The following is a 929,645-nucleotide window of genomic DNA, read 5'->3' on the forward strand; positions in this document are numbered from 1 at the left end:
GGAGATGGCCTCAGTCAAAACAACCGTTGCATCAGTCCAGATCTATTTCCCACTGTGGAGATAAAACAGGAGTTTGGAAGGCAATGAAGAGCCACCGAGTGAAAGAATGATAAACAATCTTCATAGGAGAAAACCTTCTGCAGAATTTTAATTCAGTAAGTTAAAAGCACAGTCCAGGTGCACAGCTAAATGTTCCTGCTGCTATGAGGGCATCACGCGGTGGGTAACTGAACCATAATTAACCTTGTATTGCTAGTGCATCCCTAAGGAAAATAAGCAGCTACATGATGATTATGGTTTTCCTCCCCTTAGCCAGGTTGTTATGCAGTCTTCCTCATTCATGTACAAGCTTCAAACCTTGAGCAGAGCTTGCACAGACCCCAGGGCTCAGATGAAGCGATGCAATGCAAAGATTCTGTTGCTCTGTTGCACAGACCTTTTTTACGGGGTCATTGTCACAACTGCTGCCTTGTCTGCATTTGTGCATGGAATCTTTGTAAGATGCCAGGTTTGGTAAAAACATGAGAGTAAATAGTGTTAATTTCTTGTTGACATAGTAGTGTATTATATGGACCAAAGGGCAATGGATTTTCAGACAAGACTTGTGAGTTTCAGACAGTTGTTAAGATAAATACTGTAGTAGAGAGCACCAGTCATCTTTTAAGATTATTTTAGGTATGTGTTTGTGAAGCAATTAGGATAAAAGTGCCACTCCTGTTATGCACAGTGCATATTGATTTAAAGCTATGTTTATTCAATATTTATCTGTCTTGCTCCTACATGAAAGATTTAAGGTCATTAGAAAAATGGGTCCAAGTGTCCATCCTGAGGTAGTTCAGAGGTGAAAATCATACTGCTGGTACCTGAGCCAGCAGCAGTCTTTAACAGAACTCCATACCGTCAGTTCATCACCTTTACACTGAAACTTCAGATGCAATCTCGGATATAAACACAAATAAACCAGCCTTTGCTCTGCTTTCTGCTCTTTACGGCCTATGGGCTTGTGCAGTTAATCTGGTTCTGCTAATACGTCAAGAGCTGGAGGTTTCTTCTGCCTAAACCGGTTCATATCCTGATCAAATATTTTATCTGATGAATTATTTCAGTTTCTGGTTTTATGTTTATATTTGTGTATTGGCAAGTTTGGTTTCAGCAGCTTCACTGTAAAAATTGAGCCTGAGATATACTTGTTATTAGTAGTCAGTACTAGTAGTCAAAGTATTACTTTGGCTGTTCCAAAAGATGCCCTTTTTGGAGAAAAGAAGCGGCACAACTGAAGGTGCTGGAAGTGGCTTTTCACTGGCGTGCTCTCAGTTATTACCTTTTGCACCAAATTATTCTTCAGTAGGAGCCTGAAATAGAAGACTTGTGATCAGCCTCAGCTGTTTTGGTTTCAAAATGAACAGATAAAAAATTCTGAGGCTGTTAAAATGTAGAAATCGAGGTTTCCTCAAATCAAATACAGGTGGGCTGCAAAATTTTCTACTAGCTAGGATATTCTACTCTACTCCCATCCCTTCCCTGCAATGCCCCCCCCCCCCCCCCCACCTTTATATTCTTATTTTGTTTTGGACTGTTCCTGCTGAGAATTGCCAGGTTTTGCTTTTTGCTTTGAAGGCGCCATTCCTGTAGGAGTAAGCTCTGGGGAAGTGATTCAGTTCACTCTGATGGTCCAGCAGACCAGCCTGATGTGTCCCTCTGGTAATTGGTACAACATTGGTTCTAAAAATAAATACTGAAAGCTTGACAAAAAACGTCACTGACCCATAGTAAGTCAGTAAGAGCTTTTAGTGACCTGCTTCATTAAACGGATAGGCTGCTATGTTCTATACTAATTGTAGTTTAAGATCAGTAGTTTCATATTTACGTATGCAGTGTCCTACTCAAATGCACATAGTAATGTGCAGACTTGCTGTGTTGAAAGGTGGAAGAGATGTGGCATGTTGCCACATGTGGATTTAGTTATAAAAACACTTTCTGTAGGCTGCATGTATTGTGCTTATAACTATATGAGTAAAAAGAAAGACGGTGGGTTGGTTTATCTGGCAGTAAAACATGAATTGAAACAAGCAATGTGAAAGTTATTAGAGAAGCAGAAACTCGGGAGGTGAACATCAGTCAGAGCAGACAGGAATTTGGGTGATGCAGAGGAAAAGATCTAGAAGATAGAAAGAGATGATAACTCACGGTGTCTATTTTATGTACCTCAAAAAATAACTTCGCACCTTGTTCCAGAAAGCGATGGGCTGTCTTTGGTGCCAAGAAATGGAGTGGTTAGGCCTAGCAGGACTGCAGATCCTTGGCTTTAATTCCCTGTTTCAGTGCCCTCCATCACCTGACTCATTTTTTTCCAGATCCATAAAAATATTTAAGAATTCCTGCTCCCATTAAAGCAGATTTTGTTTAATTTGCTGAGATCTTAAAGATTAAATTTGGTTTAGCTTTCCATCTGCAAAATATGAATAATAGTAGTATATTATCCTACTTGAGCTTCTAAAAAGTGAAAACAGCACAAAAGTGAGAGATGTTTCAAATCATGTGAGTTCTAGAAACTGAAAGACGGATGTGAGAAAAGAATATAGCCTCGGTATGAATCACTCCTTTGAAGATGTTGCTTGTTGCTTTTGCATAGAAACACATCCTTTAAGATACTTTTATTTTGATTATATGTCTATTGAATAGTTGGATGGCTCTTACGCTTTCCTTGTAACACCAAAGCAAAAGTTATAGGAAAGCAATTTAGAGAAATTCATCCTCGTAAGAGAAGCAAACCTTTCACCTTTCCTAATTGCAGCACTCTGACAAATCATTGTAGTTGTAGATTCTTTGATTGCTATTGCAAAAAACCCATCCCACCCCTGCATGTTTTCAAAATATTTTTTATATGTGCCCTTTCAGCTTTAATTGGGTCTCTTGGGAAACAGTCACATCGATTAAAACAGGTACGAGACGATTGTTGAACATTTGTGTTTTGGTCTTCTGCCCCAAAAGTGAGTGTGCCTTCACAAGTAAACATACAAAGGATCTTGCATGGTCTTTGCTGGCATGAGCTGGGTTGTCTGGCCAGAGATAATTTACTCAAGGGAGGGCATATGCCTGGATTATCAGGACACTGTAGCACACCAATTATCAGCACACTGACTCCTGACATTCTCTACCAGTGGCTGCCCAGCATGGCCTGAAGCCAGGGTACCAGCTTGGCGTTCGTGCATCTGTGGTGTAAATTCTCCTTGATGATGTGGGAGTGAACTGAATCCATATGGACTCTGTGGTGTTGATAGACCAGATCTCCTTTATGATTTCTGGTGAAGAAAAAAGGAGAGCATCCAGGGCAGTGCAACAGGTTTGGATAGTGTGGCACTATAATTTTTCAAGTATGCTGAAGGAGAACATGGACAAGAAAAAAGAAATGTGAGCCACAAAAGAGGAAAAAGAATGTTATCTTGAGAATTTAGTCAGGATGATGGCTTTTGGTAACAATCATTTCTAGGACCTTGAAAGCAGTCACCAGACAAGCCCATTCTCTAGGGAGAAACGAACCCCGTGAAATGAGAGAGGTTTATTACACAGGAGTACACTGACAGAAAGACACTGTCAATGAAATTGATTTTTATTTATTTTTGGTCACTCTTCCCAGAGAAAGGGGTGGACCCCATCTTCCTGTAGTAGTAGAATTTAGTGGTTTCTATTTGTCCTGGTTCTTTCCTCCATGGCAGTAAAATACTTCCATGCTGAGTATGGCTGATTGTTAATAGTTACATAGACTTTTTCTGCAATAACAAGTGGCAGATGCAAAAGATGTTTGTGTTTTGTTTTTTTTTTTTAATGGCATTTAAGATCTATGGAATTGTCTTGAGGGAGGAATCAAATGTCTGAAAGCAACTATGAAAGTAGATATCTTCCTGTTTTTTTTATGTTCTTATTTACATTTTTTGTAAATATGAACAAATTATGCTCCTTGATCTAAGTATAAAAAAGGCCAAGTTTAAAATCCAAATAGTGGTAAAAGAAAAAGATACTTTCCAAACAATTCTACATTTGCAGACAGTCTGATACTTAAAGTCAATTAGGGTATCTCTGTAATAGTATTTTTGTTGGGATTGAAATTTTTGATACAAATTTTCCAGATCTTTTCAGATCTTTTCCAGATCTTTGCATCCAGGTCCTCTCCCAAATTAATTCTGCTGTGGGTTCTTCCTGAAATCAGAGATGTGTCCAAAGATCTCACTATATACGGAAAATTGGAAGATAAAGCTGAGAGAAGCCCTTATTCTTTTGAAGCCCTTATTCTCTTTTCAGTCTAAAATTATCCTCGGATTGCAACTTGCATCATGTTACTTTTGTGTTAAGTAAAAAGAATTCTTAAACAAGATTTTTTAACAGCTCTGTAGCTGTGTATGTTAAAAAAAAAAAAAAGTATTGTATGTCTAAATGTTTACATCAATACACTGTATCACTTTCATTTAATATCCACTCAAATTCAAAGAAAAAGTAGAATTAACCATATATATCATTCCTTTGAAGCACCTAACAAAGTCTGTTTAATGAAAAAAAAAAAAATCTAGCTGGAATGGAAATATAGGGAGTGTATGCCTGGCTGAAGATGGGAGATAGATGTATTTTTATGAATGAACAGGATTCATAGTGCTTTGGTATGAACTACATTCTGCCTATTTTTTAAACAATATGCTGTTGCATACCACTCTTGGATAATTATCAGTAAATTTATGCTTCACATGGAGTTTTAAGAAAACATGAAATTCATTTTGCATTTGCAGGAGTTCTGAAGTTATATAAAAATAGCTAGTTTATTATGACATCTCATGTTTTAATATGCTAACATTTCTCTCAACTGTTTAGAAATATTTTGAATGTTATGGAAGGAGCACATTCTTCTTTGCATCTGACTTTAGCTTGCTAGCACGCATTTGAAAAAAGAAATAAAAACATCAAAAAAACCCTCAAATCCTGGCATAATAATATTAAAATACTTTAAAGGCTATGGTAATGGATTAAACAGTCTGTTCCTATAAGTTGCTTTGGAAATTCAAACCAAATGCAAGGGTAGTAAAAGTGATCAGAGACATGCAGCTGTGGTAGGTAGGCATAGCATGCGAGACAGGTTGGTCCTAGTATTCATTCAGTCATGGACTGTCCAGGAGGCCTGGAAAGGTTTTCTCAGTTAACTGTGTCTGCCCTTGCCCTCCCACCCTTTTTTTTCACAGTACCTTGATGCAGAATCCTGACCTCAGTCTAAGGGCAACAGAGGTACAAAAGCTATAATTCAGATGGGCATGGCACATGGGTGTCCTTAGTGTCTCATGCTCACCTTTCCCTTTTCTTGTAATATTCATCTCACAGATGACTTTGAAACCATGTCATTTTTTTCTTTAAGTTACTGTAATAAATTTAATGTTCACAGAGAAGGCTAGATTGACAGCCCCAGAGAATAAAATTATTCACCAGGCAGGTAGTTATATAGGCAGGGATCAATCTTGTAATTATCATACTCTTGACTTTGAGGACTTTGGTTAGTGGAACTTCTGACCCTGAATGGCACAACTGGAAACCGATCTGATTCCTCATATTTGTCCATAAATGAAAAAATCAGTACGAGACTTGAAGATGCATTGAAGACAAAATACCAGTCTGTCACCTGCAAGCGGAGCACATGGCACAGCCGCTGCTGAAGTGGGAGGCCAGTTGTAGCTATGTGGAGCTAATGCCCTTGGCCTGGAAAAAAGCAGCCCAAAAGCTGTTCTACCTCAAAATGGGCTAAAATGCCTACAAAGAGCTGAAATTGGGGCTTGAATATTGGAGGCACCAGCGAATCCTGGATGTGCTAAACCTTCGCACAGCTGCACTCATCTTTTTACTCCGCTGACAGCAAGGTGAAGGAGTGCTACAAGATCACCTGACCTCTCTCTTCACCTTTGCCAGGGCATTTTTAACAAAATTATTCTTTTCCTGGCTGGTTAAGCTTTTTTTAAGGAACAGCACAGTAGGCTCTCGCAGTGGCTGCACCTCACCAGAAAAAAATGGCCCAAGGTGACCCAACCCGATGTCAGCCAGCCACCTTGATGCTGAAGGAGACTGAAAGACGAGCTCACGCTTCTCTTCTGCCTTTGTTGCCCTTGTTTTCACTTGAGCTGCTAATAAGAATTTGTGATGTTGCAAACTAAAATTATTTCTGGAAGTGCTACTTCTCTGAGAGAGAGTTTCTGGTGTGTCTGTCTATGTTTTTTTTTATTTTTTTTTTATTTTCTTTTAAGCCATTCGGACTTTTCTGGTTTCAGTTATGTAAGCATAAGGTCAAAATAACTTCCCAGTAAATTAATACATTGAATTGAAAAGTGTCTTTGCATAACATGATGCAGTGTAGCTCGTGCCTTTGTTTTGTTTATGGACAAATCTGGAGAGTGTAGAATGAAAAATTAAATTAGAACTTGAGTCACAGTTTCCATCACACAGCCTGAGCTTGGTCTTCTTCAGCACATAATTTTGCAAAAGTGTTTGTTCAGTGGTACATCAAGAGGCATATCTGTGCATTACCCACTTATGGTATGCAGCTTGCAACAGCCATCTGCTCAAATCCCCTTTCTTTTTCAGTGTAGCCAATCTGAGTCTAAAATATTGATAAACAATCTCTGCTGCTAAATTAAGACTAAAAGAGTAAACAGGCAAATGAATGTAAGCAATAAATTTCCCAGACATTCATGCTATGTGTTCTCCTGTTAATATCACAGTGATAGGGAACATTAAAAATCTGACATGTGTAATCATTGTTTTCAAGTGATATGAAGGATAAAAATTTTAGGTAGGCTAGCATAGAGATGATGAAAAGATACTCCCAAACAACTCACCTATATCCACAGATGGCTTGGTCTCCATGTGTTGTAGTCACTTGTGCAGCTGTAAATAAAACATCCTGCATTGTGTTAGTCACCTCCAATTGTGCTGCAGAAAACATTTCCAGAGGTAAAGTGGAAATTGTTTTGCTGATTTTTGTAGTCAAAGAACCACTTCTAAATAGCTACCATCCAATGTTCCAATGTTTAGAACCTCCCCTCTTTGGCAATAATGGAGAAGGGTTAAGAAAATGTATTTGTTTTCTGTCTGCTCTTTGTTATCATCTCTCTAGTCCACCTAACAAAAAGGTAGAGCTCTGTGACCTGCAGTGGCTTACAGAAGAGGTACTTTCCTGGCAATTGTTTTGTGAACTGATGTCCGGGCCAACTCAGTTGTCTATACAGAAACTGGAAGAGCACATCCAGCCCTTCACCCTGCTCAAGGGCCAGTCTGCCAGGCATGGGGCAGTGAGGGTCCATCCACAATGGAGCAGAAGCATGACACATCAAAGCAGGGTTTAAAGCAGCTTGGTCTGGTACAGCAAGCACTGAGCACAGCAGCGAGGAGATGAGGAAAAGCTGTAGAAACCTGTGTACGGTTTAAGGTGCATACTCAAAGCAGCTAGCCAGAACGAGCTCTATGTCACTGTGGATATGTTGCTATAGGTACCCACGTTGGATGCTTTAAAGCTACTTGGAGGAGTTGCAGTTGTATCTTTGGCTCCAGGGTAGACATATGCAGAGGCAACAGCTCCAACCTCATATATCTCACTGTTTTAAAGTAAACATATGGTAGAAAGAGAAAAGAAGCAGTTCCCAGAGCTGGAACAATTTATCCAGCTAGTTAAGAGCATTTGGTGAAGTTTCACAAGCAATCCTCCTGGGTGCATGTACTTGGTTGGCTTTAGACACAAGCATTTCAAATGACTGCTGCTGTATATTGGGAGTGGGGGGAGGACCCCAGTGTCAACAGATTGCTCAAAGGGTGCTGTGTGCCTCATGGTATCCTTACATCTTCTGATGGGTGTCAGGAGGATGCTATTACCTTGTCTGCTGAACTCCATAATCTGTTGCTGTCTGCGAGCAGAGCTGGTGTGTGCTCTCTTGAGAGCTCAACAGTGCCTGAGATGCCACAAAGATCTTCTGATATTAAAATATAAGAAAGGCAAGTGGGATATGAGAAAAGTAAGGCTTGGACAGGACCAGAGCGTTAATTTAAGTCTTTAAAGGGGAGGTGCGGGCCGGGGGACTCTATTTCCAAATCTTTTTTGAGAAACCTGTGCTTATAATACAATAAGCATCCCTTTCCTTAAAGCTTCTCTGGCTCAACAGAATGATTTGGGAATTTTTGCTACCCTACTCTTCCTCTCTAAATTCACAACCCTCCATGAAAATTTCGTCTTAAAATCCAGAAGTTGACAAGTTCTGCAGCCTCCAGAAACACCTTTTAGTGTGAATGAGATCTGTGATAAGGTATGTCAGAAACAGAGAGGACTTCTCTGCAGTTATTTTCTTGTCTATAGACAGTGGCACTGAAGGAACATAGACGTAGTCAAAGTAAATGAAGAGATGGTGTGTCAGAGAGATGACTGCTGAGGAGGGCACCTGCCATCACAGCCACAGTAATAAAAAGATTTGTAAAGCTACTTTACTCCCTGCTTCTAAAAATTTCAGCTGCCTCGCCTTCTTGTGCTGTGGCTTCCAGGTTCCCAGAGGCTGCTTCCCGCGCCTGCCCACGCCGGCTGCTGTTTCTCCCCAATATAAAAGCAATCAGCAGATCCCTTGTTCGTCTGCTGTTTGGTGTTAAATCAGTGGAAATCTTATTCCCAGTGTCTGCTTGATAGTCACGTCTGGCTCTTCCCTGCTTTGAGAAAGCTCCTCTCCCAGGCCAGTGGCCATACAGTGCTGTGACCTTGATTTAGATAATTTTGCTCTCTCTTTTATCTCTGTCTCACTTTCTCAGCTCCTTACATGTTCAGCCACCCTAGTATCTCCAATGTATTGAGTAGTCTGACTTTCAGGGAAGTTAATTAAACTCCCAGCGTTAATGCTGCTTTAATATTTGCTGTTTTAATTTGATTTTTATGTATGTAGTTGTCTCCATCAAAATGCCAACATTTGCTGTAATTTAAACACAGTAGTGTCTGATGCTTAGACTACCAAATGACTGTAGCATCTTAGATGCCAGTTTCACATAGTGACAAGAAATGCTTTGGTTCTTGACTCATGTAAACAGTATTTCATACAACTGTGAAGCCAGGGAATTGCATCTTTTTGCCACAATGTATATACATAGCAAATCTAAGAACAAACAAAATACGCTTTTTGTCCAGTCACAAGTTGTACTTTTATTTGGAGATCTCAAAACGCTACTCTGAGATTGAAGCTATATAGCAAATGCTGATTTGAGACACTTGTGCATTGTATAATGTTATGGAGATAGAAATGTGTATTTTTGCTATCTTATTTGCAGTGAAACAGCTAATTGGAAACTGTAAAATATGTCCATGGCATTTTTGCTTACTGCCTGGCTGTGGGTTTTGTCTTTTTTAAAATGCTGTTTCAGCATATTCCTGGCTAGTAAGGCTAGGTGTTTTACATCATTTTAGCAAAGTGGAACATTGGAATTATATGACTGAAAATCTATATTGCTATTTTTCATTTTCATTATTACTCTTTCATAATTAAGCAATAAATACAAGCTATGCTGATGTGTATGATTATGGCAAGCTTTCTTGCATACTGCAAAGAATGAGAGAGTAGGTGGAAAAAGGTTCCAGCTACCCTTGGAAAAATATAAAATTAATCTTTCAGTATGTTGCCTGCTTATCTTGAACTTGTTCTGAGCTTTTCCGTGTACTTTAGTCAAACCAGTGTCTCACTGCTGGGTGGTTTAAGAGTTAATGTAGGCTGTACATTTTTTCAGTGAGTGTAACATTGGCTTGAAGGTGTTCTTGTGATGAGCAAAGACAAAGAATTTAAATACTGCTTCTCACAACGATGAAACCATCACCTATTTGCCAAACTTCTGCAAATATATTAAATTCTTCCAAACCTTCAGCAAATTAATGGTTGCAGAGGTGAGTGAGGCCAAATAAAGCCTTCAGAGCAAGCCAGGAAGGTACCAATTACTGTTCATTTCAGAAGGAGTCTTGTGGGGTGAACAGCACACTTAAACCAAGTGTGCTGTGTCCTTTCCTTTGTGTGACCCAGCAGATGTGGGAGGCATTGGAAGGCACTGAGGCTGTGACCCCACTGGAGATGAGGGAGAGAGCTGAAAATGCTATAGGTAGGAGCTAAGTTGAGGGGAACCCGTGTGTTTTTGTGTGTATTGTGCAGATCCTGGGTGAATTGCGCAGGGAAGAGAGCTGAGGGGGTGGAAGCAGGTGGAATGGAATGGGAGAGCATGACACGGGTAACACTGGGATTAGGGAGGTGAGGCGCCCTGAGTGATGAAAATAGGTGTACATAGTACGAGAACCAGCTCCTGCCTGCCCATATCACATGGTGAGAATTGTTTGGTCATCATCTCGGGACAGATTGGTTTGGTAATTTAGCACATCTATCCTTGTGTTTGCCAAATGTGATCTTGGTATTCGGTCCCCATTCCCACTCCTCTCTGATTCTTTTTTGGCTGCTGCCTGTATGTGTTACTGTCCTGTCTGAAGTCAGGGACTCATTTTGGCTTTTGCTACCACCACACTTTAGTTATATCAACCTTTTAAAAATTGCTGGCCTTGAGTGTACAATTGGTGTAGGTCAAGAGCATGTGTGGGGAATGTGACAAAAAAAGAAAAATGGATTGTCGCTAGGCCACATGTCTGTAAACTTCTCTGGTAAATTAGACATGAACATAGTTCTTTAGCAATTTTTGAGGGTAAACTGCCTCTACTTACCTCTTCAGTGTCACTGTAATGAAAAGAAGATGTGATACAATTGAACCCTGTTGACTGTGTAAATCTTGTGACTGTCTAATGAACGTACTTCCAGATATTTTTCTATGGAAGAGAGAAGAAAATATATGCTTTTCCTTCTACCTATAGTTTCTGAAAATTTGGTAAAATAGAAAGGACAAAATCATGTGAGTGGGTAATGTGAAATCCCTGCTGTTTATGCTACGGAAAGAGAGGAAGAAAAGGAAGTGACAGAATAGTAATCTGAACCATGAAATGTCTCACTTGGTTATTTAAAAGGGTTTGTGTGAGTCAGAGGGAGCCATAATTGCGTGAACAGGTGCAATGATTTCTGTAATGCAGAGAACTAATGAGGAACGGTGAGTCTAGCTTGGTTAGAACAGCAACACTGCATTGCAACGTGCTGTGCTGAGTGCTCTGAAAGTATAAAGCAGTGGTCTGGAGTTTCAGGAGATTTTCATCTCCTAGGTGGTCTTTGACAAACCATCTCACTTCGCGCTGCTTCTGTCTCACCATCTGTAAGACAGGCAGGATAATTAAAAAAGCACATTGAAAGCTACTGATGAAAGTTAGGTGGCAGCATTATTTATCACATTAAATGTACGTTCTATGCAACATTGTTCATGATTATGGATGTAAATTGTTGTCAAAGCTGCAGAAGGCCTTTGCTCTTCCCGCATAGATCCTCTGTGCCAACTTTCTGCTCATCATCATTAGGACTGGGAGACAAATCTTCCCATCACTTTTTATATAAAAGGTCTGCTGCTACCATGTGACAGCATTACAATCAGACGTTTATGCTTGTTCTTATCTGTTTCATTTATTTATCACTTTTTTGTTTTCCATTACTGTCATGGTTTCTCCATTTCAAAATAATTGTGCCGTCATAACTAGGTAAATCTATGGATAGCTGTCTACAAATGTCCTTAAGTTCACTTTTATCTGTGCTCAGAAGATATAAGAATGTGAAAGAAAAATCCCATCCATGTTGCACTGTGTTGGTAAAGCAGTCTTTTTTATAAGCTTTATGCTTCTTCTATGAAAAGTTCTAGTTATAAGTTGTCTGTTTACGTTTTGATTAGTAGGATTCAGAGTTGTATTTGTAATCAACAAAAAGCATTTCAAATTATATCTTTCTTCCTTCTGTCTATTTACGAGGGGATCCTTTTCTTCCCGAACTAACCTACATTTGGCTTTCAATTTCATTTGCTAAAATTTAAAGGTCTGTGATCTTTCAGACTATCAATCTGTTTTATTGAAACTTCCAAACTGGACCAGCTGCTCTCCTGATAATCATGACATCTCTAATAAGTCTGGCAGTAACTGAATTAATTCTGTGTTCTTGCCAGTAACAAAGATGGATTTAAAATTGTTGTTTTTGAAGACCCATTATGGGACCTTTCCCACAGTTCTTTCCAGATAAAAAGAATTAATAATAATGAAAATAATGTTCTTGAAACATCAGGGCATACAATGACTGTACTAATTGCGTGATGGAGTTTCTTACAGTGCATCCTGGTGCATTCTGTTCAGAGATTGAAAAAAAAAAAAACCCAAACAAACCCAAACATTTCTTTGGGGGGGAAAAAAACCCCAAACCCTCAATTTTTTTCTGGAGTTGTAGAAATCACTTAGTTTATGCCCAGTGTTCTTAAAGGGTGTGTGTATAAGCGGTTGCAACCATTAGGTCTTACTTTTATCCTCTTGATATAAACATAAATTCATTCTCTCTCACAAAACAAAGCATAGTCCATTTAAATGTTGTCTGGTGTTGGCTGATTGGCATTCCCTCAGGGGAAAAAAGAGATTTCAGGCCTGCACAAAACATTATAAAGGGTCAGTTACCCTAGAGACTCTGCTTACTATGAAATTGTAGTAGTGTGCTTATTAAGCAGTGCGTTGTGCAGAATATGATGTCAGCATCATAAACCCTCTGATTAACGGGATGCGAGGTCCTGGGTCCAGGTTTTTAAAGGTATTGTTGTGTTGTTCCACTAAGCATTGCAACACATAAAGAATTGGGACAGTAGCAGGGTAATTGTGTTTTCAGGATGTTGTGACTTTCCCAGAAATTCCATCCACATCCCCAGTTTACTACCTAAAATATGGAACTCAGTATGATTCCATGAAATATTTAGGTATCACCAAATTCACCATCTTCTGATGAAAAGCTCTTTAAACTTGTGAAATACTCTAAATGCCACAATATTTCCTGAGACTGTGCTATTGCTACTGCTTTTATCATGTTCGCAGGTAGAGACAAAAGCACTTGCCAAAATACATTACTTGTTTGTAGACAATTGCAGTTAAAGAAACTATTGATCCCTGTGGTGATTTGTCACTCTCCAAGATTTTTCCATTGCTCTTGAGTACCTTCTGGGACATGTGAATCACTGTCTGTTCATCTCTGGATATGATAATTCCTAAGTCCCTTCTCTGATCTGGGACTAAGTTACTGACGGCATTGCTTTGTCTCTCAGCATCACATATGTAATGAATTGAATACATTATGCATGCATTGAATCAGATACTACATTTTCAAATGTTTAGTCTGATATTTATGCTCATTCTCTTTTATTTATTATTTTGTAACCTTCTTAAAAGTAACCGAACAACATTCCCGATGCTTAATTTGGAAAATAGAGAGGGCACTCCAAAGGAGCAGACCTTTAACTGCAATGCTGAAATGTCAGACAGCAATTGGAGATCCTTAGTCCCAACCTTCCACTTAGCACAACTTTGCTTGGCTTGTTCAGATTGATGAGATATAACAGCTTGAGACAATGAGAGTTTTCTTAGTGTCCCGTTTTGCTTTGCATCTCCCATTTATTTGAAAGGTGGTCAAAACCTCACACAACATGTTGTATCATATGTGCAGAAATTAATTCTAATTAATTCTAATGGATTTGCATTTAAAATATCCCATCATTCTGTTGCATAGTTTTATTATTTTGCTATAGATTTTGGGCTTGGATTCATAGAATCATAGAATACCAGGTTGGAAGGGACCTCAAGGATCATCTGGTCCAACCTTCTAGGCAAGAGAATTGTGATAACATAGCTGAGTTCAAGCATAAGATATTGCTCGAGTTCATCCATACTTATTATATGAACTGTAAACCTACAAGCTTCACCCCAGTGACAACTGTGGAAGATCTGTTGAATTTGTAGGATGGGTATGACTCCACTGCCTTACTGGCTGTAGCTTCCCAAATCAACTGACCCCAATTACTTCGTGTCCCAGGTCGAATTTGTAGCTATGGCTGTTTGCATTCAATCAAAGAAATTACAGATGTGTTGCGAAATCATTGTGGACATGGGTAGTTATGCACAGGCAAACTGCTGGTAAACAATAACTCCTGGTCAGAGCCCCTTGGCCTCTGAACAAACCACGGACCAAGTTCAAAGATCTGGAGGAGGCAAAGGAGGGAAAAATCCTTAAAAAACCTGTTGATTATTACTGCACTTTGTACCATGAATGGGCCATATTGCTGCCTGTTTTCAACCACCTGTAAAAGGCTCAAGCTACAAATTTGCAGAAATTTTGAATAGAGTCTCCATAGCGAGTTTTTTTGGTGCTTTAATAATTTATTAATGTCAGAAAAACACTGGTGAACCAGTGAATGAGACAGTGCCCCTAGATAAATGTGCATGGTGAGGGAATAGAGGGAATTCATGTAAAAGCATCTTTAAGGACCCAAGAGGAAGGTAGGGGAAAGGAATTGCTTTTAGGCTGTTCCTGTGTATGTACAGAAAGTTCCAAGTAGGGCTTGCTCCGTTGGTCTGATACCACTGATCTGGAAGGGAAGAGTTTTGTTACCCAGGCCTGAAGAGCAAATAATTTCAGCAGTTAAAACATAGGCCAAGCTAGGGCTGAACCTTAAGTGTGATACAGACACAGCATACTGTGTCACTATACCCTCTGAAGTTGACCCTGTAACTGATCACCTCCAAGCTCTTCTGCTTCTGAGCCGTTCTAGGAACTTAGACTTGCTCTGTTGGCTTTGAATACAGGAATCCATGATCAGCTATCTCGCTTTCTTCTTCCTGACTTCTGCCCCTTCTGCTCTCTACCTTGTTACTCTGAAGCCCGTAAGTAGGAAAAGACAGTGGTCTATAGAAAGGGTTTAATGTCACAAGCACAAAGAAATGTGTGCAATGTCACAAGGCACAAAGAAATGTGTGCCTTGTGACGGGAGCTATTTCTGTGTCACACTGAGGAAGTAAGTGTATGCAGATGGCTGAAGTGGAGGCTCTATGTTCTATAATAGTATTATATTACATGATAATATTATATTTTTATTATATTATAGAAAGGGAGGAGTGGCTTATGTGGTTGACACTACTTTAAGGCAACCTCATGGCCAGCTGTTACTATAGATGGACATAAATGCTTTAATGCAACCAGTCTAAACTGTGTATTTTTCCTTCTGTTTCCTAGCCTTGCTCCTTAGCTCATTTATTCAATACTTTACAAAGCACATCTCTCTTCATTTGTTTTTCTTTTTTTTTTTTTTTTTTTTAAACTTATGGCTTCGTTTCTTGGGTCTGCAGTCTTAGCAAATACTGAGTTATTACAAGGGTTCTGTTTATGCAGCTTCTACTTTGAAAACAAACCAAAGCAGTCCTTCTATGTCTACTGAGCTCAGAAATGTACTCACAGTGTTCCTCCCATGCTTTGAATATAACAAGCATAAAATGGCTTCCTTACGGATGTTTTCTCCCACTCCTGTGGCATGAAGTTTTTGTGAAGTACCACTGGATATTTATTGTTTCTCCATCTAACTCAGCTTTGAATTCACCTGATCACAGAAACTCTACAGCTCTTGCTGCTGTTTCAGCATGAAATCATGCTCGTTTAAATAAAAATAAGGTCAGAAAAATTTCAGTGAAATGCTTTATTCCTGTGAGAATTTGTCTATTTGTCAGCACACATACAGACCTGACTGATGTGGTGCCACTGCAGCATAGGTTCTGCCTTTAGGTAAATTCTTTTTGGAAACTTCATAAATTTCACCCTTTCCTTCCACCTCATAAATATCCCTTCGGTGCACTCTCTCAAGGGTGCCAATGCCTCATTTTGGGTTCTCAGTACTGTCCATATACCAGGGAGTAGGATTCAACTTGTCTGACTTTGGTTATCATCTGGTCTATGGACCATGGGAAAATAAACAGGTAATGAGAAAAATAAGCACTTCTGATTCCTTTACAGGGAAAGATAAACCATGGCGTAGAAGAACCTATTTCTCTCCATTATATAGAAGGGAAATGCTTAAATGCAGCCATCTGCACTGCTAATATCTAAATTAGGTGATTGCACCTCAGTCCTTTTGTCAGCTCTTATCCAACTTCATTAAAAGCTCCCTGATTTGTAATTAGATAATGCCTGGCTACAATTTTCAAGTTTCCACAGTGTTATCACCTTTTGTTTTTTCTTCCGAATTACCAAGTTTTTCATTGGAAGGTGCACTGTTTTCATGCAGAAATTCCCCACACACCAGGGAAGGAAGCAAGGCATAAAATGCATTGGATATTCCATTATTTGGAAAGAATTGGTGTGTTTTAATTCTCTTCATCAGCAAATGGCTAGTTTTCTTGAATTGATGTATTTCCTGAGTCGTCTGTGTCTGAAATCTTAAAGCAGCAGAACAAGGACAGGCAGCGAAACCAACCATTGCAGAAATGAACATGGATCTGCAATTACACTTGAGATTGCAGTTTTTTAATGCAAGTTCCCTATTTCATGGTCAGATCAGGATAGTTTAATACAAAAAAGTTACTGGGGGTTTTGAAAATGAATGGCCAAAGGCAATTGTCAGAACACTCCAGCTCCGTCGTAAGAGCTCTGCATGTTCTTAAAGCTCTGCAGTTTTTCAGTCACCCCGAAGAGTCTATTATACGCATAAGAACTGCAGGCCTGTGGAGGTTTATTTAGAGCCTGGATCCAATTGCAGACAAGGTTGGCAGGGCCTGGAGCTGTGAAAAGAACAGGACCGAAACCCTTTCTTTTCAATTTGTCATTTAACACTTGCAACCGGTATCTTTAGGGACTTCAGCCTTGCGCAGTGACGCACAGTCACCACTGCAGCTACTTGAGTGCAATCTTTCACGTAGAGGATGATTCAGCTGGTAAAATTACGTTACTTTGAAATTAGTTTGGTACTTAGCATTTAATATTCTTCTCTTTTGCTCTGCAATTAGCTTTTACTCATGCAATTTAATCTATTTGTAACATTTCTTGAAAATCATAGTAGACATGATTTGAAATGAAGTTAAATCTCTTGAACTTTTCCTTATGTTAATTTGAAATGCCAACAGGGCACCAACTGCTGTGAAAATTAATGAATGAGCTACACCAGACTGTCTTTCATTTCATTTGAATGACTTCACACTTAGAGAGCATATGTGAGAAACAAACTATTCTCCAACACCACAGATGATGCTGGAGTGAGAAGAATTTTGCTGCTTGTGGGGCTGCATGGACAGATTGTGGGTCCTGATTTCTTTGCAAGCACATTATGGAGTACAGCTCACAGGAGAGGCAACTCCCCTCAGAAAGATGTTTTTTCTTTTAAAGAAACATTTTTTAAAGTGTGCAAAATATTATTAGGCTAAAAATATATACCACTGCAGTAGCGTTTTTTTCTAACAGTGCTTTGCTCCTCATTTAAAAAATGTCAGACACGACACTCAGCTTTCTTAAGAGTGAGGACAATTTGTCTGTGTTACTTCTTAGACATTAAGCTGCAAAAACTGTGTAATGCTTACCGCAGATCTGAGCTGAATTAGCTTATACTGTGCATGATAATTTTGTTCAAAACTGCAGATTGCACTTTTTCCTTGTCCTGAAGAGCTGGGGAAATGGTTGGTCTTAACAGACTTCCTGTGCAACAAAATGAATTTCAGTAGAGAATAAGATAAAACTTCTTGACTTCTTAGAAATGCTTATGAACCAAAAGAAAGACATGTAGGTAAATTGTTTTCTCTGGCAGTGTCTGTCACGTCGTATCTATTAAAGCCCAGTTGCTGAATCTGGACTATTTTTGCATGATGATCAGAAGTTCTGTACTGAGTGCTTGTACGACAACTCTGCCGTCATTCTCTGCAAAAATTCCCTTTGCAATTCTGGAATTTGGCTTTTTTTCTTTCATACACCACAGTACGTACTTGATTGTGTTCCTGCTGACAAAGTTTTAATATCTTTCTATTTAAGCACATGCTTATATTCCGCTATAGTCTTGACACCAACATACACACAAGCTCACTGCTTGCTGGGGGTGGTTTGTTGACTCAGGTGGGAAATTCAGTTCTTCAGTTAAAACTGAAAGTAGTAAATACACTTTTTCGGTTCTACCGATTGGAGTCTCTAATAACAAATGAAAATAAAATCAAATTGTGTGATCAGTAAAACTGTGACAAAATGTTTGTTCCTAGATAAATGATCAAATAAGCAATTTTGCTTACACCCAGATGAAATAACTGGCACCAAAACCAATAAATTATTTTTTTATACTCTGCATTGCAGTCATGTAATGAAAAGACTAATTGGATTTGGACTTGGAAAAATGCCACTGCTGTGCTCCAAAAATTGAAACACAGACTAAACTGTGAAATAAAATAAAAGTATGGGTCAGAGGTATTCTGGCTATTGTAATGCAAAGGATTCACAATTTCTTCTCTGACTTAGTCTTGATATTTAATGGGCATAATGGCAATGTTATGCGAATAGATACAAGCTGCAAACTCTGTTTAATGGAAACAAAATAATACAATGTTTAAAGACATCTTTTAGAAATGGGACATGAAGAGGTTTGTCAACAGCAAGCCTATGACAGAGCGAGAATTGGTGATAGACTCAGCTGGACACAGAGCTCTTCTGCCTTGGTCAAGCCAGGGCAGATATATTCACTTTGCATCATGCAGGGCAGTCATCTCTCTGAGTGTGCCTGTGCTGCATTCAAGGACAGACAAGGTCGTCTTTTGTGTCATTTTTCATCACTTTTCTAGATAAGTGGCATCCATACTCTCTGCTTGTTGTCAGACACCAAAGCGGTTTCAAACGTATTTTATGGGTATGACTTATACATCAAAACACCTGTCAAACTGAACAGTTAAAAAGTAAATTCTAGAAGTCTGGAGAGGGACATATAAACAGCACACATTACGGTGTGATTTCAGGACTGTTTGTTCCCAGAGGTTTTAAACTGGCATCTGACTTACGCCACCTGCAAGTGACAACTGTGTAGGTTATTGCATAGAGCAGCCTCGGTGTGCCAGAGTGCAGCAAGTAAGATTGCCCAGCTAAGGGAAAGACTTATATGGCTTTACCTATCAAAACTACACTAAGAATTGCTTTGATTGCTTAAAACTTACTCTGTAGGGTACGTGGATTCTCAATTCCCACATCATGTATACTTAATATTACTGGATAAATTAATGGATAATTAAATATCTTACAAAATTGTTGTGAATGAGATTTTATATGATATTCATAATGGAAATTGTTAGGCCAAAACTGGGTTAGACAGTTTTACAATTTTGGGATTTCTACAAAACATCCTGGTCTATTTTTATATCATCTGGCTCAGGAAGGTCCTTGATCTTGGATCACTAGGCCCTACACGTGAATGCTATGGTCAGGTTCACTATGTTCATGTTCTGTTTCTCATGCTTTTCTTTCAATGTCTGCAATCTGCCACTAATCCTCTTATTATCGCTGTGGTTTTCCAAATTAATTGTTTTGGGGTGATACAACTTTTTTTTCATATTTTTTCCCCCACCAAAGTGAAATAAATTTAATTTGTTTTCTTTTTTTATTTTTTGCATTTATATAAGATAAAAATTCATATATTGTATCTGAAAATATCAGAATGAAACATTTAAACATTTCTCACCTTTTTCTGAAGATTTTTTCAGCTGCATGCCTTGGACAGTCTCTTTATGAATTCCCGAATAATATGCTTGATCCAAAACTGAATTTATAAGCAATAAATCAATATATATCTAACAAAACTATTCACTGTTCTGTAGTGTTTGAGAAGAATATAAACTGATAAGTATTCCTGGTACACAAACAGTATTTCAGTACAATCTGTATTGAAATTTATTTTGTAGTACCCTGTATAAAAAAACAGAAAAGCTACTAAGAAGGGAATTGTCATCCTTTCAGCTGGTCAAGAGATGGGAGCTGTTGAGACAGTGCTGGGCAAACATGTCATTTTGATTGGTATCATAGCATGTTGTAAGTAAGGATCTGTCAACACTTCCTTTATTAACGTTGGTGTTCAGGCAGTCACAGCTACCAGGTTGAAATTTCATCCTCAATCAGTTCTTGTTGTTTAAGTTCTCTAAGCTCACAAAAATAGTTTAAGCTAGTTTGTTTCCAAATTTAGAACTACCAGTGACAAAAGAGCAACAATAGGAAATAACAGGTTTCTGGCTCCTACACACACTGCTTTGTGCTCCTACTCTGAATTTATTAACCTCTTATTTTACATGTTATTTTCCATCTTTTATGTTTAACACATGATATTTTGCATGGGAAAAGGGGCTGTGGTGGTTATCAGGATGCTCAGAAATGCTGTTAACTACTTTTCATATTGATTGATTTGTTAGGTCACATTCTCTGCTTTGTGTCTGTGCAACACTCGTATGAACCTAACTAAGAGCAGCATAAACATCTCTGTTGTAAGAGAGAGACTGTCTCTTCGTCTTAAATTATGAATCCATAAGACTGAAGCGAGGAAGTATTTTGGTCTTGCATAATATGAATAATGCATGTAGCACCATTATACACATCCCACATGTTGTGGAACCAGAATGTATTGTTATGTTAATAAACATTCATAATGCTCACCATAACCATTCTGAGTGTTTTATTGCCCAAAGAAATTGTGATCCCAAGGACATTCAGAGATGTCAGTCTTATTACTATATCCAATTATTAAAATTTAAACTTATAGCTGTATTATCCCCTCTCTCCATTTGACATGGGCAATTAGTAAAAATCTCTGGCTCTCATAGGTTGTTTCTGTTATGGTGGTAAGGGAGTTGGTTGTTTCTTATATGCAATTTTATTTAATTAAAAAAATGCAAAACCTCCTGTTTTTCTGAATATGAGGAGAATCAAACAGGAGACATGTTTATCCCTTGCAACTCAGCTTTCAAACTGCACTGAACCCCAGATCTTTCTCTGTCACATCAGCAGTGCTTCTAAGGCTGTGGGAGCAGCTTCCAAGCTGGTTTCTTCATTTCCTGTCTACCTGCTCCTGAAGTTCCCCTTACGTGCACCAAAAAATGTCTGCTTTAACCTAGATTCTGGCTATGTCAATACTCAGGAAAAGTCGGTGAAGCCTCATAGTTGGTTGTGTACCCCAGTCTCACTTTGTTTGCAGCAGTGCTCTGTTTTTTGCCTGAGAGAGCCTATGAAGGCTGCAAAAATGCTGTTGGAAACTGGTAGAGGAGGTCTGGCCCAACATGGTGCCACATGGGTAGCTTGGAGAAATACGTGGGTGTTAGATTGCTGATTTGCCTAATTAGGGACAAAGAACAGTCTATTTTGAGGATCTGTGTGGATTTAAATGGCTTGGAAGTTCTGTCTCACCCCTTGCACGTGGACAAATTTGAGACTGAAGAAAATTCAGGTGAGTTGAAATTAAAACTCAATGAAGATGAGAGACAGGGGGACTCTGCTGTCAGTAATCCCTTTGATGAGAACAGAGACTGTGAAAAAAATTTCCGTCCTTTTACTTGCTTTGATAATTAAGGAAAATAGAATAATCTACTTTAGACGGGATTGCAGGCTTTCTTCTTAAAACAAGTAAGTTTTGTGGTATTTTACTAAGCTGGTCAAAGCATCTGTAATCATTTATCCCAGAAAGAGCCACGTCTTTTTTTCTTTTTTTTTTTTCCTCTTTTTTCTTTTTTTCTTTTTTTCTTTCTTCTTTCTTCTTTTCTTCTTCTTCTTTCTTCTCCCTTCTTCTCCCTTCTTCTTCCTTCTTCCTTATTTCTTCTTCTTTCTCTCTTCTCTCTTCTCTTCCTTTTTTCTTCTTTTTAATTTTTTCTTTGTTGTTGTTGTTGTTTTGTTTTTTCATTTTGTTTTTTCTTTTTTCCCCTCTTTCCCTTTTCCCCTCTTCCTTCCTTTTTTCTTTTTTTTTTCTGTTTTCTGTTTTCTTTTTTCTTTTTTCTTTTTTCTGTTTTCTTTTTTCTTCTGTTTTCTTTTTTCTTCTGTTTTCTTCTTTCTTCTTTCTTCTCTCCTCTCTTCTTTTTCCTTTTTTCTTTCTTCTTTTTTCTCCTTTTTTTCTTTTTTGTTTTTTTTCTTTGTTTTTTTCTTTTTCTCCTCTTCCTCTCTTCCTTTCTTCCCCTCTTCTCCTCTTCTTTCCTCTTTCCTCTTTCCTCTTTCCTCTTTCCTCTTTCCTCTTTCCTTTTCCTTTTTTCCTTTTTTCCTTTTTGTTTTGTTTCTATTTTAAAGCTGTGTGCAAGTAAAGTAAGATAGTCAACAAAGATTATAAGTGAACTTATTTTCTGCATTCACAGAGAGATGAAACTCTGTCAACAAAGTGGGTTTTTCAAAGTTGCAACAAGTATTTTCCTTGGTAGGAAACATGAAAATAATTAACTGCCCAGTTATTATAACACCACATTTAGTAATTTTGTTTGTTTGTTTTAAACCATTAGTTCTGGGATATTTATTCTTTACAATCTAATTGTTACTTTATAAGGAAAGGGGTTGACATTAAAGGGGCAATTCGTGTTGATTCAAAGCTTAGTTTAGAAGATAAATCTCTTTGATGGGTATGAGAATTGGAAAAGGAGCCTTTTACCCTCATCAATGTAGAAAATTTATGTATTTCTTTCATTCCATTGCTTCAGAAATTGTTCTTATTATGGTACCATAGCTTTTAAGGTCAAATTGGGCACTTGATAATTTACTTTGACTTTGTGTAATACAGGCCATGGAATTTTATCTTATGTTGACCCTGTTGACTTCAGCTCCATCATGGTATATATTCTACATAGGCCTTCAGCCTTTATTTGAAGTCAACAAGACATGATAAACTTATAGCTTTTTATGGTAACATGTTCCAGTAATTAATCATCCATATAAATACAGATGTGTGTCTTGTTTCTTAAACTTATTTATGCTAATCCCCAGACTTTGGTCCCCAATTTCACTGCTAAACAAGAGAGCTATTTACATTCTTCTCCTTTTACATATTTCTGATAGATCCATTTTCTACCAGAGCTCTTCTGGGATAGTGTTTGCATGGAGGACTGCTGAGGCTGCAATACGTCCCCATGACAGTGAGAAATAGGTGAAGGTTTAGTATTAATTTATTTTATGGTTACATGTAATTGTTTACCAAGCTGCTTGTCACCCTTGAAGGGTAATGTCATTAACTTCAGCGTAGATAGAAATCCTGACCAAGTTTTAGCCAGAAAGCTCATCTTGACATGACATTATAAACCGTGCTCTTAGGTGAAATAGAAATAGCAAGGAAGCACCACGTGACAAAAATCAGCAACCAGAGATGTGCTTTTCTTAATTTCTCTAGGTGTAGTCTCCTGTGTAAAATCCTTGAGCTCTACCACAGCTGTCCAGGATATAGGATAAGTATGAAGGTGTAACACTGACTTTTCCCTTTTTACGTGCTGGTTCATTTAATTCTTTCTTTCATTCATTCTTTAGTTGACTCTTCTGCTTCCATTTGGGATCTGTGCACAGTTCTTAAAAGTGTGTCCACTCTAAGGATTCGTCGCCCATAACGGCCATGTCAAGCAAGGCTGTTACTGGTTTTGGCTTCCATCAGTGGCTACAGCAGCCTTTACCATCTTCCTAAAAGCATGCTTTCCAAGAGAATAATATATTTTTTTCCTATATACAGTAACCTCCTAAGATCCTCCTCTTGTTTGGTTTTTTTTTTCCTTCCCTTGAGTGAGATTTTATCATGTTTTGGAGTCTTGCCAGAACATCAGCCTTCAAACAAATTAAGGGTCTTTAGGCTGTCGTATTTGCTGTTTAGCTTTTGGAGGGGGATTTCAAAAAGGGAAACCACACTAGAAGTAATTTATATTTATATTCACATCAGTTATTGTTTAAGTCTGTAAGACCAAGTGCATTCCTGACATGTGACTTGTTAAAACTTTCACTCCTGGTGATGTTACTTTTTCTTCATGCTTAAAGTTTTTCTGCTTTCCGTCCTTAAAGTGAAGAAATAGAAACTTGTGCAATTGCACCTTTGGTCACAGCCTGTCTATTGTGTTTGCTGCCATTAACATAGGCTTATATATCATTTCCCCCATGATTTCCTTTCCATGCTGCTGTATAGAATTCAGACCTAACAAGGTTCTAATTAGAAAATGGAATTTAATTCTCTCTTTAAACTGAGTTTTTCTAATCAGGAAAAAAATTCCTTCTCTCCTTCTCCCTTCAACTTTGTGCCTGGCTCTTTCCTCTCCTTTATTTTTGCTGTTTGTGAGGTTTTGTTAAATATTTGTGTTTCTATTTTACTAGCAGTTCAGAACCATTAATGACGGGCATGAAATAGTGGCTAGCCCCCTGTCCAGCTGGTGGTGTCAAAAGTCAAGTCCTCAATTGGTTCACATGCCTATTTCCAGTAAGATCGTATTTAGTGGTGTCATTATAAGGAAACATGATATTTATGAGCAAGTAAAAGAAAAAGAGAAAAATGTGCATAATTTTCCTGTATCCTGACCTGTCTTTAGATCACTTTCTCCTACACCATGTACTGTCATTCACTCTCTTTATCTCCCTGCTCTAGGAAATACTTATTCAAAGATGATGCTGGGAGAAAGAAAGGATGGCCTAGTAGTTGCTACTTTTAATGCAGAATCAGAGACCCTTTGTCTTCTAATCTCTCCATTCTCTCCTGGTTTAGACATAAAAATATAAAACTTGCAACAAAAAGCACATGAGAGATGATTGTTTGGCATTTTTCTGTGTTTCCAATATGGAACCTCTTTTTCTTGAATTCTTCTGATATTTCTGTGTTCCCAGTTTCTATACCTCCAGCAAATTTCCTAACAGCATGCCAAGTAAGGAAATAAAAGTAAAGGGTGATGGTATGAGCAGAGTATTTACATCTGCATTTACTGCAGTTGGTTGCAGTACTAGGTCATAATGAAATTTAAGGTTGATAATTGTGTAAAGAGAACTAATTCAGTAAGTTGCATTTAAAGATTTATGGTATTTTATGAAGGTGCAGAAGTCTTTTGCTGCATGTTTAAGGCTGCTGCATTCCTTTGAACAGAGGCTGAAATGAAAAAAATCCTGAAAAAGAGACCAAAAAAAGCCCTCTACAAAGAAAATAGAACTTAAAGGATATGAGGGCTTTGGACTGGTCTTCTTCATAGTTACCATTCTCAGTGCATAAGTGAGCTGATCTTTCCTAGTCAATAAGCTAGTAGGGCAGCATCTTAAAAGACATAGAAGAAATGTTGGCTAATCGGAAAAACCTACTAGTAAATTTCTTTGTAGGAGTCAAAATACTGTGTTTGCTAATTAAAAAGGTGTCTATATATGTTGGGCTTGGCCTCAGAGGTAGCAGAGTTTACAGTACAACCAGCTATTGCTAAATTTTATCATCACCTACTCAAAAGCAAGAGATAAATTTTCTTGCTTATTCACTGAACTGAATGTCAACCTCAGGCCATTCCTCTGGTCCTCACTTTGAAAGAATGCTAATTACTTTCTAATTGCAGCAAGCTGGCATCAAATCAATCTCTACTCAGACAAAATTTCCATGCCTGTCAGACAATAAAAGACTTGTATGTTGATGAGCTCCTTTGATTCTCCTTAGAAGTCACACATTCAAATCTCCTTTAAGATATGGTTTCCATTGGAGGAAAAAAAAAAAAAAAAGAATATATTTTGTAAACCTGCCTAATTATATTTAGATAGCAGTCTCCAAAAGAACATTAATTCCTTTTCTCAACAAATTAACATCTCCGGAAAGTGTCTTCTCTTTTAAGCTGATGTTTACTTGACAACTAAACCAAGGCTGAGAAGAGAAATATTTGAAATTAAAACATGAATTCTTTCAGATTTTTCAGTCTTTTTATTGAGGTTTTTTTAAAGAGCAATAGAAGCAAGAAATCAAAATGGTACCCACACTAAGGTCAGGGTCCTATTATATATACCTTGTAAAACCATGGAGTGAAAGATGTCTTCAAAAAATGTCCAAAGCACTGACAACTCAGACAAGATGAATGCTGTACATGGAAGGAAGGGAGAATGTAAATCAGACTGCTTTTATCTGAAGTTTCTAAAGCAAAAAAATGCTGCAAGACAAGGTGATTTCCAGTCAGAAAATACAGATTGGGAGTTAAGATATCTCTCTGGTACTTATTCAGACCTCATGTAGAGAAATTTGCAAACCGGGATTTAGAATTCAAATACACAAACTGTACTGTGAGATTTCCATGCCCCCCCCATGCACCTGAATTAGTTTTCAGCAGCCAGAGGTGCATAGAGGGTCCCTGCCACAACAGTGCTGCTGTGGAACATAAACCTCTCCCTGCCTGTTGGTTTTCCTGGGTTTGTTCTGTTGTTGCCAGTCCTTATTTGTCTTCTCTCCCAAAGCCTCTTTACTTGGATTTTTCTGAACCTCCCTCTGTTTCCTTTACTGTAATATATGGAAAATTTGGGAGAACTCTTTGAAAACATCACTATTGTTTGTGTGCTTTACTGCAAGCTCTTAACTTTGTCTTGTTTTCTTGCGCATTTCCAGAAAGAATTTTTAAGGTGCAAAAGGCTGTCTGGAAAACCTGCCTTTGTATCTTTGAATAATGGCAATATTTAAAATCGCGTATAACGTGGAGTCATGCAGTGTGGTCTAGTGCACAATTAAAACCTGTAGGGTAGTTTATTCCTCTGGCCTGTTTCCAACTCGTGCTGAGAATGTGAGTACAGCATAAGTCAAACAATTTGTCCAAGTTCTTCAACCAGGTAACGGTGGCTTACGGAGCACTTGAGCAATTATATACATTTATGCAACGGGTGTTAACAAGTGACTTGTAAAATAAGCATTTTGTTACTACTGCAGAATACCTCTGTAAATGCTTCCTGGTAGGTTTGTGTATTGAAATTACTGGAGACTGGCATGTTTACATTTGTCAAAGTGCCTAGTTCATTAGCAGAAAAGAAAAATCAATACATTGAGAGGAAAGGAAGAAGGAGAACTGCATAATAATGACATAGATCCAACTGCTAATTTAAAAATGAGGGAGAATTTGCTGGGTATAGTTTTCATTATGTTAATAAAAATGTATCTCGTCCATTTTGCTCATTTTTATGAATTTTTATGTTCCACCTATGCCTGAAAAATTGCATGTTTTATTAGATAATATGTGTAACAACTATTAAGCATTCTGTAGAGAACTGGGAGTTGTCCCAGTCGCTGCAGTAATCTTACTGTTAGCAATAATATTTTTGACAGTGGTCACGGAATGAGTAGCAGTTTCTTTTTCTGGTTATTTCAAAGAGTTTGAAACTGAGTGTTTTCAGATAGTAGAGAGAAACAATAAGTGTGTTGCTGAGCATCAATTCAGTTGCTAGAGTTGCTGCATTACTTCAGTCCTTAAAAATATTTACTGTGCTAGTCTCTGTAATATCACTGGGATTAGGTGGAGTGTTCTGGAGGATTGCTGTAAAATATGGTCAGACATCTTATTTTATGTTTTTTTTTTTCTTAAGAATAAAGAGACTTTCCTCACTGTGATAAGGTAAAGCAATATTAACACAGTTGTGCAGTGCCACAATATGGCAACAAAGATGTTTGTGTCATAAAATGCTGTCCCAACCGTTAAAAGATCAGATTTTCAAGAACTAACTAATCCTTAATTGCTCTATTTCTGTTCACTTTGGGTTGAACTCCAGTTTTTTATATACTTGGATGCTTTAGCTGTGTAAAACCATGACCAGCAATCCTGAAATGGCCCCTAGGCTGCTCCCAACCACAAGAGGCACCTGACTCGACCAGGTACCTCGTTCTCCAGCACCACAGCAACTCAAAGACACACAAAACCTCACAGTACTCCAGCAACATAGCTCTACTTGACATGAAGTGAGGTCATCAGAAAACTTGTTCTTTGGATTTCTCTATTTAATATGACCAGAAACACCACTTTGGAGATTTCCACGCATGGGCAGGGGGAGCAAGAGAGGCTCCATTTACTGCTGGCAGGTCCGGCTGTCAGGGGGTTCTTGGGACAAGGCATGGTCTGGCTCAAATCCCTGCTCTGGACCCTGGGCGCACAGGAGAGCTGGAGACCATGTGCTGCTTTCTCCTGCCCTCTAAAAGGGCAACGCAGTGACAGTAATTATGGACATCCTCAGGGTGATCGTAAAGGCCTTATCTGAAATTTATGGCTCTCGGTGACTTTGATTGGCTTTGAACTGGGCCCTTGGAGAGATACTTTACATTTGGGCAGAAACAGAGACTTAGAGCTTCACACTGGTAGCATTAAAGGATTTTAAATAGATAATTTTCCTGGCCTAATCCTTTGATCATGTCTCCCTCTTTGCAGATCTTCACTCACTTTTCTTCAAATGAGGTACACATCTTTTTCTTTGAGGCTTTCCTAGGCTACCTTCAGACTACTGATGATTTCTGACTTGATATTGCTTTTTATCTTCAGGGAATTTACCAATAGTGTTGCCAGCTGTCATAGTTGTTTTAATCTAACGAATGCACTGGCTGTGTGGTTTTTTTTATTGTTGATAGTGATATTTTATTTAAACTATAAATCCTGCTCCCAACAATGTCAATTTGCTTCTTGCATGTCTGCATGCAGTCTTGTGACTGCATCTCGAGGTTGTAACTTCCAATTTCTTTTTGTAATCCCTAAACCAGTTTGAAATTAAAATATGTTGATACATATGTGCTTCATTACAAAATGGACTTTCAGGATTTCATTAGCATCTGGTGTGTTGCTTAGTGTCTTCTTGTAAAGCTAATTAAGTGTTATGCTATTATGAATAATTGTATTTTATTTTTTCTTAGAATACAATAGGCTGCTACAGGAAAGAAGTAAATGATCAAGAGCATCACTGTGTGTTTTATTTAGCTCTTCTGCACTCTCTTTTCATAATAATAATAATCACCACAGTGGCCAGACGTGTAAAAGTCTAATTTACAGATGCAGTGAGCTTATAATAACACCAGCAGAATTCAGCAGTATCTGCAGATGTTCAGCATTTTGAGACCCAGGTCTGTAATGACTATTATTTCCTAATGTTAAAACAAGCCAGTGAAATCAGTTGTTGTTTTTAATATGTACTGTATAGCATAATTACATTGTCTATCTACATTACCTGCCAACACCAGTGGCCTACATCTTTGAACTTTGTTGAATTATAAAAGACTGCATAGGATGAGCCTGAATTTAGCTACTTCGGTGTCTACTGTAGTAAGCTGTACTGAGTTTAAAAGGATGACTTTGGGATGTGTTGAGTTCCCACTGAGATCATCATTAATGGGTTACGTCACCTAGATCTGCACTCAAATCACTCTGAAGGCACAGAGAGATTTTCAGCTTACATTAGTGAGCACCTCCCGAGGTCAGTAAGTCTATCCCTATTCCACAAAAGTAAAAACAACTTAATCTTCAACTTGTTTGGCCTTCCTAGGCCAGTGTCTCCATAATCTCTCCTTGAAAGCCTTTAAGATTCAGGCAATCTCTTCCAGTACTTCATTCTTCTTAAAGTTTGAGATCATATGTATAATCAATAGTCTCCTTAAATTTAAGCAAACTTCCTTTTATTGATGTTTCCTCGCAAAGTTCATGTTATCTGGACTTCTGATTTTTCTTATTGATATCTTCGGATAATCCCATGTAAAGCTCCTGAATTAATCCATTTAGCCTTAACATTGATCTGCCTGCACCTCATTTCCACAAATTTTGAAATGGAGGTAATAACATTACCCTTACTATCAAGGTCTTCTGAGGATACATTCATAAAAGATTACGAATCCCTCCAATAACAAGAGACTTCTAAGCTCCCAAATCAGTCAGAAAGATGGGCATGTAACCATCACACTAAATAGTGGGTTTAATGTGCATTTTACACACCCCTTGTACATAACTTCATTTATGTAAAATTACGGTGTTGGCTTATTTATGTCTTCGATATAAAATGTTTTACTATTTTTTTGGGCTAGACATAAGAGTGAAGATCCAACATTTGAGTAGTTCTCGCCCAGGATTGCAGTGGTCAGCCAGGACTGGAAGGGAGACTGCAGGTTTTGCTCCTGGCATGCTGCTGAACTTCCTCTCTGCAACCAGGGACAGGGGCTGTTGTTCCATGTTTGCTCTTATTTCCCAAAATGAAAATAGGCATATTTAGTAGTGGGTTCAAGATCCTTGAGTGAGAGATACTGCTGAACTGCTTGGCCCAGGTCCCCCATTGTGTGGGTGCTCAGAGGAGTGAGCACTGAATGTTACAAAATGCAAATTCTGCCTCTGTCCCTTGATATCAGATGAAAAAATCTGCTCTGCAAAGGTACAGATCTCATTTTAAAATTGAGAATAAATGCAATAAAGGCAAGAAATATGCATGAATTGAGCATAAGCCTTACCCATTTTACATGAGGTTTCCCAAACGGTCCCACCTTTGTCATTCTTCAGATTTTACCTGCTGCTCTGATGCAGTGAAACACCACATTTTCGTGTTTAACTGAGGAGAGTGGAGTAACTAAATGTATTAGTAAATATTGTCTTTCTGGTGGTAAACACTTGGACCCTCCTCCTGAAACCTGTCAAAACCTACAGTTGCTCAAAGGAACTCTAGTGTGCTGAATCATGTAGTGCCCTAACAAAATGTCAGGACCAGAATAGGATGAGACATCTACAGTTTTATTGAGTGGTCACTCTGAGCTAAGGATTTGATTCAAGACCACTGGATGAAAAGCTTTTAGATCAGCCTGCTGTGTTATGTAGACCCTATTCTGTGATTTCTAATTTGCACTTGTATTTTGCAATCCATGCTGCATAATCTGTCCATTCTTCAACGGTATCAAAGAACCAAAGAAGCAATAGATGAACTGAGACAAAGAAAATAATTTAAAAACTGCAGAAGTTGCTTACTGACTGATTGTATGTCCCTTATGAAATGCCATCCTTGCTGGCATCTGAAGAACCAGCGTCAAAGTTCAGTACCCTTTTGACATGACAGTAAAAGAACAAGAGCAAAACAAAAGGAAGAATAGCAGTGTATACAATTCTCTTTGTTCCTTAGCAGTACCACAAGGTTATTCCTCGCTTGAAAGACACAGAATTAGCAACTGCAACACAACAGTGATTCTGGTTGAAAAGTCTTATGTTCCTTGGATGTCAAAGAACACATTACGGCGCTCTGTAATACATCTCTCAGTAAACAGCACTGATAACACAAGATCCTCACAGGCTTCCTGAGCAGTTTTAATGCCACTGGCAGCACTGAAAAATCATGCTGGGCACTTGCTGTGGTGTAAAAATGGACAGTGTTCTTCCAGTCATCTGTTTCAGGAATGTCTTCTAAACATTTGAAGAAATCTCAATGTAAATTATTCATCAATAGCTGGTGTTTAACACATATAGTTAACCAGCCACGTTAAACGTAACTTAGCAGCTATAAATATTTTTTTAAATTTGTGTTCAGGAATATAGATGTTTTCAGACTACGAGCTTAGGTGGAGGCAGAGGCATTGCTGAAACTAAATATGGAGGTACTTGATGTTCTTTTAAAATAATTTTTTAAAAAACTTTTAAGTTTGCCCCAAAATACCAAGACTAAAGCTGACAGCTGGTAAGTTGTGACTGAAAGGCACGTAGAACAGATGGGATTATGTTCATTTGTTGTCAGCCAATGATACAAACCCATTACTGCAATGAAAGTTTTGGAAGAAAACATTACTGCAATGAAAGTGTTGGAAGAACACTGTTCCTAGGCTTTTAGATACACTTGTCCCAGCAGCTGTTCAATGTCATCAGTTATCTTTCCAGTTAAGGATGTATTCTGATTTGTCAGATATTGGATACTTGTCATGAATAATTGTGAAAATTCAGAAAACAAGGTGTTCAGGAATGGGATTTTCCACTGTTTCAATTGTAATGGTTTACTGCAGTTGAAGACATAGTTATACTTGGGATAAATTGTTCTACCAAAAATGTCTTTGACTTATTTCCTCTGTTGTCCTGCTTAGCCTTCCTGAAGACCTCTGTTGATCAGTGGCTTCTGATAAAGATGAGTTTTAAGCCAAAGATTCTGAGCTGATTAAAGCTTTTGGAGTGCTATTGGTGTCTGGAGTTTTCCCTCGTTTACAGGAAATTAGTGTCTGACCCACAGAGCAGCTTTTCTACCAGCATTTGCACTAATCCTGCAAAACCCCAAGCTTGCACTTTGCCAGCCCCCTCGGGAAGTGAGGCAAACCCAGTGTTAGAACTGGCAGGCAGGTCCATTGCTAACAATTTCTCACTATTTCCCTCAGTGCAGCTTCTCTTCATCTTTGCTGTAATTGTAGAGGCTAATGTCTTATTTCAAGCACTATAAGAATATATAGTTTGCATATGCTTTCCATAGTTCAAATCCAACTTGGACGATCATATTTTCTTACCTTTATCCAGACAAATGGTAATATTCTTACTCATTTCTGCATACGGAACTGAACTTAGACTTGGCAGTCAGCTGTTTTGTTTGCTTACTGGCATTTCCCAACAATTACATCCCTAAAGGAACAACAGTGTGTTTTCTGCATGGGATGCCAGACTGTCTTTGCCCTTGAGGGCATATGGCATCATGATGTCGAAGCAAGTCATCTCAGACGTTTCAGGAACTTGCTGCTTGTGCATCTATTCTGCAAACTGGGCTCTGAGCTCTTCCCCTGGCACTGGAAGTATGGTGGCAATGCAACAGATGGGATAAGGAGTAGTACAGCAGACTTCTGTGACACCCCAACATCCCACTGCTTGCCCAGAGTGTGTTAAATGTCTTAAATTAGTGTCATAATATAAATGTGCCCAACAGGAACATTGTGTTATCTGGAGGTGTTGGAGCTTTCTGATACTGCAGGAATAAAGGAGAATCAAGCTCTTAATGAGTCTCAACATATGTTTTAGTCCATTAGCCACTGTTGGGGGTAACTCTACCCTACTAAAACTAATCTTTTTAGGCTCCTTCTCTAGTCAATGAGGAGAGATAGGCGATTCAAAACAACTGTATTAGGCCCCTGATCTGAACTGTTCTCTGGAGAAACTCACCTCACCACACTAAGTGAGTAGGAAGCATGGCATGATTCACCAGGCTGAAATTAGCTTTTCTGCCTGCTGCCAGGCTCCCTCCCCAGCTCCTTTCTGCCCCAGTTTGGTTCTTCCCTCACTGAGCAGCTACAGTGCATGCCCTGCTCTGTGAATGAAGCCATACAAAAATGCTGTGTTTTGCTCTACAAAACTGACACACTTAATTTGTCTTAATTTTGTAAGCGTATACTTAGTTCACTAATAACAAATGGTACATGCCAAGCAGTTATACTTTTGCAGAACAAGTTGACAGCCCAGAAATAGGCTTTTCAAGATATGTGATGATACATGTTTGAGACATTGTGATTATAAATGAGCATCTAAAGTGAAAATTAGCAAGCTAGGCTAATTTATTAAATCTATGTTTAGATTTTATACACACACCTGCTGTTGGATCAATTACTGCTAAACTATGTTCACTGTAGTATCGTAAATTCAGTACACCGATTAATTCTAGTCTGCTCATTTGATGTAATATGAAGCTTTATTGTAACATCTAGAACACAGCTAAACTAGTTGTGATTTCATGTTACTTACTATATGCCTAATACTACAATTTCACATATAGTTTAAGAACAAACTGCAGTTAGACAGGAAGGAACACTCATCTTCATTTCCAAATAATTCTGAAGATAAACAAGTTCCAAAAGTATTTTGATTACTTTACAGTGACTGAAGAAATCAGGCATTTCCGTTTTAGAGTATTTGATTTCTAATTTATTTGTTTTGCACCTTTTTTTTTAACTCTTACTTTTCCACTAGACTAGATCAGACTTCTAGGAGAAGTGTGTTTCATAATTACTTTTTGCATCTTTTTCCAAAACATAGTCATTGGTGTTACCGTTTATGTAAAGTAATTTTAGATGGCAATTTTGTGATGCCTGCCTATTGGGGATATGATTCCAGATTAGTTTTTCAGACTGTGTTTGTCTCAGAAACGAAAAAAGAGAAACCAACAGACATAGATTATAATAATTCTTTGATTTCTTGAGTATATGTTTGAGAGTCTAATCTGTTATTTTACTAAACGACGACTACTTTAGTTTCTATGCATCTGCAGCAAATCAAACTTCTTTGAATATTTACTACTGCGATACCATGGAACGCATGCTTATCTTCAAACTTTTCATCTTTCGGCTGTCCCATCACGTAAGAGTTTGCCTGAGATCACACACAAGGAGCGGTCCTGCCTTCTTGCTGCTTTCCAAAATAGTGCATACATGAGTCTGCAATGCTGTGGGCCCTCTGGCATTGCCTGACCTGGCAGTTGGGATAGATCATGTCTGTTGGTCCTGGTTTTTGTCAGGGGAGATACCTTGTTGTGACAGTGTGCACCTAAAATGTGACCTGCCTCTGCTGTGGAAAGTGTGCCTTAGGCAGAGGGCTGCAAAATGAAAAATGAATCTTAGACTGAAAGCTAAGATTTGGCTGGCTTGGGTTGCTCACTTAAAAAAAGATATTAAAAAAAATAAAATAAAAGAACCCAATGACAGGTCTTGTTATGGGAGATTTGAAGTATTGTTTTTCCTAAGGTATTTCAAGATTAGTTTCCAGATAAGCTGGATAGATCATGTCCACTATATAGATTTCATCTTAAAACTGAAAGTAGTCATTTGTATATTTTGAAAAATTTTATGTCATTTTCTTGATGTATGATACTTCCCTAGGCTGTTGCAACTGAAGTACTTGATGGGTTGAACACTTGACTGTGAGGAGAGATGTTGTGAGCTTAGTTAATATACCTTTATGAGATCCTCCTAAATAGAAAATAACAATGTAGGAATTCACAGCAATATGGACTAATCTCCTTCTGAGGGCTCATGTGGTGGCCAGAAGACTACTTATCAGTTTTGGCAGATTTTAGAAAGATTGTTTTGTCACCAGACTGAAACTGAGATCTTTCTTTTCTTGCCAGATCGGTTGAAGATTTCATGGCTGATGTTAGGGAAAACCCTGAGTTTTTCTGTCATATTTCATTTCACTGTGCCTTGTTTAATTACACTGCAGATAGCGGAGATAAATCTTAGGCATTGCACAGAGATGTGTAAAGATAACATCTTTTTGTAACAGCAAGTAGTTTTGCTGTGCATGTGTGCCTATCGCAGTGATGCCCTTTTGATGAAGGCAGCTTGGGCATTAGTATCCCCTAAATAAACAGTAATAGTACTGAGCAGTACTTCAGTTTAATGTGAACTCAGTGATACTGTAATTAGAAGTTCTGTAAACAATAAATCAACAAATAGGTGTTTTGTAAGATTCAGTGCTATTTCTGTAATGGGATGTCTGTAATGCAGTGTCTGTGGGTGATAGTCTTCCAGATGCTCGGAGGAAACCCATAATCTTAAAAGCAAAAAATAGGAGTTCTTTTACTGGAATGGAAAACTCTAGCAAGGAGTTAAAGTAGGGCTAACTTAGAAAATCATAAAGTACCCATTAAGTTGGTCTTTACTAAGTAATAGTAAAAGAAAAGTAGCAGCTTCTCAGAACTAATTTTGACCACTCTGTTGATTCTGTATGTATATATTTCAGCATTTACCTTCTCCATTGTTTGTGAGCACCTTTAAGCCACGCAGTGATATGAAAAACAGTGAAGGCAAATGAGAGGGCTCCTGTGGTGTTCAACAGTCATGATGCCTTACAACTAGGTAGTAAATACTGGGGTTTTTTTCCCTAGGATACTGGGAGACTCTCAATAGGACTGACAAGTCTGAAAATTGGAAAGGTTTTTCTGAAATGAATAAACAATTTCAGAGCGAAATAACCATAATTGAAAATGTTCAGATTTCTAATTTTCCATATGTTTGACAAGCTTATTGCTTTCACTGCAGTGATAATTGGAGTACCAGGAAGTTAGCAAACATTTAAGAATTGTGCGTAGTTTAAAAAGACTCCTTTGTAAGGGATGTACAGTTCCCTCACCGTCTGTTTTTTTGCCTCTAATTACAATGGTGGATGACAGCATCTGGTTGTTTCTCTGCAAATACATTTAATATATTGTCTGCATAAATGTGATGGGGACTTATGGTCCTTGGAATAAAAAACATGCATTTATTCCCTCCTGGCAAATATGGGACTTTCTGTAAAATTTTTCTTCTTGATTTGTATTTCAAATATATCCTCTTCTTTTGGTAATTTTTAACATTAATTTCTTCTCATTATTCTCATCCTTCCATAATTCTTCAATGCTATTTGCAGAAGTTGTGCCCACATGCAAACTAGTAGTTAAGAATTCAGGGCGAGTGGAGAAGCATGTAAAGGGGATAAAACCAACTGAACGTATATAACCTGATAGTTTAAGGAGATCAGGTTTTAAGGGCTCCAGGGTGGGAGAGGAAATCGAATCCTGGTCTCTTCTGCTTGTGGAGAGTATTCCAGCCACAAGACCACTGCATTAAAACAGGCTGTGGCACTTCTGCTTTTGGCTGCTGTCATTTCAGTCACTGTTTGGAGCTGTCTCCTTCCCTTTGGGGCCCTCGATGACTTGGTCTGAGCTCTAGATTGCAGCACTTTTAAGTACCTAGTTAGATCTGTCCATAAGTGAGAGATGCTCGGGGTCACACGGGCAACCTGTGACAGAGAAAGAGAGTCCTGATGCTCCAATATAAATCAGTGAGAGGTCGTGGTGTTTGGTAGAGCTGGGAGCTTACTTTTATTCAAATTCATTTATCGTTCAAAAAAAAAAAAAAGATTTAAATTCTTCCAGGTTTTGCCGAAACAGTCTTAACTGAATAGCAGTTTAACACTGGTGGCCTCTGCAGATCTCTCCTAATGTGGATAATCATCCCGTTCATAGAGACACATGAATCACAGTGCCACATACATTTCAATCCATCAATAACTTCACAGATTTCTAAAAATTATTTTATTTTAAAACCTAATTTAATGATGGAAGCGGGATAAGAGTATTAGCCTGAGGCAATGAAAAGGTACATTTTGCATAAACTGTTATTCCTTAGCCAGCTGAACATTAGCTTATAAACCCAATGTCAAATTCACATTGGTGATGGTGGAAATTGATGGTTCTACAGGATTGGTGCTAAGGTCCTCTGCTTTAGCAGCAAAAGGATCTCAATTAATCCCTGCTAGTATTATTACATTTCTTGTGGTTTTAACAAGAAAGTTTGCTATAATATAGTGAATTCAGAAGGCTTTTCTGGTATTGTCTTCCCTTTTTTTTATTGCTCCTTAGCTTCTTTTCTTTCTTAAATCTCCTCCATCATTAATCCTGTGCCTCACACATTGACATTAAAGTGTCTTTTTTGCTACGTCTACGCAGAGCAATGTAGCACTGTATAAAGATACTCAAGGTAGCTCTGAATGAGCTAGCTCAAATAATGGGACATAGCATTACACTCATTGGGTGTCATCTGTTGTATTCTGCTTCTCATTAGGACTTTTGCAGAGCTGGCTCTGGTATTTTTGACTGATGCAGTACTGAGCCAAGTAGAAATCCTAATAGTATTGTGAAAGTAAGATGCAGCTATTTGGGGATGTACAAATGCATAGAAAGACACACCCCTAAAAAAAAAACCAAACCTTTTTGTCTCATTTTGGAACAATATTATTTAAAAAGGAAATGTCAGAAGAAATGGAAAAGGATAAGGATACAAGTAATCCAATGGAGTTTACAAAGCAGACAAAGCTATATTTAAATTCATATTGAAATGCCCTCATGGACATAAAATATCCACATCAGACTGAAGTGAGAAAAGATATTTAATGAGGAAGAAAGCATATCTTAAAATAAATTTGAAGTGGGTATAAATGAGAGGTGGTACAATATAAATTGAAGCAGGTTGAACTGAGTAATGGAACTGAGTTACGGAACTGAGTTGCTAACAGCAGAGGAACACGACTTGCTGCGCTAGCGCATGTTGGGGTGTCACGACGAGGACAAGAGCTAGGAGAGGAAAGGGGGAAGAGCTTCCATTAGTCCTTTTGAAAATGTGGATCAGCTGCAAAGATTTGAACTGGGATAAATTTTGAAAGAACAAGAGATCTTCTAGATTTAAGATGGATACTGCAATATTGTAGTCTTATTTAGCATGGTGTAATTCGTGAGCTTCAGCTTTAGTTTATAGGTCTGTCCAACCAGCACGTGATTTTTGTCATTGAATATGGAGTAGGGGAAGATGCTCACCATTTGGCTGTACTATGTTAGCATTAATTGATTTTTACATGGTTCCTAGCTGTGGACAGGTTCAGTTATACACCACCTGAGGAGGAAAGCACTTGATTAACCCCTGATTTTTCTGCTCTTGGTGCCTGCTGGTGCCGCAGCACCCCTCTCCTCGGGAGGCAGGTACCAGCTGTGCTGCTTGCTGTGCAGTCTCCTCTCTCTGCCTGTGCATGGGCTGTAGCTAAGCAGCAGCCAGGTAAGATGTTCCCTGGTAGATCTACACCTGAGTTTTGTCACTCCCTGGTTGCTTCTGATCTGCAGAATAACCTGAGTGTTGGTGACATTGCTATTGTAGACATCATCTCCACTCTCAGCCCTTGCCTGTCTTGGCCATTGGTTACCTGCTGTGGCATACACAAACTTTTCTTTTCCCTTTTATGGCAGCATATTTTTGATGTCAAATGTCTGTGTACTCTCTCCCTTGCCACGAAGTTCATGTACTTTGTTCCCACATCTGCTAGGGGATGGATGGGGAAAAAGTAGGGCAATTTCTACCATCATCTGTTCTGTTTGTAGAGAGTTATCTCCCATAGCATGTCCTGACTCCTCTCCATTCACCCTTTCCAATTTACCTGATGAGATTCCTGTAAGGCTGGTGTGGCTAGCGGCAACACAGCAAAGCATTTCTCCCATGAGCACTGAAGGATCCTGATTTCCACCAGATGCTCCCAGTAGGTTTAGTCCGAGTGAACCGGGCCAGCTCTTCCTGCACGTGGCCACCCACGTTCGCCAGCTGATGCAAGAAAGCACTCTGCATGTGACGGGATTGCAGTGTTGCTTGTCCTCCTTATTTTGTCTGAGTGTCAAGGCACAAGGTTATCACCATCATTTAAACTGGATTACTCCAGTCTGCATTTTATCATATCACTTTTAAAGCCCAGCGATATGGAACACGTTAATTGGCACTTGCTGGGATGCACAGGGCTTCTCAAGTGTATGAAGGCTTTAAGCGTCATTCAAAAAAAGTAATGTCATGACCTAAAACCTCTTTCAAACCATTGGTGAGCTTTAAAAGAGGCCGTTCCATGTGTAAAGTAATATTGGGAGAGGAGGAAAGAGAGACATTAAAAAAAAAGAAAAGTGAAAATTGTTCTTCACTTCTGTTCATTGCACATTTACCAAAATCAATGTGTCTGCAAATGTAACTTGTCTCATAAATCATTAGGTCACAAACCTGCACAATGTCAATGTGTTGTCACTATCCTATTAAATTAAATTACTAACCAAGGTAATACTTAACAGCACATTTCACTGGGAACAATGTTTTAATGTATTGAGGACACCTAATAAATATAGCAGTCAGCTAATATGATTTGAAGGCTTCAGGCAGAAGAAATACTAGAGAGAGATAAAGATAGAGGAGGGTGAAAAAAAAAAAGACATCTAGTCACTAGGGATATAATGTACTGAAATACTGGATTGGCATAATGAGAAATGTCCTACTAAATCCCTACCCAGTAATTATCAAAGATGGGTTGAATGGGTTATATTTGGATTTGGCACCTTCAAACACAAGGGGGTAGGTAGACTTACAGATAACTGGCACTCTCTGTCAAGCTATGGGAAAAACTATATGGTGAACTCTGAACCTTATTTTTACTGAATGTTCTGTGCAACTATACTTACAAAAGGCAGGGACAGACTGTCAGCTCCTGAAGAAAACAGTGAAATATGCTGATTTACACCTATTCCAACCCCCAGATATTTTAAGATTAAATCATATTTCAATTCTAAAGCCTTATGAAGTGCTCCACCTTGAATGGTAATACCCTCCCTACACTTCTTCTTGTCCAATATGGGTGTAGCTTGCTTTTTTTTTTTTCTGTTTTTGCAAAAGCCAAAGTTTAAACACATTTCTCACAATCCTGATCCTCCTGCTCAGTGCTTTAGAAGAAGGATGAGAACTTGAAGAACTCCTACTATTATGAGAGTAAGCGGAGAATAAATAATCACATGCTATCGCTTTCTGTCGTGTGGCAAGAGGAAAGGCATCATGAGAAGGAGCTGGCGTGTGGTCATGGTCTGAGATCCTATGGAGAATTAGTTAGCTGAAACACAGATATGCAATTTGATGTAATGTACTTTGCAGACACGAAATTTAACTTTTTATTTATTGATGTAATGCATAATGCAAAACGTTATCTAGCTAGCTAGAACTCCCACTGTAAGATCACTTTTATTTTTCTGTTTTGAAAATAATATAGTGTATGCACATTTTTTTAAATGTGTGGATATCTTCTGTTTTTACAGGAAGCTATAATCTTATTCTATAACACTGTTATATTGTTATATAATGCTAATGACTGTGATTAGGCTCTGAATCTTATGGCTTGAGTTCATTTTTATTTTTATGAGGTATTTTATGGTTGGTTTAAATTATGGTATAAAACTTTTATTGTTTTGTAAAGAAAAAGGAAGTGTCTATCTGAAAGACATGCTATTATATTGAAGTTCAAACCACTTCTTGTTAGGACATATTTTACAGTTTGTTTTGCTAGGTGCAATGGTGATGGAGCATTTTCTTCCAGCACCATCACCAGGCAAAACTACACTCATGGACTACCTATTCTTCAGGTAGGGATGGGACAAGAGTCCTCTATAAAGTAGCAAGCATGATGAAGTTTTGGTAAGTGTGTTTGAGTCTGCATAGTCAGGTAAAATTCTGGTCCTAGTGACGTATACAGGAATTTTGTGGTTAACTTGAAAAACCTGGAATATTGTTCATTACTACAAACTTTTCTCCACTAAAATTCACATGTTGAGAAATCCTGGACTCCTTTCAAATGCTAGGTCCATCTCTATGTCCCCATACACAATGCCGTAATTCTAACCTGTGATTTCAAATGGAGCTATTTGCAGAGGTATGGTACCGATGGACTTGGCAGGCAGCACAGCACTTGACTGGGCTTCCTCTGCTGTCATGACAGTGGCAATCATAGAGGCAACTGTACCATGTCTGTATTCACTCCTAAAAATGTCTACATTTGTCTTTTAATACTGACAAGATGGAGTAGTTGCTTAGCTGACAGCAAATGGTTTAATCTAGCTATCAAACAAATCTTACCATAAGCTAATTTTATTTATTGTGCTGGTCCCTGTAGAAATTAATTAGTGCCTGCTTGCTTCTTCATTTTTACAGTGAAGATGCCTTGTTCAGCCCATCTTTTTGGGAGCTCTATTTCGCATTTTCCTTCATTGCCACTTTAAAGGTGATTGCATTTTTTCACGTTTTCTGTCCCTCTGTTTGCCAGCTGCATTGATTTTCATAGTCGTGCCATATTTCCTGCTTTCTAATAGATTCCTGTCCACTGCTCCCACCTCTAAATCAATGTTTTTAATACTTCAAGAACTCATCAGTAAGAATGGCTGTAAAATTTTGTCACATTGGCAGTTGTCTCTTGCTTGATGCTGAAAGCTATTTGCACTCACAATTTCTGTCAGATGTTGTGAAGATTTTTTTATTTTTTTTTTTAGGACTGGAATTAAATGAGGTCAGTCTAAGGCAAAAAATTTTTTCATTTCTGGAATTTCACTGGAAATAAAACTTGTAAAACTGCTAACTAACTTTAATGGCATTCAAAGATTCATTTTGAAAGATCATGTATATTTAATTCATTGTTGCAAAATGCGTCCACAATTTCACTGATCATAAGGCAAGAGCAGCGTGATCAGAGAGTATGCAGCAGTCCTGTACGTTACTGATCTCTATCAGCCACTGATGCTGTATTTCTAGCATAGGTTGTTATGATTTCTAAAATTCAGCAATGTGAAACGTGTACATTCAAGCAGAAAACAATATTTTTTTTTTCCACTAGGAATTAGACATTTGGATATCCTTAAGCAGTCTCAGGCACAGCCTTTATATCTAGAAAAGACAGGGGGACAGTCGTACCAGGGAGGAGATCTGGTCTATTGGCTGCCAAGTGGGTAACACCGAATTACAAGCAAAACTACTTTGTACCTACTGTATTCCTTAAACAGTGGGCTCAGATCCTTTATTAAGACTTGTCTTTAGCTGATATATTGCCTGAACAGTCTGGGTACAAACCATGGCCACACTGAGGCCAGTAGAAAAGTTGAATTGAATGTTTATGGTATTTTATTGTAAATCTTTCCATGTAGCACTCGTGTTATTTATAGGTATATATCAATTCAGTCTGGGTGGTTTAAAATTTTTTTATGAGGAGGAGGACAGGAAGAATTTCAGCGTCGATCAAACAGCTGAATATATCACAGTTTTCATTCACATGCAAAGTAAACATTTATTACCATGTCTGGCATGTATAGCTTACTGTAATCATAATAAGAACAGCATGTAACATTAAAACATACTTACTTTATAATTTAATATACTTCCATTATGATGTAATTGCATATTCCTATGTGTAATTTATTTATTCTTGTTAAAATTGTTTTATAATTATTTGTCCTAATCTATATACATTGGGTAAGAGGGTTGAAAGGAGACTGGAAAACTATTGGCCTGATTAGCCACAGCAGTAGGAAAGTAGTCCTGAATCTATACTTCTGACCAGGGGAACAGGCAAATGGAGTCTGGTCTGTCAGCCCCTGCAGTTGACTTCTGAGATGGCAGCAAAACTTGCTTCTCTCTTCACTGGAGACAAAATTGGGTAGCTATGTGCCTACTTTTGGCATGCAACATGTGGAGAATATCAGCTTTGGACTGGTGGTTATTTCCAGAAGACAGGGAGAGCTGTGTTAATTTGCATGGGCAAGCTGTACCTGTTAACAGAGTTGGTTGAGGCTGACTGTTGCTTGGATGTTACTGCCCCTTCGGCTGAGTTTTTGGAACTGACCTTAGGAGCACTTTTTTTGTAAAGTGAAATACATCAGGTTTAATCAGAAACCAAAAGGGCCACCCTTGGTGACCTTGGGGTTTTTTGCTGGTGAGGGTGACTGTCACAGCTTGTTTTGAGAGACCATTATTAACAGAGGTGTTTGGAGTGATTTCTAGGATATTGTCCCACCCTAAACTAGGGAATACATAGCAAGTCCATGGGAGGAAGCAGCTTCTGCCTTACTGGTGCAAATGGACAGGATGAGGCGTCAACAGAAATCTCGCTTTCGCAAATGGAGATGACTGAGGCAACAAATCTTGCCATCTAGCCATACAGCAAATCTGTGTCAGAGATTTGACATGAAGCATTATCACTTTCCTCATAGTGTCTTACTGCAGAGCCATCCAGGAAATAAGTTGATAAAGATTTAAAAAATAAACAGGAGCATAAGGTTTTATGGCAAGATCATTTCAAGGACTGTTTACTTGCCTAAACAAAAGCAGATTGCTAGGATGGTACAATGGGATGGTGGTGCTTTTGTTCAGCACCAAATGAAGTTTTCTTTCAATATGAAGTATAGTCTTTTCCAGGAACTATTCTGTCTCATTGGCACGTTCAACTTATAGATAGTGTTAGACTGGGTATATGAACTAATCTTTGTTCTAGACTTCGTTTGCAGGCCATGGCTTCTATTATATTTAAGTACTTCTCCTTGAAGCTCTAAATCAAGGGCAGCTTCAAAAGTGGGCAGCTTCTATTATATGTAATTACTTTAATCTGAAGCTTATGCTAAAGGTGAGGCTGCTAAACAAGGGTAGCCACTAAATTAGAGTAGCTGCAGTTAAGAGCACGAATAGTAAAAGTACCTCTATTAAATAAAGGATAGTAACTAATCACGGAGGGCTTGTAAATGAAGCTATACAGAGTTTGTTTCGGATTGTGTGTTACGCCATTCCCAAAAGCAGAAACCATCTCTCCATGTTTCCTCTCTTGTAAATGATCAATAAGATATGTAGCATCTACTTCCTTGTGCACCTACAGGTTCAGAGCCTAATGAAGTTTAATCAACACTGTTAGTTGTTTATATGTTCTCATTTTTCATTCAGCACAAAATGCTCTTAAAAGAGAATGCTTGGGATTTTCAATGGCAACTGCTGGACTTAGGAACACAAAGCCAAGAATTACTTTTGCACTAATGACTACTAGAACTAGTTATTTCTCTTTCTAACCATATTTTCTGACTCTTTCCATTTGTGGTCAGTCAAATTAGCATGTCTTCCCAATATTCACAGGGCAGCTTATAATTCAGATCTTCCAAGTGACCTTTTCTTCTTGGACCTTGTCTATCATGTCAAATTTCCTAACCTGGTCTATGCTGTTATGGTTTACCAGAACTCTGATGATTTACTGGCTTTCAGTCCCTCCAAGTGCTTCCCGGGGTTTATTTTACCTATTAAATCCCAATCTTTCTATTCCTGATTTGAGGGAATGGATACAGCACATTTTGACTACCTTCTGTTGGATAACAACAATTTCCACCCAGTCTTGCAGTCATTATTCAGGCAAAACTCCCCCCAAATTCCAGAGATGAAGTGGACATGCAGAAACTGAAGGATTTAGATGCCTTGCCTAGTTCATCATTGAAGGAAAATTTATCTGAAGGGCTTAATAACTAAACTAGCTGTTTTAATGGAATGCTCACATTTTCATTAGTAGGCATAACAGGAAAATATAATGTGTTCTTGCTGGGATCAAACGCCACCGGAATATAGAGAATCCAACTCTGCTTTCTATGTTGACAGTTAAAACTAACATCAGGTAAAAAAAAAAATAGTTGAAATAGGCTGAGTTTTCTTTGTGTGGTTAAAGGAAACAGATAAGAGCAGTTTCATGCAGGGAACATATCAGGTAAATAACATCTTTATGCTTTTTGAGTAACTGGAGCAATTTCCCTTTCAGTTTTTAGGGAATCGTTCTCAGATCTAATACTGAGTCACCTCTGTGAAATATTTTTCAGCATTCAGAAGTCATCTAAAGTGGCTTATTTTCTTCACTGTTGTTTTCCTCATCTCACACATCAGCTCCTCTCTGTTACAGCTTTTCAAAGACAGTCTGTTGGCATGCAGACTGCTATATCAGAAGCTTGATTTCTATAACCATCGTGTGGGAGAGACTGAGCAAAAGGAAGAGAGCTCTTTGGACTCATTCTCAATATTAGAGTTCATCTTGAGAATTTTACTTCAAAGTCCAGCATGATATACGCCATTTCTGAGCAATTCCTTACTCTCTTATTTTCTTTATGTATAAATTATCCTGTGTAATATAAGTGCCATAAAAGAAAACAAAAACACTCTTAATAACCACTTTTAAATTCAGCTTAAAATATATTGACATAACTCCTAGAGATGCTCATCTGTACTACTAACTTCTAATGCATTGGAAGATGTAAAGACCATAATCTCTGTGTGTCAAGTCTAACTATGCTGTTAAAACCAGACAAATATTAAAAACAGAATTAACAATACTAACTTTATTATAAAATTACCACTTTCAGGTTTCCGTGGTGGAGGGGGACCCAACTTTTCAATATAAAAGATTTTTTTTTTCCAGTGTATTGTTTTTCTTATGCAAGGAGTAAAACTAATCAGCTAACCAACCAACTAGTTTAATCTTTTATTCAGTAACTGTATGGTTTATTAATCCACTTTTTGTGTTTGTAGATAGAACTACACACCTTTACATGGTGTCATGATTTCTGTACAATACTTACTTTTGCAATGACTATTCAGAGGATGTAAAGGCTAAACCCAGGAACTTATTCTTACATGTCAGTTCAGGGAAGCAAAATTGGCATAGTATGCTAGAGTACACTTATTTGTTGACTGGTTCTTTTTCTTTGGCAGGAAACTTCTTTCCAAGATTTATGCATTTTCCCTGGTTTTCAAATGGTTTTGATTTGCATTAAGTCACAAAGTAACCACTAAGCCAGAAAAACAGTGACACAGAAATAACAATAAGAATATGAATAGCGCTTACAAGAGCTAGAAAAGAAAGAGTTAAAGTTGAAGTTGGCTTAGCAAACTTGGAGGTGAGGGAAACATTCAGAAAGGTACCATTTAGATGGCTTTATGAATCTTAATCTGACAAGGTGCTCCAAAAAGTCTTTGTTCCAGCAGCTGTAAAAATCTATTAGGAACTAACATTTTGGGCAACAGCATTTCTTAGACGCTTACATTTCAGTGGCTGTGCATACTCACAAGCACTCTGACCTAAGCCGCTAGGAAGCTCGCTGCCATCTAAGATCCATTTCAATTGGAGCAGAGCCTAATTTCAGCTACTTGCTGAATGTGCAGTTGGTTTGAATTGTGAATTAAACTGGGTTCGTTTTAGATATGAGTTTTAATCAATTTAGTTTTAATGCTTTCCTTCAGATATGGTGAAAACTTCCAAAGCAAGACTTATTGTATGATGATGACAATATCTCTTCGAAACACTGATCACAAAGATTAGTACTTTTACTGTATTAAGGTTTTTCCTATCACTTTGCTACCTATTACAGAGCCTATCTGATCATATATGCACAGATGTATGTGGTATATGCACAGGTTTATGCAGTCATTGCACATCCAGAGCGCCCATGAAGATCTGGAGCCTATGTTGCACACCTGCGGATACAACGCGCTGATATCTTGGGGGTCTTGGTCCAAAGCAGAAACATTTGGCTGCAATATTGCTAGCCCTGTCTACCCAGACTAACTTATGGTCTGCTTGAACTGATCTAAGAACTTGAACACCTTAAAAATCCTATAAGTTCTGAAGTAACTGGTTTTAGGTTGTCTTGAGACTGTGTTGTTCAGCCTCTCTTGTTACATTTGTAGTGGAGAAGAGGAACAGATAGCAAGAAAATTCTCTGTAGTTTACCAGACCATCAGTTCAAATCTCACACCTTCAGTGGGAAAAATTAGGTTGAAAAGCAGTGAGCGAGGTAGGGTTAAGAATGCTATTAAACGACAAGCTCCTTAATGGGGTTGTTGTCTCACCACAAAATGAGCTGGAGCTCCTGTGGCAGTCCCTGGGGTCTTGTCACTGGCTGCTAATGACTGATGGCCTTCTGCAGGACATATCTGCACCTGTGTTTGCACTCTCATTTAAAACTCCATTTTGTCGTGAAACAAGATCCACAAAAATGGATGAGAGGGAAGGGATAGACCCCTTCTTTGTCTTTCAGCAGCTTTTCTAGTTCATAGCAATAAAGGAGGTGCTTCACATTGCACCTTCTTCAACCCCTCCAAACACAGCTGTCATCTCTTTAACTCAAATGTTTCTGGCAGTTACATGACCCACATTAGAGGTGAATCATGAAATGTTCTCAAGATATGTGTCAGGGTTAAGATTATGAGTCCAAGGAAACAAGCCTGGAGCTGCATGCGAGCTTGCTTTCCTAGCTGTTCTGCTATTTTAACTGTAATCAGAGCAATTCTGGCCTTGGGACTATTCAGGAATCTGAAATCCAGAGACATCAAGATAATTTATTGGAAGCAATTTTTTAATTTGAAACTACATATCTGGGTCTTGATCCTTTATGTTAGTGCTCTCCTGACTTCTGTCTGCCTTAGGTGCAGAGCTCCTTCTGAGCTCAGCGGCAGTACTGGGACAGCCTACACAAGGGGTTATGTCACTTGAAATCCCAGAGTGGGGTCTGTTAATTTTTCTGCAACTCTGTGTAAAGCTAGATGATAGCCTCAGCACTAGAATGTAATGGAACAGCAAGTCTCAAAACAGTACCTCCTGCAGTGCATTTTGTTGAGGAAAATAAAATCTCTCTTGAAATGAGTAACAGGCTTTGCCTATTTACTCTTGTACTTTCTGACCCAACAAATTAAATTTGTTTGGCTTTTCTGAATTTTTACTTATTAAAAGATCAAAAGACACTCTGCACATTTTCCCGTGCTCTCTTTCATGTTCATTAAGGACAAATATAATTAGAATTTAAAAAAAAATAATTCCTTAAGCCGCCATTACCCGAAGTAATTTCATTCAAGTTCACTAGCTTAGCATCATCTAAGAAATACTATGTAGGAGTTTTTGCTTGTGTTTAGTAAGATAAGAAAAAATGGCAATAAAACAACTAGTGCTAAAAAGAGGTGAGGAGAAGGATCCAGCTGATAACTGTCTGAATTAATTGAAATATTCCTCTGAGAACTGTTTCAGTGTAGGTCATTACAAGGGAGCGGGACTGAGGTTTCCCTCTAAAGCCCTGGTACAAGGCCAGTTGACACCAGTGATTAAATTCCAGTTTAAATAGGAATTGCATCAAACCTGAATTTCTGCTGCAGGATGTAAAGGCTGACATCCACAAGGGCACTTCTACTCGGCAGCATCCCAGCATTTGAGATGGCCAGAGTTGGATCCACAAAGCTGGAGGCAACCATTTTATGCATCTCTAACAAAGTCACTTTGGGTCTTTTCGGCACAAAGCAGCACATCCAAAGACATTAGGATGCCTCAGGGGTTCTCTGGGTCCTTTGTGGTCTCCTGCTAGCACTTAGGTAATTGAGAAATATGCAGGTACCTTTGTAGAGTTTAAGCCTCCAGCCTTAACCTGCCAACTTTAATAGAACTAATATTTTACCAGCCACTAAAACAAGACAGAGACTTACCTTAAGGTGATGTGGGTTACACTCTACTGCTTCATCACTGGGATGAAACAACATCCACCAATTCCAGAGATATTAACTGCTGTTGGAACCTGCAATGATAAAGCAACATATAATGGGAGATTTCCATGGACAGGACTCTAAAGGTTATGACCTGCCAATTGTCAGTGAATTTGAATAGACATTTATTTCAAGTCATGCTATTCCATCTTCTCCTCCCAATCTGGAGATGTGTAACAATAGAACTCACCTAACCAAATTTCACAGAGATGCTTATATTTGAGAGGCCTGGGATACTTGTGATTCCTGAAATAGTTCACAGGTCAGTATTTTATATTGATAATGTTTTAATGTTTGCATTCAGTGCATTTTTATTTCATGTATTTTTGGGGCACTACCTTTTCAAGGAAAAGCTGGGGTTTGATTGTTGAGTAGTGTGTGCAAGAAAACCCTTGTGCTGAGTTCCAAAATTGTCAAGGCTTCATTAAAAAACCTTACAACTATATTTCAAGGTAATTCTTACTGCGAGGAAGATGTCTCTTACAAAGAAACTAGACCAAAAGTGTTGGAAAATGGATTCTGCTTCCCTTCCTGGAGTCTCACTGAATTGCTACCAGGATCTGCACTTGCCCTGGTATATATTGCCTTGTATTGTACCAGTGCCATCTATTCAGAGTTCTTGCTTCATTGCAAATCCGGTATAATCACCAAAACCTGCAAAAGTATTTCAGATGAAAGCTTCAGGATTAATCACTCACTGTAAAGCAATGTCGTAAAATAATAATTTCTGAAGGATGCGTCGTATCTGAAGAAGAGAAGGCTCTGCAGAGACTTTATTGTGACCTTTCAATATATAGAGAGGGCTTATAAGGAAGATGGAGAAAGACTTTTTACCAGACCCTGTAGTGATCGGACAAGGGGGCACGGTTTTAAAATTGGAAGAGAGTAGATTTAGATTAGAAATAAGGAAGACATTTTTTACTGTGGGGGCAGTGAGACAGGTTGCCTGAAGAAGTTGTAAATGCTCCATTTTTGGAGTGTTCAGGCTTAGGCTGGATAGGGCTTTGAGCAACCTGATCTAGTGAAAGGTATCCCTCCCCATGGCAGAGGGGTTGGACTAGAAGATCTTTGAAGGTCACTTCCAACACAAATCATTGTGTGATTCTATGATATGTTTTCATATCCTGATAAAAATCCCCAGCTGGGGAGTACACAGGTTTGGGTTGTGGCCAGTGTCCCAGTTTCTCTGGGGAGAGCTGTACTGTGTCAGACTTGGACCCACCTCAGTGTATTCTTAGCAGCTGTTCTCAGGTTGAGGGTACTGAAAGCTGGAGCCAGAGACCATTTTCTCTTGTAGCTCTATCTGTGAAGCAGGTTACTGGTGAAAGAGAAAAATGAGCTGCTTTCTATGGCTATACTATTTTTACTTCTCAATGAAACAGTCTTTGAGGATGAACATTAAGAAAAGGTAAACAAACATCTTTCTCTTTTAAATTGTAGGGTTTTTTTAAAGACCTTTGCCTTCAAAAGCAACTACTCCATTGCAGAAAGTACAATTGTTTTAAGTATTTTAGCTGAGAACTTACTCACTTTAGGTTTTAATGATTTTTTTCCTGAAGTAAATGACTGTTTGTTGTGAGAAAGGGCACTGGAATCCAGATCACAATCAAAACTTCTCAATCGGGGAAAGACTCATTTCAGCATGGTAGGGTTTACATTATGGTTCTCAAAAATGTTCAGGCTGTTTAGGATTGTTCTGCTTCACTAGAAAGGGCATTCCTAATTCAGCAGCTGCTTCTAAAAAAACAGTGGCAACTTCAATTTTTCAAACTGCTTATTGCGGAAAGAAAAAATTTGTTGCACATAAACATCAACTATATGATGTTGTTTTAAGTAAGCAAAGAACTTTACTGATATGTTTACTGCTTGTTATGGATTTGTTGTTTGTATCTTCTTACTAAAATGTCTTTCTTTTTTATTGCCAAGTATCTACTGTTTTCATGTCAAAATTACAGAGATCACATTTCTGTTTCTCTAATGATCAGTTCAAGTAATTCGACATACCCAAGGTAATGCTATGTGGAAAAGGTTGTATTTTTTTTTTACCTCTTCTTTTCTACTGTTAGAAGATACAGCCTATTAATCAGTTCAGTATATAAGAAGAGTGATGTGAATACCTAGGAACATGGTTGCCTATTTTTAATATGTATTATTAAATGTTTATTGTTATCATTTATTTAAAATTCCGGTTTATGGTGTAAGAGAGGACCTGTAGCATAACTAATTTTACGCAGGATGTTTAAGTGGTCAAAATACCCACTAAATTTATCTTATAATAAGATAAATAATAAGGCTAGCCAGACAGTCCTACCCCTCCACCCTTCTTTTCCCTTTTTGCAGCACCTCTTAATTTTTGGCATCTCTCACTCATTCTGGGAGCCGTGTACTGCTGACACAAAGCAAACCTGGACTTTGTGGGACTCGTCATATCAACAAGCTTTTCATGTCAAATTAAAATTGTTGTGTGAGGCTTCATGTAGTTGGCTTCTTGTTTCTCTTTTGGACACAGTTACGCATTCTGCAATAAATAGGAAGCAATGTATCATAAAAAACTGTCTGCATTTAATCTCTCTGGTGTTGTTTTGCTAACTCCAGCTTGCTGAAAGAAACAGAACACCCTCCTCTTGGCAAACAACTTTTTATAAATGAGGTTATGTTTCTCAGTCTCTGTTTCATTACTGGAGCAAAATAAAGGCATAAACTGGGGCACTGGGGGAATAATCAATGTATTATGATTGATCTTGTGCTTTTGGGTCTCTTGTTTTATTTTTGTGGGTGGATAGAAATGGATTGAGTAGCAGACTCGGTAAGAAAAACAGGCTTGTTAAGGGAAAGGGCTGGAGTTCAACTTTGTGTTATCCTGGTTCTCTCTCAGAGCAGAAATCTCAATGTCTGTCCGAAGATGCTTTGCAGATTATTCAGCACAGAAGTGCCTTCTGCATTTGCTGGATTCATTCCTTCATCTAAAAGTTGTTGGGAAGTGGCAAATACCAGTCAGAGGGATCACTGCTTCTATTGCTTGATTTACAAGGCATGGCTGGGTTGGATCATCCCAGACAGACCCCCATGGGAAAACGATACGCGTTCCACCTGGCTCTGTTCTGTGCTCTTTCTGGCAGTCCTGACCCGTCCCCACACAAAGTGGCCTAAATCTGTGTGCCGTGGCCCCCAGCCATGCACTCATACCATGTTTGAGCTCTGCTGTGTAGTAGGGAAGCATGGTGCCAAGGCAGTGACTGGGAGAGCCAGCTCCTCTCCTCACTGGACACCCCTACAGAGGAGTCCCCTCCTGGACTCACAGTGCCACCATGGCCCTGCCAATGTACAGATTGCTGCTGGGATTTCAGGCTGCAGGTCTCACGTACACACCTGCTTTTTGGTTTTCTGAGACAGCTAGAGAAGGACCCTGCTTTGGACACTGCTGCCTGGGTGGCAGGACACGGATTTCTAAGAAATCCCAATCTGCAAAGCAGCCCTGAGCTCCACGGGGACTCCTCAGCCACCATCCATAGCAGTTAGTCCACATGTTAGTGAGAGTCTGTCTACAGATCTGTGCTCCTGTATCTCACTGCTGATTAAAAAGAATGCTGAAGTTTAAAACAATAGCCTTCATCAAAGCAAAAATTACTGGTTTTGGTAAAAACAAGTTACTGAAAAAAGCTACTTTAGTATTCATTGCTAAAAATATGAACTCTGGGTCCCTGTAAGACACTCATGTATATGAGAGTATGTGCGTGTCTGCATGTTTGCATGTGTGTATTTATTTGCACATGCAGAGGCAGATTGCTGCACACCCGCCAGAGTGCAGGAGTGGGTGAGCGCACTGTCCCCGGGGAGCTCGTGCAGCGCTCGGGCTTGCTCTGAGCACAGGGAGATTGCTCCTTGCTGCAGGTTCCTGATGGCCAAGGAGAGCAGCGGCCCCCCATTTGTCAGCATAGTTCCAGATTTAGATGTTCCTCCATATTATGTGATACAAATGTGTTCTTTTTTTACCTTCTATTATTCACAGAAGATTTAACACAATACTAAACTAACAAGAAGGGGGGGAAGCTGAGAGGAAGAGTTTGAGTTAATTCCTGTTAGTGACTTATAGACCTCCTCTTCACTTTGGTTAGATTTGTTTTGAAATGTGAGGCATTACCCTGTTGTTACATGAAATAAAAGGATGAAATCAGTCCTAAAAGTTCTTCTTAACTCCTACCTTTCTGAAATCTTCTGTGTCTTTATAAGAAGGATGTATAGAAGAATGAGATAAAAGGTTAAAATTTGACCTTTTTGCTGGTTGCACTGCTTTTTCCTGGGAAAATTACTCCTTCCACCTAACTCCACCCAGGGAAAAAAAAAAAACCTTCTTGATCTACAGTACTTTGTTAAAACACCTACTTTTCTAAATGACTTAAAAATTACTTGAATGCTGTATGAAATTGTAAGGCTAATGCACTCGTTTTGCTACGTTAGTTGAATTTTGCAGCTTAGACACTAAACCTGCACTTGCTTTGATTTTATGCTATCCCTTGGTGGCTGCTTATGTTGCCTGCAGACTTGCCCCGGCTTTGCATAACGCCACGGCAACAAGCTCTTTCAGGAAAATATCACTCTCTCTTGCCCAAATCCTGTTTGTTTTCCCCGTGTGCCTAAAGGCCAAAAGGCAAAGCAGCTGGTGTCATTCTGGTGTGCGAGGGGAAAAACTCTGGCTATGAAATCTGAATCTGTTATGCAGCATGATGAAATGGGGTCCTCAGTACATGGAATTAGGAAAAAAGTAGTTTCTAGAAATAAACCCACCCCTTTAAGTTTTAGGATTGTTTGCATGCTTTCAGGTTTTTTCCCTGAATACTGCATGCAAATCTCTTGTTGTTTAAGAGCTGAGCACTGGGCCACATTAGCTGTTATTTTAATCCTACGGGCTTCCAAGCTCCAGGGATTTGTAGGTATGAATGCGGCTACCTTTCAGCCTGCAATAACTAGCTCGTTAGCAAATGTGTAAGTCATGACCTTGCTCCACAGATGAGGCATGTCTGAACGCTTGGGTGCTGGTTCTGGGCTCCGCAATGCTGTGCTATCCATAATGCTGAGGGGAGAGATGCTCTTGGTAGGAGATTACCTATTTTAAGTAATGTACCATCCATCCCATAAACGTGTTTAATCCCTAATTATACTTACCTAGGGTATAACAAAGCCCTGTGGGTTAATGAAGGCAGAGAAGCAGAAAAAAAAAAGAAAAAAAGCTGATAATTAGCAGAACTTTGGTGCTCATCTGGAAGTCCTTAGGCAGATGAGTAGCCTTTACCAGAGATTTTGTGTAACTTGCCCAAGTGAGAGTATTCAGTCCCATGAAGATTGCATGTATCCGTGTGTGATGCAAGGAAAGAAACAGTTTTACTTTTGCAGAGGGCAGCAGTCTTTCAGCAGGATCATGATTTTGCCCTAGTTTATTCAGATCACCTGTATCACCGTCGAAAGCGATATGTGATATATCCTGTTTAATATCTTCCCTCTTTGGAAGTCCTTTTCCCCTTTGCATAGTCAAAAAAAAAGCTGGCTGCCTTTTGAATCCATCTCTTCTTTTTGGACAGTCCCATCTTCATTAATACATCATCAAAGGCTCTCATTTGGATGATGCATTGAGCTAATCTGTACTGAGATACAATTACTTCAGTGACATATTGCTAGGGAAGCACTGCCAACTGGCAGGGATGGCTTTTGTGATTCTCACTAACTGTTACACCATTATTCAAGGGCAATTAATTATTTTTTGAAAGCCTGAGTACTGGTTTTAGAAGGGGAAAAAGCATATGACTACATGCACAGCAAAGCTGCTGAAAGCTTCCCCAGCCTGTTATGTTTATAGTTTCAAATGACTGATGGAAACTTTCTCTCTTTATTTTCGCAAGTGAACAAGCATCTGCTGTTGCAACTGCTGGTTAACAGGCTCTTTTCTCCATATGAAGTGGATCCAATTATACGCTCTAGGCCATCCCAAGAGTAGCACAGAAGTAGGTAGCTCAAAGCAGGACTATTTAATAAAGGAGAGGCATAGGACTGTTGAGAGAGTGTAATCTTTGCTGTACTTAAATAGCCTGTACTGAAAGGGAGTTTGCCTTTCCTTCTCTTCTGAAAATAACAGTTGTAATGGTAGAGAGGAAGGTACATGCTGACTTTAATTTTAGGGCTGACCATTCCTTATTTTCCCTTCTCTTTTCTCTTATCGTTCTCTGTTGAATTTTATTTATTCTATGCTAAAATATGTACAGGGCATGTTTTTGTTTCATCCAAAGCCCCATGAAAAAAGTGGTGCTCTTCCCACTGACTTCAGTGACCTTTGGATCAAACTGCTAGTGCCATTTCTATGATAGTTTTGGCAATAAATTCAAAGATCTTGCAGACAAAGCTAAGTTTTTTTGACATTTATAAAAAGTGACAAATTACCTTTAAAAATTTTGGAGGAAAAGCTGCACACTATGAAGACACTTCTCAGTGTTCGTCTTTTTTATTACGTTTTGGGGTTGTACTTTTGTCATCCTGGAGATCTGTGTTCCCTGCTTAAATTTAATTTACAGTATTAAATAAAACTGTATTATTCAATGATTATTTCTGCCATGATCCTTCTCTGTCACTGGCAGCCACGCCACTGTCTTCCACCCAACACACTTTTTCCAGCTTGAGGACAGAATGTCTACTGATGGCAACTGGGAAAGTGTAATAAAACAGTTGTTTACAACATATTATAGTTTGGTCCCCTGTCATTTTTTAACAAGTCCTCCATTAATGTATGGATCAAATTCTTCTTCCCTATCTTGCACACAACCTGTAAAATTTGCCCTTTTTTTGTCAGCCTTATAACAAACACTTCTTAAATCAGCCAGCCTTTGGTCATATTCTGTAGTGTTGCTCTTTCTAGCTTCCTTGGTTGCATCTTGTCTGACTTAAAACTTTCGAAGAAAGTATTTTCTTATTCTTTACTGCATCAGCCACAGCATCTCCTAATTGGCCTCATTCTTTTGATCTTGTTTCTTCCTCTTCAGTGATCCACATGAAATCTTTTGCTCGGCGCAGGGCAGTGAGCGTTTTGGCAGGATAAGTAGCTTGAGTGACTTCTGTGGGTCAAGGATTCACCATTAAGCTCTTCTGCACTCAGAGATCATACATGTCTGCCTACTAATTGGTAGAAAGAGAAAGTGCTGGGAATACTTATGTTGATAAACACTTGCAGAAGTATTCCTGCTGGAAGTGTCAAAAACATTTTCTGTAATATAGCTAGTGGTGGGCACCCACCTTTTTAGTCAAAACTTGGCATGTTTTACTTTTGTTTCTGACTTTGGCATGTAGGTTTGCTTTCTGATGGGCTCTTCTGAATCTTGTCTCTTTGTAAGCTCCTGGTCACTCTCCAGGACTGATTGCATTAGTCAGGTGGGATCATTTCTGGTCACTGATTAGGGAGCTGTAACTTCATCTGGACAGGAGCGTGAGTTGTACAATTTTTTTCTAGCATGGAGATTCCAAACAGGCGTATTCACATGAGTACTTGTGGATGTTTACAGCTTGAATATTTATGTAAATACATTTCCATGCAGAACTCATATTTTTCTTCAACATGTTTCCTTTTCTGTCCTAAATCTTACAGATAAGAGAGTTATCTGATGATGCTCTTCAGTTTTTCCTCAATTTTTCTTCTTTTCTTTTCTCTTCACTGTGAGGGGGTCTTTTACTTTTCATTCATGAAAATGATTATCTGTTCATTTATTCCAGTATGCTCTTGCTGAGACTCTGCAGGTCACTTTATAGCCTACTGTGCCAGCAGTTAACTGAGATTCTTTGGTCTCTTTTTCTAAAGCAACTATTTCCTCCAAATTGATAGTGTAATCCAGTGTAGTTTAAAGCCAAGTTATTTCTGCTAGTAACACTTCATAGTTTACTGGTTTAACTTCATGTGCTCAATAGCATTGTCCTGTCCTTCATGTTAATGGCCCATCTTTTGGCTTTCCACTCCCATGCTCTCTCTCCCTGTATGGGGTGGGTGGCTCAAATTTTGTTAAACAAGCAAACCTTAATGTTCATCTTAGTTTTCCATGTGATAGCAATGGGAACTGTGGGTCCTAGTTCTTCACAGCACACTTCACCGGGGTTATATTTAGAACTCCGTCCAGTTGCGTTAGGAAGTGATTAAATGTGAATGTGGAAACAGGGTGCATTGATCAACAGGTGAAGAAGCCCCAGGGTGCCTTTCTGGCAGATTATCAAAAGGTCTTTCTAGGAGTTAAAGTCCATTGTCTCAGTGTGGCTTTTTTTTTATCCTACAGTCTAGTATGCAGCCACTTTACCTCCTCCCTTCCTCGCCGTGGGTAACAAATGAAAAATTTTAAAGGCTGCTGAATACTGTGCATTTTCACAGTAGGTCAGGTGTTTAGCACAGGTGTTTCTGAAATAGCGTCACGTTGGTAAAGGGCACTGTGCTTGATGGCTTTACAGTTTCCACTTCTAACCGTGTGGAGTAGGAGTAGAAGCCTTCTATACGTAACACAGGCTGCAGTTTAAGTTTATAAAAATGATGGATAGTTCAAGAGTAGAAAGGGTGGTTTTGGATCTTATTCACAAAGCAGAGCTTCAGCTGGTGAAGCTTCAGAGATCTGGCAGACCCAGTAGAACTGTAGGTTTGAAAATTTACCGTGATGAATTTAGCCCTTTTAGGCTCTGGAAATCAGTCACACTGAATTGCTGATTTCTCTTAATTCTGTTTGTTATTTCTAAAGGTTTGTCAAAAGATTTCAGTAAAGGATGCATTGATAAACTATTCTTTTCCTCTGTTCACTATTTATTAAACACTTTGTAACTATATTACATTCTCTTGTATTTCTATTTGAATTACCAAAATTTTTAAAAGAAGAAAAAAAAATCTATGTTGTATAACAAATACAGCAGTTCTGGTACAAATGATTACTTGTGCTAAAACTGATGAAACTTGCAAGATAAATGAACATTTTTACATAGCTGTCAGGGAATTCACACAAGACTGCAATATAATTCAGTACAACACAGCAAACAGTGAATAATATGGCTCCAGAAATAACAGCAATCAGAACTCAATGCTTTAATTTATGAATGTATTTGCACATTAATTTTGTATTTGTGTAGTCAAGGATGAATGCTTTGTTTTTCTTCCATGTCTTCTCTTTTATTGGCAACATTCTATTGTTATTTTCATTACTATTATTATTAGGTTTTGTTATTTTTTCTTTTGTATTATACTAGAACTGCAGAGCCAAATAATAAACAAGGCTTTCTTGTGCAAAGTGCTTTGCTAACATATAAAAAAGAGTAGCTATCCTGAATATGTTATAGGATGCAAAGAAAGGAGCATGGAGTAGGACTGGGAAAACATAGGACTGAAACGAATACATTTTGCATAATGGTTAGTATGTCAGATAATACAATACCATACTATACATTTCTGCTTAGAGTTTAAAAGAAAATAGGTATAAATACAACCTCATTTTTGCTTTGCCAGTGATGTGATAGGGCAGGACTTTTCATGTTTCACCAGTAGCTCTACCTGCAGAGGAATTCAGATGCAGTGGGTTAGTCCCACATATGTCCCTGAACGCATAGGAAAAAGTAAGCCTATTACTTTCCTTTAGAAGGGAGGAATCTAAGATTTCATGACTCTAGGGTGTTACCAGGGTAGCCAGTGCATCCTTGGTCAAGAGGTTCAGAGGTAATTGTAAGGGCAGAAGCAGAAGAAGCAGGTATGTACATACAGGACTCTTGTCTAGCAAGTAGGCATCAGTCTCTCAGATAAACTCTAGATGTTTTTTCCCCCTTAATTGTTCTCCTGGCAGAGCGTTGGACCCAAGACATCTATGATATGATTTGCTTGTATCTATAGCAATCTGTTCAAGCAGGTGATGTTACACTTTGGAGTACAGGTCCTGCACATATTTACAGCATGGTCAAGAATTTCAAATCTGTTTGCTTGCTTTAACAGAGAATCTAATGCAGAAGGTGCTGCTTTGGGCTTTTATATTTTTTGTTGTTCATGCACAAGACTGAATTTCAAAATGGTCCTTCTGCTTCATATTCCATAGAAGGCTACAGAAGGCAGCAGGGACTTAGGATAATTTTAGATTTTCCTCTGCTTTTAACATCCAGTCTAGCATTTGAGCCAAGACCTACTTTCTCTTTGTGATACTGTCGCTCCACTGACCTTGCGCCCATCTCTTTTATGAAAAACAAGCAATATTGAAAGTCACATTCAGAACAAGATCCTGATGTAGGGATCCTCTGCTGAATGTTATCTCATATTTCAGCAGCTTCGCTGGCTCCAGCACTTGGAAACATTTTCATTCCCCACTGGTTGGGATGCACGCTTTTTCTAAGTATTCTTTTAAGCTTGTCTTTCAATATGTGCTTAACCAGTTCATTCAGACTCACTTTCTGAGAATGAGCTTGGCAAATGAAGTACAGGGAGCAGAGCAATGCTCTTGTGAGTGGATACACGCTGATCAATTCCATTTTGAGGATGTATCTTTACTTTCTCAAACACAGTCAATATACCAACCACATGGAACATTTTGAGGAATGCTGTGTGACTTTGTAGGAGAAGGTATACAGGTATACAGAAGGTATGCAGCTTTTCATAATACTCAAAAAAATTGCTCATTTTTATGTTTTAATGTTAATTCAAAATCCATTTCTTTTCGTTCTTTCCTACCTACTTGATGAGTCATAGAATCATCTAGGTTGGAAAAGACCTTCAAGATCACCGAGTCCAACCGTTAACCTAGCACTGCCAAGTCCACCACTAAACCATGTCCCCAAGTGCCACATCTACACGTCTTTTGAATACCTCCGGGATGGGGACTCAACCACTTCCCTGGGCAGCCTCTTCCAGTGCCTGACTACCCTTTCAGTGAAGAAATTTTTCCTACTGTCCAATCTAAACCTGCCCTGGTGCAACTTGAGGCCGTTTTCTCTCATCCTATCGCTTGTTACTTGGGAGAAGAGACCGACCCCCACCTCGCTACAACCTCCTTTCAGGCAGTTGTAGAGAGTGATAAGGTCTCCCCTCAGCCTTCTTTTCTCCAGGCTAAGCAACCCCAGCTCCCTCAGCCGCTCCTCATAAGACTTGTGCTCCAGACCCTTCACCAGCTTCGTTGCCCTTCTCTGGACATGCTCCAGCACCTCCATGTCCTTCTTGTAGTGAGGGGCCCAAAACTGAACACAGGACTCGAGGTGCGGCCTTACCAGTTCCGAGTACAGGGGGACAATCACCTCCCTGGTCCTGCTGGCCACACTATTCCTGATACAAACCAGGATGCTATTGTTCCTCTTGGCCACCTGGGCACACTGCTGGCTCATGTTCAGGCAGCTGTCAACCAACACCCCCAGGTCCTTTTCTGCTGGGCAGCTCTTCCCCAAGCCTGTAGCATTGCATGGGGTTGTTGTGACCCAAGTGCAGGACTCGGCACTGAGCCTTGTTGAACCTCATGTAATTGGCCTCGGCCCATCGGTCCAGCCTGTCCAGGTCCCTCTGTAGGGCCTTCCTACCCTCCAGCAGATCGACACTCCCGCCCAGCTTGGTGTCAACTGCAAACTTACTGAGGGTGCACTCAATCCCCTCATCCAGATCAGCAATAAAGATATTAAACAGGACTGGCTCCAATACTGAGCCCTTTTTGAAACATATCCATTTTTTCTGACAGTGCTCTGGACTTTATGCAGTTAAGGTGAAAGAATACGGTGTGGAAAGAAATACCTTATAGAATAAATGAAAGCAAGAAATAACAAATTCAACCAGTTGTGCAGCTTCAGAGAAAAACAGGACAACCGTGCAGTAGGTACTGACATTATTAAGGTCACTTGCTATGTAGGACAAGAGGATAGGTCTGATTCTCACTTACGCTGAGGTTATTAAGAGATAATGTTTATATTGATACTTTAATGTTTATATTGATATTGTACAGATACATATCTGTGGGGAAGTTGAAGACACTATCTAATGTACTTATAGTTAATCTACAGTATATCGCAGTCCCTGCTTTTACCATGGAATTACTTTGTTCACATGGGAATATCAAGTCTTATAGCAAGGCACCCTGAGTGTTGACACAGCATTGTTGACAAGACAGGGTTTTCCCAGCAACTGCAAAAACAGAGCCCCTGAGAGGAACCAGCCGCAGTGGCAAGAGCATGGTTTTGCCATGGAGAGAGATAGGGGTCACGACTTTATTTTTGCAGGCAGCAGTTTGTAGGTTACAAATGGCCTGAGGAGTCTTAAAGTGAATGTAGGTGTGGTTTAGGTATGTTGAAAGTCCTGCATGTTGGCAGTGTGATGTAGGAAACTTCAAGGGGAAATAAGAATCAAACCTAGTATGGAAGTTCACCTCTCTTATTTAGACAAAATGTTTCCTTTTCTTTAGAAACATGAAAGGGCTGTACATAATCTATACCTCACTAAGATGTGTTTACTTTATTCCTGGCCCCATAGGTATTCTATTCTTTGTCACAGTATTGGGGCTGTACGCTTGCAGGGACCACCCCCTGTGCAAACCACCTCTGGGAAGGTGGAGGTCACTAGTGTTCCTGGGAGTGGTTCCCACAGTGGAATATGTCCAAGGAAGAGCAGAGAACTGGCTTCAGTGAACTGTGAATACAAATAGCCTCTGAAGTAATTTTTAACAATCCAAGTGACAGTGAAATCTTTTGCTCCTCATCTTCTCCTCAGATGTCTTCCTGGATGAAATCAAAACCATCCATGGAAATGAGTGGTAGGCTGGACAACAGATGCACAGTGTTACAAAAATGGTCAGTACCTGATGAAGAGAGAGGTGACCAGGACACGAATTGACCCCTGATGTTGCCAGGACACTACCAGTTACTGCAAAGTTATTGAAGAAGCCCATAAGCCTCTTGGTGCAGCTCTGAAAATCTTTAACCTCGTTTGACTGAGATCTTTTTTTTTTTTTTTATTAAGTCTTTGTAGAATAAGTTTTACTAATCATGAAAATATGATAAAGGATACTGAAAGGATATAAGGCATTTACTTACACATAATGTTACTGTTTACCTTCCAACTTCCTCACCAGCTCAACCCTCTTTCCTCCCATTTTTATATCAGTCCCAGAAGCAGTGTATTTGCAAATATGCCTGTTTTCTAGCTTAAGTTCCCATCTTGTGGGAATTCAGTCCAGTCTCACAACTGGGAACATCTCCAATGTTTTTCTGCTGGCAGAGCTCCAGGCAGGTCTGTGTCACACAGCAGAGGTGCCCAGCTAGCTGCTCATTTTGCTGGCAGTGCAAGGGTCCTCGAGTTGAAAGATGGATGAGTGCTTTTCAGGGAACACACATTTACCTTTGTAAATTCAATGTGTCTTATCTGTGCCTCCAGTGTCTATATTTATTCAGTGTTTGTAAGCTGAGTATAGGGGTAGGAAGCCCTGATTCCCCTGAGAAATGAAAACTTTCTGTGAAAGTGAGGTTTTCAAAACATTGCATTCACGTTCATGAACTGTCTCAGGTTTTCCATTCCTGCAGAAACTTTCCATGCAATTTTGTAAAATATTTTCTCATGAAGTCACTTTAAATAAAACCAAATCAAGTGCAATGAGGAAATCACAGTAATACATAATAGTTCAATATTGATCTGTTTAAATGATTATGCTCAGTCCTACTTGGAAAGGGGAGTTTGGGCTGACAGATAGATTGCCTCTGGCTGACTTGGTTATGTACCTTCCCCAGTGGGTTGTTCCAGATCAAGGACTTGGCTAGAAGATACTGATCTGTGGGCTGGGTTTCTTTTCAGTGGAAATCAGAGCATGATGGCTATTGCATGCAAAAATCTCTCTCTGTAACGGAGTCAGGATGTTCAAGGGCACAGACCTGTGTTTAATATCTTGGAAGTGTTTCTAGGTCCATTGATTTAAACATAGCCACGATCCTCTTTCAGCTTCAACTGAAATTTGTGAAAATGTTACTGCTAGTGACTCATTGGGACTACAATGAATCTTGTGGTTTTTAACTGTGTCTCATGACGTCTTTTATAAAGTTTGATTGCTCACTAGTTTTGCCTGGACCTCATCCAAAAGTCCACCAAAACCAGTGAGCTTTATAATCATACCCCACAGTGCCAGAGCTGTCATCCTCTACGTTTCCATTGCTTCCCAGCAAAATTAAAATGAGGGATATCACAGTTCTGGTCATAGTTTCTCTTATAATTCTTTTTCAGAGTACTTTGGGTGTAATCCTTCAAGTACAAAATATCATGTGCTTAAAACTCTTACAGTTCTTTTCTTAATGTTAGACAAAGTTAACATTTCAATGTCTCACTTGTATTTCAGCATGTCTTACTGGATTTCTCTTGGGATTTTATGACCACATGTGAATATCATGACCCCAGGCAACCTTTAAAAGAAGGGTATGATATAACTTGATAGTAGGAACATTACAAAGTAAAAAAAGAAGCTGGTCTTGCCTTTTTTTTTTTGTTTGTTTTCCTGATCTGCTGCCCAAAACTTGTTAACTTGTTTAGGCTTGCCTTTGAATTTCCTGATGAGTATTTTGTAACATCCCCAACTATGTTCTTAAGCCATAGCTTCATCTCTGTCTCCCAGGTTTCTCTTTAATTTGATCACGTGCATACATAGTTTAGCTAGTATCCATAAGTTACTATGAGTAGGACAATCTACAGTGACCAGAATCTCTGTCTCAATCAAGATACCAGCACGGACTGAGAGATAAGGATACAAACAGGCTGATGAGAAATTCCTCAGATTCTGTGGAAATGTAAATACTCCGCAAAGTTCTGGTGCAGCAGTGGTGGGATGGAGTCAAAAGCTGCTAAGCTGTCCAAAGTAAAACTTTTATAGTTCCTCATAAATGGTCTGTTGGATTGTGGTAGGAGTTGGAGAGCCTTTGGCTTTACCTTTGGACAGCATATCCTAAAAACTAACTTTGGGAAAATTTATTTCCAAGCCAGAGGCAGAATCAATATCAAAATACTACAGGATGTCTTTCTTCAGCCAGCCCTTGAACTCTGTCAACAACCCTAATAACTTCAATAATTCTAGTATTAGTACATCATACAACTCCAATAACTTTTTTTATCAGTGTTTGTTACCTGTGATGTGTTAGCTAGTATCACTCAAGCTTTTTCAGGAACAAGTGTTTGAAGAGAGAAGCAAATGCATACCTGGGCTCTTGGCAAGTACCGCAATTAGGGTGGTACTATTTTGGTTAATTTTCACTTCCTGGTGATGCTCTGTCATAGCATAAAATGCTCAGGAACCAAAGTCCACTGTCATTTACGTTTACATTTCCATTGGAGCCAAATCCTGCACTGCATCATCGAAGTCTGAGAAACAATTTTTGGAGGAGCGTTCACAGCATTCCCAGCCAAAGGTATAGTGGGTCCATTTGGGACCTACAAACCCTAAAAAATCCTTATTTATTCTTCTCTTGATGAGAATTAGAGCAAATAAATTTAACTTTTTCCAGACTAACAATGAAAATTAGTGCAGCAACTAGCCGTCAGTTAGCATTTTCAGTTGGCTGGGGCCCTGTTTGCAGCTGGTAAGCACTCATACATCACTTCGGGCACTTGTTGCTCAGCAATTCAGGCATCAGACAGCAGTACCTGGTCTCAGTTACCTGAATTATAACAGCTTAGACTGATGCCAATCTAGACCCCTGTTTACATGTCTAGATTCATATTTAAATGCCTACAATTAAATACCCAGGTTCAAACATTCATCCTTTGGACCACAAATGTAATAGATATTAGTCAATTTGCTGTATGATGTTTGAGGGGTATTGCCTTTCTGTCCTATCTATTGCCATTCTTCAAAAAGCAGTGATACAGAAAAACCCACCCAAAGGCAACATTTGTAAGCCTGTTCAGAAATGGAGGGTTTAGAAATAAAAGCATGACTTCACCAGGTATTTGATCAACCTCTGAGTTTGGCTTCAGAAGTCAGTGGAATATTTCTTTGACTTTGGTGGGCTTTGGATCAAGCCCTGCAAGGCACCATGCAAAAAAGGAGAGAACTGACCTATTATTTCCTAAGAGTGCTTCTGAATTTTTTTCTCTCTTCTGGATCCTCTTTTAAGGCTTCACCTGTTCTGACTAAACCAGTCGGCACCTGACTTTTGGATAATGGCTCAGCTGAAGCACACACATGCAGCAAGCTGAATTTACCCTTTGACTTCCATCTTCCCTTTCTGATATAATGCATGACATTTGGGTTGCCTTACAGTGCAGCTTCTGAAGCCAAAAGCTTCACTTATGTGTGCCGCTGAGAGATGCAGAGGATCACAGATCAGATGCACCCTTTCCTGCTGAACACTTGGCACTTTGGTTAATTACAGAGATGGAAAAGCGCTTTAAAGACTGTCTTTGATTCTGTCTATCTGTCATCTTTATCTTGCCTCCTGTATTTTATCAATTGCCTAAATATTGGAACATCCTTTAACTTTCATCTACACAGGACTGTCTTTAAAAAGCACAAAGTATTTTGACGCACAAAGATTATTTTTCCCCCCCTCTGTTCTCTATAAAGGCTGTCTGACCACATGCTTTGTTTACTCTTTTGACATCTCTCCAATTCAATTATTATCACCTACCATGGTAACGCCTTGATTACCTTGACATGACATCACTACAGCAGCTGTCCTGGTTGCTTTGCAGCACAAAGATGGCAATAGCAGGGCAGAGACTGTATAAAGAGGTTGTTCACAAGTTAAGTGGTTTAAGCTGAGAAAGTCCTTAATAAAGGAATCTGAAGTGGTCTGTAATGTAATGATTAAAAAGCAAGTTGGATCAGTGTTCAAACTTCTCTGTTATGGCTTGTTCGCAGTGCTCTAAATGGAAAGCATCCCTTGTTTCATGTCTGACCAGTTCTTGATTACCCCTAATGCCTCATCGTAATAAACGTAGTGCTAATTTGCCGACATGTTTCAGGTATTAATTCCTCCCTGTAGTTGCTTAGATGTGAAATGCTCGCTTTTTAGTGTTAAAGCTTGCCAAGTTCTACCCACAAATAATTTTTAAAAGTAATTGAAGCAAAAAGGCTCAACCATTTTTTTGCTGAAAGAATCATGGAATGATAATCGTACCTATAATTTATTCCGATGTTTCAAAATTACATGGATACCATTTTTTTTCCCAGGTGTTCTTGTATTCTATTTTGCCTAAAGGACTGTGTAGGGGCATATATTGAGTATATTTGAATCTGACCTGTTCAATTACTTTATGGTTTACAGTGACCGTCCACTGAAACTTAGGCATAGATGTTTCAAGTTACGGTGTTGTTAATTCAGTTAGATTTTCTTGCTAATCTACCCACAGAAACATTAAATATGAGAAGGAATGTAGGAGCTGTCAAATATAGTCTCACTGTTTTACATATTTATTTTGCCTAATTTTTAAATAAAGTAATTATTCAATGATGACTTTGAAAACTAAATCATCTCTGATGTTTTAATCAGTGACCCTGCTGGCCTATCCAAATAATTACCTTTAAATAGAAATCATCAAGGCTTTTTTTGCCATTCTACAACGTGACAAAGCATCAACAAAACATCCTCACTCCATGTTGTTCCATGTCATATGCAGATAATGTAGTATTGTATTTTCTTTGATTTTCTGTAGTCATGTGAATTTAAGAATATATTATTAAGTAGCCAAATCATGTTGCATCTTTATATAATTGAGTGAAGTCATGTCATTAGGAAAAATGTGTTGAGATTACAAAACAACCTTGGGATTTAGATGCATGATTTAGATACATATCTTCTATTAAAATTAATGAGAATGCCAATGAGTCCTCTACATCATTCTGAATATCTCAGCAAAAAGCTGCAACTTGAGGCTTTTTAGAAGTAAATGATTATTGAGGTACATTATCCTTCATATTGAAATTGATTTAATTGCCAGATAAATATGGTAACCAAATATATTTCATATGAAATATCATTTTGCTTTACACTACACAAGCAGATAATACCAATGCAGTGAGAGAAATAGGCTAAAAATAACTCACAAGCCATGGGACCATTAATCTTGTTTCTCACCTCTTCAATAACAAACCCTGAGCTTATTTTGATAAGAGGAAATATAGGTTCTCTAGATTAAATGTTCAGTCATGCGTAGTCTCAGGGATGTTATTCATAGCCTATTAAACATATATATGCATTATATTTAAAGACTTAAGTTTGTTAATTTTTAATAACTTCCTTGTAACTTTAGATATTGTTACAACTAAACTTTCTTCAAGGGAAGAAACAGATTCCAAGGTTCATGTGTGTTTTAGCAAGAGTTGCATCTATAAATTTCAGATTAAAGATACGTTTTGCCTGTTGCTACTACCAGTTATTGCGTGACTACTCTAAAGGACTTGGAAGGAAAATCAGATAATAAACTGGGTGTCCTAATTGATATTAAGACTACATGTGCTGTCGAGCTTAGGCATAAAAATGGTACTGCTTTCTGCCCATTGGTCCAGTCAAGTTCCCTTTGAAGACTGTGCCTGTATTTGTGCTCTAAGTTCTTGTTCCTGATGGAGAAAGGCATCATTCCAGTACGTCCTTTCCAGCCCAAACTGCCATATCTCGCTTTCAAGAAACAGAGGTGTGGCTAGTAGGCATTAAAAGGTTACAGAGCCATGATATGCTCCCATTTTTTGAGATCAAACTGGGGACAATGGTCCCCATCTATTCTGTGTAGTCATGTAGTAAGCCCTGATCTCCTTTAGTGTTAGCAAAGCTCATATTGCAGCTTTTTTCCCCCCACAGATAGTGACTAAGTGAATTATTTGAAAAAAAGATCAAAAATCCATTCTAAGGCTCAAGTGACTACCCCAGGTATTAGGGTCTAGATGCGTCAGACTCTTCACAATGTGCTGTGCAAGGAAGTGATCAATAAAGTATTGCGTGCTTCAGGCTGAGTACCTAGATACAGCTTACCCCTAAGACCACTTGGAGTGTTTTTTGCCAGGAACTTAGATGCTTGCTCTTAGCCTGTAAAAAGAAACTTTAATATGTGCATTAGGTTGCTTCACCTCTTTCTAGTTAGGGGGGAAAAGCTTGATTCCTACACCGGTATGATGTCAGTAGAAAACTATTGCTTTCAGTCCAGTTGTAGTAGAGACACTCAGACATGAAGCAGAAGTAAACTAAGCCTTAATTTTTTATAAGTGGGTTTCTTGTTCATATCAGTGGCGGATGAATGAAAACTAATATTGTAGTATTCTTTAAATGTCTTGTTATTAACCACATGCAAAGCAATGATGTAATAATTAGGGTGCAAGAAGCATGATAGAGTTGACTTGACTTTTCACATACCATATTATAGAGGAGTATTTGTATTTTCCTCACAGGCTGTGAATGATTAAGAAAGCAACTAAAGACTACATAAAAGTACACTGAGATCGAAATGAAAGAACATGGGGAATATATATATTCCTTTTGTTAAAATAAAACCATTCTAATACCTACCTGTGAGCTTCCTTGCGGTATGCTGTGTGGTTTGGTTTAGGCATTGTAGACGTTACAAAAAACATTTCCACATAACACTTCTACAGAAATGTGCTTCTACAGAAGTATAAAAGCTTCCCTGTGAGCCCTATGTGGAGCAGTTAAGGATCATATGTTGAACTACCCGCTGGAGTCTGCAAAAAGCAATTTGTAGTAACTATCAAAACATTATGATTATTTTGCGCATCTGGATGGACAAAATATTGACTATGTCTTCTCAAAAGATTAGCACAGTACTGTCACAGATTACCTTCTCTCTAAAAGGTGACACACAGAAGCTAGACAGTGCATGTTCCCCCTTCTGTAGGATCAAATTTGTGAATTTATATGGTTACAGTGCAAACCATAGATTGTTGAAAAAGGCAGAAAAGGCCATTTGGAGTTTCTATTTGAAATAACTAGATTTTCATTTGTTTGTTTTTGTTTGTTGTTTTTTTTTTTCCCTATGCTCAGACAATAAGTGAAAAACTTATAATCACAATAGGACATTCAAATTCACTGAAAAGAATTTGGGGTTTGTTTGTTTGTTTGTTCGTTTTTTCCTGCTATTCACTTTTCGGCTTCTTTGGCTGAAATGGTTCTTTTTTATTATTAAAAGGAGCACACAGTCCTCTGGATGGTTCTGTTCTGATGGATATTGATTCTGGTTGAAATCCTAAAAATTATTATTTACCAATTCAATATTAAGCACAGGAGAAAACGCCTGGCTAAAGAAAAAAAATAGCATGTAAAATGTCCCATGGAAGTGGGATTTAAATGAGGAAAGAGACACATTATTCTGAAAAATAAGATTGCTATTATTGGCAATTGATATCATAGTATTAACTATTATTATTGTTGCTATACCTCCATTACGACAGTTTCAAAATATTTGTGCTGCTTGTAACAATACAAATATGCAAGTGTCTTAAGTTATTGTAAATCATTTCACTTTGCAATAGCTACAGTAGATGACAAAAAAGAATATTTTAAATTAATATATTATTTGGGAGATGAAACACTTTGGGAAAAGCATAAAAATGAATTTCTAAACAGAGTTCAAGCTACTCCACGTGATATAATTTCATATGGCTGTCATTTCTGCTTTTATCGCTCGGTGAGTGGTGAGACATCGTGTGATTAGACAAGTTTTATCTTACTGGAGGATTTCTTAAGTAGGCTGTTTTACACACAGTTTTATGAAATGGCAGTTATTTTCCAGTTAAAAGAAGTTTCCAATGAGCTTCCATAGGAAGCCTCCACCAGCCCCTTTCACTCCCTCAAAACTTCAAAGGTAGGTTCAAGTATTACCTCGAATACTCACTCAGTTCTTCTTTAGCTTTTCTTTGCTCTATGGTGTTTATAGAAATGTTAATTTGGAAACACAAAACCTGCAGTTAGAGGGACAGAAGGGCTGAGGTACAAAGCGCCATGAAAGGAGGCACATAGTGGGGCAGAACCCTGCCATATGCCCTCTGATTCTCTAGCAGGGAACATTAAGAAAGAATTTAAGTAGGTATCTTGTTGTGCTTAAACCTAGAAAAAGATATTGTATGATTTGTGCTTTTATGTATTCCTTTTCTCACTTTTCTCACTTTGTGTCACAACATTAATGCTTTCTTAATGCTGTTTTCAAGTGTGAGTTAGAACTTTGTTTTTTTCCTTATAGGTAATAGCTTGACAGAAGTCTTTAAATTGTTATTAGAGCATGTCTCCTGAGTAAATTATATTTGGAGTCTCTGGTTAATTTTGAATTTTTAGGAAAAATACGTCTGTGTTTTTGCTAATAGTTACATTGTAGTTCTGTGCATTGATTGCTAAATCCAAATGTGCTATAGTACAATAGAAGACAAACATTTTTTTATGGGAAAAAATTAACTCAGTTGATGGTTGTTTTTCTCTCTAGCATTATTAATTTTAGGGGTGAACAACCTCTTAGTTTAGAGTGTATCATTTATGCACAGTGACATGTGCATCCCCATCATGTCAGCTGTTCTTATCCTGTCCTTGTCATGAAGGAGTCCATGAGACTTTCTGCACATCAACTTTTTAACTTGTTCCTTTGATCCAGCGTTTCCTTAATTTAGAAATTGACTGAGGAATTATATGGTTAAATCAAAACTTTTGAAAGAACATACGATAAAATGTCCACTTAAAAACCATAGGATTGACAAAAATTATTTTATTTTTTGTTTTATTTTTGTCTTGGCTATTAATAGCATTTTTGCAAAAGTTTTCAGCCTTTTCAGTGATGGAAAAATCCCATTATTTTCCAATTTATTTGTTTCCACATTCACAGGAAAGTCTGGATCAAGTGAAGGCTGGTTAAGGTGCTGTATTGCACAAAAGAGATGGGGATAAAGTGTCACATTTCTTTTGCCTGTGTCCCATATGATCCTTTTGGGAACATCTCTCTGGGACTTCAAGAATCTGAAGGAAGAATCGAGCTGTAAGCAGATAATGCTCAGCAAGAATTTAACTGGCTTTTGGATCCAGCCTGGTTTGTAAGAGGTTGTGGAAGCCATCAGAATGGAAGTCATTGTAAATGTGCCTGTTTTCTTCTCTGATAAATTGTGTTACTCCATAACCTACTGAAATATGCAGATACTACTGAGAATAATCAAGCATAGTATCTTCTCCTCATATTTTAATATAAACTAGCTTATCAGCCGATAAGAAAAAAGATGCATGTCATATAATCATGGAAAATAAGATAAATATTAGCATATTAAATCACCTCTACCCATAAACATTATTCTGAGCATTTCAAGGTGAGAATGTCCTTTGTGAAGAGAAGCAAACTTCTATGTATATAAAAGAAAATTAACTTAGCAAGTAATTTTCTACCTTAGCAATTATCTTTGATATTTGCCTTTGAGTAAGAATTCTCTCTTTCAGAGTCTAACTTTTTTCTGCCACTCCGTCCTTGGATTAAAACCCTCTTTATGGCATCCCATTTGTTGCCATGGAAATGAATGTAATGACAGATTCAACATTGTGGATTCTCTGGAAGAAACAGTATGGGGGGAAAAGTTGGGGGGGAAAAAGGCAAATATTGAATTTGAATAGGTTTCTTTTGGAATTATTGATTGTGAGAAAACTGGATATTGACTGAAAGAAGAACGGCTTGAAATCTAATGTGCACACAAAATCTTGAATCTGTAAGAAAAAAATAATATTTTTCTATAAGAAAGCTGCATTTTGCATCTCTGACCGCCTAGGACAGTGGTGTTGCACCGTAGCTTGGAAGGAGATCCCTGATAACTTTTGAAGAGTTGTGTCCTTGAGGAGAGCTGTGTCACGTCTGTGTTTCTTCATTGGGAGTGGGACTGTGTCAGCCAGCTGTTTTCCTGCCCAGCTGCTCTGCAGAGATTCTGAGTGATCATGGACTTGCCTTTTGTTATATTTTGGGCATTTGGCTAGAGGCGCACATGTCGCTACAGAATCATGCCAGTCTGCTGCATCTCTGCACATCTAGATTTTGGAAAGATGCCACAGGCTTACAGCTGTGTTGGATGCAATGGTTGTGCAGGTCTCGACAGCTTCTTTGCTGATGACTAGCTTTCACTGATTAGATGTTACTGAGTTGTCAGGAAGGAAGGAAAAAGTTCATGCTTTATTTTCTTTCTGTGATGAGTAACTGTTTATACCATGGAGTCTGTTGTTGTGCAAAAAGTACATCAGAAGAAATGTTAGCTTGCTGCTCTGGAGATAGTGCCTCCAAGTCCAAGGAAACTTTCAGATTTTTGTGCTCAGGTGAGTGAAACTTAGAGTCTGTATATTTTTCCCCATTTTACCGTGTGAATACAGAATGCAGCTGTAATTGTTGCCTTGGGATGCTTTAGGATCTTATCACTTACCTAGTCATTAGGAAGGAAGATGGGCTTTCTTGTAGCTGTAAAGGCTGTCGCCTTTTCCAGTCACATAAAGATATTCCCCTGCAGTAGTAAATGAGTAATGGGAAACTAATAAGAAAGGGATATGCCAGTTTCTTCTCTCTGACTGTGCTCTTCAGGAATGTTAATAACTGTGGAAATGGCCTTGGCTTGCTTTTCAGGAATGACATGAGATTGACTTTCTGATGTCCATTATATGCTTTCAGAGATCAGTATTATGATCTGTGTCTTTCTTTTTGGAGCTGCAATGAAGGGATATCTCACTTACTACCTCACCTGGCTGTGTAGCTTCTTTTCTACAAGCTCTGAAATGTGCAAACAGACTTGTTGGATTTGGAAATCCAGAGCTGTAGCATCTTGCTGTGGCACAATAAAGTTCCCTATAACAGACAAATAGTGTAAAACGTTAATTCTCTATGGGACTTCATGATGACCTTAAATTCAGTTTAGTGCTAATTCTAGGAAGGAACTCTAATCTTCCTGAATTGACAGGGATCCTTTGGGACTTCAGGGACACATGTTATCAATCGTCTGTCAGCCCTAACAACAATTGGCAAGTCATATTATGATGGCTACAGGTTTTGGATAAGCCTGTAACTGACTTGTTCTATACTTCAGTATCCTCTACTAAGGTAAAAACCTCACTTGGCTATTCATATTCTATTTTAATAGAATTTTTATCAATCCTTTCTTGAAAGGGACAGCTTTTAGCAAAATTTATTTTGTTATAATCAAACTACATAATCTTCTGTCATTCAGTCTTAGTTGTTATCATGTCATTATGATGATCTTTGATAGATGTAGCTGAAGCATATTTTAGCCAAGGCAAAACATATTTAGCATATTTAGTCTTCAGCTGCAAAAATTTAGTTCAGTTCAGTGCTACCAGATGGAAGTACCACAGAGGGTAATCTCATGGAAGCAATGGTCAATGCTCTATCATTGTTTTCCGTGTTTAAACAAAGAGACTGTCGTGGTTTAACCCCAGCCAGCAACTAAGCACCACACAGCCACTCGCTCACTCCCCCACCCCCATGGGGATGGGGGACAGAATCAGAGGAGTAAAAGTGAGAAAACTCGTGGGTTGAGATAAGAACAGTATAATAATTGAAATAAAATAAAGTAAAATAATAGTAATAATAATAATAATAATAATAATAATAATAATAATAATAATAATAATATACAAAGCAAGTGATGCACAATGTAATTGTTCACCACCCGCCAACCGATGTGCAGCCAGTGCCCAAGCAGCGGTGCCCCCTTCCCAGCTAACTCCCCTGAGCTTATATACTGAGCATGACAGCATATGGTATGGAATGTTCCTTTGGCCAGTTGGGGTCAGCTGTCCTGGCTGTGCTCCTTCCCAGCTTCTCGTGCACCTGGCAAAGCATGGGAAGCTGAAAAGTCCTTGCCTAGTGTACGCACTACTTAGCAACAACTGAAACATCAGTGTGTTATCAACATTATTCTCATCCTAAACCCAAAACACAGCGCTATACCAGCTACTAGGAAGACAATTAACTCTATCCCAGCCAAAACCAGGACAGGGACCATCAAGTGTTTTTCCCTGCATGTTTTTCCCAGCTACCGTTGATATATCTGTCCATAGATATTAGCCTAACTTCTCCTATGAACCTCGAGGACAGAGGTTTGACACTCCCCTTAATCTGTCTCGGTGCACAGCTCCTCTTACTGCTTCACTTGCATCTTCCATGCTGCACTTTATAACACAGACTATTCATTTTCTCATTATAGCATCTTTTTTTTTTTTTTTTTTTTTTTATTTAAGGAATGTTGTACAGCCCAGCCCACACTCAGCTGTCTTGTCTTTAGACTAACCAGTAACAGCTCTTTCAGTCTTCCCTAATAGGTATTATTTTCAAGTCATAGAATGATTTTCAGTGTTCACTTCTGGATTCCCTCTAATTTGTGCATGTGTCTTGTATGTTGCACTGTCCCACATGGATCACAATATTTTAGCTAAGTTTTTACCAAAGCTGAGATGACTGAAGGGTTCTTTCACTTGCCTTACAGGATATACTTCCAGTAGAAAATATCTACATTTCAGCAAGATTAATCCCCCCCCCCAATAATATGGTACTACTGATTCATTTTCAGCTTATGACACGCTATCTTGTCCCAGACCGTTCCTAAGAGCAGCTGTTTTGATATCTGTTTCGGCATCTGTTCCAGTCCTTATTTGATTAACCTTGTTACGGGTCTGCATTCGGCAATATAGTCACCTGGTCCAGTGCAGTGTAATCATTTTGGGAGGAGTCCCGCTTGTGTGTGCATAACACAGGGCTACCTGATCAACAGGTAGCATCACCTAAGCCAAAGCCTGTTGTGTGGTGTCCTTAGGAATGAGAGAAAAAGGCTTATTGAGAGCAGGTGATTTGACATCCACAATTATACCTTGAACATCCCATTCCCTAACGTTTGGTTCCATGGTTGTCAAGCCCATGCAGAATTTCAGTCTCATGCTTTCATAGCAGCAATTAAATATATCCAAAATGACACACGCTCTCTCTTTGTAAAGGTAAATGTCATCCATGAGATGTATACTCCACAAGACTTTTACAGTCTACAATTTTATATCTACAAAAGTGTGCTTTGATCACGTTAGTGATCTGCATTTTGATGGATCAGACAGCCTTAATTAATTATTGATGCTTTGTATTGAATGTTTTATGACAAATCAGTAAGGGAAAAGCTTTGCATGTGGATATTAAAAATATTTCAATGTGGGTTTTTTGGCCAGAGAGTTGTATCAAATGGAATAAATTATCTTGAAGACACAGTATTCTAGTAAACCAGAGATATCAATTATATTTGAAAACACTAATAATCATTAAGCTTTAAAGAAAATCTTGTTAAGGACATATTTTTAGCACCTAAAATTATATTTTTAAATACTCCAACCTACAGACTGTTTTTTTTTAAACACAATACAATTGTGGAACATTTTTCAAGATTAGTTTTTGTAAGGATGACAAAATGGTGGTGTGACATACAAAGTGTTACTAGATATTCAAATATCACCTTGTTGAGAGCTTATATCCTATTGCAAGAACAGGAGAATCTGTCGTAGAGAGGGGAGAAAGGGAAGTTTTACTTCCCCTTATCTGCCTGAGCTTACATGTGAGCGATTAGCTTGGGATATAGACTGCTTTGTCTTGGAATGGAATTTGTTTTTAGAGGCTGAAATCAAGATCTGAAAGAGGATATCTGTTGAAGCCTTGGCTGAGACATGGCTGAGATGCATCCTTGCAGTTTTGTGCTCTCGGTTACACTATATGTGGACTTTATGCTAGGCTGATTGTTAAATCATCTGAGATCATTGTCTGATGATTAATGCATTTTAGTGAAAAGAAGGGTTTTTTGGCTTCTGCTGCTGAAGTGGATGGGTATACCGACAATGCTTTGCTTTGCTTTGCTTTTTCTTCCTCTAGTAACAGGCTAACACTGTCCACCTTACGTCATGGAGTAACCCCTCAAAACCATTCCCATCAATGGGTAGGAGATAGCTAAATGTTATTTCACTTTTGAAATCATTCTTGTGCTTTTCTGTTTGATTGCTTATTTATAGTCACTGAATAAAGCCCATGAAAATGTTGTTATTTGTATGTGAATCTGAATCAACATATTTGTTTAGCTTTTAAAGGCACAAGAGCAAAGCATAAACAGAGTTCTTCATCTGACTTTTAGAAAGCAAAGGCAGAGGCCGTCTAATTGCTGTAGTCCTTTGACTAATTACCTCTTATAACTATAGTTAAGCTGCAATTGATTCTGTAATAATTGGGTGTTACCAGGGATGATGCATATGAGAAAGCGAATCTTTGGTAGGAAAAGATTGCCAGGTTAGGTACACTGTAATTATTCAAGGACAGACAGTTATGAAAAACAAAAATATAAGAAGGTCAGGCTGAGCAATTATTTTGGTTTAGAATAAGCCTCTCTGGAATGTTATTACTTGCCGTACGCTGTACACAGCTCTGATCAGTGTCAGGAAACAGCCAACAAGCTTATGCTTATGACTCCTGTGGTTGACCAAAGACATATGAAGTTGTTAAAATGAGGCAGCTTTCTGACAGTAAATGGGAAGCTCTGAAGATTTCTGCACCAACTGATAATTTTCATATGTGAATTAATAAGCATGTCTCACAAAGACCTCAGCATGTGGGATTTTCAGTATTTTTTTAAATTCTGGCCATAAGTCTTGCAATGGGAATTCAGTTCTTTGAATAGCTGATCTATAAAACAAGCTGGCTGATGGTGGGGCATGAGATTGCAGTTATCCAAAAGTTTTGCTAAAGAGTTTGAGTCTTTGTCGTGGTTTAACCCCAGCTGGCAACTAAGCACCACACAGCCACTTGCTCACTCCCCCCTGCTGGGATGTGGAGAGAATTGGAAGAGTAAAAGTGAGAAAACTCATGGGTTGAAATAAAGACAGTTTAATAGGTAAAGCAAAAGCCGCACGTGCAAGCAAAGCAAAACAAGGAATGCATTCACTACTTCCCATGGGCAGGCAGGTGTTCAGCCACTTCCAGGAAAGCAGGGCTCCATCATGCGTAATGGTTACCTGGGAAGACAAACACCATCACTCCAAATGTCCCCCCCTTCCTTCTTCTTGCCCCAGCTTTATATGCTGAGCATGATGTCATATGGTATGGAATGTTCCTTTGGCCAGTTTGGGTCAGCTGTCCTGGCTGTGTTCCCTCCCAGCTTCTTGTGCACCTGGCAGAGCATGGGAAGCTGAAAAGTCCTTAACTAGTACAAACATTACTTAGTAACAACCAAAACATCGGTGTGTTATCAACATTATTCTCACAGTAAATCCAAAACACAGCACTATGCTAGCTACCAGGAAGAAAACTAACCCTATCCCAGCTGAAACCAGGACAGTCTTCAATGTTCTCAGGTCATGGTGGAGCTAGAGTTCATGGGGGTGCTGGTGACCCAAAAGTACAGAGATGCTAGCCTACAGCTGAGTACACCTCACCTTCTGTATGCTGTAAGATAACAAACTGTATTAAACACCTCAATATATAATTTCATTTTCTTAAGATTTAAGTCAAGAATTTATGACTGAATACTGGTAATGACTTGTTTTACAAATTTTAGTTCTATTTCTTTCATGAAGTGGTAAAAGGAAATACATATGTGTGTGAATATATATGTGTGTATACATCTTGACATACATAAGATGGCACAAATGACAAAGCACAGACAGCTCTTCTGGTATTTTTTTGTTTTTCAGTGCCAGAGTGGCACCTAGGGGTGTTTCAGAAGTAACATACTGTTTTTTTCTTCTACCTCTGACTGGCAGTGGCACAATTATTCTAATAAAACAGGTAAATATTATACCTCAAGCAAATGCATTAAATCAAAGCTTCACATGAAACTTGGGTTTGGAGGCATCCAACATAGAAACTGGATAGTCCATAAGTATTTCTGCAGAGTGATTCTGATCTTCCAGATACATAAAAGCCCCAAAGATCAGCTGGGGGAAGAAGAAGGATTCTTGCAGTTGTAGCTGATATTTTCAGTAGCTTCATTAGCTTTCTTGTGGGGTTGGTCATCAGAAGGCAACATCACATATCTGTTTACACAGAGGCAGAACATTGCAAAACATACCCGTCTTTTACCGAATATATCTGAATAAAATCCTCAAATCATGTCCCAGCATGCTCTGTGCTCAGATTAAAACATAGTGAAACCTGGGTTACATTAATTCTCCAGGGATGTAAATTCCCATGTTTGCAAAAACATCTATCTAGTCAGGGGTCTGGAGGGATTATCTCCAGAATACAGTAGTCCCTGTTTCAAAATATGACTGACACAGCTAATTGATTATTGATAGAGATCCTGCTTTCTCCTAAAGTGGAAATACACTGAAACTAAGCGTAAGGCCTGAGGATGGTAAAGCAGGTAGTGAAAATCAAAGCAAGATTGCTTGTTTGGGGTAATGTTTGGTTGATTTTCTCTATAATACCTGGAAAATGAGATGTCGTGGATAAGACTGTTGTAGCAGTCAGAAAGAAATGTCAAGGGTGTTCTAGCCATGAAGATTTACATTTGAGTTGAATACCTATATAGTACCCTGCAACTATTGATACATAATCAGAGGAGGAATGAGTATTTGTTTAGAATCTCTGTATATGCATCAAGGAGAAGAATACTGTATGTGTTAGCGTTCACTTATAACATGATTGCATGTAAGTGAGTGAATGGAGTTTGAGTGCACTTCTTAGTATTTTTTTTTTGATACAGAAATGAATAATGCAGAATGATTCTTAAATAATCAAGTAAATCACTGTGTAGCAACAGCACTGCACTAAAAATATTGCTACTGCTGGCAGAGAAACTTATTCTAATCTTAAGTCCTTCTCTACTCCAAGTAACAAATCAGAAAAAAAAAAAGTCTCATTATAAGCACAAAGATGCCAGTAAAATGGGGAACAGGCTCTAAGGGCATCGTGGAAAGTAGATGAGAGACAGGATGCTGTCTAAAGCTAAGGATAGAAAAAGAGAGGTAGCAGATGGGATGCATATGCTTACAAAGATACTGCCTCCCAAGCAGAAATGGGTCACATTGGGAGGAAACAAAGCAAGTTCAGGACAACAAAAGAGCGACCTGATAAAATGCAATATACTGAAAAGGAAAGAAAAGCTCCAGGAGTGGGGGAGGGAGGATGCTCCGTGTGGCGAACACTGAAGCTGACAAATGAAGGGCAAAGTACAGCCAAACAAGGGGACAAACCTGCAAGTGATTAAATAGAGTTCCTGTGGAAGACAGATGGAGTTGACATTAGGAGAAGAAAGCTGCAAATAGAAATGGGAGGAGCAACTGAACTTTGGTTTTCTCTCTAGGGAAGAATTTTATGTAGTCTTTTTTTTTTTTTTTTAAACAGAATTGGCAAAGCAGATGACAAACTCATAGAGGAATGATGGTTTCTCTTTTATTCACTTCCAGTAGATCTTGTCTGCGTGTGGATCTGATCTCCGCCCTCCAATGAATCACAAGTGTCTGGTACACCAGACTCTTAGATTGATTAATTTGTATTAACACTGTTAATATATGTGACAGCTTATGCTGAGTATCACTAATAACCGTTTGCTGCAGCATTACCTGGGTTTACTGTGAAAAAAGATCAGTATGATTTTTATAGATAATTGTATGTTATGGCTGTGTGTACATGATGAGCATTAGAAAGAGGCCTTTGCAACACAACTCAGATGTGAGTCCAGACTTTGATACTCCCCTCTAATTTGTATGTATTCAGTTTTGACTTGGCTCATTATGAATGGAGAGACCAGCTGCAAAATTCAGATGCTGTTCTAAATTTGGAATCTGAAACTTGCCAGAGGTCAGGGACTTTCAGAGATAAAAGTGAGATTTAGAACTATCTCTAATAGGAAGATAATATATATTTTAGAAGGAGTGACTGCAGATTTCCTCTCATCTGTGATTTACTAAGTACATCACACTGGAGGTTTTTTATGAAAACTCTGTTTGCCTGACCCTCAATGACAGTTCTGTGTGTTGCCTGGATCAGATTCTGATCTTTCACTGGTCTAAATCTGTTGTAAATCTGTAATATTTCTATCAGGCATGAGAATGGAGTAGCATGAGCGAATAGTATGTATGGCATATATGAGCATACGCGTCACATACGATTATAACATACAGCATTTGCAATTCCAGATTACTCTTTGCAAGTTCTTAGGGCTAGATCGGGAAACCACTTCCATGCCTAAGGCAGGATTTAGGCAAAATTTAGATATTAAATTCCAAAACTCTAAGCCAAAATGCCTGGTTCAGCTTTTTGCTGTTTCCTGAAACTGGGTGCCTATATCTTTGACCTGATGGTTTTTCTGGGTGCCTGAGCAGTCGATGCCGTGTCTAATTCTCATAGGGATCCCAGCTGGCTGGTGTGCCCAAAATCAGCACAGCTGATTTTTTACAGCTAGGCAGAATTATACTCATCAGGAAATGCAGAGGTTTATTATTCACCTTTTTATTACTGTAGTCCAGGTCTTTACATGTCAAACCCAAATGTCAGGCAATATTGTTTGGATCCTGTGCAAGTAAGAGTGGGAAACCAGGAAACCTACACAGCACCAGAGAGATTAACAAATACAGCTTGCTGGTCTTAGCTGACATACTGATTCATAGTACTGAAATTCTGCATTATGCTAGTGTGCTTCTGGGAAGGAGAGATATGGGGAACAGTACCCGAAAGAGTCTTTGCCAGGAGGGGATGGAGAGGAGCTCTATGCTATGCGGACATTGCTGTCAAGCACTGCTGATCAGTTAAAACCCACACAGGGAAGGGAGCAGACCTCTGCCAGCATCCCTGGCTCCAAGAGATGACTAAAGAACACAGTGTGAATTGCACACCAGGCTTGCCATATGACACTGCTAAATATCTAACGCAAAGCTGAAACCTGAATCATTCAGGTGTCACCCTGCATAAATTTTTCAGGTACTCCCAATGGGCATGCTGTAGATTTTTGTTTCCTACATCTTGTCCATGATCTATGGCTTATATCAGGGTTTCATGCATTTAAAATACCTTGCCTAATGCTTCTTTTGTTTTGCTTTATAATAATCCTGTGAGTTTTGAATAGAGCACATCTGTCTGTATTTTAACAAGAATACTTTGTTCTTTATGTAGTTCTGTGGAAACACTGACTTTTCTCAACATGTTTCCTCCCTCTTCAGAGAGGTGTTGCCCTCCCTGCTATCCAATAGCAGCCCCCTTCATCCCTAATTTTTGTTACATTCCAGATATTGTAAAATCTCCATGCTGATTCTGCAGACTCAAACAGTGCAATTTCATAAAAAATTAAATTGCTTTCACTGTAGAATACTTAATTGTTTAAAACCATTCATGAGTTTAGCATCTTGCGGAATGCAGGCTTGTTGCTTTGATGCGGAGGAGGTGGGTCCTCCACATCATGCATGTGGTAAGTGCTTTCTGGAAGAGAGCAAGCACAGGGAGACATAGCAGTTGATTTTAGGTAGAGAGGGTTGAAATCAATGAAGAAAGCCCAGAAAACATCTGAAAATAAAATTGTAATTGATGAAAGAGGCTCAAGGTGTGAAAAACTGTAGATCTGAGCCACTGCAAAGTAAAACGGATATGGCAAACAGAAATGAAAAGGTGATGGGAGGACTGACTGGCTCAAAGGGCTTGTAATTGGTATGGAAACTTTTGTGCCTGGGTCAGTGGCTTGAATTTGCACAGACTTACACCTGACTACTGTTGAAAAATCATTAAAATGTTCTTTTGTTTATTTCCTTGGGTTGATTCCATGAGAATCATTATAATACTCTATGTTACTTTTGACAGTTGATACCCAAGATTTGAGGCCAGATTCGCAAAGATGTTTAAATGCTTAGTGTGCATTAAGCATGTTCGCAGTTCAGTTAATTACATGCTTAAAATATGTGTATAACCTTAAATTTCAGTTGTGTCTGAATGAACCTTGTACTATACTTGTCGGTTAAGCAGGACTACCAATACTGTGTGAGGTCCTAGCGAGTATGGTTGGTTTGTGCTCCGGTGCTTATGCCAGTCCAGCCATAAATGTAACTGTCCACATTTATTGCTGTAAATCAGGAGGACACTGAAAGCAATGGACTTCTTAATTACTTTGTTATCTTTCATAAACATGCAGTTATTTTTCTGATTTGTTTTCTATTAATTTTCTTTGTGAGAAATACTGAGTTGAAATTCTTAGACTGTCTTGAATTTCAAAGGGAGTTCGTACCCGACTGAGACGCACTGTAGGAGCACTTTTCTGGATTGTCCTTGTTCGCAGTTGGGAAATGAGGATACTCCTATTTCTGGGCAGGATGTTTTGTTTTCCATTTCATTTGTTTGCTTTTGCTTTCTCTGTTGTGTGAATGCATTTGGATTTCTTTAAGTGTTTACCAATTCTGCCAGATCTGTTAAGAGAGTGATCCCTCCAGACAGGAAGAACATACGAGGCTTCTTAGACCTTCACCCCATACATGAGACAACTCATGAGGTGAAAACTTCCTGTCTTCATGTCTCATTTCAGGGTCTGAACTAGAGTGACTCTGACAGCAGTGTCATCACAGTGTCAGGAGCCTGATAGACAGGACTACTCACTCCCAAGCAGCTTGGAAGCAGCATGCACTTCTTGATGGCAATACTCTTAAAACTTCTTGTTTTCTCTGGTGGGATGGCAAAGGTTATCCCTGATAGATGAGTGCCACAAACCTCCAGGCAAAATATGGCTTCGGGGTGCATCTTTCGCAGACATGGTCAGACAGCAGTGCTCACCTTGACTAGATGTGTTCTGCCGCTACGTCCTCTCCTTGCCATAATCTATGGAGCAAATACGGCATTGGTTTATGTATACTGTTAGACAGAGGACCTACAAAAAGCGCTAACATAAAAAATCGAGTTGATGGCTTGGTGTTATTCAGCAGTACCCCAGGTACAACCTTTCTCGTCACCTAAGTATCCTTGCTTGCTGGCTTCATGCTGTGATCCATGGAGAGCTGAGGTATAATTAAGCCTGGGTTACATTGGCTCAGTAGTGAAAAGGGGCTTTGCTGCACTGAAGAATTTAATATAATATATAAACTACACAGCTTACTTGTAATTTTGCTTATTTTAGAACTAGGTCTAAGACAGAATTGGCTGAACAGCTTTTGTGTGTAGGGGAAGATGACAAGAATGTTATGCCAATTAGTGCAACACTAAATTGCTCAATAAATTTGAGCTCAAGTAAAGACAGCTGTAAATCTCTGAGCAGCTGTCATGCCCATCCAGTGAGAAGTTCAGCATCTGAAATGCTTGTCTAGAGACATGGTTGAGGAGATCAAGCCTTGTAGGCATTATGTATAATCTGAAAAGAGGCACTGGATGAAGTCATATGGAAGGGTTGATCCATGTATATTAAATCAGGTGAGGTGATATGCAGTTAGCACCTCCTTTTTAGGTGAAACACTATACAAAATGCCTTAGTGCATCTCCCAACAAACACAATCCACTGGGAATGAGAAAAGTGGTAATTGCTGTTAGGCTTGATAAAGACACAAGGAGTAAATTTCACCTGCTCCATACAGCAGGATGTTTTGTATCCTCTTCAGAAACAACCAGCTCAGCTGGAGGTGCAACATCTAAATAGCTGTCTCATTGGCTTGTTTGTTATGTCAGTAATATGAGCAGAATTCACAGTTTTGTCATTTTAGCTGTACAGATCCAGACTTGAGACTTGTCTAAATCTTGAGAGAGGGTGGAGGAAAAATAAAGGCTATCTGCATTATTTTTATCATGGTGAGATGAATTGTGCACTAGAAGTGCCTGTAGTCTCAATTTCCTCTAAAAAGAAGGTGGATGAGTAGCTCGTGTAGATGCGTATTGCAGAATTGCCTATATTTTAATCCTATAGGATAGAAAACAGGTCGAGTAACAGAGTCATACCCATTGTTATGGATATCACTACTGATTATGCCTTCTATTATGCAATTTTTAGAAGGCGTGCATCAGGAAATAATTTGTTTTCTGTGCTTCTCTGTCATTAATTGCCTGCTATGACAGCCTTTTAACCTATTACATTTGTACAATGTGTAGTCATCTCCAACCAGTATGGATCAGTGCCGCGGCTGGAGTGAGAAAGAAGCAAAAATAGACTTTGATATAACCAGTGAGTTAACAAAGTTCAATGGTAAATGCGACAATGGTTTAACAAGATTCGATGGCAAGGGACACTTGATTATTTACTGCATAGAGGACAGGGTCAGACAAAACTGTCAGGAAGACCCTCCCATTGAGTCATGAGGTTCAGAAAGTGGGCCCTTGCTTTCTAAACTCCTTCTCAGAGAGGAGTCTAGGTGTGTCTGGATCCAGTCCCAGGCCCAGACTTGGTCAATGCTTTATGTCTAAAGGATTATCTATGTGCAATCAATCCTTTATATCACTTAGCTAAGATTTTTTTTTTACTGAGGATCTGTTGCAGAAAGGAATCTCTCAACTTTGAGGAGTAACCTTGAGAGACGTCCCTACTCAAGGGGAGAATCTAGCGTGCAGCCTGCTGCTGTGTGGGAGAGCTCAAAGGGCTCTTGGGCTACTCACTATTTATGGGGGTAAGATGATTGACTCATAGTCATATTTGCATACTGACCACAGATTTTAGTTTCTTCACTGTGATTAGGTGGGCGCATTGCACAATAACCCTTGGCTATTGTGTTTTTATCTGTCTCCTGAATCTGCTTGCAGCCATCATGACCAGACACATCCATTATGACAGCCACTGGTGATTATCCCCTGAGCAGGGTTATGGGAGATAAAGTCTGGGGGATGGAGCACAACATCACAGTCAGTGTGACATCGATTAAAGCTCAAAATGAAGAAACAAGTGCTATGAGAGAAGTACGGTTTTGTGCTCAAAATAAGCTCTTAAGTGGACTAGTGTGCACTGTGTGCATTGTGCTTCATTTTAGAGTTTCCTGAATCATAATCAAGGTGACTAATGGCCCCACAGTCTTCACAGGAAAGTAACTATTTGCATGGCAGGTTGAAAGAAGTCAACATTCGAAAATTTCAAAGATAAAGGCAAATTCAAATTATGGCTTGTGTCACCATCCCTTTCCCTGAGATTAGAGCAGTCTAGTAATAGAGTATATTTATTTTATACATGGGACTTTAACCTACCACAGTCTATCTCACACAAGTGACAGTGAGCCATCTATGGTTCACATAAAGGTCTAATTTAAACCCATAAATGTGTGATGAAAAGAGGAAATTCAGAGGAAGTAGTTGCTTTCTGTTTTACCTCCTTCCTTATACTTGTTTTGTATATTTGCATATGCTATTTGTTGGAGGGTTATATTTGTAAAAGGGAGACAGACTTGCACAGCTGGGAATAAGTTGTTTTTCTTTGAAGTTTGCTTCTAATTTTTGAATCCTTTTACTTGTTATGAAAGGCTCACGTGAGATGAATTCTATAATTACAATTGCAAATAGGATCTCATGGAGCAAAGCCTTATTTTTGTGATTGGGGTAACTGACTGCCCTACTCCCAGGTTGCAAAAATCCAAGCTAAAGGAAATTTCAAGGAGTCATTGAGCTAATCTTCCAGCTCCAAGACAGGATGACCTATATCTGCGTCATTTGTGACAGAACTTAAATCTCCAGTCATGAAGACTGTCTATGGAGCTTGTAGAGTTTGTGCCAGGGTTTCACAGTGGGGAAAGATGCAGGTTAGACATTCAGAGAAACTCCTAGAAGCTCTCTCTTACTCCAGCTTAAACCTGTTACTACTTCTCTTTACCACAAACAGATTGCTCCCATATTGCAGAAAACTTTTATATACTTGACTGCAGCTATTGTGTGCCTCTTGTCTCCCCTAGCCAAAATAAACTGCATTCTAGCAACTTTTTTCTTTTATTTGCTGAGATTTCCTGAGATGCTGATTATTCTCGTTCACTTTCTCTGGAACCTGTCCAGCAAGTCCAGCTCGGTCTCCTTTCAACTGCAGCATAGTGCCTTATGCTGGATACAGTAATTTCTCAAGGCTGTCCTACTGGGTAGCAGAACATTGGTGGACTTCACATGTCTCTCATGTGACACTCTTGTTCATACATCTCGGTATATATTTTGCCTTTCTCTCAGTAGCTTCTGTGCTGTGCTATGTTATTATCTAGCTACTTCTCTGTTGACCTGCTCCTTTACCTCCAGTCCCTCACCTGGATTTTGCACAGCTGGTTATTTGTTTCTGTGTAAAATGCCACACTTGCCTTTATTAAAGTGCATCTTTTTTTTTTTTTTTTTTTTTTTTTTTTCCTTGCTTGTCTCTCCAAGTAGTGAGGCTTGCTTTGAATTCCAGACCTCTCCTCCCCAGTTTGAGGATGTCTGTGAATTTAAAAGCTTGCTCACTACTCCATCATTAAGGTCACTAATGAAAAATATTGAATAGTACTGCATTTGGACATAACCCAGGGAATACTGCTCACTACACCTTCCACTTTGGCACTGATAAAGTGATTCTCTGACTATAGTTTTCCAGCCAGTTAGATACCTGCTTGATAGGCATTGTTCCCCGGTTCATTTGTGAAATACTGGCACCAGAAAAACAACTGCCTACCTGTTAAAATTTGGTCAGCGCATTTCTGTCTCTTTGATAAACAGAGAAGAGAGCAAACATCCATCCATGGTAAAATTTTCAATGAAAATTTGTACTTCTACAAACCAAAGTTGTTCTTATTGCTAAAATAGAAAACAGTCTGAAACCCTGTCCATGTAGTGAAATCAGCACAATCTTGCTGCCACAACCATTAGCAAGCCTCTGGATCCGTTCCCTTCCAGGAAGGCTGGATTAGATCTTGGCCGAAGACACTTGTCTCTGTTGTCTTGACCTTTGGACTGGTTTGAATTGTCCATCCACTATATCGGCAGATGCACAGTTTTGGTGTCCAGTGATCAGATCTCCAAATATAAATACCACACAGACATCCTCTGTGGTATGTAGAGAATGGAGATATATGGCTTTTCTATAATTTTCTGGCCCTCCTTTTCTCTCTCCTGGGGAAACCCAAACAACTTAACCAACCAAAATCTCTCTTTCTTCAATTCTATCCAGTTCTCAGCAGGGATTTCTACTTAAAGTCCACTGACACCTACTGAGTACTACTATTTGTTTTTTCTAGTTGAGCAACAGCTACTTCTCATTTTATTGCTGAGACCTGTTTAAAAAAGGGAATGCCATTCATTACAGTGTATCAGCAGGGAGAGATTGTTTCAAGTAAGTCATTTTATTCTTTTCAGTTTTCCTCTCCAACAGATTCATTAATAAGGGATGGGATAATGGAGCAGAGTCTTTCAAACAGTTATAAGAACGCATAGCTGGGCAAAGTCTGGTTTGCAGGACCGGGCTGATTATCATTTGGAAAATGTCAATGAATATAAGTTGCAGGTAGAATTAATGAGACTGTGGTTTATTGTTTAAACACTAAACTCTCTGCAGCCAGTAACCTAATCATTGTACGGATTTGAGTTTGAAATATGGGGGCTTGTTGAAAAAGAAAAAGTAATGTGAGAGTATATTACTTTCTTTCATTCTGTCACTTATAAAGGATTCAAATGAGCAGATTTTCTAAGTTAAACTACATTAGCTGCTTCATTGCTGTATGTCATATAAAAATCTGGTTGTGTACATTTAAGTCTTCTTGCAAATCTAGAAGCCAGTAGTTTGATCTGCTTTCTCCTACTCTGTTTATTTTATTGGCTGAATAGAGTTGCAAGCTAAGATTTCACTTATCACTTATAATTGTTTTCTCACATACAATACATTTATTTGAAATCAATGTTCATGACCAGGAAGTCACTCTATAGTAGTGGCAAATCTGAAAGTATGACCGTGAGAACCAACTTTTGATGCAGGAGTGTTTGCTGATAAATTGCCTGAGGGCTTCAGAAGTGATTAGCGAGTTTTCTTGATGGATTAATACCATGAGCAACATCCTCTTTAAAATAACAGAAGTCTTGAGTATATGGTGTAATGGATATTTTAAAGGAGGTAATGCATCCATACCTCTACTGGGTATTATCATTTGTTATGAGGAACCATTTTCATATGCAATATAGACATTAGTCAGCAGTAATCAGTAACGTCTAGATTTTCTTTTATATGGACCCACGTGGCAATTAAAGTTAAACCAAATGTCCATGTGCTGTTGTCCAAGATACAATCTTAATAACTGGTGGTACTGGAAAGAACGGGAATTTAGAGAAGTGCTATTTCAAAGAGCTAAGGAATGCAATCAATGCTTGAGGGTAATATGTAGATTTTCAGAGAGAGAGAGAATCTTACCAAGAGTAGAGTGACAAGTAAAATTAGCAGCTTAAACAGACTGGGTAAGAAAATCTAACAATTAAGACAAACTTACAGAGTTTAAAATGTAAATGTTTGAGTTGAAAGTGTTTGTTAAAGCCTTCAAATGTGCAACTGAAAAAAACTTTCAAGTACAACTGAAAAATTAGCAGTTTAAATGACTTTAAAATGAAAACAGCGCTTAGTAACTTCTTCTGTCTAAAGATACCTAGACAAGAAAATGTAAACATTTGTTTCTTTGAGAAAGCCAGAACAACAATCGCAGTCGTAGTGCCAGGCTGAGGAAATTGCAAGAGGGATCATATGGGAAGATCCGTATCCTAAGAATGAATAAAGCCAAGAAAACAGACTCCCAAACCCGGAGTCCTTCCTGGTGCTCAGCCCCACAGAGACCCTTGCTGGTACTGGTTCTAAGGTGCCAGTGACGTGTTGCCGGTTGAACTTGCAAGGGGGGTCAGTCCCCACCAGCAGAGTTAGCTGGGAACATTTTCTGTTTCTGTTTCTTGGAAATCCTTGGAGGAGTTACTTACAGGGGAATGTTGCCTTTATATTACCTTTAATAGATTCCCTTGTGTGTTTCTCTTGTACCTGCTCTAAGGAATTTTAAATTTTCAATGTATCCTATAAATTCATGGTAGTTATTCTTAGATCTGCTGTAGGTGAACATTTTGTCCTTGGGCTAACTAAGAAAGCAAAATAGCCGTAAAGCTCCCACTGACTTCCATGGGATTAGATTCATCCTTTAATCCCATTGACAAAATTGAATCTGCAATAGCAGTCATTAGTATTTGGGGGAAAGATGACTGCATTATTCTTTTCAACAGATTAAGACTACAGATGAAATAGATTTATGGTACCATTTCAAAGTCAATAGCAGTATGATGATTTGCTCTTTATATCCATTGATAAATGTCTAGAAAATAGCGACACTAGTTCTGCAGATTTACAGAAACCTGCAGTGATAAACCTAAAATAAAACTGCCTAATCTGAATACATGAGGGAAAAATGCTTTCCTTGCATTCAAAAACTGGTGAGAAGTAAACTAGTTAATTTTGTGAAACTAAGAACTCCATCACAATTTTATTTCCTCTGAATGGTTTAGATGACAAATGACAAAATTTATAGTCTATAGAACAAATAGCTAAGAAATAGCTGGCTCGTAATGGCAAATGTAAAAGTAAAATTGAGTTGGGTAATCATTTTCCTTTTAGAGCTGGCCACAACTGTAAAGAAACTTAATTCACTGCTATTTATGTTGCTAATGTTTGAATACATATTAACATGCTACTATAATGATAAGGACCACAAATAAAAAGGAGATTACTGAGGACATGTTAGGAATTTGTTTTTTCCATTCCTAGTTTTAGCTACAAAGACAGATTTCTAAACTCTAGTTTCCTTTACTCTGCAGCATTTATGTTAGTAAAAGTCCCATGGAGCTTGTTGCAGCGAGCTGTTGTGACCTTCCTACAAGCACTGGTTGTTGTCATGTTTTATAAGCTTTGCTGAGGAACAGGGACCCATGGGACCCCACAGCATCAAGCCCCTTGGTTAGTGGTGTATATTATGAGAAAATGCAGAATTACAGTATTGTGCAATGAGAGGAGAACTGCGCATGGGGAAAGGAAACACCTTGTGCTTCGGGGCATAGCGTTCTCTTCAACCCGTGAAAACCAGAAAGAAACTTTAATTATAGATCTTTCCAGTCTTGCAAGAAACCTTGTGAAAGGAAAATTTCTGTGAAATGGTTGGTATTGACAAGGGCCTAACACAGTAAAGAGAGAAACTGAGAGGCTGCTTTTTAAGTAGGTGCTTACATGTTTCTTCAAACTCTTCTAAGCCACTTCTAAATCATGTCAGATGAATTCAAATTATTCAATTGAACTGAAAGTGATGATTTCCAAAGTACAAAACCAAAAATTTCAAGGAACTTGAGCATTTTGTAACACTCTCTCTTATATGTTTAATTGACTTAAAAAACTAACACAACAAAAGGTAGGTAGCATTTGGAGTTCCCAACACACTGACATGTAAGGAACTAACTGATTTATTATAAGTGAGAGTCCTAAAATATTCCTGATAGAGTAGAGAGGACAGCTTGTCTACCATCAATAATAGCATCAGGCACTGACACAGCTTGACCTGTGCTTCTGCCATCTCTGTTGAATAATAAGAACTTTCTAGGGGTGGAAGTGAAATCCTCTACTGTGGCATCTCTCTATATAGTTTAGGGACTTCCGTGAAATTAAGTGGTTCTTTAGATTTTTAGATTGCACCTTTAGCACACATGATATCCCACCACCATTCGGTTACATACCGATGTATGTGTACCATGTTACAGAGTATGGTCTCCAGATTTCATTTCATGCGTTCTACTAGAAGTAGTCAATAAAAGGGTATTACAGTTTATTCTGCTACATTTGGTCTTGCCAAAAAAAAAAAAAAAAGGCAAAAAATCCGTGAACTTTCAAAAAGTTAAATCAACATAATTTTTCTATCTAAAATTTATCTGAAAGGAAGGTATTGTTTTAACAACACGTGACCATTGTTGTTAAAACTTCTTTGAGCAACTGTCTGTGCCAGCAGTGTTTGACTTCTACCTACTCAAGGTCCATTAGGTCACCAGACTATCAGGCTCCCAGTTAAACTCCACTCGCAGAGAAGTTCATGAAAATGTCACCAGACAGTTTTAATATGCAGCTAAATAATTCATAAATGTTTCCTTTCTTAACATTTCCTTAACTTTCTGTTAAAGTCTCTCAGATGAACATGCAGCACAGATTAGTTGTGTACAAAGCTGGTGATGTCCTGGTATGTTGCTGCAGGGAGCTGCTGTGAGGGCTGAGGTATGAAGTCATGCGGAATTTCAAATCCACCTTTTCTGAAGGGCTGTCTCCAATCCAGCTAATGCAGAGACATCCTAAAGAATGTGCCTTAGCCTAGATGAATGGCATGGGAATTGCGGGGATGGAGGTTGAGCGTCCTAAATTGATGGTATTCTCTTAAACTCAAGGTGTAATGGTCTTTTGGATTGCAGTTGCAGCATTTTTTTATTTAAACATGACCTTAAAACTGGAGTAATATTTACAACAGGCTACACATTCACACCTATAACTCTGAAAAGGCATGTGCAAAATAATACCAAATCGTAGAATTACATTGACTGTTGTTAAATTTTAGTAGAGTTTCTACTAGGACTTCCTTTTCCCCAGAACGAAGACATACACTTGAAAGCATCAGTCTTCCTGACCTGGCTTCCACACCATGTACACTAGAAAGCTGCAGGTTTTATGCTTTTACTAAGCACACACTTAAAAAAAAATAAATTTACTGAACTGGTACTTGAGTAGACAGTTTGTCTATTCCTAGTCAGCAAATGAAAGGCATGCTTAATACCCACAGCAGCTATTTAGTAAAAGTATCCCTAATAGGTAAACTACCAGACCTCCTTTGGTTTAAAAAAAAAATCCTACCGCAGATGAGAAATTACACTATATTTGTTCAGTTTAAGACTTGTTTTCAGATGTGCAGTGTGAGTTTGTTTGGAAGTGGATTGAAATGACAATGGCAGCATGCTCTGTGCTGATCAGATCCAGCACCCTCTGAAGACAGAGAAGCAAATTAGACCTTGCTGAAATGAACCTATTTTACCCTTGATCCTTCAAAGAGATTCAGTTTCTCTGAATATTTCTGCCAGAGAAACCTTTATATAAACAAAGCTGTTCTGTAAAAAGTAGCTTTCACAGAAATGGCAAATACACATAAAATCAGGATATACATAAATTGAAATAATTGTTAAACCTTCTGTGCCAGGCTTTAATTGAGCTCTCAAAAAGATATTTTCCTACTTGATAATCATCAACATTTCTAGTACTATGACCTCACCCCAGTTAACTCGTAGATAACTAACAGTTACAGATTTCAGGGGAACAACAGAGTGGCAAAGATGGTCTTGGAAATCAAGCTTTTTACCTTCATAAGTAATTGAAGCTGACAGTATTCAAGATCCCATCAGACACAAGTCTGAATCTTTGTGGGTCTTCTCATAGTAATTTACTTTTCTAAACTTTGTTTTGTCATTCAGTACATAAAACTCTTAGGTATGAGCACTGCAGTGATCAATGTTCGGAGAGGAAGAGTGGGAGTTGAAGTATCTGGTTTGTTTTCTTTGTAGCTGTAAAAACTCAGAATCAGAGCTTCTCTATGCATCTCTTCAGTGAAAAAGGAATAGATAAACTCATGGCTCTTGAAAAGCACTTGGAGACTCATGGGTAGTAAGTAGAAAAAAGTAAGTTAACATATTGACATAAAGAACAGTGTAATCCAAGTACATTCTCCAAAAGTGCATATGCATAACTATTTGGCTTTAATCAACTATAATGATCATATTGCTATGCTAAATTAAGTTTTCTATTGGCACAAGTAAACCCTAATTTTATTTATAGTGCCTTTTGGTAACAGATCCCCTACAATGTAGTGCTTTGAATTATACACAGCTCGTGTTTCCAGCTGTTTCTGCAGTATATTTGTCCAGAAAGCTCTTGGAAACTCTACAGATAAGATACGTGAAAAAGACCTGGAGGGATATTATTTATCATTTTTCTTTCCTCTTTAGCTTTTCCAAAATATAGAGGAAACTCTGAAGACCTACTGGATATTACTGTTTCTGCAGCTGGTGAGCGAATATTGGTTGGCTCTTCCAATGATCTGTAGTTTGTGTTCTCATTAATGTTCACCTCAAAATGAATGAACTGCATTTTCAGACAAATTCAGGGGAGTATGTTGCTTTCTACACTGTATCAAAATTTAAGCAGAGAGCCAATTTCTTTCTCCAACTCTCCTTCATTCACAGTTTCCAGAAAAGTTTACAGCAAAAGTTCAAAGCAGTTTGTGCTTCCTTAACTGGGTGGTTTTTGTGTGCAAGTAGTAAACAACTACACATATCAAATATATTTCCTTTTGCAAGTTAGATTGTGTTGGGTATGATATTGCGGCATAGTAGCAAGTGTTCAAGGCAAGATGTTATAGAAGATTATTTCATTTAAAGACAAATATAATCTCACTCACATTCACCCTCTTACATCCATATACTTTTAAGCACCAGGAGGTGTGTGTACCACGATGTGTACCCAGGTGGTCCGAACAGGATTTTTGCAATGAAAAAGAGGGCAAAAGATACTGCCCAGCAAATCTGTGTTGTATCTCCTGGGTTCTTAGGTTGATGACCATGTGTTTGTTATGGACATATCTTTCTCCACCCATTAGGAGTTGACGGCAGTTGTGATCTTCTGCCCCTCCATCCTCTCCTGCCTCTTTGAGTCATCAGGATTTGCTTACAGTCCTTTGCCTCCTGGCTCACATGTCCAAGGAAGCTGCACATCCTCGTGAGTCCTGGGCTCTGGATGACCTGTTAATCCAGGAGTCATCAGCACCTGCCCCTCCTATAGCTGCTTTTCTGCTATTGCTCCCATTTCTTCTCCATTTGTAGCCATCTTCATATTTCTGTTAAGATTCTGCAATCGGCAGCATTACTGGTGCTATGTTACCATATGCAGAGAGGTGGTTCCAGGCCAGCTGACCCACCTGGGGTGCAAGACCTTTCACTGCTCAAGTATTCACAGCCTGTTTGCACCAAAACTGGAGCATCCAGATGCTATTTTAACATGTCTTCCACAAATTAAGTCTACCTTAGAAAGTTTTGCAGGCAGAGGGAAGCTTTTAGATTAATGACAACAAAATCAAATCTCCAAAGTTTATAAAACGTTCTGTCTGTATGTCTAAAAAGCAGATTAAATGAGTTAACACAAGATGTTGTCTGAAAGAATTCACTCAATCTGGATGAAAATACATACATTTTGATGTGGATTAAAAAAGAGAAATGAAATTGTATGAAGTGAGAATAAAACCATAGAATGGGATCTTGGCAAAATTGACAAGCTTTCCAGAATAAACAGTTTCTCTCTAGGTATTTTAGGCTCTATAATAAGCAGTACTGTTACATAATTGTAAATAACTTAATTAGCTGCCAGAGCTGATTAAAAACTCTTTTTGTAAATCAACTAAAAAAAAAAAAATTGCTCCCTTGCTACTCTGCTAAACTGATAATAAAGAAGTGATTCCTTTATTGAACTGAGTTCTAGTGTTTCACTGGTATAAAATCTAATTTTGTGTTAAATATGCAGAGAAGCAACATTCCTGGAAATAAGACATTCAGCTCTTCCATAGCTGTCCACAGCTGTGCATCTCAAAGCACTGTACAAGGACATGCTGTACTACCTCTGTTTCTTGCACTGGGCCAAGGTTTTTGCCAATCTGCTGGAGAAGCTGGAGAGCACCCATGGTTCCAGAGGTCCACTACACCATCCTGCTCTTGCTGTGTCTGCTTGCATTGTACTACTGCCTTAAAGCTTTTCTGTTGTTGTTTGGATGGAGTTTAAAGGGCAGGGAAAAAAACCCTCTGTTGCATTATGTTTCGGTCAAGGAAGGTATTCCACTTTTTCTCTGACCCCTTTCCAGCTCCTGGGTGTTTTGCTATTTGAGGAAATGGAATAGAAATAAGCCAGTTAGACACAGTTATGTACAGAGGAGCCTGCAATCAGTACTATTCTTTATCTTTCCCATGCATCTGGTAGTTAGCTCAGCTCCCATATAGCAGGATGCCCAGCTTCTGTGTGCTACATTACTTTGTGAGTTACCTGTATATTAGTCTTCTGTGAGTAAAGTGAAGGCATTTTGTATCCTCACCTCATTTACTCTCATTTACGTCTTATGATCATTTATTGACATCTCACAATTACCCTTTCATTTAAATGTTTTTAAGCACTGATATCATGTAAATGTATGAAAAAATATAAGCATCGTTCATGCAACCTTATTAATGGGGCACAAGGGCAGAATAATTCCCACCCCTGCTGCAAACAGACAAGTGAAAAGAGACGAAGTTTATCAGTATGGCCTTGGACTGCTACTGTGATCAAGAGGCATTTTGTGTGTCTGAGAATTTGTCTTCCTATCTGGTCTGTTAGTCTTCAAAATAGCTAGTACAAAAATGTTACTATCTTGATTTTGTTTCTCCTGCATGCAGTGGCAGCATCTTAATCTAGTTGACCAATTATCCTCAGGACAAAAGAAGGCAAGTATTAGAGTTTTCATATCTGAACTGGTTTAAAGTAAGGAAACAGCACTAGGATAATTAAAGGACTATTTAATTAAATGAATCTGAGAAATCATTGGGATGCTTACTTCCAGTTTTAAAAGCAGAATAAGTCTCTAGAAACCTATCCAACTTCAAGACAAAGAAAATTGGCCCAATAAAAAGCACCCTTTGACCTGTGGCATCTCCTTCTGTTAGAGTTTGGGGGTGGGGGGGGGGAAGGAATCCTTTCTCCAACAGAACGGTAGTATCAGTTTCTAAATGCACTACAAGACAAAATGTTTTTCTTTGCATAGATTTACATGATCTCCCTTGCTTTCACATATGATCCAGACTGAAAAAAAAAGTGCCGTTAATTTCATGAGCCACAAATGATCTTTTTTTTCACAAGTGTCAGCCTCTGAGCTTTTGATCCTGGATTGTATTCCTGGGTTTGGGAATGTTCTTGCTGGTATTTCTACAATTCTTTTTGAAATAAGCAAATTAGAAGGGAACACAAGGTGAATTGACAGGCAGCCACAGGAAAAAAAAAATTCTACTCTAGAGAGGAATGTGTTTCTTCTCTTTTCCTATGAGCTTCTTTCTTTTATTCTCTCATTCTTAACCTCAAGGAAGTTAGTACTTGTTCTGAGTGCTACATACTGACCAACGAATATTGGTAAAAAAATATCAGGGATAGCACCATGAGAAAGAGATGAATGAACTCAGTTCTTACATTATTAATGAGCAACTTGGCATTCAGAATTTGGGGTGTAGCTCTGGAGATATGGAGGTGGTTGAGTTTTATTTCCTTAAACCTGAACCTCGTTGTTGCCAGAAGCAGGTTTCTGTTCTTCAGCTCTCTTCAGATATTCAGCGGCACTGTTTAATAATTCAGTTTACCTGAACCTGAGACTGAAATAAATATGTACAAGTGAACAGAACTGATCAAAAACTATGTGTTGGGGTCTTTATTGTACCTTTCAGCACTGTAAAGGAATGCTCAAAACCTTGTTTGTAGGCAAGAGGAAATAGATCTTACATATATAGACAAGGATTTATCATAAGGACAATTGAAAACTTAACAGTTTAAATCAAGAATCATGTTCATTTTCATGCTTTCTTCTTCCTCACAGTAGGATCCAGTTGGCATCATTTTTATGTTTGCTATCACACTTTTATGCCTTTTTCTTTCTTCATTGATCTGCAGCTCCATGTAATTTCCAAATGAACTTACTGTACGTGGTTCCTTGTCATGTGTTAGCTACTTTTTCTCTGTTTTCTTTGTCACCTCCAAAACCTGTTCTGTCTAGCTCCAGGTCTGCATGTCTTTAAACATGGATAAGTTGTTTATAGCCATTGGGTCTCCAGTGCCAGCCCGTGGCCCATCCTGTACTACCCCATGGCCCCTCTCCTCAGCACTGCATCGTGTGTCTCCCCTTCACTGACCCCCAGCTTTCGTACCAGCCTGTGTTTCTCTACACTTTGTTATGGTGTTAGCTCTAAATATCTCATTCTGCATAGAACAACTGCTTGTTAGTGCTATCTATACCAAACTAGGGTAGCTCACAAAGACAAACAAAAGTAAAACAAATTAGCCATGGATGCCTGGTCAATTAGGGAAACTGCTGTCACAGTTAAACCAAGTAAAACAAAGCTGCAGGCAGGATGAGAAACACTCAGAGCAAGCCTGATGAGCATCTGTCATGAGGCCTTGCAAACTCAGTAAATAGCTTATGGCCTGTTACTAGCAATGGTAATACTGTATTATGGCTTCAGAGGATACTATCAAAAAGGACAACAGTAAGCCCATGGCATAAGATCACTAGTTTCATCTTAGAAGTACAGTGTTTAAAATACTTACTTATACTTAAATATAGCCATACGAAACATGAAAACATGAAAACTTTAAGGTATTTGTTCCTCATATAGAAATCTAGAATTTCTTTAGATGGACATTCCCAGATATAAAGTATATTATAATGCAGGAAAGGCTCACAGCATGTACAAACGCTGATGAAATCAAACCAAGCAATTATTGTAACAACCCAAATCCTAAACTGGACCCAGTTACAGTTAAATTCAAATGACTACAAATTTTCAACTCCAAAGAGTTGAAATGGAAGTTTAAGGTACCTGAACAACTATAAACCTACTGGCACAAAACAATATTTCTGGTGTATTTTAGCGCTTGCAATTGAGGATTAGCAGCAAGTGATCTTTCCATGCAGGGTACAATACATTTTTATCTTTGATCTGAACCTGATATGTGTGAGTCAGGCAGTAGGGGCTCGGCATGTATGGATTGAAGGACTGATGAGGCAAACTCAAAATTCATGTCAGCCAGAGCTTCCCACTAGAGTGACAGAGCTGTGGTCTGCTACAGATTATACACAGATTTTAACAGGGCACCCGTTATACCAAAACATTCACCCAATATTGAGTTGACATACAGCTTTTGGTAAGCTCAAACTTAATAAAAGATTAAGGCTTTTGAAATGTCAGAGTTTATGGAAAGAAAGACAGACAAATGAATGGAGAAGAGCAGTGAGTGTATTCCTTCCATTGCTGGGGCTGAGGGGTTAACTGTGGAGTTACTGCATAGGGGGAAGAAAAAAAGGTTCAGTAATATTATGACAAACTTTTAAGAGAAATGGTTGAGTACAGATTTAATGACAGCTTAATGGCCAGCCATGGTAGGGGAAGAAGATTGGTAACACTCACTCCAGCTGTACTGAGCACTTATTAAATATACTGCAACTAAAGTTATCTAGAGAAAAGTAGTTTTGCTGTTCAGAGTTTTGGTAAAAGAGAAAAAAAATATTAATTGTACAATGTCTTCTGTATTTCCCATGCAACACTACAGGCTTGAGGAAAAGGCTGGAAAGCTGCCCAGCAGAAAAGGACGTGGGGTTATTGGTCAATAGCTAGCTGAACATGTGTGCTCAGGTGGCCAAGAAGGCCAATGGCATCCTGGCTTGTATCAGAAATAGTGTGGCCAGCAGGACCAGGGAAGTGAGCGTCTCCCTGTACTCGGCACTGGTGAGGCTGCACCTCGAGTACTGTGTTCAGTTTTGGGCCCCTCACTACAAGAAGGACGTGGAGGTGCTGGAGCGTGTCCAGAGAAGGGCAACGAAGCTGGTGAAGGGTCTGGAGCACAAGTCTTATGAGGAGCGGCTGAGGGAGCTGGGGTTGTTTAGCCTGGAGAAGAGGAGGCTGAAGGGGAGACCTTACTGCTCTCTACAGCTACCTGAAAGGAGGTTGTAGTGAGGTGGGGGTTGGTCTCTTCTCCCAAGTAACAAGCGATAGGACGAGAGGAAACGGCCTCAAGTTGCACCAGGGAGGTGTAGATTGGATACTAGGAAAAATTTCTTCACTGAAAGGGTTATCAGGCATTGGAAGAGGCTGCCCAGGGAAGTGGTTGAGTCCCCATCCCTGGAGGTATTTAAAAGCCATGTAGATGTGGTGCTTAGGGCCATGGTTTAGTGGTGGGCTTGGCAGTGATAGGCTGACAGTTGGACTTGCTGATCTTAATGGTCTTTTTCCAACCTAAACTATTTTATGATTCTATGATTCTTTACTCTGTCTGATAGTATGGTATCAAGAATGATTACCATGTCCAAACAGGTAGTTCATTTATTTTCTTCCATGTTAAAAAGAGAAATATTTTCTCAAGACTTGATTCTTCTTTGTGACCTCTGTTGAAAACACTTGTCCTCATGGTTTGTCTGAGTAATAACTTACCTTTCAGGAATCTTAATTGTGAAGTGTCCGACATTAGTCAGCAAGGAAAGACAGCCCAAAGTTTGAATTACTAACGTAGGTCTCCTGAAAAGTTGCATCAATTCCTTCCATTGTCCCAAGTTCTCTTTTTGGTTTGGACTATTTAGTTTCTCAGGGACACAACGCCCATCTGTGGAGCATGAACAACAACAATGACAAAAACCAATGCATTACAAGAAGACTGTGAGGTACTGATATGGTAATGTGCTTTTTCTTTCCATCTACAGTTAGGGTGGGAGCTGCATAGACATATTTAGGAGATATGAAAATAGCTCAAAGTGTATTCTCAGCTTGTTTTATACTACTGTAAAATACTGTAAAATAGCAGCAGCTGTTTCAGGTAACCCATAATCTGTAAAAGAAGCATGGGGATAAGGCATAGATGGATGACTGCAAAAAGTAGTGATCAGGATCAAGTAAGAAACAGAATGAGTCTCTCCTGTTTTCCAGCTCTGTTTGTCCTGGTTCATGGCAGAGCCTCACAGGCTTCTGAGATGTGTCCCAGGGATACTCACTGGCTCTCCAACAGGTGATGTTTAGAAACCCTCTAGTAAAACTTCTACTCTTTATCCAACATTGGGCAAGTTACCACAAAGGCATAAGGACCGAATGAAGGTGGTCAGGTCAGAAACACAGTGGAAGCCTTCTGTTTACCAGCCTCCTAGCTAGGTTTGTTCAGAAATGCCACAGGATGAATTCTGGTGCTATCGGTTCCTTGCCTCTGAGCGGAGAAAGCAGGAACAGAGCTCATTTTGTAAAAAGACACACTACACAATTGATGACTGTCCAAGGTAGATTTTGATCACTAATAATAGAAAGGTCATAGTTGAAAATGCAAAAGCTAATACATCGTTTTCCCAGAAACTAAGTAGCTGCTATAGGTTACTATGGACATCTATAATAGTTTCAGTCTAGAAGTTGTGGGTAGTTTAAGGGCAGACTCTTGTCATTTAGGTCTTTCTGTGATCTATATACTCATCCCTCTGGTAGAGCAATAAAACTCTTCTTCTCTAGAAGTCATATAGAAAATAACAAATATGAGAGTAATGATGTGACATTTTGCCATCGCCCATGATTTGTCAGATAGCCTTGCTGTGCACCGTTTTTGGAAGATGATATTAAATAAACATATTTACAAAAGGAAGCTTTACTCTTTTAAGTGATTTTCCAATATTTTGTATGTAGTCTTTGTCTACAGAATGTTTTCCTGGAACAGTGATGTTCCATGTCATTTACAACCGTCCCAAAAAGCTATTATAGAAATTGTAGTTACCTGCTAACTCAGCTCTGGATAGCAGTAGCAAAGATACCTGGAATATGTATTTTGGTCATCAAAAATACATCATGAAAGGCAAGTAATTAACAGCACATCATGTCTAGTGAGAGAGGCAGCTCTCTCCCCTTTGTGACAAAAACTTCACCAGTGCTGACAATCAGGTTTAAGCAGGGCTTGACCCAAAGGATATGTTCAAGGCTAAACTCTCAAGAAGGGGGTCCTGAGAGGGCTTTGACAACAAAATGACTCTCCTTAGGAGAGAAAACTTGATTTCAGTGTGATTGGAATAGCACTGTTGTTTGGACTGCAGGAAGACAGAGCTCCTTTTCTTTTGTCTGCATTTGAAGAAGTCAGGATATGACAATGTCCTTACAGTGTCTTTAGCTTCCTTCTGTTATGGACAAAGAGCTAAGGCCAATTTGTACTTATTTATGAAATATCTTTAAATCATAGCTTCTTCATACTACACTGTGCAGATATTTGCTAGGTATTTCATATAAGTTTAAATGACTTTTTCCCATACTGTCAGGCTTTTATTTTTTGGTATTTATAATCTAGAGACGTAGAGACAGCATGTTGGCAGGACTGTGTCATGGATAGTATGCTGCTCTGTCTTCCTTGCTGCACGAAATTTGAGAGGATGAAACCTAGCAAAGCTGAAGCCCTTTGTAGTATAATGCCTCCTGTATCACCAGTTTAGACTTAGGTTAGAAGCTTTGTCTTGGGATCAGTTACAACCTGTCATTGTAACAATGTAATAAAATCATAAAAAATTGGGGATATTACAGTTTTGCTTTTACTTCTACCAAAACATGTTTAGTTGCAAAAATGGTGATTTGAGGAGGGATTGGGGAAGCAGAGGCTGATACCTCAGCACCTTTAAAGTACCTTTGTTCCAGAAACTGGGAGTTCAGCATTTTCCAAAGAAGAAAGTTGTTAAGTTGGCCACCAGAAACACAAGTGTCTAAAATCACTCCTGATTTTGTCACTAATCTAATCTTGTGCACTTTAATTAAAATTTAATCTTTCTTTATATTGCTACCAAATACTTCTCTTACTGTGGTTATTTTTCAGCCTGAATTCTTTCAGTTTGCTGTTGCTTTGATTGTTTTATTTGTCTGACATGTGCAACCGTGGTTTCAATTTTATTACAGATATAAGTAGGCAGGGAATTGGGGTTAGATATGATGGCAAGAGTATTTGAAAGGAACCCTGAAATTGCTGATGTCTGAGAATGCCCTTCATATACATTTTAGAATGTAAAACATTATACCAGACTTTTATCAAGTGTAGAACTGATTAGAAAAAATAGAATTTTTAGCCCATGGGAAACTTCTTGGAACAGGTGTAGAATTGTTGTTAAACATAAGGATTTATCCCGTCTGTCCCTTCCTCAATAGCATACTTACTCCATGTGGTTAGAGCAAAGAGGGAGAATAACAGCTTGAGCGTTATTCACCTGCAAAGCTCTCCCTTGATGGGGCCTCTGCAGGAAATTTCACATTAGTGTGCATTGGCAAGTTCATGAACGACACCAGGGAAATGACTCACCTCCAGGAGTCTATATCTGTCACTGAGGAAGATGGAAGAGTCGAACTCTTTTGACTGAAGAGATAACAAAGTGCCGAATGGCTGGTGGCCAGCTGCCAGCAGCTGCCCAGGAAAACAGCCATTGTGGAAAAGTCTGTAAGAGGTTAGATCTACCAGCTGGCCATCTTGTAAAGCTAAACATACATCCAAGGCATTAAATTCTGTTTTCTTTTAAATGTTTTGGTGTTGAATGAATGTTCTTTGTTTTTTAAGTCTGCCTGGTCATTAGTCATCATTGCCTTTTGTCCCAGGAGAGGAGAATCACAGACACAGAAAAAGTCAGGACACCTAAGTTAACTGTGGCTGTCCACAGCAGAGCGTGGCTCAAAGCCCTGCAGATGAGATGCAAAATCATGTCAATTAGCCTCAGGAAAATTAAGTGCAAGACTCAAGGTCTGTAAGAGATGATCTCAAGGAGAGTAGGAATGAAGAGAAGTGTAATTAGCTTAGAGATGGTGGCATGGGTTTTCTGGTACACAGCTTCATCCCACACAGGGGCAAAAATGGGCATGGTTGCTTTATAGATGTTTTCCTCATCACCTCCAAAAGCTGAAACACTTCAGATTGCCTAAACCATCCACTCCACCTGTCCACATGGCTGCTGTTTTTCGTGATCCCTTCTCCTCTAAGTCAGACTTCTCTGCCAAAAAAGATGAGTAACTGTGGCATATTGGTACACCTCTCTGCACCTGGGAAGGTGCACCTATGAGCCCAGGCCATGTAGAGAAAATGCTGTGATGCATCTGGATTAGCAAACAAAATTAGCTAGCAGAACTAAAAAATACTTATGTTTTTACATATACTGTCCTTATTATGCTTGAATAGCTTTATATTCTCCCGTGTAAGGCTTCATTGCTACTGCAAACAGGTTTGTTCTGTAAATATCCGTTTTACATGCACAGAGACAGTATATATAGATATCTCCAATTTCCCAGCAGGACTTCTTCAGAGGAACCCCAGAAACCAAAACATCTTTTAAAACAGTGCTTTTTTCCACATCTTTCAGCAGACAATAATAAAGACAAGACTCTGTAATTTACTATTCAAGTATGCACATTTTCAGATCTTACATCTCTGAAGGAATATAGTTTTAAAAAATGCCAGTATTTTGCCCCACGTTTTTCTTTTCGTTGTTTCTATACATGTCTGATGTCTTAAGAGAGGAATAAACCAAATAGTAAGGATACTTCCTATGTTCACATTTTTGGAACCACATTTCATATTTGCTTTTGGATTAAAAAAATGTAATAGTATTTTAATATGTCACACCATTTTAGTATTTGGTATTAATGTATAAAGCCACTCTTGGTTTCATAAAGTATAATTTTTAGTTCATTTTTTTTCATTATAAAATGTCTATATATCCTTGGAAAACTAATAATTTCCAGCTGTACAAGGATTGCTGAGGGATTATTGATTTTTAATTGATATAAAAAGACTCTGGAATATTCATGTCTTGATATTCCCTCTCAGTAGCAACTCGATTAGTAATACTTTATGTGAATTGTGTAGGGATATAAAGAATGCTCTATTACTTCCTACCAGCATTTGGATACGTCTGTCCGAACTTAATCTTTAAGCACAAACATAAAGAATTTGCATAGCTAGTGACTTCAGGGGGTGATTTGTGCAATATTACAACAGGTTATTTAGAAAAATTATACTTTGCATTGCCAACTCTTGCATTCTCTAGGGACAGCAAGATGTCAGTCCCATTAGAAGGATCTTGACCTTGGATGCTCCCAAATGGGTATACTATTGCTGCTAATTGCCTGTGTCTTAAACCCAGTAATCTTATAATATAAATAAAAGGGTATAACAATTTCAGCAAACACTTCAGTATTTGCTGAAATTTTTCTCTGATGTAGTCAAGATACATCATAGCTTAAGAAACGATCTTGTCAAAGAAGAATTTGTGATTGTACCTGGCCCAAATTTTAGCTACTGCGACCAAAAATGGGTCGCTCTTCTAGATCCATTCTCCATTGGCTGACACACCAAAAGCTCCAGAATTTTTATGGGAATCTTATAAATACATGGCTTGTGATGCATTGTTTTTTGTTTACTGGTTCACGTTTTCCCTTAAGAATTGATGTAATGAGGTGCTGGGGTCCAGAACCCATAAGCAGGTGGAAAGATGCTGCAACTGTAAAGAGCTTTGAATCAGACTTATATTTAGCAAATAATAGATGTATAGAAATGCCAAATGTAATGTAAACGACTTTAGATGAATTAATACAACATTAAAGAGAATGCATTGAGAAATTACAGTGTTGAAGAGCTTAAAGAGTAAGTGACAGATTTCTGAAATATGAAGAGCTTTTCAAAGAGAGTTAAAAAGAAGGATCTTGCGAAGATAATTTCCTTTTCCCCAATGGCTAGAACAGTGGATTTGACCCAAGGTTAAGGCAATTAATGGGAATTATTTTTAACATCTATAATGAGGTGTCTCATGGAAGGCGAATTGGCAAGTGCCCAGCCTGGTACTTGGGTGCTCTGTGAGAATTGTGCAACTATTAATGGAAAAGATGCCAGTAGATGGTGCTCAAGAATATGCAGACTTATTTCTGGTTCTGTAGGACCAGCTAATCTATGCACACAGGTACGTGTGAGCAGCTTTCTGCATAACTTACAGAGTGCCTTGAAAAAAGGCCAAATCTCAAGAGAAATCCTATACAACCTGTGCATCCTGTCCAGCCTAAATAATGTCTGGAACCCTCTGGGTCATGATCTCCCCAAAAGAAGGGTCAGTGCAATTCTTTCTTCTTTTGTCAAGCCTAAGATGAATCAGTAGCAAGTCATGATTGGTGTTGTCAAGAAATGCTGGCAAATTTGACAGTGAGGTCACTGCTGATTGCCCTAAACCCATATTTTTATCTAAAAAAATGTATTGCTTGGCTTATTCATAGCATTCCTTTCCTGGAAAATTGTCAGTGTCAGAGAAGGGCTCTAGGTTTTGTAGTAGATGTTGCCTGTGCTGAAATGCAACTGCTTTCTTACTTCTTTTTGACTGTGGATTTGATATCTGATATAAGTCTCTGCAACGTTACAGACAGGTTTAAAAATATGTAGGAAAATATGTAAAAATATGTAGGAAAAGATACTTAAATAATGCATTTTTTAAGGTATTTTACAGAATATTTTACTGTTCTGCTATAGTTTGCATCAGAGTATAGAGAGAGGATCAGTCTCCACCAAACAAATATTTCCACCCAGGAACAGGGAGTCTAGGGAGCAGCACTACCACAGGCAATTGAAAAATAATATTTTTTTTCCTTTTTTTTTAGAATTTGGGGCTTTTTGCACTATTGTATTTATTAGTTCCATAACTAGCATGGCATGCCACTGTTTGCACAGAATTATCTTCCAGGATTTTTCATTTCGTACATCGTTTAGGGCTTACCAAAGTGCTTCCATGTGCTGGGGATGTACATGCATCTTTAACACAAAGTGAAGGACCTACTGATATGGATTCCTTTCTTAGTCATTGTCTTTATGACTGTCTAATACCCTTGGACATTTTGGGTTTGCACCAGACCATACAAAAAATAACCACACAAGTGCAACATTAACATTTCAGTGTGCAAGTTGCTGCTGTGTTATCTGTCTTAGAGTCTTATCTGTTCAGTGTCTTTCAATGTTTGATTTAAACTTTGTTTCAAGTTTGAGCTGTACTGACGTTATATGCGTCAGTGGCAAAGGCGGTGGACTTTAGCTAGCCCTTGTTAATGTGCCTTTTACAGCCTGGTGATCAGTGCAATTCCTCTGCAAGCCATCAGCAACAGTGAACTTGCACAGTGAAATGCAGCCGAAGTCTGGCCACCTTCTCCTTTTTGAATGGGTAGCTTGGTAGAAAATCAAGGGCAAGTGAAAGAGTGAAATGGTGCTTGAATGATCAACCAGTGCAGCGTTGATTTGTTGTTGCACTTGGATAGTGCAACCATTGCTGTCTGTGTCCCTGCAGATGCTGCAGCGTCTCTCCCACAAGAAAGTGGCTGGGCAATTCCTGTCCCTCGTTGACAGCTGGACGTTTTCAGTTTACTGTTACTTTTAGACTGGAAACTGTTTTTTCGGCTTGAGATTTTCAAGCCAGGGATCTGATTTCAGATCTCAGACATCAGGCCATGATTGCCTTTACTTAAGGGAGTGGTAGTTGTACCTTCCAGTTAAAAAATAAATCCAATAATCGGAATTGCTCAGAGATGGAGAGTAACTATGGAAACCAGTGATCTATGGACAGAAGATATTCTTACGTAGTCCCAGTCAAACATCTAGTTACCTGCAACTCCTAAAATTGTCAGGCAGGGCAATGATTAGTTGGAAAACAGCATGTGCGTTCCTTTGCTTTAGCTTGCAGTAACCTAGTCCAAGGACCCAGACTGGGTGAGAATGTTGATTTAGTACCCTAGTGATTGTGGTTTATTTGTTTTACTGGAAACGGAGGGCATCACAGGTGCATTTTGGGGCTACAGTTGGACAGAAAGCAGTGCAGCATCAGGTATAGACTGCAGGAGTACAGTTTGGGTCATGATGAATAAGTCCAACTGGCAAACTCATTGGAGAAATGAGTCTATCTGAGTCCAGTTTTCCACCATAATTACTGGTATGGTGCTGGGTTTGGTATCAGTTATAATGAATAGGTTGGCCGGAGTCCAATCTATTATCAGGGAACTGTGCAAAATAATTTAGGAAGCTATTGGAGAGACTAAGTTTTTTTTTAATACCAAGTGCTTCATTGTGTGAGTTGCAAACACATTTGTGGGTTTTCAGAAGCCTTAATGGCCTGCTATTTGAAAATATGTATTTTCAGGCATTCTCTGTCCAAACATCTAATCTGAAAATTGCTGCCTGTAATTCTTGAATAAAGTGTTTTTACAAGAAAATTTATCACAGCTCGTACTGCTACAGCATGTACAATAGGTTGTATGAAACACATCCCTAGGCTTGCCATCGAGGTGCCTGTTGCCTGTTTCTCCATGAAAAATTTTCTTTGAATATGTCTGTAAATCTAAAAATGGATGATAGAAAGATCATATAATCTTTGGATGCCTTCTGAATGATAATAGGAAAAAATAAAGTTGAAAATGGAAATTATCTATAGAAGTAACTACTGAGTGCAAGACTGGAAAAGATCCCCTCTACCACTGAGTTTAGTTTTCTGCAATTTCAGATAGTCCTGTAAAAGTATATTAGAGGTGGGACCACAGAACATCTACCGTTCTTATTCCATCAAACAAACCCCATGTTTAGGCCATGAAACATTTCATCATTTCTCTGTAACAGGTTATGGTCAATGACTAAAATCTCATTATACTAACTACTAAAACAGGGTATTCATCTTTCTGACAGCTGAATCTTCTGCATCAGTTTTCTAGGGAAACCTTTCATCTATTTTGTGCGTTCTCTTAGGGCAACAATGAGGAATAGCTTCTTTCTTGATCATCCCTAATTCTTGTTTAATGAAGTACTACCCTATTCTGTGGCAATATTCTGCCTGAATACCTGTGAAAAAACATGTGAACAGTGTATTGCTATGTAATACAGTTTGCCTGTGGTATTATAGCTTTTTAAAATTTTTATTAACTACTGGAATAATCTGTATTTTTTTTGTCTTTCACTGCAGATTTGTAAAATGCTCAATAAAACATGTTTTTGTGCAAACTGACAACTAGAAGATGGAGCTCTATGCATCAGTTCAATTTCACAGTCTTGTTAAATTTTGAAAAGATGATACTTCTCATCTGTGAAAGATAATTCATATTAGATGTTGCATATTTAATATTACACTCAGAGGTATAGACCAGATCTCATTTTTAAAGGTACATATGTAGTAATGACTCTTTGACACTGAAGGTTAAGAATAGGGGTGGACAGAGGGGATTCTGCTGGATCTAAAGGCTGATCTTACTAACAACCCATTAAGCATATATTACAATTTTGATTTGCATAGATGCTAATAAATAGAAGACCACTAAATCAAACACTGACGAGGGCAAGTCTTAACAGAGTCTAAGCATGCAGGAACATAAGACTTTAAGCTGTTGGCCTGTCGGCTTGATACATCTGCCTTCAGACTGTTGTTTGCTCTTTTCCTATTGAAGAGACAGGTTGGTTTGTCTGAATCCTCTCATTGTTTGGGCACCTGACTGTGTGCAACACATTTGACATTCGTATTATTCTTGTGAGAATCAAAGATCATGAGGAGTAAGTGACTTACTGCAGGTCTTGAGGTTTTGTATTTGAGATCAGTTTAAAATCTTTAAGTCCTAGCTCCATAAGCTATTCTATAAACTAGTGCATCTCAGTCTCAATCTTTTTAGTTTATGTTTCTTTCCGCACTTCATTTCATATTTCTAAATTTGGTAGTAAGGCTTGTCTCTCAGAGCAGTTCAGCATTATACAATCGTATTTGCCCAGAGAGCTTGCCCTTTCAAAAACAGAACAGAAGAATTTTTAAAGTATCCATAAAACAGAAAGTTTGCTATTTTATTCATATTGTCACCATACCAATCAAGTATATAGCATTAGGTCCAGAACCCTCTGGAAATTCATGTCTTACCACTGACAAGGGCTATCCTGATTTCTCCTCTCAAGTTTTAGAGCTTTGGTTCAGATGGACATTTAATTTACACTCTTGTAGTCTTTAAAAAAAAAAAAAAGAAATTTTTTTTGCTGTCAGTTAAGGTAGGAAATACAGCAGGACTTTATTAGGCTAAGGTGTTTTGTTTCCTCTTGTATATGTTCAATTATATCCCCATCTGTAACGCTTTTGTAAGTTGCATCAAGATATTAACTATTCTAGTTAACCCTCTAGTCCTGCAGAAACTGGAAGTAAAGAAAAAAGAAAAAAGAAAAAAGAAAAAAGAAAAAAGAAAAAAAAAAGAAAAATATAACAAAAATGAAAAAGAAGAAGAAGAAACTGAAAAAATTCTCTTTATTTCAAAGAAAACCTGAAATTTCGGATGAAAGTTTTATCTGACTTCTTTTGATTATAACATCATGGTCTGCTATGATAAGGAGCTTTATTCTCCCTGTTTAAAAAGCAAACTTGAGTCAGCCCTTGCACTCTAAAAATAACAGATCAGAACCAGGTTGACTAGTAGATGAGCTTGAGAGAACAGGTAGGCCTCAGAGAGTCCTCCCAGGGGAAGAAGAATTAATCACCTGCCCTTATTCTAAAAGCAACAGCAGTGCTCAAGCATTAGAGGCAAAGGCTGTGATCACTCATTACCATCCCAAAAGCATTTCTTCTACTTACCATGGGGTAGGAGTAAGGATGAAGACAAATCATAAGGGTAAAATTCCTTCCTTAAATTGAAACCAGGTGCAACTCAAAGTCATTGGAATAAGATATGCTGAACTTGAACCACTGAAAATCTGACCTAAGGCACATGGAAGTTGGTAGGAACCTTTCAGCTAATGTTATTAGATTTTACACTGGAAGCTTGAAGCTACTTGGTTGATACTGAAGGCAGCAAAGACAACCATATGAGAGTAACCAGGGAGCAATTCTTCTTTTTTCTCTTTTTCAAAGTAGGAAAATTGCCTAATTCTAACTGTCGGAACGAAAGTTTGTTGAAATCAATAGTAGTCTTTCTAAGTGAGAGCTAGTGAACAGCATAACAACAACAAATAGCAGCTGTGTTATGTACCTTGCTTCAGGTCCTTCTGGAATGAAAGCCACTAAAAATAGAAACAGCACCATGCTAAAAGTTAGCCCAGTGAGCATACCCCAGTTTTATCATTGTAAAGTTGCTTTCTTACCAGTGGGGGAATTTGATACCTTGTCTGAGCCAGAGGGATGAAAACAAACAAACGAAATCCTTTGTAATTTCTGGACTCTCTTTGTATTTCTGTACTCTCTTTTTGTACTTAGGCCAACGAACAGTTAGAAACTGAATAGTTTTTGTACTTTTTCTCAAAAATTTTGATGCAGCAGAAAAATTACAATATCCAGGAAAAAACTGTGGGGGGAGTTAAATAGCAAGATAGCCAACCTCTTTTTTCCCCCTCTTTTTATTTAAATCCCAAATACCACCTGATACCAACAGGTATCTGAAAGACATCACAAAGCCTCAACAACTTGAACAAAGCATAGACTGTGCAGGGGAAGTCGTACATCATTTGACTCCCTTAAGTTGACTCTACCAAGTTTGGCTCCACAAAACAAAGTTGACAGAAACAAACAAAAAGAAACCCTTCAATATTGAAAAATATACAGCAGAGATCTATCAAATATGTCTTTTGGCAATACAACCACTTTACAAACACTGCTGTTGATTCTTATGTAGATGAGGCAATTTAAAAAAAAATGTGTTTCAACAATTTATGGTTCTCAGAGTTCATAAAGTTATTTTATTAATGGAAAAAAATTCTCCATGCTGGACTTCAGAACCTATTGATTTTATTTGTGTAGCGTAGTGGCAGATTGCTAAAGGTTTGAGTTCAAGAGAGCTGATGTAGCAAAAAGAAAGATAGTGCCTCTTACAAAAATTTAATTATCTTGTCACTAAAACTGCATCTTATTTTAAAAATTAATCTCCATTAAAAAAAATAGGCAATGTCTAAAAGTGAAATGCCTGTCATGTGTTATTGGCAAATCTGAAATGAAACTGCAGGCAAGAATGATTGATTATATCTAAAGCAAAGAGCCATGATATGATAATAAAAGTGGTTTGACAGAAAAACATGTGACTAAGAAACTTAAGCTGGGACTCCAGAAGTGAATGTTCTTATCAAAATACAAATATAAGTGTGAAGCCCACATAAAACTTGAAGATATTTGGTGCTCTGTCTTCTGCTGGATGGTAAAATCAAAGTTCAGCAGAAGAAATGTTGGTGACATCAACCTGGATCAGTAGCACAATCATCAGTGCTTCTTAACATCTTCATTTTTCCAGCATGGGGAGGGAGGAGAGCCTTCAGCAAGTAGCCTCATATCTCAGCCATGAGAAGGTGCCTTCAGGTTTTCCCAGGCAGGATTTTTGGCTGCGTTGTCCTGGAGTATATTCTCTGCTTTTTACTACAGTTTGATACTGGTGTGTATAAAAGTGCAGTTTTCTAGTGCTTACAATGTATTAGACAGCACGGTGTGGTACAACATAGGGAGACTCTCTATGTGTGGGCATAGCATATATAGACGTGTGTGTATATTATCGTATTGATTAATATATCATATATAAACACATACAGACTCAGTACTCTATATGTAGAGATACACTTTGTAAGGAAAGCTATATTGATAGTAAAACATGCACAGCGTATTTGATATTCTCCTTTCCCCTTGGTAGTTCAAGGGTGAAGGCTGTAATGATGGTCCTTGCTTCTGCGGGAGCAGCAGACCTGTGTGCTGAGGTGATGCCCTGGCATGACATCCCTGTCTTGCCAGAGTGTAGGAATCATCATTCCTCCTTGGCCATGGGTATGACTTGAAGTGCTGCCAGAGATACAGATGCCATTCACACACAATTTGTACCTCTGCAGAAGACCTACCTTGACTTGGAGATTTTAGAGGTAGCACTATGGGTGTTGTAGCAAAGCATGCAATTAGGAGACTTGGGATGAAAAGTAAGAGGCTCACCCAGAATCATATGACTGTCTTAAAATAACAGCTTCCTGTTAAAACGTTATTAGCAACCATCTATTTTCTTCTAGAATCATGATAATATAAAATCTTATTAGTGCCAGGAGTGTGCTACTATCACATTCCCACCAAACAAAGTCTATTTAATCTTCTGTCTGGGAGGCATTTAATCCTTTAGTTTTTTTTCAGCTCACGTATGACTTTGAAAAGCTTCAAAAAAATCAAAGGATAAAGTAAAACTGAATCTGATGAGTTTTGCTCATCAGTAAAAATAAGTAAAAAAGAAAACCAGAGCTATTGCTAAATTAAACCTTCACATATAGATCCATGTGACTGCAAGGATGGTAATGGTTGCCTGCATAGATCAGTAGCAAAAGTAAAGACCTGGGAGTCCTGTGGATAAAAGAAAAACAATGTATGTATGCTATGGCCAAGTAGGAGATGCAGAAGCTGGATAGTCTCTGAACAGTGATGATGAAAATCTTTTCCTTATCAGCTTTAAGCCCACTGACATACTCATTTTCTTGAGCAGCAATAAAAACAGGCATTCTTTGTGTATACTGAGTATGACCCCCCCTTTTAACAGTAAAACACAAAAGAGTTTTGCTTCTGTGTAAGGGTTGGTACCATGGGATGGCTGCCCCTTCCAGCTGCAGCTTGTGCTGGTGCTCTCCTGAATAACTTCCCTCAGGTGCTTCCTGGTCCATCCAACGCTTGGGCTGGAGAAACTCTGGCACAGGAGCTGCTCAGAGGACAGGGAAAGGGCAAAGCACATCAGCTTTAACTGGGTAGTACGGCTGCTTGGGCTGGGGAAGGAGGGGTGAGTCTATTTGTGAGGTGCTTAATTTTTGCCTGCAAGTCTTAAAGCCCATGTGCCCTTAGAGAGAGACTTTCCTACACTTTTCTTCAAGGAAAGATCTTAGCCTAGAAGCCTGTAGAAACAAGGACTTTCCCCTGGGGCCAGCTAGGATGAGACTGGGAATGTTTGATCTGGAGGTACAAGGGAATGAACTTGGCTGTAAAAATCTCTGCAGTGCTTCAGGTTTCTGCTCCTTCTTGAGAACATGGACTAAATGGGTCTGAAGCAAAGACATCTGCTTACCATGTGCTATCTTAGTGACACCGAACAGGCACACTCTATTTTGTAATTGCATTAATAAAATAGGTATAAATTAAATTGATTTCTACATTTTTTTCCTCTGCGCGTCTCAGTAACAAGATACAGTGGCTGAACTGTCTGGCATTTGTAGTTAGGCATGTTTATAGACCAAGAGAAGGTAAAGAGATAGAGATAAGTTATTAGAAGTAATGCATCTTGTTTAAGACGAAATTAAAGCTTTCCCAGTATTTACCAGGTGCGCATGTATGGAGTGCATTAAAAAGCAGAGTAGGAAATAAATCTTAGACATAACAGTCTCAGATGAAGTCTGTTGACCACATCTTTCTGTTGAAGTTCATGTATAGTTAGAATATGAAAGCAGAATTTTCTGGGTTATAATACTGCAATTAAAATTGATTTATGGACAGAGAGCCTTCAGAGTGATATCCCACTGCAATTTCAGAGCCAAAGGTCTTACCACCAACAAACAGCTGAGTGCTACTAGTATGTTAGTGGCAGAGAAGTGTAAATCAGCCACCAAAAATATGATTGCAAGTTTCACTTTTAAGTTTGAATGTATCACATGGACCCCCACCCACCCCCACAAATAAAGCCCTCCAGACGTCACTAAACACAGAATCCAAAATATGATATAATTCTTAGGGGAAAGGGTATTTACTAGGGCATCTCTGATGTAAATTTATGATAATGTCTACTGTCCAAAAGGCTGAAAGAACCTTGCTTTTCACTATGGAGGTCATTCAGAAAGCTCTGTGCGTCTTCTGTGTGTGATCAGGTAAGCATCATCATTCACACAAACATGCACCCATACATCAATTTTATAGCACTGAGAATTTCTACAGGCCAGATCAAATTATTATATTCTTTTTGAAAAGAGAGACATTACAGCTAAAAAACTAAACCCACTTTTAAAAAACATTTTAGGAAAAACTATCCTTCTAAATCTGTATTTCAGAGCTGAAAAAGGCAAATGTGTTCTTATTTGATTTTTATTCTAAACGAATGCTTAATACATAAAGTTTCCACTGAGAGTTGTAGGCAGTCAGCGTGTTTTAAAATTGAGCAAGAACTATTTACACAATTTTTTAATTTAAGAACTGCGGTACATAAATGCTTTTTATAATCTGAGCCCAGGGATTCAACCTGCTGAAGGACATTGATTCCTACTCTTCGTGTGCTGTGCCACCAAGGGCAATCCACCCCCCCCAAATGTCTGGGGAACATGGTCCCCATATGGAGACCCACCTAAGCTATGCAGTATGCAGTACCTGGATGAGAGTTGCATAGCTAGCACAGGCTGAAGAGATGTTTTCCACCTGTCATTTAGAACGAGATAATACACAAAAATTATGTTAATTTTACAAAATACATCTAGCAGTGGTTCTACCTTTTTCTTTTAACCATAACTTCTACGGGTTGCAGAAACATATCCAAAAGATGCTACCAGAGGTCCCATCTCATGCTTTTAACAAAAATGAATGAACCATTGGTCTTCCAGAACTAGGGATGTCTCAAATACTCCTTTGAACCTGTTATAGTCAGGAGGGGTTGAATTAATATTCCTGGAGATCTGTTATGAAATGATCTAGCGGTTAAGGCATCCTCCAGAAACAGAAAGGAAGAAGGGGGGAAAAAAGGAACCTTTCAGTTTGTGTTTGTTTGTCTGAATGTTATGTTTTGTACAAGGTGAAATAGCCTACAGCCTTATAACATAAGAGATGGAAAAAGCCTAAGGCATTTGATGTGCCTGAATAATTTTGTTGTATTTTTGTATTCGTATTATATTCAGAAAAAGACATCTCTTTATATTATGTGTTTTGGCTACTTAGTGGCTTGACATCTGTTTGGTAATGGTTTGGATGCTGTTTTCTGTAATTTGTGTTTGCTTTTTCTTTCTGCGTAGGATCAGAGAAGGTTCCTTTTCGTGCATTCACAACATATATTTCATTGTAATTCCCCTGACAAACTACTGATAGGTGAAATAAAAGTGTACACTCTTCGTCACTGCATCTCTCACCTTTTCCCTTCTTGATATATTTTTTCTTCTTCTCTCCCCTCTATTGCTGAGTACACTGATGGCTGGAAGACAAGGAACAGATACAATAGTTTCTCTCTTTTCATTATCTTTATTTATTCTGTAATATAAAGTATTTCCTGAAATTTATAAAATAACATCTGAAGAAGAGATATTTTTAAAGAACTGACTTGAGATTTTTATCATAACCTACCAAGGAAACACACTGGGTATTTTTCTAGCAAGAGTTTTGAGAAAATGTTCTCTACTGTGTGAAGGAAAGGAGTGGAGAGAAATGGCAGTAATATCGGTGCTCGCCTCAAGTAATTCTGTTGATGATAGGGGGTAATTTACAAAATTAACCATGTGTTTTATGCATTTTTAAGTAAACACATACAATATTAGTTACACAGGAAATAGTGCTCTCATTTGTAAGCATCTAAGAAGGACCATGGGGGTTACACCAAAGATCCATTTAGCCAAGTGTGCTGTTTCTTCACTTGGCAGCAGTAGGTGCTAAAGGAAAATCAGAAGTGGAGATGGCATAGAGGGAGTTTTCCTCCCGGCATGCTCTCCTGGCTTGCAGAACAGTGTGTTAAGCTCAAGGGAAAGGAAAGAGAAATTGAACACTGGCCAATCCTTAACTCTTCTAGTTAATAAATTCAGGATCCCTAGTTATCAGACTCAGGATCAGCTTCTGGATCCCTAATTTGTTTTTGTTTCACCCTTTTGGCTTCCACCTCTGCTGAAGCATTGAATTGTAAGCCTAAGCACCTAACTATGGGCTCTTGTGTCTGTTTTCAAGTCCTTTACTGGATATAGCTCCTCATCTGTAAATAATGGCTCACAAGATTTGGGCCCGTGATGACAGTAATACTTCTCTGTTTTCCTTCTTTTCTATTTTTCTGTTGGTTGCTATTAGAAGGAACCAGATTGTTCTCTGATACGTAATTTAAATTACCCAAGTTGATTTTCTTATGCTGTATTATTCTATCAAGCTTAGAACAGAACAGAATAAACAAACTTTACCATAGTCCCCAAAATCTAACTGAAAAGGATGGGGAGGAGTTATATCCCTTTCCACTGTCTCTTATCCTATTGCCAGGGTGTAGAAGGAAAACATTTCAAGAAAACAGTGAGTGCAGAACATCAGGAAATCATAGGCATTTTGAAGTCTTGGTCCCAAATATTGCCTACAGGTGTTAACTAACCATTTATTAATGTTTTTTTTTTTTTAAAAAAGCATTTGAAGTATTTTATAAGGTGGTTGCTGGAGAGTGCTGAGTGAATATTTCAGGTTTTTCCCTCCTTTTTCTATGTCTCCTGATGACAATTAGATGGCCACACAGGCAAACCGTCACCTTCCCACCTTTCAGTCATCTTCTTCCCACTCTCACTCTGCAGGTACCACATACCTTCCTCAGGTGCCTGCATTGATTTTGCTGTCCTTATGTATGAAGTTCAGGTTTCTCATTATCTCTGACAGTGCTTTATTTTGGAGCATGGTACACATTCTGCTCCATTTTCAAAGCATTGTATAAGGGAAAGAGGCACCTCTTTGGAGATCAGCAAGAACACACCTGTCTCTCTGGAGGCTGTATCTGGCTCCAGTCAGGAGTTCATTTTTTCCTGCTGGGCTTACTGAGAGTGTAATAGCACTGAACGGTTTTCCTGAGGGCTTAGTATAGAAACATGCTCTATTCAGTGCGGTAGGATGAAGTCATATAATTGATTTGGTGTGTTCAACATATGTTTGAAAAGTCAGAAGGGTAAAACCAGGAACATGTATGCAATGGTTGCTTTTAACAGCAATACACTGTTGCTTTGGTGACCGTCTATTGAGTCCTGGACCAGCTGCTGAATTCTACAAATTCAGTATAGATTACTAATATGATTTTGGCAGGCCAGGGAAATGGCAAAGGAGAAATAGAATTTTATGCAAAGGCAGAGTGTTGGATTTGGAGTTGGTCTTTTATACAAGGATGGTACGAATAGGGACTGTTCTAAGCATTACAGAACATCACAGTTCTAGTAATTTGCTTTCATTTTCTGCAAATCCTCAAACCAAGTGGTTTAGATCCAGATTTAAGTTTTCTATGATGACAGTTTGTCAGGGTTTGAGAGGAAGAGAAATGAAAATGCCAAACTGCTGCTGATACCTTTCAGAGATTAGACCTCTTTGAACCCTGATGCTGAAGCAGAATAGTACCAGCCATCTCTTTGCTGTTAAATGAGAACTCCCCGCTGGTGCGTTTCTGCTGCTGCATTGTTGCCCTACCCAGGCCAGGAGAGTGGGGACACCGCGGGCACCTTCTTCACAATATTCTGATTTTCCTTTATTAGAAGGCAACATGCAGAGATTTAAAGGGAGATGTTTTTTTTAAATACAGGGTTTAAATGCTGATTTAACCATACTGGTTGGGCATGACTTGTCATTGTTTTCCCCATGAAGGAAAAGATAACTTGTTTGAAGCCTATAATGCGGGAAGCACAAGCCATTCTTTTTCCATCTACACTTCACACGGTGTGAAGTATAGGACCTCCACACAGACTCTCAGGTCTTATGGTAATCAGCAGCTGTGCTTGCACCATCATGTTATGTGAAAATAGGGCTATTCAGCAGGTGAAATGTGGCTTCCTGGGACTATGTCTGAAGCCACTGCACAGAGCACAAACTGACTACTGGCTGTGAAAAGACGTACTGATAACTGCTGCACCTGAACAGTCTTGGCTGTTCAAATAAGAGAGCGGCTATTTTCTCCTGATTATTCTCATCACCTTCTTTTTCAGAGGGTTCACCACAGAAGGACCACGGTGGCAATGCAAGGCTACAAGTTCAGATCCTCTTCTTCCTTTTCATACACCAGAGCTTTGCAAAAGTCACAGGTTCAGAGATTTAGAGATCTGAGATTTTTTACATTTATATATACATGTATACACACACACACACTTCAGAGTGCATGAAGAACTGCAGCTGAAAGCAATAAGAGATTAAGTAAAATAAGAAATCGGTCAGGGACAGGATCAAGGCAATAAATGGAGGCCTGGACCTCTCCACAGGACCCTCCCTGCTGGGTACCACTTTGCTGTCAGACAGTATTGCCTCCCCCACGTTCAGTGTGTTGGGAGGCAAAGCCTGAAAATTATGAAATAAAGAAGAGGGCACCAGTTTGGGCTGAGTTTTGAGCAAACCTGTTCCAAATTTGGCTGTCACCTGCAACCCTATGAAAATGTGCCATACAGTGCCATACAGTGCTGACAGAGTGCAAAGGGTGCAGATCCAGGCTTTCTCTTGCTACATTTTTGTCAAAGCCTTTTTCTTTAAATGTGGAAATCTGATTTTTAAAATGCTCTGCAGAAGGTTGCTTTTACTTGGTTTACTCTGAAGGAAAACAGAAAGGCTTAGCTTTTATTTGAATGAGTAATTTTAGGGCTCAGAATCAAGAGGCAACTCAACATGACATCCTTATGTGACATGGCTCCCTGCAAAATAAATAAATAAATAAATACATATACACAACTAAAAAAACAGGTTACCTTTGGGGGTATAAGAAGCAGTACAGTATATGGATTTAAGAGATTATTTTTACCTGATTATGCAGCATTGCTGAGACAGATGAAGCAATACTTTATACATTTCTAGTATCAACATATTCTATAAGCTGCTGAAACACATATTGGTACAGAAAGAAGCACAGAAGATATTTTAGGAGCTGAAAAAACATACTGCTGTGAAAGACTTAAGGAACTCAAATCTGTTTAGCATCTCAGGAAGACAGAAGATGATTTGATTGCAGTTTGTAAGTAATTTCATGTGGAGAAAATAGTCAATACAAAAAGAACCTTCAATCTCGCTAAGACAAGTAGGTGAGAGTCATGCCTGGAAGCTGATATAGAGAAATTCAAATGACAGCTTGTGCAAATAGTTTTAAGAGTGAAGATGATTAACCTTCAGATTATAAAGAAACAGCAAGGAAAACAGTAGATTGTCTATCTCTTGATACCTCCAATGAAGACTGGAGCTTTAGGAGAAAGATGGTTATGCTTTATTGAGCTTAATAGAGGAGCAACTGCATGTAATAGCCTGTAGTATACTGGATATTGAATGTGATGATCTAATGGTTCTCCTGACTTTAAAGTTTATGAAACCCTTGAAAATCCATGCAGACAGAATCATGAAAGAGAAAGGTTTACTTTAGCCCTGAATGCTGCTACTGATAAAATGTGTTCAGCTCTGTTCTCTGCACAAATGGAGTGGCAAACACCATGCTAAATTGGCTGGATAGCGGAAACATTCACATCCTGATGTTCTGGTCATCCTTATTTGTGAAACCCATCCTGATTGATAGAAAACCCATTTCAAGAGCATGGGCAGAGAAGTCCCTGCCGGGCTTTTCTGTTGATGAAAATGCTTATATGGCATTGCTTTTGGAAAAAAAGTACACTGGTAACTAATTGTGTGAAGTAAAATGTACTGTCACTTTGATTGTCTTATTTGCTGATCACCATAGCTTGGGTAGCAGGTTTCAGTTTAAGCCTGACGTATTGTCATATCAGCCACACACTTGTGGGTTTATATACACTTCTGGGTCATTATCATTTCACTTTTAGGGCTGGGATTGAACATGGAGCTGATACCAGGTCTGTTATTTCTTTTCAATTCCTTCCATAATGGGGACTTTCTGTGGTGTGACCCAGAGGGGCCAATAGCTATTATCTGCTGCTATATTATAAAACATGCTTTACTTCATATCATTTCTTTGTTAATTAGGCAGGTTTTTAAGGTTTCCATAGGCAGTATATGATTGTGCCTTTCTGAAGTATAAAACCCCACCTAACTCTTTGCCTCTAGCAATTCAGCGCTTTGTTTAAAATTATTTTTGGGAAGGAAAGAGGAAGACTCTGACTAACAGAGGAATATTTCAGCCCCCAGAGTGATCCCACAGATGGGCTAGAAGTTAGCAGAATTTATCCAGCTAAATCTTTAAGTACTCCATTCACCAAATGAACAGCTGTGGGTAACCCATCTCATCCTGTGTTCATAGTTTCTTAAACTTTTGTGAGGCCTCTAGCATTTTAAGGCTCTGCTGAATTTCTCAAGCTCTAGTGCCAGCTCTTGAACTCCACATTGATTTTCCTTAAGAGTGTCCTCAAATAAAACATATAAAATAGGACCATGTCTGAAATTCATGTTCCTGCCAGGCACAGTTCTTATGATATATTGCAACAATACATCAGAGAAAAGCAGCCCCGGTGATCTATTACAGTGGTACTATACATCCTTGTAGAAGAAATGAACAGGAACTCTAAACTGAGAACTTGAACAGCTTTTTGAAGTTATCTTCTGGCAAAGGTACTAACACCTATTGTGTTTGTCAAAAGATCAAATGTTAAATTTAACCCTTCATCTCTTACTGGTACACTGATTGGTGATTGTTAAATGTGATTCTGCTTTCTATCTGCAGGAATGAGTTAAAAATATTCAAGTTTTTTTTACAGAGGTAACTTCTGTGATTAAGGGCTAAATACACCCTGATATTGTAAATGTGCTGTGCATTTAGAAAGAGAGAAGTAAAATTTTCTTTTAACTTCATTCTCTCTGATGTCATTTGAATCAGAAAAGAGCAAAGACAGTGTTACCCATCAAGGGTGTGATAAAAGCTTAGCCATTAACATCTGAAATTTGTAGCATAATGAGGAAAAGCTTCTGCAGCTTATTCTATTTTTCTAGAGAGGAATGAGACCTATGATTCACTGTTACTCCTATGGGCTCAACAGTACCAGAAATATTTCTCCTTGGTGATATTTTAGCTGGACCTTTTTTAATGTGAATTGGAGTGTGTCTTCCCTTGAAGCTACCCTTTCTCCATAATTTTAGCTCTTTGATATCTTGTTTCACTAACCTGAAAAATCTTAAGCTTTGCCTTAGAGTCCTCCCAGTTTGCCCCCTGGACTCACTTCAGCTGAGTTTTGGGAGGTGGTTCCTTCTGTGATCACTTGAGTTGCTGCCATGGCCCTTTCAGTTTGCATGCTCAGATGCTAGTAACTAACGAACGGTATCCCTAAATTTCACTAAATTCACACAGCCTGAAATTTGTGTCTTCAAACTGTGTTCCTGCTCTATTAGAACATCAGATGTTCCTGCTATACACTCAACTTTTTCATAGTAAAAAATTATTTCTCATAGTACCACCACACTGCAGTCATTACTGATGGTTATTTTACCTGAACTGTTGTGTCACTATGATATCAACTATGGCTATATGCAAGAAGGCTAAGTACTCACTTTTAGGCTGCTGCCTCCACTTATTAAATAAGTGACTTTCCTGAATCATCTACAAATTTACATTTCCTTTTGAAGCGTCTTTTATATGGACAGATTTTGTACAGTCTGCTTTCCATCTGGAGCTCAGCTCTGCTTCCTTCAGGCCAAAGATGTGACTATTGGTGCTCCACATCCTGGGTACTTGCTCTGGCATACAGCTATGTAAAAGGGATCTCTTCCTAATTTTAACCAGAAATTGTATGACAGCCAAGAAAACATTTCTGGATACAAGCTCGGTGGAAACTTGCATGCTTTTTTATGGTTCTGAATCACTCAATCAGCCCTTTTTCAGAGAAAAAGTTCTGCCAGTGTTGTTTAAAGATATTTTGGCCACAGTGCTTTGGATTATTTGACCTGCCAGCACAGCCATATTGCACTGGAAATGTGTGAAACTAGGAATGAGATCAAGGGAAAACTCTGGGTCTGGTCTCTTCTGTGTCTTAGGGCTGTTTTTCTTCTACAGTGAGTTCTAAGCCCATTTCCCAAATTCCTTAGGCAAAGACAGGCATTAAAGTAACAGTGGCAAAGAGTTATTATTCAGCTTCCCAATTTTTGCCATTCCCTTGCTTAGCGCTGAAGTGTGAGAGCATTTTGTCCAGTGAGCAGTGTTTCTGTTTCTTTATTTCACACACTCTCCACGATCAACTTTCCCAGGTCCTTATGATATTTTTAGTTTCCTACCCATCAGATGTCTTCATACCTTCTGCCTCTCTTTCAAAAAATAAAGGAGAAAAAAAGGAAGAGGAAAGCCTGTTTTTGAAAAGAAAATAATGTAGAAGGCAATAGCTAAAGGTAATAGTCCATTTTGGTTTCTTCATTTCATTTTTCCTTCAAAGTCACATTGCCAGTTCTCTTCCAACCTCTCTGTCCATGCTAGTACAAAATGTTGCACAGTCTGTTAAGGTTCAGACCAAGAGGCTGGAGAAGTGCAGACTATTTCAATTTGACCCTTTTACACCATCTCACATTTTATAACACAACTTTCACTTTTGATGGAAGAAAACTTCGGGTGACATCCTTTTAGTTCCTCCCCCCCCCCGCCCCCCCTTTTTTTAAAGCAAAGTTCTCAACCTTTTTACCACTGCTTTAAAAATATTTTTATTTTATATTTCTGGTAATGTTGGGTATTGTGGGTTTTTTGCTTGGTTGGAAAGACACAATTGTTTTACATCTTCTCAGATGATGAGAAATAAGAAGTCTTCATTCATTGTGTTTGGAAGATACATACTCAATCAAATTTGAGAATCTGTGAATTGATGTCTTCATTGTACTTCCAGTTTTAGTACAAGTGTTCTTGAATTGACACTCCCCCATTTCAGAAACTTCGTAGAAATGATTGTATATTATTTCTCTTGAGAGGAGAATATGTACATCTTTATTTAGCATGTGTCATACAGTATATAAATCAATTGCACAAAGCAGCTGAAAAATAACTGAATACAGCTGCCACAAGAATACAGATACCTAAAGATGGGGAAATGATCTAAGATGCTCACTATTGGTCTCAGTCTAACAAGTGTTATAGCTAGAAATTTTAAAAGAGATGACAGTTATTTTCTTAGAGACAGCCTATCTGCCAGCTTGAAATTAACTTAAACATCTTAATAAGCCTACAATAATGAGTTCAGGCAGGTACTCGGCTATAGCAATTGCAAAATCAGGAGTCAGTTTGTCATTTCATGAGGGGTCATCAATATTGGCTGGCATCTGCTGGAGGCAGACTGGACTTCTTCCAGTTGCCACCTAACTAGCAGGTTCCTCACAAGAAAAATCACCCAGGTGCAGTCTGTGTTGCCTTGGCCTCTGTTAGCTGATCTTGAAATAAGCTGAGACATATTTGCTTGAGATTAGGCAGGAGTTGTCCAATTTGATTTGCAGTGTCCTTGTTCTTGAAAACAAGAAAGTTTTCAACCCCATGCTCATTTTTGCGTTACAAGAAAGAACAGGTCTGCCGTTGGCAGTGATGATCACTGTAGCTAGACCAGGTCTCAGAACAAGTATGGTTATACAACTGCCCATGAGCAGGAGCAAAGCACAGCAAGATATCTTGCAAGGAACCTGTCTGCCTCTGGTGTTCTTGTCCCATCCTTTTTCTGGCTTAATTCCTGGATGTGTCCCTGAGACTGCCCTGCTGGGTCTAATCAGTGAATATAGATCAATCTTGCTTACCCACACTTGGCTTCCTCTAAGCTACTTATTTATGTGATTCTTGGTAGAAGAGAGATATTTTTGTATAATTCATTTTCCAGTGCCTCCTGTCTCTGTTGAAGGTCTTACTTTATATGGCTCTCTAGGGTAAAAAGGACTGAGGTAAGCAAACACAAATGCAGAAATTCTACCTATGTAAAATATTAGATACTTTCTTACCTGCCTGCTCTGAACAGCAGTGTTAGTCTGAACAGCAATTAGTGTTTGAGCTCTTCCTCTGCAAGAGTTGTTCTGGGTAGGAGGCTGACATGCCACAGGTGAAACTGCACAGCACTAAAGGGGTCACACTTGAACTCATTTCTGAGAGGCTTCGAAAGACACCAGGTTCATGTGGCTCCATAGCGGTCGTGAATAACTGAGTAAATCGCAGCCTTAACACTAAATGCTCTCTATTTTCCCTAACAATATAAATGAAATGGGATTTATATTTCCTCATCATGTCTTGGAGCACGTACCCACTTTCTTCTTGTATAGTAATTTCCACTGATTTGCGATTTTGCCTTTTTATTCATCTCTTTATTGTTTGGATGTACTTCAGAATTAATATATGTAGAAGAATATCTCAGATCAGAAAGATTTTAGATTAAAACCTGCAGGCAAAATCTTTGCTCATTTTTGCTTCAGGCCCTAGGTAAAAATGGAGCATCACCATAATAACAATTATGGGTGGTTATTACTCTTGATTAAAATTAAATTAAATTGCAGTTGTCAACCAAAAAGATTTAATTATCACATAAAAACTGTCAGCCTTTCATTTTAAACATCTGCTGGATAAGCATGCCAGTAGAAGTGATGTGGAGTATTTGCCAGATACCTCGTCAACAACCCCCTTTGTATCATCAGATAATTGAGACAATATGGTCTGAAATGCTTAATTTTTCAAATCTGACTGTATCTCACACACTACATAGACCTTAGAAGTCTTTCTTCAGGTCAGATGTAAACAAATCCAATATTTTAGGATTATTTAAGTCTTCAGACAAAGTGTTCTCTGGTGATATGTTGAAAATATTGTTGGGTAATATCAGTATCCAATGTATTGATGTTTGGGATCTGAAGGATTTATCTGGCTACTCTTCTCTTTTCCTGGCCCAGGTTTTCAATATCTGTAACTCTCCACAATCCTACTGACATCAGTTCAGCAGACCGATTTCTCAGGCTGACATTTTCAAGGGTATTTAGAGGTTTACACATCCCTGAGGACCTCAGACTAACACGAGCTGCTATCTGAACTTCTGCATGTGCCTCCTCTGTACGAGAGAGGAGGGTCATATTCTGATACCAGGCATAAAAGGGACATGTCAGCATATCCAGATACCTGCCTGGAGGAATCGCTAGTTACAGAGATGCCCTCTATGCAATGTGCTGTAAGGAAACAGCGTTCTGAAACTGTGAGTGTGCTCGAGAGGACTCAGTGTTATCAGAAGAAAAATTCCACTACTAAGCTATTGTAATATTTCAATGTTGATTTTGGTCTCTTGAAGCCACCTGTGATGAAGGTCACACATTTTCATGAAGTGGAAAACTTAGAAACTTCTTGATCTACAAGAACCGAAATAAAAAATACCTCCAGTTTTAACTGTCATACACTGTTAATTTAAACCAGAGAAGCTGTCCTCCGTATCATTGCAAAATCTGAATGTGTTATGAAGACTAGAATTTTTTTATTTTGAGGCCAATGCAAAAATACCATTTCTGTTTAAATTGTGAGTGTTTAAACTCTCACATGCGTCATTTAACAGAGGTGGATGTGAATTTTACTGGGTAGAATGACACTGCAGCTCAGTGCCCACCTCACTGGGGCAGTGTTGCTCCTACAGAATTGCTAGTGCTACTCTCTACACCAGGTGCTTCTTAAAATTAATTGTTTATTCAGAAATATCTTACCTACCATCACTGGGCTTATCAGTTGTGCTAAACTCACCCCAACTCAGCTGGGGCTTCTGGATAATAAATATATGAATATCAGGACAATCTTAATAAGCTAGTGCATTTAGCAGGAAAACTATTGGTACTTTAACATTGAGAAAGGAAAGAAACTTAATCAGCCTTTTGACAATATAGTTTTTAAAAGTCAATACAGCACTGGCTTCTTTGCCTATTACCAACATGTGAAGAAAGCACAAAGGAAAATAAAGGAGAAGTCATTGAACAGTCATTAGAAGTTACTGCACTTCAGCATTGAGATTTTTGTCAGTGCTTAGCAAGAACTGACTGTTCTCTTCAGTCCACAGGATAGCGGTCAAGTGGAAATGGTACTTTTGGATGTTTTCTGAAAGCGATTTGCTATTCCTACTGCTTCCAAAGTTGTGTTTCACATTCTGTCTGCTATGCTTCTCTTAAGAGATCAAATCTATAATGTACAATATTTTATATTAAAATTTTGAAAAATCAAGTCCAGGGCAACAGAAGGAATAATTTTATGTCATAATTTGATTAAAAAAAAAAAATCATAGGAAAATCTTGTCCAATCTTTTGCAACTCTCTATTACCTTTTTTAATGTGGAAAGCTAGTTATCAATACTTATGTAGGATTCTGCCACAAGGATATTTACTCATGGTGAAGAAATCTGCCAGCAAATGAGTCTCCCTATTTTAGTGCTTGACAGAGAAGTTAATGCCTTTGATTAAGTTGGAAATGTTCAGACGGAATGTGTAATGTGACACATAGTGCAATTATTTATTGAGGTACAGAGTGCCTTTTCAGACTTCATGGTGTATTATTATTATTATTATCTTTTATTTATTGACTGTTTTCAGTATGCCTGACATTTAAAGACTTACATATCTCTTCACTAAAAGGTTTGACCTAAAAACAGCTTGTAGAGGCTGTCAGTGGTCTACCACCTCTCACGGGAGAGAAAGCCTCTGCGATTCCAGCAGCAAGGTGACTCAAACATCCAGATAAGCAAGGAAAAGTAATCTCTGTCTATGGCTTGTATTTTTTCAATCAACAGAAATTTCTTAGGATGCTGGACTTTTAGAATTTTCTTCCATAATCTTGAAAAAAAAGTACAAATAACAGGATTCTGTACTACTTCTTGAACTGGCAAATAGAAGGACTAAAAAGTGGGAGGGGGAAGTGGGGGTGAGAAAAGCTTTTTCCTCTGAAACTAATCTTTCAGATGATGAGTGAGTGCTGAGCCTTCCATCTTCTATCTGACACGGGATGATCATTCTGTCCAATCTTGAGCTTCTCCTGCAAGTTTCGGGGCTGCTCCCATGCCAGATTTCCATCTCATGCCACGCTCTAGGATTCACCCACAGTTTCTATCTCACCCTTTCCATACTGAAAAAAAAATACTTCCAGTGGACTAGGAGTCCATTCTCATCTTTTCCTTGTCAACTTCTGCTCTTTGGACTGTTATGTGTCCATACCTCTTGGTCATATGAAGATTGTGATGTGTATTTTGTACAGTAGGGAATGTTCACCACTCCTGGTTTCATGCACAGCTCTGTGAAACCTAAATGACTTCACCCAAAGAACTCAGAATTGGGCTTTATAGGTTATTTTACAGCTGAACCTCTCATCTCTCGATTTTCAACACAGGCAGACATTGCTTTATATTATTTATGTTTTATAGCACCTTTCAAAAGAGAAAATTAAAATTCTTATTCTTTTTTTTAAAATGAAAATGTAGAGTGAAGCACTGCCTTCTGTGTTAAGCTGAAGTTCACATGACTCCATCTGTATCATCGGGTGTTTTTTTTTTCAGTTCAGTTAAAAAATAGATATTTTCCCTAATCTCTCTTCCAGTTGGCTCTGCTAGGTTACCTGTTGCAGATCCTTAGACACAGGGAAAAGAAAATCCTGAACAAAGAGCACAAAGATTGCTTCCATGTCTCCAGATTCTTTTATGGAAAAAATTATTTTTTACACTTCTTCACCTAGAGAGGTGTTGTAGTACATTCCATACATTTAATCCCAGCTCTCAGTTCTTCTTGCCACCTGTGTTGTATGAATTTTGTTGCTGCTTTCCCAGGAAAGAGACGATCTTGCTGAAAATGTTTTGAAACAGTCCAGGTCTCTCCTATCTGTCCTCCTAGTGATATTAAATATGCTACTTAAAAAAACTTATGGGCTTCACCAGTGTAAGGCCAATGTGTCTATTAAATTGTTCATTGCAATATGAGAGCTAAAGGAATTAAGTCAGTTCAGATATAAAATTATGATTACAGCTGGGGTGGAAGTGAAGTGCACTTTCAAAGCAGGGAATAAATGGTCAGAATGGATACAATCTCTTAAACTGTTTAGAATTAACATATTGTACTAAATGAAAATTAGGCATAATTGTAGCACTTAATATAACCTGTGAAGAGATGTTTTTAATGAACTCAGTTCAAATATTTCTGCCAAAGGACATGAAATTCTTTCTTCTAGTTCAAAATGTGATCTCAAGCCTTGAAATATTATTTTTGAATGTTAATAATATGAAGTTGGACGTTGATGTTTGTAAGGACAATACTCATCCTATTTTTGCCTAATATGTTTACTTTTTCAGATCTTTATCTGCGTGAAGACAGATTCTGACCCAACCAAATAAGATGTGTTTTGTAGGGTAGAAAAAGTGCTTTCATTTTTCTTAACCTTTTGCTGTAAAAGACAAATTTTAATAATCCATGTTTGAGATAGCAAAAACAATAAGATTTTGAAATACTAATTGCTTAGTAGCTTCACTTCTAACGGGTAGTAGGTACATAATGTACTTCTCAAATCTGGGTAAAAGTGCCTGGATGAGTAGTTTATTGATCTGTTTTTATTATGAAAGCTTAATTAGCGCAAAAAGTAAGCCAGCATCCTAAATGACTTACCATGTATTTTTCAATTTGTAATTAAAAATTACTATGATTAACACAGACTATGAGTTTCTTATCTTACTACTGTGTCTGATTATTTTTTTTCTTGATAACCATTTTAAACCCTTGTATCTACTGTTAGGTCCCTGCTGGATCTATACATACCAGTGTATACCTTGTTCCTCTGCTGCTCTGTTTATATGTACTCTCGACGAAACAATTGTTTAATTCTATAATTCAAATGTGCTCTTAAAACCATTGTGCAGGGGGTTCTTGATCGCTGAATGATTTTTGCACAGTTGGATTTAATAGTCTACTGTTTCATCATGAGGATAACCTAAGAACTTCTTTATCTTGAAAAGCAGAAAAGAATCATAGTGAGGTCTTTGTCAGAGATGAAATGCCGTTTCTGTCTTTTCTATAACATGTTGCATATCTGTACAAACAAATCTGCAATACAGAGGAAAGAAACGAGATGCTACTGTGCAAATACCAGCTTTCCTTAAAAAAGCATTTTAACAGCATAGAACAATATGAGATTCCAACTGAGTGGACTAGCGGTAAACTCCCTTGTGTAAACTGAGTCTATGAAACTGGGTAAGGTCAAACAGAAGAATCCATTTAGGAAGTTATTTAATTAAAGTTTCATCACTGAAGTCCACAAGTTTCAGTAAATAATAAGTAAAGTTATGCACTCTCAGGAGTGTAACACGCACTTTCAGCAGTCAACTTTACAGTAGAAATACTTTCCACATAAATTACTTTCTAGATATCATTAGTAGAATATTAGATGATACATTTATTATTCAGTGTGAGTCTGCATATCTCCAAGGACAGGAGCTCTTGCCAAACAGTGGATATTTATGTGGAAACAATTGAATATATCTAATAGTCAGGAGGTTTTGTGCCATAGTTACACCAAACTTATCTTTCTTACAACCCAATCTAATGCACAAACACTTTGGTAGGTGTATTTCTCAAATAAAGGTATTCCTAACAAAAAAATACAGGTATTTCTGGACTGTAATATTTATATATTTATGACAAAGATGAAGTTAAGAAATTATGAAAGAACTTTTATTTCAAGTTAGAAAGCCTTTATCAAAGTCAGCTGTCCTGTACTCTGCCATAGGTGTATCAAAGGCTTTTTCAGCATCAAAGAATACAGCTACAGTAATTTTTTCACCCTGTGTTCTTTGATGTCTTTGCTAGAGTTTGATATTTTCAATGGCTGACACTTTCCATTAAAAAACAGCCTGATGGATTTCCAAAGATCTTTTGCTTTCATTATACCTTTGCAGATGGATACTCCTGCAGAAGTTTACTCAAAATACATTATGACCACAGTCAGTAGCTTAATGTACCTGTGACTAGGAATCCTGTGATCTTCAGCTGTTTTGATCATTATGGTTACTATCTACACAGCTACATGAGAACATGGAGAACTGTTTCTGTTATTTGTTATAGTTTTTAATATTTAAAAATGGAAGTTCAGAGTTTACAGGAGAATTCATTAGCTTTGCATGGTAGTCTCTTAATTGTATTTTTCTGAGGTGGCTAAAAATTTACAAATTCTTTAGTACCACACTATCCAAAACTTTCAGTCAAGCTCAATAGCTACCACAGAGGAGCTCAGAGGCCCTGTGCTGAGGTCTGACAGGTATCTGTCAGGGGCAGACAGGCAGGTGTCCCATCTCCCCAGACCGGTGCATACGATGGTGTGTTTGTGGGGCTTATTGTCATGCAGTCCAGTGTGCATGTGCATAGTTGTTACATGGTGTAATGCGTGCTACTTGCCTAATGGATATCTGTCCATCAAGGACTAGATGAAATTTTCTAGCAGGTTACAGTCCAACATATCAAAAGTTGGATATATTTAGTGATTAGATGAATCAGTGTTAACAGAAATGAAGAAAGACATATCAGACTTATTCCCAGTTCAGGGGGAATTATCATCAATTTGAGAGTTAGCACTTAGAGAGGTGGATCAGAATAAAATAAGGGAAAGCAACAGTACATCCAGCATTGCATTTAGACATCAGCTACCAGACTCCTTAATGGCTCTGAGAAGGACTAAAGTAAACATTTAAAGTAAGCTTCCAGAAAGTGAAAAGGTGTTAACTGCTGATGAGAAGAAAGTGAATTTGCTGCTTTAGAGTCCTTGCAAAAGAAGTAGCATGAGATCTGAGTATCCAAAAGAAGTCTTAAGAAGGAAGAAAACTGTGAACTTCAAAAATGTTCTAAAATTATTCCTGGGTTTTAATATGCTTAGGAAGTGATCATGTGTTTGAAATATCGTACTAAGAATGTAGGAAGGAAATGGAGAAAGCACCCTATCAGAACACCTGAAATTCTTGTAAGAGCATTACTTTTTTTGGTGAAATGATATAACTCAAAGTTGTAAGCCCAGTTTAAGGTTTGTGTGCTTGGTCTCTCCACCTACAACTTTTATGGTTTCATTTCTCCAGATGCTTGCCCCTCATCAGCCATGAGGAAGCATTGCCAGGTCAGGGAACTTGTGAGGCAGGGTCTCTCCGAGTCATTTGCTGCCTTGGGACAGAGGAGGATGGGAATAGGAGGGTGTCCGTGCTCCTACCCAGCCCGCAGGAGCAAAAGAGGGGATTGCATTCCTTCAAAGAAAATAAAAAACTTCAGGGTACTGATGCCCTGGTTCCTTCCTGGCTTCCTGGACCTATACTATCATGGGCTGAAGTATTTATCATAGTCAGGGTTCAACAATATGGGGAAGTACACATGAACCCTATCCTCTAAACTATGTTTCAGAAAAAATCCTATCTTAAATCATACTGGTCTTTAGAAAGAAAATTAATTTTTAAACTTAAAAGCATGGGAATATTACTAAAGAGAATTTTTGGGGTTAGTTTGCTGATATAGACAGGTTAAGCCAACTGAAAACAATCGTGCCTGACAAATCTGGTGGCCTTCTATGATAAAGTGGCCTGCTCAGTTGACACAGGGCAAGTGGTCGATGTTGTCTACTTGGACTTCTCCAAGGCCTTCAATACGGTTCCCCATGGCCTCCTCCTGGAGAAACTGATGCTTTATGGCCTGGACAAGTGGTCTGTGCAGTGGGTGAGGAATTGGCTGATGGGCTGCACCCAAAGGGTGGTGGTAAATGGCTCTTTTTCAAACTGGCAACCCGTCACAAGTGGGGTCCCCCAGGGATGGATATTGGGCCCAACGCTGTTCAATATCTTCATAACTGATCTGGATAACAGGATCAAGTGTAGCCTGATGAAGTTTGCAGATGACACCAAATTGAGTGGGGAAGCAGACACTCTGGAAGGGAGAGCCACCCTGCAGGAAGGTCTGGACAGGCTGGAAGAGTGGGCTAACAAGGACCTTATGAAGTTTAACAAAAAGACAAGTGTAAGGTCTTGCACCTGGGAAAACATAATCCAGGAGTGCAGCTCAGACTGGGATCCGCCTGGCTAGGGAGCAGCTCCGTGGAAAGGGACCTGGGGGTCCTGGTGGACAGAAAGCTCAACATGAGTGAACAGTGTGCTGCTGCGGCCAAGAAGGCCAATAGGATGCTGGGTTGCATCAAAAAGGGCATCACCAGCAGAGATAAAGAAGTCATTATCCCACTCTACTCAGCGCTTGTCAGGCCACACCTGGAATACTGTATACAGTTCTGGTCCCCGTTATACAAAAAAGATGTGGACAGGCTGGAGAGGGTCCAGAGAAGGGCCACCAAAAAGATCAAGGGTCTGGGAAGCCTGCCGTAGGAGGATAGGCTGAGAGAGCTGGGCTTGTTCAGCCTTGAGAAAAGGAGGCTTAGAAGTGATCTCATCACCATGTACCAGTACTTAAAGGGGAGAGACAAAGAAGATGGAGACTCCCTTTTTACAAGGAGTCACATGGTGAGGACAAGGGGTAACGGGTAGAAGTTACTCTCAGGGAGATTCCGATTGGACACGAGAGGTAAATTTTTCACAATGAGAACAGTCAATCATTGGAATAATCTCCCCAGGGAAGTGGTTGACTCTGCTACACTGAAGATGTTTAAGACCCAGCTGGACATGGTGCTGGGCCATCTCGTCTAGATTGTGCTAGAAAGGTTGGACCAGATGATCCCTGAGGTCCCTTCCAACCTGGTATTCTATGATTCTATGATTCTATGATACAAAAACAGTCATATACAGCAAATGGTGAAATGCCAATTTCTTATTCTTCGTTTATCCTGTCTGCCTCTGTTAATATCACAGTTTTACTCAACAGAATTATTTTTAAGTGAATCTTAATCAATTGTAGTTATAGCTCTAGTTAATGGCAAGAGCGATACAGGTTTTTAAACATTTCTGAAGATTTTATCATAAGCGATGAGATACTACATTAAACTTAATCCTACTTTAATCATATCTATTTATTCAAAATAGCATTGAATTATTGTGATTCCTTTTTGTGATCGGTACTGTTCATTATGTATTTTATACTGAACACTGCGTGACAAATAAAGAAATAATTAAATGTTTATCCAGCTGTTTCAAGTGACTATGCACAAGCCACACAAGCCATAATACAGCATGAATGGATGCAATATATTTTGAAGGGACTGTTAGTTATACTTTTGCTTTTTGTTTTACTCACTTATGAACATAGTGGTAAAGTGATTTGTTTTCTTGTTCTAAAAGAAATACTTTAGCTGAGCTTTCTTCTCAATTTTCCAAGATCCCTTGCATCCACAGGTTCAAATCATAGCAGGATTTGTATTAGGCTTTTACTTTTCAGGTAGCGCTAAACAAAATTAATGGAAATGTATTAAAATGAGGGTTTTTTTCAGTAGAACCTTATGTAGGCACTGTTTCTTCTGTGACTTTTCCCCTATTTTTACATAATGCAATTTTAAGTAATACAATGATATTTCAGGAGACAATTTCTAACAGGCTGCTCCTGCGTGTCATAAATTATAATAGTTCTATGACTGCTCTGAATTTTTGCTGAGTGCTGCTCAACCCATGGACTGTGCTAAGATTTTTATTTTTCTTTTATTTCACTTTCTACTCAGGCCAACCAAGTACAAAATGCAGGGAGATTTTTGCTGAAACTCTGTACATAAACCTGAACTCTATTTTGTACTTCATGCAAGGAATATTTATATGGCACTTGGCCCCAGCTAGAGGACACCTGTGTTTACCCTTTCACACAAAAAAAGTAGATTCTAGTATTCAGAACCTGTATATCCTTCTGTCTCATAGAACCATAGGTCTAGAAATAGACTCAGAAAAATACACCACAAAAACATTTTATTGTTAGCAGAGAAACTGGCACTGAGTAGGCCAAAGGGCTGGGTTATTCTTTATCTGTGACAAGAATAGGATGATGGAATTTGAGAGAAGATCCAAATTTGAACTCTTTACCAGTGCTGTGCTGCAGAAATCTCTGCCAAGGAAAATGTGTAAATGCATAGGGGAAATTATATCTAAGTTCTTTTCAGATCTGTGCCAGGGAATTAAATACCTGTGAGCTGGAGAAGCATGATCTTCTCATGTCAGGAGGTCCAAGGTCAGTATTACACTGACTGTGTTGGAACAATGTGAGCTTATAAATGCATGGTAATTTGTCTAATTTTATATAGAATAGATTGAATTCCACCCTGTCCTTTCCAGTGATGATGAAGGTTGATAATAATGGGAAGCAAGATGGTAAGAACATGTGGGTATGTTCCAGTGTTAATAAGACAATATTATATGCCATCATTTTTCATTGCTTATCCAAGCTAAGAGCAAGACCTTAAAGTGAAAATACTTTTAAATTGATTGAACCGTATCTTTTGACAAATAGCAACCTAAAGGATGTTGTACTGGGTTTTTATCAAACCTTATCAATGATGTCCCAGGGAAAACAGATATGGCAGTTCAACTGTTTCATCTTCTGAGATAACACTTGTGTGGAGTACTAGGCAGCAGAAGACTATAAATAAAAATTAAACTTGAACACAAATTTAATACAATAACACTGCGGGTTTTTTAAGGCTGATTAATACTACATCAGGTTTAGAATATGGACAGCTGCCATTTGATTGTTACAAATGTTTCTGCTTCCACCCATAAGCTGATAAATAGATTTATGAGTCTTCAGACAAAGCCTAGATTTCCAAGGAGTATCTGGAGAGATCACTGTCATTCTCAGCAACACCATTGTTTCAACTGCTCAAATGGGGGAAGTTTTGGTACTAAAAACTGATTTTAATAAGGCTTCTTCATACTCTGATTAGTACTGTCTGAATAGCCAACATATATATACCAAGAAATAAGATCAAGTTCTGACTGGCTTTGTATGCTCTTGTGTCCAGTTTTCTTTTTTAGTACTGTAGTCATAAAATTTTTCTTACAGATGCAAATTGTATTTAAAATTGCTAATCCTAATGGGATCGATACGGAAAGGTTCTTTTGAATGTAGTGACTACAACATCTAATTTGAATTTTCTTTTTGCTTTAAAATAAGTAAATTTAGTAAATTATTTCACATAAACATTAATAAACTTGTTTTCCACACAAATGAGTGAGGACTTGTGCAAACAGGTTAATTAGTTTTAAGTCTCAAATATTTATTGACACCTATTAATAGACAACTACATTTGAAGACAGCTACTTATTTGTTGCTGGTGCCATATTGAGATTCCAGAAACTTTTCTTCTGTTTGGTCAATGATCTTAGGAACCAACATTTTGCACAATGTTGTTATTAAATTTGAATATCTATTCAGGACATAATAGGTTTTAGCTTACGGATCGCAAAGCCTCTTCTTTAAAGAGAGTACAACGCTTCCATGTCTTTTTCTCACAAATTATAAATTAATTCACACCATTATTTGAAAATGCTTCTTTTAAACATAGCCCCAGTCATTACAGTAAAAAAAACAAATGCAATAATAAAGCAGTACTGTTGCAGTACACCAGAAAATTCTGTTTGGTTTTATTTGGTTTTATTTCAGCTACATACTTCATTGAAGACCTTGAGGTTTTCCCACAGTAGCTTTGGCTTGTCTTTACCTAATCTTAATGTATGTTTTATTCACTTAGAAAATAATCACAAAAAATCTGCTTTGCTTAGAAATGAATTTTGCTATTTTCAGTAGCATCCGCTGTCTGTCCTGTCCCATCCTTAAATTTAAAATGACCTTTGGCTGCATTTTTCCTTACTGTTTGCCATTATTTCCTAAATTACTGTTATTTGCCAAACTGCAAGTTTTTCTCTAATTATCCTAATGAATACAGCCCCCAGCCCCCAAATACTGACCAAATTTTGTTTATCTGTAATGACTTTCTGATTACTTCTGCCTACATTTTTCTAATTACATCTATTTATCCTGAAAACCTCACTATGAGCTATGTTTTAACTATATTCGTAAAACGTAGGACTTGAATAGCAAATGTCTCTTAAGCCCAAGTTTTTAAGAAAGTCATGAATATAAAAACTTCTTCTGAATCAGTAACATATCGGTGCAGATGCATTATCCATCTGATGCTTTCTATTCCCCGAATGCTGCAGTGGATGAGATTGCCTTCTTTAGTGCTGTTTTATACTTCATAGTGCAAAAAAAAAAACCCAGAAAATATTAGCAGAAATGCTGGGCTAAGTACAGAACAGATATAGCTTTCTATAAGGCAAAAGTTATTGTTAACGTAGTTGAGAGATTATAACTTAATAAACTCCAAAGAGTTTATAACTTAAACAGGAGAAACAAAGCACAGGGAAAAGGGCACAGAATGCAAACACAGCTGTCTGAAGCTCTGAAGCATCCTGTTCCATGACTTTTTTTATGTCTTATTTACCTGAAATTTTTTTTTCTTTTTTTTGTTTTTTTTAGTTTGCGGGGTCTGGTTCGTAAGGACAAAAGCAGGAGCGGAAAGACAAATGTGACAACTGCAAAAGATGGAAAGTTAAAGACAAAGTTGAGAAGAAGGGGATCACAGGCAATGAGTGGGGTTAAGGCTTTACAGAAGCAAAGAAAAGAGTTTCCTTCATTCAAATGTGTGGAATATAAGGTATGGCTTCCAGTGTGATCTCAGAGTCTGCTTACGCTCAGGTTTGGCTGTAAATTAGAGAGAAAGAGTTTAGATAACTTAAATTCAGAATTTCATGCATGCCTCCTACATTACTGCTACTGTTAAATACCCTTAGTATGGTTGGAAATTTTTTCATAATGCGACACAGTCTTTTAATTGAACAGTTATTTATTTTGTTCTCCAAATCATGCTTGTTTACCATTTTTCCCTTTTCCATTTTACACGAGCTGCTGTTTTATACGTATCTTTAATGCCAAGATACTGAAACAGGTCTTAGAAAATGGAGATTTTTAGGAATTCTGAAAAATGTATTTGACTTTGAAAGGATTTTAACTTTTCAAAAAGGTGAGGCAAATAGCAATTTGCAGAAAATGGGACACAACTCAAAGCTTTGTATTTTTTCTTACTGTTTTATAGGACTCCCAAATTACTGAGTTTCATGAAGCAAATTTTTGAAATAGAGAAATAATTTTGCTTCTTCCTTTTAATTTTATTGACCAGGTCTGCTTCATTTTGCCTCTATACTTAGCACATACCTCAGTTGTAGCTTGCAATCTGCACAGGCCTCTTGGGGGAGCGTGCTCTTCAGGCAGACTGCCCCTCCAGCTTCTTTTAAAGATGAAGGAGATATCAAAATTTGAGCTTCCTTGTAGGTTTCATCTTTTTCTTCTTTTTGCATAAACAATAGCTTGGATTTTTTTAAGTCCCGTTTAACTTAAAAGCTCCTGAAATCCTCAAGAAAAAAATAATATACAAAGAAAGATATTGAAAGAAAGGGAAATAATATCAAGGCAAATGTTCAGACTGCAGCTTGTTTCTTTAGCTAGGGGAAAAATACAAAAAACTTTATTTCAAAAGTAAAATGAATTTAAATTGACATGTGGTTGCTAAAATATACTACTTAACTAAATGGAAAATATCTTTCTTTTTCATAAAACTGCTGAACCTAATATACACTTACTTTTCTGGGACAAGGACTACTCTGATCTGAGCAAGTTTTTCTTTATCAAAACTAATGTATTGCTGCACCAAAGTTTGATCTCAGTGAATCAAATATTTGTGTTCTACCTTCTGGCATGCAGAGGCTTTTTTCCCTGCTACTTCAGTGACACTGCAGTCATAGCACAAAAATGTCTAGTCTTCAGGGGAAAGTATGAATTACTGCCACTGTTGTCCAGATAAAGGGAAGACAGGGTACAAATTCTGCTTAGTACTTTAAAGATTCCTAAAAGAGAAAGGGGAACATGAAAGTGGGTAATTTAAATAAATTTATCCATCTTGATTTAGATTCAGACTTGAATAGTTGTATTGAGCCAATGCTTTTCCACATGAGAAATACAAATAGTATGGCATCATTTGGAGTACAGGGTGCTGCTCTATTTTTTCTAGATATATTTGAAGCTGGCTGGTAAAAATTAAAAATAGTTTACAGCTAATTTGCCCTTTGGTCTCAACAGGACTGGCCTTTTAGGAAGCACTGTGCGGGCAGTACAGTACCTCAGGGGTGTTCCTGTCCCAGCATGGGTCACCCACAGCCACAGACCCAGAAGGACCCAGCGTGGGTCACTTTGTCCAGCTATAGGTGAATCTAACACCAAACCCCAAGGAGTACCAATGGTAGAGCTGCTGTTGTCAGCTTTATGCCCCTATAGCAGGTATTGTTTGTTGAAAAGCAATTACTAGATGCAGTCTTCTGCTGCTTTATGTTCATTTTGTGATAAAGCTGCTGATAAAGATTAGATACCAGTTGCATGTCATGCTTCAGTCAGAATAAAAAGGTTCTTAATTTGAACAACAGATCTCCACGGGCTGTCCCCACTGATCCTTCCAGCTATGCATCTGCAATATTTTGTTGAACCTTATAAAAATAACATTGCTGATACGAAAATGCTTTTCTCCCTCCCGATGCCCCCGAGATATGTTTGAGTTTTCTTTGTAACCTTTGATTTTTTTTTTTTAATCTTGTTGAAGAAAAAATACAAGAGGGGAAGCATGGTAGGAAAAAATACAGAAAGGACAAAAAGCAGTCAATACTTTTCAACACAAGAAGTATATTTGCATCAGATTTTCCAAGATATTTTGCATTGGTCTTGTTTAAATCAATGATAGTATCTCCAGTACACTGAATGGGATCAGAGTTCATTTCAGTGCTGAGTGCTTTTGAAACTCCTTTCCCATTTATACTTAGCAGTGACCTTCAGTTTATTTTCCACAAGTTAGTAAACAGTTTTAGAAATGCTAGTTAAAACTGGAGCACAAACTTAGTAGGGTATTTGCCCACTTGGGTTGGAAACTGTAGAGAGAGGTAGCCAGACCACCTACCAATGCTTAAATCACTGTGACTGTGTTAGGTTAATTTTAATTCACTTAAATTCAGTCCATGTCTCTCTCTCTTTCCATCCAGATAAGCAGAGGAAGCAGATGGAGGCTATTTACTATAATTAGATTAATTTTAGCAATGCATGAGGCAGAGCAGACTGTGGAGGAGGAGGGCATAGCATGCTGGGGTAGGTGGGTACAAGTTCACTGCCCTTGTATAATGTGGTGATTTTAATGGTGTCAACACTGATCAAACCCTGATATGGATGGAAAGGGGACAGTGTTACAGTGAACGGAAAACTGCAGGCTTTATAGTAGTAAGTCCTCACAATGGCTTACGATAGGCAACTTTTTCTCCAGAGGCATTTGTATTGCCTCAAAGCTACACTGAAACCTTGGTGTCTTTGAAGTCCAGCAGAATTTTGGCGCCGTCTTCAGTGTCAACAGTGTTTCCTGGTGGGCTTCCTCTGCAGAGGTGCCAGGAAACACCACTATTACATTTGCCTCCTGAGTCTCACTGAAGCCAGCACAGAAACCTAACCAATGCATCAGCTGTTGTAATGCATTGAATTAATTATGTCAAGAAAAAGGTGTGTAATACCTTTTAAAGGCATCCATTTTCCCATTCTTCTCTGTGACTTCTGTGTCTGTGCTCTTCTGAAGGAGGTACTGTTTGTACAGTTGTTGCAGATGGAGTGAGAGTAGACTCCTAAGAGCAATATGTTTATTGATAACAAAGTTTGATAGTAAATGTGACAGTGGTTTAAAAATATTCAATGGCAAGGTACACTATTTACTGCACAGGGGACAGGGTCAAACAAAACTGTCAGGGAGGCCCTCCCTTTGAGTCATGACGTTCAGAGAGGACCCCCTTGCTTTCTAAACTCCTTCTCACAGAGGAGTCTAGGTGAGGGTGGATCCATTCCTAGTCCCAGACTTGGTCAACGGTTTATGTCTAAAGGATTATATATGCACAATCAATCCTTTGTATCACTTAGCTAAGATTTCAAAGTTTAGCATGCTATTAGTCACTTACCGAGGATCTGATGCGCCAAGGATTCTCTCAGCCTCGAGGAGTGACCTTGAGAGGCATCCCTACTCAAGGGGAGATCCTGGTGTGCAGCCTGCTGCCATGCAGGAGAGCTCAAAGGGCTCTTGGGCTGCTCACTATTTATGGGCGTAAGATGATTGACTCATAGTCACATTTTCATACCAACTGCGTGTGTTAATTTCTTCCAAATTTGGCTTGAGCTGGACACTGACCAGCACTGTGGTTACATGGACACATTGCCATAAATTAGCCCTTGGCTGTTGTGTTGTTATCTGTCTCCCCTGAATCTACTTTGAGCTGGATGCATCCATCACGACCGCCACTGGTGATTATCGCTTGAGCAGGGTTATGGGAAAAGGTCAAGTGTGGCAGGGGGCAGGGAGGCAGGGGGAGCACACCGCCACAACAGTGTTTTATGTCTTCTACCACAGCTGCCAATGCATGACAAATTATGCAGAATATTAGTAAAATTGCAGGACTTTTAAATAGAACAAGACCATTGTAACAGGAATTTTTAAGAGTGTGTTGGACTCCTTTAGTAATTTTACTTCTGAAGTTAGGTCTGGTGTGTTTATTCACTCTTCTGGTTTTGTCTGTTTGCACACAATAGAGAGAAGGATATAGCGTTTTATAAATCCTTTGAGCTTACAGTTATTCAAAGGAAATCTTTAAAAGTCATAGACATTAATTCAGTAGCATTAACAAGTGTTTTATCAAATTAATATTTAGACACAGTGAAGTTTATACTACTTTGTGCTAATGAAAGCTATGTGCACTTAATAAGTTACTGATAGTAATATCAAGTATGACAGTAGGAATAGTATATGCCTGGAAATTGAAGAGCTTAGTGTTTATTTATTGACTAATGAGTTGATTTAACTACTCATTTTCCCTTTAATGCTCTGAAATTCTCAATCAGAATGACAGCTGTATCTTTAGTCATCACCAAGTAAAACAGAAAACAAGAACCAGACTGACACAGATCCTCTGATAGCAAGCAAAAACCTCCTTTCCTTTATTATCACCTATAAAAAATGAACTTTTTCCCCTGTACAAGGAAATTGTGTCTAGGTTAAAGGGAAGAGAACAGTTACTACATAATAGTGATAACCACATGTGTGTACCCTGAGAAGTTTCTTTCTCTTCCTAAGGGACCATAACTCATGTTCTTGAGTTTGAAATGACATTCCTCACACCCGGAAACTTTTCTAAGCCCAGGATGACTCCCATCAATAAATGTAAATCAGTCAGATGTACTTGGGATAGATCTGCAGTAGGAGGAAATCAACATAAGTCTGTGGATTCATAGAAACTACACCTCAGGGTCACTGAGGATCTGGCCCATTTCTCATCATGGCAACAGTGGAGACACAAATTTATACTGGGCTGTATTTTATCCTGTAAGACTTGGTTAACACGGATATCTATTCCCTCCTTCCATACAACAAAGTCCTACAATTGATTCGTATTCTTGCAGGACACTAGGAAAAGCACAAGTAGCAAATGTGTTATTCCACAGGCGTTGTAAAAAAACCCCAAACTATGGGTCCTATTGCATTATATATTTTTCCCAGCTGAAAACCCTGCTTCTTGGGTTTTTTTCTCCAACTATATTGGAGAGTGAGGTGGTTTTCCTCTAGTAATCATGTTATAACATTAAAATAACAAGTATGGTTTGTAAGGTTAACATTTAGAAAATATTTTTTAAATTTCATGTTTCATATCCTTTTCTTTTGATGGTATTTGTCATGTTAATTTGGAAGAGAATAATGCAGTACTTATGTTAATTTTACCAACATAAATGATTTTTTAAAAATATTTTCTTTGGTTATTTTCCGTAATACTAGGGAAGCTTTATTCAGAAAAACCCAAACTGATCTGTGGATAAATAAGTAATAATGGATGTTAAATAAAAAAAGAGTATTCCGTCTCACAGATACTATCATAGGCAATATTTTTGTATTCTCTGAATACAAATCAGTAAAACATTTGGCATTTTCATAACTTTAAACTTGGGATAAAAGTTTTCAGCGAAAATCAGTCTTTTAGGAAAAGTCAATTATAAACTTCATCCAGGCCTCCCAACCCTCATGCTGATCTCAACTCTGAAATAGTGCAGAGGAACTAAAATTCTCATCCTTCTCAGTCAAAGAACCATGGCCAGGAGAAGCACCTGTAATGATCTTTGATTCTAGAGATTCAGGATGTTGATTCCTTCTTTCCCATAGGTTTTATATTGGCTCTTTGAGGGATGAGCCATGAGCAGGTATTTAGGTGCATCACTTTGGGTTAGTGTTTGAAGGCCTCATATAAAGTTATAATTGGTTGGATCTCTTCTTTGAAATGCTAGTGGATCTTATTTCCATCATTTACCAGTTAAAGGAAATGTGTTAAGAAAACATTTGAAAAGCCATTAGTTATAAACTCAAAACAGTATATGAAGCAAAGGGAACATCATGGTGTTATTGGCTTAGCATCTCTAAATTGCTGGTTTCCCACATATTTTTCACAGGCACTGCAGTTCTTATTTGGAAAATAATATTTTAATTTTAGATTTACAGTTTTCTGTGTACCTACTTACCATGATTATAATTTCTAGTAATTAGTCATAATATTTTAATCTGTTAACTTTGTAACTTTTATTTTCCCCTACTTCTTCATTGCCTTTCCACGCTATGTTGTAAAATTCATAAACCTGGTAAATTAAAAATAGATTCATACGTTTTGCAGATATTTTGCACTTGAGCTGAAGACTTTGGGTATGACAATTCACTTAATATGAAAGATGGTAAATACTTCATTTTACCTTAATGAGTGCCTTATTCCTCCCTCTCTTGCTCTCTCACTCTTTCAGCCAAGTAAAACAAGAACACTATTTTCTTCATCTCAGTTTAAATACATGAAACCATTATTTTTATACATACTAAAACATGCAAATTATTTCACAAACACTTCTCTAGTGCATTGCATTTAGTTTAAGAGGAAAGAAATGTGGTGGAAAAATAATGTAAGATTCATAAAGAAAACTTCATTTGAAAATTTGTCGTGAGGTTTTGCTGCAGTGAATTCATGCACTGACAACTCTGCACCCTTCCCACCCCCATCTAACACTTGATCTTAAATCCCAATTTTGATAATGAGTAAAATGTATGATGGTTCCAGCTGAGATCCCACATCTGTACACTTCATAAAACTGCCAATCAATTAGGAATAACCAAATCTTTATCTTCCAGCAAAGCCCTTGTGCGAGCTGAACTGCACTGGGAAATGTGAAATCTCCTTGGTCTTCCCCTGGCATCTTGCCTTGTCCAATTCACCTCTTTTCCAGGAGACTTTTACAGGGCGATAACATTTCAGTGGGCAAACTCACAAAGCAATTCCTTTATTTATGTGAATGCTAAATGCCCTTGCACAGTGTTGAAGCAAACATATAAAAAATTTAAAGAAATATTAGGAGAGAGCTTTTGAAGAGCATTATATTTAATAAAAAAGTTTTTCTTCTGTTTTCTCCACTGTATTTTTCTAACTGCTTGCTTGGGTCATTCGTCAGGCAGACAGCACAGGACCTGCATATCAGAAAGGCTTTGCAGGACATGTCAATATGTCCTGGGGGACAACTGTGTACTAGAACGTGCCTTATCCTCTCTATGATATGGATATATCTCTAGGCCTCTGGTGTTTATGATTGCAGTGATAAATTACCTATTTTTATAGCCATGTTGTTTTATGAATATTTCATTTTATGCAAAATAGTTGTCCTGCTGAAAGCAAAAGTACCTGTTCCATATTTTTAGCTTTGGTTGCTAAAAAGACAAGTTCAAGTGTTTCAGATCCTTGACACAAGCATGTTAATTTATACCAGTTTTTTAGCTGTGGGATTGATCTGCAAACTTATTTCTTTATATAACTTTACCTTGTTTTTAGATGTCAGAAATGTTTTCCATACTTCTCTTTCCCACAGTTGTGAATTTTAATGATTAACTTCAGCAATTGTGGGCTTTCTACATCACTTTTATACAGTATAGAAGTTGGAAGATATAAAGGCTGAGCAGGGTTAGAAATACCTGGGTGGTCCTTTTTGGAATTTAATTACCTCAATTATATTTGTTATAGTTTTGTCTCTTTTTATTTTTTTGAAGCTTTTGTTTGTTTCTCTGATACACACATCAAATTAAAGTAACGAATTAATGAGTTAATGTAGTAAGTTACAGGAAATCAAATTCAATTTTAAAGCTAAGGGTTACCATAAAGTATCATTGAAATTTGTTGTGTTGTTGTAATGAATAATCATAATGAATGATCAAATTTCTTTTTATAGCCTGAATGAATATAGATTACTTTTCAGTACAGACATGTAAGAGAGACTAGTGCATTAGTGGGTCCTACAAGTTCCATCTGTGGAAGAAATTGGTTGGTGCTGCATCTTCAAGTCAAATTTGGCCTCATTTGGCCTAGTAGTTTTCCATTATATGGGATATAATATGAAGGAATGGAAACTTGGCTGTAATTTCCCAGTTTAAAATTTCATAACACTTGGATTTGTGGTATTCATATGAGCATCATTGGAATGAACAATTTGAACCTGTGAGTCTCTGTCATGCTGCTAATTAGTTAATAACAACCACTTCTGGTAGCCGCACCTGATGTTATTCTGCTAGCTTATTCTTCCCAATATTTTCAGTGCTCCACGACACAAAGTGAATTGAGGGCAGATATTGCTAGCAAGCTCATGTACACTATGTTTTGATGGTTCTGGGCATACATTAATAGCATCCCCAACTCAGGGCTACTGATTCAAGTATATTGATCCACGCATTAGGCTTCAAAAAGCTTTATGCCCATTAGTGAGAATCCTTGGCAGATTAAATGAGGTGCTTCATAAGAACGGGAGCCCAGCCTGGTTTGCACTGTCACATGTGAAGACCTTCTTTCAGCTCTTCTCCTTCATACATCAGCCACCAGGTCTTGAGTCTGTGGCCTGTGATAACCTGTGTCTACAGGGCCCCTGGTCTGATGGTGTCCATAAAGAGAAGCCAACTGTTTTTACGGGTCATTTGGAGTCAGTATCCATTTCAGATTATATGTACCCTGCCATTTTCTAACTGAGGGATATATACAGATATACAAGGACAAGAAAGACAGGGAACATAAGTACAGGACGTGTACTGATTTGGCCCTTAAAAGCACCAGAGGGCTTTTCTGTAGAAGCACTGTAAGCAAAAATTAGAGCTTATAAACTCCCATCCACCCTTTGTGATCAAAGTCTGGAGTCTGGTTTGTCCATACTCTTTAAAAAGGGTGCCCACCAAAATCTCTAACACTATGTAGAGAGGGTATCCTGTGTTACAAAGCACTACTTGCTGTTGGAAATTGTTGTGGTGCCTCTCAGAATAATATTTTCACAGTGTAAGACATCAAAGTTAGGTCATGATGTGTTGTCTTTATGCACCGCCAGTAATTTCAGAACAAATATGCTTCAAAGTCAGATAAGACCTTGATGATAAAAGCAGTTCTCTGAACTCTTCCATTCTGGGCAGGTATTGATGGGAATAGGCAAAATGTTTGGGGAGGACTCATATTTGCAGTCCAGAGTCTAAGTCTGATACTGAATAACTCATTGCAGTTATTTGTTTAATAGTACCAAGAGTAGAATTGTTCATTCTTCCCAAAAATGAGTTGTCTCTTTCCAGTGAAACCCAGAACTGTAGAAAGAAAAATACATTACAAAAAAAACGGTGCAAATGTGATGTGTTGAGGGAAGACAGTGCTCTATGTTTTGGGGTTTATTTGTGGGGTGGGAGGAAAGTTTGGGAGTGAATTTATTCCAGACTCCGTATTAGCATAAATAAAACCAGGTTCTGTTTCTTTGGGATTTGAAAAGTTTTCAGAGGTTGTTCTGCCAGTGGTGATTTCTGACTCATATTCACTAAGGGAAAGAGAGGAAAGATAAAAAGAGTAGACAGAGAGTAAAGAAGATGATTTCCATTTCTGTCAAGTGCAGACAGTCGGGGTCTTTTTAATTTATTTGTTTAACAGTTCCATCTGCATAGCTAGGATGCCTGCTATGCTCGTCTTAAGCGATGCACCTTTTTTCTTCTTGTCTTGCTCTTTAAATTCCCTCCTTGCACTGCCAATGCTTAAATTGTAATGTAGGCTAAATATTTAATAGAAAAGAGGGATCCAAACCCTTTTCTTAAGTATTTTTCATGGTTTCTGCTACATTTACCAAAGACAGTCCTATATACCTACCCATTTTAGCAGCAGACAAGTTTTTTACGTTTTCTTTTGCTGGAAGTCATCTTCTGTTGAATCAGGTTTGAATAGGATCAATAAATGTATTTTTAATGCACAGGAGGTTTCTTTTTATTTAAGCAGCAGGTTCTTAAAATATTTAGCATCCTTTCCATTCTCTGGTGAAATACTTTCCTGTTTCTTTGCAGTACATGTTGACCTTGGTATTATTGCAGACTGTATTTCTGTTTCATTTCATAGCAAGAACACACTGAAAAGAGATGGCTGCTTATTAAACCTATCTGTTGTGGAAGCATAAAAAGATAGTACAATGTTAATATACAGCTGGTTCTACAGGCCAGATCTTTACAGGGAAGACCTTAGAGAATAGGTAAAATCAACAACACTATTTTGACTTGCATCAGCTGAAAGTCTGGCCCACCCCCTTAAATGAAATTACACAGATCTTGCAAAAAGCTTCTCTCTGAAGATTTCACTGAAGACTCCCAGGGAACCCCACATAGGTGGGCTTCTTAAGCTTTTGTTCTGCAAACCCTCATTTGTTCAAATAATCCTATTGAAGCAGATAATTTGTATTATTGGGTTTAGGCCTGTGTGTCTGATCACATGAATGAAGCAGCCAGGATCGTACTCTTCAATCTGAAGAGTGAAAAATTACCACAGCATAAAGTCCATAAAAGAAGCTCCTCTAATCTTTCCTCCACCCTTCCAGCGAAGATTTTATTTAGCAGGATATGGTGGGTTTTACACTGTTCTGCAGCTGGCTCTTCTTTGTTAATGAGCAGAAAGTATCTGATCTCATTCATTGTTAGAGCTATATCTAAGGGACGCTGCTCCTTCCTTCGTTCTTTTCCTGCCATCTGCTAGTTCATAGTATCAGTTGAGATTCACATCAGTTAACTAAAAGCTTTGTTTTATTATTTGTCCAGAATAACCAGAAAGAAGAAGTAGAGGAAGCAAAGTATATTTATGGCTCTTAAATGCTGCAAAACAGTTGCTAACTGTCAAAGTTTTCAGAGACGATCAGCAAAACTTTGTACCCAGAGGGTCTGCTGAATCTCAGAAACTGCCTCTTCTTCATGAAAAGCTCTGCAGAAGTTTGAAAGAAGAAATGTTTCAGAAGTCTGAACATGTCTACTGTATTCGTACAGCCTGACCTTCAAAAATTCACATTAAGGCAAAAATTATACTTCCAAAATTGTCTTGTTAGGAGTTTCTCTGCAAAAAGCTACAATTCACTTCTTCCAAAGTATTATAATAAATGAGCTAACAAGACACCACAGTCCTCCTGGGACTTGACCCAAAACCTCCCTAACTGAATAGACATTTTTCAGACTCCAAAACCAGAAGGAAACCTTTCATTGCCTGAACTTCCTGTGTAGACCGGCCAAAACATAGCTTTCATAGAGAAGCTGCAGATATTCCTCTCTTTGCTTCTTTCTCTCTACCATTTTAGTTTTCAGCTTCAGTATTCATGGCAGCTGTGGACTAGGTGATACTGTCCTACTGCTTCGTACTTTTATGAAGCTATACTATCTACAGCAATCAACGTGTACTTTAATGAATTCCTTATTTATGTCTTGGGTAATGGGTAATATTAGCTACAATGAGATCTCCATACAGCTGGTGTCATTCTACAGAGGTCCTTTGACCTCAGAACTACAGTGATTTTACACATTGGTACCTGGCCTGTCCTATATAAGTGTAATAGAGTCTTAATATTACAAGTGTCACTTGAGAAAACACCATGAGAGGTTTTTTTTTTCCCTTTTTTAATTTTTTTGTTGCCTCCTATTCGTAAAGCTTAAGCAAAGCAATCTTAAATCTCTTTCATGCTCTTATATTGCTGTACAGTAATCTCTGGATTTTTTTTTAAACATCACAATAAGCTGTACATCACTTTTACTGATGATAAGGATGACTATGACTGTGTGTTGTAGTAAAAAAGGAATTATATATGGCACAGCTAGATTTACAGTGAGCTGGATATTGTCCTTTACTCCGTTTGGGTGGATACTAAGTTATGAGCCTGAAGGTCAATGGATCCCAGAAAAGGATTGTGGAGTCTGAATGCCAGAATGATCTACTCCAGTCTCAGATCCCAACTGTAACACGTGGGGTGAGGGGGCAACAGTGCTCTGAAATAGCAATTTGTTTTCCACTAAGAAGCACTTCCAGGGGGTTTCTCACTGTGTCAAGCACCCACTGGCCCCAGTGCTGCTCCGTCTGACGGTGTTTTATTGCCAGAATTGGTGAAGAAGAGAAGTTGCCCTTGATGTCCAACATAATGGATATATTGAATATAGTCTATTCTTTTTACTCTGTGACACATCCAGACAGAGGAATTGTGTTGAGTAAGGTGAATTGCTGTTAATCTGAACATAAAGATGCCTGACTGTGTACCAGAAAATCTCCTCTGTCTCTTGGTTGGTAACCTGTTTTTAAAAAGTTTATTGGTTATGAGAAGAGAAAATGCTGAGCTCCTTTTTGGTAGTTTTAACTGTAATGTTAGGCATCCCTGTCTCTTCCATGAGGGAAATGGCTCCCTTGGGCCCCTTGTTCCCGGGTATGATATGTGATGGGATTTGCCAATTCTGAGTTATTTAGGAGATGGAAAGGTAGACTGGCTTGCACTGGTCAATGTGGCGGGCAGAGGAAGAGTTCCAGAGACAGGGGAGTCTGTTTTGTGCTATAGAGATTACATTTCTTGTCCATTTGGAAAAGTTTGTGTAAAGATAATTACAGGGGGATGAGGTAGAGAAAAAAATCCTTTTTTATATTTTTAAGTGTGTATAGTTGCTGTAAAGGAACAACAGGCATTACAAAGATGGGACATTGTTATAGAGTGATGTAGGTTTTACCTAATGTTTGTGGCATTCTTTCAAGAAGATGTCAGCAACATGAGAAAACACTTTGCAGTACATAGTTGGTCATATTTCTAAACTCCTCATCAAGACAATCATTTTTTTCTTCTCATAATAAGAATTAAGCCCTAAGCTTTTCATACATGTTTTTATGCATGTATGTGTCTCCTGTCATAAATTCTCACTGGTAGCATGAATTTTGGCCCTAGATAAGTAGCAGTGGCATCATAGACTACTTTAACAGCTCCCTACTTTCTCATATAAGTATATTTTTATGGGTATTTTATGAGGTATTTATTATGGGTAGCACTTTGGGTGGTGTGAAGACTTTCTATATCAAGTCTTTAAAAAACAGACCAACAGTGTCCTATTTAGAAAATATTTCTTTTACAAGCAGTCAGGCAAACACTTAGATATATGGGTGGATCATAAAAATAGGTGAAACTATTGGTCCAAGGGATATTTTCACTTTTCTGAGGAAGGGTAAAGTTCATATATTCCTCAGTTAAATCTTTGCTCTATGCACATACCAAAAAATCTCACAGGTTCTTCCCTTTTACACTTTCTCATTAGCTTTCTCTTATTTTCATTTTTACTTTCCCCATCTTATACTTTGTGAAAAGCTACATATTCTTTGATCACAAATGAAGGAGGAAAGCAAAGATATCTGATTTCTAAGGTTTACTTCACAATCTCTTACACTTACTGGTGTTATTTAGTATAGACTTGATTTAGGGAACCTGATCTGTCAAAACTTCAGAGGCTTTTTCCAGGCTACACCCAAGATGTAGGACCACTTCTCTGCTGTACTTATCTTTTCTTTAATAGCAGTTATTTTCAAATGCTTTCTTTCTTAGCAAATTCAAATAAGCTCTGAGTTTAGGCAATTAGTCAATATACCTAAGTGCCTTAAATTATGTATCTGCATGTCTGTTTTCCTGGATCAAACCCTGGTTTTTCCAAAGTTGTTAGAGAAAGCATAGGAGAGGAATAAAAGAAACATAATTTCAAATTGAAAGGAGTTACTCAGTCTCTTCACCAAAGAAGAAACTCCTGAGGTTGTGCCTATTTGTCTTTCCAGAGCACTTGGGTTTGCCTCATAGTGCTCTAGTAATCGATAGATTAATAGCAATGCTCCTGGTCTTCAAGGTATTTTCGTATATAAATGCAGGAAGGATCAAAGTTTTGTGGGCAACCTTCAAGCAAGAAAATAAATCTTTAAAAAAAAAGAAGTCCAATACCTCACTTTTTTTTTTCTTCAGCAACATATACCGTTTAGTAGAGGCAGAAGGGAGGCAATTCTATTGTTTGTTGCTTTTTTCCCTGCCACACCATTAAATCTATTTCTTAAAAATAAAATTTATCCATATTAAGAAAACTCAAACCTCTGCAATTGGAATACCTAGATTACTTTCAGCTGTACTGAACTATTTAATCAGAAAGAGATAAGACATTGCTATTTAGGAAATTTTAAAGCCTATTCCTACAATTCAATTTAAACAAATTTCAAACTGAAATAGTCTTTTTTCAAGCCATATATTGAAACAGTTTTTGGAAATGCAAAATGTCCCTTTAAAATGTTGTTTGAAACTTCTACCTGATTCAGGCTCTGACAGATTTGACTTGAATTCATTAAAAATTTCAGTGATGTTAAAACAGTTTTCAAGGGAGTAAAAGATTTATGTGGAAAAGTTCTTACAGCTCTCATGACTTGCTTAAATTGCTAGGTCTGTGGGGCGAGAGGTGCTTGCGCTGAGTAAAGACAGTGAATCTTGGTTGGTGCCTGAAGGAATAATGTAAATGTAATGTAAATAAAAAATGGCAATATCTGCATTGATTTTATTATACAGTACACCTATCAAGGGTATTGCATTTCAAGGCCCTTTCTGCACCTCCTCGCTGGCATGGAGAGTTGGCATCTTCACACTCGTCCTACTGTAATTTCAGAAATAATGAGCTATGCAACAAAGGTTGAAAAACCAGTTCCTGGCAGGAGGGACGAATGCCATGGATCTACCTGCTCCTGGCTGGTCACCGTGTGCATTTTGACGGGGCTGGATCCCCGGGAGCATGGGGCTGCCCTAAACCCTGCAGCAGCTCCTGCAAAGGCTGTTGGCAGCAACTGAAAATCTGAGCCCCAGGCCCAGGCTGGGCCAGGATGGGCTGCTGGGATGCAGACAGGAGATGAAATCCCTGCTTGCTCCTGACCCCACCGCGAGCGCACGGGTGCTGCTGCGTGCCTCTGCCAGCTCTGCACCTGCACCCTCTCCTGCTGTCAGGCCTGGAGCACCCAGCAGTTGCCCTAATTGCTCTCCCCTTAAAATGTAAACCAATGCAGTGATATAATGAGTCTTTCTGAGGACTGATTCCTCTAACATAGACATGCCTGTCTGCTTCTGATTTACTGTTCGTTTCAGTGCACCATTTGAAGGACAGATGTGCTACTTAATTACTGGAAATGGCACAAGTAGGTCAGTCACACTTCGCTGTTCATGCTGCCAGTCTGAGACAGGGCTTCATCTCCAGCCTTGGCTGTGTCATGGCTGCCACGACAAAACATTGAGCTTTTTTTTTTTTTAAATTGTACAAGATATTTTAAAATAATCTAATCCTGCATTTGGTGTTGCTGAGCGAATGCTCTATAATTAAATTTAGAAATATTTCCTTCTAAGTGCAATTAAATTTGCCTTTAAAGCCTGGTTATCTAACTTCAAGGCAATTTGATAAAGCCTCAGACCTTCAAAATGTCTTTCCCCTCTTTCCAGGCTCTCTCCATAAACATAACTTGAAGACAATTTTTGTATATATTTTTGGCAGGCAGGTGGTACAGGGCCAGAAAATGTACACACACCAACTCTCTTCTGAAGTGTCTTTTAAAGGTTTTCACATACTAATGAAATGAGCTTCTGAGGTAACGAAGAATTACCTTTGTAATCCTACAAGAGCTCTTAGCCTACCCTCTCAGCACGTTGTTTAATATTTATACCAAAGCCTGGTGTACGTTGATTGTGTTTGGGTTTGATTTAAAGCTTCAGCAGATTTAGTCCTGGCATACACTAATGCCAATGATATTGGAACCAAAACACAAGGATTCACATAGATTTGCTTTTAAAATGGAAGTTAATTGTGAAGGTGCACACACGCATGCAGAGGCTGTGCTCATGGGGCATAACATACCTGCTTTCGAGCATCCCTGTGTACGCACACACCGTTTCAGACTGGATACGCCTGTGTGGGTATGCCATACTTGCGTGCATTGGCACAGTGTAAAATCTTGAAGATGACTGGTTTGATAAATGAAAAGAATTAATTGCATACAACATTAAAAAAAAAAAACAACTTAGCAGCAAGGTAATTAAGCTGTTGTGTCTTCTGTTTCTTGCACTGTCTCCCAGTTTAACAGAGTTTTCCAGACCCATATTCAAAGGGTCATTATGTCATGGGCATATGGATGTGTGTTTATCCTATAGATCAATAAATGTAAATCTCTGTTCACCAAAAGAAGCCCCACGTTGAAAGAAGGGAGAACTAAGAATCTGTAGTACAGCATTTAAAAATTTATATATATTTTTTAAATGATTGATTTTGCAGTTGCTTTCTCACCAGGCAGTGCCAGCAGATGTCAGTGCCAGCCCCACTGGTGGCCATTGTGCTTCAGCTGCGCAGAGGAAATTGCTTTCCCTTACAAAAGAAACTCACTGTCAGGTTGCCGTTACGTTAAACAATGGATATAGGTGAAGCTTTTGAGCCACTACTTTAAATTCTGACTTGATGCCAAGAATACTGTCAAGTGTCTGAAAAAGACAGTCCAAAAATGCGAATAATCACCTTAAACACACATACAGTATCTTTCTTTTCAGGCAGCATTCCTAGGAATCAGGGCAGGAACCTTCTCTTTCTTCAATTGATCATAAAAACATCTTCCAGAAATGTGAATGTTTTCCTCCCATGTGTGATGGGGAAGGTGCCCTTCAGCGTGTGCTGTGAGTAAAATCAGTTCCATTTCAAAATCTTGTATCAGTGTCCAGCCTTCAGATCTCAAATCTAAGCCTGAATTTCATGAGTTCTCTCTGAAATGAAGACAAAGTTTCAGGCTTGAAAAATCATATATTGCAAACATGGATTATATATGACTTATCTTGGACATCTGAAAATATGATTCAATACTTGGATATAGTCCTAATCATGGAGGGTTTAAAATCCAAATAGAGTGTGCTTAAAAAATCATAGCAGGAATAGTTCATCTTCTATATTGTTTTGACATGCATTAAAGCTTCAATTTATTAGTATGACTTCAGCTACTGCTCCTGCTGTAAAGCAAACAACAAACATCTGAGCAGAAACAAAATCTTCTCTATCCCTACACCACCATTGATTATTTCTTATTTATGTTTCTGTCAGCTGCTTTCTGTTAGTCTGAGGTTTATCTGATCAGGGCTGCAAAAATGTGCATTTATTGCTGTCCTTATCCTGGTCTGTCCTCTTTCCAAATCCTTTCCTATCAGAGAGATCTGACTTGCTGGAGGTTATTCCTGCTGCTGAGATTTCTTCCCATGCCAGATACAGCTGGATTTCTACAGCTTCTACTCTCTGTTTCTGGTTTTTTCCTGAGTGTGGAAGCTTCCCACTAGTTAAAATTCATAAATTATTTCATTTGGATCATTAAATTGTTATCGTAGTTAGCCTTTTCACCCCTTTTTTACTCCGTGTGCTCATAAGTTGCACAGATGATAACATTTTTGAAATCTTGTAATGTCTCTTATTTCCCTTTGTTGAATGAAATGGATTCTTTTCGAGTGTTGAATTTCATCTGAGTTCGCATCCCAAACAGTCAACTTTCCTCCCAGACATCCCTTTGTTCAGCAGTGCTTTATGGAGTTTTCTTCCCATGTCCAAACCAATGGACCTGCATAAAGTAGAGAGGGTCTCCAGCACTCCTACCCGTAGTTGTGTATGTGTCAAAAGTCTCTGTCTTCAAGGGAACTTGGCTATTCCTTAACATATTTGCTTTAGCAAATTCAACTATGCCATAAATTCCAGACACAAAAATGAGGCCAGCTCTCCATAAACCTTTATTGATTTTGTTCTTTGTTGTTTGTCCCATTTACATGAAATGATAACTGGTGGCCTGTCATCCAATTTCTCCAGAGCTCTGGTAGATATTCCAATATATTCTCATCATTGTTAGCATATTTTCTCTGACTGTCAAGTTATAATTCATTTCTACATATGCATACAGTCTCAACATTTTCAGAATACTATTAAAGGGCTTGATATTTATATCTTTAAATATTTATGTGGTAATATAAATGCTTAAAATAAGTTACAGAATTCAGCTAATTTTAAATGTTTGGAATTCCTGGAAAGGGTGTGATCAAAGTTGTGGAAATTGGATTAGCAAAGGGAAATAACGTGCATGGGGCTGCTTGTGAGCAGAGCATTTTGGATGCATCCCTCCTGCCTCTGAGCTTTGATTCATGCATGAGGTTTTCCTACCTTGTGACTCTCCCTTCTCCCATACTCCGAACCTCTTGCCCTCCAGCAGAGGCATCTGAACTGCTCACCTACCAACTGCTGAACTGCTGCAGTTAGCTGTGCTGTACAAGAAGGTAAAATGGTAATTCATTCAGGTTTATCTTTACCAAAGAAAACTCAAAGGATGGTCTCAGTCAGCTTCTACTTCAGAGAGTTTGGATTCACTAGATATTGAAAGGGCTTTTTTTATCCTGTAAATTGGGTCTACTGTCTAAGGGGGGATTTCACTTGTTCATACACTCATTTTCACAATAAACAAACTATTGCATGGAGTGGTAATAAATGCTACAGAGCAGGGAAGTTGCCCCAGTGGAAGAAAGTCCATTGGTACTGTTTGCACTGTGCTGTATCATACCTTTAACACTCCGCATTAGTCAAGCTGTCATCATAAAACAGGGAAGTGCAGCACAGGACAACATAGTGCAACATAGGACAGCTGTCAGTGCATCAAAATGAATTCTCTGAATATCAATGTTTCATTTCTGTCTCTAGAACTCAGAAATGTGGGGGTTTATACTGACACATCTGCAATTGCACAATATCTTACTTGGTTTGTAATAGTTTGAGGACAGCACAATAGAAAATATTCGATATAAGCATACTACAGTGCTTCAAAAATAAGGTACTGATAGCTTTGGTTTCTTTTATTGTTCAGGATCACATGGCTGTTTAAAAGAACCAAATCTAACCGTAGCATTAGGTAATTTTGCGTTGGCAGTGCTTGCAGCCAAAAAGTTCTCTGTAAAATGATGAAAAGAATAATGAAACTTCAAGTGTCATGCTGATACGTTCCCTCTTTAGAAATTCTCAGGTTACTGCTAACACTTTAGGAATTTAAAAGGCAGAAAAAGATACTCCCCTTCATGTGCTATTTCTAATTGGTTCCTATACTGGAGAGTTACTTTCTGACAGATTTATTTGGATGAAGAGCAGTAAATATCTGTCTGGCATTTGAAACACTGTAGACCGAGAGAACGATATGTTTCCTTGCAAAGGGGCCAATTTTAATTACCATCTTTGACCTTTTCCATGTTTTTCCAAAACTGCCATGATCAGAAGCAGAATAAAATCCATTAAAGCATACAATTTAGGGATGTAAGGTAGCAGCACGTTGTGATGCTTCACTTTGTTAAATGACTCCTGCAAAGTAGCAAATGTCAATTTGCCAGTTTCCCTCAATCCCTCAGGGTGAAGCGAAGGATTTCTGTCAGGAGCCTGCCAAGTCCAGTTGCAAAATAATACAAAAAGATAAAGCATGAGATGGAATAGTCCTTCAGTAAGTACTCTTGGGACAGGCTAGCTCAGCTGTCCCACTGCAAGCGTAGCTCAGCTCTGACTGCTTCTTTAGGCATTGCAGCTTTTGAGTGGAACAGGACACGTACGCTTTATTCAGATGGCATTTAACATCTAAGAGGAGGGGGATTTGGTTTACTTATTGTCATCCCGGAATGAAGTGTAAATTGAGATTCTGAGAGCTTACATTTGTACCAGTGTCCAAGTTCCCTTTCACTGAAGGTGTGCATATTGAAAAAGACCATGTTTGTTTCTGTTTCTCCAAAAGCTTTAATTCGAGGCTTCTGTTTTAGTGTAGGGAAAATTTCCCTGTCTTTTTTCTTCTTTCCATTTTTTCGCCATATCCCAAAGTCAACCTGACAATGTCATAAGATCAGAATATTTTTAGGCAAATATCTAGGGCTTGCTATTTAGTGGTTGCAGATTAATTTTGGAAATATGACTCGTTGCATATGTTCCTAACGCAACCAGCACATCTCTCACTATGCCAGAATCTATACAATTGTATGCTGATGATAACTCAGCATGATGGCTTACATGTGGTAGGGCACTGATTATTCTAGAAAACATCCAGCAAAGGGAAAGGGCAAATCTGTAGGACCTAAATGAAATATGAATTATTGAAATGTGCAGCTGAAGATTTCTCAGCCAAAGTCTTCTACTTTGGTTTAGCAAAGCCATTACTAGACCTATTTCCAAATTTGATATTATTAGTACCACAGCTGGGAGACGTTGGAAGGACAAGGGCTGGGTAGGGATGAGCAGGTTAAAGGAATTCATTTCATAAGAAGTTTCTGGCTTTCAAAATGTATTTTGTTTGGGGGAAGAAAAAACCAAAAAGACTTTTAGGGAGCTCTGCCCCAAAACAGAGAAAGCTGAGCATTGAAGATGAGCTCTGAGGTGGGGGTAAGTGGTTCAAACACAAGCTGCTGAACTGACGCAAGACTTGAATCAAGTTGCTCCTTGCCAACAAGGGAAAATATTTCTAACATTGAAAACAAATGAGGAAATCTGGGCATCTGCAACCTCTTCTTAACTTTGTTACAGACCTGCATACAAAGAATGTTTCTGAAAATGTTAGTTAAGCTCTATTTCTGATTATCTCATTTATTAAGCCTGGTCTTCAGTTGCCTTTTGTAGAACTTGAGTTCTGTGATCAAATGTTTTCATACATCAACATGTAAAAAGACTGTACGCTGACGGAACTCAAATCTGTTTTGATGTAGTAACATCATATTCCCAGTCAACACTAGAGCACCAGATTTTAGTAAGCATATGGCTGGTGGCATTAAGCCAATGGAAACAGCTTTGATTTTTAGCATTCAAGTCCAGCAGGAGGAGGTGGTCTTTCACACAACACATAGACAAGACACCTTCCTTGCCACAGGAGCCTGGAGATGTTGAAAGTTTTGATCAAAAAGCAAGTGGACTAATCCACAGAAGAGAAATTCACCCAGCATACTGACCCTGGCCCAGGAGATCCCTGAACCACAATTTGCTGGTGGCTGGAAGTACTCGGGATTTGCCACAGCAATCTTGCCATGTTCCTACACTTCTCCCTGGGCACCAGCTGTTTGCCATTGCCACAAATTGATGCTGGCCTGGATGGACCTTTGGTCTGGCTTGGTGTAAATATTATCAGATGCCAGCTGCCCCACATCTGTGGAAAAGTATTTCTTGCAAGGAGCAATGCACACCAAATACCTTTTCCACAACTGAGGCAAGATGAACATTGTGGATCTCTTCACCTTTTTGGAGGGGAGTACTGTGCATGCACAACTGCAGAGTAACCATAGAAACAGAAACACATGAAGAGATATCGAAGCCAACATTGCGAGTGGAATGAGAAGTGGCAAAAGACAAAGACAGGCTTTCATTTATCATGAGAACTAAGGGGTCTTTCATCCCCTCATTAGCTCCCATCTCTTGCCTCCCAGCTGAAGCTCTTGTTGCTCTTGCCAGCATGGCACCTTGGCTGCTCTACAGCTTCTCCTCCCTGAGTCTCAGCTGTAGCTTATTAACCTGTTCATCCAAAGAATCTGGTGATGAGCAGCTTGGGAGTGTGGTCCCAAATGCTGTCCCCAGCGTTTCTCGTGTCTATCTCCATATCCCCTACTTCCCAGTGAGCCATGAGTACTAAAGGTGTGTCCTGTCACATAACCCAATGTGAGAGCAGGGGGCTGCTCCCTTGCCCTGTGTGACACCAACAGCGGGGTCCCAACTGCATGGCTCATCCCCACTGCATGGTGCCTCCAGGTGACTCTGGTCCAGTAGGGACAATTTGTGTTGTTTTTACCAATGTTATAATGAAGTCTGGAGGCAACTCTGTGAGTCTCTACAGGGTCCTTCATACCACTCATGGATCTTTCGCCTTCTTATTCACTCTTCCTATCAACTCCAACTGATATTGTCAAACATATTTTACGTGAGTCTAAGGGGAACATCTCCATGATACACCATAAGGAGGAGTACTGATACAGACATTAAACCAGTTCTGGACAGCCTGCAGCTGCCCCAAGGCCAGCCTTTCTGGAACTGGAGGCAGGCCCATCTCATAGTCTCTCACCTTTTCAAAGTGAAATACTGTAAGCCAGAGAAGTGTGAGAGGACTTGCCAGAGGTAAGAACCTGAGACATGGAAGAACAGGGAACTGCTCACATCTTGAAAGATAAATATTTTACAGGACTGAGGAGATGTGTAAAGCAGCAGGGTATCAGGACTTAGTCTTGCAGTAATACAGGTGGCCTCGGGGACAGCGGGGCTTATGTCACTTGGCCTCATGAACATGAATGAGAAGACTAAAGTAAACCTTGGGCATGTGTGTGTAGGATGGCACTGAGTATATTTGCCACTTCCTTTTTTTTTTTTCATTACTCTCTGTTGATGCTTAACACCCTTTATTTAATTATCTAAAAACTGCCGTTGTTATTTGGTGAAATCATGCACTGTCATCTCTATCTATTCAGAAAGCTCTTAGTAATTGCTATCTGATTCTATAGGAGTTTGTAAATTGTCTGTCTGGAAGGAGGATAGTTATACCTGAGCCATAGTGTCCGCCTTTTTGAGGAGGAGATCTTGTTTATCATCATATGACCTTCTTGTTCTGGTTTGATTGAGTGCTGCTGTACTCAGGTGGATACCTGGCAAAGATAAAATGCAGGACCGAATTCTGTGCAAATCTCTCTACAGTGAATAGTTTCCATTTCTAACACATTCGTAAGTAGAACTGACTGGTCAGAAACTGCCTTGAGGGGCATGACCTTGTAGAATGTTGTTCTTTCCCAGAAAAGGAGAATGTACTAATTGTAACTGTCACTGTGTTACACAACATTAAAATGATCACAAAAGCAATTAGTATTTATAAATTTTAAATGACAACAGCAGTTGTATTTCAAATAAAGTACATCAAAGTTCATGCCCCCCAGATGATAAGAGACTTCAAGGTGGGACTTCCTTTCATCATTCCTGGGTTCATTTTGAGCAATAAGTAATAAGACATATATATCCCCTGTGCATTGTTGGTATCATCCTGACAGAGCACTCTGCTTTAGATAGTTTTTGTAAATACCATTAGAAAAAAGCCTGTTGGAAGCTCACTGACTGACAACTTTGAATAATGTAGCAGCCTGACCGATCAAGGGGTTCTGGGTTCTTATATTTAAGCCAAAATAATGTGCTCTTCATTTTTAAGAGTTGATCTTCATTTTGAAAAATGACCTGAATATGTGTTTTATCTTCCTAAGCCCATCAAAATCCTGACTGAAAACCACTGAAAAAAGTTCCTATCCACGTAGGTGGGGGTGTTGGACAACTGCTGGGCTCTGCCAGTAACACTGGCATATGAAAAAGTGGATTACAACAGATTTGTTCAATTCTAGACAAGATGAGCCAAGAGACATTCTGAGTTTCACATAACTTTTGCAATTTTAGCATAAGATTTTTCAGCCCCATCATCAGACTGCTACAGCAACTTCTAATACTACTGTGGCTCCTACTTGTTAGTTTGACAATGCAAGCTGGATGGCGATGCCTGAACCGCAGGTTTGTGGTTGATTATAACACTTGATGGCTGAAGGGAATGCTCTTGCTGACCTCAGATTAAGTACATGAAGCATCATCTCACTTTGTTGCAAACATTATCCTTTAAATCACTGATGTTAATTCACATGCCCCCGAAGAAACATAATTTCATATATGCAGTGTTAAAATAGGATGTTCTGAGGGATTTTACTTTATTTTAGAAGCATATTCTGTAAACATTACTTATAAAATAAATCTGCATTCATGTGAGACTATTCGAAGTGTAAGGTAGATGAACTCTGACTCCTCATCAGGATAATTTTTGACCTGTGACTTTGGGTGTTGTCAAGTTTTAACATAAATTTGCAACTAGAACCTAAGCCTCTTGTGTTTCACTGAGATTTTTACAATCCCCCTTCCCACCCCGCTGTTGTTAATAACTTGCTAATGAACTGACAGCTACTGTATTTATGTAAATGAGGAGGCTGTTGAACTGAGAGTTAGCCTTCCTCAAAAAAATATTAAATTAGCCTTTCCAATCTGATAACTCATTGCTTTCCTCATCTGGTTATAGATAGAGAATATGCATCTGCATCCTTGGTTTGCTAAAGGGGCAAAGACAGATAAGTGAATGTACATTAGGAAAATATATTGCACTATAGGTGACTCTGATAGAAGTTCATATAGAACATCTGAATCCTCATGGCAAATCATAACGATGGTGTATGTAATAATTGTGACCTTTTAAGTGCTTTGTGTTTCTCACATGGATAGAGAACACAGCCTAAACCAGAACAGAGCCTGTAAGGTGCATATTTACCCTTACAGTCAATCTTCCAGGCTCTGTTCTTGTTTAGAATATACTCTTTATGTATGTAAGTATATGTGCACATACATATGTATATGTAGACTTCTGTACGAGAATAAATTGTAAAGGTCAAAATTAAGTTTCAGTAAAGTCTGTTGAAACTTTTGCATCCATTTTTTAGCACTTCACTTCAAATAACAGGTGAACTAGCTGTCGTCTAGGTAGCAGTAACAAGAATGACTGACATGTTAGAAAACCTAGCCTAAAAATGCATCATAGAAAGATAAATATGAATTGTGGCTGCTTAGCTTAAAGATGAGAAAACGTCAGGGGCTGAGATAATAGTCTTCAAGGACATACAAGGTTATTGGAAAAAGGAAGGAAATTACCCGTCTGCAGCAGCAACAGACCCAAATTCCTGCCTGAAAGTTTGGTTAAACACTGGGAAAAACTCCAATAATAACACTGAAGCACTGCAGTGAAGGAAAGTTATGGAGTGCCCAGTGCTGGAGGTCCTTATAGCCATTTAGACATCATATGTAAGATATGACATATTTATACCTTATCTCCCTAGTGCTTTGGAATAGACTAGATAGATTTGTCTGATACTGTATTATGAAGATTCATTACTTAATGAAGATTTCTGTTACATTAGGTAATGATTTGTAAAGTGTATTAGGACTGGTGGATGGAAAGTACTACTGCAACTTCATAATAGGGCTTGGGCGCTTCAGGCTTTTGTCGTCCTTTTTTGTCTTTTTCCCACTGGTATTAGCTGATACACCTATTTTTGTGCCCTTTACTCGTTTGTTCTTATAGATTTCTGTTCCACCAGTCTCCCTTCTCCCTAACGGCAAGCTGTTTCACTGTGAAACAGGACAGCCCACTGTTTTAGACATCAAAGCATATTGTCCCTATTATCGCAAGAGTTTGTTAACCTTTATGCCACAGTGGGAATTATCGATAGAAATGTAAAAAAAAAAAATTAGTCTTCTCAAGTCCTCAGAGGCAGGATTTCTTTATTGTGGATGTCTTTATTCCCCTAATTTGTGTGCTGGAGATGGTGACACCCTTCTGTCCGCACCTGACCGTGCGCTGATAGGAGATGGAGGAGCTCTGGAGGGGTGTGCGGCGGTCCTCTGGGGGTTGTTCGTGCCATCCATTTCCTGCACCTTACAAAAAATTCTGTCTGACTTCTGGCAGACGCAGAACAGTAGAGTATCTAATTATGAGATCAAATGGGATGAGCTGAAGACAGCTTTTTTCTTTTTTAAAATACCGCCTAATAATTCTGGCTCAAACCCCCTGTAAGCTTCATCTCTATCTTATTTCCTCTAATCATGCCCCTAGTAAGGAATAAGGACAATAACAGTGAATTAATGATAACAAGATGCTCTGCATTACTCTGAATGAAGCGCTTGTCTCTAGTTTATCTCCACCACGAGGACACACATTTGTATATTTGTAACATCTCATCTCCAGACAATTTGACCTATTCATATTCAGTCAAAGTATCTGTGATTTGAATTTGTGTTATTAATCATTTTACTCAACTAGAATCTGCCGTGATTTGTCCTTTTTGATATATAATGAGATCAGCGTTTATTATTCATCACTCAGTTCTCTTTTATCTTAGCTTAAATTTAGTCTAATGTTTTGCTGTGCCTTTTTTTTTTTTCGTTATTTTTCCTGTCCTTGTTTTATTTCTCTTTTCCAATAAGGATTTAATGGATAACCTTTTCTCCTTTGAAGCACATGTGTTCATGGCATATAAACCAAAGTAAAAATAGAACAAGTTATAATACGTAAGTTTTGGTCACTAATTCTATTGTGCAGAGGACTGAGGTTTGTATTTCAGTAATCTTAATGGAAGGTTCTATTCACATTTTTTATATAATATTTTTATTTTATATGATAATTATCCATTTTATCAAATGCATTTTTTTTAATTTGTATATTCTTTTTAATTTTGGTGTCCATATAGCTTAGTGATATAAAACTTAACAGATTCGGAACCAAAGCTCACTGTCTTCTTTCCTATTATTAATATTTTTGGATGGGGCACATGCTGTCTCCCAGAAAACAGGTCCAAATGTTTATTTCTTTTTTGTCCGCTTATATGTATATAATATTATTTTATAACCAAAGCTTTTTTCATATCTGAGGCAAGATCCAGAACTCATTAATGTCTTACCTGACTTCAGGGACTTTAAATTAAACTAGTAGTAGAAGGAATTATTTCAAGATCTTGTCATGATATCCACTGTCAGCTATACCACTAAAAACTGATGCTTATTCTACAAACACAGAAATGGTATTTTAATCATCTTTGCTGAAAGCAAAAAATTGGAGTTGAACTTCAGCAGTGCTTATAAAGCTTGTTTCAGAACTAACAAAGTTTTCAGTTAAAAATTATAACAGACATAGCAGAAAATTAACTAGTGGACTTGCACTCTGTGAATGACAGAGACATCCTTGAAAAATTACTTCAAGGCAGATGATGTCTATTTACCAGGTTCCTGAAAAATTTCTGATTGTTTTTTTTTGTTTTGTTTTGTTTTGGTTTGGTTTGGTTTGGTTTGGTTTGGTTTGGTTTGGTTTGGTTTGGGTTTTTTAGGTCTTAAAATTATTGTGGTATTTTGTTAGAGGTTGGAGTTGCAAGGGTTAAAGTGTTTTTGGGCTTTTTGCATGTGCTCTTCATTCTGTATATTTTATCCTGGAAAAGTTTGATCAGGTTCCACCCAAGTGAGTAGTAGTGATGGTGTGGAAAGGAAGTTATGGAGGGGGATGAGAGGGAGGGAGTGGGTGCAATGAGATATCTAGGAAGATCTCACTTAGGCATGTCACTAACCTTAGGTAAATTTATGGCTGATCTGATGAGTTACAAGCTATATGCACAAATACAGATATTTCTGCATAAAACTTTAAATTCAGAAATGATATTCAAAATAATATAAACATGTAAAAATTTGCAAGGCTGTGAGAAATACCGTATTTAAATGGAGATGATGTGACTCTTGAAACATTTGCTCTACCTTTGGTTGTCAGAGAACATGGTTCCAGAAGCCACTCACAAGGATTATTCTGTCTTTTAAGAACTCCTAATAACCAGCAAACTGTTAATCCTTAAATTATGTATGCATTTTTGTAATTCTCTGAAATATTAAAGTTCTGATTTGGTTAACCGGCACAAGATTTCCTTCTAGGAATTTTTTTTTTTTCCAATATAGCCATTTTAATTAAGTTCCTAATGTTACCTGTTTAGATAACTTGACTTATAAGACTCACATATAGACCAAAAGGGCTTGACTGCCATCTTTTTAAAACTGTCAGTAACTTATCAGGTAGAAATCTGTTTCCGATTCCTTATGCCTGTGATTCTGACTCGCAGTATATTTTATCTTACACCATAGGTGTTAGTTACCTTTTTATAGGTAAAATAGAACTGCCTCAACAGAAAACAGTGATTTGTATCTGAGGGGTATTTTCCTAGGTAAGATTGCTAATAACTTCCTCATATTTTTTAAATTGTGAAAGATACATTCCTACTCTGATGCCTGCCATTCTCTATCAAAAAAACCCCAAAACATTAATAAGAGTGTCTGAAGATTAAACTTATGATACTGTTTTTCCAAAGAAAATATTTCATTAACTCCATATTTTGTACTGGCAAACTATACAGTCTTTCTACATGGAGTGCTATAAGATGACAGCTTATGAATTCGCAAAAAGCAGTTCAGGCTCCTGAGCTACGCAGACTTTTTTATGTCATTTGTCCTTTCAGATATTCACCACCCTGATATTATCTGTCAAAAATAATACTAAACTTCAATCCTGCAATTCAGTAGAGGAAGAGAAATCCTGAATAAATTAAACTTTTTCTTCCACAGATCTTGATCCAAAGTCATTGGGTAAAGGGAGGTAAGCAGAAGACATCTGCAAATTTTGCTGTCTCTTATTTTCTCTCTCTTGTCCAAATTATTAAGATCTGTATGAAAGAGTAATGGATGTGTTACCAAGCCTTGATCAGTTCACTGTTAACTTTTGCTATACTGAGGCTGAATATTTATTCCTAATAACTGGTCCCTATCTCTCACCTTGGTTTTAATCTGCAGTGGGAATTAACCTCCTTTCCATGAACTCTTTTGTTATGAGCTCTCCATGCTAGTATTTTATGGCTGCTGGAACCTATTTCATCTTTCTTCTTCCCTACTGTCCCAAGGTCCTCGGTGAACTACCACCAAATTCTCTATCTGTAGATATAGATATCTATACCCCTTACTCATCTATACCCCTTGGCCAGCACTTGCAGAAGGTCAGTTCCACTCCTTATTGGCTGGCTGGGATGCACAAGCTCTCTGAGCCTGAATTCAACAACCTGTGGTGTGGCTTTGTCTCAGATAGGGTGCTAATTTGAACTTCTCCTGTCATCTCAGCTTTGCTTTAGATAAAACTTGTCAGGATATTATATCTTTAAGACTTCAAACCTTGTCAAATGTAGCTGAGAGTGATTCAGAACTGGCCATGTAACACAACTGCATGTCTTGTTTACGTAGGAACTGTGTTAGGTTTAATAAAAAAAAAAAAAAATTACATCTTTAAAAATGAATCAATGGATTTAGTTAGTCTAACTACTTTTGTTACTTGCAATCACAACTTCCATCTGTATGCACAGCACAAGACCAAGCAGTTTCTAAAGTGCAAAATTCCTTTGTACAAGGTATTAAAAAACTCTTTTCAGTGGGAAGCTATTTTAAATTTAAGAGAGAAACAGAGCCCTCCAAGGTGAGGCTTGACGATGGGAATCAACTTACTAGCTCAGAGGCTGTATGTAAGCCCAGGCAGTAAATATGGAAAACTATCTTATGTCTGTGGAGAAGAGTAGGGAGGGGTTACAAAAAAGGTAGAAACACAGGAGGAAATGGGAGGAAAAGGGATGGAAATGTCTTAGACAACACGCAGAAAAATAAATGGCAAACACTGGATGTGTTGAAATGTCATGAGAAGGTGAAATCTCCTCAGACTCTGCAACCAAGTTTTTCAGTCTGTGGATTGTAGTCATGATCTCAGCCCAAACAGTGACTAAAGACTTTTCTATGGCTTGCTAGTCATGAATATAATCCTCCTAGCCCTTCATACCATCATAACTTGTCTGTGCAGGATCCTTATTCCAAGTATGTAGGCAAAGGTTGCCTTTCATATCAGCGTCCTTTGCATGCTCTTCAGTACTTGGTGAGGATGACTCTGTGGGCAGTCCATGTCTGGCCATCTGATTCTTTCAGGTTTTGAATGAATCCATGGAGAAGTGAGATAACAATGAGGGACACAGAAAGCTTACTAAGAAAAATTCTATAACTTCTTATTTATTATTGAATTCCTGTTCACATATCACATCACAGATTCCCATAATTTATGCTGAAAAGCAGAGTGCATAATGGCCAAGTCTTTATTTTGGGTGAAATTTATTCAGGTCATTAATCTTGTCTCTCTTGTCTCTACTGAGCCATCAATATTCATGAAATCTGTAAAAATTAGTTATCTTTGACACCTTTATTTTTTTCCATATATGCTCCATAATTAACAAATAGATTCAGAATTATTTGGAAGGAGAAAGATTGACGAACAAACATACAGGTAGATGAGCAGAGCTCATAATCACAGAAATTGTATTCCCTTAGAAAATCAAGCTAAGTAAGAACTTGTTGGAAAAGTTGATATCTCATTTTTGTGCATGTGTCTAGTTTTATGTGAGTCAGTGCTTTAATGTATGTTTTCACAGTTTTAAGACAAGGCCTTTAATTTCTTTTTACCAAGCCTATAGCCGATTGTCTGCATTACCTAACCACATTTCCCCAGTGTTTGGAAAGCTATAGCTAAGCTATATGAATGCCAGATCATTAAGAGCAAAATAAGTTTTTCATAGTCAATGTATACCAATGACTGTGTAAAAAGAACCAAAACAAATATCGCTGTATTAAAAGAGTGTTAAGGTTACAAAGTCAAACGCGGAAAAGTTAGGGAACGCTACATTGATAGCTCTGTGCAAGTTTAATTTGGCTCCCTTGTGTGCGTGCATTATGATACAGTCTTTAATTACCTGATCGCATACTGCTTTCTCCATGGGGCTCCTACCTCATTCAGTGCAGTGGATGAATGTATCTCACTAAATGAGTAGCTATTCAGTGTTTCTTTTTATTCTCATTGTTCAATGCGTAACACCATGACTTATTTACTGATCTTCTAATTCTCTTTGTAAATTCAGACTTTTTTATTTCCTCATGGCCTTTTCAGTGCTGTGCTTCATTAAAGTACCCATGTGCTTCTCATATATCGATGACTTTATCTTCTCAAAGCAGCTGTAAGGTGACATGAATTTGATACAGTCTTTGAGGGGAAATGGAGGTTGCTAATTCTAGTATTCATTAATTTTGAGTATCTGCTTTAAGACTTAAAATCTATATGTCCCTTTAAACTATTAAATCAATGGGATCTATTCTTCATCTTGAGTAATCCTCAATATGTTATTTTGTATGAGACCTCATACCAAGGAAATAAATTAGCATCCCAGTTTTAACTAAGATTTTAATCACCTGAAGTTATTTAATTACTGAAATCAATGGAAGTTATGTACCATAGTGGGTTTTGGTCTGAGAATTTACCCTTGTCCTCTTGTCCTCTTAATATTTAAATCGATGGCCTCAATATTTGTACATACCAACACCCAGCTGTGATTTGGTGGGTGCATCAACAGTGCCACTGGAATGCCTTGTGCCATCAGTGGGTCCTAAAGGGGAATTGAAGGGCAGAATTTGCCCTATGATCATCGTTTGCATCCTTATAGGTCCCCACCTCCAACAGGGAGCTCTGACATGGTAAACAGCACCTCTTGGCATGATCTTAATATACTTGTTCCCCTTTAAATCATATATGTAGTCTTGCCCTAGTCTTCCTGAGATCTCAGTGCTCTAGCTGAACATTACCCTCTTTACAGCAGCATTAGTTTGATTATTTTTATATTGCAAATAATATATCATGTAGAGATAGTGTCATAAGTATCGTTCATCTCAATTTGAACTGGTGTGCATTTCTTTTACTTTCTAAATGCCTATAGGAAATATGACTCCAGTGGGTAGTTATAGGAAAAGAATTTACAACTTAGTTAAACCAAAACATTTAAACTCTTTTTCACTTTAAGAGAGTTTAGAGAGTGGTCATTTAGAACAATATGCACATTATTTTATGTATTTAGTATTTATAATATACTGTGTAACTCAATTCTCTAGTGAACGATACATGATTTAAAGTGGCAGAGAATAACAAAATACAGGAACCTTGATCATTCCAGGTGTATGTAAAAATGGAGATATGCAACTTTGTCTCTGGCAAAATCTCAGCTTTGAAACTATTCAGTGCAGTCTTCTCACTGAGCAAGTTGATCTAATACACCACTTTATTTAAACTACATTTGTCACTGTCTCCATTTTTGTATAACTGTGAAATTGACTTATTTTGGTACATCCCATAATACCTGATTAACCTTCCTAAAGCAATTGTGAATGGAGATATTCAGGAGAAGTCTTCTGTGTGATTTCCCAAGCTGCTCTGTGTTCGGTGTTCTGCAGTAATGGGTTTTGTGCTGTGTGCATTTTAAGTACGGCAGCCTGCCATACAGGCACCCCTGTTTTCTTTCTTTTCTCTCCATCTATTTGCTCAAATACCTTAGAACAGAGGAGAGTCCAAGGCACGGTTTCCTTTCTTGAAAGCAAGGGAGGTAACAAGCCCCTAATTTTAAACCTTTATTTGGAAAAACAAAGCTGTGATCCTCACATTCATGAGTGGTTTTAATTCAGAGTCCTGTCAAATCACTCAGACTCTGCAATCTAGATTTAAAGTCTTAAACCTTGAAGAGTCCTTAACCTGGAGCTTTACTGGAGGGTATGCTACCAAATTTGTGTGTGGTCTGTAAAATCATTTTGTTTATGTTTGTTCCCTATCTGCAGAGTGAAATAATATTTGAGTATTTTATGGAAAATGTTTCCCTTATGACAAAGATTCCCTTATGACAAAGATTTTGGTATTTTAAAATTATTTCCAAAGCAATTTAAAGTTAAAAACTTTTTTTAAACATTTTCATACTGTAGAGGTAAAGAAAATTTTCAGACCTGAAAAAATAAAACTAGTTTTTAAGAGTTGTGAAGTAGCTTTTTTATCTTTCATCTTTTTTTTTTCATTTTCGTTATTTTTTTTTGAGAATACAGAACCTAAAATGTGTTTGAATCTTTTAAACAAAAAATATTTCAAAGAAAAATAAAACTGTTCTTTTAGAAGATGAAGTAAAAGTGGGAATTTTGGGGATTTTTGGAAAGGGTATTTTGGATAAGGTTTTCTTAGAAATTTATTAGTAGTTTTAATTTTTAGTGGATCTGAATTTCCCTGGAAAATGTCACCTGAAAATTTCTGGCCATCTCTCAAATGCACTCCTGTTTTGCAGAGGTTGCAGTATGATTTATTTAACATTTCCTCACCTTTGTGGAGATGTAGAGCATTGTAAAAATGTTAAGTACTGGCGAAGAGGGGAGCGACTATAATGCTGTAGCAGCAGAGGGAGAGGATAGAAGTGAAGTAAACTTTTCTGTATTGCCTTCAGTTCAGTGTTTATATAGTAACCCATCAGTGAGTGGATCTCCATTGTGGGGAATAAAGGTGAGAAAAGGTTCTGCCGAGGTATTCTAGCTGCTATAAATTATTGGCTGCATCAGCAAGACTAGGTTCTTTGTCAGGCAATAAACAAGAAACCTTATGAAGGATAAATGACTTGCTTGGAGAGAATTCCAGGGACGTTAAGCCTGAAGGGTCAACTTTGAAATTAGCTCCTATGCATTTGTGAAATGATCAGAATCGCTATATAATATCGCTGCTGGAACTGTTGTGAGGCAAAGAAGGAAAAGCTGAATTTTGCCTTAACCTATGCTTGAGCTACAACCTGGGTTATATAAAAATAAAATGACAGAAAAAGACAAAGACCCCATGATCTTCTCTGACTCCTCTATTTCACTTAGCAGCTGCAAGCTTTGGACAGTAACAGCAGTGAATGACACAGAGATTCTTGAGATTGGCAGTGTATGAGTTTATAAAGCAGGGGGACTGTGGCATAATGCTGCAACACCTTTAGAGCATAGCAGAGCGTCTGGGTTCATCCACAGACTGTATAATACAATATATTAAGTACAAATACCTTTTTTCTGCCAACAACCTTCCAAATCTTGAAAAGACTTATTCTTTTTTTAGACTCTTTAGGATGTTTTTCAGGTTAAATTGTATATTCTGCAAAAAACTTATCCATCTGAAATAATCTCAGTAGAATGAGATCAACAGCACAAGATTAATGACAGTTTCAATGACCTACCTATAGTGGGTATGTGGGTACATTGCACCCCTGTATCTCTAAGTGTCTGATATGGCTACAGTAAGTATGATCTCACAACCAGTGTCCCATCTAATCCTCATTATTAAGAAGGAGTCTCATGATGTTTCTGAGCATCTCCTGGGAGGAATTCAGATTATCATCAATGCCTGCTGAAAACCCCAGGAGATGGTTACTTCTTAGCGATATCTGACACCAAAGCTGCTAAATATCGTCTGCTAACTGCCAAGAATTTTTCACTGAATTTATCTTTACTTACTTTGCTTAAAGGGCACATTTCAATACAAATGCCTCACTAAGAATAGAGCTTAAGCATTTGTTTAATGTTTAGAAGATGTGTGAGTTCAAGGTCTGACAATGAGGAAGGTAAACATCCAAAAAGGAGAGCTGGAAGCCTGCTGTCCAGCATGCAGAGACTTGGCAAATTAATGAGGAAGTTTCTAGGAGGAAAAACAGGGAGAAAGATGAATTGCTTTGTTGAATTGGAGCAGGCAACCAGTACTCTATGTCTTGACATCATGCGACTGTCACAACTCAAGCTGATGTTAAAAAACAAAACAAAAACAAAAAGCCTCTCCTTATCTTCACAGTTCTTAGGCAAACCTACAAGCACAGTCTCTGCATAACTGATGCATTAGAGCTTGCCTGAGTCTGAATACAGCCTAAAAGTGTCGCTCTGAAAGTCATAACCAGCCCCAGAGCATACACTGCTAATTCACACTGTCCTGTGGATCTACCACCATTTATTTCATCAAGTGAAGAATCAGTGGCAGGAGAAGAATGAGATAGGGTATTCCTCGCTAGGCAAAGGAGAATTTTTAATATCCAATATAGGAGTATGAAGCAAAGATGGTGGCAGGTCTTAGTGTTGCAGAAATTTCCTGTAGCTGCTCTGCTTGTCAGGGAAGGGAGGCCAAACACTGGTCAGTGCTGCCGTGGAGGGGAGGCTGTCCTCCTGCTGCTCCAAGGACTCTTCTTGCCTGCATCAAGAGCAGTATCACCTGGAAGTCTTGTGTTTCAGTGTCAAATGCAAATGAGTAAATAATCAGGAGAACTCACAAGAATGTGTACAGCTGGGAATATGGCAGTAGTTCATTGAATTGCAGGTCTGGGACTTAACTGTCCCGACACTTAAAAATCTCCTGATTATGCACAATGTAATGCTGAACAAGAATGAATCATTAGACTAGTGATATGTTGGTGAATGTCATGGAAACAAATGTATGGTGGATTTTCAGGTACAGTGAATGCTAAGTATCTCTGTTCAGGACATGGCTGTAGCAAACGCTGATTTTTTTTTTTTACTGTCTTGTTTCCTTATTTCTTAAATCTCTAAACTCTCTCCACATAGACTACATGGTATAAACTTCTAAAGTTCATTTTAGTTTAGAGGATGCAAGAAACTACAAATAATTTTCTTTCCTAATAGATAATGAAACATAGACAAAAAAAAGGTTTCTTTTTAGCCACTTCCTTAATTTTCTTTTAAAAGTGCAGGATGTAAAGCAGCTGGTGGCCTCCTTTTCCAATTCTGCTAAAAACAGTGCACCTCTCCAGATCTTGACTTGAAGTTTTAGCAAAATGCTAGAAAGTGAAATGTGTGTGGGTCACCTCCTCACTTGTTATAGTAGGGAGATTGGTACACTGAAGATAAGATAAAGGTGATAGGACCCTTTTAAACTAGCTTTGCCACTGGAAACATCAAGTTTTCTACCTGGGGAGGAATAACCCTTTGTACCAGTACAGGCTGGGAGCTGGTAGGCTGGAAAGCAGCTTTGCAGAGAAGAATCTGGGGATTCTGGTGGACACCAAGTTGACCATGAGCCATCAAAGCATCCTTTCAGCAACGAAGGCTAGTGGCATCCTGTGCTGCATTTAGCAGAGTGCTGCCAGCAGATCAAGGGAGATGATCCTTCCCCTCTACTCAGCACTGGTGAGACATGTTTGGAGTACTGTGTCCAGTTCTGGACTCCCCAGTGTGAGAGACATGGACATATGGAAAAGGACCCGGGGGTGTTGGTTGACAGCCGCCTGAACATGAACCAGCAGTGTGCTCAGGTGGCCAAGAGGGCCAATGGCATCCTGGCTTGTCTCAGGAATAGTGTGGCCAGCAGGACCAGGGAGGTGATAGTGCCCCTGTACTCGGCACTGGTGAGGCCGCACCTCGAGTCCTGTGTTCAGTTTTGGGCCCCTCACTACAAGAAGGACATGGAGGTGCTGGAGCGTGTCCAAAGAAGGACAACAAAGCTGGTGAAGGGTCTGGAGCACAAGTCTTATGAGGAGCAGCTGAGGGAGCTGGGGTTGTTTAGTCTGGAGAAGAGGAGGCTGAGGGGAGACCTTATCTACTATCCGAAAAGGAAGTAGTAACAAGGTGGGGGTTGGCCTCTTCTCCCAGGTAGCAAGCAATAAGATGAGAGGAAATGGGGTCGAGTTGTGCCAGGGGACATGTACATTAGATATTAAGAAAAATTTCTTCACGGAGAAAGTGGTTAGGCATTGGAACAGACTGCCCAGGGAAGCGGTACAGTCACAGTCACTGGAAGTATTCAAAAAACATGTGAATGTGATGCTTAGGGACATGGTTTATAGGTGGACCAGGCAGTTAGGCTAACAGGTTGGACTTGATGACCTCAGAGGTCCTTTCCAACCCTTACGATTCTATGATTCTATGATTCTATACTGGAGCAAGTACAGCCATGATGATAATTGAGGGCTTGGAGCACCTGACATACAAGGAGGGGCTGAGAAAGCTGGGACTGTTCAGCCTGAAGAAAGGAAGGTTCAGATGGATCTTATAAATGTGTATCAATACATGATGGGGGAGTAAAGAAGATAGAGTCAAACTCTTCTCAGCGGTGTCCAGTGCCAGAACAAGAGGCAATGGGCACAGACTGAAACACAGAAAATTCCATGCCAACATAAGGAAAAACTTTACCGTGAAGGTGACTAAACACTGGCACAGATTGCCCAGAGAGGTTGCAGAGTCTCCATATCTTGAGATACTCAAAACCCAATTGGGCACAGTCCTGAGCAACCTACTGCAGCTGACTCTGCTCTGAGCAGCAGGTTTGGACTATGTCCAGGGGTGCTTTCTAGCCTCAGCAATGCTGTCATTTGATGTTCTGCCTTTAGGAATAGGTTATAACATTCCTCCAAAAAGCAAAACAATTATTTCTTCTGAATTTCATGAGTTCTTAATCTCACTTCTTGTTTATCCCACTCCTCAAATCTTTCCTGATAACCTCAGAAATTACATGTCTGTCATGTTCTTTGATAATTAGTCACTAGCACAACATAGCATCTGGTGACTGTTGCATTTTTTGTTGGTTAAATGAGCTGGATCTAATGGTGAAACAGAAAAATGCGTCTCAGTAAATAAAGCTGTACAAGCACCTTGCAGGCACTATTAACTGCTCGACGCTGCTGAACTTCTTGAGTAGACCCAGGTAGAAAGAAGCTGGGATAATGGATTGGAGCAGCACAACATCCACAGAGGAAGACCAGGGGCAACCAGAATATTGAAAGAAGACTGAAATTTATTTGCATCTCTGTGCAAAAGATAGACAGAGGCCACTGCAAAGCTGATTGAAACAGCAGCCTCCTCTGCAGTACCCTTGTGAGCATAAAATTTGAATTTTTGCACCATAATGCCATCTTTCACCTACTCTATGGTTTGCATTTGCTGAGGTCTGCTTGCACTCATTAGGTTTCTCCCAGTCAAAGAGCACAGCTCTTCCATAAGCGGATCACATTTCAGAGCTGAGTCTGTTCAGCTTGCTGTGGAAGAGGAAGGTCTGGAAAAATAATTTTCTGAGCCAAGTTCAGAGATGGCACTAGCTGTGATATTATAGCAAGTTGACATAAATGATCATAAAATGTTGGTACTTGTACGTCCAGGAGATTATGTTGCAAGGCTGTTTTGCGGAGAATGAATAACGAAACCACAGAGTAGTTGAAACTTCCTAAAAGATGATTTCTTTGTTATCTCCAACCTTCTAGTCAGAAAATTTATGGTTAGAATACACCTCGTTATGAATGTGGTGTTATCATTGCTTTGTAAAACAGCAGCACCTCTTTCTAAAGCATGTCTTATCTCTTGTTGACCTCTGAAGCTATAAAGATGAGTGTTGTGTCATTTCGTGGAGGAGATGTCTTATCTTTATAACCAGCACTTTTTCAGAGCAAAGTCAGCTTCGTATTGCTTGTATTCCACTATGGAAGAGTTCATTTAAAACAGAAAGGAATCTGATCACTGCATTGTCTGGTTTGGTTACACTACCGTTTGCCCCTTGTATTTAATGTAATTGTTATAGACACAACACAGTTGCACAGGGCTAAATCCACAGCTTCTATTCAGTTTTTACAGTTTACAAGTTCTCCGTGATTAGAAAAGAATCTTTGATTTTTGTTTAAACTTGTAATTACCAATACAAACTGAGAAATATGTGCTCTTGAGATGACCTTGTTTACATGCAAATGTCTGTGAGATATATACATATTTGTGTTTATTAACTAAATTACTCGTAAATTAAACAGAATCTCCCCATCAATTTGGGTATACTCCTCTTTTCATATGGTCCATTAAGCATTAGTCCCTGAAGGTTTACTTTTTTAGAGTGCCTGTTTTATTGGATACAATTTCCTCATGAATGACTGTTATGCTGAAGGAAACATCATGTATATAAACTAGATGTTTATATACTACAGTAAGCCTTGAGCAAGGTAGTACGGTTTACATAATTACATATGTGAGAAGATAGATCAACTGAAGCTGAAAGTCTAGTTATTTTCTTGGATTTGTGTGGGGCTGCCAGACGTGGTTTGAAGGTCCTAGGTCTGACTAGTAGGAGAGTCTGGGACTCTCTCTCTCTAGTAACAGAGACAGTAAGATTAGTAACTTCATAAACAAAACATTGACCTTTCTCTAGTAAGACCAAATTTTACCCTGGTCTGCAAACTGCTTATTATCAAAACACTATGTAAGTGAGTGCCATTATTTTTATATAACCATTATTTTTACTGGTTCAAGAATTTAAAGAGCAGTTGTCAGTTTCAGGTACTTGGCTCTGGATTTATTTTAAGGAGCTCTAAGTTTCTAAGGATAACCTGTCTTATGAAAATCAAACCCCTTTTAGTCACTCTTTGCCAGGGTCCCAAATTTTAGGGCTAAACACTAGAAAGTGCTTGTTTAAATGACCATTTGTCAAATGAAGATTACAACAGTTTGTCAGTTCAAAAAAGGAGACTGGTAAGAGGCAAATATTTGCCAGTATGAGGAAGTTCAAGCTTCTTGAACAGAAAGAAGTATCTTGTTTCAAAATCAAGAGAGACTACAACAGATAAAAGGCACGTATAATATCTGAGTGTGTGGTGAGCCTGCAGCTACAGCTTGTCTTTCCACAGCAGCATGGATTTCCAGTTTTAATATTTAAAATTAGATGTGTGCTGCAAATTAAAGAAATAGAAAATATTGCTGGAGGATGGATCATAATCTAAGAGGGAAATGTTTTATTGGAATTAACTTTTTTTTTGCACAATTTAATGTTAAGTTTCTTATTGCCAACATGTGTTTTTTCAGCATTCTTGTCCTGCAGTAGAGGAGAGGAACAGCAGACCAAAATTAACACAATTTGTCATAATTTTCCTATCAGGTGTCTTAATGGTTTTAATTACATTTTATAATATTACCAAGATTGTTTAGTAAGCTTAATGTAGCCATGTTAATTAGTGCCTTTGGGGAAGTTAGAAAAGAAAATATTTTTGTGAGAGAAAATATGTATGAAATATTTTCAAATGGAAATAATTACATTTTTTTCCTTCCACTTTCTAGGCCTCTTTCCCTTGGCCTGACTGCTGCTTAACATTTTATATGATGAAACAAAATTATCTCCTTTTTTTCCTTTCTTTTGTTTAATTCTTGGAAATGAGCATGTTTTGTGGAAAGAAGAGCTGAAGTACCTCATGCAGAAAAATCTACTTTGGAAACTCAATGAGTTGCAATTGATTTTTCCTTTTCTCTGAACTGCATTTGCATGCTTTAAATGATTTATGGTTCATTAGTTCAGGTTAGAGAAAACTTCTACTCTGTTATTGTGAACTGCAGAATTCGATAAAAGAAAGTAAAATGCTTCACTTGCAGAGATCCTGAAAGAAAAACTATCGTGCTTCAGAGTTTAAATTGGAATATGGTACCAAGCTGCTTTCTTTTTTAATCCTTACTAATTTAAAGAGCATGAGTCTCATAGAAGCATAATGGACTGACGGTCTGAAATCTCTCTAAATGGGAATTTCAAATGCACCACTGACTGTTTGTATTAGGCAAAATTGTCCTAGTCCTTGTTTGACCAGACGGGGGATAATAGGAAATAAGCCTGACCGTTACATCTCTGCTTGGCTTCTACATCCTTTTAGTGAGGCCAAAGAGAGAATCTGAATTTCTTTCAGTTCATCCTGGAGTGATCCCTTTTAGATAAAGAGTTGACTCCGACAGCTCAATCCAGCCCCAAAATAAAAGGAATTTATATATATCCTCTCTTGGACTCCATTTAGCAAAGTAGATATTACTGCTGCTTTGTGATGACATGTATTTTTTTCTGCTGGGGCAGCAAAAGGGACACCAAAATAATGGGGAGAACAACAGTGTATCTTTCCTGCCATAAGAGCAGAGGAAATGCACCAGTTGTTAAGATTTGTGAGCAAAGCAACTGTCGTGTGTCACTATCTGTTTTGTTAAACGCACAGCAAGGAAACCTGTTACGAATTATTAATTACAAGAGGAGGCCTTGCTTTTCCATTTTCAGCAAACTCCTCAATAGGTAGCATCATTTTCAGTTCATCATACCTTTTAATTAATGCATTTGCTTTTGTTGCATTTTGTTATGATAAAAGCAAATTATTTCGTAAACAAGCACCGCTTTTAGGCCAGATCACCTGCAGATATAAGTTGACTCAGGTTTCATTGGATGTTGCTGGAACCTCTACTTGGTTCCCGCTCTTCTCCTGAGTATTTGTGCTACAATTTTTTTCTCCTATAAGATGCAATATTTAAGGCAAGCGATCACGCTCCCAGGACAGTAGCTGCCAGATTTATTAAGTAATTGGCGTGCAGAAGTCATGCCTACAGTTCAGCCTTTGTTGACAGGAGTTCAGCAGGGAGAGCAGAACGTTATTCCAAAGTACAGCATTGTCCTTCTCCAGAGGGGCCAATGAATGCGAGAGCAATGTATGAACAGGCAAAGTCCCCTGCAACAATCATTGATGTCTGAAAGATAAGAGCAGTACATTATGAGTCTGCCTCTAGTTTCTAAAAACAGATTTTTAACTGCTTTGAATATGTCAGCTACATTTTCTTACTTTACAATTTTGTGGATAATGTGGAAAAGAGGATGGAGGGATTCCTCTCATGTCAATCAGAGTTACCTCCTCCCATGGTTTGGAGATTTTGTCCCTTCTTTCTTTCTTCTTTTTTGCATTGTTTTTAAAATGCTGCTGGTTTTGTAAATTAAATTGATGATTTACAGTAAAAGTTGAAGCCCTCATTTGGAAAATATTGAAACTTTTCTGTTTATTCCCATCCTCTTCCTCCATGGTTCATCCTTCTTCTCTCTCTCTTCCCAATAATCCTATTCATCAAGTTTATTACAGATTTATTGACAATTTTATTGCCCTGAGATTGTTGGTTTCTTTCTTATAAAAACTGACTGTTGTTGAAAAACAGGTTTTGCTGATCTCTCTTTATTAATCAATTATTTTAGTAGTCTGATCATAGGTGTGCATGTGTGTATTAGCAAGTGTCATCATTAAACCTCCTCTGTGTCAGTTTTTCTGCAAATACATAAAACTTTCCCATTATTCCTTAGTCACTTGCTGTATTGTGATAGATTCTTTATAGTTATATATACACTTCATACAATTTGTAAACATGGAAGAAATATACAGGGAAAAGAAAAGGCACCTGAGGAAAGGTATACAACTGAGTCAGAAGGTGAGAGATCATTGGAGGATGCTAGGTGGAAAGGGGAAATTGGAGAATATATTCTGTTTAAAGAAAGCAAACCTTGTGATGTCCGTGATAACATAGATGTCTTCATTCTTTTCTTGTCCATGGCTTCTTTACTTCTGTCTTAAAAAGTTTAGGCAAAAGGTTAAGCTTGAAGACTAGCATCTTTTTGTAGTGCTGACCTCTTAGAAGAGATTTCTGTCCTCTGCTTACAAAAAAAAAAGAGCATTAATATCTTCTCTGACATGTACTTAATGCTACTTCATTGGTTGGAACCACCCATGCAGTTTGTCCCATCCAACTTCTCAACCATCTTAAACAACATGCTAAGTGAAATCAGATAGAACTCAGCTGGAGAAAATGTGATGATTGTAGCTGGCTGTCCTAATTCCATATCAGCCTGGATCAATTGCTTCAGTAAGAAATTTTTTTTTTTTTTTTTTTTTGTTAAAATATACAGTATTCTATTTTTCAAGGAAAGAAAGTCCACTTCACTGCAGAGTTAGGACAGACTTGTGCTGTAAGCCACCAGAAAGGAGTAGTGAAGCATGTCTGAAGAACTGTAAGCCAGGTAAAAAATATGTTTGAGCTCTGGGACCAATGTCTTGGTGAAACTTTTTTGTTCTGCTACATATTTCAATAATGTGGCTATTTCTAGTATTATAATAAGACATAAAACACCACATAGAAGCATGAAAACTTCTCCAGTAGCAAATCAGAAGTTTGCTCAAGTATTTGCCTGATCTCCGTATTCTTTATAATGCCTGAGTGACCTGGTGAAGAATGACATGGGAACATCACATAAAATGACTCTTTCTTGACTCACCCTGCTCTGTCTGACAGGCAGCCTCTCTCTGTGTTCGTAGCGTGATAGCTGAGAACCACGTGGGTGATGAAACCGTTTAGCGCTCTGCAGCATCCTCCACTCCACCTCTTTCTCCTCAGCAAGTTCTGCAAAGTTATGAAGAAGTTTACCTCGCACGTTGCTGTGGTGACGCTCGCTTTTGAGATCAGCAAGGCAGAGCTGTCACAGTGAGTGATTGCACAAACTTTGCAAACCGATTAATGTGCCTGAAACACTGAAAATACTAAACTATAGTCTTTAGTTAATCATAGTGCCAGGGGGACAAAACCAGAAACAAGACTAATGTGGTTCAAACACACCCCACAGTAAGGGAGACTCCAATGTACTCAGAGTGGACTGTAACCAAAGTCACAACTCCCACCCACCCTTTATCCCCCAGCTATTTGGCATACAAACTTTCTCCTTCTGATGCTGGGAGCCTTTACATTGTAATACTAGTGTAAAAAGAAGCATCTCTGCAAGAAACATTTTCTCCTGTTGCTCACCTGACTGTGAAAATCGTGTACTGACAATTGAATTTTTCAAAGCAAAAGTGAGTGATCTACTTGTTATTGTTTGCATGATACATTTTTCCCTGGGGGACCTCATGTTCAACTCATCCATTATTTAAAATTCCTGCTGAAATCAATGGGCCCTCCAAGTATGGAATGACTGCCAGAGCATCCTACATCTGCATAAGTAATTGCTGCTGATCATACACTAGGCCTCATGAAGAGCTGCTTTACTCAAATGATTTCCAGTAGAGCTCACACTAGGAATATGCTTTCTTGTCATGCCATCAGTATTTTGGAATATCAACAAATATAGAGATGTTAAGAAATACAGAATGGTAAAAATACTAACTCTAGCTCAGCCTCCTGTGGTTGAGGAACATGCCCTCATAGAGTTTTTAAGATGTGCCTTCACCTTACTTCATCTCTGAAGCTCCAGGTTGCTAACAGCTACACAGGTAAATTAGTTAATGTTGTTGGGAACATTCACCTAAGTAGGAATCGTCTTGCATGTGGGGAATCAATACAGCATAAATATTAACTCTTGTTTATTAATGGCTCTTTTCCCATTCATCATGAAGACTAAATAGTAAGTCTTTAGCTGAACCGCCTCAGTTCAAGCAAGAGTTTATTATGACAGTTCTTTCCTATTTAATCAAAATATGAAATTAATTCTATTTATCTAGTTAGAAAAAAAATTAAAAAGCGACCATGTAATCAACCTGCTACTGTCTGATTCTCTGTCTGATTTCCTACCATAACACTGTATTTGGGCTACGTTATTTTCTAGATGTTTCAGCTCTTTTCTTTTTTTGACAATTACTTAAAAGGTACTTTTTGTATAAAAGAGTGCATGTACTGTAGATTGATATCTATCAGGATGCACAGCCGAGAGTAAAAGGGTAGAGCAATAACAATACAAACATAAGGTAACCAGATGTCAACCAAGCATGAAGTCAGGAAAAGGTCATATGTGGCAGCTTACAGCAGCTCAGCAAGAAACAGGAGAAAACAAAAACACTGACATTTTCTGGACGCATTTTTCTGAACTCTTCAAAAATACATATAAAACACAGTGTTGGCTCGTTAATTTAATTTTCCTGTGCATTCACAGGAAAAAACCTTCTGAACTTAGTCTGATGAGGAACTGGAGATGGTGGCTCTGGTATCCAACGGTGTGGTTCCTTGGCAGGGTGGCTCCCTGTCCTCCCACATCCCACCATGGACAGTGTAATAGTGCTAAAGATCGTAAAGGTTAGAAAAACTCTATTGGCCAAATTGCCCCAAATGCAGCCCTCCCTTCTCTTTTATAGGAATTTTGTGGTTTTTCTCTCCAGTCTACAACAGGGCCACTCTGGGAATACTTCAGACCTCCCTTCATTCAGCTTTAAGATGTACATTGCAGCTGGAGAGACACTCACGTGCTGGGGGAACAGGGGTCTGCATCTATATTACATGTCATCAGCTGAACGTCCCATTGGAAACTTTGACTTTTATCTGTGCCCTTGAAATCTCTGTGCTCCCTCTTCTCCGGGCTTGTAGCCGGTGCCTTGCTAACTTGCTTTGGTGAGCTCAGATGTTTTGCATTTTGTATGTGGAGAACAGATGGCAGTCAAGCCTTGAAACTGTATGTTTAGATTTTCTGGATACAAACATTTCTAAATACTAATGAACAAGTAGTCCATGCAATGGTTTCTCCTGTACAGCGTTAGAGACTTTGTTGAGCAGTCTCTCTTCATAGATCCAAATTACCATAGTATTTTCCCTTTACTTGGTGAGTTAACAGTACTTAATGAAAAATTAGACCATGTTTATTCTTTGAAAGGACTGGTTTCCTATAGGTGTATTTATCCCATTATAACCACAGGGTATACAAAAGCTGCTGCATGTTTGAATCCTTGTTCATCAATAAGCTGAAATGCTATTCTTTAACTGATCTGGGGAAGCAGAAGCTATGTATCTATGTCAATACAGTGCTGTGTACATTACAACCCGGGTTAGTGCTAGCTCAGGTATTTCTGAAATGCTCCCTATTGCACAACATAAACTTAATTAACATTGTGCCAGCTCTTTGTCTACTTTTGACCCCTACAAAGGGACTACTAACTCTTATCCAAGCTTGTGGAGGTCTTTTTATTGACTTGCATTAATTAGTAAAACGTCAATTTTCTCCATTTTCCTATAATAATAAATAAAAAAATGATAATATTCCCTCTCCCTTCTTGTATTATGCACATGTCCTGCAGTCTCCAAGGTCTTTCTTCACTTTTTGATAAGGGTAAGGCAGGAGACAGTACTGAATACCTCTGTTCCTCCTACACTGAGATTCTGTTGCTGTTACACTCTCCTTTTCATAAAACAAGCAAGACAATATTTCTCAAAGTCTGAGAACAGTGTGAACTATGAAGTATTAGAAAGACATGAAGGGCCACTGAAGAAGAATTCAGAAGTATTCAGATAGGACGAACCAGGAGATCTATGCAGAAAAAGGAGGGGAAAATAAGACAAGAAAGTGAAAGCAGTCTTGAAGCCTCATAGTTTTACAGTCAGGAAAGACGATACACCTTCATTAAGATACAGTGTTTGGAATTTGTAATGGTCAGCTAGAAATGGGAAGGAGTAAAATCCTAATTAAACTGGTGTTGATGAACATTATCCTGTATAACTTGGCACAAAGAAGATCACAGGGTGTTACTTCCTTTTTGCATGAAACTATATTGTTTTAATAAAGAAACTAAATAAAACTTTAAGCTCTCCATTTACAACTCAAGATTAGAAAGTATCAAAACATCAGATTATTAAGAATTCATGATTTTTGTAATGGCCTGAGTGAGGTACTCCAGCCTTTTCCTACTATTTAAACTAAAAATTCTGCCTTTAAATGAGTCAGATACATTTCCTCCAGTCCTCTAAACGGAAAGCTGTTGCAGATCTCATTACCCTAACGCTGAAATCTTAGAGAATGGTAAACTCATAACTAGATAGAGTTGGTAGTGAACGATTTTCATTAATTTTCAAATGAAATCATAATAAATATACCATCCAAGAGAAGGGAAAAGCTGTCATAGACTGATGATAGAAACACCTTATCTTATCTCCAGCAGCAGAGGTTGTCTATGGAAAGGTATAAGAAAAGGGGAAGCGCAGTAGTTGCCCCACTCCCCAGATCCCAGAATTGACACAGACATGGGACAATTGAATTCACTTTTTGAATCCATAATCTTCAACAATCTTACAAAAACTATGCCCCCCATCCTGCCCCCCCCCCCCCAAAAAAAAACAACTTGTTAGTTTAAACTGTGTTTGTTATGTTTGTGAATCACCCACTCTTCTTTCAAAGCCCATCAAGAAGAACTGCCAGCAACTTGTTATGGAGGCAGAGAGGAAAAGTAAACTGTTAACGTTAGGATATGACTTGCCATCTGGTTGTGCTTAGCGTTCAGTAGGGTGGAAGGTTTGAAATCAAATGAACTCAATCCCAGAGTTCGTGCTCAGCCACTTAAAGGCATGTCTTTGTAGACATTACCAATATGTATGCTTTGTGGTCTTCCAAATACACTTGTATTTCTCATCCTGCTAATGATCGATAAGTATAGTTACACATGTAAGTGTCAGTCACTTGTAATTTATTCTTTAAAAATAATGCACTATAATTCAGTTAATGGGGCCATATGTTGAGTCAGCACTTCAAATGTCTGTTTAATCTAAACTCTCCCTTGTTAGTCCAAGCTATATATATATATATATTTCACTGCCAATGAAAAACATATCTGGAGCCAGATATTCCACTGATGTCAAGTCCTGGTGATTTAATGTCAGCTGAGAATCTGGCTTATGATTCATATTTTTCATTCCTAAACCTTTTGGATTCAAACTAAGTTCTGTGGATGCATTTTTAAATACATTTTTAACCTATGTGACTTAGAACTGCGAAATCTGACTGTTTAAAATGCAGTTGTTCCGCATGCAGTCACTGAATGAACAATGACTAATAGTATCTGTTGGTCCACTTAAAGTTGTTGAGATTAAGGAAATTTAAATTTCCTTCCATTCTTTCTAATGCAAATAAAAGTGGTCTTGTCATACCCCTGTGGTTACATTCAAGCAGGTTATCACATCGTGATAACTCATTACAAGCTGCAACACAGTGTTCATCCATGTGTGCTGCAGAGGGCAGAGATACAATGTAGGGCACAGAGGGCATACAGTTGTGTTTGCTCACTGTAAATGATACAACATGCCTTATTGGCCACCACATGGCATACTTTGCATATTGTCTTATTTTTGCTTGATATTCCCCTCAAGTCCCAGTTAGACATGCTTTAGCTAAGTGTAGCACCAGGGTCAATAAAAAGATGAGAGTGCCTAAAAATTGCCTTCAGAGCATAGAATAGTGACATTAATTAAATCAATGAAAGATTTTGATTTTCTGTATTTGTTATAAAAGTAAGGTCTTCATATGCACTGAGACTACTCTGTAAATCAAGATGCTTGACTGAACTTATTGGTTTTTGAAATAATTATCCCTTGATCAGAAACCGCTGGCAATACAAAGTCGATGCAAAGAGGCATTTGTTCTGTTGTGGAAAATAAGTGTTTGAAAACAACAAGGAATAGTTATGCTTACAGTGTATGCTGATTTTCTTTTTGTTTTTAATTTAATAGAGTATCTTACAGCCATCAGAGTGGCTGAAAACTGTCTATGGCTTTTTATTAATTTTGCACACATGTAGATATCAGTTTTCTCAGTTTAATTGTATAAATCCGGCTTAACTTCAGGGGAGCTCCTCCAGACTTGCTCCATGATAACACACAGGTTTTGTGACATTTACCTATGTAAAATTGCAAGTCTTTCACAATTAATTCCTGCTGCTAAATGATGTGGCCAATCAGCAAAGTGCAAGCAGCTGGAATATAATTTTGAGGGCTGCATTATTAAATTATCAACAGATTAAAGTCATTATCAATTCAGTTTAAAGTAACGTGCAAAAAGACATGCAGTTACCTTGGAGGAATGAACAAGCATATTAAAACAGGCAAGGAAACCCATCACTAAAACAGGTGATAATCAGTCTTGAAGGAGTTTAACAAATGGCTACATCATGAAATGGATGCTGTCATGAGCTGTAAACTTTTTGGTGATAACTGCAGAAGGATAAGAAAATTAAAGTTTAAACACCAAATATGACATTAAAATCTTGGAAAGAAACAGGTAAACATGAAATAGCTTTCATACATTTTGTGTTAATCAATACTTTTGAAGAACATCTCACTGAGCAAATACTATTCAGAAATACAAAATATGCTTACCAATCTCTAAGGGGATTTTAGGGTAAAAAGAACAAATTCTTCAGTTCTTCCTAGATAACTGTATTTTCAATTTCAAATCCAAATTTTTTGTTTTCAACATTTTTCTGATATGGTAGTTTTAAAAAATTTTGGTGGTCCAAAACCAGAGAAATGTAGTTTAATATTAAACTCCATTAAAAAAACACTTCAGGTCAGTTCAAAGAAATTTAATTCAGAGAAACAAGAAATCTGAGGTCAAGCCAACCTGAAACTGGATACTGTGTTTCTGTTTTTCTGATGGTAGTGTGAAACACTTCAGGGTGAAAAAAAGAAACTTTCAAACAAGTTGGTGATGTAGAAACTGTATTTTAAATTGAAAAAAAAAAAAAAAAGTTTTGATGCAGCACTTCTTAAGGTAGGATAGTGAAAGAATGTTTTGAAATAGTTAACCCATCAGAAAGGGAATGCCAGGCTCAAAACAAAGTGGATGGTGATCTTCCAAAAGTCCCCAGGGAGTAGCAAAACCCCAGCTGTATCAATTGTCAGGTAGCAGGAGAAAATGGAACAAACTTGCATCTAATCAAGCTGAACACTAGCTGAATTTCTTGAGGATGTTCACTTCTGTGGTCACGTTCTTCATCTTGAGGGTTGGTAAGATGTCATCATGAATAATTGTCTTTTGGCCTTGCCATTTCATGGTGTTTATTTCCTTTTCTTTCCATGTGTTGAAAACTTCATTGTTTTAATTAAATTCAGTTTGGAAAGCCATTAGTAAAAAAAGATTAGGTACCTTCTAGTAATCTGTTTTTTTGTATCTGGTCTCTGATTTATGAATGTATTAGTATCATGTAACGCCTCTGTTGTTCTAAAGGCTTATTTCTGTCATCTCACCATGGCTATGTTATCATTTTAATTATGTATCAGGAGCAAGAAGTAAAAGATAAAAAGAAAAAAACCCCAACCTAACAGATCAAGTATTCCTCAAGCCCATGCGAAACAGCTAAATCTGGGACTTAAAACAAGGTATAAATAACTTTAAAATATATATCAGAACTCAGCTCTTTTGAATCCCATAGCTCAGCTTAGCTCCAGTGAAGCCATTAGAGTAACTGAGTTAAGACTGTTGCAGACTTAATGATTAATATATAATGGCTTAGTTTTTGTTGAAAAGTAACAGTGTGCATTGTCTACTGCATCTGTTACTTCTTTCACAAAAGAAATAGATGAGACTGTAGACCTATTTGAACATATTCTTTTAAAAGATTTATCAATAAAGACAAATTATATTTTTCAAAGTCTTTCCACCTGTGAGAAACATAGACAGATTTAAGTATTTAGGAAAAACCTTCTTGTTCTTTCTGGTTGTTTTATATAAAAAAATGAATGCTAGTATCTATTCTAAGTTTGTAAAATTTCATTGCAATGAAGCAATGAAAAGCCTCCATACGCTCAAATGCAAACTTAGATATTTCAGAATGAAACATTTAATTCAAATTGTTTCTATTTCTTTGTTTTAATGTTTTCACAAAAAATGTAATATTCCTCGATAAATGTATTTTTTCCCCCAATATCATTAATTAAAGAAAAAATACAGTTGAACAGACTACTCTACACTTGTGCACATAACACTTGATATAGAAAATCCAGTTATACTGAAATTTTTTCCAAATTTTAAGATTTCCTTTGACATCTTTTGGCTTCATGTAGTCAGGTGCTATAGGGCACAAAAAACTGAGGAAAATGGAAAAGAATTGGGTAGAGACAGATAAATTAGGGCCTTTTGTGTTTTTTCCCTAAATTTGTTTATGTACTTTAAAAAAAACCAAACAAGCCCACCTCGTTCTCAAGAAAAGTTAATGAAGGTCTTCACAGGAATGTAGTGTTTTGTACCATAGGGTGTTGCAGTATAAAGGTACAGCATGATCACAGCCTTACTGAAAGTATTTACATGGATAGGGAAAGCCGTATCATAGAGATGTTACGAAGAAAGAATCTATTATGCAACACTAGTGAAGGTAAAGATGAAGGAAGTCATTGTAACCATGTGATTTCTATCAGAAACTCAAGCTGACAGCAGGAGGAGAAGGAAAAATGTTGGGAGTGAGCCCAGATTGGAAGTGGGCCAGGCAGAAGCTGTGGCTGCCTGGAGGAACAAAGAATTCAGCAAACAGGATCAAGGAGGCTTACAGCAAAATGAGAAGAGGCAATGGTTACAAATTACAACAAAAGACGTTCCAACTGGACAGAAGGAAAAAATTGCAATGTAAGTGATTAAACACCAACACGGGTTGTCCAAAGAGGGAGTAGAAAACGAATGCAGTGTGTCTTATCCATGTAGGTAACATTTCCTACTTCTCTGCTGGTCTGTCTTTTAGAGTTTTTTTAAAGCACTGTCCCCTTGTGTGGTGAATTACCAATGTTAATGAATATTGATCTCATCTAAATTACCCAGGGAGAGCAATGCTGCTCTAGATTATCCTTCTGCATTGCTTAGCAGTCTAAGAAAAAGATCCGTCATGGGCCATGACAGACATTGCAGAGGAAACAAAAGGGACCAGGTACCTAAAAAGCACTGAACACTTGCTTGATTAGAAATGGGCAGTTTAAGTACAAAACAAGCAGATAAACCCAAATACATGGAATACCTGATAAAAGATAAGCAAACCCTACGTGTTTTCTTAACAAGGGAAGATATTTTTTCCAGGAGAACAGGTTAAATATTGTTTTAAATCAATGATCATTTTATTACAGACTTTCCAGCAAAGTCCTCTAAGATCCTATAAAGCAGCAGTCAACCACAATGTCCAATTACACCAGTGTGAATTATTGAATTGCATCTGTATCTCAGAAGCTGCATATATTGATGTTTTCCTTGCCTTCAGTTATAATCAAATGGCAAAAAGTGACATGCAGTATGGCACTGATCTACTAGCTGCAAAGTCCTGCTCTGAGAAAAAGTCCAAGTGTCTTGGTACCACTGCAGGCAAAGAACACTGCATAAAAGTAAGAACAACATGGCATTTTTGTTTAGTTATGATTTTCAAAATATCTTGCCATGATTTTCAAATGTCTCAGTTTGTGGACAATCACTCTAAGATTCCTAAATTTCTGCAAATGTCTTATCAGCACTTTCTGAAAATCATTTTTTGTCACTTTCAAAAAATTCAGCTCTGATTGTGTCCATCTGATGTGCCAGCGTGTGAGTATAAATAGTATGTGTACTGCATACTATACATTTTGTAGTGTAATTTTGTACATACTACACATTTTGTAAACTAGACTGTTGCTGAGGACTATATGATGCAAATCTGTTAGCTCTTATTTTATATACATAACTCCACATACCTAGACTCATAAAATCATGCCATGGATGAATCACTTTATTTGATCTGAGTAACTGAAGGGACTGTTTATTACTGTATTTTTAAAGAGATAATCCCCAGACACCCAAAATAGTGAAGGGCTGTTCACTTACTAACCTTGTAAATATTTTCACCATGTTACCCTTCCCAACTTAAGTCAATTAAAAAAACTAGATACAGGGTATAACATGTTGCTTGATAACCAAAAAAATTAAAATAATGCAAAGGCCTAGATTCAGAATTTAGTGCTTAAAATGTTATCACTGTTCTATCTTACACCCAGACTCTCAGTTGACATAAAACAGGATCAGGTCATGCTGACTGTAAAGGAGTTACATGGAGCGATACCAAATGAATCATAGAATCATTTAGGTTGGAAAAGACCTTTAAGATCATCAAGTCCAACTGTAAACATAACATGGCCATGTCCACCACAAAACCATGTCCCTAAGCACCACAACTACATATCTTTTAAATACCTCCAGGGATGGGGACTCAACCACTTCCCTGGGCAGCCTGTTCCAATGCTTGACAGCCCTTTTGGTGAAGAAATTTTTCCTAATATCCAATCTAAAACTCCCCTGGCACAACTTGAGGCCATTTCTTCTTGTTCCATCACTTATTATTTGGGAAAAGCAATGTCTGGCTTGAGCTGGTTATAGATAAACATTTGATGCTTTCCATTTCTAGAATGATCATGTACTTGAACACACTGTTGCAAAAATGCCATTTTTCTAATAGGTATATTGACTTACTAACATGGAAGTACCACTTGATATTTCAGCATCCATAGGTCAGAGGGAGATGTTCTTGTGCAAGACTCTGGCATTTTATGGCTAATCTCAAAATCAAGTAAGTATTACAGAAGGAGAGCTCCACATTGTGTTGGACTGAACTCTTAATTTTTTTTTTCCTTTTTAATCACACAAGGTAATTAACATTAACTTGAACATCTTAGGACATCTTCATTAATGTGTTATTTAAAGAGCAAATCTCTCTAAGTAATAGCAAAGATGTATGAAAAAAAAGCAAAAGCTGAAACATAAACAGATCTAGTAGTTAATATTTTCAAAGTAACCTTGTTTTAAATTCTAAGGTGGTCTAGCTCACCTATATAATATTTCTCCAGCTTATTATCAAATGTCTCTTGGTTTATGAAGGTCTGGATAAGAAAATAACAGAATCAAATTAAGTAAAAATTTATTATGTCTTAAAAAAAAAAAAAAAGAAAAAAAAAGAAAACACACTGCCAATTTGACTTTGCCCTTTTAAAAATATGCCAAACTCTTGATCTCTGTCTCCTAGAAACAGTGACCACGTTTGAATGCTGAGTTCAGGAACATGGCAAATTACCTATGCGCTTTTTCTGGTGGCTACTAGTTAAAACAGAGACACTTGAATATAGGTAAAATTTACTCCTCCCTTTTCAGTGCTTAGATAGATACACTTGGTGCAGTGTAGAAGGGAGAATCCACTGGCTAAACCTACAGAAAGACACTGGTACCATTGTCCTAGGGCTGGCAATAAGGGAATTCTGGACCTGCTTTATTTTTGACATTCACATTTCTATGTGCATGCATGGAGTAGCTCTGTAACAGATGCAGAAGCAAAAAGTTGAGTGAGTTAGACATTTCTGGCCTTCAGTTGATATAATGTCTTTAGTTGTTGTGAATATTTTCTTCCTGCAAACTGCTGGGAGGGAAGTGATGTGGGAAGTGGCTTTCCTGAGTCATGAAAGCTTTTAATATTTCAGATATTCTCTTATTCTGATTGGAATGTCTCAGTAGAAGCCAAAATCCTCTGAGATGATGGCTGGCTGGGATGGTAGAAAGCCATACCTGAACTTGCAGAAGGAGACACTGAACCTTTATCTCCCCCAGCAAAAAAGGAAAAGCTTAGCTTCTGAGATACCCTTAGGGGATAGGCTTAGCTGTAAATCCAGATATGTAGGTATTAGACTGCCATATTGGATCATCTTTAGGATCCAGTTGCTTATATTCTCTTTGGTTCTGAACATAATCAAGATGAAATATGCAAACAGGATTTCTCAGTTTGCATTGTGAAAGGCAGCTCATTTCATCAAATTTGTTCTGGAGACAGATTTTCCACAGGCCAGTATATTTTTTTCTTTTTTTTTTTCTTTTCTTTTTCCTCAAAAACAACTTCTTCAAACCTCTGTTTTCAGACTTACGTGCATGCTGAGCATGAGAAGAGAGAAGGCCAGGTGCTTTGACACTACGTACTTACAAGGCTTTCAGAGAAAAGTAGCATTCACTACTCTTCATTTTCTGTGTCCTTCCAAAGAAGGTGCGTATGAATTCATAGAGAATCCAGCAATGCCAGATACTAAAATTGGGTGTTTCTAAAGATGATTATTCTGAGTAGGGCCTAGCCACTGTCCAGGTAGTCCCTGTCTGTCTTTGCATGAAATTCCCTAATTGGCAATCAATACCTATTCATTGCCATCATCAGCAAGGGTCCAGCACATGGACTAAAGGAGGGTTTCCAGTGTACCTTTTCACTGTGGCAAAACCGAGTCAAAGCACACCAGGAGATAAATGCCTTGCACTGTCTCTCCAGTTATCTTCTTTGTTGTCTTTTGTGTTTGGAGGAGATTGAGATTGAAACTAGTCTCTGAAAACAAAACTCGTCCATCACTTATTGTAAATGTTTAGATTCTTCAGTTGCTTGTTATTCTGGACACCTTTCTTAGACACAGATACTATGGGAGTATTTTAGGACTCTGTCTTGAGGTGTTTCTGAAGGAACAAAAACTGCACAGGTGGGAAAAAAAACAGTTAACCCATACCTGATCTTCAGCTTGGTTAGCTGAGTATTTCTGATCTAACCTTGAATTCTGCAGTGAATCTCAAATATATCACCAATATAATTATACTGGAGCATGATATCCAATCATTATAGAAAAAAACAGTGAAAGGGTAGTAAATGAAATGAAAATATTTTTAGACTGTCCAGAGATTTGCAAGTGACCTTAGCATAAATGAATGTTTGTCCAAAGGAGTGTTCATTCAGTTGCACAGAAACTATTCTGCTTCTTACCTCTGTCTTGCCATAACACTGGAAATGTTCTATAGGGACAGAAAGTCTTAGATTTGTAGAGACCTGTCAAAATCCTTTGTAGACACATTTAATGTGTGCTGTTTGGAGCTGCCAGTAACTGCTTACATTTTTCTAATGTACAGAAGCTCCCTAGGAAACCAGATCTCTGTGACCTGCTTTTGTAACCTCTTTGGCTGTACTTTGAGGTTATTTCTTTCATCATGCAGTGCCTCAAATCTGCATTTTCTAGATTAAAATTCTTTTTTGCATAAATTGATCTTTTTAATACTGTTCCTAGGAAGGTTTTCAGTGAAAAGAGGAACTGCACTATGTGTGTTGGTGCTTGAGAAATCACCAGAAGAAAAATCTAAGAGTAAGCTAGCAATGGCTAAAAGCCTAAGGCTATAATCAATTCTCCACATGTGCCTAACTACTGATGATGCTATGGGGAGTTATATGTGTATCATGGTGAGAATACACCTCATAGAGCTTCTGTCTAAAAGTCAAGGTTTATTAATATGGTATAATTAAATGAATACAAGAGGGAAATATCTGATTAGTGATATGAAACTATAAATCATAGTCTGGCTCACAGAAAGTGTATGGGTGTGGGTAGCTCCTGTTGAAGGCAGAAGGAGTTCATAGTGTTCAATGGAATTTCACTGTGGGGGAATAAATTAATAATTCCAGTTTCCTCTGTCCAAGTAAGTGCTATTACAAGGATATTTGTCCTTGAGGAAATACTACCTGAGTTTTTTTCACTTGATAGAAAATTCTTCTAGTAGAAGTGTGTTTGTGGCTAGAAAGACGTACTTCTAAATTGAAGTGTTGGTCACGAGGATTTGATCTACTTTATTTCAATATCAGTATGCTCTCAGCTCAAGGACCATCTGCCAATTTAATTTTTAACTCTTGCAGACAGCATGTGTGGATATGTCTACTTAGAAGGGGGGGTGTGTGTGTGTGCAGATACATGTTTACAGTGCTGTGATCTGAATTGGCTAAGTACCAGCCAATTCCAGTCCCCACCAGTGTTTCGCACTGCTGAAAGGCAAGATACCTTAGTTCTGGTGAACACCTTGCTAAGATACTTGCACAGTTTCCAGAGTAGAAGTGACCCATGCCCGGTCAGTTCAGTGCAACAGAAACACACACCTCTCTGCATGCTTCCATGCACATGTACCTAATGATTTTACGAGCAATTCTCTGTTGCCCATACTTGTTCACATTCCTCCCACCTCACAAATACGATTTTTGAAGATGCTAAGAATATTCACGACATCCTCTAGGGCCTGTTTTTCCAATATTTTTCATTCAGTACAGGTGAACCGCTAATACAACTGTCCTTGGTGTTGAGTTAAAGACCGGTGAGCAGCAGTGGTGACAGGGCTCTGCAGTTTATATGACTGGCCAGGGCAGTAGCAGAGTGTAAGGTACTAAACACAAACACAGTCTGGGGCACAGTTTGGGCTGAAAAGAATAAACATGGGAGGTAATAATTGTGCCTGAAATAGGGCAAGACAACAAGAACAGACTATGCAAGGGAATTCAGTCCTGAGTGGACTGAATCTTTGATCAGTTCCCCTCTCCTCCTGGATATACACACAAGTATATACATACATGTGTGTGCCATAAATATACATGTGTATGAATATGCTCTTGAACGAAAGAAATTTGACAGGAAAGAAAGCAATTCAGACAAAATGTATGGAAAAAACACATAAGCTATGCTTGGAGCATATTTTCCTCAAACATTGTTCCAGGCTATGCAGTGTGCGGACAGCCCTCAAGCACTGGTAGTCATCGCACAACGTAGGTCACACCTCTGTAAAGGTGACTAAAAATTTGGCTGTCCTGATGAGCACCTCTAGAATTCTGAAGAAGATGCATTGGGAACTTGCTGCTATTTCCACCTAAGTTAAGCCTAACTTATGTCTTTGATTCCCCTTAAGTTATGAGTGGTGAAAGAGAAAGATTCGTGAAATAAGTTTTATTTTGGAGCTGTTGCTAGATTTCTCTTTGTGTTGGCTGTAATTGATCGTTGTAATTTCAGCTGATCATCTGAGGCAATTACACTAGAAGATAGATACTTCTCTGGCCTTATAAATTCAAATAGCATTTTTTTCATCTCCCTAATGCCTACCCTCCTGTCTACTCCCATTGACTTATACACAGAATCAGCTTTTTGTGCCAGATTGTCTTTTACAGGGAGACACTGGGAACTCAAACGCTATTTAACGCAAAAAATTTGAAGAATCGATAATTCAATTAAATTAAAACAGAGGCAGCTTATGACTTTTTCTGCTGATAAATGTGGGTAAAACTCAGCTGAAATGAATGGATTGACATCATTTACATTAGGAGAGATTTTAGCCTTGATTTGCAATCCTGGAAAGAAAAGTGGCATTATACTGTTCTTCCTCCTTGTAGTGACAGAAGCTTTCACAATAAAGATCCCTTTTAATTTATGGCTTGCCATAAAAGACATTGCATGACAGGGTTCTCTGGTACCATAGTCTCCTGCCAGGGACAGAGCAACTATTCATTATGCCTTATATTGTGCAGTCACTTATCATGTTTCTTACCCCACTGGTCTATCTCATTATTCTCCAGGAAAGCCATTTTAGGAACTGCCAGCAACTTACTTAAATTATAAATAGGTTTACGCCACTTTTGGTTTTGAACAAGGAGACAGACTTTTGTGAATTAAGAACATGGGGTTGTGCCACTTGATAATGCAATGTGACATAGTGACTCATCTAAACAACAAAATATCCCTTCTGAATCAAAATTTGAAGTGGCATCGTTACATGTATTTCTTTTCTCAGATGAATTCATGCAGCCAGAAAGATATAACCAAATAATCTGGATCTATAAGTTGTCTCTTAACATTTCATTTCTTTCATTTCCTTTTTTTTTTTTTTTGATAAACAACAGAAAAGAATTTGTTTCTATTGTAGAAAATTCAAACTTGGAAAGTCCTATGGTTGATAGTTTAGCACAGGATGAAAATAATGAAAATGGAGTGATGCACTGAAGTGAGTAGTGTTACTCTGAATTTAAACAGCATAAGTAAGTCTGACATCTGGTCTTAAGTCTGGGTAATCTGACAGTTGCTCTTGACCTGTCTTGGTACCAATACACAGAGGGGTGATATTATTCTGGCTGTCTGAGGAGCATCTAGAAATGATTTGACAACCTTGAAAGGAGAAACTTTAAAAGGCAAAGCAATGTAATACAGTGAAATCTACCTGTGTACCATGAAATCCAAGACAGGGTGAGTTGGGTGTATTGCTGAGCAGAGGAGTGCCACACTAATTGCAGTGGCATAGCAGGGAGGTGGCTTGATGTTCTACTGTCTCCTTATTATGGGCCTCTGGGCTTTGCTCTGATGCTAATTCATCACGGAAGGCTGAACACTTAGTTATTTTTTTTTGATCTGTTTTGCAGAAGTAGTACTGAAGTTGCAGAGCTCTCTTGGGCTCATTGAATAACTAATATTGGCACTTATGATAAGGGATGTGCTCAACTCATTTACAGCTGTAGAAAAATAAACTGATTTTTAGCCTGCTAATAATTTTAAAAATGTGTTTAAATATAGTTTTGAGGCAAAGAGAATGCTTAGTTTAATACAAGGTATGTTTCTTATCTGGTATTATGAAAATATTTCTCAATATAGTTAGATTTTAAAGTGCAATATAATCTCAAAAGAAAAAAGGAAGTTTCCCTTAAATTAAATTTGAGTTATTTTATGCATCAGTCAAAATAATTCAGTCAAGTCAAGAGATATTTATCAAAAGCTTTGTTTGACTTAAATCTGCGTTTTCTGTTTTGGCAGAAAAATTGCCTCCTCTAGTCACTTCCAAGTTGAAGGAAATCTCTGATTACAAACTGATATATTTAGCAATCTTTGTATTTTGCGGGTCAATTCTGATAATGTTAGGGCACCAAAATGTTGCTTCAATAATTGAATGCTATCCTTTCAATCCAACATCAGTTATGTTAACCAACTGATTTCATACGTAATAGTGACATCAGAATAATAAATTTAATTTCAAATGTCATCTTCTTTTTACATTGGTTTTTTTTAGTACTAATCAGGAGCTTATAATTTTTTTAATATAAAGATATAATTCAGTCTGTCAAACAGCAAAAAGCATTTTGGTTCTTTTGCAGTCAGGTTCAGGTAAAATGTTTCAGTTGCCATATTTTTTTTGAAATTGAACTGCTCTATACTAATACTAATTTCGTATTAATTTCTTCACAGTGAAATTACAAACAGTTAGATTATTATTTTGGAAATCTCTTCTGATATCTGTAGTATTAGGAATCTCATTTCACTGTGAATGCCTCGTTTTGATTTCCTCGTACCACGTTAGAAACTGGAATTTGGAAGGAAGATATGCCAGGAGAGGTTTAGGTTGGACATTAGGAAAAGGTTCTTCACCAGAGGGTGGTGGAGCACTGGAACAGGCTCACCAGGGAGGTAGTCACGCTGCCAAGCCTGATAACATTTAAGAAGCATTTGGACAATGTCCTCAGATGTATGGTGTGAATTTTGGGGCTATCCTATGCAGGGACAGGAGCTGGGCTAGATGATACTTGTGTGTCCCTTCCAACTCAGGACATTCTATGATTCTATGATTCACTCCAGCAACATCAGGCAAGTTTGTTCGTATAGTCCAGTAAAAACTGTGATCTGAATTTGGACTATATTTGTTCTTGATCCCAGTAAAGCTCTCTTCATCCTCAGGCTCCTCCATCATGGCAGTAGGGCTCCTATTGTACTCCCCGTAGGTGAATTTAATTCTTGTGTGGAACTTAACATCCTGCATAGGAAGGTGATATCAAGAAAATCATTCTTACTGATATACAATGGTAACCTACAGAGTGCCACTTCTTCCCTGAAGTGTCTTGGCAGCTGCCTCACTGGTTAGTGCACTTTTTTTCTCCATGGAGAAGGCCTGTCTACAGAGAGAAGAGTGACCTTGTTTACTTGTTTCTGCTGCAGCAGCTACCCTGTGATGTTTTTGCATGTTGTCTTTCTCAGGGGAAAAAAAATAAAAACAAACAGCAATTGAGTAAACAAAGGGTAACTGCTTAGTGATACTCCATTCCTCAGTAATCAGTATTTTGAAGCAGAAGAGGCTATTATTGAAAAAGGGGAAAAGTTCTAAGTATGGCTCAGCTGGACAATGGGTGAAGTGTGTAAATCCATTTTAACTGTGTACTGCAAAGGGAAAGGCAAATACGTGTTTTTCCTGTTTTTATATACTATTTGCTCTGTTTATAATGTCCTTGAAAGCTGGGAACTGAAATTATTTCCACTTTACGTGTGTCTAGGTTTGCTGGTGTATGAATGCTTGGCTGATAGCTCTGATTGCAATATCAGTAGCTTTGTCATTTGCTGAAAAATAAAAAAAGAAAACAGAAATGTACCTTAAATGTGAGCACTATAACTGTGCTAATTTCTCTTTGAAATTAATAGTGATAATATATTTTGGAAAAGATGGGAATAATAATACTTTGAACATATTAACTTCTTTCATCTGAAATTTAGAAATATTAACTAATTAAGCATCACAATTCCCCCACAAGTTAGAAACTTCACAGTAATCACTATATTTACTGGACTTCTCTCCTATTAGGGTTATTCTCTGTGATTTTAAGAAGGCTTTATACTGGCTATTTAATAACATATGACATTACAAAGCAAGTTGGGCTAGGAAGTGAAGGATACAGAAATAGAGCTTATCCCTGGGAGTGAACCCAGGAAACTTGAACTGAATGCACTCTAAAAGCCAATTAGTCAAACTTCACCAAACCCCTGTGTGGAAATTCTTATTCAAAAGTACCATAGTCACAACTGGAGCAGGAGTGAATATGAACATTGTGTAGAAAATTTCCTCTGTAGCTTGTTTTGATTCACCTTCCTGATTGCAACCATGCAGAGAACGTGATGATGGAAATGACTGGAAAGTATGAAACATTTCAAGCAAAATGAAAATATTTTGCACAGTTCAAGACGTGACATGAAAATTTTGAGTATTTTTAAACAAAATTGAATTTTACTTAAACAGGCAGGGAAAAAGTTTTCTATGAAGTGAGAGAATGTGATTTTGTTTCACTATTGCAATGAAACTTCTTGAACATTCCAATGGCTTTTGAATTTTCAATTTAAAAAGAGGTATAATCAAACAAATAAATGCCACTGAAAATTTTCATTTTGGTAGAAAAAGCATTTTCTATGAGTTGCTTATTTTTATGAAAAAGAATTATGAGCAGTTCCCAGTCAAGACAACCCACTACATTTAGAGTCAGGAAATATAGGTGGGAATAACATCTACCAAATTTTTTTTTTTTTTTTTTTTTTATTCTCACAACTAAATAGTCCTTATCTTGTCCTGTACCAAATCTGAAGCACTGATCAATCACCATTCTTTCTTTCCTAGGAGCTAAGAAACCATTGGCAGAAAATCGTTGAGAAAGAAAAAACTGTCCATAGGAAAAGTCTTTTTACAAAACCCATTAATTAGATTTTGGCTTTTTTCCTAATGTTTGCTTCATTCCAAAACTCTTTAAGTATCTGCTATTATAAATTACATATGCTGTTATTTGTGCACAAACCCAATAACTGAGTCAGACATTTGTCCTCTGAAAGGAACGCCCCAAAGTTTTCGGTAATTAGATGAAATAAGTAGTTCCTATTGAAAAATCTTAGCCCATTCGTCTCATTGGCACCTTGGCTGCACTGTGTCCCATAAGCTGGCTGTGTCAAGAAATACTTCTTTTGCCAGTTTACCCTGCAAAGCTTTTTAGCTAAATCCTGGTAATGCAGAAGAGAACAAAACACGGCTTTTAGCAGTCTTTAAAGGGTCTCTTTCAAGCAAGATGATTCAACTCAAAGTTTGTGATTGATTAGCGTAAAAACATATACGATGCAAGAAATGCTTATCTTTACTGTATTTGGAAATAGGCCATGTGAGGTATCCTTGTGTTTTAAGAAACAAGGCATTACACTATTCTAAAATATGTAAATAATTTTGTTCCAGTCAACAGAACAGCATAGCAGAAGAGAAATCCAGTTAAAGATACTAATTTTCCTCTCTATAGGGAAATAATGGAGAAGATAGCTGGAAAATTTTGCTTAAGATTTTTAAATACAGCATGTTTTAATCAACTCTTATAATGAATTACTTCCTATTATTGTTGCTGTTGGGCAGTTTCTGCAATGTTTTCTCTTAAATGTACAAAGACACAGCTCCCAAGAGCTGCACAAATCCAATTTTAGCTCTAAAGGAATGAGTAAGCTATAAGTAATCACTGACAAGGGATGCTGTGAAGCAAGGAAGGGCCAGTTTCACTGTGACTTAAACAGAAATGGTTGTGGTGCAAATGGAAGAAAGGTGAACGGGGCATAATGACAACTGTGATAAGACATCTTGAGGATGTACAATGAGCCCAGCATGGCAGCTCATGCAGTGTCTGGGCAGTGTCTCCAGGGCATTGCAACCCCCTGGTGTTGCTGTCCCCTCCTGCCCATTTAAAAATATTTCCCCCAGTCCCTTCCCTCCTGTGATGGAGTGAGTAATGTGTTGGAGGAGAAACGATCATTCAGAGCAGCATCAGGCAGCAGCGATAAGGATGGCACAGTTTTGCCATGAGACAGGTGCTGACATTTGCAGACAGGCTGGACTGAAGACTAACATTGAAAAGAACATTTTAGGGAGTGTGAAGTGCTGTGTCTGCAAGGGCTGGGGACAGAGCAGATTGCTGTTGTGCCAGACAGGCATATTTTGTGCCAGGTTGTCAAGAGGTACCCAAAACAAGCATCCTTTTACTTGGAACAGCCAGGAAACTCTAGATAGAAGAAAGGTGGAAGTACACTGAATAACCAGTGTATTAGAAGATACACCAGGATCATTAGTGCACTTTGTCATGTCTGACTGGGGAGATCCTGAGAGTCTGACTACATTTTGATTTCAGCTTTCAAGATTTCAGCCTAGAAAAAATGTCAGTGTATTCACTTTTTATAGTAAGGAAACTACAGCCGTTTGCCTTGCTATTCCCTTAGTAATGCAATGAGCAGCAGGATTGTTCTCTATGTTGTGCACTGTGATCTTCCTAATCCACCAGGAGGTCAAACTCACTGGCATGGTACAACGGTACCCAGTGCCTCTAGCAACATTAGCAGCAAGCACAGGAGAAGTTATATTGTGGCTCTGGATTTTCCGAAGTGGAGTGTCTGACTTCTCTCCTTGATCTCGGCTTCACAGGTAAGCAAGGAAGCAAGCAAACTATGTCGGCTTTGCTTTCCTTTTTGTTTGGCCTGGTACTCTGCTTCTCTTCTAGAGTCTCAGGAGACCAGAATTGTTCACCGGTGAAATATGAATAGCTGGTCTAGGGAAAGAAACCCTAGTCTGCTCTCTGTGAGTCCCTTCCCATACATCATATGCTGCATTCTTTGTTCCACCGTTTTCCAGAGAAATTTTGGTGTAATCTGAGAAATTTCCGTCACCAACTGCTTACAGTTTTCTTCCAGTTTTTTTCTTTTGTGTTTTCTTCCAGTAAGTAGGAATAACAGTTGTGAAGAACTGTCTAGAGCTCAAAGGATGGTATATCAGCTTGCTTAGCTTGAGATACCTGGTTGAAAAAGCCCAGACAGTCATTCTTCTGATGTCACAGGGCTTTGAAGAGAAGACGGGTGTGGGGGGCGGTAATCCATAGAAGGGGTTCCCAAGCCCATAATTAAATATAAGTGGCCTGGATGAAAAAGGGAGGAGGTTGTTGGACAGCATCCTATAAATGATAACTACAACATGGCTGAGGGACTGTATTATGAAAGTATTGCTGTTGGTTTTCTGTATTCCTCCCTAGTTATTTGATTTTGACTGCTGTTGTAGTCTACTGGGCCAGGATGATCCAGTGGATTGTCCTGATGCATCCATTCCTATTAGTAGTCTCTGCACAAACCCACCTCTGAACTCCATCAGCCAATTGTGCTACCGAAGCAGAGAAATTGCAAATATTAAGGGATAGAATTAAAATAAGAGGCTGGCAGGTCCTCTTCTGTATGCTTCCTTAAGTGCTTGTGATATCACTATTAGCTAGAAAACTGCCTGCCCATAATGTCAACCATCCACACGGTGGTAGAAGACATGTTTCGAAGCATGAGCTTGGGTTATGGCTCTGAAATCTTTCTTAGCATGACCTTCCTCTCTCCTCAGGTTTATAGATTAGAGCTCTGGTGAAGGCAGCGTGGTTGCAATGCTAAAGACTCTTGAAAAGCTTTTAGCAGCTTGAATTCTACAGCTAATTTATTGCTGAGTAAAGCCCTGAGTTAGTAACAAAGAAAAAAAAATTAATGGTTGATTGACTGAGCATATTGGGCTGTACAAGTGACTTAATTTTCATCACACTTCACTAATGGCAAAATTATATGTTAGAGGTACAAACAGCCTAGGGAAAAAGGAGTGTCTTTTTTCTAATGCTGCTGTTAGAAAGTTATTCTGGGACTCTCTGCACATTGAAAACTGATTACATTTCAGCACGGTACCGCAAGCTGTCTTGATTGCGAAGTCATGCATTTCCCTAACACAAAATAAATAAAGACTCCTGCTTTCACAGTTGTTGAAAATCTAGGCCTATTGCCCACGCCTGCTTCACACTACAAAACAAAATGCTTTGACTATTTCAATAGTGAAAGATGCCAGGCCAATCTGTGTGCTTCAGTGTTTTCTTTACCCCTTTTTCCTCCTGTGGAAGATTTCTCATGAAACCATTGGAACAGAATCCAGGAGAATGGATTTGAAATTTTAGCTCTGTCACAGACTTGTCATGGGATTTTTGGAGAAATTGTGTACTCTGTGTCTGTATTCTGTCTCTTTGGTAGACCTGCTGAAGACTTTTGGACAAATTTTATTTTAAAAGGCTGTGTTATTAGTATCAATTTTTTAATGACAGCTACTAGTAGTTTTGATATATTAACCAATTTTCTTGACTTTCAAAACTGAGAAGAATGTGAGTTTACCTCTTTGGAAAAATCTGACAGCACTCATATTTGTAAATTCAAGAGGACTAAGGAATGTCCCTGATCACTTGAAATCTATTACTTGTTAAACTGTTAGGATGTGATTTTGCTCATGTTTTTGCACTCTCAAGCGGACAGTTTGGTAGCTGGCACATGCGAGGGCTCTTTGTCACCAGGTAGTTTGCATGTGGTTACTCTGGTTTTCGAGGCTAAAATACTTAAGAGCCTGAAGGGAGTCCAGTCTGTGATAGCTGGCTTCAGTGGCAAGGAATAACTCTGGACACTTTTAATTTACTGGTGAAAATGTAGTCTTGTTTTTTCTCTGTTGAAAAGATTTTTTTTTTTCTTGATATAAAAACAGGAAGAGTAGAATAACAAATATAGACGTTAATCATTTCCTCTAAACTGAATAAAGAGTTTCTGGCACAAAGGACACTATTTTCAACATTCAGCTCATAAAATTTGGAAGAATTTAACTTTCAATTCAAATTTTTTCCCTTAAATTAAAAACAATAATGAAAGCTTGGGAAAAACATTGTTATGCCCATTTATAGGAGTTTCTGTCCAGGCATCATGCAAATTAAGTCTTGTTTACAGCATACATTGGATGAAAATTAAATTTGGGTAGACAAATTTTAATCGTCACTGTGTTTCTGACCTTGTAGATGATACTAGGCAAGTCAACAAATCTATTTCCTCTATAAACTTTTGTTTTTCTGTTTAATTTAGAGGGAGAAAAACTGTTTATTCAGTATTTGTTTGTCACTGCCCAGCACAATGGGACCAGGGTTTAAGATGCTAATATAATATAGCCATATGCATGTGTATATCCTTGTAATATGCAATGTATGAAGTTTGGGTGACTTAAACTGACAACTGGAACAACACTACCTATCCATATGCAGATTTTGACTATAGTGTTAGCAAGACTTCCATATCCTACCTTTCTTATATCAGGGACCAACTGCTTCAGAACAGTAATTGGATCTTTCTTTCTCCCAGCAGATTGGATCAGGGATTACATCTTAGCATCTCAGTGCTGGCTACTGCCTTTGGAAAACATTCAAAGAATATATACACACCTCTACCCCTTTTCTCTGTTACTGTCTGTAAAGTCCCGGTCCAATTTTGGGCTTGGGGAAGGTTTGTAAAGATCTCAAGAGTGAGATTAAGACACAAACAAGGTCAAATGCCACCTATCAGGCCATTTTTATTGGATAAAAGCAGAAGAATGGAGCAATATAGGAAAGGCAGAAAATATTAGGAGGAAACTAAGCAAGCATTCGGAAAGATAAGCAAAGGATAGTCACCACCATGGATCCAGCAGCATCCCATTGGTCCTCAGTCTTCAGTTCTTCGGTGGTGGGTGCACACACCATGGTTTCTTTCCATGATCTTTTATATACGGCACGTGTCCACAGTCTGGTACATGCATATATGCCCCACGCATTGTTCACGTGCTTTAGGTCTCGCCTAGGTCTCGCCTATATGTGACCATAGTGACCATCCTGAGGTCTTGGTGGGCAGCTGGCTCAGCCCAGACAATGGTTGGTATCTTGCTTTGATGGTGCCTGATAAGCAAAAGAATGGTCTGCTGCTTCAGTAAGTTTGCATAAGTTTCCTCACAGGCTGCAGTGTCCCCGGTTTTCGCGGTTTTGCAATTCTGCCCTGTATTTCAAATTCTGTCTTATCAGGCAAGCATACACGACCAAGCTTTGAGACAATGGTTTGACATTCCAGTCTCTTACACTGTCACACTTTATCACACTCTATTTTATTTAAAAGGGAAACTCACATAGATTCTTAATATGGAGAGCATAAGCAGAAAAGTCAATATTTTTTGTCAGATTTTTATGAAACATTGAGACAGAAAAGTTGTGAGTTGCTTTGAATTGCCTATAAACTGAGGTCTTTTCTGTACCTTGGATCACTGCTTGTCCAATGTTTACTAAAGCCAGAACACCACATATGCCATCAGGTGTCTGGCAATAAGATCTAAAATTTGGTGCTTGAGTGCAGAAAATCCAGATTCACAGCTTTTTTCTTATAAATATCTAGTGCAGTCATGTGAGTAAAACTATATTTTCAATTTAAAAATAATGAATGATTAAATTTATTTTCATTGATGTCATCTTTCAAGTTCTCTGAGTCCTTGAGCTGGGTTTTCTTGCTAGTATTTTGGAATACTTCAGTGAAAACACCTCAGGGCACTCATACACAGTTTAATGCAAGCTGAGGGCACAGCTAAGAATATGAAAATATTTTGTTAATTTCTAAGAAGAAGGAATTACTAAAAATGCTCAAGCATGAGTAACAGGAATGATAAATAGACATTTGAGTAAGGAATTTAGGTTGAATATCAAACACCTGCAGTAAATATTTGGAAGGATATATTCTCTCACTAAAGGGGAAATATAACCACATAGTATTAAACCAAACAATATACTTAATGTAATTAGATATATACTTAATTAATTAGAAACCTTATAAATTCTTCTACATTTCTAAACATACTCATGTCACATTTATACTTGCTTTTTCTTGTGCCATCTATGTTCTTAGGTAGCTCTTTTTCATTTGTATTTGCCTCCCAAGGTAAATGTATGGAGACATTAATCACTTTTCAGCACCCATTTGGTTACTAAATAAGCAGAGCTCTTTTCAGCTGAATATAGTTTTGTTTTTGTTTTTGGTTTTTTTTTTTTTTTTTTCAAGGAAAGCTCAGCATCATTTTGATTAGTTTGTTTATAAATTCTGAAGTATCTACAGGCAAGACTTGTGAGGCACAATTTCTGTGTCTCCAGTTATCCTTCTAGATGATCATTTCTTGAACAGTTTTCCAGGATTGTGCTCATTGTCTCTGAAAGTCTTTCACTCACAGGGTGAAAGACTGTAGGGCAGGAGAAATCTCTTTCCTAGGAAGGTGTTTGGGGTGACAGTAGTAAGCTGACACATGCCTTACAGAACATCACACAACAGGATTTTGATCTTGACTTTAAAGTGCTACTTCAAAACAAAAACTTAAATAATATGTGAACAATCTAGTCTTTGATCCCTTAAATCATGGCTACGAAATTTGGCATTTGGATACTTGTCACAGAGGCAAGTAATGAGCCCCTTCTTTAACTTGACTGTCTGAACAGCCGCTGTCCTGATTCTGCCTACTAGCCTCCAAGTATAATATTTTGATTTTAGTTCCTTTACTGTTAAACTTCTCCAATTTGAAGGGGTTTGGTTAAACTGTAATTTTCTGAATGTCAAAATACATGAGGAATAAGGAAAAGAACATATAAAGCTGTGAAATAATTTCACATGAAATCAACAAACAGAAATATACAGTAAATGTTATAGCTACATCTCAGAAATTGCACAAATCCACAAAGGACATCAGGGTTTAATGAAAATGTATACAATTAAAGTAAAGAGCCCGAGGCGGTGGTTGCTTAAGTACCATGAGGCTCTATGTAGAGATAGATCAGAGGTTTGGGGCAAGTTTTTAATCAGAAAATGTCAGTTCATTGGGATTGAAACTTTTCACAAAAATTTACTGGTCTTCATGAAACTTCCACTGGGAAAAGTATCTAAGCTCAAATATAGAATTTCTGTAAAAAGGAGAATACAGGAGGTACCTTGAACATTTGAATGCTGGGGGAGTCTTGCCCGGTTTCATATAATTCAAAGGCAAATGTAAACACAGCTTACTTGGACAAATACACACTTAAGTAACTTGGTTTTATAACATTTTTCATTCACTCAATTCTTAATTTTGCTGACAAAATCCAGATAGTCTATCTGCAAATGTGAAATTTAACAAGAAGATACGAGCTGTGTTAAAGCTTCTGAACGTTATGTAACTATGAAAATTCTCTGGGCTAGGAAAAAAAAAAAAAAAACAAACATATTTGCAGAGTCAAGAACAGGTCAAACCTGCTGGTTTCCTGCTCTACAAGGAAAAAATACCAAGGAACTTCAGGGAGGCTGAAGGATTCTGCATAGCGGCTTTTGCTTGGTAGCTGAAAACAATGGTTTGGAAGAGTTGAGTGGAGGTAAAGAAAGGAGAACTGGAAGCAGGGACTAGTGGTTAGATTTCAATTTAAATAACACAGGAGTGGAACCAGGAAAGGCAGGGGCAGACCAGTCCCAACAGGAGAAGTACCAAAACCAGGAATCCCTGAATGTTTGTCATAGGTGCATACAGTGCAATCTTTTTGGGTGGTCTTGCTAGGGTTTCATTTTCGTTTTAAGTGACTTTTGAAGTGAATGGGAAACATGTACAAAAGACTGTAAAAATAGGTATTATTTAAAATCAAAAGTCTTTTTCTACATATTTGTTAATAGAGCTGTGTTCTTAAATGAAGACAAGGCCCACTTTTGTGAGATTTTGTGTACAGCATAAAGATAGTCTCTGTACTGGAAAGCATCTAATACACATAGAGAACAGAGTCAAAGTGTTACAGCAATAATCAGTGACTCCCACAGGGAGCCAAAAGAAGGAACGGGAACTTATCCTAGAGCTCTTGAACTTCATTCTAGTGCTTTTGTCAAATAGAAAACCATCCTTCCTCTTCAACCTTGCTTGCATTCAATGTTATTATGTGTATCTGTAAGTGACCGAAACTCTCTGACTTTAATCTACAATTGCAAGTAAGATTGGGTATGTGGTACTGCAAATTAGATCTATTACAGGTCACTTGTCCCCCAGTGACTTACATCTTCTTTTTAGCACTTGTTATTACATTTCTGCATTCTTCCCATATGACACAATGCTCCGTCACCACATTAGATTTAACACATTTTTATAGACTATGTTCGTTGACAGTTGTTTATTGTTCTCATACACCTGTATGTCTGAACCCTTGGCTTTGCTAGCAAGATAGAGAATCACATGTTGAAGCTCTGTGCTGTGGTGTCTCTGGGCTCAAGTTGTGTTTGGGAAAAATACCACGCATACAATCTAAGCTGCCTTACATCATGTCAAGGCTGTAGCCACCTGGCAGCAGACGTTCTGCAGGGTTATTTAACACTAATTGTGACTCTACCATCGTCTTGTCAACCTCATCTCTTGGTACATGTCAGTGGATGTTTATGAGATAACAAATATCATCTATGTCTGTATAGTGATCTATACCAATAATAATAAAGAAGAATTGAAGTTAATTAACTGGAATAATGACATTTACCTCTTTGTAACTGACTCACAGATTTTCAACAAAAATACCCAAACTTTATGTATTTCTGTGAATAAAGATGACTTCTGCACTTATACTATCCCATTTAGAAATTTGACAAGTGTTATCAGTCCTACCCCTCAGCAGATTACATTTTGTTCACATGTCAGGAGAAAATAATATTTCATGCCTGTTTCATAACTGAAGCAGTGCACCAGGGGAAAGAGAGGTGTGACAGTCTGCTGGTGTGGGTGCCAGTGGGTTTGTGCCACTTGCAAATCTTCAGGCCACCTTCAGCAGGTTATCTTTGTTAAGCTCCTTTAAGTCTTGCCATCACAAATTTCCCATGGGATATTGGCTGAGTGATCTGACTTCAAAAATCTACAGATTATTTCAAAGCTGACATTTTGGTGTCTTTGTTTTGCAAAACTGAGGCGCAAGGTGACGTGTTAAGAATGTTTAATAGTTGTATCGCTGCTTTTTGCATGTTGGGGAAGTTCTTTGCTTCCTTGATTTTTTTTGTCATTTTTCAATTATAATTTTCAGACTTTGGGAGGTTTTTTTTTCTTTGATTTGGTTTTCTTCTAGTTTCAGTTTGAATTTTTTACAGGAAATGAAGATGGTACTACCTTTAAGCACTTCCATCTGTTGGAGTATGGCTGAAGGTTTTATCTCTTGTTTCAGTAAAGCTGGCTTAATGATTGCGGTAGAAATGAACCTTACACACAGCAGAGCGAATTCAGCACTCACTGGAGATGGTTCAAGAACTTCATCATAACAAATTTCCAAAATTACTTTGGAAAATTTTGGTTAACTATCCACGATATGCTTTCCAGCTTTGGGTTTCTTTGTATTCCCTTGGACTGGAAAAAGAAGTGTAAAAAGTTCTAGTCCTAGGTTATCACTGAGAATTTGTCTTAAAGTTTGTTCTTTGTGTACACTTAGTGAGAACAGGGAGGACTGAAAATAATTTAGCTAAACAATCATGCTGTTGGTTACTTCATCAAATTGATATAGATTCACACATTTGTGAATTAAGTTTCTATAAGCAGCAGTTGCAAGATAATAGATCTTGTTAATGAACCTTGTAGGGGAGCTTGCACTTCAGAATATAAATTCTTCAGGACATTATTGCCAAAACCACTAGATTCAAAATATCTGTTGAGGAAACTGACTGATGTCTTGAAATTAAATGTTATGAAAATATACTTGTTGAACACCGATGGCAAGCAAGGACAGAATTGATATATGGCAGAAAGAATGGAATGGATATCATCAGTTACAACTGGTACAAATTTAAAAGAAATGCTAATGGCAACACAAAGCTTGTATGAACTTTCTGTTTGTGTTACTGATGGAAATTTTAAACAGCACTTCTTAACTTCTGTTTGAACCGCATAACTATTCTTTTTTCTCATTCATCCTCTCCTGTTGATGCCTTGTTGGGAAGCCTGTAACGCTTCTCTGGGCATTTTTTTTACTTATACTTTGGATTTTCCCTGGTTAGGCAGCAGCCCTTTATGCTGCTGTGGGTAATCTTTACTCGGAATTCCCAAATGATCAGATCTCACTGCCTAGCTGATTGCATTGATTTTGCTGAATATGTGGTCGTTCTACTGTACAGCCGGTAATAGGAGGGTGAAACAAGCCTGGATTTTGGATACGTGTGAATCCTTAGATACATTTCTATGCACACCCATCCTCTCCTTCACCCATCCACCCACACACATATGCACATACCCACACACATCCTTTATATTCGACTAGATCAGGCAGAGAATTAATAATTCACTTGTAGTGTTCCCTATCTGTTAATTAGCTTTGGATAAGGTGTGCTTAATTTAGATTTTTATGTCAATAGTCTTGTGAAGCCCTAGACTTCACATTTGCTACTCGTTAGTCTGCATCCAGCCCCTTCTCCTAGGGCTCTGCACTGACAGGCAGTCTGCATTCAGCTGTGAGTAAAGGGCAGCATGCATTTGCTTTTCCCCAGAAGCAAAGCAGAGATCAAATTATAGCCACTTCTCTGTTACTCGGTTATTCCCTGGGGAAACCCAGTCCAGCTCCTCTTTCCCAGAAAAGCTCTACCTTCTCCCTGCCCCTCCAGACAGGACGCAGCAGTTTGGACAAATTTACCTCTCATGGAGCTTTCTGTTCCTTTATTCCCCTGTTTAGCTACACAGATAGATTCACAACTGATCCCTTAATATTTCATACTCAATGTGTTAGGTTTTAGACCTTACAAATCCTGAGGCAGAGAAGGAGCTGAGAGGGTGGTTTCAGGATCTGTGGCAGTTACTGCAATTCCGCAGCTCAGTTTCATAGAGCATCCATGCAACAAATTCATTGCTGGCCCTCAGGAGGTAAGAAACATTTCTGGCACCCAGACCCTGCAATTCCCATGGGGCACAAAGCCATTACTGAGGTGTGTGCTTTGAGAAGGATTTTTACTTTAATGTCCATTTAATGAGCAAACATCAACTTAAATGAAGTTTCCCTTCCAGCCTGCTGCTCACACTTAATTGTGGCTGGTTTCTTCCATTTTCTTAATTTGCTTTTAACTTGCTCAAATCTTTTGAAGTTTGCTGACATGCAAATAGTGGAAATCATCCTCTTTGAAGATCAGGGCTGCTCATTTTACCTTTGTTTTACATGTGAAAAGAAACCTTATTTATTTCTTTTTTAGTATTGTGTCTGTGCTGCCTATCGTATGTCTCCTTATTTTTAAATTTTTTTGTTGAAGCATAAGGAAACTGGAAAAAGAATTTATCTTCCTTTAACTTTAAAACACATTTGTAAGTGATTATTTGCAAACAGTCTTTGAAAAAGTGCATCCACAATCTGTTCTTTAATACAATTTATTTTCCTCTACTCTTGATGTGAACAGGTTTATCATACTAAGGTTTCTGTACACAGCAGCTCAGCTGTTGTTTGGTAGAAAACCAAACATTGAAGTATTTCCTTTGGGGAAAAAGATAGGGGCTTCAAAAAAACTGGAGAAAGAATAGGTCAGACTTTGTTCTGACCAAGCTAGAAAAGTCCTTCAACTAAGTCCTTCCTTAGTTAGCCTTCTTTTAAGTTTATATTTTAAACTAGAATGAGTTGTGGCATATACTTCCATTAAAAGTTGGGTAGCATAGATTGCATTTAAATCCCTCAAGCTCTGAAGACCTGTTTTCTGTGCTCAACTTCTTTTATGAAGGGGTAGAAACAGATACGTTACCATGGGCTTTTCTTTGGTCACATTTAATGTACTGGCAAAAATGTGCATATAGGGTAAAATTGGAACCAGTAGCCTGCAAAAAAATGGTTCTGTACTTTTTCCTCCTAATTATTTAAGATTTAACAAGTTATACCAGGTAGAAGTAGTTTACCCTAATTATTTAAGATTTGACAAGTACTGTAAGGAACAAAGCTGTCTGAATAAAATTATGAGGCCATGTACATGATCATGTTCCCTGCTGATGGGACCTGAGCCGTTGCAGGCTGAGGTGTACTAATTAATCCCAACCAAAGATTTGTCCTCTCAATTAGCAGCCCCTTAGATATGCTGTCTGGTTGATCTACAGCTGCCTTGTGGGAAATCCGGGTTATGCAAGTTTTATGATTCTGACCCCCAAGGTGAGTTACAAAGTTATCTCAAGCAGAGGAGCTGATCTGTTTTGCAGAGAGTAATAGCTGCATGCAGTGCTATAGGGCAAATCCCCACCAGGTAACCGCAACAGAAGGAAACCTGGGAAAGGGCGTTTGTACTCCTATGACTGTCAAAGCAAGCATTTCTGTAGCTGTCTTAAAATTCATTTTTAATTCCACCTGTAAAATATATGTTTGCACATAAACATGTCTATGGTTACTTTGTAGACATGGCTCACACACAGGATCAGAACTCTGAAGAGTTTTAGGAACTCTTTTGGTATATATTATTTCCTAACATGAAGGTACAACACACCGTATCTGTACAAGTATTATCACAACATACCAATGGGGTAATCAGAAGGGCACATACTTTCTTAAGAGAGGTGCTTAGGATACTGAACTTGAATATGGTTTAGTTGTGTCAATCTGCCCATCCATTTTCTTCTCTTCAGATTCAGTTTTCCTCTATTTCTTCTAGGTATCTTTATTACCCTTCATTTCTGTCAGTGGCTTCACAGAAGAGTAGGCTTAACCCTGGGATATGACACACACAGAGGCAGTCTCTCTCCCCTGTTTATCCAGGCTAAGGCAAGAGGCCAGATCCTGTGCCTACTTAAACTAACCCTGTAGAAATTGAAGACATTAAACTAAAGTGAAATTGGAGCGATGAAGTGGAGAATGTTACTCTGAAATCTCACTTGTGACTGTCTCCGAGGAAGATGCTCGTCCTTCCTCACCACTCACAAATGGAGTCTGAGCTTATCACTTCTCTCTTGCTCCAAGCCCCAGCTGCCACCGAGAGACCAAAGCATGAGTGCTGTGATTAAACTGTATGTTTTAATACCTTGCTATCCTATTAGCACGGTGCTTAAATATGCTGGGGAATTTAAGGATGATTCAAATTATACACTTAAAGACTTTTCAGCATTTGGGAAGAAAATAGAATTTTTGACTGATGGAGCCCAAATCTTTTCCCAGCTGTACCTTTGCGACCTGCACACGCTGGTAATGTAATGGAGGGGGCTGCTCCCAGCCTCCAAGGGATTTTTAATTTCAAAATGGATGGCAAATATCCATTCACTAATAATAATAAATCATCTATAGCAGTTCTGCAAGAAAGAAAAAAGGCTCAAGGCATCTAATTTTGGTCTCGCATACTTTTGCCGACCCTCTGGGTTCATAGAGTTAACAGTTGTTTGAAGTAGGTGTGGGCAGATGTCCAGCCACATTAATAGTTGAGACTTGTTGTTTATATCAATTTCATTTTAATTGAGTGCATAGTGAGAGATGTATCAGTCAGTATGATTTTTCCTGAGGACCTTATTCTCGCACTTCTCTTCCACGGCAGTAGTTTCTTTCAGGCAAGAAAACTCATATAGATTTATTGCCTTTCTCTTTCCTGTGCAACCTTGCCTAATGAGACTGTTGCAGTGGCTGCAGCCTGTAAAATTAGCCTGTGAACTCTTCATATCCTTGTCTGTCTGTCTCAATCTCCCTCAGATCAGCCTAGTAAGAAGACTTAACTGTGAACATATCTGTCTTTTTTTGTTATAGGCTAGTGTTGGTTGAGGTGGCAGACTGATGAAATGCAGCACGCGTTTCTGCTTCTCATTCAGCTTGCAGTGCATTTCTTTCTTTCCCTTTCCATTCAGCGGGGTACCCACTACTATCCCTAAAATCAACAATTATAATGTGCATGTGCAACACGTAACTATGATGTGCCTGTGACTTTTCAGATGGTACTGCCAGAGTAATTTAATTGTCCCATGGCAATAATGCCCATTTACACAAATTCCCATTTTATATCTACAGTTTGGTTGTGGTAACAGAGACAAAAGAGAATTAACAGGTTTAGATCCAATGCAGTGATAAATATCAGCAGTAAAGTGATTTACTGGCTATCTGCTGAGGTTTTTAATTGATCTGTAGGTGTTTTATATACTTACAGCTTGCTCTTCAGCTTAGATACTCAATGCAAGCTCATGGCTTCACCCTGTTCAATATCACTCTTTCAGTTGTTATAGGGTGGATAAAATAAAGTGACACCTCTGTGCAAATTACTGGGATGCCAGGGCTTTATTAAATATTCAGATGTCTGGACTCTACATATGCATATCAGTTTATGCCTTATTTAGTTCAAACCAACCCCCAAAGTCTCCTTTCATATGCATATAAGTGCTATGAGATCTCTCTGTCTCCTAGTTTGCATGCATGATTTGTACCAGACTCAAGAGAACTAACATATGCTCATGGGCAAGGAGAATTGATCCATTTTAAAATTATATAGCTTGTTATTTTCTGGAGTTATAGAGTGAGTCCTGTGGCTTTTTCTACCCCTGACTACAGTATTTTGGATAGTTACTCTCAAACTTTAGTATGGTACATAATGCCCGTATAGGGAACTTGCTTTTTTAATGACTGTTTGCACCCCTTATTAATGCCTGTATTAGTCAGACGCCTACTCAGTAAGATGACATCCAGAATAACTTTTTGTTTCAGGCTAATAGAACGAGGATGGATGCTTTGTGCTGCAGGCACTCGCCTGGTGTTGGAACAATCGCAGCTCAGTTCCTGGCTGTGTCACACAGTGTGTGATGGTAGGCGAGTCTTCTAGGGCCAATTTTTTTACAATGCCTAAATTGCCAAGTGAATATATATTGGCATTTTCAAAAGCATCATGAGGTTGGCTTCCATGGGGCTTTTCAGCATTCCTCTAGAAAGCACAGATCCGAGCCCAGCAAGCCTCCCAGAAGTCGCCCTTGCCACCCTTCTTCCTATGTGCTGATGCCATGCCCAGTGCAAGGGTACCCCAGACATCTTCGGAGCTTCAGATTTAACTCTTAAAAACCAAAAGAAAAGGTAAACAGAGAGGTCTTAAGTCTACAGGGATCCCAGAAGCTAACATAGTAAAGTTTCCTTTTTAAACCAGACTCAAGGTAAAGGTGTGGCTAATATCACATCCCTATGCCTAAATTAAATTGGACCGACTGGTGGCAATTTCCGTTACAAGCTCTGAGTAACTGTCAGAGTAGCCCTCCACAGTGAGATATCCTAAAGACACCCAGGTAATAGGGTCATGATGTATGTAACAAAAGGCATTCAACAATTTTTTTCTGCACAATGTCTGCTTTTCTCTCATGAGGCAGGAGTTATTAAGCTGATGACAGGTGAAAACCATATTCATTATTTTCCTGCACTAGTTTTGTCACTCTTAGACTGCTAACAATAATAATAATAATAAAAAATCTGTCATTTTAATGTTAAATAATCACAGTAAAAACAAATGATCTATTACCCTAAAGAGTTTGCAAGTAACTATCTGAACTTGAGATAAGAGGAAAGTTACCCCATGTACAGGACAGACAGAACTCCTGTGCTCTTGTTTCCTGCTAATCTTGCCGTGATTGAGAATTCATTGCACTTGAGTTATTGCAGCCTGTGTTTAGGTAGCATGTTTCACATCTGACTACGCTGTCAGGTACACTGAAGTGGTTGCTGAAATAAGATGCCTAAGAACCCACTCAGCCAAGACGTGCCATCTGCTTTCTGATGACTGACAACAGCGAAAGTCTCTTGTGCTGCTGCCAGCGGTATTCTCCCTTTCAGATAACACTGCACAGTGCCAGAGTCGTTCCATGCCATGTCATTAAAGCTGGGAAGGGCTCAGACTTTCTGTTTCACTAGCAATTTTGCAATTTCTATTTTGTTCCTTTGGTCCAAAAAAATGTGGATGACTCAAGTACTTCTTTCTAATTTTCTACATCTAAGTTTTTTGCATTTTTTTTGTTCAAGGAAATAGTAATATTTTGAAAAGTAATTTTAATTGAAAAATAAAAAGGTTTCAAGTTGATATAAGCACAATGCTTATTATTTTTATAAGTGATGTGGAAAAAGTGGCTTTTTTTTTAATGTCCTTCTTATGCAAAATATTTAAATGAAAATACTCATTTCTGACTCTGGTGTTGCTATGTATATGTCTCAGCTTCAGTGCAATAGCGATGCACACTGTGAGTTGTTCACATATCAAGTGTCAATTGGTCAAAAATGGTAGATAAAAATTCTACTAGATTCTACAAATTTTTAACAGAAAAAATGTGAGATAGAATAACCTTCTACTTGCAGAAATCATTTAACTTCTGTCAGTCTCCAGCACCCCAAGAGAGGAATTGCCTTAGTAGAACTCACATCAACTTCCTATCAGGTTTCTGAAAAACAAAATATGTCAGTAGTCCTAGACTGGGAGCTTCAGAGGGGAATCACAGAAACACCTTGTCTCCTGGACCAGCACTTGCTTAACAAATTGATGACTTTCACTGAAATGAATACTAAATTGTGCATTTTTCATCTGTGGCTGAGGAAAATCAAATTCCAAGCAACCACCAAAAGAGATGGTGTCACTCCCTCTGTGTCCCTTTTGCTCTCCATGCCTGTTTGCATGCTCCCACCTTTTCCCTTGCACCAGGATTGAGGCTTGTTTCACCTAGTGAGCCAGTTCCAATCTCTAAATAAACATAAAACAAATTGTTTTGGTTTTGTGTTGGGTGGTGGTGGAGTTTTTTGTGAGTTTGGTGTAAAGTGCTAAACTTATTTAGCAGGGTGAGAAGTTGATTGCAAATGCTGCCTGCCTGTTTCTATTCCTTTGCCTCCTCCTCAGCTGTGCTAGCACAGATATTTTTGCATCCATGCCTTGAACTACCTCAAGGGATTGGTACAGGTTTAAAATAACCTAGTCAAAAATGGCTGTTATTATTCTGGATCAGTTCTCCCCACAGTGTCACAAACAATTGTACCAGGATGCCTAAACGGGAGATGTCGGAAGAAGCTGGGTGGTCAGGAGAGGGAGAAGAGAAGGGCACAGGCTGCCGAAACAAATGGATGTCAAAGCTGCCCTTAGCACACCCTTGGATATCCACACAGGGAAGTAAAGAGCATAGCCGGTATGATACAAATTCACATCCTAGCTTGCCATGCTTTTTTTCCGCCAGTGCAGATGAAGCCTTAGCTACTGTGATAATAAAAAGTTTCACTGATAGAGCCGCTGCGAAGCACTTGAAAGGATTTGCCATTCTTTAGTGCATCTGGAGTAAGAAGCACAAAGGAAGCTATGCTAATACACTGTTATGTGTTCTGTTCTTTGGGATTTATTTATTCTTCCATTTAAGACACATCTTGCAGCTGCAAGGAGCTGAAGAGTGAACTTAAAAATAGAAAGAGACTAAGTATATTACACGAAATAACCTCTAAGTAGACTACCATGTCTGGCTTGTTTCATTACAGTGCATTATGTGTCTAATAAAACTTCATATATTTTGAACTCTACATTGTTTTCAGCCTGAAACTTCTGTATATGTCCCATTACGGACCACAACAGAGAATCCTACACAAGCCCTGAGTTTTATGAATACATAAAACCACATACAGAAAATGACTGAAAGTAATCTGGATCTAGAGTTCTCAGGAACAGTTACAGAGGCCATATTACTAAAAGCCTCTGAGCACTGGCAACACCTCTTGGATTGCTTACCAAAATCTCTTACATCATTTAAGACTGTTCTTTCATTTAAATCTGAAATGGCTTTGATCCCATGAGAAGTAGATGCAGGCCAGGCATTTTATTCTGCTCCATCAGTGAGATGGAAGGGAAGCTGACAGTCAGACTCATTCCTAAGATTTCTCTTTCACTCCTCACTAAGTGGATGCACTATTTTAATATACTTTTTCCAAATCTTTTTCTTTATTTTCTTGGTTGCATATTTGATACTTCTGCTCTCCAAAACTTGCTCCTCATCATCTGCTAATGGTATTAAGTGGTTTTCACATTGTCTGATCATACTGCTCTTTGCTTCACTTGTGCGGTTATGCAAGCATCTGTCGCGCCAACACGAAACGCTGGGAGCTGAAATGCTCGTCAGCTGCATCATCTGCAAGTTTGTCCTAATGAAACTTGGCTAAAGTGGTCAAAGTTGCTCCAGACTAAATGAAACTGCCACATGTTTTTGACAGTTCAGATGACAGTCTAACGCATCTCTCATAGCTCAGGATGGTATGCACCATTAGATTTACAAAATGTGAAAGAGAAGCATATGCCAGAAGCTACTGTCCTTCAGGCTTTCACATTATTTTTCCACTTTCCTTGAAATTCAAACAAAGTAGAAGCCTTGAAAGACCAACCATGCACAGATATGGTTTGTCAGCTACTTAAAAAACAAAAGCAGAAAAAAGCAAAAATCCAAAATGCAACTGATGGTATTTTGTTCTTTAAAGAAAATCCTGTTGTATTTTATTTCAGAGGAGTGGGAGGAATTGCAAAGGGAAAAAAAATCTGGACACCAGCAACTCGTGTTGGTGTAACACCCAGAGCAGGAGATGAAAGGCTGTTGAGCAGTCTCTCCTTTTGGCACCTTTTCATACTTTTTTACAGTTTTTCAGGTAGTTGTCCACACTGAAGCAAAATGTCTGCCTAATTGAATATCCCAGATTATATTTTACAGGTGAAGTTCTTCTAATGCAACGGCTCAGCCAGACAGCCAGACACCACACAACATCCACTTCAGTCCAGGGTCAGCATTGGAAACCTTGGAGTAAGAACAGTATAACTGCAAGTCTTTAATATATCTTCTATGGTTTGTAAGTCTCCTTGTAGGCTCCAGAGCTCTCAAGTCTGGTATCATGACTATCAGCAAGAATAAGGTGAAGACATAAATATGCTGTCACATGGGAATTTTCTTCTCAAGGCAGCAGGCACCTTACATTCAGTAGAGTACTATGTCAGATGTGACTCATTTTAGAAGTTATCTTTAACAGTAACACTCTGCATATCTACCATCACTCACATCTCCTTAGTATTTGTAAGAAACATTTACAAATCTTAATCTCTCCTGTTTTTCTTTCAGATGACAGATGCATTGAAAAGGAAATGTGGCAAAACACTTTTCACTTCTGCTATGCAAATTATTGTGCAAAGAACATACAAAAACTAGCGAGGTATATCTTTTGTGGCTTTAGTAAATGGGTATTTGGAGAAACAGTAATAAAGTAATAATAAATGTCTCTCAGCATGAGGTGATGGTGGGCAGACTCCTGAGGTGGAGTAAAGAGCCCGTCTCCATTCATGCCAAAGGAATTGGGCTGATTGACATCACCACAGGTGGGAAGGACCTGGGGATGTACATCAAATATATTCTACCACAAAAATGGAGAAGGAAACAAAAATCAACCTCTGAGAAATTCCCTTCTGGTTAGAAATGTGCACTAGGGAAAGTAGCTATAAATAATAAATCTTTAGCTCTAAGAATGGTGTTTTTCACTTAATTTTCTGTAAAGTGAAATATTTCACTTTATTTCTTTAAGACCTTAATTTCCCCTCCCCCATGTGCTTTGCCCTTGAGGAAAGTTCATAAATATTTCCTTGTTATTTCACTCTTTCATAAGTTGGTCCCTGTGAAGAGCTTGGAGTAATTTGTTTACTCACTGTGAATCCTTTCTCTCATCCATTTTGTTCCTTTGGTCATGAGTGTGAGGCAGCAACAAGGATTTTTTAATTCTCTTTGTTCTTTAATTTCCTTTCTTTTTCTTACTCCTTTGTTATGTTCGGTATTTCACCCTTGAGCTGTCTGTTCAAACCACATCCTTAGCACACTGGCCACGTAGATTTAGCATGTCGTCTCCTGTGAAATCATTACATATTTATTTGCATTCTCACATTAATTTTATATGGCCATTTTTCTTATCCCTGACTGTTATTATAAAAGAATTTTCTCACCTACTATCAGTCTATTCAGTTTATGTTTAGGACGTTGTTGCATTCCTCCTTTGAGAAGCAGTAGCACTTCCTTGTACATCGCCCCCCTGGTATTTGGCTGGGAGAAGGGGCCTCTCCAAAAAGTATCTTTTTTTTTTATCCTGTAAAATTCTGGTTAGTTTGAGTTAGAAAACAGTTAAAAATGTCATTTTCCCCTTTATTACCTGTTTACTTACTTTCTCAGGAACTTACAAAAAGTCCACTTGATTATGGATGCTCCACACCACCATAACAGCGTTGGCCCAAGGTCGAAACTCGAGACCATGTCCTGCTCCTGGCTCCTTGCAGTTTTGCCTGCTTTTTTATTTGACTCTGGCTTGAAGCTCAGACTCCAGCCCAGCAAAACCAACCAGCTCAGCACTATTTTGTCCAAAGGCAGCTGGGAGCAGCAGGCAGCAGGCTGGCCAAGAAATGGCGGTTCTCCACAGTTATCCTGTCTCAGCCAAAAACATCTCTGGATTGCAAATTGTCCACCTCTGCTCTGCTAGTGATGAGGGCTACACTGTTTGCAGATAATAATATCACCCTGGAGGGAGGCACCGGCAGTCCCTGCCTCCCAGCTGGTCTCGACACTCCAGTCAAGCTGCTCATCTTCACCCCAGTGGCATGAAGCAATCAAGAACTCGTGGAGACAAGCCTGGCTGGGGGGACTGACCATATCTGTCCCCATGCAGGCAGAAAATACCTTCCATTTCTCCATTAGCCTGTGGGGCATGGCTGCAGGCAAGGTGAAGGAAAAGCGCACTCAGCCTCTCTTGGTCTCAGCAAGGGGAGAATAACTAATACCTCTTCCTTTCAGAAACAGACCAGAGGAACACGGGTAAAATTTGGGATAATCCCGGACTAAAGAGCTCATGGAGGAGCCAGGTGCCTGTCCTGGAGCAGTGGAGCACCACCATCCAACAAGGGGCTGGTGTGAGCCATTTCTGAGCTTGAGTGGACAAGCTCTGCTCCTTTCACACTTTCCCCTCACGGGTTTGAACTACCTTCACAAAGAGACACATACTTCATTTTTAACAGCTAAGAGTGACCATTGCAATTTCTTTTCCTTTAGCAAAAATATGACAATACTGTCAGAAATGAGTCTTATTTTTCACAGCATTACAGTCCTCAGTAGTCCAAAGAAAACATAAAGTTACTAAAAAACACAGCAGCCCTTTAGAAATGCCCTTATCCTATTAAACAAATTAGAAATATTTGCATTTTCTGGTTCTCCAAAGGATTATTGCATTCATGAACATGAATTATGAGAACTAGTTCTTGGGCTTTGAAAATTTACAGAGAATTTGCAAATAGAAGGTTTAATGCAATCATCTCTGGTAGCAAAACAAAGCAGTTCTAGTTCCTAACGATTAACATTAATTACTCTTGTAGATAAAGGGAGTTGCCTTCCTCAAATCCTCTCACAGCATCCTTCCAAAATAATTTCCAGCACCTTTAATATTTGTCTTATCTAAGCACAAGTGCTGGCCTGATCCAAACCTTGTTGCAGCCTGGGGAAAGATCCAGTCTCATTGGAGCTGGAATTACTTCTTGAAGATATTGGCAACATGAGTGCAAAAAAAAGCTCTTTTTGGTTTTATTCTAGTACTTAAAAATATTCTTCTATTTTCTATTGGAGTTTGCCTGCTCTGTAGTCCAAACATCCAATCTGTACACATATTAGCATCCAGGTTGTCTCAGCTGCACTGAGAGACTTTCCAATTGCTAGTTGGAAGTTAGTTTCGCCCCTGATATCACTTTATTCTGGACATCACTTCACCTCTTTAAAGTACAAAAAAAGAGTTTTGCCTCACATTTTTCATTAGGCAGTAGCATCTTGACATTTAAAACAGCCCATATTCTCACAGTAAGGGCACACAGATAAAGGAAACAAGTATCTACCTTTGTTTTGGAAAAGAAAACAAGAAATACAGAATGGTGTGAAAATTCAAAGGACTTAAATTGATTATAAAACCCAACCCACCTGTTAGAAATATTTTTTCAGGATAACTTTTTTCCTGTTCCCAAGTGAATTTGATATTAACGCAGGTCTTTGCTTCATTGTAACATTGCTTCTCCCTCTGAATTAAAAATTAAGCTAGATGCAGAGCATGTATTGCTAGAGACAGTAGCTGTATGGAAAACTTAACACGGTTTCAGAGCTGCAAGCTTATTCGCTTAAGGATATTACTAAGGAACCAGATGGAGGATAGCTAACCATCTGGGCCCTGCAATGATACACTCTGCCCTAAGCATTACTATGGGAATTGACTTCATAATGGGAAAAAGCAGAGAAAAAGAGACAAGCAGAGAAAGAAAGAGCATAATATTTTATATTGCAAAATGTGCAGCCAAAGAGTCACCATTTTGTCACACATTGCAGTTTCCTCATCTCTGTTTGTGTTTATAATCTGTGGGATAAAACGTAGAGAAAATGAGAGTTTAATGGTTAATACAGCATCACAGCCAGCTGTGAAGGAAATCAGAGATGGTATATTGTTCTTAGTGGAACTTTTCTTGGATTGTTGGAAGTGCAAAGGAGTAGGGCAATGCTTTCTGATAGGGCTACTAATTGTTTGCATGGATGTGTAATTTTAGGTCTGCTGGGTTATTTTTTGAAGTTCTGCACTTCAGGGCTTCCAGCCAGCTGTGTCCACAGCTGAGAACTGCACTGATTTGCAGAGACCAGAGAAAGGTAAGAAAGTTTTCCATGCAGTTCAGGCATTCTGGTTTTTTTCCTGCTATGTTGATTTTCCAGCATTTAATATTATGTCAGCTTTTGCTATGGGCTTTTTTCTGCCGGGGCAGTTACAGGATTTTTCTCCTCTAGCTATTCACCTGCTTTTGCAAAGCCTGTAGGAACCTACTAGAGACCTCTTTTCCTTCTGTCATTTTTTGAATGAAATTTGACAATGGCTTTACTTTCCTTAGTAAATTTGGCTAAAATGATACTTTAAAAAAAAAAAAAGATAAAAGCAAATACACTAATAAATCTGATTCACCTTGAAGTTTTGCTGAGTTTTGAAATACCTAGATAATGCAGGTTAGCTCTAGTGGACTCTTTCATAGTGTGAACCTGGATAACAAGTTATTGAAAGTCACTGAGCAAATGTCATCAACCTCCATTGAATATTAGGACCTTACATAGGGTTTCCAAACGTAGCTTGCTTTATTATGTGTATGACAGGTCAAGAGAAGTATTAAATAGTTATAAAAGCCCAGAGATCAGTCCATTCAGCACATTTCTTGGTTGAATCCTTGGAAAGAAAGAAAAAGTTTAAAATTTTCATGTCCTTTACCTAGATAGAACTGTCAATTCTTCTTTATATATTTATGTTACAGCTGTTTCGTAAAGGGAGACAAAATTCCTTGCAAAGATTTAAATCACTATTGTATCTTACACTTTAACAATGTCCCACCACACTTCACCCTGACACTGTGTGTGTGTGTGTTTATGTGTGTTTGGTGCATCTGGTTGTTCACAAGCAAATAACACAGGTAGAACTGGATGTCAGGTAATCATCAGTTTGAAAACTGATTTATTTCTTTTCCCAAAAGAAAATCCCTGTGGGATAATCTGTAATGATACTTTTTTTGTTAGTGTGTGTCGCTGCTATGGAACAGGCTGCGCACTTTGTTTAATGTTGAGATTGACTTCAGGCATTAATGGCAGAAATAGTTTATGCGGGTACATATCACAAAGATAGCTGGTTATCTGACTCTGAAATTACATTTATATGAGAATGCAATTAAGAAAAATAATAATAAAAAGCCTTGCAGGACTTGCCTGCTTTCACCTATCAGTCCTTTTGTTCATCACTGTTGCACTGCAGAACTGGAAAATGTGATTTGTATGAAAAGCTTGGCTTGGCAACCATAATATGGGTCTTGCAGGAGACAGAGAGTTCATGTAGACAAATCAATCAGTGTTTTGCAAAATATTTGCTCCTCCTTATTAGTAGTACATTTTTCTTCTTCTGGAATTTACTGATTCATTGGAAGTTTGTGCAGCTAATGCATGTTGGAAAAGAGAGGGATTGCCCTCCTTGGTGTGATACTCTTCCCAGCTGTCTGGAGAGCAGAGCTTTCATTTGAACCTGTGGTGTTCCTTACTTGTTGGCAGTTGGTCTGTTGGTGATCAAGCAGCGAGCTCTGCTTCTTAATAAGCGAAAAATATAGATCCTAGTTTATATCTTAGAGCACAGAATACCATGAAAAGTGTGAGGAGGCTATAAGAAGAGAAGCTGTTAGGTTGCAAAGAGAGCCAGAAATCTACCCTAAACAAGGAGAAATGTCAGTTCTTGCTTTTCTTATGTGCAAGCCTTGAGCTAAAAAGGATGTGACAGTGCAAAAGGTGTCTGAAAAGGTATTTTCAGTAGCTTTGCCCTAGAATTTTATTTGTGCAAAGACCTGTTCCTCTCCTGTAAATCTGACTCTGCCCTATTCTACCCACATTGTGCACCAATTATAGCTCATAAAATGTGTAATTGAGTTGTTAATGACATCATTCAGAAAATATATTTTTTAAACACAGCTTTAAACACTGTTTGTTTTGTGTACTCAAACTGCGCTTGGCTATTAGTCAGAATCTGCCAGATATATCTGTTCTGCAAGAGCTGATCTGCAGACTTTCACCAGGGACACATGAACCTTGGCCTGAAGTTTCTCAGTCCTGCAGTGCCGCATTACTGCCGCACTGGTCTTTTGCCAGCGCCGCTAGGATGGCAACCTCATTCAATACAAAGGGAAGGTGACGTGTAAATTAAAGTGGCAGTAAAAAATCCAAATGAGACAATGTCACCTATGAATGTTTTTCTAAAACAAGACCAAGCAAGGTGTTGAAGAATTTCTATGAAAACAAACACCATGGTTCTTTTGTTTGCCTACTCCTGAAAACTGTGCTTTTCCTTGTACAAATAACTGTGCAAGGGACAGTTCATGGTTTCAAGCCTTAAGCAATACCTCACAGATAGCATCTTAAGAGATGGCAATAGATTCTTGCTTTCTCTGGCTGACCCTGCTGTACACTGAGTAAGAACATGCCAAAAGCCTGCCTGCTCTACACATCTCCTTATCCTGCAAGAAGATATGTGGGAAGGTCCCAAAGGGCCAAACCCTGCAGTAAAGATATGAAGACGTCGAATTCAGAAGTCAGCACATCTCTTTCTTTCTCTCTCTTTTTTTTTTTTTTTTTTAAATGCAGTTCTCTGGCTGCAATCGGGCCCCAACTCTTCCAGTTAAAAAATAAGCTCATTTAGAGAGATTTTTTGTACGCAGAGGGGACAGGCTTTGTCAAGAAGCACTTTATGTAAGTTGCCTTTTTGCCATTCATGAATGTTCAGAAATGGTTGCTGAATGCGTGACACTGAAGTGATATAAGGCCTGCATTAGATCAGCTTCAGCAGCATGCAATACGCTGCCCTGGGAGAGTGAGCGCTCAATGAGGTAAGCTCAATTTGCTCAGAGGGTCCGTTTTCACTAATGAAAAGTGGCGTGAAATACTCAATCATCATTAAATGGTCAAAGATTTGAATATGTTCATAAAATTGCATCTAGAGTAATTAAGTTGCTGAGTGTGTCTCTAATTGTCTTATCACAGTGTTCCTCTGGCTCTGAAAAATGAGAAAAGTAACAAGTTTTGTTAAAAGATAGGATTTACAGTAATGTGAATCTAGAAGCCCAAAGCCTATGCAGACTCATACTGTGTTACAGTATCCTTACAGTTGTCCTTAAAACAGATGTGGAACTGAATACTCTGGAATTTGTGGATACTTGAAACAAGGTTTGGTATCAGGGATGATTTCAAAATCCTGAACCAAACATCCAGTGGCAATGGAGCTCCTGCATTTCATTGTGATTTCTCTTAATGAATGCTACAGCTAAGCCAGGGGAATCATTGTCACACAATGTTGTGTGTGCAAAAAAAAGTTTACCTGTGTTAAAAAAAAGTGCTAAGACGTGGCGGGGGGAAATGTTCCCTGGTTGACTGTTAAATTACCTTGGGCTTGGGTTTAAGTAACAAACCTCTGAGTTTGTGAATGGGGGACGCATGGTTGTGTGATGGCATAGCTCTGATCCTCTTCCCTCAGCCTCCACCACTAGCTGCTGTTTGGGACGTGAAACTGAGGTAAAGGCACTTTCTCATGGGCTGGACACTGCTGGTAGAGCATGGTAACGTTAAAGCACCTGAAAATATTTTTATGCCATGCAGAATTCACTTATGACAGGTTTCACCTATTTTAGTTCTCCTTAATATATTAAGCAAAATTTGTCTTTTAGTTTCAGTTTTTACAGTCCTGTGTTTTCTGTTATCTTTTTTTTGCCCTGATCCTCCATATTGTGCTGTTTTCTGTTCTTTTTTTTTAATTTATTTTTTCTCTTCACATTCAACTTCTTTACCTCAGTTTGACTGGTAAGATTCCTCAAACAGGAATGATCATATAAAAAGTATAGTGTGAACACTTACCTTTTATTCTTGGACAAATTGCTCACCTCAAGGTAGAGTGTACTACAGAATTGCTATACATAAAACAATGGCATTTTTATTGTGTTGTGATGAGAATAGTTCACCTTGCTGATGACCTCAGGAAAGCAGGCTGTTTCATGCATGCAATTTTAGCTCATTGAGATTTCAAAGATCCCTTTCGAACATATATCACAAAAAGCCTTCTTTTAGCACATTGTCTTTTTGTTCTTCTCTTCTGTCATTGAGTTTAACACGCTGATGAAGGCCTGCAGAGAAGGTGGCGATGCCAATGTATTGGCTTGGAGAGAAGTGGACTTTGAAGGAATGTGAAATGAGTAAAGAGAAACTTGACTAAAATTCACTAATACGTAGAGGAAGTGGGAAAGGACTAAAATTTTCAGATACCAACAGCGAGGCCACAATTAAATTTCAGGCTACTAAAACCAAATAAATAAAAAGCTCAGAGCCAGATTGCAGAATCTGTACTTTTGTTTGTGCGCTCATACTGATCACAGGGTAAGTGCTATTTACCTCTGTGAGATTGCTTAATCACAGACATAAAAATTAAATCTGTGCTCTCTACCTGGCTATTTAGCAGGCTCATGTCCTCCAGAGACTGGTGCAGTGGGTGCCAGCAACATAAACAGAGGTTAACACTAGCTCTTGCGGAGCGTATGGAAGATTATTCACACAAGTGAGTACTCAACAGCATGGGTGACAATGGCAGCTTCAGAAGACAAGTTACTGTGGTATCCTCAGGATTAGAAACAAACACAACAAAACCTATACAAAGCAGAAACATATAACTTGTAAGATCTTTTGATGCTCCCAGTCACAGGCAGGGAACACCTGTGAGGTTGTCTAAACTATGTTCTGCAACTCATTCCTTACAAAGTAGCTTTGGTCTGTATTTTTTCTAGCTTTATTTTAAAAGTCCCAGTTGGGGGGAACAGCGTCATTTCCACTTTAAGGCACTCATCCATGACTTAATTTTTCAACTTTGATTCTGCCTCTTCTGTCCAAGAGAGGGAGAAGAATGGAGTTTTCCTTTCATTTTTTTACACCAGAACTTCTTTAGAGGCTTCCACCCTCTTGTTCCAGGAGCTGCTAGAAACACAGAATATCTAGGCTGTGTTCCCTCCCCACCACTGGAACAAAACTCCTAATATCCTCTGAAATCAATTCTGTTCTCACAATGTCCGAGTTATCAATGAAGGGAAAAGAGAAAGGAAGAAAGGTATGTTGTTTATTTATAGTGTCTTTTTATATCATTGAGACCCTGCATATAGAGTCTTTGTTCTGCTACATCTTAAGCATTTGTGCTTGAAGAGACTGATGTATGCAAATGCTGTTGGAAAGAAGGGAGGCACAAAGCACTGAAGGTAACCAGGAGGTTTTTAAGAACAAGTAAAAGGAGATAAAAGCAAGCACATGACAAACTGAAACTGAAATCTCAAAGGTAAGGAATTTTCAAATCCATATATACTCAATAAACAAAAGAGAAAGAAAAGACAGACTTCGTTTAAAATTTACAAAAAGTTTATATCAACTGTTAAATGATCAGTAAAATTTATTAGTTACTTTTTTCTGATGAAGTCATGGATCAGTCTTTGAAAGGCAGCAGAGATAACAGGAGATAATAGTACTGGACAGAAGTGTGGACAAAGGAGTTGCTTACAGAGTGGCTAGGCAGGGTTAGCTAAAGCAACAGGCTCAGAGAGCATGCACACACGTTAGTTTTAGGCAATGAGCAAGGAAATCAGTGAACCTTTTAACTGACATTTAGAAAAGTTCACCATTTCAGGAGTTATTCCTGAGAATTGCAAAGCAGAAAATAAATCTATATCTAGAGAATAGACACAAGTTTCTGCTTTAGATTTATTGCTTTCAAGCAATAAAATAATTTAGATTGGAAAACTAATCTGGCCGTGACCCTTCATGCAATTAGTTAGACTGAGTGACTGCAGAATTAGGTCCTTGTTCACAACACACATTTTCCCGTTCTACAGAATCTGACTTAAATACTCCAGAATCAGTTCATCCACTTAGTCCCACTGAAGCCAGGGGGAGCAAAGTGTAAAGCTGTGACCTGTTTTTCATGTTTCTGATGGCAAATTGGTCAATACACTTAATGTGACTGAGAGGGCTTAGTTAGAAACCAAGGAGCAAAGAGGTACTTTAACTGTGTGCTGTTTCCCTGCATGGTGAATGCAGGACAGTCATTTGTCAGCCCCCCTCTGCAGCAGAGCCTGAGAAACAGGACCCCATCGTGCCCCCAGTTAAAGCCTCATCGCAGATAGTACATGACCCCAGAACACGTATTGCCAGCTTTACAGAGGAAATACAGGAGTGGTGACACTGTGTGTTAGGCAGGTGGATGATGCACTGCTGATCATGCCCTATGGCCAGAGAGGCTTGTGAGATACTTCCCAGGTTCAAGCCACTGTGTATCACAGTGTTTCACATGGTTTTACTCTCAGCTGTAAGCTTCAGTGGAAACAGGAGCAGTCTGGCAACAACTGCTTTTCCCAGTGGTTCACTTCACAGCACAAAGCAAATGAAATTGTTAGGGTAAGCAGACCTGGAAATGAAAGATGGTTTGACCCAAGCACAGGCAGAGGAAAACTGACACCCAGCCTGACAAGGTTAAGATGGGTGGCAAGAATAGACCTGTGTTACTGCTGCCAGGTCATGCTCTGGAGACGTTCAGGGAAGATGCACGAGCTAAACCTCAGTACATTTTATGAGGGGTCCCAAAATTGGTAGAGTTTTCAAAGGTGTGGATGTACAGAGGCCAGAAATTATGAAACTGCTGCCACTGGTTTCCAGCCTTGGCTGTTGGGACACTCAAAAATTGAGTATTCATCTTAAGTGTTTCCACTTGTCCCAGAATTAGAAATGTGTTCCTAGATAGCTAATCCAGCACAGAGCCTTCTGTTACCACAGTTTCTTTATAAATATTAATAATTTGCCACCAAGTATGACCATTGTGAAGCTAAATAAGCTCATGTGCTATACTCACACATTAATCTTACTGGAGACTCGGGGGAAAGCAGAAGCAAAATACTTCAATGAGAGAACAGTCTGAGTTATTCTCAATGGAAGATTAATCCAGAAATAGTCTCTACATTTTCTACTCATTTACTCAACACAAGAATTTATTAAATAGTTCCTCAAACTGCAAGAATTGGGGAGCTTTCCTGTGATAGTTGTGCCATACTTTATTCCTTTCCTTTTCTGTTCTACTATTTTTCTGCTTTACATGATAGCTTTGCTGAAAAAAAGTTTGAGTATAAAAGACTTGGAAGGTTCATATTTTTCAGTAGACTTAAGAAAATAAAGATGAAAGGGACTTAATATTTTTGTTTTATTACTCTCACTTTGAGAAAAGCTCTCTTTTGGCTGAATCATTACTTTGCCTTGCTTAGAAAAATGTTAGGGAAGGATTTTTTCCAGAAGTGTATAAATTTTATTGGCTTTTAATAGGGCTACAAAATTCTACAGAATGTGACAGGGTTTTTTTGTTTTTTTTTTTTTCTCCATGTGGAAATGGATTTTAGACCTGTAGAAAATTTGACTCAATGTCCCATGAAAAATCTTAAGGAAATTTACTCTGCATTGATTCCCATAGATGGACATAGAGGTTTTTAGATACTGTTTGTCATAAGAAGTTTCTAGGATGCTGTCACCATTGGCCAGGGAATACCAGATATTGTATCATTGTGTAATTTTTTGTCGTGGAACTGTGTACTTTTAAGACTAATCAAAAAGAATCGATTTATTTTGCTATTGAGAGGAGTTATTGGTGACTTGGTAGTCTGGAATCATCCTTGCATTCCTACAAAATCCTTCTAATCCTACAAATTCCTTCTATTCCTTGGTATTATTGAGGTTGTGGCTAAAGAGTAAAGGGAAGGCAGGATGCTCTGCTGATGAAGCCCTGGGTCTGGGAGGTCCACACTCATATCCCTGCACGTGTGTACTTGTTCACCTGGTGTCAGTCTCATAGGTACAGACCTACAAAGAGGGATCTGGAAGAGGGGTTAGGTCTCTTAGTGTCCTTGGGAATCTCTTAATCTGTGCTTTTGAGGCTAACAGTACTTCCCTGACCCCATGTCAGTGTCACAAGAATAAACACATTAAGTGTTACAGAGAATTCAGGAAATGGACTATCTGTATACATGGGCAGACAGAGAGAAAGATGATACATATTACCTTAAAAATGAACACTGACATCCTGGGATTTAAGGATAAAGAGATAAACAACCCTGTGCTGGCATGGAAGAGTATGCAGCGCATCACACAAACCTACACTTATCCTAAAACTTGATCCCATTGATATCAACAAAAAAATTTTCTCTAACTTTAAAGGGTGCAGGATTTCACTCTCAGAGTAGGAAATACTGACATTTGATGATTTTCCTAGTAATCATTTTCGTTAAGGTTGTTTGTCATTGTGCAAAGTAAGCAGCTGTGTAGATGTCTTTCTCCATGTATATAATTATTTTTTTTATAAAACCTCTAAGGACAGAGTTGTGTTTGAACAGCCAGATGCACTTCATCACTCTTTTGATAGTCTTGGATAATTTGCTGTATTATTTATTGTGCTCAAGCTACTGCTTACAGGGCTTTAAGATCTTACTATGATTTAGACAACATTTGAAATACCAGTGAGATAATACTTCCATACAAATTCAAGAAACTACCCTTAATTTATAGGCTCAAACTCAAAATCATCTTAAAAAAAAAAAAAAAAAAGGCTAAAAGACATGACAGTTTTCAGAAGCAGTTATTCCTTATTCACTTTGGGAAAAGGACAAGAGGGGCTTCGCTTACCCCGAGTAAAGAATAGGTGACCTGGGAAGCTTCTTTTCCTACATTTTTCTGAGTTACCATAGTTTTACCCATGACTCCGACACAGAACCAGTTACTACCCTGCCCCAAAACAGAGGAGTCAGATTGTGAATGTGTCTGCCTCTGAATTTCCTCTTGTATAGTTGAGTGAATTACCCACGGTACTTGGGGAGAGGTCTACAGCATCTCATTGCCCCTCCGAACAGGGACTTCAGCTCCAAGCAGTCCCTTCAATGAGTAGAAGTCCTCTTATATACACCTTTTGACTCCCACATAGTGTGAGGAACCCATTTGTTTCCTGTATACCAATGTACTACTCTGCAGACAGTCTTAAAATGGTATTATCTCATGTAGCCTGGAATTTGCTGATCAGTAGTCATCACTGTAGCAGTGGCAGCTTGAAATGATACCAGCCAACTAGAAAAAAAAAAAGGACTTTCTTACACGCTATACCCACTCCTATTCTTTAAACATTTTTGGGAAACACAAATATTTTTTTAGCATCTCATTTTTCTCTGTTCACAAATATTTGCATAACTGAATTTTTTCCTTGTACACGTCAGTAGAAAACCCAGGCTTTTCTTCCTATGTTAAAACTCATTTGGAGACTCTCACTTATGTAAACATGTAAATGCAACTTGTGCAAAATAATACTTGGTCCTCAAGATAGTTACTGGTTTTAATAGTTTTTTGGTTTCCTTAGTGGCAGTTATCAGAAAGATGTTATGCTTTAGATGAACAGTTCACATTACATTACATGTAATTAATAGCAAGTACCTAAAAAAGACAGTTGTTAAATGCATTATAGGTTAAAAAAGACATGCATAAATGAGTAAATTTGGGAAAAGCAAACACATTTCACAGTCTATTTGGGGTGGCTAACTACAGAGAATTGTTTATTGAGTAATAACAGTTTGATGATTTCCATAGCATATTTATTTCAGGTTATAATTGATGGAGATATTTTTCCATTAAACATCTCCCTAAATCTTTCAGCTGATGGAGTCATGGTGCAACGCTATGAACTTGCCAACAAAATGACTCAACTGAAAGCTTACAAAGAGATTTAGAGATGGATATTTAAAAGGAGTTTAAATGTGTAAAAAATGTTTGATATAAATACTAGAATGTCTGTGTGCTAGTTTTTAAGTAAATATCCACATGTATACCCTTTTACTCATGATCTCTTTTCTCACTGTTTTCTTTATTTCTTCACAGTGTCAAAAGGTTGTTTAGATGCTCCATGGTAGGAGCTGTTTGAGCACATAACAAAATGTATGTGATTTCTCATGAAACTTGTGTTTTACACAGGTGTAAACAAACGTACACAGTATAAGAAGCCTTTCTTATGCAATCACTAACAAAAAAATGAAATATTTATTTTCTGTACGTTAAGGGTCTCAGAGCATAATCCATGTTCAAATTCATCAGCATTTCATTATGAGTAGATTTTTGTCTCATTCAACATTAAGCTATGAATAAGGTGTGACACCATCAGCCCACAGATTAACAAAAGCACAGCTGTAAGTATCAATTACCAGGGAAAGAGCATCATATCAGTGTTTTGCCTTTTAAATAACTAGGTTATCTGCAACCCTGACTGCTAATGACAGATGCCAATAGGGTTATTCACTCAGTTTCACAAACAAGTAAAAAACTTATTAAAAATGCTAGTATGTTCTTGAACTGGTACAGTGTCATTAAAATAATACTCTGGAGATGTGCTGTGGTATAAGCATTAACATTAACATTCAGCCTACAACCTTTGTCAAGGTATTTGCTTCCCGTGAATGAGCACTAGTCAAACATTTTAGCATTGAACTCATTGTTCCCATTTGTACCATTTTATTGTGAATGTTATTGCAGCACTTTTTAGAAGTGAACAAAACACAAATTTGAATAACTGGGAATGGAACTTAGAAACCATAATGTGCTATTAATATATTTTTCTGATATTTCATCAAGATGGGTAAGCTGTATGGGCAGTAAAATGAGATGACACTTAATCCTTATTCTCGAAAGTACAGTTTGAAATAGGGAATGCACATGACCAATATGTTGTAACCTTCAGACCTATCTTGTATAATAGTATTTGCCAGATCCTAGAGACTGAAAATGAATTTCTAGTTAGATGTAACTTGTTTGTCTGCTACTGATAACAAGATTTGGGATCCCATGAGGTTGTTTCAACATGTCAGGTTAAGCCTGTTTAACATCCTTATCATCGAACTTCATCCTCCAGAGCAGATAGTTAAGGCTGAGTTTATCATGGATAGGATTATTTTTTGTTTTTTCCTAAAGGGCAAAGCCTCATATCACAGTCTAAGTAGTAAAGAATAGTCTCTGAAGAAGGCTGTAGTTGGAGTAAAGGGAACTAGAAGTGACTGTTTAGACATGTACACACACACATATAAGTACCTGCAGACATCTCACAGACTTGCTACCTGCTAGAATAGCTCTACAAGAGAAGACAGAAGTTTATGTTTCTGGAATCGAGAGTCTCTGACTGCCATAGCAATGCCCTCCATGCAATCCAAGAATGGCCCTTGCAGCAACACCAGCTCCCGTGCACATCCTCATCAACTTTGTCTTTGCAAAGGCAGAAAGCAGAATTAACTTCTGCATCCAAGACATAAAGGCGCTGGAGAGGGAATCCTGAAAGATAACTTCCTTGCAGCAGAGTTATAGCTCAACTGTGTGTCTTCAATGACAGGAATATTTTCTTCCCTTCCCTCTGAAATAACACCTTAGGGGACCTTTGATAAGCATATATTGCCAGCTGCGATGGAGGAGCTGTCTGGCTGATAGGACAGTTCCCGTTGGTGAGCACTGTAGCAACTGGTATAGCAGCCAGGGCCTAATTGCCCTTTTTTTTTTTTTTTTTTTTTTTTTTTTTTTGGAGCACATGAGATAGATGTTTCATGCAAATGTAAAGTGTGTTCAAGGGTTGGAAATAAGACCTTGAGTGCTCTTTGATTTTTATCTGTCCCCGCACAGCCCTGCCCTGTGAAGTATTTCTCTATAGAGTAATTTTTATCCGTGACATTGGAATTTTCTTGAATAAAAAACATCACTTGGCAAAGAAACTGGGATTTTCTGGGGTGTGTATTACTTCTGTTGGTGAAACAGCAACTTCTTCACCTAGTATATCTTGGCAAAGTGCTTAACATATCTGTATTGCAATGTGCATTTCATTTCAGTTGTCAGAAGTCAGAAGGATTTAGGTCTCTACATGGTGCTAACAGAAAAAAAAAACAATTACAACAAAATTGGCCCGAATCCTCTCAAGAGCTCTTCACTACCTCCTAAGGCAAATTAAACAATTTATGGCAGAAAGAGATGAACTTTACATTTTAAAAGATGAACCTTACTGAAATCATGGAACCTTCTTGTTTAGTTACAGGCAGGTCTGGTCCTATATCTATACATCAAGGTACAGTGTCAGGGATTTACCACAACTATTGGTCTTGCAATGTATGCTGAAGAGGAATTCTGGTTAGTCAGATGTATTTGGAGAGCTCATACCTCTGCTAGATCTCTTTGCCTGATCATGCTTTATCTCTGGCTCCCACATCTTTGTCCTGGCCTCTGTAAACTGCATTATCCTGAGCAGAGCAACCTTGGCAGTTCTCATTACATTTTATTGCTGTTCCTGTAAAACAATTAAGCTCAAACAGCAAAATTAAGAGCTTGTGCCAGGTAGAGATAACAACTGGAGGTGAGCACCTGGCAAACAGCAGGGACCTTGATAAATATCACTTTTTTTTTTTTTTTGATCCCAGAGTACTTGCGAGTGATTTTTCCCAATATACTTGACATTTAGCTTATTTGTTGAATTATACCACAGATTGACTATGAAGAATCAGATTCTAATCCACATTGTTTCGTTATGATATGTAGTTTGTACTGCAAGATATATTATCCATTCTCTAAATTGATAAATAGAGAGCTGATAAATATGCATTTCTGATATATTTCCACATGTCATACAAACACATTTTTCTGCATACTATTATGCCTGCTAAACTCCACTGCTCAAGGTTTATTCAGATTAAACAAAAAGCAAGATTCTGGTTTCAGCAAACGTTTTAAACAACATTGAAATAACTGCTTTGACATTTTCACCCTGTTGTCAACCTGGTAAATGTTTGAGGCATTCAGTGACAGAGCATACCACTTCCACATGTTTCCAGTGACACTATTTTACCCTTTTTTTCAATTCTACACGTTAGGACTAATTTCCAAAAAGATTATTTGCTCACTTTGGGAAAGGAGGATATTAGGATGCTTACAAACCTTTACAAACAAATGTAAGTTCTCAATTGAAGATTTTTGCTAACCTACACAGAAGTGTAATCATATGCGTATAGTGAAAATCACGTAATCAATTGCATTTCACATGGTGAAATCCTTGCACAATAAAATCAGAGTGGTTTTGCAATGAATGATAAAGAAGTCAGGATTTCACAAGATCAAAAAATAATTGCCAGATTTGTTATTTTCTTCTAATTCTTATGCATCACTATATTTTTTTGCTGAACCCTGATAACGACAAGCTACAATTCATGTATTGAAGCAGATTTTGAGATGCACATGGCATTTAGTAAACAAAGCTCCATGTATACAGCGTTATGAGGCTGTCATGGCACCTTTCATATTCTAGATTTAGCATATTAAAATCAACATTAAAAATGCAATAAATACGTCTCTCTAACCAAGCACATATGAATTCTGAAACAAAACAAGGAGGAAAGTATATTGGAAGTACATCAAGAATTAGTAAGTAAATCAAAGAATTTTTAATTAAATTTTGAACATAAAATAGAGAATATGGACATTTTGTAACCTGAACAGAGTTCCAAAAAGTACTGCCTGTCCCCATACACATACATCCTCTTTATTATCATGCAAATAAATGAGCTTCTCAAATCAGAGCCCCTGGTGAGCACTTATTCCGTTACTCTGCTGGAGACATCATTCATGTGTGTTTTATGGTTTTTTTGCATAAAGTCTGTTTTTTCTTTTTTTCTATTTTTTTTTTTTTTAATTAAACCAAACATAAGCTCCCTCACATTTGCAAATAGAAGGTGCCAGTTTAGCTGATGGTATTTCATTTTGCGCAATGTCAACAGACTACTTCCCCTGTCTCATACTTTTACCTACTGCAGAATAGAAAAAAGTGAAGAAAAAATTGAGGCTTGACATAACTCTCAGTTTTTGTCACTTAGCTGACAAGGTCAGTCAGACTGCTCAGGCTCCCTGTGTTGTCAGTCCAACCAAGAGAAGAAAAAGCACTCCTCAAGAATCAGAGACGCAGTCCTAAGTACCCTGTGACCATGTCCCCTTCCCACATCCTGGCTTCTTGTCCCTTAGGTTGGCACAAGAAGCAGAAATGTAAAATCCTCTCCTTCTTCTCTCCCTTCCTCTGTCACACATGGCACACCAGGTTTCCCTGGCACATTTGCTCATACAGAAGAACTGGAGTAGGCCCCTGAGGACCAGTTCTGAGGCACTCACCACAAATGTCACCAGTCCCACAGCGTAGCCATAGACTGAGTCACTCTTTGATGAGTGCCTCAAAGAGTTATCCTACGTTCATTGACTATAAAGAGAGCACAGGAATATTAGCTGGCCACACTATGTAGTTCAAACAAAGTAATTTCAATGTGTGTTTGCAAATGAACCACGAATTTGTTTTCCTTTGGTTCATGGTATGCCAAAGGCCTGGAAGTCACTAAGATTTCTAAATAGATGACTTGTGTTAGCTTACACACCTATTGCTTCTATTGATTGCAAGACAACTCCCAATCAGAGGATTTAAATACGGATTAAAGAATGCTTAACTTGAAAATTTTGGTCAGCAGTAATTTAGGGACATATATTCTGAAGAAAATAAGATCCTTCTATACACTCTATTTGCAGGTACAACTAGTTTTCCTCACAAAATTTAATTTCATAAACTACCTTACTAAACATATTTAATATTAAGTAATGCTAACTATTACTTACTGTGGAGCAGGTGTTGTATTCAGTAGGTCCAAGTGGTAAGGACAGGGCCCACCTGTATTAGCATGTTAGTTCAGATCTGGACTACACTCTTGAACCTCCTGGTTATTGAATTTCCTGAGAGGTCTGTGAATACCACTTTGATTCATGTTGCAGAGGAGTCTCAGCACAGACATTGGACTCTCTGTGGACCAAACCAAATTGAAAGATACACTCCACCTGTGCACCCAATGTGTTCCAGCTGTGCACCTAATGCCTTCCAGCTGTGCATCTGATACATTCCAGCCTGAGTCAGTTCCAGAGCAAAACCATGCAGACACATACAGTGTGGATCTTGAGTTATCTTCTGCTCTCCAAATGATATAGACAGAAGTGTGAAGCCAATGCTATGTAGGGAAGGTTTTCTAGGAAAAGCAGCAAGAATTCTTGGAAGATCTGGCTTACAGGGCAAATTTAAAGAACTATTATATTACAGTCTTCAGCAGAAAAAACCTACATTGTACTAGGAGGTGCTTTAAAGAGAAGAATACCATGTAAGTGTGTTGAACACCTTAGCAAGTAAATACATCATGTTTAATACATTCTTTCCTACTATGTTGATATATATGTGCTGACACTTTTTAATGATATAACGCATAAGTATACTTGCTGATTGTGTGCTACAATGTTAAGTTTGGGTCTGAGAAGCTCACAATTTATAAAGCATCTTCAATTACCAATGTATATGGATGTCTAAACTATGTTCTTAAAGTTAGCTGCTGCCTGGTATGTTCTGTATGAAAAGACAGATATTAAAATGTGTCTGGTGAAGCAATAAAAAGTGCAGTATTCAGTAAAAGAAATAAAACAAGGTAACAAAAACAGATCATAGAAAATGAGATAAACAAGACTGCTGCCACAATAGTCTCCCTTCAAACATTTCCCGCACACTTCATAAATATGCAGTGGGATATATAGCACAGATAACTTTTTACTGAGAAGAATGAACCACTGGTGCCCACACACTCTTATGTGCATTTTCTAAGTGTGCGGGTAATGGTTGCTTAGAATCTGGTCTGGTATCGTTACCAGATTTTTCTTGAGCAGAATGAACTATGAGTGAACTTCAGAAGCAATTTTAACTTATACATCACATCTGTACATCCCCTTCAGACATGCTCACAAGAAAAAAGGATGAGGTTTAACAGAAACCAACAAGGGGAAGACAGAAGAGCTGAAAAGTGATACATTTTTCAGTTTAGTAATTCACAGGCAAAACACATGCAGTGTACCTTAAACTGAAAAGGAAAGATTTCTAGGGTATTATTAAAGCAGAGAACCAGCCACAAAAATAATCATTTGAATCACCTCAAAATGCTGTTTTTGTCCAAAGCAATCTGCTTGCTTTCTTTTCAGCTGCTTAGTCCCGTGTTTTAATCTTTTTTTTTTCTTTCCTTTTAGTTTGTGTCACTTTTGAATGAAAAATCCCTTTTCAAAACTGAAATGCAGTCTCATTTAGAAATGTAGAAATGAAACATACTTTAACTTAGAAAATATTCATAGGAAATGTTTTGATCCTTTTTTTGCGTCCTTATTTCTTCTGCCTCATTTTTCCCAGCCAGAGTGCCAATCTGGAAACAAATTTATTATTCATCATGAGGACCCTGGTTTTTTAGGGGTTAGAGCCCTCAGTTTCTGTGGAAGCAGTTTAGGTGCCCAAATAGCTGTGATAATGCCATTGGAGCCATTGCATGTATGCAAGCCCTCCAGACAGGCCCAGCTTGTACATATACATATCCAGATGTATCAAAAAATGGCACTAGAAGCTTATATTTAGGCAGCTTTTTTCTTTTGTCTGAGTCAGGTCAAAATAATTGTCCTTTACAAAGATTTTCATGTCATCTGAGAGGCTGGTGATTCAGTTTTTGGTTTTCTTTTAAATGCTATTGGAAAAAAATGCTTCCTGCTTGCTCTGACCAGCTTTGTCTACAATCTCAGGTACTTCAAGCTTATCTACTATGGGAAGAGAAAGCCAATGACAGGGCAATGTCTGCTTTAATGTTGGTTGTTACTTCTTATGCTCTGAGAGGGATCTGTGAACAATGTGGGTAAGAAGGTCACACAGCAACGTCTGTGCCTTAGGAATAAACCAAAAATAAGGAAAAAGAAGTAAGTGAACAAAAATGTGTGTACCTAAGAGGAGGCCTATATTATTCCATTGATTTGGCCAACTTTGAGCAGTGCAAAGAGAACTGATAAATAAAGGTCTGTTTCTAAAGGTCTATTTCTATTCATTCATCAACTGTCTTCTCAACCCATAAAATATCAAAATCAACTTAGTGTTACTTAGTAATAGAGGAGGACTCTGTACAGAGCACCTTACGTTTATACTATGATTTAGAAACAGTCATCTGGTCAAAGTCTGTGTCTCCAGTTCAGAACATGCATTTCCTTGCAGGACTCAACATGAATAGAGAAAAAGATGTAAAGACTACAGAAAGAACCAAAGGAGATAATTCTGGAGGCTTTGAACAGGTGGGAGGCATATCAAGGCAAACAAAGCTTTGTGTATTTATTTGAGTGTTGAGATATATGCTAACTTTCCATCCAATAAATTTGCTACACAGAATATAAACTGTAGGCAATCTGATCAAATTCCTACTTTTCAATATTAAGTTCTCCAAATGGATTCCTAATTTTCAAAGAAATGTAGGTTCTGCACACCTCCGCCACTTTAGAAAGAAGCCACATCACTCAGAAGTGAATGGTGACAGTGGGACTGTAACTCAGACCCTCCTTCTGGAGAGAGATGAAAGCCTCTTCCCTTTGAGTTAGATGGATGCAGTGAGGTGTCTGGGTAAAACTGTATCCTGAAATAACACCAGGGATTGTTTTTCTCTCATTTGCCTTCCAGCACCTGGGTTTTATGTTGTTTTTCCTTTCCTTTTGTTGCTAAGAAGGAAAACCCTGAATGCCCAAATGGAAAGCTTTTTAGGCCTTGTGGCTTGCTAGTTTTGCTCTCCCTAAATTGGATATACTGTTGTAGTCTAACCTGAGAGCACCCTTGCATTTCTGTTGAGGAGCCAGAGCCAGAGCCCTGAGCTGTTCTTCAAATTGGCAGGCACTGAGTAACTTGTAGAGAAAGTGAAGTGCTTGTTCTTGCTTACATGATTCATTATTATTTTTCCCAGTCATTATGAGTTGAAATAAGCCATCTGTTATAATAACAGTGTGCCTAGTACTAAGAAGCATGGCTTTAACTACGAATAGAAACAAATGTCACACAAAAATGAGTTTGGGGATCCACATATACATCCAAATCAGATAGCGCAATAATAGCAGCAATGGATATGTACATAAAAATTGTTTATTGTTGTTTTCAAAGTGAGACACAGTAGGCTGATGCCATTTTAAATTGATAAAAACAGTCTATTCACTTAAAAAGAATAAATTTTATTCACTGTTCTTCAATATTAAATCTATGTATTTTTAGACTAATAAGGCAAGTAAATCTGAAATTGGATACTAAGTATGTTTATCTTTATAATCTTTACCATTTTAGATCAGTATTAAAGTAATTTCCAAAACAGCTTAACAAAAACTGAAAAGCACTAAAAATCTCTAAAGCCTTTTGACCCAAAAAGGTTTTTTCAATTACACATTAAAAAAAAATTACAAAACAAATTGCCATGTCTGTGAGAACAGATCTTAACTGTCCTGCAGAGCTCAGTTGGATGGTCTGTTCTTGGGGTTTTTGTCACTCTGCCTTGTCTGTTCTTTGAAAGGTTTATACTTGACACTAAAACAGGGTTAAGAACTTTTTCTCACTTTTTACAAATATTTACTTAATCATATTTCATAAGAAAAAAATCTAAAATGTGTTCTAAGGATGTAGTTTTCACAAGTACCATAGGCGTTGCAATGCTGTATCCTGTCTTCCCAATTGCTATTTTCCCATTGTTTCTTCATATCTATCCTTATCTTTGTTCTTCCAACTTAAGTATGATTCTTTAGGTCATAATCAGCATTTGTTCTGTATTCATGAAGCATCCTATATGGAGAGATCACCAACAGTTTAAAGATCTGTTTTAATACAGTCATAGAAAAGTGCTGTGAGATCTCGTCTAATACACATCTGCAATGCTTGAAAATTAAGCTCTCCACCAACAAATTCTTTGGGTACCTGGACTCTCAGGATGTTTTTTTTTTTTGGCTCTGTGTGAGGAATCCACACACCCAATAGATGGCATGGTGCAGCTGTGTCAAAACATGCACCACAACGGGCAGACACTCTGACTCAACTCTGCAAAGTCTAACAGAAGGGACAAATGAGTACAACGTGAATTTAAGATCTTATACTTAAGGTATTGTAGCAGGTTCAAGAAGATCAAGTCCTACTGAAGACCTGAGGAAAGGTTTCTTTTAAACATGGCCTGTAGAGCATTAGAAAGGGAAGTATGGGGTCAGTTCCTTCCTCTGGCTAAGGGAATTTTAATCCATGCCTTTCTCTCTCTTTTCTTGAGTAAGATAAAGCCTGAAACTAAAATTGCAACTGCAGGTATGTTATGAAATGTAAATCTTCCCTAAGTGATTTACAAAATATTACGATAAAATTCTGTAACAGAGACAATAAGTGCAGGATGTTAAACACAAGACTTGTCTTTTCTCTCTCATGTTTGGATTTGTCATTTAATTCAATGGGAATTTTTACCTTGAATTCACTGGAATAAAAGCCTCAGTTGTTCTCTTCCCTACCACCTTTAGGTTTTTTGGGGGTTTTCTGAGTAATGGGTTTCTGTTAACGGTCCCATTTTTATTCTTACCAGATGACAAAATTATTTCAGTAGTAGGAGATAGGTTTTGTCACAAGATACAACTGGAATCTGAATGCTGTACTCTGGGAGAGACTGTGCTGCAAACTAAAGAATAGCTCAGGATCCTTATCAAGATATGCTAGATCTTGTTGTAAATTTTGGAAAAAATATCCATATTTATTTGCCAAGTGAGACTGAGGTCTGCATTGGAATTCCACCAAAATTCCACTGAAATTCCACCAGTCAGCAGCTTGCTTTAATCAGGACACCCCTATAAGCAAGCAGACCACCTTCTCTCACCATCCCAGGTGTGGCAGACCAATTTTTTGTCTTCTAGACTAGGAACATAGGTGTCTGTGCAGCACATAATGTTCTTACCATCAGATGCTTTATGTGATTCCTCTCCATCATTTATTCCAAAGGAGAAACAGCCGCAGAGGGGTTATGTGATTTTTTCAGGTCTCACAGGCTGAGGCACAGGCTGCAAACTTGACAGACAGTCCTCTCGGTGGCAGTACCAATTTTTGAAACTCTTGTGCCTGGCTGTTCTTTGTTATTTTGTTTGTTATGTTTAACAAATCCATTTACTATGTGGCCCCTAATTCAATTATACCAGCTGTATAATAGAGCAGCATGAAGGACATGTGCTGCTTATGAAGGAAGCATGTGGTATCATGTGGTATCATGGATTGTCTTGGTTTGCACAAGGGATAGAAATATTTTTGAAGAACAATGTGCAGTCAGACTGGATTTGGAGAAACTGGAAGATGGTGGCCATAAAAAATTATGGAAAAATACAGAAAGGAAGAACTGGGGGTTATATTCTGTGTCACCAGTGAAGAATCATAATCTTTTCTTTTTGCCAGTCAAGGGATGTGCACTGAGATTCAAAGTGACTGAAGAGAAATTAGTCTGGAAGTTTTCTTCCTTTCACACCAGTTCACAACTGTGAGTTGAAAGGGTCTTTCAGACAACACAACCTTCTCCATAGGAAAGCCCTCCCTGGTAGGAGAGATGATGGAACATCCTACACGTGGGCATTTGGAGTGAGAGATCCCACTTTGAACATTCTTCTTTCTTGAACTTCTCAGGATCCAAATATAACTATATACACATTCTAGCAGATGTAAAAATCCTTCCCTGGTAGCATTGTCATTCCCTTCTGATTGGGCATATGGACGTTCAGAAAGGGATGCATGAACATAAGATTTGATTTAATACAAGGAAATAAGTCCATCTTCTTATTTTTTAAAAAGTACTTAAGGTGTAGCAGCCAGTTCGTTGAACTAAAAGCAGTATTTCTGACCTGAAAAGGTTACACTATAATTTTAAGTGTGAAATGACCTGAAGAATAAAAATTAGTAAGGACATGTTAGCACAATACGATCAGATTATTATTTCAGGAGGGCACACTTGGAAAATACATTTCATTCATTATATAGTATCTGCAAAGATTTACTTCACAATTCTGATCTGCAGGTATTTCTTTCCTACTAAATTTTAGGTTGATAAATCAGCTAACAGCCTTCTTCCTCAATGCTCTACTTGGGAATGGGAAGTAGAAGTTTACTGGAGTGGTGAAAGGATGAGATATACAAGGTGCCTGAGTATCTGTTAAAAAGAACTTACAAATACATAGATAAATAGGTGACATTTTCCTTTGAAAACTATTTATTATCCATATATTGAATACTCACAAGTTAATTCTGCAGACACTTACACGCACACAGATAGGAATATATAAATCCTTAAGGGAGAGAATAAGAGCCACTTACACAGAGCATGCACAAAACCAAAATGGTCTCAGACATGGTAACACATCAAATAAATGACAATTCAGCCTTCAGGACCCATAACGAAATTCTGGTCCTGAGATTAAAAGAAGACCATGGGGGTTATTGTCAATTGCAGGGCTTCTCTTCAAATGCTGCTAAGATTTGGTAACCTCAAAATATATGTCAGTCATCCCTCAAGTGTGCACAACTATCTGCACATACACACATTCCTTGTCCTCTAGACCCACCTAAATTAATGGAAATCCTTGGAATGGAAAGGGTACCTTAACAGGGCATTGCTGTTGTACCTCATTGTTAGCTATCATGCTACTGTATTAGACATTCATCTTTTATCCTTGTTCAGCTCCAGTAATAATGTGTCATCTAAGACTCCTGACTCTTAATTAGAAATCAAACTGCTATTCTTCACCTCGCTCTGTTATGCCCTGCTGTGACTTTTCTGTCAGTCTGCTCTTCCCTGTGATATGATACAAGGTGGGGGAGCACAGGGGTTAATGCAATTATTTACATATGGTAATACCATGTATAGCAGTGAATTAATAAAACAGTTTGCAGCATTTCAGAGCTAAAAAGCAATTAGACATCATCTCATCACTGATTTTCCAATTGAAGTATGCTACATTTAACTTTTAAACTTTATGTTCCTTGCACGACTCCAATGTCACCTTTTTTTTGGAGAACAATGTGCAATTAGGTTGGATTTGGAGGGACTGGAAGATGGTAGACATAAAAAATATTCCTTTAGAGTTATCTTTGTGAATTTCATGGCTTGTTTATGAAACCACACATATAACATTGTCTCCCCTTATAGTTTCACCCCTTTTTATACTTTGCATTTCTCCAAAATGGTCACAGTAGAAAAACAAAGAAATAATAATGTATGGTTACCGTTTTGAAAATAACTGCAAATATTAAGTGCTGAGTGCTATCTTTATGGAGAATCTATACCTACTGAAGTAAGAAAGAGAGAAAATTTGAAGTAAGAAAGAGAGAAAATTGACTTGACTTGCAGGAGGCCGGAATGCCACCCACAGAGGTGCCTGATTGCCAGACAACACTGGGTTCCCGCTCTCCGAAAATCGCTGTCGTCTTTGATGTCTAACATTGGTCAGTCAAAAGGTAAGATACTGAAATAACCAGTACAGACTGAAAAAGCCAGATCCTTAGCTCATGTAGAATGGTGTCATTCTGAGAGCAATTATACAGTGGTGATTTATACCAGCTGAGGGACAAGTTACATGATTTTGCATGTACAATGCACATTTTGGGTTTTTTTATATTTACAGCTATACCTTTGAGGAGACATTGATTAGGAATATAAATATGTATGCACAATAATGATTTTAATAAGCAATTACATTCATTATTTAAATATTTTCATAATTGCTCAGTTCATAAAACTGAGCACTAAAAAAGAACACCATTATTCCTAATAACATCTCATCCACAGGCAAATTAATGTTCTTTCTGATACTGTTAATTTAAAATCCATGAGATTGTAACTGCAAACATAGAGACATAGCATCTCAATGAAAGTTGTAATGGAAGGGAATGAATCCCAGAGCTTACAGCATGTTCTTATCAGTTACAAGCACCAGGCAATACAGAAAGAAACAGATAGGAGAGGCAGTCAGTAGCCTTTTAAGGCTGTTTTCAAAATGCAGGTGCATATGTGGATAGAAACATATTCTATGACAGAGTCTGTATTCAGGGTAATGCTTTACTAAGTATTTAAGCAAAGAAAATGGGAAAAATATGTTTTGCTCATTTTGTGAGTCTAAATGACAGTATCTCAGTATGGCAAACCTGATTCAGGTCAAGATGAAATTTACTCTAACTTAGACATCATGAAAAAACATCAGGAGCAATTCAATCCCCCGCTGTCCCCCAGATGGCTGATTCTACTTCCAAATGAGTAAGAATCCCACACAGCTTCTCAAAGCAGCAAAAATTTCAAAATTATAGTCTCAAGCCATCCTGGGGACTTTCCTGTCCCAGATGTGAGACAGAATCTGCCTCACCAGTTTGTTCAAGCTTGGACTGGCATAGAATCATAGAACAGTTTGCGCTGGAAGGGATTTTTAAAGGTCATCTAGTCCAAACCCCCTGCAATAAGCAGGGACATCTTCACCTAGATCAGGTTGCTCAGAGCCCCGTCCAGCCTGACCTTGAATGTTTCCAGGCATGGGACATCTACCACCTCTCTGGGCAACCCGTTCCAGTGTTTCAGCACCCTCATTGTGTAATTTTCTTCCTTATATCTAGTCTGAATCTACCTTCTTTTAGTTTAAAACCATTACCCTTTGTCCTATCACAACAGACCCTGGTGAAAAGACTATCCCTATCTTTATTGTAGGCCCCCTTTAAGTATTGAAAGGCTGCAGTAAGGTCCCCCCGAGCCTTCTCTTCTCCAGGCTGAACAACCCCAAATCTCTCAGCCTTTCTTCATAGGAGAGGTGCTCCATCCCTCTGATCACTTTTGTGGCCCTCCTCTGGACCTGCTCCTACAGGTCCACGTCCTTCCTGTACTAAGGACTGCAAAGGCGGATGCAATGCTCCAGGTGGGGTCTCACCAGAGCAGAGTAGCGGGGCAGAATCACCTCCCTCGCCCTGCTGGCCATGCTGCTTTTGATACAGCCCAGGGTACGGTTGGCATTCTGGGCTGCAAGTGCACATTGTTGGCTCACGTCCAGCTTTTCATCCACCAGTACCCCCAAGTCCTTCTCGGTACGGCTGCTCTCAATCCCTTCATCCCCCAGCCTGTATTGATACTGGGGGGTTGTCCTGACCCATGTACAGGACCTTGCACTTGGCCTTGTTGAACCTCATGAGGCTCACATGGGCCCACTTCTCGAGCTTGTCCAGGTCCCTCTGGGCAGTGTCCAGGTCGCTCTGGGTAGCATCCTGTCCCTCAGGCGTGTCAACCACACCACTCAACTGCATTGAGAACCTAATGCCAATAAAAGGAAGATCCTTTAGAAAGCCTTGTCCCAGTTGCACTGGCACTACAGAATAGAGCTGACTGTGGTGTGGCACTGACTTAACAGAAGTGCACGACCATCTTTTTTTCAGATTTAAGAACCTATCAAGAGTGCCCTGGCTGAGCACCACAAGTGGCTCTCTGCAACCAGAAAAGCCAAAAAATGATGCTGCCCCTGGGGAATGGATGAGGGGTGGCAGGGGAAGAGGGAGAGTTCTTTGACAAGACCTTACCTATTGGATCAGGTCACTAGATTTTTTGCACAGTGGGACTTGAGTATATATTAATGGTAAAGGGTTTCCCTGAAAATATAATTTCCTCTTCTTAAGCTTGATTATGCCATGTCTTAGATCAATAAATATCAAAACTGTGGTAATGACAGAATTAAAATTGCCAATTAGATCAGAATAAATATTGCCCTGAAAAGAGTCCAAAGCAAACAAATTTATGCTGTGTTCAGAAACCTGTCAGAAAGAGGTTGGAATGTGCATTAGTCCTTTGCAGAAGTGACTGCAGAGTTTATCCATCATAGTCTAGTCCAGGGATGCTGAAGTCACAAGAATTTATGGATAGGGGAGAAGGGACCCATAGGCATACATGAGCAGAGGCAGGGATCCATTTTTCAGTGCAGGCAATACAGTCACTTAAACTAAGAAAACAACCAATAAACAAAACCAGGCAGTGACAGCTATTAAAGTTCTAAATCATTACCATTCTGAATGCAGAATAAATAAGTAGTATTATTTAGTACGTAGAATAAGTAATAGGTAAGTATTTGTGAGTTTTATCAGTGATGGTGAAGCTGAGGAACAGCATCTTGGTTCTGAGCCATGCAAGATATGACAAGAGACACCGGGTGAAATCCCAACCCAGATAAAACTAATGAGACTTCTACCATTGATTTCAGCTGAATGAGGTTTTAAAGCCTTGTTCCCACCAAGAATCTTACACTGTAAATTAATTTCTCAGCAGTCTAATACTGTCTCTTGTTAGAGCACATCTTGTCACATTTGTATAGAATGGCCACTCTACACTCACAGTAATGTAAAATGGCATGAGTGTTGGAAAATATGAGGCATTCTTATACATTAGACAGCTCCTTAGGACTACAGAGCTAACGCTAGGCAGGGGAATTTATCTGCAATCTGGCTTCACTGAAAAGTTCCAATCATCTACTTTAAATGTCGGTATAAACATATATCTCCTCCTCCCTTTAGTTCAGATTTGTAAATGCAATGAAATCTTCCATGGTTCATTCTGAGAAAGGAGAATTACTATACTTTTATGGTGGTGTGATTGCTCTATAATAGCTAATAATGATGCATCTGCAATATCATGAGCACAGTGTTATAAAGTCCAGCGCAAACAATTAGATTCTCTGTTATATCTCAGAAAGTTATTTCAGAAACGGGATGAGGTTCAGTCATTCGTGTAGACAGATGCTATTTTACATTTGGTAATGTAGTGAAGAAGATAGCTTATCTAACCCTTTACAGTCATGATCAGTTGTTTTAGAAGGTCTGTTAAAACAAAACCACTGTAAAAGCTACCTATGACTTCGACATAAAAAAACAAAGAAAAAGAGAGAAGACAACTGAATAGGCAGAAATCAGCCCTCCTTGAAAAACAGATGACGCTTCTGTCTTTTGTGCTAGCAGCTCTGTTGCTTTAAACCCCAGTACTGCAATTTGAGATCCACTACCTTTTGAGGACTCTGGCAGTAATCAGCTCCTATGCAATGTGCTGCATGCTCAGATCCTGGATTATACTAGTTTGGTTAAGGGACAGCATTAAAGAAAAGTTTTCATTAGGAAACTGAATTGAAATGTAGTATTTTAACAAATAGACTTTTTAAAAAAAGATGCATTTCTTTTGGGAAGGATCAGGGTTATAAAAAATGTCACACATTCAGTGCACTGGTAATGGCTTCCCTGCCGAAAGCGCTGTTGGCTTTTGTGCTGAAACGGATCCACCTCAAACTCCTGCTGGTAAATCCTTTGTACCAGAGCAGTTTGGTTTGTATTACTTTTCCACATATACAGAATCTATAGCTGACTGTTGCAGATCCATATTTCCTGGGACCTGGAAGTTCCCCCCACTGCAGCATTGCTTCAGTTTGTGTAAATGAATCTCCAAAAATTTCAAGGCTCAACTCTTCCACAGGGAATCAGTTCATCTCCATTACTGTTTTTTTGTTATGCTTTTTCCTTGTCTTTTGAGGGGCAGAGGAGCTCCTAGCAAACAGTCACAGAGGAAAGAAAGATTTTATGTGAAAAAATAATTCTATAGGTAGCATTGCTCAATTTGAACATAATTATGATCTGGCTTATCCTGCAATAATTAAAGTCTCAGTAGGGGATGACATACAGGGCATGATGAGAAAGCCTGCCTGTGGAAAAAGAGACACATTCCTCTCAGCTCCTCACCTGTTGATGTTGTGCAGTGCTAGCAAAAGGGTTGGGAGTTTGTTTTTTTTCCTGTATTATCCTTTTCTGGCAGCCAAAAATAATGGTCAGACCTGAAACACAGTAGGAGCTTAGAAAGAAAACATGACAATGAAGGAAAGGAGGACTGCGGAAAAAAAGATCGAAGAGAACGTATTCTGTGAGTGAATTTGAAAAGGACTGATAGAAATTGAGCCTGGACAAGGCTGCTCTGTGACTAGGACTGAAGTAGCAAACATACTGTGCTGTGTACACTATCTAGATCAGCCTCTGCTGACACAGTGGGACTGGAAACACAGGGGTTGTTATTGCAGTCTCAGGTCTATGGGAACAGCATTAAGAAAATATCATATACTGTTTAAATTATGCCCTGTTTGCAAAATCTCTTATTCTTCAAAGACTTCTACAGAAAAAGATGATATAGCCTTTACAGGCCCCAGAGGACAGCTGTAGGTTTAGGCTTTATTTTCTCCTTTGCCCTGGGGAAATCTCCTATTGACTGTGGATTACAGCTACGCTACAGACCAAAATTTCTCGTGAATCATGCTGTGAGTTAAGTGCATGCTTCTTCATTTGCAAACACCTTCCAAAACCCTGCTTCCCTGGAGGACGCTACTCTTCCCACAGCCACAGCAAGCGCTGAGCAAAAGCAAGATGCCAAGTAGGGCAAAAATGACCATGCTGCCTCTTGGAAAGACGAGTGGGGAGCAGAGGCGTATTTCACTAAAGATTAAAGAATTCTTCCCTCTGCCAGAAAAGTCACATACGTTGAGGGCTGTCCCACTTTCTGAGCAGGTGTCCTGCTGTCTCTAGAAGGCAACTGCCTCTTATTTTGATTGAAAGGTGAGCATTTAAAAATATTTCTTCTCTTCACAATGTGGGTGGCTTTGCTTGTCACATACAAGCTCATTTCAGATAGACTATCTATTCACTGGCTCAAAATATTTATTTCGGGTAGCTGTTTTATAAACTGCTCCCTTGAAGCTTTTTATATAATGATGTATCTATTAGCATGAGAAGAAAAATTCTATCCTCCTACGAAGTTTTCTATTGTGAACCTTTCTGGCTCCCACACAAAAATACACCCCCTTTTTAAAAAATCATTTTGCTACACAACCTCTTCTGACTTGGTTTTCCAGTGCTGGGAGTCCTGTAAATCCAAGTGGAACATTAACATTAGACATTACACATTAAATTCCTTTAAACTGCCTGAGGTTATAATTCTCGTGATAGAGCCTGTCTATAAATCCCACCTCGTCCACTGATCTGACATGCTCAGCCTTGCCTTGCCATGTACATGGACTTGATGTAGGACTTGTCAGGTGGGTTTCTTTTTTTCAGGCAGTCTGAACACTGGGTTGATACCAAGCTTAGCAGTTTGCACACTGTGCAGTGGAGTTGAAGGGCAAGATTTAGCGTTTGAAAACAGGCCATTTATAGTTCTGCAGTGTGTCTTGCCTGGCCTTCACTTGCCATTCAAGGAGGATATAGGGCTCCTATACATCCTGTGTCACTCCTGCCGTGGCAGATGGTATGCTTTTCCAGTATGGTGCCCACACACAGGCCACTGAATCCAACCCTGACTGTCCAGCACCTCAGATCAATGAAGGCAAGTAACAGTTTACCTTTACATAGCTTGAAACACTTCTTTATACCTTACATAATGAAATATCTATTGGTAACCACATTCTATTCATGTATCTGCCATTTGTTTTGGCTAGTTACTTTAGTTCATCAACTCAGAGCACTCCCAAACATTGGCAGCTACACATGTTCAGGCTACATATCTCTAAGTGATATATTTATTCATTTTCTCAGTTTGTACCGTAACACCAAAGACATTTGGTAGAGGCTTTGACACAGAAAGTTCTGCTTGTTGTGACGGGAGTGGTGCTTATCAGTCACACTCAAGTTCTTATTAAGATGGCCAATGACAATAATTAGAGCTGACATTCTTAAGGCTTTTCATTGCCTTGTTTAAGCCTGATGCTGGTATTTCTGTCTCTCTCCCTCTCCCTATTACTTTTCTGGAGAAGCAGCTGTAGCTCATGTCCAAATGCCTTTCCTATCCTATCCTTTCCTTCTATGTTTAAAAGGACTCCATAACTTTCAGGTCAGAAATGAAGTTATGTGTTTTCCACACCTACACTCTTGAGTAAGAAAAAGATACTAAGGAGGGGAAAATTGAATAAAACCCAGAAACAGCAAGAAATAGCAATATTGTGTTCTCCAAGCAGTATCTCCAATTATTCATTCACTTTTAATTATTTTTCATCTTCATCTTTCTTGACAGCTGTAGAATGAAATTCTTCAGATGATGCAACTTTTTTTTGCATTTACACTTCGTCTATTTTAGAAAATTATGCATTGCAGAACAGAATATTTGCTAATTTGCAAGAATAATCATTTATCTTACTGCAATTTCATGTCATTACCCATTAGTCAGTAACAATGATTGGCAATCCAATTTTCTTTGCAATAAAACTAATTAATATTCACCTCATTATCTGCTGTTCAGATACTTCTAAAAGCAAAACTTGAGACTTTTAAGCAGGCCATTAAAAGGAAAAAAAACCCATATGACATGTTAAAAATGGTATTTGAATACATGAAAAATATGAGTGGAAATGGGCTTGAGAATGACTATTTCAATTAGGAAATAAATAAAAGAAACAGTCTCCCCTTTTAGGTAGCCCTGATGCATTTCTTCTGGAGAATTAGCAGACTAGGTTTAGCCAATTGTAATAGCATAATAAGTCAGCAAAAGAAGGAGATAGGTTTATGATTTCTCAACAAATGCACGACTTTACCTTTGAAATGGAGCACATTTTCTTAGCAATGTATGTCAGTGCTTTCTCTATTGCATCATCAAAATCAATCTTGTACAGAACTGTCTGAGAAAGTTCTTAAAGGTTTTATGACTAATTCCCTCTCACTTCTAAAATAGAAACATCATAAATACAATATTAGTAGTATCAGGTGCCAAGACATCTGACAAACTCCAGTTATTTTTCACTTTCTTACTCACTAGTTTGTTTCCTGTTGGTTTTGTAATATTCCAAACTTCAACAGAGCTCCAGAAAGCTGCAATAAAAACTTCATAGGCAAAAGAAAATGGGAAAAAATAACCAGAAAAATATATTTACATCTTGAATGGAGAATATATCCATCACTTCACTCAACCTATAATGTAGGATAAAACTGAGAATCTGCAAGTAGTTTGTTGGTTACTGATACCCATTTCTTGAGTGACTTAATTACAAGTGGTAGCATATTTAATCATAATGCAATGCTCATTAAAAACCAGTCTAGATTAGTAGGACTGGTTATCCCTAAGGTTATATGAATAGCTTGTTCAAATATCTTCTGTATATTTAGCAGCACCTCTGTAATGGTATATTACTTGTACAAAAAACCGCAAGGATGCCCAGTGTCACAGTCAAAAAGCACATTCACAGTTCTGAGGGCTACTTTCTGCCTCGATATGTTTTCAATATGTTGAGGACTCCAGAGCTGGCAGCTCTAAAGAACATCTCTCTCACATTTAAATCATCCTGGATATTGATTGGCTTTGAAGGAATCATGAAAATGTTCACAAATCTTTTGCCCAACAACAAAAATATTAGATAACAAATGGTGTAAATTGTCTTTGTGAGAGTGTTTTGTTTGCCATCCCAAAATGTGAGTATATGTGTGTCTATGTATGTAAGCACAGAGGCAACTATGATTATCACAATTTTCCCACCCACATAACATGGCTTTACAAGCATTTTTGATTGCCATTGTCTTTTAAGCATCTGAGGAATAAGTATTTTCAAGGTCCGTGTGGCAGAAGCTGTATGTTGCTTTTAGAAAGTCCACAGGAACAATGGCCACCTACTCTTTTGTTGTAAACTGATGGAGTTCCATTAACTTCCATGGTGTTTTACCGGGTCTACCAGAAGGGAATTCAGTGTGGTCTCTTTCATACCTAAAGATTTTTAACATTGTCCAAATGGAATTAATCCATATATTGTTTTGATTTATTAACATAAAGAAAGCAGAAATAAGAGTATCTCATATGACCCAACTGCCTAATGATACGTAGATTAACTCCAAATATATCTAATATATTGTGCCTAGTGGAAGGTCATGGTAATTTGGCTGTGCTGTTTTTGACATCTTACTTTTCTCGTTCAGAGCAAGTTCAAGTTTCCCCACATGGTATTTCAGTCTACTATATTAAGACCCTATCTGTAAGCATTTCCAGGTGCCTAACAGCGTGACACCCTGGATCTTCAAGATGTAGGATGTCACAGAGGCTAAATGTTTACATGACTTCAGGAGGAGACTGGAGAGGTTCATGGTGGAATAAAACATTTATTGCTAAATAAATCCAAATGTCTTTCAGCCGAGGAAGTCTCAGACGTACCTGAAGGAGTATTCTGGGAAAATACTACACATGCTTGTCACCTTAAAGTAATACCTAGGTATGTTCTTTTGATCATCTCACAATCCGATCGGAGATGGTGAGCTATTCAACTCTTTGCACAAGGTGGGTCTTAAAGGGTTCCAGTAGAAAGCAGTCCAAGCAACTTCATAATTCTTGGTATGACCATTGAAAAAGTGCTGCTAGGAATTCCCTGCAACATAGTTGGATTCTCTAAGTGGTGAGTGGTAGATAACGGACTCCATAAAAACTGCATTCCTTAAGCCAGATGAAACATAGTTCTTAGCCAGAATGGTATAAAAATGTAACTATTAATCCTGTCATATTTTTGGTTGATGAGCAGTCAAAAGTTTTGTACCAATTTATCATACCAAAGCACAGATGTATCATTTAAAAAAAATTGAAAATTGTAGTTTTTTCTCCATAGCTACACAGCTGCTGATGCTAAGAAGAGATCACAGAGCCCCATGTTCTGGTCAGTCACCCTAAAAAACCTGGAACATTATGTTTGGTTTATGTTTCAGAACTTGAATACCTACTATACCATAAAATATAGAATTAATGGAATTATATCATGATTCTCAAATTAAGACCCCATATAAGAGAGTCCATGCACTTCTTGGCACTTCTCACTTATGTTTTACTAACTTCCCATCAGATAATTTGAACACTGAAGATTATGCTCGAATAAGGAAAAACATTGTGTTCAACCAAAGCCAAACAGTTTTTGAATGAATTGCAGACACACGTTAGCTGCTCGCAACTACCTAAAATAGTAGGTTCCAATTTCCTGAGCTCAAATAAATTCCTATGTATTGTTATGAATATCTGATGCAGCATTATCCTATGAAATATTTAGACACATTAGAAGGAATATCAGAGAAAAACTAAGCAATTCTGGCATTTAATCCACAGCAATTCACCACTCTTTCAGAAATTTTTATTCAAACAGACCATATTCACTTATATTCTGAGCTTCTGTTAAGACAAGCTGTTAATGAAGAAACAATATACTATTTATTTTCCTTCATTATAGTCAGTGAATTAGCTTACATGAATCATTGTCATGTAAAAGATAAATCATAAGGATTTCTGTTCCCAAGTCAGGGTTTCCAGTGTTAGCATTTTGGGTTATATTGCTTAAGTTATCACTCCACTGTGGATAGAAGTTATTTGTGTCTGTATCCTATTATTATTGAGGGATTATAGTAATAAGTACCTTCATCGTCATCCAGAGGAATATATTATTTTCCTAAATAAATGAGGGCAATCCTGCTGTTCCTTCTTGCAGTTTCATCATAGCCAGGGACTGAAAGTGCCCTGCCAGAGCCCGCTTTGCTCAGAAAGGTACCCAGAAACCCAGCCGCAGGAAAGGAATTCCACATATAAAACATCCAGCAAGGTTCATAGCTTTTGTAAGGAAAGCAGCTAGCATGTGGATATACTTATTGTACATGGACTAACTTATCTCACTGTGACCCAATGCAATATTTTGCAAACATTTGTTAGGCGCTTGGAGCTAACAATTTCTAGTAAAAAATCTGCCTGATTTTATTCATATGAATCTGGCACCTATAACATGGAGTAAGTTCTGCTTTTGACATTGCATGATTGAAACAAATAGATGAGCAAAGGCTAACAGAAATAAACAAAACAGAGTGAAAGATAACATAAGACAAAAAACTATTTTTTGCTTGTAAAGATTTATGCTGCACAGCTATTTAAATATTCCTGTAAACAAAACCCCCCAAACCACAAACACCCATAAGAATGTTAATGAATAGAGGCTAAAAAGGGGCACAAACATGGTCAAACCAAGCAGCTGCTCAAAATTCAAGTACACATTGCAAACATTGCTTTGCAGAGTTCAAACAGCTTATCTATTTTGCCGCATCATAATCAAAGAACCTGAAGCCCTCCTTGTGCTACATGCCTGTAAGGATACTGACCCACGGTATTCAGAGTGGCTAGCAGAAGATTTTAGAGAAATGTCAATGGCAGGTTGATATCTTCATTAAAACCTTCCTTGGTACTTGATAAAGAAAAAAATGTGAACAAGTTCCCAGTGGCTGAAGACATTGCTGTTTTAAGAAGCTTGTTTAGAAAATACAATTTATTAACAAATTGTATTGCTTTTCCATTTATTACTGTCTGACAGGGTTGATATTAATAAATGGTAGTCAAGAACTTAGAAACTAGGATGTCATCATCTGTCCAGGTGCCCACTGACAAAGGACATTAGACCTTTATGCTCAGTAGCCCACCCTCCAAATAGGCACTTGCTCTCCAGGGCAAGTTTATTGTATACTGAATTTATCTCTAGCTTACAATTTGCCTGTTTTATAACTTCGCAGCATATGTAGCTCCCTCACCTGTAATTGTCCTGACCTGTGGATTTTAGTCTGTTTGCTATACTAGAACCCAAAATTTCCCAAGCATAACCCTGGAGTCTTAGAAAATCTACCAAGACCTGGTCTGTAACTCCAGGTTCAAAATGTTATTTATATTTTGTTATGTTTTTCTTAACAGTAAATGCAAGAAATCCGTTTCACTACAGATTCACTACAGCAAACACAGATAAGTGCTGTGTTGCTGTATATTTAATTTCATTAAAAAGTAACTTTATGAATATTTATAAATTTAAGCACGCAGAGACACACATAAACAAAAAGTAGGCTATAATGTCGCTTATCTGCCAAGCTGTATTACAATGAGTGGGTCACTTGCCAGAGTGAAGTTCTGGAAGGAATAAGCAGATGGTACAGTAGACAAAGCAGAAAGCAAGCTTTTGATCATGACTGTTCAATGTGTTACCCAGCGGAGCTGCGAGTATGTTTCCTTTATAGCAAAGGAAGCCATTAAATAATTTACTTAACTCTCATGTTATTGAAGTTGTTCCAGAGCCTAACAGCACATTGGTGCCTTTGGACTCTTGACTATTTAGAGTGCTTTGTTGTTAAAATTGGAGAAGGGTTTTCATTCTTTGTGTGTATTGTGCACCATACATGTTCTGTGTAGCTTTGTAGGTTTTGCCATGTAGAAACAGATAGTCCTGGCTTTAGGGTTTTCATTTTTCAAGGCAAATTGGAAACAATCCCTACCATCACTCATGCTAAATGATCAGATTTCCTGAATTATTTGTATGGATAATGTTCCTAACGTATCTAGGAACCTTAATGCTTTCTTCTGAATGATGCCAGTGAAAGGAAACATCTTTTACTGGATGGCAATGGATTGGTGAAAGTTTTGCAGACCCCTAAGAAAGTCAATAAAAGAAGACAATCTAATAATAATAGAGGATAACTTTAATTACTTAGCTATGGTGAAAGAAACACAGCAGGCTCTGGAAAATGTTGGGTGTTCCTGAAATACTTGAAGACAGTTTTTCTGTTCAGAAACTTGCAAAACTTATTAGAACGGGTTAGTTTTGAATGGATTATAACTGATGAGAAAGAATTGGTTAAATTCAAATTGTGGGGTATAGGGTTTTCAATTCTTATTGAAACGTTATTTATGTGAAAGTGGTCAACCAGAGAAGGACTCAGGATGAAAAAGTAGAGACAGAAAACTTTTTTTTTAAAAAAACAACAAGCTTCAAAAGGATCAAAAACCAGCTAAGGATATTCCCTTGGATCATAGTCATAACAAACAAAGAAGAACAGCTAGTTTTATAATGACATTAATACATTTCCATTAGAACTTTATAAAAGAAGAAAAAAAAAAAGAAGAAAATAAAAAATATGCCAAAATGGAAGCAGATATGTTATTTAGAAATGGTACAAATGATGATGAGAAAATGTTCTGCAAGTGCATTAAAAGCAAGAGGAAGATAAGGTGAGATGTTTTCATATAATAGGGGAGGAGAGCAAATAAATTAATGAAGAAATTCAGTTGTGAGAAGTAGTTAGATAATGAGAGAATAAGAGCAAAGGCCAGAACACAGGAAAAACTTATTCTCTTATTTTTCCAGAGAAACATATTCACAGCACCAGGGCCTGGAAAAATTTACCCTTGAGTACTTAAGAAATGAGCCAAAGCAATTCCTCCTCAAATCTGAGAACTCTTGGAGAACAGGAACTGGAAAATGGCAAGAGATTATATGTCTAGATAGAATAAGAAGACTTGGAAAAATATGTAGAGGCCAATTTCATTTTGATTCCAGAAAAGATACTGAAAAAAAATTTCTGAAACAATCAATTTGTGAGCAGAGAAAAAAAAGGTAATAACATCAATGAAACTAGATCTGTCAAAAACAATTATGTCAAACCAAGCTAATTTTTTCTTCGACAATGTAACTTGCCTACTGGATAATAAGGAGACATTAAATGTAATATATACATATATTGATTCAGGAAAGCATTTCAATGCTTTTCAGTGTCTGATTAGAAGAACAAGAAAATACAGATTTGATGAAATCACCATAGTATTTTGGAACTGGTTATACAGGACATCAAACAGGGAAAGGGGACAATCACTTTGGAGCATTAGATTAAAACTCAATGTTTTCAGGATATAGGGAGGTGAAATCAATCAGCTCAAATTCAACCCACGTCCTACACTTCAGAAAGCAAAATGGAAATGTGGAAACTGTAGAAAAAGCTGGTGGGCTGCCTCTAGAAAACTGGCAGAAAATAATACTCAGGTTATAAAAGACAAGTCAACAAATATGGCTTGGAAGGCTTTTTTTTTTTTTCTTTTTTCCTCTGCAGTGCAAGAAGGTCTTGGGTAAAGATCAGGTGCTTAAACTGCTCTTTAAGCACTGTAATCACATCAGGTAGAATACAATCTTCAGTCTTTGGAAGCTGATTGGTGAACTGGAGAAAATTATGACAAAAACAGAAATAAGTTATTTAGAAAGCACAAGCGATGAGGAAAGGATGAAGGGCTTATAATATTAAGCTTAGAAAAAGAAAGCTGGAGACAGGATGTGATAACAGCCTTCCTGGATACAATAAGTTTTAATAAAGTGGGCAAAGATCAGTTGCTTTTGGGCAAGTAGACAATGTGAGTTTACATGAGTGCACATTATGATAATTTGGTACCATACGAGGTATAGTGGATTTTGTAGTTGTTCAGCTGTGTAACTGAAAAGGGATGGACACTCCAAAATAACCACCAAACTCAAATTTGCTTTGAAATCCTTCTCTCTTTCTGGAGTTAGTATGAGATTGAATTTGACACTGTGGTCCTTACCATCTCCTACCAACAGCTGTCACAGAGTATGTGTTGACTCCAAGGACTTAAATTTCCGCCCATCAGCTTCACTTACCAGTCAGACCCTACTGGATTCACTTCAGCCTGAGCCCACTGCTCTGCAGCAGCTGCTGTGAGCAAGAAGAAACCAGCACTTTTCAGGGATGTAGGAATGTGCAGATTTGACCCCCTGAATTTCAACTTACTAATAACACACTGTTCACTACTCTGTATGTGTGCTTGCACAAATTATGTGTTCCAAGTAGAGAAATACATTGCAGAAATTAATGATGTAAGATAGATTTCTGAAATGTTTCTTTTTCATGTACCCATTGGCACTACAGATTTTTCATTTTATTCAGTTCTATTTATGTTGTTTCTTGGATCATCCTGTTCTCTATAACTTTGGTTTAAAATACTATTTTAATTAACTTTTTATTTTAAACAATGACATAATTGTTTGCCTTGCTATCTCCATGAAATTAAAATAATATATTTGCAAACTTATTTCTTGTCATGTTGCTTAGACACTTCTCTCATGCCCTCCAGCTTTAACAATAAGCATATCTGAACAACTTTCCTTGTAAAGGGGGCAATCAAAATTTTCACTAACTGGCCTCTGAAATAAATAGAAAAGTTGATTTGTTATTATCTTTAATGTTTGAAAGTGAAGATGAAAATTGAAAGATAAAGAGAAAAGTGATATTATGTCAGACCAAAGATCTGTCAAAATACATATTTTTTTTCTAACGTGACAAGAAGTCAACGGCTTAGGAAAGATTTTCTTTAAGAATGGGCTATTTCCCCAAGGTAGCCTCCAAAACCTTATGTTTCAGGTACCTCCTGAGCCATAAGTGATAGTATCTATTTAACAAACCTTGATGTATTTCTTCCCCATGAACTTGTTTCCCTTTGGTTCCTATAGCTTCTAGCATCCACAATGTATTGCAGCAAGGAGCTCTGCAGCTCAAACACATGAGATGTAAGTGAAGCTGCTTTTCTGTGTTTGTTTTTTTTTTTTAATCTGCTCACAGCTAATTGCATTTGATGCCTCCTAGTTCTTGTCCTGGAAGAGACACTGGATAATCAATCTCTTTTTGCCCTCGCCAGGCATGACTTTCCAGACTTCTATCAAATTCTCCTTCAGCTGTCTTTTCTCCACTAGGCTAAAAGTCCTCAACTACTCAGTCAAAGTAAGGAAAGTATTCAATATTCCTTTTCATCTTTGTTGCCCTGCTTTAAGCCTTTTTGTAGAGGAGGATGAGAACTGCGTGGTATGGATTTACACAGGAGCATAAATGTTTTCTGTTTGTTCTCTATTCCTTCTCTAGTAACTTCTAGAATGCTATTTTCTTTTTTCACTCTTTCCAAGCTATAGAAAGGAACTGAATTACACCTCATAACCCCAAGATCTCACTCCTCAGCTATATTGTTCAATGCAGATTCCCTCATTTTATATACAAAATAACCTTTTTTCACCTATGTGCATTACATAACATTTACCTAGATTGACTTGTATTTGTCCATTTTGTTGCCCCGATACTGTTTTGTAGTATCCTTAGGCCAACCTTTGCAGCCATAATCTCTTGTTCTCACAATCTTGTAACTGTATTTTCAGCAAAATTTGTCATATACATTAAGGACTTTCTTTTCAAAAAATCAGATTGACTCCTGATTTGCTGGTTTTACATTACATTTAATGGCTTGTAGGTCCCTGGATCATTCATAGTATATTTCTTGAAAATTTGCCATCTTTACTGTATCTGCTGCTTTCTTGTTCTCAGGTATGAAAGTGGTTTTAAGTGATACTTTGTATACCACTGACAGTTGTTCACCTTTCTGGTCCTTTAACTCCTTTTGAATTTTTAGGTAAATGCTGATTGATGCAATTTGTTCCTGTTCAATTTTGTCGTTTGCTCTGTAACATTTATTGACACTTCAATTTGATTCAGATCTTCAGTGAACACCCAGTAATGAAGGGTTCCAGTGTGGGAACCTCCCCAGGCTCTTCCACAATGAACACAAAGGCAGAAAATTAATTTAGTTTTCTGGTTGGTCCTTTTTTCTCTGAGTACTCCTTTTATGCCTTTATTACCTATTGACTCTAGAGACCTTCTGGAAGGCTTTTTACTCCAAATGTGTTTGAGGAACAATGTGTTAAGTGTATAAAAACTACCAGTGAATACTTTTCAAGCACAAGCTTTTTTTGTCCATCTTACTGTGTCTCACATTCAGCTTGCCAGCACCTGTATTCTATCTATTTTTCTCGTTTGAACAAAACCTTAGATTTTCTGAAAGCTGCTACTCAACTTGAATGACCTACCTTCCCCAGCAGTTTAGCCATACCTTCTTCCTTTTTCCCTTTCTCAGGTCTTTTCTGAAGTGTGATGTGCATTTTCTTTATGCCTTAAACTGTCATTACATAGCCTACCCGAAGGCTGCGAAGATTTAACCCCAGCTCCTTCCTCTTAGAAGAACTTTAAGCCCAAGATGATGAAAATACTTAAAACTTTAAGAAAGTGTTTGTGATCATCATATCCATATCAATTTATGGAAAACAAATTCATTATGTGCTTTTGAGGCTGCCTGGAATTCAATAATCAGCAGTAGTTTAGTTTGATCGGTCAGTTTAGAACAGCTGTATGCTTAAAATTGTGCTTATGTCAGTGGTACCTCAATATGCACACATAGAAAGAAGAATTTTTTTCCTTCTCAGTTGGATTTTGTGTTGGCCATTGCTCAATTATTTCAAAAAGTGAGGACTAGAGCACATACTATAACAACCAATTAACTTAAAGCTCCTTCCTCCCTATGCTATTTCTTGATCGTGCTGAGCCAGTTCTCTTAATTTGGGAATGTTCAACAATCATACCTCCAGAATCCAGACAAATTTGTACCAGATGAAAATTTGGTTTATAATAGTCCTTTAAAAAATGAAAATAGTAAAAAAGAACTAGGCTTTTTTTTTTTTTTTCCCCTGAGATCTTCCTTCCGGGCAAAGATACCTCGTTGTTGTAGTGCTGTGCAGAAAACACCATGCTTAAGGTTTTGGTAAATTAAAATGTTAATGAGAGAGGGAAAAGCAGGAGATATGGACTTCAGTAATGTGGGAGCTCCCATCTTGTATAGCCAAAACCTAATGTAAATCAACTTTGAATTAGTTTTTGAAATTAGTATCTTGCAAAATTAGAGCTGTTTAAGATTTGGGAAATGTCCATTCATTGTAACTCACATTAGGTTCAAGAGACTGATATTCAAGGTCCTGTTTCAAAGCACTCAGGGAAAGGATTCTGGTAAATCACTCCTGGTGATCACCAGGATATTGGTTACTCAATAGGCCTCAGTTGGCTAAAAAAAGATCAATTTATGTACACGCACACAAAGGTAAAAAAAAAATCTCCTTCCAAGCTTTATGTAAAGCTCATGTAATTAGATGTTAGAATAAATACCACTTCATTCCCTGCTTTTCCCACAACAAAAGAAAAGAAAAAGGAAAGCAATATCTTATATCTTTAAAAACAGATCATAATTACATATCAGAAATGAAATGCAGTGACATTAAATAATAATGAAAGTCTTTGGAGGATAAATTTGTATATGTCCTCTCAGATTTTATTTTCTCTTTTCCTTTATTACTTTCTCTTTTCCTCCTTTTTGCCTCATCTGTGTTTTATATCTACTCTCTCAGCTAGTGTTTGCTTTTGAAATCAACTCACCACAGACTCCTGAGATTAGTCTGATCTTAGGAGCTTGATTAGTCTGATTATTTGAGCCAGAAAGTTATCTTAGTTTACAGCAGGTTATTTGGTTCAGATGCTTAATTCCAGCTTTGTCCAAAAAGTTTTGTAAGTTTTTTTGTTGTTTCCCCCTTAATCTTGATGCGTTTCACACATCACCATTTAGACAAAGAAGATGGAGAACTTGGTTTCCAGGAAGGCTCTTCCCAAGACTCTTCTGTTTCTGGCTCACATAAGTGTGCAATTATACAGGTCATAAAAAGCTATAACATTGTTAAGGGGGGGGGGGGGGGGGGAGAAATAGTTCTATACAATCATACGTCTTGTAATGCCATTTTCAACACTAAAAACAACAAGTGCCAAAAATAGTCTCAGAGCTTCCTCAATCGAATGGAAAGAGTGCAAATATATTTCTGCCAGTGGAGGAAATGTGCTTCTAAGAAGGCAAGGAGACCATTCAAAACCTCCAGATTGATCCCCATTATGCCTATGAGAGTCTCATGGCTAAATCCCAACATTTTTCTTAGAAAATATATTCCATAGCAGAACAGCCATTTGTCTTAACACCCCATGGCTGCCTACAAACAAAACGTTCTGCCAATGACTGGCACAAACTTCAAGCTGCAGCCTGAAATCAAGCTGGTCCTTTTTATTCTTTCCTTTTTTTTTCAATCTCTCAAGGGCACATCTCGTAGCCTGGAACAGAGGAACAGAGAGGAAAGCAGATGGCAACACCATTTGCAGCCTGAGTGACAGCAGAGGAAGCCAAAATGCTAGATTAACAGCCTCTTCCCATCACAAATCTTTGTTAACTCAACTCTACTTGATTGTGTAGTGTTATTTGAGGACCCAGAACTGGGCAGGCACCTCTCTAGCAACTGAAGGCATGATCCCAAAAGGATCTGCAGACTATGTTCAACATTGTGTGCCCTAAAAACATCACAGCGATAGGAAAATACTGGTGAAGGTAACTGGCTACTGTGCAGCTTGGGAATTTAAGGGCAGGACACCACCACCTTCACACACCTCTACTGTAGAATTTAGCTTGTAAGGAGAGGATTTAAAGAGCTTATTCATCTGTTTTGCTGTTCTAGGATTGCCTTTTTTTCCCCAGACTGTGGCAAACCTCCAGACCAGGTATATCTGTGCAAGTTTCTAACTACTCCAGAGCAACCTACATGTGATAGACTGCACTCCACAGCAGCTGCATAGATAGAGGAAGAGCTGGTATCACAGGGGTCTGGATAGGAAGAAATGCAACCCAGTGAGCAGTGATCTCACAGGAAGGCTGGCATCAGCAAAATATTGGATGAGATGTTGGAAACCCAATGGTTGCCGTGGAGTTTGGCACACAGAGGAAGGGTTTTTTTGCCTGGTTTATAGAGGACAGAGGCTTCTACTGCAAGACGTACCTTTCTGCTTGAATTAATAATATAGATCCTCTCAATAAATATAGATCTCTTCGGTGGATGTCCGCATCATCTAGAGCTTGTTTTGCACATTATCCAGAAGGGATGAAAATAATGAATAACCTCTGAGCCACTGGTTCAGCCCTGGTGCAGCAGGACAACCAAAGAGTGTGAGGTAATGTCACATGGTCAGATAAGCTTTTCACATAGTGTGTGATCCCAGAGTAAGACCAGATCTCTCATGAGATAGAGAGCAGGGGATTTGCCAGGGTACATTAGCCAATATCAGCTGCTTCAAAGGGAGGGGGAAAAAACAAAAGAGAACAAGCAGGAAAACCTTTTGACTAGTTCAACCAGTTAATCACACAGTGCTACACACTAGAAAGATCCCTGCAGGGAAAGATCATTCAATTACAAATGTTTTCTTGATTAGCATATGGATCTGAATTTCTTACATATTGATAGGGCAGTGTTTCCAAAAGCACCACACCATACACCCCGTGGTCATGGGCAATACAGGAACGGCTGCTCTTGTACACAGCTGGTGAGATCTTCCTGTCCAGGAGGTTCTACGTGGCTATAATCCAAAAGCAGTACTCTACCATAGGAGGGCACTGGCAGCATGTCGAAGTGCCAACTAGGAGATGGTGATCCCCGTCTTTCAAAGCAATATTACCCTTCTTCCAGGGAGAACCATGTAGACTGAGTGTTATATTAAAAAGACTTCCACTGATTGGTTTTGTAATATCTTTCTCCCTGAAGGAGATGGTCCTAGTTTCTTGGGATAACACTTTCTCATGAAGCTGCCTCTTAAAATTTTCTCTGTAAGGTACATACTATGGAACAAAAGCAAAACCAAGTACGCTACAGTCTTTTTGTTGTGTGTAGCTCTGCATTTAATATTTTTAATATATTTACTTCTGTTTATCACAAATCTACATGCAGTGATTTTAATGATAATTTTCTTAAATACTTATTGTGAATTGCATCAATGGGAAAATACAGCAAGTTGCCATTTAAAATAGTCTCTCATATTTCACAGAAACTGCACTTTTGTAGCAATCCAGAGGCCAAATGAAGTTCTAGTCATAAGATGACCCAGATGCTTTGCGGTTGTTTACATTTGTTCCTACCTTTTCTCAGTGCTGTACAAATGTCAGATGATGACTTCTCCCATTAGCAGGAGGAAAAAAGATCAGAGTAGCCAGAGCAGTTGCATTGTTTCTGTGCGGATAAAATTCACATGTGAGGAGATGATCGGCACAGAAGAGGCACTTAGACATCTGAGGATGATCAGTGGGGACCTACTGAGGTCTTTGAGCTTGCCAAAGCTACTGAAGCCCAAAACTCCCTCTGGTTTATACAGGCACTGTGGTCATGGTCTCACTGGAAGTAACTGGGGGAAATTTCCCCCAGTCCTTCTAGTGGATAATGTCTCCACTGACTCTAGATTGTCATGCTGTTTTTATCTTCTTGCAGAGAGAATATAATCAGTTGCTCTCTACCATGTCCTACTCTCCCAGACTATTTGGTTTCTGAATTTCCCTTCTACAATCCCAATGCACTTTCTATAGTCTATCAGACCCTGTCACTTGGGCTTTCTGTTATCTGTAGTCTACCAGCATCAATAAATTCTTGATTGCTCCCATCCCTCTCATAGCTGATTTTTATCATGTTTTCATCACAAGACACACTTAAATCTCTGCCATTCTTCTGCATCCTGCCTGCTGTCTTCACACATTAATAGCTTCTTTGAAGACAAAATTATCAAACATATCACACGACCTTATTCCTCTCTTTTGCTTATTTTTCATTACTCCTTTCTTCCCTCTTGACATTAATTGAAAAATGCCATTCAACCTCTGCACTTCATCGCATCTCATCATATCTGCTGGCCTTTCTTTCATTCACTGTCATGTTACTTTTGTCCTAAGTTTCTCATATACTGCGTTTTTTTATTTTTCCCATCTTCATTATACAATCCTGCTCTGGTATTTCCTATCAAAAATAAACAATCTCACACTTTAGCCCATTTACTTCTGTAAAGACCAATTTACCTTGCTGTTCTCATTTATCTTTATTCTTATTTACCATGCTGTTTTCAATTCCCTCAATTCCATGCTCAGACCTGCCTTGCATCCTTTGTACTCAATCAATTCAAAGCACTCATGCCAAAATTTTTAATGGCCTATTCTTAGCCAAGTCCCAGAATCTGTACTCTGTCTTCATTTCTGCGACCTGACAGCTGCCTTCAATACTGCCACCATTCCCTTTTTCTTGAAATATTGCTCTTCCCTGATGATTCAATTTTCTCCTAGTTCTCCTCCAAACTATTTATTTACTCATCCTTTTTCCACAGGATTCTCTTTTTCATCCCACAAACAAAACCATCTTTGACTATATGATTACCTGATCTACATCTCAATTCCACCTGTCTCTTTTCTGTTAAAAACTAAATTTCTACCAGTTTGTCTTGTGGCTTAAGGATGTGTAGTCACCTGAGATCAACCTAAACTTGATTAAGCATAGTTCGTCAATCCCAACCCCTGATAGCTCTTGCAAAGAACAGTGGTATTGTCCACTGGTGACTAAGAAAGTCAATAGACAATGCAAAGCCATCTCACGCCATAACTCTTTCATGTCACTTTTCAAATTTTCTTTGAACATAAAGCTTATAACATAATTTCGTTAGTACATAGGTCATGATATAATTTTTTATTTGGCTGAGTATCATCCTTCTACACCCTTCCAGTACCTCCCTGTCACCTCGCATCACACACAGGTTGTAGAAAGTTTTGTGTGTGGACCCTCCTTTTGCTCTGTCTACAATGCCTTACAGTAAAGGATCTTCATCCCTGAGGAGGTACTTATTATGGCAATCAGGACAATAACAAAATTATGTTAACCACAAAAACCTCAGCTTGTGGATTGTGTACAATCTGGTGACCAGACCCTTTTCAGGGGTCTTTCTGGTTAAGAATCTTTCAGGGAACAAAGCTTTCAGAAGTTTTGCCATTAGGTACTCTTCCACAGTAATCATTGCAGCTTCCACAACAATTTCACAAAGAATGGTACATCTTTGGCATCTCTGTACCACTGTGTATATATAACCCTTCTGACAGTCATTTGTATTATGGGCTCTCCTGTATTAGACTATAGCAGCCATATGTTTGAGAGGTAAGGTCAGTTGGGGTTTTTTAACATGCACAATGAAACAACATACCTGTTTGTTTTGGTTTTTTTTTTCCTTTCTTCTGCTTTCTGTTTTTATCTGAACAAATTCTACCTATATCATAGCAGAAATATTAGCTAAGATGTAAAAGTATCCTAAAAGAAGAAATTATAGCTTAAACCCACAAGAGACATACGATTTTACTGCATTCCTTTGTTTGAATGACCTCTTGCAGAGAAACTCAAGGGTCATTAATGTGGAAACTTTCAGGCAAAAGTGATGTCACCAGAAATCATTTTAATGGAGCCTCATCTTCACATCCTATTGATTTATCTGCTAAGTATGAAGGGAAATCAATAAGCAGAATCATTTTTACATCTTTTAAACATCTACAGTAGCCAAAAAATATTGTCCAGTGCAGACATGAATCATCAGAAAGAAAAATCATAGCCATTGATAGGCATGAGAACACTTATTTCTTTATATAAAGAAGGTGATTTTCATGTTGTGTCTACCATCTTTTGTTTGATGTATTTGTACTAAAGGTGAATTTCATGCAGTAACAGTAGAAATTTCATTTTGTATGAAACAGAGGTTAAAATATAGAGATTTTCCAAATTATAAGGTGAGATCTCAGATAAACCAATATAGATTCATTGATGTTTGCTTGCTGTAACAGAAGATCTCAACTGGCTTACTCACTGCATTTAAATTAGGAACCTCATTCCATAAACAGCTAATGGAGAGAAGATATCTCTGGAATATTAATTCAGAGAACACAATTTAGAAATGTACTTCTTACCATGGATTATTTAGGGAGAATAATATGAAGTGTTTCTAATGTTAGATGTATTTCTCATTCACCTCCACCTAGCCATTTTAGGGGCACTGCATTCGCATTACAAAAGAGAACTGCAAAATAAACCAGATCATTATTTATCCCATAAACCCATTTAATTCTTAGACAGAGGTGTAAATTAAAAGTTTGACATTTTTCATTTGTATGGAAAATGCTTCATGTCTGCTGCTATTTCTTCTCTCCAGGGCTAATTTCGATATGGTAACTGGTGGGAGTAATGCTCCTGAGAAACAAGAGAGCCACTGGTTTTCCAGGTAAACTCCAATACTTTAGAAGAAGAAGAAATATACTATTTTGTATTGTATGGGAAATACAAGCTAAATGTCTACTTTCTGTGTGGTGCTTTGTCTGATTATGTGTGAAGATTAAATGATTTTAGTTTGACTAGTTACTGATCAATATCAGCCAAATTACAAGAAATTAATGTTATTTTGTTTGGGTTTTTTTTCCTGATTATCAAAGAGTTCTTTATTAATAATCCTAAATACAGTTCTAAAAAAATCTTTCTTCAACCAAATAAGAGACAAGTTTTTAAATGTTTTCAGACGATTCAGTTGTTCGGTCCCTACCTTATGACACCTCATAGAGGCTGAGTTTAGTTGCTTGTAAGTTGACAAAAGTCAGATCTGTCTAAGGGTCCCTAAGTAAGTCACAAGAAGCTGTGTCGTTATTATCAGTATCATTATTGAAAACTATGCAAAAAACATCAGAAAATGTGTGGTTTAGCTGCAGTGTTTGAACCCAGTCATTGACAAATGAATCCAATCATGCCATATAGCAGGGAAAAGTAGTTTCTGCCCACTGACTCCCTTGGTTGCCCATATCTTTTCAACAGCCAGTTCCTGGAAACTGATCTTCACCTCACTCATTGCAGTTAAAATGAAAGGGAATAGAAACAGGTATAGTTTGATTTGCAAATAGTCATAGATTGAAACTTATTAAGTGATAGTTTGGCTGTTTCGCTCTAAATTTGGTTTCTCTGCTCATTCACAGCTTAACTGAACTGTCAGTTTGTCATTTCACATAATCAAATGTTACACAGTCCTCTACAGGGTTGACTGTGAAGGTAGCAATGTTCCACAGTAAAGCCATCAAACCATTGGGCCAAAATATCCTAAAGATATCTGAAGTTTGACAAGTAACAGCAAATATTATAATGCCAAATTCTGTTATGTCACTATTTGATATAATTATTGTTATAAGTATTACTGTTTTGTGTGCTGTTGAAGCCACGGATGCATGAATAAACATCAAAAGAATTTCTAATATTGGATGAGAAACATGATGGATTCAATAAATTCTAGAGGGAACTCTTTTCCAAGAGACTTTTTGCTGACAAAAAGGTGTATTTGAGTGTCATGTCTGCATGAGTCTCTAATTGGACTTTTCCATTTCTGCAGCCTTTTCCATTCTCTGTGCTCAGAGGATACAGGCTGTGAATTTCACCACCCACCTTTACAAGTAGGCTCAGCTCCAGGTAGTTTCTTTCCCCTTAGCTGCTTGCCAGATTAAAATCATTCCATCTCTCCCCACAAACACTGACCTCCTCACCAGCTTCCAGCTGTGACTGCTTATGCTGAATAATGGCATGGCACCGCAGCTAAGGGGTGTCCAAAGGATAAAGACAAGGCTTGCTCCTATTCTGTCTGTATAAACTCTTCAATTATGCTCATCTGGCAGATTAAACACCTTGCTAATTCAAAAAAAGAATTTTTACATGAAGGGCATACCTTCCTCAAGGCTTTCCAAACTAAATTAGTATTCAATTTAAATCTTTCTTCACCTTCTAATCTTTGAAAATCTAATCATGCATTTTTCCTTTCATTGCATTACCACATCAAAGCAAAACTTGTTATGGATACTTATTATTCTAAGTTCACTGTCTTTGCTTACAACAATACTTTCATGAACAGCCTTAGTTTCTAGTAACCTCATGTGCACTGTCAATTTTTATTTATTTATTTATCTATTTATTTATCTATTTATTTATTTATTGTGGCAGAAGAATATTGAAACCTTTTTCAAAGAAAATGCCAAACAAGGGCAATTTTTTAGCCAATGTAAATTATCCTAAGCAGATTGATTTCATCAGGTAATTGTAAAATGCTCTCTGGGTATATTTGCAACTTACCTGTTACCTCTATCAGCCTCATACAATCTTAATTGTGTATTGACTTGTGAAGAAAATTCAGCAAGGTCAAACTCCATCCAAAATTTTGAAGAGTATTTGAACATATTAATTATGTTTATTGATTTTATAAGTATTTGGTAATACTGTCTAATATATGGACTCAAGATGTTCAGTCTTACAGAGGCTTTCAGCAGATATGCAGCAAGTCAACAATGTTATAAAATGATTGTTCTTACTGTTAGTATAGAATTTTGTGAAGATTTGCCTGTAAGTAAACTGACATAAAAATACTTAGCCTGGGATAGTGGAGTAGCCCTTGAACTGGGCAACCTTGAACAGAGAAGATATTCAATCCTGATTTGAGTGAGGATCACCAAGGGCAGGAAGCTGAGAGCAACCCAGCTCCAAAAGCCATCTCAGATCAGGTGGCCTGTCTAAGGTCTGGACAAAATGAGACCTCAGCATGCACATGAGCTTTCCTTTTCTTTCCTTCTTTTTTTCAGATAGCTATGTTACTATGGACATATAATTGACAACTTGGTTTGAGAGAAGGTGTTATTAATCATTGCATTTCCCATAAACATCAACACTCCTCACAAGTACCACAGCTACCTGTAACACCAAAGAAAATTTCTAGAAAAAAAAAAGTCCTGTAGCTAATGATTGGCTGTTTAGAGAAGAATTTGGGTTCTGCCCTGAAATAAATGTTTTTACAGGAGTCAAAGTGCTGCTAAGTCTGTAATTGTAACAGTACCTGGTAGAGCACTTGCTTGTTTAAATCAGGTTTTTCTTTTACAACACAGTGGGATTATATTCAGGAGACCACGTATTTCCATGGGCTTAGCAATGACCGCCCTTTATTCTCATAAAGACAGTGATGTGAAACGAGAAATTCTTGTCAAAGCAGGGTAAACAGACACTCTCTGATTTTTGGGGGGGGAAAAAAATAAAAAACCCCTCTCTTTCTGGGTTCCAAAATAACTACAAAAATTTTGAGAATGTGCCAGAGCAAAAGCTCAGAAAATGCTGTAGTTTGTTGAATAGAGAAATAGATGTTTGCTAAAAACCGTATCATGTCTATTCTATTCCTTACTGACCAAAGCCCATTAACGTTCTTGACAAGTTACAGGTCTTATATATTCTAGTTAAAACTCCTGTCAGCCCTATTTTGGTTGAATTTTAATAGGCTCAGCCTCAGAGATGGTCCTTTCTATGTTAGGGTCAGTGTCAGAGAAAGCAGAGCTGCTGGACATCTCCTAGGACGAAACCCAAAAACTTACAGCAGTGACCTTTTTTCCATCACTATTGTATCTGAGATCCCAGAGTACTTCCTTTTATATGCAATAGAGTGTTGCTGGAAATGGAGTAAAGGCTTTTGGTTCCAGCAGCACTATGCCAGGCTGGTGGCAAGGCAGGAGGACAAGGGAGGTTGGACATCGCTGGAAAAGTCTGTCCGTAATTTTTTAAGTCTGTGAGACTTTGTTAGATGTTACCAGTGAGGCGGCTATGAAGTCCTTCACAATGATATAATTCTTATGCTGTAGCACATGGGGAAACTCATGATCATAAAGCAAAGGAAAAAGATGAAATTTTGCAACTTGGATCTTTGTTTGAAAGTATCTGAAGAAATAAACATATTTCCTCCAGACAGCTGCTTAAAATGTATTAGAGTACCCACTTGCATTATTTATCTCAGTCTGTGTGTCTGAGCTGATTGTGCCATGTAACTTCTCAAAGCAGGAGAAGAAAGTTTGATTAAACGATGTGTGCTTAACTGCCTTTTTTGAACTCAATACCAACTACTGTGCAATCATGTCTACCTCTTTTCACCTCAATATTTATGAGCCACAGTTTACGTCAATTTCCATTTCTATTTCCATCAGTCAGTCTTACACAAACACAGCCTATTTTTCACTTGATATTTGGACACATGAACTATTTTATTATATTTCAATCTATGGTTATATTCTGAAAAGCCTTGGAAAATGCTACCAAAAAATTTCAGATCTTGTATTTAGTTACAACTGACAAATTTTAAGGTGGATTACCATATATTCTTATGTGACCGAGGTCAATTATGTCTAACAAGATAAAATTATAGTAATTTTTTTCAAATATTTCATATTAAAGAAAAACTAAATCATAACTTTTTATATTAGTCACATTTACCATTTCATTTCGGAAGTAGGTGTTTTTCAAAGTCTATCTTGCCTAGTAGGTTCTTTAAATTACAGAATTACTGGCCTCAGCTGAAATCTCAGTCTTGTTGAAATCAGTGGGTATCTTGCCTTGACTCCAAGGAAGACAAGTCCCATCTGGATAGAGTCCTGAACAACCTGGTTTTATCTCATAGCTGACCCTACCTGGAAAAGGAGGTTGCACAAGAGTTTCCCTCCTGAGTTCCCCTCCAAACTTAATTATGCTATGACCCTTTATGCCAGTAATTCTGTCTTTTCTTGGACTAAAAAAGTCTAGCAAACAAAATAAATGGTTAAACTCATTCCTCCATTCATGCACTAAATAGTACTTCTCAACAAAAAGTTCTTGTACCATCATTTACTGAAAAGAAATATCTTCATGAGGTCCCCCAGGAATTTCTCAGTGGTCTCTTGCTTTTACATACTTATTTTTCCAAATAGCTGTGAACCACATTAGAGCCCTGTCCAGTGTCTGTGATACTACATCGTCAGTCCCTTGCCATGATGCACTTCTTGTATTCCCACTTCTTGTATTCTCCCTTGTATCCAGCTTTTTATCTCTGCAAGTGCTTTACCACCCCCCAAAACAGCTGCTTAGTTTTCATAATTGCCTCTTGAAGCCACCAGTATAATCACAGGAAGCGTCCATGAAAAAATTGTGAATGAGAAGAAAAGAATGAGACGGGAAGAATAAGAAAAAAATGAGTGAAGAATAGGAAGAGAAAACAAAAGGCCACCTTTGAACTTGGAGGCCTTCCATACTGCATCTACCTCCACCGCCAAGAAGCCACAGATGTTCATCACATAAGCAGATGAAAGTGTTACTGTGAGGTGTTTGTTTGATGCTAGTTCGGAATCTTAATAACACATATTCTCCCCAGCTGCACTGGTATTTTTTCCTCTAATTCTTAAAACTGAAAACTTTAAAAATACTGAAGTAGAAATAAGGAAACAAAAGAGATGGTAAGACTTATAGAAACCTTTTTTAAAAAAATTCCGTACACTCTCCCTTCCCCTTCCCCTTCCCCTTCCCCTTCCCCTTCCCCTTCCCCTTCCCCTTCCCCTTCCCCTTCCCCTTCCCTTTCCCTTTCCCCTTTCCCCTCCCTTCTTCTCTCTTCTCTTCTCTTCTCTTCTCTTCTCTTCTCTTCTCTTCTCTTCTCTTCTCTTCTCTTCTCTTCTCTTCTCTTCTCTTCTTTTCTCTTTTCCTTTCTCTTCTTCACTTTCCCTTAAAAAGCTAAAATAAAATGAAACACTCTAACAGGTCTTGGATTGCTAAGACTTCATAGAAGCTCCTATTTGGAAGATGTAGGGTAAGACTGATAAATCATTTCTGCCAGCACTTCAGGTAAGTAATTTCAAATATTGGAATAAAGAGTTACTGCTTAGTAACACTAATATGATTTGTTCAGATGTAATAGTGAATATATCCCCTAACTGATTACAGTATCATTGTTTTCATTTCAATTGTATTTCTTTCCACACGTTATAGAAGACAACATTATTTTAAAAAATTATCTACTACTATTTAGTTGCTTAGGAAGACCCTTATTTGCCATCTCATTGAATTTCATCAGGAAAAATAATTTTTCAAAGACCATACCAGTTTGGGCTAGCCAAGTGCCAACGGGTTTCCTTAAAGATATGTCTAGGAGTCCTCTGACTAGTTGCATCTGGTTGAAGCATGACAAGTAGCATGAAAAGCTAACCTCCTGATGGTAGCTATGAATCTTCTGTGATAATTTCCCGTGGAAAGCTTTTAGAGGTTCAAAAATCAATCAAATTCTGCATTTCTGATTCATTGAATTAGTCAATACGGCAAATAGAAGGCTTCTCTGGCCTTTGCCCGTACAGGATCTCCCTGCAGCCAGCATCCACTGAAGGCAGATGCACAGCCGGTTTGTTCCATAGAAGACGTAAAGGAATGAGAAAAGCATCTTAGAATTAGTGTACGTCTTCCTCTGTCTAAACAGTTCAGGAGTGTGATAGTCATTACGGAAGTTGGTTAAGTCAATTTTAGCCATTCTGGTCACCCATGTTGTTAAATGACATATAATTTTGTTGTGTGTGAAACTTACTCATTAATAATAATAACAGAAACTATTACTGGCAAGAAGAGAGAGTATTAAAAAAAATTCGAATAAGCTGAGTCTCACTTTGAGCTGTGGAATGAATTCATTACATTTCTCCCTGAGACATTCTGCTGAGGGGGAAGGAATGGTTTCTCTCTGTATTGGGCAAAATTGCCTATATTGTACCAAACAGCTGTCTGAGATTAAACTTAGTCACTGCCAAACAGACGTACTATGAGAGCATCCTCACGTACTGCTTCTTACCTGGCATACCAAATAAAATGGCCAGGCTTTAAAGAAGATCTGTGCTCTGGTTTGTATCAAAACTCTGTTTGTCTGAGGTAATGATATCAGTAAGAAGTCCTGCACTAAAAATGAAAGGTATTTCATAAAGCTAAAGAAAAGCTAATCAGGACATCAGAAATATTTGACAAAAATGGATTATTTAAAAATATCAGCACCTCAAGGATTTTTTTTACAGGGCACATGCTCAAGAGCTGCTCCAATTAAAGAATGGATTCATAGAGCCTGTACTTATGGTCTTTGAGGGATCCTAAGGCAAATTTAAACCTGAATGAAATTACAAAATGGTTAGAGATCTGCTAGTGACAGCCTTGGTAAATATATGTCATAAAAATCAGTATTTTGAATATTATGTTGTGGCTCAGAATCGTTTAGGGACACATCAAATTGTTTCTAATAAATCTGAACACTGGAAGCCAGAGAAATAGATTTTGAATCCAGATTCATGTGAGGACCTCCTAAAAGGAAAAGCTTGTCATATACCATTAGCAATGAAAACGAAGTTGAAAAATTCTTGCTTAAGGTAATTGCTAAGGTTTTGTGTGATGGACCGCCACCAAGATAATCAGCCTTCAGATGTGAGATGTGATCAAACCTCCATTTAAATCAGTGGAATCCTGTTGATTTACTGTGATTAAGCATTTGGCAGCAGATTTTTTTTTTCTTAGATTAATAGAAGCAGGGAAAAATAATTGCGTAGTTTATGTAATCTGCTGCTACAGGATGGTTTAAAAGTGGTTTGCAGCAAGTGACCAAAAGAGAGTGGCTCATGCCACTGTGTACTCCATGGGGCAAGATATGTGTCAGTGAGCTCTGGAGAAATGGATATACATGGTCAGGAGATTGCTGTGGTACTGAGGGACACAACTAAAGTAAGCAAATGTGGAGAGTGGTGCACAGACCAAAAAGCAAAACTGAGCGGTCTGCTTTCTTTCTCATCTGCCCTTGGTAAAATGATTACTAACGAATGGACATGTCTGGGTAGAAAGGCAGACAACGGAGTTATGTTTTGAAGGGCATTTAGTCCTAGATAAGAAAACATGCCAATGTATAAATAGGGCCACAGGGGACATGAAACACCGCATAGAGTTGTGGTTTGATTCAGCTGTAATGGAAAGTAATGCCTCTCCATGCTTGTCTGAGTAAATATTAACAGATACAGAATTGAGAGGAGAGTCAAAATGCTCTTAATGTGTTTTCCACTGATGACGTTCAAAGACTTGACAGTTACACATGCAAAGGTGCAGGACCTGTGAAACTGCAGACATTTAATACTCCATGGGGCAAACGAAGAGTCGATATGTGACCTGAAGAGGATAACTTTTCAGTAGTTATGTGAGAGGCTTGTGATGATCCTGAGATACTTAGGGAGAAAAAATTGCCTGTATATGCTGCAATGGTTTTAGACAACAGGATATTTAGAATAATATATTATGAATATGTATTGAGAGAAAGAGAGCGATATCATCACATTTGCTTATCAGCTGGGGTTCTGCCCAATATACTCATGCTAGCCATAAAAATGATTAGGTTGTGTTTCTTCCCTAGCTGGAGCAGATGCGGGGAGTATGACTGACACTCTTTCTATACTATTATCACAAACAGATAGCTATCAGAAAGTCAATCTCTTCTCAGCTTTGCAATGTGTCTCCAGGCTGTGACAGCACTGACATGAGGCATATTTTAAGCTGCCTGTAGATTCCAGAATGAATGAGATATTTAATGTAGGGGAATGTTCACTGATAAAAGTGACTTATTTACCATGCCCTCTCTGTGCTGCATTCCAAAAGGAGCAGATAAAAAGAAAGAAATAATAACAAAAAAATATATAGGTGGATTTATTCAAATGTGATGTTGTCCATCACCAGAAAAATATTTGCCTCATTGCAGGACAGAAAACTAGGAGAAAGGGATGGAAAAGGTATGTGTCCTGTTAAGCAGAAGTTGGAGCAAGAAGAAACGATTTATAGAGAAAGCACTAATATCCATAAGATCATGAGAAAGCCAGAATATGTTACAACATACCTGTAACCCAGCCTGCCCTGTGTTTGCAGCAAGGATAATAATTTACTAGATCTTTTCAGCATTAGCATATTGAACTATGAAGGTTATGCATCTTTTATGTGCTATTGAAGACATATGGGAAATATCTCAAAATTTTTCTTTAAATTAAATATGTGCACCTAGAATCAGTTGTAGTCAGTGATAAAGTAAGCAGCTGTCTAGGGCAAGAGATGTAGGTCCTGCTGCCCATCCCATCATGGCCCTGAGAAGCCAAGCACTACACTGCTGTCTGGAGGAGAGGCTGCAGGTATTTGCATTAGGGAGGTGACTTATTCTGGCAATAGGAAACTCCACCACCACTTTCACCATCCCTCCACTAACAGTAGGAAAAACAACACGTATGTCCAGACATCTCCTTTAGACTGTGTTCCTGCTCCACTCGTTCCTATATCAATGCTTGTCAATGAAAACTAGAGCGCTATTATTAGATTTGAGATGGGAATAGTTTGGTGCCAGGTGATGGGGAAAGGTTAGCTATTTTATATTTTGGAATGTGTTAGCAAAACCTTTGCTGTTATCACAAATAAACTGAATTTACGACTGTAAGGATGGTACCGAAAATGCAATACAGATCACTAATCTTATTTTCCAGCCAGACCACTTAGCAATGCATATAAAAATATCCCATAAAAAGGAGTCTAATGCCTCAGATCTTTACAAATGTCTAGCAAATAACAGCTTGAGAGAGAGAGGAGAAAGCATTATGTACAAAACATCATCAATGTATGTCACCTTATTAAAATAACATATTTATGTATTTTGAACATTTGCATTTTACAGTTTACCATGAAACATTCTCTTTCCTTCGTTTCAGAGAAGAGGCAGACAGCTGGTGGAGTTACAGATGTAAGAATGTTTTCCCATTTAAATGGCTTAAGCAGTTGTCTTTCATAAAGACAGAGACCAATGACGAGATGCAGCAAAGTTTCTCTATGCTTTGTCAGACTGTAGCAAAGGGTTTATGTTCTTGGAAGCACTACAGTCTCTAGAGGTATAGTATTAGACGTATGGCAGAGATATGCTTTGGACTAGGCAATATGTTAAAAATTACTTTTCAGCATGATCTCCTTATTGTTTTTTTTATTGTGAGCTTCAACTGAATCCTTAATGTTGTCTTTCATTGTGGGGATGGGGGCGGGGGGGAAAGACTTGATTATAAACCAGTGGTAATTTTTATTACCACTTTTAAATTATAATTATGAAATTATGTTTTATTATAATTATAAATGTAATATATAACTATATATAATAGAATTATATAAATATATAATTACGTTATATATTTAAATATTTATAAATTATAAACTTAAAAGTGATAAAAAGAAGGTCACATTGCATGCTGCCCTTTTTCATTAATTAAAAAGAAAACTTAGACAAGTTAAAGTGAAATTGTTGGGAAGAGAGGGATGGACATTATTATGAGCAAAGAGACTATAACTGTCCGCTTTTAGGTGGAATCAAAGAATAGGTTCATCATTTTTCCTTGTGGCAATTTAATTCACATTTTGCACTGTTCAGGTAAAAGCATATTCATGACAAATTACAGAAAGCAAGTCATTGTAATGCAGTGAATAGCTAATTCCATTGTTAAAATGTATCAGTGATTCTCAGTCAAGGATAAATGACGTTGCCTTTTCTATGCGTAAGGAAAAATCCTCAGTGCAGTCAGGAAACTGATGAAAGTTAAAGATACTCTGTCTTCTTAAAGCTAACATCCTCATCTGAATCGGTCATGCCCACTGTTCCTGCAAGCCAGGTCTGTTAAACAAAAATTTAAAAGATTCACAAAGGACAAGTGCTGTTTTTCCATGTCATGCTGGTTGGTTTGTTCATTTGTCAGCACTCTGAGTATATTGTTTTCACCAATTTCTCTATACATTTAGTAAAATGGTCCTAACACCTTAGTGATTGTGGGATCGACCAAGCCACAGCCAGCTTCTGGGATCTGTACAGATCCACAGAGTGTTGAGCAGGAAAGCATTTAAAAGGACTAAGACAACTGAACTACAAAACTTTGCAGTCACTGTAAAATCAAGGAAAAGTCCTAAAAATCAGATTTTTTTGATGCAAAGTAATTTCAGGTTGATGGGCTTTGTTTAACCCACAGTTTCCTGCTCTTCTCCAATGCTGGGGATCAGTGTGTTGTGCTGAGTAACCTTCAGGCTCATAAAGACAACAAAAACAAAAAGCCTTCCTCTAGTTCCTCTGCAAATCAATGGCATTTGACTCTGAAGAGGGAAGGGAGAACAGTGGCAAAAGGAAGCAAGCAAACTGATTTTACCTCCTGGATGTCATTCAAGGACATTTAGCTTTTAGCATTTTATTTAGCATTAAGCACAGCACAGCCCTTCAGATAGATAGCCAACACAACAGTTCTAGTCACCAAAGATATCTTTCCAAGGAGGTATTAAGCTTTGCAAAGTTACAACCCTTAGGAACCATAAATACTTTCTTCTTGCTGCGATATTACTAGTCTTGCAACTATAGGGAGCTATATGCATGTATATTTTTAATCCCTATGAGTTAATAAAAGCTCTTACTTCTTGCTCTGAATCTTGATAGCCAGTAGGAGTTTTTTCTTTCACTTCATTGTCCCCTTGACGGTTTCCCAGAGGCTCTGACCAGAATACACACATAGAGAAACTGAAGAGTTGTTGAATAGGGTATTTTTTGTTGTACCGAAGCACTGTACAACAAATTTTCTGGGCTAGCTCAACAACTTACCATCTTGAGATATCTTAATAACAGTGAAATACAATCCAAAGCTAATGGAAAATTTTCTAGTTCTCATCAGTCTACTTTTCTCATATTTATCATCTCTCATTTTCATTCTTTTCACTTTTTGAAGGTGTTCTATTTAGTTGTATCTCGGTAGTAAAAAAAAAAAAAAAGGAAGGATTTTTGGGCTTGGAAAAGCTTCAATATTGCTCCATTGGCTTCTTAGGTACACACAAATGTAGGAACAAAATAGCTTAGGAAAGTAAGTTTCCTGTTGCCATGGCAAATTCAAATAATATACTTGTCGATTACTAGAACTGGTTAAATATTTTTCCTTAACGATAAGGGTTTAATAGAAAAGATGTTGAAGCATTATCATATTAATAGAAATGGAGACAAAAATCATGCTTAGATAGTACAACTAGAGCTGATATTTCCATCTGTTCTGCTATGGAAAAGAAACTCATTCAGGAGTGCAGGATTTGCTGCTTTTCAGGTAAAGATCAGGTAAGGTCACAAAAATGGCTCTGAGGCTAATCTCAAGGGTTGCTTTATTTATTCCTTCTTAGCAGTGGCAGGTCAAACTTGCTTAGTTTAAAAGTCAGAAGTATAGGGTAAGGTTGATGTCTTTGTTTTGACTTCCATCTCCACAACTTAAAGCTGGGGTTTGAAAATCAGTTTGTTTTCTTTCTTCGTTAAGGATTCTTCCACAAGAGTCTGGCTGACTCTGGCTGACTCTTGTTCTCGAGGCAAAAAGACGAGGAAAATATTACAGAACTAAGTGCTAACAGTAATTCCCTCTCTTGCTGAGAGGACTCCCAGGACTCGTCCCTCATACAGGTTCCCTGATATCTGTCATACTCTCCAGCAAATAAAGCAGCTCTCCGTTATTTTTGTCTTTATGCACTCAGACTGTAAAATCCTCACAAAGACAGCTTTTTTTTTACCCTGTTTTGAGTTGTATGTGGTATAGTTTTCAGTTACTGCTGTAAACAGTCTCGAAGTATACCTTGACACATCTTGGGCACCATACAGATATCTCCATGTCTGCTGCATTATACTTTACTGCATGGTATTCACAATTCTCTATTAAATTTCTCATCACTTGTTCTGTCATATTATTCTGCAGAAGTTCCTGTTTAAATTCAATGTGACTATTCACAGAAAAAAGGTACTGCTCAGAATAAGTAAAGATTAGGAAACTTTGACGATAATAATTAGAATAGTCCATTTACTACTGCAATTTAAAGAGGCCTGCCTGCATTTCATGGACACTGCTGTGCCATGCCGTTTCAGATATCCTAGTTTCTGTTGGCTTCAGTAACTCCAAGACAATCTTCATTTAGTAGTCTGGCTGTCAGGAAAAAAAACCCAAACTAACCACAACTCATGTGCAGAACAATTTATGCAGAAAAGTTGCAATGCAAATTGCAAACTCTTTGATTACCATGTATTACACTTGTATATACCATCTATATATATATATGCAAAATACTTTGCACTGTATCTACTATCCTTGCCTTGCCTTTTTATAAGTAATTTTGAAAACTGGCAAGAAAAATTTAAGTCAGTCCTTTGCTGACAATTTCTGTGTAATTCATCCTACACATCATCCATCACAGATTGCTCCTACTGCAGGGTCAATCACCAGTGAAAGACTGTGGGATTCGATAAGGGATCATTTCTATATGTTATTAATTTTGCTTGTTAGTCTTTCATAGCATAATGTGGAGAACTGGGGTGGGGGGGAAGAGAACAAAGTTTTTTAACGCTTTTATATAGCTTGAGTTCCAAGATGAAAACGCTCCTCTGAAAGAAGCCCTGAGTCTTCTCTGCTTAGAAATAATAGCTAACTTGCCTAGAACCAATCTATTAAATCATGAATAATGAAGGGCCACAGACCAAAATCTACCTATGGCTGCATATGTGGGAGAGCTGAAAGAAGGGGGATTGCTGGGGATGAATCTTGAGCACTCGTGCACGGCCAGCCTCTGCAGCTACCCCCCACACCCTGGGTGCAGCTGCCACACAGCTCTCACCAAGTCCCTTGGCATAGCACCATTTGGAGGGAGAATTTGATCTGCTGGCAGATTAAATGAAGCTTGAGAGTCAGGCTGAACACCTGTATTCACGTATGTGCCTACGGGACCAGGTCTGTCAACATCTGACATTTCCTACTGAAGACAATCTTTGGGAAGTGCCTGAAAATCAAGACACTCGTTTCCATGAGAGTAAAGACTTGGTATCCATCTGTTGGGGGATGGAAGAGGGACTGGACCTCAGATATGAAAGAGAAAGGAAGATAAAATTGTGAAAATTGTCCTCTTTTTCTATTTTATATAATTTGAAATCCAACCCAGTACTTCGAAAACCCAGTCAATTTAAGATATATGGCCAGACTGTGGACATTCATATTCTTTCTCTTGTTTAATCTGTGAAGCCTTTTCTGCCAAAAGAAATTTTCCATAAAAAATGTAGCTGTTACCCAAAGAAGATTTCTTTTTCCTTTTTCCTCCTTTTTTTTTTTTTTTTTAATAGGAGTTTTCTAGTCTCAGTCCTCAGAGATTTTTGTCTGGACTTTTTTGGCCGTCCATCTCCAATGTCAGATAGTAATGACTGACAATAGGAGAAGTAATATTGATAGTAGTAACATTTCACTTTTAGCTAATGGGATGCATTTTTCTCCCAGAAATTTTATTGTTCCATGTCATATGTATCTATATATTGGTTGCTAAAATAAATATATTGCATAAAAATAATGGTGGCAGTTTTATGTTTCTAGAAATTCTGTTTAAATAGATTTGTTAAAAGAACCAATGTTATTTCCACTGTGTTTTACCTTCTGGTACAACATCCCATGATATCCTGTTAAACATTACAGTCTTAAGCATGCATCATTTAATGCAAATACTGCTACTTAGGTAGTTGGGCACATTTTTAAGGAAGCATATATCAAAATGAAACTTGCATTTCTACAGTTATTATATTGCATTATTTCAAGAAATAGAACACAATGAAATTATTTATTTTCCATAGATTTGAAATTTATCTTTTAAAAGTCCTGAGAACACTACAGAAAGTGTTTTTTTTTCCCCTTTGTTTTTACAAGAACCAATCAGATTTTGCAAACACACACACTCTCACCATAGAAAGCTTTGCCCTGAACAGAAATATTTTTTTGTGCTCCTGTTGCACTCAGGAAAATTGCACTCGTGCCCTTTTTTTTCTATTTGTTTGAATCAGTGTGAATAGTGTCGATCCATGCTCAGGACTGCCTGCTTCTCAGGGAAATCTCCGTGCTGGACTTAACTAGCCCACATTTCAACAAATCCTCCACTGAATGGAAAGGGCCATGTTTTGGGGAAAGAGAGGGGAGCTGGTATGAGAGCTGTATCTGTACTTTAAAAGGTGACCTTGCCACCTGCACTGTGAAACACCAGGACTAAAAATAATTATACTGTCTATTTCTGAAAAGGCATAGTTGTTAAATTTCTTAGCCAAGATCCTCATAGATCATCAAACTTTTGAATCCATGCAGGCAGATAAAACATAACATTCGCTCCTCTAGAAACAAACTACATCCACTCAACATCTTCAGCAGTACTTACTTGTTCTATGGTCTGCAAACTGACACACATTTATTTTATATCTGGCCATTTGGAACAAATATAAAGCAAAATGTTAAGTCTACAAACATCAGTTCAGGCATATTCCCCAGACTATGCTGGATTTAAAAAAAAAAAAAAAAAAAAAAAAGTTTCTTAAAAGGCTGTTCTGCCATCCCAATTGCACATAATAATTTCCAGTGCAGGGACTCCAGTCAAAAGTTCAAAGTGCTGCAATGCAGCAACCACTTACAGGTATGAAGTCTCAGGGTGAGGGGTTTGAAGAGGGACAACAAATTTAGTAGGTTAGCACTGCAAACCAGGTACTTTTAAAGCAATTCAAAATTATAAATGGCTTACCTGTCCATTTCACAGAAAATGCCTAGTCTTATTCCACAATTCCGCATTTCAAATTTAATTATTCATTATCTGTGCAAAATTATAACCTTTTTTTAAAAAAAAATAGAATTGCAGTTGCACAATTTAAATTCAGATACTTATTAAAAATGGAGAACCATTTCAACATTTTTTTCCTCAGAATGCTCTTTAACATGCCCTTTGTCTTTTAAAAAATAAACCTGAGAAATTTTCAAGGCACGTCAATTTTTGTAAACAAAGTTATTAGAAGGTAAATATAAGGTTTGTAATGGAATTTGGCTGAACTGGAAAGGATTCATGCCTGTAGTTAGTTACGAAGGCTGCAACATAACTTTATAGGAAAAAATAGCAGAAAAAAAAAAAAAAGCAAAAGACGACAAAACCAAAAGCTTGTCTGATGAGCTGAAAATAACAGCTTTGACACCAAGTTAGGCAAGTAAGGAGGTTAAATATCACAACAGGAAAAAGCTGTCTAAACTACCAGACTATTTTAGCTGAGAGCCCTTAGGGAATATTTATAAAGGGCATGTCAAGTAAAAATAACTTCTTCACAGAGGAGGAAGTTCTTCAGAGAAAACAATGGAGGTAAAAAAGAAAAAAGCCACAAATACCTTCTTCAGCCTCCTCTAGCAAGTAGGAGGATGCTGGGACCCTGGGTTCAGTTCTTGCTTACTTTGTTGGGAGATGGGGGGCAATCACTTTGATGTGTAGGCAGGAAAGTCAAATGTGCTTTCTCCCCTCACCCCCAAATGCTAAAATATCATTACATTCTCAGACCCCTTTCAGACTCAGTACTCAAGCCTGGCAGCAAGGTAACAAGGAGTATTGACGAGAAAATAGGGAAGACATTGATTGGAAAAGATCCCTTTGGGTGTGACAGAAATAGATGTGCTGGGGGCATGGGGTAAGGATGAATTAGTTGCTTTTTTTTGAATTCTGAACTTGATTGACAGTTTTCTAACACAGGAAAAGAAGAAAGAAAGAAAAATAAAAAAAAAGAAGGAACCATGTCAGTCCTGGGGAAGTAACATCTTGGAAGAGATATTTCTGTAGGAAAAGCTGTTTCCATATAATGGACTGTCCAGATAATATAATTATCCATATTACAGCACAAGAGAGAGTTTTGATTTTAAATAAAGGTGGACAATACATATAAGTCTTTAATTAGTGGGTTGTTGCCAGATGGAGACTTTCCCAGGTGATTTTTCAAAGGGTTGGACTGTACGATAAGGAATTATTTAAAAACATTAGCTTTTGTTCTATTCTGAGAGGTCTGGAGTATATTGCAAACATTATTAAAGCTTCACAAGCACAGTAGAAGCCCCATGTTTGTCAGAAATACTGACATGAAAGATTAAGAGCCTCGGTGCTTACAGAAAACATTCCAAAACTATCTGACATGTAGTAAGTTCAAACTCACAAGCATTCAGCCCTGTGGTACTGGTGGGAGAGCTTCTGTGTGTATGCCGACATGCTCTCTTGGGACGCAGACAGATACCTGGCATTTGTCTTAGCTTATTTTAAGCCTTCAGCTGAGTGTTTTGGAGCATCATCCTCACGTGCCTCCAACACTAAGCATCCCCCATTGCACACAGCAGAAGCAGTCTTCATCCATCTAAGGTGGAAATCTCATTAGGTCGAAATTACATGAAAAGAGATTTTTAGATGTTTTATAGAAAACTTGATCAATACATGGTTCGCTTAGCTGAATGGCACCTCTCAAGATTTACCTCTCAGTTGCAGTTCCTATATGCAGTGGGTGGATGGTATTTTCAGTATAGATGACTTACTGCAGTAAAGGGAAATAGCAAAGAACAAATATAAAACACCTACAAGAAGAAGAAAGCAGTGTTTGTGTTTCTGTCCCTTTAAGTATTCAAACTGTTTAATAGCTTTAGCAGAAGCCAGATAACTTTTAAGATTTATAAGGATGGCATGTAGAGTGCAGGGCTGTAGATACAAATGCCACTTTCATAATTATATTCTGCTCTTTCTATTTCGAATTTGTGATTTCACTTCTGAGCATGATCATGACGCTACAATAAATGCCTTCATAGCACATTTCAAACATTTTCTAGATCTCACTCTTCTTTTATTTTTGTATTAAGGAAATGAAGTGTTTTGAAAACATTGCAATATATAGGTCCTAATACCTACAGGACTCATTATCTTTATTTATAAATATCGCAATAAGGTACGACCAAACATTGTCTGCAAATTTACAGTAATATCCTCAGCTTGCGCATTCAGCCTTCAGTGAAGTAAGGTCATTTTAGTCAGATCCACTACCTATGCTTTGGCTTATACCAGCTCCCTGCAAGCTGGTCCTGAGAGATGTAGCCTTGAGCCTTCCTCTTCCTCTGCCTTCTGGCTGGGAATAGACTGGTCCCACAGCACAAGAGCCCACACCTGGCCTGCAGAAAAGGACAACAGGTAAAACCAGTCTGAGGAGTGGAGTCCCTTGCTTCAAAGGCAGCATAGTGTAAATGCCACTAGCTGCCTAATCTAAGGAAACATCATATAACTCTTACAAAGCCAGATCATGAAATATGGACCCTTACAGATTAAAAAAATGGAATCACTCCTCAAAATAAGACATTTTTACTTAGCTTTTTAAATAACTTTCTCGCCTGGGGTTTCAGCTCTCAGGGAAGAGCTGTGTACATGCAGGCAGAGGATCATGCTTAAAATGTCATGCTGAAATATCACCATGACATGCATCATTTTGATACATCAAAATAGAATCAACGATAAAATGCCAAAAGAAAGGTTCCACTGATATCCAGTGAAGATATTTGAATAATTATTTCAGTGGGCTGCAGTGAAATCAGTTGGCGCAACCTCAGTAAAATCACTTCCTGAAACGACATATTGAACAAAAGCACTTACAGGATCCTTAATATGTGTATTTTATGATAGAGAACATTACGAAAGCCTGAATAAATTGCCATGAATCTCTAGTAATTTATTTAAAAATAATAGCAAACCTTTCTGAATACCATTTCGTTATAGTTGATGAGCAAAGCCTACACGAAATCTTTGCAAAAAGCTGCCAGCACTCTGCAGTGATCTTGTGAGCTAATTACTGGAATATTACAGTTGAGATTAACTTCCAGAGTTTCTTCTGTTTCTTCCATCATGTACTGCTCTTCCCACTCGCTAGATTTTTGTCCCATCCATACGTTGCATTCATTTACATGAGAATACAATGGGAATATGCATTCAGATCAGCAAAGAAAACTAAGCTTGCTCCTGTGCTCACTAAGGAGGGTTATTAGTGTATTTATAGCCAACGAGAATGATGACTCTTTCCATGCAATTATTGGAATCCACTGAAAACATGCAATGTTTACAGTTAGTGGTATTTGGGAGCCAGACAAGTCAACAGCTTTGGCTAGTAACATAGGAGTCATTCATCAACATACAAGCGGCCATGTTCAGCTCCATGAAGGAAAAGCTACATGACAAGAAAATCATTATGTTCCCCATTATCAGGCAGATGCAGATAGTTTTATTGGGATCTGGTGAAAAGCTATTTAGGAGCAGGCTGTATGTCACTTCTTCGTGGCATTTGTCAGATGGTATTGCACTGTAGCAGTGTCCAGATTGATCCATTTTGGATTTCCAACTGCGAGTTGCAGATGTAATGACAGAGAGAAAAATATTCTGCAGTGAAGCAGTCACAGGCCCTAATGAAATGTGGCATATTAATTTCTGAGCTATGAAGTTATATAATCCCAGAGGATTTACGTTTCCAACTCAAGGATCTCAAAGACGAGACAAGAGACAGTCACTTCTGTGAAATGTCTGTTTACTCTACACATCACTTGTGGCTAGATTTCTCTGTGTGTAGTTGTCTCTAGAAGCAATCTCTTTCTTGAAAAACTCACAGTCATGAATTATTGTGTGCATTTGTCCAAGAAATGTCAACCTTGTTGAAACAGACCAAAGGACTGATACATGATAGATAGATAGATAGCTATGCAGAACCCAAGTTTAACTGATCCAACAAAAAACCCTGGAAGAAAATACGAGTAATTCATGCCTTGTCTTATTCTTAAACTTGTGGAAAATAAGTTTAATTTCATTTTCTTGAGACTTAAACTCAAATGCCCCTGATTAAAAAAAATCCAGACATTTTAAATTGGATACATCTTCAGTGTTATTTGCGATGCTGCTATCAAGCTGTCAGCTGCCTTACTTCACACCAGGTTTATGCCGGTGCATATGATACACAATCATGAAAAAAGAAGCGATTAGCTCCTATTTGAGACTGTAGGTGCAGTCAACATGAATGATATTACCATGAATAAGCTTAACTTTTTGTCTCTGTCTCCCAAAGACCCCCAGCAAGCCAGCAGCCTTGAAGAATTTTGCTGGGTTTTACGCAATTTTCAGCACTTTGCAGATCAAAGCAAAGATGCACCAGAAAGAGCAGTGCTTTCATCTTTACAACATGAGCCATGCCATTGTCCCAGACCTTCTTACATCCAGGCAATACAATTTCTTCTGTCATGAGGCCAAACCAACCGTGTTTCTGAAGCAGAGGAAGAAAATAAAAGCGATGTCACTTGTTGAAGCGCAGCCTCAGGTGAAGAGGGCCAGTGCAGCATCAGGATGCGCTCGCACTGGTGGGACCTGAGGGAAAACAAAACACAGAACCAAATTCCTGTGACCTGTGTGTGTGGAGGGGCACCTATATGACACCCCTCTGAGCCACCCCTGGAGCAGGGATAGATTCACTTAAGCAAGGTCAGGGCTAACCATTTCTGGAATGCAGCTAATTTGGGGCTGGCCAGCTTGGAGCACAGACAGGGAGAGCTTGCAGTAGAAAAATAGCCTAGCCACAAGTTTGTAGGAGGCCCAGATCTCCCAGGTAACTTGCCATAACTTTACTGATGTTACATATAGGTTGAATTTACTCCGCAACATCCTAAAGGTACTGCAGATCCCAGTAACAGGGGAGCCTTTGGGTCTTCCATCACTTTGCACCGTAGGATTTTTGCACATATGCACTGTATGTTACTAAACCAAAATAGTGGTCATCTTTTTCTATCTCCTTTTTTAAAAACAAGGAAACAGAATTAGCTTTTTCTTCACTTGAATTCCTCTTGTCTGAGCTGGTTATCACTGTACTGTGTGGCAGGTTTTCCTCTGGCAGTACAATTTCTGTATTTACTTGCCTTTTGTTATTGGTTCACAGTGGATTATTGTGATAGAAATGTAAGTACTTCACAAAAGCAGCATCTTCATCCAGGATATGACAGTCAAGTACTGTTTCAAACTGACATATCAAATTACTTGAATTACATATTTATAATCATTTTGACTTAATGTTTTCCCAGCACCAATATGAGCAGGATGTGTAATTATGTGCAAGATTTCTGGGCACCTATAAGAGTACTCAGTTGCTAAGTGTCATTCCTTAAAAAACCACTAACACAATCTTTGCAGTTTGAGTTGGTTACGAGACTTCAAACTTATTTTGAAAGCTTTTCAAAACAGTTCTTATTGTCCTAGGTATTAGACTGGAAATGTAATCTAGGCATTAAAAGCAATCTATTGTGCATGGCAATGAAAGCAGAATTATTCTGTTGCCATAGTGAGGTTCACTTGTCAGAAATGATAGCATGGGGAAAAGGGTTCTTTGGAAGATACACTATGAAGAAATAAACACAAAATTCCATGCAAATTGCCAGAAAAGATGATTAATGTAGCAATTTACATTACTTAACACGTCAATTTTAAGTGATGCTGTTTTAGATACACTGATTTTACTCTTCCTTTTCCCCAGAAACATGAAGTCTCCAATCCTCAGTTAAGACACTGAGACAAGTCCTTGTTGCTTTGCAAGAGTTAATCATCTTTGTCCCCATTTTTTCCTCATTTCAACTTCCTAGTCAACTTCAAGTTTTTATTTGTTTTGACTTACATTACAAGGAAAAGGAGATTTTAAAAAATCTGTTTTAAAATCCAAAATCCCCATTAATAAGGGCCTATTTTAAGCAGAGTATTAGGGCGTTAGCATTCTTTCATTAATACATCTCAGGTAGCATTGAGAGTTTTTCAATACAGAGGAAAACTCAGGAAATGATGGTATCTATCAAATGATTCTCAGTCAAAAATGAGAAAGGATGGAAAGAGATTCACACTGAAAATAAAAATTAATAAATACTAAAACACATACCTTAGAAATCTGGCATCTCTATACCTTCCTTTTTGCCAAGGCTTAATTTATAGTGCAAGACCTGACATATGATAAAGATAAATACATATATACATAAATATATATATAGCTATCTATCGATCTATTGATAGATATGAGATATGAGATCATAGGCTGTTTCTTGGCTGTTATCTAAAGAAGTCCAGCTGAGGTTGGACCAGAAGTATATTAATCATTCATGTTCAGGTGCAGATCAATATGCTGTGAAACACTTTCATCTTTTCCTTAGAAATAATGTTCAGATATCTTCCAGCCTGCTTGATGTCTGCAAAATCTCGTAAAGTACTAGTAAGGATTAGTCTTTGTCTATTTTGATTTAAACTCATGGTGTACAATATAATAATATTATGTTTGCTTATTAATTATGAATGGAAACTTGATACCTGTGAAGTCACAGGTAAAACTCCAACAGCCCGAGATGAAAGTGCAGGAGCAAGTGTTACTCCTTGCAATGCAGGCTGCGTCTTGATCCACATGTCTGTAACTCAGATGAGGAGTCTGAAAATTGTAATAAACTAAAAGATGTGGGAAGAAACTTGAAATTATAAAATTAAAATTATCTGCTTTTCTTCCACAGGTATTAACCCAGGAAAAAACGCTTAAAGATCTCCATGTTTAGTGTTGAATGTCTACTGAGTCTATTAATGTCATTTGGAATCAGAGCTATTCAGCATGCCTGAAAATCAAATCCATGCTACTGCTTATTTTCAAACTATTTAGCAGACCTACTCATTGCCTCTTAACATAAATAAGTTTTTTTCTTTGCCATTTAACAGATAGAAGAGTTGAAATATAAAGGAAATGAGATCCAGAGAGGAATCTTTCTAAGTGAAAAGTAAAAGAAAAATGTGAAACACAACTATTCATTCTCTTCTGTTAAAAAATATAACTGTGTGAAAAATTGTGTCATATATTTTGCTGGGTTCAGGACATTATTTCACATCAAAACAAGAGAGTGAACGTTAACCTGGCTCAGACACATCATCAGAGCTGGGAAAGTTTGTCTCACTTGTACGAGCTTTAAACACAACAAAAACATTCCCTTTCCAAAAGAAGAAACATCTTTTCTTTCATGAGCCTGAGATTTCAATTGTTCTGCCACTTACACTCCTTGGTTCTCAACAGAGATGAATATTCTCATCTAGACTTGCAATTTGTGTCTCTCTTGAAATGGCACTTGGCTTTGGCCTCTTCAAATACACCTCATCTCTGTTAGCCTCCTGGACAGTTACTGTGTTGGTCTTGGTATGTCACCTCTCACCAGGTGTGACCCTGCCAGCTCCCCAGTCCTGATTACTTCAACTATAACTCTCACTTTCAAAGACTTCACATGTTATCTTCCTTTTGCTCATAATACCTGCCTGGGGGAGGATGCTTTCCCTGGCAGCAGCCTGTAATGTGAGGGTCCCTGCAACTGCCATGGAGCATCTTCCTGATGTCTTCAGCATCACAGCTCACCCCAGCAGGAGCAAACATCCATCAGGTTCCTCTTTGAAATTCTCCTTCGCTGAGAAGCCAAGAAAAAAGCCTATGGGCTGCTGGAGTGGTAGAGCTGGCAAGCTCATCAATAATACAGCATTTTTTTTTGTTGTGCTCCAACTTTTTAATCTGCTCTGTATAACACCAAGCAGCCTGGGGACCTAGGCCATGTTTAAGGACTCCAAATGCTTCAGTAATAAAAATACCAAGAATTATTTATAGTAAACTTCACCCAGCCAAAAATAAATGTGCTGTAGTGGACAGGTGGAAGGAAGGCAAGAAGCCATGAGATTTCCAGATCTCTGCACATCACTCCAAAATGCCTCGTTTTAATGACTTACGATGTGTGATATACTACCCATTAGAGTAGCACCTTGTCCAGTATGAAAGGGTTTCATCACACTTTCAAATTTCATCACACTTTCAAACCATTAAGAAACACTTTTATATCAACAATTTTTACTGTAAATACCTCAAGATGGGCAAATCCTAACAAGAAAATCCTCTGATTTGTTCAGCTCGTTACAACTGTGCTGTTAGAAAAGACCTCTGTTGGTAATATGTATTGATTTCAAAGCTCCATTTGCAGGAATATGAATCCAAAAGTTTGCCAAAAGCCCCATATTTTCTAGAGATAATGGAGAATGGTCTCTGACTAAAATTAGTTTTTTACTATTCTGTCACTACTCCCTTTTATATATGCCCCATGGCACCTGTTGTCAAACTAATATGGCCATTCAACATTTCATTGCTTAACTGTAAATTTTTAAATGAGATCATTTATTTTTATTACTGATCAATCAAGTAGAATTTATAGCTTGTATTCCCCTCACCATTCCCAAACACACTTACCCCCAAAGGTAAAATAACTTGAAATGGGTATAAAAATTGAATTAAATCAATATGTTTTTATTCTGCTCCAGCTCTTTTCCCACTGTTCTACAATTAAAATTCTATGAGGAATATAATATTGAAGATATAAATCTTACAGTGTTTAATCAGACAAGATTCAAAGAAATAAATCACAAAGGAAACAGCGAAACATCTTCTTCCAGTGAATGCATAAAGGAAATGGTGACTCTTCAGATGACTGGATAGTTCCATAAAAATGTTTTTCTTATTTTAACATGTAAAAATTAAGTTCTATGTCATATTAACCAGGTCTGTAATGAAGTATTCAAGCTGGTATACTTAGTACACCTTAAATACAGGCAGTTGTGCATATGTTTACATTCCTTCTTAAGCCAACCCACAAAACTTATGGTCTTCGCTACTTATTGATTCCCTTCTACCTTGCTAGTATGGCTATCAGTCATGTAATCACAGGACGCAGTATAAAAGCACTCTCCTAAGATCTAATCTAAGCAGAATTTACAACAGCTAAAGACCTGACTCTGCCTGTTCTGGTGTCAATGTATGGGCTGGGGCTGTCGCTGTGTCTGTTGGCTGCACAAGGAACCTGAAGATCTGGAGGCAAAAGAAATATTCGAGCTCATGGGGTGCGTGTGGTTGCAGTAGCACTTACAAGGCATGTTCAGGGCTGAAGGAGCATCATCAATAGTGAGGACACACAAAGATAATTTGTGACTTCCTTAGGCCCCCCTCCAGAAAAGCACTTAAGTCTCATTAACCTGTAGACAACTGAGTAATAATATTGAAATCAGTGGATTTTCCTTCAGGTTTGTACAGAACTGCTGAAGGTTTCTACTGAGTTTGTGCTGAAATCCTCACTACTTTGAGACTTTAATCACACAAGCAGGGAAGCAGGTGAATGGTAAAAGTGGAAAGAGGAATGCTGGAGCAGCGTGACTTCTGCAGACCGAGGATAACATTCCCATTCCTGCCCTTCTGCAGGACTGAAGGACTGAGGGGATCACAGTTCTGCTGTTATGTTTCTGTAACATATGTATGACAGTGAGAGCAGCACTGTAGGAATCAAAATCAGCAAATAACTTACCTGCATTTAAGAAGAGGGATAAGCAAGGGAAGAGGTTCAGGAAATCACTTCTGACCTTGGTCTATTAGTCTGACTTTGATCCATTACTGTGAAAGAATAATTAAAAGCATGACGGTAAATGGCAAACAGAAGAAAAAGCAACAGGACAGGACAGAAAGAGATACATCCAGATGAACTTAAATCTTTTTTCATCATGTTAGCTGTCTGAAGAAAATACAGTAACTCATCTGCGTCTGTATTTCATGGAGCATTTGATGTGATTCTACATGATGATTTTTTTAAAAATTATGTTGGAGACTATGGGAGCTAGTTGAAAGAATAGCAAAAGATGAAGTATCAAAGGGAAAGTATCAGACAAGAGAAAAGGTTGAAACTGAATTTGCCAAGGACTGGTTTCATGATGAACTGGTTGTACTATTCCTTTTATTAACCTGTATTTACTTCATCAGCACAAAAAATAAGACTCCGAGATTTGCCAATGATACAAAGGTGGAAGACATCGTCAATACTGATAATAATCACTGTACTATACTGACTGCACAGCCTTGAGGAATGAGATCACAGATTTGGGGATTAAAGTGCAAGTTCAAGCACATGGTGTTCAACGGTACACATTTCTGCTGTAAAATGGACTTTATCAGTTGGAAATGATAAAAGTGATAAAGATCTGGGAACACTAGCTTGAGGAAAGTGCAGTATTAGTGGATTATAGGATGACTCTGAACCTCAACTCCATCAGCTATGAAAGTGTCACCTATCAGGTGGTGAAGTGACAGAGAAGCACGGGTGGTATATATCCTCTGCAACACAGGCTGAGAGTAAAGGGTAGTTTTCACAGGAAATTGTAGAGAGAGAGACATTAGAATGATCTGAGGGGTGAAGAACTCATCTGAAAAGGGAAGACAAAAGCACCTCCTTCCCCTTGTTTAGCTTAGGAAAATTCAGGCTGAAAGAGGATGGTGATTATTGTCTCCAGAAAAACTAACATAAACATTAAGGAAAAAAACCAAAGAAAACCTATTAACCTAAAAAAAAGCATGCTGGTAAATGAACAAATTAATATTATTTTACTTACTATATTTAATCTGGAAATTAGCAAAAAATAAACACTTAAAGATCAAAGCAGCAAGACTGTGTCACTGTCTTCCCATTGGAGTAAAAGTAAACAAGTTCTACTTTTAAGAGACTGCTTGAGCTGTTTATAAAAAGGTTTATATCATGGGGTTGTCTGGATTTAGGGATTTAAGAATTCTATGTTAGTCCTGTGTGTCTCAAGAAGGTACTGTGAGATAAATGTGCTACAATCCACCCGCTTATCAGACCACTGGTTTTGTCCCAGTATTTAATGGCCATGTGGTTTTTCATAAGGATGTCACCACATGTGGAACATCCCAGGAAAGTGCAAAGCAAACTAGTATCTGGAAAATGCCAAGAATTGTTTGTTTAATTATTCAAGAGTGAATGAAGCAAAGAAATACATTTTGCCTATGAATTACAAATTACTCAGCTATCTTCTGGCAAAAGCCTGTAGTGGTTTTCTTTCAAGAGGGTTTTGTTATTGCAACAAAAGGAAAATTGGCATCACCGTTTTTCTTTTTTTCTGGTATTTTAGGAGTTTTCTGTTTGATTGTGTATGACTAGATTTAGAAGGCAAATCAAATAATAGATATTATCTATGATAAAATGTTTCAGGAATAAGAGTGAAACATTTCAAAACTTTTATTTCTATAACTGAATATAATCATGAATTGCATTACACGTTTTTAATTATTGATATAATTAATATTAAATATTAATTGAAGATCCATGTAGACATAAGTACCTGCTCTACACTGTGCAGAGGTAGACATGATCAGCAACTGGAATGCTCATAAGCTTGATTTTTGAATTTTTATTTCTATAATTGCAGGTTAACACAATTTACAGGACATCTGTTTATACACACAACATGACATTACCCAGCAGTTTACAGCTGTTTGGGCCATGATTAGATGGGTAGTGCTTTGGAAATGTCATGGCTGGATTTCTATGAGCTTCATTCAAATAAACTGAACGAATAATTCTTACTGATCAAACATTTTAACAACTTTGAGTAAAACAGGCTTTACAAAATGAAGAAGAAAGATACATCAGTCACAGAGGAGTTAAGTCATTCTTAGGGATGATTCAAGGCCAAGCATCAGTACCTGGGAAGCCCAAACAGAGCAGGCTTTTCTAGCCAGGTGATTACCATCCACTATTAGGTGATTAAAAAGTGGAATTGCTCTCATTTCTTGCATGTTGATGTACCCTGAATTCAGAGACGACTTAATCTCTTCACTCTTTTGCCTCTTTAGGTAAGAACTGGTGATAATCATATAGTCATTAAGGAAGTTAAGAAGGTATTATTTACTGTTTAGCTGACCCAATGAAGAATGGTGTAAAATAACTTGTATTGCTATTTTGGACAGAATTATTTCAAATGTTCTTTTTTTTGTTCTTTTTTTTTTTCCTAAGCATCAACAAAATCTCTTTCTGACAGAGCTGCTCTCTAAACAGCGTGTGGTTCTGGTTGTGTTGCCCGGGGAAGGGGCAACAAAGGAATCCTAAAATCAATATTTTTTTCCAATAAAACAACTCACCTTCACATCATTAAAGTCTGCTATTGCAAAATATACTGTCTAGAATTTTGTGGGTTGAAATGTATCTATCTGCCCAGCAAGAAACATTTCCATACTGCAACTTACGCTATTAAAAATATTGTTCTAAAAATAATCAGAAAATAAGTAAGCAAATACCATTACATCAATTAAAAAAAAAGAACCAAAATCAAATACATACTTCCTATTCATATTGCATATAGAAGATAAATACACAAGTTTAAAACAAATAATTTCATAGTAATTTTGAACAGAGATAAAAAGTCAGAACTGGTAGTGTTTAGGAACAAAAAGAACAATATCTTTGAAGTGGTAGCATTGTAGATTATCACAGAACAAACAGTTCAGATGAATTCTGAAGTCTGGCAGCTGTAATAGTACACTTGACATCTTTTCCCTTTAAATCTTGTGTTTTGGTACATTATGTTATATGTTAAAGTTTATAGAAACAGATGGAATGAAAAACAAAGAAAATGTATCCTAAAACCTTACATAACAGGCCTTAAAGAATTTGCATTATTTCAGTATCAAATTTCCTTTTCAATCAAAGTATCTTGGACCTCTGGGAAATTAATAAGTCATATTTCTGAGGGTTTTGTAATGCCTTCTGACATTTAGACCTATAAAGGGCATAAGGCAATCGTTTAGAAGAAGGTAATCAACTGTTGACTTCAAATAAGACTCCAACCTCAGACTTGTTTCTATTCACAGATTTTCTGGGCTATAGAAGCAGTATTTTCTTCAAAGGGCAATTCTTGTAGGCTTAGTATTTTCAGCCTTGAGCTCACTTGTTTCTTACATTGTACAATACTATTGTTCCCCTTCCTCCAGTTACCTGCTGACATTCGACACCTCTTTGGACTGAGTCTGACTGCAGACTGGGTAAGGACTTCATTGGAACATTTCTTGGAGGATTTGTTGGTACATACCTTTTTGGTTGGATCAGTATCCCTGTCAACAGTGAATTACAGCGGACATTTTGCTTCACCTTGGCAGTTCCAAATCTTTTATGCTTCACTGTTTTTTCATTTCTCTGTTTTAACAGATGACAGTAATGTTGGATCAATAAAAGGGATGGTTTTCTCCTAACCATTGATCCTTTGTTCATAAACACGCACCTTTTTTGTTGCTGGGACTACAGGGTGCAATTGCTCAGTTTGCCATAAGAATTGAGTCTGTTTGGTCCCTGAGCTAACAAAACAATTAAGTATGTACTTATGATTAATTGACTTGAGTGAAAACAAAGTAACTTTTGTATTTTATTGAATAGTGAAGCTTAGACATGTCAATGTTCATTTGACATACAGCTTAGATTACATTCTTGGCACATCACAGCAATGCCATCTATGGCAGCATTGTTTGAGATAAAGTTTTCATGCATGTGTTTTTGCCACAAGTGATCAGGATTAAAAACACTGTGGGGAAATTCACTGATTCTCACATACAGGTGTTTCTTTATTGTCAGCAAAATGTGAATGAAATAGGAGTTTCCTATAGGTGTGGTTTTTGTTTTTTTTTTCTATGCAATGAAAAACAGAGTCTGCATCTGCTTTGCACTCAGGAATAGAGGCAGCTAACAGCAGAATTTCAAACTCTGGACTATGCAAAAGGCCAAGATGTTAATGGACAAAATTAGTGTCTGGTTTGGTAAATCATTACCACTAATGCACATGCAAGTACATTTTTTCTGATTTTTGAAAAAGACCTTTCACATCACCTGAGATGAAAGTGTCAAATTTCACATTAGAGATTCTACTCCAATTTAGCTGCCAATAATGGAAAAAGTAACCGAATTTCAAGATTCAGTAAGGACATGAAAATATTCAGTTGATGAGCAATTTGTTTTGACTGGGTGTTTATACTAAATAGCTTGTAATAGTGATAACTATAATTTGCACTTGTATTTCATTTTTCATCTGAGGATTTCAAAGTCCTTTAGAAACTTTATAATAAATCTTTTCAAACAGTAGCTAAGCTTCACAACACCCAGTGTAGCAGGTAGGACGTAGGAAGCAGCTGAAAAACAGTGAGCAGAAAATTGTGAATGACTTGGTGACATTCACAAGCAGTTTGGTGAATCCTCACTTGCACTCTCCTTCCTCACTGCGAGCAAGCACAGACTCTGTATAATGATGATTCTCAATGTGTCCCAGATTAACATTCTAAAAATACCCTGAAGTAAGAATAGCTTATAGTGGGGAGTTTGAACTTCTTTTCCCAGCACATATTTAGCAATGGAAGTAAAAATCAGAAAGGCACAAGTGGGAGTTGAACACCCATTGATTTGTTGATATGCAGCTACCTGATTGCCTTTGAAACTAGGTAAAGTCAAAATAGTTCAGTAGACATCTGATTCAGCAAAGTCAGTAAGGAGCGCTTCATTTTGAAAGACTGGAAAAACTTGATCAGCTCTAAGTCCTATTTCCACACCTTTCCCAGCTGGATTTTTAATTAAGATTGAAGCCTGAAAAAAAAAAAAAAGGGTCTTTCTTAAAGCACGCTAAGTAGCATCTGACAAAAATAGAAGCTGACTAATCTAATGTAACAGACACATTAATGAAGGATCACTAATTGCTCTCATTTCACATTAATTACTGTAAGATATATAGTCAAATGACCTTTAAATACTAAGCCTTTGTGGAGGAAGCTGAAAACTCACTAACTTTTCCTCCTCCTTCCCACACAAATTAACATATTTCTGAATCCAACCAACAGCTTTTACAAAGAGTATTTTAGGAGAACACCTTCCAGTTTGCTCTTCTTCAGCTAAGGACTAACATTCTTGAAGGAAACACTCTTTCACCTTCTATGTCATCTCAAATCTTCCTGAAAAGTTAATTTTTTTCCCACTGTGTTTTCTGTTTCTCATAGGAACTTCTCCAAAGTAAAAAATGAAAACCTTTGTGGAAGTTTCTTTTCATAACTAATTTTGTTATATACAATTTTTATTGTAGTGTGCCTCAACAAATCCATCATACCATCGGCTTCAATCTTTTTTTCTTCTGCCAGCATCTGCCAATACTCTTCCCTCATCAGTCAAAACTGCCTTGACTATTATATATTAAGGTCCTCTTTCAAATTTTACCTTTTCCTACACTCAAAACTTGTATTTGTTGCTGATTTTTCCATTGTTGCCAGCCAAAAAAGGCTATAGGTTAACTTAGTTTTTAATTGAATACAGATCTGAAAGTGAATTAGTAACTACTGCATTTTTAGTGGTATGAAGCCTGGTGTCTTCTGTGGGCTGATTAAGTCTTAAAACTTTTTGCTTCATATCTTCTCTTCACTGCTCTGTCTTGACTAACTATTCAGATCAATCAACTCCAAATTCATTTTCACCTTCACTGCTTGGTCTGAAATACCTGCATGGCTCACCAGCCGTCTGTTATGTTTGGGACATTTCATATAGATGGTCACCTTAGCCACTCTCTTCTTATCTGACAGCAAGAAGTTCAGTTACACTAAGTATAAAAATATCCAGTTATATGTTGCAATACTAGCCCTGCTTGTTAATGGATGGGGTCTTAAAACACACCATCTATAACTACCATGGGAGCAAGATCTTTGCAGAGAAGGTCTGGGCAGGAAGAGCCATTTGGTGGCACAATTTTGCAAAGCCTTGGTGGGGGATCTGCTTTTGGTGCAGGAGCGGTGAAAGCTTTCGGTGTGCAGTCTTTGACACGTATCAGCTGTGGGAGAGCAGAAGGTGTCTAGTGGCAGCTGGATTAACTTTTGATTTCATTCTCACTGAGGTTTATGTTCTTTCTGTGGCACCTGGTACCTAAGTCTGTTTTAAAATTCTCGGTCTGTATTTATTTTATAGCTATATACTCATATAACAATAACATAAAGCTACAGTGCTGAAGTTTATACAAATGTGACACCTAACAACCATGTAGAAAGAAAAAAAAATCAACACCTTTATCCACAAATGCAGAATACTTTCAATTTTTGAGACTCAAGTGATCAAAAAAACCTTCCTTCATATCCATCTGTGATCTTTCAACAGATGTTTAGCATCCATTTTACTGGTGTAGTAAAGTAAAAGACATCTCAGTCTTTCAGCAGAAATTAAATTTAACAGTTGCTCTATTATGACTGTTTTAGGTGGGGAAGGTCTCTCTGGAAAGTTTTAAGACATTCTACAAATAGTCCCAATATGCAGCTCAAATAAACAAAACGTACTCATTCCTGAAAGGAACAGCAAATGCAATGATTGCTTCTGCCAGCATTATCACAATTGCACTGCAGTCTGCTCCACCCCAAGGTTATTGCTGAGCATGTTACGGAGGAAGCACAAAAGGGAGGCAAGAGAGAGGGATTACGCTTCTATTGTTAGCGAGTAACATTTCCAGGTACCATTAAAAATAATTTATCTATCATTTTTTGTTCTCAGCAATTGCCAGATGAGATGAACATCTCATCTTTATGAGGGGCTCACTAGAAATGCTGCCTTACTATCTTGCCCAAGGCTGTTTCAATACCATATAAAGAGCAATGTAACACAAGGTATTCAACCCAGAATCGCAAGTAATGAGTGCTTTATAAATCCAGTTCATTTTACAGTTAAAAGGTTTAATGAAAGAAATTAAGTTTCTTAAAAAACAGACAATGGCCCAGCAGTTTGGATGAGCAGGACAAATCATGGGAAGCACCATTTCAGCCCTCTAATTAGGGGCCCAGGCCTAGAGGCTAATGTAAAATTTATATCCTGTGACACCCAAGAACTGGTACAGTCGGTGCTGTTATACACATCGGGAAACTCAGTGGAGAAGGGTGGCACACTAACAGAAACAGGCTTTCAAAATTCAGGAATCTGGCCTCTAAAATCAGTTTTTATGTAATAGTAAATCTGGAGACCTTTTTATTTATCTCAGTGTTTTTGAGTTTTACTGGAGAAGACAGGTCAGATATATAAGCTCCCTTTCACCCACACGTACATAACATATAAGTAAAGTTAACTGAGGTTATTCATTTGTTCAGTGTAAGTTCATGCCTCAGGGCTTTGAGAAGACTACTTGGTACTGCAATAACTGGCCACATCAAGTAGGCTCTGACTGTTGTGTCCCTAAGACTTCTCTGTAGGGAACAAAGGCATTTTACCCTCACAATGTACCTACCTCAACCAACATCTTCAAAATTCGTGTCCTGTGCATTTCCTTTTCAAGGCACCATCGTATTACTGGAACCTGATGCAACAATTATAGAAAAAACCCCAAAGACTGCAAAAGCAGCAATTAGAAATAAGAAATGTTTTATTTGGGAATTTTAGTAAAAGTTTATAATGGAAAACCCAGTCCTCAGAACCTGTGTAAAGCCTTCTGCTAGAAAACAAAGTAATAAATTGACCAGTTCAATGAGAACTGTTTGATGGGTTCGGGTTGGTTGGTTTGTTTGATTACAAATGAAATGTTACCATGGTTAAGACATTGCCTCAAATTCTGGTTTCTCAGACTCCATAAGAAGCACCTGAAGTTGACACATTTTGCAAACTGAAGAAGCTCTCCTGTTTTCAGCCTCCAAAAATTTCGGTGGAAACAAGACAGCATGAAATCAAAGCCCCAGAGTGTAAGAACATGTTTTTCAACATCTGGAAGGGTACGGTATTTTACCCCCAGAAGTAAGTTTATATATTCTTTGTTTTGATTTTTTCATAACTGGTAAAATCTGATTTCTAACAATTCTTGAGGTGCAGGCTAGCTGGACTGTAAAGAGATATTTCTGACTGTTCTTCTGGTTGCTTAAAACAGAAGGAAATACATAGGGTCGTCAGAAGACTCACCTCCACTGACCATGTTTGTACAGGATTATCCCAAATGACGTCAAATAATTCTAGTTTGATAGCTAGAAAAGGTACATGGTAGCTATCAGGTGACTTTTTTTTTTTAAGGATTTTTGAGGATTTAATTACCATTAACTAAAGTTGCATCTGCATGCTTTTAACTATGATTTCCAAATCAAGCATTTCTCCAAAACTGCAAAAATTATTCAAACTTATTTAAATCTTTCCAAGATAAAGCCTGTTCTGTGTATCCAGTCCTTCTGCATACATTGCTTTCACACCTATTTCTTGACTTACTGACAGAAAAATCTTGCAAAGATGTGTCTACAGGAAGGGGAGAAGGATGCACAGGCAAATCTCAGCAAATCAAGGATCAAGGCAGTGATCTGTTGCATTTACTGTTCCTTATAAATCTCTGGCTCTTACTTCATAGCTTTCATTAATATATCAGAGAACTCTTTAAAGATTTGATCTTGATCAGACCTTAGTGAACGTAAGAGTGTATCTTGGGATGGCACAATATTTTCTGCTGTCCGGAGCTAGAGCTGAAGAGCTGGCTATGTCAGACCAGCCACGTGCCCTGTCTGTTTTGTCACAAGGACTTTCATAGAGGTGTTGCAAGAAAAAGATTACCACTTCTAAAATTTGCTCTTAAAGTGTAAGAGAAAGTGCTGAAACTTCCTAGTTTCTTTGCAAGACAGCATCGTTGCAACCTAGGAATGAAATTGGACCATTAAAAAATGCCATCTTCAGAAAATTACTTAAGAAAGAGCTAATTCATAACAAAATGCAGTGGTGAGAGTGATTGATGCTATTTCTGTTTATCCCTAGAGACTGAAGCAGCTTTGTCAAGTTTCTACACCTGGCCACAGTTTACAGCACCTTTGAAACTGCTTTAAAGCTGTATAAGTCCTGAGATGGCTTTTTAGTGGATTTCTAAATTAGAAAAAATGAATACTTGAGCTTATGCATGTGCACATCTCAAGTATTGCTCAGATGATATCTGAGGACAGGGCTGGCCTCTTCAACATGCGGCTGCTTCAGCCCACTAGAAATGCCAACATAAACTCATTTTAAGTGAGTTTGTTAGTTAGTAAAGATCAAAAAAGACATTTGTGGAGACAGTCATGTAATAACTCTGTCACTGTTGTTGATGCAGTTCCCATCCAGTGCTCAATCTTTCTGCAGCCATATTCTGCCCCAGGAATGAGAAGTATGGGACCATAAAAGAGTGAAAACCAGGTCAGAAAAGCTGAAAAGGAGTAGAGTAAGAAAGTAAAGAGCTGCCAGGAACAAGTTCCTTCAGCAAACCACACTAGTGTAAGATGATGCATGTACCTATACTTACTATATATACATATGAGGATTCTTTGCTCTGAACTTGACCCTCTCTACCATGAGCTCAGTCGAGCTCCACAGTGAGCTCAATGAGTTTTTATTCTTGGCCGCAGTGAAACAGGAGTTGGTTATTTCTCTGGAGTGATAGCACATGAATTTCAAGAGTTATGAATGCTGGGGAAGTTGCTTCTCGGTAGGACATTTCCCACTAAATAAAATTTCATTAAAAACAAAGAGTTAGGATTTGGGAGAGTTTAAGCAAAGTTCCTATTTTTATGTGATAGCACAGAAATAGAAAATATAGCGCTGAATGTGCTTCAAAACGCAGTCTTGTGAACCAGAGCTTGAGGGATTTTTGTCTACATTTGGCAAAGATCCCTTTTGGCAGTTCGGAGTCGGAGAAGCTAGTTTTATTTAACTATTCTCAAACTGATTTACCAGACACTTCTCACTCATTTTCCTTTTTATTTTGTACATTGATTTTTTTTGTTAAGGCAATGCTTTTTATGTAACCATGTAGTAAGACTGTGCTATTTAGAATTATAGGGCTTTACTCTGCTGCTTTTTAAATTATGCTGCATGATAACTGCTTCAGAGCAGAAACTAGACAATAATGTACTACACACCTTTACAGTGTCCTCAGGTAATTACAACATCCATATTTTGAATTAAAAGCAAAGACTACAGTTTAACAGTCAAAGACCAGCAGACAAGCCTATAGATTCATTTCAGTAAGCCGCTGTGAGTCTTAGACAGAAAGGACATTTTGTAGTTCTTTGTAAATATGTTAAAAACCATTTCCATAAGGCAATAAATATATGACTTGTTTTTATATAATTTATAAAGAAAATAAGCCAAAGAAAAATGAAATTTCTTATCTCGCTTTGCTGTGGCAGTGACATTATGGGATGAGAGCACAGCTGCCATTTATGAAAAAAACAGCCTCCGATAACACATTTTATGGTTTTTGATTTTAGACTCTCATCCATGAGCATGCATAATGTTTGGAGGTATCCTTTTTTTACACCAATAAAAAACCTGATATAAGATTTTATATATGGCATTTTGTCACATGGATGGTGCAATGTTAAAATAAGATCAGTTGAAACATTTACCGCATACTTCATTATCTCCTGTGAAATTAATATCTGGATAATTGGGAAAGCAAAAATCTTTGGTATAAGGATTTATGAATTGAAGAAAATTACCTTCTGCAACATGAATTTCTATGAGATGGAGATTTTCTTTTCTGCTGAAAAATATCAGGAGTTATGAAGTGTGTCCCACCATATTTCTTCCCCAAATGATACTTTTTTCCTATTTTGTATTTAATACAGAAACTTTCTCTTCCCATCCTGTCTTAACTTCCAGTTTACTAACGCTTAGTTTAAAATAATCTTAAAATCTCAAATCCAAATTCTCTTTCAATTCGTAAACCAGCCTCCTTTGTAGATCATTTAATTAGTAACCCTCTTTACCAAAATGTTTGCACTGTATTAGTAAACACAAAATATTCAAAGGGAACTGCACCTTCTGATGTCTGTCCCTGTAGCTGATACTTGCCCTTTCATATCCTTGGACTGTAAGTCTTTCATTGCCAGATTAAAATGGACAGCAAAATTCTGATTAATTTAAGTGGGACTTAAACCTAGAGTTTTATCATAGGACACTTTTGGTCTTTTCATTTTCTCTTCTCTGAGTCATTATCTTGTTTAGTCAGATCTCAATGAATTAACAGCTTAATTTTTCTAAGGTGTAATAGCTCTTACTGTCATCACTGACATCTGTGGATGGTGTCCTAACTTGGAAATCAAGGTATACATCAGTAACTTTAAGGAATCAACAATGCAAAAAAGGCATCTCTGGATTTTCCCCATATTACACACTTCTTTTCCATAATCTTCTAGGTGATATAAATACATATCACTTACTGTAATTGCAGAATTTGACAAAACAGGCTGAATTATTCCTTTAATAGTATATGATGCCATGCATTTCTGACTCGGGATGGTTTGCTCTCTAATATGCCTTGAATACAACAGCCTGTGTGCTGCAATTTCAGATCTACAAGCATCAGCCATATTTGTGTATTTTGCAATATCTTCCATCAAAAGTCACAGTTGTACCAATGGCTTCAGAAGTTTTTACTTACATTATGTTCATGGTTTAGTTACCTCCGCAGAATTTTATAGTGTCCTCTTTCACGCTTCTTCCCCAACAGAGAGAAGAGCCTCACCTTGTAGCAGGTCACACAGAACAGGGGATAAAACAAATAGAAAACAAAACATTTGTATGTCTAGCTCAGTGTTGGCATGTCTTCTGCACCTAGACACTTGAGAGTTTTACTAGAACAGCTTTCTAAAATGTTTTACATGATGATGGATGTGTGACCACAAGTTCTCTGGGGAAAACTTCATGGAGAAGCTGAGCTTCTTTGTAGGGTCTCTTTTAAATCAGTGCCATTACTTGCAGGGCCAGTCTTAATGTGTTTGTTTAAGCAAATATGGCATATTCAGGTCTGTTGCCTTTCTTTCTGGAAAATTCATTTGGGCCAGGCCTACTAGTTCCTTCCCTAAAGAGTCAGCAAGATGCAAAGCCAGTGTTGAAGCTTTCCACTGCCAGAAGAGGTATCCATGTTACTGAAAGCAAAAGCTAATTTTAATTTAGTGGGGTTTCTATTTTATATTGCCCCCTTTTATTTTATTATCTAAACCAGTAGATAGTCTGGACTGGAAGTAATTTTGGATTTTAGCTCCCTGCAAACAAAACCAAAAGATTACTTTTCTCTCTTTTACTGTCTTTGGATCCCAAAATTTACATTCTTTGTACAGGGTTATTATCTTGCTAGAGCCAGAACAGCTACAGCTGGGATATTGCTCAAGTCAAACATGCACTGAGTCTAAACATTTTTAAAAAACACTCTACCAAACAAAACTTGTTCGTGTTTACAGCTTCAACACATTTCACTGAAAATGCTTTTGGCTTCATTTCTAACCATTTTCATTTCTAGGAAAAAAAACAACAACAACAACAACAACCTGCAAGTAAATGGATCTGTTGCCATATCTACTAAAATAATACGTTAGTCTGAATTACTTTATGATCTACCATAAAGCTCTTTCATTATTAATCTCTACCTTCTTGAGGTTTGCTCATTTAGGATCAGAACAAGGATGCCTTTTCCCTGTTTGTACAGTGCCTGTAAAACAGGATAAAAAGGGCTCGAGGTATATGTTTACTGTGCCAAATCACTATGAAAACACAAATAAGAAGTAAATTAGGATTTGTGATTTCCTTACCAGTTTATGACACAGATTACTGTTGTTATCATAGGCAATTTTCTGAAACACTACTGGTTTTAAAATATGGCTAATAATATTTCACTTTTTTTTTTTTTTAAATACTTAGATGGAAGATATAAAAGAGTACTTACATACGAAAATAACATTGACCATAAACCATTCTTCATTATTCACTTTTTTATTTCCCAGGGTCATATTTCATATAAAAATTCTGCACTTCAAAATGTAATTAATTATGGCAACCAAAAATGTTTTCATTCATTGATGAATAATCACAGATTTTTTGACATATACCAAGACAATAGTTTCCTTGCTGTGATCATATCCCTCTCTGAATTTCTTTTACAACAAAAATAATACAATATATAACACAGTAAATAAGGGATTAAGTGTAATGTCCAATATTTGGAAAGACATCGTCAGTGCTGATTATATAGCATGTTTACATATCACTTATAAAACTAATACATCCTTACATCTCAACCTTCTCCCTGTTGATATAAACCAAGACTAACATGCCACATGGGCAGAACTCACTGGAGTGGAAATTAGTGCCCCGGCAAGCTGATGGGCGGTATGATAAGGCAGGCATTCTCCATCACCATCTCTCTGAAACTTCTCCTTCAAAATCTGCCAGGCATCCTCTTACAAAGGGAAAAGGGTCTTTTAGAGAATTCAGTGCTGACTGTACCAACCCAATGCCGTAGTGCCTCCGACAGCAATTGCTTTCAGCCACTGGTAAGACTAGGAGCTTGTGATGAGCAGGAGTATTCTGAAATGTGGGAATTTTTTCACAGTCAGTCCATAGCATTTGAAAGACACACCTTTAATGACATCATCATTGACTTATAAATTATGAGAAAGCCGTAATTTAACTGGAAATTACTGATTACAAACTGAGCTGATCATTATACAGATGTATAACCTTGGGTGAAAGGCTGATCATTTAGCAAGTGCTCTGGCAGGGTCCACAGGACAAAAAAAATAAATAATTGATTCAGCGTGCATCACCCCATCTTTTTTGACATCCTAGACAGTTGTCTTTACTGGGCACAAAAAAAATGTTATGAATAAATTCAGTTTAAACTCTTTAAAGATAGTAAAATCCAGCTGCATATTTCAATTTTTAACTTTTTTAGGCAGAAATATCTTGGATTAAGAAAAATTCTTTTTTCAACACCAGATTACATAGATTTCTGCATTTTAAATACCTAAATCGTGTGAGCTGTAAATATCTCCAAAACAAGGAATAAAAATTGCTACATATCAAAACAAACTAACAAAAAAAAAAAGTTTGAGCTTGATGTTAAGAAAACAATGAGATATGGGGATGACTTCTTGCGCCTTTCTTGCACAATGTATTCTTATCCAGGAAGACTACTGTATTCCATAGGAGGATTCAACACTTTTCCTCCAAGCCACCAACAACAGCAAGGGAACCAAGGCAAAGATGAGGTCTGCACAGATGGAGTGCGCCCAGCAAGAGGGGAGCTTTTCCAAGTCCTCAGCAACAAGCATCTGGGGACATCATTACGTTTTGTCTGACAGGCTAGACACAAGCATGAGCTTTCTGAATAATACTATAATTTTTTTTTTTAGCCAGATACATTGCATAATCTGCTGTAAAACCAGAGTGAAGTGCACAGAAGACAACTGAGAAAGGAGAGATTTTAAAAGGAAGGAGTTTTAAAGGGTAAGGAAAAGTATAAAAATAAAGCTTACTCCAGAGAAATGTGGGAAAAATTAGCATGGATAGTTCAGAGAAAATACACATGTGGGCAGGCATTTCAAAAAGGAGACAGGCTATTTAAAGCACCCTGATTGTACTTTAGTACGCAGTAATGCCAAGAAATTAAGGGCAGGTGCATTGCAACTACAGTGCACATGATTAAAGGTTTCCAATGGTTTATCCAGGTTAGTTAGGAATGCAATAATTTGCCATGAGATGTGGTGTTCAGAAGTGGTGTAAAGAAGACAGAAGATTAAAGCAATTCCTGCACTAATCACATAGGAGGTGAATTAGGGGGGAAAGGAGGAGGGTCTTTCCGCTTACATCAGCTCTGGCTGTACAGATCAACAGGACAGGAGAGCTCAACTGCTTTGTAGAATACAAACACTTCTGTGTGAGATTTATTAATAAAAGAGGCAGCTGATAAAAACAAAAGCTGCTGACTCGGAGTCCTATTCAGAACTCTATGATACTGTTGGAAAAATTCACATTGCTTTAGGGAAGTATTAGTCTTGGTCCAGACTATTTATGTAAGGATGACAAGTATTCAGCATTTAGTTCATTATATCCCACTCTCAAGCAGGCCAATTCACTGCACAGAGTTTTAAAGCAATTCTGGAAGGTGATGTCTCAAGAAAATTTGCTTTGCCATTGACAGCCTCTTGTAGTGGTAAACTGTAAGACTTCCCAAAGCAATTTTGGATAAGCTGCAGCTCTGGACTGGAGACAACATTTTCACTGGTGGTTGGTGCACCTGTAGCAAATTGGCAGACTTGAATATGAGTGCCAGATCTGCAGCTGGTGCACTGGTGATCTTGTAATAACTCCTCTGCTCTTCACCTCAGTTTTCTCATCAGCAAAATGCAGATAATGCAAGTAAAATTTTATTTTACTTAGGCTAATAGTCAGTCCAAGAAGAAGTCGTCTTCTAGTTATGGGGGCACTAGGGATGCCCTGTCAAAGACTTGGGTCTGCTTCCTCAGTCTGCCACAGACTTCCCATGGGACCTCAGGTGAGTCACTTTATCACTTTATTTTCAGCTGTAAAATGAAAATAATAATATTTTCTTTCTCTTGACATTTATTGGGAAGCTTAGTACTAGTCCTTCATCAGTTGGAAGAGATGTAAAGGTTGCACATCCTGCTGGAATTCATGAACACAAATGAGTTGGGTCTCCTCAGTGAAGAGGCAGAGCTGCACCCAAAGTGCTGCAGAGGAGCATGGCAAGCCTAGCACACTTGCTGTGGGGGACGGGAAGAGCTTCTCCACTGATCATCAAAACCATTGCAAAGTCCTGCTGCTGGTATCAGTGGTCTTTGGGACAGGACCACAGATGCAGCCATTTAGATTGGGGAAGTTCAAACTGGACCTACAAGTTTCTCAGAATGATCACTGTCAGTCTATGGATGTTGATGGATTATGCATGTTGAAGACAAAGTTTTACACATAATCTAGTCATCTGACATTTCTGGTCTAAACCTTCAGGTAAGATATTTTGGCTCTGGCCACTACAAGTACACAGCTTTCAATAACAGGAAAACACTAGGAAATTTGCCTAATTTTTTAGGTGTGTAACTAACTGTCACTCTCCTGCTTCTTCTGGTTTTCCTGTGGTTTCCATTTGATGATGATAAAGGACCTGATAGTCTGATGTTATGTTCACGCCTATGCAGAGCGCTTTGTTCTGAGTACCTGCCAACAGTATAGGCCACCCACCCGGCTGCGAGTGATAATGAACTCTGTTGCTTCTTTCGTGCCCTAAGGACAAGTCAGCTTTTACTCTACCCAAGATTATGTCACATTTACTCTACAGCTGGTCCTTATAGGCATTTTTCTCTGAATGTCACCAGGGAAGTCACATGGTTGCATTTTCTTCACTGCATTTACACAAATACCCTTGTTTCACACTATAGCATAAGCAAGATCTCCTTCAGCTTAGCATAAATTACTTTTCGATACAGGACACAACAGCAGCACTGCAGAAATAGAAATTTCATAGAGAGAAAGGGAAGAGTATTATTTACTCCTTGCAATTTTTTCCTAACATAATACATATCTCTGAAACCCAGAGGTCATTTATTGCAAATGTAACGAATACCTTCATATCCACCCAGGGTAATAAATATTGCAAATTAAGTTGAATAATGACTCTACTGTCTATTTCATTTCTACATGAGAGGCACACATGGGACTTAATGCAAGTCAGTATTTATAATCCAATATATGGTATGAGTCTCATTCAAACTTAGAATTGCAGAAATGTCACAAACACATTAATTTACTGTTACTGCCTGAGGAACAAGTGAAAAAAAAATTATTGCAAACAACCAATGTGTATGGAATTTATAATGAATATCTTAATCATGAACCTACTTTATTTCAAGTTATGAATTTTTTTCTTGTAAGAAGATCTTGGGATTTAAAAGGCTAAAGGAGAAAGGTAATGCAGTACAGCAGTTATTAGAAAAATGCTACTTGCCATGTTTTTAACTGGATTGATTGTTTCAAATGTACCCTAGCTTACATGAACCTTCAAAATATTTCTATAAGTAACAACCAGGATGTCAAAAATGGAACCATGATTTTTGGTGAAGAATGGATGACAGGAGGGAAAAAAAGGTGGTCATTGCCATAAATAAGCGTAAGTAACTATAATCTAAAATGGGTTCTGGGCTGCTGACATGTATACAACCCAGTATACAATGTGTACAACTGAGTTTCTAAGATTTTTGGTGACATAAATGGAGCACATGAAAATTACAGATCTACTGTTCCAACCAGCTACTTATGTTAAGTAGATCTGTGACAGGCTGGTTGACTTCAGCTTCTTGTGGGAGCTATAGGGAGGTAAAGGAGCATGAACAAGCAACCTCTGTGGCTGGTATAATAGTGAATTAAATTAATACTTGAGATAAGAATATGAAGATAAGACATTAATAAAAAATAGAGGAAGTCATACATTTACCAAAGATTGAGTGATCTTATTTATCACATCAGACAAAGCTGGGAGTAATTGCATTTCCTTCTAGTGTGAATTTTTGTAGGTTACTAAGTCCACAAATGTATACCATAATTTTTAGATTCCCAACAAATTATACAAGGATAGTGAATGGGGACTAATGTTCCTTAATTGGGTAACACTTATTTTAGGAAATTAAAAGACATATTTTTCTGCTCACCTGATTTCCACACCCAGAACTTTAGCAGTTCTTAGAGGACCATAGATGTCCAGCATCAGTGGGAATATGTCTTGCTGGAGCCCAGCACTTTGCAAAACAGAGCTATCCATATTTGGATAGCAGCACAGAGGCAGTAAGAAACTGAAAACATCCTGTCGTTTGTTTTCTTTGATAATATTTACCCTTTACTAAATTATTGTTCTGATTATCTGCTTCAGAAAATAAAGAAATCTTCAGGTTCATGACAACAGATTGTTTACACTCTTAGAAACATGGTAATTAATCCAGATTCTGAAGTTGGCATTAGTGGTTTTGTTCCTAAATCCTGAATTATTTTTATTCCTGGCCCAAGGTATCTCATTCCATAATTTCAGGGGAAACAAAGCGTGTGTCTAGGAAATATTTTTCACTGTATGCACTGTGTAAAATGCCTTGCATCTATCATGGAAATAGTAGTTATATTGGAACAGTTAGTAATAAGGAACCTGATAAAGACTTTCTTATTCATAAAAGACCTTGCTATGTTAACATTACAAGCAGAGGTCATCTTTAAGTCTGGTACATAAGAGAAGACCTGGCAATCCACTTCACTCTAATAGGTGCCTGGCAGTGTTCAGCACAGCTTAGAAAGACACAGTAGCAAATGTCACGTTAGAGTCACCATTACTGCTCTTTTCATTACAGACAAATCTACTCAAGGCTGTTTGCTCACCCCAGTGTAAAACATCTCCAGGACTTTTATTAAGTAATGGCTGGTAATGAAACAATATAGCAAGTAGGAAATGCTACCACATTAAAGTAATTTATGCATATGCTCCAATTAGATCCCTTACATGGGTTAAAGAGTTAAAGGTGGAAGAATTTCCTCATTAGAATGACAGTAACTGGTTTTGCAGATCTCCACCCACCTGCAATGCATGCTTTAAAGCTCAAAAAGTATTTTTAGCATGTTTTTAACACATCCATACCTCTGGTTCTTTCTGCGTACTAAAGCAGGAGCACCTGAACATTGTTGCTCCATGATGGAATTAGTGTGGTGAGTCCATTCCTCTGGCAAGTTATAGAAGGCTTCCCTTTCGGGGCGGGGGGGGGGGGGGCTTTGAAGGTCTAGGGATTTTTTAAATGTATATATACACACATGTATCTATGTACAAGTGTGTGTATATATATATATTAAAAAATATATCTAGAGAGAGAGTGATATATATCTCTCCGTATATACCTATATACATATATATATTTATGTTATATATATACATATTTAAAGCATGGAATAATAGCCTTTACTTGAAGAAATATGGGCCATATAGAAAAGTGAGCCAGCATTTATTAAAGACATTCTCTCGAGCAACTTTGGTTATCAAGGCTTGTCAGAGTTTCAGTGCTTTCCCAACCATAAAGGCATGTACAGTCAATCTTCCTGGAACCCAGGGTGTGAGAGTTAATGAAATCTGACAACTGATTGATGTCAGATGCAGCTTTGATTTTGGAAACCCAATTACCTCTTTCCCTTTCAAAGCAGAGGTCATTCCAGTCAACACGGCTGTACTGCCATACTTTGCAATTCAATCTGAGAGGTTTCAGGAGATTCTGCTCTTCAGGAAAGCCTAATGCACAGGGAGAAAAATTTGCAAATGAAGAAGACATACATTGACTAATGACTGGTCACATGAGCCACATGGAAATATGAACATACCCTTTCCCCATGCAGACAAAGGTTATTTATATTAGTAAACTGGTTGTCTGTGGTTGAAGGTGCAACCACAAGACTCTATTGTAATGTCTCAGTTTCTTAACTCCATGCCCTTTTTCCAATGGTAAATCTTTTTGTCCAGAATTTCCATGGTTCGTACAGATTTTTATGCTAAAGTTTCAGGGGAATTACAGCTCTATACTTCATTTGGTGCACTGAAGATGATATAAATTTGACAGAGCTGGAACAAATTGCACCAGCAGAAAAATCCAGCCAATTACTTATAAGCTTTAACGACCAGCTTTCCAACCTCACACTCAACTCATTAGGCTCTGCTTGTCTAAAAATGGAACTACTGTAACTTGTTCTGCAGATGTCTGCAAGCAGAAATCGCTGTGTTGCAATCAGACAGGCAGAAATGTCCTTTCTCCATTCCTTAACTTGTTAGAGCGGAATAAACAGATATTAAGCAGTCAGGTGGATGTATACCTGCTTGGCATCTGCCCTGGACTTAGTTTTTAGTAATTAAGCACTCTTTAAAGACACTATAACATTAACATTTACAAAAGCAATTTTGTTGAAAAATGCAGAATAGTTCCCAAAGCCCCTTGAGGGGAAATAAGAAGAAAGAGGAGATCGATCAGGCTTGTGGTAGAGAAGGACCACAATCATTACTATCGTCATCTCAGGTTTCTCCAGGATGCTTGAGGTAGTAAATCAGAGCACTGATCTGTGAAAAGGGAGCTGGCTTTTTATTATAAGCACTTTGAAACCCTCTCTGGATGAAAGGAGTGAAAGCAATGCAGCTCAGCAACCCAGTGTCTGATTCTCCTCACTCACCTACCAGTATAAATCAGAATCACTCTGGGGAAGGATTTACATGGCAATTTTGTGCACATAGCAAAAACTGTGCATACAAGGTAACGAGGATGCCATATTTTGAGAGATCTTCCTATCTTAGTTTTATTTCAGTTTTGAAGAGCTAGAAACCTCATCAGCCCTGAAAGCAATGAGACTGCCCTTAAAAGAGCATTGCATGTGTCACCTCTCTGGTCACGTATAAAGTTGTTACAAATCACTTGTTTATTTAATCCTATGCATTTTAGGGTTAATCTGGCCATTTCCAAGATTCGTCTTTGAGAGCATTTACCATAATATCTGCTTATCCACATTGCAAATCTTTGCATATCAAGAAACATGAATACCTTCATAAACATGATCCTCACCTCGCCCGTGCCAAATTCTGCTCCGTGCAGCACGGCCCTGCAGAAGCATCACCCCGTTGGCTGTAGAGGGGCTGTGAAGGGGAAAGGAGTCTGCAGACTCCTGTACAACTCTGCTAGGATGCATGTACCAGCTGCAGAATTAAAAAGACTCGCTGGCTGTTATGTCTTACAGAACAGCAATGTATTTTTTCCACCATGACATTGTGGTAGCTGCCAGTGGTGAGTCAGGCTAAACTCCATTGCACCAAGTGCTGTTCATAGTAGATACAGCTCTTACTCTGAAAGGCTGACTTTTAAAAAGACAAGACATAACAGTAGGTGGATGGCAAAGGTATAAAGAATAATGAAATCACAGGCATCATCCTTTCCAAGGAGTAGCTGAGACAGATCCCACAGGTCCTCATCAGTTTGTTGTACCCAGAGCACAGCTGATGTGCTCCAGCGTTGTGGTGGAGGAGCCACAGAGGAGCTCTGCCTCTCTGCTGTAGCCTGGGGTGAATGATTCCCTACCTCCAGCCCTTCAGAAGCACCTCAATGGTGCGGCCGTTCAGCTTGGTACCAGGACCAGGCTATGTCCCTCTGTGCTGCACAAAAACCTGTGAGAGCCCGTTTCTTCCCCTGATATCAAATAGCAAAACATTCCTTTGTGCAGTTCAGTGCTTAAACACATAATCGTCTCCAAAATCCACATCAAATATGTTATATCTCAAATAATTACTACAGTACCCAGTAACAGCTGCTTCGTCTAGAATACTTAATAGGAGAAAAGATTCAAGGAAAGAATGGAGAAAAACTTAAAAATTAAACACTTGTTAAGGTTTTGATCCAATATTAATTTGCACATCTGCCACTGGATTTAGTGAAATGAGACGTGCACAGCAAAAGACAACGAGAAGATTAATTTTTTTTCTTTTCTCTTTTTCAGTGAGTTTAAAAACACAGTACACCAGCCTTTCTGGTGGCCCTGCAGCAATGCTTCTTGCTGCACCACCTGAGAATCACCCTTCAGAAAACAGTCAGATTTCATGCTTGGGCATTTACATGTTTTGAGGCCCAGGCTTCTCACTTCAATTTCCCTTTGGCATGTGGCTGCAAGCCTTTGGGTCTTCCACTCAGTGGAAAGACAGAACATCCACAGTTTTTACCCGGAGTAACTTTGCTGAAGGGGAGCAAATGAACAGTGGTCTCTTCTTGGAAACGGAAGAGCTGGTCCCAGGCTCCTTTCCACTGGAGGGACACGGGATCAGCAGCAGCTCTGGAGGCAACTAGTCTGATGCCTCTCCTCCTCTTGCAGAGCAGACACTGCCCTGGTGAAAAATACACAGAAACCGTATGCAGAAGATGCGTCTAGTAGCAAACACTAACAGAATTTCACATGAATGAAATTAGGTATATCTTCAGTTTCTTATGAGCCTGCCCAAATTTTGAGTAAATGCTGATGAGTCTCCAGTCCTTCCCTGTGACTCCATCACCCACAGATTTCTGATTTCAGAAATACTCCCCCTGGGCACAGGTGTCAGGAACCCTGTTAACAAGAAGTTCAGGCTGGACCAGCAACGGGGCCACGGGAGCTGACTGTCCACCTCTCGCTGCAGCACGGGCTCACAGGGAAACCCCACTCCGCCGGGAGGGGAAGCCAAAGCAGGACAGGGACTGGGGGCCTTCCCACTGGAGGATACCTATTAAGTGCCAGGTATCTCAGTTTAGAGAAAAAAGTACTTGGTGTAAGCTCAGACAACTGCAAACCTTTGTGTGTGTGTGTGTTTGTGTTGATAGCTGCTACCATTTTATTTAAAGGAGTGGTTTTTGAAATTACATGCTTGAAGACCAGTATTCATCTCCATCAGTTGTCTATCCCTCAATTTAAAACAACTTTTCTCAGTACTTTTTCCAGCCGAATCAATTATTTTGGCATGAAGAGGAAGATGACGCAAACCTAACATGTATAACACTAGCTGTGGATTGTGATCTCCATTTCCAGTTGTGTTCAGAAGGAGGCGGCAGAGTGTGTGGTTATTCGAACCCAGGCGAGGCCAGAGGTAACCCAGAGCCACCAATCCTCCTCCTGGAGGGGGATGTGGGTAACCCCCACCTCCCATCATGTTCCTGTAGGTCTCAGCAGGGCAGTGAGCACCTCATAGCATCAAAAATTTTGTTTTTTTTTTTTTTTTGCATTTTATGTATAACACACAAAACCACAGCCAGTAAATGAAACTAATGCAGAAGCAGCTGTGTGGGTGGACTGTCTAGACTACTTACCTGGCAGTCAAGTAGCAGTAAAAAGAGACACCTCTGTGGCATCTTTTTTTAATCAGCTGAGCAGAGGGACAGTCTCGTTCTGTGCCAGTCAAAATCCCTGGTTACCTGGTTCATGGATGATAGGAAAGCTCCCTTCAGCTGGCATGTGAATCAAGACATAAATGTCTCCTCAGAGCATGTGTGATTGCTTAGTTTTACTTTTATGTTTCTTATGTATGGGAGACATGCACTTTCTTTTGAATTTGCATTTCTATAATTAATTATTAAGCAAAAACAATAACCTGGAAGAAAGTGATATACACCTTTTATCTCATAATTTGTTAATGTTAAATTCTTGGCAAAGGGTATCTACCTGCTTTTTGACAAATATGTACTACAGCTAATTAACTCAGGTAAAACAGAGAGTATCCCACAGGCCCCTGGCCTTCAACCTCACATGTCTGATGCAATAATCCTTTTCCTCATTTAAAAAAATATAAAAAAATCCTAAGGTCCAGGTCATCTATCTGGATTCAGGAGAAGCTCCACTTTGAATAAGTGCTGAGATAGGTCTATGCACGATTTCAGGGGAGTTTGCTTTGAACTAGTCATGTTGTTTAATAAAATATCATTTTTGCAATTTTCTCTAGTCCTTTACACTGGTATTAAAAGTTTAGGATTAGCAAAGTCTGTCCTTTGGAAAAAATAAAATAAAGGGAACCATCAATGCCTTTCCTCTAGGCTCTCAGCAATATCAGCAGGTTTTTCAGGGCAAAACACAATTTTAAGAAATCAGAATCTTCTTTTTGCCAGGATTTTAAAATTTCACCCCATTCCAAAATGTCACTTTTTCATTTAAATCACTACCTTGAGGGTTTACAAACCCGCATATACAAATTTATTCCTTTTTAAGCAGTGTTGAATTTGAATATACTGCTTCACATTATAATATGTACAGGCTTAACTAGATGGCATAATCTACTCTTCTCTTTTATGAAAAAAATAATTTTGAGCAGAATTACATTACTCCAAGCATCCTTTGTGCTCTACACATATTACTGATATCATTTTCTCCCAGAAATATTAATCATTTTGAGAAATTTATCTCTTGGAAAGCGTCAGTTACAATAGACCAAATTGCATTTTCCAAGGAGTAGCTTTTTCCCTGTTTAGGCTGCTTGTATGTTAGTTGAGATTATCCTCATGATTTTAAAGTTACTCAGCTCATCTCAAGTTTGTTGCTTGCTTCATATTTAGGTGATGTCAAAGTTTTACTTTTTCACACTATGCAATGTTTGAAGTACGACAGTAAACGCTAACTTTAAAAGGCTGTCCCATATAACTGTGGCAAGTCTTCTGCTTGTTTGTTTAGCCTAAGCAATCGCCTAATCTTATAAAAGACTAACCTTGCATGGGATGAACTTTCATAACAAGTAAAAAGTGCTATAAATAATTTTCATTAATGTTTCAGGAGTTGCTCTGTTGTAAATTGGAACCACGTTGTACAGATCAGTTCACATTTTCCTCCTTTACTTACACCAGCTAGGGATGTATTACCCTACAATGATACATGGCCGTGAAAATAGTCTCAATGGGGTTTCTTTTGCCTTTCTTAGATTTTTCTCTGCTAACAAAAAAATAAATAACAAAGATAACTTTGTCATTTTTCTTTTTCTTCCCCAGCCTGCTCAGACAAAAGCCTGGAAGCGGGATTAGAGCTTTAAAACAAAATCTAAAGGACTACCGTATCTATAGCTGGGTGGTGCTTTTACAGTGAAGTACTTTCTGAGCAGCAAATGTCAGTTCATAAACAGAAACACTCTGCAGCAGTTTGCCAGAGCCAGTGAAGTTTCGTTTAGGGAAAAAATAGCTCTTGCAGGGCTTCACCGAGGAAGAAATCACAGAGAGCACTGTGCTGCTGTGAGCTGAGAAGGATGGATGTGAAAGAAGAAAAGAACAAAATCAGATAACTCAAAGTGGGGAAAAAAAAAGATAAATTTGTCTTTTGGAAAGAGATAAAGAGGGGAGCATTGTGAAAATCCTGCAAGAAACGGGCAAGACGACATCTCTGTAGGAAGTGCAAGCATTGGGACACACTGGGAAATAACTGTGCTCTTCCTAGTGCCATTCCCCAACATTAAATGATCAGGAAACAGGGGCAGGGTTCATATGGGCATAGAGAAATGTTGTTTGATCTGAAAGCAGCAGGGTTTTGGCAGGAGTGCCATTATATCACACACCGGTTTACTAACGTACCTTCCACAGGCACCGAGGTGGCCGCGGCTGCTGACATCCCCCCACAGCTTCCCATTCCCCTCACGGCTTCCTGGGTGGCTCACACGGGACCAAGGGAGAAGCTCTCCACTATTGGTATGGAAAATCAAACAAATGGTGCTGTTTTCCTCGCCTCTCATGTTTTGATTCTTCCTGCCCGTGTACTCACAAAGGAAAAAAAAAGCATAATAAGATATATGGGGAGGTTGATCATGAGAGATCTGTTTCCTCTAATGCAATCTATATTACTTTGAGCAGTCTTGTTTCATATCACTCAAGTAATGCAATTACACCCATTTCCTTACGAACACACCCCTAATAACATTATTTTGGTATCTCTGTAGCTGAGGCTCTTTCAGGATGAAAAACAATTTAAGCGTAATTAGGTTAAATAGAACTTGGAGCACCAAAACACAGCAAAGCCCAATGAAAAACCAAACAAATACAGGGCAAATGATGCAGTGGGCCAGATCTGGATGCGCTTCTTTGCACTGAGTCCAAAATTTGCACAAGATGCTGCTCAGTATCACTGAACATTAGTGCCTCAGACCCTGTTGGACCTTGAAGAAGAGAAGACTTAGTCTAATTTAGGAGGGATTTTTTAAATCATTCTATTTTTCCATCAGTCACATCAAGGAGTAGAATTTGCTTCTCATCCTTTCCATTCTAATAACAAATGAGAGGCCATCTTGCAAATTAGAAACAGTCCTAATTATGCTAAAAATGTATCCTGTGGTAAATGTTAACGAAGAAAAAATACAGTTCTGTAGGGTTTTGGGTTTTTTTAACCTTGGATTAAAATTATTATTATTTTAAAATATCCAGTTATGCTCTAACCATAATTACAAAAGCTCATAGTATTTCTTTTTATTACCCCTTTCTGGTACTTTGCCATTAATATGGAAACCTGTCACTATCTGCCTTTGAATGTTTCCATGTGTTTATAATGGTCTTGATTAATGTGCTGATACACTACAAGCCCTGAGAGTTTTTAGACTTAATCAAAATAGCTTATTTATAGGGAAGGTATTTTGAAATCCTGATTTTTTTTTTTTTTAAAGAACACAAGCTTTTTTGAAGTCTACATTACTTTCTGTAATAGATGCAGTATAATCCCACACTTACAGGCTTCTAATGTACTACAAGATATTTCGGAAGTCATTTGGTGTTTTGAGTCCACTTCATAAAGAATTTGCATATCTTTTAAGTATCTGAGTTTCTTCTGGCCTAAACACAAAAGAATCTCTAGAGGCACAAATCTCAGAAAGTGTATAATGAATAAATGGAAAGCACTTTGCATACTAATACAATCCTATTCTTGCATTTTGTCTTATGAAAAGGCAACTATTTATTGTAACCAGTTTTGGCCCATGTTGGTACTGGCAGCGAATAGATGCATTGTCAGCACTGCACAAAAGAAAGCTTATCAAGTCCTGTTTTTTTCTGAATTACTTACGTAATACAAAACCTGAAAAGCTTTCAGAAAACTGCCAAAGAACCACAATTTACCTAAGTGGAAATTCGTCTTCCTTTTTTTCCCTGTTGCTTCTGTTCTATAATTACATCCTTAACACTGTAAAACCCATTTAAGAGAACAGAAAAGAAATGATAGGATAATCTATTACATGTGAAAAATACTGCCTCGGGAAAATAAGCAATAAGCAATGTGGAAAGTGATGTTCTGAACATACAAGTGGCTTTAATAATAATGTGTATGTATTTTGGTTGCTGCTTTATTCTCTAAGTGCTCTTGGCGTCAGTAGGAAGTTCCTGAGCAAACACAACGTAAACTAAATTAAGGGCAAAATCTCTCCATATCCTTTGCACGTCACTGAGGTAAAGAGACTAAAAGATCAGCTGAAACTCTCCATTAAAATAACATTTCTAGGAAACATTTTTCACTAAGCAGGAACACCACTGAAAATTTATAATCTCAAAATTTCCATATAATGAAACCAAAACATCACCTGCCCTGTTCTCAAGAATCTGTTGCTAGTCATAAATACATGTTTTGAGAAAATGCTTAATAAAGTAAAAGCACAATGAAACTTCCTAAAACATCTTTAAAAAACAACCATACAAACGATGAAAATGACACTGAAAATTCAAAGCAAAAAATAGAAAAGCACTGAACATGGGGTGAAAGGGATTTCTAGAGGTGTAAGGTGTTTTGTCTAACCTGGCATCTCCAGTGATGGAGAGTCCAGAGGATTTTTTTTTTTACTGCTAACTATGCTCAGTATTACAAAGTTCTTCTACAGCCTAACCTAAATCTCACTTGCTGAAAATTAATCCCATTATTTCTTATACTATTCTAAGCGGACAGGAAGAATAATTTATTACCCTCTCTTTGCAATAACTCTAAAATGGCTCTAATTATACCACATATGCTTTTTGATGGTTATAATTTTAACTAAATCAGGTAATTGGAAGGTTAACTACTGACTGAAAATTATCACAGCTTAAATGAAATATAGATAATGAGTCCCACTCCTAAAAATTACACTTATAAAATATGGAGCCATGTTAACAAATTCTTTATTTTAATTAATTATCAGGAATGATAATCGCAGTGAATTTACTTTGCAATTGCAATATTATTCCCATGTATTTACAGCTGGGTGATTCAAAATTAGTGGGTTACAAGACAACAACTGATTCAAAATAAAATAAACATGGTTATGAAAAAAGGCTGTAATAACAATTCCTGAACTTATAACTACTCCATGAAAATGGAAGTAATACTTAGTTTGCATATGGAGATGGCTATTATGATTTTGAGTAAGAAAGCTACTTAAGCACATTGATTAAAATGAGGCTGGTGCTTAATTACTTCCCTGGGCTGTGCATATCTGTAAAAATGACTTTCCTCCATTTCTGAGTGGAAAGCAGTAATAGATTCATAAAGCCTGAATATTGAGGGTCTTTGGGGACTGGAAGGTAATGAAATACCTGCCTCAACCTCACCGCCTGGCTGCAGGCGGGCTTCCCAGCCCCACCAGTTGGCAACTTAGCCTCCAGATTAATAACGATGGCTCAGACCTCCTTCTGCAGCTGTGGGGCTGGTGACCAGGGCCACACACTCCTGTAGCCATGCCTTCACCTTCTCCAACACATCCAGGACTAGCACCAACTCCAGGATGCACGAAGGTAAAAAAACCTGAAGCAGCCACTCACCCACCACCCTGGCACATCCAGCACCCATCCCCAGGCCAGCCACATACTCAGATGGGTTTCAGCAGCCTGGGGTTCAGGAAAAACACGTATTGCTAAATCAGCAGCACCACCATGGACTGGGAAGTTTTCCCCAAGTGAGGCTGTGCTACGGGAGGGTTGGTGGTGAGGTGCAGATTCTCATCCATCGGGTGCTTGCTCAGCCATATGTTGTGTGTATGGCCATAACACCAAAATCTAGCAATTTATTCAAAAGGGTGCAGATAGCTGTAGCAACTACCTGGACATTTAGCCACCCTCCTTAGCCATCAGGTACCTGTGTATTTCCCATTGTCCCTGGGAGAGGAGGAATTATTCCCCTCTGAAGCCTACCTCTGCCTGTGCACCACACTCACAGCCTCTGCATAGGAGAGATTGCTGTGCACCGCAGCTGCTGCAGGACTGAAACCCCACAAAAGGATCAAGTCTTGCCTTTTCTCCTTCAGCCCCTCTGTTTCCCACAGATCCTGGGGAAAAAGTAGTGTTCGGAGCTCCAGGGAGAGCAACTGTTTAAAACTGCTCTGGAAAGTGCTGTGCATAATACAAATCTAAATCAGGGTACAAAATCCAAACTTTTCAAGATACATTTTGTCTTGTGAAAAAGCCATTCATTTATTATTCTCCCATTAATGCACTGGGAAAACAAATTGAATTGCAATTTTGCAATTACCTTAGATTTTTTAAGCAGAATGAACTAAAATGCATGATATCAAAGGGTGATTTTCCATCTAGGAATCAAAAATGGAAAGGGACAATGGAGACAAAATTTGCTACCTGAAAGCAAGAAGAGGCATGGCTTTTTGGGTTGATAAAAGAGAAAGCTGTAATAAGGAATTAAAGAATCTGGGCTAGACTCTAGTAAAGAGCTCTGACTCCCACAGACTTATAATATACTTTTTTGTGTAGTTCTGTCAAAATCAAGGACACATCAATGAACAATTCTTCAGGTTGCTGTTCTCATGATAAGGTCTGTAATGGGGCTTTAGCAGTACTGTCTATAAATGCATTATCCTTATCTATTTCTATTGTTATAACACATTAGGCAAATACCGAGAGTGGATTTTCAGTATGAGATATTATTTTGGAGGTTTAAGAGTTTTTTGTACCAATATAAATATATACAATATATATGCACACATACATATAGCTGAATAAAGATTGTTTCAAGGCAAGTTAAGACAACATTATTTTCCAAGCAGAGACTAGGAGGGACTATGAGAATGATCCAAGAGTGTGAGAAGAAATCTGTCTGAGAAATTTAGCTCCTTAAATGTATATGTATTGCTGAGGAGCAAAAAAAAAAAAAAGAGGAGGGGGAACAGTTTTCATCTAAAGGCTTAATCATACTTTCCTTGATATTAAAATACGTTGATTTCAGCAGTCCAGGATAATAGGCATTAAAGGATTTGAATCAACAACACTCAGACGGGATGCGAGATTGGAGATTGGAGAAATAGTTAATTTCTGTACATCTCTAAACTGCAAGACAAAGATTTACACAAGCAAAACGCCTGGCTTGGTCCTATGCCCTGAAGAACTGAAACCCATCACTGATTTGCTGCCCAGGCTGCATTCCTTCTTGGCCTGTTGACCCATCTTCTATGTATATCACCATATGCTTTACGCAAGAAGTCAATATTTAGCTTAAGGGTTTGCACAGACCAACTTGAAAAGACATAATAAAGGCTGACAAATTCTAATGTATAAAGTACTTTCTATAGAAACACCAGGTGACAGATTTGATTTTCTCTCTTACATATAAGAAAAATATTTATTCTGCTTAAGGCTTATGCAATGACTTTGATACCAACTTCATTTGTGTTATGCCTGCTGATGTGGGAGAGGATCTGACCTTACTGGAAGATCGAATTGTCTCCTAGCCCCAAGACACAATAGGAATATTTCTTTTGACCTCCCTGGCCATAGATCAGGCTCAGAGCTTTCTGTGTTGCAGTACAATAAAAGGTGACTCTCTCTAGGTTTTCTTTGTGCTTAAGGTTTGATGGTATTAGGCTGCCTGGCACCGGTTTTTCCATATTTAGTGTTGCAACAGAGCTATATTGAGCAGAGGAAAAATTACTGATTGCCTAATGGGCACGGTAAAAAGCCAGAACCCTGAAGCTCATAGGCAGCTACGAAGGGTAATTATGCCTTATACATCCCAAACATAAGAGGAAAGTGAGGGTTGAGGCTGAAAATTTCTGCATTCCCTTCCACTTGTCTCCCTCTCTCTTTAGACCTGAGTGCAGCCTAGTCGCAGTTATTGTGGTTTACTTGCTTGCCATCTTTCTACAGGCAGAACGAGGGCTATGGGGCTCGTGGATGTTTAGAAGTAGTATCCCTTCTTTCATTTCAAGATCTGTACTCAGATACTCTGATGCCTATTAGTGATATGTAGTGGTAAGTCTTTAATACATGGCTAGTTAATTTTTTTTTTTTCTTTGCACAGCCTTGGATAGATTCATCTTTGTTTTGCATTTGCTTTCACTGGAAGAAATCCTGGCACAGGGCCTTCATGGCAGAAACTCTACCACAAGAAGAGACTGTGCTGGCAGAAGTAAGGGGTCGCTTCCGCCAAGGGAGTAATGGGGGGGCAGAGCTTCTCACAGATAAATATATCTAAGGAATTTAAGGCCTGATAGGACCATAAAATCACCAAAGATCACCTTCTCTGTGAGACTAACCAGCTGTGTATTGAGCATAATAACTTGTTTTGGTCAAAGTATAACCTTTTCTTGGTTAATGTACATCTTCCTGGGAGTTATCCAGTTGTGATCTGAAGAGATGGAGGGCTCTGGTATCCACCATCACCTATAATAGTTTGTTCTGATGGTTAACTCCCTCCACACACGTAAAATTATTTGCCTCTTCTCTCCCTCCATCTCTGCAAACACCCCTCAAAAACCCCTTTATATCTAATTTAGGGTTTTTGTCTTTGCCTAATGTCCAATTTATATTTCTCCTATAAATGTAGGTTCTTTTTCTGCCTTTTGCTACCAAGTTAAGGGTAGTCAGTACGACAGATTGGGTTCTTTTTGTCTCTCACTGCTAGACTTTGCAAATAATGTCTTTGTGGCTCTTCTGTGCCACCTCTCCATTTATCAGCAGCATTTAAAAAATGTGTGCTGTATGCAGAAGTGTGTGCAGTTTATACCAAAAATTGAACCACTTTAGACAGAGAAAGGCTATGACCAGGCCAGCTGTCAGATGCTGTGATTCACTGCAGTCTCCTGGCTGCCTTTAAAAATGTGCGTACTCGTCTTCCCCCATGTAAAGCCAGCAGGGCTCTGCAGGAACAGGAGGACAGCTTGGAGACACACTCTTACATGGCACGGCATTGCACAAACGTAAGCGTTACTTATATCTCTTTACAGTTCTGGAAATCAAGCCACAAAACCTGGAAATGCTACCTTTTTTTTCTTTTTCTTTTTTTTTTTTTTTATTGGTACAGTTTAGCTCATGGTTGAGATGTCCAAGATCCAAAAATCTGGAATTTTCCTTCCTATTTTCCCTAAGGAGTTGATCTGTCAGACCTTCCCTTCACATGCCCAGCATGAATGACCCTGACATAAAACACAGCTCTGACCACAGCACTCAGAAAAGCCTACTTAAGGAGAAGATCAATATTTTAAGCACTCATCCAGGACATGGGAGACTGAGTTTCATCATTCATAAGACACATAAGGCCAGGAAAAAGGCAAGGACCTTCTCTCATCCTGCATGTTTCATTATGGCTAGTTCACCCTCATGGCTCTGGATCCCACTCTGAAGAGTTTAGTTCCTCTCATGCACTATCCAGAGCGTACAGCTACTTAAAACTGGTTTCTGTGTTCAACTCTGAGACAAACACCTAAAAAATGGATGCTGCAACAGTCACTGCATCAGCAAGTAAATCTGTTGGGAATATAGACCTAAATGTAATGACAGAAAGCCATTTGTCGTTTAGCAAAAGCAGAAAACAAACTTTAAATCCTGATACATATTAAATTTTTCTGCATGTAAAATCAATCATCTTAATCAATTAATATTGATTGTATCACCAAATGGTAAAAGAGCAGAGGAAAGCATATCCTGTTCTAAAACTAAAAAATGTGCCAGGACAAGTACAGCCTCTTTTCTAGATCATTTCTGAGATAGAATAAACTTAGCGCTGTCACTGACACACTCTGTGAAGTACTTGTTTTCATTCAATGCATCAAAACACATATTTAAAGACAAAGATGAGTCTCTGTACACCACACTGAATGAAGGACTTTGTCACTGAACATCTGACTCCAAAAGTGACATGAGTGCTTGTTGCTTAGTCATTGGACTTGATTTCATCAGGATGTTTTTTTGCCCAGAATTGCTTGACTCATCACTACCTGCACATTGCCAATCTCGTACACAGCTCAGGACCCAATCTAATTCAGTCATCATTAGTGCACTCACCTAATACCGTCTGTCTTTACTCTGGGTTTAAGCAACATGCAGAAAACAGACTGGCCTTTCTGCATTTTGAAGGGATTGTGCTGCCAGTTCCCCTCAGATTTCTTCATCTACCTGAAATTCATTTTTAGTACTTCAAAAGTTCTTTCAATTACAGATTTAGAAGATGATGTGCTGCATTTTAATGATAATCTTCTGGAGTTTGAGGGCTAGGAACAAGAGGCTTTCTTGACTTCAGTTGTAACTTAAGGGAATGAAGCGCTGTCAGCTAAAAAGGAAAAAAATATTATTTCAGTTTTATTAAAATTGTTCCTAAAGGGGTATATTCTGCCCTCAGAATAACTGAATTAATCTACAAAGAGGTGCTCTGCATTCATGGTGGTGATACCACAAGAAGGACTTAGCCTATGAGCTGTACTACAAGGTATTTGAATTTTGGAAATACCGTAAGGAGCAAGGGAGCCAATAGTTCTGCTTGGATGGTGTTTTGTCCTCAGACACACAATTGATTTTTTTCTAGTTTAAATCTGCTTCTGTGTTTACATACCTGAACAGGTGAAAATTTCTCCACTTCCCACATTTTCAATTGTTTCCAGAAAGGAGGTGCCAGGGGATAACATAAAAAATAGCCTAAGATCACAGTCTAAGAGAGCTAATATGGTAAGGAGAGAGCAGTTGGTTATTTTCTCGAGAAATCCCTTTTGTTCCCACAAAGAGAGACAAGGCTTGAAAAACTGCTTTTTCTTCCTTCTTGCATCTTTCTTAAATGTAGGCTACAGTATCATACTCTTAGCTATGTCTCAAGTCTTTCATCATTCAGATGTATCGGTCTGTTTAAATTTAGGATTAAGCACTGAGGGGCACTATGAGAAGAGCTTAAGTTATCATCTGCTCTTTTGACTAACAATTCAGATGCTGTTCTCCATAATATCAGTCCAGTGAAAGCTTTTGCCTCAGAAACAGTTAATTTTATGATCTGGCTTTTGAACACTTTTATCTTGGGACATCATTTTGAATTCTGGAAGTCGGGCTGATGTAGAAGTCATGGCAACACTTTTATTCATAATGAATTGCACCTCACTTCACAAGCAGTCCCCTGAGGACCATGAGGCTCCTCCTGATTTCCAGGGGAAGACAGTGTAACTGCACCTTTCTCTTACTGAACGCCTACCACCTCCTGTTGTCATTCATAAATACATGATGACTTATTTGGGATTACAGCTGGGTTTTTTTTAAGGACAAAATGTCTTTTTCTGTCTTAATTTGGTGCTTAATGTGGTGCTCCACATTATTAGGCAACTTATCACATCCCTTGTCACATAGGGTGTTTCCCAATGACTGTATCAAACTGTCCAGGGAATGCTACTATAAATTTAAAGTGTATATGGCTTTCTATTGTTATAAAATTCAGTAACTCTCCAAAAGTCTCTTGGGATCTGAACAAGGAAATAACACAAGCTAGAAAGACAGATTATAAATTATTATTCCTCATGCTTTAAAATAATAAAATTTACTTTTTTTTTTTTTTAAGGCAATTTCTCTAACTCTGGATGTAGAACAGAATTTCTGTCTTGGAGATGTCTATTTCCCCATGCCTACCATGCCCTTTTCAATCTCTGCCAAGTCTTTTTCCTGTTAACATATTAAAAAAAAAAAAAAAAAAAAGGAAAAAAAAGACAGCTTACACATAATAAAGTTTTTTCTGCAGAGGCAAAAGCACCAAATGTCTGTCACAAAATGCAGGTAAATAAAGATAAACGGTGGTTTCGGACCTCTCCAACTGGATGATTCATCATCTGTCTGCTTCTCTGAGATGTGTTTGATGCTAACAACATTTATGCAATATACCCAGGCTCGGACTTGACACAGCCTGCCACGAAAAAATAAACAACCTCCTGCTCTGCTTGAGAACTCTATTTAATCTACATTATTATCTGCTATTACTACATTAAACTGGCAGAAAATGAGTCCTTTCCAATATGATTATACATCAGCCTCAATAACTTATTTTTGCCTATGTAAAATTCTAGTGCTTCTTAATCTTTTAACTGTATCTGTCCTAGGATTTTTTTTTTTATTATTCATTCAATGCCTCACATAAAAAATATGATGTCAGGTCTTCAGAGAAGGGACCTCAAGAAAAAATGAGGACAGTATCAAGCACTGGGAATACAATCTGAATTAACTTTTCCTCAGTTATGACACTGATGAGTCATGTGTAAACTGCAGCTGACAAAAAAAATATCTAAAAAGTACACTGAAAGGGTTTGATCCAACATATTCCACCAGCTACAAACACAGGTTTTAATGTCTTTCTTGAGTGACGTGAGGTTGTGTGCAAGGATGGTTCAAACAATTCATGCCATCTTGATGAGAATAGATAGTTAAAATGGGATTTTCATGAATGCAAGTTTGGGACTGGGTATCTGCATCCCTTTTCATCTCAATGATACGTAAGAATGGTCCTCCTGGGCCAGACCAGAAAGCCATATAGTTCAGTATCCTGTTGCTGAGAATTGCAGTTTCACACGTATTCTTTTAGTACACACAAAAAATTAAAATTAAGTTTATCACCTATCTAAGGCTGCTTGAGATTCACTTTGTGCTTAAGTATTGTCATGAAAAATGCAAAACCTAACTATTATTTCTGTGTAACTGCAGTAATGAGGAAATTGAGAGACAGAAAAACAGTTTAAAAACTAAAGAACAAGATATCATAGTCCACCATAACGTTAATGAAGGTCTATAGATGCAGAGGTGGTATTGTATGGAGGAGGATGCACAGATTGGGAAGCATGCAAACACAGCATAATGGATATATAGCATGGACTGAACACATGGTGCTGCTAATGACTGGAGCCATATGGAAAAAGGAATTACCCAGCGAAAAAGAATGATAAAAGATGATAACCAGTAGGAATATACATGAAACAATATATAAGAAACTGGTTAAATCTACATGAAGAGAAATTCTAGCTTGAACTCTTTACACTCAGCTACAGCCAGGCACACTGTGCTTGACGGGTCAGTTAGACACGCCGTATTTTGAATGAGTATGTATCATACACATTTACGTATCATATTGGCCATGTCATACAGAGCTCTGAATAAAAAACCCTTCAGATTTGTTTGGGTAAGAGTTTAAACCTGGTTCCTGTATGAAAAAAATGACCTTGGAGCAGCAGACAGACCCTGAAGAGGCTGGTGAATATGGGTCAGGATTCCTCAGGCTGCAATAGCCTCAGGGTGAGCACAAGTTGCAGGCTTTCTGCAGAGTAAAGGTGTCTGAGCAAGAACTGCTCCTATGTACTGACCAATTGTTAACTTGAAAATTGGCTGACAACTTGGTCAGTACCAGGACAGGCTGTGTGAATAGGCGATGAGCACACTGAAAGATTTCTGCAAGGTGAATAGCAATTGCAATTGCAAGCCAAAAATTAATAAGCTATTTGGTATGAAGATCCCAGCTGCTGAACAGTTTCCCTACCCAGCAGGACAGAGACCAGCCAGAGCATCAGTGCCTTCCAGCTTTCATGTTAATTTTAACCAATGTGCAAACAGCAGCACAATGGATCGAAGTTTTCCAACGTATTTAGTAAAGATGAAGAAAAGCTGCTAAATTATTTCACGTGTGTAACAAAGTCCAGCTGTAAATGCTGTGTAATTCACAGTGCTTTGCTTCCAACGCTTGATGAAACACTGCTATCACAAAATTGACTTTCCCGCTTTGGTCTCTGATGTCACCTTTGAATTTTGACAAAACTGCAGTTCTCCCCAAATCTCTTCCCTGCCCAGGTGAGGTTTAGCCCAGGAACTGGATTAGAAAGTCATCCTTGGACCCCAAGCCTGGTCTTCAGTTATCACATAAACGCACACCCTATAATGCCCTTTCATACACTGATCAAAGTCTGGTTTAAAACTAGTTCAAGTTCTTGCGCATATTGGCTGTCCCAGAGCCTCACCTTCAATGGGTAGCAAGTTTCTTCTCATTTTGACTTTGTACAGACTGAAAAAGCCTATTTTCTAGATAAAAGCATCTCTGATTTTTGCACAATGAATTTGAATTTGAACTTTGCCCTTCATATTTTAAAAAAATAAACTGCATATTTGACTGCTTTATCATCATAGTGGCTATATCTCTGCAGCACATGGCAACAAGTGTAGGGTTTTTTTCTGACTAGCCATTGAACTCAGCAGTATACAAGCTATTTCCAACCAAAAATCACATTTTCACTTTCCCCAGGTGACATGTCTGGTCTCACTATCAGCCCCACAGAAACTGCAGCAATGCCCCACAGGAGCCTCTGCAGTGCCTTAAACTAGATCACAGACAACCTCTGAACACAACACAATAAAATACAACATTTCTTGGAGAATGGGAAAAGTTGTCTCATTTGATGGAAAGATGAACAGGCTTGGATAAACACCAAACATATTATAACTAAAAACTCACAGCCTAGTAGAAGCACAGCTCCTGTCTCTTCAGCTCTTGGAAATTATGTTTACAGGTGGTGGCAATGCACTGACCTGCCTGGGATGCTGTGGTACCTGGCCCTACACCTTCTCCCAGCCACCCTCCTCCTCAGACCAGGTACCCCATGCCACAGAAACCGAGGTGCACAACCTGGAGATCATTTGTGATGTACCCTCATGGTTTCCCAGACTGCACAGGGCTGAGAGACTTGTCAAGGAAATTCCTCCTCTCCCACAGCACAGAGAGGCCAAAGCTATCACAGGAGAAAAAAAATTCCAGATTAATATGGTTTTTGAGATAAGCAGAAATCGCTTTAGGAGCAGAGTCCTGTTTCAGCCATCTTTCATCCCAGCTTGACTGCTCCTCACAGCACTCCCAGACCAACCAGCAGCTCTAATTGACATTTGAGAAAGCCTCAGACTTTGTGTAACAACACCCTGTTTTTATGGCACTTCAAAGAATATTTTGTTGCTGCTCCAAGACTTTGTACAACACAACTTTTCAACACTGTAATGTTTTGGAACTTTTGCATGACAAACTTGCCAAGGAATGCAACTTTTACTGGTTTAGAGACAGGAGACTCAGTCCTCAGCAGGTGTGGATAGGATCAAGCCTATCAACTGATATTCACACTTTTCAAAATTTATACAAAGGAGGATATCATTTTACTTCCAATTATAGATAAAATATATAATTTCATTACAAATTATAGTATTTCCTGACATATTTTACTTTAAATAATTTGATAAAGCTCACAAAGTGGGATCTCAAGCATTTGTTGCTCAAATCTGATCAAATCATATTGTATTACTATATTACCTCTCCCGCCAGCTTTCTTATAATCTGTTTATAATTTTCACAGCAACATGATTTCTTTTTCTTTAAACTTGTTTATTCCAAACAAATCTTCTTTTGGGGCTTCTAAAGAATCTTTCCTTTGAATTTGAAAAAATATTCTTGGAGTCACACTTCCTAATGTTCCTAAAGCTGCTTTTTGGACATTTTCCTTTCTGTTACCACCTCTGTCTTCATCTGGTTTGACTGGGTTTCCTGTTAAGGCCGTCAGTTCTAATGAGCATCCTTTCATCTCATTTTGTTGGGTATCAGCACATTCAAATTGAGCTCTTCGTGAACAACCATGTGTTAACTCTTGTCTTTTTCAGTTGGCATCACAGCCTGAGCATTTTCTAGCTTCCACTAGCTCTGTTACTCAGCATTTTGTAGGATCTAGTCTGAAAGACACGTATATTTGTGACTGCCCCCAAGCACAAAAATTTTCAGAGTCAATCTCTAATTTAGAAGGGGACAGGAAGGAAAGAAAGAGAAGATAAAAATAGCTGCAAGCAAATAGGTCTTCCAAAGCTTCAGCTCATTTCCTTTAATAGTCTACAAAGCATCACTGATATGTTGTGAGAAGATGTAAGAAATGTTTTGCAGCTATCACAGCTTTGTAAGTGACAGCCCAAGACTGAGATGCTGGAGTCACGGCTCCCGCTCGGCTGCAGGAAACTCCTCCAACAGCTGTACTCACACGTACCAACAGATGGTTTCTCTCCCACATCTACCTCTTCTTCCTCTGAAATGAAAGTGTTTTGTTCAGTGGAGCTTGAAGAGTGGTGTTTCATCACAACAGACACATGTCTGTTTCCAAATTAATAATTCAATATTCCCCATTCATTCTCTAAAGGACATAAGCCCTCCAACAGGAGTTGGCTATAAAATGTAGCTAAGGCATAGAATCATAGCATAATAGAATGTCTTGAGTTGGAAGGGACCCACAAGGATCATCAAGTCCAACTCCTGTCTCTGCATAGGACAACCCCAAAATTCACACCATATGTCTGAGGGTGTTGTCCAAATGCTTCTCAAATGTTGTCAGGCTTGGTGCCGTGACTACGTCCTGGGGGAGCCTGTTCCAGTGCTCCACCACCCTCTGGGTGAAGAACCTTTTCCTAATGTCCAACCTAAACCTCCCCTGGCATACCTTCCCGCCGTTCCCTCGTGTCCTATCATTGGTCACCGGGGAGAAGAGATCAGCGCCTGCCCCTCCTCCTTCCCTTGTGAGGAAGCTGTAGACTGCGATGAGGTCTCCCCTCAGTCTCCTCTTCTCTAGGCTGAACAGACCAAGTGACTTCACCCTCTCCTCATACGGCTTCCCCTCTTAACCCTTCACCATCTCAGGCACTCCGCTTGTGAGTCATTAGGGCTTGAGCCAGCAGTCACTGAATTTGAGAAGTGTTGACACTGGTCCCAAGTCCTTCCATGTTTTATCATTAAAACTATCTCAGGTTTCTAATCCCAAAACAAGTAATTGGGGAGAGCAACCACTTCTGATTTATTTTCCTTAACCTTGAAAATGAGAACAACATTTCTGTTTTTTCTTAAATAATTAACTTTTTGTCTGCAAGATCATTACTATACTCTGTGTAAAATCTATGACTCTTCCTAGGTACCACTTAATGTTTTCTGAACCTAGTCTATATGTGCATTAGACACTTGGGATTCATAACTGGTGTAAATCTACAACCATTAAAAATGCAAGGTCATTTTGAAAATGGAAAAAATCAGGCAAGCATCTTTCAAATCTGTACCTAGTTCTTTCCACTCCTCATTAAATTTCAATTGGTGAAATCTATTGGTCTTCCTTAATCTTTTATCAGGGGGGACTGTACCATACACAGACCATCTGGTGGTGAGTAACGGGTTAGCCACAGTGGGCTTTTAGGGGGTCATAACGAACTAGCCTAATATTGCCCAACAGCTGTCAGTTCTGTTTTTGAAAGGCAAGCTTACATTTGTGTGATCCCATTCCTTGGACTGACCCTTTCAAACAGGTTGTATAATAGTCCAAAAGTGTTGGGAGGATTTTCTACAAGAATTAATTATAAGCAGGTGCCCTGTGAGAGCGAATAAACTTGGTTGTTCATACAGTAAATTATTATATCTTTTCCCTGGCAAGCTCTGTTTTTCATCATGTGAGCACCTATTTCTTACTTCAGCAGCTCTAGGGTGATAAAGCTGTCTGAGGGAGATTCAACTCATCATCATAAAGCACAAAACAAGTAGTTCAACCAAAGATGCTAGGTGACGTTATGGAGCCCCGCTCTAAAGAAGAACATCTTTAATGTTAACGAGCCGACCTTTGAAAAATATCATTCATCACATCAATCAACAAAAACACTAAAACATTTCAGGTATTCCTGATAATTAAAATGATTACATCTGATTGATTATATTAGCAATCAAAAAAGTGGTAAACTTAATACCATAGGTTTAGCATACAGCATGCATTTATTTCACAGCATCTTTTTAAGTAGTCCTCCATTTTCCATTTGTAAGATATTATGTGAATAACCCTTGTTTTTGTCACCGTATTTTACAGTTTGGAGAGATAAAAGCTTCACTACTACTTTACTTACTGTCTCCTACGGACATACATCTTCATATGCAGTTTGTGAGCCAGAAAGACCTGGATACTCAGAGATGGAGTTACGTTAGCTTTAAAAATATTTATAGCATCCTTTCTTCTTTTAAATTACACCTGTCAGTCAAACACAACACTCACTGAAGAAGCCTCAATCCAAAACCTGTGCAGTTTGAACTAATTTCTGTATTTCTGCAAAAGAACATAGGTTGCTTGTTTTGCCTGAAGAGCAACTGATGACCTCATTTTGATCACATATTTTTTCTTTATTTGACTACTCTTTTTTTGTTTATCTTTCAGACACCAGCATGCTTTACAGATGAGCATAGGATATTATCCATCCCATTTCACACTAGAAAAATCTAAGTTCCAGGTGGCAGAAATGACTCAAGTCACCGCCAATGCCAATGGAGCCATGTAGCAAAACTACTGGCAGAGCCTGGGAGAGACTAGAGCCAGCACACCAGCCACTCCTCAGCATGTGTGGCAAAGATCCCTGACTCCCCCTTTGCAGTGTCTCAGGCATTTGTCCCACAGAAAAGTTTTCCACTGAGTATTGTGTGAGAAAGATGGTTCTTTCCAGCCATCGCATGATACATAATGCAGTAAACTGGTTCTGGCATGCAAAAGCTTTCAGTTTGTGGTCTTATCAGAAGGCTAAGTTATGGCATCTCAGCAGATTTTAATATTTATACCTTTCATACAGTGCCTATCAGTGTTATCAACCCTCAACTAATCATCTTTGCAAACAGCAAAAGCCACAATGTGCTCTTTAACATACGAGAGAGTGAGGTTTTAGATTTGACAGTATGACACTATAAAAGATATAACCCACTACTAAAATCTGAGCTGATAGGTAAATACTAACAATCCTTTCATCCTAACACTGCTATTTGGTCTTTTTTTCTGTTCTTGAGCACACCCAAGGGCTGCACCAATTCTTCCAGTATCCCCAAAGGCGCAGTGGCCATGTGCTTTATTGTTTCATATGTATTGACTGGCTGTGTGGGACCTTTTCCCTTTGCTACGGTAGAAGAGATGTGTGGTTGGCACAAGCATGAACCTATTTTGGTCACTAACACAACTTTATGCATGGCCTGGGTACAGCAGTTAAATCATTTTCAGATGGCAGCTTTTTGCCTACCATTGGAGAAGACCTTTGCAAGATGGCTCTAAACAACCCCTTTTGCTGCCCCTTAGTCACTAAAACAGTGTTCTCCAAGTCACAAATATGATGATATTTTTCTTTATTCCTCTTCACAGTGAAACTGGAAATAAGAAATGCTGTCTTATCATCAGTGGGCTAGAAGTAGCTCATTAAATTACAGTGGAACTACCACAGAATTTGTCTTGCTTTGGTCTTGTCTTTTGGCTCTAGAAATACACAGGCCTATCTAAGCGGATGAAAGAGACAATAAATTTTAACAGCTTATTCACTTTGCACCTCTTAGATCTGACAGAATCACAGAATAACTTTGGCTGGAAGTGACACCTGGAAGTTGTCCTGCCTGAAGCAGGACCAGCGGAGCAGCCTGCTCAGGGCCTTCTCTAGTCAAGCCTTAAGCATCTCCAGAGATGGAGACTCTACCAGCTCTTTGGCAACTTGTTCCTGTGTCTAACCACCCTTGGGATGAAAAATACCCCAAAACACCTCCTCCACATTTTCCAGTTAAATTATTTTGCCCATTAGTAAACCAACTCAAACAGAATAACAACTTCCAAAAATTATGTTGAGGTTAACTCTTGGCTTACTGTCAGCAAGTGAACTTCAAAGGCTATATTAGTGTTTGACATGTCTTAGGGCTTGAGTGTCACTTAAGGCACTGGGGATTTAAGGAGGTTGGTTAAGAAAGTTTTCAGCTACTGACCTCTAAATTTTCTGTTTTTAAAAAAGATGTTAGGTGGGAAGGACCAAAAAATTGAATGGCATCTGTAAAAGTATAATCCTTGACTGGCTCGTCAGAAACATCATTTACGCTTACAGGTGTGGCTTCTACATTTAGCCTAGTTAAGCTAGATTCTGAGTGTGGCTGTTTCTTTAAACCTGTACCAGAAAGTCAAGTGAAGTAAGACAGAGAAAAACACCAAAAAGAAATTTTTTGTTCAGAAAAAGGAAAAGAAAAGAGAGAAAGTGGCTGTAGGGCTAATACTGTTTCCCTTTTTCTAATAAATTTCTTGGGTCAGTTTTATAGCAGAAAGTGATTTTCTGGGATTCTGTGCCATTGTCATAAATGACACAGTGGCAGAAGGTGATTCATTTTGAACCAGCAAAAATAAGAGGCTAAAAAAAAATAATTGCCAAAGTTCAACTCTTAACATGACTTTCAATTTGAGAAGGGCTCACAGCGAACCGAGCAACAGTAGCGCTCACACTCCTCCACTCCCAAGCACAGTGTAATGCAGACAGCAGCAGAGGATAAGGCAGCGTGTTAATGTAGACATATATTCACCATTGCATATAGTAACTGCCTTTGGAGGAATTTTTTAAAAACAGAGAGAGAGAGAGAGAGAGTGCATTTTAGTCCAAACACAAGCATAGGTGGAATTATGAAAAGAGGGGGGAAGAGCTGTGTACCAGTAAAGTCTGAATTCCTGTATATCCATCTCACATCACAGAAACCTCAGCCTATTCTCAGCTACACCCAGAGCACTTTGCTTGGCAAAGAGCCCTGTGCTCTTGCTCTCATGTGATGGATGATGCTTTGAATTCTCTAATCACTCCACAGATTCAGCAATGACTTCACTCAGGCTTAGGAGACAGGCTGCTTCTGTCCTGCACATTCTTGCCTTTCCTATCACATTTCTATCATGCAGCCTTACGAAGCATTGTAAAATATCTCTTTGACTCTTGAGCCTGGGTTTCTCCTATTTTCCTCTGGTGTGACTGTCTTTGTCATGACCAGTGACTACCATGCTGATCTCACCACATCTTCCAGCTGCCCTTTGCACACAACCACCTTTGAATTACTCCTTTTCCCCAGAGGCGAGGATGAGTACCACAGAAAAGGGAGGGGGGCTGAGGAAAGGGAAAAATTGAAAGAAGCATTTTTCATGTTTCCTGCTACCTCACTCAGTGTGGTTGAATCTTACCCACAAATGAGCAGGGCTTATCGTTATCCCAAGGGAAGAATGCACTGGGGTGTTGTGCGGCCCCATCATCCAGCATTGCTTTTGTAACAGCAGAGCAAATGAGCTGTTCAGACCCAGGGTGGCTGATTGCATTCAGGCAAACAGGGTGTCGAGGGACATTTCAGGAAGAGAAGTGCAAGTGGCCTTGGTCACAGAGCAAGTACTACACTAGACCCCAAGGAATACAATGGGATCTTATTACAGAAGCATCTGGGTACTAGTGATGGCACTTATTTTTGTCATTGTCATTTACTGTAAGCAATATTAAAGATCACAATAAAGCCCCTGGCACTTCCCTGACAGTACAACAGCTTTCGGACAAGCTAGGCTATATCAGGAGCGCAATCCTCAAGCTCGGACCCCCATTAGCAGGGGGGCGACAAGCTGCAAGCGTTTGGGTCGCTGAGTGCAAGGACAGGCTTGGGTGTAGAGGCAGCGTGCTCGGATGGGGAATTCTTGCTCTGATGAAAGAAATGGGGAAAAAATTGCATTCACTTCATGCTGCTTGTTTTGGAAGAAATAATAGGTCTGCATAGAGCACCCTCTTTTACTTGTCAGAAGGGTCAGGGAGATGCACAGGGAATTTCTGGGTGAGAACCTGAGTTTTTCAGTCAAAGAAGGAGCTCTAACTTGCATACTCCCTGCCCCTGCCTCTACCCTTCCCCTTCCAGCCTGGTTTTGCTGGGTGCCTTCTGACAAAATAACATTTTAATTTGTCTTGTACTTCTAGAGATTTGAACCATGCCCAGGGAACGGATGTGCCCACATTTTTAGCATAAACTACTTTCAATAAAGGCAGGAAGTTTTATTTCTTTAATGCATGCACAAACACTATATTTGGTTTTCAGGCAAGAGCCCCATGTTCTGTACAAACACCACTAATGAGCTGCTGTAGGCTCACCACACAGCTCAGGAAGGCAAGAGCACAAGGCATCTCTGCAGGACCTTTTGTACCACAACAAGCATGAGCAGCACAGAGCTGTAAGTGGGATGTCTGCTATGACCAAGTGAATTCCTTCCACCTCAAACACCCCCTCGTATCCTCACACACACCAGAAAGGCCACAGCACACCTCAGGTACATGCATGATGGCAGTCACGCTTGTCAGTAAGCGCTGGTGGTTTGCTTTCAGGCTGCTATAGGTGTACTTCACTGATCAGATCCTTCACCTGATTCTCCTTGGCTTGAAGCACAATATGGTGACTTCACTACACAGGAGGACATTTGCCTCGATAGAAACAGCCCAGGCTCTAGGAATGTCTACAGCCACATGTGCCAACACTACACCTGACACTGGTCCCCATAACTAGGCTGTGCTGGTCCCCTGGGGCTTATGCATGAATCTGTGAAAGCATCGCTTTAGATATGGTGGGCAGATGAAGGGTAAGTGCATGCTGTCAGCAAGACCAGGAGAGCTGGGCAGTCCTGTCCCTCCAGCTCCCGGTGTTCTCATACACAATACTAGTAGCCTTGCAAATCTTCACCACTGTTGTCCTAAGCCTGGATTTACCTACCCTGAAGTGTTTCCAGGGTCTCTGCTATATCCTGAGGTACCCCACAGGCCAACAGTGTGCCTCTTACAAACAACAAGATATTCCACTTCTGTGCTTGGCCAAGTCCCTTCACCTGGTATGTTTGTACATTCCTCTGCTCAATGATCAAGAATATCAGACTTTAAACAACATAACTCCGTAAGGTCTGTTAGGATTAATTACAGATTAAGAAGTTTTCAGAAATCTGTGACCACTTTAAAAACAAAACAAAACAAAACAAAACAAAACAAAACATGCACTGGTGTTTATGCAAAGCAAGCTACACCACATCCAAGTTGTATTGATAAATGGCAAATCTGCCAGCTGCATTAAATATGCCAATTCCTGAAATTTCTTCTTAGGCAAACCTCAGTGCAGCAAATGAAACAGCAGGTTTGCCTGAACACTGATAAAAGAAACTTTTCAGCACTTGTGGGTCTACGAGAAGCTGAAAGAAAACTACCCAGTAAAACCTAATGCTGAACCAAAATAGGGAACCTGCACCCCAGGCCTCAGTCTCACCCCGAGCCTCATCAGCCAATTTAGAAGTCCCCCAGGCATCCAGAGATGCTCCTCTGTGCCCTGTGTGGCCAGCTGCAGGGGCCACGTCTATGAATGAGTTTCAGGTATTGCTGTAAATTTACACCAACAGACAAAAAGTAATTCAAGAGTCAGTGGGAAAGAAAGGTGAATAAGAAGCAAGAGGCTATGCATCCTAGTGAGGAGAGATCCCTCAGAAAGACAGAAATCAGAGGTTTTGTTTCCTCATGCTGATTTCTTTAAATTATTGAGTGGTTGCTTTAGATATTTAAGCTGGTAAATTAAAATTAAATTCTATTGGGGGGGGGGGGGGGGAAGGATTTCATGAGTATTCCTGTAAGAACTGGTACATACCTCCATCAGAAGCATCCTTTAGAAAAAGAGTTGTGGTTCATATGATTTGCCTTTAATACCTGTGTAAAATGCTTACGAAAACTATGAAAGCACATCATGGAAAGTATGAGGCTGGAGACCAAAACCTGAAAAGGACAGCTTTTTCTTTCCCCTGACATAGCCCCAGCTCTGCTGACCCAGTCACACCTTCCAGCAGGCATTGCAGCATACTACCTGGATGCACATTTGTTCCAATGCATATGATTTATTAGTTATGAGAAAAGGAAATGACTAATGTGATTTCCGAATAATGCAAATAACGGACAAAGAGGGTTGCCGGACTGATCACAGACTTCTGAGACCCAAGTCATCCATCAAACTTCCTCCTCCTATTCTTGTTATCCATCACCCTTTCCTCTAGGTAGGCTGTCAATAAATCTTGTGTCAGCAGGCCAGAAGGGATGACACAGTTCCCAGCTTCGAAGGACAAATAAAGCAAAAAACAAAGGAAAAGGACATCAGGACTGCTTCCATAAAGAAAAAGAGACGGGCCATTGTCAATAGCAGACTCTTCTGAGGCAAAGAGAAGGCCCAATATGCAGACTGGACCCACTTCTTAGGGAAGTCTGCTGCTTCCCTGGGGCCCAGGTTAACAATGTGAAGAGAAAGCTTCCTACCCCTGGTATGGCCCTCAGATTACTACCCATCATTGATTTTTCAGGTAAGCAGCAATGAAGTTGCAACAAGTAATCTGAGGGCAAGCAAGGAAGACTTCTGGGTCTTGGGAAGATTGGTTAAGTGATCAGGAGCACAAGTAGCGTTCTCCTCTATCCTTCCAGTTGCAGGGAATGATGAGGGAAGACATGGGAAGAGACAGCAGATCAATACCTGGCTCCGAGCCTGGTGTCACCCGCAGAATTTTGGGGTTTTTGATCATGGGTTGGTTTATGCGATACCAGGCCTGCTAGTGACAGACGGGGTACACCTGTCTCAAAGGGGGAAAAAGATCTTTGCACAGGTGTTAGCAGGGCTCATTAAAAGAAAGAGCTTTAAACTAGATTTCAGAGGGGAAAGGGATAAAACCAGCTTTGCTAGAGATAAGCCTGGGAGCAGCATGCCAGTGTTTAAGGGACGGTGTGCTAGCAACATCCTTCGGTCTGCTGTCTCACTGGAGGCAGGGGATGGAGAGCCACGCGGCAGCAAAGACACAAGGGTTATGAATGTGTTAGAAATCACAGAAGCGCCTGAGAATGTTCACGTAGGAATTAAGGGTTCTACTCCCTAAAAGGCGGCAGGATCAATAGCCCAACTGAAGTTCATCTACATCAGTGCACGCAGCATGGGCAACAAACAGGAGGAGCTGGAAGCCATCGTGCAGCAGAAAAACTGTGACATAGTTGCCATCATGGAATCATGGTGGGATGACTCGCACAACTGCACCATTGCAATGGATGGCTATAAACCCTTCAGAAGGGATAGGCAAGGAGGGAGAGGCGGTGGGGTAGCCCTGTATGTTAGGGAACGTTTTGATTGTCTAGAACTTAATGATGGTGATGATAGGGTTGAGTGTTTATGGGTAAGAATCACCGGGGAAGGCCAACAAGGCAAATATCTTGGTGGAAGTCAGTTATAGACCATCCAACCAGGATGAAGAGGCAGATGAAATATTCTATAAGCAGCTAGGAGAAGTCTCACACTTGATAGCCCTTGTTCTCGTGGGGGACTTCAACTTACCAGATGTCTGCTGAAAATACAATACAGCAGAGAGGAAACAGTCTAGGAGGTTCCTGGACTGTGTGGAAGACAACTTCCTGACACAGCTGGTGAGGGAGTTAACTAGGTAAGGCACCCCACTGGACCTGTTATTTGTGAACAGAGAAGGCCTGTTGGGTGATGGGGCAGTTGCAGGCCATCTTGGGCATTGTGATCATGAAAATATAGTTTTTGATTCTTGGAGAAGTAAGGACAGGGGTCAGCAGAACTGCTACTTTGGACTTCCGGAGGGCAAACTTTGGCTGTTTAGGAGCCTGGTTGACAGAGTCCCTTGGGAGGCAGTCCTGAAGGACCAAGGAGTCCAGGAAGGCTGGATGTTCTTCAAGAAAGAAATCTTAGCGGCACAGGAGCAGGCTGTCTCCGTGTGCTGAAAGACGAGCCGATGGGGGACAAGACCAGCCTGGCTGAAGAGAGAGCTTTGTCTGAAACTCAGGAAACAAAGGAGAGTTTACGACCTTTGGAAGAAGGGGCAGGCAAGTCAGGAGGACTACAAGGATGTCATGAGGTTATGCAGGGAGAGGATTAGAAGGGCCAAAGCCCAACTGGAACTTAATCTGGCTACTGCCCTAAAAGACAATTAAAAATATTTCCATAAATATATTAGCAACAAAAGGAGGGGTAAGGAGAATCTCCACCTCCAATTGGATGCGGGGGGAAACATAGTCACAAAGGATGAGGAAAAGGATGAGGTACTTAATGCCTTCTTTGCCTCAGTCTTTAATAGTCAGACCCATTGTTCTCGGGGTACCCAGCCCCCCGAGCTGGAAGACAGGGACAGAGAGCAGAATGAAGCCCCCATGATCCGAGGGGAAATGGTTAGAAACCTGCTACATCATGTAGACACACACAGGTCTATGGGACCAGATGGGATCCACCCAATGGCACTGAGGGAGCTGGCAGAAGTCCTCACCAAGCCACTCTCCATCATCTATCAGCAGACCTGGCTAACTGAGGAGGTCCCAGTTGACTGCAGGTTAGCAAATGTGACGCCCATCTACAAGAAGGGCCGGAAGGAGGATCTTGGGAACTACAGGCCTGTCAGCCTGACCTCGGTGCCAGGGAAGGTCATGGAGCAGATCATCCTGAGTGCCATCACATGGCACGTACGGGACAACCAGGGGATCAGGCCCAATCAGCATGGGTTTATGAAAGGGAGGCCCTGTTTCACTAACCTGATCTCCTTCTGTGACAAGGTGACCTGCTTAGTGGATGAGGGAAAGACAGTGGATGCTGTCTACCTGGACTTTAGTAAAGCCTTTGACACCGTTTCCCACAGCATTTTCCTGGAGAAACTGGCTGCTCATGGCTTGGATGGGTGTACTCTTTTCTGGGTAAAAAACTGGCTGAATGGCCAGGCCCAAAGAGTTGTGGTGAATGGAGTTAAATCCAGTTGGCGGCCGGTCACAAGTGGTGTTCCCCAGGGCTCAGTACTGGGGCCAGTTCTCTTTAATATCTTTATCAATGATCTGGATGAGGGGATTGAGTGCACCCTCAGTAAGTTTTCAGACAACACCAAGTTGGGCAGGAGTGTTGATCTGCTGGAGGGCAGAAAGGCTCTACAGGGGGACCTGGACAGGCTGGATCGTTGGGCCGAGGCCAACCGTATGAGGTTCAACAAGGCTCAGTGCCGGGTCCTGCACTTGCGTCACAACAACCCCATGCAATGCTACGGACTTGGGGAAGAGTGGTTGTAAATCTGCCTGGCAGAAAAGGACCTGGGGGTGAATATGAGCCAGCAGTGTGCCCAGGTGGCCAACAAGGCCCATGGCATCCTGGCTTGTATCAGAAATAGTGTGGCCAGCAGGACTAGGGAAGTAAGCGTCCCTCTGTACTCGGCACTGGTGAGGCTGCACCTCGAGTACTGTGTTCAGTTTTGGGCCCCTCACTACAAGAAGGGCATGGAGGTGCTGGAGCGTGTCCAGAGGAGGGCAATGAAGCTGGTGAAGGGTCTGGAGCACAAGTCTTATGAGGAGTAGCTGAGGGAGCTGGGGTTGTTTAGCCTGGGGAAGAGGAGGCTGAGGGGAGACCTTATCGCTCTCTACAACTGCCTGAAAGGAGGTTGTAGCGAGGTGGGGGTCGGTCTCTTCTGCCAAGTAACAAGTGATAGGACGAGAGGGTAAATGGCCTCAAGCTGCGCCAGGGGAAGTTTAGGCTGGATATTAGGAAAAACTTCTTCACCAAAAGGGTAGTCAGGCACTGGCACAGGCTGCCCAGGGAAGTGGTTGAGTCCCCATCCCTGGAGGTATTTAAAAGACGTGTAGATGTGGTGCTTAGGGCCATGGTTTAGTGGTGGACTTGGCAGTGCTAAGTTAACGGTTGGACTTGATCTTAAAGGTCTTTTCAAACCTAAATGATTCTATTCTACTCTATGGAAAAGAATAAAATACCTTCTTTGCTACATGCTCAATTATATTTGTCCATATTGAACACAGATAAGAACACCAACTAGATCAAATAACTAGAAGATAGATATATATAAAAATCTATATTCTATATATCCTATATATAAATACATATTTTTATATAGGAGATAGATATAGATATATAGAGATATAAAAAACCCTAGGATAACAACACAACTAGGTCAAATATGTAACTTATTTAATGAAGTAATTTCATACTTTTCTTTCTAACATTTCATGCATCACAGTTCTCAGAGACCCTTCAAACATCCAGAACTAGAAATGTTGTATACCTTGGTAGTGACTAACTTGATCAAACTTAAAGGAAATGGGAAGAGGCATATTTGTAGAAGATCCTGGGTAGGAATATAGTCATAAGATTCCAATTTGATATAAAATAAAAGTAAAAGAGCCAGGCATGATGGGCCAGATGGTGACCTGCAGTACTTACATATGTAAGAATCATTCAGCTAGGTGAAGTACTCACAAACTCATATGAATTCAGCAAATAGATTCACTGCAGTCTGACCTTATGAATTGCAGTAAAAATCTAGAATAATTCCACGGACAGATGTATACACATACATAATCCAAAGCAAAGTCAAATCAGAATCTTTCCCTGGACCTTTCTCTTTGACAATACCATCTTCCACTCAACCTAATGGTGTATACTACAACAGACACCACTAATAAAGAAAAAAAAAAATACTGTATGTGGTTTCCAAGATTGAATAAGACATTCTATCAACATGCAAAATGAACTAATTCAGCCATTGCAAATGAACAGATTCACAAAACAAAAGATAAACTTTCCACATCTCATTTAATTTATGCTATTACATTTCCATTCTTCACTGCACTGAGAAAAGAGCTTTACCCATTCTCTAAGGTATTCAAATGTTATAAACTTTAATCATCAAAACAAAAACAAATAAACGTTATTAACTGCTCGAGAGAATATTTTAAATGAGCAGGAGAATAAAGAAAATATTCCTAATTCACAAGTGTTTGCAGTTTCTGCACTAGAAGTCTCCCTATGGGTATATATGAAAAAATGTGTAAGAACTGGATGAAGTAGGGGCCAGAGACATACTGCTGAGGACAGAATTTGATTTTCCACACACAGACAAGCTTTATTCTTACAAAGATTCCTAAGGGTATCTAAATCCTTTTAAAAATTAAAATCTTATTTACTGGGGTTTGTTTTTGTTATTTGTGTTAAATTCTGGTTGAGATACAGATCTCTGAGGATGGTTCTATACAGAAAACCAAAGGTTAGAACAATTTAGTATATCCACATTGTCTTTTTGAGGTTTGATTGCCTCTAGTGCTCTCACTTTCTAGTTTTCTTAGGCAATTTCAGATTTATCCCTTGTCCACACCCTTGAGTTACACTTACAAAATGTAATGTTTACTTTAGCTGAAGGTTCCTTAGTTGAGCACAGAGCAAGCAGGCTCATGGAGCTTCCTTAGCTGCCTTTTAAGGAGGGAGGGGATATTTGAAACACAAACATTTCACTACTGATTGCAACCCTGCACTATAAGAATCATCCTAAAATTTTAAATAGAAGGCTTCTATTCCATGTCTGGAAAAAAAAAAACCAAAACAATTTTCAATGATTTGTACAGATCTTGAGCTGGGGTGATATCTTCAGACAGCCTAATCTCAGCCACCAAACTGTCATTAGATACGAAACCAACAACAAAGCATGGTGATTTTCACTGCTTTTACAGCCAGGTCTTTTCCTGAAGAGGACAAAAGTCAAGAGTTTTGCAATCATGCCTTGAATTTCTGCAAGAAGCTGTAGAATTTTCTCATGGTATAGACATGAAGAAACTAGAACTGTTCTCCCATTGTTACAAAATACATAAGACTTTTTAATGATTTTTTTTTAAATGCCTTAATCCAACATGTGTTTTTCATTTTTGATCCATTAATGAAAATCCTTGATTTGCTATCATGTATCTAGTAGTAATAACACTACCTGGCATGTTTCTGTCTTACACACTACAAAATGCCAAACTCCATTTTCCTTAAACTACCTCTCATGAAATGCATTTCTCTCTTTCTTGACATGTATAAATATGTATCTAAAGGTAGTAATTTCACAGCATCTTTTTCTTTTTGTGTAGGCAGTTTAAGTTACCCACTCACATAAAGGACTGTTTCAATCCTGCCTTGTCCTTGAGTAGAAATCAGAAGGAGAACACATATCCAAGATGCATTTTCTCTAAGGCTTTAGCTTGTCATCTTCTTTAATTAAGCAATCATGGGGGTGTTTTCAGCAAAAAGGAGGCTGATTCTTTCTTGTGAAGCTCAGGCAAAGGACAACAAGCTATGCATACTGTAACTGTAAGCACATTTCCTATGTCTTAGAATGCCCCAACAAATCAATTTGTCAGCTGAGGCATGTTAGTGTAGGCCTGCTGCTGCTTCAGAGAGCGTCATATATACTGTTTGTCTCACAGTGGGAGCTGTAAATCCACTGCAACGTTGGCCAAAGCGTTCCCAGAGAAGGCTACATGCACTTTGCCAGGATCAGAATTAGCCCCATGGTCTTCTGCTGCGACAAGCCATTTCTGCTGTACACTACCCACACTTTTACTTGGGTCTAAAGCACCTCTGAATAATGATATATATTCCTGAGCACATTCTTTCATCATTACTTCAGTTAGGGTGATTTTAGGAACATTTCTTTCATAAAACTGCCTTTACCTGGGCCAAAGCTGAGCCCTTTTGAAAGAGTCTTCTAAATAACTTTTTTCCTGATCTCTTTAGTTTTCAAGAAATGATTCAAGCCAGAAATATGCTGTTATTCTTTATCTCTGAAGAAACACAGAGTGAAAAAAAAAAAAAAAAAGAAGAAATCTGGTTTCAAGAGCAAAACTTTTCAACAGCTAGTTGTTTTTAAGCATGTGTAAAAATAAAGCTCTTAAGTTGCCTTCTTCTTGTCTTTCACCTTCAGTAATTTTTCAACTTACTTTCTTAGGATTCATGCAAAGGCTAAACTGGGCACCTCTCCTTCATTTTTGCAGCAATAAGAAATAAATTATGTCATATAGTGCTTTTTAACCAAAAATCTTTTAAAATTATATACATTTTCAACTGGATGGAAATGTCCGCTCACCTAACCAACTGTTTTCTTAACAAGAAACTGAATTCTCACCCACATTACACTTCCAAGTCCACCCCATCTCTCCGTGACTCTGCAAGTCATGTCTCAGAGAGATACAACTAGAAAAATAGACAATCAAATTCCTGCACACCAGATAAGTAGCAGCTGAACTGGAATGATGGAAATACCTGTGGTGTCTAGAAAATGTTGGGTACCTCATTACTTTAAGGGGTAAATAAGTCCTTAAATACATTTAAGATCCTCTGATCCTGAACTGCAGAATGGAAATAACTGCTTTGTCATGAGGATTTGCTGAACTGCTGAGGTTATAAGCGTTGTGCCTGAGCTATCTTGCTATAAGGGCACCTGATTTGAGACATTTTCATCAGGGGGTTTAAGCAGCCTTAAGGTCTCCCTTAGATGATGCTAAAAAGTATTTTTTTCTTACTTCTGTGTCAGCAGGGCTTCAGTTCAAGAGCAAATAAATGACATTTCACATTTTTAGTTGTATATATTTTGTCCAAATGCCACAGATCATGTCCATTTTACTTTTACCTGCAGTATAAACTGACCTTTTATTGTTCATTTGAAAAGTCTTTGCTTCTATATCTCGTTTTCCTCAATTCATTTATTGCTCCATAACAGATAGGTACTATTCAGTAAAGTACTTGAAAAATTACCACTTTACTCTAATAACGTATTAACACTGTGTAACGGCATGATGAAAAAGGCAGTTTAGAGCATGCTTTAACATTTCTCCATTCTATTTTTATGGAATGGAAAACATTTCCAATTATTTAGTGTTGTATTAACTTCCAGTTTGCCTCCTCTAACAGCGATTTATCATATGATTCCATGCCAGAACTGGGGATTCCTTATAAATCATACCATGCAAATCAATAAAATAAAACAAAACAAATCATGGTATTAAGCAATGTTTCATAATCCAGATTTTTATTGGTTTATATAATCTTTAGTTAAAGTTAAGCTTAATTAATTTTAGTTAACTTATCTGCCGTAGTACAGCAAAATTACTACTCTGCTTCTTGGTTTGTATTTTTGTTTTATTTTGATATAAAAGTCAGACTTTTGCACAATACAGTGCTGAAAGGTCTGGAAATTACATGAGAATATAAAGCACTGGGAACATCCTTGGATGCCAGTGACGTAGTTTGACATTTACTGTGATGTTACACAAGGGATTAGACCCTCTAACAGTGGCACTCCAGGGAGCAGTATCGTTGTATCACTTGGCATGTGCCTGACGTAGCAGGAGTTCAAAGACAGTATTTGTGGAAATAAACAGCAAGGAAAACAGTGCTAGACCATTAGAAAGTAATGAAAAAATGCCACAATCTGTAGGGTACATCATCTCTCAAACCAAGTCTTTCCTTTCATCCTTAACAAATTGTTAACTCTTCATGTAATGCCAGTTCTCTCCATTTATCTAGCATGTATCACCTCTCTCAGAGCAAATCCTTCATGCCTGTTTGGTACAAAATTTTTGATACAAATGCACAAACCAAAAAATGCTTTTTGGCTAAAAATGCATGAACTCTATCTGGAACAATAATCAACCTCGTTAGACAAAATTTCTCCAAATTTCCACTCACTTTAGTAACTATTATTCACTCACAGTGTTTGCCAATTCTGATGAATATATTTCCTGGGAAACATTTCTATCAAATTTTTAGTGACTAACGTCTCAAGATTTAGATGTTGAGAACAGACGTATTTACTTACTCTGTGCATCGTCTTTATAAAGTAAATATTCGAAATTTCTGTCTATATTCAAACATTCAAAATTTTCTATTTGTGTTTCTAGTTCTACCACATCTTTTTTGAGGGAGGACAACAATACAGATGATATTCAAGATTTCTGGATGGCTATCTAAAAACCTGATTTCTACAACTGCATAATAATGCTTGCTTTCTTATTCTGTATGCCTCCTCTATAATCCTGAGTGCTTTACTTGCTCTTCTTGCTGTTGAACTTCATGCAGTATCCAGAGAAGAATCCAGAACGGCTTTGTGATCGCTCCCTTGCATAGTAATAACACAGTTAAAGCCTACCATGCACAGAAATAGAACAATTTTCCCCCTCTATGCATTAATTTGCATTATTGCCACTGAATTTCATCTGCAATTTTATTGCCCAGTCATCCAGGATAGCAGGATCCTTCTGTACGTGTTGGCAGTCAACTTTGGATTTGTTGGAACAAAGCAATTTTGTATCATCAGCTTAGTTGGTTTTTTTGGCTTCATTTATGAATACCTTGAGTAGAACAGATCCCAACAGAGTTTTTGCTAGGATAACTGAAATCAGAAAATTCATCCCCACCTTTGTTTCCCATCTTTTAACTAGTTTTATTAGTCTTCTATGACATAAAACATCAGGTCAGTAAGAAAATTTGGTGAAGGACTTTTTGCTAAAAATCCGTGCACATGATGCTAACCAGAACAGTCCTGTGCACATAACTTGGCTCTTACTGCAGTAGGGATTTCTGCAAAATTTATCACACGTCTTCCCCACTGTATCATCCATATCCATGAGTCTTTCCATCCCTTTCTTTCCATAGTTTCTGTTTCCATGTCAGATGCAGAAATCAGGCTTCCTGCAATGCAGCCATCGTCCCTTAGGGGTTTTTAAAGATTGGCGTTGTTTGCCACTTTCCCCTCTGCTACTAAGATATATCTAAACATCACATACCATCAGTACTAGTTCATCAGTTTTACACTTAAGGTCCTCAGAGAGCTTTAGGTCAAAAGCATCTGGGCCTGGCAATTTTTAACTCTAAATTTTATTGATTTGTTTTGAAAACGTTTCTACTGAGATCTCGGCGTGGGACGGTTCCTCGGGCTCAGCCCAGCGTGGGGCCCCACCTCTGCCATGAACTCTCATGCAGAGACTCATTGCACTTACCCATGATGCTCCCTTACACCCCTTCCTCCACCTCCACCCCAGCCCTGCAGGTGCCCTGCAGGCTTTCTGCCTCGCCAGACTTTCTGAAGTTCTCCATCATCAGCTGTGAGACCTTCAGGAAACCATGCCTCAAAATCTTTTCCGATCTATCTGCTGCAGTTACATATTTCAGCTACCAGAACTCACGTTTTTTTCCTACTTTTCCCATTCTTATATATTATTCATGTTTTAAAGGGTGTCTTTATTACTTCTAATTGCATCTTTTACACTGTTGTTTTACCTGGATGGCTTTTTCCCCCCTTCTAAACAAACTTTTTTTTTTTAACAAGGTATTTACGTTTATTCCAGGTATCTAATAGGGCATCTTTAAACAACCTCTATGCCCCTGCAAGCTGCTCCTTTAATTGGTTTTTCTTCATTTAATATTGTTCCCCTACATAAGATAAAAGTTACCATAATGGATGTTTGGTGTGTGCCGTTTTCATCTCTGAGGATGTTGAATAGAAAAGTAGTATGTTCACTGATACAGATGGGCTCTTCTACAGCTAAATCATATGCAAGGTTCAATGAACTACTCACAACTAAATCACCAGCTGATTTTCCTCCTTCGGCTTCCCTGATTATTTGATCCAAGAAAGAAGCATTAACATCTCTCAAAATGTCACCTCTTCACCAAATCCTACATGGTATTTATCCTCCTTGCTTAGGGAAAAGTGGAACGGAAAGTATCTCCTAATCCTGGCAAATCAAGACTGGTTTCCTTCCAGAAGCATATTCTCTAGGCAATCCTATCTTTTAAATAAACCCAAGTCATTTGAATTGAAGTCCACTTATTTGGTAAATGGATGTAAGATAAGGAATGGGAATAAAAAGAAGGCCAGATTAATGGTTCCTTGTACATTAAACTTTCAGAATCTATATTGCTTACTGAAGTGTCATACATGCTGCTGTGCTCTTGAAGACTTACTCAGCAAAGCAAAAACCTCAGGGTACAATAAACTGTGTTGCTTCTGGATGCTGGAATGAAATGCAGATCTCTATACCCCAAGATGAAAGTCATATTCAAGAAATCCAGGACCTATTTTACAATGGATAATCATTTTGCGCATATAAACCATGGGTGTGCATGTTCAAAGTGAGCTCTTCTTTCCATTATTTCCACTGCTTTCCCAAATGGGGATTTGCATTTGCAAATCAGGTAACAAAGGAACTAAACAGAAAAAAATATACTAGGCAAACTAGTAACAGAATCAGTATGTTACACATACATATTAGCGTTTAGTAGCCTAAATTCACAAATCCACCCTAAAGCAGTGATTATCACACAGCATTGGAAAGAATTCTGCTTTTTTGGAAGATTTCCTATATATTCCATCTGAAAGCTAATTTAGATTCCTGTAAATTATAACACAGCACCACTAAAGCACTGTAGACATTTTGGGTGAAGCTGTTCCTGCTTTCAGGATTTTGTATCCTGAAATATCTACAGCAGATGGTAGAAAGCAGAAAATCCAACTCGGAGCCACCGCATCCATACTATTGACTGCAAGTAACAAGATTTGTGTCACTTCATCAATCAGCATAACTATGCATAACGCACGGTTAGCCTTTTTGCTTACCCAGTAATAACAGGCTATCTTCTCAAGACTCTTATTGTAAACAGGCCTGCAAGTAGAATCTGAGCAATTGCACCCTGTAAACCAGTCCAGAAGGGACTGTTGCAGAGTGGAGGACAGCATGGGTAGAAGCAGCCGGACTGTGCATGCAACTTCCTCCTTTTGCTGGCTATAGTGCTAATTCACATCCATGCAAAACACTGAGCGAGACTTTGAAAAGAGGGACTACAAAGGAAATCCATAGGGTTGTTACTAATTTTCACAGGAGCGAGTTTGTTGTCCCCCTTTCTGTCAAGCCCTCATCAGTGAGACAGAAAAACCCACATATAAAATTCTACTGTGCATGGTAGATGCAGAATGAGATATCAAAAGCTGATAAATGGAGCATTCAAACAAGAGTGGGTGAATTTGCCCCCAAGTGCTTCTGTCACTTTTGTTATTAAAGTAAATATTGACTTGCCATTTTCTATTCTTTGTACTACACCAAGCTGTATTTACACATCCCAGCTCTATGTAAGACCTCACTTACCCATGAATACCTGCGAGTGCAAGCTTAAGCCACGAAAACGGTAGGCCAATTCTAGATTAACATGCAAACTAGAGTGTCTTCAAGGATCTCTACTCAAAGTCATTACAGACAGAAAAAATCCTGTTACTGCCCTCCCTCTGCCTCGTCTCTGGGGCACCTCTCCAAAGCAGCAGGACACAGAGCCCCACAGGGGTTCCCAGCAACCTGAAAATCAATGTGACCCCACAGGTGTTCTGGCTATTTTGTTTTCCTTGATTGACCGGTGTCATGAGCAGAGAGGTGGCTTACCCTGAGCCCCTGTGGCTCTGGCAAATCAATGCAGTTGATCCACCAAAGTTAAGCAGGCTTTAGGACAAGATTATGGTAGCAGCACAGTACAAAGTGACCATAACTCCCAGGGAATTTGACTCATGGTATTGACTGCTGGGGGGGACTGTAAATGAATACAGGAGGAGGCTACAAGTTTTGAATGCCCATCAAATACTAATGAGGGAACATTAACGTATCTCATTAGTTTTGATCAGGATAAAGAGCTCAAAATATTATACAACTATGTGTCCTGGAAATAAATTTTTGGCAGGAAACACAGCTGCCAACTGCAGGAGAAAAAAATGTGTTCATCAAGAGATGCTTTCTACAGAGGCACCAGGGATGTCTCTAAGAGAAGCTTAAGGATGAACGGGTCTTGAAAACCATACTTCTTTTTTTTATACCACTGATTACTGGTTTCAGAGACCTTTGATCTCTTCAAGAGGCAGTATTTCAATCTCTTATATGGGCAGAATTGTCCATATAAATAACAAGGAAAGGGGTTTTCTTGAGTTTGGAGAAGAAACACCAGTTTATCCCAAGGAATCCAGAGAACTTTTTTCCTACTCATTCTGAAGGAGTGTCCTCAGAAATACCAGCTAAAGCCTCCACCTGCATGGAACATGAAAGGTACTTCACATAATCAAGACCAAACAGATTAACTCCCTAATTTCTCTGCCAGATCAGGAATAATGTTTCTTTTTCTAGACCAACTCAAGACCAGATTTAATGTTAATTTTTAAAGTTGAAAGCTTGACACACAACGGCCACACTTCCAGTGTGCTACAGAGAAGGAGACATCCCACTTAGGGATGCTTCACCTCTGGATCCCGCATGCCTTTCCACACCAGGTAGGTGCCAGCAGCCCTAACACTGCCAAGAAGTAGGATATTTTTGTTCCATTGAGACTGTTTAAAAATAGCTACTGATTAGACATAGCAGAGGGAGCCAAATTCTCCATTTACATTGCAGTGGTGCTGCCACAGGTAGCCTGCAAAATGGATTCATTTAAACAGCCTGTGTGATTCAGCATTGGCGATACCAACTGGAAGTCATTTTCTGGCCATGGGTAATGTGAGGAGAGCAGAGCACAGGTTTTCCCACAACATTTAGGCATTCCCAATCCTGATTATGCTTCCTGGTCACCTCCTACGCATAAAAGCTGGTATGTACAGTCTCTCACCAAAAAGAAGGGGTTGGGGAGGATGAGGATGGAAAAATCAAAGCAGTTAGAAGCTAGCACTGTGAGTTAGCCATGTCCTACCTATCCCATCAGGATGGCAAAGGGAAATATAAAGGACCTGACTTCTCACTAGTAAACAGGAGGGGGGAAATGCGGGCAACAGCAGGAGGGAGGGAAGTTGAGCAGTTATTTTTCTGTTCCAGTGAGTCTATGGTAAAATTTCAAAACTATGTTAAAAAAAAAAAAAAAAAAAAAAAAAAAGGAACAAAACAGGCAACAACCACAACAGACATGGGATGAGGTGCTGCCGCCACTGAAGGAAAAGGATATTTTGTTTAGAAACAGTTTTTTCTGGGCCACTTAATTACCATGATGGCTGTTTATTCTTCCTTCTCATCTCCTGCTGAACATTTACTATTCCACACAGCTCTCAACCTTGTCATCAGTGAGGATGCCCAACAATCAGGAGAAAACCACGTTGGTGTGTTTAGCTTCTATCCCACACCCTATTCTCATCAGGCACCCAGGAGGAGATGCTCAGCTGGGAGCAGCATGGTTGTGATGAGTTTCTCCTGCTTTGTACTCCCACCTTCTGATAAAACAGAGTGCAATCAACAGTGGTAACACACTGCACTTCTGCTGAGCATAAATGCTCTAAGAATCAATACAAATAATTATTTAAGCATACATATAATGCAGGGAGTTTATTTTGATTTGCCCTTGCCCCCACAAAAACTCTGTTGGTACAGCATAAATAGGTAATATGCCAATACATTAAAGTATTTAAGGTAAATACATCACTCCCTTTTTGTGCTTTTTTCACAGCACTGTGTGTACAGTCCTCTGCTTCATGTATGGGCAAACAGAAGTCCTAGCAGTTAGGTGCTCTTCTTGTTGTATTATAATGTAAAATGTCAAAAGTAAATCTGTGATGCAGTTGGTAATTTATGATGTAAACTCTATTTTTCCAAGCTCAGTTATCTTTGCAGTTTCCCTGGATACAGTAGCTGGGTCTTTCAGGTTGGAAGAACTGTGCTTCACTATGGCCAGAAATGGATTAGGGAGACTGTTAACACAACTCAGACAAACCTCCTACATACTGGCTCAAACCCTAGTAACCCTTATCATCCCTCTTTAGAGAAGTTATTTACAAATGGGTAAGCAAGACTTGGATTCCCACACTTTATATTTTCATTCTGGAAGAAAGAGCACGCGCATAGCATAGAGCAAAAGAGATCTCCCCAGTTCCAGAAGAGAAGAAGCCACGTAAGAAGTTATTTGCTCACATGAAGTATCTGCAGCAAGAGAACAATAGTGCGTCCATCAATGCCCAAAATCCCCATCAGAGTTTGCTCTGGCTTCACTCGAGTGCAGCTCACTAAAATCCTGAGCCTCTAGTCTCCTCTAGCACATTCAGATGCTGGGAAAAGTACCTTAGTGAATATAACAGGTGATTTTCTTCTCTCAAAGGAAATAAAAAGAACTCTGTAGCATTTGCTCAGTATTTTGTAATAAAACCAACGTGTTTCCTTCTGTGCTGTCACTGTACGATCTGCACCAGACTAGGGTAGAGACATTAGATGAGAGAGCAGGACAAGTGTGATCCAAAGGCATTGAAGGCAACTGAAAGGTACCTGCTGACTTCATGGGGCGTTGAATGCAGCCCTTTGAGAATCACTGACACTGGTACAGGACTTCTTATAAAGCCACATACCTCAAGCATAGTAGGATTTCTGCTTGCTAAAACACCACTGCAGAGCTCTCGGCTGCAGAGCTGATGGTGGGGTGCAGCAAGGTTGACCATCCCAGCAGAAAGCACAAGCACGGCGCTAAGAGCAGAGAGGGAGCGAAAGGATAATTTCCATACTCCTTCCATTAGCTGCTCTAAATTTAAGTATCATGCTGAATGAGAGACTTGGAAAGGAAACCTAGCTATTATTAACGTGCAGAAATCCAACTGCAAAGGTGTCAAGACAATCAGTTAGGCAGGATAATCTTTTGCTTGAATGTGTTTTAAGTGCAATTATACTGAGAAAAATTTAGCCTTAATGTTTTGTGCCTTTTTTTAAACTAATTGCTATAGAAACAAATTAAGTTGCCAGATTATCTCTTTCCTGAATTACCCATCAAAAGCCTCTGTGCTATATATTTCTTGCATTGCAACAGGCTAAGGAGCTCATGTCAGAGCCCTCTCTGGTTTTGAAGGACAAAAGGAGTGCACGTGTGCAGGGAGGGAGGACGAACAGAACAGGCCCATTCTCTGGATATCTTTTTTGAGCACTGTACTTCACCATAAAAGCAGGGGTTTTACTGTTTATGATCTCCAGCAGAATTTTAGTTCCATGCTGTAGGCATTTTGAGATGTGTAATAAAGTGTTATTGCATTCACCTGGAGTTAGAAGTTTGTTTTAGCCATGTTCTTTTGAAAAACTTTGTGAAAAAGCTTTCACCCATAAACAGTTCAGCTTCTGTCTGTCTGAAAAGAAGTAGGATGTATGTTGAGGAAAAACACGAATGTCAAATAACAGAATAATTAAAATACAGAAAGAAAACTGAGAAGGGGGAGGTGTCCGGGAGGTTAGTGGGATAAACAACTCCTAGGCTTTTTTCCTGCTATTTAGCAAGAGAGTCTTTTTCCAGAGCTGCAAAACAAAACCACATGTGACAAAAAAAAAAAAAAAAAAAAGACAAAACAGGAGTATTATGCACATTTTCACAGAGGAATCCAAGGAGCAGAGGAACCAGGGCGGTTTGGATAAACATGACGTTTGTGAAGAGCTCAGGAAACTTTGGAATCATGGGTCCCTACCACAAGGCTACAGAGAAGACTAGCACAGGACCTGCCCAAATACAAGCAATGAGTTTCAGGGGGCCAAAGGTAGGACATAAGGTCTGAATGAGCCCCATAGCATCAATGTTACTACAGAAATACAGCTCTGAGCTGCAAGTTTTAAGCAATGTAGCAACCAAGTCCTTCTGGTTCCTTGGAGAACCTTTTTTTTTTGGGGGGGGGGGGGGGGGGAGGGGAATACATAGATAACACAAAATTTTAAGAGAAGCCACCTTGGCTTGCAGACTTGCTCCCCACCTACTTAGCTGAGGCTTTTGCTGCCTTCAGGTCCCCTAACTCAGGCCCCAGCTTTAAATCAAGCAATCAAGATGTTTTGGGCATCCACACTGCAGTTTCAAATCCCTACAGCACTGAACACTGCCTTTGGCTTCAGTTGACTTGCTGCTTTTCTTGTAGCCTTCCAACAGCTTGTCACTCTAAAGCTGGGCGACAGAAGCTGAAAAGAGTTGGTATAGCTGGTTTATTTATACATTATGTCTAGCCACTTGGCTTTTTCACCCAGGTATGAGCACAGGATTTGGAATCCTTGTTTCTGCTATTCAAGACATTGTAGCCCACCCAAAATTTGATGCATCACTCACCTTCAGTCCTCAAACCCATTTTTAGTACCAGCATTTCAGCTCTACTCCGTGCAACCGTAAAATTTCTCCTTTTCAGGCAGAAATATCATGGCTGGAAGCCTAAAAGAAACCCCTTCTAAAACTGTGTATTTTGGGGCTTGGTCCCTTGGAATCAAGTACAGGGCAGGTCTTATCACTTCTCCTTCCTTTGAAGACTGTGATGAGCAGCGCACAGAACTGAAGAAAAATGAATCTCATGCTCTGAAGGAAGGAAAAGTGCTGATGTTGTCACAGTCACCCTCCAGAAGCCTCACTTCACAGATTTTTGCCCTTTTTCACAAGAGCAGATGTATTACTTCAGAACGAAAATGTATCTTTCCAGTTTCACTACCTCTGTGTTACCACCTTGCCCCAGGTACCTGAGCATGTTGTGTCCCGTACATCTACATCACAGGCATATAATGTGACCAGAATTAACTGGAAAATCAAGATACAGAGAAGGCACATGCAGATACAGCAGATACTGTGACATGGGAGCTTCCCCATATTTTTGTCTAATACATCACAAACAGTAGCAGAACTAGATCTCCATATTTCTGGCTTCTTATCAATCAACTTTGCTACAAGATCACCCAACCTTTTGTACTGCAAACTGATAGTTCTTATAAATATGCTATTACATCAAGTATAACCTTCCTCTCTATACATAAACCCCTTTGGTTTGGGTTGAGATTCTCCAGAAATCTGGGTCCAGCACAGATTTCCCACAGAGCAGCAGCTGTATAAAACTTCATTCCCCCTTTTTTTTTTTTATCTGATGCACATTAATCTATTCTGTATCCGTGGTACCTGCATCACCTGTAGATACATTTCTGCATCACTCAGTGGAGCTTATAATTCTCTGCATCTCTTAAAACAGTCATACATGCCAGTTCATATATTGCATTATACAGCTAGAGATACTTAAATGAGACATTGATAATCTGAATAATCAATTTACTTGGACAATCTGAGACAAACCCCCCCTCAAGTTGGATGTGTTCTTTTACTTTCATGACATTATTGTAATTGCTTAAACCACTTGTGTTGGGATATTTTTTCCACCTTAATTACCTTGTCATTTACTATTAGGGATGTTAATATGGTCATTAAATGTCACAAATAGCTTTCAGTTTTTGCTCTCTGTCTGGTTCACATTCCTGCAATTCAGAAGTGTCCAGCCATATGCATATTTTTATACTTTGACATGTCTTAAACCATGCTCAATACCAAGCTATTACAGCATTAAAATGATGAACTTGCTCTAATAATCAATGTATAAATAATCAGTTTAATGCTATAATAAAGAAAACATAAAACAGCCCACTCTCTGTTGAGTGTGCTGAGCTGCAGTGACATTTGGTGGTCATGCATGGCGACATTTGTACAAGCTTCATTTGGAGAAGGTGGCAGGTTAATTGGGACAAAACGCAAATGCAGTACAGCATCCATAATCAGCAGCCTGTACCAGTGATATAAAGAAGGGAAAAAGAACTGAAAACCTGTTTCCACTCCTTCCAGACATCCCCTCTCAAACTAAAATTCAGAATAAGCAGATATCTTAAATTAGTACCAAGATATCTTTATAGATTTATATGAAAATATAATTAAGATATCTCAGCAGGCATCAAGTTGTTTTTCTTCCTCTACAAACAAAATGTTTGTAGCTCCAGACTCCTATTGCAGTAGCTGGATGAAGTGCAGGTTAACGATATGGCTTGCTTGGATTCAAGAGTTGGTTCAACAAAAATTTCCACTAATGCAAGCTGGAACAAGTATTGGAGGGGTAACACTCCACAGCACGACATATCGTAAGTGTGTTACACAGTGTTCCTTGGTTTTCAGTTAATGTATACTCATGGATTTCCCCCCACCCCAAAGTCTGCCACAGAGTAAAACCCAAAACAGGAGGTGATGAAGTATGGAAGGCTTCTATGGCAATGACATCAATATTTATCTGTAGAAATTGCAAGCTTCAGCTAGGACTCTAGAGAAGTGCTCTTAAATCTTTCAAACTGATCGCTAGCCATATTTTATAATGCAGTCTGCATATCAGTATTTCTGAGATATGCTCTCTTACCTTCCCAGGGTGCCGTACTCACACTATGACAGTTACAGAGGAACCAAAACTGATATGCTGAAAAATGCTAATTGGCAGTCAAAGTTAGCTTTGTAGATGGATTAAACTATAAAAGATATTGTTTTGTCAAAAAGTAGATGCTTATCACTCAATTTTTTTTCAAATCCTCAGGTTGACTGCATTGTTTTGTCATCAAAACCATAATCCTAAATTGAGTTACCCAAAGAGGTGTGTTTGCTTTTTATTTTCCATCTGTCATAGACTGAAGGGGCCAGATATGGCAGATATCCCTAATCCATCACCTCAGTAGAGGGAAAGCACATGAGGAGTGGTTCATCCTCTCCAGTATCAAGCAGCTGACAAAGACAGGTCCTTACTGGCAGGATCTGAGGACACTACCACTTCAGCTAGAAAGATGTCATGCAGGGCATATGCAACAACCCTGCTTGCAGGTCAGCTGCCCAGCTCATGGGGGATTTGCAATTTTACAATCCTCCCAAAATAAATTTACAATTCACATTCTCTGAAGGCATGAAAAATGAATAAATGAGTAAGAGCTATGGCATTTGTATCATGTCCCACAGTGGAAAACTGGAACATGCACAGGAGTATTTGCCACCCTTTGCACAAACACGCTGGACATCGTTATCCCATAGGGCTAGTGCAGATCTACATTAATTATTAATATGCACCTCAGCAGCACACTCGGCCCAATTCAAAGCGAGACGCAGCAACACCCAGTGTTTGTGTGCAAATCACCTCAGAAAGTTTACAAATTCAATTAAGGAAAAATGCAATGAGCTGTGGCAGGGAAGATAAGTGTTCTATAGGCAGGAAGGCATTACTTATAGTGACTAATCCACAGACATAGCTCGAGTGTCTGTGCCTACAGACATAGAGAGAGCAACAGAGATTCATCCCATGTGTAGTGAAGGCATCTCACAAGCTCATGGCAGGCGGACACGTGTTGTAAACCCTGGGTGTTACACAGCCCGGCGCTTTGCTGAGCCTTTGAAAGCCCCAGCAGAGGCTCTGGGAGCGGAGCCAACAACCCAGCACAAGAGGCAGGCATTGCACACAAGTCTCAGGAGAGCAAAAAAGTGTTTTTGGAGTGGGTGGGGAATGGGTAGAGGCTCTTAATTTGCAGCACCCAACACATTTGAGGGGGTGCTGCAGGAGCCCAAGGAAGGGAAGGGGCAGAGGCAGGAGAGACGAGAGCCCGACCTCCTCTCGGCTCCTTGCTGCTGGCAGCACCAGCCAACCCAGCCCCCCATCAAAACCGCACCCCCTCTTTCCCCCAGACGTTGTCCCTGCAGACCAGATTAACTCTTGTTCTGGCTGTACCCAGGTGAGGATACCACAGTCCCAAATGCTTAATAAGTGTTGTGATCAGGAGGAGGTATGTATTACTGATATACTAACAATAAGTTCTCGTCTTTATATATGAGGTGTTTCCTCCTTGCACATAAACAAGACTTTGAGCACAGCAGTGGTAAGGTTTTCTTTGGGAAGATGGAGAGTCTAGCTATAACAGTATGTACACAGACTTTGAATGTGATAGGAAAGCAATCCTTAACAGAAAAGTTATCATTTATAAACCTGAAATATTTCCAAAATATACCATATTTATGGGACTTATCCACAGCAATGTTTCTAGTCAAAGCACCGCATGCCATTTAAGCATGGAAGCTGTTTTTCCAAAACACACCTTTAGCTCTGACAGTTCTGCTGCCTTAAGGATCACATGTAAAAGATGCACCACACAATTCTCTGCCTTGCCATCACCATATTTCAAAAGCTGCTTATAAATATTATTGAACTGCCTGTTGCAGCATATCCTTGTGAGCCTGGTAGCAGCTTTTCTACAGAAGAAAGGAGTGGCTTCAGCCAGCATTGAAGTGATCTGCTCACCTCAACAGAAGACCACAGCATGGACCTTCCCTGCCATGCCCCCTCCCACCACCAGACCCAGAATGCTTTTGTATAATGGTTATACAGAGGGGAAAATCTAAGAACTAAGTCACAAATCTTAAGCATGGTCTCCAGCACCGCATGTGCCATCGGTTGTGGGTATGACCAGTAACACGCAGGCAGTGGCTCCCAAGGCTGCAATGCATCCCTGTTAGAGAGCAAGAGCCAAAATATCTGCTGCCTCTGCCCAGGACCCACTTTTGGTGGGCATAATAATATTAACAGTTAACTGTAGAATAGTAACGACCTGGAAATATCTTCCATAAGCAATCCTGACTCACAATTTAAGTCCTTATGTTTGAACAGAGACTTAGTTGTCAAATACCCCAATGAAAGCTTTGTTTTGTTTTTAAAAGGGAGGAAGGGAAGCCTTCTGTTCAGGGGTGGCTCAGTTCAGCTGTAGTTCTCTTTTGTCGCCCCTCAAATAGGATCTTTGAGGTTCTGAACATTTCAGGTGCTCCACGTGAAGGTCCCTTACTGCGAATTCACTATTGCTTAGTCCTTCCACAACAGCTTGCATTTAAGGACTGTGCTCCTCTCCTCACCAAAGCATTTCTTTGAAACTTTGCCAAAGAATAGCAGGTTGGACTTGTCAAAGACCAGCTTGACAGCAGATTGCTGGTCTCTTCCTGTTTTAAAACAAGTGTTGGAGGGCCAGGGGACAGAAACAACCCACAAAACTGTTTTTTTTCAGGAGCATTTTAATTTTAACTCCATTTTTTTGTATTTAAAATCTTATTTAAGTCAGACTTGAAGGTTTCCTGAGTTTATTTATTTATTCCCTCCTTCAGCTTTGCCCTGTTTGGAATAAAAGGCAGATCCAAAAATTTCTTTGCAGGAATTTTCTAAGCTCCCTCCTTCCAGTCAGCCCTGTTTGTTCCTATACTGGGTAGCAGACATCCTATTCTGCTTTACACAGATTTCTCTGGGGTGCATTTGTAGAGTGTCACAACCCCACCTATTGCATTTTAAATTGCTACTACTTGCTTTCACACACACTGATCCAGTTCAAATGTAAAACTAGTTTGATATATGTAAAGTTGTGATATGTCTTAAGACTCAGAGAAAAAACATAATTATTGAAAACATAAAATGGTATTACGAATGAGGAAAAAATCATAACTGATCCATGGTTAGATAAGCAGTAGCTCCCTCACAGCGCTCTGCCTCCGGCTGGTTCACAACGCAGGGCAGAGAAGCGCAGGTCCGGTGTGGTTTCCACCAAGGTTTCTTCCCCTGCCAAGCACACAGTGAGTGAAGGACTGGAGGGGCTGCCCTCTCCCACAATCAAGCACCGCATGGCTCACCACCACCTACTTCCCAAACACTTCGGGGTCATGAACGCATCCCCAGGCTGACTTCAGGAAACTCTGCTCTGTCCTTTCTCCCTTTGCAGAGCAGGATTTCACCACCCACCCTCTCCAGAACAGCCCGATAAGGGCACGAGAGGAGATCTGAGAACCAGCTTGTTCCTACCTCAAATATCACCCTTCCCCTGAAAGATTCCCTGTTCCCCAGGGAGGACAAGCAGAGGAGGAGGCTCTCCTGTTCCTCCATTTGTAGTCCTTGGCTTCCTAGGGTAATGCATATTTTTCATATGATATTCTATAAAACCTCCTTCAAATATTTCACTGGTATTCAGATTCACTGTATTTCCACAAGCAATCCCTACAAAAACAGATAAGCCCCTTTGTCCAAGTTCAGTACAATTTCCATTCCAATTAAAAAAAAGTCAACCCATCAGCCCAACAAACGTAGTGTCTAGTACAACGCAAAAGGAAGAACAGTTAACTTGACAACATGAATAGCTTTAAATGTAACAATTTGCACTGTTTTGCAAAACAAAAGATTTCACTGTAACTGCTTATTTCAAATGTGGAATTATACTTAACAATTCCTACCTTATAATGACTATCTGAAATGTAGGACATAAATTAAACTTAAACACAGGACTAAAAATCCAGAAGAAACCACGTAATTCATCATTCTTTTGTGAAAATAACTGAATGTTCTGGCTCTCCTGCTTTAGTTGAAAGTTTATTGAATCAAGCGTTGACTACATTTGTCTCTAAGGTTACCGGTTTTTGTGGTACACACTACACCACTTTTATTTCAGAGTGAAAGCTCTGAATAGCGCGACATATTGCTCTAAAACGTCTCTTTGCTTGTCTCCTCACAACACTCTTATTTCTTACCTCTCTCCTAATGGTGCTGAAAACCTTCTCAAGAATGGATCCTACACATTATTTTATCTGTCAAATGCATATACCAGGAAAAGGCTGACAGGTGCCACTGCTGGAACAAACCAGTGTGCTTCTTCAGGCTCATTCTGCTCTTTGTTAAGATTTTGGAAGGATCTGCCCATTTTATTAAAGCAACTCTTTCACAACATTAACAGAGACAAAAAAATTCTGCCCATGCATATATCCCCTTTCCTTTTTTTCACAATGTTGTTAGAGCATTTACAGACACTGCCGGAGCTGTAATCTCTGCCAGCTGGTCTCTCAGCTGGAGTGCGTTTGAGTCAATCACCACCTGCCCTGCTCAAGCTCCCCACCCTCACCTTTTGACTAACTGGAGAACAGCAAGACGACCATACTGCTCAGTCATTTTTAATAAATATTTTTCTTGTTCCTGATGTAACAATTTCATGTGCCTATCAGTTGCATTCCTGTTCCACTGTTCTGGATCCCTGCTGGATCCAGAAGGGACTGCGGCAGACTTAACTCACAGACTATGATCCTCCTCTACAGAAAGCTGCAGAGGCTCTGCACTGGGTGGAGGACGGGACCACCTCCCATGGTGGCTACTCCCTGCCTGAGCCCTCTGGACATCAGCTGTATGTCAACATCTAAAGTCTCTTAGAAGCACGCCTGACAGCTGTACTCTGCGCTCACTTAGGACACAAAATACACTTCAGTAGGAAACATTTTTCTAATCACTTTCCCTAGGGAAATATTTCCCAAGTATCCTCCTACCAATTATATTGCCTCTGCTGGTTTTATCAATCAGCTTTTTTAGTTTTTTCTTTTTTTCTTTGGTCATGAAATCTGAAAATGGGCTGTTAGCCCTTTATGGGATATTTTAATTGAAAAAAATTGTACATATCATTTGTGTCCCCATGGGGTACAGCCATTATTAAATCAATTTTGTTGTTGTTCAGTTAGACTTCTGTAAAGGTAGGATATTGGATTTCTAAACTAATTATAGAGGCAAGAAGTCTAGTCCCAGGTTTAATGGAAACTTTGCATACACTCAGGTGGTTTAATTTCCTTAATTCTATTCAAAGACCCAATCCACTTAATCTAACAGCACTGTAATTTTCAGGCATCAGAAAACAGGCATTTATTTTACTTACCACTGCAAAATTTTGGTACTAGGTTTGTAGGAAGCATGTTGTGTTGCCTCCTGGTGAGTGAATCACCAACACTAGTCATCCACCTACCTCCTTGAAGCCAGGCTCCTCCTCGACTTTCATATATGAAATGCAACAGATAGAAGTTTAACTAAATCCTTTTTTTTTTCTTTTCAAAGCTCCAGGCACCTTGGAAGTTGTGACTCTCCTTAGCCACATCCCACGAGCTCCCCATTCTCTGAAGCACTCTTGAAATCATTCAAAGGAAAAAGAGGAGTGATCTTAACAGCACTGAAAAATGTTTTGAAGAAGATGCACCAGTAATCAATACCAGTGAGGTTCTTCCTTCCCCAGAGGCAACCGACTTGACAGCAGGAGTTACTTGAAGTGAATTTAAAATGCTAGGACCACTGCACCTTGCCTATGTGTTTTTAGGCTGTGCAAAAGAAACTGGTATTCAGTCTCTTTGGGCCAGTCTTCCTCTTGCTTCAGTTTCTTCAGTAACGTCTAATAAACCTGCAAGGAGGGATACTAGGTTACACCTTGTATCCTCTGCATTTTATTAAGGAGCCAACACTCAACACTCCCAAGTTTCCATGGAGAATCTTTGGCTTCAGATCAAACACAAGCTCTTCTGTCTTAAAAGGCACAATTTCTCAACTAAATGAACCTAACTGACTCCATACTCAAAACAAGTGCCAGAGCTCAGAGAACAGAGGCAATCATCTTCATTTTCAGACACGGGTAGATCTACATATGCCAAAAACATTGCGACAATAAGCAGTTGGTTATAGCAAATCATAGCAGACGTTGATCAAACCAGGTCATAAATAATTCTGTCCTCACTGCAAAAAGATTAAAAAAATGAATTTAAAAATAATCGGCCTTTCTTTGTACACAACAATCTGGAAAAAATATTCCAATTGACATGCAGTTACTCCCGATTTTGTAATATAATTGGAATTTCAATATGACCTACAGGTTTCATAGATTTTGCAAGTCCTAATAGCAGAAAAAGGAGACAGGAAATCAAGGCGGCAGAGATAAGCTCTAGCAAGCAGTAAATGGATACGTTGATTCCCTAACTTTCCATAAATTAATAGGTCTAGTCTAGCAAGTGTCGTATTTTAAGGACAGCTGAATCAAACAGTATTTTTTTCAGACCTAAAATGCCATCACAGTGCTTAACAATGCACAAGCTACGAAAAATCTATGCTTTTCATGCCATTTCTGTGCAATGTGTACTAATTCTTGATCAATACTACAGATCACATAGACTAATTGATGAGTGATTGCCATTAGTTATGTATATAGAATCTGATAGACAACCGTATTCAGTTGTGCTGTAAATGGAAGAAATATTCCCATATGAACAGGTTAGCAAGAGTAGAGATACCCCTTGCACCAAACTCTTTAGTCTAACTAGAATCAGAGGCTGCATCTGCAAATACTTTTGCAATATCTGAATTTAACTCACATAAAAATTTCAGTAAAACCAATTAATCTGGGTCTGATGCTCACCCTCATATATACATTTATACAAAAATACCTGTATTTGTAGGACAGTGTGAGAAATATTAAAACCATTAAAAGTATACCACATTTCCACACAGATAGCCCACGTTACAGATAGCACACTTTGTAAACATACCAGTCCTGGCAAAAGCATTCTTACAGAAGCCATGTCCTCATGCCACCTTCACATTCAGGTAAATTGATCAAAATTGGAGGTGAGATGCTGGGGTAGAAAGAGTAGGGAACGGGGGCCTGAAACAGAGAGCTACGGGGAAAGGAGGAGACAGGGTGTGGGTTCCACAGATCTGGGATAACGTATTTCCTGAGCACATGCATAATCCTATTGCTGAGACACAAGCCTTGTTTGTTTTCTTTTGCAGGTAACTAAAGGCTAAATATGTGAAACGTCGTAAATATGAGCACATAGTGGCTGTCTCACAGAGAAACAGCCAGTGCATATTGAGAAGAATTAGCCTTTTCACGTAGCCTCTGCACGCCGAGTCCATGCGGTATGCCCAATGTGTGCAGCCTGTGGTTTCTTCGTGTGCATTTGGCTCAAATTGGGAAAAACGCCTAATTGAATTCAACTGGATTAGGACCTCATTTACCGTGTTTGGTTACAAAAAGCATCAATACTGTCAGGTGAGCTTTTATTAAGTAATGGGTGTAATTTATAAAATCACAATCTAGAAGTCCCAGCCAATAGAAGACTTTAAAATGTTGCTCCTCTATAGAAAACAGGATTTGCAAAACCTTGTTTGAATTCTACTCTTACTTTTTTTTGTTGTTTTTTTATGGTCTTATTGTAGTGCACATAGTAGCCTCCATACATATATACTGTACCTATACTATACATATGTACTCCATATGTACTATAAATACCACAAAGCAAAGCCATGCTTTGTGGTGACACTGGGACCCAAACAAGATATCATCGCACATTAAAATTGTATTAAACTAATTGAAAAATAGTTAAACATTGCTAATAAAACAAGATAAATACTAAACATTAAAAGACAGAGACTTTCCAGTGTTCCATAAAGCCACACCTTTCAAACAGATTAATTATTTGAATCATAAAAAAGTGCTAAATGTGAAAGAAAATATTCCAGAAGAAAGTAATGAGTAAAAAGCTTCAGGTGATTTTTGATTACACTAAAACAATTCCCATTCTTCATAAAATATGCAGACCTTCGCATCTTAAATAGTATAGTTACCTTCAAAAAATTACTTTCTTTTTCATCTTTCAAGAAATGAAACCTTAATTGGGTAGGAAAGTATTTGGAATATGTCCAGAAAGAAAAAAACTACAGCTATTCTCATATAAGTGGCACAGCATCTGTCAAGGGTTTCCACATGCCTTCAGGAAGATAACTCAAATTAAGTCAACATTGTACTTGATTTCAGTGATCAGAGTTAATATTCTGCAAACCCAAACTGGCTGCCTTGTTTATTTCATAGTTTCAATTCCTATTGCTGTAATTCACCTTGGCAAATAAATGGATGTATGAGGGGCTCGCCCTCTGAATAAATAATAAAATTTAACTTGTCAGGAGCTTCCTTTGCCTTGAATGAAAAACATTTCATTTCTTTGTGATGCTGTTGAAGCTAAATCCTGTTGCAAGAGACTTAATGAGCAGCCCTGGAATAAAAACTAATGGCGTGTTCCAGCTACCTGGCCACCTTGATGAACATTAGAATTACATCTGAGACCAGATGGAAGAAAAGGAAAATGCACTATACAAAATATGTCTTCATTTGAGGAGTAAAGTATTACTCAGTGGCATTATACATTGTTAATAAATTTTCTTTATCTGAAACTATAATTTAATATTTATGTATCTAATTTACATGTGACAAAGTAGCATATTCTAAAATTAGAGTGTAACCAGCAAACTATTAACTACTATAAACAATACCAAAACAGAACTCAAACATATTTTAAGGAAACAATAGATACATTTTGGACTAGGGAAAGATTTCAATTGCAGATATTGTTTTAAATACAGCTATTAAGTACTTCTTGAAAAAAATTCTTCAAGCTCAGAAAGATTTTCTGCTTAGGGAGTCCTGGGTATATACATAAAGACCAAGAGTACACTACCAAAAAGTCCCTTATTGGTTACTAGTAGGTACAGTAATAATAGTAAATGCTGAAATTGGGAACAAAACTCATTTTCAATATCAATGTTGTATGATGCACTAGACAATATATCCCCTTTGAGCAGAAACTAGAGAAAATATCGTGCCCTTTATTATCTCTGTGGTTTCTTATGTGTAATAGACAGCGAAAGAATTGCACTTATTGTAACATTACAGTAAAGTGTTAGATTGCAGCTCACCTTTTAAAAGATTAGTGGCCATAGTACTTATGATAGGTTGTGCATTATGCAAAGATGAATAAAGATGTGCATTTAAATTAAAAAAACGAGCAACCACTTACAGAACCAACAGTGAGGCTTAACATAACAAACATGCACTAACCCTACACTTATGCAAAACTAAGTTCTTCCAGGAAACTGTAACCAACTGTTGACCTTCCACAAAGGTAAAGGTTTTGTCCCTTGGTAATATGTTTGGACTTTGTAGTCGAATTCCAGTTTATTAGCTCATTGTCTGTAAATGTGCTGTTCCACTGTGATATCCTTTAGCTGCCCTTGAGCTTCTGCAGAATCTGCAATCTTACAGTCACTTTTATTTAAGGTTTTATTGAGCCGCAAAGTAAGTCCCCTTCAGTACAACACAAATAGGCTTCCTTATTCATCCTCTTCAGGTTCCTGTGGTAAAATTGGTGTCTCCTCCTTTAAACAAGCACTAAAAAACCCAAGGATTGTGCTGTAAAGGTGATATTTGCTTTTCTCAGAAGCAATGTTATGACCTTCATCCGGGTAGATCTAGCAGAGGAGAAAGGAAAAAAGTAAATAGTTTTTTAAAGGCTTTCCAAATATTTAGGGCTCTAATTTTCTTTCTCTGATCTTCAAAATGTTTTAGATGACAACAGGATGATAACATTAGTTTTATGGCATCAAGGAAAGCTAATAAAACTCAAAGTAAAGCTCATTCTCTTGGAATTTGAACTTACATAAAACAACCACTGCAGTGGGATCTGCAGAAGTGAAAAAAATTTATATTCTCAGTCATTGTGCTTACAACAGTTTACTTAGCTGGCATTTTCAATAGTGGCTAGGCATCCAAATCCCATTAACGTCAATGAGGATTAATTACCTCATGCTTTTAGGGACCTCTCAACATCTCAACTTCTAAGTGTTCAGCAAAAAACGTTTTTATTCATATTTTTAACTATCTTCCTATCTTATCTAAAGCCCATCATCTCTCTCTCCTAGGGTGGATGTAGGCATTTTTATCTCCATTCAAATTCCACTGGAAATTTCTCCAAGTGAGGCTGAACAAAAATTTGCAGGCTGAATGAAGAAATCCAGGCCACAGGGTTTAGGACAAGAGACTTGCGGTGGTCTGAGGCAAAAAGCTTCAGCTGCTTCCTCAAACTCAGGTTATCACAAAGTTGCATGAGAATGGTTCAATGGGGCTTTTCTGAGAGACCTCTGTCATTCCTGCTTCTTCCTCTCTCCACAGGCCTTCACATCACCTCAGCTGAAATCACAGGGACAGCTGGAACAGGCCCTACCCCACTCAGATTTCACACATAAAGTGCTTTTTCCTTCATAAGTGATGCTAACCGCCTTGTTACCACCCCCTCCCTGACGTGAGCTCACACGCTTCAGTGGAAACTACAGGTTCACATAAGGTTCAGTAAGGTCGAGGTCTGCAATGTATAACATCAGAGAGATTTGGAGGAGTGACCCAAAACCACATCGTCTAAGATATTCAAGAAGGTTTAATGCAATCAGGACCCTCAGCCAGCAACATCCACTCTGCGGTAGGTCCCGTGCAAGTCTGTATGTCAGCAGCATGCCCTGACCTGCTCTCCCCAGCCTGCCCCTCACAGCACCCTCACCCTCCGTATGGCTGTGGAGAGAGGGAACAGCACGCTCACCTTTTAGCTGCCTTTTAATAAATTAAAATGTCGAAAATAAGGGGAAATTAGCTTTATGTGACCCAATACTTTTTTAGGTAAAAAGGGACTAAAGAAGTGATATCTCCATATCACAAAGAGTGCATATGGACTCTAAAGCACTTTGTATAGTGTTGTAGGATAAACAGGTGGAAAAAAGAAAGATAAGAGAGAGGAGAAAGAGCCCAGAAGAACAACAAGGAGATGCGGTTCTTGACATCCATACTAACAGTAAGGAAAATGGGACTAAACAGAGTTCTAACTGCAAATTGAGATAATACTGGTGCGTTGTGGTAGGAAGGGTCCTTCTCAGGGAAGAAATAGCAATATGAGGTTAAATGTTGAACTATGTTCATAGGAAATGTCACAGCTGCACATACCTGCATAGTGTAATTAACTCCAGCTTTTATTAGATGTTTAATTAGTTCTGCTGAATGCTGGAAGTGGACTTTAGCTGCAAGACAACAACATTTGGATATTATTAGAAAATGCTACGCTAATATGAAATACTGATCTGTTAAACAGCTTTGACTGAAAGCATTTCCAGCCTCTGTAATTACCGGATCCGAAGCTGACTATCTTTCTGGTCAGAAGCACACAGCCCCAGCAGTAACAGCGATGCAGGGCATAACAGCAGAGGTTTTGGAGCAGGAGCTGGAAGCCCCAAGGGAAGCCATGCTTTCCAGGCACTCCATGCGGACTCCTCTCTCTACCCTTGATTTACACACACTGCGATAGTTTAGAGGTGTGTAAAACCATTCTGTTTGACCATCATGACAGTTTATAATTGTGCTAAAGGAAAGCACATTGGATTTTCTACTGCTTGCACAGGGTTATTACAGCCCACGCTTCTTTAGGTAATGGACTTTCTGCAACATATCAGTAACTTAATCTTCGTGTGGTAAAAACAGGCAACTTTATTACCATGTCCTAACCCTGCAGAGCTTAGGCTGGAAGTGGGCTGGGCAGTGTCACTAGATGTGATATTAAGCAAGGGCAGCAGGCAATCAGAATCCTAGCCTTGAATACACTGTATTGCTCAGACATCTATCAGAGTCCCAATTCCCTCTAGCGCTGAGTTCAGTGGGGTAGAAATTGCTGCTGCCTTTTACAATCAGCAAAGTCCGAGACCCTCACGCCTGCTCCGTCACCCTGTATATCTCCTCTGTCCCTCTCCCCCCTGCTCTGGGAGGAAACACTGGACAGTGTTTGCACCCCTCTGATTGCATTTGGGATCCATAACATGGCTGTGACAAGTTACACTAGGGTGACAGGCTGGCGGGTCCCATCCTCACTGTGCCAACTGGGTGTGTGGGCACTCTCACCTCAGCCCTTGTAAGTGCAAGGTATTTATTCCTCCAGACTGAGGGGTGAGAAACCTTGTGTTATCCCACATTCACCAGGAAAATGCCAGGGAAAGAAGTATGCATGTGAATCTGTACAGAGGAGCTTGTTGCAGCACTGTAATTTGTGCCTGCATCGAAACTTGTTCTTTAAACCTATGTCAGTTAAGAAAGTTTAGAAAAATATACTGCAGTTAAATTTAAACCTCTACTTACAAATTATCTCTTGATTGACACATCTCATGATTCCATTTAAAGTGCTAGAACTTACTCTGTTTTACTCATTCTCTGTCTTTAACTACTGCTAAATGTATTGGTGCCATTAAAAGGTTCCCTATAGCTTCGGCTTCAGATGCTTTGGCGCTACCTTCTAATTAATTAGCTGAAAGGTTTAACACCCCATTTGGTGCTGTACTTCAGCAACTGTACTGATAATTCTTTCTTCAATTGCAGAATCTCTATGAATTTAAAATACCATTAAAAATGTATGTACTTCTATTAATAATTCATATAATACCTTTCACTAGCAAGACGGTGGTCCACAAGATTTAAAAAATTAGAACATACAGCACCTAAAAGGTACAAATATTCAGCAAAGAAAAATGCCATCAGTTTAGAGTTAGAAGTGACAATTGAAATACAATAAAAAATCCTATCGGAGGGATAACGAACCTAAAAATGTACTTGCTAGGTGTGTGCCTAATCAGTCTTTGAATGCCTGCCTATTAAAACCTCTGACTCCAAATGCAATTGTATCTATAAATACTTACTGTCAGCTGTCCCATGAACTATTAGCAAATTCGCTTCTTTTAAACCATGAAGATTGTGTAATACACTGGATGCCTGGTAAACAAACACACACAAAGGTGTAACTGAATTGCTTTTTAAGAGTGATACGGTCATTTTAAGTTAATTGTTTATGCTAACTTACCTGATAGGTATTTTCCTCTTTTGATGGAATACCAAGGTATCTTTCTGAAAAAGCTGATGCTGTGAAAGTAAAAACAAAAACTTGCGAATTCATCAAAATTACTTCTATTTTAAAACTCATCAGTTCTGAGTCCTAGAGTCAGGAGAAGCTATTTAAGCCATAAATTCAACAGAGAGATGTTAATTTAAAACCAAAATGTACCATTTAAATGTACCATTTAAATGCACCATTTAAACCATTTTTAAATGGTTAAAAAAAAAAACCAAACCCAAACAACAACAACAACAACCACCCCTCCCCCCAAAAACCCCAAACCCAAAACAAAAGACCAAAAACCAAAGAAAAGACTAACAGACCATTAAAGTAACCTGGCCTGATTTCCTGTGTATCACAGTCCACAGTCCGTACCCTGTGCCCAAAACTTCACATACAGAACCAAATATCCTGTGATTGAATGACGACATGGTTGACATCGTAAGGAATTCACCACTAACCTTAAAAGATTCATTCCTGTTGTCAATCTTGATTCAGGCTGATACACCTAAAGGATTCTTAGGAAATGAGGTACCTGACTGAATTTCAGTGGGAAATGGGAAACACGCCTTTGCAAAAATCAGTGGTGTTAATAATATTGTATCTGTTGCATGTTGTGGTAAACTGTCCCAGTGTTAGGTGCCCTTTCATTTAAAGGAGAGAACGAGACAGTGAGCTGAAATGTAGTTGATGTTGCTACATTATCTGTCCTTAGTTAAAATGAATAGTAGCTCTGTGAGTAAAAGATATTTTCAATATACTATCACACAGGTGTCAGGCAGGGAATACTCACCATACAACTTCATATCTGTAATTGGTGCCACCACAGCTCCACACTTGAAGAGCCGTTCACTGGATTTCAGGATCATTGATGTAATGTAGCCACCATATCCCTAACAATGGAAATGATACTGAGATTTTTGTTTATTCATTTCTTTTTACCAACAATAAAGTTAAAGGCCATTGTGCTAATCTTATGGTATCATTTTACAGTATGTTTTTATATCTGCAAGAATTGCTTTTAAAGGAAATGCCTATCTACAGTTAAGAGTGAATAAAGATCTCATATGGCCTGGCCGTGATCTTTAAACCATGCAATTAATAATAATGAGTATACTTCAGTTTAAGCTCCATAAATCCATCATGGCAGACTAGCCTATAGTTAGTAAAAGATTTGAAAATTACAGGAAAAAAAGAAAACAAAACAAAAACCAAAGGTACATCTTTTGGGAACATAGCCTAGACAGGAAGATTTGTACTCAGTTTTTAATGTATTTAATGTAGATATTTGCTAATTACCAGGATACACTGAGCATTTTGCTGACACGACAGACAGTAGGGGTATGGGGGAAACCTGTGAACTGATTGCAGTATGTCCTCCCCCTGACACTTAAACCTTCACAGACTGAATCCTATTGCTATTAAAGAGGTTTCTGCTACAGCATTGTCAAATATCCCACAGAGAGGTACAGATCCTGCACTGTTTTGCAGAAATAAACATTGCTCAATATTATGCTAATCTCTGGATGCACTTTCTGGCCACAAGAGCACCCATCAGGCGGCTGTGTTACAAAGCAGGGAGTGCAGACGGCATGAAGAAGCTGGGAGAGATGGGGCAGAAGGGGGGCAGCTGTCCTTATGGCACATCTCTTCATCATTTCCTCTGCAAAGTCTATCATACGCCTCCCTGGGAAGAGTTGTGACACAAAAGAGAGTCATGAAAGCTTCGCTTTGCATGAAAACATGTAAGCTTTAACTTGAGACCACAGATTTCTTTGGAATGACACTGGCAATCCATATCTGTACACCTATAATCATTCTAGACCCACAGAAAATGAAATTCTGAATCGTGGAGTCTGGGATCAATGATTTTCTCATATATTATGGGCTCTTCAAATTTCTCTATTTGCCATCTTTGTTTTCCCTTCATCAGTGCTGGAAAATTGATTTTTGCAGGTATTTTTTTGTTGTTATTGTTTTGTGCTTGGCACAACACACTTCAGGAAGAAGAAATTATCCGATGACAGGGAAAAGAAAAATGTAAAACACCAGCCAACCCAAAAAAAGAATATTATGTGTCAAATGCTCAGAGTTTTCTCATGGACTTTTTTGAATCCTGTGTGCTCCTGTTCTTCATGTCTAAATATTTAATGAATAGGTGATTTCTGTGGAAGAATGGGAATATTTGAAAATCCTTTAACCTTAGTTAAGAAAAATAAGCCAAGAGGAGTGTTCTTTGGAATCAACCTATAGTAAATGTGAATGGACACACTAAAGGAAATACAGAATAAAAGCTGGATTTTCAAGGGGATGTGAGGAACTGAGTTATCCCTTTCTCTTAGAAATTCCAGCCCAGGAGGCCAAGAGCTGCCCAGAACTGTCCACACAGAGGAGTAGATTTCATCTAGAGAAAGAATTTTGGAGTGGGCACTGATAACTTGTATAATTCAAAGAGTTTAAGAGAATAGCAACTTTCCTCCGCCTCTGGGTCTCTACTTCTGATTTTGTTTAATATTCTGTTTGTGTCTTTCCCAGTAGCTCCACAGCACAATTTTAATCCTAGGATAGCTATTGCCAGGTTATTTATTATTTATGCCTTGTATTCATTAAGAGCTTGGTTTAGTTCTCCCGGGAATTTCTTTCCTTTGTGCTTGTGCCCTTGCTTCCAGCCAGACCTTCCACAACAAAAACATTACACAGTGAGATCACATTTTCAGAAGCACTTCACGATGACAATGCAGAAAATAGTTCATATGTTCTGATGCAAGGATATATGGTGCCTCACCCATCGGTTGGATTTCTGTGGTTACAACCGAATTGCCATATTTTCAAGAGGCTGGTTGGCTGTGAAGTTGCAACTTAATTTCAAGCTCTCTTTCTACTTCCATGATAAAAATGCAAACTACATGGCAGCACAATTCGCTGTGTAACAGTTCAGAAAGGCCCTTGGATCATGCATCACTTCGGCTTCTACCCCTCACAGAGATGAGCAAGGTGGCATTGGCAGATTGCCTGGCAGTCAGAAGAAGGTATTTTCTACACTGTGCCCTTCTGGACAGTCTTGTTACTCTTGTGCCTAGCTTACATTACTGACTGTGACAAGACTGCATATTTCTAAAACCTCTTAAAGAGCCCCACGACAGGGTGCATGAGCCCAGCTTTATGGGATCAGCATTACGCAATTCCAAAGCCATCTTATTCTCAAGCATACTGTACATTCTATTTCCATCAGTAAGTCCAATTTAATGCATAGAAAGAAAAAAAAAATTTTCCTATCACATTGCTGTACATAGAAGAAAGGAAATGAGTTTTAAAGAAGATTTTTAATTTACTCTAAAATAAGCAGAGTGGAGGGAAATACAATTAACCCTAGGAAGCTGTTAAATAGACTTTTTTTTCCTAATTCTAAAACTGACTTTCAAATTTTATGAATTTTTGTTTGCCAGTAGAAAACAACTCTGAGATGTTAACTTGGAAAGGGTAAATTTCCCTGAATTCAAAGCAGCGTTGAAGCTTATACAATTTCCCAGTTTTTGCTCTTTGCTTTCTCACATTTCCAGTTTTAATTCCTCAATCTTTCTTTCAGAAAATAAATGCAGGAACAGCATCATCAATAATATTTTATGAAGGAAAACGATTTTTGGGGTAGCCTTTGGCAGATATGTAAAACCATGTTTACATGTATGGTCTATGGTAACTCTCTCATTGTGTCACTGTTAGGAAACAAGATATTGCTGAATCTCCTACAGACGATGAGTGGAAATTTTCAAGTAGCAATTAAAAGAATGTCTAAAGTCAGAAACAAGTGAGATGCTTAGAGATTTCATTTCAGAAATATTTTCAGACATTTGTGGGAAGAGGATATAAAGAAGTGTAGATGCTTATATGCATGTGTATTTCCATATACATTGGCAACAGGCACTAAAACCTGAATAGAAACATGTGCCATGATCATCTAGCGGATGGAATCAGCCCTACTTACACATACTCGGCTGAAAAATCCCTGGCTGCTGCCCTGTGAACCAAATACTGGTTTTGATGCTACTGATAAGTGGAAAAACTGGCTGGAAGGCCGAGCCCAGAGAGTGGTGGTGAATCGAGTCAAATCCAGTTGGTGGCCGGTCACAAGTGGCCTTCCCCAGGGCTCAGTGTTGGGGCCGGTCCTGTTCAATATCTTCACTGATGATCTGGATGAGGGGATTGAGTGCACCCTCAGTAAGTTTTCAGACAACACCAAGTTGGGCAGGAGTGTTGATCTGCTGGAGGGTAGGAAGGCCCTACAGAGGGACCTGGACAGGCTGGATAGGACGATAAGGGATAGGATGAGAGGAAACTGCCTCAAGCTGCGCCAGGGGAAGTTTAGGTTGGATATTAGGAAAAACTTCTTCAACGAAAGGGTTGTCAGGCATTGGAACAGGCTGCCCACCGAAGTGGTTGAGTCCCCATCCCTGGAGGTATTTAAAAGACAGGTAGACGTGGTGCTTGAGGACATGGTTTAGTGGTGGACTTGGCAGTGCTAGGTTAACGGTTGGAGTCAATGATCTTAACGGTCTTTTCCAAACTTGACAATTCTATGATTCTATGATATTCTTGCAATGACAGTTTCTTTAGCTCAAGGAGGGTGGCAGGAGCTCAAATCTTTCAGGAAGGCCACTTTCATGTGGAATGCTAATACTAGTATTTCATTTTCACTACACTTGACAAACATTAACTAGTCCTCAAAATGCTACCATGCAGGAGGTAAATATCAATATTCTCATCTCGCATTCAGAGACACACAGGTTAAATGCCTTCCCTGAGGCCACGCAGCAAGTCAGTAGCAGAGTGGGGATGGGAACTAAGGGGTTTCACAGTGGAATGCATGCTGCTCTTAGAAGATTGTGAGGTTTGTCTAGGTACTCGGTCATGGTTTGTTGTTGTTTTGAGGTCAAAGGCAAAAAAAATCTTCATTTTTAAGAAAACACTTTAAAAAAAAAAAAGGTTGCACATGCTAGTTCATAGAAGAAGCAGCAATTATGTCGTGTTTCTAATTGCTGTTTTTCAATAGACATCGCCAAAATGCTATTTAGTTTGTTACTAAAGGTTAAGCCTTTGCCTTGTTCTATCTCATACTAGAGGCAACAACATGCCACACAGTGAAGCCAGCTGACAGAACAGCAATGGCGAGGTTCCTAGCAGATGGCACAAAAAGGAAGTTGTTGACAGTACCATAGGGCTGTAACTCAGCTGACTTCAAGGGTCAATAAAACATTCAGATATAAAAGTTGTATTAGAAGGACGTTGTCAATTTAACTGCAGCCCAAATATAAAAGTGTAAGAAACAAACGTTCACAAAATCTATGCCCATAATAATTTTTTTAATGAAAGCAGATACTTTCTCCTACAGATTCTGAAACACAAATACTGCAGTACCACAAAACTGATCTGATTGATCTCAAATACCCATTCTCAGAAAAAGTTAATATACAGAACATACAGTAAATTATGGCAGGTTTTTTTCCTCTTTTAATAACTGAAATTGTCTTAGGAAAATAGATAAATATATTTGTTTATGAACTGATAGTATTTTCTTAAAGAATCATGATGATACATCCTGCTATTTTGCACATTACCTTTCCAAATATACTCAGTCTCTTAGGATCAATGAAGGGCTGTTTCAATAGTGATCTGCAAGAAAAAAAGGTTTGGTTTTTTTTTACTTTGGTAAAGGAAAATGGTGAATTTTACTTGTTAAATCTAGTATAAAATATAAAATAAAAAAAAAACTGTACAGTAAGGAATTGTCATACATGTGAATCAGGTAGAAAAACAAACTACACCAATAAAAGTATTATTGCACTGGGAAATGTGATTTGCTTTCTAATTCCTTCTCTATATGGCAAACAGTTTGTGCTGGACTCATCTCACCTAACTTTAGGTATTTGAATTTGAGCATCTTGTCTAAATTGCCCATTTACCCTTCAGTTAGAGGAGAGAAGGAAGACACGCTCAAACAGCCATTCTTCCTACCCATACTGGAAACCTCTCTCAGTCTGGGGAGAATCACCCTCCAGAAATGCCAGAATTTTCCACTGACCAGAGCTTAAATAAGTGACTTTGACGAGGTGCCTAGTTTTTAGACAGCTAAAGGAAGGTAAGATGAAAGCAACTTCTTGAGTCTACGTAACTATCCAAATAATTAATTCTCTCATCAAGGCCATTACTCAGCAATGGTGAATTTTATACAGAAAAGACAGAATAACCTGAGGGCAAAATCCAACTGCTTTTGAGGAGACGAAACCAGCTGCAGCACCTTCTCTCAGCCAAGGGCACCCTCCCTTTTTCCCACGCACTGCATCCAAAAAGAGGCCAGATGTAGCTTAGCCTAAAACATCTCAGTATTTCAGCAGAGAGCACAGATCTCACAGCACAGCGTATGGCCTGCTTCTGATGGCCCTTTGCAAGGGTCACCTGGATGCATGCAAGATTAATTGCTCTGCTCAACACAGCCCATTCCTGACCAATGTGAACAGTAGGAGCCCTGTCGCCCAGGTATGTCATGCCAGAGACAGATACCTACTCATGCAATGGTTGAAGTATCAACCGCTTTCAAAAGAAGAAAAAAAAAATCTGGCTTAAAATCTGTTTTTCCTTGAGAATCCCTAGAAAAAGTCCATCCAGACCTTGATATTAGCCATTTTGACATGTGCACCCTTAGTAAAGAGTGTTGTCAAAACCATGTGGGATTACTCCAGAGGGAAATGACTTTTTCTGCAGCTGGTGGATTTCTATCAGTCTAAGAATGATAATGCAAATGAGAAATAACAGGCATTTGCCCACATTTTGCTCTCATTTACACCATTATAACTCCATTTGCTTTCTCTGATTACTCCAGAATTCTGTGGTGGAAATGAGAGCAGCTTCTTATTGTATAGACTTAAAATATTGTAACAGAAATGCATTAACATGTGCTGTGCAAGAAATTTTCCTAAGGAATATAGACAAACACAAATTAGCTCAGATGGCATATTTAGATTGCACACAGAAGGACAGCTTTATCAAAGAGAAGCACCAACACAAAAAGCAAACACCTCTTTGACCTTTAATTTGCCATTTGTAATGAAAAGATTATTGTTTCAAAATTTGCAACTGCTTTAAAAATAAACATTAACAGTATTCACTAGGCAAAGAAAACATTCTGGGCAGTTTCAGTTAAAAATGCTCATTCATCAAGGTGGAAGCAGGGTAAAAGAGAAGAAAAGTTTGCACATACGTACTCTACGGCTGCTATTTGGTCCTTCACTTCAACTGATCCCAAGCATCGGTGGACCTCCTGTAGAATCTTAAGACCTTGAAATCCACTCCCTCTGCCATCAAATCGAGCTACGATGACATTATCAGAGTTGACAAGCACTGAGTCCCAGTCAATGTGAAACTTATCTGTAACCAACTGGCTGCCTGGAGCTTCATCACTGCAAATACCAACACACCAGACACAAACGAAGACTATATTGACAATGTGATGCACTTTGTCGTTCTCCGATATTTTATTTAACCTAGATGGCAGAGTTCAGTCGGTTATGCAATCCTGTTGAATTATTGTCACTTCCATCGATACCATCACTTTAGCTAGTGCTGGTATCCCTGCAGTAGTAGTAAGCAAAATAACTTCTTTAACTTTATAACCACTATGTTGCAGTGTTGACAATACTTGAATATTCTTTGTAGAAAAAAACCAGAAAACTAAAGCACATAGTGCTGCTTATAGGTTAATAAAGTGAACAAAAAAAAATAACATAATCACTAAGGGTTAGCTCAGTTCTGATAAAGCTCATGTAGAATTTTTTAAGTTACACTAAACAGACAAAAAGGAAAATTCATTCAGTACCCTCATTACGATTTTGTAAGATATATAATACTATTAAGAAGGATGTCATCTTAGAAAACAAAAATAATTGCATTATTGTATCCTTGAATGGATTTTTTGAAATAGGGTACAAAGAAGACTGAAGTACACATTGGAGAAAATTATATTTTCTCCATTCAAATTCATAGCAAGAAATGGATGCAGGCAGGAGTGATAAGTTTATTTTATGACTAAAAAAAAAGGTGGTTTACAGCAGAAAAGGTGGAATAGAATGGGAGAATGCAGTTTCTAGAGGAACAATAAGCATTTTCCATTGAAGCCAAATATACTATTTTCCTTCCAAAGAAAATAAAATGTCAGTTTTAACAGGGAAGCCTGTCATTATTTTTTCCCCAAGATAAACACAGAAGAAGAGAGCAGGCTACCATGAAGTTGTACAAAATGCAAAATACTTCTATGCAGGCTGCATCTGCCAGTTTAATGCAAATTAAAATGTAAAAGTGTCTGTGCTGGCTGTATGGAAATTAGATTGGACAGTGTCTGTGGGAATATCCTATCTAAGGTGAAAGAAAGATGAAGACAGAAATTATTATTTTGCCAAAGAGACTTACATAAACCTAGGGGGAGGAAAGAGATAAAAATCTACTACAGTAACTACTGTCTTGTATGTACAATGCTGTGCTGATTCAGTATCTGGTTTTGGCTGTGGATAACATAGACCATCTTCAGGGTAATCGCTCTAATAATTAGCAAGCATATGATGAATAAATATGTTCTCAAATTCAGTCAGACCTACCTACGTGGTTGCTATATCATGCACTAAAACCAGGATTACTTGGTTATAGACTCAGTCACAAGATGTTATGCTTGATTCACCATTATCTTGTGCATCAAGTTTATACTTGGCTTTATAAAAAGAAAGGAGGGGCATCTTTTTGTTTGCTTAACCAATTCAGTTGTGATTACACTAACTGCTAACAATGCAGAGCAATGAATTTGGTAATACTGACTGTCAAGTGAACTCTGCAGAAAACACGTGTTTCAGAAGTATATCATCATTATTATTTACAATAAGAGCAGGAGCAGAACAATTATTTCAAGTTATGCTTATTGTACAGAGCAAGGTTTTCAGAAGCACTCTACATGGACGCACATGTTTTCACAGAGCTTTTACCACTACTTCCAATAGTAGCAGCCTCAGATCAGTTATAATTTTTTTTTAAGTTCTTCCAACTTTCCACAATAAGATAAGATGTCAGAAATGTCCTTGTCTGGCTAGGTATCTTTCCAACAGTTTAATGCAATCCACACAAGTGAAAATATCATGAGTCAGCCCGCTTCCCTCCCACCTAATATAAGAACAAAACAAATACACTGTTTGCATTTGTTTTATACATGTTATATATGCATGTGTATATATATGTATGTGTTATGTATCTAGACACTTGGGAACAGGGGAAGAACTGTTATATTTGTAAGCCTTTCTCTATACCAGAAAGTGCTTAAAACCAAAAAGGGTTTTAAATGAAAGATGATACCCTCAGACAATTTCTTCTATTAAGAAAAGAGCAACAGACAGAACCTCATCAAGATTGTCAGTGGGCGGGAACTGACTGATGCTTTCCCAAGCTCCTTCTCTGGAGGGCATAGCTGGGCTACTTTTAGGCTCAAGACTTTAAACACTATACATCTTCCACTCCTGCATGATGCCTTGTTTGACATATTGCTTTTGGAAGCAATTTTCCAGTGGCTAATTTATTTCAAGAATGTCCATATAAGTAGTCTGTGACAGGCATTTAAAGCTATTTCCATTGAGGTACATGTCAAAATTTCCATTAGCACCAAAAGGTCTCTTTTCTCTTCAGCTGCTACTATAAAATGATACTGATTGTCTGAGGTGTGCTTCTGTCCTCCACAGAGAGACAGCATATATTCTATGCACCATTTAGGCCCCACTTTTAACCTTTTAAATGGGGCTTCTGCAAGGTATTAATCCTTTATTCAACTTTCAACACCACCATGAGGGCTCTGTAACAAAGCAAGTTTGTGCTACAGTGCAATAATAGATGCACAGCCTGATTTGTGAAGTTTGTCCTGGGATTACAGCATTCTCAAAGATCTGCTTTTGTTTTATGCTCATCAATACTTACCGCCTAATTACAATTAACTGCTGTTCAGCGGTACTCTCTTCATAGAATTATTTTTGACCCCGCTAGTAAGCCTGGAAGAAAGCCCGTGCCATTTATGCTTGGGTGTAATACAAACGCAGAAATCTTCTTCCCACCTGACTCTGGATAGCCATAAGGGAACCACGGACTAGCCAAAGCACCACAGCAAAATTTAAGCCAGCACTGAAAGGGCTATGAAAAGTTATAGGCTCTTCAGCATCCCTCAAGGGTTCTTTAAGGAGCATCATCTCCTGAGTCAAACAACAGAGCAGAATGATTCAAATGAAGACTATGCCTAATTCTTCCTGATTAATTTTTTCCCTTGTAAGTGACAGCACTTGCACTTCCCTTTTTTTAATTTTTATTCCTAACTTTCAATGTTCAGAGCTGTCTAGTGTGTCTCTTTGAGAGCAACTACACTTGGATTATGAGTCCACCGTGGCAGCGCAACTGCTGACGACTTGGGCATTCTGCTGAAGTTCACCATTGAGGTACAATTTCAATAGACAGAAGCCATCAATAATATACCAATATTGTCTTTAGTGGGTGTAGTGTATGCTTCTTGCAAGGCAGTCAGATATGTCTCAGACTGTCTGGAAAAAAGGGACAGCTCATCATAAGTTCATATATTGCTGAAAAGAGAAGAATCTGTTCTTTCAGATTCTATAATCAAAAGCTTAAACTAAAGTCTCTGTTCCTGACTTGAGTTACAGCCTACAAGGAATAATACAGTGTCACCAGAGAGGCTGTTGCTGCTGTACTCTGAGCAATACTCCTCTGCCACTCTGCTACCATGACTGCAGCAAAATTTGTTTCATGTTTTGCACCATTTAAAAACTAAGTGGCAAGATTTTAAATAGGAATTTCAGAAGTTATAGGGCTGACCAAGCAGCAGGGGAAACAATTTTAAAAGGTACATGGCAAATAACTGCTATCATCACTGCTTAATTTCCAGTACATCTCTTTCTATTTCTGCAGACCAGTGGATTTGATGCAGCATATAGAAAAGGTATCTGGATAGCAAATATGTGAGAAAGACTACAACTCAGAAGATAAAATCTATGCAAAGAAATATCACTCATAAAAGTCATCTTTTGCTTATGGTGAAACTGAGTGGGGAAAGAAGACCTTTTTGCAAAACTGGTGTAATAGAGAAATCCACTTCATTTTCAGATTTCATGAGCATCTCTTTCACAAGCATCAGCTTTCAAGCACACCCATCATTACTGGTCAAAAATCAGGGAACCTGAATAGCCGTAAACATTGAGGACAGAAAATCCCAAATGTTTTCTCTCTGTTCATATACCTTGTTTAGATATAGCAGACTGCAACTAACAACACATAGTGTGTTTACAACTCCTCCCTGCAGATATGGCCAAACAAATTAAAACACATCACCAGAAGTGATTCCATTACTAGGGTAGAATCGTGTGATAGACAGGATTGAAGTAGATGGCATAGTACAAAAAACAGTTATTCTTAAAATATCTTTCTGAAATCCTTGAGGCTTTGAAAATGCAATTTTGAGAACAAGAGATGTAACACCGTCCTGTGTCATCAGAAAAGCAGGTGAAGTTTTGAATCTCCTCTTGTCTTTTCCTAAGAAAGATTAAATGACCATTTTATTCACATAGTAAGATATGTACTGCTGTGGGGGAACTGGGACTAGGGGAGGCTGAAAGAGGATGGATCTTAGCTCAACAACTCCCCAAGACTGTTTTTTGGGACAAGACTGAAGAGAAAGGTAGTGAGTAGATTCGTCACGGCCCATAGCACCAGGACCGCTCCTGCAAATAACACAGCTGGAGTGAGCCTCCAGTCTAACCCTCTTTTAGCCTAAGCTAAATGAATTCTCCCTCTAGGCCTCGAGAAATATTACAAAGTTCAAAGAATGGGGAAGAAAATCTAAAAGAGTAAAAAAGAAGACTCTCCATCAAATACTCTGATGTAACAGAAATGCAATAGAGCAGTAAAATACTGCCATGCTTGGCAGAGGCAGGATGAATACAGGCATGAAATGGATGGCTTGCAAAGCAATTAGTGAATCATTCACATGACTTAGGCATCCCCAAAAAAGTAAATTTTGCAGCTGTTTTACAGAGGAAGAACTGGCCAAAGAAAAAGGCCTTCAGGGATGTCCCCCTCGCAAGCATATTGCAATCAAAGTAGTGGAATCCACCACATATTTTTATACTTCACCATGTAGCCAAGCATTGTTTCACTTGCAACAGCTGCCATTTAAAAGGAGCAATATCTTTTACAACAAATGAAAGGTACGCAAGACAACTATTAATACGCAAAGTGTTACCGTAGCTCAGATCTCAAATATTTCCCAATACTTGCACTATGCCTCTCTGTTTCTGCTAGTCTTTTAACGAGTTATTCCCGAAGCTGTAAAAAAATCTTCACTTCCAACCCTACTGTCTTATCTTGCTATCAGTCCCAAGAGTGTATTAACTGGAGGCATAAACAGGTTTGATTGCCTGTGCAGAGGCCTAAAACTTTCATCATTTCAGTAACAGGTGAAGTGCTTCTGTTTATTACCAAAATATAAGAAAACAAGTACACAAACAAACAAACAAACAGAAACCTCTTGGTGACAATTCACTGTTACTTTGGATAATACCTGTTGTTTTTTTTCCCCTCAAAGATCAGAAGAATCTCTCCACTGATTCAGTTTTACAATATCTACTTACATATTGGACAATTTTAAATGGCGTTAAATAATAAATGCTGACATTTAAGATACATTATGTACAGATTTTGAAGGAATGAGGTTAATTATGTTCAAGAAAAAATAAAGAATGATTATCACCTCTCATTTTATTATCCAGATTAAATGCCAGAGTCTTTACTTAATCATTTCCTCTGTGTTACCAAGAAGTGTATCTTCCAACTTTTTTAATGAGTAAGGTGAACCATAATGAGAAAATCAAGGATCTGAAATTTAAACTTTGATCTTAATTATATAGAAAAGAGATGATAATCACTCTTTCAGGCAATTACTGTACACCTCTCTAATCTATAGCTACACTGTATGTATTATATCAGAAGGAAACTGAGTGTGAAATGTATTAGTAGTTTAGGAGAACAAATGGAAGAAAGGAGAGTGTTATAATCTGTTTAGCATTTTATGGCCTATGCATCTCAATTCTGGAAAGAAAAATAGTGCTAGCTGACATAACTGGTTTCTGCATGGGACCTATCTGTTAGATAGTCCAGCCATACAGATGACATAAAATTTAACATAGTAACACAATGATTTTCTATTTGAACGTTGCAGAATGCTTTGCAATTACTAATGGATGAATCTTCACAAAATCCATATGATGAAGGTTACAGGATATTCAGAGCCTGGTCCTTAAGTTGAGCTTGTGTCTACATGGAGCTGTACTGAGTTCACATCCAGGTTTCACACCAGGACCAAAATCCACTGGTCCAGGCTCCCTGCCAGGATTCAGCCTTAACGCTCAGGCACCTGGGTGCCATGTGCTGGAAGTTATCTGCAGGCATCCTTGCATGAATACAGGAGCCTTATTATAGTCATGCACCTTTGAAATGGCTACCAGCTTTCAGTGATTTGAAAAAAAATTACCAAATAATACCAAACTTTCTCCCCTTTTATCTATTTCCAAATTCTGCTATCGTAATTGTAACTCTATTGATCGAGAGAGCACATTGACACCACACAGAAGCAGTCGCTGCTGATGAAAATTTACAGTAAAATTATGAACCTCAGCCATCAAAAAACCACTTTATTCGGAGCCAGCAAAACCAGCCACCAGCACAAAAATTCTGCAGACAGAGACGAGACCACACAGGCAAACCAGACCCTGGCAAAATGTAAGACACAGGGAAGATGAATCTTCACCAGAGGCTTGGAGTCACTCTGAAGCAATCACTGCAGCCAAACAGCCAGTCAGAGCCTGTTAGATCTTATATGCCATATGTACCCTCCAGCTTAGGGGACAAAGTCTATATGCACTTAAAAGCTTATATGCACTTAACTAGGTATTTAATTTGCACTGCAGAGACATATTAGGTGAATTTCAGGTTTAAACTCATATTCTCTTTTCCTCACCTTTCTTCCCTCCCTCCCTCCCTCCCTCCCTCTCTTTTTCTTAAGTCCTTGTCAAACTGCAGTACTACTGAGATGGAAAGCAAAAGCCACTTCATATCTGCTAATACTTCACTTTTCCAGATATATATCTTCTCTTCATATACATCTAAGTGTATGCTGCCTGGATCAAAATGTTATATAGAATCTCCTTTCCAAAAAATGGATATACAATTAAACCAGCATTCTTACTGAGGACATTGGTAAGCATTCTTTTTCAAAGTTTCAATAGCTGGAATATAATGATAATTGTATTATGGCTGAGAATGTAAGCAAGAAAGTAGGTGCAGCTGAACAATATGAAAGGCAGTGCTTGTTATTAGCCACTGATACAATTCTTAACACTTCTAGCAGTAGGAACAGGGTGTTTCTCAATCAGTCCCAACAGTACCACTCTGGGACTCAGGAAAATCAAATATCTGGGAAATGATACCATATATACAACTAATCAGTGTTTCCTGTAAAAGCTACATGTTCTTCTTGGACCTGAATACTTTTTTTTTTTTTTTTTGAAAGTAGTACTTCTGATAATGAAATAAACCTTAAGCTGTCAATTTGAAGTTGTGTGGGTCAACAAATTACCCTCTGCACGCACACAGATTTCAAATCGTTCTTTCTCAAGAGCCAGGCAGGATTTATTAGGCTCAAATAATCATCCCACAAGGGAACCTCCCATACCTTCAGTGACAGTTTTCAGTTTTATATCTCACTTGGGGACATTTTTAACTCAAAAAACATTGCTGGCAACCTTAGTTTAAAGTCTGTAAAAAGCTGCTGAAGAAATGGAACTTCATTCTCTTCTAGAAAAGAGAGGGACACAACACATGCAACATTACATGAGCCAGGATAGATTTCCAATTTTCCGCTTCATACTTTCATTAGTGTATACGGTTTTCTAAAAATAACTCCTGTTAAAGCTAACATTGAGAATTCAGTATTGCAAAGGTAAGGATTTGACTAAAAAGAAGCAAGGTCTCCATATTATATATGTAGATACCACAATCTGTATTCATAAGTGGATGAATTTGATATGCACATCATAAAAAAATAGAATAATTACAAAACATACGCATACATTATGACTTGGCCACATTAGTCGCTCATTGGGTACTGACAACTTTGGTAAATTCAAATTCAGACCTTGCCTCAATGCTGTTCTCAGTTATTTCAACTCTTGATATCTAAAAATATTTCATAATAGTACTTCCTTAGTTTTTTTTTTCTTTTTCCTGGCATTTTTGGCCTTGGCCTTATCCAGGTTCCTGATCCTTCCCTCCTGTCTTCTCTAGGTTCTACATGAGTATAAACCTCATATTCTACCATGACTGTATATAGCAGATTATGTATTTACTAGGATACTTAAAAAGGAAAGCCTTACACTGCTAACACCTCAGTGTTTCCTTACTCTCAGAAAAAAGAATAAGCGCGAGTGTTTGCAACTCCCTGTAATGCTGCTGGTGTCAATTCACAGAGTTGGTTTGCCTTTGGTACACTTAAAAGAGCTGCTTAAAATATAATCATGCTTCAAGATCATGCTAGCAAATACTGCAAAAATGAAATAATCCATGTGTCCTGTTTCTCCACAAGAAAAGAAAAATGTGTTCATAAGCCACTTAAAGCAGAAAGCCTCCACAACTGCAGATAAATACAACTGAAAAACCTGAGTTTTAAACACAAACTGGACTTAGAAATAAGGAGTTTTATGCCTCTCTGTCCTATTATCTAAGATCTGATCTGAGTAGAGGAAGTTGGGATCACTTAGGAGCTCAAGCTTGTAAATTTGACCTCCCATGCAACAATAAGGATCTCTGCTGTCTACTCCAGGTGATACAGCTCAGCTAACATGGCATTTTCATGAAATTAGCAGTGCATTCCTACACCTGTGCTAGTGAAATTCACATCAGTTCCTTCCAAATGGGACTGCAAGAAGATTTGTAGGTACAGGAAAGCCCTCTACACCCATGGCAGACCCATGCTGAGCTCAGGTGGAGAGCAATGAATGATGCCTTGAGCTGGCCATCACTGGTTTTCCTAGGTAGGCTGCAGGTATGCTCACGACTGCTCTCCTCCTCTGCTATATGTTCTGCAGATGTGCAACTTAAAGGCTGACTGTCTCTGGAAGAAATACACACACTATTTCTTTTTAAAAGAACAGCACAGGTCGCCAGGGAGTACCTCCTTCCTCCCATAGAGGCTTTCTACAAACATCAACAGACTTTGGATCATGCCTAGAATGCCTTCAGCCATTGATGCTCAAAACTAGTTTTTTCTTATTTCCAGTGTTCCTAAAAGCAGTTTTGCTTTCTGCATCTTAACTGAGCCCTTCTTAGAAGCTCCACCTGTTTCTATCAGGGATAAAAAGGGAAAAAAAAAGGAGCATATGCTCTGAATGAGATCCTCTGTGGGTAGGAATCAGCATGGGTCCAGGAAAGAATGCTGAATTACTCCACAGCCACACCATCAGAAGGGCCAGTGCCTCATGTACATAAAAGTACAACGAAGCAGAGCTAGGTTTGACAAGCTCAAAAAATCCCAGGCATCTCTACCAGATAGCACCTATAACAAAATCTTCCTGAGAACAAGCCTTTTGATTTATCAACTCAAATCCATGAGGTAATTTTCCTACACAAGGTAAAACAACATTTTCTAATTACAGAGTTAAATGTTTTCTATGAAGCACTTTTTTATTATTTTGAGTGATTCTACACAGATACTTACATTATTAATAGAAGGGCATACTGGTTTCGATCCGTGAAATCTTTTGGCAGTGACAACTGTAAAGGGAGTTCTTTTAAGAAAAGAGCAAAACATTAAAGGCTGGTAGTTACACAGATGAAAAACAGTAACATCGCAAGAAAGCTTTTGGTTTGTTAAAACAACATTTTGCCAAATTTACCGTAATCCTCAATGTGAAGCATTTTAATTTCAGTCCTGGAATTCTTTTTCTTAAAAACAGCTTCTCTCAACATAGCATTATTTTCCAAAATATAAAACTCTGTAGAAAACAGGAAGAAAAAGCAAGTTGAAAGGTACAGAGAATCATCATGTCAGAGATAAACCAAGATTCAGAAAAATTAAAGAAAAAGAGACAAATGTGCAATGATAAATCTTGTAAATGAATTCCTTCTGTAAATACTTTTTCTTATAATGCAACTGCTTTGCAATTCAGGAACTGAGCAATCAGCTTAATTCAAAACATATACATCTATTCCATTTTCTGGCTTCAGTAGGCTTTGTTTTTGTTAAGCACTAACAATAAAATTGCTGATGAACAACATGAATACTAGTATCCCTGACAAATACTAACAGCAGCTGTTACAGCGAAAGGCTAGGTTGCTGGGCAATATCCTAAGCCTCAAGGAAGGATCCTTTTCAAGCTACGTATTCCAAGTCAATATCCAGCCAGCACAGCTGTACTTGATCACTGCATGTCCTTCTCTGTCTTCTGCACTTCAACCAGGAGCAAGCCTTCAGTTTGGTTTAAAGCTGCAGACAGATTTGAAGCAATCCTTTTGCACACAAAAGAATGATTAATTAGTTCTTTTTTTTTCCTTTTCTTTTTTTACTCAAATTACCAATCTTGCTTCCAAAATGTAGATTTTTTTTATTAAACAATAAACCCTCCACTTAGGGCCAAAACGGATAATCTAAGGAGAATGTTTGTTCTGGGCAGTCAACCAAAATGGTATAATTATAGTCTGAGGATGGAATAATTGAAGTAATCCTTAATCATTCTTTTATGAATTGAAGAGGATAATCTAATCTTGCACTGAAACATTAATGGTAAATTATCTCTCTTATTATTTGGTTTCTTGTTGTTACAACAAACAACATCCCTCTATCCTGACTTCCTTTGTTTTCCTCTAAGATGCCGTACATAAATCTCTTTTACAATAATTCACTATCAACAATATTTTAGATACAAGTAATAAAGAGTGAAAGTCTACCTTCACAGAACTGAGTAGCTCTACAGAAGTCAATGAATTTACTTTGAGCAGTAATAGCTACCCCTTATTGAGTTGGATAAAACTCCCTCCCCTTGGTTTGCTATGGCACTCAGCTTTGCAAATACTATCAACAGTGACATTTTAAAAAAAAAAAAAAAAAGGAAGCCAAAGTGCAGACATTAATTAACACTTGATAGCATGATACTATTGATCAGTATGCTACTTCAACATGCAATGTTAGGTCCACTGTTATGGCTGAATAGTGGCTGGCCCATGACAAAAGGGATGTAGTTCAGGACTTTTTGATTCTAGGAAAAATTCTGGGGATAATCTATTGAATGAAACTAGAATAGGTAAGGATTGGTTTAGTGGTTTTGAATGGAAAGATGTCCCCGTTCCTCTAATCCACACCTTCATGCTAGAGGGAGCCATGCTGGAGTTGGAGGTAGCACTGTTGTTACCTCTACTGCACCAGAGAAATATCTAAGTGAGGAAAATTCTGCTGTTCAAGGACAGCCTTCCATTACAAAGCACCTCAAGCGGCCAGGAAACAGCAACAGATTTGGCATCAATATACAGAAAGCAATGAGTAAAACTTGAAAATCAGAGGTATTGAATACCCTCCTAAAAAGCTTTTATTCTTGAATTTGCCGTCATTGAAAATGTCAGTGGAGTTGCTCTGATTTGAGAAATGTAAGAGGACTAAGTTCATCGTATGTAGGTCAGATTTTATGATCAATTGTCCAAAGACTGTACCTTACTTCAAGATAATTGGATTGTAACTTTAAAAACATGTCTAAAAATACAGAATGTGTACTGTAATGGCAGCATAATTTACATAGAAAGTGAAATGGATGAAGACCAACCTGCCATCTAATTAACTCAAGTGTAAATAGAAGATGAATGATATGCACTTAGCATAAACCATATCCAAAAAGCCTGGGAAAGTTTTAGTCATTTGATTAACTTCTTTCCTTATCATTTGCAGATGTGGATGTTGCTAAAAGGTAATTAATAGAACTTTATATGAATGAGCCATCTATTAGTTTTCATTTACTTGTAATTGCCTTCCCCCTCCCTCATGCTCCCCAGAACAATCAAGGACGATAATAAAATATACCTATTCCATAAGGAATACTCACTTGCAGTATTACTTGTACTGTGCACGCTAACAACTGGAACGCCTGGACCTGTTTTGAAGAGAGAAGAAAAATAGACAAAGTGTAGGGTAGTTAGTATTCAGTATTTCAGTCAGGAACAAAGAATGAGAACACCAGTGACCACGTAAGGCCAGATCCTGGAAGCCCCATAGACATGCTTCCTTTCAAACACAGGAGTAACTCCACTGGTGTCTCTTGGAAAGGACACGGGTTAGACTACGGTACCAACAAAGTGTGACACGGAGACTGCCTCCTGCCTGTTCAGCAAGCACTCTAGACCCCTGCACCTAGAAGGAGCTTTTTTTTAATCTCCATGTTTTAGCTAAAAGTGAAGAATAAAAAAAATTAGAGGCACTTAACAGCACTGTCTAAAATATAGCAGTTTGACACTCAGAAACAGTAACTTTAAGTTGACTGGGAAGTGAATTAATGATAATATTCACTTAAGTTTTCTATGGAAAAGCTACAGAGGTGTTGAAAAATTATCACATATTTCACTTACTTATCTGTTTAAGAAGCTACTTTGGTACCTCAGCTCTGGGAGACCAAGAGCATCATGGTTAAATCTAGGTGTAATGTAATCTAATCTTATTTCATGGTAATGTCAGATGCTATATTTTTACTGTACCACTGAGAAACTAAGCGCACCAAGAATAATTCTCCACATTAGTAAGTACTGTGCAAAGCACAAGATAGCATATGAAACTGGGGTAACCAAACATTCAGCATACTCAGAAGTATAGCTGGGATCGCTGTCCCTGCTCTGAGGACTCCCACTAGTGTAAATTTGCAAAAGAAAATGTTGTGTCCCCACCCCCAACATGGGGGGTGAATTTGTACACGGGAAACTTAGTTTTATCTCAGTGAGACAAGAGTTTGAATTACATGCAGGCAGTCACTATTGGGCTAGGAAGGATGATGCAGAAAAGCTGAAGTCCCTGAGGACCCCATGGCAGATGAAGGCATGGAGCCTCTGAAATTAGGAGTTCAGACTCCTCTTTTTTGGAGAAAAAAAGATTCCCTTTGAGAGCAGTTCAGAGATAGAGCTTAATTTATGTGTTTTGAGCCATTCTGAGGAGGTTGTCTCTCTCAATTAATTATGGCATGAGCCTAGGGAAACTTAAATACCTGAAATAAATAGCATGATGCCATTCACAGCCTCTGACAGCCTCCACTGAAGATTTTTATCCATTTCATTCTCTGCCTCAAGGGAGACTATTGACAAAAATCTTACAGGTAGATTGCTGACAAATCAAAGCCTTCTGCCTTAGCTCTTCAAAAGATAATTTCTTCAGCTGTCTCTTCTTCTTTATTTTGTTTTGTTTTTTTCCAGCTCTTTTTACTTCTTCTGAATTTGTCATTTTGCTTTGAATTCTGATTTAAGAAAGACAGTTTTTGCAGGTGAAGGCATTGTTATTTTCCAGGCCAGCTCTATTTGTTATACTAAAAGATGGAAGGATGATGACAGATTTTGAAAAAGGGAGATTACAGGAGATTAAAAAGCCGATCAGAAAAGAGAAGGACAGACTTGTGGTACAGGCATTGTGTTACAGCTCATCAGAACTAAGCACAGCACTTGAATTTCCCATTGACCTCCTATAACTAACACTAAATCCACAACTTATTTCCTCCTGTATAAAATGGGAAAACCAATTACTCCCTTTGCAAAGTATCTTATTTGAGTGGAGAGATTAACATCTGTTAGTGTTTATGAAGTGCTAAAGGAAAAATCCAGAAGCAGTGTGGAAAATAAGTGTAAACGACACGCTTGCCCAAACTGAGAGGCTGCAGAGCTGGTCCTCCATCTACCAGGCTAGAAATAACTCCTCACTCAGGACAGTCTCTGGAGATGGATACAGCTGGTATGCTGAGACACATTTCCTGGCTGAGGGTAACTAAGAAGGAGAAACTATCCTAATAAAGGTGCTCACGGGTAAAGAGGAGGTGAAAGAATTGAAACGTGTATAGATCAAACCAGTCCAGAGTCCCCCAAGGACTTTTCTGGGCAAATTGCTTTTGTAACAATTCAGTCAGGCTTTTTGTTGTTGGAAAACAAGTGTGTAGGCACGTAGGTGTGGTGTCATCTGTCTCCTTGAAGCGGTTTACCTTGTACACTTACAAGCAACTCCCCACAGAAGAATTTTAATACCTGCTCTATGGTGATGTTGCCATCAACTTTCGTACTGTCAAATATCCGCCCCACCACAGGCATTTTGCAGAGCTGTGGCAGTACATGGGGGCCAGGCTGCTGCCGCAATTGTCAAGCTCTGACAAAACACAAGACAGCACCTCTGAATAACCCCAAGTCGACAACTATACATTAATGTTAGAGGTAGGAAAACTTAATGACGGTGTTTTATCATCCCTGCCCAACACCTGCAGCTTAGGGCAGTCTACTGGTTGCAACTCAGTGGAGTGTAGGTTTAATCCTGGGAGGATGATCTACAGTCTTACCAGCTCAAACAGAGAACGGCCATCTCTAAAGTCACTGAAAGTCATGAGCTTGTGAGCAATTTCATGTGCAACTTCCTACTGGCATCCACATTTTTATATCAAAGGAATACATTAAAAATTACAGGCTGAATATACTTTGCTAAAATAATAACAAGAAGCTATGTTTTTGGGCCCTAGCACACTGCTGATTCAGGGCTAAAAACTCTTCCCAATTTACCAACCCTCCCTCTTGCAGGAATCTGAGACTTTCCCCACAGGGACAATGTCAAGCACAAGGGAAACCCTGCTTAAACTGCGAGGAGCTCATTACTAGTGCAGTCTTTACTCAGAAAAGGGCCTCAGGATTAGCTCTATAACTTCTGCCGCAGCTTTAACCATGTATAAACCATACAGTTGGTATATTTTTTTCTTCTAATCAGCTATGTATTATAGGTGTACTTCCACAAAAAAAAACCCAAACCACAACCTTATTTTAGCCAATATATATTCATAGTTTGTTTGTTTGAATAGATTCAATTCTCAAGCAGGCATGTATTTTATTTTTGTGCAAAAAATGTACAGTTGCAAAAGAAACAGAAAAAATGCATGCAAATAGAATGGGCTATTCACATGTATTTCAGATGAATTGTGTTCTACTCTTTTCAATCTGATGCATGTTGAGCAAAAATACTGGGAGAACGTCTGCAAAATACTGCAAGTTTCAAGGTCAACAGGTCTAGCTTTATTATTGATTGTCTCATGCTTTTCTGAACCTGTTTTTATAATCTTACTTATAGGAACCTGTTTTTATAATCTTACTTATTTATCAGTGCTTATTTCCTGGGTGTAGGTTATAAACTTCTCAGTGTGAGATGGTTCTAGTTTTCTGTTTATACATACCAGCTCTGAAACCAATTGGTGCCATTTAGTGCTAGTGGAAGGGAGCTAACAATAAAAAGCTAAATGTTATTTATTGCAATTCTATTGATAAAGAGGATCTGTCTATGTGCATTAAACTATGGCTGGTTTTTGGTAGATACTCACACATATATATATGCATATGTGGGTGAGTGTGTATAGATATACCTTATGCATACAGTTATACACACATAGAGACATGACGTTACCAGAAAGCAGGACCTCATTTTTTAACTAGGCATAGTTGCACAAGATCAATCCCAATACATACTATAATGAAGCTGTTATGAACTACAGTACCATCACTATAAATTCCACATTTTTTTTGGTGAAGGATTTTTATTCAGGGTAAATTTAAAAGTCAGTGTCCTTTACTAGGACTGAACGGTTAGGATTGGAGCAGTTTTCTGATATCACTTGTTATTTAGCTTTTACAGAGAACATCTTTACTTGCAGTCTTGCAATAAGCTCTGAACAGAACTTCGAGTAATCCAATACTGAGCTAAATGTTAGACTCCAGCCTAATGCACTTCTCAAGGGAATACATTAATTCAGAAGCAAACACGGTACTATTACATGCTGTGTATTTGACTTACCTTTACAGTGCAGTAAAAAATGCCTGTTCATGGGGCTAAACTTTGCACTGAAGTATGTGCACTGGTCTTTCAAGAAGTTGCATGAGAGACACTGACGATTCAATGATCCCACTGTTGATACACTGGGGAAAAAAACGATCAGAAACATTTTCCATAAGAATAAAATACGATAAACCAAGAATTAGCTCATCAGAATGATAAAATTTGTTTCAGTCCCTAAACTTGCCAAAATATCGCTGTCTTCTTTTGTGCCTGATGCAAACTGTTTTCAGATGACTCAGTGGACTACTGTTCTGTAAACTGGGCAATGTGGACAGAATCCAAAACCTGCCCAAAGCAGGACTGGAGTTCCAATAACTAGCAGTGCTGTGGGCTAACAATGTTAGTAGGACACCATAAAAAGCCTCATTAACTTCAGATTTAAGCACTGAAGTTTGTGTAAGGAGGAGGTGCTTTACCTACACACTTTAAACTGCATGATTAGACCCCATAAATATTATTTGTAATTAGAAGATTTTCACTACTTTTAAAAATACAGTCATATTACATGCTTGCATTTAGGTTTAGCTTTTTTAGATGCTTATAAAGGACTAGTGAAGATGTAAGTGGTAAAAACATTTTGTGTCCAAATCTTCTCAGTTTTTTAAAAAATGTAAAATACCATCGGCATTTTTAGTTTTGAAAAACTGTGATTCTTTCCTTGTTACAGCTCAAGTGTACTAATTTTTACATAATATAAATGATTACCCAAGCCCCACAGCAGCAATTAAGCTCACAGAATGTCATCATAGCACTTATGGCTTGGGATGAAGAAGCTGTTAACACAGACCCATGTACTTCTTACCTATGTAGCTGTCTTCCTCTTGGGGATTCTTCAGTGCTTAAGAAATAACTGTGCCCAAAAGATGAACAAAGTTAAACTCAGTTTGGTAAACTGTCTAGTTTGGGTGGTGTTTACAGAAGTGAGAGACGTCATAAATAACAGTTTTTAAAATTAAAAATTCCCAAATATACATGAAGATCAAATACTTATACATAAACCTAAGCTCCACAATTAAACTTAGACCCAGTATACAGAGTAGTTATTTCAGATACTATATGATTTCATATTAAAACAGTGATGAACACAGTACTACATGGTTTCTGTTTAATTCCTGTAATGCCCAGGAGCTCCAGCAGCAACCAGGACCCTTTTCTGCATATTACAAATACAGAAGAGAAAGTTTCTCCTTCACTCCAGGAGTTTGCAGCATAAATTCAAGGAGTAGAAAAAGATCACAATGAAATTATATCATAAATTACAATAGGTCTTATGATACCCGAAAGCCTTTTTGAGTTGTAGAATGACTTTTTCTTCTATCTAGAGACAGAAGCTAGTACCCTAGGCAATGGTTTACAGACAAGGTTGTGTGGGTGGAAAGAGGCTTAGTAGGGCTGCTGCAAGAATATGAAGACAAGTCCTGGTGTGTCCCAGATGAGATCCCCGCAAATTTTCTGCTTGAGAGGCAGAAGGAGAGTAAGAAAGTACTCTCAAGCGGCTGAGACAACCCACACGCAGTCTGCCACCTCTCTGCAGGCTGAGTGCATCCAGACCTCATTTTTCCACCTGAACCTTGGAGAAGTATCAAGAAATTCCCCATGGATATATTTTCAAAACCAATGGAAGGACTGGACAGAAAGGGAATTTCTCCAGTACCAGTGGAGATGATAGGCATTGCTGCAGCCTCAAAAAGGTCCTCGCTGAAAGATCATTTATTTTAAAGAAAATCAGAATTAGACACATCTGTTTATTTTTTGCCATGTGCAGATATACATGAAGACTAACCAAGATCCACTGAAGTTATGTGAAGCCTTCAGATGTTTTGTGTCAGTTCTTCACTGCTCCCAAAAATCACCAAGTATGTGCTGCATTTCCTTCCCACTACAGTGCTAAGATGGGCTTTGGAAAAATTTCTCTCTCAGCGATCTGGGTGAAAATTAGGGGTTTGAATAATTGTTCTATATAATTTGAATTTATGAGATTGAATCACATCCCCAAACGAAGTCCAGAGGTCTCATGCAGCAACCAAGCAAGCCTGAAAACTGAAGATTTGGGGATATTATCAAGTAAAAATTTACTATGATTTTTATGGAATCCAGGAAAGGGCCACTGAAATGCTATTACTGCTGTATTGTGTATTGATTTCTTTTATTTAAAAAACACAGTGAGTCAACTGATATCACGGTATGCTCCTTCTCCCTCTGCATAAAAACACATGCAGTAATACACTGGCAGATAAATTGTCTGACAACTGCATTTTATGTACTTCAGAGTGTAAAATTCATGGTAATGCTCAACAATGAAAGAAATACCGTTACTTAATTTTAGATACTCTATTTCCAGTTAAATGGATTCTACTTTAATAACTCAGATATTTTCATAAACAAAGAGAATGATGCTTACATCTTTTGAGTATTTTCATCATATGCCAGGATTTTGATAACTTCCCAGTTTCCTGATGTCAGGTGTCTCACACTGATTTGTTCACTTTTAGCCTGGAAAGAGATGGAAAATATTAACTTTCACCTTTCTTGTTACATTTTTTTGTCTGCATGTCATTACTGATTACATCTTTTTAAACTTTAATATGCAACATAACATCTTTAAATCACAAACCTCACATTTTGACAGGCCTGAACTTCAAGTATCCTTTCCCTCTCATATATAAACATTTCAAAGTCATGAAAATCATCTCAGTTTCCATCACAACTTTTCTTTCAGTTGCCCACATGCCAACACACAATAGAAGCCCTATACTTCAAGCTTTATTTCTCCTAGTGTTTCTTTTCCTTTAAAGGGGCATAGCAGGGGAATCTAAGTCAGACTCCTGTAACCAAAACTCTGCACCAGAGTATGCTCACCAAGCTTTCATGTTTATCACATGCTTGTACTGAGCAAAGATTACTGCAAAGATGCTGTACCAAGACAGGACACCAACACCAACATCATCCGAGGAGGCAGGCAAACCTCTGCGAGAAATGCACTGCACAAACTCAGACACAGAAGTTCACAGGATCTAAACCTAGTTAAAGCTCCTGCTCCACCATGCACTCTGAAGAAGCCTCTCTTTACCCAGGGTCTATAAGGAGAGTCTAAGAGTAGCCTCCAAATTTTGGCAACTCAACCAAATGCTTACAAGTTGGGGAACATCCCTTGTTCCCTCTCATAAATTGTTTCTATCCCAGTGTGAGCGTAGGAAAATAACTGCTACAAGGGGAAATTCAAAACCTCTCTCAAAGAAAGTGATGGCAGTTTTCTCAGCCAATGCACCAGGAACTGAATTCAGAAACATCAGGATGCAAAGCATATCTGCCATGAGGTAAACCCAAACTCTTTGGCTGGAAGCTGCAGCAGACTCCTCATCAGCCACAGGTTAAAAACAATGAAACCTGAAGACTGAGAAGCTCACTTGAGAGTGCTTCTTAGTGCAAAAGGTAAAATTCTTGCTTAGGCTTCTGAAGGCTAAAACTTCAGCCATGAACATACTCGAAGAGTGTTTTTTCTGTACTAGGGCTATGATGCTTGGCCTGGATACAAAAATTCCTAGTTTTCAAATTGAAGACGAACGTTGTAAAGAAAAGAAGTGATACTTCAGCTTGTATTTCAGCTTTAGTGCATGAAACTGAGCAGCTGGAGTTACAAAGGAGGTCAGAGGGAGGATTTAATGGTGCTTTCTGGCCTTGTGCCCTGTGAATGTGGAGCACCAGTCCATACCTAATCTCAGTGGCCTCAGTGGTTATGTGGCCAACAAAAAGTAATACAGGCAAAGAGTTTTTTTTTTAATCCCTGTGTTTCTGAACCATACCTTGTAAACTCTGAGCTCTACATCAACAGCAGCAACAACTAGGAAGCAGAACATGCTCAAGGACACCTATGAGACATGTCTGGAAATGGCAAGGCTGAAACAAGTGCCTAGAACTGATCTGTTTTCTAACAGATCCACAAAGAAAGAACGGTGTAGTAACTCTATGACAAGTCTTGCATGTACCAGCTGAAATCAGGACGCTGTGCTAGGTGCTGTACATATGTTTAAGGTGACGGTTCCTTTGTTCAGGAAGGTTCTCATATTAAGTGCCGTCCCCACAAATGATTAAAATACAAATTAGTGATTTATTATAAGTGACTATTTCTTCTCTAGAGAGAGAGAAGCTGCAACTATTGAAAGAGATATTTAAATATTGAGATCACAGAATGTAACAAGAAACAGCAATAAAAAGCCCAGCCAAGCGCTAATAAACATGGTTATTTTTCAAGGTTACAGCCATAATACATAATTTATGAAGCTTGCAGGAAGTTCGTGCCTTGATCCATTAAAGTTACTTTATAATTCTTATTTTGTGGTTGGAAAAAGACTTTCTAGAGTTGCAAAACCCCCCAATAAGAAATTTCTAGATACATAACATGATTGAATCCCATTTTGAGATTAGTTTCTTTTAAATATTTCATAAATTACTAAAAGCATTTGAAAACAATAAAACACACATCTAGCCCTCTACATTCAGACAGTAAATAATATATGATAGACAGTAACCTTTTAAACAGTAACCTCCCCTTGCAAGAAGATTTAATTAAATGCTTCTGCTAACCTGCTTTGATTGTACCATTGACACATGCTTTTCTAAGGTACGGTCAAAGAAATGCAGCCCAAGAAGGACAATAATTTCTCAGCACTTGTTGTAACATTGACAAATAAGCCTCAGTGATTAAATTAATCTAAAGCAAGCCATTAAAATTTACTTCTCTGTCACTGTACGTTCGCGTCGGTTCTGTGTTTTAACTTTCCTGCACTTGGAGGCTGATGTAGAATGAAGCCCCAGTTGTGAAAGAGGTGGCAGTCACCGACCTGCTCCTCCACCTGGATGCGCACAAGTCCATGGGCCCAGATGGGATCCACCCAAGGATACTGAGGGAGCTGGCAGAGAAGCTGGCCAAGCCACTCTCCATCATTTATCAGCAGTCCTGGTCAACCAGCAAGGTCCCAGATAACTGGAAGCTAGCAAATGTGATTCTCCTCTACAAGAAGGGTGGGAAGGAGGATCTTGGGAACTACAGGCCTGTCAGCCTGACCTCGGTGCCAGGGAAGGTCATGGAGCAGATCATCCTGAGTGCCATTACGCAGCATGTGTGGGACAACCAGAGGATCAGGCTTGGCCAGCATGGGTTTATGAAAGGGAGGTCCTGCTTCACTAACCTGATCTCCTTCTATGACAAGGTGAACCGCTTAGTGGATGAGGGGAAGGCTGTGGATGTTGCCTACTTAGACTTTAGTAAGGCCTTTGACACTGTCTCCCACAGCATTCTCCTGGAGAGACTGGCTGCTCACGGCTTGGATAAGCACGCTCTGCGCTGGGTTAAAAACTGGCCGGACGGCCGAGCCCAGAGAGTGGTGGTGAATCGAGTCAAATCCAGTTGGCGGCTGGTCACGAGTGGTGTTCCCCAGGGCTCAGTACTGGGGCCGGTCCTGTTCAATATCTTCATTGATGATCTGGATGAGGGGATTGAGTGCACCCTCAGTAACTTTGCAGACGACACCAAGCTGGGTGGGAGCGTTGATCTGCTGGAGGGTAGGAAGGCCCTGCAGAGGGACCTGGACAGGCTGGATCGATGGGCCGGGGCCAACTGTATGAGGTTCAACAAGGCTCAGTGCCGGGTCCTGCACTTGTGTCACAACAAACCCATGCAACGCTACAGGCTTGGGGAGGAGTGGCTGGAGAGCTGCCTGGCGGAAAAGGACCTGGGGGTGTTGGTTGACAGCCGCCTGAACATGAGCCAGCAGTGTGCCTAGGTGGCCAAGAAGGTCAATGGCATCCTGGCTTGTCTCAGGAATAGTGTGGCCAGCAGGACCATGGAGGTGATAGTGCCCCTGTACTCGGCACTGGTGAGGCCGCACCTCGAGTCCTGTGTTTAGTTTTGGGCCCCTCATTACAAGAAGGACATCGAGGTCCTTGAGTGTGTCCAAAGAAGGGCAATGAAGCTGGTGAAGGGTCTAGAGAACAAGTCTTATGAGGAGCGGCTGAGGGAACTGGGGTTGTTTAGCCTGGAGAAGAGGAGGCTGAGGGGAGACCTTATTGCTCTCTACAACTACCTGAAAGGAGGCTGTAGCCAGGTGGGTGTCAGTCTCTTCTGCCAAGTAACAAGGGATAGGATGAGAGGAAACAGCCTCAAGCTGCACCAGGGGAAGTTTAGGTTGGATATTAGGAAAAACTTCCTTCACCGAAAGGGTAGTCAGGCATTGGAACAGGCTGCCCAGGGAAGTGGTTGAGTCCCCATCCCTGGAGGTATTTAAAAGAAGGGTAGATGTGGTGCTTAGGGCCATGGTTTAGTGGTGGACTTGGCAGTGCTAGGTTAATGGTTGGACTTGATGATCTTAAGGGTCTTTTCCAACCTTAATGATTCTATGATTCTATGATATCTGTACTGAGTAGTACAGAGAAGTAAGAAGAATCTGAATGCCAAATTCCAACGTTATCTGAGCTCCATCACAAAAAAACTGTGATCATCTGGGTACCAGTGATTTGCCAACTGCTTTAAATTCTGCAGGGCACCTGTTACGCCACTGTGGCTCTTACAAGGTGTGACAAACATCTGATGTGACAAAAGACATTATGTGCAATGGTTAATATAATTTTTATGCCTCCATGTTTGCTTTAGAAATAATGGACAATCAGATTAATGCGGTGTGTAAAAACACATCATATAAACACATTTCCTGTCTTTTATTGCTCTATATCAGCCCCATTACCACACATAAGAATGTTCCTTATTGATGAATAATGGTTGATACATGGGATATCACATTTCCTCTTTTTCTCAGGACCAGCAATATACTTAAAGCCAAATTTGTCCTTGGTGATACCATTCAGACTTGTTTATTCATGGTGATGGTCAAAATAGAAGTATTTTTTATTTTTGGAGCTGTACAGTACTCAGGGCTCAAATTCTGCCTAAAAGGGACAGATTACTAAACTCTTAATCATAAACTTGACTTTAAACATTATTCTGGTGGGATTAAAACATGTATTTAAAAGTAGGTATATATTTAATTATCTTATTGAATAGCAATGGGCTTAATCTTTTAGTTAATATTTTCCTGAATTAGGATCAAATTTCCTGGGCCCTTTAGTAGTGAAAAACATCAGAGCCTACAGGTTTAAGGCAAATTTGATTGTATCTGTAATATCCTTGGGAATGCTCCAAGTTAATTTTCAGATCTACATCATTATTATTTCACACATTTTAAAGATACTTATTCATATTGGGAAACAAACCAAAATAAGACTTGATTGACTAAATAGTTTTGTTTTGGTGTGAATTTTTGTGTGGTTACTATATTAATATACCTTTATCAGATCATCATCTGAGTTACTGTCTTCTTTAGAAGACAGAATTTGACATGTCTTTGATCCCTTTTTTCTTGTCTGGTTCTTTCTTGATATATTTACTCTAGTGAATGAGCATCTTGTTCTTGCTTCTTCAGGTTAAATTTTCATTAAAGTTCTTTTGCCCTTTTTCTGTCTGCAGTATACTGTGAACGTATTTCAGACTTAATAATGTTCATACCAGAACGCTGTCATAAAGAGAGACAATAGAGTTGCCTGGTGCCAAGTCTGCTATTTTGATGGTTTGGGTACCTTGATAATCCCTCCTATGTCATATGGCTCTGCTAAAGTACCTGGATTAATGCTCTGCCGATTTAAATAGATGCCTTGGAGTGTTCCGTTCCAGGGCATAATTTCCTTTATTAGTTCATCACAACTTCATACTGGTGACCTTCAAAGTCATAGTGCAAATTTATCTTCTTTCAGCTTCTTCTTTAGAAAAAGCAATGACCCTGGGAAGTGGAAGCCACTGGAAAATGTTGCAAAGGGTAATAAAAGAGTCCTAATTTTCACAAAATTTTAAGTTTTGGTTATTGCTTCCCTTTACTGTTGCGTGTAAGACCAGAATTATGAATATTCTGAACTGACATTTAAAATTATGCTTATGCATATACAGTGTAGATAAAGAGGGTAAAATGATAATTTCTACAGGTCTCTTGAATTTCTGTGGCTATAAAAAAATTATTATTGTCAGAAGGGTTTAACAAGAAAACATCTCTGCTTGTCTGCAGAGGTACAAAGAAAACATGAAATCTTCCAGAGAGAATACTTTGGAAGTACCTCTCATTTACAGACCTTCTGTGCCACCACAGCAGAGGTCTAAAAAAAGAGAGTGAGCTCCACTTATGCTGCAAGAAGTTATAAATATGTCCCTCTGCACCAAGTGACAACCTGGACAGGACAAATGATCACGACACAAGTGTTCAGACTCTACTGAAGTGCAAGCCTTTGCTTGGGTCGTGTGTCCTCAGTAAAAGTCCTAGATGACCACTAGGATATTAAAAATAGCCTGAACCAAAACCTTACCTGAACAATAAACATGGCTATGTGGTGAAATTCGCCCCGGCCTCCCTGCTTCACTGGGACAGTCATGAAGAACTTACTGCCATCCTTGGAGAAAACTGGTTCTTCATTCTATAAATTTAAGATTGTGTTAGCTTGTCACACTTTCCATTAAACTTCTTAAGAAAACATCAGCTTAGGTTTTTTGTCTCCTTGGTTTTGGTCGTTGCTGTACTCGTAAGACTGGAGAAAAATCCTCAGATTTTAAATATATTCTGCTAAGATTAACAAAAATGTGGTGGCTAAAGGTAAATGTAGTTCATGCTAATAGTTACTATTGTGCAATCTTGTCCTAAAGCATGGGTTATAGCCCTTGCAAAACTCTTCCTCCCAATGAAAAGTTTGGTAGTCTGATCCCTAACGCAGCAGAACTTTCCAGGATACATTCCTTTACAGACATATAATTAATGACAGAGATAAGTCCTACTAGTGATGAGGAGAACAAATGTTTCCATGATCTGGACTCAGCAAAACATTACCAAGTACACGCTTAGCACTCACTGAGTTTGATAAAGTTGTATGGAAAAAATAAGCACATTGAAGTGATATTCTGAACCATGGTCTTACCATAAATTGTAGCCTGATGTGATACCATCTCTCCATGTCTAACTTTACACAGAAATATTAAAGGAAAATGGCTTGCTATAAAAGCGTAGATTTTTTAAAATGATTTCTCATTTGCACATTGCAAAATGAAGCCTGAAATGTATTTTAAATAGAATGTGTTTCATCCATTTATTGGATAGCTTTTCTGAAACTATGAAAATGGAATCATTTGCTGACATATTAGTTCAACATATTGTTCTGGGTATGAATTTAGAAATATTCTTATGCATTCCAATTATAGCCGGTATGACCTCTAATCTTTGAACTCCTTTGTGTTTAATTTGGTGAGGTTATTTTTTAATCAGAAAAAAATCTGCACAGTATATAGGTCACGCTTGGAATGGGACTCGTCTGATCTGTCTTTAACCATCCAAGAGTTAGGTAGTTAATCAGGTGGTCATCTAAGTGCTTACTTAACTGAATGCAGGGATTGGAAACTGAAGGGGACATTGCCTCTGAAACCCAGACACGTGTCTCAGTTCAAAGGGCTGAACTGGTCACTGGAAGTGTGTATTTCTTTCCCCCACTGACATGGTCAGCTAGATAGCGAAATGTCCTTTGTGTGATGCTAAGTGACAGGATTCCCACTAGCAGAGAAACAAGCTGCCATCTGAATGTTTACACAGATACTGCTATAATCCTCGGCTGTTAAATTAATTTAGGAACCTAAAAAGTATTCAATTTTAAAACAAATGGATTTTAATCGCTTATAAAATAACATATAATTAAATAAAAATGTCAATGAAGCAATTACACATTATACACCCAGAAACAGCATTTATACTATACCTGTTTAGGAAGCCACAGGTCTGACTGCATTTCATATTTCTAAAAAAGAAAAAAAATTGTTTTCATGGAATACCTATAGATCAAAACTATTTCCCACATTCAGCAAAAGGTCTCTAGCTATTTCGTGGTTTTTTTGCTGCTGTGTTCTAGTCTTCACATCTCTTCATTGGCACTTACAGTGAAACAAATGATAATTTAATTACAAAGTCAGCTGCTTTATTCAGAGTTTTTGGTAGAACACCACAGGGGACCTAAGAATGCCTTTTTCAGACCTTTCTGAATAGCTATCAAGAAGCTTTATGCAGGCAGTTCTATTTGTTTTTTACCTCTAGGCATCATCTGACAACTGGATATTTTAGGTCCTTCATCAACACTGGGCAAACAGCCAGCATCAAGCTCAAAGTGTGAGACCTTTTCAAATCACAATCCCTTGCTTTAATGGGTTGTAGTCTGGCATTAGTGAAGAGAAAAAAAAAATGCAAACAATTGGTTTTTATTGGTCACACTTATATTTCACATCATGCCATCTAAAAAAAAAACCAAATACCATGCACATGTTGTTGGAAAAAAATATAGAATATACGTCAACTGTTGTAAATTGTCACAGTCGCACTGAAGTCATGAAAATTTATTAGCTATAGAAGCATCTTACATATATCTGGCCTGAAAAATGAAAAATCTGTAGCTACTGTAGCAGCTGGCTTTATACAGTACTTTTTGGAATTGAGAACATGTGCAAAATGCTAAAAAAAATTTTAAAAAATGATAGGTTTACAGTTGAAAGCAAATGGTCTGATACAATGTTAAACTCTCACAATATGGCCTTTCCTCGTCCATTACTGAATTTAAGAGCATCACCTCATCCCAGCGGAGGAACTGTCCAGCGTTACAAGCCTGAGCCCTGTCTGAGCTGGGCTCGCTACGGTGACACTGCATCGCTATCCTCCCTCACCCACCTGCAAGGTCCTTTCCTGAACTTTATTTCTTCTGGAGTGGGACTTCTCAATCTCTCTCTCTTTTATATTACGTCCTGGGTTACAGCTCCCTGGACACCTACTTCAGACAAGTCCAATTGACCTTGGAGCACACAAGGGTTTCCTTTCAGAAGCGACTGCTCACAGTGGTTCCTGACCGACTTTCTTAATAAAAGGGCACAAGGCTTGCAGGAACCATGTAAAAAGCAACCCAATGAACAAATCTCCATGTTCACAATTTTAATTCATAGTCTGGGGATTTATTCGCAGTTTCTGAGTCAGGAAAAGCAACCTGCACTATGTAGCAAAAGAAGCAGACAAGCTCAGAAATCATCTCTAACACTTTCACATGACTGACTTCAGTAGCAGACACTGATGGGATCCTTTTGACTCAGGGGACAAACTTAGACTTATGTTAATCACTCATAACCATTTACACTGCCAAATTACACCCTCTACTTTGGAGCATCTGTTGGTACTGATATTAGCACATATAGAAAATATTTATACTTCTAGCTGGTTCTGGGAAGAGATTGTGACTCAGAATGGGAAACTGGCCAACTACATTCCAGATGAAAGACTGACTGTGAAAATGGAGAGATGTAATGCAGCAGTGTCAGAAGTCAACGTCTGGGTCAAGGGGTGGGATGTGGCTGGATTCAAATAGAAAAATGTATTTCAGCTTGACTTACGTTCAAAATGGAATATTCCCATTGCTTTTCAATTTTCTTTTTTTCTAAAGTTATTTAATTCTGCTATCAAATTTGCAGGAATTATCAGAATTTTACATGTTTTTTCTTAAACATATGTAAGCTGAGAGAGATAGAAAGATCTGAAATAAAACTCTGTAGGGGGAGAGAGGAGAAACCAGGCAGCTGAAAATATCCGACGGAAGATAAGCTTGTCACTGTGCTAGCTATACCCAAAGTACAAGATGTTCAGCAACTGCAGTTTCCACTGAAGTTAATGAATGAACAAAGCTTAGTAATTCTGAAAATGTCACTCAAAGTTGCTAATTGCATGAAATCATTTCACCAGATTTGGAATTTTCTCACATCTATTTCCTCCCTGTTGACTAATTATATTCAGCTTGCAACCACTGCATCTGCAAACTGATTTCCAAAAATCTTTTTCTGAATATGAAAACAAAATGCAGGAAGAAACCTTGAAAAGGGAGCTTAGGAAAAAATCTGACTTACCCTGCTGCAAGCCCCAGTTGTGGTTTCACAAACCGTAAGGATGGAGATATTCTGAGGTCTGTTTAACCATCTCACCACAGCTTTGGTGTTGCTTACCCATTTCACCATGGTGATGTAATATTCCCTAAGTAAACATTTGAAAATACCGTGTTCAGATCATTCCTGTTTCAGATTAGACATTTTTTGTTTAAAAATTATACAGTTCATCAAATGCTGGATTTGTACTGCATGACAGCGTCAGTACTGAGGATGGAGAAAATAACCCCAAATGCTGTGTTCCTACAGGTGAGAAGGCTCAGTCCTAGTGTGCTGTTCTGGGAAATTTGTACTCCATTAGTACCTCCTTCTCAGCCATTTGTAATATATAAACTTTACCAAATGCGAAGCATATACTTGTGAAACATCTGTTTGCAAATATACATGAATCATGTACTGGCCGGACAGCTTAAAAATGAACACTAAATTCCAACAGAAGCCAGTATTTTCCCATACCAAATACCTTCAGAAGACACACATTTTTTCAAAAAAATCCAGCCCTACTGCCAAACTACAAAAAAAAAAGATCTGTAATGTTAGAGGGCAGGCAAGAGCACTTTAAAATGTCACTTGTTATAAAATAACAAGTATTTCATAATGGGACTTCTGCATAAAGGGAAGTCACACCCAGTATCAGTGCGTGTCAGCTTTCATTTTAACAAATAGCTCATAATATCAGAAAAATTGTCTGTCCCTCAACAACGTGGCTGAGCAAGGGAGGTTTCCTAGCACAGACTAATGGTACGGAGTATCTGCCTCCCTCCTCCCAAACTCCTGTTAGGCTGTCAGATGGGATGTTACAGAGGAAGACCTGTTGCAGCTTGTCATCCCAGCCAGGCTATTTGCTTCACTTCTCTTCTCGTGGCAGCTGGCAGCTTTCACAGTCCAGCAGAGTTATGTGCAACAGTGGAGCGGACGTGTCTGGAAACTCAGCCCCCCTTTAAAACAAGGGTCTTGGCTTGCATATGATTAGGCTTTTAATCTAATACTGATGGAGATCTCATTACTCTTTGACAACACATATTTAATTATGCATTCAAAAGACTTCTTACTAGATCAAAGAGGCTAAGCAGTGCCAACAGCAAAGGTGTGTACAACTCTGGTGCTGCGCACAGGAGACGCAGCAGACAACAATTCGCTGCAGCTTCACCCAGCCTTGGTCTGGTGCTGTACTTGAAGAACATAGCTGAACAATGCAATATGCCCAACTTCCTTTTAGCTTTTATGTTTGACTTTTAGTAAGATAGATATTTTCACATGTGGATACCAGAATGATGACTAGAAATGGTGACTTCAGGTATATTCTGAGTCTAATACTTACATTTTCGTTTAAAAAGTTTTTTGACTTACTGAGGAGCAAATACATATGCCAAAAATAACACAAGATCTAACGCAAGACCAGGTGACACAGCCAACAAAGCAATGATCCAACAAAGCAACCAAAGAGCGCAACACCAAATCTCAGGTAACTGGTTCCCCATAGCAGAACTCAAGAAATAAGAGCTGAAAACTTCTCTCTCTGCAGTTGTGCCTTCATAAGGCCATCCAAAACCACTGCAACTGTGCATACGGAAGCCCGAAGACAGCCAAAAGGAAATGTTCAAAACATATATATAAGGACTGTCTCCCTCTACCGGTACTTAGACACCAAGGTAAGACAGCATCCACTGACAACAAAGCCCAAATTATCCCAGAACCAAATTCTACAAAACAGGGCCTGAGCTGTTCCATTTGAAAAAGTCTTCAGTGAGGGATGGAAACAGGAGATTTAATCATTCAGAATCCAGCTGACATAGTAATTAATAGTCCAAATCAAACCATAACATCATCTTCCATCACTGACATAAACTCCTTGATCACTGATCAAGCAGATCATTTAAAAATTCCTTTTTTTCCCTGCTTTCATCAGCTATGCATAAAAACATGTTCAAATTTCACTACATTATGATTTGTTTATCGGGAGTGTAGTATACTGTATGTACATATGTAGAAACACATACCCTTATGAAATTAAATACTGTCTCCAGGTAATGTTCCTTTGTAATTCACAGTTTTGCAGTTAATCTACTGTTTCATATATACAGTGCACATACACACACACACAGAGTAGTGTTGTCGCAGGTCGACAGATATAACCAAGTCAAAGTTTGTAGAAGAAAATCTTATGTTTTATTAGATTGGCTGATACAGTTGAATAAAAAAAAGAGAAGCCTGCAGGGCAAAAACTGGTTTAGTTCTGGGGAAGCTGCTATCAGTTTGTGTCTCCAAACTTATCAGGCTTTTTTTGCAACTAATCTATTGTTCTAGTAATGAAAATAAGCACTCTTGCTTTCCCTCCAGACCCAAATACACAAATTTACTACGATTACTAGACCCTCTGCATCTGTACATACATTAAATTTCCTCACAACATCACTTTAAAGAGGAAAGATTATGATTGCTTTCTGGACAAAGGACTGAAGTCAAGATATTAAATAAAAATTTACACTCAATATGATACTCATTTAATTAGGTGCTCTACAGCACTTTGCATGTTCAGAGAACTCTCATCCTTGTTTGGGAACATTTCTTAAATCAGACTGTGGATTAATTTACTGCATGTCTGAAGAGTAACAAACACAATTACTGATCACCTGTGGAATGTTAGTTTAACCTCATTGTATCACACAGGGGCTGTGTGGCAGAGACAGAATCCAGTTTTAGCATTCAATTGGCCTAATAAGAGCAGACTTTTCTCTCTTGCTGTGGCTTGTTTTATTCAAGCTGTGTCTCCTCACCCCACTCCTAACTTTCTTTTTCCTACACTTTGTGTAGCCGGTTCCAGGGTTTTCCTTATTGACCCCTTTTCTCACAGCAGGGCCACTATAAGATGATCATGGGAACCATAAAACCCGTTTGTTGATATCCATCTCCTCTGTCCTCACCATCTCACCAACTCTCAGGGTTTCCAGTGAAATCCCTGATTGTCAAGAAAACCTCATTCAATCCCTGCCTCATAGACCTGCCTTTTTGCTTTTTAGCCAGTCCCCATTTCATGGTCTAATCAAGTTTTCATCTCAGGCTTTTTAGAGTCTCTTCCCTCTCATCTGCCCTAGGATTTTTTCCTTTCGAATTCCAGAGATAGCTTTCCTCTTTATTCTGTATAAAAGCAGACAGAAAACACTGAAAACACAGAAAAGGCAGTTTCCTTCTACAACATCTCATGATCAGTCAATATTGAAGGAGTCAATATTGAAATATGACTCACTTTATTCTAAGTTGGATTGAACCAGGCAATGCATAAAAACAAGAGCTTCAAGCTCCTTGACCAGTCAGAGACCTACTTCTGATTCCACATTCAGTATTTAAATCTGTTGCTTTGTTGCTTGTTCAAATTGGCCTAAGGCAATTATATACGGTAATCAGTATAAAGAAGGTACAGCTTTCCCTTAGGCCTGTGAACCAGGAACATGCCATGTACACAGTCAGCTCAACAGCAGGAGCTGGAACATCTCACGTGTGCCGAGGAGGTGCTGCACACCAAGAAAAGTCAGGTCTTGGGGACAGACGGGGGTGGACGATACTCAGTGAGAAAAAAATTTCCAACTGTAGGTGTTAAGAAAGCAAATGTCTTTCCTGAGCATATGGCAATTAACTTTTTTCCAAAGACTTGTAACTTGATGAAATCTTGATGCATTTTTCACTGCTGATAAAAACCATGTTAAATATCAAAGGTGTTTATCATCCTTTGCCAAGCCTGAAGACCCAATTTTTTTTAATCTTTCTTTCTTATAGAATGTTTTCCTTTATTTTGATTATCTCAGTTGATATGCAGTTCTATGGAAGTAGTTTAACAGCTTGCTAATACATTTATCATCACTCAAGAATGTCTAGCACGTCTTGTTTCACTTGTAAGTTTTGGGATGCTTGTAACTAGAAAGATATATATGTGTATCGTGCTGGCTGTTATTGTAAGTGCTTAGCAAAGTCAACAGAGACAATAAGCTGAACAAAGGAAAGGGATTTGCACTGCATTACACTGGAAGCATAGTCACAATGATAATTAAATTTGAACATTAGATACTTAGATTTGAAATAGACAGACTAACCTCACAGGAAAAAAAAAAAACAAACAACACAGTTTTAAACTTTGAAATAAGAAACTCTTCAAGAAAAAGAGTCAAACTTTTCAACTTCATACCTTTCACGATAATGAAGAAATCTGCTCTAACTTTAACCCAGTGAGCTGATTATGAAAGAAATCTGCTTATAAGAATAGCTGGAAGACATTTAATATTTATGGCAATGGAAAAAGGAACCTTAGTTTTGATGTTGGTATTAATAATTTGGGTTTGGATAATAAATACAACAGGGTTCAGCTAAAGAGAGCCAACCTAGTACATTCACTAGTTTGCTGGCAGGTTGTTATCTAAGAAGGTAAACAACAGAAACTTGCCCCACGCGCAATGCTCTAGAGTATTTACTATATTCTTAAATTATTTATATTGTTAAGTATTGAAAAGCATACAAGGATTTACAGATACTAATAGAAAATGTCATTCTCAGAAACACACATGGAAAACAACACAAACTGAGACCTGACCTGCAAGACAGCTAAGATAACTACAGTTTGTCCGTATTTTGGTTGAATATACTTGACTAAGTACTACGCATACATTGATGTTTTCTGTACTCCAGTTTTCTTCTGAGACTAAGTCACAGGTAGTCATTTGGAAGGAGCTTTTCTAGCTTGCCTTCCCATGGGTGCTGGCAGCCACCATCTGAGCCAGGTTAACAAGCTCTGCTCCCCATTTCCTTGCAGCCATGGGCCCTGGCCACGACCATCTTGGTAGCCCACTGATGGACTCTCATCATCCCTCTTGAATCCCCAAATTGGTTACAGGCAATGGACAGAGCAACATCCCTCAGGCTGCTGGCCACACTTCTCCTAGACCAGGGTCCAGCCTTGGTGACAAGCAGCGTGTGCTGTTGTCTCCCATTCGGCCCCAAGCACAAATCCCTCGGCAGGACGGCTGGGCAGGCAGCCGGGTCCCAGCCCCTGCTGACCCAGGGGCTTGTCCTGGCCCATGTGCAGAACTTGCATTTCTTCCCACTGAACAGGAAAGGGAATAATCAATAAATACCTTGGCATTGTGTGGGAAGGTTTCAATAAGATAAAGCATGTGAATATATTTTTATCCTGTAGGCTTTGGCTGAATACATTACAGACATTTGCTGTAAGGTATGATAGTGAATTAATCCTTTACATTAACCTTGTGAGACAGGTATTGTTATTGCCAAGTTACAGAAGAGGGGAGGGGCAGAAGTGTGAAAGAAGTGACTAGACATAAAATATCTAAGAAAAGCTGAAAGTAAACCCCAGTTTTTTTAATATCAAATTGCACACCCCTCCATCTTTCCCATTCCCAGTTAGAATCAAATAAGCTTTCTATTCCAAAGCAAGGCTCAGATAAACTGGTTGCCAGAAGTATAAAACAAACCTTTCTAGATTCAAAAGGTGATTTCAAACTGGAAGTACATAAATATCCAAATGATTTTGTTGATTTGGAAATGCACGGATAATAAAAACATTGGTGAGGCTTATAAGAGCATTATTTGAATTCATGCAAACTCAATTTCTTAAGTGTTTCCAGTTCTATTAAAAACGATTAATTAAAACCAATAAAAATTATTTAAATTTATTGTACAAAGTCAGAAGGGTCTGACTGTATATTTCAGTCTCTTTAAAAGCAGGTATATATGAAATGAGAATGGGGACATATAGCATTTTTTCAGGCATTTAAATACTTACTTGGAAAAAGTAAGAAAAAGGACTGACTTAATTTCTTGCAGTGCATTTTAAAACTACCTGGTCAGCAGTGGCCGGGAATAGTGCAGAGCCAATGCAGCTTGCTCACTGTGGCTGAGAATGGGGAAAGCAAACAGTGGATGACTCCCATGCTGAGACTTTCGAGAGCCAATACACAGTTCTAGCAGAAAAATCTTTTCATCATGTATGGAAGCACAGCTGTACTCTAATAATTCAACTGCAACTTCTTTCATGTGTTATTTCATGTCTTCTCTGTCTTAGCAATTTTCACTTCGGAAAAGAAATGAAATTTTTCTGCCTGACAGGTCTAAATTCAAGCATGGGGTTTGAAAAATCAGCCTACATTATTTCTATACCTTATACCTAAATATCACCAGTTACAAGGATTCTTCAGGTGTCCTAAGGTACAGTGGTTTGAACTGACTGCTTGCACACCACATCGCTTTTTCAAGATTTGCAGCAGGAGGTATAAGCTTTCCAACTGGAACTTCAGGAGCTAGCAGTGTACGAATGCACACACATTTCATCTTACATGTATATTGGCTTTCTAGGACTAATGAGAAAAAAAAAAACCTGCAGTGCAAAATCATGTTTGCAACTGAAGAAAACATAATGTAATTGTATACACAGAATGGAAACCCCAAGGGCGAAACAGTAATTGCAGAGAATACAACTACATGTTTAAAGGAAGACTGGCTGTCTTTTTGTGGCATTAACAGTGCACAGTAGATGGTAAATTTTTCCACAGAATAAAACTTTCAGAAGTAAATTTACAAATGTTATTGGTATCTTTATAACAGGATAACCTGGACAAAACTTGGGAAATATTACCAAGGACCTTTGTAGAATCACTGCAAGAAGTAAATGAAGGCAGAACATTGAATTTACTCAATATTACATCAAGTTCCCAGATGCCCTAAAAATGAGAGAAACAGTTTTCTGTCTTCAGACTGCACTGCATGCAATTTGGGGAGAGTTGAGAATCTGAATGTTACTTTTTGTGGTTATAAATAACAGAAGCCCTCTTTCCTACCCACTTGTGTGGCTTCTCTGCATAGGAGTGAATCTCTCCCATAGTAGCAGTTGGTTATGACTTATACAATATGTATTTCCAAAATGTTTCTGCCCTGAAAGATCCATAAAACTATATATGATAGTGTCCCATTCCATCTAATTCTGAAAGACTCCCACGACCTATTTGCTGACTCCATAATGAATGGATTAGAAAGGTACTGAAAAAATTGACTGCTAAAAGTAGCTACTACTTTCATTACAAAAGCTAATACTTTAAAAAAAAACCCTCCCACCCACTACAAACTCCAAATATTTCCACTCTAGAAAGGCCTGTTCAAAGCTCATTCTTCATACTGGTATATATATTGATATACGGATATATATGGATTGATGACCAGTGTGATGACTGACTGCTATTCAAATCCAGAGTCAGAATATAAGATTCACAGTATACTTGGTTGACAACTATATAATTTTTCTAAATTTTATAGCACAGACATTATACCTGAATTGCTAAAATTAAGAGGAAACTAACTGTTTTCCAGGTTTAAATAGTTTTACTCTGTCTTCTGATACAGCAGCAAAACAGAATTTTAAACATGAATATTATTTCAATTAAACAGCAACAATATCTTTATCAAGCACTCAACAACCTCGCAAAGATGCCCCTTAAGGCTTACAAAAGAAATTCCACAAATTGAGCTATTGCTAGCCTTCAGCTTCAAGATGCAAAAAACGTTTTACAATACCAATATTCATTCATTTGATTCTACTTTTATTTTCAATCTGCTGGGGAGGAAGAATGAATCTGAAAAATCTAGAATGAAACCATAACATCTGAACAACATTTTCAAGATTTTTTTTTTCTTGGGGATTTACACATTGCTTTCTCATTTCACTTCTTCATGCCTTGTGACATTTAAAGGACAATTTTAATGCTGTTTAAGAGAGTTAAGATGCTAATCTTGATGGCAAGGAATCTCTTTCACATCTTACACTATCACTTAAATTAATGAAGGGTTAGCAAGCAGCAGGAGATTTTATTATGTTTTTCAGTAGTAGCCCATCAACAGAAAGAAAATACTTCAAAAAGCACAAAATCATTCCTTTCACTCACACAATCAGTAAGCATTCCAGCTGACATAAATAACTGCAAGGCATAATTCACTATTAAATTATTCCTGCACTAAATTAGGGTACCTCAATTTGCGTAGAAGAGAGCTATGCCAGCTTAAAATTGGTTGCATTGATTGCGAATCAGTGCCCATGCTAACATCCTGATTGTTTTGGGAACAATTACCAAAAAATCTTTCGGGTTTTGTAGGAACTGCAAAAACAGCAACTATATTCAGAGGGTTTTTTTAGGTAGAGGTAGCTTCATGGTTGCTAATCCTTTCCATGTCTTTCCCCATCTGAAAATGCCCTGAGTGAAGAGAGGAAGTTGCACTTCCCTGGCCCTTAGACTGCAGTCAGATCTGGACTGTGGTAACTCTTTTATTGTTATTATTACCTATATTATATAATAATTTAGGGTTAGAAGATCATTAACATGTGCACTGAAACCACAATTGGAACTTAATCAATGTAACTGCAATTCTACAAACTGGTAATGCATATGGGAAGGGACAAAAATTTTTATGCCCTTAAACAAAAGTTTCAAGGCACCTCAAAGTGAGGACAGGTAATCGGGAGCTCAGCTTAAGGTAGTAACTTTAGCAGGAGATTCACCGGTTGCAGCCAGACCTCATTTCTTCAGCCCCAAAGTCAAAGGGACTGTTAAATTAGCTCAGTGGTTCTGAAGCAGTTTCTCCCAGAAAACACAGCACAGCCCTTCTTAGTCTATGTGATCTGGTGGCATCGCATCTCACCTTCTGTCACCTCACTGCATCTGTCAGCCGTGATGAGAAACGAAACTTTCCATAACCTACTGGATTTGAAAAGTTCAGAATATTTCTCGCTAAATGAGGAACACTGATTATGTGTTCTGTGCATTTGTAATACACTTCTATATTCTGCAATCTCATTTCAGAAACTGAAAGCAACAAGTTGGCACACAGCAAGGAAAGGCTGGGAGTGAATGCAGTAACAACCTCAGAAGCAGAGCAGTGTTCAGCCCCTTTGACCATAGCTTCGGATTCTTAATTTCATATATTTCAAGCAAATTGGAGCTTCTCAGGACCTCAGACATGAGCACATACCAGATCTCTGTGGTTTTTAAGAGGAGCATCAATCCAATACAGCTATGTTTTATTTTATCATCATTATGTTCAGCCATGGGGACAGAGATCAAAGATAAGTGTTGTGCTGATGGAAAAAGGCAATGATTAGCCTGAGAGACAGTCAGGTTAAATTCAACATGAGTTTCAAAACAATGAAATTATATACCTTGATTTAAAGCTGTCAGGTGGCATCAGTTCCAGTGTATGTGCTGGTCCATACAGATTAACTACAAACAGCTTTATTGTTGGGTTTGTTTGACCTGCCTTTGAAAAAAAGAAAATAGGAGATTTAAAGGCACTGAATCAGTGAGAGCTAAATAGAATCACTTATTAACATAATTCAGTATCTCTATAACAGTGAGAAATCACTGCAATTACAAAATCTTAAATTTTAAAAAATAATTTCACAGCCATATGAATTACACAGATAAAAATATGAAGTATTAATTGAGTAATTCTCTCACTGCCTTTACCGATGGCAGACCTTCCTGTGCAGAGCAAGGGACCAACGCTAGAAGTGGTTTGGCCCAGTTCAGTAAAGTCCGCTGCAAAAGCACAGCCAGTTCCTAAATCAGCAGTTAAACCCAGACTCCATCAACGTCTTTTCCAGACCCTATTGTTCCTTCTTCCAAAAAGCTGTCCTATATCTGGGAAAACATTCCTCCTTTTCCTCTTTCTTTACCATTTTCCCCCAGTCTTCCTTCCCTGGCTTGCTGAGATGGAAACCTCTTATTTCTGGCCCTGTTCAGGATTCAGATGCTTTGGCAGGCCAGCTCTAAGAGAAACAAAATCCTTCTTGTTGCTAAAGGGAAATAAAATGGCAGTTTGATATATATCCACTGGGAAGAGTGTGATAAGTCCTGAGGACCTACAGGGAGGTGGGACTCCTCCTCCTCCAGGTAACACGGCTCGTTACTAAGGGAGGTTCCTGAGATGAAGAGAAAGGACTGGCAATAAAAGGCTCCGGAGGGCTGGCAAGGAGCTGCTACTAGTCTCATCTCCCTGTCCTAGCTATGCTATATTCAAGCTTCTTTTTCATGTAAATCACTGGAGTCGCACAACACTATATAGCGTCCTTGAAAAATGTGTCTCTCAATGAGGCTGACTCCTGTCTAATATTGGAAGGACAAGGTAAAATCATTGATTCTACAGATTTAATCATAATAAACTACAAAGTTGTTTATCTGGCTCTTCACAGGGGTATTTAGAAATGCAATATAGCTTGGCTGAAATACACCCACAAATTCCCTTTAGAAATTGGACTTATCTCAAAATATAATGAGTGGTATGGGGGACAAGAAAGTGGCATTTGTGGATTTTCACTAGTGCTAAGAAGAAGTTTTGAAAATGGATTTAATTAGACTTGTGGAATTTTTTTTTTTTCATAAAAACTTTTACATTTGCCTCAAAAGAAATGTGGTCTTTCAAAGGCATCCTTTGCATGAACACAGCTTACACAAATGCAGAACCGTGGAAGAAAACCACTGAAAGATCAAGTCCTTAGGACACAACTGCAGTCTCCTTATATCCTTTGAACCTTACGTGGACCGCATAGTGGTATCCCAGTCTTCTCACTGGGAGGGCTGCCATGAGTAATTACTATCCAGCATGAGTATGAACTGTAGAGAGACACTCTAAAGCACGCCTTCACCGCGAGCATGGCCAGACCTGTGCTAGCCCCTGAACGTGAAGCACAGAAGTACAGCACTACCCCAGCTCTGCCATCACCAGCCCTGCTCCGGACGCGGCAGAGGGGTCTGTGGCACGGCACTGCCCAACGTGGGCTGCAGCCTGAGCTGGTCTCCCTTCGGGGCTGCACTGCCCCAACGTACTGTCTCTGCTACAAATATCCATGCTGTGCCCCACTCTGCTGCGTGGACACGTCTAAGCTACAGCTCTACAGCAGTGGCTTCTAGCTTGACACAGGGTCTGTCCCTGCAGCTGGGGAGGTGCTGTGGTCAGAGGGGCCAACACCGAGCGATCGCGCAGCCTGGAGTGGACTCGGGCAGCTGAAGGTGGTTTTTCTACCCGAGTAGAAAACACTCACATCCACATCTCTCCCTTGACAGTGAACAGCCTCAACTCCTCTACAATTCAGGGTCTCCTCAGGCCAATTTAAATAACATAAATTTTGTATAATACCCAAAGCATTTGTTCAGTAGCGCAAGAACTCTTTACATTGAAATCCTACTTTGTTCTCAATGTATTTAACAAAATTCGAACTTTCTTTTTCACAGTTTTTTTTGAAGAATACAGTCTGTGCATATGACATGTACACAGATGCGCATGTTCCAGTATTCACAAAGACATGTGGGTTTCATTTTATTTTTTAATCATAGATATAATTTTCTCCAATGGTTTCATTCTATAATAAAGACCAAACCTTTTTTTTTCATCTCTGTTGCTATACCACAAGCTTCATTACCAATTAATGATGTTGAACGGGTAGCTAAATTGGCATTAAATGGAGACATTAAATAAAGATAATGTTTTTTCATTAATGAGATTACTGAAGTAATATTGTGTATCACTTTTATGCTGAATTGCTAATGAAATGGAATTACTCATTTCTTGTTTACAAAGCTGACTTTTAAAAATATTCCTTAATTTTTTTCTTTGCTCTGTTGCTCAAGGCCTTTTGCCAATGCAAGCATGTAAACTACCTCTGGAAGTACTGTTACCTCATTATTCTAGAGTATTATTTCATAGCACAAATATGTTATATTTATATCATGCATATTATTGTTTCATAGTACCTGGTACAGTCTAACTGTCCACCCACGAAGAATAAAGGGTCATCACCAAAAAATGATAGCAGGAATAGGGTAACGGTAATATTTTCTAAAGCCCTCAATGAACTTCCCTTGAAATGTCAAAGGAGAACCACATGCATGGACCTACATATCCCATCAGAAAGGAACTCAGACACTTTGAAATTGCACACAAAGGATGGATAAACTGATCAGTCAGAAGATAATACCTGTGCTGGAGCTCAGCACAAAAACGATGGCTAGGGAGGCACCTAACCAGGAAATCCCCAGAAAATGAGGAGCGATTTCAGACATTATCCCTGTCTGGGCTGTTCTTTCACTTTCCAACATGAATCTAAAAACCTTTCTCTAAATCCTCGGAAACTCAGTGATAGCTCTATTTTTTTATATTTTTTTTTCCTCATTTTGATAGCCAGGAGAAGATTTTACTGTGGCTCATATTACTGAAGGCCAGTCTGTCACATTTACTAATAACAGCATAATTTACTGAGATCTATATAATTGCAATGGGCCATGCCCTGCGCTCTGCACACAGCATGTATGACTCCAGTGCAGTTGTGACAGAATCTTTTTTTCTGTGCAGTCCTTCAAACATATTACCGTTCTCTCAGAAGCAGTGGATTGATTTTATCAAGCCATATATCAATGATGAAATTACTACGAATCAGTTCGTCTGCTGCTCCCTCACCCGATAGTTACTTTCCAGCAAAAGGTGTTACAGTCTACTGAAAAAAATGTAATTAATATTTCCTGAAAAGCAACATGAACAAAATCGGCCTCTGTTACTGTCTAGAAACGCTCCTTCCATATGGTTGAATACTATCACAAGGAACAGGAGGTGGGGGCTACGCTCACATTCATCTTACCTTTGGATATGGATACTGTTTTCCTTTTGGATAGAGACCTCCAGTAAACCGGGGAATAACCATGTTCGGTACCAGAGAGTCATTTATGGTCAGGAACGCCAGTCTTTCACCGTCTGGAGACCACCAGTGGGCAATGTGAGAGTGAAGAAGTTCTTCTGCAAAACCAGATCTCCTTAGGATCCATAAAAATAACTGTCATATAGTTTCCAGCTCATTCAATTGGCACTGATTTGTTCTTTCTATGCCTACTTAAAATGTGTCTGTTGTAATTTCAGTAATTTCACATCATCCCAAATTGAATGTTTGGATAACAAGGCATATTGAAAGACCAAACTTTAACCATTTTCCTCAAATGAATACTTTCGCTGATGTCAATAAATCATCTAAACGTGAAAGATGATTGTAACTGCCATATGTTTAGTTCTATTGCATTCCATTAGATGTGTTTAATTAATTTTTAAATGATTTGGACCATTTTAATAGACAGGTTTTTTAGGATTGTAAATCCTTTCTTTTTCTTTTAATACAAAATTTTAGTACACCAGATTTCTCTGAGCTGTGGCACCTGGTAACATGCAGATCCTCACACAGTGATATTTATGTAATCATTTTTGGAGTGCAATATTTTGGCTTTCTTGCCTCAGTCTAATGGTCAGCTTTAATTCTTAGAAAGTTCAGTTTTTCTGCAATGTAACTTTTTGAAAATCCAAACAAACCTTTTGATTTTTACGCAAATTTTATTTCCAAATGAAAGTAATTCTCCAAAATGTCATGCAATGTTTTCTTACATTTATTGTCATTGTATTTCATATTAGAAAGAAACAAAACAGAAACAACCATAGAGGAGCACCCAAACTCCTGGAATCCCGGTAAAGCAGCTCCTGACCAACTCCAAACTCACCCTGTACAGGTCTTCTGTCTTCCACTTGCGAAAAGACTTAGATTTTTTTCATTACATATTTGATATGTTGACTTGTTTGGTGAGCATTTTGTATTTAAATTTGAAGAATTTGGCTGGAAAACTAATTGAGAATAGTATACTAACTGGAACAAAGGTCTGACTGCATACCTAATTTAAGGTACCTACGAAACTACTTAAATTGTTAATGGAGACTCCAAGGTGCTAATCAGATTCTGAAAGTTTTGAAGCAGCTTAATGGGTTGAATTATCTAGGGTTAGGTGCAATGAAGCTGGGACTCATATTCAAAGTCATATATTCTGGGTCATGCTTCTCTCCCTGGCTGGATAACTAAAACCTTTTACACAGGAGAACAGCAGAGAACGAATGGTGACTATCAGATAGCAAAAATCAGAACTGTATTTTGTTTTAAAATTTTACTGTTTGCATTCAAACAAGGTTATTCACACAAAGAAAAGCTATTCCCAAATGCTTGTGTAAGGTAAAATGCTAATAACAAACTCATGCAAATGATGAAAGAAAACAAATGAGGTCAAAAGGAGGAACAGTTCTGAATTCAACTGAAAACCTCTTAACTTCACCTAGGCAATATTCAGCCTGCCCAGCTTTTGATGCTATTAAAAACAGTACTGAAAGTAGAGGGTTGCTCTAACTTCAACAATGGTTAATGGGAAAGAAGCAGTATATTCATCCATGCCAACAGACTGTGGTCCTCCAATGTGTACAGACAAAATTCTCTTTTACCCTGACTTTAATTATGTGGAGAAGAGCCCACTGCCTGCCTGCCTGCCTGCCTGCATCCCTAGGAACCCAAAGAGTTCTCTGTAAGTCAGGAAATGCAACAGATATTTGGGCCAGGGATTAAAAAAAAATAGGAAAAGAATGGGCAAAATCACTTAAGGAAGGCTTTAGGACATGCATCAGGAGGAAGGCTTTGGGATGCATATCACCTTCCAGACCGTTTCAGAAACTTTCTAGTCCCAGACTGGACACCTTTTGCTTTTCCTTCTCATGACAAAGGTACGTGTATAGCTGTAGGGACGGAATAAGAACAACAGAGGCGGTAACTGATGTGGAGGTACAAGATATTTGGATGAATACACCTGGTTTCCATTTCAAAAAAGCAGCAGCAGGCTCATGGTGTTTTTGAAAATCAGCCCTGTATTAGACCTATGTATCCATGTGTTCACAGGCAGTAAATCATCCACAGCACATATGAAGAGGTCTGTTTTCTTGTCAGCTAAAGAAGTTCTGTGAAGCTTTAAAGCCTTTCAGCCCCAAATATTAATTAATAAAATGTGTCTGTAGGAAGGATGGGCACACACAATGAAGCAGGAGCATAACCTCAGACTAGCATCATTGCCATTATTGTGCTAGCTGCTCCTGTTCTTTCCAAGTTACCCCATTTTCTTTTTCTGTTCATCATGAAATATTTGCAGCTTAAAGGAACAGTCATTTGTTTTATCAACAGCTTTGTTGATTTTTAAAACAAATGAAGTTATAAAAAATCTACATCAGTGTCTTTCAGATACTGTTTCTGAGATACATATGTAAGCTGAAATATATTTAAAAATTAGCATATTGGCATGTTTCAAATAAAATAAATTAGTTTTGATTCTCTTTAGCTCCTAAATGTACATCTCATGAATGCAGAGATCCAAATCATATAAACCCCCTGACATTTCTTCCATTAAAATATGTCTTAAACTTCTATCTGTGTAATTCTTAGATGTGGTCTACTCCATCCCTTCCAGACAGCTCAAATAAAATGCCTGGCAAATACCAGAACTGATCAGTTGCACTAGGTAACCTTTTGTGGTCCCTTCCAACCTGAATTATCCTATGATAACGTTATTATCCTTTGCAGACTAGGAAGGAATGTTTTTTAAAGAATCTCACATTTTGTCCTGTGGAGTAGAGCTGTAGAATGATCCTTCATTATGTGTCATCCACTGCAGCTCGATGCTGCACCCAGCTGCACCCCAAAGAGAAGAGAAACAGAGGCTGCCCTCTTCTGAACAGGTGTCCTCAAAAGGCTTGCAGAATTGGAGCCAGAGTTGCCCTGTTACATCCATAACTGTGACTCTTACTAACCTCACTTTGTTTCAGCAAAACTTGATATATCAACTTCGATGAGCTACATATGCTTAAATTCTTCAATTTGCATGCAGTCATGTTAGATTTGAAGAATATGAAGTGCATATAGAATGATATTCCATTCCAAAGCTGTCCTTTGTCCTTACATTTTGAAATGTCCTGACACATTAAAACATTTTAAAACATTAATAGAAACCTTGGAAGTGGGTAATTATCAGACACAGGCTAATTATGTGGCTAAGGCATGCAAACTACCACTCTAATTTCAGAGTTTACTTGGGCAGAGATTTTAAAACATATCTATGTGAGCTATCTGCTCATAACTACTGAAATCCCAGGAGGAATGGATAGACCATTTCTAAGGGCCCCACTGAAGTTCCTTGCTATATGCCATAACACCATTCCTAAAAAACACTCTGCCTGCAAATCTCCACATACAAGAAGTTGTATATTTCAGGTAACTTAAGTATTTAACACTGAGCTATTTATCTATTAAATAAATGAGTCCCATAAAAAAAAAAAACAAACCTGAAATGTGTACTAATTTTAAGCTCCTGTATCAAGCCGGATAATCTACTCCCATTTTTTAGTTTATTATTGTGTTAAAAGCATTTTGGGTGCAGAGAGAAGCATCCTGTGGTACTACTGAAGAAGACAGCTTCAGAAGCCAGAGGACACCACAAACTGAGCTGTCCTCCACTCCATTTCGGCACTGCCTTCCAGCAACAGCAAGCTTTCCAGGAGTCTAGCCCATGCTGATTTAAGCACCAGTAGCAGCCACTGTTGAGGTAACAGTATGACACGTTTAGATCTTGTCAAACCACTCAAATTGGATTCAAGCATGGAGTCTCTCGTGAGTCACACTAACACAGCGCACCAACCACCACTGAGGCTGAAGGAGAGACACTGATAAAAAAAAAGTGAGGCATGGGGCAGTATCATCTTTGATCACCTTTTGCAATGTATCCAGCAGCAAATAAGAAAACCTAGCCAATTCTGCTTCTACGCTATGATTCTTCTGTGCCGCCTTCTATTAGGATGTTTTAACTGTAAATAGATTGGTACTGTTGTGCACACAAGCAACAAACTGAGTCCCTTCCCTCCTCGCTTGCGTTGTAAACCCAGAATGGATCCAAAGGTATGAACGGAGTTATTCTAGATAAGCAAAACGTACAGCGTGTTCAGTTTTATTTGAATAGCTCTATTTGAAATGCCAGCCCCACTGAAGTTGATGGCAAAACCCCACATCAAGCAGTTTTTACATACTACCTAGTGTTCATAATACATTTGATACATTCTGGTTGAAAATAAAATCCTCTTTCTCAGAAAATATTGTTATATGCAAAACAGCAGTCAATACAAAGTATGAATACACACAAAGGCAATCTTGCAAGAAAATGAGGAGGCAAAGAAGCAAAAACAACCTTAGATAGTATTTTCTGAAATGAATAGATTTGTGCTCTTGGGTCTGTACAAGAACCTCTCATCTGTTTTAATAAACAGATATACTTGTCCGGCTTACCTTCATATAACCAGTCTGCAATTCCATTAAAAATAATTCCTTCTTTTCCCGAAGATGTCAGGCGCAATGAGCTACTCTTTACATCAGGCTGATAGTAGATGTTATTTTCAAAAATATAAATCTGGATGAAGTAAGAGGGATGGAGAGAAAAAAGAACATTTCGGTAGATACAAATCAATGTTCAGCAGTGAATACATAATTTCCTTAGGCTCAGAACAGTCTACAGAATAATTCAGCATGAGTTTTCACCAACATTGGCTTCATATTTCCTTTTATTATCAATTTGGACAAACTAAGCAAACTTTTAATACTTATGCCAAGCCAAATTCTTCCTTTGAAATTGTCTTCCCAGTTGACATGTTTCTAGTCACTTTAAGAAATATTATTACATTCCTCAGAATCATACAGGAGACAAGTTTCATAACAGTTGAACAGATAAAGAAACTTTCCATTAATTCCATTCTATCTAATAAAATAATCTGTTTTTCTGGCTGGGAAGTTAGAAACACTTCTGCAAGTACATGCAGCACAGTACATACATCATAAATGTAAGTTACAGCTTTATATCACAGAGTGAGAACGTACTAGAGAAGCAAAAATAAATAGCAGACTGCCGTTAACTTTTCTCAGCTTGCTGACGCTATTTCTGACTTTGACACACAAACATTTTACCTCAAGTGTGCTATATAAATGCCCTTTATTTTCAAGTCTAGGCTTCTCCTGCTTTTCCTGTAAGTAACAGACTAGACGGACAGCCCTTTCCTCCTTCACTGCCACTTCTCAGCCTTGTCTGCTTTTCTTTCCCTTCTCACTTTGTTGCAAAGGATTTCAAGTTCACTCATTTTGTGAGACTGAGCTCCAGGCTCCATGACAAAGTGCAATAAAAGAAAGATAAAGGAAAAAAAAAAAAAAAAAAAAGGGAAAAAAAAGAATAATAAAAGAGTTTGGAGGAGTATGGGGATGGAGAAAAGGGCAGGAGACAAATACAGTGATGATGAGGAAGGTTTATGACATGGAAATTCTTATGTACTCGGACGTATGCCACAATGGGCTATGCGTCTGCCTTCCTCCTATCGGCCAGGAGACCTTCTAGCACTTCACTGCAACACAAGTTAGGTATGTGTTGTCCAAACTTCTTCACTGATGCCACCTTTCCCAGTCTGGGTTAATAAGAAACAAACATCAGGGATACCAACAAGCCAAAAGCTACAGACGGGTATAAAAAGCAGAACCACAGTTACTAGCATGTCCTGTTATAATGCTCTTAATCCTTTTGTTGGTACTCCTGCATACCCCATTTTCCTGAGCTGTCGATGCCTGTGACTAGACTCTTATTTCAGCTATAACCATCTCAGAGTCGTAGCCTTTTTCTTTGCTTTATCGTTAAATTACAATGGCCACATATGTGCTTGAACTGCTTAACAACAGAATCAACTTAGTATCAATATTATGCACCCAACCTGATTCACACTAAGAAAATGCAGCTAACAGCACTAGAGAAGCAACACACAATAGACATTTTTGTACCACGATTTAATCAGTGTACACTGATATACGGAATCTCAGGGACTGCTAACATGAAGTAAACATATTTCCACCAAAGACCATTTTAAAAGCCTAGTGGTTTATCATTCTCTCATACTTCTATGATAAACGACTTATGGGAAAATATTAACCAGAGAGCAAAGTATTATTATCACTATTACTGCTGTCCTCTTTGCTTCTAAATTACCATCTGAAATAGATTTCCCTATGAGTCCCCAAACTAATGGCATTTCTTGATTTTTGACAGTAGCCACTTCATGATTTCTGCTGCATAAAGCAATAGAGCTGAGTTTTTTCATACAATGAGAAATGCAATGATTTTAACCATTACTGGGAATCAAGGGTGACTTGGAACAACGTTCTTTATAGTCAGAAATTCAAAACTCGGCAGTGAGTTCAAAACGGAAGTAAAAATAGTTGATCCAGTTTGAATAATCCAAAATGTACCGACCAGTAACTACATTTATAGCTTTATAAATAATATTTGGTACAGTTGAGAATTTATGGGAAGCTGATGCATGACCCAGCATTAACACCAAGAGAAAACAAGGAAAAAGCCTACTTGATCAAATGATTCTATTTTATTTAAACTTCTTTAATTACATGAGCTCAATCTAATTCAGTTTTGAAGATCAGAAGTATTGTTTTTGCTTCTCTCCCCCCTTTTCAGGCCATTTGTATTTTTAATGGTGAAGATACCCATAGTGTCTAGTCTCTGCAATGAAAAACTTTCATTTAAAGCCATCATTGCCAGTCAAAGTACAGGATTAAGAACTACTTGTTTTATGACTGAACCATGAAAAGGTCTTTAATCCTGTTATTGCTGGTTAGCAGGCATTGCTAATTCCATTCGACAAATTTCTGATAAGTAAACATCTCAGAAGGAATACTCACTGTTGGGCCACTGATTGCCGGCTTCCTCAGCTTTATTCCCCATTCATTTCCTAAAGCGGCTTCGTCTCCATCCTCAACCAGTTCTCAGCCACCCTCTGAACATCCCCACAATCCTCTTAGTCTACTTTGTCATCTGAAGTTTCTCTTCTCTCCTCATCACTTGTGGCACATGTTCTTTCAACTTTGAAAGCTAGCCCGAAGAACAATTTTTTTCTTGAACATATGGATTAGAACATTTTATAGTTCTTGAAAAACTTCAAAGCCACCCAGCAGCTCTCTCCCTAGCAAGCCTCGAGCTCATGGCTTACTTGAATTTAACATTAAAAATGATGAATTTATGTTCCTTTGCAAAACATTTATGAAATACAACCGTTCCTGTTCCTCCACATAACTAAACAGCATGTAAATGCAAATCAATGATTTAGGGTTGGCGCACTGGCAAGTATCGCTCTGCACTGCCTGCAGCATTTCAAAAGATCAATATCCTCATGCCTGAGGCTGTAAAAACATCTTAGAAAGATCCACCATTATCGTTAGTCATTTAATCTCATCTATAATTTTGAATACTTGTTATATTTCAGGAGGTGCCATTTTCCACATAAAGCCCCCAAACTGCTGTTTGTACCACCAGGAATGGCGTCGTACACATTTCCTACAATGATGCTGCCTAACCCCTGCAGTCAGGGCTGCATTCCCCTCCATTTCTGACCATGCCAAAGTTCTCATCTGTAATTAACTCCTTCACCTCTTGGAAATAAGGACTTGGAGTTAAAATGTTGATTTCTGCAGCGAAACAGGCAGCAGAGTTGTAATAGGACTGACAAGATTATCATAAAGGCTACTAGTTGTGGCCTGAGAGGCTCTTTGCTTTGCTCCCTGTAAATCCAAGCTGTGGATTCAATTAAGCACAAGTGCTTTGTGTAGAGACAAAAAACAATCTCCCATCCTACATTACTGCCAGAGCAATGCAGCCAAGACAGACATTTCTAAAAGGCATACTCATTGTGAATTCTTCTTCCCAGTATAATATTTATGTGGTACAAATGTACCTCATATGTAACTTCAAAACCACTGAAATTGTAATAGATAACCACTTGAAATTAATTTTGCTCACAAGTCTGAACAGATCTTGCTTGCTTTTTCCTAGCATTTGTACACCCAACACTGACCAGCGGCTTTGTGTCTCTCTGAAATAGCTGCGACTAGACGCATGTGCACAACTATGGTTTTACCAGAGAGCAGTGAAGCGGGCTTTTTCTCCTGAGTTAGTCCTTGGCTCCCGTTGGCCTGTTGTGGCCATGACACCACTCCATGCTCCTCTTGCTGCCTGAGGTGGTGTCAGCTGTGAAGTGACTTCAGGAGGAAAACGGACACTGGCTTTATTTTATATGGATTATCATGAGCACACCAACTAAGAGTAGAAATGGAAATATTGCTCAGCTGAAACATGCAAAAAATCCTACATCAGGCCCCAGAAGCAGAGGAAGTCTTTAAATATCATGGTCAAACTCTCCCCTCCCCACAAATCATCTAAGTTCTTTTTCTTTGGTTCATACGTTTTTTAGCTTTCTTGCTCAATTTAAACATTGCCACCAATGCTTTCTGGTGAAAACAGTATCTGTAGAAAACTCCTTGCAGTTCTACTTTATGCTGCATTAAAATATATTTCCAAGCTTTTATTTCAAAACACAAAGTCTAGATGGAAATTTTTATTTTTTAGGTGGCGGCTGCTGCTTAGTCGCATTACAGCAGTACAGAGAAGCTGAATTTATGAGCCAGAGTTTGGTTTTTAAATTCAGTGAAAGAGAGAGCAAGTGGCTGGGAGAAAACTCAGACTACCACTTTTCCTACAACAGAGTCTTAAACTCTCAAATACTGGAAGGCAGGCAGCAAATCATGACACTGGGATACGAATTACCAATCAGAACAAAAACATAGTCTTAGAGCAGAATCTTGCAAATACATGTGCCTAAAATCCTGACTCCAGTAGGTAAAATTAAACGTTCCCAAAGGTTTCCAGGGTGGGGACTTCCACATACTTCATCACTTTGTATATTGTGTTTTGGGCAATGTCACATAAACCAAAAATTTCTCTTGCCAGTCTATCTCCAGTCAGGTATTTGGGAGGAAGTAAAAGTAAAAAGGCTTTTCTTAGTATACACTTGGATCTAATTACTACATCACAAGTACTAAAATGTTGACTGTAACTACTGAATCTTCCAAAACTGCTAAAAGAGGAGTTGCTAACTGCATATCAGACAGGTATTCTCATGAATACATCAGTGGCTTTGTGCCCAAAATGCTTTCACAGCTTTCAGGCATGACGATAAGAAAATAAATTGAAAAAGGCACAAAGTGGAACAAGGCTATGCTACCTTATATGAAAACTATTTTTTTAACCTCTTCTTTTCACCACCTATTGCCCAAGTATTTTTAAAGCATTTAAAATTATTTTTTAGCCAAGACCCTTAGCTAATAATGCTGTAAATGGGGATAAATATCAAAATCTATGACCTTCAAAATTATTTGACTTTTTGTTTTCTTAGAGATTTTGCACAGTTAATCACATCAAGCCTTAAACCAAATGAAGAAAAAAACAGAGCATTTCTTTAATTATTTTATTAAGTATTTTCCAACTAATGAAAAACACATGCAAGAATGTTTTGGATTAGTGAGAGATTAATTCTTGATAATGATCACATTTTTTTCAACTGACTGTGAAGAATTTGAGGCTCTGCTTGCTCTACTGTTCTACCTACAGCACTAATCCTTCCCCTTCTTCCACATCTGTCAGCCTCTAAACTATTTTTTCATAAACCTTCTTCTAAATTAATTTCTTCCAAAACACTTATTTATTGTTTGCAGTATGTATCACAATTGCATGATTTTATTTCAGGCTGAGGTCTTAAGCAGAGCACCCAGTCCAAGCAGTTAGTTCCAGATGGCAGACAGCTGGGAAAACAGAGAGACATCTAATCCCACAGCTGAACGGCAAACCCCGTGCCAATAGCTGGAGAAGCCCCCTGTGTGTCTTTAATCATTTCAAACACTACGGGCAGAGAAAAGCTGCTAAATTACAGAAAAATACTCCACTTTTTCCATTTAGGGGCTCCACTGAAGACTTCTGCATGGGCATATCCACACTTAGTCACTGCTCTGACTGCAGGGTAGCGTATCGGCAACAGTTCAAGCTTTTTACGCACCGGTTGGGCAGCAGCAGCAGTTTGCCTGGAGCTGTGTGGCGGTCACCATGCGATCACTTACCCTGCACAGAAGCAGTGAGTGTGTGTGAAGCAGGGCTTTGAGCTCTCTACCAAAGCAGGCGCAGCTTCTCTACCAGAGGCTGCCAGCAGCTGGTTAGCCCTGGCAGTTGAGACAGAGTCACTATCAGGTATTTGCACGTGTCCTAGAAATTCATCCAGACACCGAAGTTCAGACTTGTACTTATATGCAAAACCCCAGTTTTCTTCAGGTGGAAGAGAAAGAGAGCTGCAGCCCTTGCTGACAAAACCTATCTCCTTCCCTGGAGCCAGTCCTCAGTCTCACCTGCAGAGAAAAGCTACCAAACTGAGAGAGGCAAATTTCTCTCAAACCTGACGTTAAGGAAGTAGACTTAACAATCTAGCATTAGTCCTTTCTCTAACTTACTCATGGATAAATTTATTTTTATATGAATATGATAAGGTAGCTTACCATGCAAGAAGTTCTTAAAATAGATTATACAAACACTAACCATATAGGTATAATGTATTGCCACTGCTGTTCCCCAATACGAGAGGGAACCATCTTGGGTCTAAAAGCAACACTACTCACTCATGTCATGCTTTGCCCAAGCTGAAGGTATGTCTCCACACTCTGTACCACAACCAGGTACTTGTTGGCCTGTGTCACACTTCTTAGTGTGGCCACAGTTTAAAAGCCACGAGAAGGTACAGCTGTCCTGTAAGGCACAAGTTTGCAGATCCCCAGTCTAATAGTTCCACATTACCTGATGTGAAATGATAGCAGAAGTCACTAACAACTAAGAAGTGAAACAGAAGAAAATTAGTTAGCACAGCCTTTAAAATTGTCTTGATATTTATCATAGGGAAAACTTGGAAACCTATCCCATAATGGTTAACATATCAGAGACTTATTTTCCTAACTTAATGAGTGAATCTTTCTAATTAATCCTCCAGTTTGAGCATGGCAGATTTGTTTGACTTCCTGATCGATACCATCAGCACAAATACATTTTGCCATCAATAATAATAGAAACATGTAATGCAAACTGCAAGTGTCAGTGGGCTTTGCAGCCATGATTTACCCTTACATAAGTTTTAACAGCTCCTGAAACTAGATAAAAATACAATACCCAGAATCCAGCATCTTGTCTTGAAGGAAAGAAATGGTGCAGTGTCACTAATGGCATGGTTTGTCATTACATGAATTCATCGGGACAAACACCTAGTTCAAGGAAGGTGTCAACCAAACTGTAAAGCTACTGAGCAGATACAGCTGGAAAGGAAACAAAGAAGGCATCTGCATCAATATACCTTTGGTTAAAAAAAAAATATCCATACAACAAGCACTGGTCTCTTCCTGTTCAGGTGAGTGTCCTACCTGTGAACCAAGGAAATCATCAGATTCTTCCACAGACTCTCTGACCAACAAAATATAAATAACTATTCTAACTTAGAACAACTTCAGTGCTCCCACTTAATACCCCAGAGAACATGACAGTCTTCCTTACCTTTCACAGAGGGAATATGAGCTACGACAAGACTAAGGAATTTCTGATTATGCCCAGAAGGAGACCTTCAGGTGTTCAGGAAATGCTGCTGCCTGCAGAACTCTGACAGCTGCAAACGACAGTGCTAAAGACGTTGACCTAAAGCATCTTCAGGCAGCCCATCTGTGGCTATACTCCTGTGTGACCTTGGCAAGGACACACAGTTCACCACTCTCTGGACTAGCACAGGTGTCTTCAGAGTTCTACACAACAGACCACTCAACTGCACTTTTTGCTCTATGCAGAGGGGTAAGTATTTTTACTGACACAGAAATAAGTGTGGTCCTGCGCACCCACGTAGATAGTCTGGCTAGCCAGCTGACTCCACCATCATCATGGCTGATAGCTACATCTCAGCACTGGATCTATCGGACTTCTTCATTTCCTAAGCATAAGGCAAAATTCCATCCCTTCTTCTTGTGAGACTGCCAGCTAATTAGCTGGATAATTAATTCTTCAAAAGCTTCAAGATGTTTTTCCATCTGGGCTTGCCTCTTACCATTTGCTCTGTCTCCTCTCTTACCATATATTAACCAGGGCCAAATCCAACTGCCCTTAGTTGGATCTATCACTGAAATTTCCAGATGAAATGTTTTCTTGCTAACAACTGTTAATACAAATAACATCAGCTATTCACTAGACAGAAAAAAGTAAAATAAAAAATACTTTCTTAGTCTCTCAGCAAATGTTGTACATTGCTCTTCAGAGATCAAACCATGACTTTGCCAGTTCCAGGTACAATACTAAGCTGGCACAGCATTGAGTACTTTGCAGCTTAACCTCATACTGGGAAGGGAAAGGAGATCCCACAACACACACAGCAGCTGTATTTCTCCTAGTCCTGAGTTCATGTTGGAGCATGTGGTGGAACAAAACACACAGCAATGGGGAAATGAGAATAACTTGTTATGCGATCTAGACCACAGCTAAAGGAGTGCAGTACGTAAGCATAGTTTAAATAGCTTTCATATAGCCAGTTTAACCTGCAGCTAAAACCCAGAGTCAAAGATACTGGCACAGAGAGCCCTCACACATAAATGAGGAAAAAATAGTTTGAAGCTAAATAGATTGATCAAAAGTTGCTTGGCAGTGTTTATACTGCATGGCCATATGTATGTACACATACATATTATACATATCCAAAGAGTCAATGTTCTTTGTTTCCTGAACAACATGGTGCTCCATATGCAAAGTTCAGTGCAAACAAGTGATCTTAAATAAAAAAATAAATAAATGGTACCTTAAACAAAATAATTTGTTTTAAAATTACTTTAAGTGATTTTTAGAAAAAAAAGGTGATTTCAATTCCTACTTCTGTTTTGGCCATCATTATGGAAAATGCAGATATCTATGCACTTCCTTTGATTTGTACATAATATTTGAACTAACTTTGGATTACAGGAATAAATTAAAATCAAACCCCTGCAATCACATGGAAACCACTTGGTTGTGGTTTTTCAACACTTGCTGTCAAGACAAGAAGTTTGATTTTCATTTAAGTACTTAACACACTTGTTACCACTTTATGGTTCACAGATCTGAAAAATGATACAAATAGCTCCACTTTGGAAACTTAGAATTAGTTTTCACCAATTTAAAAAATATTGCAAATCAGCCACAGTATCTGTCTATGAATTACCATTACAAATAAAGACCTGGCTTGGCATCTTCTCTACCACTGTTCCACATCCTCCAAAGCCCTGGTAGAGACATTTTTTTATAATAGAGACACTGATTACGTTATTCATAGTCCCAGTGTAATGTCTGTTCTCTTCTTCAAATCCAAACTGAACAAATGTTTTCTTGTCATCTATGTCACTTACTATACCCCTGGGACTTACAGACTTAAATTGGGATTGCCAGACCATTATTATACCCACTGCTACAGAAGGCGAGTACCCCTTTCTGCCCTTTTCCCTTTCCAAAATCTCATTTAGTTGAGGCAGCTTCCCACTGAAGAACAAGGTGTACTTAAGATTACGTGTTTTGTGTGTCAATGCAACAACAGTATAACTGCTATTTTCTTTTTTCCTCTCACAGGAAAAAAATGGTCGTTTTGAGAAGCAAACACTTTCTAACATCATCCAGAAGAACTGAACATACAGCGTTATATAGGAACAGTTGTTTGTTATACCCAGTTAGAAGCTCCATGATGGCAATCCAAACCTCCTTGTCCCTATCAAAGCTCCTCTATGGCCAGGAGCCACAGGGCACATGCTGCAGTGAGCCACAGAAACCCTTCAGGTCTCTACTGGATTGCAGGAAAGAGGTGGCTTTTCCTGTGTTCTGTGATGAACTGGTGTTGTGAAGCCATTTGGCTTGTTTCTACCTACGGCTTGAGACTCAACACCCATCTTCAACATCTGAAGTTGAATAAAGTGCTGGCACAGGGGTCACTCAAACTGCTCATGGGCTGCATGCGTGGTAAGGATGATGGGTACACTGCCAATCTTCCTGTGACAATGCTCCATACATGGGTGTTTCCAAGTTAGGTGTCAATTTACTGTTCCATACACGTGAAAGTGAGATCTGTTGTATACAAAATCACATGGACAAACCAGATTTCTAGGGGGTAGTTTGCACACGTTGGAAAAGTAGCAAGATAAAGAGTCAGCATCTGCCATTCTTGCCCACAGTAATAGGCTGTGGAAGAAGCTCCAGGGTAATGAACTGGGACACTCACACATTGAGAAGCAAGTAAAATGCAAGGTGGCAAACTGCTACCCAAAATAGTTATAATACATTTCGCCGGTGTGACGGATTATCCTTCTGATGTCTTTCTTACAGGTTCTGCAGCGATCTCCAGAACCAAAGAGAATGACTATATTTTGGATAATATACAACACAGGAACGGGGCTTATAAAGCTTTTATAAGTGTGAATTTTGGATGGTTAGAGTATTAATTAGTGACTTTGTCAGTTACAATTATGCAGACTTTTTCCAAAATCCTTTTTTTTTTTTCACATCTTACAAATTTTCTATCTGATCACACATGTTACAGGATGAAAATTTCAAGGGAAGTTTTATGGAATTGTATTGCAAAGCAGCTTTATGTTATATTCCTTTCCCCAACATTATATCTGTAGTCTATTTAGATTGTGAGCTCCCATGGACAGGGATTGCAGGCTGAAATGGTTGATACAGTTTGCAATACAGCTGCTTTGCAAGTCTCCAGTAGCGCAGAACGGCTCTGATCTCCTCTCTGCAGATTTTTTTCTTTTGCAGGTCAATCTATACTGGTATCAAATTTTCAGAGGTGTTCAGTTCTGACTTGCTCCAGCTCTTACCCCGTAGTTCCATGTGCACCACAGACCAATAAATTATGCAGATACTGGGCACAGCAGGTACCATCGGCTACCTAAGCAAAGCACAGCAGTAGACAAAAATCTACCCTTATAAGATCTGTTTCAAAATCATCAGACACATTGCAAATGAGGCAGAAAACAAATAATAGAAAATAACAAAATAATTATAATTGTAAGCAATAATAACTATATTCACTCTTAAAGGTACCAATTTTCTAAAGATTGTGATTGACCTAGACATGAATTTTCTCAGGGGAAGCTTTCAAACCTTTTGATTATGCTGTAATTAAGGCAGAGAAGAAGTAGCTGTTGATCAATATGAAACATGGAGACCTCAAAACACATACATCCCAATGTCATATACTGCCTGTTTTATTTTTTGTCAGCTACAGTATGTTAATTTCATTTTTGCAGTCATCAAGCTGCCAGACATAGCATGAACAACAGAACACTGAAGCACCACTTTTCTGCTGTCTAGATTAATACCACTGCATCACAGTAATGTGTTAGCACAATCGTTTCTGAACAACTGCAAACCATCTACAAGGCTATTATATTTAATTGCTATTTAGATAGTTTATAAATCTACTGTAAACAATGGTGAGAATTCACTCATAATGCAGCTACAAGATTAGTTACTAATGTCATGGAATAAACCAGGGCATGAACTCACAGAGTATCAGCAACTCCATGATAACTCTGATGTTTATGTCCATGATTTCCAATAGAAGTGAGGAAGCATTGCCCTCTTTTGTTTAGACACACATTAATTATGTTGTCTTTCCAATGACATTGGCTCATGACGTTCACTAAATTCACACCCTGCCTAATCCTGTGATAGCTTACTCATGAGTACAAACATTCTGCTATATGTTATTGCCCTGGTTTTGGCTGGGATAGAGTTAATTTTCTTCCTAGTAGCTGGTATAGGCTGTGTTTTGGATTTACAGTTTGTACCATCATCGTATGCCAACTCATTGGCAATACTGACCTGGAAAGGTGGAAAGGAATCAACAGTGGATGAATTGGCTGGCCAACTCCAGCAACACAAAGAAAATCTCTCTTCCTCCCTTGTCTTGGCTGTGGAGGAACTGTCCCGGAAGGTCCAGCAACTTGAAGAGGATATGTCCTACTCCCCACCTGTACAGACCAGTATCTCAGCTATTAGGAGTAAGTATTCCTCTGCTCAAGAGAGAGGATATAGAGGGTACACACCCTGGGCCATCCTGTGGTTTTATCCGTGTGACCATGGAGAGGACATGAGGAAGCAGGATGGAAAATCTACCTCAACCCTAGAGGCATGGGTACATGCATTGCAAGGAAAAACAATCACAAAAGGGGGTTCTTCCAGGAAAATTGCTGCTCCAGTTTCCAATGGGCAGCTCCCCAGACAGAGCAGAAAGGCTGATCTTACTTCTGATCTTAATGAAGAGACTTCTGACTTATATTTACAAGAGGTGAGTAATGAATAATATAACCAGGATTAGAGGGGCCCTGCCCCTGGAGGAAAGGGATAACCAGGTTTACTGGACTGTGTGGATTCAATGGCCTGGCACATCAGACCCACAGGAGTATAAGGCTCTAGCGGATATCGGTGCACAGTGTACTCTAATGCCATCAAGTTATGAAGGGGCAGAACCCATCCGTATGTCTGGAGTGACAGGGGGATCCCAACAGCTGACTGTATTGGAGGTTGAAATGAGTCTAACTGGGAATGAGTAGCAGAAGCAACCCATTGTGAGTGGCCCAGAGGCTCCATGCATCCGTGGCACAGATTACCTCAGGAGCGGGTACTTCAAGGACCCAAAAGGGTACCAGTGGGCTTTTGGTATAGCTGCCTTGGAGACTGAGGAAATTAAACAGCTGTCCACCTTGACTGGTCTCTCGAACGACCTTTCTATTGTGGGGTTGCTGAGGGTTGAAGAACAACAGGTGCTAATTGCCACTACAACGGTGCACCGGCGGCAATATTGCACCAACGAGACTCCCCGATTCCCATCCGTAAGCTGATTCATTGACTGGAGAGCCAAGGAGTGATCAGCAAGACTTGCTCACCCTTTAACAGTCCCATATGGCCAGTGTGAAAGTCTAATGGAGAGTAGAGACCAACAGTAGACTATTGGGGCCTGAATGAAGTCACACCACCACTGAGCACTGCCGTGCTGGAAATGCTAGAACTTCAGTACAAACTGGAGTCGAAGGCAGCCAAGTGGTATGCCACAATTGATATTGCTAATGAGTTTTTCTTAATCCCTTTGGCGGCAGAGTGCAGGCCACAGCAGTCCAGTACACCTGGAATCAACTGCCCCAGGGGTGGGAACACAGCCCCACCATTTGGCACGGACTGATCCAAACTGCACTGGAACAGGGTGGGGCTCCTGAACACCTGCAATACATTGATGACATCACCATGTGGGGCAACACAGCAGAAGAAGTTTTTGAGAAAGGGAATAGTCCAACTCCGTCTGGAGGCTGGCTTTGCCAGAAAACAAAGTAAGGTCAAGGGACCTGCACAGGAGATCCAGTTTTTAGGATAAAATGGCAAGACAGACATCATCAGATCCCAATGGATGTGATCAACAAAATAACAGCCATGTCTCCCCACCAACTAGCAAAAAGGAAACACAAGCTTTCTTGGGCATTGTGGGTTTTTGGAGAATGCATATTCCAAATTACAGTTTGATTAGAAGCCCTCTCTATCAAGTGATGGGGCCCTGAGCAACGACAAGCCTTTGAACAAATTAAACAGGAGGTAGTTCATGCAGTAGCCCTTGGGCCAGTCCAGGCAGGACAAGATGTAAAAAAATGTGCTCTACACCACAACTGGGGAGAACGGCCCTACCTGGAGCCTCTGGCAGAAAACACCAGGGGAGACCCAAGGTCGACCCCTAGCGTTTTGGAGTCAGGGATACAGAGGATCCGAGGCCCGCTATACTCCAACTGAAAAAGAGATACTGGCAGCATATGAAGGGCTTCAAGCTGTTTCGGAAGTGGTTGGTACTAAAGCAGAGCTCCTCCTGGCACCCCAACTGCCAGTGCTGGGCTGGATGTTCAAAGGGAGGTTCTCCTCTACACATCATGCAACTGATGCTACGTGGACTAAGTGGGTTGAACTGATCACACAATGGGCTTGAATAGGAAGCCCTAGTCACCCAGGAATCTTGGAATTGATCATGGACTGGCTAGAAGGTAAAGATTTTGGAATATTGCCAGAAGAGGAGGTGACGCTTGCCGAAGAGGCCCTACTGTATAACAAACTGCCAGACAATGAGAAGCAATATGCCCTGTTCACTGACAGGTCCTGTCATCTTGTGGGAAAGCATTGGAGGTGGAAGGCTGCTGTGTGGGGTCCTACATGACAAGTTTCAGAAACTGCTGAAGTAGAAGGTGAATCGAGTCAGTTTGCAGAGGTGAAAGCCATCCAGCTGGCTTTAGATACTGCTGAATGAGAAAAGTGGTCAGTGCTCTATCTCTGTACTGATTCATGGATGGTGGCAAATGCCTTATGGGGGTGGTTGCAGCAATGGAAACAGAGCAATGCTGCCACATTATGGCAAGATACTGCTGCCCGGGTAGAGAACCTGGTTGTAAAAGTACGTCACGTAGATGCTCACATACCCAAGAGTTGGGCCACTGAAGAACATAAAAACAATCAGCAGGTGGATCAGGCTGCTAAGATTGAAGTGGCTCAGGTGGATCTGGACTGGCAACATAAGGGTGAATTATTTCTAGCTCAGTGGGCCCATGCCACCTCAGGCCACCAAGGAAGAGAGGCAACATATAGATAGGCCCACAATCGAGGGGTGGACTTGACCATGGACACTATTGCACAGGTTATCCATGAATGTGAAATATGCGCTGCAATCAAGCAAGCCAAGCAGTTAAAGCCTCTCTGGTATGGAGGATGATGGCTGAACTGTAAATATGGGGAGGCCTGGCAGATTGATTATATCACACTTTCACAAACCCACCAAGGCAAGCACCATGTGCTCACCATGGTGGAAGCAACCACTGGATGGCTGGAAACATATCCTGTGCTCCATGCCACCACCCAGAACACTATTCTGGGCCTTGAAATGCAAGTCTTACAGCAACATAGCACCCCAGAAAGAACTGAGTCAGACAACTGAGTGAAACAACCTGATAGACACCTGGGCCAAAGAGCATGGCATTGAGGGTGTATATCACATCCCCTATCGTGCACCAGCCTCTGGGAAAATTGAGCGATACAATGGACTGTTAAAGACTATACTGAGAGCAATGGGTGGTGGGATGTTCAAACACTGGGATGCACATTTAGCAAAACCCACCTGGTCAGTCAACAGTAGAAGATCTGCTCATCGGGCTGGCCCTGCCCAATCAAAACTTTTACATACTGTAGAAGGGGATAAAGTCCCTGTAGTGCACATAAAGAATATCCTGGGGAAGACAGTCTGGGTTACTCCTGCCTCAGGCAAATGCAAACCCATTTGTGGGATTGCTTTTGCTCAAGGACCTGGGTGCACTTGATGGGTAATGCAGGAGGATAGGGAAGTCTGATATGTATACCTCAGGGGGATTTGATTTAGGGTGAGAACAGCCAATGAATTAAATTGTATGATGTTCATTGCTATATAACATTGTGTATCATCACTTCTATGGTGGCTATATGCCATATCAATGGTATTACAGTAAGAATCACCCAGATTAATGAAGAAAGAGGTTTGATGAAAACCGAGCAAAGCACAGTGATAATGGAGCCAGAACTGGGTTCGGCATGCAACAATCCAACACCACACACCATCTCTCCTGCCCTGAAGGACTGTTATGACAGATGGAACCCAAAGTCATGGACTAAAGGAACACAAAGAAGATTTTACAGGAATAGTTCATAGACTAAAGGAATGACATCTGTTTGTATATATATCAAAACACAGGAAAAGTGGTGGTGACTAATTGGAATATATGGGAAAGTGTGGGACCTGGGCATGATGCAGATGGTATAGAATAAAGGATGGATATTGTCCTGGTTTCGGCTGGGACAGAGTTAGTTTTCTTCCCAGTAGCTGGTATAGTGCTGTGTTTTGGATTTACAATGAGAATAATGTTGATAACACACTGATGTTTTAGTTGTTTTTAAGTAGTGCTTACACTAGTCAAGGACTTTTCAGCTTCTCATGCTCTACCGACTGAGAAGGCTGAAGATGCACAAGAAGCTGGGAGGGGGCACAGCCAGGACAGCTGACCGAGACTGGCCAAAGGGCTGTTCCATACCATATGACATCATGCTCAGTATATAAACTAGGGAAAAGCTGGCTGGGTGCCGCTCCTCAGGGATGGGCTGGGCACCGGTCGGCAGGTGGTAAGCAATTGCATTGTGCATCACTTTCTTTGTATATTCTTGTATCATCATTATTATTATTACCACTTTATTTTATTTCAATTATTAAACTGTTCTTATCTCAGCCCATGAGTTTTTTTTTCACTTTTACTTTTTCTGGTTCTCTCCCCCCATCCCATTGAGTGGGGGGAGTGAGCGAGCAGCTGTGTGGTGCTCAGTTGCCAGCTGGGGTTAAACCACAACAGTTATATAAACAAAATCACATATAATATCTGAACTATGACCTACGCAAAAAGCTACTTTATAACTCTTTGTGATTGCACAGAAGATTACAGTAAGACTGCTTTGCCCCCAAGCTGATTGTCTGGATCTACTGCTTCTTCCCTGTGGAGCTGCCTGAAAAACTACACTGGCTGCAGCACTGTGCAAAATGTCTTTGAGGGATTGGACTGCTCAGCCCTTTGGTCTTCGTCTGTGTAAGTGATGTGTATAACAGACTTATCTATAAACAGTGTATGCTCAGGAACTCACACTCCTTGTTCCTTGCATTTACTGATAGCTTCTGACTAATGAACCAGCATGGAAGAGCATGGACAGAAATGTCACTCTTACATGCCTGGGTTGCTCCTACAGACTTATAATAACATCATAATCTGCCCTTACCATTAAATCTTTTTAAATGATCTCTGGTATTTCGAAGGCTCATCTCACACTGATATCAAGCCTTCAATTATGCCCAGACTGATCAATCTGTAACAGAACTTAAAATGAAAAATTTTCAACCTAGTTCTAGGGAAGAAAAAAAGGTAATGCTGGGAGACAGAATAATATCTAAGATAACTGCCTAGACTTGGTGCCAGAGGAGAATTTTTCTCTGTTTTCTTTGACAAAATGTAAGAAAGTAGCATCCTAACAGCAAGGACCAAAGTAAAAAAACACAGAATTGAAAACACTGGGCTATAAAGTCATATTTAAGTTTTCTATCATTCTTACGGCAATACACAATCCCAAAGAACATTGTACATTATTCAAATGCTGAAGCAGACCAGGATGCCTCTGAGCACCTCCTATATGAGAAACCAAGGCAGGGTTTAACACAAAGCTTTGTCCTTTCAGCTACTATGCTTTCTTTGCCTCAGTCTTTAATAGTCAGACCCATTGTTCTCGGGGTACCCAGCCCCCCGAGCTGGAAGACAGGGACAGAGAGCAGAATGAAGCCCTCATAATCCAAGGGGAAATGGTTAGTGACCTGCTACATCATGTAGACACACACAAGTCTATGGGGCCAGATGGGATCCACCCAAGGGTACTGAGGGAGCTGGCAGAAGTCCTCACCAAGCCACTCTCCATCATCTATCAGCAGACCTGGCTAACTGAGGAGGTCCCAGTTGACTGCAGGTTAGCAAATGTGACGCCCATCTACAAGAAGGGCCGGAAGGAGGATCTTGGGAACTACAGGCCTGTCAGCCTGACCTCGGTGCCAGGGAAGGTCATGGAGCAGATCATCCTGAGTGCCATCACACGGCACGTACGGGACAACCAGGGGATCAGGCCCAATCAGCATGGGTTTATGAAAGGGAGGCCCTGCTTGACCAACCTGATCTCCTTCTATGGCAAGGTGACCCGCTCAGTGGATGAGGGAAAGGCTGTGGATGCTGTCTACCTCGACTTTAGTAAAGCCTTTGACACCGTTTCTAACAGAACTCTCCTGGAGAGACTGGCTGCTCATAGCTTGGACGGGTGTACTCTTTGCTGGGTAAAAATCTGCTGAATGGCCAGGCCCAAAGAGTTGTGGTGAATGGAGTTAAATCCAGCTGGTGGCCGGTCACAAGTGGTGTTCCCCAGGGCTCAGTATTGGGGCCAGTTCTTTTTAATATCTTTATCAATGATCTGGATGAGGGGATTGAGTGCACCCTCAGTAAGTTTTCAGACAACACCAAGCTGGGTGGGAGCGTTGATCTGCTGGAGGGTAGGAAGGCCCTGCAGAGGGACCTGGACAGGCTGGATCGATGGGCCGGGGCCAACTGCATGAGGTTCAACAAGGCTCAGTGCCGGGTCCTGCACTTCGGTCACAACAATCCCGTGCAACGCTACAGGCTTGGGGAGGAGTGGCTGGAGAGCTGCCTGGAGGAAAAGGACCTGGGGGTACTGGTTGAGAGCCGGCTGAACATGAGCCAGCAGTGTGCTCAGGTGGCCAAGAAGGTCAATGGCATCCTGGCTTGTCTCAGGAATAGTGTGGCCAGCAGGACCAGGGAGTTGATAGTGCCCCTGTACTCAGCACTGGTGAGGCCGCACCTCGAGTCCTGTGTTCAGTTTTGGGCCCCTCACTACAAGAAGGACATCGAGGGTTGTAGTGAGAAGGGTTGTCCAGAGAAGGGCAACGAAGCTGGTGAAGGGTCTGGAGCAGAAGTCTTATGAGGAGTAGCTGAGGGAGCTGGGGTTGTTTAGCCTGGAGAAGAGGAGGCTGAGGGGAGACCTTGTTGGTCTCTACAACTGCCTGAAAGGAGGTTGTAGCGAGGTGGGAGTCAGTCTCTTCTGCCAAGTAAAAAGCAATAGGACAAGAGGAAATGGCCTCAAGTTGCACCAGGGGAGGTATAGATTGGATATTAGGAAAAACTTTTTCACCAAAAGGATAGTCAGGCATTGGAACAGGCTGCCCAGGGAAGTGGTTGAGTCCCCATCCCTGGAGGTATTTAAAAGACGGGTAGATGTGGTGCTTAGGGACATGGTTTAGTGGTGGACTTGGCAGTGCTAGGTTAACGGTTGGACTTGATGATCTTAAAGGTCTTTCCCAACTTAAACAATTCTATGATTCTATGATTGTTGACCCAGCCTATCTTGTCATATGGTACGTGTGCTTTGGTCTCCCCACTGTGCACACTGTTCAGGTTGCCAGTTGTCTTTATGATGGGCCAACATTTTAGTGGATGAAATCTGCCTGTACAGACTCTACAGCCAATTACCACTTCACATAGGCAGGGCATTCAATGCAAGAAAGCCAGTTAGTCTTAAAATATCTCATTAGGAATTAAACAAATAGGAATGAGAAAATTCTGACTAACTCTTATAATAGCATTTCTCTTTGGGACAGTTCAGAGTCTGTGAAGCCACACTTGAAAATAAGCGTTTGCTTTCTTTCCACACAAAACTTCTATTTCTGTAAATGCACTGGTACCTGCCATAAACAGTGAAGTAAAAATGCGCAGTGTTCTGCAATACTATCTATATGACCAATACCTATTAGTCACGACTGATCAAGCCCTGCTCGTATACATAACATGTTTACATGAGCACATGAATACTATTAGTGTATCACCTCGTCACCACACCCTAGCCCCCAAATAAAGTGATAAATACTTTGATCTGCACAGGTTTCTGTTCTCCTCATTAATACTGTTTCCACCAGGTTAAAACAGACCTTTCTAATACCAGTTTGTTTCCACAAAAGTAAGATATTTAAGTGTTGGCTGATTGTTGGATCCTTCAGCCTTCTTTCCTCCCTGCCACTCAATGCTTCCTTTTCTCTTACAAATCAACAGTATACCTGACTTTTTAACCCTTTTTCCCCCAGGCTGTCCTGGCTTTGAAGTTGTCAGTGAATATACACTCCCAACAATTACACATCCGCAAGTAGTCCTCCGCATTTCACTGTCTGGCTCAGGCTGAGTCAGCATGAAAGCCTAAGTGGCTTTAACACAGTGTGGCAGGAGTTTAATCTGCTCTGATCCTTCAGTGCAAACATAGTGGGAAAGTCATAACCCCATTGTAGGGGGAAAAAAACATGCAAGGACATTTACGGGTTGGCGATGATGGAATTTAATGTCTCATCTTCAAGAAGGACTTGGCTAAAATTGAGAGGAAGAGCCTACGAGAGCGTTGAACATGCCCAAAGCTGTGTGGTCATAATCTGTTTCTTTTTTTTTTTTCCCTCCTCATCATAGCTGTCTTGCTGATAGAGGTTCAACAGGGAGTCATGACATCATCGTCCATGAAGTATATACAGCTTTTACTATTTTTTTTTAAATAATAACAAGGACCATCTACTCCATCTTTACCCATATGCTATGGGTAAAATCCTGGTTGACTGACGTAAATAGCCCATTGATCTAAACTGGGCCAGGTTCAACCAGATTTTGACCTCTCTTCTCATTGACTGTGTATTTAGTTTTTATGGGTGGATATTTCTAAATAATTTTAGACTTCTTAAGTATAATTTTCTTGTTTCTGCATTACATAAAGCTACGTAATTTTCACATAGGAAGCACAGCAGTCTTATTTTATGAGCCATTGGACTTGCAGTTAATATTAGCTAACAGACGGAAGTGTGAATATTCAGATATGCTTTGTTACACATACACATGTTGAACAACATGATAGTCTAGATGAGAGGGGCGTATTTCTGTTTTCATTCCTTCCTGCAGGCTGCTGCGAAGAAAAGTCCTGATGATTGTTCCTATCAAACATGTGTGTCTCTGCTTGTTTGCATGTGTCTTTGTGGGACTGTGTGTAAATACACACACACACACTCACACACAAATATCTATGTGAAAAAATAATTAACTTTCTAGCACAATGGTATGTCAAATTTCCAATATATATACAAAAGAGTTATTGATACAAGACTGGATAGAAAAGTGCACTACCTGTGTGCGCGGTTTACATACTGATTCAAATACTAGCTGCATGCTAGAGCAGTGATAATAGAATAAGAATCAGGAAAAGTGGAGAGGAAACATCTTTTATCTCGCCTCTCAATTTATTCACTATAAAGCTGCTGGGCCTTTTATTGTTCCACATGAAAAGCAGTAGTAGAGGAATAATGCTCCTATAAAACATATGATTTTCTTATTATTTCTTCACATCTTTCAGATACAGCCAAGCAGCTATTCTCACAAAGGGCTAGCAATATCTAATCCTTAATAGTTAATATTTTTAAGTTACCTTTGATACCAGGACACGTTCATTGCATTTCACTAAGCAAAATGATGAAGCAACTTCTTCTATGCTCAACTTAGCCTTGCTTCCATTTATAAATGTTCCTGCTCTCTAGAGCTCACAAAATTTTTATTGAATACATTCAACCTTGATATGTAAAAATGTATTTTTCCCTGTTTTCCAAAACTGCCTGCGTTTTCTGGCTGCATTCCCCATTCCCCTTTTCTGAGACAGAGAAAACTGCTTTCGTATTGAGTATCACTTTTGAAACGAGAGAATATGCATTTAATGCTTATTTTCTCCTCCCACTTCATCTATATTTAAGTGGAGTGGGCACCTAGAAATTAATAATTGAAAATGGAAATTAGTTCAGTAAAACACCTTCAGAGAAACTAATAATTTTTCTTTGAACAATAGTTTGAATTGAGTTATTTAGATGGAAAGGCAAAAAACATTTACATTTTACAATGCTAGTTTGAGAAATCCAAGAGAATTCCAATGTGTAGCAGCAGCTAGGATGAATACAGCTAAGACTAATACTATCTAAGACTTTTAGGTAGCTCTAATTCATATGTGAAGAAAAATATTATATTGCCCATGCTCACTGTGACCCTGATAAAAAGCAGGTCTTGTATGATAAATAAAGCAGCAGAAAGCTTTTGCAAGTATGTTAGTAAGTGACTTTCATATCATTTCATAACAGGATCTCACCATTTAGCACATTCCATTTAACACACACAAAAAAAAAAATACCCAGTCTTGCAAAATAATACACAATCTAACTTTAGTTGTTGGTCAAAAGTTGCTATTAAAACAGTCTTTTTGTGTGCCTTTTTCTCTAAATATTTCCACTTTTTGGTTCAAATCTTCAGCCTCTGACACAGTAAGTTTCCCAGCTGGAATCTAGAAATGTAATAAAAGCATTTGGAAGTGAAAATAAAAAAGCTTTCGTAGCCTCCTTAATTTCTCATTGCCTTCAGAAACACATGACGTCAGCATTTGCTAGAATTATGGTCAAATCCCTTAAAGACTCAACGCGGTGGACCATGCTCAACCATACAGGTTCCCTTTCTTCATAGAAACATCCTTAGCAAGACAAAGGATCTCCAAATATGCTTTATGCTTTGAAGTACAGAAGTTCTCTGAGGAACCCCTCATACATTTTCAATAAGAAATCATACCTGAGGTTAATGTCACATTAAAATGTTCTTGTTTATTTCTGGTTTTCAGAATAAATTCAAGCAGACATTTTCCTCTCAGTTTTACTGCCATTTGCCTCATTAGCATCATGATTAAAAGGAAAGATGAAATAAAGCCTTGACATTTCCATATGTGATTTTAAGTTATTCATATAAAAATACAAGTCAAAAGAGCAAAAGACTTTGAAAATAAAAAGAGCAGATTAAATATATTTATTTAGTACTTACTTCATTAGCATTAATTAAGCTTCTACTTGGCTCATGAACCCTGAGAGATCTTTCCTTCTTCATTTGCAAATGGAAGTTTTTTTGCCAGGAGGGGGTGCCAAGTACCCACAGCATTAATTATGCAAAAATAAAACACATGGCAAATATCTCACAGAAAGATAAGTTACCAACTTTTATAGTAGTTGTACTTTGAACCTTGATAGAGCAAATGGTAAATGAAGCTTTCAGCAACTAATGGCTGTTAAAGCATCTGTTGAGCAAGGTATCCGTCTAGCATAGTCCTGCTAATTTCTCATTTACTAAAATTAGCCTAGTGCTTATCTGGGTACTTGGCAAATAATGAAACATCAAAGAACTTTTCTGCTGGAGTACTTCTATTATCTAAAACAGTATTTGAAAGCCATAGAAAAAAGCTAAAATTTTGAAGATAAGGCAATCATAAGGAAAGGTCATGTTAATACAGCAATTCAAGGGTCTGATCGGTATTTGCATTTTTGTGGGGCAATAGGTGTTGATGGGGAGGAACGCAAAATGAACCTCCAAACAAAACAACCAGGATAAAGGTGACTGATCTCAAAGCAGAGGGGTAGAGAATTCTTGAACCGGTACATTTATTAATAACAATTAAAGCAGATTTTGCTCTGTTTTGTTTCTGGGTTTCTGTTTGTATGGTTGTTTTTAGGTAGTTTTAATATCAGGTAAGGTCCTTTTTCACTACATTTTTTTCTTTTTCATTCTTTTTGTAAAAGCTTCAGCTTCTAAGCCCTATTATCTGTGAGTACCCTATTCCATTTTTTTGGAACAAGAGGGCAATTTTCTGTTTTCTAATATTTAAAATATTTTCTAAAAATTGATGAGAGCATCCTGAATCCACAATTCAGCTACAGTCAACAAATTGTTCTTTGTGTATACAGGATAATAGGTAATTCTACGCAATGATGACCTAAATTACGTTAAAGCATAATAAAAGCTCACCTTCGGTCCTACCATTCGATAATGCTATGTTTTGTTGATGGCATCAAATTTTGACAAAGCAAGCCATCAAGCTTCAACAAAATGATCTTTTTAGTATTCTGGATAGCTTTACTATTTTCTTGATTTCTGCTTTGTTAAAATATGCTTTTATTTTATGCATAGACATTCATACCTAAGTCAATCGATCATTATTTATACTGATCCATCCACATATATAACTCAAGCTCCCTTCAAAAACACTTAATATAGCAAAAGAAAAATGAGCTCAATGCAATAAATAACGTAAAATACCTATTATAAATACAAAGGCAAAGTGACTTATATGGATATATGTTCATAGAAAAAAGTGAAAATAAAGTATTTCATACAAAATAAACAACATGTTACCACCCAGGCAGAAGAAACTTTTAGGAAAAACTTTTAAGAAAAAGCTATGTAAAACTGTACAACTTCTAACTACGCTTCACTGGGAGCTACTTGAAATAATCCATCCAATGACTAATCAGAACTATCCATATCGCAAGAAGCTCTGCAGAGAAACACTACATCTGTCATAGAAAACTCTGCATATGCTGGAGACCAGAGGTCGGTTTTTATATTCAGGCTTCTACTGCGATACGTCTCCATAGATAGATCCAGACAGAAAAGGCTGTCTCCCCTGTGTCACATACAAGCCAGGTCCAGCACAGAAACATGAAAACGTTTGCTACAAACTACTGGAGAAGATAAGGCCAAAGAAGAGAGAACATTGAATAAAAATTGGGTATTTCAACACCAGAGGCCTTTTAAAACCCCGCAAAGCATTCTCCTCCTCAGTAAAGCCTTCCTACCAGGTATGGGATATCTCTTTCTCAGACGCATGCAATGAGGTCTCTAATCAAGTAAACTGGAGGCAGAAAAATGTTGATGAAACCTATTATGTATCTAGTTGTGCTGGTTTGTTTTCCCTGGAAATACTTAATGCTGCAGTAATGGATTCTATAGAGGTGAGGTAAAGAGATAATCAACCGACCTCTTTCAAAATCTTAATCAAACATGAGCAAATATGAGAAATATTTAGCAAATGCATAAACAGCTCCCTAACGTACTAAGACACACAGAAATGGTATTCAATATCTGGCACAGTTCTAACACAGTTAAAAGATAGCAATTTAAAGAGTGTGACCTTGAAAACAGTTCTCAAAAATAACAGCTATGTGACCTTAAAATACATTAATTCATTAGATAAAAGTTTGTTCTCCCCAACGGCAAACATTTTCAATTTCACCACCAAAATGTCATGACTCAAACAGCAGATGTTTCTCTGAGCTTTTCTCTTAATCTTTACAAAATCCTCTACTCTAGGTAAATAGCAAGAAACTGAAATAACTTGCAACCACCGTCGTAGCTTCAAAACAATGGTATTATGGCCCAGTCATCTGGTATCTGATATAAACCTAACTCTGTTATTTGTCATGAGCCACATGTGGCCTGCCATCCCATTAGACAGCCCTAGAAATTATTCGTAACATTAGACAACTTAGACTGATGCATGGTTTTCACAAGGATGTAAAGTATTACTGTGTACTTGATTTCACTGCAGCCATATTCCCTCCTCTGTGCCATAAGCACTTCCTGGCTTCAGACAAATTTTCCTGCTCAAACATTTCATTTCTATTTTTTTTTTCTTCATCTTCTTACATTATCTATTTGAAATTCTTGACTGTTTCCCCTCATTTGAAGAACTCAAATAAAGACTCCTGTGTAGGTTATATTGTTACTTAGGTTGTCTGCAGAACTAAGGACTGGAAACATCTTATTTTACACTACAGCCAATTTATTGAAAATAGTTGATCCAAGCCCATGCGTTGTCCCACATCATTTGGATTTAATCCAGGACCTTCCCAATAGCTAAAGCTAGGATCTTTGGCCCAGTCAGGCATACCTGTGCCTTTTGTTTCACATCTTGTGCTAATTTTGCTGACCAGTCATGGCTATAGTATTGCTATTCTCTTCTTCACTGCACCTGGAAGGGTGCTATTCCACTGCATTTGAGAGATCTACAAACACTTGGTTTATGTGATGGCCACAGGGCACGTGTCATGGGTCTCTGGTCTCTCTAGATGAAATTTGAGTATATACAGTTAATTTGTTCTCTGCTTGTTCTTCAGTTGTAATGAATGGCTCTTGGCGATTACTCATGTTAATACATTATAATAATTTTGTTTAGAGTATGTATTCCACTGCTTGTTTTATTTATTAAGAATTATTACTATTTCCATTATTATATGGAAAAGACAAATAAGTATCGTTTCAGAAGGGACTTTGGTAAACCAGTCATAGTGTATTTGGCAACATGGATCTGTGCGACTGCATCTTTCTTTGAACCCAGATATGTGCTATCGATAGCTACTGCTGACGGATTAGCATGCTTTAGATCTTTCCCTTTACGACTTCCTCTTTACGCAGTTTCACTGCTGATTGCTTCCTGTACTGTCTTTATTGAAAACTCACTGATAAAGTGTTTGTTCCAATGACAAATTTTGTAACTGAGAACCATTATGGCAATGTGTCCTCAGTCACCCATCTTTTCTCTGCTTAACCTATTCTGCTGGAATGATCTCCACTGTCCTGTTTCTGCTAGAGGCAGCTGTTCCTTTGGACAGTAGCAACAACCGTTATTCACAACAGTCTTTATTCATTCACGCTCCTTCTACGTTTCTGGCTTGCTGATGAAGTGGGAGGGTAATGTGGCAAGACACTTCTGTCACTTCAGAAACCTCCTTTTACCACATAAACAGCTTCAAAAGGACATCCTTCTTATTGGCAATTCTTATGGAAGTGACCTTCAGTATATTGTCATTGCAGGTTTACATCTATATGACAACACTTGGTATCATTCACAGTGCACAGAAGATTTTGTGTTTTAATCAAAGTTATTATTTCCTAATTCTGCAGACCATATGGCACCATAAAGCCCACAGCAGAGCAGATATTTTTAAAGCATGACATTAACTTTACTAGGGACATTAACAAAGATGAGTAATGTTATCTTCACTGAAGTATAAATTATGCCAACATTTTCAAATTTGGATGATTAAGGTTGTACCTAAAACGACTACCTATTTTTTTGCAGTTCTGAAACTTAACAGGAGTCCACCTATGCCCGTATCTGAAAGTATTCATACATATTTCCAGAATGACAATCTAGGCAAAACTGATGAAGATAGCATTATTCTGATTTATTATTTTTCTGAAGTTTATGATGGGTAAGTCTGCCCCTGTTCTTAAGGTACATCTCGGGAAAACAAAAAATTAATTTCTCAGTAATCACTGCATGTAATTTTAGTTGTACTTTAGATTACTAATCAGAGGTACAGTACAGACCAATCTTATGAACTGCAATTTAATTTAAAATATTTTTAAAATTCTGCTCAGTTTTGCAAATGCATCACCTTTCTGCTACAACCCACACAACCCATAACACTGCCTGGTATATAACCTACGTATTTGTTACCATCAATCCTGTCACCATGCTCTCATTATTAATAAAATAATGTGCTTAATTATTAAAACATACCAAGCATGTTCCAATTACTTTTTGCTTCCTGCCTCCACTTGCTTAATGCAACAAATTCTAATCAGAAACATTTTTTACATTCCCACCATCTTGATGAATGATATAAGCAATGGGGTATATTCTCTAGACATTCAACTTACAGCCTCTCTGCATGAACAAGTCAGATGTGCAAAGAGGCTTCGGGATCATGCCTGCGGGCATTAATGAGCTTATTAGAACACTGTAACAAGGATTACCTGAATTTCTTATTCAGAGAGTTGAAGCTTTTGTAAGTCTTTCTCTTGCCTTCAACTACCAACACAGGTCAGTTTAAAATCACTGCTGTTCTAAAACCACAATTTTTTTCTTCTCATATTGAGATTGCTCATGATGATCATGGATGATTTATGTTCATAAAAAATGGCAAAACTTTTGGTAGAAAACAATATATGAAACTTAGGATTTCTGGTTTTATTATTATGAATTCAATGCAGCACAACCGACCTTGGCAGTAATTTTCATACTGAAACGAAAACACCACTTTTCATTGAATCCATCACATCCACTTTTGGATGTTAACCTTTTGCTTTTGCCCACAGTTTTCATTGATCTTGCACTTGAAAACTTCTCTTCACCTTCAACTTTCCTTCTCTCATAGTAGCAGCCATAAAGATGGTTGTACTGAAAATTACTTGAGTGCATATTTAGATGAAGATGTGATTCTTTCAATAATTGTACAATTAAAGACATGACTCCTTCAACAATTGTACAATGTTATTGGGATTAGACTGGAAAAACGTGTTTACATGTTTTTAATAAAAATAAATAAATAAATAGATCCCCTAAAAGCTATAACAAGACCATACTAGCATCATGCAGAAATATATAACAAAACTTATCATAAGGCTTTTACTTTTTTTTTTTTTTCCCACTTCAGTCTATCTGGAGTAAATACATTATTAAACCATAGCATTTTTAATGACTGTGCTTACCAGTTGCTGTCCTTGGACGCCCCAGGCTGCATACTGTAAAACTGAATCCTCTACTTCTGGAGGGTTTAACTCCCAAACTTCCCTTGAAAAAACGTAAACATTTTTCCTTGAACGCACTGTCATCACCTCATGTATAGAACCACTGACAATGACATCGTATTGAAAAAACAATGTGACCTACCTCGTGTGTATGTTATAAATCACGTATGAAGCGGTATAAGAATAATGAAAAACCTGTGACAAAAAAAGAAAGCATAAGAATTACAAAAACGAATACTGGATTAAATACAGACTACCATTATGATAGCCACCGTCTTTCAATCCCTGTAAACACTGATATCTTCACTACTGAAAGAAAGATTTTACTGTATTATTTATAAACAATAGACTTGAACCAGGGTTTGAATGCTGTATGAAGGACACACATACTCATCTATACATTTAACCAGATACTTAACCCATACAACAACTGCACAGAAAAGGTCCCAATCAGAAAAATCTGCGTTCCTGTTAAACAAAAGGATTTAAAAAAACGAACACAAAAACCCAAACAAAAACCCCAATAACATACATTAGGAAAATAAATCTCTTTTTCCTGTATTTCTTCATCAAGTTATGGTCAAAATGATTGTACAGGCATCACAGTTATTTTCCTTGAAATGCAGACAGATACAGGGTCATATGATATTTTTCTGACCACCTGCTATGTCCAGCCCGAACGACATTCTGGGCTATTGCTCACAGAATAGAATAGAAAAACTCAGTGCTTACTGAGGCTGTATTTGGTGTGGCTTTCCTTAAATGTGTTTCAGTTTGATTTTGACCGACTTTCTTTGAAATTCAGGAAACGTTTGTTTTATCTGAGATTTTTCATATGCAACATTTTGGGTAAAACAAAAGAGCTATTTGTCAGTAAATTTTCCTAATTCATCAGGAAGTTACCAGTGACTTCTGGTCTCAGAAACCCCAGGATTCTCTGGATGGGAGAGAAAAGCAAATTTAATGGATAGTCTTATGCTGCTGTCTTATTTGTTGAAAATTTGGTTGAAGTCGACTGAAGTCAACAGAATTTAAGCGCAAAATATCAAGGCCTGACATATGCGGATCCAGATGATCCATGGTGGGGAACAGCATGGTACAGCGTATAATGTGAGGTACCGCCACACCGAAGGGCTAAAATCAAAGCAAACTGTTACACATTTTCTCTAAAGTCAAACATGAGTTTATATACATACACGTATAGTGGATAACAGACATTTTGCTGTCTTCCAGGCTCGGGTGATTGGTTTCAACCTAACTCATTTCTTTACCACTATGTCTCACATTATGAAAACAGCATAATTCCATAGTATTAGTTTCATTATGAACTGAAATTACTTCATGGTCTTGGAATATAAAATGTATTTGTGACTAATTATTACTGCAATAAGAGAAATTCTTCCTTTTAATGTAAACTACTGTCAGAAAGAAACATAGGGTGACATCCATTAGACTTACTGTAGCTTCACACCTACAGAGTTACAGTATCTCTGCTTGGCACATGAAGAACTTCTTTCTGGACAGTGTCAGGCTAGTTCCAGCTAGATGGAAACAGATACAGCTGTCAAGCTGAAACCTTGATACAGATATATGTGTTGGGAACTCTTTAGTTTGTATTATCTGCACCAGGAATCTTTCAGTATCTCCTCCAGAGAGAAGAGACAAAGGAGGATCACACATGAACAGAGCCATCGGAATTTGCTGCTGTTGCACAAAAGAGGCGTTTCAAAGGCTGTTATTTTGTCTGGAGGTCATTCAGTAACAGAACCATCTGAAACATCCTTCCACGGACTCCTTTTCCATTATTAGTTCCCTGTCAACACACACCAAGAATGTAGCATGTCCTAAATCCTTGCTGGCTGATGCTGCAAGAAGCCCACAAAGGTCTGCAAGATAAGTGACTGTACTTTGTGTAAGTCAAATTTTCCTTCAATGAAATTTCCTTTTTAGACAAGAATCACTTCCATTTTCCAAGTCTATGGTGATTAACATCGAAAGCGTTCCTTCAGTGAGAAGAATCACACATGTATTAGTAAGTATGCCCCAGACTGCTCGGGTTTTTTATATTACAGCTTATGATAAAGTGTTTGGCCATGCAACGTACCAGCCTCTTCTGAGAAGTGCCAAGTGTGACAGAAATAGAGACAAATTATAATAATATTATGACTGCTGTAGGAGGTACAAAGACACCAAGAAGAATATTCTAAGTAATTTGATTGACTTTCTCTAAATAGCTATCATAAACATATCTACTACCATGTCTCTATATTATATATACATATACATCTAATTATATACATAGTAGAGTAGACTACTTGCTTACATAGCATGATGTTTAAAGTTCAGTGGGGTTTCTGGGAGAAATTAACTTGGTAATAACACGAATGAGGGCCTATCAAGATAAGAGTTATTCAAGTACTGCTGGTAAGACAATGGGACAAACAGTTGGCTTCAAAGCTCCTGCTTTCTTTTATAAATCTTATATTGCTAGAGGTAAAAGACTGTAGATCAAAGGGACATAAACGGTTAAATCATGGTGGTTTCTGCACAGGGTGTGCATTGCCAGAGGCTACCCAGAGGGGCACTTGCCAGCAGCTATTGAAGGGGACAGTCTCATACAGCCAGTTAGAGGGAAGAGGAATGGATCTCTCGCCCTTCCAGGAAAAGGGAAAAGGATATCACAGATAATGTGTGGAGGGCTGGTAAGTGTTTAGAATAGAAATATTTAAAAAGTAAATTATTAGACAGAATATATTTCAACAAGAAATGCTAAACTAATAAGTCATTTTGACAGCTTTAACAGAAAATATGCTATAACAACAAGAAGAACGCTGCATAATTCATGTGGAAACTCTCCTCTTGCCTTGTGGTAAAATTTCTACCTAAAAGTTCATGTAGAACTATTAATATCTTTGTGTTAGAAGTATTAATACCTTTGAAAGAGCTCCACAACCAAAAGAGACCAACATTACAATGAAGTCACTTTCAGACAGGATGCCGACATTTCTCTCAAATTACTCACGTTAGTTTTATTTCTGAATAGGAACACCATGAATAAATTACAAGTAGGAAGTTTCCTAGTTCATCCTGCTTGCAACAGCCACATACTGAAACACCGTCATTATTGAAATTAAAACAAACAAAAAAAAGAGGACATAGAAAAATGTTTCTTTTTCAAGTCTGGCTTGTATAGTAAGTGTCACGTTCCTAGGAAGCTCTCACAGTTTGTACAAAGGCTTACCTGTGGAGATCCTTTTTAGGATCTCCACTATTTTGGTAAAGCTTTAGCTTGTACAGAGCCATGCCAGTGGCTGGGACCATGTCTCCTGACCCCTAACGTACCACATCGGGCATCACACAAGAGGAGCCCAGCTGAGGGCACCAAGCCTGACGCTAACTGTAGGGAGTCTCAGGGACTCGCAAAATACCGGGATCAAACCTTCCAGGCTGCCATCAGCCACATTCCCTCTGGAAGAGGCATACGTAGGACTGGGGGATTCTGCCTTGCAACTCTTGTTTTGTGGGATGTGCACTAATCAGAAAAAAATCTGGTAATTTATGACACAGTTTACAAAGATACAGACTGAGAGCTCAGGCTGCATTGTCCCCTCTCACGGTGTATTTACAGCGAAGGCTGGTTGTTGCCCTCACCATTCAGATCTGAAGTGCTATCATTTCTATTCCAAAATGTGTTCAAACATTTCTTGTACTCCATGCCTTCCCACTGGGGTGGCATCAAAAGACTAAACTAATGCTAATATTTAAACATGGACAGTAAATTACTCCAAATGACAAAAAAATTAAATACTTAAGTAGTGTGAATCTGAGGAAAAAGGAGAAAGGTTGTAGTGAAAAAAGACCCATCTTCTAAGTACAAAGAAGAGAATCAACTAATGAATATAGACGTACGGAAGGTCTCTAAGAAGTGAAGTAACGTAGGAGAGCAAAGCCTTTTAAAATATTAAATGCATTACAGTAATTTCTACACTGTCATATCAGAGGAGGAAAATGAAGAAAGGAAAATGGCCTTGTATAATTTAATAATATAACTACACGTGTTAAGGTAGGTGTCCTGGTTTCGGCTGGGATAGAGTTAATTTTCTTCCTAGTAGCTGGTATAGTGCTGTGTTTTGGATTTAGCATGAGAATAATGTTGATAACACACTGATGTTTTAGTTGTTGCTACGTAGTGCTTACACCAGGCAAGGACTTTTCAGCTTCCCATGCTCTGCCCGGTGCACGAGAAGCTGGGAGGGGCACAGCCAGGACAGCTGGCCCAGACTGGCCACAGGGCTATGCCGTACCGTATGGCGTCGTGCTCAGTATAGAAACTGGGGGAGTTGGCTGGGGGGCAGCGGTTGCTGCTTGGGGATGGGATGGGTGTCGGTTGGCTGGTGGTGAGTGGTTGCATCACTTGTTTTTCCTGGGTTTTGTTTTTTTTGTTGTTGTTGTTTCGTTTTCCTTTTCATTATTATTATTACTATCATTATCATTACTACTATTATTCTATGTTATTTCAATTATTAAACTCTTCTTATCTCAACCCATGAATTTTCTCACTTTTACCCTTCCGATTCTCTCCTCCAACCCACCAGGACAGGGAGTCAGCGAGCGGCTGTGTGGGGCTTGGCTGCTGGCTGGGGTTAAACCACGACAGTGGGACACTGTGAGGAGCCTTACCTCCATGAGTGGCATGTATGCTTGCTAGCTTCAGGCCTTTCTGACAAGTAAATAACTTGCCTGTTTCTGTTGTGATAAGCTGCAAAAATGTTCCCCACAATGTTCATTTAAGAACTGTGAAAATGGCTTTATGGCTTTTTAGATCAGAAAGACAGCATACCTCCCCCTCAATATACATTATTTAATTTTTCTTTTGCCATAGAATGTAGGAGGTAACTACTGTTGCATATCATATATTTCTTCTGAATTCAGTCTTTCATCAATTTATAAACTGAAGACAGGCTTTTATGTGATGCTGCTCAACACTGGAAAAGTTAGCTGCATTTGTGTATGAAAAAAATTACAGAACTATATTACAAAGGACCTAAAAGAAAAAGGTGAAAAAAGTATTTCAAGACAAATTGCTCCAGTCAAAACTTATTGAAATAACAATCTATTATTCAGCTAACAGCCAACAATAATAAACCCACACTTATCAATCACGATCTGAACTTTTAGATGACATATTGTTCTGGGTTTTATATGTCCTTTATTTTCTACCTTTCAAGGAATGTCTTTGTCTTTCTAAGGTTTCTAAAAATGAAATACTGTCATGGAGCTCAATGCATAGCCCAGCAAGATGCAGGAAAACAATGTACAATACACACTTAGCCAAATACCCTCCGCTAATTCTGTAATATACTCCAGGAAATATTCAGTTAGCTGTCCTCTGGTAATTTGGAAAACATCCCTCAGCAGAACAGTGTTTGTGCTAAAAAGCTGCCAAGAAAACCTCACTAGCAGTATTTCTACAGGATGATGAGGGCCCTCAGCTCCAGGGAAATGGAGGAGAGCTGATGACATTAGAACCTCACAGCACTATAATCACAAAATGCTTGGGCATGCCAAACGCATTGATGCATCCTTTATCCATTTCCTATATTATAAACCCATTATATTCTTTCACTTGTTATTTATTTAGAGCAATAACGATGCCTCCTTGCTAGCACAGCTTTTTGCAAGGTAGTGAACAGGCTGTCCTATATTTTTGTTTTTACCCATGGAGATACCCATACTCTGAACTTGTCTCTGTGGTTCTCAGTGCTGCTAGACTCTAAGTTCTCCTTTCAGATTCAAATAAGACTTCTCATAGGCCATAACAGCACTCAGTCGGAGCAAGAATGATAAAAAGTGACAGTGTATGAAATACACTGAAAATTTTAGCATCTGCAGTAATACTTTCAGTTATCCTGAAGTTTACCAGCCAAATGGGGTATATATCTCAGCCACAATATTCCTACAGTAGATATCTATTTATTTGTGTTGTACCTAGCAAATAACAAAGAGACTATTTAAAAGCCATGCCCTTCCCAATAATTAAAAAAAATGCAGTGGACTATCATGAAATATCTGAAATTGCAGAATACGTCATCATGCCCATCCCACTTATCTCAAAACACACACATTGACTTGGAAAGAGAGGCAGTTTCTCAGATAAGGTTCAAAACTGTACGGATCTTTATGATTTACCAGTGAGGTATCAGATCTTTTATGGGTTAATTTACACTTCTGATCATATGGAAAACAAAACACAGTATTTTAAGAGACTACTGGTCTGAATGAAACATGATTATATTATTTTCTAAGAATTAAAGGAATTAATCAGAATTAAAACCAGAACGATCAGCTTTAGCTGTGGGAAATGTTAACTGCTGCAATATATGGATGCCTCCCAAACAGTATTCACAAAAAGAGAAAGATCAAGAAATTCCTTTTATTGCTTCACAGGCACAAGCCAGTTATTAGGCAGTTCCAAGCTAAAAGAACCCAAGCTGGAAAAGGTTTTGTGTGCCTGAGAGCTCTTCTATTTTTTCCAGCTACATCAGTTGGTGTAATAAAAGATATTACCTCTTCCCACAAACCTTGTCTCATTTATCTCTTCAGGCCATCACATCTATAACAACAATGTTACTGAGAAACAAACATTCTTGAGCCCAGCTGAAAAAAAGGACTACTTAAAACTAAAAATGATCCTCTCTAATTAATAACCTGTGTTACAATATATTTCACAAAATGCACATGAACCAAGAAATCAAGGGGGAGGACACATTGAAGCAGGGAACGTCTTGCCAAGGACACTCACTTCTTCATTTATCCATGGCCCCGCTCACTTTTTAAGATCTTTCGTAATACATTAGTGAAATGGTTTGGGACGTTTTCAAACTGCTTTGGTGGGTGCCAGACACAGGAACTACTGGCTGTTGTACACAGCTTGAAGAACAACAATACAAGTAGGATTTTGCCTTCATCCTATTTTCTACAACTGAATTAAGAATTACTGAAAAATCTACTTATGTTCAAAACCGAACCAAAAGACTTTGCCGTGGTAAAGCGATTACAAGGCGAAGATAAAAGTTAACCAATCATTCATCCATCATTCATGCAAGGACGTACTCCCACACAACGACAAACGGAACCTCATTCACAGATCCAAGATCAAACCTTCAATAAACCTTCACTAAAGACAGAAAAATTTAATTTAGACAAAGAAATGCAAACATACATTGCTTCCTCTTTTGCCTTTGGGATATAAGTGTCTTGGGAAGAAAAATGGAGCCTGCAGAACATGTCATGAACTACAAATAATAAGCCAGTACCAAACGCAGAGTGAAGAGAATATGAGGGGAACATAATGAAGTATAGACACACAGGATGGTTACTGAGACCTTTTGAAGGGATTGCCAAAATTAATGCACTATGCTTGCGACAGTCACATCAAAAGCAAGTGACATAGCAGACAACATGCAACTGCGTTGATGACTGGGTAAGTTTATCCCACAGACCCATCTAACTCCACATGATTTAACTGCATTTAACTGGGAGTGTGATGAAGCGCAACGCTGAGCTCGTTGTGCACGAGCTCGCGATACAGGGCTTTGGCATGGCTTCTCAAGCATGACGCTGCATTGATCCAGCCACAGCATTTTCAGACCGCAATTAGCATCTACACACAGTGCAACAACATACAAATTAAGACTAAAAGGAGGTTGGATGGCTCTATAACATATTCTGTTGCAGGGCAGAGATCTGACTTTTGTTACTTGATTTTCAGCTCGCATGAAATGAGCCAGCCAAACCAAATAATTGTAATATGTATTTTCAGTAAGTCGAGTTACTATATATTCAAATTCACTCTCTATACAAAATCACAGCCTATACAAATTATACAAAATTATACAAAGTCTATACATATTGGCTATATAAATTATGCAAATTATTGTCTAAATTACTTCTCCTCTAGCTAGTGATATTTTACTCTCGGTTTTGCTCAGTGTACATTGGTGTAATTCAGGTTTCCAGCAATGAAAATGAGAAAAGACTTTGACCAGGTCATTAATGTCATATACAAACTCTTTATTCTGCTACACATTTGGAGAACGCCAAATTATTTGTGGACAGATTTCATCCTTTGTGGTAGTCTGCTGAAAGCAAATTAGTTACAGTGGGAGGGTGTTAGTCTTTGCCTTATGCCATCAGGATTCCAAGCAGCAACTTCTTGCTCTCCAAAAAAATGGATCAACATTGACATAACAAACTTCTATTCCTCATTTCCTTTTTATGAGCTTTAAGACATGTGACTTTGCTAGGACCGCAGTGCAAAGAGAATGGAATCAGTATCTAATGTGCTGAACCAGAATTTTCACAAAACAATAAAAATGATATATTCTTTTCTTCCCTGTGTATTGCGAGACGTGTGACACCCCTGTTAGTAAAACCTGTGATGGAGTTAATAAGATGAAATACGTAGCACCATGACTACTGCCAAAGGCAAAGTACAGCTGCTGGATGAATCCTCCATGCATTTTGTAATTTATGTGCTAAATAAATTAATAAAGTTAATGTTATCAATAACATTATTAAGGAAGGTGGATTTCACCTAATAATGTTAATGTTATCAATAACATTACTAGGTGAAATCTACCTTCCTTTAAAACTCCATTATCATTCACTTCAAACGTTCCCCATTTGCCTGTCCAGTCTGACTCGTGTTCTCCAGCATAGGAACTGCTTCTAAAGGGGATTAAACAACTAAATATGGCATGGTCATGTTTGGGTTTCATGTAATTGATTGCTTGAGTGCATAAAAAGTGAAGAGAGTTCTGCAGCATCAATTTCCGAGCCACAGACACATGAGACCACTATGTAACACTTATACTACAAATAAAAGAGTTTGAACAAAACCCGCACTATATCAATAAGGGACTGACTGCGTATTTATGAAAATAATATTGGTTTTAAAGATTGGCATTCTGTTGATTTCATGCCATGGCAACAAATACAGTGAAACCTCAGACTGTGTGTTGATACCAAAGCTCAACTCACTTAGGGGTGTACTCCAGAAATAGTTCACACCATGCTTCAGTAAAGTGGTACCTTTTGCTCTTGGGAGGTGTAGTGTTTGGCTATTATTTTCCTGGTCCTAGATTCAGCAAGAATTTAATCACATGAGTTAATGACTGATTTCATCTGGATTATATCTGGGGTAGAGAGAGGCACAGAATTTAACTCCTTCCTGAATTGTGGATTTGCACCACAATCCAGTAAATCTTTTTCAGTTTACCTTAGTTTTAAACTGCAGTTAATGACACGTTAATTCATAGTTCATACAGCTAGAAAGGACTGCTATGATCACTGTGCCTGACCTCCTACATCTGAAACAAAGTTTATGGGACTTCTCATTTTAAATAGTATGATACACAAATGGAGATTCCCAATGTGTTCTTCAATGGGTTTCAGAGAAAAAGCTGAGAAACAACCAACCAAAGAGCCTATAATAACGAGATGATGAATCCCCACACATCTGTGAATCCTATTGTTTCTACCCAATTCTGGGAAGGAAAAAAACTAGATGTAAATTTTGCCAATATTGATGACTATATCGCCATATATTTTTGCATAATTTTTGGCCTTTATAGGCGGAATATCTTGGTTTTGAAAGCTCTGTATCTAATTGCAAAGAGTTAATCAATGATAGCTTGATGCATTTGTAGCACTGAAGTTAAATGACAAGGTTATAACTTTGCAAAGCATTGTATTTATTTGTTTCAATCAACATCAATTACTTGTCATGATTGATAAGAACCATTGCATATCATTGGTAATAATTTATGGTTAGCATTAATACTTTGGGGTATGAAATATTGCCAGCCATAACAACTATATGCTGCCAAACCAAAATAAATATAAAGGCGAGACATTTCTAGACACCTAATTTATCTGTAAGAAAAAAGGCTGTCAAGGAAGCCTGAACAAAAAAGCACCTCTAGAAAATCTGCTAAAGCTTCAACTGTCCCACACATAATTTTTCAATAAGATTAATTATCTCAAGAAAAAGACATGCACTGCAGAATGTTAATTAATTCACAATCAATTAAACTCAGTTCATCTAACCAACAGTAATGTGATACAAACCACAGTTCAGAATAACTGCAGAAACTTCTTTTTCTTCTCCTACATCAAGAGCTAAGATAGACCACCCTATATTTGGCTATGCGACTCAATCATTTTTGAATATATAATAACTTCGGATGAGTGAATTATTCAAAAAAGAATGTTCTGCATTGCTACTTCTGAAAGCCTCATATATCACTGTCATTTGAAATTCTATTAGTTACACTATCACATAAAATATGTTTCTTGAGTCTTGTATGAGAAGACTTACGACAAAAATTTATATGAATTTTTCCTGGCTTATTCACCTTCAGCATTAAAAAACAGGTATGACTTCACTGAAATCATTGTTACATGACGGCAAAACTGGTAAGTCTCAAGCCTCAAGCATAACATATGCATTTTTGATATTGATACACGTGTACATGCACACCATTCTCAGGTGTATGCTCACACTTGTATTCAGTATGATTAAAATTTTGACTTTACAAATATTTCAGGATTTATAGAAACTTGTCTTTTCCTGAATTGATTTGCAGGCAGCTTCACAATGTGCATGCATATTTTGATCTGGACTCGCGTAAGGGGAAATGGAAGACATCAATTCTGACAACACAACTAGAACTTTATCTCCATAGAAATATGAGGCTGGTGAGGGTGCTTGCTTCTGGTCATTGCAGCTGAGGATACTAATTCTGTCTTAGAAAAATACATATTTAAGTACTTTAATACTGCCTCATACTTTAAACAGTCTGATCTCTTTACAGGGTCCTTCCAGTATAACCCAAATCCCGTACGAGAGGCATCCTTTATGGGAAACTTGGATTGAGAATCTCTGCAGATATTGAAAACTGTTAATTGAACACAAAATATGTTTTAAATCACTGCCTCTCAAGACTCCTTAGAGGGTTTTGTGATGGTTTAATTTAGTTTGCTCTTTGGGATACTGTGGAAGAAAGAATCGAGCCAAGACTTGGTTTTCTTCTCAGTTTTTCCAAGGTAATATGTTCCTCGCATATTGTATTTATTCAAACAGATTGCTAAAGAGAAAATTGGCAAATGCAGAAAAAATACCATCTTGTTTTGAAGAGACAAACTTCTACATGTGGTGATATTTACAGCAATGTGCAAAAACTGATTCAAGTGCAACAGTAGGTGCAAAGAAATGGGTAAAAAAAAGTTGTTGAGAAAATATTTTCTAAAATCACATTCCATATAAAATGAAATGTCCGGGTTCTGAGCACAAAACTGAACTGTAGATGCCCTGAAATGATGAGGATACAAAAGAAAATCAAGGCATACAGTGGGACAATTTTGAAGTAAACACTACAGTCTCAATCTCTCTTTTTCTTCTCCAGACAGTCCGACTCACTCCGGCAGCAGTAAGAAAGCAGATACCGGATGCTCCTCTGCTGTTTGCTTACAAATGACATGAGGAGATTAAAAGACCCTGTGGAGCTGGAGAAAGGACAAGCAATGAGATAAATGGCCTGTGGGTCTGAAGAAATGTAAAGGAAAAATGGAAAAGAAAGCTGGGTTGGGGGAAGCAGATGGGTAAACTGGCAAGCGTGTAAGATGGAAGATAGAAGACAAAAAAATAGGGCTAAAAATATCAGGATAGGAAAAAAGAGAAATAATAAAAAGACAGAACAAGTTCAGAAAAAAACCAGAACTGAGTCCCTCAAAGGGCTGAAGAGAATCAGATCAAAAGAGAACAGGCAGCAGGGAGGGAAAGCACTAAGCAGATCTGCAGTGTGTGGGCATGGTGGCTGGAAAACACAGGCTCTTGGGACTGATGAAGGAAATTTATGCAAAGCAGATTAGAATTTAGAGCCTTCCTCTTTTGGAGGATAAAAGATGTGAGGGAAAAAGGCAAATGGTCTCCTCAGCAATCTGACAGTTCAGTACTTGAATACATGAACTTCCTGCTTTTCACGACCTTGCTTAGCACCATCAGTAATAGCTTAGCATGGATATGCCACATGGAAAAGCAGGAATGCAGTGGGTGTTTCACATGTGATAAGTCATCTTCTCTTCTCTTCTCTGGGAGTCTCTCAGAGTGATATCAAGACACCTTTAATGATATCTCTGGGTGCTAGACTCCCTAGGGAATTTTCTGTATGCTACTGGGTTTTTTTTTTCAATAGTATTCAGTTCTTTATTTAGTCTTTTATAGAGTTTTTATGAGAAAATGACTGTTTGTCTGTTTTGACTTTGAGTATTTATCTGCCTGTAGGTTGAGCTGTGAACAGGTTTCCCAACTACTTTTGAAATCCCTGTTGTTAAATGCTCTTGTACTGCAATCAAACCTTTACAAGTCAGGCAGCCAACACGGCCAGGACTCCATCCCTCCAAACCATTCTCTAGAAATCCTGTTTAAACTCTTCAAATGATTTAAACACGGCAGTTTAGATTTCTTGCCTTCTTACATCAGTGCTGCACTGGAGTGTGAACTCCAGTATCTTCAATAAACTACACCTATGTTAAGACAGCATGAAAAGAAAATCTTGTCCATAGGAGTAAGTTCCACAAGTATCACTACGGCTGAATTTCATCTTTAGTTTTGAACTTCCTTCTTGGTCATGCCCTATTCATCTCCCTTATCTCTATGATTTCTTTGGTGCTGCTGGTCCTGCTAGCTGGCTTATATTGTTCCCCTTCTGTTCCACTACCTTGTTACAAAACTGAGCAAAATATCACCTCTATATGCAGTTCTCAACAATTGAGCTCACGGCTGGTTACCCACTCCAGCACTTCCCATTAGCAAGCCATGACGCTGCTTGTAGTCAACTAGGCCTACCTTCACTAATTTTCTCTTATTGTACCATATTTCTGTATTAGTCTCTGTTGTGACCATTTTATATTATAGTTCCTTTGACGGGCATAACATGAAGTAGACTCTTGTAGCGAATAAAAGACCTCTTCATGATGAAGCGATTAAAAGGTCATGATAAGAGAGTTATTCATTTAGTAAAAGGGACTACTTCACAGTGATCTCAAAGAAGCTATAACAAAGTGATGAATACCTCACACCAAACTCGGCTCTCTAGGAAACATCTAATCTGGTGCTATATTTGCAGATGATAAATAGAATTCAAAAGGTTAAATTTGTGCAGGTGGTTGACTGCCTTCACTGAAACATTCATTTATTGGCTAAGACCCCAGGCTAACAACCTTTCATGCTCAAATACCCAAAAAGACTTGTCCTTACTTAAAAAGAACACAAAAAATGGATAATAAAGGGGCACATCTTAATATCTCTCTAAAAAATGGACGCAACCATTTGATCTGTTAGGTCTGTCACACTATCAGTGTTCCTCAGAGCATGAGACCGAAGCTTGGTTTAAAGCATGATGTGCAACAAAGACAACTTTGCAAAGATGTGCTTAAAACATTTCTCTGGGACAGTTACATAAAGGTCTAGTCTTTGCCATCTACTTCAAGGTATTTCAACTCTCTCTGTGTACGTATTTTAGAAGATCTTTCATTCTGTCTGTACCAAAGTAACTGCTAACTCTCGTTTTGCAGGAATTCACTTATTCAACACTCCTCCTTTCAACACTGTTGAGAGATGCAAATGCCGGCAGATTTATCTGCTTTCCTGACTGACCTGTTGGCCTAGTCAGAGAAGAAACAGTCAGCCAATTTTTCTTTGATCAAGGAGCCAGGAATGCAGCCAATGCCTCTTCTGAGAAAGATGGGATGGGTTCCTCATGCATAATGCAGATGGCAGATACCCCTGCCATACAATGAGCTACAAGAAGAAAATTGTAAGACAGGACAGTTAAAATATTTGAAAAACACACAGACCTTTTTGTCTTTGGGCTCTGGAACAAAAATTTTCCCTTACAGGATTATGTATTACTTCTTAAAAGCCAAAGTAGTGCCAACCATTCTCATTTATATCCATTTGCACGGTGGATTCAATTATGCTGTTGCAATGGTGTTTCTAGTTAAAGGAAGCTCTGCCTTAGCATTTTTTAAGCAATGACCTGCGTCAGGCTGACCCTTTTCCTTCAGGCTAAGTAAATCTATATTACTAGAAAGACACAGGCTTTCCATGAAGGCTACCTGTCCCTGCTTCAATGAAGAAGTAGCAAATTTCAGATTCCAATGATAAAGGAGCTAGCTTGATACTTCCCTGCTTTATTTCTCTAGTTTTTTTGTTCTTTGGGGAAGTGTCTGGTAGAGTGGTGGTGTTTTGGTTTGTTTTCTTTTTAATCTATTTTCATCCTTTTCCTTTGTAGAATATTCTTACCACATTTTTTGTTCTATTTTAAAAAATAATTAACTACTACTTTTGTTGCTGATGTTAAGTATTTCCCAGAGAACTCTTTTCTGCTCTGATTGTATAGTCACAGAACATATCAGACCATATCACTTGTTAAATTGCATCAGATATTAGCTTTTATTAAAGAATGGCAAAACAGGTTTTTTCTGTTGTTTTTTTAGTACTCTGACCTGAGATCACCATTAATGGTGTACATAGCAATGGCTACTGAGAAGCCTGTTTCTTTCAGAATCTCTGAAGCAAAATTTCTTCATTACTGCCACGCATCTTCCTTCCACTACCTCCATGTAACATGGCTTTGGTTCCTCTTGTGTTAACCTATCTGATAAAATGCAGTACAATTTGCTTCCTGTTTGACACTGTGCTTTTGCTAAGATGTTTAAAAGGGCACTGGCAACTATGCCATTCATCATCTTCACCTATTGCCTTGTCAAAGCAGAGAATGGCAACTTCAAGAATGAATTCAGCAGAACAGAAAAACTGTCTATGATTTATTCGTCTATGTTGGATGGTACAGAACATACCGAAAGTATGGGTCATAGACATTTCCACATAACCGATAGTACAGATGGTATTGCCTGTATTAATATGGTTCCCCTGAGAATTAATTTTGTTGTGATAGCAGACCTTTCCTCCCTGTCTTTCAACATTTCATAATTTTGTTGATCGTATTTATGGATTTCCCCACCCGTCAACTCACCAGTTTCCCTGTTTCCATCCAGAGACATCAGTTCCAAGTATTTCATTAAAACCCTGTTCTGATAATCTGTGCAAACAAGATTTACAAGGCAGTACATCATGCTTACGAACTGACTGCATTTCATGGTGGTTGCTAGGAACATGAACAGCGAACAGTACTGGTTTCAAGCTGTCGTAGGACACCTTTTACTATGAGATGCAATCTCAGACTGCTATCTTAAGTACAAAGCTGCATCAGTGATTACACTTTAAAATTATTTTTCTAATAATCTCTGAGTAAAAGCTGCAGTAAGTGTGCTCAAAATCTTTCACATCAGTCATCAGCTAAGCAAGTATCAATAACTACATATTTTCTCATATATAGATTAAACATTTCCATGATCCAGCTTCACTACACCAAGTTAAGGACTCGGCTGGAGTTGCTCTTTTAACACTGCTGCATGGGTTACAAGTCCATTTTCAAAACCTTCTGACAGGTCACTTGCACATTTTCTGAGCTTCTATTCTGATTGCAAAATGTTTGTGAGAAAGCTAGTGATTTCAGCTAAATAAAAAAAAAAATGCTTGATAAACAAACTAGATCCTTCTATGATGCATTACACAGAACATTCTTTTTGCAACGTTTTTCTGGTAAGCACACTTAATTTCAAACGCATTTATCATTGTATATACTGAGTTGAACGTGATTATGAATGTGATCTTCAGAGGGACTTTTTTTCTTTTGCGAGCCTCTGCGCTAGTGACCAAAACTATGTTATTTAAAAAGCTCTGCCTATGAACCTCATGTAGGAACTGTGACTTTTTGATGAAACCTATATAAACAGAAATGTTAAATTGTACATAAACCCTCTGCCAACCCCATAATGATTAAAAAAGGAATAGAAATATAATTCAAGAAACAAGTAAAGGTTCTGGTGAGGTTTGTTATAGCAAAGATTAACAAGCTCAACAGCCACTCTGTGAGGACTGAATTCAATTATGTTCGTGAAACCCAACATACATGTTTCAGATTATATTTTGAAGCAAATAATCTAGATTCAGATTTTGGCAGATCACCTGACAAAGAAAAGTTGAAAGGAAAAGATTCTTGACAGAAGAAATCCTCTGTTAGGGAAACCTATCCTCACTTTAGGCCTTTCAAATCTAGGTATTGATAAAAATAGTTTACTGCCTGATCCTGTTAACTACTCCAACCTGTGATATGAATGTATCTGAAAAGAGATGGCTACAGGAAACTTATATCTCTGATGAAAATCTTTTTATTGATCTCTGTCAACTTTGGTTAGTTCATTACTGTGTGATTTGTATCCAGAAACAAGTTGTAAATTTCAATATGCACTACTATTAAGTTGACATATATGCTCACAGTAGTTCACTGATATATATATATATCTCTCTCTATATATATAAGAAGTGACGACTGGAGATTTTCAGTTATTTGCACAATGAAACCCTAACCAGATATTTGTTCATGGAGATGAACTAAATAGTCAGCAACCCATGGGGATATGTTATAACTTCAACAGATTATTCTATGTTGGAGCTCTCAACACCACCACCACCAGGGTTTTCTCATGGCTGTATTTGACATCGTTTTCAATGCTGCTTCTGCATAAAACATCTGTGGGGAATAGAATTCTAAACTTTCTAAAGAGGAATGCATTTAGGTGTCAGATAAAGTCAATGAGATGTCAATAAGTCAATGAGATGCATACTTCCAGCATGATTCTTAAAGATCATCTTTGGTGCTTATCTGCACGTTTAGGCATTCAAATACCTCTGTAAATCTTCATGTAAGCCCTTGGCAATCGTTACCTTACCCTTTCCACGCGTGCTAAAGCCATCGTAATCAAAACACAAAGAAATCCAAGTGATTTTACATCAAATACCTGATGTAAAGTGCTTATATTCATCTCACATATTCAAGTGGAGCAAATTCCAAAATATGACCAGTTATTTGACATTTCATTCATCTTCCTTGTAATTCAATGGGAAGAATTAAATGATTAAACCTAAAGTGCTTATATACATAATGAGTAAAAACAGATCAATCCTTTTTTTAATTTCAGTAGTGGGGATTATAAAAATGTTTAAGCACCTTTAATATGAGGAACTACCTAGTAAAATTCACATTTGTGTCCTTTTAAAAATATTAATGGGACTTTAATCATATTAAGCTTCTTAGATTTCCAAGTAAGCAGTGGCTATTTTATTATAATCCACTGGCCAGATTCTCAGTTGCTGTACTGTTTTCTAACTCTCTGGACTCTGTTGAGCTATGTCCATTTTGAACATCTATATCCTCTTTTAAAATGTGGTTTATTTGTCGTAAGAGATACACAATAGGCCACATACTCAAGAGGGAGAACAGCCATTTCTGTTTGGTCTGTATCTTGACCCTCAAGTTCCCTGAAAGCTGCTCTTCCCTTACAGAAATTTATCGTCACTTTAGCAAAGTCATTACAGAATCTCTGTTACTAATAATGGCCCAGTAATTTGAATGATTCTTACTCAACTCCCTTTAATTATATTTTAAGATCTATACATTCAATATGGAAGCTGAGATTAAAAAAAAAATATACAGAAACATATATGATGATCCAGGCTTCTTTCAAAGATAAGAACCACGTGTCAGCTTAATACAAGCAGGAAAGCTTTGTACATGGCGGGAAGGGATAGGATTCATAGTAAATCCACCCTCTTGCAGGGTGCAGATTTATTCTCCATCTGGTTCTGTGGCCTGAGACTGAGTGCCGTAACCGGTTCAGCACTTCACAAAGTCTGGATCTTCTCTGACTGAATTCAATAACAAAATTTCACAGTCCTCAGTGGTACAGAGCATAGCTATCCTCACGAACATGGCATCATTTCAGGCATCTATTTCACATGTAGACCTCAGCTTGCCATTAAACAAATACATGTTTTACAAGAGTCTGCAGAGTGACCTTACTATACACCATTCCCATTCCAGCTAATATTAAATGAGCACAAACATATATGGATTACATGTGAATGCTTTGGGAATGAGATTAAATGTGACCCTAAGAATGAGTACTTGTTAAGAAGATGATCATTCCTTCTTCTCTCTTTCCATATGAAGAAGAATAATCAGTAAGAGCAGTGCACCCTACAAGCACAGCGCTACCAATGTATATGGGTGCAAGCTATATGATTAATTGCGTATTCATTTAGTGGGTTAGGAATTTATAAGGGTCTATTAAGAACTTTATTCTTTATTAGATATGTCTTCTTTTTTCTCAACTTTTTTCTTTCCATTCAAATTAGGTCAGTGGTACCTGACAGCTAAGATATATATAACTGTTAGTGAGTTCTTTCTTTTAGCAGACACTTCTCTATCAGTATTTAGGAAGCAGGTAAAGTTAGTCAGGCAGCTAATGATCTGCTTTGATAGAAGAAATTTTAACTCTCTCATCATTCATTTCAGTTATTAACTGATGGGGCTTCCTACAGAAGACTGCTTTCTTTACATATGTATTATTCTGGAAGAGCTGATCTAACAGAACTCACACCCAGGAGCCTATTACTATTTTTATCTAGGAGAACCTGCATTTTCTAGTATTCCCAAGCAGACTCTTTTAAATTTCCATTTGCATTTCTGGCATAGCTCCTGCCTGAATGAATCTCTATTAGACCACCATTAGCTGTAAAATGTAACACTAAAATTCTCTGGTCTTCCCATTGCGGCCACTGCAGCTAATCTGACCACAGAGCTTCTCGAGCAATTACCCTTCTGGTGACTGTAACTCTGAACTACAAAGATGAGATAAAGACATTGTAATACTTTGTACAGCAGGACTGTAACTAGCAAGGCTATCTATTTTATACCATACTAATAATAACACATGTACTTCTTTTACATCTTCTCAAAGATTTTTATCACACAGCAAAGTGTTGCATTATATTCCATAAATAGATTTTAAGAAATAAAGTGGTTTCAGTGTAGACTGCTCTGTCCACAGCATTTTAGCAGCAAGTTACAAGTTATCATTAACTTTCTAACACTGACAGATGATTCCTTTTCTAATTAAATTAGCATGCAATTAATTCTGTGTACTAAATTGCTGTGTGCAAACTGACAAAACCACCTTTTTTTGAAAAAATAATTTAAAAAATGCCTGGAATTTGACATTCTTCAGTGGACTTTTCACGTGCAACTTCATTTTACTTTAACTAAATATTTGCTAGTAATAAAAAATAAGAGCCAATTAAAAACAACTTTTCATAATTCACAAATAAAAATGTTCTATCAATATAGCAAATTATGTTACTTTTCAGTAGGACGGACACCAAGAAATTTAAGAACTGTGATTACAGAATATTAGCTTTAAATTCAGTTTTCCATTTATATCTGAAGGCAAAGAGTGCTTACTTCATGATCTTCTGAATTCCTTCTTTTGGCAATTTTTTAATTCCTCCTATTTACCTAATTTTCCCAGTCATGATGTGGTTTGTCTCCATGCTGTACAAGATTTGGCTTAATATGCATTTCTCTAACATGCTATTACAAGAAGAGAGCTTGGTATAGTAAAGAAACTGGAATCTTACAACCCTGTCTGCTAATGCAGAATTGCTGATCAACATTCTGATCATACTTAATGCAACTTAAACAGGTTTTGCAATCAATAAGGAAAAGGGAATTTGTTAAGTCTCAAAGATGTGCATAAATAGACTTTCTCTCTTATTGGATTATCCTCTGCATTGAAACAGAGGAGGGGACTGTAATGTTAAGCAGGATGAGATTAAGTATCCAAATTATCAATGCTTGATGCAAAAATGCTAGAAAAATCTGACTGAGAACCAGCCATAGTCTCACCGCAAGACAGAATGAGCTGCCCCTAGAGCATACACAAGATACTGGTTTGACCAGGTTACAAAGAGTGTCCAAGGGTGGAAACTCTACAAGCTTTGTAAGAAAATTATTTCAGTTTTAAACTATCTTTAGAGCTAGAAAGGTTTCTCTTCATTCAAACCTAAATCTCCTTGGCTACAAATTAATCCTATTACTTATCCTATCACAAGAGCATATAAAAGAAAAAGGGTTATCATCTTACTATTTGCAGGAGCCTTTTACATATTTGAAGATTTATTTTACATCCCCAGCCTTCTCCTGTTGAGGCTAAAGAAACCCAATTATTTCTTAAGCTAAATAATGTCTTCAAGACTTCACACGTCCTACAGAAAACACATGCTTAAACACTGAAGCTGATACTTCCTTTTTTCTCCTAAACAGTAGGCCGTTATTTTTGTGTGTTCAGTTTGTGACCTGCTGCAACCCCCATATCTTTTTCTATAATACTACTGTCTATAATATGCTGCCTATTGTGTATTTGTTTACTAAATTTGTTCCCAACTAAGTGTAAGAGCTTGCCTTTGTAGGTATTGAATTACAGCCCACATATTCAAATCACTTCTCCAATGTGTTCATATACCTTTCAATTCTAACCTTGTCCCCAAGGCTGCCAGTAACGCAGTTTGGTATAATCTGCAAGTTTAAATAAATTTACTCCCTGTTCTATTATCCAAATCATTAAGGAAAATGTTGAATATTACTGGTCTCTGTCCAGAGCCCTATGAACCAGAAATCCATCTTTTTTGACAGTCAACCATTTATTTGCCAGCATTCACTCTAAGCACAGAACTGCAATCTGCTTTTACTTACGGTGGTCCCAGTTATACCATGTTTCCTCAGCTTCCTAACGGCAACGCCATGGAAAACGGCAGGTAAGACTCTACTGGAAGAAAGACGCACCACACCTGCCACTCCTCATCTACTCACCAGGCTTTTTGCACAATTACAGAGAGAAATTAGACTTGATACGACTTGGACTTCACAGATGGACGTTGGCAGTTACCTGCTGCCTTGTTATCTTCTAGGCACTTTCAAGCAGTTCAACTCTAACCCCCCCAAAAAATCAATGATCTCCCTCCTTCTCTCCACTAAAAATCCCCAGAATCTCCTGTTTGGTCTCTTTTTGGGGAATACCACTGTTTGTTCTTTTCAGTTTTATGAATCTTGTCTATCTTCCATATGTCTTCAAAGATAACAAATAATCACAATTACAATACCCCAGCTACTTCTCTACAGCAATTTTTATCAGAGCCAGGAGAGCAGTTCTAACCTTTTATTCCATTATCTTAAGCTAAGTTCTTACCCATTTATTCCTGATGTTAACTGCGTTAACCATCAGATCACAGCTAACCTTGCTACTGAACACTGGAGCAAAACAGACAATCAACACTTCAGCCTTCACTGTTATTAGCTCTTCCTTCTCTCTCTGAGATATAGATTGACTTTCTCCTCATTTTTCCTTTCGTTATTTTTGAAGTACTTTCCAGTGACTCTTCACCTTCACCCAGGGGGACTTTCTAGATGCTAGATCCTGTATGTCCTGACCATGCCGTACCTACACGCTGCCACAAAACCTGAGTGAATGACAATTCCCTTGTCCCTCCTCCTCTCTTGTATTTTCACATGCACTGCGGGAGAGCCAGCCAAGGTGCCAGGTGGGGAGGTGTGGTGCTCTCCTGAGCATCCTCCACCCTGCCCAGAGGCCCACCATCTGCAGTGCAATTCATACACAGCTTTCACATCCCCGGGTACGGTATTTGACTGATTTTTCTCTACTTACTCCCGTTATTCTATTTCTGTACAAAATTAAGCATAAGGTATTTGTTTCTTTCTTTGGGTCATAGGTTTTCGCCAGACTTCCAGCAAGGCCCATGCAATAACAAACAAAGGAGATGATACATGAAAACAGGAAACAGCCTGATTTCTAGCTACTGCTCCAATAAACTGCAAAGAAAAGAACAAGAGAAGAAAAAGAATTAGCTATTGCTCTACAACTATAGGCCAGTCAGGCAGCTTATAGCAACTGTGCTGCATGTACTGTGGCTCAGCTAAGCACCCGTGCATCAAGACTCAGGTGAAAGTTAAATATTTAACAGCATCATGTGGTCGAATTTTTTATTAATTTCAGCTGGAATCCTATGTGAATACAGGATGCCTTTTTCAGTACCATTTAAGAGCCAGATGTAAAATAGAACTCAGGTTTGTAAAGTGGATCATAGGCAAAATTTAGGCTGCAACCCAATATTGCAGCCCTGGGGGGAAAAAAAAAGAATCACTGGAAGAAACTCAGTTATTGACTATTCCAAGAGGTGTCCTTTTTACATTACAATTCCTCACACACACACACAGAAAAATCACAGTTTTGAAACAGGTGCTAAATTGCTCTGCTATCACACATAAAATACAGCTGATATCCCCAACAGCTGAACTCTTTGCTCTCCTCTATTTAGCATCCTCAGACGACTATTCACTGCACCTACACATGCCATGCCCCAGCAATCACTGCTGCCCTTTCAAATGCTGCTCAAGAAGGCAGCAACCGTGGTGCTATGGCAGCCAGCTGCCACAAGCACCCGGGTGTCCAGGAAAGGGTGTTTTCTCCCTGCCTCCAGCAGATGCTCTCTCCTTGCCCACTGAGATCTGAAGATGCACTGCACCAGAGACCTGCCCACCCCAGAGACTACTGCTCACACACCCAACGGGACAAGGACTTCAAGGGCTCCTGCTGTGGTTCACAACCAGCTGCAGCAAGAGACAGAGCAGGGTCCTCAGCTGGAGACCGCAGGCAGAAGCATCTCATGCAATGATTCGTCTGGGCACCAAGGGTGTGGTTCAGATATGCCTCCTCCGGCCTGTTTTGAATTTAGCTCTCCCTGCTTTCAAATCCAACCTCAGAGAGCTTCCTGCATCACTTCGGGGGACATTGCAAAGATGCAAGTAATTCTAAACAGGATTCATAGGGACATCTTTCTGTGCAAATTTACTTTCAAGCCAGACAACTTATAATACTAAATGGGAAAACTTGACATTAATAAATAACTAAATCTTGTTTTGTCAGTCCTTAGCAGAGAAGAAATTAGTCTGTTCTTGAAGAGATATTTTTTGGCATAATGAATAACACATTATTGTATCTCACAGTCAAGCAGACACCTACAACCTCAATATGTCAACGCTTTGTGTAGCTCTGGCCCTCATGGCTCTGCTTTTGGTTTTTTTCTACTGATTTTCAAGTATGGCAACTAATGGGAAATAAAAAAATCACAGGCCTTTTTAGATAGAGATATTCTGTCTTGTATAAAATGTAAGGAAGTCAGATTTAAATACATATAACCTTAGGGTTATATAGTCTGAGTTCTAAATGTGCTATGCTCTGATTATACCTGACATTTAGAGAAACATCTCCCACAGTTATGCAATAAAGTTGATAACTTTCCAGAATTAAATCCACCCAGAGAGTGAAGTTTTGTACAAAGAGCTGAAAGGAAAGCAGAAAAAATACTCTAAGAATAGGATAAGGTCTATGGGTTTGCCCATATTTGATTTTTTTTTTATTTTACACTGAGACAAGAAACAATCTGCATCTGATTTCAAATTAAAAGACCCTTCAAACTTAAGAAAGTAAACCAAAGCAGGTATGTTGACTACTTATTCTTCATTATGAGGAACAACATTTCAAACACACTTAAATATTTTATAAAGGTGTAGAAGTTGCTTTATATAATATTTGCCTGCAGCTACAGTTTCCTGGTACCTCTTGAAACACTGCTTTACATGCCGAGGACTGGCAGACCTTGAATATTAATATTTTCATTGACTTTTTCGGTACAGGGGCCTTCCACCAAAATGCACTAGATTTGCTTTTCCTTATTATTGAAGGCTTCAGGAAGAACAGCCCTGCCATTTCTGAGAACAAACCTAGGAAACTCTTGCTGAAGCGGAGGAGGAGGACAGCCGACAGCAGCAAAAGACTTCTCAAAGCACCGGCAGCAGCACTGGTTCCTCGGGGTTAGCTGAACTCGTGTTAAATCCTGCACATGTCTGCGAGCCTGTGGCTCTGAGCCTAACAAAATGAGATTCCAGATTTGCTGGGGTTGGAGTAAGAAACTCATCCTTTTTGCCACAGAGGAAAGAAGGAAAAATATTTACAAATCCTCTTCTCAAGGAAAGGACAATGTGGAGAGAGCAGCACTCCCTGCATACATATATGCATATGCTCACACCATCACATATTCTGCAGTCCTTCACTGGCCACAATCTGCTACAAATTGGTTAGACTACTTTTACTGAAACGATTTAATTTATTTTTACAAGCTTCCATTTTATTTTGGGCACATCTGAAAATAATGATATAAGCAGTTATAAAAAAGAAAGAAAAATGCAAAAACTGAATTTGTATATATATATTTAATGTTCCATCTTCTAAGAGTGAAACATTAGTAGTTGCAGAGAAATTAAAATTGAAGCTTCATCTTTGATGACACCATACTCATTAAACCAACCATTATATAAAACAGTCTCTGCATATTCTTATGTTGTTAGGAAATCAAAGAGAAAGATGTGGAATTGCTATAGGTACTCCCAGTAATATAGGATATACGCCATTTTGCAGAAGATGAAAGGAATACACAAAAAATGCAAATGTCACTCTGTGTTTTAAAGTACTACCGTGATAACCATGCCTAAATGCTTGTTTGCCTTTGTTGTGAACTGAAATATCTTAAATGCAATAATGAATTCCTGGAAGAGAATTACACAATTTTATTAAGAATCTAAGCTCAGGTATGGCCTGACTCTCCCCTGCAGCAAGAATAGGGAAAAGCAGTAGCATATGCCTGAGACATCCTGTGTTTTACCAGATACACTCCTTTACATACACCCACAACTGTACAACACCTCCTGTGCAAGTCTTTTCAATGGCACCCCTGGGATTAAAATGGAACCTGCGTTAAGGTTGTTTTGAGAAAAGGCTGCCTCTTGTGTCTTCTGTCAGCTACCCAAACAGCGGGTTTTCTGTTCAAATGTTTACCAGTAGTCTACATATAATTGCCAATACCAACAAGTTCATGGTAATGATTTCAGTGATCTGAGGTAATTTTAAAATTAAGAAAATGTTGGGAAATGTTACTTTAGAATACTAGTAGTTTTTTCTTACCTTAGTAGTACTACAAAGCTTGGACTGACATGCATGACAGAAGCCCCGGATGATTTACTTTTATTCTTTTATTCTGCCAGAGCACGTAAAAAACACAAAAATTTTAAAATCACCCATTTAGTATATTTCCCCCTATTTAAAACATTTTAAAAAAAGCATTGTTGTGTTTTTCAAAATAAATTTGAAGATGATTGAAGCATGTAGAAATATAAAGCTACATTCATAAAATATTCTGATTACATTGTAAGTTAGGGCTGGATTCCTATAAAAGCTTTACTTCATAGAAAATAAGTATAAAATGCTACTATTCAGATGTGGTATCAGTCTTTCTTTAATTTATGACAAAAGAGCGCACAAGCTATTGAACACCAACATATTAGCCCTAGAAGTTTTAATGTTCCATTTTCAACCAACATTTTCTGTCTTCTTCCATTTATTCTGTTACAAGTTCAGGCTGTGGCAGCCTTATTCATATTTAATAGTATCTTAATTAACTAGTAATTCTGCTTATTTAGCTGGCATTACCAGAGAATAAACATACTCATCAAGACGTACAGAATGGGGAAGTAGTATAGGCCATTTACAGTATATATTTTCTCTCCCAAGTGCTTTCTTCATGAATTGCAGTGCCATTTCACAGAGCTCTACCCTCCTGTATTCATGAAAGCCACTTCCAATGCTTTTCGTTAGACGGTGAGTGTAATTTAAGGATTAGAAGTATGGATAAGCTGTACAAACTGATTATTTGTGATCTCAAGACGTACTACAAAGGGGTTAGAAAACACACTTCTTCACAGGCAATAAACAGAACTGGAAAAGGTATCCAATTTCTGCTATTTTAGAGGACTAAACAGAGCTCAGAAATTAGGGGTTCGGTGTGAGCTATGAATCCAGAGAATAGTATTATACTTTTCTATTTTTAAGGCCAAAAGTGACCATTATAATCATATATTTTGAGCACCTGCCAACCTCATGCTATTTGCAGACATTACTCCGTGACTGACACATCACGCCCATAATTTCTGTGTGATTTTGAACATCCCTTTAAGGAAACTATCAAGTCACCATCATAAGCTAGAGTCAGCCCATCTTCTTTCTATAGCCAGAGTTACAGTATCAACAAATCCTGTCTTGTTTAGGGAATCGCTAAAATAAAGCGAATACGTTCACATCTCTGTTTTGAAAAATCCTCCCTAGGACTTCCTTTCCTCTGAGTTAAAATCCTTTCCTCATGATCATGATTAAGCTTTACTAATATCTAAACACATGCTGCAAATTGTGAAGAGCAAGTAGGACTTTTAAAAACTAAATTATGCCCATTTTTAATCACTCATTAACACTCTTTTTGGTAACACTCTAATGCCATTATCAGTTGAGGAGGAAAATTGTACTTGTGAATGTCTTTATAACTTCTCATTTAGCTCTCCAGAAAGAAAGAACTGCTTTATTGGGATGTCTGACACGTAATGATCTCTGATGGAGGGGTGGAAGAATTTTAATTCCTCTTTCTTCACGCCCTGAACCAAAGCTCACAAAAGCAGGAGAAGAGGCACTACTCCCTGCCCTACCCCTCTGGCCCCCTGGACAGGATGGAGTACGTTCGCTCTGAACGCAACGCTGCATCTTCCTTTGCCTCACTGCTGCCTTGCTGTCCGCTAACACAGAGCCTTTCCTGGATTTAATCAAAACAATTTTACTACTAAAAAAATTTAAATTAAAAATAAACAAACAAAAATCTTATTATTTAAGCTTTCTTTTCTTGTGAGACTCCTCCAGACAGTGCAGTGTTGCTATTCTGCACCTCCCCATCAACTGCTCGCCCCAGGCTTTGCCATGGGCTTTGTGGATGAGCCTCCCGGACAGGGCCCGCAGCCCATCTGCACGCCTGCAGCACCACACAGCGCGGAGCCAGACCTGGAGGGACTGACTGGGACACGCGTCTTGCCTGAAGTGCCTATCTCCTTGGTGATTAGACTCACCAAACAATAATGTAGTTGTGGTCATACTGTTTTCTTGAAACCACTGTTACAAAGCCTTTAGAAAAACCATGAGAAGAGACATTGAAGACAGTCTTCTCTATCACCTTATCCACTCACATTAGTATTGTGGTTAGAACAAAAACCAAGCCAATTCTAGGCAAAATTTTTTTTTTTTAAGGTGTCACGATGATAACTCCAAGGTGTTGCAGTCTGATTGCCTTATTATAAGTTCTACTAAATTACATGACTTAGAAATTAAGTTGATTGATTACATTTTTGAGAGCCTGAATTTTTTTCTACACCATCTCCTTTTTACTTCTATGTCCTACCCTTTCATCATTTCATTTTTTGTACTTATCTTGGTTTCTCATGTTTAGGTTTCTTTCTTCTTTTCTTTCTTTCAGATTTGCCTTCCTCTTTTCTCTTAGTCTCTACCCACACTGCCCACAGAAAGATGATGCGTGTTCCTCCTTTTCCCTTTTTTATTATTCCTTCTCTGTTTTTCCTTCCTCCTAATTCTTTCCTTCCCTTCTCCTGTCTTTACCAGTTTCTAGAGAAGGTAGGCTGCTTCTGCACCGAAACACAGGCCTGCTGAGAGTGAAAAACAATCTCAAATTTCTGAGCTTGCTCAGCCTCCCTTCCGAACAAGCCTGTTTCAGACCCAGGTGCTCTGTTTTCCTCCCAGTAACCAGGGCATGGTTTCACAGGGAAACAAATGAAATGTCCTGACGTCTTTAATTTGTCATTCTATCACCAAGATGATCCCACATTTGGAAATTTTTGGCCAATGTATAAATGTGAGAAAACTGACTTTGGGATACAGCAATGTGGGCAAGGATGAAAAATTTCTGTTACGTATTAGAATTCCCCAGTCCTTTGCTCCAAATGGGATTTCCTGGCAGGACAGAGACATGAATCCCCCTGCTCATAAGACCACACAAATGAAAACTCTCTATTAAAGATGAAAGATAGCTCTATACAATTTTCCCATTTACTTTAGGCCCTTCAATGAGGCCAAATCCCAGCAATGAGAGCAGGTTTAGCAATTATAAAGCAAAGCAAAATAACATTTGGATTAGTAGATTATTCAGAATTCCCTGATTGGTTTTCTCTTTTTACAAATCCTACAATCAAAAAAATTTCTAATTTGTACCTATTTTTATCCTGACAAACACTCTTGGATCACTAAAATTTGCTTGCCTGATTGCAGATTAAAGAAGTGAGGATCAATGTTTTTTCTTAAATTTCTAACTATTATTTCCCTGCTTTTAATTTTGCTCACATTACAAGAACATTGGGAGACATCAGGGCTCTCACGCTAACTATGAGTTTGTCAATACTTCCAGTAAACTTACTTTGAGGAGGTCTGGTTTTCCATCTCGTTTATTTAACCTCATTTTTACTCCAGTTCTCATTCTATTAGTTTCGGAAGAGTTTCTTAGGAACCATAAGGCCTTTACAGACTACAAAGTCAAGATCGCCAACTGAAGAAGAGATGAAAATTAGAGTCACCATCTTAAAGCGGAAAGTCAGTGTGCTCAAATAGCATCCACCTAATATATTCCAATTTTCACACAAACTTACATAGGTCTCTTGGGCTAATAACTAACTTTGAAATTTAAATTAAATTTTTGTAATTTACAGTATCAACTACTACCCTTTTAATATATATGCATTATTGTTGAGGAAAATACAATTAGACCTAATTATTTGTCTTTCCTGGGCCACTGGATACAGGAACAGTTTGTAGTTTAAGATAAAACAGCAGTAAGGAGCTACTTGCAGATATCCCATCTTTGCAAGGAAAGCAAGGAAATAAAATGGTTTTAATGGAAAACTCTTTTTACTTTTTCCTCATTCATGAAGCAGATTAATAGTCCACAGCCAGTATTTTCTAGGGCCCTTTTTCTGTGTTGTTCCACAAAGGTGCCAATACCACTCTCAAAATTAGGGTTCTTGGACATGGAAACATCTGAGAATGTGCCCTAACAGATGCAGGATGCAAACTCCAGCTAGAAAGCTCCGTACATTTGAGGTGCTTTCTGTTAGAAGGTGCTGGGATTTAAAGATGAGAAGTTCCTAACAGAAGATCAGGTACTTGCTGGAAGCAGAAATGTTTAATAGAGCCTGAGGGGCAGCACCCATTCCCTGTAGCACGCAGACCCTGGTTTAGGGTCATTCTCACAGGAGCAACTTGCAGAGGCCCTCAAAGCCCCCAGCAATGTGGCTGGAGGCCGTGTGGGGAGGTCTGCTCAGCCACCGCCAGCCTCGCAGCAAAGGGCATGGCCCGGATTCCAGTGACCGATACTGTCGGCAAGAAAAGATCTCTATTAAAGGCATCCTAGACACAATGGCTCCCTGCTTAAGATAATAAAAAGGCTACTTAAAAAGAAAAGCCAGCATCTCCGTGAATCTCCCAGCAACTCGAGTGTGACCTTTCACAGGAGACAAGTCAAACTTGTCTATTCAGAGCACTAAGCGCAGGACAGACCTCGGGTGCAGATGTTGCCTGCCAAACTGCAGGCTGTGCTACATTTTATTATGATTTTTTTTTTTCCAAAAACCCTCAAAAAAATAGAGTTTTCACAGAAATACTGACAAAGCCATAATTATAGTGGCAATAGTAGGTGATTCTATAATAATCTATACTTCTTCCTTGTGAAGATATTAATTTACTTTTTTGAAATGTTCATTGCTAAGCCTAATATTGGGTTTTTGAATTGTGCTCAGAGGCAATTAATGCATGAGTAAAAATACACTCTATCCTAAATGTACAGAACACTAATTTAAAATTATCTGTTTGCCATAATATACATTCAATCCCCCACTGAAAAGTTCAGAAGCTTCTCCTCCTTCACATGCAGCACCATCAGGCTATTCTTATGCACTGGGAGTCCTGGCATACATTTCAGATGAATTATGAGGCTTCTATTTCAATTTTTACAGCAAAAAGGTATGGGTTAGATACACGGGTTATATATAGTGCAGATACGCTAGCAAGTACAAGTTTCCTAAGGTGCAGATTCAAAAGCATCATCATGAGGGCAGTTTCATTTATCAAAATATCAAGCAGTGCTAATGCTAAATATGGTTATTTCCAGAAATACTTAAACTTTGTAGGAAAACTAGTATCCATTTACAAGCACCAGTCTGTGAAGCTCAATAATGTTTTTAATATCAAAGCCATTTATGTTCTGTCCCTCTTATATCTTCTAGTGTTAGAAATTGGACCCCACTCATTTTTTGTACCTAATGAGTCAAAATAAAAAAAAAATATATCACATAGGACTGTGTTGGGTATGATCCCATCACACCACATCTACGTCTGTAACTCTGTGAGATGCTGGCCCCAAATACTAAGTTAGATAATTTTTTTGATAGAAAACTAAAGCACTTAAAAGTGTTTTTGGTTACTCAGGCGGATTTTATCTTAATTATTGAAACAATATCCCATAACAATGTTATAAAGCACACCACTTTTTGGAGATCCACATCTTATACAACATGTAAAGCCTGACACTGATTTCTTCCAGTTACAAGTTAGACAGTACAGTTGTTTTGTTGAAAGGAGGAGGTTTATTTTAAAGTTCCTTGCTCAGTGAAATCATTAGTAGACATATTTTGTCAATTAATGCCTATTTTAGTTTTCAGTAGTGTTTTGTGTTTTAATTCCTGTATATCAAAATATTAGGTAAAGTATCTTTGCTGGCAAAAAAACTCCTGTACATACATTAAAGATGTGTGTTCAGGAACAACTGTTTGCTGAGTGATACGATAATCCTCTGGGATCTACATGCCATAAACGCTCTGCCCAGAGAAAAGCACGTGTCTCTGGCAGTGGATCAAGCTTCCTCTGAAGCTGATTGATAGTTTATTGGTTAGAAAGCCCAGCAAGGAGTCAGTGGAGATGCCACTGTGGCTGAAAGAACACAGGCAGTTTTCAGTAATTCATAATGACCAACAGGAAAAAAAAAAACATGCTTTAAGTGCCTTCAATTTTAAATAAATTAAGAAAGATGAAAATCTGATATATTTAAAAAAAAAAAATAAATCATAATTTTGTCCATCAGCTTGTTTCTCCCTGGTGCTTCCACATGGGGTGATTTTACTGAGCTCACTGTGGTTATTTTGGATTTACATTATTTTACTTAAGATGTGAATTGGGACCACTGATTTTGAAATTGCTGGGTCTTTTATTCCTCAGACAGTTTGAGGAAAGAACTATATTCAGCCTTTTCACATTTCAGTATGCTTTCACTTAGTTAAATAAAGCTGTTGTATTGCTCCTTTAGGCAACAGTGCTATATTCACTAAACTGAAGATAGTGTATCGACAGCCAACTGAGAGAGTTTGCAGTAAAAGCCTTGTGACCTATATCTTGTCTGCCTTGGACTATGCTCTTAATACCACATACAACAGAAATCAAAGCAGCAAGGTCACAGCCCATGCTCAGTCATGAGAAACACAGTGAAAGAGAGCACATCTTCACATTGTACAACCTTTAATTCACTGACAGCAGTATTTCAACATCCTTTACATGGCTTGTCTAAAATCAATGTGATGTTCCTGCTTCTTTATTATTAATCAAACAGAAATATTGAATTAAGTTTCCCTTTATAATTAAACTTTCACTTTTCGTAATATGTCATTTATGCAGAACCTGCAGTTGCAGAGAAAAGAAATGTCCACTTCAAAGTTAATATCTCCTACAAATTGAAATTCTGTCTTTGTACATGATGGTTATAGGTTGCAGACTCTTAAAATAATTTAAATTTGGCTGAACTCTATTTCAAATTCAATCAAGCATACATTCTTTTCCCATAACATGTGATGATGAAACAGATTATTTGAAACATTTAAACCAGAAGACATTAAAAATACATAAACATATAGAAACACTGAAAAAAAGTCAGGTAGAAATGCCTAAGTATATACAGCTCATAAAGAATAATGAGAACAGAACTTGTACAAAATTACTATTAAAATTCACACAGAGTTTTGTCTTTAATTCACTTTGAGTATCTGTGGAAGTCAATTCATCCAGGTGCATTCTAACCTGCATTCAAGAAAACCAAGATACATGGTTTTATTATACCAAATTATACCTATAACCAAGGTATAATTAGTACTGCCGCAGAACATAATTTATTTTATGATATGTCCTCAATGCCTCTAAAATTTTAACCCAAAGGTCCTTGCTCTTCGGACTCAGTATGTACTTTGTAAAGTATTGTGTACCGTAACAGAACCTTACAAAGTAATGCAACTTTATCATTAATTTGTGGATGCATTTATTGTTAATAACATGAACTATTCACATTAATCACAGGTCACAGTCACGAGACATAATTTCTAACTTGCATCAAAGCCAACACTGGCTGCTTAACACACACAAGAACAATCAGAGAATACTATAGGAGCACCAAAGATGATGAACTTGTAGGGCTAGTTCAATAAGCTATAAAATGTATGCAAAAAAACCCCGCAGGCATTTAGGAAACTGCAAACAGCCAGTTACAACCTCCCATAACCTAGGAAAAATAAATAAATCAATTCCCTGGCTTAACAGGATACAGTCAAGGTTGTTAGGTCAAATAAATAACTTTTCTTAACAGTGATCCAATCAGAGAGATTCTGTCTTTTTTACATTCTGAACTGCAAAGGCAAGGCAGATTTGTAAGACCAACTCATGCTAAGCCAGATAAAGTTTCAGTTAACTAAAGAAGCAATGAAAAAATTAACCCCTTCTGCCCACGATGGGATAACATGACGTTCTGCAACTTGTCAATGCTGCAATTTATACCAGAGATATAACGTTAAATAGACTGGTTAAATAAACCCCACCTCAACTTCCTTACACTGAATCAATTCTGCATCCCTAAGTAACACCTGCCTCCAGGGCAGATGGGTTCCTAAGAAATACAGAAGTACAATTCTAGTATCTTGGTCAAGATGGCAGGTGACCAAAACACAGGCAAGATGCTAAAGTAAAAGAATAGATATTACATATGAAGAAACTGGAAAATTGATATGGCAACAGCTGGTGAGATAGCTGAGAACAATGGATATAAAACAGTGCTTGAAAAGAGACCTCATGTGAAAGAGGTAATAACATAAAAAGTTGAATTGGCACGTGCATTGAATGTATGAGCTGTAAGTACCTAATGGCCTCTCATCATGCCTGGTGACAGTATTCGCGAACCCGTTACACTTAGTAACGGCAGCTTGCTAATGCCATACAAAAACTGAAGTGCATCCTGAAAACAGTGGGAGAAGGTGAGCGGTTGGAGAGGACGTCCAAGCATAGACAGTGGGCATGATATGAAGCACACAGCAGATCCTGCAAACTCTTGAGGATTAGGACTGCAAAGAAAGTCAAATACAGAAAAGGGGACCTACCATTTTTAAATTTTGACTTAACTTCTCAGAATTTTTTTTTCCTAATTTCTTTATAGAAAGATTTTTCCATCACACATTAATTTGGATCCCTTGTTAAAAATGAGAAGTAGAGAAAAACTTGAGAAATGTTTGTAACCTTGACACTTCAATCCTCTTAATTTTATTTGACCAAAGCTGCATAATAAGTACTGAAGTTTTGAGTGAGAGATGAGAGTGAAGGAGGAGGAATAAACTCCCAGAAACATGAATATTTTAAGAAATCAGTATAAAAAACTGAAATGTTGACAACTTTGATAAGCTTTTGAATTTCACAGGAAAAATAAAACAGGTGAAATGACCATAAAACATTTCTTGAAAACTGCTATTGTTTTTAGTAGCACTACATCAGAAAAAAGGAGGGAAGAGAGGGAAGGAAGGAAAGAAACAATTATCAGAGCACAGTATCAGAAATAGATTAGAAAAAGACAGAAAAAAGAAGAGTGCCATATGATTACAAGCCGTTACCAAGAAAATATGAACTATTTCCCAGGTGTACTGTTTTGAGTTTTGATGGAGTTCTACAGTATTACCAAGTCATTGCATGAAAAAGATAACCAACCCCCTGGGGAACTTACAGAATAGCGCAGGTAACCAATTTCATATCCAGCTTTAATTACTACAAAGAGGCATTTACAGCTAAAATGTTGCAAACTATCTAATGCAGGATGAGACATGCATCCAGGTAAAATTCTTAAAAAACACACGTCCTGTTCTGTAAAGACCTTCAAGCATTTGAAATCTGCTTGAATTTTCAAAGTGAATGAAACCTGAAAGTGTTCTACAATCCTTTAGGAGTTACATGATGCTGTTTAATATGATATTAAAACAAACAAACAAAAACCCTCAAGCAGTTTCTAAGTAAAAAACACACACCTGACATTTGCATTCTGCTAATCTCACAATAACCAATTAATAATCAATATTCTTCATTTTCTCTAGTAAAGTTTGACAAAACTGGAATGATCTCTTTAAGCATTTATAATTACAAAATCTTTTTTAAAAAAAATTTAATCAATAACTAGAAGAATCACAAAGTCTAACTTTACTAGCCTGCCATTCTAAGTTAAGCTTCTCCTCTGAATCACGCCTGGAGAAGTTTTCTTTCTCCATGAAAAACAGTGAGACACCAGAGAGGCAAATCGCCTAACTTCCACATCCAAAATTGTCAATTAGCATTCTTTCCACATCTCTACTGAAATATCTTGGTCTTGTCCTACTCATTTCCACTGATGAGTGTGATTTGTTCCCTTGCAAATTTTTAGGGACAAAAAGGGACAGCTTTTTGGTTTGTGTTTTTAGAAGTTCAGCCTTATAATCTACAAAACACTTTTCCTTCATGAAAAACCCTCAAATCCCATAGAACTGACAGCCTGGAGAACGTTGCTAAAAGAAGGGAAAATTGAGCTTTCAGATTTCTCAGTAGGGAGACAGATGCAAGACACAGGGCACATGAACCTCCACCTTTTTCTTCAGAGCAACCCTGCAGCAAGGACCTCACCTGCCCAGGTTACAAAGTAGGATTCAGTATACTCAGAAGCAGTGAGCCTCCACCAAGGCCAATTTATCTGAACTGGTTATACATATTTAACAAAACCAAGGGTGAAGTTTGGTCTGGTAAGATTTATAATCATTTACACTTTACCCACCTCAGACATTTTGATTTTGTTCAGTTACAAACTACGTAATTTTAAAGTAAATCATCATCAAAATTTATTTATGCCAAGACCACTGTTAATCAAAATGAAGAGTAACACCTAGACATCTTGATTAATCTTATTTATTTATTCCACTTTGTCAACACCTGCTTTCGGAAGTCAGGACAGAGACCTCAAGGAGCCTGAAGAATAACACTAACACAAGCTTTTCAATATAAAACCTTATTGCGTTTTAAAGGTCTTGCATATTAAGCACTATATGCTGTTTCTGTTGCATAGTTAACTTAAAATAATTGTGTGTAGTACCATTTTTTAGCTTCCAGTTCTGGCAAAATATCTCTAAAATTTTAACTCTGACGACCTGCAGTTATTACTGGTTTATAAGCCCAGGGTTTTCAAATTAAGATTTCATTTAAGATTCTCTGGTTTGTAATAAGGTTCCAGTACCCTGGAAATGAAAGCAACAACTGCCCTGTGAACAAACTTCTGATGAAAAACATTTAATAGAAGTTTTCCCCTACAACTACGCATGTTATTCTAGTACACAAGCTCTTCTATGTTCAGCTCTTACAATAACTCATTGTTATATGACACAAGTCTACAGTGCACGGGAAATGTGGATTCCTAAATACTTCAGATGGCAAAACTTGCAGCTTCTGCTCTCGACAGGACTTCCACACAGCAGAAGACCATGGACGGTGTCAGTTGGCTGGAATTTCGGAATCCAACAGCTCTCCAAAATTTGTTATCACAGTGGGAGAAGACAGATTATAAACAGTGCCATTGTCATTTAAAATAAATTCCTTTCACCTCATACAGTAATTTATAACCTGTAAGCTGGCTACAAAATGTTGTCATAGCAGATTGGAGTATTACAGACATATTCAAACCTGCTATATTAGCAGGTTTGTTAGCTCTTCCTATTTGACTTTCTTCAAATTCTCACTTGTCTATCAAGCTTCCCCTCACAAAAATTTAGTCTCAGAATGATCCTCATTAACTGAGTAGAAATAATGGTTTTAAAGTCTTTATTTCACTCTTGCACATTGTTCGTGAAAAGCTTGATCCATCACCACCGAATCAAGTCAATGAAGACTCTGGAATCAGGAGCCAGCTCTTAATCACGTTATTTTTTAAGAGCTTAGAAGCTGAGAAGTCAAGCACTGAAACAATCCCAGATTTCAAGGACATCATCACAGTGTGGAACTGGATGAGGTGCTAAGAAGCATAACCTCTGCTCAAGTCAAGGATATTTATATCATATTTTAGCATGAAAGCCAGAGTCCACTATCCACAGCAGATTATGCAGGCACTAATTTAAAAAAGAAGCATCAGATGAATAGCAATTTTTGGTGCCATAAAAGAAAACCTGAGTAGAGGACCATTAGAAGAAATACAGACAACAGACAACTAGCTCACTGAAATGCAGAACTGATTCTCTGTGTCTCATCTTCATTTCCCAGTGCACACTGGTTTCCTCCAAATGAGAGTTTTGAAACAAGTTACAAACTTTAAGATATTAGTACACAAATTATATTAGTACACAAATATATAACATGTTGTACATTAATTTTCCCCAGTCCTGTAGTCTACATTCAGTCTACTCTCTTCAAAGGTACTCCATAAGCAAGAGTTGAGCAATATGGAATAGTGTCTCATGTTATAATGCACCTACCACACCTGCAGATACTACGCAAAAGAACAGATACTATGTATAACAGGCTGTCAGTGTCCATGAGCTAGTTCAGAGGATAAATGTAGAAAGCTTTCCTGCGTTGCTGTACTGGCGTTGATGATTGTAATTGGGAATAATGGTGAAAGAAAGAAAAGTTCTACCAACTGTATCCGCACATAAACAGCTGAAACACACTGCACCCATCCTTTTATACAGATATCTTTCTTCTTTTAGCCTCCATTTTTTTGTGCACATATGTGCATTCAAAGTCTTCAACTTCACAGCTAACAGCTCATCTGATAAAGCCTCCTGTATGACGTTTGAACTTCTGCCAGTTACGTTAAGTACCAAACAAACCTGCAATGTTACTGTGAAACAAAACCAAAACAAGATCCGAGAATAACAACCCCCCATGTGAATGCAATAATGCTGTTGGTTTAAATGTAACAGGGAGGAGAAAACCCCATATGCGGTCTCTGTCATTCTGTTATATCTGCTGTCTGCTGTATGATTCAGAGTAAACACATGCTGTCGCAGTCATATTGCTGTTGCACATTCAGATTAAATGCAGGTCATGTGTTATCAGTCCATTTGCCTTACATATATCATGGCATAGACAGACATAAATGGGCTGTATGAAAAAAAAACTCTAAATAATGCGTGAAATTTATTTTCCCGTACCAAAAACATGTTTATCATAAATATTTGAGGTTTCAGCAAGACGTACGCTGTCAAGTCACATTTCCCAATGAGTCTTTTTTTCCTCAACAGGTCTGCCTTGCTTGCACATAACGGTGCTTTAGAAATTATTCTGAAGTCTTAGCTCAAAAAAGAAAAAAAAAAAAAGAAGGAAAAAAAAAAGTTACAGTTAAATTGTGAGTTAATCAGAAGCAATTCCAATTCAGCATTTTAAGTAATTAAACTTGAAAGTCACTCCAATATTTTCTAGAGTGGCTGTAGGCAGCGGTTGGCCTGGATGGAGGGACACAGTATTTACCTTTGAAGTTCAGCCACCGTGTTCACTCAGAGTTTAGAGGCAGAGGGAGTGCTTTGAAGGGAGAAAGGGATGGTTCTTAAAATTACTGTCTGGTCCTGATTTTTTTAGTATTTTTTAAAATAAAACCTAGGAACAATGTTTTTCACTAAACATGCACCAAAACCAGAACTCTCAATTAAGAAAAAAACAATTCAGTAAAAGAAAAACATATTATCATACTAACGTTAAGCAAAATTAAATTTCTGAAAACTTTTTTTTTGGTTATCATTTGCTGTCCTACAAAAGAGCATTTCAGCTGTTGTTTACAAAAGCTTCAGGCTCCCAAATTAAAATGATACTTATAAATTAGACTAAACGACTAATGGATCAGAGAAATATCACCATGAATTCAAATCTTTACTGCCAACATATTGTACAGTTTTCCTGGCAGAACTTCTTGGAATGAGCAGGGAGAGGACAGAAGGGAAGATGAAGGGCAACAGCCTTCAAACTGCAGCAGACACAGAGATTTGACCTGCAAGCTGGGGATGTCTGCAGTTCCCCTGGGCAGCACTGCTGATATGAGCAATAGGGAAGTTCCTCTGTACTAATTTCATCTCTGCAAAGCCCAGAAGCTGCGGGCGATCTGCTACTGACTATTCTTGCTTTCCATTGGATTTGCAAGTGTGATACGACTACCTGGAGTGTCTCAGAACTGCAACTGCCTGGCCAGCAAGAAAATCACAGCAGTTAGGGGGAAAAAAATCCAAACACCTGAGATGTCTAAAAGTGGAAAACACTATAGAGAAAACTACTTTTATTAGCATATAAATTTAAAAATTCCATTCTGGTAAAAACACAAAGGTCTCTTCAATGCCCTGCCTAATATCATCAAATCCTTGAATTGCCCTTGCTTTGGTGCTGAAGGAATCTTTTTGTTAATTTTATTGAAGCCTGAATCAGAGCCCTTAAAAATCAGCCACCATAAAGGCTCTTCTACTATTCTGAGCAGCAAGCAACCAACAACCACTTCCCTCTCAAATGCAAACATGTCAGGTCAAGGCTGACAACAGAAATAGGCCGTACTCATGTGTGACCATGAAAGCTAAGTAACAATCTCAGCTGAAATTCCATCCAGCATGATCTCCTTGGTAAAATGAATCAGAGAGGGCCTGATACCCAGGGTAGTTTGTGTGGTTCCCCCCCCCCCCCCCCCAACTAAGCAAACTTTCTTATCCCAAGGTACCTTGCTCTTAAAATTACAGCTTAAAGCAATCCATATAATATGCCTAAACGTAAAGATATCCGAAATTTGGGTTCTTCTTCTTGCCCGTACGACCCTATCACCCCCCCACAAAACATACATCATTTTTGTCAAAGCTGGCAGGTCTCTTCCTGTTCTGGGTTTGTGCCCACCTCAATCATTATTCATCTCCATGCAGTGAGGTTAGATCGTAAATTGAAGTTGCAGAAGTCAAGCACAGACAATTTTCTACTTCTATTCTTTTCTCTGTCTCCCTGCCTTTCTATCTACCTCCTCTTTAGTCTTCCTGCAGTTCAAGAGCAATATCTGTCTTTGCACTTGACCCTCATTTTCCTCAGCAGCTATCCCTGGCTATGAGCACCGTCCCTTTTGGCTTCAGGCTGCACTCCCAGGGCTTGCAGGAGCCCCGACAGAGGTGGTATTTCACAGAGATGCAAGATCCAGGCAACAGCTGCTCTCTGCAGAGTTCTGGCAGTCTGGAGCAAGGACTGCAATCTTCACAAGAGAGAGGCAGGTGTCCAGGCTACGCCTAAGTAAGACACATCAACTCCTCTTTTTCCAGTCAATCCGCTTCCTGGCAGGATCTTTCCTCTGTGTGAGACAAAGGTTTCACCTCCTAAAGAATTCAGAATCAAGTTGTGAATTTATGGGCACAGTCATGGAGACAGAAGTGTCAAAAACAGTGCTGCAACCGAGTTAGTGCTGGCATAGTTGCTATTATGTTAAAGGGTGCGAAAGTACTGAAGTTTTTTCTGGGTAGTCATCAAATTAAGGAGGATTCTGGATATGATCCATTAAGGGCAGAATCCGTATATGGGATTCATGCTGCAGCTTCATACTTCTTCCTTCTTAAAATACCATCACACTCACACACCTCAAAATGGCTGTGATGAAGAAGAAACAAATAACTGTATACAAACGCATGAATTTGAAAAAGGCAAATAGTTAACTGTGCTGTCATCGTTGTAAGTCCACCAGAAGTTCTTATAAATAGTCAAAGTGTGTCTTTCTCTCAATGTGTTGTCACAGATTATAAAAGCATGTTGTTCACTGATGAACATTTAAGAGAGAACTCATAAAAATGGAGTTGTAAGATTTTCTTTGAAAAAGAAGGTCCTTTCTATGGACACCATTTGTCAGGTATGTCCTTGCAAACCACTGCCCTAGATAGCAGGAGAAAAAAATCCATACCACTAGTATTTACAGGTTCTGAGAAAATATCAGGCAAAGTGCAAAGCATTAGTTTTCATCCTTTCCCACTGCGTTAGCTCTCTGAGAAGAGATGTTGTCAGTAACGGCTACGGGTGAACAGCACTTGTGGATCTTATCTGGGTTTCTCCACTCCTGGAGGGGAACATAGGCAATACATCAACCTGAACACCCACCCTACCGTGTAAACAGCTGAGCCAGGCAATAGGAGCTTCTCCAAAGAAATTACACTTTCATCCCTGAACCATAAATTCACAAAACTCTGCTTTTCCTGTAGCTGTGTATGATGGCAGGCTAGACCATCCTTTTCATTGGGGCCATAAGGAAAAGTGAATTATCCCACAAAGCTCTTAAAGGGATCTTAGGCACGTGGGGAGCATGGGCTCTGCCCTCAGAAACCAGGCAGGCAAGTGCAATGCAGAGCGAGCAAGAGGTGCCTAGCATGTGGCAAAACAGCGTGGGTGGAGGAAGGTGTTTCGCCTGCTTCATGCTTGCAGACAAGCGTACAGATACTTAGCAATGCTAAGAGATCACCTCTGACAGCAGTGATGCTACTGCCAGTTTAGAATACGAATCCTATATACTAGGAGACTATTAGCTATTTTAGAACAGCTGTGTGTGGGTTGGAGACACTAGTCACAACACAAAAAAAACATTTCAAAGCTTTTTTTTTTTTTTGAAGTTTACTTAACATTTGACAAAATGATTGCCATAGCAACATGTGTATTCTGTTGAACAAATATCTGTGTAAGTAACACAGACCTAAGGGTGTAATTAGCCTATGCCGGTTTTCACTGCTTCAAAAACAAATCAATGGATTTTATTGCATGCTCTTTTTCTTCTAATTTTGGTGTTTATCAAACACTTTTTAGCACTACTACTTTATTATGAACTCCTTCCTCTACCGTACATGTTTCTCTGGAGTTGGGAGGGGGAAGAGAACTGAAGGACTTGAGACAACTATTTGCTGTGCTCGTATGAACTGACAGCATCCTCGCGTGGCACGCACACATGATGGAGTGGGACCCTCCCTAACCAACCCGTCTTGGTTTAGAAGTCAAAGGAAACATGAAAGCCACCAAATGCCCATTTTGAATATTCCTTCAACCCAAATTTTCATTCAGTGTCTACCAGTACAACACAACAAGGCTGGAGAACTGCAACAGCTTCCCATTTCAGACGCATACTCCGATAGTTGACTGTGCTCCCAGCTTCCCACATTAGCCCCCTCGATAAGGCCTCTCCACGCCTTGAATACATACGCATGTCTGTTACCTGAACAACAAAACCAAAAAAGCTCGACTGCATGCTTATATAGATGTATTACCTGGCTAGAGCTACCTTAAAATTGGAACACTTTGGAGTTTGAATGTCTTAGCAAGAAATCAATGTTTTCACTTTTTTCAATTTTCAATTAAGGAAAAAGTAATCTGAAAACTGCAGGTCTCAAAACTGTAAAACTGTCACAGCTCTAATGGCCACTCTTTCCACTTTCATGCAGCTTAATTCTTCCAATTTTCACCACCTCTAATTGTCCTCTGCTTGTCAACATTACAGCTCGTTTTGTAGCAAGCACAAGAGGACTACAGAATTATGTCTAAATATATGATTTGGATGAATAAAAAAAGACAGAGAAAGAAAGCACCACCTCCTCACTCTTGAAAACAGAAACGCATTATGTGATGCTTGAAAACTCTTATTACTTTGCAAGTAATGGTAAAATAGGAAAAACAGTGAAAATATTTAAAAAAACAACCAAATAAACCTTGGTCATCTGAAAGCTCCTACCTATTCTATAGACAAAAGAAGGCTCAAATGTAGTTTGGAACTAAACTCAGAATTTTCCTGAGGTTTACTTCTAATTAACATCATTTTCTTGCATAACCATGTGGAAGTGCACTCTGAAAATGAACATGCGACCATGGAGAACAGCCGTGTTCAAAAGCAAAGTACTCTCTGCATGGAAGTCCGATAATGCTCTGAATTTAGAGAGGAGGGAAATGGAGATGCTTTCCTGGCACATTTATAAATTGGAAAATGAGAGTGACAGTTCCTGAAAGCTCTGCAGCCAGCAGAGATACCATGATTTCAGTTGTAATTAAAGCAAACAAAAGTCTTTCTGGCATGGTAGATAACCTGAAAAAAATTAGTAGATTAAAAAGATAGTTTCTCAATTGGGTAAGAACTTGAATTTCAGCACTTTTTTCCTCAAATGGCTATCCTGATTTTTGAATACAAGTTATGCAGACATTTGCATGGTTTTCTTTACTAAAATTTTATGTAAATGCATACAAAAATACATATCCTTACCACATCTGCTGTCCAGAATTTGGATGTTTCTAAAGACACTCTAATTTACTTTCAGGAAAACAATTAACCCACACAATTAACAATTTACTGAAACGTTTATCTGTCCTCACAACTGCTTTCTGTTTGAACTAGTACCACAATTTTTTTCAAATGTGACTAAGATGGTAATTTACATCAATCCAGTAGAGGTAGTTTTTACCCATCCACTTTTTAGTTAAAGAACAATAGAACAAAAAAAAATGTGCTTCACTTCAGTCTCCTGATATTGGTTACGTAAACATGGTTAGTTGATTTGAATTGTTCAGTCAGACCCAAATGTTTTATGCAGTACAATTGAGAAGAGTTTTTAAAGACTTCTCCTTTCTCAGTGGATTTCAGTCTTGAAGGGGTTGACAAGAAATGGGTACAATCCTCAAAATATCTCTTTTTTGACTTAAAGGTAAGATACTAAGAACCTAACAAATTTATTATTTAAGTCAAAACTGAAAAAGGACAACTGTAATAGGATGCAAGAGTAACATCATACGTGGGAGGCTCTGAAGAAGTGATAAATATTATGCAAACATGGGTTTATTACAAATGCTTCCATATATTCCTACGCAGGAATAATTAGAAGCTTTAAGTTTCATGTACATTTGGGAATCCTATGCTTTCTTTCATAACCACAATCAATCAACAACTAATTTAAGGACTAGTATGTTTACAATTTCGAAATAAAGAAGAGATGTTTTCAATCCACACGCTCAGCTTGACGACCTCAATCTGCAGATCACAAATCAAATATCAGAGGATACTGTCATTGGCTGATATTCCAGATCAGACTTAGATTTAAGGTTTTCGGTTCTTTGCTTTTTATTTAAAGGAAAAATAAAATTCATTATATTAAACCCAACTTACATTTTATTTACAGGTTCCTTTTTAAAATGCTCTTGTTCTCATTAAATGTACATTTAAACTGTTAGGACAAGATTTTACATGAAAGATTGTAACGTAGAAGAACTTCATTCTCTTTTGTCTTGGTTTTTAATTTGTAACTCTTGGCATTTAGTTTTACATTTTGGATTATTTTCTGACTGAATAAGCATTAGCAGTGTGTGCCTGAAAGACTCTGCTCTCTGACAGCTTTATACATTCAGTATAGTCATGGTTAAGATCTCTGTGGATCTAATTATTGTGTTTGATATGTAGGGTATGCAATACAGTGCCTAATATTGTAAAAAGTATAATGCCAAATCATTTAATTGTTCTTTAAGTCTTCATCCCCTATTGTCCTGTTTCTGCACCCGTGCCCCTGGTCTTTTGATCCAGATAATAAAACACTTTATAAAACTGGATGTCTGGAAACAGTGATGGAAGCTTCAATATTCCCATTCTTCAGATATCCTTTCCTCCTTTCTTCTTTCCTGTCAAAATGGCTAGATTCCCAAAGGGGAGATTATTATGCGCAGGGACATGACAAATTATTCCTCAATCAGGAATAACAGAAGAGCCTACATAAAACATTTTCAAGTGTGCATCAGTCTAATAACTTACATAAGGAAGGGAAAGGGAAAAAAACACACTCCTGGTGTAACCGATAAGCACGCTTCAAATACCATATGTGTTTGTTAGAGGTAAAAGAAAGATAAATCAAGTTGTCACCTACTACTAGGGTGGGTCTTGGTAGCTTCTCCTGCTTTGTAGTAAAACAATGGCAATAAGCCCAAAAGATATGCTTATAGGTTTCTCATTTATTCACTCCACAATTCACTCTGTACTGATGCTTGGGAGTAGTGAGGAGAGCTGTTCAAAAGCAGGTAAAGTCTTCCACCCTCAAACCTCATTCAAAATCCAGTTTTGAAAGAGATTTATTTTAGCTCTGTGCACCATGAGTGATGTTGAACTTCAGGAAAACCTGAAATAAATTGGGTCAATGATAAACTGGTGCTACCTACATGAACTTCTTTGGTTGTAACTACATAATAATACATCTCTTTTGGTATAAAGTAGTTCTCAGGAAGCCTGATTGCAAAATCATAAAGATCTTAAGCTGCAAACTTCAGTATACCATATAATCTTCAATCAAATGCAAACTCCTCAATTATGTAATGTATTAACTGACTTGACTTTTTTAAAGAATGATAAATAAGAGACATGCAATTTTAATCTTATAGAAACAATTTAGGAAGCATATTCCACAGAAACGCAAAGGAGATCCTAACTCTTCATATTCTGTTCTTAAATTCTTCCAACCTTTACATATATTTATTGATCCTCCACAATTTCAGAGACAGGAGACCATTAAAAAGTAACAAGATCTTTTTGCTTTATCTGTAATACAGAACTGAGAAATCTGTAAATCTGTTCTCTTCTTTATGTAAGCAGCTAGAATAACATGTAACGAGTAATAATTCAGGGTGAGGTAAAAAAAAAAGTAAAAATGGACAAAAATTCTGCAGGTGACTTTCTGATTTCTAGCCTTTTACATTTGCCAAAAGAGCCCCAAAATGGCTTTATAGTGAGTCTGCTGTTCTAGCTCTAGTCGTCTTTACCTACCCCTGCCTTCACTTATGTTAGTCTGTATCTCGGTCACCTTAATTTTTGCCAGAGTACTTTGTATAGTAGCTGTTTTAACTTATTGAATAGTGGCTTCACTCAAACCAAATACCACAGAGCAGGTCTAGTAAAACCCACTGCCAATTAGTTCAATACTGCATCCACTGAATCGGAAAGAGCTGGGAAGTATAACGAGTAGAAGACTAAGCTGAAGACAAGCAGAAGAGAAATGAAGAGCATATTTTAGGACTTCCCTGAAAGATTCTGCCTTTCTGACACTTCTCTAAACAATATAGATCATTTTTATGTGCTATGCCCACGAGAATAGGAAGAGAGTCACAAATAAAAATAGACCTTCAGTACTAAGTAAGTACTTTGTATCATGGAGCTTGTCATTCATAATGATGTAGTCAGCGCTGTTTGATTACTTATACATATTACTTCATTTGAAGGTTTTATTATGTCTTCCAACAATTTCCATGAAGATTGTAATAGAATTCCTTCTTGTGCCACGTTATTTTTATTTATTGATTTTGTAAGGAAAATCAATAGCAAATATCGTCCTCTAGAATATTATATTTGCTACTCCAAAGCAAGTGAACAAAAGACAAAACAGATACTGTGCATCAGTGCATTAACAAGCTCTTATATTGTTAAAATTACTGTGTCACTATGACTTTTAGTTGCCATATATGGAACTAGAGATGCCACATTTAAGCAATAAGCAGGAAATGAAAAGAGAAAAAAAACCAAACAAACAACTGATCAATCAAAAAACCTACAGCACTTTGCAATAACGCTTAATGGAACCTGCAATAATACCTAATAATAAATGAGAGAGGAGCAGGGGAATTAGGCAGGAGCACAATGCAATGCAGCCCTTTGTCGAGACAGCCTTCAAGGCAATCCACCTGTGCAAGATGCACACTGACTTGAGCAGTTAACCCCTGCCTCTTCATAGCGTGAAATAGTTTGGCCATGACATTGAATCTCCCTACTTCTTACAGTGCATAGCCAAGGGTCTCTGCCCAGCACGTCTTTGCACAGCAAGTCATGGCCCATGTTGCAGAAGGGCAACTAATCACACGCCTCAATAGAATAACCATAACTGCTAGAAAAGCAGAAATTTTACAGGTCACCCTTAACTTGACCAAAGGGAGCTAAAATCTAGTAGTAATGCAAAGGGGTCACAACAACATTCACTGCCTGTCAAGCAAGTTTTCACTGGTCACATCCACACTAAATGTAAGGACCATGACTTGCACTATCCTGCACTCACGACTACCCTTTCCCAGTCACTGATTTTTTCCCTTTATTCCAAAGCAGAGGCTGGGTACAAACTAGCATGAGGAAGTAGGATCTCAGAGAGAAAAAGAACACTTCTCAGAGAGAAAAAAAACAGTATGCCAAAATCATGACATAGATAAACCTCTGTATATTCTTAAAACACTTTGAAATTCATGATTGGAAGACAGTATAGTAATGCAATCTTTATAAGTGATTAAATATTTAGAATGAGAGGAGACTCCTAATTCTACTCATATCTGTAGATGAACGTCTCTTCTTAGCCAAGATAAGATCTAGATGGAAGTTTTCAGTGTATTCTTATGGATATGGCATTTCACTGTCTACACTGAAGTTTGTTACTGAGTCAGCTTTGATTTCAAACTTATTTAATCTGCTTAGGTATCTTTGTGCATTTTGAATTTATTGACCAGATTCAATGCACGCTTATATAGTCTCTTTCATCCACTGCCAAAACCTGAGATGGAGGAAAAAATCCTTAGTACAGACTTCACACTACTATTTGTTACTTTTGTCTCATTTAAGCTACTGAATCCTTTCCCTTGACTAAGACAGTCAAGTTGAGAAGAACTGGAGGAATTTTTTTGTCTGAAATTCCTTGGAAGTGACGGGTTCTCTTCTATGTCAGTGATAACAGTGTGATAGGGCAGGAATTCACCAGACCAGAGCTCCAGAAAATTTATTCCACTATCAGAAAAGTTTGCTTACAAACATTTCTTTGTTAACTCACTTTGGTGGTGAATGGTTTTAGGCGATAAATATTTTACAGTAGATGTTTTAAGGAAAAAAAAAAGAAAAAAGGAAAGGTAATAGATTATAGATGAACGGTGCAGACGTGGGCAAGAGTGTTTTGTGTAGGACTGAAATACATCAGAGTTTGAAGATCAAAGGGATCAAATGCAATTAGACATGGAAATCTCCTCATATATCACCCAGTCCACCTACTTCATAGTATAGAATTGTTCCACTTTCCTTACATTTTTCTTCCTTTGAATTACGTTCTATTTGGTTCTGAAAATATTTACCAATCAGCTTCTCCTATTTTCTAAAATTCTACTTTTTTTTTTTTTTTAATCACTGGAACCGCTGGTTGTAAACTGTACCATAACTACTAAGTAATAAGATTTAAAAAGACCTCTCTACTATCAAATGTATCCCACTGCTATCATACGCAACACTCTCTCAGAATCTCATGCACAGACTGATCAAACCTCCCCCTCAAACTGACCAGGTTGTTGCCACCACTCTGCTAGTGGAAGACTGGCCCAAGACCCCGCTGCTCTGGAGGTTAACACATTTTACTCATTCTTCTACTTCGTAGTTTACATTCATTTATTTGTTCTCAAGGCAACACTGTCCTTCAGCATATAAAGCACTTTCTTACCCCATCCTTTTATAAAACAAACCAAGCATTTTTAGCTCTTCTTATGAGAGAGCACATCAATCTCCCTGGATCTTTTCAGGGTCTTCCTCTACACATCTTTACACACAAAATTGCTCAGAGAATTTTTTTTAAAGTCATTAAAAGTGTAAAATATCCAATGGAAACTAACTGTCAGGAGAAAGACACGTTGACACAACTATCCCTTTCTTTCAGGATCTTGACTACTACTTCTGCACCCTCCTGTGCAAGGACACATCAACTGACTTGCAGATCTCCGTGCCGTATTGATTTAGTGCAGATGTGTGCAAAGGGTTTAGGGTAATTCATCTTTTTCCACCTTTCTTAAGATACTTTCATGTAATTTTCTAGTAAGTATGGATAAAGAGTGATTTCTCCTTTTGCCATGGTTGTTCTTAGAGAAACCCCCCTCTATTACAGTGCTTTCATTTAACAACCTGCTCAAAAACAATGCAAGGGAAATGTTATTCAAGACAACTGTGTTGTTCTTATGTATGCAGAAAGCTATCTGGCAAAGCATTTTATTCCAAAAATTTAAATTACTAAGTTGAGGATACCATTTTCTAACATGTGATGATACTTCCAAAATAAAAGCTTCTCAGTGAATAATGTTTTTCCTTTGGTACATTGGAATTTATACCTTGTAGGGGATAACACAGAAAAAAATTACTGTGTAAATAAATGAGAAACATGTCAGAAACACAAATCTCTCAGAGTCTGTTCATGTACAGTGTGTTCTATATATTTTCCTCAGCTACCAGCAACAAAATCATTATTTCCAAACTATTTTAAAATATATGAAGAATTAGTGTGTCATTTCCAAAAGGTTTCCTTCATTTTAGTCTCATTTTGGTGGTAATGTCTAACACCAAATAGGTAAGCTTAATGAATTCTGTTCTGTATGGTATGAATAGGTTTTCTGTGACTAGTATGTGCTCTTCATGATCCTCTGCAATTAAAGATGTGACAGCTAAAGATCTAGTTTCACTAAAATGATCCATAGACAACTCTTTTGGAGTTGTTAATCTTTTTAAACAACCCCTCTGACCAAAGGATTTTTTCCACAGTTTGACTGAGTACCTATAGAAAGTGCTATATATGTCCAGCCATACTTTCATGAAATATTTTCAGTTTAGAGTTATAAAGTAGCAAGTACAACAGAGATGAAACTTGATATGCCATTTAGGTAGTAAACTACATCTCCAATTTACTCAATAGCTCTTTAATCCATGTCCTGAACCAATTACCACTCATTATTCTTGATGCGTTGTAAGAGAACACATGACCATGTATCACCCTCAATGATCATAACATTTTATGCTAATTTAATATACTACCATACATATCAGTTCAAGGTTAAAAAGAAAAAAAAAGTCTCAAACATTTCTGAAAGAGATATAGCTCATGAATTGACTTTCATTTCCATTATTTAAGATAAGTAAATGTATAGATTGACAGATATGCCAGCCACTATTGGTAATAATTATCCATTTGGAGTACTTTATCAGATATAAAAGAGTGGAAATGAGGACCAAATTTAGCTGCCAGCATTTGTCATCTACTATATTTATTTTTTACTCTGTATATTATTTAAACTCATTCCTATACATAGCAACTTTTTGTAGTCTCAGACTTTTTTGATAAACCATCACAATGGCAAGCACTGTATAGAAATTTGAATGAACTGAGCTACCCTTCCAGTTCATGCCATCTAGCTGCACTTGCATGAACAAGACCATCTGCCCAGTTCATCAGAAGACACATCCAATCTAAGTCATGTAACACCTCTGAGCCTGAGACACAACTAGCAAAATGAGCAAAGAAGTTCTGGAATCAGGTATTTTCTCACATTTAATCACTTCCTAAGCATGCTCCAGTCTCACAGTGTAGCCAAATCATAAGAAATTGCAGAGAGGCTGTGTGCTCTGAATTCCCATTTTTTGCTGGAAAATACTTGTGTCTCATTTCCTAAGATTGTTATGACTGATTTATCTATAAAACTATCAAATATAAGGCAAGTAATAAGGAAAGTAGATATTACTAATTGTGAGAAGAGGTAAAATAATAAAGCAGACAGAATATGGATTAAGTGAGGATTTTTTGAGATCAAGATATATATTTGAAAAGGGAACTTTCTGTCTTAGGGAAAGACGGAAAGAAAAGGAAAAAGAAGGGAGTAAGAGAGTGCATAATTATATCTAGGAGGGGATGGGATTAAGAAAGAGAAAGTTAAAGTCTCATGAACACTAAACAAGGTAGAGGAAAGAGAGGCAAGAAGAGAAAAGCCAGAGAAGTGGAAAAGGAAAAAATGGAGGAGGGGTGAGATTTCTCAGATAGATTGGTATTAAAAGGTTCTGATTATGGAAGCACACACAGAAAACACAGCAAGAATTTGGGAATGCTCCCTGGCAGAACATAACAACAAATTACTAGGATAAATGCAAATACCTGGAAGCTTAAGACTATTAAGATATATAGTAAAAAGAAGAGTTAAGAAAGACATATCATTGGATATCAGTAATAGGGAACAGAGTGGGAGAGAAGAGCAATCTGTTCCTCACTGTGACACTGGCTGATTCTGTGTTTCCCCCCATTCATTTGCTTGTCACGTTTACAACAAGTTTTAAAATCCTATTTCATTGTAAGGTTGCAAAAATTACTGCAACACTATTATAAGTAAAAACACCCAAATAGACAGCCTTTCCCTGAATATTCAAAACAGTTAATGTTGTTGTTCTATTTTTCGAATACTATACAAATAGAACATAAATTGCAATGAGCTACAATAACTTTACTACTAAGCTCATATTTAGATTTTTTAGTTTCCTAGCAATGTTCACTGTATGATGATTTTAAGTTCATCTGAGATATGAAAATAGAAATTATGGCACTGACAAAGCAGATGGCTGCTGCAATGAATACCGCAGCTGGGAGTCACAGTGACATTCCGCTGATGAGAAATACTATTAATAAAAAAGTTTCCTTTCTTAAATCAATAGTCTATCCTTTTGGGGAGCATTGGTTTTTACGTGTCTCAAGGTGTTGCAAACCAAACTTCAAATTTAATCGCTATATTTTTATTTATACATACATGCTTAATTGTTTTTAAGCTTACTATGTGGAAGTCTTACCAACCATCCACTCCAAATGCTCCTAATCTTTTAACAAACTGAATAATTAGGCCTAATAATACATAATGAAATAGCCCATAAGTTTTTCATGAAAGCATCCAACTGAGCTTTTTTTAATATTCAAATATTTTAATAAAATATGGATATATTACTAATAGAGAACAACTTTTCTGTATAATTTAAAATATAAAAGATTTAAGTATATAAACATATAATATAATCAAATTTTAAAACATCTTAGTAGGACTCTTGAGAGGTATGATCAATGAACATGTTCATGTCACTTGGGGATCTCTGGACGAAAGCTACCATACAGAGTATTTCTATGATAGAGTAACATCTTTTTTTCTCATCATTGAGACTCCAGAACCTCAAGTACAACATTATGGGACCACACGTGGGTTGAGACTGAGGCACATGGAAAAAAGAACCACCACCTCAAAAACAAGACTGATCTAAGTTCTCTAACAATTCATACAAAAGCCTTATTTAGCCTAAAAGATACAAGATCAGGTTACAGAAAGATTAACAAAGAAATAGCCATATGTTCCCTACTAAAATGATAAGTACCACTTTAATTTGCTAATATTTACACTATTTCAAGTAAGTTCTTCAAGCATTATGGTAACCTGACCATTCATAGAATCATACAATCATAGAATCGTCAAGGTGGGAAAAGACCCTTAAGATCATAGAGTCCAACCGTCCATTCCTGGTACAATGCCAGGTTAAAACAGCACAACGTTTTCCGAGAAAAGATTTCAGCTTTGATCAATATTCACAGACATCATTACATTACGAATACAAACCTCACAACAAAGTGTAAAGACCTATACGGTAAATTAAACAATTTATGCGATCCACTGTCTGAAAGAAGCCTCCTAAAAAAAGGTTACATTAGTACCAATGATCTGCCCTTAACCTCAAAGACATTTTGATGAGCTAAAAGCACATTTAACACCATGTCCTTTAAGATCTTTGTTATACCATTGTACCAAAACGCCCACTACTGTTAGTGTTGCTGGCTCAAGAAGATATGAGACAAGAATAAAGTAGCACTGGCATCAGATGCTAGAAAGAGACAGAAAATTACTTCTGCAAGCTTGATCGTCTATATATTACTGAAGACAGAAAATAAAAGGGTTAAAGGAAATTGAAAAAGCCAGATGCATCTTTAGAACACTTGAGGACTACATGATATTGGTAAGGACTAGAGTTAGTAGGTCCATTGCAGCTGCAAATTATCTAAATGTATAAACAAATAACCAATTAAGGTATAACAGCTTATGTTACTAACTGATACAGCATGAAAACAAGAACAGTTTTTTCACATGCAAACCTTTCCTCAGCTGATCTAATAATAGGTATAGCCTCTTCCTACTAACCCTCCCCCCAAGCTAAGTTTAGAAAAAGGTGAATTTTTGCAGGAATGAACTATATAAAGTCATAAATCCTCCATCACAACTGGAATGAGAGTTCAAGCTGTTGAGCAGAATTTGTTAGATCACAGTTTCAGACACAGCCATCCCCAGGGGACAGTACAGAGACAAGGAATTCTCACAGGAAACGCTGAGATTCAGGTGCGCTTAGCACAGAGTATCAGTTACTGATTTTCTCTACTCTGCGAGTCTGGCCTGCACAGCCAGTGAAGACCAGGGAGGGGTGCAAAGGCCCCTGTTCATCTTCTAATTGCTCCTTGACCATAAATCCCAAAGAGAAAACAGCTGATGTGAGTAGGAGTGGTACCAATCCAATCCCAAATCCCAATAAGGGAGAAGCAGAAGAATAAACTTGCTCTCACTCCCCTACGCAGCCTCTTAAACACGTTAAACACAGCACGTTCACATACACGTCAGCACAAACAATGAAGGAAGGGTCTTAAAAGAAACCATGGACAGATGAAGTTGACAGTGACAAGAACTTGAATTAGTTCTTGTCTCAGCATCCACAAGAAGCAGCTGAAGGGCACATTCAGGAAGCTTTCCAGTGGAGGAAAATGTAGATTTAAAATATCTTTAAGATAATGACAGTGTAGGCAGCAATTACAACCACTACAACAGTGCATCAGGGCCAAGTGAATTGCACCCAAAATGCTACAGAAAATAACAACTATGATAGTGAGCTGTCAAAAGTATCTGTCATGGCTGTCCCTAAAGAGAGGGAACACCCTGGGAAGCAAGATGACTAATGTCACAAAGGTGCAAACAACCTACAGACCCAAAGGCTGACTTACAGCATAGATGAGCCTCTGAAAACATTGATAAATCTATCCTCTACAAGATCCTGCTGAAAATCCTAGCAGCACACTGTGCCTTATTCATTGTCCACCTGGCTGTTGCTGTCATGCTACAGAGATGACTTTATTACATGTGTGATAGGTAGGCAAGAACTGATCCAAAAGTCCATTTTAAAGTCAATGGAAAAAGTTCCACTGACTTTAATGGCATTTTCATCAAGTTCAGAAGCGATAAGCACTTTAGGTGCCTGCTAGATAAAGGTTGCTACTTAAATATAAAGTTAATGATATTGCCTGCACAGTAAAAGCGGAAGATTGTGGAAGAAAATTAAATTCTGACATATTTGCACTCGTTCTCTGAAATGTGACAAGCAGCTTTGGAGCTCCTGCAGCACAGAACACCCTCCAGCATCAAGATCATTTTTGTATGGGCATTTGGGAAGAAAAAATATTCTCTAAGGGACAGCTTTTAAACACGTCTACTTATGTTCTGGACCATTTGCCATTGCTACAGGTTGTCCTTACCACAGGTACTGACACTTGAACTTGTCTTTGGAATGACTCATTTTTTTCCAAAAAGGTGCTAGGATTTTAAGATTTCAACCTATTTGTTTTCTTTCTGCTTATGAAAACAAGCAAAGAAAAAAAGCCAACACCCCCCCTCCCCAAGCAATTTGTGTGAATGACAATACAAAAAGTCTCTCCTTCAAGACTAAAACCAATTATTGATTAAGAATGTTACAGTTACACTTTTAGTTTGTGCATTAGATTCTTCTGACCAGGAACTTGCAATTTAGAATTAAAAAGTAGTTGCAAGTCTTACCCGCTGCTGTGATTTTTTTTTTTTTAAGTCACTAATTTTTTTCCAACTTGTCTATTTTAAGCAAAATTTAATTATTATTCAATGTGCGCTGCTGATAGAGACAGAATTATGCAGAATAACTGAAAAAGCAGATTTATTTTTTTCCCCTCTCACATTTTAGAATAATTGGTTTCCAGATCTGGCCAGCCTGTTTTACTATTTAATCATAACAAGAAGTAATTGTGAACCTTCAGTCAGCGCTTAGGTTTTTCCTTCATCTGATTTTCCTCATTTTGCAGAGCATAAACATTTCAGAACTTCTTCCAACCAAATCTGATTGCTGCAGTGAGAATTGTATCTGTTCATATACCTGGAGAGGCAGAGGATGAGATTTCTCATATACACACAGGTATAGACACATTTGGAGATTAAGAATCTAAGTGAACACAAAAGAAAAGGATGAATAAAACTATTGAGAACAGTTTAAGGAATATTTACGTATTATTTGGCACTTTACAAAATGGGACTTTTTTTTTTTAACCTCGGGAATCTTTATCTCAAGGGGAAATACTGCTGGCGTGACAATACCGACTCACAGACTCAGCCCGGCTGAAAGGATCCGAGGAAGTCACTAGTCCAACTTGCTGCACAAAGCAGGCTCAACACTGAATCCAGACCAGGTGGCCCAGGGCTTGGTCCAGCTGGGTCCTGAAAGGGCACAGCCTCTCTGGACAAAGTTTAATTATGCTTGATTGCATTTAACAAATGAAATAAAATATGCATATAACGTGAGGAGGTTTTGATTTCAAGATAGTGTCACTGACAGACTTCAGTCAAAAGACGTATGACAACACTGACAAAACTAGGAAGTATTAACTTTTTTGTTTCATATATGCTTCTACTTTGTCCGTATTGTTTAAATTCTAGGTTATTTTAAAATAAATATTTTGATATATATTTATTGAAATATACGCATATATTTATATACGCATATTTAAATACCTCCTTATATACTTTTAAAATGTAAAAAACAGCAGGGCTCCTCTACACAGAGATTTGGTTTAGCTTTTTTAAAGATATTAAAAAAAACCCCTAGTATCTCTGCTATTAATGTGACTTCAATCACAGGCTAGCACATCAATCAATATTGTGAAATAACTGTGCCTCGTAATTTCTATTTTAAAAATTATTTTTAACAAAGACAAAGTATTTCAAAGGATGAAAACTTTGGGCTTCTAGATTGTGCTTAAGCATTCTATTTCATATATCAAATGTATCTGAAAAGATTTTTTTAGCAAATGTTGCATTTAGAAGAAAAACAGAAACTCACTAAGTCATCCCCAGTTTGTAAATCTAATTCATAACACTGCAGTCAAAGAAAATGTTAATTCTTTTTGGTATAAAATTCATGACCACTAACAGCATATACTAGTTTGGCCGCAAGACTAAAATTCTGAATGTGTGATCAATGACTATTTTAAAATTAAGTGACCATTTGGGATTACATTCATCAATACTAATGGTATCTTACTTAAAAGTTTAATAAGAAAGCTATAATGCATATCACATTTCTCAGTAAGATACATTATTATTGAATTTCAGATAGAGGATATGAAAAATGAAATGAAAGCAAAAAAAACCCCTTTGTTTAAAGTGGATTTTCTAAGTGTATAGTGTATTGAACACATGAACTGGGCTGTAGGCATTTGTTAAAAGGACTATTCTTTAATTCAATCTTGTTTGTGTTCAGTACATATAGAAAGAGTATGTCTTCAAGTTAGATCTGAAAAGTCATTATGGAACATGCTTATATCTACATCATAAAAAACATACATGGCATTTTCAGTAAAATGTTTTAACATAATGGGTCAATCAGATCCATGAAGTGATTTTGCTCTCAGAAGTCATTTATTCACTGTATTTGAAGATGGGAGCCAGCTCTTGTATTTGAGAAATCAATAAGTGTAGCAGTTGAACTAACAATGATTCATGCTCACGGTAAAACCTGTCAAAACTGAGAGATGTGTAAAATACTCTTTTAGTCCGTATTCTATTGGTAGCAAGGAAGGGAATTATTATTTCTTAGGAGCATGGAACAAAGGATTTTTAAAAACAGATGGGTGTATCAGTTGACTCTCGTTGCTTGTGGTGAACTCTGGCAGATCTTAATCCAAATTAAAGCTCTGTTGAGCTTTTCCAGCCTCTAACAGCTACTCGTGCAGTCTCCAATTAGGACTCCTAACAGTCCTTGCCCTGTTATTTATTCAGGCTGTACTTCTTTTTTTTTGTTTTGTTTTGTTAAAAAAGCCCCCAATTATTTTTCCATTCAGCATTGCTGAGGCAGACTTGTTCTCACAGATATTTGATAAAAATGTCACTAGTACCTCATCTTCTAAAAAAATACATACATTACAATATAATTGTGAAACTAGCTTTCAATTGTACACTATTTCTGGTAACATCATTAGTACATACAACAGATTATAGCAAGTGATAAGTGGAATTCAAAAAACCCCACCTTTTAAACACAGTGCTTTTTGTCTATGGGCTGTGATGGACAAACCCTTCACTTAAAATGGACATTTCTGGGACATTTCTGCATGTTATCAATGCACAGAAGAGAAATAGGGAGGATGTGAGAGGGTTGGCAGTTTCCCAGCAGAAGCTAGAACTTATGCTGTATAAAATAAATTGTTCATAGATTAAGGGAGCTGCTGACTTAAACGGTGTAATATTGCCTATTTATATAGCATTACCACACAGGGTCCCTGTGGATTATTATGTGATGTAGGAATACGACCACGTGAAAATCACAGTTATGTGAAGACTGAGTTTCTAAACTGCTTGATCTTGGAAACTCAGCTGGACACTACTTAAGTCTTCCTGAAATAACAGTATTCATACTTAACAGAAATGACAATATTATTGAAAATAAATACTTTTTCTGACAATAAACTTTTTGTTTGAAAAGCTAAATGCCCTTGGATCTATATTTACCGAACAATAGCAAAGCACAATGTTCTTTTTTCAATACTCTCTTTGAATAAGAAGTTGAAAACATGAATTCTGATTTTTCAACTCTGGCAATTCTGAATGAGAAAAAAGAGCCATCTTCCACCCAAATCAGAATTATTTATTTATTTATTTTCTTTACTTATGAAACTTGAGGTTGAACAACAATCCTGTAAGCATAAATGAAACAGAGAGACCCAGTAAGTTATTTGGAAAGTAGCAACACCGTGTCTCATGTGGTTTCCTATGAAAAGTGGAGGGTAATCTGTTTTTTTTAACTCTTACGCAAGGCTGAACCTGCACATATGAATCAATACGGCAGCTGCTGAAATCAAGCACTTTTCTAGAAGAAATTAAAAAAATCCTTCTGAAAAAAAGGTAAGTGGATGCACATGAACATGTATGTGCCACGATAGCTTTCATATTAGATAAAAAAAAAAAGTGGAAGCATCCTAATAGTACCGCAGATTCCTTACCTTTTTAGTTCAGAATTTTTTTAAAAGAAGAAATTGTGACAGTTCACCCCCTGTTCTTCGTGTGCTCATAGTAACGCCCTGGCAGAGAGCAGCCCCATCATTCCATCACAAATATGCCAATAGTGTACATATAATAATGCATATATAAAGACGAATACTGCAAAAGATATGCAGATACTCCAGGTATAACCCTAATAAGTAGTGAGCTAGTGAGCTGTCTGATGAATTGAATGCCAGTACTTACAGGACTGCAATTCAACATGGATGAAATCAGGAAAGGCAGTTTAGAATCATAGAATCATTTAAGTTGGGAAACACCTTTAAGATCATCAAGTCCAACTGTTAACCCAGCACTGCCAAGTCCACCACATCCACACGGCTTTTAAATACCTCCAGGGATGGGGACTCAACCACTTCCCTGGGCAGCCTGTTCCAATGCCTGACTGCCCTTTCAGTGAAGAAATTTTTTCTAATATCCAACCTAAACTTCCCCTGGTGCAGCTTGAGGCTGTTTCCTCTTGTCCTATCACTTGTTACTTGGGAGAAGAGACCGACTCCCACCTCGCTCCAGCCTCCTTTCAGGCAGTTGTAGAGACCAACAAGGTCTCCCCTCAGCCTCCTCTTCTCCAGGCTAAACAACCCCAGCTCCCTCAGCTACTCCTCATAAGACTTGTGCTCCAGACCCTTCACCAGCTTCGTTGCCCTTCTCTGGACACGCTCCAGCACCTCCATGTCCTTCTTGTAGTGAGGGGCCCAAAACTGAACACAGGACTCGAGGTGCGGCCTCACCAGTGCTGAGTACAGGGGCACTATCACCTCCCTGGTCCTGCTGGCCACACTATTCCTGAGACAAGCCAGGATGCCATTGACCTTCTTGGCCACCTGAGCACACTGCTGGCTCATGTTCAGCTGGCTCTCAACCAGTACCCCCAGGTCCTTTTCCGCCAGGCAGCTCTCCAGCCACTCCTCCCCAAGCCTGTAGCGTTGCACGGGATTGTTGTGACCGAAGTGCAGGACCCGGCACTGAGCCTTGTTGAACCTCATGCAGTTGGCCCCGGCCCATCGATCCAGCCTGTCCAGGTCCCTCTGCAGGGCCTTCCTACCCTCCAGCAGATCAACACTCCCACCCAGCTTGGTGTCGTCTGCAAAGTTACTGAGGGTGCACTCAATCCCCTCATCCAGATCATTGATAAAGATATTAAAAAGAACTGGCCCCAATACTGAGCCCTGGGGAACACCACTTGTGACCGGCCACCAACTGGATTTAACTCCATTCACCACAACTCTTTGGGCCTGGCCATTCAGCAGATTTTTACCCAGCAAAGAGTGCACCCATCCAAGCCATGAGCAGCCAGTTTCTCCAGGAGAGTTCTGTTAGAAACGGTGTCAAAGGCTTTACTAAAGTCCAGGTAGACAGCATCCACAGCCTTTCCCTCATCCACTGAGCAGGTCACCTTGTCATAGAAGGAGATCAGGTTGGTCAAGCAGGGCCTCCCTTTCATAAACCCATGCTGATTGGGCCTGATCCCCTGGTTGTCCCGTACGTGCCGTGTGATGGCACTCAGGATGATCTGCTCCATGACCTTCCCTGGCACCGAGGTCAGGCTGACAGGCCTGTAGTTCCCAAGATCCTCCTTCCGGCCCTTCTTGTAGATGGGCGTCACATTTGCTAACCTGCAGTCAACTGGGACCTCCTCAGTTAGCCAGGTCTGCTGATAGATGATGGAGAGTGGCTTGGTGAGGACTTCTGCCAGCTCCCTCAGTACCCTTGGGTGGATCCCATCTGGCCCCACAGACTTGTGTGTGTCTACATGATGTAGCAGGTCACTAACCATTTCCCCTTGGATTATGGGGGCTTCATTCTGCTCCCTGTCTTCCAGCTCAAGGGGATGGGTACCCAGAGAACAATGGGTCTGACTATTAAAGACTGAGGCAAAGAAGGCATTAAGTACCTCATCCTTTTCCTCATCCTTTGTCACTATGTTTCCCCCCTGCATTCAGTAAAGGATGGAGATTCTCTTTACCCCTCCTTTTGTTGTTAATATACTTACGGAAATATTTTTTATTGTCTTTTAGGGCAGTAGCCAGATTAAGTTCCAGTTGGGCTTTGGCCCTTCTAATCCTCTCCCTGCATAACCTCATGACATCCTTGTAGTCCTCCTGAGTTGCCTGCCCCTTCTTCCAAAGGTCGTAAACTCTCCTTTGTTTCCTGAGTTTCAGACAAAGCTCTCTCTTCAGCCAGGCCAGTCTGTTTAGGAGACAAATACTAAACAAACATCAATGCCCCTGATTCTCAGCATAAAACACACAGTTTCTATTTTCCCCATCTTCTGTTTATGGGGACTTGTGGTTTTTATGTTTTCCACATAATTTAGATGAAACCCTGCATAGAAGTGGGACGCTATGTACTCGTACAAATATTTACTGCTATGGGATAATTCATGACAGCACAGTGTCACCAAATTAATTTTGCCAGGTTGACTACAAAACACATCAGCTCCTCAAGCAAAGACCTTGTTTTTTATATCTTTAAAATACCTTGCATATCTGTGGAGCTATATAAAATAAAGTCAAATATATGTAATAGATGAGTAGCATGCCAAGATCACCTACAGCCTAGCTATTATATTAGCAAATTCTAATCTATCCAGCTAAAACTTCAACTTAAACTAAAACAACAGCCTTTAAAAGGGGAAAATCCGAGTGGCCCACTTCCATGAATTGCTCAATATATGACCTTTTAAACACCTAATCTTGCCATATCTAAGAGAGGAATAAAATATATAACAAAAGTATTTGCAAGGAATAACTTCAGATATTGGGGGTGGATCTCACTTAAAATTCCCTTCTTGTTTTTTTCTCACTTCCCTAAAGCTGATAAAAATTGGTCTTTTGTGTTCTTGACAAGAGATAAAGATGAATTGGAAAGTCATGTCTGGATCAGACTTTTATTTATGATCTTGCAAGTTCAGGAGTATGCACATGCATGATTTGCTTCTGGACTCATCTCCACATGAACAAATGAAAGATGAAAGATCACCCTGAGGACCTAAGGAAATACACATGAAAAACAGGTTTATCTAAAGAAGCATGCGTTTCTGGAGGAAAAAGCTGATAGTAAGAATTTTATATCAGATCTTTACTTCATCAACAGTGCTACATAAAATATTGTTGTCCATATCACTGCTGGTTTAAGAACTCTTCTGTTATTCCTTTGTATGGAATAATCTTGTTGAGATAATATTGTTTCTATGTGTTAGAAAACAGATTTCATTTCATCTTTGTTGTTTCCAACCATTAGCTGGTACTCCAGATAATACTCTTCAAATTCAGATTTTCATAAGCACTGTATAAACTATCTTGTTGAAAACACCTGCACACATCAACACCAAACAGTGTCTTGATTAAAAATAAGAAATAATGCAAGGTAAATTCTTTATCCTTTAATTTTTGCAGGGAAAAAAAAAATCCAATCATTAATTTCACTGACCAAGATTACTGACAATTGAACATTTAGTTTTCACTTAATTGGTAGAAAGATAATCTCCTAATGCATAACAGATAATCATAATTTAAGACTTCATTGAATTTTTCCCCTCATGGATTCTTCTAATCAGCAGACAATCTCCCGAAGAACTTTTCAGTGCACTCCAGTAAGCCAGTATCAGAGGCAATATCTAAAAGCTTGATGAGCATGTCACTTGTTGCCATTCACCCTCCATTCGCTATAGACTGTGGTCAGTACTCCCTATCATTATCCTCTAAAACCAGATATTATAGCAGCAAAGTGATGACAGGCACCAGCACATAGCAGATAAGTAAATTCTTTCTCTTGGGGTTTCTTTGCTTCAGACACTGTGTTGGACTCTCGTCTTTACTTCAATACATTAAACTACAAATATGCAGAAACACTTTTGAAATATTTTTCATTCCTACTGAATGAGTGATGTTTACATCTAAAACTATTCTTCTCCTGTCTTTCTGAAGAGGATTGGATTATTCTTTGTCCTGATCTTACCATAAGAATTATTAAAAGGTATTTTCACAGTGCTTTAAGCTAAATACATTGTTTTATTAAAATTCTCTAGCTAAAAGATTACAGTTTGAAGCCCTAATTCAGGAAAACATTTCCTTTTTTAGAGGAATGCTTATGCTTCTAAACTAGAGGTGAACTTTAATCTGTTTTTTAAGCCCATTTCTGAACCAAGAGCTAGAAAAACCCACACATAATTCATCTTGCATTGAAAGTGGAAAATGATGCATTAGCAGTAGTAAAGAGAATAAAGTAGGAAAAATTCCTGAAAGTTGGTATTCAAAGGGATTTGAAAGCAGGGAGAAGGAAAGGACAATTTGTAGGAAAAAAAAAAACAAAATCACAAGGAAGGGATTATTAAATCAAGTGAGGAAAAAAAGGGGACTTACAAAGAAAAAGTGGAACTGATCTCATTTACTTCTTCACTTGCTTTTCTGTGGCTTATTATAGTCTAGCAAGAGCATGGTGACAACATGCCTATGATGTCTGAGCATAAAACCCACTAATATCCAGCATAAAGCTTATTTTCATAAGGACTCCAGGGACAACTCTCAAGGTATAACCTTCTGCTGAGGGACACCGAAGTTCCCCAATTGTAAAAGAATTTCTTAGGACCTTAGTGCTCACTGCACTGCGAATTGCAAATTTACTGCCCCATTCTTTACCATTAGTGCAAGAACAGAGTGTCTGATTTCCATTTTCTAATCAAAACTATAAATCAGGTTTCGGTAGTTGTGAATAACACCACCATCAGAGTGAGAAATATTTTAAATGTCATTTTAACACAGTCCTCATTAAAAGCAATAGTGAAATAACCCTTCCTCTGGAAATCTCAACTGGCTTAGATGCTCTGCCTCTCAGAGCATCACATTCTTTGCTCACACTTTGACAATCTTCAAAGGAAAATCAAAAAGATAGGGCACTGCAAAACTGTCCCCTCTCTCCATACAATACGTACAATGGTTTCCCTGCTGCTGCGTTCACACTGTCCCAGAAGAATCAGGATGGCAGGACATTCAGCAAGAATGTATGTGTTCATTTCTCAAATCAGTTCCTACTTACTGATCTGTTGCCTTGCAAAATGAGACTTTTTCAGTGACGCCAGCCAAATTACGGTGAGTGACAGAAAGTAAGTCTGAACCACACGCAGTTGATCCATGCAAGTTTTGGCAAAGTCAAAAAACTTGGAGAATTGATGAAAGCATTTCAGAAGCGTAGAGAGCTACGGAGTACTGCAGCAAAGAACACACAGAAAGTAACTCTAAAATTGCCACAGCCTTCTGTTAAAAAAGAAAAAGACAGCCACGGTGCTTATGCCAGAAATAATGGTTTTCCTTCCGTGACCTACTGTGATATAGATGGAGGGAATGGGATGTCCAGAAATCAATTTACAACACTTTGAATTCCTTAGCAAAGGAATTTTCTTCCACATGAAGTTTACAGAGCTATACCAAAACAGCTGCTATGCCACATGAAATGGTTTTGTTCCTTCTATTAAGCATGATTTAAATGATTCATTCAATTATTACTTTTGTATTCAAAGATGGCTTATTTTCATGCAGATTTATGTCCCGTTATGCATAGAGGACATTCTTAATTGTGCTGAAACAACTGCAAATTTAATTAAAGTTTGCCATTCCAAGCATAAAATAGATTAAAGAAAATGCTGACAACAGCAAAATAAATATTCAACTATTTAATTTAACTCAACATTTATTTTTAATCCAAACATCAAAATAACCTTGTTTCTAATTACAATTTCATGACAAAATGTCTTGAAAAAACATTTGTCTCTATTTTTCTCCAATCTGTTCAGCTGAAACACACTAGCTTATTTATAAAACTGTTGATTAATAAATCTGTTCCAGCTGTATTACTGTACGTTACAAAGAACACAGATTAATGTATGTAAACAAGCATAATAATTTTAAAAACCCAACGCCTTGACAGTCCGCAAAAGCAGAAATCCCATCAAATACATTACAGTGCAATTATACACCTAGACCTTAACACAGAAGCAAAATTAAGGGGCAAACATAGGTAGTAAAGTCCAGGGGTCTGTAGCAATTTACAGCAGATGGTGAGATCAACTAAACGCTTACAAGTTATTTGCAGTTCCTTGTACTGGGTATTATTAAAGACTCGAGCACGTGTTGCGACACATGACAATAAGCAAATCCTCAGTTTTGTAAAAAGTTACACTCAAATGAGATAAGAAAGAATCTGGCCTGATTCTACTGAAACTAATTTGAAAAACTCCATTTAAGTTATGCCATTTAATATTCATTTTAATTTTATAGGCAATAAATTTTATAATTTATAGTTAACAGCCAGGGGAGGAGTAACGTAGACAGGTGGATTTCCTCTCATCAAGACCCAGTAAGTCTGGCTCCGACTGAGAAAAACAAAAATGAGAAGAGAAAGCCCAAGAAGAATGAACACTAACTTAACCCTTCATGTTATCGGAAAGCATTAGTCATGCAGAAATAAAAAGGCTTTCCAAGGCATTGCATACCTTTTCCCCAACAGATTTCAAGAAAGCAGAAGTCCCTCACCAGCCTAACAAACATCCCAAGGATCAGAAAATTTGGAGGAAAAAAGGTTTTTTTACCACATATTCACAATGATATTTTTTGTAACTTCTGAAAGAAGTGGGTTACACTCTTTTTGGTGATTTTCCCTTCCATCCTAAGGAACAGATTCCCCTCAGGAGGTAACAGACTTCAATGGCATTATTATTATTTACATCAACTGAGGATCTGGCTGACAACATCCAGCTGTTAACAAATTTTAGCACCGTCACCAGTACTTCTAGAGGACGCAACAATCACAGTATGTTTCTGCTTTGAAAGCCATCAGCCCATCTGGGGCACTTGAAAGTAACCATCAGAAGCCTCATCCAAAGCCATCCAGGACTACCACCACAAACTGCTTGCCAAAGCCTGCTCATTTCTCATTTTCATTACTTCTTGTCAATATACTTCAGCAAAGGAAACTGCTAGATGCAAAATGCTGCAAACCTCATCCCTCTAAGTAATTACTGTGACTGGAAGTTAGCAAATGTGACACCCATCTACAAGAAGGGCCAGAAGGAGGATCCGGGGAACTACAGGCCTGTCAGCCTGACCTCGGTACCAGGGAAGGTCATGGAGCAGATCATCTTGAGCGCCATTACACGGCATGTGTGGGACAACGAGGGGATCAGGCTCAGCCAGCATGGGTTTATGAAAGGGAGGTCCTGCTTCACTAACCCAAGTTACCTCCTTCTATGACAAGGGGACCCGCTTAGTGGATGAGGGGAAGGCTGTGGATGTTGCCTACTTGGACTTTAGTAAGGCCTTTGACACTGTCTCCCACAGCATTCTCCTGGAGAGACTGGCTGCTCACGGCTTGGATAAGCACGCTCTGCGCTGGGTTAAAAACTGGCTGGACGGCCGAGCCCAGAGAGTGGTGGTGAATGGAGTTAAATCCAGTTGGCGGCTGGTCACGAGTGGTGTTCCCCAGGGCTCAGTATTGGGACCCATTCTGTTTAATATCTTCATCAATGATGTGGATGAGGGGATCGAGTGCACCCTCAGTAACTTTGCAGATGACGCCAAGCTGGGTGGAAGTGTCGATCTGCTGGAGGGTAGGAAGGCCCTACAGAGGGACCTGGACAGGCTGGATCGTTGGGCCGGGGCCAACTGCATGAGGTTCAACAAGGCTCAGTGCCGGGTCCTGCACTTGCGTCACAACAATCCCATGCAACACTACAGGCTGGAGGAGGAGTGGCTGGAGAGCTGCCTGGCAGAAAAGGACTTGGGGGTGTTGGTCGACAGCCAGCTGAACATGAGCCAGCAGTGTGCTCAGGTGGCCAAGAGGGCCAATGGCATCCTGGCTTGTATCAGGAATAGTGTGGCCAGCAGGACCAGGGAGGTGATAGTGCCCCTGTACTCAGCACTGGTGAGGCCGCACCTCGAGGCCTGTGTTCAGTTTTGGGCCCCTCACTACAAGAAGGACATGGAGGTGCAGGAGCGTGTCCAGAGGAGGGCAACGAAGCTGGTGAAGGGTCTAGAGAACAAGTCTTATGAGGAGCAGCTGAGGGAGCTGGGGTTGTTTAGCCTGGAGAAGAGGAGGCTGAGGGGAGACCTTGTTGGTCTCTACAACTACCTGAAAGGAGGCTGTAGCGAGGTGGGGGTCGGTCTCTTCTGCCAAGTAAAAAGCGATAGGACAAGAGGAAATGGCCTCAAGTTGCACCAGGGGAGGTGTAGATTGGATATTAGGAAAACCTTATTCACCTAAAGGGCAGTCAGGCACTGGCACAGGCTGCCCAGGGAAGTGGTTGAGTTCCCATCCCTGGAGGTATTTAAAAGCCATGTAGACATGGTGCTCGAGGACATGGTTTCGTGGTGGGCTGGCAGTGCTAGGTTAATGGTTGGACTCAATGATCTTAAGGGTCTTTTCCAACCTTAATGATTCTATCATTCTACCAGCAACTACACTGTAAAAGGAAGGAAAAGTTTCTTTTTGCAACAAAACCAAGAATAAAATATGGAGAGTTCTCTTGCAAAGTGATATATTCAGCATGCATTAAGAGCAATTTGCACATCAATGGACCATCATTACTGTGGGGCAGGGATTCATCTGTGATGTTACTACATTTAGATGTAATAAAGGTGATAGATATTTTCATGTTTTCCTGTATTTCTATACCAGCTACATATGCAACTACTAAGAAAATCCCAAACAAACCAACCCATCCAAAACAAAAATTTCAATACATCAGATGAGGAAACCAAGTCAGTATAAGGGATTAATAAACTCTTTCACACTAAAAGAAGCAATCAAGAAGGGAAATAGCAAGGAGCAAATATTTTTCAGACAGGAATAAAACTGGAACCCTCTACAACAAAAACACTGAACTGAACAACAGCTGCTCTTTCCTGCTTTATTGATCAACACATATCGTAAAATGAGCTTGATCCAGAATCCACTAGAATTGATAGAAGAAAACCTACTTGGATCTAGTCCCAAGTAAATGAATCATTTTACATCAACACCTTTAGAATATTTCAGATAAGCTTTCAGCACATTTTCCAGTTTGCAGATATAATTATTAAAACTGCAGGTATACAGGTCAATAAAGCAATGTTACCAGGAAGCCGAAAAGGTTTGTATACTGACCTGGAAATGAATATTTTATTGTTCTAAGAATTTCAATCCACAACACACAGCTATTGTATTAGCAGTTACCAACACAAAACAATAAGTAAACTACTATACTGTAGTATAATATGATAAACAATAGCAATCTGTTCTTATTTCTGAACATTGACTTCTGATATTAAGGTCACAATTATTAACAGGTATTTGTAAATTTTACTGTTCCATAACAAAAAAAACCACAAAACCAAACAACCAAAAACAACCAACCAAACAAAAAAAACAAACCACAAAAGAACTCAAACTTGCTTGAATAACCACTGAGTCTATCAATCCAGAACTATTCTGTAATGAATAACAGTTCATATTTTAATAGCACTTTTTATACAAACACCAATATGCACTGAGGAAATTCATAAAACCATTTTCATTTGTCTTTGTGTTCAAAGATTTATTTTAGAAAACTCTATATGGTATTATTGATTGAAACTCTTTTTGACAACTTAATAGCCTACAAAATCTCTAAATACTATGAGAAACAAAGAATAGGGTGCATTATATAGTCCAAGAGACTTTCAGACTATCAGGTTTCAGACTACTGAAGCCAGCAATAAAACTTCCATGACATGAATCAGCCTAGATTTTTTTTTTTTTTAGTATAGTTCATAAGCGACATGTACAGCTGTTTAAAACGGGATGGAATATCAAAAGATAGGCTTTCACATAATCAGCTAGTAACAGAACAGTTTAAGGGTTACAAAACCTCTACTACATAAACAGGCATGACATTTCAGAGGAGCCATGACAATTTGCCTCAACTGAGAGCCTTGCGTTATTTCTATATTTCACTTATTTCTATTTCACTTAAATACATTCTTCACCATCATTTCATCAGACAGTTTTGGGAAGAGAAATCAAGCACATGAATCATATTATATTAGGTGGGATCACAGATGAAATATAGAAAAGAACAAGGGTTTCAGAGTTTTAATATGAGGCTCTTTGATTATGAATAGCTGGCTTACCTGTTTAACATCATATGCAAGAAGAACAAATCTTAAGTCTGGTGAAACTGAGTATCTTGATGCTTTGAATGTTACCTAAAATGAAGTAACAATAAAGGTGAGTTTGCAATAAGAAGGATCATTTTTTCCAAATTTTCTTACAGTTAGTTTAAGAACTTCCCATTCATAAGACAGGACTGGTTTAGAACACCTACGTATTTTTCACAAAAGGACTCATATAATTCTTAGTCTCATTTGCTGGTACCAGTACAATGGCAACAGATGAATCTGGCTTCGACACTAAATACCAATTAAGAAGTTGATGAGTTTTTTATCATGGTTGCAAGCACTAAGCTCAAGAATAACAACTATAACCAATTCATTTACGGATGATGAAGGAAGACATTTTGGTTGGTGTGTACTTCAGGAATGATTATAAGGGATATTCACCACTAGGTTAGGCTTAAAGATAACGTACAAGAAAAAGGTGTGCGCTATATCTCTATTGCTTTTCTTTTAATGCCACATACATAAACATTTTGCAAGACAACTTGCACTAAAAAAACCCTCTTTCTTATAAGAAAGAAAATGCTCAGTGGAGAGAAAAGTGAAACATAAGGTAGCATTATAAAACTAATATTGCTTTATATCTATCTAAGACTACACGACGCCCGATTGAATTCAGGGCTGTAATTTAATCAAGGGGTAATGTTGATGTCAGAAAGAATTTAATGCATCTAATGTACGAGGAAGATAAGAATGTGCTTTAAAGGGCACTGAAGGAAATAATTTTAAATGAATCTCAAGACATCTATTTGCAGAATGGAAGGAAAAATAAGTGAAAAATGCAGATAAGAACAGAAAAAGTAGGATAGAAAAAATAACAGAACCACAAAGGTGCAAGATGAAAGAAAATAAACTAATAGCTATGCAGAACAAGATCTATCCACTATTCAAAGGAAGGCTTTCCCTTATTTTACTTCTTAAGCATCCTGTTCTGTTTAACCTAATCCCACTGCTAAACTAATGAATTCAACAGGGGTTTAAGGTACACAAACGGGAAGTCACAAACTAACACATTCGAGTAACTAAGGAGTTATTCCTTAAAACAAAAATACCCCAAACAAACAAAAAAGCACAAACGCTCATCTTCCAATAAACTAAGAAGATGCCATGCTTTGATATACAGATTAAACTCAAGTTCCTAGGTAATATAATTAGAATCAAGCTTATCCAAAGATATCAAACAGAAAAAAATAATTTTTACGATAAACTGTGTATTAGTTTGATGCAAGAGCATGACAGTATCAAAAGTTAGAAGGTAATTCTGCAGTCTTGAGGAAAGAAGAAAAAAAAAATACCTAGAAGCATCCTTTTCTATCTACAAAGCATTCAGAACAGATTTCTACTGTGCTCAAACTACCTTTTCTGAGTTAACCATCTTTAAGCAGAGACTGTGTTAATGTTAATCTATGAATTACATTCCCTTTTCTTGGCACATTACTGAAAACATTTTTAGATGTGAAATTTCTCTGCCTTCTAGCAGTTTATTAATTATTGCCCCGCTACCTCAGTCTTCAGCAATATATAACCCAGGCAGCTTTCCAAATTCATTCTCAGGGAGTATGGTGCTTACCATTTCATGCATTTAGTAAGAATCTTCAGTCACTGATTATGCCACCACAAAAGTAATGATGCACTTAAGGCAAACACCTGAGTAGCTCAGCTGCAAACTATTGGCAGGTCAAGGCAACACCAGCAAGAGCTACTCGCATATGCTACATCCAAGTATAGAGTCTTGTGGATTTGGGATTTAAAATCACTTGAACCCTACTGAAGATGACCTTGTTCATTCAGCTTGCACTCATCTGCAAAATTCTGTTTGCCTCCAGAAATGCCTCAGACACATGAGCTACATGCAATGCCAATAAGCTATAATGTCTTGATTGCAGGTAACGGTTTTGGTAAAATAGTTTTCTTTTTGTTGGTATAATAGCATCATTCTTGTTAAAAGGAGCATAAAGCTGTTTCATACTTTTTAATGCTTCACTTAAGAAACAAGAAAATAAAAATTAGACCAGCAGAAATCATGTGTTCATTGCCAAAGCTGATAGCGATGCCGATTTCTTTAAATTATCAGGAAAACATAATCAGCCTTTTTTTTAAAGTTGGATTTACAATCAAGCCTGTAAAGAAATGTATCTTTAATTCTAATAGAATTTCAGAGAGATTTAAGTAACTTAAAGTTACTTAAAGTAATTTATATTTTCTTAGAGGTCTGTTTTGTTTGTGGTTTTTTTTTTGTAAATACAGGCACAATTATGGCAATAAATTCAGAAACTGTCTGCTTGTGTGCACAGAAGAAGCCCTTCTAGATAAAGAACGGGGAGGGAAACAAACTGACTCATTCTTCCTGCCTAACATGGCAAGCAAGCTCACAATCTGTGAATTCACTAAAACAAAAGACAGATTTTGGGTTTTCCCCATGAACGCGTCTAAGGTATTTCATCAACAAACAGATGCCTGACTCCATGACTGAGGAAATAAGATCAGCTGGTGATGGGCTTAAAAGAAAGTTTCAGTCCGGGAGGTGAGACCTCCTACACTCAAGCCCTTGGGAGATTGTCTGTTGGGACATTCATTACGGAGATTAGATATATTTATTCATTAAAAAGAAGTTTGTGAAGACTCTGACCCCAAGGGTTTGTTCTCTTCTCAGGTGAAGGCATTTTTGAGTTTTAAAGAAAGCGTTGGAAAAATATCATACTGGAAACACCGGGAATTAAAAAACCTCGGGTGTCTTGTTATCAAAAATCTGGAGGATGCTTGTTCTGCTATCATGTCTGCATATCTGCAACTTTTCAAGCTTCTTGCTTTGTCAGGAGCTGTTGAGCCTTTGTTCAGACAGACAGACCTAAATGCTGCTCCTTATGACTATGCCTCTATGGTTTAGCTGAGCTTGATCTCTAAGAAATGTAGCTCTGGACAAATAACCTCTGAAACAGGGAGAAACATAGGCTGGCTAATTAGGCACAGTCCCTGGATGCAGAAGCAGGGCTAGTTTCCCTCTGCATCACTGCACAGTATCAGGTAGTTATGAGACTGGGGGTAATTCAATACGGTGCTGCACTGTCCGCTCCATACATACGCTTATCCCCTTTCCAAACCACAGCAGAGGAAAGGCAGAAGAGAAGGAAAAAGGGAAGGTAATTTTCTTATGTCCCTAATATTTGTCAGTTCTACCTAGCCACATCAAGACTTAAAATCCATACGAAAACCATCAGCTGTATGCAACTAGAAAACACTTTGACTAGATAAATTACTGGAATCCCTAAATTAGTTACATTTCACACTGTTGCATAATTCTGAGCCAAAAAAAAAATGTTTTTTAAACACCTGTACACTGTCTTCCCTTCTTAATTCACAAATCTGTCATCTGTTTTTCCTGTATTGCTGAATTTGACATAATTTCACTTTTTCAGATGGGAAAGAATGATCCTGTATCTGATCTTACATTCCTCACCCAACCAAAACTCCTACTGACTGCATATTTAGGTCTAACCGTATTAAACCTTGCATTTCTTGTTTTTTTTTGAAATATCTCATGCGATAAAGCGTTTTAATTCTTCTCCTGACAGTGATGCATGATGTGACGATCCCATGGCCAAGCAGTGACTGCTAGTCTCATTGTCACCATAGCTTGCAAGGGTAAAAGCCAAATGGAGGCAAAAGGGCACACTGCATTTAAACAGTCTTTTGCCCTTCAGCTTTCCAGCTTCCTTCTCTCATCCACATTCCAAATATATCTTGCTAAACATAGTTTTGCATGGAAAGAAAAGAAGATAAGAACAGCTTGAGACAGTAAGAGTTGAAAGCAAAAGAAAAAGTGATTCTGCAACAAATATATATAAGGGACAAACCCCCCTGACACATATGCAATTGGCTTTTCTTCCACCTTTCCATATGCATGATTAAAATGGAAAACAAAATTCTGATGAACAATATATTCTCAAGTTTAATTTCCAATGTCAACATTTTGCATTGATGATTTTTTTTCTTTTTCATTTTGCATTTTCGGTGTGTTTTGCTGTTAACAGCAATGCCTGTTATGAGTGTGTTTAAGAGACGTTTTAGACTGGGTTTAGGTTCTGCATCCTCAGCAAGGGCCCCTCATTATCAGCTCCCTTTTATTTCTTCTGTTTTCTTAAAGCCTGATTTTGAGTTATGGATGTAATGGCTACTGCCTTCATCTTTGCTCTATTCTTTCACCTACTATAAAATGTTGTTTTTACTATTTTTGTGGATTTTAACTACTCTAACATTTAAATCAGTGCCTTATTCATAGTCTTTCAAAAATATGCTATTGAGCAGACAGATGGAAGTTACCTATAATATAGTCTAGCCCAGAGCTGCAAGAATATATCCTTATCAACTTTACAACACTTTATAGTAGTCTTTTTTTCATAGTTTCAGTTGGATAGTTTTAAGTGAAATAATACATCACAGTTAAAACCAATTAGAGGAAATTTTCACTTCTGTGGAATTTACTTATTTGTTGTTGTTTAGTTTTTCCCTTTAGTTTTACCCCTCCTTCTGTTTCAGTTTCTTGTACTTCTATTTTTCCCAGAAATTTACATCTTCCACAATCCTATTATTTGTTGTTCTCCAGTTACGGATTAATGCTCACTTAACACACATTTAGGCTTTAAAAGTTTTTGTTATTTATCCAGGATAAAATATTTCACGACCTCTAGACTGTTACTTTAAGGCTTGGTGGCAATACTACTACTTAGGAAATCATCTGTCTCTCTATACCACACACCTGTATCTGTATCAGAATTTTAACTTAATGGTACAACCAAACACTGATGTATGGGAATTCATTTGCACTCATAGGTATTCAGCTCAGCTTATGAGACAGGCATTGACCAAATGGCAATGCATAAGAGGAATCAGATGGGACAGAAATACACTAGCTGCAAAATGACAAGGCATTTGGCACGTAGCAGTTTCCTCGGGTGGTACCAGCAATCAAGGGAACAATGGGATTTTCCTTCCATTACCACTGCTGCGACTCAAAGGAGAAGATGGATCACAGGGTGGTTAGATGAGAGAGCAGGTGAGAGCAGAGCCTAGCAGAAGAGCAAGCCTCGTAGCAGTAAAAACAGGGGACCTCTGAGAAGAGAGTCAGGTTGTAATTAGGAAAACGCAAGATGAGTAGAACGTTGAAAAACGTGGGTTTCCAAAGTTACATTTCTTAATGCACTATTTCTTGTGTCACCCAAGCATTTAATCTAGATCCAAAAGCACCGCAATGCTATGTGTTGTAACTGTTAACACTCAGGTTTCCCATCCAGTGTAAAAGATGAATGTGCCTTAAAACATGATCTAAGTTGAACTCTACCCTACGGACAATGGCCACCCTGGATGGGCGGTTCTCAAAAACACAAACCAAATTCCCCAAACCCACCTGAATCTCCTCATGTAGTTCCAAGATGCTTTCACACACATGAGGAGGTGACTGTAGGATACAGAAAAGGCACGAACAGACCTGTGCAGCTCACAGGAGCCTCACACCATTGCCTCCCTAGTAGAAAATAACCTCTATCCAGTAAATCACAAATTCCCCCCCCCCCGCCCTGCCCCCCCCCATTCCTCATCTTTGCTATAGTTAACCCTTATACTATTTTCTATACCAAGGAATTATCTCATCAGGAGTATTATTTAGAGGGAACTCACACAGAACTACTCTCACTTGACAGTCTGGAGTACCATCATCTGCATTTTGTGTGTTGAAACCTCCTTCACTTGGACAAAAACCAACGGCCACCACCAAACCACAGTGACCGCAAACCCTTCCATCTGTCAGGCTTTCCCATCTCTACGCACAGTGGTGCACTGCAACAATAAACCTTAACTCATAAAAACCCCTCTACTGAAAAGGTTTTGCTGAGGGGGTTATTTAACATTTAGAGGAACATGGGAGAGCAGAGATAATGTTACAATGTTCATAACCACCTATTTACAACATGCGTGGGTCATTAAACTGCCCAGTGTTGCAACAATTACTATTATTTATGTGGTTATATAATGTTGTTTAATGTATTTACCATTGTTCACCCTTTCATTAATCTCTTACACAAGGCTCTTAAAATATAAGCATGTAAACTACTCTTGCAATTAAATCTACATTAATCAACAAAGGAACTGTAATTGCATTAAGGTGCTGCACTGAGTTTCCCATCAAAAGAGGAAGAGGGTGTGGTGGGGGGAACACAAAACAAAAAAAAATATCAAAAAGAAGGGCTGTTTATGAACAACATTGTAAAACAGCACAAAACAGTCCCCAGCAAAAGCTCTGCTCGGACTAAAGCTCTCATTCTCTGCTTTTGGCTGGAAGGCCTCCACAGGTTTTTCACAGCTGGGCTGCCACAGCCTAATCATGATTCATGAGCCAAGACTACTCCTGCTCTGCTCACCCTTCTGACGCCATCCCCTAATTAGCAGGCAGCAAGAAGTAATCCTTCTCTCTCCATCCTTGTGTAAAAGATGGTCCACAGTAATAAGACGATCCAACGTACTCTAGGGTATACTCCCAGCAAGCCCCTGGAAACAGGTTTGCAACTTAGTAATATTTGTTTGCTGTGCACCAGGATGCAGTTTCCCTTCAGCTTCAAAAGAGTTGTGGAAAGGCACCAAAATCAAGGGGGAGAGCAAGTCAGGAATTGCTGGGTTTAAGAAGAGTCCAAAGCATAGAGCCGGGGGGAAGCTGTTGTAAATACAAGACCCTATTCTAGAGTTTCCAAACTGAAAACAATTATACTTGTATCATCAGACATTGCAAACAAATCGATAGCCTCTTATTTGATGATTCAAAACATATCCCATCATTTACATGTGAAAAGCTTAAGGAGTCATGCTAGATTCATTTCCGACCCAGGATCCTGGACTAAGTGTTTGTTAGGGTGTATGCATAGCATCCGAATAATTTTGAATACATCCACCACAAAAGCAGTGGAACTGAGGGCTAACAAATAACAGTCTTACCATTTTTGTAATTATTGCAGCTTTTTTTAAGAGGGAGATATGAAGGCGAAATTTCTAAAGCTTTCTTTCAGAGGATTCAACACATTTGGAAAGTACCATAACAGAACACACAGTCTCTACATGCTTTCTCTCATCACTGTGTTTGCTTTTTTCGTTTTGGTTTGGGTTTAAGGATTGTAAAACAGACTAGAGAGGCTGAGTAAGAAGCATGATAACGGACCAGATGGACAACCCCCCCTGAGGAAAAGAAACCATGTGGTCCTCCATGCTCTCCTCTCCAGCTTAGCCAGATCTTGTGGCTGGGTTGTGTGCGAACCAGTAACCTGCTCTTAGTGACTTTATGTAATAGTAACAGCAAAAGGTATAAACAAAATGCTTGTTGAACACTGAAATTACTTAGATAAATGTGGCATAATGTTACTTACTTTGGAACTATAATGTGTAATAAAGTATTGCTAAATGCTGAAAAACTGGTAAGCACGTCACTTACGATCATGGTGATAGGCACCTCAGATGGATGATAGAGAACATATTGTAATCACGTATCGAGGCAGCATCGCAAACATCAGGATGCCACACAGTGATTAATGTCTAGGGCTTTTTTTGGCTCCATTTAATAGACGTGCCCAGCCTCCAGCTGTTAACATTTATATGCCACTGGCTCAGAATATTAACTGTTTATTAGACAGCTTAAGCAGGATGCACTACGCGAATACACTCAGAGGACAAATATGTATTAGAAAATGTCTTTAAATTATTATCTCCAGAGATGCTAATAGATATTCTTTGTCCTTTACAAGCTACTCTTTTCACTTCAGGTATCAATGTATTTGTTATCCATAATATTGCTTTGCTAATAGTTTAATTATAAAAAGGCCAGATTGTTTTACTAATAGATTGATTATAGAAAAGGATTCCATTTGGAAAGGACAAATGAAGTGCAGTAATTTCTCCTACTGTCTGAATAAAACCTAATGAAACTGGAAAAAAAATACTTTTAACTCGGGAACTTTGGATAGATATTTCCTTATGGAGGAAAAACGGGCATCTTAGAACAACAAAACACTAGCTTTTCTTCTTTCCAGGTGCCTGGCTATTTTTAAAGGTATTTTTTAAAGTTTTTTTTTTAAAGTCTTTTTTTAATATATAACATATATGCTTTTTAAAAAACCGCAGTCTGCTTTTTTGCTGATACACATGCATAGTGAGTGTAGTGGCTCTTCAGTAGGGCTATCTTTGACTTTTAGACAATAAGCAACACGAAGAAAGATAAAAGAAATGTACTTTGCACAAAAATGGCAGTCTCTAAGATGCCAAAGAAAAGCCAGTGATCTGTACACAGTGGAAGACTGCTTCAGGGGATTAGTAATGAGGAAAAAAGAAAATCTCTTCTGAGCTGCTGATTCAAATACAGCCCAATCAGTAGTGACAAAGAGTCATTACTAGCCCCTTGCCTCTGCGCAATGAGTTTATCACGGCAGTTCAATTTTCAATGGACAATTATCAACATTACTAAGGAAAACCTGCCACTTCTGCAGGCTGCTTGAGCAGAGAGGCAAACAGGAGAGGGAATGCAGATTGAAAGCAGACTAATAACTCCCATGGAAAGGTGACTCTTCCATGACTAAAACCCTTTGATAGGGAAGAATGAGGATCTTGCATTGCCGCTGCCTATGTTGGACCTGTGCTGTATTTTTTATTAATACAAGACATCTCTGCAGAGTCATTAAACCAGCACCATTCTAATTATGCACCAGTGATTAAGCAGATGTGACATTGAGCGAGGAAAATGTTTGATTAACGATCCAGGTGTCTAACTTTGGAAGAGTACATTTAGCAGTGTGAATTTGGGGACAATGGAGCTTGGAAGAACAGGACAGCTTTTGATTTCAGCCGTACAGTCTGCCTCTGCAATGTTATGATCTGTTAGGACTGCTGGCCACCTTGTCAACAGACAACTTGGCACAGCAACATTTCCCATTGCTCGCTGCCAAACATACACCAACAAACTTACTGAGTCTTCTGCTCTGTTTTCAGCTTTTTATTCTACATTCGTATGAATAATCATTGCTGGAATTCACTTTATTTACCTCTAAGACTCTTAGCTTTTGACTGTGTAGAGAGAGGAGCTTTGCAGGAAAAAATACACTTATGTTTTTATTTGTCTCTGTTCCATACATAATTGTTAAATGGTTGCTTGAATATTATCCATTTTGGATCCGCTTCCCACATTTCTAATTAAGAGTAGATATCTAGCATCTAGAGCTCTCTCAGTCTGCATGACTTAAGGATAAATCAGCTCCATAAAAAGCCTAGAGAAGAGCAACTTGGTGAAAGGAGGGAACGCTCGCAGTGTGAAGCAGCCTGTCCATACTGATCCATCATTACTTGGCAAGACTGGTTTAGCATAATGGCCTGAATAGCCTGTCATGCTGGCATTACACTTGACATCGCACAAGCCAAATACTTGCAGCCAAAGCATATGAATTCCTCTGTGAGGAAACTCAAGTCTTGTCATTAAAGTCAAGTTTTATAGCCAGGGGTGTCCAAGCAGCTGCTTGCATTCAAGCTATACACTAAAGGCAATACAGAGGACTGACACAGTTAATCCTCTACTTAGCCAAGCAAGTGCTCACACACACATACCCAGATAAGAGGGAAAATGCTTTCTGCAATACTCTGTGGTTTGTACTTTACGGAAATTCACCTTTTCACCCACTTTTAATTGTGTCTGCCAGTTTTTTTTGGGCTAGGAGGTACCATGAGGCACATCCCAGTATATGGGGAAGGGTGCAGCTTACAGAAAGGGAGCCTCACACAGGCACCATTAAAATACAATTTTCTCTCCTCCCTTCTCCTTCATCTTTACATTGACCTAGGAAATGAGCTTCAAGTTCTTTCTCCTGAACTTCTGCTCTCCTCTTTCTAGTTTGAGGAGTTAGAAGAAAAGGTCACCAGGGGCTTTATGCTTTGAAATGAGGAATCTGTATCAGCAAAGGCCAGAACAGACCAGGAATAAAATAGCCTTTGTGAAAGACCACTGATGAAAATGAGTCATCCTTTTGGGTCTGCAGGTGCAAAAGATTTTACTAAATTAAAACTACAAGGATTAACAATAACAGCCAGTGGTCTGTATGGAGTATTTATGAGGAAAGATTGACAAGCCACGCGTTTATGCTGCAAAACCCTGATAAACAAGAACTACAGGGTAGGATATAAGTGGTATCATGGAGAACAGCAGCACCAAGCAAAACAAAAGAAAATGTAGACTAAAGCATTAAAACATTTCTTAGCAATTACTGCTAGTCAGAAACACATGCAAACCACTCATGTATATACTATTTACTGGTCACGAGGAATAATCTCCAACCATTTAGTTCACCATTAAAGCACAGATGAACAAGTAAGCCAGAGATTAACAGGACTAGGAAATACATTTTTGTTTGCATATTTAATTGCTTAAAGCAAAACCTTCATATGACTTTTGAACACTTTTCCCCTTTTCTAATAGGGAAAAGCTCTCAACATTTTGAGTAGCATTCCCCCGTTGTACGAACTCTCTTATCATCACAGACATCAGGTAGATTCAGCAGCACATATGCCAGGCACGATCCTTCAAGTGGCCTGAACAAAGCATGGACTACAGCCAACAACAAACATAGCCTCCAACATCTTGGTTATTTACACATAGGTTGAATAAAACAACAAATAACTTCAGCCAGAAATCATGCACTGACAGAGGAATGGATTATACTTTCCATTTATATATAATCTACTCTAAGTTATAAACATATTTTCTGTAACCTTTCAATATTATACTCTGTCACTCCTGCTGCAGGAAAAAATGCTAGCAGATTTCCACTAAGAAATGAGTAAATAATATATATTACTTACAAAAGTTGTATTTTCCAATAATAATGTAGTTGTATTTGTTTCTACATTCAGTTCAACAACATGTCCATTCCTATTTTTATACACCACTGCTGTATCTGCAACAACAAAGGCATAACAGTTAGCAAATACGTTGCGTATTTAATACATCTGTAGAGAAAAACAGCATATTACAGTCATTAGAATGTCTTTATTATAATATGCAAACAAGACTGAGAGATGAATTGCACTCATAATATCTAGTTTTGTTAATTTGCCTCATGAGCTTAAAAAATATCAGTTTATGCCATATAGCATGTTCACCTCACGCAAAAATATGATTTCACTTAAATGGAAACATTTTCTGTGGCAAAAATGGGATTGCTGTGAACGAAGTGACATCTCGAACGTAAAACCCCTCTCACCTAGATATCACTGTCACTCTGACACCTTAAGGTCCAACCATATTCACTATGAAAAGGTACCAAAGTACAGCTTTGCAAAGAAAAAAGCTTTTGATGGACACCATGTTCACATATCTCCTTAGAAGTAATTCCAACAGAACTTCTGTACTATTCCGTTTCTCTGGTAACTGGATTGACAAAGATACGTACTATATCCTAAGACAGTCCATGTCCTGTGTGATTAGTGCTGGGCCACAGAATACCAGATCGTCACATAAGCTGAATGTTAGCAAAGAAGGGTTAAAGCTAAATAGGTCCATTTATAGAACATTTAAAACACTGTGGGATGAACTGTCGTAATTTTTTCCTTCTATCACATACTTGATTTATAAGTTTCCATAAGAAAAACAATCGAATACACCTGAACTAAAGAATTACAAAAAAAAAAAAAAATATTACAAAATTAATTGTGGCTCCCACGAAAAAAGACTTTGTATCTGGTTGTATCAATACCTGCAAAATTACCAAGAAATACATGATAACTACATATGCTTTGATTTAAAAGAAAAATTGGTTCCAAATTTCCCACTATTTCTAATAAGAGATTGAATAGATTAAGTGCTGATTCTTTCATGCTATTTAAAACCCATGTAAGAGATTTATATTTAATCAAATGAAACTATTCTGTTATAAAAATGTAGAATGCATAAGGAAAGTTCTAAATTAAGCCTAAAGGAAACACAAAAGAACTTTACTAATGCTCGGTAATGTCTGAGAAATTCATTGAAGATCCCTGAATTTTATGAAGTGGGAAGTAAACATGACTGGAGAAAAAGGTTATGCTATCATAAAAAATATGCTTTGCTTATTCAGAAAAAATGTAGCTGTATTTTAATTGACTCCACAGAAACTCTAGATATACAGCACTAGTGAATGTCCTCTGGTATGTTCCGTAAAATTAATGAAGCCTCATTTTAAGAGCTTACTAAACTATTTTAGGATCATGGCTGGGAAGTGGGGTGGGATTCATGGAGTTTAGGACAGGATTATCAGAGCTGTTGTTTATGAAGGAAAATTAGATTGTGACGTGTGGAATTAACAGCAACTTCTTATAAAGAAAAAGATTTCAAATATTCATTTTGAATAAAAAGAGGTAGCACCGTAGAAAGTTATTGTGGTTTCAGATTACTGGCTACTACAGAACATTAAAGTTTTTGCAACTTCTTTTAGGGTTTTTTTGCATGTATCCTTTTAGGTACCTTAGTGCTGAAAATCCCCAATGATGATGTACCATGGTGCTAAGCAATATTATAGAAAAAATAAACTTGTCTGGACAGAGAGCTGTCCCCGATTATGAGTAAACCATAATGTGAGAAATGGCACGTATAGCCCAGGACACTGAACCGCTGCCAACAGCTACCCATGTTCATTCCCCCTGCTTGAACAATGCATTTTCGGTCCATACGTGAGACTAATATGCTACCCAAATGCAAACAACAGTATCAGAATGTAACTCCTTCTCAGTTACCTACTTTTCTACATGCCATGTGCATTTGACCAACAGGATTTATAGCATCATGCCTCATTAACTAATCCTACCAAGAACATTTCACCCAAATAAAGAACTTTCCCTTAACATTGCTAACAGGACCACAAGTAAAATACACAGTCTTAGGGCTCTTCTTTCAAGTCATACACACAGTGTGAAACAGCTTTTGGAACAGCAAACACCGCAAATGACATAAATTAAAGCCTTTGTTCTCAAGTTAGAAGAAAATTTATTCAGACGATCAGAACAGAAAACTGAGAGTCAGACCTCTTCAAAAGGCAGACTTTACTGGACAGTAATTATACCTCTCACTGAACTTGGGCTTTCATCTCTATATCGGATTCAGTAGTTAACTCCTGAAGTTCACATATTAAACAAACACTTCCAAAATGCATGGAGATTCTCAGATAAAAGATTATATCAAAATACCATGCAAGCGTTGAGCATAAATACAGTCTTCAAAAGTAATCATATTAATTTATATGGAAGTCTCATTCCAATCAATAGCTTGTCAGGCTGGATAATGTGATAGTTGATGGTCACACAACATAATGATGATTTTTTTCACTGATAGCTCAAATGTAAATGAGAGCCATAGACATATATTTGTTTTGAAGTCTTTGTTACCTAGGGCCAAAAAGTCTACAGAAGAAAATAATACCTAGTCCTTAACATTGTCCATTTACACAACCAATTAAACTATTTTGTTTATTATCTTGGTGTCTTCACCACAACGTTCAGGATCCTTAACATTTCACAAAGCCATTCAGAGAAGCAGAGTTCCTACTTCAAAGAAATTCTCATTTAATTTAAAACAAAGAGTAGTATCACATAAAAACTTCTTGGCTGGGCACAAATTGCAGCACTGAAGAGTCACATTATCCATCTAAGGACATCACTAAAATAGAAAGCATTCCGTCTTGAGCAAAGAAGAATGTGAGGAAGCCTATATAAAGAACACGAGTTATCCAGTCACCAGCCCTGGATGATGTACACAAAACAATTTCTAAAACAACTCATTGAAAATTTCCTATTTGTAGTAGTTCTCAAATTTCTGAAAACTTTGGAAACTCTAGAGCATTGGATGACTGATAAGATTATTCTGTGCTACACCCAAGGGTCTGTACGTAAGTTATCCTCACATCAGTCCCAAATAAAATAGTGGCACAATAAATCCAGGATTCTTCCTACAAAATACTGGGCAGCAATATAATTAATACCTGGTAGCATTTTACGGAACATAGATCTTGTTAAACAAAGTTTGACAGGGTTATGTTTGATAGAGGCAACTATGCTGAAACTGTATATTGGGTTTTCTTCAAGGTATTTAATTTATTTTATGACATTGTGATTCCAAAGCTTACATTATACAGAATTAACGGGAAACACATTACAAGGATGAAAAATAGTATCATTAAGAAAAATAAAGAGGAAGACAGGGTACTCCTACCAAGTGATCTGTCTCACCTGGTTAACCAATCATTATTGTAGACAGAAGACTGGAACTGAAAAGCAGTGGTGGAAAGAAAAGCTTACGGGCTTATACAGACAAATACTGTACTACGTGCTCTCAATGCAATATCACAGCAAAAAGAGTTGATGCAATTCTTCAGCATAAGTGGATCACAAGTAGAAGTCCTAGGGTGATCTTCCCTCTGCTCACACCACTGGTGAGATTGACAGTATTGTAAAATGCCCAGTTCCTGGAATGCAGGCTGCAAGAATGGGAAATGAATGAAGAGGTGTGCTAAGAAATTGTCAGTGTAACTCTGGATCAGAAGGCAAACATAAAAATGCGAGGTTGGAATGGCTAAAATTATCCAGGTTAACAAAGAGAAAGTTTGAAGACGCCTAGGTCATATATATATATAGTTAGGGAAAAGTTGATGACAGGTATGGAGGTTGGGATGTGTGAAAGAACTCAGCAGAGGAGATGACAGAATCAGGAGCCCTGGGACGTTTTTTCTTAAAGATATGCTTTAGATCTTTATGTCAATATTTAGTTTAGTCTGCATGTGGGTGAAAATATAAAAGGTTGAGTTTGGATGGCTATTGCGATCTCTTCTGGCCTCGAATCTGTGGATTTAACTCCCTCCATAGATTTTCTCATCCCCTTCTGCAATGAATCTTTGGGAATACAGGGCTGTCTGCACAATACAACTCCTGTTTGTAGCTCTGTGCTGAGACAATTTTAATAAAAATCTCAAACCTTGGGTTTTTTTAGGTGACTGCCTGTGGGATCATGGGATATTTATTTTTTCTTCTGATGCATAATTCGTCTCCTGTTTGTGCCTTCTACTCCACTTTCCTACAAACTATCAAACATCGATCTCAGCTGCGGATGGGATACTGGGGTTGGTTAGCGCTGCAGCCTCGTTCCGAGAATCCGCGTGGGTGTATGCCTGGTATGATGCTCAAAGGCACAGAATGCAAATTCCACAAATCTCAGAAGAGAATTTTTTCCAAGGCAGACAAAATGGACTACCTCTCTTTCTCCCCTCCCCTGTCTTACCCTGCAGCAGGTGGTTTAGTTTACCTGCTAAGATGGTTCAGGTACAGCTTACCAAATTGATTCACTCAAATGCAGGGGTTTCCACAAAGACTGCCATAAATATCTTCCTTGTTCTCTGTGTTGCATATTTAAGGTTTTTCATCAGAACTGCAGTGTCTAGTTTAATTAAACTCACTGGGCTTGTCAGAAGACAAACAATGTCTGTTTGAATAAGGTAACAAACTTGGTGATTCATCAGTCACTCTGATGACAGACAGACAAAAAAGGTATGATAGGCTCAGCTATTATTATAGATAACTATCTTTGGGAAGCATTTATTCCACCTTGATTCTGAGCTTATTTCTGAACCTGACTCTGAGGGAGGCTGCCTAGTGGACACACAGCTCTGTAGACCAAACCTGCTGCCGAACAGGTTCTCTACAACTTATTTGGCCTTCACAAATAACGCAACTTTAAATAATATATTACATGAAAACAAACTTTAAAACCAAAATTCTTCTGTGATTATTGCAGCATAATAATTTCACTTGAGTCAGTAACATAAATATTACATCCTCTAACAAAATGATATTAGCTGTAGAACCAACAATAATTTATTTTATCATTGTGAGGCTAAATGTCCAAATTCTTATGCTATCGTATGTTTTTAAAAGTAAATCTTTTCATCATGTGCTCTATTTCTAGGTAAAGAATGTGGAACACATGTTCTGCTGAAATGATTAAGCCATACAATTTAAATCATAGTTTGGATGTATATACCAATATCATAAATATAGCCCTCCGTGATGCAACTATTACGTAAATATGGCATCATCATATCTCAGGTATTTTTAGATGAAAGGAGCATCTCATGTCAACAGTTTTACTAAGGCTATTGTTCCTGTTTTAGGTTCAACACTGGTAAAGGTTCTGCTCAGGATCAGGCTATGTGTTGTTTGCAGGAGATGCAGCTCTATACTGTGCCTGGCCTAATACATGTTGTTCCAGGGATTGTCAAAGTACGGGCAAAATATCAAGAAATGAAGAGAAATCAATGCAAAACTTTTCGTATTTGACAAGCAGTTTCACCCCCATCAATTCTGCAATAACTTCTTTACCCTCATTTCTTTAATTTACCCTCATTTATTGAATTGACATCACTCTGCCATGTCCTAAATGCTACAGAATTCATTTGCAGCACTCACCGTTCCAAGTAGCTTCACATGGCATCACATACGTTCACATTATCTAAAAAAATTCAGGCCCTTTTAAATTCTAATGAAAAATTATGTATTATTTGGGGGAAAAATGGACTAACTTCCATGCTTAATCACATCACCATCACTGAAAATCAAGTCTTGAATTGTGCTAATGTAAGAATTTGGCCCAGGGTCTATATGGCCTTTAACGATTCAGCTTTCTGAAAGCACGACACTGAATGGCGATGATTTATTTGATGAATATAAGCTCTGATTTCACATGTCACTGAACTTAAGCAACTCATCCTGTAATTTACATTTCACAGACTGGGTTGAAAGGGCGAGTTATCATATACTTTAAAGCAAACCTAAGTTGTGACTAAACCTCCGTATTCCAAACACTTAAAAACCTACTATTGTTTAGAGCCAGCCTCTATTATCTTCACTCAAAATGACTGTATCTGTAAACAATGCTAGGAGAAGTGGTATCTAGACTGCAATTGCTTTGCCAAATAAATTATCTAATTATTTCAGTTGTGCAATATTAGTCCACTGAGCTGTATAGAATCATAGAATCGTTTAGGTTGGAAAAGACCTTTAAGATCATCAAGTCCAACCGTTAACCCAGCACTGCCAAGTCCACTACTAAACCATGTCCCCAAGCACCACATCTACACGGTTTTTAAATACTCCAGGGATGGGAATTCAACCACTTCCCTGGGCAGCCTGTTCCAATGCCTGACTGCCCTTTCGGTGAACAAGTTTTTCCTAATATCCAACCTAAACTTCCCCTGGCGCAACCTGAGGCCATTTCCTCTTGTCCTATCACTTGTTACTTGGGAGAAGAGACCGACCCCCACCTCGCTACAGCCTCCTTTCAGGTAGTTGTAGAGAGCAATAAGGTCTCCCCTCAGCCTCCTCTTCTCCAGGCTAAACAACCCCAGCTCCCTCAGCTGCTCCTCATAAGGCTTGTGCTCCAGACCCTTCACCAGCTTCGTTGCCCTTCTCTGGACACACTCCAGGACCTCGATGTCCTTCTTGTAGGGATGGACCCAAAACTGAACACAGGACTCAAGGTGTGGCCTCACCAGTGCCGAGTACAGGGGCACGATCCCCTCCCTGGTCCTGCTGGCCACACTATTTCTGATACAAGCCAGGATGCCATTGGCCTTCTTGGCCACCTGGGCACACTGCCGGCTCATGTTCAGCTGGCTGTCGACCAGCACCCCAAGTCCTTTTCTGCCAGGCAGCTCTCCAGCCACTATTCCCCAAGCCTGTAGTACTGCACGGGGTTGTTGTGACCCAAGTTTCTTTATTCTCTTTCACTAGTGTTCCCCAAATGAACATTCATTGTTTTTTCAGGAACTTGAAAAAAAAGATTTACTTAAAGAGAGCCATTGTGCCTTACTTCACAAGCATACAATTAATATTAAGTAGGGCAACTATTTCCTCAGAAACCAAGCTTTTCCTTGTTTACAGATGCACAAGTGTGTTGTGCTAAAAACTTTATTACATACCATCAGTTTCCTGCTCCAAAGAATTAGAGAAGACAATACAAAAGGTAATAGATAAAGAAGATAGACAAGGAGCTGAAGTGATCTGCCGCAGGTCACACAGCCCATCAATAACATGTTGATGAACTCAAGTCTCTTGATTTTTAGTCCTTTCCTTCATTTTCACCTCATTATTGATCCAACTTTTTAGTAGTTGGAAGTTTTCTTCTTTTATTGGTGGTATTGCGTATTCAGACCTGTACATGACACAAAAAGCTCCAGGCTACTTATCACTTCTTTTTTTTTCTTCCCTCACGGAGTCACTCCAAGAGACTCCCTGTGTGCCTTAAACTGTTGACAGACTTATTAACTGAATATTTCAGCTGTAAAAGTCAAGAGAAAGCTAGTCATGTCCTACGTTTGAATGAACAAAGGTGACATGAAATGTTTTGTAATTTCTGTAGGTCTCTAAATCTGGGATATATTACAAGAGATCCTAGACCAATAGAGATATGAGACATGACCAGTTAACAAAGTACTAAGTCATCGGTGTTGTACTTGGAAAGATCCAACAGCTTCAGGAATAAGTGGGGATCCCCTGATAAAGCATAAAAGCAGGAATTCTGCCCTGCTTGGACTCTGAGAATTTATGAAAACTTAAAGAGGCAGCTTAGGCTCATTAAAGCCACAGGAGTTAGGGGATTCCTGAATCTGAGCCTCCAATATTCTGTGCATGCTTCATCTTAGCCATGCAAGAATTGTGTTGCTACCAGTAGGTTTATTTTATTGAATATTATTCTATTCTATTCACAGAGTTTTTGCTGTGAATTTTAACCTGTGAATACATATTGTGTTTTTCCTCTAGCCTGTAACAGTCATCACAACAATCCAAGCTTATCATAACACTAAAAGCTGCCTAGCTTGTAGATCTACATTGCCACCATGTTCACTGAGATTAACTTGAATAATCTCTGCTGGTGCTAATAGTGACAAGGAGTAACTGAATCAATAGTAGTCCTCTGGGGGAAAAAAAACTACTTCCTACTAAATTCACAGTATTGTTAATGTAAATTTTGTTTGCCAAACAAAAGTACTTTGGTAGAACATTTGCTAAATTTGGATTATTTGTTGATAATAAGGTTTATTTCATGGTAACTCCTGAGATAAACTTGTGTGGATCCATCAGTTTCAATGGAGACGTGCCAAATCCAACTTGCTAGGACTTGGCTCGATAGTGTTTTAGAATTTACTAATATTGATATTGAATAATTTGAAGAAAAAAACTGATTTATAAAGAAGGTATACAGAGCATAGATAGCTAATTGCTGGCTAATTTGTACATAGCACTGTAAATCTCAGCCTAAGCTAGTTGCCTAAAGGAGCCCAGAAGTACTAGGCACTGACATGCTTTAAGTATTCACATCCTAACCTCCTCTCACTTACTAATCATGAGCGTTACAGAAATCTGATGGGCTTCTGTTCCCTTTGTTTTTTCTGTTCTTATGATAATACAGAACAGGGACCCAAATCTGGGGCTTCCCTCTATCCAGCGAGTACCACAGCGAGAGAAGCAGATCCATCCTCCCATCCTTCTAGCAGAGCCTGCCTTTCACACAGCCGGAGGAGGCCCAGCTGATGAGCCCTGGGGCTCCTCTTCGAGGGCAGGGCCCAAGGAGTTTGCTGGTGATACAGCAGCATCAGTACTCAGGCAGCTTTGTGCATAGAAACCATCTGACATTAAGGCCATCTATCAAAGAGTCTTGAGAGCATAAGTAGCATCTAAAAAGTGAAGGAAAGAGGAGAGACATCCAAGCAATGCTGAAAATCTGCTGCACAATATCTAGAATAAGGAGGCCTCAGGGCAGTCTTTTGAAATTACTGATAGTGTTAACCTGAAGATTGTAAATGCTTGTTTTCCCATGGGAAATATTTACTAAGTTTTGGGTTGTTTAAATACAACTCTGCTTTGCACCACAAACAGCAGTATTAGCAAGTCAGAGTCCTCCTTTTCCTTATATTTTACACTTTTTGAAAATAAAAACGTAAGAGAAGGTTGATATCATGTTGTCAACATATATGTCAATCAGCCTTTGCTGTACACAGTATTATTAGAAGTGCAGATGGCATTTTATTAAATTGATTATAGAAAATGTCATGCTAATTAAAATAGAGAATGCTTTCTGATTTAATGAACAGGAGGTGCTAGACAAATCTTTGTCTAATTAAGTGTTTGCTAATTAAATAAAATAGTCATTTACAAAGATATTACAGATACAGACCAAATTTCAATATGCCAGATAAGTCACGTGTCAGCTGAGCAAAATTTCCACTGCTTTTCTAAAAGTTTAGGCTCTTGTTCGTAGTGCTTTCAAGAAAACATTTATTCTGCATTAGTTTTATAATGTACACTGTGACTCTTCTAGACAACCTTTCATTATATAGAAGATTCCCTATTCAAAATGGCTTGCAAAGTTGTAGACACAGGTAATTCCTGTACTTTCTGACTTCCACACGTGGTCTACTTCCCCCTCCCTTCTAATGCCCAACACAAACTAACCAAAAACCAGGTGGAGATCTTGTGGCACAGTAGCCACAGAAATGGAAGCAGCAGTCACAGTAGCATCCCGCTGGTCACAAGCAAATTAGCTCTGCTGAGAAGGTGAACCCCTCAGTTATTACACAGAGCTATATTAACATGAAGATAGAGCCCGAGAGAGCAGATCTCGAATGTTATGCTGATATTGATGGATTAATCAGCCTAATCAAAAACAACCTGGATTTTTTTTTTAATTGTGCTTCATTGCATGTTGTATATTTGTGCAGAAAGGAGCAACTAGCACAAACTAAGAGTGCAGGTGTTTGCACAAAATCCATCTTCCTACCTTCTTCACCTCCAGACTAAAGTGACCAGGCACTCTGGATTGGACCAGATAATTCAAATCTCCATCCTTTATCAGCGTATCCTCCTCTTTTCCTAATATTGTTGTCACATATCATACCAAGTCACACTCAACTCATGCCGATTTTCAGTGGTCCCAATTACTTCAGTATATCAATGTATGAAAATATTCAACTCTCTCAACAGTCACTATTAATTTACAAAACCACAGATTTCTTCCCTATCATGCAATTGTGCAGGATCCTGCCTCGTTATTACAGCTGCTGCTATCCCCATGCCAGCACTTCAGACAGAAATCTGCTGGGGAATTGATTTATGAGAAAAAAATACAATAGTGAGATATGTCATGCAGTTAAACTTGAGTTCTTGAGTTTGACCTGAAGCAGGTGAGGAAATATTCACTGCAGAGCTGTGGGACGCAATAAAGTGGACAGTGACCATCAGCCACAGGTAGTAACGTCTATGACCAGCTCAGCTGGAAGAACATGACTCTTCACTGCCTAAGCAAGTCACTTCTGTATGTGTTGGAAAGATGTAAACACAAGGGAAGGAGCTGAATTACTTCACAAAGACACCAAAGATTTAGCTATATAGAATGAAATGCATGTAATCACAGAAAATGTAGCTGAATAAAGTCCCAGTGACTGTATTGGGGCTCTACCCAGACACACTGTGGAATCCAGGTATGCTGTCAGCTTAGTTTTCACAGCGAAACTAAACCATCGCACCCAGGTTTTTGAAAGATACATTCCTCTTCTATGCAATGTCACAATAACACAAAGCTGTACTAATTTAGAAACTTGCAAGTTTTACCTACAAGTTTACCAATTTATTAACAGGTAACTTAAATTGCAATCCCTTGAGGGCTTTGGTCCTGCTGTCCATGGCAGATAGCAGACACAGCTTGCTGGAGCTGTTTCTTCTCCAGTCTTCCTGGATGGAGAAATTTTCCTGAAATTCTCTTCTGCTCCCCTGGGACTCTGCTTGGGAGTGTGCGCAGCACCTCTACATAGATCTGCTCACTCAGACCTCCCAAATCCAGGCTCCCCCAGCAGGGTCTGTTTAATTTTCTCTGTTTCAAAAGCACAGTCAGGATAACACAGCTACAGCTGAGCTCCCGCTCGCTGAAATGGTCAATAAACCACGTGACGGAAGACATTAACTGACATCATTTAAGCAGCTGTCTAACAATTACAAAAAGTCAAAAGAAAATAGGAGTTATGCCATAATTAATCTCCTATCAGAAATAATAAAAGTCTCCTTTACTTTTAGAACACAACTGGACAAAGCAAATGAATAAAAACAAAGGAAAAAGCCAAGATCTAAGTGTGCACTAGCATAAATAGGAAGCAGTTATCTAACCCGAAGAGCAATCAGTTGATGGACTAAAGCAGAAGATTTGACTATATTTGCCATTCCTCCTCACACTTTCCCCACTCCATTTTTTTTAAGGCAGAAATCTCCATCTGTATTTCTGTCATTACTGGGAGGAAAATGTTAGAGAGATTCATTTCCCCCCCTAGAGCAAAGCAAAGCACTAAACATGATTTCATGGTGTTAAAAGCTAGGATAATAGACTTGAGTCTATTAGTCCGTTCCAATTTGTTTGAAATGCAATTAACAGTAAATCAGCACCAAGAGAGAGAGAAGGGGAAGGGGCAGTATTCACATCAGAGAGAGAGCCTTCCTAATAGGCTACATCACTGCTCGTGTGCCACGCAACTCCAGTAAGGTCCCCCAGGTTATTACTCCTGGATACCTTCTGGTACCTACACTTTTATTTAGCTGTTCTCTCTGTAAAAAAAAAAAAAAAAATACATAGGTACTTCAAATTAGAACATATACTGTACTTAAGGTGCTAAAAACTTTAAAAAGGAAGAGTAGGGAAGTTATACCAGCACATTGGTTTTCTCACCCCACATTGCACAGTGATGGTGAAACTTCAGACATTGTTGTAGATGTAATTTTGCCCGCACAGAACATTCCATCTTTCTCTAAATTTCCCACAGAACTGCTCAGCTTTCCCAGCTATGTGGAAATATTTTTGGTCAGGAATAAAAAAAGTAATCTCTGGTTGCTCTCTTGCATTGCACCAAGGACCATTACTGAGCCAGCTTGGCAATGGACTCAGCCAGCTGTTGCCCAAATAATGTACATGTCCCTGGACTACTGAGAAAATTAGGGAACAAATTGGCAGTCTCAGTCACACATCCTATCCCAGCCTCTTCCCCAGAGAGATAATAAGGTGTCTCAATACAGCAGCACTTCTCTGACAGCCTCGGGAGTTGACCTTTCTGCTGAGACTGGCAAGAGGACAAGCCAGACGGGATGCCGACGGCTCTGCTTTGGAGTGGGCTCTGTGGCCTGGGACGGATTTCACACAGATTACTGAATTGGCAGGGCTGTACTTTGGACAAGATACAGTGATTTCAAGGAAGGAAGATTTATATGCTTCTCTACTCCTATATAATTACAATTCTCAAATAAAACGGAGTATTTCAACCTGCAATAGAAACATGAACTTCTTGTGCCTCTCAAACACTCTTGAGACCTCACCATCATTCCTACTTCTACAGTGCTCTAGACGCGACTGACGTTTCATAGACAAGCCCAACCAGTGACTATTTACATATCACAGTAAAAGACCAGTCTCTGGAGCACCTGTAGGGCTGCAGTTTGCTCACCGCCTTTTGTCCACATGAAGGCATCTCAGCAAGCTGATTCAGCCAGAGGTGATGGCTCAATGCCTACCATCACGCTCAGGCTGCAGGCCTCCAGTGGAAAGATCGCAAGTATAATATCCAAGTGGCCTCAGGGCTGTCCTTAACAAGCTGCGTAATGGATCCCTCGAGAATCTGGCCCACCCACCAGAGGACATCAAAAACAAACAAGGTCACAGTGTAGGATTTCAGGGTTTACACTGACAATGCTGATGCTTATTATTTACTCCTCTCCAGCTAATTTCTGTGGTACGTGGAAATTGTACAAGCTGTAGTAAACTTCATCGTGAAGAAATTAGAATCAAAATAGAAGATACAGAGCATGTGATTATGCGATGTAATATCTAAACCCAAAATGACAGCAAGGATAGTCAGATTATTTGCTACTGAGGAAACCTGCAGATGGTATTGTGGAGAACAAGTATTCACAGTCACTTGAACGGTGAAACAAATGTATGTATACTATCTAATTAGTTTTACCCAGTTCTTATCACATGTTTCATCCAGGATGGGTTGACCTTCTACCAATGTATCATAACTCTCCAACTTTAGTCAATGAAATCAGAGGACAATATATTGTGACCCAAAAGAAAAAATGCGTATCAATCCCATTAAATACCAATTTTCAGAGTACGATGGTGGCAAATAACATTCCCATTCAGTGCTCCATTTTCCTTAATTTTTAATGACTATTCACTTCTTCAGATCAAGCTTTCTACTGTAATGGAAATGACAATCATCAAATTTACCACGCCTGGCATTGCTATTATAAGACTGCATCACATACACAAAAAAATTACCTCATTAGCCATTACAGAAGCAAACTCTCCTCTGTAATGAATGGGTTGACTGTGTTGAACCTTGGCCCACAGTCAATACAGGGAGAGAATAATATAAGAATGAAAATAATGTTGATTATCTATTGGAGTGTGTCATAATATTAAATGACCGGAAGAATATTTAATTCTATCCAGTCTAATTTGAATGGCTCTCTACTGCCTTTTCCATGACTAGTACACCACAGAGTGCATCTCGATTTCATAAATGGTACCGAATCTTCAGTCATCAAAACTAGGAAATTATTCAAAAGCCAAAAATGCTTTGCATTTATTTACTAGTATGAAAAAATACTAATAACAAAAATAGAGATGGTTCCTTTATGTACACACAGTCTTTTCCTTGAGGTTCTGCACATGTGGATGCAAACCTCCTCCAGTGCTGCAAACACGCTGCTACTTGGTGTAAATGCTTGTCAACATAGCTGCTATTTTGGCTAGGAGTGAACAAGGAGTGAACAAGCTCCACAGCTCAAAGTCTGAGCCTCTACCTCTAGAAATATTTATAGCATCATCAACTGGATAGTGATAACGTACACCATCTAAGATGGGGAACATGTGGTAGAAGGGATTGCTAATTATCTGTGAAAAACAATCCCCTCTATTTTTTATTACTTTGTGTGTAGGTCTGAGAGTGAGCGTCTGCTAACTATTGAGTAGCAAAATGTAAAAGTTTGTGATCTCAGATATGTAGTTTAAATCTACTCTGAAATTCTGACTTATAGATAACAATAAGACATATTTCACAGCTATCAATTTGCTGCCACTGAAAATGAAATTAAGTTTAAAAATATGATGCTGAATAATAACTTAAAAGTATCTGCGTGCAATAGCAATGCTTCTTATTTTAATAAATATTCATCATTATGGCAGTAGGTACAAAAAATTCAGTAGAGCCACTAGTGCATTTACTCTCAGCCCTTTTCAGCGAGGTATTTACCATGTGCTTCAATTTCATTGCACTGAATCCAACAGCTTTGCTAGAATTTAGACATCTTTGTTAAAATCCTGACTGTACTGGAGTTAATGAGAGTTTTGCTTCACAGTGCAGTGGACCCACAATTTAGCGGGTGCAGCTAAATGTCACAGAACTACACGATTGACAGGACTTGGTTTTTTTTTTTTATTTTATACTACCAAAGGATATACAAAATATTCTAAGTTATTATAAAAATAAACAAAGGTAGGCAATTTTCTGTTCACACTTAATTATTTAACCTGGCCTTTCCAAAATAGCAGGTGTCTCATTTTGATTTACGAGAAAAACATGTTGATTAAATGAAGATCATTACCTCTTGAGAATTATCATGCAAGCCGTAATACATAAATCACATCAAGGCACTGTTCTGTGATTTTATTTGTGTCTTTTTATGAACTTAAAATACCAGTGTATATTAAATTATTTCTACTGATCTGTCATCTGGACTTTGTATAGAAATTAGACATTCAAAAGTCACATATGCCTCTAACATTCTTGCACAAAAGTATTAAATCCTGTGTATCTAAATTTAATTTATGAAATGAAAACACTTAACAGGTCTGGATTTCGTATGTGTTCATTACCTACCACACTACTGGAGTTCTTGGGAAATACCCATGCTAGCTAATTTGAAAATTAAATGGTGAGTGTGTAGGGCTCTAATCAACATAGACATGGAAACACAGATTTGACATCAACATTGGAAAACACTGGCAGAATTTCCTTTGGCATTCATTTGCTTTGGATATCATTGTCTAGTCTGTACATGTAATTCCACTGGTCTGCTGAAGCATGGGGAATTAGACAGGCAGTGCCAGTAACTGTGTAGGATCACCAGGACAGTGCTTATCTTGATCCAGTGGGTCCTGCCCCACGTGCACACTCAGTGCAAGCTCCATAAAAGTAGGAAGTGGGACTGGAGGAAGAAATGACCTAGGAAACAGTCTTATGCTTAGGATGCAAACAGAACACTCAGATCTAAAGCTCAAACTCATACAAACAACCCTTCTGATAGAAAGAGATCAACTAAAGCCCCTGGCCTGGAAAGGATTCTGATTGTATTTTGGAGCATTCGCCAACAGATTTGATTTGGCTCAAAGATGAAGTCTTAGTTCCAAAGGGAAAGAGACATGAGCAATTAAGTTTCTCTCTTAACATAATCTTCGTGTACTTTACTTCTTTCAAAATTACAAAGGTGACATGTTAGGGACATTTTGTGCAGCTCATCTATGCAATTAATTTAAAATAAAATGTAGCTGAATGGCAATATTACAACAAGAACAAAAATCAAGGAAAGGTTAAACAATGGCACTCTTGGCAAGCCAACAACTGTTCTTTAACAGCGTGAACATCTGGTGGTAATTTGAGTGCATGCTACCCACAAAAGGAGGAGCACAGATCTGCTCCAGGTGTGATGTGCAAGTGAAACAACAGAACTTTTCTCCACACCTTAGTCATACATTAGTTTCAAAGACAAATATTTAACTTATGGTTCCAAATTTATCCTACTGATTATTCCAGGGAATTACACTGTTTACCTGCTTCTGATCAGATAATTCAAGCAATTCACCTTTTATTTTCCATTTGAATTATGCTCCCCTTTCAGATTAACATTGTTATTGATTTTATTAGTTTCTGGTTTTCCCTAAGTAAAAGTGTCATTTTTTCATTAAAATGCTAACTTCATTAGTTAACCTATACTTGCTCGATAACTGCTTTAGATGCCTAGAAATTATTCTATTAAAAGTTTATCACACCTGCTTGGAGATTTTTTATTTTTGCACCCAAAAAACCCAGGAAAATAGCAGGAAGGATTAAGTAAGATAGAGGATGAAACGTGAAAAATATATGCCCAGTGCGCATAATCTATAATTATTAAAATAAATGGATCCAGAATAAGAACCATTATGTCATGAGGAAACCCTGAACAGAAACAGCCTTGCTTTTCCTCCTCTACTCCATTACCAAGGATGTATTACAGGGCATGTAAGAAGGGCTGATCACAAATATTAACAGGAATGAAATCTGTTTTGCTGTAACTGTGCCTTTGGCAGAACACCCATATTTTCAAACCTAAATATTTTGCTTTGGAAGAATATTAAATACCTTGCTAAATGAGATATCTTAAATTTGTTTACATTTATTCATTTTTATAATCTTTATTAAACATTTTTCCTGATGCTGAATTTGTCAAAGAGATTTTGTTCTATTATATTCATCTTCCATGCAACTAAAAAAACTTCATCCACCAAATTGGAACATAGACAGAAATGTTCCAATTTTTTCCAAATGCAGATCACTTTTAGTAGTTCTAAACATGAACTTTATTCTAGTTTACAGGTTGAAATTGAAGTCACTGCAGGGAAGCTACTTAGCAGTTCCACATAGTCATCTGCAGTACATGAAGTGGATTTTGTCTTCCAAATTATATATTCCAACTACATAAAGGCTGGACAGTCAGAAGTGATGGAAATAGAATAAACTGCATTCATTACACGCAGTAGATTCAGAGATTTAAAGGCCAAAAGGGCTCACTATAGCCTTCTATCCTGAATTCTTTCAGAGCACAGATTACAAGATTTTGACCTGCAATTCCAGCACCAGGCCTATAATTTCTTGTTGGGTTTTCTTTTATAAAAAGCATGCAGACTTGCTTTAAACACTTTAATGCAGAATCCACTGTATCTCTTGATATTATAATGTGAACTGACAATGGAGAAAAACAAATCCTACCATGATGCCATTAACACCTTACATAAAGAAAGACCTTTCACTATAATAATGCCTGGGGGAACTATCGATAAATGAAAACCATTTAATTTTACAGTATAATGTGAAACACACTAAAGAACTTAGAGCCTATTCTGCTCTGTTCTGTGGAGCGCACCACTTCTGCTGCCTGAATCCAGTTTGTGTCACTGAAACAATTCACTATTGGGGTAAAAATACAAAATTGTATCTAAACTTATCCAGCATACTCCAAACGTACCTGTAGGGACTGGCCCAACACTGTTGCTTCAGCACTTTGCCATTCAAGGGCTTGGCACAACCGCTTCAAATATCTCCCCCTCACCCACTATAGAAAACAGCCTCAAATACTGCCCTTAGATTATTACAGCTTTGCTCAGAGGAAACATATTTGTATTATATATTACACATATGAAGAAGCAAATGGTTATATTTGCAAGTCCATCAGGATCTGTGCTTTCCAAAACAGTAAAGGGCTTAGAGAAATACAGTCTAAAAAATTATGGAAGTAGGTTTTCTTTAAAAATCTCTACCAAGCAATGAGGACAAAGACTCCTATGTTCAGCTGTTGCTGCCCTGCTCAGAACCATGGGAGGGTTTTGGACTCACAAGCGCCAGTAAGTGCGGATCCAGCCAACAGGGCTGTAACCACCTGTAGGGACGGGCTACGTCTCACAGCTGCACAGCGCATACTGCTGACAGCACCAAGCCAGGGAGGCTGCAAGGGACCGCATAAAAACATTAGCTGCCTAAAAAAAGGGAATGTTAAAAATAAAAAATGTCTGGCACTTCCTTATTGCCTCATGTCTCCCATCAAAACAGCCTACAGGAACAATGTAGAGGCTTCCTCCACCACTGTAGGCGGAATCCTTTGTATTCTATACTGAAACAATCATACTATACTTTTTAAAGTGGACCTGTGCCAAAGGCATAGACATGCATAATACCAAAACCAGGTTTTCATAACATATTGGAAAATTGGCTCTATATACAGAGAAAAAAGGGCAGCATATGTTGTAAACTTGCATTCAGTTTCTCAACATCCTTTTTTAGCCCCTCACATTTTCAGGAGCAGTATCTTTTAGCAAGGCTCCAGTTAGTGACACTATTTAAGTTTTCAGGGCTAAACCTAATCTGAATACTTAGATAGGGTTCATTTGGCCCTGAAAATACATTTTGTAGCTGGGCCACTAGAAGTCACAGGTAGCAATGATGTATCTAAAGACCAATTACTCAATTTCTGTTACTTAATTTACTTAAGATGTGTATATAAATTTCTATGCCCCGCACAAACACACACATATTACATCTGCAAAGGGTGCAAACATTCCTTTTTCTGCAGTGGCATGAAACCCAATAAACAGTGACAACATCACTATTACTGTAACACTTATTTTCAACTTAGACAAAAAGAGCATTGGATCAGCTTTAAAGGCACAGCCCTGCACTGGTAACAGAGGTATTCCACTTTTTTGACTCTGAGAACCCACAAATGGAGTTTCCTAGGAAGGAAACTGTTTCCTAGGAAGAAAATAGCTACTACATTTGAGGATGGATGTCTTATTCCAAGCAGATGCCTAATTTGGGCCAAGAACCCTTGGCCTGATACCAGTGACTCTAAGAGATACTTTTCACATTTCTTACTCAGCAGAAGGGCAGAGGAAGACAGCTTCCAAGCTCCCTGGAGTGAAATACCAGCACTATGAGTCTGTGCTCAGTGATGAGGACATGCCTGGCATACTTGGTTCTGGGGAGATGAGAGGAAAGGAGAGAGAAGTGCCTTAATTCTCACTTCAAAAAAAAAAAAAGAAAGTAGCTAGCTCTTGGCAAGAGCAGGTTACTTATTCCCTACAGCAAGGAAAGCAGCTGGGAGAAAACTGTAACTTTAAAAATATTTGAAACTCATCACTGACAAAGTTTGGCACAGCTTGGCTCTGGCCCTTACTGCAGGACTTAATCACTGTTCTTCCTACCTCTAGGAAAAATATTGGGAGTATACACCAATAATGCAAGAAAAAATATAGTCAACATTTTCAGTAAATAGGCAGTAATTACAGGAGTACCTATGGAACATAATTTTATTTTTAGCTATGAAAGAACAGGCAAAAAGCTATCATCCATGCTTCTGCAGTCTTATAGCCAATTAAATACTCTTCTTCTGAAATACCACAAGGCAATGGAAAAAATTGTAATGTAATAAATAACCTGCATTTCATTTTTTCTAACATGCTAGCTTTTTAAGACAAAAAGCCTTTGAAGTCTTTCAGCACACAGTTATTTCCAAGTACTGCATTTTTAGGTACTACTTCTAATTAGTATCTGAGATTCTATTGCATTTATTTCTCGCTTGTAAAATAGACGGCTGGTTATACATATACCTGAGCGGGGGATAAACAGTACAATGCTCGCACATCCTAACATAGTTAAATGTTAAAGTGATGTGGCATCTAACACTATACAATATATTTTTGACATATTTGATCAGACAACTTACATACACTATTATAAAGTCAATAAAAAAGTCCTACAAATAATTACCAAACGGTAAATATTAGCTACATCGTGTAGACCACATCAGTATTCCTACATCCTTGTGAAAGAGGCAATATAATACTCATCCTCTTTAAGAGGATCCTCATCCTGTTGTGAAGTTCTTGTACTGCCTACCTGATAAGATAGTACCCATACACCTAACTATTCAAAATGTACAATTAACATCAATCACGTCATATAATAATGTGAATATACATCACATACCAACAAATAATATCAATTCCACAACTTTATATATAGGTCATTTAAAAAAAAATACAGTTCATATAACATAAATGTGAAGTCAATGATTCTCTTCCAAGTAGCAATTTTAAAATGCAATTCCTACTAAAATCGTGATTCTCATACAAAAGAAGCCAGGGCAGCATTAAGTGTAATAAGACTAAGCCGCTGCTGAGACGGCTGGCTGAGCAGAGGCATGAGCACGGGCTTGCAGGGAGGGAGGAGAAGGATGACCGTCGCAGCGGCCCAGGCACGTGTGTCTGGGAAGGGCTCAACTCTCAGACCAGATCCTGAACCTGCGCTCACCTGGCACAGCACCAGTCACTTAATCCAGATCACAAATTCAGATGGATTTACTTGTGCACTAGAGATGCTGGCCCAATTAATATGTAATTAATCAATATAATTAAAAACATGTCTCGAAAAGTGCAAAAATAGTGATTTTTTTTCCCTTTCAATAGGTTTTTCTTTTATAATTATACTTTAATGATTTTTCGTAAATGTTAAATGAATCATTTCAATAATATGTGGGTTTAGAGGAAATATTAAAATACTTAAAAGCTTAATATATCAGGGCAACTTCTGACGGATAAGTCATAGAAGCAAAACACTGAGAGTAAACCCCGGCACAGACAAGGGCAGTACTTTCTACATCACTTACACTGTACTCATATCCAGAGTATTTTGCCTGTCACCCAGAGCAACTTCAGCCATAAAAGCACCCTGCCTAGCTTTGCATCCTTTGAGTTAGAAAAAATCTCCCTCAACAGCTTCGGCACAGAAACAGAGCTCTCTACATAGGACTGTATTCTACGATTGCTCGTGGTGCCATTGGCAGTGATGGAAGTGCACTCTGATGTCTTCATTAGAAGCTAGTAAAAATTCTTGTGGCCAGGAAGATTAAAACAACTCACATTTTTCATTTGGACAGCAAATAAGATGACCAATATTTCTAATTCAGTTATTACAATAGGTTTATTTATGCCTCTGCATCCTTACATTGGTGTCCTGGTTTTGACGGGGACAGAGTTAATTTTCTTCCCAGTAGCTGGTATAGTGCTGTGTTTTGGATTTAGGATGAGAATATTGTTGATAACACACTGATGTTTTAGTTGTTGCTAAGTAGTGCTTACACCAAGTCAAGGACTTTTCAGCTTCCCATGCTCTGCCAGCGAGGAGGTGCACAAGCAGCTGGGAGGGGGCACAGCCAGGACAGCTGACCCCAACCGACCAAAGGGCTGTTCCTTACCATATGGCGTCATGCTCAGTATATAAAGCCAGGGGAAGAAGAAGGAAGGGGGAGACATTCAGAGCGATGGCGTTTGTCTTCCCAAGTAACTGTTATGTGTGATGGAGCCCTGCTGTTCTGGGGATGGCTGAACACCTGCCTGCCCATGGGAAGTAGCGAATGAATTCCTTGCTTTGCTTTGCTTGCGTGCGCAGCTTTTGCTTTACTTATTAAACTGTCTTTATCTCAACCCACAGGTTTTCTCACTTTTACTCTTCTGATTCTCTCCACCATCTCACCGGCAGGGAGGGAGCAGCGGCTGTGTGGTGCTTAGTTGTCGGCCAGGGTTAAACCACAACAATTGGTAATATACTGTAATAAAAACTGAAGTGGTAAATGCAAAATACTTGAGCTCAGATAGCCAGCTGAGGGAGTCATTCTTTCCCAGGAAAGGAGCACTAGAAGAGGGATTCTGCATTGCATTTCATGGGAGAAATTGTTGTCAAGTCTAGAAGAATGCATAGGAAAACATTTTTCTAGTTTCTCTTCTGCAGACATTTTTGCTGTAAGGGATGCTATCTCCAATAGCCCTAGGTTTCATCAAGCATTTACTATTCATCTGACCCTTGGATCACTTCTTTTTTTTTACACTTTTGTTCTTTTGTTCTTTTTTCACCAGGTTTGGTTCTATTTACATCAAACTTTTTCCAGCTGAACTGAAGGCTGGAAGCTAAATAGGTAACACCACTTTATTGAGTCAGTTACTTGAAGACAATCTCAGAGCAGCTCATACAGTCAGAGACCAGAGACACTGACACCAAAAGGGACTGTTAAAGTCAGATAGCCTGGCCTTTTACACATCATATTAATAAAATAAACTATCAAAAAGCCAGAAATTTTTCTAAAAAGTCAGTAACAAGTAAGAAGACATATATATGCAAAGCAGAGAGTACCTTAGAGGAACATGTTTAATGGTAATAAAAGGTGTGCATGTTTCTATACCCCAGTACCTCATTAACACTATGAAGGTATTCGTAGATTCAAATTTTTTAGAGAAGATCGTATGAACTCATTAAAGATGACAGAAGAACTGATAAGGAAAAATTTTAATCAGGGTTTGCTAGATATAGTAATAAAGGAAGAATTTCACTAAGTTTTTGATGTGTCTCTAAAGCTTATAGCTGGAAGGAAACTAATTACAATCAAATGCAAAAAAAAAAAAAAAAAAAAAAAAACCAAACCACAAACCAAACCACCAGTTGTCAGATATACCATATCCAAAGCAGAGATTCAGTAGCTGTGTCATGTTATACAACCATAAAATAGAAGAAGAAAAGAAAGACTTTCAGTGCACAGAATGCAATTCCAAATGTGCTTCATCTTGGTGGGAAGCATCTTCTACAGGAAGCAATAGATGGACTCTCTTATTTAAATACAGACTGGAAAAGATTTGGGGGCTATGCTGCAGAAGATAACTAGCATTGCCTGTGATAGAATCAGAATGGACATTTACGATGGAGATCAAAAAATAAAAGTTTGGTATTTACTTGCTTATATACACAACGTGGCAAAATTCTTGCATACATTTGGTTGTAAAGTTCACCAGTGAATTCCTTAAATAAATCTTTCCCCCTCACAGGAAACTACTAACACTAAAAAAGTATTTTCCTTTCATTACAGAAGACATAAGAGATCGTTTCAGTTCACCAACTGGTGATTCCTGTAACACAGAGACACATACAAATTCAAAGTATTTCCGTAAAATGTAACACTTGAATTTTGCATTCAGTCAACATTAAGAGTTATTGCTATTCATGGACAATCCATGCAGGTAGTGTTTGAGTGTTACAGAAAATTCACGGACAGTAAATAGAAGGCACTAAAGTAAAAAGTCAGTTCACTCGATTTCAGAAGCAAATACATACTTACAGGCAAACATTTCACAGTCTCTTCAAATCTAAAGGAGACAAAATGAGCTGATAAACCTTTCCTTCCTCATACTGCTATTCTTCAATAGATGGAAAAGATATCTGAGTGGCTCCCCTGGACATTCATCAGGAGTGATCCTGGAACAGATCCCAGCAAACCTTCAGCAAAGGTGAAGGTGTTGGAGTCTGCATGCAAAATCAAGGACTTAGTCATAAACACATTATAGTGGGTGACCGCACAAGGACAGCATTTGTACGTGGAGTATAAATAAATGGTGGGGGAGCGATGTTCTCTCATGAATCATGTAACAGTCGCTTTGATATAATTACTGCAGGATACTTGAAACTGGAAGGGAAGTATGGTGACTTCTGCGCTGCTATGGCTAGAAAATGAAAACGTGCATTTCCTGCAGAAGCAACAACACATCAATTATGTGACTTTCATCACTGGCTTTTTGTAATCTTACAATGACTTTAACCTCATTATTTTCTATGCGCAGCACTTTATATAGTGCTACATGTAATACCTCCATTGTATTTCTGTCTTTTAAAGCCACATACTAATCAACTTAATATGGAGTATGATATCACCAGGCAGACTTCCCATTAAATAAGGCCATTTGGAGGCTTTTAATACATGTCTTTATCACTTGGTGTCTAGTTCTTAACTGCATATAGTATTTCTTAGCACAGATTACCCCAGTATTGATGTAAGGTAGCAGCACAGGCTATAATTATTTAAGTAAAAGGCACAGGGAATTGAGATTAAACTTGCTTTGAGACAAAATACTACATCCAGCTTAACTAAGTACCCTTGTCAACAACCCCTGCAGGTAACAGTGGTAGTCCAAGAGAGACAAAATAAGTGCTTACAGCCTGCAATTCAGCTTTGGCATTCTCAAATGCTGAGGACATTATCTGAAACCTTCCAGTGATCCACAGAATCGAGTTTTACTCTACGTAGATTGTATGCTGAAATCTGCACATCATTCAGATGCTAGCCTGTAATATTTCTCTTAATGGGAAGGAATATCTTTTATGACATATATAGCAGATATACCATTACTACTTCTTCCCCAGGTCTGAAAAACAGCGATCTTAGCACTGAGTATAACAGAAGCAGTGCCATTATAATGTACTTCAAACTCCTACCTTTATTTTAATGATGCCTTATTTTTAATGATGCTTTTACAGAGAGAGAGGAGATACCTGACTTTTCCCTAGACATGTAGTGATGACCGAAGGCTCCTGCACCTTCAACTTCTATCAATATTGACTGAGAGGTTGAAGACAGAAGTCTGAAAAAGCCATGCAAATGGTACAATGGTAACTGACTACAAGGTGGAAGGAAAAAAAGAAGAATGTGGTGTATCATAAATTTACAGAGTTAGAAGTCTTCATAAATTTACAGAGTTAGAAATCTTCATAAATTTCTCCCAAGGATTACTTTGTAGTTCTAAAAGAGAAGTTATCTTAATGGCAGAAGCTAGAGGCACCTTGGAACTGGGTGAACTGTTTTTAGAGTTTGATCATTAGGAGAGTGAGTATTTTGCAGACAGGAAAGAGGAAAAAAACCCATTATTTAAATTAGCTTTTTGAAAATAAAGAGTTCAAGCTGTTTGCTTCCACTGGAAATGTTTTGGTACTATGCCTTCTGACATAACAGCTAGAACAGTTACCCAGTAAGCATGAAATTCAGGTTCAAATAGTTCAGGTTCAACTGTAATGGCTTTAAGCCAAGTTACAGGAAGTAGGATATGACTGACCTTACAGATAATCTGTTCCTGTCTTAATCTTTGAGTGGGTTGGTCCTAACTTTTCAGACTGATTGATCTGAAAAGATTTAAAAGACATTTACCACATCTCTAACAAATGTCCCAAACACTACAAGATATAAAGGAACTGTGTCTCCTTTCCTGCTTCATGAATTTTTCCTAAAACCCTTTCTGAATCAGACCTTTACATTTATTCAAAATAACTAAAGCCTCATTTACCTCAAATAAAGTTTCCCCTTTGATGAAAATCCTTAAGCAGCTTGATCTTTGAGCTGATCCACAATCAGCATTTTACATACACGCATACACATCCCCCTGTCTTTCTTCAGTTCAGCTGCTATAGCAAAACATTCATTCACTGCAGGCAGTTTTTCAGCTGAAAATGAGCAACCTTTGAACTAATATCAGAAAGGACAAAACAGTCACTTCAGCACCCACAACAGCCAAACCTTGCTTTAACTGCACACATCTCTCAAAAAAGAACTGAGAACTGCTATTATGCCTTGAATCAATCAGTCCTGTGAAAGGAGACGCAGAAAGGACTTCCAGATAGGCTCCAGTCATACAGGCGCTGGAGCAATCATACTTTTCACCCTAATTTTCTCAATTTTTTTCAAGATGAACAATTAATTCATAGAGATGGCAACACTATATATACAGCGAAAGCAAAAATACAATGCATGTGCTTCTCTGGAGAGGCACGAAAACAAAACCTATGATGAAGTCTAATATTAGCTTTAAGATAAAAACAATGTATTTCCATAGGCACCATAATTAAGTATGGCATTGTATATATGCTTGATACTAACAAATTTCTGTTAGAGGGAGTTATATAGGTGACTATAATCCCTTACTAATTTGGATGATTAAAAGCCTCTTGCTTCAGTGACATTTGCCTTAACAAGTCTAAGGAAGAACAACTGTGTGAGCAGCAGAGAACGAAGAGTAAGTCTTTTCTCACTACTGTTGACGATCCTCACAAAAGCAGAAAAAATTAAGGCTACCAGTAGAAATTAATTACTGTTTACGTTTTTTCCATTCTCTCCCTGGGATGCAGGGACTACAGGTCACTTCTACTCCCCTCTTCCTTTAAAGATAAACCAAATTGATTGACTTGTCCTGACATGGGGTGAAAAAGTCTTGGCCACAAAGCAGAGAAAACCTACCCCGTAGAAAAATCCACCTTATTCATTAGTCAAAATTTTCTTTACAAATGTGTAATTTCCAGCACCAAGAAGTCAGATGAATTACAAATACTATCAAATTTGTGCTACAAACAGGTAAATCATCTGATATCCACCAACAGATGTTGGTTGTTGTATGTTTTTTATTAAATCTATATTTGAAAAGAGAAATCTTCCTGAGAAATGTATCATACCACCAGAGCTTTTATAAGAAAATTCAATGAAAAGAAACACCATGTAATCATATCTGCTAGACTGTGTACCTTTCACAGGACAAAACTTCACCGTTCTGAAACTAGACTGCCTTTAAATAGATTCAAATGTTTTTTCAGTGTGCTTTCTTTTCATATATACCATAGGTCCACAAGTGATTCAGGATGTCATTGTGATCTACCCTACCTCTGCCTCTCATGGTAAACAGCAGTCATAACTCTTCTTTGATCAGGGAGAAGAGGAGGACTTTTACTGAAAATTGAGAGGTTTTGATATTTCTAGCATTTATCTTCTTTTCCTCAAATCCAGCTAGGACTCCTTCTTTATTTTTTCCTTATATTACCACCTTTCCTTTAGAAGAGTATGACAAAAGGGACACTATTCATGTAAATGAAATAGCGTCTTATTTTGATTCATAACGGCACTCAAAAAAACATTATGAGATAGGATATTACCCTAGCCTGTAGGTCTCACAGGCTCACATACATAAGAACAGGCAGTGACAGTATCTCTGGAAGTCACGAGGCCAGACCACAGCCTTCAGAAGTGTTTCCAGAGACCGCAGTGCACTTTGATTCAGTTCCATGGGCCCTCACTTGCATCTCCTTAGTAAGGAAAGCCAAAGTCTTAATACCTGCTGGCACGTATCTGAACAAACAGCATTCCTGAAGGGAGCACTGATTTATGAGGAAAAGCCCCACTGCCCCCAGTGACACCACATCAAGCACCAAGTGTTTGCATTGAGGTTCCAAAGCAGCTCATTGTTTTTCCTTTTATTCTTACATCAATGTAACTTTCAGACTTTGAAACTATTAAACATGTAAAAGTCCCAAGTAGATTATTAGAAGCTCAAATCTGAACTTTACCAAATCAGGAGTACCTGATGCATCTCCAAATGTTAACAGTGTAAATATTCACACGTAAGAAAACAAATTTCTGATCACATTAAGCACTATTTTTAATAAAATCACCTGACAAATAAGTAAATATTAGAGCACTTTAGGCTTGTTTCGTTTGCATTTTTTTCATCATAATGATTGAGGATTAACCCGCAACGTTTTTCATGTCAGTAGTTCTAATGTCTACGTATGTTGTGGTGTGAATGTAGCTCTAAAAGTTTAATCTGGATTGTGTATAAATTAATGGAAAGACTCTTTGTTCTCATTTGGAGACATGGATCAAGCCTCATCACTAAAATAAGATGTTTCATCTAAGAAAGCGTTTATGTAACCCAGGACATGTTATTTACCAGGGAGGAGTATCGCTAGCGCTAAAACTTCATTGTCCTGAGTGTGCAACAATCCTCACCCCTGTTTGGGATAACCTCTGGAATGGCCTGATAAAGGAAAGACTGTTGCCACAAATAGCTTTTCACTGCCACTGAAGGAGATGAGATAGATTTTAATGGGCTGCTTAATAAAATCCTTACATATAAATAGTAACATTATTTTAGAATTATGAAAAGGAAGCAGAGAAGACAATGGCCTACTTGTGGAAGCTGCTGAGCTAATCTTGGAAGCAGCTAAAGACCATACTATCCATGGGTTAAGTTACTGGGGTGCCACAGTATTCACAAGAATAGGACAAAGTATATGATCAAACAGAAACTACAACGCACCTCCTCTTCCTTTACCACACCACTTTGCCTCTTTACATACCCTGTTACTTGTGAAAAAAGCAAACAGGTACTCAGGAGTCAACATAAAATTATAACTTTACTGATCAGTGCTTCCTTAGAAGGCATTGAAAATCCCACCTATTTATGAGTAGAATGAAACACATAGAAACATCCTAAAAGTTATAAAATGCAATTCACTGGTCTGTGAAGACATAAAGAAGTCTGTGTTAAATAAAGCTTCATGAATTATTCACAAGGCCCAGAATCCCCTCTATTTCCAGCAGTGTTCTCAAGCCAGTTTAATATTTCTAGGTAAATAATTCATGCTACTTTTGTTTCTAGCAATAATGCATTCCCAGAAATGCCAGCTGCACAGTATGCTGGGCTCCTTCCCTAGACTTTCAGGCTGTGCTGTCTGAAAGTACATCACTTAATTCCACTACCAGAAGTGATCATCACTTTTTTTTGAGTATGAACAAAGAAGAATGAATAATGACCAAGTTTTTCAGACATAGCTTCAGCTATAATATATGAAAATGGCCATGAATACAGAAAAGTAAAGTTAGTATCTGTATATTAGACACAGAATCATCACAAATGATGGAATGTCTGTAAGTAGGCAGACAGGGAGAACCGAACACTGAGTATTTCCAAAGACAGTCCCACTATAATGAGGAAGAGTACAGAGAGATTTGAAATAATGTTTGTGTTAAGAACGGTCTCCTATATATATGCTTGCCTCTTATCCTTTGCAAGGATAAAGGTTGCAAGGACTGATGCTCTCCTTCTCAAAAAAAATCTTTATATATGTCACCTTCTGACTTGCTATGGGGAAGGCAATTATTTCACAAAGATTAGCAGGTTTTTACTTTCATCTTGAAAAAGATTTTTCCTATGTAGGATAATCTAGTACTGTTGTATTCTACAGCATACTAGCTGTGATAAAGCTGTAAAAAATCAGTTACAAGCTTATAGCTATTAAAACAGACAATTTCAGGACGTTAAAAAGGTAACATAGTTTTACGCATGGATTCTTAAGTATAATTATCCTGAGCAGGTTCAGCTACCAGAACAAGCAGGGAAGAATACCTTTTCTGAGTTATCTGCAGAATTACCTTTATCTTCCAAAAAACAGTGGGAGACTTGAAAACACAGGGTCTTATAATGGGGGTAGGTTTGGGCCATCGTGCATACCAGCTATTACCCCAATCACTGCAGTGATTTATACTGGCGCTGTAACATGGAAGAGTAAGGAACCGTGGTGTTTCTTGCTATTTGTTTCCAGAAGAGCACAGCAGTTGCTCACAATGACTACTCTTGTTATGTTTCTCCCTACTAGTTTTATGTCACAAAACTAAGATGCAAACCCATTATGATCCATCCATGATAATGCTTGCAGAACTACAGTGTGCTTGCATAATGCAGCTATTATGTCACTCAAACACGCATGAAATCCCAAATCAGGAGGGAATACAACTATTCCAAACACAACTGAAATCCTGTTCACTCTGATCAATAGGAATAAGCGGGCTGAGATCAATTGCACAAAGCTCAGTATCAAGCAATAATATTAGCATTGCAGTGATCAAGTGCACACATAGGAAAACTTGAGGTCGGAGCTCAAGCTGAGGGCTAAGTTTTAATATTTGAGATGCAATCGAAGCAGAGACAAAGAAAAAAGTAATTTTCAATAATATTTAATACATATGTGCAGATGGGAATGCTACCCAGGCATTATCTATTTATTCGTATTGGTAATCTTCTTAAAGAACAGTCTATTAATCACATATTTTATTGCTGTCAGCTTTGTTTGCAGAATTGTCATGAATAATGAATAACTTACTGTATCAGCTCCAGAGGCTCAAAAAAAAGTACAGCAAATTCCCTTCTTTCCAATATGTCTCTCTCCTACAATTTTACACCTCATTCTATTTCAGTTCCCCCCCAAAATGATGTATTCCAAGCTTGAAAAGCAAAAAGGCATGAGTTATCAGAGCACGCTTCACTACTAAATATTAATCACTTAGTCTCTCACTGGCAATGAAATCTACTTTATCATCACTAGTGGCGATATTCTTCGATTCTGACAGAAGCCACTGAGACAGACTTGTAACAGCAACAAACAGAAGAATGAAACAGAGTTTTCAGCATTTGGGGTTGGTTTCAATGCTATGGTAATTCCAGTTAATCAACAAAGACTGATTCAAGCGGAAGTTCAATATAGTTATTGATTTGACTTTGGATTTTTTAAAAATTAAGTGTAAACATCTTTTCTTCCAAACATTTCTGTAACTGGCATGTTTAGAGCTCTAGATTTTGTCATATTTAAATGTCTATGGTAGTCTAAGATGATGATCTGATGTTATTACTTCCGCTGACATTTAAGAACTTTTCCAATCATAGTTAAAAAAGATCCCTCCCTCTGCCAACTTAAAAATAAAGGTACAGAGATAAAAATAAATTACAGAATTAGATCAGTGATATAATTCACTAGAATGCTATCATTAACTTAATTGACACTATGCAAATTTACATTAGCTCTGGATATGCCTTTTATTTATAGGCTTTTTATTTTAAAGATACAAACGGTAACCACGCCAGAATAAATCTTGCAGTTTGAGTGGGTTTAATCAATCAATTAAAACTACAAGATGTACTTTAAAAAAAGAACCTGGTGAAAAATTGCCAGTACTTTCTTTTGAAATACGCGTGGGGTTTACCTATGTGCTAGGTGCTGGCAGAAATGCTATGCAGAATTTAAAGGCATCTCTTAAACGTAGTTTAAGCAGTGCTTTTGTTGGCTGCCTAATTCCCCTAAAAATTAATTTCACTCTTTAGAGCAGAACATTTTCTAAGCAATGGTGTTAAATTCTCATGTTTCTATCTCAGCTTAGTCATACTTAGAGCTACTTCTTGTCTTTGACAATTGTTACTTCCTTCCAAGAGGCAAGCCTATGTAGCCCTGTCTCTTCAGGCTGCAACACCACAGAAGAGGGAGAAGTCTGCAACTGGGAAGTTGCCAATAATCAGATTTCAGCCTGATCTCTATATATTGAAGACTGATATTAGAACTGAATTCCAATTTTAAATAACTTTTATTATACCAACTGTGAGAATTCTTGATCTCTGCTCTAGTCTGAAGAAAGATTTTCACATGCCAGTACAACACCAGAGTCTACTGCAGATGGAAGTGTTTGGGGGTTTTTCCTAATTTCTTTAGAAACCTACAGTCTTCAAGACAGTATCGCTAATCCATGCTGGGTTTCCAGCTCTCAAACTAAATCTCAAGGTTAACTGACAAACCCAAGAGACCTATGAGGAAAACAACATAAAGTCTGTGAAGATGCAAGATGAAAAGGTGCTTTCCCCCAGCAGCATTAGGAGCCATGACATGATCTTTCAGCCAAGCAGCCATAAGAGTTCCAGTGTGTTCACTAACAAGTGACCACACTTATTTTGTGGTTTGACTGGTGTCCAGAGCCACCATTAGACTGGCTGCTTACTATCACTGCAATACTTAGCACACAAATATACAGAGATAGGGCCTAAACAGAAATACAGTCTACATGGCTGTTATGACTTAAGAAAAAAGAGAAAAAAAGTCATTCTGGGAACCTGAAAGACAGAGAGAAACATTTAGGAGTGAAGTTTTAGTTTTTTCCCCCTCAATGTCAAACTGCACCTTCAACTCCCTAAGAACATGTAATAGGCTAAAAGCAAGTCTGACAGCAATTCAACAACCCAGATCTTTCAGTAACAAAACAAGTTGCAATTTTCTGTGAGCACTGCTAAGAGTAGCCAAGTTTCAGAGGAAGTAAAAACAATTCAATTGTTCCTTGTCTTAAAAAAGAAGTTCACAGATATGAAGAACCTGAATATAAAGTCAGGTTACAAGTTTCTCCTCCTTGTTTTCCTTCACGCCTTGAGGTGGACTCTTCAGAGAAGATACATTTACTGCATGAGCCTTGCGTAAGTATGAACACGGTAAACATATAAAATGAACGGGATGTATTCTGACAACCACAAAACGCACCTTGGTACTTACACATCCTGCATAAACCTATGATTTCTTTAGTGAAATGGAAGAAACAATCAGTGTGTGAATTATAACAATAATAAGGACAACACAATGCACATGTGCTTACTTTTTTTTTTTTTTTTCAAGAACACAAAGTCCATGGCAGATCACATAGGCTAGGCTATGCTCCTGAACAGCTTGCCTAGCTGTAAAGCACATAAAAGACCCTGGCCTTTCACCACATTGAGCTACTGGCCACATTCCCTGAATGAACCTTCCACTTTCTGCAGCTTGTGGAAAAGTCATCTATCATTTTAACGTGCTCTGCAGGTGTGCCAATCATTCTGAGACACTTTCTTTCCTACTTCTCTGGGAGAATAGTGTCCAGAATTGTTTAGTTGTCAAAATGTGACACAATAATGCAATAAAAAAGGCTTCACTTGGTGGCGGATATGGATGAATAATAAGGAGAGTATAATCAACTTCTGTTGGGCCACCAGAGTTAATCACTGAGCCTTCAGTCTTCCACATAAATGTGCTCAATTCCTGAGGGCCTGAAGCAAAAATTGTGATCCTGAAAGCCCCCAATTATTGCCTAAACACAGGGACTCCTAAATGGCAAAGACCTTTACTTTTTAATGTCACCTTTCCCCAGGTGTTTGAACTTCTGCTTCTATGCATTCATTACACAACCAGAGCTGAGCAATCTGATGCCTACCTGCATTCAAGCCCCCGTCCAGATCAATAAATTAGCTGTCCCACAGCTGAAGTCCTCTGCGGGTCTCAATCCAGGCATTTGAAAACAGACAGAAACTGGACTAGGATCCTTCCAAATTGAGTAGCAGGAGCTTCTGTTCACAGTCAGTTTGGTACAAACACTTTTTCTCTAGTAACTGAGTAATATTCAGCCAAGATATAGAAAATACTTTTTTAATCCATTTCCTCCTAAAAGGTATTACATTCCTTCACCTATCTCCCCTTGAAACTGCTGCCAGCGCATCAGGTTTTAGATTATTTTTGTTTAGGAAGAACATTCCTCCTTCTTTACTGAAATCATATAAAATAAATGATGATTCATTAGGTAAGTAAGCAGGACTAATAGGGACACAGTTCTGCAGCTTAGTGGCTCAGACTTTCATCTGGGAATGTGAAATTCCTTGGAGGAGAGACTGAAGCAAGGGTTTATTTATGTTTCTTAACCAAAAGCTGTGCAATGCAAACACAGCTTCCTCTACATCCTTAACTAGCCAAAGGCATTTTCTCAAGACTTACAAATCTATGTGTGACTCCCTTCGTCACCTAAAATTTTGCAATATGCTTTCAAAACTGGGGACCTCTCAAGTGGAAACAGTATTCCTGTACTGATCCTGCCAATTCCACATCCTGAGCTAACAGTCATCTCTCTGCTTCTACTCCTGCTTTAACAATTGCAGGAGCTGGGTGATGGTACCACTTCCCTCAGCTGTTCTTTGCCATTGTTCCGTCACACTGGGAACTCACATGTCCTTGCTTATCATGACAGATAAACCTTCCTCAGGGTCACCACTTTCTAAAATACAATCATATACCAACAGCGGTATGACTGTACCGCAATCATTTCTTTCCTAGGAGTACAGATATTGGGGGAGGGTTATTTATTTATTTTGCTGTCTTAAATATAAAATCATCTTGAGTGCACATAGGTCCATATATACAGATTATTTTTACTCATGTGAGGATCTTAGCATCCTTTACAGAAAATTTTAGCATCAGTGATTTACCTTGAGTTCACTAATGAACATATCAGGTAGCGTTGGACCCACAGCTTACCCATGGGGAACCTCATTCGAGCCATCCTCATGACATTATAACTTCGCACTGACAGCTACATTTTAAGATCTGCTAATCAGCGAGTTCTTAATCTATTTCAAATGCACTCTACTGCTATTCGCTACTGCCGTTCTGTTTAATGTAATAGGTGAAATAACTTACACAATTCTAAACGACAATATTTTATTGAAAAGTAGTCATGACCTCAAGTCTCCCCTTTGCATCTACCTTTTCTACTACAGAACAGATTAGCATCCAGAAAGTAGGTGGAATTTAAGTTTTTAAAAATATGTCTTAGGAGACCACAAGCCTTTGTGAAAGTTTGTGTCTTACTCTCTCAGAACTGAAGTCTAAGAACTATAGCCAAAATCCTCCATCTCAAGTACAGGTTACAGAAATGTGTGAAACAGAGCAAGACGGGATGGTTGGAAAAGCTCTTTGAAATGAAAAATAACAGTATGTGGCCGAATGGCTGCCCAGAATTAGACAGCCTTGACAGAAAGGCTGGGAAGAAACTGTGCCCCTGGAGGCTTCAATAGCCTTGAACATGAAATACTGGCCACTCAAAAACTACCCACAGACGAAGCAGACTGATTTCCTCCTGACCTCTACGGCGCTCCCTGTGCACCATCTCATCAATTATTTTATGTGGGGATCAGGAGGCAATGATTGGAATTTTCATACACTTAGAAACAAATTAACCATAAAATATGCCTCCAAATACACAAAGAGAAAATTGTCCTCCATGATCTCAATTAAATATACATTATAGCAAACCTTCTCACTGTGTTAAAATTTGATTTCAGTTCTTTCACAACACAAAACAAACACTCACATAACCACAGGCAATTGCAACTGCATTTCTGTATGAAATTCCACTCCTGATGGAAAGAGCTGATTTCGTTCCTGAGAATTCATAACTAATTTAAATTTCAATGAAGCAAGCGCACACCTGTCTGCACATTTTGTTCCTCCAAATCTATCAAGTCTAAAGGCTTCAGTGCCACACTGGTGAATCTTCCAAAGGAAAAAAAAAAAAACAAAAAAAAAAACAAAAAAAACAAAACCCCCCAAAAATATGTATTTTAGGAGTTATGGATTATATTTTAATTTAACAGTCACTGTTGAATTCTGTATCAGAATCTGGTTTATATGCTCTGTTCTACAGTAGCTTTATCTGCATAATGAACATACTACAGTAAAATTTGTAACAAACATTTTTACAATCGCACCAGCGTTTCATTCACTGTGTTTTGTTCTGCCGTAGATATGGCACTGACAAACATATATCCAGGGAAGAAAAAAAGACTCTGCTTTTCAAAATCTTTAATACATTTTTCATCAAACAGGGATCAAAATACTGTTTTTCCAAGATAAATGGATCCATTTTGGCTGGTAATGGTCTTTCATCAAATAACAAATGTAATTTGGGTTTGCGTAGCTTTTTGAGGCGACGAAGCAGAGGAGTTTGTTTGCTGCATTCTTTTTCATCCAATACTACTTGCAAATATTAGATGACAGTGATAAACACAGAGCAGTCAGCTGTTTCAATTAATTCCCTGGACAATCTTTGCTATGCATGTCCCCCACCAGAATATGTATTATAATCAGATGTAGTACAGTGGCTTATATGAAAGTTTTACTTTAAATGTAATTTTTAAATGTTGTGTAAAGGCAGATCTCTTAAAGCGACATAAGCTGAGTCAAGTGCACTTGTTAATAAAAGAACTGGTGAGCTGCAGAAGCCATGTTCGTGTGGCAAGAAAACATCAAATGGACCATCATCACACGGCCCAGGGTCTTCACGATTTCTACAAAGGGATAGAACGAATAAAATGTTCTCATGATCAAAAAACAAACAAAAGAGAACAAGGAAGAAAAAGAAAGGGAAGTCTTTCAGTTAAATCTCTAGAACACAAGAACTGCCAAAAGATATTAAAAAATCTTACCTTTCTAGAAATCTATATTTCTTGTATTGTTTACTTGCTTTTTAAACAAGACACTGCTGTTAATCCTGACAAGAGCCCTGATCGAAAGCCAACTGAAGTCAACAGTTCTATATTCAAAGTAAATTAAACTAACCCTCCAGGGAGTTTGGATCAAGTTGATCCCTAAGTATCCCAAGAACCTCAAACTGAAGACACAAAATAATAATCAACAAATAAGATTTTGATTTTAAGAATCCCTCCTCATGCAAGTAATACCACTGAATTCAATGCTTCTTTGTAAGGACTGTTCATGTAATGGATACTCAAAATTAAGGTGTAATCCTTTGCACATTGCTCACGTCCTGAGTTATAACACAAAATCAGTTCAGGAAATTCAGTCTAAAAGATTATAATTCCACTGGTGTAAGAGCTTTCAAGCTAAGTCTGAACTTGTCATGAAGTCTCCTTCCATGCTCCTCTAAAGGAAAAAAATGCAAATCTTTCTTACTAGCTTATTACTCTTCTGCAGAGAAGAAAACAAATGAAACCTATATGTATATTAGGAAGTGCTGCAGCCCAGCAGGAGTTGATCTGTAGACAGAAAAAGTGCTGAAGATCTCACATCCATCCATATTCACTGTATCTCAGAGCTTTACTTCAGACCCGCTCTAGAGCGGCCCCATGGACTGAACTTCCCGCAGGGACTGAAGCGCACATGGGGTATTTCTGGATCCCACCAACTAAGCAAACTTCATCTGAAAGGAATCCCTTTCATGTGCTTTGCAACCAACCCACAATGCAAACTAAAGTATAGTAAGTGGGGGCAATGGGGTAATGCACTTTGAAAGTGCAAACTTAATCCAAGCAAAAAGCTGGATGTAGAGGCACACACAAGATACCACCATCCTGAAAACACTCCCACAGATCCATGCAACTGGGAAGCCCGAGATTGTCCCTGTACCTTCACAGAGTGAGGCTAACTTAGATCATAGTGCCCCACCTCCTCCAAGAATATTCGACAAGCGATCCTCATTGGGGAAATATCTGGAGACTTCTGGCATAACAAAAAGGTCCTTTCCAACAGCACTTGTATTACGATCTTGAGTGTTGTGAAAGGGCTGTAATGTTTCATCTAAATTGGCTCACAAATATCAATACGGTGATTCACATGAAAAGTTATGCTTCTGCTTAAGAGTTTGCAAGTCTGAGCCTTTAGTCCAGATGTTTGCAAAGTGCTGGATTAGAATGGGCCACAAATTTCTTCACAGGTGCTTTGCAATGTATAATATACACTATTATTCATCAAGAGTAACTCCACTAAAATCAAAGACAGACAGGGCTAGAGCTGGTAGGAGTGAATACGAATCAAGCTGTAGAAGTCTTGTTTTGCTGTATCTTTTTTCTTGTCCCTAGTGGCAGACAGAAATCCTAATTATACACAAACAAAAGATTTTACTATGACCTTGGAATCACATAATTAATATCAAATGAATTTCTGATACCTAGCAAAAATATTTTAATTATTATTGTATTATACAGTCCTGTTCACAAAGAGGTTGTTAATAAGCTTTGTTATGCAGGTGAACTACTTGATTCCTAAATAACAGCCTTTCAGCTAACAGGAAGGAAAGGAAAGGAAAGGAAAGTAAATTATTGGAGTTTTGAGACTGCCTTTTAACCTTGTCACCTAAAGGAAAAAAGAGGCTGTCACTAAATTAAAAGACTTCCATATTTCAGACTTATCTTACAATGTGGTTTATACAACTCACTCTTCTTCTAAAGGTGAATACAGACCTGATTGAGAGATGATGAAGAAAGAAAACTGATAGTGCAGTGACCTCTGTGGTCAGAGAAAACACGAAGAGTTCTGGGAACTGATCTTTGATTAGTTTCTCCCCCCCTTCTTTTTTTTTAAGCCCTTTGAAATCTATGACAAACAGTTCTCTGTATTAACTTTTGTACCACTAGTACTATCTATACGTAACACTTTTTCAGAAGCAGCTTTGCAATAAATGCAATCCTCATAAAGAGTGAAGTAATATTTCTCAAGTCTCAGTTCTCTACAGCCTTATGATTGCTGCAATGTGTCACTGAGACAAGATCAGAAAGAAAAATAGTAAAGCCATGCTGTCTATGCATGCAAACCAAAAACGTTATCCTGGTTGGACACTTTTTTCCTATAGGGACATGGGACAGAAAAGCAATAGAGTCTACCTGGCATTTCTAGCGTTTTTGTTCCTCAGTGGGGGTGGGAGAGAAAGCAGGGTGCATTAAGTCATGTAGCACATTTTTGCTGTTCCTGGTTTAGGACAGTGAGTCAATTCAAGGGGTGCATTACCCCTGGGTAAAGATACAAATCTGGGAATTAAAAAAACATGATTCAGTTTCTTATACTAATGTAGAAGTCTTGCCTGATGGCAGATATATCACTCATACTCTGATTCATTTTCTCAGTTATTAAAAGGGGAAAAAAGCATTTTCATTCTGCCATAGGTAAATGTACTCACAGTTGTAAGGCAATCCGGTAATATGACAATGGAGTTTACATGAAAACATAAAGCTAATTACATAGTAAAGCTGGTCTTCAGCCTGTCCCTTGATTGCACAGACATGACAAAGGAACTGCTGTATGATGGGACTGGGCCACAAGGGCCATGAAGACCCCAAATAGCCAGGAACAATATTTTTATAATTTAGCCTGGTTTTAGGGGTTTAAAAGTCATCAGTGTCACTGAAACTTGCCCTCTACGGTCTCTCAGTTGGTAAGCAAATTATTTTTATCAAATGAGTTTAAATGAGTGAAAAATGTGAAAATTTTTGCATGCCTACTGCAAATTCACAGCATCTACTTTTTTACAAAGATTTTTTTACTAAGCAGCTAACCATGCATGCAATGATTTCATGCAGCTTACACAAAATAATGTTATTTAAAAATTAAAACAGACAGGCAGATAGATTGCAGTCATTCCAAATTCCTTCCTACAGTAGATTACTCCAACAACCTAATAATGAATGGCCACCCCAGCGCACAGCTAGGACCACTGTACTGGAGCTGTCATTTCCCAGGGTTGAAATGAGCACCATTCAGCCTGGTAGCTGTTCCACCACTGCTTTCAGAAAACTGAATTAGAAAGAAGAGCAATTCCCATTGAGAAATGAAGAGCAGTATCCTCATTTTATGATTTCTCTTAATCTACTTTGGTTTAATTTGGTTTTGCACACTTATGGATTCTCCATCCTCGTCTACTTTTACTCACAGAAAAAGATAAATATATACACCTGTAATTATAAACATAGGACATTGTTTGAGCTAGTGGATTTTTCCAGAGCTGATTATGCCACTGGCTCCGTTAACAAAAGGCACACAGCCTACTGATGTACCTTGGCCGAACAGAAGCACATGGCCCGTGAGAGGCAGCCCAAAGATGCCAGTAGTTGCAAGCACAGCAACTTCTGCGATGCATACACCCCTCCCCCAAATACTGTGATATTTTCCAAGCCCTAGTAGTACAGGAGAAAGCAAAAGTTCAGGCAGCCTAGAGCTCCAATGTCCTATACTGTAATTTGTCTCTGTGTGTATGAGAATTTACTACCCCGACTATTTGCTGCATTGTCTTAGCAGATACAGAATTCGTGCAACAGGAAAATCCGTCCTCATTCTTCATCTACTCAGAAAAAAAACAAACTCAACTGTAATTACATTTGCATTTGATTCCAGTACTTTCCTTACCTTGTGTTTGAGTCTAGAATTTCTAGAAGACTCAGTCTGTTAGCTCTCTAAGCACATCCCAAGAAGCTGATGTGCGTATTTTTGCTGAACGAGGCAGGGCTCCCCTGATATGAAATTGTCAGCAGCTGACTGGCACATTCATTCATCAATTTCAAAAATGGCACTTGGTTACGGTTTTTCTTTTTTTTCCCCCAGAAACCTTTAATGCCCATGCTTTCACTATGGCATTAACTGCTGATGTCACACAGCATTAACAGTCTGATGATGCACCTAAAAGCATTAAAACAATCTCATATAAAGTATTTTAATAACCACAGCTTCACAGAATTAATTGAGAAAAAAATAAAGGAAGCATTTTATTCATGGAATCATTTCAACAAATCTACTTAATTCATCAAATTTAAAATGGCTAGGAGGAGAAGTGCAACTGTGACAACTTTTAAGAGTTTCACATGCTGACTGGAGTTCTAGAAGCACTTTGTTTAGGCCTTTGTGTATACAAATCACTTTGCCCTTTCCTGTCCTTTCTTCTGTACATAACGAGCTTCTAAATTTCAAGCCATTTAGTCATATCTAACCTTTATATAGCATTTCTCTTCTGATGGATGTATTCTTATGGAATGAAAATTGTTCTGTAATAGTAGAGATTTTTCAATAAAATCAAGTAGTACTCGGTATGCAATAAGAAAATGCTAATCACATGAATAGTTTTTCATTGCATTTATGTAGCATAATATTTAATAATGTGGGTTTATCACAGCATTTCACTAAATGATGTAAAATTCACTAATATAATATGGAACTCCTTTACCCAGTTGTTCAAAAGCTGTTCTCTCTCCTTGTCAGTCTTTCATTCTATCATTGAAACTACAGGGAGAGAAAGCATTCTGAAATATAAACTAGGGGGCTGTTTTGTATGGGGTTTGTATTTTTTATTGTTAGTGATGGGCTCCAAGCATCCGTTTTAAATTTTTTTTTTCTTTATTTATCCTGGAGTTGTTTTTTGAGGGTTTCTTTAATTAGTTTAAATCTCTTGTACTCTGGAAGAAGACTGGACAAGAAAAATAAAATAAAAAATACTTATTTGTGGGTTTGTACTTCCCTGAATCAGCAAACAGACATAAAGGAAAATCTGCATAACCGGCACCCTGTCACAGAAACAAAACCAAAAGCGACACTTCCCAAGGCGACCCTCCCATCCTCTGAACTAACCCCCATCACTACCGCTCCAGATAGGCACAACTCAACAGAGCAGCAGAGAGGAGCCATCTTCTTTCCAGGCAGGGTGAAGACACATGTCTCCTGACAAAACTTCTGCTGCAGTTCTACCTGTGCAAGCCAAGCTCTGTGGACAGGCCAGAGCACAAAATCCAGAACAGCAAGCATGGTCCTTCATCCCTGCATGAAAACCCCTGCTATATCCATGATATTCAATGCAATTACTTCCTAGAGATGGCTCTTACAAACTTTTTAGTCTCCTCTGTCTGCCTAGGTCGCCTACACCTCTAAAAGTACTAAATAAACTCAATCACAGTGAATGCTATTTGCTAAACTTGGTGTTCAGGCTAGTCAGCCTCACCCTGACAATTTGCTGACTGGGTGTGCAATCAAGAAGGTTCTGGTAGCAAACTTGCAGGTGAACTTCTCCTTCAACTAGCTCTAATACTGAAAATTACCATATTGTCCACTGCCAAACTGAAAGTTTTTTTCTGTCTAAAGTAGCCTCTGCCAAGGGAATTCACAGACATCTGATTCTTTTTTTTTTTCATTTCTTTCCGAAAAAGATATGAAAAGAATATTGAAGGAAAAATGCATTCCCAATTGCTTAAAGCACCAAATTATGAGGCAGTATATTATATGACTTTAGTAAGTAATAAAGTAAGAAAAGATTATCATCTTTAACTAGAAAACAAATTTGAATCAATTATTTTACTTTCCTACTGGTTAGCAATTGTAAAGAATAGTTTTTCTGCTAAACAAAGATAATAAAACCTATCATAAAACTCAAACACTCACAGAAGTACTACTTTACAACAGGTAAATACAATTATTTTTCTTTATAAAATTATTTTTCTAAACTCTTCTTCAACCATCACAGACACTGTGTGCAGTCCTACCCATTTTAAACTAGTTGTCATATTATTCAATTTTTGAGTAGTCCTTACTGTAGCTACCTCTTAGATATAGAGTGTATATGCTACTATACCTTGGAGAGAAACAACTGATTTGAGGAAACATGTTCTAAAAGGTAGAAAGTGAATGGTTGTTTGGTTTTGGGTTTTTGTTTTTTTGTTTTTTTGTTTTTTTTTTTTTTTACACATTTTAAAGAATTTTCACGTTCTTGTGAACGTCATGGCAATTGCGGAAGGTTCCTGAAAACTGGAAAAAAACAAAAGTCATTCCCATCTCCAAGAAGGGCAAGAAGGAAGACATGGGTAACCATGGGCCAGTCAGCCTTACCTTGATCCCTGAGAAGGTGATGGAACAACTGTCCTACTAAGCATTTCCAAAACTACGAAGGAGAAGATAATGATTGAGAGCAGCTGACATAGATATACAAAGAGTATCATAGAATCATAGAATATCTTGAGTCAGAAGGGACCCATAAGGATCACCAACTTTTTACTGTGACAATGGTCAAACCCTTGAACAGGTTGCCCAGACAGGCTGTAGGGTCTCCATCCTCGGAGATATTCAAGACCTGACAGGTGAGAGCCCTGAGCAACTTGCTGTAGATGAAACTGCTTTGAGAATGGTGGTTGGACTAGACGATCTCCAGAGGCACCTTCCAACCTCAGCAACGCTGTGGTTCTGAATTCCAAAGTCTTATAGATCAACAGCATTTGTCTCTCTTCATTGTTTCATAGTGTGGGTTTGGCTTTCAACTATTAGTACCCTACTTTCTCTGAAAAACATCAGTTAATGTTTTAGAGATTAAGTGCTGAATATAAGAAAGAACCTTAGCTGACATAAATCAATGTACTACCATTGACATCAATGGATCTGATTCAAAAACTGCAGCTGAAGAACCTCTTTCTATCTCTTGAGGTGTATCTTTTCAAGCTTTTGCATTAAACATTTATTAGCATTTCATTGACTAGTATCTTAAAGTATTCTAACCATGCAAAAGAAAGTCCACTATATTTTCTCTGAGAATTTTAATTCTTGTGTTGAAGTCAGTGTCCTATAGCTGTAGACATAATAGCGAAAGAGTACAAAAGAAACAATTTCTATACCAAAAAAGAGTATCTTTCATTAGACTTGTGTTATGGCTGGGGGGAAAAAAAAAATTACGAACTTTAAGGGAAGAAAATCTTCATTCCCTTCAGATGTTTCTGCTTTAATTTAACAGAAGTTCAATTTTCAGCTGCCTTGCTTGAAATGAAGGCACATAATAACATGCAATAATATAAAATGCTACTGAATCATAAATGCTTGTTTCACTCAGAAAATAATTACTACTAGGTTGAAGAAGAATCTGAGAACAAAACATTTCATCAGAGCTTTCTGAAATTCTCTCAATCCATCTGCCCTTACAGTCTGTTTTCTCACTGCTGTTAGGACATGTGACCTTGAAACTAACAGTCATGAAGCTCTCAACGCATCAAAAAAATCCTCCCCCCCAGCCTAGGATTGAGTTGGCAATACTTATTGAGCATCCAGTATTTATAACTCACTGTCACTAGCAGTAGTAACCAAATATTGTCTCTCAAAGAAGAAACATTGACGAGATGTTAGCATCATACACTCAAATATTCATCGCTGTAAAATGTTCTTTCTTCAGTGCAATGGATATTTATTCTGGACCATTCTGGCGAGGGCAGTGCATAACTTCTTCTAAGAGCCACTGCACAAGCAACTGAAAGGCAGTCACATTGACATAATGCCACTTCAGCTAGGATCACACACCTCTAAACCTTCCTCTGAGGGGCAGAGGGAAGAAAGTTTGTATTACAGAATACTCAATGCAGAAACTGTTCAGCAAATGATTTCTTTTGCCAGATTCTTCCGGATTTATGAACAGAGTTGGTTGTAAAATTTCTCCTCTGAACCTGAATATTCTTTATTCATTTTCAATGTTATAGTGAATACTAAAAGACTCAGAAAAGCTAACAGCATGATGTAAGAAATAGTTCTCCTGGCTATTAGATTCCTTTCCCCCCTTTATGAGCAGGACTGCATCGCAATCACATTTCTCGAGCAAAATCCTGCCCTCATGGAACGAACACAGACACGGTGCAGCAAGAGTCCCAAAGACAACTGAAAATAATAAGACTATTTGGAATTCAGATACCCAAGCACTGTTAGGTCAATAGACTCAATTTTGTTTGCATTTATTGCCTCTTTCAGTTCTATGACTTGTGATTCAAAAGACGAGCAAAACCACTTGGAAATATTCTTTGTAAACAAATTCCAATCTATTGACTCATATAAACCATGTACAAAAGGAAGAACAATAAATGTACGTTTTCCTCTTAGGTTGAATGCATCACCTAAACCAGGGATGCAGACACATTCAAGACCGCTGGTGATCAATAGCTTGGGAGTTAATTCTCCCTCAAATTTGCAGTTTCCATCCCAGTTTCCCTCAATGATCACCTAAAACATTTCAGCCATCCCAGTTATTTCCATCTGCAGGTTTTGAGAACTTGAACATTTCTACTGTAATTTTCGCCTTTTTCTCCATCTCCTGCTAGTTCTTATCTACCTGGTTAAAAAAGAAAAATCTGCAAAGAGCTTTTAAGTGTACCAGTGCTCAATTTTTAGAAATTTCACCACCTTCTCTAATCTAAGTGTCCTGCCCACTGAGGCTAATGTAACCTTCCTGCTTAGTACATTCCTCAGTATCCTAGGTTTAGTCTTCGGAAAAACAAAGCCATCTAGGAGTTATTTTGTAGACACCAGCACACACGCATGATTTCTTTACAGCTTTATCTTGTTTTATCCTTCTTGCGGTTCCTTCAGCAACTCCTTTTAGTAACTGAGTAAACCACTGCAAAAAGCAGAAGTCTCACTCATCAATGAAGAGCTATATTTACTTCTGCGCACACAGGAACAAGCCATTAGATTATTACACAAGGACAGCGTAAAACAAGTGTTGCCATAATTTCTGCAGCAATTCCTAAGTCCCAAGGCCATTCTGTGGCTCAGATCACTTGGATACAGGTAAATTCCTCCCCTGTCACTCCTTCTTAGTCAAAATGCCAGTGATGCAACACTACACTGTCTGAGACTTCCTGGAGGATGAGGAAATTATCTGGATCCTATTAGACATATACAAAGATAGACTGATATAGAACTCTCCAGTATTTGTTAAATAAACAATTTCTAGTGATTGTCAGAATCACAGAAAAAAAAAAAGTTACTTTTTTAATTTTAGCTATGATAATGTATACTGAGGACAAATTGAAGCTAGAAAAATACTTGGGGGTGTGGAATTTGAAATAGTGGGGTTTTTTTAAAGCTAAACATGAATAAAACTACAATGAATAAAATTAAAAATGTCACCAGAAGGATTTGTCCTTGATATCTTTGTTCTGACAGGAAAAACTAGATTTAAATTAAAAAAAAAAAAAAAAAAAAAAAGAGGGACCACTATTTCCACGCTGGTAATCATGTCCAAATGTGCTATTTTTACTCAAGGCAAACAAATGGTGGTTAGTAAAAAGTGCAATATATGCTTAAAATTGCAAAATGTGGTTGTTTCAGTCACTTCCACTTTCTGTGACTAAGAAAAATAAAAAAAAAAATTATGAAAGAGGTCAGAGGGGAAGGATGCTCATGAAGTATAATTCGTCTAAATCATAATTGCTGAAAATCTGATAGATCTAAACGGAAGCAACCAGAGCACTCCACAATCTTTTCTGGGTTACTTTTTCAGAAGGGCAAATGGAATATTTTTTGGGTTATTTTTTGTTTGTTTTTTTTTTTATATTAAAAAGGAGTTTATATTTGTAAGATAAATTTTTTGCTATAGTTAAAGTTTTTTCTTCATCTTTGGACATTAAATTTCTGTATACTTCTATCCTACAGGTAACCATTATCATATATAAATACATTAATATTATTCATTTTCTCCCTGACAGTAATTTTCTATTGAAGAAAAAAGAAAATGGAAAAAAAAAAAAAGTATGAGTAAATAAGCACCTAAATAGAAACAGGTTGACTTATAAGTAGATGAAGCTTCCATTACAATGAAGTCAATGGCAAAATTTTTGATGTCTCCAGGCTCAGCGAACACTAGGTGATGTAAATTCTTTACTACTTATAAGCTGTGACATACCTGCTACTCAGTGGAATTGTGTCCAAAATTGCTGCTGAATTTGTCCCAGGGTTTTGTTACTACATATGACAAAGCATATGTTTGATAAAACAAAACTGGTACGGGGTTTTAACCAGGTCATCAGAAATTCTACTTTTCTTGAAAGAAATATAACCCAATATTATAAACATCATTTTTTAAAAAAATCAGTAGAGGAAGTGGAAAAAACAAAAAAAAAACCCAAAAACCCAAGAACTACTACCAATAACTGTAAATTAAATCAGGAATAAAGCAGCATAGCAATCAAATCAAGGTCAAACCAGCAAGCTGACTTCAATATCGTGTTTGAATCAAACAATCAAATTAGTTAAATTGTTAGATTAATACAAAGATAATAAATCCTTTTAAATCCTAAGAAAGATCTAAGGAGGCTTCTGTCAGCTGAATTATAAGCCACAACTAAAGGCTTACAACATAACGTAATCAGGTCTTTAATTTAAAGCCGAATATTTTAATACCAAAACTCCTATGTAAAGTCTGAACTGATGCCTTATGACCATCATGTTTTTCCAATAGATCTCGCATGTTACAGTCATTTCTTCTTCCAGCAATTAAGCAACTGCCATGCAGCCTTAAAGGAAAATTCTGATGAACTAAAGTAATAAAATTTCTGTACACCAAAATGTACAGTTAGTTAACATTTGACTATGTTAGGTTCTTCAGGACTCAAACACAAACAAGACAGCAGACACTGAGAAGCATATTCCCTAAGCCAAGTTTTAGAGGCATTTCAACCTGTAGAATATTTCCCCCCATAATATTTTTATGGATATTACTGCTGCTTATATGGGCTTACACACAACCATTAAAAGAATCTTGCTGATAAAGGATTAAAATAAAAATATCAAATTAGATACAAAAAAGAGTACAGACTCTCAGCCCTTGTAAATAAGTAGATAGCCCAGGAAAAACAGTCTGGGACTAGGATGATTGGGGTGCACACCTTTTTTTGCCATTAGAAAGCTGTGGAGATCTGCCAAAGGCTATCAGACATTATTCTTTGGTGTTGCAACTTCCTCTCACAGTTCAGTCTTGGGATTCTGGTACATTAATGTTGCTGTAAGTGGTCTGTTGAACAGCAGAAAGTAGATTTTTGTCTTTACCTTATCTCTCACAGATTCTCCCAGCTCTGGTCATACTCCATACAAATCAGGCACAAAGTCTCCCTCAGAAGCACACTAACTCAGATTTGCGATGTCTCCTTTTCCTAGCATCAAATTGGAAAAGCTAAAAGCTTAAAATTTGTGATTATGAACCACAGACACACCAAAGGATTTAGGAGGCTATCTAAAAACATATTTTTAGTATATGAGGGTTTATATCCCGAGACGGCATCTGAAGTGAAATCCAGAGAAATAAGCCCCTTCAGCAGCCAGCTCAGAGCCCCCCAGATCACAGGTTGGAAGAGCCTCTTTCTTTCATTTGAGCAGAAAGCACAAAGCTAAAGCAATTAATCTCAACACTTTCAACATTAGCCTCTAAGACGATCCTTTTCTTCTCCCTTTTACAATTCCCTGACATCCCATACTGTGATATTTCAACACTGAAAGCAAAAAAAAAAAAAAAAAAAAAAAAGAGTATTTTGGAGGCATCTGGCACAACCTTGCCTAGGTGAAGAAACCTTGTGATGACACACTTGTCATCAATTTACAGAACCCTCATCCCACAAATTTATAGAAATAGCTAACTGAAAGGAACTAACAACCACAACTACTCAGCATTCATCTATCAGCAACATTAAAAATAAATTTTAAGTCCTTATGACTAGATGTCACCATTCATCCTGCAAACAACTAAATTTAGTGAGAACTAGGCTGTAAGTCAAACAGCCCACCTTTGAAACTTTTAGTCTGAAAACAGAACAGGTATTTAAAAGTTTTACAAAACAGAAACCATTTTAGAACAGAAATTAAATTGTATGAAAGGACTGTGTCATCACGTACAGGGTATTTCATGTACCTGTAATTACAGTGTGATAATACTGTACAATAGTGTTGTAATCAAACATTCCAGCAAAAAGAAACATTGGAAGCTTTTTCTACTTCAGCACTATATTGCTGTCTTTTTTATTAAATTACATAAAAGCTTCTTACTAACCACTTTCTATTCCAGCATGCAAGCACTTAGCTAACCAGAATTTAGGCAAACTAGAAAAGAGAAAAGAGCATTTTTCAGAGCCACAGTCATGCAGACTTTTCTCTTTTTTTTTTTTTTTATTTATGAATTGTTTTCTTCTTGTTCCTCTTTCAGCTCAACAGCATTTTGTTATGTCACTTGTCTGAAATGTGGAAACAAACAGGCTCTTGGGCTCACCTTCAGTATCATTCTCAATCTACTCAAAAACTCTCAAAGATCCCTTCTTATCTATACTTACTGAATTGTTATTTCTGATGATCTAATAACTGGTATTAGGATCCCTACCGAAACTGTATAATTATGTAATTTTGAGCTATGCGGCAGTAGGTTTCATAAAACACATTGCAGACTTTTGACATCCAGTTTGGGAGTCAAATACCCTACTCCTAGTCAAGTACTTTGCCTAATATAATCTGTGCAGCACTCAGGATCAATGAATATTTAATCATTCTATCCAAAATGAAACCACTGCAGCACAAAGCACTGAAAAATCCCTGCTCCAGAACATACCAGAGGGTGGTACTTTTGCCATTTATCTGGGAAACAAAAGCCAGTTTTGAATCCCAACAGCAAGAGAGGTTCCTTGGCTATCTGATGTTTCAAGTACATGCCCCACAACCTTCATGCTATCACAGTCACATCGGAGTCTGGGGGGAAAAAAAGAAAATCCAAAGAAAATCCCCTCTATATAAAATTGCAGAAGATTAGATGTTCATTGCATATTACATGCCGAACAAGTGTTCCACCACTGGACAGCACAGCACTAGATGCCACTTTGAACCAAATTGATTTTGCAGTTTCCAAAGAAGGGCAAGATATTGGGCCCATGCAAAGGTGATGAGGGTGAATGATCATAGAAACTATCAATAAAACAAAAGAGGAGTCATCTGAATGTTAATCAAAAGCTCCTGCTATTTCCTCCTGACAAATGGCTGGAGTAAAGGCTGAGAAACCTTGGAAGAAATTCAGAAGTTTAATGTTAATGACAATGAATGTAAATTATTTGCATCATCTTGGACAGAGGAGGCTCAAAGATTGAGGACTGTCTGATCTTTTCTTGAATTCTGCAACATAATAATTATTTATCCAAAGTATATGAGAAGAGTTATAGGTCTGACATTGCCAAAATAAAATAATGAAGCAGATACAGTAGCAGATAGAAAGATATAAAAGTTAATATAATCAAAATAATGAGACTGACCTTCACAACCATAGTGAAGTGACCTTCCTATATTTGTTAATTCAGATCTTTTAGGACTACAACCATTAGGAAACCATATTTATGTAGACTTAACCATTGACAATATTTCATTTTTAAAACTCAAACTCCAAGGACTAATGATGGATGAATCAAGGTGATAGTCCATCATCACCAATATTACAGCACTTGGTCTTTCGTAATAGTGATTATTTGAGTAATTAAATAAATAAAAACAACATAAAGCTCAAGAGCGGAGCCTAGATTTCCTGAATCTCACTTTTTTAACCCAGAGATATAATTTGCGATTTTTTTTTCTAAATAGTTAATTCAGCTCTTTATGAGTTTTGTGTCTCTGTTCATCACTGCAATATTCAATATCAATCTATCTGAATTAGTTTGACATAGAGAAAACCCTAGCAGGCTTTCAGAATTTCCTTGTCTTCGTTCACCTGGGACTTAGACATTCAGCAGTTCCCACACAGCGGACTGGATTTAGTCTGGATTTTTTAACAATAAAGGAAAAGACTTATGCTGTAAAAGGTTTTCCTTCTTAGTGCCAGAGCATCTAAGTGTATGCACGGGGAGGTGGTTGCCTACCGATGATCACATCAAGACTTGCCTCACTTTCCTCTGTTTACTATTCTTATCTCAACCCTCATTTCTCAACTATTTCCCCCGCTTTAGTCTATACATAGACGAGAGTAAACTGCCCAAACCCACTACCAAAACTCCATCATAAGTGTGATTCCTTCTCACACAATCCAGAGCATATGCTTTGGCGATGATAAGCCTCTGTGATGCCGCCACTAAAGTTTACATCTATCAGTAAGAAATGCACTTTTGCCAGATGGATCAGTGGGAGCAGAGTCAAAGAGGCAGTGTTAGTTTGCTTATCCCCCCAAAAGCAGCAAGAGGCCCACCAGAGAAACATCATGAAAATGAGAAGAGCATTTAGCATGAAAACAGTTCATAATTTCATTGACTACACTAGAGTAAGTCTCTTCCCCCAAGGTGACTGGAGGAACAGTTCAACAGCTCAGACAACAAAATGAATAGAGACAAATGAAGAGGTACTGGTGTCTCTGAAAGATTTTTGGAACTAGTCTGTCATTGAAGGGAACGTATGCCAAAAGAAGTAGGTACGAGACAGTACGGAAAGACAATTTCAGTTCACAATTGGTGTTGCCTACAATTCATGCAGCTGCTTTGGAAAAATCACAGCGTCTTTCTATTTTAAATGGGGACCGTTCCAGAGCTTTGCATTGGTGTTAGGTAGCTGACCCAGCCTACATCTGCATATGGAATTGGGCTTGGGGCTGGTCTTCAGGCAGAACCACAAGTTTGAGTCCAAATTTATATCCCACCACCTGACAGTTCTGTCCAGACAACAGATTATATATACAACATTCACAGTGCATTTCAATGCTCCCCCTTCTATTTTCCAGGAACAAAATGCTATCAGCAGAGACAAGCACAAGTGAGCATACACTGGGAAAAACATTTTAAAGAATTTGTTTACAAGACTGAGTTCTGAATTAACTGTAATTTCTTAGGAAAAGAAGAAAACCAGATATATTGTATTTCCAATGCAGTACAGGATCTGACTATGACAATCAAACTGCATAAGGAAAAGGGATGTGTTGAAAAAGACATGAAAGCGAAAGAATACAGTTAGAAACACAAATTTCCACTTCTAAAAAAATTTACAGACAATATAGTCAATTCAGGAAAAAAAAAAAGATGATAGAATAATGCCTCAAGTACAGTAACAAACAACATTTATATTGTTTTCCTTCTCTGGAAGAGAAGTGTTTCCTTGATTACATTAAAATGGAGACATAATGTGAATAGAATAAAGATTTTCTCAGAACATATAATGAACCTTTTGATATTGCTGTCATAGGAGATCTTGAGGCAAGTGGTAATTAGGCTGAGCAAAGCTTTGACAGCGCAAAGTTAGATTTATGGTGAAACCATAACCTCGAGTAAAATGGCAGAAGTCCTACCAATTTTAATCGCAATAGTCTAAGTCTCAGGATCAGAATGAAACAGTATGTCCCAGAAACAGGGGAGCTTACCTAGTTTGGGATTTCTGGTAGATCAGACTACTACATGCCTACCTTCATGCTCTCTGTAATTTTTTTTTTTTTTTTTTTTTTTGCAGCTGGCATGCACTTTGCACACACTTTTTAAATATTTATCTTATGGAAAGGCCATAATTCCAAAGACGACACTATCCATCTCTGAAAAAGCTCATCCTTCAGTCACATCTGTGCTGTGAAGTGAGGCAGGACACCCGCTAGCTTCACTGTCACCATCCTCCACCCGCTGGGAATAAATACAGCAAGTCTGTATCTAGGGGGAAAAGTACAGAGCCCACTGCTTTCCCTTCTTATAACTGTCAGTCATTTGTATTGGAGCACCAGTGATACGATTTTTAAGTGACCCCATTAACCCATATATATGAAATGTTATATTGTATTTTATATTACATATTACACATTCATATCTTATAATACCATGGAATATATATATCCATTTTCTAACCAAATAAAATGTATTTGTTTAATAATGGCTTTTATAGTACTAACTGTTCATGCAAGACAATCATCATGCTTTGAGTGTCCAGAACTAAGCTCCATTTAGGTTTCACTGAAGGTTTTAGTCTGGACTAAAACCCATGACTTTCAGGTCTGAGGTATCCTTACAAAAGCTAGAAACACTTTTGTAAGACTGACTTATGAGTGGCTTCTAACAAACGCCTTATTAGATAATCACCAGACTTTCAGAGGAAATAGATGCTTGCCCAGAAGTCCTTCAACAAGTTGTCCACACAGAGCTGAAACACTAATTAAAAAATTTGCAAAGCAACACTATCGGGTACGTGTTACACCTCACATCACAGAAGACCTGTTCTCAATAAGGGAAGCTGCACTTCTACAGAAAACTGAGTAGAACATTCAGAAGACCAAGCTGTACAACCTGTCACATTTCTAACTATGCTCAGACTGATGTAATTCACAAATGTAGAATTATTTTCTGGTATTTTTCTTTGCACAGCCTGGTATTATCCCTCCTAACCCCAACTGCGTAAGTGACCATGTGTCTTACTCATTAATGCTCCCAAGATCAATCACTTCTGACCTTCACCTAAATTTAGGCTGCAAGGCTTTTATGAAAAGGTTTTTGCAGGTGTCTCTACAAGATGCTGCCCATTACAGGTCCTGTAAAAGTAAGTGTGTTAGTTAGTAACTGAATTTCCTGCCACTCTCCATGCTTCTTAGTGTTATACATTTTCCCTAAAATTATTCTGCAGGAAGAAAAGAAAATATAGATTGTCTTTTTTTAGAAACCCCTGATTGTTCAGGTGCCTCCTGGTTTGGATTCAGCCATGTAACTGGCGTTAATAGCACTACATGTGCATTCAGTCCACCCATTTTCCAGTTTAATAAGGAGGTGCTCCTTCTTTGTTCTCAGATCGTTGGGAAACAAAGATTACACCCACCTCCTCCCACTTTGTGTGATGTCATTTCTTCTCCAGCTATGACCAACATCCTACAATACTGACACATAAATGAGATGGCTGATCTGAGCGTACAGAATCCAAAATCTCTACAGTGCAAGGCCACGTGCAGCACACATGAATTTCTGAATTAAAAATTTACGACAGCACTAACCGTTTTACTTTAGCTATTTAATCAACTTGTTTCCTTCTGCCAGAAAATACTATTATCTCCCCAGCAAAATAATATTTAAAGATTCCCATGGTAAAGAGTAAGCCTAAAAAACAAATAACCTCTGGGAGAATCACCTACCATGAAACACATCACTAATCCTGTATCTAAACAGGATACTCACCTAAGGGTTTCTGCACTTATCCCTGCCACATTAAATATGATGGAGTGAGGCTGTCAATGCAGTAGTTTTCAATAGGCAAGCATGTAGCATGTCTTATTATGCTTTGAGGAATAGATTCAAGCTTCTCGCAATGAGTCATAAGAGCTCTAAGGGCTGACCTCTCTCATCTCTTTGACCTGCTTGCACTAACACAGTTCTTACCCTACAGCTCTACACAACTTACAAGGCTTTCCACCTGCCGCATTTTGGATACACCTAACAAACTGGAACAGCCTTTCCCTAACAAAAGCCAAAGCTAAGGAAGCAGATTTATACTCAGGTTTCAGTTAGATGTGACATGAGCTTCCAGGAAGAAAAGAAATGGGACTCTCTTTGTTTGCAGAAACATAGGATTTTGGTCATTTCCATAAACATAGCCTGCTTGAAGAAGTCTGTATTCATTAAATTGTGCTCTTCTCCCCAATTCATACGGTGACATCACAGTTTCTAAGTAAAGAACCTAAATTATTAACTCTGTTGAAGAAAGGTTATTCCTGCAAACCTAGTGTTTCAATTGCATGGTGGAATACAGGACCCTTCCTTGAATTTTTCACTTCTTCACATAGTTTTATTACTAAAAAATGCCAGTCTGACTTGGTTAGGCTCACTGTTACACCATCAGCAGGCAAGAGCGAGCCTGCAGATGAAGAATATTTCACTCTAAGTTTATTGCTACAGAAAACAATAAAGTAACACTTGAAATCCCTGGAGATGTGCTGCTATGAAACTGATGTGAGTGAGGCAAAATATACATATTCCCCCAATCTATTAACAGTTATAAAATAAAAGAAAACCCGGGTTCAAATATTTTAATCTTGGGTCTCAAATTTGTGCTTGTTTCTGTGTGGATATACTGCCATCTAAAATCAGAGTGCTCTAAATTTGTGATTCCTCACCAACTACAGAATAAGGGGTTTGCCTCATATTACCTCCCTGTGGGCAAGCAGTATTTTCTGCAGAGCAATTCTCTTGGAATTATTTCACAGAATCATTTAAAGATATAACACATTTCCTGGAAATAGTGCTTACCTTGGCAGGTACAGCAGGGAGCAGGGCACAGGGAGTGAGCATTCTGACATTATTCCACTCATTCTTTGGTTTGCTTTAGCAGCTCTGCCTCACTGGGTGCTGATGTGCATGGAAACGTCTAGCTTTTCAGGAAGAAACCCCCTTTCTTGAATAACACACAAGGATTCCAAACTCCTGTGGCTTTCATTGATTTCTCCAGCTTCAGTACATTTCTTTATGTTTGATCTAAACTTCACCGTTCACTTATAAGGCAGCACATTGGGGCAGGGGAAAATATGGAGGCTCCATAAAGCTACTGAAATTCATTTGTTACAGCAACTCCCTTCAAGCAGCTTGATTTGAATTCCCTCAATATTTTTGCCATCGGTTAGAGCATAATCATATTTTTTTGCATTAAGTGCTAAATACTGGCATTTAGACACTAACAGATAGGTGGATGTGAAAGAAAGGTCATTGGTCATTGAAAAGCTATTTTGATACCAAAAAAGAATTGCAGGTCTAGATAGGCTTGTAAGCTATTATTATTCAAAGATGCCATGATTATTTTTTTTTATATTGACTTGAAATTTTTTGCTTTTAGCTTTCTGGGGAACTGCTTATTTAAAAATGCCACACAACAAAGGAATTACTATGTATTGAGCCTAGGGTAAGAGGTGGCTGCCTTCCAGTAACACGTATTTAATCTTTATAGTGCTTCATTCAATAGAAACATGAGTGCATGAGTACATTCTTTGTAAAAGCATCATAATAATCTGCACTTTTCAAGAAATTCAAGTTAAAAATGTCTGTCAATTATGATGTACTTTACAAAATAACTTTCTACTTAAATGTTAGATTAAAGTAACCTTATTAAATAAAAATCAGTTTCATGCACAGTGTTGGGCACATGCATAAAAAAAGTACCTACAGTGTTCAGTACCTAATAACAACCTAACAACATACAATTGCCATTAGGCCATTGAGTATCCCTCTTCTTTGCATCCAATCCTGAAAAATCTCTGAAAGCACAGAGAAAAATATTCTTTGATATATGTACTGTAATTCAGAATATTTGGGCTCTATCAGAGAAGCTATGCAGCACAGATTTTTCATCCCATTTCATGAAAATCATCCACCCTGAGCGACTGTGTGATTAACTGCATGGCTTGAGATTAAACACCTTGGCACTTCTCAGCCATCATGAGACAAAATGGCAAAAAGACCATTCAGCACAAGTTCTCCTTTTAATTCAAATTAATTAAATAGCCATTACACTCAGTTAGGCACACAACTGGAAATGTTAGTCTAGACATACCACAAACATTCGTAGATTACTCTTGGTAATCAATTAAGTCCAATTAAAACAGACCAGCAGTGTAGGCATATCCTTTAGGAATTAATATACATATTATGTAAATTACATCAGCAGATTTTTTTTTTAATTAAACGTTACCCTTAATTGCTACCCAAGAGCTTTGGGTAAAGTCATTCTATTGTTTTGCGGAGAAGTTTTTCAACCCTGGAACGTACTTCTCTCAGGGTTTGGTATTGCAAGGTAGTCATCACCATAATATGCAAGAGGGATAGAGATAAATCACCATAACAAGGTTCATGACGGATTTCATAGGCTAATCAATATTCCTGATGGGGAGGAATGTCCCGCAATAATGAAAACACAGGAAAGGGAGTGAAGAAAGCTGAGTTCACTTGCCAGGAATGCTCCATTCCCCTGTGATGCTAGGAAGAGCCTCTGAACTTAAAAATCAGAGAAGACAGACTGGAAAAGATGACAAGAAAGCATTTATACCCCTCCCTCAAATTCCTTCTTCCCCTGTTCTCCTCCTCCTGCAACTTCCCCTGCCCTGCTGAGAGCCAGCTATATCTAAACCGCTCCTGGCAGATGCTTGTCTCATCATCTGATTTCTCTCCCTTTAATCATGCTTTGTCTCACATCACAGAGCAATCTTGGAGCACACAAACTGGAGTCCTGCACAGTGAAATGAAACTTCTCCAGGAGGGCACCTGATGCATTTCAGCAGCGGTTATCCTTCCATCTATGGGACCAGACTGCAGCTGGTCTGAAATAAAACATCCCTGTTAGCATACATGGTGGAAGCTGGTCTCAGCACGAGCTGATTCACTTCGAAAATCCTCTCCTACAGGCCCACACTATTCACTAACACAGACACAGTCTAAATCAATCATCTCTTGCCATCTCAACCCTGGAAATAAAGAGTTTATAATTCTCTTCAACTACCATTTTCATTTCTTCAGTGCTATGCCTTAATTTCTTCACATCAGACCAGGGAGAGTGATTGTGCTTCTCATTAATAAAGCACCTGAGTATCTATAGAGGAAAATGTGCTATCGAGATGATGCATATCTTCATTGAGGTCATTATTTCTGTGGTTCCAGAAATAAGGGACTCCTGCTTAAAGGAAGCAGCTCTTTTTGCACTGATGCAAAGGGAGGAACTGCAGCCTACTACTAGGTAATGACTTACTAGTTCACATAAACTTTGTTTCACAGAAGAACTTTTTTTATGAAAATATGCATTGTAACACCCAAGTGCTCTTTAAATGAAGAGGTGGCACTCAATGAAGAACCAAACAGAGATTTACATCATGCTCTATTCTTCATTTAAGAGAAAGTTTTAGTTTGCATGCACAGGAAAAAAGGCTGGCTTATCTCCAAACTCAGGTATGACAGTCAATTTTGTAGAAGAAAAAAAGTTATTTCTGTTTATGTTGCAGTTCTAATATAACCATAACCATAGGCAGAAATCTTGAAATACAAAAATCAAAAATGGTTTAAGCTTAATCAAACATAGTATCTGTAGGCAAAGACATGTATATATGAAAGTAATTCATATATTGTATGTATATTAATCAATCAGTTCAATGCAGGTTAGAAAATAAGCTTTGTCAGCTTGTTCCCATTTTAAATAAAAGCTTTTTAATCCATTCTCCAGTTGTGTTGAAGCACAATAAAAGCAAGAAAATCGCAGACCAAACTATATCCTGTTAGTGCAATTGATATATCATAACCAAATACCAAGCCAGAAATTTGTAGTTAGGGCTGACAGCTCATCTGTTTCAGCAGAACTCATGCCACTGAGATGGTCTTTTTCCATTTCACAGCTGCTTTAAAATAAGACAAAATGTCATCCTTAACTCTCAGTTTCTTCCCCTTGTCATTTCATATCACAGCTCTAATTTTATTTAAACATCCTCCTCTGTTGCGATTACATCTCTCAATTTGTTGCAATACAAATTAGAAAGATACGTGCCAGCTTTTACCGTTATCAGCACAGTTTTCTCACTGCGCCTTGATTAATTGCCCATTATAATAGATGACACATCAGAACTTACATTTTGAGAGTGTCTTTTGTTTGCATTATGGAAGGAAATCTAAGTCCCCATAGAGACTTGCTCTTTTGCCATTATCATAATTACATGTTTTCAAACTAAACTATCATATCAGCACATTCACACTGCTACGGTGAAGGATGTCAGGATTTTCATCATCAACTCTGTAGTCAAGTAATAGCCTGACTCAAGCCAGTAAGAAAAAATATTTCTCTCATGAAACTCAATACACAAATATAAAAATAAAAGACATCTCTATAAATGTAGAAAATATGTGTACTGGACAATAAGAAACTGGAGACAAAAAGAAACAGTATCCATAAATGGTGTTCAATGTGTCAGGAAAAGACAAATCATCTAATACTAAAATGTAGTCCTCATTTAATGTTAGAATAAACAAGTGGAATTAATTTAATAATGAAGCATGATAATTTCAGCTTAAACTCTCTTTAGAAAACTTTGGTACTGTAGAAGAATTTAGTGTTAAATATAAAGTAGGAATAAATAACAGTCACAGTAGGACATGCAAAATATTGTGGTTCTAGGCATATAACAAAGAAAAACCTCAGTCCTGCTAACTGTTTTGGCCAAAGGTTTGGTCAGTCATGGAGATTACTCTGGTGGCTCCTCACAATCACATTTCAGCAGACTGAAGATTTTGCCCTTGCAGCAAAAACTGACAGCAGTCTGGCAGTTTCATAATCCTCATTCCCAAGTCTGTCTTTGGTGACTTCTCATTCACCTGCCATAGCTGCCATATTCAAAAAGGTTATGAAGAGCAGGTTGGAAACTATGCACCTGTGCAACTGGCAACTTTCTTGCTCCATGTACTTCACTTCAGGAAAGCATGAAGTATCTGTCCCAACTAACCTTAGCTGTGCACTGTTTCACCAAGGCTGCGATTAGAGGCTTCTGGAGTGCGTAATAACCTTTCCTTCTGCTCCTTTCACATCAGTGGAGGCAGTGACTGCCTTCTCTTCTAGCTGTCAAATAAGCTGAATTCTGACAACCTCTGGGTAGTCTGGATCCACAAATTCTGTTCTTCTGCTCAGTGGAAGCTGAACCCAAACAACTACAACTAGAAGGTAAATGGTAACATGTATTCTCCACTAAATGAAAGACTGAGGAGAAATAGGTGGGGGTTTTTGTTTTGTTTGGTTTTTTTTTCTTTTTGCCATTCCACTCTCTTGCACATTTTAGAGTTGTGGGTTTGGCGTGGTTTAATTTGAAGTTGCTATGGCTTATCCAGCAGAGCCTTTTCTCTCTTTCTCTCCTCCTGGCAGAAAGTCTACTTTCTTGTCTGCATCTCTTTGTACATCATCTGTCTATTTCTATATTCTGGACTCAACAGTTAGTCTTGGCTTTGCAGGTACCATAACCTGCTCCCTCTTTCTGGCAGATACTCCAGGTGATGCATTTGCCACCAACACAGTTCCTCAGGCCAAGAGCAAAAAAGACTTCTGAGGACTCAACTCCAGCTCGTGGCAAAGCTGAGTGCAAATTTTACAGTGTGGGTGAACAAGAACAAATATGAAAAGTATCGTTATCTCCTTATTAATCTTGCTCAAGTCTGAGATCCATGAATCAGAGTTTGAATGCAATTTTTATTCCTCCACCCCCAAATAACCTCTGTGGTTCACAGAGAGATCTCAGTCTTACAGTGGATCTGTCAGATGCCTGGGCAGCTCTAAAAGTCATACATCAGGGAGAAGCAACAGAGACTAATATTAATAAGCTACTCTGGGGAAAATGAAATAATTATGTCTCTTTGGTCAAACTGATTCATCTTCTTTCACTTTGTGATGATCTTCTACGTTTACCTATCTGTTTAAAGACTAAATTGCTTAACTGCGTTTAGTTTCCAGATGAACCTATTGCATCTGCATCGCCTTCAATAGGAGTGACTACTGGCAACAACTCATCCTTGTTTTCCTCAGAGCCATTCAGCCTTTTCTGGAGTGCTGTTTCCTGTTTGCAATCAGATTTGAAGCACAGGACCCAGGGACAACATATCTGTTTTCTGATGCTCATTGGTTTCTGTTCACAACAGGAAAATTAAGGAAAGGCACAAGGAACACAGCTCACTCTTCTATCTCAACTTCAGTCAGATAAAACTTGATCTGAGGTTAACCTTGGAATTGATAACTTAATGGAACAGTTATTCAGCTGTCAGCTAAAGGTAAACAGGGGAAAAAGAGACCGACGGGAGGTAGGCTAGATATCTAAGAACTAGATGTGAGATGACTTTAACTATTCATATGTCACAACATTATTTCAACTAAACACGATACTAGTATTTATAAGATTTCATGACAATATGTCAGTCAACGTCAAAGCATTCACAGAAGGAGAGGGAACAGGATAGAAACTCAGAAAAAACATTTCAACACCAAAGAATCTCTACTTTCAATAACATCTCACATTTTCTTTAAAGTGTTATAATTAATTGGAGTGTAGACTCTTCAAAGCATAAATGCATAACTCCCATTAGCACTAATGGAAGTTAGACACACTCATCAAAGGGAGAATATACTTCTATCTTTACAAAAGTAATCAGTGTGTCACAAAGCTGTATTTTTCTTAACTTATCACTCGCACGCTATGCAAGTTGAGCACAAAGGTTTGCATTCATTTAAATTCAAATTATGCACTTAGAAAAGATTTTTCCTTCACTGGAAGGACTGAGTGCAGGAAATCAGTTTGCTATTATGTTAAAAAAATACATTGCAAAATGCAATAAAAATAATTACCCTTATAATTAAAGGTTGTCATTGTAAAATGCTTTTAAAAATCCCATTATTGAAAGAACTTTTCACTGCGGTTCTGCTAAAGATGTAAGCAGGTGATTCTTGTCTATGGTCCTTTATTTAATATTCTCCCAAGGAATTGTGACAATTTTGTCCCCCAGAAAACTGTTTTGGTATATCTAGATTATCTATTTGGGGACAGACTTTTAGTAGGGCCTGTAGTGATAAGACAAGGGGTAATGGTTTTAAACTGAAGGAGGGTGGATTCAGACTAGATATAAGGAAGAAATTTTTTACGATGAGGGTGGTGAAACACTGGCACAGGTTGCCCAGGGAGGTGGTAGATGCCCCATGCCTGGAAACATTCAAGGCCAGGCTGGATGGGGCTCTGAGCAACCTGATCTAGGTGAAGACGTCCCTGCTCATTGCATGGGGGTTGGACTAGAGGGACTTTAAAGGTCCCTTCCAACTCAAACTATTCTATGATTCTATGAACATGCAGTTACTCATGTCTTAATAAAGATGGTGAACTGATGGCACTTCTAAAATAAAGAACAAGTTTATGTTTACTTTTTTTCATTTATTCAGTAAATACTCTGACAAAGCAGTAAGCTTTATCCCTTCTTGAGGAGTGGAGAAGAGGGAGGCCATGATCAACTCTCAAGGAAAGCACAAGAAGTCTTATAGATGCCTCTCTCTCTTTTCTGATGCTATTTGCTCATTAAGACTGACCACCCCGAAAAACATTAGAGCCCAGTTCTTATTGTGGCACAAGCTTCAACACTGTTTAAAAATCAAAGAATACAACGAAACATAACAAAAAACCTTCCTGAAAATGCATGCAGCAAACCATCTGTGCCTGCCATAGCAAACCAGAGTTTCCTGATGCTCAGCACTGTGCGCTTGGTAGCACTGTCAAGGTCAGTGGCTGTTACTAGTTTCTCTGTATCAGGTTCCCTATTTGCTAGAAGACCAAATGCTTTACCCAAGCCCGGAGCTCTTCACACTTGACCAAACATCGATTAACACATAGCTAGGCAAATCCCAAACAAGAAACTCCCTAAATTCTTTTACACCTAAGAAAGAAAAAATGCTATTTTGCAAAGTTTTATGTTTAAATTAGTATATATAAGAGCATCATAGTGAGTTGTGGGTGCTCAGCACTCCTGAAAAATCAAGCTTTATGTTATTATGCAAATATTTCTTTTTTCTATTCCACAAATAAAACATTATAAACTGTTATGCAGCAGAGGCATTACATTTCCTAGAAATACCAAAAACTCCCAAGCCTTTTTGAAATTCTAATTCAAAATTAATATCCATATATTCTGACTTCACTTAAACTGAAATATCCTTTTTTGAATCTCCATAGTAATTTAAAAATATATTTCATTATTATAATGCATTGAAGTTCAGTACTAGGTACTAAAAGAACAGGTATTCACTGAGTAGGTACAGATATACCAACGTACCCAGTTCAAGTTATTGAACAAAATTGAGAAGTTTTGCTCTGAAGCAAAGCAGTTTATTAAACAAAAATGGGAAGCAAAGAATAAGAGGGATACTAAGTCAATCTCAACAAATACCCTTACTAAGATCTAAAATAACTTTCATCCAACACATCACCAGTGTTGGCAATTAGGAAATCTCATGGTTTTCAACCAAGGGACTGTCTTCACCATGGTGTTCAGAAACTCTCACAAACCAGCCAGAAGTCAGGCTATTCATAATACTGTTTTCTTGCTCTCATCTCTGGAAAGTCTTACTCTCAAATAAAAAACAAACTATATTTCAAATGTAATTTTATTTCCTCAGAGTTTAGCCTTACCTAATCCAAAAAAACACCTAGCAGTCACACAAACAAATGCAATTTATTGAACACTCAGACTTGTTCATTTTCATAACGAGGAACAGAATAAAAGATATTGTTAATTCAGAGCATATTTTAATCTAGTGCAATCAATGCCTGTGTGTTGTAGTAGTCAGGATAGACACATCCTGTACTAAAAAAATGTTTGGTTAAAACTAGTAAAAGATTGCTCTGAGGGTGGTAATGAGACAGAAAGCATTTAGTCCTGAAAGTCATATTGTCTGCCTCTACTTCCATATACTAAGTACCAGACGCGGGGAGGGGGCACAACAACAGTACCTGAAGTAAAAAAGTTGTGCATCTTCACTTTCAGCTCTTTTTCAGTACTCTTTGCCCTCAGATATTAGCTAAGTAGTTAAAAATATAATTTCACTTGATAACTTCTACTGGATAATACAGTAGAACTATTGTTATTATTTCCATTACAGTAACATGCATGGGCTAATCAAGGTCTTCAAAAACAGAGTTTTGAGGCCGAATTGTTTTCACCTAACAATTTACCACAATAGGAGCTCAAGAAATAGCTGGAAAAGAGAACAGAGTATTAAAACAGAGAAGAGCAGTTATGTTACACTTTATATGATCATTTTAAATTGCTAAAAAAAGAAAGGACTAACTTGCTAGAACACTGAGTCCTTGCCTCTAGGAGGACAAGGTACAACACTGTGTATGAAAATGGAAAAAAGATGAAAACTCATAAACTTACATAAATTTCATTACATGTGCAGTTACCCAGAAAGCAAAGAACTAGCATCCACCTTTGAAACACCTCATAACAGGAGCCCATTTCCATATCTCTATACATCTGGAATCCATCAGAAATCAATGGAAATGCTGCAGGTCGTATTATTAACGCTGCAATTGATTTCCATGAATGGAACATGACATCACAGTTTGAGTAATTTATAATGTGGTTTGGGGCTGTAATTGATAACATGGCTTAGCGCCTCCTTCTCTAAATTGCCCATAGAGATGACTAGAAAACAAAATATTGGAGAGTGCAAGCATTTTTATTCCAAATGAGAAAAAATAGAAAATCTTATACTTTTTTTTAAGAAAAGATTCCTCAGAATTTCAAATAGACTATTGAAATGCTTGTTTTTAAATATTGAACTGTTCACTCTGATAATACCAAAATACAGCTTTATTGCATGAATAGTGTGCACAAGTAACATAAAATACATTAAAATAACAAAGAAATGTCAAAATGAAAAGATTATACTAAAGAGAAGATTTCAACATTTAAACAACAAAAAAAAATCACATTATCCAAAATGTGAGAAAGCTAAACTATTCAAACCTTTTTCACAAAGCTTCTACAGAAACACTCCTTCATACAAAAATTGCAAGTGAAGACTAAAAAAAGAAAAGAAATTGTCAGAAAACTTATCTGACGAAAATATCTTCAGCCAACCATAACTGTCACTCCGAATCTAACTCATGCCAGTAGTACCCGAAAAGTTGCCTAGTGACTTTTACAGACGAGCTGTCTCAGTCGAGATCCTGGTAACAAATACATAAATATCTCAATCATCATTACAGAACTAACAGACCCATTTTGGCAGACAAGACTTTGGACGAAACTCCAGGCCTAAGAAGAAAAAGAAAAGAAGCTGCCTTCTTATCCTAGAGGTGGCTGCTCTAGGATGCGGTCAATAACTACTACTTTTGAAGCTATTACAACTAATTCTCATGTAGTGCCTGTCCTTCAATAAAATAGATTAACTTACCCGCTTGATGTTTATTTTGCTATTACTTACAATAAGGACTCTAAACTCTTGGGTTTTCATGGCCACATTTTTAAAGTTTCAAGTACTCTCAATTTTTACTTTCAAATTGCAGTTCACAGATCTGCAGCAAACCTTAGGCTTCCAAGTAGCTTTAGCTGAACTTAAAAATCAATATTCCACATGCAGAAGAAATTTTGTCAGCCATATGCCTAAAGTAGGGGGCAAGTACAGAAAGCACACTCTACATTTCCCTTTGAAGCACTTGTCAGATAAGATGGTCTTCATTCATCAAGTAAGTTCTCAACTATGGATAAAAAACCCTCTCAAAACAAGATTTGGTTTTTCCCTGAGGAGAAAAATATGGAAAACCTCAGCAAGAATTGGGTTAAAGTTGAATCACTCTCAGCATGGGAGGCCAATACCCAAATTCTGTCAAAAACTGACTGTTTCTCGTGGTCCTGTGTTTTAGTAATTTTATTTTAACAAAATGCCCAGAATTTAATTATCTCACTAGAGAGGCTATGGGTTTGTACAGTCCTATTAATGGATCAAAATCAATCTATGTTTACAGATTTGGCAAAGCGATACATGGTTGCTATGATTACTCATTGGCAAATCTCTCACACAAATTGCCTAGAAACTTTGTCAGATTGGATAAACAAGCAAATATCAAGTTGCCTCTGTTTCCTCTCAACTCTACAGTCTCGTATAGACAGCATGAGGGCCACATTTGATTTCTGCAAAAGTAAATTAAACATGTAATTAAATCAGACTGTCAAAAATGTAATAATTTGAAGTTTATAGAACTTTTGTTCTAACTGCACTTCACACATCCCCAAGTAAAGACGTAGCTACAATTGTAAAGCACAACTTTTGGCCAGACAAAATGGCAGGCAGGTTGCCCCACTGGATGCTCCTCAGGCACTGTGTCAGCAGGGTTAGGCCAATAGTATGGCTTTGGTCCAGTTTCAGGGCCGGCCACATGAGTGATACATCACATGAGTGCCTTTAGCACCAGCCTCATGTCTCCTTCTCACTAGGGCCAGCTCCTGTCTCTCAAAGATCAGAAACACTATGATTAAGTGGAAATTCTCACCACCTACACGTGTCCTCCCAGAAGCTGCCTGGAGTTACAGAACTGCGAGATGTCCTTAATGGGAAACATGTGTCCTGTGGCACTGATGAAGCACTAACACAGGCCTTTGTGCTCTCCGTTGGACTGTCCCTTCATTTCTCTCTCCTGTTCCTGCCTCCGCTTTCTCTTTACCCAGTTATTTTCCTTTTTTCTCATTATGTTTTTGTTGTTACTTTATGCTTTTACTCTGTGGATTTCTCCCTCCAGTGCCCTTCCCCTCTAATCCTGACGTACTTGAATAGGTCCAAACTCCAACAGGATGCAGTTTGGATGAAAACTGTGTAACACTTGTGCCGTCTCCTCTTGCTCAACACAAACACTTCTTGGGAGAATTTAACAGAACTGATGCACTGAATAGACAGTTGAAAGAATCCCAAATATATGACCTAAATATATAGACATATTCACTTTCCCAAACATACGAAAACCAAAAGTCCTTTTGCATCACACTGACAGACATAACAAGCAAAATTATTCAAGTACCAACCACATTTTCATATGGAGAATAACCTTGGCCTGGTACCCATTTCTGTGTGTCTGAACTGCCTTGCCACACCAGAGGTAGAGGATCAGTTCATATATTTAAGAAAAAGAACACATTGTACAGAAAGCAAAATAGACCAGGGAAATGGATGAATGAATGGCAAATATGAGTCAGTGCCTCTGAAATCTGCCATTTGAACAGGAAAGGAAAAATCAGAGAATACACAATGGAATCAACTAAAGAGAACAAAGGAAAAAAAGGACTAAAGGTGTCACAAACATTTATATGTCCATAGTTATAGATATATGTTTAAAAAATGCAATTTTTATAGATCCATTATGTAAGCATTTGAGCAATACAGAATGGTATACAAAGCACTGTTTTTACTGCCTCTTAATTCAAGGAAAAAAGAAACAGACAACAAAACATAAGGATTAGAAATGTAAAACTTTGGGTTTTAAAGATAACTACTTTAAACACTGTACAGCTTACTAATCTGCCACAAAATACAACAGAGCACTTGTTAAAGGACTGTCTGTTTAGACAAATAAGTAAGAAAACTGAAGAAAATTAAAAGGATTTGTTTTAGGTAAATGGGAACAAGGCAGAATCAGGCAACAGCGCTGCTGCATGCAGCTACGGCTGAAGGTATATCCCCCTCCGGCGCAGCACTCCTTTGAGGAGAATCGAATTGCTGATGAGCAAATTAGAGCTCACTTAAATGAGCCTGTAAGAAGGACCATAAAACCAGCTGCACAGATGAACAGCAGCTTCCAAATGAAAAGTTAACACGTCACTACAAACCCAGACCATGGGGAAAGGACTACAGCTCCATCTGGGCAACAGGTACCCTTCTGCTCAGGAGCAGTGATGATAAGTGGAGTAAACAGAACAACGAGGCACAGGATGAAAAGAATACACTTCAAGTGTATGTAAACCTGCTGATGCATGAACACATACATTTCTGAAGTCTTTATGTGTAACAGAAAGAAGTGTGGCATTCTGGAGGGAACTCACAAATACGTTGTATAGCACCCACCATCTGTTAGCTTTCCAAAACTCTCAATCCACTGTTCAGGTTTGCTCATGTAGTAAAAATATTTGCCCTAGAGGGTAGCACCCTAAGAGTAATGATGTAGCACATCCAGTTTATACTTGTTCATATTAAGGACTGCTTTCGTAGCCAAAAATGTATTACTGAGAAAAGGTCTCCCTCTTTCATGGACATCGCTATGGTAACTGGAACAGTAACCTTAGTATGTGCACTACACTCAGGAGACTTTTGCTTCAACAAACAGGGAGAACTAAGATTTATTAAGCGTCTGGTCCACTTTCCTAGGGGTTCACATACAGAATTACTGTACTTAACCCTTCAACATCAGGCTGCTATCTATAAATATTGCTTGGAAAATGTAAACCACTCTGCTAACCTCTTTCAAAATACAATACCTTACACAACAGATACACTCTGCCTGTGTAAATATTTTCTACGTAAGTATATTGATCTCTTTGATAAATTCTTAATGCTTTGGGTTGTGGAATAAGTCAAAAATCAATAGGGACGTAAATTTTAGGAAGGATTGCAACTAGCTGTATTTTTGGCTAAAGGCAGCAAAAGGTAGTTTGATCTTCCGCTAGTTGTAATACTTGATTTCATTTTTCGTAACTTATATCCCAATCTCTGGATTTTGTCCAATCCCTATAGATTTCAACAAGCATTGAATCAGTCTACACCTTAATGAATACAACTAGAAGTAAGTTGTTACAAGAAATGAAGACTCTTCAGGAAAATAAATTTCAGGTACTCTGTGTGTGGAGGAAGTAGTGAAAAAACAAATAAACAAACAAACCAAAAACAAACGGTGAGAAAACAAACGTCCAGGAAAAAACTTCAGCAGTCAATAATGGTAATGCTCAAGTAAAGAAGCTACGAGACAGTGTAGAGGTCACGTCTAATACAATGTTGTATTAGTGTACAAAGAATATTGGTGAAGGAAGGGAGATTTCTAAAGAGGTGCACTAAGAAGTCATTTACAAAATACAACGGTGACACAAGTTAATGGCCCTGAATTAACAAGCACTATTTAATGCTTGTTAACGGTCATTAACACTGGCACCAGTATCGATGTAGCAATTGGGCTTAACACAGTTGATCTGAGCAGAAATTACCCAAGATCTACTTCTAAGCAAGCAACTCATGTGGCACCTTAGAGACATCAATAATACGAGAGCAGAAAGAAATATAGTGCATGCAGCAGATCCTAATAGTGTGGTTGGGCAGCAAAGATCAGTTAGAATAGCCACAAAGTAACATTATTTAAAGACTAGACTGCATACAGTCTAGAGGAAAAAATAACTGAGGAAAACACTCTATTGTGTTACGACTGGTGAAATACAGAATTTTAATGAGGAGGAGAAAACACCTTTCTGAGCAGTAGGCTATACAGCTGCTCATCCTCAGGGTGGACAATCAGAGGATGAAAGGAACAGCAATCCTCTGGCCTTACTCCCACATGGGAGAGCTCTGCTGCCACCCTGGTGAGTGCCCCGCAGCTCCAGAGCCACAGCATCCAAACAGGTGAGATCCACTCACAAGGACAACTCTCTGAATCTGAAGCACAAAAGCCTCTCTGCTTCATGGAAGAAAATTAATATTTGCTTTGTGATAATGATTATTGATGAAAAAGACCATCTGTTTTCTGATAAATCCCTACAGAAATGAGATGAAATCTCCGCTTCTATGCAGAAAAAAGTATAGGATTTTCCCCATCGTTTTTAAGGGTGCGTGTAACACTCATGCACAGTTGCAACCCAAATTATTTCATGCTTTCTTATTTGCAGTCCTACCTACAATACTGCATAAAATAATTTGTTTCAGTTTCTATCTCCTGTTCACATTAACACTTTTGTAGCTTTATGCACATCATATTATTTATCTTCTGCTTTACATGCATTCTTCAGATGCAATATTTAAGAATAAATTCTTTTTGTAACACGAGAAACTCAGAGAAAACGAAACCAAAGACTACTGCACCTAAACTGAAAAAAAAAAAAAAAAACAAAAACAAAACCACGCTATACTCGCAAAACCCAAAACAAATGAGAAAATCAAAATTCTTCCTAAACCAAGACTGGCCGTTGTTTGAGAAGCCACAATTCCTGCATCAAGGGAGACAGCAAGGCACGTTGTGCCTGGTACCAGGGTTGGTTACCTCCACAGCCTCAGCCTGAATGACCAATTACCCATCTACAGCTGGCTTGTAGGGAAGTCTTCAGCATCAGTGCAAATACAGCCCCAAACTCCTCCATTCAATTCCGTAATGAGAGAATTGAAACATTCAATCCATTTCACAACAACATTGTTTAAAGTCTTTTGTTTAACAAGTTATTTTAATAAATCAGTGGAATGGTATCCATCAAAACTTTTATTCCCCTTTCTAGCAGTTCCTGAGAGAAACTTCAGCCAGCCTGGAGACACTCTATGTAACTTTTCAAATTTTCTGGGTATTTTCCAAAACTTAGTCTTCAGACTTGGCAAAAACTGGGTGTGTAATTCACACCACTGCTAGAGTTTTATGAAAGAAGAGTTTTAGCTAAAAGCCTCCAAAGATTGAGCCCTATCTAGGATTTTTTTTTATTTTACATGCTGCTTTTCCCTGTACAGGGAATCAAAGTCCAAGCACCCTCTGCTGCCTTTCAGAAATAAACCCTTCACACTGAACCAGAGGCAACAAAACAACTCCCTGGCCTGGCTTCCAGCTTCAGGCTCTGCACAGACAGATTCAGGTGACTAATGGAAGCTATATGCAGAGCTGGCAAGAGCACCACTGTACATACCTCTCTTCACTCCTGCGCAAGTCCCTGACAGAGCATTAATGCATCATATCACAGCCTAAATATCTGAATGGCAAACACAGCTCCTGCTACACCGAAAATGCACTTGTGCACAATGGCTGCATTCCAGCCTGGCCACTTCAGACTCTCATCTCATTTAGGGGCGGGAAAAAAAACAACATAGGACTTCACTCTTAATAATATCCATCATAAATTACAAGATTAATACCAACATATATAGATATGTAATTCTAAGAGAGATATTTGTCTGTTTATTGATTCCAACTCAGCAAAAACTTTCTGGAGCAGAGTGTGTCTTCTTTTATTGCTCAGTGATGGATTGCTTTCTTGCACTTGACCCATATCCATTGGCGAAACATCACAACAAGCTCAGCTCTGATAAATAAAGTTCATATTTGCCTCATGTGCACAAGAAAAGCTTCCTTTAAAAAGTGCCAAATGTTTTAAACCATAGTTTCCTGCACAAAGTCAGCACAAGTGGTACTGTGGAATCTGTGTGCTGTGCTTCCCAAACCACTTCCATTTTTATCATCCACAATTTTTAAAGCTATTTCAACCATCTTTATGCCAGGTTTCCCAGACTCACTTTTTATTTAATTTTTCAGGATAGACAAGAGCCAACAGAGACTCAAGGAAAGCACCAGCTCAAGCAAAGGCCACTGTCTACACATTTCCCTCCCCAAGTGATAAAGGCAGTGTACAGCATGAGAAAGGTGCTAGGGACAACCACAAATAAATCTATGGGAAGCCACTGTCTCATTTGCTCTTTAAGGAAACCAAACGTGTTATGAAAATTGATAATACTTATTCAGCCAGGTAATACCTTCCCATGCTAACTTTAATACACAAAATACTGCACTGAAGTGACTGCTCAACTGTAAAGCAAAAGTGGTTTAATATTTCCTTTTTTTTTTTTTTTCTTAAAAAGAGAGACTCTACTAAAGACAATAAATGTTTGCAAAATAAAATGTGAAGGGGCAAGAGGGATTTCCTCCATAAACCAGTCCCTTGGTTTCACTGATGTTTCAAAAAGGTAGGCATCACCCATTCTTTTTTTCTCCATGATGATAAAATTGATGTGTGAAAATAATAAAGATGCCCACATCAGAACTAGTAAATATTATTCAGAAAATGAAAGCTATGCCTCTGCTGAAGCTAATGCAGGAAATCTGGAAACAATATAAAAACAAAAAACAAGGAAATAGGAGAGCTTGAGTTAAAACACAACCAGACATCCATTGCCTTGATACTATTCTCAAGGCAAAGTGAATATATTTCTGATTTGGGATACCATGGCTTATTATCATCTCCAAAGAAACACATTAAAACTGCAAAAGAAAAAAAAAAAAGTGGTGAAGAGTCTTTGCCTTGAAAACATATGTGCATGAAAAATTATTTGGTTTGGAAATTAAATCCAACCATGTTATTATACCTGCTGAGATTGCCAGCACAACCTGGGATTTTATGCTGGACAAACTGACAACCTCATTCCAAAAACAGGGTCTTATGACAAAAGAAAGAGGTACAAATAGATGTTTTCTCCAGAAATCTCTCATCAAAATGGTGCATTTATACTCATCCTGATTAGTCAAAGAAAAGAACTGTGTTCACCGGGATGACACCAAGGGACAAACCTACCCCCAACTATTTTAGAGTTTTCTGCATCATCTGCAGCAGAGGATGTGAGCACCAGCTGCCTCCCTGAGTCTGCCTCCCCTCTGCACATGCACAGAGCCCTGCTTTAGCAGGGGAGCTGTGGCTCCTCCACGGGGTCTGGACAGGGCAGCGGCCGCCCATCTCCGGCAGCAGCTACTGGTTTGGCAGGCGGCAGCGCGGCGGTTTGCCAGGGATGGCAGCCTGCCCCGGCAGCCGCCTGCTCGAGGCACAGAGAGCGGATTAGCAGCTCCTGTCTGACAAGGCACAGGAGTTTACAAGGGCTAAAGGCAGGGAGAAGGTTGATATGTGGAGAAAATGCAGCTTCTGCATGAGACAGGAAACCCTTCTTGAAACACAAGTTGCCACCTCATCCCCTCCAGGTCCTTTCCCTTGCCACAGGGGTCAAAGTCTTCCTTCCCCTATTGCTTCTGACTCCCCATGACCTCCTTATCTTCTGTCTTCCTCCCAAAGACAAAGAGGGCTGCTGCTTGTGCGATGAGTCTGTTTTGAATAAAGTGTAGGGCCCTACCCTTTAGGGGAAGGAGGGAATCTCTGCTATCACCTCTCAAAGATAACTGCCCTCCCCAAAGTGCCACTGAAAACCCTTCCCTCTACACGGTCACCTGCCACCTCGCAGTCCTCTCCCTAACTACACCAAAACCTATGCTCTTGCATCAGCAGGACTGTGCTTGCCTGCAGAGATGTGATGGTGCCCAGCCATACACATTACCCTAAACTCTTCCTGCAACATGGTGTTGCAAGGGTTACTGAATACAGGAACAGACAGCTGCTCCAGAGGCAAGCAAGACAGCAAGAGAGAAATATTTATTTTATCATCTCACAATTTCAGCAAAGCACCTTACAGAAGTTTTAGCTTAAGCAGATGCCTACATCCCTCCCTGCTAAGTAAAGCACATAGGCACGTACTTAGGTGTTTTGCTGAGCTGTAGCACAAGTCAGGATTCCAGAGCACAGCCTGCTGCAGGCCGTCATTCAGACTTCAGGTTCTTCTCCGACACTTTTCATTCAGATACATGAAAAGTATCATGACTGTGCTGACTATATACCCATCTGACGGAATATAAGCAAGGAGTCAATGCGCTCTATCACATATACGAAAGGTTGGCAAAGATTATCTAAACAGCAAAAACGCAAGCAACTCCATATTCACAGAAGGAATAAAGGCAAAGATTCAGAATTTTATTGTCATTAACAGCCAGAATCCCTGATAATAAGAGATGCGAGTATACCATCAAAGATCTAGGGATTAGACTGCAAACCTTTTGAGCCCTCAGTATTTCTCACAGGCCAACATACATATTTCTAAGTAACTTAACAGAAATGAAGAAAATATCCTGAAAAAAACGCTTCAGTATGGTTCTAAGATCCAGCTGTAGCCTGCTGATATTGGCAGATAAGCAATGATTCATATATTGGTTTATGAACAACTAATAGAGCGATGATACAGTTGCTGTCACTGATACAGCTACTTTAGAACTATGCCCTAATACATCACGTATCGTGACCTTCCATTAAATGTACTGTACTAGCACCCAGGAGACATGTTCCTAAAGCAAACTGCGGTCATGAAATGAGATGCTATGCCTGACCCGAAGCAGAGACTGGTCCCTGTTGCAAAATGGTTAGAATCCAAGACAGAAGCAATATGAGATACATTAAGTGTCTTGACAAGTTTGTTGGCAAGGGAAAGCATAGGGGAAGTTTAACTGCAGTGCTTTCTTCTGTTTAGTTACTCTCGATATTTTAAACTACATTGCAGTTTTGCATTCAGACTTAAGTAAACCAAGCTGGTTTGCTATCCAATGCGAAGCCCTTATCAGTAGCAATATGCTGTCAGATTTAAGTACTTTTATTATTCACTGGCAGTATTTTAAATTCTCACTTCCTATTAGAAAACCTGAAGATCAATAATGCTAAGGGAAGATGTACTCTCATTTAACATCTTCGAAACTATGCCAAGCAACTGGAATACTTTCTGAAATCAAACGCTCTTTCAGGTAACACAGATTGAGCTGATTTATGTTTGTGTATGGTCTCCACAATGTCCTTTTAAATACAGTTGAAGTGATCAGATTTATAATTGAAAAAGCTTAGTAAACTCCTAAGTTGTTATTTTCAAGAAAAATACTAGCCATCATCCATATTTTCTTTCCCTTTCCTTTGTAAATTCTTACAAAAAGACAAAAATCCAAGTCAGGTTTAAAAAATTTTGCCCTTGAGGTAAAAGAAAAAAAGAAGAAAAAAAGGAAGGGAGGAAGAAATCTGAAAGATACCTGCATAGGTACAACCTCAAATTACATTAAATGTGAATATATTTTGTGACTTTTAAAACCAGCTCAAAATTTTTCTTTTATTTTCTTTGGCAACAGCTGATTATCTCAGATAAAGAACAACATTTCCTCTGCAGCTTTAAATATTTGCATAATTAATAACTTTGGTGGCAAGCACATAAAATTGTGGACTCGGTTTCAAGCAGAAAAGGAAATGGACTGTAAAAACTTCTGTGTGTAAGAGCTTTTCTTATTAAAGAGTAGACTAGAAATAACTGTGTGGGGATGATTTTTGTAGCAGAGGAACTTGCAAACAAGGAAGAAATAACACTGTGTTTGGAAAATAATGCTAGAGAAATTCAAACATCAGTATGAAAAGTTTCATTAAATGGCAGCAGTTAAATACTAGACCTTACCTAAGAACACAGTGATTCATCTACCACTTGCAATCTTTAAATCAGACATTTTTCTACAAAATATGTTCTAGACCCTGCAGAAACTGCTTACAGCAGGAATCACTTTTTCAATCTCTATTCCCATCCCTTCCCAGGAGGTCAAGACAATAAACCTTTCAGATGGATACAAATTATTCTATCCCAAGAGGAGCAAAAAGTAGTAGTAAGTAGCTACTTATTTTCCGCTAAAAATCTTCCTGTGCAGAGTCCAGAAGCACTTACCCTGCCAATATATGAAGAAACTGCCAAATGCTCCCCTCCAGCTCCACAGTAATGAATGGTAAATATTGTTATATATTTCATTTTCCATGCATATAATGCCACCGCTGCAACGTTACCATGCCAGGCAAGAAAATACAACCTTATCCTAAGTCTTAAAAAAAACTAGAAGCAGGAAGCAGAAATGCTGCTTTGCAAGATTCCTCCCCATTTTGTTTAATATCTAAGATATTGATTTCATTGACCATACTGGAAATTTTCAAAGAAAATGAAAAAAAAACCTGAACATATAAATATTTTTTCTGTGTTTATCAGAAATACAAAAGTATTAGTAAAACCCTTATTTATCCCAATTTTTTCCTCAATTCCCATACACACACATACTCTAACAAGAAAAAAGTCCATTCTTTCCCTTTTTTGTACCACCGGACTTCATTGCTTCTTTCGCAAATAAGCACAGGAAAACACCTAATTGCAAGCTTAGGAGTTCTCATATTGGCTAAGAAAAACATCACTGCAGAAAGACTGGATATCAGTACAACTGTGCTGCTAATAAAACACAGGGCCTTTCTTTATTAAATAGTATTTCTAATATTATTTTCACAGATGGAAAAGTTCATAACTGTACAATCTCATAGCTTTTAGACTAGATTGCTTACGACCTCTGTTTTTCACATGATACTAGTAAAATTATGTTCCATTGTATGAGTTTCTAAGATGGATTTTGAACACGACAAAAGAAACCTGTATCCAAGCAAGTGTTTAGCACCAAATTCTACATTTCTTTTTACCACATCTGGAAAACTCTTAAAAGAAGCTTTTATCTTATCACAGGCTGTAGAATAGAGTTAAAAAAGACAATAAACTACATGTTTTAAATAAACAATATTTAATATAACTCAATCCATAACCCTTTAGTTTTATTGTCCTGGGTTTTGAAATTAATAATATTTTCATGCATAGAATATTACGCACAGTAATATGACTGCCAGCGTTCTTAGATGAGTGACCTCACGGAGTTCTTGACCACCCAGAGTAATAAATGGAACTAACATAAGGATCTTCTTCCATTATGTACTTGCCTGCTTTTAGTGACCACTTTAATTGACAATACTGGGTCTGTAATAACCTTATTTGACAATCAGGAGCAGTATTTTTCAAGTAGGGTGGGGTCAAAGGCAGTTGCTTTGTGAATTTAACAGATGATAACAACAAATTCATCAAAAACTGCTTTAGGATTTAATTAGCCAAACAGTCTTGACTGGAAAAACATTTTCTGCCAAACACAAGAAACTGTTCTTCTTGGCAATAGCACTGTTCTGGCTTTACCCAGTACCAGAATCTTTGGCACTGACTGCAGACAGAAACCAGTCCAAAAAAGAAACTAAGGGCATCTCAGCAACTGTACGGTCACTGGAGTAGCTGGGGGAAAAGGAGTGGCAGGAAACTAAATTGAGCCTCCCTTCTCTTACCCTTAAACTACTGGATAACAAATAACCAGAGCTGGTCCTGGAACAAAAGACTGACCATACTTTTCTCCCTTTTTATCCTTTCTTTTGAAATGCACTTACCTTTGTTAAGCCCATTTCATTCTTTAGAATATATCATAAAGCAACAATTCAATTCAATCACATAGCTTCCTACAAATGAAAACCAGTTCTAGTTATGACTGAACACTGACGTTGACTAATGTAATTGAATTATCATTTCCCATGCAAAGTCATTCTGAATTTACATATACAGTCACCAAACTTTTAAACTCCTACCTTCCATAGAGCACTCCTTAACAATACCCTATTCTGCACAAAGCCTATTGTTATTCCTTTGATTATAACACCTGGAGTAATACAAAGATCCAATTATAAAAACATGAAACAGATGGTCACTATTGTGTTACTTGTGCATTTCTTGCAAACAGAAAGAGTGTGAACAACCCATGTGATCAAGAGAAAAGGAGTTCAATGAGTTGAAAAAAAGAGTTCGAATTTGTTTTCTTTTTCACATTAAAATTGCATAATTCTTTGGGAATCTACATACCATTTATAAATCATTCAATAAAGTAGAACATTAAATACAATTTGTAGACATTGGAAAATGACTAAGAGCTGTACAGGTATATTGAAATATTTAAGAATCCGTTCCAGACGTGAAGTCAGAACCAGTTCTCAAATTCTGAAGTTCAGATATTAATAGAACAATTTAATTTTCAGAATTGGTCTTTTTGTGAATCCGTAAACAAGATCCAGTTCTTAAAAACAATTCTACATCACTGCCTCCAACTGAGTCAGTAGCATAAACAGAAAATTTTAGTGGGTTTCTACTAGACAGAGCTTTAAAATTAGAAAGCCACTTCAAAAATTAATGAAACAGACATGATTCAGAACTACAAGGAAAACTGGGACACTGGCCAATTTCAAGAGAGTTTGAAATTTTAACTGATTCTTTCTCAGTGCCTGGATAGTAATATCATTCAATATTCAAAATTATTTCCCAGTTTCAAATTACATTAGAGGTTATACACTTACCATTAATCCATTTGGCTTCTGGATTATGAACTATGAACTCTTTTCTGAAGAGATCTTCCAAAGACAATCTGGTTTCTGATGAATTTGCGAGTTCATCTAAAATAAACATAACAGGATCATTTTAGATAGTTATTAAAAACAATATATTCAGTGTAGTTTGCAAAACATTGGAATTACAGAACCAGAATACATAGTTCAAAGGTCCTGTTGAAAACAATAACAATACCTTGCTCTTATTTTTTTTCACTGCAAGAAAATGTTCCATTTTTCTTCAGTAAAGCCTCAGAAAACAAAGCATTGGTACCTTATGGACAGGACAACTGAAGGATGTAGTGCCTGGCTATTTATTATACTGGGACTGTAGTTGCAAAGCTCCTTCTTCCCAGAGCCCAATACCACAAGAAAAGTCTGATTACAAACCAATGCAAAAATTTCCTGAGAGCCAAAGGATGTAGGGCATATTGAACACCTTCTACAGAGAGAAACTAAGTAAAATACTCCTGTAAGTAAATTGGGAACCAACCTATTCTACAAATTAAAATGTAAAAAAAAAAAAAAAATTCTATACACATATTTTATAGTCTGCGCTTGCTCTCTAGTGATAAGCACAACGTAACATTTGGCTAACAGCCTTGTGTTTTTTCCAAACATGATAAAACCCAGGAATATTGTACTTCTGAACGCTAGCCAACGCTGATTTTCAAAACAAAAAAATAAGTTGCCAACTCCTAAAATCATCTCCATGCTTCAGAAAAGAAAAAAGAAGCTCTGCTAAATTCTACTTCTCTTGTGCTGTAGATGAAATAAATAATAAGCAGAGATTCAATAGTGAACTATCACACTAACATGTGAAATCAGAGGTACTATTAAAGCAAAAATTTTGCTGTCAAAACACAAAGTTTCCAATGAATATTCACTGATAGCAGCTATGCACTTCACCTAACTGCTTTAGGCTATTTAGGAGAACAGCAGCTGCCAAAAGCTGTGTTATACAGTGCCTCTGCACTAGCAAAAATATGCACCTATGCACTTCCTACACAATCAACCAGACAGATGCCCAGTCAGGTCTTTTAATCATTTTATCGTTATTGGGCAGGTTTGCCGTAGATCACTGCAGTATTTCTCTGCTCTATGTGCTCTTCCTTCCCATGTGTCAGGCATCCACCTTCTCTATGAGAGGATCTTTTTGTTAGTCAGATTTTGTCCTTACAGATTGCTGATATAAATCAGCGTCGCTGACGACAGACCCATAGAAAAAGAATATCTAGAATCACAACAGTCAAGGAGAAATCTTGTTATCTTGATGTCGACCCAACATGTTACCAGCGCATTTTTAACAAAGAAATGCGCTTTGTAAAGGTCGTATCTTGTAATATGTTTCAGATGAAAATGTGACCGCTTCACAGTGAATAAAGTCAATCATAGTTTCGTTATTGGTCGTTATTCAGTCAAATTTCTCAATTAGAGGCCCAGCTGAAAGCTTACTGGAATCAACAACAATATGACTTTTTTGCCTTTAAATGTCAGCACTGCCTGCTGCAGTCACTCCAGTTAGTATTAATAAGGTGCATCCTTGCTGTATTGAAGAGAAACTCCTTTTTAATGCATATCATAAATTTACGCTAGACACAAGACCATCACAGCTGCTCACTCCACGGCACTGCTGCATTTTGCACGCGCCTCCCTCCCAGGGCTCAGCAGGGCCCCAGGTAAGCACTTACTCACCATAATCAACTCTTCTTGCACTTGATGTCTTGTAAGGCTAAGCATGCAGAGTTGTTCAAATTCTCTCTCATAAGACAAACATTCTAATCCTTAAATAAGCTTTTTGCCCTCTTCCTACCTTTCAGGGATGTTTGGGGTTTTTTTTTTTTGTAGTCTCCAAGTCCAGCACGGGACACAATATTCCACTTGCAGTCTTACTAGAGCTTTACAGCAGTGTAACATTATCTCTCGATTTATACCTAATACCTCTGTTTACACATCATGGGACCTTGTTAGCTCTTGCTCCTGCCACACACTGAGTTTTTCTCTTCAAAGTAAGCACATGTTGTTATATATGCTCTACTCAGCTCCACAAATACATTCCCTGTCTTCAAAACACTATTTCTAACTTAACAGCATCAAATACTGAGCTCTTCATATGCCCATTTTCCCCTTTCTCCATAACCTTGCTGACTACCTACCCTCAACAAGCTGTTTTCCATCACCTATTTTGATTCAACACACCCTTGTCCTGATGCTGTCTGTGATCCCAAAAGGATTCCCCTTCCAACCTTTCTTGAGTCTGTTTCTATTTATTATGACCCCTTATATCCTGCCAGTTTGCCAACTATCAATCAAGCTCACACAAGCTGTTATGTTGCCAAAAACAGTCTTACCCAAGACAGTTTAGTTTCCACAGATTGTTTTTTTGTAACTGCTTTAATAAAATCACTAAAACAATACATCAGCTGTATACAGGAAGGCTATCAGAGAAAAAAGGTACACCAGCTCTGCTCTCTGTCTTCTAATTCACACGCCTGCCAAGTAATCTCGATATAAATTGGATTTTAAAGTAACTTTTTAAATTGCTGTTAGCATTTCTAAGCTGAAAAAACTGGCATCTTCAAGCAACTTTACTAGATGTTTGAAAAGTAATTTTTTTTCTAATGCTAAGTCATTACCAAAATACAGCCTTGTTTGTAATCCTTGACACTAGCTTTCCACTCTGTCGATATCTCATATTATATAATTTTTTAAGAAAAATGTTGATTTGACATCCAAAGACTCTAAAATAGTAATTTAAAGTTTCCAAAATGCGTAGTTTATATATAGTAAGATGAATTACACATCATATGAACTCTCAAAACAGTATACTGGGTTAATCTTTCTTGAGCACAAGCAGAAATTAGTATGTACTTCACAAAGTACTTGTTCTATTTTAGAGACTGCTTTTTTCCACTTTATGTTTATTACCCCATTACTAAATAGCCTATCTCTTTTTCATTTCCATTTTGAATTTTATTGAATTATTCCTTGAGGGAATCATATTTCCAATATCTTCACACTATTTCCCACGGATTTCTATATTTCGGTCTGAAATTATATATATTATGTATAGAAAATGAACACAGATTACAGAAGATACAAACAAAAATCAACTGTTCAAAACTAAATGGCTACTTTTTAACTACACATCAAACTACAACAGTTCAAAAACTGATGTATATTTATTCAAAATGACAAACCTGTTTGTGTTTACTATACTAGAAGACTGCAAAAGTAGAAATTAATAGCCTCGTTACTTTTCATGAATTTATAGGATATTATTTTTGCAGGTTAAAAGTAGTCTAAACACCTCATGAAATTTACTTTCTAACTTAGCAAATAAAACTAATAATGATGTAGTATAGTGTAATTCAAAATGCTTACTGACTTTTTTGTAGAAAAAAGAGTTTTAACACTAGACATTAGGATAAAGGCTTGATGTGAAATGCCATCTGAAAAGTGGAAAACCACCACTCGTAAATTGTATGCAAGCTAACAGGTATTTCAATAACTGGGAATTAGTATAGTTCATATCATGTTTGCATGAAAAAGGAAAAACAACTTGCCAGAAAGCAGTCAGATATCAAAAGTTGTTTGCCAATTTACAGTAGTTACAGGGAGCCTATACAGCATTGAACAGAAACTGAATCTTCTGGTAATGAATCTCCACTTCAGCAAAAATAATTTTTAGTTTGCTTTCTATTCATTTAAAAGTAGTATGAGAGATGGTGTGGAGGGGTCAGTTCCAGCTCTGTTCTAAACAGAATATTTATCTATTGGAGCTTGATTTTACTCAAAACAATTTCAAAAAAGCATTTTCTGTCAGTCTGGCTGACCAAAATGTTCCCTAAAGGAATCTTTTCTGCAAAGCTGTCCTTTTTTTTTTTTTTTAGATTTACAGGCCACTTTGCTCAACAGTAATTTATCAGCATGCATGGTTTAAATGCTAACATCAATATCTCAGTAAAGGAGTTCCACATAAAGCATTCGAGTCTGCCAAACCTTCAGAAACCGTTAACTGTAAGCTAACATGAAGGTAGAACTACTGTCATTCCCAAAATGAGAAACAGCCTTAAGTGTTGTGGCAAAACACCTGTACAAGGGGTGGTATCATCTATACAATTCTTAGGCTGTTCTTAGGTGATTTTTCATATAAAAGCTTTCAGCTGCTAGTACTTCCAATTGAGCATTTCTCAGTTTTGAAATACAGATCAACAGTGGTCTATCAGATAGGTCTTCAGATAATTCCTATGATGTGGAACATACTGTCATGATGCGGAACATACTGTCATGATGCAAAGCACAAAAACATGCTGATTTAAAGGCAGGAGTGAGGCTCTGATCTCAGAAAATCTATCTATGAATATTTCAGTATGTGCAGGTATGTGCCAAAACTTCAAAAACATGAAATAGTATAAAAGCAGAGCAAGAAAGATACTTGTATTGTTTATACTGACTTACAAACCAAACGATGGCATCTCATAAACAGCCATTTCTGTCTCTGCACTGGCCATTAATCCCCAATATAAAGAAAGTTATGTTTATAAGATTATTCCCAAGTATCTTCTTTTGTTCTCTCTTAAATACTTCTCCAGTAGTCATCTCCAAATATTACACAAAAATCACTAGATTCGTAATTAAATTGCCTCAGAGGATAGACAGGTTCCTATTCTGAAACTCCCAAGTTCTTCCACACTCCAGCCCCTTACTTTAATAAGAGTAACCTCATTCTTTGATATCTTCATGCACTTCCTTTATCATTGCAGTTATCTAATTGTGAAGAAAACGAGCAGGGATACTTGCCTGTAAGCCTTCTACTCCCGGCTACAGAGCAGTGTAGCAATTTGTACTTCGTGGGTGCAGTTTTTTTTTTTTTTTTAATGTACTACTTATTCCATAGAGGTTCATAGAGAGCTGTTGAGCCCCAACAAGAGGTTACTGGACTGGCAGTCTATTCAGACTCTACCACTGATCTGTTACATTAGTGAATGGTCTGGTCTTCCATTTTTCCATCTCTTTGTTGAGACAAAAATACATTTACAAAGTTTCTGAGTATTAGCATAAATGACAAGCAATATAAAGGGGACCAAATATTACTAATATTGTTGGTACAATTTACTAAAACCACAACAATAGTTGCAACACAGATATTTCGTATTTTAGCAGAAGCTAAGACATTAGTAGGTTGTCCTGGTTTCAGCTGGGATAGAGTTAATTTTCTTCCTAGTAGCTGGCATAGTGCTGTGTTTTGGATTTAGCATGAGAATCATGTTGATAACACACTGATGTTTTAGTTGTTGCTAAGCAGTGCTTACACTAGGCAAGGACTTGTCAGCTTCCCATGCTCTGCCAGGTGCACAAGAAGCTGAGAGGGGGCACGGCTGGGACAGCTGACCCCCGCTGCCCACAGGGCTGTCCCACACCGTATGACGTCATGCTCAGTATATAAGCTGGTGGAAGAAGAAGGAAGGGGGAGACATTCAGAGTGATGGCGTTTGTCTTCCCAAGTAACTGTTATGCATGATGGAGCCCTGCTGTTCTGGGGATGGCTGAACACCTGCCTGCCCATGGGAAGTAGCGAATGAATTCCTTGCTTTGCTTTGCTTGCATGCATGGCTTTTGCTTTACTTATTAAACTGCCTTTATCTCAACCCACAAGTTTTCTCGCTTTTACTCTTCTGATTCTCTCCCCTATCCCACCGGGGGGAGGAGTGAGCAAGCGGCTGTGTGGTGCTTAGTTGCCAGCTGGGGTTAAACCATGACATAGGTCAAAATACATCTCTTATTTCAACACAGTTCCTGCTTAGTGTTGTATATTCAAGTTATATTTCATGTAATAAGAAACATTAAGGAAAAAAAATCAAGACTTTCCATTTAGTTTTAATACCACTTGTATCTTCAGCAGAAGCTAAAGCCTCTTTGAAGCCTTTTGCATGTAACTTACATAGAAGATTTTCTTTTAAAAGCTTGTTATCTCATACAGAAGCTTTGATACCTCTATTAAAAAAGGCATGAAAGCTGTTGCTCACAGTTGGAGTGAAGTCAAATGACAACTGTTAAAGTGTACAGGGACCTAAGAGTTTCTTATATTGTGGACAAAGCAATGTATAAATAATTGTAGGCAAAAGAGATCATTTCTGTTTGATTTGGCATATCAATAAATACACTTTTGCCTCCACAAAACTTTCAACAATCAGGCTTCTAAGCAACCACCATCTGAAATTATTATCATCGTTATAAAAAGAAACAGCATGATGCACAGTATTTAGGGGAATTTACATGAAATCTCAAAAGCACCCATCAGTACAGGCAGAACCAAATACGGAAATAAGTCTCTGATGCTCAAAATAGCATTAAAAATGAAAAGCAATGCACTCTGAACTATCCCAAGGTAATATAGGACAAAATTCTCACTATTGCACTGAACATCTTAATTCAGATCTGTTATATTTTATGAGAAGAATTTGCAAACCCAAGCATTTACAATAACAGATTGGTAGCATCTTAGAACTGAGCACCTTGCAACAACCAGACCTGTGAGAGAGTCTCCAAGTTTTTCCTCCCCTCGAATGCTAGACATCCCAAAGTGATCTTACTTATATTCAAGACCAGATAGCTTCAGGTCTAGTGCTCAGGACCTGTCAGCAAACCAGCAGAGCATCAGAATATTTTCTTCCAAAAACGTATTAATTAATCATGAAAGTGAAGGGCGAACAGCACTGATTAGGATCAAAATAGGAAACGTAGCTGTCCTACAATGTCCCTCCAAAGCTTGCTTTGGTAACCATTTCCAACCTGCAAGAGCCCCCAGTTTTACAGACCTAGATGATTCTGGGAAAAAGGTTTTTATTTGTATCAAGCTCTACAGTCTCTAGGGGATATCTTAGAGCATCTGAGCTGACAGAACTAGTTTTCACTCGCTTGACTTGAACCAAAATGTAGGTCCCAGCTTACATCAAGTTTTCAAGCAAGCTCTCTGGATTTTGAAACAGCCTCAGAGATGTTGTAATCCACTGAGCTTTTTTAACATATTAAAAAAAAAAAAAACAACCAACATTTCCCTAGGTTGTTCATTCTTTTTTCGACTTCAATTTATGTTTTTACATCATTAATAATTCTATATAGATATAAGAGCCAGAACTGATGTTTATTGTTGTGGATTCCAGCATAACACTTTTGAGATTTTACAAGCCTTAAAAAAAAGTTACCTCTCCTTGAAAAGAAAAAACAGTCTTCTGTCTTCAAGTATACCAGGATACGCCACCATTTGCCCTCAACATCTGTTTTTTATTATTCCCCAAAGAAACTCCTATACACTGAGACTACAGCAGCACAACTTTGCCTTTATTTTTCTTATAATGTTCTAAGTGGAAATAAGCAAGGAGTCATTTCTTTACCATTCCTTGGACAGCACCATGCATATGTAGTATTTATTTATACAAAACAGAGGAAGCAGCAGAGTCCGTAGTATTCCTACATACTTTCTCCAGCTGTCCCGCTCCCTCTGACAAGCAAAGCTTTTTGATGCTTTTCCATTCAGTCTCACCACCTTCCTTTCAAGCAGCATCAGTCTATTTCTGCACTTGCTCATGCACAGACCCACCCAGCTTTCCTTGATGATTTCATCCAGTGGCCAAATTGTCTAGAACCATTATTTAACTAAAAAGCACTTCATTAACCTTTTGCTTTACACAAACTGGGCACTTGCATGGCAGAACATTTACAGACCAGAATTTACTATCTAGGCATGCCATCCAAATGAGGTACTTCACATTATAACTTTAAATCTGACAAAAAGAATTCAAAGATATTTTTTCTTTAAAACTTGTGCAGTGTTTCATTGTTTCCTTCTCTTAGGTTCCCAGACATAGTTAAATGGTTGCTGCCCCAGCAGTAAAAAGAAAATCTTTAGAAACATAGCCCAGATCAAATTAGAACACACACAAAAAAAGGGCATAATTATTTTACATGTTCAACTACTTTTTTTGTTTACTACTTGCCCTCCCCCCCTTTTTTTGTGTAACTGAACCATTAAGTAATTTCCCCTCTCTTCATTTTTGAGAGAAAGAAAAGGGAAGAAGCTTGTGCATGTACGTATGAAAGATGCATGCTTCTGGTTCAGTGAGAAGTTTCATTCTCAGGTTTCCATGACATACAGCTTTCTCTTAGCTCAACTGTGAATCTGAAATTACACCAAGACACAGGTGACAAAATCTTAAAGTCAGCTCACACCTGCTGAGGCTAATGAGGATTGCTTGTAGCCGTCTCAAGGCTAACACAATCCTAAGGACCTACTGCCAAAGCCAAATGCTTCTGCTCCACAAGGCCTCCAGTAACTCTTGAGTCCCTGCAGGCACCAAATTTATAGTAGCCAAAAGTTAAAAATGCTTAAGGGCAAGAGATACTTTAACATTTATACGTCACTTTAATGACTGCATTATGAATCATAAACCTTCAGTAAGATAAAATAAAGAAGTAGGTTACCTGGAGTTAAAAGAATGACAGACATAGTGATGAGTGAACAAACAACTAGAATCACCAGCAGCGCAATAGCAATTCCCTTCCAGTTCCTCTGCGGAGGGCTGTTACTTCCAAGTTCCTACAGGAATGGAAAAAAATAAAATAAAAGGAAAAGACCATGTTTCATAATCATATATTTCTATAACTATTAGTGACAGGAAAATTGCTCCGTGCACACTCATAATCACAGTATGGGAGGCGATCATGATCCCTCCCCTCTCAATAGTACACACAGTCATCCAAAGGTGTGTAACTCTTATGCTTTTTTAATAGATATCTCTCTTTTTTTTAATATATATATGTAATTTTATACCCCTAAGAGACAATCAAATGAGCTTATACAAGCTGTCCAAAATACGACTGGTGTTAAAATGTGCTGAACATAAAACTTCAGGACAATATCAACTAGCAGTTTATAAGATAATTACAGAAATGAAATGTAGCAATTTACTGTAATTCCACCTAACGTGGTACGGACCATAAAGGTTTAAATACACATCCTTTTTAATGTACACTATTAAACTTATTTGTAATAGAAAACATTTACAGAACTGCCTGAGGCTCCAAGCATTCCATCCGAAGCCACACAGCTCTTCTTCTCTATACAGTAGTTCAACTATAAACTGCTCCCCTATTACTCATAAAAAACCAACAGTAGCTTATAACAAATGTTAAATGAATGCTTCTCTAACTACTAGTACACTTAAATCTACATTCTCTGTGGTTAACTGTAGTTAACTCCTATTAACTCCACCCAAACACCATTTAGGTTTGTCAGTAATTGCAATGCATTCCCTGTGTTCATGGTACAGTTTGAGACCAAACAACACGTAAACATCTAACAACAGAATGACAAAAACAGTACAACAATTGTTTCATACAATCCTAACTTTCTTTCACAGAAAACAATATTTTTTCTACCTATAGCTGGCAAGCATAAATATTTCTCTGCCACAATTCCCCATGCCTTTACTATCTCAAAATTACATTGCTGTGGTAAGACTCTCTGTGAAAAGAAACCCAGGAGGGACTTCTCAGAAGATCCCACTTCAGCCTCCTTACAAAGTGGAGTCATGTTACGCAAGTGCTTCATGGTTTGCACAAGGTTCCACTAAGCTCCAACTAAATCCCAGGTGGGGTATAAAACCGTGGGCTTTAGCCCACACTTGCCCTTGAAGCCACCACCACCACATAAAAGCCTCTCTTCCCCTCCCCAGGACCTGCTCCCATAACATGCATCAGCAGAGCCCTGCAAGGCCACCTGTCCACTGAACACGTCAAGAAAATGAGAGATTACCTGGAGCCTCTCCTGTTTGATCTGCAAACCTGGTTTGTTAATCTTGCAAGTACACAGCAAGAAAATTCCTTTATCTTTATCCTTTCTGCCAGACAAAAGGGCGGAGGAATAGGGGCGACTCTGCCGCCTCAGCCATCTTGTTCTATGGGTAGGACTAAGCCACAAAGGCAATTCCTGCTATGTTTTATAAGCTTCCAAAGACATATGAATACTTTCTCACACACATATTATTTCATTTTTGTTTTCTGAATTATAAATGAGAAAGAAATTGAGATGTTTTAACGACAGAAAATGGCAACGTTCTTGTGCTTTCTAAACCGGTGTACACTACCTCAACACCAAACACAACCCAGAACAGCATCTCTAACAGTATCTTTATTTATTTTTTTTTAAACCCCTCACTTGTTTATTTCCACCTGTAAAAGACAATTCCTCTGCAGGAAATGTAAGGGGAATTCCCCCATGCACTCTCTAAGCAATCCCACAGGGGAAGTCTCACAGGAGCCCACAGCCTGTCACAGCTCCCGGCAAGGAGCCCCCCCACCACCCCAACATGGCTGCTACCTGCTGGGCCCCATCCTCCTGCCTGGCTGAGCTTGCTCAGTTTAGAGATTTTTAGCCTCACCAGAGGGGAAAAGCAACCAGTCTGCCTACTCAGTTTAAACCCTCGGCCACAGCTGGTCTTCACAGGATCAGCTCCCTCACCTGACAGGCCTTAGCCTTCCCCTCCCCACAGCTGAAGCCAGCTTGGCCCTAGTGGTAAATGGCTGCCAGCTGGCCTGGGCTGCTCTCAGTCCTTCCCTCCCAGTGGCTGTAAGACTAATTGTACTTTTGTATTATTACATAAATCTCCTCTTTGGTGTTGATACTGACTGAACGGTAGATATTGGATGATGTTCAATTATAGCACATAGAAGGAAATCATTGAGGACAGTTGCAGCACAGCATTAGCAGGCGGTCCCTCTCAGACTGAGCTCTGTGCAGCTTTCCTGGGGATCGCCATGCAGGAGAAGCCTGATTACCATAACCAACAACACACCTTTGATATCTGTATGTTTTTTACTGAAGTTCAGGACTCCTATCTTCCACAGGCAGGGGGAAAAAAATGGTGTAAGCAGGAACTGCTGGCATCCATCTCCTTTTCCCTATCTCATTGCCCTTCTTTCCCAACCCCTTGCAAACCTGCCTGTTCTCCTCATTTTCTTCAGCTCCTTCTGATTCACTCCCACCTCGTTAAATACTAATAACCACAGCAACTTCCTGACTAGCCTTAAAAGATGGTTGGTCTTCAAGGCCTGCATGATGGCTTCACCACCCCATTTGGTGATCCCTAGGATATGAGGATTGCGTGGTTCAATCCTTGCTGGACAGCCCTGGCCATGCTGACATTGCAAGGATGCCTAGCCTTTTCACAGAAATACAAAACTTTTACGTCCTGCATGTAAACTCAGATCCAAGCTATTATGTTCCCTTTAGTAAGAATTATTTTAATGTTAATAGCACAGTCTGGAAAATATGAACTTATTCTAAATATAACAATGTAAGCCTTATTCATATGATACTTTGCAGAGTCCGACTGAAACAGAAAAACTACTAGCTCATACAAGCAAGTGGAGGTGAGAAAACAGTAGTTACCCTCAGAGAATCGTGAAACCCTGTTCCAAAGGATTGACTTAAAATGACAGAAGCTGGACGACTTGATGAATGTTTTCTGTACCAAAGGCTCTAAAACAGTGTTCCAAGTCCTTGTTATTCAGAAGGTTCTTTTCTGCAGACATGAATACTGTTCAGTTTCTAAAAATAAAGCTCCATTTTAAATACTTCTGCAATTTTTTGCAAGGAGCATATCAAGCGGATGAATCTAGTATTGAGCATACAAAGCTTACTGGTACCCGCAGTGAGAAAGAAGGGGGCTTCCAGCTAGCTGAAGGTCCTGGAGACTGGCATAAAAAGAAGGACTTATCTCTGACTAAGAAGAAAGTAGTTGGTTTTAACAATTTGATAAAATTTATGAGCTGTTCCAAATTATTAGATTAGAAGTTATTAAAAGGTCATGAGGATGTTTTGATATTGAGTGACAACATTCTGGTAAGACATTTGCAAAGTTAATGTACACGAACAAAAAAAGATTTGATGAAATATTAGAAAAATTACTATAATAAGGTGAATTCATAGTATAAGTAGGATCAGGGACATCTCCAATCAACTCTCTTGATGTTAACCAATGCAACTCTTGGACTATAACCTACAAAGTTTTAAAATAGAGTAAGCTGCTGTTCTTCAACAATAAAATATTTTTAGCCTTGCACTGCTTTTCAAAATGGTCATAAGCAAAAGGCAGTTAAATAGATTTTTAGACCGTGTATCACTGGCAAGACAGAAGCTGTCATTTTTGACTATGACAAGAAGATAGAGGCATTCAAGAGGAAACATCATAGAGAGCCATACAATGAGAAGCTTTTGACATCATATAGTTTCCCCATAACTAACTGCTAACTGGCACATAACAACAATGAACACGCAGATGGAGATTTAAGGATCTAATCTTCTAAATAGGCTCTTCTATTAAAGTAGTTTGAAAAAATACCAACTTTTGAAGATGGTGTTTTATATATAATACTATCTATAATGTTATAGATTTTACAATCTAACTCTAATGAATCAGAAAATGGCTGCTCAAAGCATAATACAATTGCAAGTATTCTCATTATTTAAAGTACCTTTTTCACAAACCATTTAATTGCACTGTTGCCAAAAACAATCCTTAAGTAATATATGTTTCTGAATGTAATTTGTGATTGAGTAATATCTTACTAAAACAGCTACAGAGAAAAATACATTATACCACACACACACAAAAAAGTACACCAATGTTACAGAACCTGATGCTTTTGGCCTATTCCTGCCAAATGCTAAAGACCACATTTTACCATGAGCTTTTAATCACTACCATCAGCGAACTCAGCGTATGCAACTGAAAGGAGTTTCTAGCCTAAGAGCCTAAACTTTCTGCTCTGTGATTGTCTCCATTTAATCTCTGTTGAAAAGACCCCTAAAAGAAAAGGCGTAACTTGCTGTCAGACTGGTTTTACGAAAACATGTATTATATGGCATATATACAGAGGTTGCAAATAGTGTAATTAAACGACCACACCAAAATTTTGCAATAGTAGCCAAAAGAAATGCTAAAACAAAAATCTGCAGAGACTGGACATGAGAGGGATGACAGATTGAGGCTGTCAAAGAAGAGCATGAGTCATTTCAACCCTTCCACATCCCTCTATGCTAAATCCCACTTGCCACTGCAAAAGAACATATTTCAGAGGGAAATGCTGAAAAACTATATCCAGAAAATACACAAAGCAAATATAAATCAAATATGCTGAAGCATTTTTCTCTCTCCTTTTCTAGGATGATTTCTAAATATATACTCCCTCTCCAAACACAATTTACTGACTGATGATGAACTGATTCACTACAAGCATGAAAATCTTTTAAGTACTAGCAGGACATAGCTTTGAATTTCACAATCTATGGCATGCAACCTCATCCAGCAGTTCTGAGTTGTTTTTCTCTATATCTGAATGAAATACAGTCTGACATGGATGTTTCATCTTGAAAATAAAAGAAACTACAAAATTACCTCCCTAATGGATGTGTTACACCTGAATGTAACAAGAAGATATAACCCAAGTTCCTATTACAATAGAAATAACAACATGAAACTATTTTCCATTAAATTTATTTCATATAGAAGTATTTTTTCTCCCCTGACACAGAAATGCAAGTGCTTATAATTTAAGAGTGCTGTTTTGTTTTAAGTAGTATTGGGGGTATTGATTTGGGAAAAAGAATCACTTAAAATTAATAAATGTAGTACCTTAAAAAAAAAACTAACCTCAAATATTTCCTTATTTTTACCTGAATAGACTTATAATCTTTCTTGTAAGCAGCATAACCAGAAAAAAAATCACAGCTTCCTTCCTAAAGCTTATCGAGTTGCACAGTTTTATTGTTAATCAATGAGGATAAAAAGGCTTTAAGACATAATTTTTCTAGCAAGCATGTACAACTAAGGAGACAACAAAAGGTCAGAAAATATTGCCGTAACATGCTGCATTAATAAGTCAGGTTTTTGAATTATCTTAATAGCATTTCCCTGACTTCTGGGAAAACTATTTCTGTAAACCACAATACAATTTCTACCATGTACATAATGACAGAAGCAGTAGGAGACTGCCTGGTGCAAGCAGGCACACTGAAGGGCACGGGCTAAAGCCTGGGGACTAAAGAGTCCCTCTGCCAGGCTTTTCCAGAAGAGGCAGGTTAGTTAAAATGCAGCATCCTCTTTGGGAGAAGAAATGAAAAACAATCTTTTAGAGACATGCTAACCCTGAGAGCTGGTGTTTAACTAAACTGCTTTTTCTCATAGAACTGCCTGCCTGTGCTGCGATCGACCGAGCTGATAAATGCTGCGGTGAGCCAAATATAGAAAATATGCATTTATTATAAATATTAAGAACAAGAATTCCACCAGTTTTAACTATTTCTGCTGTGTACAGCTGGGTACAGCTCAAAGCAAAAGCGGAGATTCTGCCATTATTTCTGCAGTCTGGAGTGAACTTTACCAGGTTGGCATGTTCAGCGGTAAAAGTGTGCAGATGCACGTTGGTCTTTACCCCCAGACTGTGGGTATTTGAAACAGAAAACCCATCAGCGCTGAGCTGCAGCAGTGTCTAGTGGTTGCCTGGTTTTCTGTTGGGGCACTAAGGGCAGATCTTGGTTAGAGGAGCCACGGGATGGAGCAGTTTGTGCCAGCATAGCATCTTCTGAAGCCCTGAATGAATCATCTTCTTTCTTTTGTCTTTTTTGTTTGTTTGTTTTTAAACAGTTCCTGTACTGTCACCAGGACAAAGCCTACAGAGGAAAGCTCTAAGAAGAATCACAGCCTTCCCTTATTTTGGCAAGAATTTCAGGGGCAAAGTGCATTAGAGTAGGAAAAGCAAATGTAATTTGCTTTGCAGTAGGAATGAGAATGAGTCTCACTCTGTAGCTCAGATGTAATCACGACAATATCACTTAATGACTCCTCCAGCATCTACTTCATTAAACTCTACCGTTTGCATTCCCCAAACATGAAGAAAAGGTGATAAACATAAAAAGACACACAGTTTCATGTTGTATCTCAGGTGTTTTAAAAGATAGACCCAGGATACTTATAATGAAAAGATTGCAGTCTTTCCAGAGTTCTTTATATAGCTGGTCCTGCAACTGATATTAAATACTACCTGCCTTGATTTTGCAGTGTACTATTTGCAGGAAAATTACCACAGCAAGCATTTAGAATTTGTGATGAAATGATTGCATCCATTCCTTCCCAGCTGTTTTTGAGTAATCCCATGGCCTAGATAGCAAGAGAGACTAAAACACAGATCCACAAAGTGGCACAGGATAGTTACAATCCATTTGCATAAGTACCTATCATTTTCATCCCTCATGCTCCCTTTACAATTTGCCGTGTTATAAGATCCTATTGCTCCAGTTCTTGTCTGAATGATTATGGTCATACAATTACTTTCCCCGGTCAATATCTTTATTCATCAAAACGTTGGCACTTCTTTTCAGAGTCATTGTAAAATGCCACTTTCACAGGGATGCATGACTCTTCGTCAGCTCTGCGGATAATGGGCATTTTAAAAAGAGAGCAGCTTGTTAGCAATTACCCTGCTTAGAACAGGTGCGGGATTTGGATATGAGAACAATCTGTCTTCATATTTTTATTTCTCTGGGCTGTGCTGGTAAGACAAACCCCTCTTTTTGCAGAGCCAAACCGAAAAAAACCCAGCCTAATCCAAAACAAATAAAACAAAACAAAACCCACCCGTCTCAGTAAAAATAAACTAAAAGAATAAATGTGCACATATATTTTGTGCTTTTTTTCAGCCTTGATCATTTTTGTTCTAAGCAGAGAGATTTTTTTTTCCTGGACCTGCAAATGCCCATTCACAAACTGAATTTTGGTAATTTTTGGTATTTTGGAATAAACTTTTTCAATACCCTTAGTTCCTACTACTCACAAAAAAGATCAGAAACATACATGGAAAGTATTTAATGTATTATGGCTAGCATTAAGAATGCTTTTCACATCTTCCAACTCATTTTGCAGTGTACCTTGTAACATTTACTCAAACACAATGAGCTAGCTATTACACTAGACAAACAAGTAAAAGACTAATTTCTAAAGCATTCTGCCGAAATCCCTGTTCAAGGTCTAATCACAGTAGATGAGTTTAAAATTTTGGTCATTACTTACACATGCAATAAATACAAAAGCTGGGAGAAAGTGGGGTCAGCACAACCAATCAAAACAGCATGGCCCATGCACAAGTTAAAATTTGTGGCCACCCACTTTTTTTATGAACACAATAGTATTTACATTCGCAGCATAGAAAAGCAAGGGGAAAAAAGCAAGCTATCATGGTGTACAATATTAAAAAAAAAATATGTAAAACACAGGTCATCAAAAATACTGCCATAAGGACTGTTGAGTAGCTGGGGCAGAAGGAGACTTGGATAAAATAACAATGGGTGACAAAACTGGTTTATATGTGAAATAAAAAACAGTCATGATGTAGAGACAAGCTACAGCAGGCAAGGGAATTCCTTTGGCTTTTGGGAGCTGAGTTGAACGTAACACATTTCTATGAAGAGGTGCAATGTCACGTGGAGTTATTGCAACTTCAGAGGCAACTTCATTAAGACTCAGTGTTTCGAAGTTGTTGTCCCTTTTCATCCTGTGTTCACAGTCTTTTAGTTTGTTTCTAACAAGTTTCAGAAGTAAAAATACTGTATTCTTTTCCCAGTCCAGAAGAAATACTTGGAGAATTAAGGAGAATAACAATGTTCTGGCAAGATATAAGTATCTTGAGATTCAAAAGTACTTAGGCACATGAAAGCTACAGATAGCCACCTATAGAGATTTTTGCAAGTTCCAGAGCAGAACAGCTGCTGAACAGCTGCTTTATTAAATACGTCTATTTGCAACACTCATCCAATCTCCCCTGCAGGTCCCACCTCCAGGCAGTTGGTCGTCAAGAGGAGTCACGTACCCTTTGAGGGTCAGAGGCTCACTGCTAGCCCTGGTGCGACTCCAGGTTGTGTTCCCCATGTCCTCATCAGTCCAAAGCTCCAATATTGACACCGTGATACATCTTCTCTTCCTCACACAAGTCTCATCTTGAAGCTAATGAGATTTCTGTCTGAATATGAAAAGCTATCTCTGTACCTTGAAGATTGCCTGCAAGATTACATGGAAATAAAGCAAGTGGCTCATTTCCAGTGAGCCCATGCATCATTAGTATCTAGAGGAAAGCAACAATTCATTTGCCATAATTAAAGAAAATTCCTAATGTATTTTACTAAAGCAAGTAATGATAAGGACAGAAAAAGATGGCAAAGCAGCAGGCACAAACATGATTTTATTGCAGGTGACTATGATGTAAAGGAAGAAGTCTATATGAATACTGGCACAGTCATTCATGGCCAAAAAAGGTATTTTCACAAATTCCTATTGATCCAAACTTTAATGAAATGTCACAAGATAGTAACATATTTCTTCCATTCTTATTATGTTGAAGAAAAATCACCCAATCAAGTAAAATAATATATCTCAAGAAAGACATACAAAAATGGATGAACACAGGCTGTGCATGTTGCATACCTACAGGTCTTTCTACAGATATAACAAAGTTGTTTGCTCAAATTTGTCCTTTTCATTACTCAGAAACTAAATTATACTTTGCCTGATTTGCTTTAAAAAAAAAAAAAAAAAAAAAAAGCTTTTAAATGTATTTTTATTTCTCAGTATATTTGCAAGGTCCCATAAGAGATGACTTTTAAAACCGACATAGCTGAATTTGGCATTAGTGAGCGGATCTGTTTGACAACATAACATTACACTTCACTGAGGGTTAGAAAAACAGGAAAGGTTACTATGCTGAAGTAATGTCACATAAGTCAGATTCAGGTTTATGCCACATAATTGTACAATTTAAATTGAATACAGTGCCCTTATATTTAGCAGTACAACACCAAGCTATGCAGTGGAGTATAACTTTAACGTAAGACCTCTATTAGACTAGAAGAACCAAAACCGCCTTTTGGAGTTTCTCGTTGTTCAGGTATTTGTACACATGCTTAATTTTATGCCATTTAGGAGTTCTGGGGAATGGATGTGACAAAAACGTTTTTTTAGATCAGTGACATTACATCAGGAGTTGTCAAAGTACGGAACAAATTTGTAAAGGTTGTTTTGCAAATTTACATCAATATTTTTCTATTTGCTGTCAGATTTACGCAGAAGTTACTTGCAAATAAAAGAAGTAATTTAAATCCAAATGTGCCTTAATAAGCCCTTGTGTGCACATATATATGTACACACATACCTGTATCATTGAATATATATACAAATAAATATTATTCAAGGCAACATTCCTATAAATAAATTAAAATGTAAATAAGCCAAAGAGTGTCAGTACCAGGAAAGGGAACACTGCAATCTCTGCGTTTAGGGGGATCTAAGGTAGGAGAAAGTTAGATGAGTTTCCCAAGGTCATGTGAGAATGGTAAACCAGCATCTCTTTATGTAAATATTTGTGAACAAAACTGCAGCAAACAAAATTATTTGGCCGTTATCACTGGGATCTGATTAGGAATTTAGTTTTTCACAGTCGTCTTCATGATTTAAGTTACCTGCTTTTCCAAAAAATGGCATTTTATTTAAAGCAGAGGCATACTATGATTCATCAGAAATGAAGATAAGGTTTTCTCCTGCATTTTGTTAGGCGAAAAAGACCAGACAGGTAAACAGGAAATTTGTAGATTGGATACTATATTCTATGTTATATAGAGATAATATATACAATAACCCAGTGGAACCAAGATCACAGTTCACTTAAAAACAATGCACGTCCTCACAGCACTAATGACATTACATTTTTCACACACACATACACACAGAGAGAGCTTATAAAAAAGCATTTCCAGAAAGACTATGGGTCACCAAATCATCTCCTTACATATACTCCACTCAATTAAAAAGCAAAGGCAGTACTAGGAGAAAAAAAAATATCAGGAATTTCTTGGCTGTTTTACAGGATTCATTGATTTCCAAAGTATACTTCAAGGTAATGTAAAAATCCAGCTTTTTTTTTTTTTCCTTGCAAACTCTTCTTATCTTAATGGCCAACCTTATCTACATAAAACACTTCAAAGGCCTTTTATCTGTTATATTTCATGGGGAAATGTGAGCCACCCAATAATGTCGTAGCCCTTGACTAATTTAAGGAAAAAGAGAATGCCTCTTGGTGGGACAGAGTGCTCTCTTCTCTAGGGGTTAAGATGGTTCTGCCACACGGGCATGCCCATCAGCACCTAGCTTAGGGCAACCTTCATTAAAGGAAGTGCGAAAAAAACATTAAGATGCTTAAAACATTATTTTTGGCTCAACTAGAGTAAGTTAAAATAGTCCATCGCTTAAGGTTTTGAGATTTGTTTCATTAATATATTTTCCAGCTAATCATGTGATTTCTCTCAGTATTGATTCAGATGTCATTTGCTTCAGTTGAAAGATTTTGAAGTGTTGGACGGTGATCCTGCGATGTTCACCTCTGCTGCCAGTTTGTTAACGCACGGAGGGGGACTTTCAGACCGGTGTACTGTACTGGGCCAGGCTGCAATGGAGTTAACTTTCTCCATCACAGCCCACGTGGTGCTGGGGTTTGGATTTGTGGCTAAAACTGTATGATAACAAACAAACGTCTTGCATGTTGCTGAACAGTGCTTGCACAGCATCAAGGCTTTCTCTTTTTCTTTTTTAACCCTACAACAGGTAGGCTGGGGGGGTGGGACAGAAGTCAGGAGGTGACACAGCCAGGACAGCTGAAACAAACTGGCCTGAGATACTCCCTACCATATAATGCCATGCTCAGGAATCAAACTAGGGGTAGAGGATGAAAGAGGGGGTGTCTTCCGCATGGCCATTGCTCAGAGAGTGGCTGGCCATGGGTCTGCTTGTGGGAGGTGGTGAGTGATTGCCCTTGCATCGCTTGTCTTGTTCTTTCTTTCCTTCCCTTCTTAAACTGTCTTTATCCGGACCCATCAGTTTTCTCACTTTTTCTCTTCCTTTTCTCTCCCCAGTCCTGCTAGAGGGGAATGAGCAAGCGGCTGTGCGGTGCTCAGCTGCTGGATGGGTCAACCCACCACAGGCACGTATGCCCTCTTCTCACAGCGCTCTCTTGCATCTACGTTTAATGACTGCACCACACGTTATCTTTTATTTCCTTTCAATGAGACTACATCGTAGCCGCCCTAAGTATAGCAGGGAACTGCAGTCTCTCTGAAACAAAGAGTGGATTAAGAGTCAAGATGCTCCTACTGGCAAGTTTTTCCATGTGCTGTTTTTATTGAAAGCCAAAGAAATTAGTAGATACCCTAAGGTCTGCTCCAGCAAAGCCTGGACATTCTGAGAAACAACTCAAATGAACTTTTGATTGCAGGGATAAATAATCCCTTGTGACCTTCTGACTCTCGGTTACAGCTCCTATCGCTGCAATAGCTGGGAAGTTCCAGACTCTAAGGGACATAGAGAATCAAGCACAGAAGGTGTTAGACCTGGTATCTGTGGAGTTAATATAGATAAAGCAGGACAGAGAGGAAAACCAGAGGATGACAGAGAAACACTTTATTACTCTACATGGAGTTCCTACTTTACATAGAGCTCTTCGTTTAGCATGGCAGCACAAAGAATACAGAAGAGCAATAAACTGTATTACTGCAATTTATAGAAGGGTGCCCACTGCCCAAAGCCTTTACTGGCTGGGGGTTAGGTAGCATTATTTCAAGCAGTATCAAATAGCAATGGTTGAGTTGTTTCTTGTTAATCTACACTTTTTGTTAAATCAAGAAGGATACGTCTGCACTACACAAAAAGAGGAAGTAATAATCCACTTGTGTTTCACCACATTTTTGGGGGGAAAAAATGTAAATGATTAGAACAGGCAAAACAAGCATGGGATTAGTAATTGTAGCAATCACAACTTCCTCTGAAGTGTATAGTTATTTTGTAACCAAAGTTACATATATTGTAATACGCTCATTTATTACTGACCCATGCAAGTGCTGTCACTGCCAGAACAAAACCATTTCTGAGACACATTCCATGATAAGCAGAAACAACAGAAATCAGAGAAATCAGGTTTAGTGTATTCTTGTAAAATCAATGTAAGAGAAGAGCACTGTGATTAAAAGAGAGACTGGGCAGAACTAAACGAAGAATATTTTTAGCGGCTCTGACATATTCTCAGCAAGTGAATAAAAGATAGCACCGTGAAAAGCAACAATATCGTCATGCATCCCATGCATGCCTCAATATTTGTACTAATAAAGGTGAGAGCATATCACTGAATATCTTAGAAATTCTGGCAGAAATCCATCCAAACTAGGAGTTTTGACTTACAGCAAGAAATGAATGGCACCTTTCATATTCTCCAGAGTAACATCTTCTTCCTAGCTGATTCTTATGACCAATAAGGCAAAGATGTTTTTTTGAAAGTACATATTATCTATTTCTTCTTGGTTTCTTGCCAGTTTGAGAGTTACAAGAGTTATAATTAGAAGTCAGTTAAACACAGCCAGAGAAAGAAGCCAAAGATCTCACCGATGTAGAGGTGGGTACCTGGCCATTGGCAGAGCTGTTACACTACATTGGATGAAAAGTTCAAAACAGCTTTGTCACTGAATTTTCCATTAATGCACTGAAGGTAATTTGCTGTCTACAGATCCAGTACTCACAACAGATACTCAGTTCAAAATCCCTCCTTGGCTCTGAGCTTTAATATAAGAGCCAAATAATTCCTTCAGATCCACTTCAACAACTCCTACTGAAATGTCTGGAGGCAGAGGACAATATTTGACTCAAAATGAAGGTGCTGGGCTACAACCCAGGCTATAATACTGAGGCTTTTTTATATATACTTACAGAGATGTACTGTAGGTTTTAAAGGAAATGGATTCTTGGGATACTCCATGATTCTCCTGATTAATAACTAAAGAAATGTCAAGCTTTATTTCTTTTTTCCAAATACTTGTCAGGAGTTGCTTATTTTTCAGTGAGACTGAATGAACACATTCAGTCTGTCCTCAAAAATGAGCTACTAAAAATTAGAATCCAGACCTATAGGAACAACTATTCTGAATAACTTATTTAATAAACTACAAAAGGAGAGTTTTTCCAGATTCATGCCATGCAAAAATGGATTCATAGGTAATCTTGAATGTTTATAAAATACAAACCACTTTCAGAGCAGAGACAGGAAAAAAATGAAACCAAACAAACCACCCACAGAACATAAGGGTGGATTTCTTCACAGATAAGTGATTAACAAATGTCTTTTAAAATTTGTGAAAACCTGTCAAGAGTTATTTTTTAGCTAATTCACAAAAAGGGAATGGTATCAAAAGTGCTGGTGTAGTTAATATCTGTCCTTTGCAGGAAAACTTCCTTCTTCTCGTTTTCTGTTGATTCTACACCTGTGGGGTTTCTTCGTGTTTTCTCCAGCTCATAGTACCATTTGCTCCTTATTCCCTGTTGAACAACTGAATAATCCTTTATATCCTTGTCTCCTTTGTTTAAACAATTTATTAAATTTTCTGGGAGCAGCTATATTACCACTGATGAGGTTACAACTTTAGGCAGCTCTACTCTTCCCACAGGATCCAAATTTTGAATAATGTTAAAACTAGCCCAAAGATCCTTGAAGCTGACCTGACACACACCAAGCGACAAAGTGAGCAGCTGGCTACATGCCTCACCCATGATTTCTGGCTACAGCGGCCCTTCAAGGAAGCAACTTCTCAAGTCAAAGATCGTGGAGACAAGCAGCCAAATCCCCATGCCTCTCTGCTGAGTACATCAGATTGAAAACACAAACAGGGACAAAGCAAAACAAAAGTGGCTCTGACAAAGCTGACTCTGACACAAGTTGGTCTGATGGACCAGCTAGTTCAAAACTTGAAATTCCCCCTCCTGAGCTGTAGTGGTCATCACAAGCCTTGCAAATAACCCCACCATACCCCTTAGCGACAGAACACCCCCAGGCATTTTTCTGTGCGTAGTCTTTTCACCCAGACTTTTCTTGGGGGTGAATACACGGTGAATTTTTTTCATGAAAACTAGTGTCAGTAAAAAAGCTCAACTTCTAAAATCACATCAGTCAGTAACCTGGAGTCCTAGTTCCTTTAATGTTTTCTACAGAAAGTCTTTGAGGGCAAAAAGCATGGCTTATCACACATTTAAAAGTGAAATAAACGTATTAATCTCATCAGTTCAGAACAACTACCTGTCTACAACAGAATCATTTGCAAAACAAGATAATATTTTAATCGTATGATGTTTCAACATGATGCAGCAAAAGAAACTGAAGCAATACATCTTATGGGAAAAGCATTTGAAGTTTCTAATCCAGTAGAATAACAACTGCATATCTACACTGCTGATGTTATTCTTAATTAAAATATATCAGAACGGCTGCTTAGGTAACATAGTTGGAATGTAGTAAGCTGGGGCAATTTTATGAGAGTCATATTTCTAGCAAAATACCTAGCAAAACAGATGGTGGTGGTAATTATTCCATTATTTCCCCAGAAAAGGAGTATATACACATTATTTTATTTAATACTTCATATGATTATGATACAATCTGAAAGCATACTGCAAACAGGATTTTGCAACAAAATTGAACCAGGACATTTTGACTTGGTGATTTTATTACCTGAGTATTTTTATCCTGTGCAGTTATGATGAGTATTTACATCTTACTACAAGCAGAAAGCTAGATTGGTCTTTGAGAAAGAATGGAAAAATGAATTAAAAAAACAGACATCTGAAAACATCCAAGAGAATAACGAAAAGTTTTGCAAAGTACAACTGCACCAACAATAATTGTATATGTCAGCTTCTGAAACAAGAAGCCACTAAAAATATATACATTAATTCTTCTGGGTGCCTTTACCAAAGAGGCAATCAAAAATTGCAGTTTACCCAAAAGCTGTCTATGTACAACTCAGCATCTACCAAGAAATGTACCTCCCCTCCCCTTAACCTCCTCTCTCAGAATATATCTGTGTCAGTAGTCAACACACTGCAAGACACCGCAATAAGCATGTTTTATTTTCTGTTTTCTATGTATTCCCTGAGGTTATTAGTTGCTTATTTAGGTAACCCTGCAAGTGAGCAATGAAGGAAACCGTGGGTGCTTTTGTTAAGTAATTTATTTTAAGGCTGCAACTTCAAATATTTAAGCATACCAAGCAAGAAAAGGGCATAAACTGTTGAAAAAAATGAGACCCATTGTTGTTCTGCAATACGCCAGCCACCCAATAATTACTGCGTTAATGTGAAGGTTACAAAGAAAAGAAAAACATATGATTTGGATTACACGTCAAGCTATTGTCATAGGACAAAGGAGAAGAATCAAATCAATGCCTTAACTACAGCCGCTTTATCAGGAAGTGCCCACAAACAATACTCGGTTTCCTTCATGACCACGCATTAAGGCTGCAAATCTTTGCTAGTCCTCCACTTGTGCTCTAAATTGAAGGTGCAATTACTTGTGCTCTGACTGCAGCCAAGTTGATTTGCAGGCTCCATCACGTAATTAGGCACATGAATGGAAGAAATCATCGGTACAACTAATTGCGGCTCAGGTGTAGAAGACAGCTTCTGAAAACCCTTGTCAGATAGGAACGGATAGGCAGAAGGAAAAGCAAGTGGAAATTCACTCAGCTCAAACAGCACAAGCAACCGTGTACGGCTCTACCTCCCCAGCGATTCCTTCCTCTGTGACTGGGTTTCCAAAAGACTCGTTCTTACGAGAAAAATACATTCTAATAAGGCCACTCTCATCTCAGAGGAGGAAATCTTCACGACCCACATCTATCCTGATACCTGTACCTGATCAGCCAGTTAATGACAGCTAAATTAAGGGCAGATCTAGATACTGTCAGATAGCACTAACACATAAATGTGTATTCAAAGAAACAATGATCACATTGTCAATTACATAGCGGATTTTCAATCATACATCTTTTATGGGTCACTGTCTTCTGAGATTACAACAGTGATTTTTATACCTAGTTTAGATTGATAACCACAGGATGGGTAAAACTTCATTAAGTACCATAAATGGTGGCACATTCTACAAAACACTAAAAAATGTTTTGCTTATGCTAACTCAAACAGAAACACAGGCACCAGCAGTAGCCAAAACATTAGCTATGCTCTTTTCCCCCTCAGTTTATTTTTGCCTTCTACCAAAATCACTCCAGAAAAATTTGCCAAAACTGAAGTATTTTATCAGTTATAAGGGGTTCTGAGCCTGACTGCAGTTTAATATACCAGGTAACATAGATGATACAAGGTCAAAGGAAAATAAAATATTACTCAGAATGAGTATGGAAATTTTCCATTACAGAAACACCTTGATTATCTAAACCTGAAGAGCTGCCTGAAATGTGACTATATGTAGTGCATTTCCACCTTTTTTTTTCCTCCTTATTTACAAGTCTTCTATCTCAGTTGCCAGCTTTCCATCTAAGTCTATATTCAAACTGGTATCATGGGTTTGTTATACCAAAAGAATGGAAAATTCTGTGGGGAAAAAAAAAAAAAAACTTAGAAGACAAAACACATACATTCAGAAGTTCAAAATTTTATAAGACTGGCAAATTTAGGTGCCGAAAGCTTAATGAAAGCATAGCATTTAGCATAGTCATATTTATGTAATTAGAAAGTCTTAGCAAACTTAGAAAGAAAAATTAAATTACACAAATATCCTAATATCAGTGACGTTTTCAGTAGACTAAGAAGAGCAACATCCTTGTAGTGTATTTCAGAGTACGGTAAGATTTTTATTTGAACATTGAGTGCTTGTCCATTTCAGAAGAATAAAACCAATAGAATAAAATTCATTAGGCACTATTTTAAGTCTTCTCTTGACACATTTCTTAAGTCCTCAGAAGGTTTTTCATTTTGTCATTGTGCTGTAGAAGAAATCATCTGGCTGAAGGACTGAGGAAAATCACAACCCTGCTCTACTCAGTCGTTCACAAATGAGATGTTAAAAATGACCACCTGAGGTGCAATTACTTCCAGTAGTCTTTAATAATTCTTGGATTCATACCATCTGGCTTGCTGCTTTACAACACATTAGCCAAATTCAGTCTTCAGGTGTGTCTACTCAAACCTTTTGAACTTTACCACTACTCTTTTAAGGCTTCTCTTTAAATTACTAAAATCGTCGTTAACATTCAATTCATTCAGAAAATCATTTTCCTTATTCTGTTTGGTAAAACTGGAAGGACAAGGGGAGAACAGTTGCTGTAGCAGGTGACTGAAATTTCGTTCCCCTTCCCATTTAGCCCGTTATTCTACACTTACTCTTGTTTTTGTTACCCCTAACGCGCACTGATAACAGAGAGATTAAATTATCTCCGTTTCTTCAAAAGCTCGCCACTCCCTCTCATCTTTACCTTTCCACATTTTACAGACACCATATAACTCTTATCTTTTCCCTTCCACAATTCTCATTTTCTCTACATTACAGTTTTACTATCTAGAAGTATAAGTAGTCCTGTTATCTATAGTGACCATTAAGAACATGAAAGGTAAAGCCAAATCACTCTGCTTTATCAAACGGTCGTGGTCATGAGAATAACTTCTAACATTTTTTAATGCATATAAACACATGAGGCTTTCTTTGAAAAGAAAAATATTAAATGAGATTTAAGTAAAAACTACGAGCATTGTTGCGTTGTGAAGCTAATTCATGATCAAGTAACTACATTTTATCCAAAAAATCTTTAAAAGTAATATCTAGGTATCACTTTAATGTTTTCCAAAGTTGTAATGCCTACGAATCTGGTAAGATTGTTTCAACTGCTCCAGCGGAGAGGCAAGGCTGACATTTACCTCTGCAGTCCCTGTGAATGTTAGCACACATGCAAGGGAACCCCGCCGTTAGCTCACTAGTGATGCGTCTGCAGGGCTTACTGCCTGAATTAATCAGAGTTCTTACACAGCCGTCAGTAGCCCCTGTATTTCTGCAGTGCTTTGAACATACAATGCACAATGCGAAGACAATTTACATTCTCTCCAAACACCCGGTAATCTCCAGGATTTAATGCTGCAGTATTTATTAGCTCACATCAAAAAGGATTTGTCAAAAATAAGTAGCACTGCCAATCAAATAAAATCCACCCAATTCTTTGCTGTTGTAGACCTAAACCTTTTCTGTCAATTCTTTCTTTTGAGCTACCATTGTATATTTGAATGAAGGTAGCATATTACATGTCTTTGCAGTATTTACAAGGAACTACTACATTATACTAAAACTTTATGCGTACACAATGAACATCTGCATAACTAAAATATGGCACAACCAACCTGGAAGGACAATGATACTCTTACGCCTTCCCACAGCATCAAGCAAAACTTCAGAATGTTAGACATGAAATGGAGGAACTTAAAAAAATGTAAATAGATAATGGATCTACCTTGAGCAGATGCCATAGGTACAAATCAAAGGTATAAATTACACCTGAATACAAGCCATTAATTTTTGAAATGAAGTGAATTTTGAATATTGGGTTTGGGTGTGGACTCTGCTCTAATCCTCTAATGTAACCTAAGATTTTATAAATCTGAGTTTTATTTTTGAGAGGTAGATCGAATGAAGAATTAAATTATTATGCCAGTTCTGAGTTAGAGTGAGAGAAATTATGCTTTTTTCTAAATTAAGATTTAAAATTCGAGGTTTAAGAATTCAAAAAAACTCCCCCCAAAAAACTAGAGCTTCACAGAAACTTCGGAGGTGCTTCATTTTATAGTCGTAAGAGAGGAGGTAAAATAATTCATGTTTATAGACAATCAGGTCTTTCTTTTTCATGTGAATTACTAATTTTGAGTGTATACTCTATAATTGTATTTGGATTGTACGTACTTTGTAAGGGCTCATTCATTATGAATGGATCATGCAGAAGCATGGATGGACCTCAGACCTGATCTAAAATCCTCAGCAGTCTCTTGGGGTCAAGCTTTTAATAGCACCTAAATTAAGTCTCTTTATTTCAATGGAGATGACTTACTTTACCTTAGTACAAACAGTTCCACTAAAGTCCTAATCAAGTTAAAGTACTATGAAAAGCACTGAGCACTGCATTTTAATTTCCCTGTACTTTACTATTTACACATAGCAGCATGCAAACCTACCCTAAACCACCTGGATATTCTCCCTTCAAAAACAAAAAGAAAGCATAAAAGCAAATGTATCAGTTGAAAATTGCTTTTGAGCTAAGGTACTAATTTCTGTTTTTATTATCCCAGTGTATAATCAGAGGAAATCTGTCTACCTGGCTAGAATCATTCCTTATTGACAAAGCTTAGCTGAGACATTAAAGAGGATCAGCCATTCCGCGTATCTGGGAATCGGTAATTAAATCACAGTGCAGAAAACTTAACTGATGCAGGGATGGGCGCAGCAATGGGAGACAATCTCTTAACTGGGACGCCCACAGGGCCCCAAAGCAGCCAGCAAGAGCTGTGTGCCCAAGTGATGAAGAAATGCTGATTCCTCCTGAAAATGGGCTCATACAAAGAACAGCCACCTACCTCAGGGGTGAAAAGTGCCTTCCCACAGTGGAAAATTATCCAAATATATAATTTCTTCCACCAGAGGAAGTATATTTTGTTATTTAGTGAATCTGATTTAATGGACATATAAATACTTTTTGCATCTCAAATAGGAATATGTATTGTAAGTTCCACCCCCCCACAAAAAAACCAACCACTTAAAACTGGGTGTAAAAGCATTGAAACAAAATGAGTTTTGCAAGGATGCCATTTTGCCAAGAGGCCTGAGTCCAGAGTTTTAACGTATATAGCAGTTTTTCATAGTAAACATTTTTCCAAGGCAAAATCAATTCTAGAGTTCGTGCCTTCAGAATGATGCTTCTACTCCTCACACATGAATTTCCAGCTTCCAGGCATCCTGGGTTTAGGTACGATAATTTTATTTCAGCAGAGTGGTTAGAGGCACTCTGAGCCTACTCAGCTGGGAATTCTCTAACTCCAGAAAGGAAGAAGCACCAGAGTTGTTTCCATCAATGCATGTACTCTAGCAAGGCCATTTTGAGGACAAAACCTAATTATCATTTTGACATAGTTTTACCTTCAAAACCAAACATGAAAGTAATAGTATAATATGCCTCACTTCCCTTGTCTGTTTTTTCTATTTTAATTTTCTAATTTTAATGAACAAAGGCACTCCAGAAGTGGATCCATTACACATAACAATAGACTTCAGTCTTCAAATATGACCTTTTAATTACAATAAAACAGATCATTAAAAAAAATTATTTCAACAGTTGAGAACGCTGAAAATACAATTCTCTTAAAACTCTATAAAAAAGAGAAGTAGTGGCCAAAGTTACAGACACTTTCATTCTCAAGAGAAAACTAATACTATTTGCAAAGTGAGTGGAGGACAGAGTACATCACAATTACACCGATATCATTTTATGCTGAACTTGGGCACGGAGGCACAAGTGGAAGTGGTAGACAGCAAAACCCTCAGTTTTCATCAGCACAAACCCACACACATATGCAGGCTGCATTCACGAAACAGCTTTTAATGACTCTTGGAAGGAGGACTACAGTCAGAAAACAGCGTGGTGGTGTTTTCACCGTTACAGCTGGAGCGTCATCCTAAACGTAGGATCACAGAGCATTCTCCATGCCCAGCTCAGAGCAGAGGTATGAAACACTGCTCAGAAAAGATTTAAGTGAGGAATCAAAGCTGCTTGAAGAGCAAGTTAGATAGAGTTCAGCTAATGCAGATCAGCCAGGAGGCAAATCTGCTAAGGCTCTACATTTTGACTCGAAGTGAAAACTGTCACAGCAACGCTTCTCAAAAGACAGCTCAGTTTGAAGTGCCGGGAAGAGATGTTAGTTAATAAGCAACAGATGGTGTTATGAAAGGAAACAAAGAGTTTTGGAGAACCACCCGTATGACAGAAAGAACAAGGGGGGAAAAAAAGGATACATAACAGATCAGCGTCTGGCTCGAGAGAAGACCCAACTAGGTTACTATCAAAATTTGTTCCTGGAGACAGGCTCTGAAGAGAGGCTGCAACCACAGGGGAGGAGAAGCTCGAAGGCTCATCCCTCGCCTGCAGAGCTGCCTGGCTGCTGCATGAACAGAGGCTGTGCAGTCTTGGATGAAACAAGAGCATGTTCACTGATGGACGCTTTGCAAATAACAGTTTCCTCCTGGAAACGTCCCTATTTCTGCACTGCTCCTGACAGAAAGCACTACCTAGCAAGAACAGACAAAACAGCAGCAATTACAGAAACCCGAGATGAGCTCTGCTCCCTTGTAGTCATTGAACTCCCACCACGTAGAGCCAGATGACTGGATGGGAAAGGGGAAGACTGTGCTCTTCCAGCAGAGGGTGAGGCGGACACACGCTGTATCTCCTGAGTAGTCCTGCAGAAAACCTGCGTGCCAGCAGCTCACTTTCCTTTGATGTTCACCCAGAGATGAGGCAACTTCCATCGTCTCTACACAGACAGCAAGGCCACTTCCAATCCTAAACCTGTGTAGGTACTAAGCAGTCTACCAGGAAGAATGATCCTTCATCTTCCCCAGAAGTTTCTACCGGAGGAAAGTATCTTTTTTTTCTTCTGCTCTTGATGGCAGCAGCGGAATTCATAACTACAAATGCTCTTCTACAGCTAAGCCAGTAAAATTATCATCTGCTTCACATCGTGCTCGTGTGCACATCACTGAAGACAGTACAATAAAACTCAGCCCTCCCAAATCTTTCTCCCACTAAGAAAGCTCTTTTTATAAATATTTCTTTAACTTCAGCTTAACAAGAGATACTATTACTCATCCACTACACGTCCATCATGACATATCTTTCCTGAACAGATATTTTTATTAATGTTTTTGTCCATTAGTTCTTATCTAAAAGATATATTTTTCTTGTACTGTTGGTGACAGAGATCAGATAATATTAGAAGAATGGTCATGTATTGCTTTCCAAACATTTTGAATAGGCGAGTTTCAAGAAAACTTTCTGTGTACTCCCCATGGCCGTGGTTTCCAGTGCAAACAGGCGCCTGAGAGCACTGCCTTTGCTAGAGTGCACAGCACGTTTTAAAATGAAATACTTTACGGTGGCTGCACACTCTCTCTTCAGCCTGCCAAATCCATGGGTTTTATTATTAGGCAGAAGTTAACAATCCACGCGGCATTTCAAGTTTCAGTATTTGTTTGGTGCCTCGCTCTGTTACTCAGAAGAGTTCAAATCTCTGTACTTCAGATGCCAGCATGGATCAGAGCCAGCCTTAAAAGTATGTAAATTTGAACTGCCAGAGAAGTAATGATTAATTAAAGACACGGGAAGTTGATTCAAAAAATATTTGAGGTAACATTAATTTAACAACTGTCTCAATAAGTATTCCACACACATGCCTAAGATTTTATATATTGACAAACATTAAGAAGAAGACAACTTTTGAGAAAGATTATGAACAGTATGAGTTTTCACAACAGTCTTTCATTTTCTGACTGCAGAAAAATGAGATATGCAAGGCTTTTTTTCCTCCCATTTCAGCATCTGCAAATGTTCTTGTAATTTTTCTGGAAATAATTCTCTTTTTGCAGGTTACCATAAATCAGTCCCTATTTCAGGGTTAACAGCCACTTCTTGACAGAAAATAAAGACAAAAAGACATAGTTAAAGATTAGGGTTCATCCCGCCTCAGAAAGCTGTACGTTACAGTGTGCATCTTCACAAGAATGTTAACCGGCTTTGGGTTATTTTTTTACAGCTTCTTAAACAGCACAGTAGGCCAGATTCTGATTTCAACTACAACTCTGGAGCAGCAGTACCAAAATCACAGGAGATGATTCCAGCGTAGATGAAACCCAAACTGAGCCCATTGTTTTCTTAGGCAGAGCACAGCGGGGCACTATGTATCTCACCGGGTTAAGGTATGGGAGTCACTGGGTTAAGGTATGGGAGTCACCCAAATATAGATTTCCAAGACAATGACAAGTTCCCCTTCAGCAGCGCACCTCATAAACCATATCAAGGATTTGCAGACTGAAACCAGCTCATTTTTAAAAAAGGTAGAGCAGGCCCTACTGAACAGACCATTACAAAAGGCTCCCCTCCTCGATGAGGGCTTTGCTGATGGTGAGGCATGCCAACTACCTCAGGCAGAGAAGATGGGGATTGAATCCGAAGGTAGGACTCTATATAAATTATCGTTTGAAGCTGTGCCCTTGATGATCCCTCAAAGCTGCTATTGCTTTGGTTGAGTAAGCCCTGAAACCTTGTAGGACTGAAGACCTTTACTTCTGTAAGCTTATTTCACACAGTACTTGAACAAAGAAAGTTTTTGAAGCAGACAATTCTTTATCGACTTCTCCACACATCCTGAAATGCTCTCTTAAATTTTGTGGATGTCTCAAGATAAATGAACTGCCCTTCTGGAATTTAGACAACAGAAAATGCCTTAAAATTTCTTTGATCCTTCTGAGAATTGATGCATCCTTATTTGACCAAATAACTGTTATTGTGTGGTAAACCTGGATCTGGACTACTAGGTGTCCATCACAATAATGAACCGAGCATTACTCAATACCAATAATCTATTTTCAAAATGTAGGATTTTTTTCTAATAAAGTTTGGTTAAGCTTCAGTGCTTCATCTGAATCCTTCTGCATTCAAACTTTGCTGAGGACACGAATGCAGCTCCAAAGCCTCTTGTTAAATGCTCCCTCAATGATGCTTTCCATGCATGTACCACAAAGCTGAACTATTACTTGCAATGTTTACACTCACCATGTTTCAGTAATTTTAAGTGATAAGCTATCTGTTACACAGCATCCTACAAAGTTGCCTTGGTAATCACCTCTAATGGTTTCTAAGGCCATTGTTTGGACCACAAAGAACTCTCCTTTCCAAAAAGAACTGTCTGCAGACACCATGCAGAGAAAGCCAGACACAGTAGTGTCTGCCTGCACTCCTTACACGTTTTCTTATTCTGATCTCCCCCTGCTCTTTCTCTATCCTTTACTTTCCTAACTTTTTCTACTTTTTCCTGTATCTTAATACATTTTTGTAGCAAATTGTTGCTGTTCTTGTCCACCAAATATCGCTAAGCCTGCCCTAAAGAACTGCCTAATCAAGTTATTTTTCCTATGAGCATGCAGTATTTGTCCAAACTCTTGAATATACTCTGGTTTCCTATTCAGGTTTTACCTTTCCTACCAACTTGCAGAATTTTCTACTGCCCATGCGATCAGTGTTTATAAATCATAACAAACATCTCCATCTTCATTAATTGCTGGTCATCTGCTAAGGACCCTGCAGAGCAAAACAAGTATCACAGAAGCAAAATACAAATAAAAATTGTTAATGGTCTCTGCTTTACAGCCCAAGCAAATGTGCAGAACCAACCTGTGCCTGTTCCAGTACAGCCTCCACAGCAGACTGAGTATAGGAAACCAAAACCTTTGCTTTGCTCCACTGTAGACATACAACAATTGATAGGCAAAGGTAAGTGACAAGGATGTCTCTTGAATTCTTTTCTTCAGCTGTACTATTTGTCCATAATTTCTGTAATGAATATTTACCCTTTCCCTTCTCGTATTAGTTACTGGAAAATGTGTTTTATGGGCCATTCTCAGCCTTCAAACTAAGAGAGAACATATGTTTTTCTGGCCCCAGATGAAGAGCCTTTGACTCTCCTTCCTCCATGCCTCAGTGTCTGTACTGGGCATCCTTGTTATGGAAGGCCCTGTTCAGGTTGGCATACTCAGCAAAAATTGTACCTGCCAGTTTTATGAAGAATTGCAGCTTCCTAATAAGAAACGCAAGACCAGAAAGGGGGAAAAAAGAAAAAAAAAGAACAAAAATTCCAAACCACAAAAAACCCAGTATAATCCTGTTCTTTTAAAATAGATTAAAACAAAACACAGTAAAAATTAAGAGCATCAGCAGAGTAGCACCAACTGTGAAGTTAATAGAACTCCTTTTATCATAATGAAAAACGAACTGGAAAAAATAGATACAGTTTTTTCCCCTCCCACTTATGTAAAACATTAAATGATTCTAAGGAAGTGTTTAAAATGCATATTGGATTATTGACTTTACCAATCTCTCTAATCCATAAAAAAAATCTTGCAGAGAAAGGCTTTGCCCACACTGCTCAGAGCTACGCTAGCTGTATCCGTGCTGCACAGCACTTGGTCTCCTTTGGGCCCCATGAGGCACCTTTGTTGCCTTAAGACATAGTTATTTATTTGTGTGGGACTTCTCTGGTTCAAAATGCCCAAAATAAAACAAGGCCTGTGTTGCTTTTTTAAAAACCTCTCTTAACAGCACACAGCACTGAGAAGATAGACAGCAAGTCCTGAAAGCCTGTCCCCACGGCGTGTCCCAAGCTTTCTGCAGTAGTATTGGAGAAACTCCTGGAGGCTGAGGAAGGGACGGGGCGGGAAGGAATCTCGATGCAGTCTCAACCATAGCACCTACAATGAGCAGCCCTTGGCCCAAACTAAACCCAGAAACATACCGGGGTTTTGCTTTCAAAAGAAAGAGTTGGGCCTCTCCAAAGAGATGCTCGGAATGACCGAACATGAAAGCAGTTTGAGTGACTGGGAACAGGACCTCAGGGTGAAGCAGGGAGTAAAGTATTTTTGCAGCACACTCTGTGCCCAGAGTATTCATGGTAAAAGAACACATACTCATCACATCTATACTATTGCAAGCCTTATATTTCATTTTTAAATATCTCTATTTATCTTTAAATATTTACACGCATTTTAAACACCAACACTCACCTATATTTGCAGTCATATTTAAGTATCTTGAAAAAAATCAGAAGATATAACTATGGATATTTAGAACATTGTTTATAACAATTATGTTGTGGTGACTACAGACAAGCAGCAGCTAAAATTAGAAAATAATGATAGGTTTTTTCATAGGAATATAACACAGGATATAATTCATATGACAGAGATGCAAGTACCATTTCCTGAGGCAGATGACAAAAAAGGTCATCAAAATAGCTTCAATTATATGAAAGTATATATACTGGGGTTTTTTAAATTCAGGACAGCAAAGCAAATGATTTTATAGGTCCAGGACAATGACAGCATGGGAACTTTATGCTGTTTGCATCTTGGTTTAGAATGAGGAAATAAGAATAGTAACAAGCAGCTTTGTTAAGGATTAAACACTGATACGGACAGCAGATACTGAATAAATGAGTATTTAGTATGAGTTCATTATGCTTCCACAGCAAACCAGCTATCCCTGTCTTTGGGATGGATGTATTTGCTCTCAGTTGCATGCTGTAGAGCAAATATCAGAGTTCAGCCTATTCCAGAACAATCTGAAGTCAGGAAAGGTAATCTGAATAGCAGCTGTTTCCAAAAGTATTTACTGTTAATTAATTACATGATTAGAAAAGTCTTGATAGTAAATTCAATGAGATTTCAGTTACTCAAAAAAAACTACTAGTAGTCTGCTCTTCTTCATCCTTAAAGGATGTAAAAATCTACTCAAATTTGCCAAAGATGTGACATGAACCTACCAATTCATCTATCCTATACATTTTAAATTATTTATTTTGTGCACTGCATCCACTGCGGTGTTCTCAGCTAAACTAGAGACATTCCTGGCAGATACCTAAATAGCTGCCAAAGACAAAACGTGCTTTAGCCGCTGGCCAAAGGCTGTTACAATGTTTTGGGGGTGTCATCCTCCCACATGCTGTTATAGCAGGAGCATCCCTGGGAAGGTCTCTTCTGGTGCTCTGCCTCCTCTCCACCCGACTCTGATGGTTGGGTGAATGATGCTGGATGAACAGAGCGCACCCAGCGCTTGTAGCAGCACGTCATTGCTTTCCCCTCTGGTGCACACCCCAGCAACGCACCTGGGTGGTTCAGCCCCCAGCACGGGCTCTAGCAGAAGGCTCAGCACCTCATGATCTACCAGTCCTTGGCCCCTACATTCAGTTTACTATTGCTTTTTTCTCTTTCACATATGATCTGCCAGTGAAACATCTCCAAAGATGTCTTGCCTATTCATCAAGCAGCTTTGGCATCCCACAACTGGAATGATACTCCTTTTTTTTTCCTCCAGTCTCAAGATCAAAGCTCCCTCTAAGCATTTGAGCACAGAGGCAGGCTGCCTGGTTTCTTGTTCTGGGAACACGCTTCTTTCTCCAGAATCACAGAAGAAAAGGCAAATCAAGCCATTTCATCTTTAAAAAGCCACTAGAAAAGAAAAATATTTTCATGAGCGATGCATCCAAAACGTTCAAATAGGAATGGATACATGCTGAATATTATACCCAGCATCTTTCTACAAAAAAGACCAAAAAGTATCTCATCTTTTGGAGAAGCTGTCTAAAAAACATCTTCAGTTTGTCAAACAAAACTATTCCAATAACCCAAAACAAGATGCAGATGCCCCGATCAGCTCTGAACCATCACATCATGTCCCGCCAGAACTTAGTGCAAAATGGGGCAGCAAAGACACTATGTATATTAATTATGACTTTAAAAAGTACGAAGTCTGAAAACTTACTGAAATTATTTATAATAACCATTACTTGTAATTATTTAGAGGTATTCCTTTGCTTAAACTAAACAGTATTAAGTAAATATTATTGGTAAGAACTCTTATGGCACTAATTAATGCTTCAAAATGTCCCAAGAAATTCCATTAAATAAGATACACATCAAAATCACTGCCAGGACGTGTACGAAAGAAACCTGCCAATCTGCAATCAACAAGCTTGCATTTGCCAGCTTGCAGCAAGGACACTTTTGCCCTTCACTACCACACCAAACACTGCATAGATTACGTATGCATTGCTAATCCCAGGTAACAACGCGAAAAGAAATACCTGGTTATCTGCTATCCAGCATAACATTAAGTTAGGCTGCATCGTACTTTGCACTTTACACAATTTGTGTGTTGTACAAGAAGTCCAAGAAGCCTGATTTTACAAAATGAAAACAACTAATCTGGAGCAGGAGACCCTTCAGGTAACTGTTCAGAGTTTCCACTGCTTCTAGGAAAGCAGGAGTAATTTTTTTCTGTTATAAATGTCATTTCACTATTGGTTCATCTACTAACCCTTAATTTTGCAAAACATTCTTGTGAGTTCCATGCTAAAAGTTAAAAATAGTTATGCAAATGATGAGTCTGCAGTAGGTTCAGTAACTTCTTTCCTAAAAATCAAGGCTGTAATACTACGTATGTGTAGATTTTCCTCCATCTTTTATGAAAGGGGAAAAGTATCACTTTCACTAAACCAGTATGCTGCATTATTTTTGCAAATGGTTCCTAGGTAGTGAGGTTCAAATTATATACAGCCTTATATACAGCCTTACAGCACATGCTGCACAAACCTCTAACAAAATACATCACTGAACTACCCTGCTTCAGTCACTGTGGGCCTGCTTCTGCTCCGATCTCAACTACAAAATTTGGTACCCTGTAAGATCAGTATAGTAACATTTAAGCTGACACTGTTCAGAATATTCACTGAGTTTGCCGAGATAAAAATAAGCACAAGCTTTGCTGGCAGCAGTTGAACAGTAAACGTCTTCCCACTGGCTGATGAAACCGTCAAGAAGAGTGAGCTCTAGTAGGATAAATGAGGTCACTGTTTGCAATTCCCTGCCAGCTTGCTGGTTGAAGAAAACACCATTCGTCAGTAAACCTAAAGCAAAACACACTATACCACAAAGCTGTTCATAGCCATTACTCATCCTCTCCAAAAACAAACAAATAAAAAATCACTTTTAATTCTGAAACACATCCTGTACACTCCTTACTATTATAAACACAATATTCATTTAACCACTGAATAAAATGTAAAATTTCATAGAACTTCAAGGAAATCAGGATCAACTAAAAAAAAAAAAAAGCCCTAAAATAAATGCAAAGCAATGGCTGTAGCACTGCTTCCTAACCAGCTTCTCCAGCTACAAACTCTTGGAGGTCCAATATTTATAGGGGGCCATTAATTCGTATGTAGCGCCTTCATCGCATTAATCAGCCTTAATAAATAGGTGCACCCCAGGGCTTTGGGCCATCCTTTAATGCTCCATCTGGCTGCAATGAGGAACTGCTCTAGGAAATGAATTTAAGACTTTTAAATAGAATGCATACAGAGAAGGCAGCAGTGCTGAAGGGTTTAGCCGTGTTGCTCATGGAAATGGCGTGTTCCAGCCCATGGTTATTCTGAGTCCCCAGAGACCACAGGTACTGGCATCAAAGTCTTCAACCAAGTTATGGTTTAACTTCTCTTGTATTACCACAAAAAGAATAGCTGCACGAGATAGTTCATGCCAGGACATTTGACTAACAATGACAGAAAATCTTTAACTTCATCCATTTTTAATTAGGCTTTGTCAATAAGAAACCCTGGCTGAGCTTTACACAGGGCCCCACTATTGCCGTATGTAACGTTGGTACTGTTTATCCTCAGCAATTCTAATCCCACTTTGAAAAACAAAGTCTCAGCATCAGGAATTAAATGCATAAAAAATGAACACAGGAATGATCATACAAGCCATTTGTTCCCTTTAAATAGTGCTTATATATAAATAGATAAAAGAAGTATTGCAGAGATAACTGAGGATGCTTTGACAAGCATGTGGGGAAAAGAGCCTGCTACTACCAACACGGTGCAGGAGCACACCTCTTTTAGAAACATTAACAAGAGGAGGGCACAGCATGAGGAGAACCTCTCACCCCTCCGCAGACCGGGAGTCGGGTGAGAAGGAAGCGGAGGAACGGATCCACCCTCTGGCTTTGAAGCAGACACCTCCAAAGAGACACGCAGGGACAGAGCCCTGCTCCTCACTTCCCACCTTAGATCAGGACCAAAAGGCGCTATTACCGAGGAGAATTAACATCTTCCTCCCTTGAAAAATGCCATGGATGTGATACGCGCCCCGGGGCTCCTTGCTGTGGGTCGCACTGGCCCAGACGTGGGCACAGCTGGGATTTCAGAGGTGAACGATGTTCTGGCAGGGTGCAGGATCGACTGTAGAAATGAACCTCAGGACTTTAGGTCATGCAACCCTGCTACCTGGAAGATAATGCTCTCTACCATCAATGCATAGTTTTTCCAATAAACTAAGCAACATAATTAATTCTTTACTATACAGTAATGATCCTATTTCCTCTGTGATTTTATGATGAAAGCGCAGCCTGTGAATACAGATTGCTGTGTTACAGCACCGGGACCTTCCAGGCAGCAAGCACCCTGTGGATGCAGCAACACCCTGCGCGAGACTTTTGCAGGCAGGAGCTCTCGGGCGTTTTTACTTCTTTTAATAACTGAACAACTTAAATCCGGGAGACCCTGACAAAAGTAATACACAAGATACAATGCAATTATTTCCAACTGCTAATTTAACAGTTTCCTAAAATGCTGTTTCCTAAACAGCTGCTCACGCTTCCTGAGGGGGGCTGTACTTAGCCAGGGGAGGGTCTGCATTTCTGGGGTGTCTGTCCTTGCACACGATCACAGGCTCCTCTTCAGAGACCCAGCTTCATCCTCGACCTGCAAATACAGCCCACAGCTCACCCCAGAGCCCAGCGCCTGGGCTTGCCCAGGGTCTCGGGCTCTCGCCCCATGGCTCGCTCACGCCCTCCAGGCCTGCTGCCGCACAAAGCCGGTGGGCTCTCCCGAGCAGCAGGGCCTGCCATCCACACTCCGCACACAGGTGATCCGGCAAAGTCACTCCCAGGCAGTTTATTACCAGCAGAGAGCAAAAGCATTTTCAAACAGCATGCTCTTCTACCCTCCTTCTCATTTACTCCTTGACAGAGAATTACACAGACACATATAAATGGGCACATATAAAATCCCTATCTGCCTTCAGACGTTCATGTGAATTTTGAGACATCGCAGGAAAATGCTGCAGCTCACGGGAGCCCTGGGGCACAAGGGCACAAGGTGCCACAGCTGCCATGACTGCACCGACAAGAGTCTGATGTGCAGAGCGTGGAGGGGCGCGTTATCCAAACCACATCCAAAACACATCCAACGGGCCAGAGCTCCCCATCTGCTTAACAGGACACCTCTCAACTCCCTAAAACGCATGGAAAGAGACGATCATACAGCACCCACCCTGACACAGCTGGGCTGCATCAGCAAAGAGCGGCCTGCAAAAACAAGGGAAAGAAGCCAGAGACCGTGCATGCAAATAGTCCTCTTCACTGGTGAGAGCAAAGACTAACCCAGCCATGCACTGTCAGTCATTCCCCAAATGTCCTGATTTTCAATGGGATACTGTCTGTGCCTTAGGGCTCTTGTCTTTATGAAGATGCTACGCATAGCCTGAAGGCACGCTAGCCAAGCCTGCCCTATGGTACCCGTAATTCCTGAGAGCTAGGTATGAGTGAAGGAGCTGCTGCTGCTGTCTACTTTCAAGAAGAAGAAAAAAAAGATACTGAGGAAACCAAAACTGGTAATGGAGAAAATGGAAATTTTTCCAGGGGCAAACCAAAAATAGCTAAAACATAAGACGCTTGAGAACTTTTTATTTCCAAAACATAAAAATATCTGGAGCGTTGCATCTTCTTAACACATTAATCCAGAAGACAGACAGGTGGGGAGCAGTACATAATTAGGACCTTTGAAGGAGTGGTTGTTGAAACAAGATCAACTTGAACATAGCTTTGGTCTGCAGCTTGACAATATGCTGTACCAGCTGAGAGTATCCTGCAGGCTCCACTGTTGAGAAAGGTTTAAGAAAGGTACCTTTTACAAATGTCTTCCATCAGAATCTACTCTATCTCACATAATGATAAAAGGACTGTTGTGGTGAAATAACTTTTGGTTTGACTAGCTGACCTTTAGAGTCCTCTGTGAGACATTTTACAAAAAAGTCCCAACAAGAGTATTATAAAATAAGACTGTGCATGATTATTACTGTTCTTTATGAGAGAATCTTGTACTATGAAAACGGTGATAAGACTATAAATCTTGAAAAGTAATCAAGCATTCATCTAACATAAATCTTCTTTTTGTTCTTCTTTTGTGGGAAAAATATAGAGATTGCATCTGGAAGATGTACTCGCACCACAACTGAACAACGACTAAAAAATCCACATTGCTGGGAAGAAGAAATCACTCCTTAACTTCTTCCTGCTGTCAACAGTATCTGAGCTACGTTCTCTACCAGGTTTTATCCCATGATGTCCCTGCTCGGTCCGCAGACCTCCATGTAGCAGAAATACTCACCTTTACACTGCCCATATTTCTTCAAATAAATTCCCATCATGTGTTTGTACACGGACATGGGGCAGCCCCCAGCGAGGCTGTCGGGCAGCGCACAGGCAGCAGCCTGCCTGCACTGGAGCACCGGGAAGCAAGGCACAAGCTATTTTCCAGCATGGCAAAACACAGAGAGAGACAGTCTGGAAGGAAAGGGGAAACCGGGAAGATGCTGCAATAGAGCCTGTTCTCTTCGCTCTTCTTTTCCATTGAAAATACTGTCTATTTGATCACAGGTCAAAAAAAAACTCACCTCTATCACCTCCTTTGAAGGGCTGCGGCAAGTTTCCTGTGCTGCAATGCAAAACCAGAGGCAGCTAAGCAAAAGGAAGCCTGCAAAGTTCTGAACAGCTTCAGTCAAGCACAGAGCACCTTGATGCCAACAAGTGAGGCCACTCAGACAGCCTAAGAGCTCACAGCAATGGGGTCCGATACCTTCATTGATAAACAGTATTTTAATCCTCTTTCCTTCCTTGTTGGAGTTACGCTTTGCCATGGTCTATACGGACTGGTTTTCCTGACTTCAGCCACCTAAGGGTGAACCTGGCTTTGAACCCCAGCAGAAAGCACACAAATGTAACGGAGAAGAGCTTTCTACCACAAGTTGATGAAAACACTTGGGAAAAAAAACACCTATCCTGCAGCTGATGCTTCAAGGAGAACAGTAATGCTTTTGTTTTTCCCTTCTAAAGCCACCGAGTTGCCATGATGATGATTTCCACTCTCTTTATGTGACAGCGAAAACATAAAACAAGGCTGTTAACAGCTTGGGCAATGTTGCATCAAGAACGAATTATTCCTTATTTCAGGGGGAAAAACATCTGAGTAGTGAAAAATATAATATTTGTACTACAAAATTTAACTGTGGATCTCAAAGCATACTCAGGGACTTGGCATAAGCCTCAGAGATGTCAGTGTGCTGTCTGTTCCCTGCACTCATGACAGCAAAACGCTCTCATGAACAAGGCCAGTAAACAACTCAAAGCAAAGTGGCATTTTTACTCAAGACTAACTAAGGCTCTCATTACACAGAAAAGTAAATTTTTATGCTGATCCACACATACACTTTTCTGAACACCTTGCTTTTTTTTTTTTTTAAATACACAGTACAAAGGTCTTTAGCTTCCTCTTCTTGTTCACAGCTACAAAACATTAATCTTTGTCAACCACCGTTGTATAAGGTTTACGTTTTGTGACACCAGAACACACTGACACGATGCCGCTTTCTCTCTTGGGAACTGGCAGCTTGAGCCAACTCTGAAATCATGACATAACTTTAATAAATCCCTAGAATTATGCCAGCACGGTTTGGCTATAAATGAGTCCTGAAGGAGATCCTATGATTTTTAGTCATCAGTCTCACACCGTTACGGCAGTGGTTCAAAGGTATTGCAGACCAAGCCTCCTTTCTTCCCTGGCTGTGACTGTCTTGCCTAATTCCTCCCTTGAAGTGAAGTTTCTTCTCCTTGCTCTGCATTTCAAAAGGAAATGCAGGGAAACATCTGAAGAAAATCCAGCTCAGACATTGCTATGTTTCATGCATAGGAAATGTTTATAAAAATTGATTCTAAGAATGCATTTTTAATAGCAATGAACAAAAACAAAAGAAAGAAAAAAAAAAGAGTTCTTGTATTTCATGTTTAAGGCACCTATACTGGGATCTGAAATCATTTCACCGTGCTAAGATCCAGACTCACTTCACCATCACTGCAGACATCTAATTTAAGAGCAAAGTCACCCCGGCTTCCCTCTATAATTAACAGCAAAAGACTGATGACCTGAATTGTTCTGTTGAAATACCTAAAATTTGTCTCATCCTCCCTGCTGATTTAAGAACTTCATCTAAAGGCTTAAAGTCAGGTAAGAAGACTCTCAAATTAAAAAGAAATTAAAATAAACGCCAAAGAACAAAAAGCAACCCAGAAACCTAGAACAGGAGATTAAGTCTGCTTTAAAAATACAAAAGCCAGATGGCTACTCAAGGTCCACAAAATATTTAATGCCTATGCATTAAAATATGTTAAAAAATTGAATCGGTTTTACAGTTTAATGAAGCAGATGGGCAGAGCGTGTGCTGTTTTCTATGCACAAGAGCCAAATCAAAGCAAAACAACATCCCTTCTGCTGTCTGCAGGTTGGTAAACTCAAGGGATTAATAACAATACAGTCAGAGCAGTAGAATTTTGCTTCAAAGAAATTTGTAAATGAAGATTAATTTTAACAACTTGCTGCTTATCTGATAAATAGCACTAGAAATACAGAAAATACATGTTTCAAAGTTGTATTTTCAAGCAATTATTTGAAAAGGCTTTGTCACAGTGGCGTTAAAATTGGTTACTGTCTATAGGTTTGTAATCGTTTCTGCCTTAGAGTGGTTTTCAGGAGCCCGAGTACTCCAGGCTGGGTGTTGTGAGCATTTGGCATTTCTGAATATTGATCAGTCACATTCCACTCCAGAGAAATGAGTTTGCAAAATCAGTCTGTGAGTTTCTTCTCAGGTCTGCCAATGGCCGGGAGAGGTGAAACCATGCTTCAGCATCTGCAGCTCCAAAGAGTGGCAAATTATCCCATTCGTACCCAGAAACAGGAGGCGTGAGAAATCGCTGTGCCAGCAATATTCTGGTGACAGGTAGCATGTTGACACCGCCACAGCATCCTGACTGCACGCTGTACCCAATGATACCAAAATCACCAGATGCTGATGCTGTAGCATCTGTGACACCACTTCTGCTGCGCTGGCCCGGCTTGCACATGCTGCTGCCACACGTCCGTCTCCTTCCCCAGCCTTCTCCATTACAACGTTTCAAAACGCACGCAGTCCAAAGGACAGCAGCGCCGCTGGGTGCTGGTACCACCCCAACTTCATGGGACCCGAGACGCTTTGTGTGTGCACCAGTTTGCACCGTGGTGCACAGTGGGTGGCCCACCCACATCGCACCCCTCTTCCAGCACTTGAACTATCAACACCTTTTCTGAAATCTCCGATTGCAATAATATAAAAATACCACAGACTGTTACAATATCTTTTTTTGATGTCATGGTTGTATCATGATCCGCTCCTGTATGCTACTGCAGGAGCCCTTCGCACTGGCCAGCAGCAGGGGAGCAAGAGGCACCTTACATCCAGATAACTGGTGGTTTTATTATGTAAGATTTCTGAACAAGAAAATGGGATTTGAAGCTTTAGCTTAATGTTCAGGGATTGGATGACTGGATTAAAGCTTTTTACTCACTGTTCTGTTACTCCTCTCAAGATCGGTTTATACTGCGGAGGAGAAGGGGTTGCTTAGAGGAAAGGGTTATTTGCTCTAAGCTATATCGCTTAGAGTCAAGGGTTACTATGGATCACATCCAGCTTCACCAGTTCAATATCTTGTAAGAACGGAGAAACTTCTGTAAGGCTGGTTTCTTCGAAGCCGTAGCACAGTGAATTAGAATACGGCTATTCTCTGAGCAGCAGGGCTACTTGTAGCTTCATTAATTTCTAAGAAAAATATCAATAAAATCTCCAACTGAATTTACACAGCACATATCCCAAGATGAAGACTTAAGTAAATATCAACAGTAACAGCTACATGTTTATGAGCACTTCTAGTGGGAAGCCCTGTATTTTGGGGAATAATAACAACATTTTGCATTTTCAAAGCACCTATCATTGAAGCATTTCAAACTGCTTCACAAATGTTAACTATCCAATATGGATACTGTCCTGGGAAGCAGGTATCATTACATCCAATTACAGCTTGGTTTAGTATCACAAATTATATGGTGCCTCCAAACTTCCAAACTCAACTGTAAGCACTAGGACATCTTCCAGGGCCGTGAGCGTATTTTGAAAGAAGGGGAAGAGCAGACAATAGCTTTTATACATGTTAGGTATCATAAATCCAGGCACAAAAAGGCTGGTCCTGGTCAGTGGCAGAACAATAAACCTCCGAATAAGCCATACTGTTTCTTCCAGAAATGGTGTTTAGACTCTTTGAAAGGACTGATGAGGGACACACACCCAAAAAGGAGGAGAGAAAGTCAGTGTTACAGCTGTGAAAAGGGACAAATGCACTCACAGTCCTTTTCCATGATAGCTGGTTTATCTTCCAACAACAGTTTCCAGAGGCTTTTTGCAACCTCCAGCTTCAGTGGTTCATGCTCAGGCACCCGACCCCCAAGGTTTTGGGGCACTACAGCAAAGCAAGACCACAACAGCTCAGCACTTGGCATGGCCCAAACGGCATGAACTTATCCCAGGGTTCAAAATACCAACAGTGCGTAGAGAGTGAACCCTCAAAATCAGTATATACCAATAATCATGACACAGATTGCAGCAGATGTAAGTTATCACTATACGGTATGCTAAAGATATTCATTTAAATTTATTCCTTACATGCATAAACCTATTAATATTCACCAAAAGTCCTTGAGCAAGAAAGGTCACTATGAAAATGATCCTAAAGTTCTAGTTAAAGGTTTCCAACCAAGCCACACTGATACACTGCAGCTACTTCTTTTCCCAACACACAAACTTACTGCCTCTTTTTCCAATCTGATGGGATTGTTTGCCAATATTCTGCTTATGTAGTGATTTTTTTAAATCTAATCACTTCAAGAGAATGAAATACTCTTCCCTCCGTACTCTCCCTCTATATGGAAAGACACTGTCCCCATTTCAGAAACAGCCAGTGCAAGCTGCTGCTAGGTTTGTCAGACCACAGCAATTCACTTCCATTTTAGAAAAACTGAAATAGAAAAATGGAAAATGGGGATAACAGTATTATCTCTCATCCGCTTGATACTTATCCCATCTATTTAGATTTCAGAAAAATGCTTTTGTTTCCCTTGATGTTCAAATAGCAATGCAATCTTGGATGAGGATTGAAGCCTTGTCACAATATAAACAAAACTTTCAGAAATGCTGATCAACCATCTGCTCTCTCAGAATTAAACTGGAACTGTTGAAGTACAAAACCACAGAAATAAAGTCTTTGGTGCCATGTAGCTGAAGAACGGAGCCCTCAGAAAAAAACAGTGGCTGCTTTGAAGAGAAATAATGAAAGGTCCTACAACCTTGTACAAAAATCTTTCATTGCTCACTGAAAAAGATGGGATATTTCAGCAACTTCGACAGATTCAGAGCTGTGTGCCTCTGTACCAAAAGCCCTGGTTCAGAGATCCATAAAGGAACAGGCTTTTCTTGGTGAAAACAACTCACCCTCACCCAGATTAACCTCCTGGCAGCCTCCAAATCTTGTTTTTACTTAGAAGTTTTATACTCGAAGTGAACTTCTGGAGAGTCTTAAATTTCATGCTTCACCAACACCAGAGAAGGCTGCATGCTGAATGCACTGCCTTTGGGCAATGCCTTAAAAGCTGATTAACTTCTGATTTTTTCCCCAAGTGATGCTAAATCTGGATAACAGAGAGTTGTTTTCAAACACGTCAAGGTGAGGTACAGACACCTCTGAGTCTCAGAAGAAGACGGTAACATGATCAGAAAGTAGATGTATTTTTTGTAAGTATTACTTAAAAACTTAATCCGTAAATGCATGAAGGGCTCAGACGATAATGGATAAGGAATTTTTTGGTAGCAAAAAGAGTCACAGGGACAGGGATCCCCATGAAATATAGCACACAACAAAAAGAAAGAAAAAACAGCACTTTGTGGTGTCACTGGTTGATCAAGGTGGATTTGCAAGAGACTTAATATTGAAAATACCTTCGTAACATGAACAGATTATCTCCATCACGATCTTCCCTTTCTCCGATGTAACCTGATCAGAAAAAAAACTTTCTGCAAGGTAGGACAAAACCATTCAAAAGGCAGAATCTTTTCCCATGTGGAAAAATCTGTTAATATCATCTAGAAGTTTCTATCCCAATGCAACAAAAACATGAAACCATTGCTGGTTAAGAAACAGCTATTACTGTGTTTTCTACAGGACTGGTGGAAGCTGATGAAGGGTCCCTCAAGATATTTCACAGAGCTCACTAGGTTATTTGACGGGGTTTGCAAATCCCTCAAATGCCCATGAAATTTCAAGGATTTGCACTCTTCACATGTCTCTCTCCAACAATTAGGGCTCTTACTTCTAGCCTGAAATGATACATCACATATTCTAAGCTTTGCACAGATATTTGTGAGTAACGCTCTCTGGTGACTTTGCTTTTTGCAGAAATGATTAGGAAATGCGCTGTACCTCCCTGGACGCTGTGAAAGAGAGAAACTGTGGAAGAATCATAGACAGAGGGCAAGCTGTTATAATGCATTATATAGGCTGATGAGTACAGAAATTAAAACACAAGACATGCAGGACAATGTGTGTGCGTGTGTGTATTTATATAAAATACACAAAAATGATGGACAGCTATAAATCAGAACTATGAGTTATGAGAGGAACTGAAACAAGCCTGACTCATCTCAGAAGAAAACAGTGTTGCGGGGCTTTACAGTGACACTGAAGGCAACACACCACCTCTGCTGGTGCACTTCAAAACATACCTCCAGATCTTCACCATGACCAAGGAACACTATCAGAAGAATATAAAACCCCAGTATTACTATGGCAGTAGCCCTTACAAAAGCACCCAAGAAAGCAGACTCAGAATAATTATGAAATATTTGGACAGATAAGTTATTTCACACTCACACGGCATGTGGTGGATATTCTAAATTTGCATACTGGGTGTTTCTTTGTTGTTTTTCTTTTTCCTGACAGGAAAGAGGAAAAGGAGAGGAAACTGGAACTTGACAAGTTTCCACAGCAGCACTGATAAATCCCACCATGATCTGCACGTGTGCATATGGATACATGTGCGAGTCTCTAGACACCGCAGGCATTCAGTAAAAATACAGCTACTGTAACAGGAGAGAGGGAAGGGGAAAAAAGTTATTAGTGTTGGAGGAACCCCAAAGGAATGAGAGATAAAGTTCAGGCAGGCACCCAAGGCTACAGAGAGCTCTAGAAAGCCATCTGGCTCCCTCTCCGCACAGGCTTCTCAGTCCAGCAGTCACTTCACATGATCTTCCAGCCAGAAAAGCCAAGCCTGTCTTGGCTTGTTGTCCTATTTCAGAAGTTCACAACGCAGCCAGTGTGGTGCCTCTCCTGGCCAGACCTCACTTTCTGCCCACTCCTCATCCCAGCCAGTCCTTCCCGTCCTCTCTGATGCGACTTCAGAATAACTACGAAATGCCCAAATGTGCTGAAGAACATTCCCCCTCTGCGTTTGCTCCACCACAAATTGTTTTCCATTTTATCTATAGGAGCTGAGATTGTAGTTCCTACAGTGCAAGAACTTACTTCCCCTCCCCTACCAAAAAAAATTTTTATACATCATACAGCCTGGAGTCCAACCAATCTCTGTGCTAAAACTAGGATTCAGATTATTTTTAACCACAGTGTATGTGGAACAAGCCACACAGGGGCTGCCATTTAAAGGCTAGTCATTTGATCCTGCATTTAACTTGATCAGTCACCTAGAACTAAATTATCTCTTTTGAAAAGTAAAAATAACTTTCATATTTTGTTTTGACGAACTGTCAGTGCTGTAAGCAAGCACTATTGGAAAATTTAATTATAATAAACAGAAATTAGAAATATTGCACACTACTCAAGCCATAGCTATGGAAATATTGGGCAAAAGAAATATCTTCTCTAAACAACACCTGCTAAGCACACCACAAGAGTACGCGGGTAATTCAGTCAGTGGTTATTTCTGCCATGATGATGGAACAGACCTGGCTGACCCACGTTAAGGATATATGGCCTCTACCAGACGAAGGCATTTTGTATCTCCAGGAAACACAGCACCAAGCAGCCATGGGCAGCCTGCCCAACCCCCCAGGAAGGTGGGATCTCTTGCTCTTTGGATAAAGGACAAACCCTCATCCCTCTGTTATGTCAGAAGGTGCGCCCACTGGACAGAGGAAAGATCCTGCCAGGGAAACCACTGGGAAATCATTGAGTCACAAAACCTACAGTACAGTAAACATTTTCATTCAGTGTCATGGTTTTAATGACTACCTTCATTTTCACGTGATCATACATGCCCTGTTTCCTTAGGATGATGAAAGAAAATGTTTTTGTGTGGCAACTTTCAGAGCAATTTTTGTCCAGTATGAAAATATGCCAGTCCTCAGTGAGTCAATATATCTCTTGGTGTGCACGTGAGCATGCACGTCATCCACCCAGGCGCCTGCAACAGTGAGCTTTGATTTGCTGTTAGATTTCAAAGGTGACCATTCACTGATTCCTGAACAGCGAGTATATGTATTCAAAGGATGTGGTACTCAACCCAGAGGAGACAGCCAAGTAAAATTTTTAAAGGGCTGAAGGAGTTCATGCATTGAAACTCTAAGTGACTGGAAAAAAAGAAGGAAAGAAAAAAAAAGCAAGAGCACGAATGAGTTACTGTAGCCCAGCGCTCGGCAGAAACTTATGCACAGATAATTTATGTAACGTATGTGTTTCTCATTCCTACTGTTCTGCACCATGCTGTAAAACCTGCTGTTATTACACGCTATACCGGCATGTCTATTACTTTCCAACAAGCAAATCATTACTTTGGCCTGCCTCTTGATCTTGTTGAGTTTTGTATAGCTCACCTGGCCATTTCAAAAACACAAGCTGAAAAATTGTCTATAAATCAGATTCTTGACAGAAAAAGAAGTATTCTGCACTATTTAGCAAAGCCAGGACTGCTGCATCAAATTCTACTGCCCACATTTTAACTATGTCATCACTTAGAAAAAATTGCACTAACGTAACAGTTCAATATTCGATATAATGAAGTAGGCTCAACAGTGCTCCACCAGTCACAAAGGAGACATTACCGTCTGCCATTTGTGAATAAACTTCCCTTTGTCGTGATTTAATCAACCTTCATTTTTAATCTGCATACATAAAACATTAAATGCTAGAAGCTTTAATTACTTTGAAAAACACTTGCTGAATAATTTAATCTCAAAGCACAGTTTTCTCCATACCAAGAACCTCAAGGAAGTCCTTAAGGGCAAAATCCTCCCAGTAATCTATCAGCTAAATCTGAGAGCCTTCGTAGAAACAGTTAACTCATTTTCAATGACTAAACACTATTTCTACAAATACTTTTAAGTATAGGATTCATCTACATATCATGTGCAATGTCAGGAAGAGAGATACAATACAGCAAAACAACATTTTAGATTTCATCCAGTCTCAAAATCAAGTCCCAGTATACCAGATGTAAAACAAGACTTTTCTTGCTGGGAGGAAAATACCTCCCTGAGGTACAGAATAACTGATACACCAAACAGATGGAGTCACTCCACTTGAGCTAGGTGGACATTACTCATTTGCACAGCCAAACACGTACCTGCTAAAGCCACAAAACAAGTGGTAACATATTCTTGGGCCTGCTTTAGCTGAACCACCGCTGTGCAGATTCACAAGGAAGACACATATTAAGTCTCTTTCACTACAATAGCCCATGCGACAAAAAGCAGAAAAGAAACTATTTTCCTCAACATGTATATAGCAATTTAGACCTGGTATAATTAAAATTCTTGAGCTGTCAGGGAAAAAAAAAAAAATGGAAGAAAGAAGTTTGCATATTAATGAGAACCAGACTGAGGTCCTAAAACCAGAGTTAACACCAGGTCATGGATGGATACTGACCACATGCAGCAAAAGTGCAGACTTCTTCGAAATCCTTTTCATAGTCACAGCTGCAGCTTTCAGACCCAAGAGTAAATACATATTAAGTTTTGTCAAGTGCTGCATGGAAACTTTCCTAACAGTAGGATTTCTTATTTCAGACTGCAGCTCTTCAGGAAAAGTTCTCTTTAGCTCATATATAAGGTAACCTATTATGCCTCTGCTATTACGACAAAGATGTACAATAGCATATAAAAAGGGAAGGAGGAACTTTCTATCATTGTCAAGCAGCAGAAGGGGGCGAAAAAAGAGATGATTGGTAAAAAAGGTATTTTCTTTCTTCACAAGCATTCATTTATATTGACTATCAACAATGGTAAGACCACTAATAATTCACTGATTCACCAAGGCACCAAAAGGGATCCCCATCATTTCACCTCCTGTAGACCGCAACCCATTACAGTTCACTCTGATACCTCTGTCCGAGGGCCAAGAATTTTTGCTTGGGCATCTTTCTGGAATCCATTTTTAGTTCAAATACATCAAAAGGCAGAGAGTTCAAAACTTACCTCAGCATTTCTATTCCAACGGTTCAACAGCCTCACTTTAAAAATACCTCCTTATTTCACTTCCCTTTTTTTCTTTTATGTACCTGTTGGTTCTTGTTATGATTTCTGCAAGATGGAGCACATGAATATAACACAGACCAGCACCTGGAAGGCATTTCTTACCGTGTATGTGTTTCCTCCCTTAACTGGTGGAAGTCAGGGATTTCAATCCCATCCATCCCTCCTATTTACGTACCTTGTTTCCACCAAGATCGGCCCAGCACATATTTTAGACGGTGGATGTGTTGGACTCACTGCTTTTAATGGAAATCCACTACAGTAAAAGAGATAATGCCATTCCCCTCATTAAGGGAAATGGTTTCCATGTAAATGTGACTATGGCTCATTACTCTATACTGTACTTCAGCACACTCTCCAAGTGCAACGCAGACAGACAAAAAAAAAAGCTGGGTTTCTCAGGTATTTTGCAATTTGCTAACAATTTGGTGTGCTGCTCCTCTTGTCCTTATCACCAGTGCAAGTTCCTACACATGATGGAAAGACTCACACTGATACAAAAGCAACACTCAGTGCCGGGTCCCCAGCGTCTACAGATTACTGAAAAAGAGGTGAGTGGTTAAGACTCCATCCTGCTCAGCTGAGTCACACGGGATTGCGCTGGCAGCAAGAACAGGCCAGGAACTTATAGCCTTTATCTGCTGGGGTTAGACAAACAGGGAACACTAATTCTACGCAAAACCATAGAATTCTTCAGATAAAATCCTGCCTTAAAGTTAGCCCTATTAACCACAATCACTGAAAGATATACTGGATCATACCCAATGTTCAAAAGTATTCTCATTATTTACAATTTAAGAGTATTTTCTTAGAATAATGGCTGCAGAATGGATAGTAGAAGAAAATCAGATTCAGCTAATTTTCCTTCCCATCAGTGTATTCTTAATATAGCTTTTTTCCAGGACTTCACAAATTTTCTCATGTGAAACTCCATGCACGGAAGCAACCCGTACTGAAATCACTGGAAAATCCTGCACATGGCATGTCCAGAACCAGCCTGCATAGATGGTTTTGAGGGTGGGTATTAACAAACTCTGCCATAATCCCTCCGCAGGAGCAGCACACCCTTTATTGCAGCCACCCATGGAGCTGCTCCAATGACAGAGCAAACACAGCCTGATGGAAGTGCAATGCTTTGGTAGTAGTAACTTCACCTTCAATGACAACCACTGTGATCACTACATTTAATATCGTCTCAGGTTCCTGTCTACAGGGCAGAAATCCAGAGCCTACAAATAACGCTGCCTTCCTACAACTCGTCTGGATTGTGAGCATACTCCTAAGTCTAAATATTTGTGTTTTTCTCACATAAGTACACTAATAGCAGCGAGTTTGGACTCGCACTAACTACCAACCACTGTCTTACCAACAGACCTCTCCCCATATGTGAGATACCTTCTCTATTTTATTGCTCGATAACACTTTAAAAAGGCAATCAAGTTTTCCCAAACATTAACTCATCCTGAATGCACTGGAGGTCTTTTCGTCCATCACAGGCAACTCTGACATTTCAAATTCCCAGAACAATACCACACCTCAAACTCTGCAGACACTTCTGAAATTTCAGCTTTCACGGACCTACCCAAGTCATACAGAAATTCTGCAACCAGCCAAGAACAAAACAAGGGCTTTTAATCTCCGGTTTCCTAATCTCCATCCTCTCCAAGTTAGAGGCACTCTTTCAGATACATCCACTTAGGTAGCACTATGGAAAAATCTCAGTTACAAAAGACTGTATGATCTATAAACCTCCAGCAAGACTTCTACTCATTTTCTTTCCTTGTGTCTGTTCTCTCTGCCATTTTCTTTCCTCATGCCTGTTCTCTCTCCCATACTCAGATTCTGAGCAGTCCTCATAGGCATCTCTCCAGTGAAACTGAGACCTCTTCACCACCTGCAACCCATTCATTTTCACTAGTGTATTTCCATCTTAACCAGGGAGGCAATAAACACTGGTATGTTTGAAAAACAGCAAGCAAATACCTCCAAACATGTAAGAAAAAAACCCAGTGTTGTAAGAAAAAAAAGTCTTACAAGCAGTTTCATCAGGCCTACAACAAAGTGAAAAACAAAACAAAAGCATACAATTGCTTTAAAGTACATGCACTTATGCATCACCTTCTCTGTTTTTTAAAGCTATGTGTATATTAGCAAGGAGAGGGGAGCAGACCTGGAGAGAGAAACCATTCTTGTTAAGGACCCGATGTGCACAACCTGTGTGTTTCTGGGGGTTACGTGGGCCAGCTCTAGTCTGACCCCAGGGACCAAACACCCATTAGCAGCTGGAGCACCCCAAGCGTGCTCCTGGAGCACATCACCTTGCTTAATTTCATCCTAAAGGAATCCAGTTCACACTCTGAAACTGCTCTGGGGTGCAAGTCATAAAGTTCAGTAAAGTGCGGTCAGGATTTGCTTCACTGGTACATTTTTGATCCAAACTAAAATGCTACCATGGGCTTACCCAAGAGTTATTGCACTGCAATACCAAAATTTACTGCAGACCAAAAGAACGCCGAAGGGCAAGCTGGCATGCAAACACTCAGAGAATATTATTTCAGTGGAAGTATTTCCTCACCTAGAGATGAGCGAACACATTCAGCATCTCCCCCACCCCACTGCAGAGGAGATGGAAGAAAGAAGCCTGACAAAAAGAAATTGAATAGGTAATTAAGAGTAAAGAGAATTACATCTTTGTAAGGTATAGTAGTTTAAAAGATATTAACAGCAGAAGGTAAGGACATGTATTTACTTTACACTTTCAATGCATTACTTTGGCAGAAACTGTTCTTGCTTTTTAGAGGGAAGAGAAAAAGTCCTTTACTGAAGCACCATTTCATCTCAGGAAAGAAGTGCTATTAAGCCCACTTAGGCCAGCAACTGTGAGATGAACTAAAGCAAAAGCTGCTATTGCATTGCACTTGCCTGGCTTACATTTTAGAAAGACATCTTTACCCACTCAGAAATGAAGCCAGATTTATAGAATCACAGAATCGTTTAGGTTGGAGAAGACCTTTGAGATCATCAAGTCCAACTGTTAACCCAGCACTGCCAAGTCCACCACTAAACCATGGCCCTAAGCACCACATCTACACGGTCTTTTAAATACCTCCAGGGATGGGAATTCAACCACTTCCCTGGGCAGCCCATGCCAGTGCCTGACTGCCCTTTTGGTGAAGAAGTTTTTCCTAATATCCAACCTAAACTTCCCCTGGCGCAGCTTGAGGCCGTTTCCTCTCGTCCTATCGCTTGTTACTTGGCAGAAGAGACCGACCCCCACCTGGCTCCAGCCTCCTTTCAGGTAGTTGTAGAGAGCAATAAGGTCTCCCCTCAGCCTCCTCTTCTCCAGGCTAAACAACCCCAGCTCCCTCAGCTGCTCCTCGTAAGACTTGTGCTCCAGACCCTCCACCAGCTTCATTGCCCTTCTCTGGACAGGCTCCAGGACCTTGATGTCCTTCTTGTAGTGAGGGGCCCAAAACTGAACACAGGCCTCGAGGTGCGGCCTCACCAGTGCCGAGTACAGGGGCACTGTCACCTCCCTGGTCCTGCTGGCCACACTATTTCTGACACAAGCCAGGATGCCATTGACCTTCTTCGCCACCTGGGCACACTGCTGGCTCACGTTCAGGCGCTGTCAACCAACACCCTCAGGTTGTTTTCCGCCAGGCAGCTCTCAGCCACTCTTCCTCAAGCCTGTAGCGTTGCATGGGGTTGTTGGGACCCAAGTGCAAGACCTGGCACTGAGCCTTGTTGAACCTCATACAGTTGGCCTCAGCCCATCGATCCAGTCTGTCCAGGTCCCTTTGCAGGGCCTTCCTACCCTCCAGCAGATCGACACTCCCACCCAACTTGGTGTCATCTGCAAACTTACTGAGGGTGCACTCAATCCCCTCATCCAGATCATTGATAAAGATGTTAAACAGAACGGGCCCCAGTACTGAACCCTGGGGAACACCACTCGTGACCGGCCGCCAACTGGATTTAACTCCCTTCACCACAATTCCTTGGGCCCAGCCATTCAGCCAGATTTTTACCCAGCAAAGCATATGCCCGTCCAAGCCATGAGCAGCCAGTTTCTCCAGCAGAATGCTGTGAAGAATATAATTTACAGTTTGCCAGATACAAATAACAAATTTAATAAAGTATAACCTGAATGAAGCAAAGAATAAAGGGGAAAATTCTCAAAGCTCATTTGGAGGGGGAGAGTTGTTCTGGGTTTGGGGACTTTTGTTGTTATTGTTGCTGTTTTGGTTGGTTGGTTGGTTTTTAGAATAAACAGATCCAGCCCTATTTGGATTTCCAGCTGGGCTGGGTACCGTAGCCCCAAGTAAAAATAATTCAAGGAGGTGGCCAGAATAAGGGAGGTAAGCAGACCTCAGGAAAAGGACATTTTCAGTGAAGAAGGTTACTTTTTCTTTACACACTAAATATATTCCCTTGCTGACATGATATATGGCCCTGCATGTGCTTCCTTCAGAAATTATCTATCATCTCTCCATATGTGTTGTATGGAGTGAGACAGCTCTAGCAGATTCTTGGTTTTGGTGTACAGGATGTAAATACAGTAAAAAGATATCCCCTGAGCTGATATACAGGGCTGTGCTGCTCAAAGAATTAGTACACTAAAGCCTTTTTTCCTGAATTTTTTCCTTTTCTTGAATAAGCAGGGGGTTTCTATGCTACAGCTAATTATACTATGAGGAAGAAAGGAAGGAACCTCCTTTTCCTAAATTCTTGTACAAAGACAATACCAGCTACCACAAAAGTCAAAACATTCTAGTAGTGTCTGTTTATGTTTACAATATAAATACAGCAGAGACCAGAATAAGAACTCAAATTTCCTCTGACATATCAATATATATTTCACAAGGATTACTCCATTTTCATTTGCTGACCAGTGTATTCTTTAAACTACAAGCTTACCGTATATTAATGTCATTAATGTTATAGGATAGGAAATTAAGAGTGTGGAGCTCTAACAGAGTTAAACAGAATAAAATTCTATCAAGTGTCTGTTTGTCTTCCATTGCTTCCCCTAAGGACACCATTCGGGCAGCTGAGACAGGTTACCACAATGTCACTCTTGTTTACCATGAGCATGTTCTCTTCCATGTCCTCAAAGTTAATGGTTTCCCAGTACCTAATGAAATCACTGGATCACAATGGAAGTATCAAAACACATAAATTCGTTACATGTACACTACTGTCCTCTGTTCTGGGACTCCTCTTACGCTCTTGGTGAAAGCTAGCAGTACACTTAAGTAAGACAACATTCTTCAAACAATTAGCAATGGGGAAATAAAAGTAAGGAAACAAAGATGACAAAGATGTTGCTTAGCTTACAAAGAGAAATGTGATATTGGTAAAGGTAGAAGGCTGTTGGAAGAAAATTGTTAGGAAAACTCTGTGTATAGAAGATTAAAGATGGGAAGCTGGGGGAAAAAGTATGGTACAGGAGAGAATCACATGAAGATGCAACAAAACTGAAGGGAAAAAGAAGTGAGAGAGCACTGAGAACCACTCACACAGGACACAGCATTTTACAGAATCAGAAACGTATCTAAAAAGAGAGTGTACAAGGGCAAAAGAAAATAGCTAAGGATGCAATCCAAATAGTCATCAACAAAAAAAGACTTCACTGGAGTCTTCACAAACCCATCCAGATGAGCTTTCATCCTCCTTCCTTCAGTTGTCACTGGTTATGCCATAATGAAATCAGAAATGCGGGGTCTTAACACTGCTACTTAGGGCTCTTAACATCAAGCTCATTTCTACCGACAGTGAGAGGACCCACAAGGGGGCAAATCCCCTCTTCAGTACAGAACTGCATGTGGAGAACCTGAAAGAAATATAACAAAAATGTATATACTATATATAGGTATAAACCCTGTCTTTCTCCTAACAGGTGAGCAAACAACATGCATAAACTGACAGTTGCCTTCAGGAACCTTTTCAGAGTCTGACACATAATATTAGCGTTGTAGTTCTGTCCTTTTGAATTTGAAAACATGCTACGACACTGAACATTTACTACCAAAAACCTCAGAGAATGCCAGTGACAACATTTTGATAACTAGCTTTCATACAGCTTGAGTACTGCAGCTCAATTCACCTTACTGTATATCAAAGGACTTTTTTTCCCAAGATACAATGAAAATTATTACAGTGCAAATTATATTAGTCCTACAGTTATTATTCACACAAGTAGTCCCACTGACTTATCCGCGAAATCCATGTAAATAAGCACTTTAGGAATGGCCCGGGTTATAGAAATATTTTCAGCCATCTAAGGGACCGAAAAGTAACATATATTCCACGCGCCATGATACAATGAACTTTTGAACTAAAAATAAAAAGGAACCTTTTCAACTAATTTCCTTGGACTGCAGCTACCCCCTCATTTCAAAGTCTTCTGACTTTGTGGGCTTATTACCTTAAGAAGATTTAAACTAATATTTATGCTTGGTGACATCTAGTTACATGATACAATCATCTGTGCGCTAGAACAAGGTGGCCCTTGACTCAACTTTCCAGTAGGATCTTTGTCGTGTTGTTATTCACACCAAGATATTGCAGAAATCTTCACAAATAAGGTGGGAATTGCTAAAAGAAGATTTCCAGCAGGGACCACCAAGAAGATCTTCTTGAACTGCACTTTTTCTGACTCAAGCCACCCAATTTTTATAGCCATTTTGTGTTCATTTAGAACCGTCATTATACCATCCAATTTAAACAGTTCTTCTATAAGATTCAAAACCACAGCACACCATTACTCCTAATTAAGTGTACTTAAGTTCAAATTCTTACTCGGAAAGACTCCCCCAATATATATTAAATGCTTGGATTCAACCACCCTCTAAAGCCTTAGGATGGGAAAGGGGGAAAGGAAGTCAGCAGCCTCTGCACCGCCAGGAGCAGAAAGAACAAACACGGAGGATGAATGATCAGTCGCACTGGCAGTGTTTGATTTAGTTTCTTGCACTCACCCAGCATTTCAAACACGTTTAATGGTTTTCCCACTAGCATTTGGAATTCTCTCTGTATTTCCAAAAAGAAAACTGTAACATTTGCACAGTTTGTTTTCTGGAAAGCTATGAAATGCTTTTTTTTTTCCTCCCCAAAGGAATGTAAATTGTAAATATTGCCCCAGGCAGTCTAAAATAACCCCCAAAGGCACTTAAAGAAACTTTATTTTCCTTAAATTACCACGTTGTTTAATACTTTCTAACTGATTTTCTTAGACAACATCCTCCAAACGTCAGAGGGCTTTTATCTTGGTTTAGAATCATTCTAAACTATTTACAGATTCTCTACATAAATAACACATAATAAGTTACGTGGCTGTTGCCAGCAGTGTTAAGAACGATCAGAAAAGGTCTTTTAGCTTCAGCCTCAGATCTGTAGGTCATCCAATGTCCTTCCTAATGGATAAATACAGTAATTTATCATCATCAGTCACCATCAGCATTGTTCTTTTTACTATCGTGTATTCATGAACATTATTCGATGCAGCTGAGTGGAGCGTAAAAGAAGTGTATGATTAAAGTGGAAAGGGACAGAGTTTGAGACAGTCGAGATTTCGTGGCTAATGCATGGACTTGAAATATGACACAGGTCTTCTAAGAGTTACAAAGACGGTGTCAACAAATTACAGCTACCTGCTGGCAGGCCACAGGCATCTGTAGCAGCAGATGAGCCTGCCTACGTCTTCCAGAGCAATGTTAAAGAAAGTATAACATGTGAAGTACAGTCTTGTACACCTACAAGCTTTTCCATAGGTCAAGCACATTTCAAAGCTCTATTAGTTTCAAAAAAAAAAAAAAGGCAAAAACCAACAAAACACAACAACAACAACTAAGATACTTCTCTAGAGATTACATATTACCTCCATCCTTATTACCACTATGGGAAGAAACGCTGTATTCATGTTTGCGAGTCAGTAACACATGCATGTAATTTCTGAATGCCCTCAAGTTATTAAAAAAATGCTAAGATGATGGCTTTCAAATTCTAGAAAAACATCAAACAACATCTCAGTTTGCTTAAAGAGTTCCTCCCTCTTGTTAATTATCAAAAAAGCTTGCCTGAAGTGATACTTTGGGTTGGCAGATATTGGAAAGAAATACAGAAAGTATTTTTTAAAATAGCTAATACGCTATGTATGCTCAAATACTTGAGGCTACTACGTAACCTACAGCGTGCCTGCAATTCACTTTAACACAGAAAAGCCAAAAGGATTGCCCTGTTTCACAGTTTTTGATTTACTGCATTAAGTAATCCCTTTAATCCACCTGCAAAATGGAGAGCTCTTAACACTGAAAAATCAGGTGTGTTATGCCGCGCAGATTCTCGAATGCTGTTTTCAAAGAAAGGCATGGAGAACCTGCAAAAAGGCATGGGAACCATGAGGGGAGGGTACAAGGAGCAAGAGAGCATCGGCAGGATTGCCTTGCCCTGTGTCCACCGACAGAGACCTCTTCACGGTTGTGCTCCTGGCAGGTTCCCAAGGCAGAGGGTGGATCAAGCACTGGAAAGGTCTTTGCAAAGTTCTCTGCATTAGGAAAGTGAGTTTCTCTTCAAAAATCACTTCTGAATTTGGGATGTACAGAGAAACACATGTGCTATACAGCCACCTAAAAAACCACTCATATGACTGCCCTCTCAACTACGCGAGATCCTATACTACACAGACCATTTACAAGATGTCATATAATATGATGCTCCTCGATTAACATGAGAAGCGTTTCACCAAAAGTGAGATCCTACTCGCCCCTGCTCCACAGAGCTCAGACCAGAAGACTAGAAATAAAATGAAGATGGAAGATGAGCTTCAGGCTTTTTGTGCTCATCACCACAATCAGGTACGTCACTGATTACATCAGAGCAGCCCCATGGAAAAGAGAAATTGAATCAAGGCCACGTGTAGTATTTGAAAGACGATATGTCCCGTGCCTTCCCCTAGAACTCGAATCCCGAACGATATTCCAAACCACCACAGTTAATACATTTTCAGATAAGCTTCTTGTGCTGCTGGTCATATATTCAACAGATATTGCAAGCCTGTAATACTTCTTTCTGGATCCAGCACGGATACAGTATGGCATATATATAGTGTACGAAATAGAATTTAAAAGTTAAAGCTAAGATTCAGATGTTAACTCTTTATGAAATATTCTGGGCATAATAATATAACCTTATTTCTCCACTTTTATTGGCTTTTTTTACCTGATGTTTCTGACATTATGTTGAACCTTGCAAACCAGAATGTTTGATATATTGCCACAATAAAACAAGTACAAAGTTCTGCCAGGTTGGTAAGAAGGAAAAATTCAAAGTCATTTTGGATTATGTACTAGAACAGAATTTCTTATTTCAGCCTGAAGCCAACTCTGAACACAACCAAGAGCAGAGGACATGGACTTGACTACCTAACTAAATCTTTCCAGTTACTGGAACTGTGGTATGTATATGATTAAGAGTTCAAGTTTCTCCCTGACCCATCAAGCTCAAAATGACCTGAGTGGGGCAGGGGAGAGCCCTTTTACCTTGATAAAACCCCATTAAGATGAATGCTGCTCTGGACAGACACACCAATCCATCAATGTTTTTCCCACTGCAAGATCAGAGCCTGGTTTTGGGGAAAAGAAGTAAGGCAATGAAGGAAGACACACAAATATAAACTATTTTGGCTTTAGTCACTGAAAAATAAATCACAGATTGTTCTCTTTTGTTCAGATATACTTTTAGAATACGCCCCTTGTTTGGTGACCACAGAAACTGGTCCTGAGACAGAGAAAATTCAACTCCTTAAATCAAGGCAGTGAAGCAAACAGTATGCACTTGTCCTTGTATGTATTCTAAACATGTAATTTAAATGCTTACCAAATAATTTCCCTATTTAGTGCAACACAATGCAGTCTGATTTCATTTTTCCTTACCTGTTTTTAAGCAGAATAATGTAGTAGATTCTAAAATGACATACAGTAAAGAAAAAAAAATCTGTTGGTTTTTTTTTCTATTTTAAAATCAATTTTAAAAACACGTTAAGTTGGAAGAGTAAAAGAGGCTCAGGAGAGAATGATTATAGATTTCAAAGGTCTGTCTTCTATAGACACAAAGAACAGCAAGAAGCACCAGGTGGTGTAGATCATCTGTTTTTTTGTAAACAGACTGAAGCCTCACAAAGGTAATACCTAGAGGAATTATCTTAGTTTTTCATCGCAAAGACAGCAACATTCATCAACCAGCAAGTCATACAGGTACATTATATTTTTCAAATATGTTGTGTCCACTGACTACCGAATGCTTGTGCCTTCAAAAAACGATCACTAAACATCATTGTTCAAGACCCCAGGATGGTTCTTAAAAGCTACGAGATGAAAAACACTATTTTTTGTACTCTCTAAGAGGAACTGAGGGAGCCACATTCACTCCCAACACAAGTGCTCAAGTGACAGAAGTCTGAGCACTTTGATAGAGCTTTCCAGAAATGAGCAGAAATACAAGTAATTTACAGTTATTTTCCTTCCTACAGACATATCATCTGAACATAAAACTGTAATTTTGGCAATAAATATGAGTCATCATTTAGCAAAGAGTTGAGAATAAATCTGCCTAATTTATCAAACTGATCGCTGAAACATCAATAGCGCTGTTAATGGAAGTTGTTATTAGATGCCTTGGCCCAGGGGAGGCTGGGTTTAAAAATACCATCAGGGGAAGTGTTGGATATGAAGTCGTATCCAATTTATTTATAGGCTGATGGCTATGGATGCTTCAGTCAGTCAATCCAAGCTTTTATTTAAGTGGAGAGTCCCAGCATTACCCTGCTGTAATTTGAAATTACAGCTCAGGTCGCAAGCCTATAAATTTACCACAAATGCATCGACTTCAGTATGACTATTCTCAGGAGTATCTGTAAAACTGGACTTTGAAATCAGGAAAAAGATTTACACTTAGAAAATCTCAGTGTAACTCCTTGCTCCTTCTCAGACTTCCCACAGGCCCAACCACTTCTCTACCAGAAAAGATTTGCTGTTCTTGCTGTCTCAGTGCAGGTGTGGCTTCTTGTTAAGAATAACTAAACAAACTACAGCTATCACTTGTAGTGACACTACAGGTTTATACAAGCTCACCAAGCAAAACGAAATGTTAAACAAGAATATCCGGACAGATGGATTTCTTGAAGGCCCCAGGAGGGTTCATTTTCCGCATGGACCAAGCAATGACAGTGCTACGGGGTATGGAAGACCGGGGTGAACACAGGAGCCCCTGTTTGTTCTTCTCCCCACGCCCACCACAGCGCCCGCCACGGCTGCAGTTCTGTAACTGCAACCACAAAAAGCCAACAAAAAGCTTCTAACCCACACTGTCCCCCTGTTAAGGTCACAGCCACATCACGCTGCTGTACGAAGAATGGTTTCCAGCATAAACGCAGAGTCAGATACAGCCTGTGTCCAAGCTCTGACCAGGGCTGGGCTACGATCGCGTGGATCTTGGCTGCTCTGAAGGTGCGAGTGGCCTCGGTGTTCGTAGAGATCCACCAACCATGGCCTCACTCTACATGGAGCTCACTGCAGGACTGAGGCCTGCATCCTTATTATGGAATCATAGAATCACAGAATCGTCAAGGTTGGAAAAGACCCTTAAGATCATCGAGTCCAACCGTTAACCTAGCACTGCCAAGCATTTAAAGCCGTAGGAAGACTTGCTAGCCATTAAAAGCAACATTTTCTATGCGATGCTATTATTTACAGCATGACATCCCTAGCACCTAAGACAACAGGCAATCAAAGTTGATTGAATATCAACTTTTACCAGGAAAAACCAAACTTGTTCTGGAAAAGCCTGATGCAAATGTATGGGGCTTCACATTGACACTTCATGCAGGCAGGCACAGCAGACCCACCAGTGGACCCCCCATCCACCACCGAGAGAGGCTGAGAACTCCAGAGCACACGGGTAATGATATTTCTATATTTAGGATAAATCCCTAATATATAGCATGTCTTAAATTGAGGACTTACTGCTGTTCCTCATTATGACCTAAAAGAGCAGTCAAACTGGTAAATTTTGGCATATAATATTAGGCCTGCTTTGAAAAGATTTCCACCTCCACCAACAAAAAGCCATTCTGGCAATTCAACATGTCTGAATTGAATATAAAGATATAAAGATTGGTTAAGTTCAAGTACTTTTTATTATACCTAAAAGCAGTAGCCCTCTAAAGCAAAACAATGTCCCTGAAATTTATGAGCTCTGTGAACCTCTGAGACTATTTAAAGTGATCTTGACTTTTCCATAAATTCTACTATTTGCATGAAATTTAAGTACTGATGGAAGTTACCCATCTTTTTCAGATAACGTAACTTACACAATTAATTTATTCAAGAAGGCTCCTTGAACTCAAATGTATTATTTTATCAGTATTACATGAAAACGTGCCATAATGGATACACTTCTCAGCAAAAAGCATACATTTTTAAATTATTTAAATGAATGGGTTCACTGATACAGGAATGACTACCCAGAAGCTTAACGTGCAGCCTGGGCGTGCATGCAGGACTGGATACTCGGCTACAGGCTTTCTAAAACATAACCGTGCACAGCAGCTTTCCCTGTTGGCGTTTTTCACCCAATGTGAGTGTATCGGAGGAAAATGAAGCTCTGTAGATGCACGTAACGGAGAATGAAAATGTAAAATGCGGCTCCCCACGTCCTGCAAGCCCCGTTCAGCATGCCCGAGTTCAAAACAGAAAGCGGCGAGTACTGACAACGTGCAAAAAAAGCCCTCCATCTCGGAATAACGTTAGAGTTAGCACATTTTTAGGTGTTTGCGGGCGAGGGCGAGCTGTGCCGCGGGGGCCTCACCCGCCGGCCGCGGAGGGCAGGTGCGCGGCTCCGGCTCCGGCTCCGGCTCCGGCTCGGCCACGCCGCCCCTGCAGCAGCGGCAGCGGCCAGCGGGTGTCGGGGGGTCCCCACCGGGGGTTTCGGTGGGAAGGCGGACAGCCCCATCCCTCCTAATGCGTTAGCGCTATCGCCCCGGAGCAACAGATACGGCGGTCTCGTAGTGAAAACTTCGATTTTGTGATGGTGACAGCCAAGTTCAGGAGCTCCCCCGGTACCCATCCTTCACACGCGGAAGCCGCCCCAGACTCGCCCGTTTCGATGGCGAGCCGGTAGCGAGAGACACCGGTTCCGAGAGGCACGGGTACCCCCGCCAGCCCGCGGGGAGGCACCCGTCGGGTCGAGGGACGTGACTGCCGCCCGGCCGCTGCCGAAAACCCTCCGGGAGCCCTCCCCGGCCCCGCGGGGCCGCTCCCGCCCCGCCCCGCCGCGGACCGGGCGGCGATGCGGAGCGGGGCCCCGCCGGCAGCACCGCCGCGGGCACGGGCGTCCCCCGCGCCCTGCTCCCGGCCCCGCTGCCGCCCCGGGCGCACCGCACCGCACCGCCGCCGGCAGCCCCGGCCCGCACCCCCGGTGCCACCGCTGCTCCCCAGGGCCGGCAGCCCCGTCTCGGCGGCGCTGGCGCCGGCCGGCAGGGCAGGACCCCCCCCCCACCCGTGTGTCTCACCCCCGGGCGCAACTTGCGGGGAAGCGGAGCGCAAACTCCTGCGGGACCCGCTGCCGCCGGGGGCCGGGGCTGAGCGACGCCCCAGCCCCGAGGCGGGGCCGGACCTGGCTGCGTCCCCTCCGGGCGGCCCCGCCGCTCCCCCCGCATCTCCCGAGGCAGCGCCGCGGGGGTCCCGCTTCCCCCGGCCGAGCTGCCCCGGGGGCGCCCGCCGCCCCCCGGACTTTTACCCAGCTCCGCGCAACTTCGCCGGGACGGCGGCCGCCCCCTCCCCGCTCCATCCCCCGGCCCCTCGGCGCCTCCCGCCGCGGGTCCCACCTGGTCGGGCTGCGGCGGCGGCGGGTTCCCCCTGCCGCCCGGGTGCGCCGGCTGCTCCTTCATGGCTGTCATCGCAGGGGGCTCGGCTCGGCTCGGCGCCTCTCACTGCCGCTGCGGCCCCGGGCACCCCTCCCTCGGCGCCAGCCGCATGACACCAGCCTCCCCTGGAAGTGGCGCGGCGGAGGAGGAGGAGGAGGAGGAGAAAGGGGAGGACGGGCGGGGGGCGCGGAGCCGCCGCCGCGGCAGCGCCGCTACCGCAGTGCCCCGCCGCGCCGGTGCTCAGGGGGCGCCCGGCCCCGCCGTGCCCCGCGCCGGGGGGCGGCCCCGCATCACCGCCGGGCGCCGGCCGCGGAGCGCCCCGCGGCGGGCACCCTCTGCCCGCCCGCCCCGCTCTCCCCTCCGCTCCGCTTCGCCCGCCGGGCGCCGGCCCGCCTCGGCCCGCCGCCGCCAGCAGGTGTCACAGCGGTTCCCGCCGGCCCGGGAGAGACCATCCGCCGCCCCGCCACGGGGGCGTCGCTGCCGGCTGCGGCGGGGCCGCGCTGCCCGCCCCCGCTCCCGCCCCGCGGGGACCGGCCCCGGCCCGGCGGGGGCTTCCCCGGAGCGCCCCGGGCGCTGCTGCCCCGCCGCCCGCAGAGAGAAACCGCGGCGGGGGGGGCAAAGAAAAAGAAGGGGGGAAGGACGCACAGTTGTGCCGTTTGCTGCTGTGCAAGGTTTCTTGCCCCCCGCAGCCCCAGACGCCCCCAGGGGCAGGGCGGGAGCTGTCCGGCGGCTCCCCGGCCCCGCCACGGCGTTTCAGCAGCGAGCGGCCGAAGGTGGGTCTCCCGCGCTGTACGGGAATGTCCCCTGGCCTGGGGAGCTCAGCGCGGGGCATCGCAACCCCTGTTTTCACGAAGGCCCTCACCTTACGAAACCCATGGCTGTAAGAGGGGTCTCCAGTACCCACTTTGGCTGAACTGGGCATAGGAGGCCCTTCTGTGGAACTAGAAAAAAGGAAAACTTCAGGGAAGACCTTAGGGACACAATTTGCCATGTGTCCTAAAGCCATATCATCAGTTGGTGACAAGGGTTTTTTTATAAGGACCAATAAAGGAGACCACCTGAAATTTGTTTCTAACCAGCAAGAAGGAACAGTTGAAAATGTGAAGGTAGATGGTAAGTCAAGGGAGAGTGAACATGAGGCTTTGGAAGGAAGAACCTCAAACACTTAGGCAAGGGTTGGGCTGTTTGTTAATGCAGATCAGTTTCATGATCCGGATCGCAGAAGGCAGGACTGTCATCATGGAGCAATGGTGCGCTGGGACAGGGGTGCGTGGCTGATGGGAGCAGCCCCAGCGCTCCCTTAGGCAGCCTGGGTCTCAAGGGACTGCAAGGCAGAAGGAAAGCTATCAGCACGTAATGAAAGAAGTGTTTGATCTTTTTCAATATTTTTTGCATCAAACCTCACGAGAAAGGTCAGTTCTGACCGGATAGTGAGCATAATTAATAGCGGTGACAAAGGTCTAGGATTTCAGCCTATGGTGGGAACAGGTAAGAAGGGAGCAGGAAGATGACAAGGGACTGAGGAATTACAGACCAGGCAGCCATAGAACAGGGAGTACTGAGTATTTCCATCCTCCTCTATCACCCATCGCTGTCTTGACTCCTCCACCAATCAACAGACACCATTTCTCTTAAGTCCCAATAAAAGTTCTAGAAAAAATAATCAAATTAACTTTGCAAGCACCTAGACGAAAACTAGATGACAACTAATAGCTACCATTAATTTGTCAAGAGCAGATCATGTCAAACAAATCTTATTTCTTTCTTTAATAGGGTAACAGGCCTGTGAATAGGAGAGCAATAAATGTCATCTATCTTGATTCAGAAGCAGTGTCTTCCAGGACAGTAGGGAGAAAGATCATCTGAATAAAACTAAAATGAGCACCAACTGTCTCCACCGCATCATTTCCAGTGGCTCTCAGCCAGAGCGCAGGGCTGCAGCGCGGGGGTCCCCCGCTGTCCATCCTGCTGGGGTTTGCCCACGTTTCCATCAGCACGGGGGTGGTGGAGCACACGGTAGGCTCATCGGATTCACAAACAGCATGAGGCTGGGGAGGATGCAAAGGATGCTGGAGGACATCATCAGAGTTAAATGTGATCTTGATGGATGGAGACCTTAAAGACTCGTGTGCAGTTCAGTAAGAGCATATGCAAGGGGCTCTGCAACAGATGGAGGGTAACAGGTTGGATCACCTTTTCAAATGAGGACTAGGATATTACAAAAGATCTCGAAACTGCACCTAAGGCAGTGTCCTGCTACGGTGAACCGGACAAATAGTGTGCTGTGATGGACAAGCAGGACTACAGCCATCACGACGTGTGGAGAAATCCTGCCCTTGTCAGTACTGGCAGGGCATACCTTGACTACAAGGGCCAAGGTCAGCGAATACACAGTGACAGACATGTAACCTGGAGAATCAGAGGTCTGGCAAGCACGCACTTGGAAGAAAAACTGAAAATCGTTGGGATCAGTTAGTCTAATGGAGAGAAAACTGGGGGCAGATATGGAAACAATGTTCAAATGATTAAAAGGTGCTACGGAAGAATGAAAATAATCTCTTGTGTACATGGTGGGTCGGATAAACCGCAATAGGTTTAAAAATCAGGAAGCACGATTCAAGTTAAACAGTAGGAAAAGACCGTATTTATTTCCAAAGGGGAAGGGGAGCAAAGCCATGGACTGTGTTGCCTTAGGAGGTTTGGCCCTGCAAGCCAGATAAATGTCTGGAGTCATATGGGTATAGTTGGTGCTGCCTAGGGTAGGAGAATTGTCTAAATTAACTGACTCAGTGTCTTTTTGTTGCTGACTTTATGATTCCTTTCCAGCATGACACTGAGGACCACCCGCAGCCCCCTGCATGAGACCCAACGGCAAGAGCCTGCGGTGAGGACTTGTGTTGCTCTCCCCGGGTGTCCGTCTGCACGGCTGCTTTCTCTCAGCTCAGGAATCGGCCGTTCCTGCGCTTCTCTTCACACCATCCCTGCCCTTACCTCTCCATTTCATATTGCTCTTTTCTCTCTTAAAATTCATTATTTGCTTAACTTCTGTACCCTCGCTGCAGTCAGCTGTGTCCCTTTACTTTCTTGCCCTCTCACGCTGTTTCTTTTCATATAATAATTGCACTATGCAAAGAAAAAGCAAAAAGGGCAACCAAGATGGCATCTTTTGTACACCAATACCTATTGCTTTGCCTTACTTCTGCAGAGCAGCCTTTACTGCCAGTCCTTCCTTTGCGCTGGCTGGGTGCTGAAGGACTCGGGATCTTATTTTTTTCTGAGCAATTCATAACATGGGGAGACTTAGATTTTGCCTGTGGCCTCTAGGTGCTACAGTAATACAAATAATAAGTCTTAGAAGCAGACATGTTCTGATTCATGCTGTTTATGGCACAGGTCTATTGCAACTTGACTAATTACTGAGCCCCGTCAGAGCTGAAGAATTCTAATGATTTAGGGTTTGAATGGGCATGTTTCAACAGAGATTACTTTCAGCTTGTTTTTGATGAGATCCATTGTGATGTAGTTCCACTATTAATCAAGAAGGAAAAAGACATTAGCAGTCAGTTTCGCTGAAGCTTGGTTATTCATTCACAATATATTCACTGTAAGTGTTTATCACTGTAATGGACTAAGATACGGAGCATAAGCTTCATAAAGGTCATGCATGCTGGTTGTTGGGTATTCATAAATCAGTTAGAATTATTGGAAACGTGAGTATTTTGGGGGTAGGAGTTTGGGGATTGGCTCTATACACACTGAGTCTTATCGAAAGCTTCTTAAAATCAATACCAAAACTCTTATTAATAGCACTCAATCATCCCTTTTATCATTATTTTTGAATGCTGGTTCGCTGGTTCATAGTCTTGATGCTTTGGGGATATTAAATTAATTCACTACTGCCCACACCAACTTTTATTTGGGTCTTTTTTCGTAAATTACTGTTCAAAAGTCATTTGACTGGGTTGTTTAAAAGAACAGTTGTTTTACAGCCATTAATAGGACACATCTTTGAAACTGCAGCGTGGTACTAAAAACTGATGCCATATGGGTAAAAGCAATTAAGATGTACAGTATTTATGGTAGTTTCTTGTACCATTTTCACCAAAACACCTCATAGTAGCAGCAGGGAAAGCACTTAAGGCTCGGGTGAAATAGCTGCAGAAATAAATGGAATTATGCTCTTGATCAGTTCTTTACAGAGTCGTTACTTTAATTCATCTGTCTTTCCACTGAAATGTTATGTTACAGGCTCCTCGCAATTTCCTCCATCTTCCTCATCACACACAAGATCTGGGTGTGTGAGTCAAGACATAACATGATTATTTTATCTTCCACATAAACTGAGTATCAACTCCATCAGTGTATTATTCAATAGTTACAGCTTGTATTGCATGATGACTTAATAACATATACGTTTTGTTCATGTAGCAGACTAATACGTGGTGCCGATCTGGACAGGCAGTAAGTAAGCCAGGAACCTCTTCGGGGAATAAAAAGGCCAGACATATGTGCAAAAAGAATATAGCGGAGGATGCCACAAGTGAGGGGGATTCTCCCTTTTCTCTCTTAAGAAACCCTGGTGGTTTACTACTCTCCTGGCCAGCTACCACTTCAGGCTAGAGCAGTTATTGAGAGCACCGCTACGTGCCAAACGCTGCGGATGTGCCACGCGTTAATTGCTCCAGTGCCCTTGGGAGGTGGGCTGGGAGGTGCAGTGTCCGAGCTGAAGTAAAGATATAAAGCCTGGTTTTAAATCAAGTCCTGGTTATCAAGTGATTTAACTGCCTTGCGTCACGCAGATGCTGCCGCTGTACAGAGCACCACGAAGAGGCACGGTCATTACTATCACAGTGAAGATCTTGTCCCTTCCTTTGGGAGGGAGTTTTATGTTTGGTAAGTCTGCAGCTGCTCCAGTGGTGGAGTTTGAAAGAACAAAACTGGAACAGGTGGAACAGGTAGTTTTGTTTTCTGTATATTTTATACGGCACTCATCACTGTGTAATTAATAACTCTACAGCCCAGTGAAGATGTAAATACTATTTGACTGCTAATTATAGGCATTTCCATAAAAATAAGAAGCCCATTACATCTTTTACATCCAGTTGACCCATTCCTACAAAGTGTCTGTTTTTTTGCCACGAAGTCAATTGATCAAGATCAAAAGACTCTCGGTCAGCTCTAGCCTAGAACTTCAGATTTGTATCTCTCTTGCTACCAGCCTTCTGCTCGGACTCCTATAACCTGAGGAAAAAAGTCTGCTGTCATACCACCCATACCACCCAGAGTCTCGATGAAGCCCAGCGCTGATGAGTGTATGAAAGCTGCAAGGTCATGGCTTGAGAGCTTGTCGGTGGCTCTTTAAAATCAGATCTTATGAAGACACTCTGATTATGGATTTCTGATTCCTTTTAAAGCTCTAGCAACTGGGCTAAAAAAATCCTTGAAATTATAAAGGTGAATTTAAAAATCAAACCAATGTGACCAAAACCCAAGAACAGTTAAGACAATTGTTCTTCACGGGTGTTTTAAGTGGATCTGTGGGCTTGCAAAAACTAAAAATACTTGTCCAGAGGAGAACCACTCTGAGTCACATAAACCTGAAAAACAGACAGAATGTCATTTTGTACAGAGTGCTTTTTAAATTATGGTTTAAAATGACACAATATTTGAACGTTGCTGCTTAAGAAATTCTTTGATAGAGGGAAAATTCCAGGCACCTTCTGCATTCAGAAACACATTATATTCTAATGCCTGCTTCAGTGAAAGGCTATTTTCTGTGTGAATAAATTGCACTCATGTTTTTCTCTCCTTGTCTTGTTTTAGAAAAACAACCAATGCAAACACTGAGTTAATACAAATAAATGCAAATATATTCCAGCAGGAAAGTTACAGGACTTATTAAAATACACGTGCAAATATTTCAGTGAAAGTATACAGAATAGGACTGCATTTCCAAAAATACCTCTCATTAACCAATAAAATGCACAGCCAGCATTCAGGAGTGTTTGAAGGAATAGATCATAACAGAAGAACACAGGAGCCATGATTTCAGATCTATGCCATCCCCTTCTGATTACCTAACAACGTATGAAGTCATAAATCACAACAGTAGTTTCCAAGAGAACGAGAGATACAAACACGTGCGTCCGATACCACAGCCTGGAACTGGGACTCGGGTGGCTACTACAGTCGCCAGGTGCGACTGTAGATGTCCTGAGGTGTCCAAACCACCTGCGTTGACCTGACAGAGGGTCCTGCAGGACCTTCCCTCCCCACCTCTCTGTGAGCAGTTGCCAGAAGCCAAGCATGGTTTTACATGATGTCTACGGGGAGGAATTGCACACGTTCAGAGGAAAGTTTTTGAGTTGCTGCAATTCTTGCCAGCTTGCTTGATTACGTTTATAAAATATTTCTTCTTACCAGTGTTGCAAGGAGCAAATTTGCACAACATAACTATGAAGTGAAAAGCAAAGTAGTAAGTATATTCTGACAATAGTATTTATTCAAAGTTCAAAGGGAAGGCATGCCCTACTCCAGAAGTCTCTGTGAAGTAACTCTACACAAATGTATTAGTGGGTTTTAAATCCCAATGGTAGCTCACAACAAAAGATCCTGATTCTTATTTCACAAGCAGTTCACTAATATAGAACAGCACTACTTGTGCTCTTCACTAAAGCTATTTTTACTCAAGAAAGCAGTTATAAAAGTTATGGATTAGCTGGGGAAGAAGCAAAACTAGATCTTAGATTTTGAAACACGTATTTCTCCTTCCCTAGCCATCGCACCATAGCACTAATCTGGCAAAAGTTACTCTAGGAACACCTCACCCATGAAGATCTGTTACAGCAGTGTTTGCATATAATAACTTTTGGCTTACTTTTTAATTCTTAAGAAGACACCTAAAATTGAGGGGGAAAATAGTATAATTTCTACTGAGGATCAACGTGCATAGCAAAAAAAAATTAAGGTTCAGATCTTTAAAATTCTCACAATGCATATTTGTAGTAAAATACATGAATCCAAAAATATAAATATATTGTAATCATATATTGACAGATCTGTCAACTTTTTACAAATTAAATAAGGTTAAATTTGGTCAACAGATGACTGGCCTGGGAACTCAAATGTCTCATATTGACATAGGTATAAATCAGAAGTATGTCTAGAAAAAGCAAAAAGATTACTAGTGTAACCTCATGGTTAGAACCACAAGTGGCAAGACTGATTTTTTTTCTCCTTGGTTGCCATACAGCTACTCTTCAAAGAACTTCATACGGTATGCATGTACAGTAACATTAAATGGTTCATGGAGGTTCTCCTATCAATGATAAATAATTGATAAAGAATTCAGACTAATCTTCAAACCCATTTTATGACCTGGACCACAGTTTACAAAAATGAAATTGGCATATTCAGGAATCTAGTATCTATGTGCTACTCATGGAAGACTTGTCAGATTCACAGATATTTAAACACGAGGGATGCAACTAGGAAGCAAGTGGGATATTAGAAAGAACCTCAATAGATTAGGCTCTTATTTATTACTAAAGATTACCCAGATTGAATGCTTAATTTAATGCAGCAATTTTGAAAGTGTTGCCCTTATATATTACATAAATCAATAGGGATGAATTAGGAAGCCCAAATTTCATTTGCTAATTTGGGGGGTGGGGAGGAGGAAGAGTAGGATGAAAAAGAAAAAAAGAGAGAATGAGAGGAGTTAAAAATTGGAATAGAATCACAATAAAATGCCATAATCTACAATAAAATTAAATTTGGGAAAAAACCTAAGTGAAATGTTTTAATAACATTGAAATATTTTCTTATTACTGAAGGAAAATGATACATTTTCCCTATTATGTTATTTAATTCCGTTTCATTATTTATAATACATAGAAGTAATATTATGTTAATTTTACTACTTTGCAAAAGTCAAAATTAATTTAAACCAGAAAGTTAAAGAAAACATTTCAATACCAATACAAATTATTCTCTTCCCCTTTTCTAAAATTTTATAAAAATCTGCATAATCCCCCAGACCCTTTTGATCAGACTTCATTCTTGCAGGATGACTGTCCTGTGAAATATTTTCCATCCGGCTCTAATTCACTCTGCAACTAAACCAACAAGCCTTATGATTCTAGCAATGACTAAAAACCAATTTTCTACTGAGAATTATATTTTCCTTTGAAACAGATATATGACTATATGCACTTACTTTATGCTGAAAATTATAAAAATCATCTAACACTGCACAGTTTGTTTTTAAAAATGGTAACTCTATTGGCCATCATAATTCTAAGATGCCTTAAAACATTGCAGGGAACAAGCAGAGAACAGCGGGGCCTTTACTCTGTTCAGTACCCTTAATTCTGATTAGCAGTCACTGGATAGAGTAGGTCTTAGCATCCCAAAAGACTTATTCCTACATCAAAGGGAAGGAGAAAAGATTTTGTATAAAATTATACCACTGAGCTTTTTTCCATGAGGTTATTACAATATGAAATGGAGCTCTCACAGAACTATATGATAAGAGCCTATTCATCCATAGCAGACATTATATAATGAAAGGTATCAAATATTTGTATAATAATAATACACACATATGTTATCCAAAATTTGTATAATACCTTTACTTTCCCAAGGGATCTGAAAATGTTTTACAAACTGATGTACAAATTATCCATGCAGAAAGTTATTCAGGAAACACAACTACAGCCCAAGGCAAAGCAGAACAACTAAATAAATGCACACAAAAAACTTTAGTAAATGAAGGAAGTATTCTCCAGTCAAGACCATGAAGAAGAGGTTAAGTATATAGTATGTAAATACACAGGATTTAGGAAGAACCTTGCTTTTAGAATCACGATTCTTGAACAGAATACAGTAGGATGTCTCCTGAACATTGGCAATCACAACATTAACTGAAAGAAGTAAATGCTTAAGAATATTAAGTATAGTAATAAGAATGATAATCTTAAGCATATATAATATTAAACATTAAGAATTAATAAGAGTTGTATTAAAACACAGCAATGCAATATATCCAGCCTCATACTAGAGGACTGGGTTAGAGAGAAGCACGCCAGTGCCTCCTGACAGAATAGGAAACGGACCACATTTTGGGATCAAAAGCAAGTAAAATCAACAGGATGACTGAGAAGCCTGATACAATTAAGGGCTTGGATAAGCTGTGCATACTTATCCAAGCATCATTTTCCATGGTTTCCCTGGAAAACTTTCTCATATGTTATGTTCGCAGTTCTTGGACTAGTGTACTGTATGTCTTTGTTCATGTTTCACAATAATGGTGTCACATTTTTTAAAAAAATGTTCTGGTCATGCAGTTCATCCCAGAAACAGCAGTATCTACAAAAGCTAGAATGGAAAAATTAATAGAACACTTTACTAAGCAATAGTCTGCTCAGTTTCTATAGGCACAAGTTCATGCAACCAGGTGTTTGTAACATAAAAAATATCACCCCAATTCAATGCTGCCATTTGGATTGCATATGGCTGAACTCTCATTTCAGTCCTAGTTCTGATTATGGTGACCAGACATTTCATTTGGATAATATTCTGTGATTTTTCACCGTGTTTTCAGCTTGGCAGTCATTTTAGCACTTCTGGTCAATAAAGAAGGTGGCAGAGATACTTAAGGGTACTTGCAGAAGTCATAGAGTGTGATTTGAGGCAGAAGAGAGCTCTTTCCCTTTCAATATAATTATCAAGAATCTCTAGAAGCGAACTGTCTAGGAAAAATGCAGACAGTGGGAAGGTTAATACAGTTGGAGATTTAGGAGGATGCACTAAGAAGTGTTACAGAAACTTTGGGACTATTTTTAACTTTGAGAATTGGACACAAACCACAGACTTCCCAACTGTGTTGATAGTGTCCTCTCAGGAGACTTACAGAGGACCACATATTGGCACACCGGTACTTTGATTCTAAACAACTATCTACAGCCCAGCCTGAGCATCATTACTCATCTGGGAGCTACATTCAGAAACCCTCTTGAGGATTTCGACAGGCTATCGGGCAGGAGAAGCAGATAAAGAATTGCTGATGCTTCTAACCCTGGAGAATCCAGTAGGTTTGAGAAAAAAATGCTATTAAGGAGAAGAGCTATCCTTCACCACTCCCCTAAGCTTGGCTGATACAGTGAAAAAAAATCACACAGACGAGCAAAGAAGTGGATATTATGAAAGTTTGAAACTCTCATGCCAGCTATTTAGTTGCGAAATTGAAATAGAATTATAGGAAAGGAAGTAACGGAGCCCCTAATTAAGTATCTAAGGTAGTGATATGTAAATACCATGAAAATGAAAAACAGCTGCAAGAAGCTGAAGTTTTAGCACACAGTCAACAACATAGGCAGCACTATAGCATTAATGGGATGCGTTGCCGAATTGGGATTTTGCTGTAAAAGGGTAATAAATTATTCAAGAAGAGCAGGAAGAGAGAAAAAAGGCAGCCTTGCCTCTGTATCAATAACACGTATCCTGGTTCTGAAGTCTGCAGGTCAACAAGTCAGAAGGAATTACTGTCTTCTTGAATGACTCCGCATAAGATAAAAGGGACCACGAATAAGGGTGCTATACTGTAGGGAGTTGTTCTTTCCCTATTTAACCTTGAAAATGAAGCACAAGCCATAGTCTTCACAAATATCTTGAGATTCATGTCTTTGTATTGAAGGGAGTAATATACAGAAACATCCTAGGGAAGGACCAGGCCCAAGGAGGATTTTTATTATACAAATGTCTGACGGAAAAGCAATACAGGCTGACAAAGATGATACGTCAGCTTTCTGAATACACTGGGGACAGTATTTTATTTTCCAAAAGGAAGGAGAAGCCACCAGGGAAATACAAGGAATGTAAAAAACTGGTTGGAAAGTTATTCCGATTAGATGATTAGGAAAAATGAGAAAAAGGTAAAAGAAGATGGAAGCCTTAACCAAAGGCACACTTCAAAAGAAGAAAGAGAAAAGGAATAAGGCTGACGTTTCTAATACTTTTGTCACACACAAAAAAATCGAGACCAGATACTTAGTTAACTATGTGCTCACTAATTATGAAGGCCAGAACATGAAAATAAATAAATAAATTAGGTAAATAAATAATTAGATAAATCAACATTCAAATCAACAAATCAATCTCACTCAGAAATATTTGAAGCTTCAGCCATCTCTGAACCATTTAAGAGAAATCTCTGAGAACTTCAAAACGATGGGGTATCTCTGGTAGACTGGAGAATGGCAAAAACTCTGCTTGCCTTTGACAAGGAAGAGGAGAATGAAGTATACACAAGCAGCTTAGCCTTTAGTTCTCAGAAAAAAATATAAATACAAAACTTCAGTTTATAGAAGACAAGGTGATAAAAAGAACAGCCGTCATTAATTTATCCACAACAGGTAATATGCAGCCAATCTAGTTTTGCTCTTTAACAGGCAAACTGTGGATAATCAAAGGAAAGTGCCATAAGACTTCAAGAACAATGCCACATGATTTTCTCGTAAGAAAATGAGGTTTAGATGAAATTAGTATTGCACAGATAGTTGACAAACTACGTGAAATGTCACTTCTTAATATTTAATTGCCAAAAGGGGAAGTATTTTCAATTAGGACCTTTCAGGGACTTTTGTGCAAGTCCATCGTTATTCATCATTATTTCAGTTACTAGAGAGTACTCTTACAGACGTTTATAAGTACAAAACTGAGACTTGGGAATGTGCAGAAAAGTGGATTACAAACAATGTCAAGAACAGGATCAGAATTGAAAACAGGCTGGAGAAATGTTCCAAAATCAACAATGTGAAATTCAATCAGTGTGTAAAGTGCTACCCATCCAGAGCTGAAATTAGATGCACAAACGCAACAAGAACTGCAGTCTGAAAGTAGCAGAGCAATATTGCTCCATGCTCCATGTTGCAGTGAGCCGCAAGCTAAATACGACTCAGCAGTTGGATGCTGTTCCTCAAAAAGCACCTGGGTCAGATGAAGAGCAGGGCTTATATATATGCCAGCAAAAAAATTATTTGGTCTTCTTAATATTGATCTTGTGGGTCTGTGCTTAATTTTGGTCAGTGCACTACAAAAAACAAAATGGGGAGCAACAAGACAAGTCATTGGGGAAGTGTGAGATCTGAGGAGCAGTTAATGAAATTGGATTTGTTTAATCTAGAGAAAACATGATCAGATTTGATTTGCCTAGATTTGGTAAATCTCCCAGTATGTGAAAAAGTGTTAAAAGATAGTGGACGCCTTTTTTTTCAAAAGCATATTACGGGGAAAGACGAGCATTTTCAGTACAAGAACCACAGGAATGGTTCAGGAGTGTGTTTCTAATGATAAGGAATTTCCCTCGTTACTGACTGGATCTTAATTGACCAGGTACTGTCAGAGGTGGTTTACAGGCACTTCAGGAATGGACAAGAGGAACTTGAGGAGTCCCTTCAAACCCTCAGTTTCCATGATTCCCGGCATCCCCCTCCCTTCCCTCCCACATGCTGCTCTGCATGGTAGCTGAATATGGTCCTGAATTAACTTTTCATCCATCCTCAGATTGCTGTATAAATAAATCCAATGACACTTTACCACATACCTGAAATTAAGCACATGCTTAAGTGCTTTGCTCAACAGCAATATACTTTAAGCACATACTTTAAAACTCTGCAAACTGTGTCTTTATAGCTTTTCAAAGTCATTACAACGGTGACATGGGTCTAAATTATTGCTGCACAGGAATGTAATTGCCTGCTATAAGGAAGAGACCTCGAAAAGGGAAGAAGAATGCAAAAGATGACTGCTAGTCTTCATTTTGTATGTTCATGTTCTTTTCAGAGCAAACTGATGAATATGATAGTCTTCTGCATAGTCCTGTTCTTAGAGAAGTATTTTCTGAAATCAATTGCCATGCAAATTTTAGGTTCAATAATGTTCACCTAACATATAGGTGACTGCAGGCTGTAGCACTCCAGTACATATGCATGAATTTAAGAACAAGCTGCGTACACCTGATCAAAGTAGCTTTACGCAATAAACTCAAATATAATTTTGAAGCAGAAGAAAAGTGGGGGCTCTCTGAATATTTGAGGGTTCTCAACCTAAAAAAAAAAAAAATTACATGGTTGCCTTAGAGCTACCAAACATGACTGGTCTCATAATGACTTTTTTGGGGAAAAAAAATCTGTGACAATCCATATGCTTTTCATCTTTGGGTTTTTTTTTCCTGGCTCCCTCTTTCAGTCCTACTAATCATATACTTATTTTGACCCTTGGGTTCGAACATTGACAGTTATTTTGGTTTAGTCAATATTTAGCTGTCTGATCAAAAGACCTTCAACAAAAGTTAATATCTGTGTTTTCTTATATGGCAGCAAGCAAAAGAAACTGCAGGATTGCAATTTTCTTTATTACCTGTCAAGGTGCACAATCTTTTTTTTTAATTGCATATTTTATGGTATGCTTAAACTGTACTTAATTACTTCCTGCAGAATGAAATCTTTACAAGGGTATTCCGTATCGCATCTTTCAACTTGACTTTATTTAAAGAATGAGATGTCTTATTATCTTCCTAATCTAGAAGCACAGTCTACCACATAAAGAAAATCATACTTAAATACAAAGATTTAAACACTATTTCTCAGAAAATCTGTCACCATTGGACTTTCATAGAAAAAAGAAATAGAAAGGAGGGCAGGGAAGTCTTTATCTAAAAAACAGACCGTCAGAAAATTATTAGTAATTCTTAGTGTTCATACAGTCACTGTTGAAAGTGGCATTATCAGTGATGTGTCATCAACAAGAAGAATTGCAAAGCCACAAAGAAGACAAAGTAATTTGCAAAAGTACAGCAGGCCATCACAGTGATGCCAAGATAGCTCTAAGTGATAGAAATTCTGTGTATGTTCATGTATTAAACACTTTACAATGGCACTTAACCAGCAGGGTCAGGTCATAATTTGCCATCTTTTTTAATACATTAATGACATTTAGCGATCAAAAATAAGTGTTTGATCACACATCCAAAATGTGACTTCTTTTCTACTGAGGACTTGTCCTTGTTTGTCTTTTCTTGCCCTTTAATTAAAAAAAAAAAATCACAGCTCTAACTGAAGTAAACAAAAGTAACTATCCACTGCTTCATTAAAAAATAACAGCTCGAATGCACATTTTGGAGGTGATTAATGAAATAGTTTCACTAAGGTTTACACTATCTTATCCAATAGCCACAGTCAATGTTCTATAACATCAACACCTTAACACGAGAAAGAAAATTGTGAGTACTTTGACATTCAAGACTAATTTTGTTCCTAGTCTCTGCGCTGGACAATGTTCACTGAAGTTAAAGCTTTTTCCGGACTCCTGCCTTTCTTCAGAGTAACTCAGTTAGCTCCAGCCTCAGCCAGCACGACTCTGGAAGCAACAGGTAAATATCCAGACACTGACACCCGAAGAGAATCTCCGAATCCCACCAGCAATGGGTATTTTGCAGCATCAGTGCTGATCCTAGCCTCCAAAGGCAGAACTGGATACCTCATTCCAACAGAAATTGTAAGGCTAGGAATGGTAATTGACTGAAAAGATTCAGATTAAAGGGGCTTCTAGCTCTCCACCAGTTTGGTTAAACAATTCGGTATTTCAATGTACATGACTGAAGCATTAATTTACAGTGTTTAATCTGAAACCGTTTGATGTGAAGTACATGGCAAATGTGCAATATGTGGATTGTTTAAAGCAGAAAATAAGACTTTAGGCTCAGCCTTCAAGTGAAGCTCAGCAGTCATTAAGTATGGGAGACAGAACTGGCTTCATGCCCTCTTGCAGCACTGGCATCTCCGGGACACTGATAGCAGTTCACAGATTTAACATACTGTTATGCTTATAAAACTATTGCATGAGTAGCTTTAACCAACCGTCTCTTTGCACCTAATCTTTGACTTTTATACCTAAGGACAGAACAGGTGTGAAGCTGTTTTGTCTTCTTAATCTTAACATAAGACAATCCATCCTTCATAACAAGAGGAGCAAAAAGAGGGGAAAAAACCATTCCGAATTGCCATCCTTTCCTCCTGTTAGCGCTCCTCAAAGAGCACTAACATTTCAAAAGCTTCTTAAGAGCTTGTCAGCTAGAGCAATAATCAAATTAGAAAATGAGGCTGCACATTTCAGGAGCACCTGTTCAAGTTTTGTTCTGTTCTAACATGACAAGTTATCTGCTGGGTTTGCCTCCGTGGCAGCAGAAGGTAGCCCACTTTTGCTAAAACTCAATTATTTCTCATTTCCAGAGAATAAAGAAAACAAGTTATGTTAACTCTTCAAGCTATATTTCTAGTGAATATTTCAGTCAATGAATATTTCTATTCATTCTGTAGTATTAAAAATGCCAAATATTGAGCCTGCTTTGCTTTGCTTCTGTATTTTTTGCAATCGTTTACATCTCTGTAAACCAAGAAACATATATATTTATGCTAACTCATTCTGCGAATTACAAAAGGTGAAAACCAGTGGATAATCAAGCCCACAACATATGGTTATTATTCTTTCCAAATTGCTCTGTTAACTCCGAACTTTTTTCTATCCTTGAAAATTATTGTTTGCTGGTAGAGAATGACATTTCCAAATTGAAAAAGAGAACAAAAGAGAAGCAAGCCATTCTTTTGGTAGCATATCAAAAAAGGTCAATCATTTTATATTTCCGTATAAAGAACTCATTAACATAGCTCAAGCTTTATGAAAGCATGCTTGCCTTGGAGAAACCATATCTACTGCGAGAATAGCAAATGCTTATATTGAGTGCAGCTAATAACTTGAATACAGGACATATAATAGGGTGTACAACGAGGAACATTTCTTTTCTAAGCTATAGCCAAGCCAAAAGGCAACAAAAAAACATCAGGTGCATGAAGCCCTTCCACATCATTGTAAAAAATATCTTTTATCTGCTGACTGACAGCAGTCGCAATGTATGGCCATATAGCAGTAATGATGTGGTCTAGGTAAATTCGGAAAGGTTGTCCAATGACAGATGCATGCTATGGATTTGTATCTACTGGAAAAGCAAGGTAGCAAACCTCCTTCAGAGTCATATGAGCTCCTGGAAAAAAAATCACTGTTCCCTCTCCCTCGTCTCAGGGCTGACACTCCCAAATACAGAAATACAGTAAATGAGAACCAGCAGTGGGTGCAGAAGCTGTTCTGAAGGACTGGCATAAGAGCAAGTCGTCCTCTCTCTAACAATTCAGTGCTTGCCATGTTACTAGAGAAACCTCTCCTCTGAAGAAAAATATGGTACTTGTTAGTACCAGTAAACAAGACTTCAAAAATTTTATTATACTGCAATAACTTTCCCATTTTACCATTTTTTAATTAATTCAGTTATCTGCTTCATTTTTTGTCATTAATAACCTAGTCCACATTTTTTTGTACCTTTTACACTTATTTTATACATTTTTTTGTTGCCCTAAAGCCTGCTAGAAGTTTGTGCACCTCTGACTTCAGCCCGGGGCTTTGCAGCGTAGGTGTGTTTGCAGCAAGGAGCAGCATCCACGCTGACATGCTATCCTAGTAAAAATAGGAGAGCTGGAGTAAGCTGGCATTGTTGCATTTGCCTGCTGAACTGTTTCAATGATGTCAGGTCTCACCTTTAATGGGTGAGTCTGCAACGTCTGTTCCCCATTCACGTTAGCCCACCCCAGCGCTCAGAGCCAACACAGCTTAAGGTTTTTCTCCGGCTCCAGGACAGATGCAGGCGTCAGCCACCTGCGGCTGGCACATGGGATGCTGCAGCACAAGAAAAGCTGCTCCACAGAGCTGCCAGAAAGTACATGTGAGCCTCCTCATGGGCTTAAAGCCGTGCTGTGATGGATCTGTGGCATTGCATTTGGTTCCTCCCTCCCTCCGACGTAGGGTTTGCACCGACTGGTTGTTGTGACCCCTTACACTGAGCCTTAAATACTGAGTAAAAAGCACTTCATAACCAGTGCTGCTGCTGCTCCCTGCTCATGCTTTATCCTTGGTAGCACAGCCTATGTTTTCTAAAGGTTTCTGGTCCTGTTTTTTATCTTTACCAGCTAATTTGACCAATAATTAATCCCTAAAATCATAGTAGCAGAGGAAACGATCCCTCCAAGACTGGGTACAACCAAATTGAATGCATAAATCTCTAAAGACCCTGAAAATCTGCAAAGCACCAGCAGAGGTAACATGTAGAAACAATGAAACAATGAGTCGATATGAGTCACTCATTACAACAGAACATTACAATGCCATTAAATCCTAAAAAAGAATGACAGCGCCAAAATACTTAATTTGAAAGCAATTCTAACTTCCTAGAGAAAAATTAATAAATGAACATTTGACAATAAGATGAAATGAGTACTATGTACCACAACCTTTAAATAAACCTGCCAAACAATCACAAGGTTCTAGTATTATTGTATGAAGAAATGCCTTTAGGGATGTCTATGATAAGCAATATTTTTTCCTTGATTTTAATGGAAACAGCACTCTCTGTGGACATCATTATGAACAAAGATGTGTTACACATCAGGCCCCAAAACGGTGTGGGTTTTAACCTTCCTTTCAGCTCTGAAAAAAAGGTTAATATTCCCACATTTTCACGCCAAGTCTCAACAGACTGGGGTAAAAAAGAGAAAGCAGAACTTGAAAGCTAGAGCACTAGATAAAACAATGTATCTGATGAGCCATTATTTCATTTCAAAATACTGACAATAATGGACTTCTGGATCAATTAAGCTACTGCAGGAAATCAGCCTATAACTACCACTGTTGGCAAAAAAAAGCTAACATAGTTTGTCTACGGCCAAAATAAAAGAATCTTGCATTTATTCATAGTGACTCTTTAATTACTTACTGAATGCTCAAATCATGGGAAAAGAAATAAGAAGTTGCACTCGGTTTTATTGCTGTAAGCCCTGAAGATATGGCATATCACGTTGGATATATATGATGTCCATCATATAGACATGCAAGTAGATTTTCCTTTTATGAAAAAAATAATCTGTTTCACAGGGCTGAGAAAACAGATACATTCCAAGGTTTTACAGCAAAGGGGAAAAATCACCATTAATAGAACTACTGATACCAGGAATAATTTCTGAGCTTTTTTTAGACTAAGGGAGAAAAAAAATCACAAGACACTGCATTTCCTCACACACAACCAAAAATATTTGTTGCATTTGTACTGTATCATCTTCTCAGTGAAATGGCATGTTCGTACATAAGACTGGTCACGGATGGCAAAGTTCATTCCCCTCAGAAGAAATCCCAACTAATCATACCAAAATACCAAAATGGAGCAGAAAAAGCCCATGCCTTAAACATTGCAGATCTGTGAATGATGCAAGCAATGAAAGAGCCTGCGCTAAGTACTGTGCGCTTTTGTGCATGAACACGAAGTGACAACTTCACAGATCTTTTCTTTCCCTTCTACTCTGGGTAAGCCCCTCCAGGAATCATGGCACTGGCTGCTCTTGATTGTAGGGTCCATTTATTAAAGAGAAAAGGAAAGCAACTATTTTCCCCCAAATTCTCACTATATAGGTTGGTCTTAAACACACTGCAATTCTTCTTCAGTATAATGTATTTTTATTAAAGTTACAGGAAATGGATAATTGCATGTGTAATGGTTTTAGTTTTGTTTCATTAAATAATGTTCAGTATTTATATCCAGATGGATTAGGTAAGCGTATAAATAAACCGCAGTAATTTATATCATCCCAATGTGAAAAGAAAGAAGACATCAGAGATCATTTAATAAGAGGTTAACCAGAACATCCCCACGAACCCAGCATCACAAATAAAACTATTTTCACATTATATTTACATCAGCTACAGTTCTGATGCCATGTGGTGAAGGCAAAGACTCAAAAAGAAGCCTGAAACACTCTGTTCACAAAGTCATTTTGAAGTAGCTGTTAAAGTTATCAAATATTTATTCCCTTTTCAAGTGTAATAATCTCAATCAGCTGATTAAGGTTTCTCAGTTCAGAATAGGATGGTTTATCCGAGGTGGCACTATAAAAATGAACAACCATCTCACAAATTTTACTTTTCAAGGAAAACATTTACAGCAATGGTGAGCGCAACAAATTTAAACTAGCCAAAACCTAGTTTTTCAAAGCCAGTTGTGACATCAAAACAGATGTCACAGCCCTGAAACCATGCAGATAGCCTTCAGAAACTCTTTTCTCTCTTCTGTTTTCTCTCTCATAGGATACAGCAATACAGCACAAGCCCTCAAACTAACACACTTTTCTTTGGGGGCAGGGGGAATTTTCAAAACCGAGGTTTTAATACTTATTATAACATGAAAATTCAGATCCAACATTTTAAGAAACAGGATAACATGAGGTAATAGGGGTGGGTGTAAAGCTCACCATCCTATATACATCTTCTGTCTTGAGAGTCTTTTAGTCATATTTGCTGTAATGGATTTCAAAATTCATCAAAAAATTCACCAAAAGCTCTTTTAGTTTTTGACCTACATTTACCACACATGTTTCTTCCTAGAAACATGTTGATCCTCACAGATTTTTTGTTAGACAAATGAAAAAAGGTACTAAATGGAGTGATAGAGTTGTCTCATTAAAAAATAATTTAAATTAATGAAAAAATGCAATCTCACTATGAAGTTTTAAAGTAAGAAATATAACCAGACTCTGTAAATGTAAAACCAAAAGAGAAGGAGCTAATAAGTCAAAAGAAAAAACATTATCTTTAGCAAATTTTTTTACTGAACTGAAATAAATAATTAAATTTGAAAAAAAAAATTCCTCTAGAATTTTTATCAAAATGGACATATTCCTATTGAAATTCTTCAGTTCCAGCAAAACTGCATTTTCTGATTAAAAACTGCCATTTGGAAACATTTCAATCAATCATCCCTAGTTGAAAAAGAGTAGCTTCTACTTCACTGTCTTCTAAGTGTTTAGTCTACTTATTGAGTTAAAGCACTATTTTATTGAGCGGAGTTTATCCTGGGAATATTCCAAAGCAACAAAATGGGGAATTAATTCATCATGCCTATTACAATGACAAAGTGTTGGTATTCATGCCAATATCACCTATATATTTCTAATTCTAGCAGCTTAGCCATAGCTAATAGATATTGAAAATATGCCATTGATCAATCTTGGACATCTTCCATTAGTATATACTTTTTATTCTCTGACTTAAAATAAAACACGTTAAAGCATTACATTTGCCAAAAGCAACTGCCTAGTTAAACTATTTCTCAAAGTTATTTAATATCTCTTATTATTAGGAACTCATTAAGGAAACTATTCAACAAAGTTTAAAACTTCTTTAATGTTTAATTGCATCTTTGATCATTAATTACATCTGCAGACAGACATAACTTTTTAAATCTTAATTTTCTCATTTAAGTTTGAAATAGTTCGTTGCCCAATAAATTTTATTTTAGTGCAAAGACAAGGCCCATGTATTGATGAACCTTTTAAAAGAAACCTACAGCTCAATCAGAATAAAATTCTATTTATCTACCATATCGTAATATGAGAATGAAAACGTCAACTTTGCAGCTGAAATTTTGAGTTCCATGGAAACAGTCTTTAAGATTTATTATTTATACATTTTATAATATTAGCTAAGACATGAAGACTTCTTATTTATAAATGTCTACTACAAAAGTAAAGCCCCTGAACTTGTTAGTGAAACAAGAGATGTTCTTGTTCTCCTTGTCGATTACAGAAAACAAACAGTAAGGAGTCCGAAGCAAACATCGATATATCTAAGGGTTTATCTGAGTCAGTAGCACCTGGTGTAAAGCCTTTCCCACACCTCAGGTTCTGGGAGACAAGTGCTCCTTTTCAGCTTTGATGTACGTGAAGATTTATATGGCACATTATCTAATGGTAAAACACTGGCATTTTACATCTCCTACATTGAAATAAACACGCTTCTCTTCTGGCTTAAATTATATCTGCTGTGCCCTCACAGACAGATTGAGACTGAAGAAAAACGATCCTGACGTTATTAGGTCTCAGAAGGGTGAAAAACTGACTGATCTGACTGAGTGGCAGAACAAGCTCATGAACTCTCCCGCTTATGAATATATAACTCATTCTGCAATGGATTTTTTAAACCACAATGTGGGAATGTTTTTGAGATAACAAAGAGTATTTTATTCAACTCAGTAACGCGAGGAACAAACAAAAATTACTTTTTTTTTGTCTTTGCAAATAACATTTACCATAGACTTTTTTTTTTAACCAGTACCACTCATAAGAAACTTTCCTACTTCACTTTCTTTTCCTTCCTTCCCTCCATCTTTTCCAACATACGTAATTTGAATTGACCTATCTACTACTTGAATGTTTTCTGTTCCTTTACTTCCAGAACTGCATTATTTTCTAGTATAGTTTATTTAGGAAGTTCAAGCTTATAAATAACATATATGAAAATATTAGAAGTCACACAACTGTACTTGTTTTCTTTTTTTAAATAAAATTATCAAATGCGATTAATGACAAAGACCATTCAGTCTATTAAACTTAGCTGTATATATGAAAAGTTCAGATACAAGGTGTTTAGCTTGAAGGAGACAGAGAAAAGGGAGACCAAGATGTCCATGGTATTTCTAAAGATGGAGATGAATAGAGAGCCAGTTTTATATATATCCCACTGCCTTCTAGACTTTGAAACTTCTGGTTATGACAGAAGGGGTTTGGTGAAAGACTTAACTATCTGCATTATGCATCCTCAGGGAAGGAAAACAATATATCACTGGGTGGTATATTAATATAATATAATATAATATAATATAATATAATATAATATAATATAATATAATATAATATAATATAATATAATATAATATAACGTAATAATGGGTGATGCTTAGTATTAGGTAGGCTCTGCTGTGTGTGCTTCGTTTTCATGTGCCTATTTAGGTGGCACATGAAATATAATGTTTAAAAATGGACATCGTATTTGCATGTGCATTTTGGCGATTTTTTATTATTCTTATTCCTACTAAATTCTAGCAATATTTTCAGTATTCCTACTACAGTTAGGCTGAGAAGATAGCAGGAAGACCTTGGAATAATAAAAACATTCTTTACTAAATAGTCCTCTGGCTGTTGCTTTATTTTTTTTAAATAATGAAGTTGCATAGCCAACTCCAAGGGACTCCAATTCCTTTTCATTTATAAATACAAAAATCTTCCTCCCATTTTTACCAAAACACATTCAGGAAAACAGCTTTTTCAAGTCAGGCAAACACAGAGCTAACACTTCAGTTTTGACATGAATTAGTCTGAAGACAGACACTTTTTTAGATAACAACTTTAAAAAATTGTTCAGGGTTAGATAAAAGTAAGATAAACGTAACTGACTCTTTTTGATATGTTCCTTTAAGATTATTTCTGTGACAGATTTATCATTCCTTATTCTCTCTGCAAAAGGCTCCATGGCTGATAAGGGAAATGAAGGAGACCATGGACATCTCAGTCACAAGTTTCTTCCTCCTGCTAGGAGTACCTCTAAGAATTTATCCCATTACTTATCACAGTTTTTAGGCAATTCCATATATTTTTGGCAAGTCTGCTACTTCCAGATATTTTTTTGTAACTTCAGAGCTCAGACAGCTCAAGCTTACTGCATTTTAACAGAAATAGTAAATGGTTCACTGGAAAGCACAAAAATCTTTGCTGATTTGTTTTTAATTGCTAAATCCCTGTTGCTCTTGAAGATGCTATCGCTCTTGAGTCAAAGCTCATCACTGCCTTTTCTTCATTCACTTACACCATATACCTGAGGACTCCACAGCACGGAGGCTGTGATTTATGCACCCAGTCCTCCTCCTGTACTCTAATTTCACTGCTTTTATGAATCCCGTGTGTTGTTTTTTGCCTTGACCTCACTTTTCAAATGAGGAAGACCGCTTATCAACAGCTTCCAAACTGCTGATTTACCTGTCTCTGATAGACAGCCTTACACCACTCGTATCATTTATCTGCAGGCATTAAACCATAGAGTTTCCAGCTGGTGCAGCAGTACTTTGTCCTGGAGAAATAAACAATCTGTTTTCAAACCCAGCAGTGACTGGGACCTGCCCTGACTAACAAATAGCATTTCCTTCTAGGTGACATCTGACAATTAAACAGTGCTAATTTCTGAAGATCTTTCTTGCTTCATTAAGGATTATTAAGAGATTAACATTTAATCCATTCTAGTACATAAATGATGAGGGTGTGGATAAAATATTGAATCTCATTCCTCCGGGTACAATTCTCTTTCAGTACTTGGGGAGAATAAATTGCTGGTAAAAGGGATTAATGTTGCACCTGTTTGCTTATTTGTTTGTTTTTAAAAATTAAAAAAAAAATCAGACTAATCTGAGTAAGAAGTCTGGAGTCTATGAACAGATAAAATCTCAAAGGTTCCCGATCTTTCTCATACTTCAATGTTTATGGTGATTTTGAATCTTCAGATGATCTTTTTGCCTTGGGAATATATCCTACACCTAATATAACTAATGATTTGGCTACTTAAAAACATCTTTCCTTGTCTTTGAATTTTAACATGATGTGTTAGGCATTGGAAAATACTGTGCTGAATACATTTTGCTCTTTGCCTTACAAAAGTAAAAAGAAATACTGAACCAATGCTCAAAATGAGACTTTAAGGGAAGAACAATATGAGTTGGATTCTTTCCGATGGTCTTGTTCAGCCTTTTGGCACACAGGGGCAATACTTAAAGAGAGGAGACAATGGTAATGACTTCGTTTGCTGAGGAATCTTAATGTTATTTGAAAGCACGACTCCTGTGTTTGTAAATACACTCTGACCATGATTCTGTGCTCACATCCAGCACTTCTGTAGTTATGCTCTGCTGTAATGCTCCTTTCCAGAATTGTTCCACATCCTTTCCTTCCTATCTGTTCTCCTCATTTTAAATAACCCACAGTACTAGATGAATCTAACCCCAAATGGCTATAATAAAACCCAGCTGGATGCTAAATAAACATCTACCTTGTACACATAGAAATGTAGGTGCACTTGTAGCTCCTGCATCAAGACACAGTTTTGCTCTATATAGCGCAAGAACCAACGACTGTAAAGACCTTCTGGCATAGATTGCTGGTCCATGCTGAAATCCAGAAGCTCCAGCCACCTGCACAGACAGAGCTGAAAGCTGTACCGGTGTACCTTCATTACTGATATCCTTGTAAATGGGTTAAAAGAACCAGCACTGGCATGCCTTTCACTGCTACAGCCTATCAATGCTCATTTGTGTGAGTGAGCATCCTCTTGGGCTGCTTCTCATGGGAAGTGCACTCAGGAGTAAAGGAATCCCAACTCTTCTCATTGAGAAGAAAGTAACATTCGGTCCTCCCCGCTGGATAAGAATAATTTACAGTCCCTAGGGGACCATTCACTGTTTTCGTTCTTTTCTCCAGTATTTTCCATCTTCTATTCACCTACCTTGAACTTTCTGTCCTTCATTCTCAATTTAAAAAAATCGGTTAAAGAACGCATTAGAATTATACCTATTTCTAGTGAAAACAGCTTGAAGTTTCTGTTCATTGTTCTAGTGATTTGTATCTTTTTTATTGTTTCTTCCAGACTAGTTTCTAGTTTATTTGTTCCATCTTACAATTCAATAACTTTCATATACAATACTATAACGTAATATATTTATGCTAACTGTTAAAGACAATTTACAACTGTAAGAAGTTCAGAATACTTGATTTTCCCTCAGGAAAACAAAGACTAGTGAAATATTATAATTTGGATAAATTCAATCATAATTGGAATCATTCTTTTTTAACTCACCCAAAATAGTTCAGCATGAGTCAGTTCAATTAAATATTGAAGATACATTTCCATGAAATGATGGGACTATACTTGGAGTTATATCTTCAGTCAAGAACTACTTGCTTTGTTGTATTTGCTAATAACTGAAAACTACAATAAGGCTTGTTATTGGAATTAAAACTCAGAAGAAAAAAAAACCTATATTTCATGCGTGATTTCATTATTCAAGATCTCCATTACAATGAACTTCTCTCAGCTCCATTATATTAGCAGCTTTATTTGGTTATAATCTGGACTTGTGTTTTCAGAGGTCCAGTATGCAGGTAACACAATGCAGATCTTTGCAGTCATGGAGTTTTTTCAAATGTATAGATATATTTATATCCACACATCTTTCATTTAGTGTAATGTTCACCAGCCCTATTACTTCATAGTGACAGCTGCATTTGGAAAATCTCTTAGATACGCACGTTTTGAAAAACAGCACTCTGCTGGGCACCCACAGACGTTTTGTAATATTCCAGGATACTAGAGAGAGGAGGATTTTTAATATGTTTTTAAACAAAGATAAAGATGGATCTCATGGGGACTCTATAGCTTTAGTGTTTGCATAGTTGTGCAGCCAAAGAGTCTTACATCTGGAAACACATTCATCCTATCAGGAAGAATCATTAAGCCCAGAATGAGCACCTCCAATATCTTGTTCTATAGGGTTTGTTTTGCATTTTTATTATTATAATTCTCTTTTCCTTAGGACCAGTAAATATTACTGCTCAGTTTCTCACTAGAGATGGGTTTCAACCACAAACTTTCACTGGCTAATGTGCTCAACTCCTGAAAATTGGTAACCCATTTAAAACTCAAAGTCAAATGCAGACATGTAGCAAGTGGGGAATTGCCATTAGCTGATACCAAAGTACTTTGAACATAAAACAATTCAATACAATGTTATCGTACTTAGTCCATAGCATTCAGATTTGGGAAGAATTTTATTATCCTTTAATGTTTTGAATATATATGGGGTTTTTTATCCACAACGGGAAACTCAGTGGGAAAGAGAGAAGATCAGCAGAAACCTGATGGAGGGAAAGCTTCCTTTCAAATTTAGAAGGAGAGTAGCTATCCCTGCTCTTCTTTACTGAAATCCCCTAATGCCACTTGCCCAATCTCCTGTCACCTGCCAGGAAGCACACGTATCTCTCAATTTCCCAAGGTCTAACAGTTGCACACAAATGTACTGAAAAATGACAGAAAAATTATTTATGCACCAAACCTAATGCCAAATTCCTTTTTTTTCAATATAATTTGCATTTTGAGTAAGCCAATCAGATAATTTCCATTCTCTGAGATAAAGAATATCAAATAACAAAAATGCTCAGTCACTCAATTTCAGCCAGAAATACAAGGAGGCATTTGAAAGACAGTCACAAGAATACTGAGCAGAACGTCTTCCTACAAACATGCCTTTTGAGCTGCTGTATTTCAATGGGGAAGGAATATTTTCCCTCTTCAAGTATTAGACAAGGTGTAGGAGTAGAAGAAGGAAAGAGACCTTTCAAATGAGAACACTCTTGGTGAGTCACTGCTATCGTAAGAGGTAGAGTAAATCCTATTCCTTTTCAAAGACTTCAGAAAGGCATTTGGGTGTTCTGGGTCCATTTATCTGCTTGTAGGATCCAGGGACAGGTGAGAACTGGTGGGGAAAGAAAATTGATGGACTTTCAGGGCATTTTCTTACCACCCACTCTTGTACAGCTCACAATACTTACAACATTCTTTACTACATGCTCTTCCTATTTATTTTGCCAGTGCCAGCTAATAAAATTCAGTCATCTTCCTAGCTGACTACCTAGCAAGATGGAGAACAGTAAAAGCCTACACAGACACTGACAGATTCTGACTGAATAGGTGGAAAAATGGTAATGTTTTTAACAGAGTTGAATTTAAGCTTCTAGCAAATGTGAAACCTCAGGTGAAATGTTGGGATCATTTTCTGAAGTCCTTTTTCTCCTACACCCACAGCCCAATCAGCTGTGCTGAACAGATAATAAATCCCCCGTCAGTCTGCACCAGCCCCTGTAGCACTGCAGCAGTTTTGCATATCCACACATAACTCTCTCGTGCAAGATTAGACAGGAAAATAATTTGGTAGTCCCACACTTTCATAGGCCTGTTAATTACCTGATTTCTCTCCTGGTTTGCTTTCCCCAGCTGAGAACTGCATCTTCCTCAAGTAACTTATCTGGCATTTTTTAGGCTTTTAAGTGAACAAATAAGGTTGAGGAAATGCAAATCAGGTATCAGAAAATAAACAATGAAACTCCATCAAGTCGAAAGATATTTTTGTCTTGAATTGATCTGCTCAGAGTTACTCACACCCTGAGTAAGCCCAAATTCATCCTCTACCTTGGAACTTCTTATGCTTGTTACTAATAAATACGAACCTCATATAGGCTGTAATTCAACTTTGGACAACTGCTGAAGATTTGCTCTGAGACTTTCTGAAGCTCTTTTTAGCTCAAAGACACCAACATCCTTTATACTTTAAACACATAGATTAGGTATCCTAAATCCTTCCACAGGAAGAGGGAGTTTGCCACAAAAAATGGTGGTTGGTGCAAAGGCCACGGCATAGGAATCATACAAACTCATCAACAGATCATAATAGCAACTCTCTTACCAACAAAAAAAAAAAAGCAAAGAAGAAATTCTGTCAGGTATAAGTACTGTATAAGAAAAATTATATGTTTCACAAGAGATAGATTGCTTTAAATCACGAAATGCTGACATTTAAGGTAAACTACCAACAGGGTTGTGCTTTATTAAGATATATAATTATAGCTCCATTTTAGCTGTCCTTTGTGACACAGATTACAGCAAGGTGTTAGCAAAGAAGGACTACTATCTTATAATGATACACAACCAGCACATTGACGTTGTAGAATGCTTCCTGAACAAAACAGAGTGTTAATTGAATGTTAAATTTCTGGATTTGGGACTTGGAGGCTTTGACAGGATTGGAATGTATAGTAGCCCACTGGGAAGCAGGAAAATAATAGCTATCGTAATGCTGCTAAGTGCACTGCAGACTGCTGATTCAAGGACATATGCAGCAGTCAGGTGAATTTAAAGCCACTATACACATCTGTACGCAGCAGGAATCATGCAAGGCAATGGCGTAAGGAATGTCTCTGAATAAAATACAATACAAGGCTGTTTCTTAAAAAAAGGGAACTGTCTGTGCTATGGCCTGAAATACCCGGTGATGGGGCACAGCCTCTGTTCTGTGCTAGTTAACACATTTGCTTTTCTTTCAGTTACTTGGCTCTTGCTCAGCATAGCTACTGCGCAGATTAGGGATGTTTAAAGTATCCTGCCTGGGTGAAGTGTAGCTGGAGGTGCAGGATCGCTGGATTTACCAAACCCTGTCTCAAGCAGCAGCCCCCCTCCTGGAAGCAGGCTGGCAAGGTATGCACAGGGATGGGCCCCAGCCCAAACTCACACGCAGATTTCCAGTGCGCCATAACTTCATGGAAGCCCGTCACATTGTCCTGTATTACACCATCCCACTAGTTTACGCCAAGAGTATGCATCAGTGTTTGCTGTGTTCTTTTATTTGTGGAGAAACAGACTGAGTTCACTCTGATCTGCAGTTTCTGCTTGCTCCAGGACAAACACAAAGCAATGCACTTGTTAAAATTGGCTTTATGCGGCACAGTGGAGTTGCTGAAGGGCAGCTGCGCGTGGCAGAGCCCTGGGGATGTCCGTACAGCGAACGCGGCAGTAGCACAGGCAGGTGCGCAGTTAGCACAGGTAGAAAAGTCCTCATGGAGTCTGCTGATGACACAAATTTTGCAATGTTGTTGATACATAAGTGAATTGGGATATCTCACAACAAGAATGGTATGACTGAAAACGGAAGCAGTGGGTGCCCAAGGTAATTTAATACTACTGAGTACAAGGCCACACATGTAGTGACTAGCAAGAATTTCAGCTACAAACTGAGCATCCTGAAGTTAGAAACTGCATAGGAGGCAAGGGATCAAAATGCATTTGTCAGCTGTGGAGGAAGTAGGGAAAAGGAAAAAAGTAATTTCTTGTGTGGGCAGAGAGATATTGCTAAGAAGATATGGCAAGTACTAGCCAGCATTGCACAAGGCGCTAATCCTTGTCTTGAAGGCTCTGAACAATTCTGTTTGTCTGTGTTAAAATATAAAGAAGAATTAAAACCTGAAGAGAACAGAGAGACATCATAATCAGGGGAAAGTCTTCAGTCCTAAGAGAAAAGGCTAAAACAGCTTGGCATGTTTAGCCTAACTAAATAAGAGCTGGGAAGAAGTATGATTGCTCTCAGAAAACACTTCAGGGACACACCAGGAAGGGAAAAGACATTTTTTAAGCTAAAGGATAATACTGGCACAGGAACAAATGGGTATAAATTGTCTTGAATATATTTAGGCAGGACATTAGAGGATGATTTCGATCAGAAGAGAGAAGTCCTAGAACAGCCTCCCAGAGGGAGTAGCTGGGGCAAAAAAACCCAGAGCAGTTTGTAGATGGGATTTATTTAGTTTATTAAAAAGATTATACGACATATTCACACACCACAGCAGAAGACTGCTTTTGATGACCCAGAAGCAGGGAATGCTGCCTCCCCTGTACAGTGGCAACTGTGAAATCAGGACTTAAATTTAAGCAAGGTCTATGCAGTCTTAAGAAAATTAATGTCTGATTCTCTTCCAGCCCACGCTATCTAGCCATGTCAATTTTCAGGTAAAAAGAATGGGACACCATATATTTACCACAGCTGAAAAATACTATTGCAAGCTACCCTTAAACACACTGTCTTGTTGAATCTCACCAAATGAAGGATGTCAATGTTAGGTCTTCTTCACACCAATCTACAGGTACTCTAAGTCTCAGAAATATTTGTGCTATTAATATGATAAATATGAACAGACAAAAATTTTAGAAATTATGAACCAACCCTATCATGTATTTTTATTATAATTTAAAGCATTTTATGTAGTTTAGCAGACGTTAAACAACCAGTTGCCACCTTAAAGAAGTACATTGGAAATAAGGATTAATATTTTCCTTTTATTCTAAGCATTGATCAAAGACAAGAATGTAGTCTAGCTCTTTTTTATTTTCATTGAAAAATGCTAATCCATAGCATTGAAGCTCATGCTTCCTTAGACTGACTGAAGAGCAGATAACGGTTTAGAAAAAGTGAATAATATTTGCATAGCCAATGAACATCTAATAACATGCAGTAAGACATGTAATGTCAAATTTGCATGAGATATTATCTTTTATAAACAGCTAATGTCTCTCATTATCCCCTTTATGAGTCTGTTGTTGAGGGGGTTTTTAAGAGCCTCATAATTTTCATTTGATAGGTTATAAAAATAACAACTTGATTTGGATATTAGCTTAAAAGGTTAATCACATTTCAGATTGCATATGATATAAATCAGTGCTATCAGCATTGATACACACTACAATAAGGTGTCTCCCATTTTAAAGCAGTTGTGATATCAACTTTGTATAGTACAAAAAAGTTTGATCTGAAATTGTAAATGTTAGGATGAGTAGATGCTGCTAAATCTACTTAATCCATACAGATTGCATCTGTAGGGCAACTTTGGATACCTACCCATAGTCAGGAGGACTAGCAGGTGTCTAACTCTGCATCATCTTTACCTATATACTGCAATGTATCATTAAAACCACTGTGAAAAGATTTAACTTTCAATGACAGCTTCTGGTATTTGCTGTTTGCTACTCACATTTGAATCAGACAGAATGATTTGTCCGTGATTAATGCTAATTAACGTTACACTCTGGCTTAGTTTTTCCTATATAGCAAATGAGCAGTCATGTTATTACTTGAATGCTCAGGCTTATGATCATTGGAGTTTTATCTCATCTGCTACTGAGAACAGAAACTGGCAGTTTGCACTTCATACAGTTTTGCAGATTCACAGTGAACAGTACATTTTTCTTTTTCTGTTCAAAAACAGAGCAAGATACTCGCTCACATTCATAAAGCACGAGTGAACAGAGAGGGCTCTATTCTGTCCACCCTCACCAGGTTCAGGCTGGTGTAACTTGGCACTAGTACAGTAACTTCTAACTTACCCTTTTGTACTGGAAGTAGGGTACCAAGTTCTGGGATTTTTCTCAGCTGAAGCTGGATGAAGTATGCACAAAACAGTTTGCAATATAATGAATGGTTTCAGCAGTCAGCCTGGAAGATTAAATGAGCCCACTACAGTTGTTTACTGTTTTTCAGATATTTCCTATAGTAAGTATGGAAGTTTACATAGTGTTTGTACTGATTGAACCTTGTTTATTTGTATATGGAAACCTAAGCAGCTGCTAAAAGCATGCATTAGTCTTATTCACGTTTACAGTAACAAGCTGCAATAAAAGATGGGTTGTGTATTACTATGTATTACTGCTAATTTTTAATTGATTTAAAGCTAAAACAATGCTTTCTTTGTAAGAATCCCACTTCTGTTCTCGCACGAGTTACACACCGTAATTAATATGATTTTTGGTACAGTCTTCCCTGGAATAACTATGAGACAGCAGATTCAAGTCTAATGCAGAAAAAGAACATGCAAAATTCAAAAGGTTCAATTTTTTGTAGGCTTTCCAGCCGAATCTCTGACCTCACGGGTTCAACAAGGCGAGTTTGCTGTTTTAGCAGTGATCTGTCAGCCGTGGGGTGTTTGGAAATGCGACTGCTCATGTACAAATTGAGCCAACACAGTTTACCCCAGTCTATCATACCTTGAACACTTCAGATACAGCACTTGTACAGTCCGGCTGCACGGTGCCAGCAGCTCAAGCTCTGTACTTCCCAGGCACAATGCTTATGGCTGATGGAACTTTGTATAGAGGCATGTGCATCATTTTATGCCTCAGTTTTACCATTCATAAAACAGATTCCCTTACTGCAAACTCCTATTTAGAGATTAGTGCTGATGCTTTATTTATGCTTTATCTCTGAACCAACTATTAAACTTTCTTCTTGATTGAACTATGTAAATATCCATTCATGTATTACTTCAATAGATGGTTACTTCTTATAACTATTACAAATCAGGAATTCAGTAAGTTAGTTTTATCCCTTCATTTTCAAACTCCAGTCGAACAGTTGGAGAGACTGGAACTGCTCTTTTAAGCTGATGCAGGTATTTTGGCCCTGGTTTCTATTTCAGTCATTTTACCTCGCTGTTGCTGCCTGAGGTGCATAGATCATTCAGGTACCAAATCATCGTAACAGAGACCAAAATGCATTTTATGAAGCTAGGAAGCCCTCAAGGATAGCACAGAGGTTAAATGAGTGCTTTTGTTCAGCTCCTTGCTTTGAGCTGCTGGGGATCTTCCCGCGGGCTCTGGCAGCAGGTGATGCACATGGCTCATGAAGCGGCTTAGCTCCTGATTGGGAGAAAGCACCAACATTTCATCCTGCCTGGTGAAGTTGAACTTAGGAGGATAGATAGAAACGGAATACTAATAACAGTAGAAGAAGCAGCTGTGACTGCTGCACCAGAAGGAATCCTTTCTCTGCAGAAGTGCTTGTTTCTTCCCTTCCCAGAGCAAGTTATGGTATGGATCACTAGACAAGGAGGATAAAAAAAATATTTTGGAATCAGTCACTGAAGCTGGAAGTAAAGGACAGAGGCTTTTGACACCTGATGCACCAGGAGTGACACCTTTTCACTGCTGCTACACATCCCCCGGTGACCTCTCTGCTGAGCACTTGCATGTGAGGTATCGTACACATCCTTGGGATGGAAACAGGTTACACCAGAGAAAAAAGTAGGTGTACAACAACAGCAAAAGGCAGAATGATCAGGAAGAGACTGTTGACTCTGGCTGCACAATTTACTGCCAGATATTTCTAGGTAAACTGATAAACTTGCCCCACCACACATTCTTACTTTCCCTGCTCACGTGAAAATTGGCAGAGATGTTTTCACAGGGGCTAATGAGCACCAGATGCCACATCAAAAATGGCTGGTGCAGTATACGCTCTCGAGGAAGACGGGTGCAACTTGCCTAGGCACAGCCTACAGAGCTGACCCAGCGGGCGTTTCATGCTGTTGCTGAGGGGGTATCTGGAGATGGAGGTAACACTCCCCAGGTTTACCTTCTCTCCCACTTCTTCTGTTTTATGGCAAAAGGTGCATGATTTAGGTCACGCTTGCTAACTTAAAAAACTAAACACAATAATACTTATTATATATAGTCATGGTGCATTTTACCTTCTGCTGGAACCATCTCATGGAATGCTAATTTTGAGAGCTCTCTCCCTACAGTGAAAATGGGATAATCAATGAGAAAGTATATCAAAACAGACCCGAAGTATGCAAACAGACAGGAATGGTTTGTATGTTCCAAAGCTTTGGCAGATCTACTTTTATTCTGAGTAAATGATAGACCTGCATATATTTCAGGCAAAATGAGGAAAGGAAGAGAACATCAATACTTACTTTGACTCTCTAAGTATTCCTAGTTATTAAAGTTACTACTGTGGCCGTGAATCAGAGCTTTCAAATCTTATTTGTGTAATTTCACATTTATAAATCTGCTTTACCTATGATAAATTAATCCTTGAAGGCAGCAATAAGGTGGAGTGATAGAGAAAGGAGCAAATGAACTGCTGGAATCACTGTGGAAAGCAATCTGTGCAGGGTGAGCATGACTTTTAATCATAGGCAGTAAAAGTGAAGGTTAAAAAAAAGTCTTCAAATGCTAATCAGAAATGATCAGCTCAGTCCTTCACAGACACGTACACACGTGTAACTTCAGCTGCACGCAGTTCAGTGTGACTCCTCACGTCCCAGCATCTTGCATATGTGCTGGACTCAAGATGTAGCACTTGGCATCTTCAGCACTCTGCCTTGAAAATATAAACCTCACCTCAGTAAATGTGATCTGATCTATATTCTAGAGAAGCTCCTCCTGAAACTTCTCATTGAACCTGAGGGTCTCCAGATTAAGCTAAAGCCTTATTCATGCTTACATCACAGCAGCACATTTTCAGGCTTTTTTTTCTTTTATGTAGGAGATTATTTTTTACCATCTTCAATAGAAGCAAGGTCAGCCCAAATGCCTATAACAATTGCTCCTGCAACTAGCCTTAGTGAACACAAAGTCGTTCGTATGAGGGGACACACTCACATGACAAAGTTAATCCTTTTGGTATTCTTTTTGGAATTTCATATTCTTCATTTTTTTAAAAAAGTTTTAAAAGGTATTTATTAACTACAGAGAGAAGAAAAAAAAAATAGATTAGCAAGACAGCGCAATTACATCATTGCTGAGTTCACAATAAGCTGCTGTCAACTCTTCCAGCGCGTGCAAAATAGAAGAGGGTTTTACAGCCTGTCACCATCTCCTGACAGGCAGGTAAGTCGCTGCTAATAATCAAAACAAGGCTCCTGTCTGGGGTCTAACTTCTCCCAGGGATACTCTGCGAGATGACAGTCTTCAGTTAGTTCACAACTAGAACACGTTTTCCCTCCCGGCGTGAAAATTGTGCTCCTTCCCAGAAAGGACCAGAGAGCTGAGCTCTCTCCTTTGAACTCCCTTTTCCAAGCCTGGCAGGTAACGCAGGGGCACCTGAGCCCTGTTTGACACAGCAAAGGTTTGCACCATGCATCCCTCAGGGATTTTTACCAGCAGTTGTTGCTGGAAGTAGACACTTCACTGCTGTTTGTGTTATGAGAAGCACCCACCCAGCAGGGTCCTCTGTAGGCTTTGTATTTGATAACTGTTTCTGAAGCAGTAATAGAAATTTTGGAAATATCACCATTCTTTACCACCAGATTCTTATTCCAGGAACAGCAAAGTGGTAACAAAACATGAAGATGGAGATGGGTGTAGGAGATGTTTGCCTCTAGTTTGGAGCACACATTTAAACTGCTTGTACACAACAGGTGAAAACAACAGACCACCGAACTACAGTCCTAAGGTAGCTAAATGAGGCAGATTGAAAGTGAGGGCTTCAGACACATTTAATGAGTGAATGTTGATGCTTCCAGACCTACAGGCCAGATGGTCCTATTTCTACAAAGCCCAAGGATGGAAAAAAGTAAAAGCCTCCAGGTGTCTACTGTACATTTCAATCTGTGATAATACTCAAGAAATGACAAGTCTGATAAATTAAAACCCCAGGAGGCAAAGCCAAAAACAGAGAGAATTTATAGAGAAGATACAATTTATGCGGTGACTTATGGAAACAAAATAGCAATTAAAGCAGCTTCCTACAAAAGAACTGCAGTCTTTTTATTTAATCCAAAGAATGTAATGCTTTTTTCCAAATGCTAATCTGGAAGAAACTGTTATTTGCTAGCCTTCACCACTACTAAAGTTTTCTTTCTCCTTTGGACTTACACCACCTGGTTTGTCCAGTTCCACTGTTAATGCCTGTTATGTTGCATACTAAATTATTACTTACACTTTGCACTAACATTATGTATGGCCTTGCTGCTACAGTAAGTCTCAAGCAGATGTATCCTGTGCTTCTGCAAAACCCTATAGCAATAGAAACGGGACATTGCCTGCACGCCAGGTTGACTCAGAAAAAAACCTGTTGCAGAACGATGATCTGGGTGAACCATAATTTGGGGCATATAACATTTTAAACACCACGTTAGGCAGGTGTGATTTGCTGATTTCAGTTTAGCTGAACCAGTTTTCATCAGGAATGCTTTTACATTAGTATTTTTTTAAAATTTAGAAGGAAAAAAGGCTATTGCTTCCTTGATTGAAGATAATGTTGCTTGAGCTATGATGTACCTTATTCCAAGTAATATAAGCAAGGTGCTCTGAAAGCGAGAGATTTATTTTCTCAAACAGGCAGGGAAACACTCTATTGAACTTATTAAAAATACCCATGTGGGTAATCTTATTCCAGCTTCAGTGCTCTGTAGTTTCAGTACAGCAAGGTTTTACAGCATATCACTTTTGTACCATACAGTCTTTCATTAAAATTCCAAGTTCTCAGAAAACAGGAGGTTCTTTATTTTTCAAATTTACCTATATTTTAATATGCTGAAATCATTTATCATGAGGAAGCAGAGGGGTTGCCATACAAATACTAAAGGCACAATTCTGCTGTTGACAACATCCAGGTAAGGCATTTGAAACAGAAGCCCGCTGAATTTGGTCAACGCTATTGCAAAATCAAGGTGAAATACAAAAAATCCTGATGCTCACTCAGCAGATGTGAACTCAGAAGTCTTGTGATATTCCAGACATGAATTTGAAAGTTACCCATCGCACGAGCTATCAGGGACAAAAAGGATTTTTTTTATAAATGACACAAAGACCCAAAGGGGTAGAAAAAGAAGGTAAAAGAGCCAGACTATGATAAACAGGACCTTGTTTTGAGGAACACTCTCCAAAGGAAAGGAACAAGATATTTTTGTGCACTCAGTAGTATACAAACACAGTGGGAAAAGATTTGATGGTTTCAGGAGACAACAGCCGAAGGAAACAAACCAGCTTACAATAGACAACATCCTACTTACTTCTCAAATATCATTTACACTATACGTTAAATTTTTTTCCTCTGGATTGCTCCAGGTCATGGCCCGTAGCAGTGAGACCACACCAAAAACTGCGACGGATTCTGGAGACAGTGCCACGTCTGAGGAGCAGCGTGGGAGATGTGACGCTGTCTCTCAAACCTGGCAGCTCCCTGACTACAGAGTGCAATGAAAGTCTACGTCCAGAGTTCAGATGCCCCATAGGACTGGAAGAGCTAATAGCTCCTCTAACGTTTTGTTTCGTGGGAGTTTCTTCCACCTTTTTTAGCTCTTCTAAGGCACAGTGGATGGACGGACTCTCTGGTCCCACTGCCATAGAGACACTCACTCCAGAATGAGTTCAAGGAGGAGCATATGACAAAGCACACAACCCACCATGCCAATCAGCTCCCCGAATGCCCACGTCTCCTTCCTGCGTCAAGCAGGACGTAGCAACAGAGGAAAATAAAGCCATTCAAATATTAATGTTGTGTTATGGTATACCTGGTGTCATTTTCCTTTGACCTCCTCCCCACTGCTTTTCATCATCATGCTACAAATAAAGGAAGGTCCTGTGACAACTAACTGGGAGAAAAAAAACATGCACAGAAGGAAAGAATCATATTTTTTAAAACTGCTGGATTTTCTAGGTTATCTATCAGAAAAATCTGATACTTTGGTGTTCAGCACACTCTCACAGCATGTTCCTGGAAATTATGAAATTTGCATATTCTATCAGGAGGTGAGCTATAAAAGTAGCATCTATTTACTCTATAATGAACTTCAGTGAAACTAGCTGTCACTGCAGAGGTCTTACATCAAAGGAACCTTGTAAACCAAGACTTGCATAGTAGAGGCGCAGTGCATCATTTCCATAGCTGCTTCCCACAGCTCTTTGGTTTTCTTTCTTTTGCCGGTTGGAGACCTGTGTTTTATTTAGCCACTACTTCTGCATTCCAGTTCAGTAGGTCCATGTGTGCAGCCTCTCACTTACTTTCCCTCTAGAGTTATAAAATCTCTGATTAAGGACAAAGGAGGAAGCTGTTCTCTCCCAGAGCTGATCTCTACAGAACATGCAGTTATTGCACCACTTTCATTTTCCTGTTCTCCCACAATGCTGCTCTAATGACACCAAGTTTTAGGTCTTATTAGTGGTTATTGTTATCTTCCTTTTCTTCCTTTGCTTTTATACATTGTTTTCCAGTTGCAGAATTTTTCTTCTCTATAAGGTGGTTTGATGACTGAATCTGCAAGCAGCTGCTTGGGCTGAGAACACTAGCAGCGGTAACAGTCCCCTTAAAATTCCACCAGCACCCATCCTGCAATGATTTATTATTTCTGAGCTCCCAAGGCTTAAAAAAATACACTAAAATCATCATCTAGTTAAACAAATATCAGAAAAAGATTAAGTTGATTAGAGGAAATCATTAAAGGGTAATAACTTCAGTTATAAACCCATGAAAAAATTGATGGGAAGAAAAAAAAAGAAATCACAGATGACAAGTAGAAAATGCTGATTTAGGACACACCTCAGACTTGCAGCATGATCAACTATACGCACATAATTCCTGCCTAATCTGTCTTTAAATATCTCCAGCGAGGAATACTCCAGAGCCTCTTCAGGCAATCTCTTCCAGTGCTTCACCATCCTCATCATCAAAAGATTTCTCCTCACATGTAGGCTGTCACAGTTTTATACAGTGCTACGTAATGGCATTAACAGCCCCATCACCACATAACCAATGTGACAATATTTAGGAGGAACATATACAAGCCCTATGATGGTCCCTAAGCTACTTCATACTTCGCAACTGGGAAAAAAATTGGCAGCGCATAAGGAAAAATGCATGACTATTAATTTCTTTTACCATGGTAATACTGAGCTGCAAAATCAGCCCACTGAAAGTGGTGTTACTTGAGACCTGAGTTGTATCAAGATTGTGATTTCCCCTGTTCGAAGTCAAATCCAGTAAAGAGCCCAGCATCAGGGCAACAGGAGCTGTCTTTGCTGCTACCTCGGCTGCAGCAGAGGATCTGGGTCACTGTATTTTTGTAACTACTGAAGAAGTTGTAGAATGATTCAGAAGATGAGAAAAGGACCACAGAAATCTGACCAAGGCTCTATCTTGGAAAAATGTGTAAAAAACATAAAAGTGTGGTTTAAAAAGAACATACTGCTGCACATCTTTACTCAGATCACAAATGATCTTTAACTTGGCTTATCTCAGAATCCACTTATTTATTTCAGAAATCTGGGCCTCATTTTGTTTGATGTCAAGATATAAAATCATAAAAGCCATTGATATTTGAGAACCATAAGCCTTTTCAAATTAAAAATGTTTACAGTATCTTTTGTCCGTATTCTTGGAAAGTAACATAGCTTGGCTACATAGAATCAAATTCTTATTCCCTTATCTCTGCTGAAAAACACCTTGTTTTACAATTTACTTCACAGTTGCCAGATTAGTTACACTATTCACGAGCTCACTGCCTTCCCAAAACTAATAGGAAACAAAAAAATTCTCCATAAAAAGGATTTTATCTTTTTTTAGAACTTCCTTCTTTCTAAGTCCCAAACAGAATGAGAAGTGGGAGATGGTGTGTATTTTGAAGAGATTATGGAGACTGCAGAATTTCCACGGCTGTTAATGCTTACATAATCCATCTCCTTCTTCTTGATGTATCTGCAATCTTTATAGACCAATAAGATACAGAACTTCTATATTGGCATTTCCTAATGAGCAGAAGCATCTGTCTAAGAATCTTGTAAACAAGCCTCTCAAATGCTTTCTAAAATCTCAGTTTTCACTAAAATAATATTACTAATATAATTTTTAAAAGGTAGAACTATTGACTAGGAAAAAAAAAAATATGTTGGCCAGCGGTGCTCAGGTTAAGTTTTCACAGATCATGGCATCTACCAAATAGCTGGAATAGATTATTTAGGCCCATCATGTCCAAACATGAGCTAATAAATCACTATGGCTTTTATGCACTTCCTCTGTTATTCCAAACTTGACCATCTCAGGAGAACAAGTGCAGAGGTTCCTGGCATAGGAGCTCTCTAGCAGAGCAACCTTGACTTTGCATATGAGTTGAAGAAACTAAATACTTAGCATATATAAATACACTTTAGCAGCAGAACTTCAACACTCTTAATAAAAGTATATAATTAACATTAGACAGTCAGAACTTAAGCTACTTGCTAAGAATAGAGTAAATCGATGATGGTATTCTGAACTAAATGTGTCTCCATTTGCAGTGAGAATAAGAGAGAAGGGAGAACGGGGCTTGGCATCCCTCAACAATGAATTATTGGGCTATAAACTTAACACTTAGGTTGTAAAAGGAACCGTAAATGGAACCACAAGACCCTGATTTATGTACTAGATAGATCCTGGTTTGAGATCTAGATTAATTCTTTAATAAAGATGCTATCCATCACTGAAAAAGACCTACCTTGGTTGTTTATTTGCCTATCACGAACAAAGAGTGTTAATTATGTTGTTTCAAACATAGTAGGTCTTCCCTAATACTTACAGTCTGCCACACTGCAATATGTCTTATGCAGGAATGCATTTTATTTTCAATTGAAAACGACTTACCAAATTGAAAACATAATTTTTTGTCATTGTAAGCCATATAATGTATTACGGCTTGCAGTGCTACAGGATGGCAATAGAAAAAAAATCAAATCTGTACCTATTTTTACTGTAGAAAATAAAGTTGTATATTATTTCAATTATCGATAAAATGAATGTCACTAGGGATGAAATAAAGCTAAGGATTAGTTTCAGGAACGTCAAAATGTCAGCAACTGTTCTGAAAATATTTCTGCATACAATAGTATAAATTTCATAAGTTGAGGCATTCTGGCCAGTTTTCTATCACCTTGAATAGAAATGTCATCAGGACAGCAGTTCTCACACAATCTCACCTCATATTTATTTCAGTCATAGGTCCTCTTCTAGGACAAATCCAAACCTCAGCAATATTAGATTAAGAAAAAAGAATTTATCTGATCACAGCCAAAATGGAAGGTGAGCTGATACCTGGTAGGGCCCAGCCAGCACTCTCTGTTGCTACTTTTGACTTTTCCCACATTGCAGCTGAATGCTACAAAATAAAAACATAAAAACTTCCTCAAACCAGGGGGATTGGCATCCAGGGCAAACTGAGTTATAACAAAGCCTCCAGGGATTTACCAACTCAAATCTAGGATGCAACTTTAAAACAATTATAATTTTCCCATTATTATTCACTGGCACAATTCATTTAGATCTATTATTATTATGATATTGAAATGCATGAAAATGTGGGTTAAAAATCAATGACAATTAATATTATATAAGGTTTTAATATTAAACTTGTATATACATTTGATTGAAAAAAAAAAAAAGAGAAACACTAGCTGCTATAGTGTCATTTAGAAGTGGAGGCACAGGTTTTGATCCTAAAAATAGGTATTTCTGATTTGAAATGTAGATTAAGTCTATTGCAAAGGCATGACCTATTTTTTAACTTAATACTTTGTTTTAAATCTCTGTTTTGTTCCAACAATTAAGTATAAGTACAATTTCTTGGGTTAAATAGCAGTCAGGAGCCTAATTATGTAACATTAACCTCAAGCTCACATTGAGCCTTACCCAAACATCACTGAAACCAATGAGTATCTTCCATTGATTTCAGTAAGTTTTGCATTAGATCCATAATTTCCTTCCAACCAATAGTGTTAGCATTTTCTCAATATCCTTTTGCAGGCTTCCTTGTTTGCTTCCCCTGTGATCGCTACCATCTCTAAAAAAAGATAATGGATTTTACTTTATTTTTAATGGAAAACAAAGGAAGGAAGGCAATATTATTGCAATTCTTCTGTATCCTTTAATCCAACTTCTGACAGTTATCTACATGGCCACGTTATTCTTGTGTTGGAGATGAAGTGTCCAGTCATTAGGATTTCTTTAAATGAAGTCTCTGGATTAAAAATCCTATGATGACAAAAATGAAAATTCTAGCAGTTCTTGAGTTTAAAAAAGTAATGTTTGGAATCTTTTCTTCCATTCCATCTGCGATCACAAAATGCAAGCAGTCAGTCTTATTAAAAATCACATATCAGAACCTGAAGTTTCTTGAGTCTCAGCAGCTCAGCTTTGGATTAAGAAGTGTTTTGGACAAATGTTTAGATAAGGTGTTTTTTTTTTCCTAATTCTGTCTTGTAATCCTGAGAGCTACATTTCTTTATCACTGTATTGCTAGTTTCATCTAAAAAGTTTTATTCCTATTCCTTCCCAGGTTGTCAAGATTATGTCCTAATTTACATTTTCATCCTTTTGGCTTTAAACCTATAGTACAAATTTGTGTTTTTTGGTAAGCCAAGAAAGCAATACCTAAAGGTTTTAGTAAATCCTACTTTATAGAAAATGACTTATACTTTTGATTTACAGTTTAAAAGCCATAAAAGCTTTTTTTTTGGAATATATTAGAGTGCCCATTATAATTTATCTTCTTCAAGAACTTCCATTCCCTTTAGAGTTCCTCTCTTTCTCTGAAAGAAATTCCAGACAGTGACCATGTAGTCCTGATTGAAACATGCACCAGTTTGACCTTTTAATTTTGTTTTCATTTACTTTAGAGGTAACAGAAGACTGATGTTAATGTTTTGTAGCTAGGACACCTGTATGTTGTCAAATCTCCTTTAATACATGGTGGTAAAAAGTGCTTATCTGATGCTCAACCTGTACTCACACTATCCAAAATGTTTTTTCTCCTGATTTACATGATTAACTTATTTAATGAGGCAGAAAGAAGGTCTCATCCATTGTAGTTAGTCACAAGCAATGCAGTACTGAATAAACAGTAACAGCACATTAATCTCTCTGACTTTTCATTATTATCCACTAACAGGAATACATTTGTACCTGCTTTCATGGTTAAATGCACTTGTTTTCTGGTTTTAAGAAGGAAAGAAAAAAGCAACCCCAAAATTATGACACAGCATATTAAGAAATGCATTGCAGATATTGAAGAAAGTGCATTAGAGCCCAAGAGGCGCAGTTTGTGCACAGCCATCTGTTAGAGGTCATGCGGACATCTGACACCATTAGAGAAGTTTAGGAAAGGAGAGCATATGAAATAACTCACCCACAGGGAGGGGAGCAAATGCATCAGGGCTCTCTCCCTTCTCCTTTGAGCGGGAGTAAAACAATGAGAAATGAATAAAAGATCCTGGTCTTCCATGCGTGAGACATGGAAATCCACAGTCCTTTTGTATGCACAAATGCATGGGGTCTTTCTGCCCCTCCAGCTGTTGGCCCATGCTGGGGTCCTCCCACACAGAATCAGTTTCCTCAGAGGTGGAAAACATAACTACCTATCACATATTGCCTTCTCCTCCTACCATTTTCTCTCCAAAGAGGTAAAGAAAAAAACAGCATTTAGTGCTATCTATAGCATAGTTCAGCCTGTCAACATTACTGTGTGAAAGCATTTCCAAGCACAGCCTACTTCCCAGTCAAATGATCACCTAGAATGGCTGATTATTCATGGATTTTGTGTGAACAACCACTGCCCAGCACAGAGTACATGTGGTCCAAAGAGACATGTGATGATAACAATAAGACCCCTTCATTACAGTCTTGAAACACCTTTTTCCCCTTGCAGAATGGTTGAAGCAAATGAAGATGATGGAAAATGCTTCTTTACAATCATCTCCACCAATGAGAAAACACTTCTTTTGCAGAAGCCCTGTTTTTAAGACATCATTGTCTAAAAGAGGTGATCAAGATATAGGTGAGGAACAGGCTTCAGAGGTAACCCCTAGTCATTTCTTTATTAACCACAATGGATCAAAATTTGGGTGAGATCTCATGAGAGAGCAAGCAAATGAAACAGGCCACTGGCTTTCAGGGCCTGCTGAGACAGGAACACTGAGAGAAGGTACAGTGTAGGTAACCCCACACCTCATAAGGTAGCCTCCAAGTGTCATGTGTGATGGGAACATAGACAAAAGATATGATGGTTCAAGACTTAAGTCTGCAGGTGAAAATACCAAGGCAGGACCAAAAGCCAAGCTTGCCTAAGTCGATTGCTTTGGTGATTTGGCCTTTCATCTGAACTTTTGGAAAATTTCGCTTCCTGCTACATTATATGCTTATTAGAGTATAAGATTTGACACAAACCTGTTCTGAACATTAATCCTCTTACCAGGCCACTGATATTCATACTCACAAACTGATAAAAGAAAAGATCCATCCAGACATGATTATAGCTTTTCCACAAAGGCTGCACCTCCCCAGACCCTTAGACAGGGCTGCGTACCAACGCCAGTTTGCAGCAGATCCCTTCCAGCAGACTCCATGGAGTGCATGTGTAAAGCAGGAGAGAAGTAAGCTGTGAGCAGCAAAGTTTTAAGAAATGTGTTCATACATATTGCTGATAGCATACTTTTGCCATTTGATAAAACTGTCTTTGTAAATACTTTTCCCACAAAACTTCCACATCATTGTCACTGGGAAAAGAAACAACAGAATCAAAGATACTAGAAATGCAGGGAACCTTTTAAATTAAAACTATGGTTTCTGTTGTTTTGGGTTGGTTTTTTTTTTTCAGTTGTTTGTTGGTTTTTTTTTCCCTTGATTTATACACACACCAGAATCCTAGACCAGAAATTACTTTAACATAGTATAAAGAGACAAAGCATAGTTTTAACTTTTTTGGTTTTTTTTCTAGAAGATATGAATATCATAAGCAATACATTTGTCTTATCCATTATACAAAAGCCTTTGTATCCTCAGAATTAAATATTAGGTAGATCTACTCTTGTGTGCATAAAAAGGGCAGTACTGTTGACCGGCAGTACTTTGAAAATGCTAACAACTCTAGATCAGATTCTTTCCACACAAGGGTTTTTTGTTGGTTTTTTTTTAATACTTTTTTCTAATGAACCCACAGACAAACTTTGAAGGAAGGAGTATAAAAGTAAGGAAGTGAACAAAGCCAGTTTCCTTTCCATTTTCATCCTTGTGCAGGGCTGAAAAATAATCTGGCTGGGAATCAGGTTTTGTACTGGGCGGAGCTGCCATTGATGCTATTTGTTCAGTCCCAATGCACAAGAGCAGGACCACAATCTTCCTAATCCTGATTGATGTAAAGAAAGTAGCACATTTCTGAAAGATGTAGGAGCTGTTTAAGACAAAAAGAAGTAGTGATCAATACGAAATAGAAATTTCTAAATGTAGAAAACCAATAAGAGAAGAGAAACTGAAGACACGGTGGGGAGGGGCAGGACAACGCAGAGAGAGAGAGGCTGGGACTTGCTTTTGTTTATTTTCTAAACATATTGCAATAATACAGGTCTATGATGAGGCAGGATGTAACACTTTTAGTAGTATCAAAGACAGGGAAGAAGAGTTCAGTAATTGTTTCCCATCTATATTTGGAAAGAAGATGTGCATAGCTCTCCCTTCACTAGTCATCAAAGTCCATAGCAGGCAACATCTACTTGGAATGATTTCTAAGCTGCTTTTACCCAAGATTCGTAGCTTAATAAATCTTGGGGTTTCACATATGCTCCAGAAGACTGGAAAATTGTGTAGGTGTAATAGAGTGTTGTAAAATATTTGACCTAAACATTCCTACTAGGAAATAACCCAAAGACAAAGAACTGGCTAGCTATCTGATAAAACTCAAAAAGAAGTTATCTACCAGAAGTAGATTTGGGGGGAACTGAAAAGAGGTTCTGTAACAAAAAGTAGTAGATGGTCCTAACCAAGATATTCTTAAATGATTTAGAAACAAACATAAAGTCAATGCTGATAAAATCCACAGATGATGCAAAGACTGACCTGGTGATAAACATCAAGGACACAACAGGCATAGGAGTAAATACAGACTGCTTGATAAGCCAGCAGTATTCAAGTAAGATGTATCTTAACATAGCCAAATGCAAAATTGTGCCATATACACTGAACAACCTCACAAAATGAAAGACGATGTCCCTGAAAGGGCGAGAGGTTACAGTGCGTTAATGAGTGAGCTACCACCATGATAATGTGGTTAAAAATTATGATTACTAAATGTATATTAATAGGGAGGTATTTTTTGCCCTGGTGAAACTGGGTATAGATCTAGTATCTACTATTTTTCATTAAAAATATTAGGAAGTATAGATTATACTGCAGGCAAGAAAGAATGCCTTACAGTTGAAGGCAGAGCTTTTTAAGCTCATCAGAAAGATGACTGGCAGGAGACTTGATTAGAGAATGCATGTACTGCTCGAGAAGAAAAACTGTTGGTACCAAAAGGCTGCTTAATCCAGTTGTGAAGTCAGAGTAACAACCGGTGCTTGGAAGCTAAGCCAGGCAAATTGAAATGATGCATACATTTTAAAAGGGAGAGATTACCCAGTTGAGCAAATGGAAGATGACTGGTTCTCTGTCAGTAATTATTGGACTGTCTGTTATTCTAGAAGTTTTTTTCTCTCTGACCACCAATTCCACTCTGGAACTAGGAAATTACTCCATAAATCTTTATTTTCCAGTGGAAAGAGTTTATTCAAAAAGTTCCTAACCAGCATTAATCAAGTCAGGGATTGTGCTATATACAAATTTCCCCAAAGCTGAGCACAAAACTGTTCATAAAAAAACCCGATGGATATATGAAAATAAAATATTCAAAAATATATAAAAATATGTGCCATATCCCGTAGACTCCAAAGATAACAACCAACTAGTATTACTAGCTTGTGCAGCTGCTCTTTTTGTTCAAGAAATACAATATATGCCTCTGTCCTGAACTTCTAAATTCATTCTCTGTGGATGACCTGAAGAAATGTGATTCATGAAATGAACACACCAAAGAACCACAGACATTGCACAATAACCCTAACTACATTACATAACAATACATCTAAATTAACCTTAACTTCATGGTATTCCAACAGAATTGTGTATTAATTTCTGATTTGGAAGAGCTTTACCTGTCATGTTATATATCTCATATATTCTTGCTCAACCATTCAAAACAAAACTATTTTCCAGCTCTAATATTCCATCGTATTAAAACAGTGTTAGAGACAGAAGAGATTTCATATACTGGAGTTTTTCAATATTTTTGCCGTATTCATAGAAGAGACTACAGTTAGAAAAAAATGAATGGAATAATTTTCCATAAAAGAATGCAGTCTGATCAAATCAAAAACATCTTGCAGTGGAAATGTAGGAAATGAATAATTTTGATCTTGTCAACTGAAAAAGGCAGAAAGGTTCCATTTTCACTTTCATTTTGAATAATTTAATTTCCATTCAATTTACATTTATATTTACATATAAACAGAATAACCACAAATGAAAGGAATTAACACATAAAATTAAAGCTACTTGACCCCAAAAAGCTTCACAGTATCTTTTTGCTTCCAAAGAAATTTCAGGACAACATTGTCTGTTGACTTCACAGGACTTCTCTAGATGCAGAAAAAAATACGTGAGATATTTGTAAAAAAACATAGCACAGATCATGTTAATACCACAGATACGTATGGGGGTTATCATAGCTCATTCATATCTCCCATTCCATCTATGCTGGTCTGATCAGGTGATGCCACTACAGTGACCTTACAGGTCTTCATTAATAAAGAGCTCTCATCGTGACTTGATCAGATAAACAATTACAACTTCAGAGTGTTAAAAAAAAAAAAAGGCACATCCTGGATCTTCTATTTGCCTCAACTAAGGGTCCACCCAGGCCTATGAGCCAATATGACAGGGTGATTTGTAGGTGTCATAATTGCTGTTTTGTCACTCTCACGTTAACGTTCACTCCCCTGGCAACAGCAAATAATCGACTACAACCAGATGTGCTAACATGCAATGCACATCCACACTACGGGGTTAGACATTTTCCCTGCTAAAATAGTTTATTTCTTAGAAAATTGCAAAAATAATGTAAAGACAGAAATGCAGTACTAGAAAGACTCTTCAAAGGCTGATGCACAGTTATACCATCAAGCAGAGTTTCAGTATAGCGATGCTGATATCTGCCTTTGTTATATTTATGAAAAGAGAATAACTACTGCTGGGATTATGAGTTCAACAAATAATGTAAAACATACGAGGTTTCACAGCGAGTCCCTGGGACACAATTTCATGGGGAAGTTTTGGTAATTCTGTGCCATCACTTTACTCTGACAGCCTACAGGAACTACTGTAATCCAACAAGTGCGTACCAACTGTTTAGTGCTATAGCACAGAAATTCGGTGAAAATAAAGCCCTGCACATGCTCTCTGCTTTGCTCCAATATTCCATTTTGCACCAGTACAGAAGGATAGGAAGAGTTTGTTTCAAAATCACTGATGTCAATTGAAAAAAAAGAAGACATGGGAAAGAAACAAAAAGCAGGTAAAGTGTAACGCAGCAAGGTACAATCAATAGAAATATGAAGAGAGAATATTATAAAAAAATAGGATCAAAGCTGAGAATAAAACAATCCACAAGTCCTGTTTCTTTAGACTGCAGCATCTATGGAGCAGGCCGACTCTTGATAATACAACTTGTGTTTGTGGAAACCTGAGCACCGTGCAGCCTGATAAACTGCTGCATCAGCCTTTAGCTTTACCAAACTGGGAAAGAAGGTTTTACCTTGTTGCTCATGCTTGTGATTAACATCTTACTTGCTCCTTATATGTTGTACAAAACTGAGATATAAGGATAGAATCAGAAATATAGATAAACAGGTTAAAATAGACACACAAGAACTACATTGTCACACAGATGAATGAAGCCCGTCTCCATCTCTGCTTGTTCTGCCTCACATCTATTTCCATGTGGCAGGTTAGAGGATTCCCTCTGTCTGCAAAATCTGAAACACCTCAGCACTGGAGTCCCCACTGAAATTATAGGGACTGCTTAGGTAGTTTAAAATTCTATATTTAATTGCAATGTTCCGTTTCCCAGTACAGATCAAGGACTACCCAGCAGAAACTACTTCTTTTAGCTACTCATCACAGCTGCCCCAGATCCACCTCAATAATCTTTCATCTGGTATTTTGGAATAAATTTTTCAAGACTTGAAATAAATTAAATTCATAAAAAACCCTAAAGCCAACCAAATAACAGTAACAACAAAACTTTCTGACACTGGAGGTGCAATATTCCACTTCTTCACAATTACTCTAGCATTCAAGGAAAGAACAAGAAATGTACAGGAAAAATCAAAATTCATTCCAGCACTACATTAGATACAGAGCACCCAGACATGATACAGTTATTATGTGCAACCATTTTAATTACAAAGACTGCTAAAGCATGTAATTTGACAGCCACTTCATACAGTATCTCTTCAGCTGATCTGACAATAAGGATCAGGGCTTGCAGATTAAGTGTCAACTTCCCAATCACCTGCAAATGCTACCATTTATTTAAAAACCTATTTTCTTATTTTAATTGCATTGTGTCCACATGCTAAATGTGAGTTTCTTTCGATGACAAGCATCAGAACCCAAACATGGTGTTTGAAAAAGAGTCAAGTTACTTAAAATATATACTATCTGCAATGTGTTTCAAGCCTGTATTTATGTTCTTTACAACACTAGATAGTATTTTTATGTTGCAACATGTTATATGTTGCATAAAAATTAATGACTATTACGACAACAGAAGTGTTATCATGAGAATTGTTTACTCTCTGGAATTTTAAGAGTATTCAACAGCCTGGTTAGCATTAGTTTCTGTAAATTAATTTTGAAATCTGATAATAACAGTGAAGATCTATGGCAGAAGAGCTTTCATGATGTGACACCTAATTATGACACAATCTTAACTATCAAGCATATAAAAACTGTGTCAGAGATCCTAACAAATGTGTCTAATTAAATGCTTCCAAAGGGGAAAATGGAATCACTTAGTAGGTGTAATTTTATACTACTCAAACAAAAAAAAAAAAGGTCTTCATTTTTCCCCATAGTTTCACATATATTTGTCACTTTGAGATACATGGGAGAATCTCAGTGGATCAGTGGCAGTAGTAACCTGAAATATCCATATATGGTCCATAGAAATCACATTCCTAACAAGAAATCATACAATGCAACATTTTGCTTTCCAGAACACTTTCTTTTCAAAAGACTTCACAGGATTTTCAGCAGAAAACTCTCATTTAATCAGTGTCTCAACACTAGAGATTTTTCTCCATATTTAATGAGAAAATACGGCTGTGCATAATTGTTGTAACTAAGGTAACATTTACCAAGAAATACCATATTTCTTGGCATAAGCAAGTCCAATTGTTGTAGCTATAAAATACCTATTCACCTCTCAGCCACCCGGATAGTCTTTATCTATTGACCTTTGATCATACTGCTGAAAATAAAGGGAGGACCAGTGTATTTTTATTTCATTTTGTTTTGCTGATTTTACAAAATAGTAAGAAAGCATTTACCAGATGAATCATTATGTGGACAAAATATCAAGATGTAAATTAAATAAGATCTTGTTATGTTTGCGTAATTATGACTATGAAATGCTTTCTGCATTAGTAACTGATGGGAATTTAAACATCAATTTGGTGAAATAAATAGTTGGATCCTAGAACAAACAGCAAAGATAATGCGGTAAATTCATCCTCTGTTCAAGTTTTGTGCGAAGAAAGCACGGGGCAGGGATATGATTTCTTGAAAGCTGTGTTAGGTGCCCAGAGACCCTCAATCAGATAATTGAGGAACTTTGTATTTGTATTATGCAAGTACTGATAATTTACTGCAAGCTGTGCAATCATGCCTCATTCACTAGAAATAGAGCATGCTGCATCACCTGAACACAATCTACTGTCCCTAACTAGAGTTTGGTGCAACAAAGCATTTTTCTGGGCTCATTCTTCCGTGTGTCTCCAAAATTGACCTTTTTCTGGAAAGTTCTCACTATTCAAACTTCCCTTAATTTGGCTTTCACCTCATTCTCTATTCCTCTTCTCCATCTCAACAGTCCTTTAAAATTTATTGCTGTCTCCCACCTTACTTAGAGTCTCTTCTAATATTCTTCAGTGCTTCAGTTTTCGATACTTCACCCCTCCTCATTCACTTGGTAACTTTACTCACACACAAGTTTTTATTTGCAGTACTAGTTTAATGTAGCACACTCACAAGTCCAACTCTCTACTCAGGCACTTCTCTTTCTGTCTGATCCCAGATATCCTCCAGTTTCAGCATCAGCCATCTCCAGCTTGCCATCAGCATGTCAAAACCTCAGCATTTTCCAATCTCTTCTAAAAGCACAGGGTGAAGATGTCCATTTTACCCAAACGAACAATGGTGAGGAGGATTCAGCTGTTCTCACCTGATACTCAGCCATCCAGCAACTAGAGAAGATGAGAATCCTAGCAGGCACCTCCATCTGTTCTCTGTCTTCACCAGCTGAAAGCACCCTGCTCCTATTTCTGGCCATTTACATCTTGGGGAACAAGAAAATAATTTCATTGCCCCTACCAGAAAGAACTCAGTTTAGGACTATACATGCTGCCTCTATTCTATACCCAAGGCACTGCCCAGTTAAAAAGCACTGAGGTGCTGGTGGATGCTACTTAATACTCAGGATTTGGCTGCATTAGCATTTGTCAGGGACAGCTGGCACCATTTCCTGCCTTGTCCTGGAGAAGGCACCAGTTATTTCTATTATTGGGAAAAAAAAGAGGAAGAGTAATAACTGTTTTGTTCTCAGCTTCCACTAGTTATAAATACTGTCCCATTTCATGGAACTTTTGGGGATCAGAGAGTATGAAAGGCCACTTTCTTTGGCAGGTTGGTTAGTAGCTTTCAAGACAAGTTAAGTCTCTGATTCAGTGATTTTCACTTGGACTCAGTTATGTTTCCAGCAAAGGACAAAGAGATCTTCTTTTAGCTCCAGTCTACTGCTTGGCTAAAGCCACTAGGTTTAGTAGCTTGCTGCTGTGTGGAATAACCATGCCAGTAAAGATGATGTGATGGCCGTGAGTTTTTTTTCCCTTTATTGAACTGACATTCACATTTTACTCTTTCAAGCTGCAAATTTCTCATTTGGTCAATTATTTATACAAGCTGTCATCTTTTCAAAAAAACCTCCCCAAAACATCCCCATACTCAGTAAAATTTTATTTGCAATTATTATTGTCTTTTCTAATTACTTTTAAAATCAGAATATTGTCCATGGTGCTCCACTGTTTCAAAGCTTGAATGCTTTGCTAAAATATCTTCTCTCCCAACTTGTTCTTGGAACACATGAAGCAATACAGTTTGGATATTATATCGCTGCTAAACCCAGCCTTTTCATTTTAGCAAAATAATTTGAAACGTATTGTTTCAGTCTTTGACCCATTTATAAATCCATTTAAAAACAGTTGGAAGAATATAAGCTAACATTATGTGGTACCTTCTCCCCTTTCCTTAACATCCCAACTAATACCGTGCCTGACTACTCACTTGTAACTGTTTTATTTTCTTAAAGAAAGAATAGCTATAAGCATTGCTTCTCCCTCATTGCATGTAAAACTAGAAAATGATGTTATAGACAGGTGATCCAATTTCTCTAGTAATTACACCCTTTATCTTACAGCTACACGCAGATCACTAATTGATATGTTATGGATATTCGTTTCTTACTGAATAGCACCATAAAGTCATTGCTTAAAACACAGATAGAGTAAATAGAGTATTTTTTTAAAAATCTGACCCTAGCCAACTTTATTATATGCATTGAACCTAATATAGTTTGTGCAGTCAAGAAGAGAACACCTCCTATCAGCCTGTTTTTACCTCTGCTTCCCATGAACACCATTAAGTGTTTAATGGAGCTTGCTTTCCATGGAAGCAAAGCAGGGAGTGAGTAGTTAATGAGACTGAGCACTGCATACTACTTGGAAATAGTGAATTCTGTATGTTTGGGAATAAGCGCGTAAAAAAACTTAATACGCAAAGGTTATATGCCAAATACATAAATGGCTATTCATGTATAAACCCCGTTTTTCTTTACTGTTTACTGATCCCACTTGTTGCAGGCTAACGGTACAACTGAGCAGACTAATCCTGTGGTGTAAATTATTATAGAAGTCAATTGAAATACATAAAACAATCAAGATTTTGCCAGCACTGGGAAGTCCTAGCTATATACATATATGCACATTGCTGCTCTGAAAGGATACTTTCATGATGCCCATTTAAAGGGAGCTTGCTTCACTTCTACATGGCATTAGCCCTAATGAAACAGCAACTAGCTATACAGCAGCCAGAGATAAGAACCACCTTGCTGGTCTCTGTGCATTCTTCCATACAAAATGCCTCCCTGGTTGGCAGGTCCCCAGAAAGACCAAGGATGCAGTAAGAAAAGTGTAAGTTTCCTTATCAACAAAAATAGATGGTCCACACTAGTGACGGATGGGGTTCACTGCAAACAGAGCATATGGAAACTCACCTCACCATCACCTGTGTGGGCAAATCCAGTATAGAGAAGTTTGCACTTTACAAGGCCAGATTACTGAATTTCCATGAAAATATTTAAATACAAAAAGCCAGTTCTAGCATTTACATTCTTTCTAAAGAATACAGTCTCTTTTTAATACATAATTTAAATAGCAGTAATTTGTTGTCAGTCATATTACCTTCTGAAAAGCAGAACTACCTAGAGACAACTGCAGCCAAAATGCCTACAAAGGTGTGACATTCATGTAAATGAATTTTTGGTCCATGATACTTACTACTGTAAAGCCAAGAATGCACTTTCTTACACTGGTCCCAGGCACTCTTGTGGTCTTTCAAAAACGTTTATGAATCTTTACTATTACTATCGATTTAAAATAATTGACAATGATGGATTTATTCCTTAGATATTACTAAGTAGTATGCGTATTTTCTAGAAAGCTCAAATTAGTCCTTATATGCCGCAATGATATATAGAATCATAGAATCATTTAGGTTGGAAAGGACCCTTAAGGTCATCGAGTCTGTATCATGTTTCAAATTTTTTTAAATGTAGTACAGCTGAGCAAAATGTTTTCAACACAGAAAGATGAAAGGATCCAAACATCTTCACTAAAATATTTCTACTGAACTACCTTCACTAGACAAAAAACCCACAAACTGTACAGATACTAAAGGTTATTTTTGCAGCCTCTCCTGGCTTTCGATGATTTCTTGGGATGGGGTTGGGACAGAAAGAAAAGGTAGAAAAAGTAAAAAAGTACTTCTTAGAAATGATGCCAAAACCTTATATTCAAGTAAAACAAAAAATCTAATTTAATAAAAATTTTGAAAATCCCAGAAAAAAAATAATTTCCATGAACAGGTGAGAGTCTAGGTCTAAGCAATTAACTGAAACATCATCACAATTTTCGTAAAAAAACCAAACATATACTTTTGCTAATCAAAATATTTAAATTTTCAGATAGCCCCACCTGGTCTACGCTAGTAAAGGTCTTCAGGTTTGCTTGCTATTCAGCTCAAAAGGTAATGATCAGTAATCTAATAAAAAATTCTTGTATTTAAATGTCTTTTAAAAAGGATCAGTATTCTTCCAGTAATTACTGCCTAACTGAAGTCCAATACCATCTGAATATTTTCAGTAAATCAAGACTTAGATGAAGTGTGGTTATCAGCACTACTGCCGAGGAAGACAAGATGCAGTCTTAGAAGTTAGCTGCATTAGTCAGGTAGCAATTACAATAAATCATATTCATTTCCTTAGTCCCCAGCCATGGACCAGCATCCCTTACATCCAGCAGCATGCAATCCCACAGCAGAGATCTCCTGTGTATTCTGCCTGCTCTCCACGGGTTGCGTTGCTGAAGTATACACTGACTCATTAGCTACATTAATGTCATTAATGTACGTTGTCAGCTACATTAGAATAAAATTAACATATTTTACTTTCCTAAAAGTAAAACATATTTCCAAATTCCTCCATCATAGTAGGTTACACTGCGAGGCAATGCAACAGCACTAGTCTACAGATGACTCCTTCACGTGAGGATACACATTTCTCAATTGATTTAAAGAGTTAGAAATGAAGAAGCAAGAACATAAATAGTAAATGTCAGTACAATCTATCTATATTGTTATTTTCTAAATAATCTTCATACTTCCAGATGTTATAGTGTCTTTCAAATATCAAACAAATTATTAATTTCCTCATAAACTGGCTGATACTATAAAATGAATATTAACTGCGTAGCTGCATCTTTTACCTTCTTGCTTGCATTTTAGATTAATAACTAATTCAGCTCTCTTAAAAAACACAAAAAAAACCAAAACAAAATAAAACCTCAAGTGGTTGCCAAACTTAGCAGGGTACTACAAGGTACAAGACGTTCACATTTATATTCATCTGTGCAAATAGAAGGTATAATACCGGGACACAGTGGCTGTTCTTTCCAGATAATTATATTTCAGAATTGCAATGAAGCAAACAGAATTTCTTCTATGCGGTGCAGAATTTCTTACAGCTAAAGATACTACATCTTACTGGTGCGAGCAGATAGCATAGTCTAGGGGTTAGAAAGCTGTCTGCACTGTGAGAAACAGCCTTTGAGTGTTCCTCCATGCTGCTTCCTATGCATGAAATGATCATCGTGAAGTGATCCATAATGCTGACCTTGAGACTATCTGCAAAGAACTAGTTTTCTTTCAAGACTCACTACCCCAATTCCTACAAAAAAACAGCTGGGAGGGTGTACATATTGAAGATGGGGCTTTGCATAATGTTTCCAAAGGACAGTCTCTGGCTGTCTTAAGACTCCCGACCAGATTCTCATGAGTGGGCAGTGCTCATCTGAGCCCATCCTGCAAATCTTGCCATGTCACATATTTGTTTACCACACACCTCTCCCTCTTAAGTGTCTGGAGGTATCTCCAATGTAGGTACAGCCTAGAAATATTGCATGGAGCCCTTCATGAGTAGGAGGAAGAGGTTGGATGGCCACTGTTCACTGCCTCTTCCAATACACAGGCGATGGGAAGGCTGTAAACAAATAAAAGGAGGTTTTGTCCTTCACGCAGACATAGTTAGGCTGACAAAGTCCTTGCTACAGGATACTGTAGATGCTGATGCTTTATAGTGGTTCCAGAGAAGGTGGCCAGGTCAGGGAAGAGAAATCCGCTGAGGTTTCTAAAGACACAAAAGCAACCCCTGCCTCAGGAAGCCACCAATGTTAGAGGCTGGGAGATCTGGGAAGGAGCAGTCAGTATTGTATGTTTTATGGTTTTTAACATATTCGCTCTGGGCTACTTGTAAAAATGCAAATGATAAAAAAAGCATAGGAGTAAAAAAAAAAAAAATATTTAGTCTTTCCAGCAATGACTGTCCTGGTTCTTGACCTTGAACAGACATTGCTTTTTAGTTGCTATGTGCTAAAAAAGTATTTCACACCTCTGCCTCCAAAATAGTGGTGTCTTAATTCAAAAGCAACTACAAACCTCTTCCTCCAATTCAAATTAATGGTACAGATGTGTTAGCTTTATACAAGCCCAGAAAGTAGTATATATGTGGATTAAAACAATTTATAGAAACAACAGGGGTTTTAACTGCTAAGATAATTTTATTTATTGGATATTTGAGGAGGAGTGGGAGAAAGTGAAATACAATTAGAGTGAATATTCGGCTCCCAGACTTCCTTGTACCTCGATTTCACGGATTAAACACTTTGTTATGTTCTTCAAATTCAAAGGAAAATGTCAAGTTTCTTCATTCCGTATGAGTTTGGGCAAAAACATTGGTGCAAGAGAGTGGGAGGGTAGAAAGTAGCAGCTTGTCTATTGTTAAGAAGAGGGTTACAAAAAAAATTGGGCATGTACTTATTGCTTATATCAGAGGAATAAAGGGCACAAGAAATCCTGCTGAAAAGCAGATAAAGTAACGAAAAAAGTTCTAAGATTCATTAAATATAAGAATCCTATGCATGGGAAATAAAAGTGCATAAGGAGAACCAGGCTGACAGGGCACTGCCGTATGTCCTGCACCTGCCACTGCTGTATGAGAAAAAAATGGAAGTATGACCGAAAGCATAGGGCATAGACAGCCATTTGTACTAAGAATTATTCCACAAGAAAATACAAAGCTGGGATTTTTTTTCAATAAATACTTCCTTCCTTGCCCAAAAATCCAGGCTTTCAATGGATGCATCTGCTTCCCAAATTCAGAAAATAGTGTTATCACAGAGTAATCAGGACAAGATTTTACTCAGAAAATTTGTTTGGTATCTTCAATTTTCAGGTCTTTCACTTCAAAATGCCCTTGTGGTCCAAAAAGGCAAAAAAAAAAAAAAAAAGAAAGCTGGGGAAGGGGAGACACAGAAGATGATGGAGATTATATTAAATTACCTGAAAACTAGTTTTAAGTATTTTGGGTAAAATAAAATGTTCTTTTTTTTTTCTTCTTCATCTTTGTGGTCTTTCATTTTCGTGACACCCCTATGACCAAAGTTCTGTTTATCTTTTATACCTTCTCAATGTTTTGTGTCAAGGCTCTTGGTCCAATTTTAACGATGAAGGAAAAACTAAGTAAATCAATTATAAAGACTTGAAAAACACTACAGACCCTACATTTGCTGCAGTGATTAGAAAGTAAGCATGAAAAAAAAGAAAATGAGATTTACATTTAACCTTCTCCAAACCTGAAAATGCAGGCTCTTATGAATTTTTATTTAAAAATAAAACAGAAATAAAATCATTCCCAAATGTGCTTTGAAGAATATACTAACTTTTGGTCCATTTCTTTATTGAAAAACATTAATGACTTTGTTCATTACCAGAAGTCTTAATTTTGAGTTGCATCTTGAGGGCATTTTACAGGATTTGCCTGTATGTGCAGCACAGTAATTACTTTTTTGAAGTGCACTGGAAAAAGGAAATGAAGTCAGCAGGTTTATGATCTCAGAGCTTTTTGATTTAATTAAAAGTCATTAAGAGCAACCCCCACTATTCAGTTGCTGAACATGCCCAAATAGAGATCTTAAACCAGAAGCTATAAGCTTCAGGCTTTACAGCTTGCTCGCGTTGAATATATAGCAAAATTCAAGGTTTTACCTGTGCTATAGAGCGAACAGCAAACATGACAATAAAATGAATGCCATTATAAAAAATTAAGTGTTGAGCTTAATGTGATTAAAGGTTAAACTCAGTAGAAGTAGAGCACACTATATTATGTTCCCTTCATGAATGTGTTGTGTATTAAGTCTGTTCTTGATTTATGGCATTAGAAACTTTCTAAGTCACGCATTTTAATGCACACACTGAGTCACAGCTGAATCACTCACTAATGTGCTATATTCCCTGATGAGCTGGCCAATTTAACATCCAGGCTGATGCCAGAATCTCAACACAATGAAAGCCCCTTCATTGACATTCTGGTGTAATATCTAATAACAATTAGATTCCTTTTCCTTGGTATTGTATCTGGCTATTGTCATTCCAACAACAGATGCTTTTCTTATAAACCACTGAATTTACTCAAATTTAAATGTCAGGCGGACCAAGTAAATGCACAGTCCATGAACCTGCACTAGGGAAAACGAGCTCACATCTGTCTCATTATAATATATTGTATTTCCATTTCATTTACTTTCAATTCTTACCATAGTTTCAAGCAATTTTTCAATTTCCAAACCAAGCAGCATCTTAGAAAAAGTTAGGTGATTTTTTTCCTTGCTATGTCAGAAAATATATTGTTTGTTGGTATATTTTTATGGTGTCACACAAGATCCCAGCACAATGCTGCTCTCACAAATACGTTGTTTAATGAGAAGCAAAACAACACGAGAAACCACTATACAGAAGTTACCAATGCAGAAATTCTACAGACAGGTTTCCTGATGAACACCAGTGCATAATTCCAGGTATCACGTACATAAATGAGTATAAATTATATACACTGCATAATTAAATGAATGGGATTTCACAGGGAAAAGTAAGAACCCAGCCAGGCTCTGGCAATATACAATTACATGGGCTATAGTGCTGGAGTTTTACAGATATTTAGTGACGCGGGTAGTGTCTCAAGGAGTTTCTAAACTACTTTAGTATTTAGTGAATTAGGTCTTTAGATGTTTTCTGATACACCTCTCTAGTTGCACTTTTATGTATGTCAATACATTAAAAAAAAAAAATCTTGTTACTGAATTTAGTATCTGCAGATTAAAATAATGACTTGTAGGTGGATACCAAGTTTCCAGATCAGTCTCTGTATAAATCATTTAATGTAAGCAATATTAAATTTTAAGAGCATGATGAACAATGGGTTTGTCTGATATTCTTAAAGACACAGGGAAAAAACCCAGTCAATTCTGGAAGTCTAAAATTACGCTAACATGGTGCGAAGGGCAACTCCATTTGTCCTAAAATATAAGGCAATCTCCGTTGAAATAGTTTCACCATTATTTCAAAGTGATGGCCAGTCTCTTGTATACTTGCAAATATAGCATTTTCAGACTGCTTCATCCAAGGTTAGTCTGTTTATTCCCAGTCTTTCAATATTTTCTTATTGTTAGGAATTTTAAATGAACATTTTATTGTTGAGTTCCCTGGCAGCAGTCCATGTGAGTTGGGAGTGTAGTTAGAATACGAATGAGAAAATTAATTAGTTGGTGACAGTTTGGAATATTAGTTTTCAGCTGCCACTTTTTATTAGGTCTCTCTTCTTCTGGATGTACGTGAAGTGATTGACAGCATATTTCAGAAATACATAGGATGTTTTAAAAAAATTCATACTGAAGAAAAATATATTCTAACTCACTCTTTTGGGGGGAAAAAAACACCAAAATGCCACATTGTACTTAAGTTGAATGAGTACACTGCACAGAAATGCAGGAGTTTATCCTCTGTTCTGCCAGATTCCATCAGAAATCCCAAGTCTCACACACTATAAAGAGTTTTTGAGACTACAAAAGAATAAACGTGTTGCTCTTTTTCTCAAAAGGTCAGTTGCTATATAGCGTTGCTGTCCAAATGCTGACCTACAGATGTATTTTGTATCTCAGCGGCACTGCAAAAACTGAGTGGGTCTGTGAACCACTGTAAAGTTTGCATTAAAATTTGAGTTAATTACCTCAAGAATAAGAAATTTACAAAAAAAAGAAAATGTTAATTACTTTGAAGAACATATTTAGTGTAGAAATCATGTTTCTTGAAAAATAGATGTAATAAATTTACTAGAACATCTAGACAAGATTAACATTTTAACCTTGTGGAGCTTAACCCAAGTCTATGTAAGGTAAATATGATACCGTGATGGCTTTCTCACCACTGCGCTTCCACTTATTATTTTTTATTATTTAACCGTAGCATTTTAATTTCTTTTTAATTTCATTTATATTCTCCTGACATACAACAACATCAATTTTTAGGTCTTGATAGAGCATTTGTAGCTCTACTATATTACTGTGCAAATGCAAACATGCAGATATCTTATTAAAATGTCACTGTTTCAGAGATGTCTTTGGTGCAAATGTTGTTATTTAGATGAAAACTGATTATCACAACAGTAACAGCTCTTGTTCTGTAAAATTTCATTTTAGTCCAGCCTGTTTTAGAAGCCTACAGCTGTCAAACCTTGTATCTTTCTCTCTGATCCCTCAAGCAGATGCACTTTGTTTGTTCTTATAATAAAACACGTGTCTGTCCTTTAGCTGATTAGTGCATCAGTGAGAACATAACAAGATATTCACTGTTTCCAAAGGTTTGCACATCAAAGAGAACTTTAAGCAGCTTTGTGAAATGAATTTGATTTGTTAAAACCTCAAAACTGCAGAAGAACGGAGCTGGAGAAGGTTGTCGATGCCTTGCATCTTCCATAATTAATGTAGATAAGTGGCCCAGATATTCATCTTTGTCTACGAAATTCTTGTGTTTTATGCATGCCAAAAGTTCACCATCCTAGCTTTTCTAAATAATTTCTATTACCTTAACTAAGAATCAATTCCTAAACAGACACAGAAATTCAAAAATATTATACTTAAAATTTAAAAACCCACAAATCTTTGCACTAACTCTCTGTATTTATATAAAGGACATTCAGTCAACCTGCACAGCAGTGGCCCTTCACCACATAGATCTCTTCATAGATCACGGTTGGGCAGCACAGCACCCTGCTGTTCCCATGCCAGGGATTCCTCTCTGAAAGTTATTGCTCAGAATAGTCACCAACACAGTGCACTGGGTTGGGCATTCCTGGTGAATACTGAAAAAGCCACACATTTTCAAAAGTACTTAAAATAGTACTCCTATTCTGCCTAGATTATCTGAATAGATATAGATATAGATTTATCTATACTGAAAGAGAAGTATTGCTGCTTGATCCTGAGAAAAGGACCTAGATTTCAGACTGGCATTTTGTTTTAGCTTACAGAACTCAGACCTGATTCTGAACCTTTATGTGCTGTGTAGAGTCAAGAATAATTATTTCTGAAATGAGAATGCAGCTATGATAAAATCTGCATTCAGAATCAAAGACGGAGCAAAAGATGATTTTTTAAAATTAGTTCCAAATGTCATTTTCATTTATTAAATTGATTTCTATAAATTTCTATAAATTCCTTGATGCAAAAGACTAAGTTTAGTAATTACTCTTGAAAATATTACCCATTCCTCAGCAGTATTGTAAAGAAAAAAGAAATCTTTCATAAAACACATGCAGCAGATTCTCTAAATATTCATTATAATGAAATGCTGAATTTTATCTGCTAGGTATAAACAATATTGGGTTAAAATAATGCATGTAACAGCTACAATAGCTTGTCAACTGCTTGTGGAAAGCTTGCATGCTATCTTCCCAGCTGTCAGAAGCTTCAAAGGATTTTTTTTTTTCCCCCATTTTAAACAAATCTTACAAAACACATACGATACTGCTTGCTGCAAGAGGGGACCTGTTAGCAAAGTGTACTCCATGCACTCAGTGGGGGAAATATGGACACGAGGCTCTGGGCTTCAAGGTGGCCTCCTCCTGTGGTGGAGCTCTCTCTCCATGCACAGACCGGACATCTGCAAACTTCCCAGTCACCCGGGTTTCTTCAGAAAAATTGCCCACATTCAATCCAGTGTCAGAAAGGGAGGAAGATAGCAGCTGCACATATTCACACATTATCTGCAGTTCAAAAAGCAGCAGGGAAGTGGACAAGCAGAGAGCTCTGTAGGCATATCTCCCTAGTGAATTAGCAGCCTCCCCTCCACGGTCAGCAATCAAAGTTCACTGTATGCTCATGAAATTTAAGGTGGTAGGCAAGGTAAAAGAAGAGGTACATGCGGATACCTTTCCGCTATCTAGATTTCATTATTCAGGCTGTGTATGTAGATGTTCATGAATGTAAAAATCAGTTTAACATACCTTTTATATTATTTATCTTATTCCTATAGTATTGAAGAAAATATACTGGAACAGCAGCAGGCTCCTGCCATCATTGGATCTAATCTAGCTGTATTTAAATAATTCTTTGAAAGGATCTGTGCAAGCAGTGAAGAAAATATTTAACAACAGCAAGCAGCAAAATCAAAGGAACAGGCCAAACTGAGGTGAGAAAACATGTACAAATGTCAACACACAATAGCGTCTTCACTAACAGCCGTTCAACCCATAATCTCGCAATAGACTAGAAGTCCAACAGGTCCTCATGGACTCTCCTCACTACAAAAACAAGGAGAATTTTCTATTCTAAATAACCAGGAATAATGAAATGTAGATCTATATTTGTGCCAATATATATAAGGGAATGTATTATATAAATTAAAGTTGGTAGCAGTCAGACATATTAAGTTGGTCCTCACAAAGATCCCCTAAAATCATATCAGTGCTGTTTTATCCATGCAGCCATACGCTTACTGAACGACATTAGAGACATATAGCCTACTAAATGTACACTCTGATCTCACTGCAGGGAACAGAGCACTTATGTTAAAAGGTCAACACTGTTAATTCTCTGTAAATGTCTTTTGCTCAAACATGAACCCTTAACCAATTCAGATTTCATAACCACCTCCTTCTTTTCCTAAAATTCTTGCCCCACTTTTAAGGTGAAATAAAAACATTGTCACAGAATCATAGAATAATTTGGTTGGCATGAATCTCTGAAGGTTGCTCAGGGGCTTATTAGGCTGAGAAGCCAACACAGTCAGCATAGCCACAGGAGAAATAAAAAACACAAACCAAACCCTAATATAAACTTAGGTTTACATATCCAGCCTCTGCATGTCCAAAAGCACACTGTAGCCAGCTACTTCTCCATGTCAAAGGACCTAGTAAGGCATCATCTAAGGGACTTCCAAAGCCTCAATTAGTGAACTAAGTCTTTAAATAACAAATGCCATCTGCACGGGATTTATCTTCTTTTGCAGAAAGGATAATTTGAAACTTTAAAAGAATACCCACATTCCTTTAAGGTTTTCCTCTTTTCCTTACCTATATTCTGCTGCATCACAGCACTGACCTCAAAGGTCAAAGGACTAACGGTTTTTGCTAAAGCAGTAATTCAACTTTACATCAACTGCTAGGGAGTGTATGGGAGTACTGCCTCTGTACCCTGCCGGAGGAAAGCATGACCTCCACAAATCTCTGATTTACACTGAATTGACATGTGTTTAACCATTTTAGTATTAAATCTGTTATATACTCTAATGGTTCGTCCTCCTTCAAGACTTCACCGCCTGATTAAAGAAATTACAAATCCAAATTCTGCATTCTGATTAATGAGTCATGAACATTTCAAGAAGGCAGCAAGTGACCTTTTTTGTTCATTTTTGCAAGCCTTCCTCTAATCAGCATCACAAATATTTTGTCAGAGTTTGTTTATTGAATCTGCACTGGAGCACAATCTGTTTTAGAACGCTGCTTTCTTCCTATTTTGGCTCTTCTACAGGAAACGCAACAGTGTTATAGGTGTCTACGCTGTAATAGCTGTATGCTCTGATTCAAACTGTATACTGCCATCTAACCCAAGTTAGTCCATCTCATCAGACTGGGGCAAGGATTGCAGGAAAAAAATAAAGAAAACAAGCTTTAAGGACTAGAGTGTAAAAATGCTGGGGAAAAAAACCAGTAAAGCTCAGAAACCAAAATCCCAAAGAGACAAAGAACTTTTATATAAAAGTAATTTAATGTAGAATTTTTGCAGGTAGTGCTGTTAAAAAAAAAGCTAGAATAGAAATTAAAACGACGATGCAGAATACATGAAAAGCACCACATGTTCCGCTTATCCTGCTTTCCAGATTGTACTGTGGCTAAGAGAGAAAGGAAGTCCTCAAAGCAGGATCCTCTTCAGGGTGTTAAACACATGCTGCTAAATGATATTGCTTAAGGTTTCATATCTACTTTTGCAACAGCACCAAAGCACACAACAACTCAAGGTCTCTACAGCTAAGGTTGACCTGGTGATTTCGTTACTGGGGAGTCTGAGCAGCTAGACACAACCCCTGTAATGTCATTACTTAATATACTGTGTATCAGCCACTATAAGTAAACCGGTAGTGTCAAAGGCAAAAAGGTTTGTTTTGAGACTAGAAAGCAGCCAACTGATTCTATCATCTCAGATTAAATCTTGATGCTGGATCGGCGATCTGCAGAGGAAAAGAGCAGTACTTAGCAGACAAGTGGTGCCCTCCCCTTCCCTGGTAATAGCAGGTACCAGGGAATATGATCAGTACCAAAATGACAAACGTATTCATTAACCTGAGGAAACTATCAAGAAGGCAGCAGGAGGACGTCCGAGCCACTCTTCCCCAAGTTCTCGACAGGTGAGCACCTAAGACATAGTGGGCACCCTAAAAGAGCCTGGAGAAGAAAGGATATAGCATATAGCAGCAAGCAGCTTAAGGAGGAGAAAAATACTCTCTACATAATTTGTCAGATACTCCGTGGAAATCATCATTACAGTTGGTTCTGGGAATGGAGGAAACAGTGCTGAGCTTAAAACCTAACAAAGTCCTGAGGGATGATGTATGGAAACAAGTATCCTAACTGACCTTCCTAGAAACTAGAGGAAAGGCTGCCTAGGAGAACTATAATAGATTTTGATCTCAGAGAGGTCAAGATAAATCTGAGGCCATTGACGATATGGTGGATATATACTTCTATAAACAAAAAAGAATGTGACTTATGTTTTTTAAAAACGAGTCAAGCAGAACTGAGTGGAAACCTCATGAAGTTTTATTTTAACCAGTCTCTTAAGAGATTTTGCAGGCTCTTTCTGGTGATTATGGGATTTTGCAGTATTTACAATAGCCAAACAATGGTCATGCAAATCAGCTGTGCAGACAGAAGTACACTAATTTAAATATTTAAGAGGCAGAAGTCAGCCATGTAGCAGATTTTTTCATGGTACATTAGAAGATTTAGAAACAACATCTATTAGCATTCTTCTGCACACAAAAGGTTGATTTGGGAGAGACTAGATGAATTAATAATCAAATATGGTAATACATATTAACTACAGAAAAATCTGCTACAGAAGGTACAGACATGGTTGAGAAAGTTTGGTTAAAATAAAAAGACTGAAGTACTAGATGTTTTCAAAGGAAAGGGATCATCCTTGCAAAATGTTATTTTTATAATGATCCAGAGCATGCAATCTTTATTCATTTATTTTGTATTTAGACAAGATAATATCTGGGGGTCTGTTTCCATCACTAGCAAATATATGAGTGAACTGGCTTTTTTGCCTGAACTGGTATTTTCTGAATGAATAAGAACATTAGCTCTAAACAAAACACATTGCAGCAGCATGCTGCACAAGGCTCCTCTGTATGCTCTTCTGTGCCAGCAGAGAAAATCAGTTTCCTGATTTTGCCATCACATTTCTTAGGGATCTGTTGTGCCTGTAAAATCTTGTCAGTGGTAAAGAGAATTGTGCGCTGGATAGGAACAGTTGTGACTATCATCATCGTTTGTGCGAGGAAGATGATCTGGGAAGAGGAAGCACTATACGGCTCCCCCTCCCTCTCTGCATGCTGTCACAGAGCCCCTTCTCAGCCTTGCTCTCCACTATCCAGTCTCTCCTGTGGTGGAATAGGTCGTCTAGTCACTGACAAGTAAATCTCTTAACGGCAGGGGCAGTTCCCAGAAGAGGAGGGTCATCATCAAATTCATCAACAGGGCTGGCACCCTTCACCAGACCTGCAGAGTTAATTGCTCTCTCTAGTTCAGTATTTGATGTAAACTCTCTAGAGCTTAATGAAGCTTGTTGGTACAGGAATGAGGAGGCTGCACTCATGCAGTTGTTACTGCCCAGACTGCACAGATTATTTGAGTAAAAAGCAGTGATCTTAAGACGGTTCCTCTCTCAAATGCACCTGTAATGGTCATCTTTTACAAAGAGGATGCCATGTATGCTTCCAGCAGCTGTTCTAAGTAGAGGTGCTGTGTCTCCCAGCTTGAATTCATGATCAGCTCTGCATCATGCTGTTATTAATAGCATTTCAGCAAAACAGTATAACCCTATATCGTCATGAGATTCACAGACACAGATATAATTTTGCTCTTATGCATGCTCCTATATCTTTCAGAGCTGTGTGGTGGGTATATTTGCACAGAAAGGCTCTGTCCATTTCATAGAACTTACCTTCGCTTCCTCACATGGGCACTTGGAAACCAGAAAGTCCTCAGACTCAACAGATATAGCAAGATATCGATGAATAATAAGAAAATTTCTCTTTAAGAGGACTTCAGGATTATCTGAGACAGGAAATAATGCCTCAAAGTTTTGTTCCGTCCAGCTGGAAAGGCAGTAGGCTGGCACTCTCATCCATCCTATGGCCAGAAATGGAACAGCCCCCTCTGCCCCAGGGTCCTTGCCTCGTTAGATGCAGGAGTAGTGCAAGGAAGGACAAGTGGCTACCAGGGAGATGCAGGCAGCGCAGTCAGTAATTAACAAAACTATAAGCCTTCGACCAGACTGGTGGGAGAAAGGACAAAAGAGGTTGAAAAACAAAACATACACTATGGAGTCATAATTACTGAATCCCCTGAGGAGAAAATGGTGAAATTACGTCAGTTTTCAGAAACACAGATAAAAACACCTATTAAAAAAAGAAAAGCTAAAGAGCAAAGAAGCTGGTTGCAAGTCAACTTCACAAGTATCAAATGGGAAAGATTTTCAGTTACTTTGTGTACTGAATACAAACCAAAGTCTAGAGATTAAATGTCAACAAATGAAGGCAAAGCATTAATCTATTGTGTCGTATCACCTCACTTCCAAATCACTAACAAGCCACTATCTATCTTATCTCTGCTTCACTTATTGACAATCTCCATTTGTTTCATCAAGAAAAGGGACAATCCATTCAGAACTCAGCATACATCATCCCAAGCAGAAAGAAATACTTTGCAATAAATGGCAGCAAACTGATTGACTTTGTGTGCTATAAGTAGACTGTGCCTTGCTTTGGCACAAAGGTACATAGTGAAAAGTATAAAAAGCATTATTTTCTGCCCTTTGTATATGCATCTCTCTCCAGCAGGCAAACTCAACTCATTCCCTTTGAAGAACAGCAGAAACTGTTCCTTTTTTGTACTTCTAGAAAAGAGAACCAAGTCTGAAATCACTCTTTCACAGTCCACGCCAACACACCCAACTGCTCACATCAGCTGTTGGAAGGAGCAGGCTTCGTTCTCTGCAGCTTTGGGTAAAATCACGCAAATTCTAGTACAGCTCTCCTAGCACACTGTGGCTTATAACAAGATTTTATTTAATGGGACATGCCTTTTGGGGAGAACAGGCTTTCAAGCAGACCGCAGTGTCATATAGAGCTAAAGAGCTGTATTTAAAAGCTTATCACAAATCAAATTATCTTGAGGAACCCAGTACCCACCTGAGGTTCCTCACATGGAAACAAGAAACATTGCTCTTTATAATCATTACATTTTAAGGGGTAGACAGTTTTGTATTAATTCATTTCATACTTGTAGCTTATGTTTTGTAGAAAGGCCCTGTGGTAAGACATCCGCCCTCAACAGACAGAAGGTCATAAAATAAGAAGTCTCAACAAAACTTACAAAATTCTCCAAGTTTATCTACCCTTTAATCTGTGAGATGCAACACAACAAGCACGTACACTAGGGAAGCAGAAAGGTTTTGTCAGCAAGAGCTTGCAAGATACCTGCACACAGATTATTTGCAGGTAAAACAAAAATGTTAAGGGATTGCTGTCTCTTGGCCACTGTCACTACAGTAAGTGTGAGATCCCTGAAAAGGAGAAATTAGGTTTTAAAAGTGAAAGGAAAAAGTTGGATGCTGTGGTCATGGTGATATTTATAATGTAACCATTACATTTTGAAGTCAAACCTCCCTGAAGCATAAAGATGTTTTTGTTACTTTACAATACCAGCAGACTCATGCACGCAGAGCTGCTACAATTCACCTTCAGTTTGTATTCAAAATGATTTCTATGTAACTGAAAGGTCCAAACACCTTTTTTTTTTTAACTGAAAGCTAAGATTTCTTAATGTATTTGTGTAACAAGATGATTCGCTGGCAAACATCAAGGCCAAGAACAAAACAAAAACATCACAAAGTACACAAGATCCCAGGTACAGGTCACCACCAGAGACGGGTAATAGACTTGATGGACCATTAGTCTGTTCCAGTGTACCTGTACTCAGAGTCAGCAGGGAAGAAGTAGGCAGTAAAAGAAACACATGGCAGATTTGAAAGGAAAGGAGGAAAATGATGTAGGGAAGTCAGCTAAAAAGAGAAGCTTCTCAGAGAGTTTCCCACTAACATTTTATCTCAACATTATCGCCGAAAAGAAATACTTACGCCTTGCCAGGTTAACTACTCTGCAAACAAATATATTGCAAGCTGGGCTGAGGAGATGTAAAATCAATGCTATAAACATGTGTCAATGCTAATATTGGCTCATATTTCTACTGTTTACAGCATTTAACCTGCACCTCAGGGAAGTCAATAATTATTACATCCATAATGAATGTTAAGGTCATTGTAGCAACAGCAACTGAAAAAATTTTGTAGTTTTGTTACAACAAAGTCTGAAGAAGCATGACACTTTAAACCAAAACTGGACAGTTTGGCCAAAATTCTGCCCAGCCTACCTGCACACTTATCAAGTGTAATTTGTGTGCTGCATTTATTGCTGAAACTAGAACTGCAGGATTACTGAATTTAAAAAGAAAAGCCAGAGAACAGGATGCCAGAAAGTTGACTAATAGTAAAGTTCTGATAAAAGCATTAGTCATAACAGAATAATCAGATAAAATCAGAAGGTGAATAAGTTCACCGGTAAATCTGAGGAAACTTAACATTCCTAATGCTGAAGGAACAGCATAAATTATTTGCTAATGCAATACAGCATTCACTCTCTAATGCATGACTGTACTTTCTAATACAAATGCACTACAGTTAGTTAAAATAATAAAGTGAGAAATCCTGTGTATTTATCAGAAAATGTATAAAGCAAGCAGATAAAAGTGCCTTTACCTAGTAATATTTCAAGATTGTTCCAGTGTGTGCCAGACATCCGCAACAGTTTACATTCGTGGGAAAGGGATGGACTGTGTTGATAAGCACAAAATCAGAATGATATGAGCCTTGGCTTAGTCCTTAATGCTAAACTCTCTGTAAATGTGAAAGCTGGGATCTGGAGATAGCAGACAAATGTCATGTTTGAACAAATGATATTGGGAAAAACTAACTGGAGGTCTCAGACACAGAACTACAGTGAGGGAGCAAAACCACGAGGGTAGTTACTCCCCAGATAGTATCTATACTTCATTCAGGACAAGATGGAGGAACACAGATTAGAGACATCTCTATATTGCTCAATCACAGAGAGAAAAACACTTTTAATGGAATTATAAAAGTTTGAGATACAATAGGCATATTTAGGTCATGTAGGCCATCCTCCATCACTTCTGGAACTGAACTACGCCATGTGACAAGCGTCTCAGGGCCTTGCCCAGATTAGTTTAAATGACAGGAGGAGGCGGGGATATGCAAGAAGGCAACACGAGTATTTATTTCACAAGTTTACACGAAATAATAATGTTAGTATAGCCAGTGACAGCTATACTAGCCAAGATAGTTGTTGAGTATGGCCAGTATTATGTTATGCTTAATGGGACATGGGAGCTCAAATCACTGTACTCAAACTGTTTGTTCCTTATGGGTATGTTTTTCCTACATTATTCCAGACCTTATTGTGTGATATGCATTTCACTATTTTAATACTTAACATAGGATCTTACTAGGTAACAGACTGATTCCTTTTTAGCTAGTTCCACTTTTTTTTGTCCATTTAATCAAGTGTATAGGGACTTAAATACCTCCCAATTTTAGAAACAGAATTACAAAAAAAAAAAAAATTATCAGCAGCATAGCTAGATAATTTCCTCTTGGGCCCTAACACCGATATACTCTCATCATTGTTGCCATTATGTTTACAGGCAAATACACACATTCCAATTTCTTGGTTTTCTCAGCATTACCAAGGTTCTCACTACTCCAGAATCACCAGTGTCTCTTTCCCGTATTTTTGGTGCAATTTCTTCATACTGCTATTTACAAGCCATGTTAGTCTCATCTTTCTTCGTTTATTAAATGAGTCTGCTTCCTTTTGAGCAATGTTTGATTTTCAGTACTAGTAACAAACGTACTAGAAAGTCATATATATTTGCACACATACACAACCAACCATTCATCTGTCTTCCTGTGCAGTTAAAACTGTCAGCCAGATTAGAATTCACTTGTTTTGATATTTTGGTGTTCTAAGCTTTCAAGTCTTAACGAAGGTCCTACTTAATTTTGTTTAAGCCTTTCTTCTTCTCTTATGATCAGACAGCTTTTAAGGGATCATTATAAAATATTTTGCAGATAAAGTCTTAAAAACCCCACAGGTTAAACACAAGCAAATTAGGGCTTTCTTTGGAAACAGCTAACAGCCAGAACACCTTTTCTCTACAAATGTTTCCCAGTAAACCCTTGAAGTTGAAACCTGCCCTAGACAGCCATCATATCTTACACCCCTCCTTAAAAAATAATTCTAGGAAACATCATGAATCCTGCACTGTTTTGGAAAGCCCAGCTTTAAGGAAAGGAAAAGAATTAAGAGTAAGAAAACAGCAGCAAGACTTGGCAGAAGACTCAGGAAGCAAAATAATGTTCACTCTTCCCTAAAACGTTCAAAATACTGTTGAGGAGTGAAGTAGGATCTGTTCCTCGCTAGAGGTCGGCTTCAAAACAAAAGTAGCTCAGTAACTGGTAGACATAGAGCAACATTGCTACAGTCAGTGTACAGAAATGGCACAACACAGACTCTCAGAGAACTGAGACGAGTGAACTAAATTTAGAAAAAAAAAAAAAAAAGGCAGGCATTTTCAAGCTTGGAGCTAGCTGTATTTCTAGGTGCAGGGAAGGCAACACTAATACAATAGGAAAATAACATCTGATTATTGGTTCAGGAAACTATGGATGCTAATGCCCAAAATATGCCATTTATTAGAGCAATTTGTGCTGTGCCTGCTTCTGGCAGGGCAGAGCACTAAGCCCTCTACAGCAGCATAGACAAGCACGTGCAGCTTTGTCTTTCTCACCCACCCGAGCGTGCAAGCACAGCACGAGCCACGCACACCCTGCAGGAGACCCACAGAGTGCTGCGGAGGTGCTTGGGGGGTCTGGCAACTGCTGAAGAGAGAACTTAAAAAGAGGCAAAAATATCTGAAGATCCAAAGAAAAGCATTCAGCAATACTCAGCACAGCTGCTGTAGAATAAATGAGGTCTCAATTATTTTTTTTAGCAGAAGTCACACAACGTGCGGTTTTCAAGTCCTGATCCAAAAGAAAGGATTTTCCATTATCTCCTACACCAGTGGAAAGTCTTTTCTTACATAGCAACCCATCCTGAGAGCTGCAGTACATCTGCAACTGAATATAGGCTCTCATTTATTTCATACTTCCGAGTCATAACCATGCACAGCATTTGAATAACAGAGATACAGCTTTCCTGTGCAACATAGGCGGTAACTTCCACAAAACTTAAATATTGGGAAAGCGCCTGTTGTATCTATTAGTAATGAGCTGGGAAGTAATGTAAAACGTGACAAGGCAGTTTGTGCAGGACCACCAGCAAGCTCTGATACATGGAGATTATTACATAAAAACTGCTGCTTCACAGAGTCTGGTGCTTACTACAATTTAGGAAGAAATGTCTGAAAAATAAGCTGGTGCTAAAGCAAAACAATTTCACTCAAAGCTTTTCACACAAAAAACACCCCAATTAATTTTGACTCATAATCCTTCCTCCCTTTTTTTCATACCTTTCTAAACACAGTCCCTGTATAGGGTAATCTGTTCAGGGTCACTATTTAAGAAAACTGCTTATGACAGTTTCTTATATTTAATTGCTTTACAGAGTCCTGTAATACCTCTTTTAGCCTAGGACACAGGACAATTTTGCTATGGTGAACGGCTGAGCAGAAAGCTTACAATATAATTTATGAAAACTCCAGGATGTCAAGGCTGGGTTTTGTTAACCCCACGTCACTATGTCTGCTTCCCACTCCACCTGTTTAATTTGACTTCTTCAAATATTTGTAATAGAAGTGGAATTGCAGTCACCATGAAAAATTGATTTGAAGGACGAAAGCAGATACATCTTTATTAGCAGTTCTAAAGATCACCTCACTAGCTACCCTTAAATATACACAGTTGTAAATCTGCAACCATTTCTTCACTAACAGGTATGAATGTCACAAGTTTGTTTTCCCATTTGCTATAACTACCATTACATATTAAGGAGACAAAAACCTTGAAACCACAGCCCACAGAAGACTATGATCCCAGAGGGAAAACAGCAGAGAAATGGAGTGTCGCAGGAAATTTGTGCATGCTCTGTTGGAAGACCACCAGGTCTTCAGGCTGCACGATCAGCTGCTAATGACATAACATCACATCAGACCGTGGTGACAACTGCAGAACAAAAAGCAAGAATGTGTTGTAATTGCTTTTTGCCAGACAAGGTTACCATCAGGACATCCCACGGTGCTGTGTTTTAAAGCCAAAATTCCTAAAAATGACTGCATTCCAAAGTAAAACATGGTTGATCCTGAAGTTAATAAAGCAGAGCTGTAGTTTTAGCTTGCATAGCACATTTACAGAAATGGGTATAGCCACACTAATCAAGATGATCTTTGACAGGGATAAATATGATTTAGAAAACATTGCTCCTCTCATTCACATTCCCAGTGTTGAACATTGGTTTGCATTGCCGCGGACAACTGAAGTGACAGCAAAGCTTTACTTGGAGCAATACCAGGAAAAGGATTTAGTTTAAAAATCACTGCAGATTTTCTGAACTACTTTTTATGAAGGTATATTTAGTCTCAGGTTTGAAAAATACAGTACTACCAATTCCAACTCCTTTATTTAGTAATTCCAACAGAAAACAAATAGGACATATTTACTGGTTTTCCCCCTTTCAAGCAGTTTAGAGAATTCCAACCCTGTAATTTAAGGTTAAATTCTACCTTGAGAAAAATTATCCCTGAAAAGGTGGAACGATATGCCAAAGTGGCAGCACACTTCAGGATGCATCATGTGCAAATGAGCTCCTGTAGTGGTGCCATTCCCACTTTACGTCCCACCTTCCTCATCACAGATTCAGGAAAAGGAAGAATACTGGAGCCACAGCCAAAAGGTTGCTGGTGTTCAGATACCACCCATTTCTAAAAAAGCCTTTGTAGCTGTACGGAGTCAAATGTTGGTTACAGCAGCATTAAAACTGTTTTAACTTAAGCCAGGAGGCAGGCCCAGAGGCAAATGTGATTTAAATTATAGTTTTATGTCACCATTGGTTTTAGAATTAGATTTGTCTTAACTACGACTATGCAACTCTGAATGGGTAGAGGAGGACTCCATGGTGGCAATTAAATTCACCTTCTTTCTTGTGCATCCCTTGGATCCTTTGGATATGTAAACTAAAAGAATAGTACTCATCTCACATTTTCCTTCTTTCTCTTTGCAACTCCACAGCACCTAATAATTTTAAAATTGTATTTCTAGCTTTAGTAGACTAATTTCTGCTTCTAGGTTAATGAAGGAAATGGAAAACCAGCAAGAAAAACCCGGGGGTACTGTAGAAGGAAAAAAACCTCTCCCTTTACCTTTCCTACTGCCTGAGCCAAATCAAGCTGTTTTCCATCACCCCATCTCACCAGCTTCTATTAGCACATCTCAGAGTGCCCGGGTGCTCCCCTCCCAGGGCAGCGGAATCCTTCCCCAGCTCCTCACAGGTGACCATGGTCATGCATTATACTTCTCAGTTTGAAGTGTTGTGTCATTCTGCATCTTTGCCACAGAACACAGCACAGAGGTGCAATATCCTCGAGCATCACATTTCTTTTCCTGAATTGGCAAAACCTCTAACTCCTTTGAAGTTTGCCCTTCACTAATGGATAAAAATGGATTTTTACAGCTGGGGCTGTAGTTTCTGCCTCATTTTCACTAATTAACACAAGGAAAAAGTAGGCTTTGTCATATGTTTAACCAACTGCTCATCCTATCAGACCACCAGGGAGCAGAAGGTGAACAAGTGGATGAAAATTGATGAAAGTAGATCAAAAGAAGATAAAATTACTTTAAAAGCACTTATTGTGTACTCAAAACCAACAGACTTTATGAGGATCATGCTCTGTTGCACTCAAGATGAAGCTTATAACAAGAAAAAACAAACAACTATATATACGCATATATATGTATGCCTCAAAGCTGACACCTTGACTTGGAAGAAACGGAACAGAGCTCTGGGTTTCTAGAGCTCATGTGCAATAGGCTTTTCCATTTATAAGTAATCAGGATTACTTTCAAATACAGCTGAGAACCAAGGAGATCATATCAGTCCTAGTAATTATAAATATTCTGAGTTTTTGTATAATCATAAAGTATTCGTAAATTTCCATTTTTAACTGAAGAAAATTATTATCTAGTCACATTTTTTACAGTTCTATTTACCATAGTTAGCAGAAATAATACAAAAGGGTGTGAGCAATCAATTATACCTTACAAACAGAGCAACATCAGACTATCGCACACTCAGTTTTCATTTTACATCAAGGACTTTTGGGTAGGGAACTTTAAAAACATTTCGCAACCAGCTTGTATTTTTAATGCAATTAATGAATAAGAATTAGAAACATAAATATATAAGGAATATATAAAGAAAAACTTAAATAAACCTAGACAAGATCCAAAATTAGCATACAGGATTATTGCTTATTCCTCAAGCTGAGAACACAGAGCCACAAAAACAAAAATGCTGCAGAGGGTGAAGTTTAGGTATGACAAGGCACAGGGGGAAGTGGAAGCAATGCAAAAAGCCTCTCACTGAGGACCTTCTGCTGCAGGCAAAGGCTTTAGAGGAGTTCAGAGTTATCACTTAATAATGAAAAAAATTCTAAAGGAATAAACAGAAATAAAGGTAGAATCCACATTTGATTTTAAACATATAAGGTGTAGCCAAATTATTGAATTTTTGTTTTCTTTGCATTGTTTCCACTCAGAAAAAATATATAAAAATATATCTTCAAAATCCAGGAGACCACATTCTTTGAGGAAAAGAATTTATCAATAGCAAACAATAAAATTGCAGCATTTACTACTTTAATAAAAAATTACCACTTGCTTTGTTTTGTTGTTTCCAAGATGCTTATTTTCATCTAAAGGAGCATTTGCATTAATCTTATCCAGCAGTCCATTGTTTTTATCCTGCAGTTAGCTAAACTTCTCTTGTGCTTCATAGTGTTGCTGAAATTATATATGACAGTGCTGATACAGCTATTCACTTGCATGTTCAAGCCTGCATCAGTAATGAATATTTCTCAAGCTGCTTTGAAGCTTTGGTTATGAAAATAGAATGAAAATGTGATTACTGTCACAGTAATACTGCCAGATTTCTTAATAAGACAATATTCTTTATTTTGTCTCAGACAAAATTTTACAAATAATACAAAAACATGATTAACACTTAAATTAGACTTCGCTGTATTACACTATACACTAAATTTATGCAGATGTGTCCTTTTCCCTCATCCTTCACAAAAAACTTCCTTCAGGTATTATCATTTTGTTAATCTAGGTACAGATCTTGAATACAAAACAAGTAAAATATAGACCGATACTAATGATGCCCTGGTTTGACGACATAGATTTTTTTCTCTCTCCCTAATCTTTCATTGAACATCCTCTCATGCTTTCTCCTCCATTCTTTCTCCAGAAAATTAGCCAGATCTTCTTGTAGCGTCACAAGCAGAAACAAGCCCAAAGTGAAACACGGGACCTGAACATCCATGATTTTTTGGCAAGGATTTAATTAATTAATGTATTTAAGTTATTATACTGAATACATTACAAAATAAGAGACATTTGTCTTATTCAGAAAGACTCAGATTGCAATAACAACCATGGCATAGGCCAGGCCTGAGGAGCACCACCAGAAATCCACGCATGGAGCCGATGGTGTCCACCTCCACCACACCAGGTTTAAGTTATAATCCTACATCTCTCAATATCATGAGAGCTAAATTATGTCCCAACGTTCTTTTAAATGATACCACAATATTCCAGAGCTTCAAAGGGCTCTCTAAATCTCCCTTTTTTAAAGAGACAGAGAGCAGAACATATTGCCTCCCAAACCTTTATGTCTGAGGTCTTCCGAGTTCCATATTTTTCATAGAAAATCCTTAGAAATACAATATATATCAATATCATAACTGTCAGGTATTCTATATCACTTGAACAGAATACTGCTATTTCACAGAAAAAGATAAAATAATGAAATATGGGTCCACATTTTTGTGTGTTTATGCAGACACATATAAAGATAAGGCTGTTCACTTAGAGGGAGTATCTTGTGGAAAATCTTAAAAACACAATTTATGTCCAAATATGTGTCAGGATTCTTACTCTGTTAATCAGTGTGGCTTTTTCCCCCAATCATTTCAACTGATTCATTTTAACTTTTTTTTTTTCAATTTTACTTTAATTTTTTAAGAGAGGAAAAAAATATATGCGTCCTAAGTTACTTCATAATCCAATAATTGCAAAATGCCTTAGAAGAGATGAAGGAGGTAAAAAAAAAATTCAGCCTAGCCAGTCACGTTTCCTCACTGAGCTGCTCTAGAAGGGCCAATGCAGCACTGGAAAAAAGTATATGGGTCTGAAAAAATATGCAGGCTGTATTTTAGCTATGCAATTAGTATCCACACAACATTTATAAAGAAAATCCATTTACTCAAACCGGTAAGAATAAAAATATTATAATATATGGAACCATTGCTTGAATGCATTTATTTCTTCTTTGTGTATTTGTAATAATAGCTTTGAATGCTAAATCAAGCTCTTTGACCCTACTGACAAACAGGCTGCCATTTTCTGCAAGCCTACTTTTCCATGTTTAGGGATCTCCAGAAAGCTGGGCTTGTGCTCTGCTGAAATAAGCAGAGAGATGACAAAAGACCATCCTTCCCTAGTCTCTCAGTGTTAAGCATAGTTGCTGGTGCAGAAAGACCAAAGACTTGAAGCTCGTGGCTCTTGTATCTCAGAAGAGTAGCACTGATCAATAACAAACTGTTTGCACTTTCAATTAATAATTATTCAGATGAAGCTGGTGAGTACCACCTTAATCACTGGGATAGGACTATCTGACTTGCCAACTGCCATAGATGAGTTCCAAGGAAAGACTGACAGATCCTGTTCCACTGTTCCAAGGCACAGTGACAAGAGGTCATATGAGTTCTGATTAATTTTTGTGGGTACAGCTGTTTTTCAGGCTGACACAGTACTTGTCACTTCACAGTACTTTTAAAATTCTGCTACATTCCTTTCATTTGTTTGCAATATGTAAGTCAGAGAAGTAATAAATTCCTTTGTCACAGTTTTGTGCCATTTGCTTGTTGGGGAATGTGGGAAGATGAAAGATAAGGTGAGCAACGACAAGGACATTAGCAGAGCAGCCCAGTAACGCAAGCTCAAGTTATAGAACTTGCATTATTCAGCTTGGTCTTCGGACGGATGATGATGTGTTTGAACCTTGTAAGGACATGGATATGAGATTTAGAAACACTATGTAAAATGTTTCCTTTTCCAAATATGAAGCTATTAGTTTGGGGTTTTTTTCCAGCACTCCCACTTTGTTTTTCTTTCATCAAACTTGCTAAACTTAGGTTCTATTCTCTTCCTTATTTGCCAAGTATTTATGTATGTGTAATTCCTGTAACTTGTGGCTTTTCTTTAGTTTCATGAATCACTCTGCCACATTTCAACAAGCACAGAGAGAATTCAACTGTGTTATCTGCCTGAGTTGCAATAAGGTGATCCTAATGATATGACTCAAATTGCTATGTTATTTATAACCTTCCTTAGACAATTTACAAACAAATCTCTTGAAATTAAAGTAAAATTATTTTCTAAAGCTATGTCAGATTTCTGATAGGATAGGTAAAGGATGGACATTCAAGGCTCCTATATTTTTTTTAAAATACAGAACAAGAAATAGAGATAAATAAAGAAATAAAGAAAAGAAATTCCCACAATTTCTTCCATTATCTTCTCAGAAATCAAATCAGAGAGTGTTGGTTCACACAGTTTTCAGATGATGAGGGAATCACAACTATGTGGTTACTTGCTGGTATTTTTTCTCCATAATTATAATGAGAACATGCATTATCATCCCCCGTATTCAATGAGACCACTTGAATTACAACCCCGGATTACAATCAATAACTGCTGGTGACTGAGATTATATGAATGCCATCAGTACACATATCAGGATAAATCACTGTGACCTTCACACCTCTGCCTCCAAATGATACCAGCATACTTTAAGGCAGATATTGCTATGGTGGAAAAAGTTCATTTTACTACATGGCATTAAAAGACTGACAAAAAGGCCAAAACCAAAAACAACAGCAAAGGAGCAGTGAACAAAACCATGGCATCCTATAAACTTTATGTAATATTTAAGAAAAATTCTCATCATTTTTCCCAAAATGTTTGCTGACAAGTTCCTCTTAATAAACTACTTGATAGTGACTAGAGGCAAAGGGCTTGTTATGTTAATTGCTGTCATCTCACCGTTACCTTCTGCCCCTTGCATCTGCTCTTTTTATCCACCTATTGTCTCATCTTAAACGTAGACTCTAAGACATTTGAAGAACAACATATGTTTTTCTAATGTGTACAGGCAGCAGCTAGAAGATCAAGGTCATGTTTTCTACCTGGCCTGCAGGTACCCCTGCAATAGCAACAGTAATACAATCTAGAGAGGAAAAAAGCAACCTAACCAATTATGGGAACAAGCTCATCAAAGGAAGAAAGATTTTCCAGGAGAGAAAGGCTGCTGTTACAGCTGGTGTCAGCAATATTAGGAAACTGAGGGACCAAATGTTAGCTGGGACATTCCAAATGAATCCTGAACTATAAACCAAATGGTAATAAACAAAGCTATTTGTCAGTTGACCCCCCTTGGATGTTGTTAACAGGCAAACAGCATGCCCATAGCCTATGGCAACCCGCAGACTCCCTGTGATAAAATCGTGACAGCTAACAGATGAATCCTTTCTGAATTCTATTAAATAAATTAATAATCTTAGCAACATCATTACAGCAAAACATCCATCTTCCGCAACAGCTGTTCCTCCATTGCTTGTTGCATTTATTTTCTGTGCTCTTGCCATGCCTTATGCAGTACAGCTTAACTCAGAGACTGAACTTCAGTATATCAATGGCAGACCTATAAAAATAGATTATTTGCATTTTTTATGCAGTTCCATCAGTTTGTGCTTTTGCTTGAACAGAAAAATATGTCTAGCTACTCTGTCTCTAAAGTAAGCAACAATAAAATTTAGTACCGTCTGATGAAAATCAAATGCAAACCCTAAAAAATAGACAACTGTTTCATCTAAAACCTTTTCTGAATCTTTCAGTTCAGCAACCAAGAGATTAAATTAAATCTAATATTCTCTTGTTCCGTCTTTAGCTGACTACCTAATGCTAAACGAAACTTGTTGGAAGTTAAGGTATGCTTTAAAACGTACCTACTGCTATCAAATTGCTTCCGAGTTTGTTCCAGAGTTACAATCTGCACCTCTGTAACCTGAAAAGAAAAATGCTCCTAGCATTCTTAGGAGAGCATTTCCAGAAGAGCATAGCCAAGATAAGCAATAAGCAGTTAGCTTAGGACAGAGAAATGACAAAAAGGAAAAATTTCACAATTCACGTTGAGCCCAGTGATCACTTCTCCAAGTCACCACCTCCGTTTGAATTCACAGACCGGTATATCGTTACTGTTTGTGATACCTACGCACTTGTATCTGATTCTGGACCTGGGTGGTTTTGTTTTGCTTTACCCACTACATGCTCTTTCTAAAATTGCATGGAGAATTTAATTAAACACTTATACTTTTCTATCTCAGATGAAATGATTGTACATAGAAACCTTAGTAACCTTTGAATCATTAAAATCACATTTTACTTTTTGGTGACCTCCTATGCTATATGCAACCCAAGTAATACTTTGGAGAAGTTGTTTCCCAAAGGAATAAAAATGCACAAACCACAAGTGCTTTTTCTTCTAAGACTTCTGCCAATTTTTTTGAGGCCCCTAGTACAGACAAGTATTTAGCATTATACAAACATGCTTAGCATCAGACACAGCCTCCTCTATTTCATCCCCTGTATGGGAAATGATGTTTTTCTCGCATGTATTTAATCTTGCAAATCAAAGGAGAGAGACCTGTGAGTTCATTTGCTCTGCTAGTCCCTCTATGCTCTGATTTCCAATTGCTGTAGCAACAGTTCTTGTAACTTGTTTTTTTAAATTCTGTTTCTGCTGAAAAGGTTCCTCCTAATGGCATAAGTTGTGGGGCCTCTCCATGTTTGATCTGTCAAAAATTTTTGTGTAGTTTAGCTTTCCATTTACACACTTAGATTACAAATATTCATTAGATATTTCATTCTAATGCAGAGCAGAATTTTCCTCAAATTTTTGTAACGTAGTTTTCATGTTATTCTCCCTTTCCCTGAACTGGCCTTGGAATGTACTTCAGAACCTACTTTTGTCAGACACAAAATTATTTTAAGACTAACTTCCTTTAAGTGTTATGTGCCCTGCACATACATGGCAGTATTTCAGTGGGGCTCAAGATTTACAGAAAGTTCTGCATTTGGCAGATTTTTGTCCTATTTTTAATTAATTACTTTAAACTTTTCCTTCTCTACTGCAACATTGCTGTTCACTCAGCAGTTAAATTACCTATAAAGTACAATTCTCTGTATTGCAGAGATCCTCTCAGTGGTACGCTTGCAACAGCGCTAACGGTAGAAGCATCTTGGAGCTTTGGAAAAGCTTCAGCAGCTGTATCAAAATGAGGAACCTAAATGGACAAAAATTGTGTTATGGATCTGGTTCTGCTACTGACTCACTGCCTCAGATTAAATTCAGCTTCTCTTTTTAGGGCATGGGTATAAACTGAGGATAATGGTACTTAGCCACCAACCAGAGAACATATTAAAAAATGTGGCTGACAATGTACTTGGCATGCATTTTGCAGTGAGACTAATTTAAATTCCGATGAAAGAAATAACCCCTTACATGTCCTTGAAAAATCACACTATATATTTGCTACACCATTATTCTATTTGCATTTTCACTGTCTTGTCTGGGTATCCCACACAGAAGGAAAAAATGTAGAAGTAATATTTTGTGGAAGATAGAATTCTGTATAGGAAGACACTTCTACAAAGCTTGCAATCCCAAAAGTCAAGAAAATGCAGAGCTAGTATGCTGAGTAGATTGCCTACGCCTATCTCTTTTCAATGATGGACACTGTTTAGGTTCTTCTACTATAGTATTAGGGATGTAACATACAGCAAGTGGCAAACGTTTTTCTCTGAGCATCCTACAAGAATGTTTAACAGATTTCCCACTCACTGCCTAACCAATAGAACTGAAAGAAAATATAAAATTTACTATTCCTAATCATTTGAGATACTGTGCCTAATCATTTAAGATACTATGCCTACATAAGTGCCTTGTCATTGAAGACCTTCAAAGATCATACAACAACTAGAAAAATAATTTAATGGTTTATAATGTTGGCAGAACACAGTTAAGCCTAGTCACTTTCCATCTGCTCTAATTTATATCAGAGTATCTATTCTTGTCTTTTATTTCTGTAAGATGATGTTTGTCTCATGCAAGGAAGCATTCCCAAGGGCTTCTTTTTCTTCTATTCAGTGCTCCAACATAACATTGGCTGTCAGGAGGACTACTTAACAAAGCATTATCATATTTAGATGCTGAGCCTAAATCACCTTCCATTAAGTCTGAAATACCTCTCATCTGCCCTTTTGGTTTCCTACCCACACCTGCTGTGGCATGGGAATTCCATTAGAAAAATATATCACTGTTTTTTTCCTGCTATTCCCCATATCTACGTTACTATGAAATCATTAGAAACGGACACCATCAGTCAAATGCAAAACATGTGAAAGGTGTGAGTGATATGTAAATATACCTCACACAGTCATAGATGGAGGATTTTAGTAAATTGCTAATTACCAATAGAGACTTTCAAAGCAACAAATACAAAGAGAAGGACATTTGGCCCCCAAATCATACAAATAATCCATCATCACATCAGTGTTTCACCAAAAGGACACTCAGACCAAAGTTTGAATCACAAGCTTTTAAGTAATTCTAAAAATTCATTATTTTTTCCTGAAGACCACCATCAACTAGAAAAATACTGTTAGGAAACCAAGTTTAAAGTTGTATTTTTAACAACAACAACAAAAAAACCCCAAACAATTGTTTAACAAAGGAAGTTGCACATCTGCAACGGGAGCCAGGTAGAACGTGGAGACCTAACACCAAAATTACACAGTTACAACGTCAGTTTCTACTTCACCCAAATTCCACGGTACTTTATTTTTTGGGTTCAACATCCTTATGTGTCCCCCTTAAGCTGTTCCACATAGAGGAAAAGATACCATGTGCCACAGTGCCCAAGCAGGAGCACAGAGGGAGGAAGGTCTCCCTGATAGCTAGGAAGGCCAGTCCAGGTCCTGTTTCAAGAACACTCGCATGTTTTATTTAATGATGGTTCAAAGTAAATTATGTATTTTTTGTAAAAGATTAAAAAAATGGCTAGGAGGCCCTTTTCATAAGGAAGAGCACTTTGTCTTCTTTCTCCAGCTCCATATAAAAGCAAGAAGAAAGCCCTGCTTAGGCTTGCCTTCAAGAGGCAGAACTGGTTTCAGTGGCCCTTTGCTCTCTGCCCTTCCTGTGTTTATGCCCCGTCACCTCCCTGAGACGCAGGTGTACAACGTTGCATATAGCCACATCACAGACCTTGTCAGGAGCTGATGCAGATTAGAGGTGATAGGGAGAGAGGCAGGAGCAAACAGTATCAACAGGGCTGCTTAAACCAGCACAACATTTGCAAGCAGTGTTCATATTACAGCCTGATTCTTCCAAGCCCTTCTCCTGATGTGTTTAGGGAGCCAAACTGCTTAACACAGGGTCATGCAACCCACTTGAGAAGCCAGGGACTGAGGAAGGAGGCATTTGTGCTCAAGTCCTTCTTGGATCACGGCCAGAGTATTTTATAGCGGAAGATAAAATTTAATTAAGTTTCATAGGTTAAAAACATTTCTTCACTGTTGTTGTCTGTCATAATGGTTTAGAAATGCATAATCTAGTCTCTTTTTCCCTTTCATCCACACATTTGTTATTAGATTATTGCCCTTGAGAGCTCAGCTGCCGACACTAATTTTTTGTACTTTTAAGTGACTATTGAAACATTTATTCTGAGGAAGAAATAGACATATGGCACAAAACGTGTAGACAAAAAAAATCACACAAAATTTGTAAAAAGATCTATGAAAAAAGAAGACACCCCACGTAACTGTGAAGGTATAATGTATACATCTATTTATTCACTGGGAAGGACCACCATCCGTTACAATGAATTATCAGCTTTATATGGGCTCAGTCAATTATGGGACTAACCCCCCTGGGCAAGTGAGAATATTCAGGCTCTATCCAAGCCTAAACCTCTTCTTGGTTGGGAATATGGATATTGAAAATCGGGTTTGAAAGGGGAAAATTTTGAATGATCTCTCCAAAGTAGCCTTGGATTATGAAGGGAAACAGGCTGTCCCTGGTCTGACCCATTTTATGAAGATGCATGGTTGGACAGAAATCAGAAGCCTCAGCTGCTGCAGAGCCACTGAATCATCACCTCAACAACAGAGTAGCTCCTTAGAACCTGGGGAGACAGTTCTGTGGGTTTAAGTCTGCTTATTAGTAAAGATAACACATTATCTTAAGATAAGAGCCCAGTCTGGGGAACAAAATAGTTACATACGTGCTACACATGGCCTGCTCTTCTCTTCGCATCAGTGTGGCCCCTAATATATTGCAAGGGCAGTTGTGGTCACCCTCAAAAGGCAGCTGATAGTTACAAATGACAGGTCAACGATAGAGTGAACTGCAAGTATTGTCCTCTAAATATATACGAATACCCCTTCTAAAGATCCAACACAGCCTTTTATTTGGGGGCAGGAGGGCAACCTTCTACTGTTTGAGACTTTAAAAGCACCACTGGTTACACAGGTTTGTTGGTGACTCTAGTAAGGAACAAAACAAAGATGAACAAGAGGACCTTAACTAACCTGGGAACCTGTCATTCATTTCAGTCCATTCCTCCGCTCCCTACTGGAAGGTCTCGGCTGCACGTGGAGCAGAGAGCAGAAGCTGGCCTTATTCATCTCCAGCTCCAGGAACAGAAGTTAAGCAATGGCGTGCTCCAGCAGACTTGCCCTCCACTTCAGAGAGGTTGCTCTCACCTGGCGCATAGCTGCTCAAAAGGTAGTTTCTGCCATCCCTCCCCCCATTATTGTTGTAACAGGCTACAAAGTTTCCTGAAGTCCTTTCAATTCGCTGGTCTTTGGACCCAGCTTCTCATCCTGAAGAGATAAAAGTGGGAGAGTAAACCATTCAGCTCAGAAAGTGAGGTCTAAGTAGCCAAAACAGCAGGAGTTAATTAAATTCAAGATACATCCAACCCAATTTGAAGTTCTATTCTAGCTGACCTGTCCTGGTGATCAGGTCATGCCGTACAAGAGCCAGCCATTCACGCTGGAATGGGAAACAGAAAAGAAACCTGACAGCAGTCTAACGTGGCATCCAAAGCTCTTACTCAAGAGACACTTTAATTCATATGGTACAATGTTAAAACGAAAGAGATTGGGAGTCCATCAGTGATTGCTACCTTATTTGCATCAGTGGGGCTCACTTGTCAAACGTACATGTGATAATATTTAGGAACGAGATTACTATTCATTACTGTACGAAGGTAAGGTATTCAACTCAATTTCACATATCAGGCAAAGAGTGCCCCTGGCTGCCCTATTGCACCATGTTCCAGCTAAGGCTGAGGTGTCAAGTCAGGCACAAGAGAGAGATAATCCAGACTGAACTGCACTAGCCCTGGCGTGGCCACTAGCCCAGAGCAGTCTTAAAATTTGGTTACATGCATCCACATCGTCCACCTAGGCAGTCTAAACTCAGAGAGTCATACTGTTCATAAATTTCATTGTTCCTCGTGGCAGGTGATTATGGGGCTCTTGTGGATCCACAAGGGCCTTGTAGTATCTTCTGCCCAATATCATTCACATGCCATCGCCACAACACTGAGATGGGTTATAGGAGAGGTTGCCCATACTGCAGGCAAACATGCTCTGAGGCAACCTCTGAAGTACTGGCTTGTTTGTTCTGGAGCCATGAGGACACGGTTAAGGACCTGGAGCAGACAATTAGCAACTTTGGCTTTGAGTCTGACTTCAAAATCACTCCCACACCACGGGTAAGATGCAGCCCATGCTCCCACAGCTTGACTCCTTCTGCATCAGCTAAATCTAAGATGGAAGTGAAATGCAATGTTTCTAATTTTGAAAATTTAAGCCTGATTTATGGTATCAGCTGATTGAAAATCCCAGAATTATAAAAAAAAAAATCCATTAGACATTTTACACTATCATAATTTTGAAGAAAAGTTTGAATTGCGGATCTTGAAGTCCCTAAAAATACAAAAACACAACACTTGTTTTCTTGTTATTCAGAAATCACCTCCAAAAATTCAACTGTAACTTCTTTAACAGAACTATCTGCTGTACAGCGTACAACAGCAGACGTGCTCAGGTACCCTTCTTAAAAGCCCTTTTCAGACCTAAATTTTCCTCCTGGCTCCACAACTTTTCCAGGTACCCACCAGTGCTTCCAAGGGCATACAGGAAATAATCTAATTCCTAGTGAGAGCAGCTGTTCCTTAGGAAAGCAGGGCCTGGAGTGTCCAGTTGTGTTACCTCCCATACAAAAATTGGGTTTCTCAAAAATTTAATATCCATCACTCCAAATTACAGCACACAGATGCACTAAGGTTTTCTTTACTGTTGTAATAAGACAATCTAGAGAAAAAAGGAGAGGGACTAAGCCACTGCTTATGCTCACTTGGAAATAAATGATGTTATCTACTTCTCTTTAACATGTTGAAGTCTTCTGTACAGAGTATTAGACTCCCTAAAATCAGATCAAAGGGACGTTTTTTTCCTATAGCCTTAACTGCCTGCTTAGTAAACTGTAGAATACCTGCAAGCAGAACTATACTTACAAGTTTTTTGGAACAGACTTGCTGAAAAAGATGAGAATAGCACAAGCAGCAAATTATCCCTAACCTCTTGTAATTTCCCAGATGTACGTACTAAAACATAAGAGTGATAGCATTTCCAAACCCTTCCACAGCACTAATCCACCACACAGACAATATGAGCACCCACAAATCTCAGTTCCTTTGCCAGGGTGACACCTGTAGCTAGTAACATGCTTTCCACAGTCTTCAACCTACTTTTCACTTAGTACCTACCATATCGCAAAAGCACCCCGTTGCAGGTGTAAATTCTTTTGCCCTTTATGCCTGCAGATCTGATGCCTGGTTTGTGTGCCTGCAATTCATTACACTCACAAAATTTGGGCCACAATCCTACGAGCCAGGTTGAGGCCCTTGGAAGTAAAAACTGTAATGGTCAGTCAGGCTTTGCAGAAAATCTATTAATTTATGTTTTGTGCAAGCAAGTCATGCAATAAACAGCAATTTCTATCGTGCTGTAATTCATAGCAGATGGGTTGTGCCTATATATATTGCACATTCAGACCCCTGAGTTTTTTGCCTCCACTGTTTGTTTACAATTTTGACCAACCACGACAAAGAGTAAGGATGTTTTGAACTTAGTGACACGTGTATTTCCTATAGCTCTGGGACTCTGTAAGAAGCTACATGCCTCTCAGCCATTGCAAGAACTTCAGTACCACGAATTCTGGCAATGTCCAGTCTTGCAACAATGCTGCAACCCAAATTTTTTCCTCACTGCTCTTCAGTAAGGAGTCAATTTCTTATACTTTTGATTAAAATGGTGAGAAAACATTCAGCCTTTGACTATGAAAAGTTATCATGCTTTCTTCAAAATCTTAAACCACTACATTCTCCTGACCAACAAAATTAGAAAGAGAGGTGGAATTAAAATATTCAGATAGAATCCCTATATGAGGAATATATATATACATTTTCAGATGAGAAACAGAAAATATTATCAGTCCTTATGATCAAAGCATACAAAACAATAGTTATAATCCTGTTTTATTTCTGATTTTCATTCATAAAAAAAAAAGGCACCCTCAATCATTAACAAATAACACGATAGACTGCTTTTTAAGATGTCTAAGAATTTTACAGGAAATAAGAAAACATCTCTCAGGAAGAGAGTTAATAGCTTCTTTCCAGTTTTGTTGGACAGATGTCCAACTCATAAAAGCTACTTTACAGGCCAAGTACATAGATATCTTTGTTTTGGAAAATATTGAAGGGTCACATTTTACTGAATTAACCATAGCTTTAAATCAAAGATGTTTTCTTTCTTCTGTGATTCTTTGCTCTTATGTTTATTATCCTGTTACTTCAATCCAGAATTACAAAAAACACAGTAATTTTTCACTGACAGACCACAATGCGGTAATCAAATAGGTTTTAAGGCAAAATTCAGACTTTTCAGTGAATCTTGTTTATATTATCTGTTAACTCATGACTACTGATAAATACAGTTTTGTGCTTATTTTGATCAGACTTATACAGCAATCTGCTGCTTTTTTCATTCAGATGAAAAAGTAATAAATGCCATGAACGTGATATACAATCTGTCCTTCAGGCAATTCAATTGGGTAATTACACAAAGTAATTCGCATCTTTTCAGCTAGAGTCAATAACAAACTGTGAAGTAAAGTTCTAGAAACACAAAGGCATTAATGTGGGTCGCAGCGTCTTTGACCCTCTTCACACCACAGAACAGAGGTGTGCCTGAAGACATCCATAGAAATCTCCAAACTATTCAAAACACCTGAAGCTCAAAAAAAAAATCAGCCTTCAGATGTATGACTGACTCATGCCAGCTATGAAGTCATGTACACCTGCACCCCCCTAGTGCTTTCAGTGTGTCTCACTGCACGGTAACAGCCTTTGGCCAAAAATTTGCCAACTATGCAGTAAAAATCCTTGAGCTAAATATAGCGGGGCAAGTGCTGGGTTTCTTGCTCACATGTAAATAGATGCAGCTAAATGCTCAATATTAAAATAAAACTTCAATATTTTCCAGGCAAAAGACATGAAATAAATTAGAACACAAAAGAAAAAGGGAAAGAGAGGAGTAACATGCAAGAAACTTTTCCTGAAACTCAAAATGGCTTATGCTTAACTCTAGAGTAAAGGACTACATAGAAATCAAACATCATAGTGCTTAATCTACTTCTACAGCACAGGAAAATGGTACAGTCTCTGCTAAGACTGAGATGTAATCAGATTTTTTTTCAGTTCCATTTGCTTCACAGATCATGTAGAAGTTGCCCTATAACATAAGGCCTGTAGAGGATAATCTACTGTTCGTGCCAGAGATAAAAACATCAAGATTGCCACATAAAATAAGTGAAAACAAAGCATGACACTGACTGTACCTTTTAGAACAACTACTTTAAAATATAACTTTATAGTATCAGATCCCTTTTCACACCCAATAATTTGTAATAAATTACTTTAATCACAGCAGCATTAACAACATGCCTAGGGCAGACAGGTAGATACACATATCTAATGGCCTAATTCATGTGGCAACTGATTGCAGAGAAGAAGGGGAATTTCATCAGCTCAGATTCTAATCAAAGAAAAGGTCAAGTTTCCTGTAGCTGTAAGTCAATTGTAGGAATGATTAAAGGTGCATCCACCTGTCTGGTAGGCACTCCTAACCTCGCCCATCACAGCCCTCCCTGCAGCCTGGCTCCTCTCCTCGTCCTCTAAGGGAATCAGGTGTCTGCCAGCAATTAGCCTTAATGAGCCAGTAGTACCTTCCTGAGAGAGATGTTGACAAGCCTAATTGCAGCAGAAAGCAACTGTAGAGGATGTGCCTGCCTGCAACAGAGCTGTAACTCCTGATTTGCCAGATAGTCTGCAAAGCTTACGCACAGTACAAGTATACCTCCAGACAGTAAAATCAGGTGAGAATGCCAACCTTTTAAAGACCTCCTGGAAACTCAGGGGCAGAGTTTTGATTCAGCACTTGGAAAATGATGCATATCCTCAATGCACGTAGCTTTGTTCATATTTTGGGTACTGATGTCCACTCCAAGTTTTGACTCCAGTTAAAACAGTAATGTTTTCTGTGAAACCAACACCTTGCATTTTACTTTTGTAGATAGTTTGTGATGTAGGTACATTAATTACACTGTAGTTACTCTGATTACAATATGGTTCTAATTTTGATGTCTGTAATTACTACTGCTTCATATAGCTAGAAGCTTAATTTAATGCCTGAATTACTTTTAATTACCTCTTGAGTTCCTTACTTTCATATTTGATACATGCATTTACTGCAAAATTCCACTATCAGAAGATTAACTTAATTACCTTATTTTCAAGTGAACTTTTATTCTTGGGCAATTCCTAGTGATCTGTGTGCTCACATCTTTAATTAGTCTCTAGCATATTATGCATTTCTCTGTTGAGAATGCACTTTAATTGCCTTCTTTTTGCATCTGGTAATTGCATACAGTTTTCAAGTGTCCTGGAGTTACATGTGTGACAGGGATGACAGAAATTCAGTTTTATACATAGTTCATCATACCTGACTGAAAGCCATCAGTAAACCAGTGCAAAGACTCTATCAAGCTCGTATTTCCTAAGTTCTGTAAAGAATATAGTCAAGAAATGAATCTCATACACACAGTTCCACCAAGAGGTACTTTGTGATGCTGTGGAGTTTTCTCATAAATTCATAAATTCTGTTAAAGTTCATTGGTTTTCATTGTACAAGTGTATGGCTATTGTGTCACAGAATCACTCCAATAAGTTAAATGAAAAACAGATTTGCTCCAGCTTCAGGGGGCAACTCCATGTCTAACACACTTCACTTGAGTGGACCTGATCACACCCACTCAGAGCTGAATTAGTTTCAAAACCAACAGGGTCACCAACAAGTATTAAATGATCCTTGCCATACCTCGAAAACAACAGACTGTTATCTACCATTTCTACAACGACAGCAACCTCAATAGGTATCCGTTCAAACCTCCATAATAATCATGTCATCCGTCATCAGAAATTTTGAGCAGATAACAGAATAATTAGTTTGAAACTCATTCATCGTTATCTTTCTGACTAGGAAAAGGACTATTGTATCATTTTAGACTGGACACAAAATAATTGGGAGAAGTTAATGCACTACAGGTTAAAATACTGTAGGCACCTTTGAATAATTAGAAACATTAGCTCATATTCAGTGCAGTAAAATACTTTTCATTCATGGGATTTGGATTTACCCTGCAGTTTCTGAAAGCAGAATTTGACATCAAAAGACTAAACCAGATTGTAAAATGATCCAGGTCCTTCATGGTGAGGACTAGTGGGTACTATGCATTTTTACTGTCTATACTATAGTAGGTTCCTGTTTCTTATCAGGCCCTAGAAACAAGCATAAGACACAAATATTTTTCATATGGTGATTAAAATAAGTAGGAAAGCACAAAAATAGCTCATTTTTTTCTAGTAGATTTTTCTGATATGTATACAATTTTCAAATAAATGTCTAACTGCTGAATAGCGATCAGTGCATCTAATCTCATCAGTTAATTGTTGCAAAAACTGAAATGAGATGCATTACCCGTTTTATGTGCATGTCTAGGTAACAACTTCTGCTCCCAAGAGAGCAAGTGACTCAATGCAGGTAGAGGTTTTCTGTATGAGTTGTTCCATTGACTTTGGTAACGTTGTTCAAATGGGTAAAGTTAAGCACCGTTTTAGAACTGAAGTTTCCTGATAACTACTACTAAGAGATATGATAATGTGCAATACAAAGAGGAAATCAAACGTGACAAACCACTACACAAAACCAAATGAGGTGGGTTTCTTTACATAGAGAATACCCTCAATTCTGTATGACGTCAACAGGAACAGCAAGTACTTCTCCCTTCAGAAAACCTGCTGAAGTTTGTGAGACAGTCATATGCAGATAACATTCATGCTTAAAGAATGGAAAGTCTCAGAAAAGCAGCATTCTCAGTTCATTTGTTTCCTTTTCTGTTTGGTGACCAGCATCATATGAGCACAGCGACGAAATGTGTCTGATGACAAATTCCGCTCAGCTATTCAAATCCCTTGCATACAGCATTCCTGATAAGTTAAGGATCTAAAATTGTTTTACTAGTGTTAACGTGCAAGTTAATTGAAGGTCTTATATGAATCCATACACACTACTGAAGACTGATTAAAATAGCGGTATGAAAGGTACTCTAAGCCAATGCTCTCTTACTCTGTCGATTAGTTTCTTGATGAGATTCCAGAGAGAAAAGAAAGAAATTAAGGGGTGAAATGGCATTGAAAAGAAAAATCCAATGATGCAATTTAAGCACAAATACTCTTTCCGCAGTGCATACTGGCTCTATGCGTATACAGACATACATACAAACATACCATGCACAGAGACAAAGCCCTTCTGGCTCTTCACTCACCCGCCACGTTTCATTCTTCTCACATTTCATTCTTCAAATACTGCCAAAGCAAACAAAGAGGGATGATGCTACAGGATGCCAAGTGCTATAACTTTCTGCTCTGTTGATTTTTTTATTTTTGATATGTAGATTTTTAGACTGTTGATATTCAGAAAGAGTTATTTAGTGCTACTAATCTCTTGCATACAAACATTACATTTTTCACATGCTAGATGCGTTCTGTGATACCAGAAATGTGGGCTTTTTATAGGATTTGCAGGTTTTTTAAAACAATGTCCTGGTTCTTTTTTTGGGGTTGCCAACTATTTTTATTTTGTGAAAACTTTATAAAAGTATCAATAAGTGACAGGAAGAGGTAAAAAAAGCGTCCAAACAATTCTCTGGCTGCCTTTTTCACCTAACCCGCAGCTTGCATAGCTTGTAATTGCACAGAATTTGTCTAATGTTTCTAATACTTATTTGTTTGGTAGTTCAAATAATAGCTTACATATTTGTAATTAAACTGTTGCCTAACAACCCTAATTTAATGTGGGATAGCTAAAACATTAGTGGCCTCTTTCTCTGTACTGGGCTTTTTCCATTTAAGACAGTCTGCTTCCTCATGAGAAAAAAAAGGTATATTATTATGACTGGTCAGTCTCATGTCCCAGATTCAGCTCTTCAGGTCTGAAACACTGAACTGATTTTTTTTTTTTTCTTTAGGAGATGATGTAGGTGAGAGATGGATGTGGCATCAGGCATAGGTCGTCTTTACAATAAATCCTGCCTATGCCAGTCTAAAAGAAATACTGATCTTTGCTTGAAGTTTCCGGGTCCTACTGTAAACAAATTGTAATAGAAGAAATAGAAGAGGAGATTTGTAAAGGTGTTTAATTGGCCAGGTATCTGTGGAACGAGATTTCAAGTGTGAACCTTTCCCTCCACTCTTACCTTTCTGTTCTCATTGCCAGTAGCTTGAGGAGTAAGAGAAACATCAGGACACAGCAAATGTGCTTTTTAAAAATATTTACACATATATACATGCACACACAACACATAAACGCACATGCACACTTTGCTTATCAGTTCTAAAAGATAAACATCTTTTGTTTGCTTCTACATGTAGAATTATTTTAGAAATAAATGAATACCAACAGTCATTGTTGAGACCTGTACCATTCTTTTTAACAGAGCTAAATTTCAAATATATTTACATAGCTGATTCAGATCATCTTTTGTGGGGCTTTTTACTGGATATAAGCCTCACAGCCTACTGAAAAATAATCAGTGTGGGACCTTAACACACACATAGGATTAGGCTAAAAAGATAATTTGGGATACATGGTTTTGTGAATTTATCTCCCAGCATTTCATTAGTTTAATGGGGAACATTAAACAAATAGTATTAATGAGAAAGCTAATTTATTTGCAGGAGTATAGTTATCATGAAAACATTTCCCTCATTTTTAATGTAGTATGGTATTTTTAATTAGTTTGAATCTTTAACTATACTCCACAAATCCTTTTACTTATGCAGCCCATGAATTTTTAAATTAGATTTGATTTTTTTAGTTAACTACTTTCTGCAAACCCTATTAATATTCAAATTTAAATTCAGGAAATGAATAAAGATACCGACTTAAAAATCATGCATTTTGTTTGATGCTACCTTGCCACCCAACATTTTCTGAAGGATACCTACTGATTTTTAAATCTCTAAACACCACAAAAGGCTATTTGAGGTATTCTTACATAAGCAGATGAGAGATGGTTTTCCAATCCACCTAACAAAAATTAATTGAGAAAGGAATTCCTGTATGGTCGGTTCCATACAGCACACCACTTCATGAATATTTTTGCAAAGTTTGTAACTTAAAATCCAGGAAATGCTACTTGGTAAAAGGCCAGATTTTTCACCTTTTCACACAGTGAGCAGTACATTGACTACTGATCTTCTAAATGATTATTCACATGCTTTATCTATGTCAATAAGCATTTTGAAGTATCAGGCAATGTTTACAAACAAGCATGTGCTCAAGTCTTTAGAGTGAAGTGTTCCCTTTGCAAATAGATCCATTTTCTTGTAGGTAAGTCCCACTGAAATAAACTGTGTTTACCTCTCCAAGATCACACTGCTGTTTCATATATTCTGACAAACATTTATGTGAAAATAAACAGGAAAAAAGAAGGTGTTTCCCATTTTAGGGGAGAATATATTTCATCAGCAATCTGACTGAATCTAGTCCTGACCTTATTATACTCCAACAGGTTTGTGTAAGTAAAATATCATGGTTATTTTTGTCTAGGGATGATTCCAAAATACTTCCTTACTCTACAAAATAATTAAAAGGGAATTTTTTTTTTAATTCAAAATTTCAATTCTTCACAATAGATTTTTGAAGTAAGAACAAGCGACTGCATTTTGTTCTGATTGTAATCAACTATCTTCTGTTTTGTCTCATCAAAAATTGATGTGAAAAACAAAAATGTCATTGTTTCCCATAAAAGCTAAAATCACCTTTCCTGTGAAAAATTACATTTTTTTTTACTAAAACATGTTTTAATGGGAAAATTTTTGCTTTATATATTTAGATAAGCAATCACTTTTCTTTAAATACACAATTAAAAGTACTTGATTGTCCATCTCTGAATAGTCTTCGTCAGCAACTATTTCAATTTGCTACTTTTTAAAGTACCACCTGAGATTTTCTTAACTCAGTGACAGATGGAGTTATGGTTTTGATGCTAGAAGTGTCAGAATTCATGGTATCATTTTAAAAAGTAACAAAGTTACAGGGTCATGGACACGGTTTATTTACCATATCAATCAGATAATGTTTGAATGTGTATGGAACTTGGCCACTTTCAGCTATTGGAGATTATCTGGCAGGGAAGTAAATATATTGTATTCTGCTTTAATGTAAATGACTGAATTTCTCTTTTCTCTGTGACTAATATGTCATCCGTTTTCTTGCAAATATAGGAGACTGTACCTTCAGAGCCTTCACCCTTCTTCACAATCATGTCTATATCGAAAAATACTGACTTTTTCAGGTATGCATTTTCAGTTACCATTCCACATTTCTTATTTGACAGACCAACATCATAATGCTCAACTCAAGAGGTAATTACAGAGCGACAAGTTTCATGACTGAAGTAAATGCTAGTTCATCCAATTATTTCCACAGACATGTTAGGCTTATATTCTATTTCCAAAACACATCAAATTGTGCTGTTTGCTCTCCTGTTACACTCAGACATATGCTAATTCACCAGTCTTTTCTATCTCTCTGTCTCCCAGCTGATGAGATGGTTTACATGATATATTTATCAAGCTAAAGAATCTTGGTTTAGATAATTTAACATAATGAAGCCTGGCTGCATGCTAGTTTATCATTAGAGTTCCATCATACCAATGATGTATTACATTGCAAAAGATTCAGATGGTTCAAGGTAATGATGCATTTCGTTGACACATCAAACAATTCAGAGTAATGATTAATTCATTGGTATAAGATCAGAAGAACATTACATTGGTAATATATTACACTTAATATATTATTGTAACAATAGGTCCTTAACGATACTCTGAACATTAATGTCAGCGCACCATCAGCTGAGAAGTTTGGAATGCAAAAACCCACACTTGAAATGAACTCATAAAAAAAACAAAAACAAACAATTTAAAAGTTGCAGCTATCTCCTTAAATATCTTAATATTTGTTCTTCATATAGAAAACACAGAAGATAAATTCTGCATTTAATTCATTACAGCTTGCTGTATACTGCAAGGAATGCATAATTCCTATACATAAAAATTAGAGACCGTCTCTGGTGTCAACATGGATTAGCTAGAAGAAAATATTTTTTTGCCAGTTTTGTTTTTTGAAGTGCACGTTTTAAGTATCTGATCACACATCCATTACTGCGCTATTCTACCTCTAAAGGTCAAGTAGAATTTTTTCACAGATCTTCAGCCTGCTCATCTACTGGTGAGCTTCATTTGCAGTTCTTTCACCCAAGAACATGGAAGACAATCACATGGAACAACTAGAACACAAATGAAGAACTGCTTGCAATTGGTGGACAAGTTCTCCTTTCTTGAGGGAGTACTGGAGGTCCCAGAGGAAGAAAATGGCTTACTGGCCACTGATAAATGGTAGGAATGACAGGAAGAAATTCATATTCAAGTAATCTTACTCAGATTTATTCCTTCATTGTAGGAATGGTTGGCAAGAAGAGTAGCAGTGCCTCAGCAAGTCTCTAGAGGAGCAGCAGACCTGAAACATCCACATACGCAATATTGCTATAAGGCATGAGCATGGAGGGCTCAGTGCCTCAGACCCCTAGTACAAACAGGGCTCTATAACCAGTACTCCACAGGTCCACCACCAGCTGTGTGAGGTGTCTATGGCACCTGCCCTGGAGAGACTGCATCACAGGCACAGTGAGGCTGGTCTCCTTGGGTACAGGGTACAAGGTCCTCTGTTTTATCCCCAAAGACTTCTGAGCATTAAGTGTGGAGGAGCTCCACACAAACCAGCCCACTCAGCTCCAAAGGGACTGCAGGGACCTCAAAGGAGAGAAAAGGGTCACCAGGGCAAAACCAGGGTGAAACAGAGATATGGGAATTAAGGGATTAATAGTCTGATTATTAGAGAGAGAAAGCAAAAGAGATTCTCAGAAGTGGAAGTAAAATGGTGTCTTGAGAAACACATCTGAAGGTGAATTTCAGCCTTAATTAATAGAGCATAGGGAAGAAAAATCAGTCACATATGATGATTCAAATAGCACTAAATCTAAAATGTTTGGAAAAAACATTTTTCTATGGGTAAGTTCAGTTTGCAATACACAACTAAGTCTCATGCATCCAGTTTCTAAAAATTATACATGTCAAAATTTTAAAACTAAAAATACTGCAGTTAGAGTGTAGCTTTATTCTGGGCTTCAAATTTGCTTCTAGTTTCTGGCAATAGATACTTTATCCAGGAAAAAGTGATCATAGATTACATACAATGTAAACAACTACTGAACATCCTAGATAAAATATAATCATCTAAATGGATGAACATTATAAGCGAACAATTAAAAGAAGAAAATTAGATAGTGAAATGTAAATTGAAATTGGGAAGTAGAAAGAGATTATTAGTTGGTCTTAACCCCAAGTTTCATGAACAAGAAAGGTGAAGTGTGAGATCAAGTAAGAGTTTCCCTGGAGCAATTCATAAGAAACAGGGAAAAATATATTTAGAAAATACAGGAAATACAAAAAAGAAAGTGAATCACTGTAAGAGTCAAAAGTGTTTGTTTTTTGAGAATTCTAGGCGGAAGAGAAGCATTACCAATAGAAACAGAAAATAACAAAAAGAATTATTCTATCTAAATAACATATTGTTAAAAATTATTCATACAAGATAGATTTATTCCATCATTATTTCCATTCTGTCTTTGGTAAGAGGTAGGACAGTGCACCAATAGTGTAAACATTATACCATATCAAACAGGGTAAATATTTATAAATAAGCTGGTCTGAATAATGTGAACTCAAGACTCCTCAAGTCTTTATTACTGATTACTCTTTCTTTTTCTTTTTTTTTTTTTTTTAAGGTAATTTGGGCTACAGTATTAAGAAGATTACAGACTGATAAGTTTTAAGTAAATATTCAGAAAGTTAAAAGGAATGACCTGAAATCTAACGCTAAGTGAATTTTACTGCAGTTCCACTCAAAGTTATGGAAAAGATGGCATTTGGTTAAATGTTATAAAAATTACAGGATGATAAACAAAGGACAAGTAAACATGTTTCTCACAGAAAATAGATTTTACAGAACAAAGCTTGTATCTTAACAGATAAGAAAGCACCATAGCTGAAAAAACTAACCCCATAGATGTACTCTTATGTTTTCTAACTCTGCAGTTCGCTCCACACAGTAAAAACACATATCTGTTAATCTTCTCAAAAAGGTTGAGAGATGATTAGTAAGACTGAAGCTACCCCACTCAACATCAGTTTTTCCTCTATGAGGACATGAAAAACACGGCTAACATTATATCCCAATATCTGATTTCGACTGGTTGTCAGGAAGTAACTGGGACAAATCACAGATTTACCACTCTGAATCTGTAGCAAAAGGATGCATAGAAGAAAAAAGCAGGGTTCAGAATAAATAAGCTCTTTGAACTGATGGCAGATGCTACAGTTGAAAAGTTCCATCCTAGCAGTAAGGGACAGCAGGTGAGAAGGTAATATGCTTTATGTCCTCTTCACAATCAAGGAGAATTTGTACATACCTTTCACCTCAGTGACATAGGTAGCTACTCCTAATTAGTCTCAAGAGTAAAAAAAAAATTAAAAATATTTAAAACCACCAAAAAAAAACCCCTATCCATGCCCCTTGTTACATTTTTGAAGTTCAAAGGTAACTGCATAATTAATGAAACTAAAATGACGACTTCCATGTTATTGCGCAATGAGTTCTTCTCCCTGTCGTCATCAAAACCCAACCCGTGCCATGATCAGTCATGATCTAAGGTCTGGTCCAATTCTGCTTTAAGTCCTTTACTGACAATCACAGAACAAGAGGCACCCATGGTTACTAGCATCCTCCTCAAACATATCTCTATTTGCTGCAATACATGCTTTTTCTATTCTTGTCTGATGCTTTCCTTTCTTAATTTCCTCATCTTTTCTCTATTTTTCCTTCTGTGTCACAATCCCATTATCTCCATAATCTTCACATATGACCAGATCCAAATACCAAATCAATGGAAAGTCCAGCACTTACACATTAGGGTATATTACAACATCTCTCTTTATAGTCTCTGATCGACTTTATTTCTCCAGTTTATTGAGGAAGACTACTAAGAAACTTTTCTAACTCTGACCTCTTGGTGTTTCTGAAAGAAATTCAGTTTTCTAAATCATGCAATAACTTTCTGATGGGAAATTAAAACCTCATCATGTGTTTGCAGAGCTAAGTAAACAAGTCAGAGGAACAGATGAGTTTGTGTAATGAGGTGGGGCTCCTACACATGAAGGACTTCATGCCAGGTTACACCACTTGAGGTACCAGCTGATGGCAAAACTCTTTCCTGGCAAACTCAGTCTTTCAACAGGACCTACAGGACTAAGAAGGATTTGAAAACATGAAATTTTGGTCCCTGTGACGGAGGAGATGAAGAACACATTTTAAAACCACCGTGTAACTGCACTATGGGAAGAACTATTTTTGAAAAGGACAAAAGAAGCCTTTAGGACACAAGTAAAAGCCATTAAGCCCAGCAAAGTTCAATTCCCTCCCTTCTACACTACGAACATCTCTATTTCCTGAATGACCCCACTGGTTTTGTGTGCAATCTTGCTGGCTAGAAAGTAGTACATTTGTAACTTTTAAAATACAATCCCCATAAATGCCTCATTATCCTATTATCTGCATTAGGCTGGAAACACTAACTTGAAAAGACATTACCTATAACATTTAAGATGTCATATGATTTAACTGAGCTTTCCTAAACTGACTACATTTCGTAGCCCCCCTAACACACACCTCCTTTTTCCTTTTTAAAATCCGGGATCAGTGTAATTACCACTCTTTCCATTTTTCAAGTACTACAAGATATTTTTGTAATATGCTGATATATTCTAAAGTGAACTACTACCACAGACAGCTAATCCCATAATCAAACCTATGTTCTTCCCTTTCAATTGCATGTTCTAGAATTATACTTTCTTTAAGTAAGTAGATCTCCCTTTCTGAGCTTTTAAAAGAAATTTCCTGTCCTTTGTTTTATACTAAATTTGATTTCATTTTTTTATATTACTTGTTTTCCAATGAATGGGCTAAGGTAATAACAAATTACAATGGTTATTAGAATGCTTACAATATTTAGAATAAGATACCTGTCCTTTACATCACTTATTACAGAAACAACTTGTGTTTTTAACACTATCTCATGTGACATATAATTTCTTTTCCTTGAAAAATGTAGAGTTCAGTACTGAAAAAAAATACTTACAATGCTGCATTTTACACACTATTGTTAAAAGTGGCTAGAAAAGTTGCAATTAAACCCTGGAGTCTTCTGAAACATTTTGATAAGACAGTTTTTGCTAAAACCACAAGTTCTGTAGTTTTAACAACATGACAACAGTGATGAGGCCAGAAGGCAAAAATCAGTATCTATACAATACCGTTCGTGACCTACAAAATTGCTTTATTGTTTGAGTACAACTACTGAATGAATAATATGTCCTTTTCTTTGATTCACTGAGCAGATATGCATATTTATATAAAAGCTAGTACTGGCAAATGCTTAAAAATACATATATTGTTATATATATATATATATATAGTAATTTCAATGGGTATATATAAATGCATGCGTATATACACACACATTATATATATATACACACACACGTGTATATACACATACATGTCACACATTTTATATGTAAGCACCTGCCATTACTTATTTACTAAAGAGGAATTAATTCCCCTGGCTTCTGATTCCAGTGCCTGCTTGTGGCTAGACTGTACCAATGGTAGTGTAAAGGAGGACACAGCTGCATTTGTGAGAAAACTCATTAACTTCAATTACTCTGCAAATTTCACGACACAGCTCTAGACGGCAACCTAATTAACGCAAAACGCTATCCTTTTATAGATTAACTCTAAACCTAGAGAGCCAGAAAAAGTAAAAGGTATCCATACTGTCCTGATGTTCTCCAATAACACTATTTTCTTACACTGGGGTCCTGTCCTCATTTGACTGATCTCTTGGTAGACAAATAACTTTTCTACACCGAACAACATCAGACATTCTAAATAAAAGTAAAATGTCTATTTATTTATTGCAGTTAAGCATAAAATGCTAACTGTGGCTGGCTTTTATTTTTTCCTGTGATTTAAGTGAATGTATCCAATCAATGCAACCATGTAAAACTTATTTAAAATTAACCACCTTTAATTGACTTCGGTGCAATTGCTGTACTTTTTCAAATCTCTGCATACTCCACAACTCCTCAGTACACTGTAAGCTTTTGGGATATGTATTTAGTTTTATACAAGGCAACAGCCATGGACAGCCAAGATCTCACATTTATCACACCATGGCCACTTGCAATTTCACCAAGACATCAAAGATTGAAGTAAATCCTCTTCTACAATTGCTAGTATCAACAACTTGAAACAAAGATAATTTCCCTCAGAAAACCTGGCAACTGTCACCAAATCACGTAGTTTCAGTTCCATGCAAGAAAAGGTAAACATTCAGCTGCCTTAAAAATCCTGATTAGGATTGTCCCATCTTTATAACCTTATTAAACACCTTTAATTACCCAGTGCAGGTTTATGAGCAGTCACATGACTGTGGAAGAGGCCTTTGGGAGACATGCAGTCTATCTGATGGGGGCATGAGAAAGTGCCAGGAAAATTTATTTGGACCAACAAGAGAAAAGGAATTTTTCCCTCTTCTCTATGAAGGAAAAGAAGTGATGTCCAAGATCTGGGTTTCCTGATGATATTGTGGATTTTTATGTATCTTAATAACCAAAGGAAAGTTTCTGAAGCAATAAAAATTATGGTATTACTACAAAAAATATTTTTAACTACAGCTGTTGTTCAAGGAATAGTATCACTGGGTCCTCAAGGGCTGACCTTCAAGCCACTGTTTATGAACAAATGAAGGCCAGATTCCCACCGAGTCTGCACATCTCGCTACCTCAGCAAAATTTAGCAGAAATCCATAAATTAGTTCTTTGATATTTTTATCAAACACTGTTCCCCTCATTTATCACCAGCAAGGCTACAAACAGCAGCAGTCTGAAAACCTGTTTAATCAAAGCAATCTTCTGTCTTAACTAACATTTGCAAGCAATGTATTAAATGCTTTGAAACTCACAGGAACATCTGGTCACAAGTGACAAACAAGTTTCTGGTTTTTTGAGTTCCTCTGCTCTGGATTTGTACTATTAAAAAAAGACCAAGGAATAAAAATAATAATAATAATAATAATAAAATAAAATAAACCCTGCTTTTAAAGCAGGGGAAAAAATAGGCTTAAATGACACAACAGATTTTTTCTTGAGCCTCTAATGTTCTCCCATATTCTCTGTTTTAATTTGAGCCAAGGAACTTCAGGAAGGTATAAAAAGGAAATGAGGCTCTAACATGCTTCAACAAATTCTTCAAGTGTTATCACAGTATCTGAAAGACTTAAGACCACAAAGAAAGAACCTAGTGAAACTCAGGACACTTCATAGGCTGATGCCACTAAGAGATGTGTCACTGCATATTGCAAACCTGTTATGCTCCTTTTACAGTTTTGTTCTGTACTGCTTCTTCATATAGCTAATATTAGGGGGGGGGGAGAACTCATGGTATTTTTGAGTGAGGATTTTTAACTTGTGAACATAACAAGAAAAATCAATCAATGCTTGGGTATTTAAGTAGGCACAAAAATATTCAGTGTGTACCAAAAGCCTATAATAACCGTGGGAAAACACTCATTAGAGAAGCACAGCTCTTCCACAGAGGTGATTATTCGATCCCTCGCTTTAGAATCAGAAAGATGAATATATAAGAGAGATTAAGCAGTTTAAAAGTTCACACAGTAAGCCAGTATCCAAACTAGAGAGAATACCCAGGAGGGCTGATTTCATCATCTTCAAACTATTGTTAGACCACTCCTACAAAATGTTGCTAATTTAAGCAGTAGTCTAAAATAGTAAAAATTAAAACTGTTGCTTAGAGGAACATCAAAAATTCATGCTCAGTTGTGCACCAAACTCATGTATACCCCATTACTTCAAGAGGGAGTTCCAGCATATCATCATGGCAAATACACATTCACATTATATGCATGGCATTGAACACCTTTTCCATTACCTAACAAACTAAAGTACATTAAAAATAGGAAAGAAAGAATATGTTTAACTTGAAATGTTCATTATATAAGTACCTCATGGGATTTTATTACTTAAAACTCAGGATGGAGGCTATGTATTTTCTATTTATCAAATTTTAATCCCCAACTGGAATCAAACTTTCCCAAAAGGAGACTTCAAAACATAACCTCTGACGGGAGCAGCAGGTGAGTATAGATTTCACAAATGTACATGTCCACATAAGAACCAGAACGTGACTTTGGACAAAGACTCCGGCAGAATGCTGTCAATAAATTTCACTGCCCTTCTTCTTGCCTAGTAAGCCAGCAGGGAACACATTCCCGTGCCTATACAGAATCATGACATTACCCAGCTCGGTTTGACAGGGTCTGTGAGCGTGGACAGAAAATGTAGTTCTCCATATCAAGCACTCTGCATATCAACATTCAAGAAGCTAACACATTTCAAGTTAGTTAATAATTTCTTTCCACACAGCCAACAGTGAAGGTCCCAGCACAGCCTATAAAGTACATTTCTTCTAAACATCATTGCTACCAGGCATGAGCTCAGTGCTGTGTGTCTTACAGAAGGAGGAGTTTGGCATCATTAGAATTTATTTATGCTCAGTTCCTCCATCAGACTTCAAATGAAATAAAGGCAATATTAAGATTAAGCCTCTGAGATCTCTCCTAATACTTTTTTGCAACAAATTGTAACACTTAAAGCTATCTAAATATCTACGAGATACTTCTGTGGCCCATCAGCACAGCATGCGAGCAAATGATAGTCTCCACTCCCTCAAATTACAGCCACTCCCTTTTTAGACATACACCATGGGAGGAAAAGGCAGGATTTTTTCAATGCAACTCCACAAGGTAGTAATGAATTATCCCAGATAAAAGGATCATTTTCCTTACATCAGACTCATGGCAGACATTCAACAGTCTTTTACACCTTCTTTTACACCTAAAAGGATTGTCAAAAGGAACTGGAAGCAAAAGTACAAGACACTCAATTACACGCCACTCCAATAGAATTTCAGTTTTACCTTCAAAACTGTTTTCAGTTGTCTTTGCTGAGAGAATAAGTAGTCAGGGCCTTTTAATAGGCTGAGCTAGAACTACACTGCAAGTAAGGAAGCATAGGATTAATTCAAATTATAAGTATGGCAATACAGTTAGGTTCTATTACAGTTCTGCAAATAGGGTGCATTGCTACTGACTTTATAGACCCTGAATTTCAATTACACGGGAGGAAACTGTTTCATCCATATAGCTCATATCTTCTTATGGTTTGCTATTTGACTTATATGACTACTTTTATTAAGCTGCACATGTTAATGTAGATATTAACCCATCGAGTAAGTCATTCTTCAAATACATTAGGCATTCTACAAACAGTGCTATTTGGGGGACCCTTCATTCCCAAAGAAGGTAAAAAGTGTGATAGATGAGGTCAGACTGTGATCTAAAACATGTTACATCATCCCCAAACATTTCCAAGGTTAGACACTGCACCTAGATCTCCTAGTGGCAGGACAATGCCTTGAGAAAATAAGGACACTCCCCAATAAGTCATACTTCTTTTTAGAATACCTTTTCTAAAAGGCTGGAGGTAGCTCAACAGCTAAACTTCACTGGAAGCTGTAGCTTTTGTCTTTGCAAATAGTTCCTCTTACCTCGACAAATGTGTGTGATTTGAACAAGAACTGGGGGAATTATTTCATTTTGGCTATTTTTGCACTTCTTTGATAGAAAAAGTGTGTAAGATTAGCAATGAGCATTGCTGCTTGGAATCCCAGAAATGATGAGTCATCAAGTGCAAAACAAAAGTATTCATTGATTCTTTTCACAAATGTTACTAGATGCAAAATTCATCACAGGTCAGACAGTGATATTAGTCCTACAAATAACTATGCAACCTGACAGATTTGTTATGGGTCAGTACCAAGAGCAGGAACATCACAATGCATTAGATGCACCACATTTTGAAACCTTTTTTTGCATACTCAGGGTAACTTCCAACATTCTTGCAGGAAAAGAGCAGTTTTCAGTAATTACTATCTCTAACTATTGGAGGTTTTTTTTTTACCTCTCAGCTTCCACTTAAACCAAGTTACCTCCCGTTCAACTGGAATTACACCAAATGAAACATCACGAGTTATGTCTCGGGGCTGTGATCAAGTAATTATTTAACAAAGCACAAACTGTATTTCCTAAATCCAAACGGAATGCATCTAATGATAGATAGCTAAGTAATCCAGGAAAAATGAAAGGGGATTTATTCTCTTCAACATTATCTACCATCTGCTGCAGTTCCCTTCCTTCCCTCCAGATATTAGTGGGGTTAGTTTCACAGCAGGAAGAATGAAAAATATAGATTCATAAAAAAAGAAGACAGTAGACAGACAGCAATTTACTAGAAAAATATACAAGTTCTACACCTAACTCCTTGTAGGAGTTTTTAGGGTTCTGGGTGAAAATTTTTGCACAGAAACCTCACTCTGACAGGACACCAGGGGGAGGGTCCATCCACTTTGCACAGATTTGGAGATTTTGACTGGAAATTTTTGTCTATTGAAAAAAGAAATCTGGATGTCAGATAAGTAGTTTTCATGAAGGCTGTCACAGAACAGGACGTAAAAACATCCCAACGTTTTCCAACAGTCTTTCTTTAGCTTTGCACAACTTTACATACTTTTCTTTAAGATTGGAACCTTGTTTCTACCAAAATCAATAACAACCAAAGATGGTCATCAATTCCAGAAGAAAGGAAACATTTGAAGCAAATCTCCTGTGACAGGTAAGGATCACCTAATGACATACCCAGGTATCAAGAGTTCCTCCCAAGACTGTTCGTTTGACCACACCTAAATCCCAAGGAAATCCCCTTCCCTGAGATAATTTGGACAAAAGAAAGAAAAGACATACTCCTATAGATTTTCTCCTTACAATTTTCCAAGGGAGGGTATATTTAGCAAGAGGTAAGAATTCAGCTCAGGATAACTATTAGTTCAGTCAGAAACTCCAACAGGAAAATTTTAATCTTACTGCAAGGGTCACACAATCTCCAAGGGGAGACACTGTTAACTTTCTTACTGCCCCATAATGATATAGAGAGAGTATTTCAGTGTTCACCAGGTTGAGATACACGTAACTATCCATGCATCTATGCCTCCAAGTAGCACAGAAAAAAATAAAATTAATGGATTGGCTGGTAAAAATCAGTGATCTAGGTAACACTGAAAAAAGTACCACTTCATTATACACACAACAGGTCCACAATTGAAATACAGACCTGAACACTCAAAAAGAAACACGTTCTTCTATAACTTGAAGTTAACACCTGATTTGTGAAGACTCCCAATTAATTAACATTTCCAACTACAAGTTGAAGACACAGCAGGCAGTGGCCACCCTACAGCACGCAGACAGGGCTGTGGACACACTGGCTGCTGGCCCACAGTTACAAACCGAGCTCTGCCTGCCTTTCCCACCACAGCACTCATTCAGTCTCTACCCCCTGACCAACCACCGATCTTTTCCACAGAATATATGGGAATTGAATGTCATCAAAACTTCTGTCAAATTCAGGTGGAATTAGCCAACAGGTTTAAAAGCTTTGGGAGTATAGGACACAGAGTGCAACTATATGTGTCTTAGCTCCTTAAAAAAACATGCTAGGGATACTGCAGAAATTGAAGAGTTTTAGAGATAACCAATAAAATCCACTGCAGGAACACAAAGATGTCCTTCTTCAGAGCTCGTAAGAGAGAGTACATTAAACGTGGTATGTTGTACCAGGTCAAACCAATTTAACAATTCACATCATTATTTTTCCATTTAGCAAGCACTCATCTATACAGCAAGCATACTAGAAAAGGAAGGAGAGTGGCTGCGCAGCTGATAGTTTCCAACACGCAAGAAAAGCCTTCCCCTCCAAAGAAATGGGGGAGCAGGGAAAAGCTGTTTCTCTCTCAAACCTAGTGATGCGGCTCCTTTCACAGTGAGCTCTAACTCCTCCTCAGTGTCAGCTTCAGACACAGACAATCATGTTGCAAGGTGTTATAATATATTGTTTATGAAATTAAACTGAGTATTGTATATGTTCACTTCTAATCTACACTTGAAAGGTATTGGGATTCCTGCATCAGTTCAAGAGCCTAGCATGTCCAGCACCTTCCCAAACAAGTAACTACAGTCTGGTGCAGCAGTGAGGACAGACAGTGCAACAGGTCTGCTTCTTTCCTTGACATTAGATGGGGATCAGGTAGAGCAATGTTACTGGCAAATAAAACAGGGGAGCTACAAACTCTTTCCAGGAGTAGTGACTCTGTTATGCAAACAGAGTGCCATCAGCTGAAGTGTTTGAAGGGGAAGGAAGGGCTTGAAGTAGTGACATGCTCCATCTTCTCTTAATGTCCTGTCATCTGAATCTGAAGGGCAATGATCATTAAGTCAGTTTTTAATGATGTGGTGTATGCTAGCATCTGGATTTATACTCCCGAACTGAGAAAACAGAAAAAAAAACCCAGCATGTGTGAAGATTATGGTCTGTAGAAGGAAGGAAGTTCATATAATCTAATTAAAATAATGAAAAAAGATAAAATTGATCCATTTAACTTTTAAAACATTCATACACTACCAAATCCAGAGGGTCTATGTGCAAATAGCAAATAAATTACCACCAACAATTACTAAAGCATAAGACAGCATCAATTTTAAACGAGAAAGGCATCTAAAATGATTTTCTCATGCAGCTGCTTTTTAAAAAATTAAAGAATCCAAAGATGCAATAGACAATGAGAAGTAAAGCAATCAACACAGGAAAGGCATAAAGAACGCAGAACCCTTCTTGTTATTGACGTTTTCTATAAGATATGAATAACACATTATTCTAAAAAGCTTATCAAAATATACCATTAGCCCAATTTTAGAGTTTTCTCTAATAAATTATTTGAAGTGTTATTTAGTATTTTAGTGACTTTGTATTTCTCTGTAACTTAATTTCCTCCTTCATTAAGTAGCATTCTGATTCGTTCTTTGATGAAATCTTGTGCATTCACATTGTCGGAGAAAGCAAATGCACAGAGTAACTAATACATTTTCTGTTTCTTACGATCTTCCAGAGTTTTTCCCCCAACTTCAAAAATTATAAAATGCACTCAAATAACAGCAGTGCCATGGGGCCAACAATCAAAACTAAGCATATGAGAGGAATTATCTGAAAATGTGAAATGCTCTACAGGATTCAGAGGAACATGATTTCTTCACACTAGGTGCCTATTACATACATCTCAACAGAACTAAGTTAGGTCAATCTAAGTATGAGAACAAAAAAGCTGGTTTAAAACCAGTTTCATAAATTTGAAATACTGGAATACTGTATATATATGACAAAGAATGGCATCTGCATTTGTGTTTATTACCTATCATACAGCTAATAAAACGCACTATACATAGCTCCCTATGAGGAAAGTGAAGAAAGCGGGAAACAAGTCACTACTGGAGATCTTTGTAATAGATGAGGGTGGTGATTTTCAACAGCAAGTGTCTTGAACTCACTGCAATAAAAAAAAAAGTAATGATGATTTAATAGAATAAAATTTGCTACTTGTGTTTGTCTCTCTCTCCAGGATTATACCCTAATTAAAGAACTTAGCATCCCTCTTCAAAAAAGAGAGAGGAGGGGAGAAAAGAGAAGAGAGAAGTTCTCACTTCTGAAAGTGAGAAATTATCTGCAGAGGAACAGGAAGCTCAGAAGAAACAAAACTTAAATAACAACTTACCATAATGACAATTCAAGAAACAATATCAAGAAACAGGCTTCAAAGGACCATGAAAATTATTTAAAACTCTTCAGATTTAACACTAACTTTTAATTAATTCACTTTGGCTTTTAAACTGAATAATCCTGAGATTCACATTTTGAAGTCTGTGTGGACAATCAAAAAGTACTTCATGAGAATCACAAAATATCATAAAACCCATGATAATATCCTAAAAGCGGCCACTGTGAATGTCATCTGAGAAGACATCCCAAAGGCAATCTTTTGCCTCCTGGTGCTATTTTTGGGTCATCACCATTAGGGCACGTGTACAGAATATCTTCATATCTCTGGTACTGCAGCAACCCACGTCACACACGTCCCTGTTGGACCCCGCACGCCCGATCTATCAGGCTGAGACAGGAACCCACAGGAAACAGAGCGCGCACATATGGATGATACTGTCTCAACACACACACTTAATGTAATACTCTCTGGGGAAAAACTTAATTCCTCATTACAACTCACCTTGAAATGCTTCTAGATTTCTGTCATCTAAACATGGCCAGACCAATACTTTGCTTCACTCCTGTCACAAAAAAATGGAACTGATACAGTTTTACATGGAAGCTGCACAAAACTGGAATAAGTCTTACAAAAATCCTCAGATAGAACTGACTTGCAATTACTGTTATTCCAGCTTGGAGTCACATCACTGGCCAGATGAGTATTGGTTCCTGCAAATTAGATGCCCTTACTCTTTTTCATCTTTTCCCCAGATAGAAAAATACCTGAAGTCTGCCCAAACAATTCAGCATAACTCAGGTGTTTCCTAATTAAAGATGGCCAAAAATCAAGTCAAGTACATTTACCTAAGCGCACTGACAAAGATATGCCTCTGATAAGCCACACAGCACAAAATTTGTTAGCACTGTAACAAGCAAAACGCAGTGGTACTGGCGATGGCAATCACTATAAAAAATTGGTAATTCAGATGTTTTTTATGGGACAGTGCTAAGTCTGTAATTACAGAAAGGCTAAAAGGATCAGAGTAAAGTAACCCAGGTTTTTTATTTCTGTGAAGTTTAAAATAGCAATGGAGGCTTAAACAACTTTTTTTAAGGTCTTTGAATAGGAAATAAAAGCACTAGGAAGCACAGAAGTCTATAAGAAACTGTTCTTGAAAGACTACTTGAACTACAAAGTAATTTCCTCCAAATTTATCTGATGTTTATTCTAATAAATACTTTTCTTCCTTTTACTGCTAGAAGTTCAATGCAATAACGCATACAATTAATATTAGCAATTTTACAGAATCCTCTGTGTGGAACATGTGTGCTTTCTAGTAGGCTCCATCAAGAGAAGGACCATTTTTTTTGAACATTAACTGTATTTTCCCTTAATCTTAAATTAAGAAAATCTTACATGTCTATTTGTCAGAACACATGATTCTTAACAAAGGGAAATGATTGTGCATATTCAAGACTTTAAAATGCTCGCTAAGACCTATCTGCACCAAAATTACCCAACTAGTTAATGAAAAAATACAAAACCAAAACAAACCAAGGATTTGTGTTGCAAATGTTTTGAGCTGGCTTTCAAAAACAAACAGGAAAAGCCCAATACACATGCACACAAAGCAAGATTCTTTAAATGCTCCCTTAGCCTTCATGGTAAATCAGAAAGATTCATCCTTCTATGACTTGTGCAATTTGACTGGCACAATAAAATGATTTTGCAACTGAAAACAGCTTTCTCTTTTACAAAATGGAAAGTTGCCTCATCAAAATGAGGAGAGAGAACTGAAGGTCAGAACAATGATTCATCTTCCTGAGGCAGAGTCACATCGAAGAGACCTTGAAAAAGTCAAGTAGTTACTTATGGGCATTTGAAAGAAGAAAAAAAAAAGAAAAATCACATAAATGAAAATTGTCTGAAAATAAGCATCAATTGTCTGTCTGGTTTTGGAGCTATTGTGCCTTCTGCAGTGTATCACTAAGATGGGTGATTATAGCAAATTATTGTAAAAGACAATCTGCTAGGGAAGTTTTGAGAGAGACATTGATTGGTTAGAAAGCGTACAAAAGATGAGGAAAAGACAGAAAATGAATAGCAATAAAGAGAGGGAAGACATTAAAAAAAAGAATAAACTGAAGTCAGACAAAGAAGCTCCTAAATTTTCTTTTGTTTAACATTAATCCTAAGAAGTGAATGAAACTGTAAGCCATCCTTCTTAGCCCAGGGATATATTTTTTGCTTTCCAGTTACAAGTAAAAAAAACAATCTTTCCCTCTCCTCTGATTTGGTCTCTGCAAACAGTAGTGCTGAACAAAACTCCCAGTCAAATCAATGGAAAGAGTCTCGGTGACCAGAGGGAAAGTCCTTGTGCATCCACCAAGTAGGTTGTCTCCTTTTCAAACCTTCTGTGTCTGTAACCATCAACTCCATGGAAACAAACAGATGTAGACATGTAATGGGAATTATTATCTGTGTTCAGAGTGCAGAGGCACCAAAGAGTAATTGAAGGATGATCAATTCTCATAAAGCCAGGTCACAGCATCTATATGGTGCAGCACATTTGGACACAATGTGTAGGGAGCTCAGCCTTAGGCCTGGTTCCTACACAGCCTTTCAGCTTCTTTTGCATATTATTAAACAGCAAGAAAAATAGGGTTTGGAGATGCTCCAGCTTAGAGCTATGGCTGCTAGCCTAAGAGACAAAAATCAACTCTTTTACAGGGCCAACGTATACGGACAATGGCAGCTCTGTAACCCTTGTTACTCTTTCTTATCTGCAAAAAGGAGTGCTACCAAAATATTTGTTGAAAAGTAGCTGAAAATCTTTGGGTTTGACAGGAAGAGTTAAGATGGATGGTTTCTTAATTGTAAGCATTCTCCTGCATTTGTATTCCTTTATTGAACTTGCGTTTCATTTTTACTGTCTTCATCTCTTCTCAAATCCCTCTTTGCATCATCACATATTATATTTTGATTTACTAATGCATAGCTTTGTCATGGTTTTTATATCACAGGATTCTCACTGAAATTTAACGGGAGATTGATTTTAACCAACTTAATCTGAATTTAACTAGCTTCTGGCTCACATAGAGTACATGTAAGTTTCATTAGAACAAGAGCAGCATGGTCAGAAGAGAAGGACATAATCCCTTGAAACAGACTGAATTTGGAAACAGAAGCTTTATTTTCCAGTTCTCCTTAAAATCAAAAGTATATTTCTTGCAATTTATATATATTTTTTACCAATTACCTAAAAATTAACCTCAGTAACGTAATCGGGCTTGCTTTTTATTTTTACTTATATATGAACTTAATTTGCAAAATTTTCACGAAAAATTGTATATTCCTTAGAACAATAGGAACAGCATCACCTGGTAAAGCTTCAATAGAATTTGATGTTATCAAATATGTTTAATCATGAACTATTATATAACATAGCAAAGATATCAACTTTTGTATAGTTAGCTACAGAAAAGCAACTAGTTTATGTGATGCACAATATGATGTATGACTGTATGCACAATGTATTTGAACACTATTGTGTCCCTCATATATTGTGCTATACCAATTCTCAAAAAAAGGCTTCCATATCAAAGCTGTTTTCACACAGAAGTCTAAGTAAATTTTGACTAGATTAATTATGTATATTATGGTACAGCCTAAAGGCACACCTAAATGAGAGTCTCTTTATGCCCTCTCTTTCACACAAGAAAACATTGCACTCAAGGGCTTCCAAGGTAAGAAAGGAATAATACAAAGCACAAAGGGAAGAAAAAGCCTAGAGGTCGACATGAGATTTTTCTAAAGTCACTCAACAGATGTGAAAGAGAGATGTTTCTCTCTATTATGAATATTTTTGTTGTTGGCAATTAAAAATATTTGCTGTTCCAAATTAGGGTGAAGAGTCAGAAATACTTTCCCAAATTTTGAAATACCTTGGCTTAATTTCAATAATATACACATACTTTTTCTTATGACTTAAAAGTTGTTTCAAAGTTTTTAAGTGATGAAAGCACAAGAACTGTAAGATTTAATAATTTTGATTCTGAGTCAACTCCACTGATAATCATTTTTGTGTACATTGCAAATAACTTGTGTTCATAATCTATCTCTACTTCTCAAAACTAGTTTCTCCTTAGCCATAACTGATTCTTCTTTTCAAATCATGTTTCAGTCATAGCGAATTCTCTGATTTTCTTGTTCCAAAGTGTAAAGCACAAGAGCTCACGAAACTCTTTTGTAGAGTAAACAAGCTAGAATAAGTTGAAAAAAAAGGAGGAGGACAAAATACACCTAAAGCACTCCTGACATGCCAGAGAACAAGCATTTGCACCACATACTGACATCACTCTGTAAAGGCATCAGAGAAAGGGAAATAATTCACTCTCATGATGAACCTTCAAATGAAAACAGTGTGAAATCGAATCATTGATCTTACAGTTTTTAATACTTAGATCTCATTCAGCCACAGATGTGGCATTGATAACGTTGTAACATTATTTCCGTATCCTTTCGAAGTGCAATGTCTGGTGCTATCTGCCGTTCATCATATCTTTTGCTATTATTACGGCATTAAGACCACAAGTGTACTGTCTCAGGATCATAATGAGAACTGGTGAAAATTATTTCTTTTTCCACTTTGATATCACCTTTGTCATAGCACAGATTAATTCTGTGTCATCTGGGAACATATATAGTTACGCTACTTTAAGAAATATGTTACCTATGCAACACTACTTTGACTTTTCAGTATTCTGGTCCATGTCGTTCCCTCAAAGCTCCTCTCTTTATAACATTCCTTGAAAAGGCTACTTCCCTTTTAGATACCAGTTAATGAATATGAAGCCTGAGTAACAGCCCTCTAAAGCAATGAAAAGGCTGATAGTTGATGTCAAAATGAGGGTGGAGTGTATTCTGAATGTCTGCCCAGTCTACACATTCCCTATGGGGTAATAAAGCAGGTAAAAAAGAGAGCAGTGGAATGGCTACTCAATCAAATTACAGTGGGTAGAAAATGTCAAAGCAGTAGAGCACAATGATATAATTCACAGATTATACAAGACATTAAAATTCTGATATGACATTCTTTGGGAAAAAAAAGATTATAACAAGGACAGAAAATGGCAGGACATTAATCCATTCCCATGACAACATTTGTACCCAAACTGGAAAATGTACAACTGCAACCTTTGTCAAGTCTTTGCTAAGACTGGTTACATGGCTTAATTTCAGATACTACATATTGAATCCCTGTCATCAAGTTCTGCTTAAATTTAATGGAACGGGGTGAGGGGATGAAGTTGAATGACAGGAGTTATATTTCTAAGGATATACACAATTTCATTGTATCAGAGCCTCCAGTTTCGACAAGCAGATGCATGTGCCCTGTACAAACCTGAACAGATACAGATATAAGATTAAAGTATATGTAGCAGACGTGAACAAGCACACTTGAAAGTATAAAATTATGTTAATTAAATTATTATTATTTTGATCCCTGTAAGGCCTAAATTTGTTATTCAAGTATAAGGAACCATCATATTTTCTATAGTAGAAGCAAAGGAAGACATGGTCACCTTCACCCTAAGAGTTTACGGATCTAATGTTAAACATGACATGACAAGCAAGTGGAGCAGATGGCAGTAATGACTGTAAAGACAATATAAATGTAAGGTCTCAACAGCTAGTGAGGAGCCTGATAAAAAGTAGACAGAAATCAGCAGGAAGATTCCCACTGCTTGAATGGGCATCATATAAAGCCTTTGATCACTCCAATTATTTTCATATCATTTCTAGTTTTTATTTTTGTAACTCAATAAATGAATAATACCAACTACACCAAACTGTGGCTCAACCTAGCCATCACCATTCAACACACTTGTGTGTCACAACAGAAACGTGTTTTGCAAAACAATTAGAGAAAAAAGTAGTAGTGGCTGCAGTACACTGTGGAAAAAACATCTGCAGGAGCAGCACGTATTGCACGTCTCTCTGACTGAGGCAAACATGGAAAGTATTTTGCATAAGATCATTTTTTTAAAATTTAGAACAGAAGGAAACAGTGAGTTTCAACAGTAAATTTACCTAAAACTACTTTGACTTTTAATACACTTAAAATTCTCAGAATAGTTACCCAGGGAATATGTAAAGTCCAGCTTTTCATTAACATTAAACCATGTACCTTCATCTTTGACACAGCAGTAGCATTAAAGCTGGTTATAAAATTTTAAGTCAGAAAGGACATAAGCTACAAAGGGACTCCTCTCTTCTACCAGCATGACAATCCTAATACAAATGTAGATTTTATATTCCATTATCTTTGGTGATTAAAGGTCAGTTTGTACATACAGAAAGTAGTTTCCAAGTGGTTTGAGTTCATGCCCTTACATCACGAAAACTTCCCTATGGGGAAAAAGTCACGAATATAACCATAAAGATTACTGTAGTTGATAATGTAACATACCATCTTTATCATTTCTTTCCTGTCTATAGAGCCACAGCAGGTGAAATAGTTATCCGTGTGTTTTGCAGCCAAATCTCAGAGGCAGGATTTCTTGTTCCAGACTTTCCGCTTAGCCCATGACTGAGATTTATTTGCTCTTATTTCTTGTCATCCTCTTTTGTAGTTCAGAGCCAAATGAGTCTGCACTGTAGCTCAAATGTTTAGGCTGGCAGCTTCAAAGATACACTCTGCTAAGCACTGAACTGTGACTTGGCCTTTAAAAGGATGTACTACTGTAGTATCATATAATTATATTTTCAGGTTAAATATTTAAAGAACTTTTCAGGTTTTTACAATTTTTAAACATTTAAAACCTTCTTGCTTATGTAGAACATGCAAGAGAGACTGGGAACCTTTATTATAAAAACATCAAATCAAAGTAATTTGTTCTACTCTTCCAGCTTGCATCCCTAGTTATTAACAGTATTAGCTGCATAGCATACTCCAGTAACTCAGGTCAGAACACCAAAGAAATGAATTAGAGAATAATCTAATTTAACAACTGTTTAAATATAAAAATCACAAAATTGCAGGAAAATTTAGATTGGAGGGGACCTCCGGAGGTCATCTAGTCCAACCTCCTCCTCAAAGCACGGCTAACTTCAAAGGTGGATGCAGTTGCTGAGGACCTGAATGAAATATGCATTTCAATATAGTACCCAGGACTTCACATTTTCAGGCAAATGTTAGGCTACGGTCTTAAGATCCCTGTTATGTTCTCTCTTGCCTTATGGATCTTCCATGTTTTTTTCAGACGATAAGTCAACCTCAAAAGCTACCTTAGCTGGTTAAAAATGCCAGTCAGAGTCTGTTTCCTGTCTAGTGTAACAGAGGTTGAAGCTTGATTAGCACGTTTAGTGCCAACTACATTATGCATTATTAAGAATACTGATAAAGCAATGCTGTAACAGCTCTCGTTGTCAGAAATCCCATTCTAAAACAGATCAGCCCATGAAATTGAAAAGCCAACAGATTTATCAAATCATACATGTATATTCAGGTAAACAGCAGTAAAAACACTGTCTGAAAAAAGTAAGTCAGAGTTTTTACTTCAAAGCAGCTATACATCTCCAGATGATCCCATCAAGAAACTCAGAAGCAAGCATGGTTCTCTGGTGTATTTCCCCACATTCTCCTAAGAAGGTAATGATGCTGGTTAAAATCTCACAATTACAAAACAATGTCCTGCAGAACATGAATTTTGCAGTATATTAACATGGGGAAAAAAAAATCCTTATTGAGCTACTAAGACTTAACCCAACACACATTCAAATGAATGAGCAAGTTTGCAACCGATGTTTTCTATTTCTGCAGCCTCAAGAGATCTGAAAACTCTGCCCACTCAGACCTCTGCTTGTGGGATGTTGACACACAAACTCTCCTCAGTGCTGAAGCATCACTGAAATGAATGTGCAGAGACCACACACCTTTGTATGCTTGTTATTAAAGATGCCTAATAAAGTTATAAGTGTTCTTACTGGATAAATCTTATAGTAAGAACTACATTGTTCATGCAGTCAACTGTTTTCTCTTCCTGTTATTCATAAAGAACAGCATCAAAGCTTCTTTCTTTCATTCCTGCCATTATTCTTTGCATTTTGAAGCCAGCACTATACTGGAATAACATAACTGCCACAATGTGTACTCCTTTCTTTCTGGCAAACTAGTTTCAGTGCAAAATACATAAGGCTATTGAAGTCAAAAGAGTTCTGCCATGGATAAACTACCCTAGTGATATTTTACAATTTGGTATCATTACAACACAAGCTTTAGCTTGTCTCTGTGACACACAGTGCAATGCTCTTCAGAAAAGTAAACTGTTCGTTGCAAAATGTGTCAGATGGGACTCTCTTTACATTCTTTTCCCATTCCATTTTAAATGTTTGATATGTATGTCTTCAGGGAAAGACCTATTTGTAGTGTCTTTGATTCAAAGATATTGCCATCTTCTTCACTTAGGAAGTACTGAAAACATACAGGTTATTACTGGGAAATCTGTGAGCTGAGATGTGTCATATTTCCTAGCCAATATGCTAGGCAAAAAGCAGCACAGAGCATTTGGTGTCCTTTACCACTAGAAGAAGAGAGAATGACCTTGCACAATAGAAGAGAAATACACTTCCAGCATTAACTGAGTCAAAGCTCCTGGGAAGCATGTGGTGGCATCCTAAGTTCTTTTATACCACTAGTATTGAGATGAGGACAAGCAATTACACTTACACTATATTATTTAAAATTATATCACAAAATAGCAATGGATAATTGTGCACCATTCTGTGCAAATCATTGATTATGATCAATTTAAGTCTTGAGCAGCCATACTACAAGATTGTTATACTAAATTTATGTCTCCAAAGAGATGAAATGCTGTCAAAAAGAAGGGATATACTGTGATTTGACTGTCTTTTGGTATTTTGTAAGAGATCACAACAGAGAGACAAGTTAGGTCTTAGGTGGCCATATGAAAATAAAACTACTCTGTAATCTTTTGCTCAGGTCTACTAGTCTCGCCACATGCAAAGACAGAGTCTAAATTAGGGCGGCTGATACAAAGCAACATGCAAGGTACATCATGTTTTACAAAAGCTCCTGAAGGTTCATATTACCTCCCATCCCAATATGCTTTAAATAGTTCAGTTCCTTGCCACTGAAATCCACCTATTTCTGGGACAAAACATAGCAATTGTATGAGGGTATATCAATATCATAACACAGGCTTGGACCCACTGCCCCAGTGCTGTCATATTGCAAATAAACTGGGTCTTCTGATAAGTAACAGACGCATGGTATTGACCGAGCATTAGCAGCCACAGCTGGATATTGGGAACCGGCATGGGGCAACCTCGACTCACAAGACCTCTCTTCCGACTCCTCCATTCCTGGCACAGAGGATCCTTCATGTTGAGACCAATCAAAGGTGACAGAGACTACAGACTTCAGAGCTCAGACCAGCAGGAAATGTGGCCTGTGTTTGCATCACATCTGGCCTGAGTCTTTCTACGCACTGGATTGCATAGGAAGCCAACATATACATACACGAGAGAGACAGAATGCATTCAGTACTGAGCCCAAGGTTTTAACATAGAGGCATCTCACGCTGGATATCAGATTATAAATGGCAGTAAAGAATATGAGATCAAATCAACACTTGTGGAAAGCCATGGGGAGATCCTTGATGATAAGAAGCACCAAAGAACTATGTTTTCCGCCTGTGCTGAGAGAGCATGATCGCAATAGTGGCTAATACCGTCACGGGAACTGAGGTTCAGTGCAGACTGAAGGACAATGTCATTTACCTGAACTGCAATGACTCAGACAACACATACACTACATGTTGTTTGGAAACTTCCTCCTCAACATGTCCAGTGGGCCTATTAGACTATGCACACATTAAAAAAAGCAACTGAGCAGCTCAAGATACAAATGTTAAGCTGGAGATTTACAGGGACTCAACAACAGCACAGCGCACCCAAAACTAGTATTAGGAACTATCCCCAAAAGGAGTAAGTTTCATGACCGAGACTTATTTAGAATGAAAGAATATCTAATCAGTTACCTTTTCAGAAAAAAAAAAAAAAAAAAAAAAAAAAAAGGATGACCACTTCTGTTACCCAGAAGATTCAGGGTTTAATTTTTTTGTTGTTAATTTTAGATTATGACTAATTTCAATAATGAGATCCTAAACATATTCCACCTCTCTGGTGGGGCACCACTATTCTTTTTATTATTAATACATCTATCGTTAAAATAGTGCCTAAATACCAGTCAGGTGACGTCATTCTGCCAAATGACAGTAATAATCATTAATAAAGCAGGCTTGCTAATGGTCTGTAATTATCGGATGAAATGATACTGTATTGTACAGTTTTCCCTTGAAAAAATCATGGCTGTCATTCTGGAGAAGAGTATTCTCACAATGTCAGGTGTAGGAACGCGTACTTGTATATTCTTCCATGCACACCTAAAAACTCAAGTCTTTTGGACTCTGGCCCACTGAAGTCATAGAAAAACTCAACAGTAGATAAGGAAGTAAGTCCTAGAAGTAGATGATAGAATTTCCTCTTTTTTATCATCACCTAGTTTCCTACATTTAATATACCTTGCTACAAAATTCCGCAGGTCTGACACTTGGAGCCTGTCACGCTCTACCTGTCCCACACAGCCCTTTCCCATTTGGCCGTGTAATGACTCCTTCTAGCTTACCCCGAGACATACAGACCTCTAAAGGAAGACATGTAATTATTACATGCAAAATAATTATTGACAACAGAACCAAAGGGAGGAAAACAATCCCATTTATAGCTTATTTTGCCTGATGAACATGTTAATAAAAATGCATTACACTGAATTACTTAATTAAGCAAACGCAAGAGGAAAATTTAGTTGTATGTTCTATATACACTACAAGTCACAATTTTATTTTCTATACCACTCATTGTGCCTTCAGTTTGCAAAAGCTGAGCCATCAAAAACTCCTTGCATCAGCTTTAATTGCTCCCATATCCAGTGTGTAAGTGCTTACATAGTAATTCTTCTGATAGACATTTTAAAAGTGTCAGTTTTCTCATTTTTTAAAGTAGTTAACATAGACCTCACATAATCATCTTAAGCCATTATCAACATTGCATTGTTCTTTTTTAACACTTAAACCTTATTTTATAGCATGTATCTATGTGTTGCAGAAGAGATCTGCTTTTAGATCACTAAATCTTTGTTTCTTTAACTTGTATCATTCAGAAATGTTTGATAGAGGGATAAATTCCGTGAAAACAGCAAATTTAGTCTAAAAGAACTGGATACATTCCTTAACACATACAAATAGCAGGCGAAATACCAGAGAAGTAAACTTGTCAACATTTTCTCAGACTACGACCTTCTGTACAGAACACTGAATTCTGTTGCAGAAGGTTAAATGGTGACCATACAAATATAACTTTTTATAGCAATATCAGCTATTTTAAATTAATTTGAAGTCACAAAACTCTTTTTGGCGTATCAATGATTTTTACTATGATGATGATATGATAACCTGAGTTATCAGAAAAAGTAATTTCCCAGTTATTGTATCAAAAGGCAGTAATTACTTTTTCAATAAAGAAAGTGAGAACTATTAGGATGGCAAAAGAGAAATAAATTAGCTTTATACCCTACACTCAATTAAATTATCATAGCAAGAAGGCAATGAATTAAGGTAATTTGAGAGAAGGAATGGGATTGTACATAACAGTCTCCAAACTTTTTGCAAATCCACTGAAATCAAACATAAGAGCAGTATAACTATACTAACAGCTCCTAAGATCCTATGTAAAAATAGACTTAAAAATATAAGTAAAGTATGTCTATTGTACAGTTCAGCATGTAATTCTGGCACTAAGAGTACACAGAGATGTTCACCAGGGACAGTCTTCTGTGCTAATCTCACCCAATGTAAACTCATGTAAACTGGGGTACCACAAATGAAGATACATTTCCCATTATTAAAAAAATTTCCAAAATCTTTTAGAAATGTGCCATGAAGCAGATGCACTTTTTTATATGATTAAATTTTAGCCATTGTACATTTTGCACGTACAATAAATACAGTTTCCAAGATTATCTTTTTTTAAATAGGAATTCAAAATGAGAAGCCCGTTTATGAAATTCCTTTTTACATACTTTGAAGCAATCAAAATACTTAGTGGTCATATCTTTTTAATGCTTTTTCTTTCATCTTTAGGAATTAATCGTTTTTTAATTAAGCGTGTTTTTTTTACGTTACGCATAAGTCTAAGGTTGTTAATGGAAAATACTTGCCCATCTCTAATTTTACCCCAATAATCTCAAAGACTAAAGCAAGCAAAGAATTTTAAGCTTCAGGCATAGAATCATTCTCTGAATCACATCACTACAACAGTGAAAAAGACTTAGGCAATTGTAGGCTCTGGAAATTGGGAGCGCTTCCCAGGTTTGCAACTCTCATGCCAGCTCTGAATCAAGAGATCTGCGTGAAAGCTGTTTCCCTTTTACCAACCACATGCCACAACATTTCCACAGGAGAAAAACAAACAAAAATCCCTGAACAAACAAGAAGTTAAATACTCAGAGCAGAACATAATGACTGGAGGTACACAATGGGGTCTGACAGTGCAGGAAGTCCTGTGTAATCTAACAGGCCAAACACTGTCTTAGTCACCTTTGGTCCCCCTTCTAGTCTGTGAAGAATGACAGATAACTAGGGGGATACTCCTCTTGTCTTTCTTATCTAAGCTGAACAAGTGCTTACCTCTCTTTGGATTACAGAAGGGCTACTGGGAGTCTAGACTCTTAACTTCGAGATCTCAGGTAAGTGCCTGCTGTAAGGTGAAATGAAAACAAATCATAAGTGTCTTATAAATGAGAAAAAATTAGTTTTGATTCATTTGGTGTTCCTAATTCATTCAACATAAATTTCCATAAGGCTCCTGTTTATGACTCTCATAAGTTCTATGCTAAGGAGGTTTTATTCGTAATTTTTGTTTTCCACATTTTTATGTTGCTTTATAGATCACAATATGAACAATAATTAAAGAAAATAAAATACCATAAGCGACATTTTTGTAACAACATGAACTTAGCCAACACCCACCAAATGTAAGAACACTGGAAGAGAACTGATCAGTTGTGAGTTTTGAACAAAGTGGCCAAGCCTATAGCAAGATGACTGTTCGGGTATAAACTGTGATCTTCCTAAATCTAAACCAGAGTATTAAGTCTCTTCTGATTCAGAGAACATCATCCATTCTAACTTGATAACCAACGCAAAAAGGAAACTAAGTTCTGGCTATATTTAGCTATTAATATGCAGCAGAGCTACAAAAGGTACGGGCAATATTTAGTATCTTTAGGCTTTCAGTATCTGAATTTTTGCATGTAGCAACTCTATCTATTGTACTCCAGCATCTAAAGTTCACAGTTTGCATGCACCTGTTTCATTTTATTGTTCAGTTCCTTCATCAGGCACAGTGCAGCGCTGAAGCGAGTTAATGAGTCTTACCACATTATCTCTTCAGGAGTGTTATGTAGCAGAATATTTCACATATTAGTGCACCATGGCTAGCGTGACATTTAATGGTAATCAAATACCATTTCTTTTAGTGAAACTGACCTAAGAATTGTCTTCAGATCTCCAGAGGATGTAGGAAAAATTAATTCTAACTTTCAGAATATTTGAGGTTAGTGTAATTCAAGCAATTAAACTAACCTTCAAGCTTCTTAGTGGAAGAGCAAGACAGTAAGACTTTTTAGGCTAAAATCTTGTAATTGATCATGTACACTGTTTCAGAAGTGAATCTGAAGTATTCAAAAAGGTAAATTCAAAGCTGATCCTTATTTTCACTAGGTGACTGAGGACAAAGACAGAATATTTCCATCATAAAGTTAGCCTCCTGTTTGTATTATTTATCAAGTACTGTTTTATTTTAGCTTACAGTCTCAAAAGCAGTCTTACAGCACAAAATGTCCACCTCTTAAAGCACGAGGTTAGAAAAATTAACATGTCTCCCAGAGAAGATTCATCGGATTTTACCCCCATATCTTCAATGAACTAATGTTTCATTATATAATATTTTTTCCTCAAATGACTAGACATTAGTTCCCCATCACACAAATTTGCTGTTGATTACAGAAATAAGAACTTTTTCTAGGAGTTAGAGATCAGAATCTGGTTAAATCCTTTTCACAATTTTTTTTTCATAATAAGCCTGACTTATTTGCCTTGCCATCTGAGCTTATTAAAGGGATGGTCAGTAATTCCAACCATGACTGCTTAATATAGTCAGACATCTGAGCTGCCCACAGTATTCTTTCATCAATCCCTTCAAATATTATTTTCCCTTTGTTAAGCTTTCAGTGCTCATGCTTCCTCTGGAAATTGGTACTGGACTAGTCAGCTGTTGGAATTGTATCCCTACCCATTACCAGCCATGCCTTCCCAGACAACAAAATCTACTAGGTTTTGATTAGCTATTTTTATAGACGTTAAATGTTGGAGATTTTTCACTCCAGTTTTTAAGAAACCACCACCCAGGTAGGTTAAATACAGACATGGGTAACAGTGACTTGTCTCAGTACCTCATCTTTAATAATACCTATCATTGCTGTATACATACATGACACATTTCAGGTTGAAGACAAAAGTCTCAATACGTAACAAAGACTCTACAGTCCTAGGAAAGCGTAGGAGTTGCACCTCTTCGATGCCATGATCAGAATCAAATGTTACACAGTATATAAAACACAAGGCAGATAGGAAGACATTTTGGCCAAGAAGAACATATTCAGAAACAAAAATTATGCTGCAAGAGATGCTTTCTTCCCGATAATATTCAACAGCTCTGAAAATTCATTCTCTGAAGAAGAAAGCCTGCTAGTGAGGCAGCTGTGTATTTGAAATTCGGAAAAGCAGAAATACCGCCATGTATCGTAGTCCTATCTGCTTCAAAAGAAATATTACTGCTAGTACCAAAAATATTACCTCCTTATTTCTTTGATTACTGTGCTTATGGCACACTCAAGCAGTTGAACCAAGCTTTCTTGATTTACTGGATATTTCACTGGAGGAAACATTCTACCTACTAAAGTAGATATTAAAAATCCAGTATTGAAACTTCTCAGAAATTCAACATAAACTCTTCTGACTGAAAAGAAAATTAAATAACAGCTCTGAAATATTATACTATACAGCAAAGTGTCCACATTCATTTGATATAGATAAGCCAATTAAATATTTACTGTTCTTGGCTTCCTGTTTATTACTAGGGCCTAACACGATGAAACTAGGTTTTAAAATGTTGAATTTTATTCACCACCATAAAATAACTTTATCCCAAAAAAACATGAAATACATTTTAAGTTGTAAATCAGTCTATTTCTATTTTTCCTAATTGTTTTTTTTAATTATAAACTAGTAATTTTATTGATTGCAATTATAATTGTGCTGAATTACTCTAGAAAAAAAGGAACATTCAAAGATCTCTACTACTATTATAAGGGTGAAAAGTTCACTCATTTCCCACAATATGAATAGACACATTGCTATTATAACTTAAGTACCCTGTGGTACTGAGAACAGTAACAGATCCCATCTCTGTAGTGTTTGAGGTGGTGCAGACTGGGCTATTTTATTAAAGATTTGATCATGACTGCAGACATTTCACCTGGCCCTACTTAAGACAATCTTCCTCCACCTTCTTCTTGCACATGCAAAGGAATTGAAAAGGGGACCTGAGTAGAAAGTAATTAAGTAACTGCAGTGAAGATAAACATCCATCTTACAAAAGGAGATGGAATTAGTTGTGTTGATTTGTTAATAGCTAGTTGTTTGCTCATTGCCTACCAAGCATCCAGACCTTTGCAAGCCTCATTCTTAGGCTAACTTTTCTTGACTATTTTACTGAAAATGTAGGCAACTCAGATCAGACACCTGAAAAAGCTCAGTGCTGCAACTTTGAGCAAGCCTCCTTGGGGATGTACTAGCCTTGATACCCAATGCCTACTGAAGTAGTAAATAAATAATATGTATTTAAATCTAAAAATACTTGAATCTGCTGAATAATTTATTGTAGGAGTTTTAAGTAGTTCATGAGACCAATGAAAGAGAAAGGGTTAACTCCTTCATAATACTTATCTCCCACATATTACACTGAAAATTACAATCAAAAGACGTTTATTAGTGTTGCTGTAACATTTTGCCAAAGGAAGTGAGATTTTTCGGCATCAAATTGAAGCAAGTTTAGATCTTTTAATTTATGTCATATGCTCATATATGCACTGAAGTATAGGTGCCGTCACACACAGTGCAATATAATGCTATTTGGCTTACTGAATCAGCTTCTAAATTTTAAATCTTGTCTTGCAATATACAGTGAAGCTACAAATAGTCAGTCATCTTTATAAAGTCAATTGTTAATATGAGGATGGGCCATCCTGAGAGGATTCTTGCAAGTGAATTTGAAAGCAGTGACAGAGACCTAATGAGCAAAACAATGACCTATAGTCAGACATCTTTCTCTGCCACAGAAATCCCCAGAGACAAGCCTCCCTCTACATGCCAGAAGTGACTGATGAACAGCACCTGAATATAGAATAAATCAAACAGCCTATCATAAGTGTTCGTATTTATTTCATACGCTATTATCATCTTAACTGACATAACAGGTATTCCAAATTTCCAGTGATCAATTGTTTATATTCATTGCACATACAGTTGATCATTTTATGAAAGTTTAATAGTTCAGTAATCCTCATTGCCTTTCTAATACTTCTGAAATTTTCTAAGCAAAAGGAGCTGGCGAGTGACATTTCGTAACCACAATTACAGTATGTTTAGCAAGCATTTGGGCAAAACAGCACATTATGCTTCTCTTATCTGGACGATTTGGTATATCTGAAATGCTATAAAAACTTTCCTCTGCAATCATGTATTTTCATTTTATATTGTAACCATGGATTACTGCTGAAAGCAGTCATGATGTGGGGCTGAGGAATAAGAAAAGTTTTGTATTCTTTCAAGCAGCAGTACAGTGTAGTAGCACAATAAAATGCTGATTGATATTTTGAGGATAAAGCCCCTAAGTACAACAGAGAGGCTGAAAAGTAAATTTTACCGGGGGGAATTTGCACAGAGTCCCTATACAATCCTGGAGAGAACTAAAGGAACTTTTTGAGGAAATATTCCTGAAAATGAATACTTTATACAGTCTTCTGCAGTAAAAATATGTGAGATCTCTAGATTGCAGAAAATGCACATTTTTCAACCAGTTTCAACACGAGTTTACACTATGGAAAGTATGTAGGTACTACTGAAAGCTTTGACTATGTAGGTACATTCTGGGCCGTTTGTGGCACTACTAAGATACCACGATTGCTCTCTACATTTCATATTGAATACAGAAGGACAAAGTCCTACCACAAAAAGGCACATTTTTAACAATTACTTCCACTATCATAAAGCATTCCAGGAAGACAGTGTCCTGGTTTCAGCTGGGATAGAGTTAGTTTTCTTCTTAGTAGCTGGTAGAGCGCTGTGTTTTGGATTTAGGATGAGAATAATGTTGATAACGCACTGATGTTTTGGTTCTTGCTGAGCAGAGTTTACACTAGTCAAGGACTTTTCAGCTTCTTGTGCTCTGCCAGGTGCACAAGAAGCTGGGAGGGAGCATAGCTAGGACAGCTGACCCAGACTGGCCAAAGGGCTATTCCATACCATATGACGTCATGCTCAGTATATAAGCTGGGGGAAGAAGAAGGAAGGGGGGGACGTTCGACGTGATGGCGTTTGTCTTCCCAAGTAACCCTTATGCGTGATGGAGCCCTGCTTTCCTGAGGATGGCTGAACACCTGCCTGCCGATGGGAAGTAGTGAATGAATTCCTTGCTTTGCTTTGCTTGCGCGCGCGGCTTTTGCTTTACCCATTAAACTGTCTTTATCTCAACCCATGAGTTTACTCACTTTTACTCTTCCGATTCTCTCCCCCATCCCACCGGCGGGGAGTGAGCGAGCGGCTGTGTGGTGCTTAGTTGCTGGCTGGGGTTAAACCACGACAGACAGGTACATCTTCTGTGTGCATCCAAAATCCATTATTTACACACTACTCAGATATATTATTTATCTGTACTTAAACGACAGGCTTACTTGCTCTGTAGCAAGTTTACTTATATGGACTCAATATAATAGCATGAGCTAATTCACAGATTCTATCTTGCTTCACGCGGTCCTACCTGTACTCTAGGTATACAAGGTATTATAAAATAAACTGAGCACTGTGAAATACTGTCATTTGCAACAAAGGACTAGGGGTTTGCAGTTATCAAGCACACGTATAAAAAAACCCACAAATTTAAGTACATAGCATCGGTTTTAACTGCCAACGAAGTAAACAAGTTTCTTACACAGCAACTCCTTTGGGACTCTCCACTCCAATAAGTTCCAAAATGCACAAATAGATTTTGTCCTATTCAACCTAAATTGCCCTGCACATACTGGAATACTAAGTAGTTCATCCTCTTTGTCATTATGTGTCTTGGGGGAAATGTGGTGAATCAGTGATTTATTATCTGATTGCCCAGGATAGCCATCAGGTAGCCAGACCTTGATTCACATAGCAGGATTGCTGAGAAACCAAAGTTAAAACTTGTGTCTGCATTTAATATGATAATGCAGCTTTTTTTAATTAGAATTTAGAAAAAAAAAAAAAAAAAAAGTTTTGCAGTAAGAGATTAAATACATGGTAAATCAGGGAAGAAGAAAAAAAAGAATTAACTAGACCTGAATAGCCCAACTAGAGGATTTTTTTTTTTCAATTGAACATATAATTCTATACCACTGCCCATTACCACAAAAGACAAACATCTTCCATTATATTCAACAGCACTAGTAAAGTCCTGTTCACATAGTCTACTTTTCTAGATGACATTATGTGAATTGAGTAACTTACAAAAGAATGGTCATTCTGATTTAAGAAGCAGAGGGGAACAATAACTTTACGCCAAAACTGAAATGCAGTTACTGTGGTGCAACTCCACCAAATTGAGGACAATTACTTTAGATTTATGCCATTCTACTGGAGCAGAATCTAGTTACATTTATTACAAGTGACACAAGAAGTGTTTGGAGGCACTGGGGCTTTGTGCATTACTAAGTTCAAAATCAAAATGTGCAGGTACTATCCACAGTGTAATTTCAAATTGAATTTACCATACAGTGGCAGGTATCTATCATTTCAAACAATTTAAAGCACACTTACCATTTATTCTGCTTCAAGAACTAGACTGCTAACCTCCACCAAGTTAGCTTGTCACTGTGAACAAATGCAAGTCATCAACGTCAAGGCCATATAATAAGACAAGAATGCAGGAAGTTGCTTGACATTCTCTTTCTTTTACTGGAAATAAACAGCTCTGGAATATTTATAAGTTTATTATTTCTATTTATAACATGTATTAATTTAAACAGACACATAATGAAACAGAATATGGATAACGATTTAAGCTTAAAACAGATGCCCCCTTAACTGCAGGCTTTTGATTAAGGTACCCAAGTTAGGCGCTTCTTTATATGCGAGATACAGAGACACAGATCTCAGAAAGACAGCTCAGAAGTCCATCTCACTCATCCTCTGGTGACATCTATTACATGAGTTGCCCCACAGAGAGCATGCTGTCCTGAGAGTTACAAGATTCCTAAATTCACACTGCTGATGAAGTGATGGAAGCTGGCCGATTTAGGAGCAGAATAACTAAGTTGGGCTCATATATTGGACAAATCTACTCTTTTTTACTTCTAACGTAGAAACAATGACTGCTATATAATTTGCTATTTATTGCCTAGTATGATCGATTACTGAATTGGGGGCAACAAAAGTCAACTGTTTGGGCATTTATTTCAATCCCAAATAATTCAAAGCTAAATAAATATATAATCTTGAGCCCAGATATGCATGTGCAGACATCCAAGAGCGAACATGGTTATACGATTCTCAGTTACAAAATTAGATTGAGGATTTTGCATTATATTTTCTTGTGCAGCATTCACATAGACGTAGAAGTATACTACATGGTATATTGAGACATTCAACCTGTTACAAATTATAAGGATCCAAGTGAATTGTCTGTGTTTAGGAGATTCTTTCCCCTTCTTCAAGTTGCAAAAAGAGAAATCTATATTTTTCAATTGAAAGATTCACAGTGACGAGGTTGAAAAGGCCAGAGCAGTACTCAAAACCATCTTAAAATTTGAAAACAACGTGTTTAAGTGACACACGTATTTAAGAGCTTAGAAGGAAATGAAAACCAAAACCAAACAGTCACACATTTCAAGCACTATAGTGACAATTATGTGGAAATACAAATCTTTTAAAGTTAAATGAAATATCATTCACAGTTTATGCTTTCACTATAAAAATGCTTAATGAGACAGCTTAACTCAGAGAAAATAATTTCAAATAGCATTCAAGAAAACAACCTGCATAAACAGCAGACCTTTGCCTCTCACATAAAGCAGCAAATCAAGAACAGCCTTAGTAAACAGGAAAAAATGCTTCTTTCCTTCAATTATGCAGCAAGGCCTGTTTTGCAGGGTGAATTTTAGAACAAAAATTCAAGTATGCAGGTGTTACAGTGATTACTGCAAACACTATTTTGTTCTGGAAAATACCTGATTTATACATACACACTCTCCCCTCAATCAAGTTAGTGTTACAATTAGCATTACAAGTATTAGAATTTCTGTTATTTCACTAGGGAAAAAACCAAATCCTCACTTACAAGGAATAGTCAATAGAGACCCTTTTAAAATCAGTAATTACCATATTTTAGTTTAAAATTACTTGTGATTTTCACTGTTCCTTGCTAATATGTTGTCCTGGTTTCGGCTAGGATAGAGTTAATTTTCTTCCCATTAGCTGGTCTAGTGCTGTGTTTTGGATTTAGGATGAGAATAGTGTTGATAACACACTGATATTTTAGTTGTTGCTAAGTAGTGCTCACACTGGTTAAGGACTTTTCAGCTTCCCATGCTCTGCCCGGTGCACAAGGAGCTGGGAGGGGGCACAGCCAGGACAGCTGGCCCAGACTGGCCACAGGGCTATGCCATACCATATGACATCACGCTCAGTACGTAAGCTGGGGGAAGAAGGAAGAAGAAGAGGGGGGACGTCTGGAGTGATGGTGTTTGTCTTCCCAAGTAACCATTACGCATGATAGAGCCCTACTTTCCTGGAGATGGCTGAACATCTGCTTGCCAATGCGAAGTAGTGAATGAATTCCTTGTTTTGCTTTGCTTGCATGCACGACTTTTGCTTTACCTATTAAACTGTCTTTATCTCAACCCACGAGTTTTCTCACTTTTACTTTTCCATTTCTCTCCCCCATCCCACCAGGGAGGGAGTGATCGAGCGGCTGTGTGGTGCTTAGTTGCCAGCTGTGGTTAAACCACAACACATGCACTGAAAGATTGACTGATTTCTGTTCCCCTCCCCTTTTTCTCTTAAAATAATTCCATTTAAAAAGATGTTCTGTTTGCACTCTGTGGTAACAGTCACTACATACAAAAACTCTGGAATTTAACTTATTTGTCAGGTGTAGCACTAACTCAGTATTGACTATTCCAATGCCAGATCACTCATTTCTTTAACACAGTCCTAACTGCATTGAGGCATTTGGGTAATTACACAGGGAGTCAACTATTCTTATGCCAGGCTACTATTTGCTTGAGATACACAGTCTTTATTTACTGTAGGATTATCTCTGTTCGTATACAAGTATATTCTTGAGTAGGAGACCATACAGTAATCTGTCATCAGTCCCAAGCACCCCTGGGTGATAACGTGAAGTACAGCAACCTAAGCAGTGTCACTTTGCTCTCGGTCCCCGAGAAGACAGTTGTCTCTTTTCCATTCTCAAATCAATGATGCACTCTCTGGCAAAAGTTGGGATATTCAGGGCAGTTTTAAAACTGGTCATTCCAGTACTGACCACACTTCATCTTGAGACAGCTTTTTGAGAAAATAACTGGATTTCATAAGCTCTGTAGAGCACATTTTATAGATTTCTGGCAGGTCTCTGATTCAGTGTATTGAACAACTTAAGGCATCTGATCAGGTGTCCTTGAACGGATAGTGTTATTGACAGAAGAGCTCTAAAATGGGCTGGAGAGCTATGTTTCTGTCAGCAGCATGGCGGGGTACTTCTACAGCCCTGTCTCCTGTGTTATATTCACACATACGCAGAGAGAAAGGCTCACTATCAGACACAATTAAGACACAAAGTAAACCCTTGCCATAAACATTAAGCAGCCTACAACTCCAGAGCATGGCCAGCGCCATAATAAGTAGTATCCAAATCAAGATTATGAAAACATAACTATGATTACTGGATGAAATATATTTACTATTTACTCAATACTCAAGTGATGCCATAAGCTACATCTACATTGATAAATAAAAAAGGTTTCTGTCAACAAACTTAAACCACTGGATCTCTGATCACCCTTACTGCTTAATTTTTAGCTTACTCCCTAATTCAGTTCAGTTTTAACAGATCCAGCTCTCTCTTTCCAAGACAAGTCTGCTCCAAAGGGGGATAGCCCTAAACAGTATGGGAATGATCAGCCCATGCCACTTAGCTTCAGCAATCAATCCCCAATCCTCTTCCATCTAGCAGGACAAATGTAGCAAAAGAGAGCAGAACAGACTCGTTAAAGGGAGTGGACTCTTATACAGACACTGCCGATATTATGTTTGAGTCCCATCACTGTCTATTCTGGATAGCATGATGCTGATAACACCAAACCAACCCCACACTGCAGGTCTACATATCATTTTATTCCACATTACTGAAACTGGGCTGTTTAGGAGCGATGAAGAACTGAACTGATACATTTTTGTTTCTGACTGTCTGGTAAAATGAAGATAAGCAGTGAGGCTATCGATTGGCTTCATGGAGTGACGGCAGCTGATACTGGCTCTTGTCCAGTTTTGGTGACTCAGTTTCAGAAATATCCTGCTCAACACATTCTCACTAAGGAGTAGCGCTTCAGTATCCCACTGCGTTGTTGCTACAAGGCTTGGTGAAAAATTAATATTATTATGGATGATGTGTAGCCAAATCATTCCAAAACTCTTACAAAATTTCAGCTATGTAGTATTCAATGTATAACCATCAGTGTGCCCCGTTTACTATAATCATGACATCGTTATGGGTTGTTTAGGTTAGTTTTAGAGTTAAAACTCCAATCTCTTACTTATGATGAGCAGGATTAAAATACATAAGTAGATTTTCAGTATATTTAGGTACTTAATGGATTTTATAGATATTAGACAATGCCACTTTATGCTGACTTTAAAACAATAATTGTATAGATACAGGCAACATAATGCTCAACCTGTGACCAAATATTTGGAGTAATGCCAATAACATTCAGAAATTAGTAAGAGTTTGAAAAAACAACAATTTATGTTTTCTTGGGTTTTCAAATCACATTGGTCTATAAGCATTAAAAATATTATTTTCCTTCCAGATTAAGTGATATTACTACTGCTCTTAGCTATATATTTACGTCAAATCACTTCAGAAGTGAAGTGCTCACCTGGACATTTAACTTTCTGTTTGAGAGTTCCTATTACTCTCTCCCCTTGTTCACTCTGCTATTTTAAAATTAGTTCTCTTACATTTAAGTGCAAATATCTTGTGTTGTTGAGGTCTTTTGAGAAAGTCCGTCCTATATTTTTGAAGAAAGTAAACCAGGAAAACCAGGATAGGAAAAGAGTTCTTCTCTTGGATTAATTGGTTAGAAGTCATATACAAAGTGTTGGACCATGTAAAAAAGTTATTCTCAATAGTCAAAACTAGGACCAACTGTAAAAAAAAAAAAATGCAAAGAGCATCATGATAACAAGTAACTGAGCAATAAAGTCATTGTGCATTGTTCTCAAAATGTCAGCTCTATTCTCAGTGGCACCAAGTCTTTTCCAATTGACTTAGCTGGTCTAGTAAAATCTATTATATTACTTCTTACATATATTCTTCCATATAGCTCTACAGCACCTTTCTTTTGTTCCATTTCACCAAAATATTTACAATCTATTATATTCAATCTCACATAAAACAAAGAAATTTTCTTAGTTTTAAATGTATTTTTATATCATGTTTAATGCACTTTAATGGCATATTATTTGTTCTTTAAAAAAAATAGCTTATCTATACATATTCTGTGAAATATCATTTTACTAGGCATACTTCTCACTGCATGCCCTAAGTTCAAACAAAACTAAGTTAGTATGAAATGCTACATAAAATTTATGCAAAATTAAGATTGTTAACTGAAACACAATCATAATTGGAAAGAGCATTTTAAATTACTCTTAAGATTAAAAACTGATGTACATTAATGTAAGCAAAGATGATGGCAATTTAAACCTCTACTGTATACGATTTTTCAAATTGTTCCTGTTTTCGATGGTTGATTAAATATGCCAATCAGTGGGCCAAATTCTGAGATCATGATTCAGGAAGCAATGAAGGCTTCAAGCTTTGGCCAAATGATTTAATAATCAAAAAATCCTGTTAGTAAAATCTGTGTGTGCATTTAGGTTTATAAATTACCAAGGGAGAGGTGAAGTAATTTTTGTAGGTACTGCCTTAACTGACACACTGCAAAGAGAATCAAATAGCAGCAGCCCAAAAGCACGTGCTGGTAGAGCCAAAGCTTTTAAATTAGGGAATGTTTGTTTCCATTAAAGGTGAGACATGAAATTCAGTCAGAGTCTGAGTCTCAGCTAATAGGCTATATACTTTCTTTGTTTGAAGTGCACTTGTACACAGGCATCACTAGACCACAGTAATTCAAATTCTGGACTAACTTTTCGTATGACAGACATCCTGCTGCCTGCAACAGTTAAAAGAAAACTCACACCTTCTCAGACAGAGATCCTTCGCATTTTCTCTTAATCAGGAACACCTTCAGAGAGGCAGGGGAGGGAGAGGGAGAACCCGAAGCACTATGTTCTGGTCTGCATTAAGGAACAGACATTTTTGAGCTTCTCTTGGAAGGATAAAAAAAGCATTTCTCAGCAATTGAAATGTTTTGTTTTACCAATACACAATTCTGTCTCAGAGACAGAGTTCTGATGCTTGAGACAGCAGCAAAAAGCCTAGAAACTCTGATTTATGACCTTGGAGCAGTCTGACCCTAAATGGAGTTGACCAAGCCAGCTACAGGTAAAGCAGGCAAATGTTGCACAGGGAATAAGTAGCTCAGTTTACAGAAGCGGATGGGATGATCATCCAGCTGCACATCCTTTAGTCTGACTTCATTAACACATAGAGTTTAAAAAAAAATTTTAAAGGAATGTGCAATGGAAGACAAGAAAGTAAACAGAAAATGACATAAAAGCCAATGTGGATTTAGCAAATGTAGATTTGCCAGATAAACTTGATATCTTCTTTGAAGGATAATTGTCTCTCTTGCTAAAAAGCATACAGTAGATATAATCTCTGTGGATTTCAGGACAGCATTTTATAAGGCGTCACCTGGGAAATACTTCAAACTATAGAATGTTGTCATTAATACAGACCTTACAGTAATACATACACAAGGACAGGCAGAAACGTTGGAGCTCCTCTGCCTGTAGTCCAAGCTGATCAGCAGCAAGCCAGCAATGCATTAGGAGTGCCATTGGAGCACTTTGTAGGTTGATGTTCTGAAAATGTCACTATTAAGCTGTTTTTCACTGGTTTTACTGCAAGTTGTGCTGGTTTTTATCAATGGTGCTATTCACATGGATAAACATATCTAGATATGCACAGAATATATGTAAATCCAGCAACACTATTTCAACAGGAAAATGAAAGAAAAAGGAACGCGTTTCAAGCCACTTCAGTGGTTTTGTTTGGGTTTGGGTTTTTTTTGGTTGGTTTGTTTTTTTTTCTTTTTCTGGCAGATAAAGACTGAACCTAAACCTAAGGTCCCCACCCTGAGTCCTGTAAAGTTAAAATCAAAGCTAAGTTATATTATTCACTCCAGCACTGGTAGTCCTTACTGTTCCTCAAAAGCAAGTCTTAAAAACTAGCATTTATTCATGGGCCCCAGAACAAGCAGAGGACATACATTTGTCAGAAAAGGACATAGATCACACTTTGAAACGTTGAGCAGCCTCATGTACAGGAAGGTAAAAAAAAAAAAAAAAAATCTCAGTGGTCCCTCCTCAACTTTGAAGACTGTATAAGCCTTGAAAGTCAGTATAGAATGTGTTGAAATCTGCTATAGAGTAACAGAAAGTAGCTAGTGTAACTTTACTGCCCGAAATACTAACATTTAAAAATGCTCCACTCCTAAACACCTCTAATTGGTTTCAGATAGAAGTGCTACTTTTTTTTATGGATGGGAGCATGCATGAAAGTAAATTTGAAACCTGTAAAACTTTATGGGCTTGATTTTTATTTTTATGGAGCTAAACCTCCTTTCAAGGTTTGCATCCTCTGAGTGCAGTAACCATGATTTTTGGTACGAAGTGTATTGCAACAGGGCATAGTCTGGTGCTGCTGTTGTCATGCATAGCAGCACGCAGAATGGGTCATAAAAAGCTGTAGCTTGAAAAGGACAGGTAAAAGAGACCAAAAGGGTTAAGAGGTAGCCATGAAACATTAGAAATAGTGGACATAAGCACAGTCTGTAGCAACACAGTGAAGAGACAACAGGGTCCTGTGACAGGAGTAGAAGAAATCTGATGGGATGAGGAGCACACAAACAGGAGCGGCACCTCCAGAAAGGGCTGAGTGAGAACTGTGTAGAAGAGACAGCAACAGAGGAATAGAAAAAAAGTGATGTAATTTATAAAAAAAAAAAAAATCTTGTAACCTTGTCAAGGTAAGAAGATAAAAATGAAAAAATGCACACATGAGGAAACTAACTGGGAAGATTCCTACAAAGATACTGATTACTATGGATTGTGTAGTCTTCTACATCAAGAGGCACTGGTTGTAAAAGAAAAGGGATTTATCATCAGCTCTCCAGCACTCAACTTACTACAGTCTCCAATCAAACAGAATATACAACTGTCCAGAAATAGCACAGAAAAATTGAACTCCTTTCTCCTTCCATCACACCCAAGCACCATACAGCCTGCATGGGAGAGAGATAAAGACAAGCGCACATGCAAGGAAGCTGCCAGGTTTGGAAATTCCTCTCCTTGGGGATGTTGCAGGAATTCTGGCAGTCCAGGGACACACAAACCAATTCCTCTTTCATTTCCAGAAAAAGAATATGAATGTGATGGCCACTTCCATGGCCAAACACTAGGGCCTGAATTGAAGATATTTTAAAAGCAGGTCTCTGCATTTGTGTTGTACAGCCATGCTAGAGAACAGAGCATTAGCAACCACAAATAAGCTATGAACCCTGTATGTAGAAGATACAAAAGTAAAAAGGGAACGGGTAACAAAAATACGACGAGCACCTTGAGCACGGGAAACCAAGAAATTGGTCTTCCTGGGTTTTGGGGGGTTTTTTGTTTGTTTGTTTGTTTTTTCTGTTCCATAGTTACAATGACACAATTAAGTTGTCAAACAGAAACAAAGGTGGAACTAAGCTACAACTATGGTGTGTAGCCATGTATCTTCACACTGAGCTCACCCACCAGCTGAGCATGGAGCTCAGAGATCATCTGAAATGTACAGAATTGGTATTTATGGCCATGTGAGACAGATTCATATTAGTCATTGTTCATTTCCCTGATTTCAGTGTCTTTCCCTTCAATAGTCTTTTTTCCTGTTATTTGTGTTAGCCCAGAATTTTCTTCTTCATCCCTACATTTACACATACCTATAAATACATATATTTTAGGTAATCTTACATATGCACGATGCTTAGTAGAATAAGGACAATATTTCCTTTCATTTAAATGCTAGTTTTCACTATACGCAACTCTACTAACTTCTGTGAAGAGCTTTGACAAGCATTCACCTTATGTACAACTGTGAACAGCATTTCAACAGGGACTTTCTAAAAACATTTCACCTCAAGAAATGGGTTTGACTCTAGGATTCATATGCAACATTGTATGCACGGCTAAAATTGTTTACTATACCTCGCTTCTATAAATTTACTCTGACCTACACCAGCATAAGCTCAACACACTGTCTCTTACAGGATGGTGTTAAAATCTCCTCCAATTCATACTACCAAGACACAGGGCCACAGAGATTGAACAGAGAAATGGACTGCCTAAAGCTTCCCAATAACTTTTCCTGAATTGAGCACTCTCATGAATAAATGCAAAACTTCCCATTTCAGCTCAGCCAATGTATTTTTAGAAGAGCACTCCTGACTCTCACCTCAGCAGAGCACTATTTTCAGTTCTGATTCCAGGGGGCTTCCTGAAGCCTACTTTACAGAAGAAAGTCCTCTTAGTGTATATACTAACAGACAAGATGTGCTATTGACCTAAAAAGCAAGATGAGGTCAGTACCTCCAACTGCATATTGATTTTAATGGGGCTACTGCTTTAGAATTTGACTTAATTTGTACCATTGCACTGCTGACACACTTCATGCCTGGGCATCCATCAAGCCAACTTTCATTTAAACTGTGAGTCTAACACTAGTTTATGACTATGCTTGATCTGAAACCAAAACCAAAGCAGCGACTACAGATTATCAAGTTTATTTTGCTTTCCAAGAAATCCTACTTTAAAAGGTAAATATTTCAATGGCTTGAGAATAAGTAGTTTAAGAAAACTGAAACAAGGTCAGGTACCAAGTATGAGCTCTGTAACTAGCAAGAGTGCAAGTACATATTTGGCATTTTACAGAACATTCAGGCTTAGTTTGATTAGTTATTAAAATTATGGCTAGCCTACAGGGAGAATCACAATAATTGGTATAGGTCATAGATAATCAAAAGTGTCTCTCCCAGTGGGATGAAACCTATTAAAATCAGATATTTAAATCTCTTTACACTTGCATATTCAACTCACGTGCAAAATTACTTGTCCCAAATCTTAGTCTCCAAGGAAGATTGCAGACATTTTTCATTGTTCTTTATTTCGTGCTAATTAACATTTTCAAGAGGTTTGAGACAGATGAAGCTCAGTATAACCCAAAGAAATTATTCTTTCTAGATGCCAGATCTTTGCTTTATCTTGTTGAAAGAATCAACTTTAAAGCTCTGAATGTTTAGATTACTTCAACTGACATCTCAAAAGCTAATATCTAAAAAAGAATATTAAATACAGCCCATTATTTCTATTGTGAAGATCTGAACTTTAAACGAATGTTAATCAGATCAAGTTTAATTACTGATTGAAAAGTCGAACTTTGCTGTTGAGACTGCTATTGCACTTTCCCCATATTAATAATTGTTACAGCAAAGGAATCAGATGAAATCAAGAATTATTTTCTCCAGCAAAGTTAAAAAAAAAATGACAAAACCAGTAGACAGCACATGAAAAAATAACTGGCCAATATGTATTATGCCATGAAATTTATTAATGCAAAGTTAAAATGTAACTGTAATTGCGCAATAAAATCCTGCCAAAGCCAAATGGATGTTTATCACAGACTTCAAAAGCTGTGGGGTTGAATTCTGATAATTGTGCATACTTCAGAGTTTTAAAGGTAGGATTTTTTTGGGTAGATTTTATTTTTATTCTCATCTAAAATTAAATGTAATCTGATCTCTAGCTATACTTTATACACAAACACAGAAAAACAGCACCTAGTAATACAAAGCTTTACAAAATTCTTTGTTAATTAACATAAAGATGACCCTTAACATATGGCTTAGAAATTTACTACTCAGATCATTGTATGCGTTGTGGTCTTATTTAGAACTGAAAAGCAAAACTTCTCGTTTCACTAGCCACAATTCAACCAGAGAATAGAAAGGAATTTTGAATAATAGCTGCCTCTGGGGCATACATGTAGCCCTTGATAGTCGGCCTAATGCTCAAGTTTGAGCTTTAAAGCTTTAGCTTTCTGGCACCATTTTAGTGACAGATGACTACATGCTTGCCAGTCTTGCCATTGGTAATGTCACTCCAATCAGCTGTGATAGAAACTCCTTAGAATAATTACACAGTATTTTTTGCAACTCTTTCATGATTCACATAGCCATTCAGTCTCTGGGAATGCTTTGCTTTGATTCTCTTTCCTCAAAGTGTAAAAACAATTTCTTTCCTGTAGTCCAGGGTATTTATCCAGTAAATGAAAGTGTGTGAATGGACAGCAGAAGGAAGGCAGAAACCATGGTTACTTGCCAATCAAGTCAATATACTAAAAGAGATTTTATTCACCTTGACAACATCCCTGCACATACAATGCAGTCGCACTATTATTCCTAATAGTTTCACTATTATTCATCATTTCAAATGCATTCCGCATTTTCATATTCATGAAAATGCTATGAGAAAGGTTTCAGATCTTAAAGATTTCACTCAATCAAGGCTGAACGTGAATTCAGTGCCTGTACAGAAAAGGGTATGTGATAAAGCATTCAGCAATCTTTATTAAACTATTACTAGTGATGTAATTTTTCTTACCTGCCTATAGTGGCATATTGTATAATTAAACATTTCTATTCTTGCCCAGAGAGTGTTCCTTCATGTATCAACGTAAGCTTTGTTATGGACTGTGCAACAAATGGATTCATCTCTACCAAAAGAAAGTCTCCTAATCAGGTTAAGGCAGCAAAATGACCACTCCAAAGGCACTTGGCACTAATAGAGATTATGCAGATCCTGATTTATCTAACTATATAAATGAAGTCCTCACTACTCACCATGACACCGATTAAGAAAATGTGTTGCCTTAACTATCTGCATTGTTTATTAAGGGAATTAATGCTGATGCAAGCAAGGTCTGGAGCAATAGCATAGTACTGCTACCATGTTGCGAAGCATCAGTTAGTCTACAGATCAATCTATCATTTGCCATTCCTTCTTTATGGCTCAAAGAGCAAAGAGTAAAGGTAAGAGACTGAACAGTGGGAAAGAGAGCACACAGTCAGACACCTCTATGGCAGGACATGGCAGCTGAGGACCACAGGGTTAAAAGCAGTAGACTTGAGAGGTCTTATGGAAAAGATACACATTTTTTAAAAAATTCTTCTGTATATTTCCTTTTCTTTAAGCTTCACCTTTCTTTTTTGTTGCCCTCTCTTCCTGTTAGTTGGGGGTGGGGTGGCACACTGGTTCTCCACCCATCTTCTATGCCAATTCCTACCTCAGACTTTCAACTGTCATGTATCATGGTAATATGGAAAAGAAAGGAAAATTCCGATCATCAGTCGTCTTCATCTATTGATCTTCTCTGTTGAGAGGTTCCAAGTTCTGACACAAAGGAGAGAACCAAACCAATCCGCTTAACTTTCTGTACCAAAATTCACTTTAGATACACGATGCTGTGGACTGAGAGAACAAGAGGAATCTTCTAAGTAAATCTCAGAGTGGTAAGCAATTGTGAAATGAGATCAGAAAAGAAGAAACAACAGCCTGCTAAAGATGTACTGTCTACTCAGACACACTCTTAATTTTTATTCAGGTTTTAAGAGCGTCCCAATCCTTTAGTGAAAATAGTTGCAGAACCATTAGTTAATGATTGTTCCGTTAGAAGCCCTCCACATTAAGGCAGCATTATAATTAGTTTAGCAGAGCAGTATGTTTACTGGTACGAGAACATGTCCAATACTACTACTCAGCAGGAATATCTAGCATTATCTGCTATTGCCCTGAGAAGCATACTGAGCAATGCAATGCTTAAACAGACCCAAATCTTGTCACAATCAACAACTAGACTAAAATTGAGAAGATTCCAGGAAAACAGGCTTCTGTATAACATTTTGCCATGATTTTTTCAGCAGCATTCCCTAGAAGAAAATCACAGACAAGACAATATTTGACATTACTGTCAGCATCAAGTAACAACTACTTTTTTTTTTTTTTTTAGTTAGGGGTTAACAACTGTTCATTCCAAGGAATCTAACTCTCAATTTCTACAAAAAGGCATTAAAAAATAAAATCTTACCCATTGACAGATTAACATCGTCATGTACTTTAGCAATCTACAAAGGTGAAAGCTCTTGTTACCAGAGATCTCCTTATAACACTAAACTTGTTGTTAGTGGAACTTGCTAGACAATATTGCTTGCTGTTGTCAAAGTCTGCTTCTAGTGAGCAGCTAAACACTCCCAAACTTGAGCAGACCATCCCATGAAGTAGGTAGGAAATTCTTTGTTTCCTGAAAGCTCTGACCCTGTTTCTCACAGCAAGATACGGTTTTATAGATACCTGGAGCTTGAAAGGATTTCATCTTACTCCTTAGTGGAAGGGACACACTTTGTCAGATGGATCCTGTCCCTCTTTCTAGCCGCCCTTGATCCTCAAAGATGGTCCCATGTTCATAAAGGGATCAGATGGGGCCAGCTGTCCTGGCTGTGCCCCCTCCCAGCTTCTTGCGCACCTGGCAGAGCATGGGAAGCTGAAGTCCTTACCTAGTGTAAGCACAACTAAAACATCAGTGTGTTATCAACATTATTCTCATCCTAAATCCAAAACACAGCACTATACCAGCTACTGGGAAGAAAACTACCTCTATCCCAGGCTCCATCATGGAGCCCTGCTTTCCTGGCGATGGCTGAACACCTGCCTCCCCATGGGAAGTAGTGAATGAATTCCTTGCTTTGCTTGTGTGCACGGCTTTTGCTTTACCTATTAAATTGTCTTTATCTCAACCCATGAGTTTTCTCACTTTTACTCTTTCGATTCTCTCCCCATCCCACTGGGGGGGCGGGCAGAGGTGAGCAAGCAAGCAGCTGTGTGGTGCTTAGTTGCCAGATGGGGTTAAACCACAACAACGAGAAAACCAGATGGGCCCCTATGCTGTTGACCACCATCCCTAGAGCCACGCAGTCACAGCTGATATGCTCCAGGTCTCCTCTGGCAGTAATGTTGGTGCCCACATGGAAGAATAGCAGGGGATAATAGTCCAAGGGCCAGAAAAGTCTCCACAGTCTTTCCACAACATCCCGGATCCAAGCCCCTGGCAAGCTACAAACCTCCCAAGACAGCTGGTCAGGTCAACAGATGGGGTTCCTCTGTCCCACACAGCAGAAAGTCTCCCAGAATGATAACTCACCTCTTCCTCACAGACCTCCTGCATGGCTTGGGCTAAGCCAGCACAGACACTTTGATGGACTGACATCCTAGGCCCCCCACCTGCTGTCGTGGCACTGAACCTATTCTGTAGTTGCCAATCTGCTGGCAGAGGAGCAGACTTCCTCCTTGTGCCAGAACACCAGCTTCCAGCCTTCACTGTCACAGGACTCTTCCATTTCCCAACCTTGTAAGCACATGAGATCACCTCCCCCTGCCCCAGGCTCAGTGACAGGCCCCAGGCACTCCCTGTGCCCCAGCCTGAAGAGCTTCATCCTGGGCAAGACAGACCAGCAGCTCACTAGTCGAGGCCCCTGACGTGCCAGGGGGCATGTATGCTCTGTGGCCTGTCACCACCTTTGCTGAACATGTGTACAGTGTCCTTGGCCCAGATTTTGGCCCCCCTCTGTGTGCACAGCAAGTTGCCGTGTCTGTTGGTTGCCTTCATTAGCTGCGCTAACACAGCCCAACACACATCATCTGCCATTCTCCAAACACTTCCAGCTACACCTATTGTAAAAAGAAGTATTAAAAAAGGAAGAACTAAGCCTAGGGAAAAAAAAAAATCCTTCAGTCTTGTGGTTAATACCAGGATTGGACATAGTAGTAATATTTTCTCCTAAGCAAAAAAAAAAAAAAAATTACCAGTGTGATAAAGTTAGATCAAATTTTTTTCCAGTTCCCCAATAAGTCAATAAACCCCTGACAGAGAGAACCCCAGAATGGACAGATATAACAGCTTTCAGTCACCACATATCTCTTCCCAAATGTCCAGTTATAAAGAGACATAATACTGGCATGATGTCAGGTCTTCACACTACAAAATTACTAACACTTTCAGCAACTATGTTATAACCTAATGACAAAAATACTGCAAAATTGTTTTCTCTGAAAACAACTGGAACACTAATATTTCAAAACTGACTTGGTAGGAATGAAGGAATTGGTTGTGCCGGAGAAATGCCTTATTGTGAAAGAAAGCCTACAGCCAAATAAAATAAATTCATTGTAACGAGTACTGCAGAACTCCCACGGATTTTCATTAACTGCATAAAGAAAAAAAGGATTGTGCAAGTGAAATACAACCAACTAATGCACTGAGTGTGAAATGTTAAGTGAGATCACAGGAAAAAAACATCTTCAAACACATAAATAATGATTCTTTTGAAGCAAGTAGTCAGAAAATCCCAAGAGTTCCTGATTTAGACATAAACACTGTGCAAGACAATGTCTCACGATGTAACCACTCTGATACTGTATTCTTACATAGTATTCAAATTCAACATCCTTGAAATGAAAAGAAAGAAAAAAAATACTAAAAAAAGTTTCATTTCAAAAAGAGGAAGTGCATGACGGTGTCAAAACTTACCAGAAGAAAATTACAAGTAGCCAAAAGACTAAAATATTGTGAACTGAAACACAACAGAGAGTAAACAAACTACTTTAACAGCTGTGACTTTAAAAGCCTTTTTCCTACTTCATTATCCTCCCAAAAGCTGAAAGGGATAAACAACGGAGCTGTAGAGGAACAGCAGGAGTAAAAGATGTTTCAAAACATGGAGGTCACATTCACAGCTTTGTAGAGGAACCTGTGCTATTTCAGACACACATAAGTGCTTTCGAAAGAGAATGAATAGAGAGGTGATAATATCCAATGATGATACAAAATTATTCAGGATAGTAAAACCTAAATTAGACTACAAAGAATTGCAAGAGGATTTCATAATATTGAGAGACTGGGTGATAAAATACCAAATGAAATTTAGTGTTGACAAATACAAAACATTGTAAATGGAGAAAAAAGTAACCATACTATACCCACACACTATTTGTCTCATACTGCTCGGGAAGGGTATCTTGTGGATAGTCCCCTGAAACATCAGCACATCATTCAGAAGCCAGCAAGATGACAACCAGAATGCCAGGGATTCTTAGCAAAGGAATAGAGAAAAGGACAAAAATATCATCGTTATTCCACTCCATAAATTGATGTTGTTCCTGCATCCTGAACAGCACATGGAGTTCTGATTGTTCCATCTCAGGAAGGACATGATAAAAGGGAAGAGCAACAAGGATCATTAGAGATATATAAAGACTTCAGTATGAGGAGAGTTTAAATAGAGTCAGACTCCTCAGCTAAGGAAAAATGCCAAGTGAGAAAGGATGAATAGAGAATGATTAGTCACTACTTCTCCTACAACAAGAACTAATGGACACCAAATGAATTTTTCAGGCAGCAGGTTTAGAACAAAAGGAAAATCTTTTTCACACACACACACGTAAATAAATTATTGGATTGATTGCTGTAGCCAATAACAAAGATGGATTTAAAAACTGATTACACAAATTCAAAGGTGATTAACATAATAGGCTGAATGCAACTTCCTCCAGTTTAGGAAGCTCCTGCACTGCAGCCTGCCAGAAGTTGGGTGGTATTTTGCATTTTGACTGCTTTTTTTTTTTTCTGATATTTGTTTTTAACCTTTGAACTTGCCACGAACAGTTTCACGTATGGTCTCTCAATAGCTGAATCAGCACAACTGGAAGAGCAACCAGCTTCAGTCCTGGGACAAAAAAACAGTGCAAAGGGCTCAGCTCACAAGTTTTAAGATGTGCCACAGCTGTGTGAGCCACATTGATGGACTTAAACCAACCCAAGTGCAGCCTGCCTCCAAAAGAGAAGGTCCCACCCTTGTCTCCATGCCCTACACTAGGGAAAAAAAAAAAAAAAAAGTTTGGTTTTCAAGGATCCATATCCCTGGTCTGGATCACGATGCAGCCACAAGATCAAACACAGACAGGTTTGACCCGACCTTGTAGCAGCTTGAACAACTTCTTCTGCTGGTGGCTCTGCACTGGACTCGTACACAAGGTTTACCAAAAGGCTTCCTCAGTATCCTATCCTCCTCCTTGGTAATACCAAGGTGCATTTTGCAGGGACTGTTATTTAATAATGGTAGCTTTTTAATGTGTGGATATGTTTTTCTTTACAAATCCAAGGCTGTTCATGGTCTTGAGGATAAAGATAATATTCTTAGAATAATGAGCAATTATGAACATACTTTCTCCACACAGAGTCACAATACTTTGAGCTTCTGCATTTCAGTATTTCCTCTTCCATAAATGCAAAAAACCCACATAGCCTCATTTATTCATTAGCTACACATTATATGCTACTGTTCAACATTTATAGTTGAATTATATTTCACTAATAAAACAAACTCCACTTCCTCTGAAATGTGCTTCCTTTAACTTCATAAAAAGATTTTTTTCCCCTTTGGGGCATTTCAAAGCATTTAAACTGTGATTAGCCTCCAAAATAAATTTCAAGTATCAGATACATGCTGAAGGAAGCCAAAGGTACTTTACAATGCAAAGATCACATGTGGAAACTCTGCACACAAAAGAAGAGCTTCCCTTTTCACTATTTTATAGAATAAGTTCAAGTACATATTTCTGAGTCACACACATACTCAGTAAAATTAAATGACTGTATATGAAGCAGTATAGTTTTGCGTCTAAGAAGCAGCGATTACTCTTTTATGTAGTACCTGCTAAAAGCTGCTATCCTGAATAAGACTGCTGTTTTAAGCTTGCAGGACAAAAAAATGATAAATTTGGCCAAGGACAAAATCAGGCATTTATTCTAAAAAGTCTTTAAAAATCTTGCTATTAATATGTTATCGATAAACATACATGGCAGTTTTCAATGCTTTTAAATAAAAAATAATAAATTATATACTAAGCATACCAAATAGTCAATAAAACAAAATAGGATGATTGTATACAGTTCTACTAAATAAGAATACTGTTATCCGCTTTGGTAAACTTAAAAAATGGTTTATTTTAATTTCTAGGAGTTTCTCCTCAATATTCGTATTTTGCAGCTCAGCAAGCACTACTGCCATCTCCTGATGTTCAGCTGTATATATCAAAATACATCTCTACATTTTGTAGAAGTGTTGTTAAAGCTCTCTAGAACCTGATGTCCAGTGACTCGGCCATTTGGTGTTAGCTTTTTGAAATCTATTTTTCTAGCATGTTGACTTTCATTCTGTAATTCTAAAAGGTTTTCTTTCTTTATGAAGTAATTCCTTCTCATCCCCTGTTTCTCATATCATTGACACTGATGTCATCCGAATGACATGACGGGTTTTGTCTTCACTTGAAGTCATTTTTCCACAAAGACCACTGCTCTGGCTGGGTTCAATTTGAAACACAACACATTTGGTCCTAAAAAACATCATTAACATTTCTCATCTAGACACGAACAGTATTCCTTAGCTTTTAAAGCATTAAAATATTCCATTTTGCACCTTAACAAGCATAAAACTTTTTTTCAAAGCAAAAAAGGGATTATTCAGAAGCAGCAATATGCTGTTTAGAGAGGGATCTTAAAGGTCACCAGAGTTCCCCAAGTGGAAGTCCCGATCACAGACTTGAAGTCCCAATTCACTGTGTCTATTTTGCAGTTTCTCCTCCAGCTTGTCAAGTAAGTTATATACACAAGAAAGCAGAGAGAACAAAGAGAAAGAGAAGAGACTCTTCAGTGATTAGGAATGTGGCAAATGTGCATAACCAGGATTCAGGTCATTGCTTCAATAAAAATAGAGTTTCATTAAATGGCACAGCTCCTATAGGAGAGATTTATTAGGCTCTATATCTCCTACCCATCTGACCTGTCAACTTGGCTAATATAGCTGAATCTCACATTTTAACCAGAAAGGCCAGCCAAGGCCCCAAAAAAAAACCTTTCTTGACAAAAGTACAGTTGGCCCTTTCAATATAACATTTGTTTTAACAGACAGATATATTCCAAGAAGCATCTAATTATAAAATTTCCAATCAGTTCTCATAATAGAGAGATAGGTCTGAACAGGGAAAAAGTAAAAGTGAATACTGGGCTATGCAAGTATAGCCCAGAGGACCAGTTCTGGACAAAATCACACCACTGAATGATATCGCCCTGTCTGGCAACCATTACAGTAAAGGACAGACTAACCCAGGACTCTTAAAGGACTTTGGAAGAGAGGGGAGGAAAGAGAACAATATAATGAAGAGAAGAGGTTATCGACAGTAAGAAGCATTGACCCCAGTGGAAGGTAACTCTATTTACCTTTCTTTCTTGGCTTGCACAGATCTCATTGTCGTGTTCCAAAGATTTAACAGTAACCAGCCCTGTAGCCTTCAGCACAACTCCTCATCTGGTTTAAAACTGTAATTGTTTACCAGATCGGACTGTATACTAAGTCTTCTTCAGGGTCACGTCTCTACAGAGCCCTATGTACTAGCCAACCACAAGCTAGACTTCAGAAATTCCCAAACTAAACATAGTTTTAACAAACAAATCATAAGATCTAGTTTTGCTTATAACAATTCTACCCCAACGTAAGTTTGGTGAAAGCTGCAGAGTGACTGCTAATATACAAACATGAACCAGACCTGAAAAACTATTATAACATTTAGCTCATCATATTGCCAGTAAGGCACGCTTACCATTCACTGGTTGCATCCTTTTCAAGGTTTGTTACCTGTATCACTGCTGAGTTTTTTGTCTTCTTCCCCAAAATTACTGTTGTTACCTTTAGATGAAACAGACACTTCAACATAGCCATGCAGAAAGCAAACAATGGTTTCAGCTCTGGAACCTCTACTTGACCATTTTATCCTGCTGTGGATATCACCTCTCGGAAAGCCCTATTTATCTATATCAACTCTGAAGTAAGGACCTTGTGGATTTAACTAAAAGTGATGCCTAGAATATTAACCAAGTACTGGTTTGGTGCAACAACAAGGCTTTTAAACAGAGTCCCTCTTTGGATTAAGATTTCACTCATCTAATGGAGATGCTTCATCCACCCAGAGAGACCATATTATGCAATCATACGTATGTAGTATATAATAATACATATTTAACAATCTGGAATCAATAAGTTGTGTAATGCCACTTCTAAGTCTAGCCAGACTTTTTTTTATTTTCTACCCAAATATATTATGCTTTTAACAAATTAAATAACAAACAACATCAATCACAGCATATTTGTAAATTATGGGCAAAAAAGCATATTTAGAAACAAGATGTATCAGGATCTACAAGCTGGACAAGTGCAACACTGAAGTTGCATTTATACCTAATATCGCTAGCCTGATTTTTTGGCACAAAATCATATTTTTCTACTTTACTGATGGCTGATATCCATGTTGAGGATTTTCTATTAGCACAGCCTATTTCCCCTAGCATTTCAGAGGACTGCATTCAATTTCCTCTCTGGGAATTTGAGCAGAAAAAGGGATTGGATCGGCATTCTTCTTAAATTTTGAAGCTAGTTTCAGCTAGCTATTTCATCATTATCTCCCCCCCCCCCCCCGCTCTTTTTTGCATTGCACCATTGCACTTTTCTTATCCTCCTCCATGACTAAATTGTTTCATTTCCTCCTATAGTCTTTTAATTGGCAACCATATTCATCATCTCAAAGGATTCTAATCTAAAGGCATGTCACTGATAATAAGAGTCCTTAATTTGAGCGTTAGAAACCACCTTGATTTTGTGTAGCAGGAAAACAAAGAAAAAGGAAAAGCAAAGATAACATATTAGCCAAAGTTCCTGTGCAACACTGAAAGTCCAAATACATTTTTTTTTTCCTGAAGTGGATATTTACTTATAGTTAACCAGGTAGAAAAACAAACATCAGCATGAGACTTCTTTGGCTGTTACAATGCTCCCTAGCACCTAATCCTGAATTATGTTGGTGTAGACAAAGAAGTCTGTTCCCCTTGCATCGAGGCTGGAAAGGGCAAGGTTTGACTAGTTAAAACATCAGTAATTCTTAGTCTTACACAAGCAATAAGGATCCATATAAATGATCAAAGTAGGCTGAACTGATCACTTCATGGCCTGAGTATGCAAAAGTGGCACCATCCTCTTGGCAGGTGAAGCATACGCATCCCTTGTCACCCCACAGTGCATTAAAAACATGCTCCAGAAGCAACTAGGATGACTGTTGTGTGTGATATTTTTGGAGCTGGCACAAATGCTAGAAACATGTTGTAGGGAATTCAGATACGGAAAATTAACACCAAGAGTAGTATAATTTCATTACCATCTCCTAAATGCAATGTATTATTAGACTATGAATGTGTTTAGGTAAAGAAAAACTGTATTTCATGATGATTACAGGATGCAGATTAAATAGCTACGGAATCAATATTATGTACTACTTCAGTGTTAAAAGGCGTTAATTCAGGACAAGTCCCTTCCTAAACCATGTGCAATCTTAAAAGAGAACTCAAACACAGATGATGCACCAGTACTTCTTTTAAAAAATAACTTTTGTCCAATGATGATTACCTAATTCCTTTTGAAATACAAATTTATCAACCTATATGAATGTTGTTATCACTTTTGAGGTATAGCTTTCACAGAAGTCTGTGCGTATGGGAGGAAGGAGTCCCTTCCAATGTCCCAATTCCAATGGATTGATAGTTAACGCTGCTACCCTTGACCAAAATACTGTTTACCTGTAACTAGCCAAGTCAGTCTTTCCACCACTGTTGTGGAACTATCTAGATCTAATTACAGGAAGAAATACAGTCATGACCAGAAGTTTTCATGAGAATAGAACAAAGTAACATACAGTGCCTGGCCTGTTACTCTTCACATCTTAAGTTTCCTATCTCTAGTCAACATTGAGCAATGGACGAAAAGCAGCAACTCTTACACCCATATGCGATGCACTGACTTCAGAGCAGCGCACAGTCACCATCTGTGATGTTGTGGGATTTATTCAGTGCTTTTGTTTAAAAAAAACTAAGAACTCACACTGAGTTAAGCCATTTCTCTTTGCATTCATTGGGTCTCTATGTATTGTCAGTAATAAGGTGGACAGTGAACTGAGGAGCAAAACACACTTCACTGAAATGGCTATTTAGGCAAGAAGTAAACCACATTAAATCCACTATGTCTTTCTCTTTGACAAAATTAGGAAAAGGTTGAATTTCAAATTCATTAATACTGAACCTAATTTGATGCAAATCCTCTTAAAAACACAAATTAAAAGCATTTCTGAATGATAACTTCTTAGTTCATATCCTGTTTTTCATTCTCTACAAGAAATGCTGTAGTTTTACTTATAATAGGCTGAATTCAATTATTTGGTATTATTCACAAGGGTACTTCTTCTCTTTCCAGCCATTGGGTTTATTTTTGTGGTGAATTAATCAACCAATAGTTTCTCATAATTTTAAATGGGCTCTTACCATCACTGTTACAAACTGCAACAGGCATCTTCTTTCTAAAGAAGGATAAAAGACTTAGAGGGCTGTGTGTTTCTTAGGTACCAAGCATCTATATGATTCTCAAAGGCTTAGATAGTTGGTGGATTATAGAAATGTTGTAACATTAAATTCATAATTTTAAAATTGAGTAAAACTTTTGCAAATAAATTTTATCTCTCTTTGGAGACGTTACTATTATCAGAAATAAAGGATTAGTGATAACGACAGTCATATTCATCTTTTGGAGATATTTCCCCTTAATAGATTCGCTCTCTCTTTAAATGACATTTACATGATAAGAATTAAATTAAATTTCATCATTTGACAACCAAGCATAAAGGCATTAAGCCCATACATAGCAAGGTCTTTGCTCAATATTAGATCTTTTTTGTGCATATGATTTGGACTGATTACTGCACGTTCACGAGGAGACTAGCCATGTCCGTATCTGACTTCTCCAGGGCATATTGGTCAAATATGTACCACGCATTTTAAAATAAAATTGGACAAAACATACATGCATTTGATCTTTCCAAAACCAAGAACCAAACATTCAAATGCATCTAATCTCTTGATGCAAAGCTTACTACAATCAATGAGAGGAATCTCACAAGTCTCATTGTGCTTTTGACTGGGGTCTTAAAACCCAGGCTGCCTATTTCTTCATAAAACTCCAAGCCCACATCACTCCTTGTCACACACAAACCTCCCCCCAATAACCAGACTTGATAACTACAACCTGTTTTCTAGACAACATCTGTAAGTAGTTTCCAAAGGAATGAACACATTCCCTTTGCTCCTCTGCATAGGTGTGATCTTGCAGTAGTAAGCCTCAAAACCCACAAACACTAACAATCCTGCCTTGAGTGAGGGAGGCATTGCTCCTCCAGGGCTTTTACCAAATTAATTTACCACCATTAACTCCCACCTCAGCCAGCTGGGCTTTTTTTCACATGTGACAAAACCACAATGTCAAGCTAACAGACAGAAATGACCCAATTTAGTACTTTTTTTTTTTTTTAAAGAATTTATGAAACTTACATGTTATATTCATTTGACTGAGAATTTCTGAGCACCAACACACAGTCTGAGAATTACTCCATCTATTTTAAGAAGATATTGTTTTATGGTTTAGTTTGGTTTTGGGGTTTGTTTTTCTGGGGGGTGGTCTTTTTTGGTTTTTTTTTTTTTTTTTTTGGGGGGGGTGGTTATGGGGTTTTTGGTTTGGTTGGTTTTTTTTTAAGGTTGCCCAGTCCTGCTTCATTTTTGCAGATTCATAGTTGCAAACCAACAGTGCCATCCACTGTTCCTCAGGATAATCTTACTAAATGGATTTTTCCCCTCTGTTAAATAAAATAAGACACTCTATTTTAGAGTCTGAGTGCTTGCAAACACTGGGTTCCTGGTACAGGCAAGAGCTTAGCGCTTCTAAAGAAAAAAAGGCAAACTAATTGTAGAGGTTTGTATGGAGGATAATGAAAAATCCTGATTGAGTTCTACAGAAAATTTTATGAGCAATTCAGATTTTTTCCTGTGACTGTAGTTTTTTTATTTAAATATAGTGTATATAATTGATTTTTAAAAGGGCTGTAACTTCACATCCAAATCACAAATGGGGCAATTCTGTCATTGCACCAAATTGCTGTCAGCAAATCAGTTCTGGAACTGATGTTTCCCTCAGAGCGGTGAAGCTGCCTGGTGGAAGCAGGGAAGCTGGGCACAATACCTGCACCTTTTCTGAGCAAAGGTGCTAGAGCAGTACAAAGTTGTGCTGATTTTCAAGTCATTTCTCCAATAACCTAAATGGAGCTCTACTGCTGGATGCACAGGTCTTCTACAAATAATTTTTGTTGATCAAAGAGGGAACCAGCAGCTTCGGAGAGACATCAGAAATTAGCCATTTACAGTGGAATCAGGAAAAGAGGTTAGAATAACATATTCATAATACAGGAAGAAAGCAACAAGTAGGTCACTAATAGGACGCAACGACACAGCACTTTTGGTATGAAGTGATCAAATTTTCAATTTCTTTGAGGGATTCTGGCAAATATATCATTCTAGGTAAGTTTAAGGAAGTAAGGATGTGCGCAACTGCATCTAAGTGTCCTTCCCCAAAATTAACACATTTATTATATGAATTGTGATTCACATAAAACCTGTAATTATGGATTAGTAAATAATGCAATAGGGCTTATGCACTGCAGGCAAAAGCATACTGGCATATACAATCTTGGTGTAAACTAAGAGACTACCATTAAATACATACATAGAGAGAATAATCTTCACTTTATTATTACTTTTTCTACAGGTAATATCTTTAGTGAAAGCTGGAACAAGTACATTATATAAAATCAGAAATTATGATCCTTATAGCTCTAATTCATGTAAAAATTTAAGTTCATGCATGCTTTTAGCTGGCGAATAATGAATGTCACAGGCTTCAACAGCCCTATTTAAGGACATAAAATGTTTACCTAAGTAATTTGCCGCATCACTGTGTTGGAATAATAATGCAGGCTCACATGGCATTCAGCCATGCATTTCTACAGTTAATTCTGTTAACAGTATTGCAACATTTTTACATTTTTTGCAATATAATATTGAAAAATAATTTGGAATTCCAATATAGTTTGCTACTTCTGTATAGCTTGGTGTCTATTTAGATACCCAAAGGGTAACAAAGAGCTGTGTGTTTCTTTATTTGCATTATTCTTCCCCACTCACAGCACACGGAAATGGAATTCTTTTTAAAGCCAAAGAAAAAGATGTTACCTGGAAAATTTGGGGTTTTGTGACAGTATCCCTAAAACAGAGCATTTATTTCTGACAATATCTACCACTCAGATTATGTCTATAGGAGTTCTCCCCTTGAAGCTGAAGCAAAATACACAGGATTTTCTGCTGATGAATGGAAATATTTCTATGGGATGCACATAGTTTACTACTTATGTACCAAGACATCAAGACTTAACCTTTCATAGTTCATGCAGCTATTAGTAATTTTCATTTAAGCAACATAAAATTTTCCATACCTCTGTTACAATACTAAGTAACAAGCTTATCTGGAATAGCTTGACCATCTGTAGTTTTCCAGTATTTATTCCTTTTTCACTGAAATGTAACTCTAATTAGTAAATTACCACCTGTTTATATTTACCAACTGTTTAAATAAACTTAACACTTTCTAGTATAGATGTAAATTAACATGTTCTCAAAGAATACTGAAGTATTACCTTTCAAAACAAACACAGACCTTAAACAGGACAGATAATATGCTGATCTCTTAGAAGTGGTTTTAAATTAGAGTATCAGCCAAATGGCCTGCAGCATACTTGGATATTCTTTTGTTGAAAACAACACAGTTGTAAATTGGGGAGAATAATTTGTCATGGTTTTATTTGGCTAAAGATCAGCCTGAGTTTTCAAAACTGATACTACAAAGCTGTCATATTATCTCAATTTCACTCCTCAACAAAAATAAGTTTTCTGATGCCATTTCAGGATCCAGGAACATATGTTCATAATTTATATGACAAAATGAGCAAAGAATAAGCACACACTTTTTTAGCACCATAAATAAATTTCAGTTCCACAACTGTTACTCAGGAGACAAAAAAACTCTTCCCTTAAAAAAGGAAAAAGTTTCAAATATAGTTCCCCTATATCATATGCTTCAGCTGCAGGAAGCATTTTTCATTTGCTCAAGAATTTTATAGGATAGACCTACACAAGGTTTTTCCAGTTATGATGAAAAATTATACAACATTATTTGCATACTTCCAGGAGAGATACAGAAGACCTACAACACCTGTAAAGCAGCTACATATGTAAATTGACTGAATACAGCAGAGCCTCACCAAACCTTCTTGTGAGGACAACCAAAAGGAGGAGGCGGCATCAGCTAAGGATTCTGAAGAACTGCGTACCCCATACCCTCTTCTGGAAATCCAAATAAGACAAGCCCATTTCAGTAGTTTCTCCTAAATACTCAAAAAAGCATACACAGATACAATCAAGTTTTCATGGTCAACTGTTTAGAAAAAACACGTGACGTAGTGAAATATGTATTATTGCAAAGTCACACTCAATTCAGCACAAAGTGCATAAAAAACGTGACTATACCATCCATCTGTATTTATAAAGCTAACTAGTAGTAAATGTAAATTAACGTGCCTAAATACCATAAAAATACGTAGACAAAGCAGCATCATAGACATCACATTTCAGATAATAAGCAATGAATGTCATAATTCAGTTTCAGTAAAAAAATTAGGATTACAAAGTTTGTGGTGTTTGTGCTAGCATATAACTTCTCAAATACATTCCAGTGAGGTCAAGAAGTATGTAGCGGAAGTAGTTCAACTAATGTCTGTTGTACTTTTCATAGACATTCATAATAAGCAAGATTTTTTTATAATACTCAAAACATTTTCTTGTGATACATCACCAACAACACTAGCTGATAATAAAATCAGACTTGGACAGAATACTTTAATTTTTTTTTTTTAAACAAGGTTTCAATTCCCTGGTGCAATTATGGAACTTGAAATGTAATTCTCTTTAGAACTGCAAAGGAATTAGACCAGAGAAACCCTGTTAAGGGTAAAGCACGATAAAAAGAAACAGCTTCAAAGACCTCTTTTATATTGCTGTTGCCTCATGTCACGTTATATTCTAAGCCTGAGTTGTGTTAATGTCTGTGAAAGGACAATGAGAAAAAACAGAAAGGAAAGAAATCTGTGTAGCTTAGCATTTCAAATAGTCAAAGAAAAACATTCGCTGTTGTCCTAGTGCAATTTAACATTCTACATTGGGATGTGCCTTTGAAATGCAATAGTTACTTGGTAGCATGTTGACAGAATCGTCAGTAATTATCATTTAACTGAACACTGTAAGGAGGCAGAGAGAAAACCTAGTCTTTAGTCTGATGTCACACAGCGGGTAATAGAAATTTTTCTTTATATTACTGTTGTGAAAGTTATATCTTATTTTGAACATTTCACATTAACAAAAACACTGAGCCTACAACAGATACCAAAAAGCCACAGAAAAAAAGAAAATAGTTCAACTCTACACATCCATAGACAAATGGTCTGGAGACCTCTGCTTCTGTAGAAGAGCAGTGTACAGCAAAATCAGAGAGGCATGTACAAAGATAGCTTTGTTGCATCTGTCCATGCTTTTCCTTGTCAACTCCAAAGCATGTCTCTAATTAAATGTGAGCCATTAATGAAATATAAAGCAAACACTTTAGTCTGAGCTGAACAATTTACTACTAAAATTCATGGACATTTATAATTACCTCAAACTAACCACCCAACAAAGCTTTGTTGTACAGGGAAAAAAAAAAAATTCCCTTTCGCTCATTATATAGGTGCCAGTTATCTATACTATTGATTAGCTCCGTGAAATAAGTGTCACTTGGTACGTTTGTGTGTGATTTGGGATGGTAGGTATGGCCCTGGAGGTAAAGGTTTGAACCCAGCAGGACTGAATTGGGAAGCAAGACCTCAAATTTGAAATGCCTTTTTGGGCAAAATATGAGGAACATTTATCCGATTGATTACCTTGTTTGAGCACTGCTCCTCTGGTTGTCAGAAGGAAGGTCCTATTGCACCAGTCTCAGTGCAGGATCAAAAGGGCGAATGCCCAGGAAGTCGGAGCAGAGCCAACAACAACAGTGTGTGTTGCCCTCTCATTGCACCCAGCTGCCAGGCACAGGGTCAGTGTGAAATTCCTACTGTTTGCCTTTCAGGAGCATAAGGAAGCATCAGAGTATCCCAAAAGCCAACAAGTCACAACTCAAAAACCAACCACTGATCACTTCCATTGGCAATTCCTGTATTGGCTAAACACAGACCAATGCAGAGCAAATAGAGTGAGAAAACAAACATTATTTTTTTTCCTCTCTGTTTTTGATCTCTATTAGCCTCCAGTCTTCCATGAGAATTACGATGATTGATTCATAGAAATCACAGAAATGCAAGTTTTGCTATCCTGGAACATAGCTGCTTCATGCAAGGATCTGCAATTAAAAATTTGTCTTTAAAGTCCTATTTTCTGTACTGTAAGATGAAGCAGCCTAAGATTGGGTTAGTAGATACATCTTTCCTGATTGAGTATTTCCAACTTAGGGAATGAAGGGTGTCCCTGGATAGGTATATTTGTTTGCAGCCATCCTGAACTGCTCCTAACCAGGAGCAATTAATATCAGCTTTGTTCTGTTCTTCCATATCTTGTTTATTACTCTGAATCAGCAGAAAGAGAAGGAAAAACATCAAGAACATCCTGATTCCACTTTATCAGTAAATCTTCAAACACTAACTTTTACTGTATTTAAACAAAAAAAGCATGATGCAACTGGAGGCAAGTAAGTTTCTCTACGTCACCTAAAAAACAAAATTTGTCTCCACGACTTTCTTCAGTAACCACTGATGCCTTTCAAACTTATGTTTGAGAAATGTTTTAAGACATTGGTCTTGTTTGAGTATTTTTAAAAATCTGTACTGTGACAGTAAATATAAGTAGATCTTTATGAAATAATTCATCTCAAAATCCCATACTTTTTAATTTAAAATTAAAAAGTATTCAATAAAATCCATTTGTGAGACTCTCCTATAATATCTGATAGTTTTAGGTAGATTATCTCTAATTTTAATAGTTTTTTTTTCCTGAGAAAGGCTCTTGAAAAGAGAAAGGATGGCATAAACAGACGTTTAGATAATCTCTGAATATAGCTGAGTCATTTCAAAAATTAATCTATAGATATATATTCCTCTAAAAATTCATCCACAGATTTCCAGTTGTGGTAAAAGAGAGACAGTTCGCAAACATGAGAGAAAGGAACTGGAAAGATTATATTCACAGCAACACAAATGCTGTCCTGATGGATGGGAAGATGGAGATTTGCTTTCCCTTACCAAGGTTTATACTATTTCTTCCTCTGTTGAAATTATTTCCAGAAAGATTTTGCTGTTGATGGCACTATAGTGAAAGGTATTCAAAACAAAGAATGGCTGCGTTTGCACAACTGCCTGGTGGAGTAGGTCTCTGGCCACTCTGAGTTATTTACAGAGTGGGGAATAACAGTGGAAAGCATCCCGAGAGCCTTATGTGAGTAAAAAAGAACGGTGCAGAGGAGATGCCAGTCCCATGTCAATAAGATGGAAAGGAAATGGATTGCAATGTTTTGCTTTATTAGACTATGACACCTCAATAATCAATTCAAAAAAATCACTATCTGAAAGTACTATCTAAAAATACATCAAAGAAAGGATATTCCTCGAAAGACTTGGAAGGACAGAAATGAAGCAGCCAGAGTGACACATATCTTACATGACTCTCTGCTTTCTTTTCACCTTGGACACGTTTGAGTTTTGAGGGGAAAATTGGGAATTGGAAGGTGTAAATCCAGAACTGTCAGTCCATTCTGTGTGGGAGAGAAAGGCAGAAGACACTTGGAGGATATGATGTTATTCATTACAGCTCACCATACAAAGTGGGAAATTTCAAATAAGGCAAACTTCAAGTTTGCTAAAACTATGTACAATAACCACCCAATTTTAAACTTATTAAATACATTCCATGAAGTCAGAAAAAATAATAAGTAGAGTGCAACAAAAGCCTGTATCAACAACTAATAATGGAATTACAATACCAATCTCAGTTGTAGAGGAAAAAAATCATAGGAAAGGTTGGATATACCATACTGGGACTGCAGCACTGGAACTGAAGTCATGTAGGAGGTGAAATCCACAAAAGCACAGGACAAGTGCCCAGTTCAGGCTAAACGAGTTCTGCTGGATCCTGTGATGGCACCATAGTTCTCTTCAAAGGGGTATTCTTTCCACAGGCAAATTGCTCAGAGGAATTAACATTTTTTGGAGAAATACGGTTTGAAAGTGGACATGTTATGGCCAGCACCCCAACTGTTCCACCTTTCAGATGTGCCCCTTTCCCAGTACTGGAATTACAGACGGCCATAGATCTGGACAAGATGGTTTATTACGCCATGCTTCAGACAAAAACATTCCCAACTCTGTTAGGCTTACGTTTCTGTAGGGTTTGCACAATGTAACTGGAGGTGAACTGGTTAGATTTCTATAGCTCCTACACTCCTAGTTCTGAGTTTTTGCAACCCCTGTAGAGCTACTATGACCACCCCTTCACAGGCATATGTTTCTTGAAAATAGCTCCCTGTTAATACTACAATGCAAAGAAAATTACATATTGCAAAGCTTTACATTTACGTTCAAAATTAAAATCAGGAGCAATTATCTCAATGACCACTCCACAAATTTCTTGTCATCATCAGCTACGCCAAACACAAGATGAACACAAAGTTCTCTTTGCTCTTATTCTCTCTCAGAACTTTTTCATATCACCTGAGAGAACCTGTGCCATGACAAAAGACCAGACTACCTCCATTATAGACACAGTAAACTGTAATTGAGGTTTCAGGTGAACACTTTTACTCTGCTTCGGTGCAGAGAGCACCAGGTCAGATAGAATCATGAATAATAAAGAAAAGAAAAAAAGGAAAAATATTCTTATATGAGATTCCTAAACTGTCACCTAAAACATGAATAATGCTTGAATTGTCAGAAGTTAGAATTTAAGTTACATTTCTCATAAGAGAAAGTGTGACAAAATATTAGCTCACACAATCAAAATCAAAGTCGATATTCAGCTATACAGACAGTAACAACATTACAATCTGTTGATGCAATTTGAACTTATCTATGCAGCTATTACCACATCATGTTCCTGCTGTTCTTTGGAGTTTTCATCCCTGTTTTCAGCCATTCTTTGCTTTTGCATAATAAGATCTACTATTATTAAATCCCTACTCACCTCAGCAAGCAAGCAAAGAAAAAAACAAACAAAAAAAAACCAAAAAAACAAGAGAAATCATTTAACTTTCCACATCTCAGTTTTCATAAGAACATTTAAAAGAATGGAGGCTTACAAACCAACAGCTCTAACAACTGCCTACCAGTAGCAGACTACTAAGACACACTGCCTACAACTCTATGCTACGAATCTGCAGCTGATACAGTTAAGAGTAACATGGGAATGCTACTAGGAAAAACTTCTATACATTCATTTGCATACAACACCCTCTTATTTCACCTTTATACATAAACATATAAGAATATATACCTATCTACCTAGCAGACAGTGGAGTTCCTTCCCCTGTTGTTGACAGGGGAATCTATGGACTGTCCTGTCTGGTGCCTCTTTGCAGATATGTCCTACACAATTAAAAAAAACATACGGCAATTTTTTAGGAAAATCATAACAGTAGTAGTATTCAGATATATTTAAGCAATACAAAAATCTCCAAGTGATTTTACCATCATAACATTAATAAGCAGTATCAGCTGCCTGAAGGACACCCCAGTTTGGGAAAAATGAATAAACACTAAGTAACACTGTTATCAGTGTTTCTATTTAACGGCCCCAAAAGGCCCATTTAGTTTTCCTCTGGAATCCCCAAGAAATACCACATATCCACAAGCACCCTAACAAAGATATCGATTGCTATTCAGACTAGGTAACAAAAACTAGACTAGTGGTAATTTACAATCAACTTGTCTTTATTTTGGTTTACAATATTCATAACTGAGTCTGATCCATTATCCTCTACTGCCCTCTAAACATCCTCTGTCTTTCCACATGTTTCACAGAATCTTACTTAACAACCTGTTAAAACCACAGCATCTAAAAGCAGTTTTCATCTCAACAACAGTTCTGTTACCCAGTAATGCCATATTATCAGTTACATCCTCAGCTAGTTTAGGTACTTTGATTTAGTTGGATTTAACTGCTTTAGCTGCACCAACAACCATTGTTCTTGACTGGAGAATCTTGACTCTGCTGGGAGTCTGATCTACAATATAGAGCTGATGTATTCTATACTTTTTATTTGCAGCAAAAATATCTCTGATCTTCAAGAGATTCACATTTGCAGAAGGTCAGTAAATGACTGACATCACATGCTTGTTACATGTTACAGAAATTCACATCACAGAAATGCAGGAGTGTTATAGCTGGTGACAGACATATCAATCATGGTTATAAACAACCTACTAATAAACCCTAAAATAGTTACGGTAGTTTAAATATGAACTACAACATTTCCAGGCTATTTTATTTACTAACATTTTAATTATAAAACATTACACTACACATAGTAGAAACCTTGCCAATCCTTTCTCTGTAGAAATTCAGCTTTTACCCTCAGTTTATTGGAGAGGCAAAAAGGATGGGCACCAAAGAGTTAATCACCTTCCAGCAGTTGCTAGGTAACATACTCTGCCATCCCTGCATCCCCGTCCCAGGGTGTTCAACAAAGTCTACCGAAAATCACTATTGCTTCATCTTAGATTTCATTACTTGAGCACATGTCCCTCTCTTCTCTTTTCCAACCATTCCCCCAGCATCTAGAAGATGCTGAACAAATATCATGTTGGAGTAAAACAGACCTAATCTTCTTGATTTAATCTTTCTTAAAACCCTGCTGTTTTTCTCCTTTCCTTGTACCCCAAGCTGCAGCCCTGCCTCGTTAGCCTTGCTGCAGTGCCAACAGTGCCAAGAGCTCCTGGGAGCAGGAGCTGCAGGAGGTGGCCCCAAAAAGCACAACACAAAATAACCTCTGGCTGCCACCAGCTGAATCTGGGTTCCCCTTGTGGTCTGCATTGAGTCTTAATTCCCACCTACTGTCCTCAGCTAGCTTATAACCTAGAGAAAACCATATTTCAGTCGCATACTTCTGAATTTATTGGTTTTTTGTGAAATTATTTCCAATCCAGTTTGAGAGGGGGGGGTTTGGGGGGGGGGGGGGGGGGGGGGGGGGTTTTGTTTTTTAAAGAAAAATTGCCCACATGATCACCGACCAGAATGAACTCAAAGCATAGAAAGCCAATGTCATTTCAACAAAAGCAGAATGGGGGTACTAAATAGTTATTTCTGAATTCTATTACAGAGAAAAGTGAACAACTTGCTACTCATTTTTGTGACTAGGTGAGTTTTCCACACCAAAAATTCAGCTGCTGTATTTCACAGCTCTTCCTCTGTTAGGGTGACTTTCACCTCTAAAAAGAGGTTTTCAAAAGACCCATGGTGCTACAGAAGGTGAGGTCTCCCATGGTAGACTGAATTTCACCACTGACATTTTCATCAGCTCCAAGTTAATGTATTTTAAAATACGTTGATTTCAAAATAAAAGCTTTGAATCTCTCTTGAATTTGAGTTGCAGGTGCTGCAGAGATAGAGGATCAGGTACAGGGCAAATCCAGTGTCCCTCCATGTGCATGGCATTAGCATGCACCGCAGAAGGCAGTTCCTGTTCGCTAGGATACAGAAAATCACTACACCATACAAAACTAAAACCACCAAATTATTTCAGTTCTATAATGAACACTCTCTGTTAGAATTAAGTTTGATAGAAACAGGTTTTTGTTAGTCAAAAGCTCTTCAGAAAAGCCTACTGTAAGAAAAAATACTAGAAAAGATATATCACTATGGACATCCCATTAACTTTAAAAGGATTCAGCTGTGTTTTGGTTTTTAACTTGTAGAAGAAACAAACATTAGATACAGGCTGGTTCCAGAGGTTACTAATAAAAAGATTTTTAGTTTTGAACTGATTTCCTCAATTCTTTACTACTAGATGTTCCCAATATTTTTGTTTAATTGAAATACTGACAATTTAATTACAAGTCTTTAAAACAACATCCATTTATTAAAAAAATAGTAGGTTGATTAGATAATATAATTAAATGAGGAAAAACTAAAAAAACTAAAAAAACCTAAGTAAAACAGATTAGTATTATTTTTTAGAGTCTGATTAAGGAAGAAACACCACCATCTTTGATGACTTCCCACTTCCTTTGACACGTCACTGGGCCTTACTGCTTTAAGCCCTTTATCTTTATTGTTAGTAGATGCTGACTGAAGAGGATACTTCCCCACATTCTAATTAAACCATTTTTTAATTCCTACTCTGAGGGCATAAAAGCTTGAGAAACAAAATGATTACTGACTGGTACAGAAGTTCAATCGATACAGCCCAATTCATTCATCATGCTGCTTTATAATCCAAATGCAATGCTCATTACATATTACAGAACAAACAAAAACAGCCAGCGTGTTACTGTCAGGCTACAAGTGCAACAACACTAATTATTGCTACTCTTGTCTGAAGAAGGGTTTGGGGTTTTTTTCGTGCTCATGTTTGCAATATATTACGTACAAGTATGAATTAAAAGTTGCTCCATTAAAGAATATCTTGATAATACCTTTTTATTTATTCAGGACTCCTAGAAAACCTAAATTTTGAAACTTCGGCTTTATATGATCCATTGCTTTTTTTGGTATTGGGTGGGGTTTTGGTTTCTGTTTTTAAATTATGTTCAAAGTTGTCCCTATGCACAAAGCAGGCAGATACCTGGGACTGTGGATTGCCAAGGGCAGCAAAATGAGCACAGCACAGCTGCCCACTCTCGCTGTGCCAGAGCACCGGGCTGAAGGGTGCTCCTCCCTCCCGGGGACATGGGGTGCCATGGAGCAGCTCAGCATGTACCTGAACGCATGCGGCACAAGAGAGAGAAGTCTGAATTTCCAGTTCTCTCCATCCATCCCCTCCCTATTGCCAGTTTCTTCCTCTCCCTGTAACAGCTAGCTCTCACCTCTCTGCCCCAGAATAAACTCCCACACCTCCAGCACCACTGAGCAACTGATAAGAGGTTCTAGGTAAGTCTACACCCTAGATTGTTGAAAACTGGGTATATAAACCTTTATCACCTCCTGAAGCCACAACCAGATCTAAGTACCTTAAAGGCAGCTGAGATGCACCTAAATTTTACAGTTTAACAGATAAATTACATGTGGGGGCATAGATATTACCTCAGAGAATGTCATACTAAATTTGAGAGGGTTATAGAACGCCATAAGATCCTCAAAGGGAGAGTAAAAAATAAAATATAGCAACTGGAGTGAACCTTCCCTGCTATTCCTCACACACCTCCACGTTGATACCTGGCTGAGCTCCAAGAAGGAAAGAAATACCTGTTTCTTTTCTCTCTTCTGAGGGCACTCAGTCAGAAGGACTGTCCATATACCTGATAAAAATATGGCCTGCTTTGGGAGGCAGAGAACAAGATAGTGCACTTGCTAGATTAGCTCAGTGTCTCAGGGGTAGCAGCAGCTTGTAACTGCTCACATCTCTTTCCAGGAATCAACTGTGTGGCTGTCAATGACTTTGTTCTCCTGTATCTCCTCAAGGATCAACCAGGGCTGACAGTCAGTCCTGGTCATTCCCAAGAGGAAGGACTCTCTCTCTCTCTCTCTCCCCCCCGCCCCCAAGCAGGGGCCTGTTCTCAACCAAGGAGACCTGTCTGCTGCACACAGGGTGGTGCTGGTGGGAGGGAGCAGGCACCGTGCCTGCCCAAACTGACCATGGCTTAGAGTAAGGCTAGGACAGGCAGGCTGGAAAAAAATGAACCAGCAAGGAGCCTAATTAACATTAGGTCCCAAATAGTAGGTTGTATGAAGTTACTCCAAGACAAAAGCAAAACATGTAATGTGTACTGGGAAAGCCTTATTTTTAATTTAATCTGCTGCTCTTCAATGATTTCAGGAGGAGGATTGTCCTATTGACCCTTACAGCAGAAATACTGATGCTAGTCCTAATGCCAAAATATAAACGCAGATGAAAAACAATTAGATGCAAGTTGGAAATGACAAACCCACAAAGAGTCACAGTTTTGAGTTACAAGGTGATTATTATTTTATCTGTAATTCTTTTTGAGAACCATGCTGTATTGTTTCAGGCACTGTAAAAGCAGATAATAATAGCCATTGGCCTAAAATGTTTGCAACCCAGGGAACCAAACAGGAAGATGGATGGCAGGACACAGCATATCATTAAAGTAGTTTATCTATCTTTTTCCTCTATTATATTAGAATGAACATCCTAGTCAGGCTGGAAATCTCATTTTAATGAGTTCTGCAGGAATAAATAAAAACTGACAAAGGCACATATCTTGTTAACACGACAACTACTATAATTATTTTCCCCAAAGGAAAAGACAAATAATCATATTCAGTTTAGTATTTAGTGATAGTTGCATGCATTGAAAATACGTATGTGTATACCTACACATAAATGTATATGTAAGTATATATGTGTGTTTGCACATATATATATATTCAAGTCCCAATAGCCACTTGCCAGCCTGATCATTATTAGTTACCTAATTTCTTACAAATGTCAAATGTAAAAGTCACTTTCTACTAGACAAACTGGACTGGTTAAATAGTCTTCTCTTTTCAAGCTTGAAGTGCAATATTGACTGTAATGTGTCATTCCCTTTTAAGGATCATATATATTCAGAAAGATACATGCCAAAAAGTTGCACTGAATAGCAACAAAAATGCTACAGCAATCAATTTAAAAGGCAGATGAGCTAATCAAATTCTGCCACTCATGTTTATCAGTGATACTTTACTCTACTAGTAGTGTCAGTGCGTTCTGATGCTCAGAGATAGGTACTGTTTCTCAGAACATGCTGATCACTGAAAAACTCATGATCGGAAGGAACCTCAGTTTAGACTTTCAGAAGTTGACGTATCCCTATTTTGAAAATTCAGGACAGATGTAGTTCAAGGCTGTGCGTCGTTTGAATTTTTAGAATGTTTTCATTCTCATAAGCAATCCTTATTATCAAATTTCAGTGTGCACAAAATTTCTGTACTAAAAATAGAAAGTTTTAGAACATATCTAAAATGGAAAACACAGCCAGACCTTTTTTTATAGTTATGCTGGCAAACAAAAATGAGTATAAGCAGCCAGCAAAGCATGTACAAGCAAAAAACCACCACAGGCACCAAACTTAATGGACAGGGTAGCAAAAGAGGCATTAGATGCTGTGGAAAGGGAGTAGACATTTAAATCGCATACATATGAACCAACTGTACAAGGCAAGAAAAATAAGAACTTGAGAGTTACAAGGTCAGCAGACAGGCTGCAGTGCATCAATTAAATTACAGAGCAACACAGGCAACACAACGCGACTTTTTGGCTATATGTGCATTCCCATTGCAACATGATCTTGCAACCAGATTTCAAAGTGCTTCATGGGGCAGGGTGACGTTAAGGTAAGAGATGTTGCTATAGATAAGGAAGTTTCAGAAATACCGAAATCCACATGGGAATAGATTTGGGGTTTTTCCAATATTTCATGACATAGCAGTTGAGAAGGCACTAATTACTGCTCACATAGCAGATTCATGAATACCTGCTGATACATGTTTAGATTCCCTGACCTAGTCCCAGCACAAGCAGTAGTTAAATGCCTACACTTTAAGATTGCCCCATTTAAAACAACGGGACTCCTCAGTTAATATTACACATGTGCTTAATGGCTTCTCTGGATCAGGACTTACTCTGCAAAATAAATATTAAGTGATTGCCACATATATCAGCAGAGGGTTGGCCAGAAACCAAGAATTCTATTTCACACAAAAAATTCTGAGCTTTTGACATGTTTTCATTCTAACTTAAGAGATACAGACAGTTTTAACATAATTCCAGAAAAACTGAGATTAGAGACTGAGCAGAGGAAGTACACTAGAAAGTACTCTTTCCAGACTATCCAATTTGAACTACATTTATGCAGAAAGTCTCTACTCCGCTGAGAATGAAGACTTGAACCTTGATCTCCCTTGTAATGTAGATCTCTTAATAAAGTTCTCTATTTATCATGGACCTTTCGGAGTTTTAATTGAACATTTCATTAAGAGGAAAAAAGGATAGCAACTGATGTATTTCTGAAATAGTTTCATGTTCTAAAAAAAAAAAAATCATTACTTTCTCTTTGTTGACCAGCTGCAATCAGTTGGTACTTTGTTCCTTTGTGCAACTGCTACACAGGTAGTAAGTTCTTATGTAGACAAAGGTTTAAATCACCAGCTGCCAACCTGGTGACATGGCCTGCAGTCCCATCCAGGCTGTCAAAACTCCTGATAGTATGCCTCTACAAATCACCCTATAGCATATTCCCGCTACAGGAATTACAGTCACTAGGTGGTCCACATTTGCAAAAAAGTTATACTGCTTTAACTGCAACAGTCAAAGGTAACCCACTGCAACTGAAAACACCAAAATTCTGAAATTATATAAAGAGAGACAAAAAAAGAAAACTGGTAGAACTACAGCAAGATTTTTATCGAGAGCAAGGCAGAATATGAAAAGTTTAGAATAGTCTTAGCACTTAGGTTTGCTTTTTAAAGCCATCAATGACCTCCGAGAACTTAATTGATATTAATTCCATAAATCACCTGTAACATAAGTACAAAACAATTTCCTATTTCCCATGAGTTATTTTTCCAGTAATGTTTAAAGAAATGTAATATTGATAATAAAAATACAAACATGCAGCTGATATACATTCTTTTATTGATCTCCATATGTTATATTTAAAACAAATTTTGATTTATGTACCACAGTTTCTGCAGACAAAGATAAGCTATCTGCTGTCACTAACTCTAAAAAGTTACTAACATTACTGCTTTAGGCAAATGGAGATTACTTAAATTCAAGTGATGCCTACTCCTGTCTTCCTGGGATATACCTAGGTATTCCAAGAGTCCATAGGAATCTAGGCAATTCCTAAATGCATCGTATTACCCAATACAGTTCATTAAAACAATCTAGAAACTTGTCAACTCTGGCACTTAGTTAATTCTGAATACAAACATTTCTCAAAAGTTATGGTTTTGGGAGAAGAAAGCAAAAAATGAAAATACCAGCTTGTTCTAAGGGTATCTCTGGTGAAGGAGCCACCAAAACTATGATATTCCTTGATCCTTCTTCAAACCCTCCATGAGACTGAGTCAAAAAGGAGTGAAAGTATAGGGTACTGCAAAGCTGAAGGTTATTTGGACTCTTCTAGATCTTCTCTACTGAAAAAAACAAAAACAATAAAAAACTCAGTATGTGAAGCCAGGATAAGTTATTGAAAAGGGAGTGTGCTCTATTTATGCTATTTCTACCTTCACAGTTTCTAAATACTCCCCAGAGGAGAGCTCCAAGGGCAGCTATTCATCACAGAAACCCTGGCAGCAGGGCTCTTTCACAAAGAATATTTACAGCTGCAGTAATCCATAGACTACATTAAGAAACTCTAATCCAATAATGATTAGCTCCCTTTTTCCTCTGGATCTCCATGGCCAGATGCCACTTGGGCACCTATTTTAATTACTGTTTCTGTCTGCAAAAGCCCCTGTATTGCTTATGTTTCAGTACACCATCCTACTTGGCACAGCATAGCACAAGGTCACTACTAACTTAACCACAAATTTTGACTTTTCATAAAGTCTGTCCCACTGCCAGTCATGAGCTAGCTCTTGAATTCAGGCTTTTGCATGACAACCTGCATTGTTGAAGATCAGAATAATATGCTTGGTACAGCAGCGCTTCTTTTCAAAACCTGCTTTAAGAAAAATCTTTACCTTTACTCAATTTTTGCTTTAGCTCCTTTTCCTTCGGTTTCTTTATAATTGCTTACTAGATTAGTTGTTAACATAAACTACCTGTAAAAGCATATAAATTTAATCAAAAAAAAACTAAACCAAAAACCTTCACACTACTCAACTAATATAATTCTTTTTTTCTGAGAAACACCAAACAGCACAGCTGAAAAACTAGTATGCGGCTTTTTTCTGATAATCCTGGTCAAAAAGTCTGTTTTAGTCTTAACAATGATGCAACTGTCCTCCTCAAAAATGCACACCATTTGTTTGCACGCTTATTTTCTTGAGCCTTATCTCTTATCACCTCAGCTACAGCATTTACTTAACACCTGTTGAGTTCTATTTAGAGAATAATAGTACACAAACTAGTATTTACTGAGCATGAATACTCTATAAGGTGCTTAGGAATTCTCTAGTTCATTGACTTCACTGTCAGTGGAAACAGCATTTCGTTGTTAATTTTTAATATACATATTTAGAATACCCAGGTCTTCCTTTTTGTCAGCAACCTGTATCAACATTTTGTGGCAGTAAATTATTGCTACAAAAAGAAGGAAAAACTGAAGGAAACATTTCAAACGAGCACAGTAGCATCCTGCACTGAAGCATCATCTTAAAATTGTCAATATATGCAAGACAAACTGTGTAACTAGGCTAGTGCGAAGGACAACGTGTTCTAAACAAGAAACCTGCAGGGCTGCCAACAGAAATTCTGATGAGCCAGTCTTACATGGGGTGTAAAAGAAAGTTTCCAATATAATTTCTTCAAAGAAAAGCTTAAGTTTCTGAGGACTTCTAGATCTGGGGAGGGCTGGCATTGCAGTGATTCAGAGCTGTACCTAAATGCCTGTCAGCCCAGATCTAACTGCTTTCGCATGGATCGTCAGTGTAAATGATTCTTTGGAGTTCCTAGACCCTTGAAGAAGCTACAACCTAGGGGACGTGGTGGGAGAAGCATTGGGTCAACCATCTCTTCTTGCAGCTCACTTAGACATAGATTATTGGATTTGCTATCATTGAACAATATGGATCACAGGGAAAGGGCAAAATCAGCCGGAAAGGTTGAATCAAAAATAACTGTTTCCCCTAGATTTAATCCACTTCTGATGTCTCTAAAGATATTTGAAGGAACTTCTCAGGAAGAGGATTCTAAGCACAAAACAAGAAAAGCTGATATGAAAAATATAAGGTATCCAGAAGAAGTGGTGCATACATAAAATCAGAATGTGGCATTTAAAATTGGAATGCCTTATCTTTTTATTAATATAATTATGAAATAAAAACCTCTCTAATATGAATTATCACTCATGTTACTGATAAATAACAACCATTTTATACATTTGAGAATACAAACATTCAAAAAATCACCTTTATGAGTAGAGTTAGGAACTTTTTTCCTGCCTTTCTCAAACTTAAATTACATTTTTCAAGTAGATCAGGTACATTATGTGTAACATTGTCACTGAAGTTTGCTAGTGATAGTTAACCACATCTTTTACATACCTGCATTTAAGAGAAACTGTTCATTTCATTTTAAGTCATGGCTGTATAATTCTGATTTTTGCATATAGAAGCATTTTCAAAATATGAAGCTTAATTTTACTTAGTATTAATTTGATAGCTTGATGGACTATGCATTTGAAAGTCAAATGCCAATCCATTTCTTTTATAATCAAGTCCACGTTTAAACAATTTTATAGGTTATTTGCAACAAATTAGAAGAGGAGCCTTCTGCTATCATTCAACAGGAACCAATCTATTTCATTAAACAGAAATCTGCATTTCCACCTCACTTCAACTCTCAAAATTCAACTAAGCATACCAGTCTTTATTTTATTATGATCCTTTGATTTAAACAGGCATAGACATTTGGAATATTTGGAACACAGCCATTCAAAACAAAGCAACGGTATTGATAGACTACAGATAAGTGTTTCATACAGTTTTGTGCTGAATCAACCCCTTTCCACTACATTTAAAAGTTAATATCTATTAATATTACAATAATGATGAAGTGTCCACTTATATCTGAAAATAAGTGGTAAAAATTATTTACATATTCATGCACAAAAATGACGGTAAAACACTTCAGGTTAAGTATTCCAAGTGCTACACATCTGTCATGCAATGGTTAGCAATCAGGTAAGTACAAATGATGCTAATGTTCTCACACCAACACTTAGGCGTTAAGCGCCATCTCTCCAAATCAGTATTATGAATAAAACGCGTGTATTGTACAATTTTAATACCAAATGTACATAAGCCCTTTCTGACCCCAGGAGAATGAATCCTACCACAGAACTGCAAAAGACAAATAAAGACATGTTGTTTTAGCAATATATTATTAAATCACATAAATCACAGCTCACACAATCCTATAATTTTTTTTGTAAGAACTCCCAGAATTCATTTTGGCCATATTAGAAAAACACTCTCAAGGATACCATTGATTCCTTCCATGAGTCCCACTTCAGTGGCCTGGTCTTGCAGCTCTCACATTAAGTAACTCGCTGACAAAAACATGAACAGCATGCACCCAAGTGCAGAGTTGGTGCTTTAAGATCTGCTATAGTTAGGGCATCTCCTTTTCCTACATGCCTTGCTGTGGTACCAGATATTACATGAAAAAGAATGTTTGACTGTGTTTTCTGTTTGATGTTTTTGCATTTGGGGACATTGGATTTATCTTAAGGGTCTTTTCCAACCTTAACGATTCCATGATTCTATTGGGTTTTGTATGGTTTTTTTATGGAGTTTGGTGGTGGGTTGGATTTTTTTTTTTTTTGCCTTTTATTTGTTTTTGAGATTAGATAGCTATTAATGACCTTACATTTCAACTAAGCAAGCAAACTACCCTCCAAATCTGAATTGCCTATAAAGATCTTCCTTCTAAAATTTTTGTAGAAGATTGTCTCCACGCTTTCTAAAGTATCTAACTTTTCTAAAGTAAAGTTTCTTCTTTTCTGATTAATTTCCTTAAACTCATCGAAAAAAAATTTTTTTTTTTTATTTCTCACTCAAAAAAATTTTTTTTTTTTCTCACTCAGAAGGACAGTACACCTTCAGAACAAGTGAATGACAGCAGAACTATGGAAGGGGACCCACGAGAACATTTTCTTCTTCCCAGATTGTTACCAATCCAACAACATTCCCTGCTTTTCTAGGGACTGATTTATACAAATGTTTCAAAACAAAAAATGTAGAATTTTATATTTCTCAGGCAGATTAGTCATTAAAAATAATTAAAAATTAATACTATTTTATTTCTTTTCACCACATTTAGAACAGAACTGAAAAACAACTGCTTATGAAGTTAAACTACATACATCATATAATACCTGATTCTGGATAGTGTGATTGTTTCACTTCGGCATTCCGAATACAGAGTTTTGATGGGTGTGGGTATTTGTTGAGGACTGGAAAGACTTGTCAGAACGAGGCTGATTTTTTTTTTCTCTCATTAAAAGGCAAGTAAATGAAGCCTCAAGTATTTGATTGCCATTCTAATCAAAGCACAGACAGCTTATGAGAATGTTAATTAGAGCCAACCATAGCTCAACTGACCTGCCTTGAAATGAGTTAAAACACAATCAGTCTTACTCAAACTGTATTTTTCTTGCGTGCATGTCTCAAATGAGACATTCACTGTCATATACGTATATATAGTTGTGGCTCCTACACGAAGTCAGACAAAGACTAGGAGAGAAACTAAATCTTTCCACAAAATTATTATACGAACATCCTCTCAAATATTTAACTCCCTTGGTTTCCAAACTTGATCATCTCTTTCCTATAGCACATCCATGCTGAGATTGAAGGCTAGTATGGAAATACCAGTAGGAACTAGGCATCATTAATAGCACAGTATTATCTTGGAGTACACAGGCTTATTTACTTTATTTCTTAAAATCTGAGACTGAATTCTGAAATATACTGCTTTCCATGCAAATCTTTAACTATTAATACTTCAAAAGAGTGTACCTTAACAGAGGAACGTGTATTAGAACAGAAGCTTAATTATCAAACTGGTGATTGAGTGTCCATTAGTACTAAAGTAATAGAATCAAGTTGAATAAACCAAATATTCCATCTCTTGTTCAGAATCCAGGAAAAAGGTTTTTCTATCACAAAAGGGACAGATGGTAAAAGTAAAGTCAGAAAATTTTCTTATGCAAGCACTATTGAAGTTGTTTTTATAAATAACGGGGTTTTTACCATTTATAAAATATCGTAAATATAGGCTACTCCAAAAGACAATTAGATTGAGGCAAGATAAAGAAATAAAATCACACATGCATAGCAAGTGAGGTGTAGTTATTGGTCAATAGCAGTCTTACCTGAGACAAGGAAAAATACTTCCAGTTTGCATGAAAAAAATACATTAAAATTCAGATTTTAAGATAGAATTGTTATTTGATTATGCATCAAATAGTTGTCATTTATTTTGTTCATTGCTGCGAACACTTATTTTTGGTGACCAAAGAAAGAGCTAGGATTGAAAAGTAGAACTGTGTTGCACACTATTTAGTAGGGTTTGCACATAGGCAAGAGAGTTCTGGAGCATGAACTTTCCGTTGTTAAAATAAACGCAAGGTATCAACAGCACTCATCTGTAATGCCCATCTATTCAGACAAGAAGAGCTGAAGGGTGACAGTCAATGTCTGTACTTCTGTAGAATAAAACGTTCCAAGAAGCCAACATCCTCAGCATAGGCATTCCAGGGACTTATTTTGGTCTAGTGTTGCTGTGAGTGTCATTCAGGAGCTGGAACCGTAGCTCCACTCCTTGAGAGCATGGACTGATGCTATTTTATCAGAAAGGAATCCAGTTTGAGATCTGAGGACACCCTGTACTGGTAAGTGGGAACAATTGAATGACATGTGTCAAAACTAAAGACTAAACCACCCCTGTCAGAGACCCTATGGCTGGATTAGGGAAGCAGAAGCTCCAGATTTGGAGCAGCAAACTCTTCTCCACATTTTCTTTCCCAAGTAACTTGCCAATTCTTGTTACACAGTTTTATAGCATTCCTCAAGATTCATGCAACTTCTATTTCCATACAAAACTAGATAGATGTAACTAAAAACAGACAGAAAATAGTAGCTTTTATTAGGCCTGACTTCTGTTTTATCACATTTATAGGTTTTGGAAAGTATCTGTATTATGCAGACTTCTGTTGGTCTGTTCATTTCAAGAGCCAACTTTTTCAGAGAGTGAAACCAAAATAACAAGAATACTAGGGATCAGAAGTTTTACATTACCGGGCGTCTTTACAAAGCTAGTATGTGTATTCACTGCATCTTATAGCATATCAAAACAGTGCATGAAGTACACCTTCTAAATGTAATTTCAGGCTCATTATCAGCTGCCTTTCTTCTACAGATAATGTTATCTTTTGAGTCTACTGATAATTGCTTCTGACTTGAATAGACAGCATCACTTCTGATCAATTCTAGCTCTGACACGTTCCAATTTGGAAAAAAAATTGAAATAATCTTTCACTCAGCTTTAGGTTGAGAAGTTGTTACTTAAATAGAGGATTATATGTTGTAGAAATACTCTGTTACATCATAAGGAAAAGAATTAATAAATAGAATAGATATACAGAAAGGAAGGTTATATCATGAGCTTAAAAGACAGTACAAATGTACTTGGAAGCTCAAAGAAAGGGAAAGCATACCTGTGAGGCAGGAAATAAATCTGATTCCTTTTTATGTAAAAACATACTCCTGTAGTTGTCGTGTTGGTCTTTACCTGCTTTGAGGTATTTGCATAAAAATTTAATGCATGCAAAATACAAACACTGTGTTACCAGTGGTCAGTGATACTAATTCCAGTCACAGAAACCAAATCACAAAACTGATGTGAGACAGACAGTGCAGCCAATGTAATTAGGGTTTGATTCTGTTGTTAAAATCAATGTGATCCCAAAGCACTTCATAGTCTTAACTGATGTCTAAAGTTGCAGATGGGAAGAAATAATAATAATTACGATGATAATTACATCAACTTCAGTGACATCAGAGCAGGATTTTTCTAGATTAGGTGGGACTTAAGCTCAATGCCTAAGGAGCACTCGAGACCTCAGACAAATGTTGTACTGCCCTTCATATAAGTTGTAACGCAGTGGTTTCAATGTTGTGATTATCTGTATTGCAAGATTAACTCTGATTTTGGTATGCTCATACACGCTGCATTAACACCTCTGCAACAGAAAACATCCTTAAAATAGGAAAAATAGAATACTAAACGCATTGCACATGAAACGCTTTGTATTTTGCTTTATCACCCACATAAGTAGGGGGATGAGTGAGATGTTTTAGAAACAGCCCACTCACAGCAGTAAGGAAAGCCCTCTATTTTCTGTTTTTGTTTCAGTTATTGATTCCAGTAAGTTGACACATAAAAAGAAGAGACAAGAGAAGCGGAATGCACAAATCTTTGTGCCTGTTTCACTGAAAAGTACACAAAACTTCTACCCAAACATGGAGAAGCTTTGTCATTTCTTAATAAAAGCTTGACCAGAATCGAGTCTCTTTTTTTTGAATCATCATTAAACTGCTGATGTATATTTAGTTTGGTTCCCACTAACACCCAAATAAGTTTCCACTGTATTGCTGCCTAGCAAGTTCTCCTCATCTTCTATTTGTGCATTTAACTTCACCTTTCCAGATACAGTATACAATTGTGTTTAATGTGTTTCTCATCTTGCTGATTTTAGACCATGTCACTATTTTATCAAGCATATTTTATATTCTCTCTGATTTGTCAGGAGATTCTTCCAACATAAGCAAATTCAGTTCAACTACTACCTACAAATTTACTAAGTGTATTCTCTATTCCACCAGCCAACTTCTTATGAAAACACTGAATAGGGGTGGATCCAGAAATCCCTGGGGGACCAAAACTCTCAGTTGGCAAACACTCTTATAGTGGTTCTTCATACTCTCCGAGATCTCCTTACAATGATTTCATCTAGATTATATCTGCCAAGTCAACTAATGGCAGTGCCATATAGGAAAGTATTAAAGTTGATATATCACACAAAGGCAGTTACAACACAGGTTTGACACGCCACCTTCTTGAACCATCGCTGTTGATTTTTTTATTACCATCTTGTCATTCCCCATCTGCTTACATACTCATAATTTCAGAATTACTCCAGAGTCTTTCTAGAGATTGAATATAGGGGGCTACTTTGGACACAATTTCCTTAGTGCTTTTGTTCTCCACTTCAGATGGAAATTGTTTTCCTTTCTTTTCCTGTTCACATTTATGTTTTCTTCCCCTTTTTAGAATTCAATTATAACAAGATCTGGTCAGAATTAATCTTTTTTCTGCATAGAGACAGCTGTTTTGGTCTTAGCAGGCCATTTCTGTATATGTGTGCGTATATATATATATGTAATTTTTTTTTTTTTAATACAGGACAGAGTTTTCAATCAGATGCCCATTTGAGTGTGTAATGACCTAGCCATCTTTTCTGTAGAATCTGAATCATTAAAAAGATATCATAGACAGGGCTGATAGGACTGCCTGCTAAGGCACTTCCTATTATAAAGCCCTGCTTTCAGTTGCTTATAACTGTGCCAAAGTGACTGTATTGAAATGTATGCACTATGTCTGCTTCAGGGTGTATATAGTCTCATTCACAAATAATTCAACTGTTTCCCAGAATAAGATGAAGAAATATGAATTGTGGTGTTTGCTATTTTTCTTTGAAAACAACATCCCTATTCTGACTCCCCCTGGTCCCCATGTCTGAGCAGTCAGCACACATCTGCAGCCCTAACTCCTGCAGAAATACTTTGTATTACCACCATTGGGGCAGGGAAGATGCATAGCATAAGGGGAAGAGACCATCTGTCGTAATTTCCTCCAGTTAACCAGTGCTCAGATTGGCCCAAATTAAAAACTTGACAAAACTTCAGTTTGCAGAATTTCAGCTTGCTTTCATCAGCCAGGTCTTCAAATATTTCTTTAAATATAGGTATGAGAGCACAAAGGCAAGCCCAGTCACCCCGTATCAGCAGGTCTGAGCTGGTGCTGGCTCCACTCTGCCTGGGCAGAGAGAGGAGCAAACTGATGCTGAGCTCTCCACAACCTGGACAACTACCCATAGCCACAGAGCTGGAGCATGAAAGCCAGAGACACCGCAACACCAATTTTATGACCCTAGACACTAACAAATAAGCTAGAAGTCCCTAACAAATTTAGTTCAAATTTTGCATTTTTCACCAGCTTGTGTGTCTAAGAAAACAAAAAGATTGATCAGACTTATAAGTAAGCCCATTTTCAGCTATATCCTCCCCGCTTAATAATACCTGCTCCTTTTTAACAATGCATTAATTAGTCTTCCTCTCAGTGCAGAGGACAGAGCTCCTGTGCCTTCACAGTGGATCCCCGACAGATTCAGTGCAGCAGAACAGCACAGAGCTCCCTGCCAGGAGGCACACAAATACCTGCATCGTGCTGCATTAACAGTATGTTTACCTGAGATACCTTGCTAATTTTTTACCCTCCCCAAACAGTTGTCAGGTAATGCGATTTTACACAATTGTAAGCTAATGCAGAGACCAAACACAAAATGCTGCATTAGGGAACAGTACACATATTGTCCCAGCAGGCACTCGGATTGACAGAAAGATGTTATTACCACCTTCTTTAGAGTAGAACTTGCCTGAAAATCATGTTTTATTGTGAATTTTCCTTGTAATTCCTTTTCTAAAACAGACCACTTAAAAGGTAATATACAACTATTCCAGCCTAACAAAGTTCACACCAACAGGAATAAAAAAAAAAATAGAAAGTTATTTTACAGACTGACTGTTATAACTCACCTGTGGGGATAGGCTACAATCCTATGAGGTAGTTTCTTTAACCCTACTAATCGTCATTGCCCAATTCAGGCTGTTAGTCATATGCTGCTGGCTACCAAAGTTTAACAAGCTTATCTGCATTGACACAATTATGTCTTGTTCTCTGCAGAATCAGATATAATGAAGTTGCTCATTAAAAATAATGAGCTGCTTTAGTAATGAGCCCTGATCTACAGCTTCAGTCTGTGGAATATCTTATTTTCAATTGAAACATAATTAGATTCAATTGAGGTCCCCAAGTTGGGATATTAAAGGTAACCGCAAAAATCATATTTAATTATGAAAACTGAATACACTGAGACTTTCAAAGACTCCCGTATAATAGCTATAGTGTTGAAATATTGGTAAATATTAGTTAAAAGAAATTAATAATGCCAAAATTATTGAGTAATAGTCCTTAATTGTTTATAGAACTAGCGTTACAAAACTCGAGCCATTACATTTACACCCAACTGCCTGAGGACAATTATTTACCTGTTTGAAGTTAATGGTTTGAAGTTCAGCAGTGTTAAGCTCAAATGATTTCCACTGACACCGGTAAGAACTGAGGAAGTCTGACACTGATAAAATCCAGGCCATTAATTTATGCATAGACCTAAAAATTAGTCTTGGTACCAAGTACACAAAGCTAAAAATATTCCAGCCATAGGATGAAAGTAAAGATCCAGATATAGGTATCAATGCAAGGAGGCAATATCCAAAGCTGATGTGAAGCAAGCCTGTACCAGTGCCTTTGCATGAGGTCAACCACGTAGCACAGCCAACAAGTGACAGTAATGCACATCTGAGTCTCTAAGCTGCTGCTTATCACCACCAGCATTGTGAAGTCAAAAGGAATTTTCTGAGTGACAATTAATAATATTTAAGAGCAGCTAGCTCTTAAAAGAAATAGCTCAGCCTGTCAATTTACAGCTCCTGCTGACTTCCAAACATAGCTCCACTGACATCCCCTCTGGCAGGATCTCTAACTTTGAGTCTCCTCCTTTCCTTTAGTGGCTGCTCCATTCACAGAAGCACACCCGCCATTGCTTGGTATCAAGCCAATGCTGCAAAGAGTTTGGAGGTTGCCTGGGGTGTTTGGGGAGGTTGTTTGGTTTTGGTTTTTTTTTTTTTTTATTATGTGTGTCCCCATTGCTTCTTCAAATAGCCTGTCTCTGCGCAAAACATCAGGGCTGAACATGGCCTTAAAATGCCTTAATATGGTCTGTGAACCTAACTGTAAATATTTGTTTAATGCACAAGATAATGAATTAGCACTCCCAGAGATAGAAGCCTATCAAAAACTGATAACAATAGATTACCTCTAACATCCAAGCATTTCTGCTGCGATCACCAAAGTTGCAAATTAGCGCCAAGCTTATTGGTAGATTTTCTATGAAGACTTCAGAAGAAACAGACTTCTGCTATTTTCACACTCAGAGCTCAAGAGGACTGGGAATACTTGCAGTTATGACAAGATCAGGAAAAGGCAACATAGCTGCTGTTAAACCATGCTGCACAGAGGCACTCTGCATGAGAAGGTGCTAATGTTAAAGGACCTTTTAGTATGTTCAGAAGAATCCAGACTTAAGATGTCTGTTATTGAAATGTACCCTACAAAGTCCACCTGAACCAGGGGACCCTTCAAGTCTCCAGGTACGTGCCCTGAGCACATCCAGACCCCCAGGGTGAAGGGGGCAAAAAGGCCACGCAGTAGTCAAGACACATTCCTGAAATAACCCTTGACATCAGCAATGTAGAAGTTAGAGACAGCTTCAGTCACTGTATTCTGCAGCCTCCTGATTTTAAGATAACCGTGTCCCACCACACAAAATAATGGTGATGCAACTCTCCCAAACCACTAAGTAGTTTTGCAATGATCAGTCCCCAGTGCTTAGCAAGAAGGAAGGGATCTGGTAGTGTGGGCCAATAAAATAATCTTCCTAAATATTCATATGAGCAACAGAAAACAAATGTTCTGTCCTCAAGTATATTGGATGTTCTTCTACCCCACAGTGCCTGTATAACCCAGCTAAGGATATTTAGCAAAAAAAAAAAAAAACAGTAGAGAGGCAGGAAAGCTGGAACAGCTGCTTAAGACCATTTCAGTAATTTATTTACTTTTTCCTGGTTTGCAGATTCTCTTGCAAATTTTTTTAAACCTTGCAATCCTCTTTACATATGACATAAAAATGAGCAGGTGTTCTACCTAATGTACTTTCAGTTTTGACAATTTGTATACTTCATTTAGAATAAAAGTACTTATCAGAAATATAAAAGACTGAAGTCACCAATGAACACAGCTGAATTTTGTAGCAATGGAAGCAGAGATGAATGTAAGATTGTTAACTCCTATTACATACACTGCATAAAGTCAGCAACACATACGTGGTTTGAGGCAGTGGGCAAAACCGTAAGCACCCCTACATACTTCTGCCCATTTTAAAAGGGTGTTTTTACTCTTTATGCAGTGGACTTTAATTATGACCTACAAAACGTACAGTAATAGAAAATGCAATTTTATCCCTTCTTAATCTTCATTTTTCAATCCTCTGCTTTTTAATCATTTGCTTCATTGACCACTTACTTGGTTAATTTCACTGAATTATTATATTGAGCCACAGAATATTATACTTTTATCAGTGAGGTTCGAAAGGTAGCTCATTACAGAAGTTTAATAACTTTAAAATAGACTTTTGCTTTAGCCAGGAAACCTTATAAAAACGTTCTACAACATTTACCATGGATTGGGTGGCAGACCTTGCTTTTTTGTAGTAATTGAAATATTTTTTTTTTGAAATAAAAATCAGTGTATTGTTGCCATCACATATATATATTCATTAAAACATAGAATGAAAAATGCCTCAGATTGTGACCCTTATGTATCCAAAACTTTTAAATGTGCTCCAAGATTTTAATGTTTTCATGTGTCTCCTCTATTTTTATGTCAGGCTGTGCCTAGCTTAGCAACAGCCCTGAGTACATCAAATTGCATATATACACTCACCGAACTCCCAGAAAAAGTGGTCACAGAGAGTTTTCAAGATGCCCACTGGCACCAGGAGGGGATGTCAGTGGACAGCTCAGGATCCTTGTAGTAGCACTGCACAAAGCACAAGGAGGCAAAGCAGAGAAGCAATGGGAAGGAGAGACAGATTCCCTGAGATTTCAGGGAAGAAAGAAGAGCAGAGATTAAAGGAACCTACATGCATTGCAATAAGGAAAGGAACTTTGGGCAGCTGAAAGAAAAAGCAAGATCTATGAGGAAAAAAGATCAGGTAAGAGACCCTGGAAGAAGATAAAGACTGACAGTGTGTTAGGAAGAGAAAGACAATTCTGTCTTCCCTCGCAAGGAAGTAAGAGAGCTACAGGCTACAGACGCAGCAAACAACTGTTTATGCTACAGGTAGTAGGGAAAAATGGTGATTTGACAGGAAAAGACAAATAAGGAAAAAATAACCAGAAGGTGAAAGCATCTTGAAGAACCTTTTCTGTGCAATAACGAAGCAGCCACCGTGGGGTTCCCAACTGCAGAGCAAGAGAGAAGAGCAAGACTCTGGAGGGAAAAGCACATGGGAGAAAATAAAAGATCCAGCAATGCTTAAAGAGATACTGAACGTGCAAACTTGTTTCCTTACCCCCCACTTAGCAATACAGGTATCTGGCAAGAGAACAAAAGTTTAAAAGGATTTCAGTCAATATGTTCATTTTGGGTAGACAGCTATAGAATTGGCATGCATTGAGGTTACATGATCGTAAACTCGAAAGTTATATGTGTAGTTGAGTGAAAACACAAACTTGCACACCCACCCTCTTCACTGCTCTCACGAATCAACTCCAAGGCTCCGATTAACATTTCTGTTTCTCCTGCAGCAGCCCTAACCTGCTGTACCACCAGGGAAATGATAACCTGCCAAGGAACAGACTGAGACGGTCTTAATAGCTTAAATCCTCCCTTTCAATAAATTGTTTGCCACCTCTCAATTGTTTGATTCTCACAAGGGTTACATATGCCTCTACAAGTGACCTGAAGCAACTTGCTCATCTCCAAATTTACCATAGCTGAGTTTTACTAGTTATCCCGAATTCATAAACTGCAATTCACGCATTACCCATTGAGGAGGTCAGTTTTACAATGTTGAAAAAATTTTTTATACAGCCATAAAGTTTTGTTGTTACAAGTATGTGAAACTAATAATAACCAAATACAGAGGCTCTAGGATAACTGCAACTTGAAATGCCTGCATATATATTTTATTTTAAAGCTTATGTCATAATATACATCACACACTAGCTGGCTGTAATGAATAACTTAACAAAGAAAAATACCACCAGATGAAATCGCAAATCACAGTTACAGTTCATATTAAAATTAAATATTCCAAACATTATCGTTAAATAATACACAATATATTTCTCAGGAAAATATATTTTATTGTTAAAGAGGACTAGTTGTGTTTTAGTTTTGCATTTAGTGTTTCCTAGTCCAGAGAGAAGTAAAGGAGCTATAACTGCATTTTGTTTAAATGCGGTTTTTCCTTTTGGTGGGCAAACTCCCCAGGTATTAGGAAACAGAAAGTATTAAAACTTTAGGTCATCTTCAAACAGAAAAGAATAAAGGGAGAATTTACAAGATGTAATAGAGCAAGATGTAAAGATCCCAACAGAAGTTCAAACTTACTACAGTACAACCATGCAGCTCAATGCAGTACTGTGTTGTTATTAGTTCAGGACTTGAAGGCTATAAAACTGTATTTTCTCAGTATTACGCTTAAGGTAATTAGCCTATCTCCCAGCAGGATCTAGCAGCTTGGTCACAGCTTCACTCAGACCAATTTCAGCTGCAAAAGTGTGTTAGTAACTAGCTCAGAAATCTATGCATGGCACTCCAAAGCACAGCATGGACAAGCCCAAAGTTTGGCAGATTTTGAAAAGCAGCAGCCCTGGGCTGTTTCTGCTTCTGCTGTCTTCAGTGAGAGCAGATTCAAGCCAATGCAGAACAGTCCCATGCTCCTGACCCCAAAATTTCAGGGAATAGATGTAAGTTTCAGTTGAGAACCACCCAACACGAGCATTTCATGAGAACCAGAACTTGTTTCAAGTCAGATTAAAACACAAATTCTGCTTTCATCAGTTATGTATCACAACTACAGATAAATACGCAATTTCTTTTTAAAAAAATTAATAATCTCTAAACAGTCTTTGAAGAACTCATACATTTATATAAATATGCAAACCTTGTCACAGACCTGACAAAAGTAGTGCTAAACCACCAGCTTTCTAGTAACCAGGAAACTCTATGTCAATGCAATCCTCAAAATTGTAGCATTCAGGCAGATTTTGGGTTAAATCTTGAGAAGATGAAGTGTTTCCTTTTCTGTGAAACCGCAGCAAGTCTCCACATTCACATGGGACTAATCTAACCAAATGCTAATAAATAGCTGCCAGAGGAAGGGTCAAACAGGATTATCACTGAAGCAAATTCAGATTTTCCCGTGCCTGTTCTATTCAGATTCTTTTATGGCATACGGGTATCTTTATTAAAAGCACTCACTAGCAGTGGGATCCTCTTATCCATCCAGAGTTAGAGCTATTAGTGACAAACTAGGTTTTAAAAAGGTGACGCTAGTACAAGAGCACAGGAGATAAGAGCACTCAAAAACCTGAACGTTCAAATACACGTCAGGAGTCCTGACATGAGCTACAGCCATCCTCTGAAACAGTGGCGTCAATGCAATTGTGAGAAGTGACACAAAACAGAGAAAAAATATTTGGATCTTTTGAATGGGTTGGCAATTCACTGACTTTTAAAAGGCCCCACTTATTTGCGTGCAAGTTTTTTTGCTAAGGCATTCAGATCTCTGTAAATCGTATAACTTTATGCTGTTGATCAATTGCTTGGCAAACGTAAAAGCGTTTTCAGGAGTATCACATTCTGACAGCGCTATTTTCTGTTCTTCCCAGCACCTTCTCACTAAATACAGCCAGGGCAGTTTTGCACTCAACAGCAGAGACAGAATTTGGAAACAGAAAGGGAACACCAAATGGTAGTATAATTCAGTGGCCCCTGATTCTGTGCTGTATGCCGAGATCATATTCCAGCTCATAGGCATTCCCATAGCAATATAGCCATGTTAGCAGTTCAGTATTTGCAAATAATTAAAAAAAATAGAGGCCACTTAGTCCAACCCCTGCTGTCATACCTGTGTGATTTCTAACAGTCCATAGTGGCAGACTTTACAGCTTTCCCATGTAACCTATTCATGCTTCACTATCCTCGCTGTCAATGAAACATTTTTCAGAGCATCAAATCTAAGTCTCCCACATTTAAATTTAATCCCATTACCCTCTGTCTCATCCACAGTTTACGTAGCTTATTTCTTTCCATGTTGTGTGTCTTAGGACTGGAAATGTGTCTTGCTTCACTTCCCCCCCGCTCCCCCTTAAAAACCTACAGGTTTTTTTCATGGTTTCAAGACTTCTAATTCTTGGCCTCATCTGAATTCTCCATTTCCTTGTGTCTTTCAGGCAACGTGATGCTCAGAACTGAATGCAGCCTCTTCTCGCTGCTGACTATAGCAAGAATCCTTCATGCATCTTACCCAGTACATGCCAACTTACATACTACATTATGCAACATCCACAAGGACTTTGGCATTGAATGATTTAAATGTCTGTCCTCCAAAACAGAGGCTCAAATCTATTCTCAACCAATAATGACAGCAAATTGTTATGGACTACAGATATTGTGGCTCGTTGCATGTGTTCACACAGCTTCATATTACAAAGGCTTACCCCATACTTCTATCCATTTGCACCGTTATTTTCAAGAGACTAGTAATTGTTAATCAACACTAAAAAAAGTTTCAGTATTTGAAAATATGGCACATTTCAAGCAGCACTTAGATCTGGTAAAGCACGAGAAAATCCTCAAGGGAACCACTTATTCTTAAAGTTAGGTACATGTATAAAGAGTTTGTTAGGATGACAGCAGAAAGTACCAAGAGGCAGAATTCATTTCCACATTTGTTAATGTCATTCTGTGCCTCAGTCAAAAGTCTCAGTCCTGGAAAATCATCAAAATTTTAAGACAGTCATTTTAAAAAACATAACAAGAGAGTATTTCTGTTGTACAAACAGGATATTAGAGGCTTAGAAACAATACCAGCTAAATCACAGTACTAGCAACGGTAGACTTCAACAGACATGGTGTGCCCATTTACAAACATTACTAAGTATGCCATACTAATTCGTCAAGTTACTAGAGCTATTATAGGTGATTCTCTTCCTGTCTGTCCAATTTTACCTAAAGAATGCAATTCTTCATATTCATACTCAATTATCCATTAACCCACTTAAAATTCATGTATAAATAGCATGTCTAACCATACATCAAAATCAATAATTCCATTAATAAAATTAGACCTAATTTTCTTTCATGTAATATTCTTAGCACATCTATTTAGGTCATCTATATTATGTTGACAAGAAATCTGGAAATGCTCTGTTAGATTTTTTTTTTCCTCCAATTAAATTAACACCACATGAATATAATTGATATATTAAGCAATGCTATTAAAAGCATTTTAAACCAATAAAAATCAAGCCCTGCATATTCCGACTTTTTGTGCATACATATTAAGGGAGAACTCCATAACAGAGTCCATCCAGTATAACCCTACCAGTATATTCCTAGTATTTATGAAAGGTGGGAGTGCAAAAAAACAAGAAAGCACTTCGTACAGAGGTACAATGATCAAAATAACTTTAGCACAACTGCAACTTGTGCAGTTCAACATGAGCTATGCATATACTGGACCCACCTGTTGACTGTCCCTGCTGCTCCCTTCTTGTAGCCACAGGCCATAGCACCAGGCTTTTCACATTCAGATCATTCGTGTAACCCACTTAAATCTGATTCCCTTGTTTAAGTAATAATGGGAAGATGATAAAAGTGTTCTTTGGTGTCTAGTATAAAATTTATTTCTGAAAGATTAATTTTTCAGTGTTATATTTCCAATTTTTTTTTTTAAACCTGTTCAACGCTTTTTTCTAATTGAGCAAATTCAATTAGATTCTGATCGCTGGCAGTTTATTAAGCCTTTTCACTGATGAATAAAAGAACATATTCCTTTGAGATACTAGTATAAAAGTAGACCTATACTTCAACAGCTGTTCTTTCAAGTCAGTGCATAAGTTAAATAACACCAGGACAAAGGGCTTATGATGTGTAAATAAATCCACAAGTCCATCCAGTTGGCACTGAGAGGGGCAACACTGAAGCCAAACGGTGTTTTTTGATAATTCTACTACACTTAAGAGCGAGATAGTCTGTGGTCATTCTCAGCACAAAATAACATAACACAGGCACAATTATGCAGCAAATACTTTGAGAGATTTCTTCTGGAAGAAAGTATATCCCATCTGTCCACTGGAGCTTCAGCTGCTCCTAAGACTACCTGGGACAGGCAGCATGCTGGAGATGGGGAGGACAGACGAAGGACAGACAGGAGCCATTTCAACCAGTGCAAGGAAACAGGAAAGGACCACTGTCAGTAGTGCAGGTGCCCATTTGGGAACCAGATGATGCAGAGCATCAACAGGCTGTACATCATTTCCTGACAGCGCCATGGGGAAAAGTCTGGTGTCGAAGGGCATTTTGCTGATGGCCTTTTACTGCTGTGGGAGAGCAAGGCTCAGACTTCTCCTGCCTGTCACACGGCTCATCTCTAAAGCAACTGAATTAGGAAGCAAATTGCTTATGGTTTCTTGGCATGGAGAGAGCAATCCACTTTAGAGAACAATTCAGTCATGGATCTCTGGGTATCAAAAATACAAGAACACCGAGCGTCCTAATGCAGTCACCCCAGATAGCTTCTTGAAGTTTGGGAAGATTAATCCAGGCTGTGCTGTGCCCATGGATATGGGGTAGTCAAATGGGGGGGGGGGTTGTGTGGTTTTTTTAAACGCTGTCTTTCAGGGATTCTAATTTCTTCCCAGTCTTGCACTACATTCAGAGTCTGTAAGTCCCTCTCTCAGTGCTTTGTGGATCTGTGACAGCTTAGCCAGTTTGTGAACTCTGAAAGTATTTTATCTGCTTTCTATCTATACGATAGAGTCCCTATGTCTTCCAAAATTTCAATCATTTGGTTGAGGCATGTCCTTCTGAGACTAGCGAGTACCAGCAAGTGCTGATACTCAGCAATAGCTTCTAGACAAACAACCAACCAACCAACACCAGAGCCCTAACTAGAGATCTCCCAATTTGTTTGCGTGACATTCAGTTGGGTAAACAGACACGCTGCCTCAGTTTCTACTGTCTTGAAACTACTGCAATTCCATATCACTTTAATACATATTTTCCAATAACAGCGCAAACTACTTTTTCATTTCAATAAATCAGTAGAAAATGCCTTATGTCTTAAATCACATCTGGCTGGACCTGCAATCAGATCTTAGCTGCTACCACAGAAATTTCAGGATGGCGCCAAGGACCCGAGAGCATGCTTGATGCCCCAGGCAAGACCTTGCCTCACACAGCCACGCTCCATGCCACAGCATGAGAAAACTCGTGTGCTACCTCTGAACCCGTGTTCCCATCCACTATTGTCCAAGAAAGGAGTTTCCTTGCTGCAATCCTTAGTCCTAAGTGTATTTATCAAGGCTGTAATGCTTATTTATTATTAGTGCTTAGCAATGAAATAACTCCTCATCCAAAACTGAAATCTAACAAAAATAAGCAAGAAAAAAAAATATTTCTTGCTTGACCTGTTAGCAAGAAAAATGAAGCTGAAGCAGTCTTTTTCTCTTGCCACTAGAATAAGTAGTAATAAAGTGATATTCTCCTGATCTTGCCCCTGGGGCTCCAAATTGCATATCTCACAAGGGAAACAGCAAAAGATAATGTATTTTTTGGAGACGTGATGAATTATACATTTGCAAAGGATAAATTTTACTAGTGTGACAAAACCAGACATCTGAATAATCATTTATTATATTAACTACTTATTTATTAGCTGTGTATATATGGACAGACATCTCATTCTGAGAGTTCTCATATAACACTTTCCTCTCATCTCTACTGGGTTTTTTTGTTTGTTTGTTTTGGTGGGGGGGTTTTTTGTGGTTTTTTTTGTTGTTGTTTTTTGGTTTGTTTTTTTTTTTTTTTTTTTGTCTTGTCGGACAGCCTGTAAAAATTTGCCCACAGCTAACAACATTATCCACAGATCCTGGCCATGTTAACCAGAGCTAACACCCACAACTCTGACCTCCTGGCAGGAGATAGGAAATAAAGACATTCCTCTGGTAATGAATGCCATGACCTTATTTTGTAGGCTCTCAACACCTTTGCTTACATTACAGTAAAAACACAGGTTCAACTATTGTTCTAACCTGATGAGAACTAATGAACTTAAGTAAAAGATTGCTAACATTAGAAACAATGACATGATTGTCCAGATATTAATAAGTTAATTGCAAACTATTTTTATATATTTGTTATTTTAATGAATCATGGCAGTGTAAAATGAGTTCTAAAGAAATTAAACCAAAAAAGTATACATGACCTATTCAAGTAACCTTACTGTTGCATGCACACTGTACGATTAAGGAAAAGCAATTAGGAAACCACACCTGAGAAGCACGATCAGAAAACTATCTTGAGGGCTATTAAAGAAAAACACTAGGAAGCCACATCTGGAAAGCATTATCAGTATATCAGGTTTGCAAGGCAAGATTTTGGTAGCAGAGAGGCTACAGGGGTGGCTCCTGTGAGAAAATGCCAGAAGCTTCCCCTGTGTCCGACAGAGCCAATGCCAGCTGGCTCCAAGACGGACCCGCCGCTGGCCAAGGCCGAGCCCATCCGCGACAGTGGTAGCGCCTCTGGGATAGCGTATTTAAGAAGGGGGGAGGAACCCTGCAGAACTGCAGCTAGAGAGAGGAGTGAGAATGTGTGAGAGGGACAGCCCTGCAGACACCCAGGTCAGGGAAGAAGGAGGGGCAGGAGGTGCTCCAGGTGTCGGAGCAGAGATTGCCCTGCAGCCCCTCGAGAAGACCATGGCGAGGCAGGCTGTGCCCCCGCAGCCCATGGAGGTCCACGGTGGAGCAGACCTCCACCTGCAGCCCCTGGAGGACCCCACGCCAGAGCAGGGGGGTGCCCGAAGGAGGCTGTGACCCCGTGGGAAGCCCACGCTGGAGCAGGCTCCTGGCAGGAGCTGTGGCCCTGTGGAGAGAGGAGCCCAGGCTGGAGCAGGTTTGCTGGCAGGGCTGGTGACACTGCAGGGGACCCAGGCTGGAGCAGTCTGTTCCTGAAGGACTGCACCCTGTGGGAGGGACCCCACGCTGGAGCAGGGGCAGAGTGTGAGGAGTCCTCCCCTGGGGAGGAAGGAGCGGCAGAGACAGCGTGTGATGAACTGACCCCAACCCCCATTCCCCATCCCCCTGCACTGCTCAGGGGGAGGAGGGTAGAGAAATCAGGCATGAAATTAAGCCTGGGAAGAAGGGAGGAGTGGGGGGAAGGTGTTTTAAGATTTAGATTTTGTTTCTCATTATGTTACTCCGATTTGCTTGATAAGAAATTAAATTCATTTTCCCCAAGTCGAGTCTGTTTTGCCCATGCCGGTAACTGGTGAATGATCTCTCCCTGTCCTTATCTCAACCCACGAGCCTTTCACCATATTTTCTCTCCCCTGTCCAGCTGAGGAGGGGAGTGATGGAGCAGCTTTGGTGGGCACCTGGCAGCCAGCCAGGGTCAACCCACCACAATCAGGAAACTACCTTAATTAAGGAAAAACAGGAGTCTCCTAACAGGAGACCAATTAACCAGTGTAAAGGGGTCAAGTAACCTACGTACAGAATAGTACAAACCTCTTAAAGCTGTCCATAACAGCTTAGGCAAAGATGTCTTTAGGCTGTCAGAAAAAGAAAAAAAAAAACAACCAACCCACAACATGAGTTGCGTGGTGACCAGTGCTCGAGAAACAGAAATGGAAAAGCCTGATCACTCTGGTATCCTGTAATGCTAAATATTTTAGCATTATCCTATCAATGAAGGGAAACATGCTACAAAGCCTGTTTGTGGTCCACTACCTCATCTTCATGGCTAGGTGGTAATTTGGATACAAGATTATTTGTGCAGGGAAGAAGAGCGGGCATAAGGGAAAAGTAGGGCAATAAATATGGCCTTTGAGACAGCTCATTCCACTAACAGACCAGATTTCTGATGAAGAAAAAGGCTGTTTACACTAAGGTTTACAGGTGATTTGAGAATCTGAATATTTCGAACATGTAGTTAACGGCACCTTCCAGAAGTGGAGGTATAATTCTCATTTACAAGAATTTCGAGGCAAACTCCACAAGTGCTGAATTTTCCACATCTTTGAAATAGCTTAAAGAGTACAAATATGTCAAAACTCTCACTTGCTCCTAATATGACTCGAATGAAAACATATAATCACGAAATTCCCATGACGCTAAAAACAAGTGTAACTGCCTTAAGGTTTAGGCACATATTAGTCTAATGAGCAATGCTTACAGCACTCACTGAAGAGTTTCAAAGAAAGGGTCTTTCAAGACAGCATATTAAATCTAAATCGAAGACCCCCAATTCACACTTTTCACTTCACTGTTCACATATATTAGTCACACTCGTGGTCTCCTAGAGTGGAGAAAGACAAGACAAAAATTCAAGTTCGGTGTCACTCAGGGTGGAGGACTGAATCCAGATCACCAGACAGAATTTTAACCTTCAGACCATATTTCATTTCCTTTCTATTATAGTTACTAAAAGTGACTGGTGAGAAAAAAAAAATCCTTCCTCTCTGCTGACCGAATTAATTCTGAGTGTGTAGCATCTTTTTCTGCAGCATCCTTGTTGTGCTTGCTGTTATAAAATCCTGTGGTCCAAGTGACACATACTTTCAGCAAGTAACAGGACTTCTGTTAAACCCATCCTACCACTTCAAAGACCCTTCTCACAATCCACCCACTAGGGTGACATGCAGTATTGAAGATGTGGATTCTTAAAATTCTCCCATATTTCATTTCCAGCTTATGTGTTGAATAAGTAGCAGTTAAGATTTAAAATAGAGTGCATAAATTTAGCTAGGAAATTCCTATAAATGTCAACAAGAATAAGGGGCAGGAATCACTGCATAAGCACCTAAAAGTACTTCCCAGAGATTATGAGACCAGATTTAAATTCTGGTCTCATACTGGTAGCCATGGCTAAACGAATGCATAAGCAAATTCAGCCAGCATGGCTGATGCTGGCTATGCTTTCTTCAGGTCCCAGAGTCAGCCTTTTGCAGTGCTGCAACCTGGAACCTACCTCCAAATGCTAGTGCGCAGCTTCTTCCCATCCACCTGGCTAACGTACATCTCCCACACAGCCAGCTAAACCATAGCACGCAAACAAGGATGACAGGAAAGCTTGAGAAAGGAGAAGGTATCCATTATTTACCCAGAGACCCTGTTATGTTAAGCAATTCCCAAATACAAAAAAGGCAGACGGTCTTTTTCCCCAAGAGTTTTATAAGCTCTGTAAAAAGCAAAGCATGAGTGGACAAGACAGTGGTGCAGAATGAATGCAGAAGGAGGAACTGTATCGGCAGTCAGAAATGCTCCTCTCCAGTTCCCACTTGCTTTTATTTCCATTGTTAGCACAGAGCCATCTCAACACCAAGCTGTTCACAACACTATGCCATAACACTACGTAAAGGAAGACAACAGCTTCCACCATGCTGCTTTAGAAAACAGCCTAAAAATTACTCAATATATAGGAGATGTACATCAGGGAAAAAGTGATTTTGCTTAAAAAGCTATAATTTGGATCATTTTCCCCATTTAGTGGGGCAATGCATTCACATGAATGGGCTTAAAAGCTAAGTGCATCCCATATATGTCTGCAGGTTTATAGTTCAAGTCATAAGACAAAAATTTTTTGGTAGAACAGCTATGAAGTTATTACTTACCAACATAATAATTTCAAGAAAAAGCAAGTGCTATGTGTTTTAGAAGATACTATTCCAAAACAATCCTTATACTGTAAGAGATTAATACTTCTACTGTTCACTGTATTCATTTACTTTCAGAAGCACTATTTTAACACTTAAAAATATTTTACAAATACTTATTTTTAAACTTACTACATGTTTAAATGTGTCTCTGTATATTTTAAATATATTTTGTGCCTACAAGCCACAGTTTAAAAAGTAGTTTTGGTTAGAACAGAATTGCAAAAGGATTAGTTTGCTTCCAGTTACACATTAGAGCTGTACCCCTATATCAGTCATGCAAACAGAAGCTGAGACCCAGCCTTCTATTTTTTTTTTTTATTTTAATTCAAGAAATACCTACAATTTAATCCAAACTGACCCTGCTTAATGCATAACTGACAGCAGTGCTCTATCCCTGTGAAAGACATTACAAAAGTAGAAATAATGGAAGACATTTTAAGAGAAGAAATTGATGACAAAAATTTTTGTTCTTCTGCTGAGGTCAAGTAGATAACTTTAATTCTCCAAGAAATATTCTTATCTTTCTAATCTATTTTCTACTTCTAAGAAGGTAGAGCTGCTTATACAGTATAGAATAAAAGTAATCCTATATGGAAAAATTTCACATTATTTATAATTATTTCTATTTCACTGTAAAGAAAGCATTCTGTAAATTGCTGAGTCTCAAGGCTAATCTTTAATACAGGCTAATTTTAAGAACCAGAATTTCTCTTCCATCCCGCCATGGTGCCATGCTGTGCTGACAACATAGAGTGCAATAGGTAAAGTGTCTTGAGGAAGGAGCAGAACGGACAACATCCGCAGCAGGTTGACCAGATCATAACAGAAAATAAATTCTGCTCTTTACGCAAGAACAGTAGGGACAATAATGACCAGAAACTAAGTGAAATTATCCCCTCATCATCCAAACATACCTGCCTATCACTCACGTTGACATTAATTCAAGATAGACTAAGGTACAAAAGAGAATAAGGATTCAGCTTTCAGAAAAATGGACTAGAATGGAGAAAGTCTTTCCCATTTCTAATTCCTATTATTGTTATGATACTGGAAAGCTTCTTGCAAGTGATACTCTGGGTACACATCAGCCACCAGAAAATGAGCCTCCGAGAATGAGTCTCCTGCCTTTCTCATGCAGATAACTCACATGTATATAAGCAGAAACTAATGCTATGTTCCACTATTGCAAGGAATACAATGGTAAAACACGAACAGGATGTTAGAACAGCACAGTCAGGACCACCAGTTTCTGTAGGCACTAGGCACATAAAAGGGTGATGTCATTTGCTCAGATTTAGTGGTGTTTGAATTCCCAGGTATTCATTTTCAACTAACTCAAAGGACTTTTGACTTGAATCTGGGCCATCTCAACCTCACTCCCCCAGATTTGCAGTAAAAGGTCACAACCAACTTCTATCACATCACAGCTACTTCACTTCAAGTGCATTATTTCTAAGGAGCTGACATTTTCTTACCAATGTTGACTGTGATAGTCATAGATGGAGAGTATTGATCAGAAATACATTACTCTGACACATTAAACATGGCATATGAACATATCTCAAAAATGAAGACTGTGGCAAATCTACTACTGTCTTCTTGAAAACCACATCATCATACATGCACTTACGCATTCACAAGCGGAGTGCACTACAGACAGCTGCCTTAATCTTCAGTTGTAATTTAATAAACTGTATTTGTTACTAGCATTTGATAACATTATCTTGAGAAAGTAGTGCAGAGTAGATTTCATTTCAATATTTTATTATGAATATATCTTATTTTATATTTTCATTGAAGGGAAGCTTCAGTCTATTTTTGTCTAAATTACATTTTAGAAAATAAAGTATTACTGAAAAAATAGAGGCTTTGATCTTACCTCAAATTTAGCCAGGATTGTCTTTCATGTTTCATTTCTTATAATGTGCAAAAGCACACAACCACCTGAAGTCATAAAGATGGATTAGAAAGGGGTGAGAAAACCATCTTGGTATCACAGGTCTTTTATTTCCCCTTAGTGTTGCTAACATGGATGCACACACAAGCAAATTACCTGTTTCTCCAAAACCCATGTATCTTCCATATATCTGTGTAACACAATTTGCTGTGACCCCATGTCAGAAATCAGACTATTCAGCTATATATATTTAGCATAAAGAATTCAAGATTTGGTTTTTTGACATGCTCTCTACTTTTATGACATCATATTTGAGCTTTTAGATGAAAAGTCAAACTAAGAATATTAATTCTCTGAGCATTTATAATTAAATTAATTTTTATTATAACTTCCCCTTTCCCTTGGAAAAAAGGTAGTGTTCAAGTTAGCCGAACAAACCCATGCTGTGCATCTCTCCCCTTACGAGTCTTGTTTTCTCCATTCTCTACAATCCACTTAATGCTTTCCAGCTTACCAACTATTAATGCTGCCTTTGATCGAGGCTCAGCAGACAGCCATGCCCTTTCCCAGGGAGACAGGGCAGCTCCAGCCCTCTGTTGCAACCTCTCCCCAGCACAGCTATGATGGGGAGAGCCAGAAAGGACTCCTGACATTGTGGGCCAGCCTTCAGGTGGAAAACTGAACCCATAACCATCCAATATAACATGAAGTAATATACGTGTTGCTGTTTGTTAAGCTGTCCTTGGTATCTATGGGAGCACATTTCTACAACAGCAACCAAATGCACTGTCCCAGAAGAGGAACCGCTTGGTAGGGCTGAGCAATGAGGGTGCACTGAGAGTGACATGCTGTGTGTAACAGGTTTCACTTTATCCACCAGGTACATACTTGTCACTGCTGGAGGAGTGCTGCCCACCCTGAGCCTGGGCTACACACACCCCACCCCAACATTCTTCCTCGGTTGAGGAAAAATCCTTGTCATGCTGAAGCTGAGAAAACTATTAAAATATAAGATACAACAAATTTGTTTCGATAATACGTAAAAACTTGCATCATCTCAGCCGCTCAGCCAGAGGCTGGAATGGAGCCCAACAGTTCACTGTCACCTGCACTCCTTCCATTGCAAATTATTACCAGACTGGTCAGCACAGCCTAGCCACTATGCTGTTTCCTAATAGCCCCAGCTGTATGTGTAATGATGTACACCTGCTCTGACAATGTAATACCTGGATTGAAATAAAATATGATACTTCATCTTTCTCCTCTCCAAGCACCTTCCCAAAACGTCTCCCAAGATGAGAAAAACTTTAACATTTGAAAACTTCTTTCCTGACTTTTCCACCACATTATTTAATTCCTGTTCACCCAAGCTATATACAGCACTGATCCAAGTAAGCGGAAGCTATTCCTTTCAGCTGGGAAATGAAACAGTGCAAACTGGAATTTCCCACAATTTCATTGCCTTTTGCAAGCTGAAATATCAGCTTAAAATGAGCTGATAATGAATTCAAAAAAAATGTGCAACCAGAACCATTACACTGCACTCTGAACTCCTGTTCCTCCTCAAATCCTGAAGACTGGCCTTAATGTTCAAGTGTCTACGTGTGACTAATTACAAATTTTCTGACAGAAAACCAGATGTAGTATGTTTCAGTATTCTTGCTTCTAAACAGCTTTCAAGTGTTTGGGCCACACACTGGTGTTGAATTTGAATGTGCTAAATTAGGCCATGCAACAGGAAAGACAGATATCCTTAATTCATTAAAGTTGTCCATCTAGATGCATAAAATGCTAAATCAGGAGGAAAAAAAAAAAAACACCAAGACAACCACACAGTAGGTCTAAGCATGGGACACAGAAAATGGATGTCTTTTGCACAAAAACTTCTTCTCAACTCAAGCAGGCGATTGGCCTGAAAAGGCTGAACTGACCAACACGAAGTTGCACTTGCATTCCCTTTCCTCCTACTTCAGCACACCACTTTCCCATCAGCTCAGGCCCCATATTCCCCTCCACACCTTCTCCTGAATATCTCATAGCACAGATCTCATTTTCTCTGCCCAAGGCAGTCACACTTCAGCCACAGCACGTAAGCACCAGGATCTGGGCACTTAACAGGAGCAGCAAATCAGTTTTCCCAGCAACAGCAGACTATCTATGAGCTCCCCAGTAAAGCTAGCGCATGCAAGAACATGGGGAAGACAACTAGAAGGCACAGCCTCCCTGTTGCAGCGGGTTATCATTTCACTAGTAGATCCTAAAGCAGATGGTGGCTCAAATCAAACTGTAAAATAAGGATGCTCTGGAAAATAAGCCTTTAAAGATAACTTAAACTGGGGGGGGCGGGAATGAAGAATGAAGTCATCAAAATCAGTAGTCACTTGGGAGGACTTTGCTTTTACACATTCTAGCTATGGTTCTTATCCTATTTATTGTTAAAATATTCAGGTTAACTCCAGTAGAGGAATAAAGATTGGTAATCCTATACATATAGATATCTACCTTTTAAGTATCCTACTCAAAATGTTTGAGGGATCCACTTAAAATAGATTTCTATGCGATTTACTTGAATGATGCTCTCAGTCCTACAATCTCGCCATAATAGATGGTAGCTTTCAAGAGATTTGAAATGCACAGTAACGTTTCCAATACGTCAAGTTTCCAGGGGCTGTAGAGACTGAAATATATGCTTTTAATTTACTCTGAAATGCAATGTTTTCTAGATTTTTTGAGCAATTTCTGCTTCAGAAATCAACATCTTTCCATCTGCTTGCTTGTTTTAGAGAATAATGATTAATTTGGGCTGGCGTGTTACTATTGAAATGTATGCAGAATTAAGATCGTATTTATCCCATCACCTGGAGTTGCACAGGCTGTTTGTACACCCTAGTGGAGAAAGGTGGCCAGTGCACCCTTCCAGAGAAACCCTACAGAATAAGCAGCTGTTCTATTAATAAACAGAATACTAAGAGTATGATACAAACCATAGAACGAAGCAAAATAAGCACCGAGGCAGACCTGCAATATCAGACATTTAATATCCGAATTGGGGTGAACTGATTCATGTGAAATGAGGCCCAAAGTCTGTGGAGTTCAAAAAAAAGCATACGACTTGAGAGAGCCGCATTGAAGTCTACGAAGACAGTGACGTTAATTTACATTTGAAAACACACGTAATTGTCACCCTTTAAATCCCTCTTTCTTATATCTCCTACAAAGGCTGCAGAAAACGTGCTCCTCAGTATGCAGCAAGCATGATATTCCTGATCATATTGCCAATATAGCCATTTCTTTCTTCATTTTCTCAAAATCCACAGAACACGAAAATAACATGCGAGTAAAACAATCTACCAGTATGTTCCCTGAGAACACAAGTCCTACATAATTGAATTCCTGTAGAAATATAAATTAATAGTAACAGGAACTTCAGATAATTAGCCACTCAGTTTTCATTCAAACTGAGTCACAGAACATTTGTTGTTCATTACAAAAGAAATACAAAGATAGTTTCAAGTAGAAAAAATTTTTCTATACTTTTCCTTCAAAATACACATCACAATAACAAGTTCTCCAGTGGCAATTTTCCTCAGTTCTTACACTACTCTATAAAGAAGATAGTAGTTATGGGGTTTTTTTCTGGTTTTTATGCAATTGTTAAATTTTTTTTAAACAAACTCACTCTTGTCCTCATATGTATTTTATTCTGTCATAAGGTTAAAATATGATATGCCTCATTTATTTTACTCAAACTGAAGTTTAACCAAATCCTTGTATTAAGAGAATTATTGTTTCATAGAATCATAGAACATCCTGAGTTGGAAGGGACCCACAAGGATCATCGAGTCCAACTCCTGTCCCTGCATAGGACAACCCCAAAAATCACACCATGTCTCTGAGGGCGTTGTCCAAATGCTTCTTCAATGTTGTCAGGCTTGGCGCCATGACCACCTCTCACGTTGATAGTATATCCTTAAGCTTCATCTCCAGTACTATATCTCTAGTAAAGATATTGTACTTGATTGTTCTTTGTTTTTCTCCTGTAATAGAATAGCCATCATAAATTTCAGTTTACTGGAACATCACACCATAAGGTAATAATTCCTTTTCAACATTTCAGCATGGAGTTTCTGTTCCATCTATTCTTAAAATAAAAGTACAGAAGCAGCTCGAAAATCAGGCCTAAGTTCTGCACATGGACATGGTGTCTGTCATATCCCTCAGTCATTTTGTCCTTACCCCAACATGTTTTGGACCTATACGACTCTCAACCAAATCTGGCAACAAATTTCCCACCTTCTGTCAGAAGGAGTAGACGAAATGCTCCCACTGAAAGGCTGCATCTTATGTTCACTCTTTGCTACAAATGAGGAAATCAACATACAAACTCATCCACAGCCTATAAAATCCCAGGATAACAGAAATACATGCTCAGCGATTTCTACAGCCCAGATCTGGGGACTGCTAGACAAATATGATTATAAATAGTTATTCTGATTATGGTTTTTTCTTGACCATCTATTGCTGATAAACTGTAAGATCTTCCATGGTATAAATCATGTAAGTTCTCGCAGTTAGATATTTTTGAAACACGAAAGTTTACTTGCAAGTCCTGAATGAAGATTTACTACATGGCAGCACAGCTGTTAATCCAACCAGTTCCATCCTACCTAATCATAGAAGAAACTCCACTGTGGCAGCTGTGTCTCACTCAGCTGCCAAGTGTTAAACCTCCTTCCTTCACAGGTATAAAACTTTCACACAAGTCAACAGAACTTACGAGTAAAGATGTTTTGATGTTTCTAAATATTAGTCACCAAGAAAAACATTTTTAAAAACACTTTCACATACAATCTTAAGTACTTTTCACCACTCATCTCTCTCTGCTTACGTACACGTACACTCCACAGAATGTGTGGTCCTTTAAGCAAGTAGAATACTATCAAGGATAGATAATTTTCTAGGTTTTTCTATATCCAAGCCTTAAAAGAATGAAAAGACAAATTGAAAAGAAGAAATATTTCTCACACACACACACACGGTTGATCTTATAAGGCTAAGAAAAAATGAAAAGAAAAAACTGATTTTTGTTCTACTGGATTTGCTCTAAATATGCTTTAAAAGAACAAGAAGACAAATTCAAAAGACAAAAATTATTTTTTAAGCGGCAATAAAATCTAGACGTAGTTTAAAATGAAGACCTATGGGGAAATGACTAGATAATGCCGAAGACACTGAGATCCCATTCCCATTCACCATAGCTCAACTGGTGAAGCTCAACACAGAACTTATCTCAATCCTCACAAATTGATAGATGAATACATTTTCCCAAAATTATTTTTATAGTGCAGAACATTGCTGTATCTTAAGTCATAAGATAGCATTTGAAAAGAAACGCTTTTGTACAAATTGAATATTTTATCTATCTTTTGTAATGGTTCTTAATATAGGAAAGGTGAACATCAACTCTTGTAAGTCTTGGCACAATTCTGCAGAAAAGAACTTTTTCCTACAACATTGCAAAAGACAAACTGCTTATAATTCTAATGGGATTTATAACAAGAGGTGAAGTAAACACTGGCAAAGCTATTACCTGGTCTGCTATTTCTCCTGCTTTTAATGTGATATAATAACCAATTGACATTACAACACAAGTCTTTCTAGAAACGAACTGAAAATTAGAAACATGAAGCTAAAATACTAAAGTCATAGATGACTGCTCCTAATCTAAGACAAAAATATTAATTTTATTCTTCCTGAATTAATCCTCCTGAACGTTTCCTGACATATTTAACACTTTGGAATTTTTCTTATCGAAGATGGCAAATTTTGCTTTTCACTAAGAGAGGAAACTGTCCTTGAGACTTGGAGTCATTAGAAACAAACATCTTAATGTTATCGTAGGCTTCATCTCAATAGAACAATCCCTTATCCTACTTCCATTCACAGTAAACTCCATTCACGTACTATTGTTAGATCTGCTAGTTGCATACAACCCACTACAGTAGTAAGACCAAAATGTCTTTAAGAACAGTCACGTTCTCCAAACTGCTTCTGTTGTTATCCAAGCACTTGCAAATCTGACAAACACAAATGTAGTGGCTGAGTTCCATTTATAGACAGCAGACTGAGTCCTGGTATTTCTATTTACTCCATTTGCACCATGTTTCCCCACAACCATCTCTCAAAAATCTGGAAAAACATTGTGTGTGCTCTTCCAAGCACACCATCTGCACATTCTGGATCAAACAACCCTAAAAGTAGCATCAGAGCAACTTTTGTGAGCACTGTGAGATTGCACGGATGATGCCTTTATTCATGAGAGCCACAGGCTGCAAAGAGCCCCTCTGAAAGACAGGCAGAGTCCCTTTTGCATCCCTTTAAGAGCCTACCCATTTCTTAATGGATGAGATACCTCTTTATCTATATGATCAAAAATGTAATGGCTACCACTACATTTGGGTGCATCTTATAAATGGTTAATCCTGCCAGATATGAATTAAAACCAGCTTTCTTAAATAATCACATTTCTCAACATTGTATGTACATTTATTTGTCATCAGAATTTCTTTTACAGCTTCATTTAGACAGGCACTTTTTCAAATCCATCCTATCCTTCACCATTTACAAACAGCTGCCCTCCCTCTGTTGGCCTTGATCCACAGTAATATGTTGAAAATAGAGATCCATTTTTCTTGCCAGACAGGGTGGATGGTTATCTGAAGTGAAAAGTTTCATTTCCCAGCATCTTTCATTGAAACTATCGCCTGATAATTATACAGAAGAGGAAGTAACCATTCATCAAATCCATAATATATCAATTTATCATGGTGATTCTCTCCTTCATGTGAAACAGAAGAACCAAAATGAATCAGCCAAACCAAACCCCATCACATCAAAGTTTAAAAAAAAAAAAAAATCAAATAGATAAAATGCGTTTTCCTCATATGGCAGAATGATTGAGGCCCTATAAATGTTAAAATACCTTCTGTCATTATAGAAGATTAAAATAATCTCATATCCTTACAATTCAAGGCACTATAAATTTACTGGCAATTTAAAATTATTAAATGTTATCTGACTCTTAAGTGTGAGTAACAAATAAGATTTTTCATTCCCATGCTACCACAAGCAATTTAAAGTAAAATTGAAAAGGGAAAGCCTTGCATTCCACAAACAAATCCATCTAAATGGACCTTAATAGCTGCAAATACATATGCATACATTTGCTTTAGCAATATCTAACCTTCAGCACCTCCTCAACATAGAATCATCATAAATGCATTAGTGGATGTGTCACTTCTGGCCGGCCTAACATTACTTGACTCATACAATTACACCTCAGACCTACTAAAAAAATTAAAACATATTTCCTACTATCTTGATTCTCTATTGTTGCCTGTTGGAATGATGTCCACAGAGCATTTGCCGTTGTGTACAGTAGGTGCCAAAGTGTGCATAAAGATGTCACTTCTAAACAGGACACATTTTTCTGACCAGTCAAGTTGCTTATAAAGAAAACAACTTCAATTATCTGGATTAATAAATACAAGATTGAGCGATCTGGCAGTATCTGAAATAAAGGTCGATGGAGCAGTGTGGTCTTCAGAGGACTGGATTTCTGCTTAGAGGAGTGCAGGAGAAGCAGTCAGAGGATAACAATCATGCCTGCTCTGACTCTTTTTGCTACCTACCAGGAAGAGTTCATAATGGTGAAGTTACTCGCATTCCTCTGACCATATATACCTGTGAGCACCATCTCCATTCTGTCCTTTTCCTCGACTGCAAAGGGACTGGGAATGTGGCAGGAGTGCAGAGACACGTGCCTCTGCCCAACACTCTTCCCACTCTGTTTTGTCGTGGTACTGTGCAGAAACTACCAAAGCTCACTTCTCTGACAAAATGGAGGTGTGAGACAGATTTTAAAACTGTTTGGAATACAGAGGTACATTATCCCAAATCCTGCCCAGATTTACAGCAAGCTGAGGAAACAGTGGCAAGTTTTGTCAGAACTCCATCAAACTCATAAGCACAAGTTTAGTCCAATGAACTTATAATAGCGAAGTACCATAGCTGTCAGATTGTTTTCACATTAATTTTAGATAACCATTTACTTTTGAGGATGTGTGTTAAATGTCCAACAGGCAGCCAAGTGGAAAGGCAGGCAGAAACTCAAGTAAAGATGTTTTATACCTTTGAGAAATAGTAACTATTCTTTTATTCTTACTACTGGATAAGAAGCGATTCTTTCTATGGTCCTCCACAGCTTTCTGTGATCATGCCATTCTCAAATGAAGAGGGACTTATCCCAAAATCACCAAGCCTGGCAAAAATCCAAATACTTTGGCTTACACACTTCTACAAGAAAAGTCACTGAGGAAGAATAGGCGCATCTGAATATCAGAGGCACATGACCACGCCACACGGCAAGTCACACTGGAGGGCTACCACCACTCCCAAATATCCAGGCCAAATCTCCCTGCCCTCTTCTCACTGTGGAGGTGGGAAATCTCTTTTTAGGTCTTTCAGACACTGTACTGAACTTTGCTCACTGTCTTAGATTCAGGCCTTATTCATATGACCTCCTATTTCCCTTTGGGTATATGTTCACTGTTAATGACAGTCCTTTATCTAACATTTTTGCTGGCTTAAAGAGCTACTAAGTGGTTTTTAAAAAAAAAAAAAAGTGCAAGCTCCTTTCCCCAGGTACCCTGTTAGTGGCTCTACACGAAGAAGCAGCTTTCCTGTAGAGAGGAAGCTGACACCTGAACCTACCTGAAAGACACTGGGATAGAGATTCCCAATTTTCTGACATAAATTCTTTCAATTAAAACGCGCACCTTCCCATAGCTTCCCCCCCTTCAGGACAAGGCATTTCTAGCCTGTTATGACCTGAAATACAGTTTGTACATGAAGTACAGTACGCAACCTGCTGTAGAATTTCTTTCCAAACTCCTGTTACTGAGGTATAGGAAAGAGTTTAAGAAAGCAGAATTAATCATAAGAACTGTATTAGCAGTGCTTGCGTAGGACATCATCCAAAACTGATGTCAAATTCCTTTACTTCCATGGCTTTGTTGTGCAGCTCTAATCCCTCAGCATAATAAGGCAAATGTACTAATTTTTTGTACAATTAAAAATTAATGACAAGAATTCAGCAATTATCTTTATTTTTGCCCAAGGCCTTTTTAGTCAATTTACATTCTAAGTATTCAATAAATTATTAGAATATATATTTTTATAGTGGTTCATCTTGTAAAAGCAATGATTATACAGATAAATAATATAGCTCCTGCTATTAATACTTTTTAATAAAGGAGATATTTTGGTAGAGTCAATATTTGCTGCAATAAAATTTTAAATTAATTTTCCAAATATATGTATATTCCATATAGAGACACACACACAAATTGTGTTTGGATACATCAGCAAGCAATTACTCAATTGAGTAGATCCACTGATTGATTACATAGAAGTAAAGGGATTTACGAAGTGGTGAAACAAACATTATTTCCTTGCCCTGATCTTCTAGACCCACTGCTAAGGCCAGAGTCCCAGCCTCAACAGGGATGCAAAGGCGGGGGGAGGTGTTGAAGAAGAGGAAGTCATAAAGGTAAACTTTTCATGTTACAGCTAATGGGTAAGTCTACATTTTAGCTTGGGCTGGGAATGCATTTGTCAGGGAATCCCATTATCCCCCACCCAGCTCACCAAGTTGGGGATGCAGCACCAAGTAGGCAGGCTGGCACACTCCCAGAGCACCCCAAAGGCACACATCAGGCTGCCAAGGGGTGCTCAGTTCCACAACCAGACCACAGCCATGGCCCACAAAAGGTGTCCCGTATAGATGTCAGTACCACCCCCTTCCCACTGTAAAGACCTGCCACTACTCAGCTGCATCACTTCCTTGGGAAGGCACTGCCAGAGCCACCAGCTACACCAGGACCCGCCCCACTCCTCCTTCACATGTCTCGCCTTGACTTCCATCTCGACTTCATGATTCCTAACCTTCTCCTAAACTCTGCCATTAAATTTACTGTCCAGTCACAAAAAGCCACTTTAGAAAACAGTTCAAGATCCACGCTTTGTACCTATCCCCCCAGAGAATACACTGGAGATAAGTCTATTACTGCCAGGAATGCAGCAACTAAATCAAAGAAGTTCAACAATATCACCTCCAATTTCCCACAGGCCTTTTCTTTTTAACCCAAGTCCTCCTCTCTGCCCTTTCTTTCAATCTCTGGTTGTCCTTCATGTTTGCTATGCATTAAATAATTTCCACTCCCACTGGCCTCCACCCACGAATCCCTCAGAGACAAGGTAGGGTATTTACTGTCACTTACATGAATGTTCGAGTCTCAGCAGTGCATGTGTTGTCTTATCAAGTGCTACTTCACTGTGGCAGCGATGCCCTTAACAGCATCAAGATTTCCAAAGGTTGAGAACAGCAATTTCAACTCTTAATTATGCCAGCTCTTTGTGTCCTTTTAAAAACAACTCCTGCTTCAACATCTTAACTCAGTGTTAAAATTTCATTTGTATATTCAAGGCAGATGAAACTAGTGTTCTTGTGAAAAAATCTTGGTTTGCAATATGTGTGAAGGTGGGACAGGTGATCGATTGCTCTAGCACAATCCTGGCTAGATATAGCCTGGAGATCAGTTAAACCTGAAGTGTCAGGTGGGATGTCCCCCACTTTTTGCCCTGTGACCACGTTTGCTCTGACTGGATCTCAGCTCCCTGGAATCTAAATGCCACCTTCCTCCCTACCCTCCCCCATCAGATGCCTGGTGATGCTCAGCTAAGGGGTTTGTCAAGCAACTGAAAAGCTTTTCACTAATGGACATTTTAGGTAACAGCTTCTTCTGAAAAAGTAAAGTACTAGCATACATTTTTACTTGTCACGATTGCTTTGAAAAACTGAAATGAGAATTGCCATCAAGGGAGACACAGCTGCAAGATCTGGACACAGTGACATCTTCGCCAGTTGATAAAATAAGAAATTTAAAATAGCAGCAAAAAAAAGCAGCTAAGAATTCCATGAAGACTTTTCTTAAAGCAAAATAATTCATTACGTATTTAAATACATTTGATCATTTATTCAAGACAAATTATGAGTGTATTAGCAAGAGAGCAGCAGGGTGAATTTCCCTTTACTTCAAAAGAACCCTGTCATGTCAACATTTGAAGATGTTCTTTTTTCATACTTAATGAACAACTATACACTTACAGTCTAAAATGGCTTACTTTACACTAAGCAAGCCTCCTAGAAGGAAAAAAAAAAGCAAAGTCTTCAAGAAAGTTCACTATGAATGAACTTTCATTTCACCGACTACTTGCAGCTACAAGAATAAAAGTTATCTTTAACTCTCAACGCACATTAATTTATTTTGCAATAAATCTTCAAAAACAAGAAAGAAGATATAAGCACCTCAGTATTGCAGTTGCACATAGCACAAAAAGCAGTTGAGCTTTCAGGATGCATTGCTTTACATTACTTTCTGCCAGTAACATGAGGAGGAACACAAGATACATAGCTCCTTTTTGCCTCTTAGCTGTAGAAATGCAACCTGAAGTACTCTAAAATTAATCTCCCATCTGCCTCTGGACTGAGGTCATCCTTCCAGGTTTGGATACAGGCAGCAAAACTATTAGCATCTTTCTAGAAACAAATCACTCTTCTAGAGAGAAAAATGGTATGCAAAAAGAACATTAAATATATAATATAGATATACTATAGGGCACAACACTTACCATAAAAGCTTGGAAAAAAAGTCACTGTTGCTCTGTTACCCAGGTTGTATTTTGCAGTTTTGTCTCAAATCAGTGTTAGCAGACGGCCGCAGAGCCAGAGCCCTCCTGAAGATCTGTCCTCAATCAGCTCTGAAATGCAGCTTCAGGACTGCCAGGAACCAGCGTGCAAGGCCACAGATTTATACCACATCAGCTCACTCTGAAGACTGCAGATTATTGGCTCAATAATCTACCAAGTTAGTTATTTACATTAAGAAATGTGCCATTTCTACAGCACTTTTTAATTAGCCATTTAGAGTCAACATATTTATTCACATTTTTAGTTTCTGTTCATGGTTGTCACAGAGAGTCAAAAAATTAAAATTATTAATGCTTTGGCATTCTGGAAGAACTGCAATAGCTCAAAAATATGTTTGAGTGAAAAATACACTTTAACAGCTCTTGGAGTTTCAAGTCCAAAGGATTCTGCTTTAGGTACTGTTTTCACTTTCCTAGATCAGGGAAGCATTGGACACTATTACATGGGTTGGATACTTTTGCTTAGAAATTGATGCTCTGAGCACTCAGAGAGCAGACCTGCACTGCTTTTAAATGAAAAAAAAAATGTTAAAATATGTCAATTTGAAGTCAAACAAATTATACTAATTTCAAGGAACATTTGAGCACATACTCTGCCTTGAGTCAAAGTGCTCTACTTACATTCAAATAAGCCCTCTTAAACTGAATGAAGCACAAGTTCAAGTCATTTACTGACCTGGAGCTTAAACGGTCACAAAACTTGGAATTGCATGCCCTTAGGGATTTATGCATTCAAATCACGGGAAGCTTTACATCTTTATAGGACACTTACTGGCTTCTAAACACTACTATACTGAAAGCCTATGGTAACCTTCTTAGCAGAGCACTGCGCTACTTCAAACTTTCCAAGATACACAGAACTAGTACAGGAGAATTTAATATTAATTTTCTGCTCTCCAGTATGTTTCATACCATTCTTTTGCACATTGTGTTTCGTTTTGGTGGTTTATTCCCTATATCCTTTAGTAGCCTGATTTACACATCTTTTTAACCCTTTGGCAATTTCCCCATATTTACCTATGCTAGAGTAAAACAAAAAAAATTAAAAACACACATCACTGTAGTTGCATAGGTGCTTAATGTAGAAACATTTAAAAGGCAGACTTTAAACGTTCTGATGGATTTTCTCAGTCATTTCAATGTTAATTTTACTACTTCATCCAAAAATATTATTTCTCCACTTCATAAGTAATTATTTTTGTTGATACTGGATCTTTTCCTCAACTTCATTCCTCAATGTGTAGATGTAATTTTGAGCAGCCTGTGTGGGGCTGGTTGTTTTAGAGCAGTAGCAAGCTTACTGAAACATCTAGACTTACAATTAAATATTTAATAGAAATTTTTGAAGTTTGCAAACACTGATGATTCATAGTTTAAGGTAACCTCTGGGAGATGGGACCAGTTTTCCAAAGACAAGTTTACAGCTCCTGTAACAGGATTATATGTACTGTTCTCTTGACCAAAATGTTCCTCACAACAGGCGCCAGCAGAACACCCAATTAGATCTGGCACAGCTGGACAACTCCTATGCAAAACATTCTCAAAAGAGTGTATTTCATTTTCGGATATGTTATATTGCAGAGTCTTGCAAACTGATGTTGTGATCCAACCATACCGGTTTACTGATATAATTAGAAACCTTTTTCTTTTAGCATTGTGTATTTTTCCTATCTGTCACAGAGCATATCAGCATTATGTGGACTTGCCGTATTCCCCTTAAATGGAGCCCACCTGAAAGACTTTTGTGCCACTAACACCAACTCAAGCTGATTCAGCCACAGTGGTGAAGTTTTCAACCTGAATGCAACGCACCATTAGAAGTTAGTTTTGTTCAAGGCTGAGTAGAATCTGTTCTAGTCTGGTAAACAGTAATATAATTGCAGCCAAAGTTTACTTTTCATTTGGGAAGAATTATGCAGTCATGAAAATATTCCATACAAACTATAATTAGGTGATATTGTGTAAGTCAAGCTACTCATGGAATAATTTAGCAAAGACCACAGATTTTATTTGAGCCTTATGATTACTTATTACATTGCTTAATTAGCCATGAGGTATCAAGTCTAATATTGGTTCACAGTTTTCTACCCCCTAACAATTCTTTGCAGCCAAAAAAATCAACTGCAAATACTCTAACTGTAATCTGTCTGTCTAATATTACTAAGACCACCACTGGAACATTGTTTTCCAGAAGAGTCATCCTACATTTTAATGAGTTTAAGAGTTTCAAACAACTTTATTCTTGTAAATATTTATAAGTGAAAGTGGAAATAGAATTTTTTTTCCAGTAAGATAGATTTAATTACCATGATAAAGATGCAGCACATACCTGAATCATTCGCTTACAAACTCAGTAAGAGCCAAGCATTCTAAACAGACAATGAATCAAAGTCATTATGAATTAAGTTAAGACGGTTTGTCCTATTGTTGGAGATATACACATGTAAGATACATTTCAATGTATTATATTCATAGTAACTGATTTCATTTACCTTTTAAATATGAATAAGTTTTACTGTATTTATATCTAATAGAATGTGCATACCATTGTTGATTAGAATATAAAAAAATATATGGAAATCAAAATAATTTGTGTAGAGAGGTTGTGAGATTGAATTCATATCCAATCTGCTGAAAAAGAATTTCCATTTGAATCTAAACTCCAATTCACAATGCATAAACTATGGCTATTTATTACAGTGTTGTGTCATTTGTCACTTTTATAGAATCCACCACATTTTCCAGACTATAAAATGCCTTAAAATTATGCAGCAATGATGTATGTTATCATTATTTTTCTTTGCCGATGTTTGGATTACATTCAGCAGCACAAAACAGGGCTGATTTATAAATTGAATAAATAACAACATCCTCCAACAGTGTGTGTCTATGGAAGCTTCATTTACTTCCTGATTCTAAACGTTATATTCAAAACAAATATTTGATCAAATTAAATTCAGAACACCTCATTACACTGGACTGGTGCAAGTAACTGCAGAGACTGCTGAAAGAGCATAACTTTCCAGCAAACATTTCAATGGGAGTGCACTGCTGCCAGCAACTGGCAACCAAATTTCATTTACAAAGAGATTCTCATTCAGAAGGTAAAAATAGCCACCATTAAGAGTCTGTATAATAGGTTCTGAATCTGAGAGTTTCTAAAGAAATGAATTCCTAAAGAAAACTATCCTTTAGTAGTAAATTTACAGTTCAGTCACTGTAAATAAAGACTAGATATTTCTTTCCTTCAAAACTACTTTGATGATTCGGTAATCTCAAACTTGTGAGCCCTTTTTCACTTCATAATTATCTCAAAGGCTCCCTTTTGTGGGAAGAATCCTTTAGATTGTAACAAGGATGAAACCAATGAGGCTCTAGACAAATAATGAGAAGTTTATTAGGAAAAACTGTTACCTAAGGAGTTCAACAGAAACTTGTAGACCTGACAAATTTCCATAGATCATTACAACCCCACAGAAAAGGTACCATAATCTATTAAATAGCACATGTCCTCCCCCTGAAAAAGCCATAACAAAGATATAAATACCTAGCATATATTCACTGGCCTCACTGCAAGATAATACTGCTCAATTTGGGGTGATTTTTTTTTTTTGGTAGCAAGACAGCAAGTTACTCCTACAAACTCCACATTGCACCTCTGTGCCTAAGCAGCACTTCATGATGCTCAAGACTGGGACACATCTACTTTCAGGCATCCATAAGTGACGGCATGGACCAGTGCAACCATTAGACTGTCCTCCTTGAAAACAAACTGTTTGTCTTGTTTTTATTTGAAATAGCACATTGCACATCAATAAAGTGAAGTGCCAGCAAAAAGTGAAAATACTTAAAGCTCAGAAAGGAATCATTCTGACACCAGAAATAATTTGACTGTCTTCACAGGCTAACAAGGATAATTACTAAATCACTTTACTCAATTACCAAATTGAGAAAGGAAAAAAGTGGTCCCATACAGATGGAGTTGATAAACCCTAATAACGCACACCCAACAGCAGTAGGTACCTTCTGAGCAAGGGAAGGTTAGCCCACAATTCTCTGGAGACATCACACACCAGACAGACTTCCAGCACAACTTTCTTCGAGTAAAAATATTTAGATGAGTTCAGAAAGGCACTCTAGAGGAAACATATGTTGTTCTTGGCTATAATGGCTGCTCTGATAATTAACTTTCACAAGGACTAAATGCATATCATTAAATATTACATGCATCTTCAAACAGTTGCTTCTAAATACATTTTTGTACATCGAGGTAAAGAGGAATTCAAATTAATTGCAATACTTTAAAGCTCATTTCTTCAACTCACTACTTGTTCAGCATTTCCATTTAAATGACCATGCCCTTGTTTTGCCTTCTGCTTTCTTGTTGATGTGAAGTTTTTCAGAGATTATTAGGATGTCTGAAATAGGTTTCCAGAGAGGCACCTGCATCTTCCTGATAGTGCCATAGGGCAGGTGGGGGAAGAGGCAAGTCTGAGCCATGCAGAGGACAAGGACGTCACCCCGTGGGACACCACTTGCCAGAAGTGACAGGAGGGTATTACAAGCATTAGAAAAGGACTGAGAGAATAAGGGGGAGAAGAGAAATAGGGAGTAGAAAGATGAAATGAGGGAATATAGACAGAAGTGGAAGAAAAGGAGGGGTACAAGTGGGGATCTCCATGGGACAACGATTGCCAAAAGAACAAAAAACAGCAACAGCACCATCACCTCTCCTGGAAGAATTACACAAGGCCGTATCAGCATGAAATCAGAAGGGCAAACCCAGGAAACAATGTAGTGCCGTTACCTCAGTATTTCATAATTTTGACCAAGCTCTGTCAAGATCTCATTTTAAAATCAAGAAAAGAATGCCCAGCTAATTTTTTCATTGTCAGTATTTCTTATAGCAATAAACTTCAGTCATTCTCCACAAATTCTGGTCTATTCCCAGGAAGACTGCAAAATCCCACAGCCCAAAGATGACTCACACAAATATTTGCCATCAGGAATGCTATTTTATGACTCCAGCCACTAGAAATCTGTCATTTTCCTCTATTGCATCTCCCCGTGAACACAGCGTGTTGATAACACCAAGAGATTTTAGCTGCAGTCAAAGCTATAATTTCTACATAAGATTTCACCTGGAAGTGATCTGTGACAACTACAGGAAGGAGATGAGTAACTGACTTTGGAGGTGAAAAAAATGAAACAGCACATACTGCAGGGAAGAGGTAGCCCTCCATCCCATCTAAGACAGACAAAACATATCTGAAAGGTTGGCCAAAGAGATGTCATTCTAGAAGTGAAGCAAGGGCTGTACAGTCATTCAAACCTCTGAAGAATTTAAGCAGCAGATTAATATAGCAGATAAAACACTTCAAGTGAAGACAAGACAACAACGGACATGATGATGAGACATGATGAAAAGTGTGTATGAGGACAGCTGATTGAGAGTTGGCAAGATATAACCGGCAGGAGCAAAAAAATGTATAGTGAGAAGAGACATTAAAAAAGCAAAAAGGCTTTGCAAAACAGAAAAGAAACTTCGATGTATGCTTCATAAGCTTAGGTTATAGATACAGAGCCTAATTTATTGCCACTGAAGCACAAATCTAACTCTAGACATTAAAGGCAGAGACCCAACATGCTACGTAAGACTGCTGCCACAGTATCAGATACACATGGAAGACTGGAATTATTTTTGATCATTCACAAATAAAGGTAGACTTTTAACTAGAGAAGGCCCTGGCTTTCTGACCCAAAATCCAGTAATATAAATGGAAAGAAAAGACTCCTTATGACAGCAACAGCCACTGCATCAAACATCAAAGGCAATACCTACATTCACATTTTTGCAATGAGAGAGCCCATTCCTGGCACACATGGAAATTTTCCTACTCTGATTGTCTGATGCTCTCACAATGAGATGGAGCTGCAAGTATTCAGGCTGCCTCTCAATCCAGCTATGCCCACAAAAGCAAAGTGTGAATGTTTGGGACTATGCCCCTTCACTACCTCACCTTCCTGGAGTCCTAAGGATATTTCCTAAACCGATCTGAGATTTCTACAAACTTCAAGTTACTCTGCTGAGCCCTGGAAAAGTTAATCTTCACCCTCTGATCTTCAAAAAAGACAAAAGTGACAGTGATTTTCACACCACATACGAACATATCTTAAAAACACTTTATGATGTAGCAGGATGAATCTGCTAAGGAAATGCAAACAGCTGGGTGGTTTATTTACTCAAAAATACTGAGACAAACTTCTTGTCCTCTCAATTTTAGGGAATACAAAGACTCTTCAAAATAGTTAGATGAAATGTTTTCGGTTTTTCCAAGTTTTTTTTCCACTACATGACCAGACAAGATCTCCAATAGGTCAGGACATTCCAAAAGCCTTTCAAGGAAGGTGCATTAGCAACCACCCTGCAGTTTTTCCCCCTCTGGGTAGTTCAGTCAGCTTATGACAAAACTGCTGTCACAGAAGAAGAAATGTGTATATATTTTTTAACTTAAAACAGTAACTTCTGGATGCTTTTTTGCCTCCACTGGCAGTACGTTTCATAATTCAACTATATAAATCAAGTAGAGAACAAAAATAAATCCATCTGGAATCTGACAAATACACAAGACAAACTAAGAGACAGGTGTGGACCGCTAACAGCAAAGTAGACCTTTGCACCTCTGCCCGTACTGATCCAACAGGAGCCCCAGCACCAAGTTTCAGAGCTAGGCAAAAATACTCCTTAACAGCACTTAATCCCAAGCCTGGTCCAACACCTCTCACGAGAATGCATTGAACCATTTCTCCACAAGACAACTATCTCACTGTCTGGATTAGCTGCCACACTGAGAAACTCAGTGATGCACTCCCAAGAGAAAAATAGCTCTTTTCTTTTTTCCCTTTTCAAGGCAAGTAGATAAGAGACACGGCTGAGCAGTCACAGTAATTCTACAAACATACAATATAACAAACTTTGATCAGTTGAAGCGTTGCAAGTACTTCCCATCCCCAGAGCATGATATACTTTAGATATGGAAGGCTTCACTTTTTCAAATAGGGACGATTGAAACATAACTGCAAACTTGTTCTGGAAAAAAAATATCATTATAGGTGTGGTGATCACCATCTTAGCCACCTCCAACAGCTGAAGTCACAACTAGAGAAGTCGAACTTCTACCACATCAGCTATGCTTCACAAATAACTGCCATTTCACAAAGCACACCCTTCAGCTGAAAACCTCACTTAATGATGGTATAAAAAAGAAAAAAAAAATCTGCCTCCCCTATGTGTATGTTCTTCCATAGGAAATGGTCTTGACTTATTTCCAAATAGTACTGGATAGTTGAGAAAGTCAAATTTTAGTGTTTATCTGCCATAGCAGCATGGTAACACGTCCATGTGTGCAACTTATTTCCATAGAACAAAGTTTTCCTGTTGCTTTACTTGCAGCATATCTGAAAGGCTATGAACAGACGCCTGTCACACAATTCAAGAAAAAAAAAAATCTCGCCTGTCTTTCCATGTTAAGTTTCCTATGAATGAAATTAAAGATCTACTGAATTAATGGAAAATCTTAATATTTAACAGGGTAAGTATATTTTGGTAGTCCTCTTCATTTACATATACTTGATGCCGTTTGACCTTAGAAACACAGCCTATTTTGGAAAAGGGGGAATAAAAAAGGATAAAGTGTTTTAGGTTTGCAGATGACATGCAACAGTTACTTGAAACAACTTGGAGATCTCCAGAAAAGTAAGTTTCAGCCACTGGGGATGGAATGACAGTTTTATATTCAGAGAAAGAAGAACAAACGAAGAAGAAATTTTAGCCATTTAACACACCTCTACTACAAAAATGCAATTCTAAATTTGAAGCACTTCCCAAAGCAAGCTCTTGGTGCATACCTTTCCACATTTGCTGTGAGCCTCCCAGCTGTTGCCCAGCACAATCTTTTCATTCTACAACTAAATACGAACCTCATCTCTTCATGAGCTACAGACTATCCAACTATAGAAGAATTGAAGGGCAGGAATCTGTAAGATCAGTAAAACAGCCCTTTGCATTGAAGGCTTCAGGAGCAGTTAGGGACCTTGCACTATACCAAGCTTCACTACATGGTAAGAAACACTTCCATTACCTTGGATATTACAGTATGATGTTGTTTATGGTAAATGCTAAACAACAGCTGCTCTAACTTAGTCTTTCTACTTGCTTTAGAAACGCTTCAGGCAAATCAGAAGACACCAAGATGTAACTCAAACCAGACTTTATCCTAAAGAGGAGGTAGAAGCAGAGAGGCTGCACCTACCTCAGTAATCTCTCTTGGACTCTCTATTTTTAAGCATAGATTCTTTGGTGACAGAAAACAACCTACAGAAAAATGCACTGTCTTTTGGTACCTTGTGCAGTGTTGTGTGAACATGACATGGGAACAATGCTGCGAAATGTGCTCAGGGAAAAAAGCAGCCATAGCACATGCTGAAGGCAGGTTTCCTCCCATAAAATATTATGAAAATAACATGCACATGAAACTCCCTCTGCTCCAGCCTTCTTATGTCTGCCTTAGTACCTATAAGTCTCCATGAACTTCCAGGAGGATATTTGAAAACCTGGATCGAGTCTGCAAAAGGCTTAATCAAAAGTCAGTGGGAAAAGCTGGGCTCCACCAGCACTTCAAAGTAGGAGCCTCATTTCATTCCTAAAAACAGCCTTTTGGAGGAGCATGTCTTACCTCCTGAGGTCAGCAGCCATGTCCCACACCATGGGGCTCACCCAGTCCACGGCATGGCCAGTAGCATCAGCCTTTCACTGTAGAAAAGAACTCTGCCACTGCTGCCAAGAGACATCTCTCCCCTCTCCTTCTCCCACCCCAGCAGAAATCTGGGCTTTTTTGACAGATCAGTCTTCTGCCAAACCACATCCTGGTCTTACTGGATGACCATATGGACCCTCCCTCCTCTGGGAGGGGTATGTGTTTGTTCTGGGCTATGTCAGAGTGAAATGGCAGCGTAACCGCAGCTAAATATTTGTGACCGTCTCCTTTCAGCATCATAGGCATTGATTTCCAGCAACATACAGAGCCAAAACACATTTAACATATTATGATGTCACTTGTATATGCCATATTTTATAATAAAACCAGACGTGAATTCCAAAAGACAAAAGAAAGAATGAAGCTGTCATCTTTATACTCATGGAAATATCATTAAATATGAAAGCCACATGCAAAATGGAAAAAGATGCTGATTTTCTTTATCTATTGGAAGTGGTGCTGATTGCTTTCAGAGTTGAGAAAAATCTGAGTTTCATGCAGCAGAATGTACTCTCCATAAACTATTACTCAGTTGAGTTACAGTCATATGCATATGTCATATGTCCATAGACAGGAAAGCTGAATTGCACTGTACTGCCACCGGGAGGCACGCTCAGTTTTTACAGTTTGGATTTTCTTCATTTCTTTATTTCAGAAATAGCCTGTCTTAAGAATTTGGCTAGAAGATATATTCAGTTTTGTTCCAGCAGCAGAAGACATGAAAAAGTTATTCAATCATTTAAAAAACGTTCCCCTAAATTCTATCCGCATAAAACTATGAAAGCAATCCACTGCCAGAGTAGATTTTAGCTATTTCAAGTTGAAGTGTGACTGTGGCTGCTCAGTTCAATATGATGGGGCTACCCACAAAATTCTTTTTAAGATGGATTTTTTTATGATGTCCTATAGGTGGCTAAAATCAAATACAGTGTTAACTACTTCCAGTAGCATAGAAAGAAGTTTTCTTATTAAAAAATACAATGATATTCTATTAATTGGGGAGTGGAAGATGAATAATTATTTCATTAAAAGAAAGTGTGGGATTTTTAATTGCAATTTTAAAGCTGTAGGCTATAAATAGATCTGAATTCAATTGCAGAAGTGTTGCTTCTCAAAAAATTATTTTGACTTCAATCATATTTTAGCCACTTGGAAACCAAATTATTGCTTGATAAAGTGACTTGGTGCTTCTTTTAGCAAGTTGCAGATCCTTTAATTTTAATCTTTCAATGCAAGTCCTTTCCACAGTGTGATACAGAGGAGGAAAAAATTTTTTAAATGTTTGAATACAAAAGAATAACAAAAACCAGAGCACCCTCAGGTATCTCTCATTTTGAGAGAACTGGTTTTTTTTACAAAAGGGAATACGATATTAAACATATGCAGGTAATTTTTAATTGCATTATCTTTGTGGTAGACCAGAAAGCCAGCACCAAACAAACCCTACCAGGTGCACAGAAGCCAGTATTTGCAGCAAAGGGGACAGGTGTAGCTGTCTGCTTCCAAGCCACCAGATGCTGGAGTTCAGTCTAAAGTAAAATTACCATTAAGCAGTACTGATGTAACACCTGTAACTGCTTCGGAGCCCCTTAACCACCTGAGGGTGAGGCCCTTACTGCTGAACATGTCTAATACTTGATACAGTTTATGTTTTATAAATAGTACTGCAGAAACCCAATCCAGCAGTTTCTTGGGGGTAATTTGGAGAGAGCAAGTGCCAGTGCCATTTCCTGACTCTGTCCCTTTTCTGCCCAGAGCTCTCACCCCAGGCTCAGGTAGCCCAGCCATGACTCAGGCACAGCTATATGCCTTATTTCAGGCTATCCCAGCCATGGCCAGAAGTCAGATTGGCCTTTGCCAAGTGCTTTTCAATTGCTCTGGAAGCATACATGGGGGTGCAGGTTTTAAGGCCCAAGACTGATCTTTGTCTAAAACAGAGGCCATGCACCATGGAGATGACAGCAGGAGGCCAGTGCCAGGCACTGATTTGTTGCAGCCATGGGGTCTGGGGGTTGAATGCGCACATTGGGGTGAGCTGGTCCCATGGGGTCAGATGTCAACCTCCAAAATGCAAGTACAGACCAGAGAACAGATGTGCCTAGGGTCTGGGTCTGCTTCTCGTTCTTGCTCTGCCTTGAAGCAGGAGGATGATGACAAAACTAAGGAAAGGCCCTTTATGAAGGATGTCTGAAACACGCACGGAGCAGCTGCTGGAGTACACAAGTGCACAGATGATCCTGCCAGGAGCTTCACGGAGCCTTCAGATACGTGTCACACCTGTGGCTCTCTGGAGGCTTCCAGAAACCTTGCAATAATGCAGCGTCCCAGACTTAAGTGATTTAATCCAGGAGTGTAAAATGCAGCTGTTACATTTTATCACTTTATCAAATACCATTAAGATTTAAAAAGCAAAAATATGAAACACAGCTTTTATCCAGAAACCTAAGTGTCAGTACACAATCTCCTTCCCACCTACTCAGCTACTAACTGAAAAAGTACACTCTGCATTTAGACATAACAGCTTCAAAAATGCTTTGATAAATGCTATTAAGAAAATAGCTGGTTTAGGAGCGATATAATCTAAACATGATTCAATCTAAGTGTGGTACTGTTGCTGAATTGCTAAGAAACTTGATAGCTAATGTACCATGTTTATAATATTTCATGAGAAAGTATTATAAATGACCTTATAAGTAGAATAGTCAATTGATACAAAACTGAAAAGCTGAAGAAAAAATGTTAATGTAATAGGTTATCAGTTGGGGGTCTCCCTGTGTAGCACAGAGGAAGTCATCTAGACTTGTATTTTCAAATATTTAACTAAATATGGAGACAGATTGGCAGCCATTCGCATTTTTCGACAACATCCAGATGAGTTAGGTACTTAACTTCCATCGCAGTCAGCAGGAGTTAGATGCTTAATGTATTTGGATGCTTTAGAAAACCACATTAGGCACTTTACACATTTAGGTGCCTAAATATCTTTCAGTTTATGGCCTTTAGTTTTCAAGTGCCTCAGTCCTGCACTTCTCAAATGGGAGTAACTGCATTTGCCTAATTCATAGGAGAACTGGAAAAAGCAATAAAGACTGTGAGGTGTTTGGATATTGCAGTAATGGTATATAAATACTATGGAGGAAGGACAGACTGAGGGCAAAAAAGCAACCAGATGTCAGGGTGCTATCAATAATACACCACCACGATTGTGCACGTACCAGCGAGAGAGAAAGAGCAGCCCAGGAAGTAAACACAGAAGCATTCAGCAACTTATTCAGAACAGAAGGCTGTCTACTTACTCATATGAAATCAGCAAGTGAAAAATCCACCCTGAAAAGGTAGGATACTGCACTGAGGAGGTCACCTCCTGTCCCTTTTCATGAAAACACAAAGAAAAAATACAGATACTTCAGTACCCTTCGCACTGTGGCAAATCTATTGTGACTCCCTCCTCATCTCTTCTACAGATTCAAGCTTCTTGTCTTTTGCTTTAGCATCTGTATAATTCTTCTCCAATCTAACAACAAGCTCCCCATCCCACTAACAGTAATAACTGTCAGGGCACCCGACCCCGCTACCTTCCTCTTAGAGTACCTAAAAGGCAACAAAACAAAACTATAACGGAGACTTGAATCTGAATATCAGGAAAATCATCCTGACTAAAGATGAAGTTTAGTCCCAAGAGAAGCAGATACAACTCCAATGAAATTTTCACCGAAGTGCTTAATATAGTCACTTACTGGTATCTTGTTAAAAAAAAAAAAAAAGAGTCTACTGAGAGAAGAAAAAAAAAAAATCACATCCCTTGACAAGTTAAGTCTACAACTGGAGAGAAAAGGAGGAAACTAGTAATAAACATATAGTAGCAAAATTCCTGTCCAGTCAGGAGGAGGACTAGAGGAGTTAAGGGGCCTTTTCCATTTCTAGATTCTGTAATTGTCATGATAAATATGCCTAAAGCTTTAGCTTGCCACAGCAGATCAAGCAAAGTATCTGAGAGATCAAAATAACTTATACACTTAATTGTCCAATACCATCTTAAGCATAAAATCAATCCAATCAGTAATTCACCAAAAAAAATAAATTCTGCATACTCTAGAGAAAGCAGATATCCATTATTCAATAATTGCTACACAGTTGCTATAAATGTACAATAAAGAAAAATGACCTTGAAAGCCATCAGATACACTCCCACACTTACAGAGCACATCTCTTGCACAGTACTGAACCCTTCCATTGATAAGATTTTTTTTTTTTTTAAAGCAGAAATTCCATAAAGGCTATAATACTATTTTAGGGTGTTCCCTAAGTAGTGCTTATCATGGAGGCCAACATGGGTCACTTCTGCTGATCCTAGAGCAGTCCAACAAAATATATTCCTGCTTGCTAGCTCAGGTAACTGCAGAGCCAGAAATATGCTGAAACCCAAACCCAGAGCCATCAAGTATGCCACAACCCCAACCAGACCTTCCACACCATGCCCAGGATGACACCGGTAAGCACCCTTACCAAAAAAAAAAAAACAAACGGGTCAACACCTAAGTGGTGATGTGGATCCTGAACTGCTGAAGGAGTCAAACTCAACAATGAACAGGAGCCCCCATCATCTACAGACTATTCATCCCTGTATCTATTTTAGTACAGGATACTGTATTCCTGTGTTCATTGACTTCCTTTAAGTAAATAGTGAGGACAGAGCTTTGGCTTTAATCCCCCCTTGCCAGCCAGACCATCCAAGGTGAAGCAGGATAGTCACAGGTCAGTGCTGATGAGGAAATGCACCCACACTACCCAGTTTTACACTTCAATAATTTCAAAATTTCCAGTGGATATCTGTAATTATTACAGTAACAACCATACGTGTTTTTAAAGACCTTGATAGAAACTTAAGAAACCTGACTTTTGCTCCTGAAGGAAGTTCTCCATCATGATAAATCAGTGTGGGGATGCTTTAGCAAAATACATAACATTTTCCCCCCCCCATGGTGTTTACTCTTCACCAGCTTGAACATGCTTTCTCCCCATTTGGTTTCTTTCAGTCTTATGCTTTCTTCCAGAAATAGACAAACATTTATGTTCATCTTTCCTCTGCTCCTGCTAGCAGCACTATATCAAAGGCAGGAAAGCACATCACAAATAAATGCTATTATTACTAGAACACTGTGAAAAATAAGAGTTTCAGTTCAATGACCAAAAAAGATGAAAAATGAATTCCAGGTCATCCCAAACTGAACAAGGCCTCCTGGGCCAGCAGGTTTATTCCTCTAGAGCTTCTTAGTTTTGCATTTTCAGCAAATTTTATAAAGTACACTCATAACATTTATGTCAAGGCCATTAATGAATATATTAAACAAGTCTGAAGCATAACCACTCCAATTTTTTCCTAACACATTCGTTACCATAGAATGGTTTGGGTTGGAAGGGACCTTTTAAAGATCGTTGCGTCCAACCCCCCTGCCGTGGGCAGGGACATCTTTCACTAGACCAGGTTGCTCAAAGCCCCGTCCAACCCGACCTTGAATGCTTCCAGTGATGGGGCATCCACAGCTTCTCTGGGCAACCTGTTCTGGTGTCTCACCACCCTCACCATAAAAAATTTCTTCCTTGTACCCAATTTAAATCTACATTCTTTCAGTTTAAAACTTTCACCCCTTGTCCTGTCCTGATAAAAAGTCTGTACTTTATCGGCTGGATTGGTCCACCAAACCAGCTCACCATACAGCCAGAGGAGCATTACTGGTGGTGGAGGAGGAGGATGGCGGCTTCTGAATATGTGCCATACCGGTAACACTACACATATCACTGCAACTTTAGTTACATACCTATTTTGTTAGTTTTTCCATTGAATGCGAGGTGGGCTTGCATTTGCCTTTCCTCCTCCAGCAACATCATGACAGGGGATCAGCTGTCCCCTGACAGGCAGCAGACCCATGCTCTCCTCTTCAGCCATCTCCCACCTGGAAGCTGAGGGGAGGGCGGCATTTCCCGAGTCACAGACCATTTTCCATCTCCTCTTGTGGTTTGCCAAAAATGGTATAAGGTACACACACCCCTCAGTACCGAGGATTTCCCAAATTCCTGGCATTTGGTACCACTTTCCCCGGTGTGCATGTGTGGCCGAGGGCGCTGTGGGGCCTCTGTGAGGAGAGGGTGGGGCTGCCCTGGCCAGACATGGCCGGTTCTGCAACAGCCCCACCTCAGGGACAGCTGAGCCCCCTCAGTGGCACCGGTGGTGCCTCAGGGAAAAGGTATTTAAGAAAGGGTAAAACACTGCCCAGCAGTGAGGAAAAAAAGGGTAAAAAAACAGCCCTGCTGCACCGAGGTCAGGCAGGGGAGCAGCTCCAGGCACTGTGGTAGGTATTTCCCTGTGTCCCGTGGAGGAACCACGGGGCAGCCAGTGGACACGTCCTGAAGCACTGCGGCCCATGGAGAGCCCGCACTGATGAGTTAAACCACACACCCACGGGCTACATTGACTTTTCAGTGCTACCCCTGTGTCTATGCACATGAAGTGTTTGGGGACGAGAGCATTAAAAGTGAAGCTTCAAGCTTTCCTCGAGCTCTTACAGGAACCCTGTCATCTTGAGGGGGAAAAAAAACCATATATTCAGCTAATATGTAAATGAGCTGCTGATCAAGATTAAGTATATGAATGCTGAATTTTCTTCCCTTGCTGCTTCTCCCTTTCTTTCCCCTTCCTATCTCACAGGTAAATACAGGGAGAGCAGTTCTTTGTGTCATTCACCCCATCAGGTGTAAACTACACACATACACATGTAACAGGTCATGAATCAGATAAGCCACATAATAGTTTTCCTTATGACAACTACTACTTAAAAACACAACATGTATTAACTTCCATTATCACAAAACCTGCTTCATAAGCTTAAAAGATGACAACTGTAAGACTAAAAAGGCTTGACTGTACCTACTGTACATTAGAAGCCTGTATGCCACAGCAAGATTAGCTCCCAGCTGATACCTAGCATTCTTACTATTAACCCCCGGGGAAGGGCCTTTCATTTCGTACTACTGAATTTCATTTCATTTCTATTACTATAATCAAGGTCATACAATTCTTCCTGTAGGGCATCTCAAGCCTTATTGACAATCCCGCTTAGCTTTGCATCTTCAGCAAATCATATAAGCCTACTCATAGCCGTGCCAAGGTCATTAATAAATGTATTAAACATGATTGATCCCAAAACCAACCTATGGGAAGCTCCATCAAAACACTGCTATTGCCAGTTATTGTGTCCCCATAACCAGCTGCCCTAGCTCCACCATGAGATAACGGTTCCTGAGGTCTCCTGCACTGCACCGGCATTTGGGTTTTTCAGCCACATTAGTTTCCAATGACTTAGCTCATTGATCTGGTTTACTATGCACCTACAAGTTTATCAGTGCTGGCTGCAATATTATTTACACTCTGACTTTTTTACAGATCTTCCAGCAATTGTGAACTCAGCCCATATAGGAACTAAACGTATTTTCCATGAACAAATTAAAACAAAAAATGGTCTTCTCTGAAAATACTGAATTCCATTCTTTAAACTTTCCTCATCTTTATTGAACCTTTTCTCCAACTTTTCTCTGACATTTGTTAGATTCAACTTAAAGTAAGGAATACTTTTGGAATTAAAAAAAAAAACAAACAACCTATTCAACCACTTTTAACATACTTTCACTGAGCTCATTCTTTACAGTCATCTCAATTCTAAATAAGATAAACACACATATGGTATATCAGCATAGATCTTCCTACAGAACTATACTGAAATTGTTGCAGACTGTAGCTATTACTACAGTGCTACAGAGGAGCTTTGTCCTTTCTTGGCTCCTGGCAAGGATCACTCATAAAAAAACTATGACTTTTAGCTTCAGACAGAAAGAGCAGCAAATAAATTTACTGGTATCTGGATTTGCAGAGAGTCAGGTCACAAGCTATACCAGAAGCCCAAACAGCAGACACCTGTGCCTGCCAAATGGGAGTCTCCTTCTCTGCTTTCCTCAGCAGTGGGGATGTTTTCCTGTCCTTTAGGTTAAAGGTGAAAATAATATTCTGAAGGTGGATTGCGTACATGCATTGAAACTTGTAGATAGAGCATATTTAACCAACCCAGTAAAATAAAAGTCTGAGCCTTTGACAGATAGGCCGTCTTGATTTGGCTTTAGAGCTCTGAACTAGGGAAAAATATTTGATTTTTAGAAGATATTCCAGACCAGAAAAAGACTATTAAAAAAATCCTAAGACTACCGCTCATTTTCAAAGTGGACATAAACTCACAGGCAGCTACATCACTCAGACACCATAAATATTTAAACAATGTGTTCCTGTTTTAAGGTTTGTTACATTTCATTCTGAATTATCCCATAGTTCAGTGAAAAATTAACATTATATTATATGTTAAAGCATACATTCTGTTGAGAAAGAATACTGAAATGGAAACTTTCACCTTCAAAACTAAAGCAAAAGTTAGAGTTTTCAGTAGAACTAACGTTCAATTCTGTTATCTTTTCATATGACCCACAACCAAAAAACAGACACCCTATCTCTTCAGCAGCTAGACAGTCTTACTTGGTTTTACAAGCATTTTGTTCTTAACTGAAAGCTTCAAATTCATAATTGTCCTTATTACCTTCCTTATCATAAAACTCTATAAGATACTATGGATAACTGAATTTTTCCCATTGCATCTTAAACACATCAATATTAGAGACGGAAGTTTGGCTTAACTACCAGAAACTATATTCTCCTATCACAGCATTTTTAAACAACACCCAGCCTCCACAAGCTGCATTCACAGAATTCTAACCACATATATCCTAAAAATTATTTGCATAGTTGCATTTAAATTGGTTACTTTTATCCCTTTTCTAGTACAATATCAAAAGACAAGGAATATCAACCAAACAAGCCCCAACTATCATCATTACAATCTCCTTCCTGCCTGCTCTGCACTACAGTAGCACTTACCTCAAGCAGATCCACACTAAAAAATTTCACCCAAGCAGCTAGAGAAGAAAATCTTACAAGAAACACTAGATTGCCTAGGCTGCACTTTGTAGTTTATTTTGCTTGACCATAAATGAAAAATAAATGTAGAATAACTCTGGGAGAGTGGAGCCTGCAAATCAAAAAAATCTGAATCTGGTCCTACATGCAGTGCTATGAATCGAGTATGTTCACTGGTACCAACTACGTTACAGCAGAGAATAATATAATATGACAACTAAATTGCATCCTATGTATTTTTGTTCTGTACCTTAGAAGATCATGAGTGCTCACTTTCAAGCAGGTCAAACCCAGGCAGCAGCAAGCATCAGCAGATTTTCAAGGAAGTTTCTGGTTCACGGACAGCAATGATAGAACCCAGTTTTTGCACCAAATTGTCTACTTTTTACCATCCAGATAGCTGCAAGCAGTAAAGACTGTATTAGCAAATCTGCCTACCAGGAGAAAGTCTGCCCTCAGGGAACAGGTCTGGAGAGGAATGGCAAAGGCCAGTGTACTATTAGAAGCTTATGTTGCATGGTTTGCAAGGTGTTCCTCATTAGCTAATTAAACTGAAAATGTGAAACAAGGCAGTGAGCAATTTTCTGATGGGCAGTCTCTGATTAGGTACAGAAGGAGACACTGACTAATAAAGCATAGTGCTAACACCTGAATACTGCAAATGATACGTAGTCAGCAGTTAACTACTGGTGTCCAAACAGGGTAGAAGATAAACATTTTTTGTCATGAAGGGAGTACATAGGTATTCCTAGCAGATCAAAAGTACTCTTTCAGTCACTTCTTAGCCTGCCATTTGACAAACTAATGTATTTTTCAAAACACAGTCAAGTCTCCTAAACCTTAAGTCATATTTTTTCTGCCAATAATCATGGATGAAAGGTTTAACTTAACAATGAGACAAATCTTATAGCCACACCACTGAATTTTGAGCCACTGATATTATTTTTATTATTTGGCCATGCATGGATTTGAACTATAATTTGTGGCCATCAGATTCTTTTTAACTGCTTAAATCAAAACCTGTGCTCTGCACTGAAAATTAACCTAAGTAAACTGCCCAAATTTAGCATGCTTGTTTTGGCAGTCTTAGGCTAATTGTTTTGACCTTAATCTGTCATATTTATTCACAGTATAGCATAAAAGGGCAATGTTATTTTTTCACCTTTTAGAGCATTCTAGTGCAAGTTAATCAGGGCATCCTTCTAAATTTCCAGGTAGAAATTACTCAGGAGCTTAAAGAGTAATTCATTGAAAATAAATATTCAATTACACAGTACAAAGAAAAAGATTTTAAATTTATATTTACATTAAGTTTTTCAATAAAATTCCAAAACTATTATTTCTTAAGAAAACATTGCATGAAGGTACTAGTTACAATGTGGTATGGTGCATTAAAAAATTTTTAGCAGCTCTAAATCTGTTTGCACAATTTCCATAATTTTGTCAACAGAACAAAAACACATTTTTATTAAAGACATTACTTCCTTTTTTTCAGGCTACATGAAAGCAAGTAGCAAACGTATTTCCTTGTTGCCACAGTTACCATACTAAGTTGCCCTTAGAAACTTATTCTACAAAAACAAAATAGGTTTTTTTCCCCCTTGAACTGCTTCTTTAATGTGTGTTCAAAGGTGGGTGAGCAAGTGGTAAGACTATTAAATGGTCTTCCATGCTCTTTTTTTTTCCAGGGGATTGAACTACAGACACATCTATAAAACAGCAAATGCTGTCCTGTATGGGAAGAAAGAAATGCTCCAGCTAACAAAGCAAAAGCTTATCTTTCCAAGTGTTATTTCCTAAACTAACATATGTAAATCATTTCACAGAATCCAGAGGCACACCCAAATACATGAAAAATAATTGGGCAGCCAAAGCAAAGGAGCATAGCTGCCATTAAAGATTTACAGACTTTCATACAAGGGCAAAAATTGCCTGCAGAGAAGCCCACTTAAGCAATCTCCAGCCTGCTGAGACTCAAGCAGAGCCTGTTGCTCTTCTGAACCAATATTGAAGATCTTAATTTCACTGTCAGTGCCTCCCCTGAAGCTGTTGGCCAGAAAGGAGCTGCTGCAGGGCCAGAGAGATACCACGTGTTTCCCACAGGGCTCCACAGCTGCCAATAAGGAGACCTGACTCAACATGCCTGACATTTGGCAATCAAACTTTCCTTTTTGGAGAAAATGTTGGAATTTTTAATAAACAATAAATTCCCATGTGACTTTTGTTAATTTTTGGAAAAATTTAACACAGTATCCCCACTGCAAGGCAGGAGCCTTGTAGTCTGAAATTTGGAGGCAGCGTGAAGGCATTTCCCCAGGAGACACCCACTCTGATGGGCTGCCCAAGCACCAGGTAGCCTGGCAGGAGACTGGAAAGTCAGAAGTCCTCCTGGCACTTCTCAGGCAGTGAAGTACGCTTTCCAGAAAATTCCTGCCTATCTGTACAATTCATGGGCAGTAAGTCGCACTTCTCAGCTGGAGATGTCTAATGTACTCATGGAGGCGGATTTTTGTCCACAGCTCCCAGGTAGGTGGGTGACCTGCATGAGCCTTCTCCTCCACACCCCTTCTTCTGTCCAGCAAAGGCTTTGCTCTCATCCGCCAGGCTAATCTCCTTGTTACACGCTTCTCTGCCCCATTCATATATAGTGAAGAAACATAATAATTACAGCAAGTTATAATAAAGACTTCTCTTGCTTTTTAAAAGGATGTGCTTTTCTACCAAATAAAGAATAACTCTTTATGTCATATAATGGTAAAATAGCTCAAGGAGTTATCATAAGGAAGTATGGAAAGTTAATTCAGTGTTTCATTTTTTCAACTCCTTCTCTGATTTAAAGCCCAGCCTTTCATGATGTCTCCTGACTTCACTCAAGTCTTTTTCTATCCATTACAAATACCTACTTTATTTTTACCAGTATCTCACTAAATCAAAGTCTCTACAGCATTTGCAAGCTGGATATGGTCATTTACCAACTAGTGTAGTGGATGTTCTAAGTATTAATAAATCAGATAATTTATACTAAAATATCCATGTATCACTTTGAAATTAATCTTAGCCTGATCACAGAGTCCGTCTCAACCTGAGAACGGCAAGACAACATGCTGGCATGCCACTTTCAGTATCAAACATTAGCCATGAGCCCCCACGGCTGTAACCAGCTTAAAAAATCCACCATAAAAAACTCGCCAAAATTAACATTTGCAATTTCTGCAGTAAAGATGAAAGGTTATATATTAGAAGAGGGAGAAAGTGAATCCACAGCTCTGCCTTTTTGCATTATGTTGGCTTTAAATCAAATCAAAACCCAGAAAAGCCTATTCTAAAGTAATTTTGCTAGAACAGGTGAATTCATGAGAATTTTATCTTGGAAACTGGAATCCTTTCAGCCCAGAAATAACTCCCTGATTTTTACTTGACTCACTAACCCTATTCCTCAAACAAAATTCAGACAGAGATCCCAAGAATACATCTACCCTCATCTCTTTCACTGGATGACTTACCATTTTATTCTGTACTGATAACCGCACTTTTTAAAGTAAATTCAATTCGCATTTCTTAGTGTGCACTGCAAAATGCAACGGAAGATTTGGTACTGTAGTATCTAATATCACTAAATGTGTTTTAAAATATTGGAAAACAGGACTGGTGGTTCTGTAAATAATGACTGCTACTGTTATTTTGCTCTCCTTTGCCTTGACAAAATGACCTTCATGGTTTGGTGGACTTGGCAGTGTTAGGATTACAGTTGGACTCGATGATCTTAAAGGTCTTTTCCAACCTAAATGATCGTATGATTCATTAGCAGGTACAAATTGGGTTTATGGAGATCTATTTAATGACATGCTCGCCCTTACTTTGCCAGCAAGTTTTGAGGGCAAGTTGGTGGGGGTTTTTTTGGTATAACAATTTTAGTTTATTCAGCTTCCAAATATACCACCGTAAAGTTGAAGCTAGCCAGATAAAAGAGAGGCATTTACCTGCCCTGAAAAGACACACAGATAAGACAAGACTATCATGTGTCTTTGGTAAGACATATGGTAGTGTTCAGTGCTTTTTTGACCAATCATATATTGAATCCACACAAATGACTCAAATGAGTTTCAGATTACCTTTCTAGAGAGAAAAGGACACGCTGTAGTACAAACTACAAACGTCTTGAACAGAGGTTAATCCTGTAGCTTCAGAGTAACAACACAGGATGATGGCAGCAGCCACATCATGGGATATTATGTTGGCACTCCTTGTCAGAAACACAACACATTGATTATGGATAAATACACAGCAACCTGTCAGAGAGTAATTCTGAAGACTATTAGAAGAACTCAGGTCCCTCTTTGGACTCAAAATGAAGTGACCATATTTATAAGTGTTCATAATATGCTTTAATCAGACCATTTTTATAGGTAATTAGGTAGTTCCCTGAGCAGCAAAACTGATGAAAGAGGTTTTCAGAGGGTTTTTGAGCATGGTCGTATTGCTGGATGTGAGGGAATGGAGGTCCAGTCTCGTGCTCTCCTCCATGACATCACAGCCAAAAAAATTGTCTTCCTTGGGGACTCAGTGTTGTTTAATGAGGACTGAGCTCACTCTGACATTTTTCTTTCTCTGGGGGCATTTTCTATCCATTGGATTTAAACGTGCTGATAGAATGAGCATCTCTCAAGCTATGGGAAATAAAAGCTTTGTTTCTCAGGAAAACCATAAAAACCATAGATTTTCCATATTTAAAAATTGGTGAATGTCACAGGTGGAATTCAAGGCAAAACATAGAATTCAGTGAGTCTAATTTTCATCTGGTTAAACCAGGGAATTCTTCAGTGAGCTCAGGGACCCCGATTTACACCAAGAGTAGCAGACATGGTACCATTTCTTTCGCTTTTTTCTACTGCTTGCTGAATGCTATTTCTATTTCAGGAGGAGTTAAAATTTAATCACCCACATGTAGGGAAGGTGATAGTGATACACAAAGTCCTTTATGATTTTTGATACCAATCTAGGTATGACTAAATTCTAAGTACAAAAAAAAAAAAAAAAAAGAGAGTTTTTAAATGATGACGTTCCACCAGAGCATGTAAGGACAATGGTAGTTCCTTAACTTGTTAGACAAATGCACAATTGTTGAGCTACTTACCATAACTTTTAAATGTTATGCATATTTAAAATTTTTACATGCAGTGTAATGTTAAATTTTGTAAACATGATGTGCAATACATCTGGAAAACAAAGTTCTAACTGGAGCAAATGGCATTTTATTTTAGTTTATTACCTACTTGTATAGCTTTCCTTTCAAGTGAAAATTTGTTTACTTAAAAGGGGACAGAGCCTTCTCCACAATTTATCTTTTATAGTCTGTAAACCATCCTGCACACAATAATTTCAGCTGCTTCTTTTCAGAAGGGAAATACAGATTTTGTTCAGTAAAGCGCAACAAATACCGCAGGTTTGTCTTCTGGATATTTCCATTACAGAAGAGAAAAGCCCATTTAACCTATGAACAGAGGGTACTGGAAAACCTAGGGAAATGAAATCCTTGTAAGGTCATCTCTAAGAAATTACAGTGCACTGTTGATTTAGCGATGTAAGAGGCTTGCAGGGGGTTCTTTGGTGGGAGGAGGAGAGTTGCTTTTTTAGGCTCAACAGCATTTCTAGGATATGCATATTCTGTTCTTGTTTCGTGCTAAGGCTTTATGTTTCTGCATAGTGAAAGCTGACAAACTCAAGTGCTTTCAGATATTATCTATGTACTGAATCCCTCTCATTTTAAGAGCTCTGGGAGAGCTAAGGGAGATGATTTTTTTCTCATCCTGAACCAGGATGAAAAGTTTTTAAAATACAAAAAAAAGTTGCAAAATAGGCGTTTCTTTTCAATACTTTGTAAATGTTCTATTTGACTTCAGTTTAATTTTAGAAATACATTAACCACCAAATTGAATTATGAGATTTTTTTATTTTTTCCACAAAATTGTTTAAAAAAAATTCCACAGTTTCAAAGCTTTTTTCTCATATTTCATGAGCAAGGCAACACACTGAAAAGAAACCTTTCCCATATTGACAAGTCAGTATTTTCCAGTGACACAGTCTTGTTACAAATATTTTCTCCAATTTTCAATAGCACCAAATACCATAGATTTAATGGGAAATTCAGGCAGTTAAAAGCAGGTCAAATTAGGTTATCAGCTGTTCCATTATATTCCTGGAATGGCTTTGCCACTTAAGAAAAAAGATGGCTTCAATCGCCATGCAAAACTATCCAAGTTTTATGGTATTCTCTCCTGCGACCTTGGCCGTATCACCTAACATAAAACTCTGCTCTGACAGAAAAGGCACAACAGCCACAGACTCCATTTGAACACCAGACAGACATAAATGTAACCAGCAGTCTCAGCTGTGCCTTCAGATCGGTGGTAGGGACTGTCGGAAACAGATCGATGCGTTTCCTCTCCCATAGAGCAAGCAAGATGTTCACCTCAAAATGATGTATAGTTCAAAGTAGCTGAATTAGTACTTTGGCATCGTCAGAAGCCCACATCCTTGGTGGGATTTCAGAAAGCACAACAGTACTTTAAACGTATCCCACTGATTTTCAATAGATTGTAAATCAAGTCTATGATTTTTGAAACTCCACACAAATAATTGGTTTGACAGCAGTCTCTCTGCACTATGAAAAAGCCAATTTAAAAAAACCCATAATCTTAGGGTTAATGCATCACTGTGAACTAGAACTGTAGAACTTCACACTTGTTAACAATAAACGTTTACACCCAGCTTACTCTCACAGAATTTCATCCTCTTCATTTCCTTTTTATTTAAAATGACAGACAGAGAAATCTAAAAATATGGTAGGAATAAATTGTCTGATCTATTCCTTTTATCTTTTTAAGGAAGAAAATAAATGTTAGTACAAGGCAGACAAAAAGGAACAAAGAAGCCGTGAAGTGATAGTGTCCCTGTATTCAGCACTGGTGAGGCCGCACCTCGAGTCCTGTGTTCGCTTTTGGGCCCCTCACTACAAGAAGGACATGGAGGTGCTGGAGCGTGGCCAGAGAAGGGCAACGAAGCTGGTGAAGGGTCTGGAGCACAAGTCTTATGGGGAGCGGCTGAGGGAGCTGGGGTTGTTTAGCCTGGAGAAGAGGAGGCTGAGGGGAGACCTTATCGCTCTCTACAACTACCTGAAAGGAGGCTGTAGCGAGGTGGGGGTTGGTCTCTTCTCCCAAGTAACAAGGGATAGGATGAGAGGAAACAGCCTCAAGCTGCGCCAGGGAAGGTTTAGGTTGGATATTAGGAAAAACTTCTTCACCGAAAGGGTGGTCAGGCATTGGAACAGGCTGCCCAGGGAGGTGGTTGAGTCCCCATCCCTGGAGGCATTTAAAAGACGGGTAGACGTGGTGCTTAGGGCCATGGTTTAGTGGTGGACTTGGCAGTGCTAGCTTAATGGTTCAACTTGATGATCTTAAGGGTCTTTTCCAACCTTAACGATTCAGTGATTCTATGATTCTAAGACAGCTCGGTGACAGAGACCTGAGCACGCCCTCAAACACTGGTAACACCAAAGCAAGGTAAGGGACTCTGTACTTATGCCAATAAATCTTGATCACGAACACAACAAACTGCAAGAATGACCCTTCGGGATCACCTTTGACATAGTGTTTCATTACCTTTCCAGCCTGCTTGCCAGATCCAGAGGGAACATTGCATGGCCCCAGCAGACACCTAGAGAGGAGTAAAACTGCAGGTTTGTTTTCACATTTTTCCGAGAATTGTTTTAAGTTACTCAGTAAGGAGGCCAAACTGAAAATGACACAAGGGGATGAGGGGCTGCCTGCACCACAGCTTTATGCTAGGCAGTGAAAGAACTTCTGTCATTTCAGGGGCTGTGATGCTGCCTGTCCTGTCTCTCTTGGAAAATCCGGGATGATCCATGCACTTTCACATCCATTTGGGGCACAGACACCCACTGTCCCTGGCTCATCCAGCTGGACAGTGTCATGTGGTGATCACTAAGGCCCGGGGATTTTGAAGGCAAAACTGTTTGCAAAATTAAAATAAATGTCTCAATCCTATCACAATGTCTAAAGAACTAGAGAAAGACAGTGCTGGCCCATTTAAGCGATAGTTACCTGCACTTCCATTCTCCAAAGCCTCTCGCAAGTAGTGTGTCTTTCATCTCCTCCTGTTTCTGAGATTACTATGTGCTGACAGGAGTGTTTTGGAGTGATCTGAAAGTGCTTTTAAAGGATAACATGTGGAAATAAATAATTCAAATTTTTCTTGAGTGTTTCTTTAGTGTCTCAGCTTACATATAGAGAGGGCTTTTATGGAGTGCTCACCTGTACAGTGGGTTGTGTTCTCTGCTAAGTGTTTTGCCTGAATTACTTTTGAATGCTCTTCTTCTAACACAAAGATAGTAGGCTTTTATATCCCTAGTCTAGTCACATTCCTGCTAGACAAGGGATCTATGTTTGAAGTACTGGACACAATTAGTGGCACAATTTTTAGCAAAACCACACATGCTTTATGATTTAACATGTAATATAATATGAGCTTTTAATAAACTGTGCAAAACCAGGAATAGTATGAACATGGGAATAAAAAATTTTGGAGAATTTCTGAAACAATCAGGCAAGATTTAATAATACCAAAAAACAGGGTAACAGAATAAACATTAAGGACCTGAAATTACAGCTGCAAGCATATCCCATAGCAGCAACAGGTACTGCCAACAAAGTGTGTTAAATTAGTCTATCTGATGAAAATTATTTATAAAAGAATGATATATGATATGATATTGAGTGAATATGATATTTTCTGATTATCCCTCCTTGCTAACACATGATCCACATCAAAAGAAATATACATTTTCTGCTGAAAATGCTAGATGTTCTGCTGCCAATTTTTCTTTTAAAATACCCATTTTTTAACACTTGCGTGTACACTCAGGATCATGCGGTAAGAGAAAGCCACAGTTAGCACATTCTGTGATGTTTTTCTGACATTTTCTGTAAAAAATACTCGTGACTAAATATTTCAGTAGCTACTGATATGGTTTATAATCCCTTAAAGTTTCACAGGATAGCAGTCTTAAAAAAAGTATTTTTAAACCACTCTTTCTTTCTCCCTCTCTTTTTCTTTACAGCAGTCTAGGAACCCAGCCCTTAGGAGAGAAGTCTGGCTGGCTGCAGCAAAATTAAAGCTTTCATGGTGTATTAATTTGTCTTGGAGGGCATAGATTACTGTACAACTGAGATAAAATTAAACATCTTGGTCCAGGGATGTTCAACGGTTTCATTTTAGATGACAAAAAGTACAGATACTATTTTTATCTCTCAGTTAACACCCTGCTCTGGTACACTCCTTTGCCTCTGCTTTTCACCACACACATCCACTCCTATCCAACACAACAGGAGTGGACAGACGTTGGATGGGTGAAGCACGTTGGATGGGTGAAGCACGTGGGCTAAAGCAGACCACAATTTCAGTTGACTGATATGAGGTCAGAGGGGCAGGGACACGGGGTTCTCTCTGCATTGCTGTTGGTGCAAACCAAACCAAGCATTTACACTCCCAAGAACCTCCGTGCTGCAGCCTGACCTAACTTACCAGACATAACACAAAAATCATTAAACACATTTCAAAGCCTGCTATCTACAGGAGATGGGACTGGATGAGCCTCCAAGCATAAAATTGATGACACTACGTAAGGAAAAATCAGAATAACATCAATATTTAGTTTTGAAAAGGTGAAGACAGATAAAATAATGAAGACTGCAGAAAATTTAAGTTGGGTAGTTTTACTCATCCCTTCTCAGACTATAAAAATAGTTGCCACAGATCAGAGAGGCAGCAAATCGGCCTCCCAGCACCATTAGTGCCAGTCTGTCCAGCAAGGAACAGAAATGGCTGCCTAGAAAAGGCCGTATAACACAGGGAGACTGGCCAACCTGCTGGGAAAACCTGACATCTTTCCTAAAAAGGTTTCAGGTGATTTGAGTTGACTATACTGAGGTTATCTTCCTCTGCCTTGCAAGCAGCAGTTGTTTATAAACTGCATCTTCTCTTTTTCAGTGCAGCGTTGCTCTTGTCAACCCAAGACACACTCCTCCTATTTAGCCTTCCTAAATTTCACTGACAAATGTAGCAAGTGTAACCCAGTGATTAGTGGTTAGAGTCTATTAAATGTTTCTTGAAAACAACCTTTAACAGAGCTAACGAACCTCCAATTCCACCTAGATTTACAATTTACATATTCAAAACCCCTCTTTGACTACAAGTTAGAGCGCAAAGATTTGTATTTCCCTTCCCAGCAGATTCTGGCATAATATCCGAGCAAAGTAAGAGATTAAAAATAGAAAACTACATTGTACCATGTTGTTCCTCCATTGCAGGATGAAAGCAATGAAAATGTCAATTTCTGCAGAAAAACTTGTTATGTATTTGCAAATGATAAGGTAACTTGCACTTTTTGCTTTCACCAGAAGCAGCTGAAAACCGTAGCTAACTTATAGGCAGGAATGATTTATAATATGTTGTAGTTCCAGACTGTCAGCTGACCCTTGTAGAAATACCTTATCTACACCTGAGGTTTGGCACCTCTTCTCCCACTTCATCTCTCCTCAAAAGGCTCACAGACCACGTTTTTCATGCTCTCCTGCTTTTTCTGCTGACAGGAACAAAAAGATGCAGTGCCAGCCACTTTTCTTAGGTTCTAGTTTCAGAAAATGTTGTACTAATCCCTATATGGTACTGACATACAAGTGCAGAGAGTAAAAATCTTGTGTATTGATAATCCTGGTTGGTTATCATGAAACAGTAGTCTCTGGTGATACACAATCATTACAGGATTCCCCGTACGTGTAATGTGTCTATATTACTTGTCTCTGGGCTTCAACTTTGGCTACTCTAGGAGCACGCAGAAGGTAAGAAAATGGCTTAACTGGGACAAACTGAGAGCCCAAAGAGAGAGACCAGTTTAAGGAGCAACATGGGGCTCAGCAGGGCCCTGCTGCCCCACACCACAGGGAATGGTCCTCATGTCATGAAGCACACCCAGCACGGCACGTCATTCACAAAATAGGATTTCAGCCCCTGTGAAATGAAGTCGTAGGTGTTTCCTCTTCAAAACTCATTTGCTGAGAAAAAGCGCTGGTCTGGCTGGTCCTCAGAAGATTCAAGTCTCTGGATGGCAACTGAATGCTTCTTCCCACAAGCTCTAAAGGGATGGCAAAAGTTCAAGGAAAACCTTTCTTTCTTAATATACTCCATTAGCTAGCTGTAGGTAGTCCCTCACTCCATGCATAATTTTGATTTCTCACTCTCCTCAAGTACCTTATGAAGCCCAGATTTCCCTCCTAAAGCAAGACCTTCAAAGGAAAACACTGAAAATACCTTAGTAATTTATACATCCATATCTTGAGATTTTCCAGCAAGCCCATCCATCACTGTTTCTCCATTTTGTCTGGCAGGTGCAATAGGGGTGCAGAGTATAATATCATTGCTGACCACAGCAAAATAAAGAATATCTGGGTATCTTTAATTGTGCTGTTCTAAGATTACTTTTATGCTATGACATGTTCTTTGCATTTCAAAGCAAAGCATTCATATTTTAAGTAAAATTAAGTGCATGCTTCTAAGGGTTGCACCAAAGGCATTTCTTTAAGCAGTTTACAGACAGTTGCAGCTTTGACTCCAGATAAGCACTTTTTTCTTTCTTGAAATGCTTAACTAAGAGGATGAATTATACTAGTCACTTAACTCAGTGCTGTTCTTTATCTGGCTCCTACTTTTGTGTTAGATCAATACTGAATGCCGCAAGACAAAAGGAAGATAATCAGATTGTTATTTCACATTAGTTGGCCTACATGATGATGCCATTCAACTGCATTTAGGAAAATCTTTTTGCTTCTATGCATTACGACTCTGCACATAAATTAGTACTGTCTCCCTTGCCAGACAGCTCCCTATAAACATCTACAAAGCTATGTCTGAAGGACACATTGTTCTTTAAAAACTTTACTCTGTAGTAACACCTACTAGAACCTTGACAATAGTTAAGCTACTTCTGTACTTAGATGATGTCTGTCTTCTTGCAAACATGTCTCTCTGAGTGTATCCATAGGACATACCTGGGGTAAACCTGGTGTTTAAATGTGTCCGTAGGGTCATTTTATATGCTTCAGGGTTTCATAGTTGGCCTCCAGCTGATGCCGCAGAAGGACATGGGTCTCCCGTAGGTACCGCGTCATACATGCCAACCAAAGGGATATTTCAGATACCCAAGGCTATCCTAAATGTCACTGAATACCCATGTCTAGGCCGCTCAGTCCTACCCCTCTTGTCTTTGATGGCAAGTTCTTCAGGAGCAGGGACCACCTCTTTCTGTTTTCATGTGCAGTGCCTGTTACTGTGGAGTCCTACATCTAACTTGAATGGTGTGTACCTGTCTTGCTACAACAAGGTACACTAACCAATGAGTCCTATTTAAATTAAACAGCTGTCAATATAATGCTGTTATATTACATATGTATTTATATATAATGAACACCAGTACTGCTTAAACCCATCTGAGTCTAGAGACAGCCAGGATCAGTGAAAGCTTTGGACTGAAGGAGACAGAAGAGGACAAAAAGCAGTGTATGTAGCTCAGTAGTATTTTTGGCCTCACCATTGATCCACTTATAATCTTCATAAATCACTTTTCTCTCCATATATATATATTTTCTTTGCCATTTTTTTCTGTTTAGCATGAAGATACAGACTGTCTATTTTGGAGGGCCCTTGTGAACAGAAGCAATTATTGACTTGGGCTAAAAAATAACAGTAACCTGAAAAAAAATTAATATCCTGGGCTTTCCCTCCTGACATGAAATGATGAGTATGAGGAAATTCCTCCAAACCCTCAAATTTTTATGTGGTTTCCCAGAAAGTCATAAACTGTTTTGATCAAAACCAGGCCCAAACTCACTGACAGTTGGCAACTTCTAGAAAGTTCACAGTGAGCTAAATTTCACGCTCTGTTATGAAAACCTGTTTTAAAAAAGCACGATAAGAATCCACAGAGCCTTAAGTTCATTTTGCGTCAGATTGAATTGAAGTATCTCAGTAATTAAAGACATGATAGTTGTAATCACTAATGACAGCCTTCCACAGAGCAGTGTGGGGGTGGCAATGGCGTGAGCCACCTCTCTTCTCTGCAAGCAGATCAGCCTGGGACAAAAAAAATGCAGTTTGGTGACCTGGATGCTAATTCCATCACAAATTCCTCGTGGAACGTTAATGCATTATTTGCATATATTCAAATGCTGGGGGGATTTGTGAGCCCGCAGTTTCTGTCTGCCTCCGGCTCAGCCTGTCTGTGCTAGTCATGCATAAGCAGATACTCCAGAGCACAGCTTTGCCGTATCTGTTGAGGCTGAAAACACAGGCACCTTTCTAATTAATAGCTTATTAAAGATTATGCATATGTCATTATTAATCAGCTTAAGAAATGTGCCTTTAATTTTGCCTCCCTGGACAGCCACTCAGTAGTAACACAGGACTGCCCAAAAACATGGCCATTACAGCCATGGCTGTATTAGCTGCTTCAAATCTGGTGCTGTTGAAAATTTTTGCTACTTCTGATGGAATATTTCAACCATCTGCATGTCACTGCATATACTGACACAGTGCTAGGCAGCGTAGGGGCTTCCTCCTTTTCCAAAACTAACCTACATCAATTTTCTTATTACAGAAGAGCAAACTCCAGATCAACGCACAGGTGCTCATTTTTTCAATCTTTCTTAGACCTTATTTACTTCTCAAATAAACTAATTAATTTACTGTAGACCAAGAATTAGACCAAAGCTCTTCAACTGACACCCAACAGACAGAGACAGCAGGTGGCTGCACAGGGCTGCAGCGTGATGTGGTGGGTTGGCTGAAGTTGATACAGCTGGAAGAAGCAGAAGCAACTGCTCCTGTCATAAACCTACTTGGGCCATCTTGAGTAGCCAGCTGAATGGGAAAAATTAGATGAAATTCATCCAATACTGATGTTAATTCCTCATTGGAAGCTGGAAAATACATCATTTTTAGAAGAGGAATTCTAAGTGTTGTTTCTAGCTTTTTAAGTCTCCAGTTTCCGATGAGAAAGTAACCAAAAACATCTTCAGGGCTGCCGTGGGATTGAATCTAAAGAAAACATCATTTTTATCTCCAAGAAAAATCCTCAGAGAGGCTCCCATGAGGAGACTGTATTTGTGAACAGTGCCGTAAGGCAGTAACAAGAGTTTTAAAAGTCAGATTCAGAAACTTCCGACAGTCCCAGACAGAGGAAGGAAAATGTCGGTCTTTTAACACTTTGTAAAGCACCTATTTTATGATATTTTGAATTCATTTTGTATCTTTAATGTCAAAACTAGCTGCCTCACACACTGCACATTAGGTGGTTTATCACCATTTTCAGTAAAATAAACTTTAATAAGGCTGTCTCTTCTTTAAAAGGTACTTGGCATTTTCAAAGCTCCAAAGAGGTTTTTGCCTGCAACCCTTCAGCTCCTCTTCTGGAAAGGCCTGTAAACCTCCTGCTGCTCACCTGTTTAATCCTACAAACTGTAACAAATTAGGGGGATGGAAAGAGAATGAATATTTATTTCTTTACTCTTGAAATGTCTCAACATCCCCCATTGCTTTAAGTTGGGAGGGCAGGCTATTAAGTTTGAGTTACAAAACCAGCTTTGACATTTCTTATTCCTTATAGAGCAAAAAGTTTAATTTTTACAGAATTTTAATCTCTAAGTCTTCAAAAATGTGAAGTTTACAGACTACTCTTACCTTAAAGTCTTATTAGAACAACCTAGGCTCAAAACAAATGTTGTTCTTCTCCCATGTGATTTTCTCTGCATACCTATATTTACACCCTATTTTACCCTTCTTCCAGGTCAACAGATAAGCATAGGTTTTTGGACTCATATTATTCTGAATGCAGAAGCAGCACATGGGGGATCACTAACGAAGCAAATGCTAGTCAGTTTTCCCTGGCCTTATATCAGCTTAAAGACTAAAAGAGAAGGCAATATTGAACCTGTCAGCTGGATCACGTAAAGTGTTTTAGACTCAAGACAAATTCTGTTGCATTTAATTAAATTATTCTTAATTTCTTGGGGTTTTTTTCCAAGAATTGGTTAAATTATTCTTAAATTTGAGCTAGAACTATTCTGAAATAATATTTTCTAAAGTCTTCACTTGGTTACCAAAATCAGCTGTTACTGATCATCAACTTTACACCACAATCTGAATCTTTACATCATTATTAGCACATGAAATTTGGCCTCAGTTCAACACAAAGAGCTTGCAAAATATGACAGTATATGGTTGTGCAATGCACGAGTATTTCTAGTTAAAGTTCCATTTCTATTTTAGACAAAAAAAAAACAGAAAACTTGCAGTTCTAAAGGTAAGATTAAATGCAAAATATAGAAGTGCTCTGAAAATATTTTTCATTAAAATCTACCTTAAAATTCCCTCCCCTCCTTTAATATCTTTAAATCTAGACAAGTTGAGAAATACGGCTTATTCTTTGGACCTTCAGGACCCTCAAATGAGCCAAACCAGCATTTTCTCTTTCAAATGTTGTTCCTTAGAACAACATGCATGGTAGAACCCAGTGGAATAGTACTTTTTCACACACACTGTGAAAGCTTGCATCATTTTTAAAATTTTTTATATTTTTTTGGCATATGCCCTGTCAGGAGAAGGAAGCCATGCCACATGCTGATTCTCTGGCTGTTTCATCGTGTATGCTGTTTCATACCACAGCCAAAAACCCTGAATCTGAAAAGCTTTTCTATCCATAGAGAAGATGGCCTTGCTATAAAATGCTACAGCTCCTTCTAGGAAAGGTAGAGAGGTGTATCAATTAAGTACATTTTTATATTGTTCATTTATAAGGAATTTTATATTGTAACATCTGGGTAAAAATGTTAAAAGGAAGGAGAAAGAAAGAAAGAAAGAAATCTATTGCCACATAAGAGAGAAGTCTCATAGCAATTTCTACTGTATGAACTCTTGAGCTGAAGGAAGAGTTTTCATTTCTGAAGTTTTTTTTTTTATTTAGAAACAATAAAAAACCAAAAACAGCAAGCCAGAGCTCTACACCAGCTTTGATATGACCTCTGTTTTTCAAACTAATTTAGCCTTCTGTAAGACTATGTCTAGAATTTGCATTGCAGAAAATTTAAATAACCCAGAACATGAAGGAAACATCTTCTGTATCTCAAAGAAACATCTGATGTAGAAATTTTATTTTGCTTATGAACTGGCAAACCTAATTAAAGGATTCAAGATGTTATAGTGACAGATTTGGACACTAACACATATCTAAGAAACAGTCTGGCTTCAAAGTACAACACAGAAGCTTCTAGTTATAAATATTTAACTGAAGTATTAATACAAAAAATGAGAACATCTCCTTCATTTTATTTCCTAAGGAATTTCTTTGGAACAAAACTACTTACTGAAATAAGCAACTTCTTAATTCTCATAGATACGGGGGGATTTAATATAAACATCTGTTTTAGAAAGGCTTCTGCAAATTTCCAGTTTAGCAACACGTGACATGACATGACATTTGAGTCCAGTAGTTCCTTCCCAGAGCTTGTGGCTACACCTTCACCTCTGCCCCATTGCTATCCCAGACTTCAAGGTGGCCTTTTCCAGCTGTGCAAGAAACGTCCTCAGGGGCCAGGAGTCCATGGGAAGGGGTCCAGCTCCATCACTCCGTGCCCACACAAACACCGCTTATGGCTTTTAGCTGCAGCTGTAAATCCCCTTTCCAACTCTCTCAAAAGCCCTATCTTGGGTCCCTTCCAGCCCTAGGAGACCTCCAGAGAAGAACTCAGCCAGAGGACAGGTAAATCTCATCAGCTGCTCTTTAAGGGGCTGAAGGTCTTGATTGCTCATGGGAATTACCCCTTCTCCTTAGATGCCTCACTAGCTGCCTGTCCCTCTGGCTGGCAGACCTGGTTGCGCCACCAGCACGCACCTGCAGAAGCAAGATCTTCTCTCTTCCCCTGCCTGTGCTGGTTCTCCATTTTCATAGTCACGCTTAATTATAGCAAAAGTGCCTGATCTTCTTTTAACCAACAAAATCTTCATCAAAATGACTATTGCAGTATTGTATGTCCATGAGGTCACTAATTACTAAAACGTTATTGGATCAGAAACCTAAAGTGAATCTCACAGTAATTCAATAAAATTTAGAAGCTGGCATTAAAATTGACATAATCATTGGCAGGCTAGGAGTCTTAATTGTCCAACAGCCACCTACTCAAATGGGATTAAGGAGGAGAAGATCAGTGGGAATTGCCTACCATCACACTAAATCATAAAGTCACCCATTATTTTGTGTTGATTTAATGTCCTTAAACATTCAAGAAGTCTTTGTGTCATAGTGGAGAGACCACCTAAGCTTTCTCTCAGTGTAGTCATTAACAGTACAATCCCATGTTTTCCAAAAAAATTTTGAAATCAATTAACGAAAGGTACAAACCCATGGTCAGACGTGATCCCGTTCCAGCAGCTGACAGAGTCACCGCACATCAGCTGAGCCAGTGTAACATTCTGTCTGTTCCTACCCAGTCCTGATTAACCGAGTTCACCAGAGCGCAAAAAAGTCGCTGTGCAGCACCTTCCCCTTCCCAGCACGGCGTTGTGAGGCTGCTGCATGGCAAAAAGGCAACGCAAAGCAGCTGCAGTGCAGCCTTGCTATTGAAACCTGAGAACAATCCAGACATACTTGAACTTCCCTTTGAAACATAAACTTCTTCTGAGCATATGCATAGCAAAACTCTTATTACTCTGGTTATTAGTAGTTATTTATCAATTCGCTCAGCATCTGCAGCAGATTTCAACAATACTCCAGTTTTACTATTTGATTCCATCCACATTTCATCAGCAGGCTACTACAGCATGCATTATACATGCTGTATATTCCTCCAGCATGTTCGGTGTTCTACAGAGAAATGATGTATCCAGTAAGCCCTAGAGTCAGCCTCAAGAAAGTTGTACTATCAAGTTGCCTAATAAGATCATTTGACACATGTTGATTACACTCAACAACACCAGCTTTCATTTGATCAGGCAACTTGGATCATATCTTGCCTTCAGGGAAAGAAGGGCAAAGTCTTTGTAAGTCACCACTAAATATAAAGCTACATTATTAAGAAACATAACTCAAACGCCTTCAGCAGAGACAGAGACAGACAGATTTTCCAGCTCTGTGGCATTTCTCACTGAAAGACAAGCAAATCAATCAAATGTGGTTGGACAGGGAAGATTTCCATTAGATGTCTGGCTTATTTTTGAATCCCTGCTCCGTTCTTCACACAGCAATGAAGATCATAACTACATCAGTTCATTACTAGGGCAACGGAAGGATAATTAAAAATTATTCATACTAGCATTCTTTATATACAGAATATATTTCCTCCAAATTTTACATCATTCTGTCTGTTTAGGAAAGGTGAATGCAAATAATATAAATCCTGGCTGAAAGACAAAAAAACAAACAGTACTTTGAACACTGAACTGCCACAGTCATTTTTTTTGTTCATCTTCAAGAAAACTAGGCATAAATGCTAAACATTATTCAATGGGATATTGTTTTTTAAAAATGCAAGCCATAAAAATTATCAAGGGAAACAAAGTGAAATAATCTGGATTGCCAAAACCATTATTGATGAAAACCAAAAATAAATTAAAATGGGAAATTAGAAGGAAGTGGTAATTTGAAAGTGGAACATTTATAAGCAATTCTGAACACAATAGTAAATGAAAAGTATGTGATCCCAAAGGGCATCTGTTCCAGCTTCTCCCACGCACAAATACTGCACTTCCATCACTGCCCCAGCAGAGCTCTCTGCTCTTGCTAAAGAATGCAAATAGGAGGAAACCAGGCCAGGAGCAACTCTTCCCTCCTGGCTGCTGTGCCACTGGCAAAGGGACGTAGCTGGTGATATTGTGGGTAACAGGGAGAAATACATTAACAGCATCGTTCCACACCTTGTCTGAGAGCCTAGGGCTGACCTGTAGTTCATAGGACACCTGAAAATTTGGCAGCAATTACTGAATTCTAGATGAAGCTTTAGAGGCCATTCAAGTTCAGACTTCACAGCTTTTTGATGTACTTTACCCACCAATGGTCCTTCCATATTCAGGTATGATTTATCTTAGAGGCAGTTGCCTTACTTAAATAACATAATTGTATTTTAATATGAGAATTCAGAACTCACCTATCCAGTGACTCTGGCCTCTTAAAAATCAAGGGGACTTTTGTCACTTTGTCTTAAAAAGGAACAAGACTGGGGTTTCGGAGACTGATCATATAAAGACGTGCAACGCTCCTGCTCTGGGTCACATTGTTCAGGAACTTTTACTGTGAGCAAAGAGACTATAAGTCAGATATACACAGTGTAAGAGGACAAAGTCATTATTTATTGGCTAATACACACAACAGATAACTAGAATGAATGAGCAATTATGCTAAGGATTAAAAAGCTCTCCACATGGATGAGACACCTGATGAGTCTCTGCTGACCAGGGAGTTGTCATTTGGTGGAAAGGATGGGTCGAAATAGGGTGATCCTTCATTTTGCTGAGTTTCCATCTTCTGATTCGCTTTTTTCTTAGGGTTTTTACAAACTGTTATGTCAGTACTTTTCCGCTTGATTATTGTTGTATTTCTGCTGGGTATTGAAAAGAGATAGGAATCCTCAGTCTCGTCATCTTTAACACTAATTCCTCAGCAGCCTTGTGCAAGACATTTAAGTTTCCTTTGCCTCAGTGCCCATCATAAAAGGGAATTAATAGTGCTTAACTGTTCATCATGGTGGCATGTGGCAAGAATCTGACCATTTCTTCATGTGTCTTTTGAAAATGTAAGTTGTCACCTACAGAAAATTTTAAATATCACAGACCTGACTCGGGAAAACACATGCAAGAAAACCTCTGAAAAGAAGAACTTTTGATTAAATAATGATTGTGGGATTAGGTCTCTTATTAAAAAGATAAAGCCAGTCTATAACCTAGCTTTTGTAGCCATCAATGTTCTCCAGAAATCATAATGAATAAATTAGTTACATAAAATAATACTGAATTTAGAAGAGTTATCAGTGTAATTTTAGTATTAGTTCTTACTATCTTCATTTTCTTGGAAACTTTTTATCATCTTGTTCTAAGCATCATTTTGAGAAAAAACTGAGAATCAGAAATTTAATATTTTCAAGCAAGCCCCCTTACTGAAACCAGTTACAGTAGTTTTTCTTTTTTCCTCCTCTTTTCTTCTGAAGGCTTCATCAGTTCAGCTCATTACCACTACCTTTTGATCTACATAAGAGTTCTCCACTGGAAGTAGGATGAAAAATACACTAAAAAGAGAAAAAAGTTAGCAGAAAGTAAGGTATGATGCCACAAGACACAAATTCTTCCATCCCTTCCAGGCTGCCTCTAGTGAGCTGGGAAGGGACATTATTGACAACCCTGCTGCCATTGCTAGTACATTTAATTTTCACCTTTTTCTACTCTGTGAAGTAAGTAAGACTATTTTACAACACAGCTCTACCTTAGCTACATCTTGAAAACTCCCAGCTGTCTCTGCTGCTGATGGCATTTAGCCACTGGTTGGCAGGCAAGAACTTTGATGCTTCCACAAATACCTCTAGCATAAAACCATATAGTTGACATCTTCAGCCTTAGGGGTAGAGGGTGATCAGTTCCAGCCTGGATATTTTCTTGGAAACTAAAACTATCGAAGATAAAGAAAAAAAAAGCCCGCTATGTGGTATACAGTGAATCGATACTCTGCAGGACTGAGCTTACTAATAAAACAAATATCTAGGGACCCTGATTTCTCACTCCACTATGCATTAAGATGGCTTATAATTGATTAATGATGTATACAGTCTCAACATTTTACTTTTACTGAACATTTTCATATTACAATGCCTATAAATATTTCCATTATAAGTCTTTAATAGCAGAAACAGATTGCATCCATCTTACACTGACTGGCATCTGCTGTGCATTACTCTGTGTCTGAGGGTCTGGTCATTACTGTTCAGGAGCACCAACTTTATTAGGCAGATAGCCAAGAGAACCTACACTTTAAATTGAAAAACTGCCATCCAGCCTTTTCCCTTTATATATTTACAATTTGCATTTATCTTTTTACTCTTCCAATATGCAACTTCTCTGAGATATTTCCTCTAAGACGTTTTATTGTTTGTTTACAGTAATTTAGCTACTCTATCAACCACTTGGATGATATATTTACTCAGCTACTTCATCTGGAACATGTTTTCTTTTATGTCTATTAATCTACATTGCACTTTCTACAGGAGAATTGTAGCTATTCAATAATTTAAACTCTGACATTATGAGACTCTGTCAAACAGTCATAGTACTATTCCAGAGAACTCTTACATTATCGCATACTACTCTAAATATTCTATACAGGTAGGTATTCAAGATTTTAATTTAAAAAGTTAAAATATAAATGCTAATTGTGTAAGTGTGCATGATCACACAGGTCATCATTAGAAGTAATTAATAAATAGAAGCCAAAACTTGTGCTTAACTATAATGTTAGTAATTTCATTCCTTCGCTCTAAATCTAGAAATCATTAAAGACTGATCTGCGAGGTTTCAGATACATACTGTCTGCCTTCTCCACAGTAACAACATAGAAGAAATACTGGAAAATAATGAGCACATTCCATTGCTCTTCAAAAAATAACAGAGCTGAGCAAGAAGGCTTGAGAATTGTTAGTGTTTTTAAAAATCCTGTACCATAAAAAATAAAATTCTGTCCAAAACCCACTGTATCAGTTGCAGGCACTTCTCCAAAACCTTGCAATGCATTTTTTCTGCAGTGTGTGCAGCATTCATCAACTGAGAGTATACAGTACCTTTTTTGACTACAGTTTAAAATTGAAACATAAAAATCTTCAGTCTCAAATGTTTTTTTCATTCAAACTCGTTCTTTTTTATTTCCATGGCATTTAACCCATGCCAGCTATATTTTGTAGGGCTTCGTGCATAGAGTACTCAGAGGGTGACACATGCAGAAAAAAACATGTTTATAAATCTTTCTCAACCTGAGAAATAAGTTTTTGAAAATCCTGCAAGGATGATTTTTGTCTTTATCAGAATTTGGTGCTAAACGGTTTTCAGCTTTAGATCTGGAGCTATTAAAATGTGTTTCAGGAGGAAAAGGGTTAGATTGATTGAAAGTTAAAAGCTTTTTCAACTATTCCATGTAAAAATGCAAATATGCTCTATAAGAGCTGTTTTAATTACAGAAATCTTCTTAGGTGTGGTGACCCAAATTCTCTATTGGCCCAGTTCTCTTGCAGCATCAGGAGAGTTACTTCGGCAAGCAATTTTATCCGGAACACTCATTCTGAACACCACCTGAGACTATAAATACATTTATTTTGTGCAGCGCCAATCCAGTACAAAAATTACAGAACCGCACTAGGAACACAAGGCCAGGCAGAGAACAAGTCTCTCACTTCCAAAGCTGCCACATAAAATAGATAAGGGCTCCCATCTTATCTCTTACGACCTGACGTGGTTCCCCACCACCTGACTTGCAAGTTGGCAGGGCTCAGCTGAATCCTTGACTCGGAGCACCACAACTGCAGCCCTACCTGGGGCTTCAGCTGGTGCTTTGGGTACACAAACAGCTTGATTCAAGGTGTCTCAAGCTCAACCCAAATTTGACTTGTCTGCCTCAGGATTACTACAGTGACACTACAGAATTGTAAGCCAACATGTATGACAAGAAACAACTGAAAAGTCCTAAATTCTTACAGAAGGAGAGAAAAAACAAAAAGCAGTTTCATGAAATACATACCTTTCACAGCATAACCACCAAGTCAATGACCTGGTATTTAATGCTAGATGTTGAAAACTACAGCTGCCCACCAATAACCAAGGGGCCTAAATTAAACGGCGATCTAAAATTATTTTTCTTCATTCTTTAAGAGTTCGCAGATCTGAACAGTGCTTAGTATCATAATTCTGATGATGCTGGTAGGGTTATTTGAAACTACAAAATATTGCCAAAGAGCTCATATGTTAAAATGGCATCGGCTGCTTGATGGGTTTCTTCACTAAACGTGACCTCACTTGGGATGCAACTAGCGTCGCCAGAGACTTCTGTAAATCACGGAGAGGAAAGAAGCATCCTGAGAGTTTGGGAAATACTCAGAGAGGAGGAAATACTGTAAAACAGAAAAACACCAATATTTCCTTAATTATTTTATGGATTTGCTTTCGCTGAGCTTTTGTTTGCCCTCTGCAAATATTTGCATAATCAAGTTTCAGAGACATTAATGTTCCCAGAAAACACATTACAGCTGTTGAATTATAAAACTGAGATTTTTCAAACTCCAGACTAAATCTATACCAAAAAAATGTACTCATGGATGTAAACTGAGATTTTACTGAAGGCAACTGTGGGAAATTCACAGCTCAAAAATTATCACAGGGAAAGAGAGTCATGGGTAGCATGTATTTGGTCTTTAAACCAACAAATCCTTGGTTGTATTGACTTCCAGAAGTCAGATACCTTTGTGTGAAAAATTAGTTGAAAATATTTCTTGCATGAGCACAGTCCTGTCACTTCAGGGTCAAAAGCAAAAATGAAACCCAGTCTAACAGGTGCAGACACAAGCAAGATACGTACGACGTGCCATCAACGGGCTGCTGAGGTCACCAGAGTAGCTCCGAGGGATTCACTTTTCTTCCTCTTCTTGTTACTCAGTCTTTTTCTGCCACTTGTCATCCTTTCTCTTTTTCCTCCCCTTCCCCCAAAAATACTGCTGCCCCAGGCTTGGCTGAACACAGCGACGCAGGGACTAAGCCAGAGTCGATTCCCTCCAGCTTGTCCAGTGGCTGGACATAATCTCATTTTACGCCATGGTCGTTCACTTGCTCATGACTCTCCTAGGCAAACAACCTACAAATACTCGCACCCAGAAGGAAACGCAAAGCCACAAACCCCATAGCAGTACAGCACAAAGGGAAAGAAAGTGAGAGGCATCGGCTCCCCTCGCCACAGCGCAAAGGTTACTTCGACCTTCAGGCGAGCTGGGTTAGCGTGGTAAATCAGCAGAAAGTTTCCTCCCACCTCTGAAAGAGAAACAGTTAACCAAAAGAGTTTGCTTTAATTCTGCAGAAAAGCTCGATGCAAATAAACAGGAGCAGGATCTCTCCCTGGATGAACACTGTTAGCACCAGAAGTAACAGAGCTCATGAGCCTACCCCAAACTCCAATTTTCCAGTTTTTAGCTCCAGCCAGTAGACACTGTGTCCTGTACAAAAAAAAAAGTCAACTAAGTAATTATTGATATGTGTATATATTACAGCAGGAAAACCTTTAGTCAATCATCCCAGCACTGCTAAAATACTTTTATGGGTTTGGATTAGCAGGAGAAGGGAGAAAGGATCCTTACAAGCAGCAGAAACTAATACGTCCCACAAGGGGCCAATGCAGAAGCACAGCAATTTCCTTCCAACCTCACGGAGGAGCAAGGTTAGGACAGAGATTGAATAAACAGACCATCGTGCTGCTCAGCACCACACACACTGGATTTGCTTGTATGGGTAAAATGTGAGTGATGGGAAAGCTCACAAGCTTTGGGAGTTTGATTCCTTTTAACGTTTAGGAGATGCGATGGTAATCTCAAAACACATCCGAACTTATTTATACTGACAACAGGCAAACAGGTTAAAGAAAAAAATAAAAAGTCTCCTCCCTTCCCTAGTTTTATCCAAAAAGCTAGAATAAGCACAAAGTCTCCCCTGCTGTGCAGTGGGACCAGCCTCAGTTCAGGTTTTAGGAGGCCGGGTTGTGTGCGCCCATAAACAGCCCGTGGTGCTGAACATGGAGGGAACCACGTGTGCCGATGCCCCCGCGGGTGCACGCAGAGGTGGGGACGTGCCAAGGCCAGAAAGCGATGCCAGCAACCGCCCGAGCCCGGGGAGGCAGCGGGGCTGGGCAAGGGACTGGAAGGGCCAGCGGGGAGGGGGCGCCGGGTCTCGCGCCTGCTCCCCTCCTCTACCCTAAGAAGAAATACAGGAAAACGGAGGCAGGTTTTGGCTCTCAGTTATCACGCACAAGGAATTACAAAAGCTATTTTTTAACATGATGCTCATGTCTGCAGGTCATCTCTGCAGCAAATATGAAGAGAAATGTTCATGGCATTAATCCCGTGCTGGCAGACTGATGCGGCTTTCAAGCTGAGTAAGTGTTTAATGCTCTAAAGGGAAGGGGAAAAAAGATTTCTTTTAGATAAATTGCTTAATTGGGAAGTCAGGAATTCTCCTGCCTAAGCAAGTGATTTTACAAAAGGAAAAAAGTTCATTTCAAAATGTAAACTTGCTACTCATCTATAACATCCAGGGAAAACTAAGCAAAGGGATAGACACTCACCTTTACACTGCTGAAACCACAACTTTGAAAACATAAATAAGGCTAATAAACCAATATTATTTAAATAAAGTTTCTTCACGCCTTGACTGTTGTACTGAAGAGTAAATCCAGCGCCGGGCACACCGAGTTGCCGGCTCACTGACTGATCATTTCCCCCAACGGCAGGGAACGAGGCAATGGGGTCCCCGGAGGGGCACTCAGCCCTCATCACTGACACCTAAGGGTTTTGGGGACTGGCTTCCCTTCAGTTTAATGGACTCCGGCGTATTGAATCACACAGTGTTGGAGATCTCAGAGCAAAGCTCAGGTACCTTCCCCTGCCCAGGAAATCCCCCCACCTTACGCAGGAGCATGAATGGAGCATTTACTGCCACCAGTGCGACCGCCAGGCACAGGCGCCTGCCCCCAACTTTCTCCTTCGCCCATGAAAAACCTTTGGCGGGTCTCGGTTTTGTCAGCACAGAAAACGTTTGCATCTCACTTACCCACAGGGTGAGAAAACTCTCTACCTACTGCACCTACAGATGAAACCCAGGGCGCTCTGCTGAACAGCCACAGGCCACATCGCCAGCCAGGGACTTCCCCTCGGGCAAAGCACAGTTAGCGCAATGGAGAATTAGGATGACTGAAGGGGTCAGGCACGGCGCTTGCCCAGGAGTCAGCAGCAGGAGGAACAGGGTTACCACCTTAAAGAACAGGCTCGCCTCTGAAGACGAAGTTCGTCTTTTTACTGATAGAAAATTTAAAGTAAATTTGATATTAAGTGCTAGAATGTCATAACTTTGTCAAGCTATAGGAAAATAAAACAACCTAAGTGTCATCCTTCAATACAATAACATCAATTTTTCCATGCTTAGCAACTCGCTAAGCACCTCTGATGTTTGCTACTGTAAATCACAGGAGCTTGCACACTTTTGTTATGCAAATAGTTGTAAGTTTGATTTCTCCACAATTGTGTTAATGAAAAAATTCTTAGAGATCTGTGAGCAGAAATGTCACTGAATTGCTCTATCTGACATCTCTTACTTACAAAGGTAGCTCAGGTTTTACAAGAAATAATAGGCTTATTATTATTATCAGAATATTCATTTTTATAAGTTACATCCATTAAAACATTACAGAGTAAGTTTAAAACCACTTATAGTTTTGAAGAGACTAAGAATTTAACACCTACATACTGTCACTGCCCCTCACAGTGCTAAAACATTATTGCATAGGTAGCTAAATTTGGGCAAAGATGACCAAAATATTATGTTTGTATACTTCCAAAACATTTTTATAAAGGGGGAAAAAAATGTATAATTATTGCCATAACTTTTCCAATAAACTCATAGGTTTGACTTTTTTTGTTACTGTTTCTATGTTACTACACAAATCAAGGGACGTAGTTGTAACTAACCCTGTAACTAATATTTTTCTAGGTTTCTTCCCCCTGTTACCTAACTCTAACAAGCTAAATAAAACTAGGTGTAGAAAGCCTATGTAATGTGAGCAAAGCATTGGGTTTTTTCCCAGCATGACGTTTGTGAACGCCGTGCTACCTTGCTTCTAGGGGGCCATACTGAGATAACATTGCAAACCTCACCTCTGACACTTTGCAATAAAAGTACGGTATCTCTGTCGCCTGGTTTCTCTTTAAGGCAGTGACTTTCTGTAACAATTTTAGTGTGACTGGCCAGATCTAGCAACGTAATCTAATCTAACAGCCAATATCTCTAGTAACGTCCTTTTAGCTGAAGCTAAAATACAATACTTCCTAATCTTTCTTGACTTGCCAGCTGCCTTTAACAGCCGTACTCCGAGATCCCGTCTTCCCGTGGCTCCTGTGTCTCTGCCTTCTCCTGCCAAGCTGCCGTCACCGCCTCGAGGCGTCCTTCAGATATCATCTCTGTTTCCTTCTCAACTTTCTGTAAAACTTCCATGGGGCTCACCCTCCGCATCCTCTTCCCTCGGTAAGGTCACACACAAACTCAAACTGAACAGCTGTCTCTGTGTTGTGGAGTCACAAACTGGTTCAGTTCCAGTCTCCCTCTTTCCAAACTAAAATTTCAGATTATTTTTCTGATATATCCTCAGGGAAGAGGTCAGCAGCTCAAGACCAGCATCATTAACACTAGGCTTTAAACATCCTTTGACTCTATCCCGCTTCCCTCGAGGTCCCTGGATGGCACCAGCATCCTGCCTCTTTCCAGCACTCCTGATGAGGGGACAGGACCCATTAGATGCTCACAGCACCCGCCCCCGTTCAGCTGTTAGCTGGTGCTCCCTGTGCCGTCAACACTGAGAAATGAGCATTTTACAGCACAATTCACACAAACTATTTTACTGGGTAAATGTAACATGAAATAACCATGCCCTCATCTGCAGCAGTTGCATTAACTTCACAGCTCAGGACTGCGGAGAGTCTTTAATTAAGCTGATGACTCTGATTCTAGGTGTTGCCTTCCCTTAGGTACCTCAGGTTGGCATATATTGCTGTGAATCACTCTTAACTCCATTCACAGTGTAACAAACCTGCATGTCTAATTCTGTTTCTTTGAAACAAAAAGCCCTTGAGGCCTTCTGCCACTATCAGCCGCCTCATTTTTAGGAATCATAGATGTTAATTTGTAAGTGCATAAGATGATTCTTTGCTTCTGGCACGTACTGCCAGTAACACTGGGTGTTGTCAACATGTGAGAAGTCGAAGTCACTGATCCAAAAAACTGTCAAATGATTAACACAGCACAATCACTAACCTGGATGTTGCATAATTTAACATTTATAATTCAATTTCAGGACCTCAGATAAAAATCTTTAAATATGAAAGGCCCTAAACACATTCCAAAACAATGTTCAGTTGGCGGGCAGCATGCAAGTCTTACCATGCTAATTTAAGAATGAAACAGTGAACAAAATAAGCACAAAACTATCTTTACATGTGTTTAATAAAACAGTTTTGGTAAAAGAACGAGAAAGATTAAATTCCTCATGATGTGGTACCCTTTCAGGAAAGTGTTATCTAACAGACCTCTATCTTAAGTGGCTTCAAAGAGAATCAAACTTAATGCCATGTTTCTCAAAGTAACGATTTCCAGTAGGAAAATTCCTATATGATTACAATCCAGGAAAGTACTAACCTATTATTAAATATAATTTCTTATAAGATTCATGTATATTTGTGTATATTAAAGTACTGCCTTCTAAATTCCTAGCATTATCTTTAAATTGAAAACTATAAATTGCATATGTATTAGAATACACTGGAATGCATGTTTGTGGCTATTTATGTTACATATATAAAATCTATACCACAGAATCAGTATATATACTTAAACATATAGAAGTATCAACTATTTACGCTTTTTTCAAATCGCTTTTAAGTTTTTATGAAAAGAGCAAGGAATTAAGAATAGAAAGTTATGAGAGCATATTAACCATTTGTACGTGCAAGGAAGAGCCAACAAACGTAACCCACCAGCAGGTTCACGGCAGGCCATGGAACCGCGTTCCCCTGCGAGGAACAACCCCGACTGCTTCCACCTCTGCTGAGGAGCGCTGGGCAATTGCTGCCGGGATCCGCTGTGCCCGAGTGTCAAACCTATGCTGACGCTGTGCCGCTCCTTACAGCGTACACTTCAGATTTGATAGCATCTCTTCCCCTTTCTCTTTTGTTTTTTAATAGTATTGTGGGGTTTATTTTACTAGTACTGGTTTTGTTCCAATTGGTACCAATTGAAAGTCACCTAAATAAAGCTAAAGTCACCTAAATAAAACTAATCTTGATGTTACCTTTGGCATAGAGCAATTGTTTCTTCATAGACTGGAAGGGGAAAATATAAGTATTTCAAATGTTTTTTTCCTCATTCCTGCAGCTTTTCATTTGTAACCGTGCAGGCTTGAGGAAGAGTGGCTGGAGAGCTGCCTGGCAGAAAACAACCTGAGGGTGTTGGTCGACAGTCGGCTGAGTATGAGCCAGCAGTGTGCTCAGGTGGCCAAGAGGGCCAATGCCATCCTGGCTTGTATCAGGAATAGTGTGGCCAGCAGGACCAGGGAGGTGATCGTGCCCCTGTACTCGGCACTGGTGAGGCCGCACCTCGAGTCCTGTGTTCAGTTTTGGGCCCCTCACTACAAGAAGGACATGGAGGTGCTGGAGCGTGGCCAGAGGAGGGCAACGAAGCTGGTGAAGGGTCTGGAGCACAAGTCTTATGAGGAGCGGCTGAGGGAGCTGGGGTTGTTTAGCCTGGAGAAGAGGAGGCTGAGGGGAGACCTTATTGCTCTCTACAACTACCTGAAAGGAGGCTGGAGCCAGGTGGGGGTTGGTCTCTTCTCCCAAGTAACAAGGGATAGGACAAGAGGAAATGGCCTCAAGTTGCGCCACGGCAGGTTTAGATCAGATACGAGGAAAAATTTCTTCACTGAAAGGGCAGTCAGGCACTGGCACAGGCTGCCCAGGGAAGTAGTTGAGTCCCCATCCCTGGAGGTATTTAAAAGACGGGTAGATGTGGTGCTTAGGGCCATGGTTTAGTGGTGGACTTGGCAGTGCTAGGTTAACGGTTGGACTTGATGATCTTAAGGGTCTTTTCCAACCTAAACAATTCTATGATTCTATGATCTTCTTACAATGAAGAAAGGGTTGTTTTTAAAAGGAAAAGGCACTGGTTATTCTCTGGTAGTACAGATGTTGGCAAGGAGGCTGGAACAATACAGAAAGGTAATATGTGGAAATGGGAAGATTTACAAGTCGTGATTAGTTCTTCAAATTTCCATCTAGAGACCTCCAGCTTGTTCTCCCCATATATACATATGTGTCATCATGGCTGTATTTTTGGTCTGCAAAATACTAATAAATCACACCAGCAACTCCACTCAACCCAAATGTGATCAAACCCAGTTTACCAGAACAGAAGAAAAGCAACTGCAGATGATGAGGATGCAAAAGGGCCCAAAACACTTTCAGGGAAGAAGACTCAAGGCATTTCTATCATGCTTCAAGCCAGTCTCTTTGATTAGTGCCATAATCACTTTTGGTGTCCCCTAACGGGTCACTATGCCTCTTCAGACAGAGTCTCAAGAACAGGATAAACACAAGGGCATTGCACATCTGCTCAGCATTTACAAAAATAAAAATAATTACTTTGTTCTAAACGTGCATTTTGAGGTGGCCACGTCCAGAGGCATGACAGTGACCTGCCTTCCCCCCGCCAGCCTGCCTCCAGCCTCCACTGCCACCTCTGCACCGCGCTTCCCCAGAGCTCGCCTTCCTCACCCCGCAACACAAACCTGTCTCCACAAGGCACAGCAGCGCTCTCATCATCTAATGCCTTAAACCAAATACCATGCAAACCTATTAGTTTTAAATATATCACTTTTTCCTTTTTTTTTTTTTTTTGCCTTACTATGCTGCCATAGACTGCCTTCCTAACAATGACGCAGCCCTGCGTTATTTGTGCCCCTTGCTACGTATTATCCTGGATAATTCATAATTGAACACTCACCGGATTATCTGTTAGTGACTTGGTTTTGATGTAATGGATTTCAGAAATGCTGTTCTCATTTTTAAGGGATTTATTTCCCAAACAGCTGGTAGATTTGAATGATTCCCATGCCCGCACAAAGCCTGTTTTGTGCACATCCTTTGGGCATTTAAAGATCCAACTACCTGAAGTTTCAACGCAAAAAGTATTACCCAGCAACCTTTACGAACAGGGACAGCTACACATTAGCATCTCCCTCTCTTTAGGAGGAGGTGCGTGTGTAGCAGTTTGCAGGAGCAGGCAGATGTTTCCTGCTGAGGTGCAGGTTTGGCGTAAAAATCTTAGTTGCTGTAAACACACATATAAGTCCACAGGGAACACAACAGACCCCCTTTAAATATGTGCTCCTCAACCTAATTGTAAATAAGAAAACTATTAGTAAACTAGCATCCATCAACTAGTGAGTGTTAAAACACTACTGCAATAAACGCGAAATGTAAAAATTCCTGATACTGTTCGTAGATACTGATGAAACTTGCTGCAGAATTTTTGCTCAGGACGTATCTGCACTTGCCTTTTATAGTTTACAACCTAAAAGCTAATGAATAAATAAAAGTGAAAGGAAGGCAGGGAAGAAGGAAGAGTAAAAAGGGTATAACATACATATTATATTACACAGTAATTATGTGCTTCTGAAATGCCAATTAGTAACTCCTTCCATGACCCAGCTCACAGTCAGATCAATATTAGGTTGATAACAGCAGAGAGTCATGATCCGGTAGAGAATGTTTTATTATTAAAGAATGTAGAAAGCCACAGAAATATTAGCTTAACTCCTCATTTTTTTTTCCCAAGTGCAAATTGTAGTCCCAACTGTGTTAAGAGCAAGGCATAAGTACTTCTCTTCCACGGTCCCTGTAATTTCAGTACAAATGTTTGGTTTGAAAGAATTTATAACGGCAGACCCTAGCCAGCCAAGATAATAATTCTTTTCTATTTCTGGGTTGTGGGTTTCTTTCTTTTTTTTCCTCCAAACAAGGCAAACAATGTTTTAACAGACTTCTCCGTCGAGGGGAAAAAAAAAAAAATAAAAAAAATCATTTGGCCACCAGTGCAACATGAAAGTGCACAACAGGAGAGAGATTCCCCTGGAAGAGCTAATTTCCTTGCCCTGTTGACAAGATGAGCCAAGAGCACAGAATAAAACCAGGTTTGTTGCCCTGGGGGGTTCCTGAGGTGGAGGCTGCAACGATACAGAACCAAGGCAGGTATTTAGCATTCCCAGCTAGACCCTGTAAGTTTTTGTTACAGATCTCAGAGTGAAAGATCATTATTCACAGTAGTGTCAGCAAGGTGGTAAGATTTGCAATCATTTCAGAAAAGCTGTAAAAAGGCTTAGAGGTAAAAGAAGGCTTTATTAGGAGATTTTGCATTTTATCCAAGGAGTTTGGTGTCTTTGGGCTTTTTTTCTTGCTTTATACTAGATTTGCTCTGTCTACTTGTTTCTCTGTCACCAAAACTACATTGGGTGCAGCACACTCAGTGCTCATGGATGCAAAAAGTTGCACCCTTCCCTCAGCGAGGAAGGATGTAAGAAAGGGATGGGATGTCCCTGCGCCCGGGCACCAGGCGGGATGCAGAGCAGGAACTGTCATGGATAAAGTTTGCACAATTCCGTTTACTGGACAAGTGGATCATCCTACTGTTTGTTATGCGGATTGAAAAGTTTATGCTGTGTTACAGAGCAGTGATCTAAAAACAGTGAGAAGTAACATTACGTTGATCGTAACACACAGGAGCTGAGATGTCATGGGTTCGTGTGTTGGAGAGAAACATAAAGAATAGCAAAAAGAGAAAAAAGAAGGGGGTTTATAGCTTTCATTCCAGTAGGTGTAAAGTTCTCCTCTAATCTTTTTGCTTGAATCTTCATAATTGCTGGAACCAATGCTGTTTCTTGGCAAGTTATGATTAATATGCAATTTATATTTGTCTGGTCACTAACAACATATTTTTGAAGTAATTTCCAATACAGGGTCCTCATTACCATAGGGCAGTTACTGTTCATCTACGGTCATAAATACTTTCTCATGGAGTATCCATTTGCCTAGCACGGCAGCACTTGAAACTATTTATAAAGCGTATTTTACACCTGACACATTGAATTAAGAGCAGAAAAATGAGACAGTTTTCTAATGGCATCAGTATTACTGTGGTGGTTGTAAAATGGACTCATGTCTAGAAGGCTCTGATTCATGTTCTCTCTTTTTGAAGACTATTGACTTGTCTGGGTCTTTTTTTTTTTAATGGCATATTGATATTGGTTGTTGTTGTTGTTGTTTTGGCTTAGAAATCCAGTCAAATGAATTTAATAAATGTTGCTGTCAGTGAAAAATTAGCATTGGCTGTCCCAAACGTAAGAGGGGAATACTTCCCAGAGCAAGTACCAGACTGTGCTCTGTTCTCTGGTACTTTCAGGGATAGACCTAGAGAGGATGAAATGGTTTTAAGCAATTTAATATTATATATGCTGACTCTTTCAAGTGGGCCAGGGTAATTGTAATTCATCACTTCCCGTGACCTTGCCCATTTGAGCATGAACTAACCGGCCGTTTATGGTGTGATGGATACAGTCACCCATTACACAACCGGTCATTAGAGCCACAGGTCAATCCCCACCTCGTCCCCAAGCCTACAGCCATTCTGCATTACTGATTATACACTGCGAAGTGTAACGCAGCCTATATAAAAACGACAGCGCTAATAGAAGATTTATACCTTTAATCCCCTCCTGCCTCAGCTCCAAGTCATGATTTTTATTCCCAGCCCTAACTGGATAAAGCCCAGCTGACGATCTGCTAACACGAGGTGCAGTTCAGCTGCTCCTTCTGAGCCAACAAACCAACCCCAACCCAAACCCTCCGACCCTGCCCGCGAACGGAGCGCAGCCCCGGCAGCCTTCCTCGCCCCGCAGGAGCCCGCGCGCAGCCCCGCGCTGGGCGACCCCCAGTCACCGACCGCAGAGCACTGAAGTGAACTTTTCAGGATTTCACATCATTTTATGAAACAAAATAGCTGGTGTAAAGTTTCCTGATGTTGTTTTTTTCAGAACTAAGAATCAATAACCAAATACGGTCACTGATTGCATTGTTATTTTATTTCATAAAAAACCCAATTATTTTTGCAGAGGTACTTCCTAGTGAATACAAATCTGTTTAGGGATTTCATTTTATCGCTGTAGAGCGCAGTAACTCGGCTAGAAAGTAGTTTTCGATCAATGCAAAGGCAGGATCGTGTCAGAGGCTGGGGAAGGAGGCAGTCACGGAGAGCGCCCGGTGCTCCCCTGGGGTCTTCCCCCACCACCGTCCTCACCGCCCAGCCACGGCACCCACACACCTCTCCCACACGCGAGGACAAGAACACCAGCAAACACGCAGCCTCGTATCTTCCCGAATCGATCCGACCGGGCAACGGCAAAATCACGACTAACAAGTCGATTTTACACCGTATTCTTCCACCACACCGTTACTACGGAGTGATGACTAGGGAGGCAACAACGGCCCCGTGCCCAGCAGCCACCCCCTCCAGGGCAAACTTTCGGAGGAGCCCCGCGGGGGGCCCCGGCCTTGGGGCGCCCCGGGCAGCGCAGCGCGGCCCCGCAGAGGCGCAGCGCTCGCTGAAACGCGGCGCCCCCGCCCCGCCGCCCCTCGCCGCTTCGCCCCGACCCTCAGCAAACTTTCCCCGCGCCCGGGCGCCGGCCCTACCTTGACGGCCCGGGAGGACTGGCACTGGACGTGGTGGGACACCGTCGCCGTCTGGTTCATGTTGTTGCTGCCGCCGCCGCGGTGCGCACCGGCGCCGGCTCCGGCGGGGCTGCGGGGCTGCGGTGCCCGCGGCTCCCGGCGCCTCCGAGCGGCCGGGGGGCTCCGGCTGCGGCTGCGGCTCCGGCTCCGCACCCCGGGGGCGCCGCAACAGCTCCGCCCGGCGGGGGCCGCCCGAGCGCTCCGCCCGGCGCCGCCCCGACCGGCACCGCCCCGCGCCGCCCGCCGGGACCGGGACCGGGACCGGGACCGGGACCGGGACCGGGACCGGGACCGGGACCGGGACCGGGACCGGGACCGGGACCGGGACCGCCGGGGCCGGGGCCGGAGCCGGGGCCGGGTCTCGCCCAGGCGATGCGCGCCGCCCTCGCCCCCGCGGCCGGGCAGCAGCGGCCGAGCGAGATCGGCCCCGCTCTGCGAAAGCCCAGCCCCGCACTGCTCTCAGCCGCGATTAATAAGATCGCAACAGAAAGTTTATGCTGGCTGCTTTGTCCTCCTTGTTCCCCGGCGTTTTTTTCCTTTCTCCTTTCCCCATTCCCTTCTGCCTCGTCTTCCTTCAGCGCTAACACGACTCCAGCCCGCTGCGGTATCGGGATACGGGCGTCATTCTGTGACACGGGTGCGAGAGACAAGCATCAGCCCCACACCCGCTGCCAGCGCACACGGGATTTCCGAAATCTCTGGGCTTTGTTAAGTACTGCAACAGCTCCACACTTCCCCATAGATCAGCAGAGGTGCGGCTCTGATTAGACTTTCACCCAGGTAACTTTTTGCGGGTTTGTTTTTGGCAGTCTAAAAAACTATCCCCTCCAGGCTCGCGAACAGGACTTGCCAGAAACATACGAAATGCTGTTTCCATGGGTCCAGCCCAGAGCTGGTGCCAAAGCCAGAGGATTTGGGGTGGAAGCTGGTAAGCTCTGTGAGCAGATTGTGACACCTCAGGCTGATAATGAGCAAGCAATATTTTATATATACATAGCATTCTTACATGATCTCTTACTTTAGAGAAACCTCCCAGTAAAACAAGACATAGTGTGCCGCACACCAAGGCGTTCCTGGGGCGTCTTTGAGGGGTGCGTGAAACTGCAGCCGCGGCAGGTAAAGTCAGTTCAGGAGGACACAAAGAAGAAAAAGGACAGACTGGAGCCAGAAGCCATGGCACAAATCTCCCAAAGAAACTGCTGATTTGGAGTTTCTCACTGCATGAGACTCCAGCTTCAGGCATCTTTGAAGCATCTGTTCTTTCAAGAGGAGGTTGTTGAGCACTATTTGATACCGTATCAAAAGCTACACTCCCAGCGCAGGAAGCTATTGCTCAAAAATAAAATGGCTTTTAAAAATTCAGGCCCCAGGTTGAACTCGTTCTCTGATTCTGTCTCTTGGTTTTCCTCCCTACCCTCTTTTTTTTTAAGTAATTTGAAGAAACTGCACAAAGCATGTGTCCAAAAAGTAAGAATGCAAGAAAATAAAAAAAGGGTTTGCTAAAGACTTCAAGCTGTGCTTCAAACAGCATGAAGAAACGCCAGGCCGGCACTCACCTCTGCCAAGCACCTGCCCGGAGGTGCCGGCGTTCAGGCCTGGAGGAGCGAGCCGAAGGTCTGTCTCGCTCTGCGAAGGAGGGACAGGCAAAGGGAGAAGGCTGAGAGCTTGCTGTGCTCACAGCTCAACACGTACCCCAGGAGGACTACGGGGACCTTGAGCTGTGCTTTTAAATCTCATCGTGACTTCAGATGTCCGCCTGAGCTCTCTTAAGCAGGGTTCATTTTCAGAAGATTTGAATTTCCTGGAAGGAAATCTGCGTTAAATTATCTCAAATCTGATATCTCCAAAGTCAAAATCCATTTTGCACAACTTAACTCAGACTCAAAGGCAGGTACTGCTGCAAACGGATGGCCAAAGAGATTGAGCTGATGAGGAAAAGTCTGGTCTTCTGCTCAGTCTGCAGAAAGCTGCTGAGGAAGCCCTGTACGGGAACTGGCCCTGGGTACAAACATCCCCTCCAGAGAGCGGGGAGCAGTCAGACAGTGTTTACTCCAGAAAAATATAATTTCTGATGGAAGCCAAATGCAGAGTAAAGGCACAGCAAGAGGGTCCCTCCTGGCCCAGACACGGTCACCTCCGGGCACCACAAGTGCAGCATCCAGGCTGGCCTCTAGCCTGCAGGACTTGCTCACATTAGCCTCCTTCACCTCATTGGATATATTGGATTTTGAGCAATAAAAAACACATTTACCAAGCATATCAGGAGCTCAGCAGTGCTCTTTCACCTCCCTCCCTCGTATGCAGGCAGGAGTGAAACTTAATGGATACAGATGGGAAAAAAACTCACAGAAAAATGAGACTTGTCAACTTGTAGGTTCTTTGGGTGATATTGAGGAGGAGGGAACGAGTAAACGGCTGTTTGGGAAAAGGGCTAACAGTCTAACTTTCACCATACTCTGCCTTGTGCCCAAACGTTTGTTCTGAAAAGAAAATGATGGCTTTGAGTAATTGGCACCAGGAGCTCAAGCAAGCAGAGGCAACCTGGAGGATTCGAAGACTTTCTTCTTCTTCATCTTGAAATATATTTGTGTTTAACAATCTCAGATGGGAACTACTTTAAGCCAAAAGAATGAACTCACGATATTTTTAGTTGGACTAAGTAGCTGTGGATTTTTATAAGCTCCTATGAGAACTTTGCATAAAGGTTTTGTGCTTGATTTTGTGCTTCACAGTGGCTGACCTTCCATGCAAGCCCCAAAACCAGCTTTAAGCTAACGCAGAAATCTCTTCCTTATAATAACAAAGAAAAGGCAGCTTGGGTAAAAAAGCTGCCAAAGACAGAGATGAGATCAATAATTTACTGGCATTGTTTTTAAATGAACTTCTACAAATTTTCATGTATCTATTCCTAGAAAGTATAAATTTTGCTGATTAACCTCCCGCTCTCACAAGGTGGAACCTAATTAGAGTATGAACCTAACAAGGGTGATCAGGAGTTGTAATGACTCTATAAGTGCATCGTTTGTCATTATAAAATATCCTAGAAACAACTTAGATCAATAGAGTGGGATTCCACAACATGCCGACTGAAATCCTCCAGAGCACCACTCCACTGCTTACTTCTCCGGTAATGTCATTCACTGCCATCCCTCCGGTTCCTCGATGCAGCCGTTAATCCTCCACAGTGTGTAATCTTCTTTGGGAACTGGCTGCTTAG

General features: G+C 38.5%; 1 protein-coding gene and 1 long non-coding RNA gene across 6 annotated transcripts; both read right to left on the minus strand.

Annotated features, from left to right (window-relative positions):
* Nucleotides 1-364,033: 364,033 nt before the first annotated feature.
* DPP10 (dipeptidyl peptidase like 10) lies at nucleotides 364,034-926,561 on the minus strand. 3 transcript variants are annotated; one of them, XM_087732307.1, is made up of 26 exons: nucleotides 926,390-926,561; nucleotides 613,232-613,346; nucleotides 604,718-604,813; nucleotides 528,319-528,413; nucleotides 517,399-517,473; nucleotides 449,814-449,866; nucleotides 449,633-449,714; nucleotides 421,931-422,051; nucleotides 417,392-417,546; nucleotides 413,921-414,018; nucleotides 404,677-404,800; nucleotides 402,504-402,542; nucleotides 401,073-401,180; nucleotides 395,071-395,162; nucleotides 393,472-393,519; nucleotides 392,628-392,749; nucleotides 388,663-388,710; nucleotides 386,470-386,568; nucleotides 386,292-386,361; nucleotides 376,699-376,893; nucleotides 375,055-375,109; nucleotides 370,236-370,335; nucleotides 369,410-369,468; nucleotides 369,249-369,321; nucleotides 367,516-367,589; nucleotides 364,034-365,996 (listed from the first exon to the last, which is right to left on the minus strand). In XM_087732307.1, the coding sequence occupies exons 1-26, from the start codon at nucleotides 926,447-926,449 to the stop codon at nucleotides 365,859-365,861; spliced, it is 2,394 nt and encodes a 797-aa protein (XP_087588433.1). In that variant the 5' UTR covers nucleotides 926,450-926,561; the 3' UTR covers nucleotides 364,034-365,858. The 3 variants fall into 3 exon arrangements, with proteins under 3 accessions (XP_087588433.1, XP_087588434.1, XP_087588432.1); XM_087732308.1 differs by lacking the exon at nucleotides 926,390-926,561 and adding an exon at nucleotides 899,360-899,378; XM_087732306.1 differs by lacking the exon at nucleotides 926,390-926,561 and adding an exon at nucleotides 670,149-670,368.
* On the minus strand, nucleotides 754,387-892,153 carry LOC148052385 (uncharacterized). Of its 3 annotated transcripts, none has more exons than XR_015698842.1 (5): nucleotides 891,952-892,153; nucleotides 885,985-886,058; nucleotides 797,561-797,614; nucleotides 791,063-791,132; nucleotides 754,387-754,511 (listed from the first exon to the last, which is right to left on the minus strand). It is a non-coding gene; the product is annotated as an uncharacterized LOC148052385 (long non-coding RNA). The 3 variants fall into 3 exon arrangements; XR_015698840.1 differs by lacking the exon at nucleotides 754,387-754,511 and adding an exon at nucleotides 785,828-785,935; XR_015698841.1 differs by lacking the exons at nucleotides 754,387-754,511; nucleotides 791,063-791,132; nucleotides 797,561-797,614 and adding an exon at nucleotides 836,473-836,702.
* Nucleotides 926,562-929,645: the final 3,084 nt, after the last annotated feature.

Source organism: Nipponia nippon, unplaced genomic scaffold, assembly GCF_047370975.1.
Source record: "Nipponia nippon isolate SJK-2023a ecotype South Korea unplaced genomic scaffold, ASM4737097v1 scaffold_5, whole genome shotgun sequence".
Taxonomy (NCBI): domain Eukaryota; kingdom Metazoa; phylum Chordata; class Aves; order Pelecaniformes; family Threskiornithidae; genus Nipponia; species Nipponia nippon.

Bases quoted from the DNA above. Each gene is read 5' to 3' on its own strand.
- DPP10 (XM_087732306.1), bottom strand. From the start codon at position 670,220: ATGACAGCCATGAAGGAGCAGCCGGCGCACCCGGGCGGCAGGGGGAAC. The intron at 604,814-613,231 runs GTAACCTACTTC...TGTTTATTTTAG, and splicing joins TGTCATTCTTTTAACTCCAG to ATGAACTCGCAAATTCATCA. The intron at 392,750-393,471 runs GTAAGAAGTACA...TTTTTTCCCCAG, and splicing joins AGAGGAAGACAGCTACATAG to TGTATCAACAGTGGGATCAT.